Source organism: Schistocerca cancellata, chromosome 11, assembly GCF_023864275.1.
Source record: "Schistocerca cancellata isolate TAMUIC-IGC-003103 chromosome 11, iqSchCanc2.1, whole genome shotgun sequence".
Taxonomy (NCBI): domain Eukaryota; kingdom Metazoa; phylum Arthropoda; class Insecta; order Orthoptera; family Acrididae; genus Schistocerca; species Schistocerca cancellata.
The window spans coordinates 37,466,974-38,620,406 of NC_064636.1; the positions used below are offsets into that span (position 1 = coordinate 37,466,974).

The 1,153,433-nt window shown below is 42.1% G+C and overlaps 6 protein-coding genes, 4 long non-coding RNA genes and 5 other non-coding genes across 19 annotated transcripts; 7 read left to right on the top strand and 8 right to left on the bottom strand.

Annotated features, from left to right (window-relative positions):
* Nucleotides 1-116,470: 116,470 nt before the first annotated feature.
* Nucleotides 116,471-119,641, bottom strand: LOC126108480 (uncharacterized). The gene is made up of 3 exons (XM_049913732.1): nucleotides 119,440-119,641; nucleotides 119,173-119,284; nucleotides 116,471-119,065 (listed from the first exon to the last, which is right to left on the bottom strand). The coding sequence occupies exons 1-3, from the start codon at nucleotides 119,590-119,592 to the stop codon at nucleotides 116,523-116,525; spliced, it is 2,808 nt and encodes a 935-aa protein (XP_049769689.1). The 5' UTR covers nucleotides 119,593-119,641; the 3' UTR covers nucleotides 116,471-116,522.
* Nucleotides 119,642-216,381: 96,740 nt separating this feature from the next.
* LOC126108491 (uncharacterized) lies at nucleotides 216,382-230,694 on the bottom strand. Its single transcript, XR_007523536.1, has 2 exons — nucleotides 230,459-230,694; nucleotides 216,382-216,684 (listed from the first exon to the last, which is right to left on the bottom strand). It is a non-coding gene; the product is annotated as an uncharacterized LOC126108491 (long non-coding RNA).
* Nucleotides 230,695-254,437: 23,743 nt separating this feature from the next.
* On the top strand, nucleotides 254,438-254,510 carry Trnaa-cgc (transfer RNA alanine (anticodon CGC)). Its single transcript has one exon. It is a non-coding gene; the product is annotated as a tRNA-Ala (tRNA).
* Nucleotides 254,511-256,835: 2,325 nt separating this feature from the next.
* LOC126108483 (uncharacterized) lies at nucleotides 256,836-375,615 on the top strand. Its single transcript, XM_049913739.1, has 8 exons — nucleotides 256,836-256,873; nucleotides 259,869-259,930; nucleotides 276,820-278,498; nucleotides 280,167-280,295; nucleotides 301,972-302,115; nucleotides 354,489-354,737; nucleotides 363,108-363,189; nucleotides 375,407-375,615. Exons 1-8 carry the CDS (start codon nucleotides 256,837-256,839, stop codon nucleotides 375,521-375,523), a joined length of 2,499 nt encoding a protein of 832 aa, XP_049769696.1. The 5' UTR covers nucleotide 256,836; the 3' UTR covers nucleotides 375,524-375,615.
* On the top strand, nucleotides 366,249-366,323 carry Trnas-cga (transfer RNA serine (anticodon CGA)). Its single transcript has one exon. It is a non-coding gene; the product is annotated as a tRNA-Ser (tRNA).
* Nucleotides 375,616-441,695: 66,080 nt separating the features above from the next.
* On the bottom strand, nucleotides 441,696-954,450 carry LOC126108485 (ankyrin-3-like). Of its 4 annotated transcripts, none has more exons than XM_049913741.1 (7): nucleotides 953,844-954,450; nucleotides 948,993-949,164; nucleotides 948,831-948,878; nucleotides 941,261-941,840; nucleotides 933,440-933,589; nucleotides 915,861-916,010; nucleotides 441,799-443,100 (listed from the first exon to the last, which is right to left on the bottom strand). In XM_049913741.1, exons 2-7 carry the CDS (start codon nucleotides 949,078-949,080, stop codon nucleotides 442,623-442,625), a joined length of 1,494 nt encoding a protein of 497 aa, XP_049769698.1. In that variant the 5' UTR covers nucleotides 949,081-949,164; nucleotides 953,844-954,450; the 3' UTR covers nucleotides 441,799-442,622. The 4 variants fall into 4 exon arrangements, with proteins under 4 accessions (XP_049769699.1, XP_049769700.1, XP_049769698.1 ...); XM_049913740.1 differs by lacking the exon at nucleotides 441,799-443,100 and adding an exon at nucleotides 895,075-895,583 and having other exon boundaries at nucleotides 953,844-954,435; XM_049913742.1 differs by lacking the exons at nucleotides 915,861-916,010; nucleotides 933,440-933,589; nucleotides 941,261-941,840; ... (1 more) ...; nucleotides 948,993-949,164; nucleotides 953,844-954,450 and adding exons at nucleotides 448,746-448,889; nucleotides 455,744-456,293; nucleotides 460,651-460,698; nucleotides 460,814-460,983; nucleotides 462,853-462,888 and having other exon boundaries at nucleotides 441,696-443,100.
* On the top strand, nucleotides 555,919-556,648 carry LOC126108490 (uncharacterized). Its single transcript, XR_007523535.1, has 3 exons — nucleotides 555,919-556,074; nucleotides 556,229-556,339; nucleotides 556,499-556,648. It is a non-coding gene; the product is annotated as an uncharacterized LOC126108490 (long non-coding RNA).
* LOC126108489 (uncharacterized) lies at nucleotides 692,251-706,574 on the bottom strand. The gene is made up of 2 exons (XR_007523534.1): nucleotides 706,300-706,574; nucleotides 692,251-692,553 (listed from the first exon to the last, which is right to left on the bottom strand). It is a non-coding gene; the product is annotated as an uncharacterized LOC126108489 (long non-coding RNA).
* On the top strand, nucleotides 735,121-830,719 carry LOC126108482 (uncharacterized). 2 transcript variants are annotated; one of them, XM_049913737.1, is made up of 9 exons: nucleotides 735,121-735,384; nucleotides 735,740-735,824; nucleotides 738,586-738,647; nucleotides 755,424-757,108; nucleotides 758,610-758,738; nucleotides 776,545-776,688; nucleotides 809,789-810,037; nucleotides 818,132-818,213; nucleotides 830,492-830,719. In XM_049913737.1, the coding sequence occupies exons 2-9, from the start codon at nucleotides 735,788-735,790 to the stop codon at nucleotides 830,606-830,608; spliced, it is 2,505 nt and encodes an 834-aa protein (XP_049769694.1). In that variant the 5' UTR covers nucleotides 735,121-735,384; nucleotides 735,740-735,787; the 3' UTR covers nucleotides 830,609-830,719. The 2 variants fall into 2 exon arrangements, with proteins under 2 accessions (XP_049769694.1, XP_049769695.1); XM_049913738.1 differs by lacking the exon at nucleotides 735,740-735,824.
* Nucleotides 954,451-976,914: 22,464 nt separating the features above from the next.
* LOC126108487 (ankyrin repeat domain-containing protein 17-like) lies at nucleotides 976,915-1,007,532 on the top strand. Its single transcript, XM_049913747.1, has 4 exons — nucleotides 976,915-976,977; nucleotides 987,953-988,535; nucleotides 993,588-993,740; nucleotides 1,007,128-1,007,532. Exons 2-4 carry the CDS (start codon nucleotides 987,970-987,972, stop codon nucleotides 1,007,510-1,007,512), a joined length of 1,104 nt encoding a protein of 367 aa, XP_049769704.1. The 5' UTR covers nucleotides 976,915-976,977; nucleotides 987,953-987,969; the 3' UTR covers nucleotides 1,007,513-1,007,532.
* Trnas-cga (transfer RNA serine (anticodon CGA)) lies at nucleotides 977,376-977,450 on the bottom strand. The gene has a single exon. It is a non-coding gene; the product is annotated as a tRNA-Ser (tRNA).
* Nucleotides 977,677-977,751, bottom strand: Trnas-cga (transfer RNA serine (anticodon CGA)). Its single transcript has one exon. It is a non-coding gene; the product is annotated as a tRNA-Ser (tRNA).
* On the bottom strand, nucleotides 979,182-979,256 carry Trnas-cga (transfer RNA serine (anticodon CGA)). The gene has a single exon. It is a non-coding gene; the product is annotated as a tRNA-Ser (tRNA).
* Nucleotides 1,007,533-1,068,132: 60,600 nt separating the features above from the next.
* Nucleotides 1,068,133-1,120,553, top strand: LOC126108773 (receptor-interacting serine/threonine-protein kinase 4-like). Its single transcript, XM_049914124.1, has 9 exons — nucleotides 1,068,133-1,068,164; nucleotides 1,072,911-1,073,082; nucleotides 1,073,197-1,073,244; nucleotides 1,081,895-1,082,471; nucleotides 1,085,489-1,085,641; nucleotides 1,087,063-1,087,140; nucleotides 1,091,752-1,091,892; nucleotides 1,104,212-1,104,361; nucleotides 1,118,670-1,120,553. Exons 2-9 carry the CDS (start codon nucleotides 1,072,995-1,072,997, stop codon nucleotides 1,119,346-1,119,348), a joined length of 1,914 nt encoding a protein of 637 aa, XP_049770081.1. The 5' UTR covers nucleotides 1,068,133-1,068,164; nucleotides 1,072,911-1,072,994; the 3' UTR covers nucleotides 1,119,349-1,120,553.
* Nucleotides 1,120,554-1,145,008: 24,455 nt separating this feature from the next.
* LOC126108947 (uncharacterized) lies at nucleotides 1,145,009-1,145,947 on the bottom strand. The gene is made up of 3 exons (XR_007523659.1): nucleotides 1,145,635-1,145,947; nucleotides 1,145,370-1,145,480; nucleotides 1,145,009-1,145,210 (listed from the first exon to the last, which is right to left on the bottom strand). It is a non-coding gene; the product is annotated as an uncharacterized LOC126108947 (long non-coding RNA).
* Nucleotides 1,145,948-1,153,433: the final 7,486 nt, after the last annotated feature.

Sequence of the window (1,153,433 nt, forward strand, 5' to 3'; positions counted from 1 at the left end):
TGCCATCCTTCCTGGTGATCTCGTTCCTCTCCCACAACACACGCATCCTGAAAGTAACCCTACCCTGGATGTTATCCTTGCTTCCCCCAACCTCTTTGGTCATATCATGGCGGATGTCCTCGATCCTATTGGCAGTGACCACCTCCCCGTCCTTCTCACCCTCTCCTCTGCCCATGGACCCCTGCAGCCTCCCACGCACCTGCCCCTCCAAAGTCCATCCACCTCTTCCCTGACAACTTCAGTAAAGCTAACCATTTAGCTTCCCACCATCCAAGGTCTACTACATTCTTGATGATTCCCATTTTGATTAATCCCTCTCCCCACCATCCTTGACGTCACTCATACCTCTGTCCTGCCACTTACCCCTAGTTTCCAGTATTTGGATCAATTACCCCCTCTGACATCAACACTCCCATCACCGCACACATCACCACACTCATCCAGCTCCTTAACCTTACCCATCAACCCAATGTTACTCCCGCCACTTTGCTATCTTTGTTTTCATTGACCTCCAGAACGCTTACGACCGTGTCTGGCATCTTAGGCTCTCCTTCAAACTCCAGACATATAATCTCCCCATCAATTTCGTCCATTTCACTGCTTCCTTCTCCTCCCATCATCCCACTTATATCCACAATTCCAACTCCCATACATTCTATCCCTCTGCTGGCGTGCCCCAAGGCACCATCCTTTCCCCTTTCCTCTGTCTCCTCCTCGCCTTCCATATCCAGCTTCTGTCACCCTCACACATACTCTATGACCTCACCACCTTCCCACACCTTCTCCTTTTCCTTGAACACATCCGCATCCTGTATATCGTTTGCCAACTCGATACCTCCCACCCCCTGGTGTCCCCCTTCCTCTCCATCCCCAGCCTGTTGCTGCATCTTTGCTATTGTGCCCCGCTCTCTCTTCATCTTCACACCCTTCATCTCCTGCCCGAATGCAACTTTGAGCACCTACCCCTCCCAGATGATGAGCTTTGAACTGACATCTACCCCACCTACCAACTCTAGCCCAACCTTCCTCCCATATTCCTCAGGGCTCCCTCTCCCCTCCCTTCCCCTTCCCCTGAGCAGTTTTCCACCTCCCCCACCACCTCCCTCTCCCATGCCCTCCCCCCCACCCCCTTCTGTGTCTCTGTGCTCCCTCCTGCATTATTTTCCCTCATCATTTGCCACACCACCCATCTCCTGCCTCTTCGTGCACCTCCTGTCCTCCCTTTTCTTCCTCTTCCTCGTTCCCCCCTCCCCCCAGCGCCCCCCCTTCCTCCCCTCTTTTTCCCTCCTCTCCACCTTCTAGTCCCTCGGCAGTCCCTACCAGCGGTTTTTATTCTTCATAAGTGCTCCATCGTTTCCAGTGATTTTTTTTATGTGTTCTACACTAAGTGATTTTAATCATGTGGCCGACTTTTAACTTGTGTTTGCCTCCAGAGATTTTTAAGTGCACTTTGAATTTGCACCTATGTTCTTTTAAATTTATGTTGATTTTTTAACTGTCCCCCAGTACATGTCCCTGTATTAGTGTATATTTTACCTGCCATCATCTCCATTTACTGTGTTTTTTATGTCCCGCTTTTTCTCCCCCTTCTTACGTAAGAGTCTTCATTTCTGAATTTATTGTAAAGCCATTTGGCAGAAGAGCAGTGGACTGTACCACTGGCAGCCCTCTCCTGCCCACATGGGGCAAGGGACTGAAATTACAATAAAGAAAAAATTTTAAAAAGCTGCATATTGCATTCCAGTATTCTCTTTAAACTCCTAACTTACACCGCAGATATACCCAAGCCAGCCCAACTTGTCCACCTCCTCCAATATGCTGATGACATCGCCTTCCTGGCTCTCTATCTTAACCTTTAACAGTCCCAACGCATCCTCCAAGGACACCTTGACGATTTCACCATTAGTGCAACCAGTGTTTCCTTTGTATCGACCCCTCCAAAACCCTCGAAATCCATAAATACATCCCCAGTGCCGCCATCACCCAGCTTATCCCCTGCAGAGACTCTGTCCTCAGCAAATCTCCCTCTCCCTCTGTGACATGTGGGGGTGAAGAAGAGTTTGTACCTCTTTAATTCTGGTGAATTTTGCATCAGAACTCGTCACACACTCAACCCTCTCCTTACCTACAACCTAATCGATTATGTGCACAACAGTAAAGAAAGGAACTGATAGTGCAACCTGCTAGTTTGTAAAGTAAGAAGTGTACACTCACAATAATTTAATAAAAATCATTATCTACTCAGTAAAGAAAATGGGAATTTTATCATAACGGATGACAGGAAATGGGATTCTACATCTATCTATGAAATGGTATGTGGATTAAATATTACAATGTGGTTTATTATAAATCAGAACACAAAGGTACTTGATTGTCAATACAAACTGTACGCTAAAGGTTAGGTCATACTGAACTATTATGAGAATAAGAGTTGGCCCGAGAACAAAGGGCCCCTACTCTCTGTGATGTAATAGATTGACAATAATGACTAGAGGTCCTAATGAATCAAATATTACTTCCCCAACTATGTTGCAGTATCGCGATTAGTAGTGAGAGCTCAAATGGGATCACATGGGGAAACAAGCAAGGTGGACTTGTAGCAAATCAGGCGCACATGCTGTTGAGGACCTCAGTATAAAATTGATAGGTCCTACAATGCCAGAGCAGAAAAATACTTTACCAGTCCTGAAATCTGCAGCATGTCATTGGTATGCAGTGTTCTGATGATGTAGGCACTGACTTCTACTGTGCAGCAACTCTGTTTCAAATTCTGGCCTCAAACGCTATCCGAAAATTCTAAGTTCTGCCGAAAAAGTGTGACTATGTCGCAAGGCCGTCTGACTCCAATGAAGATCAGATCCTAAAAGCCCTGTGCCCACACAATGCAAGAGCGAAGCCAATGTTACTCAACTCCCCACTACCCTCGAAGAACTGGGAATCAGCATTCACTGCTCACTATCTCACACTATCTCAGAATATCATTCACACCAATAGCAACCATTCCATCCAATTTCGAGCAGGGCTTTATGACATCACCTGGCCTCAGTTTAAGTTGACCAATCATGCCCCTGCTATTTAGCTCGAGGCACTGAACTTGCCATTTGACCGGCTATGAAAACAACATGCGTAGACCACCAGCAATCCAATGCCAGACAGTTGCACCCAGCAGGGCACAGTCCACAAGTATTCTCGGAATCATGAGGACAATGCAGTCAGTCAGCACCAGCAGTCTTCATTCCAAATGTCCTGGAATGGTAAACCCATAAACTGTGGCAACACTCGGAAGGCACTCGTGTCGTTTTGCCCTGCATACAACAGGTGAAACTCGACCGAGGTCAGTCGTACCACCAGGTGGTCAAGCCCATTGATGTATGACCCTCGCAGTATTTGTGGAAGTGCAGCCTCTCACTGGAAATGCAGTGTGCCACATCCTCCACTGCTCGCCTCACAACAGGCCATCCAGGAAAGTAACAGAGGAAACTAAAAGCAAGACCATATACAGTTCCCAACATGCATAGCAATCAAGTGAAAAAAACTGTGAGTTCTCAGTACAAATACTCTCATTAGAATAACATTATTCCACCTGTTACCTCCATGCAATGACCTAAAATATTAAAAAAATTGTTGAAAATGAGAGGCGACATGCAAAAAGGGAATGGAACCTCTCATTACCCTCTGGTCATTTCACATTGTTTTTAGTAGTGGTTGACTCATTTGACAGAGGTAGTGTGTTGATCACCCGAAAAGAATCTTCCCAAACAGTTTCCAAAATGTCACAACAAATTGGCAGTGAAACTGGAAATTGATGAAAAAATTAAAGGTGGAATTTTTCTTATGACTTTACCAACATCTTACTGACATTGACGAATAAGTCACACCCAACACAGATTCACCCTCAGGGAACCCATTGTCGTTCATGGACATACTCACACAGTCATACAAATGTTGAACACATGGCAAAAGGCCAAGTTTGAAGCTGCAGTAAAATGTTGGCCTACTGGATCTGCAAGCTTCTCATTAAGGAAACATTTAGGAATTAGCTACTGGTTCCTAACTCATACACTCTTCTGCATGAGGCCAAAAAGTCAAACAATATTTCTATCTTTCATGGCTGAAACATTTAACCTAACTTACACTGTTTACCTGAACAGAAAGGATGATAATTTTTCACAGTGATTGATTGACTGATAGTCCATTCACCACTAACCAGAATTGTAACTGCAGATATTCCACCCTCACACACACAAAACAAACAAAAATATGCTCGTGTAACTGTGGCATTTTGTAACTACGGGCACATACACATGAAATTTGCACACGTAGTGACACCTGACAGGCATAAATGCAAATGAGACAGAGAGATACAGTGTACAAAAAAAAAGACAGAAATTTTGTAAGTATACCTGTTTGATCAAAAATTGTGTAACGTAGTGTGCATCACAAAAAGAGCTTGTTCTAAACTGACATAATGATAGGGAACCAGGATATCTTGAACATGGACATATATATATATATATATAAAGAAGACTGGAAGAGTGGAAGCTGTTAAACAAACGAATATACATGTAGCTGACCTTGTATTTCCAGTTTTTAGTCTCTGAAATGAAGAGAAAAAAAATCAATGCTTTCACTAGGGGCACGAATTTTACTGTGTTGACACTCTTGTCTGAGCGGGTGGGGGGGAAACCAGTTGACCAAAACATCCTTCATGCAATGAATCACTCAACACACGGACATTGCCACATTGCCGCACTCATCTGTGGAGTGAGGTGGTGGCTCTTGGTGTGGAGAAAAGGGCGCCTGCTGGCGGGAGTGCAACTAGTCGACTAGTGGTGTGGGCCACCAATCTAATGTTTCTCAGAACCAGGCACGGATCTGGGTGTGGGTGGACAGTGACAAGAGAGCATGGCACAAGTCTTGGCAGTTGACCTATAAATGATGCTCAGCAATACCCATACTAGAGGAGCAACAATAAAAAACAAAAATCATCAGTATATACAGCATATAAGGAGGGCAATACCAAAGATCCCACAGCCACTGCTAGAGCACTGATGGCCACCAGAAAGAAGGGGATGCTCAGGACAGAGTCCTGTATGACCCTGTTTTCTTAGATATGGGGGGATACTGACTGAAGCACCTTCTGGAACCCAGAATGTACGTGACAACAAGTTCTTGAGAAAAATTGAGAGTGGACCCTGGAGACACCACTCATGTAACGTAGTAACTATATGGTGATGCCATGTCATGTTATAAGCCCTCTGTAAGTCAAAAAAGACAGCAATGAGATACTGGTGACCTGCAAAGGCCATCTGGATAATGACCTCCAGAGGAACCAAATCGGCAGTGGAATGGTCTTTGCGAAAACTGTCCTGAGATCAACCAAAAGGCCCCAAGATTCAATGGGCTAACACAGCCATTTGCTCACCATTCATTCAAGGAACTTACAAAGAACGCCAGTAAGTCTCACTGGACAGTAAATGTCCACTGTTAGGGGATTCTTAACCAGTTTCTAGTCACTGAGATGGGAACTCCTAATTTTTCCAGATCTGATTAATTGTGCAGGTGCTAGGAACAGCCAGTGACTGCTGGACGAGAACTGATGCTACAAGGAGGTAGGTGTGGAGTAAATGGGCCTGAGCAGCAGGAATAAGCCTGAGGGAGGCAATTATCAGTCACAAAACATCCCCCCTCCACCAGAGGTCTCTGAGGTGTGTGCCGCCTACCTGCAGTGAAAGTAAGGCGGCAGCACAGCTGGTGGACAGTTCTGGATCAGCTGAGGGCAGAAACAACCCTTGGAATGCCACCGAGATGGGCGAAGCTGTTAGCGGCTGGCTGAGGAGACAGCACGGCACTGCTCAGCGGTGATGCAGAAATGGGGATTCCAATGCAGAAGAGGTGCCGGAGGATGAAGGCGTGCTCTAATAATGGCGGCACGAAGTGTCGGAGAGAAGACCTCTTGAGCTGCAATTATAACGGATGGCATTTACAGCACCTGCACAGATCTGGAACAATTAGGAGTTCCCATCTCAGTGACGAGAAACTGGGTAAGAATCCCCTAACAATGGACATTTACTGTCCAGTAAGACTTACCGGCGTTCTTTGTAAGTTCCTTGAATGAATGGTGAGCAAATGGCTGTGTTAGCCCATTGAGTCTTGGGGACTTTTGGTTGATCTCAGGGCAGTTTTCGCAAAGGCCATTCCACTGCCGATTTGGTTCCTCTGGAGGTCACTATCCAGATGGCCTTTGCAGGTCACCAGTATCTCATTGCTGTCTTTTTTGACCTACAGAAGGCTTATAACATGACATGGCATCACCATACAGTTACTACGTTACATGAGTGGTGTCTCCAGGGTCCACTCTCAATTTTTCTCAAGAACTGTTTGTCACGTACCTTCTGGGTTCCAGAAGGTGCTTCAGTCAGTATCCCCCCCATATCCAAGAAAACAGGGTCATACAGGCCTCTGTCCTGAGCTTCCCCTCTTTCTGGTGGCCATCACTACTCTAGCAGCGGCTGTGGGATCTTTGGTATTGCCCTCCTTATATGCTGTATATACTGATGATTTTCGTTTTTTATTGTTGCTCCTCTAGTATGCATCGTGTGATGCAAATTGGTTTTGCACTAACAGAGATGACCACCATTGGTGAGTATGGCGGGACCTAGACAGAACCCATTCCTCCAATGCTTAGGAGAGCCACAGCATTTAGCTGAGCCACAGCAGTGTTACACTTCGAATGATATAGTGGGAAGCCATCGGTTCTGACTTCAGGCCGAGGCGAGTAGTGACTGACAGAACTCTGATGGCACAACAGACATCCTACACCCACATGTGTCATCTCTCATGTAACAGTATAGTGGTGCCATTTATCAACAGGATATGTTCACCCACACATGGCACATGCCTCTGTAACCTGCTTTCTCGATGTTGAGGTACTTCTGTGGCCAGCAAAATCCCGTTTGTGAGGGAACATGTATGGGACCAGCTTGGACATCAACTCCACCCCAGTGCCAGTATCCGTGATAATGAGTACTGTTTCCCATATTTGTGTTTCATCATGCGTCAGGAGAGGATAAAACACCTGTATGACACATTTCCCAACTGCATCACTGCAGGCATCCAGGCCTGAGGGAGTGCAAATGATCCATGGAACAAGAACCCAACAAACAAATAATTTGCATATATACACTACTGGCCATTAAAATTGCTACACCAAGAAAAAATGCAGATGATAAACGGGTACTGATTGGACAAATATATTATACTAGAACTGACATGTGATTACATTTTTGCACAATTTGGGTGCATAGATCCTCAGAAATCACTACCCAGAACAACCACCTCTGGCCATAATAACGCCCATGATGCGCCTGGGCATTGAGTCAAACAGAGCTTGGATGGCGTGTACAGGTACAGCTGCCCATGCAGCTTCAACATGATACCACAGTTCATCAAGAGTATTGACTGGTGTATTGTGATGAGCCAGTTGCTCGGCCACCATTTACCACACATTTTCAATTGGTAAGAGATCTGGAGAATGTGCTGGCCAGGGCAGCAGTCGAACATTTTCTGAACCCAGAAAGGCGCGAACAGGACCTCCAACATGCGGTCGTGCATTATCCTGCTGAAATGTAGGGTTTCGCAGGGATCGAATGAAGGGTAGAGTCATGTGTCGTAACACATCTGAAATGTAACGTCCACTGTTCAGAGTGTCGTCAATGGAAACAAAATGTGACCAAGACGTCTAAACAATGGCACCCCATACCATCACGCTGGGTGATACGCCAGTATGGCGAAGACGATTACACGCTTTCAATGTGCGTTCACCAAGATGCCGCCAAACACGGATGTGACCATCACAATTCTGTAAACAGAACCTGAATTCATCCAAAAAAGTTACGTTTTGCCATTCGTGCACCAAGGTTAGTCGTGGAGTACACCATCGCAGGCGCTCCTGTCTGTGATGCAGCGTCAAGGGTAACCGCAGCCACGGTCTCCGAGCTGATAGTCCGTGCTGCTTCAGATGTCGTCGAACTGTTCGTGCAGATGGTTGTTGTCTTGCAAATGTTCCCAACTGTTGACTCGAGATCAAGACGTGGCTGTACAATCTGTTACAGCCATGCGGTTAAGATACCTGTTATCTGGACTGCTAGTAATACGTGGTCGTCAGGATCCAGCATGGCATTCCGTATTACCCTCCTGAACCCACCGATTCCATATTCTGCTGACAGTCATCGGATCTCGACCAACACGAGCAGCAATGTCGTGATACGATAAACCAAAATTGTGATAGGCTACAATTTGACCTTTATCAAAGTCGGAAATGTGATGCTACGCACTTCTCCTCCTAGCACGAGACATCACAACAACGTTTCACCAGGCAATGCCAGTCAACTGCTGTTTGTGTATGAGGAATCGGTTGGAAACTTTCCTCCTGTCAGCACGTTGTAGGTGTTGCCACCAGCGCCAACCTTGTGTAAATGCTCTGAAAAGCTAATCATTTGTATATCACAGCATCTTCTTCCTGTCAGTTAAATTTCACACCTAAAGCACGTCATCTTCATGGTGTAGCATTTTTAATGGCCAGTAGTGTATTATAAAATCAACTTAAAATAAGCATCTGTTTTAGTTATTAGCAAAAATTTCTTGGCAGTACAGGTAGTTTTGGAGGAAATACCTATTTATGATTCCTAATCAACAAATTTCTGCTTGGTATCATTTGGGAGGGGTGGTAGGGGGAGAGTATTTCCTTCTCATCCTGTCCGGTAGGTCTCCCCTGGCCCGGGGTTATTTTCTGAACTGCACCCCTTCCCCTAAACCTCTGCAGTCCTCATCCTTCACCCCTCTTCCTTCACTTTCAACTCTTCTGCAAGAAGAAGGAGCCACAGGCTCTGAAAGCTTGTAAAAGTTGAACTCTTTTGTGTGCATTTTCCCCTGTGGCCAGTTGGTGAGTAGATTTTTTTATCCATCCGTTTATATTACGTTATCAATAACTGATTATTTTCGTTGTTACACTAAATAGTTAGGTGCTTATTAAATACATTCGCAATAGAAGTACTTCAAAGTGGTGAAGTGTTATAATTTTTTAAATAATATTCTGGTTTTTTTGGGAAAGAATGTTTTTTAAAGTTGGAATGGTCATTACAACTGTTCACTTGAGAACACTACGATAAACCAAAATCACAGTTGTTAATAAATGCTGTGCAGACAGAATTGTTGACATATCTAAAGTTGACCGATGACCACGCTGTCTGGTCTCCTTCCCCAAACCAACCAACCAACCAATTTCTAAAGTTAAGAGGTTAATTGCAGCAATCAGTATATTGTTCGGAAACTGTGATAATAATTTAAGTAATCTCGGTAAGTAGTATTTTTGTAAGGAACTGTGATGTTAAACTGTATCATGGAACAAGTCATACTTGCCATTATCCCTTAGCTGCTGAGATGGCTTCTTGACCAGTGTGCAGAAGTTGGAGACTATTGTTTCCTGTACACACTTCTTCCAAGTCTGGTTTGCCAATACCCTTGAAATAGTATGTATTTGTATGTTTTGAGAAGATTCCTTTGCAGGCTTGCAGTTTTGTGTTATTTCTGAAGCCAGAGTTTAGCTTCATTATCTGAAAGTAATGACGTGATGGCCGAGATCATTTATTAATTTTCAATTTTATTAGTTTATTTATTTATTGCTTCTTTCCTTGTGGACTCCAGCTAGCTGAGAGTAAGGGCAACACAAGATGTTTCACAGTTTGTTGCTAAGATAAGTAACTGATTATATTTTCCCCATTAGTATGTTTGATGTATGTGCATTCCTTCCTATTCACCATGTGTAACTGCATAACATAACAGCATTTCCTTTGACTCCCATGGTAATAAGGTGTCTTCCATTAGGTCATAATGATTCATGCAGTCAGGCACCTTTGACAGGTCCTTCAATATCCCACACAAATTGTATTGTCTGTCAAGGGAGTTCAGAACTAAGGCCCGGCAATTCTATTCTTCGTTATCAATTAAGGGTGTTTTGTAAAAGTGAAAGTAAATTATATTGGCCTGCATTTTCTTAATTCACCTCTGTTGATTTTCTTAAATTATTTTTTTTCACTGATTCTGAAAAAATGCTTTTCTCTATTGTAGCATTCAATAAAGATGTTGAGTCTTTTGGTAGACTTTCCTGCATTCCTTTATGAGAGATGGTGTAACATCACCTAAGCCAGAAAAATGTTTTGACTTTTAGTTGGTTTATTGTGTTTGAAACCTCTGTGTCAATGTGATGAATGCAATGGTAGAATTTTTGCCACTGTATTCTCTTCGTCTGTTATATGTGGTCTTATTTTATCTGTTACAGTTACAATATATATGTTGAAGGTGTCTGCTATTTCAGGAAGCTCTATTTCACTTTCATTACCTTTCAGTGGGCAGATGTCCTCTGTCCTATTTATTCTCTGCTCATTTTTGTTTTCCCTGTCAATGTCAGTAAGTAACTTATATGGTGTAAGACTGGTACTGAATCTTTGGTTGAGGTACCTTTGTGGAAGAATCCTCCAGTGGATGTATGCCTGACTACTTATAACTTGACTCATCCTACGTGGTTAAATGTGCTCTCTCATGATGGGGTTTGGGGGAAATAATGTGTGGGGCGTCAAACTTAACAGATTTTCAGTCAGGGATTGTGTGTAAGTTCTCACTATTTCTACAGCGTCACATGCTTAATTTGTAGTGCACTATTAATTTCAATATCAAGTACCTTCATTGGTGTTGCACCTTTCACAATATTTACCTCAAAATCAGCATTATTTCAACAGTCAGTCTGAGTTAACATCATTCAAACCTAACCTAACAAATTTGTTTTCTTTGTAACCAATTTATGATAGTGCAACTGAACTGTGAAACTGCAAGTAAGTTAATTAAGAATGTGTACATGATGTAATATTTGTAACATTAGAAATGTATCTGTTCAACATGGTGCTGGACTGTTTCAGTGAGTCACCTTTTATAGTACACCTACTGTCTTGGACCTAGAAGTAATCTGTGCAACTGTTTTTATTCTTTCCTCATTTAATGCCCTCAAGATGATTATTGTCCCATTCTCTCAGAGTTCAATTTTCAATGTTTAGTGTAGACTGCACGGTTCCATGTCACCATGCTGTGAGTTCCACAGTATTGCTGCTCCTGATGACAGCCTGACCTAAAGCTGTGTTTTGTGGAGACATTGTCTAGTTTCTGTTCAGTCCTCCCTGCACAGGAGGCTTGTGAGGATGTACCGAGCATCATTCATGTTCCCACTTGTTATTTGAGTGAGTTTTGTTACTGTCACACTGTTCTGGACCGGACCTGATGGAGGAAAACATCAGAATTCCACAGACATGTAGCAACATTATTTCACCTTTGCTTCGAGTTGCTACCTATGCCTGTTCACTGGTTGATGTAAGATCCATTTCTACAACTTTCCTTTTTTTTTCAGAACACTGGCAATTTGTATCATTGTTTAGACTTCACAGTGAAACTATGCCCCCAGTCACTACCAGTACATTGATCCTGTGGCCTTTGATCTCTTACAACAGTGGAGACAGCAAAGAAATGCTTTACTTTTGAGTTTTTCCATAGTGCTAATAGTCTTGTAAATCTAAAATTCAGAGATTTTGTAAGTGTCATTAAAAATGGGCAATTTTGTTAACCAGGAGAACAACATGACTCTGTCCCTAGAAAAGGAAGTAGTTGGCATTATTTGAAACTGATTTGTATCATTTGCTGTTTATTTTAAATAAATTAAGCTTGCTGATGTGTGCTGAAATCAAATTTTACTCAAAGAAGGAAAGAAGATTATGGTTTAACACCTTGGAGATAATGAAGTCATTAGAGACATAATGCAAACTCTGAATGCACGAGGAGAACTGCCATGTGCTGTGCTTGGGAGTGGTCCTGGTGTTTGCTCCAACTCACTTGAGGAAACTGTGGGAAACCTCAGCCCGCATGATCAGACACTTTTCCTGGTCCAGATGCCTCTGTGTGGCAATCATCTGCCAACTCTACAAATTATTCTCATTGTTTATTTGTGTGCATTAAAAACTGTGATACTAATACACATGAGAAAGTATTTTTTGTACTTAACAGCACTCAGAAATCTGCAAAATTGTCTTTTTTTGGGATGGGACGGGGTAGGGGATATTGACTGCTTTAGGAATTTTGTGTTCAGGAACTCAACTCTAGACCCTGTAAGTATGGAGATTACCTGAGAGAACCAGTCAGTAGGGAGTTCTAATCCATTTGCTCTCATACTGTACTACAAGGTTGTGTAAGCCTTTTTTATTGCCATAAATGCTTCATCTTACTTTATCATTTAAGTTCGCACGAGCAAGTCACCAAGCAGAGTGTACCATAAATGAAGATTCTCTTAATACCTTCACTCTCTAAACACTGTGAATGTGTCACAAGCATGAGACCCAATGTCTCTATGTTAAGATGTACATCTTAACATGTCAGATAATTAACAAACCTGTCCACATGATTTACTGTGTTAGAGGTAGTGAAATCGTTGCAGTAACTGTTTCTTAAACAGATGTAGAGGAATGTTTGATGAGTTGTTGCCTTTGACCTGTGACATAAGAAGCATTCTATGAACACCATTAACAATGTGGTGACTATAACATGATGTTATTTCTCAATTTTTTCAGAAACTACATTCAGGATTTTTTAGTGTCACATTCACTGTTTTTGCCAATGCACAACCAAATTTTCACATTCCAACCCAACTGACACTTTGGACACAGCTATAGATCAATCTGTCACCACAGCCACATATTTTTATTATTACATTCATTAACTTCACCTGCTCACAAGCTACAGATCAGTGTGTCACCAATACCAGTTCTTTTTCTTTTTTTCCGAATTAGTTGGCTTTGCCAACAAACAATGAAAGTGTGAAGTCATACACCAAAAGGTGGCATGACAGCAGCCATTAACAGTACATCACTGGCCAGAGCTGATGACTCATATCGAACATTCTTCTTGACACTCTTAAACACCCAGTGCTGGCTGTCGAGAGAGCAATGTCTGTTTCTTTCAATGAGTAACATAGCAGTATATTGTCAGGTGATCTTTCACAGAACTAAAAGGAATTCTGGTTGATGTAAATGCTGTTAGTGGCACCAAGACTAGTGTCCAGTACCTAGTGAATGAGACAGGAACTGAAGCTGAGGGTAGAAAGCAAAAGCTGAAATGTGTAACTCTGTTTTCAAATGTTGCTTTACAACAGAAAACCCAGGAGAACCGCCCCAATTTAATCCTTGTACCACTCAAAAGATGAATGAAATAAGTATAAGTATCAATGGTATTGAGGAACAGTTGAAATCATTAAAGCAGAACAAAGCACTAGGGCCTGAAAGTACTTCTGTCAGATTCTATACTGAATTTGTGACTGTGTTAGACCCCTTACTATATAATCTATCATAGACCCCTTGAACAAAAAACAGTGCCCAATTCTTGGAAAAAGACACAAATCACACTCATTTACAACAAAGGTAGAAGAAATGATCCACGAAACTGCCATCCAATATCCTTGACATCAATTTGTTGCAGAATCTTAGCACATATTCTGAGCTCAAACATAATGAATTATCTTGAACAGAATGACCCCCTAAATGCCAACCAGTATGAATTTTGGAAACATCAATCATGTGAAACCCAACTTGCACTTTTCTCACGAAATATTGAAAGCCTGTATTAATTGATTTCGGAAAAAAACATTTGACTCAGTACCATGCACATGCTTATTGTCAACAGTCTGATCATAAGGGTATCAAGTGAAATTTGAGACTGGGTTGATGACTTTTTGGTATGGATGACACAACATGTTATCTTCGTTTGAGAGTCATGGTCAGATGTAGCAGTAACTTCAGCTATACCTCAGGGAAGTGTGTTGGGTCCATTGCTGTTCATGTTGTACATTAATGACCTTGCAGACGACATTAATACTGACAGCAGACTTTTTACAGATGATGCACCTATCTATAATGAAAAACTATCTGAAAGAAGCTGCATAAATATTTAGTCAGATCTTGATAAGATTTCAAAGTGGTGCAGAGATTGACAACTTGCTTTAAATGTACAGCAATGTAAGACATTGCACTTCATAAAATTAATATCCTATGTCTATAATATCCATGAGTCACTGTTGGAAGCAGCCAACTCATACAAATACCTGGTTGATTTGGGGGAGTGGACCAAACAGCAAGGCCTTTGGTCCTATAGGATTAGAGAAGGAAGTCGCCTGCAGCCTTTCAAAGGAACCATACCGGCATTTGTCTAAAGTGACTTGGGGAAATGAGGTAAAACAGATAAGGCCCTTATTCATTTAATAAGAAGTATCATATGTTCCAACTACTCAATAATTATTAATTTTTAAGCAACAAATTTTTCAGGCTATACCTTTTATTTCATTGCCCCTCACTGCAAATGGATGGTGTTGGGCTGTCAGTGGTACAATCAACTTGCGCCTCAACCAGTTGACAATAAAATTTCAATAAGATGATATAATAATAAACATGAGATATTTGGAATGAGTTTAAAAATTTTTAAAGGCCAAAATGAAATGGATGTTCTTGTATATAAGAGATAAACTTCCTTTGGTTTTAGTTAAAAACAGTTGTGAAAAAGGTGAAAATCAGAAACACAGTAAGATTACAATTAAAACATTTTTAAAAAAACCCTGACACACAACACAGATGTTAAAAAGAATTAATTCACAGGCACTAAAGCTGGTAGGACCTGCTCTGGGTTTCTTAGACTGTTTGTGAAGGGGAAAGGTTGGTTGTTGAAGATGGTAGAATAGAGACGGTGTACGAATAGAGGACTGGTGCAGATTTTATTGAGAGGTAGGGATGGCTGTTGAGATTCAAGACAGTTTCAAGTGGAGGAGGTTCTACTGAGGCTAAAATTTGATGAGGTAAAGGGGCTTGGTGAGCATGGGTAGAAGAGGAAAAAAGGGGGCAGGGAAAATATGAGGAAGGGAGGAAAGGAGGCCTTGATGATGTGGAATGGGTAGGGTGGATTTAAAGTTGGTAGGAAGGGTAACTATCTGGACACAGTTAATGATTTGGGAGGGGAAGATAGTTGAAGTTACTTTGGGGAAGTATGTGGAGGAGGGTAGGGTTGGCGGGAGGTGTTGGTGGAGGTGCATCAGCACACTATGGTTGGAAAGTGTATGGGAAACTAAAGGATTATTTGAGTAAAGTTTGCAGATGGTGTAGTTTCTTCAGAGGTGATCTGTGTGAGTGAGGAGAGGTGGGAATTTGATGAGTTGGTAAGGGATCCATGTCAGAGAAGGAAGAAACACACAGAACCAAGGTGGAGGGCATGGAGTTCGAGGATCTGAAGGAACTTACAAAACTCAGGGGAAGCAAATAACTGTGTAAGATTTGCTTGGCAAAGGATGCGTTGGATGAGGGTTTTGTATGTGTGAGGGACACTGGAGGGGTGCAATCTCCATGTTTGGCCAATTAGTACTCTTAGTCTATCGTGCACTTTCTGTTGGATGGTTAGTGGATAAGATTTCCACAGTAAAATAATGGAGCTGACAGACATGATTGATTAATGAAAAAGATAACTGTATAAAAACAAATGTGTGTAACTATATTGACAATCTAATTTTGAACTAGGCAACATTGGGTACTACATATATTATGAAATTGATGACACTGTAGCTGGGAATGAGAGCTTAGCATTATTGGGTCTATAGGTTATCTGAAAACTTCTATTTGCGTTCAGAGGGATTATGAGCTTAAAGGGGTAATATTGGAATGCAGAAAAGTAATTTTGTTGGTTAACTGATTACTGTGGTGCTAGAATGATGTGAATATCCTGATAGGCCAACTATTTGGTAACATTTTGAGAGGATTTAATTTTCTGGTTGAGTGAGAGTAATACTCAGAGCTGAGTGGAGAAGTAGGGCAATGATTTGGTACAACTTCTATTCCCTTAATGTTGAATTGAATAGTAATTAAGTTATGTGATGAGGACTATTTCTTTCATAATGTAATGATTAGTAAATCTACACTACAGCATATCTTTAGTTTTAGCTAGAGGTAATATAAATATTTTGGAAATTAAGGTGATGGGAAACATCCTGGCAGATTAAAACTGTGTGCCGGACCGAGACTCAAACTCGGTCCCAAGTTCGAGTCTCGGTCCGCCACACAGTTTTAATGTGCCAGAAAGTTGCATATCAGTGCACACTCCACTGCAGAGTGAAAATCTCATTCTGGAAACATCCCCCAGGCTGTGGCTAAGCCATGTCTCCGCAATATCCTTTCTTTCAGGAGTGCTAGTTTTGCAAGGTTCGTGGGAGAGCTTCTGTAAAGTTTGGAAGGTAGGAGACGAGGTACTGGCAGAAATAAAACTGTAAGGAACAGGGCGTGAGTCGTGCTTGGGTAGCTCAGTGGTAGAGCACTTGCCTGCAAAAGGCAAATGTCCCGAGTTCGAGTCTCAGTCTGACACACAGTTTTAATCTGCCAGGAAGTTTTATATCAGCACATATTCCACTGCAGATTGAAAATCTCATTCTGGGAGGTGATAGGAGTCCATAAGTGAAGTGAATTTCAAACGAGGACTTGGCATTTAAGTGAATTTCAAATGGGAAAGAAACCCAAAGTTTTCAAGTTTAACCAATTACAGACAGAGTTATGACCTAGAGTAACATTTTGCAGTGTAATGTGTACCTGATTTTAAAATTTTTACTAGTCCCCACCTATTGTACTACAGTCCATTTTAGTGCTCATTATTTTGATGGTATGAGAACTATGTAATGTATGTATTTATAAAGTAATGACCATTATTTACCATTAGTGTGAAACTGTTTTTCCTTATACTTAATTAGAAGTAAAAGTGAGCATACTAAAATAGGGTATTTTGTCTTACTTTTTCGTGTACTGTGGCTGAGAAGAACCACCTCCAAGGAAGCTGATAGTAGTGCATTTCCTTAATAACTGCCACTTGGACCTGTAGAAGGTGTGAACGACTTGGTGGGGGAAAAAAAAAAAAAAAAAAAAAAAAACCGCATTAAAAGAGTGAAAGTGCTTTTGCGAAATACTAAACATTGAACAAGTGAAATTTTCTGTCTAAAATTTAACTGCAAGGTGCAGTGCAATTTAACTTTTTGCAACCCATGAGCAAGACTGTTTGAGGCAAGACTGGATCTGTATAAAGTGATATGTATCTTAGAATGTAATCTTTTTTTATTCAAAAAGGACATCAGTTATGATGAAAATGTCTAGGTAGTCTTTACTTAAAATATAACTAATGGATATTTTTGTTGTGACAGTGCCACGAGATTTAAAAGTGCTGCTACGTCAGTACGCGAACACGGCGATAGAGGCGCTCTGCAGCTCGGCCGAATGTGGGAGCGCCACCTGGCTATGAACGGTGCCGGCTGCATGTCACGGCACGGGAGTCGAGTGACAGATACGGAGTTAGTAGCATGTAACCTGCTAGTGTTTCTACTTTTGTATATCCAAGCAATTTATTAGTGATTAAAGGTTATAACACTTTTTGGCGACGAGGTCGAATATTTTTTTTCCTGCGTTGTGGCATTGTGTGTTCGTGTGGGGGTGGACATGGAACAGCTTCTGCAAGCACTCATTGAACAACAAACACAGCTGACGGCTGCCGTTCAGGCACAACACACACAGCTGACGGCTGCTATTCAGGCATTGTCGACATCGCTTACTCATCGTCTGTCTTCCGCTTCTCCGCCTCCGTTCCCTCCTTACGACGAGGCCGCTGAAGACTGGGAGGATTATGAGAAGCGTTTGCGGCAACACTTCTTGGCTTTCGGCGTGGTTGACGCTCCTATGTGTAAGTCGTTATTTCTATCTTGGCTTTCCCCTCGGATCTATCAGCTGCTATCGCAGTTAGCCCCTCTGCGGGAACCTGCCTCTCTGTCCTTCCAAGAAATGTGTGACTTATTGTCTAACTATTACCGAAAAAACACCCACATCATTGCCGCCCGCGTGGTGTTCTACCGATGTCGTAAACAGCCCCATCAATCTTACCGGGCTTGGGCGGCGGAACTACACGGTCTGAGTAGGAAATGTCAGTTTGTCACGGACACTCATTATGAGTCTTATGCTGATTCAATGGCTAGGGGCGCTATTCTACGGCTTGCTCCGGATAAAGAAGTTCGGCAACGTGCCTTACAACTGCCAAACCCGTCGTTGTCGTAAGTTCTCAGCATCGCTCAATCTTTTGAAGTGTCTCACGCTGCTGGTGCGCAAATAGACGCGTGGTGTGATGTAGGCGCCGTACAGACCACTTTCGATGCGGACAATTTGCCTGTTTCACAGGGGAACGACGATGTGGCGGCGGTTCACTCGCGTCAACAACGTCGCGTTGGGCCGCCACGCTCGCAGTGAAAACAGCAACCGCAGAAGCAGGTTCGTTCCGCACTTCCTTCTTGTCCACGTTGTTTCGTACAGCATGACAGGGCCGCGTGTCCAAAACGTTGGGCCACGTGTAATTCCTGTAGGAAAAAAGGCCACATTGCTTCTGTGTGTCAGTCCACTAAAGTTCCTGTCGACGAGGATGAGGCATCGGACATGGATGTTAACTGTGTGCTTTCTCAAACAAATAAGTTGTTTGTTACTGTTCGTGTTATGGATAAAGACATTCGCATGCAAGTGGACACTCGCTCTGCAGTAACTCTCATTAATTCTCGCACGTATTTGGACTTGGGCTCCCCTCCCTTGTCTCCAGTTACGCGAAATCTACGAACTTATAATAAGCAGAAAATTCCTATCGTTGGCCAGTTTGATGCTTCCACTGCCTACAAGTCTGTTGTTCGGACCCTCACGTTTTATGTGGTGGATCATGCGGGCACTGAAAATCTGTTCAGTTATGATGCTTTCCAGCTGTTTGGGTTCTCCATTGATGATGATGTGCACCTCATATCTGAGGATATTCCGTATCAACAGCTGGATGGATTGTGTTCTGAATTCTCGTCCGTGTTCTCTGCTGGTCTGGGTCGTGCCAAGGATTTTGAAGCCCGCATTACTCTTAAACCTACAGTTCGCCCTAAGTTTTTCCGGGCACGCCCTATACCGATGGCGTTGCGTGCACCTGTCAAGGCTGAGATAGACAGGTTAACAGCTTCAGGGATTCTCCTTCCTGTTACCTCCAGCGAATGGGCATCGCCAATCGTGGTGGTTTCTAAACCAAACGGGAGTCTGCGATTGTGTGGCGATTTTAAAGCCACTGTAAACGCTCAGAGCCTCATTGACACTTATCCTCTTCCCCGTCCTGAGGAGTTATTTACCAAGCTCGCTGGGGGCCAGTTCTTTTCCAAACTTGACTTATCGGAGGCGTACCATCAGTTGCCGTTGGATGCGTCTTCCAAGGAATTTCTCGTCATCAACACTCCTTGTGGGTTGTATCAGTACCAGTGGTTACCATTTGGTGTCGCTAGCGCGCCGGCCATTTTTCAGCGGTTTTTGGAACAGCTCACGGCTTCCGTTCCTGGCTGCATCAACTACCTGGATGACATTGTTGTCATGGGGGCTCCACTGAGGAGCACCTTCGCAATTTGCGGTCATTATTTCGGGTTCAGCATTCGGCTGGGTTGAAGTGTAATCTGGACAAGTCACAGTTCTTCCAACCCTCCATTGTGTATCTTGGTTTCCACTTGTCCCGTGAAGGTATACGTCCTCTACATCAGCATGTGGCAACCATTACCGCTCTTCCTCAGCCGTCTACGGTCAAAGAACTTCAGGCGTTTCTAGGCAAGATTGCTTATTATCACAAATTCATTCCATCTGCGGCGGCGGTGGCTCATCCTCTGCATCAGCTGTTACGCAAAAACGTTCCTTTCTGTTGGTCCGACGAGTGTGAGCAGGCTTTTGTCCGCCTGAAGGCTCATTTGCAGTCAGCGCCTTGTCTTGCCACATTCCGTCCGGGTCAGCACTTGGTTCTGGCGACTGACGCGTCACAGTATGGCCTAGGGGCTGTTCTCGCCCATCGGTATGAGGATGGGTCGGAACGACCCATCGCCTATGCTTCCAAGACCCTCAACGATGCCCAACGGCGTTACTCTCAAATCGAAAAGGAGGCGCTCGCTATCATTTATGCTCTAAAAAAGTTCAGCGTTTTTTTGTATGGTTCTAAGTTTCACCTCATCACCGACCACAAGCCGCTGGTCTCTCTGTTCAGCCCCTCAGCGTCGCTTCCGGATAAGGCAGCTCACCGCCTGCAACGTTGGGCCTTATACTTGTCTCGTTTTCACTATGAGATTCACTATCGCCCCACGGCGCAGCACGCCAACGCTGACGCGTTGTCGCGTTTGCCGATGGGCCCCGACCTGGTTTTCGATCGAGATAAACTACTCTGTTTCCACATTGATGAGGAAGAACGTCGTGCGGTCGAGGGTTTTCCGCTTACAGGTTCGCAGGTCGCGTCGGCTACTGCGCGGGACCCGGTCCTGCGTCAGGTGATCGGTTTTGTTCAGCGGGGTTGGCCGGACAGGACCAGGGGCCGGGCATCAGATCCCCTTCACAACTACCATGCCTTGTGCCTTCGTCTGTCTGTTCGTGAGGGTGTTGCCCTTCTGGCCACGGATGGCGCATCTCCACAGGTCGTGGTGCCAGCTTCTCTCTGCAAAGATGTTCTCAAACTATTGCATGAAGGCCATTGGGGGATTTCTCGGACTAAGTCCCTGGCCCGCAGGCATGTTTATTGGCCGGTATCGATTCGGACATCTCCCACATGGTCGCTGCGTGTGGTCAGTGTGCTCAACAACTGGCTGCACCCCGTACAATGCCCTCTCTGTGGCCTGATCCGGCGCAGCCATGGGAACGGGTGCACGCTGACTTTGCCGGACCCTTCCTCGGCACTTATTGGCTACTGTTGAGTGACGCCTTCTCGAAGTTTCCGTTTGTGGTTCGAAGTCCGTCGCCCACCACTGTGGCGACGACGCTGGCTTTGTATAAAATCTTTGCGCTAGAAGGTCTTCCATCCACGATTGTCACGGACAACGGCCCTCAGTTCTCTTCGCAGGCCTTCCGTGATTTTTGTACTGGACACGGGATTCATCATGTTACCGCTCTGCCCTTCCATCCCCAATCGAATGGGGAGGTCGAGCGCCTTGTCCGCACTTTCAAAAGCCAGATGAAAAAATTCCTTACTGATTTTTCTACTTATCGCTTCACACCTCTGGGTGATCGCAGCCCTGCTGAACTCTTGCATGGCCGCCAACCGCGCACTCTACTGCAACTGCTTCACCCTGTCAGGCCTAGTACTGTGTCCCCTAGTGCGGGAAAATACTCGGTGGCCGCCGACGTGTGGGCACGAGGGTATGGATCTCGCCCTAAATGGATTCCAGGGGTGGTCAAGGCTCTTCGCGGCTGCTGGCTTTGTGAATTAAGTACGGACGATGGCACGGTTGTTCGCCATTATGACCAGATGCGCCCACGAGTGGTGGCCACGCCGGTGCCACCGCCCCTTCTTTCGCCTCCACCAGCCCAAGACACCAGTCCTGTCGCTGTTGCCGATCTCCCGTGCGTGTCGGTGCAGCCGACGTCGCTGCCGCTTCCGAGTACGCCGGAACCGGCCCCAGTCGCGACGCCGCCTTCTCCGGGACCCATCTCGCTGGAGCACAGCCCCAGGTCCACGACACCTATGGATGCTGCTCCGGAGTTTTCACCCATCATATCGTCCAGGAGGCACGTTAAACGCACAAGCTTCCGTCCTGGACATTTTCGACCATATTCTCGTGTTTCTCCGCGGGATCTTCTCGGGGTCTCCCACGAGGCCATGGTTGTCTCCGCACTGTCCGTCTCTCCAATGCAGTGAGTTTTTTTTCAAAGGGGGGAAAAGTGTTGTGACAGTGCCACAACATTTAAAAGTGCCGCTACGTCAGTACGCGAACACGGCGATAGAGGCGCTCTGCAGCTCGGCCGAGCGTGGTAGCGCCAGCTGGCTATGAACGGTGCCGGCCGCATGTCACGGCACGGCAGTCAAGTGACAGATACGGAGATAGTAGCATGTAACCTGCTAGTGTTTCTACTTTTGTATATCCAAGCAATTTATTAGTGATTAAAGGTTATAACACATTTGTGCCATCGTATAATACACTGTATGTAAATATTTTGTATGGGGTTCTTCATATGGCCAATTCATATAAGTAGAAATTTGAAAAACTTACGTATTGTAATTTTTATAAGAAGATTCCTGATGTAATATTCTTTTGTGTTTAGATGGTTAAACCCACTTTTTGAGGCCAGCTGTGGTCATTGAACTGGCCAGTTAGCTCCTTGTAATATCTATCTGGTCAATCTAATGAGCGGGTAGTGTGATGAAGCAAGCTGGGATCTCTTTACTTCCTTTCTTGTTTAGCCATCTGCCTCCTTAAATTCAGTTTTGACTAATTATTGTCAACATACATGAGTATAACCTGCATTTTCATAAAAGAGAAAGTATGGCCCTCATTCTTAAGAAATATAGCACCAAGAATAATTTTGTGCTCAGTTTTATGTGTGTCCAATTTCATAATTTATTTTGACCATCACTATCCTTTGTTATAGGGTGAAATCAGTAACTGTTCTGTAACTTAGTTTCTACTGTTGACTTATAAACAAATACAAATTCTGTACTCATTATAAACATTTGGAAGAAGAACCACTACATTCTTAAAGTATTTATTTGGCTCTATTCAAAAACATGTTACCAAAGCCAGCCCTTAATTAATTCTAAAATAATTACCAGGTTTGTCAAAAGTATTGTCTGTATAACTATACCTATTAATTTCATCATTTAAACAAATAATTCAAGCTAACCCTTGTAGTAGCAGAAACTGTTAAAAAGAAGGAATTTTTCTATAAACTCAGTTAATTGAATGAGTTCTGTTTTAATTATAATTTCAGTACTTATTATTGTGATGATATACAGAGGCCCCATTTTTGGTCCTGAGACAGTTAGTCCATGCACAATTTTCAGATGAAAAAACCTGTATTGATTAGATCTTCAACAATGCGTCAACTTAACTGAAATAAGTGTAACACAAATAGATCATATGTTAAAACAATGACAGTGTCTGTTCATTAGTGTCACACATACCTCATTATTCTGCAAAAATTGTGTGCTTAGGTTTTTACTGCTGATAGATGTTCAACGGTAAACTATTGTAGCAGTATGCTGACATTTGCCTGCAAACTATTAATGAGGGTTACCCAAAGTTTACCAGTAGGGAACTGGCCATGTAACTGTGTAATATTGTGGGGTTGTGAACAATGAAAGTAAAGAACTGTGAAAAGCAACTGTGCAACTGCAGGCTAAATCGTTTACAATAATCATTGTTGAAGCTCCACCCCTCCATTTCTCAGCCAGTATAAAAATGCAGTACGTCAACACTGACGACTATCAACGAAGATATAAAGCAGGCAAATGTCACAGGTGGAGTTGGTTCAAGTGTTGATGGATGTGTTGGGAGAGGACAGATTCGAAGACCTTGCTAATCATTGAGGTGAGGGTGATGGGGTGGTAGCAGGGAGGTATCAGAAGGGTGTTAGTGGAAAAGTAGGAGTTTGGAGGTTCAGGATAGTAACCTGTGGAGAGAATAGTGGTACAAAGGGTTGCAAGGGTAACTAGAAAGGATAGGGGACAGTCTTTTTGGTGTTGATACATGATGTGGTCAGCAACAGGGAATGTGGTGCTTTTTCTGCAAAGTACTTTTTCTATGTCATGTGTTATGATAGGTGTGTTTATTCTGTTTGAGGTATATAGTCCAAGTGCTGGGAGCCAAGAGTGGGGCAGCAGTATTAGTATGTTCATTGATAGTAGAAAAAAGGGAGTAATATAAAAAGGGTCATCGGGAATGGAGATGATGTCGGAGAGATGGGATGAGATGTGGTCTATTTTGCTCCAGCTGTCAGGTAAGGGATGATGGTTGTGGAGGAGCAGGTCATTACCCATGAGTCAATGGAATGCTTTCCAGTACTTGGAAGAGTTTATGGAGAGTGTTGAGTGTGATGCATGTCTGGTGCCAGTACCAGAATCCCAATTTCCTCACGTGTCACTGAATTTGCCGGAGGCATGTTGTGTATCCCCGTCGCAAGTTTGCAGGAAGAAATAGTACATGTGATCGGATTCTCAGAGGAAAAGTGGGGTTTGTGGGGGGAATGTGAGATGGTGAGGATATATGGACTCTGTAGGAATGTGTGTGAATACAGTGTCTGACGAAGTCTACTGCAGGAAGAATGTGGCATCAGAGATATCGTGAGGTTGCTGGAAGATGAGGGGATGGCTTCCTAACTGGATGTCTGCAGATTGCCAGTACACATTCCAGTTGGTGCTAGAGTAGTCTCGGATAACTCTCATATGGAGCTAATGATGATGTGCACAAGGATGAGGTTGTGCATAGGAGATGGTTAGGAGTACAGGTAGGTGGTTGGGAGGTGCTAGGAAAATGTCTAGGGTGGTGTTGCTTTCAGGCCAGGTGTGCTGTGGGATGGGGACAATGCCACCTTGGAGGAAGTATGTAAACTGACATCACTGCTGGATTTATGCTGGACATCTATTATGGATTTTTAGGTGAGCAGCAATGATATAGGTGAAGGTGTGGATAACATTGGTGAGGAAATTGTAGGGTAGGGGATTATTAGGCCAGACATAGATAGTAGCACAGTTGACAGTCAGGGCTTTGAAGAAGGGGCTAAGCATAAGCAAATGGAGATGTTCTTGTGGTGGCTGATTGCAACTCCACCTCTGGCCATGAGATGGGGACTATCTGTGCAGAGAAGGATACAGGAGAGACATCTCATTATGGAGGAAGGTATCAGCATTGTGTTGGCAGAGGGTATGCATTACAAGGAGTTTGTAGTGGGTAGGGTGCGAATGTTGTGGTATAGGATGCTGTATTGCTGTCACACCATGATGAAAATCTGGGGAGAGGGTTGTGTGGGTGAGGGGGTGGAGAGGTTTAAATAAGGTGTCAAGACAAGTAAAGACAAAGTGGACTTGGTTTTGGGAGTAGGCAGCTTGGGTTCTGAGATGGAAGATGGAGTGTGCAGCTGGGGAAATTTGTTTCATGGTATGCAGTCATTGGAAGGAGTGAATATTTTGGAGGGCGACAGAGAGGAATCTGATATTTTCGCCAGTGGGAGTTGGTCAGAGTGAGGTATTGGGATGGATTGAATGATCAATGGGACAAGGTTCCATTTTAGGGCCCTTACATTTTCTTGTGTATATCAATGACCTTTCATCAGTAACATAATCAGATGCCAAGCTTGCTTTGTTTGCCAATGATACAAACATTGCAATAAATAGCAAATGGAGTGTAGTCTTAGAAAGATCGGCTAATAAAATATTTGTGGACATTAATAACTACTTCCTAACCAATTAATGTCAATTAACTTTGAAAAAACACACTAAATGCAGTTCGGAACTTGTAAGGGGTGTCCCACGAGTATATGCCTAACATACGATGACAAGCAGATAGAAGAAGTGGACAGTGTTAAATTCTTGGGATTACAGTTTGATAATAAATTCAACTGGGAGGAGCACACCACAGAACTGATGAAGCGTCTTAACAAATCTCTATTTGCAATGCGAATTGTGTCAGACATGGGCGATATACAAATGAAAAATCTGACATACTATGTTTACTTTCATTCCCTAATGTCATATGGGATTATTTTTTGGGGTAATTCATCAAGCCAAGCTAAAGTTTTCCGGGTACAAAAACGTGCATAAGATTTATGTGTGGTGTGAACTCAAGAACATCCTGCAGAAGCCTGTTTAGGGAACTAGGGATAATAACTACTGCTTCCCAATATATTTATTCCTTAATGAAATTTGTCATTAAAAATATATCACTGTTTCAAACCAACAGCTCAATTTCATGGAATCAGTATTAGAAGAAAGAATAACCTTCACAAGGATTTAAAGTCACTTACTCTTGTACAAAAATATGTGCATTATTCAGGAACACACATTTTCAATAACTTGCCAGCAGCCATAAAAAGTTTAACAACCAATGAAATTCAGTTTAAGAGAAGCCTAAAGGATTTATTGGTGGCCAACTCCTTCTACTCCATTGATGAATTTCTCAGTAGAACCAACAGATTTGTGTGTGTACACACACACACACACACACACACACACACACACACACACACACACCATTACTTCAGGGCAGTAATGTGTTCATTGTAAATAAGTATTGTAGTAGTTATATTAAATGCATTAGTGTTTGTAAAATGATTCTTTCATATAGTGTTCATTTAAAAAAATGAGGATCATACTTGGGACCTGTGGAAGGTACAATAGCTTATTTGTTTCATTTGTAAATATTTGTCATGCATTATTGTTTTTCTGACATGTTCTACATCCTAGAGGACCTCCTCACTATGGAGCAATTGCAATGAAAGTAAATCTAATCTAAACAAGGCAGGTACTATTAAATCTGGTTTCTTGATTGGGGAGTTGGTCTTGCACTTGGAGTAAATAGGTTAGACGAAATTGCAGGTGGGAGGGGAGGCGAGGTAGGAACATTGTTTGAGGAAGTGAGAGACTTAAGAGTGAGGATGGGTGGGAGGATTTTTACGTTCAGGAATGAATTGTCATTGTAAATGCGACATTTTTGGCAGTGGTAGGACTGTGGAAGGGATTTGGAAGGTTCAACTTAATACCGGCCATTGTACATCAGGGATCTCTCCCTGACGAGACCTGCATAAGGAATGTGGAACCTGACAAGGAGTAGTCCACAGTGGTGGGATTCACTTTATGAAACCATCTATAAGGTGATGTAAGTAAAGATGCCAGCTATCACATCCTGCAGCCATTCACCTTGGTAGGTTTTTGTTTGTGAGTTAAGGAGCAAGTCTACACAATACTTCTCTTTCAATGCTGTTGAGTATCACATAAAATTCCAGTATATTTTCATCAATTACTTGCAAATGAGGGCTACACCCCCATGTAGAAGGTTTCAAAAAGTCAATCCCACCAGTGTAGACGTCTCTCTGTGAGTCATAACAGCTACATATTTCTAAAGTGGAACTGGAACTGTTTTTGCAGCCACCTCCACTGTCGTGATCTCGGGGCCAATCATTGTTGTTATGGCAGTGAAAGCGGGGGGACAGTGAGGAGGCTGGAGTTGTTTAGATGTGGTACTGAATGGAGTGAGGGAGGCATGATGCCGAAGGTAGTGCATGGGATTTTGAAGAGGTGGTTGGGATGAAAGTTGGGGTTTGTGGATTTGATGTGGTCAGAATCTTTGTGGGGGGATGATTTGAGTGATGGAAATGTGAGAGATGTATTTCCTTACTTCTAGAGTGATGGATTCGGCATTTAGGAATTTGGGGTCAGCAAGGGAGAGAATGAAAGTGGAAACAGCTATGACAGAAGGTGAATGGTGGGTGGGGTGGGGTGGGCTGTGTTTGATAGGGTCAGGAGTTGTTTGTGGTTTTTTGAGTACGGTACTGGAAATGGGATCTGCTTTAGGGTACTTCTATGGGTTTCTGGTGGTTGTGTGTTGGGGTGGGGGTTGGGGAATTGGAAAAGGGTGGTGTGTGACATGGTGCAGGTCCTTGCAGAAGGCTCGAGGAGATTTGGTTTCTTGTTGATTGTAATGTGGTTTCAGGTATTGCAATGATAGCTTGACTAGTTATTAGTTTGGCTGGAGTTGCTGAGGAGGTGCTTGGTTTGGGAAAAGTTGGAAATGGGGGATAGGTAAATGATGTGGTAGACGATGTGGAAGAGGTTGTGGGAAGGGATAGGAAGGGCAGGGTAGGCAAAGGAAGTGACTATGGGTGGGGTGAGACTATTAGAAGAGGAATGTGGACATAACATGGTGGGCCAGGGAAAGTGCTCCACATAGTGAAGTGGGAGCAGAGGAGAGGGTGGTGTGTCCACTGTGGGGTCAAAAGAAACAGGGGACGGAAGTAGATGATTAATATCGGCAGGGGAGTATCGCCGGTATGGTGGGGAAGATGGCACTGACATCTGGTGAGATGTGATGACAGCAGATGAGGGTGGCAGTGACAGGGACAAAGACAGAGATGGCGAGTACAGTGTGACAGTGGTGATGATGGTGATTGTGGTTAAGAGGAGGCGGCAGACGACTACAGCAGAGGTGGAGGCTGTGATGGTGGCAAGGAGATGATAATGATGATGATGATGAATACACACACAAAAGACTCTCTCAATGACACAAGCAAACTACATGGATGAACAGATATGGACGCAAAGCATCACAAAGTAGCAACAACAACTGAACTAGTGCTAGAGACTTCTAGTCAGTTGGTGCACGTCAGTACCATTTTTCTTTCTCTATTGTCATTTCATACCCCTAGCCCCATATGGGTGGAGCATGTCCTGTCAGTGGATACAAGTCGCCACTCTGCAGCCATATGAAGGTAAAAATTTTGAAACATACTATAAAATTACACTTGGAGGTTGTCAAAAAGACAAACTGAAAGTGAAAAGACTAATGGTTGAAATGGCTCTGACCACTATGGGACTTCACATCTGAGGTCATCAGTCCCCTAGAACTTGGAACTACTTGAACCTAACTAACCAAAGGACATCACACACTTCCATGCCTGAGGCAGGATTCGAACCTGTGACTGTAGCAGTCACGTGGTTCCAGACTGAAGCGCCTAGAAACTCTCTGTCACAGTGGCCGACACAGAAAGACGGGTAGCTGCATAAGTTAAAATACAAAAGGCTGATTTGTTGATTAATTAAAATATTGTCACAGAGGAAGTAGCAAATGAATGTTTTGCAAAATATAAAAGGCAGACAGAGAGTCGCATAAGTTAAAAGGTAAAAGCTGATGTGTCAACAGATTAACATAGAGACATAGATGAGCGAAATGATGAGTGGGTGTAGACTGACAGGGACAATGCAAAAGAGGATGTTTACTTGGTGGCAATATCGTACGAATCAAATGAATATATACCCACAGTCTGCAACACAATCATAAAGAAAAACACATCACACTCTCTACATGTGGGAATGAAATATTACAATTACACACTGCAGTACATACAATAATGAGTTAATGATGGGTCCACCTTTTTGCAAGTATACAAACAGTTGTGTAGATGCAAAAAGGCAAACCAATAATTGATTCCTTATTATTTTTCTGCAAGCAGGGGAACAGAGCTCAGAATTCCGGTATCGTAGTACATACACTTTATCAAATGACAGATATAGTAACAGAAGAGTTCACAGAATTGCTGTTAATTACTTCCTAAATGCTGCATTCCAATTTACAGGACTAAACACTAGTTGTACATGTATCTCTATTTCATGGAAATGTAAGAAAACAGTGACACTAGTTTGCTGGGAGATGTTGCCAGATCATGTCAATCACATGACTGCCATTCTGGGCAGAGCCACATTGTCTGCGCATGAAAGATCAATTCCTATGCGGCAAAACTGGATGGAATGGAATGTGACAACATTGCACAATGTGTTTCAAGTAGCGGCATTTGCACACGCCGGCAACAGAATGGGGTGATGCATCAAGATTGCTGTTTCTCGGGAAGAAAGTTTCGATGCTGACACATAGCATGAGATGGTATAGACAGTGAGGGGGGAGCTGGGGGTGGGGACATCTCATCTTGGATATTTTTTCCTCCGAGTGTTCTCCCACAAAAAAGCTCAGATTTTCTTTTCTTTTATTGCCTTTTAGTTCTCTTTCTTTACAGCTATCTACTTAGTTTTTAATCTTTAATTTCTTAGCACCTTTATATCTGGTTTAATTAGGTTGGTTTCAAAAATCTTAGTCAATTGCCTTGAGAGGTATACATATCTCACTAAGGCAAAGGTTCAAAATTATGGGGTACTGTATCTGCTACTGTGTTAGGCCAGTTAAAACAAAATTCAGAGATAGAACCATAATGGGAGGTACAAAGTACAAAACTGGTAACTCATTGATTTAAATTAATGATAGAAGTACTATCAATATTCTTGCTACATAGGTCTGAGGTGAGTCAGTTATAGTTAACTGTATTAACTTGTATAAATTAGCATACGAATTCAGATATACATTTTTATGTATTCATCCTCTGATAGCTGTACATTCAGTACACATTTACAATTGTGGGTATATTGTAAATTTCAGTTTGAGTGTACACGTATATGCAATGATGAAAAAAAACTTTCCTCTATCTCAGTTCTACCCCGATTCATCTGTTGGCATGTATCAATATATTGTATCAGTTATCACATGTTATGTGCATCTGGGAAAAGAAAGAGTTCCTTGTGTAGCCAGTAGTCTCTTGTCACCAGGAGCATTGGCACAGGTGTTAGAAGAGAAATGTTAATGCCACCAGACACCGAATAAATCTATTGGATTGTCGTCCTCGACTGTCGCATCCAAAGAACGGGTGTTTACTTCTTCTGTGCTTCCACATCCACAAAGAGGTGGCTAAGCAGCATCAGTGTGGTCTAGATGTTGTCAGAGACATGTATGATTGAAACTCAGTCACACTACAGTAAGTACAAACTTTCTGCCATATCAGTTTCTCATTTACCAAGGCTTCCTTGGTATCACTGATGATTTTCTGGTATAATGTCAGATATTTACAAGTGAAAACTGGTTTAGGTTTTACAATACACATACAAAGCAGCAGTCTGCACTGAGCATATATACATAAAGAACAGAAAGTGATGAAGCCATTTCCATTACATAACACTTTCTAAAGGCATGAGGACAAGAATGGAAAACGATTATTGTGCAATATTTATGACTGACAATAAGTCAGCTAGAATTCTCTATGTAACAAACATGTCAGCACTTGATGGTGTAGAACTCCCATGTATTGTTAGTGCAGTCACTACATGCTGCAAAAAGTATAAACAGGATTAAGCGGTGATGGGCAAAAAAATAACTTGGAAGGCATTCTACACACAGCCATACCAAAAATCTTAGAGAATTGCAGCAGAGCCAGATGATTATCAAAACTTTTGAAGGATAAATGAGGAATGTTTTAAAGAATTGGTGAATTTTGGAACACCTTGTATACATTGAAAAGATATTGTTCATATATCCATCGGGTTTCGTTTTCCAGAATGCTTGAACGGTCTATAATATAATTCTGAAAAGAGGTGAATACATTATTGTACAGCAGTGTTCCTCAAACTGCGGCCTGCAAGCAGCATGTGGCCTCAATAAGTATTAATGTGGCCTGTAGTTCTCAGTCGTATTTTATAATAGTATGTGTATAGCAGTTAACAGCCAAATCCTACAACATCAACTAGTGATAACATCTAATTAACAGTGCAGTTTTCTCTCTGCAACAAATAAAAATACTTAAAGAGAGAGTGTGTATTATTTTAATATGTGCTTAATTTTAATTAATGTTTGTAAATTCAAGCACGGGCTTAGTAAAGTCGCCCTCTTACCTCAGGGGAAGATGAGAGAGGGAGAATGTTTTGTTGCCATCCAGTACTCAAAGCTCAAGGATGTGTGCTGCTCATACCAATGAGTTGCTATGGTATAAATTTCTAATGTAAGAAACATGGATTTGTAAATGTGTACATAATTGTAACTACGAATATGAAAGTAAATGAGGCTTTTGAAATGCAATGCGATGCAGTGAGAAGAAAGAAAATTAATTCAAATAATTCAGTAAACATGTGTGATCTTCTCTCATACTGCATAATGCATTTAAATATAACAATTACTGTTATTAATCAATTAATTATCCAACACACAATCAATGCAACAATTCTTTGTCAAGCACAATCTGAAACAAGAACAGTAGATACAAACTTTTCCGAACGGTGCTGACTTTCAACAGTAAGCTGCCAGCCCCCAACTTATCGAGCCTCTGCTGCAGCTAGTCTACTGGGAGCTCATAACGTACTAATTTTTGTAGGGTACCAATTGATAATAAGACTGGTACATATGCAGCCCTGATGATTGCCCCACAGTACCTACACTGGCTCTCGAGCAGTAAAGTTTGATGGCCGCTGTCGTAGAGGATCAGTACCGTAGGCCGTGCTGTCATGTATTTCTGCAGTATACAGGATGGACAATAATAAAACTGACAAACTGCGTGGGTGGATTCCTGACTGGAACTGGAGGAAAAAAGGTTCTATGAATGTGATGTCCTGCAATTGACGGTGTGCCTGTAATGACAAGATTTCCTTCTGGAACACAGTACTGAGCTGGACAACACCCACATCACAACAGGTGTTCAAAATGGCCTCCACAGGGTGCAGTGGGTGAATTCACATGGCACACTGTATCCTGCCACACTCTTTCGCACGTTCCGTGCTCTCTTCAAATCATGTCGCAAGTGTCGTGAACATGCTGTTGAAGAGTCTACTCGACAGGAACTGGTGCAGCATACAGAATGATTTTCAGATACCCCCAGGGGTAAAAATCCAGGAGGTTTAAGTCCAGTGATCTAGTAGGCAGCCGGCCGGTGTGGCTGTACAGTTCTAGGCACTTCAGTCTGGAACCACGTGACCACTACGGTCGCAAGTTCGAATCCTGCCTCTGGCATGGATGTGTGTGATTTCCTTAGGTTAGTTAGGTTTAGGTAGTTCTAAGTTCTATGGGACTGATGACCACAGATGTTAAGTCCCATAGTGCTCAGAGCCATTTGAACCATTTCTAGTAGGCAACACTATGAGGCCTCCGTGTCCCATTCAGTGTCTGGGGAAGATGCTGTGCAGATGTCGGCAAACGGTAATGTGGAAACTACAGAACCTGTCATATAGCTAAAGGCATATTCTCAAGCAGCCCAGCCAGACATTTTTCAGAAAGTCCAGGTACATTCCTCAGTTGAGGCATTGAGAAATAAAAACTGGTCCAAGTATGTGGTCACCAAGAATCCCTTCTCCAATGATGATTCTCAATCATTGCTGTTGAACCACTTAAAAATTCACTGAGAATTTTCTGTAGCCCACACATTGTGACTATGTGGATTAATTAATGATGCCACTTCTGGTAAAGGCTGCTACTTCAGTAAAGAGGACTGCTCAAGGAAATCCCATAATTGTGGTGATCTGATGCAACAACCATCAACCAAATCCTTCCCATAGAGGGAAATCCACTGTTGACAATCCTTGCACTCACTGCAGGTGTTAGGGATAATAGCAGTTGTCATGCAGGATACACATAATTGTACTTTGGTTTAAACGGTGTTGGTGGGCCACTTGCTTGGAGCTTGTATTACGGTTTGTCTCAGTATCCCGTAGAACCCAGTCATGTCAATCTGCTGTACACACATTCCACTGCCTCCCTGTATGTTAATCTGTCTGAAAGGACCCATGATCACACAAACTCCCAAAAAGGCCTCGAAATGTTGTGTGATGTGGTTGGTGCCCGGGCACTTGATTTGGTATAGTCATGCTGCCTCTGGACCACCTCAGCTTGTTCTCGACATAAATCAAACTACTGCCCTGAATGCACTTGAGCAGATGATTGCTATCATCTTTCTTCGGTGAAGTATTCATTCACATGGTGATGGTGTATTTTGTTGTCTGCATGTCTGCCCATCACCAAGACCCAGCAGGAGTTGCTGTGTGTTACACAGTACCGCCTTTACATGGAACAATATACTCCAAAGTATACTGAGCAGGAGCTGATGTTAAAGTGTCAAAAGCACTCTCAGGTTGTCAATATAAGTATTGAATAATGAAATTGACTGTGTGAGAGCGTTTATGGGTGAAAAATTCAGGCCTACTGAAGGAAAAAAAACTGTTGTCATTTTTGGCATTATTGCGTATTTAGAAAGAAAAGCCTCAATAGATAGGGTAAATAGGCTCTATAGTGTGTGTTTCACAACTCATGTTATATACTTCTAGGTGCTGTGGAGGGGACAAGTAGATAGACTTTTGTCAAAGAACCCATACTGAGAAATGTACCGTTTGGATAGAAAGTAAATTTTCAGGTCCTAACTTAACTTTCAATGTGATGTGACTGGTGTTTTATGGAGCTAAATGGTGAGATCATCAGCACCCTTACTTTTTCAGGCCTATAAATGACGTATGAAGGCTACATCACTCCACTGTTAGAGAGAAACTGATTGTATTTCAGGAATAATCTGGAAACAGACATAAGAATTCCAGTTGTGATGGTTAATATTTGTGTCATCCATACAATGTAGGAAAAATGAAACTATAAACCATTTGTCTATATTTATTTAGCTGATTTGGATGTACATATATGGATCAGATCCAAGTACATATTTCATATGTCAGTTTTACACAACAACATTCACATATTCTAGTTAATTATCATGGAAGTGACTTTAAACACTATAGCTTCATATATAATTAGATATTTTTATCTACTGTGCAGTCTATTTACACACATTTTATTTCAATTCAAAATACATAATAATGTATCTTGAATTTACTGCCCATCTCAAATGCACATTTTAGTTTTATCTGGGAAGTTTTCCTGTAAAAAGTTCTTTGGCTGGGATCAAGTACTTAACATGTGTCATCTGCTTGAAAGAGTTGATCTTGCCTGTTGCTGTAGAACACAAGAATAAACAGAAGTTCTGGTGTTACAAATACTGACAGGTAGATAGTAATGCCCAAATTAATTCATGCCACACACAGTCTTGAGTTTCTGTGTTTCTTATTTCCAGGTAAACTGTACAAAGTTGGCACAATGTGTGCCTTTTAGAATTCATTTACTAAACTGAATGGCATGGATGCCACATTGATACTTCAAGCAAAAATGGGAGTACAACAGTGATTCCTCAAGGGTCTTATGTACACTTTGCTACAATAACACAACAGTGAAAAACAGAAAATTAAAGAACTACAATGAATTTTGTACATTAAATAATGCTGAATAAATTATAAAATAAAATGTCATTACATAACATATTAATTTTATTGCAGAGTAGTCTCATTCACAATGAAAATAGATATGTGAATACAACAACCCAGCGCATAGTGGAAGAATGGCCAGTTCGAGCTCACAAGGGAACCTTCATTGACTTCCTTGCTGCAACAGAGGAGGCTATCGATGATATTCAATGTTTGCCAATTTGTAATTAAATTGTTTAAGAATATTAATGTATGCCACACAATAAAGAAATAAAATAAACACTATCACTTGAGGTATAAGGAATATATTCTATAGCTTTACATCATGGTCACATTTTCCAAAGTGTAGCATTACTGATATTGCCCACATTTGGCGATCCTTAGGATTCTTGTTGACTTGCTATTAGCTGTTCTATTAATTAATGTGACAGAAACTGCTGGTAACAAAACTTAAAGAAGCAGTAACGCCATAGCTGTTATGTTTCATACTACACTGTGTGCCTATTTCCAATTTTTTTTTTTTGCATGTGGTATGTATTCATTGACAAAATAGAATGGTATTCTTACAAGCAACAGTTTTATTTTTGCTTACACATCACTCCCAAGCTGGTATTGGGAACATGAAATGAACTGTACAGTTTTATTGGCTTCCTTTGAAGCTAAGCCATGTTATGTGAAAGAACCCTTAAATTTATACAGTTTCTGCTAGAACGGTTATGTACAACTTCACTTTTATTGAACTTGTTTTTATGTTCCTCTGGAAACAATAGTATTTTGAATACATAAATATTGCAGAAAGTTAAAATTTTAATATTTTTAACTGTGGCCTAGAGCTGTTTGATCATCTTGCATTAGTCGTTGTTCTAATGGTTACATTTTTCAGTTTGAATATTTCTTTTGCATCACTTGACTGACCTCATATTTCAATTCCATGTGTCATGATGGCATCAAGATATGAAAAATACAGCATTCACATAGCACCATCTGTTACTAGTTTTTTAATGTTCTCGAGAACAAATATAGCTGAACTCCATTTGTGTTGTGATACCAATTCGGTCTTTCCACAGTGAACTGTTATCTGTGGTGAGGCCTAAGAATTGTGCTTTTTGAAGCATTTTCATACTATTCATACTTGTTACTGAGATTACTCCTGTAGTCTTCTTCTGTTGTTCCCAAACAGTATTGTTTTAGTTTTCTCTCTAATGAGAATAAATCTATTGATTCCAAGCCATTGAGTGATTGAGTCAAATATCATTTTGCTTTTTGTTATGGCATCAACTAAATTTGTAGCACTGGTTATGCTAGTGGTAATGCCTGCAGAAAGAATTACGTCACTTTCAGTATTAAAAGCTAAGTATGATTATCTATGCAAATTTATCTCAGAAACATTGGGTACCCTAATATGCTGCTTTGTGGTACACAATGACTAATTTTTCAAAATCCAACTAGGTATTGTTATTGTACTAATTGTGTTTCTACTGTTTTCTATTTTGTAGGTACATCTTAATTGTACTAAGAGCTGCTCTTCTAACCCCATACTAATGAAGTCACCTTATTGAAATGTAATGATCAACTAGGTCAAAAGCTTTCGATAAGTCACACAGTAGTAACAAAATATACCATGAGGATTTTGCCATTGATCTAATCCCTGTGAAAGATATTTACTCATTCAAATAGCTGAAACTATTGATTTTCCTTTCTGCAGTCCAAATCGTCTGTTATTTATGACACCAATCTTTTCCTCTTCAAAATATGGAATAAATATGAAGTACTTTATTTTCTCAGGAACTTTGAGAAAATGAGAAAAATGGTTTGCAGTTGACACAGCACATTGGATCTCCATTTTTGTATAGTGGTATGTCTATGGCTATTATCATCCTATCTGGAAAACTGCCTTTTGTCAGAGATAAATAAACTATGTGGCAAATTTCTTTGGCCATTTCAATTGTTGTTAACTTTAAATTTTTAAATTAGAGTCCTTTTAAGTCAGAGGACGTTTAATTATGTAATTTATTTGCTGCTTTTACTGTGGCTTGATCTGTTGTAGGATAGAGATCACGAGTTCACTGAGGAGTGCTTTAGTTCCTGCAGGGGATCAGTTTTGTCGTTTTGTGTAAATCTGTCATATGTTCGTAAAATATTTATTGACAATGCTAGTAACAGATATGAGACCTTCTGATAATCTGTTGATTACTTTTAGCTTTAGTTGTGTGCTATTGGTGTCTGACAAATTTCCCATTTCTTTGTTAACCCTGACACTGCACACTGGGATCCTCTGGACCCTAGCGTAATTTTTATTGTGTATTACAAAGAGTATCTTGGCAACAGTTTATCGAAACATAGTGTATATTAAGTTGGTAACACTGCCTACACGTATGTGATGTTAACTCAAACATTTGCATTGGTGTTGCAGTAGTGTAAAGCTGTAAAGATTGTTGAACGTCCGGAGGGTCATGATTACCCCAGTGCGCATTTTGTGTAGCTCATTTATGCATACTGAAAATAACAACTTGGTAAATATACAATATTGAAATATATATTGTGCATAACTTATAACTGTTTCCTTTCAGTGTTGTCCTATATTATTATTATTTTTTTCAGCGACAATGAGTAAACGACTCATAACAGATGACGATATACATAATACACTTACGGATGAGCTGGACCAGGAAAACAATCCATTTGGAGGCCTAGATTCTGATGAAGATCCTGACTTTGTCGAAATACAGGAACTATTCGGTACGGAAGAGGGTGGAGAAGATGATGATGATATCTATGGTAGTTCTTCCAATGCAAACATCCTTCCATCCTTCTAGGTAAGAATGGCTTTAAGTGGTCTTCACCTGTACCATCTAAGACAGGAAGAATTAAATCCAGAAATTTAGTTACTGCTTTCCCAATTCCAAAGGGTCAAACAAGATCTATTTCTAGTCCAATTGAAGCATGGTAGTTATTAGTGGTTATAGATGAAATACTGGACAAGTTTGTCACTCACACACGCACTTTCACCTATTTGGGACATCTGGACTAAATTTATTCACAACTGAAAGTCCCTATAAACCCCTTTCGATTACTGCATAACAGATGAGTAGCCAATGGGCTTCCGTGACAGATATCCATTCAGTATAAACATGTCTTCGAAACCAGACAAATAAGGAATTAAGATTTTGATGTTTAATGATTGCATGTCTTAGTGCATACTAAATGCTATTCCCTGCATTGTCAAGGAAGTAACAGAAAAAAAATGAAGCTGTCCCAGTTATCAGAACTGATTCATAACACTAATAGGAACCTATCTGTTGACAACTGGTTTTTGTCAGTTCCTCTTTATCACACAATGATTGAAAACTTTGGTTTGACAATGTTGGGAACTGTAAGAAAAAATGAACCTGAAATACCACAATCATTCTTATGTTTTCAAAATGTAAGAAATACACATTTTGCCTCTGATGTCAATAAGATGCTACTGGCATATGTCCCAAAGAAGAATAAAGTTGTACTCTTGCTGTCTACCATGCTCTAGTCAAACAATATCGACAAAACAACAGGAAAACCTGAAATGATAATTTCATACAATAAAACAAAAGGTGGTACTGACACTTTCGATCAGCTATGCAAAACTTACACCACTGCACATGCAACAAGAAGATGGCCTATGAGGGTTTTCTGTGACATTCTCAATTAAAGTGGGAGAAATGCCACAATTCTCTTTACCCTTTCCAGCACTGATGTAAAGAAGCCACGAAGGAAATTTCTGCATGAATTGGCATGGAATTTAACTGCTACATTGAATATTCCTACACAATGAAGGAATGTGAAGAGAACTCTAGAAGAAATACTGACAATAGATACTGTGGCACCAGACAGACCAGAACCTCTGACCAGCAAACTGAGATATTCAGTACTTTCAAAGAAAAGGGACAGGAGAACAAAAATGTTGCCAGGATTGTAAAAGGGCAACTAACTAAATAAAGTCAGGTAAGTCACTCTGTTGCATTATACAGATTCATATATGAGAAAGTTAACCATAAAGAAATACAAAATATTATTTATCAATAATACTATGAACAATTTATAGACATCTTATGTTACTCATTGTTGTAATAATAAAAAAATCAATAAAGGTAACTACATAGTCATTTACAATGTCCCATATACATAAGACAGTCCAATATGTATATTAATGAGCTTTGAATGCATGGTATACGATATGCAGACTAGACGAATGTCTGAAAACGACACTTACACTCCCAATCTATAAGAAAGGTGACAGAGAAATGCCAGACAATTATAGACCTATATCAATAGTTCCCATTATATCAAAAGTAATAGGAACCTGCAAACATATCCAAATTTACAATTATTTTGAAAGTAATAAATTATTGAGTAAGAACCACTTTGGCTTTCGATCTGAACTATAGACAACCAAAGCAGTTGAATGCCTCCTTAGTAATGTATATGAAGGATATGAAAACAAGAAACTCACTTGTGCTACACTGTTAGATTTAACAACAGTCTTCAGCTCAGTCACACATGAAATAATGATAAAAAACTAGAACATTATGGTATTGTAGATAAACCATTACATTTTTTTCAGTCATACTTAAGCAACAGGGTACAATTAGTAAAAAGAAACTATCAAAAGTCAACACCCATGAAAGTAAAGAGAGGAATTCCACAAGGCTGAGTGCTTGCCTCTTTCCTGTTCATTGTTTACATCAATGACTTCTCAAATCATATGCCATGCAACAATGTACTGTATGCTAATGACATGACACTAGTAACAGATGGAGAACATCTGCAAGATGTCATAGAATACAACAAAGTAGTAACTGAAATGAGCAGTGACTGGTGCACAGTCAACCTTTAATCAATAAACACATTGAAAACTCAAGAAATTTACTTCACCCTGAAACCAATTGAACAGAATACAAAAAATGTCAAGTTACTAGGTTTACATATAGATCAAAAACTTACATGGGACAGACACACAAATTATCTTTGTGGCAAACTTGCTCGAACTCTCCTTCTATTACACAAGCTGAGACACGTTATCAGTAAAAATCTGCTAATCTCCACATACTTTGCTCTTTTCCATTCACAACTGCAATATGGGGTATTCCTTTGGGGTAACTCAGTGGGTTCAAGTACCATCTTCAAGTGGCAGAAGAAAGCAGTTAGGTGCATTTTAGAACTAGCACCAATACAAAGTTCCAAAAATCATTTTAAAGAATTAAAGATAATGACACTACCTAGTATATACATTTATAATTGTTTAATATATGCTAAAGAGAACATAAATATCTTTGATTAAGATCTGAAGTGCATGCTGATAATACTCAAAATAATAGTAACATGGACCTACCATACACAAGGCTGACATTAACACAAAAGAACCATAAACACCTTAGCTTGAAATTTTACAACAAACTCTCAAAGGCTATGAGCAAACTACCGATGAATAACTTTAAGCAAACAATACAAGTGTGGCTCAAATGTACACCATATTACTCACATGATGAGTTTCTAAACAGTGACACAAAAGAGATATGCTACATGAAACAAAAAACTGCCACATGAATTATACCTATATGTTTGTGACAGTAATGTACCAACTAAGACTTTTTACATGGATACGTAAGATGTACCATAAATATATCTTGATACTATTGTATATTTAACTGTTATGATATATTATAATTACTATTGTGAATGTATAATTGTTGTATTATCAATATCACTTTAGAATGTGTATCTGTTTGCCCTGCACAGGCACAATTATGTACAATAATAATCGTAATTTTTTAAAAAAAATATTGAACACACTGGCAATGCCAATTGTATGGAAAAAATACTGAAAGGCAAATAAAGATTCTATTCTATTCTATTCTAACATTTTACTGGGGTCCAGTGGACCCTAGTGTGAGGTGCAGGGTAATTCAAATCAAGTGTGCAGTGTGAGGGTTAATTATCTTTCACCTACTCCTGACGTTGTTCGATGATAGTAATCTGGATTCCCACATTTTTGCAGCTTTAAGTTTCTTATTTTATCTTCTTATAACCTTTATAGTATTAAATGGTGAGGCCTGTGTGGATCTGTGCTAATACCATAAAGATGTTTTAGTTTTTTGCAGGACAGTAGTAAACCCTTAATCAACTGTGACTTATGCCTTCTGTTTTTCTTTATTATCTTTGTTTTACTCAGTAGCCTGTCTTCTATAGCTTTTAAGTATGTACCTGGTAAAATATTATATTTATCATTTATATTATCAGACACATACAATTCTGGCCAATTTTCATTCTCCAGTTTTTTCTTCAAAAACTCTCTGATAGAGATGCTACTGTCTGCTGAGACACACATTTGTGAGTATCTACCTTCACAGCATAACTTATAATTAAATTCTATGAATTGTGGTGCGACAGATTCAATCCATTTTTCAGGAACCTCTACCCACTGGAGTCAACCTTTGTAATTATGAAATCAGTGACTGAGTATTTTTGCTTATGCTAGCAAAACCCTTAACAATATTATGTAAACCATGTGTTCTAAGAAGTAACGACAACACAAGTATCAACAAATGGAGAATAAATGATTGTAGTTTTCAGCCTGAATGAGGTTCTGGCATGGCTCTCCACACTTGTCTGCTCCGTGGAAGCCTCTTCATCACCACAAAACTACTGCAACCTCCATCCATTTGAACCCGCTTACTGCAGAAAAGCCTCAGTCTCTCCCTCTCCCTACAATTTTTACTTCCAACACTTCCTCGAATAACCGAATTTCTTACTGTGTGTCCCATTAACTAATTGTTTCTTTTAGTCAAGTTTTGCCACAAGCTTCTTTCTTTTCCCTAGTTCGATTCAGTATCCCCTCTCTTTTGAATATACTATTTGTTCTGTACAACTTATAAGGGCACTGCTAGCTTTTATGTTATGATTTAGTGATATTGTACTCTTTTCTTATAGCTGGCTTCTGGAATTTTTGAGAGGCTGAAAGTGTCTTTTTTCTGGAGGTGGTGGTGTTTTGCTGTATAATGTCAAAAATGCTGCACCACTACTGCTCATATACTAAGTTAGAGCTGATGTAAAATCATTGTTGGACGTCAGCACAGAGCAGCCAAGCACAGTTGTGTTGCTGATAAAATAGTATGCAGAATTTGCTAAAAACGATGATCAAGAGTTGAAAGTGTTACTTCAATTCATAGGACATAAATTTTTGAGTAATTTAGTTAATTCATGTAAAGGTGTGTGGGATTAGTTTTGATATTTATTGTACTGTGTTTTTCAATTGGTAGCTTTTGTGCAGGACAAAAATTAAAAGTTTTCCATTATCAGTAATTGTAAGTTAAATTGAGGTGCAGAGACTTGCAATGGGTAACATTTTCAGTTTTTCAACTGAATAAATCATGTACAAAGCTATATATGTAACTGTCCTTACCAGAATTACTGTTCTCTCAAGAGTTACTGTTGTGGCAAGAGTCACATTCAATTTAGGGGAGTCTTGTTGCAGCTGTACCATCTTGTGCACATACAACTGACCCCCCAGATGCACACCTTCTGTGAGTTCAAATTTCCACCCAGAAAATCCTCACCTTCATGCAATGACATTTCATTTGCAAAGTTTGCACATAAACCCCAGGTCTGAGAACTATAGAGCTTGTAACAACTGCAAATGATAAAGCTATAGGTGTAAGTATCTTGTTAAAAGTTTCCACACAGACTTCATTCGAATTGCTGATTCCACACTAGCCTTCCAAACTGACTTTTTGGATCTATGCATGGAAGTCTCTCTCATTCATTCAAAATGTTTTGCACTTACTCTTCTTTGTCTCATATCTTTCACTTTGCAAAGACATTTGCTGTCTTCAAATTAATGCCATCTACGGCAGCCGATTTTTCACAGAGTGCTGCATTGAGGAGAGGTATAGATGTCGGTCAGTGAGACATGGCACAAAGTCAGCGTTCCAAAACATCCCAAAGCTGTTCTATAGGATTCAAGTCAGGACTCTGCGGGCCAGTCCATTACAGGGATGTTATTGTCATGTAACCACTCAACCACAGACCATGCATTATGACCAGGTGCTCGACAGTGTTGAAAGATGCAATCGCCGTCACCAAACCGCTCTTCGACAGTGGGAAGTAAGGAGGTGCTTAAAACATGAGTGTAGCCCTGTGCTGTGATAGTGTCGTGCAAAACAAGGGGTGCAAGCCCCTATATCAAAAACTCGACCACACCACAACACCACCACCTCTGAATTTTACTTTTGGCACTACACGTGCTAGCAGATGATGTTCACCGGGCATTCGCCATACCCACTCCCTGCATCAGATCCCCACATTGTGTACTGTGATACGTCACTCCAAAGAATGTTTTTACACTGTTCAATTGTCTAATGTTTATGCTCCTTACACCAATCAAGGCATCATTTGGCATTTACCGGTTTGATGTGTGGCTTATGAGCAGCCGCAAGACCATGAAATCCAATTTTTCTCACCTCCTGCCTAATTGTCATAGTACTTGCAGCAAATCCTGATGCAGTATGAAATTCCTGTGTGATTGTCTGGATAGATGTCTCCCTATTATACATTATGACCCTCTTCAACCATCAGTGGTCTCTGTCAGTCAACAGACAAGGTTGGCCTGTTTGCTTTTGTGCTGTACATGCCCCTTCACATTTCCACTTCACTATCACATCTGAAACTGTGGACCTAGGGATGTTTAGGAGTGTTGACATCTCGGGTACAGACGTGTGACACAAGTGACACTCAATCACGTTACCACATTCGAAGTCCACGAGTTCCTTGGAGCACCCCATCTGTTCTCTCACAATGTGTAATGACAACTGAGATCTATGGAGTACCTGGCAGTAGGTGGCAGCGTGATGCACCTAATGTAAAAAATGTATGTTTTCAGGATACTTTTGATCACACAGTGTAACATGAAATGCAAGCTGCACTGTAACAACAGATTCAGCCCTTGAACACTGTTAAACTCAGAAAGTTCTCCCTTCACCAGAGGTCACCTTTGCTGCTTGTGCTTTCTTATGGAGCCCACAGCAGATAGTGCACATGTATACATATGTGTATACACACAAAATTGTTTGAATTGCTCTTTCATTTATAGTATTAATTTAACTGGATGCTGAATGTAATAAATTTTACAAAGTTTTAAAACCGTGATATTCATTTTGAGACACACTGTTGAAGGTATAGCAGGTTAAACTATATTTCGTCAGTCAAGCACCATCTTGTACCATGAAATGGAAGTAGTTCCTCTACAGTGGAACATGTGGTACAAATTGAGTACCTTTAACGTATTAACAATTTTAGCCACCTCGAAAATACAGACTTGCGTTACTTTTCCGTACCTTCTATTTAAAATATTTAGCTTGTAAATGGTCTCCTATAATACAGGCTGACCAAAACAAGAGGCCCTACTTCTTATAAACAACCTACAGACAAACCACTCATTTATTGTTAAGTACCAAGAAGTAAATTATTATTATGAAAAACAATTTACTGAACACGGGGAAGGTCAGCAGTGCACAGAAGGTCCTGAAAATATTCACCATAAACTCAGAGACACAACTAAGCATGTCTCATGTTTCCGGCAACTTTTGTCTATTCATTTGGTATTTGTTTTTTTTGTTTTGTTTTAGGGCGCAAAAAACAACTGGGCTCATACAGGCACAAGTCAAATTCATTTGGTGTGATTTCCGATATCGCAATGGAAATGTTTGTCTTCAACTCTCCAATTTCAACAGGTCATTACTGTAGACTTTGCTCTTTCAGTTACCCCACAGATAAACATCACAGGTACACAGATCAGGCAAAGCGTGAGACCATAAACCACCATAAACTGTATAGTCTTCTTGAAAGCTTCACGGACGTATGACACTGAAAACCGTGACGTACACATCATAGTGCCATCTTGCTGGAAAACTGCATACTCCCGTTCTTCCTCCATCAGCTGCATCACGGATGGTTGCAACAGTTCTGTTACATAGATTGAGAGTTCATGGTGGTGTTGAAGAAAATGAGATTTAAAACCTGTTGGCCTGAAACTGCACACAGCAGCTTGCTTTCAGATTGTGCAAAGACATCTCAAAGAGTTCTATGAGATTGTCTGTTGACCAATAGTGTGCATCTTGAGAGTTCAAAAACCCACTAAGATGAAATCGTGCTTTGCGTGAGTTGAAGTAATTTTCTTTATCCAGATAGCCTCCAGCAACTTGTGTGAGTAACCATCTACAATAGTGTTATTGTGCATAATCTACAGGTTTTAATACTTGCATCACTCTTACTTAGTATGCTCGCATATGTAGTAGCTTCTACATGTTATGGCCTTATGTTCATGTGATATACAGTAGGGAGAATAGTGGTCTAGTGGTCATCCGTGAACTTCTTACTCTAGTCTCGTGAACATATTCAATATTTTTCAGTGAATAAACTTTCTTTACCTGGTTATATTTGGCATTAGCAGCTGAAACTATTGCTCTAAATATAGAGATCAATTTCTGCACTACTCTTTTTGTGGAAGCAGCTGTCTCTGTATAGTTCATTGAGAACTTTTTCCCATTTAACATTTTAAATGATTTGCATCCATACAATACAAACTCCCTGTTCAATTGACAAAGGCATTCTGCAGAACTGTACTCACAACAAGCTTCAAACCGACTGTGTGACAACACAGCACAGATATCTAAACCACTGCTTGACATCAGGTGACACTGCTCGATTGCTGCTCTAGCATTAAGAAAGATCCAGACTCATATAGCTTCAGATACCACGTTCATTATAATTATGACTGATTACTGGTGTGTAGTAGAATAATAACGCAGACTATTAAACAGAGCATTGATTAGATTTTCTCAAGTGTAACACTTTTAAAATTCTATAGACAATTCGATCCTAAGTGCATGACCTTGTTGTACCCTGGAATACTTTTTCACATTTGGAAAAATTTTCCAGAGTAATCATATCAGAAAAAGACAGCATCACACAAACAGTGAATGCCATCATTCAAAAAGAGAATAAGGAAATATAATAAATTTTTATTACAAGGCTGGCTATGCATAAAATTCTGAAAAGTTTTCCAAGGGACAACACTCCCTGATTTTTGAATCAGTACTTCTTCAGGTCTCTGTGATCCACTTTTCTGGCGCCCTGAAAATATTCTAAGTTCGCAGTTGGCGTGGCCACGCAGGGGCCTCTCGGCGGGCCCCCGGCTGCCGCACAGTGCCGGACATTTGCTGTAGCGAGAGGGGCAGCCCCGGCACGTGGTCCAGGCGGACCGCGTGGCCGGGAATTCCACGTTGACCCAGTGTCGAGGACGGTGCTTTGTGTCAATGAAGGAGATGTGTATGCCAGAAGTGCCAAAGATGGCGGACTTTGGGAAACCATTATGGGAGGCATTCCAAAGCTCGTGGAGAAATTAATAATAGCCAGAGGAATCATGGTACCACAAAGAGAAACATGTACATTACCACTATTTGCACGATGATTCTGATGGTCTAATCAGATTTTCAAAATCTTTGTTAGTTTAAATTTTATTATCTGACTGTAAATTACTCAAGTAACACCCAGCAACAAATTTCCAAAATCTAAACGATTCATCCAATTTTGTCGATTGACGTGTCTTTAGAAAGCTATTAGTGTAAACTTAAATAGGTGTGAACTACAGGCATGTACCTTGAATAGTACACAAGTTATTGGACATCAGATTGGCCGATTACTATCGATCACGTCAGGCCATAAGTACTCCACAGTTAACAAAACAAATGGTAACACCATGCCTATAAATATATTTGTTTATCTATGTCTTTGTTCATATCCAATATATATACTATTCATGAAGAAATTAGTCAAATATTTACTGTTTTAGAAAGCAGAGAGACATTAGGCTACTTGCCTAGTTTTGGTTTCTGTTCCTTTGATATATGTTTATTTGATTTGTTTATGTATTTAACAATGTGTGTTAGAGATTGTTTATGGTCCAGCCGTAGGAATATTTATTCAATTTCAAGTTATTTAAATATAAATCCAGTATTTCGTATGTGTTTCAATATGTCTGTGAGTGTGCGTTGGCTTGGACAAATGGCTGGAGTGCTCTAGCCAATCACAGCGCACATTAATGGGGAATCTGTGTGGAAGTGGGGATGGAGCAGGAGTTTGCGAGAGGACACGAGGGGTGCCTGACGGGAAGGCACGACGGAAGGTCGCAGGAAAGACTTGGAGAGTGGAGCAGTTTGCGCGTGGTCATGGCTTCTGCAGTGAAGACATAGTATGCATTTAGAAGTGAATATCTTGCGAGGTATGTTGTTGTTCATAACTAATTACTGGAAGTGGGAATCTATTGTTTCCCTGTTATTCAACTTATATTTTATTTAATTGCTGGACCATCGACAACAGTAAGTCTTATGCAGTAATGAACGTCATTCTTAAAGTTACTTCTGCTATCGTACTCATCATTTAAAGTCATTAAAAATAGTACCTCCAGGTTTTGTTTAATTGCAATCTTTCAATTATGAATTTCTGTTCAAAATTCACAATTGCCGAGTGATAGGAACCTTCGAGCATTCGATTTATGTGTATATTCATATTGTATACCGTAGACTCGGCAGTATTTGGCTTGTAATGCGTCAACTATGTATTAAAGCCACTAGACAATGAAACCAGCCAAAAGAATTAATATTTCAACTCTGTGTTGGAGGGTACGTAGTTCAGGGCCACCACATCATCATTTTTTCCCCCTTGAAAGCCTGCAATGTTATACTGATTGTGAAGTTTCTTACATCTCTCTGATGTACTGATGACGAATACAAAATTAATGTTGAAATATTAGTGGGATTTTGTTGTATTTGTTTAAATGTAAGTGCGGGTTATCCGTATGTTAATTGACTGCACCACTGTAGCAAATGATGAAATGTATTATGAAAGACAATGCAATATGACTGTTGTAATTATTTCCACGAGCTGCAGCACATGCAGTGTGGCGTACCGGTTAGTGTCACTGGCTGCAGTGATGTGGGTTGCCAGTTCAATCCCATCACTAGCAGTTATTGTTTATTGGGTACTGATCATTTCTGGGAGGTTCTCAGAAGGTTGTGGTAAATGACTGACCTATAGCACAGTTGAACTGCAGGCTGGATTGGAATATAATAATCTGGTTGTGAGTTGGCAAAGACAACAAACAAATATGTAAAACCAAATTATTGTCTCAGAATGCATAGTACATTTAGCATCCACCTAACAAAAAAAAAGTGAAGAACTTGGAAGACATGGTCTGATGTCGATGCAACTTTCTGTGTGTACATGGCATCATTAGGTACACAAAAGATTACAATTGTAATTATCTGTGACACACAGAAGAGCCATAAAGTGCATTAGTGTTGTTCATGTTCAGCGTTGTTACCAGGCCTGGTAAGAGATGTCGAGAGAATCACTGTGGAGGACGTGGACATGCCTTGTACTCACATGAGACAACATTACCAGCAGCAGTATTTTGAAAAGTCCTCATACCAACACTTGCATAATACCTGTGGCAGCACACACTAAAGAGCAACACAAGTGCCTGTCAATTCTGACCAGTAACGAGACAATTAACCATCACAGATCATACTCAAAATGACAATCGGTAGGAGCAATACATGCTTCCAGTATGGTATGGAGTGACGGCTGCACACAACCTAGCATTTTGGCAGAGATGTCCAAATGTCATTGCATATCATTGAATGTAGTTGGTATGACCTGGCAGAGAGTGTCTTTCAGCTTTCCCCACAGAATAAAAGAATTATAGGCATCAAATCCATTGAATAGGCCAGCCAAGGTGCAGATCCTCTGTGACCAATCCAATGATTTGGAAACAGTTCACGATGACATGCTGTAGTACTTTGTGCACTATGGGCTGGACAGCCATCATATTGATACCACAGGTTCCTCTTAAGCTGTAGAGGAACTATTTCTAGCATTCGCGGAAGGGGATCTCTTTAGGAGGCTGCAACACACGTGGAAGTTGTAAAGCAGCAACCTCCTTTGGCATTACTTTTCCTCAACAGAAGTAGTCGATTCCAGAAATATTTTCGAATTTCAGACAGGTCAATATTATCTCAGTCACGTATCTGAAAAATTTCATATAATTTTATCTACAATATGCTATATTTCAAGTTAAAAACTATAAATTGAATTACTTTATTTTCGTTGTTACATGTCCTACCTCTGTATTACAGTCCCCCCCCCCCCCGCCGAAACGTTTGAAAGTACGAAATATTTGGCATACTTAAAATTTCTATTATTAATTACACATTTTGGTACTGTTTAGTTCTGGATTCACTTACAAAATAATAGAAATTCATTTTTCAAGAAAATTTTGTTATTACCGCAGAGAGAGGAGATAGTGGTAAGCACGCCTCTGATGTGATTGCATGTTTTTTTGTATTTTGTAAGAACAATGTAATTTCGGCTTTATTAAAGTGAAAATTCAAAAGACAGTGTGGTATAGTAAAATATGAAGCAAATAAATGTAAAAAAAGAAACAAAAATTCTGTGCATGCACTTTACAGTTGACAATAGTAATGACAACAACAAATTTTGTGACAGGGAGATTATAAGTGGCAGTGTCAACTGAGATCAGTTGACTATTAATGAAGTTTTGTCTGTAGCAGAAAAGAAAGTACTTTATTGCATTTACAATTTATGTATGAATGAGTTTCCAAAGACACAAAGAAAGTAGACCGAGGGCTGCCCAACAAAGCAAATTACATCAATAGTGACGATGTACTAACAACAATGACATACCAGATCGAATAAAGCGGACTTTGCAACTACAAAAAGGGACATCAAAAAGGAAAGATAAGTACAAACTATTTGTGAAGTTAATTTGTTTGTGGACTTGTGTGTTTGTTAACAAAATGAAGAGAGGTGAGGGTAGGACTGAGGCAGAAGTGAAAGCTGTAGGATCCAGTCAGGAAATGTCTGAGCCAAGTGAAATCACAGATAGCAAAGAAACTGTAATAACTGACATTCTACAGTTAATTTTAGCGAGAATTGAGGAAATGAAGACAGATAATAGTACATTAGACACAGTACAAGATCAAATGGACCAACCCAGTAATGAAGTTTCACTGCAAAAAAATGAGTTGTCAGAGGGGTTACAAAGTATGAATGAAAAAGTTGATGTTTCATAAAATAAACTTATTGTTTTGGAGAATGAATTGATAGTTGAGTCAGCGAGACAATCAAAGAATTTTGATGTTGGCAAAGTGAAAAGAAGGGTGTAACGGAAAAGATGGAACAAAACGTTGCCAATTTAAACAAAAAAATTTTAAGTTTTGGAAACAATATGCAAACTAATGTAACTGTTTTAGATCAAAAAATTTCAACAGTTCAAGAAAGTTATATTATCCAAAATCTGTATGCAAACAATGGTATGGTGTGGTCCAGCACTCCTATCAAAAGTTTTCCATCAGACTATTAAATCCAGTGGATTTTCTGCATCACTGTAGAGATACTTTTGCATCAGGGATGAATGACAATCAAAAAATTTAATTAGTTAAAAGACGTCTTGATGGCGAAACTCTATCATGGGTAAATATAAATTTAAGTCAGTGGGGCAAATATCAAGGATTCAAGAAAAGTTTTTTAATAAATTTTGGTCAGAAGCTGAACAGGGGAGAACCAAAAGTAAATTTGAATGGTCCTAATTATAGGAATAGGGACAGTAATTAAAAAGAGTTTTGGAAGAACCAACTTAATAAATTAACACACCTTGATGAACCCTTTAACAAAATGCCCTTGATTGATGCACTTAAAAGCAAATTACCAGGAAGGTTGCCTTGGGATTTAGTACATGGAACTGATGATTGTCTTGAACAATTTTTGCAATATGTTGACAGGCTGGACAGAGCAGTAGAAAGAAGTATGTACGACAATAATCAGAGTTATAGAAAACACAATGTCAGTAATCACAGAAACAGAGATAACGGTAACTTCTATCAGGATTAAAGTGTCAATAGGGAGAGAAATTTTGAGCATCAGCAAAATGCAAATAATGGGGATGATCATAGAAGTGACTACTCGGAAAACAGCAGTTCGCCTCAATGAAGATCCACAATTCTGGAGCGAGCAAACACAAAAAGCAAAGGATCACGAAGTTACACTTGCGATTAGACAATAATAACAGTGTTAATAATATGGCACATGTATCTGAAATTGAACAGAAGGAATATCAGATTTCTCATTTATGTTTTGATCAAAAGTTTTGGAATACTATGTTGAATTATGGAGATCTAGGTACTAATCACAAACCAGAAAGTGGGAGTAGTGAGAATTTTGATGTAGTACGTACTAATGATGTTATTGATGTACGTAAATCAGGTGATGACTGTACTGCATCTGAACTAGGTGGTGTTTTTTATGTACATGTGAATGAGAGGTGTGAAGTAACTGAGGTTAAGTCTGATGCTGGTGGCTTACTGCAAATGAATGTAGGTGAGGTACATGACTCTGATGGAGATGAGACTTTTATTGTTAGTGACATTGTTAATGAACCAATTTTGGAGGAATATGATGATGATGATGATGATGATGAGTATCAGGTATTTGCGGAGTTTAAGAATAATGAAGTTTCTGAGTTATTTGTGAATGATGTTGAAAATACAGATAAGGCAAATGATGTATGTGAGTTGTGAGTGAGTGTCATTGAATACCTTTGAGCCCAGAGAATAAAGGTAGAAACTTTTTGAAGTTAGTTTGGCAACATACTGATGATAACAGAGATAAATGTGTATTCTGGAATGAGTTAGCTATGGTTAGTCAGAATATGTATTCAAATTGGTGGACTGATGTGAAAGAAGATCTAAGCGGGAAGTGTAATTTTGACAGTAATGTTTTTTGTGTTCTTTGTGCAACAAGAGATGTTAGTTGTGCCATGGAATCTACTCGTTGTGTTCAATATTTAATGGTAATAATAATAATAATAATAATAACAATAATATTTATTCAACATCGAATAATCAAATACAATCCCTAGAAATAATACAGATGACAACATGAGCAAGCAAAGTAATGCTATGATACCTGTTAAGTTGATAAAACCCTCTGAAAGCAGTGTGACATACCATTTGATAAAATTCAAAATGATCTTTCGCATGCCTGACAACAGAGAAGAGGATTCAGATTTTGGTTGTCCTTACATTAAAGTTAAGATTGATCAGTGGGAAGGTAACTTTTGGAATGATACAGGTAGTCCGATTTGTGGTGTATCTGAACAATTTAAAGACGAGATCAAGTATAGTAAGAATTTTGTGGAAACAACCATTGTAGGTGTAATGGTAAGAGGAGATACAGTTAAGCAAAGCAAACTGGTAAAATCTGAGGTAGTTTTAACTTTTAGTATAGCAGACAAAATTTTTGAAGATGGATGCTTAGTGATCCCTAGTCTGGAAAAAAATATAATTCTTGGTATGGATTGGATAGTGAAAGTTGAGTCTTTTTTTTGGAGGGAATGCTAAAGAATTGTTTATTTTGGAACCTAAAAGTAATACTTATGTGAAAACTAATATCTGTATTTTAAACTGTGGTAAATGATTTAATTGTTGGCAAAACATTGTGAACCAAGGTGAGTTCAATGTGTTTGATGATGATGACTGATGATTGAAGCTCAGGATTTTTAAAGTGTAGTAGATTCTAAAGTAAGGGAAGCTACAATTCTTAATGATCAACAAAAGGAACAACTTTGGAGTCTGTTATTGGAGTTTAGAAATGTGCTGATGATATACCAGGGAAAGTGAAAGGCTATCAGTGCATGCTTTACCTTAGAGATTATCAACTTTTCTTTCTCAAGCCATATAATGTACTATTTTCAAAAAGGATAGATGTTGAGTTAGAAATTCAGAAAATGGAAACATGGTGGATAATTGAGAGAAGTAGGAGTGTTTACAATAATCCTGTAGTTGTGATAAGTAACAGAAATGGTAGAGTGAGAATTGTTTTGGATTTTAGACATCTTAATAAGTTTCCTATCAGAGATAATGACCATCCTGAGAACCACGTGAGTGGTTTGGACATGACCTCCAGATTTCAAGTTGTGTCAAAGTCAGATATTGTTCAGACCAGATTTCTCTCTTCCTTTTCGTATTATGACAGACAACAGTGATGTTGATTTGGGTGCTCATTTATTTCAGGATGTTGAAGTTGATGGTTTTAATGAACACAGAGCTTGCATTTGCTAGTAGAGTATTGCATAAAAATGAAAAGAAATGCACTGTAAATGAGAAAGATCTTTTGGCTGTACATTGGTACATTGGGTGTTCAACAAGTTTAAAAATTATCTACTAGGTCACAAAGTCATCATCTATACTGATCACAAAGCATTGTGTTGTCTCCAGGTGTGTAAGCTGGACCATAACAGAATTTACTCGTTGGGCCTTATTTTTACAGCAGTTCAATTATAAAATCAGATACATTAAGGGCACAGACAATGTAGTTGCCGGTGCATTGTCTAGGCTACCTTTAGGGAGTAAATTATCCAACAACTTTGGAGGAGGAGAGAAAGAATTTAAAATCATGTGCTTGAGAGGTGTGAAAGAGGAAAAAGAGATCTTGAAAATTTGCAATGACATACACAGGTATCAAAATCATGATCAAAATTGGAAATTGGTTAAGAGCATGTTGGGTAAGAAAGGAGGAAAAAAGATGGAACAATATTATAAGGGACACGTGGGTATTTTATTCAGGAGACATACAACTGACTCAGATCTTTGGAAACTATGTTGGCCATAACAGTTCATTAATACTTTAATTACTTATGCACATGAGAATTTTGGTCATTGTGGATCAACCAAATATACACAAAAGATTCAGAAAAACATCTATTTTTGTATTATGTGAAGGAGAGTCAAGAAGAAGATTGCCAGCTGTGACAGATGTCAGAGACTGAAGGTAAGTAGCCAAACAAGTAGAGGTCAAATGGAAAACATACTGCCTTATAATAACCTAGATCTTGTTGAAGACTGCAGCCAAACATTTGTTCCAATTTGCATCAGTACAATATGAGAAATAAATAAAAAATTTTACATCAGCAGCCACAGAACAGCACTCTATGAAAAGGGTCCACAATATTAAGGTTTAAAGTTACTCAATGCACTGCCCAGTAAAGTTATGGCCCTATCCACAATGAAGCTTAAATTTCAGCTAAAGAAATTCCTGTTACAAAATCTGTTTTACACATTAAAAGCACACCATACTTCCATGCAGAATAAGAAGTGCTTCGAAAAAATATGTAAATAGTTTTAAGCAAACCATTTTATTTCCCATTTATTTTGGTAATTAATGCTGTATTCAGAAGAGTGCATTATTGTGCTAGGTATCAAAAACTGTAACCTGCAATGAATCATTCGATGTTGAATAAAGTACACTTGTAGAAATGATCAATATTTTTGTTGTAAATTGTCGTAGCTGTGTTGGGAAAGAACCAGAGCTGTAAGCCCTAATAGAAAGCACTGGAGCTCAAAGACAAGGGTTGGAACTTAAATAGTGGCAATTATTTATTCACAACCAGTACAAAAGTGTTTCACGTTTGCACCTGTTACTGTCCTTCAAAGTAGTCACCAGCATTGTGTAGAACCCATTGCCTGCAAAGTGGAAGGCGTAGTATACCATTGGCAGAGCCTGTTAAGTGATGGCGCGAATGGAGCGGTCTAAAGTTATGGAGATTCTTGTGTATGACTGTGATGGTGGTATCCTAACGCATTACATTCTTCCATGGCAGACCATCAACGCATTCAGCGGACAGTATTAATGTTCATTTTTGGTGCATCACCTGCAACCAGCTTTGCACAAGAAGCAGCATCACTTTCTGTGCAACTCACCCATTATTTTCCAAGACAATGCGTGGGCACATACTGCGCATGCTGTGGCTGCTCTGTTTGGTCGATGGAACTGGGAAGTACTGTACCAGTTAAGTCCTTGTGACTTTGATTTGATTCCAAAGATGAAGGAACCAATTCATGACATTTGCTACAGAACTGTTCCAGAGATTCGAAAGGCAGTAGACCGCTCCATTCGCACCATCACAGAACAGGCTCTGCTAACAGTATACTACACCTTCCACATCGGTGGCAATGGGTTCTACACAACACTGGTGACTACTTTGAAGGACAGTAACAGGTGGAAACATGTAACTCTTTTGTATATTGGTTGTGAATAAATAATTGCCACTATTTAAGTTCCAACCCTCATAGTTACAGGTACAGAAAACTGGCTAAAGCCGGAACTAAGTTCAGCAGAAATTTTTTCTAACAATCTAACAGTGTTCAGAAAGGATAGATTAAATACAATTGGTGGTGGAGTATTTTCTGCTGTCAGAAGTAGTTTCACCTTGTAGTGAAATTGAAGTAGATAGTTCCTGCGAAATAGTATGGGTAGAGGTTATACTTGACAATCGGACTGAACTATTAATTGGATCATTTTACCGGCCCCCGACTGAGAAGATATAGTTGCTTGACAGTTCAAAGAAAATTTGAGTCTCATTTCAAACAGGTACCCCATTCAGAAAGTTATAGTTGTTGGTGACTTTAATCTACCCTCGATATGCTGGAAAAATTATACGTCTAAAGCCGGCAGCAGGCATATAACGTCTTCTGAAATTCTACTGAATGCTTTCTCAGAAAATTATTTTGAACAAATAGTTCATGAGCCCACTCGAAGTGTAAATGGTTGCGAAAGCATACTTGACCTCTTAGCAACAAATAACACTGGACAAACAGCAAGTATCGTGACGAATACAGGGATTAGCGACCACAAGACAGTATTTGCTAGGCTGAATACTGTAACTCCTACAACCATCTATTTAAAAAACCTGACAAAAATGATCTTCATGCCTTTTAAAGACATTCTGCACTCCTTCCGATCTGATCATGTAAGATTCCGAAAGTTGAGGACTGATTTCAAAGAGATAGTATCAACAGCAATTGAGAGATATATACCACATAAATTAATAAGTGATGGTACTGATCCCCCTTGATACACTAACCAGGTCAGATCACGCAAAATCCTCACGACTGGCAAAGTTTTGTAGAAGTTCGAAATATAGTGCGTTCTTCAATGCGAGATGCTTTCAATAATTTCCACAATGAAACTCTGTCTCTGAACCTGGCAGAAAACCCAAAGAGAGTCTGGTCATACATAAAGCACACCAGTGGCAAGACGCAATCAATACCTTCACCACACGATAACAACAGTGAAGTCATTGATGACAGTGCCACTAAGGCAGAGTAATTAAACACGATTTTCCAAAATGCCTTCAGCAAAGAAGACCAAGTAAATATTCCTGAATTCCAATCAAGAACAACTGCCAAGATGAGAAACACTGAAATGGATATCCTCAGTGTTGCAAAGCAGCTTAAATCACTTATTAAAGTAAGGCTTCTGGTCCAGATTGTATACCAGCCAGGTTCCTCTGTGAGCATGATGATACAATAGCTCCATGTTTAGCAATTATATACAACCGCTCGCTCACAGAAAGATCCGTACCTAAAAACTGTAAAATTGCTCAAGTCACACAAATACCCGAAAAGGGAAGTAGGTGTAATCCGTTGAATTACAGGCCCATATCACTAACGTATATTTCAAAAAATGGCTCTGAGCACTATGGGACTTATCATCTGAGGTCATCAGTCCCCTAGAACTTAGAACTACTTAAACCTAACTAACCTAAGGACATCACACACATCCAGGCCCGAGTCAGTATTCGAGCCTGAGACCGTAGCAGTCATGTGGTTCCAGACTGAAGCGCCTAGAACCACTCAGCCACAGTGGCCAGCATGTCTATTTGCAGTAGGGTTTTGCAACATATACTATATTCGAACGTTATGAAGTACCTCAAAGAAAACAATTTATTGACGCGTAGTCAGGACAGATTAAGAAAATATTGTTTTCGCAAAACACAACTAGCTCTTTATACTCATGAAGAAATGAGTGCTATCTACAGGAGATGTCAAATTGATTACACATTTTTAGATTTCGGGAATGCTTTTGACACCGTTCCTCACAAACGTCTTCTAACCAAACTGCGTGCCTATGGAATGTCACCTCAGTTGTGCGACTGGATTCGCGATTTCCTGTCAGAAAGATCACCGTTCATAATAATAGATGGAAAATCATCCAGTAAAACAGAAATAATATCTGGTGTTCCCCAAGGAAGTGTTATAGGTTCTCTATTGTTCCTGATCTATATTAATGACGTAGGAAACAATCTCAGTAGCTGTCTTAGATTGTTTGCAGATGATGCTGTCATTTATCGTCTTGTAAAGTCTTCAGGTGACCAAAAGAAATTGCAAAATGATTTAGATAAGCTATCTGTATGGTGCAAAAAGTGGCAATTGACCATGAATAAAGAAACGTGTGAAGTTATTCACATGAGTACTAAAAGAAGTCCGCTAAATTTCGATTATGCGATAAGTCACATAAATCTGAAGGCTGCAAATTAAAGAAAATACTTAGGGATTACAATTACAAATACCCTAAGCTGGAACGGTCACATAGATAAAGACTGTGATTCATTGGCAGAACACTTAGAAGGTGCAACAGGTCTTATAAAGAGACTGCTTACACCATGCTTGTCTACCCTATTCTGGAGTACTGCTGTGTAGTGTGGGATCCATATGAGTAGGACTGATGGATGACATCGAAAAAGTACAAAGAAGGGCAGCTCGTTTTTTATTATCGCAAAGTAGGGGAGAGAGTGCCACAGACATGATACGTGAACTGGAGCGGCAATCATTAAAACAAAGGTGTTTTTCTTTGCAACGGGATCATCTCATGAAATTTCAATCACCAGTTTTCTCCTCCAATTGCGAAAACATTCTGCTGGCACTCACCTACATATGGAGAAATGATCATCATGATAAAATAACAGAAATCAGGGCTCGCACAGAAAAATTTAAGTGCTTGTTTTTCCCGCACTCTGTTCGAGAGTGGAACGGTAGAGAGACAGTTTGAAGGTGGTTCATTGAACACTCTGCCAGGCACTTTATTGTGAATAGCAGAGTAATCATGTATATGTAGATGTATTATCATTATTATTATTATTTCTTTCCTTCCTCAGACATTATGTCTGGTTAAAAATGGAAAGTGACATGGACCTTGATCACGCGTGACTTCCTTTTAACTGAACTGTATATGTAACATTGCATTTAGGAACTTTTGGGTAATTGAACATGTATCAATAATTACAGATTTCTGTAGTTGTATATACACATTTGGATGTAGCTGTATTGCGTTGATGTACTGGTGGATATTGTGTGGTATGACTCCTGTAGTTGATAGTATAATTGGCATGATGTCAACTTTATCCTGATGCCACATGTCTTTGACTTCCTCAGCCAGTTGGATGTATTTTTCAATTTTTTCTCCTCTTTTCTTCTGTATATTTGTTGTATTAGGTACAGGTATTGCGATTAGTTGGGTTAATTTCTTCTTTTTATTGGTGAGTATGATGTCAGGTTTGTTATGTGGTGTTGTTTTATCTGTTATAATGGTTCTGTTCCAGTATAATTTGTATTTATCATTCTCCAGTAAATTTTGTGGTTCATACTTGTATGTGGGAACATGTTGTTTTATTAGTTTGTGTTGTATGACAAGTTGTTGATGTATTATTTTTGCTACATTGTCATGTCTTCTGGGGTATTCTGTATTTGCTAGTATTGTACATCCGCTTGTGATGTGATCTACTGTGTCTATTTGTTGTTTGCAAAGTCTGCATTTATCTGTTGTGATATTGGGATCTTTAATACTATGCTTGCTGTAATATCTGGTGTTTATTGTTTGATTGTGTATTGCAATCATGAATCCTTCCATCTCACTGTATATATTGCCTTTTCTTAGCCATGTGTTGGATGCGTCTTGATTGATGTGTGGCTGTGTTAAATGATACGGGTGCTTGTCATGTAGTGTTTTCTTTTCCCAATTTACTTTCTTCGTATCTGTTGATGTTATAATATCTAAAGGGTTGTAGATGTGGTTATGAAATTGCAATGGTGTAGCATAAGTATTTATAGTTTTTGTCTTGTTTCTTGCTGTCAATTCTGTTTTCAGTATTTTTGTTAGGCTTTGTCTGTATTTTTCTTTTAGTTCTTCTTTAATATTTGTATTATCTATTCCTATTTTTTGTCTGTATCCTAGATATTTATAGGCATCTGTTTTTTCCATCGCTTCTATGCAGTCGCTGTGGTTATCCAATATGTAATCTTCTTGTTTAGTGTGTTTTCCCTTGACTATGCTATTTTTCTTACATTTGTCTGTTCCAAAAGCCATATTTATATCATTGCTGAATACTTCTGTTATCTTTAGTAATTGGTTGAGTTGTTGATTTGTTGCTGCCAGTAGTTTTAGATCATCCATGTATAGCAAAAGTGTTATTTTGTGTGGGTATGTTCCAGCAATATTATATCCATAATTTGTATTATTTAGCATGTTGGATAGTGGGTTAAGAGCAAGGCAGAATCAGAAAGGACTTAATGAGTCTCCTTGGTATATTCCACGCTTAATCTGTATTGGTTGTGATGTGATATTTGTTGAATTTGTTTGGATATTAAGTGTGGTTTTCCAATTTTTCATTGCTATGTTTAGGAACTGTATTAATTTAGGATCTACTTTGTGTATTTACAATATTGGTAGTAACCATGAGTGGAGTACACTATCAAAAGCTTTTTGGTAACCAATGTATGCGTAGTGTAGGGACCTTTGTTTAGTTTTAGCTTGATATGTCACCTCTGCATCTATTATCAGTTGCTCTTTACATCATCGTGCTCCTTTGCTGCAGCAATTTTGTTCTTCATTTATAATTTTGTTCTGTGTTGTATGTGTCATTAATTTCTGTGTAAAGACTGAAATTAATATTTTGAGTATTGTTGGTAGGCATGTTATGGGGCGATATTTTGCTGGGTTTGCTGTGTCTGCTTGATCTTTAGGTTTCAGATAAGTTATTCCTTATGTAAGTGTATAAGGGACTGAGTATGGATCTGCAATGTAATTGTTAAATAATTTAGTTAGATGTGAATGTGGTGAGGTGAACTTCTTTAGCCAGAAATTTGCTATTTTATCATTTCCAGGGGCCTTCCAATTGTGCGTAGAATTAATTGCTTGGGTGACTTCATGTTGCAAAATTATCACTGCAGACATTTGTGGTATCATCTTGTATGAGTCTGTTTCTGCTTGTATCCACCATGCGTGTCTGTTATGTTGTACCGGGTTTGACCATATGTTGCTCCAGAAGTGTTCCATGTCTGTTATGTTTGGTGGATTGTCTATTTTAATGTGTGTGTTATCTATTGTCTGGTAAAATTTCTTTTGGTTTGTGTTGAATTTTTGGTTTTGTTTCCTTCTATTTTCACTTTTTTTCTATCTTCTAAGTCGTTTGGCCAATGCTTGTAATTTCTGCTTCTTTTCATCTAATTGCTCTATCGCTTCTTGTTGTGAGATTTTACCTAACCTTTTTCGTTTTTTGTCTGATATTTCATTTCTTATAAATTTTGTTAGCTGTCCAATGTCTTTTCTCAGTTTTTCTATTCGATCTGTAGCCTGTGTTGCCATGCTGGTTTTGTGGGTTTCTTCTGTGTGTTGGTTGGTTGTGATCTCTGCCTAGTGTGTATATTTAGTGTAGTGAGTGCTCCTACATAAACCAGTAGTTGTAACTCTTCCATAGTTGTGTTTTCAGTTATTTTGTTGTGTATGATTGGTTTGATAGTTGTTATTGTTGTTTTGACTTGTGGGTTATTTGGCGGTCTATGCAAGAATGGTCTAATGTCTGTATTTATGTCTTTGTATTCTATATATGTCAGCTGAAATTTTTCTTCTATATCTAACATGTGTGTCACTTCATGTTCTATTTGTGCTTGTTCTGGTGGCTGTCTTAAGATTTCGTTTTCCTCTGATTGTTTAATTGATGTGTGTTGTTCTTTGTTTGTTTGCTCTGGGATGTTTGAGTCCATTACTGTATTTTCTTCTTCTTCTGATTGCACATTATTTTATTCCAGTACTTATTGTACTTGTTGTTTGATGTTTTCTAATTCTGACTGGGGTATCCTGTTATTTTTGATTATTACACGGATCTGATCAGCTAGTCGTTGTTCTGTTAAAAATTTTAATTCTGGGTATCTGGTAATAAATGTTGTGTATACTTGTGATCTGTATCCAGTTGTGTTGGTTCCTAAGTTTGTTGCTTGGTAATAACAGAACATGAGGTGTCGGTTAACTTCATCTGGTCATCTCATCCTCTGTCTTTGTTTTCCTTCTAGGGTGGTTGCAGGAAGCATATCCTGCAAAACACCTCTATTTGGATTTAAATCATTTTCCAGTTGGCTAGCAGTGTCATTACCATTGTGGGCGTGCGTAGGGTTCAAGCGTCGTCCCCGACCATAACGGCGCTTGTCCTGAACCAACTCATCACACTAAAAGAGGGGTTCGCCTTATCAGTGGTTTGTTCTTCTCGTCTCCTTTTACGACTGGCAGAACATACCGGAGGCCTATTCTTTTCCCGGGCCTCCACAGGGTTTATTATTATTATTATTATTACTATTATTATTATTGTTGTTGTTATTCTAAATTGGTTAATGCACACAAATGAAAACCAACACAACCATAAACTGTGACAGTCTATTCATCAATATGATACACCTACAATGGCAGACTGACATCCCAGCTGCCAGACTTCAAAAAATCCAAGCCACTTACAAACACTTGGGTTTACTATTATTGGTATTTAAGAAATTGCCAACATGGGCACAAGATGTGGCACTTACAGTGTTCAGAAACACGTCTAGCAACTGGCTGTACCATAACTAAATATAATGGCCCAATGTGACTGAACTTGTTTGTACTTGGATATGAGAATGTGCTATTTATCCACAATCTGACTGCTGATTGCAGTACTTTATAAGTTTGGTGCACTTTGTATAACAAGATGCCCCTGTCTTATCATTTCTGGGTCTTGTAGATGGTAAAAAAAATATAAATTAATTATTTGAAGTAAAATATTGTGGTCCATAACTGGAATATAGAATTTAACATTTCCTGGATGACTGAATGATGCTGTTTCTTTCTCTAAACTCGTGAAATGAAGTATCCACAAGCTTTAAAGTAGATGTGAATGAAAAAACTATTGAAACCTTGTGGCATCTGTTTCATTGGATCAGTGGTTACAGTGCATATAATTATAGCAAGAGAGCTAAATGCAAATTTATAGGTGCCACTGACTGGGTGACTAATGTTATTCTCCCACTGATGCTGAATGTGTAGCTCACACTCATTCCTTTTCTGTAACAAGATAATGAAAGATGCATCCTGGTGCAGCACAGCCTGTAGACCGTGGCAAATGAAATGTGAACAATTGTATAAGCTTTTTGCACAAGCATATTGTATGCTGTTCTGTCAACATATTGCTGAACAAGTAAGAGAATGACACAAACACAAATAAAAGGATTCAAAAGCACTAAAATGCAGAATGAAAAATAATTTTTTCTTTCAGTATTTGTCATCAATAAAATGGAATGCTTGTCATATAACTTTATTCATAAAAGCTAACTGGATAGATGAAAAAAATCCACTCAACAGGATGCAGCAAGAGAACACACTTATAAAAGGTATTACAATTTTCTAGCTTTCGGGCCCAGTAGCTCCTTCTTCTCGTAAAAGGGTTGAAGGTGAAGGAAGAAGGGTGAGGGAAAAGTACTGGTGAGGTTTATGGGAAAGGGTAGAATTTGGAAAAGTCACACAGGTCCCCGGGTCAGGGCAGGCTTGCCAGACTTGGTGAGAACAAAAGATTGATTGTTGGGGACAGTAGCAGGCGATATTTTAAAACCCGAGAGTTTAAAGGTGAAAGATAGGGTAATATGCAAGCCAGAGATTACTGCTAAAACATTATGCATGAGTTAATAAGAGAAAAATGCTAAGTGCATTATTTGTGGAAGAGGTGGGAGGGGGATGGCAAAAAATAGACAGGTCAGAAAATGAAAGATGTTGGAAACCAAAAGGGAGTGAAGAAAGTAATAGTTACTGTGAAAAAAGAAATTAACGTAAATTGAGGCCAGGGGGGTGACAAGAGTCAAGGCCATGTTGTTATGCCAGTTCCTACCTGTGAGGTTCCAAGAAACTGGTGTTTGGGGTAAGATTCCAAATGGTACGTGTGGTGAAACAGGCACCTAGGTCACGACTGTCATGTCGTAGAACACACTCTGCAACATGATGTTCTGTGTTGCCTATATACACCTTTCATCAATAATCATTCGTCCTAACTAATAACTTGGTGGTAGTCAATACATAAAATAAATTTAGAGCTGTGAATGTGGACAAAATTCAAATGCATAATGAAATGACAACTATTAAAATTTGTGCCAGACTGGGACTCAAACCCAGATTTCCCATCTACCGTGAGTGGTCACCTTACCATTAGGCTATCAGAGCATGACTCACAGCCAGACCCTAACTTTCACACGTTTTGTCAACCGTGTGCCTACAACATGTACTTGTACATCCTTTATATATATTCCTGTACAGGCAGGGATGGCTAGAGGACAAATGTAAGGATGTAGAGGCTTGTCTCACTAGGGGTAAGATAGATACTGCCTACAGGAAAATTAAAGAGACCTTTGGAGAGAAGAGAACCAACTGTATGAATATCAAGAGCTCAGATGGAAACCCAGTTCTAAGCAAAGAAGGGAAGGCAGAAAGGTGGAAGGAGTATATAGAGGGTCTATACAAGGGCGATGTACTTGAGGACAATATTATGGAAATGGAAGAGGATGTAGATGAAGATGAAATGGGAGATAAGATACTGCGTGAAGAGTTTGACAGAGCACTGAAAGACCTGAGTCGAAACAAGGCCCCGGGAGTAGACAACATTCCATTAGAACTACTGATGGCCTTGGGAGAGCCAGTCATGACAAAACTCTACCATCTGGTGAGCAAGATGTATGAGACAGGCAAAATACCCTCAGACTTCAAGAAGAATATAATAATTCCAATCCCAAAGAAAGCAGGTGTTGACAGATGTGAAAATTACAGAACTATCAGTTTAATAAGTCACAGCTGCAAAATACTAACGCGAATTCTTTACAGACGAATGGAAAAACTGGTACAAGCGGACCTTGGGGAAGATCAGTTTGGATTCCGTAGAAATGTTGGAACACGTGAGGCAATACTAACTTTACGACTTATCTTAGAAGAAAGATTAAGAAAAGGCAAACCTACATTTCTAGCATTTGTAGACTTAGAGAAAGCTTTTGACAATGTTAACTGGAATACTCTCTTTCAAATTCTGAAGGTGGCAGGGGTAAAACACAGGGAGCGAAAGGCTATTTACAATTTGGACAGAAACCGGATGGCAGTTATAAGAGTCGAGGGGCATGAAAGGGAAGCAGTGGTTGGGAAAGGAGTGAGACAGGGTTGTAGCCTCTCCCCAATGTTATTCAATCTGTATATTGAGCAAGCAGTGAAGGAAACAAAAGAAAAATTTGGAGTAGGTATTAAAATTCATGGATTAGAAGTAAAAACTTTGAGGTTCGCCAATGACATTGTAATTCTGTCAGAGACAGCAAAGGACTTGGAAGATCAGTTGAACGGAATGGACAGTGTCCTGAAAGGAGGATATAAGATGAACATCAACAAAAGCAAAACGAGGATAATGGAACATAGTCAAATTAAATCAGGTGATGCTGAGGGAATTAGATTAGGAAATGAGACACTTAAAGTAGTAAAGGAGTTTTGCTATTTAGGGAGTAAAATAAATGATGATGATCGAAGTAGAGAGGATATAAAATGTAGACTGGCAATGGCAAGGAAATCGTTTCTGAAGAAGAGAAATTTCTTAACATCGGGTATAGATTTAAGTGTCAGGAAGTCGTTTCTGAAAGTATTTGTATGGAGTGTAGCCATGTATGGAAGTGAAAGATGGACGATAAATAGTTTGGACAAGAAGAGAATAGAAGCTTTCGAAATGTGGTGCTACAGAAGAATGCTGAAGATAAGGTGGGTAGATTACATAACTAATGACGAGGTATTGAATAGGATTGGGGAGAAGAGAAGTTTGTGGGACAACTTGACTAGAAGAAGGGATCGGTTGGTAGGACATGTTTTGAGACATCAAGGGATCACAAATTTAGCATTGGAGGGCAGCGTGGAGGGTAAAAATCGTAGAGGGAGACCAAGAGATGAATACACTAAGCAGATTCAGAAGGATGTAGGTTGCAGTAGGTACTGGGAGATGAAGAAGCTTGCACAGGATAGAGTAGCATGGAGAGCTGCATCAAACCAGTCTCAGGACTGAAGACCACGACAACAACAACACAGGCGAGACATTTGGCTTGTAAGTAACTTGCTGTTGTTGGTGGATAAATACGATATTGCAGTGCCTGCGTTATTCCAAATTATGATGTAGGGTTTCTCTGGACATCCATGCATGTCCAAAGCAACAGGCACTGTGGCAACTGTAGCTGTTATGAGAGTATGACCAATTGTAATTGTGCAAGTATTACAATAGTTGAACAAATAATGGGTGACATCGATATAGCCATTTAGTAAGCCTGGGTGAGTGGCTACACTTTGAAACAAAACAGAAGTTAATATTGCAATTTTTTTTTACTCTGTTCCTTTATTTGATACTTAGAAGCTTAATGGGTGTTGGAACGCAATACCCCAACAATGCTAAATTTAGAGACTCGGCTTCCCTGTATTTCAGGAAGCACTGTAGCCATTGACATGAAAGTTTTACAGTACATTACACTGTATGTTCTGAGTCTACTGAACTAAAGTAATTGCATTTCAGCCACTGCTTTTGGAAATACAATTTTTTAATTACACAACTAAAATTTTGTGTACTTTTTAGTAGATTAAAAATAATTTTAATTATACATAACATTATGTTCTCCTTTCAGTTAAGTAGACTCAGGATATGTATGATATTACTCAATGAAAATTTGAGTACTCTACTCGAAGTGGTTTCTGAGATTTAGAGAAAAACGCGACTTCTTAGTGGCCAACTGTACTGCATACTCTGCTTTATCAATGCGAACCTTGACCTTCTGTTTAAGTTCTTTGATGCGGTTTGCTCCAGGATTAATTCCCATATGCTGTAGCATGCTCACCCTACCAGTGTTGCCATCATTAAAAGCAATAACAGCATCACTGACCCCTCACTTCAGTGTCTTCACTCCAACAGAAACATTTTTTGGTAAGCAAGGTTTCTGCTCTTTTGGACACGTCAGAAAGCACACCATACATTCATACAATCCCAGATTTAACCTACATAGGGCCTGCATATACTAGTATCAGAGAAATTTTTTCCAATATAGTCATACTTTTGATTCAGATGATATTAGCCTTCAATGTGAACATTTTCTTTTTTTATTTTGTGTACTTGAAAGGAATGAAACAAAATATAGTGCGCTCTTATAACTTTCGTGCTCTCAGGAGTCTGCATGCAGTCTGCTCTGTAGCTCTCCCTGCCCACTGTCTTCGACGCTGCGTACTACAATTGTGCAGCAGCTGCTGCAAACCTCTAGCATCGCTGTCCAGCCCTATGTTTCTCCTGTTTATGAAATATGAAGAATGTTTTGGATATTTCACTCTGGCTTTATCGCTGGTGCAATATGATCACAAATGAGAGTGCTACATTTTCTCAAGATTGGTGCCGGATAGACCTTCACCCAAGTCTAATGAAAAATTCAGTATCTTTGATAAATTTCATATGCAGTAACATATTATGTAATATGTCCCAAACACAAAATTATGTCAACCCCTGTTTGTCATTGCAAACTTTTTGGAATTTTGCGCCGTGTATTACTTCTGTGTAAATATCACAATAACTGTGACCATTAAAGAAATGGTGTGCACATCATCATGAGCCTGACTAAGTAATGCAGAAATCAATTTTTTTTACCAAATAGTTTCTGTAAAATCGTCTTAAGAAATACTGCAGCACGTACGTCTTGATGGTATCATCGCCCACCAGCCAGAAGGTGAAAAACTGGTCACTGTACATTGGACACTTTATCCTGCGCAGACTCTACCTCAGTTACTAATAAAATGGACTTCATCCTTCTCCACAAGGAGATTTTGCCAATTCATGGAGATATTAAATACCATGAAAAATTAAGTCTGAAACTAGGCATAAGATTCAATATACAACAAGACTAAAGAAGTTCACAAGCAACAAATTGATAAATATCATAGAAGCTATAATGAGCTGTTATATTTATGGACATTGAATACAATATTTGGGTGGTCAGGGAAGTAAATAAATGGAAGAGTAAAATTAGCCTAGGCTGCTTTTCTGTAAACTCAGTAGGGTTTGTAACGTTGAACTTCCTAACTGTCCAAAAGGGGAAGTTTGGAAATATGAGGTTTACCAGCTTTGACTTTTAGTAACGAGATTTCCCGTGGACTTCAATTCAGAATGAAAACTATTCAAAAGCTGAGGTATCTTCCGACAGCAATGCTGAAAATGTGTGTTGGAAGTTTCTGTAGGTATACAGGAAAATACACATAGGATTAGGGCGCAAACTGGAGTTGCAGATATAATTGGGGCTATAGTTGGAATTTATTGTATTCAGGCATGACACAAAGCCAAGGAGATCGTGTGGTCATTCGACCGAGGAAAATCCTCGCTGCCACTATTCGGAGATGTAGTAAGAGCATTTAAAAATGAATCCACAGAGAGTACAAAAAATTTAAAATAAATACACAGAGATAACACACTTAGTCTCTTGGTATTTGTTAGTGATATATATGAACAGTTAGATTCAGCTACCAATTAAATATTTATTGGGTGTGGGCAAGAAATTGTGTATCTGTTATAAATCACAGTGATTGAGAAGTTAGACATGTCACAATAATAACTTTATACAATCTGGCTGTGATCTGAGTCGCAACTAGGAGTTGCAAGTAGCCTTTAACATTCAAGCTATGTGCCATCTTGCTGAATTTTGTACTTCTTCCTGTGAACCTCTTCTTTTTTTCATGTTCTTCATCTTCTTCTTCTTCTGCTTCTTCTTCATGTTCTTCTTCGGAGGGCTCTTAGTAGCTTAGTGCACCACTCTTCAGGCTACAGAAGTTTTAAAAACATAGTAAGAAGATAATAAACAATAAAAGAAGTCATTAAAAATGGTGACTCTTAAATTGTAAAATGGCGGGAAATTGTGGAATTTAAAATATAAAACAAGAGTTGGCAATGCAAAGTAAAACATTCAGTAAGCAGACAGGTGCAATAGTAGACAGACAATTAAGAAATACGGCAACAGTATGGTCTCTGTTCACAACAGATAACAACTCACACCTAGCAACAATATGGTTTCTGTTCACTACACTTTAGAAAAAGACACAGAACACTTTAACACTCACTTAAAACTCTGCACTAAAAAGTTGGCATGGAGATGACACACCACAGCCTAGGGCAGAATGGTTATGGAGAGGGGGGTGGGGGGTGGGGGGACATGAACATATGAGGGGAAAAAAAAGGGAGGAGGTAAGGAATACACTAACAGGTGGGGGGGGGACTCATAAGGGAGGGCAGGATGGACATGAGAAGGAGTGGGTAAAGGCAGAGGAGGGGTATGCAGAAGTACTCAGGGGACAGAAGGGAGTCAAAGACAGAATATGCAGGAAGAGGGAAAATATGAAGAGGGTGGGGCCAGAGGAAGCCTAGGAAAAAGACAGAGGTAGGAAGGGGGAGGTGACCATCAAAGTTGATAGGAGGAATAAATGGAGGGAGAAAGGGCATCTTCAGAGAGGGAGAGTTGACAGAAGGCTCCTTGGGAAAGGAAATGAAGTGTGTAGAGGTAGATGGTTGGGGGGCACAATGGTGAAGGCGCAGCAGAGGGCGGGGTTGGAGAGGTGAGGAGCAACCAGGGGATGGGGGCATCAAGTCTGCAGATGGTGTATAGGACTCTGATATATTCAAGGAAAAAATAGCAGATTGGGGAAAGGAATCAGGTAACAGAAATTCCACATGGGGGATGGGAGACGTATTCAGAAGGGAGGGCGAAGTGCAAGGTGTAGAGGATCTGGAGGGATTTATAGAATTTGGGTGCGGCAAAGATCCAGGCGGGACTGGCATAGGAGAGGATGGGATGGATCAAGGATATATAGGTGTGGAGGATGGTAGAGAGGTTCAACCCTTATGTCCAGCCAGAGAGGAGTTTTAGGAGACGGAGGTGGTTGTGGGCTTTGGGTTTGATAGGGCGGAGATGAGGGGTCCAGGTAAGGTGATGGTCAATGTTAAGTCTAAGGTAGGTGAGGATGGGGGAGAGGCAGACAGGATGGACACAGATGCTAAGGGAAAAATCAGGGAGCCAGAAGGAGGGAGCGGTACGACTTACGATGATTGCCTGGGTCGTGGAAGGATTGATTTTGAGGAGCCACTGGTTACACCATGTGGCAAACAGGTCAAGGTGATTCTGGAGAAGGCATTGGTTCCGTCAAAGGGTAGGAGCGAGGACAAGGGAGGCGTTGTTATCAGCATACTGCAGGAAGTGGACTGGAGGGAGGGGTTTGGGGCATATCTGCTGTGTACAGGAGGTAGAGGAGAGGGTAGGGGACAGAGTCCGGGGCAAACCCACAGAGGGCTAGAAGATGCAGGAATCGATGTAATGAACGCTGACATAGGAAGGGTGGTGGAGAGGAAGGAGGCAGTCAGATGGACATAGGTGATAGGAAGGGCGTAAATCTGGAGTTTCAACAGGAGACTGGGATGCCATATGCAGTCGTATGCCTTTTCCACGTCAAGGGAAACAAAAATGGTGGAGCGGCTGGAGTTAAGTTGGAGGGAGAGGAGATGGGTGAGGTATAGGAGTTGATTGTTGGCAGAGAAGGAAGGTCAAAAGCCACATTGGGTGTTGGGGAGGAGGTGGTGTCGGTGGAGGTGGTGATGGATGTGCCAGGTAAGGATGTATTTTAAGAGCTTGCTGAACACTGAAGTGAGACAAATAGGGCAATAGGAAGAGACATCAGAGAGAGGCTTGTTAGGTTTGGGGAACATCAGGATATGGCAGGTTTTCCACAGGACAAAGTAGAAGCTGGCGGCAAGGATTACATTGGCAAAAACTACGTTATAGAGGGTGGTAAGGGCTGCAAGAAAGGAGGGAGGGCAGTGTTTGAGGTGGCGGCAGGAAATGTGGCCACGGGTGGGAGAAGTGTTGTGGTTAGTGCCGAGTGTGAGGCTGATGTCCTGTGTACTGATGGGAGTCTTAAGTTCTCATGGTGGTGTGTGGCCCGAGTACTGGAAGTTAGGAGCAAGGGGAGGAGGGAGCGGTGATATCCAGACATTTGACAACGTCGGGGAAGAGGGAATAATCAAATTGTGGATCATCTGGAATGGAAAAGACTTTGGATAGGTGGGAGGTGAAGTGGTTGGCCTTACTGAAGTTGTCTGGGAAGGGACGGTCATCAAGGCGGAGAGGGTTTTGCAGGGTAGGATGGTTTCCAGAAAAGGCTTTGGAAAGCAGACCAATAACTTGGAAGAGTTATTGGGAGTGTCGCGTTGAGTTGTAAGCGTGTCTATCACAAGGCAAAGCATTCCTTCACAGTAACCATGTCCTGTGAACCTCTTCTCTAGTTGTGATTCCAGAGACAAGTAGCAAGCATAAGTCGCAAGTAGCAAGATAAACGGTGCAGTTAACTGTGCCGTGTGAGGCTCGTGTTCCTGCTATCATGTATTTTACACCCTGTTTTTAATGTACTTCCACCTCACTACATTAATTTAAATTACTACTGTCACTTTGCCTGACCGTGACTGGCACTAGCAGAACATTTCGATATATCCCGTCTCATAGTATCTTTGCTCAACTGCTATTACTTCCCGGACATTGTCTGTCGTGAGTTCCGGTCGTGAGTTCAGGCCACCAGTCAGTTGGACCGCGTCTGGAGCGCAGTCCGGACCTGCCATTCAAGAGTTGCAATGTGGCACTGGTGCAGTAGGGTCGGAGCAGCGGTGAGGTCGGCATCATCACAGCTCGCCCGACCATTGCTGCCTCGCAACACTTGAGCCGGGCCACAGTCTCGGTGGATCGTCAGTCTGTCATCCTAACAAACGACGCATTTTGGCTCGCCGATTGTTCGTGAGTCAGCTGTGTGTGTGTGCATCGACTCCCGATTTGTCATCGTGTGTGCTTACTTACTGTTGGGTATCGTTCAGGTCTTCGTGCAAGTGTTTGTCAGGTTGTGTGTGTAGTTGGCGTTATTTCCACTGACGACTATTTTAGATGTTGTCGGCATTCTGAGAGGAGTCGGTCGGTTGCTGAGGACTAGGGAAGTTATCTCCGAGTGGTGCAATTGGTTGTATCTGCTGCGCATCCCTGAGCAGTGTCAAATCATGTGTGGATCTGTCCCATCGCTACAAGCTTCGTGGCTCACTGACCGAGGATGTTAAAGTTGAGTAGGGGTTTCAACTGTCCAAGCCACATCCATTCATGTTGTGTGGTTCATTTCGGTGGTTCACTGTTGGGGAAGTTTCCCTGTGAGCAACACCGAGTGTTTCTATTGGTGAAATTTAGTCACCATGTGGTCCAATTAACTATATTGGTTGACTACAATTCGAGTGCACCAGCGGAATTTTCTCCCTTGTGGCCGTGAGTGTTCTGGTTACTTGCTCTGTCCACTGACGTAAATTCACACAGTGTTCCTTTTGGGTGAAGTTAACTACATTACCGTATTTCAAATTCAAGTGTACCAGTAGAATTTTCTGCCTTGTGGCCGTTAGTGGTCCGGTTACCTGTCCTGGCCACTAACATAATTTCAGGCAGCGTCCTTTCCTCATCTGTTGTTGCTGTCCAACATGGTGTGTAGTTTTGACAGCTAATACATATTTCATTGTAGATAATCATGTTCGTGACCTTTTGTGTTTGAGTTCTCATGTACTGATTGGTGGCAAGGAATTTGTTGTGTCAGTCAGTCCGAGGCGGTCCCCTGGTTGAGTTCCGTCGGATCAAGTGTAGTTGGGCTCACCACCTGTCTCACCTAAGTGAACAAGTGCAGACCGACCTCCCTGGAGGCTTCTCAGTGCCGTTTTCTTTATTGTCCTTCTCACCAGTGTTTAATTGTCCATTTACAATCTTTTATAGCCAATGATTTAAAAATTCTTGTTTTTACTGGACTTTATGTATTTTTGAATTTTGAAAACCAATTGTGGGCTTTAAGCCGTTTAAAACCTTATCCTTGAGATTACCCTTTATGCAAAAACATTGCAGCCTTTTCTGCCTTAAAGGATTATGGTAATATATTTTAAAAATTTCAAATTTAATTGTGGCTCTTACACACTTGTATTGCACCTTGCATATGTTTGTTCTATCTGCTTTTGCCTTGAGGCTTTCCAGCCTAACTGTGATACCATATATATTTTAATTATTTCATTTGCTATTTTAACTGCATTTTCATTTTATTGACTTTTAAGATTTCTTGTTTGGAGGCCCTCAGCCATGAAATAGTTGCCCTTTTGAAACTCATAGTTCTAAAGATTCGGCTATGTGCTGTTTTGGTTTAATGGTGCTATTAAATTACAATAAATTACAATTTTGTGTGAACCCTACCGACACCTTATTTGGCCCTTTCCACAATCCTAATCACCTGTTCTGCCCTGCGGGTTTAGTGGGCATCTCATTAACATTCAGCGCCATGTGGCATCTGTTGGCCGACTTTCGTACTTCTTCGCCTCAAATTCTCTCTCTCTCTCTCTCTCTCTTTCTGTCTTTTTTTTCCTTTATTGAGTTTCAATTCCACATTAAGTAGGCAGGCTGGCAGTAGTTTAGTATTCTGCTGTTCAGGCTATAGAATTTTTAAAAGATGATAATAAGATAATAAGTAATAAAAGCAGGTGATAAGAATGGTGACTTCTAAAGTGTAAAATGGCGGAAAATTGTGGAAGCTAAAATATGAAACAAGAGTTGGGGATGCTAAGTATAACACACGTAAGCAGACAGGTACAATAGTAGACAGACAATTAAGAAACACGGCGACAGTCTGGTTTCTGTTCGCAAGAGATAAAAAAAATCACACACAGCGACAGTATGGTTTCTGTAAAAAGTTGGCATGGAGATGACATACCACAGCCTAAAACAAATGTGTGTGTGTGTGTGTGGGGGGGGGGGGGGGGGGAAGGACCCTGATATATATAAGGGGCAAAAACAGTGGAGGAGAGAAAAACCAAAGGGAGGGAAAGAACCAACGGAGAGAGAGGAGTCATAACAGAGGCCAGGGCAGACGTGACACTGAGAGGGTAAAGGCAGAGAAGGAGAATGCAAAAGTATTCAGCGGAGGGAAGGGTGTCAAAGAGAGGGTAGGTGCGGAAGTGGAAAAACAGGATGGGTGGAGGGGGCAAGAGGGAGCCTGGGGAAAAAATAAAAGTAGGGACAGGGAGGTGAGGATCATAGTTGATAAGAGGGATAAATGGAGGGAGAGAGGGCATTATCTGGGAGAGGGAGCTGTCGAAAGCCACCTTGTGAAAGGAGATGAATGGTGTGGAGGTGGGACAGAATGGTGAAGGCACGGCAATGGGTGGGGGTTGGAGAGGAGAGGTGCAACCAGGGAATGAGGGGGAGGTGTAGAGGGCACAGATATGTTTGAGGAAAAGGAGCATATGAAGGAAAAGAATCAGGTCATAGAGGATCTGTGTGTGGCATTGGAGGTCTATGTGGAAGGTGAGGTGGAGTGTGTGGCTCTCAAGGAATTTTGGGAGGGGGGAGGGGGGTATGGGGGGATGGTGGAAATCCAGGCGTGACTAGTGAAGCAGATGATGATGGAAAGGATCAAGGGTTTGTAGTTGTGGAGGATGGTCAGAGACGAGTTTAAGAAGACGTAGGCAGTTGTGGACTTCGGACTGAATAGAACGGAGATGAATGGTCCAGGTAAGGTGACGGTAAATGGTGAGTCCAAGGTAGGTGAGGGTGGGGGAAGAGGGGAACAGGACGGGAGCAGATGGTAAGGGAAAAATCAAGGAGATGGAAGGAGGGGATGGTAAGAACTACAATGATTGCCTTGTCCTTGGAAGGATTGCTTTTCAGGAGCCACTGGTTGCACCATGTGGCAAAAAGATCAAGGTGATTCTCGAGAAGGCATTTGGATCGTTGAACAGTAGGAGCGAGGGATGCCATTTGTAGGCCTTTTCCATGTCTAGGGAGACAAAAATGGTAGAGCGGCAGGAGTTAAGCCGGAGGGAGAGGAGATGGGTGAGGCGTAGGAGATGGTTGTTGGCAGAGAATGAAGGTCGAAAGCCACACAAGGACTGCAAGAAAGGAGGGAGGGCAGTGTTTGAGGTGACAGCAGGTAATGCGGTCATGGCTGGGAACAGAGTTGCGTTTAGTGCAGAGTGTGAGGATGATGTCCTGTGCACTGAGGGGAGTGTTGAGCTCCAATGGCGGTCTGTGGCCTAAGTACTGGAAGCCAGGAGCAAGGGGAGGAGTATCCATACATTTGATGACGTTGGGGAGGTGGGAATAAGCAAATTGGGGATCATCTGGAAGTCTTGAGATAGGTGGGAGGCAAAGTTGTTGGCCTTACTGAGGTTACCAGGAAAGCGACAGTCTTCATGGAGGACAGGGTATTGTGGGGTAGGACAGTTTCCAGTAAGGCAGTGGAAAGCAGACCAGTACTTTGAAGAGATTATTGGGAGAGCAGCATTGAGTTGTGTGCATGTCTGTCTCCAGGCTCAGCATTCCTTTGGACTAAGATTGTTCCTGAAGTGTCATTGTGATTGCCGGTGATGAGTGAGTGTGTCTCAGTCATGGGAGTGGAGGATGGATTGGTATAGTTGAAAGGATTCACGAATGAAAAGGACGGTACGCGGGCGAGGGCTGGGTGGTGATGGTGTACGGCTTTTGTATCGATATGGGCAGCTACGGCATTCATCAAGGTCTGGTGGAGGAAGGTAGCAGTTTGGGAGATGTTGTTCGGATATTGGAGGGTAGGGTTGAGGCATTTGTCCTGGGTGTATATCGAGTCTTGTTAGGCATTCCGGTTGCGCAGGAGTAATCGTGGACAAGTTTAGGAGGAACATCAGGATGAGGAAAGGGGCGGGGATAGCGACCATCAAAGATGCTGAGAAGGATGGGGGTGTGGTCGCTACCAATGATGTCAAGGCTTTTGGCGGTGATTGCCCGAGGAGGTTGGGAGATGCCAAAATCGTGTGAGGAGTGGTATTGGTTTCAGGTCAGGTGTGGGGCAAACCTGGTCTCCCTGGAGGCTGGTGATAAACCAATGCCACCACTGGAGGTCAGCAGGAGGACAGCTGTGGATACTAATGTCTGCAGCAATCTCATATGTGAAGATGGTGCCTTAGATGTGGGCCAGGAAATCGTACGGTAAGGGGGTGCAAGGGCAGATGTAGATGGTGGCACATGTGATGGTAAGGGTGGGGAGAAGAGGCTGAGGGTGAGATTCTCAGAGAGATTGTTGAGAAGAGGTTGAGCCAAAGAGGGAGGTGTTTAAGGTGGCAACCCTACTACACATTAGTCTGTGGAGATGGAAAGACGAGGTTGGAGGAAGGTTTCATTGAGTGTGAAGGCTCCACATGGTGTTGATTTAGGGTATGCAAGAGTATTCTGGTAAATGATACTGTAATGTTGTTGTGCCATTGTGGGGGAGATTTAGAAGAGGGTGGTGAGGGAGGTGAAGGAGAAGTGGGCCGGCTTGTGGGAGTAGGTGGCATAGGTGGTGAGGTGAAAGATAGAACAGGCAGCGAGGGCAGTTTGGGAAATGGTGTGGAGGCATTGGAAAGGGTGGATTTTTTGTAGGACTATGGTGATAAAGTGGATGATGTCCTTTGCAGTAGGAGGACGGCAGAGGGAATTGTTGGGATGGATGTGATCATCTAGTGGATGGACGGGGATGGTGAGCTCTGGGGTGATGGGAGGAGGCTCTGCTTTACATTTATATGAGTAGGTAGAATGTGATTTGTTACAGGTACTCGTATTACAGGAGGGGGAAGAGGCAAGGTGGGGGCAGTTCTTGAGGAAGTGTGAATCTTTGCAATGGGGACAGGTTGGTGGCTCTTACAATCGGCAATGACATGCACATTATATTTAAGACATCATTGGCAGTGGTAGGATTAAAGGGGGAAACGGGAGGGGTCAACTTTAAGGCATCTATTAAAGATGAGGGCTCCCTCTGTAAGGAGACGGTCAATGGAAAAGAAGGATTCAGTGATGATTATTATAAGGCGTGTCGCCTCTGCATCATTAAAGGTGCGACAGGCCAAGCATATTTCAAAGTCAGTGTGGGAATTGTGTTCCACCAACACCTCAGCCTCCATGACCACGGGGCTAAGCTTCATGATCACAGAGGTGAAGGTCGGCAGATATCGGGGAGGCTGAAGCTGTCGGGGAGAGGAGAGGGCGTGGTAGGGGGTAAGGGTGGCTCGTGGGCCAAAGTGGACCCTAGGATTTTTGAGAGGAGATCAATGTGGAAGGATGCATGGGGGTGGAGTCCTTGCGAGGAATGGGAAGGGAGATAGGGGCATTGGGGAGGTATTAACAGATGTCAAGGGTGAGGCTGCAGGTGTCAGGGACTTGAGGGTCAGGATTTGAGAGGATGAAGGAGTGGAGCAAAGGAGGTGTAGGAGTGAGGGATGGGGTTGTATCCATGGGGATGGGTGGGTCACGGGGATCAGTCGTTTTCTTTGTGGATAGGGTGGGGCAGGGTCAACATTAGGGCATTTGGTAGGTCTCTTGGATAGGACAGGTTGAGAAGGACGCTGTGGGGTGGGTTCGAGGTTTAGGTGTCAGTGGAAAGTTCCTCCCTAAGTGTCAGGTGATGGAGTGGGTGGGGACGTGGGTGTGGCAGAGATTGTGGCACGGCATACTGAGATTTGTGCTGGCTGGGAGCCTGATGTAGGTGGCGCAGAGAGTGGTGGGAAGTCCGGAGATGACGATGGAGTGGCAGCTACAGGTGAGGGAGAGTCGGGGAAGTGATGGGCGTAAACACCACAGGAGTAGGATGAACAGGGAGGGAAGGGGTAATGGTGATGGGACCTGCTGAAGAACTCCATGTGATGGTGGTCGGAGCAGTGGAAGAGGAGGTGAAAATGATGGAGGTGGTAGGGTGGGCCACGGTGGTGGTGAGCAAGTGGGGGATGAAGACGGTGACAGCAGTGGTGACGGCAGAAGCGACGAGAAACGGTGGCGTTGGCGAAGAACTCGGCAATAGTGGCAGCAGCAGCAGTGACGAGATAGCCCTCGACGACGTGAGGGTCAGCAGCAACTCCACCAGGGTGGTGGCGGCAGCCCTCTGCAGGCAGTGCCGGTGGTCCAGTGACTTACTCTGGGCAGCAGTTGAATGATGAGGGCAACAAGGACGGAGGCGAGGGCAGGAACTGGTGTGTGGCAGAGCCCCACCAGGGCGGTGGTGGTGAGCACCGGGCAGCAAAGGCGAGCAGTGCGTGGCAGTGGCTGTGGCGTAATCCTGGGATGTGGGAATGAGGGAGTCCGACCCTCAAGATTTCTCTCAACCTCTTGTCTAGTTGCGATTTCAGTGGCAAGTTGCAAGTAGAAGTTGCAAGTAGCAACTAAAATCACCAGTTATAATTGAATGCCGTATGTGATCTGTTATCCTCTGCCGGCCGGTGTGGCCAAGCGGTTAACGGCGCTTCAGTCTGGAACCGCGTGACCGCTACGGTCGCAGGTTCGAATCCTGCCTTGGGCATGGATGTGTGTGATGTCCTTAGGTTAGTTAGGTTTAAGTAGTTCTACGTTCTAGGGGACTGATGACCTCAGATGTTAAGTCCCATAGTGCTCAGAGCCATTTTGTTATCCTCTATTCGTACTTTGTTTGTTATTGTGTCTCACAATATGGGTGTATTGCGTGCTTATGGTCAAAAATATGAACGAAGAAGCTGATTTTCTCTGAGAAAAATTTTATACTCAGTTGAGATTTGGGGCAGCCGAGTAATGTGAAGGCCGAATAAAGGTTGTGGTAGCCTTCCATATACACCTCCCACACCCCATGCGGATCCTAAACGACCTGATTCCTTTCCATCTGCTCTTCTTCCTCGAACATATCTGCATCCTGTACACCTCCCACAGACTTGATCCCCCCATTCCCTGGATGTTCCTCTCCTTTTGAACCCACACCCACAGCCGTGCCTTCATCATTGTGCCCCACCTAACCTGCACCTCTACACCCTTCATCTCCTTTCCCAAGGTGGCTTCCATCAACTCCCCCTCCCAGATGATGCCCCATCTCCCTCCATTTATCCCTCCTTTCAACTTTGATCCTCACCTCCCCCTCCCTACTGCTGTCTATTTCCCAGGCTCCCCTTCCCTCTCCCAGCCCATCCTGTTTTTCCCTCTTTCCCGGCTACACTCTTTTGAGTCACTTCTCTCCCCTGAGTACTTTTCATTTTCCGCCCTATGCCTTTCCCCACACCCTCTCTTGTCCACCCTGCCCCCCCCCCTTATGAGTCCTCTTCGTCCATTGGCTCCTCTCCCTTACTTTGCTTTTTCCTCGCCTACCCCCCCCCCCCCCCCCCCCGACCTAGGCTGTGGTGTGTCATTTCCATGCCAACTTTTTAGTGCAGTGTTTTATGTGAGTGTTAAGTGTTGTGCGTCTTTTCCGAAGTGTTGTGAGCAGAAACTATACTGTCACTGAGTGTGATTTTTTTATCTCTTGCAAACAGAAACCAGACTGTCACTGTGTTTCTTAATTGTTGTCTACTGTTGTACTTGTCTGCTTCCCATGTACTTAATTAGCATAACCAACTCTTTGTTTTATATTTTAACTTCCACAACTTTCCGCCATTTTACAATTTAAAATCCACCATTTTTATTGCCTGCTTTTATTACTTATTATTATGTTTTAAAAATTCTGTAGGCTGAAGAGTGGCATACTGCTCCAGCCATGTAGGCCAATATCACTACTGACAAGCTTTTCAAAGGTTTTAGAGAAACTAATGCATGCCAGGATAGTTAAGCATCTCAGTGAACACAATAGCTTCAGCAAAAGTCAGTTTGGATTTCAGAAAGGTTTGTGAGTGGTAGATGCAATATTCGCATTTACTCTTGGAATCTATCAACAAAAAACAAAGTGATTGGCATATTTTGTGACCTAAAAAAAGCATTTGACTGTGTAAATCACCAAATTCTTTTACAAAAAGCTGCACATCTCGGTATAAGTGGTGCAGCAGGGAAATGGCTCAACTCATATCTGTCAAACAGGAAACAAAAAGTTGTAGTAGATAGTCAAGATGGTGTCCCAAATGATCTTCCTCTCTCTACGGAATATTGTAGATTCACCATTTTCGCGGATGACACTACACTACTTATTGATAATTCAGTATATAAACTTGAGGTAATGGCAAATAAGGTTTTAAATGAAACGGTGAACTGGTTCAACATTAATGGTCTTATTTTAAATTACTGTAAAACAAACTACATTCAGTTCCACAAAACATCCAAAGATGAGGAAATATTTGTAAAGATAGGTGAGCAGACAATAACCAGGGTAGATTCCTCAAAATACCTAGGCTTGCATATTGATAGCAAACTGAATTGGTCAAACCACATCGTGGATCTGTGCAAAAGACTAAGTTCAGTAACATACGCATTGCGCATTGTTTCTTCTTATAGAAATACGGAAACCATGAAGTCAGCGTATTATGGTTACTTTCATGCAATTACGGCATATGGAATTAATTTTTGGGGAAATCAGCCACTGGCTAAAAAAGTACTTTGTGTACAAAAAAGAGCCATAAGCATGATGTGTGGAGTCCATCCTAGACCCACATGCAGGAATCTTTTTAAGAAGCTTGAAATACTTACACCCACTGCGCAATACATATTCTCATTGATGTGCTTCATAAGGAAAGAAAAATCCATCTTTAAGCTGAATAGTGCATATCACAGTCACAATACTAGAAGGAAACATGATATCCACTATGAACAGCCAAATCTAAGTATGGTGCAGAAAGGAGTTCATTTCAGTGGCTGTAAGATTTTTAATGCCCTCTCTTCAAGAATTAAGTGTTTGGTAGACGATGATCTCCTATTTAAAAAAATCTTAAGGCAGTTCCTATTGCAAGGATCATTTTATACATTAGAAGAGTTCCTGAACTACAGTGTTTAACATTTCTTGTATTGTAAATTGCAAATGTATGCCCAAATTTGTATTTGTAAAACGGAATATTTTTATTGTAAACATATATTTTGCACTGTTTATTTCTCTGTAACACTTATTATTTCGTAATCTTTATCTATCTCTAAAATGTGAATCCCTCTGGAAGGGGTTGGGCTGGCAGCAGCTTAGTATTTTTATTTATATATCTCTTGTTCCGGTGATCCATGTTGTGACACTATCACAGGAGTGTGTATTTTAAAATACAGACAAAGGTATAGCTGTGTATTATACTGTTGGAAATAATATCAGTCTAGTGAATACAGCTGTTTAATGTTTGGTAAAAGTTACATAGTAGACACCAGATTGAATTTTTTGTAGTTTATGTACAATATATGTGTGTAATATGCATCAAAATACTCATCAGAGACTTAGCCATTATCTGGTTTTAAAATCACCGTGCAATTTTAACTTCTTTTTCCTTTTTATTGAGTTTCGAATCCCTCTGGAAGGGGTTGGGCTGGCAGCAGGTTAGTATTTTTATTTATATATCTCTTGTTCCGGTGATCCATGTTGTGACACTATCACAGGATATGGAACGTGTCAATTTTACAAGCTTTTGGCCAGAGTTACATAGTAGACACCAGATTGAATTTTTTGTAGTTTATGTACAATATATGTGTGTGTATTTTTTTTTTGTTTTTTTTTTTCTGTAGTGGGACCTAAGTTACTGTTTACTGTTTTTGTTTTATTTTATGTATTACCATACATTCTGGCCAAAAGCTTGTAAAATTGACACGTTCCATATCCTGGTGTCTACCATGTAACTTTTACCAAACATTAAACAGCTGTATTCACAAGACTGATATTATTTCCAACAGTATAATACACAGCTATACCTTTTTCTGTATTTTAAAATATTGCATTAGTAATATTCCCAATTTCAACTTGTATCTGTAAGATCAGTGCTTTCCAATGTTTGACGTGCACATCATCAATCTTAAAACACGCAAGCTTCTGTCCTAACCTAGAGATTGGGCTACGCTACAGGTCAGTCCGTCATCACAATCAACATTCAGGGATAAACGTACCAGTATCACACTCTACCAAGTCGTTATCATTAAATACGTGGCAGAAAATGTGGGGGAATCGAATGTGAATGGAATATTCGTTATTCAGTCTCAGTATGGTTCACATCTATTTATCATTCCTTTCTAATCACGTAATGACTTCAGTTACGCACTGTACCAATACTCATTTTGCACACTTTATTATCAACCATGGCTCCTTTACGGTGCGAATTCTTCAAGAGTCATTTTGAATCTTCATGACTATCTCTTCTAAATGTGGATGAGTGCATAGAGCATCCAGTAGTCGCGTCTGACAAAATCACGAGAATTATTAAAATTTTATATTGCTACTAATTACTAGCGATATAATTCACATTATACAACTGCTAATACTTCTGGTAATGAAAGCACTTGAGTGGGGGGAGGTTTCACACTTTGCGCAAGCGATGCCCCCAGATTCATTTACAAACATAGAAACTAACCTTACTTCTGACAAAGACGATGTAAAGACGCTGTGGCAACTTTTCCAGTTTTGCTGTCACTGGCATTATGAATTATCGATAAATCAAGTGACTTTCAATGAATGTAGTTCAGATACTTGTGAAGGCGCAACAACGTGGTTAGAACCCGTATTCGAATTATGAGCTCCTATGGTACTGTGTGGTAATTTGCGATGTAATTCTCAATATCGCACTATCAATACTTTCACACTAGTTCCATTAATTTAAACCAAAGCCAAATGAAGAACATAGGTAAACCAAACTTAATGCTGATCATGTCGTAGTAACGAAATTTAGTGTGTGAGCTCACATATCTTACGTATCAACTGAGCATCAAACGTTGAAAATATTAACATTACAATTATAATGTTATTTATATAGAATGCACTACTTTCACTAAACTTAGGGGCATGATCAATAACAATCACGCCTTTCAAAAATTAAATCATTAATTGTTATTACAATTATAACGTTAATTACATAGAACGCATTACTTTCACTAAAATTATAGGCATGATCAATAACAACCACGCCTTCCAAAAATTCAATTATTGACTGTTATACATTGCTAGGCAAATACGACGCAATGATTAAATATGTAGAACATTGTACCACAAAATTGCTAGGTATGAAGTATTCACTTCATAATTAATTGGAATATACATGCGATTATAGCAGCAGAGTAAAAACAGTTAAAGCGAGGGACTTCTTTGTTACATCCATCGTCTGCCTGCAGAACTTATAATTGCAAACTGAAATGAAATATGAAGAATTTAAATCGTTTGGAGTGAAGCTCCGAACCGCAGTGTTGCTAGATGTTACCGACAGATGGCACCCTAATACGCTGAGTGAGAAAGTGTTGCGGGTCTCTCATTCGCTTTGCTAACAGCACTCAGCAATCGGCAGTTACCGAATATTTGTAGCCACACCAGTCTTATACATTGCTTGTTTAGAATGGGGGATGTGATGCATTTTGAAAAGTTTTATGAACATTTTACACTCGTGTTGTACTACTATTTGCATTTGACACATTTTACTGTAGTATAAAAACAGCTATAAAATGCCGAGAAATTAAAAAAATCGTTTATATTATTCGTATTACATTTGTATATCTGTTATAGCTTCCATGTCTTGTTACAATTCCATGAGTCCTGTAACAATACAGCGCATACAAGTAAACAAATAATGAAAGCGTATTGCTTGAACTAGATATCTTACTATATAGATAGAGACAGTCTGTTTTGTTGGTTCAGTAATATGCCTTACATTTTAGTATCATTCCAACAAGTTATCGCGATCAATTGTGACGATTCATCGCATATCAGTTCAAGCTAAAATACTGTTTGTGATGTGGCATCTTTTCTCTGTTCCCCAAATTCCCGTTTTTTGTCCCTCTTTATCAAGATTTGGTTCCCCCTCAGAGGGGGAGGTGGGCTAGCAGCAGCGTAATATGCCGCTCTGCAGCCTACAAAATAGTTTAAAAACATAATGAGTGAAGAATAAACGATATAACCAGGAGCTAAAACGGTGACGGGTTAAAACCGTAATAGGGCGTAAAGTTGCGTAACTTAAATTAGAAAACCAAAGGGTCGGCGATGCTGATTAAAATAAATAGTAATTAGACAGGCACAATTAAAGAAACATGGCGACAGTTTGGTTTCTGTTCGCACGAGTTGCAAAAACACACCCAGTGACTGGATGGGGTCTGTTCACAACACGTAAAAACAGGATGCACAATGCTGTCACATCACTGAAACACCGCACTATGAAGTAGACACGAAAGCAGATCGATGAAGGGTGGGGGGGGGGGGGGGGGAAGCTGGCTGACAGCAGAGGGGGTAAAGGGAGAGAAGAGGAAAAGCAAAAGGGGGAGCCGATGGAGGAAGAGGACACAGAAACAATGGGGGCAGGGAGAAGGCGACAAGGAGTGGGGAAGGCAGTGGAGGGAAAAGCAAAAGGATTTGAGGGGCGAGAAAATTAATCAAAAAGAGGGTAGGTGGGAGAAAACAAACAGGATAGAATGGGGCAGTGGAAGCTCGGGAAAAGGACAGAGGGAGGGATGGGGAAGTAAGGATCAGAGTTGACAGGGATAAATGGAGGGAGAGAGGGCATCATCTGGGAGGCAGAGTTGACAAGCCACCTTGGGAAGGGAGATGAAGGGTGTAGAGGTGGAGGGTAAGAGGGACACAACAGTGAAGGCAAGGCAGCGAGCGGGCATCAGAAAGGAGAGGAGCAGTGAGGGAGGGTGAGGGGGGGGGGGGATCGAGTCGGCCGGAGGTTTAGAGGACTCAGATATGCTTGAGGAAAAGGAACTGATTGGGGATATGAATCAGGTCATAGAGGATCTACTGGGCTAAAGGAGGAATATACGAAAGGCAAGGTGGACTGCATGGCACTCAAGGATCCGGAGGAACATATAAAATTTGGGAGGGGGGGGGAATCCAGATGGGACTGGCATAACAGAGAATGGGGGGCAGACAGGGATGGTGAGCTCTGTGATGACGGGAGGAGGTTTTACTTTACATTTAGAGGAGTAGGTAGGATGGGGTTCATTACAGGTGTTACAGGAGGGGAGAGAGGTTAGGCTGGAGTTCTTCGAGTAGTGGGGATTTTTGCAGTGGGGACAGGGAGAGGGGATTTTGCAGGCAGCAGCGACATGGTCATTGTACTTAAGGCAGCGTTAGCAGAGGTAGGATTGGAGAGGGAATGGGAGGGGTCAACTTTGTGACATATATTGTAGATGAGGGCTCCCTCTGTAAGGAGGCGGTCAATAGAGGAGGATTCTGTAAGTAGGTGCATAACGTAAGTCTGACTGGGATCATGAAAGATGTGACAGGCCGAGTGGATTTCAATGTCGGGATGGGAAGTTAGTTCTGCCAACACCTCTGCCTCCATGATCACGGGGCTAAGCTTCATGATTATGGCGGTGAAGGTCAGTGGATGTTGCGGAGTTTGAGGCTGACGGGAGACAACTGGGTGTGGCAGGGGGTAAGGGTTGCTCATGGGCCAAATTGGATACATGGGATTTTGGAGAGGAGATTGGTGTGGAAGGAAGCATTGGGGGATTTAATAAGAATCGAGTGTTTTTAAGGAATGAGAATGGAGATGGGGGCATTTGGGAAGTATTTACAGATTGCAAGGGTGAGGGTGTGGGTGTCGAGGAATTGAGAATCAAGATTGCAGAGGACGATGGTGTGGTAGAAAAGGTTTGTCAGGGGTGGGGCCAGAGTCGCGTGCGTGGGGGTGGGTGGGTCACAGTGATCAGGGGTTTTCTTTGTAAATAGGGTGGCTACAGGGTCCACATTAGGGCATTTAGTAGGTTTCTTGGACAGGACAGGGTAGGAAGAGGGCTGAGGGATCAGTTGCAGGGGAAGGTGGCGGGGGACAAGTCCTCACTGAGGGGCAGGTGATGCAGGGGTCGATGGCACAGGCGTCGCAGAGACTGTGGCACTGTGGGTGGTAATCCGTGCAGGCTGGGAACCTGTCATAGGTGATGCAGTGAGTGGTGGGAAGTCTGAAGTTGGCGATGGGGCGACAGCTAAAGGTGAGGGAGAGTCGTGGGGGGGACGGAGGGAAGGGAGGACGGTGATGGAGTCTGTGGATGGGTTCCATGTGATGGTGGTTGGAGTTGCTTAGGGGGAGGTGAAAATGAGACATGGTGGTGGTCTGCTAGTGGGGGGTGAAGATGGAGACGGTGCTGACGGCGATGGCAGTAGGGACAAGAAACAGCAGTGGCAGCTAGGACAGTGGTGGTGGCGAAGGACTGCAGCAATGGTGGCAGGAGCAGCGGCAGTGGTGACAAGGGTGACAAGGGGGGGGGGGGGCTGTGATGACTCTAACAGGCAGTGAAGGTGGTCCAGGTCCAGCAAATCCCTCGAGACAGCGGCTGGGCAACAATGGCAAAAGTGGTAGCCCAGTATCCTCGGCTGGGGTGCAGTGCCAGTGTCGGCGGCAAACACCGGGTGGTGGCGGTTGACGGACGGACAGACGGACGGCGGCGGCAGCAGTAACTGCCAGCACACGGACAGCGGCAGCAACCAGGGCAGGGGGCTCTTCCAAATGCGTGATTCCCCCACGAGTGTAGCCCTGGCAGCATAATCTTCTCACTCGGACTCGAGGGGATTGATCCTCAAGAATCCGTATTTCTGTTGGGCAGACTGTTACTTACAGCATCTATCACTTCAGGAGAGCTGAGGAACATAGTGTCAAAAGCACATCACTTTTGGTTTAGCGAACACGAAATTTACCAAAATACATCATAGCTCCAATTTTTAAATGAGCAAAGTATAAGACTCGCGTGGCTACAAATATTCTGGTACTACCAATTGCCAAGTGCTGTAAGCAAAGAGAAGCCACCACACTTCCTCAGCCAGCATGTCAGGCTGCCATCTGTTGGTTCTGGGGCTTCACACTAAACAATTCGATTTCAGTTTGCAATTAGTTGGAAGCAATAAACACCTCCTTTGCTCCCACTATTTTTGTCTGCTGCTATAAACGCATATATCTTCCAATTATTTACGACGATGATACTTCACAGCTAGCAATGTTTGTGGTAGAGTCTTTTATATATACGACGACTTATCACATTTCCTTTCAACTCCGAAGGGCCCAGATACGAGGGTTGGATCCCCTCAGGTCCAAGTCGAAGAATTTTGTTGCCTGGGCTACACTCAGGGTGTAATTGTCACTTTGGAAGAGCCCCCAGCCATTGCCATCCTTTTGTCCGTCTGCTCACCGTTGCTGCTGCTGCTCACCGCCCAGTGCTCGCCACTGCCACCACTACCGCCACCACCACCTGGTCGTCGCCAAGATCACCTCCCGGTGCTCACTACATCCCAGTGCTTGCCACCACCATCGCCGTCGCCACCTGGTGCTCGCTGTCGCCACCGCCACCCAGAGCCTGCCATTGCCGCTGCCATCCAGTGCCCTACATTGCCACCACTACCCAGTGCCTGTTGTCACCGACGCTATCCAGTGCTTTCCAGCACCGCGCCTCCCAGTGCCCACTGTCACCACCGCCACCTGTTGCTCGCTGATGCCGCCTGATGCTCGCCACCTGCATCACCGGCCGTTGCTCATCGCTGCAGCCACTGCCGCCAATGCTGCCCCCCGGTGTTCGCCACTACCCAGTGCTCGCCGCCGTCGGCCCCTTATTTAGTTCCTTTCCCTTTTCGGCAACTCCTGTCACCAGTGGACACCGCATTCAATAATTGACACCCTGACTACCACCATCATCTCCACCTCCCCTTCCCTTTCACTCACTGTGCCCTCGTGGAGTGCTTCCTCTGAGCTTAACCCATCTACTCCACCTCCCCTCCTCACAGTCTCCTCTCCTTCCATCTCCTCCTCATCCCTGTATTCCCACCTCTATGTTGCTCCTTCCCCTACTTCTTCCCCTGCTCTTATTCCTTTTCCTGCTCCTGTCCCTTCTTTTGGCCCCCCATCTACAATCGCTCGACAAGATGACTTTTCCCCCCTTCCCACCTGCTCCACTACAACTCTTCCTACTTCACCTGCCTGAGGCAATGCCTACCACGCCACAGTTGCCAACACAGAGAGCCCCACTTCCATTCCTAGTGCCGCCGCCTCCCAAGAGGGGCCTGCCTCCCACCACCTCCTCATCCACTCAGTCCCTCACACCTCCTCCCAGGCCACACCCACAAAAAAACTCCCAAGCGCCCTAATGGCGACATCATCTCTAACCCCTCCTCCAAAAGAACACTGCCTGCCCCACTTCCCTCTGATCCTGCCATGGATACTACCCCTTCACCCATTTCCCCAGCCCCAATGCTGTACACTTTCATCGTTGCCAACTCTGATCCGAAATTCCTAGATGTCCGCACTCTCACTCTTGAAATCCGAAAATACATCCCCAGTGCCCCATTACCCAACTTACCCCTGGCATAGACTCTGTTCTCATCAAGTACTCCTCTCCCTCTTTCCATACTCATCTCCTCTGGCGCCTTCACAGTATCATCTTGGCTCCCCATGCGTCCCTCATCCCTCTCCTTACATCCTCCTCTCCTCGTCAGCTCCAACCCCCTCATTGTTCGCCAACCCTCACCACCTTCATCACCAAACTCAGCCCTGTGATCACGGAGGCGGAGGTGTTGGCGGAGCTGAATGCCCATCCTGGCCTGGAAATCCGCTCGGCCCGCCATATTTCCAACTCCTCTGGCCCTTCCATCCTCATGCATATGTTTACTGTGTCCGCCTCCTCCATCAATTACCTCCTCGTACAGGGAGCCCTGATTTTCAACTGCTGCCACCCTGTTGACCAGTCCCATTCCTCTCATCAATCCTACTGCTGCGAGTGCTGTCTCCTGTACAACAACAACCTCACCCAAAACTGCAAGAAGCCTCCCACCTGGCCCCATTGTAAAGCCTCCCACTTCTTTAAACAGTGTCCTAATCTGGCCTCTCTCCCTGTCTGCAACACCTGCAATGAACTCCACCCCACCTACACCTCCAAATGCAAAGCCAAATCCTCTCCAACCAACACTGAGCTCACTGTCCCCATTCACCCCACTGACCAGCACACCCACCCAACAATTCCCTCTGACCTCCCCTTATGGCTGAAGACATCATATGGTTCCTGACCATTGTCCTGCAGAACTTCCACCCCTTCCAACACCCCCATGCCCTCCAGCAGATTTCCCTTTCCTCTTGCTCTGTTTTCCATTTAAATACCTGTGCCACCTACTGCCGAAACCAGGCCCACTTTACCTTCACCACCTAGACACCATCGTTTAAGCCCCTCTCTCCTCATCCCTCTTCCTTCCCCACTCTCACCTCCTGGGATGTCAACTGTATCGTCTCCTCTACGTAAACATCCACTCCCTCCCTGCCAACAAATACCTCTTCATGCATACCCTATCCCAGCACCTGGTCGACTCCTTCATCCTTAATGAAACCTTCCTCCAACCTCACCATGTTGTCCACACCTCTCCTTATCTGCTTCATTGCACTGACAATCCCCTACCCCTCGCGTGAGGCAGTGTCGCTATTGGCCACCTCAAGTATTTCCCTTCCCGGCCACATCCCCTCCTCAATGACCTGACTGAAGACCTTCTCATCATCTTTTTCCCTCCCTCACAATCACCTGTACCAATATCTATGTTCATCCTGCAGCTCCTCTCCCCTACGACTTCATTTCCCAAGTTGACCGTACCTTCTCCACCTATGTGATCACTACTGACCTCAAAATCCACAGCCGTGACCCTGCCAGCCTTTGCCAGTGGCATCAGTACCTTGCCATCCTTCCTGGTGATCTCGTTCCTCTCCCACAACACACGCATCCTGAAAGTAACCCTACCCTGGATGTTATCCTCGCTTCCCCCAACCTCTTTGGTCATATCATGGTGGATGTTCTCGATCCTATTGGCAGTGACCACCTCCCCGTCCTTCTCACCCTCTCCTCTGCCCATGGACCCCTGCAGCCTCCCACCCACCTGCCTCTCCAAAGTCCATCCACCTCTTCCCTGACAACCTCAGTAAAGCTAACCATTTAGCTTCCCACCTATCCAAGGTCTCCTACATTCTTGACGATTCCCATTTTGATTATTCCCTCTCACCTCCATCCTTGACAGCATTCATACCTCTGTCCTGCCACTTGCCCCTAGTTTCCAGTATTTGGATCAATTACCCCCTCTGACATCAACACTTCCATCACCGCACACATAACCACACTGATCCAGCTACTTTACCTTACCCAACAACCCAACTTTACTCCCGCTACTTTGCTATCTTTGTTTTCATTGACCTCCAGAACACTCACGACTGTGTCTGCATCTTAGGCTCCCCTTCAAACTCCAGACCTATGATCTCCCCATCAATTTCGTCCATTTCATTGCTTCCTTCTCCTCCCGTCATCCCTCTTATGTCACTATCCACAATTCCAACTCCCAAACTTTCTATCCCTCTGCTGGCGTGCCCCAAGGCTCCATCCTTTCCCCTCTCCTCTGTCTCCTCCTCCTCACCTTCCATATCCACCTTCTGTCACCCACAGACATACTCTATGACCTCACCACCTTCCCACAACTTCTCCTTTTCCTTGAACACATCCACATCCTATATGTCGTTTTCCAACTCGATGCCCCCCAAGTCGTGGTGTCCCCCTTCCTCTCCATCCCCAGCCTGTTGCTGCACATTTACTATTGTGCCGCGCCCTTTCTTCATCTTCACACCCTCCATCTCCTACCCGAATGCAACTTTGAGCACCTACCCCTCCCAGATGATGAACTTTGAACTGACATCTACCCCACCTACCAACTCTAGCCCAACCTTCCTCCCCTATTCCTCAGGGCTCCCTCTCCCCCCCTTCCCCGTCCCATGAGCAGTTTTCCACCTCCCCCACCACCTCCCTGTCCCACACCCTCCCCCCCACCCCCTTCTGTGTCTCTGTGCTCCCTCCTGCATTATCTTCCCTCTTCATTTGCCACACCACCCATCTCCTGCCTCTTGGTGCACCTCCTGCCCACCCTTTTCTTCCTCTTCCTCCTGCCCCCCCCCCCAGCCCCCCCACACCTTCCTCCCCTCTTTTTCCCTCCTCTCCAGTTTCTATTCCCTCGGCAGTCCCTACCAGTGGTTTTTATTCTTCATAAGTGCTCCATCGTTTCCAGTTTTTTTTTTTTTATGTGTTCTACACTAAGTGATTTTAATCATGTGGCCGACTTTTAACTTGTGTTTGCCTCCAGAGTTTTTTAAGTGCACTTTGAATTTGCACCTATGTTCTTTTAAATTTATGTTGGCTTTTTAACTGTCCCCCAGTACACGTCCCTGTATTAGTGTATATTTTACCTCCCATCATCTCCATTTACTGTGTTTTTTATGTCCCGCTTTTTCTCCCCCTTCTTACGCAGGAGTCTTCACTTCTGAATTTATTGTAAGGCCATTTGGCTGAAGAGCAGTGGACTGTATCACTGCCAGCCCTCTCCTGCCCATATGGGGCAAGGGACTGAAAGTACAATAACGAAAAATTTTTAAAAAACTGCATATGGCATTCCAGTATTCTCTTTAAACTCCTAACTTACACTGCAGATATACCCAAGCCAGCCCAACTTGTCCACCTCCTCCAATATGCTGATGACATCGCCTTCCTGGCTCTCTATCTTAACCTTTAACGGTCCCAACGCACCCTCCAAGCGCACCTTGACGATTTCACCACTTAGTGCAAACAGTGTTTCCTTTGTATCGACCCCTCCAAAACCCTCGAAATCCATAAATACATCCCCAGTGCCACCATCACCCAGCTTATCCCCTGCAGAGATGCTGTCCTCATCAAATCTGCCTCTCCCTCTGTGACATGCGGGGGTGAAGAAGAGTTTGTACCTCTTTAATTCTGCTGAATTTTGCATCAGAACTGGACACACACTCAACCCCCTCCTTACCTACCACCTAATCGATTATGTGCACAACAGTAAAGAAAGGAACTGATAGTGGACCCTGCTAGTTGGTAAAGTAAGGAGTGTACACTCACAATAATTTAATAAAAATCATTATCTACTCAGTAAAGAAAATGGGAATTTTATCATAACGGATGACAGGAAATGGGACTCTACATCTATCTATGAAATGGTATGTGGATTAAATATTGCAATGTGATTTATTGTAAATCAGAACACAAAGGTACTTGATTGTCAATACAAACTGTACGCTAAAGGTTAGGTCATACTGAACTATTATGAGAATAAGAGTTGGCTTGAGGCCAAAAAGACAAACAATATTTCTATCCTTCATGGCTGAAACATTTAACCTCACTTACACTGTTTCCCTGAACAGAAAGGATGATAATTTTGCACGGTGATTGACTGACTGATGATGGTCCATTCATCACTAACCAGGATTGTAACTGCAGATATCCCGCTCACAAACACACACAAAACAAACAAAAATATTCTCGTGTAACTGTGGCATTTTGTAACTACTGGCACATACACATGAAATTTGCACACCTGACAGGCATCAATGCAAGTGATCAAAAATTAAGTAATGTAGTGTGCATCACAAAAGAACTTGTTCTAAACTGACATAATGATAGGGAACCAGGATATCTTGAACATGGACATGTATACATAAAAAAAGAAGACTGGAAGCTGTAAAACTAACCAATATACATGTAGCTGATATTGTATTTCCACTTTTTAGTCTCTTAAATAAAGGAAAAAAATCAATGCTTTCACTAGGGGCACGAATTTTACTGTGTTGACACTCTTGTCTGAGCGGGTGGGGGGGAAACCAGTTGACCAAAACATCCTCCATGCAATGAAACACTCAACGCACGGGCATTGCCACGTTGCCGCACTCATCTGTGGAGTGAGGTGGTGGCTCCTGGCATGGAGAAAGGGGCGCCTACTGGTGGGAGTGCAAGTAGCCAACTAGTGGTGTGGGCCACCAGTCTAATGTTTCTCAGAACCAGGCACGGATCTGGGTGTGGGTGGACAGTGACAGGAGAGCATGACACAAGGCTTGGCAGTTGACCTATAAATGGTGCTCAGCAATACCCATACTAGAGGAGCAACAATAAAAAACAAAAATCACCAGTACATACAGCATATAAGGAGGGCCATACCAGAGATCCCACAGCCGCTGCTAGAGTACTGATGGCCACCAGAAAGAGGGGGAGCTGAGGACAGAGGCCTGTATGACCCTTTTTTCTTGGATATAGGGGGGATACTGACTGAAGCACCTTCTGGAACCCAGAATGTACGTGACAACCAGTTCTTGAGAAAAATTGAGAGTGGACCCTGGAGACACCACTCGTGTAACGTAGTAACTATATGGTGATGCCATGTCATGTTATAAGCCTTCTGTAGGTCAAAAAAGACAGCAATGAGATACTGGTGACCTGCAAAGGCCATCTGGATAGTGACCTCCAGAGGAACCAAATCGGCAGTGGAATGGCCTTTGCGAAAACTGCCCTGAGATCAACCAAAAGGCCTCAAGACTGTCCACCCACACCCAGATCTCTGCCTAGCTGAGATGCATTGCTTTTTGGGACTGGTCTTTGATCACTGGCTGATGTGGCTTCCCCATCCAACGTAATTGGAAGTCCTAGCAACACCTCAATACCCTTCACTGCCTCAGTAACACTAGCTGGCGTGCAGATCGCTCTATCCTTTTGCAGCTCTACAAAGCCCCGATTCTGTCCCGTCTCGACTGTAGGAGTCTTACAGTCTTGCACATAATTAAGGTCACCCTCAGCATTGCCAATACTGGATCCCATTCGTCACTGTGCAGTCTGACTTGTGACACGAGCCTCCCAAACTAGCCCTGGGAACAGCTTATAAGTCGAGGCTGGAGTTCCTCCATTCCCAATTAGGTGCCAACAACAGCTGCTGAATTACACTATATGTACACTGCTGGCCACCGTAAATGCAACACCAAGAAAGACAAGAGGTAGCACAACAAAATTTATTTTGTAGATAACATGTTGACCAAGTATCAAATGATTACGTTTACAGATGTCTGTGACATGTGGTTCCTGCCAGAATCAGTAGCCAGAGTAGCCGCCATTGTTGGAGATCACCGCTGCCACACGTCTCGGCATTGAGTCAAATAGACGTTGGATGTGCTCCTGGGGTACAGCGGCCCAAGCAGCTTCCACACGTTGCCAAAGATCATCTGGTGTGGCAGCTGGGGATGTAATCTGGGTCACTCGTTGAGCAACCATGGACCTCATGTTTTCTATCGGCGAAAGATCCGGAGAGTGAGCTGGCCAGGGAAGCAATTCAATCTGGTTATTGACGAAGAACCTTTGGACAATGCGTGCCATGTGTGGTCGCGCATTATCCTGTTGAAATATGGCTGTGGCCGAGCCCTGAAGGTAAGGAAGGACAACTGGCTCCAGCGCCTCGGATATGTAGCGCCGGCTATTTAAAGTACCGGCAATGCATACTAGAGGCGTGCGAGAGTAATATCCATTACCGCCCCATACCATAATACCCGTTGCAAGACCAGTGTGGCGGTGCATAATGCAGCTGTCCAGCATCCTCTCTACACGGTGTCTCCACACTCGAATCCGACCATCGTGGTGCTGCAGACAGAAGCGTGCCTCGTCAGTAAAGACAACATCATTCCATTCTGCCGTCCACATCCGTCTGTCATCACACCATTGGCGACAGAGACGTGTGGTTCTGCGTCAATGGTAGACGAAGCAATCGACGTCCTGTGGACAGACCACCCTGCTGTAAACGGCGTCAAATGATACGCGCAGACACTGGATGATGCGTTACAGACGCAATGTGCTGTGCTATGGTTCGGGATGTCACTGAGCGATCCGTCACTGCCATGCGCACAATTTGCCTATCAGCACGTGCAGTGGTGCATCGAGGTGAATGCGATCGACCACGTCGGTCCGTCGTACCCTCCTGTATCCAACGGTCACATATCTGCATTACAGTTGTTTGGTTTCATCCAACACGACTAGCGATTTCTCTGTATGATCATCCACAATCTCGGTAAGCCACTATCCTTCCTCTGTCGAACTCGGATACTTGATCAAAAGATGTTCGCTGTTGTCTACGAGGCATAACTGATCGTCTTGTGAAACAACCACAAGGTAAACACACGTGCCGAACGTACACTCGTCGAAATCGCCAAGCGTTAAATGGCGCTATGAGGTGGCGCCACAGGCGCGCGTGATGTGCGTCTGCGCTGAAATTCTAATCTACGGTGACCAGCAGTGTATTTGCAGCTTCCCCTAACATCTCAGCTACTGAGTCCTTTTCCCTGGAAAGAATCTCCACCTCCCACAACAAGGAGAACTGAGTTTACAACTGCTGCATGCCTCGAGTGTCTCTGTTTGAACTGGAACTTCCTCCACTGTCACCTGCAGTCTGGGAGACATCGCATCTGCCCCACAGCTTGTGCCTCAACCTAAGATTTGTCTCAGAGTCTCCTTTGGTCCAAAAGATTCTGCTGACCCCATGATTTTTCACCAACTGTTCCTGGCTGTCCTTGAGATGTATCCAGGTTCAGAAGTGATAGTCACCAATGGCTCAACACCTGATGGTGAATAGGCTTTGCATACACACATGCATGGTGCAGTGAACTCCACTCACAGCCAAACAGCTGCAGTGTCTTCACTGATGAATTGATGGCCATTAAACTAGTCCTTAGCCATGTTTATTCTTGGACTGGTAAAAGTATCCTAATCTGCAGTGACTCCCTTAGTAGCCTTCAGATAATAGACCAGTGCTACTCTCCTCATCCACTGTTTATGGCTGTCCAGCATCTCACCTCTGAACTCCATCAAGCTGGATGGTCAGTCATTTTCACTTGGACTCCCATTCATGTTAGGATTTCGGGAAAAAGAGAGTCCCAGAACCAGACCTTTGTTTATTTATATGCCATCAATTGTTGGAAGTCTGGAACTCAGAATAGTCTGCCTTGGTCCCCCAATCAAACTGAGGACACTTAAGAAGTCACGATCATGTGGCAGTCTTCCCCTGCACGCTTCTCGCAGGGAATCCACCGTCCTGTTAACTTCGCATTGGCCACACTTAGCTGACCTGTGGGTACATTCCACTTACTTATTGACTGCCCTAATTTGGCTGTTTTGAGGTGGCCTCTTAATCTTCCTGACACACTAGCTTTGGTGTTGGCAAATGACACCAAAGCAGCTGACCTGGTGTTACGATTTGCCCCGCGAAGGTGGTTTCTATTCATGCCTGTAAGATGGGGCTTTTTGGCCTCATTGATTGCCTGAGGGATTGGTGGGGTAACTCTCTCCTGCTTCTCCCCCCAAGGTCCCCTGGGAGTTCTTGCTTGGTGGCCCAGGCTGGCCTTTACCCTTCCCACCTTTCTTTTCTCTTTATTATTTCTCATTTCTCGGTTTTAATGCCTTGTATTAACTGATCATTTAATGAATTGTCTGTGCTGTTTTTCTCTGGGCTTTTATCTTTTTATTTTTATGTATTTATTTTTTGAGCTAGTTCCACTAAGGCTTCCCAGGATTTGCATTTCACCTTGTTTAATACTTAACTGATGAAAGGACTGATGGTCTAGCAATTTAGTCCCTTTCACTCCAAACCACCCAGCCACATCGTGTGATGCAAATTGGTTTTGCACTAACAGGGGTGACCACCATTGCTGAGTATGGTGGGACCTAGACAGAACCCATTCCTCCAATGCTTAGGAGAGCCACAGCATTTAGCTGAGCCACAGCAGTGTTACACTTCGAATGATATAGTGGGAAGCCATTGGTTCTGACTTCAGGCCAAGGCTAATAGTGACTGACAGAACTCTGATGGACCAACAGACATCCTGCATCCACATGTGTCATCTCTCATGTAACAGTATAGTAGTGCCATTTATCAACAGGATATGTTCACCCACACATGGCACATGCCTCTGTAACCTGTTTTCTCGATGTTGAGGTACTTCTGTGGACAGAAAAATCACGAGATCTGTTTATGAAAGAACATGTATGGGACCAGCTTGGTCATCAACTCCACCCGAGTGCCAGTATCCGTGATAATGAGTACTGTTTCCCACATTTGTGTGTCATCATGCCTCAGGAGAGGATAAAACACCTGTATGACACACTTCCCAACTGTATCACTGCTGGCATCCAGGCCTGAGGGAGTGCAAATGATCCATGGAACAAGAACCCAACAAACAAATAATTTGCATATGTACACTACTGGCCATAAAAACTGCTACACCAAGAAGAAATGCAGATGATAAACAGGTACTGATTGGACAAATATATTATACTAGAACTGACATGTAATTACATTTTTGCACAATTTGGGTGCATAGATCCTCAGAAATCACTACTCAGACAACCACCTCTGGCCATAATAACAGCCATGATGTGCCTGGGCATTGAGTCAAACAGAGCTTGGATCACGTGTACACGTACAGCTGCCCATGCAGCTTCAACATGATACCACAGTTCATCAAGAGTATTGACTGGTGTATTGTGATGAGCCAGTTGCTCGGCCATCATTGACCAGACATTTTCAATTGGTGAGAGATCTGGAGAATGTGCTGGCCAGGGCAGCAGTCGAACATTTTCTGAACCCAGAAAGGCGCGAACAGGACCTCCAACATGCGGTCGTGCATTATCCTGCTGAAATGTAGGGTTTCGCAGGGATCGAATGAAGGGTAGAGTCATGTGTCGTAACACATCTGAAATGTAACGTCCACTGTTCAAAGTGCCGTCAATGCAAACAAAAGGTGACCAAGACGTTTAAACAATTGCACCCCATACCATCACGCTGGGTGATACGCCAGTATGGCGAAGACGATTACACGCTTTCAATGTGCGTTCACCAAGATGCCGCCAAACACGGATGTTGCCATCACAATGCTGTAAACAGAACCTGGATTCATCCAAAAAAGTTACGTTTTGCCATTCGTGCACCAAGGTTAGTCGTGGAGTACACCATCGCAGGCGCTCCTGCCTGTGATGCAGCGTCAAGGGTAACCGCAGCCATGGTCTCCGAGCTGATAGTCCGTGCTGCTTCAGATGTCGTCAAACTGTTCGTGCAGATGGTTGTTGTCTCGCAAATGTTCCCATCTGTTGACTCGAGATCAAGATGTGACTGTACAATCCGTTACAGCCATGCGGTTAAAATACCTGTCATCTGGACTGCTTGTAATACGAGGTCGTCGGGATCCAGCACGGCATTCCGTATTACCCTCCTGAACCCACCGATTCCATATTCTGCTGACAGTCATCGGATCTCGACCAACACGAGCAGCAATGTCGTGATACAATAAACCACAATTGTGATAGGCTACAATTTGAACTTTATCAAAGTCGGAAATGTGATGCTACGCACTTCTCCTCCTAGCACGAGACATCACAACAACGTTTCACCAGGCAACGCCAGGCAACTGCTGTTTGTGTATGAGGAATCGGTTGCAAACTTTCCTCATGTCAGCACATTGTAGGTGTTGCCACCAGCGCCAACCTTGTGTGAATGCTCCGAAAAGCTAATCATTTGTATATCACAGCATCTTATTCCTGTCGGTTAAATTTCACACCTGTAGCACGTCATCTTCATGGTGTAGCATTTTTAATGGCCAGTAGTGTATTATAAAATCAACTTAAAATACACATCTGTTTTAGTTATTAGCAAAAATTTCTTGGCAGTACAGGTAGTTTTGGAGGAAATACCTGTTTATGATTCCTAATCAACAAATTTCTGCTTGGTATCATTTGGGACGGGTGGTAGGGGGAGAGTATTTCCTTCTCATCCTGTCTGGTAGGTCTCCCCTGGCCCGGGGTTATTTTCTGAACTGCACCCCTTCCCCTAAACCTCTGCAGTCCTCATCCTTCACCCCTCTTCCTTCACTTTCAACTCTTCTGCAAGAAGAAGGAGCCACAGGCTCTGAAAGCTTGTAAAAGTTGAACCCTTTTGTGTGCATTTTCCCCTGTGGCCAGTTGGTGAGTAGATTTTTTTATCCATCCGTTTATATTACGTTATCAATAATTGATTATTTTCGTTGTTACACTAAATAGTTAGGTGCTTATTAATTACATTTGCAATAGAAATACTTCAAAGTGGTGAAGTGTTACATTTTTTTAAATAATATTCTGTTTTTTTCAGGAAAGAATGTTTTTTAAAGTTGAAATGGTCATTACAACTGTTCACTTGAGAACACTACAATAAACCAAAATCGCAGTTGTTAATAAATGCTGTGCAGACAGAATTGTTGACTTTTCTAAAGTTGACCGATGACCACGATGTCTAGTCTCCTTCCCCAAACCAACCAACCAACCAATTTCTAAAGTTAAGAGGTTAATTGCAGCAATCAGTATATTGTTCGGAAACTGTGATAATAATTTAGGTAATCTGGGTAAGTAGTATTTTTGTAAGGAACTGTGATGTTAAACTGTATCGTGGAACAATTCATACTTGCCATTATCCGTTAGCTGCTGAGATGGCTTCTTGACCAGTGTGCAGAAGTTGGAGACTATTGTTTCCTGTACACACTTCATCCAAGTCTGGTTTGCCAATACCCATGAAATAGTATGTATTTGTATGTTTTGAGAAGATTCCTTTGCAGGCTTGCAGTTGTGTGTTATTTCTGAAGCCAGAGTTTAGCTTCATTATCTGAAAGTAATGACGTGATGGCCGAGATCATTTATTAATTTTCAATTTTATTAGTTCATTTATTTATTGCTTCTTTCCTTGTGGACTCCAGCTAGCTGAGAGTAAGGGCATCACAAGATGTTTCACAGTTTGTTGCTAAGATAAGTAACTGATTATATTTTCCCCATTAGTATGTTTGATGTATGTGCATTACTTTCTATTCACCATGTGTAACTGCATAACATAGCAGCATTTCCTTTGACTCCCATGGTAATAAGGTGTCTTCCATTAGGTAATAATGATTCATGCAGTCAGGCACCTTTGACAGGTCCTTCAATATCCCACACAAATTCTATTCCTGTCAAGGGAGCTCAGAACTAAGGCCCGGCAATTCTATTCTTTGTTATCAATTCAGAGTGTTTTGTAGAAGTGATAATAAATGATATTGGCCTGCATTTTCTTAAGTCACCTCTGTTGATTTTCTTAAATTACTTGATTTTACTGATTCTGAAAAAATGCTTTTCTCTATCGTAGCATTCAATATAGATGTTGAGTCTTTTGGTAAACTTTCCTGCATTCCTTTATGAGATATGGTGTAACACCACCTAAGACAGAAAAATGTTTGGCTTATAGTTGGTTTATTGTGTTTGAAACCTCTGTGTCAATGTAATGAATGCAATGGTAGAATTTTTGCCTCTGTATTCTCTCCGTCTGTTATATGTGGTCTTATTTTATCTGTTACAGTTACAATATATATGTTGAAGGTGTCTGCTATTTCAGGAGGCCCTATTTCACTTTCATTACCTTTCAGTGGGCCGATGTCCTCTGTCCTATTTCTTCTCTCCTCATTTTGATGTTTCCTGTTAATTTCAGTAAGTAACACATGTGATGTAAGACTGATACAGAATCTTTGGTTGTGGTACCCTTGTGGAAGAATCCTCCAGTGGATGTATGCCTGACTACCTATAACCTGACTCAACCTACATGGTTAAATGTGCTCTCTCATGATGGCGTTTGGAGGACATAATGTGTGGGGCATCAAACTGTAACAGATTTTCAGTCAGTTCTCACTATTCCTTCAGCGTCACCTGCTTAATTTGAAGTGCACTATTCATTTCAATCTCAAGTACCTACATGGGTGTTGCATCTTTCACAATATTTACCTCAAAATCAGCATTCTTTCAACAGTCAGTCTGAGTTATCATCATTCGAACCTAACCTAATAAATGTGTTTTCTTTGTAACCAATTTATGATAGTGCAACTGAACTGTGAAACTGCAGGTAAGTTAATTAAGAATGTGTACATGATGTAATATTTGTACCATTAGAAATGTATCCGTTCAGCATGGTGCTGGACTGTTTCAGTGAGTCATCTTTTATAGTACACCTACTATCTTGGACCTAGAAGTAATCTGTGCAACTGTTTTTATTCTTTCCTCATTTAATGCTCTCAAGATGATTATTGTCCCATTCTCTCAGAGTTCAATTTTCTATGTTTAGTGTAGACTGCACGGTTCCATGTCACCATGCTGGGAGTTCCACAGTATTGCTGCTCCTGATGACAGCCTGACCTCAAACTGTGTTTTGTGGAGACATTGTCTAGTTTCTGTTCAGTCCTCCCTGCACAGGGGGCTTGTGAGGATGTACCAGGCATCATTCATGTGCCCCTAAAGGAGTTCCCACTTGTTATTTGAGTGAGTTTCGTTACTGTCACACTGTTATGGACTGGACCTGATGGAGGAAAACATCAGAATTCCACAGACATGTAGCAACATTATTTCACCTTTGCTTTGAGTTGCTACCTACGTCTGTTCACTTGTTGATGTCAGATCCATTTCTACAACTTTCCCTTTTTTTCAGAAGACTGGCAATTTGTATCATTGTTTAGACTTCACAGTGAAACTATGCCCCCAGTCACTACCGGTACATTGATCCTGTGGCTTTTGATCTCTTATAACAGTGGAGACAGCAAAGAAATCCTTTACTTTTGAGTTTTTCCACAGTGCTAATAGTCTTGGAAATCTAAAATTCAGAGATTTTGTAAGTGTCATTAAAAATGGGCAATTTTGTTAACCAGGAAAACAACATGACTCTGTCCCTAGAAAAGGATGCAGTTGGCATTATTTGAAACTGATTTGTATCATTTGCTGTTTATGTTAAATAAATTAAGCCTGCTGATGTGCGCTGAAATCAAATTTTACTCAAAGAAGGAAGAAGATTATGGTTTAACACCTTGGAGAGAATGAAGTCATTAGAGACATAATGCAAACTCTGATTGCACAAGGAGAATGCCATGTGCTGTGCTTGGGAGTGGTCTTGGTGTTTGCTCCAACTCACTTGAGGAAACTGTGGGAAACAGCCCGCATGATCAGACACTTTTCCTGGTCCAGATGCCTCTCCGTGGCAGTCATCTGCAAACTCTACAAATTATTCTCATTGTTTATTTGTGCACATTAAAAACTGTGATACTAATACATGTGAGGAGGTATCTTTTGTACTTAACAGCACTCAGTAATCTGCAAAATTGTCTTTTTTTGGGATGGGACGGCGGAGGGGATATTGACTGCTTTAGGAATTTTGTGTTCAGGAACTCAACTCTAGACCCTGTAAGTATGGAGATTACCTGAGAGAACCAGTCAGTACGGAGTCCTTGTTCAGTTGCTCTCATACTGTACTACAAGGTTGCGTAAGCCTCTTTTGTTGCCATAAATGCTTCATCTTACTTTATCATTTAAGTTTGCACGAGCAAGTCACCAAGTAGAGTGTGCCATAAATGAAGATTCTCTTAATACCTTCACTCTCTAAACACTGTGAATGTGACACAAGCATGAGACCCAATGTCTCTATGTTAAGATATACATCTTGCCGTGTCAGATACCTAACAAACCTGTCCACATGATTTACTGTTTTAGAGGTAGTGAAATTGTTGCAGTAACTGTTTCTTAAACAGATGTAGAGGAATGTTTGATGAGTTGTCGCCTTTGACCTGTGACATAAGAAGCATGCGATGAACACCATTAACAATGTGGTGACTATAACATGATGTTGTTAGCAATTTTTTCAAAAACTACAATCAGGATTTTTTAGAGTCACAATCACTGTCTTTGCCAATGTACAACCAAATTTTCACATTCCAACCCAACTGACACATTGGACACAGCTATAGATCAATCTGTCACCACAGCCACATATTTTTATTATTACATTCATTAACTTCACCTGCTCACAAGATACAGATCAGTGTGTCACCAATACCAGTTGTTTTTTTAATGTCAGATGGAGCCATGGGAATCTGTGAAAATGCTTTGGCGCAATCAATCACACTAAATATTTTGGCATTGCTAATCGTACTGTTAAAATCAGTCAAATTGGGCACTGGGTAGTGGTCGGGAATTGTGCGGGCCCTGTAGTCTCCACATACTCTCCATGAATTGTCTTTTTTACGGACCATGTGAATTGGAGAACCCCATGAACTATCGGACCTACTTACAATACCTGTTTTTAGAAGTCTGTCGAACTCAGCTCGTGCCGCAAGCAGCTTTTCTGGAGGCAGACGCCGCGGGCGGAAGGCAACTGGTTGACCTTGTGTCATGCTGATGTGGTGTTGAGTATTGTGTCTGCATTTCCTGGTTGCGTTGACGGGTTCAGTAAGTGCTGGAAAGTCTTGAAGCAGTTTACGAAAAAGTGATTCCTCCGACAGTGCTCTGATATTGCCTACAGTATACGAATCATTACGACTCTCGGGTGTCTCCTTGCGTGACGCACACGTGTGCGCCCCACTTAGTTGCGGGTACTAAATCGTATCACAATATCCCGACATGGATGATGCAGTAGAGGAGCCGGAAATCTTCGTGCGGAAAGACACGGACACATCGCACTGCACTTGAATCGACGCGGAAGATGCAGTAGGCAATATCCCTTCTGTGGGAACTGTCACCAAACGACGGTTAACCAGGTCGGGCATTAGTCAGTAGTTCCATAAAAAGTCCACTCCAATTATAGGACTCGGCACATCAGCAACCACAAAAGTCCATTTTGGATGGAAGTTGTAATTCAGATGTAATGCCAACTGTTTCTCACCATAGGTAGATATTCTGGAATTGTTTGCCGCAGTCAGCACATGTTGCGTTGTTGTCGTGAGTATATCACCTCTCTTTCTTGGATAAACACTGACTTCTGAATCTGTGTCGATCAGAAACTTATCACCTGAAGAGAGGTCCAACACGAACAATCGGTGTGATTGGTTGACCGCAGATACCGTGGCGTTTTCACCTCTTTGAATCACACTATGACTCGGGCGCCTATGTTGCTGTTGACGAACGTTAGCGCCCTTTAACGCCCGCCTCTTAAGTTTGGGTAGCTGCAGGGTTGAATACATTGACGGGCAGTGTTACTGAAGCGTCTGTGGTACCAGCACCAATGATCTGTCAAATCCTGTTGGATAGCATTTCTTCGTCTTTTCCAACTGCGACTTCATAGCTGCTGGTGGAGTGAAGTTACTTGCACGTTGAGTTTTGCCACTTGTGCTGCCAGTTGCTCTATGGTGGGTTCGGTCGATGAGCACTGCTGTTGGGAAGTATTATTGCATGTTCCTGGCTCACTGACGTCAGATTCCATCATACTACACGTTCTTGGGCCACTATCCTGGCTGTAGTTGAATTCGGAACACGCAGAAACTTCGGTTAAGGTGTTTGCGATGGTGTCTGCCTTTTTTGCTAAGACTTGCAATGGTAAGTCTGTTTCTGCTGCAATGACGGCACGGATGTTGGCAGGAAGTTTACAAAGACATATTAGACGTAAAGACTCTTCAGGTAGGAGTTCCGGGCTGGCTAATGTACGTAAGGCTTTGAGTACTTGTGACGGAGTCTTGTCGCCCAAATCTTTGTATGCGAAAATTTTTTGTAGTAGCAAATCTGGTGACAACGTATAATGCTGTATGAGATCTTCCTTTAGCACAAAGTAATTTTGTTGCGACAAGGTTTCTTCTACTTGCTCTATCACTTCTAAATTTAGATGTGAAACCACTATATTAAATTTATCAATGTTGTTAGACACCCCACGCTGCCGAAATATGTATTCAGCCTGCGTAAACCAAAGCTGGGGGCGCATCGGCCAGAACGCGGAAAGCTTAACATTTCCGTGTCGCGCGTAGGTACTCCCATCTTTTGCGTTAACATCTGTCGATCCGTTTTGTGGCGAATCAAAGGGCGTGGACCACGATCCTTGGTCGAACAGACTGTAGTTCAATCTTGATTCCACTGCCCCGTGCTTTTGTCTCTGAATTCATTATTCTCGTCGGTATATATATTTTCTTTATGCTTCTGCTACAATTTTTCGGGGTCACCACTATGGCAGCCTTTATATTTTATGAAGTAACAGCTTTTTCATGAGATGAGAAAACATTTTATTTTCCAAGCACAGATCAAAAACTAACAACAATAAACAACTCGTAACCAAGCCGACTACGGCAAAGATAAATATCTATCAGCTGCAACTTTCACCCGCTGTTTTTGGCGCAGTGGATAAATGACATCGCCACACCTTCTTTCTACATTTAATTCTGTTAACGGAAGATTCATTCAAACAATCTGGATTGATTTGACGCTCCAAAACAACAGCTGAAGGCAGGTCTGTATAAACGCTGTTTTGATGTCACTTACATCAACAGAGTCGTTAACAGGTCTAGTCACCAGGCAGCGCTGTCACGCTTTCAGCCTTTCTGATGACGTCATGAAGCGATTCCTCGGTGCCCGCGAGACGCACGTTGTTCCTAGGTGGCGCTGTGTAAAGACGCTGTGGCAACTTTTCCAGTTTTGCAATCACTGGCAATTTGAATTATCGATAAATCAAGTGACTTACAATGAATGTAGTTCAGATACTTGTGAAGGCGCAACAATGTGGTTAGAACCCGTATTCAAAATATGAGCTCCTATGGTACTGTGTGGTAATTTGCTGATTCTCAATATCGCACTATCAATACTTTCACACTAGTTCCATTACTTTAAAGCCAAATGAAGAACATAGGTAAACCTGCCTCTTCCTATCGTCCTATCTGTCTCACATCGGTGTTCAGCAAGCTCTTGGAATCCATCCTTTCCTGGCGCATCCATCTCCACCTCCACCAAAACCACCTCCTCCCAAACACCCAATGTGGCTTCCTTCCTTCTCTGCCGATGACCAACTCCTCCGCCTCACTCATTTCCTCTCCCTCCAGCTTAACTCCCGTCGCTCCGCTATTTTTGTCTCACTTGACCTCGAAAAGGCCTATGACCGTGTCTGGCATCCCGGTCTCCTGTTTAAACTCCAAACCTATGCCCTTCCTATCAACTACATCCGTCTGATGGCCTCCTTCCTCTTCCACATGCCCCTCCTATGTTACCATCCATAATGCCAATTCCCACACCTTCTACCCCTCTGCAGGTGTGCCCCAGGGCTCTGTCCTCTCCCCTCTCCTCTACCTCCTGTACACGGCCGATATGCCCCAGCCCCCCCCCCCCTCCAATACACCTCTTTCAATATGCTGATGACACTGCATTCCTCTCCCTCGCTCCTACCCTCCAACGGTCCCAACACCTTCTCCAGAATCACCTTGACCTTTTTGCTGCATGGTGTAACCAGTGGCTCCTGAAACTCAATGCTTCCAAGACCCAGGCAATCATCGTAGGTCATACCACTTGCTCCTTCCGGCTCCTGGATTTCTCCCTTACTGTCTGCACACCTCCTGTCCGCCTCACCCCCACCCTCACCTACCTTGGCCTCACCATTGACCGTCACCTCACCTGGATCCCTCATCTTCGCTCCATCCAATCCAAAGCCCACAACCGCCTGCGACTCCTCAAACTCCTCTCTGGCCGGACGTGGGAGTTGCACCCCTCTACCATCCTCCACACCTACAAATCCTTAATCCGTACCATCCTCTGTTATGCCAGTCCTGCCTGGATATCTGCCCCCCCCCCCAATTCTATAAGTCCCTCCAAATCCTTGAGCGTCATGCACTCCGCCTCGCCTTCCATATACGCCTCCCGTCCCCCACGCGGATCCTCTATGATCTCATTCCTTTCCCCCATCTGCTCCTATTCCTCGAACATATCCGCATCCTCTACACCTCCCACCGTCTTGAACCCCCTCACCCCCTGGTTGCTCCTCTCCTCTCCCATTCCCGCCCCCTGCCACATCTTCACCGTTGTGTCCCCCCTACCCTCCATCTCTACACCCTACATCTCCTTTCCCAAGGTGGCTTCCATCAACTCCCCCTCCCAGATGATGCCCTCTCCCCCTCCTATCAACTCTGATCCTCACTCCTCCTCCTTTCCTCTGTCCTTTTCCCAGGCTCCCTCTCCCCCCCTTCCATCCTCTTTCTTCCCCACCTCCCCTCTCTTTGCCCCCTTCTCCCCTTGCTGTCCTTTTACATTTCCCTCCTCTCATTCCCTCTCGCGTCTGCCCTTCTCCCCCTTTATTAGTCCTCTCCCTCCTTGGTTCCCCCCCCCCCTTTTCGTTTTTTCCTCTCCTCCCTCCTTGTTTTTCCCCCTACTCCAGGTCCCCCCCCCCATCTGCCTTGGGTCGGGAGTACCATCTTTTCGTGCAGTGTTTTTTTCCAGTGCGTGCTCCGTGTTGTGTCTTTTGGGAAGTGTAGCGAACAGCCATCATACTGTCGCTGGGTGTGCTTTTTATTACTTGCGAACAGAAACCGGACTGTCGCCATGTTTTTTAAATGTGTGTCTACTGTGTTACTTGTCTGATTTCTGTGTCTTTTATCTACATTGCCAACCCCTTTTGCTTTCTGTTTTAACTTTCCGCAATTTTTCACTTTAAATCGCCATTTTATCGCCTGTTTTTCCTTGTTTCTTTCTTCTTCCTTTATTTACTAAAAGTCTGTAGGCTGTAGAGCAGCGTAGTAAGCTGCTGCCGGCCCGCCCCCTTCCGGGGGAATTGAAAATCAATAAAAAAAAAAAATAGGTAAACCAAACTTCATGCTGATTATGTCTTTGAAACGAAATTTAGTCGGTGAGCTAGCATATCTTACGTAACAACTCAGCATCAAGCGTTGAAAATATTAACATTACAATGATATTGAAATAGTATTTATTACATTCAGTTAGTGGTGTGCAGGAAATCACGTATCTGTTAGAAATCACAGTGACTGAGTAGTCACAGATATCACAGTAGCAACTTTACAGAATCTAACTGCGATTTCAGTCACAGTTAGCAGTCGCAAGTAGTACTTCACACAGGCGTCTAAAGATAGCGAAATGAGGGATGCTCAACTACCGGACCTACCGATAGATGGCTCTAGCGCGTGCCGGCAAGAGATCATATCATTGAGCGTCCGCCATATCTAAATTTGGCAAATACCGAAGTGCCAAAACACGGATGAAAATGTTTTTCGTTCTGCGCCCTCATAAGTATTTTATATTGGATGTTCTAGATATCTACATATCAACATAATGAAGTGTTTCTAATCCAGCGAGAAAAAACAGTGACAGTTCTGCTATGAAATTCCTAAATTCGAGTCTATAAACTGTTTACTATTTTATGAGTGCTTTACTTATTTGCCCATTTTAAAACACTATTTAAGATTCAATGGAGGTCAACAAATTACCTTACTTGCCGAATCTTTTAACTACTGGTATAATTCGGAAAATCAAGTGTGGACAACAGTGAAGACGTCTCTTGAAAAAAAGTTGACATCGTTTGCTTAGGGGTATCTTTACTGGCAACAGAAATTACAGCTGAACTATTAAAGTATTACTTACGTATAAACGGAAAAAATCGTTATTTTTTCTTTATCTGTAGTGATGCATTACCGATCTGCATATATGCTGACACTGTAATTGCAACATACACTTACGAATTTGGCTCTCTCTTTGATCATTAATTTAAATGCCATGATTTTATTAACGCCTGTACATGACACGGTGTATTTAAACTGAGTGATATGGTAGAAGCACCAACCAGTTTTTAACAGTGCTTCAGTCTTTGATACGAGACAAGAAATACATTTAAATGAGACAAACACAAAGCCCAACGTTAAGGCTCCTCTTAAATACATGACTTGTATCATTTGGAAGTTAAGTCTAGTAATAATATTATATTGGACTGATCCATGATGATGATGTAGGAAGTGAAGGAACTTTTTGAAAATAACCTCGATCACAGCTGTTAATTTTAAGGTTGGGGTTCTTAAAACTGTAATTTTCCAGTCTGACACCCAAACAATTTTAAAATTGAATTCAAAACATGTCAGTGAGCAAAATTAATTACACTTTGAATTACAACCATAGAATTCTATTTCTGTGAACCTTGGTTCCAGTCTTTGACATGGTGTCAATCACTGGAATGACTGGTTGTCAGTATAGGGCCCAAGCAAAAAACAAACCTGAAAGTGAAGGCTGCAGAAGCTGGCCAGACAGGTACCCCAATGCCTGCTACAATCTGTGTGAGACAAGGGTGACATTATATTGCAAATTCAGTGTAAAAAGTTCCATATTGTCTGAATTTGTCCTATACTGACAGGACATTCTAGTCCAGTCGATTTTCTTATCTGCAAAAGTACACTAGCCAATACCAGTGGCACAAAGGTAGTGCCATGTTACAAACTATCTGGCAACAACAGAAGTATTGGTGGACAATGTACAGTAAATAATATGTAATAACCTGAGAAATTCAAAATTGGTTTGAACAAATTGAACAGTATATGGAAAGAGAGTAACATTTTGAAAATAACAAATGACGCAAGTAGAGTTTTCAGTTTTTATGGAAGCTCGCTTAAATTTTTTTTTTTTTTCCTCTCTCTTTTCGATTATCAAGGGAAAACTGTGATAACATAAAAGTGCAAGAAAGTTGTGTACAATGTTGGAAATGATGAAAAAGAAAATCTCACTATGCTTCCTCCTCCATGTGAAGAGTATTCCTGTAATAATAGCTAATAGCATACCAAGAACATGAGGGTGTCACAGTGGAGATTTGTTTTCTGGTACAGACATCTGATACAACTATTCCACAGCAAAACGTACTTTCAATAGGTGTGGTACCAGTGCACTCCCATAGGATAACAGAATATTATGTCCTCCAGGAATCACATTGGGTACACCACATACAGCATAAACTGTACAGCAACTACAATGCTTTGTGAGCAAGTAATAACAGTCAGTATCTTTAATTTTACCATAACTCTTGACTCCCATAATTATCTGCTTATACATGTGCTTGTACTACAGGTTATTGGTAAAGCAAATACTAATTGAATAGGTCTTCACACTATTAATACTTAGCAGAAATTCTGAAAAAGTAAATTGTTTTATTACTGTATCACCTCTATGGTGAATTAAGAGGTACTGACTGGTTTCTTTGAACATTTAATAGAAGCCTTCTTTTTTACCTGCTATTGATAAAGAGCCATTCCAAGTTCTGTACAGAACAATCTCTCGCATTTTTCATGAGGTTTGTTACTCTGTACACTAATATTTCTTCTTCTAAATGGTAAATAATGCATTCAGACAGTGCTGGTATTAAAGGTAATTCATGAAATAAATTATATTTAAACCAGAAAATTAAAGGTTCCACATGGCACATGAAAAGTACCTTGCTACACACATGTATGTACAGATTCCAAAATGTCTATGAATTTGATTTACAAACTTTTTTAAATAGAAATATGAAGATCACAATACTTTGGGTCTGCAATAACTCAAACGTAAAATACTTTAGTTCCCTATGGGAAACTTTGTTCTTTACGTGACTCGTGCAACTGCTTTCACTCTTAATGGAAAACTTAATGGTTTATGTTAAAGTTAACTAGCAAAAAGTGTAGCCATTGTTACATAATTTCTGTGAAGTAAGATTCCTTAATGTTATTTCCTTCCTTTGTCATCATAACTTGATAATTTCAGTTCCGTATGGGACATATGAACTAACAAAATGAAATTACTATGACCAAACAAAATCTTTTTTACATGTAGTACACAGTTCAAATCAGCAAAAAGTGTAACCGTACAACTAAGGTAAATGTTGATGAAAATTAGGCATGTAACATGAATACTGAAATTTCCACGTGTACCTGTAATCACTGTATTCTGTACTTTGTAGTGCTAGAAAGATAATTCTATATGATTATTTGCATTCTCCCCCCCCCCCCCCCCACTCAACACAGGAAAATATAATAGAAAGACATCCTAGCAAAACAAAGACAAAATTCAGAAAATTAGGTTTTGCCTGACTCAGGCCCCCTTATTCTAGAATGGTTATAAAGTAATAAGAATGCTTATGATCATCTGGAACATTGCGTTCATTACAGGATGTATTAAAACAAGAATTAACAGAGTAACAATTTTATTTCTCTTAAGTTGCAGAGTATCCACAAACATTACTGTTTGAAACATAGGGCCAATGCATACTCCATTAGATCACACCCATCCTGTGATTAAACTGTTTTCTTAAAGTGAAAACACTGAAAGCCATCTGTCAAATAAGTCTCAGAACATTTTTTTTCATTAATTTCACACAAATCACCCGTTTTTAATGCAAGTGCATATTTTGTAACACCAAACATCTTAAAATAAGCTTATATAATAAACAATTATAATTTTGTTACAATATCTACACAGTACATAAAGACTTAATTTTACTTCAATGTGATTCATCTTTTGAAGTTCATCATTACACAACAACAAATCTATGGACAAAATAGTTTTAAAAAATCTGTCAAAATGTCACACCCATCTGCATGGAATGCCCCATTACATAATTTTTCCAATTTGAGCACTATACATGATTAAACAATATGAGTTTATTTAACTTCTGCCTTATACTTTATTTATTGTTTCAAATTTTCTCAGCAGGCTTTTTTTCCACATGTTTTTAAGCGTATGCAGGAGTATAGGGATGCAATCTTACAAACAAGTTGAGTCTGACGTAAGTCCTCAATCCTAATTTCATAATGGTAATCATGACCAAGAGCAGGAAATGGGTAATCTACAAATTTATTTTTAGCACAATGCAAAACCTTGGCCTGTATATATTTCTGTCGCATGTCTCCAGCAATCACAAACATCTGAAACAGTTTCTGAGTATTCTACAACAGAGTACACGCAGTCACTTGTTTTAGCCAGTTTTCCCCGGTTAACAAAATTTACAAATGCATTTTTATTGACCATATTGGGAAAAGCATAGAGAGAATCACATTCTAATGCAGATTTAACTACTGGTGGCTTCAGTATGTGAAGACAGTCTTTGCATGTGATCTGCCTTGAAAGGCGCAATGACACATACCCTGCAATATAATAAGAGTATGTTTTACTTGTGAAATGAGAACTTAATCTTATCATCAAGAAGTCCACACCACTCCTCTACTTCATTTTCTGCAGCACTTTCATCACTTTCTACTACATGCTTTCATGCATGAGAATCATAAACAGGTGGAAAACAACATACATTAAAATTTGAGCAATTCCCATTCATTGCAGTGACACTGTTACCCAAGAGCAACTTTCACATGGCACATTTGAACTGGGATGCATTTGGATTGTTGTTCCAACCACACCTGGACCGAATGCAGGGGGAAAAAAGCTCTATGTGGTCTTGTGACAGTTTATATGTTAGCTAATACTTCAAAGGAGATTCAACATGAAGCATACTTGTCAGAGCTATGTGCCTTACTGATTGCATATTGAAAATTATCCCAAAAGCAAAAGTATTTCTTGCATGGAGCAGCAATGATTTTTAAGCTTTTGATATAATTTTCAGTGTGTCTGAAAATAACAATGTGTTGACTGGGTGTTGTGTGATGTCCTTAAGTTAGTTAGGTTTAAGTAGTTCTAAGTTCTAGGGGAACTGATGACCATAGATGTTAAGTCCCATAGTGCTCAGAGCCATTTGAACCTTTTTTTAATTTTTTTTTAAATACCAAGCCAATAAGATTTGTTGTCAAGTCTCAGGGGGCTCTTATACCCTTTACCTAATGGATTTCTGGAGTTCAGAATATCAAACATCCTATCAATATTATACAAAAATTCTACTGTTGCTTCACTTCCTTTAATATTTGGATCACCAACCCTCCTCAAAAACTCTATACTATCTGCCACACTAGAACTCAGAGTCTGTGGAGCTAATGAAACATTCATTTTTCTATTTACATAACTTATATGTTGTCCTGATAGTTTGTTGGCAAATGTCATACCTTCTTCTTGTTGTACCTTGTTCAATTGCTCAATGAAATGCCATCTAATAATGCCACTTGGAGACTCAATAGCAGATACGTCTGCTAGAGCATTTCTGGCAAACTTAATCCTATGACATGTCCAAGATACAATACACATTGTAGCTTTTAGAATCACACTTGGAAAAATTTAAAGTACAGCCAAGTGTAAGTGCTTATATTTACCTTGCAGCCATCACATATAACATACCAAACCCTAATGCCAGAACTATGCAGCCTCTCTAAAGCGGATTTTATCTGTGTGGCTTGATTATTTTCCTTTACACCGTTGATAAAGAAATATGCAATCGGGCATATAAATTTGCCTTTAATAGAGAGAAGCATGAAAACCAGAGCCTCAGATGCCTCTATTACTTCTTTTGACTGAGGCACTTCCCCACCAAACTCTAAAAAACCTGTGTGTTGCTTAGTTCCTTGGTACCAAACTACTTGCTTCCTAATTGCCACACTGTCTACAATTAGACATGAATCGCTGAACTGGTCCCTTACAATTGGGTTCGAATCAACGTACTTAAAAACATCTTTTAAGAAGCCAGTTTCACAGTCGACACTTGCCACCAATTTGGAAATCAATAATTTATGGATCAGAGGCATTAATTTTTGCAGGTATTCATATTCTGCTGGTGAATAAAAGTTCACAGTCATCGCAAACATTTTCACATTTGTTGTGTATCTATTACCCTTTGACGAGAGAGAGTTGTCCACTAAATTGCACACTAATTCCACTTGTGTTCCTTTCTGATGATTGAGGAAGTTATGTAACTTCTCAGGAAGATGCCCCTTCTTCTTCAATGAACTTATGATGTCATCCATGGAAAACACTTTCTTCTCTCTTCTTCGAAGTTTTTCACGGACACACTTCGGTTTACGTTTTAATTCGTGCACAATGTCTGAGAAAACATTGCAAGTTTCAGTCGCCTTGTCTTCCATTTCTACTTTCGACTGTATACCACAATCAATTACTTGAGAACCAACTGCACTCTGAAATAAATAAATAATTTCGTTGTGTATGATTGAAATAACTCAAGGCTTGATGAAAAAATATTATAAGAAAACTTTGGGGGTGTGAAAACATCCTTATACTAACGTTTTCGACACAATTCGCATCTTCTGCATTGGATAAATGGGACATGCTTTCCACGGAAGAATTCTCATTGACAACATTCTCCACGCAATCAGTAGCTTCTGCAGAGGGCAAATCAAGCACAGATTCGAGGAAAGAACGCTAAAAACAAAAATATGGAACTGTATTACAACATTGGGAAATACGGAAGCGTCCGATCCCGCCCGTCTGCTTTGACCCATGACGTCACAAATATGGCGGAAACAAAAACAAACACACACACTTTCCACAAGAAGCCTTATGACACTAACGGGACAAGCGCGGGAAATGGGGTGTTTTGGCTGGGGGGGGGGGGGGGGGGGGCAAACTAAATATAAACAAATTTAGACGCCCTGCGTAGCTACAACGTGTAAATGAAGACAGCCATGTATGAATACCCACCCACCTCCCCAGGGGTCGTAACCCCTGCAACCCATAGAAGATAAAGATGCTTCAGAAGCTGATTAGTGTTTTTTGTCTTTTTTTTTTAAAAAAAATCTCACGGGATAGAAAAAACAGATCAGAAAGATAAATATAATAAACTAAAACAGAAATTGGAGGAAACAGATAATTAAAATAAGTAATAAGCGTTTTTAAATTTAAAAAAAATCTCACGAGATAGAACGAACAGATCAGAAAAGTAAACAAAATAAGATAAAACGGAACTGGAGACAGCCACACTCAAACCAAACTCCGCGCCGTCATGACGTCACACACGACAACACCCTTACATCACGGGTCAAAGCCGACACGTGGGATCGGACGCTTCTGTCGACCCCAACATTGCTTACACCTATGTAGCCCATTTGTGTCCGTACGAAATAAATTCACAAAAGTCAAAAGCACACACATAGCAAGGAAATTAATTAGCTACCTCAAATGGAGAAGCATCGTTGTCACTCAAAATCCTAACATGTCGTCGTGGCTATTTATTTGGTGGCATGAAATATGTCGGAAAGTCAGAAACTGATGGTATTGCTTCGGGTCTGAGACGTTTCTTCCACGTTCCAGGGCTCACTACGTAATCATCTTGTCGGAAAAGGTTTCCGCAAAGAAAACTGCAAGACGTAGGTTTAAAATCTTTCCGCTTCACGGAAGTAATCCACTTCTTTAGCAGCTCTGGGTGCTTTAGAGGAAACCTGTTCAAAAACATCGAATTAGCAAACGCACTAAGTCTGTATTGTATTGTATCGGTAGTCCTATTACCTGTGAAATGGTAAGTCACTTTCCTTACTCCATCGCTTCGTACAATTGAAAGCGGAACAAGAAATCACCATTTCGATAATCCTTAATTCCTTATACACCGTACAGACCGAGAGAAACTTCTTGGCAAATTCAAATATGGCGGGCAATACAGACGATAGTAATCAGCTGGTAGAGCCATCTATCGGTAGGTCCGGTAGTTGAGCATCCCTTATTTCGCTAGCTTTAGACGCCTGTGTATTTCACATTCAAAGACGTGAGCCATCTATTGGTTGAATGAAGCACTGCTTTCTGCGATTTCAGTGACAAGTCGCAACTAAGAGTCGCAAGTAGCAACTAAAAAGCGCGGTTAACAGTGTCATCTGTTGGCCAAAGTTCGTACTACGTTCATCTCTGCGATACGCTATGGAGTCTAACTGCGATATCCGTGACAAGTCGCAACTAAGAGTCGCAAGTAGCAACTAGAAAGCATCTGTGGGTCAAAGTTCGTACTACGCCCATCTCTGCGATACACTATTGAGTTAACGCCACCTAGGAACAAGGCCTCACAACGCGACTCGTGACGTCACGACTAGGGGTCCGAAATACCGAGCGGCTTGTTAGGCTCTACGCCACGTATATGAAAACATTAAACAGTTTCCTGGTAGACTACTCACTGCTTTATACACAAATCTGTAAACAAACGCTAATCATTCTCACAGGAGAATTACATTGTTCAAATTTCGTAAACCATAGCTCCAAAGGTGAAAATACTTTTTAATTTCCGTCACTCGCGTTTTGAAAATGCGAATTTCTAATTCCATAACTCTGACAGCACTATTTTCACCGTGTATGTCACCTTGCATAATTTAATTTAAAATGAGGTACCGCAATTGGAAAGACTGACAATCTATCGAAGCAGGTACTCTGGGACTTGTATCTATGTCAAATTCTAGTTTCGTATGACAGATACCTCATTTGGCAGTCATCTACAGTTTTATACTTAAGAAAACATTACCGTACAGAAACTTGTGTAATCTTCACTGAACCTTCTACATACTACTTAGTTTAGGAGATTTGCCAGTAGAAGACTAGGTAGTGTTAAGTTATTAGGTATTATAAATTGACATGGGAATCACACATTAGAATCATTACAAACTCTGACAAACTTGCCCACTGTAAGCCATTGTTTATCAGCTTGAAAATATTAATTGTTATAAATTTGCACATTTTCACTGTTCTACTGTTTACAAAGACTAACTTAACAGAATACCAGCTTAGGCAGGATTTACACTCTCATGGAACTGAGGTTTATCTGAAGAATGGGACACCACCCATCGGCTTCATGTAACGACATATCTTAAGAACCTATTATTACTTTTTACTGTACAAACTGATCCATTTATATTCACCCATCCACATACTGATCCCCATCTTTTAATTAAAATACTTGTCATTTGATACACTGATCATTGGCAATGGGTATTACCGCATTGTAAAAATTTAAAATGTCATCTATAGTGCCATTTGTGAAAGCAGATGAGTGGTATCCCAATCTTCAGTAATGCCAGAACTAGAAATAGTGTGCATCTTCACATACCTTATTGCAGATTATCTAAATCATAGAACAGCAATGTAGTGAGTATGAAGCTGTTCAACAAACTGCCTCTAGAATGGGTAGAAGCATTATTTGATTTATTCAAGCACAAGTAGTACAGTTGGTTATCAGTAAATCCTCCCTACTCACTTGAATGTATGAGTGTAAATATCACAGTGATAACTGCTCGGTGAGTGTACCATAATTTCCTTAATGATTTCAATTTAAGATGTACTACACAAATCGTTTTAGCTTGAATATTTTACTTTATGGAAAATCTGTTGTAACATTGTTTTTTAATTTGTGTAAAGTAATTTTTGTATACATGCTGTATACTTTTTAAACATTTGTAATTTGACTGTCTATTGCTGCAATAGCTAAATGACAATTAAATTCTTTTACTATTCACTATTTAATGTTGTCCCAGAGGAAAAAAAGCACTGCTATTCCAAATTCCAAAAACATTATCAATTTCTCTCAAATGAAGAATGGCTTAAGTTATGTATTGTCCTCCCCCCTCCCCGAAATATTGGTTGTATTGACAGACTGGACCTGTTCTGCAGATTAATATTTACTTATGATGGCAGACTAGCATGCTAATACTAGCAATGAATTGTTCTCCTTGTGAGAATAATTAATTTACTGATTGGACAAAAATATATACAAAAACTTGTCAACCACAGAGCAGGAGCAGCATTAATTATATATTTACTGATGAACAGAAAAGACTATTCCCCTAATTCTATGAGATTGGGGTTTCACAGAGAATTTGTGGTAACAAATTAATCTGTAGCAAAGCCTCATGTTTACGGCTGCACCATTTCGAAGAGAGCAGAAGGGGTCCAATACATAACATTTACCAACAAGATGTATGGGATACTGCGCATGAAATAAAAACAGAAAATAGAAATAAACATTTATTTCACATCATCTTCCCAAGCCCCAAACAGTATAATTTAACATTTTTTCAATCTTTTGTACACAGTTACATTTTTAACAGTAGTTACATCATTTCTCCTCTTGGTGTAATTGTTTAGCAAAATATTTGCACAGCAAAACAGTATGCAATTCATGACTGAATCAATTGAGTGTTTATTTTTACAGTGAAACACATAAAAAAGATTGCTGGGAATGTTGTGGGATGCTACCTTCACAAGTACATTTCTCTGATTTGCCTGTTCTAAAAATAAAATTTCCTGGTCTTTCAGAATTTTCTGTAGAGTTAAATAGACATATGTCACACACACTACTACATCATCTGCAGGATATGTCAACCCTCCTCTGTCTTTTACCATAATCAAATCATCACCACCCTGCTTCATTTCATCTGTAGTAAGGAATACCTTACAATATTCACAATGGTTTTTTTTAATAGCTTGGTGTGAGCAGTAACCTGCTATGTAATGCAACAGTGGCCAAGTATTCTCATCTATTCCATCAACATCATTTTCATCTACTGCTACATTTAAAAATTCTGGTATTGATGTTTCTTTTAATCCCTGAATTTGAGTATGAGTAGAAAAAATATCAGTGGTCTTAATAACAACATCCCCAACTACTTTCGACCGAAGCACAAGGGAAAACATAGACTGTGCCCTTAGTTTTTGTTCAGTTTCAAAAACTTGTCTTAGAGAAACATGATAATTTCCCCCACATAGCTGGCGGTATTTGCCGAACCTGTCTTCTAAACTGTCTGTCTGTACTTTTCCTAACAGCAAATATGATCTGTTTTTCTCAGAAAGCCAGTAGTCACTGAAGTCGATCAAAGCAGCAGTTGTGTGTTTCAAAGCGCTATGTGTCTCTCGAGTAAGTTTTCTTTCATCACTACACTCTTCCCAAGAACATAACCATGAGATGAAGCACTGTAAGAATTCTTGTATGTGATGGGATTTACTAGTCACAGGTTCTTGGAAAATATTTCTTAACCTCTGTCCCTTGAGTAATGTTTTTACATTTACAATATCCCACCAACGATTTATTATTTTTATGAATGTTGCAGTACTTTCCCAGTTGCTAATTGCTTTCTTTGAACCAAATGTGTCCAAAGCAACAACTGTCATATCACTGAAAATACGCAACACTAACTTGACATTTTGGCGCTCAATTGAGTTAGGAAATAGAGACTTCAAAGTTAAGGAACTGCCATATTGCAATAGTTCATCTTTTTCTATCAAGTGCAATTCTTTCAGTGCTCCAACAGAAGACAAACCTCCCTTCAAACTGTCACTGAAGTCAGGAAAACACAAGATCTGCTCCTTTTGGTTAAACCAGTTATTGCGGATACACTTCAAAATATGGACAGTGTCCACAAAATAATACAATGGGCGATTTGGAGAAGGGTGATCATACTTTATTTTCACATCTGGAGGAGTAGAAAATTTAGACACTGCTTTCTTATTAATTGCATTATTGTCTGCTACTATACCAACCACCTCAAATCCAACTGCTTCTAATTTAACAATGACTGCTTTAATGTAAGAGAACAGAACATCACCCTGAATAGTATGAACTGGCAGAATAGATACCACATCCTTGTAAGGTGATTCCATGCTCTGAACCATAAAAACATAGGCGCTGGTTGCACACAAAAATTTTTCAGTGTTAAAGGCACATCCTACAACATTTCCAGCTTTGTAATCAAGCTGAGACTTCAGATGAATTTCATCCATCAACAGGAGCACAGTTTTATCATCTGAGGATAAAGTACCTACTTTATTTGTGATGTAGCTCATAAACTGATGACCCTGTTGCTCAATGACAGGATTTGTTGAGAGTTTACTACAAAGCCTTGAAAGGGTGTTAGGACTAGGCATAGAAAAACTGTCAGTGTTCCTCAAAAATTTGTAAGCATGTGGGCTTATAGAATGTACTAATGACCACATTATCATAGAGTTAGTATCATACCTAAATTGAGTTGAACTTCTGCACTTCAAAAATGAAATCTGTTCCTTCAAAAATGTAATTTTAGTTTCGTTTCCTGGCAACTTGCCTAATAAATTTTGCAATAACTGGTCAATTAAAGACAAAATGTTATCTACAGGAGCCTCAGAACTATTATACAGAAGATAAATGTTCTTAAGAACATCACTTACCACCTGTATGTTGTTTACTTTCATGGGAAATTTCATGTTTCCAATACATTTCACTTCAATATCATTATTGAAGACACTGAGTAATAAACCACTGCTTATAACTACGTGGCAAAAAATTCTTGGGTAAGGATTATACTTTAGTAACACTAGTCTCACACTGTCAGATTTGTTTATCACTACCCAGTCACTGTGCTTTTCACATTCACTCAACTTTGTTTTCATTTGTTCTAAACTATCGAACGATATCGCATCAATCATTTTCGCATGTGTGTCCACACTTTCTTGGATAGCAATTTGAAGAGCACGATTTTCTAAACGCCCCCTACGAATTTCTGGGTCCTCTCGTACTGCAGTTTGATGACTCGACAAGTAAGATGGGCATCCAGGCAACTTCGATGGGATAGCATCTGAAAAAATTAATAACGAAGTATGAAACCGATCTCACAGCATATAAGTGAAATAAAGATAGTTCTTATGCCACTGTACTTTACTAAGAGCGTGTTTCGTAACTCACCTTTTCTCAAGCGTCGACGATCCAACGGTGCTGTCAAGAGTATACCAGTTTTCGGGTCATACATACTGGTACTGCTTAAAAGGTCGTCCTTGTTGAAATGCAGTTCACATATCTAAAAACAAGCATACAGTTCTCTTTAAAACATATAACGAAAATTAACGAGGTATGAGATTATAAATATGTTCTTCTGTTTACTGTATTTTGTTCAGCTGTACTACATTTCAAGTAACTACGACACACTAACCAAACAAATACACTGATACTTACAACAGAGTGCTTACTCGGTGTCCAGTCTTGTCTGTGAACAGCCGATAACCATTTTCGTCTTAAATTCTCGTCAGATGGAAAATAAACTACACTGACTTTAGGTCCATTATCGTAATTGCCCCTGCAATTCGGCATACAACACCTTCGGGGCATCGTAACTGAGTATAGATCAAATAACCACTCACGAACAGCACAAAGTACAACATGGAAACGCTACGAATCACGTGTGTCGGTAGTCGGTTCCTAGCTTCTCAGACCCCTACCCGTGACGTCATAGGTTCCTTAGACTCACGATGTGAGGCCTTGTTCCTAGGTGGCGTTGATTGAGTCCAACTCTTCGAAAATAGTATCTATGGTCGAAGGTCCAACTGCGATTTCCGTGACAAGTCGCAACTAAGAGTCGCAAGTAGCAACTAGAAAGCGCAGTTAACACTGCCATCTGTAGGCCAAAGTTCGTACTACGTCCATCTCTGCGAATCGGTATCGAGTGTAACTGCGATTTCCGTGACAAGTCGCAACTAAGAGTCGCAAGAACAACTAAAAAGCGCAGTTAGCACTGCCATCTGTTGAGCAAACTTCATACTACGCTATTCGCTACCGAGTCAAACTGCGATTTTGTGACAAATCGCAACTAAGAGTCGCAAGTAGCAACTAAAAAGCGCAGTTAACATACTTTTCCTAGTGTCATCTGTTGACCGACGTACGTACCACAGTCTAACATAACAGTCGCGACACACTGCTGTAAAAGTTGTTGCCGTTTGACAGATGGAGCGACACTAGCGCTCCAAGCGGCAGGTAAGGTGAACATCAGACACGTCGTAAGCATAGTTATGTTATGTGGTTTATTCATCTCATTACATACAATTTTCAAATCATTTGATTTGATGTACAGGAGACATGTCAAGGTTTACAAAAGAAACTTTTTTCACTTTTTTAAGAGAAATACAAAAGTTTACATTATGTTTGTTTACATCCATTTCCTACGTAATTTCCGAATTATTCGAGTTAGTTTCTTGCCTCCAAGAGTTTGTGTAGTATCAGAAGGCATATATGTTTCTAAAAATGATTCTAAAATAAGCTCAAGTATGGACAAAAACCATGAATAGAGTGGCAAGCTACAACACATTCGTGAAGAAACACTTGTGACATTGGACAGAATTGCAGCTTACCACGTTGATATCAAAAGAATATAAACACACAGATTCACATGTAAGAAGCACAGACATGTACCTCTACATGCAACAGCGATGAACAGCTCGTTTATCGTTCTGTAGGCCTACTGTGTTTGTCATTGTCGCCTGTTGCCACAAGTACGACCTTCATCTTTATATTATTCTAAGTGGGACAAGCAACTGCCAAATAGTGGGAGAAATATGCTGAAAACATTATAATGAGCTGATTACATTAAATTTCACGAAAAACCAAATATTTGAATAATTTTCAAACAATCTGTCTGTAGGCACTTTCTTTGTCCCACAATAGTTTCGCTCGAAGTCTAGCGATCTGCACATTCTGACACTTCACACGCTTTTGTAAGACACGAACAGCTGCACTTAATCTAACCACTTCATCGTCAAAGCAGGTCTGTGTTGATGATTCTCACGAATCTGGCACTAATACATGGATAGTTGAACTGGCTGCTTCTGTGTCATAGGACTGTTTTACAGCTTTACATTGACTGTCGAATCTTTGTGGCAGTTTCCTCTTCATCGTCAGTTGGCTTATTTGGAATGTCAAACAGTGTGGGTACTGCATTCCACACGAGTTTGTTATTGTCTGCGTTCATGAACTGGTTTCGTTCGAAATGTAGCGAACGAAACCTAATATTATTATACAGTTAAACCGGGTCTTTCTTCATAAGGTCTTCTCGACTGCTATAAACTAGCCATTTTTTGCTCCTAAAATGAAACATTCATCATTTATACACATACGGTTTGCAAGTGAATCCTGACGGTACAGTTTAGTACCATGATGGTGTATACCTCTCAGGATCCTTAGGAAACCTAAAAAAGGCAGCTGTGGTGTCTTCTTCGTATTACTGCGGCAATTTATTGCGCTACAAACGCCCCCGATGGTAAAAACCATTGTATAAATCAAAATAAACAATCACTATTCACTTTCACGATGGCGCCGAACTCACAGTTCAACCTACCGGCCGCTTGGGGCGCTGCTGGCGCTGAAGGCAACATAATCGAGGCGAAGTGTCGCGACTGTTATGTTAGACTAGAGGTGGGCCAAACGGTTATTCTGGAGTAACCGTTATCACAGTTCCAGTTATTCTTTGATAACCGTTATCGTTAACCGTTATTAATAACTGCCAAGTTATTTTTCGCTAGCGAATACCGATAACTCCGACAGTTAAATAACGACATAGTTGGAATCCATCAGTTTAGTTATCAGTATAACTGCGAGTAGTGTGAAATAGCAGGAATGTCGTATGAATCGTGTCATAACCTTAGCTTATTAACTCCGGGTACATTTTAGTTGATGTTAGAACGATTATTAGTGTTTCATATTATATGTTTGTATGTTATCGGTCGCTATTAGAAATATTATCTTCGCAGCTGCGACAGAAAGTACGCGGAACTTCGCCAAAGCACTGTTTAAGTAAAATGTTAACAACGTGCATTTTTAAGTATGAAGTAATATGTAAACTGAGTACTGTAGGTTAAAGTCGAAGCTTAATTTCTTGTGCTGCTCACATAATAGAATAAAGTGTACAGCCTTATAATACAACAAAAAATATACGTAATGTGACAGATTCGTTTACTCCTGTGCTGTAAAAGCTAGTCCAGGATGTATACGACCCGGGACAACCGGGAATTCCGGGAAAAACCCGGGAATTTTTTCATCCGGGAGAAAACCGGGAAAAACCCGGGAATTTTTCGGAATTCCGGGAATTTTTCATTGTTTTAGCTTTCAGTTACATTTTTGTAGTTTTGACTGCAGAATTGATTCTCTAGCAAAGAATGTTATTGTATCCTGCTACTGGAGAATGATACTGCAGCAATAAAATATAAACGAGAGGGAAAAAAATAAAACTGTAGTGGCAAAGGAAATGTGCATTTTACGACAACAAAACACTGTGCACGCACAAGCGTCTACAGATAGCAAAAATATGTTAAAGGCCGTAGGGCGCAGACTGTAATTCTTCGTAACAATAAACTGCTTGCTATGAGCATGACGTCACAACTGTTCACATTAGGTTCGTTTGACCAGTTGCCAGCGGTCTGTTGCGCATGCGCATTTGACTCGCGTATAAGCAGTACCTTCTCTCGCTTCCCGCTTCTTGAAGTTTGGCTGTTAGCTGCATCGGTAGTAGCAGCAAGAACCCAGATGCAAACGAGAAAAATTTTTCTCGCGCGCGCCCTAGCTGCCAGATTCGCGCTTGCACAGAGTTGTCTGAGTTGTAGTGGGGAGGGGGTTAGTCTCCACGTGACCCGTGTTTACGTTAAGTGATTCCGCTGCTTCTCTTCGTGTACAGCTCTCACGTCAAATGAAAACAAAACGGATTTCTGTGACCGGGAGCTATCAAGTGAATTAAAATGCATTCACATAATTACAGAGGGCAAAAATATATTATTAATTTCAGTTTCTGATTTTATTTTCTTTCCAAGTTAGTAGCAGTCAAGCATTAATCGCCTTGCAGAAGAATGAAGTTATTTTTGCAATTTTTCTAAAGAAATTCCGCTGAGGCAATCATTTTATTTGAAACGAAGTGTTTAATTTAACAATTTTGGGTACTTCCAACTGTTCGGTGAATTTCAAGTGCACGTTATTATCTTCTGCCATGTATGGCATTATGCCATAATAAAGAACCAAACATGAGATCGTAGAGTACTGGTACTCCAAGAAAATTTACATCCCAAAAACCGCACTGAAAAGCTTAATATCAGATGCGACCTACTTCATTGTGAATCTGGAAAAAACCAATGTGCACTTCAAGCCGAATTATGCATTTTAGTATGATTCACGAAATTTTGATGCCTTTTGGAGTATCCTCTGATGCCCTGTTTCTTTTATGGTGTAGTGTAAGTTCTCTTAGTGCTTTATACACACGAACATGCGGGCTTCCTACACCACTGCAGTTGCACACGCACAATAATTCGTTTTTGGCGCTCTCTGGCAACTGGTAAATCGAACCTATAACTAACAGTATTGCGAACGGTGGTTAGAAAAGCGTTACTTTCAAAGTAAATTTCTTTTTACGCAAGATGAATTATGTTACGTGTGTGAAAGTGGGATGGATATCTAAATCACAGAGCGTTCGAAACTGAACAGTTTGAGGACCAGCCACTTCAAGAATTTTGAGCCGAGGCATTTATGTCACAGTTTTAAATTTACTGGCACATTTGTGTGATGTATCTTAAAGTATATCACACCAAAAAAAGACCAATATTACACGTGAAAACTTAGCTTTTCTTGTAGATATACGGTACTGTGTACATTAATGTAAACCGTTAACTTTTCCTCTTGTGTGTTCGCGCTATGTAACCAGTAATCTTGCTAGTGGCTGACTATAACACGTGCCCTACGCTCTGAATAGCTGCTGTCATCGGCTGGCGAGATCTCGTGGCTTGAGATATGACTCGCTTACAAAAGGACATCGCAACCTCGGTTGCAACGCTCCGGAAACTAACAAGCTGTGTTTGGTGCAACTCGAATTTACACTTTCGTAATACGAAAACATGCTGCGTATATGTTGCTGCAAATCAAAGGTCTTTCCAAAACTTCTCTGCTCCGGCTTTTCTTTTTTTTTTCCGGGAAGTTCTACGCGATTATATAAAACATTAACCATTCAAAGGATTGATAAGTTTTACAGTTCCGAGGGAACTTTTTCTGTGCTAAGTGACAGTAGGTCGCCCGGGAAAAAGCATATTTTTTAAACAGGATATCCGGGAGAAATCCGGGAATAATCCGGGAATTTTTTTTCCTTGTCCCTGTATACACCCTGTAGTCCTATCGGGGAAAGTGTGAGTACGCTAATCCAAGTTTTATGTCAGATTTGCAAACTGCTCGATTTCTCCAGCGACAGCTGTTTATAACATATGAAGACATGCAGATCGAAAAGGTTGACAGTGTTACATTTCTGGGACTACAACTCGATAATAAATTCAGTTGGGAAGGGCATACCACATTTTTTCATTCTGTTATTTCATAAGGGAGCATATTCTGTGGGAACTTATCAAACGTAGCAAAAGTTTTTCGCATGTAAAAGCGTGTAATAAAAATCGTTTGTGGTATCAATTCAAGAACATCATGTAGGAACCTGTTCAAGGAACTTTGTATTCTAACCACTGCTTCCTAATATATTTATTCCTTTATGAAATTTGTTACAAGTATTTCCAACCAATAGTTTATTACATAATATCAGTACTAGAAATGGGAACAGCAATCTACATAAAGACCTAAAATTACTTACCTTGGTCCAAAAGGGGTCCAATATTCAGGAACATGCATTTTCAATAAACTGCCAGCAAGTCAGCAACCATTAAAAACTTGGTTTCAGATAAGGCACGGTTTACAGTGTGTTTGAAAGACTATTTGATACAGAAGTGTCTGATTCCACCCGTCATCAATATGCCGGAAATGGCTATTTTAAGTGTGTCTACGACGTCACTACATACACATGGCAACAAACACGAAGATACATATAAATAATACAATAACATTTCCCACCAAAAATACAATCAAACCAATGGGACAACTGCGGGAAGTTGGGGGTTTTAGGGTGAGGACAAGCTAGTAAAAAAAAAACACACCATGATCCCAAAACACAAAATGAAGAACAAAAAAAAAAAAATTACAGCATTCTGCTACACCAACAAAAACCTGCAGGAATCGGACACTTTCCTTGAACAATATAGGTCAACTATAGGTGACCATACCAAAACACCAATACCCACAACTAAAAGTACGAAAATTGGAATCAGACATTTCCCTTGACCTATATAGGTCAACCTCAGATGACGATACTAAAATATCAACACACACAACTATGAAAATGGGAATCGGTCATTTCCGGTGACCTATATAGGTTTACCACAGCTACTGATGCCAAAAAACCAACACCTACAACTGCGAAAAATAAAACCACAATCCCAAAAGTCCACAAATCAATCATCCCTAGATAAATTAAATCACATTAATACATCATAAATACACAAAACACCACAGCTAGAAAAAAAAATTAATTACCACCAGCAAATTCCGGCACTGCAACCTAGATCGACACCCCCCCCCCCCCACACGCACACACACAAACCAACTCATAAACACCGTGCCGTAATGACATTCACACACCACAACACCTTTACGTCGAAGCAGACGGGTGGAATCAGACGCTTCCATCGACCCCTCCTTCTACTCTGTAGATGAATATCGTAACAGAGACTGATAGACCAGCTTAGGTAAAAATTCTGCTATATTTCAGTTTTGACAGCACTTGGTTGCAACAGTCAAGATCGGGTATTCTGTGTACGATAAATTTATTAAAAGTACGTAACTGAGTTTTATTCTGTCAGTGTACCAATTCTGTAAATATTAGCAGTTACTGTGATATATTCACATATTTTGACAATCTCCTGACAAATGATGAGGATAATAATTATTATATTCCACTGTATTATGTTATACTTTCTGACATGTTATTTGTCATTCGCGATGGCCAGCGGCTATTTCCGTAGCAGTACGAAAATATTTGTTCGCTCCAGTTACTATCCTCTTTGGAAATATCACCTGGAACTACGACTTTTAACTGGAGTCACCGAGTCAGGAACGTCTAGACACACAGTTATTCCGTTACCAGCTTCCAAGTTATCTGTGGTGGTAGCCCGGTAACTACCAGAGAACTAGAACTACGAGCCAATAACGATAACTGCCAGAGGAGAATACCGGTCTCTGACAGTTATTTCCATAGTCGCTCGAATTCCTAAGTAACTTTCCTTCTACTACCCGTCCAAGCTAAATTAACACGTAAGGCGGTGGCTTAAGGGAACGACCGTACTTGTTAATGCCTGTACTGCAGCTCCTATCAGCCACGGCTCGGACATTAACTTTATTTAATTGTTTATGCTAAAAGTAACGAAGGCCCACGAAATAGTACACAGTTCTTATCAACAGATGGCGCGCAGTCTCACAGTTATTCCCATGGTCTATAGAACGCCTTCCAAATGCGCAGTACGATCTTCGGTCAACAGATGGCGCGAGGCACTGTTGACACTTAACAGTTATTGAAATAACTGCCAGAATCAGAGGAACGGTAATCGCAGTAACCGTTACTTCTCAGTAACCGGTTATTTCTATCAGTTACGTTATTTTTTGCCACCTCTATGTTAGACTGTGGTACGTACTTCGTTATGAGAGCCTTGTGCCTCACGAGATCGATGTGCTGCGTGTGCATATGAAGGGCTTATTTCAATAGTGGTACAAGGGACACATCTCCGGCGGTACACCGAAAGGTTACCGCCCTTCGATAGTGCACTTCGCGCTAATCGAAGTGTTAGGGGTTCCAGGTGCCAGCCAGCCAGCCAGCCAGCCAGCCAGCCAGCCAGCCAGCCAGTCAGCCCGCAGCAGCAGCAGCAGCAGCAGTTCGCGGTCCCGGCCTGCAGCAGTGGTCAGCCAGCCAGCCAGCCAGCCAGCCAGCCAGCCAGCCTGCCAGCCCTCCGGTGGCAGCAGCAGTCCAGCCAGCAGCAGCAGTCCAGCCAGCAGCAGCAGCAGCAGCCGCCGCCGCCGCCGCCGCCGCCGCCGCCGCCGCCGCCGCCCCGGCCCCGTCCGCGGCAGCAGCGTCCCTGCCTCTCGCCGTCGCCGTCGCCGTCGCCGTCGCCGTCGACGTCCGTCCGCCGTCCGTCCGCCGTCCGTCGTCTCCCAGTGTGTGTCCTGTCCTTTTAGTACTGTGTTTTTTCTTTCTTCTTCTTGTCGTCATGTCCGCCCCCACCACCACCGTCACTACTACCACCACCGCCATCGTGTATACGTCCCCTTCCGCCGCCTCCACCACAATCACTTGGTGTGCCCAGTCCCATCCCCCCTCCTTCCATCCCTCCCCTCCTCTCTATCCCTTCGCCCTCGCTCTTTGTCGCCCCCTCTCCCGCTTCCTCCTCTCGTTCTGATCCCTTCCCCCCACTCCCCCAGCCTGTCACTGCAGCTCCGGCTAGGGTGGTGGCCCGTCGGGCCACTGCCCACGCCCAGCTCTCCCCGTCGCCATCGCCATCGCCACCGCCGTCATCATCATCGTCGCCATCGCCATCACTGCCACATTCGCCTGCACCGTCACAGTCACTTCCTCCGGCGCCGACTGCTGCGTCCGTGCCGGGACCTGTCCCTTCCCACCACCTCCCCATCGTTCCCGTCCCTCCTGTCACCACCCGCCCATCTGCCGCTGTCAAACGCCCTAGTGGCGCCTCCACTTCCACTACTCCTAAAAAGGCTCCACCCCGCCCCCCATCCCCACCCCAAAATGCCATGGACGTCTCCCCACCAGGCCCCGCTCCCTCCTCCTCCTCCTCCTCCCCACCCGGTCTCTACAAATATCTCCTGTCCCGTCCCGATCCTTCCTTCCTCGAGGCCCGGAATCTCTCCCTCCTCCTCCGCCAACATTTCCCAGGCGCCCCCATCTCTCTCCTTACTCCCAGACGGGATTCTGTTCTTTTCTCCTCCCCCAGCCCGACCCTCCATACTGACATCCTCTCCCGCCTCCCCATCACCCGTTTTGGTCCTCACGCCTCCCTCACCCCTGCTCCCTCCCCATCTCCTACCCGCCAACCCCAACCCCCGCATCGCCCGCCGACCCTCTCCGCCGTGATCACTCGCCTTAGTCCGTCGATCACGGAGGAGGAGGTGCTGGCGGAGCTGAAGGCCCATCCCACCCTGGAGGTGCGGGCGGTCCGCCGCATCTTCAACGCAACCGGCCCCACCCGCCTTATGCGGGTTTTTTCTGAGGACGCCCCCTCCATTGACCGTCTCCTGAAGGAGGGTGCCCTCCTCTTCAATCAGCGGTACAAGGTCGACCCCTCCCGTTCCCCCCCTCAATCCCTGCGCTGCCAGAGATGTCTGCGCTACAATGCACATCCAACAGCAGAGTGCCGCGAGGCCCCAACCTGCCCGCATTGTCGGCAAGCGCACTTCCTCCGGCAGTGCCCCAACCTCCAATCCCCTCCCTCCTGTAATACCTGCAGCCTCCCCCACCCCACCTACTCCCAAAAGTGTAAAGCCCGACCCCCTCCCGCCACTCCTGAACTCACCGTCCCTGTCCGTCCCCTGGACGCCCCCACCCCTCCTGGCAATTCCCTTCGTCCCCCCCCCCACTGCTGAGGACATCATCAGGTTCCTCACCATTGTCCTCCAAAACGTCCATCCCTTTCAGCGCCCCCACACCTTACAACAGATCTCCCTCGCCGCCCGTTCCATCTTCCACCTTAAAATGTACGCCACCTTTTCCAATAACCAGGCCCATTTCACCTTCTCCCGCCTTGACACCCTCGTATAAGTCCTTATCATGGCGCGACAGCATCGTATCCTTTTCAACAATATCCGCTCCCTTCCCGCCAACAAGAACCTCTTCCTGCACACCCTTGCTACCCACCGTGTGGATGCCTTCCTCCTTAATGAAACCTTCCTCCAACCCCACCACTCCATCCACACCTCCCCCTATCTCCTCCACCGCTCCGATAATCCCCTCCCAGTTGCGCGTGGCGGAGTTGCCATTGGCCACTACCGCCAGATCCCCGTTCGGCTCCAACCTCTCCTTCCCGACCCCACCGAACACCTGATCCTTAGTCTCTTCTTCCCCGGCCTTACCATTACCTGTGCCACCATCTATGTCCGCCCCAACGCCCCTCTTCCTTTCGACTTCCTCTCCCACATCGACCGTACCTTCTCCTCCTATGTGATCGCCGCCGACCTCAACATCCATAGTCGCTCCGCTGCCCAGTTACGGCGGTGGCATCGGTTCCTCTCCTCCCTTCAAGGCGACCTCATCCCCATCCCCCAGCACACCCGTCCCGAATCCAACTCCACTCCCGATGTTATTCTCTCCTCCCCCAACCTCCTTGGTCGCATTACGGTGGATGTCCTGGAGCCTATTGGTAGCGACCATCTCCCTGTCCTCCTCACCGTTTCAGACGGCCGTCACCCCCGCCCCGACCCTCGTCATGACCCTCCCCCTAAGTACATCCATGACTATTCCCGTGCCAACTGGAATGCCTACCGGGATACCCTCTCCACTCAGGTCGATAGCCACCCTCTCGCCTACCGCCGTCCCGATGATGTCACCCATGCCGCCTCCTTTCTCCAGCAGACCTTGTCTGAGGCCGTGGAGGCCCACGTCCCTACTGTTGCCATCCACCCCCACCGTCCTACCTTACCGCCACAGGCCATCCTCCTCCTCCGTGAATCCCGTCGTCTCTACCGTGCCTTCCTCCGCACGCGTGACCCGGACACACTACGACGCCACCGGCAACTACAGCAACACATTCGAAATTTGCTCGCGGCTAAGAAACGCCGGGACTGGCGACAGACATGCACCCGTTTAAATGCTACCCTCCCTATACACTCGTCCAAGTTCTGGACCGCCTTCCGTCGCCTTACCGGAACCAAACCCTCCCCCTACTATCCTCTTCTCCACGATGATCACCCCTTCCCTGACGCCCTTAGTAAGGCCAATCACTTTGCCTCCTACCTGTCCGATGTGTTTTCCATCCCTGATGATCCCCAGTTCGATTACTCCCTCTTCCCAGATATCCGCGATCGAACTGACACCTCTGTCCCTCCCCTCGCTCCTGGTTTCCAGTACTTGGACAACATTCCACACACAGACCTTAATGCCCCCATCACCACACCGGATCTCATCACTACACTCCGCACCAAACGCACCACCGCTCCTGGTCACGATCGTGTCACCTACCGTCACCTTCGTGAAGCTCCTGTCTCTTTTCTCTCCACCCTGGCCAGGCTCTACAATGTAGTCCTGTCCACTGGTTACTACCCCGACCTGTGGAAAACCTCCCGTATCCTCATGTTCCTCAAACCTGGCAAACCGCCGTCCGCCGTTTCCTCCTACCGTCCCATCAGCCTTACCTCGGTCTTCAGCAAGGTCCTGGAATCTATCCTCACCCGCCGCATCCACCAGCATCTCCGCCAGCACCGCCTCCTCCCCGTTACCCAGTGTGGCTTTCGGCCATCCTTCTCTTCCGACGATCTTCTCCTTCACCTCACTCATCTCCTTTCCGAACAGCTCAATTCCCGTCGCTCCGCAATCTTCCTCTCTCTTGACCTCGAACGCGCATATGACCGCGTATGGCATTCCGGTCTCCTCTTCAAGCTCCAAACCTTCGCCCTTCCCATTAACTACGTTCGTCTGATCGGTTCCTTTCTCTCCCGCCGTCTTTCCCATGTCACCATCCATAACACCGATTCCTACACCTTTTTCCCCTCCGCCAGTGTGCCCCAAGGCTCCGTCCTCTCCCCCCTTCTGTACTTGTTGTACACGGCGGACATGCCGCCGCCGTCATCCCCCGTCCACCTTCTCCAATTTGCCGATGACACCGCCTTCCTTGCCCTTGCCCCCACCCTGCGACGCTCCCAACACCTTCTCCAATCCCATCTTGACCGGTTCACCGCTTGGTGCAACCAGTGGTTGCTCAAGGTCAATCCTTCCAAAACCCAGGCGATCATTGTAGGCAAAACCACTCCCTCCTTCCGCCTCCTTGATTTCTATCTCACCGTTTATGGCCGTCCCATCGCTCTCACCCCCACCCTTAAGTACCTTGGCGTCACCCTCGACCGTCGCCTCTCCTGGACTCCCCATCTCCAGACAATCCAAGCCAAGGCACGTTCCCGACTCCGTCTCCTCAAGCTCCTTTCCGGCCGAACGTGGGGTCTGGACCCCTCCACCATCCTCCACACCTATAAGTCCCTCATCCGCCCTATCCTCTGTTACGCCCATCCCGCCTGGATCTCCGCCCCCCCTTCCTTTTATAAATCCCTCCAAATCCTTGAACGCCATGCTCTCCGCCTTGCCTATTGCATCCGTCTCCCTTCCCCCACGCGGATCCTGTATGACCTTATCCCCTTCCCCCACCTCCTCCTCTTCCTCGAAAGGATACGAATCCTATACACCTCCCGTAAACTCGATCCTCCTCACCCGCTCGTCTCCCCGATCCTCTCCCACCCCCGCCCGCTGCCGCGCCTGTACTCCCATGTCCCACCTGGTCTCCATCTCTCCACCCTCCATACCCTCTCCCAAGGTGGCTTCCGCCAGCTCCCCCTCCCTGATGATGTCCTCCTCCCCTGCATCTACCCCTCCTATCAACTTTGACCCTTCCCCCCCCCTCCTGTGTCCTTTCCTTTCGGCACCCTCCCTCCCCCCCTTTCCCTTCCTTTCTCTTTCCTTTCCCCCTCCCTCCTACCCTCTCCTCCGGGCTTCCCCTCCCCCTTCCTCCCTCCCCCTCTCTCCTTTGCCCGTGGCATCTCTGCTCTCCCCTCTCCCATCTCCCCTTCCTCCTCCTCCACCCCCCTCTTGGCAGGTCCCCGGACTCGTACACGCTCAGTGAACATTCGCGCGCCGGGGACCATCGCCACCAGTGTTCAGTGTGTGTGCATCGTTTTGTGTTTCGTGCAGTTCCGACTCAACTGTTCACATGTGCCGTCGCCGTTCGCCGTGTTTTGTGCGCCATGTTTCCAAGTGTTAGTGTTTTTTCGTCCAACGTGAACGGCTTCTTGTCTCTTGTTTTTTTTTTTTGTATCTCCATGTTTTTGCCCGCCGTCTTTTTTTGTATGTCACCGCTCTATCATGTTTATTGTGCAACTAAAGGCTGAAGAGCAGCGTACCATGCTGCTGCCAGCCCACCTGTATAGGTGTTTAAATTACAATAAAGGAAAAAAAAAATAGTGGTACAAGTCCATTTTTGTTAATTTTGAGATATAGAGTGGTAAAGTTAAATGAGCGCTGAAAAATCTGCAGTTGAGATACCAGAAATATTCAAACATATGGCTTCTTGCTAGAGATGAACCTTTATTTATGTTTGTTTGGATCACTAATTTCAGAAGCATTATAGACAGAAAAGTGGAGGTAATGGACTTGTACCACTATTGAAATAAGCCCCTCATATTATATGACGACATGCACATTCAGCATCAGTTATGGTTGGTCAAATACTGCTGTGACTCTGAATGTATTATATTAATAAGAAGCAACATTGCCTTTTTCTCCTGAAAATATCAAGCAACGTAACAAATGTGTTTGATTCTGCTTCCAATATGACAGTTTTGGTTAATACTCCACATGCCTGCACGACTTTGAAATGTTAACACAGCAGAACTCAGACATCTGTATAAGTGCAGAGAAATGAAAACAGTCATATGAATGCCTCACTTTTGTTCCGACACAGTTCAAGACTCGGGAGAAAAGTTTTACACCTGGTGTTCTACATGGCAACTTCACACACAAGAACTTTTTGCCGACACTACTACCACCTACATAAGTAAGCTTTTCCTGTGTCACTTTCAAGTAATGCACTTAAGCTATTCCTGATTTAACTGGAAGATCTGTACTTCCCACTTTCATATCAACAGCCTCAAAATGCATATTGTAGACTTCGGGATATGTTACAGGTCAGTGTCACACCAAGATTGCGGAGAAAGGGGGGGGGGGGGGGCGGCACGTCGGTATCCAACAAGTGTTTACCAATAAATATGTGGCGGAAAATTACGGGTATAGGACGGCTTAACATGTGGAAAATGAGATTTTTATTATTCACTCACTGTATTTAACATTTATTATTCCTTTAAAATCGCACAACTTCAATAAAACGCTTTAATCAGTCACACACTTATTTCATAATTATTTCACTTTTAAACTGCAAATCCTCTAAGAGCTGTCTTGAATCTTCACGAGTCTCTCTCAACAGCCTTGATGTGGATAGATATGTACAGCAACCAGTAATCAGTCAGAACTGCGTCTGCAAAAACACAAGGATTATTAAACAATTTTTGCTGTCACTAATTACTAGCAATATAATTGACAGAGTAGATTGCTAATATTTGCTATATCACATTTGCTAATATTTGCTACATCACATTCGCAAGAACGATCTCACTGAAGTAATTAAGTCCATCGAAACGCTTACAAACTAACCTCTCGTCTGACGAAAACGGTCTAAAGACTGGCAATTTCTTCAGATCTGTTGACAATGATATTTTGAATTATCACTTTACTGAGTGACTGAAATGTAGTTCAGGTACCTATGAACATAACAATATGTTAGAATTCATTTTCTAAACACGAACTATTACGGTACTGTACGGCAACTTACATATTAATTACACTATTAATATTTTCACAGTTGTTTCTTTAATACAAAATTAAAGCCAACGGAAGAATAAACGTAAAACATACTTCCCAATGACAGGTTTGTTGAGATGCAATTTTCTGTGTGGACAGATGTAACTTTTTCATACGGTGGTACGTCGCAGAAATAGCAGAAATCGCGGAAGTAGCAGTGGCGGAAGGATACGCGACTTAGGTTCCTTAACTGCGACAAATCACAGTTAAGAATAACATACTGAAAAGAAGCATTCACAGAAATCACTGATATCGGAAAATCGCAGTTTAGCTCATCACTACATTCAGTCAACATCAAGGCACGGATAATAACACCCATGCCTTTCCAAAAATAATTGAATATTGTACCAAAGACTTAGTGAAAACTAACCATTGCAATGATTGAATATGTAGAACATTGTACCACAAATATTGCTAGGTATGAAGTATTCTCTTCATAATTAATTGGAAAATACGTGCGATTATAGCAGCAGAGTAAAAACAGTTAAAGCGAGGGACTTATTTATTACATCCATCATCTGCCTGCAGAACCTATAATCGCAAACTGAAATTAAATATGAAGAATTTAAATCGTTTGGAGTGAAGCTCCGAACCGCAGTGTTGCTAGATGTTACCGACAGATGGCACCCTAATACGCTGAGTGAGAAAGTGTTGCGGGTCTCTCATTCGCTGTGCTAACTCCACTCAGCGATCGGCAGTTACCGAATATTTGTAGCCACACCAGTCTTATACATTGCTTGTTTACAATGGGAGATGTGATGCATTTTGATAAGTTTTATGAACATTTTACACTCGTGTTGTACTACTATTTGCATTTGACACATTTTACTGTAGTATAAAAACAGCTATCTGGGTCCTCATCCTCCATCAGCTCCTTTCCCGGTTCCCCCCCCCCCCCCCCCCCCATCGCTTTTACTCTCCTTTCCGCCCCTTTTTGTTTTCCCATCTTCTGTCCAGTTTCCCCCCACCTGCTCTCGACTGTGGTGTCACATTTGCTGACTTTTTCGTGCAGTGTTCTAGTGACTATTCAGTGTTGTTTGTGTTTCACGTGTTGCGAACAGAAACCATGCTGTCGCTGGGTGTGAATTTTATATCATTTGCGAACAGAATCCAGACTGTCGCCGTGTTTTTTAATTGTCTATTGTTTTCCCTGTCTGCTCCGTATGTGTGTTTACTCGCTTCATCATCCCTCTGTTGTTTGTTTTAAGTTCCCCGTTTTCTTTTCACCTTGTTACTCACTAAGTCCCCGATTGTATCGCCTGTTTCTTATTATTATATATTCTCCTGCTCTTTGTCAGAAAAACTGTAGGCTGCAGAGCGGCATACTAAGCTGCTGCCAGCCCGCCCCCTTCAGGGGGAATTGAAATTCAATAAAGGAAAAAAAAAAAAAAAAAACAGCTATAAAATGCCGAGAAATTAACAAAATCGTTTATATTATTCGTATTACATTTCCATATCCCCCCCCTCCTGTAATACCTGTAACCTCCCTCATCCCACCTACTCCCAGAAGTGTAAGGCCCGACCCCCTCCGACCGCTCCTGAACTCACTGTCCCTGTCCATCCCCTGGACGCCCCCACCCCTCCTGGCAATTCCCTTCGTCCCACCCCCACCGCTGAGGACATCATCAGGTTCATCACCATCGTCCTTCAAAATGTTCATCCTTTTCAGCGCCCCCACACCCTCCAGCAGATCTCCCTTGCCGCCCGTTCCATCTTCCAAATCAAGATGTACGCCGCCTACTCCAACAACCAGGCCCATTTCACCTTCTCCCGTCTTGACACCCTCATCTAAATTCCTGTCATGGCACGACAGCAACGTATCCTTTTCAACAATATCCGCTCCCTCTCCGCCAACAAGAACCTCTTCCTGCACACCCTTGCCACCCACCGCGTGGATGCCTTCCTCCTTAATGAAACCTTCCTCCAACCCCACCACTCCATCCACACCTTACCCTATCTCCTCCACCGCTCCGATAACCCCCTCCAAATTGCACGTGGCGGAGTTGCCATTGGTCACCACCACCAGATCCCCGTTCGGCTCCAACCTCTCCTTCCCGACCCAACCGAACACCTGATCCTTAGTCTCTTCTTCCCCGGCCTTACCATTACCTGCGCCGCCATCTATGTCCGCCCTAACACCCCTATTCCCTTCGACTTCCTCTCCCACATTGACAGCACCTTCTCCTCCTACGTGATCGTCGCCGACCTCAACATCCATAGTCGTTCCGCCGCCCAGTTACGGCGGTGGCATCGGTTCCTTTCCTCCCTTCAAGGCGACCTCATCCTCATCCCCCAGCACACCCGTCCCGAATCCAACTCAACTCCTGATGTTATCCTCTCCTCCCCCAACCTCCTTGGCCGCATAACAGTGGATGTCCTGGAGCCTATTGGTAGCGACCATCTCCCTGTCCTCCTCACCGTTTCAGACGGTCGTCGCCCTCGCCCCGACCATCGTACTGCCCCTCCCCCTAAGTATGTCCACGACTATTCCCGTGCCGACTGGAATGCCTACCGGGATACGCTTTCCACCCAGGTCGATAGCTACCTCTTCACCTACCACTGCCCTGACGATGTCACCCATGCCGCCTCCTTTCTCCAGTAGACCTTGTCTGAGGCCGTGGAGGCCCACGTCCCTACTGTCGCCATCCACCCCCACCGTCCTACCTTACCCCCACAGGCCGTCGTCCTCCTCCGTGAATCCCGCCTCTCTACCGTGCCTTCCTCCACACGCGTGACCCGGACACACTATGACGCCACCGGCAACTCCAGCGACACATTCGTAATTTGCTCGCGGCTAAGAAACGCCGGGACTGGCGACAGACATGCACCCGTTTAAATTCTACCCTGCCAATCAACTCGTCCAAGTTCTGGCCAGCCTTCCGTCGCCTTACCGGAACTAAGCCATCCCCCTACTATCCTCTTCTCCATGATGATCACCCCTTCCTTGACGCCCTTAGTAAGGCCAACCACTTTGCCTCCTACCTCTCCGATGTATTTTCCATCCCCGATGATCCCCAGTTCGATTACTCCCTCTTCCCGGATATCCACGATCGAACTGACACCTCTGTCCCTCCCCTCGCTCCTAGTTTCCAGTACTTGGACAACATTGCACACACGGAACTCAATGCCCCTATCACTACACAGGATCTCATTGCTACACTCCGCACAAAACGCAACACCGCTCCTGGTCACGATCGTGTCACCTACCGTCACCTTCGTGAAGCTCCTGTCTCTTTCCTCTCCACCCTAGCCAGGCTCTACAATGTAGTCCTGTCCACCGATTACTACCCCGACCTGTGGAAAACCTCCCGTATCCTCATGTTCCTTAAACTTGGCAAACCGCCGTCCGCCGTCTCCTCCTACCATCCCATCAGCCTTACCTCGGTCTTCAGCAAGGTCCTGGAATCTATCCTCACCCGACGCATCCACCAGCATCTCCGCCAGCACCGCCTCCTTCCCGTTACCCAGTGTGACTTTCGGCCGTCCTTCTCTGCCGACGACCTTCTCCTTCACCTCACTCATCTCCTTTCCGAACAGCTTAATTCCCGTCGCTCCGCAATCTTCCTTTCCCTGGACCTCAAACGTGCCTCTGACCGCGTTTGGCATTCCGGTCTCCTCTTCAAGCTCCAAACCTTCGCCCTTCCCATTAACTACGTCCGTCTGATCGGTTCCTTTCTCTCCCGCCGTCCTTCCTATGTCACCATCCATAACACAGATTCCTACACCTTTTTCACCTCTGCCGGTGTGCCCCAAGGCTCCGTCCTCTCCCCCCTTCTGTACCTTTTGTACACGGCGGACATGCCGCCGCCGTCAGCACCCGTCCACATTCTCCAGTTTGCCGATGACACCGCCTTCCTTGCCCTTGCCCCCACCCTACAGCGCTCCCAACACCTTCTCCAATACCATCTTGACCGGTTCACCGCTTGGTGCAACCAGTGGTTGCTCAAGGTCAATCCCTCCAAAACCCAGGCGATCATTGTAGGCAAAACCGCCCCTTCCTTCCGCCTCCTTGATTTCTACATCACCATCTATGGCCGTCCTATCGCCCTCACTCCCACCCTTAAGTACCTTGGCGTCACCCTCGACCATCGCCTCTCCTGGACTCCCCACCTCCGGACAATCCAAGCCAAGGCACGCTCCCGACTCAGTCTCCTCAAGCTCCTCTCCGGCCGTACGTGGGGTCTGGACCCCTCCACTATCCTCCACACCTATAAATCCCTCATCCGCCCTATCCTTTGTTATGCCCATCCAGCTTGGATCTCCGCCCCCCTCCCTTTTATAAATCCCTCCAAATCCTTGAACGCCATGCTCTCCGCCTCGCCTATCGCATTCGTCTCCCCTCCCCCACGCGGATCCTGTATGATCTCATCCCCTTCCCCCACCTCCTCCTCTTCCTTGAGAGGATACGGATCCTGTACCCCTCCCGTAAACTCGACCCTCCTCACCCACTCGTCTCCCCGATCCTCTCCCACCCCCACCCGCTGCCGCGCCTGTATTCCCACGTCCCACCTGGACTCCATCTCTCAATCCTCCTTACCCTCTCCCAAGGTGGCTTCCGCCAGCTCCTCATGATGTCCTCCTTCCCTGCATCTACCCCTCCTATCAACTTTGATCCACCCCCCCCCACCTCCTGTGTCCTATCCTTTAGGCACCCTCCCTCCCTCCCTTCCCTTCCCTTCTCTTTCCTTTCCCCCCTCCCTCCTCCCCCTCCCCCAGGCTCCCCCCCTTCCTCCCTCCCCCTCTCTCCTTTGCCCATGACATCTCTGCTCTCCCCTCTCCCATTTCCCCTTCCTCCTCCTCCACCTCCTCTCTTGGCAGGTCCCCGGACTCGTACACGCTCAGTGAACATTCGCGCGCCGGAGATCATCGCCATCAGTGTCTAGTGTGTGTGCATCGTTTTGTGTTTCGTGCAGTTACAACTCAACTGTTCACATGTGCCGTTGCCGTTCTCCATGTTTTGTGCGCCGTGTCTACAAGTGTTAGTGTTTTTATCGTCCAACGTGAACGGCTTCTTGTTTATTGTTTTTTGTATCTCCATTTTTTGCCCGCCATTTTTTGTATTTTCTGTCTCACCTCTATGTCATGTTTTTGTTCCACTTAAGGCTGAAGAGCAGCGCACTAGGCTGCTGACAGCCCGCCTGTATAGGTGATTAAAATTACAATAAAGGAAAAAAAAAATTCCATATCTGTTATAGCTTTCATGTCTTGTTACAATTCCACGTGTCCTGTAACAATGCAGCGCACGCAAGTATCAAATAATGAAAGCATATTGCTTGAACTAGATATCTTACTATAGATAGAGACAGTCTGTTTTGTTGGTTCAGTAATATGCCTTACATTTTAGTATGATTCCAACAAGTTTTCGCGATCAAATGTGACGATTCATCAACTCTTTAACCTCAAAACACTGTGCGCCAATTTTAATCGCATATTAGTCCAAGCTAAAATACTGTATGTGATGTGGCTTTTTTTCTCTGTTACCCAAATTCCCGTTTTTTGTCCCTCTTTATCAAGATTTGATTCCCCCTCAGAGGGGGAGGCGGGCTGGCAGCAGCATAATATGCCGCTCTGCAGCCTACAAAATAGTTTAAAAACATAATGAGTGAAGAATAAACGATATAACCAGGAGCTAAAATGGTGACGGGTTAAAACCGTAATAGGGCGTAAAGTTGCGTAACTTAAATTAAAAAACCAAAGGGTCGGCGATGCTGATTAAATAAAATACATAGTAATTAGACAGGCACAATTAAAGAAACATGGCGACAGTTTGGTTTCTGTTCGCAAGAGTTGCAAAAACACTCCCAGTGACAGGATGGTGTCTGTTCACAACACGTAAAAACAGGATGCACAATGCTATCACATAACTGAAACACCGCACTATGAAGTAGACAAGAAAGCAGATGGAGGGGGGAGGGGGCAGGCGGACAGCAGAGGGGGTAAATGGGGTGAGGAGAGGAAAAGCAAAAGGGGGGAGCCAATGGAGGAAGAGGACACAGAAAAAAAGTGGGCAGGGCGAAGGCGACAATGAGTGGGGAAGGCAGTGGAGGGAAAAGCAAAAGGATTTGAGGGGGGAGAAGAGGAATCAAAAAGGGGGTAGGTGGGAGAAAACAAACAGGACAGAAGGGGGGAGTTGGAGCTCAGGAAAAGGACAGAGGGAGGGATGGGGAAGTGCGGATCAGAGTTGACAGGGACAAATGGAGGGAGAGAGGGCATCATCTGGGAGGCAGACTTGACAAGTCACCTTAGGAAAGGCGATGAAGGGTGTAGAGGTGGAGGGTAAGAGGGACACAACAGTGAAGGCAAGAAAGCGAGCGTGCATCAGAAAGGAGAGGAGCAGTAAGTGAGGTGGGGGGAGGGGGGTTGGTGGATCAAGTCGGCCGGAGGTTTAGAGGACTCAGATATGCTCAAGGAAAAGGAGCAGATTGGGGATAGGAATCAGGTCATAGAGGATCTACTGGGGCAAAGGAGGAATATACAAAAGGCAAGGTGGACTGCATGGCACTCAAGGATCCGGAGGGACATACTAAATTTGGGGGGGTGGGGCGCAGATATCAAGGTGGAACTGGCATAACAGAGAATGGGCCAGAACAAGGGTTTGTAGGTGTGTAGAATGGCAGAGAGAGGCAACCCCAATGTCTGGCCAGAGAGGAGTTTAAGAAGATGGAGGCGGTTGTGGGCTCTGGATTGGGTAAAGCAGAGATGAGGGATCAAGGTGAGGTGATGGTCAATGGTGAGTCAATGGTAGGTGAGTGTGGGGGAGAGGCAAACAAGATGGGCGCAGATGCTAGGAGAAAAATCAAGGAGCCAGAAGGAGCTAGTGGTACAATCTACGATGATTGCCTGGGTCTTCTAAGAATTGATTCTGAGGACCCACTGGTTACAGCATGTGGCAAAAAGGTCAAGGTGATTCTGGAGAAGGCATTCATTCTATTGCAGGGTAGGAGGGAGGGCATGGAAGGCGGTGTTATCGGCATATGCACGAGGTGGACTGGAGGGGTGGGTTGGGGCATATCTACTGTGTACAGGAGGTAGAGGAGGGGGGTGTTGGGGGAGGGGAACCTAGTCTGCATGAAGGGTGGTGATAAACTAATGCCACTGCTGGGGTTCAGCACGAGCACGGCTGTAGACATTGAGGTCTGCGACAATCACACAGGTGGAGAAGGTGGAGTCATTGTGGGCCAGGATATTATATGGGATGGAGGTATGAGGGCGGATGTAGATGGTGGAAAAATGTGACGGTAATGGTGGGTGAGATGTTTAGCTGGGAAGAGTTTGGGGCCAAACAGGGAAGTGCTTGAGGTGAGGAAGGTTTCATTTAGGATGAAGTGATGCACATTGCGTCGATTGAGGGTGTGGAGGAAGAGGAGATTGTGTATGGTCAGGGAGCAGATATTATGGTAAACGATACTGTAATGTTGTCACGCCATGGTAGGGGAGATTTAGACGAGGGTAGTCAGAGGGGTGATGGTGAAGTGGGACTGGTTGTGAGAGTAGGTGCCGTAGGTGGTGAGGTGGAAGACAGAATGGGCAGTGAGGGTGATTTGGGAAAGGGTGTGGGGGCGCTGGAAGGCATGGATGTTTTGGGAGACAATGGTGACAAAGCGGATGATGTCTTCTGCAGTAGGAGGAGGAGTAGGTAGGATGGGGTTCATTACAGGTGTTACAGGAGGGGAGAGAGGGGAGGTTGGAATTCTTCGAGTAGTGGGAATCTTTGCAGTGGGGACAGGGAGAGGGGATTTTGCAGGAAGCAGCGACATGGTCATTGTACTTAAGGCAGCGTTAGCAGAGGTAGGATTGGAGAGGGAATGGGAGGGGTCAACTTTGTGACAGATATTGTAGATTAGGGCTCCCTCTGTAAGGAGGCAGTCAATAGAGGAGGATTCTGTAAATAGGTGCATAAGGTAAGTCTGACTGGGATCATGAAAGATATGACAGGCTAAGTGAATTTCAATATCGGGATGGGAATTTAGTTCAGCCAACACCTCAGCCTCCATGGTCATGGGGCTAAGCTTAATGATTATGGTGGTGAAGGTCAGCGGATGTTGGGGAGTTTGAGGCTGACGGGAGACAACTGGGTGTGGTAGGGGGTAAGGGTTGCTCATGGGCCACATTGGATACATGGGATTTTGGAGAGGAGATCGGTGTGGAAGGAAGCATTGGGGGATTTAATAAGAATTGAGTGTTTTCAAGGAATGAGAATGGAGATGGGGGCATTTGGGAAGTATTTACAGATTGCAAGGGTGAGGGTGGGGGTGTCGAGGAATTGAGGATCAAGATTGCAGAGGACGAAGGTGTTGATGGAAAGTTTTGTCAGGGGTGGGGCCAGAGTCGCGTGCATGGGGGTGGGTGGGTCACAGTGATCAGGGGTTTTCTTTGTGGATAGGGTGGGTACAGGGTCAACATTAGGGAATTTAGTAGGTTTCTTGGGCAGGACAGGGTAGGAAGGGGGCTGAGGGATCAGTTGCAGGGTAAGGTGGCGGGGGACAGGTCCTCACTGAGGGGCAGGTGATGCAGGGGTCGATGGCACAGGCATCGCAGAGACTGCGGCACTGTGGGTGGAAATCCATGCAGGCTGGGAACCTGTCATAGGTGATGCTGTGAGTGGTGGGAAGTCTGAAGTTGGCGATGGGGCGACAGCTAAAGGTGAGGGAGAGTCGTGGGAAGTGACAGCCAAAAATGGCAGAGGAGTGGGGGGAATGGAGGGAAGGGAGGACGGTGATGGAGTCTGTGGATGAGTTCCATGTGATGGTGGTTGAAGTAGCTTAGGGGGAGGTGAAAATGATGGAGTTTGAGACATGGTTGTGGTCTGCTAGTGGGGGGTGAAGATGGTGACGGTGCTGACAGCGATGGCAGCAAGGACGAGAAACAGCAGTGGCAGCAAGGACAGTGGTGGTGGCGAAGGACTACAGCAATTGTGGCAGGAGCAGCGGCGGTGGCGACAGGGATTACAAGGGGGGGGGGGGGGGTCAGTGATGAGTCTAACAGGCAGTGAAGGTGGTCCAGCAAATCCCTCCAGGCAGCGGCTGGGCAACAATGGCAAAAGTGGTAGCCCTGTATCCTCGGCTGGGGCGCAGTGCCGGTGTCAGTGGCAATCACCGGGTGGTGGCGGTTGACGGACGGACAGACGGACGGCGGCCGCAGCAGGAACTGCCAGCACAAGGACAGCGGCAGCAGTCAGGGCAGGGGGCTCTTCCAAATGCTTGATTCCCCCACAAGTGTAGCCCTGGCAGCATAATCTTATCACTCGGACTCGAGGGGATCGATCCTCAAGAATTCGTATTTCTGTTGGGCTGACTGTTACTTACAGCATCTATCATTTCGGGAGAGCTGAGGAACATAGTGTCAAAAGCACATCACTTTTGGTTTAGCGAACACGAAATTCACCAAAATACATCAAAGCTCCGATTTTTAAATGAGCAAAGTATAAGACTCGTGTGGCTACAAATATTCTGGTACTACCAATTGCCTAGTGCTGTAAGCAAAGAGAAGGAGAGAGCCACCACACTTCCTCAGCCAGCATGTCAGGCTGCCATCTGTTGGTTTTGCGGCTTCACACTAAACAATTCGATTTCAGTTTGCAATTAGTTGGAAGTAATAAACACCTCCTTTGCTGCAACTATTTTTAGTCTGCTGCTATAAACGCATATATCTTCCAATTATTTACGACGATGATACTTCACAGCCAGCAATGTTTGTGGTAGAGTCTTCTATATATACGACTACTTATCACATTTCCTTTCAACTCCGAATGGCCCAGATTCGAGGGTTGGATCCCCTCAGGTCCAAGTCGAAGAATTATGTTGCCTGGGCTACACTCAGGGTGTAATCGTCACTTTGGAGCCCCCAGCCGTTGCCATCTGTCTGTCTGCCTACCATTGCCATCCTTTTGTTCGTCTGCTCACTGTTGCTGCTGCTCACCGCCTGGTGCTCGCCACTGCCACCACCACCTGGTCGTCGCCAAGATCACCTCCCGGTGCTCACTGCATCCCAGTGCTTGCCACCACGATCGCCGTCGGCACCTGGTGCTCGCTGTCGCCACTGCCACCCAATGCCTACCATCGCCACTGCCATCCAGTGCCCGACATTGCCACCACTACCCAGTGCCTGTTGTCACCGATGCTATCCAGTGCTTTCCAGCGCTGCGCCTCCCAGTGCCCACTGTCACCACCGCCACCTGGTGCTCGCTGCTGCCACCTGATTTTCGCCACCTGCATCACCGCCCGTTGCTCATCACTGCATCCACTGCCGCCAATGCTGCCCCCCAGTGTTCGCCAGTTCCCAGTGCTCGCTGCCATCGGCCCCTTCTTTAGTTCCTTTCCCTCTTCGGCAACTCCTGTCACCAGTGGACACCACATTCAATAATTGACGCCTTGACTACCACCGTCATCTCCACCTCCCCTTCCCTTGCACTCACTGCACCCTCATGGAGTGCTTCCTCTGAGCTTAACCCATCTCCTCCACCTCCCCACTTCACAGTCTCCTCCCCTTCCATCTCCTCCTCATCCCTGTATTCCCACCTCTATGTTGCTCCTTCCTTTACTTCTTCCCCTGCTCCTATTCCTGTTCTTGCTCCTGTCCCTTCTCTTGGCCCCCAAGTACAATCGTCCAACAAGATGACTTTTCCCCCCTTCCCACCTGCTCCACTACAACTCTTCCTACTTCACCCACCTGAGGCAATGCCCGCCACACCACAGTTGCCAACACAGAGAGCCCCACTTCCATTCCCAGTGCCGCCGCCTCCCAAGAGTGGCCTGCCTCCCACCACCTCCTCATCCACTCAGTCCTTCACCCCTCCTCCCAGGCCACACCCACAAAAAACTCCCAAGCGCCCTAATGGCGACATCATCTCTAACCCCTCCTCCAAAAGAACACTGCCTGCCCCACTTCCCTCTGATCCCGCCATGGATACTACCCCTTCACCCGTTTCCCCAGCCCCAACCCTGTACACTTTCATTGTTGCCAAACCTGATCCAAAGTTCTTAGATGTCCGCACCCTCACTCTTGAAATCCGAAAATACATCCCCAGTGCCCCATTACCCAACTTACCCCTGGCATAGACTCTGTTCTCATCAAGTACTCCTCTCCCTCTTTCCATACTCATCTCCTCTGGTGCCTTTCCCGTACCATCTTGGCTCCCCATGCGTCTCTCATCCCTCTCCTTAGATCCTCCTCTCCTCGTCAGCTCCAACCCCGTCATCATCCACCAACCCTCACCACCGTGATCACCAAACTCGGCCCTGTGATCATGGACGCGGAGGTGTTGGCGGAGCTGAATGCCCATCCTGACCTGGAAATCCGCTTGGTCCACCATATTTCCAACTCCTCCGGCCCTTCCTTCCTCATGCATATCTTTACTGAGTCGGCTTCCTCCATCAATCACCTCCTCATACAGGGAGCCCTGATTTTCAACCCCTGCCACCCTGTTGACCAGTCCCATTCCTCTCATCAATCCTAATGCTGCGAGTGCCGTCTCCTGTACAACAACAACCTCACCCAAAACTGCAAGAAGCCTCCCACCTGCCCCCATTGTAAAGCCTCCCACTTCTTTAAACAGTGTCCTAATCTCGCCTCTCTCCCTGTCTGCAACACCTGCAATGAACTCTACCCCACCTACACCTCCAAATGCAAAGCCAAATCCTCTCCAACCAACCCTGCGCTCACTGTCCCCATTCACCCCACTGACCAGCACACCCACCCAACAATTCCCTCTGTCCTCCCCTTATGGCTGAAAACATCATATGGTTCCTGACCATTGTCCTGCAAAACTTCCACCCCTTCCAACACCTCCACGCCCTCCAGCAGATTTCCCTTTCCTCTTGCTCTGTTTTCCATTTAAATACCTGTGCCACCTACTGCCACAACCAGGCCCACTTTACCTTCACCCACCTAGACACAATCGTTTAAGCCCCTCTCTCCTCGTCCCACTACCTTCCCCACTCCCACCTCCTAGGATGTCAACTGTATCGTCTCCTCTACCTAAACATCCACTCCCTCCCTGCCAACAAATACCTCTTCATGCATACCCTATCCCAGCACCTGGTCGACTCCTTCATCCTTAATGAAACCTTCCTCCAACCACACCATGTTGTCCACACCTCTCCCTATCTCCTTCATTGCACTGACAATCCCCTACCCCTCGCCTGAGACAGGGTCGCTATTGGCCACCTCAAGCATTACCCTTCCCAGCCACATCCCCTCCTCAATGACCTGACGGAAGACCTTCTCATCATCTTTTTTCCCTCCCTCACAATCACCTGTGCCACTATCTATGCTCATCCCGCAGCTCCCCTCCCCTACGACTTCATTTCCCAAGTTGACCGTACCTTCTCCACCTATGTGATCACTACTGACCTCAACATCCACAGCCGTGACCCTGCCACCCTTTAGCAGTGGCATCAGTACCTTGCCATCTTTCCTGGTGATCTCGTTCCTCTCCCACAACACACGCATCCTGAAAGTAACCCTACCCTGGATGTTATCCTTGCTTCCCCCAACCTCTTTGGTCATATCATGGCGGATGTCCTCGATCCTATTGGCAGTGACCACCTCCCCGTCCTTCTCACCCTCTCCTCTGCCCATGGACCCCTGCAGCCTCCCACGCACCTGCCCCTCCAAAGTCCATCCACCTCTTCCCTGACAACTTCAGCAAAGCTAACCATTTAGCTTCCCACCTATCCAAGGTCTACTACATTCTTGATGATTCCCATTTTGATTAATCCCTCTCCCCACCATCCTTGACGTCACTCATACCTCTGTCCTGCCACTTACCCCTAGTTTCCAGTATTTGGATCAATTACCCCCTCTGACATCAACACTCCCATCACCGCACACATCACCACACTCATCCAGCTCCTTAACCTTACCCATCAACCCAATGTTACTCCCGCCACTTTGCTATCTTTGTTTTCATTGACCTCCAGAACGCTTACGACCGTGTCTGGCATCTTAGGCTCCCCTTCAAACTCCAGACCTATGATCTCCCCATCAATTTCGTCCATTTCATTGCTTCCTTCTCCTCCCATCATCCCCCTTATATCCACAATTCCAACTCCCATACATTCTATCCCTCTGCTGGCGTGCCCCGAGGCACCATCCTTTCCCCTTTCCTCTGTCTCCTCCTCGCCTTCCATATCCAGCTTCTGTCACCCACACACATACTCTATGACCTCACCACCTTCCCACACCTTCTCCTTTTCCTTGAACACATCCGCATCCTGTATATCGTTTGCCAACTCGATACCTCCCACCCCCTGGTGTCCCCCTTCCTCTCCATCCCCAGCCTGTTGCTGCATCTTTGCTATTGTGCCCCGCCCTCTCTTCATCTTCACACCCTTCATCTCCTGCCCGAATGCAACTTTGAGCACCTACCCCTCCCAGATGATGAGCTTTGAACTGACATCTACCCCACCTACCAACTCTAGCCCAACCTTCCTCCCATATTCCTCAGGGCTCCCTCTCCCCTCCCTTCCCCTTCCCCTGAGCAGTTTTCCACCTCCCCCACCACCTCCCTGTCCCATGCCCTCCCCCCCACCCCCTTCTGTGTCTCTGTGCTCCCTCCTGCATTATCTTCCCTCATCATTTGCCACACCACCCATCTCCTGCCTCTTCGTGCACCTCCTGTCCTCCCTTTTCTTCCTCTTCCTCGTGCCCCCCTCCCCCCAGCGCCCCCCCTTCCTCCCCTCTTTTTCCCACCTCTCCACCTTCTAGTCCCTCGGCAGTCCCTACCAGCGGTTTTTATTCTTCATAAGTGCTCCATCGTTTCCAGTGATTTTTTTTATGTGTTCTACACTAAGTGATTTTAATCATGTGGCCGACTTTTAACTTGTGTTTGCCTCCAGAGATTTTTAAGTGCACTTTGAATTTCCACCTATGTTCTTCTAAATTTCTGTTGATTTTTTAACTGTCCCCCAGTACATGTCCCTGTATTAGTGTATATTTTACCTGCCATCATCTCCATTTACTGTGTTTTTTACGTCCCCCTTTTTCTCCCCCTTCTTACGTAAGAGTCTTCATTTCTGAATTTATTGTAAAGCCATTTGGCAGAAGAGCAGTGGACTGTACCACTGGCAGCCCTCTCCTGCCCACATGGGGCAAGGGACTGAAATTACAATAAAGAAAAAATTTTAAAAAGCTGCATATTGCATTCCAGTATTCTCTTTAAACTCCTAACTTACACCGCAGATATACCCAAGCCAGCCCAACTTGTCCACCTCCTCCAATATGCTGATGACATCGCCTTCCTGCCTCTCTATCTTAACCTTTAACAGTCCCAACGCATCCTCCAAGGACACCTTGACGATTTCACCATTAGTGCAACCAGTGTTTCCTTTGTATCGACCCCTCCAAAACCCTCGAAATCCATAAATACATCCCCAGTGCCGCCATCACCCAGCTTATCCCCTGCAGAGACTCAGTCCTCATCAAATCTCCCTCTCCCTCTGTGACATGTGGGGGTGAAGCAGAGTTTGTACCTCTTTAATTCTGGTGAATTTTGCATCAGAACTCGTCACACACTCAACCCCCTCCTTACCTACAACCTAATCGATTATGTGCACAACAGTAAAGAAAGGAACTGATAGTGCAACCTGCTAGTTTGTAAAGTAAGAAGTGTACACTCACAATAATTTAATAAAAATCATTATCTACTCAGTAAAGAAAATTGGAATTTTATCATAACGGATGACAGGAAATGGGATTCTACATCTATCTATGAAATGGTATGTGGATTAAATATTACAATGTGGTTTATTATAAATCAGAACACAAAGGTACTTGATTGTCAATACAAACTGTACGCTAAAGGTTAGGTCATACTGAACTATTATGAGAATAAGAGTTGGCCCGAGAACAAAGGGCCCCTACTCTCTGTGATGTAATAGATTGACAATAATGACTAGAGGTCCTAATGAATCAAATATTACTTCCCCAACTATGTTGCAGTATCGCGATTAGTAGTGAGAGCTCAAATGGGATCACATGGGGAAACAAGCAAGGTGGACTTGTAGCAAATCAGGCGCACATGCTGTTGAGGACCTCAGTATAAAATTGATAGGTCCTACAATGCCAGAGCAGAAAAATACTTTACCAGTCCTGAAATCTGCAGCATGTCATTGGTATGCAGTGTTCTGATGATGTAGGCACTGACTTCTACTGTGCAGCAACTCTGTTTCAAATTCTGGCCTCAAACGCTATCCGAGAATTCTAAGTTCTGCCGAAAAAGTGTGACTATGTCCCAAGGCCGTCTGACTCCAATGAAGATCAGATCCTAAAAGCCCTGTGCCCACACAATGCAAGAGCGAAGCCAATGTTACTCAACTCCCCACTACCCTTGAAGAACTGGGAATCAGCATTCACTGCTCACTATCTCACACTATCTCAGAATATCATTCACACCAATAGCAACCATTCCATCCAATTTCGAGCAGGGCTTTATGACATCACCTGGCCTCAGTTTAAGTTGACCAATCATGCCCCTGCTATTTAGCTCGGGGCACTGAACTTGCCATTTGACCGGCTATGAAAACAACATGCGTAGACCACCAGCAATCCAATGCCAGACAGTTGCACCCAGCAGGGCACAGTCCACAAGTATTCTCGGAATCATGAGGACAATGCAGTCAGTCAGCACCAGCAGTCTTCATTCCAAATGTCCTGGAATGGTAAACCCATAAACTGTGGCAACACTCGGAAGGCACTCGTGTCGTTTTGCCCTGCATACAACAGGTGAAACTCGACCGAGGTCAGTCGTCCCACCAGGTGGTCAAGCCCATTGATGTATGACCCTCGCAGTATTTGTGGAAGTGCAGCCTCTCACTGGAAATGCAGTGTGCCACATCCTCCACTGCTCACCTCACAACAGGCCATCCAGGAAAGTAACAGAGGAAACTAAAAGCAAGACCATATACAGTTCCCAACATGCATAGCAATCAAGTGAAAAAAAACTGTGAGTTCTCAGTACAAATACTCTCATTAGAATAACATTATTCCACCTGTTACCTCCATGCAATGACCTAAAATATTAATAAAATTGATGAAAATGAGAGGCGACATGCAAAAAGGGAATGGAACCTCTCATTACCCTCTGGTCATTTCACATTGTTTTTAGTAGTGGTTGACTCATTTGACAGAGGTAGTGTGTTGATCACCCAAAAAGAATCTTCCCAAACAGTTTCCAAAATGTCACAACAAATTGGCAGTGAAACTGGAAATTGATGAAAAAATTAAAGGTGGAATTTTTCTTATGACTTTACCAACATCTTACTGACATTGACGAATAAGTCACACCCAACACAGATTCACCCTCAGGGAACCCATTGTCGTTCATGGACATACTCACACAGTCATACAAATGTTGAACACATGGCAAAAGGCCAAGTTTGAAGCTGCAGTAAAATGTTGGCCTACTGGATCTGCAAGCTTCTCATTAAGAAAACATTTAGGAATTAGCTACTGGTTCCTAACTCATACACTCTTCTGCATGAGGCCAAAAAGTCAAACAATATTTCTATCTTTCATGGCTGAAACATTTAACCTAACTTACACTGTTTACCTGAACAGAAAGGATGATAATTTTTCACAGTGATTGATTGACTGATAGTCCATTCACCACTAACCAGAATTGTAACTGCAGATATTCCACCCTCACACACACAAAACAAACAAAAACATGCTCGTGTAACTGTGGCATTTTGTAACTACGGGCACATACACATGAAATTTGCACACGTAGTGACACCTGACAGGCATAAATGCAAGTGAGACAGAGAGATACAGTGTACAAAAAAAAAGACAGAAATTTTGTAAGTATACCTGTTTGATCAAAAATTGTGTAACGTAGTGTGCATCACACTATATATAAAAGAAGACTGGAAGCTGTAAAACAAACCAATATACATGTAGCTGACCTTGTATTTCCAGTTTTTAGTCTCTGAAATGAAGAGAAAAAAAATCAATGCTTTCACTAGGGGCACGAATTTTACTCTGTTGACACTCTTGTCTGAGCGGGTGGGGGGGAAACCAGTTGACCAAAACATCCTTCATGCAATGAATCACTCAACACACGGACATTGCCACATTGCCGCACTCATCTGTGGAGTGAGGTGGTGGCTCCTGGCGTGGAGAAAAGGGCGCCTGCTGGCGGGAGTGCAACTAGTCGACTAGTGGTGTGGGCCACCAATCTAATGTTTCTCAGAACCAGGCACGGATCTGGGTGTGGGTGGACAGTGACAAGAGAGCATGGCACAAGTCTTGGCAGTTGACCTATAAATGATGCTCAGCAATACCCATACTAGAGGAGCAACAATAAAAAACAAAAATCATCAGTATATACAGCATATAAGGAGGGCAATACCAAAGATCCCACAGCCACTGCTAGAGCACTGATGGCCACCAGAAAGAAGGGGATGCTCAGGACAGAGTCCTGTATGACCCTGTTTTCTTAGATATGGGGGGATACTGACTGAAGCACCTTCTGGAACCCAGAATGTACGTGACAACAAGTTCTTGAGAAAAATTGAGAGTGGACCCTGGAGACACCACTCACGTAATGTAGTAAGGATGTGGTGATGCCATGTCATGTTATAAGCCTTCTGTAGGTCAAAAAAGACAGCAATGAGATACTGGTGACCTGCAAAGGCCATCTGGATAATGACCTCCAGAGGAACCAAATCGGCAGTGGAATGGTCTTTGCGAAAACTGCCCTGAGATCAACCAAAAGGCCCCAAGATTCAATGGGCTAACACAGCCATTTGCTCACCATTCATTCAAGGAACTTACAAAGAACGCCAGTAAGTCTCACTGGACAGTAAATGTCCACTGTTAGGGGATTCTTAACCAGTTTCTAGTCACTGAGATGGGAACTCCTAATTTTTCCAGATCTGATTAATTGTGCAGGTGCTAGGAACAGCCAGTGACTGCTGGACGAGAACTGATGCTACAAGGAGGTAGGTGTGGAGTAAATGGGCCTGAGCAGCAGGAATAAGCCTGAGGGAGGCAATTATCAGTCACAAAACATCCCACCTCCACCAGAGGTCTCTGAGGTGTGTGCCGCCTACCTGCAGTGAAAGTAAGGCGGCAGCACAGCTGGTGGACAGTTCTGGATCAGCTGAGGGCAGAAACAACCCTTGGAATGCCACCGAGATGGGCGAAGCTGTTAGCGGCTGGCTGAGGAGACAGCACGGCACTGCTCAGCGGTGATGCAGAAATGGGGATTCCAATGCAGAAGAGGTGCCGGAGGATGAAGGCGTGCTCTAATAATGGCGGCACGAAGTGTCGGAGAGAAGACCTCTTGAGCTGCAATTATAACGGATGGCATTTACAGCACCTGCACAGATCTGGAACAATTAGGAGTTCCCATCTCAGTGACGAGAAACTGGGTAAGAATCCCCTAACAATGGACATTTACTGTCCAGTAAGACTTACCGGCGTTCTTTGTAAGTTCCTTGAATGAATGGTGAGCAAATGGCTGTGTTAGCCCATTGAGTCTTGGGGACTTTTGGTTGATCTCAGGGCAGTTTTCGCAAAGGCCATTCCACTGCCGATTTGGTTCCTCTGGAGGTCACTATCCAGATGGCCTTTGCAGGTCACCAGTATCTCATTGCTGTCTTTTTTGACCTACAGAAGGCTTATAACATGACATGGCATCACCATATAGTTACTACGTTACATGAGTGGTGTCTCCAGGGTCCACTCTCAATTTTTCTCAAGAACTGTTTGTCACGTACCTTCTGGGTTCCAGAAGGTGCTTCAGTCAGTATCCCCCCCATATCCAAGAAAACAAGGTCATACAGGCCTCTGTCCTGAGCTCCCCCTCTTTCTGGTGGCCATCATTACTCTAGCAGCGGCTGTGGGATCTTTGGTATTGCCCTCCTTATATGCTGTATATACTGATGATTTTCGTTTTTTATTGTTGCTCCTCTAGTATGCATCGTGTGATGCAAATTGGTTTTGCACTAACAGAGATGACCACCATTGGTGAGTATGGCGGGACCTAGACAGAACCCATTCCTCCAATGCTTAGGAGAGCCACAGCATTTAGCTGAGCCACAGCAGTGTTACACTTCGAATGATATAGTGGGAAGCCATCGGTTCTGACTTCAGGCCGAGGCGAGTAGTGACTGACAGAACTCTGATGGCACAACAGACATCCTACACCCACATGTGTCATCTCTCATGTAACAGTATAGTGGTGCCATTTATCAACAGGATATGTTCACCCACACATGGCACATGCCTCTGTAACCTGCTTTCTCGATGTTGAGGTACTTCTGTGGCCAGCAAAATCCCGTTTGTGAGAGAACATGTATGGGACCAGCTTGGACATCAACTCCACCCCAGTGCCAGTATCCGTGATAATGAGTACTGTTTCCCATATTTGTGTTTCATCATGCGTCAGGAGAGGATAAAACACCTGTATGACACATTTCCCAACTGCATCACTGCAGGCATCCAGGCCTGAGGGAGTGCAAATGATCCATGGAACAAGAACCCAACAAACAAATAATTTGCATATATACACTACTGGCCATTAAAATTGCTACACCAAGAAGAAATGCAGATGATAAACGGGTACTGATTGGACAAATATATTATACTAGAACTGACATGTGATTACATTTTTGCACAATTTGGGTGCATAGATCCTCAGAAATCGCTACCCAGAACAACCACCTCTGGCCATAATAACGCCCATGATGCGCCTGGGCATTGAGTCAAACAGAGCTTGGATGGCGTGTATAGGTACAGCTGCCCATGCAGCTTCAACCTGATACCACAGTTCATCAAGAGTATTGACTGGTGTATTGTGATGAGCCAGTTGCTCGGCCACCATTTACCACACATTTTCAATTGGTGAGAGATCTGGAGAATGTGCTGGCCAGGGCAGCAGTCGAACATTTTCTGAACCCAGAAAGGCGCGAACAGGACCTCCAACATGCGGTCGTGCATTATCCTGCTGCGGTTAAGATACCTGTTATCTGGACTGCTAGTAATACGTGGTCGTCAGGATCCAGCATGGCATTCCGTATTACCCTCCTGAACCCACCGATTCCATATTCTGCTGACAGTCATCGGATCTCGACCAACACGAGCAGCAATGTCGTGATACGATAAACCAAAATTGTGATAGGCTACAATTTGACCTTTATCAAAGTTGGAAATGTGATGCTACGCACTTCTCCTCCTAGCACGAGACATCACAACAACGTTTCACCAGGCAATGCCAGTCAACTGCTGTTTGTGTATGAGGAATCGGTTGGAAACTTTCCTCCTGTCAGCACGTTGTAGGTGTTGCCACCAGCACCAACCTTGTGTAAATGCTCTGAAAAGCTAATCATTTGTATATCACAGCATCTTCTTCATGTCAGTTAAATTTCACACCTGTAGCACGTCATCTTCATGGTGTAGCATTTTTAATGGCCAGTAGTGTATTATAAAATCAACTTAAAATACACATCTGTTTTAGTTATTAGCAAAAATTTCTTGGCAGTACAGGTAGTTTTGGAGGAAATACCTATTTATGATTCCTAATCAACAAATTTCTGCTTGGTATCATTTGGGAGGGGTGGTAGGGGGAGAGTATTTCCTTCTCATCCTGTCCGGTAGGTCTCCCCTGGCCCGGGGTTATTTTCTGAACTGCACCCCTTCCCCTAAACCTCTGCAGTCCTCATCCTTCACCCCTCTTCCTTCACTTTCAACTCTTCTGCAAGAAGAAGGAGCCACAGGCTCTGAAAGCTTGTAAAAGTTGAACTCTTTTGTGTGCATTTTCCCCTGTGGCCAGTTGGTGAGTAGATTTTTTTATCCATCCGTTTATATTACGTTATCAATAACTGATTATTTTCGTTGTTACACTAAATAGTTAGGTGCTTATTAAATACATTCGCAATAGAAGTACTTCAAAGTGGTGAAGTGTTATAATTTTTTAAATAATATTCTGGTTTTTTTGGGAAAGAATGTTTTTTAAAGTTGGAATGGTCATTACAACTGTTCACTTGAGAACACTACGATAAACCAAAATCACAGTTGTTAATAAATGCTGTGCAGACAGAATTGTTGACATATCTAAAGTTGACCGATGACCACGCTGTCTGGTCTCCTTCCCCAAACCAACCAACCAACCAATTTCTAAAGTTAAGAGGTTAATTGCAGCAATCAGTATATTGTTCAGAAACTGTGATAATAATTTAGGTAATCTCGGTAAGTAGTATTTTTGTAAGGAACTGTGATGTTAAACTGTATCGTGGAACAAGTCATACTTGCCATTATCCCTTAGCTGCTGAGATGGCTTCTTGACCAGTGTGCAGAAGTTGGAGACTATTGTTTCCTGTACACACTTCTTCCAAGTCTGGTTTGCCAATACCCTTGAAATAGTATGTATTTGTATGTTTTGAGAAGATTCCTTTGCAGGCTTGCAGTTTTGTGTTATTTCTGAAGCCAGAGTTTAGCTTCATTATCTGAAAGTAATGACATGATGGCCGAGATCATTTATTAATTTTCAATTTTATTAGTTTATTTATTTATTGCTTCTTTCCTTGTGGACTCCAGCTAGCTGAGAGTAAGGGCAACACAAGATGTTTCACAGTTTGTTGCTAAGATAAGTAACTGATTATATTTTCCCCATTAGTATGTTTGATGTATGTGCATTCCTTCCTATTCACCATGTGTAACTGCATAACATAACAGCATTTCCTTTGACTCCCATGGTAATAAGGTGTCTTCCATTAGGTCATAATGATTCATGCAGTCAGGCACCTTTGACAGGTCCTTCAATATCCCACACAAATTGTATTGTCTGTCAAGGGAGCTCAGAACTAAGGCCCGGCAATTCTATTCTTCGTTATCAATTAAGGGTGTTTTGTAAAAGTGAAAGTAAATTATATTGGCCTGCATTTTCTTAATTCACCTCTGTTGATTTTCTTAAATTATTTTTTTTCACTGATTCTGAAAAAATGCTTTCCTCTATTGTAGCATTCAATAAAGATGTTGAGTCTTTTGGTAGACTTTCCTGCATTCCTTTATGAGAGATGGTGTAACATCACCTAAGCCAGAAAAATGTTTTGACTTTTAGTTGGTTTATTGTGTTTGAAACCTCTGTGTCAATGTGATGAATGCAATGGTAGAATTTTTGCCACTGTATTCTCTTCGTCTGTTATATGTGGTCTTATTTTATCTGTTACAGTTACAATATATATGTTGAAGGTGTCTGCTATTTCAGGAGGCTCTATTTCACTTTCATTACCTTTCAGTGGGCAGATGTCCTCTGTCCTATTTATTCTCTGCTCATTTTTGTTTTCCCTGTCAATGTCAGTAAGTAACTTATATGGTGTAAGACTGGTACTGAATCTTTGGTTGAGGTACCTTTGTGGAAGAATCCTCCAGTGGATGTATGCCTGACTACTTATAACTTGACTCATCCTACGTGGTTAAATGTGCTCTCTCATGATGGGGTTTGGGGGAAATAATGTGTGGGGCGTCAAACTTAACAGATTTTCAGTCAGGGATTGTGTGTAAGTTCTCACTATTTCTACAGCGTCACATGCTTAATTTGTAGTGCACTATTAATTTCAATATCAAGTACCTTCATTGGTGTTGCACCTTTCACAATATTTATCTCAAAATCAGCATTATTTCAACAGTCAGTCTGAGTTAACATCATTCAAACCTAACCTAACAAATTTGTTTTCTTTGTAACCAATTTATGATAGTGCAACTGAACTGTGAAACTGCAAGTAAGTTAATTAAGAATGTGTACATGATGTAATATTTGTAACATTAGAAATGTATCTGTTCAACATGGTGCTGGACTGTTTCAGTGAGTCATCTTTTATAGTACACCTACTGTCTTGGACCTAGAAGTAATCTGTGCAACTGTTTTTATTCTTTCCTCATTTAATGCCCTCAAGATGATTATTGTCCCATTCTCTCAGAGTTCAATTTTCTATGTTTAATGTAGACTGCACGGTTCCATGTCACCATGCTGGGAGTTCCACAGTATTGCTGCTCCTGATGACAGCCTGACCTAAAGCTGTGTTTTGTGGAGACATTGTCTAGTTTCTGTTCAGTCCTCCCTGCACAGGAGGCTTGTGAGGATGTACCGAGCATCATTCATGTGCCCCTAAAGGAGTTCCCACTTGTTATTTGAGTGAGTTTTGTTACTGTCACACTGTTCTGGACCGGACCTGATGGAGGAAAACATCAGAATTCCACAGACATGTAGCAACATTATTTCACCTTTGCTTCAAGTTGCTACCTATGCCTGTTCACTGGTTGATGTAAGATCCATTTCTACAACTTTCCCTTTTTTTCAGAACACTGGCAATTTGTATCATTGTTTAGACTTCACAGTGAAACTATGCCCCCAGTCACTACCAGTACATTGATCCTGTGGCCTTTGATCTCTTACAACAGTGGAGACAGCAAAGAAATCCTTTACTTTTGAGTTTTTCCATAGTGCTAATAGTCTTGGAAATCTAAAATTCAGGGATTTTGTAAGTGTCATTAAAAATGGGCAATTTTGTTAACCAGGAGAACAACATGACTCTGTCCCTAGAAAAGGATGTAGTTGGCATTATTTGAAACTGATTTGTATCATTTGCTGTTTATTTTAAATAAATTAAGCTTGCTGATGTGTGCTGAAATCAAATTTTACTCAAAGAAGGAAAGAAGATTATGGTTTTAACACCTTGGAGAGAATGAAGTCATTAGAGACATAATGCAAACTCTGAGTGCACGAGGAGAACTGCCATGTGCTGTGCTTGGGAGTGGTCCTGGTGTTTGCTCCAACTCACTTGAGGAAACTGTGGGAAACCTCAGCCCGCATGATCAGACACTTTTCCTGGTCCAGATGCCTCTGTGTGGCAATCATCTGCCAACTCTACAAATTATTCTCATTGTTTATTTGTGTGCATTAAAAACTGTGATACTAATACACATGAGAAAGTATTTTTTGTACTTAACAGCACTCAGAAATCTGCAAAATTGTCTTTTTTTGGGATGGGACGGGGTAGGGGATATTGACTGCTTTTAAGAATTTTGTGTTCAGGAACTCAACTCTAGACCCTGTAAGTATGGAGATTACCTGAGAGAACCAGTCAGTAGGGAGTTCTTATCCAGTTGCTCTCATACTGTACTACAAGGTTATGTAAGCCTTTTTTATTGCCATAAATGCTTCATCTTACTTTATCATTTAAGTTCGCACGAGCAAGTCACCAAGCAGAGTGTACCATAAATGAAGATTCTCTTAATACCTTCACTCTCTAAACACTGTGAATGTGTCACAAGCATGAGACCCAATGTCTCTATGTTAAGATGTACATCTTAACATGTCAGATAATTAACAAACCTGTCCACATGATTTACTGTGTTAAAGGTAGTGAAATCGTTGCAGTAACTGTTTCTTAAACAGATGTAGAGGAATGTTTGATGAGTTGTTGCCTTTGACCTGTGACATAAGAAGCATTCTATGAATACCATTAACAATGTGGTGACTATAACATGATGTTATTTCTCAATTTTTTCAGAAACTACATTCAGGATTTTTTAGTGTCACATTCACTGTTTTTGCCAATGCACAACCAAATTTTCACATTCCAACCCAACTGACACTTTGGACACAGCTATAGATCAATCTGTCACCACAGCCACATATTTTTATTATTACATTCATTAACTTCACCTGCTCACAAGCTACAGATCAGTGTGTCACCAATACCAGTTCTTTTTCTTTTTTTCCGAATTAGTTGGCTTTGCCAACAAACAATGAAAGTGTGAAGTCATACACCAAAAGGTGGCATGACAGCAGCCATTAACAGTACATCACTGGCCAGAGCTGATGACTCATATCGAACATTCTTCTTGACACTCTTAAACACCCAGTGCTGGCTGTCGAGATAGCAATGTCTGTTTCTTTCAATGAGAAACATAGCAGTATATTGTCAGGTGATCTTTCACAGAACTAAAAGGAATTCTGGTTGATGTAAATGCTGTTAGTGGCACCAAGACTAGTGTCCAGTACCTAGTGAATGAGACAGGAACTGAAGCTGAGGGTAGAAAGCAAAAGCTGAAATGTGTAACTCTGTTTTCAAATGTTGCTTTACAACAGAAAACCCAGGAGAACCGCCCCAATTTAATCCTTGTACCACTCAAAAGATGAATGAAATAAGTATAAGTATCAATGGTATTGAGGAACAGTTGAAATCATTAAAGCAGAACAAAGCACTAGGGCCTGAAAGTACTTCTGTCAGATTCTATACTGAATTTGTGACTGTGTTAGACCCCTTACTATATAATCTATCATAGACCCCTTGAACAAAAAACAGTGCCCAATTCTTGGAAAAAGACACAAATCACACTCATTTACAACAAAGGTAGAAGAAATGATCCACGAAACTGCCATCCAATATCCTTGACATCAATTTGTTGCAGAATCTTAGCACATATTCTGAGCTCAAACATAATGAATTATCTTGAACAGAATGACCCCCTAAATGCCAACCAGTATGAATTTTGGAAACATCAATCATGTGAAACCCAACTTTCACTTTTCTCACGAAATATTGAAAGCCTGTATTAGTTGATTTCCAAAAAACATTTATTTATTTTTTTATTTATTTATTATTTCTTACACCATGGATCCAACTGTGACAATTTCACATGGATGTAGTGTGTGTCAATTTTTACATTGTCAATGACAAGTACTTGTACACTATGTTTACAGGTAAAGAATATAAAGTTACTTAACCACTACAATGATCCATAACACAATATAATGGAATGAGAATCCTTAGACCTACAGATTACAGGTATAAAACAAAGTAAATTAAACCTGAAAAGGTCATACAACCCAGTACCATGCACACGCTTATTGTCAACAGTATGATCATAAGGGTATCAAGTGAAATTTGTGACTGGGTTGATGACTTTTTGGTAGGGATGACACAACATGTTATCTTCGTTTGAGAGTCATGGTCAGATGTAGCAGTAACTTCAGCTATACCTCAGGGAAGTGTGTTGGGTCCATTGCTGTTCATGTTGTACATTAATGACCTTGCAGACGCCATTAATACTGACAGCAGACTTTTTACAGATGATGCACCTATCTATAATGAAAAACTATCTGAAAGAAGCTGCATAAATATTTAGTCAGATCTTGATAAGATTTCAAAGTGGTGCATAGATTGACAACTTGCTTTAAATGTTCAGCAATGTAAGACATTGCACTTCAAAAAATTAATATCCTATGTCTATAATATCCATGAGTCACTGTTGGAAGCAGCCAACTCATACAAATACCTGGTTGATTTGGGGGAGTGGACCAAACAGCAAGGCCTTTGGTCCTATAGGATTAGAGAAGGAAGTCGCCTGCAGCCTTTCAAAGGAACCATACCGGCATTTGTCTAAAGTGACTTGGGGAAATGAGGTAAAATCTATAGCAGGATAGCAGTATGCTAATTTGAACCACCATCCTCCTAAATGCGAGTCCAGTGTGCTAATCACTGCGCCACCTCACTCGGTACAAATACACTTTGTAGGGATATTTATTTATTTATCATCTGTCCATATAACAAAAAGTTTTCGGACATTGTCAGGGAAATTTAGACTACATTACACATATACAGAAAAATATTTACATTCTTTCATAACAACATATGGATCAGACACATGTCTGTACACATTATTTTTGAAAAGGGCACTGCAAGTAGATTCCTCTATAGTGTAACACAATTTAGCTTATATTTATGATAGTACAGTACACATTATACAGTGTATAATTACATTCTTTCATTCCTCTGATAGATCGGAGGCATTGTCTATATACACTGTTTTCCAAGATGGCACTACAATTTGAAAGTCCTCTATAGAGTAACAACACTTCTCTATTAAAAATTGCTTCAGTCTACTCTTTAGCATATTTAGATTATAAAATGGCATGATCACATCAGTTCAGTCATGGGCAAAGCAGGTGGTATACTAGAGTTTATTGGAAGAATACTGGGGAAGTGCAGTCTATCTACAAAGGAGATTGCTCACAAATCACTCATGCAGCCAGTTCCAGAATATGCTCAAGTGTGTGGGACCCGTACCACATAGGCCTAAAGGGGGTTTATTGAACGTATACAGAGAAGGCAGCATGAATGATCACACATTTGTTTAGTCCATGGGAGAGTGTCACAGAGATACTGAAGGAACTGAACTGGAAGACTCTTGAAGATTGAAGTAAACTATTCCAAGTCTATTAACAATGTTTCAATAACTAGTTTTAAATGTCTGCTCTAGGAATATCCTATACCCCCTACGTATTGCTCACACAGATGTCATGAAGATCAAGTTAGAATAATTACTGCACACATACAGGCATTCAATCAATTATTCTTCCTGTGCTTCAGATGTGAATAGAACTGGAAGAAACCCTTGTAATTGGTATAATGGGACACACCCTCTCACATGAATCTCACAGTGGTTTGCTGAGTATTGATGTAGATAATATTTCACTCTTTGGATGTTATCGATCATCATAAAGAATCTCCACACTGGAAAGTGGTTGCAAAAGGGCATGTGTACTTTGTTTCCTAAGTGTCATGAAACAATCCTACTTTGTTCTTCTAGTCTTGGAAAGATAAGATCATAAGTGTGCAAAGTAAACTTGATTGTTAATAACTGGCAATACTTGCTACATTGTGCTGCGATGTAGGCTAAAATAATTTTCATGCCTACCTTGTATGTCGTTTGTCACTGGTAGAAATTATGGAGAGATCGGTAGCTACATTTAAGTCATGCGACTGTAATTTACAAATAATTGATGTATTTTTCCCATGTTGTATAATAAATAACACACTACAGACTTATTACATGAAGTTCAACGAAGAATTTGTGCTGAATAATGTATACGTAAAAAACATATTTTTGCTAAGGATTTATCTAATTTTCCTTGAATAAAGCATTCTCAGATATTTTCTTCGCCATCAAAAGGCCGCATTTTACATTATCCAACATTTTTCTGTATTTCCAAACGATACATTTTCAGACTAAATCTTGCATATCGATCCATTAATTAGAATTGTACGTTATGGCTGCTTAGGAAATACACTTGAGACTTTATTAGTAACCAATATTATTTATTTAATACTGAAACCAATTCAACTCTTCACAACTTTCCAGTGTAGGGGCCAATTGGTGAAAGAACATAGCCATTTTACAAAAATTTTATAACACTTCTCGCACGCTTACAATAAACTAACTTTGCCCTGCATATATTGCTTCCGATTTACAAACATGCAAGTTCTCTAACCTCTCTCATTCGTTGTAGATCGTCGTTTCATACACTCATTAAAAGAATGGAGCGAACCATGTTAACTATGCAGTCTAACCTTCATGAAAGTATCAGCAGGGCTAAAATTGAAACAACAGAGTTGATGGGTGCCAGAAGCAAAGTACTTTATAAAACAGCCAGAAAAACATTAATGCAGAAAATTAACAGCATTAAGCAAAGAAAAGCTAAAACAAAACTCTCGGAAAATATTATGTTATTTACATCGTGTGGCCCAAGCACGTGTACCATAAACATTAATAGTAATAATAAATTGCAAACTAATGCCTCCACAGTTTTTCAACAGGTAGGCAAGAGTAGAAGTTTGAATCAAAAGCTTTATTTAGTTGCTAAAAGTAGTGTGGACTACTCCAACTGCGGTCAAAAAACAAATGAGTACTGAACTAGTGACAGTTTCGCATGTCTCTCATTTGACACTACTGTCAGAGGTAGGGTATATTTATTTACCTTCAGATTCAGTGTAAATAATTAACACACATGTTCTTCACAAACATAAACTCAGCTCAGGCATTCAGCCTTAGGCCTAGCCTGAATGGTCAACTGTCTACAACGAAATACAAGGAGTGATCTATAATTGTGGGATGTGCGATCGGCTTGTCGCCAATCCCTCTTGCCATTATTGGCAGTAGTTGAACCCTGATATAGTTCTTTCTTTGACTGGTTCATCATTTGACCTCATGAGGGATGACAGTATCCCATTCCAGACTTCCCTGTCTCAGAAAAAGGTGAGAAAGTCCATTTCTGCTGAAGGCAGTGATGCTAACCATTTGACAATACATTTACACATATTCTCTATTAAACATGAGACTGCTGCACTGTAGGTGACAGAGGTCAGAAGCAAAGGTGAGGACAAGAGGAAAGCCTATGCAGACAAGGGGACACGCATACATTTTGCCTCACAATATGAAATATTCCCCACTTTTTGTGGACAAAACCAGCACCACATCAACAGTACATCAGTAAGTAACAGCAACAATCACATACAAATTGCTCTTTACTCCCTCACAAAGTAACAGATAAGGCCCTTATTCATTTAATAAGAAGTATCATATGTTCCAACTACTCAATAATTATTAATTTTTAAGCAACAAATTTTTCAGGCTATACCTTTTATTTCATTGCCCCTCACTGCAAATGGATGGTGTTGGGCTGTCAGTGGTACAATCAACTTGCGGCTCAACCAGTTGACAATAAAATTTCAATAAGATGATATAATAATAAACATGAGATATTTGGAATGAGTTTAAAAATTTTTAAAGGCCAAAATGAAATGGATGTTCTTGTATATAAGAGATAAACTTCCTTTGGTTTTAGTTATAAACAGTAGTGAAAAAGGTGAAAATCAGAAACACAGTAAGATTACAATTAAAACATTTTTAAAAAAACCCTGACACACAACACAGATGTTAAAAAGAATTAATTCACAGGCACTAAAGCTGGTAGGACCTGCTCTGGGTTTCTTAGACTGTTTGTGAAGGGGAAAGGTTGGTTGTTGAAGATGGTAGAATAGAGACGGTGTACGAATAGAGGACTGGTGCAGATTTTATTGAGAGGTAGGGATGGCTGTTGAGATTCAAGACAGTTTCAAGTGGAGGAGTTTCTACTGAGGCTAAAATTTGATGAGGTAAAGGGGCTTGGTGAGCATGGGTAGAAGAGGAAAAAAGGGGGCAGGGAAAATATGAGGAAGGGAGGAAAGGAGGCCTTGATGATGTGGAATGGGTAGGGTGGATTTAAAGTTGGTAGGAAGGGTAGCTATCTGGACACAGTTAATGATTTGGGAGGGGAAGATAGTTGAAGTTACTTTGGGGAAGTATGTGGAGGAGGGTAGGGTTGGCGGGAGGTGTTGGTGGAGGTGCATCAGCACACTATGGTTGGAAAGTGTATGGGAAACTAAAGGATTATTTGAGTAAAGTTTGCAGATGGTGTAGTTTCTTCAGAGGTGATCTGTGTGAGTGAGGAGAGGTGGGAATTTGATGAGTTGGTAAGGGATCCATGTCAGAGAAGGAAGAAACACACAGAAGCAAGGTGGAGGGCATGGAGTTCGAGGATCTGAAGGAACTTACAAAACTCAGGGGAAGCAAATAACTGTGTAAGATTTGCTTGGCAAAGGATGCGTTGGATGAGGGTTTTGTATGTGTGAGGGACACTGGAGGGGTGCAATCTCCATGTTTGGCCAATTAGTACTCTTAGTCTATCGTGCACTTTCTGTTGGATGGTTAGTGGATAAGATTTCCACAGTAAAATAATGGAGCTGACAGACATGATTGATTAATGAAAAAGATAACTGTATAAAAACAAATGTGTGTAACTATATTGACAATCTAATTTTGAACTAGGCAACATTGGGTACTACATATATTATGAAATTGATGACACTGCAGCTGGGAATGAGAGCTTAGCATTATTGGGTCTATAGGTTATCTGAAAACTTCTATTTGCGTTCTGAGGGATTATGAGCTTAAAGGGGTAATATTGGAATGCAGAAAAGTAATTTTGTTGGTTAACTGATTACTGTGGTGCTAGAATGATGTGAATATCCTGACAGGCCAACTATTTGGTAACATTTTGAGAGGATTTAATTTTCTGGTTGAGTGAGAGTAATACTCAGAGCTGAGTGGAGAAGTAGGGCAATGATTTGGTACAACTTCTATTCCCTTAATGTTGAATTGAATAGTAATTAAGTTATGTGATGAGGACTATTTCTTTCATAATGTAATGATTAGTAAATCTACACTACAGCATATCTTTAGTTTTAGCTAGAGGTAATATAAATATTTTGGAAATTAAGGTGATGGGAAACATCCTGGCAGATTAAAACTGTGTGCCGGACCGAGACTCAAACTCGGTCCCAAGTTCGAGTCTCGGTCCGCCACACAGTTTTAATGTGCCAGAAAGTTGCATATCAGTGCACACTCCACTGCAGAGTGAAAATCTCATTCTGGAAACATCCCCCAGGCTGTGGCTAAGCCATGTCTCCGCAATATCCTTTCTTTCAGGAGTGCTAGTTTTGCAAGGTTCGTGGGAGAGCTTCTGTAAAGTTTGGAAGGTAGGAGACGAGGTACTGGCAGAAATAAAACTGTAAGGACAGGGCGTGAGTCGTGCTTGGGTAGCTCAGTGGTAGAGCACTTGCCTGCAAAAGGCAAATGTCCCGAGTTCGAGTCTCAGTCTGACACACAGTTTTAATCTGCCAGGAAGTTTTATATCAGCACATATTCCACTGCAGATTGAAAATCTCATTCTGGGAGGTGATAGGAGTCCATAAGTGAAGTGAATTTCAAACGAGGACTTGGCATTTAAGTGAATTTCAAATGGGAAAGAAACCCAAAGTTTTCAAGTTTAACCAATTACAGACAGAGTTATGACCTAGAGTAACATTTTGCAGTGTAATGTGTACCTGATTTTAAAATTTTTACTAGTCCCCACCTATTGTACTACAGTCCATTTTAGTGCTCATTATTTTGATGGCATGAGAACTATGTAATGTATGTATTTATAAAGTAATGACCATTATTTACCATTAGTGTGAAACTGTTTTTCCTTATACTTAATTAGAAGTAAAAGTGAGCATACTAAAATAGGGTATTTTGTCTTACTTTTTCGTGTACTGTGGCTGAGAAGAACCACCTCCAAGGAAGCTGATAGTAGTGCATTTCCTTAATAACTGCCACTTGGACCTGTAGAAGGTGTGAACGACTTGGTGGGAAAAAAAAAAAAAAAAAAAAAAAAAACCCGCATTAAAAGAGTGAAAGTGCTTTTGCGAAATACTAAACATTGAACAAGTGAAATTTTCTGTCTAAAATTTAACTGCAATGTGCAGTGCAATTTAACTTTTTGCAACCCATGAGCAAGACTGTTTGAAGCAAGACTGGATCTGTATAAAGTGATATGTATCTTAGAATGTAATCTTTTTTTATTCAAAAAGGACATCAGTTATGATGAAAATGTCTAGGTAGTCTTTACTTAAAATATAACTAATGGATATTTTTGTTGTGACAGTGCCACGAGATTTAAAAGTGCTGCTACGTCAGTACGCGAACACGGCGATAGAGGCGCTCTGCAGCTCGGCCGAACGTGGAAGCGCCACCTGGCTATGAACGGTGCCGGCCGCATGTCACGGCACGGGAGTCGAGTGACAGATACGGAGTTAGTAGCATGTAACCTGCTAGTGTTTCTACTTTTGTATATCCAAGCAATTTATTAGTGATTAAAGGTTATAACACTTTTTGGCGACGAGGTCGAATATTTTTTTTCCTGCGTTGTGGCATTGTGTGTTCGTGTGGGGGCGGACATGGAACAGCTTCTGCAAGCACTCATTGAACAACAAACACAGCTGACGGCTGCCGTTCAGGCACAACACACACAGCTGACGGCTGCTATTCAGGCGTTGTCGACATCGCTTACTCATCGTCTGTCTTCCGCTTCTCCGCCTCCGTTCCCTCCTTACGACGAGGCCGCTGAAGACTGGGAGGATTATGAGAAGCGTTTGCGGCAACACTTCTTGGCTTTCGGCGTGGTCGACGCTCCTATGTGTAAGTCGTTATTTCTATCTTGGCTTTCCCCTCGGATCTATCAGCTGCTATCGCAGTTAGCCCCTCTGCGGGAACCTGCCTCTCTGTCCTTCCAAGAAATGTGTGACTTATTGTCTAACTATTACCGAAAAAACACCCACATCGTTGCCGCCCGCGTGGTGTTCTACCGATGTCGTAAACAGCCCCATCAATCTTACCGGGCTTGGGCGGCGGAACTACACGGTCTGAGTAGGAAATGTCAGTTTGTCACGGACACTCATCATGAGTCTTATGCTGATTCAATGGTTAGGGACGCTATTCTACGGCTTGCTCCGGATAAAGAAGTTCGGCAACGTGCCTTACAACTGCCAAACCCGTCGTTGTCGTAAGTTCTCAGCATCGCTCAATCTTTTGAAGTGTCTCACACTGCTGTAGCGCAAATAGACGCGTGGTGTGATGTAGGCGCCGTACAGACCACTTTCGACGCGGACAATTTGCCTGTTTCACAGGGGAACGACGATGTGGCGGCAGTTCACTCATGTCAACAACATCGCGTTGGGCCGCCACGCTCGAAGCGAAAACAGCAACCGCAGAAGCAGGTTCGTTCCGCACTTCCTTCTTGTCCACGTTGTTTCGTACAGCATGACAGGGCCGCGTGTCCAAAACGTTGGGCCACGTGTAATTCCTGTAGGAAAAAAGGCCACATTGCTTCTGTGTGTCAATCCACTAAAGTTCCTGTCGACGAGGACGAGGCATCGGACATGGATGTTAACTGTGTGCTTTCTCAAACAAATAAGTTGTTTGTTACTGTTCGTGTTATGGATAAAGACATTCGCATGCAAGTGGACACTCGCTCTCCAGTAACTCTCATTAATTCTCGCACGTATTTGGACTTGGGCTCCCCTCCCTTGTCTCCAGTTACGCGAAATCTACTAACTTATAATAAGCAGAAAATTCCTATCGTTGGCCAGTTTGATGCTTCCACTGCCTACAAGTCTGTTGTTCAGACCCTCACGTTTTATGTGGTGGATCATGCGGGCACTGAAAATCTGTTCAGTTATGATGCTTTCCAGCTGTTTGGGTTCTCCATTGATGATGATGTGCACCTCATATCTGAGGATATTCCGTATCAACAGCTGGATGGATTGTGTTCTGAATTCTCGTCCGTGTTCTCTGCTGGTCTGGGTCGTGCCAAGGATTTTGAAGCCCACATTACTCTTAAACCTACAGTTCGCCCTAAGTTTTTCCGGGCACGCCCTATACCGATGGCGTTGCGTGCACCTGTCAAGGCTGAGATAGACAGGTTAACAGCTTCAGGGATTCTCCTTCCTGTTACCTCCAGCGAATGGGCATCGCCAATCGTGGTGGTTTCTAAACCAAACGGGAGTCTGCGATTGTGTGGCGATTTTAAAGCCACTGTAAACGCTCAGAGCCTCATTGACACTTATCCTCTTCCCCGTCCTGAGGAGTTATTTACCAAGCTCGCTGGGGGCCAGTTCTTTTCCAAACTTGACTTATCGGAGGCGTACCATCAGTTGCCGTTGGATGCGTCTTCCAAGGAATTTCTCGTCATCAACACTCCTTGTGGGTTGTATCAGTACCAGTGGTTACCATTTGGTGTCGCTAGCACGCCGGCCATTTTTCAGCGGTTTTTGGAACAGCTCACAGCTTCCGTTCCTGGCTGCATCAACTACCTGGATGACATTGTTGTCATGGGGGCTCCACTGAGGAGCACCTTCGCAATTTGCGGTCATTATTTCGGGTTCAGCATTCGGCTGGGTTGAAGTGTAATCTGGACAAGTCACAGTTCTTCCAACCCTCCATTGTGTATCTTGGTTTCCACTTGTCCCGTGAAGGTATACGTCCTCTACATCAGCATGTGGCAACCATTACCGCTCTTCCTCAGCCGTCTACGGTCAAAGAACTTCAGGCGTTTCTAGGCAAGATTGCTTATTATCACAAATTCATTCCATCTGCGGCGGCAGTGGCTCATCCTCTGCATCAGCTGTTACGCAAAAACGTTCCTTTCTGTTGGTCCGACGAGTGTGAGCAGGCTTTTGTCCGCCTGAAGGCTCATTTGCAGTCAGCGCCTTGTCTTGCCACATTCCGTCCGGGTCAGCACTTGGTTCTGGCGACTGACGCGTCACAGTATGGCCTAGGAGCTGTTCTCGCCCATCGGTATGAGGATGGGTTGGAACGACCCATCGCCTATGCTTCCAAGACCCTCAACGATGCCCAACGGCGTTACTCTCAAATCGAAAAGGAGGCGCTCGCTATCATTTATGCTCTAAAAAAGTTCAGCGTTTTTTTGTATGGTTCTAAGTTTCACCTCATCACTGACCACAAGCCGCTGGTCTCTCTGTTCAGCCCCTCAGCGTCGCTTCCGGATAAGGCAGCTCACCGCCTGCAACGTTGGGCCTTATACTTGTCTCGTTTTCACTATGAGATTCACTATCGCCCCACGGCGCAGCACGCCAACGCTGACGCATTGTCGCGTTTGCCGATGGGCCCCGACCTGGTTTTCGATCGAGATGAACTACTCTGTTTCCACATTGATGAGGAAGAACGTCGTGCGGTCGAGGGTTTTCCGCTTACAGGTTCGCAGGTCGCGTCGGCTACTGCGCGGGATCCGGTCCTGCGTCAGGTGATCGGTTTTGTTCAACGGGGTTGGCCGGACAGGACCAGGGGCCGGGCATCAGATCCCCTTCGCAACTACCATGCCTTGCGGCTTCGTCTGTCTGTTCGTGAGGGTGTTGTCCTTCTGGCTACGGATGGCGCATCTCCACGGGTCGTGGTGCCAGCTTCTCTTTGCAAAGATGTTCTCAAACTATTGCATGAAGGCCATTGGGGGATTTCTCGGACTAAGTCCCTGGCCCGCAGGCATGTTTATTGGCCCGGTATCGATTCGGACATCTCCCACATGGTCGCTGCATGTGGTCAGTGTGCTCAACAACTGGCTGCACCCCGTACAATGCCCTCTCTGTGGCCTGATCCGGCGCAGCCATGGGAACGGGTGCACGCTGACTTTGCCGGACCCTTCCTCGGCACTTATTGGCTACTGTTGATTGACGCCTTCTCGAAGTTTCCGTTTGTGGTTCGAAGTCTGTCGCCCACCACTGTGGCGACGACGCTGGCTTTGTATAAAATCTTTGTGCTAGAAGGTCTTCCATCCACGATTGTCACGGACAACGGCCCTCAGTTCTCTTCGCAGGCCTTCCGTGATTTTTGTACTGGACACGGGATTCATCATGTTACCGCTCTGCCCTTCCATCCCCAATCGAATGGGGAGGTCGAGCGCCTTGTCCGCACTTTCAAAAGCCAGATGAAAAAATTCCTTACTGATTTTTCTACTTATCGCTTCACACCGCTGGGTGATCGCAGCCCTGTTGAACTCTTGCATGGCCGCCAACCGCGCGCTCTACTGCAACTGCTTCACCCTGTCAGGCCTAGTACTGTGTCCCCTAGTGCGGGAAAATACTCGGTGGGCACCGACGTGTGGGCACGAGGGTATGGATCTCGCCCTAAATGGATTCCAGGGGTGGTCAAGGCTCTTCGTGGCTGCTGGCTTTGTGAATTAAGTACGGACGATGGCACGGTTGTTCGCCATTATGACCAGATGCGCCCACGAGTGGTGGCCACGCCGGTGCCACCGCCCCTTCTTTCGCCTCCACCAGCCCGAGACACCAGTCCTGTCACTGTTGCCGATCTCCCGTGCGTGTCGGTGCAGCCGACTTCGCTGCCGCTTCCGAGTACACCGGAACCGGCCCCAGTCGCGACGCCGCCTTCTCCGGGACCCATCTCGCTGGAGCACAGCCCCAGGTCCACGACACCTATGGATGCTGCTCCGGAGTTTTCACCCATCATATCGTCCAGGAGGCACGTTAAACGCACAAGCTTCCGTCCTGGACATTTTCGACCATATTCTCGTGTTTCTCCGCGGGATCTTCTCGGGGTCTCCCACGAGGCCATGGTTGTCTCCGCACTGTCCGTCTCTCCAATGCAGTGAGTTTTTTTTCAAAGGGGGGAAAAGTGTTGTGACAGTGCCACAAGATTTAAAAGTGCCGCTACGTCAGTACGCGAACACGGCGATAGAGGTGCTCTGCAGCTCGGCCGAGCGCGGTAGCGCCACCTGGCTATGAAGGCTATGAACGGTGCCGGCCGCATGTCACGGCACGGCAGTCGAGTGACAGATACGGAGATAGTAGCATGTAACCTGCTAGTGTTTCTACTTTTGTATATCCAAGCAATTTATTAGTGATTAAAGGTTATAACACATTTGTGCCATCGTATAATACACTGTATGTAAATATTTTGTATGGGGTTCTTCATATGGCCAATTCATATAAGTAGAAATTTGAAAAACTTACGTATTGTAATTTTTATAAGAAGATTCCTGATGTAATATTCTTTTGTGTTTAGATGGTTAAACCCACTTTTTGAGGCCAGCTGTGGTCATTGAACTGGCCAGTTAGCTCCTTGTAATATCTATCTGGTCAATCTAATGAGCGGGTAGTGTGATGAAGCAAGCTGGGATCTCTTTACTTCCTTTCTTGTTTAGCCATCTGCCTCCTTAAATTCAGTTTTGACTAATTATTGTCAACATACATGAGTATAACCTGCATTTTCATAAAAGAGAAAGTTTGGCCCTCATTCTTAAGAAATATAGCACCAAGAATAATTTTGTGCTCAGTTTTATGTGTGTCCGATTTCATAATTTATTTTGACCATCACTATCCTTTGTTATAGGGTGAAATCAGTAACTGTTCTGTAACTTAGTTTCTACTGTTGACTTATAAACAAATACAAATTCTGTACTCATTATAAACATTTGGAAGAAGAACCACTACATTCTTAAAGTATTTATTTGGCTCTATTCAAAAACATGTTACCAAAGCCAGCCCTTAATTAATTCTAAAATAATTACCAGGTTTGTCAAAAGTATTGTCTGTATAACTATACCTATTAATTTCATCATTTAAACAAATAATTCAGGCTAAACCTTGTAGTAGCAGAAACTGTTAAAAAGAAGGAATTTTTCTATAAACTCAGTTAATTGAATGAGTTCTGTTTTAATTATAATTTCAGTACTTATTATTGTGATGATATACAGAGGCCCCATTTTTGGTCCTGAGACAGTTAGTCCATGCACAATTTTCAGATGAAAAAACCTGTATTGATTAGATCTTCAACAATGCGTCAACTTAACTGAAATAAGTGTAACACAAATAGATCGTATGTTAAAACAATGACACTGTCTGTTCATTAGTGTCACACATACCTCATTATACTGCAAGAATTGTGTGGTTAGGTTTTTACTGCTGATAGATGTTCAACAGTAAACTATTGTAGCAGTATGCTGACATTTGCCTGCAAACTATTAATGAGGGTTACCCAAAGTTTACCAGTAGGGAACTGGCCATGTAACTGTGTAATATTGTGGGGTTGTGAACAATGAAAGTACAGAACTGTGAAAAGCAACTGTGCAACTGCAGGCTAAATCGTTTACAATAATCATTGTTGAAGCTCCACCCCTCCATTTCTCAGCCAGTATAAAAATGCAGTACGTCAACACTGACGACTATCAACGAAGATATAAAGCAGGCAAATGTCACAGGTGGAGTTGGTTCAAGTGTTGATGGATGTGTTGGGAGAGGACAGATTCGAAGACCTTGCTAATCATTGAGGTGAGGGTGATGGGGTGGTAGCAGGGAGGTATCAGAAGGGTGTTAGTGGAAAAGTAGGAGTTTGGAGGTTCAGGATAGTAACCTGTGGAGAGAATAGTGGTACAAAGGGTTGCAGGGGTAACTAGAAAGGATAGGGGACAGTCTTTTTGGTGTTGATACATGATGTGGTCAGCAACAGGGAATGTGGTGCTTTTTCTGCAAACTACTTTGTCTATGTCATGTGTTATGATAGGTGTGTTTATTCTGTTTGAGGTATATAGTCCAAGTGCTGGGAGCCAAGAGTGGGGCAGCAGTATTAGTATGTTCATTGATAGTAATATAAACAAGGGTCATCGGGAATGGAGATGATGTCGGAGAGATGGGATGAGATGTGGTCTATTTTGCTCCAGCTGTCAGGTAAGGGATGATGGTTGTGGAGGAGCAGGTCATTACCCATGAGTCAATGGAATGCTTTCCAGTACTTGGAAGAGTTTATGGAGAGTGTTGAGTGTGATGCATGTCTGGTGCCAGTACCAGAATCCCAAACTCCTCACGTGTCACTGAATTTGCCGGAGGCATGTTGTGTATCCCCGTCGCAAGTTTGCAGGAAGAAATAGTACATGTGATCGGATTCTCAGAGGAAAAGTGGGGTTTGTGGCGGGAGTGTGAGATGGTGAGGATATATGGACTCTGTAGGAATGTGTGTGAATACAGTGTCTGACGAAGTCTACTGCAGGAAGAATGTGGCATCAGAGATATCTTGAGGTTGCTGGAAGATGAGGGGATGGCTTCCTAACTGGATGTCTGCAGATTCCCAGTACACATTCCAGTTGGTGCTAGAGTAGTCTCGGATAACTCTCATATGGAGCTGCTGATGGTGTGCACAGGGATGAGGTTGTGCATAGGAGATGGTTAGGAGTACAGGTAGGTGGTTGGGAGGTGCTAGGAAAATGTCTAGGGTGGTGTTGCTTTCAGGCCAGGTGTGCTGTGGGATGGGGACAATGCGACCTTGGAGGAAGTATGTAAACTGACATCACTGCTGGATTTATGCTGGACATCTATTATGGATTTTTAGGTCAGCAGCAATGATATAGGTGAAGGTGTGGATAACATTGGTGAGGAAATTGTAGGGTAGGGGATTATTAGGCCAGACATAGATAGTAGCACAGTTGACAGTCAGGGCTTTGAAGAAGGGGCTAAGCATAAGCAAATGGAGATGTTCTTGTGGTGGCTGATTGCAACTCCACCTCTGGCCAAGAGATGGGGACTATCTGTGCAGAGAAGGATACAGGGAGAGACATCTCATTATGGAGGAAGGTATCAGCATTGTGTTGGCAGAGGGTATGCATTACAAGGAGTTTGTAGTGGGTAGGGTGCGAATGTTGTGGTATAGGATGCTGTATTGCTGTCACACCATGATGAAAATCTGGGGAGAGGGTTGTGTGGGTGAGGGGGTGGAGAGGTTTAAATAAGGTGTCAAGACAAGTAAAGACAAAGTGGACTTGGTTTTGGGAGTAGGCAGCTTGGGTTCTGAGATGGAAGATGGAGTGTGCAGCTGGGGAAATTTGTTTCATGGTATGCAGTCATTGGAAGGAGTGAATATTTTGGAGGGCGACAGAGAGGAATCTGATATTTTCGCCAGTGGGAGTTGGTCAGAGTGAGGTATTGGGATGGATTGAATGATCAATGGGACAAGGTTCCATTTTAGGGCCCTTACATTTTCTTGTGTATATCAATGACCTTTCATCAGTAACATAATCAGATGCCAAGCTTGTTTTGTTTGCCAATGATACAAACATTGCAATAAATAGCAAATGGAGTGTAGTCTTAGAAAGATCGGCTAATAAAATATTTGTGGACATTAATAACTACTTCCTAACCAATTAATGTCAATTAACTTTGAAAAAACACACTAAATGCAGTTCGGAACTTGTAAGGGGTGTCCCATGAGTATATGCCTAACATATGATGACAAGCAGATAGAAGAAGTGGACAGTGTTAAATTCTTGGGATTACAGTTTGATAATAAATTCAACTGGGAGGAGCACACCACAGAACTGATGAAGCGTCTTAACGAATCTCTATTTGCAATGCGAATTGTGTCAGACATGGGCGATATACAAATGAAAAATCTGGCATACTATGTTTACTTTCATTCCCTAATGTCATATGGGATTATTTTTTGGGGTAATTCATCAAGCCAAGCTAAAGTTTTCCGGGTGCAAAAACGTGCATAAGATTTATGTGTGGTGTGAACTCAAGAACATCCTGCAGAAGCCTGTTTAGGGAACTAGGGATACTAACTACTGCTTCCCAATATATTTATTCCTTAATGAAATTTGTCATTAAAAATATATCACTGTTTCAAACCAACAGCTCAATTTCATGGAATCAGTATTAGAAGAAAGAATAACCTTCACAAGGATTTAAAGTCACTTACTCTTGTACAAAAATATGTGCATTATTCAGGAACACACATTTTCAATAACTTGCCAGCAGCCATAAAAAGTTTAACAACCAATGAAATTCAGTTTAAGAGAAGCCTAAAGGATTTATTGGTGGCCAACTCCTTCTACTCCATTGATGAATTTCTCAGTAGAACCAACAGATTTGTGTGTGTACACACACACGCACACACACACACACACACACACACACACACACACACACACCATTACTTCAGGGCAGTAATGTGTTCATTGTAAATAAGTATTGTAGTAGTTATATTAAATGCATTAGTGTTTGTAAAATGATTCTTTCATATAGTGTTCATTTAAAAAAATGAGGATCATTCCACTTGGGACCTGTGGAAGGTACAATAGCTTATTTGTTTCAGTTGTAAATATTTGTCATGCATTATTGTTTTTCTGACATGTTCTACATCCTAGAGGACCTCCTCACTATGGAGCAATTGCAATGAAAGTAAATCTAATCTAAACAAGGCAGGTACTATTAAATCTGGTTTCTTGATTGGGGAGTTGGTCTTGCACTTGGAGTAAATAAGTTAGACGAAATTGCAGGTGGGAGGGGAGGCGAGGTAGGAACATTGTTTGAGGAAGTGAGAGACTTAAGAGTGAGGATGGGTGGGAGGATTTTTACGTTCCGGAATGAATTGTCATTGTAAATGCGACATTTTTGGCAGTGGTAGGACTGTGGAAGGGATTTGGAAGGTTCAACTTAATACCGGCCATTGTACATCAGCGATCTCTCCCTGACGAGACCTGCATAAGGAATGTGGAACCTGACAAGGAGTGGTCCACAGTGGTGGGATTCACTTTATGAAACCATCTATAGGGTGATGTAAGTTAAGATGCCAGCTATCACATCCTGCAGCCATTCACCTTGGTAGGTTTTTGTTTGTGAGTTAAGGAGCAAGTCTACACAATACTTCTCTTTCAATGCTGTTGAGTATCACATAAAATTCCAGCATATTTTCATCAATTACTTGCAAATGAGGGCTACACCCCCATATAGAAGGTTTCAAAAAGTCAATCCCACCAGTGTAGACGTCTCTCTGTGAGTCATAACAGCTACATATTTCTAAAGTGGAACTGGAACTGTTTTTGCAGCCACCTCCACTGTCGTGATCTCGGGGCCAATCATTGTTGTTATGGCAGTGAAAGCAGGGGGACGGTGAGGAGGCTGGAGTTGTTTAGAGGTGGTACTGAATGGAGTGAGGGAGGCATGATGCCGAAGGTAGTGCATGGGATTTTGAAGAGGTGGTTGGAATGGAAGTTGGGGTTTGTGGATTTGATGTGGTCAGAATCTTTGTGGGGGAATGATTTGAGTGATGGAAATGTGAGAGATGTATTTCCTTACTTCTAGTGATGGATTCGGCATTTAGGAATTTGGGGTCAGCAAGGGAGAGAATGAAAGTGGAAACAGCTATGACAGAAGGTGAATGGTGGGTGGGGTGGGGTGGGCTGTGTTTGATAGGGTCAGGAGTTGTTTGTGGTTTTTTGAGTACGGTACTGGAAATGGGATCTGCTTTAGGGTACTTCTATGGGTTTCTGGTGGTTGTGTGTTGGGGTGGGGGTTGGGGAATTGGAAAAGGGTGGTGTGTGACGTGGTGCAGGTCCTTGCAGAAGGCTCGAGGAGATTTGGTTTCTTGTTGATTGTAATGTGGTTTCAGGTATTGCAACGATAGCTTGACTAGTTATTAGTTTGGCTGGAGTTGCTGAGGAGGTGCTTGGTTTGGGAAAAGTTGGAAATGGGGGATAGGTAAATGATGTGGTAGACGATGTGGAAGAGGTTGTGGGAAAGGATAGGAAGGGCAGGGTAGGCAAAGGAAGTGACTATGGGTGGGGTGAGACTATTAGAAGAGGAATGTGGACATAACATGGTGGGCCAGGGAAAGTGCTCCACATAGTGAAGTGGGAGCAGAGGAGAGGGTGGTGTGTCCACTGTGGGGTCAAAAGAAACAGGGGACGGAAGTAGATGATTAATATCGGCAGGGGAGTATCGCCGGTATGGTGGGGAAGATGGCACTGACATCTGGTGAGATGTGATGACAGCAGATGAGGGTGGCAGTGACAGGGACAAAGACAGAGATGGCGAGTACAGTGTGACAGTGGCGATGATGGTGATTGTGGTTAAGAGGAGGCAGCAGATGACTACAGCAGAGGTGGAGGCTGTGATGGTGGCAAGGAGATGATAATGATGATGATGATGAATACACACACAAAAGACTCTCTCAATGACACAAGCAAACTACATGGATGAACAGATATGGACGCAAAGCATCACAAAGTGGCAACAACAAATAAACTAGTGCTAGAGACTTCTAGTCAGTTGGTGCACGTCAGTACCATTTTTCTTTCTCTATTGTCATTTCATACCCCTAGCCCCATATGGGTGGAGCATGTCCTGTCAGTGGATACAAGTCGCCACTCTCCAGCCATATGAAGGTAAAAATTTTGAAACATACTATAAAATTACACTTGGAGGTTGTCAAAAAGACAAACTGAAAGTGAAAAGACTAATGGTTGAAATGGCTCTGACCACTATGGGACTTCACATCTGAGGTCATCAGTCCCCTAGAACTTGGAACTACTTGAACCTAACTAACCAAAGGACATCACACACTTCCATGCCTGAGGCAGGATTCGAACCTGTGACTGTAGCAGTCACGTGGTTCCAGACTGAAGCGCCTAGAACCTCTCTGTCACAGTGGCCGGCACAGAAAGACGGGTAGCTGCATAAGTTAAAATACAAAAGGCTGATTTGTTGATTAATTAAAATATTGTCACAGAGGAAGTGGCAAATGAATGTTTTGCAAAATATAAAAGGCAGACAGAGAGTCGCGTAAGTTAAAAGGTAAAAGCTGATGTGTCAACAGATTAACATAAAGACATAGATGAGCGAAATGATGAGTGGGTGTAGACTGACAGGGACAATGCAAAAGAGGATGTTTACTTGGTGGCAATATCGTACGAATCAAATGAATATATACCCACAGTCTGCAACACAATCATAAAGAAAAACACATCACACTCTCTACATGTGGGAATGAAATATTGCAATTACACACTGCAGTACATACAATAATGAGTTAATGATGGGTCCACCTTTTTGCAAGTATACAAACAGTTGTGTAGATGCAAAAAGGCAAACCAATAATTGATTCCTTATTATTTTTCTGCAAGCAGGGGAACAGAGCTCAGAATTCCAGTATCGTAGTACATATACTTTATCAAATGACAGATATAGTAACAGAAGAGTTCACAGAATTGCTGTTATTAATACTTCCTAAATGCTGCATTCCAATTTACAGGACTAAACACTAGCTGTACATGTATCTCTATTTCATGGAAATGTAAGAAAACAGTGACACTAGTTTGCTGGGAGATGTCTCCAGATCATGTCAATCACATGACTGCCATTCTGGGCAGAGCCACATTGTCTGCGCATGAAAGATCAATTCCTACGTGGCAAAACTGGATGGAATGGAATGTGACAACATTCCACAATGTGTTTCAAGTAGCGGCATTTGCACACGCCGGCAACAGAATGGGGTGATGCATCAAGATTGCTGTTTCTCGGGAAGAAAGTTTCGATGCTGACACATAGCATGAGATGGTATAGACAGTGAGGGGGGAGCGGGGGGGGGGGCATCTCATCTTGGATATTTTTTCCTCCGAGTGTTCTCCCACAAAAAAGCTCAGATTTTCTTTTCTTTTATTGCCTTTTAGTTCTCTTTCTTTACAACTATCTACTTAGTTTTTAATCTTTAATTTCTTAGCACCTTTCTATCTGGCTTAATTAGGTTGGATTCAAAAATCTTAGTCAATTGCCTTGAGAGGTATACATATCTCACTAAGGCAAAGGTTCAAAATTATGGGGTACTGTATCTGCTACTGTGTTAGGCCAGTTAAAACAAAATTCAGAGATAGAACCATAATGGGAGGTACAAAGTACAAAACTGGTAACTCATTGATTTAAATTAATGATAGAAGTACTATCAATATTCTTGCTACATAGGTCTGAGGTGAGTCAGTTATAGTTAACTGTATTAACTCGTATAAATTAGCATACAAATTCAGATATACATTTTTATGTATTCATCCTCTGATAGCTGTACATTCAGTACACATTTACAATTGCGGGTATATTGTAAATTTCAGTTTGAGTATACACGTATATGCAATGATGAAAAAAAACTTTCCTCTATCTCAGTTCTACCCCGATTCATCTGTTTGCATGTATCAATATATTGTATCAGTTATTACATATTATGTGCATCTGGGAAAAGAAAGAGTTCCTTGTGTAGCCAGTAGTCTCTTGTCACCAGGAGCATTGGCACAGGTGTTAGAAGAGAAATGTTAATGCCACCAGACACCGAATAAATCTATTGGATTGTCGTCCTCGACTGTCGCATCCAAAGAACGGGTGTTTACTTCTTCTGTGCTTCCACATCCACAAAGAGGTGGCTAAGCAGCATCAGTGTGGTCTAGATGTTGTCAGAGACATGTATGATTGAAACTCAGTCACACTACAGTAAGTACAAACTTTCTGCCATATCAGTTTCTCATTTACCAAGGCTTCCTTGGTATCACTGATGATTTTCTGGTATAATGTCAGATATTTACAAGTGAAAACTGGTTTAGGTTTTACAATACACATACAAAGCAGCAGTCTGCACTGAGCATATATACATAAAGAACAAAAAGTGATGAAGCCATTTCCATTACATAACACTTTCTAAAGGCATGAGGACAAGAATGGAAAACGATTATTGTGCAATATTTATGACTGACAATAAGTCAGCTAGAATTCTCTATGTAACAAACATGTCAGCACTTGATGGTGTAGAACTCCCATGTATTGTGAGTGCAGTCACTACATGCTGCAAAAAGTATAAACAGGATTAAGCGGTGATGGGCAAAAAAATAACTTGGAAGGCATTCTACACACAGCCATACCAAAAATCTTAGAGAATTGCAGCAGAGCCAGATGATTATCAAAACTTTTGAAGGATAAATGAGGAATGTTTTAAAGAATTGGTGAATTTTGGAACACCTTGTATACATTGAAAAGATATTGTTCATATATCCATCGGGTTTCGTTTTCCAGAATGCTTGAACGGTCTATAATATAATTCTGAAAAGAGGTGAATACATTATTGTACAGCAGTGTTCCTCAAACTGCGGCCTGCAAGCAGCATGTGGCCTCAATAAGTATTAATGTGGCCTGTAGTTCTCAGTCGTATTTTATAATAGTATGTGTATAGCAGTTAACAGCCAAATCCTACAACATCAACTAGTGATAACATCTAATTAACAGTGCAGTTTTCTCTCTGCAACAAATAAAAATACTTAAAGAGAGAGTGTGTATTATTTTAATATGTGCTTAATTTTAATTAATGTTTGTAAATTCGAGCACGGGCTTAGTGAAGTCGCCCTCTTACCTCAGGGGAAGATGAGAGAGGGAGAATGTTTTGTTGCCATGCAGTACTCAAAGCTCAAGGATGTGTGCTGCTCATACCAATGAGTTGCTATGGTATAAATTTCTAATGTAAGAAACATGGATTTGTAAATGTGTACATAATTGTAACTACGAATATGAAAGTAAATGAGGCTTTTGCAATGCAATGCGATGCAGTGAGAAGAAAGAAAATTAATTCAAATAATTCAGTAAACATGTGTGATCTTCTCTCATACTGCATAATGCATTTAAATATAACAATTACTGTTATTAATCAATTAATTATCCAACACACAATCAATGCAACAATTCTTTGTCAAGCACAATCTGAAACAAGAACAGTAGATACAAACTTTTCCGAACGGTGCTGACTTTCAACAGTAAGCTGCCAGCCCCCAACTTATCAAGCCTCTGCTGCAGCTAGTCTACTGGGAGCTCATAACGTACTAATTTTTGTAGGGTACCAATTGATAATAAGACTGGTACATATGCAGCCCTGATGATTGCCCCACAGTACCTACACTGGCTCTCGAGCAGTAAAGTTTGATGGCCGCTGTCGTAGAGGATCAGTACCGTAGGCCGTGCTGTCATGTATTTCTGCAGTATACAGGATGGACAATAATAAAACTGACAAACTGCGTGGGTGGATTCCTGACTGGAACTGGAGGAAAAAAGGTTCTATGAATGTGATGTCCTGCAATTGACGGTGTGCCTGTAATGACAAGATTTCCTTCTGGAACACAGTACTGAGCTGGACAACACCCACATCACAACAGGTGTTCAAAATGGCCTCCACAGGGTGCAGTGGGTGAATTCACATGGCACACTGTATCCTGCCACACTCTTTCGCACGTTCCGTGCTCTCTTCAAATCATGTCGCAAGTGTCGTGAACATGCTGTTGAAGGGTCTGCTCGACAGGAACTGGTGCAGCATACAGAATGATTTTCAGATACCCCCAGGGGTAAAAATCCAGGAGGTTTAAGTCCAGTGATCTAGTAGGCAGCCGGCCGGTGTGGCTGTACAGTTCTAGGCACTTCAGTCTGGAACCACGTGACCACTACGGTCGCAAGTTCGAATCCTGCCTCTGGCATGGATGTGTGTGATTTCCTTAGGTTAGTTAGGTTTAGGTAGTTCTAAGTTCTATGGGACTGATGACCACAGATGTTAAGTCCCATAGTGCTCAGAGCCATTTGAACCATTTCTAGTAGGCAACACTATGAGGCCTCCGTGTCCCATTCAGTGTCTGGGGAAGATGCTGTGCAGATGTCGGCAAACGGTAATGTGGAAACTACAGAACCTGTCATATAGCTAAAGGCATATTCTCAAGCAGCCCAGCCAGACATTTTTCAGAAAGTCCAGGTACATTCCTCAGTTGAGGCATTGAGAAATAAAAACTGGTCCAAGTATGTGGTCACCAAGAATCCCTTCTCCAATGATGATTCTCAATCATTGCTGTTGAACCACTTAAAAATTCACTGAGAATTTTCTGTAGCCCACACATTGTGACTATGTGGATTAATTAATGATGCCACTTCTGGTAAAGGCTGCTACTTCAGTAAAGAGGACTGCTCAAGGAAATCCCATAATTGTGGTGATCTGATGCAACAACCATCAACCAAATCCTTCCCATAGAGGGAAATCCACTGTTGACAATCCTTGCACTCACTGCAGGTGTTAGGGATAATAGCAGTTGTCATGCAGGATACACATAATTGTACTTTGGTTTAAACGGTGTTGGTGGGCCACTTGCCTGGAGCTTGTATTACGGTTTGTCTCAGTATCCCGTAGAACCCAGTCATGTCAATCTGCTGTACACACATTCCACTGCCTCCCTGTATGTTAATCTGTCTGAAAGGACCCATGATCACACAAACTCCCAAAAAGGCCTCGAAATGTTGTGTGATGTGGTTGGTGCCCGGGCACTTGATTTGGTATAGTCATGCTGCCTCTGGACCACCTCAGCTTGTTCTCGACATAAATCAAACTACTGCCCTGAATGCACTTGAGCAGATGATTGCTGTCATCTTTCTTCGGTGAAGTATTCATTCACATGGTGATGTTGTATTTTGTTGTCTGCATGTCTGCCCATCACCAAGACCCAGCAGGAGTTGCTGTGTGTTACACAGTACCGCCTTTACATGGAACAATATACTCCAAAGTATACTGAGCAGGAGCTGATGTTAAAGTGTCAAAAGCACTCTCAGGTTGTCAATATAAGTATTGAATAATGAAATTGACTGTGTGAGAGCGTTTATGGGTGAAAAATTCAGGCCTACTGAAGGAAAAAAAAACTGTTGTCATTTTTGGCATTATTGCGTATTTAGAAAGAAAAGCCTCAATAGATAGGGTAAATAGGCTCTATAGTGTGTGTTTCACAACTCATGTTATATACTTCTAGGTGCTGTGGAGGGGACAAGTAGATAGACTTTTGTCAAAGAACCCATACTGGGAAATGTACCGTTTGGATAGAAAGTAAATTTTCAGGTCCTAACATAACTTTCAATGTGATGTGACTGGTGTTTTATGGAGCTAAATGGTGAGATCATCAGCACCCTTACTTTTTCAGGCCTATAAATGACGTATGAAGGCTACATCACTCCACTGTTAGAGAGAAACTGATTGTATTTCAGGAATAATCTGGAAACAGACATAAGAATTCCAGTTGTAATGGTTAATATTTGTGTCATCCATACAATGTAGGAAAAATGAAACTATAAACCATTTGTCTATATTTATTTAGCTGATTTGGATGTACATATATGGATCAGATCCAAGTACATATTTCATATGTCAGTTTTACACAACAACATTCACATATTCTAGTTAATTATCATGGAAGTGACTTTAAACACTATAGCTTCATACATAATTAGATATTTTTATCTACTGTGCAGTCTATTTACACACATTTTATTTCAATTCAAAATACATAATAATGTATCTTGAATTTACTGCCCATCTCAAATGCACATTTTAGTTTTATCTGGGAAGTTTTCCTGTAAAAAGTTCTTTGGCTGGGATCAAGTACTTAACATGTGTCATCTGCTTGAAAGAGTTGATCTTGCCTGTTGCTGTAGAACACAAGAATAAACAGAAGTTCTGGTGTTACAAATACTGACAAGTAGATAGTAATGCCCAAATTAATTCATGCCACACACAGTCTTGAGTTTCTGTCTTTCTTATTTCCAGGTAAACTGTACAAAGTTGGCACAATGTGTGCCTTTTAGAATTCATTTACTAAACTGAATGGCATGGATGCCACATTGATACTTCAAGCAAAAATGGGAGTACAACAGTGATTCCTCAGGGGTCTTATGTACACTTTGCTACAATAACACAACAGTGAAAAACAGAAAATTAAAGAACTACAATGAATTTTGTACATTAAATAATGCTGAATAAATTATAAAATAAAATGTCATTACATAACATATTAATTTTATTGCAGAGTAGTCTCATTCACAATGAAAATAGATATGTGAATACAACAACCCAGCGCATAGTGGAAGAATGGCCAGTTCGAGCTCACAAGGGAACCTTCATTGACTTCCTTGCTGCAACAGAGGAGGCTATCGATGATATTCAATGTTTGCCAATTTGTAATTAAATTGTTTAAGAATATTAATGTATGCCACACAATAAAGAAATAAAATAAACACTATCACTTGAGGTATAAGGAATATATTCTATAGCTTTACATCATGGTCACATTTTCCAAAGTGTAGCATTACTGATATTGCCCACATTTGGCGATCCTTAGGATTCTTGTTGACTTGCTATTAGCTGTTCTATTAATTAATGTGACAGAAACTGCTGGTAACAAAACTTAAAGAAGCAGTAACGCCATAGCTGTTATGTTTCATACTACACTGTGTGCCTATTTCCAATTTTTTTTTTTTGCATGTGGTATGTATTCATTGACAAAATAGAATGGTATTCTTACAAGCAACAGTTTTATTTTTGCTTACATATCACTCCCAAGCTGGCATTGGGAACATGAAATGAACTGTACAGTTTTATTGGCTTCCTTTGAAGCTAAGCCATGTTATGTGAAAGAACCCTTAAATTTATACAGTTTCTGCTAGAACGGTTATGTACAACTTCACTTTTATTGAACTTGTTTTTATGTTCCTCTGGAAACAATAGTATTTTGAATACATAAATATTTCAGAAAGTTAAAATTTTAATATTTTTAACTGTGGCCTAGAGCTGTTTGATCATCTTGCATTAGTCGTTGTTCTAATGGTTACATTTTTCAGTTTGAATATTTCTTTTGCATCACTTGACTGACCTCATATTTCAATTCCATGTGTCATGATGGCATCAAGATATGAAAAATACAGCATTCACATAGCACCATCTGTTACTAGTTTTTTAATGTTCTCGAGAACAAATATAGCTGAACTCCATTTGTGTTGTGATACCAATTCGGTCTTTCCACAGTGAACTGTTATCCGTGGTGAGGCCTAAGAATTGTGCTTTTTGAAGCATATTCATACTATTCATACTTGTTACTGAGATTACTCCTGTAGTCTTCTTCTGTTGTTCCCAAACAGTATTGTTTTAGTTTTCTCTCTAATGAGAATAAATCTATTGATTCCAAGCCATTGAGTGATTGAGTCAAATATCATTTTGCTTTTTGTTATGGCATCAACTAAATTTGTAGCACTGGTTATGCTAGTGGTAATGCCTGCAGAAAGAATTACGTCACTTTCAGTATTAAAAGCTAAGTATGATTATCTATGCAAATTTATCTCAGAAACATTGGGTACCCTAATATGCTGCTTTGTGGTACACAATGACTAATTTTTCAAAATCCAACTAGGTATTGTTATTGTACTAATTGTGTTTCTACTGTTTTCTATTTTGTAGGTACATCTTAATTGTACTAAGAGCTGCTCTTCTAACCCCATACTAATGAAGTCACCTTATTGAAATGTAATGATCAACTAGGTCAAAAGCTTTCGATAAGTCACACAGTAGTAACAAAATATACCATGAGGATTTTGCCATTGATCTAATCCCTGTGAAAGATATTTACTCATTCAAATAGCTGAAACTATTGATTTTCCTTTCTGCAGTGCAAATCGTCTGTTATTTATGACACCAATCTTTTCCTCTTCAAAATATGGAATAAATATGAAGTACTTTATTTTCTCAGGAACTTTGAGAAAATGAGAAAAATGGTTTGCAGTTGACACAGCACATTGGATCTCCATTTTTGTATAGTGGTATGTCTATGGCTATTATCATCCTATCTGGAAAACTGCCTTTTGTCAGAGATGAATAAACTATGTGGCAAATTTCTTTGGCCATTTCAATTGTTGTTAACTTTAAATTTTTAAATTAGAGTCCTTTTAAGTCAGAGGACGTTTAATTATGTAATTTATTTGTTGCTTTTACTGTGTCTTGATCTGTTGTAGGATAGAGATCACGAGTTCACTGAGGAGTGCTTTAGTTCCTGCAGGGGATCAGTTTTGTCGTTTTGTGTAAATCTGTCATATGTTCGTAAAATATTTATTGACAATGCTAGTAACAGATATGAGACCTTCTGATAATCTGTTGATTACTTTTAGCTTTAGTTGTGTGCTATTGGTGTCTGACAAATTTCCCATTTCTTTGTTAACATCGCACTGCATACTGGGATCCTCTGGACCCTAGCGTAATTCTTATTGTGTATTACAAAGAGTATCTTGGCAACAGTTTATCGAAACATAGTGTATATTAAGTTGGTAACACTGCCTACACGTATGTGATGTTAACTCAAACATTTGCATTGGTGTTGCAGTAGTGTAAAGCTGTAAAGATTGTTGAACGTCCGGAGGGTCATGATTACCCCAGTGCGCATTTTGTGTAGCTCATTTATGCATACTGAAAATAACAACTTGGTAAATATACAATATTGAAATATATATTGTGCATAACTTATAACTGTTTCCTTTCAGTGTTGTCCTATATTATTATTATTTTTTTCAGTGACAATGAGTAAACGACTCATAACAGATGACGATATACATAATACACTTATGGATGAGATGGACCAGGAAAACAATCCATTTGGAGGCCTAGATTCTGATGAAGATCCTGATTTTGTCAAAATACAGGAACTATTCGGTACGGAAGAGGGTGGATAAGATGATGATGATAACTATGGTAGTTCTTCCAATGCAAACATCCTTCCATCCTTCTAGGTAAGAATGGCTTTAAGTGGTCTTCACCTGTACCATCTAAGACAGGAAGAATTAAATCCAGAAATTTAGTTACTGCTTTCCCAAGTCCAAAGGGTCAAACAAGATCTATTTCTAGTCCAATTGAAGCATGGTAGTTATTAGTGGTTATAGATGAAATACTGGACAAGTTTGTCACTCACACAAGCACTTTCACCTATTTGGGACATCTGGACTAAATTTATTCACAACTGAAAGTCCCTATAAACCCCTTTCGATTACTGCATAACAGATGAGTAGCCAATGGGCTTCCGTGACAGATATCCATTCAGTATAAACATGTCTTCGAAACCAGACAAATAAGGAATTAAGATTTTGATGTTTAATGATTGCATGTCTTAGTGCATACTAAATGCTATTCCCTGCATTGTCAAGGAAGTAACAGAAAAAAAATGAAGCTGTCCCAGTTATCAGAACTGATTCATAACACTAATAGGAACCTATCTGTTGACAACTGGTTTTTGTCAGTTCCTCTTTATCACACAATGATTGAAAACTTTGGTTTGACAATGTTGGGAACTGTAAGAAAAAATGAACCTGAAATACCACAATCATTCTTATGTTTTCAAAATGTAAGAAATACACATTTTGCCTCTGATGTCAATAAGATGCTACTGGCATATGTCCCAAAGAAGAATAAAGTTGTACTCTTGCTGTCTACCATGCTCTAGTCAAACAATATCGACAAAACAACAGGAAAACCTGAAATGATAATTTCATACAATAAAACAAAAGGTGGTACTGACACTTTCGATCAGCTATGCAAAACTTACACCACTGCACATGCAACAAGAAGATGGCCTATGAGGGTTTTCTGTGACATTCTCAATTAAAGTGGGAGAAATGCCACAATTCTCTTTACCCTTTCCAGCACTGATGTAAAGAAGCCACGAAGGAAATTTCTGCATGAATTGGCATGGAATTTAACTGCTACATTGAATATTCCTACACAATGAAGGAATGTGAAGAGAACTCTAGAAGAAATACTGACAATAGATACTGTGGCACCAGACAGACCAGAACCTTTGACCAGCAAACTGAGATATTCAGTACTTTCAAAGAAAAGGGACAGGAGAACAAAAATGTTGCCAGGATTGTAAAAGGGCAACTAACTAAATAAAGTCAGGTAAGTTACTCTGTTGCATTATACAGATTCATATATGAGAAAGTTAACCATAAAGAAATACAAAATATTATTTATCAATAATACTACGAACAATTTATAGACATCTTATGTTACTCATTGTTGTAATAATAAAAAAATCAATAAAGGTAACTACATAGTCATTTACAATGTCCCATATACATAAGACAGTCCAATATGTATATTAATGAGCTTTGAATGCATGGTATACGATATGCAGACTAGACGAATGTCTGAAAACGACACTTACACTCCCAATCTATAAGAAAGGTGACAGAGAAATGCCAGACAATTATAGACCTATATCAATAGTTCCCATTATATCAAAAGTAATAGGAACCTGCAAACATATCCAAATTTACAATTATTTTGAAAGTAATAAATTATTGAGTAAGAACCACTTTGGCTTTCGATCTGAACTATAGACAACCAAAGCAGTTGAATGCCTCCTTAGTAATGTATATGAAGGATATGAAAACAAGAAACTCACTTGTGCTACACTGTTAGATTTAACAACAGTCTTCAGCTCAGTCACACATGAAATAATGATAAAAAACTAGAACATTATGGTATTGTAGATAAACCATTACATTTTTTTCAGTCATACTTAAGCAACAGGGTACAATTAGTAAAAAGAAACTATCAAAAGTCAACACCCATGAAAGTAAAGAGAGGAATTCCACAAGGCTGAGTGCTTGCCTCTTTCCTGTTCATTGTTTACATCAATGACTTCTCAAATCATACGCCATGCAACAATGTACTGTATGCTAATGACATGACACTAGTAACAGATGGAGAACATCTGCAAGATGTCATAGAATACAACAAAGTAGTAACTGAAATGAGCAGTGACTGGTGCACAGTCAACCTTTAATCAATAAACACATTGAAAACTCAAGAAATTTACTTCACCCTGAAACCAATTGAACAGAATACAAAAAATGTCAAGTTACTAGGTTTACATATAGATCAAAAACTTACATGGGACAGACACACAAATTATCTTTGTGGCAAACTTGCTCGAACTCTCCTTCTATTACACAAGCTGAGACACGTTATCAGTAAAAATCTGCTAATCTCCACATACTTTGCTCTTTTCCATTCACAACTGCAATATGGGGTATTCCTTTGGGGTAACTCAGTGGGTTCAAGTACCATCTTCAAGTGGCAGAAGAAAGCAGTTAGGTGCATTTTAGAACTAGCACCAATACAAAGTTCCAAAAATCATTTTAAAGAATTAAAGATAATGACACTACCTAGTATATACATTTATAATTGTTTAATATATGCTAAAGAGAACATAAATATCTTTGATTAAGATCTGAAGTGCATGCTGATAATACTCAAAATAATAGTAACATGGACCTACCATACACAAGGCTGACATTAACACAAAAGAACCATAAACACCTTAGCTTGAAATTTTACAACAAACTCTCAAAGGCTGTGAGCAAACTACCGATGAATAACTTTAAGCAAACAATACAAGTGTGGCTCAAATGTACACCATATTACTCACATGATGAGTTTCTAAACAGTGACACAAAAGAGATATGCTACATGAAACAAAAAACTGCCACATGAATTATACCTATATGTTTGTGACAGTAATGTACCAACTAAGACTTTTTACATGGATACGTAAGATGTACCATAAATATATCTTGATACTATTGTATATTTAACTGTTATGATATATTATAATTACTATTGTGAATGTATAATTGTTGTATTATCAATATCACTTTAGAATGTGTATCTGTTTGCCCTGCACAGGCACAATTATGTACAATAATAATCGTAATTTTAAAAAAAAAATATTGAATACACTGGCAATGCCAATTGTATGGAAAAAATACTGAAAGGCAAATAAAGATTCTATTCTATTCTATTCTAACATTTTACTGGGGTCCAGTGGACCCTAGTGTGAGGTGCAGGGTAATTCAAATCAAGTGTGCAGTGTGAGGGTTAATTATCTTTCACCTACTCCTGACGTTGTTCGATGATAGTAATCTGGTTTCCCACATTTTTGCAGCTTTAAGTTTCTTATTTTATCTTCTTATAACCTTTATAGTATTAAATGGTGAGGCCTGTGTGGATCTGTGCTAATACCATAAAGATGTTTTAGTTTTTTGCAGGACAGTAGTAAACCCTTAATCAACTGTGACTTATGCCTTCTGTTTTTCTTTATTATCTTTGTTTTACTCAGTAGCCTGTCTTCTATAGCTTTTAAGTATGTACCTGGTAAAATATTATATTTATCATTTATATTATCAGACACATACAATTCTGGCCAATTTTCATTCTCCAGTTTTTTCTTCAAAAACTCTCTGATAGAGATGCTACTGTCTGCTGAGACACACATTTGTGAGTATCTACCTTCACAGCATAACTTATAATTAAATTCTATGAATTGTGGTGCGACAGATTCAATCCATTTTTCAGGAACCTCTACCCACTGGAGTCAACCTTTGTAATTATGAAATCAGTGACTGAGTATTTTTGCTTATGCTAGCAAAACCCTTAACAATATTATGTAAACCATGTGTTCTAAGAAGTAACGACAACACAAGTATCAACAAATGGAGAATAAATGATTGTAGTTTTCAGCCTGAATGAGGTTCTGGCATGGCTCTCCACACTTGTCTGCTCCGTGGAAGCCTCTTCATCACCACAAAACTACTGCAACCTCCATCCATTTGAACCCGCTTACTGCAGAAAAGCCTCAGTCTCTCCCTCTCCCTACAATTTTTACTTCCAACACTTCCTCGAATAACCGAATTTCTTACTGTGTGTCCCATTAACTAATTGTTTCTTTTAGTCAAGTTTTGCCACAAGCTTCTTTCTTTTCCCTAGTTCGATTCAGTATCCCCTCTCTTTTGAATATACTATTTGTTCTGTACAACTTATAAGGGCACTGCTAGCTTTTATGTTATGATTTAGTGATATTGTACTCTTTTCTTATAGCTGGCTTCTGGAATTTTTGAGAGGCTGAAAGTGTCTTTTTTCTGGAGGTGGTGGTGTTTTGCTGTATAATGTCAAAAATGCTGCACCACTACTGCTCATATACTAAGTTAGAGCTGATGTAAAATCATTGTTGGACGTCAGCACAGAGCAGCCAAGCACAGTTGTGTTGCTGATAAAATAGTATGCAGAATTTGCTAAAAACGATGATCAAGAGTTGAAAGTGTTACTTCAATTCATAGGACATAAATTTTTGAGTAATTTAGTTAATTCATGTAAAGGTGTGTGGGATTAGTTTTGATATTTATTGTACTGTGTTTTTCAATTGGTAGCTTTTGTGCAGGACAAAAATTAAAAGTTTTCCATTATCAGTAATTGTAAGTTAAATTGAGGTGCAGAGACTTGCAATGGGTAACATTTTCAGTTTTTCAACTGAATAAATCATGTACAAAGCTATATATGTAACTGTCCTTACCAGAATTACTGTTCTCTCAAGAGTTACTGTTGTGGCAAGAGTCACATTCAATTTAGGGGAGTCTTGTTGCAGCTGTACCATCTTGTGCACATACAACTGACCCCCCAGATGCACACCTTCTGTGAGTTCAAATTTCCACCCAGAAAATCCTCACCTTCATGCAATGACATTTCATTTGCAAAGTTTGCACATAAACCCCAGGTCTGAGAACTATAGAGCTTGTAACAACTGCAAATGATAAAGCTATAGATGTAAGTATCTTGTTAAAAGTTTCCACACAGACTTCATTCGAATTGCTGATTCCACACTAGCCTTCCAAACTGACTTTTTGGATCTATGCATGGAAGTCTCTCTCACTCATTCAAAATGTTTTGCACTTACTCTTCTTTGTCTCATATCTTTCACTTTGCAAAGACATTTGCTGTCTTCAAATTAATGCCATCTACGGCAGCCGATTTTTCACAGAGTGCTGCATTGAGGAGAGGTATAGATGTCGGTCAGTGAGACATGGCACAAAGTCAGCGTTCCAAAACATCCCAAAGCTGTTCTATAGGATTCAAGTCAGGACTCTGCAGGCCAGTCCATTACAGGGATGTTATTGTCATGTAACCACTCAACCACAGACCATGCATTATGACCAGGTGCTCGACAGTGTTGAAAGATGCAATCGCCGTCACCAAACCGCTCTTCGACAGTGGGAAGCAAGGAGGTGCTTAAAACATGAGTGTAGCCCTGTGCTGTGATAGTGTCGTGCAAAACAAGGGGTGCAAGCCCCTATATCAAAAACTCGACCACACCACAACACCACCACCTCTGAATTTTACTTTTGGCACTACACGTGCTAGCAGATGATGTTCACCGGGCATTCGCCATACCCACTCCCTGCATCAGATCCCCACATTGTGTACTGTGATACGTCACTCCAAAGAATGTTTTTACACTGTTCAATTGTCTAATGTTTATGCTCCTTACACCAATCAAGGCATCATTTGGCATTTACCGGTTTGATGTGTGGCTTATGAGCAGCCGCAAGACCATGAAATCCAATTTTTCTCACCTCCTGCCTAATTGTCATAGTACTTGCAGCAAATCCTGATGCAGTCTGAAATTCCTGTGTGATTGTCTGGATAGATGTCTCCCTATTATACATTATGACCCTCTTCAACCATCAGTGGTCTCTGTCAGTCAACAGACAAGGTTGGCCTGTTTGCTTTTGTGCTGTACATGCCCCTTCACATTTCCACTTCACTATCACATCTGAAACTGTGGACCTAGGGATGTTTAGGAGTGTTGACATCTCGGGTACAGACGTGTGACACAAGTGACACTCAATCACGTTACCACATTCGAAGTCCACGAGTTCCTTGGAGCACCCCATCTGTTCTCTCACAATGTGTAATGACAACTGAGATCTATGGAGTACCTGGCAGTAGGTGGCAGCGTGATGCACCTAATGTAAAAAATGTATGTTTTCAGGATACTTTTGATCACACAGTGTAACATGAAATGCAAGCTGCACTGTAACAACAGATTCAGCCCTTGAACACTGTTAAACTCAGAAAGTTCTCCCTTCACCAGAGGTCACCTTTGCTGCTTGTGCTTTCTTATGGAGCCCACAGCAGATAGTGCACATGTATACATATGTGTATACACACAAAATTGTTTGAATTGCTCTTTCATTTATAGTATTAATTTAACTGGATGCTGAATGTAATAAATTTTACAAAGTTTTAAAACCGTGATATTCATTTTGAGACACACTGTTGAAGGTATAGCAGGTTAAACTATATTTCGTCAGTCAAGCACCATCTTGTACCATGAAATGGAAGTAGTTCCTCTACAGTGGAACATGTGATACAAATTGAGTACCTTTAACGTATTAACAATTTTAGCCACCTCGAAAATACAGACTTGCGTTACTTTTCCGTACCTTCTATTTCAAATATTTAGCTTGTAAATGGTCTCCTATAATACAGGCTGACCAAAACAAGAGGCCCTACTTCTTATAAACAACCTACAGACAAACCACTCATTTATTGTTAAGTACCAAGAAGTAAATTATTATTATGAAAAACAATTTACTGAACAGGGGGAAGGTCAGCAGTGCACAGAAGGTCCTGAAAATATTCACCATAAACTCAGAGACACAACTAAGCATGTCTCATGTTTCCGGCAACTTTTGTCTATTCATTTGGTATTTGTTTTTTTTGTTTTGTTTTAGGGCGCAAAAAACAACTGGGCTCATACAGGCACAAGTCAAATTCATTTGGTGTGATTTCCGATATCGCAATGGAAATGTTTGTCTTCAACTCTCCAATTTCAACAGGTCATTACTGTAGACTTTGCTCTTTCAGTTACCGCACAGATAAACATCACAGGTACACAGATCAGGCAAAGCGTGAGACCATAAACCACGATAAACTGTATAGTCTTCTTGAAAGCTTCACGGACGTATGACACTGAAAACCGTGACGTACACATCATAGTGCCATCTTGCTGGAAAACTGCATACTCCCGTTCTTCCTCCATCAGCTGCATCATGGATGGTTGCAACAGTTCTGTTACATAGATTGAGAGTTCATGGTGGTGTTGAAGAAAATGAGATTTAAAACCTGTTGGCCTGAAACTGCACACAGCAGCTTGCTTTCAGATTGTGCAAAGACATCTCAAAGAGTTCTATGAGATTGTCTGTTGACCAATAGTGTGCATCTTGAGAGTTCAAAAACCCACTAAGATGAAATCGTGCTTTGCGTGAGTTGAAGTAATTTTCTTTATCCAGATAGCCTCCAGCAACTTGTGTGAGTAACCATCTACAATAGTGTTATTGTGCATAATCTACAGGTTTTAATACTTGCATCACTCTTACTTAGTATGCTCGCATATGTAGTAGCTTCTACATGTTATGGCCTTATGTTCATGTGATATACAGTAGGGAGAATAGTGGTCTAGTGGTCATCCGTGAACTTCTTACTCTAGTCTCGTGAACATATTCAATATTTTTCAGTGAATAAACTTTCTTTACCTGGTTATATTTGGCATTAGCAGCTGAAACTATTGCTCTAAATATAGAGATCAATTTCTGCACTACTCTTTTTGTGGAAGCAGCTGTCTCTGTATAGTTCATTGAGAACTTTTTCCCATTTAACATTTTAAATGATTTGCATCCATACAATACAAACTCCCTGTTCAATTGACAAAGGCATTCTGCAGAACTGTACTCACAACAAGCTTCAAACCGACTGTGTGACAACACAGCACAGATATCTAAACCACTGCTTGACAGCAGGTGACACTGCTCGATCGCTGCTCTAGCATTAAGAAAGATCAAGACTCATATAGCTTCAGATACCACGTTCATTATAATTATGACTGATTACTGGTGTGTAGTAGAATAATAACGCAGACTATTAAACAGAGCATTGATTAGATTTTCTCAAGTGTAACACTTTTAAAATTCTATAGACAATTCGATCCTAAGTGCATGACCTTGTTGTACCCTGGAATACTTTTTCACATTTGGAAAAATTTTCCAGAGTAATCATATCAGAAAAAGACAGCATCACACAAACAGTGAATGCCATCATTCAAAAAGAGAATAAGGAAATATAATAAATTTTTATTACAAGGCTGGCTATGCATAAAATTCTGAAAAGTTTTCCAAGGGACAACACTCCCTGATTTTTGAATCAGTACTTCTTCAGGTCTCTGTGATCCACTTTTCTGGCACCCTGAAAATATTCTAAGTTCGCAGTTGGCGTGGCCACGCAGGGGCCTCTCGGCGGGCCCCCGGCTGCCGCACGGTGCCGGACATTTGCTGTAGCGAGAGGGGCAGCCCCGGCACGTGGTCCAGGCGGACCGCGTGGCCGGGAATTCCACGTTGACCCAGTGTCGAGGACGGTGCTTTGTGTCAATGAAGGAGATGTGTATGCCAGAAGTGCCAAAGATGGCGGACTTTGGGAAACCATTATGGGAGGCATTCCAAAGCTCGTGGAGAAATTAATAATAGCCAGAGGAATCATGGTACCACAAAGAGAAACATGTACATTACCACTATTTGCACGATGATTCTGATGGTCTAATCAGATTTTCAAAATCTTTGTTACTTTAAATTTTATTATCTGACTGTAAATTACACAAGTAACACCCAGCAACAAATTTCCAAAATCTAAACGATTCATCCAATTTTGTCGATTGATGTGTCTTTAGAAAGCTATTAGTGTAAACTTAAATAGGTGTGAACTACAGGCATGTACCTTGAATAGTACACAAGTTATTGGACATCAGATTGGCCGATTACTATCGATCACGTCAGGCCATAAGTACTCCACAGTTAACAAAACAAATGGTAACACCATGCCTATAAATATATTTGTTTATCTATGTCTTTGTTCATATCCAATATATACTATTCATGAAGAAATTAGTCAAATATTTACTGTTTTAGAAAGCAGAGAGACATTAGGCTACTTGCCTAGTTTTGGTTTCTGTTCCTTTGATATATGTTTATTTGATTTGTTTATGTATTTAACAATGTGTGTTAGAGATTGTTTATGGTCCAGCCGTAGGAATATTTATTCAATTTCAAGTTATTTAAATATAAATCCAGTATTTCGTATGTGTTTCAATATGTCTGTGAGTGTGCGTTGGCTTGGACAAATGGCTGGAGTGCTCTAGCCAATCACAGCGCACATTAATGGGGAATCTGTGTGGAAGTGGGGATGGAGCAGGAGTTTGCGAGAGGACACGAGGGGTGCCTGACGGGAAGGCACGATGTAGGGTCGCAGGAAAGACTTGGAGAGTGGAGTAGTTTGCGCGTGGTCATGGCTTCTGCAGTGAAGACATAGTATGCATTTAGAAGTGAATATCTTGCGAGGTATGTTGTTGTTCATAACTAATTACTTGAAGTGGGAATCTATTGTTTCCCTGTTATTCAACTTATATTTTATTTAATTGCTGGACCATCGACAACAGTAAGTCTTATGCAGTAATGAACGTCATTCTTAAAGTTACTTCTGCTATCGTACTCATCATTTAAAGTCATTAAAAATAGTACCTCCAGGTTTTGTTTAATTGCAATCTTTCAATTATGAATTTCTGTTACATTCAAAATTCACAATTGCCGAGTGATAGGAACCTTCGATCATTCGATTTATGTGTATATTCATATTGTATACCGTAGACTCGGCAGTATTTGGCTTGTAATGCGTCAACTATGTATTAAAGCCACTAGACAATGAAACCAGCCAAAAGAATTAATATTTCAACTCTGTGTTGGAGGGTACGTAGTTCAGGGCCACCACATCATCATTTTTTCCCCCTTGAAAGCCTGCAATGTTATACTAATTGTGAAGTTTCTTACATCTCTCTGATGTACTGATGACGAATACAAAATTAATGTTGAAATATTAATGGGATTTTGTTGTATTTGTTTAAATGTAAGTGCGGGTTATCCGTATGTTAATTGACTGCACCACTGTAGCAAATGATGAAATGTATTATGAAAGACAATGCAATATGACTGTTGTAATTATTTCCACGAGCTGCAGCACATGCAGTGTGGCGTACCGGTTAGTGTCACTGGCTGCAGTGATGTGGGTTGCCAGTTCAATCCCATCACTAGCAGTTATTGTTTATTGGGTACTGATCATTTCTGGGAGGTTCTCAGAAGGTTGTGGTAAACGACTGACCTATAGCACAGTTGAACTGCAGGCTGGATTGGAATGTAATAATCTGGTTGTGAGTTGGCAAAGACAACAAACAAATATGTAAAACCAAATTATTGTCTCAGAATGCATAGTACATTTAGCATCCACCTAACAAAAAAAAAGTGAAGAACTTGGAAGACATGGTCTGATGTCGATGCAACTTTCTGTGTGTACATGCCATCATTAGGTACACAAAAGATTACAATTGTAATTATCTGTGACACACAGAAGAGCCATAAAGTGCATTAGTGTTGTTCATGTTCAGCGTTGTTACCAGGCCTGGTAAGAGATGTCGAGAGAATCACTGTGGAGGACGTGGCCATGCCTTGTACTCACATGAGACAACATTACCAGCAGCAGTATTTTGAAAAGTCCTCATACCAACACTTGCATAATACCTGTGGCAGCACACACTAAAGAGCAACACAAGTGCCTGTCAATTCTGACCAGTAACGAGACAATTAACCATCACAGATCATACTCAAAATGACAATCGGTAGGAGCAATACATGCTTCCAGTATGGTATGGAGTGACGGCTGCACACAACCTAGCATTTTGGCAGAGATGTCCAAATGTCATTGCATATCATTGAATGTAGTTGGTATGACCTGGCAGAGAGTGTCTTTCAGCTTTCCCCACAGAATAAAAGAATTATAGGCATCAAATCCATTGAATAGGCCAGCCAAGGTGCAGATCCTCTGTGACCAATCCAATGATTTGGAAACAGTTCACGATGACATGCTGTAGTACTTTGTGCACTATGGGCTGGACAGCCATCATATTGATACCACAGGTTCCTCTTAAGCTGTAGAGGAACTATTTCTAGCATTCGCGGAAGGGGATCTCTTTAGGAGGCTGCAACACACGTGGAAGTTGTAAAGCAGCAACCTCCTTTGGCATTACTTTTCCTCAACAGAAGTAGTCGATTCCAGAAATATTTTCGAATTTCAGACAGGTCAATATTATCTCAGTCACGTATCTGAAAAATTTCATATAATTTTATCTACAATATGCTATATTTCAAGTTAAAAATTATTAATTGAATTACTTTATTTTCGTTGTTACATGTCCTACCTCTGTATTACAGTCCCCCCACCCCCCGCCGAAACGTTTGAAAGTACGAAATATTTGGCATACTTAAAATTTCTATTATTAATTACACATTTTGGTACTGTTTAGTTCTGGATTCACTTACAAAATAATAGAAATTCATTTTTCAAGAAAATTTTGTTATTACCGCAGAGAGAGGAGATAGTGGTAAGCACGCCTCTGATGTGATTGCATGTTTTTTTGTATTTTGTAAGAACAATGTAATTTCGGCTTTATTAAAGTGAAAATTCAAAAGACAGTGTGGTATAGTAAAATATGAAGCAAATAAATGTAAAAAAAGAAACAAAAATTCTGTGCATGCACTTTACAGTTGACAATAGTAATGACAACAACAAATTTTGTGACAGGGAGATTATAAGTGGCAGTGTCAACTGAGATCAGTTGACTATTAATGAAGTTTTGTCTGTAGCAGAAAAGAAAGTACTTTATTGCATTTACAATTTATGTATGAATGAGTTTCCAAAGACACAAAGAAAGTAGACCGAGGGCTGCCCAACAAAGCAAATTACATCAATAGTGACGATGTACTAACAACAATGACATACCAGATCGAATAAAGCGGACTTTGCAACTACAAAAAGGGACATCGAAAAGGAAAGATAAGTACAAACTATTTGTGAAGTTAATTTGTTTGTGGACTTGTGTGTTTGTTAACAAAATGAAGAGAGGTGAGGGTAGGACTGAGGCAGAAGTGAAAGCTGTAGGATCCAGTCAGGAAATGTCTGAGCCAAGTGAAATCGCAGATAGCAAAGAAACTGTAATAACTGACATTCTACAGTTAATTTTAGCGAGAATTGAGGAAATGAAGACAGATAATAGTACATTAGACACAGTACAAGATCAAATGGACCAACCCAGTAATGAAGTTTCACTGCAAAAAAATGAGTTGTCAGAGGGGTTACAAAGTATGAATGAAAAAGTTGATGTTTCATAAAATAAACTTATTGTTTTGGAGAATGAATTGATAGTTGAGTCAGCGAGACAATCAAAGAATTTTGATGTTGGCAAAGTGAAAAGAAGGGTGTAACGGAAAAGATGGAACAAAACGTTGCCAATTTAAACAAATAAATTTTAAGTTTTGGAAACAATATGCAAACTAATGTAACTGTTTTAGATCAAAAAATTTCAACAGTTCAAGAAAGTTATATTATCCAAAATCTGTATGCAAACAATGGTATGGTGTGGTCCAGCACTCCTATCAAAAGTTTTCCATCAGACTATTAAATCCAGTGGATTTTCTGCATCACTGTAGAGATACTTTTGCATCAGGGATGAATGACAATCAAAAAATTTAATTAGTTAAAAGACGTCTTGATGGCGAAACTCTATCATGGGTAAATATAAATTTAAGTCAGTGGGGCAAATATCAAGGATTCAAGAAAAGTTTTTTAATAAATTTTGGTCAGAAGCTGAACAGGGGAGAACCAAAAGTAAATTTGAATGGTCCTAATTATAGGAATAGGGACAGTAATTAAAAAGAGTTTTGGAAGAACCAACTTAATAAATTAACACACCTTGATGAACCCTTTAACAAGATGCCCTTGATTGATGCACTTAAAAGCAAATTACCAGGAAGGTTGCCTTGGGATTTAGTACATGGAACTGATGATTGTCTTGAACAATTTTTGCAATATGTTGACAGGCTGGACAGAGCAGTAGAAAGAAGTATGTACGACAATAATCAGAGTTATAGAAAACACAATGTCAGTAATCACAGAAACAGAGATAACGGTAACTTCTATCAGGATTAAAGTGTCAATAGGGAGAGAAATTTTGAGCATCAGCAAAATGCAAATAATGGGGATGATCATGGGGTTTTTAATAGGAAACAATCATAGAAGTGACTACTCGGAAAACAGCAGTTCGCCTCAATGAAGATCCACAATTCTGGAGCGAGCAAACACAAAAAGCAAAGGATCACGAAGTTACACTTGCGATTAGACAATAATAACAGTGTTAATAATATGGCACATGTATCTGAAATTGAACAGAAGGAATATCAGATTTCTCATTTATGTTTTGATCAAAAGTTTTGGAATACTATGTTGAATTATGGAGATCTAGGTACTAATCACAAACCAGAATGTGGGAGTAGTGAGAATTTTGATGTGGTACGTACTAATGATGTTATTGATGTACGTAAATCAGGTGATGACTGTACTGCATCTGAACTAGGTGGTGTTTTTTATGTACATGTGAATGAGAGGTGTGAAGTAACTGAGGTTAAGTCTGATGCTGGTGGCTTACTGCAAATGAATGTAGGTGAGGTACATGACTCTGATGAAGATGAGACTTTTATTGTTAGTGACATTGTTAATGAACCAATTTTGGAGGAATATGACGATGATGATGATGATGATGAGTATCAGGTATTTGCGGAGTTTAAGAATAATGAAGTTTCTGAGTTATTTGTGAATGATGTTGAAAATACAGATAAGGCAAATGATGTATGTGAGTTGTGAGTGAGTGTCATTGAATACCTTTGAGCCCAGAGAATAAAGGTAGAAACTTTTTGAAGTTAGTTTGGCAACATACTGATGATAACAGAGATAAATGTGTATTCTGGAATGAGTTAGCTATGGTTAGTCAGAATATGTATTCAAATTGGTGGACTGATGTGAAAGAAGATCTAAGCGGGAAGTGTAATTTTGACAGTAATGTTTTTTGTGTTCTTTGTGCAACAAGAGATGTTAGTTGTGCCATGGAATCTACTCGTTGTGTTCAATATTTAATGGTAATAATAATAATAATAATAATAACAATAATATTTATTCAATATCGAATAATCAAATACAATCCCTAGAAATAATACAGATGACAACATGAGCAAGCAAAGTAATGCTATGATACCTGTTAAGTTGATAAAACCCTCTGAAAGCAGTGTGACATACCATTTGATAAAATTCAAAATGATCTTTCGCATGCCTGACAACAGAGAAGAGGATTCAGATTTTGGTTGTCCTTACATTAAAGTTAAGATTGATCAGTGGGAAGGTAACTTTTGGAATGATACAGGTAGTCCGATTTGTGGTGTATCTGAACAATTTAAAGACGAGATCAAGTATAGTAAGAATTTTGTGGAAACAACCATTGTAGGTGTAATGGTAAGAGGAGATACAGTTAAGCAAAGCAAACTGGTAAAATCTGAGGTAGTTTTAACTTTTAGTATAGCAGACAAAATTTTTGAAGATGGATGCTTAGTGATCCCTAGTCTGGAAAAAAATATAATTCTTGGTATGGATTGGATAGTGAAAGTTGAGTCTTTTTTTTTGGAGGGAATGCTAAAGAATTGTTTATTTTGGAACCTAAAAGTAATACTTATGTGAAAACTAATATCTGTATTTTAAACTGTGGTAAATGATTTAATTGTTGGCAAAACATTGTGAACCAAGGTGAGTTCAATGTGTTTGATGATGATGACTGATGATTGAAGCTCAGGATTTTGAAAGTGTAGTAGATTCTAAAGTAAGGGAAGCTACAATTCTTAATGATCAACAAAAGGAACAACTTTGGAGTCTGTTATTGGAGTTTAGAAATGTGCTGATGATATACCAGGGAAAGTGAAAGGCTATCAGTGCATGCTTTACCTTAGAGATTATCAACTTTTCTTTCTCAAGCCATATAATGTACTATTTTCAAAAAGGATAGATGTTGAGTTAGAAATTCAGAAAATGGAAACATGGTGGATAATTGAGAGAAGTAGGAGTGTTTACAATAATCCTGTAGTTGTGATAAGTAACAGAAATGGTAGAGTGAGAATTGTTTTGGATTTTAGACATCTTAATAAGTTTCCTATCAGAGATAATGACCATCCTGAGAACCACGTGAGTGGTTTGGACATGACCTCCAGATTTCAAGTTGTGTCAAAGTCAGATATTGTTCAGACCAGATTTCTCTCTTCCTTTTCGTATTATGACAGACAACAGTGATGTTGATTTGGGTGCTCATTTATTTCAGGATGTTGAAGTTGATGGTTTTAATGAACACAGAGCTTGCATTTGCTAGTAGAGTATTGCATAAAAATGAAAAGAAATGCACTGTAAATGAGAAAGATCTTTTGGCTGTACATTGGTACATTGGGTGTTCAACAAGTTTAAAAATTATCTACTAGGTCACAAAGTCATCATCTATACTGATCACAAAGCATTGTGTTGTCTCCAGGTGTGTAAGCTGGACCATAACAGAATTTACTCATTGGGCCTTATTTTTACAGCAGTTCAATTATAAAATCAGATACATTAAGGGCACAGACAATGTAGTTGCCGGTGCATTGTCTAGGCTACCTTTAGGGAGTAAATTATCCAACAACTTTGGAGGAGGAGAGAAAGAATTTAAAATCATGTGCTTGAGAGGTGTGAAAGAGGAAAAAGAGATCTTGAAAATTTGCAATGACATCCACAGGTATCAAAATCATGATCAAAATTGGAAATTGGTTAAGAGCATGTTGGGTAAGAAAGGAGGAAAAAAGATGGAACAATATTATAAGGGACACGTGGGTATTTTATTCAGGAGACATACAACTGACTCAGATCTTTGGAAACTATGTTGGCCATAACAGTTCATTAATACTTTAATTACTTATGCACATGAGAATTTTGGTCATTGTGGATCAACCAAATATACACAAAAGATTCAGAAAAACATCTATTTTTGTGAAGGAGAGTCAAGAAGAAGATTGCCAGCTGTGACAGATGTCAGAGAGTGAAGGTAAGTAGCCAAACAAGTAGAGGTCAAATGGAAAACATACTGCCTTATAATAACCTAGATCTTGTTGAAGACTGCAGCCAAACATTTGTTCCAATTTGCATCAGTACAATATGAGAAATAAATAAAAAATTTTACATCAGCAGCCACAGAACAGCACTCTATGAAAAGGGTCCACAATATTAAGGTTTAAAGTTACTCAATGCACTGCCCAGTAAAGTTATGGCCCTATCCACAATGAAGCTTAAATTTCAGCTAAAGAAATTCCTGTTACAAAATCTGTTTTACACATTAAAAGCACACCATACTTCCATGCAGAATAAGAAGTGCTTCGAAAAAATATGTAAATAGTTTTAAGCAAACCATTTTATTTCCCATTTATTTTGGTAATTAATGCTGTATTCAGAAGAGTGCATTATTGTGCTAGGTATCAAAAACTGTAACCTGCAATGAATCATTCGATGTTGAATAAAGTACACTTGTAGAAATGATCAATATTTTTGTTGTAAATTGTCGTAGCTGTGTTGGGAAAGAACCAGAGCTGTAAGCCCTAATAGAAAGCACTGGAGCTCAAAGACAAGGGTTGGAACTTAAATAGTGGCAATTATTTATTCACAACCAGTACAAAAGTGTTTCACGTTTGCACCTGTTACTGTCCTTCAAAGTAGTCACCAGCATTGTGTAGAACCCATTGCCTGCAAAGTGGAAGGCGTAGTATACCATTGGCAGAGCCTGTTAAGTGATGGCGCGAATGGAGCGGTCTAAAGTTATGGAGATTCTTGTGTATGACTGTGATGGTGGTATCCTAACGCATTACATTCTTCCATGGCAGACCATCAACGCATTCAGCGGACAGTATTAATGTTCATTTTTGGTGCATCACCTGCAACCAGCTTTGCACAAGAAGCAGCATCACTTTCTGTGCAACTCACCCATTATTTTCCAAGACAATGCGTGGGCACATACTGCGCATGCTGTGGCTGCTCTGTTTGGTCGATGGAACTGGGAAGTACTGTACCAGTTAAGTCCTTGTGACTTTGATTTGATTCCAAAGATGAAGGAACCAATTCATGACATTTGCTACAGAACTGTTCCAGAGATTCGAAAGGCAGTAGACCGCTCCATTCGCACCATCACAGAACAGGCTCTGCTAACAGTATACTACACCTTCCACATCGGTGGCAATGGGTTCTACACAACACTGGTGACTACTTTGAAGGACAGTAACAGGTGGAAACATGTAACTCTTTTGTATATTGGTTGTGAATAAATAATTGCCACTATTTAAGTTCCAACCCTCATAGTTATAGGTACAGAAAACTGGCTAAAGCCGGAACTAAGTTCAGCAGAAATTTTTTCTAACAATCTAACAGTGTTCAGAAAGGATAGATTAAATACAATTGGTGGTGGAGTATTTTCTGCTGTCAGAAGTAGTTTCACCTTGTAGTGAAATTGAAGTAGATAGTTCCTGCGAAATAGTATGGGTAGAGGTTATACTTGACAATCGGACTGAACTATTAATTGGATCATTTTACCGGCCCCCGACTGAGAAGATATAGTTGCTTGACAGTTCAAAGAAAATTTGAGTCTCATTTCAAACAGGTACCCCATTCAGAAAGTTATAGTTGTTGGTGACTTTAATCTACCCTCGATATGCTGGAAAAATTATACGTCTAAAGCCGGCAGCAGGCATATAACGTCTTCTGAAATTCTACTGAATGCTTTCTCAGAAAATTATTTTGAACAAATAGTTCATGAGCCCACTCAAAGTGTAAATGGTTGCGAAAGCATACTTGACCTCTTAGCAACAAATAACACTGGACAAACAGCAAGTATCGTGACGAATACAGGGATTAGCGACCACAAGACAGTATTTGCTAGGCTGAATACTGTAACTCCTACAACCATCTATTTAAAAAACCTGACAAAAATGATCTTCATGCCTTTTAAAGACATTCTGCACTCCTTCCGATCTGATCATGTAAGATTCCGAAAGTTGAGGACTGATTTCAAAGAGATAGTATCAACAGCAATTGAGAGATATATACCACATAAATTAATAAGTGATGGTACTGATCCCCCTTGATACACAAACCAGGTCAGATCACGCAAAATCCTCACGACTGGCAAAGTTTTGTAGAAGTTCGAAATATAGTGCATTCTTCAATGCGAGATGCTTTCAATAATTTCCACAATGAAACTCTGTCTCTGAACCTGGCAGAAAACCCAAAGAGAGTCTGGTCATACATAAAGCACACCAGTGGCAAGACGCAATCAATACCTTCACCACACGATAACAACAGTGAAGTCATTGATGACAGTGCCACTAAGGCAGAGTAATTAAACACGATTTTCCAAAATGCCTTCAGCAAAGAAGACCAAGTAAATATTCCTGAATTCCAATCAAGAACAACTGCCAAGATGAGAAACACTGAAATGGATATCCTCAGTGTTGCAAAGCAGCTTAAATCACTTATTAAAGTAAGGCTTCTGGTCCAGATTGTATACCAGCCAGGTTCCTCTGTGAGCATGATGATACAATAGCTCCATGTTTAGCAATTATATACAACCGCTCGCTCACAGAAAGATCCGTACCTAAAAACTGTAAAATTGCTCAAGTCACACAAATACCCGAAAAGGGAAGTAGGTGTAATCCGTTGAATTACAGGCCCATATCACTAACGTATATTTCAAAAAATGGCTCTGAGCACTATGGGACTTATCATCTGAGGTCATCAGTCCCCTAGAACTTAGAACTACTTAAACCTAACTAACCTAAGGACATCACACACATCCAGGCCCGAGTCAGTATTCGAGCCTGAGACCGTAGCAGTCATGTGGTTCCAGACTGAAGCGCCTAGAACCACTCAGCCACAGTGGCCAGCATGTCTATTTGCAGTAGGGTTTTGCAACATATACTATATTCGAACGTTATGAAGTACCTCAAAGAAAACAATTTATTGACGCGTAGTCAGGACAGATTAAGAAAATATTGTTTTCGCAAAACACAACTAGCTCTTTATACTCATGAAGAAATGAGTGCTATCTACAGGAGATGTCAAATTGATTACACATTTTTAGATTTCGGGAATGCTTTTGACACCGTTCCTCACAAACGTCTTCTAACCAAACTGCGTGCCTATGGAATGTCACCTCAGTTGTGCGACTGGATTCGCGATTTCCTGTCAGAAAGATCACCGTTCATAATAATAGATGGAAAATCATCCAGTAAAACAGAAATAATATCTGGTGTTCCCCAAGGAAGTGTTATAGGTTCTCTATTGTTCCTGATCTATATTAATGACATAGGAAACAATCTCAGTAGCTGTCTTAGATTGTTTGCAGATGATGCTGTCATTTATCGTCTTGTAAAGTCTTCAGGTGACCAAAAGAAATTGCAAAATGATTTAGATAAGCTATCTGTATGGTGCAAAAAGTGGCAATTGACCATGAATAAAGAAACGTGTGAAGTTATTCACATGAGTACTAAAAGAAGTCCGCTAAATTTCGATTATGCGATAAGTCACACAAATCTGAAGGCTGCAAATTAAAGAAAATACTTAGGGATTACAATTACAAATACCCTAAGCTGGAACGGTCACATAGATAAAGACTGTGATTCATTGGCAGAACACTTAGAAGGTGCAACAGGTCTTATAAAGAGACTGCTTACACCATGCTTGTCTACCCTATTCTGGAGTACTGCTGTGTAGTGTGGGATCCATATGAGTAGGACTGATGGATGACATCGAAAAAGTACAAAGAAGGGCAGCTCGTTTTTTATTATCGCAAAGTAGGGGAGAGAGTGCCACAGACATGATACGTGAACTGGAGTGGCAATCATTAAAACAAAGGTGTTTTTCTTTGCAACGGGATCATCTCATGAAATTTCAATCACCAGTTTTCTCCTCCAATTGCGAAAACATTCTGCTGGCACTCACCTACATAGGGAGAAATGATCATCATGATAAAATAACAGAAATCAGGGCTCGCACAGAAAAATTTAAGTGCTTGTTTTTCCCGCACTCTGTTCGAGAGTGGAACGGTAGAGAGACAGTTTGAAGGTGGTTCAATGAACACTCTGCCAGGCACTTTATTGTGAATAGCAGAGTAATCATGTATATGTAGATGTATTATCATTATTATTATTATTTCTTTCCTTCCTCAGACGTTATGTCTGGTTAAAAATGGAAAGTGACATGGACCTTGATCACGCGTGACTTCCTTTTAACTGAACTGTATATGTAACATTGCATTTAGGAACTTTTGGGTAATTGAACATGTATCAATAATTACAGATTTCTGTAGTTGTATATATACATTTGGATGTAGCTGTATTGCGTTGATGTACTGGTGGATATTGTGTGGTATGACTCCTGTAGTTGATAGTATAATTGGCATGATGTCAACTTTATCCTGATGCCACATGTCTTTGACTTCCTCAGCCAGTTGGATGTATTTTTCAATTTTTTCTCCTGTTTTCTTCTGTATATTTGTTGTATTAGGTACAGGTATTGCGATTAGTTGGGTTAATTTCTTCTTTTTATTGGTGAGTATGATGTCAGGTTTGTTATGTGGTGTTGTTTTATCTGTTATAATGGTTCTGTTCCAGTATAATTTGTATTTATCATTCTCCAGTAAATTTTGTGGTTCATACTTGTATGTGGGAACATGTTGTTTTATTAGTTTGTGTTGTATGACAAGTTGTTGATGTATTATTTTTGCTACATTGTCATGTCTTCTGGGGTATTCTGTATTTGCTAGTATTGTACATCCGCTTGTGATGTGATCTACTGTGTCTATTTGTTGTTTGCAAAGTCTGCATTTATCTGTTGTGATATTGGGATCTTTAATACTATGCTTGCTGTAATATCTGGTGTTTATTGTTTGATTGTGTATTGCAATCATGAATCCTTCCATCTCACTGAATATATTGCCTTTTCTTAGCCATGTGTTGGATGCGTCTTGATTGATGTGTGGCTGTGTTAAATGATACGGGTGCTTGTCATGTAGTGTTTTCTTTTCCCAATTTACTTTCTTTGTATCTGTTGATGTTATAATATCTAAAGGGTTGTAGATGTGGTTATGAAATTGCAATGGTGTAGCATAAGTATTTATAGTTTTTGTCTTGTTTCTTGCTGTCAATTCTGTTTTCAGTATTTTTGTTAGGCTTTGTCTGTATTTTTCTTTTAGTTCTTCTTTAATATTTGTATTATCTATTCCTATTTTTTGTCTGTATCCTAGATATTTATAGGCATCTGTTTTTTCCATCGCTTCTATGCAGTCGCTGTGGTTATCCAATATGTAATCTTCTTGTTTAGTGTGTTTTCCCTTGACTATGCTATTTTTCTTACATTTGTCTGTTCCAAAAGCCATATTTATATCATTGCTGAATACTTCTGTTATCTTTAGTAATTGGTTGAGTTGTTGATTTGTTGCTGCCAGTAGTTTTAGATCATCCATGTATAGCAAAAGTGTTATTTTGTGTGGGTATGTTCCAGCAATATTATATCCATAATTTGTATTATTTAGCATGTTGGATAGTGGGTTAAGAGCAAGGCAGAATCAGAAAGGACTTAATGAGTCTCCTTGGTATATTCCACGCTTAATCTGTATTGGTTGTGATGTGATATTTGTTGAATTTGTTTGGATATTAAGTGTGGTTTTCCAATTTTTCATTGCTATGTTTAGGAACTGTATTAATTTAGGATCTACTTTGTGTATTTACAATATTGGTAGTAACCATGAGTGGAGTACACTATCAAAAGCTTTTTGGTAACCAATGTATGCGTAGTGTAGGGACCTTTGTTTAGTTTTAGCTTGATATGTCACCTCTGCATCTATTATCAGTTGCTCTTTACATCATCGTGCTCCTTTGCTGCAGCAATTTTGTTCTTCATTTATAATTTTGTTCTGTGTTGTATGTGTCATTAATTTCTGTGTAAAGACTGAAATTAATATTTTGAGTATTGTTGGTAGGCATGTTATGGGGCGATATTTTGCTGGGTTTGCTGTGTCTGCTTGATCTTTAGGTTTCAGATAAGTTATTCCTTATGTAAGTGTATAAGGGACTGAGTATGGATCTGCAATGTAATTGTTAAATAATTTAGTTAGATGTGAATGTGGTGAGATGAACTTCTTTAGCCAGAAATTTGCTATTTTATCATTTCCAGGGGCCTTCCAATTGTGCGTAGAATTAATTGCTTGGGTGACTTCATGTTGCAAAATTATCACTGCAGACATTTGTGGTATCATCTTGTATGAGTCTGTTTCTGCTTGTATCCACCATGCGTGTCTGTTATGTTGTACCGGGTTTGACCATATGTTGCTCCAGAAGTGTTCCATGTCTGTTATGTTTGGTGGATTGTCTATTTTAATGTGTGTGTTATCTATTGTCTGGTAAAATTTCTTTTGGTTTGTGTTGAATTTTTGGTTTTGTTTCCTTCTATTTTCACTTTTTTTCTATCTTCTAAGTTGTTTGGCCAATGCTTGTAATTTCTGCTTCTTTTCATCTAATTGCTCTATCGCTTCTTGTTGTGAGATTTTACCTAACCTTTTTCGTTTTTTGTCTGATATTTCATTTCTTATAAATTTTGTTAGCTGTCCAATGTCTTTTCTCAGTTTTTCTATTCGATCTGTAGCCTGTGTTGCCATGCTGGTTTTGTGGGTTTCTTCTGTGTGTTGGTTGGTTGTGATCTCTGCCTAGTGTGTATATTTAGTGTAGTGAGTGCTCCTACATAAACCAGTAGTTGTAACTCTTCCATAGTTGTGTTTTCAGTTATTTTGTTGTGTATGATTGGTTTGATAGTTGTTATTGTTGTTTTGACTTGTGGGTTATTTGGCGGTCTATGCAAGAATGGTCTAATGTCTGTATTTATGTCTTTGTATTCTATATATGTCAGCTGAAATTTTTCTTCTATATCTAACATGTGTGTCACTTCATGTTCTATTTGTGCTTGTTCTGGTGGCTGTCTTAAGATTTCGTTTTCCTCTGATTGTTTAATTGATGTGTGTTGTTCTTTGTTTGTTTGCTCTGGGATGTTTGAGTCCATTACTGTATTTTCTTCTTCTTCTGATTGCACATTATTTTATTCCAGTACTTATTGTACTTGTTGTTTGATGTTTTCTAATTCTGACTGGGGTATCCTGTTATTTTTGATTATTACACGGATCTGATCAGCTAGTCGTTGTTCTGTTAAAAATTTTAATTCTGGGTATCTGGTAATAAATGTTGTGTATACTTGTGATCTGTATCCAGTTGTGTTGGTTCCTAAGTTTGTTGCTTGGTAATAACAGAACATGAGGTGTCGGTTAACTTCATCTGGTCATCTCATCCTCTGTCTTTGTTTTCCTTCTAGGGTGGTTGCAGGAAGCATATCCTGCAAAACACCTCTATTTGGATTTAAATCATTTTCCAGTTGGCTAGCAGTGTCATTACCATTGTGGGCGTGCGTAGGGTTCAAGCGTCGTCCCCGACCATAACGGCGCTTGTCCTGAACCAACTCATCACACTAAAAGAGGGGTTCGCCTTATCAGTGGTTTGTTCTTCTCGTCTCCTTTTACGACTGGCAGAACATACCGGAGGCCTATTCTTTTCCCGGGCCTCCACAGGGTTTATTATTATTATTATTATTACTATTATTATTATTGTTGTTGTTATTCTAAATTGGTTAATGCACACAAATGAAAACCAACACAACCATAAACTGTGACAGTCTATTCATCAATATGATACACCTACAATGGCAGACTGACATCCCAGCTGCCAGACTTCAAAAAATCCAAGCCACTTACAAACACTTGGGTTTACTATTATTGGTATTTAAGAAATTGCCAACATGGGCACAAGATGTGGCACTTACAGTGTTCAGAAACACGTCTAGCAACTGGCTGTACCATAACTAAATATAATGGCCCAATGTGACTGAACTTGTTTGTACTTGGATATGAGAATGTGCTATTTATCCACAATCTGACTGCTGATTGCAGTACTTTATAAGTTTGGTGCACTTTGTATAACAAGATGCCCCTGTCTTATCATTTCTGGGTCTTGTAGATGGTAAAAAAAATATAAAATAATTATTTGAAGTAAAATATTGTGGTCCATAACTGGAGTATAGAATTTAACATTTCCTGGATGACTGAATGATGCTGTTTCTTTCTCTAAACTCGTGAAATGAAGTATCCACAAGCTTTAAAGTAGATGTGAATGAAAAAACTATTGAAACCTTGTGGCATCTGTTTCATTGGATCAGTGGTTACAGTGCATATAATTATATCAAGAGAGCTAAATGCAAATTTATAGGTGCCACTGACTGGGTGACTAATGTTATTCTCCCACTGATGCTGAATGTGTAGCTCACACTCATTCCTTTTCTGTAACAAGATAATGAAAGATGCATCCTGGTGCAGCACAGCCTGTAGACCGTGGCAAATGAAATGTGAACAATTGTATAAGCTTTTTGCACAAGCATATTGTATGCTGTTCTGTCAACATATTGCTGAACAAGTAAGAGAATGACACAAACACAAATAAAAGGATTCAAAAGCACTAAAATGCAGAATGAAAAATAATTTTTTCTTTCAGTATTTGTCATCAATAAAATGGAATGCTTGTCATATAACTTTATTCATAAAAGCTAACTGGATAGATGAAAAAAATCCACTCAACAGGATGCAGCAAGAGAACACACTTATAAAAGGTATTACAATTTTCTAGCTTTCGGACCCAGTAGCTCCTTCTTCTCGTAAAAGGGTTGAAGGTGAAGGAAGAAGGGTGAGGGAAAAGTACTGGTGAGGTTTATGGGAAAGGGTAGAATTTGGAAAAGTCACACAGGTCCCCGGGTCAGGGCAGGCTTGCCAGACTTGGTGAGAACAAAAGATTGATTGTTGGGGACAGTAGCAGGCGATATTTTAAAACCCGACAGTTTAAAGGTGAAAGATAGGGTAATATGCAAGCCAGAGATTACTGCTAAAACATTATGCATGAGTTAATAAGAGAAAAATGCTAAGTGCATTATTTGTGGAAGAGGTGGGAGGGGGATGGCAAAAAATAGACAGGTCAGAAAATGAAAGATGTTGGAAACCAAAAGGGAGTGAAGAAAGTAATAGTTACTGTGAAAAAAGAAATTAACGTAAATTGAGGCCAGGGGGGTGACAAGAGTCAAGGCCATGTTGTTATGCCAGTTCCTACCTGTGAGGTTCCAAGAAACTGGTGTTTGGGGGAAGATTCCAAATGGTACGTGTGGTGAAACAGGCACCTAGGTCACGACTGTCATGTCGTAGAACACACTCTGCAACATGATGTTCTGTGTTGCCTATATACACCTTTCATCAATAATCATTCGTCCTAACTAATAACTTGGTGGTAGTCAATACATAAAATAAATTTAGAGCTGTGAATGTGGACAAAATTCAAATGCATAATGAAATGACAACTATTAAAATTTGTGCCAGACTGGGACTCAAACCCAGATTTCCCATCTACCGTGAGTGGTCACCTTACCATTAGGCTATCAGAGCATGACTCACAGCCAGACCCTAACTTTCACACGTTTTGTCAACCGTGTGCCTACAACATGTACTTGTACATCCTTTATATATATTCCTGTACAGGCAGGGATGGCTAGAGGACAAATGTAAGGATGTAGAGGCTTGTCTCACTAGGGGTAAGATAGATACTGCCTACAGGAAAATTAAAGAGACCTTTGGAGAGAAGAGAACCAATTGTATGAATATCAAGAGCTCAGATGGAAACCCAGTTCTAAGCAAAGAAGGGAAGGCAGAAAGGTGGAAGGAGTATATAGAGGGTCTATACAAGGGCGATGTACTTGAGGACAATATTATGGAAATGGAAGAGGATGTAGATGAAGATGAAATGGGAGATAAGATACTGCGTGAAGAGTTTGACAGAGCACTGAAAGACCTGAGTCGAAACAAGGCCCCGGGAGTAGACAACATTCCATTAGAACTACTGATGGCCTTGGGAGAGCCAGTCATGACAAAACTCTACCATCTGGTGAGCAAGATGTATGAGACAGGCAAAATACCCTCAGACTTCAAGAAGAATATAATAATTCCAATCCCAAAGAAAGCAGGTGTTGACAGATGTGAAAATTACAGAACTATCAGTTTAATAAGTCACAGCTGCAAAATACTAACGCGAATTCTTTACAGACGAATGGAAAAACTGGTACAAGCGGACCTTGGGGAAGATCAGTTTGGATTCCGTAGAAATGTTGGAACACGTGAGGCAATACTAACTTTACGACTTATCTTAGAAGAAAGATTAAGAAAAGGCAAACCTACATTTCTAGCATTTGTAGACTTAGAGAAAGCTTTTGACAATGTTAACTGGAATACTCTCTTTCAAATTCTGAAGGTGGCAGGGGTAAAACACAGGGAGCGAAAGGCTATTTACAATTTGGACAGAAACCGGATGGCAGTTATAAGAGTCGAGGGGCATGAAAGGGAAGCAGTGGTTGGGAAAGGAGTGAGACAGGGTTGTAGCCTCTCCCCAATGTTATTCAATCTGTATATTGAGCAAGCAGTGAAGGAAACAAAAGAAAAATTTGGAGTAGGTATTAAAATTCATGGATTAGAAGTAAAAACTTTGAGGTTCGCCAATGACATTGTAATTCTGTCAGAGACAGCAAAGGACTTGGAAGATCAGTTGAACGGAATGGACAGTGTCCTGAAAGGAGGATATAAGATGAACATCAACAAAAGCAAAACGAGGATAATGGAACATAGTCAAATTAAATCAGGTGATGCTGAGGGAATTAGATTAGGAAATGAGACACTTAAAGTAGTAAAGGAGTTTTGCTATTTAGGGAGCAAAATAAATGATGATGGTCGAAGTAGAGAGGATATAAAATGTAGACTGGCAATGGCAAGGAAATCGTTTCTGAAGAAGAGAAATTTCTTAACATCAGGTATAGATTTAAGTGTCAGGAAGTCGTTTCTGAAAGTATTTGTATGGAGTGTAGCCGTGTATGGAAGTGAAAGATGGACGATAAATAGTTTGGACAAGAAGAGAATAGAAGCTTTCGAAATGTGGTGCTACAGAAGAATGCTGAAGATAAGGTGGGTAGATTACATAACTAATGACGAGGTATTGAATAGGATTGGGGAGAAGAGAAGTTTGTGGGACAACTTGACTAGAAGAAGGGATCGGTTGGTAGGACATGTTTTGAGACATCAAGGGATCACAAATTTAGCATTGGAGGGCAGCGTGGAGGGTAAAAATCGTAGAGGGAGACCAAGAGATGAATACACTAAGCAGATTCAGAAGGATGTAGGTTGCAGTAGGTACTGGGAGATGAAGAAGCTTGCACAGGATAGAGTAGCATGGAGAGCTGCATCAAACCAGTCTCAGGACTGAAGACCACGACAACAACAACACAGGCGAGACATTTGGCTTGTAAGTAACTTGCTGTTGTTGGTGGATAAATACGATATTGCAGTGCCTGCGTTATTCCAAATTATGATGTAGGGTTTCTCTGGACATCCATGCATGTCCAAAGCAACAGGCACTGTGGCAACTGTAGCTGTTATGAGAGTATGACCAATTGTAATTGTGCAAGTATTACAATAGTTGAACAAATAATGGGTGACATCGATATAGCCATTTAGTAAGCCTGGGTGAGTGGCTACACTTTGAAACAAAACAGAAGTTAATATTGCAATTTTTTTTTACTCTGTTCCTTTATTTGATACTTAGAAGCTTAATGGGTGTTGGAACGCAATACCCCAACAATGCTAAATTTAGAGACTCGGCTTCCCTGTATTTCAGGAAGCACTGTAGCCATTGACATGAAAGTTTTACAGTACATTACACTGTATGTTCTGAGTCTACTGAACTAAAGTAATTGCATTTCAGCCACTGCTTTTGGAAATACAATTTTTTAATTACACAACTAAAATTTTGTGTACTTTTTAGTAGATTAAAAATAATTTTAATTATACATAACATTATGTCCCCCTTTCAGTTAAGTAGACTCAGGATATGTATGATATTACTCAATGAAAATTTGAGTACTCTACTCGAAGTGGTTTCTGAGATTTAGAGAAAAATGCGACTTCTTAGTGGCCAACTGTACTGCATACTCTGCTTTATCAATGCGAACCTTGACCTTCTGTTTAAGTTCTTTGATGCGGTTTGCTCCAGGATTAATTCCCATATGCTGTAGCATGCTCACCCTACCAGTGTTGCCATCATTAAAAGCAATAACAGCATCACTGACCCCTCACTTCAGTGTCTTCACTCCAACAGAAACATTTTTTGGTAAGCAAGGTTTCTGCTCTTTTGGACACGTCAGAAAGCACACCATACATTCATACAATCCCAGATTTAACCTACATAGGGCCTGCATATACTAGTATCAGAGAAATTTTTTCCAATATAGTCATACTTTTGATTCAGATGATATTAGCCTTCAATGTGAACATTTTCTTTTTTTATTTTGTGTACTTGAAAGGAATGAAACAAAATATAGTGCGCTCTTATAACTTTCGTGCTCTCAGGAGTCTGCATGCAGTCTGCTCTGTAGCTCTCCCTGCCCACTGTCTTCGACGCTGCGTACTACAATTGTGCAGCAGCTGCTGCAAACCTCTAGCATCGCTGTCCAGCCCTATGTTTCTCCTGTTTATGAAATATGAAGAATGTTTTGGATATTTCACTCTGGCTTTATCGCTGGTGCAATATGATCACAAATGAGAGTGCTACATTTTCTCGAGATTGGTGCCGGATAGACCTTCACCCAAGTCTAATGAAAAATTCAGTATCTTTGATAAATTTCATATGCAGTAACATATTATGTAATATGTCCCAAACACAAAATTATGTCAACCCCTGTTTGTCATTGCAAACTTTTTGGAATTTTGCGCCGTGTATTACTTCTGTGTAAATATCACAATAACTGTGACCATTAAAGAAATGGTGTGCACATCATCATGAGCCTGACTAAGTAATGCAGAAATCAATTTTTTTTACCAAATAGTTTCTGTAAAATCGTCTTAAGAAATACTGCAGCACGTACGTCTTGATGGTATCATCGCCCACCAGCCAGAAGGTGAAAAACTGGTCACTGTACATTGGACACTTTATCCTGCGCAGACTCTACCTCAGTTACTAATAAAATGGACTTCATCCTTCTCCACAAGGAGATTTTGCCAATTCATGGAGATATTAAATACCATGAAAAATTAAGTCTGAAACTAGGCATAAGATTCAATATACAACAAGACTAAAGAAATTCACAAGCAACAAATTGATAAATATCATAGAAGCTATAATGAGCTGTTATATTTATGGACATTGAATACAATATTTGGGTGGTCAGGGAAGTAAATAAATGGAAGAGTAAAAATAGCCTAGGCTGCTTTTCTGTAAACTCAGTAGGGTTTGTAACGTTGAACTTCCTAACTGTCCAAAAGGGGAAGTTTGGAAATATGAGGTTTACCAGCTTTGACTTTTAGTAACGAGATTTCCCGTGGACTTCAATTCAGAATGAAAACTATTCAAAAGCTGAGGTATCTTCTGACAGCAATGCTGAAAATGTGTGTTGGAAGTTTCTGTAGGTATACAGGAAAATACACATAGGATTAGGGCGCAAACTGGAGTTGCAGATATAATTGGGGCTATAGTTGGAATTTATTGTATTCAGGCATGACACAAAGCCAAGGAGATCGTGTAGTCATTCGACCGAGGAAAATCCTCGCTGCCACTATTCGGAGATGTAGTAAGAGCATTTAAAAATGAATCCACAGAGAGTACAAAAAATTTAAAATAAATACACAGAGATAACACACTTAGTCTCTTGGTATTTGTTAGTGATATATATGAACAGTTAGATTCAGCTACCAATTAAATATTTATTGGGCGTGGGCAAGAAATTGTGTATCTGTTATAAATCACAGTGATTGAGAAGTTAGACATGTCACAATAATAACTTTATACAATCTGGCTGTGATCTGAGTCGCAACTAGGAGTTGCAAGTAGCCTTTAACATTCAAGCTATGTGCCATCTTGCTGAATTTTGTACTTCTTCCTGTGAACCTCTTCTTTTTTTCATGTTCTTCATCTTCTTCTTCTTCTGCTTCTTCTTCATGTTCTTCTTCGGAGGGCTCTTAGTAGCTTAGTGCACCACTCTTCACGCTACAGAAGTTTTAAAAACATAGTAAGAAGATAATAAACAATAAAAGAAGTCATTAAAAATGGTGACTCTTAAATTGTAAAATGGCAGGAAATTGTGGAATTTAAAATATAAAACAAGAGTTGGCAATGCAAAGTAAAACATTCAGTAAGCAGACAGGTGCAATAGTAGACAGACAATTAAGAAATACGGCAACAGTATGGTCTCTGTTCACAACAGATAACAACTCACACCTAGCAACAATATGGTTTCTGTTCACTACACTTTAGAAAAAGACACAGAACACTTTAACACTCACTTAAAACTCTGCACTAAAAAGTTGCCATGGAGATGACACACCACAGCCTAGGGCAGAATGGTTATGGAGAGGGGGGTGGGGGGTGGGGGGTGGGGGGACATGAACATATGAGGGGAAAAAAAAGGGAGGGGGTAAGGAATACACTAACAGGTGGGGGGGGGGGGACTCATAAGGGAGGGCAGGATGGACATGAGAAGGAGTGGGTAAAGGCAGAGGAGGGGTATGCAAAAGTACTCAGGGGACAGAAGGGAGTCAAAGACAGAATATGCAGGAAGAGGGAAAATATGAAGAGGGTGGGGCCAGAGGAAGCCTAGGAAAAAGACAGAGGTAGGAAGGGGGAGGTGACCATCAAAGTTGATAGGAGGAATAAATGGAGGGAGAAAGGGCATCTTCAGAGAGGGAGAGTTGACAGAAGGCTCCTTGGGAAAGGAAATGAAGTGTGTAGAGGTAGATGGTTGGGGGGCACAATGGTGAAGGCGCAGCAGAGGGCGGGGTTGGAGAGGTGAGGAGCAACCAGGGGATGGGGGCATCAAGTCTGCAGATGGTGTATAGGACTCTGATATATTCAAGGAAAAAATAGCAGATCGGGGAAAGGAATCAGGTAACAGAATTTCCACATGGGGGATGGGAGACGTATACAGAAGGGAGGGCGAAGTGCAAGGTGTAGAGGATCTGGAGGGATTTATAGAATTTGGGTGCGGCAAAGATCCAGGCGGGACTGGCATAGGAGAGGATGGGATGGATCAAGGATATATAGGTGTGGAGGATGGTAGAGAGGTTCAACCCTTATGTCCGGCCAGAGAGGAGTTTTAGGAGACGGAGGTGGTTGTGGGCTTTGGGTTTGATAGGGCGGAGATGAGGGGTCCAGGTAAGGTGATGGTCAATGTTAAGTCTAAGGTAGGTGAGGATGGGGGAGAGGCAGACAGGATGGACACAGATGCTAAGGGAAAAATCAGGGAGCCAGAAGGAGGGAGCGGTACGACTTACGATGATTGCCTGGGTCGTGGAAGGATTGATTTTGAGGAGCCACTGGTTACACCATGTGGCAAACAGGTCAAGGTGATTCTGGAGAAGGCATTGGTTCCGTCAAAGGGTAGGAGCGAGGACAAGGGAGGCGTTGTTATCAGCATACTGCAGGAAGTGGACTGGAGGGAGGGGTTTGGGGCATATCTGCTGTGTACAGGAGGTAGAGGAGAGGGTAGGGGACAGAGTCCGGGGCAAACCCACAGAGGGCTAGAAGATGCAGGAATCGGTGTAATGAACGCTGACATAGGAAGGGTGGTGGAGAGGAAGGAGGCAGTCAGACGGACATAGGTGATAGGAAGAGCATAAATCTGGAGTTTCAACAGGAGACTGGGATGCCATATACAGTCGTATGCCTTTTCCACGTCAAGGGAAACAAAAATGGTGGAGCGGCTGGAGTTAAGTTGGAGGGAGAGGAGATGGGTGAGGTATAGGAGTTGATTGTTGGCAGAGAAGGAAGGTCAAAAGCCACATTGGGTGTTGGGGAGGAGGTGGTGTCGGTGGAGGTGGTGATGGATGTGCCAGGTAAGGATGTATTTTAAGAGCTTGCTGAACACTGAAGTGAGACAAATAGGGCAATAGGAAGAGACATCAGAGAGAGGCTTGTTAGGTTTGGGGAACATCAGGATATGGCAGGTTTTCCACAGGACAAAGTAGAAGCTGGCGGCAAGGATTACATTGGCAAAAACTACGTTATAGAGGGTGGTAAGGGCTGCAAGAAAGGAGGGAGGGCAGTGTTTGAGGTGGCGGCAGGAAATGTGGTCACGGGTGGGAGAAGTGTTGTGGTTAGTGCAGAGTGTGAGGCTGATGTCCTGTGTACTGATGGGAGTCTTAAGTTCTCATGGTGGTGTGTGGCCCAAGTACTGGAAGTTAGGAGCAAGGGGAGGAGGGAGCGGTGATATCCAGACATTTGACAACGTCGGGGAAGAGGGAATAATCAAATTGTGGATCATCTGGAATGGAAAAGACTTTGGATAGGTGGGAGGTGAAGTGGTTGGCCTTACTGAAGTTGTCTGGGAAGGGACGGTCATCAAGGAGGAGAGGGTTTTGCAGGGTAGGATGGTTTCCAGAAAAGGCTTTGGAAAGCAGACCAATAACTTGGAAGAGTTATTGGGAGTGTGGCGTTGAGTTGTAAGCGTGTCTATCACAAGGCAAAGCATTCCTTCACAGTAACCATGTCCTGTGAACCTCTTCTCTAGTTGTGATTCCAGAGACAAGTAGCAAGCATAAGTCGCAAGTAGCAAGATAAACGGTGCAGTTAACTGTGCCGTGTGAGGCTCGTGTTCCTGCTATCATGTATTTTACACCCTGTTTTTAATGTACTTCCACCTCACTACATTAATTTAAATTACTACTGTCACTTTGCCTGACCGTGACTGGCACTAGCAGAACATTTCGATATATCCCGTCTCATAGTATCTTTGCTCAACTGCTATTACTTCCGGGCATTGTCTGTCGTGAGTTCCGGTCGTGAGTTCAGGCCACCAGTCAGTTGGACCGCGTCTGGAGCGCAGTCCGGACCTGCCATTCAAGAGTTGCAATGTGGCACTGGTGCAGTAGGGTCGGAGCAGCGGTGAGGTCGGCATCGTCACGGCTCGCCCGACCATTGCTGCCTCGCAACACTTGAGCCGGGCCACAGTCTCGGTGGATCGTCAGTCTGTCATCCTAACAAACGACGCATTTTGGCTCGCCGATTGTTCGTGAGTCAGCTGTGTGTGTGTGCATCGACTCCCGATTTGTCATCGTGTGTGCTTACTTACTGTTGGGTATCGTTCAGGTCTTCGTGCAAGTGTTTGTCAGGTTGTGTGTGTAGTTGGCGTTATTTCCACTGACGACTATTTTAGATGTTGTCGGCATTCTGAGAGGAGTCGGTCGGTTGCTGAGGACTAGGGAAGTTATCTCCGAGTGGTGCAATCGGTTGTATCTGCTGCGCATCCCTGAGCAGTGTCAAATCATGTGTGGATCTGTCCCATCGCTACAAGCTTCGTGGCTCACTGACCGAGGATGTTAAAGTTGAGTAGGGGTTTCAACTGTCCAAGCCACATCCATTCATGTTGTGTGGTTCATTTCGGTGGTTCACTGTTGGGGAAGTTTCCCTGTGAGCAACACCGAGTGTTTCTATTGGTGAAATTTAGTCACCATGTGGTCCAATTAACTATATTGGTTGACTACAATTCGAGTGCACCAGCGGAATTTTCTCCCTTGTGGCCGTGAGTGTTCTGGTTACTTGCTCTGTCCACTGACGTAAATTCACACAGTGTTCCTTTTGGGTGAAGTTAACTACATTACCGTATTTCAAATTCAAGTGTACCAGTAGAATTTTCTGCCTTGTGGCCGTTAGTGGTCCGGTTACCTGTCCTGGCCACTAACATAATTTCAGGCAGCGTCCTTTCCTCATCTGTTGTTGCTGTCCAACATGGTGTGTAGTTTTGACAGCTAATACATATTTCATTGTAGATAATCATGTTCGTGACCTTTTGTGTTTGAGTTCTCATGTACTGATTGGTGGCAAGGAATTCGTTGTGTCAGTCAGTCCGAGGCGGTCCCCTGGTTGAGTTCCGTCGGATCAAGTGTAGTTGGGCTCACCACCTGTCTCACCTAAGTGAACAAGGGCAGACCGACCTCCCTGGAGGCTTCTCAGTGCCGTTTTCTTTATTGTCCTTCTCACCAGTGTTTAATTGTCCATTTACAATCTTTCATAGCCAATGATTTAAAAATTCTTGTTTTTACTGGACTTTATGTATTTTTGAATTTTGAAAACCAATTGTGGGCTTTAAGCCGTTTAAAACCTTATCCTTGAGATTACCCTTTATGCAAAAACATTGCAGCCTTTTCTGCCTTAAAGGATTATGGTAATATATTTTAAAAATTTCAAATTTAATTGTGGTTCTTACCCACTTGTATTGCACCTTGCATATGTTTGTTCTATCTGCTTTTGCCTTGAGGCTTTCCAGCCTAACTGCGATACCATATATATTTTAATTATTTCATTTGCTATTTTAACTGCATTTTCATTTTATTGACTTTTAAGATTTCTTGTTTGGAGGCCCTCAGCCATGAAATAGTTGCCCTTTTGAAACTCATAGTTCTAAAGATTCGGCTATGTGCTGTTTTGGTTTAATGGTGCTATTAAATTACAATAAATTACAATTTTGTGTGAACCCTACCGACACCTTATTTGGCCCTTTCCACAATCCTAATCACCTGTTCTGCCCTGCGGGTTTAGTGGGCATCTCATTAACATTCAGCGCCATGTGGCATCTGTTGGCCGACTTTCGTACTTCTTCGCCTCAAATTCTCTCTCTCTCTCTCTCTCTCTTTCTGTCTTTTTTTTCCTTTATTGAGTTTCAATTCCACATTAAGTAGGCAGGCTGGCAGTAGTTTAGTATTCTGCTGTTCAGGCTATAGAATTTTTAAAAGATGATAATAAGATAATAAGTAATAAAAGCAGGTGATAAGAATGGTGACTTCTAAAGTGTAAAATGGCGGAAAATTGTGGAAGCTAAAATATGAAACAAGAGTTGGGGATGCTAAGTATAACACACGTAAGCAGACAGGTACAATAGTAGACAGACAATTAAGAAACACGGCGACAGTCTGGTTTCTGTTCGCAAGAGATAAAAAAAATCACACACAGCGACAGTATGGTTTCTGTAAAAAGTTGGCATGGAGATGACATACCACAGCCTAAAACAAATGTGTGTGTGTGTGTGGGGGGGGGGGGGGGGGAAGGACCCTGATATATATAAGGGGCAAAAACAGTGGAGGAGAGGAAAAACCAAAGGGAGGGAAAGAACCAACGGAGAGAGAGGAGTCATAACAGAGGCCAGGGCAGACGTGACACTGAGAGGGTAAAGGCAGAGAAGGGGAATGCAAAAGTATTCAGCGGAGGGAAGGGTGTCAAAGAGAGGGTAGGTGCGGAAGTGGAAAAACAGGATGGGTGGAGGGGGCAAGAGGGAGCCTGGGGAAAAAATAAAAGTAGGGACAGGGAGGTGAGGATCATAGTTGATAAGAGGGATAAATGGAGGGAGAGAGGGCATTATCTGGGAGAGGGAGCTGTCGAAAGCCACCTTGTGAAAGGAGATGAATGGTGTGGAGGTGGGACAGAATGGTGAAGGCACGGCAATGGGTGGGGGTTGGAGAGGAGAGGTGCAACCAGGGAATGAGGGGGAGGTGTAGAGGGCACAGATATGTTTGAGGAAAAGGAGCATATGAAGGAAAAGAATCAGGTCATAGAGGATCTGTGTGTGGCATTGGAGGTCTATGTGGAAGGTGAGGTGGAGTGTGTGGCTCTCAAGGAATTTTGGGAGGGGGGAGGGGGGTATGGGGGGATGGTGGAAATCCAGGCGTGACTAGTGAAGCAGATGATGATGGAAAGGATCAAGGGTTTGTAGTTGTGGAGGATGGTCAGAGACGAGTTTAAGAAGACGTAGGCAGTTGTGGACTTCGGACTGAATAGAACGGAGATGAATGGTCCAGGTAAGGTGACGGTAAATGGTGAGTCCAAGGTAGGTGAGGGTGGGGGAAGAGGGGAACAGGACGGGAGCAGATGGTAAGGGAAAAATCAAGGAGATGGAAGGAGGGGATGGTAAGAACTACAATGATTGCCTTGTCCTTGGAAGGATTGCTTTTCAGGAGCCACTGGTTGCACCATGTGGCAAAAAGATCAAGGTGATTCTCGAGAAGGCATTTGGATCGTTGAACAGTAGGAGCGAGGGATGCCATTTGTAGGCCTTTTCCATGTCTAGGGAGACAAAAATGGTAGAGCGGCAGGAGTTAAGCCGGAGGGAGAGGAGATGGGTGAGGCGTAGGAGATGGTTGTTGGCAGAGAATGAAGGTCGAAAGCCACACAAGGACTGCAAGAAAGGAGGGAGGGCAGTGTTTGAGGTGACAGCAGGTAATGCGGTCATGGCTGGGAACAGAGTTGCGTTTAGTGCAGAGTGTGAGGATGATGTCCTGTGCACTGAGGGGAGTGTTGAGCTCCAATGGCGGTCTGTGGCCTAAGTACTGGAAGCCAGGAGCAAGGGGAGGAGTATCCATACATTTGATGACGTTGGGGAGGTGGGAATAAGCAAATTGGGGATCATCTGGAAGTCTTGAGATAGGTGGGAGGCAAAGTTGTTGGCCTTACTGAGGTTACCAGGAAAGCGACAGTCTTCATGGAGGACAGGGTATTGTGGGGTAGGACAGTTTCCAGTAAGGCAGTGGAAAGCAGACCAGTACTTTGAAGAGATTATTGGGAGAGCAGCATTGAGTTGTGTGCATGTCTGTCTCCAGGCTCAGCATTCCTTTGGACTAAGATTGTTCCTGAAGTGTCATTGTGATTGCCGGTGATGAGTGAGTGTGTCTCAGTCATGGGAGTGGAGGATGGATTGGTATAGTTGAAAGGATTCACGAATGAAAAGGACGGTACGCGGGCGAGGGCTGGGTGGTGATGGTGTACGGCTTTTGTATCGATATGGGCAGCTACGGCATTCATCAAGGTCTGGTGGAGGAAGGTAGCAGTTTGGGAGATGTTGTTCAGATATTGGAGGGTAGGGTTGAGGCATTTGTCCAGGGTGTATATCGAGTCTTGTTAGGCATTCCGGTTGCGCAGGAGTAATCGTGGACAAGTTTAGGAGGAACATCAGGATGAGGAAAGGGGCGGGGATAGCGACCATCAAAGATGCTGAGAAGGATGGGGGTGTGGTCGCTACCAATGATGTCAAGGCTTTTGGCGGTGATTGCCCGAGGAGGTTGGGAGATGCCAAAATCGTGTGAGGAGTGGTATTGGTTTCAGGTCAGGTGTGGGGCAAACCTGGTCTCCCTGGAGGCTGGTGATAAACCAATGCCACCGCTGGAGGTCAGCAGGAGGACAGCTGTGGATACTAATGTCTGCAGCAATCTCATATGTGAAGATGGTGCCTTAGATGTGGGCCAGTAAATCGTACGGTAAGGGGGTGCAAGGGCAGATGTAGATGGTGGCACATGTGATGGTAAGGGTGGGGAGAAGAGGCTGAGGGTGAGATTCTCAGAGAGATTGTTGAGAAGAGGTTGAGCCAAAGAGGGAGGTGTTTAAGGTGGCAACCCTACTACACATTAGTCTGTGGAGATGGAAAGACGAGGTTGGAGGAAGGTTTCATTGAGTGTGAAGGCTCCACATGGTGTTGATTTAGGGTATGCAAGAGTATTCTGGTAAATGATACTGTAATGTTGTTGTGCCATTGTGGGGGAGATTTAGAAGAGGGTGGTGAGGGAGGTGAAGGAGAAGTGGGCCGGCTTGTGGGAGTAGGTGGCATAGGTGGTGAGGTGAAAGATAGAACAGGCAGCGAGGGCAGTTTGGGAAATGGTGTGGAGGCATTGGAAAGGGTGGATTTTTTGTAGGACTATGGTGATAAAGTGGATGATGTCCTTTGCAGTAGGAGGACGGCAGAGGGAATTGTTGGGATGGATGTGATCATCTAGTGGATGGACGGGGATGGTGAGCTCTGGGGTGATGGGAGGAGGCTCTGCTTTACATTTATATGAGTAGGTAGAATGTGATTTGTTACAGGTACTCGTATTACAGGAGGGGGAAGAGGCAAGGTGGGGGCAGTTCTTGAGGAAGTGTGAATCTTTGCAATGGGGACAGGTTGGGGGCTCTTACAATCGGCAATGACATGCACATTATATTTAAGATATCATTGGCAGTGGTAGGATTAAAGGGGGAAACGGGAGGGGTCAACTTTAAGGCATCTATTAAAGATTAGGGCTTCCTCTGTAAGGAGACGGTCAATGGAAAAGAAGGATTCAGTGAAGATTATTATAAGGCATGTCGCCTCTGCATCATTAAAGGTGCGACAGGCCAAGCATATTTCAAAGTCAGTGTGGGAATTGTGTTCCACCAACACCTCAGCCTCCATGACCACGGGGCTAAGCTTCATGATCACAGAGGTGAAGGTCGGCAGATATCGGGGAGGCTGAAGCTGTCGGGGAGAGGAGAGGGCGTGGTAGGGGGTAAGGGTGGCTCGTGGGCCAAAGTGGACCCATAGGATTTTTGAGAGGAGATCAATGTGGAAGGATGCATGGGGGTGGAGTCCTTGCGAGGAATGGGAAGGGAGATAGGGGCATTGGGGAGGTATTAACAGATGTCAAGGGTGAGGCTGCAGGTGTCAGGGACTTGAGGGTCAGGATTTGAGAGGATGAAGGAGTGGAGCAAAGGAGGTGTAGGAGTGAGGGATGGGGTTGTATCCATGGGGATGGGTGGGTCACGGGGATCAGTCGTTTTCTTTGTGGATAGGGTGGGGCAGGGTCAACATTAGGGCATTTGGTAGGTCTCTTGGATAGGACAGGTTGAGAAGGATGCTGTGGGGTGGGTTCGAGGTTTAGGTGTCAGTGGAAAGTTCCTCCCTAAGTGTCAGGTGATGGAGTGGGTGGGGACGTGGGTGTGGCAGAGATTGTGGCACGGCATACTGAGATTTGTGCTGGCTGGGAGCCTGATGTAGGTGGCGCAGAGAGTGGTGGGAAGTCCGGAGATGACGATGGAGTGGCAGCTACAGGTGAGGGAGAGTCGGGGAAGTGATGGGCGTAAACACCACAGGAGTAGGATGAACAGGGAGGGAAGGAGTAATGGTGATGCGACCTGCTGAAGAACTCCATGTGATGGTGGTCGGAGCAGTGGAAGAGGAGGTGAAAATGATGGAGGTGGTAGGGTGGGCCACGGTGGTGGTGAGCAAGTGGGGGATGAAGACGGTGACAGCAGTGGTGACGGCAGAAGCGACGAGAAACGGTGGCGTTGGCGAAGAACTCGGCAATAGTGGCAGCAGCAGCAGTGACGAGATAGCCCTCGACGACGTGAGGGTCAGCAGCAACTCCACCAGGGTGGTGGCGGCAGCCCTCTGCAGGCAGTGCCGGTGGTCCAGTGACTTACTCTGGGCAGCAGTTGAATGATGAGGGCAACAAGGACGGAGGCGAGGGCAGGAACTGGTGTGGGGCAGAGCCCCACCAGAGCGGTGGTGGTGAGCACCGGGCAGCAAAGGCGAGCAGTGCGTGGCAGTGGCTGTGGCGTAATCCTGGGATGTGGGAATGAGGGAGTCCGACCCTCAAGATTTCTCTCAACCTCTTGTCTAGTTGCGATTTCAGTGACAAGTTGCAAGTAGAAGTTGCAAGTAGCAACTAAAATCACCAGTTATAATTGAATGCCGTATGTGATCTGTTATCCTCTGCCGGCCGGTGTGGCCAAGCGGTTAACGGCGCTTCAGTCTGGAACCGCGTGACCGCTACGGTCGCAGGTTCGAATCCTGCCTTGGGCATGGATGTGTGTGATGTCCTTAGGTTAGTTAGGTTTAAGTAGTTCTAAGTTCTAGGGGACTGATGACCTCAGATGTTAAGTCCCATAGTGCTCAGAGCCATTTTGTTATCCTCTATTCGTACTTTGTTTGTTATTGTGTCTCACAATATGGGTGTATTGCGTGCTTATGGTCAAAAATATGAACGAAGAAGCTGATTTTCTCTGAGAAAAATTTTATACTCAGTTGAGATTTGGGGCAGCCGAGTAATGTGAAGGCCGAATAAAGGTTGTGGTAGCCTTCCATATACACCTCCCACACCCCATGCGGATCCTAAACGACCTGATTCCTTTCCATCTGCTCTTCTTCCTCGAACATATCTGCATCCTGTACACCTCCCACAGACTTGATCCGGCCATTCCCTGGATGTCCCTCTCCTTTTGAACCCACACCCACAGCCGTGCCTTCATCATTGTGCCCCACCTAACCTGCACCTCTACACCCTTCATCTCCTTTCCCAAGGTGGCTTCCATCAACTCCCCCTCCCAGATGATGCCCCATCTCCCTCCATTTATCCCTCCTTTCAACTTTGATCCTCACCTCCCCCTCCCTACTGCTGTCTATTTCCCAGGCTCCCCTTCCCTCTCCCAGCCCATCCTGTTTTTCCCTCTTTCCCGGCTACACTCTTTTGAGTCACTTCTCTCCCCTGAGTACTTTTCATTTTCCGCCCTATGCCTTTCCCCACACCCTCTCTTGTCCACCCTGCCCCCCCCCCTTATGAGTCCTCTTCGTCCATTGGCTCCTCTCCCTTACTTTGCTTTTTCCTTGCCTCCCCCCCCCCCCCCCCCCCCCCACCGACCTAGGCTGTGGTGTGTCATTTCCATGCCAACTTTTTAGTGCAGTGTTTTATGTGAGTGTTAAGTGTTGTGCGTCTTTTCCGAAGTGTTGTGAGTAGGAACTATACTGTCACTGAGTGTGATTTTTTTATCTCTTGCAAACAGAAACCAGACTGTCACTGTGTTTCTTAATTGTTGTCTACTGTTGTACTTGTCTGCTTCCCATGTACTTAATTAGCATAACCAACTCTTTGTTTTATATTTTAACTTCCACAACTTTCCGCCATTTTACAATTTAAAATCCACCATTTTTATTGCCTGCTTTTATTACTTATTATTATGTTTTAAAAATTCTGTAGGCTGAAGAGCGGCATACTGCTCCAGCCATGTAGGCCAATATCACTACTGACAAGCTTTTCAAAGGTTTTAGAGAAACTAATGCATGCCAGGATAGTTAAGCATCTCAGTGAACACAATAGCTTCAGCAAAAGTCAGTTTGGATTTCAGAAAGGTTTGTGAGTGGTAGATGCAATATTCGCATTTACTCTTGGAATCTATCAACAAAAAACAAAGTGATTGGCATATTTTGTGACCTAAAAAAAGCATTTGACTGTGTAAATCACCAAATTCTTTTACAAAAAGCTGCACATCTCGGTATAAGTGGTGCAGCAGGGAAATGGCTCAACTCATATCTGTCAAACAGGAAACAAAAAGTTGTAGTAGATAGTCAAGATGGTGTCCCAAATGATCTTCCTCTCTCTACGGAATATTGTAGATTCACCATTTTCGCGGATGACACTACACTACTTATTGATAATTCAGTATATAAACTTGAGGTAATGGCAAATAAGGTTTTAAATGAAACGGTGAACTGGTTCAACATTAATGGTCTTATTTTAAATTACTGTAAAACAAACTACATTCAGTTCCACAAAACATCCAAAGATGAGGAAATATTTGTAAAGATAGGTGAGCAGACAATAACCAGGGTAGATTCCTCAAAATACCTAGGCTTGCATATTGATAGCAAACTGAATTGGTCAAACCACATCGTGGATCTGTGCAAAAGACTAAGTTCAGTAACATACGCATTGCGCATTGTTTCTTCTTATAGAAATACGGAAACCATGAAGTCAGCGTATTATGGTTACTTTCATGCAATTACGGCATATGGAATTAATTTTTGGGGAAATCAGCCACTGGCTAAAAAAGTACTTTGTGTACAAAAAAGAGCCATAAGCATGATGTGTGGAGTCCATCCTAGACCCACATGCAGGAATCTTTTTAAGAAGCTTGAAATACTTACACCCACTGCGCAATACATATTCTCATTGATGTGCTTCATAAGGAAAGAAAAATCCATCTTTAAGCTGAATAGTGCATATCACAGTCACAATACTAGAAGGAAACATGATATCCACTATGAACAGCCAAATCTAAGTATGGTGCAGAAAGGAGTCCATTTCAGTGGCTGTAAGATTTTTAATGCCCTCCCTTCAAGAATTAAGTGTTTGGTAGACGATGATCTCCTATTTAAAAAAATCTTAAGGCAGTTCCTATTGCAAGGATCATTTTATACATTAGAAGAGTTCATGAACTACAGTGTTTAACATTTCTTGTATTGTAAATTGCAAATGTATGCCCAAATTTGTATTTGTAAAACGGAATATTTTTATTGTAAACATATATTTTGCACTGTTTATTTCTCTGTAACACTTATTATTTCGTAATCTTTATCTATCTCTAAAATGTGAATCCCTCTGGAAGGGGTTGGGCTGGCAGCAGCTTAGTATTTTTATTTATATATCTCTTGTTCCGGTGATCCATGTTGTGACACTATCACAGGAGTGTGTATTTTAAAATACAGACAAAGGTATAGCTGTGTATTATACTGTTGGAAATAATATCAGTCTAGTGAATACAGCTGTTTAATGTTTGGTAAAAGTTACATAGTAGACACCAGATTGAATTTTTTGTAGTTTATGTACAATATATGTGTGTAATATGCATCAAAATACTCATCAGAGACTTAGCCATTATCTGGTTTTAAAATCACCGTGCAATTTTAACTTCTTTTTCCTTTTTATTGAGTTTCGAATCCCTCTGGAAGGGGTTGGGCTGGCAGCAGGTTAGTATTTTTATTTATATATCTCTTGTTCCGGTGATCCATGTTGTGACACTATCACAGGATATGGAACGTGTCAATTTTACAAGCTTTTGGCCAGAGTTACATAGTAGACACCAGATTGAATTTTTTGTAGTTTATGTACAATATATGTGTGTGTATTTTTTTTTTGTTTTTTTTTCTGTAGTGGGACCTAAGTTACTGTTTACTGTTTTTGTTTTATTTTATGTATTACCATACATTCTGGCCAAAAGCTTGTAAAATTGACACGTTCCATATCCTGTGATAGTGTCACAACATGGATCACCGGAACAAGAGATATATAAATAAAAGTACTAAGCTGCTGCCAGCCCAACCCCTTCCAGAGGGATTCGAAACTCAATAAAAAGGAAAAAGAAGTTAAAATTGCACGGTGATTTTAAAACCAGATAATGGTTAAGTCTCTGATGAGTATTTTGATGCATATTACACACATATATTGTACATAAACTACAAAAAATTCAATCTGGTGTCTACTATGTAACTTTTACCAAACATTAAACAGCTGTATTCACAAGACTGATATTATTTCCAACAGTATAATACACAGCTATACCTTTGTCTGTATTTTAAAATATTGCATTAGTAATATTCCCAATTTCAACTTGTATCTGTAAGATCAGTGCTTTCCAATGTTTGACGTGCACATCATCAATCTTAAAACACGCAAGCTTCTGTCCTAACCTAGAGATTGGGCTACGCTACAGGTCAGTCCGTCATCACAATCAACATTCAAGGATAAACGTATCAGTATCACACTCTATCAAGTCGTTATCATTAAATACGTGGCAGAAAATGTGGGGGAATCGAATGTGAATGGAATATTCGTTATTCAGTCTCAGTATGGTTCACATCTATTTATCATTCCTTTCTAATCACGTAATGACTTCAGTTACGCACTGTACCAATACTCATTTTGCACACTTTATTATCAACCATGGCTCCTTTACGGTGCGAATTCTTCAAGAGTCATTTTGAATCTTCATGACTATCTCTTCTAAATGTGGATGAGTGCATAGAGCATCCAGTAGTCGCGTCTGACAAAATCACGAGAATTATTAAAATTTTATATTGCTACTAATTACTAGCGATATAATTCACATTATACAACTGCTAATACTTCTGGTAATGAAAGCACTTGAGTGGGGGGAGGTTTCACACTTTGCGCAAGCGATGCCCCCAGATTCATTTACAAACATAGAAACTAACCTTACTTCTGACAAAGACGATGTAAAGACGCTGTGGCAACTTTTCCAGTTTTGCTGTCACTGGCATTATGAATTATCGATAAATCAAGTGACTTTCAATGAATGTAGTTCAGATACTTGTGAAGGCGCAACAACGTGGTTAGAACCCGTATTCGAATTATGAGCTCTTATGGTACTGTGTGGTAATTTGCGATGTAATTCTCAATATCGCACTATCAATACTTTCACACTAGTTCCATTAATTTAAACCAAAGCCAAATGAAGAACATAGGTAAACCAAACTTAATGCTGATCGTGTCGTAGTAACGAAATTTAGTGTGTGAGCTCACATATCTTACGTATCAACTGAGCATCAAACGTTGAAAATATTAACATTACAATTATAATGTTATTTATATAGAATGCCCTACTTTCACTAAACTTAGGGTCATGATCAATAACAATCACGCCTTTCAAAAATTAAATCATTAATTGTTATTACAATCATAACGTTATTTACATAGAACGCATTACTTTCACTCAATTTATAGGCATGATCAATAACAACCACGCCTCCCAAAAATTCAATATTAACTGTTATACATTGCTAGGTAAATACGACGCAATGATTAAATATGTAGAACATTGTACCACAAATATTGCTAGGTATGAAGTATTCACTTCATAATTAATTGGAATATACATGCGATTATAGCAGCAGAGTAAAAACAGTTAAAGCGAGGGACTTCTTTATTACATCCATCGTCTGCCTGCAGAACTTATAATTGCAAACTGAAATGAAATATGAAGAATTTAAATCGTTTGGAGTGAAGCTCCGAACCGCAGTGTTGCTAGATGTTACCGTCAGATGGCACCCTAATACGCTGAGTGAGAAAGTGTTGCGGGTCTCTCATTCGCTTTGCTAACAGCACTCAGCAATCGGCAGTTACCGAATATTTGTAGCCACACCAGTCTTATACATTGCTTGTTTAAAATGGGGGATGTGATGCATTTTGAAAAGTTTTATGAACATTTTACACTCGTGTTGTACTACTATTTGCATTTGACACATTTTTACTTTAGTATAAAAACAGCTATAAAATGCCGAGAAATTAAAAAAATCGTTTATATTATTCGTATTACATTTGTATATCTGTTATAGCTTTCATGTCTTGTTACAATTCCATGAGTCCTGTAACAATACAGCGCATACAAGTAAACAAATAATGAAAGCGTATTGCTTGAACTAGATATCTTACTATATAGATAGAGACAGTCTGTTTTGTTGGTTCAGTAATATGCCTTACATTTTAGTATCATTCCAACAAGTTATCGCGATCAAATGTGACGATTCATCGCATATCAGTTCAAGCTAAAATACTGTTTGTGATGTGGCATCTTTTCTCTGTTCCCCAAATTCCCGTTTTTTGTCCCTCTTTATCAGATTTGGTTCCCCCTCAGAGGGGGAGGTGGGCTAGCAGCAGCGTAATATGCCGCTCTGCAGCCTACAAATAGTTTAAAAACATAATGAGTGAAGAATAAACGATATAACCAGGAGCTAAAACGGTGACGGGTTAAAACCGTAATAGGGCGTAAAGTTGCGTAACTTAAATTAGAAAACCAAAGGGTCGGCGATGCTGATTAAAATAAATAGTAATTAGACAGGCACAATTAAAGAAACATGGCGACAGTTTGGTTTCTGTTCGCACGAGTTGCAAAAACACACCCAGTGACTGGATGGGGTCTGTTCACAACACGTAAAAACAGGATGCACAATGCTGTCACATCACTGAAACACCGCACTACGAAGTAGACACGAAAGCTGATCGAAGAAGGGGGGGGGGGGGGGGGGGGGGGGAAGCTGGCTGACAGCAGAGGGGTAAAGGGGGAGAGGAGGGGAAAAGCAAAAGGGGGAGCCGATGGAGGAAGAGGACACAGAAACAATGGGGGCAGGGAGAAGGCGACAAGGAGTGGGAAGGCAGTGGAGGGAAAAGCAAAAGGATTTGAGGGGCGAGAAAAGGAATCAAAAAGAGGGTAGGTGGGAGAAAACAAACAGGATAGAATGGGGCAGTGGAAGCTCGGGAAAAGGACAGAGGGAGGGATGGGGAAGTAAGGATCAGAGTTGACAGGGATAAATGGAGGGAGAGAGGGCATCATCTGGGAGGCAGAGTTGACAAGCCACCTGGGAAGGGAGATGAAGGGTGTAGAGGTGGAGGGTAAGAGGGACACAACAGTGAAGGCAAGGCAGCGAGCGGGCATCAGAAAGGAGAGGAGCAGTGAGGGAGGGTGAGGGGGGGGGGGGGGGGATCGAGTCGGCCGGAGGTTTAGAGGACTCAGATATGCTTGAGGAAAAGGAACTGATTGGGGATATGAATCAGGTCATAGAGGATCTACTGGGCTAAAGGAGGAATATACGAAAGGCAAGGTGGACTGCATGGCACTCAAGGATCCGGAGGAACATATAAAATTTGGGGGGGGGGGGAATCCAGATGGGACTGGCATAACAGAGAATGGGGGGCAGACAGGGATGGTGAGCTCTGTGATGACGGGAGGAGGTTTTACTTTACATTTAGAGGAGTAGGTAGGATGGGGTTCATTACAGGTGTTACAGGAGGGGAGAGAGGTTAGGCTGGAGTTCTTCGAGTAGTGGGGATCTTGCAGTGGGGACAGGGAGAGGGGATTTTGCAGGCAGCAGCAACATGGTCATTGTACTTAAGGCAGCGTTAGCAGAGGTAGGATTGGAGAGGGAATGGGAGGGGTCAACTTTGTGACATATATTGTAGATGAGGGCTCCCTCTGTAAGGAGGCGGTCAATAGAGGAGGATTCTGTAAGTAGGTGCATAACGTAAGTCTGACTGGGATCATGAAAGATGTGACAGGCCGAGTGGATTTCAATGTCGGGATGGGAAGTTAGTTCTGCCAACACCTCTGCCTCCATGGTCACGGGGCTAAGCTTCATGATTATGGCGGTGAAGGTCAGTGGATGTTGTGGAGTTTGAGGCTGACGGGAGACAACTGGGTGTGGCAGGGGGTAAGGGTTGCTCATGGGCCAAATTGGATACATGGGATTTTGGAGAGGAGATTGGTGTGGAAGGAAGCATTGGGGGATTTAATAAGAATCGAGTGTTTTTAAGGAATGAGAATGGAGATGGGGGCATTTGGGAAGTATTTACAGATTGCAAGGGTGAGGGTGTGGGTGTCGAGGAATTGAGGATCAAGATTGCAGAGGACGATGGTGTGGTAGAAAAGGTTTGTCAGGGGTGGGGCCAGAGTCGCGTGCGTGGGGTGGGTGGGTCACAGTGATCAGGGGTTTTCTTTGTAAATAGGGTGGCTACAGGGTCCACATTAGGGCATTTAGTAGGTTTCTTGGACAGGACAGGGTAGGAAGAGGGCTGAGGGATCAGTTGCAGGGGAAGGTGGCGGGGGACAAGTCCTCACTGAGGGCAGATGATGCAGGGGTCGATGGCACAGGCGTCGCAGAGACTGTGGCACTGTGGGTGGTAATCCGTGCAGGCTGGGAACCTGTCATAGGTGATGCAGTGAGTGGTGGGAAGTCTGAAGTTGGCGATGGGGCGACAGCTAAAGGTGAGGGAGAGTCGTGGGGGGGACGGAGGGAAGGGAGGACGGTGATGGAGTCTGTGGATGGGTTCCATGTGATGGTGGTTGGAGTTGCTTAGGGGGAGGTGAAAATGAGACATGGTGGTGGTCTGCTAGTGGGGGGTGAAGATGGAGACGGTGCTGACGGCGATGGCAGTAGGGACAAGAAACAGCAGTGGCAGCTAGGACAGTGGTGGTGGCGAAGGACTGCAGCAATGGTGGCAGGAGCAGCGGCAGTGGTGACAAGGGTGACAAGGGGGGGGGGCTGTGATGACTCTAACAGGCAGTGAAGGTGGTCCAGGTCCAGCAAATCCCTCGAGACAGCGGCTGGGCAACAATGGCAAAAGTGGTAGCCCAGTATCCTCGGCTGGGGTGCAGTGCCGGTGTCGGCGGCAAACACCGGGTGGTGGCGGTTGACGGACGGACAGACGGACGGCGGCGGCAGCAGTAACTGCCAGCACACGGACAGCGGCAGCAACCAGGGCAGGGGGCTCTTCCAAATGCGTGATTCCCCCACGAGTGTAGCCCTGGCAGCATAATCTTCTCACTCGGACTCGAGGGGATTGATCCTCAAGAATCCGTATTTCTGTTGGGCAGACTGTTACTTACAGCATCTATCAGGAGAGCTGAGGAACATAGTGTCAAAAGCACATCACTTTTGGTTTAGCGAACACGAAATTTACCAAAATACATCATAGCTCCAATTTTTAAATGAGCAAAGTATAAGACTCGCGTGGCTACAAATATTCTGGTACTACCAATTGCCAAGTGCTGTAAGCAAAGAGAAGGAGAGAGCCACCACACTTCCTCAGCCAGCATGTCAGGCTGCCATCTGTTGGTTCTGGGGCTTCACACTAAACAATTCGATTTCAGTTTGCAATTAGTTGGAAGCAATAAACACCTCCTTTGCTCCCACTATTTTTGTCTGCTGCTATAAACGCATATATCTTCCAATTATTTACGACGATGATACTTCACAGCTAGCAATGTTTGTGGTAGAGTCTTTTATATATACAACTACTTATCACATTTCCTTTCAACACCGAATGGCCCAGATACGAGGGTTGGATCCCCTCAGGTCCAAGTCGAAGAATTTTGTTGCCTGGGCTACACTCAGGGTGTAATTGTCACTTTGGAAGAGCCCCCAGCCGTTGCCATCTGTCTGTCTGCCTGCCATTGTCATCCCTTTGTTCATCTGCTCATTGTTGCTGCTGCTCACCGCCTGGTGCTCACCACTGCCACCACCACCCGCCGCCACCACCTGGTCGTCGCCAAGATCACTTCCCAGTGCTCACTGCATCCCAGTGCTTGCCACCACCATAGCTGTCGCTGCCTGGTGCTCGCTGTCGCCACCGCCACCCAGTGCCTGCCATCGCCGCTGCCATCCAGTGCCCAACATTGCCACCACTACCCAGTGCCTGTTGTCACCGATGCTATCCAGTGCTTTCCAGCACCGCGCCTTCCAGTGCCTGCTGCCACCACCGCCACCTGGTGCTCGCTGCTGCCGCCTGATGCTCGCCATCTGCATCACCGCCCGTTGCTCATCGCTGCAGCCACTGCCACCAATGCTGCCCCCCGGTGTTTGCCACTTCCCAGTGCTCACCGCCGTCGGCCCCTTCTCTAGTTCCTTTCCCTCTTCGGCAACTCCTGTCAGCAGTGGACACCACATTCAATAATTGACGCCCTGACTACCACCATCATCTCCACCTCCCCTTCCCTTTCACTCACTGTGCCCTCGTGGAGTGCTTCCTCTGAGCTTAACCCATCTACTCCACCTCCCCTCATCACAGTCTCCTCCCCTTCCATCTCCTCCTCATCCCTGTATTCCCACCTCTACGTTGCTCCTTCCCCTACTTCTTCCCCTGCTCCTATTCCTGTTCCTGCTTCTGTCCCTTCTTTTGACCTCCCATCTACAATCGCCGGACAAGATGACTTTTCCCCCCTTCCCACCTGCCCCACTACAACTCTTCCTACTTCACCCGCCTGAGGCAATGCCTGCCACGCCACAGTTGCCAACACAGAGAGCCCCACTTCCATTCCCAGTGCCGCCGCCTCCCAAGAGGGGCCTGCCTCCCACCACCTCCTCATCCACTCAGTCCCTCACCCCTCCTCCCAGGCCACACCGACAATAAAACTCCCAAGCGCCCTAATGGCGACATCATCTCTAACCCCTCCTCCAAAAGAACACTGCCTGCCCCACTTCCCTCTGATCCCGCCATGGATACTAACCCTTCACCCATTTCCCCAGCCTCAGCCCTGTACACTTTCATCGTTGCCAACCCTGATCCGAAATTCCTAGATGTCCGCACCCTCACTCTTGAAATCCGAAAATACATCCCCAGTGCCCCATTACCCAACTTACCCGTGGCATATACTCTGTTCTCATCAAGTACTCCTCTCCCTCTTTCCATACTCATCTCCTCTGGTGCCTTCCCCGTATCACCTTGGCTCCCCTCCTCTCCTCATCAGCTCCAACCCCCTCATCGTCCGCCAACCCTCACCACCATGATCACCAAACTCAGCCCTGTGATCACGGAGGCGGAAGTGTTGGCGGAGTTGAATGCCCATCCTGGCCTGGCAATACGATCGACCCGCCATATTTCCAACTCCTCTGGCCCTTCCTTCCTCATGCATATCATTACTGAGTCCGCCTCCTCCATCAATCACCTCCTCATACAGGAAGCCCTGATTTTCAACCACTGCCACCCTGTTGACAAGTCCCATTCCTCTCATCAATCCTACTGCTGCAAGTGCCGTCTCCTGTACAACAACAACCTCACCCAAGACTGCAAGAAGCCTCCCACCTGCCCCCATTGTGAAGCCTCCCACTTCCTTAAACAGTGTCCTAATCTTGCCTCTCTCCCTGTCTGCAACAGCTGCAATGAAACCCCCCCCCCCCCCCACACACCTTCTCCTCCAAATGCAAAGCCAAATCCTCTCCAACCAACCCTGAGCTCACTGTTCCTATTCGCCCCACTGACCAGCACATCCACCCAACAATTCCCTCTGTCCTCCCCTTATGGCTGAAGACACCATATGGTTCCTGACCATTGTCCTGCAGAACTTCCACCCCTTTCAACACCCCCACACCCTCCAGCAGATTTTCCTTTCTGCCTGCTCTGTTTTCCATTTAAATACCTGTGCCACCTACTGCCACAACCAGGCCCACTTTGCCTTCACCCACCTAGACACCATCGTTTAAGCCCCTCTCTCCTCGTCCCACTTCCTTCCCCACTCCCATCTCCTGGGATGTCAACTGTATCGTCTCCTCTACCTAAACATCCACTCCCTCCCTGCCAACAAATACCTCTTCATGCATACCCTATCCCAGCACCAGGTCGACTCTTTCATCCCTAATGAAACCTTCCTCCAACCTCACCATGTTGTCCACACCTCTCCTTATCTACTTCATTGCACTGACAATCCCCTACCCCTCGCGTGAGGCAGGGTCGCTATTGGCCACCTCAAGTATTTCCCTTCCCGGCCACATCCCCTCCTCTATGACCTGACTGAAGACCTTCTCATCATCTTTTTTCCCTCCCTCACAATCACCAGTGCCACTATCTATGTTCATCCCGCAGCTCCTCTCCCCTACGACTTCATTTCCCAAGTTGACCGTACCTTCTCCAACTATGTGATCACTACTGACCTCAACATCCACAGCCGTGACCCTGCCACCCTTTAGCAGTGGCATCAGTACCTTGCCATCCTTCCTGGAGATCTCGTTCCTCTCCCACAACACACGCGTCCTGAAAGTAACCCTACCCTGGATGTTATCCTCGCTTCCCCAACCTCTTTGGTCATATCATGGTGGATGTTCTCGATCCTATTGGCAGTGATCACCTCCCCATCCTTCTCACCCTCTCCTCTGCCCATGGACCCTTGCAGCCTCCCACCCACCTGCCTCTCCAAAGTCCATCCACCTCTTCCCTGACAACCTCAGTAAAGCTAACCATTTAGCTTCCCACCTATCCAAGGTCTTCTACATTCTTGACGATTCCCATTTTGATTAATCCCTCTCACCTCCATCCTTGACAGCACTCATACCTCTGTCCTGCCACTTGCTCCTAGTTTCCAGTATTTGGATCAATTATCCCCTCTGACATCAACACTCCCATCACTGCACACATCACCAGGCTTATCCAGCTCCTTAACCTTACCCATCTACCCAACATTACTCCTGCCACTTTGCTATCTTTGTTTTCATTGACCTCCATAACACTTACGACCATGTCTGGCATCTTAGGCTCCCCTTCAAACTCCAGACCTATGATCTCCCCATCAATTTCGTCCATTTCATTACTTCCTTCTCCTCCCGTCATCCCTCTTATGTCAATATCCACAATTCCAACTCCCATACTTTCTATCCCTCTGTTGGCGTGCCCCAAGGCTCCATCCTTTCCCCTCTCCTCTGTCTCCTCTTCCTCACCTTCCATATCCACCTTCTGTCACCCACACACATACTCTATGACCTCACCACCTTCCCACAACTTCTCCTTTTCCTTGAACACATCCGCATCCTGTATGTCGTTTGCCAACTCGATACGCCCCACTCCCTGGTGTCCTCCTTCCTCTCCATCCCCAGCCTGTTGCTGCACCCTTTACTATTGTGCCCCGCCCTCTCTTCATCTTCACACCCTCCATCTCCTACCCGAATGCAACTTCGAGCACCTACCCCTCCCAGAAGATGAGCTTTGAACTGACATCTACCCCATCTACCAACTCTAGCCCAACCTTCCTCCCCTATTCCTCAGGGCTCCCTCTCCCCCCTTCCCCTTCCCCTGAGCAGTTTTCCACCACTCCCGCCTCCCATGCCCTCCCCCCACTCCCTTCTGTGTCTCTGTGCTCCCTCCTGCATTATCTTCCCTCTTCATTTGCCACACCACCCATCTCCTGCCTCTTGGTGCACCTCCTGCCCACCCTTTTCTTCCTCTTCCTCCTGCCCCCCCCCCAGGCCCCCCCCCCCCCACACCTTCCTCCACTCTTTTTCCCTCCTCTCCAGTTTCTAGTCCCTCGGCAGTCCCTACCAGCGGTTTTTATTCTTCATAAATGCTCCATGGTTTCCTTGAGATGTATCCAGGTTCAGAAGTGATAGTCACCAATGGCTCAACACCTGATGGGCGAACAGGCTTTGCATACACACATGCATGGTGCAGTGAACTCCACTCACAGCCAAACAGCTGCAGTGTCTTCACTGATGAATTGATGGCCATTAAACTAGTCCTTAGCCATGTTTGTTCTTGGACTGGTAAAAGTATCCTAATCTGCAGTGACTCCCTTAGTAGCCTTCAGCTAATAGACCAGTGCTAGACTCCTCATCCACTGTTTATGGCTGTCCAGCATCTCACCTCTGACCTCCATCAAGCTGGATGGTCCGTCATTTTCACTTGGACTCCCATTCATGTTAGGATTTCAGGAAAAAGAGAGTCCCAGAACCAGACCTTTGTTTATTTATATGCCATCAATTGTTGGAAGTCTGGAACTCAGAATAGTCTGCCTTGGTCCCCCCAAACAAACTGAGGACACTTAAGAAGTCACGATCATGTGGCAGTCTTCCCCTGCACGCTTCTCGCAGGGAATCCACCGTCCTCTGTTAACTTCGAATTGGCCACACTTAGCTGACCTGTGGGTACATTCCACTTACTTATTGACTGCCCTAATTTGGCTGTTTTGAGGTGGCCTCTTAATCTTCCTGACACACTAGCTTTGGTGTTAGCAAATGACACCAAAGCAGCTGACCTGGTGTTACGATTTGCCCCGCGAAGGTGGTTTCTATTCATCCCTGTAAGATGGGGCTTTTTGGTCTCATTGATTGCCTGAGGGATTGGTGGGGTAACTCTCTCCTGCTTCTCCCCCCAAGGTCCCCTGGGAGTTCTTGCTTGGTGGCCCAGGCTGGCCTTTACCCTTCCCACCTTTCTTTTCTCTTTATTATTTCTCATTTCTTGGTTTTAATGCCTTGTATTAACTGATCATTTAATGAATTGTCTGTGCTGTTTTTCTCTGGGCTTTTATCTTTTTATTTTTATGTATTTATTTTTTGAGCTAGTTCCACTAAAGCTTCCCAGGATTTGCATTTCACCTTGTTTAACACTTAACTGATGAAAGGGCTGATGGTCTAGCAATTTAGTCCCTTTCACTCCAAACCACCCAGCCACATCGTGTGATGAAAATTGGTTTTGCACTAACACGGATGACCACCACTGGTGAGTATGGTGGGACCTAGACAGAACCCATTCCTCCAATGCTTAGGAGAGCCACAGCATTTAGCTGAGCCACAGCAGTGTTACACTTCGAATGATATAGTGGGAAGCCATTGGTTCTGACTTCAGGCCGAGGCTAGTAGTGACTGACAGAAATCTGATGGCACAACAGACATCCTGCATCCACATGTGTCATCTCTCATGTAACAGTATAGTAGTGCCATTTATCAACAGGATATGTTCACCCACACATGGCACATGCCTCTGTAACCTGTTTTCTTGATGTTGAGGTACTTCTGTGGACAGCAAAATCCCGAGATCTGTTTGTGAAAGAACATGTATGGGACCAGCTTGGACATCAACTCCACCCTAGTGCCAGTATCCGTGATAATGAGTACTGTTTCCCACATTTGTGTGTCATCATGCCTCAGGAGAGGATAAAACACCTGTATGACACACTTCCCAACTGTATCACTGCTGGCATCCAGGCCTGAGGGAGTGCAAATGATCCATGGAACAAGAACCCAACAAACAAATAATTTGCATATATACACTACTGGCCATAAAAACTGCTACACCAAGAAGAAATGCAGATGATAAACGGGTACTGATTGGACAAATATATTATACTAGAACTGACATGTGATTACATTTTTGCACAATTTGGGTGCATAGATCCTCAGAAATCACTACCCAGAACAACCACCTCTGGCCATAATAACGGCCATGATGCGCCTGGGCATTGAGTCAAACAGAGCTTGGATGGCGTGTACAGGTACAGCTGCCCATGCAGCTTCAACATGATACCACAGTTCATCAAGAGTATTGACTGGTGTATTGTGATGGGCCAGTTGCTCGGCCACCATTGAACAGACATTTTCAATTGGTGAGAGATCTGGAGAATGTGCTGGCCAGGGCAGCAGTCGAACATTTTCTGAACCCAGAAAGGCGCGAACAGGACCTCCAACATGCGGTTGTGCATTATCCTGCTGAAATGTAGGGTTTCGCAGGGATCGAATGAAGGGTAGAGCCATGTGTCGTAACACATCTGAAATGTAACGTCCACTGTTCAAAGTGCCATCAATGCAAACAAAAGGTGACCAAGACGTGTAAACAATGGCACCCCATACCATTAAGCTGGGTGATACGCCAGTATGGCGAAGACGATTACACGCTTTCAATGTGCGTTCACCAAGATGCCGCCAAAAACGGATGTGACCATCACAGTGCTGTAAACAGAACCTGGATTCATCCAAAAAAATTACGTTTTGCCATTCGTGCACCAAGGTTAGTCGTGGAGTACACCATCGAAGGCGCTCCTGTCTGTGATGCAGCATCAAGGGTAACCGCAGCCACGGTCTCCGAGCTGATAATCCATGCTGCTTCAGATGTTGTCGAACTGTTCGTGCAGATGGTTGTTGTCTTGCAAATGTCCCCATCTGTTGACTCGAGATCAAGACGTGGCTGTACAATCCGTTACAGCCATGCGGTTAAGATACCTGTCATCTGGACTGCTTGTAATACGAGGTCGTCGGGATCCAGCACGGCATTCCGTATTACCCTCCTGAACCCACCGATTCCATATTCTGCTGACAGTCGTCGGATCTCGACCAACACGAGCAGCAATGTCTTGATACGATAAACCAAAATCGTGATAGGCTACAATTTGACCTTTATCAAAGTCGGAAATGTGATGCTACGCACTTCTCCTCCTAGCACGAGGCATCACAACAACGTTTCACCAGGCAACGCCAGTCAACTGCTGTTTGTGTATGAGGAATCGGTTGGAAACTTTCCTCGTGTCAGCACGTTGTAGGTGTTGCCACCAGCGCCAACCTTGTGTGAATGCTCTGAAAAGCTAATCATTTGCATATCACAGCATCTTATTCCTGTCGGTTAAATTTCACACCTGTAGCACGTCATCTTCATGGTGTAGCATTTTTAATGGCCAGTAGTGTATTATAAAATCAACTTAAAATACACATCTGTTTTAGTTATTAGCAAAAATTTCTTGGCAGTACAGGTAGTTTTGGAGGAAATACCTATTTATGATTCCTAATCAACAAATTTCTGCTTGGTATCATTTGGGAGGGGTGGTAGGGGGAGAGTATTTCCTTCTCATCCTGTCCGGTAGGTCTCCTTTGGCCCGGGGTTATTTTCTGAACTGCACCCCTTCCCCTAAACCTCTGCAGTCCTCATCCTTCAACCCTCTTCCTTCACTTTCAACTCTTCTGCAAGAAGAAGGAGCCACAGGCTCCGAAAGCTTGTAAAAGTTGAACCCATTTGTGTGCATTTTCCCCTGTGGCCAGTTGGTGAGTAAATTTTTTTATCCATCCCTTTATATTACGTTATCAATAATTGATTATTTTCGTTGTTACACTAAATAGTTAGGTGCTTATTAATTACATTTGCAATAGAAGTACTTCAAAGTTGTGAAGTGTTATAATTTTTTAAATAATATTCCGTTTTTGTAGGAAAGAATGTTTTTTAAAGTTGAAATGGTCATTACAACTGTTCACTTGAGAACACTACGATAAACCAAAATCGCAGTTGTTAATAAATGCTGTGCAGACAGAATTGTTGACATTTCTAAAGTTGACCGATGACCATGCTGCCTGGTCTCCTTCCCCAAACCAACCAACCAACCAATTTCTAAAGTTAAGAGGTTAATTGCAGCAATCAGTACATTGTTTGGAAACTGTGATAATAATTTAGGTAATCTGGGTAAGTAGTATTTTTGTAAGGAACTGTTATGATAAACTGTATCGTGGAACAAGTCATACTTGCCATTATCCGTTAGCTGCTGAGATGGCTTCTTGACCAGTGTGCAGAAGTTGGAGACTATTGTTTCCTGTATGCACTTCATCCAAGTTTTGTTTGCCAATACCCATGAAATAGTATGTATTTATATGTTTTGAGAAGATTCCTTTGCAAGCTTGCAGTTTTGTGTTACTTCTGAAGCCAGAGTTTAGCTTCATTATCTGAAAGTAACAACATGATGGCCAAGATCATTTATTAATTTTCAATTTTATTAGTTTATTTATTTATTGCTTCTTTCCTTGTGGACTCCAGCTAGCTGAGAGTAAGGGCATCACAAGATGTTTCACAGTTTGTTGCTAAGATAAGTAACTGATTATATTTTCCCCATTAGTATGCTTGATGTATGTGCCTTACTTCCTATTCACCATGTGTAACTGCATAACATAACAGCATTTCCTTTGACTCCCATGGTAATAAGGTGTCTTCCATTAGGTCATAATGATTCATGTAGTCAGGCACCTTTGACAGGTCCTTCAATATCCCACACAAATTCTATTGCTGTCTTGGGAGCTCAGAACTAAGGCCCGGCAATTCTATTCTTCGTTATCAATTCAGAGTGTTTTGTAGAAGTGATAATAAATGATATTGGCCTGCATTTTCTTAAGTCACCTCTGTTGATTTTCTTAAATTACTTGATTTTACTGATTCTGAAAAAATGCTTTTCTCTATTGTAGCATTCAATAAAGATGTTGAGTCTTTTGGTAAACTTTCCTGCATTCCTTTATGAGAAATGGTGTAACACCACCTAAGACAGAAAAATGTTTGGCTTTTAGTTGGTTTATTGTGTTTGAAACCTCTGTGTCAATGTAATGAATGCAATGGTAGAATTTTTGCCTCTGTATTCTCTCCGTCTGTTATATGTGGTCTTATTTTATCTGTTACAGTTACAATATATATGTTGAAGGTGTCTGCTATTTCACTTTCATTACCTTTCAGTGGGCCGATGTCCTCTGTCCTATTTCTTCTCTCCTCATTTTTATGTTTCCTGTTAATTTCAGTAAGTAACACATGTGATGTAAGACTGATACTGAATCTTTGGTTGTGGTACCCTTGTGGAAGAATCCTCCAGTGGATGTATGCCTGACTACTTATAACCTGACTCAACCTACACGGTTAAATGTGCTCTCTCATGATGGGGTTTGGGGGACATAATGTGTGGGGCATCAAACTGTAACAGATTTTCAGTCAGTTCTCACTATTTCTCCAGCGTCACATGCTTAATTTGAAGTGCACTATTCATTTCATTCTCAAGTACCTACATTGGTGTTGCATCTTTCACAATATTTACCTCAAAATCAGCATTCTTTCAACAGTCAGTCTGAGTTATCATCATTCGAACCTAACCTAACAAATTTGTTTACTTTGTGACCAATTTATGATAGTGCATTTGAACTGTGAAACTGCAGGTAAGTTAATTAAGAATGTGCACATATTGTAATATTTGTACCATTAGAAATGTATCCGTTCAACATGGTGCTGGACTGTTTCAGTGAGTCATCTTTTATAGTACACCCACTGTGTTGGACCTAGAAGTAATCTGTGCAACTGTTTTTATTCTTTCCTCATTCAATGACTTCAAGATGATTATTGTCCCATTCTCTCAGAGTTCAATTTTCTATGTTTAGTGTAGACTGCACGGTTCCATGTCACCATGCTGGGAGCTCCAAAGTATTGCTGCTCCTGATGACAGCCTGACCTCAAACTGTGTTTTGTGGAGACATTGTCTAGTTTCTGTTCAGTCCTCCCTGCACAGGAGGCTTGTGAGGATGTACTGGGCATCATTCATGTGCCCCTAAAGGAGTTCCCACTTGTTATTTGAGTGAGTTTTGTTACTGTCACACTGTTCTGGACTGGACCTGATGGAGGAAAATCAGAATTCCACAGACATGTAGCAACATTATTTCACCTTTTCTTTGAGTTGCTACCTACGTCTGTTCACTGATTGATGTAAGATCCATTTTTACAACTTTCCCTTTTTTTCAGAACACTGGCAATTTGTATCATTGTTTAGACTTCACAGTGAAAATATGCCCCCAGTCACTACCAGTACATTGATCCTGTGGCTTCTGATCTCTTATAACAGTGGAGACAGCAAAGAAATCCTCTACTTTTGAGTTTTTCCACAGTGCTCATAGTCTTGGAAATCTAAAATTCAGAGATTTTGTAAGTGTCATTAAAAATGGGCAATTTTGTTAACCAGGAGAACAACATGACTCTGTCCCTAGAAAAGGATGTAGTTGGCATTATTTGAAACTGATTTCTAAATTTGCTGTTTATTTTAAATAAATTTGTGTTGTTGATGTGCGCTGAAATCAAATTTTACTCAAAGAAGGAAAGAAGATTATGGTTTAACACCTTGGAGAGAATGAAGTCATTAGAGACATAATGCAAACTCTGAATGCACGAGGAGAACTGCCATGTGCTGTGCTTGGGAGTGGTCTCGGTGTTTGCTCCAACTCACTTGAGGAAACTGCGGGAAACCTCAGCCCGCATGATCAGACACTTTTCCTGGTCCAGATGCCTCTGTGTGGCAGTCATCTGCCAACTCTACGAATTATTCTCGTTGTTTATTTGTGTGCATTAAAAACTGTGATACTACAACGTCTGAGAAGGTATTTTTTGTACTTAACAGCACTCAGAAATCTGCAAAATTGTCTTTTTTTGGGATGGGAGGGGGGAGGGGGTGTTGACTGCTTTAGGAGTTTTGTGTTCAGGAACTCAACTCTAGACCCTGTAAGTGTAGAGATTACCTGAGAGAACCAGTCAGTAGGGAGTTCTTGCCCAGTTGCTCTCATACTGTACTACAAGGAGGTGTAAGCCTTTTTTGTTGCCATCAATGCTTCATCTTACTTTATCATTTAAGTTTGCACGAGCAAGTCACCAAGCAGAGCATGCCATAAATGAAGATTCTCTTAATACCTTCACTCTCTAAACACTGTGAATGTGTCACAAGCATGAGACCCAATGTCTCTATGTTAAGATATACATCTTAACATGTCGGATACCTAACAAACCTGTCCACATGATTTTCTGTGTTAGAGGTAGTGAAATCGTTGCAGAAACTGTTTCTTAAACAGATGTAGAGGAATGTTTGATGAGTCGTCGCCTTTGACCTGTGACATAAGAAGCATGCAATGAACACCATAAAGAATGTGGTGACTATAACATGATGTTATTGGCAATTTTTTCAAAAACTACAATCAGGATTTTTTAGTGTCACATTCACTGGCTTTGCCAATGCACAACCAAATTTTCACCTTCCAACCCAACTGACACATTGGACACAGCTATAAATCAATCTGTCACCATAGCCACATATTTTTATTATCAAATTCATTAACTTCACCTGCTCACAAGCTACAGATCAGTGTGTCATCAATACCAGTTCTTTTTCTTTTTTTCCAAATTAGTTGGCTTTGCCAACAGACAATGGAAGTGTGAATTCATACACCAAAAGGTGGCATGACAGCAGCCATTAACAGTACATCACTGGCCAGAGCTGATGACTCTTATCGAACATTCTTCTTGACGCTCTTAAACACCCAGTGCTGGCTGTCGAGAGAGCAATGTCTGTTTCTTTCAATGAGTACCATAGCAATATATTGTCAGGTGATCTTTCACAGAACTAAAAGGAATTCTGGTTGTATGTAAATGCTGTTAGTGGCACCAAGACTAGTGTCCAGTACCTAGTGAATGAGACAGGAACTGAAGCTGAGGGTAGAAAGCAAAAGCTGAAATGTATAACTCTGTTTTCAAATGTTGCTTTACAATAGAAAACCCAGAACTGCCCCAATTTAATCCTTGTACCACTCAAAAGATGAATGAAATAAGTATCAGTATCAATGGTATTGAGAAACAGTTGAAATCATTAAAGCTGAACAAAGCTCTTGGGCATGAAAGTATTTCTGTCAGATTCTATACTGAATTTGTGACTGTGTTAGACCCTCTTCTTACTATAACCTATCATAGACCCCTTGAACAAAAAACAGTGCCCAATTCTTGGAAAAAGACACAGATCACACTCATTTACAACAAGGGTAGAAGAAATGATCCACAAAACTGCCATCCAATATCCTTGTCATCAATTTGTTGCAGAATCTTAGCACATATTCTGAGCTCAAACATAATGAATTATCTTGAACAGAATGACCCCCTAAATGCCAACCAGTATGAATTTTGGAAACATCAATCATGTGAAACCCAACTTGCACTTTTCTCACAAAATATTGAAAGCCTATATTAGTTGATTTCCAAAAAACATTTGACTCAGTACCATGCACACGCTTATTGTCAACAGTATGATCATAAGGGTATCAAGTGAAATTTGTGACTGGGTTGATGACTTTTTGGAGAGTCATGGTCAGATGTAGCAGTAACTTCAGGTATACCTCAGGAAAGTGTGTTGGGTCCATTGCTGTTCATGTTGTACATCAATGACCTTGCAGACGACATTAATACTGACAGCAGACTTTTTACAGATGATGCACCTATCTATAATGAAGAACTATCTGAAAGAAGCTGCATAAATATTCAGTCAGATCTTGATAAGATTTCAAAGTGGTGCAGAGATTGGCAACTTGCTTTAAATGGTCAGCAATGTAAGACATTGCACTTCAAAAAATTAATACCCTATGACTATAATATCCATGAGTCACTGTTGGAAGCAGCCAACTCCTACAAATACCTGGTTGATTTGGGGGAGTGGACCAAACAGCAAGGCCTTTGGTCCTATAGGGTTAGAGAAGGAAGTCGCCTGCACCCCTTCAAAGGAACCATACCGGCATTTGTTTAAAGTGACTTGGGGAAATGAGGTAAAATCTATAGCAGGATGGCTGTATGCTAATTTGAACCACCATCCTCCCAAATGCGAGTCCAGTGTGCTAATCATTGCGCCACCTCACTCGGTACAAATACACTTTGTAGGGATATTTATTTATTTATCTTCTGTCCATATAACAAAAAGTTTTCGGACATTGTCAGGGAAATTTAGACTACATTACACATATACAGTAAAATATTTACATTCTTTCATAACAACATATGGATCAGATACGTGTCTGTACATATTATTTTTCAAAAGGGCACTACAAGTAGATTCCTCTATAGTGTAACACAATTTAGCTTATATTTATGATAGTACAGTACACATTATACAGTGTATAATTACATTCTTTCATACCACTGATAGATCGGAAACATTGTCTATATACATTGTTTTCCAAGATGGCACTACAACTTAAAGTCCTCTATAGAGTAACAAAACTTCTCTATTAAAAATTGCTTCAGTCTACTCTTTAGCATATTTAGATTATAAAATGGCATGATCACATCAGTTCAGTCATGGGCAAAGCAGGTGGTATACTAGAGTTTATTGGAAGAATACTGGGGAAGTGCAGTCTATCTACAAAGGAGATTGCTCACAAATCACTCATGCAGCCAGTTCCAGAATATGCTCAAGTGCGTGGGACCCGTACCACATGGGCCTAATGGGGGTTTACTGAACGAATACAGAAAAGGCAGCATGAATGATCACGCATTTGTTTAATCCATGGGTGAGTGTCTCAGATATACTGAAGGAACTGAACTGGAAGACTCTTGAAGATTGAAGTAAACTATTCCAAGTCTATTAACAATGTTTCAATAACTAGATGTCATGAAGATAAGGTTAGAATAATTACTGCACGCATAGAGGCATTCAGTCAATCATTCTTCCTGTGCTTCAAATGTGAATGGAACTGGAAGAAACCATTGTAATTTGTATAATGGGACATACCCCCTCACATGAATCTCACAGTGGTTTGCTGAGTATTGATGTAGATAATATTTCACTCTTTGGATGTTATAGATCGTCATAAAGAATCTCCACACTGGAAAGTGGTTCCAAAAGGGCACGTGTACTTTGTTTCCTAAGTGTCATGAAACAATCATCAGTGTACAAAGTACACTTTATTGTTAATAACTGGCAATACTTGCTACATTGTGTTGTCATGCCTACCTTGTATGTCGTTTGTCACTGGTAGAAATTATGGAGACATCGGTAGCTACATTTAAGTCGTGCGACTGTAATTTACATATAATTGATGTATTTTTCCCATGTTGTATAATAAATCACACACTACAGACTTATTGCATGAAGTTCAACGAATAATTTATGCTGAATAATATACGTATTTGTATTTATTGTATTTTTTTGCATGGAGACACCAACTGGTGTCTTTTGCAAACGTCATAGCATTTTTTTACAAGTTTAGTATATATATATTACACAATAATTTATTTTAGTTTAATATTAATATTCACTTAAAGAGTATAAACACTTGTCAATCAAGAAATGTTTCAGTTTCACTTTAAATAAGTTCCCTTTGTGGCACCTTATAGAGCTCGGTAATCTGTTGTACCATATTTGACCACTAATGCATGGACTATGGTCTGTTGTTTTTAATTTTGTTCTTTGTCTGTAGTAGCAGTCTTTATTTCTTGTATTATAGGCATGCATATCAGAACACTTTGTTTCTTTGTTTTGATGTGTCACAAAAAATATAATTAATTTGTAAAGATACAGTGAGTAGACTGTGAGGTATTTATGATGAACAAAGATTTCCCTGCATGAATCTCTATACCCTAATCCATAGATAATTCTGATTGCTCTTTTCTGTAGGGTTAATATCACAGTCTATTAGACTGTGGTTAATATTCTGTTCATATGTATGTTGGCAGCACAACCCCATATCTCTATCCCGTAATTAATCTGTGCAAAAATGGTTCCATAATAAATTGTTTTTAATGTCTGTCTGTCACGTAAAATACATATATTTTTGCTAAAGATTTATCTAATTTTCCTTGAATAAAGCATTCTCAGATATTTCCTTCGCCATCAAAAGGCCGCATTTTCCATTATCCAACATTTTTCTGTAATTCCAAACGATACATTTTCAGACTAAATCTTGCATATCTGTCCATTAATTAGAAACGTACGTTATGGCTGCTTAGGAAATACACTTGAGACTTTATTAGTCACCAATATTATTTATTTAATACTGAAACCAATTCAACTCTTCACAACTTTCCAGTGTAGGGGCCAATTGGTGAAAGAACATAGCCATTATTACAAAAATTTTATAACACTTCTCGGACGCTTACGATAAACTACCTCTGTCCTGCATATATTGCTTCCGATTTACAGACGTGCAAGCTCTCTAACCTCTCTCGTTCATTGTTGATCGTCGTTTCATACACTCTTTAAAAGAATGGAGCGAACCATGTTAACTAGGCAGTCTAACCTTCACGAAAGTATCAGCAGGGATAAAACTGAAACAATAAAGTTGATGGGTGCCAGAAGCGAAGTACTTTATAAAACAGCCATAAAAACATTAATGCAGAAAATTAACAGCATTAATCAAAGAAAAGCAAAAACAAAACTCTCGGAAAATATTGTGTCATTTACATCGTGTATCATAAACATTAATAGTAATAATAAATTGCAAACTAATGTCTCCACCGTTTTTTAACAGATAGGCGAGAGTAGAAGTTTAAATCGAAAGCTTTATTTAGTTCCTAAAAGTAGTGTGGACAACTCCAGCTGCGGCCAAAACACAAATGAAATGAGTACTGAACTAGTGACAGTTTCGCATGATGGTAAACTGCCAACACCGAAACATCAAAAAGTTTCAGAGACGCTATAAAAATGGAATTTTCCACATTGGCATCTAATAATTAGGACTCTGGATGTTTGAGGTGATAAACTCGTTTTATATCCGGTTAATATCAATTGATGTTATAATATAATGACGATAAGTTATTATTATTTTTAATTAGGTGGGACATATGTGTGAATGCCTTTCTCCATATGAATTAAATTTCTCCGATATAAGTTTCTCTAGCTACTATTTTGTATAATAATCATTACGTGATTGTGTACACTGAAAATATTTTACGGACTTTTCATTTTCAAACGCTTCTTTGTTGGCAATGGAATGGTGGTGTACTGTGGAGTGTTAACATGTTTGGCGCGTTAATTTTAATGTTTGAATTGGATTTGGTTATTAAAACAAATAATACCGTAGCTCTCTTTAATAACAGTAATAGAACAAGTTTTTGGTTATCATAATAAAGTAATCGGTGTGCTGCAAGAACAAATATTGTTACGTAACGTGCGGTTGTTCGACATCCGTCCATCGTTTCAGAAGTGCGCTGAAGATATATAAATCTGTGTTAGAATTTTATTTAAATTTATAAGAAGCCTCAGGTAAGAATGAGGAACTATGAAATTTCGCATATCCATAACTGTTGGAAGACAGTAATAATTTCAAATTGCTGCATATTTTTTATGTTGAGAGAATAAGTAGTGATGTTGCCAAATTAATTTTGGCAACTACTTTGTTATACACACGAGTTCTTCGAGTGCAGGGGGTTATTTGCTAACAGTTTAATGATGCAAATATTCTTTCCTTTTGTTTTAAGCTCTACGGACAGTAAAGTTATCCCAGCGCTCGATAATTGTGTTTATGTGTATATAATATTATACAACAATTAATGAAAATTTCGGGAACTCTTCTTGTTGAGTATTTGACAAGTTTTTCGGTGCATGTTGCAGTGTTGTTCTTCTTAGATAAAACGACGTTAGATGGGACGAAAATAGTCTGTTTAATTTTGCCGTTATTTGAATCTTACTCCCAGCACTCCTCCCAAATGACACCAAGGAGATATTTGTTGCTTAGGAGTCATAAATCGGTGTTTGCTCCAAAACTACCCGTACTGCCGAGAAGTGTGTATGTGCATTTTAAGTTGATTTTATAATATATATGCATGTTATTTGGTTGCTTGCTGGGTTCCTGCTCCATGGTTCCTTTGTACCATATATCATAATGATGTGGAACGATTAATTTTACAAGTGCACCATAACTTAATTTTTAAAGATAGCTATATGCTGAAAATTTGTGGAGCTGTTTTTGTCTTTTTTTAATATATTGAGATTGAGTTATTAACTCCTAGCCACCACCCTTTACAAATTATGTTGGCAGAGATAGTTTTACACAGTAGCAGGAGTTGTCAAGGAGAAACAGTTTGTTATCGAGAATTAAAATATATTGGTGCCATGGCCATTGCCCTTTTTTAAATTGTATTGGGCTAAAGAATTTCATGGTTCTCTCATTTGTGTAACTATCAGTAGGAATTAGTCCAGAAAGGAAAAAGTTGGTGACTCTGTCTAGTGGCAGCCTGCATTTATTTATATTTCCACCTGACTGTTATTTTCCAACTAACGTAAACCCCAGGCCATATGACAGACCTGTCAGTCATCAGAGCCAAGGTTTTGAGGCAGAGCACTATCATACTCAAGCCATTATGCATTTTTTTGTGCAATGTTTGTAAATGATATTACAATATAGGCTAGTTGCACTTTTAAGTTGTCCAGATGTGTCTAAAAAAATGTGCTGACTGTCTTAGAATTTCTGGTATGAGGATACACGGATCTGCTCAGGATTGGACAGCACTTCTGCTACTGCTGTAGGCCCTAAGTGGAATATGTTGGCTGTGAAGCCTTTGATCCCTGTAGTGGCTGCCTGAGTGAGAGTTGTACTCAGCAGAGTTGGGACAAGAGATCTCAGGCACTTTGATCTTGGGTGGGTTGCTGGAGTAGAACACACTTATATTCTCTTTCGGAGTAATCCTTTATGTTACTCATAGATCACAGATCCTGTGGAGAGGTGTCTCAGAGCTGTGGAAAGAAGTCAAAGGTGCATGTATTATCTAAGTTAAATGCAAAATATTGTTAAGACATTATGTTACAAATGACTGTAGTTTTGCAATGCCAATTCTTGAATGATCAAAAATATTGTATTCGGTATTTTCTGTGACAAATATCTTCAGTGGAGTATAAGGAGTTGCCCAACAGAAACTTCTTTAAATCAGTTTAAACTCAATCACCTTATTGACCCGACATTTAATGTGCCTTGGTAGGTTTTTTAATACTTGAAAACCTCTGTGTGTGTGTGTGTGTGTGTGTGTGTGTGTGTGTGTGGGCGCGCACGCTATTTGTATGCAGTGTCAAGGGTTTGCATTAAATTTGTTTAAATCTGTCACTGCCATAGGTGACACCTCATACCATTTGTTGCTCACATGACAGCTGGTAGGTGCTTCCATTTCTTAGCCAGCTGTGACATTCTACTCTCTGCCTCTGTTGTAAATGTGAAAACATGTAGAATGTAGTGACAAATCAAAGATTTTTGTACTGGAGGCGCATCAAATTACTTAAAAAAAAGATAATAATAATTAACATATTTAAGCAGACATTTCTGAATTTTCAGACATGAACATTTTAACAAGAACATATAATAACACTTATGGTCATTTTGCAGCTTGCAATACAATAAATACGATATATTAACAATTTATTATACAATACGTAATCTTTATTGTTTCTTTTATTTTCAAATTGCCAAAGTGTCCTGCATTAATTCTTCGATTGAATAACAACATTTTTCCGTTAGTGTATTAAATAACAATGTTTTTAGTGGGTCCAACTCCATATTTAACAGATTTGTGTTATTTAGTTTATTGTAAATTTTTAAGCCCATGTACAGTGGTCTTTGATTGTAAAGTTGTAAATTATGAGAGGAAAGGGTGATACTGTGTCTGTGACGAGTACTGTAATTGTGGTTAAAATGAAAATTGTCAAGTGAGTTTTGATTTTTATGTATGAAAATAAAAATTTCGTATATGTACAGAGAAGGAATGATGAATATTTTTAATTTTTTAAATAATGGGCGATACAATGTTCTTTTTTGAACTAAACCCATGTTTCTTATAATTCTCTTTTGATGTGTAATTAATCTTGGGCTGTTTGCAGAGTTCCTCAGAAAATTATTCCACATCGAATTATACCCGTACTCTTAAAGTAGCTGTGGTAGACTATGTTCCTGGTATCCATAAGGGTGGAACCAGATAAAATGTTCATCGCATTAGGTAGGCTGTTTAGTTTGTTTGCTAAGAAGTCTGCATGTGCTGTCCAGTTTAAATTTTTGTCAAGATTTGGACCTAGAAATTTTACATAACTTGCTTCAGTTATTTCCTGATTGCCGTGCACTATTTTCATGGGAGATGCTGATGATGTTTTAGCACTGAACTGCACTGATTGTGTTTTTGTGACTTAAGTTTTAATCCATTTTACTGAAACCATCGGTCTAGGTTTCCCATTATTTTATCCCCAGTATCGTGAATTTGTTCAAAATTGTTATTTTCAATTAAAACTGAGGTATCATCTGTGAATAAACCGGAGTGAACATCAATGCTTAAAGGTAAATCATTTATGTACAGCAGAAAAAGATAAGGCTCAAAAATTAAGGCCTTTGAGACCACTGTACAAATCTTTTTCCAGTCTGAGACCGAGCGAGGTGGTGCAGTGGTTAGCACACTGGACTCGCATTCGGGAGGACGATGGTTCAATCCCGTCTCCAGCCATCCTGATTTAGGTTTTCCGTGATTTCCCTAAATCGTTTCAGGCAAATGCCGGGATAGTTCCTTTCAAAGGGCATGGCCGATTTCCTTCCCCACCTTTCCCTAACCCGAGCTAGCGCTCCGTCTCTAATGACCTCGTTGTCGACGGGACGTTTAACAACACTAACCTAACCTAACCCAGTCCGAGAATGATATTTTCCTGTTTGAATTTAGTATAAGTCCCTGGTTTTTTTTTCTGACCAATAAGATTTGAACCACTGTAATGCCCTGTCCACGGTCCCATCTCTCTCTAACTTGTGTAGAAGTAGCAAGTAACTGACAGAGTCAAAACCTTTGGTCAAATCACAAAAAATACCTGTGACCTTTTTACCCTTGTCTAAAGCAGAGCTTGTCTTTTCAGTGAATTCCCTGATAGTGTTTATTGTATTTTTCCCTTTTAGAAATCCAAATTGATTTTTAAGTATAACGCCATTTTATATAAGAAAGTTTTCAAGATGTTTTGCAATAATCCTTTCTATCACCTTAGCAGAAACTGGCATCAGGGAAATAGTGCAGCAGTTTCCCATGTCATCTGTTGAGCCTTTCTTGAACAATGGTCTTATTTCAGCATATTTTAACACATCTGGGAAATATCCTGCCTCAAATGTCTGATTAATAATTTCAGCCAATGGATAAGAAATGATGTTATAAACGGCCTTGACTACAGTGGTTGGAATTTCATCCCACCCAGCTGATTTCTTGTTTTTTAAAGGCACTGCAGCATCTTCTACATCTTTTGGGGTAATTCTTTTGAATGTTTTAACAGATTTGACAACATCTGAAATAGCCCTTGATTTATTTTCATGTTTACTAATAAACAGGTTGTTAACCAAATTTCTTGCTGCCTGTACAACTTTTTTGAATGTATTCTTATATCTCTTTAGTCAGAATTTTTGTCATGTTTTAACTCATTGTGAAGTTCTTTTCCTGGCACTAGAAACTTTTATTCCTTGTGTAATCCAGTTTATTTTGTTGGCCACTCTTTGTTGCCAGGCTTGAGGGGGAAAGTTTAGTTGAAAAATCTAGGAAACCATTTAGGAATGTTTTGAAATTTTTTTCACTTGACACACTATTATCTAGAAGCCTGTTTATAGTTTTTTAGGAAATATATTTACATTCTCTTTCCTTTCAAAACATGTTTTCACACGGTTTGGTTTTCCTATTTTTGGAAACTGATAATATGTGTTTCAGAGTGGCTATTTCTTCTAGTACTTTAAGTGAAATTTAAATTAAAAGCATGTTTCTGAATTAAGTGACTAAGATTTACAATGTCATTATTATTATTTAATGCATTTATATTAAAGTTGGCTGCAATTACTATTTTTTTTTCTTTCTGGTTTTCGAAAGTCTTTCTAATAGACATTGAAATTTAGATAAAAAGAATTTTGCTACAGCATTTCCAGGGATTCTGTAAAGAGATACAGTATTTAAATCAATTCGTTCCACAGCACAACTTTCAAAATTACCTTCCTCATTCAAACAATTGAACTCACTGTCTTTAAAATTTATTGAGTCATTTAGAAGCATGCAGCAGCCCCCATGAGACCTTTTACCTCCACAAAAACTACTGACAAGTGTAAAATGTTCAATGTTTGTTTAAACATAAAATTTTTAAATTTGAACATTCTGAAATTAAAACTTGGAAGTTCATCAGTTTTAGAATAACTTGGGTTACAACAAATCTGAGGCTATGCCATTTATATTTGAATGCATTAGAAAATGTTTATCACTGTTTTGAATGCTTTTAAGTAAATCATATGTTCGAATATATCTACATTTTTTATTTGCAGTTGATTCTTTTGTTTTTAACATCCATTCGACACACTGTCAGTTTCCCTGATAATTGATGATTTTGCAAATGTCGAAAAACATTTTACTCAGTCACTGAGAATAGCCTATTTAGATGTACACAATCTACACCCAGACATTTGTTACTTACAAATTTCTTTGGGTTTATAAATACCACGCCAAGCTTATCACACTGGTCCCATCTACGTAAGAGACAGAGTGTCAATAATAATGGGACAGGAATAATGTGTAATCCACACATTGAGAAGTTAACGGTACAAATTCAAAATGAAGTCACACTTTCTGTCTGTGATGTTTTGTAGTTAATGAAAGTTGGACAGTGAAAGAAGTAAATGGAATAGTGAACATATTCTGTTGTGCTTTCACTGAACTAAATATGGTTTTGGAAACTAAGCTTCCGGTGCATCTGAAATGAAAAGTTTGCATTGGTTGGTCACATTCTGCAGATCTTGTCGAGAAAGAGAATCTTCAGGACAGAAACATGTCGAGGCATACCGGTAAATTTTACCAAAATGGAGGTGAGTCAAAGAAACTTAATGTGTATACTTTGCTAACAATAAACTATCCCTATACTAAACACTGTTCATATTAATACCACCTGACTTTAATCCAAGGCACTGGAACGAAAGCTGCTATTTTGGAAGAAGCTGCTACTTCCCAATTTTTAATATGTAGCTTTGGCTTTCGGCAGCTTACTATTCATTTTATAACAAAGCATTTTTCAAAGAAAAAATATTTACATAAATAAATACAGCTTTATCACAAACACAAATATTTACTATATGGCTAACATATCACTAAATCTAGATATTCAGATAGTTGAAAGAGTAGTTAATGAGGTATGTTTTTAATTTTCTTTTGAATTGGCAGGGATTTCCAATTTCTTGCTTTATGTTAGATTGGAATTTGTTGAATATCTTCCATCAGAGTACACAACCAGGCAAAGTCTAGATGAAAATTGTTGTCGTGTCTTTATTGTGACTGTGTAAGAAACATTTCAGCTAAATCTGATTTTTATTGTCAGCAACAACAACCATTTGGGAGTAAACATATTGGGAATTGAGTGTCAAGCCTTGTGTAAGATGTACAGTTATCTAATTTATTCAGTAGTTATACTACTTGCTGTTGTACAAACATTTTGCTTAATTACTGTAGATGCACTCCCCCAGTGTATATAGTAAGTCCACAAGACAACAGGTAGTCCGCCACTCGTGGTCTCGCGGTAGCGTTCTCGCTTCCCGAGCACGGGGTCCCGGGTTCGATTCCCGGCGGGGTCAGGGATTTTCACCTGCCTCGAGATGACTGGGTGTTTGTGTTGTCCTCATCATTTCATCATCGTCCAGGAAAGTGGCGAAATTGGACTGAGCAAAAGATTGGGTAATTGTACGGGCGCTGATAACCACGCAGTTGAGTGCCCCACAAACCAAACATCATCATCATCAAGACAACAGGTAGTGACAGTGGGAAAATGAGAAAACACTCTTGTCTTCAGAACAACACAGTGAGAGATGAGAGATGCTTCTAATGATGAAACGCTTTGAACTGAGCTGCTTAATTAGTTTATCTGTGTTCTTTTTTCTTTTCTGTAATATTTAGCCTGCCTAGTATGGGGTCCACTTTTTCAGGGTTTGGCAAATTTTACTTTGACAAATTTTATTTCCATGTGCTTTATCTTGTAGACAAGAAAAAAATCATTCTTATTTAGATGTACCAAACATATTTTGCCTATTCATGCTGGGCGTCCTCAATGGTATTCATTTTTATGTCCTTGTCACATATCCATACATTCTTTTGCATGTGCTAGGTGCACATAGTAGAGATTTCTTCCTTTTTTTTAGGCTGCATTTAAACACTGCACTGCCCATAATATATACTTTGGCACACTGAAAGTGCTCTTACTTATTTAGTACACACAAATAAAACATTCAGTTGCAAAAGACTGATTTTTCATATGTATACAGGGTGTTACAAAAAGGTACGGCCAGACTTTCAGGAAACATTCCTCACACACAAATAAAGAAAAGATGTTATGTGGACTTGTGTCCGGAAATGCTTAATTTCCATGTTAGAGCTCATTTTAGTTTGTTCTCCCACCTACGCTCAATGGAGCACGTTATCATGATTTCATACGGGATACTCTACCTGTGCTGCTAGAACATGTGCCTTTACAAGTATGACACAACACGTGGTTCGTGCACGATGGAGCTCCTGCACATTTCAGTTGAAGTGTTCGTACGCTTCTCAACAACAGATTCGGTGACCGACGGATTGGTAGAGGCGGACCAATTCCGTGGCCTCCACGCTCTCCTGACCTCAACCCTCTTGACTTCCATTTATGGGGGCATTTGGAAGCTCTTGTCTACGCAACCCCGGTACCAAATGTAGAGACTCTTCGTGCTCGTATTGTGGACGGCTGTGATACAATACGCCATTCTTGAGGGCTGCATCAGCGCATCAGGGATTCCGTGCGACGCAGGGTGGATGCACGTATCCTCGCTAACGGAGGACATTTTGAACATTTCCTGTAACAAAGTGTTTGAAGTCACGCTGGTACATTCTGTTGCTGTGTGTTTCCATTCCATGATTAATGTGATTTGAAGAGAAGTAATAAAATGAGCTGTAACATGGAAAGTAAGCATTTCCGGACACATGTCCACATAACATATTTTCTTTCTTTGTGTGTGAGGAATGTTTCCTGAAAGTTTGGCCGTACCTTTTTGTAACAACCTGTATAATGAAGCATAACTGAAGTAGCAACTGAGAAAAAATGGCTGCAGATATTAAGAATATTTTATCTCTGTAGGGGTAAGGGAGACAACTCACTGAAGAACAACAGCATTGAGTCATTGACAGACAAACCGAAAATGAAGGAAAACATGCTAGCTTTTGGAATAAATCCTTTTGTTCAGCTGTATTGCACCACCACTCCCCCTCCTCCCGTTCTGTCCCCACCCCCCACCCCTCCCTCCCCCAGTTGCAAGGCTTTGTGAGAGCCACAGTATGCACCAACAGCCTAATTTTTCTTGCTTAGCTCTGACAGCTCTTCACTTTTGAGGCCTCGTATTGATTTCTCTGTGGAAAGCTGTTTATGATAGCCATAGTGAGAGGCAGTTAAATAAATCAGTATTCATCATAGGCCAGTTCTGGAATTGTTAATCTCTGCATTGCACATTCATATCTTGAAACTGGTGGAATAAGATTGTTGTTTTATTTCAAGGTGAGACCAGGATCATTGAAGTTATTTTAGTCATGATTTTCATTTTTTGTAGTTCTTAATTTACTTTTTACAATATTCTAAGTAAGTATAAGTATGTTTTTACTGCATACACTGATAGTGCTAAATGAGGCAACTCGCTCGGTTATTGAACTGTTTATTTGTGGGGGAGAGGTAGGGAGAGGTGCATGCATACACAAGTGCAGGAGAATTGTATGTCCTACCTGGCACTGATTCAGTTTCTAGAATTGTAATTAAAATTACTGACCTTTGTCTCTAATATGTCCCTTTCCTTACAGGCACTAATATGGATGACAAACTGCTTCCGAGAGAAGTGCCAGAGCCGACAAGGTTTCCAAGTGTAAGTAAGTCGTAATATTTTTTTAATTATTAATTTTTTATATGTCTTTATGGAGATAATTAGTTTGGATCATTATTGTCCCATACTTACCAGTGGAGTAGCGTTTAAAACTGTTACACACAGGCTGCGGTTTCGAATGTCAACATTGAGTGTTCCAAGTTCAGCTTGCTGCTGAAAACTCAGAAACAATGTAACTTGTGCGTATGGCATGTGTTCCTCAATGTGGTATATGCGATTGCAGTGTGCTCCAGTGGCTGTTGTTGGCTGCATCTCGCTCGCACATCATATTGATTATTAAAGGGATGAGCATAGATTTGCTATGTTAGCTCTGTTAAAATGGACAGTTACTCCCTTGTCCGTAGGCTACTCTTGTTTTGTCTGTAGTATACATAAATAAAAACTTTAATATCCATGAAAATGTTGTAAGGCAAAAAGGAATGTACCATGTTCAGTCAGTAAGAACAGTGGCGTACAAAAGTTCCATTACAAGTAGTGTGATACAAATTTGCAATAATTCTCCATGTAAGATAAAAATGATTTTGTTATTCTTACTATTTAGTAAAATCCTAAGGCCGTTCGTACTTGATCACTGTTTCTTCAGCAAGAATCACTACAATATGTGGAATACACTTAAAACAAGAACGTGTAAGTAGTGCATGCTGTTTTGTAGCTGAAACCAATCAAGCAAACAAACTGACTTCCCAGAAAGTGCATGACATGGGATATTGGAGAACATACTTTTATTAATTTAACAAGAAAGTATCAGAACCTGCTAAGAAACGCCACTGTCAGTAAAAAAAAATTGGCTCCAGGGAGGCGCAGACCAGTGACACATTGACATACACCTTAGAATTCTGTGACGCTACCCATTGTGCTATACCAGCCATGAGTGTTATATGATCTTAATTTGCATCTTAGCATCTCCTGAAAGTGTTAAACATGGGTGTGTTATTAACTGACAATTATAACAAATTGTACCAAGAACACTGTGTTTCTAATGGATTTTCAGTGTGTCATTGCCTTGGCATACTTTAATAATATTCAAGCTACAATAATTTTTTAACCACCAATGTGATGTTTCCAGTCATTTTATCATAACTAATCATACAGTTAACAACAGGTGTTTGGGACAGGACAATATTGCAGGGTAGCAACATCAAGGTGTGGATAATCATGTGACATTGTTGTAGAGTCTGACTGTTAAGTTACAGAGGCGACAAGAGCGATGGATGCCAACACTGGGTGGAGTAGGTGGGAGACGAAAGGGAGGGTATCCAATTTCAGGGCTCAATCCGAGAGTGTGTGGTATGTTCAGTGGAGGCATATATATCAGATCCTAGCTGATGAGGGTGCTTCTGACAGGAGGGCATTAGTTTGTGAATAATGCCTGTAGGGGTAGTTGTGGGACAGCTTGCCAGTCTGTTGGGGGGGGGGGGGGGGGCATTTGATGTGGATATGGTGATAACTTTTAAAGTGTAGGTGTTGCTACTTGTCATTTGGTTTTGGGGGACAAGGTTTGAATGAGGGCTTCAGTGCAACGGGGGTTTGACGATCTTAGATTCTCACACAAGGTATTTGCCATTGTTTGTAACGTTTGTTCATAAATGTATCGATCTACTTCATCGCAGAGTGTGTGTTCCAGCTACCTCTTGTTTAGCTGAGGTAAGAATTCCACAATAATCACTTCCTGCTGACTATGAGTGTGATTTTTGTTGCTGGGCACGAGTGCTTGGCATGGTGCAGTTAGTCCGAGCATAGCAGTTGGATTGAGATGATGCTCTTGTCAGCATGGGTCGCACGTGCTTGCTAACTGTGTTCATGTGTGACATGCCCTTTCGTAAGAAAGAATTCACTGTAATTATTCACACTGCATTATTTATGTGATAGTGAGTGGGAATAAGTCGAGTTGAGTTCAGACAATGTGCTTACTGACATTGCTCGGATGTATTTTCTGATTTTCTTTTGTTATTCGTGCCGCATTTTGTTGCTTTGAGAATTGTAAAATGATCAGTGTTGTACGGTGACATGCACAATAGCACTAAAACCAAGTATCTTAAAAAATGTTTGAAATTATTAATAATTGTGGCAATAAACCATGCTATTGATGATTTGCTAACAATCACTGTTTTTAATCGAACTCATCTTAATTGACTAACTCAAACCGTCAGAAATTGAAATAAACATTTTGTAACTTCTTTGAGTGGAGAGAGGCAGCATTATCGTAATGTCACACACCCTCGTCGAGGAAGGTGGCTTTGAATCTGAAAAAGGACAGGGTTACTTATGTTGGGAAATGAATTTTCCTTTAAATGATTTTTCATCCTCACAGAACTTAGAATTATGTAAAAAATAGTCTACTCCGTCCAAAAATTGTGCAATGTGGACAACACGGTCTTGTATAGTATGTATTCACAGAATGAGCAATACAAACCTCAGAACTTTATCTATAAACCTCACCGTGAAACTCAGCACCACTGTTGCAGCACCCACTACTGGAGTTTGTTGAGCATATGTGTAATCTAAAAATGCACTTCTTTGCATCTTCTCTGTTTACTATCAATTTTAGGTGTAAGGATCACAGACAGATGAGCAGTATTCGGGTATTGGTGGAAGGAAGGTTTTGTAAGGCACTTCACTTCTGGGTGGCCCATACATCCTGAGGATTCATCCAGTGAATCTCATTCTGACATCTGCCTTACCTGCAGTTAGTTTTGTGTGGTCATTTCACTTGAAATTCCTCCATCCGCATTCTCTTAGGTATTTAATGGGTGTAATTGCTCTGTAATCATGCAGTCATACAATAATGGATCTATCTGTCTGTTTAGATACAGTACATTACTTTATTTTTTGTTGAGGGTCAAACAGATGTACATCATCATCATGTTTTCAGCTAATAGACCTAGTTGTCTGTTATGACATCCTTGCATCTCGTGTAGCAGACGTGGCAGGGAAACAGGCAGTTTTGAAACCTCTGCTAGTGATACAAATTTATTCACAAAGATATAAAATAAATACAGCATGGATTCACAATGCTTGCAATTTAAAATGCCTATCACTTGAAAATGATATCACTCATGTGGCCACCATTTTCCTTCACAAACATTTCAAGTTGAGGAAGAACCAGTTACTTAATTTACCGTACAGACTAATGAACCTGGCAAAAGAAGATTGGGCATCAAGTTAATGAGAAGTCTGTCCAAAAACTTACAAGCAGAGGTGTGTGACAGCAGAGTCTCTGGTGGACAGTATTAAAGATAACCTAATAGATTAAATCTGTAAATAATGTTCTGTGTAGTCACTAAACAACTGTATTGAGGATTTTTCGGTAGAGAGGATGGAGCACATGGTTGTGGATATAGATTTGTCCACAGATATAGATGTAACTTGAGGTATGCCCCATCAAAATGTTTAAGCATCCTTACTGTCCATGTTGTGTATAAATGACCTTGCAGACAAAATTAATAACCTCACACTTGTTGCAGGCAATGTAGTTATCTATCTGAAAAATAGGCGCAGACATATTCAGTCATATCTTGATAAGGTTTCAAATTGGAGCTAAGATTTGCATCTTGCTTTAAATGTTCAGAAATGTAAAACTGTGCAGTTCATAACTTGCAAAAACATAGTATACTGCAACTAAAATACCAGCAAGTCACGATTTCAGTCAGTAAACTTGTTCGAATACCTAGATGTAACAGTTTGTAGGCATATCAAATGGAACTCCACTTAAAATGGCGCAGTGATCAGCTTAAAAAGACTGCTGATGGACAAAGGTTCTGGATATTGTGTAACTGGTTGTGGACCCAGAGAACAATAAGGATCCTGAAATATGGGTAACCAGTAGACCAGCCAATCTCGTGCTATGTGGAGGGGTCAACCCGTCGTGAGTACCACCTTCCGGTTTCTTCACCCAGTGCAGTCTCCAAGGTCGCCTCTCAGCACCTGTCGTCCTGCACTGGCCCATCTCATCTGTTCCGATTTGTGTACAGGTTGATTGGAGAAAGTGTCTCATATTTTTACAGGTGGCACTGCTAGTCAAAACAGCAAAAATTTTGCCATCAACATGACTGCAACACACACAGATCATATGAAACCCATGTCACACTTCTGTTACATGACATTCTGAAAGCTTTGGATCAAGGCAGGCAGGTAATGCAGTATCTCTTAATTTCTGAAAAGCATTTGACTCAGTACCACATCTACTTTTATTGTCAAAAGTACGATTATGTAGGATATCAAGTGAAATTTGTGACTGGATTGAAGACTTGGTACATAGGATGCAGGTTATTATCTTGGTTGTAGAGTCATTGTCAGATGTAGAAATAACTTTGGGTGTGCTCCAGGTTGGTGTGTGGGGACCGTTGCTGTTCATGTTGCATATTTGCAGTTCTCTATAATGGAGTGCTACATGAAAGACACTGAATAAACATCAGTCAGATTTTGATAAGATGTCAAAGTACTGCAAAGGTTGGCAACTTGCTTTAAAGATGATGGCTTTGAAGATGGCATAGTGGAATGCTGAAACTGGTTGTTGTCAAAATAAAAAAAATCATCATCTTAGTTACACAGCTGTTGGAGTATTTCATTGATATTGACAATTGCTTAACCAGCTGATGTCCCCTGTCCATGAGGGACCAATAGAGACTTGCTTTAAATGTTCAAAAATGTAAAGTTATACACTTCGTATAGTGAAAAAAATGTAATATCCTACGACTATTATGTCAGTGAGTCACTACTGGAATCGGCCAACTCATACAAATACGTGGGTGTGACACTCTGTAGGGATATAAAATGAAATAATCACATAGGATCAGTCATGGGTGAAACAGGAAGTAGATTTCGGTTTATTGGTAGAATACTGGGGAAGTGCAGTCAGTCTACAAAGGAGACTGCTTACAAATCACTCGTACAACCAGTTCTGGAATATTGCTGATGTGTGTGAAACCCTTACCAATAGGACTAAATGGGGATGTTGAATATATACGCAGAAGGGCAACACGAATGGTCACAGGTTTGTTTGATATGGGGATAGAGTCACAGAGCTACTGAAGGAACTGAACTGGCAGACCCTTGAAGATAGACGTAAAATACCCAAGAAAGTCTACTAACAAAGTTTCAAGAACTGGTTTTAAACAATGATCTTAGCAATGTGCTACAACCCCGTATGTATTGCTCACACAGGGCTTGTGAAGATAAGATTAGAACAATTACAGTCTGCACAGAGACATTCAAATTATAATTATTCCTGTGCTTCATATGTAAGTGGAACAGAAAGAAACCCTGATTACTGTTATTATGGAACATACCCTCTGCCATGCACTTCACAGTGGTTTGCAGAGTATAGTTGTATATGTAGATTAATCGAGTTACACCCCAGGCTGTCGTACGACAGGCACCTGTACTTCCAACATTCCTTGTGGTTTCCATTTGTTCTCACACACCCTTCAGCTCTCCTCCTCACAGAGTCACAAATTTGTGTAGACACATGCTCAGATTTGGTGTTACACATGTGCACATTGTTGATGGCTGCAGAATACACCAATATCTTTAACACTTTGAAGAAGAGCAACGTAGCTTGTACATCGCATAGATTTTGCTTGAAAAAGACGAGCAACATAGGATCTCTGCTGGCTGTTTCTCAGCTCTGTTAATATATTCCAAAATTTGTGTTGCATCTGTCGGGTGTATAAAGGTGCCCTATGATGCGTGTACTATAATGAAAAAACATAAATGGCAGCACCTGTCACTTGTATCGGCTGGTGAGGAATCCAGACATTGTGTATCACTTGCTTTGCAGCTTTTACGTTCATCCTGTTGCAACGCGCCGTGTCTCATGATATTACATGTATTGAAAAATGCATCAATTGTAGTCTGCTAAAAGCTTTGTATTTATTTTCAAAATGATCTTATAGTACACTACTGGAAAACGGAAAAGGGCTAGCTAACAGTCCAGTTGTCCAAAAGCTGGTAGCAACATTAGGAATAACAGAAAATCTGTATTTTGCATTGTAATAAAAACAATGCAGTGACCAGCTAATGGGCTGCTACCCTTTTGAGATGAAGTAAATAAAGTGGTGGAATAAAGCTTTTTTCACATTTTCATGATAACAATTGTAACTTCATTTGCCTATTAGTACACATCATCTTGAATTCATTACTAAATTGAAGTGGCTTTGATACACAAAGGAGGCTTTCCCACAAGGTAGTTCACTTGTAAACAGACTCAATGGAAGATATTTTCCTATACTGAAGCTGGTTACAGAAATGTCACAGAGGCCCCAGAGAAGATGTTACGTTTGTGCAGAATGAATCGAGGCATGATCTGGAAAAGTGACAAGAAAATGTACCAGGTTCTATTGAGAAGTACGTGAGGTAGGACTTTGCTTTCCAAAATCCTTCAAAAGTTTTCATGCTAAGCAGTTTTCAAAAAAAACTATATTTTCAAAAAGATTTATTTTTAGTACCACCAGTTTCTAATTCTGTCTGCAATAAGGAAAGAAAAGATGAAAAAAAAATTTTGTTTTATTAAAACAACACTTTATTTTTATTTCAGTATAAAAAATGGTCACTGTGTAGGTCTTATGTTTCTTTGCAGTATCTCAGAGAAAAGATCTTCTTTCAAATGCAATAACCTGACATAATTTTTTCGCAGTAGAATCTACTAAACAAAATTCTAAAAAGGCTTTGAAAAAGCACAGTACGAGTTTGTTGAATGACGCCAAAGGTGCCCAGTCCTCAAAATTTTAAATGTCCGCACAGCTGGAAATTCAAAGGATTGAAGGCAGTTGAACTTCTACCAATCTGTTGCTTACCAAATGTCGACGATAGGTACTTTTGCACGTGGCATAGAATGTGCAGCGGTGCCCTGTAGTGCTTAAATCCTGTCCGTTGTCTTTTGGTGAGAATGCTGTGGGTAATTTATTATTGCAGTTTGGCGATAAAGGGCAGCTGTTAATATGTCTGGCAAAGTATGATAAATGAATCGTACAACAATGCCGAAGGTGTGAGTTTGACGTTAAACAAACTGTACTACTCAGTGTGCATGGGGACAGATGTGATACTGCTAGTTACATAAACCCAGCCACCACGGCAAGGTCATATCATATTGGATGGTAAAAATCGGTTTTTAATTTTCCTGAGGCCAAAAACCTCATAAAAAGCATCACTCAGATCAGTTTTTAAGCGTCCTGAGGCTAAAACTGCAATCAAAATCAAATCGGATTATTAATTTCCATGTGACTTTAACAAAACATGTGCAATATGTTGTCCACTGTTTTCTGTAACAAGTTGAAATCGAAAAACGGCATGTTCCGTAACTGATCGAAGTGTTTCCAGGGTCACGTTCAGAATGTGTTGCGCAATGCGTGCCTTCAATGCAACTAAGTCTTCAATCAGAACATTGAACACAACATCTTTCAGATAGCTCCACAGCCAGAAGTCACACGGATTAAGATCAGGTGATTGGGATGGCCAGGCTGTAGGGAAATGATGGCTGATAATTCTAGCATTTCTGAAATGGCGCTTGAGCAGCAGCTTAACTGGATTTGCAATGTGCGGAGGTGAACCATCTTGCTTAAAATGATCCCATCCACACATCCATGCTGTTGGAGAGCTGGAATGACGTGGTTGTGCGAAAGACACTCGTAGCATTTACCAGTGACGGTACACGGTACAGGTAACAGGACCGGAAACACATCTCTTCGAAATAATGTGGCCCTATGATAAATGATGCCGTAAACCCGCACCACACAGTGACCTTTTCAGGATGAAGTGGTACTGGTTGATTTGCCTATGGATTTTCTGTTGCCCATATTCGACAGTTCTGTGTATTGACATATCCTGTTAGATGAAAGGGGGCTTCGTCTGCCCACAAAATCTTTCACGGCCAATCATTGTCTACTTCCGTGCGAGCAAGAAATTCTAAAGCAGAGGTCTGTCTTGCTGACAGGTCAGTAGGAAGCGACTTGTGCACATGGGTAATTTTTAATGGATAGCAAAGAAGGATGTTTTGTAGGATTTTACGCACCATGCTCACAGGTATGTCCAATGTTCAGGCAATTCTCTGTGCACTACACGTTTGCACATCACTACTTGTCTCCTCCTGCATTGCTGTGGCCACTGCTTCCACTGACGTCAGATTAATTCGTTTTCTCCATCTACCAGGTTTCACACCAAAAGAACCTGTCTTTTTGAATTTCCGAATAATTTTCTCCAGACCCATGGTAGTCATCAGACCAACACCTTTCTTCAAATCCTTCAGTGTCTGGAACTTCTGCAGAACAAGGTGTGCACAGTCATCATTTGTGTAATACAGCTTTACAAGCAGAGCAAAATCCTGCATTGAGACAGTCATGGCGAACATTGCAGGCGCGAAAGGAGGAAAAGCCATGTACCTGGTGTGTTTATACCAACTTCAGTGGGTCGTGCGCATGACAGGTGTTTTCATTTACATATTCTGATACATACAGTGCCATCTACTGATCAATTTTCACATTATTTATTTTTTCTGCCATACATTTTCCCCCCTTCTCCAATAATATTGTGTTGCAATTTGACATCATTCTGACCAACGGTGTTATGTGTGCAGTGTTTTGAAAGTTTAACTTTAATTACAATCACCCTGTATTATACTTCTCTATGTGAGTGGTACCTTATCTGTAAATAAAATGAGTGTTGAAGTGTAGCTCTTCTAATGTAGCATGAGGGTATTGTAGCCCGAGAACTCGTGCACGCTGCAAGTGGAACGGAAAGAGTGATTGCTCATGCAAGTCTGACCCCACAAGACCACTGTTAGAGTTCCCTGCAACATTTGTTTCGAGATGTAAAATGCTCTTCCAATAACTTACACCGATAATGACATATCCACTATGTGGGTGTTCGTCATTTTTGAGTGAAGTTGAAAGGCGTACCCACTTTGATGAGTTTAGAATTTTGCTACTTAGCTTATTCTTTTACTACTCTCATTCACTTTTCTCCAGGATATCAATTTTTCAATGAGTTTCATCAGTACAAAGAAATTGTACTACTTCATCAGGGAGACTCTATGTACAAGTTATAAAGATCGTTTCACTTTAACTCGTGTGTCTTTTGAAACAACTCTTTAACAGTGAAGTATAACATGTCTCTTCATTACAATTCAGTTTCCAAGACTTTCTGCCTTTGTTTTACAACAATTAAAATATAATGTCTTCTCACACGCTAAGACACAACTTATCTTAAGACAACTAAAATGTCACTGTTCTGTCTCTTCCCACATTGCATGAGCAGGCCAGACAGAGATACCGTAATAATGTACATGTAGACTGAAGAGTGTAGTCATTTGCAAAGATATTCAACAAAGGTGTTTAAATTGTTCGTACATAAATTGACACGTAAACATTACAAAAGGTAGCATCAACATGTATGCGGTTGACTTTACTAAAATGGGCATATTTGTATCTTTGTTAATGTAACTGCACAGATGTTAAATTTGTGTCTAGTGAAATGGTAGTTCACAAGCCATAAAGATTATAAAAATCAAAGTTTCTATTTTCTTTTTCTAAATTTTTTTATTTTTTTCACACACAAAGTTACTGGTACGCACCAGTATCAGAGATTTCATACTACATATTAGGCTCGATTACAAGACAGGTTTCAATCTTCTGTTCGTCACAGTATCCCCTCCTGCGTATCTGGTGTATGAACTGTGTGATGTCTGTCACAATCCTTAGTCCTCGTGGTATATGGTTCCATGTTTGGGAGTTGCTGAAATAACTTGTAGAAAACTTTTTTCAGCAAGAATGTGATGCTGAGGATCTTGTGCTGCTACAGTTTAGCTGACGGTGTATTCACCAGGCGGGTGTTACGTAAATTGAACAAGATCCTTAGCATCACATTGTGGGTGAAAAAAAGTTTTCTGCAAGTTATTTCGGCAACTCCCAGACATGGAACAGTATGCCACGAGGACTAAGGATCATGACAGACGTCACACAGATATGCGGGAGGGGATACTGTGACAAATAGAAGACTGAAACCTGTCATGTAATTGAGCCTAATACGTAGTATGAAATCTCTGATACTGGTGTGTATCAGTAACTTTGTGTGTGTGTGTGGGGGGGGGGGGGGAGAATTAAAAATTAAAAAAAAAATACAAACTTTGTAAAAAAATCTTGTGAACTACTGTTGCACTGGACACAAATTTAACATCTGTGCAGTTACATTGACAAAGATACAAATATGCCCATTTTAGTAAAGTCAACCGCATACATGTTGATGCTACCTTTTGTAATGTTTACGTGTCAATTTATGTAAGAACAATTTAAACACCTTTGTTGAATATCTTTGCAAATGACTAAACTCTTCAGTCTACATGTACATTATTATGGTATCTCTGTCTGGCCTGCTTGCGTGATGTGGAAAGAGAGAGAGCAGCCACATTTTAGTTGTCTTAAGGAGAAGTTGTGTCTTAGTGTAAGAAGACATTATATTTTAATTGTTGTAAAACAAAGGCAGAAAGTCTTGGAAACTGAATTGTAATGAGGAGACATGTTATACTTCACTGTTAGAGTTGTTTCAAAAGACACACGAGTTAAAGTGAAACGATCTTTATAACTTGTACATAGAGTCTCCCTGATGAAGTAGTACAATTTCTTTGTACTGATGAAACTAATTGTAAAACTGATACCTCAGAAAAAAGGGAATGAGATCAGTAAAAGAATAAGCTAAGTAGAAATATTTTTAATTCATCAAAAGATGACAAATATCCACATAGTGGATATGTGATTATCGATGTAAGTTATTGGAAGAGCATTTTACGTCTCAAAACAAATGTGCATGGACCTGAAGCTGCCAAAGGCATTGACAATGGTCTTCTGGGATCACACTTCCATGAGCAATCACTCTCTCCATATCACTTGCAGCGTGCACGAGCTCTCAGGCTAAAATGCCGTCATGCCACCTTAGAAGATCTACACTTCAAAGCTCGTATTTTATTTACAGATAAGGTACCATGGACCTTGCCGTTGGTGGGGAGGCTTGCGTGCCTCAGCGATTCAGATAGCCGTACCGTAAGAGCAACCTCAATGGAGAGGTATCTATTGAGAGGCCAGACAAACGTATGGTTCCTGAAGAGGGACAGCAGCCTTTTTAGTAGTTGCAGGGGCAACAGTCTTGGTGATTGACTGATCTGGCCTTGTAACACTAACCAAAACAGCCTTGCTGTGCTGTTACTGTGAACGGTTGAAAGCAAGGGGAAACTACAGCCGTAATTTTTCCCGAGGGCATGCAGCATTACTGTATGGTAAAATGATGATGGCGTCCTCTTGGGTAAAATATTCCGGAGGTAAAATAGTCCCCCATTCGGATCTCCGGGTGGGGACTACTCAAGAGGACTTCGTTATCATGAGGAAGAAAACTAGCGTTCTACGGATTGGAGCGTGGAATGTCAGATCCCTTAATCGGGCAGGTAGGTTAGAAAATTTAAAAAGGGAAATGGATAGGTTAAAGTTAGATATAGTGGGAATTAGTGAAGTTTGGTGGTGGGAGGAACAAGACTTTTGGTCAGGTGAATACAGGGCTATAAATACAAAATCAAATAGGGGTAATGCAGGAGTAGGTTTAATAATGAATAAAAAAAATAGGAATGCGGGTAAGCTACTACAAACAGCATAGTGAACGCATTATTGTGGCCAAGATAGACACGAAGCCCATGCCTACTACAGTAGTACAAGTTTATATGCCAACTAGCTCTGCAGATGATGAAGAAATTGATGAAATGTATGATGAGATAAAAGAAATTATTCAGGTAGTGAAGGGAGACAAAAGTTTAATAGTCATGGGTGACTGGAATTTGGTAGTAGGAAAAGGGAGAGAAGGAAACGTAGTAGGTGTCTATGGATGGGGGGTAAGAAATGAAAGAGGAAGCCGCCTGGTAGAATTTTGCACAGAGCACAACTTAATCATAGCTAACACTTGGTTCAAGATTCATGAAAGAAGGTTGTATACATGGAAGAAGCCTGGAGATACTGACAGGTTTCAGATAGATTATATAGTGGTAAGACAGAGATTTAGAAACCAGGTTTTAAATTGTAAGACATTTCCAGAGGCAGATGTGGACTCTGACCACAATCTATTAGTTATGAACTGTAGATTAAAACTGAAGAAACTGCAAAAAGGTGGGAATTTAAGGAGATGGGACCTGGATAAACTGACTAAACCAGAGGTTGTACAGAGTTTCAGGGAGAGCATAAGGGAAGAATTGACAGGAATGGTAAACCAGAGGTTGTACAGAGTTTCAGGGAGAGCATAAGGGAACAATTGACAGGAATGGGGGAAAGAAATACAGTAGTAGAAGAATGGGTAGCTACGAGGGATGAAGTAGTGAAGGCAGCAGAGGATCAAGTAGGTAAAAAGACGAGGGCAAGTAGAAATCCTTGGGTAACAGAAGAATTATTGAATTTAATTGATGAAAGGAGAAAATATAAAAATGCAGTAAATGAAGCAGGCAAAATGGAATACAAACGTCTCAAAAATGAGATCGACAGGAAGTGTAAAATGGCTAAGCAGGGATGGCTAGAGGACAAATGTAAGGATGTAGAGGCTGATCTCACTGGGGGTAAGATAGATGCTGCCTACAGGAAAATTAAAGAGACCTTTGGAGAAAAGAGAACCACTTGTATGAATATCAGGAGCTCCGATGGAAACCCAGTTCTAAACAAAGAAGGGAAAGCAGAAAGGTGGAAGGAGTATATAGAGGTCCTATACAAGGGCGATGTACTTGAGGACAATATTATGGAAATGGAAGAGGATGTAGATGAAGATGAAATGGGAGATACGATACTGCGTGAAAAGTTTGACAGAACACTGAAAGAACTGAGTCGAAACAAGGCCCCGGGAGTAGACAACATTCCATTGTAACTACTGACAGCCTTGGGAGAGCCACTCCTGACAAAACTCTACCATCTGTTGAGCAAGATGTATGAGACAGGCGAAATACCCTCAGACTTCAAGAAGAATATAATAATTCCAATCCGAAAGAAAGCAGGTGTTGACAGATGTGAAAATTATCGAACTATCAGTTTAATAAGTCACAGCTGCAAAATACTAACTCGAATTCTTTACAGATGAATGAAAAAACTGGTAGAAGCCGACCTCGGGGAAGATCAGTTTGGATTCCGTAGAAATGTTGGAACACGTGAGGCAATAATTACCCTATGACTTATCTTAGAAGAAAGATTAAGGAAAGGCATACCTACGTTTCTAACATTTGTAGACTTAGAGAAAGCTTTTGACAATGTTGACTGGAATACTCTCTTTCAAATTCTGAAGGTGGCAGGGGTAAAATACAGGGAGCAAAAGGCAATTTACAATTTGTACAGAAACCAGATGGCAGTTATGAGTCGAGGGACATGAAAGGGAAGCTGTGGTTGGGAAGGGAGTGAGACAGGGTTGTAGCCTCTCCCCGATGTTATTCAATCTGTATATTGACCAAGCAATAAAGGTAACAAAAGAAAAGTTCGGAGTAGGTATTAAAATCCACGGAGAAGAAATAAAAACTTTGAGGTTCGCCGTTGAAATTGTAATTCTGTCAAAGACAGCAAAGGACTTCCAAGAGCAGTTGAACGGAATGGACAGTGTCTTGAAAGAAGGATATAAGATGAACATCAACAGAAGCAAAACGAGGATAATGGAATGTAGTCGAATTAAGTCGGGTGATGCTGAGAGAATTAGATTAGGAAATGAGACACTTAAAGTAGTAAAGGAGTTTTGCTATTTGGGGAGCAAAATAACTGATGATGGTCGAAGTAGAGGGGATATAAAATGTGGACTGGCAATGGCAAGGAGAGCATTTCTGAAGAACAGAAATTTGTTAACATCGAGTATAGATTTAAGTGTCAGGAAGTCATTTCTGAAAGTATTTGTATGGAGAGTAGCCATGTGTGGAAGTGAAACATGGACGATAAATAGTTTAGACAAGAAGAGAATAGAAGCTTTCGAAATGTGGTGCTACAGAAGAATGCTGAAGATTAGATGGGTAGATCACATATCTAATGAGGAGATATTGAATAGGATTGGGGAAAGAGAAGTTTGTGGCACAACTTGACTAGAAGAAGGGATCGGTTGATAGGACATGTTTTGAGGCATCAAGGGAATACCAATTTAGTATTGGAGGGCACTGTGGAATGTAAAAATCATAGAGGGAGACCAAGAGATGAATACACTAAGCAGATTCAGAAGGATGTAGGCTGCAGTAGGTACTGGGAGATGAAGAAGCTTGCACAGGATAGAGTAGCATGGAGAGCTGCATCAAACCAGTCTCAGGACTGAAGACCACAACAACAACAAGGTACCATTCACATAGAGAAGTATAATACAGGGTGATTATAATTAAAGTTAAACTTTTGAAACACTAGAAATAAGACCACTGGTCAGAATGACGTCAGATCGCAGTGGAATATTATCGGAGAAGGGGGGAAGACATATGGAAGAAGAAAAAAAATATTGTGAAAATTGATAATAGATGGCGCTGTACGTGTCAGGATACGTAAATGAAAACACCTGTCATGCGCACGACCCGTTGAAGTTGGTATACACACACTGGGTACACAGCTTGTCCTCTTTTCATGGCTGCGATGTTCACAATGACTATCTCAATGCAGGATTGTGCTCTGCTTCTAAAGCTGTATTGTTTTCCATCATTGTGTGGAACAGTAGGGCTCCATATTACTATCTACGTTTTTCACTAACTGCAGCAACATTGGTCTTCTGCTCAGGCCTGCACAACTTGAAATGATGCATATGGAATGACTCTTGTTGGAGACAGTTGCAAGTGCCAAGTCTGACAAGAATATCATAGTCGGAGGGCCAGAAACAGAGCTGAACCCAGCCAACATAGCTTACACCACTGATTGCTGACTGCTCACCACGCAAGTAGTATGGCCTGTATCTCAGCGAGTATTAGTTCATAGGTATAAGGTTATAGGACACTACTTTTTTTCCAATTTGTAGTCATTATTGTCTTCTCTCTCTCTCTCTCTCTCTCTCTCTCTCTGTGTGTGTGTGTGTGTGTGTGTGTGTGTGTGTGTGTGTGTGTGTGTGTGTGTGTGTGTGTGTGTGTGTGTCCGTTCCCTCCCAGTTATTTTTGATGTGTTTTGTGACCTCACAGGTTTCCTCAGCCTTCCTGAATAGCAGTGTACTTCAGGGTGGCTCAGCTGAATTCTGTCCATTTTATACCCAATATTTTGACGACTGACCCACTTGTCTTCTTCAGGTGCTGCGAATTGTGCCGCCTTGTGTAATTGCTGCCTGAGCTCCAACCACACTATGAACTGTATTTGGTCTCATGCCGCTATTCGTACCCGATTGTGAGTCGACTCTTGATGCCCACTGTGTCTTTTGACTTTCCCGAGTTTTTCAAACTGTGCGCTGTTAGGTTAAGTTCACATTCTTGCAGCTTTTCGTAGAAATGATAGATGATAGCCAGCAAGATCTCACTGAATTGAGTGTCTAGCCCCAAACCTTGTTAAAATTAAGGTATCCATACCCATTTATTAGTTTGTCTGACGTCTTTGTTTCAGTAGTCTCCTTAATTACATTGCCTCAGAAGCTTGGTGTTTGCACCACGATACTCGTCTGGTGATGAGTGTATTTGAGACAGTGCTTGGCAACCATCGATTTGTACGGTTGTTTTAGTCTGGTGTATCCCTGACGTTCCTCGAACCTCTCATCAACTGTTCTAATAGCTTGCACCGTGTAAGACATTTGTGTGGAATGCAGTACACACTTGGCTCTCAGAGACCTAGAGCGTCTTTAACATTACAAAGAAGACTTTTTATCTTTGTTGACGATAGTGAAAGACACTAAAATCCATATTTCCGTAGGAGTCCCCAGTCACTCCAGATACTGGGCCAGTGCGAGGTAGATAAGTGATTCTTAGTTCTCTTATTCTGTGTGTCTCAACCTCTTTCTTTTGCAATCTTGATGTTGACTGCAAAGCCTGTTAAATGAGTCTGCATCCCTTAGGGAGACTGTTCGAGGGTGTGTAATACTTTCATAAGCCACTCCTTGTCTGCTAGTGTAAAGAACTTCATAGACCAGAGTCTTCAGCATCAATTTTGTCTGTGAGGAGTAGTGACGGCTTGAGGTGCAGAGATATAAAAAGTGTGTGCATGTTTCCTATGTACACTGTGACCCAAGGATTTTACCCAGTTTTGTCTTAACCAACAAATCAAGGAAAGGTAGCCAGCCTCTTTTTTCTAAGCTCTGTCATAAATTGTGTATAAGGATGGATAGAGTTAAGATATTCCAAACACTCATAAAGGTTTTCCTTTCCATGCGGTCACATGACAAACGTGTCATGCATGTATCAACAGACTCATTGGTTTGAACTTTGCAGATTCCAGTGCCTTTGCTTCAAAATGTTCCACGTATGGATTTGTGATTACAGGCATAAGGGCTAACTGCTGCAACACCAACAGTATGTTAATAATAATTTGTGGCATAAAGGAAAGGAGTTGGTGTCAGAATATGCCTAAAAAGTTATGTGAAACAATTGATTACTTCCAAGGATTTACAAAGTGGGACTATTGTGAAGAGGGATACTACTTTGACTGTCAAAATATTTTGCATAAAGTGGAAACTACGACGGGGCTGAGTTCCCAGAAGTACACCATTAATTCTATGAGTGTTACTAGCAGTTTAAGCTGTCTTGTCTTTTCTGTTCACTTGACCTACACTCCTTTTTCTGTTTAGATTTTAATGTGATTTTTCTGACAAGAATTGAGAAGAGGCGATGTTGTAACCTCGTTGTGACCTTGCTATCTATGACAGTCTTTACAACTCAGCATACAAAAACTCAGTCATGTTGAGCATAAACTGTACCGTGTTCATTTACAAACATTTGTTTCTTTTAGATCCTCTTCGAGCCATGTGTGCCAGACGCATCTCTGGTTTTCGGATGTGGGCTGTTCGAAGCACCAAAGGCATCTGCCAAAGTGATGAAAACTCCACACGAAACTTCGAACACGGAAGATATTTTACGCTATGGCATACAAGAGAAAGCTGTCCCTTCATGGATAAAGGCGTGCAAAGTGGAGACCAATACAGTTGTCGATCCCAACAACTTTGAGCAGAGTGATCACCGGCGCATATCAGCTGACTTCAGTGAGAGGAGACCAGATTTCGAGGAGTTTGAAGAGCGAAGTGCTGAGAATTTTTCAGGAAGGACCAGTTCAGGGCCCGTTGGGGCAGGGAATATGTGTGTGGGGCAGAAGATGGGGGTCGGAACTCGTAAAGCCGATCGACTCGGGTATAAGAACTCGGTTGCAGTGCAGGAAACGAGAGAAAGAGGTGAGTCATTTGGAAAAAGTACCACCGATAATTTCCTCGATTCTGACACAGACCCGTTTGCAAAAAAATACCAATATGGTCTCAAAAGGAGCAAAGTGACAAATTCTCAGACTCGTGTTGAGATGTCGGATCGACACTATGCTGAGCTGCAGGGAGGCACTGCTGCAGTGCCACATAAGCGTCTCGGGGATGTTGTGGACTGTACGGGACGTCCCACACAGGATTTGCCCGACATTACGGGCGTCCAGTGTGACAGTACCGTTTCGGCGACAGTCACTGCACCTGGAGGAGAGATACAGGGTGTGGGGGTGGAGCGTGGCAGCTTTCCACCAGGTCACTCGGACCGACAGGGAGGAGTCGCTCGCTACGTCGATTCGTCCGATCGGGTCGCACTTGGAGGGGCGGGGTACGTCGCCTCGGATGTAAGCGGCCTGCGGGTACCCCAGGCTTTCGACTTTCAGAAGGAAAGAGAAAAATCTACAGGGCCACACAAAGGTTTTATTTCGTCAGACTGCAGCCTAAGTGACGGTTCTCCTCTCAGTTTGGGAAGACGCAGACGGAAGTGGAAAAACAAACTGGTGAAAGAAAGTGACCCGGTATCAGTTCCGTGCAAAAATCTTGGAATAAATGTGAGGGAGAGAGAACTCCTCACAGTCGGCAATTCTGAAACGCGCGACAGTCCCAGGCGTGCAAAGAGGGGGAGCTCCGCGGGATCGCCCCTCACGGACTTTGGAAACGCACGCACTGCGGAGGGGCTCGGAGCGTCGCGGGTCCCAGTGTCGGACCCTCTTATAAGGGCACTGTTCCACCTGCAGAACCGCCACACAGAGTTGCTGCTAAAGCTGGCGGCAGATGTGGGTGAGGTGGCTCACAAACAGAGGAGGATGTTTGACGTCTTCCAGAAACTGCAGAGTGCCTTCTGTGACAGTGGCACCCGGACTGCCGCCGAGGTGCCTGTGGGGAGTGGCGGGGTCCAGAGGAGGCACTGCGACAAGTGCACACAGACGAGCTGTGATGGTGGCGACCGGGTACCGGTGGCTGTGACGGATGCCTGGACGCAGTCGGGCCATACGGGAGACACGGAGGGTAGCAGTTACAGGGCAGGTCGTCTGGAAAGTGGGGTCGTGACTGAGACTGAGAGCGGAGGCTCGCACAAAACACGTGAAGATCTCGGTGGAGCAGTGTGTGCTGTGAGTGGAGGGACAGGACATCTTGCCGAGAGTGGAACCTGCATCGGTGATAGGTATGTTTTCCTGTTGTCACTGGGTATCGCATGAATTTTAAATGTAGTCATCTTTGCATTTTGTGGTAGAGACTCCCGTACACACTTTGTCATTTGTTGTGAAGTCTCCATTCAGTTGAATACATACACCATTTTGCTCATTGTCAGTCAAGACTTCATTTGCTTTAATGTTTGGAGCACACTCTCACTGAAGCGGTGGTTTAAAATACAATGTTTCCTGCTAGAAATGTGTTTTATTTTGTCTAATTTATGTAATAATTCTTGTGCTATTTTAATTTAAAGATTTAATTTGTTATTTAACAATGTGACAAAGAACACTACTTTAATTTCACACCAATAAAGCAGATCCTGTGTAATTAGTGTTTTAAAAAGTGTTTGAATTACTGGGAGGTACAAGGAAATATGTTTTGATTAATCATGTTATTAATCAAAATTATACCAGCATAAAACTATGTGAAATAAGCCCATTTAAATGATTTTTGAAGCAATGGTGTACGGTCCAATTTGACGATACACAGAAGTGTGAAATTTAAGATAATGGAATGCAGTCAAATTAAATGAGACATTGCCGAGGCAATTAGATTGTGAAATGACATAGTAAAAGTAGTCAGTGACTTTTGCTATGTGGCCAGTAGAATGACTGATGATGGCCAGTGTAGAGAGGATATTAAATGCAGACACAGATATTCTGAAATAGTTAAATTTGCTAACATGGAATATAAATTTTCATCAGAAAGTTTGTTCTGCAGGTGTCTGTCTGCAGTGTAGGCTCGTACAGAAGTTTGACACCGACAGTAAGCACGTCAGACTAGGGAGAACAAAAGCTTCTGAAGCGTGGTGCTGACGATAATATGGGTAGATCGGACTACGAATGTAGATGTGCCAAAGGGAATTAGTGAGAAAAGAAATTTATGGCAGAAGTTGACTAAAGGAACGGATAAATTAATAGGACACATCTTCGGGCATCTAGGAATCATCAGTTTGGTAATGGATGGAGTACGAGGGTAAAGTAGCGAGTGACCAAGGTTTGAATACAGTAGCAGATTCAAGTGGATTAGGTTGCTTTAGCTGTGCGTGTCTCTTGATATTTATTAGAGAGTCACATGTATAGTAAAAATTATGTACTGTGCCAGGTGATTGATCGATTTTGTTGTTTAATTTTTTAAAATTATTGTCAAAAGAATCACATGAATTTTTCATGGTTTTGTAAGGAATTGGGACGAGACAGTGTCTGTCTTCAGACTGTGATAGATAAAAAGTGGAGACAAGAATCATCACAGAACCTGTAATTGCTGCCAAGTAACCATGTACAGTTGTCATTCATGCTGTCTTTCTTTGGTAGTTTACTTCTTATTTGTGATTAATGTTTATCATTCTCAGGTGATTTTATCCGTAGCAATTGGTATTATTGACAATGTGTGGGGAATATTAAATCATCAGTTGCACCATGTGTCTTTAGGTATAACTATATTCTTATTTATCAAGAAGTAGATAGTTACTTGACTGAGTTTATATGTTCTGCAATAATCCGTTGTCTCCTGGTTTTTTGTACTTACCGAAAGTCTGTGGAACACGGCAACAAAACTGAGAAATGGTTGTGTGATTGTTTGTGTAAAATAAAAAAAATGATAAAGACAGTATACAGCTGACGAGAGATGTCTCTTGCAGGTTGGAGACAACAGAGGTCAGAGCGAGGGTAGGCTCAGGTGCCACCCGGGGAGGCAAGGACTCTGGCAAGGCAGTAAATCCTGGTGATGTGTGGAGGCATATAGGAGCCGTGCGGAGCATCGCTGCCAGGTACAACGAGTGTTGGTGTGGAGGGTGTCGTTAGTTGGTAGCACTACTACACAAACCGTATAAACAGAATATGAGCCTGAATTGAATTATTTGTGCACGGCCATGTAATATATAGGGTTGGTGCATAAGTCTGTAGTGCTTTTCCATGGGTCTTCGTGTATCTGCTGTGTTTATACAAAGACTTTAGTCTTATAATATATTCTCTTTGACTACTTGCAACAGTTTGCTAACACTGGGCTAACTGTCTGATTCTGCAGCTTTTGATTCCTGTGTTTTTGAGGCAAAGAACTCGTTAAGTCACGTTCAGAATGCATCCCCATCCAGAAAAGAAGATCCTTGAAGCTCGTTCGATGGAGAGCAGAAAAGGTGAAAATCTGAGGGTGCGACATCAGGTGAATAAGGTGGCTACGGAATGACTTCCAAACCCAACTCCTGTATAGCGTTTTTCGTCAGTCAAGAGGAATGTTGACGGGCATTACTGTGGCATAGCATCACTTTTCACAGTGTTCTCGGTCATCGTTCTCAGATTGCATGTGCAAGATGTCTCAGTTGTTGACAATAAATGTGAGCAGTGATGGTTACATCTCAGGGAAGCAGTTCGTAGTGCAACACCATCACTGTTCCACCAGAAGCATAACGTTATCTTTTCTGGAAGCGTGCAGGTCTTTGTACGGGGAGTTGCTACTTTGTTTGGGCTCAACCATTTCTCACCACCAGTGACAATATGGGATAGGAATGGTTGGTGTTGTTCACAAGCCAAATGATGACGAGCAAGCAGAGATGAACAAACGGCTACCCACTGATTTTTATGATTTTGACTTAGAGCATTCGGTACCCGTACACCCAATTTTTGAACATTCCCCATTTCATCCAAATGTCCCATGATGCTGCAATGATCACAGTTCATCACATTTGCCATTTATCAAGTACACTGGTGTGGATCATTGTGAATTAATGCGTTTAAACAGTCTTTGTCAAACCTTGAAGGTCTTCCTGAATGTTGAGAGTCACTAATGTCAAAATGATCCTTCTTAAAATGAGAATAGCATTTTCTTCCCATGCTTTATCCAATGTCATTATCCCCATACACAGTGCAAATGTTTCTGGCTGTTTCCACTGCTATCATCCCTTGTTGAACTCAAACAAAAGAATATGTGTGAAATATTCTGATTTCTTCATTTGGCACTCTATAAAATAGCGTCCACAGCTTCACTTATTTGGTCGAAATGACAAAATGTATGTAAATGATTAATGGAAAATCTCATATAGAAATGTGAAACAAATACTAACAAAGAGATAGAGGGGCTGGCCAGTACTTACCTCAGCTCAGTACAGCCGATAGATACACACAAAACAAAACCGAAAATTTATGTTCCTAGCTTTCGGAACAAATGTTCCTTCATCAGGGAGGAGAGAGGGGAAAGAAAGGGAAGAAGGGAAAGGAGATTCAGTTGTGAGTAACTGAATCTCCTTTCCCTTCTTCCCTTTCTTTCCCCTCTCTCCTCCCTGATGAAGGAACATTTGTTCCAAAAGCTAGGAACATAAATTTTCGGTTTTGTTTTGTGTGTATCTATCGGCTGTACTGAGCTGAGGTAAGTACTGGCCAGCCCCTCTATCTCTTTGTTAGAAAATGTATGTAAACTCAGATAGCAACATTAAACTATAAATGAAAAAAAAGAAAAATATTCAGTCAATAAATAAAACCATAGCAACTGGAATATAAACATGCGAAACAAAAATGCTATGAACTTGTGCCTCAACCTAATAATAATAATAATAATAATAATAATAATAACCCCCGTGGAGGCCCGGGAAAAGAATAGGCCTCCGGTATGTTCTGCCAGTCGTAAAAGGCGACGAAAAGAACAAACCACTAATAGGGCTAACCCCCCTTTTTGCAGGATATGCTTCCTGCAACCACCCTAGAAGGAAAACAAAGACAGAGGATGAGATGGTCAGATGAAGTTAATTGACACCTCATGATCTGTTATTACCAAGCAACAAACCTAGGAACCAACACAACTGGATACAGATCACAAGTATACACAACATTTATTACCAGATACCCGGAATTAAAATTTTTAACAGAACAACGACTAGCTGATCAGATCCGTGTAATAATAAAAATTAACAGGATACCCCAGTCAGAATTAGAAAACATCAAACAACAAGTACAACAAATACTGGAACAAAATAATGTGCAATCAGAAGAAGAAGAAGAAGAAGAAGAAGAAGAAGAAGAAGAAGAAAATACAGTAATGGACTCAAACATCCCAGAGCAAACAAACAAAGACCAACACGCATCAATTAAACAATCAGAGGAAAACGAAATCTTAAGACAGCCACCAGAACAAGCACAAATAGAACACGAAGAGACACACGTGTTAGATATAGAAGAAAAATTTCAGCTGACATATATAGAATACAAAGACACAAATACAGACATTAGACCATTCTTGCATAGACCGCCAAATAACCCACAAGTCGAAACAACAATAAAAACCATCAACACAATCATACACAACAAAATAAATGAAAACACAACTATGGAAGAGTTACAACTACTGGTTTATATAGGAGCACTCACTACACTAAATATACACACTAGGCAGAGATCAGAACAAACCAACACACAGAAGAAACCCACAAAACCAGCATGGCAACACAGGCTTCAGATCAGAATAGAAAAACTGAGAAAAGACATCGGACAGCTAACACAATTTATAAGAAATGAAATATCAGACAAAAAACGGAAAAGGTTAGGTAAAATCTCACAACAAGAAGCAATAGAGCAATTAGATGAAAAAAAGCAGAAATTACAAGCATTGACCAAACGACTTAGAAGATACAAAAAAAGTGAAAATAGAAGGAAACAAAACCAAACAGTCAACACAAACCAAAAGAGATTTTACCAAACAATGGATAACACACACATTAAAATAGACAATCCACCAAACATAACAGACATGGAACACTTCTGGAGCAACATATTGTCAAACCCGGTACAACATAACAGGCATGCACGGTGGATACAAGCAGAAACAGACACATACAAGATGATACCACAAATGCCTGAAGTGATAATTTTGCAACATGAAGTCACCCGAGCAATTAATTCTACACACAATTGGAAAGCCCCTGGAAATGATAAAATAGCAAATTACTGGCTAAAGAAGTTCACCTCAACACATTCACATCTAACTAAATTATTTAACAGTTACAGTGCAGACCCATACACATTCCCTGATACACTTGCACATGGAATAACCTATCTGAAACCTAAAGATCAAGCAGACACAGCAAACCCAGCTAAATATCGCCCCATAACATGTCTACCAACAATATACAAAATATTAACTTCAGTCATCACACAGAAATTAATGACACATACAACACAGAACAAAATTATAAATGAAGAACAAAAAGGCTGCTGCAAAGGAGCACGAGGGTGTAAAGAGCAACTGATAATAGATACAGAGGTGACATATCAAGCTAAAACTAAACAAAGGTCCCTACACTACGCATACATTGATTACCAAAAAGCCTTTGATAGTGTACTCCACTCATGGTTACTACAGATATTGGAAATATACAAAGTAGATCCTAAATTGATACAGTTTCTAAACATAGTAATGAAAAACTGGAAAACCACACTTAATATCCAAACAAATTCAGATAACATCACATCACAGCCAATACAGATTAAGCGTGGAATATACCAAGGAGACTCATTAAGTCCTTTCCGGTTCTGCCTTGCTCTGAACCCACTATCCAACATGCTAAATAATACAAATTATGGATACAATATTACTGGAACATACCCACACAAAATCACACATTTGCTATACATGGATGATCTAAAACTACTGGCAGCAACAAATCAACAACTCAACCAATTACTAAAGATAACAGAAGTATTCAGCAATGATATAAATATGGCTTTTGGAACAGACAAATGTAAGAAAAATAGCATAGTCAAGGGAAAACACACCAAACAAGAAGATTACATATTGGATAACCACAGCGACTGCATAGAAGCGATGGAAAAAACAGATGCCTATAAATATCTAGGATACAGACAAAAAATAGGAATAGATAATACAAATATTAAAGAAGAACTAAAAGAAAAATATAGACAAAGACTAACAAAAATACTGAAAACAGAATTGACAGCAAGAAACAAGACAAAAGCTATAAATACTTATGCTATACCAGTATTGACCTACTCATTTGGAGTAGTGAAATGGAGTGACACAGACCTAGAAGCACTCAATACACTTACACGATCACAATGCCACAAATATAGAATACATTCAGCAACAGAAAGATTCACATTAAGCAGAAAGGAAGGTGGAAGGGGATTTATAGATATAAAAAACCTACATTATGGACAGGTAGACAATTTAAGAAAATTCTTTCTAGAACGAGCAGAAACTAGCAAAATACACAAAGCAATCACTCATATAAATACATCAGCTACACCATTGCAATTTCATAACCACTTCTACAACCCTTTAGATCACATAACATCAACAGATACAAAGAAAGTAAATTGGAAAAAGAAAACACTACATGGCAAGCACCCGTATCATCTAACACAGCCACACATAGATCAAGACGCATCCAACACATGGCTAAGAAAAGGCAATATATACAGTGAGACGGAAGGATTCATGATTGCAATACAGGATCAAACAATAAACACCAGATATTACAGCAAGCATATTATTAAAGATCCCAATACCACAACAGATAAATGCAGACTTTGCAAACAACAAATAGAAACAGTAGATCACATCACAAGCGGATGTACAATACTAGCAAATACAAAATACCCCAGAAGACATGACAATGTAGCAAAAATAATACATCAACAACTTGCCATAAAACATAAACTAATAAAACAACACGTTCCCACATACAAGTACACACCACAAAATGTACTGGAGAATGATGAATACAAATTATACTGGAACAGAACGATTATAACAGATAAAACAACACCACATAACAAACCTGACATCATACTCACCAATAAAAAGAAGAAATTAACACAACTAATTGAAATATCCATACCCAACACAACAAATATACAGAAGAAAACAGGAGAAATAATTGAAAAATACATCCAATTGGCTGAGGAAGTCAAGGACATGTGGCATCAGGATAAAGTCGACATTATACCAATTATACTATCAACTACAGGAGTCATACCTCACAATATCCGCCACTACATCAATGCAATACAGCTACATCCAAACATATATATACAACTACAAAAATCTGTAATTATTGATACATGTTCAATGACCTGAAAGTTCCTAAATGCAATATAACATATACCGTACAGTTAAAAGGAAGTCACGCTTGATCAAGGTCCACGTCACTGTCCATTTTTGACCAGACATAACGTCTGAGAATAGAAAGAAATAATACTAATAATAACTACCAATGCCGGCAGCTTTGCAAGTGTAGCATTAAGTATCTACAGCCAGACAACTTGCCTGCCATAATGAGGATAAATGATATACACAAACCTTCGTCATGATTTAGTCTGTGCTAGTGAAAATTGTATAAAAAACCCTACAGTAGTTCTTGAGAGTTATCTTCACAAACAGACAGAAAAATATGATTTTGGGAAGGGGGGGGGGCTCTAATCTAATTCAATAATAGACGTATAATACTTGAACAAGCTAGTTTCCATAGCAGATTTGGCAAACTTCAACATAGTTTTTTCTGCAGAAATTAAACAAATACTGGATGCCTCTATGGTAGATTTAGTGAATTTTGTAAAGGCCTTGGACTGAATTAGCTATCGAGTTGTTGTGTAAGCCATAGCTGAGTGAGGGGTTAGAGGTGGTTTATGGTAAAGCCCTGTAGCACATATACAAAACCTACATCTTTCATTAATGTCAGAGAACCTACATGGGACTTTCCAATCAAAGAGAAGTAAAATAAGGTGAGTTCATCTTTCCTAATCTGTTCTGTCATACTGGAAATGGCTGTAATGAAATTAAACTGGAAAGAAAAATTAATTTTATTCAGTAGGAAGATAATTAACAACCTGAGATTTAACAGTAGACATTGGGCACTTGGCAAACAGTTTTGAAGAACTACAGATGTTGGTATTGCATCTCGCCTCGGAATGTGCGGCAGCTGGACTGAACTAGACCTTTCCTAGACAGAACCTATGCCTAAGAAGTGGAGAATGGTAAGAAATGTACAGTTTAGAAATACACTACTGTACACTTCCAGTGACTACATCTATGCCGGGCAGCTCGTATATACGACTGGAGACATAATATCTGAAATGTTTCGACACATTGATCTATGCTGGCAAGCATTTGGAAGACATTCAAGTATCTTCAAGTGAAACTTGGTAGTAAAACTGAAAAAATCGTTTGTGTCCAGAATGTCCTCCCCGTGTTGACTTTCAGCTGCTAGGTCTGGAGACATCACAAATACACCATGAAGCATGGAAAGGTTGGTTGGGATCACAAGAAAAGACAAAAAGGAGGACAGAAGGCATCAGGTACATTACTGACATCAAATGCATCCTGGAGATAATGGCAGTGGGTTGGCATGTTGCCGGAAGAATAATGACTGATAGGTGAAGACTGTGCTGGAATGGAATCCGAGAGACAGACCACAAGGAGGACCGCCAGACTGATAGTACAAAGACCTGTTGACGTTATTGGAGACAGCTGGCTGAATATTGCCCAAGGCTGTTGAAGTTGCAGACACCAATAAGATCAGTACACGAATACCACATCATTTAATAATAAAGATGATGATAGTAATAGTAATAATGGTGATGTTGATGAATAGTAATATAAGGTATTACAACAAATGAAGTCAGTTGTGCAGTATCCATGTTCTTTCTGTTCATACAATTGAACAACTTTTGGTCCAGGGACATCTGAATTTATGTCTTGAATGAGATATCTGACTACAGAAAAAGAAATCAATAAATAACAGGCTAAAGGCAAATGTCAGAACTGAAAGTAATTATTTATGTGCAAGTGATACAGTCATTCCGTAGCCTTCAAAAGTCTGAGAATATGTCAGACGCACATGTGGCATACAGTAACACTAGTCAGATTATTTAAGTTTGTGTTTGTTGTGCGTGTGAGTGCAAAGCCAGTGTGTATTTATACTAGCTGTATGGCAAGTAATGTGCATGTACTCAGTCTTGTATACATAAACTCTGCAGTAAGGAAAAATAAGAATCAAAAGTGTATGGAAAACATTCCATATTTAAATAAAATTTGGAAAGGAGTAGGTAGTAAAGTTTATACTGGATTATATACAGCAATAGAGCAATTAATATCTTTTTGTGACCAATTGATGCATTTAGCAACAAAAATTTTGTTTCTCATGTTTGTTCTTTATGAGGGCTGATGATTGTCAAGGTGATGTGTTTTGTAAGAATGGACCCATATTTCTTCACCCCTCATTCAGCCTGCTAGTTGGCAGAAAACCATCCTTGGATCCCAAACTGTGAATACTTTTGTTTCTGGCATGAAAACTGTGGACCTTTCCACAACAGTGAAAATAGTTGTCTAAATTGCAAGCTCCGTTACTTTTGCCCAGGAGGTCTTGAAATGATTCCAGCCCACAAAGGTGATGTGACTTACCAAAAGAAAGCGCTGGCAGGTCGATAGACTAGCTTTCGCAACCAACGGTTGCTTCATCTGGAAAGAGGGAAGGAGAGGGAAAGAAGAAAGGGATGTGGGTTTTAAGGGAGAGAGTAAGGAGTCATTCCAATCCCGGGAGCGGAAAGACTTACCTTGGGGGGGAAAAAGGACAGGTATACACTCGCACACACACCCATATCCAACCACATATACACAAGCAGACATTTGTAAAGGCAAAGAGATTCGGCAGAGATGTCAGTCGAGGCAGAAGTACAGGGGCAGAGATGTTGAAAGACAGGTGAGGTATGAGCGGCGGCAACTTGAAATTAGCGGAGGTTGAGGCCTGGCGGATAACGAGAAGAGGATATACTGAAGGGCACGTTCCCATCTCCGGAGTTCTTACAGGTTGGTGTTATCCTGCCCGCCCCATTGTAGCTGGTTACCAAGCCCCCACAGAACGTATCTCTGCATACGTAGATCGAAACCTTCAACCCATTACATGCAGTCTCCCATCCTTCATCAAAGACACCAACCACTTTCTCAAACGCCTGAAATCCTTACTCAATCTGTTACCCCCGGAAACCATCCTTGTAACCAATGATGCCACTTCTTATACACAAATATTCCGCATGTCCAGGGCCTCGCTGCGATGGAGCACTTCCTTTCACGCCGATCACCTGCCACCCTACCGAAAACCTCTTTCCTCATTACCTTAGCCAGCTTCATCTTGACCCACAACTTCTTCACTTTTGAAGGCCAGACACACCAACAATTAATGGGAACAGCCGTGGGTACCAGGATGGCCCCCTCGTACGCCAACCTATTCATGGGTCGCTTAGAGGAAGCCTTCTTGGTTACCCAGGCCTGCCAACCCAAAGTTTGGTACAGATTTATTGATGACATTTTCATGATCTGAACTCACAGTGAAGAAGAACTCTATAATTTCCTCTCCAGCCTCAACTCCTTTGGTTCCATCAGATTCACCTGGTCCTACTCCAAATCCCATGCCACTTTCCTTGACGTTGACCTCCATCTGTCCAGTGGCCAGCTTCACACGTCCGTCCACATCAAACCCACCAACAAGCAACAGTACCTCCATTATGACAGCTGCCACCCATTCCACATCAAACCGTCCCTTCCCTACAGCCTAGGTCTTCGTGGCAAACGAATCTGCTCCAGTCCCGAATCCCTGAACCATTACACCAACAACCTGAAAACAGTTTTCGCATCCCGCAACTTCCCTCCTGACCTGGTACAGAAGCAAATAACCAGAGCCACTTCCTCAGCCCCTCAAACCCAGAACCTCCCACAGAAGGACCACAAAAGTGCCCCACTTGTAACAGGATACTTTCCGGGACTGGATCAGACTCTGAATGTGGCTCTCCAGCAGGGATACGACTTCCTCAAATCCTGCCCTGAAAAGAGATCCATCCTTCATGAAATCCTTCCCAATCCACCAAGAGTGTCTTTCCGCGGTCCACCTAACCTTCGTAACCTCTTAGTTCATCCCTATGAAATCCCCAAAACACCTTCCCTACCCTCTGGCTCTTGTAACCGCCCCCGGTGTAAAACCTGTCCCATGCACCCTCCCACCAGCACCTACTCCAGTCCTGTAACCCGGAAGGTGTACACGATCAAAGGCAGAGCCACGTGTGAAAGCACCCATGTGATTTACCAACTGACCTGCCTACACAGTGAAGCTTTCTATGTGGGAATGACCAACAACAAACTGTCCATTCGCATGAATGGACACAGGCAGACAGTGTTTGTTGGTAATGAGGATCACCCTGTGGCTAAACATGCCTCGGTGCACGGCCAGCGCATCTTGGCACAGTGTTACACCGTCCGGGTTATCTGGATACTTCCCACTAACACCAACCTGTCAGAACTCCGGAGATGGGAACTTGCCATTCAGTATATCCTCTCTTCTCGTTATCCGCCAGGCCTCAACCTCCGCTAATTTCAAGTTGCCGCCGCTCATACCCCACCTGTCATTCGACAACATCTTTGCCTCTGTACTTCCGCCTCGACTGACGTCTCTGCCCAAACTCTTTGCCTTTACAAATGTCTGCTTGTGTCTGTGTATGTGTGGATGAATATGTGTGTGTGTGTGCGAGTGTATACCTGTCCTTTTTTCCCCCAAGGTAAGTCTTTCCGCTCCTGGGATTGGAAGGATTGGAATGACTCCTTACGCTCTCCCTTAAAACCCACATGCTTTCGTCTTTCCGTCTCCTTCCCTCTTTCCTGATGAAGCAACAGTTTGTTGCGAAAGCTTGAATTTTGTGTGTATTTTTATGTTTGTTTGTGTGTCTATCGACCTGCCAGCACTTTCGTTCGGTAAGTCACAATATCTTTGATTTTAGATATATTTTTCCTGAATGTAGCACTGCAGAAGGGAAGGAATGCAACCAATTGATCATCATATGATTGTTCAATATATAGTGATGTGACTTACCGAACGAAAGTGCTGGCAGGTCGATAGACACACAAACATACACACTAAATTCAAGCTTTCGCAACAAACGGTTGCTTCGTCAGGAAAGAGGGAAGGAGAGGGAAAGACGAAAGGATGTGGGTTTTAAGGGAGAGGGTAAGGAGTCATTCCAACAATCCCGGGAGCGAAAAGACTTACCTTAGGGGGAAAAAGGGACAGGTATACACTTGTGCTCGCGCACACACACACACACACACACACACACACACACACACACACACACACACACACACACACACACACACGTATCCATCCGCACATATACTGACACAGGCAGACACGTGAATTTTATGTGTGTGTTTGTGTTTGTTAGTGTCTCTATCAACATACCAACACTTTCGTTTGGTATTTTAAAAAAAAATATTGTGGAAAAAAGCCAGCCCTTCCAAAAATATATATGTATAGTTTAGAATGTAGTAAGAATCTAGTAACTGGTCATCGTGTTGTGTTTTTCACTGAGGAATTGTACTATAATTGTAAAACTCCCTCATTCCAGATCGTAGCAAGAGGTTATGACTATGATGTGATGTGCAATCCAAATAGCTAACCAGTCACTAACAGCTGCCCTTATACTGGCAGAGCTTAGTTTTGTTTTATATAGAACATGGAATTTGGAGAAATTTGCATTTTTTATTCCAAATATTATGACTACATTATTCTTTTATTTTGTTTTTAAGTGTTTAGGGGTCCACACTTTTGCACCAGAATATAAAACTCCACTCTTAATATTAGAGAACGAGGTATGGCCTGTAAAAAAATTGTTCGTACTTGTAGTGTTGTGGTTGTGAATTGCTGATTTGGTTCCCAATTGTCTCTTATTATTAATCACAAAAATGTATTATCATGTAAGTGCAGGAGTTCTTAGGCCCCTGAAGAGGCTTTGGCAAGGTGTTTGGTTTCCTTATACGCAGAATATTCTTACTGCACACTTATGTAAAGTAAATAGTTGTTTGATGTTAGCCGCAATGCCATAGGACAGAAGTGACCGAAGGTATGCAGAATATGCCAACAGTACTGTCTGCAGGTCAGCACAATGAGAGAGGTTTCTACTTCTCCATCTATACTTATAATGTTATTAAGCTAGTTTATATTTTACAAAGTACAAGCTAGCACATACACACTTCACAATTTTTGGCAGTGACAGCAGCTTTTCAGGGCACTTTCACGAACTAGCTCTGACTGACAAGTATCACAATATTTGTTTTGGTTACATTGTTTTGATATAACACTACAGATTGTCTAAAGTATACTCAACCTGCCATGTCAATTCAGGATGAAAACTCATAAATTCAGGATAGAACCTTGCCCTTTTGAGGATTACCTCCATTGCCTTAGTTAGGAGTAACTGACTGTCAAAACTACTTCTGTGGTGGCACATAGCACATAGCACATAGCACAGAGAGAGCTTCTGATTGGTTGATAATTACATCGTGCTGTCGCGGATGATGTCACTGTCCAGACTGGTGGTGCCATCGCTCCTGCCGTAGCATAAAAATTGCGACGCATGTTGCTGGCTCTTCTCTGCATCGAGAGCTTGCTTTTGTGCACCACTAAGATTACACCTGTTGTCAAGATTCGAGGTTGTCTCACACTTTCTTATTTCCATGGCCTCTTTAATTACAGAATCGAATTATGTGGGAGCCTGAATAATATTTTATGTTTGTTTGTGGGGCTCTGTTCAGTAACAGCAGATTTCTCCAGTTCTCAACTTTTAATGTGCCATTCAAGTTCTGCACGGCAGTCGGAAATGGTGCAAATGGACTGACTGATGTAATTGTATCCACACTTACAAGTGATGTTATAAATCCCAGGTATCTTGAGTCTGAGACTTCTTAGGAGGTCAAACAATAGATCTGATACGTTATCTTCCCAGGACTCTGCCTGTTTTGCTGAATGTAGCACTGCAGAAGGGAAGGAATGCAACCAATTGATCATCATATGATTGTTCAATATTTTCACATTTCCTTTTCTTGGAGAATGTTGACTTTATATCATGTGACGCATAGCCATTCTTTCTTAATGCTGGCTGCTAGCTAGATGCCAACTTTTATACTTAGATACTAATCTAAGTTCCATTCTGGAGATACTACCCGGGTGATAGCTAAGCATGAATTTTTTACACCTAAGAGTGGACACTGACACACAGGTATTAACAGATTGAATTCTAGCAGCCAAATGACTACTCAGTAAGGGGTGTATAAAAACAGGCATGTGAATAAGTAACAACATCAGTAATTACATTTCACTTCATAATTATGTAAGATTCAAATTTACTTGTGGGGTCAACCAATTGAGCCCAATGGTAGTTTTAATTTAACTTTATTTTAGGCTATTAGAAAAGTATTAAAGGTAGATGTCAGTGTGTTTAATTTTAAAACTTTTCTATTTATGTGTTCTTATGTGGTGGATTCCTGGGTTGCATGTTAAATTCTCATGTTTCTAATTTCTCTAATTTATTCAATTTCATTATTAGTGGCTTATTCAGATAATGAAACGTATCTTGTTCAGAAAAATTAGGACAGCAAAAGCGTAGCATCAGATGAAATTAAATGAACTTGAAGGCTCAAATAACGAAAGTACTCCTTATGTCAGCAAAATTTCAGGACAGGTTGTTGCTTTTTTTTTTTTGGCAGCCTCGAAATGACCTTGGCCATGCAAACTCACTAGGTTGCAGGACTATGCTTAGCAACTCATTGTTTGGTTTCTTGACACATCAATTACTGTGACATGATGGGTGCTTATGGTGAGCAAAGAGTGAACATTAAGTTCTGCGTTAAGCTCGGGAAAACCCGTAGTGAAACGTGGACAATGATTAAGCGAGCATATGCAGGTGAGGCACTTTCAAGATGTCGTGTTTTCAAGAGGCACAAAAGGCTTCATGAAGGCAGAGATGAACGAGTACCAGGTAGAAGGACTGGTGGCGTGCATAAACACATTCAGAGCGCACAGGGACAGGTACAAAGGCACACGTGTTAACACATCCAGAGCATTTAAAGGATTAAGGAAGTCCGATCCCAATGTTGGATTTCTGCCAAGTATTAACTGGGTGAAAGCTACTTGTTCTTGGGAATAAGCTAATATTGGTAACAAGAAATGACAGTAAAGAATATCTATATTAAGAGGCCAGTGTCAACATCCCCAGGCTAGTGAACAGGGGTTGACAAGGGGTTCATGAACTTTCACCGCTTATTGCCCATTTCTGAGCCAAAAATATCCATTTAGAATGGGAAGAGTTACCCCAAAATGTAATACCATACGACATAAGCGAATGAAAATAAGCGAAGTAGACTAATTTTCATGTCAAATGATCACTTCAGATACCGTTCAAATAGTAAAAATGGCAGCATTAAGTCTTCGAACAAGATCCTGAACGTGGTCTTTCCATGACAGTTTACTAAATATCTGAACACCCAGAAATTTGAACTGTTCAGTTTCACTAATCATATGCCCATTCTGTGAAATTAAAATGTCGGGTTTTGTTGAATTGCGTGTTAGAAACTGTAAAAACTGAGTCTTACTGTGATTTATTGTTACTTTATGTTCTACAAGCCAGCAACTTATGTCGTGGACTGCACTGTTTGAAACAGAGCCAATGTTGCACACGACATCCTTTACTACCGAGCTAATGTCATCAGCAAACAGAAATATTTTACAATTACCTGTAATACTATAGGGCATATCATTTAAATAAATAAGAAACTGATCTCTGAGGCACCCCCCCCCCCCCCCCCATTTAGTCGTATCCCACTCAGACCCCACATCAGGGCCATTCTCAACACTGTGAATAATGACCTTATGCTGTCCATTGTTAAAGTAAGAGGTGAACCAATTGTGAGCTACTCCCCGTATTCCGTAATGGTCAAATGTCTGGAGCAATTTTTTGTGTTTAACACAACCAAACGCCAGAGTTAAATCAAAAAATATACCTAGCGTTCAAAACCTTTTGTTTAACCCATCCAGTACCTGAGAGGGGAAAGAGACTATAGCATTTTCAGTTGTTAAATGACTTCTAAAGCGGATGGGCCGTGCGTGGCTCGTGTTCGTGCCATATCTCATTTGTCGTCCTGTTTTTACTGTACTACCACCTCGTTCTGTTAATTTCAATTACTGGTGTCACTGAGTTGCCGCCTTGCCTGCCCGTGAGCGGCAGCAGTGGCACTTATCGATATAAGCCCTGGCGTATTATCTTTGCTGTCTGCTATTACTTCCCAGTTGTCGTGTGTTTGGAGTTAGTTCAGATCTGCCAGTGAGTTGGGAGGCACTAACAGTGCGTTCTGACCTTGCAGTGTTTGACTGGGGGGGGGGATTCAGTCAGGATGCGGCTGCAGTGAGATCCAGACAGCCACGACTCGCCCGACAGTTGCCGATACATGTCACTTGAGTGTGGACCACCTCGATTGGTCATCGGTCGGTCGTCTTGTCGGACGACGTGTATGTCGGCTGGCGATGCTTATGGGTTGTCTGCGTGTGCCGACTCGTGACTTGTCCTTGTTATTGCACAGTCGCTGCCATCAGTATTGTCTAGTCCTTTGTGCAAGTGTTCATGAAACTGTGTGTAGCTTGTGATGTCGACTACTCAGTTATTTTAGTGCTGTCCCCGTGCTGATGTGCGACAGTTGGTCGGTTGGCATGGAGCAGCGAGGAAATCTCTGTGGGGTGTTGTTTGGCCGGGCCCACTGGCGGTCTCTACGCAACGTCGGAGTGTGTGGGGCCGTTGCCATTGCTACGAGGTCCGTGGCTCACCGACCCTGGACACGAAAGTTGAATTTGGATTTAATTTACCAGCAAGTCAAGACTGTTCACATTGTGCCATTCTGTTCTCGTTGTTGGCTGTTGGGATATTCCCGTGAGCAACAACGTGTGTGTTAGAGTTTGCGAAGGTTTAGCGACCGTCCGGTGGAGTCTAACTGTATTTGGTTATTTGCAATTGAAGTGCACCAGGGGAATTTTCTGCCTTGTGACTGTTAACATTCCGGTTACCTGCCCTGGCCGTTAATGCAAATTTAGGCAATGTCCTTTCCTAACCGTGTTGTCGCTGTCCGGCACGGTGTGTAGCTTGACAGCTTAATGTGTGCTCGGTTGTGGGCGTCCGTGCCTTTTACGTTTGCATTGAACTCCCGGTTGTGTGCTGGTCGAGTGGGGCGCAAGTTACCTTGTCGGTGGGTCCGTTGACTGTCTGTTGGTTGGGTTGTCGTCGGATCGAGAATAGTTGGGCCGACTGTCTGTCTCACCTAATTAGTATTTCAAGTGCTGGCCGATGCCTGAAACTTCTGAGCACCATTAGCTGCTCTGCCTTTTCTTATTTTCTGTTGTGTGTATTTGTATGGCTCATAGCCGATGGTTTCCAATTAAAGTTGAATAGTTTTAGTGGTTTTTTAAGTCATGGGCCTTCAGCCGCTTTAAAATTAAAGTTCCTTGCTTTTCAAGTGTTAGATTTTTGGGCCTTCAGCCAAATTATAGAACTTACTTAATGTGAGGCCTTCTGCCTTCTAAATATTCTTTTTTGTGTCTGAATTTTAAGTTAATGGCTTTTAGCCTGATTTTAAAAAAATTAAAGTGGTTGTGCCCTTAAGGTATAAGATAGTGTGGTGTATTCAGCCGATAACTAAGTTCAAGAATTTGTACTGTAATGTTTGGTCAAATAAATAAAGTTCTATGTGTTGAAGTGTAATTGACAGCCACTCATTTTGGCCCCTTTGCACGGTTCCAACTACCTGTCCTGTCCTGTGAGTTTAGCAGGGCGTCTCAGCAGAACTACACATTTGATAGCAAATTATGTGATATAAAATGATCAATTAACCTTACATACACAGCCTTTTCAATAACGTTAGCCAATACTAATGTCATAGAAATAGGTCTAAAATTGTCTACATTATCCCTTTCTCCCTTTTTATAAAGTGGCTTTACTACTGATACTTTAATTGTTCAGGAAACTGATCTTTCCTAAAGGAAAAATTAAAAATATGGCTAAGTACAGGGCTGACATGTGCAGCACAGTACTTTAATATTCTGCCAGGCACTCCATCATATCCATGAGAGTCCTTAGTCTCCAGTGATTTAATTTTTGAGTCAGTCTCCTCCTTGTCTGTATCACAGACGAATATTTCGGACATCAGTCTCGGAAAGGCATTTTCGAAGAGAGTTACATGATTCCCTGTAGAAACTAAATCTTTATTCAATTCACTAGCAATGCTCAGAAAATGATTGTTAAATACTGTAAATACACTCCTGGAAATTGAAATAAGAACACCGTGAATTCATTGTCCCAGGAAGGGGAAACTTTATTGACACATTCCTGGGGTCAGATACATCACATGATCACACTGACAGAACCACAGGCACATAGACACAGGCAACAGAGCATGCACAATGTCGGCACTAGTACAGTGTATATCCACCTTTCGCAGCAATGCAGGCTGCTATTCTCCCATGGAGACGATCGTAGAGATGCTGGATGTAGTCCTGTGGAGTGGCTTGCCATGCCATTTCCACCTGGCGCCTCAGTGGACAAGCGTTCGTGCTGGACGTGCAGACCGCGTGAGACGACGCTTCATCCAGTCCCAAACATGCTCAATGGGGGACAGATCCGGAGATCTTGCTGGCCAGGGTAGTTGACTTACACCTTCTAGAGCACGTTGGGTGGCACGGGATATATGCGGACGTGCATTGTCCTGTTGGAACAGCAAGTTCCCTTGCCGGTCTAGGAATGCTAGAACGATGGGTTCGATGACGGTTTGGATGTACCGTGCACTATTCAGTGTCCCCTCGACGATCACCAGTGCTGTACGGCCAGTGTAGGAGATCGCTCCCCTCACCATGATGCCGGGTGTTGGCCCTGTGTGCCTCGGTCGTATGCAGTCCTGATTGTGGCGCTCACCTGCACGGCGCCAAACACGCATACGACCATCATTGGCACCGAGGCAGAAGCGACTCTCATCGCTGAAGACGACACGTCTCCATTCGTCCCTCCATTCACGCCTGTCGCGACACCACTGGAGGCGGGCTGCACGATGTTGGGGCGTGAGCGGAAGACGGCCTAACGGTGTGCGGGACCGTAGCCCAGCTTCATGGAGACGGTTGCGAATGGTCCTTGCCGATACCCCAGGAGCAACAGTGTCCCTAATTTTCTGGGAAGTGGCGGAGCGGTCCCCTACGGCACTGCGTAGGATCCTACGGTCTTGGCGTGCATCCGTGCGTCGCTGCGGTCCGGTCCCAGGTCGACGGGCACGTGCACCTTCCGCCGACCACTGGCGACAACATCGATGTACTGTGGAGACCTCACGCCCCACGTGTTGAGCAATTCGGCGGTACGTTCACCCGGCCTCCCGCTTGCCCACTATACGCCCTCGCTCAAAGTCCGTCAACTGCACATACGGTTCACGTCCACGCTGTCGCAGCATGCTACCAGTGTTAAAGACTGCGATGGAGCTCCGTATGCCATGGCAAACTGGCTGACACTGACGGCAGCGGTGCACAAATGCTGCGCAGCTAGTGCCATTCGACGGCCAACACCGCGGTTCCTGGTGTGTCCGCTGTGGCGTGCGTGTGATCATTGCTTGTATAGCCCTCTCGCAGTGTCCGGAGCAAGTATGGTGGGTCTGACACACTGGTGTCAATGTGTTCTTTTTTCCATTTCCAAGAGTGTATATATCTGATTCGTCAATAACGGAAATATTTTTACTACGAACTGATTGTATATCGTCGACCTTATGCTGTTGATCACACTTCCTTCGCAACTGACCCTGTGGTTTTAATTTTATCCTATGAATTAGGTATTCTATTTGCACACCAAATACTCTTTGCTGTCCAAATAATATTTTTAAGCACTTTAAAATACTGTTTGTAATAGGCTTGATTGTAACTACTTCTAACATTTTGATATAATTCCCACTTTCTTCTACAGGATATCCTTATCCCCCTAGACAGCCTCCCAGGCTACATTTTACTGCTAATATCTCATTTAGAATGTTCTAATGGAAAGCAACTCTCAAAGGGCATGAGAAATGTGTTAAGGAAATAATTAATATTTGTCATCTATATTATCGGCACTATAAACATCCTGCCACTCTTGTTCCTTGACAAGGTTTAAAAAAAACTCTCTGTTGCTGCTGGATTAACTTTCCTATATAGTTTGTAATTATATGTGACATTTGTGTGAGTACGAAAGCATTTTAGTGTTAAAATTTGTGTATCATGGTCTGAACGGCCATTCTCCCTTTTACTAACAGAATGCCCATTTAGTAATCAAGAATGAATAAAAATATTGTCTATGGCTGTGCTACTGTTCCCCTGCACCCTAGTTGAAAAACAACACAGTCTGCATCAGATCATATGAGTTAAGGAGTTCTACTGATATCCTTTTCCTTGCACTGTCATATACAAAATTTATATTGAAGTCACCACATATAACTAATTTCGGGTACTTCCTACAAAGTGAATCAAGAACCCTGTCTAGCTTGAGCAGAAATGCTCTGAAGTCAGAGTTAGGGGACCTATAAACAACAACAATTAGAAGTTTGGTTTCACTTAATTCAACTGCTGCTGCAGCAACATTCCAATATCTTTTCAGTGCAGTGTCATGGAATGTCTGTGGACTCAAATGGAATACTGTTTTTTTTATGTACATAGCCACTCCTCCATCCCGCAAGGAACTCCTTGAAAAACAGCCAGCTAATCTGTATCCTGGTAAAGGAAGCCTCTGAATTATCAAATTATTTAAGTGGTGCGCCGATTTACCAGCAATTGCAGAGTCTATAAGCAGTTTACTAACTTTATCTCTAATACCTCTTATATTTTGATGAAACATACAAATTCCTTCTCCACTTAGGAACATGACGTCCTCTGAAGGTGAGCCCTTAGAGGGACTTCCTTTAAGCAGGTATACCTATCAGCTGACTTCAATCTAAAAAAGGCGCAGCTATAACACCAACTACTACAGGAATTTTTCCATGAGTGATCTCCCCCCCCTCCCCCCGCCCACTACACTGTCACCTATAAGCTTTGCCAGCCTCCCTTTCCCATACCTATAGAGCTGCAGGCCATGCCTAGTGAAATCCGATCTACTGATGATGGACTCAACTGGCGCTGTGACCCATGTCCTCTGCCATCAATGCCTCCTCCAGCCTCATGATAACGTGCCTCACAGCCATATTAAGATGAGCCCAATCATGATGCTGAAAAAGTTGCACAAATGCACATTAGTGTCACCAGTTCGAGTAGCTACTTCATCTGTTACCAAGTAGTTGGCCAGACATTCTGTTGTTGCCATCCCATATCTGTTGTATTATCCTGACCTCTCTCCTTGTAATTTTGTCTCTTTTTCCATGAGTGAAGTGGTGACTACAAGGAAAGCTACATCAAGATATCGCAGACATGCAACGGGCTGTGATAAATGGGTTTACAAGCATCAGATTTGAAAATTTCCCTGTTTGCTTCCAAGACCTCCAGAAACACTGGTAACTGTGTGTACATAGCCAAGGGGACTACTTTGATTGGAGCTAGGATCATTACCTGGTTTTCTATTTTTTAAGAAACTTGACTTGGAACTTTTCTGACAAAGGGAGTTTTTTCAGATGGGTAGAAACTTCAGTCACAAATAATTTATTAGTTAATGAATTTTCACAGGAACTAAACTGATTATTAAAAGGAGTGAATTTGGGCCTATCTAATGAACTGGGTGCTTTTTGAATAAATTGTAGCTTTCACAATTTTTACTAACAAGTGGCATTGGGACAAGTTCAATCACAGATTTATCTTAAAAATATTTTATGAAAACTAATTATGTCACTGGAATAAGCAGCAGACAGACAACCCAGTCAACTATAAATCGTAGAAGGTTTCAGCGTCTATAGGAATTTTGATACAATTTTGGAATTAGCCAAATGAATATGTTGCTATGAAACCCGATGTCATATTACAATCTTTAATTATTATAGATCTTCCATTTGTGGTAGCAAAAATGAAGTGCTGCATTTAAATGATTTCAGAATTCAAATTTTGGGCTTCGTGTATGAATCATAAAATACAGAAGGGACCAGGAAAATGTAGACACTCTTTGATAGCCAGTATTCATGAAACAGAATTACATATAATTACAATTCTTGCATGGGAGAAAGGTTATTTCGTGTGTTCAAACTGACCCCAAATTAGCAGCCACACAATATCAATGCCATTGAAGTGTTGCCGAACTACACCTGTCAGTGTTGCTGGCGTGATAGCTGCACAGTACACCCAATGGTTTCTAGAAGCTCATTTGGTGTAGCTGACTTCTGTTGATAAACTTCATTTTTCGAGGTCTGTCATAGGTAGAAGTCAAGAGGTGTAATATCTGGAGACGGTAGTGATTACTCGACAGCTCCTTTTTGACCGCTCCATCATCCTGGTAGGCTCTGACATATCTGTGGTGGTGAAGCAGAGCGCCATTTTGTTGTAGGTGAAATCTCTCATTTCCAAACACCTCTCTGATGGCAGGTAAAGTCAGTGTTTGCAGCATATGAAGACACACCTCATTTGTTACAGTACCATCAAAGAAGCATGGGCCATTCAATGACAGACCACACCTCACATTAACTCCCAGTAGATTAACATGTTTGTCCACGTGAATGTGAGAATTTTCAGGAGCCCAATATACACAGTTGTGGCAGTTTACATTACTGTTCAGTTTTAATTGCGCCTGATCAGATCAGATAACCATCCCTGTAAACTTTCATCCTCACAAAGCATGCCTTCAAACCACTCGCAGCACTCCGTCCTTCAATACCTGTCGTCGTCATTCATAAGCAGCGATCTCAGAATGTACACTTCCCAGTTTGGCGGCCGTCGGAAATGGTTGTTCGCTTGATTGGCTTACCCCGCTTTCATGTGCACCCTGCTTCACAGATTTTTGAGGTGGCCTATTAAAATGTTGCCAAACAGCAGTGCTGGAATCTTAACTTGTTGATGTTTTTGGTCGGCCAGACCTTTCCTTACCCACATCGTGCACGGTACCATCAGCTTCACATTTATCCCAAATATGATAAATTGTTGCACATGTTGTGCCTGGGTTCTGTGCACATTCTGCCAGTGCTGTTGTACCTCCAACATGTTTTCATACTTCCACTACCACTTCAGTATGGCCTTGCATTGCTCGAATGACGATCTTTACTTCATTCGGTGCTGCACTATCATCTGCTGGAAAACACTTGCCAAAATCTGTTGAGAAAATAATATACTTTGCCACCGTGCAAAATAGCAACACTGTCATTTTGTTCCAAAGATATTAACTATCAGAGAGTGTCTTCATTTTTCTGGACCCCTCTGTACAATTCAGAATTATATAGCGCCTTTGGAATCATCAAAGTAGTGCTATTTTGTAAACATATCTTATGTGTGAAGAAATGGAATTTTGTTATATCAGTTTAGGCTAGGGTCAGCGAGTGTCACTAGCGGTCGATTAACTTTGCTCTAATAATTGATGGTCGGCTATGAAATTGTAGTACACTACGCAGAATATTTTCTCCTCAGTATCCGAAAATTTGTACAATCTGCTAGGGCAATTTGTTTTCAGGGTTGAGGACTCTGGAGCGAAAACGAGACATCCCTCCGGGGAGGTGGGCACCGGCAATCACGAGGCAGAGGAGGAATGTGGTGACCGCTCGAGGCAGGTGGAGGTGGCTGGCCTCGTCGCAGCCATGCGGAGTGCTGTGTTGAGGTGAGTGGGGGCGAGGCAGCCGTGGCTACTGCCACTGTATTCTGCCTGCATTGACTCTCGGCTGTCACGAGTGGGCACTTTTATTTACACACCAGCCTTGGGATCGCATGAGCTATGACTGAGGTTCTGACGAGCAATGAGTGCAGACTTTAGTAATGATAGAAGAAAAATTCACAGTCTCTGTTTTCGACAGAAGTGTACAATAATTTTCGACACTACTGATTACAGAGAATAGGAAACAAGTCGTACAAACATTTTGAAATGTCATTGTTTTAGTTGCTCCTGTAAATAAATGTCTACAAACATATCAAACTGTATTTAGAAGGCAGTACTCAGAGCATTTCTACTTTATCCTTGCTGTCTCAGTTTCTTTCAGAGTATCAGATATAGCCGTTTTCACTGTTGAAATAATTTTCACTAATCCTTTGGGCATGCCTGCATCAGTTAGCCGCAAGATTTAGTTTTCTGTTAGTGTCACAGATAGAGTTATAGTTGGAGGCATGTCCAAATACATATTTGTCATTCATTACAGCTGTCACCACTTACTACATTTGCGCAATTCACGCTAAAAGCAATTTGGTCGCTATTGTTTGGAAAATGGATATGTGTTTGCAGTGTGTTTGCTGCTATGCACCTTGTAACATAAGTACTTTCTATATCCATTTTTCTCACTTCCCAAGGCACTATTTCTTTTATTTTAGTATGTAATGAATATTTGAATTGAATCAAAGTACCAATATGCAACTTGTGTTACCTTTTAAAATATTGGATATTGTCTTGCAACAATATCTTACTGTTCTAAACATTTGTATCATTTGGTCTCATAAGAGTATGGAAATGGGGGAAAAAGACATTTCACAGGCACTCTCAAATTTTATGTCCTAAAGACTATGAGACAATATTACAGAAATTGTCAGAAGAATTGTCAGACCATGTGAATCACAGTTAGAAGAGGAAGTTATTGAAAAAGAAAACCACAGCAGTAACTCCGAACAATCAACAGAGGAAACGGTCTGTAGGAGCTGATCATTTGCTCCCGGGATTCCTGAGCTGGGGACTGGAAAGCACCGCTGTTTGGTCACCATAAACTGTATGCATGCTTCACCGATCACCGTGGCAGTGGAACATTGTGTGTGACAGGGAATGGGAATCTTGACATGAACACCCAGGTCATGATAACAGAATAAACTTCAAAAAAAAAAAAAAAAAAAATAAATAAGTAAAGGAACCTGTCAATCTCGAGGTGTGCTGCGCACAGATGAGATGCATAGCAGTTGAGTTGTCACAGTCGTTAACGGACAACCTGGTGGAACCTATAACGATATGTTTACGTAATGTGTATACATAAACATACAGTTATAAATGTCCCCGTTCGTAGTCTCTAATTATAACAATATGTTACTTTTGTGCTGTAACATATAGCTGTAATCAGCGGTGGAAACATATTTGCGAACGCCGACCGTGTGCGGCTGTTTCTTGTTGGATCGTCTGATCAGTCGGAAGTTGCATTGCAGAGGAGAGTAAATGCCTATTCAAAATATAATTATTTTGGATAGCTCAACATGAATTTCCTAAGGGACCGTAGTTTATCATGCATTTACCAGTAGAATATGGCGCGGAGAAAATATTTCGCCGCATGCAACTTCCGTCCGAACTCGACGAAAGAATTCGTGACTGTGAACTCTCTATTTGGCAGAAACATATAGAAAATTAAATAATTTCATGAAGAAGTGCGACATAGATTCTATAGTAAATGAATAGTCCATACACCAGTTCCATTTAACTCTGAATTTATGGCAAGTAATAGATAAACTTACATTGCAATGACGGATTTAACATGGATGCCGTTTTGACTGGCACTTCTCTTAATGAAAACAATTCCTTTGACGTTTTCACATACACGTCGCACAATAAATCTACTGCTAGGCACTTTTAGTATTACACATTTACTTTACACTAGAACAATATTAATTTTAACAATAATAATACGGCGGCAAGACATGCGCGTCCGATACAAGTTACAGGAGACAAGAGAAGAATGAGTAACTGTTCATCGAGAATATCTCGTACCTCAAAAAAAATGTATAAAAGTGTTCTTCTTCTGTCCGTTTTTCGCGCCGCGGTTTTCAAAGTCAATAACTCACTGCATCTCTGACGGCGCTTCGACAATAAACAAGTTACGTCACAGGTCGTTCACCTTTTACATTCTCGCAACGTTATTTGCTAACTGTAGCTGTTGCCGAGCGACTGCTCGATTAGTGAATGATTTAAAATCATAAGACAATCACATAATGTTACATTGCCTTCCATGGGAATCTTGGAAATCAAGGAGATTACCAAGATTCACATGTCGCCGTTAACATTATGGGATTGAGTACTTTACAAATTTACATTGATCAAACACAGTATTCCTGTCATTTGATTATTAGGATTACACAAATATGGTGATCTCTCATTCATAGACAAAGACAGTTCTTAAGGTAAATATACACAAAAAATTTAAAAACCAAGACAGTAAATCTACGAAGTTTACAATGGACATTATACAGACCATCCTTGTGGCCTCAAGTTATTGTCCAGAGCTCATAGGCTCTTTGCTCCTGAAAGAAAACACATAGGATTCATCTTTTTATACGCACATAATTCTCACACATGGAATTTCTCACACATGGAATATCTCACACGTGTCCATTTTCCATTGCTCACTAGTTGTCATGATTTTTACGCTTTCACTGTTTGTGTATTGACAGGTAAGTTAAAATTTGATTCTTCTCCAGGTGAAGCTTATGCCTTGAGAAGTTGGATCGCTACTTTGCGGTCTCCGAGTAGAAAACTTTTCATCAGCTCTGGCGAGTGAGTCTCACTCGCACGTTACGTACACACGTTACATGTAACAAAAGAAATATAAATACCCATTAGTCTAAAAACTAAGCTTAAATCTATTTTAGGACTTGGGATTCATAGGAATTTGACTTTGTCACTATTCGCGTGTGGTTTGGCTGTTCACATTTCATCCACAGGATATAACATTAGCATAGTATGTGATATGTTGTGAACTCATATAAAAGTCTTTTATTTTGGGAGCGGCTTTCATGGAAAGTCCGTTTCGTCAAACTGCAGCGGGAGTGCTGTGCTAGTACATCACTTTAAATTTAACGCGTTTGTTGCGTCGATGTACGTTGACACAGGCTGATTGTTAGAGCTGAATCGCAACTCGAGGCGCTCACTAGCCTCCACGCGGTACTTCAGCTTTTCCACGCACTGTTCAGCGAACACGTTGCGTCGATGGTGTTGTGGTATTTTGTGGTTTCCTGAGGCTGGTGAGGAGGGACGAGGATTACCAGGGACAGAGGCTCCATTGAAACCATACCTGTCTCCACATTTTCCAGCCGATTTTGAAGATTTTAAGGTAGGCTAGTGCTCGCACTTTGCAAAGCAGCTAACACACTTGGTTTCCGATGCACTGCACGTAATCACATCACCGCCTTCGGTTACACAACCGGACTATCATTGTCCGTCGACCTATCTGCACGTTTAACACTTTTTTCTTCATCGTGTCCGTGGCAGACTTCCACACCATTTTAAGCCTTCACTACTACGTACACAATCTTTTTTTTTTTTTTTTTTTTTTTTTACAGTTTATAATCAAATAAATTGTCTCACTTTGAAGCTAGCTAAGTGAGAGCTTTGATTATCATGTCCATTTCAATTTCTGTTGCTTTGTTGCTAACTACCTTAACATTTCGCTTTACATTGTTCCTCATCTTTCTCTAAGACTAATTATGCTTTTAGTTCACAGTCACAATACATTAGTTTCTCCGATCTGTTAGCAATTATTATTATTTTAATTCATTTCAATCGTTCTTTCTATTTATTAAATTCATTAAAGTTATCACTGTCATTTCAACAAAAATTCTCTTTTTACTAGATGTGAGGATCAATCAGTCACATTTGATTGCCCTCTCACATGAGAACAGAACACCATTCAAGAAAATTTCAAATTCCTTATCGCGATCTCGGTTTGCGTCTCGGATTGACTTTAAAAGGAAAAATAAAGACATTTCAAAACTAGCTTTTCTCGATTTCGTTCACGCGCTTCCTTTTGAAAATCGTATGCCAAACCAGCCTTCCACGTCAACCGCATTTCTCAATCTGTGACGTCAAGTCTACGGGACGGGTTTAGGCGGGTTAGGGTATTTACACAAATTCAGAAGAAAGACATAGATATAATAGTACATAGAAGAAGAAATCTAGCAAACAACTCCTTGTTCCTTATGACTCAGAAATTAATTTTCCTTTGCGCCGCACGTCTGTGTATGCGCTCCAATTACAAACTAGCTACTTTGTTTTGCCGGCGGTTTCATTGTCATTTTATTCTCGCCTTGACGCCTGCTTGCACTACACTGCATTGGCCTCTATATATGACCTTAAGTCGTCATTGCTTTGTCCTTGCCACTTACGCTCTTATACTTGGTATTTATTTCACTTATGGCTTTGAATGTATCTGTCCTGCGTATTGCAATTACAATTAATGCTACTTTGTTTATCTAGCTGAAGGATAGCGCTTTCGTGGTTATGTTGGTACTTACAAGTAACTCACATGCTTCGTAAACATTACGTTATTTTAATGCAGAGATGAACCTGTTTCAGATTTCTATGTACATTGGAACTTAATCTAGACATAGCTGACTTAGAAACTAGTTACTTGTTTCCCTTTTTAGTGGGATCAGGAACCAATAATTGTCAAGCGACCCTTGTCCTTGACGAAAATAAATTTCGTTTCTGGATCATTGCTCCTTGAACTTAAAAAAAAAAAATCTTACATACTATGTTTTATTTTCACTTCTTTAGCATTTCATATCGCAGAAGCTGGCTTGTTAGGCACATCCTTCGCTTTATATTTCATTTCTCTCTCTTAAATATTATCTCCTTAAAACTAAATCTTAAAACTAGAGTTCTTGGAGTTGATCACTTTCTTTGTTAAACAAGATTTTTTTTTATCAGCTTGTCTGTACTTAAATTATGGCTCAAGATAACATATTTTAAATTGTCTGCTGTATAGCAAGATAGACTCACTGTCGTGTAATGTATTCTAAGCATTTTTTTTTTTTTAACGAAGTCAAATCAGTTGTCACTTAGTCACTAGCGGCTAACCTTCTCTTGTCATTATAAAGCTTTCCTTTTGACTTATTCTGTAGCATGATATTTTTTAAGATCAGAGTGATGGTATAATCCTTTTATTTTTCCATTTGCGGGATCAGAAATCGGATAACAACCTGTATGCGGTATACCAAGGATATCGTAAGGTCCCTCAAAAAGACTTTGCCATTTTCGATTTTTGTGTAAGAGCAACGATGGTTTGAAGTGTGTTTTTAGCAAGACCTTTTCGCCTACTTGATAAGTTAACACCTTATTAATATTTTGTCATACGCCTTCTTGCGTAAATTGGCTTGGGTGGTCAACGTTGTTAGAGCTTGTCTTATTCTGGCGTCTAAACTAGCACTTGTGTTGTTACACTTAGGAATTGAATTGACCTTGAACATCCTTGGACGGGTAATGTTGGAATTTTAGTTAATGTACTAATTTGCTTATAGAAACATAAGGACATAGCATTAATATTTGCACCTGTATCTAGGATTACAGTCGTCAAAATTCCGGCTATAGGAAGTTTTGTCATAGCTTGCACTTGGTCATCTATCGGTTCATCACCGTCAGTTGTCTCTTTCTCTTGTAATAATTCTTGTCTCATGTCAATCCCGTCATTGTATCTCAGTACAAGTACGTCATGGTTAGTCTCTCCGTCGAAGTGGTAGCCCCCATTCTGTCTCACAGCATCACTTAGGGAGCTTTCAGATGCTGGACTTAGTTTTCCTGCTTATGTGGTTTTGATTGGTCTTCATCATTAGAAAGTTCGACCAATCTGACATTGTGAGAACACTGAGGAACAAAATTACTGTTATGCACAAACCTCGTGTCAAAATGTTGCTGCGTTTGTTCTGGTGTCCAATACGTGTTACTGTCTTCCGTGTTTGCGAAAAATTGTAATGCCTTCGCGGGGTCTGATGATTTTTATTACTATTATGATTTCCGGAATTGTTACTGTGAAATCCACCTTCACACTGTGGTTTGCCGTTAAACTGTGTGTTTCTGTACATTCCCTGCGCTTGATTTTTACTAGGCGCGGAGTTGTATTGGTATGAGTGGGCGTTATCAGCTGTTTGTTGCTGCCCGTAATCTGAGTGTTGGCTGCGCGAGTACGGTGCATTCCATTGCGATCCGCTCTGCTGTTGCCAATCTTTTTGACTGAAACCGTTTCCAAACTTCTGCTTGTACGACTGATTGCCGTACTGGTTACCAGTCGTGTTATACACGGGATTGAATCGGTTGTGTTGATTATGTCTATTCCTTTTGTGCGGATACCCACTGCCTTTATTTCCGTTTTGCCAATCGTTACTATTTTTTGAACTGTTCCATGGCTTTTCATAGCCGTTACTGTCATAATGTTGCGGCCAAGAATTGTGCGGAGTATTCCGCGGTTTGTTAGCTCTCATGTCCTCATAGATCAGGTCTAGGGAATCTAATATCGACAGAAAGGTATCTGGATCATCATCTGGTATGGCTATCAGCTTTTCACGAATCGAAATGGGTAATTTAGACTTGAGAATCATAATTACATCTTTACTATTGATAGGGTTATCCCAATACCTAATTTTGCCAAGATATTTTTCGAAGTACATTCTCAGGCTACTATTCCTGGGGTCAAATTGTTCTGCATTATAGACTTCTTTACGAAGGCGCTTCTGAACACCTTCGCTCCAAAATTTGCTGAGGAAACAGTGCTCAAACTCCTCATATGTTCGACACTTATCAACCATTTCTGTTCCCCATATTGCCGATTCGCCTCCTATATATCCGGTAACAAATTGGATACGCTGTCTATCAGTCCACGAATTTGGAAAAATGCCGGAGAATCCACGAAGAAAGACAATTGGGTGGATATTTCGTTTTTCTGGGTTAAAGGTTTGAAAAACTCGATGCTTTATCATGCTTTCTTCCTTCATCATTTTTACTACTGAGTCAGATTCTTGGTTTCGGTGACTAACTGGAATATTTGGTGGTGAAGTGTGTTCATTAGATGCAACAGGTATTCGGAATTGCTGAAATAATTCATCTTCTTCCTCTGAGGCTAAAGAGTTAGGATAATTCGGTCTCTGTATTCGGGAACTACTACTCACTTGTGCCTTCAGGTTATTTAGCTGTTCCGTTACCTCTTGCTTCCAATTTGGTAATTCTTGCTGAAGGGTACGCCTAATGCTACCGAGTTCAGACATTACGGTATCTCCGGAGCTTCCAGGAGCTGACAAGATACCAAGAGTGGTTGCTTTCACAGTCTCTACTAGGTCTTTGTTAATTTTATCTTCGACAAATTTGTCCTTTCCAGCAATCCAGTTCTCATACTTTTCTCTAAATTCTCTCTCATGACTATCTAGCCTCTCCTTTACTTTCGTATCCGTTTCCAGAGTCAAGTTTGACATTCCCTCAGTTAGTTTTTCTACCTGCGTAGTTACTCTGTCTAATCTGTGATTAACCGTGGTTACGGTGGAGTCAAGATTCTTGGTTGCGTTTCGGATGTCAGCTGTCTCGCTTTGCATGGTAGCTAAAGTGTCATTCAGTTCGAAAATTATTCCACTTCGCATTTGAGAAACAGCATCCTTAACTTGCTTTGCTACTTCTTTGGCTACGTTTTCTCTAACAGTTTTTATTTCTTTGCTTACTGTAGAAAGTTTATCTTCAAGTGAGGCTAACATTTGTCTATTTTCGTCTTTCAAATCATTTTTAATGGAATTCACCATTTGGCGATTTCCGTCCTGCATCATTTGACTTACTTGACTCAGTAGCTGTTTGAATACATCGTCTGTCACTACCCCTGAATTGCTTTCACCTGCCTCCCTTGTAACCGGTATATGGCTACGACTACTAGTGGCAGAAACTATGTTGGATGTTGGCATTGTCTAGTTCAGTACCGGTAACATTATGGTGTGAGGCACCAAAGTCCGTAAGATTTCCCACTTCACTTTCTACAATTGTTTCAATTGGTGTCTCAGCCCTACTAATTACCGTGCGGGACCGTAAGCGACGCGACACTTCACTCGTTTCATTCCGTTCATTTGAATCTAGTGATGACATTTTATCGTCTGCCATAGCTCACTTATTTACAAACAGTAAGTCAATGAAGTTCGTTTGAGCTACGGCCGTCAGCTGTCGACAGAAATGTAATTTATCGGTTGCGAGTCGGTTGTCACTGCTAAGTCACAAGATCGGAATGTCGGGAGATGCACGTCACGAGAACAAGAGACTATTCTGGACCGTAAAGAAAGTATGGCTGCACACTGTTCAAAATAAATGAAAACTAAGGCTGGTCAGCTCCGTGAACAGGCAGCAGTCATTTAAAAACAAATGATATGCAATACACAACAATGGAGTTTAAACAATACTTGAAGAAATTACTAATCTACTAAATGCAATCTACTGAATTCAAAGCAAATTTTACTGCAACTAATAAAGATCGTCACAAATTGATTAATGTCGGCTGAAATTAAGGAAGCTTGGCTACGGCTAACAAAATTTTAACTTACGTTACTGATGACTGCCTTGGGCGTTGCAACCAGATTTTCGCACAAATTCTGTTCAAAAAAAAAATCTCTCTTCCATAATTTTCTCTGAATATCTCGTTTCTTTCGCTCAATGGAAATTTTATTGGATGGCGTTTGATGTCATGTAACAAATAAAAAGCACAAGATTAGCTACAATTATTTATGAATATTCCCACAATGCGTATCTTATATAAATTTTTATTCCTTTGAGTATATTTTTTTTAAATTCAAGTCCCTGTTCGGGCGCCAATTATAACGATATGTTTACGTAATGTGTATACATAAACATACAGTTATAAATGTCCCCGTTCGTAGTCTCTAATTATAACAATATGTTACTTTTGTGCCGTAACATATAGCTATAATCAGCGGTGGAAACATATTTCCGAATCTATAATATAATTATTTTGGATAGCTCAACATGAATTTCCTAAGGGACCGTTGTTTATCATGCATTTACCAGTAGAATATGGCGCGGAGAAAATATTTCGCCGCATGCAACTTCCGTCCGAACTCGACGAAAGAATTCGTGACTGTGAACTCTCTATTTGGCAGAAACATATAGAAAATTAAATAATTTCATGAAGAAGTGCGACATAGATTCTATAGTAAATGAATAGTCCATACACCAGTTCCATTTAACTCTGAATTTATGGCAAGTAATAGACAAACTTACATTGCAATGACGGATTTAACATGGATGCCGTTTTGACTGGCACTTCTCTTAATGAAAACAATTCCTTTGACGTTTTCACATACACGTCGCACAATAAATCTACTGCTAGGCACTTTCAGTATTACACATTTACTTTATACTAGAACAATATTAATTTTAACAATAATAATACGGCGGCAAGACATGCGCGTCCGACACAAGATACAGGAGACAAGAGAAGAATGAGTAACTGCTCATCGAGAATATCTCGTACCTCAAAAAAAATGTGTAAAAGTGTTCTTCTTCTGTCCGTTTTCCGCGCCGCGGTTTTCAAAGTCAATAACTCACTGCATCTCTGACGGCGCTTCGACAATAAACAAGTTACGTCACAGGTCGTTCACCTTTTACATTCTCGCAACATTATTTGCTAACTGTAGCTGTTGCCGAGCGACTGCTCGATTAGTGAATGATTTAAAATGATAAGACAATCACATAATGTTACAAACCCTGCCGCACCTTAGTTGTATAATGCTTACTCAGCCATGTGGGTCTCTGTCTGAGTGGACCCTTATTTCCCCCGCTACTCATGGGATAAAAATGGAACCCTTGGAGATTTCTCCTTATTGTCCCAGTGGCAAGAGTGGGCTGCTGGTAGGTACTAACTCCCAATCAAATAAGAGGGGTCATGTAGCCACTCTTCCAGACATGGTGGTGACACAGAATTTGTGCACGAATAGTAACGGAATGCATGCTGCAGGTCAGAATGTGTTTATAATTGTGAAACAGAAAGAGGGCAGTTTCGAAAAAGTTTCGCCTTTTTATGTTCAAGAAGGTTTGGAGGGCATTACAGGTTCAACGAAATCCGTCAAGCGATTGTGTAATGGTATGCTGTTGGTTGAAACTGATAGCTACTAACAATCAATATGCCTCCGGAAAGCTAAATGCCTTGTAGAATATGCCGTCGAAATGGAGCTCCGCAATACCTTGTGCTATACCAAACGTGTTGTGTTGTGTAGAGATCTGGTAGACATACATAAGGAGAAATTGAAAGATGATTGGGCTCAAGAAGGATCAGCAATTTGCTGAATATGCTGAAAAGGGTGGATGGGAATCTGGTGAAATCTGACTCCTTCAATAACGTGAAACTCCCAGAGCATATCAAGGCAGGTTTTCTTTATCTAAGCATACGGCCATATGTCCCTAACCCAGTGATCTGTTTTAAATGTCAGTATTTTGGTCACACACCTGTGGCAAATGTAGCCAATGCCTTGATGGCATTCGCTGCTCCTCCCCTCCAGAGTGTGTAAATTGCTCTGGGGATCACCCTGTCTGGAGTAGGGATTGCAGTGTCTTCCTTGAAGTGCGAAAGATACAGGAGATTAAGATTTTGAGATGCATCCCATATGGAGAAGCCAAGAACATCTATAAGGCCAAGCAGTCTTCCACATTCACTACATCTTTTGCATTCCCCTTAAAAATCATAGTTTGACAGCCAACACTTCTTCGCAAATGGAGGTTGCTAGTGTCAGCACTAGTACCTGCATGTGTCACTGTACTTGACAAGTAGTTTCAGAGCCCATAGCCCCTCCGAGAACGCAAGTGAAAGCCACTATTGGCGCCCGCATCTCGTGGTCGTGCGGTAGCGTTCTCGCTTCCCACGCCCGGGTTCCCGGGTTCGATTCCCGGCGGGGTCAGGGATTTTCTCTGCCTCGTGATGGCTGGGTGTTGTGTGCTGTCCTTAGGTTAGTTAGGTTTAAGTAGTTCTAAGTTCTAGGGGACTTATGACCACAGCAGTTGAGTCCCATAGTGCTCAGAGCCATTTTTTTGAACCACTATTGGTGGAGCTTATGGTACCTCAAAAGGCAGAATCTTGTAGAAATCCAGCTCTGCCTCTGCCACTGTTGTGGTAGTCTCCAGAAAGCCCTTCCAGGTCAAGAAAGCAAACGGGAAACTCGAACCGCAGTCAAAAACAGGTGATAGACTGTCAGACCGAGACAATGTAATTCGACTTGATGGCTCTGCTGCTTCTGCTTCAGAGCCTCGGACTGTGAAGTCTGCCCGGGGCAACCATCTTGTCCCAAAGCTGAAACTCCTGTCATTGTCGGCTCCCCACCCCAGTGAAAAGATAGGGTGAAAGTCCAACCACCATGATAAATAGCTCCCATACTACAGTGGAACATGAATGGGTTCAGGTCTCTTGTGGAGGAACTGAAACTCTTGGTGCAAGCACAGTCCCTGTGCTTGTGTTTACAGGAAACACATTTCAAAGCTAATGATGCCCCTGTGCTATCGTGCTATACCCTCCACCGTGAGAATGACCTGACTGGGGAATGAGCTGAGGGAGAAGTTGCTGTGTTTGTCAATAACACACACCACTCCTCTGCTCTCCCCGTAGTTACTGATCTAGAAGCAGTGGCCATTGCAGTTCATGCAAGTCCGATGATCACTATCTGCTCTATGCACTTGCCTTCACAGGAAACAATGGACTCTGAGACTCTGGCAAGCCTAATTGAACAACTTTCCCACCCATTTCTCCTACTGGTTGATTTCAATGCCTGCAATGTATTATGGGACTTGCACTTGACTTGCCCCAGGGGTCAAGTGTTGGAGAACCTCATGATGTCTCAGGAGCTGTGCACTGTCAACATGTCCCGTGCATTTCTCAGCTACTCCTGGGTCATCTTCAGCCATCGAACTGCCTTGCTCTCCAGACCGTGCACACTAAGCACAGTGGGAAGCAACTGATTACTTTCGTTTCAGTGACCACTTCCCACAGTGGATCCACGTACCGGATGGAGGATTGCTGGAACAGAAGCCACCAAAATGGATGATCAGCAGGACTAATGGAGTGCTGTTAAGCCAGTTGGCTGCGTTTGAACACCGTGACAGTGACCAGGAATAGGTGGACCACATCATGCGTGTGATCCGTCATGCCACTGACCTATCCATACCACAGTCTTGAGGTCATCTTAGGGGGTGACCCGCTCCTTGGTGAACAGATTTTTGAGTTGAGAGCCGAGGCTAGACTTGTTATTATGGAGAGCGAAAAAAGGTCGTGACAAACGTTCCTGGACTCCATCAACCATTCCACTTGTTCTACAAAAGTGCAGGAAGTCATCTGGAGGATTTCCAATAAACATAGTCGATTATTGATAGCAGTGGTACTGAAAAAGGGGTGTCTTCAAATGGCACCCAGAGCCATCGTTCAGATGCTGGCTGACCATTTTGGAAAAACTACAGCCGATCCAAGTCAGGATCCAGCATTTTTTCGCTACCGTGCAGCTGTAGAGGGGGGCAAGTTGGACTTCAGATCCAATAGTTTTGAGGCCTGTAACTCTCCATGTGGGAGCTTGAAACGTCTCTGTCTGATACTCGTGACACTACATATGGTCACGACCAACTCTGGTACCTCATGTTTCGACATTTGCCAATAGTGTGAAAGGAAATCATCCTAAAATGTTCTAATCTTATGCGGTAGACAAGCAACTCCAATTCATGGAGGGAGACAGTTCTGATACTTCTCCTAAAACCAGGAAAGGTCTACACATCTACCAGTAGTTACAGGAATGTCGCCTTAACGAGCTGTGTAGGAAAGACTGGAGTGAATAGTTAACTGTCGTCTAGCCTGGCTGTTAGAGACCAGGCAACTCCTTAGCCACTCTAGTTGTGGATTGGGGAGATTTCGGCCCACTATCGACAACCTGACCGTGCTGGAGGCGGCTGTTTAGCAGTCTTTCCTACATAACCATCACTGTGTGGGTATATTCTTCGATATCAGAAATGCTTATGATACTACTTTCAGAGACGGTATTATTGCACAACTGCATCCTTGGGGATTTCAGGGTCACCTCCCCATCTTCATAGGATCTTCCCTGTTTCAATGGTTTTTTAGGACCCTAGTTGGTGACTCAACAGCTCGTTGTGAACAGGAGAATGGTGTCCCTCAGGGCAGTGTTTCAAATGTTACCCTCTTTGCCATAGCCATAAACAGTAGCACATATACAGTAAGGAGTCCTGTACAGTGTTCCTTATTTGTGGACTTTTTTGCTGTTTTCTGTTACTCCTCCACTGTTGCAACTTAAAGTGCAGAGGTTACAAGGAGCTGCCGAGATGGGTGTACAGTTTTCTGCAGCTAAGAAGTGTTTGTGTTTTCATTTTAATCAGTCTTGTTATATTTTTAATTTTAGCTGCCTTGCATATGAGGAACACCATCCTACATTTTAGAGACTCGGATGGGTTTCTGGGGCTCATTTAAGATTTCAAATAGTCTGAGATACCTTAGAGCGAGAACTCTGAAGGGACTCAATATCTTAAAGTGCAATTAAAGCAATAACAGCCCTCGGTCGCAAAAATTAATCTTTTGACCTGGTTTCGGCACTACTATGAGTGCCTTCATCAGAAGTAAGACATTGAAAGTGGCCTATAACATAAGTACAAAAATCACCACAAATACGAATAGGCTACTTAACATTCAAAATATAGACAGATGAATATTATGTTGTTGTTGTTGTGGTCTTCAGTCCTGAGACTGGTTTGATGCAGCTCTCCATGCTACTCTATCCTGTGCAAGCTTCTTCATCTCCCAGTATCTACTGCAACCTACATCCTTCTGAATCTGCTTAGTGTATTCATCTCTTGGTCTCCCTCTACGATTTTTACCCTCCATACTGCCCTCCAATGCTAAATTTGTGATCCCTTGATGCCTCAAAACATGCCCTACCAACCGATCCCTTCTTCTAGTCAAGTTGTGCCACAAACTTCTCTTCTCCCCAATCCTATTCAATACCTCCTCATTAGTTACGTGATCTACCCACCTTATCTTCAGCATTCTTCTGTAGCACCACATTTCGAAAGCTTCTATTCTCTTCTTGTCCAAACTAGTTATCGTCCATGTTTCACTTCCATACATGGCTACACTCCATACAAATACTTTCAGAAACGACTTCCTGACACTTAAATCTATACTCGATGTTAACAAATTCCTCTTCTTGAGAAACGCTTTCCTTGCCATTGCCAGTCTACATTTTATATCCTCTCTACTTCGACCATCATCGGTTATTTTACTCCCTAAATAGCAAAACTCCTTTACTACTTTAAGTGTCTCATTTCCTAATCTAATTCCCTCAGCATCACCCGACTTAATTTGACTACATTCCATTATCCTCGTTTTGCTTTTGTTGATGTTCATCTTATATCCTCCTTTCAAGACACTGTCCATTCCGTTCAACTGCTCTTCCAAATCCTTTGCTGTCTCTGACAGAATTACAATGTCATCGGCGAACCTCAAAGTTTTTACTTCTTCTCCATGAATTTTAATACCTACTCCGAATTTTTCTTTTGTTTCCTTTACTGCTTGCTCAATATACAGATTGAATAACATCGGGGAGAGGCTACAACCCTGTCTTACTCCTTTCCCAACCACTGCTTCCCTTTCATGCCCCTCGACTCTTATAACTGCCATCTGGTTTCTGTAAAAACTGTAAATAGCCTTTCGTTCCCTGTATTTTACCCCTGCCACCTTCAGAATTTGAAAGAGAGTATTCCAGTTAACATTGTCAAAAGCTTTCTCTAAGTCTACAAATGCTAGAAACGTAGGTTTGCCTTTTCTTAATCTTTCTTCTAAGATAAGTCGTAAGGTCAGTATTGCCTCACGTGTTCCAACATTTCTACGGAATCCAAACTGATCTTCCCCGAGGTCGGCTTCTACCAGTTTTTCCATTCGTCTGTAAAGAATTCGCGTTAGTATTTTGCAGCTGTGACTTATTAAACTGATAGTTCGGTAATTTTCACATCTGTCAACACCTGCTTTCTTTGGGATTGGAATTATTATATTCTTCTTGAAGTCTGAGGGTATTTCGCCTGTCTCATACATCGTGCTCACCAGATGGTAGAGTTTTGTCATGACTGGCTCTCCCGAGGCCATCAGTAGTTCAAATGGAATGTTGTCTACTCCCGGGGCCTTGTTTCGACTCAGGTCTTTCAGTGCTCTGTCAAACTCTTCACGCAGTATCTTATCTCCCATTTCATCTTCATCTACATCCTCTTCCATTTCCATAATATTGTCCTCAAGTACATCGCCCTTGTATAAACCCTCTATATACTCCTTCCACCTTTCTGCCTTCCCTTCTTTGCTTAGAACTGGGTTGCCATCTGAGCTCTTGATATTCATACAAGTGGTTCTCTTCTCTCCAAAGGTATCTTTAATTTTCCTGTAGGCAGTATCTATCTTACCCCTAGTGAGACAAGCCTCTACATCCTTACATTTGTCCTCTAGCCATCCCTGCTTAGCCATTTTGCACTTCCTGTCGATATCATTTTTGAGACGTCTGTATTCCTTTTTGCCTGCTTCATTTACTGCATTTTTGTATTTTCTCCTTTCATCAATTAAATTCAATATTTCTTCTGTTACCCAAGGATTTCTATTAGCCCTCGTCTTTTTACCTACTTGATCCTCTGCTGCCTTCACTACTTCATCCCTCAGAGCTACCCATTCTTCTTCTACTGTATTTCTTTCCCCCATTCCTGTCAATTGTTCCCTTATGCTCTCCCTGAAACTCTCTACAACCTCTGGTTCTTTTAGTTTATCCAGGTCCCATCTCCTTAAATTCCCACCTTTTTGCAGTTTCTTCAGTTTCAATCTGCAGTTCATAACCAATAGATTGTGGTCAGAATCCACATCTGCCCCAGGAAATGTCTTACAATTTAAAACCTGGTTCCTAAATCTCTGTCTTACCATTATATAATCTATCTGATACCTACTAGTATCTCCAGGATTCTTCCAGGTATACAACCTTCTTTTATGATTCTTGAACCAAGTGTTGGCTATGATTAAGTTATGCTCTGTGCAAAATTCTACAAGGCGGCTTCCTCTTTCATTCCTTCCCCCCAATCCATATTCACCTACTATGTTTCCTTCTCTCCCTTTTCCTACTGACGAATTCCAGTCACCCATGACAATTAAATTTTCGTCTCCTTTCACTACCTGAATAATTTCTTTTATCTCGTCATACATTTCATCTATTTCTTCATCATCTGCAGAGGTAGTTGGCATATAAACTTGTACTACTGTAGTAGGCATGGGCTTTGTGTCTATCTTGGCCACAATAATGCGTTCACTATGCTGTTTGTAGTAGCTAACCCGCACTCCTATTCTTTTATTCATTATTAAACCTACTCCTGCATTACCCCTATTTGATTTTGTATTTATAACCCTGTAATCACCCGACCAAAAGTCTTGTTCCTCCTGCCACCGAACTTCACTAATTCCCACTATATCTAACTTTAACCTATCCATTTCCCTTTTTAAATTTTCTAACCTACCTGCCCGATTAAGGGATCTGACATTCCACGCTCCGATCCGTAGAACGCCAGTTTTCTTTCTCCTGATAACGACGTCCTCCTGAGTAGTCCCCGCCCGGAGATCCGAATGGGGGACTATTTTACCTCCGGAATATTTTACCCAAGAGGACGCCATCATCATTTAATCATACAGTACAGCTGCATGTCCTCGGGAAAAATTACGGCTGTAGTTTCCCCTTGCTTTCAGCCGTTCGCAGTACCAGCACAGCAAGGCCGTTTTGGTTAATGTTACAAGGCCAGATCAGTCAATCATCCAGACTGTTGCCCCTGCAACTACTGAAAAGGCTGCTGCCCCTCTTCAGGAACCACATGTTTGTCTGGCCTCTCAACAGATACCCCTCCGTTGTGGTTGCACCTACGGTACGGCCATCTGTATCGCTGAGGCACGCAAGCCTCCCCACCAGCGGCAAGGTCCATGGTTCATGGGGGGATGAATATTATGATGAACATTATTTAGTACATGAAGTAAAAGGCAATGTTTTATTTGACAGCAGCATACATAGTAACTTTTTGTCTATGTAAGAGTTTAGAAGTACTGTTTAAAGGCAGAAAACTAACAGTACAGGAAAGAAGTAGTACTTACATGTCACGTATAAACTAAATATGAAGCGCTAAAGCCTTAGTCACAAATTTTTTTACGAAATAAATCATGGGAGGCAAGGCACTATGGGCTACTCACACGTCATGCCATAGGTAGCAAAAGACCGAGGTGCCCGCGTTAACAACTGTGTGCAGGTGAACATTACACCAAGAGTGCCATCTAGTAGCCACAAATACAAACTGGCTACTTAACACCCAGTATATAGACAGACAAATATTATGATGTACATGAAGTAAATGGTAATATTTTGTTTGACAGCAGCAGACAGGTTAACATTTTGTTATACATTAGAGCTTAGAAATACAGTTTAAAGGTTGAAAATGCCATTATAGAGTTACAAATGTGGCTGAATAATAGCATGTAGAAAAACAGTATGACATGAAATGCAACCAATATAAACCATTTAATAGACAAAAAGTATGACTCCACTTAGATAGAAAAAACATTTCGGTAACTGCGTGAATAAACACAAAATCAAATATTAGGTGACGGCTTTATACCGTTGACGACGTTTTTATTACATAATTATAGCTGCTCCTTAGGAATGAAGCCACCATTTTGAGATGTTTAAAAATTTCTAATTCTTCAAGAATATTTAATCTATGCCCATTATTCTCAGTGTGCAAAATGTTGATGTCGTGAATAGCTTTAGGCACGTAACCTGTAATCAAAAGGTGGTCGGCAAAAGACGAATTTTGGGCAGTAGTGCCATTTTTTCTTAAAAGATGTTCTTTGTATCTGATTGTAAAGACAAGTCCTGTTTGTCCTATGCAGTAAGAAGAGCAGATGTCGCAGAAAATCTAATGAAAGCCAGTTTTCCAACGTGGAATGAGTCAATTTTAAATTATGAATAAATTTTTTTTCCAACTATTACTGGTTGAAAAGGCGGCGTTACAATTGTATGTATTATGAAGAAGGCGTTGAACCTGATGGGAGATGGGCCTCAAGAAAGGAATAGAAAAAAACTTTTTTAGGTTGGATTTGGTGATAGACCCCCCATGAACCATGGACCTTGCCGTTGGTGGGGAGGCTTGCGTGCCTCAGCGATACAGATGGCCGTACCGTAGGTGCAACCACAACGGAGGGGTATCTGTTGAGAGGCCAGACAAACATGTGGTTCCTGAAGAGGGGCAGCAGCCTTTTCAGTAGTTGCAGGGGCAACAGTCTGGATGATTGACTGATCGGGCCTTGTAACATTAACCAAAACGGCCTTGCTGTGCTGGTACTGCGAACGGCTGAAAGCAAGGGGAAACTACGGCCGTAATTTTTCCCGAGGACATGCAGCTCTACTGTATGATTAAATGATGATGGCGTCCTCTTGAGTAAAATATTCCGGAGGTAAAATAGTCCCCCATTCGGATCTCCGGGCGGGGACTACTCAGGAGGACGCCGTTATCAGGAGAAAGAAAACTGGCGTTCTACGGATCGGAGTGTGGAATGTCAGATCCCTTAATCGGGCAGGTAGGTTAGAAAATTTAAAAAGGGAAATGGATAGGTTAAAGTTAGATATAGTGGGAATTAGTGAAGTTTGGTGGCAGGAGGAACAAGACTTTTGGTCTGGTGATTACAGGGTTATAAATACAAAATCAAATAGGGGTAATGCAGGAGTAGGTTTAATAATGAATTAAAAAATAGGAGTGCGGGTTAGCTACTACAAACAGCATAGTGAACGCATTATTGTGGCCAAGATAGACACAAAGCCCATGCCTACCACAGTAGTACAAGTTTATATGCCAACTACCTCTGCAGATGATGAAGAAATAGATGAAATGTATGACGAGATAAAAGAAATTATTCAGGTAGTGAAGGGAGACGAAAATTTAATAGTCATGGGTGACTGGAATTCGTCAGTAGGAAAAGGGAGAGAAGGAAACATAGTAGGTGAATATGGATTGGGGGGAAGGAATGAAAGAGGAAGCCGCCTTGTAGAATTTTGCACAGAGCATAACTTAATCATAGCCAACACTTGGTTCAAGAATCATAAAAGAAGGTTGTATACCTGGAAGAATCCTGGAGATACTAAAAGGTATCAGATAGATTATATAATGGTAAGACAGAGATTTAGGAACCAGGTTTTAAATTGTAAGACATTTCCTGGGGCAGATGTGGATTCTGACCACAATCTATTGGTTATGAACTGCAGATTGAAATTAAAGAAACTGCAAAAAGGTGGGAATTTAAGGAGATGGGACCTGGATAAACTGAGAGAACCAGAGGTTGTAGAGAGTTTCAGGGAGAGCATAAGGGAACAATTGACAGGAATGGGGGAAAGAAATACAGTAGAAGAAGAATGGGTAGCTCTGAGGGATGAAGTAGTGAAGGCAGCAGAGGATCAAGTAGGTAAAAAGACGAGGGCTAATAGAAATCCTTGGGTTACAGAAGAGATATTGAATTTAATTGATGAAAGGAGAAAATATAAAAATGCAGTACATGAAGCAGGCAAAAAGGAATACAAACGTCTCAAAAATGATATCGACAGGAAGTGCAAAATGGCTAAGCAGGGATGGCTAGAAGACAAATGTAAGGATGTAGAGGCTTGTCTCACTAGGGGTAAGATAGATACTGCCTACAAGAAAATTAAAGAGACCTTTGGAGAGAAGAGAATCACTTGTATGAATATCAAGAGCTCAGATGGCAACCCAGTTCTAAGCAAAGAAGGGAAGGCAGAAAGGTGGAAGGAGTATATAGAGGGTTTATACAAGGGCGATGTGTTTGACGACAATATTATGGAAATGGAAGAGGATGTAGATGAAGATGAAATGGGAGATAAGATACTGCGTGAAGAGTTTGACAGAGCGCTGAAAGACCTGAGTCGAAACAAGGCCCCGGGAGTAGACAACATTCCATTTGAACTACTGATGGCCTTGGGAGAGCCAGTCATGACAAAACTCTACCATCAGGTGAGCACGATGTATGAGACAGGCGAAATACCCTCAGACTTCAAGAAGAATATAATAATTCCAATCCCAAAGAAAGCAGGTGTTGACAGATGTGAAAATTACCGAACTATCAGTTTAATAAGTCACAGCTGCAAAATACTAACGCGAATTCTTTACAGACGAATGGAAAACCTGGTAGAAGCCGACCTCGGGGAAGATCAGTTTGGATTCCGTAGAAATGTTGGAACACGTGAGGCAATACTGACCTTACGACTTATCTTAGAAGAAAGATTAAGAAAAGGCAAACCTACGTTTCTAGCATTTGTAGACTTAGAGAATGCTTTTGACAATGTTAACTGGAATACTCTCTTTCAAATTCTGAAGGTGGCAGGGGTAAAATACAGGGAGCGAAAGGCTATTTACAGTTTGTACGGAAGCCAGATGGCAGTTATAAGAGTCGAGGGGCATGAAAGGGAAGCAATGGTTGGGAAAGGAGTAAGACAGGGTTGTAGCCTCTCCCCGATGTTATTCAATCTGTATATTGAGCAAGCAGTAAAGGAAACAAAAGAAAAATTCGGAGTAGGTATTAAAATTCATGGAGAAGAAGTAAAAACTTTGAGGTTCGCTGATGACATTGTAATTCTGTCAGAGACAGCAAAGGACTTGGAAGAGCAGTTGAATGGAATGGACAGTGTCTTGAAAGGAGGATACAAGATGAACATCAACAAAAGCAAAACGAGGATAATGGAATGTAGTCAAATTAAGTCGGGTGATGCTGAGGGAATTAGATTAGGAAATGAGACACTTAAAGTAGTAAAGGAGTTTTGCTATTTAGGGAGTAAAATAACCGATGATGGTCGAAGTAGAGAGGATATAAAATGTAGACTGGCAATGGCAAGGAAAGCGTTTCTCAAGAAGAGGAATTTGTTAACATCGAGTATAGATTTAAGTGTCAGGAAGTCGTTTCTGAAAGTATTTGTATGGAGTGTAGCCATGTATGGAAGTGAAACATGGACGATAACTAGTTTGGACAAGAAGAGAATAGAAGCTTTCGAAATGTGGTGCTACAGAAGAATGCTGAAGATAAGGTGGGTAGATCACGTAACTAATGAGGAGGTATTGAATAGGATTGGGGAGAAGAGAAGTTTGTGGCACAACTTAACTAGAAGAAGGGATCGGTTGGTAGGACATGTTCTGAGGCATCAAGGGATCACAAATTTAGCATTGGAGGACAGTGTGGAGGGTAAAAATCGTAGAGGGATGTAACGCCGGAAATGCATATCCTCCTATTTCCATCTATTGTGCTATTATTTTCTTTCCTTGCTTTGTTACCTCAAGATATGACATTTCTGTCTCTTTGTATATTGTAATTGTTTTACTATTTGTATATTTATGCATTTATGTCGATGTATAATTGGTTTGTTTCGTAAATATTATTTGTATTTTTACGCTGGGTCTTGCCTAGGGAAAACTGCTATCGAACGATTACGTCGATAGGTCGTGTGAAGAATCAAAGTGTGTAGGATCTTTGGTAGTGTTAACTCTGCCGCGTGGAGCGCGGGCTGAGAGAAGGAGTCTGGCTGGGGTAGCGAGTGGAGCAGGTGTGTTGTGTGACGCTCCCGCGAGTTGCCGCGCTTTCGGGGTTTGGCAGCATGTAATTGCGCTCGACTTGCGATGATAGTTTCTGACATGGTGTCGCGGACGGGAAACATTAACTAGCGCACATCAAGAGCCCGTTTCGTCTGGTGACCGTGTCGAGAAGAAGGCGCGCCAACATCCAGCTTCTGCAACAGCGACGGCCGACAATGAGTGACTGTCGCCACCTCCTCGATCGACGACTTCAAACCTTCAATCAACCATCAAGGAAGACTGGAAGCAAGTAAAGTTTTAGAACTGTATGGCAGACCTCAGCTTTTCAAACTGTACCATTTTCGTAACTATAATAACAGCAACTTAGCATGAACCTTTGTTGCTCATTGTCCCAATTGCATTACCAAGCAGGGTCCCTTCCTTTTCCGAAATGAACCCGAGTGTCGTTGAAATTTAAACGCCAGCACTAAAGTAATATAGCTAATTCTATTTCACTGCTTTAATTTCAAAGTTCAGTTAGCTGGCTACAATATTCAGATTACACAAGCTCTAATTAAGAGTGCGAGTTTTGTTATCGTATTTTAGCTTACCTGTGACTGCAGCTCAGCTTGGTACGTACAAAATTTTACTATTGTTAATTGTTCAGAATCATTTAATTCAAGTTCAAAGTTAAATCTCTTATTTCCAAATTGCGTAGATTCAAGTAGTTTTTTGAAATGATTGTTGAGGTATTCCAAGACTAACCGTGTTTTACTGAATTTCGATGTGCTTCAGAAAGAAAGCTCACTATTAACTTCAGTCACTAAATTAACTTTCGATTTTTCGGTTTTATTAATTCTTTTGCTAAATTAAGTCAGGGTGTAGCGAAATTTATTACTTCTGACAAACTTTCAGTTTTCACACTACACGTGTCAACCTTCAGTTGCCACGCTTCTAGTGCTAATTATATGTGTAATAACCTTTCTTTTTCAGTTACTATAGTAATTGTCCTTAGGACTGGCGACCGTGATTTCCCCCAAATCTCAAATACCTAATTACCGCTAGTTAATTGTTAACGTAATGGCTGCACATTTACTTTCTTTATTAACTTTACCCCTTTTCAAAATTAATTTCCACCAGTTTCATTAGCACATTTCCGTTCATCTAGATGTAACCCTTTCCTCCCTCTTTACCGACAGGTTAACTTCGGTGACGATTGCTTTTCCAAAACTCCCATTAGGTACACGCGGTTTCATTTCTCACTGTCATTAAGGTCGGCAAGTGAGGGGGAGGTTACAGGGAGACCAAGAGATGAATACACTAAGCAGATTCAGAAGGATGTAGGTTGCAGTAGATACTGGGAGATGAAGAAGCTTGCACAGGATAGAGTAGCATGGAGAGCTGCATCAAACCAGTCTCAGGACTGAAGACCACAACAACAAACATTGGTGATAGAAGTGCTGCGAGTAGTAACTATTTTAACAGTTTTCGTTCTAAGGATGTCATCTACTGTGCCAGGTTCATATTCATTATTAACTGCTATCGTTTTGATTAAATTAGTTTCTTCCTTGAATTTTTCTTTTGAGAGTGAAAGAGAGCATTTTTATGGGAGTGTGGACGCATGGAACATGCAGGTACGATCTGATCGGTGTATGTTTCTTAACAAAAAACATTGAATGAGATTTTATTTTTATGTCTGTAATGGTCAATTTAAGAAAGTTTAATTGACAGGCCTCATTTTAGAGTTCACAGGTAAAGAATGCTTTCTTGTGAAGTTCATTAAAGAGATTGAAAATATGGTCAGTGCCATCAGCAGGTCCTTTGTAGAGAACTAAAATATCATCAGGATATCTGAAATAGTGGAGACGCCTAGTGCTGTAGCTGACAACCAGTTGAAAAACTTTTTTACTAGAGAGTTAATGAAAATGTCTGCAAGGATACCAGCTAACGGATTTCCCATAACGAGACTGTCGGATTGCTGATACAATTGCTCATTAAATTCAAAATAGTTGTATTTGACTATGAGTATGATCAGATTCATAAAGTCAGTGATTTGTTTGTCTGAAAGTTCTTTTTGAAATGACGTAAATGTCTTTTCTGTGATCCTAAGTGTTTCTTGTACGGGAATGTATGTATGAAGATTTTTGATGTCTAGGGAAAACAACTTGGTATCTGGATTGGATTCTAAAACTTTCATTTTATGGACTAAGGCATAACTATTGGGGGTGCAATAATTGTTCTCAAAGATGAATAATTTTTTCAGAGTTTTATGCAGAGATTTGGCTAAATCATGGTACACGTTATTCATACTGTTAGAAATCGGGCATTTTGGATGGTTAGGTTTGTGATTTTTCAATTGTGAATGAAGTTTTGGGGGCTGAGGGTTCATGTTGATAAGCATGTCCTTCTGAAAAGGTTTGAGTAAAAATTTTGCATTGTTGATAGCTGACCTGACTTCTTTTTGTAATTCAGGAGTTGGATACCTGTACAGTTCTGAAATATTATTTTCGTTAAAAAAATCTGAGGTTTTAGAAATATGTTGAGAATTGTGGGCAATAACCAAAGAGCAACCTCTGTCAGACTTAGTTATTTAAGGAACAGCTTCTTTAAGTTTATTATTAGTAGATTTAAGTAACTTACTATCGTTATGCATAACATTTTGAACACAGGCTATGTTTTTACTGATAATGTTAGCTATATCAAAGGCAGTTGTATTTTGACATTAATTATCCATGTTTTTACGATCAAGACCAATTTTTAGGTCGACAAGCGTCTTTTCTATTACATTTTTGTCTGCCAAGTTGGACATAACATTGGACTTTAGGCCTTTTTCAAGTAAGACTGTTTCATTCTGTGTAAAATTCTTTTATAAAATACGTAACAGCTTTTCTTGAAAGTGATTTGAGAATATTTTTCAGCAGAAAACAGACAAACAAAGTTTACTAAGCATTTTTTTTTCACGCAATATGCCTTGTTTACAAAATTTCTAAATGTTTGTTAATATGTACCCAAAAATCATCAATGATAACATTATAGTTAATACGGAAGATATATGTGAGTTCTAATTATAGATAATATGCCTCTTCATTAAGAACATCCTTTTTAGCATATAGCTTTTTAATATGAGCAGAAATGACATTTTTAACTGCAGGTTTGAAAAACTTGAGGTCTTTCTTACAATTTGCGAAATTAAATAGGTTTTCATATAATTAGGGAATAGGCCACTTTTTTCACCTTGCTTATTAAACTGAATGGCCATACTTGTACTTAGCAGTTTCTTCTTAATATTCTTGTATTTAGAGGCAGCCTTGGATGCCTGGGCAGGCAGAAATCTTAAAGCTTTAAATATGGCTGCATGGTCAGCAACTGTTTACAAAGTAAAATTAAAGCAATAACAGCCGTTGGTTGCAAACAAAGTCTTTTGACATGGTTTTGGCACTACTATGAGTGCCTTCAACAGAAGTGAAACATTCAATCAGGCGTATAACAAAAGTAAAAAAATTATGGGAAATTTTTTTTATATAATTTTAAGTACTAACTAACAGTACAAAAAAGAAACAGTACTTACCTCTCACTTAAAAAATAAATACCAAGCGATAAATCTCTACTCTCAAATTTTTTTACAAAAGAATGCATGGGAGGCAGGCCACCAAGGGCTGCTCACACACGTCAAGAGAGTTGCTAACGCGGGCGCGTCAGTCTTTTGCTACCTGTGGCTTGACGCGTGAGCAGCCCATAGTGCTTACCTCCCATGTATTCTTTTTTAACAAATTTTGTGACTGAAGCTTTATCGCTTGATATTTACTTTATGTGTCACCTGTAAGTACTGTTTCTTTCTTGTACTGTTAGTACTACTCTTATATAAAAAATGTTTCACGTAATTTTAGTACTTACCTTATAGACCAGTTCGAATGTTTCACTTCTGATGAAGGCACTCATAGTTGTGCCAAAACTAGATCAAAAGACTTTATTTTACTTTGTAAATGGTCGCTGACCTCACAGCCATGTTTAAAGCTTTAAGATTTCTGCCTGCCCAAGCATCCAAGGCTGCCTCTAAAAATTAGGATATAAAGATGAAACTGCTACGTACAAGTTTGGCTGTTCACTATAATAAGCAACGTGAAAAAAGTGGCCTGTTCCCTAATTATATGAAAGCCTATATTAATTTCGCGAATTGTAAGAAAGACCCCAAGTTTTTCAAACCTGTAGTTAAAAATGTCATTTCTGCTCATATTAAAAAGCTATATGCTAAAAAGGATGTTCTTAATGAAAAGGCAAATTATCTATATTAAGAGCTCACAAATATCTTCCATATTAATTATAATTTTAATGTTGACAATTTTTAATTACAGATTAACAAAAATTTAGAATTTTTGTAAACAAGGCATATTACATAAGCTCAAAAAGAAGCTTAGTAAACATTTTTTTGTCCGTTTCCTGCTGAAAAATATTCTCAAAGTACTTTCAAGAAAAGCAGTTACGTATTTTAAAAAAGAATTTTAAATAATTACCTTTACACAGAATGAAACTGTCTTACTTGAAAAAGTACCACAACTATGTAGCTGTTTTTACAGATGGGTCGAAACGGGGAGATTCTGTTAGTAGCTCTGTTGTTTCCCCAGGTCCTGTTCTCAAGTTCCGAATGCCTGAAGCCTTTAATGTCCTTCTGGCAGAATTATATTTGATCTTTAGGGCTTCGGAACAAACAAGATGTTCTTCCAGTGCTAAATTTCTTGTTGTTCTGATTCTTTGAGTGCCCTTCACTCTCTCCAATGTTTGAACCCAGCAGATAACATAGTCCAGACTATCCAGGGTGCCCTCCTCCAAACACAATGACTGGGGACAGAGATGTTTTTCTGCTGGGTACGAGGACATATGGAAATTGTGGGAAACGGAAGGGCAGGTCTAGCAGCCAAGGTGGTGTGTCTTGATCCTAAGGTATTTCAGTGTGCCAGCCCTCTCCATGCTATGACCTTGCTGTTGAAGTCCAGAGTCTTGTTTCAGTGGGAGGATGGATGGCTGGAAGTGACTGGCAATAATCTCCGTGCAGTAAAACCCACAACTCAGCTGTGGCGTACCTCCTTCCAGACACGTCGATGGGATGAGGTCCTCCTCACTTGTCTTCGCATAGGCCACAGCCGTATGAAGTGTGGCTTTCTGCTCCGGCAAGAGGACCCTCAAATGTGTGGTGCTTGTGGCATGCAGGTCACTGTGCACCACATTTTATTGGACTGTGTTTTGTTTTCCAATCAGCGGAGCGCAGCTGATTTGCCGACAGATATGCAGTCTATTTTAGGTAATGAACAAATGAATGTGGTTAGAGGTTTAAAGTTTTGTGAATTGTCTAATGTTCTTACCAAGATTTGGGGGAGATGGTTTTAGTTTGTTCAGAGTGACTGGCTCGCCCATATTTTATGTAAGTGGTCAGCCTGTGACATTTTCCTGTGCCTTCCTCCTTTGTCATTTTACTTGTGTTTTAGTCTTCTGTGTAGCATCTTTCATTCTTTCCTGTTATATTAGCATGTATGATCACATTTCCATAATTTTTTGCATATTTGTTTCTTCTAATGTGTGTAAGGGGACCTGCAAGCACCACACACACGCGCGCGCACACACACACACACACACACACACACACACACACACACACACACACACACACACACACACACACACACACACGCACACACACACAAACAAACAATCGAAATATGACCACATAATTGAAGAGGGGAGATAACAAACATATGATCACCATTTTTTAAATAAGAAAAGATGAAGAAACTATTTGGATAAGTGAACCAGTTCCTTCTTCTTCTAAAGCCAAGGCCAAGAACGTACTAAAGGTTTTGCCAGGTCCAAAACAAGTGGTACAACTATGGAAAAAGAAATTGACATGTTTTATTTATTTATTACTATCATATGATTGACAACATTGTGGAAAATACAAAATAATGCATCCAGTATAGTAAAAGAGCTGAGGTTCAATATTGAAGAGAACGAGACTACAGACACCACAAAACCAGAGATATAGGCTCTTTTAGGTGCATTATATCTAATAGATATAAAGAAAGGAGACACAAATTGCTGTGAACTGTGGGATTCAGATGCCACAAGAACAATTATTTTACAAGCTCTCTTCAGCTATAAACACTTCAGGTTTCTGCTTTGAGCTCATAGGCTTGACGACTTGGGTACCTGGAATGAGAGAAAACAAACAGAGAAACTAGCACCTATTTGGGACTTCCATCAAGAATTTGTCAGTTTCTCTTGTTCAGTACAATGTTAGCGAGTTTGTAACTGTTGACAAGATGTTGCATCATTTCAGAGGATGCTGCAGATTTGTATAGTATATCCATAACAAGGCTGCAAAATATGGGATCAAGATTCATGCCTGGTATGATGCCAAAACATTTTTTACCATGAACTTTGAAATTTGCTGTGGCAAGCAGATGCCAAGACTCTAACAAGTCTGGTAACATTGTACAAAGATTAGTGACACTAGTTGAGAAAACAAACAGATATCTTTCGACTGGCAATTACTGCAATAGCTACCCTCTGGCTGAAAAGCTCCTCCGCAAAGGATTGGCTTTCTTGGAAACCATGGAGAGAGAGAGGGAGAGAGAGAGAGAGAGAGAGAAGGAAATTCCTCCAGAATTTTTTAAGGCCTCGGTTATTTCTAAAAAGAACAAAGCTGTAATTTTTTTATCGACAATGCACAGAACAAATGTAATAGATCAAGAGACTAGGAAATAGAGAGTGGAGTACAATGCTACCAAAGGAGTAGTAGGTGCTGAAGATCAAATGTTCTCACCCTACAGCATTTCCAGAATTATGCGACGATGGCCAACGGCACTCTTTTCTACGGACGTCTAGATACTGCTGGGATAAATGAAGACATTATTTTCAGATTCAACAATCCTGATAATACAAGAGAATATGGATTTTTTTTAAACATCTTGCTCTTAGCCTGATGGAAGAACATTCAAATCAAGGAATGTTACATCAAACATTTCCCAAGGATATGCACATCTTCTTGGCCAAGTACAGACATGAAGAAAAGCAGACCAAGGAACCAGCAAACTCTGGAATTTGTTACATATGCGGCAGGCATAAAAACAACAGAACAAAAACAGAATGTGTAAAATGTAAGAAAAATGTATGCAAGAAACATAGTGCCAAAGACACCAAGTGTGTGCATTGTGAAAGAAGCTGCAGATGGAAGTTGACTAACTTATTCAGTCACAAAGAGGAGTGGGAGTTGACGAGTGTTCCATTTCATAATGTGTTCTCGTGTTACTTTCTTTTCACACCAATCAGTGCAGTTAAGTGACACAACTTTAAAAAAGTGAAGGGAACAAAGAATATTAGCACCTTATTAATTACTGTGACAGCAATAGACAATTATGAAGGCAAGAAATAAATAAAATATTGTTTTTATAGAGCCATGTGAAGTTAAGTTTTCTCCATTAAAATGCAACTAGTGATTATAAAAAGTTTATTTTTCCTCAGGTTAAAAATGTATTACTAATTGCTGTGTAAAAGCCGCAAGGCACGTACTCGTGAAACTTTGAATGGCACTCCCACTGAATGGTTAAAAAAACATTTCTTATCTATTCATTTCTTATTTATGCTCAGTGTATACTCCTTTGTCCAGCTATTGTGAAGTGTAGATAGCTTTTAGCTTTCAAATATTGGGTTTCTCTTGTTGAAGAACTCTCTTAGTAGTGTGTATTTATTTGCTGGCATGCCACAATACTCTCAACTGAGATGACGACTGTAGAAAGCTACACAGAGACACCCCCCCCCCCCCCCCCTCTTGCTGTCCCCGCCCCTCAGGAGAGCATGTCTTTGTAAAACAATAAACTATCCATAAAGCTTGATATTAATTACTAAATTGCTGTACACTTGAATGATCACAGCCACCATTTGTCAGCTGGAGTTACACTTGATTCTACTGGAATGGTATATAATAGCACAATATAGATGATGGATCTTGTATTGTAATGATTGTACCCACCCCATGAACCCTTGGTGGGGTGACTTTTGTTCCTCAGCGATACAGACAGCCACACTATAGGTACAACCATAATGGAGGGGTATCTGTTGAAATACCAGAAAAACGTGGTTCCTGCTGAGGAGCAGAAGCCTTTTCAGTAGTTTCAGGATCAAGAGTCTGGATGATTGATCTGGCCTTGTAGCATCAGCCAAAATGGCCTTGCTGTGCTGATACTGTGAATGACTGAAAGCAAGAGTAAACTACAGCTGTAATTTTTCCCAAGGACATGCAGCTCTACCATATGGTTATATGATGATGGCATTGTCTTGGGTGAAATATTCCAGAGGTAAAAGAGTCCTCCATTTGGATCTCCGGGTGGGCGGGGACTACTCAGGAGGATGTCTTCATCAGGAAAACAAAACTGGCAGCTTGGAATATTAGCTCCCTTAATCAGGTAGGTAGGTTAGAAAATTTGAAAAGGAAACTGGAAGGTTGAAATTAGATATGGTGAGAAGAGAACTAGTGAAGTTTGGAGACAGGAAGAACAGGACTTCTGGTCATGTGAATACAGGTTTGTAAATAATAAATCAAATATGGGTATATGGGTAATGGAGAAGTGGGTTTGATAATTAATAAGAAAATAGGAATGTGGTAAGCTACTGTGAACAGCATAGTGAGCATGGGCACATTATCGTAGCCAAGATAGACATGAAGGCAACTCTACCACAATAGTAAAAGTTTACATGCCAACTAGCTCCGCAGATGATGGAGAGATTGCAGAAATGAATGATGAGATAAAAGAACTTATTCAGATAGTTAAAGCAGATGAAAATTTGTAATGGGGGGACTGTAATCCAATCGTTGGAAAAGGAAGAGTAGGAGAAATAGGTGAATGGGGGGTGGGAGGAAGGAATGAAAGAGAAAGCTGCCAGGTAGAATTTTGCACAGAGCACAGTGTAATCATCTCTTAACACTTGGTTCAATAATCATAAAAGGAGGTTGTAGACATGGAAGAGACCTGGAGACACTGGAAGGTTTCAGATTGGTTATATAATGGTTAGACAGAGATTTAGGAACCAAGTGTTAAATTCTAAGACATTTCCAGGGCAGAGGTGGACTCAACCAAAATTTATTGATTATGGGACCTGGAAAAGTTGAAAGAACCAGAGGTTGTTAAAAGATTCATAGGGAGCATTGGGCAACAGTTGACTAGAACAGAAGATGAAAGTGAAACTTTAAGAGACGGAGTAGTATAGCCACCTGAGGGTCATGTAGATAAAATGACAAGACCCAGCAGAAACCCTTGGATAACAAAAGATATTGAATTTAATTGTTGAAAGGGGAAAATTTAAAAGTGCAGCAAATGAAGCAGGCAAAAGGGAATACAAATGTTTAAAAGATTAAGTTTACAGCAAGAGCAAAACTGGTAAGTAGGAATGGTCAGAGGACAAATTTAAGGATTTAGAAGCATATTTCACTAGGACAAAGACAAATACAGCCTGCAGGAAAATTAAGAGGCTTTTGGGAAAAAGAGAAGCAGCTGTAGCAATATCAAGAGTTTAGATGGTAAACCAGTCCTAAGCATAGAAGGAAAAGCTGAAAAGTGGATGGATTGTATAGAGGTCTGTACAAGGGAGATGACCTTGAAAGCAGTATTATAAAAAGGGAAGTGGATGTTGAGAAGATGAGAGGGGAGATATGATGCCACGAAAAGAATTTGAAAAAGCTCTGAAAGATGTAAGTCAAAACAAGGCCCCAGGAGCAGACCGTATTCCGTCAGAACTACTGATAGCCTTGGGAGAGCCAGCAATGACAAAACTCTTCCATAGTGGTGTGCAAGACATAAGAGACGAGGGACATATCAGCAGACTTCAATAAGAATGTAGTAATTCCGATTCCAAAGAAAGCAGTTGCTGACAGGAGTGAAAATTACTAAATTATCAGTTTAATTAGTCATGGTTGCAAAATACTAACACGAATTCTTTAAAGAGGATTGGAAAAACTGATAGAAGCAGACCTCAGGGAAGATCAGTTCAGATTCCAGAGAAATGTCGGAACATGCGAGGCACTACTGACCCTGTGTCTTATCTTAGAAGATATATTAAGGAAAGGCAAACATACATTTATAGCATTTGTAGACTTAGAGAAAGCTTTCGACAGTGTTGACTGGAATATTCTCTTTGAAGTTCGGAAGGCAGCAGGGGTAAAATAGGGGAAGCGAAAGATTATTTATAACTTGTACTTACAAGAGTTGAGGGCCATGAAAGAGAAGTAGTGGTTGAGAAGAGTGAGACAGGGTTGTAGCCTATCTTCAATGTTATTCAATATGTACATTGAACGAGCAGTAAGGAAACCAGATAAAAATTTGGAACACGAATTGAAGTTCATGGAGAAGAATTAAAAACTCTGAGGTTTGTTGATGGCATTGTAATTCTGTCAGAGACAGCAAAGGATTTGGAAGAGCAGTTGATTGGAATGGACAGTGTCTTGAAAGGGGGATGTAAGATGAACACAAACACAAAACAAGGATAATAGAATGTCGTCGAATTAAATAAAGTGGTGCTAAGGTACTCAGATTAGGATACGAGATTCTACATGTAGTACATGAGCTTTGCTATTTGAGCAGCAAAATAACTGATGATGTTTGAAGTTGTTGTTGTTGTTGTTGTGGTCTTCAATCCTGAGACTTTGATGCAGCTCTCCATGCTACTCTATCCTGTGCAAGCTCCTTCATCTCCCAGTACCTACTGCAACCTACATCCTTCTGAATCTGCTTAGTGTATTCATCTCTTGGTCTCCCCCTACGATTTTTACCCTCCACGCTGCCCTCCAATACTAAATTGGTGATCCCTTGATGCCTCAGAACATGTCCTACCAACCGATCCCTTCTTCTGGTCAAGTTGTGCCACAAACTCCTCCCCAACTCTATTCAATACCTCCTCATTAGTTACGTGATCTACCCATCTAATCTTCAGCATTCTTCTGTAGCACCACATTTTGAAAGCTTCTATTCTCTTCTTGTCCAAACTATTTATCGTCCATGTTTCACTTCCATACATCTACACTCCATACAAATACTTTCAGAAACGACTTCCTGACACTTAAATCTATACTCGATGTTAACAAATTTCTCTTCTTCAGAAACGCTTTCCTTGCCATTGCCAGTCTACATTTTATATCCTCCCTACTTCGACTCCCCAAATAGCAAAACTCCTTTAGTACTTTAAGTGTCTCATTTCCTAATCTAATTCCGGCAGCATCACCCGACTTAATTCGACTACATTCCATTTTCCTCATTTTGCTTTCGTTGTTGTTCATCTTATACCCTCCTTTCAAGACGCTGTCCATTCTGTTCGACTGCTCTTGCAGGTCCTTTGCTGTCTCTGACAGAATTACAATGTCATCGACGAACCTCATGTTTTTATTCCTTCTCCATGGACTTTAATACCTACTCCGAACTTTTCTTTTGTTTCCTTTACTGCTTGCTCAATATACAGATTGAATAGCATCAGGGAGAGGCTACAGCCCTGTTTCACTCCCTTCCCAACCACTGCTTCCCTTTCGTGTCCCTCGACTCTTATAACTGCCATCTGCTTTCTGGTCAAATGTAAATAGCCTTTCGCTCCCTGTATTTTACCCCTGCCACCTTCAGAATTTGAAAGAGAGTATTCCAGTCAACACTGTCAAAAGCTTTCTCTAAGTCTACAAACGCTAGAAATGTAGGTTTGCCTTTCCTTAATCTTTCTTCTAAGATAAGTCGTAAGGTCAGTATTGCCTCACGTGTTCCAACATTTCTGCGGAATCTAAACTGATCTTCCCCGAGGTCAGCTTTTACCAGTTTTTCCATTCGTCTGTAAAGAATTCGCGTTAGTATTTTGTAGCTGTGACTTATTAAACTGATAGTTCGGTAATTTTCACATCTGTCAACATCTGCTTTCTTTGGGATTGGAATTACTATATTCTTCTTGAAGTCTGAGGGTATTTTGCCTGTCTCGTACATCTTGCTCACCAGAAGGAAGAGTTTTGTCGGGAGTGGCTCTCCCAAGGCCGTCAGTAGTTCTAATGGAATGTTGTCTACTCCCGGGGCCTTGTTTCGACTCAGGTCTTTCAGTGCTCTGTAAAACTCTTCACGCAGTGTCGTATCTCCCATTTCATCTTCATCTACATCCTCTTCCATTTCCATAATATTGTCCTCAAGTACATCGCCCTTATATATACCCTCTATATACTCCTTCCACCTTTCTGCTTTCCCTTCTTTGTTTAGAACTGGGTTTCCATCTGAGCTCTTGATATTCTTACAAGTGGCTCTCTTTTCTCCAAAGGTCTCTTTAATTTTCCTGTAGGCAGCATCTATCTTACCCCCAGTGAGATAAGCCTCTACATCCTTACATTTGTCCTCTAGCCATCCTTGTTCGTCCATTTTGCACTACCTGTTGATCTCATTTTTGAGACATTTGTATTCCCTTTTGCCTGCTTCATTTACTGCATTTTTATATTTTCTCCTTTCATCAATTAAATTCAATATTTCTTTTGTTACCCAAGGATTTCTACTAGCCCTTGTCTTTTTACCTACTTGATCCTCTGCTGCCTTCACTACTTCATCCCTCAGAGCTGCCCATTCTTCTACTGTATTTCTTTCCCCCATTCCTGTCAATTGTTCTCTTATGCTCTCCCTGAAACTCTGTACAACCTCTGGTTTAGTCAGTTTATCCAGGTCCCATTCCACCTTTTTGCAGTTTCTTCAGTTTTAATCTATAGTTCATAACCAATAGATTGTGGTCAGAGTTCACATCTGCCCCTGGAAATGTGTTATAATTTAAAACCTGGTTCCTAGATCTCTGTCTTACTATTATATAATGTGTCTGATACCTTCTAGTATCTCCAGGGTTCTTCCGTGTATACAACCTTCTATCATGATTCTTGAACCAAGTGTTAGCTATGATTAAGTTATGCCCTGTACAAAATTCTACCAGACGGCTTCCTCTTTCATTTCTTAACCCCAATCTATATTCACCTACTATGTTTCCTTCTCTCCCTTTTCCTACTCTTGAATTCCTCTCACCCATGACTATTAAATTTTTGTCTCCCTTCACTACCTGAATAATTTCTTTTATCTCATCATACATTTCATCAATTTCTTCATCATCTGCAGAGCTAGTTGGCATATAAAATTGTACTACTGTAGTAGGCATGGGCTTCGTGTCTATCTTGGCCACAATAATGCATTCACTATGGTGTTTCTAGTAGCTTATCCGCATTCTTATTTTGTTATTCATTATTAAACCTACTCCTGCATTACCCCCTTTTGATTTTGTACTTATAACCTTGTATTCACCTGACCAAAAGTCTTGTGCCTCCTGCCACCGAATTTCACTAATTCCCACGATATCTGACTTTAACCTATCCATTTCCCTTTTTAAATTTTCTAACCTACCTGCCCATTTAAGGGACCTGACATTCCACGCTCCGATCCATAGAATGCCAGTTTTCTTTCTCCTGATAACGATGCCCTCTTCAGTAGTCCCCACCCGGAGATCCGAATGGGGGACTATTTTACCTCCGGAGTATTTTATCTAAAAGCACGCCATCATCATACAGTAAAGCTGCATGCCCTCTGGAATAATCACGGCTGTAGTTTCCCCTTGCTTTCAGCCGTTCGCAGTACCAGAACAGCAAGGTCGTTTTGGTTAGTGTTACAAGGCCAGATCAGTGAATCATCCAGACTGTTGCCCCTGCAACTACTGAAAAGGCTGCTGCCCCTCTTCAGGAACCACACGTTTGTCTGGCCTCTCAACAGATAGCCCTCCGTTGTGGTTGCACCTACGGTACGGCTATCTGTATCGCTGAGGCACGCAAGCCTCCCCCTCCAACGGCAAGGTCCATTGTTCATGGGGGGAAGTAGGGAAGATATAAATGGTAATAACAAGAAAAGTATTTCTTAAGAAGAGGAATGTGTTAACAGCGAGTATAGATTTGAGTGTTAGGAAGTCTTTCCTGATGGTGTCTGTCTAGAAGGTAGCCATCTATGGGAGTGAAACGTGGGCAATAAACAGTTTAGATAAAAAGAGAATAGAAGCTTTTGAAATGGGGTACTACAGAAACACGCTGAAGATTAGATGGGCCGATTATGTAACTAATGAGGATGTACTGAATAGAATTGGGGAAACAAGAAATTTGTGGCACAACTTGACCAAAAGAAGGGATCAGTTGATGGGACACATTCTGAGCCATCGAGGGATCACCAATTTGGTATTGGAGGGAAGTGTGTGGGGTGAAAATTGTAGAGGGATATCAGGAGATGAATACAGTAAGCAGATTCAGAAGAATGGAGGTTGCTGCAGTTATTCACACATGAAGAGGCTTGCACAGGATAGTGGCATGGAGAGCTGCATCAAATCAGTCTTTGGACTGAAGACCACAACAAATTCATATTATGGAGCTCATAGATGATAATTATCAGTCGTACAGCACAGATTATTTGTTATTGATAAGTTTTATAGATCTTGCCTCATTGAACATAGATGGTTGTTTATATAGGTCATAGAGCATAAATAATTGAACGTTTGTGAAAGTTTAATTGAGCATATACTCTAGACACTGGATTGTACATCTTCTGTAACAAGAACAATGTTGAGAATATGAGGTGTCACAATGGGAAGTGCAGTTTGCAAGAAAGTGGGACCTTGATATGGTGGAGAAAGCTTCACTGCACAAAAGACGTCTGTGTCAGTCAGATGCTGCATGTCGGATAAGATGCCATTGGGTCTGACAACTGTACAGCTTTAATGGTGTTGATTTCATGAAAACTCTGAATTCTTTCCCCATGTTTATGATGGTTCCTTCCCTCATTGGCAGTGGCAGGTTGATGTGTGATCTTGGGCCACTGGAGTTATCTCATTTTAGAACAGTAGTAAACGCGGACTCCACTCATGGTAGTCCATCTACTGAGCCCCGAGCTGTTTGGAATGCTTAGCTCTTTTCATCTTTCATTTGCTGATTTGTTATTAATGTCTCAGAATTGTGTCTCAAAAAAATCTGAAGTTTGTGCTTTGGGAAAACAGTGAGCACTTTGTGTCAGGGGTTGTGTGTAAATTGTTCATTAAATGCAGCAAGTGACTTGTTTTGAACAGCTTCTGTAACTTGTGTATTGTACATTAAACATCTGTAACTTGGAAACAGAACTTCTCTCGATCCTTGCGCATATAAGAGGGCAAGTCAAAATTAATAAACACTATTCTCTAGAAAGTAGTTGTTATTTCGAAAAACAACCTTGCCAGTAACATAATTTCTCTACTTAATCTCCCTTGTCCTCTGTGAGCACTCTAACATAAATATCCATTTTTCTTATCTTATAATTAACAGACTTTTGCAAAAATATAAATTTTAGTGCCATTTGGCAGGTGATTTCACAGTACATGAAACCAATACACATCACTACACACCCCAAATTAATTGGATACCATCAAAACAAAAATACTTATCTTCCATGCTGAATAAGCAGACCCAGTGGTGGTATATGCCTTCTAATTTATTCCTTCCCAGTGTAACTGATGAATTCAGAATTTTTTACAGTTGTGGGTTCCATTTTGCTGATAAATCTAAATACAGTCTTTGACATCACAATGCAATACAAAATATGACAATTGAGAGAGACAAAAACTGAGACACAACAAAAGTGAGACGGGTGATGTGACTAGAAGCCGTACAGGAAAAGTGTGATCAGATAATATAATCGGAACAGTACTGCACAAATGCCTCTGGCAGCTATGTATGTAATATAAAAGTTCTGGTCATCTGTACAACTTGGTGTATCTGATACTGATGAAGGGTTATCCCATAACGCACAGTATGAAAAGTCATTCATTAACAATTTGATGATGTTTTTCTAAGTGCCCTTTCAGCATTTGTGCAGTACTGTTCCAATTAAACTGAGTCTGCCTGTGTGATCACAGCCACAGTCATTTATATATCATCTTGACAGTGCAGTAAATTTTAGGTGTTATTACAATTAATAATATATGTAAATTCACATAAAAACAGATGAATATAAATAATTTCACATGTAACATTCAGTTTAGCAGAGAACAAAGACATCTTTTAAACAAATTGTTTCATTAAAGGCAGAACTTCCTTATTTCAAATTTTATAAGATGAATATTTTTAACAGTTAATACTACAGTATGTAAGATTTCGTTTAAAAAAAGAAAAGTAATACGTTACTTGCCTTAAATAGTGGCGATTACATCATGATCGTGCATATATGTTTATGTAAAGAAATTGTGTATCCTGTAGTGTATTGGTTATGTGTGTGGTGTTGTTAGAGTGGCAAATCTCGGTCTGTTCCATTACGTCTCATTCCATCTGACGAGCTTCTGAATGCTGACCCAGCAGAAACTTTGCACCACAATCTCGTCATCTGACTGAATCTCGGATTCATGCAGTTGCTCCTTTGTCAGACTGGAATGGTGACACTCACTTGGAGCTAGGCCGGGGCTGTATGCTGGGCGCTCCAGAAGGTGTAGTTTGTTCCTTTCCCAGCAGTATGAGGGTGGTCATTATCATAAAGCAAAATGACATATTTTAAAAATTTGCGTCTGCTCTTCATTTTGATTTTGGGTTTCAGATTTCATAGTATCTGTCACTATGTTCTGTGTGACCTTAAGGAGTGGAATGAATCAGCAGTGGTACTTTTATATCACAAAACAGTAATCAAATTTATTGCAGGAGCTTGGCTCGTGGCTGCTTCCACGTCTACACTCGTACTCCACAATCCACTTATGGTGCACCGGGTAGTGTACCGTGTACCATTACTAGCCATTTCCTTTCTTGTTCCAGTTGCTTAGAAACTGAGGGAAAAACAACTGTCTATATGCCTCTGTGTGAGCCCTAATTTCTTCTGCCTTCGTGGTCTTTATGCCAAATATATGTTGGTGGCAGTAAAATCATTCTGCAGTCAGCCTCAAATGCCGATTCTCTGAATTTTCTCAATAGTGTTTCGTGAAAATCCCTCCAGGGATTCTCATTTGAATTGGGGAAGTATGTCCATAATACTCGCTCCTGGATTGACCTACCAGTAACAGGTTTAGCAGCCCACCTGTGAATTGCTTTGATGTCTTCCTTTAATTCAACCTGGAGGGGATCCCAAATACTTGAGCAGTACTCAAGAATGGGTTGCGCTAATGTCCTATATGTGATCTCCTTTATAGATTAGCTACACTTTCTTAAAATTCTCCCAGTAAACCGAAATCGGCTAGTTACCTTCCCTACTGCTGTCCTTACGAGTTTGTTCCATTTCCTACTGCTTTGCAACATTACACCTAGATACGAGGGTTGGAACTCTAATAGTGGCAACTATTTATTTACAGCTCATACAAAATAGATATGTGTTTCAAAGTTTTACTGACCTTCAAAGTAGTCACCAGCATTGTGTATAACCCGTTGCCAGCAATGTGGAAGTCGTAGTATGCTCTTAGCAGTGCCAGTTGTGTTGACAGTTCGAGCGGTGCGGTCTAATGCCCAACGAATTTGTAGCAGTTCTTAAGCGAATGCCGTGAAGTGTTTCCTTCAGTTTAGAAATCGAATTGAACTCACGAGGGCTTAAGTCAGGGGAGTGTAGTTGGTGGTATAGCACTCAGCAGCCCCATCAGTCAAACAAATCAGTAATAGCTTGGACTGTACATGCTTGAGCATTGTCCTGCAAAATTATGGTCATGTCCTGCAGAGAGTGTTATCACTTCTGTCTCTGTGCTGTTCATTTTTGGAACACAACCTATGACCAGCTTATAGACAGAAGTGATGACACTTTCTGCAGGACGTGACTATAATTTTGCAGGACAATGCTCAGGTATGTACAGTGCAAGCTTTTACTGATTTGTTTGGCTGATGGGGCTGCTAAGTGCTATACCACGCACTGCACTCCCTTGACTTAAGCCCTCACGAGTTCAACTCTATTTCTGAACTGAAGGAAACATTTCACAACATTTGCTTCAGAACTGCTACAAATTTGTCGGGCATTAGACCGCGCCGCTCGAACTGTCAACACAACTGGCACTGCTAAGAGTATCCTACGACTTCCAGATCGCTGGCAACAGGTTATAAACAACGCTGGTGACAACTTTGAAGATCTGCAAAACTTTGAATTACGTATCTGTTTTGTACAAGCTCTAAATAAGTAATTGCCACTACTAAAGTTCCAACCCTCATATTTAAGTGATGCGACTGCATCTAGCAGCACACTACTAATACATTTAGATCAAGCTGTCATTCATCGTATCTACTAGAAATTTGCTCTACAGCCAATTCTCTGAGAGCTGGGATGAAGCAAAAACACTTTCATGTGACTGACCAGTACCTGTTCCAGTGAAAGCATTCAGTTTTCACATGGTACCTAGCTGTGTCGGAAATCCTTGCATCCTTGCATGCTATGCACTTGGCCACCAGACTGACATCACAGTGGAATGTGTGTAGCTTGTGATAAATCCTGTATTATAAACTTGGGTGGGCTACAATGTAAGGAAATAAAGTGTAAAAAATGGGCAAACGACATAGCAGATTCACACAGTAGTGAGTTTAATAACAATATCAGTCACAGTAATGTTAAACAACAACAAAATTAAGTGCATTCTGTCGAACTTGAACTATTTCCATTCAGGTTTATATCAAAACAGTCATCTCATCCCTGTGCGATGCAGTTTCCGCCACATGGATGACAGCCTGATTCACTCTTCTGCAGTCACTGTTCGTGCTGCATATTCTAATTGTCCTTTAACTTCCGATATTTTGTATGTTCTGTGTCCCCCCCCCTCCTGCTGCAACATAGCCTTTGGTTCTGCTCCTAACTAATTCGTTAGCATTCAATTCGTAGTGGTGTGGAGGAATTTGAAGAACAGCTTTCCCTTCATTCTTAGCCTTTTTACCCATTACATGTTCATTGATCACTACTCTGTGCTTTTTAATGATATGTAATAGTTCTTTCAACAACAACATCCCATCTTCAGAAGCAATATTTTTAGATGTGAAATATATTCATTGAATGAATGAGCGCATTTCTGTTGAAAGTTATCAACACTTCCTGAAAGCTGTCACGTTTTTTCTTTCTTAGGAGAGTTCAGAGAGTGCATAGCCTAGTACTCACTCACCACACGATACAGTGAAGAACGACCAACACCGGTAGATGCAGCTGTTCTCAAAACTATATCGGTCATTGACTACTTTGCATGCAATAGCTCCAGTTTACACAAGTTAAGAACGACGTGTTTCTCTGAATAACTTAATTATTTCTTCTCTGATCACTTCCGGAGTGGACTCAAAGCTGACATGTTGACCTCGCTCACTCTCCTGTGGATGAGGTAATGGCTTACCTGTATGTGCTCCTATTGGATGGGCACAGAAACAGTGAATGCTGTGTGTGATCACACTGATACTTATGTTAATAATCAACAACTGGTTTTTTGAACATCTTAAAAGATGAATATTACAATCAGATTCTAAAATCACCGTTTTGTGTCAACACACACTAATGAGCTTACACCTGCAACAGGCGTGGTCACAATGACGAACACCTGTTGTGTTGTTCACCTCCCCACTATAGTCTCACACCTTTGTGTGTATACGGGCCATCTCTTGTTTTGGTGAGTGGAGTGTAAGTCATCTTGTATCCCCCCTGCAGTCCCTCGACAATGATACCTTCCCATACACCACAGCATCATCAGGAAACAGCCACAGGTTGCTGCTCACTGCACCTTCCAAATCATTTGTATGTGTAGGACACTCCTGATGATGCCCTTGTCTCTGACCAACACTCTCAGCCTTTTGTAGCTCTTTTCAGACAGTGCATTGCTGCTGTGGTTTCTAGTGACAGACCTAGATCACAGAATAAAGTATACAGAATAGAAACTCGAGTGAAATTCATGCATCAAAATTTAGTGTGCATCCATGAAGTCCGCCACATCGAAACTGTGTAAACAGCTGTGTTTAAAGCCAAAAGCAAATGGATACATTTTGTTTGTTTTCTTAATTGATATGTTAGCTGTTGGCATATTGACGTGAACATTTGTTTGACGTACTGTAATAGTTAGAAACTTGTAATGAGTGGTAGTAAGAGAAAAGACTAGACAGGAGAGTAATGAGCGATTCCACAAAGTGGCTGATAGCAGTACGTGAGAAAAATGAGTTCTCCGATTTTCTTGCTGTGAATAGTAAAACCGCATGAAACTGTAGAAAACACTGAGTGTAAGTGAAGCTACATCAACTCCTGTCGAGGTACTCCTTTGCTTAAAAATAAATAAATAAAAAATAAAAACTACTTCTTTCACATTTGCTTGTCTTTTTCACTACTTTATATGATATTTGTCATTTGATCCTGAGGAAAATAATTGGTACATAAAACTGCTTTCTTTAATGTCTTGTAGTTTCATATCATAACTTGATGATGAAGTGTCTATTCTTTCCTTATGGATCATAGTTACTGTAATACTTAATATCCAAGTACTCTGTAGCACAAAATTTGAAGGGTTTGCAGTGAAAACTGCGGTTGCTGGCTGCTTTACGTTTGGTTCATTTTAGCTGCACATTGCTGTATACTAAATGTAGGTAACATATCGTAACTGTTTTTATAGCTGGAAGGAAAGCCAACCTCAGTCATTGTGGAGAAAAGAGAAGTTAAAAGTATTTTATTTGAGTGCGCTGCCTGAGTGCACAACACACAAGTAGCCATTAGCTCACGGGTTAACCGCACTTACTCGTTGTCATTGATTTTGTTCAAATTTATGTTATATGCAAGGCTTGGCAAGAAATAAAAGGGAAAGAAGTGGGAACTCCATGACAGGTAACGGATGGGACATGTTTGGTAGTACAACTTGTAACGTATGTGGCATATGGAAAGAGTGTGGTATAATAAATCAAGGGTTTGGGTTTTGGCTTCGAATCCAACGGTGAATGCTATTTTATCTTTCCAATTTTCAGTTTTTACTTACCTTACACTGCAGAATAAATAGAAATAATGTTTAATGCATTGTATTCAGTAATATGTTCATAAGAGGTATGAGAAGGAAAGGCAAACAAAAATTTGGGGTCGCATATAACTTTCCAGGAAGCCAGAATGAGATTTTCACTCTGCAGCAGAGTGTGCGCTGATACGAAACTTCCCGGTAGGTTAAAACTGTGTGCCGGGCCGAGACTCGAACTCAGGTCCCGTTTTAACCTGCCAGGAAGTGTCTTTCCGGGAAGAGATTGTAAGCTGTCCACAAGAACTTTGTATATAAAATTAGATGCTTTAATTGTTTTACAGTTAACGACTTGCACTTGCCTGGGTCATATTTACTGCAAGTCGTGACCAATTCCGGGAAGTAGAAGCACATTTCTCAAACTGGTGATCATGATTTATTGTACTACTTATTGCTGGAAGAAAATGATGAAGACGACAATGTTCTACACCATCAGTTACATAATAGAAAAGCTGAACACATCTCATATTTAGGACAAAGTTGGACATAAGTTTCTGTATTACCTTTATCTGTCATCATTTATTAAACGAATGTGCTTCATATTACGTAAAATGTTAGTGAACTTAATGATCTGGGCCTAATTCAAAACATTTGTGTAAATTAAATTTCAATCACCTTCATTTAAAGTAATGCCCATGCATCAGTTTCTGGTTGAAAACATGAATGAAAATTCCAGGACTGAAACTCCTACAGAGTGTTCAATAACAGCTGTTTCTGTTGGAAGTGAATTTGATTTATTAGTTCACAGTCCCAGAAATGAAAAGTTATGGAGTAAAATAAAATTGCTGTAAGGCAAGAACTGATATTTGCAAAAAATGTAGTTACATTGCTATCTGAAGCTAAAAGTAGTGGCAGTCCACAGCTTTTATATGTGAACATAAATTAATTTAAAAATTCATGTGATAAATATTTAACTAAAGATGTGTCACACCTTGTCTCTTTAGTGTTTCCTTCCATAAAAGTTTTCATTTAGTCTGTTGAATTCGTTCTGTTCTCAAGGATGTCCGTTTCGAGCCGTAGTAGTAAGCAGCTATTGTTTTGCATTTACTTCGTTTCCGTATGGCGTGAGATGCATTGCTTGGCTTCGTACAAATTAAAGAGGCCGCCCTCAGCTTTCCTTTCTGTATGTTCTCTGTTCTGTGCCCACATTACATTGGCAGTTGGTATCCAACTGACAAAGTTTTCCTTCAGAAACCCATAAATACAATTTCGCCACTTTCAGACATTCCTACATGTTCTGCAATTTTTGGATAATAGTAGTTCTTGTTTCAAAATTGTGGGTTCTTGTTCCAAAATTTTGCCTGCCAACCTTTCAGCCATTCTCAAGGTGAGCCACTTGCAAGATTTTTAAATCGCTTAACACAATATTATGGAGTAATGCACATGCATGAGAAAGAACATTAAGAACATCAGATAGTAAACATTACTTACAAAGAATAAAGTGCAAGTCAATTTCACATTGTTTTTTGTCCAAGAGAGGTAGCTTGTCTTTTACTTATTGCACTAGGAATTTTACACAACACAAACTTGTCAGAAAGGGAAGCATCTTCTTGCTGTTCCAAGTAGTCCAGAAACTCTTCGGCCCATTGAAATGCTGATGCATGACCGATTATTATTTCTCGAATTAAAGGAATGTTGCTATCTTCCACTCTCATTCACCTTCTTGGATTTCCCTTGTATTCTCTGAGCAATAGCGTCGACACTTGAGCTCCGATGACCCGGCTCAGTGCATGCCATATCAAACCGTTCAGAAATATTCTCTTTATTAAAAGTTTCGCACCCTGGAATACTTTCCAAAACAACAGCTAATGTTGCTAATGAGCTGTCTTATTTGTTGCCAGAATAACTGATTCTATCAAGTTTGAGATTAGTGTTTTTCTATGACTTGGTCGTGGTTGATTGTTCAATCCTGGTTGATTGCTTTGTCTGAGACACTTCATAAATTGCATCTAGCACAGTCAATTGTTTCCAGAATGTTTGAAGATTGCTGATCTCATCAGTAAGCTTTCGTAGCAGATTTCCTCTTCATTCAGATGCACTGCTGCACTGTCCAGTAGCGCAGTGTCCTTGCAGGTAGACACTCCAGTGTTAAATGCTCCATGGCACAAAGCAGTTATGGAGCCATGTCTGAAATATTGTGTGATCCATCCAGGCTCCTTTCTGGTGAAAATAATGGACAGGTAAATTGTGCATTTCTTTTGCTCTGAAACAAGGTCATTTTTTAGCTTTAACTATTTCAACACACTCAACTTTATACGAGTATGATCCTGTAACCTTAGCACAACACAACCCAGTTATCTTGCCCTTACAGTACTCAGTTTATAACCGTGTGCACTACACTCTGTCTCGAGCTAAAGTCTTTGTCAGTAGACGTTGCCAAAGTGGCCCAGTTTCGTCGATGTTGTATATTGGCTCCAGCTCTAAATTTTCTGGTGCAATAAATTCCTGGAAATCTACAAAATTCAGAAGGAGCTTTATTATCTGCTCTTAACCTTTCTCCTCAGAACACAATCTCCCATATACTGTAAAGCTGTTGAAATCTTGTTAGCCAGCCAGAAGATGCATTAAAATCTCCTTCAGTCCCCAAGGTTTGGAAGAAAAACTGAGCCTATTTGGTAAATCTTGAGCCAGATTCTTGTGTGCCCTGTGCTCTTTTCTGCTGGAACCATTCCAACACAGCTTTATCCAGTTTTGCATATGTAGACGTTTTCATAGTCTTCCACTTTGGCAAACCTATAGATGAGTCAGAACTGTTAGAAAATTGAATTATTTTGTCTTTATTTTTCCAAATATCACAGATTATTGGCTCATACATGTAGTAAATCAGTGCCAGATTCCGCGAGTCAATACTGCATTCTTAGAGTTTGTGTCTTATTTCCAGTTTCAGCTGTACTGTCAGCGCAAAACGTTTTTGCTCCTCAGACCTTATTCTGGCTTTAAAAAAAAAAAAACTACAGTATCGATCGCAACAATATAATTTGGCACTTGACGTGCTTGAGCAACACATTGTGCACTACAGTCATGTCATAACATGACACCGGCGTCCACTCCCAGGTAAAAGGAAAATTTTCAGCGACTTAATCACCAAAGCAGATAATCTACAAAGCGGATTGAGAGCTTACGCTATATCATTTTCATAGGATTTAGACAAGACTAGTAGATTCAGCTGTTATAACCAATACGTTGTTAAAAGTGATGTTGCTGTTGTAGCATATCGACCATATTTGGTCAAATAATATGCCAGAGCGGAAGTGAGTTGCAACAGAGCCAGCCACAGATGTGCGAGAGTGTTATGCATTGCAAAGCAAAACATGGCCGACTGGTATTGCGAAGCAGATCCAGTTTGGCATGGTATAAGGACAGCCAACACTGCAATATGCTGACGGAAGAATGGAAGCTTTTCCTCATTTGCCACCACGGAAGTGTTTTAGAGTACATGCCTTAAGCCTTAAATGAACATAGTCTCGAGCATATAAGACTTAGCAGTTCTTGTAGTAAATGATTATCGTCTCAGTATCACAGCCTCCACTGCAAGCCTGCGACACCCGTGAGACATCCCAGAATGCATTCGGGTCTGCTGTTTGAGCACGAGACAGGGCAACCTGTAACGAGCGAGCTGACCGCTTCCCAGAGTTCACGGCCATTGTCAGCTGTGCTGCCGTACTGTCGACGTGGTCGTGGCCAGAGACTTTGCTGACAGTGGCATTCGAGTGGCGCCACACTAGGCCCCACTCCTTGCACTGTGAGCAATGTTGGGTGTCAGCATGAGAGGTGGCTGGATGCCTCACTAAGTTTTTCCTGATGTATTATGGCCGAGGGCTGGAATAAAGAAATCAATTTATCAAATCTATTGTCTTCGTGACATCTCATTTCACTCCCCACTGGTGACAACGTGAGGGGCATTAAACACTGTAAACAGTATTGACTATATTACAGTTAGAAACTGTGTGTTTTATTTGGGAGCACCTAGCGATTTCCAAAAAACTGTAAGTATAATTTGAAACATTTGCTAAATGTTTCCCCATTTATATGCTCAACATCAAATGATTAACACATGAGCTATTTGTAACGTAATGGGATGTTTGGAGCTGTTTTATAAGTGAGAGTTTAATTCCTGAAAGAGTGGGGTTACTGGTCGTTGCTAGACCCTGTATATGACACGAAATAAAATCATAATTTATTTTATCCATGGTGGCCTGCAAAGCCCACAGTTTTGTGTACAAATTTACCTTCAGACTGCCGAATACTTATGCCAATTTTACTATTCTCCCTTGAAGACAGAGGAAATCTCTGTGTAAAACAGCGCAAAGTAGAAACTGTGTGCCTGCCTTATACTTCAAAATGGCAGACATCTCGCAATTTGTGCTCTGTGCAGTTTTGTATGGGGACCACCTTCTCTTTAAGATAGAAACAAACAATTTTCAGAAGAAAATTATTCAATCATGCGAAGATGGAGTTAGGACGAAAACTAGTTATCGGAAAATAAATTGTCAAATTAGTAAGAGGTACGGCTAGTTTATATGGTTCAAATGGCTCTGAACACTATGGGACTTAACATCTGAGGTTATCAGTTCCCTAGAACTTGGAACTACTTAAACCTAACTAACCTAAGGACATCACACACATCCATGCCCAAGGCAGGATTCGAGCCTGCGACCATAGCGGTCGCGCGGTTCTAGACGGCTAGTTTATAGCATATTTTTTGTTGGTAGTTCCTGTAGTTCCTGTAGTATTTTACCACACCCTTTGCAGCCCTTCTATTTCTTGGTCATCAAATTAAGAAACATTTTCCTTCAAATATTGCACGTACTCAGCCGTATTAACATAACACGTATTACATGCAAAAATACATGGACCAGAAAGAAACACAAATAATGTAACGAAGTTGCTGCTACTTATGTTTGATGTACCTGGTGATACAATATTAAAGACACACAGACACTCGGACACTATAGTTTAGTTTGGACTTCCCGTCATAGTGTTAAGGGTTCAGGCTATGATGTCAGTGCTTTCCATGTGACCTATCTAAACAATTTCTGTGAAATGGTTAAACTTCTCTCCCATTTTGTTGTTATATGTGTGCAGTTGGATTTTGGAGTGTCACAGAATTTTATAACTGATGACATTTAGATTTGTATTACAGTTTATTTTCCACCACTATTGCAATTTCAGCAGTAATTATTATGAAATAGAATACTGTGAAAACAAAAGTATAAATCACAATCAATTGCTCAATGATAGTGAGGTGTTTTGAACATGTTTTTGTTGTTGTTGTTGTTGTTGTTGTCTTCAGTCCTGAGACTTGTCTGAAGCAGCTCTCCATGCTACTCTATCCTGTGCAAGCTTCTTCATCTCCCAATACGTACTGCTGCCTACATCCTTCTGAATCTGTTTAGTGTATTCATCTTTTGATCTCCCTCTACAATTTTTACCCTCCACACTGCACTCCAATACTAAATTGGTGATCCCTTGATTGATGCCTCAGAACATGTCCTACCAACCGATCCCTTCTTCTTGTCAAGTTGTGCCACAAACTCCTCTTCTCCCCAACCCTATTCAGTACCTCCTCATTAGTTATGTGATCTACCCATTTAATCTTCAGCATTCTTCTGTAGCACCACATTTCAAAAGCTTCTATTCTCTTGTCCAAACTATTTATCGTCCATGTTTCACTTCCATACATGGCTACACTCCATATAAATACTTTCAGAAACGACTTCCTGACACTTAAATCTATACTCGATGTTAACAAATTCCTCTTCTTCAGAAACGCTTTCCTTGCCATTGCCATTCTACATTTTATATCTTCTCTGCTTCGACCATCATCAGTTATTTTGCTCCCCAAATCATCATATGGGTATAAAACAAAATTTAAGACTGGATTGAGGATTTTGTGTCTGGGAGGACACAGCAAGTTATCTGAGATGGAGCATCAGCGACAGAAATTGAAGTAACTTCAGGTGCACCCCAGGCATGTGTGTTTGGACTGTTGTGTAATAATGTCCTGACAAACTATATTACTGGCCACCAAAGACTTTTTGCAGACAGTGCAGTTAGCTACACCGCAGTCTTCTCCCTGTTCCTCCTCCTCCTCCTCCTCCTCCTCCTCCTCCTCCTTGTAGTGTTTGTCTCATCTATTATGGAGTCTGCATTTTCAGGATTTGGTGAATTTTTATTTCCATATTTAATCCTATAGCCAGATGCCCTTCTGATGCCATGGTCCTCCAAGTAACCTGAGGAATAGAAGTCTTATGTGCCATCTGTGCATGAATTGTGTAATCTTTTTTCTGTGTGTATCATATTCAGCCATTTTTGTATTGTACTCTTTGGGGCGCTAGTTTTGGACCAGCCCAGAATTTGCCTAAGTAATTATGGGAACCTCCCTATAGACCATATGCAGGCCAGCCAGTGAACCAGTCCACCGTGTGAATTTGGCCTGGATCTGGTCCATTCCCTGCCTTTGCAAGCTAACGGGCTGCTCACACTACGAGAGCGAGTAGTTACGTGTAATGCAGTACTGCGTGAAAAAATCTTCACGAGTATTCAGTCCTATCTTAATAAGATTTTAAAGTGGTGCAAAGAGTGGCAGTTTCCTTTGATGACTAGAAATGTAAATTTGTGCACTCATAAAATGTAATAACCCATGACTACAATATCAGTGAGTCACAGTTGGAAGTGGTCACCTTTGCAACTATATTAGGTGTAATTTGTAGGGGTATGAAATGGAAAAGGCGCATTTGTAAGTAAATCAGGTGGCAGATTGCGATTCATTGGTAGAATATAAGGGAAATGTAGTCAGTCTACAAAGGAACAGTTTACAAAACACTTGTGTGACCCTTCCTGGAATATTGCTCAAGTGTGCAGGACACAGACCAAATATCACTGACAGGAAGTGTTGTAGTTTACAAAGAAGGGCAATGCTAACGGTCACAGGTTTGTTCAAGTCCGCAGCTTGTGGTCTAGTGGCTATGCCGCCTCTGGATCACAGGTCCCTGGTTCGATTCCAGGCAGGTTTGGGGATTTTCTCTGTCTGGGAACTGAGTGTTTGTGTTGTCCTCATCATTTCATCATCATTCATGAAAGTGGCTAGATTGCACTGAGTAAAGATTGGGAATTTGTACGGGCTCTGATAATCGTGCAGTTGAGCGCTCCACAAACCGATCATCATCACAGGTTTGTTTGACCAGTGACAGGAATAGTGAAATACAAGAACTGGGCAGTGCCTGAAGGCAGACAAACTATTCTGTGAAGCCTGCTTGCAAACTTTTGAGTACCAGTATTAAGTGGTGAATCTCGGAATATTCTACTGCCCCATACAGTTAATGCTACAGGTACAATAAGATGAGATGAGACTAAACACAACACACGGACAGAGGCATTTGTGGAGTCATTCTTCCCGCACTCCACAAGTGAGTGGAATGGGGCAAAACCATAATATCTGCTACAATCTGAAATATCCTCTGCCATGCATCTCACAGTGATGTGCAGACTACAGCAGATATAAATGTAGAATGCGAAAACAGGGTCTCATGCATTCAGCTTTGAAAATCTGTTTCATAGTTAATACAGTTCGTCTGATTCGCACCTTTGATTTTCCAGTATGCCACTTGATTTGTAACTGAAATTGCAGTCTTATTGGAAAATGAATTGTGAGACCTGTATGAGCTGACACTGTTATGATTTTTGTAATTTTTGAGCCTGTTTTCCTTAATCATTAATGATTTGTGTGTTTATTTGAGTGGTAGTCTTTTGCAAAGACTATTGCTATACAACAGCAACAAATATCATTTTACTTTCCCTGCCACAGGCATTCTGCAGATTAGAAAGTTTTTCATTACATGCAGTAAAGCTTCGTGAGTCGCGAAAACTATTTATCGGCCCTTTCCAAATGGAATGATGACAGTGGGTTGTTACTCTTGCCATTTGCAAAGAATGTGAAAAAAAAATTGCTGGCACTTTCATTATATACTTTTTCGAAAAAATTGTCGTTAGAAGCTAATGATTCCTTTAACTGCATTGGTTCTCATGTGCAATGCACTTTATTTGTTTGTTTTGTAATGGGTATTGTGTATGTTGCTTGAAAGGAAAAGTTTTTCTTTGATTTGTGTGGACAGAAGCAATAAACAAACATCTTAATACTGATGAGGTCATATCTTGTGAACTAAGAGTCATACAGTGACGTAATTTTGCAGGTACTTTCAGTGCTATTGTGCATAGTGTCTATGAAGTGTGGTATGAATAGAGTTAGTAATAAAGAAGTAATAGAATGAGATTTTCACTCTGCAGTGGAGTGTGTGCTTAACAGAAGTTTCTGTTAAGTTTGGAATGTAGGAGACGAGGTACTGGCAGAAGTAAAAGCTGTGAGGACGGAGCGTGAGTTGTGCTTGGGTAGCTCAGTTGGTAGAGCACTTGCCCGCGAAAGGCAAAGGTCCCAAGTTCGAGTCTCGATCCGGCACACAGTTTTAATCTGCTGGGAAGTTTCAAGAAGTAATAAATTACAATGTTATGCCTCGTGCAAAGTCTTACTGTCTCAAAATTGAAAATGTAGTAAATGATAAAATGTTTCAAAAAAAGTTTCATAAAGGTTTGAAAACATGTGTAAACTTCGATGGAAGTTATTCTCAAATACTGAATGAATATAGAGGGTAGTTTTTGCACCTTGAGTTACAGTACATCAAGACACACACACTTTCTTACTGTGTTTCTTACTGTAATATGTGTCTTACCCTTAAAATTTTAACATAAAAATATAGCTCTTAATGAGTGGAGTATAATAGCATTTAAAGTTCTAAATTTGGGTTATAACTACTTAGAATACGGGAAATCAAATTTTTGCTGACCCTGGGAGCCATCAGATAAGCAACCTGAAACTGGAACCATGCACCATGAAGTGAGTTAGCTGTTTAATAGTGTAGATAATCGATAAGATGTATGTTTGGGTTACTTAACAGACAGAACTACTGTTTTTGGGCCCCTGAACAGCTTTGTGTAGTACTTGAAAGACATCTCCACTCCCTAGGTGTGGCAGGTGTGGTGTGCCCTAGCTGCTGTCAGTGTACTTAGGCCTTATTTTTCCGAGGATGCCGGCATTAATTGTGACAATAGAGTCCAAACATTTTGTATGCATGCTTAATACATTCTCCTGTCAGAATTTGATAGAGGACAGATAAACGGGAGGAGTCTGTATTTTCAGCATGACGGTGAGACATCTCATCACAGTGAATGTGTCCTGTTCAGTTGCTGGTCGCCTCATTTCTCATTTTGGTCATATGCTGTGGCCACAAATGTGACAAAACTTGTGCACTGCTTGGGTATTTGATAGTGTGTTCCTATTCAACAAACCCCAAAGCTTAACAGAGTAGAAAGCTGTTGTTAAAGAAGAGGTGTGTTTGATTGACCAACACCTGTTTGCCCTAGATATGAATAACTTCCAGCAGTGTTGGAAATACAAGAAAATGGTAGCACTAGGATAACACAATTTTTTTGAGAGTGACCATGTAGATAGACATGCTACTGTTCATATTTCCTCTCTAGCTCACCCTGTACGAATTAGCTCTGTGTTTATCGGATTATGTTTCATATGTGCCATTTAATTGCCAAATTTTTGGTGTGTACTGCATGTCTTTGTTGTGTGACTCCACTGTTGTCCACAGGTGTGAGAACAAAGAGTTCATAAAAGCTCCCAAGTTGGAGGATGTAGCCGAAGTATCGGAGAACTCTTCGGACTCGGAAGACGGTAAGGCATCTGAGGTGGGCGACGAGTCATTGACGATTGGTGACCTGAGCCTCGTCCCTCAGAACGTGTCACTGTCACCTGACCCGTCGCTCCGGATTGGCCCAGGGGGCCTGGAAATCTCTTTGGACGCACTCGCTACCGAGAGTGATGATAGTGTGACCGAAGTGTGAGTGTTTAACAACCTGGATTCTGATTCCTTCTTTTTTTCTTCTTGATTCTAGAAAAATATGGTAAGGCTAAGCTGTGGCCCTCATATGAATATAAATTGAAAGTACAAATTACTGTAAGCAGTCGCATTTCTTGTTTTTCCCACTACACGTTTCGGATAACTAAACCCTCTCATCAACTGAATTTATGTCATTTAATAAGGTGACTTCTGAGAAATCTGTGGTCTCAGGATTCTCTTTTTCCAGTCCTGTTTTTGTCAGATACAACACTGGAAGATAGTGCCACAGATTCGGTACAATCAATCTTACATACAAATCCTCCAGGCCTTATTAAATGACATAAATCCACCTGAGGGGGACGGGGTGTAATTCTACAAAATGCATAGTATGAAGAATAAGAAATGTTTTGGTCGAAGTAATCTGTATTTTCAACTTTTTCTGGAAACTGCCAGACCATACCATGGCCAGCAAGGTCGCCAGACCTCTCTTCAGTTGAGAACATTTGGAGCATTATGGACAGGTCCCTCCAACCGGCACAGGATTTTGACTATCTAACATGCCAATTAGAATTTGGCAAAATATCCCTCAGGAATTACATACAGCAAGTCTATCAATCACTGCCAAGCGAAATAGCTGCTTTCATAATGGCCAGAGATGTGCTAGTGCAGCATGGACTTACTCAGTTTTTGAAGCTCTTTCTCTTGGAGTTGTTGTTGTTGTTGTTGTTGTGGTCTTCAGTCCTGAGACTGGTTTGATGCAGTTCTCCATGCTACTCAGTGCTGTGCAAGCTTCATCTCCCAGTACCTACTGTGACCTACGTCCATCTGAATCTGCTTAGGGTATTCATCTCGTGGTCTCCCTCTACGATTTTTACCCTCCACGCTGCCCTCCAACACTAAATTGGTGATCCCTTGATGCGTCAGAACATTTCCTACCAACCGATCCCTTCTTCTAGTCAAGTTGTGCCACAAACTTCTCTTCTCCCCAATCCTATTCAATACCTCCTCATTAGTTATGTGATCTACCCATCTAATCTTCAGCATTCTTCTGTAGCACCACATTTCGAAAGCTTCTATTCTCTTCTTGTCTAAACTATTTATCGTCCATGTTTCACTTCCACACATGGCTACTCTCCATACAAATACTTTCAGAAACGACTTCCTGACACTTAAATCTATACTCGATGTTAACAAATTTCTCTTCTTCAGGAACGCTGTCCTTGCCATTGCCAGTCTACATTTTATATCCTCTCTACTTTGACCATCTTCAGTTATTTTGCTCCCCAAATAGCAAAACTCCTTTACTACTTTTAGTGTCTCATTTCCTAATCTAATTCCCTCAGCATCATCCGACTTAATTCGACTACATTCCATTATCCTTGTTTTGCTTTTGTTGATGTTCATCTTATACCCTCCTTTCAAGACACTGTCCATTCCGTTCAGCTGCTCTTGCAAGTCCTTTGCTGTCCCTGACAGAATTACTATGTCATCGGCGAATCTCAAAGTTTTTATTTCTTCTCCATGGATTTTAATACCTACTCCGAATGTTTCTTTTGTTTCCTTTACTGCTTGCTCATTATACAGATTGAATAACTTCGGGGAGAGGCTACAAACCTGCCTCACCCCCTTCCCAACCACTGCTTCCCTTTCATGCTTCTCGACTCTTATAACTGCCATCTGGTTTCTATACAAATTGTAAATAGCCTTTTGCTCCCTGTATTTTACCCCTGCCACCTTCAGAATTTGAAAGAGAGTATTCCAGTCAACATTGTCAAAAGCTTTATCTAAGTCTACAAATGCTAGAAAGGTAGGTTTTTTAAGGAACCATTTGCACTCGAGCACAGACGATATTTAATTTACTGAACTTAGATTATATGTATCAATTTTTAAGACAAGAGAAAGCAAAACATAGGAATTAACACCGCTCTCTTATTGCAGCCAGTAGGCATCAGCACTCTTGTGTCATTTGTTGTCCTAGAAGGACGTAATATTTTGTGTGGCTCCACAGTTAGCCATATTGATACTTATTTGCAGAAAGGAGGTGCAGAATTAATAAGTCGCTCTCATTTGTGAATTATCTGCAATTATTTACCTAGAATTTTACGTAAGTGTCATTCATATCGTAATGTATAGGTTGAAATGAGCACCTGTTTTATTTAATCGTATGCTTTTCTCTGTTTTAGTAGTTTTAGTCACCCCATTGTCATGATTGAAGCTGAAGTCAGATATCAGACTTTGTCTTCAAAAAATATATAATGAGCCCTGGCTACATTCCGTACATCTTTGGACGTGCGATGCTCGATAAATTCATGCTGTAAATTGCATTTACTTTATTGTGTGACCTCAATGGACAATGCTACGTAAGATTTTATGAAACATTAAGAAATTCAATTCCAATCTTAAAGGCGAAACATACTTTAATATCTCAATTACTTATCCAAACAATTATTATTATTACAATTTATTATTATTATTTTATTTTATTTTTATTTGTTAAAGTTCCTCTTTCCTTAACTAATCTTCTAAGATAAGTCATAGGATCAGTATTGCCTCGCGTGTTCGAACATTTCTACGGAATCGAAACTGATCTTCCCCAAAGTCGGCTTCTACCAGTTTTTCCGTTTGTCTGTAAGGAATTCGTGTTAGTACTTTGCAGCCGTGACGAGCTGATAGTTCGGTAATTTTCACACCTGTGAACACCTGCTTTCTTTGGGATTGGAATTATTATATTCTTCTTGAAGTCTGAGGGTATTTCGTCTGTCTCACACATCGTTCTCACCAGATGATTTTTTGTCAGGGCTGACTCTCCCAAGGCTATTAGTAGCTCTAATTTAATGTTGACCACTCCTGAGGCCTTGTTTCGACAGGTCTTTCAGTACTTTTGTCAAATTCTTCACACAGTATCGTATCTCCCATGTCATCTTCCTCTGCATCCTCTTCCATTTCCATAATATTGCCTTCAAGTACATTACCCTTGTATAGACACTCTATATACTCTTTCTACTTTCCCTTCATTGATTAGAACTGGTTCTCCATCTGAGCTCTTGATATTCATACAAGTGGTTCTCTTTTCTTCAAAGATTTCTTTAATTTTCCTGTTGGCAGTATCTATCTTACCCCTAGTGATAAATGCCTCTACATCGTTACATTAGTCCCCTATCCATTCCTGAATAGCCATTTTGCACTTCCTGTCGATCTCATTTTTGAGACATTTGTATTCCTTTTTGTCTGCATCATTTACTGCATTTTTATATTTTCTCCTTTCATCAATTAAATTCAATATTTCTTCTGTTACCCAAGGATTTCTACCAGCCCTTGTCTTTTTACCTATTTGATACTGTGCTGCCTTCACTACTTCATCCCTCAGAGCTACCATTCTTCTTCTACTGTATTTCTTTCCCCCATTCTTGTCAATCATTACCTAATGCTCTCCCTGAAACTCTGTACAACCTCTGGTTCTTTGTTTATCCAGGTCCCATCTCCTTAAATTCCCACCTTTTTGCAGTTTCTTCAGCTTTAATCTACAGTTCATAACCAATAGATTGTGGTCAGAGTCCACATCTGCCCCTGGAAATGCCTTACAATTTAAAACCTGGTTCCTAAATCTCTGTCTTACCATTGTATAATCTATCTGATACCTTCTAGCATCTCCAGGCTTCTTCCATGTATACAACCTTCTTTCATGATTCTTGAACTAAGTGTTAGCTATGATTAAGTTATGCTCTGTGCAAAATCCTACTGGACAGCTTCCTCTTTCATTTCTTATGCCCAATCCATATTCACCTACTATGTTTCCTTCTCTCCCTTTTCCTCACCCCTCGCCCCTCACCCCTCCAGTCACCCATGACTATTAAATTTTCGTCTCACTTCACTATCTGAATAATTTCTTTTATCTCATCATACATTTAATCAATTTCTTCTTCATCTGCAGAGCTAGTTGGCATATAAACTTGTACTACTGTAGTAAGCAGGGGCTTCGTGTGTATCTTAGCCACAATAATGCCTTCACTATGCTGTTTGTTAGTAGCTGACCGGCACTCCTATTTTTTTATTCCTTATTAAACCTACTACTGCATTACCTCTATTTGATTTTGTTGATTTTGAATTTATAACCTTGTATTCACCTGACCAGAAGTCTTGTTCCTCCTGCCACCAAAGTTCACTAATTCCAACTATATCTAACTTTAACCTATCTATTTCCCTTCTTAAATTTTCTAATCTACCTGCCCGATTAAGGGATCTGACATTCCACACTCTGATCCGTAGAACGTCAGTTTTCTTTCTTCTGATAACAACATCCTCTTGAGTAGTCCCTGCCCGTAGATCGGAATGGGGGACTATTTTACCTCCAGAATATTTTACCCAAGAGGATGCCATCATCATTTAACCATACAGTAAAGCTGCATGCCCTCGGGACAAATTATGGCTGTAGTTTCCCCTTGCTTTCAGCCGTTAGCAGTACCAGCACAGCAAGGCCGTTTTGGTTAGTGTTACTAGGCCAGATCAGTTAATCATCCAGACTGTTGCCCCTGCAAATACTGAAAAGGCTGCTGCCCCTCTTCAGGAACCACACGTTTGTCTGGCCTCTCAACAGACACTCCTCTGTCGTGGTTGCACCTATGGTACGGCTATCCCCACCAACAGCAAGGCCCATGGTTCATGGGTTTTTGAATAAATCATCGAATTTTTCTAAAGTTACAATTGTGTGTTTGTCTGTACATGTACATCACATCTAGTGATTTCAGTCCCATTTGGATAAATCCTTCATAGTGCCCTTTTTCTCCTCAGATTGCATTTTGCTGTTAAAATAAAAATGATATGTATAGCTTTGTACGGGGTGTTCAAAAAGTCTCTCCGCAGTGCCGTATGATTGTTCTCGTGCCTGGGTTACTTCCCTTCAAGTGGACTCTCCCAACATTCCACTGCCTGGGTTACTTCCCTTCAAGTGGACTCTCCCAACATTCCACTGTTTCGTTTATCTCAGCCAGTGTCAGTAGTACCATTTGTGTGTGTTGTTACGTGTTGACGTGAACGTTTAAGTTTAGTTCCTTTGTTCATTTGTTTTGTTTGTGTCGCAACCGCGCATACAGCTTGCATTTCAATGTCACTGCTTGCTGATGTTTCTGATGATCCCATAATTTCACAGGGACTTTGACCTCCAGTCACCTGACCTAACACCACCTGACTTTTTCTTCTGAGGTGCAGTGAAAGCAACTGACTATAAAAACCGTCCAAAACCCATTGATGAATTTAAAACTGCAATATCCACATTCACTGCTTCTGTTACAGAAGAATTGTTACAACTTGTGTGTGGAAACATGGTAAGATGAATTGAGTTGTGCATTCAACAACAGGGGGGACACTTTCAACATTTAATGTGAAAATTTGTAAATAAAAATGAATATTCAATAAATTAATAATTTGTATTTTACTGAGTTTCGTTTTGGTATATTCTCTGCGGCATATAGCATGCGGAGCTAACAATCATACGGCGCTGCAGAGAAACTTTTTTGAACACCCCGTACATATAAGTTTCATCATTGTAGGGCAAAATCAGAAAAACTTCTAAAAGAAAACGATTGAGTGTGTAGCACTCAGAATCTACACTATGTGATCAAAAGTATCGGGGCACCACCAAAAACATACTTTTTTCATATTAGGTGAATTGTGCTGCCACCTACTGCCAGGTACTCCCCATCAGTGACCTCAGTAGTTATTGGACATCGTGAGAGAGCAGAATGGGGCACTCTGCAGTCAGGTGATTTGGTGTCACTTGTTATATGTCTGTATGCAAGATTTCCACACTCCTAAACATCCCTAGATCCACTGTTCCCATGTGATAATGAAGTGGAAACATGTACAGCACAAAAGCGTATGGACCGACCTCGTCTGTTGACTGACAGAAATTCCATACTGCATCAGGATCCACTGCAAGTACTATGACAGTCAGGCGGGAGGTGAGAAAACTTGGATTCCAAGGTCGAGCGGCTGCTCATAAGCCACACATCACACTTAACTCCTGTAAATGCCAAACGCTGCATCACTTGGTCTGAGGAGGCTAAACATTACACGATTGAAAAGTGGAGATGATGTGTGGAGTGTGACAAATCATGGTACACAATGTGGCGATCTGATGGCAGGATGTGGGTCTGGCGAATACCCGGTGAACGTCATCTGCCAGCGTGTCTCGTGCCAACAGCAAAATTCGGAGGCAGTGGTGTTATGGTGTGGTCGTGTTTTTTATGGAGGGGGCTTGCACCCCTTGTTTTGCGTGGCACTATCACAGCAAAGGCCTACATTGATGTCTTAAGCATCTTCTCGCTTCCCACTGCTGAAGAGCAATTCGGGGATGGCGATTGCATCTTTCAACACGATCAAGCACATGTTCATAATACACGGCATGTGGCAGCGTGGTTACGTGACAATAACATCCCTGTAATGGACTGGCCTGCACAGAGTCCGGACCTGAATCCTGTAGAACACCTTTGGGATGTTTTGGAACGCCGACTTCGTACCAGGCCTCACTGACGGACATCGATACCTCTCCTCAGTGCAGGACTCCGTGAAGAATGGGCTGCCATTGCCCAAGAAACCATCCAGCACCTGATTGAATGCATGCCTGCGAGAGTGGAAGCTGACATCAAGGCCAACGGTGGGCAAACACCATGTTGAATTCCAGCATTACCGATGGAGGGTGCCACGAACCTGTAAGTCATTTTCAGCTAGGTGTCCGGATACTTTTGATCGCGTAGTGTAAGTTCTACTCCTGCAAACTACAATGTTGTACTTTGTTTTGTTTTATTCACTTAAAAGTGCTGTTTGCTACTCATTATTTGTGTAAATCCAAACAGATTTGAAAAACAGACACGTCTTTAGTTTCCTGAGAAAATAAAACATATCTGGTATAAATTCTACGCTGTGGCATTGTTTGAGTTTTGGCCAACTTCACTGTGGTAGAAGAAAAACTAGTGACAAGTCATAATCACTATCTTGTCCTTTGAAGAACATTTGCATAAACTTTAACTGCGTTTGACTCATATGCGTGCAGTACAATCTCCCCAACATCCAAAAGTTGTGTGTATTTTTCAGAAACTATGCCACTGCTGCAAAAAGCACACATCCTGTTACACAAAGTACTAAATCTTTGCTATAGTATTTTTTGTACACTACCCAAGATTTTTCAATATTTTTATTATTAATTGTCCACAATATTATTGCACCTGGGAGCGGGGGCTTATCTCGAGTCAGTGCGTAATTGGCATTGGTAGTATGTGTACAATTGACTTTAAAGCATTGACAGTGCGATGTGTTTTCCTTAGTCAGCATTGTATTTGTTTACTGTAATATCACCATGTGGTTCCAAAATAATGGTGAATTGCAATGATATGATTGAGTAGTATGTAATTTATTATTGTTGTTGTTGTTGTTGTTGGTGGTGGTGGTGGTGGTGGTGGTGGTGGTGGTGGTGGTGGTGGTGTAATCGTGTCTGCCCCTACAATTTTTACCCCACCCCCTCCCCCCACAGTTTCCTCCTTTAGACGTCCGGATGTGTAACATCAACCAATCCTTTTAATAAGGTTGTGCCGTAAATTTCTTTTTTCCTGAATTTGATCCAGGACCACCACCTCATTGGTTACTCAATCTACACATCTGATCTTGCGCATTCTTTTGCAGCACTGCATTTCAAAAACTTGTAGTCACTCATTGTCAGAACTGTTTATTGTCCACATTTCACTTCTGTACAAGGTTGCATTCCAGACCAATACCTGCAGAAAAGATTTCCTAACATATTTATCTTCAATGTTAACAAATTTATGTTTTTCGGAAATGCCTTTCTTGCTTTTTCCAGTCTGTCTTTTATATCTTTCGACCATCATCAGTATATTTTACTGCCAAAATAAAAAATTTATCTATGACTTTGTGTCTCATTTCTTAATATAACAATTTGTCTGAACTATAAATCTTTTTACTAAATTCTTCTTGCTTTCCTTCAGACCTTCTTCAGTGTAGAGGTGGAATAGCATCAGAGGCAGGGTTGTACCCTATCTCATTCCCTTCTCAACTACTGCTCCCCTTCCATATCCTTAGATTATTATAGCTTATTGAATTGATATGTAAATAATTCGCCATATGTAAATAATTTGCCAGCAGTTACTAGTGTATCATTTATATAGTGAACCAATGTAGTGATCCATCTGGGCCAACTTTATATTGTGGTTTTCGTATACTTCTCATGAACCAATCTACCAAAATACCAGAATAACGACTAGTTACATTTCTTTACATCTTTGTCCACACTTTAATTTAAGAAGAAATAGAAATAATAGTTTCAGTGAAAGTCAGTCATTTGCTTTCTTGTTCTATGTGCAGGTCAGCCCACTCTTCTAAAATGAAAGAAGGCCATTCCGAAAACACTGACACGACGGCCGTATACCTGTACAGAAATATTTTTGTAAGTACCTATATTTTATGTAAGTGACTGTTTCAAACCTCTTTTCTTTTGTAGAAGGGGCCAAAGTTAAGTGTTGTGCTCCAGTTATTCTGCAAGTATCTGCAATTATTAGGGGCTTCATATTTATAATATTTTCTGGCTGTAGTCACTTTCCATAAAATTGTGTCGCTCTGTAGACTATGAAATGTTGGGAAATGTTGAACCAACATTTTGGCAACCTCTCAAAGTGGCATTCATCAGGGTACATGATGTATTGTGGCAGTGCTGGAACACAGGAGAGTTTTACAAAAACTAACTGGAGATTTCCTGTGTGGAAATTCCAGACACCACAAGTGAAAGTGCATTTGGGTTTGAAATTGTAGAAGTGTTAATTGAAGGGAGAGAGAGAGAGAGAGAGAGAGAGAGAGAGAGAGAGAGAGAGAGAGAGAGAGAGAGTCTGTCTCTGGTAAGGTTTAGACTTCAGTATTATCATCACAACAGAATTTTGAAATATTACAAGGTGCAACAATGGTCAGTTGCTTGAAATTGTATTGTAATTAACTAATAGATTTTCAATTACAGGCATTTAAGCTAAACTAAGTGTCTGTGACTTGTAATCAAAACGTCTTACTTGTAATGAAAACATCTTCGGTCACAGGTTTGAAACCTGTCACTGCTTAAATTTTGATTAATAATCAGCATTGGTGGCCGGAGACTTCAGACAGAAGTCACACTCATTCTGCCAATAGCCTTGACAGGGAGGGCAGATGAGCAGGCAGAGGTTCAGTGCACTCTCTTGTCCTTGGGAGTGCGATACTGCCCCTAGAGGTGGAAGAAACATCAATGATCAATGGTATGGGGATGGAAACCACTTCATTAGAAACACACGACGTGTATCCACAGAACATGTGGCCTGTAATTGAAAGACGTGTCATGATGATTTCTCCATTGGCAAAAGATTCCGAAATAGTCTCCCATTCGGATATCTGGGAAGAGACTGCCAAGGGGGTGACCATGAGAAAAACATTGAATAACCAATGAAAGGATGACATTCTACAAGTCGGAGCATGGAATGTCAGAAGCTTGAATGTGTTAGGGAAGCTAGAAAACCTGAAAAGAGAAATGAAAAGGCTCAATCTAGATAGAGTAGGGGTCAGTGAAGTAAAATGAAATGGAGACAAGGATAGTCAGATGAGTATAGGGCAGTATCAGCAGTAGCAGAAAATTGTATAACTGCAGTAGAATTTGTTGTGAATAGGAAAGTGGGGCAGAGAGTGTTTTACTCTGAACAGTTCAGTGATAGGATTGTTCTTGTCAGAATTGACAGCAAACCAACACCGACAAAAATAGTTCAGATATACAAGCCGACGTCACAAGCTGAAGAGATAAGAGAAAGTACATGAGAATATTGGAAGGGTAATACAGTAAGTAAAGGGAGATGAAAATCTAATAGTCATTGGGGGATTGGAATGCTAGGGGAAGGAGTAGAAGAAACGATTATTGGGGAGTTGGTCTTGGGACAAGGAATGAGAGAGGAGAAAGGCTGATTGAGTTCTGTAATAAATTTCGGCTAGTAATAGCGAATACTCTGTTCAAGAATCGCTAGAGGAGGAAGTATAGTGCGCAGCTTGGGGCCTAGGGGCTAGCGTTGCTGCCTCTGGATCTTGGAGTCCCGGGTTTGATTCCTGGCTGGGTTGGGGATTTTCTCTGCCCGGGGTCTGGGTGTCTGTGTTGTCATCATCATCATCATCATCATCATTTGTGAGACTGACTAGATTGGATTGTGGGAAAAATGGACTGTGTAGAAATTGGGACTGTGTAGAAATTGGGACTGTGTAGAAATTGGGACTGTGTAGAAATTGGGACTGTGTAGAAATTGGGACTGTGTAGAAATTGGGACTGTGTAGAAATTGGGACTGTGTAGAAATTGGGACTGTGTAGAAATTGGGACTGTGTAGAAATTGGGACTGTGTAGAAATTGGGACTGTGTAGAAATTGGGACTGTGTAGAAATTGGGACTTTGTAGAAATTGGGACTTTGTACAAGCGCTGATGATCATGCAGGATGATGATGATTGTTTTGTGGTGTGCTCAACCCCACAGAACAATCATCATCACAAGGAAGTATACTTGGAAAAGGCCAGGTGATACAGAAAGAGTTCAGTTAGATTACATCATGGTCAGACAGACTTTCCGAAATCAGATACTGGATTGTAATGCGTACCAAGGAGTAGATACAGATTTAGATCACAATGTAGTAGGGATGAAGAGCAGGCTAAAGTTTGAGAGATTAGTCAGAAAGAATCAATATGCAAAAAGATGAGATACAGAAGTACTAAGGAATGACGAGATAAGTTTGAAGTTCCCTAAGGCTATAGACATAGCAAGAAGCAATAGCACAGTAGGCAATACTGTTGAAAAGGGATGGACAACGCTAAAAAGGGCAGTCACAGAAGTTGGAAGGAAAAACATAGGTACAAAGAAGTTAACTGTGAAGAAACTGTGGGCAACAGAAGGAATACTTCGGTTGTTCGATGAAGGAGGAAAGTACAAAAATCTTCAGGGAAATTCAGGAATACAGAAATAAAAGTAGCTGAGGAATGAAATAAATAGAAATGCAGGGAAGTTAAGTAGAAATGGCTGCATGAAAAATGTGAAGAAATTGAAAGAGAAATTATTGTTGGAAGGACTGACTCAGCGTATAGGAAAGTCAAAACAACCTTCAGTGAAATTAAATGCAAGGGTGGTAACATTGAGGGTGCAATGGGAGTTCCACTGTAAAATGAAGAGGGGAGAGCAGAGAGGTGGAAAGAGTACACTGAAACCTATATGAGGGGGAAGATTTGTCTGATATGATAGAAGAAGAAGATTTATAAGAGAGAGGCATCCAGGATTAGACTCCAAATTTAGTAGAGTTTTGTAGGACTTAAGACCAAATGAGGCAGAAGGGATTGACAACATTTCATCAGAATTTCTAAAATCATTGGGGGGAGTTTCAACAAAATGACTATTCATGTTTCCAGAATGAGAAGGAGACGAGGTACTGGCAGAAGTAAAGCTGTGAGGACGGGGCGTGAGTCGTGCTTGGGTAGCTCAGTTGGTAGAGCACTTGCCCGCGAAAGGCAAAGGTCCCGAGTTCGAGTCTCGGCCTGGCACACAGTTTTAATCTGCCAGGAAGTTTCACTATTCATGTTGTTGTGTAGACTGTATGAGTCTGGCAACATACCATGGTACTTTTGGAAAAATATCATTCACCTATTCCGAAGACTGGAAGTGCTGAAAAGTGGGAGAATTATTGCACAAGCAGCCTAACAGCTCATGTGTTCAAGCAACTGACAACAATAATGTGCGAAGAATGGAAAAGAAAATTGAGGACGTGTTGAGATGACCAGGTTGGCTTTAAGGAAGGTAAAGGCACTAAAGGGGCAATTCTGACATTGTGCTTGATAATGGAAGCAAGACTAAAGGAAAATCAAGACACATTCATAGGATTTTTCAGCCTGGAAAAAGTGTTTGACAATGTAAAATGGTGTAAGATGTTCGAAATTCTGGGAAAAATATGGGGAACTTGTAAGGAAAGACTGTAATACACAATAAGAGTGGAAGATCAAGAACGAAGTGCTCAGATGGAAGAGGGTGTAAGACAGGGATGTAGTCTTTCGCCTTTCTGTTCAATCTGTACATCGAAGAAGCAATGATGAGATAAAAGAAAGGTTCAGGGGTGGATTAAAATTCAAGGCGAAAGGATACAATTCACTGATGACATTGCTACCCTGAGTGAAAGTCAAGAAGTTTCAAGAAGAATTACATGATCTGCTGAATGGAATGAACAGTTTAATGAATGCAGAATGTGGATTGAGAGTAAATCAAAGAAAGATGAAAGTAATGAGAGATGTAGCAGATATGAGAACATCAGGATTGACGGTCATGAAGTTAAGGAATTCCACTACTTACGCAGCAAAATAACCAATGATGGATGGAGCGAGGAGGAGATCAAAAGCAGACTAGCACTGGTATAAGAGTGTTCCTGGCCAAGAGAAGTCTACTAGTATCAAACATAGGCTTTAATTTGAGGATGAAATTTCTGAGATTGTAGGTTGGGAGTGCAGTGCTGTATGGTAATGAAATATGGACTGCTGGAAAACCAGAAAAGAAGAGAATTGAAGCATTTGAGATGTCATGCTACAGATGAATGTTGAAAAGGTGAAGAATGAGGAGATTCTGTGCAGAATTGGAGAGGAAAGGGAAATATGGAAAACACTGACAAGGAGAAAGGACAGGATGATAGGACATCTGTTACGATGTTAGGGAATCACTTCCACGGTACTAGAGGGAGCTGAAAAGGGCAAAAACTGTAGAGGAAGACTGAATTTGTAATACGTCCAGAACAAAATTGAGTATGTAGGAGAGGAATTTGTGGCGGGCTGCATTGAATTAATCAGAAGACTGATGATTAAAAGAAAAGTGGAAACAATTAGACCACAGTCTAATTAGATAGAATATTTATGTAATAATAATAAGAATGAGAAATACTTCACCAAATGTGAAAGTTGATACATTTGCGTACACTTGTGGGGTAGTCATGATTCTGTATTTGTGATAGTTAGAAAATGAGAGGTGCCTGGAGCACGTTAAGTGTTTGTATTAAACATGCCCACCCCCCTCCAGGTTTTGGCGTCTTCAGTACACACATGATTATAGAGTTCTCTTGTTGTACCTTTTGTCCTCTAGTCACACTTTCAGGTGTCGTTTCTGATTCTGATTTCCAGCAAGTCATCAGGTTGTCCATTTAAATGGAAAGAAAATGGTGGTAGTTCTATACCAGCAAACTAAATTATAATCTTAATACAGTATAACCCTGCTTTTATGTTTCCGGAATTAATGTTTTCCCGCCGTTTACAACGTTTCTCATCGGTCCCATCAAATTTCCTATGCCCACAATGTTAATTTGCACCTGAATTTGCGTCAACATATTTTTAACTTTCCAGCGATTTACGCCATATGAAAACATGTTTGTGGACAAAATATGATGCTGGCATGATGTTGGCTGTCCAGTAGTGTTTACAAATATTAAGTGGTTAAGTTTCTTGACACCAGGGCACTCTTCTACTCAGCGGATTTGAACTGGCAAATGAGTAAAAGTTGTATCAATTCGTGCCGTGTCTCCCGCCGTTGCCAAGCTGTAATGGTGTGGTGGCTGATGGAGTAACTGGGTTTATTCGAATGAAGATATCGTGACCAATCACAACCATTCTCAAACTGTTTCTACTGCGCATATGCAGCTTTATGATTGTTGTGATCATTGGGACAGCTTTTTCGAACCATATTTAAGCGTGTTTTGGTTTATGGCCACGTGGAACGCTAGTTGACACAGTCATTCACTTTGCATTGCTCAAATGTTTTTAATGTATACACAGCGACGGTTATGTATTGTATTCATGCTGAGCAAAACGTCTATTGAGAATTTATTCTCGTTGTCAAGTGCAGTATTTATGTATGTATTTTTTTGTGATGTTTCACAAACAAACAATGAGAATGATAGTTTGTGTGTGTGTGTGTGTGTGTGTGTGTGTGTGTGTGTGTGCTTTCCTACATAACTGATGAGGCACACTACCTGATAACCTCAAAACGACAACTGCAGTGCAAGAGACGCAGAATAACACACATTCAAACACCATACAAAATACATATTTGCACTTAACAATGAGAAAAAATTCTCTAAACGCGTCATGCTAAGCATGAAAAAATACGTAACTAGTGCAGTATTTCATTATTTAAATATAGAGTGACATGTACAGGCCTTCAAAAACATTGATTATGACATGAGATTGAGTCAAATGTTCTTACTTCCCAGACAGTTATCAGTTTCACTTACATCAGTGGTTTTTATTAGGTAATAAACTTTCATCATCATCATCATCATCATCATCATCATTTAAGACTGATTATGCCTTTCAGCGTTCAGTCTGGAGCATAGCCCCCCTTATACAGTTCCTCCATGATCCCCTATTCAGTGCTAACTTTGGTGCCTCTTCTGATGTTAAACCTATTACTTCAAAATCATTCTTAACCGAATCCAGGTACCTTCTCCTCGGTCTGCCCCGACTCCTCCTACCCTCTACTGCTGAATCCATGAGTCTCTTGGGTAACCTTGCTTCTCCCATGCGTGTAACATGACCCCACCATCTAAGCCTGTTCGCCCTGACTGCTACATCTATAGAGTTCATTCCCAGTTTTTCTTTGATTTCTTCATTGTGGACACCCTCCTGCCATTGTTCCCATCTACTAGTACCTGCAATCATCCTAGCTACTTTCATATCCGTAACCTCAACCTTGTTGATAAGGTAGCCTGAATCCACCCAGCTTTCGCTCCCATACAACAAAGTTGGTCGGAAGATTGAACGGTGCACAGATAACTTAGTCTTGGTACTGACTTCCTTCTTGCAGAAGAGAGTAGATCGTAGCTGAGCGCTCACTGCGTTAGCATTGCTACACCTTGCTTCCAGTTCTTTCACTATGTTGCCATCCTGTGAGAATATGCATCCTAAGTACTTGAAACCGTCCACCTGTTCTAACTTTGTTCCTCCTATTTTAGATAGTGAAAAAGTCCCTGACAAGTCTTTTGATGCCTGTTATGTACATATATCATACATAAAGTGTAAGTGGGTATCCTGTACGTAACTTCGACAGCTTAAAATGTTATTTCCCACATTTTACTTTTTCCAGCTGTTTACACCATTTTTTTGAAGTTCCTTGAAAAGTGTAAAAGGGGGGAGGTTTCACTGTATCTTCTAACCCAACTACATGCACTTGAATACATTAGATGCAGACTCATGAAATTACAGTTGGTTGGTTAGATTATACTCACAATGGAGGCAGTTCTGAACATGAGTCAAAAGAAGAATGATGAGTATTTGCTTTTCAATATTCCTGTTCTTCTTTCATAATTTTCAAAACCAGCAACTTGGTAATGTCTACCAACGTCGAACGACAACTCCCCTTATTTTAGTCCTCTGGTTGATGAAGCTTTGTGCCTTTCAACATTTTCAGTAGTGAAATCCGTAGGTATAATAGTCCAAGGAATAAAGTATTTCTTCTGCTTCTGAATGTTGATGAACTTTTGTGACACGTGTGAGTACAAACATTGTGTTCAATCAGTTGCTCACATTAAAAGCTTATTTTTTGTTCATTAGCATTGTTGTCTAGCACATACATGGAATTATGTAGGAATGGAGTACTCTGAGATCCTGCTTGACATACTGTGATGTCGGTAATCTGTGCAGCGCATGTCACCTGAAAAATACCCCAGAAAATAATAAAAATACAAAACAAGTATCTGAACTTATACCTACAAAAAATACTTTTCTTGATTACTCACCTCCCATTTAATTATTAAAATTATAATAAAATTTGGTGTACATATGCTTGCTCATGTATAGACGATGAGGGTACAGAAAATTTTGCGTTTCTAATGCCTATGAGACACTTCCTGGAAAGTAATGCAGCTGCATTCGGTACCCTCTCAACAATAAACATAGAGATGTAGAATGTATTAACAGGACAAACAAAGAACACAAAAAAATAAATGGCTGTATTCTGGCCATCAGCAGGTTTTTCTGTGAAATTGACACAATTTCTATTCAAGAATTTGCCCGTTGTGTAGGAGGAGTTATTAAGGAGGAATATCTTTAATCTGCATTTGAAAAATACTGCTATTGTCTGTGGGGCATGTACAATTTCCACAGATTTCTACTCCTTTCTGTGCCAAAGTCCTTTTCGTTAAAGGGTAATGCAGATCATTTTCCCTTCCACCATTGTACTTTTGAATCTCTGTGTTACTCTCAAACACAGATGTATTGTTGACAAAAAATTTTACAAGTGAACAGATGTAATGTGAGACACTGATTAATATTCCCAGCTTCTTAATGAGATGCCTGCAAGATGTACATGTGCGAACATAATTCTAATTACTTTCTTAATGCGATGAATACTTTTTGATTAAGTGAGAAGTTGCCCCAGAAATTATCCCATAGGATGTCAGTGATTGAAAATATGCAAATTGTTATTTTACTGACTTCCACCATCTCGCACATGTCTAATTGTAGCTAGATTGATAAATTCTGTGGTGTACACTTGCAGCCACTGGCTACCAGTTTGCCACTTGTGGATCACATTTCTAGGTGGGCATTATTAAACCCACACTTATGTGCACTGTGCAGCGTGCTGAGAAGTTACACCACTGTTTTACTCATTTTTGCTTTGGGAAGGGCACATAATTCAATCAGTTTTATTTTCCAATTATTTTTTTCTTATATTTTCAATTTTTACTGTCACATTGTGAACTGTAGTCTTCAGTTATGACAGTCAGAGAGCAGACATGTTTACACTGAGTGGCTCTCCTGGCCTGATCAGCTATACTATGACGAGTTACTGTGTAATGGAATCTAGTCCACATAGTTCTTAGAATGAATTTTCCATGAAGCAGTGGAATGTGCGCTGATATGGAACTTTGTGGCAGATTAAAACTGTGTGCAGACTGTGACGCAAATTCGGGACCTATGTCCGTTACGGGCAAGTGCTCTACAAACTGAGCTACCCGACCGTGACTTGCGACCTGTCCTCACAGCCTTTTTCTGCCAGTAGCTTGCATCCTGCTGTCCAAACTATCAGCACACACCCCATTGCCGACTGAAAAATTTGTTTTCGAAATGATCCCCCTGTCTTTGGCTGAGCTGTGTCTCCGCAGTATCCGTTTTTTCAGGAGTGCTAGTCCTACAAGTTTCACACGAGGATGCCTGTGAAGTTTTAAAGGTAGAAGATGTGCTGGCGAAAGTAAGGCTGTGGTGACTGGTTGTGTGTCATTCTCTGATAGCTCAGTCGGTAGAGCACTCATCCACAAAAAGCAAAGGTCCCTGGTTTGTCCTAGATCGGCTTATAGTTGTAATAATTTTTGAGAATGTGTCCCATATGGAGAACAGTGGTCGGGCAAAAAATATTTTAAAAATGTACAAAAACATCGCGACTGGAAAAAAAAAAATTGTGGTAACATGTTTCATTCACTTTTTGACCATCTTCAGACCCTTATGGCATGATGGTAGGCAGAGGGAGTGACTGGAGTGGTCATTATAACTCCACTAATGTCAGCTGCACAAAATAAATGTTTTTTGCTGTTGAAACAGCTTGTGTTCATTTTTAAAACACAGTTTGAATCTCCCAAGAAGTTTCACATAATAGTTCTTTTTCAAACATTCGAGTGTGAGTTGCACTGACCTGTGTGGATTAGTTTCATAAGGTAACGGTAAGTGCAAGTCTGGGCTGAAGTTCGATAGGCTTGAAATCGTAGTCGTCCTTAATTATAGAATATAAGATGCTCACTTTCATTTGTCTACTAAGTGGTAGATTGGAAATGGGACATGGGATTACTGCTAGGCACACGATTGCAATGCTTAACCTGCCATCATTTACCTGTATGCAGATTCTGCACTCCCAACTAAACATTTTCCAGTTGCTTTCAATTAAATTTGTGAAAGTTAATGTTCACTGAAATATCAGCAAGATGGGATGGACTGTTACAGTGTGCACACTTCCCTGCATGATTTTTACTATCTACTTTTATGTACTGATAAGAGTGTGTTGTCTGTATTGTCATTGCCAGCATTTCAAATCTCTAATGTGACTCCGCAGCCCTCCATCTCAAAAGGATTGCTTTTAAGGAAGACTTCCTTTCACTTAGCATTTAGTTCATATGCTGCAAGGGCACTGGTAATTTATGTGTGTATATGTAGATATAATTGTGCTGTATAGTGCCATGAAAGTTTTGTGGTGGCATTCGTAGCGACAAACACTTCGCTGTAGAAACGGCTTACGAAATCACCGCCACACTTTTAATAGCGGGCCGACCGGTCCGCTGGAACAGTGAACAGAAAGATGAAAACCCAAACACTCTGATTAAATAAAAGTCGGTAGTTATCTTTATTAACGAAGATACAGAAACACAGTAGTGAACTCCGTGTCTACAGAAATCTGTCTAGTTCGAGTCGGAGCGGCTAGGTCAGCGTCGGCTGACGACAAACAACAACTCTGCTGCGATGAACACACAACTGACTAGCAAGTGCACAAATCGGTGGCCAGTATACAACTGAGCGGCGAATACAGAACAGTCCTAGCGCTCGCGACTCCAGCGCTTAAGAAGCCAGAAGCCAGCGGTGGTGCGCGCAGACTTGCGGCGATTTCCTGTATCGCTGGCGCTGCTTATGCGGACGGTGTCCGGACTTTGATGCTGCCAACCTTTTGGCAGCGGGCTCGGTTGGCATTACTGGCTAGGATATAACAGAAAGCATTGTTGTAGCCTGGCATTAAGGTGGTGAATAGTACAGTTCATCCTAAATTCAGTCTTGTTTATAGTTCTTGTTTATAGTGAGAGATATCATTAAGGAATATATGTGTTGGCTTGGAAGTGTAAAAACCTCTAGGCCCTTGAAGGTTCTGTGAGATGTTTGGTTATCCAGTCAAATGCAAAATATGCTTGATTTTAGTGGGAGGCCAATATGTTATTTTTTTCATTTGTTTATAGTTTGAAAATGTGTTTTGTTGCCTAAGTGTTAGAACATTGTGTGTGTGTGTGTGTGTGTGTGTGTGAGAGAGAGAGAGAGAGAGAGAGAGAGAGAGAGGGGGGGGGGGGGGGGAGGTACCAATACAATGTTTTCTCTTTTATACAATGTTTAATAATCATCATTTTCTATTTTCTGAGCACGTAAATGTTTCTATCTGTTTGAGTTGCCCTTTCTACTTCTGTAAGCATTGCCTCTACAACTCCCTCATTGTCACTGATACCAGCTTAAGTGTGGATGTCCTCAGAGAGGTCAGCTCTTCTTTGTTCTTATTAGATGCTAAATATATCCAGACTGTCTGGTCTGTGGACAACATGAACTGCAAGGTCTCTCATAGGTCGAAAATGTCAAGAATCCAATGGCAAACAAGTGGCCACTGAATGGTGCTATTGAGATTTAACATTACTGCTGTTTGAAAATTAACAATTTGGTGTAGTTAAAACAATTGCAGTTCAGAAACTGGCCAACCATATTGTCTACAGGGAGTGTTTAAAGAAACAGTGCTCAGAAAATGGATTATATCTGAGTGGTTTCGTTGAATGACGTGAGATTTTTGTGAAAGTCGAACTCGATAACAGTGCCTCAAATATATTTGTTGACCTTTGGTAATGAGACACTTCCAGAAAAGACTACTCACAACTGCTTTGCAGTTGTGAGTGTGCTTCTGTTACCGGTTTATTTCTTGAAGGCTGACCAAAATCAGTTGTTTCAAAAAACATGTATGCTGTGTGCAACATCATTGAAGGCGGTCCGCATTAGCTTTCCATGAGGTAGAGCCATCCTTAGGCATATTAGAGACTGTAGCACATTTGATTTTGCGTCAACATTTAGTAGCTGTGAATAAGATCTGTTCCACTGGCTTTCACACAATTTGACCAAAGTCTGAAAACAGGCTTGTGTCACTTTGTGTGAGAAATGCTATAGGAAATTCAACTGAGGAAAACAAAATCTGTTTATGACATTATAGCAGGAGACAAAAACTGGTTGTATTTGTAAGAATCGGAAACAGAGCAGTGGTCATCTGTTTGGGTGTCCTCAAGTGAACCAAAACCAAAAGAGGGTCCTGGAAGCATTTTGCTTTCAATTTTGGTTACACTCAGCACATCGTAACATTTGCTATAAAAGGATTGAAGAACAGCTAATGCCGAATGGTACACAACAATTTCTTTGGCACAAATCATTGATGGAATCGCGTAAAAAACAACTGAAAACATCACATCATTCTTCATCACTCAACGTCAGTTCTTGCACATCACATAAGTTATTTACTGGAACAAAATCCATCAAATTAATGGTTCATTGTCCACATTCACCTGATTTATTGCCAAATAATTCCGTTTTGTTCCCTTGTGTGAAACAAAAAATACTCGGACAGCAATTTTTGTGCCAATACTGGAGTGGAAATTTTTTTTTCAGAATTGGTTCAAATACGTGCAGAAGTGAATAAATTTAAAGGCAACTGTTTTGAGAGACAGTAAAATGATTGTTACAAAAAGGTGTTTTTCTTCAGTTGTTTTTGAAAAAACTTGAAAGGCAGCCCCTGCACATCATTTTGGTACTATAGCATAATAATAAATGACTGATTGCTGCCAGAAAGCCTCTACTTTTTTATGGTTTTATTGTTTTCAGAGCAAAGTGCAGGAGATATTGGACCATAGTAAAACAGCTTCAGAGGGCAGGAGAGACAGTTCTGGGAAGAAACCCTCAACATCTGAAGCAGAAAATGGAAGAACGAAGAATAGATAGCATTAGTTTCCATATGGTGATACACAAGATGGATGTAGACAGAGTTAGGTTATCTGACTTAAAAGGTAAAATGTTTGATGGTATTAAAAATGTAAATAATAGAAAATAATAATAGAGTGCTATTAACTCTGTACCAGTGTGTTAGCGGTAGTCATTACGTTCCCATTAGTCATCCCATCCATTCCAGGCTAGTCCAGAATGGAGCCATCGAGTCATTCTGATGCCCACTGCATCTGTCGTTAATTACAACATTGCTCTCTGTTGACTCTGTCAGATGGATCTTCTTAAGTGTCATTTATCCCAGATTGTATGAAAGCAAATGTGGACGTATGAGCATGTGCTGACAATTCACCGTTGTTTGCTTGTATCTGTGATTAGTTGTATACACTGAAGGGACCAGGAGAGAACACAGTAAAGTAAGCTTATATGTTTTTTCACTGAGTGCCATACAGGTGTGACTCAATAGAATTCTGGTTACAGTTCTGGTATAAAACTCTGACATTCACATAGGACTATTTTGCATGGTGGGTGTGTTGTTCTTGATTCAGCAAGCAAAATGGAACAGGAAAAGAAAAATGTATTAATAGATGTCCAAATTTCTATGCATGTGTGCAGCGCTTCACTGAACTGCAGCTCCATCCTTTCTTAGAATTATTCCATTATCTTGCAAATACTTCAGTTGACACTTCAAGCTGGCTTCTTGTTAGAGCTGAGGAGAAAATTTAAAAGTAGAACATTAATTACTGACATGCACAATTAAGACACCTACATAAAGCTTTTGGCCACAGTCTTAATCAGTAAAAGATAGACATGCACCATTTTCACACACAAGCAGTCACACCTCACGCACACACGACTGCCAACCCCAGCATCTCACGTCGGAATGCATTTCAGTCCGAGATGCTGAAGTTTGCAGTCGTGTGCATGAGGTGTGTTTACTTGTGTGTGTTTGTGTGTTGTATGTTTCTCTTTTACTGATTAAGGCTGTGGGCTGAAGCTTTATATTAGTGTCTTTTGATTGTGCCTGTCTGCAACTTGACGTGTCTTGTTTGTGGTAAGTAGCAATCTGTCTTTTCTTACATTGATGATATTCCTGCCTGGAGTTTCCTTTTTTTGAATGTTAATTACTGACGAGTGACATAGCCTAAAGAATAGATAGCATTTACACACTGCAAATGGAGAAATTTACAAAAACCTTGTGCCTTAAATAGTTCTTGATGTTTGCAGTGATATATGTAAAGCACAGATTTCATTAAGGTACATGTAAGGAAGATAATGTCACTAAAGTACAATTATTGAAATGTGAAATATATATACAAGGGATGGTCAAAAAGTTTTTAGCCTGAGATAGTTACCATAATGTCTCAAACAAACACCACCTACTTTTATTGTGGGTATGCAAGTTAAATTTTGCAGCTCCAGCTTCGTTAGTTTTGGCACTAGGATGCGTTGTATACCATAGTTTAAGCAAAATGGTGACTATCAAAGAAACAAGAACTGTACTGTGATTGAATATCTTAATTTGAAGGGAATGACACAGAAGGAACTTGCGGAGGACATGTTGAATACACTTAAGAACAGTGCTCTATCTTATGCAACAGTGAAAAACTGGGTGTCCGACTTGAAACGTGGAAAACGAGTGTGGAAGATGTGCCTAGGAGTGTGTAGTGGGAATTCTGCCACCGAATGTATCAGAATGACCAAATGTAGCGGGAAGAGGTAAGAGGCACCGTATTAAGACTAGTCCGAGCTTTCCAAATGATTTATTGTTTCCAACTACAGTGCCGTGTTCCCCTATATCACCGGGTCCTGCAATGCTGAGGGCACCACTTCGCTGTCTGCTAAACGGATTGGCGCAGAATGGCTGCCTCAGCAACCTGTACACGCACTGTGTGTCGGCCTTGTATGTCAGCGGAGTTGCGTCGTCGTCAGGATGCCGGCAGTTGACTCAGTGGTCGGCGTCCCTGCTGACTCAGCGCAATTCTGTGTGAGCCACAGGCGGCCAGCTGCGCGCTTCTCGCCGGCGTGGCTGAGATCGTGGTGACAAGAAGCGCATGCAATCCGGCGTCCGAATCTGCGACCCTCGCCTCGGGATGACTCCGGCGTGTGTTGGAAGTCAGGATGACTGCCCGTGGTTGTGAGCCGTGGTGTGGCCTGCCGCTGACTGGCTACGGACCCTGCGTCGGCCTCGGAGGGTCGAACCAGTGACCTCTACATCTACATCCATACTCCGCAAGCCACCTGACGGTGTGTGGCTGTGGACTGGAACGCTGGTGCCCCATCTGTTGCTATGAGGTGCTGTGCTGGTGTGACATGCCCCGCTGTCCAGGGGAGCTGCCACACTTGAATGAATCTCGTTAGAAACCCGCACCTATTTATACACGTTTGTGCGCCTGTATTTTGCCATACACGTCGCTTCTCGACACGTACTCATAACACACTAGGTTGGCCAGTGGGCCCCTTCTGCCTGTGATTTGCGACATGTAAAACCGCTACGTATACTCTTTCACCAATTTGATGGCCCTGTGGCCTCTATTCTACTTCACAACTGTTGGTATGCGTAACTCACTGCAATCCGACCCTCACCTGGCTGTAACTTGTGCTCAGAATATTGCCCAAAACTAACTTTCCCCATTCTAAACGGTGGTGCTGCTACATTATTCCCCTCTTCGGAAAGAGCCAGTCCCGAGTTCGACCTTTAACTAGCTCGTTAACTTGTTTGGGTTGGCACCTCTGGCATATTTCCTTACTATTAGAAACCTTAAATGTGATATAGGTGCCCCTTAAAACTGTGGCATGAAACTAACATAAAAATTCCTTACTGGACAACCACTGCTTGATCAATCCCTTACCTACTCATCTCACGCCCACAGTATCCAATCCACTGGGACTTGGACCACCTGTGGTTCTCTCTTGGAATTCGTTATCCTCCAGAGCAGAAAGAAAAAACACATGACAAAGTTAAGGCTGCGATGACACTTGGCTCAGAGGTGCTCAAAATGATTGTTATTTGCCATTGCCTTTCCCTATACTGAGCGACATGTTGCACAAGCTGCTCGGCTGATATGCGCCCCTCTTGCTCTAAAATGAACTGGTTTATGTATCTCAACAGACATGGCTCCAGAGTTTGATTTAACAAGGTCAAATTCTGCCTTGGCAAAACTCTAAAGAGGCTTCTGGCCAGTACAGCTGTGGCTGTGTAACATTCAATTGCACGACTCCTGAAATTGACACTGGCAGGTGGAATGTTGGTCCTATTGTGTTCCATTGATAAAAATTCCGCTCCCCTCGAGCTCTATACATTTCACTTCTGCAAATATTCCCCGATCAAAACAACTTGCTACTACTACCAAATTCTCATAGGTGGAGAAGATCCAATGCATCCCAACCCGTTGCAAGCTCAATTTTGGCTACACGATGTCCCTTGGACAGTCTATTCCTTTCCCCTGGTTAAAAATGACTGCATCGTGCATGTGTTCGGATTGGTACTTACCACTCTGACTGGACATACTGTTACCTTCCCTCTATGGCTGCTTCGTAATTCCTCCCTTGCCATCACGGCATACCGGTTTCTAGTTGCCGAGATCAGCAATAACTCTTTAGTTTTCAATTCCACAAACTTGCTCAACGCTCCCCGTTTCACTGGATATGGGTGGATCATGTAACACTGAAACCTCGCATTCTTCCCCATAACCCGGAGTTGGACCAAAATATACGCTCATGCGTGGTCAGTTGTTCCCTTTCTGTTGTGACATGGTAGAAAAATGGCAAATTTTGCTCACTGGGCTCCATTATTATATACAACCCCGACAGTAGTTCCTTTTGCAGCTTGCAAAACCCGCGTAAATATTGGTCCAGCGGTAACAAATCGGTACTTATCTGGCCTTGCAATGCATGATGCAGCGCTTCTTGCAGATTCGTTATTACTCCTTGTACATCCCACACACTGTCAGCTACTCCTTGCAAAAGTCTGGTTAACACCACCCTGCTATCTAGTACTACTAGATGCTGCTGTAGGGTTCCCAGGTTATGATTTATTATGTCTTCCAATGCCTTAGGGTATTCCACTACCTGCCCTGCTAATGTGCGTAGCAACCGTGTCTTATTCGGGACTTCTCCTTCCAATGTCCCTATCTGAGTTGTATGCCAAGTTTCTGTTACCCTACTGTCCTCTGTGAGTTGCCTCACCGCTTCCACTGTGTTGTTCGGTTCTGTTTATCGCTTTCGTCTGTGGTTCCAAAAACAGTCTTTAAATTTTTTCCCCCTGCATTCAGCCATTCTCGTTTCCGTCTTACCCTTGGCACTGCTATCTCCATCTGTCCTGCCTGCTTCCGTAGCGTCTTATAAGCCTCTTGCAATTTCTTATACTCCCCTGCAACTTCCTTCAGCATTCCCTTGCCCTCTGCACATTGCCTAAGCTCTTCGAACACTTCCTCAAGCCTCCTTACTTCATTCCACATTTCCCATACATTTCATACCAACATTATTGCCCACTGGTGACTAGACACCATCACATCTTCGTGCCTTGAGTACAGCACACCCCCATCCAGGTGCTGCACCCGTAAGGCGTCCACCCCAATGATGAAGAGATGAATCACTGCCAACGCTCCGCCTTTCAGTGACCTGAGGACAGGGATCACCATTACCCTTCCTCCCTCTCCAAAAGGACTGCTGTCTGCAGCAGGCTATATTCGAAAATACATACAACATATGAAAATACAATGCCTAATTACTCTACGCAAACCCAGTGATACACGGCACGAAAACGAAAAGACTACAAATACTCTACTACTTTCTGGATCGTAAAGCATACAGTACTTCCTGCTGTGTTCTATCTTCATTGTTTTCTGTGTGCTTAGCATCTCTCTTCCCTCTCTCTTTCCTTCCTATGACACGCCTCAAATCACATTCGGGCAACCCTTAAATGGCCGTCCCCGCCCAATGTGTACTATCATCGTTCTAGTTGGATGCTGAAGCTTAACATTAACTCGGTATGTGGTTTCAACAACTTGGTATGGCCCTTGATACATCGTGAGGAACTTCTTCGTTTTCCCTTTTTGCGCATAGGGGGGCTGGACAGCGTTACCCATTGCCCCACTCTATACTGTGGTAAACTTCCTTTCCGCTTTACTGCATCTTCCTGCCTTTCCAAAGCCTTTGTATTTGGCTTTTGTACCTGTTTCCAAACATCCCAATTTGTTCTCGCGAATTGATATACTGATTCACCAGTCCTTCCTTTCTGTAGCTTCACTAAATCAAACGGTGAAGGCATTTTTCACCCATGCACTACCTCATATGGAGACAAACCGGTATTTGTATGGACTTTTGCGTTGTATGTGCATACAATATCCTTCAAATACTCGTCCCACTGACAGTGATGAGAATCCACATAAAAATTCAGCATCTGTCCTTCCGTTGTCCTGTGGATGCAACACACTCGTCCTCAACTTCTTTACGTTCAACAATTCACACAGTTCCTTCATTAAATCCATGTAGTTGATCCCTTGGTCAGTAATTATTGTCTCTGGTCACAAAACTTCAAAATCCAGTTGTTTACTAACACTTGCGCGACCATTGCTGCCTCTTGATTTGGCATAGCCACCATCTCCACATACCTCGAAAAATGGTCTATTATTGTGAGAACAAATCTGTTCCCCAATGGTATTCGCCTAAAAGATCCTAAGACATCAATCCCCAACATAGAAAATGGACATGTCGCTTCCTCCAATCGTTGTAGCTGTATCTGTTTCCAATTAAAATCCGCTTTGTGCACATGGTACACAATTCTTCACATACTGATCCACATCTACTTTCCTACCTTTCCACCAATACCTCTCCGCCATTCTCCTGTTTGTCGCTCTACACCCTCCATGACCAGATAACATGTGATCATGTGCTTCCTTTAAAACCTCATCCCTTAACTTCGCTGGCACTACTAGCCGTGGCCATAACTTCGTTACCCTGCACAGAAGACTATCATACATATTTTTTTGGCTGTGTCCAATTCACTTTGCAATCGTTGTCCGCGTCCTGTAGTTCTTGCCATACTGCTAGGTCATAACCTATGACTTGTGCTATTGCCACCTTTCCTACTTAGTGCATCCGCATTACCGTGCTTCTTCCCAGCCTTGTGTGCCACCTTGTAGTCAAATTCACTGAGCCTCACAGCCCATCTAGCGAGTCTAGTGAACTGATCCTTCAATCCCAACAACCACTTCAATGCAGCATGACCTGTCATTACTTGTAATCTTCTCTAATATTATATCATTTAAAATATGAGATTCCATAGATTACGCTAAGCATCTCCCACTCGGTTGTTGAGATTCCTCTCTGTTTCATTCAACTGCCTAGACGCGTAGGCTAAAGGATGAGATTTTCACTTTGCAGCGGAGTGTGCGCTGATATGAAACTTCTTGGCAGATTAAAACTGTGTGCCAGACTGAGACTTGAACTCGGGACCTTTCCCTTTCGTGGGCAAGTGCTCTACCAACTGAGCTACTCAAGCACGACTCACGCCCCGTCCTCACAGCCTGCTCCCCAGCAACTATTACTATGCTCTATAATACCATTCGCAAGCTACTGATCAATGAAATCCTCCACAATCGGCTGCAAGTACCTCGATATTCTCTATGGTTTACAGTAAACAGGTGCTTCATTCCCTGTTGGTTTCCTATGTTGAACGAATATAGTTGCTGGTAATGGCCCTTGTGGAAAAAACAAATCCTTAAATTCCCACAATAATTCTTCCGTATGCTCTCTTTCTCCTCCTTTCAAATACTTAATTTTGTAACGCAGTGCAGTTCTATCGGCAGTTAGTGGTTGATCGTTTCGCCCACCTCTCGAACACCAGTCTTCGTCATCTGTCACATCCAACTTAGCTAATAATACTGCTTTCCTCAAATTGTGCCCCTGTGTCCAACAAAATCTTAAAATTTTTAGTTCCTATGGATCCTACCACTGAATATTCCACCTCTACATATGTATTTGTAGCACTGAAATTAAACAGGAGCTCCCTTAGTTGGGTCTTGGGCCCCCTCTGTTGTTTAACACTTGTCCACCTCTCCTATCTCCATTTCTTCATCCTCACCGCTGCAGACTTCCACACCTTCCTTTATTCCTCGGTGACTGTGTACATTGCCTATGCAGATGTCCTGTACAACCACACTTAACATTTCACACATGCTGTAAACACTGTTTGCCTCTCACATACCCCTGTTGCCATGTCTATTTCCTCACATTGAATTGCGAGCTGAATGGCTGAATAAAAATCTTTCACAGTGCCTTCATGCACTTCCTGTGACATTTGCACCGGTAACCCTCTCAAAAATACATAAAGTGCTCTTTGCTTGGCCTCATGCAACAGAATACTATTCGCTTCATCGCTCTGACCCAACTCGTAAGTATACTCATTAATTTCCCTTATCCTGTCTGCAAATATCTTCATCGTCTCCACCTGTCTCCCTGACACTGTATTTAACCTCTCTCTAAAGTACTGAGTGCTACTCTGTTTTTTGTACCTTTGTAAAAGCCCTCCTTTAACTGCTTAAACTGTCCTGCCTTCCTTAAAGCCTCAGAACACCTTACATATGTTTTCGCTTCACCCGTTAATCTAATCTTGGCTGTATGTTACAACTGTTCATCAGATCAACCATTTATCACTGCTGAAGTCTCAAAGTCCTCCACAAACGAATGCACATCCTCAGATGCCTTGCCAGAAACACTTCACCCGTTAATCTAATCTTGACTATATGTAACAACTGTTCATCAGATCAACCATTTATCACCCCTGAAGTCTCAAAGTCCTCCACAAATGAACACACATCCTCAGATGGCTTGCCAGAAAATGGAATAATCAAACTCACGGCAGCTGGCTCAATCTCCTGCTGAACGACTGATCAGATGCAGTTTCCCGCTCACTTCTAGATGTTAATTCATTTCTCAGCTACGTATTGTCTGCTGCCAGTTGTGCTACTTTTTCCAACAAAATTCGTACCGCTTCTGGTTCCAACACACCTCACGTTCCTGACTCTGTCATTGTGTTGCTTTCGTTCCCAGTTAGTCCCAAAACAAACAAGAATAACCTGACTTCCTACAGCTCTGTATCATCATACTCAAACCAATGCAAAAGTAATTAAATATTATGAAAAAAAATATTACTGCCCCAAATACACTAACACTTATTCTGACAACAACAAAAATATGCCGATGCAAAACATCTAAAATGGCCTGCCATGAGCCATACTCAAAAACACAAGAAGGCAAGAAAACGTCCAATAATCCAAAGAAAACTGGTCAGAACTCACCACATCTTGTGAATGTAATGCGAGCAGTGGGCTCTGAATGTAACACGAGCAGTGGGCTCGAACGTCATACTGGATCGATAATGTCCACTATTCTGACAGCAAATGTAGTGTCATCTTCTTCCCTCCGAATGTATCAGGATGACAAAATGTAGTGGGAAGAGGTAGAAGGCACCGTATTAAGACTCGTCAGAGTTTTCCAAGTGATTTATTGTTTCCAACTACAGTGCCCTGTTCCCCTTGGTCTGTGCCACTGGGTCCCACAATGCTGAGGGCACCACTTCACTGTCTGTGAAACAGCTTGGCGCGCAATGGCTGCCTCAGTACGCCAGTGGAGTTGTGGTGTCGTCAGTATGCCAGCAGTCGACTTGGCGGTCGACATCCCTTCCGACTCAGTGCCGCCCGGTGTGAATTGCAGGCAGCCAGCTGCGTGCTTCTCGCTGGCGTGGCTGAGATCGCGGCGACAACAAGCGCCCGCGGTCCGGCCTCCGAAATTGCAGCCCTCGTCTCAGCATGCCTCTGGCATTTGTTGGAAACCGGTACAACTGCCTGCGGTAGCGAGTGATGGAGTGGCCCGCTACTGTCTGGCTACGGACCACGGTTCGGACTCAGAGGGTCGAACCAACGACTCGCCGTGGACTGGAACGCTGGCACCCCGTCTGCTGCTACGTGTAGCTGTTCAGGAGAGCTGCCACACTTGAATGAATCTCTTCGCATCATGTACTCATAATACACTAGGTTGGCCAGTGGTCCCCTTCTGCCTGTGATTTGCGACATGCAAAACCTCTACATATACTCTTTCAGAAATGTGACGGCCCTGTGGCCTCTCTTCTACTTCGCAACTGTTGGTATGTGTAACTCACTGCAATCTAGCCCGCACCTGGCCGTAACTTGTGCTCAAAACTAACTTTCCCTATCCTAAACGGTGGTGCTGCTGCAGAGCGGAAGGCCTGTCACTTATGAAACAGTGACTGCAATTCATGATACGATTTTGCAGTAGTGTCCTCCTCCAATTTGAAGCAGATGAGGATGGCTTTCTTGCAAGATATGTGACAATGGCCGAAACATGGGTTCACCACTTTGATCTGGAAACAAAACAACAGTCACATCAATCGAAACATCCTTCATCTCCTGTTGTTGTTGTTGTTGTTGACATCAATCCAGAGACTAGTTTGATGCAGTTCTCCATGCCACTCTATCTGCTTAGTGCATTCATCTCTTGGTCTCCCTCTACGATTTTTACCCCCCCCCCTCCCCCCACCCTGTCCTCCAATACTAAACTGGTGATCCCCTTGATGCATCAAAACATGTCCTACCAACCAATCCCTTCTTCTATTCCTCATTAGTTATGTGATCTACCCATCTGTTTTCAGCATTCTTCTGTAGCACCACATTTTGAAAGCTTCTATTCTCTTCTTGTCTAAACTAGTTATCGTTCATGTTTCACTACCATATATGGCTACACTCCATACAAATACTTTCAGAAAAGACTTCCTGATACTTAAATCTATACTCAATGTTAAAAAAAGCCTCTTCTTCAAAATGACTTTCTTTGCCATTACCAATCTACATTTTATATCCTCTCTACTACGACCATCATCAGTTATTTTGTTTCCCAACTCACTACTACTTTAAGTGTCTCATTTTCTAATCTAATTCCCTCAGTATCACCTGATTTAATTAGACTACGATCTATTATCTCGTTTTGCTGTTGTTGATGTTCATCTTATATCCTCCTTTCAAGACACTATCCATTCCATTCAACTGCACTTCCAGGTCCTTTGCTGTCTCTGACAGAATAACATTGTCATCGGCAAACATCAAGGTTTTTATTTCTTCTCCATGGATTTTAATACCTACTCCGAATTTTTCTTTTGTTTCCTTTACTGCTTGCTTGATATACAGACTGAATAACATCGGGGATAGGCTACAACCTGTCTCACTCCCTTCCCAACCACTGCTTCCCTTTCATGTCCCTCGACTCTTATAACTGCCATCTGGTTTCTGCACAGATTGTAAATAGTCTTTCGCTCCCTGTATTTTACCCCTGCCACCTTTAGAATTTGAAAGAGAGTATTGCAGTCAACATTGTCAAAAGCTTTCTCTAAGTCTACAAATGTTAGACGTAGGTTTGCCATTCCTTAATCTATCTTCTAAGATAAGTCATAGGGTCAGTATTACCTCGCGTGTTCCAACATTTCTGCAGAATCCAAACTGATCTTCCCCAAAGTCGGCTTCTGCCAGTTTTTCCATTTGTCTGTAAGGAATTCATGTCAGTACTTTGCAGCCGTGACTTATTAAGCTGATAGTTCAGTAATTTTAACACCTGTCAAAACCTGCTTTCTTTGGGATTGGAATTATTATATTCTTCTTGAAGTCTTAGGGTATTTCGCCTGTCTCACACATCTTGCTCACCAGATGGTGTTTAGTCAGGGCTGGCTTGCTCATGGCTATTAGCAGCTCTAATGGAATGTTGTCTACTGCTGAGGCTTGTTTCGACTTACTGGTAGGTCTTCCAGTACTTTGTCAAATTCTTCACGCAGTATCATATCTCCCATTTCATCTTCCTCTACGTCCTCTTCCATGTCCATAATATCGCCGTCAAGTACATTGCCCTTGTATAGGCCCTCTGTATACTCTTACCACCTTTTTGCTTTCCCTTCTTTGCTTAGAACTGGTTCTCCATCTGAGCTCTTGATATTCATACAGGTGGTTCTCTTCTCTGCAAAGGTCTCTTTAATTTTCCTGCAGATGGTATCTATCTTACCCCTAGTGATAAATGCCTCTACATCCTTACATTTGTCCTCTAGCCGTCCCTGCTTAGCCATTTTGCAGTTCATGCTGATCTCATTTTTGAGACATTTGTATTCCTTTTTGCCTGCGTCATTTATTGCATTTTTATATTTTCTCCTTTCATCAGTTAAATTTAATATCTACTAGCCCTCATCTTTTTACCTACTTGATCCTCTGTTGCTTTCACTATTTCATCTTTCAAAGCTACCCATTCTCCTTCTACTGTATTTTTTCCCCCCGTTCCTGTCAATCATTCCCTAATGCTCTCTCTGAAACTGTACAACCTCTGTTTCTTTCAGTTTATTGAGATCCCCTCTCCTTAAGTTCCCACCTTTTCGCAGTTTCTTCAGTTTTAATCTACAGTCCATAACCAATAGATTGTGGTCAGAGTCCACATCTGCCCCCTGGAAATGTCTTACAATTTAAAACCTGGTTCCTGAAACTCTGTCTTACCATTATATGAGGCATGTTTTTTAAGTAAGTACTGTTTTCAAATTAAAAAAAGACGTGCTAACCTCTCTCGATAATTTCCATCAATATTGAGGCATTTGTCATAACGTTGTACCAGTTTTTGAATACCCTCCCCATAGAAGTCTGCCGCCTGACTTGTTAACCACCACTGCATCACCACTGTTTTGACTTCGTCATCGTCTTGAAGACGCTGACTGCCCAGGTGTTTCTTCAAGTGCAAGAACAGATGGTAGTCACTGGGTGCAAGATCAGGGCTGTACAGAGGATGATTTCGAGTTTCCCATCGGAGAGATGTGATGAGATCTTTGGTCTGATTCGCCATATGCGGATGGGCATTGTCTTGCAGTAAAATGATGCCCTTGCTCAACTTTCACGAACTGTTGCTTTGATTCTGGTATGATGTAGGCCACCCATGTTTCATTGCCCATAACAATTTGGCTTAAGAAATCGTCACCGCTCAAGGAAAGTCAGTACACTGTCTAAACGTTTGGTTTTGTGCACATCCGTTGACATTTTCGGTAATTCAAGTGCTCAGTCACAATGCCATACAAAACACTACAAGAAACATTAGGAAAGTCTTCCCGCAAGAAGGAAATTGTAAAGCGTCTGTTTTTTGTCACCTTATAGTCCACTTCCTGCACCAAACTTTCATTAATGACTGAAGGACGCCCACTCCGTTGTTCATCGTGCACACTTGTGCGGCCATCTTTAAATGCTCTCACATACTTTCTTACCATTCCATCACTCATAAAGTTTTCTCTGTAAACTGCACAGATATTACGATGAATATCGATTGCTTTTAGGCCTTTAGCACTAAGAAATCTTACAACAACCCGTACTTCACAGTCGGCGGGACTCAGAATTATCGGAGGCATCTTAAACACTCAGTACACAACGTAAACAAGGAAGAATCAGACTGTAATGGCGTCAGTGCATAGACAACAGATGTAGGTAACCAGTGTGCATGCGCAGAACGCCGACTGCAGCACTGCGGCTGTGGTGTGGCAAAACGGTACTTACTTAAAATACACATCTCATATAATCTATCTGAAACCTTCCAGTATCTCCAGGCCACTTCCATGTATACAATCTTCTTTCATGATTCTTGAACCAAGTGTTAGCTATGATTAAGTTACGGTCTGTTCAAAATTCTTCCAGGTGGCTTCTCATTCATTCCTTATCCCCATTCCAAATTCACCTACTATGTTTCCTTCTCTTCCTTTTCCAACTGTCAAATTCCAGTCACCCATGAATATTAAATTTTCGTCTCCCTTCACTATATGAATAATTTCTTTTATCTCATCATACATTTCTTCAATCTCTGCATTGTCTGCGGAGCTAGTTGGTATATAAACTTGTTTATCACTATACAGCATTAATCCAGATTCGTTCCATATATATGAAATGCAAATTGTTAATGTGCAAATGAAACACGTGTAAAATCCGCAGTACTTTTGAATGTGATTCAATGTACTAGTGATGTGATGACATTCAGAATCTGCAGATCTGATCCGAGGAAACCTTGCACACCAGTCTTATGCTTGTACAGTTCCTGTTCTACTCACCTGAATGCTTGCCCCTTAGATACTCCTGCCCGGTGACCACACCCAGGGTTGCCACAGGTTCTGGAAAACAGGGAATTACAAACACATCAGGGAAATTAAAAAAAAACACTGGAAAAAACTTGTTTTTGTCTCAGTAGATGAAATGGTTGGTTTACTGAGGTGAGGTGTCGTCCACCGTCGCCAGCAGGGTGGAGCAGAGTACATGCTCATACTCCCTCATTACTACTGCTTCTCTCCCTACCACTCCCCTCAGCTAGCAGTCAGTGCTGCCACCACTTCTTGCTGCTAGCCTAGCAGCTGCCGACGAGAGGCAGGGAGGTGTGACGAGTGGTTTGTTTGGATCTGATTCTGAGAGACATAGATGCAACAGCTGGAGACAGCATTCATGTGTGCATGAGCTGTGTCTGAGTGATTGTGTGAATGTGTCCGTAATTTCAGCTATGGCTGAAAATTTACTTGTGAGAGTGTGATTATCTTTTCTTCTTTCCTGTCTGCAGCTCAGTGATCATCTTTAAGGTGAGTTGCTACCTGTCGTTATTATTGAGTCTCCAAACATTTGAACAAGTTATCTGTTGCATGGATTTATCACCACGGTCTCATTTCATCAACATGTTGTCTGTGGGTCGTGAATAGCTGACCACATGAGTGAATTTCCATGACGGGCCAAAACCGCAGGCCGTTTCTGCGGGTATCTAATGGATCAGGCCTGCCGATTTGAAGCCATTCGTGATCCCACTAATGAGCAGGCCCTGCCTGTCGGATCTAGTCTCACCGATCTACCCGCAGGCTGGGTCTGTTTGTGTGTGGTGTAACACAGCGGATTTTCATGGTTTATCCGTGACCCAGGACTGCAGTGCTCCTCAGAGGGCCAGAGGCTATGGGTGCTGGATTTTAGGAATTGCGACTGTCTCACCACAAGTACATTTTACTGTGCGGCATTTTACAAACATTTTATTTGTTATGGTGCATTTTGACACTTCAAAACTAGTTTATAAGTTAGAACATATGGACAGTAAGAAGAAGAAAATTGTGCCAGTTGCTGAGGGTTATATGCTATGTACTCATATAAACTGAAGCGCCAAAGAAACTGGTATAGGCAGGACTATTCAGATACAGAGATATGTAAACAGGCAGAATACAGGGCTGCAGTCAGCAATGCCTATAGAAGACAACAAGTGTCTGGCGCACTTGCTAGATCAATTACTGCTGCTACAATGGCAGGTTATCAAGATTTAAGTGAGTTTGAACGTGGTGTTAGTCAGCACACGAACAATGGGACACAACATCTCTGAGGTAACAATGAAGTGGGGATTTTCCCATACAACCATTTTCTGAGTGATCCATGAATACAGGAATCCAGTAAAACATCAAATCTCTGGCATCACTGTGGTCAGAAAAAGATCCTGCGAGAACGGGACCAATGAAGATTGAAGCAAATTGTTCAAAGTGACAGAAGTGCAACCCTTCTGCAAATTGCTGTAGATTTCATTGCTGGGCTATCAAGTGTCAGAGTGGGAACCATTCAACGAAACATCATTGATATTGGATTTCGGAGTCGAAGGCCCACTCATGTACTCTTGATGACTGCACGACACAGAGCTTTATGCCTTGCCTGGGCCCGTAAACACCGACATTGGACTGTTGATGACTGGAAACATGTTGTCTGGATGGACGTGTATGGGTATGGAGACAACCTAATGAATCTGTGGACCCTGCATGTCAGCAGGGGACTGTTCAAGCTGGTGGAGGCTCTATAATGACTGGGGCTCGTGTGTAATTGGTGTTATTTGGGACCCCTGCTAAGTCTAGATACAACTTTGACAGGTGACATGTACATAAGCATCCTGTCTGATCACCTGCATCAATTCATGTCCATTGTGTATTCTGGCGGACTTGGGCAATTCCAGCAGGACAATGCAACACCCCACATGTCCAGAATTGGTGCAGAGTGGCTCTGGGAACACTCTTCTAAGTTTAAACACTTCCACTGGCTGTCAAACTTCCCAAACATTTCCATTATTGAGCATATCTGGGATGCCTTGCAATGTGCTGTTTAGAAGAAATCTCCACCCTGTCGTACTCCTACAGATTTATGGGCAGCCCTGTAGGATTCTTAGTGTCAGTTCCCTCAAGCAGTACTTCAGACATTAATCGAGTCCATGCCACGTCGTGCTGCGGCACTTCTGCATGCTTGTGGGGGCCCTATATGATTTTAGGCAGGTATACCAGTTTCTTTGGCTGTTCAGTGTATTTCTTTAAAGAAAAATTACAGTATACCTGAATAATAATATATACAGAACAGTGGGTAATAACTGACAATAACGAACGTAGCAGAACCAACATTTTATTGGGGATCACCTACAGTGTTGATTTATGCAACTCTTCCTCTCCTAATACACTTCTTTCAAGAGGCCTACTTTTTCTGAAGTTATTTCTGAAATCAGTGAAGGTATTTTAAATCTGTCTTGCAACTCCAAGGAAATGTGTATTTTTGTCACCAAATGTTTCTTTTTATTGAAATAAAGTAATATCAGTGGTCTTAATGAAACACACATACCATTTGGCTTGCTTTCTCCATTTAAAAACTGTTAATTATAAAAAATGTTGATTACTTAAGATTTTTGCTCATATCAGGAAATGCCATTGCTTGCTAGTTTGCTTTAAATATTTCCTCGTTTGCACTGTTGTTGTACTGTAGCTGTAAATACAGATTGTCAACTTAAGTCTCAACTTACCTTTGAGATCTCAAAATTTGTCAGGGAAAATGTTAAAACTTGTCTGAAAATCAGGGAAATATCAGGAAGTTTCACTCGGGGAAACTGGTGGCAACCCTGACACCTGTACACTCTACCCTCCGTCCCTCCCTCCCTTACAACGGCCAACCCACAACCTGTGTCATAACTGCGGATGTACTGCTATTCCACACATATCACATATGTTGCAGAAAAACTCACAGCAATGGAAGCAGGCGGATACCAGCATCCCTTAAATTCTGGCACGGTGAATCCTTGTCAGTTGGTGTATTACCCTCCTGCGGGTCCGGGGATTAGAATAGGCCCGAGGTATTCCTGCCTGTCATAAGAGGCGACTAAAAGGAGTCCATCCCCTTCACGGGGGTAGTTAGCGCCTGCGTCCGGAGACGGACGGTTCCACGACCTATAATTGTGGTCTTTTTGGTTTTTCACTTCTCGTTTCTTCCTTCCTTTTGTTGGTTCCTTTCTTTGCTCTTCTCCACCTCACTGTCTTCCTTACTCTTTCCCTTGACTTCTCCTCACTTTCTCATTGCCTTCTTCTCCTTGCCTTCTCATTGCCTTCTTCTCCTTGCCTTCTCATTGCCTTCTTCACCTTGCCTTCTCTGGTCTCCGCCTCGGCGTTTGAGACAGTCTGTCCTCCTTCTCCCTCTCTCTCTTCTTTTTCCTCTTCTTCCTTCCTCCCTGTGCGTGCCTGAAGGCCGACCCACGCGTTTGCACGCGTAGCCGGTGACGGGGTAACGCGTAATTCCCCACCCTGGGTAGACATGTAAGGCACGCGCTTACCCCCTGGTAAAGGCCAGGCCCGGGGAGGGGTGATTGCCTGAGCTGATACCTTCTGACCATGCCGATTGGTCCCTCCGTCTGTTTCTCGGGAGGTGTGACCTGAGGTGTAAACATTCACCTAAGGCGGGAGTGCCCTCTGAGAGGGTCCCCACAAGGAAGGAGCGCGCCATCGGAGACGCTGGCAATCATGGGGGATTCCTCCGCAATGGATTCCACTCCATCTCTCTCGACTTCTGCCCAAAAACGGAAACGTGACCAGCCACCAGTGACAAAAGTACTACCGCCTGCCCCACAGTTCCTCGTCGTTTCTCGATCTGAGGACGGAAAGGATTTTTCCTCTGTCAACCCTTTCGTTATCCAGAAGGACGTAGATGCCATAGCCGGATCTGTCAAATCTTGTACCAGGTTGCGTAACGGTACCTTATTACTAGAAACTGAGAGTGCCTTTCAGGCACAAAAACTGCTTCGGGCCACACTCCTGTACACGTTCCCTGTCCGGGTGGAGGCCCACCGAACTTTGAATTCGTCTTGTGGTGTAGTCTATACTAGCTCCCTCGACGGATTGACTGACGAGGAGATTCAATCTTTCCTCGCTGAGCAGGGCGTGACGGCTGTCCATAGGGTCATGAAAAAGGTCAACAATGACCTTGTACCGACCCGGACACTTTTCTTGACCTTCGATAGTGTTAAGCTGCCATCGCGCATCAAGGCGGGCTACGAGGTTATTTCTGTTCGCCCCTATGTCCCGACACCTACGCGCTGCTACCAGTGTCAGCATTTCAATCACACTCGACAGTCTTGTTCCAATGCGGCTAAATGTGTCACTTGTGGCAGGGATGTCCATGAGGGTGACTGTCCATCTCCGTCTCCTCGTTGTGTGAACTGTCAGGGTGACCATGCCGCATCCTCCCGCGACTGTCCTGTCTATAAGGAAGAACGCTGTATCCAAGAAATTCGGGTCAAAGAGAAAGTGTCCACCTCGGCTGCTCGCAAGCTATTGGCTAGTAGAAAGCCCGCGCTGCTCCCAGCGGGGAAATACAGTACTGTCCTCGCCTCTCCTCGGACTACCAGGGAGGTGGCAACCCAGACATGCGATCTGACCTTCAGCACCACGGTCGTCCGTTCGGCCAGTGCTAAGATCGCGCGGTCGACGTCTCCTCTTCCTCCCATCACCCCACAGACACCAGCCCCTTCATCAGCTTCTGCTAAGACGAAGACCCCGAAGTCAGATGCACGGGCCTTCAAGAAGGAACCATCCCGTGCAGACTTCTTACGTACCTCGACCTCCCAGCCTTCGACCGGTACTTCCACCAAACGTCCTTCCAAGGAGGCTCATAGGAAGCACAGTTCTCCTTCTCCGCCACGGCGCATTTCTTCTCCTGTGCCACCCAGCGGTTGCCGCCCCAGGCCGTCATCCGTTTCGCCTGGCCGCACCGCTGGTAGCCAAACATCTGGCCGTTCACCGGCGGAGGAAGCTCCCCCTCCCGGCCATCCTCCCGAGATGGCCGATGAACCTATAGACCCAATGGACGATGACTGTCCGCCTACTGATAGCGGCGGCAGTGCTCGCTCGAAGCCAGGCCCTCAGCGGCCTTCGAGGTGACCCCTTCTTTCATCTTCCTTTTCTTACGATGGCACTTATTCACTGGAATATTCGCAGCATTCGCTCCAACCGAGAGGACTTGAAGTTGCTGCTCCGATTGCACCATCCGCTCGTCGTAGCCCTCCAGGAAACGAAGCTACGCCCATGCGATCAAATTGCCTTGGCACACTACACCTATGTGCGTTTTGACCTACCCCCTGTGGTAGGTATCCCAGCTCATGGAGGGGTTATGTTGCTGGTCCGGGATGATATTTACTACGATCCCATCACGTTGCACACCGGCCTGCAGGCAGTTGCCATCCGCATTACTCTCCCCACTTTTACGTTTTCCATTTGTACCGTTTACACTCCATCGTCATCTGCCGTTACCAGGGCAGACATGATGCAACTTATTGCTCAGCTACCTGCACCATTTTTGTTAACTGGAGACTTCAATGCCCACCATCCCCTTTGGGGCTCTCCAGCATCCTGCCCAAGGGGCTCCTTGTTAGCAGACCTTTTCAACCAGCTCAATCTTGTCTGCCTCAATACTGGCGCCCCTACTTTTCTTTCGGACACATCTCACACCTATTCCCATTTAGACCTCTCTATATGTACTCCCCAACTTGCACGCCGGTTTGAGTGGTATGCACTTTCTGATACATATTCGAGCGTCCACTTCCCTTGTGTTATCCATCTCCTGCAGCATACTCCCTCTCCGTGCTCCTCTAGTTGGACCATCTCCAAGGCAGACTGGGGGCTCTTCTCTTCCGGGGCGACCTTTCAGGATCAAACCTTCCCAAGCTGCGATCGTCAGGTCGCACACCTCAAGGAAGTCATTCTCGCTGCTGCTGAATATTCCATCCCTAACCCTACTTCTTCTCCACGTCGCGTACCGGTCCCCTGGTGGTCCGCAGCATGTAGAGACGCTTTACGTGCTTGTCGACATGCTTTACGCACCTTTAAACGCCACCCTACAGTGGCGAATTGTATCAATTATAAACGATTACGTGCTCAGTGTCGTCGTATTATTAAAGAAAGCAAGAAAGCCAGCTGGGCTGCTTTCACAAGCACCTTCAACAGTTTTACTCCTTCTTCTGTTGTCTGGGGTAGCCTGCGCCGGCTATCTAGCACTAAGGTCCACTCACCAGTTTCTGGCTTGAAGGTCGCGAATGACGTCCTTGTGGCCCCTGAGGCTGTCTCCTATGCCTTCGGCCGCTTTTTCGCAGAGGTTTCGAGCTCCGCTCATTACCACCCTGCCTTCCTCCCCCGCAAACAGGCAGAGGAGGCTAGGCCACCTGACTTCCGCTCCTCGAATTGTGAAAGTTATAATGCCCCATTAACCATGCGGGAACTCGAAAACGCACTTGGCCGATCACGGTCCTCCACTCCAGGGCCTGATTCTATTCATATTCAGATGCTGAAGAACCTTTCTCCTGCGGGTAAAGGTTTTCTTCTTCGTACATACAATCGCATCTGGATTGAGGGACATGTTCCCGCATGCTGGTGCGAGTCTATTGTTGTCCCGATTCATAAGCCAGGGAAGGACAAGCACTTGCCTTCCAGTTATCGACCTATCTCGCTTACCAGCTGTGTCTGTAAAGTGATGGAGCAAATGGTTAACTCTCGATTGGTTTGGCTGCTCGAGTCTCGACGCCTACTTACCAATGTACAATGTGGATTTCGTAGGCACCGCTCTGCTGTTGACCATCTGGTTACCTTGTCAACCTTCATTATGAATAACTTCTTGCGGAAGCGCCCGACCGCGGCTGTGTTCTTTGATTTGGCGAAGGCTTACGACACCTGTTGGAGGGCGGGCATTCTCCGCACCATGCATACATGGGGCCTTCGCGGTCGCCTCCCTCTTTTTATTCGTTCCTTTTTAATGGATCGACAGTTCAGGGTACGTGTGGGTTCTGTCCTGTCCGACACCTTTCGCCAGGAGAATGGGTAGCCACAGGGCTGTTTTGAGCGTCGCTCTCTTCGCCATCGCGATCAATCCAATAATGGATTGCCTCCCAGCTGATGTATCAGGCTCCCTTTTCGTGAACGATTTTACCATCTATTGCAGCGCGCAGTGTACACGTGTCCTGGAGCGCTGTCTTCAGCGTTCTCTTGACCGTCTTTACTCCTGGAGTGTCGCCAATGGCTTCCGTTTTTCTGCCGTCTGTATTAACTTCTGGCGCTACAAAGAGTTTCTCCCACCGTCCTTATGACTCGGTCCCGTTGCTCTCCCAATCGTGGAGACAACCAAATTTTTAGGCCTTACATTTGACAGGAAACTTAGCTGATCTCCACATGTGTCATATTTGGCCGCCCGTTGTACCCGTTCTTTAAATGTCCTCTGTGTTCTCAGTGGTATGTCGTGGGGAGCGGATCGAACCGTCCTACTTCGTCTATATCGGTCGGTCGTCTGCTCCAAGCTGGATTATGGGAGCTTCGTATACTCCTCTGCACGGCCATCCATCTTACGCTGCCTCAACTCCATACAACATTGGGGTTTACGACTTGCGATCGGAGCATTTTATACTAGTCCCGTAGAGAGTCTTCATGCTGACGCTGGCGAATTGCCACTCACCTACTGGCGCGATATACTGCTTTGTCGGTATGCCTGTCGGCTACTGTCAATGCCGGACCATCCGTCTTATCGTTCCTTTTTTGCCGACTCTCTCGACCGTCAATACGGGTTGTATGTCTCTGCCCTGCTACCCCCTGGAGTTCGCTTTCGTCGCCTCCTTCAACACCTTAATTTTTCACTCCCTGCAACCTTTCGAGTGGGTGAGAGCCACACGCCACCTTGGCTCCAGGCTCAGGTCAGCGTTCACCTTGACCTCAGCTCGCTCCCAAAAGAGGTTACCCCCGGTTCGGTCTACCACTCCCGTTTTTTGGAACTTCGTTCGAAGTTCATCAATATGACTTTCATTTATACAGATGGCTCTAAGACCAATGACGGGGTCGGGTGTTCTTTTATTGTTGGGGCACAAAGTTTCAAATACCGGCTCCGTGGCCATCGTTCGGTCTTCACAGCTGAGCTCTTTGCCCTCTACCAGGCTGTTCTTTACATCTGCCGCCACCGACATTGTGCTTATGTCATCTGCTCCGACTCCCTGAGCGCCATCCAGAGCCTCAGTGATCCGTATCCGGTTCACCCTTTCGTGCACCGGATACAACGCTCTCTTCGGCAGCTGGTGGACGTTGGTTCTCCGGTTAGCTTTATGTGGGTCCCTGGCCATGTCGGTATCCCTGGGAACGAAGCTGCAGATGCCGCGGCCAAGGCTGCGGTCCTCCAGCCTTGGACAGCTTCTTGTTGTGTCCCTTCGTCAGATTTTAGCAGGGTTATTTGTCGGCGCATTTTATCGCTGTGGCATGCCGATTGGGCTGCCCTTACAGCCAACAAGCTTCGGGCCTTGAAACCTCTTCCCGTGGCTTGGACGTCCTCCTCACGTCCTTCTCGGCGGGAGGAGGTAGTTTTGGCCTGGTTAAGAATTGGACACTGCCGGTTCAGCCATCGTCATCTGCTGACGGCTGCGCCGACGCCGTTCTGCCCATGTGGGCAATTGCTGACGGTCCGCCACATTTTAATGTGGTGTCCGGATTTTAACGCACTGCGTCTCGATCTTAACCTGCCATGTACTTTAGATGCCGTTTTAGCGGATGACCCACGAGCAGCTGCTCGTGTTCTTCGTTTTATCAATTTGACAAACCTCACTAAGGACATTTGATGATGCTGTTTTTAATCCTATGCCTGTCAGTCTGTCTTTTATCGTGTTTTCCCTTTTAGTTGTTGTTTTAAACTTGTGCCTCGCGGTGCATTCTTAACGTCGTCAGGGCGCTAATGACCATTGAAGTTGTGCGCCCTAAAACCACAAAAAAAAAAAAAAAAAAAAAAAAAAAAAAAAAAAAAAAAAAGTTGGTGTATTAGAAAGGTTTTCCTAGACCTGGTGGGGGGGGGGGGGGAGGGTTACTATTCACATCACTGTAACAATGTTCTGCTGTACACCGCATTACATGTTTACTCTGTGCCACATTGGACAACTTTTATATAAAATGTTACAAACTTTTTGCAGTGCAACATGACACACTAGTACACGACTGTTGTCATAATAATCAGAATTAGAGAAATTGATTGCAACTAAACAATAGGCAGATCATTATACACAGTATACGTAATGTCCGGAAACACTTTCAATTATTTATTGCACAAGAACCAAACATGTACAGATATCATACATATGTCATTTTGAAGAGAAACCCTGAAAGTTTTCTTTCCCTGTAAACCACCACAGCATAGTTTGGTAATTTGCCGATAGTCAGCTCTAGTCGCAAATGTGACGAGTTCAGGTGTGGAGCGAGATTTCTGTGTGTTGGTTCATCCCTATGAAATCCTCAAACCACCTTCCCTACCCTTTGGCTCCTACCCTTGTAACTGCCCCCTGTGTAAAACCTGTCCCATGCACCCTCCCACCGCCACCTACTCCAGTCCTGTAACCTAGAATGTGTACACAATCAAAGGCAGAGCCACGTGTGAAAGCACTCACGTGATTTACCAACTGACCTGCCTACACTGTGAGGCTTTCTATGTGGGAATGACCAGCAACAAACTGTCCATTCGTGTGAATGGACACAGGCAGACAGTGTTTGTTGGTAATGAGGATCACCCTGTGGCTAAACATCCCTTGGTGCATGGCCAGCACATCTTGGCACAGTGTTACACCGTCCAGGTTATCTGGATACTTCCCACTAACACCAACCTATCAGAACTCCGGAGATGAACTTCCCCTTCAATATATCTCTCTTCCCGTTACCCACCAGGCCTCAACCTCTGCTAATTTCAAGTTGCCGCCGCTCGTACCTCACCTGTCATTCAACAACTTCTTTGCCTCTGTACTTCCGCCTCAACTGACATCTCTACCCAAACTCTTTGGCTTTACATGTGTCTGCTTGTGTCTGTATATGTGCGGATGGATATGTGTGTGTGTGTATGTGCGCGAGTGTATACCTGCCCTTTTTTCCCCCTAAGGTAAGTCTTTCCGCTCCCGGAATTGGAATGACCCCTTACCCTCTCCCTTAAAACCCACATCCTTTCATCTTTCCCTCTCCTTCCCTCTTTCCTGATGAAGCAGCCGTGGGTTGCGAAAGCTTGAATTTTGTGTGTATGTTCGTGTTTGTTTGTGTGTCTATCAACATACCAATGCTATCGTTTGGTAAGTTACATCATCTTTGTTTTTAGATGTATAAAATAGTAAGTTGTATATAAACTCAAATGTTTTACTGTGCACTGTGCCACCTTTCGTACGAGTGATTAACAATGTAGCTCACGAAAATTAGACTCTGGTACTAGAAACAAGTACCAGAAAAACTTTATCCATAGATGTGTTTCAGTGTTTGATTTAGTGCTAATACTCTACAAGTTACAGCACCAGATTCGATGTTTGTGGGGTAACATTCAACGTGGTGCACGGGGAAGTCGTGTCGCGATGCCACTGCATTCATTCATTCAGACAGAGAAGCGGCAGTCTGATCAAGTGCTGAATAGATTCTAAAAATAGCAGTGGGTATGGATACTTGCCCCGTAGCGAAAAGACGGATGACGTACGAGCTGCGACAGTTTTTGTAAACAAGTGAAGTGGTCTTGCATTTATCACTATCCAGAATTAATCCAGATTCTTTCCACGTATCAAATGCAGATTGTTAACGGTCCAGTTGAAAATGTCGTACAAAAGCCGCTGAACTTTAGAACGGGATTGGATTGTTCTAGCGACGTGATGACATTAAGAATCTGTAGAGGTCTTATGAGTAGACCATACACAGCATTATGTCTGCTCGCTTCTTAGATATTCCTGTCCTGCGACTACACCTTTACACAGTAGCCTCCCTCGCTATGCATATCGTCTGTCTGGTAACTGCGGACGTACTGCCACTCTACAAATTTCACATATGTTGCATGAAAATGCGTAACAGTGGAAGCAGGCTGATACAGTCACCAACACTGAGAAACCGTTGGGGAAACTCATTTTATTATTATGCCTTTCTACATACCAACTCCCAAATAGAATTGTTGAATTCAGCTGCAAACATAAATGAACGCAGCGAGAGAGACTTGCTGCAGAGGAGTTCTCTCCTACCGACTCCTGAAATACATCGCTGTGGCAGAAGGCCACAGAACCGAGCCACAGTGGCAATGCCCATACACGCCAACTGTCACATGTGTATAGTGACCATTTTCTGCAAAGTGCGTTAGTAGTGACTCACTGAATTCTTCTAGAGTGTAATGAACAGATGAATATACAATCACATGTAATACTGGACGTCCCCATAATGTCCAACGCTGGGGTGCTGTTCCAATGTTGGAGAGCCCTGGCAATAGTGACAATGTAATGGGAAAATACACTATGTGATCAAAAGCTGATGAATCGCAAAATGCCCTACAAGAAAATTAATCTTCCACTGAAAGTGAAACGTGACAAAGAGAAAGATGTTATTTATGTGCCCCTAAAGCTGGCAGCAAACAATCGCAAATGCGACAGATGCTTTAAATTCGTCTGTAAACGACATATAAGACAAATAATGTTGTGTAGCAAGTGCTATTGGAAATCGGAAATTTGTGGTAAGGCCTTATGGGACCGAACTACTGAGGTAATCAGTCCTTAAGCTTACGCACTACTTAATCTAACGTATACTAACTTACGCTAGGGTCAAAACGCACACACACACGCACACTGATGTTGATAACATTTGTACGCTTTCAGGTTTGGTTCCCATTACTTTTGTTTGTAATTCATGCGTCATGGAGTTCCTATTTAAGTTAAGGAGAAGTTATGGAAAACTCCATATTGTATGCAGGTTTTTTAATCCAAGTGCTTATTACTTTAGGTTGACCATTAATAAAATCAACAAACTGCAGGGATGGATTCCTGACTGAAATTAGAGGAAAAACGGTCCTACAAACGTGTCTGGAAATGCATTGTAGCCATAGTAGATGGCGCTGACAAATGAAAGTTCCTCTGACCATGTGCTGTGTGTGTTGCAGGCTGCTTGATTGGCGCAGCATACTTTAAGTAGCAGAATGCCCTGGTCATTCATTTCGGGAACAAGCCAGGATGGCATCTTAAGTGGCCAAGGAGATGGAAACGGGTCTACACGCAGCATGACTATACCAAAGCAAGTACCCTCACAAGCGCCAACCACATCACACAACATTTCAAGCCCTTTTTGGGCATTTATGTGATCGTGGGTCCTTTCAGGTGTTGACAGATGTGAAAATTACCGAACAATCAGTTTAATAAGTCACAGCTGCAAAATACTAACGCGAATTCTTTACAGACGAATGGAAAAACTGGTAGAAGCCGACCTCGGGGAAGATCAGTTTGGATTCCGTAGAAATGTTGGAACACGTGAGGCAATACTGACCTTACGACTTATCTTGGAAGAAAGATTAAGAAAAGGCAAACCTACGTTTCTAGCATTTGTAGACTTAGAGAAAGCTTTTGACAATGTTAACTGGAATACTCTCTTTCAAATTCTGAAGGTGGCAGGGGTAAAATACAGGGAGCGAAAGGCTATTTACAGTTTGTACAGAAACCAGATGGCAGTTATAAGAGTCGAGGGGCATGAAAGGGAAGCAGTGGTTGGGAAAGGAGTAAGACAGGGTTGTAGCCTCTCCCCGATGTTATTCAATCTGTATATTGAGCAAGCAGTAAAGGAAACAAAAGAAAAATTCGGAGTAGGTATTAAAATTCATGGAGAAGAAGTAAAAACTTTGAGGTTCGCCGATGACATTGTAATTCTGTCAGAGACAGCAAAGGACTTGGAAGAGCAGTTGAACGGAATGGACAGTGTCTTGAAAGGAGGATATAAGATGAACATCAACAAAAGCAAAACGAGGATAATGGAATGTAGTCAAATTAAGTCGGGTGATGCTGAGGGAATTAGATTAGGAAATGAGACACTTAAAATAGTAAAGGAGTTTTGCTATTTAGGGAGTAAAATAACCGATGATGGTCGAAGTAGAGAGGATATAAAATGTAGACTGGCAATGGCAAGGATAGCGTTTCTCAAGAAGAGGAATTTGTTAACATCGAGTATAGATTTAAGTGTCAGGAAGTCGTTTCGGAAAGTATTTGTATGGAGTGTAGCCATGTATGGAAGTGAAACATGGACGATAACTAGTTTGGACAAGAAGAGAATAGAAGCTTTCGAAATGTGGTGCTACAGAAGCATGCTGAAGATAAGGTGGGTAGATCACGTAACTAATGAGGAGGTATTGAATAGGATTGGGGAGAAGAGAAGTTTGTGGCACAACTTGACTAGAAGAAGGGATCGGTTGGTAGGACATGTTTTGAGGCATCAAGGGATCACAAATTTAGCATTGGAGGGCAGTGTGGAGGGTAAAAATCGTAGAGGGAGACCAAGAGATGAATACACTAAGCAGATTCAGAAGGATGTAGGTTGCAGTAGATACTGGGAGATGAAGAAGCTTGCACAGGATAGAGTAGCATGGAGAGCTGCATCAAACCAGTCTCAGGACTGAAGACCACAACAACAACAACGGGTCCTTTCAGACTGACGAGTGTGCAGGAGGTGGTGGACTGTGCGTACAAAAGATCTGGAGGATAAGTTTCTACGAACCTTAGTATAAGCTCTAGGCAAGTAGCCTGCCAACATGTGTAAGCCAAAGTATGTTTATGTGTAACCTGGGTAGCAACCACTACTATTCCTATCACCTGCAATGAGTGCAAGGATTATCAGCAGCGGATTTCCCTACAGCAAAGATTTTGTCGATGTGTTTTTGCAGCAGATCATCACAATTATGGGATTTCTGTCATCACTCCTCTTTACTAATGAAGCAACCTCTACCGGAACTGGCATCATCGGTCTGCATAATTTTCATCTGTTAGTTACAGACAATCCTCAGGGGATGGTTGACGCACCTCACCAGCCTCGGTTCAACATCAGTGTGTGGGCAGGAATTCTTGGCCATCACATACTTGGACTGGTTATCATTCCACAACACCTCGATGGAGGAATAGACTTGAAATTCCTTTGGAATACTCTACCTGGGCTGCTTGAGAATTTGCTTTTGGCAATACGACAGGTTGCGTGGTTCCTGCATGATGGAACAACCTGCAACTTTCTCATGACAGTTTGCTGACAACTTAACAACCTCTTTTAACTCCGTGGCATCTGAAAAGCATTGTGTATGCTGAACCAGTTCCTCATGCTCAGGGATCCAACCAACATGGTCATGAGCCCATAGGAGGCGCCGCAGGTAAAATCATGCTGTTAGTAAAGACACTCCTGTCGGTCACCTGCTGCCATAACCCATCAGAGTCACATTTCACCACACTGTGCTAACAGATACATTCGTCGTACATCCCACATTGATTTCTGCAATTATTTCACGCAGTGTTGTTTTTCTGTTAACTCTGACATCTCTACATAAATGCCACTGCTCTCGATCATTAAGTGAGGGCCCTAGGCTACTGCGTTCTCTGTGGTGAGAGGTAATGCCAGAAATTTGGTATTCTCGGCACATTCTTGAAGGAACTCCGAATGTTGAATTCCCAAACAATTTCCGAAACGGGATGTCGCATCTTGCATCTACAGTAGCTCCAACTACCACTCAGCGTACAATGGCTGTTAATTCCCATCGTGACCATAATACATCAGAAATCTTTCCACATGAATCCCCTTAGTACATCACACCGTTACGCACCGAAAGATGTCCTCTATGTGTGAACGAATTTCAGTTATATTTGCAGTTGTTAGTTTAACGTATTGTTCACTCTTTCTCACAATTACCTTCACGTTGTCCCTAGAGTGTGTGTAATATGAGGGTGGTTTGAAAAGTTTTCTAAGCAGAATAGGAAAAAAGTACTTAAGTCACTGAAACTTTTTTGTTTTTCAATGTAATCTCCTTGTAGATTATGCACTTGGTCCAGCAGTGACCCAGTTCCGTGATCCCATCTCGAAAATGAGTTTCCTCCAGGCCTGCAAAATAGTAGTCAACTCCAGCTATCAGTTCTGTGTTTGAAGTGAATCTTTGTCAACAAAGGAAAATTTTCAGCTCTGGGAAGAGATGAAAGTCTGATGGAGCCATATCAGGTGAAGAAGGTGGGTGTGGCTACAATTCATATCTTAGTTTGTGTAATTTTACCATGGCGACGATGTGTGCAGGAGCATATTGTCTTCATGGAAGATGACTTTCTTCCTTGCTAAATCTGGCCTTTTTTCGTGTATCTTTTGTTGAAATTTGTCCAGGATGTTAGCATAGTCTTCTCCAGTAATTGTTTGTCCAGTGGGAAAATAATCTACAAACAGAAACCCCTTCGCTTCCCACAACACTGATGCCATGACCTTTCCCGCCGAAGGAATTGTCTTTGCTTTCTTTGGTGGTGGAGAATCAGCAATTTCCACTGCTTTGACTGTTTTGTGTCTGGGGTATAGTAGTGCACCCAAGTTTCATCTGTGATCACAAACTGGCGCAAAAAATGTTGTTCGTTTCCCCTAAAATGGGCCAAACATTGTTCCAGTGTCAAGAGTCGCAGCATCCATTCTGCAGATAATTTTTTCATTTTTAATTCTTCAGTTTAAATGTGATATACCCTTTCAGATGAATCTGGAAAGCATGAGCAATTTCATGCACTTTCAATCAGCGATCCTCCGTGACCATTTTGTGCACTTTTGCAATGATTTCTGATACAGTGAGACATCTTGGCTGACCACTGCATGGATCATCATCTAAGCTCTCCTGACCAAATTTAAATTCATTTGTCCACTTGGCAACAGTTGAATATGAAGGAGCAGAGTCCCCCAGTGTACTCTGAAAATTGGCATGAATGTCCTTTGATTTTATACCTTTCTTTATGAAGTACTTAATCACTGCTGGAATCTCGATATTTTTTTTTCCATCTTCGCAAATCACTACGCGGGAACAACAGAGCCACGTGACTGCCACAGCTCTCTTCCAAGACCACTGACGTGGCAGGTGTTTACAGGCAACAGTGCAATGAATATCACGTGAACATCTCGTTGCGCTAGTGCTGACCTCTCATGGTGATTCCGAGGACTTTTCAAACCGCCCTTGTATCATGTCTCATCGATAAATACGCAGTACTGGATTTTATATATTGAACGAACACCTCTACAACTGGAAAATTTTTATTCACATTCATGAATTTCAAATTAACATATTTTACACGCCTTTCCACCTGTGCGTCTCATTTTCATCCGTAGTGTCTCGTTGATAAATGAACATCACTCAGCTTTCGGCTTCAAACGATTGTCTATATGTGTGGAGAAATTTTATTAATTATTGTACTTATTTCTCACTGTGTGCCAGAAATATAATCACATCATTCCCAGAGTTTGTATAATATTGTGTATCACTGAGAAATGAACAGTACTTAGTTTTATATATCAGCCAAGTACCTACACATATGGAAAACTTTTACTCATTTTCATGAATTTCAAATTAATGTATCTTACAGTGTGTGCCACCTGTCTATGATGGAGGTTCCAACTGTGTGCAGAGTACGTAGTAGCATTTCATAGGTCTTGTCTGTAGTGGAGCATATCACCTGTTATCATTATTTATTGAGTGAAGAAGCTACTAATTGTTTCTCTTGTATGTCAACCTTGTGTGTTAACACATGCATATACCGATAACTTTCAATACAATACAGTCACGCACACCAAGAACGAATGCAACCTCTCTGCATTAAGCTACAATGGCTTTATTTTGTCATTAGTGGGGGGAATTTCAGTCATGTAGGCTTATCTGTTTTATTGAATTTTATAGAATTACACCTTTTATTAGTTTTTAAATTGTTTGTGTAAATGATAAGAGACTTACACTTTCTAACTTAACGAAACTCTATTAAAACATTATTCGATAGTGAATGCTGATTAATGCTTTGTTCATTGATAAAAGTTAAAAATAATATTCACTTTGTACCTTGGTTAAAAGAAATGTTTGTTCAAACCGTTATCCATCGCTTAAACCTTAATACAGTAAAACTTGCTCAAAACGGAATTGCCTGGGACTAAAATAATTTTCCAAATGGGACAAGTTTCCGGATTATACAAAACTCACTGGGCTATGTAAAATTTGTCAGGTATCCTGTACAAAAGCACAGTAAAAATTTTTAATTATCCATATACTGTATTTACATACCTTCACTACAGCACAGTAAATGTTCACTTGCTGTATATTGGACAATAGAACACAGGATTATTACACTAACTGATCTAATTGATAAATAACGCGGCATTTCTGTATTTTTACTCGAGCTTTAAATTCGTTTATTATTGTGTGTACATGCATATTATTCTCATGTTTATTTGCTTTACATTTCACTTTTTTTGCCACATATCGAGGAGAAAAACTTGCTTTTAATTTCTTGTTCATAATTGTTTTTGCTAGCAATTTTTTTCACCTTACAATAGTCCCAACAAGTTGGGAGAATTTCCGTGTGCTGCAAATTGCGTAACATCATTTATGCATGCAATGGCTTCTTCAGGCATATTAATTTTTCTAGGGACATCTTTTTTCTCCTCTTCTTCTTCCTTTGTTTCTTCATCATCATCCTCTGTATTGTGGATTGCTATTAAATCTGTTGCTGCAGTGAAAGTGGAGTGAGTTGACAGAAAGTCATCACTTTGAATGTAGTCATCTGCACTACATGAAATGTTTCGCATTTTCATTAATTTTGCAATTGCTGCTGCATTTTCTTGAACTTCGATGCCCACAGAAGCGCCTTGGTCTTGACCCCCAAACACGACTTCGTTGAAGCACGTGGTGACAGTTTCGGGTTTTATTTCCTTTACTGACAATCCAATCGAATTTACAACAGACCGTGCAAGAGCAAATGCACTTTAGGCTTCAACACGAAGAATAAGAGATTGCATCAGTAATCGCCTGTAATGACACTTTAATGTGTAAATAACCCCCTGGTCCATGGGTTGTGTGAATCTGGTTGAACCTGGAAGAAACCAAGCCATTTCACGTTTCATAACATTACTTTCGGGTGGCAGGTTGCATTGTCTAGGAAAAGGAGAACATTGTGATTTCCTTTTTTGATTTTGGTGTTGAAAGAGTCGAGCCATTCTTCCATAAGACCACTCACCATCCACGCCTTTTTGAAGGAAGCGCACGATAAAGCAGTCTCATTTCATTGGCATTGAACATGTCTTTTGGGTCATAATTCACAATCAAGTTGGACAGTATTGTCTTCCATTCTGTTGCTACACTTTCCTGCACGTCCTTAGCTTCCCCACACACTTCATTCCACACGGTGTTGTGCCTAGCTTTGAAACTGTGCAGCCATCCTGTTGATGCCTTAAACTCCGTAATTCCAAGCTCTTTACCAACATTCTGAGTCTTGGTCTAGATAAAGGTAAGTTTTTTGTCCACGCACTTACAAACCATCCCCACATTATTTCGTTGATTTCTTGATTTCCGGTCTTCTTCAACTTTCTTTTCATCTGCCAGTTCCGTTTCATCCGTTTGTCCTGAAACTTACCCTGGTTTCTTAAAGTCTCATAAATTTGCATCCGAAACGCAACATAATTTCATGCATAGAGAGTTTGTCTTTCTCACTCGCCTCGATTACATTAATCTTTTCGTTAAGTGTTAACGACACGTACCGTTTGTGTGGCATCATGTTACTGTATCTCTTAAAGTGTTACTAGTCAAGTGAAACTGGCAGTAAAAAATGACCTTGCCGGGTAAAACTATTGTTTAATGGAACAATACCCACCTCTTTCACTGCACACGTTGCAGCAGTGTGTCGGTCGATGCGCAACAATATTCGTGTATGCGCCGGCATCGGTCAATTATGAGGTAAACGAGAAAGCCGACAAACAGAGAGCTGACGAGCGAACCGTTTCCTTTGATGTACTGTACCGACACTGAGTGTAACTTACTCGTTGTTGCAAAGAGCGGCACGGATTTAGGTCCACACCAGCAGCGCCGCGCTGCACTGGACCTCTTGTCTTGGTTTTGCACCGCTTAACAGAGGTGTTCCGCTTTATACAAAAATCAGCCTATAAAAGTGCACTGAAATTCTTCTACGGTTTGAGCTGATTTCCAAATTATACACGTGCCAATTTGAGCAAGTTTTACTGTGTAACACTAAATCCTACCCTCATTCCTTTCCCCTTTACATAACATTGGCTAGGATTTTTGTCATGTTTAATCGTCCTTACTAGGTATATATGTATATGTATATCTTCCACCTGCAACACGCATTTACATTTTAGAGACAATCCCGAAACTGAATGTTATTTACTCAGTGAATCCTAAATAGATACCGAGCAACTGACAGTAGACATTTAACTTTACCGCTCACACTATCTGCCTCATCAAAGATGAAACTAAAACGACACTCTATTTTTCCACAGTAACAGATATGTAATGTCCCCTTAACTCTTACAGTGAATGTTCAAAATGTGTATGTACAGTGATGGAACCGAGCGAAACGGTGCAGTGGTTAGCACACTGGACTCTCATTCGAGAGGACGACGGTTCAATCCCGCAACCGGCCATCCAGATTTAGGTTTCCCGTGATTTCCCTAAATCGCTTCAGGCAAACGCTGGGATGGTTCCTTTGAAAGGGCACGGCCGACTATCTTTACTGTGTGTGACACGTCCGCGCGGCAAGGTGGGGTTTTAGGGCGAGGTACCGCTGCCGGTGCGGCTGCAGCAGCAGGGGGGCTGGGTGTTCAGGGTGAGCAAATAGCCCACTGCACAGACAGTGCATGGGAAAGCGTATTCACATGGGACCTGACAGCAGCTTATTCCAGACGGTACTGCTGAGAGGTTGTTCACATACAAATAATAGAACACACGCTTCCAACGACAATATTGTGTACCCTAACACAAACCTCTTACCATTCAGTTACTCAGTTCACACACTGCTTCTGCTACATTTCTGATACCAGCAGTTTAGCGTACCAAACAACGGCATGTACACAAGAGAGCACAAGTGAAAGGTATATACAGGTCTGAACTGCTATGCTGGAGTGAGTCATCAACTATTGCACAACACATTTTGAATACATAACAGCAACAATTTCACAGATATTAGATTGCCAGCAAAATTTATGTGTATGTAAGGTGATACTATAATCATGAGACATTCTTTACAACTTACGTGTCGGGGACCACTCTCTAGGAAGCACAGACAGGTAGTAGGGGTGCTAAACGGGAAGACATCAAAATCAATGCAGACTACGAATAAATTGGAAATAAAAAAGAAAAGTATGAGATATGGCATTGATTTGAAATTATGAGCATTTGTTTGTGTGTGCAATGTCCCGTCCTGACACCACTGGCGACACGAAATACAATAAGGACACCCACGAGCCATGAGAACGTATGGCGAATGCTGCCAGTTGGAGCCCAGGTGTCTAGAGAACACATGGGGACTGTCGTCAGTTCTGGCCTGAGACCTCAACAGCAACAGTGTTAACCGCCAAGCAACCTGTGTTGTGTCGCACTGTGCTTTTATGACAAAAAGCACGGCATCTGAACGGGTGGCGACACTGGCCAAGCTGAATGTGACACAGAATGTCTCCATGCACAGAGTGAGCTGCTCGAACGTTAAATCGGTATGCATGCGACAGCATGCGTGCCTACTTTATTCCAATACACATGAAGATGCTATTTTCTGGAGTTCATGCCTCGAGTTCTATTGGTGACAAAAGAAAAATGTTCAAATGTGTGTGAATTCCTAATGGACTAAACTGCTGAGGTCATCGGTCCCTACACTGACAGACTACTTAAACTAACTTATGATAAGAACAATACACACACCCATGCCCAAGGGAGAACTCGAACCTCCGGGGTGAGGGGCCCCCGCAGTCAGTGACATATGGCGCCCTAGACCATGCGGCCACTCCTTTTGGTGGTGATAAAAGCACAGTGTCAAGTGTTCTGGATAGATCTTGAGATACAAACAATTTTGCTACCCAGCACAAGGACTATGTTACTGTCACTATCCTACAGTATGGGGTAATAATATGAACATTACACTCCTCATCCTCCTAGGCAAATAAAGCAAATTGGTTGGTTCTTTTTGCATCTGACATGGTCTATGGTGTCCTGCTTAGGCCAATGGGGCAAATTGGTTGGTTATTTTTGTACTTGATGTAGCCTACAGTAGGGTTAATGGGACTTACGGGCAATGTGTTTTTGTGATCAAGAAAATGAAAAGATTTTATAATTTAGTTCTAATGTTTTAAAAATACACATATCAAATAAAGTTTTGCATCACCCCAGTTCCCAGAACTCCTGAAGATAGGCGTTGACTGTGGATATTGTATCACAGACACAATCCATTTGACTGTTCAATGATGTCACTAAATCTGCCCAAAGATGTAAACAACCATGCATGAGCAGCACCTATTAGACGGAGGGGGTCCGACAGCTTATCAGTTCCAGTCATTCCACCAGGAAGAAGGTACAAGGTTCATGTTTTCTGTAGTTCAACCATGCCTAGATGGTCAATACCATAGTTCGATCAGTGAAAATTCAATGCTGACGTCCATGGCGAGGTCCATCTTTGGAACCACGACACCATGCAGCGTGGTACAGATTGGCCCAACAACGTGCTGAATGGACCGCTCAGAATTGACATCATGTTCTCTTCACCAATGAGTGTCGCATATGCCTTCAACCAGACAAACGTTGGAGACATGTTTGGAGGCAACCTGGTCAGACTGAACGCCTTAGACACACTGTCCACTGAGTGCAGCAAGGTGGAGGTTCCCTGCTGTTTTTGGGTGGCATTATGAGGGGCCGACGTAAACCGCTGATGGTCATGCAAGGCGCCGTAATGGCTGTACGATATGTAAATACCATCCTCCAACCATATTGAAAGCATATTGGCGAGGCATTCATCTTCATGGATGACAATTCGCGCCCACATCGTGCACATCTTGTGAATGACTTCCTTCAGGATGACGACATCGCTCGACTGCAGTGGCCAGCATGTTCTCCAGACATGAACCCTTTCGAACATGCGTGGGATAGATTTAAAAGGGCTGTTTTATGGATGACGTGACCCACCAACCACTCTGAGGGGTCTACGCCGAATCGCTGTTGAGGAGTGGGACAGTCTCGACCAACAGTGCCTTGGTGATCTTGTGGAAGGTATGCCACGACGAATACAGGCATGCACCAATGCAAGAGGACGTGCTACTGGGTATTAGAGGTACCAGTGTGTACAGCAATGTGAGCCATCACCTCTGAAGGTTTCGCTGTATGGTGGTACAACATGCAATATGTGGTTTTCATAAGCAATAAAAAAGGCGCGAATGATGTTTATGTTGATCTCTATTTCAATTTCCTGTTTATGTTCTGGAACTCTCGGAGCCGAGGTGATGCAAAACTTTTTTTGATGTGTGTACATAAGATCACTTATCTCCATCACCTGATAAGTCAAGTTTTAATAACATATGTTTATGATTAAGAACATTCGTCAACTATTTCAGATTGACCTAGTTAAAAAATGTCTCTTTCTGAGTTGCTGTTCCCAGTTACAGTCACTGTTTACATAGGAGCAGTAAAAATGAAAATCTTGAATTTACTGCAAGCAGCAATGTGCCTTACCAAACATGTTACTCTTTGAACTGGAATGCACTTAATAATGTCGTGAAACTGTTTATCTTTGAGGTTCTTATTTGGTTTGGACATAGCGTGGAGTCCTGGTGGATTGGAGGACGATGTTATTTTTATTGCTAAATCTGGCATTCGCCTTATGGCTAGGTTAAAACCTCCCTGTAAAGAAGCATCACCAGGGACTGTTTGTCGAATTTAAAGTCATTTTGTGTCCTGTTCTATTGTATTGGTAGTCTTTTAGACTAATGCTTGGAAACTAATCTCTAGTATGATATGAAGGGATTTATAACATAAATGTGTAAGTCAGATTTTGATGAAAGCGAGCCAAGTACTACGTTATGTAGTAGAAACTTCAATCATCTGAATGATATGTGATGTATCTCTTTGTGTGAACAATAGCATGGCTGCATCATATTTATAATTTCTGCTGTCATGGCGTCATATTGTTTTATCTATAGCTAATGTAGTTATGTCCGTTATATCTCATTGAAGGTAATATTATAGAAAGGGAAGTGGATGTAGATGACATGGGAGATGCAATACTGTGAGAAGAATTTGGCTGTGCTCTGAAATATCTAAGTTGAAACATAGTCAGTAAACAGTATTCTGTCAGACCTATGGATAGCCTTGGAAGAGCCAGCCACGACAAAACTCTTCCATCCTTTGTGCCAGATGTATGAGACAGGCAAAATACCCACGTACTTTAAGACGAATGTAATAATATAATTTCCAAAGAAAGCAGTTGCTGATAGATGTGAAAATTACCGAACTATCAGTTTAATAAGTAATGGTTGTAAGATACTAACACGAATTCTTTACAGAAGGATGAAAATTCTGGTAGAAGCCAGCCTCAGGGAAGATCAGTTTGGATTCCAGAGAAACGTGGGTACACGCGAGGCACAACTTGACCTAATGGAGAGATTGGTTGGTAGGACACGTTCTGAGTCATTAGAGATAACCAGTTTAGTCTTAAAGGGAAGTGTGGAGGGTAAATACTGTAGAGGAAGGCCAAGTGGTAAATTAAGTAAGCAAATTCAGATGGATGTAGGTTGCACTTAGTTACTTGAAGATGAAGAGGCTTGCATGGGATAGAGTAGGATGGAGAGCTCTGTTTAAAACCAGTCTTAAGACTGACGGGCACAACATCATCTGTCTGTGTTATAACATCTTATTTTCCTGTTGGTGTATTTCTCGATTTTTAGTACTGAGTGGTAGAATACGTCTGGTGTAATGTTGAGGATGACATGTGAGGAATACATATATATGTAAAGTATGGGTAGTTGAAGGTCACAAGTTGGTGCTGAATGATAGATTTCGTGGATCCTGTGTATTTTACTCTACTGAGCATATATCTAGCGTCTTTCCCCTTTTTTTCCATTGAGTGTGTCGTGTACAGAGGCACTAGGTAAGTCTTATGCTAGGTTTTCGCTATTCGTAGGATCCTTTTGTTGTCAAATATGATCATTTTAATTTGACTGCTTGTCATTAGACATGCCTCCACTGCATATTCTAGTTCTGGATAAACGAATATTTTATGTGTAAACAATGGCAGTGGTTGATCATCGTGTGTTTCACTAGTCGTAATAGTATGAGTATACCCTCTGCTTTTTTGGCCTGTTTTGTTTTTCATCCAGTTTAATAGTTCGTCTAAGTGGGTTCCGAGGGTTTTACATGTGCTTGTAGAGTGATCTTGGACGGAGAGTAGAATATTTAGCTTGTTTGGTTTCTGTGCTTGCAAATTAATAAGGTGTTGGTGCTAGAACAATGTTAACTGATTTTTTGCAGGGTTGGCTCTTAACTCGACTCGCTTAGCGAAGATTGCTGCTTGTTTGGGAAGTGGCTGACCTGCTCGTTACTTCTGCCGCACGTTGGCCGGTGACACTAGCATACAGTGTCCATCTGTGTACGGGGCTGTTCTTTCATTCCTAGACCGATGTTTAGCGACGTCAGCCATGTTGCTTGTGTGTAGTAGTCGAGATGTGACTGTTCCATGAGGCGTCTCGTATATGAGGCTGGTGTAAAGCTTGTCAAACGTTGATCACCGAGTAGGTCTTGTACTTATCTGCTACCCATAACGTTTGCAATTAACTGCACAGTTTGGAATGGGAAGTTCAAACATAATGTTTCAAAGAGCAACCCAGCATGCCAGAACCTATGGAACGCGTGTTCGCTGTCCAGCAGGAAGCTTTCTGCCGTCGCGTCTACCATATTACGTTGAGCCTGTGTACCTTTTTTCCTCAGACCTAGGACTGGGTTACTTCTGCTATGGTTGCCGCTGAATCAGGCTTGTTCTTGTGCGATTATGTTGCTTCATTCCTTGATATTTTTTTTTATTTTATTTTTTATTTAGTTTGTCTAGAAACTCTTCCCTATCACTGAGAGCACGGTACTCTATGAGTTGCCGTTGTTTTTTGGTCAATCAGGTTTGGAAATCAGCTTCATTTTAGCTTGATTCTATTTTAGAGAGACTGTTTTCAGTTTCATGGCCGGGATGAATAAACGTTTTAATGTCTTTGAGGCAGGTGTCTTGTGAAAGGAGTAACTTAAGTCGTTATCTTCCAGTGCCCCCTTCGTCTGCTTTTCTTTCATAGCAAATTCCTTGATCTTACTAAGTAGTTGATGTTATGCGGTTGCATTCGGATTTTGGAATATCATTTCTTCACGGCTTTTGTCGAATTTTGGAACCTATGGATGATCGTGAATCTTTTTTCTAGCACTTTGCGGGACTTTCTTGAGGTCGTCAATTATGACTGACGTTCTCCTGTGCTGTTAACGCTAGCTGTTCGCAGATCGTGTGCTATGACTCGTTTGAATTTTTTCTCCAAAAACGAGTGGTATTGTGGGGCCTAATTTTGTGATTCCCTTGCCCAACACTAGGCGGTTTTCTCTTCTTATTAGGTCATTGAGACTATTCAAGCCAATCTTAGCGCATCCATTTGGTTAGTGTTGTATTACCTGTAGAATTTTCTTTCTGTTTAATTTTGTTTATTATGGATGTCAGCGGTCTTGCTCTGTGTTATTTCCTCCTTAAGGCCGTTTCCAGCTATAGCAGGTTGCATTGATTGCACTATTTGTTGTTTATAATATAATAACTTGTTTCAATAGTTGATACGTTGGGTTTTGTGCTTAAACGTCTCAATCTGATTTTTTTTATGATCCGATTTCGGGAGTCTATGGTGGTTCCAATTTCCTCCTGCTTTTTGTGATTTATAGCTGTGGTTCATATAGTGTCAGGTAGGCCTACTCATTAGCCATGCTGTCGTCAAATTCAGTCTCGATTCAGTATGTGGGTACCTATAGTGTACATATTATGTGATCTGAGAGAGAAGTGCCATAGTCATTTCTGAGTCTGGGCGACAAGAAGTTTACCATTTTTCTTGTTTGATTTTTTCAGCAAATATTGTGGATATTTGCTGAGTCTCCCATGACTTTAGCTCGGCCGAGTGAGAGTATGTAATTAACGAGATCAATTGACAGTTGCTCGGCAGGAGGTACAGATATTGCTGTGTCTCCTATACTGTGCTCTAATTTTTAACACGATCACGTGGTGAATGTATAGATTTTACGGCAGGTTGGGTAGTATTGCAGCTAGGTGTTTGCTATGAAAGACTGCAATGCATCTATTTCAGCTTCTGCCACAGTCTGGTTTGGGTTTGTCAAGTTGGTGACAGATATAGTTGTGTAGATTGATTTCTCTGCCTCGGCATCAGGTATGTGCTATGACTATAATGCTAGTAACTTCTCTTTCTCGTACTAAATCTTCAAGGAGTTTCTTTTTCGTGCAGAAACCCAATGTGTTGACAAAGCAGTTAGTGGAAATATCTTTCTCAGGCTTGTTCGTGGTGTCTCGTGCTAGATTAGTTTTGGGCCTCCTTGTCCATCAGCTTGGCGATATAGATGTGGATCCGTGTTCGCCAAAGAACGTCGTTGGGACTATTTAGGAACTATTGTTATTCCAGAATGAGATTTTCACTCTGCAGCGGAGTGTGCGCTGATATGAAACTTCCTGGCAGATTAAAACTGTGTGCCCGACCGAGACTCGAACTCGGGACCTTTGCCTTTCGCGGGCAAGTGCTCTACCAACTGAGCTACCGAAGCACGACTCACGCCCGGTACTCACAGCTTTACTTCTGCCAGTTCCTCGTCTCCTACCTTCCAAACTTTACAGAAGCTCTCCTGCGAACCTTGCAGAACTAGCACTCCTGAAAGAAAGGATATTGCGGAGACATGGCTTAGCCACAGCCTGGGGTATGTTTCCAGAATGAGATTTTTCACTCTGCAGCGGAGTGTGCGCTGATATGAAACTTCCTGGTAGATTAAAACTGTGTGCCCGACCGAGACTCGAACTCGGGACCTTTGCCTTTCGCGGGCAAGTGCTCTACCAACTGAGCTACCAAAGCACGACTCAGGCCCGGTACTCACAGCTTTACTTCTGCCAGAACTGGCAGTGCTTCGGTAGCTCAGTTGGTAGAGCACTTGCCCGCGAAACGCAAAGGTACCCAAGTTCGAGTCTCGGTCGGGCACACAGTTTTAATCTGCCAGGAAGTTTCACTATTGTTATTGTTTCCCTCCTTTCAAATATAATGTTGAGAAGGACTGTAGTGAATGCTCACAGGAAGTTTTCCGTTTGATTGCTTTCGTGTTGTTCCGGGTCAAAGACCGTGATTGTTTTGTCAGTGCAAGTAACCTTCTGAGTTTCGTTGACTGAGCTAGGCTTTTTTGGTCTTTCTTTGCAATTCTCATCACTGTCAAAGTGATCAGCGTTGCAGTGGCTGAATTTTGGTGCTTCTTTTTTCGGGTCATTTTACGATTAAAAATTTCGTGTGGACTACTCCGTTTTCCACATTTCGATTTATTACCGCAGTTTTTCGTGGCGTGTTGGAAAGTGTTGAAACTTGGACGTTGCTGTTATTGAGGAGGTAGTGTTTAAGATGGTTCAGCCTTGTGAAGTACACAGTGCAGTCTGAAATGGTGGCAAGAACCTTGTCTGTTGGTTGTTTGTGACTATAGATAACTCGAACTTTTCAATAGGTCCTGGAATGATGTCTGAAATTATGAGCACGGAATTTTGCTTTAGTTTCCCAGTGCTTTTAGCTCCTCTTCAGTATTTTCGTTTGCTATATCGCGGCCAACCTCGGTTATCACAATGGTGAGCGGGAATCCATGTGATTTCTCTTTTGCTTACAGTTTGGCATGCGGTGTTATTGGTGTGATGGTTGCTTCAGATTGGTAAGTAACACGAACCGTTTTCTCGGGTCTCGAAATATGGTGGGTGTGCTTTAATGTTAGCAGAGATTTTTCGGGATTTTTGGTGAACGACTTGGTGTACCAGGCAATTGTTTTAGTGCAGGTTACAGCGATTTGGAGGTTTCTTTGGTGCCTTCTTCGTTTTTTGTTTACTGTAAGGTTTGTTGAAGTGCCATAAAGGTATGATAGATGTACTGGAGCCCATCCGCATCCAAACAGTCTAAACTTCGTTCTTCGTGAAAGTAGGTTTATGTAGTGGAAAGGTGTTTTTTAAAAAGTTCTCGATAGGATGTAGATTGGTGAGTGCGAACATTTTGTATTTAGAGTATCATGTTTGTGGCTGCTTTGCCTGTTTACTGTGGCTTTGTTGTCTGGGTTTTCGGTTCGTTCCTATAGTTTTGCGTTGTTGGAGATCTAGTGCAGATGGAGTCCTTTGCTTTAGTTTGGTGTGTTGAAAGCTGTTGCTGCATATTGGGAACAGGACGATCCATATTTCCCACGCCCTGCTTGCGAACCATCGCACTCGGCCTCGAGTTCTGCGCCTTAAGCCTCGCTAGATGCGGGTAGGTCGTCCCTCGCTGTCTGTCGCCAAGTATGACTGTGCAGACTGCTGATCCCAAATCTGAAGCGCTCTGACAATGCACACGACCGGTGCTGTATTTGAAGGGAGTGGCGCGAGTTACACACGACGTAGTTGACAGCAGTTCTGTCTGAGTAACACGTGTGTTCCGGAACAACCAAATACAACCTTTCAAGTAATTTCGCATATGAGAATGCTTCTAAAGTAGTTCGTTTCCATAATATCATAGGAAAGGTTTTAATATGTGTATTGGTTCCAGAAATTAATGCTTGGTACTCCATGAGTGAATACGTCGTAACATAAGATTTCCTGGCCACCAATGTGTGCTAGCTCGTTCGCCTCTAAAGATCGGGACGTGAAAGAAGTGGCTGTAAGCAGCAGCAGGGAGTGGCCAATGGTGGGGCTTTCAGACCTCTCCTGGTTCTGGCTGGCTGAAAGGCCCACGTGTTGAGTGATTTCGTGGAGAGGCTAGGAGCTCGGGAAATCGACAAGGTGGCCGTCGGAGCTCCTGAGGTTGATGTGGATGCTCGCAGGCGCTCTGGAGCGGAGTATGTGTTGTCAAGCTGTTACCACTTCAGAGTTCTGGAGTGAAGGATCGTCCACTATCAAGAGAGTTACGATTTCGGTACGGAAAGCGGACATGACATTCCAAAGTGTGATCTTGTTGACGAGCATCTATTACTGCTGTTGTTCTCTGCGGATGTTGCAGAGTAATGAGTGTGGACGTTTTTGCCGAACTGTGTCTCAGGGAATGGTTAGTGATATTAGCTAAGTGACAGTGTTGGTAAGGTTAAAATTGGCTGATTTGGCTGGGATAATTTGCTGCGATAATCTTAATTTGTTCTCTTACAAATTTGCGAGTGATGTTTCTTGAGTGACCATTTCCGTATTGTCTCTGAACTGTATATTTTGTACAGTCAGTCGAACGTAATTTACTGAGCTTGGCTGTGAATGTTCCCGGTCCTGTGGCCAGATCTTGCTGGAGGTAAGTAGGTGGCGACAGGGCTATTAATTACTGAATCTTGAGTGATGAGGTACGATCCTGTCTGGTTATCGGACTGACTGTATCGGTGCAGGACGCTTATCTGGGTCCGCCAGTAAGTGTCTCAAGGTGCCACGTGACGGCTCAGGCGCGCCTCGCGCCACCAGGAGTACTGTGACATGGAGCGCGGGTAAGGGTAAGCTACTTCATACGAACAGCGCAGTGAACGCATTATCGTAGCCGAGATAGACACGAAGCCCACGCCTACCACAGTAGCACAAGTTTATATGCCAACTATCTCCGCAGATGACGAAGAGAATGAAGAAATGTATGATGCATAAAAGTAATTATTCAGATAGTCAAGAGAAACGAAAATTTAATAGTCGTAGGAGACTGGAATTCGATAGTAGGAAAAGGAAGAGAAGGAAAAGTAGTAGGCGAATATGGAATGTGGGTACGGAATGAAAGAGGAAGCCGCCTAGTAGAATTCTGCACAGAGCATAACTTAATCAAAGCTGACACTTGGTTTAAGAATCATGAAAGAAGGTTGTGTATGTGGAAGACGCCTGGAGACACTGTAAGGTTTCAGGTAGATTATATAATGGTAAGACAGAGATTTAGGAACCAGGTTTTAAATTGTAGGACATTTTCAGGGGCAGATGTGGATTCTGACCACAATATATTGGTTATGAACTGCAGATTGAAACTGAAGAAGCTGCAAAAAGGTGGGAATTTAAGGAGATGGGACCTGGATAAACTGAAAGAACCAGAGGTTGTAGAGAGTTTGAGGGAGAGCATTAGGGAACGATTGACAGTAATGGAGGAAGGAATACAGTAGGAGAAGAATGGGTAGCTTTGAGAGACGAAATAGGAATGCCAGTAGAGGATCGAGTAGGTAAAAAGACGGTGGCTTGTAGAAATCCTTGTGTAACGGAAGATATATTGAACTTAATTGATTAAAGGAGAAAATATAAAAATGCAGTATTGATGTGGCATTGCACGGTCTATATAGTGGTCACCTTGCAAGTAACTTTACCACATTTCTTAATTACTTTCTGTAAACGGAACTATTTACAAGTCTGGTAACGCTTTCTGTGCCAATGAAAACAGACTAAAGAGCTGTTGCTACGTGAGTGGATAAGACACATATTGGTTCATGATGTAAAGTGGTACAGACAAATGGTAAACTTGAGTTGGAAACGCCCTTTACCTCCTTACAGGCCTTAACCCTTAACTACTCTAGTGAAATGCTCTTACGCTAAAACTCAAGTGGGGACTTGGAATATCCCAGTAAGTAACTGAAACAATAATGTAAAGAACTTTTATCTGAAATTGAACTTTTATAGTTGTTTACACATTATAGCTGCAATTAGAAACAGTTCTGATATACTAGAAATCTGTTATAGGGACAAACATGTTCTGAGCATTTTTCGCACCTGTTGTTGGTTTTCTTGTCTGCAAATCTTTGCACGCATGCAGCATATTGCCTTCCTCATGAGTTGTGGCTCAGATGATGTTGAGGCAAGAGGAATACTTCCCAGTTTAATAACATATCTCTCAGTTCACGACTTAGAGGTCGGCCATCTTGACATTATGTGTGGAGTTCTACTAAACCAATTTTGAGCCTCTGTAGCAATTACCTTCTTTTTAATCATCAATTTGATCAATTTCTTTTTGGTGAATCGAAGTAAAACATTAGCACCGACACCTACTGTGTTTAAAATTGTACAATAAATAGACACTGAACACCTGATACCATATAGTTGGCATACAGTTGGTTCAGTCCATTCAATCTTACTTTTGTGACATTGTAATCACCGATCACTTCGGGTATGTTCTTTTGAGTACTAAGGTTCTGATCGTGGTGCACATATGAAAGTAACAAGACTGCTCGACCTTTCTAAGAGACATAATGATGGGAGTTATTCAATGAGGATATTCACTGGTCATCATCACTGAGCTGTGTGAACGCTCTGATGTCGTTTCTGGTGCTCTTTGGTTCCATTGATAAGTTGTGGACTGTAGGGCGTCGCTTTGTGGTGGTGCATTTGCTGCACACAGTTTGTAGTTAGGTTGTCTGTTCAGAGGCTGTTTGTTGCATGTATGTTGATGCAGGAATTGGTCGTTGGCCATTGGACGGACTCAGAATCGTGCCGAGATGTCACAGTGGGCTGCTCCCTGTGTCTGGATCGCAGGTGTTTTATCCGCAGACCACACCTTCGCCTTCTGGAGACTTGAGGCCTTACTCAGTGAGGTGACGAAGCCAGCCACCAGTTTGCTTTAGTGAGCTCCCAGTGCCTTGATTGGTGGACATGCCGATGTACATCGTCCATGATGCTCCTGTTGATAACTGAAAGGTTGAAATTCTATCATAGCATTCTACTCCACCTGCTTCACAGACATGCCTAATTAATTTTTCTTTCAATTTTTTACTAGTCTCCTGCTCTGTCTGCTTGACAGACATGTATAATTTGTTTCTTAAGTGTTCGATTGTTTTACCTGTTAGTTTTAGTACTGAACATAGAACATTCTAATTTGCTTCTCAAACGTGTATGTAAGGTTATTCTTTTAGAAGTTTGTATTAACAATTCCTCTATCTGCTTCACAAAGGAGTATAATTAGTTGTCTTTTTAAATTTTGTATGTTAATGGTAGTAGTGGTAGCTTTATTCATCTGTAGATCTCTTTTTACAAGGATATTGGAAATGTCAGAGTATTTACAAGTTTAGACCAATTTAAAATAAGCTAATTAATATACACATACATTTACAGGCTTTTACTAAAGGCAATCGTTAGATTTACTCGTGGTATACTTCTTCTACAAATAACTTATTAAATAATGTAATGCCACACTATTCACTCGTATCTCACTATCAGTCACTGGACGCACTATACACACATTGTTTCATAACACTTCACTCATTACACCACTCGTATCTCACTATCAGTCACTGGACGCGCTATACACACATTGTTTCATAACACTTCACTCATTACACACACACACACGCACACACACACACACACACACACACACACACTGGTGATATCTGGGCCATTTTCTGTACCACATCTTCCAATTTTCTACCATGAAAAATTGAGTCAGCATCCCTCTATAATGAGTGAGATCTTGAGCTCAGAAAGAGAAAGAGGTGTTAGTATTGTTCTATACATAGGTGGGGCGTAAGTTTTTCTAGAAGAGGAAAAAAGAAGGAAAAAACACAGTGTGAAGGTGTTATGTGGAATGTTGGATGTTTTATAAACATTTATTATTTATTATACAAATTTTTGTAATCATTTTTACTGTTATTTATTTGTATAACATTGTTTTTACCAAACCCCAACTCTGTTTTGTCTAAGTAATCCTTTGATGTATAAAATGTATTACGTAACAGGTACTTTAAGTACCTATTTAAGTAAGTGTATTTTTGCAATTTCTTTAATCTCTTTTGGTATCTTATTGCAGAGTTTTATTCCTTGGTAGAAAATGCTGTTTTGAGTTTTATGTCTATTTTTTCTTGGTAAACGTAAGTTGAGTCTAGCTCTTGTTCGATGGTCGTGACAAATCTGTTTGTGGAGTAATTACCAGTGTTATTTTTGTCGTGTGCAACTGCTTGGTAAATGTATTAACATGGAGCAGCTAAAATCCCTAGTGTTTTGAACAGGTCTTTACAATGAGCTCGACTACTATTTTTGGTTATTATTCGTATGGCTCTTTTCTAGAGTTTAAAAATCGTGTTCATATTTTGTGCACTTGTTCACCGTAAAACAATGCCATAGCTAGGAACTGACACAGTCTTTAGAGGTGCCATCTACATTTAATTTAACATTGTAATTTTCCCTCTTCAAACTGAAATTCATAGCCTTAGTTTTATTTATGTTCAATGTCACTTTATTTTCAACTTGTGCTTCGATGAGTCCTGAACGTACTGTTGACTCTCCTTTACAAGTAGGTGCAAGTAGTTGATTTTAAAACTTATTTTGCATTAATGCTTTTATTGTCTGCTCCACATAAGTTTATAGCACTTTCAGTATCAGCTACCTGAAAATTTTTATCACAGTGGTCACTACTAAAATCTATTTTGTTCAATACTTGTGTATTTATCAGTATCGAAAGATTTGTTTTCGATTGGCTGATCGTTATAATGAAAAGTTTGCCTCTTGTGGTTAGTAAGTATTACCTGTTCTTGTACTTGTAAGATTGGCCTCTGGGGTAAATAACTAATTTTTTTAATTATTTCATTTCGGCTCAGCATCTTACTACTGTTAGGTCCTAGCTCCCTACCAGTTCAGTGGTGGCGGAGAGTGGATCTAATTGACTGGCAGTGTTCTGATCCTGTGTATCGGTAGGGAGGAGTGTTTTATTTTGGCGAAGTGTGCTTGTAATTGGTGGATTCAGCCGTGTGCCAGCAATCAGTCTCCGGAAAGTCATACCTAACTGAAAATCAATTGCGTTATGCAGTAGTCTGCATGGTACATTGGACCATCAGATCAACATCACTCCTGGTATCATTGGTGAGGTGGGTGATGCCTGCGCCTTATATGGTAGCTTGCTGTCTGGTATTCAAACGAGTATAGAACTTTTACAAAGTGGTGCGGATTTGCTGTCATAGCGTTTTAGGATTAAGGACTGTATAAATCATTTGACTCACTGTATTCAGGACCGATCAAGCTCCTCTTCTTGAGGAGCTGCTTGGTACAATCATTCATTTACAGCTTGATGACAGTTTGTTAAGTTGGCAAGATGCTTGATACTTAAGGAGTGGGAGATGGGGAAGCGTCCTAAGAGAGAGGGTTCTCTGGCTGAACCAGCTGCTGGAGGGGAGGGGGTTGGAACTTCAAATAGGAATAGCAAAGACGAGTGGAAATTGTGTAACAAACTACTTATAAAGCTTTTGCCAATAACGCAGAGCATTGGCAATTTATCAATTGATACAGTTGATGAGATTATAAATCTTTTATGGTTAACCATTCGTTTTCAAGATCAAGCTGAAGTTTTGCCAGTTGGTCGTTCTATCGTTTTACAGGGTATTTACCTGTTGACTGGTGCCAAATTAAAGGTGAGGTTATTCATAAGAGCAAGTAGTTGGTTGACTGCTGAGAAGCTTGGTAGAGGATAACTGACCAAGTACAATTAGGAATGAGTTAGCCTGACAACACTTCTATCATGATCAGAATTACAGTGTACTACTCGCTCGCTATACTGAGGATGTTAAGACAGCTATGTCGGCTCTTTTTCTTAGCATTATCGAGCTGGAAGCTGTAAACAATATTTTGGATGATATACATTCTGAAGATCGGCCGTATATTCTCTTCACTAATAAGCCTGAAAACTTTTCTGAACTGGATAGATTGGTAGCGAGTATAGGACGCATTCGATTTAGTGAGGAACGCTGTGAATTCCTGGAATGTAGACCAGAAAACTTTACACTACAAGCCACATGTTACGACTGCAAACCTAAGCATGCGTCCGCTGGTAAAGCATGTTTTCGGTGCAATCATTCATCTCATTCAGTTCGGGATTGTCTTTCACCCCAAGAAAGTGTAAAATGGTGTTAACGGCACTGGGTGATGGTTCATTGTAGGAAGTGCTGGGGACAGGATAATTGTCAACTCCTCCAGTGTGGGCCTGGAGAACACCAGATGATATAACTATCATACACAGTATGCGAACGGAACAACATATGGTGCTTGTGTTCTCGGCACACATCGGTGAAGTTACACCTTCTAACATGGTGTGTTGCATGCAGAGTTTCCTATTATATTTTGTGAGGCATAGAGAAAGAGAGCATAGAATACCCCACCAAAGCACACACATGAAAAAAATAGTTTTGCATCACCCCGGTTCCCAGAACTCCTGAACACAGACATTCACTATGGATATTGTATCACACACACAGTGCCTTTGACTGTTCGGAGATGTCACTAAACGTGCCCAAAGACGTAAACAACAATGCATGAGCAGCGCCTATTAGAGGGAGGGGTTTTGACAACCGATCAGTTCCAGTCTTTGCACCAGGAAAGAGGTACACGGCTCATGTTGTCTGTAGTTCAACCATGCCTAGAGCGTCAATACCGCGGTTCGATCGCGTCCGCATTGTTACTTTGTGCCAGGAAGGGCTCTCAACAACGGAAGTGTCCCAAGCATCTCTGAGTAAACCAAAGCAATGTTGTTCGGACATGGAGGGGATACAGAGAGACAGAAAATGTTGATGACATGCCCCGCTCAGGCCGCCCAAGGGCTATTACTGCAGTGCATGACCGCTACCTACAGAATATGTCTCGGAGAAACTCTGACAGTAACGCCACCATGTTGAATAATGATTTTCATGCAGCCACAGGACGTCGTGTTATGACTCCAACTATGCGCAATAGGCTTCATGATGTGCACCCGACGTCCATGGCGAGGTCCATCTTTGCAACCACATCACCATCTGTGCAACCACATCACCATGCAGTGCGGTACAGATGGGCCCAACAACATGCCGAATGAACCACTCAGGATTGGCATCACGTTCTCTTCACTGATGAGTGTTGTGTATGCTTTCAGCCAGACAATCGTCGGAGATGTGTTTGGGGGCAACGTGGTCAGGCTCAGTGCCTTAGACACACTGTCCAGGGAGTGCAAGAAGGTGGAGGTTCCTTCTGTTTTGGGGTGCCATTATTTGGGGCCGACACACGCTACTGGTGGTCATGGAAGGCGCTGTAATGGCTGTATGATATGTGAATGCCATCCTCCAACCGATAGTGCAACCATAGTGGCAGCATATTGGCGAGGCATTCGTTTTCATGAACGACAATTCGCACCCCCATCGTGCACATCTTGCAAATGACTTCCTTCAGGATAACGACATCGCTCGACCAGAATGGCCAGCATGTTCTCCAGACAGGAACCCTATCGAAGATGCGTGGGATAGATTGAAAAGGGCTGTTTATGGACGATTGACCCACCAACCACTCTGAGGGATCTACGCCGGATCGCCGTTGAGGAGTGGGACAATCTGGACCAACAGTGCCTTGATGAACTTGTGGATAGTATGCCACGACGAATACAGGCATGCATCAATGCAAGAGGACGTGCTACTGGGTATTAGAGGTACTGGTGTGTACAGCAATCTGGACCACCACCTCTGAAGCTCTCATTGTATGGTGGTACAACATACAGTGTGTGGTTTTGATGAGCAATAAAAAAGGCGCGAATGATGTTTATGTTGATCTCTATTCTAATTCTCTGTGCAGGTTCCGGAACTCTCAGAACCAAGGTGATGCAAAACTTTTTTGATGTGTGTATTTACATAAGTTACTTTCATTCTCTGTATTAGTGTTTTAGGCGATTGAAGTCTTGGAGCACCTCAGAATGAGTAAAATATCAACGAGAACCTCAGTACTGAAGGTAATGTATGAATGCATTATTTCTCAGGATGGCAACATCAAAGTCATTCATGAAAGTCATTAACAGATCACAAGCGGAAAAGTGTAGTGAATGATCCTGCTTATTTCCAACTTGATAAGTAGAGCACAACAGCTATAGATGAATTTATACTAACTGATTCCACATGTATAATTACATCAGAAAGTAGTAGTGATGAACCAGATGAAGAATCATGTAATATGTAAAGTTACATCAGAAAGTAGTTGTGAAGAACCAGATGAAGAAGCATGTAAAGTGCCTTTGGCTGACAAATATTGTTTTGGCGAAAAACAGTGATCAAGTGAAGCATCTTCTGCAACTCGTACACGTGGCCACAATATAGACATGAATCATAAATGCTTGATTCAACTGACATATTACTGATTGGGCATTGCTCATTACTGAAGATTTAATACAAATAATACTCACCTATACAAACGTCAAGACACATGACATTGCAAACAAATAGATTTCCTAGACCAGCATTAATCAAACCCCTGCATACAAAAGAATGGTGAGAATTTCTAGATCTGCTTTGTTTATCTGGACTCTGGACTAATTAAAATGTTGTTAGACTTTTTGATAATGATGGGTCTGGTCGTGGTGTGTTTCGTGCTTCCTATGTCCACCAAAGCAACGTTTGTCGTTATGAGAGCTGCCTTCTTATAACTCGATTTATGACACTCCCTCCGAAATATATACTAAACTACACTGAAGCACCAAAGAAACTGGTATAGGCGTGCATATTCAAATACAGATATATGTAACAGGCAGAATATGGCACTGTGATCGGCAACATCTATATAAGACAACAAGTGTCTGGCGCAGTTGTTATATCGGTTACTGATGCTACAATGGCAGATTATCAAGAGTTAAGTGAGTTTGAACGTGGTGTTAGTCGGCGCACGAGTGACGCTACACAGCATCTCTGAGCTAGTGAAGAAGAGGGGGTTTTCCCATATGACCATTACATGAGCGTGCCCTGAATATCAGGAATACAGTAAAACATAAAATATCTGACAAAACTGCGCCCAGAAGAAGATCCTGAATGAACGGGACCAACGACGACTGAAGAGTATCATCCAGTGTGACAGAAGAACAACCCTTTTGCAAATTCCTGCAGATTTCAATCCTGGAACGTCAACAAGTATCATCGATTTTGTCTTTCAGAAATGAAGGACCACTCGTGTATCCTTGATGACTATTCGACACAAAGCTTTTATGTCTCACCTGGACAAAACTAAAATAAATTTTCATAGGCAGAAGGCCCACAGCTTTATCCAGAAAAAAAAATTAAATGAGGCTGAAGGCCCAAACAGTGCAAGACTTAACAAGTAAGAAATTTTCAATTTTAAAATGGCTGAAGGCCCGTTGTTTAAAGCCCATCTAAAAGCATACAAATTCAAACTATCGGCTATGAGCCATTAAAGTACACAATCAAACACCAGTAAGAAAAGGCAGAGCAGCCAGTGGCGCTCAGAAGTTTCCAGGAGTTGGTGTGCACTTGAAATATTAACGTTCACTTAGGGTAGACAGGTAGTCCAATCCGCTGGCAACCCAACCAAGAGACAGTCAACGGACCACCGATAAGACGACTTGTTTTCCACCCGAACAGTACACAAGGAACTCCAAAGCCAAAACGTAAAAGGCATAGCCTCCCACAACCAAGTATGCATAAGCTGTCAAAATTACACACACGTGTTGGACAGCAACAACATGGTGAGGAGAGGACTCTACCTGAATTTTATGTCAGCAGTCAGGGCAGGTAACTGGTATGCTAACAGCCAGAAGGCAGAAAATTCCGCTGATGCCCTTGGACTTCAAATAACCAAAATACAGTTAAACTCCGCTGGATGGTGGCCAAACTTTCGCCAACTTGAACAATCGCTGTTGCTCACAGGAATACCCCCCAACAGCGAACCATGAAAATCAAGTGCCCAATGCCAACAGACTGGCTTCAGTATGTAAATCACCACTCAACTTTGATGTCCTGGGTGGGTAAGCCGTGAACCCGGTAGCAATCTGAACAGCTCCCACACACACTCTGACACTGTGTAGAGACCGCCAGAGGGTCTGGCCCAGTGTGCTGCGCAGAGATTTCCTGGCTGATCCACACTAACCGACGACTGCCGCACACCGGCTAGCCGGGAACTATAAGCACCAGACCAGTAAAAGGTGCGAATATTAATACACACTGCTGCTGCCACACATAGAAAGAGGACAAACCGTGGCATAACCGCAATAACTGTGGGAAACCAAACGCAGAGTAATGGTAAAGGTTTAAATCAACTCATAAGCCGGGGCCAGCATGGCTCAATCCTGTCTGATCACCTGCATCGGTTCATGCACATTGTGCATTCCGACGGACTTCGGGAATACCAGCAGGACACTGCAGCACCCCACACATCCAGAATTGCTACAGAGTGGCCCCAGGAACACACTTCTGAGTTTAAACACTTCTGCTGGCCACCAAACTCCCCAGACATGAGCATTATTGATCATATCTGGGATGTCTTGCAGCATGCTGTTTAGAATTTAGAATAGATCTCCACCCCCCCCCCCCCCTCATACTCTTACGGATTTATGGACAGCCCTGTAGGATTCATGGTGTCAATTCCTCCAGCAGTACTTCAGATATTAGTCGAGTCCATGCCACATCACGTTGTTGTATTTCTACCTGCCTGCCTGGGCCCTACGCGATATTAGGCAGGTGTACCAGTTTTTTCCCGTCTTCAGTGTATAAATGCAGTCACCAAGCTCTGAAGGAGCTAAATTGTATTTATTGCGTCCAAAATTTACTGAATAACTTTGAAGCAGGTTTTTTTTTCAGTATTGTTTCTGATGTAGCACTTTGGCTACCACGTTTCAAGTTTGAGACTGAACAATTCCTGAAAACTATTTATCTGAACTTGACATTAATTTGAAACGAAAATATCGCTGGCATTTGAAAAGTTCACCAATGCGGTATATTAACACTCAGTTATGACTGAAGTAGTCTGGAAGCACTTTGTTGGTTTTTCGACCGTGAGGCATGTGTGGATGGTTGATAAGTGCGCCATAGTTTGCGAACGGCTAAAGACACTTACGGCCGCAGTCAGCTGTTTGTAGGCTGCTGCCTTGGAGTGTGGCGGCAGTGGAGATATCGGCGCGCACACGAGACACCTCAGGCGCCGCCAGTTTCGCCTACTGGGATCTGATATCAAGGAAACTTCCAGCTTACCCAAGCCGGGGCCGTGCACAGTCCAAACAGGATCATGGGAGGAGGGGTTTACTAGTTATTAGAAGCTGAAATGTTATCGTTCAGGGTTGTAAATAAATCCACTCAGTGCATCTGCGGGTGTGCCTCACCTGGAATGTGGAGGTGCTCCTGCCTCCATATCTTGAAGGTGCAGTGTGCGGTAGGCTACAAGATGTGGCATTTGCACCGCCGGGGGATTCTGAGGCCATGCTCGTTTCTCATGAGTGCCTGGTGGAAGTGGTGAAGACTGCTCGCTCACTTGTGGTGTGCAAATAGAGCTTACAATTGGGAAAATCCTACCGGAAGTCGATTGGGGTTCTTTGATTTGCAACCAAGTGGAGGGTACCAACAAAAGACTTTGTCGATATTGTGATGGTCAATAACTGCAGATTTCTGGACCTGTGTTATGTGGTGGAGAATTATGGAACTCCTCTTGATAGGTCTGAGGTGCACTAGACAATGGAAGCAGCTACTCAGATAGCAGAGTACGTGTAGAGTGGACATGGGGTTTTTGTAGGCTAGAGGGCTGACTGAGGTTCTCTGAGGAGGAACACTCGGTAGTCAATATGCAAATAGCGAAATCAGATTGCGTACAAATTCAAGACAGAATGAGATTTTCACTCTGCAGCGGAATGTGCACTGATATGAAACTTCTTGACAGATTAAAACTGTGTGCCGGACCGAGACACAAGCTCGGGACCTTTGCCCTTCACAGGCAAGTGCTCTACCATCTGAGCTGACCAAGCACGACTCGTGACCCGTCCTCACAGCTTCAATTCTGCCAGTACCTCGTCTTCTACCTTCCAAACTTCACAGAAGCTCTACTACGAAGCTTGCAGAACTAGCACTCTTAGAAGAAGGGATATTGTGGAGACATGGCTTTGCCACAACCTGGGGGATGTTTCCAGATTGAAATTTCCACTCAGCAGTGGAGCGTAGGTGGGAGACGAGGTGCTGGCGGAAATATAGCTGTGAGGAGGGATCGTGAGTCGTGCTTGGGTAGCTCAATTCGTAGAACACAAGCCCGCAAAGGGCAAAGATCCCAAACTGTAGGGACTCCCCTACAGATATTTATTGGGGGCGTCAGTTGGCGTTAACAGCCACTGAAGCCGAAATACCCGTAAACAGATTTGAGAGCACACACCGTGTGTCAACAGTGAAACCAACTGCCTCCAGAATCGGAAGCAGAAATTCGTGATTGACACATTCAAATCCCTTATCGAAGTCTACAAAAGGAAGCGCACAAGGGACGGATGTTACAGCAGCAACCAAAACCATCTCACAGCATTTGACTATAGGGATAAGAATGGTACGACCAGGTATGCAGCTTTATGTTTTGCAACAATCGTCTCCATCAGAGCCTCAAGGAAGCCGACTGTCAATGATTTTGTTTGTGTTGTCTTTGAAGGCCCTACTTCGGTTGCTAGCATCCCAGCTGACAGGTTGGATGCTTTCCAGCGGGACTACATTTGTTAGTTGTTGGTGCCTAAGCAGATGGCGTGATGGTTCTACTTCACAATCCTGCTGTAATCGATGATTTTTATCAGAGTTCGGTTGCAAAGCTTAAATGCAAGCTTCTTCCCTTGTGAGGTTGTGATGATGCGGTTGTTCCATGGGCTACTGCAGTTGATCAGCATATATGTCTCGGTATCATCATTGATTGTTGTTGACTCAAAATGGCGGCGCTCAACTCGAAGTCTGTCCCAGAAAAAATTCAAGTACTGATACTAGAGCATGAAAGGCGTTCTCTTACTCTGTTCCAGAAAGTCTGAATACTGGATACTTATGTCTTATGCAAAGCTTATTACGTGACTCAAGTTTATCCACTTCTATCGATGGTGGCGAAGAAACTACAACATTTGTCTGGTCATTTCTTATGGAAAAGACATATATTTTGCTTACGGTACGACGTGATCACGAAGCCCGGGAGGGGAGGGGGGGGGGGCTGAACGTGACTGATATACGAAGGAAGACGCATATGCTATATGTGCGCCGGACTATTTTGACGATGACACAAGAAATTCACACATTCATGTCTTATTTATTTTTCTGTATCCGTCCTGCTAGTCTTGAACCCACTATTGATGTTGGTCGCATAAATTATAAATAAAAACACATTCGTGACTTATATCTTGCAGTGAGATGCAGTGACATCTTATGGAGACCTGTCCTCACCATGAAATTCTTAGAGACTCGTTGGCAAACAGTCCTTTGCCCGAACCTCGTTGATCGAGAATCGCCGCAAACAACCTGGACGACAGATTGTTTCAATATCAGTCTTCCGATTTTGCCGATGCGTGTAGCGTCCTCGTGGTGCAAGGTAGTAAATAACTTGATTCCAACGAACGAGCGGCTTTTCCGTATTGGGCTTCATGACACGGATTTATGTAGTCGTTGTATGTCTAAAGATGTGATACGACATCGCTTTACTTGTGGAGGTCGTATGGCAAACTGGTCTTGCATAAGGACACAATTGGCCTTCCTTAATCGATCTTCTGAGATTGCATACACTACGAACACCATATTGCCCCCAGATTCTTCTTTCTTTCCACGGTCGAAAACCCATTACCGTTATGTGGTTGCTGGGACACTTCGTTCTTTATGTTGTAGAATGCGAGGTAGAAGATCACGTGAACTTCATGCAGTACATGGTCACTGCCTATTGGACGTGCTTGCGAATGCTTCGATATCGAGACCACTTCACCAACATGTTAAATCTTGTTTTCCGCCGGCAAGGTTTTGATTAATTTAATGTTTCTGATGATTAGTGTTTCTCTTTGTTATGTATGTTTCCATCTGATATGCATCGTATCGATGAAGTATAGATACATATGAGTGTATACAATCCTTGCAATCAAATTGGGATATTTCTTGCTTTGCTTTCGTTTTCCTTCTATTTTTAGATTATATTACAAACTATAAAAATGTTTAAAAAACACAAAATAAAATTAAAAAATACTAAAAGACCATACAAAAATAATCGTTGATACATATCATGTGAGCTTGGTGGTGGTTTGTCGGCTACGTTCTCGTTTTTTTCCATTTCTCCTTTAATTTATTATTTTGTTATCATAATTAATTTGTTCTCTCATTCGCACCTTATATTACATGGCGATTTGAGTATGGTCTACTGAAGCGTCATGATAGTACCATTCCGATAATAAAAAAATTATTGTAAAGCACTTGCCTGCGAAAGGCAAAGGTCCCGAGTTCGTGTCTCAGTCCGGCACACATTTTTAACCTGTCAGGAAGTTTCACTTCAGGCAACTAACAGGCAACACTAGGCAGTTTTCGGGCAGAAATATTTGTGTAGGTATTTCTATATTATTTCGCGTTACATTCCTTGTAGCACAAGCAGAGAAAGGTTAAGTCAGCCCGCTTTGACACTTTCGATGTGATCAATATTATCAGTGATCGATATCATCACAGGGCTGTCGGCCTGCAAGTTGATGTCAGACTCTCAGTTAACTAGTTTGTCGGCATCTACAAAGCATGAGGCGCTTAATTTGTTATGATGATTAACTGGAAGTGAGGTCCATCTGAGCAATAATTCGCATACAACAGAATATAGCAACCTGTTTTATAGCATTGCCCCAGTACTGGCAATCCTTGTCAGTTAGACGTGATGACAGCCTTCAAACGAGTTTTAAAAGTGTGTTGCAATGACCTTAAGAGGACAGCATTCCGTAGAGGGAAGGATTCTTCGGACGATCCTGGAAATTAAATGGGACATTTTCGAAGAAAGACAACCTTTTTAATGAAACGCTATTCAGTAAACATAGAAAACTAGCACTCAAGGTAAAATGTGGAATGATGCTGCAGGTTGCTTTCTTCATCAATGCAGAGACCTTCGGACTGATGTACGGGAAATTATACCTCATATGAATATACTGAAAACAATCTTTTTCCTTGGCCCAATCTTCTAAGGAATTAATCAATACTATCGCAGAGACCTGTCTCCTATTTACTGTACGTTGCGCAGGTGGGATTCTGAACATTTCTACGTCAACATCCATAGTCTGCAAACCACTTAAGTGAATGGCAGAGCACACTCCACATACTTTGTCACAGTAGCGACTCTGCCTGTTCATTCGCACATGGATCACAGGAAGAATAACTTTCCAGTTACCTCCTGTAATTAGTCTGATCTTATCTCTTCTGACCCTTACACAGTGATTTGATCAAATACATCTGGTGCCTTTTATAACTACACTTAACATGACGTCTTAGTTGCAGTTTCTGTGGGTACAACATACTTGAAGAATCTTCAGATGTATATTGTACATTGTTTGCAATCTCCTTTGTACACGGCATTTTCCCAGCAGCCTACAAAAGAACCAAAGCCTGCCAGCTGCTTTACCTACAACTAAACCCATGCGATCATTATGTTTGCAGCCGTACAAACTATTACCGTCAAATATATGAGTTTGCTGATTGCAGTTTTGGCTTAGCGAAATAGAAATCGCGGAATACTGGTTTTGTATTTTCTGAAAACCACAGTTTTATATATCTGTTGATTCGAAGCAAGTTGCCAATCCTTGCACTTTTTTTACTATTAGCAAGTTCTGAATATTTATTCTTTATATAATATAGCAAAACCTGAGATAATGAATACAATCATGGCAGGCCATTAAAATACACGGTGAGTCACTAACTATTGCCATCAAGAATAACTCCGAAAGTATGATAGGAGCTGAAAAGTTTGTGGGACAAAAGTTGCATGGGATAACTGTAGCAAGAATATGTCGATTTTTTGTTGCAAGGTGGTATCGCTTCAGAGATATGAAGGCCAACTTTGCTTTTTTTTTAAATGGGATGATATACTTTGGTACCTATTTTCTGATAGCGGTGATTGAGACGAATCCAATTATGTGTAACAGTAAGGTCTTTGAAGGTAAGCGAAGGTCACAAAGGTGGCATGAAAGTCCATTTACAGAAGTTGTTCCAAGTGATGACTATTGGTATCAGTGCAGTGCTGCAATCTTATCATCATGGATTGAGTGGCATTCCTTATCACTTCGGCACTTATCGAAGCACATGTTCTCTCGTATATCGTGCAAATAGTAACTAGTCGTCGAATACGGCGTACCCATCTAACGTGCCGTTGACGTGTAAACACCATTCGACGGTTTCGCAATACAACACTAACAGGAACAGTGCGACTTGTATCGTCGAATCAAACGAATGTGAATGATGTATTCCTTCCAAGAACAAGTCGATATGCTTCTCATTTACGGAGAATGCCAACGAAATTAATTGAGAGCTAGAGACTTATACACTGAAAGATACCCTCAACGTACTCACCCTACACGTCGTACATTTAAATATGTTGCTGCGGCAAGTTGCACACCACAAACCATGGTCAGTGAATGTATGGTGTGGGATTTTGGACGACAGAATTATAGGCCCCTGTTTCATCGAAGCAAATCTCAATGGTAGGAAGTAAACCACGTTACTGCAAGAAACACTAGGCCTGTTATGGGAAGAAATACCTTTGGGAACGAGGAACAGAATGTGATATCAACACAATGGGTGTCCGGCACATTTTTCGCTGATGGCTAGAAATTGGTTGCAGAGACAATTTCCAAATCGTTGGATTGGACGCGGAGGAGATGTGTCGTGGCTAGCTCGTTCACCACACTTGACGCCTCTGGATCTTTTCTTGTGGCGATTCGTAAAAGGCATTGTTTATAAAGATGTTCCAACTACACCGGAAGATATGCGAGAAACAATTGTCAGATTATGTGTGCTTCGATAAGCGCCAATGAGATAAGGAATACCACTCAGTCCACGATAAGAAGATTGCAGTACTACAGTGATACCAATAGTGATCACTTCGAACACATTCTGTAAATGAACATTCGTGTCACCTTTGTGACCTTCAGAGACCTTACATTTACATGTTACTGTATTCGTCTCGATAGCCAGTATCAGAAAATAAGTACCAAATTGTAGCATCCTATTTAAAAGAACCAAGTTGACCTTCATATCTCTGAAGCGACCGTACCTAACAACAAAGTACGAACGTCATATTCTGGCTCCCGTTTTCCCATGCAACTTTTGTCCCACAAACTTTTCAGCTCCAATCATATTTTCGGAGTTATTGTCTGTGGAAATAGTTAGTGACTCATCGTGTAGAGCATGAACATCGAGGATTATAATGCACTTTGCTGAAGAAAAGCTGAAGTTACTTCTATTTATGCCGATTACTCTCCATGCAAGGAAAGCAACCCTTCTAAGAAACCATTCATCGGATGCAAATTTCAGTTGGGGCCCCATAAAGTCGTACTTTATCTGACAAGCGTTTTTAAGGTACCTACTCAGATACTTTCCGGAACTCAAGATATGCTGGACACACATATCTCACTTGATTAAATGCTTTCAGGCTGTAATTCGAAGAAAATGGAGATGCATTACAAGTGATCAGCGTTTGCGAAATCGGTGCCGGTTGGCATTTACGAGGTTATTCTTTTGTAGATACTCGTCCAGTGAATATATTACGCCATTGCAAAGTCATGTTTGCTGTCCTAGCGACACAGTAGCTATATGTTGGACGCTCAAAATGGTGGTAATCTGCATCAGAACGACTTTGAACCATCTTTCAACCTCCTCATTTCCTATGCATCATGTATGCCTCGTCCGCCCCGGTAGCTGAGTGGTCAGCGTGACAGACTGTCAATTCTAAGGGCCCGGGTTCGATTCCCGGCTGTGTCGGAGATTTTCTCCGCTCAGGGACTGGGTGTTGTGTTGTCCTAATCATCATCATTCCATCCCCATCGACGCGCAGGTCGCCGAAGTGGCGTCAAATCGAAAGACCTGCACCAGGCGAACGGTCTACCCGACGGGAGGCCCTAGCCACACGACATTTCCATTATGTATGCCTCTTCATGTTTTATATATTTTTTTCTGCATCAGGAAGTAAACTAAACTGGTTACAGCACATGTTTGCACCACGTGCTCTCTGTGTAACACCTGTTTTCGTTTCTGTATGTTCCCTGCGTGTGACAGTGTTTGCTTGAAGGAAGGTGTTTACCACTGTGTCTGTATGACGGAGAAATGGGGGAAATTTCTGTTTCTTCTTAGTAGTAACTCTGAACTGAAATACGTTTATAATATCCTGTAATATGCTAATGGACTTCACACTATCTAGTAAGTGATTTTTTCTTTCAACTCAGCAATAAAATCTATTTTTTTTTCATGTGGCACTGGGTCTACATTCAGCAGTGCCCTGTGGCTTCCCACTCCACTGCCATTGTTTTCATTGTTTTTAGATGTTTAACACGTACTGCAAAAATATCACTTGTTTTCTAGCATAAATAAAATTGTCTTTGAACACATTCTAAAATACTGGAGAAGCTACACAGCTTCTTAAACTGAGAATTTTTGACTTAGTCTGTCTTAGAATAATGCAGTGACCAGCAATATATGGTACTCATTTATAAAATATTAGCTCCAAACATTGGAGGTTAATCGAAAAGTTACTATCAAGGTTTGAACCTGTGAATGATGACTCCCTAAGAGAATGACAGTATGGTTCCATCGAGGTACTGAAGTGTGGAAGGCTCTTTTTCTAGAGCTGTTGTTACTTTCATCGACATGAGATAGCTTAATTTTTAGAAAAATTCAGAAGAATTACTCCATTTTATTGTTTAATGGAAGTCTGAGTAACTGTATAACGTTCATCAATGGAGATATGAACAACTCAGTTATTTATATTTACAGCAAAATAATTAGAATTGCTAACATCATTTATGGGCCAATGTCTAGAATTTTACTTCATGTAGATTTGTTATTTTAATTACCACCTCAACTATACCATTCTGCTGGATGTATTTCACAGTTCGTGTTTAGCGTTGTGCAATATGTCTCACTGTGTCGCATTGATGGTTGACACTCTGTCTTGTGCCTGAAGGGCAATTACATTTCTTTTGAGTATTGAAGTCTGATGCCGAAAAGTAGGCATAATAATATGAAGATTATATTAACGTTCTTTTTGCCTGTGCTGTGTACCATTTGTGACTGTGTTATGACGTCAGGTGGCTGCTTCAGCCTCTTCTGCCACAAGAAAAATACATACTTGTTTCATGGATTAGCACTTGGTTTTTGAATCTCTGTTGGGCTATATTACGTTCTCGTTATATCACGGCTTGTAAGATACACTTGCTGCTTGCTGGTAGTCAGTGGAAATAACCTGTTTGATAATGGAGATTGATCACCATAATTATTTATCATGTTGTAACCTCCCCCTCACTTATCGACCTTAATGACATTGAAAAATTAAACCGCGTGTACCTAATGGAAATTTCGGAAAAGCAATCGTCACCGAAGTTAATTTGTTCGTAAAGAGGGAGGAAAGGGTTACATCTAAATGAAAGGAAAAATGCTAATGAAATTAATTTTGAAAAGGGGTAAAGTTAATAAAAAAAGTAAATGTGCGGCCGTTACGTTAACAATTAACTAGTGTACTTGAAAAAAGAGACAGCATTGGTCGTATATTTTTCTATTGCAAAATCGATTTTCTGTCACTGAGTGACCATCTTCAGTGCTATATTGTATAACAAATTGGGATGCACTGTTGTTACTAGGCTTACGGCGATCACATAGAGTCTATGTGATCGCCGTAAGCCTAGTAACAACAGTGCATCCCAATTTGTTATACAATATAGCACTGAAGATGGTCACTCAGTGACAGAAAATCGATTTTGCAATAGAAAAATATACGACCAATGCTGTCTCTTTTTTCAAGTATACCTGTTACCTGGTCGTGGTGCACAGGACAACATGGAGTCGCCAATCAATTAACTAGTGGTAATTAGATATTTGAGATTTGGGGGAAATTACAGTCGCCAGTCCTATGGACAATTACTATAGTAACTGAAAAAGAAAGGTTATTACACATATAATTAGCACTTGAAGCATGGCAACTGAAGGTTGACATGTGTAGTGTGAAAACTGAAAGTTTGTCAGCAGTAATAAATTCCGCTACACTCTGACTTAATTTAGCAAGAGAATTAATAAAACCGGAAAATTGAAAGTTAATTTAGTGACTGAAATTAATAGTGAGATTTGGTTCTGAAGCACTACGAAATTCAGTAAAATAAGGTTAGTCTTGGGCTACGTCAACAATCATTTCAAAAGCTACTTGAATCTATGCAATTTAGAAATAAGAGATTTAATTTGGAACTTGAATTAAATGATTCTGAACAATTAACAATAGTAAAATTTAGTACGTACCAAGCTGAGCTGCAGTCACAGGTAAGCTAAAATATGGTAACAAAACTCGCACTCTTAATTTGTGCTTGTGTAATCTAAGTATTGTAGCCAGCTATGAATACTTTAACTGAACTTTGAAATTAAAGTAGTGAAATGGAATGATTGTACTTTAATGCTGGCGTCTGAATTTCAACGACACTCGGATTCATTTCGGAAAAGGAAGGGACCCTGCTTGGTAATGCAATTGGGACAATGAGCAACAAAGGTTCATGCTAAGTTGCTGTAATTTTGTGATGCAACAATTTTAAAAGCTGAGGTCTGCCATACAGTTCTAAAACTTTACGTGCTTCCAGTCTTCCTTGTTGGTTGATTGAAGGTTTGAAGCCGTCGATGGAGGAGGTGGCGACAGTCACCCATTGTCGGCCGTCGCTGTTGCAGAAGCTGGATGTTGGCGCGCCTTCTTCTCGACACGGTCACCAGGCGAAACGGGCTCTTGATGTGCGCCAGCTAATGCTTCCCGTCCGCGACACCGTGTCAGAAACTATCATAGCAAGTTGAGCGCAATTACATGCTGCCAAACCCCGAAAGCGCGGCAAATCGCGGGAGCGTCACACAACACACCTGCTTCACGCGACAGAGTTAACACTACCAAAGATCCTAAACACTTTGGATCTCCACACGACCTATCGATGTATTCGTTCGATAGCATAGTTTTCCCTAGGCCAGACCCAGCGTAAAAATACAAATACACGCCTGGAAATGGAAAAAAGAACACATTGACACCGGTGTGTCAGACCCACCATACTTGCTCCGGACACTGCGAGAGGGCTGTACAAGCAATGATCACACGCACGGCACAGCGGACACACCAGGAACCGCGGTGTTGGCCGTTGAATGGCGCTAGCTGTGCAGCATATGTGCACCGCCGCCGTCAGTGTCAGCCAGTTTGCCTTGGCATACGGAGCTCCATCGCAGTCTTTAACACTGGTAGCATGCCGCGAGAGCGTGGACGTGAACCGTATGTGCAGTTGACGGACTTTGAGCGAGGGCGTATAGTGGGCATGCGGGAGGCCGGGTGGACGTACCGCCGAATTGCTCAACACGTGGGGCGTGAGGTCTCCACAGTACATCGATGTTGTCGCCAGTGGTCGGCGGAAGGTGCACGTGCCCGTTGACCTGGGACCGGACCGCAGCGACGCACGGATGCACGCCAAGACCGTAGGATCCTACGCAGTGCTGTAGGGGACCGCACCGCCACTTCCCAGCAAATTAGGGACACTGTTGCTCCTGGGGTATCGGCGAGGACCATTCGCAACCGTCTCCATGAAGCTGGGCTACGGTCCCGCACACCGTTAGGCCGTCTTCCGCTCACGCCCCAACATCGTGCAGCCCGCCTCCAGTGGTGTCGCGACAGGCATGAATGGAGGGACGAATGGAGACGTGTCGTCTTCAGCGATGAGAGTCGCTTCTGCCTTGGTGCCAATGATGGTCGTATGCGTGTTTGGCGCCGTGCAGGTGAGCGCCACAATCAGGACTGCATATGACCGAGGCACACAGGGCCAACACCCGGCATCATGGTGTGGGGAGCGATCTCCTACACTGGCCGTACACCACTGGTGATCGTCGAGGGGACACTGAATAGTGCACGGTACATCCAAACCGTCATCGAACCCATCGTTCTACCATTCCTAGACCGGCAAGGGAACTTGCTGTTCCAACAGGACAATGCACGTCCGCATGTATCCCGTGCCACCCAACGTGCTCTAGAAGGTGTAAGTCAACTACCCTGGCCAGCAAGATCTCCGGATCTGTCCCCCATTGAGCATGTTTGGGACTGGATGAAGCGTCGTCTCACGCGGTCTGCACGTCCAGCACGAACGCTGGTCCAGCTGAGGCGCCAGGTGGAAATTGCATGGCAAGCCGTTCCACAGGACTACATCCAGCATCTCTACGATCGTCTCCATGGGAGAATAGCAGCCTGCATTGCTGCGAAAGGTGGATATACACTGTACTAGTGCCGACATTGTGCATGCTCTGTTGCCTGTGTCTATGTGCCTGTGGTTCTGTCAGTGTGATCATGTGATGTATCTGACCCCAGGAATGTGTCAATAAAGTTTCCCCTTCCTGGGACAATGAATTCACGGTGTTCTTATTTCAATTTCCAGGAGTGTAATATTTACAAAACAAACCAATTATACATCGACATAAATGCATAAATATATACAAATAGTAAAACAATTACAATATACAAAGATACAGAAATGTTATATCTTCAGGTAACAAAATGAGGAAAAACATTTGCAGTGCAATAGATGGAAATAGGAAGATATGCATTTCCGGTGGTACAATGTATTCTGACAAATTTCAAAGTATCCATTTTTCGAAATATTAAGAACACGATTGCCTTTCATTCATTGGTAGTGGTGTGCAGTTTGAGCTGTGTGACTTGCTAAGTGTACTGACAGGATTTGCCAATTCTCATTTCCAGTTACCACAAGCTGTAGCTCCGCAGACTAACAGCTGAGGTTCGGCTTGTTGTGTTGCAGCCTCTGCAGGTGCTCTGCTGACATGGCGCTGGGTTGAAAAAAATTCACTGAAGGTGGACAGAAGGGAAATGTGGGAAGGTGGAACATTTGCTACTGCACCCTGTAATGTGGCTGTGATGACCCATGTTACCTGACACGTGGTATCATGTCTTGTAACTGCAACATCACAGCTGTGTGGAAATGTTTGGAGGTTGTTATACCATTCTTAATGATTGACAATAGACTGATAATATGACTTCTCATGATAAGCAACTAATGTGGTGTGTATATTGGTACCAGCGGCTGACTGTAAATTAACACAGTAGCTACTGAACTATGGTTACTGCAGACACGTGTGTAAATTTACTCAGAGATCAGAGCTAAAGTGGTATGAATATGTTTATAAAACGTCACACTGTAACTACATTTGTCCGTTTTTGCACTATCTGCACAGCAAGCAGAGAGGTAAATTTATTCTTAGATCTGAACTGAAATTGCATTTTGATTACAGACCATACAAAGCAAAAATTTGTCGATGGATAAATTTACAGTGGTTTTAGATAGTACCAAACATGCTTCTATCAAGCATTTTTCAGTAATTGGAAACAATATGACATCAAAAGTACCCGGACACCCCCAAAAACATACATTTTTATATTAGGTGCATTGTGCTGCCACCTACTGCCAGGTACTGCATATCAGCGACCTAAGCAGTCATTAGACATCGTGAGAGAGCAGAATGGGGTGGTCTGCGGATCTTACGGACTTTGAATGTGGTCAGATGATTGGGTGTCTCTTGTGTCATACGTCTGTTTGCGAAATTTCCACACTCCTAAACATCCCTAGGTCCACTTTCTCAGATGTGATAGTGAAGTGGAAACGTGAAGAGACACTTACAGCATAAAAGCGTACAGGCCGACCGCGTCTGTTGACTGACAGAGGCTGCCGACAGTTGAAGAGGGTCGTAATGTGTAACAGGCAGACATCTATCCAGACCATGACACAGGAATTCCAAACTGCATCAGGATCCACTGCAAGTACTGTGGCAGTTAGGCGGGAGTTGTGATAACTTGGATTCCAAGGTCAAGCGGCTGCTCATAAGCCACACATCACGCCGTTAAATGACAAACGACGCCTCGCTTGGTGTAAGGAGCGTAAACAATGGACGATTTAACAGTGGAAAAACCTTGTGTGGATTGACGATCACGGTACACAATGTGACGATCCAATGGCAGGGTGTGGGTGTGGCGAATGCCCGATGAACATCATATGCCAGCATGTGTAGTGCCAACAGTAAAATTCGGAGGCGGTGGTTTTATGGTGTAGTCGTGATTTTCATAAGGGGGGGAGGGGTGGGCACTATCACAGCACAGTCCTACATTGATGTTTTAACCACCTTCTCGCTTCTCACTGTTGAAAAGCAATTCGGCGATGCCAATTGCATCTTACAAAGCGATTGAGCACCTGCTGGTAATGCACGGCCTGTGGCGAAGTGGTTACACGGCAATAACGTCCCTGTAGTGGAATGGCGACTTCGTGCCAGGCCTCACTCACACAGATCAATATCTCTCCTCAGTACAGCAATCTGTCAAAAATGGGCTGCCATTCCCCAAGAAACCTTCCAGCACCTGATTAAACGTATGCCTGCGAGAGTGGAAGCTGTCATCAAGACTGAGGGTGGGCCAACACCATATTGAATTCCAGCATTACTGCTAGAGGACTTCACGAACATGTATGTCATTTTCAGTCTTGTCTCCAGATACTTCTGATCACATAATGTGTTGCAGATACGTAGTGTTTATTGTTAATGGAATATTTCTCGATTTTTACCTAGTTTTCAAGAATGGAAGCTCGAGTCTTATTACTTTTCATTATACCTCTGCTTTTATCGTTGTGGTATCCATCTGGTGTTACTACAGGAGTTTTACTCACAGTGTAAGAATGGGTACAAAGACAGGTTTCTTTGTATGCTTTTTTTCTGAAAACAACGAAAAGTTCTGTAAAAAGGTTTATTTATTTTAGTCCACAGGTTAATCATAGCACGTCTATCACCTGCTGCTGGTTGTACTGTCTGGCGATGTCCAGCGGGGTTTTCCCATTATTGTCTATAGCCCCCCTGTCGGCCCCTGCCTCCAGCAGCGCCGTCGCTGCTTCCGTCTCGTCATTGAATGCTGCAGAGTGCAACGGCGTCCACCCGTCCACATCCCTGGCGTTGGGGTCGGCAGAGGACGCCGACAGCAGCCTGACGACGGCCGGGCTGCCGCCCCACGCAGCCAAGTGCAGCGGCGTCTGCTGGAACTTGTCCCTCGCCCCCACGTCCGCACACGCCGCCAGCAGACGCCTCACCATCTCCTCGTATCCCTTGCGAGCTGCCCAATGGAGGGGGGTCCACTCTTTCATGTCTCTCGCCCCCACGTTCACTCCAGCTGCCAGCAGGGCCTGCAACTCCTCCATTGAGCCCTGAATAGCTGCCTGGATCAGCCTCCTGCCCTTCTCCTCTCCAGATAATGTCCTGCAAAAAACCACAGATGTTCTAACAATTTTTTCCAAACACACACACACACATACACACAAGAACGTGAAGTCTTGTGGCTGCAATGTGTCTTAAGGCAACAGTAAAACCTGCAGGATATGACAGTGAATTAATGACACATGCATGCATTTTGATAAATTTGGCTCCAAGTAAATCTTGACTTCCTGAGCACACAGTAGAACTCTAGGCACTGAAGTGTGTCCTCAGAAATGCACCATATCTTTTGCATTCAACAGCCTCACTACAGTGAGCATAGCGCCAAAATTCTGATACTAAAAACGGTGTTCAGCAGTAAAATGTAGCGAACTATTTTTAAGCTAGGGACAATTTAGAACAATTCCATGTTATTATCCTGCCAAATGTGATATCATTCTTGGTTAATCCAAAATCCATCATTCAATTAAGTACTCGCTTTCTTCCTCTATAAATATCACATGCACATGGAGTTGCTAATGTCACCCTTCCGAGTGAAAATCAATTTCATATTTTAAGAATGGATATTAGAATTCTGATAACTCTGGGAAACGACTCTTGATCTTTTCTATGGAAAGGTTAGACAGGAAAATGTGAATTATGAACGACTGTACAGTGGCCAACAGGCTGTAAGTTCTTTTGACCCCCGTGCTACTTTCCAAGGCGTGGTCTCGTTAGAGACATGGCGCCTTCGCCTGTCTTTGGCGTGTGCACTGGTTCACAAGGACTCACAATTACACAGTAAAGACTAGCAACGGTGCTAGTTAGTTTTGAGATGCACGGAGAAGTGACAGAGGTCAGTGTCACATCTACAGATTCAAACAATACTAAAAATGTGAGTGAAAGTTTGAGCTGTGGAATCAGGCACTTTTGCACAGAGCAATCGACATGGTTTAGGTCCAGACATTTTTCTATCTACTGCTGTTGCAACGGAACCACATGCAAATTGATATGACCAGTGGCGTTGTAACTGACAAGTATGGTCACCACTGTTGTGCATTTTTCGGAATGTTCCACTGCTACAAACCTCCTGCTCCCACCTAACAAGTACTGTGGATGGCCAACATACTGGAAGTCTATGTTCTGTCAATTATGTGCACACTTATATGCCTCAGTGTTTTTGGCTGGTAAAGGAGAGGAAACTCTGCACTGCGAATCTGATTTTGAAACCCCCACAAACGTGTTCTACGGTGGGAGGAGTTTCTGCTTTGCCTGCCTGTATATGCTTATAGGGTCAGCAGGGATGTCAACCTATAGCAGTGTGTCCCAGGTGCGAACACAGGACAGCCTCCTCCCTCATTAAGGTGAACAGTGACAGGAAACAGCTCTCCAGACACTTTTGTGAGTGGCATTCCTGGCATCGAATGGCCTTGCCACGGTACTAACACCAGTTCCCATTCAAACACTGAAGTCAGGCACTGTCGAGCTTGGCTAACACCTCGATGGATGACCAACTGTATCTGCCTCGCATTGTTGGCAGGCATGGTGCACTCTCCTGATATGTGTGTTATCACTGTGATATAATTTTGCAGGTACATTCACTGATGAACGAGGTGTCATCAAAACGTCAAGGGAATTTTTCTCTTTCTTGAAGATCTTTATTTATTCATCAACATCAGCTTTATTCTCTTCAGAGTAATCTCCGTCAAATATAACACTCCTGTGCCACCCCCTCCTTTTAGAAGCTTGGAAGCACTTCTGGAACTCACTTTTCGTTATTGTTATCAGCTCCTTCGGCGGTCCTCTTTTTCTCGCAGCAGTGTTGGCAAAACGACGTACTCTCATGGTTCTCTTCAGCGTCGGAAATAGAAAGAAGTCGCAGAGGTTCATGTCCGAAGAATAGGTTGGCCACGTGAACACAAAGGCTTTGTGTCTTGCCAAAACCTCACGAACAAGCATTGTGGTGTGATGCGATATCCACGAACGGTTTTGTTACAATTCTGGTCGTTTCTTTTTCGGATATCCTCATGCAAACGGCGTGTTACTTCCAGGTAGTATACCTTAGTGAACGCACGATCATAAGGCAGGAACTCATGCTGCACTATCCCACTGTAATAGAAGAAAACAGTGAGATGAACCTTCACACATGATCGAAGTTGTCGAACCTTTTCGGTCTTCGCTCCTCAGGCAGTTACCATTAGGACGACTGGGCATTAGTTTTGACGTCATATCCGTACACTCATTTTTCGTCACATGTTGTAAACTTCTTTAGAAGTTCTGGACAGTTGTCCACTTCATTCAGCAGTTTCTGGGTGAAGTCTACGTGGCGTCGGTTTTGGTCGAAGTTCCATAATCTTGGAACAAACTTTGCTGCTACACATTTCATGCCCAAAACGTCCGAAAAATTGCTTGGAATGGACCAAAGGACATAGCAAAATCATGAACAGCCTCTCTGATGGTGATTCGACAATTTTCGAAAACTGTTACCCATACTTCTTCGACATTGCCGTCAGTAACTGATATGCTACCGCTTTCAGAGCGGTCGACGTCTTCAACAATTTCTCGACCCTCTTTGAAACGTTTACACCACTCGTAAACTCCTGTCTTACTTATAGTAGATTCGCCAAAGATCACGATCAAAATGTAGAACGCGTTCCTGCACGTTATTCCATCTTTCAAACAAAATTTATTGCTAATTTTTTGATCTATCTTTTTCGACGACAAATATTCGCCGAGAACTTAAAAAACATGTAACCTTTTTGAGCGTTAGCAATAAACTAAATATTCAAAACAACTGGAAGGGCAAACACACATCGGAGACATGTGTACAACATGATAAAAAATTTTGAAAATCGGATGTATATAGAACGCGAAAATAAAATTTTCGACTAATTTTTGAACACACCTGGTGCATGGGTACAGTCTTCAAAATGTGTTGCAAATTGAGTTAGTAATAAAGACGTAACATTAAAACGTCATGCCTCGAGCGGTAGATTTTTCCGTATGCCGGTATTTACAACATCTATCCTGAACTATGTGTCGTACAATGATATGATTTTTCAACCACGGTTTCTGGTATGTATGGATACAGTGTACAAAATGCGTTAGGAACAGCATATGCATATGTAGTGACGAAGTAATAAAGGAAAACGCCTTGCCTGAAACGGCAATTTTTCTGCATGAGGAGCGAAAATTTAAAAAGCAAAAAAAAATTTTGCCTTCCTGACATGTATTTGCATTTGCGAATATGGACTAACATCAGCTGTAGAATGGAATGACGAAAGTGAAAATTTGTACCACACCGTGACTTGAACTGGGATTTCCCCACATATAACGAGTGGTCGCTTCACCTTTTTTTCTTCTACTTCTTCTATCATCTTACGTTGTTCGTTCTTTTTCTTCCATGCGGACGTCCCACGTCGCTTGTTCAAGTTCATCATTGATCCATTTTCTCAGTTTTTTTTTATTACAGAGGGCAGCTAACCCTATGACCGAACACGCTCGGCTACTGTGCCCTCATGCCATTAGGCTCTCTGAGCACGACTAATGGCCAGGCACAAAGTTCCATATGCCACCCACCATGTGCCTACAAACTGTACATACATTATGTATATTCCCATACAGGGGAGACATTTTATTTGAAAGTCGTTTGCCCGGTGTCGAGGAATAAATACGATATTGCAATGATGGCGTTATTCCGAATTACAATGTCATATTCTTCCAGACATGAATGCATGTCCCAAGGTACATTACATCGTAATTTGGAATAACACTGAAATATCCTTCCATCATTTTGTAGGGGTCAGTTGCGAGTCACTAAGTGCTCTCAGTCTCAAATACTGGTTGAATACAAGTTGGGTATATGCATACATGGCGATGTACTTACACTACTGGCCATTAAAATTGCTACACCACGAAGATGATGTGCTACAGGCGCGAAATTTAGCCGACAGGAAGAAGATGCTGTGATATGCAAATGATTAGCTTTTCAGAGCATTCACACAAGGTTGGCGATAGGGCGACACCTACAACGAGCTGACATGAGGAAAGTTTCCAACTGATTTCTCATACACAAACAGCAGTTGACCGGCGTTGCCTGGCGAAACGTTGTTGTGATGCCTCGTGTAAGGAGGAGAAATGCGTGCCATCACGTTTCCAACTTTGATAAAGGTAGGATTGTAGCCTATCGCGATTGCGGTTTATCATATCGTGACATTGCTGCTCGCGTTGGTTGAGATCCAATGACTTTTAACAGAATATGGAATCGGTGGTTTCAGGAGGATAATACAGAACGTCGTGCTGGATCCCAACGGCCTAGTATCACTAGCAGTCGAGATGACAGACATGTTATCCGCATGGCTGTAACGGATCCTGCAGCCACGTCTCGATCCCTGAGTCAACAGGTGATGACGTTTGCAAGACAACCACCATCTGCATGAACAGTTGACGACGTTAGCAGCAGCACGGACCAGCTCGGAGACCGTCGATGCGGTTACCCTTGACGCTGCATCACACACAGGAGCGCCTGCGATGCTGTACTGGACGACGAACCTGGGTCCACGAATGGCACAACGTCATTTTTTCAGATGAATCTAGGTTCTGTTTACAGCATTGTGATGGTCGCATCCGTGTTTGGCGACATCACAGTGAACGCACGTTGGAAGGGTGTATTCGTCATCACCATACTGGTGTATAACCCGGCATGATGGTATGGGGTGCCATTGGTTACACGTCACGGTCACTTCTTGTTCGCATTGACGGCACTTTGAACGGTGGACGTTACATATCAGATATGTTACGACCTGTGGCTCTACCCTCCATTCGATTCCTGTGAAACCCTACATTTCAGCAGGATAATCCACGGCCGCATGTTGCAAGTCGTGCACGGGCCTTTCTGGATACAGAAAATGTTCGACTGCTGCCCTGGCCAGCACATTCTCCAGATCTCTCACCAATTGAAAACGTCTGGTCAATGGTGGCCGAGCCACTGTGGTATCGTGTTGAAGCTGCATGGGCAGCTGTACCTGAACACGCCATCCAAGCTCTGTTTGACTCAATGTTCAGGCATATCAAGGCCGTTATTATGGCCAGAGGTGGTTGTTCTGGGTGCTGATTTCTCAGGATCTATGCACCCAAATTGCGTGAAAATGTAATCACATGTCAGTTCTAGTATAATATATTTGTCCAATGCATACCCGTTTATCATCTGCATTTCTTCTTGGTGAAGCAATTTTAATGGCCAGTAGTGTATATAACTTTCTCATCCTCACCCCTTCGAAATTTAGATGTATGTTACCTCCGCACTGTTTCATTCCAGACAGGATGTGTTACATGTGCTTGAAATCACTCCAGTAGTTTATAATGTGATGTTGAACAAACATACACATTTAAAATACATACAAATATAAGATGAAGACACATAGTTCAGGATAGATGTTATAAATACTGGCATACGCAAAAATCTACCACTCCCGGCATGACGTTTTAATGTTGCGTCTCTATTACTAACTCAATTCGCAACACATTTTGAAGATTGTACCCATGCACCAGGTGTGTTCAAAAATTAGTCGAAAATTTTATTTTTGCGTGCTATATACATCCGATTTTCATGGTAAAGTGACATTCGGTTTCATGACTATAAAACTTTGTGAAATCCCAAATAACGTGTGTTTTGAATGTGGAAGAGAGACACGTGTAGTGGCGCAACTCACCTCAGGAGATTGATGGCAACGCAGTCAGGTGGGGGAGTGTTGTGGGTAGACATGGTGGTCGGTGGAGCTGCGTCGCGACTCCAGCTGTGGTCACTGAGTGGCTGAGTGGAGGGGGTCGTCCGGCTGCCTGCAGTAACTGGCGAGCTGCACACAGAGACACTACATGGCAAAGTGTGTTCACGTGGAGGCCAGAGGACAGCTTACAGTGGACAATATTGCTGAGGGTCTGTCCACACACTGACAACAGAACACACGCTGCCAAAGAAAGTAGCGGATTCGCTAACATGAATAACCAGTCACTAAATCAATCAGTTCACACACAGCTTCTCGCACGCGCGCGCGCACACACATACACACACACACACACACACACACACACACACACACACACACACAGAGAGAGAGAAGAGCCAAAGAAACTGGTGCACTTGCCTAATATAGTATAGGGCCCTGGCGAGCATGCGGAAGTGCCCCATCATGATGTGGGATGGACTCGACTAATGTATGAAGTAGTTTTGGAGGGAACTGACACCATGAATCCTGCAGGGATGTCCATAAATTCCTAAGAGTACGAGGGGGTGGAGATCTCTTCTCAACAGCATGGTGCAAGGCAACCCAGATATGCTCAGTAATGTTCATGTCTGGGGAGATTGATGGCCATTAGAAGTGTACTCCTGGAGCCACTCTATAGCAGTGCTGGATGTGTGGGGTGTACATTGTCCTGCTGGAATTGCTCAAGTGCGTCGGAATGCACGATGGACATGAATGGATGCAGATGATCAGACAGGATGTTTACGTGTGTTTCACCTGTTAGAGTCGTATCTAGACTTATCAGGGGTCCCATATCACTCCAGCTACACACCATTACAGAGCCTCCACCAACTTGAACACTCCTCTGTTGACAATTAACATACTTTGAACGCGAAATGGCAGTTGGTTCAACATGCACGAGATATACCATTCTGTAAATCATTAGGAAATTCAGTATTCTGGGATGTACAGTGTCAAGAGTGTGCCCTGGATGCCACATTTCAGGCATTATCTCTCACCAGGGACTATGCAGTGGCTGACAACCTTCACTTAACGACCGAAAGCAGCAGCAGTTCAGAAGATTTGTCAGTGCTAACAGACAAGGATTACAGCTTGAAATAGCTGCAGAAACCAATGTTGGATTTGCGACAAACGTATCCAACAGGACTGTGGTGACATGAGACATTTCAAAATCTTAACATGGGTCTGAAACAGCAACTGTGAAAATCTGGACACAGGTTGAAAAAATCAGCCAACCAGTTGCAAAACAAAGGTTTGTTAGCCTTTTACCTGGGTTCCCATATTTCTAAAAATATCTTCCATCATGTGATGTAACAGGACCCATTCCTTCTGAAGACGATATTTTTAGAAACATCGAAACCTAGGTCAAGGGATCTGGCATTAATGGGCTGTGGCAGCAGACGACCGACATGGGTGCCTTTGATAACAGCACGTTAGCTGAAGGGTCTCTCCTGGGCTCATTACCATATCAGTTGGACTCCAGACGACTGGAAAACCGCCCCCCAGTCAGATGAGTTCCGATTTCAGTGGGTAAGAGCTCATAGTAAAGTTTGAGTGTGGCGCAGGCCTCATGGAGCTATGGAGCCAAGTTCTCAACAAGTCACTGCAAGCTGGTGGTGGCTTCATATTGGTGTGGGCGGTTTTTACGTGGAACGGACTGGCCTTTCTGGTCCAACTGAACGTTGACTGTAAATGGTCGTGTTCAGCTACTTGGACTTCATGGTCCCAATCAATGATATGATGTTATTGGGTCATAACTGTTCTCGACTAGTTTGAAGAACACCCTGGATAACTTGAGCAAATGATTTGACCACCCAGACCACTCAACATGAATTCCCTTTCTCCTAGGGTCTTCGGTTCTCAAAGTGTCCTGAATTTAATACTTGCTTAGAAGTCATCCATTTTGACAGTTAAATACTACATCAGTGCTACTTTTTATGCACGAAGTAGCTATACTTTGAATAGATGAAGTTTGTGATATCTCACTTACGTTCCTAGCCTCTGATGTCCTCGAAAGACCCTAAATGTATAACTTGATTCGAAGGAAGCCTTTTTAATAGTCAAATAGCACAACAATTAACTATATTTGTGGAAAATGTTAGGACTTGAAGGGATTAAGCTTTTGACACTTTATTTACATAGCTAGTAGCATTATTAATGAAATATTTCAGTTTCCCTTGAAATGATTAATTAAGTTTTTCTTAACTGTCCTGATTTTTTTCTTTAAGTAAATTCATCTTTTTTTGCAAAACTGCACGTAACGGTGGTATATTTGATACCCCAATTGTCCAGCTTTGACAGATTATTCAGGGCGAAACTAGGCTATGAAAATTCAGAATAAAGTATTCCCCAGTTCGCTTAATAGTTTACTTAATTATCCTGATTGTCATAGGAAACGAACAATTTCTTTGCTAAACCAGACCCCATTTGCCCATTTCCCACACTTCATTAGAATATAAAAATTAATACAAAACTCATTGTATAAGTTGTAGGGACTATTGTTCTTGTTAGAATAAAATCTTCGATAAGTCATTGAAAATAGTAGTAAAGAGACTGCATAATTCAGTTGAAAAAGTATATTTTTTTGTAAATAATCAAGAATTTATGATTGCATATAGAAATTTATTAAAGACAAATGTGATTTTGGCCAGAAACGAGAAGACAGTACAAGGAAATGTCTGAAAACTGAACTGTGTGTGTGTGTGTGTGTGTGTGTGTGTGTGTAATAATTATATACCTGTGGTTAGTAATTTAAGTTTACTGCTGTGTTTAGGATAACACATTATGAAATATATTACAGTAATTTATTATCTCAGTGCAATCCAGAAACATAGTTGGAATGTTTTCAGAAAGGAGCAGAGCAAAGTTAGTGTCTTCACAGAAATTTGTGTGTAATGTGTTGACAAATTAAAACAACTGTGGTAGGAGTGAAACTAGGCATGGAATTTACGAATGCAGCCAATGATCGAGGAGATGTAGTCAAATGAGTATTTTGTTCAATGTATTGTAATTACCATATTCGACAGTTTTCTTGTGGTTTCGTGTTAATGTGTGTTCCGGTTATTTAATCTAGCAAACTTGTCTACGAATTTATCACTGACATAAAATAAACGTCTTTGTAGACATACAGGTGATGTGAATGAAAGACTATCTTTGAAGTTGATGTTTTGATAGGAAAACATACAATTACCATATACTATATAGTAACATGTGGCAATGAAGAAGATAATGGGTGGGAATTATAACATTATCCGATTTAGATTATCAAGAACATTTACGAAATATACATTTGAGTATTGCAGATAGAATTACGTTTAAATATATGTATTATCGTAGGATACCTTGAAAAGACTGCTGTTTGTTTCAAATATTCGTTTTCGTGTTACATTACAATGAACAGAAGAGATAAGCTTTTAGTGGTTTACGAGACAAGATACAACTAAATGAGAAATAAGTCAGACAATGCAGACAACATTATCTCGAAGGCAGGAATTCTAGTTTATCAGACAGTCGGTTAAGAGCTGTATAAACATTTAAATATAGCTGAATATTAAAGGAAAGTTATGAGTAATACTACACACTAGACATGTAAGGAGGACTTGTACTGTATTTAACTGAGGACAGTTCTATCTGGAGGTCATATCAATTTTGAGGATGCTACAGACTGATCAGTAACTGCAGTGGATGGACTAGTGAACTCCTGGTAGAATGAAGCACTGGAATTCACTAGACAGCATTTAGTATCGCTATGGATAGCTACATGCAAGACAACCAAGATGAGATTTGACCGTGGCTCTTCTAAGAAGTAAGTACAGCGCCCTTGTCCAAGAAATACCTCCCTGTTTGAGTTATAGAAAGGAGTGGACTAAAGTCCTCTACATATCATGAGAATCAACTGACAAGAAAGGTGAATGGAAGGGCCAGCACCATCTGGAACCACCCTAAGTTGCTCTGCTCTTGTGCAGTCTGGCTCGTTGTCTTGTCAGGTGTTGTATGTGGAGTAACCAGCTAACCCATCCTGCCCATGTACTTATGAGACTTTCTGTAATAGAGACTTCCATACCTGCTCTCATGGAGAACCAAAATCTTATTTTTGAGGACCAGTATACTCCATAAAAATTCCAATTCCCCTGCACCGTTTGGAGAGAATAAGTGGATCCTATTATGGAGATTGTACACATGTACCTAGAAAGAGAAAAGGTATACATTGCGCATCAAACAGTAGTGCTAATGTGGGAATTGCAATTACTCTGACCTTTGGCCTTACGACAGCTAACGTTTGCATAGGTCAACATTTAGAGAATGACAGCACAAGAAATGAGAAATTTTAAATACGTGGCTACCATCCTTCAACCACACAGCAGCATACTGCAGCGTTCTTGGTGCAGGTATAGAACGAGAGACCGATATATTCCCTTTATGCAGAGCTCACTGCTAGTAACAGAAAAGAAAGCAAACAATAAATGCTGCTCTGCATAAACATCTTTACAGTGGCCTCAACAGCACAAGCACATACAATAAAGCCTGCTTTCTGCTTTTTTTTCTGAGCAGAACATCACTGTGTCCACCACTAGAATGGCTGCTGTTTTCTTCATAGGCAGTGAACCTTTTGTTCGGAGGATTGATGTCAGAACCAAATTAAGAGCTTTTTCGCTTAAGCAGTTTAACAGATCTAATAACATCAAGTCAACTCAGTTTGTGAAGCTACGAAATCTTGACTTTTCCATGAATTTTGTTAGCCAGTCTGTGCGCTAATAGACATAGTTCAATTTAGAGATTCCATGTACCTCTCATGACAAGTCAACGACAGCTTTATGAGCTAACAGAAAATGCTCTATTTTACAGCACAGACGAATCTAAGGAAACGCAGAGGCAAAGATTGTTGGCTTGCGAAGATACAGAGCGATTCTAATTAAAGTCAAACTTTCAAACCGCTGTAGAAATAACACGACTAGTCAGAATGATGTAAAATTGTAACAGAATATTATCGGAGAAGGGGGAAAACGTATGGCAGAAGAAAAATAAATAGTTAAAAAATGTAGCAAGAGATGGCGCTGTAAGCATCATAATTTAATAGTGGTCAACTGCAAATGACAAGTGAATCATACAACAATGCCTGAGGTGTACATTTGACGATAAACAGACTGCACTAATCAGTCTGCATGGGTGTACAGGTGTAATACAGTTATTCACCGTGGCCATGTCATGTCATATCATATCGGATGGAAAAAATCGGTTTTCAACCATCATGAGGCCAAAAACCGCATAAAAAGTATCAATCACATAGGTTTTTAATAATCCTGAGGACAAAAGCGCATGAAAAGCATCAATCACATTGGGTTTTGTCCTGATGCCAAAAACCGCATAAAAAGCATTAATCAAAATCATATCGGATTATTAAGATCCGTGTGACTGGCGCAACACATGCTCAATATGCTGTCCACCGTTTCCTGCAACATGTTGAAATCGAGAAACAGCATGTTCCACAACTGATAGAAGTGTTTCCAGGGTTACATTCAGAATGCGTTGTGCAATGCGCGCCTTCAATGCAGCTAAGTTTGCAATCGGAACACTGAACACAACATCTTTCAGGTAACCCCACAGCCAGAAGTCACACGGATTAATAGCAGGTGATCGGGATGGCCAGGCTGTAGGGAAATGGGGACTGATAATTCTAGCATTTCCGAAATGGCGCTTCAGCAGCTGCTTAACTGGATTTGCAATGTGTGGAGGTGCTCCATCTTGCATAAAAATGATCTCCATCCACGCTCTTGCAGAGCTGGAATGACGTGGTAACGCGAAAGACGCTCATAATGCTTAGCAGTATGGTACAGGTAACAGGAATGGAAACACCTGCCTCTTCGAAAGAATATTGACCTATGATAAATTATGCCATAAACCCACACCGCACAGTGACATTTTCAGGGTGAAGTAGTGGTACTGGTTGATTGTGTGTGTGGATTTTCCGTTGCCGATATTCGACAATTATGTGTATTGACATATCCTGTCAGATGGAAGTGGGCTTCGTCTGTCCACAGCCAATCATTGTCCATTTCCATGCCTCAAGATATTCTAAAGCCAAGGTCTCTCGTACTGGCAGGTCAACAGGAAGCAACTCGTGCACATGGGTAATTTTTAATGGATTGCAAAGAAGGATGTTTCATAGGATTTTATGCACCATGCTCATGGGTATGTCCAATGTTTGCACACCACCACTCGTCTCCTCCCACATTGCTGTGGCCACTGCTTCTACTGACGTCGAATCAGTTCGTTTCCTCCTCCTACCAGGTTGCACACCAAAAGATCCCGTCCTTTAGAATTTCCGAATAATTTTCTACAGACCCATGGCAGTCTTTTTTTCAAACCCTTCAATGTCCATAACTTCTGCAGAGTGACGTGTGCACAGTCACCATTTGTGTAATACAGCTTTACAAGCAGAGCGTGATCCTGCATTGAGACAGTCATTCCGAACATCATAGACGCGAAAGGAGAAAAAGATGTATACTCAGCGTGTTTATGCCAACTTCAGTGGGTCAGGTGCATGACAAGTGTTTTCACTGACGTATTCAAATGGCTCTGAACACTATGGGACTTAACCTCTGAGGTCATCAGTCCCCTAGAACTACTTAAACCTAACTAACCTAGGGATATCACAAACGTCCATGCCCGAGGCAGGATTCGAACCTGCTACCGTAGCAGTCGCACGGTTCCGGACTGAAGCGCCTAGGACCGCTCGGCCACTGCGGCCGGCACTGGCGTATTCCCACACATAAAGCGCTATGTATTGATCAATTTTCACAATATTTTTTTTCTGCCACACGCTATGCCCCTTGTCCTATAATATTCTGTTGCAATTTGACGTTATTTCTACAGCGTTTTGAAAGTTTATAATCACCTTGTATATGTAGAATTCGACAGTATGTACAAGTGAGTTGTGTCACACTTACCTGGCTTTTGCTGGTGGAACAGACAGCGGGCTGCTCACTTCCACCTGATCTTCACGCTGGCTGTGCAGGGTCTGTCCCATCACGTGGAGCAGGTGAGCCTTTATGAAGTCAACCACGGCCTGCCTCAGGCTGTTAGAGGAGCGCCTGACTTCGAGGACGGCTGTGGCCGCAGCACTCCCCCCAGACACTCGTGCAGCTACCAGCTGCTCACACTCTGCCTTCAGGGCGGACAGTCCATATCTTTCAGCAGCGGCCAGCAGCTGCGGGGCCATGCTGTGCAGCTGGGGGGCCTGGAGTGTATACATGTAGGCCAGCAGGTGGCGCAGCACTGGACCCTCCACGTCTGAGATGGCAACGTGGCCGCTGCTGGCCTCCAGAGTGTTGTTGCGCAACATGGCGGCGAACACAGTGCTCCTGGCAATCAGGACGGCCCTGTGCGCCACCAGACGTGTGTCGCCTGCCACCAACGTTACCACTGCGCTGTCCCCAGCGTCCAGAAGGGCGGCCAGATCCACAGCTGCGGTCTCCTTAACCCTCTGAACTGGTTCCACTGTCAACGATTCGAAAGCATAGTGTTACTAGAGTCACTATGCAGCCCTTTGCGTCTAGACAAAAGTCATGGGGTAGAGGCATGGTCATATACAGTTAACGATAGTGTCTCAAACGCAAGGTATAAAAGAACAGTGCATTAACGTACACTATGTGATCAAAAGTATCGAGACAGCCCCAAAAACATACATTTATCGTACTAGGTGCATTGTGCTGCTACCTACTGGCAGATCCTCCATATCAGTGACCTCAGCAATCGTTAGACATCGTGAGAGCAGACTGGGACGCTCTGCGGAACTCATAGACTTCGAATGTGGTCGGGTGATTGGGTGTCACTTGTGTTATACGACTGTATGCAAGATTTCCACACTCCTAAACGTCCCTAGGTCCACTGTTTCCTACGTGATAGTGAACTGGAAACGTGAAGGGACACGTACAGCACAAAAGCGTACAGGCCGGCCTCGTCTGTTGACTGACCGAGACTGCCGGCAGTTGAAGGAGCAGACATCTATCCGTACCATCACATGGGAATTCCAGACTGCATCAGGATCCACTGCAGTACTATGAGAGTTAGGCAAGAGGTGGGAAAATTTTGATTCCATGGTCGAGCGGCTGTTCATAAGCCACACATCACGCCGGTAAATGCCTAACGACGTCTCGCTTGGTGTAAGGAGCGTAAACATTTGACGATTGAACAGTGGAAAAACGTTGTGTGGAGTGACGAATCACAGTACATAACGTGGCGAACTGATGGCAGGGTGTGGGTATGGCGAATGGGTGGTGAACGTCATCTGCCAGCAGTGTAGTGCCAACAGCAAAATTCAGAAGCTTTGCTGTGTAGTGTAGTGCTGTTTTCCATGGAGGGGGCTTGCACCCCTTGTGGCTTTGCATGGCACTAAGACAGCACAGGTCTACACTGATGTTTTAAGCACTTTCTTGCTTCCTCTGTTAAAGGGCACTTCAGGGATGGCGATTGCAATTGCATCTTTCAACACTATCTAGCACCTGTTCATAACCCACAGCCTATGGCGGAGTGATTGCACGACAGTAACATCCCTATAATGGACTGGCCCTCACAGAGTCCTGACTTGATACCTATAGAAACACCTTTGGGATGGTTTGGAACGTCGACTTCGTGCCAGGCCTCACCGACCGACATCAATGCCTCTCCTCAGTGCAGCGCTCCGTGAAGAATGGGCTGCCATTCCCCAAGAAACCTTCCAGCACCTGATTGTACGTATGCCTTCGAGAGTGGAAGCAGTCATCAAGGCTAAGGGTGGGACTACACCACATTGAATTCCAGCATTACGAATGAAGAGCGCCACGAACTTGTAAATCATTTTCAGCCAAATGTCTGGATAGTTTCGGTCCATAGTGTAACTGTCATTTGTACTCAGGTCTTTTATGTTTAAAGGTGATTATGGCTGCACATCCAGAATTAACAGGCTTTGAAGGCGAAATGGAAGTTGGAGCTAGACACATGGTGCATTCCATTTCTGAAACCGTTATGGGATTCAATATTCCTAGATCCACAGTGTGAAGACTGTACCAAGAATACTACAGTTTTGGCATTATCTCTAACCAAGGTAATCGCAGTGGCTGACGGCCTTCACGTAACGACCAAGACCGTTGGTGTAGAGTTGTAGTGCTATAAGACGAGCAACACTACGTAAATAACAGCAGAAATCTGTGTGGGACATATGACGAAAATCCCTTAGGATGGTGCAGCCAAATTTGGCGTTAATGGGCTATGGCAGCAGACGACAGACATGAGTGACTTTGCTAACAGCACAGCATCGATTGAAGCACCTCTCCTGCGCTCCTGACCATATCCATTGGACACTAGACCCATGGAAAACTGTAGTCTGGTCAGATCAGTCCAGATTTCAGTTGATAAGAGCCGATGATAGATTTCGAATGTGGTGCAGATCCCATGAAGTCAGAGACCCAAGTTGTCAAGAGGGCACAGTAAAATCTGGTGGCCTGACATGAGTCCCACCAAACATTTATTGGAGGTAATCGAGAGGGCAGTTTGTGCACAAAATGCTGCATCAACAATACTTCCACAATTACTGTTGGTGATAGAGGCCGTATGGCCCAATTTTTCTGCAAAGTACTTCCAACAACTTGTTGAGTACATTCCATGTCGAATTGTGGCACTACGCGGTGCAAAAGGAGGTCTGATATTTATATTAGGGGTATCCCATGACTTTTGTCTTCTATGTGTATATCCTAAAATTGATGATACAGAAAACAGTAAATTTTTAACATCAGTGGTTTCAGAATGTTGTGTGAGAAAAGTGCGAGCTGGGTTTTACATGATCGGTGTTTCTGAAATCCTTGCTAGAAGACATGGAGGAGGTCAGTCGTTCACATTAGAGATATCTCACTAAGTTCATGCTCATAACATTATCTAAGGTCCTACAACAAATGGTTATTAAGGATATTGGAGGTAGTTTTGTAGATCACTTCTAGTAGCTTCTCGTAGGCTGGTGCGACTGGGATGGTTCCTTTGAAAGGACATGGCCGACTTCCTTCCCCGTCATTTCCTAATCCCCTTCCCCGTCATTTCCTAATCCGATGGAACTAGTGACCTCTGCTGTCTTGTCCCCTCCCCTAAATCAACCAAGCAACCAACAAACAACGAGGCGTTCCTTTCCATCCGTTGTTGCAGTTCTCTAAGGGGTTACTGTTATTCATCACATGTGTCAAATGCCAGTGGTTAATGGACTCAGCCCTTTTGCATTTGCCTCCTCTTGACATGGGACACAGGACTTTCTGAAGACGTGAGTCTGTCTCACTGGCTCGTTTTCGGTGTCAGTGGAAAACGTCTCGACCTTGTTCGTTAGGAGGATGGGTATAATGTTCCTGCAGCTTCCAGTCACTTAACAGTAGTCAGAGCGAATTCCATCTGCTTACAAACGTTAACTACCTCATCCCGTGTTCAAGAACCACGTTAAGAGTGGGCTAGTGTAATGTTTTACGTAATAGTAAAAAAGGATACACTAAAATAAGCCTTTTGATTCTTTTTTAATTTCTCAATCAGTGCAGCTGACACTACTGCTAATTCCCAGTAAGAACTGAAGCAATCAGAGCGCAAAACGAGATTTACGTTAACGCCGCAGAAACACCTGGGATAACCTTTCCTGATTTTATTTAAAATTTTTGAGATTTTGATCGCTGTCAACCTCAAAAATAACGTTAATTTGCGATAAATGTAGACAGCATACATTCCTCTTGAAGGGGAGAGCTGAGTGCAACACGGTCTATTAGTTACAGTTTTTTCCAGAGTAACTACGTCACAAACGCCGAATTTTTTCGAAATTTATTATGCAAAACATTCGTAGCTTCCGAAAATTCACAAAAATGTACGTTTATACAGATTGATTTACATTTAAATTCGGGATTACCGATTCTTTGAACGAGGACACCACTGCTAGAAAGGTATAAAGTACAAATGTTGGTTACAGCTGATGCTGCAGCACAAAATACGTTTCACGCGGCATGCAACATAACAAAATACATGCTATATCACGACACAAGCAGAAGTTCTGGTACAATCAACAAGAAAAAGGTGATGTTTCTGGACCTATGTTTTAAAGGCAAGTTTATCTGGCATATCTCACTTAAAAGATATCAAGGAAATACCGGAAGTAGGATTATATATGCAAATATCAGTAAATAACCATCCGAGTTAATCGAATTTAGCAGTTTTGTGTCACCTTTTGTTCTAGCGTTTCTAAGGTGAACATTACAGCGTCAGTGTATCTCAAAAAATCGATGCATGACATTGAGCACAACACAACATTTCTTCTACTTGAGATGCCTAATGATGCGTTACGTTACTGAAACATTTCGTGAAAATAGAACTGATGCTTTCCTCAGCCAGGCTACGGTGTCACTGTAAGGATTTATAGAACATATATACGACAGATAAATAAATAACATTCCAAATAGCAAACTATAATACCAAAAGCAAAAGTTATGAATGTTGGTGATTATGAGTACTGTGGCAATAGACTCACATGATAACGCTGTGACTCAAAGCAGTTCTTAATCACTAAATAAGAGTACCACAAAGAGATAAACTGGCATCAGATGAAGTTCTTGAACCATGAAAAGTGTTCGGGAATAATGGGAAATGGTCGTGCGGTAGCGTTCTCGCTTCCCGCGCCTGGGTTCCCGGGTTCGATTCCCGGCGGGGTCAGGGATTTTCCCTGCCTCGTGATGACTGGGTGTTGTGTGCTGTCCTTAGGTTAGTTAGGTTTAAGTAGTTCTAAGTTCTAGGGGACTGATGGCCATAGATGTTAAGTCCCATAGTGCTCAGAGCCATTTGAATAATGGGAAAAAATACTCACCTTCCTTGTCGGTTCTTAAACGATTGTCTGCGACTTCAGAATCAGATCCTGCAAATGGAATTGGTGGATACCTTAGTTAAATAACTGAACACAGTTAATACAAAATTGTTATTCATAATTCTACCCGAACTTACACGATCTGAAAAAAGAACAAATATTTCACCTGTATTGGAGGCCGGGTCACTGAGGCTGGTATCTGTGACTATCGTCACAAAAATGCAGATGAACCACCAAACGCTTCTGCCGCACATAATGCCAGGAAGAAGTTATCAGGCCAGGTAAACAACTTCTTCCTCGAAATACCTTCAAAAAATTTATACCCTGCAGAACAACCTGTGACAAATATAGTTACAAGTAATTTTTAGTCAGCAAGATTTAATGTAAATTAGCTAGTGTAGATTAATATTTCACACTATTAATGATTCAGTTTCTTACAAGATATACATCACATTGTTCTGCCCAATAGACACTGCCTAATTCAGCTAAGCAATATCTGAAACTGTTTAAGACACTAATTCTTGCTTACGCCAAATTAATTGTGGAAAAGTGTTGTCTAAATGACACATAGTCTTTTCTCATAGCCATATGAGTTGCTGTCATATTGATATCAACTTGGGTTTATTTTTATATTTTTCAAGTGGAACTGTTGTATGTGACATTACGAGCTGATGATTCGCCGAAAGGGAGCGAGGGATGGGGGTGTGCTTGCTTGTAACAGCGGCATTTTTCTGTACTTATGCTACTACAAATAATTGTTATAGTATTCAGATGCATTTAACTATTTGTTTTATAGTCGCCAACAGAGATGCTGTTACTAATGATATCTCCAGAAATATTCTCTGTTTCAGTGTCTAATTACGTTGGGAAGCGATTGGTTTGGTGATGTGTCCATCTGGGCACATCTACATGCCATCGTGTGCATATTTGTACTTAATACATATCGAGTCTCGAAGACTAGAATTTCTTGTCACCAAGTCCAATCACACGAATTGTGTAAAAACAGCACTAAACTACGGCGGCTAAAGTGACTGCAGAGCTCAATAGCCATATTCGACACCCCGTATCTATCGATACTGTCCACTGAGAACTCCATAAAGCGAATATTCGTGGACGAGCTGCTATACCGAAACCATTAGTGGCGACAACCAACGCAAAGAAGCGTAAAACATGGTGCCGGGAGCGTAAATCGTGGACGGCTGATCAGTGGAAACACGTCATGTGGTCCGACGAGTCAGCGTTCTCTTTATTTCCAGCATCGGGAGGGGTTTACGCCAAATGAAGCCCAGAATCCTGATTGCTTCATTCCAGCGGTTAAGCATGGAGGTGGAAGTGTGATGGTGTGGGCAGCCATATCACAGTATTTTGCTGGTCCCATCATTACTCTCAAAAGCCGTGTTACAGCCAAAGATTATGTGAACATTTTACGTGATGACGTGCATCCCATGATCCAAACAGTGATGCCGTATTTCAGGACGATAACGCACCCATTCACACAGCCAGGACAGTACAGTCGTGGTATGAGGAGCATGCAGCTGAACTGCAGCGTCTTCCCTGGCCAGCACAGTCCCCGAACTTGAACATTATCGAACTCTTGTGGGCGGTAATGATGGCCAGACTCCGGAGCAGATTTGCGCCTCCCTCGTCACTACAGGAGTTAAGAGAGGTACTGATCGAAGAGTGGCATAGCATTGCACTGGACACTATACAATCATTATATGCCGGTATTCCAAGAATAATCATAGCTGTATTACGGGCAAATTGGGGTCCAACCACTTACTAATAAATCATTCCCAAGTATGTACAGGTGTTCACATGCCTATCCCCTGTATGTAATACACATAAAACATGCAAATTTGGGTGGATTCGGACAAGTAGGTTTTGAGAAAAGTCCGACGTTAGTATGGACAGCCAAAGGAAATTCGGCCAGACCGGGTCGCGTTAAGTTACGCTTTGAGCAGCAGTAGCGTGCTTAAGTGGCGTAACTGACTCGTACCGATGCAGGATGCATCAGAATAGCTGTAGTGCTGCGGCTCGTGTGGGAAAGTCGAGAAAAAGAGAAAAGAAAATAGGTTTTTTTTCTTTGGTTTCCTGGATTCGCAGCCATCAGGTGTGGGTGACACAGAGAACGAGGGACTGTCAAGGTGAGTGGGGTGACAGACGCAGCATACGGCGCACTGACGGAAGGAAAGCGCAGGGACTCACCAGCCACGGCCACTCCGTCCCACGTCGCACCAGCCGCTGCAGTGGCGGCCGCTGGCGGGTCCCGCCTTTTATCCGCGGCCGGCCTCTCGGACGCACCGCCGCCCCCCGGCTGGACCTTCCGCAGCCTCCCCTCTGCCCCGGGCCCCCGCCCACCGACAACCATATCTTCCCCACATGTCCGACGTCACGCGCAGTGGCCGCGCGGGATTAGCCGAGCGGTCTGGGGCGCTGCAATCATGGACTGTACGGCTGGTCCCGGCGGAGGTTCGAGTCCTCCCGCGGGCATGGGTGTGTGTGTTTGTCCTTAGGATAATTTATTTTAAGCAGTGTGTAAGCTTAGGGACTGATGCTCCAAATAGCTCTGAGCCAGTGTGCGATTTGTGCTTTTATCAGTGTGGGGGGGGGGGGAGTCTTAGGGGGTTAGTACAATTATACAGGGTGTCCCAGCTATCTTGTCCACCCAAAATATCTCTGGAACAATAACAGCTATTGGAAAACGACTTTCACCGGTATCAATGTAGGGCTGGGGCCCATGAATGTACATATTTGGAAACACTCTAAAACGAAAGAATATGTGTTTTTTATCACAAACTTATGTTTTTTTAAATGGACCTTCTATATTTTTTTCTTAAGCAATCCATAGCATGACAAAGCACATACACAATGGCGTTGATTGCATCGCAATATTCCCATTACATCCCGAGATATTAAGACCCGAAGTTGACGCTTGAAACAGCCGACATGCGCTGCTAGCGCACGTCCTGAGGCTCAGGCGTGAACCCCATGCTGCCCGTAATCGCAGCAGACCGTATTATTCGTTTCGCACCTCTTGATAAGTATGGAGGTGTGATTACGCATGTCAATCACATCGCGATTACGGGCAGCATGGGGTTCACGCCTGAGCCTCAGGACGTGCGCTAGCAGCGCATGTCGGGTGTTTCAAGCGTCAACTTCGCGTCTCAATATCTCGGGATGTAATGGGAATATTGCGATGCAATCGACGCCATTGTGTATGTGCTTTGTCATGCTATGGATTGCTGAAGAAAAAATATAGGAGGTCCATTTAAAAAAAAACATAAGTTTGTGATAAAAAACACATATGCTTTCGTTTTAGAATGTTTCCAAATATGTACATTCATGGGCCCCAGCCCTACATTGATACCGGTGAAAGTCGTTTTCCAATAGCTGTTATTGTTCCAGAGATATTTTGGGTGGACAAGATAGCTGGGACACCCTGTATATGTTACTAGCTTTGACCGTGGCGTTACCCATGGTTAAACAGTTATTTATAAATAGATGTTAATGCCGAAACTCACTATTCACGCGTATGCACCATCAGAAAAGCCATCCCTTGTTATATCTTTAAAAGTACATTATAGGTGAAGCTTATTTCCAAAATCATCTACATACAGGTATACGAGAGGAATTCAAAAAGCAAAGGCACATTTGTGAAAAGCTGTACTTATTCTGATGATAGAAAACTGAAACATGCGTTATTTTTCTACCTAACATCCCTGGACTTCAATGCAGTTTTCCCGACGTTTTACGAGTTTTTTTATTTCATCAGAAAATACGTTCATCGGTTGCATCTATAACCAATTTTGCACCGCAGCAAAGACGTCTTCATCACTTTCAAATCTCCTTCCCTGTAGTGCTTCCGTGAAGGGTCCAAACATGTGAAAATCGCTTGGAGCCAGGTCTGGACTGTATGGTGGATGTTCCAGCACCTCGATACTCAACTCCTTTATTGCGTCGGCTGTCCGTTTGGCAGAATGTGGGCGAGCGTTATCTTGCTGCAGGATGACACCTCTTCACAGTTTTCCACGACGTTTGGATCTGATTGCAGGTTTTAGTTTCGTACGCAACACATCACATCCACCATACAATACAGACCTGGCTTAGAAAGTCTCGTTTACGCTGGGGCGACGTCTTGCAAAATTGTGGCATGCTACGGAAATGAGGCGTGCGTCGTCTTGTCATTTAGTTCTAAATGTTTTGAAATGCTTACCTACTACATAACACTTTTTCAAAATTAATAAACGAACATATTAATAGTATTAATAGTAAGACTATATTAAAAACTTTCAGTGTTCGGCTCCACAAATTTAAATTATATGTAAAGTTTTACTCCAGTGCGTGGGAAATAAACATCCCAGGTTGGGATGCATAAACTAAAACCAGAGGAGGGGATGGTCTGATGCAGAGGGGGGGAAATGCCCCCATCCCCCCCTGCAAATCGCACACTGCTCTGAGCACTATGGGACTTAACTTCTGTCATCAGTCCTCTAGAACTTAGAACTACTTAAACCTAACTAACCTAAGGACATCACACACATCCATTCCCGAGGCAGGATTCGAACCTGCGACCGTGGCGGTCGCGCGGTTCCAGACTGTAGCGACTAGAACCGCTCGGCCACATCGGCCGGCTAGGGCCTGATGACCTTCGCAGTTAAGTCCCATAAGATTTCACACACATTTGAACATTTTGAACACGCGGAATGTCTCACAACACGGACACTTTCCTTTCTCTTCCTTGAACTCCCACAACCGCAGTCTGGTTCCTGTAAAATTTGTAAATAACCTTTCACTATTCATATTTTATCTCTTCTACCTTCAAAACTCAAAGAGTGCATGTCAATTAGCATCGTCAAAATATTTGTGTAAGCCTACACCTCGGTGACGAAAGCCACCAGACACCTCCTCGTATCGTGTCGCACCACCTTCTGCCTGGCGTGGTGCGGCACGGACTCAGCGAGTCGTTGGAAGCCCCTGTAGCAGTCCATAACTGCGAAAGTTTCGCCAGCGCAACGTTTTGTGTACGAACTGACCTCTCGATTCCATCCCATCAATGTACGATAGGTGGCCAAATCATTAGCTCTAACTGTCCTCAATGTTTATTATTTTTATTTATTTACACGTCCACTTCCATAGGACCAAATTGAGGAGCAAATCTCCAAGTTTCATGGGACGTGTTAGTACACGAAATTACATTATAAAAGTAATAACAGAAAAAATAAAATGTTTATGAGGCCAAATAAGGTCAAGTCATAAGTTTAAGTAAACGCAGTCAACAATATAAGCTTAATTTATCAAGGAAGTCCCCCACAGGCTCAAATGGTTCAAATGGCTCTGAGCACTACGGGACTTAACATCTGAGGTCATCAGTCCCCTAGAACTGAAAACTACTTAAATCTAAGTAACTTAATGACGTCACACACATCCCTGCCAGAGGCAGGATTCTAACCTGCGACCGTAGCAGTCGCGCGGATCCGGACTGAAGCGCCTAGAACCGCTCGGCCACCGCGGCTGGCGAAGTCCTCGTCAGAATAGAAGGAGTGACCCATGAGGAAACTCTTCAGTTTCGATTTGAAAGCGCGTGCATTACTGCTAAGACTTTTGAATTCTTACGGCAGATCACTGGAAATGGATGCCGCAGTATACTGCACAAGTCTCTGCACAAGAGTTAAGGAAGTGCGAGCCAAATGGAGATTGGATTTCTGCTTAGTATTAACTGGCTGAAAGCTCCTAATTCTTGTGAATAAGCTGATACTGTTAACAAGAAATGACAGTAAAAAATACATATATTGTATAATATATAAGAATAAATCTGATCTAAACAAATACAATGGCGATTATTGGTCAGAGGCCGTAGCACATGTACACTGGTGTTGCGCTCTTTGGAAGTAGGTCCTACTTACGTATTAGATATATTATTACTAAGTTACGTTAAATGAAACTTAAAGATATTCAAATGCAGTAACAGACATCAACGTTTTTCTTGATCGCGCTTTGGCTACGTTACTTTTATTTCAAAAATCGTGTACAGTCGCCGGCCTTTGTGGCCGAGCGGTTCTAGGCGCTTCAGTCCGGAACCACGCTGCTGCTACGGTCAAATGGTTCAAATGGCTCTGAGCACTATGGGACTTAACATCTTTGGTCATCAGTCTCCTAGAACTTAGAACTACTTAAACCTAACTAACATAAGGACATCACACAACACCCAGTCATCACGAGGCAGAGAAAATCCCTGACCCCGCCGGGAATCGAACCCGGGCGTGGGAAGCGAGAACGCTACCGCACGACCACGAGCTGCGCACGCTGCTACGGTCGCAGGTTCGAATCCTGCCTCGGGCATGGTTGTGTGTGATGGCCTTTGGTTAGTTAGGTTTAAGTAGTTCTAAGTTCTAGGGGACTGATGACCTTAGATGTTAAGTCCCATAGTGCTTAGAGCCATCTGATACATTTTTTTCGTGTACAGTCACAGCCTCTGCAGCGTTGTGCTCTGCTTGTCGCGCTGTTTACGCGCAGTATGGAAATGGCTGAGGCATCTCTCTGTTCCGTAGTGAAACACGCGTGTGGAAAACCGTTAAAAAGTGCCGAGAAATAGGCTGTTCTTAAGGTTTGTCATAAATTTACAGAGATAATCAGCTTTGAAGTTTTCCCAGCGAGTGTGTGTAATACAGTTGATACGTTTACCAATAATGTAAGTGTAGCGCATGGAATGTTATCCAAGTACAGTTTAAGGTTCGTTGGTTCGAATCTCACCAGTTACATTTTTTTTCTCGTTCAATTTGAAATACCCACATCTCGTAATTATAAAACACATCATCATTTTTTTATGAATAATGCACATCTTCTTGTTTCTAATAACATATTGGACGTGAAATTCCTGTTTCCATTTCAAATACAAATTCTTAACTATCGATGTTTTATGAAATACTGTTCATAAAAGTTGCTTAAATTACGAAAACATAACAATTTTTAAGGCAAAAATGGAAAATCAAAAATCCTACGTCCATCGTTTTATACCACAGAGGTAGATAAGCATCGTAGAAACATGAAAAAAGAATCATTTTCACAGCATCGGACACATCATACAAATGCTGCATTTTTACGTTTGCTGCTGTACCATTCCAATATAAACCCAACAGAATTGATCTGGAGCCAAGTTGCGGGATTTGGCCCGAGAAGTTAACAAGACTGTTAAGCCGCCAGACGTACTGGAACTAATGCACGAAGCTTTTTCACACGTCACTGCCGAACGCTGCGGGATATAGAACGGCTCGTCATAAAAGAGGAGGAGAAAATGCGGCGCCTGGGTGGCTTCGTGAATTCTGTTGCTGATAGGCTGGTTATCAACGTAGCAGGTGACAGCTCCATATTTGAAATGTATTTCTCGGATTCGGATAAGGAAGGAGCTAAGAGATTACCAGACGACTGACTGTAATTAATAACTTTAGTGGCAACATTATTCAACAGTACGGTGAAATCCCTGCAGTATGCTCTTGCATCACTCTTGTTTGTAATTATAATGTTACGTCTGGTGAGAACGAGTGCATTTTATGCTTTCCGTGCTGGAGTTCTCCGAATATTATTTCATTCTCTTTAAAAATTAAATGACGTTCGGAAGCTATATTGTTTCTTTGCTCGTCGCTTGTTACGTCTGAACTGCAACTGCTCACATCATTGCAGGTTAGTTGGACCGCTGGCTGGACAGTGCTGTCCAAGTGTAATGCGTCGGTGAAGCTGTTGTCCCGCATTATCGCACAGTCTATGTGCGTGTAGCACAGCATAAAACCTATCCTCATGATTGTACTGGTCACAGTTTGGCGTCCGCTCCACGTGAAACGAAATGCAATGACAATCAAGCAAACGCGGAAGAATACAAGGAGTAATGCTTACATTATGTTTCCAGAATGATATTTTCACTCTGCAGCGGAGTGTACACTGATATGAAACTTCCTGGCAGATTAAAACTGTGTGCCGGACCGAGACTCGAACTCGGGACCTTTGCCTTTCGCCAGCAAGTGCTCTAGCAACTGAGCTACCGAAGCACGGCTCACGACCCGTCCTCACACCTTTACTTCTGCCAGTACCTCATCTCCTAAGAGGTCCCGAGTTCGAGTCTCCGTCCGGGACACAGTTTTAATGTTCCGGGAAATTTCATTTGTTTTCTTGTTTGATCGTATTACTCTTCACCAGCTGTCTCGGCTAATCATTGCGTACATTAGACTTGATTTTGTAATAACAGAAGTAAAATCTCGTGATGGCCGTATGCATGAACTTACATCACTTCGGGATGCGGAAGATTCTACAGGAAATGTCGGCTTCCACTTGTTCTATTCTCATGCATTATCTCTTTGTGGTCTAGCGGAAATCATTGCGCAGTGCGAAATCAAAGCTAAGATACTGAGCCGACTACTTCCGTGAATTTGTCTGTCTGCTAAAAGTAAGAGTCCGCTTGAGGTTCAGAGATAAATTCCTCCAGTTTCTAACACGCCAGTAAACCGGAACCAAGCATAAACATTTCTGCGAAAGATCTCGCAAATGCCTGTCCTGTTCAGATCATTTCCTTCTCGAGAACAGCCTGATGTGAGGAATGTAATCTAGCATTATGGACCGAATTCACCCCAAATGGCTCATTGGAAAAATTTTTGGAAAACTGGTAAGTTCCTATGGGACGAAACTGCTAAGGTGACCGGTCCCTAGGCTTACACACTACTTAATCTAACTTAAACTAACGCCGAGGACAAAACACAGAACCTCCGACACGGGGGAGCCGCCCGAACCGTGGCAAGGCGCCCAAGACCACGTGGCTGGCTGGTTGGTAGATAGGTTGATAACGCTGTGTTTAGCTTGATGTTTGTAAGCTACCCCTTAGTTTCAAGTCAAATTTTATTTCCTTATATTTTGCAGTTTTACCAGTTCGTATCGCGTCTGCAGATTTCATGCAGCATTCAGTGAGCAAAGCAGTACTGTAGAATACACTCGGTTGGGAGTATAGTTTCAGTACCCACGATGGTGAAGGAACCGGCGGACCGGCTGTCGTTGCCAGTTGACTATGGTTTGAAGTGCTGCGGCTAGATACGAGGACGCCAGTTACGTCAGCAGAGAGATAAGAAAGAACAGTAATTCTGCCTCGAAGCAGTTCATATTCTTTAGTGCACGTTTGCTGACGAAAGTCGCTTTTTCCAAGGCCATTAATAGAAGCCTGTAAGCCATAAGTACTTTCTTACAACAATACTACAACGGCAAAAATCAATTATCTTAACAAATAGACTGAAGCGTCAAAGAAACTGGTGTAGGCATGCGTATTCAAACACAGAGATATGTAAACGGGCAGACTACGGCGCTGCGGTCCGCAATGCCTACATATAACAAGTGTCTGGCGCATTTGTCAGATCGGTTACTGCTGCTACAATGGCACATTAACAAGATTTAAGTGGGTTTGAACGTGGTATTACAGTCGGCGCGCGAGCGGTAGGGCACAGCATCTTCAAGGTAGCGATGAAGTCCAGATTTTCCCGTACGACCATTTCGCGAGTCGGCTTAAGACAGTAAGATCAGTTGAATGGTATGAGTGAAACGCAGGAAATGGTGTCGGGACATAGTTTTCTCGGACGAAGTACGATCATTTTGACGTGAATTATCTGCCACATTTGGTGTGACCAAAGAATTATGATAAAGGGCGTATTTACGGTTTACCACTATGGTACACGACACTGTACCGAATAAATGGCAAATCTGATGACCACTTAACCTACGTGCAACACGTCCCCATTTGTAACATTATTTTTAAAACATCCCACCTGGCGTTTGTGAGGCGCTAAAGGCAGGCCTTATATTTGTAGACATTTGTCTGATTACCTTATTCTTTTTACTGAGGCTCAAGCTCCTGCTTGCTCTGAACTATTTGATTTAACGTTTGTACTTAAATTGTTCCCATATGCTCAGTCCATATATTCACCTCGATCTTTTTATTAAAATGTTAGTTACGGCTACCAATTCAGTGATTAATTCATTTCTTGTATCAAATTTGGTGGCGACCCAGAAAAATTTTGTGGCATACAAGTAGACTGGAGAGCTCCACATTGGCTACCTTCCCGCAGTTACTGTTTGCAAATCACTTTCTAGATAACCATTCACCCGTTAATAACCATTTATTAGTTCACCACAAATCAAATTTTGTCAGCGTGCTACTCTTTAGAATGTATGAAGTGCTGCGATGTGTTCGTAAGTAGTTTCAAGGCATCTGTCGATAACTTTATTGATTTTATACTGAACTTTGTGTATGCCGTAAATGATACTCAGCCAGGACCCAGACAACGAAGCCAAAATCCATACAGTTAGCGAGTCCCAGAAAAGCCCTAATGTCACTTAGTGGCAGTTTTCAGCAATTAAGTAAACAAAACAGGAAGGATTGAGACGTAGCCAGTTGCTGGTACTAGAGACTGAAATTGTGCGAAATGTCAGGAAAATGGTCACGTCGCCGTCTTTACGCCTTGCAGATGTGGACGACGCACCCGTTCTTTCTAGGATACCGTGCATTGAAGGCAATATACACTATGTCATCAAAAGTATCCTGACACATGGCTGAAAATGACAAGTTCGTGGTGCCGTCCATCGGTAATGCTGGAATTCAGTATGGTGTTGGGCCATCCTTAGCCTTGATGACAGTTTCCACTCACGCACGCATACGTTAAATCAGGTTCTGGAGGGTTTCTTGGGGAATGGCAGCCCATTCTTCACGGAGTGTTGCACTGAGGAAGAGGTATCGATGTCGGTCAGTGAGGCCTGGCACGAAGTCGGAGTACCAAAACATCCCAAACGTGTTTTATAGGGTTCACGCCAGTGCTCTGTGCAGGCCAGTCCATTACGGGGATGTTACTGTCGTGTAGCCACTCTGCCGCCGGCCGTGCACTATGAACAGGTGTTCGATCTTGTTGAAAGATGCAGTCGCCATCCCATAATTGCTCTTCAACACTGGGAAGCGAGAAGTTGCTTAAATCATCAATGTAGGCCAGTGCTGTGATAGTGCCACGCAAAACCACATGGGTTCAAGCCCCATCAATGAAAAACACGGCCACACCGTAACACGACCGCCTCCGAATTTTACTGTTCGCTCTACACATGCTGGCAGATGACGTTCACTGGGCATTCGCCATACCCACACCCTGCCATCGTATCGCCACATGGTATAACGTGATCCGTCAGTCCACACAACGTTTTTCCACTGTTTAATCGTCCAATGTTTACGCTTCTTACACCAAGCGAGGCGTCGTTTGGCATTTACCGGCGCGATGTGTGGCTTATGAACAGCCGCTTGACCATGAAGTCCAAGTTTTCTCCCCTATCGCCTAACTGTCATAGTACTTGCAGTGGATCCTGATACAAATTCCTATGTGATGGTCTGGACAGATGTCTGCCTATCGCACATTGCGACCGACTTCAACTGTCGGCGGTGTCTGTCAGTCAACAGACGAGGTCGGCCTGTACGCTTTTGTGCTGTGCGTGTCCCTTCAAGTTACCACTTCACTGTCACCAGTTGACCTAGGGGTGTTTAGGAGTGTGGAAATATCGCGTACAGACGTTGACACAAGTGACACCCAATCACCTGGCACGTTCGAAGTCGGAGAGTTCCGCGGAGCGCCCCATTCTGCTCTCTCACGATGTCTAATGACTACTGAGGTCGCTGATATGGAGTACGTGGCAGTAGGTGGCAGCACAATGCACCTAATATGAAAGAGGTATGTTTTTGGGGGTGTCTGGATACTTTTGATCACATGGTGTAGTATTTTTCATCGCCGTGTTCTTTCTGTGTTGGCCCACACTGTAGCCTCAGTATGTCGCAACAGTGACGCGGCTGTCCTCCCACGCCTCGCGGCTGCTCCCGCCCACAGCCGGGCTGTCGCAAGAGGGAAGCGGAGGACGGCGCAGGCAGGCTGCTATCTGCCGGCCGCCGGCAGCCTCTGGCCACAGCGGAGATACGACGCCAGCACTCGCGGCCGCGCTTCCGCCGTAAACACGCACTCACACAGAAGCGCGTGGGGCAGCTGCACAAGGTCAGATACCGCGAATACGACTTGAGAGGTGAGAATACGCGATACTGGTATACCAGCTTCTCAATAAAGGCGCCCCTCCTAGTACCACTGGGTTCAATGTGACCCCATAAGCACATTTGAAATATACAGGGTGATTCAAAAAGAATACCACAACTTTAGGAATTTAAAACTCTGCAAGGACAAAAGGCAGAGCTAAGCACTATCTGTCGGCGAATTAAGGGAGCTATAAAGTTTCATTTAGTTGTACATTTGACTAGGCGTCAGCGTCAGTTGATGCTAAGATGGCGACAGCTCAACAGAAAGCTTTTTGTGTTATTGAGTACGGCAGAAGTGAATCGACGACAGTTGTTCAGCGTGCATTTCGAACCAAGTGTGGTGTTAAACCTCCTGATAGGCGGTGTATTAAACGTTGGTATAAACAGTTTACAGAGAATGGGTGTTTGTGCAAAGGGAAAAGTTCTGGACGGCCGAGAACGAGTGATGAAAATGTAGCACGCATCCAGCAAGCATTTGTTCGTAGCCCAGGAAAATCGACTCGCAGAGCTAGCAGAGAGCTGCAAATTCCACAATCAACTGTATGGAGAGTCCTACGAAAAAGGTTAGTTATGAAACCTTATCGGCCGCCAGGCAGCCCGTGACAGAGCACTTCATCACTGGCCTCCAAGAAGCCCTGATCTTACCCCCTGCGATTTTTTCTTATGGGGGTATGTTAAGGATATGGTGTTTTGGCCACTTCTCCCAGCCACCATTGATGATTTGAAACGAGAAATAACAGCAGCTATCCAAACTGTTACGCCTGGCATGCTACAGAGAGTGTGGAACGAGTTGTAGTATCGAGTTGATATTGCTCGAGTGTATGGAGGGGTCCATATTGAACATCTCTGAACTTGTTTTTGAGTGAAAAAAAACCTTTTTAAATACTCTTTGTAATGATGTATAACAGAAGGTTATATTATGTTTCTTTCATTAAATACACATTTTTAAAGTTGTGGTATTCTTTTTGTATCACCCTGTATATATCTCCTTTGTTTTCAAAATGATTATTCTCAAAATTTACATCTACAACATATTAAATTTTAATCATGGGCTATGCACTGAGTACCACTGGGGTCAGCATGACCTCAATCTAAATTTTGTTTTGTTTTCTGAATGCAACATTATGAAGACAGAATGACAAATGTTACGTTGAACAGATGTTATTCGAAACACCTGCAACAATGAAACTAACATTTCCCACTTATTATTTAGACCCATTGTTGCCGTTTCGTGCCTCATCCATTGTTGTGTATTGCCTCACTTCTTGCTAGTGTTTTGGCGCAGCGTGTGCAAGAACTACATCATGACTAGAAAACTTTTGAGTAGTGCTGAAGTACAAGCAATTTTGAATGAAGAAGAGTAATTAGGGGATATACCATCTGATGCCGATGAAGAGATTGATGCTATTTTTTCTGGAGGTAGTCAGTCAACTGAAGATTCTGATGAAGCTGTTTGAGATTTGCAAACTGTACTCTCTGAAGTTGTTGACCTCTCTAATCAGAATGTTTTCAAGTAACTATATATACTCTACCATATGTTTGCAAAAGCCTTAATGATAGTACTAATAATAATAATTTGTAAGTACCTATGTATATGCCGAAGGTTAAATAATGAACTGCGAAGAGAAACAGAGCAGGCTAGGAGAAAATGGCTAAAAGAGGAATGTGATGAAATTGAAGAACTGGACAGGAAAGGAAGATATGACTTACTATACAAAAAAGTAAAGACTATGACATGGGAACCAAACAGAACAGCAAGTGCTACTATGGAAATTTTGAGTAAAGACAAAGAGGTAGTGTACAAAGATCGGGACGATGTCCTGCAGAGATGGGAAGAATATCTAAAACAGCTATATGACACAATTAGCAAAACCAGAAACTATGGAACTTGAATCACACAACAGTATAAGTGATGACGAGAAAGGACCAACCATCATAATCGAAGAAGTAAACTCTGCCATAGCTGCAATGAAAAATGGCAAAGCGGTAGGTACAGATCCGATACCGGGAGAAATATTAAAATGCCTGAACCAAGATGGGATAAGAGAAATATTGAGATTATGTAATAAAATATATGACAGTGGTGAATGGCCTGAGGACTTTCTGACAACAGTAATGATTCCATTACCGAAAAAACACAAGGAACCAAGAAATGCAGCGAGCACAGGACTATTAGCCTCATTTCACATGCAGCCAAAGTGATATTAAGAATGATTAATAAACGACTTCCAAAAGTAATGGAGGAGAATCTTGGCGAGGAGCAGTTTGGCTTTAGACGGAATACGGGCACCAGTGATGCAATAAAGGTCCTATGAATCTTGGGAGAAAGGTTTATTGAAAAAGGAATAGATCTATATATGTGCTTCATCGATCTAGAAAAGGCATTTGACAATGTGGTTTGGGACAAGCTGGCGACTATAATGAGGGAAAATAGAGTGGACTGGAAAACCAGAAGACTTGTAAACTCATTATATCTTAATCAAAAAGTTTCAATTAAAGTGAGAGGAGAAAGTACAAACTGGATCGGACTAGGAAAAGAAGTAAAAAAAAGGATGCTGTCTGTCACCTACACTTTTCAACCTCCACTTGGAAAACATGGTTGACCAGTGCTCATTGGATGAGAAAGGCGTCGAAATTGTAGGAAGAAGAGTAGGGTGTTTGAGGTTTGCTGATGACATGATCCTTCTAGCCACAGGGGAAAAAGAATTACAGGATTTGGTGGACACCATTGAAACTAACGGAAAAAAATATGTAATGAAAATTAACACAAATAAAAGTATTGGCACTAGGAGGAAATAAGGAAATAAAAATTATGCTGAATGGAGAAATACTAGAATAGGTGCAAAATTTTAAGTATCTTGGAAGCAGGATAGACACTGACTGGAAGTGCACCACAGAAATTAAAACAAGGATAGCAATGGCAAAAGAGGCGTTTTATAAGAAAAGAAGAATTTTCTGCAGCGGTCTGGACAGAGAACTCAGATAGAGGCTCATAAAATGTCTTGTATGGAGTGTTCTTCTATGTGGCGTTGAAACTTGGACTATGAGGAAGAAAGACAGAGAAAGGCTGGAGGCTTTTGAGATGTGGACATGGCGGAGGATGGAAAGAATAAGTTGGATGGACAGAGTAAAAAATGAAGAGGTACTGAGAAGATTGGGAGGGAAAAGACAGTTACTAGATGTAATAAAGAGAAGAAAAAGAAATTGGATTGGGCATATATTAAGAAAGAAGTTTCAGAAGGTTATGTAGAACGGAAAAGGAAGCGAGGAAGGAAGAGATTCCAGATACTGGATGACATGATGGACGGTACAACATACAGCAGCCTTAAGAAGGAAGCAATGGATCGCAGAAATTGGAGAGGCAAAGGACCTGCTAATATAGCAGATAACTGATGATGATGATGACGTATGTAAAATAAGACAGCTCCAGGTCCCACAAGCCATACTGTAAGGAACGTAAATACAATGCAGTAAACATTTGACCAACAAAGAAGGTAACATTCCTTTCGGCAACAAACGGACACATCTTGATAGTCAAGGATTAGAATGCTTTCTTGGCCTGATTATTCTTGCAGGAGTGTACAAAGGTCACAATGAGGGCATAGCGAATTTATGAAACGAAGAGCATGGTCGACCTGTTTTCAATAGTTCTATGGCTAGGAACCGCTTTAATGAAATATCATCAGTTTGATGATGCTCAGCACCGGCGACAGAATCATAGCCCTGATAAATTGGCTCCTGTAAGGGATTTATTTGAACAGGGGGTAAGCACATTATATGATATATACGAACCACATGAGAATATTACAGCTGATGAAGAACTGGTAACTTTTAGAGGGAGGTGTTCATTTCAGCAGTACAGCCCCTCAAAACCAGGACAGTATGGTATAAAGATATGGGCAGCATGTGACAGCAGTAATTGTTATGTCACACACCTGCAGGTGTACACAGGAAAGGGCGAAACCTAGAGAAATCAATCAGGGCAAAAGAGTAGTGTTAGAATTGACAGGACATCTATCTGGGAGTAGTGGAAATATCACAACAGATAATTTATTTACAAGTTTGGAGTTGACGAAGGAACTAGAATGAGAACAAATAACTCTGCTAGGAACGCTAAGAAAAAGTCGTCGTGATGTACCTGCGGAATTTATCGAAGGAAGGGGAAGAACTGCAGCTTCATGTCTCTTCGGATTCCAGGAATCAGCTACAATAGTCAACTATTGCCCAAAAAAGAGTAAGATAGTGACATTGCTAATTACTATGCATTTCAGAGAGGAAATAGTTGAAGGCGAAGCAGCAAAACCTGTTATAATCCTAGACTATAATGCAACTAAATCAGGTGTAGACACAATGGACAAGTTAGTTAGTCAGGACCTGCACCACAAAACGTATAACGAGAAGATGCCCATGTTATTTTTTATAATATTTTGGATATTAGTGTCCTAAATGCTTTCATAATTTGACTGGATTTAAATCCTGACTGGAATAAAAAAAACTACAAAAGAAGAGAATTTCTTCTGGAACTGCGAACAAGTCTAGCACAGAAAAAGAGAAGTCGTCGCAGCAAAGCCTCCTCCCACAGCAGAAGTACATACGGGGACAAGACGTGGGCAGTGCTCTCTGTGCGAACGTTCAGTGGACAGAAAACATTTAGAAACGTACAGAAGATGCTTTCTTTTCCTTTTCAGAGATTCTTTGTATTAAATGTAAAGAGTTGCTTTGTTTTAAATGAAAGCATGTATAAGATCAAGGTTCAAATGGCTCTGAGCACTATGGGACTTAAGCTCTGTGGTCATCAGTCCCCTAGAACTTAGAACTACTTAAACCTAACTAACCTAAGGACATCACACACATCCATGCCCGAGGCAGGATTCGAACCGCGACCGTAGCAGTCACGCGGTTCCAGACTGAAGAGCCTATAACCGCACGGCCATAAGATCAAGGATTAAGACAAGATCTGTAAGTGCTTGTATACATAGTTTACCTAGTTTCAGTGAGTAATGGGTGCTTTTATGTCAGTCCATTAAAATAAATAAAATACTGCCGATATATCCCGCGTTAATTACTTGGGGTCATATCGACCCCAGCGGCACTCAGTGCAACAAAAAAATTCTGGTACTGTAGTAGGAGAGCTAATACTGGCTGGGGAAGGGGGAGGAGACAGGATGGAGACGTGCCTTCTATGGACTAGTTAGGTGACTCGACCTAAACAAACCAAACTCGTATCCGAGGCCGACAAATGGTCAGATGTTTCGGTTCAGGACCACACCATGCAACGGATATTGACTTAGAAGCAAGTGCACTCAGAACCATTTGTCAAAAACTCTCAAAACTACTCCGTTATTTCTCCGTCCCCCCTCCCCTCCCCGCCAACGCAGGTGTTGCTGTTGTTGTCGTCGTTATAGTGGTCTTTTGTACGAAGAGTGGTTTGACACAGCTCTACAATGTGCGACCCTCTTCATCTCCGAAAAACTACTGCAACCTACGTCCTGCTGACTGTATTCGTGTGTTAGCCCCTCTGTAACATTCGCCACTCACGTTTCCATCCAGTACTGCACTCTGTCCATCACAAGCATAAACCTAATGCAAACATTACACCATGTATTCTTCCGCGTTTCCTTGATTCCCATTGGATTTCGTTTCATATGAAGCGGAAGCCAAGCTGTTTTCAGTGCAGTCAATTACGATGATGTGGATACGTTTTATGCTGTGTTACACGCATATACACTCAGCTGTAATGCTGGACACCAGCTCTACCGCCACATTTAACTTGGACAGCACTGGCCAGCCAGCGGTCCAACTAACCTGCAATGGAGTGAGCAGTTGCAGTTCAGACGTGAAAAGAGACGGGCGGGAAACACTATACCTTCGAATGTCATTTAATTTTTAAAGAGAATGAAATAATATTGCCGGCCGTTGTGGCCGAGCGGTCTAGGCGCTTCAGTCCGGAACCGCGCTGCTGCTACGGTCGCAGGTTCGAATCCTGCCTCGGGCATGGATGTGTGTGATGTCCTTAGATTAGTTAGGTTTAAGTAGTTCTAAGTCTAGGGGACTGATGACCTCACATGTTAAGTCCCATAGTGCTCAGGCCCATTTTTAAAAAAACTAATATTCGAGAAAACTACAGCGTGGTTCTTAGGTGACCAGTCGGAAAGCATGTAACGAAAGTTTCTAACTAAGGCACAGTGCAATTTTTCTCGACGAGCTGTGTGCAATGCAAAAGCATACTTCAGGGATTTCACCGTATTGCTGAATACTGGAGCCACTGGTGATATTAATTAGTCAGTCGTTTGGTAATCGCTTAGCTCCTTTCTTATGCGAATCCGAGAAATGCATTTCAGTTCTGGAAGTGTCATCTGCTACGTTGACAACAGAATCCACGAAGCCACCGACGCCCTGCATTTTCTCCTCTTCTTTTATTACGTGCCGTTCTATATTCCGCTAACGTCCGGCGGTAGCATCCGAAGAAGGTGCGTGCGTCAGTTCCAGTACGTCTGGCGGCTTAAAATGGTGTTATTTCTCGCGACAAATTCCGGAACGTGGCTCCAGATAAGTTCTATTGGGTTCGTATTGTAATGATACAGTGGCAAATGTAAAAATGCAACATTCGTATGGTGTGCTCGATGCTGTTAAAGTGATTGTGTTTCTACGACACTTACCACTCTGGTTCGTGTGAGGCTACGTCTATGGTATAAAACAACGGACACAGTCTAAATAAGGAGTGTTTTATTTTTCAGTTTTGTCCTAAAAATTAAAGTTACGTTTCTCTTAATTTAAAGCAATCGTTATTAACAATCTTTCATGAAATATCATAAATTAAGAATTTATATTTGAAATGAAAACACGAATTTTGCGTGCAATATACACTGCTGGCCACCGTAAATGCAACACCCTGAAGGAAGCATCCGAATCAAGTGAAATTTACACCATGAGTTTGCAGCGATGAGATATGCAACTGATTAGAATTTCAGCACAGACGCACATCACGCGCGCCTGTGGCGCCACATCATTGCGCCATTTAAGGCTTGGCGATTTCGACGAGTGTACGTTCGGCACGTGTGTTTACCTTGTGGTTGTTTCACAAGACGATCAGTTATGCCTCGTAGACAACAGCGAACATCGTTTGATCAAGTATCCGAGTTCGACAGAGGAAGGATAGTGGCTTACCGAGATTGTGGATTATCATACAGAGAAATCGCTAGTCGTGTTGGACGAAACCAAACAACTGTAATGCGGGTATGTGACCGTTGGATGCAGGAGGGTACGACGGACCGACGTGGTCGATCGCATTCACCTCGGTGCACCACTGCACCTGCTGATAGGCAAATTGTGCGCATGGCAGTGACGGATCGCTCAGTGACATCCCGATCCATAGCACAGCACATTGCGTCTGTAACGCATCATCCAGTGTCTGCGCGTACCATTCGATGCCGTTTACAGCATAGTGGTCTGTCCGCAAGACGTCCATTGCTTCGTCTACCATTGACGCAGAACCACAGACGTCTCCGTCGCCAATGGTGTGATGACAGACGGATGTGGACGGCAGAATTGAATGACGTTGTCTTTACTGACGAGGCACGCTTCTGTCTGCAGCACCACGATGGTCGGATTCGTGTGTGGAGACACCGTGGAGAGAGGATGCTGGACAGCTCCATTATGCACCGCCACACTGGTTTTGCACCGGGTATTATGGTATGGGGCGGTATTGGATATTACTCTCGCACGCCTCTAGTACGCATTGCCGGTACTTTAAATAGCCGGCGCTACATATCCGAGGTGCTGGAGCCAGTTGTCCTTCCTTACCTTCAGGGCTCGGCCACAGCCATATTTCAACAGGATAATGCGCGACCACACGTGGCCCGCATTGTCCAAAGGTTCTTCGTCTATAACCAGATTGAATTGCTTCCCTGGCCGGCTCGCTCTCCGGATCTTTCGCCGATAGAAAACATGTGGTCCATGGTTGCTCAATGAGTGATCCAGATTACATCCCCAGCTGCCACACCAGATGATCTTTGGCAACGTGTGGAAGCTGCTTGGGCTGCTGTACCCCAGGAACACATCCAACGTCTCTTTGACTCAATGCCGAGACGTGTGGCAGCGGTGATCTCCAACAATGGCAGCTACTCTGGCTACTGATTCTGGCAGGAACCACATGTCACAGACGTCTGTTGACGTAATCATTTGATACTTGGTCAACATGTTATCTACAAAATAAATTTTGTTGTGCTACCTCTTGTCTTTCTTGGTGTTGCATTTACGGTGGCCAGCAGTGTACATTAGAATATCTTAAAGTTTCATTTAACGTAACTTAGTAATAAGATACGTGAAACATAAGTAGGACCTACTTCCAAGTGTGTAACAACACCAGTGTACCCTGCGCTTCGGCTTCTGACCAGTCATCGTGTTTGTGTTTGTTTACACCAGGTTTATTCTTATGATGAAAGGAGTATAAATTGGCTATCCTTTGACGTCTCAGACTATGTTTTATCAATCGATCTCTTCTTTTAGACAAGTTATACCACAAATTTCTTTTCTCCCCATTTTACTCAGTATTTCCTAATGCGTTATGTTACCTATCCACCTAATCTTCAGCATCCATTTCTACCGACATATTTCAGAAGTCCCTAATCCCTTCTTGTCTGAAACGCTCATCGTCCACGTTTCGCTTCCACGCAGGACCCCACATCAGACAAGTATCTTCAGAAGAGACTTCCTGACATCTGTATTTGATGGTAAAAAATCTTCACACTCACTATTCTCGCCATTGCCCTCGCCGCCAGTTTTGTAAAGGCCTCGTCGCTACTGCTGTGGAGGCCAAGTTGCTACGGATGTGAAGCCATGCTGTGTTTGTGAGTTCGTGAAACGGCATTTGGTGCAGTACACCGCTAAGACAATTTTCTCCCCACGGTCAGGTAACAGGATAGATATCACACAAACGAGTTGAAATGTTTACCTATCTTTGTGACTAGTTGAATCAACAACACTGCATATAATACATCACAAAAACGACCCTCAATGCCTAAGTACAAATAATCGCAGCTAAACTTCACAGAACATGTTGTTGTTGTTGTTGTCTTCAGTCCTGAGACTGGTTTGATGCAGCTCTCCATGCTACTCTATCCTGTGCAAGCTCCTTCATCTCCCAGTACCTACTGCAACCTACATCCTTCTGAATCTGCTTAGTGTATTCATCTCTTGGTCTCCCTCTACGATTTTTACCCTCCATGCTGCCTTCCAATACTAAATTGGTGATCCCATGATGCCTCAGAACATGTCCTACCAACCCATCTCCTCTTCTAGTCAAGATGTGCCACACACTCCTCTTCTCCCCAATCCTATTCAATACCTCCTCATTAGTTATGTGATCTACCCACCTAATCTTCAGCATCCTTCTGTAGCACCACATTTCGAAAGCTTCTATTCTCTTCTTGCCCAAACTATTTATCGTCCATGTTTCACTTCCATACATGGATACACTCCATACAAATACTTTCAGAAACGACTTTCTGACACTTAAATCTATACTCGATGTTAACAAGTTTCTCTTCTTCAGAAACGCTTTCCTAGCCATTGCCAGTCTACATTTTATATCCTCTCTACTTCGACCATCATCAGTTATTTTGCTCCCCAAATAGCAAAACTCCTTTACCACTTTAAGTGTTTCATTTCCGAACCTAATTCCCTCATCATCACCCAACTTAATTCGAATACATTCCATTATCCTCGTTTTTCTTTTGTTGATGTTCATCTTATATCCTCCTTTCAAGACACTGTCCATTCCGTTCAACTGGTCTTCCAAGTCCTTTGCTGTCTCTGACAGAATTACAATGTCATCGGCAAACCTCAACGTTTTTATTTCTTCTCCATGGATTTTAATACCTACTCCTAACTTTTCTTTTGTTTCCTTTACTGCTTGCTCAATATACAGATTGAATAACATCGGGGATAGGCTACAACCCTGTCTCACTCCCTTCCCAACCGCTGCTTCCCTTTCATGCCCCTCGACTCTTATAAGTGCCATCTGGTTTCTGTACAAATTGTAAATAGCCTTTCGCTCCCTGTATTTTACCCCCGCCATCTTTACAATTTTAAAGTGAGTATTCCAGTCAACATTGTCGAAAGCTTTCTCTAAGTCTACAAATGCCAGAAACGTAGGTTTGCCTTTCCTTAATCTATTTTCTAAGATAAGTCGTAGGGTCAGTATTGCCTCACGTGTTCCAACATTTCTGTGGAATCCAAACTGATCTTCCCCGAGGTCCGCTTCTACCAGTTTTTCCATTCGTCTGTAAAGAATTCGCGTTAATATTTTGCAGCTGTGACTTATTAAACTGATAGTTCGGTAATTTTCACATCTGTCAACACCTGCTTTCTTTGGTATTGGAATTATTATATTCTTCTTGAAGTCTGAGGGTATTTCGGCTATCTCATACATCTTGCTCACCAGATGGTAGAGTTTTGTCAGGACTGGCTCTCCCAAGGCCGTCAGTAGTTCTAATGGAATGTTGTCTACTCCCGGGACCTTGTTTCAACTCAGGTCTTTCAGCGCTCTGTCAAACTCTTCACTCAGTATCATATCTCCCATTTCATCTTCATCTACATCCTCTTCCATTTCCATATTATTGTCCTCAAGTACATCGTCCTTGTATAGACCCTCTATATACTCCTTTCACCTTTCTGCTTTCCCCTTCTTTGCTTAGAATTGGGTTTCCATCTGAGCTCTTGATATTCATACAAGTGGTTCTCTTTTCTCACAGTACATACCAGATGCAATTTACAAAAACTGTCTGTTCACTTCTAAGAGTTCACTAAAGGATGTTCCCTGTCTAAGTCAGCCCTGGATGATGATCTATAACTGAGTGGGCGAGAGCTGCTCTTCTATCTTCCGAGTAGGCTTGTGTCCGAAGTCGTCCTGTCATTAGCGGACTGTACTACGCCGGCAATTGGGCAAGGGGAAGTCGATATCTTCATCCTCAGCGCCGCCCGTGGGGATGGTGAAACTTGCGCAAGCGGCGAGTCTCTATGGCACTGGTATCAGCTCGTACCTTTGTTCCTGTGGTGCCTTCATCCTTTCTGTGTCTTCTTCCTGCCCAAACAGCAAAACTTATATGTTCCATCTTGTAGCTCGATCCCTAATCTAATACCCTCAGCATCACCTGATTTAATTCGGCGACATTCCATTACGCTTACTTTGCCTTTGTTGGTGTTCATCTTATCCTCTTCTTACAAGACGCTATCGATTCGTTTAATTGCCCACAGTCCTTCGCTGCGTATGACAGAATTACAGTGTCATTGGCAAACATCAATGTTTTCATTTCTTCTACCTGTACATCACTTTCTTCTCCGAATCTGTCTTTTTATTACTTTGCTGCTTGCTTGATGTAAAGATTGCATAACATCGGAGTTACGCTACAACCGTAACTCACTCTCTTCTGAAACACTGTTTCAATTTATAAATTTTAAATGATAGAGCGCAGCAATCAGTCGTCCTTTTTCTTGCAGGTTTTATTACGCAAATCCAGATTTCGGCTAGTGCATAGACATTATCAATGCACTATGTTTTAATCTCGAGTCATGTTAGTTCCCTGTTGTTCGAGCGTCAGTCACAGTTCTTAGAACACTACTGTATAAAGAAGGTAGGCTGTGTGACACACGCGAATGATGTCAGACACAGATAACCTGCCCCATTAGCTAAGCAACCAACGCAAAGTCTTCCGGAACGACGGCTGTAGCGTCCATCAAATAAATGAAGTGATTTCAAGCAGGACTCGAATAAGACAACCGACGAGGAGCTGGAACAGAAACTTGCTTTATTGCCGTTCTGTCGCTCCATGTCGGGCAAAATAAGCCAGCAGCTGGAACGACACGAGTTGAAATCGATCTTCAGGCCTCCGACAAAAATCTGTCAGATACTGAGACCAGTCGAAGATGCAGCGAATCTCAGAACACCTGGTGTCTCCAAGATACCTTGCGAGAGTGGCCAGTCCTACATCGGACAAATAGTACGCACAGTGTAACAACAAAGGAAGGAGCACGAGAGGTTTTATCACCTAGGCTACGCGGGGAAATCTGTTAGCTAAGCATACTTTAGAAAACGGACACCAGATAAAATTTGTTGAAACGTCGGTCGTAGCTCGCACTAACGACTTCTGCTATTGTGTCATTAAGGAAGCCAACCATTGAAATAAAATTACTGGTAGCGCCCTAAATAGAGACGGCTGAAGTGGGCGCATCGAATGTCGAGTGAACGTATGCCCGTATATCGCCATGCTGTGAGCACCAGTGACGTCACAGCTGGCACCAGTGACGTCACAGCAGCAGTCGAGTGGCAGTCATACCACTCGACATTGGCCAAATATTGGTTAGCCGAAAGTTTGTGTAACTTGACGCGGCTGGAAACCCGAGAACACGTTTACCCACAGAAATTCTATTCGTATGTAAAGTATGTCACTGGCAAGACACCATCAGTACCCTCAATGCGCGATGATGATGGTAATTTTACCGATGACATTGCTACCAAAGTTTTCCTACATAACTTCACAAAAGAAGAAAAACAAGTATTCCACTATCATAATCGAGAACAGCAGCAAACATGAGTAACTTAATGGTAGATTTCATCGGTGTAGCGAAGCAGCTTAATTCAAGTAATAAAGGCAATTATTTTGGTCCAAACTGCATACCAGTAAGCGTCCATTCAGAGTATGCCGATACACTGAAACGCCAAAGAAACTGGTATAGGCATGCATATTGAAATACAGAGATATGTAAACAGGCAGAATACGGCACTGCAGTCGGCAACGTCTATATAAGACAACAAGCGTCTGGTGCAGTCGTTACATCAGTTACTGCTGCTATAATGCCAGGTTATCAAGATTTGAACATGGTGTTATAGTCGGCGCACGAGCGATGGGACACATAATCTCCGAGGTAGTGATGAAGTGGGGATTTTCCCATACAACCATTTTACGAATGTACTGTGAATATAAGAGTCGGGTAAAACATCAAATTTCCGTCATGGCTGCGGCCGGAAAAAGATCCTGCAAGAACGGGACCAACGACGACTGAAGGGAATCGTTCCACATGACAGAAGTGAAGCCCTTCACAAAACGCTGAAGATTTCAATTCTGGGCCCTCAAGAAGTGTCAGCATGCGAACCATTCAACGAAACATCATTGATATGGGCTTTCGGGTCTGAAGGCCCACTCGTGTACGCATGATGACTGCACGACACAAAGCTTTACGCCTCGCCTGGGCCCATCAACACTGACACTGGACTGTTGATGACTGAAAACGTGTTGCCTGGTCGGACGAGCCTCGTTTCAAATTGTATCGAACGGATGGGCGTTTACGGGTATGAAGACAACCTGATGAATCCATGGGCCCTGCATGTCAGCAGGGGCTGTTGAAGCTGGTGGAGGCTCTGTAATGGTGTAGGGCGTGTGCAGTTGGAGTGATACGGGACCCATAATACATCTAGACACGACTCTGACAGGTGACACATATGTAAGCGACGTGCCTGATCAGCTGCCACCATTCATGTCCATTGTGAATTTCGACGAACTTGGGAAATTCCAGCAGGACAATATGACACACCACACATCCAGAATTGCTGCAGAATGGATCGAGGAATACGCTTCTGGGTTTAAACACTTCCACTGGACAACAAACTCTCCAGACTTGAACATTATTGACCATATCTGGAATGCCTTGCAACGTGCTGTCTGGAAGAGATCTTCACCCGCTTGTATTCTTACGGATTTATGAACAGCCCTGCAGGATTCATGGTGTCAATTCCCTGCAGCACAACTATGGACATTAGTCGTTTTGCGGCACTTCTGTGTGGTCGCGGTGGCCCTACATTACATTAGGCAGGTGTACCGGTTTCTTCGTCTCTTCAGTGTGCAGTAGCTTCACACTCGGCAGTCATCTACAACCGATCCCTGAACAGAACATGCGTTCTTAAAGACACGATAGTTGCACAGGCAACATGAATGCTCATGAAAGGAAAAAGAAGCAATCCGCTGAGTCAACGACATCAATCCGTAGTAGGATTTGGACCATATAATGTGTTTTAACTTTGTGAATTACCGCGAAGAAGGCGGACTATTCACACACAGTCACCACCGATTCAGAAAATATCGTTCTTGTAAAAACAACTAGCTCTTTATTCAAACAGTGTAGAGTGCTGGCGAAAGGGGAACTGAAACTGATTTCATATTTTTACATTTCCGGAAGACCTTTGATACAAGTCCCGATAAATGATTTCAAATTACATATCCAGGGAGTATCGTATCAATTAGACGACTGGTTTCGTGAATTTCTGTCGAAAGGGTCACAGTTTGTAGTAACTGACAAAGCTGCCGAGTATAACAGAAGTGATAGCTGACATTCCCCAGGAAAGTGTTACAGACTCTCTACTGTTCCTAGTCTATATAAATTTATGAGATTATCCGAGGTGTTCGGAAATTGTTTGCAGTTGATGCTCTTGTTCATATACATCAATACAATAATCGCATATCCATCTAAAGGCTCTCTGAACTCCGCCCAAACAGGCCATGAAGGCCCAACGGTAACGCCTGGCCGCCGTGTCATCCTCTGCCCACAAGTGTCAGTGGATGCAAGTATGAAGGGGCATGTGGTCAGCACACCGCTCTCATGGCCATATGTCAGTTTAGGGAACCGGAGCCGCTACTTCTCGATCAAGTAGCTCCTCGGTTTGGCTCACCAGGGCTTTGAGTGCACGCCGCGTGGCAACAGCCCTCAGCAAACCGGATGGTCACCCATCAAAGTGTTAGCCCAGCCTGACGGCCCTTAACTTTGGTGATCTGACGGGAATCGGTGCTACCAACGCAGCAAGACTATTGGCTCTAAAGGCTGTCAGTCCAACTAAATATTGAAGGATTACAGTTACCAGCAACTTAAACTGAAATGATCACAGAGACAATGTCATGGTGTAGGTAAACCCAAGACTGTTTTATTGATGGAACACTTAGAAGGTGCGACAGTCTACTAAACAGACTGCCCACACTACCCTTGTCCATCCTCTCCTGGAGCACTGCTGTGCAGTGAGTGGTCCTTACCATATGTCCCAGAACATGGCATGAAGGAACGGAATTTTCTACCTCCATGGTAAGCTGGATATTACTGTTGAAACTGTTGATGTATTCCAAGAACTCGTCAAGTTCCTAACGTCCTTGGGGGGCCAAATGAGTAACATGTCGTCAGCGTGTCGAATCAAACAGCTGGGCTTCATTGGCGGTGTGTCTAATTTTCCATGATGAGGTTTGCAACAGATGGTGCCAATGGTCTACCCATTGCAACGCTGTTCGTTTGATCGTAATACTGGACGTTGTACGGAAAAAAGACCTAAGAGTATGCCGAAATAGCTCCAGCACTTCACTTACATAGGACTGAGATACCAGGTCCAGACAGTCTGTCACAGGCACATTTGTGAACAGTGCCATCGAATCAAAACTGATCATAGTATCACCCTCTTCTCTTTGGCATTTCTCTTAGATCTACACACACAATTTCGTTGTAAAAATCATTAAAAGCATCTCACAATTAAGTTCACACTAAATTTCGAGCTTCTGTAAAACATTGTCCATCCTGGGCATTTTATGTTCTTTTTAAATTCGGCATGATTTTTTAGTTCTTTCTGCAATAGTATCCTCACCTGTTCTATGTACCATGGTGAATCGATTCTGTCTCCTTTTAGTTTATTTGGTACAAGTCTGTGAGTTTTCACCAATATTATTTCTTTGAATTTAAGCGTCTGGTCCACAATTCCAAAGTATGAAACTTTCTGGCAGATTAAAACTAATTCCAAAGTATGTTTCGAAAGAATGGAGGCGACAAGCGAAATTCATCTTCATCTTTAAACAGATGTATTCTACATTTATTTGTGATTGATTTGGATGTTACCGTATTCAGTCTCAACACCGTGACCTTGTGGCCACTGGACCCTCTACTGTTCATGGTGCTTCCTACTACACTGAAGAGCCAAATAAACCAGTACCCCTACCTAATATCGTGCGATGTCTCCCCGCGCACGCAGGAGTGCCGCAGCACGATGTGGCTTGGACTCGACTAATGTCTAAAGTAGTGCTGCAGGGGATTGACAACATGATTCCTGTAGGGCTGTCGGTAAATCCGCAAGAGTACGAGGGGGTGGAGATTCTTCCTGAACAGCACTTTGCAAGAAATCTCAGAATATTCAATAATGTTCATGTTTTGCGAGTTTGGTGGTGGGGAAGTGTTTAAATTCAGACGAGTGTTCCTGGAGCTACTGTGTAGCAATTCTGGACGTGTGTTGTCTCGCATTGTCCTGCTGAAATTGCCCAAATCCGTCTGAATTCACAATGGACATGAATGGATGCAAGTGATCAGACATGATGATTAGGTACATGTCACCTGTCAGAGTCATGTCTAGACGTATCAGTGACCCCATATCGCTCCAACTGCACACGCCCCACACCATTACAGAGCCTGCAGCTGCTTCAACAGTCCATTGCTAACATGTGAGGCCATGGATTCATCAGTTTGAAATGAGACTGGTCCGGCCAGGCAATATGTTTCCAGTCATCAACAGTCCAATGTCGGTGGTGATGGACTCAGGTGATGCATAAAGCTTTGTGTCGTGCAGTCATCAAGAGTACAGGAGTGGGCCTTCGGCTCCAAAAGCCCATATCGACGACATTTCATTGAATTCTTTTCACGCTGACACTTGTTGATGGCCCAACATTGAAATCTGCAGCAATTTGCGGCAGGGTTACCACTTCTGTCACGTTGAACGATTCTCTTCAGTCATCAATGTTTCTATTCTTGCAGGATCTTTCCCCTGCTGCACCGATGTTGGAGACTTGATGTTTTACCGGATTCCTGATATTCGTGGTACAGTTGTGAAATGGTCATATGGGAAAATCACCACTTCATCACTACCTCGGAGATGTTGTCGCATCGCTCGTGCACTGACTGTAACTACGTTCAGACTCACTTAAATCTTGATAAGCTGCCATTGCAGCAACAGTAACTGATCTAACAATGGCGCCAGACACTTTTTGTCTTGTATAAGCATTGCCGACCACAGTGCCGTCTTCTGCCTGTTTACATATCTCTGTATTTGAATACGAATGCCTATACTAGTTTCTTTGGCAAATGGTTCAAATGGCTCTGACCACTATAGGTCTCAACTGCTGAGGGACATCACACACCTCCATGCCCGAGGCAGGATTCGAGCCTGCGATTGTAGCGGTCGCGCGGTTCCAGACTGTAGCGCCTTGAACCGCTCGGCCGCTCCAGCCGGCTTTTCTTTGGCTCTTCAGGGTGTTTGCTCAGGACTATAGGTTGCTAAGAGGTCAAGTACGTTTTCGCAAATATTTACTCTTAGAGTGCTCTCCTGAAAATATTGCTCAAAAATAATTTTAGAGGAAAGTATTTAGTGCAGTTTCGGACGGCGTTTTAGGGCAGCCACCGACATTAAATACGCCTTGTCGCCAACCTATCCTAGTAGATTGAAGACATCAGCATCTATAACTCTATGGATATGGCATTTATTTGAAATAAGATTCACATGTCCTTTGATCCTTTGAGCAACCATATCACCTGAGTCTGCTCCCCCACGAACGATGGGCCTTGCCGTGGTGGGGTGGGTTGCATTAATCATGCAGGTATAAGAGGTGATCAACAAGCTTCTGTTTGATGGGTGTACAGTATAGAATCCGTATGACAAACAGGCAAAATCGCCGTGAGCTTTGAGACAATCATCCGACCGATGCACCAGGCTGAAGATACCCGTTTGTTAAAACACTGTGTCCTGCTGCTTGAACAAGTCCATAACTGCCCGCTGCACAGTCTGACAGGAAACGTCGACCCATCAACATACATATGTTTCAGTACCTCCACGTTAATTACTCGATCTACCCAAATAATCTTCAGCAGTCTTCTGTAGCACAACATTCCAAAAGCTTCTGTTCTCATCTTGTCTGATCCATTCATCATCCACGTTTCACTTCCGTTCAAGTCACATTCTAGACAAATACCTTCAGAACAGACTTCTTAACATTTCTATTTATATTGCATGTCATTAAATTTGTCTTCTTCAGAAACGTTTTTCCTTTTTCAGATGCGCCTTTATTGCTACTCCATCTTTACTATACGATGTAATGAGACTGACGACACTGAATGATGTGGCAAAGCTGTGTTGTTCCACTTGTGCAGATCAGTGTGTTCAGCCTTTCCAGATTCTCAGCCCGAATTTCAGTTCTGTACAGCCGTCGCGTGATTTTTGAGAGTGTTATCAGTGATGATGTGAAAATGGAATAGCATAACTTAGATCAATCTTATGCCTTCAAGGTTTGTATTAAACTTGTGGAATCCCCAAGTTGTTACCTTTCAAAAGAAGAAACAGGCTCATGGGGAACATTCGTTATCAAAAGCACGGGCTTCTCGCACACGCAAATCGTTTTTGGGAGGTCGATAGCATTGCTCAGGAAGACCCTCAATTTCAAAACCCAACGAAAATGTCGAACGTGTGCATGCTCTTGTGAGATTGTTCCTCCAGGACAAAATGTCAAGGAAGTGGTTTATAAAGACGTCTCTGAAAGGCTCAGGAAGTAGTGAATCGGTTGAGACCAGACACTCCAGACAATCAGATGCTGCATCATAACACCCCATTTCATGTGGGCACTGTTGTTCGACAGTCATCAACCTAGATGAACAAATATAGAAGTATCAAATATTCGACATTTGTTCAAATAGTGCAAATGGCTCTGAGCACTATGGGACTCAACTTCTGAGGTCATTAGTCCCCTAGAACTTAGAACTAGTTAAACCTAACTAACCTAAGGACAGCACACACATTCGAACCTGCGACAGTAGCGGTCTCGCGGTTCCAGACTGCAGTGCCTAGAACCGCATGGCCACTTCGGCCAGCCGACTTTTGTTGATTTGAGATCGTCCTACTGGCAGATCCCCCTTACTGAGTCATCATCAAGGAAATACACTGCTTTTGTATTTTCTGGGAGAAGCTACCAATTGGACGTTTTGCCATTTGATTTGAATATCAGTGCAGGAGTTTTTATAACAGCGCTAGACACAGTGTTAGAACCTGATCTACTGGACCATGTAACACTATATGTAGACGACTTGTTAATAGCTACTTCAGACTGGGAAAGCCACAATCATTTTGCAGATATAAAAAACAGGGGGAATATCATTTAATTAGAACTAGAACTGATGTCACTAACATAAATCTGATAATCAGTTATCGTTTTAACGATAAAATTTGTGTGTTTTTCCATTTTTGTTCTATCTTACAAGATACAATTTCTAATTCTTGTAACATTACCCTAATTTCTAATTAAATGATTTTCACCGTTTTCATTTGTAATGGAAGAAGGTTGACTATCAAGTTAATACACAGTTTCGTAATAACTGTTGTTTTTGTGTGTATTATGAGAACAGAATCAGCGAAGAAAAGGAACATACAGAAACAGTGACAAGGGGAGCGGACGGGATGATAACAGATGGAGAGTGAGATTTTTACTCTGCAGCAGAGTGTGTACCGATATGAAACTTCCTGGAAGATTAAAACTGTGTGCCAGACAGAGACTCGAACTTGGGACCTTTGCCTTTCGCGGGGAAGTTCTCTACCAGTTAGTTCACTTAAGGTCACATGTACCAGCAGAGTTATCCGTTTGGCAAAGAGATGTCGCTCAGAGACTAATTGAACTGGAAAAGCAACCTGTCAGTTGAGGACTAGTAGCCAATCAGGTTCCTTGGCTGGAAATGAGCAAAAACATAAACAACGCACCACCGGTTGACAACAGCAATTCACAGGGCGGAATGCCATACGGTTCACCACCTGATATGAAGATGGAAATGGCCAGTGGTAATTCACTGTCACATAAAGAGGATAATGTTATTAAACATAGACAGTTCAACAGCTAAAAGCATGCCATACACCCCATGGTGTTCATTAAAAGTTTCCGACATGTTTTTCCACAGGGATGAATGGAGCGGCAAAGAATTCAATTTAATGTATCACTCATACAAGGTGATGCGGACTCTGGGCAATGAACGTGTCTGGGAGATACCATACAATGCAGCAGTTTGAGTACATATTTTTACAAAATTTCTTGTCCAGTTGTATACAGGAAAGACCAAGGAAGGATTTGTACAGTTATGAGAAGTTCAATCCATGCTGGGAATCCACCACAGTATTTTGAAAAGTATATTAATAAGACAAGACACTGGGATGAGCCAATGTCTGACCGGGACGTAATAATGCTAATTAAAATTACATTACCCAGTGACATAAAAAGTACTTTATTAATGTACTGGAATATGACATTGAATAGTTTACGGAGGTTGTTGACTCTGTAGACTTGTTTATCGAAGGCATGAAAAGTGAATGGAAACTTAATCATTGAGGTTGTAGTCAGGAAACAGATGAAAACAACTGCAACAGTATTAAGCAAACACCTAACAGTAATGGTAACTGTAACAAATGGAGGCAACCAAATTGAGAGCTGAATAATGGTAGTGGGTGTACGAATCAAAGTAGGAAAAGGCGTCACGACGGGCACATGAACAATGGATACAATGGTCACTGTAACCCGCAGTGGCGAAATGACCATAACCAAGGGCGCGAGTACAATGAACAACCAGGGCAGTGGCAACCAAATTTGGCACCTCAGTTTCGTAAACAATGTTCTTTTTGTATGTATTATAATTGCCGAATCAGCGAAGAAAAGGCACGTACAGAAATACTGACAAGGAGAACATCCCAGTAAGCTAGAGACTTGAAACTTCCAACACAGCTCAGAAGTGGGGGACAGTGCAGTATTAACTGTATTTCTTGAGTGGACTTTGCAGACACGAATGGTTCGTGGGAAGAAAGTTTGTTGGTAAGCTCCCGTGTGGGCTCGATTCTCTGTGGCGTCGGCGGTGCGGGGATTCGACCACGTCGATCGAGAGCGAGAGAGACGGGAGTAAGACTGCCTTGTACTTTGAGGAGTGTGCACAGAAAAGCGAAAGTGACAGTATTAGAACAGTCGAATGACATGATGTAATCGTTCCATAATCTGAACACGTTTTAATGGTTGTGTCAACAGAGAACGAGAACCTTTTAGATTTCAGTAATGCTCGATGGAATGATAAAAGAAAGAGCTTCAGCAGTTTAGAATTAGAAGAAGCTGATAGGCGACGACCTGAGCAAACACCAAAAAGGGGCCTGTGGGATCGAGAATGTAATCAATCTCTCCCTTCAGATGAGTCTCAGAGCGCTTAACAGAATGGGGATACTTCAGAAAGGTGCTGGCTTCTTTGGAGCAAACAGAAGCAAGCATGCAACTGTTCTGCTTGACGAGTGCTTTCGCTATGCATGGATCTCTCTTAAGTCTGATTTTGCTCTAGGCTGCGACTGGAGATTATCCAGAGGCCGGAAAAAGCTAAAACTAGAAGTGGGTGACTGTGAAAGTAGTGCTGAGCATAAAATGGCGTACTTAGAATGGTCCACATTAGAAATTGCGCTGAACAGAAGTTCAACCGTACGAAATCCTTTGGAGTGAGACAGAGTAAGAGGAGCAGTATTGGAACTAAATATTGCATCACGTAATCGAAATGTATACATTTTAGAGGTGATAAGTGACTTAGATGGAGACTGTAGAAACAGCAATTTTTAGGTCAACTTACAGTTTTGGCCAAGTGTGATCCAGTTACAAAAAAAGCATTTAAGAAAAGTTGGCGCACCATAACAATGAAGGAAAACGCATAGGTTCATTATCTATCACACGATGTTCAGAAAGGATTTATCTTAACAGAGGTAGAACATAATGAATATTCTTTCTGTTATGGTGAATGCGGCTCCTGATGGAGTCCAGACAGAGCAAAATGTTTTCATACTGTGCTACTTTGCCCTTGATGAAGAAAATATGGAATTAGAGGTCGTTTCTCGACTTCGTTGACTATGGCCAGATGATTGATCAGTCAGTCGGTATTGTGACTTGCGTTGATATGAGACGTTACTGTCTATAGCATGGTTACAACAGCAGGAGATATATGAGTGGAAACTAGCAGGGAGCTAAGGCGCATAAACTGAATGAAAATCCACTGGCAAATTTTCTCCTTGTGCTCGCCCAGCGGCGTCCATGCTGCATAGAGTATCGCCGATGTAGTCACTTTTTTTGGAATTGTTTCAAAAACTATTTTTTTCATTCTCGTCCCTAAAGATGGAAAGCCTTAAAAGAAGATAATAATCGATCGCCCTTTGGCAGATATCGGCAATGAGGTGGTTTGTGCTGATAGGTGCCACGTGTCCATTTGCTAAGCATTTGCCTGGATTACAAATGGCGGCTGAACTAGCAAATAACTTCAACTGTGGGAGCAACATACTGAACAAAAGACTATTCAGAAGTGTTTGAAATCGTTTCCGTGTCTCTTGATGTCTTCAGTGTGGAACAAATTATTACCTGCAATGAACATACGTAACGTTCTGCTTCAAGCAAGAGAAACAACTACAGATGATATAACTGCAATTGTTAAGTTTTTGATGGACTGTTAAATCAACTGAGAAAAGCTGGGATACTATTTTCACATAATGTTGCGAAATAGCAGAAAATATGGAACCACAAAAGAAAATACTTTGTAGATGAAACAGAAGAAATGCCAGAATATGATTTAAACCAGAGCCTAAATGACAGTTTTAAACTAAATGTTTGCAATGTTGTGCAGTCGTAGGAAACTCGTCTATGCTTTCATAGACAACATGGCCACATTTGGATTGCTCTGGAACTACACAAGTTAACATAGTTGTCTACTGTCTGAGCACATAGAAAATACCGAATTCTTCTACAGTGTGGACGTTAATAAGCAGGTTCTGAAAGGAGGAATTTGCTGTTAATAAAGATTCATGCAACTAATTTTCGGTCGGAGCCACTACTTCTGCGCCTTCTCAATGCTCTTCGTAAGTGCAATTTTAATTACGTACTGCAAAACACAATGACAGCCTTACAGATTTTTCTGCACTTTGCCTGTTGTTATTCCACAAGCAGAGTGGTCACTGAGCATTGTTGCAAGAGTTAAGAACTGTTACAGAACGACAGTGGGGCAAGAGCAGCTTGTTGGACTGGCTACAATGGCAATAAGCTTAGAGTTTGTTCACTGATTATGTTGTATCGGAATTATGAAACGGGTAATTCCTAAAAAAAAAGCTAGAGTGAAAGAACATTTTGGTCAAATGTCAAATTTATGTAAACTGCGAGGGTTAAAGTTTCTTAAAAAAGTATCTCATACATTTCTTTGCATTAACGCTTTCTGATGTTATCCAAATTAAGAAATCTTAAAATAAAAAATTTTGAGCATGGGCCTAGAAACATTTACCTGGGGCCCAGAATGTCGACCCTGGCAGTTGGTACCTGTATTCATATGGAATAGCTGCTCTTTTAAGTTAATGCAGCTTTATTACCTGCAGCTGCATTGTGACTGATGAGTGACAAGACTTGTGTGTGATCTGAAATTTGTTTTGCTTTTATGTGCTGAAATCTGAGCGTGTCTGTTCTGCCTCAAATACAGCTACAATTACTTTGGTTGTTGCAATCTTTTACACCAAGTACAGACAACAATACTGTAAGGGCAGGATTTCCTTTACATTTTGTGTGTGACATCATCAATTTCCGATTATTTTACAGCTTCTAGTGACTTTCGCATGTCTTGATAAACCAAGTTGTCTGCAATGAACCATCTGTAAATTTCGCAGCTAATTTGTGCCAGGTTCACGTTACATTGCCACTACATGAGTTTTGATGATACGCAGTAGGTGGTGTTTGGTTTTCAGCTGTAATTCAGTGTTTAACCACTGGGACTGCTGCTGTCGTCTTATTTTCACAACCTGCTAAGTTCTTTCACTGTGCTTAGTTGTTTCGTAGCATATTATCAGCACCATTGGTTTAGTTCTTTGCTAGTGAAATAGACCTTTCATTCCAGTGTCGGTCGCAGAGCTGATGGGAGCCGTAGTTACGCAGACAGCCGCCTGGGGCAGTGAGGGCGCTGGCGGCAGTGGCGTGGCGGGTTGCATGGCGGCCCCTGGCTGAGAACAGTGCCCTGCAGACGGACGGGACGGGAATGCGGAAGAAAGTGGGGTTAGTTTATTGCGTTACCCTGTAATATCAGTATAAAGGTCCACATCGTTCAATACATGGTCATGCGTTTTGCAAGGACAGCATTGCAGCTGTGTGGAATGAGATTGTGTTTTGATTCTGTTTAGTTAAATGTGTACCAACTGCATAGTTCCAGATGATAAGCGCATTATGTGGTGTGAATATTGCTACTAATATCAAATTGTAATTAAACACGGGAAGCAAGGTACTGTACAAAGTTTGCTGAATATACAGAACTAAATTGAGAGGCGAGAACTCATATCCCAGTGATCTCGGCAAGCTGCACATTACAACACTGAACCAGCAGCTTGTACACTGGGCGAAATATTGTGATCAGATATTAGAGTAATTGTGTTTATTTGAAATGAACTGAGCTAGTTTCCAGTCTATGTTGACATTTGCGAATTTTAGTGCTCGATTCATTTTTCTTGAGAGAAAGGTTGCCTGTTACTTGAATTACATTACTCTTATCTGGCGTTGTCTCAGTTTAGCTGCAGTGTTGCTAGAATATTTGTGTACAGTTTGGTACTTGAGGGGGGGGGGTACAATTTATGAGTGACAGTAGCATTGAATATTTGCATTCTTAATTTAAAAAAAAAACAATGGATGTGGAAGAGTTATAAGAGTTTTATTGCGAAGCAGATTGCTGGGCTGGCTGGCTGGCTCAGGACAGCATCTCCATGAGACTTCTGTTGTTGTTCTCCCTGGCGAAATGTAGGGCTGTGCGCCCATCAACATTTCTGCTCCATCTGTCAGCCCCTGCCGCGAGCAGCAAAGCCGCCACATCTGTGTGGTCCCTCGCTGCCGCCCAGAGAAGTGGTGTCCACCCAGTGAGATCTGTGGCATTGGGGTCGGCGGAGGCCTCTAGCAGCAGCTGCACAACAAGCGTGTGGCCGTCCTCTGCAGCGAAGTGCATAGGTGTCCTCTGGTCGATGTCCCTGGCGTCCACCACCGCACCGGCGTCCAGAAGGCACCTCGCCACCTCCACATGTCCCTGCTGTGCCGCACAGTGCAGGGCGGTTCCCTCCCACCCGCACCCATCCGCTCTTGCCTCGACGTTGGCACCCGCGTCGAGCAGCACCCTCAGCTCCTCCACTGCCCCCCGACAAGCTGCCATCAACAGCTTCTCATCTTTCTCCTTTGCAGAGATGCTCCTGCACAAAACACAGAAATTCCCATTCTCTGGTACAAGTACACAACATACACATAATGAAGAAAACTACCACACCAGAAAACAGTTCTGTTCTGGATATACAAATCTGCCCTGCACAAATTTACTATATCCCCTTCTACAATACAAAACAGCGTGCAATGCTGTGTGTGTTAAGGTACAGCAGATCTGTTCTATCCCTCTTATAAAAAATCTTCATCGTCCACTCAAAATTGCTTCATACAACCTCTGAAGGAATTACGTTCTCACAATTTGCCACACTGATTCCTGGAAGTCACCTCTGATCTCAGGATGCTATATCTAAACAGTCGCTCACCTCCACAACACAAGCTTCTTGCAGCTAACACTGGTTCTCTGTCTGCAGCTTGGAAGTCACTCACAAGAGGAATCACATTTACAGGTTTTCAAAGGGGCACCTTCCTAATACACAGCCAAAAAATTTCAATCCGGTTATTGGCTCATTTCTTGACACAGCCTCACCAAATACTGGAAGTTTATGACATAGAGATGGCGATTTGGTCAAATCATTTCAGACATAACAGAGCGTGAGTTGGTATCTCTCTCTCTCTCTCTCTCTCTCTCTCTCTCTCTCTCTCTCTCTGTGTGTGTGTGTGTGTGTGTGTGTGTGTGTGTGTGTGTGTGTGTGTGTGTACTATTATGCTCAAACCTAAACGAATGACCTGAATTGTGTTTCACCTGATTTGCATGCAACCCACATAACTGAACTGTCTAGCAGGTCCTCTGCACTATTTTTGGTACAGTCATTTGACTACACAAAATGGTTACTGCAAGAGGCCACAAGACAACTGCTCTGTATGGCTGTCAGTCTAAATGCAAAGTAATACCATGATAATGCAAATATCAGAAAACACTATTTGAGATCACACAGCCATTACACATGTAAGCGCAAATATATTACGATAAGCGACATTTGAAAAAGAAACATTCACCTTGAAATTATACCAATAAAATATTTTTACTGCTCAAGGGTCTGGTATACAATCTGGCAGCTATTGTTCCTGTTAAGTAAACACAAAATATCTTAAATATGGTTTCAGTCACAAGTAACAAAGAATGAGCATGTTTAAACTTTAAGTGACATGGTATAAACTTTTGTGGTGACCAGAGATTCGAACCCAGTATGTAACTGGCTGGTTAACTAAGCACAATCAAACATTAGAAATCGTCATTTTTAACCATAGCGAGATGAAAAACTGAAATGAAGGGAGGAAAATGTTATACCTAGCCAGGATTCGAACCCAGCATCTATCGACATTGTGTTCAAGTCACGAGTATATTGGTTAATTTGACCAGCATTGAAATGTGCACATGTTGAACTGGAAACAACATGACGAAGATTTTGATGCTGACTAGAAATCGAACCTTACACACATCATTATTATTGACTACATACAAAGAAGTGTTGACTATCAAATTATTTTTCACCAGTACCTAGGAGTGGCATGTTCAAACCTGACGTGACGAAAAGTTGTGTGTCTGGCTTGGAGGCGATACCAATACCCATAATTATTGTTGACAAACCACAGAGAGACATTAAAAATCATAATTTGTCACATGCAGTTTGGTCTGAGCATGCCACAACTTGAAAAGTCAAACCAGGATTTGAACTCAGACATGCACCTTTCGTGGAGATCTTTAGGACTTTGAAATAATGGGGAAATTAAAATTCAGGGAAGTGACAGGATTCGAACCCACTACATGCAGATTAGAAACTGGCTGCCTTAGCCACTTTTTTTCCATTTCATTTTTAACCACTACACCATCCGTTTCTTTTCACACGATGTCCTCTGTGGTCATCAGTACCAGGCAGGTGGTGACAAAGAGGGCAGTGGTTAAGAATTCGAAGGCCTGCCCACTGTGCAATACCTATACCTGTCACCTATCTGCTCTTTTGTGATGTATTTACTTTTTATTTTTAATTCACTGTCTACTAGAAGACCCCGAGATGCCACAGTGCTAAGACTTCCTTGAAGATTTAGTCTTCTTGTGCTTCACAACTAACAGCACTGCCCGACATTAGGTCAGCAAGACTATCATGGATTTCCTTTTTAATGCTGTTCTGTGTTGTGAGGACAGCCCCCGCCAGTTCTTTTAAGTTCTGTGATAATTATTCTGCATCCTGTCTTCTGTTCACGCATGACATGAAATACTGAGGTTTGTTAACCGAGAATAGCACCCTGTGTTTTCGCACACATTTGGAGTCCTAGCTGTTTTTGCCTTAGAGCCAAAACTTTGGATTTGATTTGCTTGATCACATTTCCAATGACAGAGGCGTCTAGACTCTGCAGGTCCTGCAGGCACTGGAAATGAAACTTGGCTGTTTTTCAGTTCCAGAAAAACTTTGTTCTGCTCATCAGTAGCTGTTCGCACTATTTCCGTTTTTTGTGTCTTACGTGTACTGCAGACAAGAGGCTCATTCATCAGAAGTGACTCACTCTTTTAGCACCACCTGCAACCAGTAACATTATGAGTAAATAAGGTTGTTATTATTATTCACTTAAAGCAGATTTCCTGAAGAATGATTTTATTGGCATGATCTCTAACATGTAATAACACAGCTAAAAAGACAGTATCACTTATTAGAAAACACAACCATCCACTAAGATTTAGCATAAACTGCGAGTAACACTGTTTCAAGATTGAGAAAGTGAATGTGCAAGCAGAACTGATCAATCACCAAACAAAAAGCACTCAAAAAGCTGAGAAGAAAATTAAACAATCGAATGAGTATAGTGCAAGTTCGATAATGTCATAATGTGAGAGACTATGGCTGATGGTTATGTACTTCTTATGTTTATCTATTGTGTTCACACACAGTTTTGTTTAATGTGGTTTTGTCAATATTTTGTTGTTTCATAGTGGAGCTTATGCTGAGATGTGTCAATGTTTGTTGTCCCAATTTGAACTTGAGTATAAGAAGACAATTCTTTATAATGTCTTTCCTGAGTGAGTTTACACACAGAGGCATGCATTACGACACAAAAGGAAGATGATTGGGCTTTTTGTACTTAGCTAGAGAACAAAATGGACCCAGTGCGGCAGAATAGCACAGCAAAACATGGGAAGATTAGAATGTGCATTCCGAATCGTTGGATATGTTGGCTGCGCTACCAAGGTTTGAAATGATTGCTTATATGTCAGGGTGACTACCAAATTTGAATTTTCTCAGCTTATTCAGGTTAAGGCGGATTAGTGTTGAGGTCCGGTGCGACGGCCAACCTGTGGATGGTTTTTAAGGTGGTTTTCCATCTGCCTCAGCAAATGCGGGCTGCTTCCCCTTATTCCACCTCAGTTACACCATGTAGGCGACTGCTGCGCAAATACTGTTTCCACTTACGCATACACCATAATTACTCTACCACGCAAACATTGGCGTTACACCAGTCTGGAATGAGACATTCCTGGGGGGTCCATTGGGGGCTGAACCGTACAGTAATCCTAGGTTTGGTGTGGGGCAGTGGACTGCTGTGCCATGTTGTGGGGTTGTCTCATTGAGGGCTACGGCGGGGACAGAGCCTCTGTCGTTTCTAGGTCCCCAGTTCCATACATACATACATACATACTCTGCTGGACATGACAAGTAATATCTTTAAAATATATCATACAACTTGAAGCATGCCTTGTTACAATGTGCAACACATAACCTACAGTATAATTGAATAAGTCGAGTTTGAACAGTTGCAGGGTACTGCACTTTGTAATTTGTATGGTATTTGAATTGCATTCATTTATAGAACACTGTCCATTTAAGCTACACTCCTTATGATCATCTGGTGGTTTGAACAGTCAGGTGACAGAAGCAATAAAGGGCAGACACACAGAAACACAATCACTTCTCATGAATTAGTGCATCTAGAATGTTGCATTTCATCCAAAGAATACTTTTAAGTTTCATCTAGAACTTTCTCGTTTAAGTTGTTCATGGCACCGAGAATGTGAAATTAGCTTCTTTACCAAAAAATGTCTTTGTACGATTCCGTAACCAATACTTCACAACAAATCATATGTTACAATACTGTTTTTCTTAATTTGTCTACATACCTAGGCTATGCAATATGAAGTGACATCAGTGCAAGGGCTATTTTTGAGGAAACGTTGTGGCGAGCCATCAATTATTGCATGAGATATAGCAGTTTGAATATTCATCAAAAAGTCTCACCCGTCCAAGTCTGTCAAGATAAAAGATCAAGTGTTGTCTGATGCATACAACACACACCCTGCATATTCCTGTTTCTCTGCATAACTACCCTTATGTCACATCTGAGTGACTGGCCATTCTATAAGAATGTTATATGTTATACAGTACTTTCAGGAAATTAACAGCTATTTTTTCTGTTTCAGTTTCTCATTTAAATTTTTCAGAATGATTTTTTTTAAATCTGTACAGCCAAACAAATTTTGTCATGCAAAACTCTAGCACCACAACGAATTTTAATGCCTCAGAGTGCGCAAAAGTATGCAGACTTTATACTTGTGTAATTTTATATTCTTATCTTTTTTTTATCAGTTTTAATAGTATTTTATGAAATCACTTAACATATAAACTCATCTACCTGTCATGCTTTTGGCACTATAAGTTGCACAAAGAGAAGTATTCTAATTTATGTTTTATTATGAACAATATGATCAAAAGCCAACAAAAAATATTTAAACAAAAACCAATTTTCGCAAATATTCAATTTTTGCCATAATTTTAGCTGCTTCAGCCAACATTTTTGTTTTCTTAGATTATAACATCTTCATTTTAGATTGCATCCTTTTTCTGACAAATTCTTGTTGTTCTTGTTTTTCAGTTTCACTTAGTTGTTTCTTTTTATTGTTTTTACTGCAACGAACCTGTATTCCATAAAGATAAAATTAAACTTTTGTTGATTTTGAAATTGTCAACAGCATGGATCGCAGCGTAAATGTCTGTGAGCAACAAGACATTTTCTTTTTTCTGATTTTCAACAATAAATTCAAAATTCATTGAAAAACCTCATTCCCAACAGCATTTCCACACAAAAGTATGATTCAGAGAAAATCTCCAAAGTTGTAACATGCTTTTTGTGAAAATTTAACGACATTCATCCAAAATTCATCGAAACAAATTTCACTTCTTTGAACTATCATTTCATTTTGAGTAAGAGCATTGCTACAAATATTGATAAACTCTTGTTTAACACAATTTGGTTTTACACCAGATAACGTTATACCAGAAACGAGAATTCGAAGGCACAATGTCTACCTTTTTACATCCATTTCTTGATTTAGTTCTTCTGAAGGGTCCAAACATGAAATGGAAAGTAAGTTTATATTTCAGTGGTGATCTTCCAAGTAGCTCTTGTATCATGGCAATAGCACATGAATGCATTTCTGCTTTACACCTCAAGATGTGAGTCAGGTCCTTAACTTTCTGTTGGGCATCTTGTGTGGTAAAATCCAGTACAAAGCCTTGCTGAGTGATCAGATTATTGTTGTTCTTCTCGCCTATCTTTGTGAGGCCACCCTGTGTGTGTAAGATTCCGTGTGATGTGATATGAAATGTTTAACGCATTTTTTCTCAATATTCAGTTGTTTGGTAGTCAAGCTCATCCCAAGATGTGAAATGTCGATGTAAATGTTTCCTGTCCTGATCTGAAATCAGGTACAGGAAGGCAATTCTTTATAACATTTCTTGTGAGTTGATATTGGCATTACACAGAGGCATCTATTACAGTGCCAAAGGAAGATGCTTTGCTCTGATTGTACTCAGCTGGGCAGAGAAAAATGGACTTGCTATGGCGGAATAGCAGAGAAGCACAAAGTGTGGTGCGCATTCTGAATCGTTGGCTGTGTTGGTAGTATTATGGAAGATTTGAAATGAGAGCTTAGGTGTGTTAAGATTCCCTGTCTTAATAAGTGACTGTGCTGTAAATATAAACTCATGAAAGATATGTTATAAAGAACAGCCTTCCTGCACACTATTTCAGATCTGGACAAGAAACATCTACACCCACATTTCACATCTCAGCGTAAGCTTGACTATGAAACAATAAAATATTTTGACAAAACCACTTTAAACATGGCCTTGTGTAAACACAACAAATAAACATAAGAAATACGTCACCATCAGCAATATAGCCTCTGAACGTAACATTATCGAATTTGCACTATACTCATTCACTTGTTCCTTTTTTCACAGCTTTCTGAGTGCTTTTTCTTTGGTCATTGATAAGTTTTGCCTGTGTTGTTTATTTTCTGATATTGAAACTGCGTGTTATTTGCAGTTTATGAAAAATCTTTGTGGATGGCCGTGCTTTCTAGTCAGTGTTACACTGTCTTTTTACCTGGATTGTTGCATGTTAGAGGTGATGCCAATGAAAGGAAAACAACTTTAAGTGAACAATAAGAACATTAGTCATAATGTTGATAGTGTCAGGTGGTGTTAGAAAAGTGAATCACTTCTGGTGAATGAGCTGCATGTCTGCAGTACAAGTTAAAAAAAAATAAAATAAAAATTAAAAGAAATATCTACAACAGCTACTGATGAGTAGGACCATCCAAATAATTCCCTATGCTCTTTATGTTATTTGATTTACAGTTGGTGACTCTAAATATTATTCATAAGTATATTGCAGACCAAAATCATAGATACAAATATGTGAATAAAATTCAGACTACGTTTCAGAACTTTTGATTGCCGATAACACAGTAGCAGACAGTTTCATTGCGTTTTCGAAAAGCGTGCTTCCCAAGTGCTAGCAAGTTCAGCAAATAAGCTGAGCAAACGTACCTCCCTATCCCTACGTCTTAACGAAGAACTGGCAACACTGTACAGTACATTTGGGAACTATGTGATCTTCGATTTACTTCCTAGTGTATATGATTCATAATTGTCCTAAAATATTCACTGGATATTTCATCATTCTCACTTAAGGTTTAACAATGGGGTGTCAAATTGTAACGTGGCTGCTTTGTGCAAGGAACACTGCATTAGCTGTAGGTCCTAATCATACTACAAGTCTAAATATTTTTTCGGCTTTTTACCTCTACTCTTACTGAGTTATATAAGTCCAGATCAAAAGCAACTAAGGAAATCTTAACTTCACTATCTTACGTCTCTTCGCATTTTCAATTTAGTACCCCCTTGATCTAAAGATGAAAAATTTAAGAAATTGCAGTCATTTTTAAAAATTACATTTTTCCTTCTTACTTCAACAGATATGACAGTATTTTCTAATGCATAAGCCACTTGATTATGTACGGAATTGAATAATTTGTAAACTGTATTTCTTCCTCCATTTACTCTCACAGCAAGGTTAATATATTTATGAGGTAATCTCAACATGCTTCTTGGGTAGGACACAGGAGTTCATGTAGACACAGACCAGATGGGGGCCAAAAGTGCATAATGTCTTGCTAATGCATGTTCTGTGTGGGCTCGTGTTACAGATACTATTCATTTTATTAAATTAGGCTTCAGCCATAAGGGTATCCTGGTAAGCTGCAATTAATTTGTATTACAGCAGAGCAAATTTTTATAGAATTTCTAATGCAATAACAAAAAGATGTAAGATAGAAACTAATCATCAACAATATGTATATTCTCCATGGCCCCATTAACTGAAACAGTCTGACGATGGACATGCAATTTGTCTGTTTCACACTTGGTTTGGAGATAAAGTTATCAAAAATCCGAGTCTGAAGTGCATTTTTGTCTATGAACAAATATTCTTGATGGTTGTTCATTAGGGAATGAGACATATTAATGCTCGAGGACACTAAATCTGAAGTAGTAGTGTGGTAGGGATTACTTTGCAGCCAAACACCTGGACAGCTTCTTTTCTGAAATCAGCATAGTACAGATGGTTGTTGTACCGTAGCAACACTAGCTGCCATTTTCTTGGCCCTCTTCATATATATTGACATCTTCACTTAAAACAGATCACAAGTGCAATGGACATATCACCGGAATTCATTTCGTAACACTATATGCATAATGGAATGTTTTGTGGTTCAGACTGATGTTTGCTTCAGATACTTTCTATTAGGGCCAGTTAAAGTTTTCTGTTTCTGAAGTTAATGCGCAGTGGTTCAAATTGCCATATGAGCATTGTGATTTAGATTTCCTACATTTCCTTAAATCGATTAAGGCAAATATTGGGATCCTTTTGTGAATGGGGTCGATTTCCTTTCCCAACCTTTCCAATTGTAGCTTCTGCTTTGTCTCTTATGAACTCACATGTGAAAGGTGTTTATTATTTTTAATCTTCCTGTCTTTCATTTTCACCCATCATTGTACACTAACTGCACATACCCAATGGAGGTTAAGTGGTGGTGGTTCATCACATTTACCAGTAAGATAAATATGTTAACAACATGTCTAACAAAATCTCCATGAAGTTATGCACCATCCTATTTTTTTCAGGTCAATTTGGCCATTTTTGATTATAAACCGATATTCTTCATATAAAAATCTGCATATGACAATACCATTACCCCCTTCCCTAAACTATCGTATGAGAAAAAATGCCATTTAAAAAAGAGTGTGCTTGATAATTAGCCTTTGTGTTTACTGCTGCCATATTTATAAGTTGACCATAAATACATACATCAGCACAGAATCACAAGGGGAAAACAACACTTTCAGCAGAAATTTCCACATCCTACTGTGTTGCCAGTTAGGCTGCTATGTGATTTTATTCCTATGATTACAAAATAAAGTCAAAATCACACATTGGGTACTCAAAACAGCTAGTGAATAATGAATGTACAAAAAAAAAAAAAATTATGTTCAGAACAAGTTGTCATCAACCTCCAGGGAATCTGTTCTCCTTCAGTGTGCAGCATCTGTCTTTATGACACAAATACGAACAAATGCTCTGTGTATGTTGGTGCTATGTTGGAATTATTCTAGCTACCTATGCCGGAGGTCTCAGTTCAACTCTCACAGCAGGTAATTATTTTTAACAAGCACAAACAGCACCTCTTCGGCTCTAGCAATGTCATTTGAACAATGTAGAGTTCCACCATGGTTCCAAAGCAACATGAAACACAACATCCCTTCACTACCTATTGGAGCAGAGTCATTATAGGTTGGGCCATGCAAGTTTGAAACATTGCCACCAGTAACCTTTCTTACACAACTTTTTTTATTAACGAGCCAATTGCCATGAAAGGTCACAGGGCATTTATTTCTTATGGTATTTGCGCTTGAGATGTGGAAAATATTGGTGCTGTACTGATATTCGAACTCAGTGTTTAATGCCTCTCCATGCTTTGTCAACAATAACAATGGGTATCTCTTTCTAATCCAAGTCAGACAAAGAACTTCGTCTTATCAAATGTCTCTGAGCGCTATGGGACTTAACATCTGAGGTCATCAGTCCCCTAGAACTTAGAACTACATAAACCTAACTGACCTAAGGACATCACACACATCCATTCCTAAGGCAGGATTCAAATCTGTGACCATAGCAGTCGTGCGGTTCCGGACTGAAGCACCTAGAACCGCTCGGCCACAGCAGCCGGCAAACTTTGTCATATCATGTCAGGTACAAACCTTTACTCTTATCTACTGGTGAAGAAGAATTCAATAGTCAATGTCTCTTTGTATGTGGTCAACAATGATAACAGGTGTAAAGTACGATTTCCTGTTAAGTACAGAAATTTTCGTTATAATTTCAAGGAGAAAGTTGCTTTTTGAAATGTCATTTATTGTAATCAATTTGAATTAACAAGCATGAAGGAGGTGTAATCTCTATTAAGGTGTTTCCTAGTATTTGCATTATGATTGTATTAATTTGCATCTGGACTTACAGCCATACAGACCAGTCATCCATTGTGGCCTCTAGCAGTAACCATTTTGTGTAGTCAAAACAATATACCAGAATGAGTTATGTGCATTGCATACAAACCAGGCAAAACAATTCCGGTCGTTTGGATACTTTTGAGCGTGATAGCACATACTCACTCTGAAGTCGATAATACTGTTCACTAATCCTTGCTCACACACACCCACACACACACACACACACACACACACACACACACACACACACACCTTCAACATCATTCTTGTTGTTTCCACATGTCTGCTCACTTCTGCAAAACCTGTAGTCTGCCACAGTAAATGAATGTTTTATGTTTTTTCCATCAGCATTAGAAATCATACTGTGAACAAACACAGCAGAGAATACATACATTCTAATACTGCAAACTGTGTGTCACATGTGCTAAGAACTAAAATGTGTCCACTTCTCCACCAATGTAGAACAAATACAAAGTATTTCTTTCATTCCAGCAGAGCTTTTACAGCTGATCAACTTAATATTCATGCTCCTAATACTCTATGACATTCTCTACAAATATTACACACACAGGAAGACACTAATGCAACTGTTCCAGCTGAAAATCATGAAAATTAATCCCTGCAAAGAAATAAAAAATTAATGAACTGAAACACTTCACAGACTCTAGATGTAGCTTAACCTTCTGACAATTCACATCACACATCCCATTATTTTTTCCTGTCAACTGATGATACAGAAAATGTGAATCAAACAACTCAACTTTTAACAGCTGGGGTCTGATTTTGAAGCCCACTGTGATCTGCTAGCTGTGGCCATAGTGGAGGTGGTGAACCTCCACCTGGCTCTGATGTGTCCATACAGTCTCACAGGGAACACTAGAAACGGCAAGACTTTGTTCGAAATCACAGACTGCACTGTCATGCGAAGGTCACATTAGAGTGTCCCAGGACTCAATCACTCCTTCACATGTGGCATCAGACTAGCATGGACCAACCAACATGCTTCAAGTACTAGCATTTGTATCTGCATTTATCTTTATAGCTGTTACAATGCTAAAAGACAATCAAATTTTAAGGATCAATGACATTTCAAGAGTAAAAAACATCATGATTACCACATCAAGCTTCTGACGAGACTCCTTATTTAACAATCAGTTTTCAAATATTTACAAGATGGGAGGTAGCACCACTTTGAGACATTTTAAGAAATTTGGCTTACCACATACAATGATCACTAAAGTACATTTTCCAGAAAGTGCTCTTTTCCAGCTGGTTCTCTCCACACCAATCTTGTGGAAGTGCATTCCTTGCCCTATTGCAACATACGTTTTGCATGGTATAGTTACGGTAAGTCTACAGCCTATATTCTGTACATTCAGATGACTGCTTCTGTGCCTCAGTGGTTTTGGCTTTTAAGAAGGGAGGCGGAGGTATAGTCAGTGAAAGAGATTCCAACTGGAGTCCATCACAACCAGACAGACATTGCAAAATCAGATATTGAATTGTAAAGTGTACCCAGGAACAGTGGACAGCCAGATCACAATTTAGTTATGATGATGAGTGAAGTGAAGTGAAGCTTAAGAGAATTGTCATGAGGAATCAATGTGTAAATCAATGGGATACAGAAGTACTGAGGAATAGAACGGGAATTTTAACTTCTTTGATGCTGTAGATAATGTGATAATGAATGCCACAGTAGGAAGTTCAGCTAAACAGCTGTTTGTGTCTCTGAAAATGCCAATAGCCAAAGTTTGACAAGGAAATGTAGGTACAAGGAAAGGATCTCGGAAGAAACCTTGGCAAATTGAAAAATATACTTAAATTCTTAGATGAAAAGAAAAAAATACAGCAATATTCAGAGAAAGATAGGAATGCAGCATTACAGGTCACTAAGGAATGAAATCAAACTGAAGTCTGAGGGACGTAAAGGTAGAATGACTGCCGGAAGAATTAGAAGAAACTGGAATAAAATTATAGAAAGGACTAATACAGTACAAAGAAAAGACTGAACAACTTTTAGTGAAATTAGATGCAAAGGTATCAACAAGAGTTCAAAAGAAATTCCACTGTTAAATGTGGAGGAGAGTGTACATGGCAGATGAAAGTACATTAAAGACCTGTACAAGTTGGCGGAACTATCAGAATATGTGATAGGGACTACTAGACTGAGAGTTTAACAAATCTTTGGAAAACTTCCACACAAACAAGGCAGAATGGTTCGACAACATTCGTTCAGAACTTACACGATTGTTGGGGAAGGTGGCAACATAATGGCTATTCGAGTTGGGCTGTAGAATCCATGAGACAGGAGCAATAACAACAATCCATAAGACAGGAGCAATAACAACAGACTGCTAGAAAAATATCATCTACACACTACAGAAGCAAGTAAGGGCTGGTAAGTGCGATAAATTTTGCACAATGAGCTGAACGGCTCATGAATCCACATTACTGACAATAATAATAATAATAATAATAAAATGCAGAGGAATGGAAGACAAAACTAAGGGTCTGTTAGAGGACACCAAGTTTAGATTTAGCTCCAGGGAGGTCGATCTGACCTCTGACGTGATAACGGAAGAAATGTGTAAGAAAAATATAGATATCCTTATTGTATTTGTCAATCTTTAAATGGCATTTGACAACATGAAACAGTGACAATGTACGAAATTTTAAAAATAGGTGTAAGACATATGGAACAGCAGGTAACATATATAGTATTTACAATAATTAACAAGGAATAGTGCTCTGGTTGAAGATGATCCAAGACAGGGATGCAGGTAGTTTCTACAAATGTTCAGACTGAATCCTGATGAATCACTGGTGAAACTGAAGCAACTTCCCAAAATATAATTAAAATTGAAGGTGAAAAGGATTTCATTGATAAAATTCACTGGTGACATTGGTTTGTCTACTGAAAGTGAGAAAGAATTACCGTAGTTGCTGCATGTAATCAACAGTCGATTGAGCATGAAATTATGATTTACGAAAAGAAGAAAGAGGAAAGTATTGGGGCATAGCAGGAATAACATTGGTGACGAATTTACCATCAAAAGTAAGGACCACAAAGTAATCAAATTGTACAGATTCGGTAACCCGTAAAGCTAATTTACACTGAGGGACAAAGCGAGGTTGTGATGTAGCACAGGAGAAAAAGACATTCCTCACAAAACAAGGCTTCATTTGGGTAAGAAATATCGGAATGTATGATAGGAGCACAGTACTGTATGAAAATGAATCATCTACTATGGGAAAAACAGGAAGAGTATCAGAGCATTCTAAATGGGGTGGTATAGAAGGATGTGGAAATTAGGTGAAGTCATAGGGAGAGGAACTGTGAGAGATCTCTGCAGAATAGTTGACAACAGCAGTATGTGGAAAACTCTGACAAGAAGAAGGGCACCATAATAGGGTATATGTGAAGGCAGCAGGGAATAATTGCCATGGTAATAGAGAAAGCTGTAGAGGGTTAAAAGTGTAGGGCAAGACAGAGATAGGAATACATATCATAAATAACTGAGGACTTTGCGTGCTTATGGTACTCTATCTACTGTTCACACAGACCCATCATCTACCGAAGGTGAAGTTGCTCCACACCGTGGTGAGCTGCTGACATTTGCTTCTGTTTTGATTCTTGATGACTGTATTTATTGTTACTAGAAGAAATTTTTTGGTCAACTGTTAAGTTTCTTTCTCCTCTCTCTCATTCCTAATAACCACCCCAAATGTCCTCACGAACATGTGTTTATCTGTCCCCCTATGAAACCATTCCAACACCCCACGAATGTAGATGTTTATCTCTTTACATGGAGACTTACAAATTCAGTCGAATCATTCTCTCTCCCTGTCACTAGATTTCCTCCATGATGATGTCGCTTACATGCCATAATTATTGTTGTCATTGGTTTGCTGATTCTGATGAGAATAAGTCACTATTTTCCCTACCAACCGATTCTTAAGTAATCTCTCATTATACAACTTCCTCATCCTCTCGATACTGCCCCATTGTTCTTCTGACAATATGCTCTGATTTTCTTTCCACTTCACTTTAGTTACCCTCATTAAATCTAGGCTGAGCCTTTACATTTCCTTTTTCAGTTTTTCCATCTGCTTTACAACATAATCGTAGTTTGTGTACATGCAGCACATGTATAGAGAGAGAACTTACCGCATCTGAGAGACAGTGGCTTCGTCAGGTGGAGGATATGTGGGCAGCACAACTGTGGCACGAGTCTGACAAGGTGCACCAGCAGTAGCAGTAGCAGTGGTGATGGTGGGCCTCAGCAATGTAGCAGCTGGTGCACTGTGCACACACAGAGAGGGGAATAGTGTCAGCAAGAGCGTCCATGGGGGGACCTGGGGGCGGCTCACTGCATCCAGCATTGCTGAGTGACTGTCCAAACACAGACAACACTTGAAACGAACACTGACAATGAGAGTAGCAGTCCTGCTAATACAAATGACTTACCAGTGAGCTAATTGTATTCAGTTGAACCACCTGAGTTTCCACTCAGCAGGTGTGCTTGTAAACTCAAATTTATTGCATTAAATGACATTTCTAAAACCAAGTTTCAACACGAAATTATGAGACTAAAACTTTACTAGACTGGCATCCAGGACTCCAATCTAACAACTAGTGTCTCTGTTAACTATGTACTAAAGATCTTAAATATCATTTCAACAATGGGTAAACAAGTGTGCTTGTGTTTTCATGTTGAAATGATGGTAAAGTATGGTGTTGGATGAGGATTCGATCCCAGAAAATATTAGGCTTGTTAATTATGCACAATAATGTGTTAGGTACCCAAATATTTCACCAGCAGTGAGATGAAAAACTGAAATGATGAGACAGTAGTTTGTTACCTCACTGAGTTGAACCCAGCACCTATAATTGATTTCTAGCCACAAACAAATGTTAAATATTGGTGTACTTCACATGTAGTGAAATGTGCACATGTTGTGACTGGAAATAATGCAATGAAAAGTTCTGTGCTGAGTGGGAGTCAAACCCTGCACATAACATCATTATTGACTGCACACAAAGAGAAGTTGACTATCGAATTCTTTTTCACCAGTTGCTAGGAGTGGCATGTTTGAAACTGAAATGATGCCTTGAAAAGTTTTGTATGTGGAAGTCTAAACCAACACCAACTGCCATTGTTGATAAGATACATCAAATAAAAAAATCATAATTATTCTTCTTTTTTGATTTTATGTGCACATTACAGCTTGACATGACATGAAAATTATTGCATCCGACCACTATTACAACAGATGCCAACGGCTCAGGACACGCCTCTGAGAAGCATTTCTTAGCAAAAAACATCATTCCAGCAGGTACGTAATGTTACATTCAGAGCACACACATTGGCCTTTGCTTGGATGTTTTTTTGTCAGGGACAAACATATTCTTTCTATGAAATTATGACCCAGTGGTTCAAATCTCCACCTCACCATCCTGATTTCTTTTCCATCACTTCCTTAAATCATTTAACACAAATTCTGAGACATTTCCTTTGACAGGGCACTAGTGATTTCCTTCCCCACACTTGGCAATATGTAGCTTCTGCTTGTCTCTAAAGGTCTTGCAGTCAATGGCACATTTGACCCTAAATTACTACTTTCTTCCTTCCTCAACACAGTCCATAGCCCATCAAATGCAAGTGTCTCACAAAGGCTTAAATTATCAGACTGCATCACATTTGCCAGTAACTGATTGGACCATACTGGTGTGCCCATCACAACAAAACATTGCTACTCAATATGAGTAAACTATTTTCTGACATGATTTCTTCAATGCACTCGCCACATACAGGGCACAGACATTTCATGCACCACTTTCTGATGCTTACACAATAATCCTCACTACTTTCAGATGTACAACATCCGGTAAGTCACTGAAAGAACAATTTAGAATCTCAAATAAAAACTGACAAATGATAAATCTGAATTATCTTATATATGAATCTACTTGTTTAAATTAATTTTGCTCTGCTAGGTTATAAACATCAATGTAGTATGCTACATGAGAAAAAAATTATGCATTTTCTAAAGCAATTGCATGGTACTTTTATTAGGACTCCTTCCACACTACTGGCTTCGGTAAATTTTTCCACATGGAATTTATCCAAAGTGATCATCTATGCTACTAAAGTTACATTTGCTTAAGGCTACCCTGGTCTTTGCCATGATCAATGGTGTAAATAGTAACAGAAGAAATAATAACAATGAATGACCTCTTCAAGAAACTAAACTGAAGCACCAAATAAACTGGTATAACAGTGATATATAAATACAGAGATATGTAACCAGGCAGAAAGTGGCAACACCTAAATATAACAAGTGTCTGGTGCAGTTGTTAGATCAGATACTGCTGCTACAATGGCAGGTTATCAAGATTTAATAGAGTTTGAAAATGGTGTTGCAGCCAGCACACAAGTGATGAGACACAGCATCTTCGAGACAACAATGAAGTGGGGGGTTTTCCTGTATGACCCTTTTGTGAATGTACCATGAATATCAGGAATCTGATAAAACTTCACATCTCTGACATCACTGCAGCCAGAAACAGATCCTGCAAGAATGGGACCAACAACGACTGAAGAGAGTTGTTCAGTGTGATTAGAGTGCAATCCTTCCACAAATTGCTGCAGATTTCAATGCTGGGCTATCAATTGTCAGCGTGTGAAGAGCTTCAACAAAACATCATTGATATGGGCTTTTGGGGCTAGAAGACCACTCATGTATCCTTGATGACTGCACGACAAAAAGCTTTACACCTCGCCTGGGTCCATAAACAACAAAACTGGATATAATTGCATAGGCTTTCACAGCCAGAGTCAGTTGACATAAAAGTTTTCTGGGTATGGTACCACATAATGTATGAAACTACTGCTGCTGGACAAAAACCAACATTTTGGCCATGGTTGCAGCAGTCTTCTTCTGGGTCTACTGGTAGAAGAAGGCCACTGCAACCATGGCCGAAACGTTGGTTTGTGTCCAGCAGCAGTAGTTTTATACATTATGATGTGGTACCAGACCCAGAAAACTTCTATATTGAATGACATTGGACTGTTGATGACTGGAAATACGTTGCCTGGTTGGAAGAGTCGTTTCAAATTGTATTGAGTGGATGAACGTGTACAGGTATGGAGACAACCTCATGAATTCATGGACCCTGTATGTCAGCAGGGGATTGTTCAAGCTGGTGGAGGCTCTGTAATGATTTAGGACACATGCAGTTGGAGTTATATGGAATTCCTGATACATCTAGATATGACTGACAGGTAACATGTACACTATGTGATCACCTGCATCCATTCATGTCCATTTTGCATTCCGATGGGCTTGGGCAATTCCAGCAGGATAACGTGACAACCCACATGTACAGAATTGCTACAGTGGCGCTCCATGAACAGTTCTGAGTTTAACCACTTTGACTGGCCACAAAACTCCCCAGACATTAACCTTATTGGGCATATCTGGGATGCCTTGCCACATGCTGTTCAGAAGAGATCTCCACCCCCTCGTACTCTTACAGATTTATTGACAGCCCTGCAGGAATCATGGTGTCACTGCCCTCCACCACCACTACAAACATTACTCAAGTCCATGCCACACTGTATTGCAACACTTCTGAATGCTTGCGAGGTCACTACATGATATTAGGCAGGTGTACCACTTTGTCTCTTCAGTGTATTATGTTGGATAAATAAAGCTTCTTTGCAACTTAATAACATTTGATGGTAAAAAATAAATTCCTCTTTAAACTACAATAAAAGAACACTTCATGAACAATAATGGACCCATTCTCAGAATAGAGTAGTGACTACCAATGACTGATGTCCTTATAAATCAAATGCATCTCTTCTTTTAGTAAATTAACAAATCTCTAGCACAAAAATAAAGAACTAGAAAATAATTAACTCCTCTGGACAATGACACACTATCTCAATTACAAATGTACATGAAACCATAGGTGAAAAGCAATTACCATTTTTAACATTTCTGCACGCATTGTCAAAAATAACGATTGGCACAGGTTTTTACTCTCACGCACAGAACCTTTTATCATGATCAATTCCACTTCTAGCTATTGGTGAAAGAGCATTTGATAGTCAACATCTATTCGTATGTAGTAAATAGCAATCGTATGTACATAGTTAAGAGTCCCAGCCAGCACAGAACTTTTCATTGCATAATTCCTAGATGAGACACTAACATATCTCACTAGTGTTGAAATAAACTGACATTCTATAACTGTTCATGGCCTGAAAATTATGGTCTATAGTGGGTTTCAAACATGGTAGGGCGAAATTTTGTTGTCAAGTTATTTCAGTTTGATTATCCCTCTAGTGGTGAAATGTTTCGTTATGTAACATTTTATTGAGCTTCACTAACAACCCTATTAGGTGCTGGAGTTGAATCCCTGCCCAAAACAAAACTTTACACCACATCACATTAAGTTTAAACATGCACACACATTGTTACTTGTGGTTAAAATGATAGTTAAGATATCTTGTGGTTAGTTAGCAGAAACAGTAATGGCAGGATTGGAGTCCTCGGTCCCAGCCCAACACAACAGTAAGTAATTTAAATTTGAATCTTGCTTTTCGAAATATCATTGTAATAAATTTGAGTTCTCAAGCATTGAGCACTGTTGTCTCCAGTAATGAGATTTTACATTATTGTCGTATTGGTTTTTACCTTGACTGATAGCCATAGAGAACAGTTCTCTCTGTTGGTTTCTTGTAGTAATAACTTTGTATATGTGACAACTGTACTGGAAATAGCAGACGAATTTCAAGACAGTTACACTATGTGGTTGCATACAAACCAGACAGAACACAATTTAGGTAATTTGGCTACTTTTGAGCATGTGAGTTCACCACAGAATCAACAAATGCCTTTGAATTGGACAGGCACTCATCTGGCTGTAAAAAAAAAAAAAGAAAAACGTATTAACGTGTCACTATGATCAGACGGTGTTCAAAGCATGTATTAAAGACTGGGCTTTGAAAGCTACAGATAATGGAAAGGTCGACAGTGAGTTTTGAACTGAGCTGGAGAAGTCATTCAGAGCAGTGAACAGGGGAGCAAGATGAAAATCATGATTTAATGACAGAAAGAGGCGATGGTACTGCAGAATTTATTTGGTATGAAAAATCACATATAAATCAAAATTTCATACAATAACTATAGTTGACATAAATTTAAGAATTTTTCAAATGAGCATTCTCACTCTGTAAGCATCCATGGGACCATGACGTGGGTGGTTAAAGTAAGCTGTGATATCTTCCTGTCTGGAGAAGAGACAGTCTTGACTGACTGACTGACTATTGTAAATTCCATAAGAAATCGATGTTAAGAAAGTCTGGCATGGACACAAGGTGAGGGAAATTAATCATGGATTCACAAGAAGCCCTCTCCAGAAAATGCAAAAGAACTGTGTCAACCAATGCAGTAAAACAATATGCTGCTTACATGCAATATATCTTATTGTAATTATTAAAATTCTAGGCATCTGTGGCATATAAAATGTGTGATGTTAAGTGTCATTATGAGGAAGAGAGAGGGAGAAGGGGGGAGTCTGACAACTGAAGACCCTGGCAGCTCCAGAACCAAACAGTGTGTACGTACCTGCAGCAACTACTACCCAGTGGTCTAAAGTATGAGACAGTGAAGAAGATGAAGGTCAGGAATTGCAACAAGAATCTTATGTATGTCACCAAGAGAATTTGTGAAATGTACACAGAGATTGCAATTACTAAATTTTTTTTTTCAAATGTAAGAACTAGTGTTTTTCCCACAGCAATGGAGTAATACAGAGAATTATTTAGATGTGATGTGCTTTTCTCTCTTTTTTTCCAGGAACATACATAACAACTGTAATAAGTTCGTTGATTCAGAGTTAAATTTTCTTGTTACTCTTTACTGAATAAAAGAAAAACACACTGAATGATTTCCAATACATGCTATGAGTTCATCACAATTGCTTGAAGGAATGCAAGGAGTGTCATCTCATGCACAAGGTTTCCAGTATGACAAGTAGCTCATAATGTACTGCATAAATATTAAAAATCTAGCTGAAAAATAAAGACAATTTATCAGTGTCAATGGCTACTAGACTTTTAGGTGCATACATAACTAATGTGGTGCAGAAAAAATGTTTGTATAACCAGAGATGGAACAGCAACAGCAATAAATGGGATAGATGTCACAAGGAGTGCCACAGTAGAATGAAATTCTGAGGTATTCACTGAGTGAATAGCACAGATCATAGTGCAATTGAGATAGGCAGATGGAGGTTTGATGCCCGTTCATTGAGGACACAGCAGAGCATGTTATTCTGTGTGTCACATAGGGGAATGTGTGAGCTTTATGTAATGGCTGAAAAGAGAGTGGAACAAAATGAGATGGAAAGTTTCAGAATTTTGTGGAACAGGCTGGAACAGCCAAGAGGACTGGTTTGTGGTCCCATGAGGTGGTCTCATGCTGCGTGAGGTATGAGCAGCCACATATTTTAGTGCAGGTGCTTACTTTACCTGGTTTCTGCCCATCTTCCATACAAGCCCTGACAGAGAAACATGTTATTCTTTCGTATAATGTGCCTTTAATGTAATCCATAATCTCCAATGTACTGTTTGGATTTGGAGAGAACAAAGAATTATTTTGAGAAAGTTACAGGCACATGGCATGCACGTAGGAAAAAGTGAACGACAACTATGCCACAGACAAAGCTGTAGTACTGAGGTGTGAATAGTGATTACTGTGCTGAGCAAGACAACTCTGTGTCCACTGCAGAATGGTTCATGCTGTATTCACACAGTGAGTGAACTTTTTATTCACTTTATGCCAAAACCTAAAGAACAACTATTGTACGCATGTAGTTTAAGAAAGTTGATGTCTACAAATTGGCTCTTTCATGATTTTTGTTAGCTATTTATCTGGTAATGGACTGGGTTCAGATTAGAGATTCAGTGAGCCTGTTGCAAGAAGGATACAATAGCATCATGAGCTATCAGGAAATGATCGTCTATGATAGTGTATTTTACAGTAGAGACACATGTAAGGAAACTCAGTAGCAAAAATTGTAGGCTTGGAAATACACCCACATGTAGAAATGAGAAAGAAGTGAGGTCTCTCATGCTTACCTGGTTTGTGGTGGTGGATCATTAAGCAATTGACTGACTTGAATCAAGTCTTTAGGCTGATTGAGCATTGCATCTGCCCAGCCTCGAGTGGCCATCACCTCGAACGGACAGGTCTTAATGAACGCCAGTGCGGCGCGCCTGAGGTCACTGCAGGAGTGGCGGACTGCGAGGACGGCTGCGGCTGCCGCGGTCTCCACAGTCAGCTGAGCGGCCACCTGCCGCTCGCACTCTGCCTTCAGCCTCGACACGCCGTACTTGTCTGCTGCAGCCAGAAGCTGCTGGGCCATGCCGGGCAGCTGGGGGGCCTGCAGGGTGTACAGGTACGAGACCAGCTCGCGCAGCACTGGCCCCCCTACATCCTCAATGTTCACCTCACCACTGCTGGCCTCCAGCGTGTCATGCCTGAACATTGCGGCGAACACGGGGCTCCTGTCTGCCAGGACTGCCCTGTGCACCACCAGCCGCGTGTCGCCCGCCACCAAGATCACCATGGCGCAGTCCCCGGCGTCGAGAAAGGCACCGATGCCCACAGCCGTTGTCTCCTTAGTGCCCTTTACTGCTTCCATTGTGGACGATTCTGAAACACGACATCAGTGTGTAGCCCACTGTCTTTACAGTCATCCTCAGAAGTTCTATGAGCTACAAGCAGATCCATCTCCAGCAACAGTTGATAAATGTGACTCATCACCAATCCGTTCCAATACCATACTATCCTTGCTGTGTCAAACTGATGCCATTAGTGAATAGCTGCAGATATTTAATAATACCATTTTAAAGAGCTACCTTTTTATTTCTGCACATTTCGTTTGCACAACAAGCCTCAGAAAAGATGAAGATTTGATTTCGATAATGTCTTTCTACACTGCAATCATACTTGACCTGGAAATCTTTTGAAATGCACATCTGCCATAATACTAACAAGGTCAGTAGGACCTATAGCAGTACTTTATCCGAAGAGTTGTTCTATTTATTTCTCCAGTTATTTAAAGAAACAACAATATTTTCTGACTGGAATTTGTATTATTCTACTCCTAACCAGTGGCCATACTTGTAGCCATGCAGAAGTTGCTTCACACAGGGGATCGAACATCTACTAAGCCTGGGTCATATTTCTGGGAAACATTACCTATTCAGCCTTTAACTAATTCTCAAATAGCCCGACACGGCAACATAAAGGAACCACGCACAGCACAATATGTCACAGCCAGTCACAGAGAATATCCTTTCCCTTCAACTAGCATATACAGGGTGTTACAAAAAGGTACAGCCAAACTTTCAGGAAACATTCCTCATACACAAATAAAGAAAAGATGTTATGTGGACATGTGTCCAGAAACGCTTAATTTCCATGTTGGAGCTCATTTTAGTTTCGTCAGTATGTACTGTACTTCCTCGAGTCACCGCCAGTTGGCCCAATTGAAGGAAGCTAATGTTGACTTCGGTGCTCGTGTTGACATGCGACTCATTGCTCTACAGTACTAGCATCAAGCACATCAGTACGTAGCATCGACAGGTTAGTGTTCATCACGAACGTGGTTTTGCAGACAGTGCAATGTTTACAAATGCGGAGTTCACAGATGCCCATTTGATGTACGGATTAGCACGGGGCAATAGCCATGGCGCGGTACGTTTGTATCGAGACAGATTTCCAGAACGAAGGTGTTCCGACAGGAAGACGTTCGAAGCAATCGATCGGCGTCTTAGGGAGCACGGAACATTCCAGCCTATGACTCGCGACTGGGGAAGACCTAGAACGACGAGGACACCTGCAATGGACGAGGCAATTCTTCGTGCAGTTGACGATAACCCTAATGTCAGCGTCAGAGAAGTTGCTGCTGTACAAGGTAACGTTGACCACGTCACTGTAAGGAGAGTGCTACGGGAGAACCACTTGTTTCCGTACCATATACAGCGTGTGCAGGCACTATCAGCAGCTGATTGGCCTCCATGGGTACACTTCTGCAAATGGTTCATCCGACAATGTGTCAATCCTCATTTCAGTGCAAATGTTCTCTTTACGGATGAGGCTTCATTCGAATGTGATCAAATTGTAAATTTTCACAATCAACATGTGTGGGCTGACTAGAATCTGCATGCAATTGTGCAATCACGTCATCAACACAGATTTTCTGTGAACGTTTGGGCAGGCATTGTTGGTGATGTCTCGATTGGGCCCCATGTTCTTCCACCTACGCTCAATGGTATCATGATTTCATACAGGATACTCTACCTGTGCTGCTAGAACATGTGCCTTTACAAGTACGACACAACATGTGGTTCGTACACGATGCCGCTCCTGCACATTTTAGTCGAAGTGTTCGTACGCTTCTCACCAACAGATTCGGTGACCGATGGATTGGTAGAGGCGGACCAATTCCGTGGCCTCCACGCTCTCCTGATCTCAACCCTCTTGATTCATTTATGGGGGCATTTGAAAGCTTTTGTCTACGCAACCCCGGTACCAAATGTAGAGACTCTTCGTGCTCGTATTGTGGACGGCTGTGATATAATACGCCATTCTCCAGGGCTGCATCAGCGCATCAGGGATTCCGTGCGACGGAGGGTGGATGCACGTATCCTCGCTAATGGAGGACATTTTGAACATTTCCTGTAACAAAGTGTTTGAAGTCACACTGGTACGTTCTGTTGCTGTGTGTTTCCATTTCATGATTAATGTGATTTGAAGATAAGTAATAAAATGAGCTCTAACATGGACAGTAAGCGTTTCCGGACACATGTCCACATAACATATTTTCTTTCTTTGTGTGTGAGGAATGTTTCCTGAAAGTTTGGCTGTACCTTCTTATAACACCCTGTATACTATTGTTTTGTAAGTGATGTCACGGCACAACAGCATTGGTACTCTTAATAGTACATAGAGCTCGCTGGTGTAATTTCTCAGGTTATCTAACTCTCAGTCCTCCTAAATACTGAGTGTGTAGAAGGCCTGTATTAGATGCCCAGATTGGTACTTGGAAGGAGACAGCAAATCACAATTCATTTACTGAATTTACTGTTCTTCATAAGCAACAGTTGTTGGTGAATCCATTTTAAAACATATTCACAACAGCTCTGAATAAGTTGGGAATTACCAAAGCCCCAAGTACAGACCATATGTCTGCAGAACATCTTGATGAGGGAGCAATCAAAATGAAAATCTGGCTACAAGCTATTGTGTGTTACATAAAGAAACAAGAAAGACTATGCACAGATCTTGAGAAAAATCTTAATTTCCATCCCTACAGGAACAATGACTTTAAAAGGGAAAAAACTACTGGACAATTAAGCTATTTGTCTATCCACGAGAAATAGTAACTTCATTTCCTCAAAACAGTGAAGCCACATTCTCAAAAACTTACATTGGCTTAAAAAAGACAAAACGAGAAATTTTCAGGAATGGCAGTGTTTACGTATACCACACACATGACTGTGCTATCGTGCCAAACGTGTTCGGCCACTGCAGACTGGACAACAGTGGGCTCCACATATGTGGATGGAGGTAGCCATTAATGGCCATGCCTTCAGTGCAGCCAAGAGTGTTCAGCCTTGACTCAAATAACAATAGACGTGAAGTACTTGAGGGAGAAGATACAACCAATACTGGAAGGTTGATATTGGAGCCCCACAGAGAGAACATAATGATCATCACTATGCAAGAGGTTATGGCACTGGGCAACAAAGATTTGTTCAGTTATATGAACAGTTACCAGCTCAACAGACAATGACAGGTTATTTATGTTACTACTTTCGCCAGCTTGGTTACAGGAACATTGTAAATAAAAGAGTGTGAATACTACCAACACAACTGTGTGTGTGTTTGTAGTTTAAAAAGTTTGACCTTGTAACCATCGCCTACAATTGCAGACAAAACAGAATCTGAGAAGGAATGTTAGCCTGCTTATCAGTTGTCACATAACGGCCATTTGGAAACAGTAATACAACCTGTCAGTGGGAAAAGAAGCAGAGAAATACCACGACTGGAGTACGTATTTCGAATTATAGATGTCAGCTGCAGCTCCTACACCAAGATAATGGAGGCTGAACGATGTGAAGATTGGACATCCACTGCCAAACAGTCATCGGACTGCACAGTAAAAAAGGTGGTCTTTGCATGCATGCATGCACACATACATGTATGAGGAACTAACTGACACTTCACTTCAATACTTTACCTCTTTCAGTAGCCCACACCAACTTTATATGAAATCTCTTCAAAATTTCTGGGGCATGTCATGTTAATCACTTTCCAGCTGGCACACAGTTCCTTATCACAGGCCACAGTGTTTTGGCTGACTGCTTTCCCTCTTCCTGCATCATTACCATTGATTATAATTTCTGTATGTATGATCTTAACCTTCCACAGCCAGTACAGTGTTCCGTGTACAATGCCTGGCGTAAGAAGCCAGACTCACTGTGTGGCTCCCTGCTGACTGTTCTGTGCAGTTGGCACTGAACAGCTGTGAACTGGTGTGTACTGAACCAGTCCGAGCTCTGGCAACCAGCTGCAAGCAATGTCAGGAGATTGGTTGGTTGGTTAGTGGAATTAAAGGGAGCAATCTGCGAGGTCATCAGCCCCTTTATCCTATATCTATGGAATCAGGAATAACCCTCATGAAGAGAAGAGAGAAATTCAGGAAAGCCCTGTTTTAAGCAAAATATAATAAGACAGATAAAATAGAGGAGAAGTTGGAGGTGAGTGAGAGGGGTAAGGTGGCCTAACTGCTCTGCCCAGAATACTGTTTGACATCCCCAGAGCAGGGTATGCTAAGGAAGAGAGGCCTTCTGCATCCCAACATCACCACCTCACCCTCCATTACATCAAGAAAATGAGCAACACGGACGAGATGATAAAAGTCTAGGTAAGATAAAACATCAAAAACAGAAAATGGAAAAGATCAAGGAGAATAAAATGGTCGACAGGCTAGCGGGGCCAGCCATACTGCCATACAAGGGCCGCAATGGGACCCTTTCTATTCCAACCCCTCAGGGCAATCATGGAGATTGAAGTGCCCCACCTCAGAGGCAAGTAGAAACCACCTTCACGGGTAAAATGTAAAAATCATGTCAGCCACTTTGGTGTCATCTGCTAGCACAAAAGGTACAATATCAGGTAGGTTGAGAGATCACCACAAAGCAGCCAAATTCAGGCAATCTAGCTGGATGTGGCCCACCATCAGGTAAGGTGGGTACTCACTTCAGAGAATGTGGCTGTGGGTCAGTGAAGTGTGTCCAATGCATAGCTGACAAAACAGTGGATTCCCTGCGAGAAGAACAAAGGGAAGACTGCCATGTGGTCATCATCTCTCTTCTTGCCTTCTGTTCGGGGAGCCCAGGCCAAGCCATTCCAAGTTCCACACATCCCACGACTGATGGCGTAGAGTCGACCAGAGGTCCAGTGAACATTCAATACAAAGGAAACTACATCATTCACAATAATGACATACATATTACCAGATAGAAAAGTCGCTTCAAGATGCATTATGGACATCATTCCGCCAAGATGTAAGCACAATTTAATTTAGTATTACATAGACATACGTATACCACAATAATTACATCTCAACAGCAACATTTTAAAATGACGTTTATGCCGAAACGAGCTAATTGGTGAATCAATGTAATCAAATCAAGTAAAAAATGCATCTAACCTTGTACCAATTGAAATAAAATGTCCTTTACCTAATGTATGCCGAGGGCCAAGTAGGAAATGTTTCGTACTTGTTTCGGAATAATCAGGTAACACTTATTTAGTTTTGGATCTACTTAAAACACATTGCAACATCCAATATAAAGTATTGTGAATAAGCGCCAACGACTCACAGTCTACTGCCTTAATGGTTTCCAACAGTTGCACAAAATACAAGGGGTGATCAAAAAGTTTCCATTTGAGTGCGTTGCTCCAGTGTATATTCAACGTCGCGCAATTCTGATATGGGTATATAAGCACCGACATATAGGCAAGTGATTAGTGTGGTATTCGGAGGCCCCAGAGAGGGAGGGGGGGGGGGGGGTAGCGAGGCGAGGGGAGGAGTGGCAAAATCCAAAATACCTCAGGCCCAAGCCTCATATGGGGGGGGGGGGGGGATCCAAGTGTCTCAAGGATTAGTGATGGGTCGTTCGTGAACTAATGGGTCAAAAGGAACAGTTCATCAAAGTGTGCGGAACGAGTGAGGAATGAATTCTAAGGAACGGTCTTTCATAGTTCACTTCGGTCGTGGCTTTCTACTTACAGTTCCCGCGAACGGGAAACGGTCGGTCTCGTTCCTGCAATGGCACGTCAGCCAGTCTCGTTCCAGCCTCGGTCCCGTTCCCATCGGTCTCGCTCGGCCGGACTCGTCCTTCTTCGCGTGGCCACTTGTCGCAGTTCCACTGCCGACTGCTCATAGTTACTTCAGTATCGAGGAGTTATTCATTTTGTTCACTGCGCATGCCCATTCTAGATCTGTTTCAAACCTTTTTTAAACTCTGAACTTCTGGTTCTTTTCGTATTCTATTCAGCGTCCACGACCGGTAATTGAAATTTACTTTATAATTACGTAAATTACATAAAAATTACTTGGTATGTAATACATACATCTTTTCAGGAAACAGAATGGCGTATCAGTTTATTTCGATAAACAGCAGAAGAAATACTTGTAAAAAGGCAAGATTTTTTTGTTGTTATACATGCAAAGGATGTCGGCACGAGACGCACGAGTGGTCATTCACTGTCTTTTTATCCAAGGTAAAAGAGCAAGTTTATTGATATGGAAGGCAGACTGACTTACAACCGAATGAAGCCCGTGTTCCACAATCGAGTATCCGGTGTCACATTTTGTAAATAGAATATGATAACTCCTACAACATCATTTCAGTAGTAGAGCGTGGTGAACGAAAAATCGGCCCCGAGTACTAGACTGCTCATTGTCGCCCACCAATCGTCATCTATTGTTCCGAAGTTGTTGTTTCCATTAGCTTATTTGTTTTTACTCCACTGCCTAATTATTACATGTTTATCTATTCTGCTCGTAGCTGTCAACAAATCATGCATAATTGGTGAGCAGTCTATACTCGGGACCGGTTTTTCGTGCGCCACCTTATTTCACTGCGGTCAGCCTCATAACGCTATAGAGATGTTTTCATGATCACGAAAATTGGAAATGTGTGAGAATTCTGTTATGAATAAAAATTCTGTACTCCAGGGGTGTGGCAAATGCTCCATCTTAGCGCCCCCCCCCCCCAATCCTTCAGTCACTTATGCCACTAATTTTCAATTTTTCATAAGAACCACATACCAAGCACAAATGAACGGTGAACGAGTAAAAATGAACGGTTCCCAAAAACTAGCGATCACCAGTGAACTACTTCCCAAGGATGAACGAGTTTGCCCACCTCTAGTCTGGATCTCCCAGGACGCTCAGTTGAAAATATTATACTGCTATTGTAAAATACATTTTCTCTCGTACTGTGTTTTAGAATATGTCCGAGGACGGCAACGTTCATCAGTCATCGACTCATAACAGAGGTCAGTGTTGTAGTCCACAATATTATACACTACTGGCCATTAAAATTGCTACACCACGAAGATGACGTGCTAAAGACGCGAAATTTAACCGACAAGAAGAAAACGCTGTGATATGCAAATGATTAGCTTCTCAGAGCATTCACACAAGGTTGGCGCCGGTGGCGACACCTACAACGTGCTGACAAGAGGAAAGTTTCCTACCGATTTCTCATGCACAAACAGCAGTTGACCGGTGTTGCCTGGTGAAACGTTGTTGTGATGCCTCGTGTAATGAGGAGAAATACGTACCATCACATTCCTGACTTTGATAAAGGTCGGAGTGTAGCCTATCGCGATTGCGATTTATCGTATCACGGACATTGCTGCCCGCGTTGGTCGAGATCCAATGACTGTTAGCAGAATATGGAATCGGTGGGTCCAGGAGGGTAATACGGAACGCCGTGCTGGATCCCAACGGCCTCGTATCACTAGCAGTCGAGAAGACAGGCATCTTATCCGCACGGCTGTAACGGATCGTGCAGCTACGTCTCGATCCCTGAGCCAACAGACGGGGACGTTTGCGAGACAACAACCATCTGCACGAACAGTTCGACGACGTTTGCAGCAGCACGGACTATCAGCCCTGAGACCGTGGCTGCGATTACCCTTGACGCTGCATCACAGACAGGAGCGCCTGCGATGGTGTACTCGACGACGAACCTGGGTGCACGAATGGCAAAACGTCATTTTTTCGGATGAATCCAGGTTCTGTTTGCACCATCATGATGGTTGCATCCGTGTTTGGCGACATCGCGGTGAACGCACATTGGAAGCGTGTATTCGTCATCGCCATATTGGCGTATCACCCGGCGTGGTGGTACGGGGTGCCATCGGTTACATGTCTCGGCCACCTCTTGTTCGCATTGACGGCACTTTGAACAGTGGACGTTACATTTCAGATTTGTTACGACCCGTGGCTCTACCTTCATTCAATCCCTGTGAAACCATACATTTCAGCAGGATAATGCACGGCCGCATGTTGCAGGTCCTGTACGGGCTTTTCTCGATACAGAAAATGTTCGACTGCTGCCCTGGCCAGCACATTCTCCAGATCTCTCACCAACTGAAAACGTCTGGTCAATGGTGGCCGAGCAACTGGCTCGTCGCAATACGCCAGTCACTACTCGTGATGAACTGTGGTATCGTGTTGAAGCTGCATGGGCAGCTGTACCTGTACACGCCATCCAAGCTCCGTTTGACTCAATGCCCAGGCGTATCAAGGCCGTTATTACGGCCAGATGATGTTGTTCTGGGCACTGATTTCTCATCTATGCACCCAAATTGCGTGAAAATGTAATCACATGTCAGTTGTAGTGTAACATATTTGTACAATGAATACCCGTTTATCATCTGCATGTCCTCTTGGTGTAGCAATTTTAATGGCCAGTAGTGTAGTTACGCCTCCCCAATGTATCGTACGGCAGTTCTTTTTTAAACTGCCTTTTCCACAAAGGAATAAACGAGAGCGCGCAGCGTGTGCCGTCTAGTAGGGCAATGTAACTTGCATGGGCGCCACATTTCTAGTGTCACATGACTGTTGCTCGGGGTTGTTATTAAACGAGCACGGCTTGCGTTACTTTGTTTTTAATAATCGAGTATGTGAGACCAGTGGAAATTTTACAAATCAAAACTTAATTTAGGTCTGAGGCATCTTGTCACGGTTCGCGCGGCTTCTCCCATCGGAGGTTCAAGTCCTCCTTCGGGCATATGTGCGCGCGCATGTTGTCCTTAGTGTGAGTTAGTTTAACTTAGATTGAGTAGTGTGTAAGTTTAGGGACCGATGATCTCAGTAGTTTGGTCACATAAGAACTTATCACAAATTTCCAATTTCTTAATTTAGAAACAGCAGTTTTTAGTACCACTGATACAGCTCGAATTTTTACCCGTTTTCATTCGCTGTTTATTCGTTATCTATTTTTTCCTTCAAAAAAGCGATTATACCCGACTCCAATAACCAACCGAAAATCTTGTTACTAAGATTAAAAAACCGGTTGTTCTTATTAGCCGGCCGAAGTGGCCGTGCGGTTCTAGGCGCTGCAGTCTGGAACCGGGAGACCGCTATGGTCACAGGTTCGAGTCCTGCCTCGGGCATGGCTGTGTGTGATGTCCTTAGGTTAGTTAGGTTTAACTAGTTCTAAGTTCTAGGGGACTAATGACCTCAGAAGTTGAGTCCCATAGTGCTCAGAGCCATTTGAACCTTTTTTTTTTTGTTTTTGTTCTTACAATCACTGAATTTGCTGCTGAGTTAGCCCCTCTATTCTATCGTAGATCCCTGGAACGAAAAACCGCGTCCAGTTCTTGGAGAGAGGTACAGGTCATACCCGTCTATAAGAAAGGTAGTAGAAGTGATTCACAAAACTACCGTCCAATACCACAAAACTACCGTCCAATATCCTTGACATCTATTTGTTGTAGAATCTTGGAACATTTTCAGGACTCAAACATGATCAAGTATGTTGAATAGAATGACCTCCTCAGTGCCAATGGGCATCGTTTTCGAAAACATCGATCATGTGAAACTCAACTCGCACTTTTCTCGCATGACCTACTGAAAGCTTTGGATCAAGCCAACCAGGTAGGTGCAGTGTTTCTTGATTTCTGGAAAGCATTTCACTCAGTATCCCACCTACGCTTACTGTCGAAAGTACGGTCATATGGGGTATCATGACGGACACTGAATCTCAAAGTAGTGGAATGTATTAAAATATAGGACAGCAGATCGCCCGACTGCTTGACCTGTCAACGTAGCCTAGACATTGGGCTATACCGAGTGCTAGGTTCGAGCTATCCCAGTTCAGGCAGTTGCCTGTAGTGAAAATACTGGTATTTCCTTGGCGTAATCAGTGGTAAATACTTCAACGAAAGTGAAATGCAAATGTAAATACATGCCAGAAATTGAGAACTGTACATTTTTATTTAACCAATTCCTATACGTTTTGCGGCTACATCGTCTGATACATGAATCTGAAATGTATGTTAACCGTATTTTACAAAAACACACAGAAGCAGTCCAACGCGTTACCCACACATTATTCCGCACCTCAGGGAAACACCTCACCACTGTCCCCCCACGGATCACATCTACTGATGGTGGAAACAATACGAAGCGAGACACAGCATTGAGAAATTTCAGTTAACTATGACAAATCTTGCAAGTGGACAAACACCTTAAGAATTTAAACCATCCAGAATACATAAATACTGTGAACGTTCCTGCGACACAACTAACGTTACTCCCCCATTAAAGCTGTGTGTGTGTGTGTGTGTGTGTGTGTGTGTGTGTGTGTGTGTGTGTGTGTGTACACGCAGACACGGGTGCTACTCATCCCTCAAAATGGCAGCCTTTTTATGGAATTGTGTTAATGTGGCTCTTTTTCAGCAGGTGATGTCATTTCCGAAGACTTTGGAACAACTCGTCTCCCTAAAGAAGAGACGTTTTGGAGAGTACTTTGATGTCATGCACCAATTAAGCTGCATATTTTGTGGTAGAGACTAACTGCGGAAACCACCACGTACTGTTTTGTATCATGGAAGGGAAAACCCTGTAGTGAACCGCTTTTGGGTTGGTTATTATTCATAATATATGTACATTTTGCATTGGGCTGTGCTGCCGCTCACGCCAGGTTCACATGTCAATGTATCTTGCGCTACGGTCTTCTGACAGCCAGACTGGGAAGTCGCTACAGTGTATCCAAAAAATATTCGTCTAGCTGCACACTTGTTCAAGGGGGGTAGGACGTGAAACGGGCCGACTTGGGGCAGGAGAGGCACCACAGGACATTTTAATTTCCACTGCCTATACTTTTACAAATAAATTCAGAAACATTTGTCAGCATGACCAGGAACGATTCAGAATTCACACTCATAGGAGTGGAAGTTCGAAAACATAACGAAATGATTTTTATTACGTGTGAAATTTCATCATTTTTTTCCACTTGCTAATGGCAGTATTTGTTGCTATAGGTACACTTTTCTTCGTAAGTAAGAGAGATTCTTCGATGAATTTTGCACAGCACACAAACCACACTTAAAGGTGTATAAAACTGTAGAATTTTCCAAATCTATTAAAAACCGTGGTAAAAATTGAAGTAATTAACTATAATATTTGTGTTTTTTCTAAACATGAAGTTTAAAATATAACAGTTCATTCGTTTTTTCATAAATTAAATAAATTCTAAGAGTTTCATACACCTGTGCGTATGGTATGTATGCTCTGCAAAATTCATCGAAGAAACACTCTAACTTAAGAAGAAAAGTGTACCTATAGCAACAAATGCAACCATTAGTAAGTGAAAAAATGATGAAATTTCGCACGTAAAAAAATTCATTTTGTTATGTTTTCGAACTTCCACTGCAACGAGACTGCTTAAGTGGTCGGTATATACAGGGTGTTACAAAAAGGTACGGCCAAATTTTCAGGAAACATTCCTCACACACAAAGAAAGAAAATATGTTATGTGGACATGTGTCCGGAAGCGCTTACTTTCCATGTTAGAGCTCATCTTATTACCTCCCTTCAAATCACTTTAATCATGGAATGGAAGCACACAGCAACAGAACGTACCAACGTGACTTCAGACACTTTGTTACAGGAAATGTTCAAAATGTCCTCCGTTAGCGAGGATACATGCATCCATCCTCCGTCGCACGGAATCCCTGATGCGCTGATGCAGCCCTGGAGAATGGCGTATTGTATCACAGCCGTCCACAATACGAGCACGAAGAGTCTCTACATTTGGTACCGGGGTTGCGTAGACAAGCTTTCAAATGCCCCCATAAATGAAAGTCAAGAGGGTTGAGGTCAGGAGAGCGTGGAGGCCACGGAATTGGTCCGCCTCTACCAATCCATCGGTCACCGAATCTGTTGTTGAGAAGCGTACGAACACTTCGACCGAAATGTGCAGGACCTCCATCGTGCATGAACCACATGTTGTGTCGTACTTGTAAAGGCAAATGTTCTAGCAGCACAGGTAGAGTATCCCGTATGAAATCGTGGTAACATGCTCCATTGAGCGTAGGTGGAAGAACATGGGGCCCAATCGAGACATCACCGACAATGCCTGCCCAAACGTTCACAGAAAATCTGTGTCGATGACGTGATTGCACAACTGCGTGCGGATTCTCGTCAGCCCACACATGTTGATTGTGAAAATTTACAATCTGGTCACGTCGGAATGAAGCCTCATCCGTAAAGAGAACATTTGCACTGAAATGAGGATTGACACATTGTCGGATGAACCGTTCGCAGAAGTGTACCCGTGGAGGCCAATCAGCTGCGGATAGTGCCTGCACACGCTGTACACGGTACGGAAACAACTGGTTCTCCCGTAGCACTCTCCATACAGTGACGTGGTCGACGTTACCTTGTACAGCAGCAACTTCTCTGACGCTGACATTAGGGTTATCGTCAACTGCACGAAGAATTGCCTCGTCCATTGCAGGTGTCCTCGTCGTTCTAGGTCTTCCCCAGTCGCGAGTCATAGGCTGGAATGTTCCGTGCTCCCTAAGACGCCGATCGATTGCTTCGTACGTCGTCCTGTCGGGACACCTTCGTTCTGGAAATCTGTCTCGATACAAACGTACTGCGCCACGGCTATTGCCCCGTGCTAATCCGTACATCATATGGGCATCTGCGAACTCCGCATTTGTAAACATTGCACTGTCTGCAAAACCACGTTCGTGATGAACATTAACCTGTCGATGCTACGTACTGATGTGCTTGATGCTAGTACTGTAGAGCAATGAGTCGCATGTCAACACGAGCACCGAAGTCAACATTACCTTCCTTCAATTGGGCCAACTGGCGGTGAATCGAGGAAGTACAGTACATACTGACGAAACTAAAATGAGCTCTAACATGGAAATTAAGCGTTTCCGGACACATGTCCACATAACATCTTTTCTTTCTTTGTGTGTGAGGAATGTTTTTGCTGAAAGTTTGGCCGTACCTTTTTGTAACACCCTGTATAGAGCAAAGGTTAAATCGGTAACAGGACGCTTTTGCGTAGCCAGAACACTGAGAAACCCATCACGGACCGGACACCCTTGCGCACTTACTATGAACACGTCAGGTTTAGCATCAGAGAAATCCAGATAAATGTTACAATCTTTCTGTGTATTTGATGGGCAAGAAAGTATATCCCAACACAGTCAAATATACCTGCAAGACCTACGGATATAATGGCTGCATACCTAAAAAGAAATTTTGGGACAGTCGAAATCTAAAGAAATCTTTTTATTTTACCCTTGAACATGGATTCAAGAATGTAGTCTTCTGGGTAGTCGTATTTTCTGATAAAGTAGATATACCGCATTGTGAGCGAATGGTGTGGCGTAATAGGAACACAGATAGGCTGCCGCCGAAGCTTGCGCCCACTGGGAAACACGGTGGGGGTTCCCTGGTGGCGTGGGATGTCTGACTGCTGCAGGTGTCTATCAACTACATTTTGTGGAGGGTCTGATCGATCAAAAAATTTATATCAACATCTTACAATATAATCTACCGAAAAAACACGTCTCCTCGAAGTCCAGATATTAATACCACAGGATACCCTTGGAAAGTGCTGGGAGACAATCTAAAAAGACAAATTTCTAACGAGGAAGACGTAAAAAAAGCTCTTCAAGAAGACTAGGACAGAATTTCAAACTTGTTTTCTTTTTTAAATTATTTAGTGAGATCGTTTCCACAGCACTTATAAAATGATTTTTATCTTAATAATATGAATATTTATATATGTGTTTGGAGAGAGAGAGAGAGAGAGAGAGAGAGAGAGAGAGAGAGAGAGAGAGAGAGAGAGATTGATTTTTGATTGAGACTTTAGTTTAACTTTTAACTGCTACCAGAATTTTGGTTGCTGCCTCCTTAAACGATCAGCCTCTGCACCAGTTGGTGACGTATTATAATTTGGAGGAGTAAGATTTAAATTACGACTCTGTTGGTTACTTGGCCGTATTGCAGATAGCTTTGAACGCAAGTTTTTGTAGCTTTTCATACCTAAAGGGACCACTGGCGTATGTAAATAAGATCAAACAGCAAGCTGCTTCTCGTGAGAAAAGGAGATTGCTTGGCACACAAACTTCCTTCAAAGTACATGTCCTGTTGCATCAAAATTGGTCGGCGGAGTTCTGCTCCATACTATTATACAAGAACGTAATCCAATTACTGCACTTAAGAAATGAAGAGAGGTTGTTACGTATTGAATTAAAACTATAGAGAATGCATTTCCTTTCCTGTATTTTATTGAAATTTGTACACTTACAATTCTGTCGATTGATAGCCGGCGACGACAATCAAGTTCACTTCCTTATCCAAATACAAGATATTTCTATTCTTCACTTCCAGAAAATTTGTATACATAAATTTTTGGCAACTCATACACATACTTTGTTTTACACTGAAATAGCAATTTTCATTAAATGTAACAATACGGCCTAGCAACACGCACTCTTTCCACAAGATAAAGATTAACAGCCCTTTTTTTTTAATAAATCAATTGTCTTTGAGTCTGTACTCAAAGATTCACAACTACTACCGTTGCGGGGGTTGCGCGCTAAAGAGTTTCTTGCTGTCAAGTTGCACTTCAAGTACTTTTTGAATCAAATCTGCATTTACGATATTTACATACATTACAAAGCTTCTCAGATAAAATTAGGCACGAATTAGTTAAGAAAAGGGCAGTGAGGCTCACATAACATTACAGACTGGCTCTTCAAATCTTGTGCCCGATTTGTTCCATATGGTACAGGATCACTATTTGTACTCTGCCTGTCAGCAAGTCTATTCTGAAAGTATTTGTATGGAGTGTAGCCATGTATGGAAGTGAAAGATGGATGATAAATAGTTTAGACAAAAAGAGAATAAACTCTTTCGAGATGTTGTGCTATTGAAGAATGCTGAAGATTAGATGGGTAGATGACGTAACTAATGAGGAGGTACTGAACAGAATTGGGGAGAAGAAGAATTTGTGGCACAACTTGACTGGAAGAAGGTAGGTAGGTAGGACATGTTCTGAGGCATCAAGGGATCACCAATTTTGTACTGGAGGGCTGCGTGGAGGGTAAAAGTCGTAGAGGGAGACCAAGAGATGAATACACTAAGCAGATTCAGAAGGATGTAGGTTGCAGTAGGTACTGGGAGATGAAAAAGCTTTCACAGGATAGAGTAGTGTGCAGGGAGGAGACCCAAGAGGGATCATTGCCGACGAAATTTTATTAAATAGAATTTTCCATGCATAATGTTCGGCCGTAGCCGGCTTTGGCATACTGTGGTGGAAGGTGCTGGCCGGAAGACCATGGTCGGCACACTCCTGCCACGTGCTCCTCGGTCAGACTCGAGTCCCATGGGTCGGTTGCGCTGACGGGGGTACGCTACTAGCAAGGCGCGTTGGCGGAATCAATCCTCCAATCAGAGACTAATCGTGTGATCACGTGGGGACGCGGCCGGAAGCGGCGAGGGCGGCTCGGAAACAGCTGCGCGCCCTCTTAGCTTCAGACCTCGGCCCCGAGTAGTCGCTCCTCTAGCCTCTGCCTCTCTGATGAGCAGACGGCAACCACCCTTGCGGCTGCTCGGCCCTACGTAGGCACCACTGTACCATCATTACAAGAATTAACTGGGTCCATTCCACTTCAATTAATTTTCATTTTACAACGCCCTCCGCTCCTGACCTCTATCCTGACGAACAAGTGGTGTCAGAAGTGGGATGCGACCTGCCTTGCGGTTGTAAAATCAACTCGTCAGTTGAGTAGGAGTGCTACAAAGGGGCCGAGTCTGAGCAAGTAAAGGAAACTAGACCGAACGAACGTGGTGAGGCTGCAGCGCGGCCAGCCGGTCGCCTGCGTGGCAGAACGTGCGTGGCCGCGCATGCCGGTCACCAGGCAGCAATCGGAGGCAGGAGCAGCCGGAGAGGATAAAGATCCCCTCTTGGCGCTGCAGTCCCAGTTACAACAATTTTAACTAACGCGGAGCTTAAGCAACAGATAGATGATCTTAAAATGGCTTCTCCGCAATCTAATGTTGCTAAGCAAGTGCTAGTGGAGGAACAGCCAAGCAGGTGACTCCACCACTCACTAGTGCAGAATCACCTGTGGCAGTAGCCACCTCTACTTTGGTGCAGAGCTTCCCAGCAGTAGCGTTTATTCCGGCGTTCGCTGGAAAGCCGCACGAGGACATTCAGACGCTTGTCCAGAATATCCAGGACATCGGAAAGCTTTGCGGTTGGCCAGATGAATTTCTCTTAAACGTGATGAAAATGAAACTCACCGCCGAAGCGCGGAATTACGTGCAGTCGGTCGAGAGCTTGAAAAATGCCCCTACCTTCCAGTCCCTTGCAACAGGGTCGATTGAAAGGTATACAGACAAACGTGGTACTAGTTACTATCGCGACTTGCTTTCCGCCCTTAAGCAAAAAACGGGTGAAAATTTAGAAGCATTCGCGGACAGGATTAGAAGCGTCGCGTGCCACACGTACGTAAGTGCCAGTTCTGCTCGTAACGAGGTTCTGTTGGAAGAATCAGAATGTCGTGCGATAGACGTGTTTATTCGTGGCATAAACCCACAAGTAGGGGGCGAAATCGAGGTAGCTTCCCCCCGCACCTTACACGAAGCCGTGCGATTAGCACTCTTGAGGAGGCGAGCCGATTTTTGGCCGTCTCCGCGCGGCAAAGCGAGCCGCGACGTGTCTTTTCGAACGATACTAAGTGTGGGCGCTGTAGTAGAAAGGACATGTGGCAGAGCAATGTCGCGTGCCATATTGTCATCAGTGCAGGAACATGGGTCACCAAAGCGTGCATTGTCCGAATAGTAGGCCACAACCGCCAGCAAATTCCAGGCGAAACGCAAACCAACCACAGAATTCGGGAAACGGCCGCGGGGCAGGAAGTGCCACCCCTCCCGGCCCCCGTTAAAAATAGTGACCCCCCTAGCTTATAAGGGAATCACGCAGATGGCAAGCGCGGTTGTCGATGGTGTTAGACGCTGCAAACCAATACGCGTGCTAATTGACAGAGCCGCACAAATCAGCTTGGCATTTTTATCGAAGAGAGATAAAAGAACATTGCAACCGCCGCGGTACCATATCAGTGGTATTGGTCCCGGCATAGTGAAACCTGATGGCAGCTGTTGCGTATGAGTTCATGTTGGACTCCACAGTATATGCTTTTACGACGGAGGTTGTACGGAACAGGCGCACGGATTACATCATCCTGGGAAGTGACTTTCTGCGTCATTTCCAGGGGGTTATTGACTATAGGTTAAATACCGTCCAATTCGGCGACAACGTGCACCGTTTTGGACGTGACTGCACGTTGCGGGCGGGCGGAGCTGGGAAAAAAGGATCCGTTTCCCAAGTTTCGGAGTCTCCCGTAACGATGCTAAAAGCCGATAATCCCGTGGAGATACCAGAAGGCACAGGAAAGATCCTTTGGGTGCCTGTCGGGATACGTGAATCCGAAGAGGTTCATTTCTTGGTAGATCCACTCTGCCAGAATGAAACTCTTGACCAGATGCAGGTCCACGTAAAACGTAGCCTGTGCAAAGCAGAGCAAGTACAGAAAGAAAATTGCGTACCCGTGTGTTTAGACAATGTTAGTCACAAGCAAGCTTTAATACCGCGTGGTGCAGTATTAACCAGCTTACAGGTTATCACAGGAGATGAGTTGCCAATGAGAACCCCTTCTCTGAAAAATAAAAAGACTGCTGCCGCCTCTCAACACCTTTTGACAATCACGTCACATCTGACAGATAAGTTTAAAGCTAAGCTTAGTCACCTCCCATTGCATGAACAAAAGCTAATAAATGAAGTATTGAATGAGTATTCATGGTTGTTTGAAGACAGGACATATTTACCAGCAACAGATCTAATCCAACATGAGATTCCAACCGGAAATGCTAGGCCAATAGCTCAAAAAGGGTACCGAATTCCCCACCATCTTCAGTCAGTGGTAGAGGAAACTACACAACAGCAACTAGAAGCAGGAATAATACAACCCTCTTCTAGTGCGTGGTCTAGCCCAATTGTAGTCGTTCCAAAGAAATCTATAGACGGAGAAAAATCCTATCGCCTCTGTGTAGACATACGAGCAGTAAACAAAGTTACTACTCCAGATCATTATCCATTACCCCGGATCGATGAAACACTCGATCGTCTGGGCAATTGCCGGTACTTCACAACATTAGACATGCGCAGTGGGTATCATCAAATTCCAATTGCTCCTCAAGATCGAGCTACGACAGCTTTTGTACTTCCTGGTGGCTTATATGATTTCTTAAGGATGCCTTTCGGGCTTCGCAACGCGCCAGCAACCTTTCAGCGATTTGCAGATCTGCTATTACGTGGCTTGAAACCTACTATGTGGTTTGTGTATCTTGATGATATAATTATATTTTCAAAATCCATTGCTGAACATGCTGAACATCTACGCAGTGTGCTGTTGCGATTGCAAAATGCTAATTTAAGCTTAAAATTAGAAAAATGTTCTTTTGCTCAATCACAAGTGCAGTATTTAGGTCATGTCATCAGTTCCAGCGGAGTCAAGCCAGATCCACGATTAACTGAAGCAGTAGACACTTTTCCTATTCCAACAAATTTAAAGGAATTACAGTCCTTCCTTGGCCTTGCAAATTATTACCGCCGTTTTGTTAAAGATTATGCTACTATTACCAAACCACTTACTAAATTGTTGAAAAAGGATACTCCTTTTGTTTGGACGGATGAATGTTCGACCGCCTTTCAAAGAGTGAAAACTATTTTAACTAGTTCACCTCTACTTGTTTACCCAGACTTCGCTGAACCTTTTATTTTATCTTATGACGCATCTGATTTTGCTGTAGGATGTGTTCTAAGCCAAGCGCAAGATGGTGAGGAAAAACCCGTTGGGTATGCCTCTCGTCAACTGAATAAAGCAGAAACTAATTACAGTACTACACAAAAGGAATTGCTTGCCCTTCTTTTTGGAATTAATTATTTTAGATGTTACCTTTATGGTCGCAAGTTTACAGTTCTTACCGATCAGTCTGCTCTGCAGTGGTTATTGAATCTTAAGGAGCCTAGCAGCAAACTTATGCGCTGGGCCATGAAACTATCAGAATATGATTTTGAAGTCCGGCACAAGCCTGGTCGGTTGCATCATAATGCTGATGCGTTAAGTAGAAAAGTGCGTGTCATTCAATCAGATGAGGTATCAATTGAAGAGCTAAAAGAAGCACAACAGGTGGACGTTCAATGTCAAGGATACGCCACCTTGCCAGAATTTGAAGTAATAGACGAACTTTTGTATCGAAGAGCTCCCCATGGAAATCGTTTGGTAGTACCGGAATGCTTGCAGCAACGTATAATACGGCAATGCCACGATACAATCCAAGCATGTCACAGCGGAAAACGCGCTACGAACGCTCGAATTGCGACACGTTATTGGTGGCAATACCGACAACGTGACGTGGACAGGTATGTAAGATGTTGCCTGCCGTGTGCACAACGAGCACAAAATAGGCATCCGCGAGTGCCGCTGCAAACACTTCCTCAGGCATCTTCACCCTTCGAAATTCTTGCTTTAGATTTCCAAGGTCCTTTTCCACAGTCGCAACAAGGTAACAAATACATTTTGTCTGTTATTGATCACTTTTCGCGTTATCTAATTTTGGTTCCCCTCCCCGACATGACAGCTGAAACTGTGGCGAGAGAGTTTGTAAATCGTGTGATACTACCTTTTGGAAGTCCTGATGCCATTTTAACGGATCAAGGAACCAATTTCATGTCTTCTTTATTTGTACAAGTTTGTAAATTGCTAAGAATCAAAAAATGGCGTACAACTCCCTTCCATCCTAAAGCCAACGGTCGCGTTGAACGCGTACACCGTACAATTTGTAAAATGTTATCCTATTATGTTGCAAAAACGCACGCTGGTTGGGACAGATACGTACCGTATATTTCTTCTGCATACAACACCCGAATACATGAATCCACGGGGTATACCCCTTACGAAGCTGTGTTTGGACGGCCGATGAATTCGCCGTTCGAAATAGACAAACTACCTGAAGGTGTAGAAATAAAGGAAGTAAAAGGTTTAGCCCGCCGGCTAAAAGCGATCTGGTATAAGGTAAAGAGGAATAATATCAAAGCTACTAATAAACAGTTGCACAGGCAGAACAAAAATGCTGTTTTACCGACTTATCAGACAGGTGATTTAGTGTTACTACGAAACCCGGCAATCAAAAAGGGACGAACTAAAAAGTTCTCTCCCCGCTTTGAAGGCCCGTATCGGATTGTACGGTTGACCTCACCAGTCAATGCAGAACTGCAATTAACCGATCGTACGGTGATAGTGCACTTTGACCGCCTGCAACCTTACCACGGGAGGGCTGTGTCACCACAACAGGTCGCAGCCCCCCATCCGCCTGTGTCACCTCCACCTCAAGTGGAACAAAGACGAAGGAGAAAACGGAGGAGGTTACCTCCACAGGGTTGTCCAAGATACGCCTTGCGGAATCGACACCGTTATGGGTTGAGGTCGCGTGATTAATCACGCCTAATTAGAGTTTTATGTTATGTTTTATTGCAGCTTAGTTTAAGTCATTTTCTCCAGGGACTTGGAAGCAAGACGTGCCGGGCCACCACGGAGTTCCCAGCCATTCTCAATTGTCAACTTCCAGTCCTGTCATGTATTTTTGCTCATTTTTATATGTATGATTATGCCACGCATTAGACGTCACGCAACTGACTTGCTTCAAATGCAACCATTACACTTGGTGTCGGCAGTACCGCGGCTGCTAACTCCGAATAATATTCTTCAATGTCCTCTATTGCCATCTATTTGGCAAACCAGTACATGTGGAGTATTTTTACTCCGAGCTTTTCTTAATACTTGTTACGTTGACGTCTAGTGTATTGTACTACATGTCGTAGTTCTGTATTTGCTGCAGCTAACCGTAAGTAATCGGAACAGAAAAAGCCAGGACTTGAAATGCATACGCCTCGTACGCTTTGTTTACGGGACCAGCTGTTGGCGGGGCAACACATCAGCTGTCGCCTGCCCTCCTCTCTTCAGCGCTGTCCCATCTCCTCGCCAAGAACTGGCCAGCGGCCATCATTTTGTCTCAGCCAGTAACAGCGCTCCGCGCGATGACGTATCTTATCACCACGTGCGCTGCCGCCTCCAGCGTCTCAACACGCGGCGCGTCCGAGTAGTTACAAAAACAAACCGCAAATTACTGCCCTATCCCCCGTGTATGACAGACTACAGTGCATTTACCATCATTTTATATAACTAACAGCCTTTTTAAAAAAACTCTTATTCTAGATAATTAGCAATTTCTGATTCGTCGTTATTTCTGGTGCACGCTAAGCGCGTGATACTCGTCGCTGCAGCAGCGGCCGGCCTCCCGCGGCTACACGCCGCCTCACACGACCGCCGGCGTGCCGGTGCCTACTCCGCACCTACGCGTGCGCTGCGCGCTCGCTTAACAGCTCCGAGCTGGTTTCTTTCATGCAGCCGGAAGACACGGCAAACAAAATTCATTCAAACATCCCAATAAATCTTAACATAAATATTAAGCAGATGTGATTCATTGTTTAAATTCTTTTCCTCGTTTTGTTTCACATTAGCTGGATAAATCACACGAAGTTCTTTAACGATTTACATTATTCTGCATACCTTAGTCCGCCAATCCTATAAGTGGAGTTTCACTACTGCTTTGATTCACTGTATAAGCTACAAACTACAGCCCTAACCCTCTTACACATCGAACTATGAGGACATTTAACGTTATCTTCCTTGGACAAGGCCAGATATGGGCAAACCAATGCAATGCCACGGGTTTTTCACGCTACTGACGAGGCACAAACGACCAGTCGTCCGGGCTGCCGTATATCGGTGGGCGATTGTTCCTCGGTTGCTACGCAGTTATTTTTGCCCTCCCCATTTATTTTACTCTACCGCCGTGGTCATTGTTCTATCCTGTTTTCCTTCTTCTGTCGATGAGGAGGCCCCTACAACATGTTAGGTACCCTCTTCCGACAGTACCGGTCTTTTAATCTTACCACCCATTTACACCGAGATGTTACTCTCCCTTGTTGCAGTCTTGCCCCAAAATATCGGCCGATGATCCACTGTGAGATACGTCCTTTTCCTCTAATTAGCCGGTGACGTAAGCGCTACGGGAACTGTGCCTAGTTGTCCTTTCAGTTGAATTTGTTATCGCCAGTTTTAAAACTAACACACCCGCAGCCTAGCAGCCAGCCCCAGATGGTGAGTGTTACATGTTAACGTTGAGCGTTCCGACTACTTACAGCGTTATTATTATACATCATTGTGTTTAATTATGTCATTATGCTAGCGCTAGTGATTTATAGTTCATGATTTTCATTTTATGTAGTGTTATGTACTGCGCGCACAAAAAGTGACGCTATTTATGCATGTATGCTATTCTAGCTTCAGAGCTATTTTTATTGCTTGAACAGTCGACATTTTCCTAGTACAGCAGGTCGCTAATAACGCCGCTGATACTTTTATTACATGTATCGCAGGAAACCCATGTGCCTACACTAATTCTTTATTAAGTCAGACGGACGCCCTTAGGCCCTCTGAACCACGGTATCGCAGACAGCTCCAATGCACTGCCTACCCCTCAATTATTAGACAGGTTGCCTTAGCACGGCCCGCAGGTTGCTCCACTGCCGCGCAAATTATGTAATCATCAATCCAAGTCTGCAGATTGCACTAATGCACTGCTGAACTTATTAGTCGAGTCACTCGCAGGTAGCTCATTCGCACCGCGAACTTGTACTTACACATCACCGAATCCTAGGCTCCTCGGTTGACCACAAAACAATTCATACATCAATTGCCGTGAGACAATTTGCGCTCACACTACGCCTTTGGCACTCAACCACAAATGAAATGAGCCCCAGACGCTGTTTTATTACATTTTATACATCGCCATTTTCTTCTACATGGCAATTCCATTGCAAAATCATCGGATTCTGCCAAAGATTCAGATACAGTTCCCCAAATGGCAACCTTTCCCGTTGCTGAACGGATTCGTTGCTTTTCACCATCTGACAGTACAAACTGCACTTTCAAGAACAATGTTGTTATATACACACACTGTCGGATTCTACTGACGTAGTCCCTTATGCACTTCGTCAACCGACTAAAAAAAACAACTTCCCCTGACGGATTTCGTATCCGATTTGGAAGTTTACATTCGGGAAATATTCCCTTTATTTTATTTCTTGTCAATTATTACTACTTCAATGTCATGTCTTATTGTTATCAATTTATAGTTATGATTAGTGTTAGTACACTTTATGGTTATACGTTATTTTTGTGTCATATTCGGTATTCCCTTTTAATTTTCATTGTTTCTCGACTGGAAGTATCTGTGATAGCACGTATTGGCCTTCAATTCGTATCCGCCATCAGCTACCATTAGTCACACACTTGCACAACACTTCATACGCCCAATAACAACTTACAACACACTCACACTGTTCATATCCACACTACCTTGGTGTAACTTCTTGATGTTACCAGACCTCTATTGTCATATACTAAGTACATGAACAAGGCTTTTATCGTTTATGCCCTCCGCTCTTCGGAAGGGGAAAGGGAAGTACGTACGTATGTACGTTATGTTCAGTAGCAGTTTCTTTTAATCAACAACGTAGTCAATTTACCTGTTGAACACTTAAGTTGTTCTGTTAAAATGGAATCAAACGTCTTTGTGACATCAGCTATTCGTTTGTTATTGCTTTGCAACAAACTGTTACTTTTAAGTTGCACTTACAATGTCTTAGTCTCGGACGCAGAGCCACTAGCGCTCTCCGACGCTGTTATCTGAGCTCAGCTCAGCACTCTGCCGGCTCAGCGCTGATAGAGCTGCGCTGCGCCGCCTCCACTGCTTCACGCCCAGCCTCTGTATTCACGAGCAACAGACTCGCTCTCGCTAACATTCATTTCCGACTTCAGTACAGTTAATCTCTCTATTGACCACTTCTGTTAAGTAAAGATCCTATGATTATTGAGTTAACTCGAGTTGTCCTACCCTCATTCGGGTTTTCTACAGCTGAAAAACCACTCAATATTATTTCTGAGATTTATGAAGTACTTCACCTGTCTCGCCGTGTCCAGCCTTAGCGGGGTGGGTGCCCCTGCGTAGTGGCCAATGCGTGGGAGGCGCCTAGGCTGCGCAGGTTCACACCGCGATCGCAGGATTCCTTCTCATTTTATTCATTTAAAAAGAAAAAAGGAAAACTTCCTTCGTACAAAATCTCAAATTGATTAACGACACTTGGCCTTCGTCCCATAGCAGAGTGGACTCATCTTCGCTCGGGATTACGTAATCTGACTATCACATTGGACATTGTGAAGACCACGCAGATTCTTTTATTTAATATACACACAGCACAGTTACACGTGCACATGCTACACTCGGCCATTCAACTCGGACTGCAAGGAAAGCTCAGTCCACTTCCGTTACCCTCAGAGCCCTTCTTGCACATCCTACACAATGTATCGTCGCAAATTTTGGCCCCTAAACAAATGCTTTATGCCGTTCGGGAAAGCAACCTCCCCTTTTACTATGCTGCGTTGCAGGTCCGACTTACCCGTAATTCGGACGGTATTCGGATGCGAATGAGGTTACCAATCACGTGCGCAAATTGCGAATACGAGTGCTATCAAATATACACTTTTCCAGTCTCTTGGGCTACCTTTCACCACCATGTTGTTTGGCAGACTCAAGAATTTTTAATAGTTAGTCGGGATCGACAAACTCACGCCACTCTCTCTCGCGCTGAACTATCCAGTGGCTTCCACACAACACATTACTTATGCTCCACGCTAATTTTACACACTAACACTACTGAGTGCGAGACGTCACTGTTTTTAGCTGAAACTACTGCACCTCCATGCCCTCGTGTTCTAGTCTCACTTCGTCAACCAATAATTCAGCCTGTTGGCAACAGTTTTCTGTTCGCTGTCCCACAGACTGTCACCGCCACCCTGGAGTGCCACCGTTCAATGTCAGAGACTGAATCGTACCGGCTAACACTGAATAATAGTGTCCTAGTGTATAATAGTTCAAGATGTGACATATACGATGCTTCCATGAGGATATCAGCTCAATTGCACTCCACCTTTCATGTCACCATTCCCACATTTACCTTATACCTTCCTGAACTTTCTTTTAAACTCCATCACCATGAGAAGCTAAAGAATTTACCGAATACCAATGATTCAGATCTACTCCAATCGATCAATCATCTCCTTACCCAGGAACACAACCAAGTTGCTCTTGACCGAGTGGCCTCACATATTGCTGATTGGCACCAAACCAAGCGATTAACCACCGTCGTATTACCCAGCGCTGGTTCGGTAATCATCATTGTAATGATTCTGATTATAGTATCCTGGATACTCTGTAAAAGAGGGTTTTGCAAATGTTTCACTTCCTTCCGAGAAGTAGTACCAACCCCACAACCTGAAGGTGAATATCACACCTGAAACTACCTGCCAACCTTGGTGCATGCGATCAGGCATGACCCCCCCCCCCCCCCTCCCTTAGAATTAAGTTGTAGTCTAGGTGTCAGGTCAATGAACTAATTTTGTAATGGGTTTGTATTTCTATGTAAAGTCTATGGAATCACAATTTAACTGTCGAGTCTTAACCCTCATGTAAGTCATTTTGTTTTCTCTTTAAATTTTTGTCATTTTGTAATGTTCTCATTCACCCACTTGGGCAATTACCATTGTAATCCTAGATTTAAGAACTAAAGTAATATTACGGGGAAAAACCCCCTTGTGACTGTTAGGCCTGGGAGCGTTCTCTCACCCCCACGAGGGTGGAGTGTTTCAGTGTGCCGTGCCCCGGTGTCCCTCACCATCGCCTGGGTACCCACCACCACTGATACCGCCGACACACACTCACAGCATGGCGCCGCCCCACTGCCGTCGCACCAACTTCACAAGTTTGTTATTCAAGAGCCTTCCTTCAGGCCACTTTGTAACTTTTGCACATATTTGCATATATTTTTTAAATGGAATAATCAATTAGAATAAGCTCATTCATTTTCATCCAGAGAGCCTTCTTCGGAAGGGGAAAGGATGTGCTGGGAGGAGACCCCCAAGAGGGATCATTGCCGACAAAATTTTATTAAATAGAATTTTCCATGCATAATGTTCGGCCGTAGCCGGCTTGGGCATACTGTGGTGGAAGGTGCTGGCCGGCAGACCACGGTCGGCACATTCCTGCCACGTGCTGCTCGGTCAGACTCGAGTCCCACGGGTCGGTTGCGCTGACGGGGGTACGCCACTAGCAAGGCGCGTTGCCGGAATCAATCCTCCAATCAGAGACTAATCGTGTGATCACGTGGGGACGCGGCCGGGAGCGGCGAGGGCAGCTCGGAAACAGCTGCGCGCCCTCTTAGCTTCAGACCTCGGCCCCGAGTAGTCGCTCCTCTAGCCTCTGCCTCTCTGATGAGCAGACGGCAACCCCTCTTGGGGCTGCTCGGCCCTACGTACGCACCACTGTACCATCATTACAAGAATAAACTGGGTCCATTCCACTTCAATTAATTTTCATTTTACAACGCCCTCCGCTCCTGACCTCTATCCTGACGAACAGTAGCATAGAGAGCTGCATCAAACCAGTCTCTGGACTGAAGGCCACAACACATGATGGTCTATGTCAGTGACTCAACCTTTCTTAGACCACTCTCCCTGGGAGGATGGGTGCAATCAGGTATTACTTAGTACCCCCCACCCCCGCCCAACACCACTCACTTCCCTCAACTGCTTCCCCACCACCATCAACTTTAACGCCAAACTAAAGTTCAGAATGAAAAAGATTTTTTTTAACTTTTATTTTTAAAATGAAAGGTAAATGATTTCGTTCAAAAAGTTCAGTGGGTGTGAATACAAAAGGGACCAAACAGCTGAGGTCATCAGTCCCTAGGCTTATACACTACTTTAACTTATGCTAAGATCAAAAAACACACCCACCCACACCCCAAGGGAGGACACTAACCTCCCTCGGTAAGGGCTGCGCAGTCTGTAACATGCCGCCTCAAACCGCACGGCAATGATTTAGTGTAGGTTCGTTCGAGCAGTTGCCAGTGGGCTCGTACGCATGTGCAGAGCTGAATTCTCATATGACCAGTGCCTTCTCCCACTTCTGGCTACTTGAGGAGAGGCTGTTTGCAGTGTGAGCAGTAGCAGCAAGAAGTCGCCAGATGCTACGCAGAAAACTTTTTTTGGCGCGGCCAAGCTGCCAGATCCGCGCATGCGCAAAGAAATACGATTTATAGTGTGTGTGGATGTGGGTTATTCTCCACGTGACCCGTGTATACATTTTGTGATATTGCTCTTCTCTCGGTTTACACCTTCCACGCCAAATGAAAACAGAAAATGTTTTTGTGGCTGGGAACCACAGCTGAACCGGTGAACTCTGTTCCGCATTAAACCCAATAAATAATCAGATTTTTAATGTTAAGTTCAATTTGTTGTTAGGAAATTGAAATAAAAAATTAAGTATTTTAATGATTATGTTTTTTGGTCTATAGCTTCCACTCTTCAATTAAGTACCTTGTGATACACGACATTTGTTTTATTATCAGGCGCTAGAACAAACAATGCAAATGGTCTTTCGACCCGTGAACATGCCACATACAACTGACCATGTGAAAAACATAGATATTCCACATTTAAACCACAAAGTTTCAAGGAATGGCCTTGTGATTTGTTAATGGTCATGGCGAATGCAAGACGGGTCGGAAATTGAAGTCTTTTAAACTCAAACGGCATATCGGTTGGGACCATCGGGATCCTCGGAATGAGAACTTCCTCAAGTTCAAATTTTCCTTTGAGTATCGTCGCGTAAATAACAATGTTCATCAATTTACTTACCACCAAACACGTATCGCGCACAGTTTTGGGTGGTTTATGTTTCGAAGCATGATTACCTTGGAGCCAACTTTTAGGCGTAAATTGTGCAGTGGTAAGTCAGGCACATCCAAGGAGTTTAAAAATTCAACTGGATAAGTGGTGGCTTCATCAGTCAATAGATTTGAATGAATGCATTTCACCAATGATCTCATTCTGAATTATGTAGTTTAGGTCATCTAGATCTTTATTCTTAGCAGCTAAAATTGCTCGCTCACTCAACCACTCATTACTTTTGTAGTTAGTAATTTTTTAGAATTGTTGTTGTTGTGGTCTTCAGTCCTGAGACTGGTTTGATGCAGCTCTCCATGCTACTCTATCCTGTGCAAGCTTCTTCATCTCCCAGTACCTACTGCAACCTACATCCTTCTGAATCTGCTTAGTGTATTCATCTCTTGGTCTCCCTCTACGATTTTTACCCTCCACGCTGCCCTCCAATACTAAATTGGTGATCCCTTGATGCCTCAGAACATGTCCTACCAACCGATCCCGTCTTCTGGTCAAGTTGTGCCACAAACTTCTCTTCTCCCCAATCCTATTCAATACTTCCTCATTAGTCATGTGATCTACCTATCTAATCTTCAGCATTCTTCTGTAGCACCACATTTCGAAAGCTTCTATTCTCTTCTTGTCCAAACTATTTACCGTCCATGTTTCACTTCCATATATTGCTACACTCCATACAAATACTTTCAGAAACGACTTCCCGACACTTAAATCTATACTCGATGTTAACAGATTTCTCTTCTTCAGAAACACTGTCCTTGCCATTGCCAGTCTACATTTTATATCCTCTCTACGTCGACCATCATCAGTTATTTTGCTCCCCAAATAGCAAATCTTCTTTACTACTTTAAGTGTCTCATTTCCTAATCTAATACCCTCAACATCACCTGACTTAATTCGACTACATTCCATTATTCTCGTTTTGTTTTTGTTGATGTTCATCTTATATCCTCCCTTCAAGACACCATCCATTCCGTTCAACTGCTCTTCCAAGTCCTTTGCTGTCTCTGACAGAATTACAATGTCATCGGCGAACCTCAAAGTTTTTATTTCTTCTCCATGGATTTTAATACCTACCCCGAATTTTTCTTTTGTTTCCTTTACTGCTTGCTCAATATACAGATTGAATAACATCGGGGAGAGGCTACAACCCTGTCTTACTCCCTTCCCAACCACTGCTTCCCTTTCATGTCGCTCAACTCTTGTAACTGCCATCTGGTTTCTGTACAAATTGTAAATAGTCTTTCGCTCCCTGTATTTTACCCCTGCCACCTTTAGAATTTGAAAGAGAGTATTCCAGTCAACATTGTCAAAAGCTTTCTCTAAGTCTACAAATGCTAGAATCGTAGGTTTGCCTTTCCCCTCTATATACTCCTTCCACCTTTCTGCCTTCCCTTCTTTGCTTAGAACTGGGTTTCCATCTGAGCTCTTGATGTTCATACAAGTAGTTCTCTTATCTCCAAAGGTCTCTTTAATTTTCCTGTAGGCAGTATCTATCTTACCCCTAGTGAGACAAGCCTCTACATCCTTACATTTGTCCTCTAGCCATCCCTGCTTAGCCATTTTGCACTTCCTGTCGATCTCATTTTTGAGACGTTTGTATTCCTTTTTGCCTACTTCATTAACTGCATTTTTATATTTTCTCCTTTCATCAATTAAATTCAATATTTCTTCTGTTACCCAAGGATTTCTATTAGCCCTCGTCTTTTTACCGACTTGATCCTCTGCTGCCTTCACTACTTCATCCCTCAAAGCTACCCATTCTTCTTCTACTGTATTTCTTTCCCCCATTCCTGTCAATTGTTCCCTTATGCTCTCCCTGAAACTCTCTACAACCTCTGGTTCTTTCAGTTTATCCAGGTCCCATCTCCTTAAATTCCCACCTTTTTGCAGTTTCTTCAGTTTCAATCTGCAGTTCATAACCAATAGATTGTGGTCAGAGTTCACATCTGCCCCAGGAAATGTCTTACAATTTAAAACCTGGTTCCTAAATCTCTGTCTTACCATTATATAATCTATCTGATACCTTTTAGTATCTCCAGGATTCTTCCAGGTATACAACCTTCTTTTATGATTCTTCTGTACTGCTGATATAAGTGTACCTACGCGACAGCTACTTATCTGCGCAACAGGCCGATCGTAAATTTACGCAGTTCCGGCAGTTTCATGCGCTATTGTGGACAGAAGTCCTGGTTTCGTATCGCGCAAATTTCAGTACGATAAAGAGCCAAATGTAGCTCTGCAGCTTCACGATGTTCTGATCATTATGGCGCAAATCACGGAATGCGGCGCAGAGCTACGAAACAAACTATACAAGATTTGCATAGCGCACGAGCATCGCGCTAGGATTTCAGGAACTCCCAAAGAAAATTTCACCTTTTAACTTAACCAGTGTCTTGAGAAAGGCTACACACAATGTTTCATTACTATTATGAATTGTCTGTATGAGTTAACAGCCATGTCTTTGACAGCGATGAATTAGATGGTTTTCGTAAACTTACGTCCCCCGTTACATCGAAGCAGTGGAGTAAACGAAAGCCGCCACAATGACACCGCGGAATTCATTATACTAAACCTCTTGTAAATATTACACTATGTATTCTTCCAGGTTTGCTGAAACCTCGTTGGATTTCGTTTCACGTGGAGCGGAAGGCAAGCCGTCTCTAGTACAGTCAAGTACTGTAATTATACGTTTTTTATGCTGTGCGTTACGCGTATATCGACTCAGCGATAATAACGCTACAAGAGCCTTAGCGGCGCATTTAACTTTGCCAGCACCGGCCAAGCAAGATATCCAACTAATCTGTAATGATGTGAACAGTTGCAGTAAGTACGTGGAAAGAGACGAGCAGAGAACAAAATAGCTTTGAATGTCATTTAATTTTTAACCACAAGAAAAGAATGTATGGTAAAACTCAGGTGATACGCTTCTTAGGTGACCATACGGAAAACATGACTGCTCTCGATCTTAGGTAACATAGTATCGTAATTAAAAAAAAAAAAAAAAAGAAAAGAAAAAAAAAGAAAACAGGGATGAAAATTCCTGACTTTAACAGCGGTAATTTTTCTGTATGAGCTATGTGTGGTATAAAAGCCCACTGCTAGGATTTTGCCAAGCAGTTAAATATTGAAGCTACTGAAGGTATTACTGTCAGTCGTCTGGTAATCTCTGAACTCCTTCCATACTGGACTCAAGAGGAATACATTTCAGTACTGCTACGTTGATAACAGGCCGATCAGCAACAGAATCCGAAGCCGCCAAGAAGTCCACATTTCCTCCTCCTTTTATGACGTACTGTTCTGCAATTCGCTATCATTCAGCAGTGGCGTGTAACGAAGCTTCATGCATTATAATCCATTCGGAATAAGAATAAATCAGATGTAAACAAACAAATGCGATGACTGGTTAGAAGCCGTGGCACACGTACACTGGTGTTCTTGGAAGTAGGTCATATTTATGTATTAGGTATCTTATTACTAAGTTACGTTAAATGAAACTTTAAAGTATTCTAATGTATTAACAGCCATCAACGCCTTTGTTAATAATGCGTTAGCTACGTACAGTGTGTTAACTAAGACGGCAGATTTTTGAGGGGAGTTCGGGGAGAGGAGGAAGCAAGCATTGGCTGGCGAGGGGGGGGGGGGGGGGCAAGGCACGCCTACCAGTTGCAGTGCTGCCACTACAAATTGCGCCTCATGCTTACACGAAAGCAGACGGAAGGCTTGGAAGTAAAACTCGCTTTAAATGTTGTTCGTAATCGAAACTGAAATCGTCATGTACATTTTTGTCTACTATGTGCTCACAAACCATTCATCTGATTGCAATGAAACTTTCGTGAGTTGTTCTCTGAACGCCCAAAAAGAGTAATAGACAATGTTTCAATAGTTAGATCACTGTAGTATGCATAACGCAAATGATTAGGTAAAGGCTTATCAGGCAGCTGACCAAGGTTCGATTCCCACTGCTCGCATTTTTTTTTCATTTTATTTCATTCCCCGCAATGTTAAACTATTGATTATAAAATTTGAATATACTTAAACAGGTCATATAGTATAACGTAACTGTCAATCTCTATATATAAAAATGAATGTATGTATGTCTGCTCTCTGTGCGTTCCCAAACCATTCAATCTGATTGCGATGACATTTTGATGATTTGTTCTGCGTACGCCTAGCCGAAAACAAAAAAAGACACCTTCTTGAGGAGATGTGACGTCATAAACAATGAGATGCCACCGCGGGAAAATACCCGTGATTTATGCATCCACTATTTGAGAATGAGGGCACTTTAGCGACTAGCAACAAACGTTACATACAATATCAAACGTTTACGAAAATTTATCTCGCTGACAACCCCCACAAAATAATGAAAGGAAAAAAGGTTGTCACTTACTACATTTTCTCAGTACATACCGTAAATCTGCCGCAGTAGGCATGACGTTTTAATGTATTATTTCGTTACTACTAACTCTAATCGCAACATATTTCGCATACGGTATCCACATATATATCAGTAAATGCCGGCAAATCTGTCTCTTTACGACATATAATTCAGGAGATATGACGTGGTAAACATCGAGATGCGTGAAAAAGTGCCGCGTCAGGCATGACGTTTTGTTCTATTATTTCTTCACTACTAACACGTGTTAAAAAAAAGTATATAAAACCACGGGGGTTTTTGGCGACTCCCAAGATGGGCCAGCAACTGCCGCTTCACTCATTTTGATAATGGTTAGCACAACTGCACAATAAAAACACGCAGAACAGTACAGCGCAAAACAATAACGAAGCAGACGACAATGGCTACCTTGTACAATACAGTCAGCTACGTAATGTAGTCAGCAGTCGAAACTGCGAACCTACCGAAGCCTCCCGACGTTTACCGACTTCTACAGATTCAGGACTAGGGAGAGGTCTGCCATCTAAAAGTTTACACACTGTAGTTTGTATTTCAAAAATCGTGTGCAGTCACGGTCTCTGCAGCGTTGTGCTCTGATTGTCGCGCTGTTAATGTGCAGTATAAAAAATGGCTGAGGCTGCTTTCAGTTCCGCAGTGGAACACGCACGTGGAATACTGTTAAAAAGTGCCGAGAAATAGTCTGTTAATATTTTTCATCAATTTACGAAGATAATCGGCTTTGAAGTATTCGCAGAGTTGTATGTAATGCAGTTCATAAATTTGCATTGAAAGTGTAGCGCAGTTGGTAGCATAATGAATTATGTAAGAATTGCGGTTGTTTACGCTGCGCTTCAACACCCCACGGTATAATTTTCTTTTTCTCGTTCAATCTGAAATACCTACATCTCGTAATTATAAATCGATCACCATTTTTTATGAATAATACAAGACTCTTTTCTAATTACATGTTGGGCGCGAAATTCCTATTTCCATTTTTCCAATACAAATTCTTAATTATCGATGTTTTATGAAAGACTGTTCATAAAAGTTGATGAAATTAAGAAAACTTAACAGTTTAATTTTTTAAAGCGAAAATAAAACACCAAATCCTCGTTATTTGGACTATGTCGGTTGTGTGTGTGAAATCTTGTGGGACTCAACTGCCAAGGTCAGCAGCTTACACACTACTTGACCTAAACTATCCCAAGGCCAAACACACACATCCATGCCCGAGGGAGGAGTCCACCTCCACCGGGACCAGCCACACTGTCCATGACTGCAGCGCCCTAGTCCCATAGTGCTCAGTGCCATTTTGCAGCGCGTTAGACTGCTCGGCTAATCCCGCGCGGCTTGGACTATATCCTTCGTTTTATATACCACAGAGGTAGATACGTATCTTATAAACACGAAAAAGAATCATTTTCACAGCATCGAGCACATCATAGAAATGCTGCATTTTTACGATTGCTACTGTACCATTACAGTATGAACCCAACAAAACTAATTTGGAGCCAAACTGTGGGATTTGGCCCGAGAAGTAACAACGTACTGGAACTAACGGACGCAGCTTTTTCACACGTCACTGTCAAATGCTGGCGGGGTATAGAACGGCTCGTCATGGAAGAAGACGAGAAAACGCGGCGTCTGGTTGGCTTCGTGGGTTCTGTTGTTGATAGGCTCGTTACAAATGTAGCAGGTGACACTTCCAGAACTGAAATGTATTTCTCGGATTCGGATAAGGAAGGAGCTAAGAGATTACCAGACGACTGACTAAGCAATACCTTCAGTGGCTACAATATAAACTATACGGTGAAATCCTTCACACAGCTTATGCAGAAAAATTACCGTGTGGTGAAGTCAGGAATTTTCATCATTGTTGTTTTTAATTACAATAGTACTTCAGCTAAAAACGATAACGTGTTGCGGTTTTCGTCTAGTCGTCTAAGGAGCTTATTGAGGGAGATTTGCAGAGTATTATCTCATCCTGCTTAAAAATTAAATGACATCCGAAGCTGTATTGCTCCTCTGCTCGTCTCCTTTCACGTGTGAACTGCCGCTGGCCTCGCCACTGCAGGATAGCTGCACCAGCTGACTGGCCACTCGGCCAGTGCTGTCCAAGTCAAATGCGTCGCTAAAGCTGTTGTCCCGTATTATCACTAAGCAGATGTGCGTGTAACGCACAGCACGAAACCTACCATTCTTACCGTACTTCACAGTACTCGAGAAAGCTTGGCTGCAGTCCCACGTCAAACGGAAATCAATGAGGTACCAGCAAATGCGCGAGAATACATAATGCAATGTTTACATCAGGTTTACTCTTTATGATGAATGGATTATAGCTGCAGTACGTTTGGCAGCTTAAATATCTTATTTCTCGCGACAAAATCCCTTAACCTGGCTGCAGATAAATTCTATTGGGTTGAGATTGCAGTGTTAAATTGACAACTGTAAAAATGCAGCATATGTAGTCTGCTCGTCGCCGCGAGAACTGTTTTTCATGTTTCTACGACGCATGCTGTGTGTGGCTCGTGTGAAACCACATTTGTCTTACAAAACATGGGTCATATTCTAACAGAGTATTTACGATTTTTCTCCAAAAAACTTAACTGTTGGATGTTTTCTTAACTTAAAAGTGTTTAACAATATTTTATAAAATATCGATATTAAGGATGTGTATTTGCAATGGAAATCAGAATTTTGCAGGTGAGCCACCCACCAGCCCACTACATCGTTACCACTTACGCCACGAAAGTTATTACATTACACTTCATTATATGACATACTGTTTCTCCGAAACCACCAACGCTGATTTTTCTCTGCAATATTGTGAAAAACCATTGAGAAAATCTTTTTTCTCGCCATTAACGGCGTTCGACACGAGTGTTTCACTACGAAGCAGGAAGCAGTGCCATCCATTTTTGCGGTATGTATGAACAGCGGGACAGAGCACAAGTAGCGCTTACAGACACTGTGACTGCACACGATTTTTTAAATAAAAATTCCGTAGCTAAAGTATGATTAAGAAAAACATTGATGGCTGCTAATACATCAGAATGTCTTAAAGTTTCATTTACAGTGACATTGTAATAAGATACCTAATACGTAAGTTGGACCTACTTCCATGAGCGGGAACAATGGGTGCTGATCATCGCGTTCGTGTTTACGTCAGGTTTATTCTTATGACGAAGTATAGCTAGTTGCAAACGGCGCCGTTTTCCGTTCACTGGGCTTTACTCTGTCATGTGTTCGCCGATAGAAGAGCGACAAATGTCGGAGAGTACATTACGAAACGCTAGAGACGAGAATCTACGACGTTGAAACCCTTTAACGCGAAACTGTGCTACCTTTTATTGATTAATAAAGCAACCGCTATATTATACACCAGGTGTTACTCGATGTTTGTGTGGTAAGAGCGAATCAAAACGACATAAACGCGGCCATCTTCGCAGCTCATAGTAACTCTAGGCTAGGCCAGCTGCCCACCTTACCTTTCTGTTTTGTTGTAGAGGAGTAGAGAACACTCGCTGAGTTACGCGCTGCCCACTTCCCGCCTGACTTCTCTGCCAGAATTGAACCGTAAATACACAGCGCGGAGGTTTGGGCCAAGCTGCCGCACCCAGCGCTGACGTCACGATGCTGCGTTGCCAGTTCGGCCAAAAGCAGTCTAACGTAACAGTCGCGACACTTCGCGGGAGTGTCTCCCGACAGTACGCAATGGGCTGTTTTGACGTTTGGCTGCCGGAAGTCACGTGACTGTCCCTTCAGTAAACACTAGTGATGGGCTAAACTGCGATTTTCCGATATCAGTGATTTCTGTGAATGCTACTTTTGAGTATCTGTGATTCTTAACTGTGATTTGTCGCAGTTGAGAGTCGCAGTTAAGGAACATAGGTCGTGTATCCCTCCGCCACTGCTATTTCTGCGATTTCTGCTACTTCCGCGATTTCTGCTACTTCTGCGATTTCTGCTACTTCTGCTACTTCTGCGATTTCTGTGACTGCTACTTCTGCGATTTCTGTGACTTCTGCTACTTCTGCGATTTCTGTGACTTCTGCTACTTCTGCGATTTCTGTGACTTCTGCTACTTCTGCGATTTCTGTGATTCCTGCGATTTCTGCGACTTACCACCGTATGAGAAAGTTACATCTGTCAACACAGAAAATTGCATCTCAACAAACCTGTCTTTGGCAAGTATGTTTTACGTTTTTTCTTCCGTTGGCTTTAATTTTGTATTAAAGAAACAACTGTGAAAATATTAATAGTGTAATTAATATGTAAGTAGACGTACAGTACCGTAATAGTTCGTATTTAGAAAATGAATTGTAACATATTGTTATGTTCACAGGTACCTGAACTACATTTCAGTCACTCAGTAAAGTGATAACTCAAAATATCATTGTCAACAGATCTGAAGAAATTGCCACTGTGTCTTTAGACCGTTTTCGTCAGACGAGAGGTTAGTTTCTAAGCGTCTCGATGGACTTAATTACTTCAGTGTGATCGTTCTTGCAAATGTGATATTCATTATAGCAAATATTAGCAATCTACTCTGTCAATTATATTGCTAGTAATTAATGACAGCAAAAATTGTTTAATAATCCTTGTGTTTTTGCAGACACAGTTCTGACTCTGATTACTGGTTGCTGTACGTATCTATCCACATCAAGGCTGTTTTTGAGAGAGACTAGTGAAGATTCAAGACAGTTCTTAGAGGATTTGCAGTTTAAAAGTGAAATAATTGTGAAATAAGTGTGTGAATGATTAAACTGTGTTCTATTGAAGTTGTTGTGCGATTTTAAAGGAATAATAAATGTCAAATACAGTGAGTGAATAATAAAAATCTCATTTTCCACATGTTTAAGCCACCCTATACCCATAATTTTCCGCCACTTACTTATTGGTAAACACTTGTTGGAGAGTGACATGCCGCCCCCCCCCCCTTTCTCCACAATCTTGGTGTGACACTGACCTGTAACTTATCCCGAAGTCTACAATATGCATTTTGAGGCTGTTGATATGAAAGTGGGAAGTACAGATCTTCCAGTTAAATCAGGAATAGGAAGTGCATTACTTGAAAGTAACACAGGAAAAGCTTACTTATGTAGGTGGTAGTAGTGTCGGCAAAAAGTTCTTGTGTTTGAAGTTGCCATGTAGAACACCAGGTGTAAAACTTTTCTCCCGAGTCTTGAACTGTGTCGGAACAAAAGTGAGGCATTCATATGACTCTTTTCATTTCTCTACACTTATACAGATGTCTGAGTTCTGCTGTGTTAACACTACAAAGTCCTGTAGGCATGTGGAGTATTAACCAAAACTGTCATATTGGAAGCAGAATCAAACACATTTGTTACGTTACTAGATATTTGCAGGAGAAAAAGGCAATGTTGCTTCTTATTAATATAATACATTCAGAGTCACAGCAGTATTTGACCAACCATAACTGATGCTGAATGTGCATGTCGTCATATAATATGAAGGGCTTATTTCAATAGTAGTACAAGTCCATCACCTCCACTTTTCTGTCTATAATGCGTCTGAAATTAGTGATCCAAACAAACATAAATAAAGGTTCACCTCTAGCAAGAAGCCATATGCTTGAATATTTCTGGTATCTCAAATGCAGATTTGTCAGCGCTCATTTAACTTTACGACTCTGTATCTCAAAATGAACAAAAATGGACCTGTACCACTATTGAAATAAGCCCTTCATATGCACACACAGCACATCGAACTCGTGAGGCACAAGGCTCTCATAACGAAGTACGTACGTCGGTCAACAGATGACACTAGAAAAGTATGTTAACTGCGCTTTTTAGTTGCTACTTGCGACTCTTAGTTGCGATTTGTCACAGAAATCGCAGTTTGACTCGGTAGCGAATAGCGTAGTATGAACTTTGCTCAACAGATGGCAGTGCTAACTGCGCTTTTTAGTTGCTACTTGCGACTCTTAGTTGCGACTTGTCACGGAAATCGCAGTTAGACTTGATACCGCATAGCAGAGATGGACGTAGTACGAACTTTGGCCAAAAGATGGCACTGTTAACCGCGCTTTCTAGTTGCTACTTGCGACTCTTAGTTGCGATTTGTCACGGAAATCGCAGTTAGACCCGATACCGTATCGAAGAGATGGACGTAGTACGAACTTTGGCCAACAGATGCCACTGTTAACCGCGCTTTTTAGTTGCTACTTGCGACTCTTAGTTGCGACTTGTCACTGAAATCGCAGAAAGCAGTGCTAAATTCGAGCAATAGATGGCTCACGTCTTTGAATATGAAATACTACTTGCGACTGCTAACTGTGACTGAAATCGCAGTTAGATTCTGTAAAGTTGCTACTGTGATATCTGTGACTTCTCAGTCACTGTGATTTCTAACAGATACGCGATTTCCTGCCCACCAATAGTAAACACTTTGCTGCGAGGACGGTTTCCATGCAGTGCAGTTGCATCAGTATGGAGATCACTGAGTTGCACACGTGAATACTGAAGGAATTAGTTAAGCACGAAGTAATTTCCATCTTATGATTTAGTCCTTCATGTTCAATAAACAGAATAGTGTAAAATTTCCGCAGTAGGCCCATACTGAAATTTACGATATTGATATATGTGCGTACAGATTCGCCGAAATATTCTGCCGATTAGTGTCAGGTTTTTTTTCCCCTTTCTTTCTGTGGATCTTAGTTGTTATAACGAAATGTGCGTAAAATATGGAAAATAAATGTGGTTAAAAGGTTAACACAAGGCTATACTGCTCATAAGTCTGCTACCTCGGTTTATTTCGCATTCACATGTAGGAGGACCAAACCGGGGAATATGAAGTATTTTTAATATTTTGGACGACGAAAAGCGGCTTTTAAGTAGCCATAGTATAGTTCCAGCCGTGTTGAAAACCTGCATAAGGAATGCTGTATGGTGAAAAAAGATCATGGCTAGACCTGAACAGAGTTATAATTTGTACAACTCTAGAAAACGTCTTTAGCTTCCAGCAAAAAAAAAAAAAAAAAAAGGTGAAAATCTTGAAAGTGTTTACCCTGAGCTTAGATATAATGTAATGGATAATGCTACATGGCCCAAAAATATTGTGATGTATCGTTTTTTTTTATTCCATAGTGTCGCCAATATTCCTGTGATATAGTTTACCCTGAGCTTAGATATAATGTAATGGATAATGCTACATGGCCCAAAAATATTGTGATGTGTCGTTTTTTTTATTCCATAGTGTCGCCAATATTCCTGTGAAATAATCTTTTCTGTAACAAACAGAAAGAAGAATTAAGTGTAAACGGGTCACATAGTGCTCAGAAAGTTACTCCCATAATGCCTGTATCTTAGAACTAAACTTAATGTGTTATCACTTTTTATAGAAGTGAAGCCAATTTTACTGTGTGTGTAAATATTGGTTATCAGCACAAGAAGCAGGGTAGTATAACTGAATTGAATGCCTAAATTCAATAAGTGCATGGTGCAGAACACCTGCTTCCTTCGGTGATGTATCTAAATATACCAACAGAAAATCTAGTGTTAAAGAAATTGATTTAAAAAGCTACTGTGTGGACCTAGATTTTGAGTTGGCTGCTTCGGACTTATTAAATCTTATTATAATAATTGTTGTCTAGTATACCATTCTCCACATGGCAACTTTGAAAATTTTCTCATCTAAATAGAATCTTGGCTGTGATATTTTATGCACTTGAAATCAGAAATTGCACTGGGTGTTCATTTCAATGTACGCTTTTGCAAGGATGTGTACGTTGAATCACACTTCCACACACAGAACAGTTACATTTGTGTTTTGTTGTTTTGTAGGTTTTATAGTTGCTGGGGACCTAATTAATTAATTGTGTTAACGGAAGTTTTGTTTCATTCTTTGTTGTTATTCCACGCAGTCAGATTGCGTGCTAATACTAGTCAGGGCCAACCGGTTACGATACTTCGTAGCCGGACATTCAGCTACTAAAAATTAAAAAAGTATTTCCAAAATTTAATTAAGCCCCCATGCAACATATATATGTCTTTACTCAGAATGGTGGGTAATTTACAGAATAAATACGTATAAAGAACCAATCGTCACCATGAGAACAAGATAAATTTAAAATATCACTTACATGTATATCGGACTTGAGCTGTACTTTTGAGAAAGGAAGGCAATAACATGTTCGTGTTTCATTTTTAAATATTACCTAAAAGGGCGAAAGTGAATGGAAAATGAGCCACCACTTAATTAATAAAATTATGTGTAGCAAATGTTCGAACTGACCAATGTTTTCATGCTGGCATAGCGCCTTAGGTATTCAATTGCGACCTCTAGCTTCTACACTCAGATTCCTTCATTGGATGCTGTCTTTGTGACCTACACTTTTGGTCAGATTGTGTTTCCGCACCCTGTATATGGTAGACGAGGCGTGACAAAATGCTGGTCGAATTCTCAGGCGTCCAGCACACTTAATCTTTGGTGGAAAGTGCTAAAAACGGCAAAATGAAGGAACGCGTTCGTAGTGATGTGCACCTTTAAAATTCAGTATGATACGTTTAAGAAAAGCACTAAAACTAGATGTAAAATACGTTACTTGATTACAAAAAGTCCTCTAGTAAAGTAGTTAATGTGTAAGTGTCGTGACAAGAGTGTCAGCGATGTTATTATGGGGCAAATCATGAGACGCCACAGAATGGGCATTATGGAAAGCAAAGAGTATAGACTGTTGGTCAATTGCCATAGCACTGAAAACGAAGCATAATATTTAACTGCGTTAGTCACATTCTTCCTATCACCATGAGTAATGACGGTACTCTTTTATATCGTCTGTGATTCGGTAGACTCAGAGACTGTTAAGTACGGTGACATTAACTTCTCTTTGTATCTCAATATATACATAAAACATATGGGCTATGATATATGGAACCACGCAGCTGCCAACCAGAATTTAATGGTTGCTGTGATTTTCCATGAAGCCTATTTACTGAGCAGACAGTGTGAACGGCTCGAAAGATAAGACGTTTACAAGGGACGCAACATTCAGAAGACGAAAATTTCGGAAATCGCTTTTTTCTAGTCATCGTTACGTATTAAACCTTAGTAGGTTTTGCTAGTCTCAAGAAGCCTCCATGTTGCGATCTTCATAATTTTTAGGCGTCTGGTCTCTGCAGTGCAACTGCCCTTGATACAGCGAACTTGTCGGTGTTTTTCTAGTATGGAGAGGAAACGTTGACAAATGGTGGAGGGTATGGATTTCTTCTGAAAATATAAGGAGGAGGAGGAGGAAATTGCACATTAAAGGATGTTCAAAAGTATCCACGCCCGTTAAAGCGTTCGAAGGTGTTTTATTGAGCCACCAAAGTTACGCCTGCTGGTGTACGGTTATGAATTAAGTGTAGGTATAGGTTGCGCACCTATTTCTTTTTCATTTTTGTGGCATCGACTATTCAAACACCATGGAGAATGGACGGCATACTTGACAAAGAGGTTACAAAAATGATAACTTTACGCATTTCCACATTGTCAACAAGACGAGTACGGGGCTGTTTTTATACACGACCGGAATGTGGAGCAGACCACTGCACCATTTCGGGAAGGAAGACGTTACAGATGTGTACACATGTCGTCTACACGGCTCACGCGATTAATAATTATATAGTTGGCAACTGTAACCGGGAGAGTTGAAACCAGTCGGAAATATGTCCGCCGTTTGCGTTTTCAAGGTGAATTATGTGTATACTAGAGCAGAAATGAGACACATTAAAATGGGAAAAAATTGTTTCTTCAGTGCTTTAGTAATAAGAATGTGAGGTCAGGGTCACTCGATTACAGGGGTGGCGTGTTTGGCAGGGCAGGTTCGTTCGTAGTGAGTGAGCCGCGAGTGTCGATGTTGCGACGTCTCCGTAGTGAATCAGCAAGAGACGCCCTCCCCAGACCTGAATATGTGTAACACACCTGAAGCGAAGGGAACAGTCAATTCTGCGAAGCGCGCCATATTTATAACATTTTCCGTAGTATTCTACTTGCCTCATCTAAGTGTAATACTTCACCAAGCGTTTTACGCAAAAACTTTAGAGTACTGTTATCAACGAAAGATCGAGGAATACTGATATTCTTTTACATAACAAAAGCGCTTTACATTTACGTGTCATCAGAGAGGCCGCAAAGATCAGATTTCACAGAAATAATTTCAACCTGTACGGTGGCTGTTGTACAGAGCAGTTTGTCGAATAATTTGCGTCCCGACGTGGGGAAACAGCGTCGCAGATGTCGACAGCTTCTCTGGCAGCACGATGACAATGATACGGTCACCAAAAGAAGAGCGATGGACATTTTCAAAATAATCTTGACCTGTTAAATAAAGCTTAACTCGCAAGAACACGGGCAGCATCTGACGCAACAATGCCGTCCCGAGCGACTCCGTTCCCAGTTGTAACGGAATTTTCGGTCCAAAGCTGTTTTCGCGGCAATTTATAAACATATCGTCATCGTAATTGTCCATGTGTATAATACTGACGTATTACAGAGCGGTGAACTGGAAAGAATTGCTATTACGATGATGAGGTGAAGGCTTTTCTTAGCTGTAGTTTCATCGTAAAAAAGTAACATTTGCTATCGTGTTTGCTGTGCATGTTGTTTCAGTCTATTCCTCTAAGCAATGGAACTATGAAAAAAAAAAACAGAAGATTTACCCCGAGTTGGCAAATCACTTCATCGTCTCACCAGTAGGGAGACCTCCCTGTTGAAAACGGAGATTTATCCGTTGAGAAAAGTCTGTTACCATTACTAACTAGAGACGCTTCCTTAGTTCTGAGATAAAGAAGTACACATTGCGAGAGGTGAATGACATACACAGAGACGAATGACGTCGTTAAATATACTGACACGAAGCGTCTCGTTTTGTTTCGTGGGTGTTGTGGATCCAGGAACGGTGAAGTATAATCTGTCGGAACAAAGAGGTGCTATAGTTTCTTCTGACCAGAAGACAACCCATCTTCAAATATTACCAATTCTGACTAAACTGGAAGCACCTAAATACTGCCTCCATAACCACATCTACACTGGCTCCAAATCTTTAATAATAGCTGAAACTTTCGATGTTTACATCGAAGCATCGGCCTGAACGAAACAAAAGTCATAGTATGCATCATTCATAGAAATGTTCTGAGTACGGGAAACGCTTTACTACGTAAAAGTCAGTGTATCACTGACAAATTTAAAATTCTAACAGAACAGAATAACTCTTGTACAGCAACTGTGTTTCCCGTAATCGGGCCACAGTTTTCAAAGATTACGTACATGTACGATTCGCACCAATTTCTAGTACAGTTTTCTAGTATGGGCTATTTAACCGCACCAGAGAGTGCACAACACTTTTGGTAAAAACAGATATTAATTTTACACTCCTGGAAACGGAAAAAAGAACACATTGACACCGGTGGGTCAGACCCACCATACTTGCTCCGGACACTGCGAGAGGGCTGTACAAGCAATGATCACACGCACGGCACAGCGGACACACCAGGAACCGCGGTGTTGGCTGTCGAATGGCGCTAGCTGCGCAGCATTTGTGCACCGCCGCCGTCAGTGTCAGCCAGTTTGCCGTGGCATACGGAGCTCCATCGCAGTCTTTAACACTAGTAGCATGCCGCGACAGCGTGGACGTGAACCGTATGTGCAGTTGACGGACTTTGAGCGAGGGCGTATAGTGGGCATGCGGGAGGCCGGGTGGACGTACTGCCGAATTGTTCAACACGTGGGGCGTGAGGTCTCCACAGTACATCGATGTTGTCGCCAGTGGTCGGCGGAAGGTGCACGAGCCCGTCGACCTGGGACCGGACCGCAGCGACGCACGGATGCACGCCAAGACCGTAGGATCCTACGCAGTGCCGTAGGGGACCGCACCGCCACTTCCCAGCAAATTAGGGACACTGTTGCTCCTGGGGTATCGGCGAGGACCATTCGCAACCGTCTCCATGAAGCTGGGCTACGGTCCCGCACACCGTTAGGCCGTCTTCCGCTCACGCCCCAACATCGTGCAGCCCGCCTCCAGTGGTGTCGCGACAGGCGTGAATGGAGGGACGAATGGAGACGTGTCGTCTTCAGCGATGAGAGTCGCTTCTGCCTCGGTGCCAATGATGGTCGTATGCGTGTTTGGTGCCGTGCAGGTGAGCGCCACAATCAGGACTGCATACGACCGAGGCACACAGGGCCAACACCCGGCATCATGGTGTGGGGAGCGATCTCCTACACTGGCCGTACACCACTGGTGATCGTCGAGGGGACACTGAATAGTGCACGGTACATCCAAACCGTCATCGAACCCATCGTTCTACCATTCCTAGACCGGCAAGGGAACTTGCTGTTCCAACAGGACAATGCACGTCCGCATGTATCCCGTGCCACCCAACGTGCTCTAGAAGGTGTAAGTCAACTACCCTGGCCAGCAAGATCTCCGGATCTGTCCCCCATTGAGCATGTTTGGGACTGGATGAAGCGTCGTCTCACGCGGTCTGCACGTCCAGCACGAACGCTGGTCCAACTGAGGCGCCAGGTGGAAATGGTATGGCAAGCCGGTCCACAGGATTACATCCAGCATCTCTACGATCGTCTCCATGGGAGAATAGCAGCCTGCATTGCTGCGAAAGTTGGATATACACTGTACTAGTGCCGACATTGTGCATGCTCTGTTGCCTGTGTCTATGTGCCTGTGGTTCTGTCAGTGTGATCATGTGATGTATCTGACCCCAGGAATGTGTCAATAAAGTTTCCCCTTCCTGGGACAATGAATTCACGGTGTTCTTATTTCAATTTCAAGGAATGTATATTTCTTCTGGGTCGTCATGAAGGCAACTTTAATACTGATACGTGGCCGGAATGTGGAAGATATTGCAGCACTACTTCGCAGATGACGGTGCAACTACAACGTCAACACTTTGGCTACAGAAGTTGCGCGATTCGATTGTCGTGGTAGAAAACGAAGCGATGGAAATTTGTGCCTTTGGCACTTGTAACCCGCCGTGTTCCAAACGACCGGCTAGTTATACGCCATTTATTTGTTATAAAAGTTTATTAAAGCTGTAACAGAACAAAAAGTACGCCTTACAAACACCTAAACTTGATAATAGGAGGAATCTTTCAAAACACTAAACGTATCATGTTAGTGAGAAAAGTATAAGGGCAAGCTGTGTCGATGGTATGGGCTGAACACGTGGGGTTTGAGAGTTGGTCGTAATAAACAGGACGCGAGTGCCTATATTGTAACGTCCCGGTTGTCTGTTATGGAACGCGATGTGTATAGAAAACAAGTAAATTTTCGTAAGTATGTGTCTACACCTGCATACGCGTTTTCACGGCTGGGTTGACAGTGGTGAGTTGTCGGTACTGCTTAAGATGCAAGTGCTTGCCGACCACGACAGACACACGTGAAGCAAAAGTCGTTGCAGTTTGCCCACTGACGGAGCGCTGAGGAATGTCTGGACAGTCTCTTTCCAAAGAGAGAATTCCAAGCCAAACGACCGCACACGCTATGCGGCCAACGTATTCCTAAATCCTTGGGTTGGATCAAAGTAGGGATCTAGGCTATGTCGGTCGTCACATCTAAAGCTCTACGAATGGCAAAGATATTTGACACGACAGAAAGTTAATCTCTGAACACTACTATGAATTTACTCTACAAGTAAGTTTTCTGGTACATCTCGCTTCTTATCTCGATGTCTGTACTGGATGAAACACAAGTCATAGCTCTTTATTCGGTGTAAAAATCGGAGATTACGGATGCTACTTCTTGAAGTATAATGCCACACGTGAGATGGCTATGTGCTTCCCGCCAAACCGATATTCAGTCTTCCGCGGAAGCGGCCAGCTAAATGAGGCGCAGTGCGGCAAGAGCAGGAATTTCTCGAATTGTTGCAGTTTTGTCGTTTGTTAAAATAAAAAGTTGTCAGGACAGTGTTTGAAAAGTTCGCTGTCGTTCCACCTGGCCAAACTTAATAAGGATAGTTATCGCATTAACATTGCGAATCTTGGGGAAATTAGGTTAATTCAAATACAACAAGAGGAGATGTTGAAATCAGTGTTTGATTGCAGGCATTGATAATGTAATTGTCTAGTCCACTGGGTTTCGAACATCAGCACAGCAGGGGTAGAGGCAGGCGCCGAGCATATGTGTATCTGTATGGTCGAACGTATGAAAGGTGGTGTGTGTCCACAGCTTCACACTCGCCAGCGAGGAGCGGATGACGGAGTCGAGCACCGTAAAATGAAGCTTTCACTGTCTTCGATGTCGCGATCGGCGCTGATCAGCGGCAAGACACAATATTATCGCTGACGCAAGCTTTTTCCTGTTTACCGACTCTTCGGTGGATTGACTGTCGGCCTGAGTGCGCTGTGTCTCCTCTCATGCGCAGTGTGTGAAGGCCCTCAGCGGATCGTTTTCCATCTGTTACCATTTAACGAATGCAGTTTGTGGGAACAGGTGAACAGCTGGACACATTGCGACGAAGTAACACAGATTCTCACACTGGGTTTAAATTTCACACTGATAAAAAACAAACGATGCTGTCAACTGTTTTATTACGTGTTTACAAGCCAGTGGCTGGTAACATCTCCGCAGATTACCTGGGAGGTTGCCTTGGGATTTAGTACATGGAACTGATGATTGTCTTGAACAATTTTTACAATATTTTGACAGGCTGGACAGAGCAGTACAAAGAAGTATGTACAACAATAATCAGAGTTATAGAAAACACAATGTCAGTAATCACAGAAACAGAGATAACAGTAACTTCTATCAGGATTAAAGTGTCAATAGGGAGAGAAATTTTGAGCATCAGCAGAATGCAAATAATGGGGATAATCATGGGATTTTTAATAGGAAACAATCACAGAAGTGACTACTGAGGAAACAGCAGTTCGCCTCAATGAAGATCCACAATTCTGGAGCGAGCAAACACAAAAAGCAAAGGATCACGAAGTTACACTTGCGATTAGACAATAATAACAGTGTTAATAATATGGCCCATGTATCTGAAATTGAACAGAAGGAATATCAGATTTGTCATTTATGTTTTGATCAAAAGTTTTGGAATACTATGTTGAATTATGGTGATCTAGGTACTAATCACAAACCAGAATGTGAGAGTAGTGAGAATTTTGATGTAGTGCGTACTAATGATGTTATTGATGTACGTAAATCAGGTGATGACTGTACTGCATCTGAACTAGGTGGTGTTTTTTATGTACATGTGAATGAGAGGTGTGAAGTAACTGAGGTCAAGTCTGATGCTGGTGGCTTACTGCAAATGAATGTAGGTGAGGTACATGACTCTGATGGAAATGAGACTTTTATTGTTAGTGACATTGTTATTGAACCAATTTTGGAGGAATATGCTGATGATGATGATGATGATGAGTATCAGGTATTTGCAGAGTTTAAGAATAATGAAGTTTCTGAGTTATTTGTGAATGATGTTGACAATACAGATAAGGCAAATGATGTATGCGAGTTGTGAGTGAGTGTCATTGAATACCTTTGAGCCCAGAGAATAAAGGTAGAAACTTTTTGAAGTTAGTTTGGCACCATGCTGATGATAACAGAGATAAATGTGTATTCTGGAATAAGTTAGTTATGGTTAGTCAGAATATGTATCCAAATAGGTGGACTGAAGTGAAAGAAGATCTAAGCAGGAAGTGTAATTTTGACAGTAATGTTTTTTGTGTTCTTTGTGTAACAAGAGATGTTAGTTGTGCCATGGAATCTATTCGTTGTGTTCAATATTTAATGTTAATAATAATAATATTTATTCAACATCGAATAATCAAATACAATCCCTAGGAATAATACAGATGACAACATGAGCAACCAAAGTAATGCTATGATACCTGGTAAGTCGATAGAACCCTGTGAAAGCAGTGTGACATACCATCTGATAAAATTCAAAATGACCTTTCGCATGAAGTGTCTGACAACAGAGAAGATGATTCAGGTTTTGGGTGTCCTTACATTAAAGTTAAGATTGATCAGTGGGAAGGTAACTTTTGGAATGATACAGGTAGTCCGATTTGTGGTATATCTGATTAATTTAAGACAAGATCAAATATAGTAAGAATTTTGTGGAAACAACCATTGTAGGTGTAATGGTAAGAGGAGATACAGTCAAGCAAAGCAAACTGGCAAAATCTGAGGTAGTGTTAACTTTTAGTATAGCAGACAAAATCTTTGAACATGGATGCTTAGTGATCCCTAGTCTGGAAAAAAATATAATTCTTGGTATGGATTGGATAGTGAAAGTTGAGGCTATTTTTGGAGGGAATGCTAAAGAATTGTTTATTTTGGAACCTAAAAGTAATACTTATGTGAAAACTAATATCTGTATTTTAAACCGTGGTAAATGTTTTAACTGTTGGCAAAACATTGTGAACCAAGGTGAGTTCAATGTGTTTGATGATGATGACTGATGATTGAAGCTCAGGATTTTGAAAGTGTAGTAGATTCTAAAGTAAGGGAAGCTACAATTCTTAATGATCAACAAAAGGAACAACTTTGAAGTCTGTTATTGGAGTTTAGAAATGTGCTGATGATATACCAGGGAAAGTGAAAGGCTATCGGTGCATGCTTTACCTTAGAGATCATCAACTTTTCTTTCTCAAGCCATATAATGTACTATTTTCAAAAAGGATAGATGTTGAGTTAGAAATTCAGAAAATAGAAACATGGTGGGTAATTGAGAGAAGTAGGAGTGTTTACAATAATCCTTTAGTTATGATAAGTAACAGAAATGGTAGAGTGAGAATTGTTTTGGATTTTAGACATCTTCATAAGTTTCCTATCAGAGATAATGACCACCCTGGGAACATGGATGATCTGTCACAGATATCTGATTATGTAAAGTACGTGAGTGGTTTGGACATGACCTCCAGATTTCAAGTTGTGTCAAAGTCAGATATTGTTCAGACCAGATTTCTCTCTACCTTTTCGTATTATGACAGACTACAGTGATGTTGATTTGAGTGCTCATTTACTTCAGGATGTTGAAGTTGATGGTTTTAATGAACACAGAGCTTGCATTTGCTAGTAGAGTATTGCATAAGAATGAAAATACATGCACTGTAAATGAGAAAGAACTTTTGGCTGTACATCGGTACATTGGGTGTTCAACAAGTTTAAAAATTATCTACTAAGTCACAAAATCATCATCTATAGTGATCACAAAGCATTATGTTGTCTCCAGGTGTGTAAGCTGTACCATAACAGAATTACTCGTTGGGCCTTATTTTTACAGCAGTTCAATTATAAAATCAGATATATTAAGGGCACAGACAATGTAGTTGCTGATGCTTTGTCTAGGCTACCTTTAGGGAGTAAATTATCCAACAACTTTGGAGGAGGAGATAAAGAATTTAAAATTATGTGCTTGAGAGGTGTGAAAGAGGAAAAAGAGATCTTGAAAATTTGCAATGACATCCGCAGGTATCAAAATCATGATCAAAATTGGAAATAGGTTAAGAGAATGTTGGGTAAGAAAGGAGGAGAAAAGATGGAACAATATTATAAGGGACACAAGGGTATTTTATTCAGGAGACATACAACTGACTCAGATGTCTGGAAACTATGTTGGCCATAACAGTTCATTGATACTTTAATTACTTATGCACATGAGAGTTTTGGTCATTGTGGATCAACCAAATATAAACAAAAGATTCAGAAAAATATCTATTTTTGTATTATGTGAAGGAGAGTCAAGAAGAAGTTTGCCAGCTGTGACAGATGTCAGAGAGTGAAGGTAAGTAGCCAAACAAGTAGAGGACAAATGGAAAACATACTGCCTTATAATAAACTAGATCTCATGTCTGTGGACATTTATGGACGTTTGTCTAAATCTAAAAATGGATTTTGTTATGTCATTGTGGCGGTTGATGTATTTTCAAAGTTCATGCAGCCATTTCCTCTTAAGAAAGCTACTAGTAAGCAAATCATCTCTCAGTTTGAAAACACATGTTTTCATCAGTTGAGTATTCCTAAAACAATTTTATCTGATAGTAGTTCACAGTTTACATCACAAGCTTGGAAAGATTTTGTTGATCACACAAAATTAAGCCATATTCTAACCTCAGTGTACCATCTGTCAAAAAATCTTGCAGAAAGATATACCAGAGAGACTGGTATACAGTTTAGAAAATATTTTAGTTAGAATCCTACCAGTCACATAGATTATGCCAGTGATTTTGGGGATATTATGAATAGGTTACAACATTCTTCAACAGGTTTTTAGGTTTTTCACAATTTGAAATCATGTTTAACAGTAGAGCAGCCCTACTTTATTTCTGAGAATGTTGAGTTATCTCCATGTAAAATTCTGTTCATTGTTACAATCCATATGTACTACCTCTTTGTTTAGAGTTAAAATTATTTTTTTAGAAACATTTGAAATTATGAAATATTTGGCACAGTTAAAATTTCTATTGTTAATTATGCAATTTGGTACTGTTTATTACATTCACTTCTGGATTCATTTATAAATTAATAAAAATTCATTTGTCAAGAAAATTTATAAACCATTTGGAATATTGTTATTAATGCAGAGCGAGGAGGTATTATTGGGCATGCCTCTAATGTGATCAGACGTGTTTCTGTATTTTGGAGGAACAATGTAATTTCAGCTTTGTTAATGTTAAAATTCAAAAGACAGTGTGATATAGTAAAATGTGAAGCAAATAAATTCCAAAAAGAAACAAAATTCTGTGCAGTCATTTTTCAAAATTATTTACATATACTGGAACCATGAGAACCTAAAATGTGAAAATTTCATTGTCAAGAATCAGAACCCTAGACCTGAAGAACTGGAGCAAACTGCGTGAGAAAAGAAGACAAGTAAAAATTTAAGAGTAAATTTTACTCATCTAGAATTATCTGAAATGACTAACCTTGTCAATGGCAGTGGCAATGGACGATGATGTTCCACCTCAGGAAGCCAACAGGGAATGTCAACAGCAAATAATGCATGTTTTGGTGGTTTATCTGGCCCCTGGTTTCATTGCCATTATGTGGAATATCACAAACTTTCCTAATACCAGCACTGAACTACTTTCCAAACGTTCAAGAAGCCTCATTTTGACAGGACGGAGCGACATCACACACTGCATCCCAATCAAAGGCATATGCGTGAGAATTGTTTGGCAACTGTGTAATCTCACAATTTGGTAACATTCCCTGGCCACCTAGATGGCCAGATTTACCCATTTGTGATTTTTCCTTGTGAGGTTACCTCAAGAGTAAAGTCTACACAACTTGATCAAGAACCCTGGATGAGTTAAAACAGAGTATTCGGGATGCAATTCACAGCACCCCAGTTGTGATATTGCAATGGTCAATGAGTAATCTCAATGGCAGGTTTCACGAATGTATTGATACAGAATGATGCCATCTAAAGGATACAATTTTTTAAAAAAAATGATACATGCGATCAATGTTTCGTAAATGGTAAAGTTGTGAGGTTTCAATTACTATGAATGCAATTTCTTTCCTTCATCACTTCTTGTTTTATTGGAATGTGGAAATGTTCCCATATTTCTGTGTCACCCTGTAAATTCTGTGCAAAAGGAATCACAGAATTTGCTGCAATAAATCTAAAATGGGGTGGCAGAGAAAATACAGCAACTGTTGGTGTGTATAGGCCACCTGGGGCACGTATGGATACATTTTTCAAAAACCTTTATGACTTGCTGATATATATAGACAGTATATTTTTTGTATTAAATGACGGTATAAATACTATAATAAAAGGGGATATAAATACAGACTTGTTAACAGATAATGCCAACACCAAAAAGCTACACCTCCTACTCGATAGATTCAGCTTGATGCGAGTTACCCATGAGCCAACTAGAGAGATTAGCAACAACAAAATATGTCTGGATAATATAATAATAAATGTAACCCATCTTACCTACAGAGCAGCTGTTCTAAAACTAGTCATCTCCGATCAAAATGCAGTACAGCTCCAATTGGGGCAAGAAAAAGAAGTATGTATAATGATAACATCAATAGACTGAACCACATGTCAGCACACATGTCATGATTTTTAGAACAATAGGTCTCCCTATGATAGCTTTGCTTCTGACTTCTACAATTGTTTTGATGCCACATGCCCCCTTGCTGCTAAGAAAGTTGAACGAACTAAAAATATAAATAGAAGTATCTGGATATATAATGATGTCTTTGAAGCAAGGCAAAAATTAGAATTATTACATAGTGCAATGTTGAATAACAGACTATCTTTCAAGCTAAAGGAGGTTTTCAAAACTTATCAAGAATACTATAAAGATTTATTGATACAGACCAGGAGCAGCTATGTTGCAAACAAGCTTCAGGCTTCACACAGTGTTACTACTGGTGTCTTGGGAGCGAGTAACTGTTTTATAACAGGCAGGGCAAAAGCTGCATAGACTTTAATATTGACCACAATGGGATGGTAGCAAAAGATGAACTTGAAATTGCTAACATATTCAATGAATATACTTCTTCATTGGGGGAAGCTATCAATGACAAACATAATAACATGCATAATAACATTCAGCAAGATGGCGGCTCGTATAGAAGTTTTAGTAAGTGGCTCCGTGAAAAACATGTATACTGCCGATATAAAGTGCATCTTATGCAGTGAAAGACTTTTTAATGGTTTCAGACTATGTTCAGCGAGTCAAAAATGGATTCATTCAAAATGCATCTCGAGTTCTGCCGCGGTAAGCGCAAAATGTGACTGTGGTGTAATTGGCTGTTGTTTGCGATCGATGTGCTTATCAAAACAAGATACTGTGCGAGAAGAAAACGTTGTTTCCACATTAGAACAGGATTTATTGTACGCTAAAGAGTATATACATAATTTGGAAACAGTGATTAGTGATCTCAAACAAAAACAAAAAGTGGAAAACGAGCCTTTTCTTAGGCCTAAAATAAACAGGCGTGTGAAACAAAGTGGAAATCGTTTCGAACTAAAAACAAGGAATAAATATGAGCTGCTAGACACGTATGAAGAGACGAACAACCAGGGACATAAGAGAAATGAATACACGTCTCTAGGGCATACTTTGAAGAGTGAAGAAAACACTAAATTTTCGCAAAATGGTTCACGAAGTGAGAGTAAGGGCGATGTTTACATTTTTTCAGCTAGCCACGGAAGAGGCTTAGCAGGTAAAATGGCCACTATGCAAAATAAACGAAAAGTAAGTGGAACCACCAAGCCTGGGGCTCCTCTACGAGAAGTGCTAAAAAACTGTGAAACATCAGTAACAAAAGGTTCGAAATGTGTCATTATTGGAGGAGGTAACGACGTTTATAGAAACGAAAGTGTCAATGCAACAAGGGCTCTACGTGAAACCTTAGGGAAAATTACACATTCAGATGTATATGTTGTAAGCATTCCACAAAGACACGACTTGATGGAAGCTTCATGCGTAAATAAAGAAATTATTCGAACAAATAGAAAATTTAGAAAGATCTGTAGCAGTTTCGCCAATGTAACATTTATTGATGCAACAAGCTCTCAGAGAGATCATTTTACAAAGCATGGGTTGCACAGAAACAATTTTGGTAAAACAATTCTGTGCAAAGAAATATTAGAAAAAATTGACAAACCACAAGAACAGATACATCCACCCATAACACTGCCAGTGAAGGAAGAAAAGGAAGAGTCACCACTTTGCCCTATAAAGGAAAAATCAGTGTTATTACCAGCAGAAGAACCAGTGTTGTCACCTCCAGAAGAAGAAGTTGTGACACCACCAGCTGAAGAAGAAGCACCACCTTCAGAGATCCTGCAGCCAAGATATGGGAGAGGAGAGAGAAGAAAGAAACAGCTAAAGGACCAGGATTTTGTATACAATGAAGCCAGCAGCAGCCGACCAATTCACAAGAGGCAACCACCTGCGAGAAGTCAGGATTTTTGTTGGCCCCAGATCAGCAACAGCACACCATAACAGACATGGGGATCAACAATCTGACAAGCACACCACTCGTAGGTAATGTAAAAAATATAAACTGTGATTCAAAGTCAAACTGTATCCAGATAAACAAAAAGGGAGATAATATGCTGACATTACTTCAAGTTAATATTTGTTGTATTAGAAATAAGATGTTAGAATTGGAACATTTCTGTAAGATTAAGAATGTTGATGTAATATGTGTATGTGAGCATTGGTTAGTTGCAAATGAGGTAGATATGTTTGTACCTCAAGGATACGTCACTGCAGACATAATGTGCAGAAAGCAGAGGCGAAATGGTGGGGCTGGGATCTTTATCAGAGATAATTTCAACTTTACAAAAATAGATGTATCATCTTACTGTACAGAGTTAGATGCAGAATTTAGTTGTATAAAAATGACTGATGAAAATCTAATAATTGTAAGCCTATACAGATCTCCCAATGGCAACATTGATACATTTTTTGAAAGATTTGAACTACTGGTTAGAAAAATACTAATGCATAAAACAAAGATTGCCATATGTGGTGATCTTAATATAGAAATGGTAAACACAAGTAATGAGCCCTCAAGAACTTTTCTTAATTTATTAAGGTCCCTTAATCTGTACTGTACCATCCAGTGTCCAACACGTAAAAATTCATGCATAGACAATATTATTGTGAATTTTCCCCGTGGCAGCTACACTGTTAGCCTTGCAAATGGGTGCTTTGCAGACCACGACCCATTGCTTCTCAATCTCTTTAGTAAGCAACCAAATTCCACTAGTGTGCACAATATAACATGGGTAAGAAAACAAAAAGAAGAATACATTATGTCATTTATTCGTATACTAGAGGATGCAAGTTGGGACTTTGTCTATAAGTGTTCATCTGAGAAGTCTGATGTTGAAACTACCTTTGAAAACTTCCTTAAAAATTATACAGAATTATGGTATTCATGCTCACCACTAATTAAAACCAACTCTTCTGGAACATATAAAAATAAAAAGCTGGAATGGTACACAGACGAACTGGTCCAGATAAGAAAAAACATGCTCGTACTATACACAGCATATAAAAATGCATGTAAACAAAGATCAGAGCAGGAGGGCACCTTTTATGCAGCATACCAAAAATGTAAAAAATTCTACAAACTTAAGCTGATACAGACAAAAAAGGCTGCTTATGAAGGGTACATAGAAGGTGCAACAAACAAGTGCAAGGCAGCATGGCAGATTGTAGCACAAGAAAATCCCACACGTCACACACATGAAACTCAGCTCACTCCAAGGGAACTAAATGACTACTTCATTAGCTCAATTAAAGAAATTGAAAGTAAGATAGAAAAAACAGATACATCTGCAAGCGATTTACTTAATGCCCTTCCACCAGTAGATCATGTCTTTAACTGGTATAGTATCACACCTGCTCAGATTAAAAGAACAGTCACAAAATTTTCAAATTCTAAAAGTATGGACTGCTACTGGCTCTCCAATTACATAGTAAAAAAAACTGTAGACTCGATCGCTAAACCATTGGCATTCATATTTAATAAATGTTTACAGTCAGGAGTGTTTCCCGACTCCCTCAAAATTTCCAAAGTTATTCCAGTGTTTAAAAAGGGTGACAAACATCTTCCTAAAAGTTATCGCCCAATCTCAATTGTGCCAATATTTTCTAAAGTATTTGAGTCACTTATGTACACTCAATTAAGTAGCTATTTTGAGACACACAACCTTTTGAGCAATAGTCAGTTCGGATTCCGACGGGGCAGAAATACCACTGCGGCCATCCTGGAAATTGTTGACCAGACATTAACAGCCTTTGAAGACCGGAATATGGTGTCACTTGTCTTGTGTGATCTGAGCAAAGCTTTTGACTGCATTCCCTTTGGCGCCCTGGTTGCAAAACTAGAATTTTATGGTGTATGTAACCCAGCATTAGCAGTAATAGAGTCATATCTTCATAATAGAAGACAGTTTGTCTCAGTTAAAAATAATTACTCCCCTGTAGCAGCAGTTAGTACTGGTTTACCACAGGGCTCGGTTCTGGGACCCTTCTTCTTCATCATAGCCATCAATGACCTACCTCATCACATAAATAGTACTACCATATGCTATGCAGATGACACAACCCTCCTCACCTCACATCAGAACATCTCAGCTTTGGACAATAACACACAGGAATCACTCAAATCAGCCATCCACTGGTTCACATCCAATAAATTACTGTGTAACTCAGAGAAAACACAACAGCTTCTCTTAGGGTTACCCAAAACCATAGAAAACAAAACTGTAAAACTATTAGGAATGCATATTGATTCCAAACTTAACTGGGAAGAACACGTAAATCAGGTTTGCAAAAAGCTTTCAAGAGTCTCCTATCTCCTTTGGAAACTTAGGGACATGATTAGCATGAACTTTCTGAGAACAATGTACTGTGGACTCTTCCAGTCACATATTACATATGGCCTTCTCATATGGGGGCACAGCTCTCACAGTAACAAAATTTTGTTGATGCAGAAAAGAATGCTGCGCATAATGTGTAAAGTCGGTCCCACGGAGCACTGTCGTCCTCTCTTTATAAGGCTAAGACTGTTGACCATTGTAAACTTGTATATTTATATCTGTGTGTTACACATTAAAAACAATGGTATGGAAGGTGTTGTCAGGGAAGAAATTCATAACTACAACACTAGAAGGAAGGCAGATTATGATATACCAAGACACAGACTAACAAAAAGTAGTAACTCACACAAAGTGAATACCTTAAAAATATTCAACAAACTACCGCAATCTGCTCGGGACATGCCCACAAAAATTCTTAAACAAAATTTGTACAATTGGTTATCTGACAATCCATTTTATTCTATGCAAGAATATTATGATCTGAGCAGCACAGAGATAAACCTGTAATTGCATAATTAACTTAATTAACTACTATATATACTGTTACAAAATATTTCATATTTAATACCTTTGTATTTCAACTGTGTTAGGTAACTACTTTATTTGCCAGTGTTATGATGTGTTACGTAACTACTGTGTTTGCTACTACAATGTAACTCATTTTTGGTACCTTTGTATGTATCTGAAACAAGAATATGTATTAAGCATTGTAGTCACCTGCTTAAGGTTTATGTTATTTGTAAGTTACTCATATGCTAATTATATCTATGCCTTATATATAGTGTCTGGAATATTAATATTATTTTATGTACTGACGAAGCCTATTTCATCTTGCATGATCAATGGCTAATAAAGAATCTTGAATCTTGAATCAGTATAATTTTAAAGGCAGTCCTTATCAGCATAACATACATTTAACCCCCATGAACTGCAAAGAAATCATTAACATCATTAGCTCTCTAAAATCTTCCCGTTTCACAGGCATTATGGCCTCAGTATTAATGTATTAAATGTGTGCAGACAAAGTGTGTCTGTACCTCTGTCTGTACCAGTAAATAATGTAATAGAATCAGGCACCTTCCCAGACAGACCAGAAATAGCTCATGTAACACCAATCTTTAAAAAAGGGGACAAACTCAAACTTCAGAACTACATACCCACCACAACACTTCCAGTCTTTTCCAGAATAGTTGAAAAAGTCATATACACCAGAATTATAAGCTCTCTCCCGATGCACTACCCAATGTTTGAAAATCAAAATGGTTTCTTAATATGTAAATCAACCAGCAGAGTACCTGCTCAATTAATTGAAGAGATAACAAGTGGCACCGAGAACAAGCAACATGTTGCAGGTGTATACCTCTACCTGGAGAAAGCTTTCAACTGTGTGACTGCCACAATCCTGTTAGAAAAGTGTGGAATATTGGAATCAGAGGCACTACTCATGACCTAATAAAATCTTACATGAGTAACCAAAAACAGTTTGTACTACTTAAAGCTGAAAGTGGTGTTCACAAATCCAAAATAACTAATATAAGAAATTGAGTGCCCAGGGCTCAGTATTGGGTCCTCATTTGTTTTTAATTTATGTAAATGACATAAGATATTGCTCTCAGAATTCCAAAATTGTTCTGTATGCAGATGATACATCGATTGTGTGTAAAAAGAAATGATTTAATGAACTAGAGACCCAGTGTAATAACGTGACAAATGATATTGTACAGTACTTTAATGAAAACCACTTAAATGTAAGCAGTAGCAAAGCATGACTCATGGAGATTAGGAACAGTAGTTTTAATAATGAAAGTAAACTACACATAGGCAACGAGTTAGTAAAAAAAGACTCCAGTGTAAAATTCCTTGATTTAACAATTCAAAGCAATCTAAATTGGAACACACATGTTGACATTCTAGCATGTAAGTTGTCTAAGATTATATTTACAATTAATATAATTAGCAAGTTCTTCAAAGACACTGTTTTCCTAAAGACTGCATTTCATGCCCTATCTTCCTCTCACCTACATCATGGATAATAATATGCAGAGCAACAACCAAAGCAAATCTAAATAACCTATTGCCACTTCAGAAAATGGCTATAAGAATCATCTGTGGAGCAAAATATAAGCAATCATGCTGTGGCTTGTTTCCAAAAACCGGTGTACTAACTGTAGTAAACATGTACATTCTAAAAGCCATATTACTTGTTAAAAGACTGCAGCCCAACATTTGTTCCAACTTGCATCAGTACAATATGAGAAATAAATAAAAAAATTTACATCAGCAGCCACAGAACAGCACTCTATGAAAAGGGTCCACAATATTAAGGTTTAAAGTTACTCAATGCACTGCCCAGTAAAGTTATGGCCCTATCCACAATGAAGCTTAAATTTCAGCTAAAGAAATTCCTGTTACAAAATCTGTTTTACACATTTAAAACACACCATACTTCCATGCAGAATAAGAAATGCTTCGAAAAAATATGTAAATAGTTTTAAGCAAACCATTTTATTTGCAATTTATTTTGGTAATTATTGCTGTAACCTGCAATGAATCATTCGATGTTGAATAAAGTAAACTTGTAGAAATGGTCAATATTTTTGTTGTAAATTGTCGTAGCTGTGTTGGGAAAGAACCAGAGCTGTAAGCCCTAATAGAAAGCACTGGAGCTCAAAGACAAGGGTTGGAACTTAAATAGTGGCAATTATTTATTCACAACCGGTACAAAAGAGTTTCATGTTTGTACCTGTTACTGTCCTTCAGAGTAGTCATCAGCATTGTGTAGAACCCATTGCCTGCAAAGTGGAAGGTGTAGTATACCGTTGAGGGAGCCTGTTTAGTGATGGTGCGAATGGAGCGGTCTAAAGTTATGGAGATTCTTGTGTACGACTGTGATGGTGGTATCCTAACGCATTACATTCCTCCATGGCAGACCTTCAACGCATTCAACGCACAGTATTACTGTTCATTTTTGGAGCATCACCTGCAACCAGCTTTGCACAAGAAGCAGAATCACTTTCTGTGCAACCCACCCATTATTTTCCAAGACAATGCGCGGGCACATACTGCACATGCTGTGGCTGCTCTGTTTGGTCGATGGGACTGGGAAGTACTGTACCATCCACCGTACTCCCGAGAGTTAAGTGCTTGTGACTTTCATTTGATTCCAAAGATGAAGGAAACACTTCATGACATTTGCTTCAGAACTGTTCCAGAGATCGAAAGGCAGTAGACCGCTCCATTTGCACCATCACAGAACAGGCTCTGCTAACAGTATACTACACCTTCCACATCGGTGGCAATGGGTTCTACACAACACTGGTGACTACTTTGAAGGACAGTAACAGGTGGAAACATGTAACTCTTTTGTATATTGGTTGTGAATAAATAATTGCCACTATTTCAGTTCCAACCCTCATAGTTATAGGTACAGAAAACTGGCTAAAGCCGGAACTAAGTCCAGCAGAAATTTTTCTACCAATCTAACAGTGTTCAGAAAGGATAGATTAAATACAATTGATGGTGGAGTATTTTCTGCTGTCAGAAGTAGTTTGACCTTGTAGTAAAATTGAAGTAGATAGTTCCTGCAAAATAGTATGGGTAGAGGTTATTCTTGACAATCGGACTGAACTATTAATTGGATCATTTTACTGGCCCCTGACTGAGAAGATATAGTTGCTTGACAGTTCAAAGAAAATTTGAGTCTCATTTCAAACAGGAACCCCATTCAGAAAGTTATAGTTGTTGGTGACTTTAATCTACCCTCGATATGCTGGAAAAATTATACGTCTAAAGCCAGCAGCAGGCATATAACATCATCTGAAATTGTACTGAATGCTTTCTCAGAAAATTATTTTGAACAAATAGTTCATGAGCCCACTCGAAGTGTAAATGGTTGCGAAAGCATACTTGACCTCTTAGCAACAAATAACACTGGACAAACAGCGAGTATCATGACGAATACAGGGATTAGCGACCACAAGACAGTATTTGCTAGGCTGAATACTGTAACTCCTACAACCATCTATTTAAAAAACCTGACAAAACTGGTCTTCATGCCTATTAAAGACATTCTGCACTCCTTCCGATCTGATCAAGTAAGATTCCGAAAGTTGAGGAATGATTTCAAAGAGATAGTATCAACAGCAATTGAGAGATATATACCACATAAATTAATAAGTGATGGTACTGATCCCCCTTGGTACACAAACCAGGTCAGATCAGATTATGCGATAAGTCACACAAATCTGAAGGCTGCAAATTAAACAAAATACTTAAGGATTACAATTACAAATACCCTAAGTTGGAACAATCACATAGATAAAGACTGTGATTCATCGGCAGAACACTTAGAAGGTGCAACAGGTCTTATAAAGAGACTGCTTACACCATGCTTGTCCAGCCTACTCTGGAGTACTGCTGTGTGGTGTGGGATCCACATAAGTGGGACTGATGGATGACATCGAAAAAGTACAAAGAAGGGCAGCTCGTTTTGTATTATTGCAAAGTAGGGGAGAGAGTGCCACAGACATGATGTGTGAACTGGAGTGGCAGTCATTAAAACAAAGGTGTTTTTCTCTGCAACGGGATCATCTCATGAAATTTCAATCACCAGTTTTCTCCTCCAATTGCGAAAACATTCTGCTGACACCCACCTACATAGGGAGAAATGATCATCATGATAAAATAACAGTAATCAGGGCTCGCACAGAAAAATTTAAGTGCTTGTTTTTCCCGCACACTGTTCGAGAGTGGAACGGTAGAGAGACAGCTTGAAGGTGGTTCATTGAACACTCTGCCAGGCACTTTATTGTGAATCGCAGAGTAATCATGTATATGTAGATTTATTATTATTGTTATTATTATTTCTTTCCTTCCTCAGACGTTATGTCTGGTTAAAAATGGAAAGTGACATGAACCTTGATCACGCGTGACTTCCTTTTAACTGAACGGTATATATAACATTGCATTTAGGAACTTTTGGGTAATTGAACATGTATCAATAATTACAGTTTTCTGTAGTTGTATATATACATTTGGATGTAGCTGTATTGCGTTGATGTACTGGTGGATATTGTGTGGTATGACTCCTGTAGTTGATGGTACAATTGGAATGATGTCAACTTTATCCTGATGCCACATTTCTTTGACTTCCTCAGCCAGTTGGATGTATTTTTCAATTTTTTCTCCTGTTTTCTTCTGTATATTTGTTGTATTGGGTACGGATATTGCGATTAGTTGGGTTAATTTCTTCTTTTTATTGGTGAGTATGATGCCAGGTTTGTTATGTGGTGTTGTTTTATCTGTTATAATGGTTCTGTTCCAGTATAATTTGTATTCATCATCCTCCTGTACATTTTGTGGTTCATACTTGTATGTGGGAACATGTTGTTTTATTAGTTTGTGTTGTATGGCAAGTTGTTGATGTATTATTTTTGCTACATTGTCATGTCTTCTGGGGTATTCTGTATTTGCTAGTATTATACATCCGCTTGTGATGTGATCTACTGTGTCTATTTGTTGTTTGCAAAGTCTGCATTTATCTGTTGTGGTATTGGGATCTTTAATAATATGCTTGCTGTAATATTTGGTGTTTATTGTTTGATCGTGTATTGCAATCATGAATCCTTCCATCTCACTGTATATATTGCCTTTCTTAGCCATGTGTTGGATGCGTCTTGATCGATGTGTGGCTGTGTTAAGTGATACGGGTGCTTGCCATGTAGTGTTTTCTTTTTCCAATTTACTTTCTTCGTATCTGTTGATGTTATGTTATCTAAAGGGTTGTGGAAGTGGTTATGAAATTGCAATGGTGTAGCCGATGTATTTATATGAGTGATTGCTTTGTGTATTTTGATAGTTTCTGCTCGTTCTGGAAATAATTTTCTTAAATTGTCTACCTGTTCATAATGTAGGTTTTTTATGTCAATAAATCCTCTTCCTCCTTCCTTTCTGATTAATGTGAATCTTTCTGTTGCTGAACATATGTGATGTATTCTATATTTGTGGCATTGTGATCGTGTAAGTGTATTGAGTGCTTCTAGGTCTGTGTTACTTCATTTCACTACTCCAAATGAGTAGGTCAATATTGGTATAGCATAAGTATTTATAGCTTTTGTCATCTTTCTTGCTGTCAATTCTGATTTCAGTATTTTTGTTAGTCTTTGTCTATATTTTTCTTTTAGTTCTTCTTTAATATTTGTATTATCTATTCCTATTTTTTGTCTGTATCCTAGATATTTATAGGCATCCATTTCTTCCATCGCTTCTATGCAGTCGCTGTGGTTATTCAATATGTAATCTTCTTGTTTAGTGTGTTTTCCCTTGACTATGCTATTTTTCTTACATTTGTCTGTTCCAGAAGCCATATTTATATCATTGCTGAATACTTCTGTTATCTTTAGTAATTGGTTGAGCTGTTGATTTGTTGCTGCCAGTAGTTTTAAATAGTGGTGTAGCAAATGTGTTATTTTGTGTGGGTATGTTCCAGTAATAATTTGTATTATTTAGCATGTTGGTTAGTGGGTTCAGAGCAAGGCAGAACCAGAAAGGACTTAATGAGTCTCCTTGGTATATTCCACGCTTAATCTGTATTGGCTTTGATGTGATATTATTTGAATTTGTTTGGATATTAAGTGTGGTTTTCCCATTTTTCATTACTATGTTTAGGAACTGTATTAATTTAGGACCTACTTTGTATATTCACAATATCGGTAGTAACCATGAGTGGAGTACACTATCAAAGGTTTTTGGTAATCAATGTATGCATAGTGTAGCGACCTTTGTTTAGTTTTAGCTTGATATGTCACCTCTGCATCTATTATCAGTTGCTCTTTACATCCTCATGCTCCTTTGCTGCAGCATTTTTGTTCTTCATTTATAATTTTGTTCTGTGTTGTATGTGTCATTAATTTCTGTGTAATGACTGAAGTTAATATTTTGTATATTGTTGGTAGGCATGTTATGGGGCAATATTTTGCTGGGTTTGCTGTGTCTGCTTGATCTTTAGGTTTCAGATAAGTTATTCCTTGTGTAAGTGTATCAGGGACTGTGTATGGATTTGCAATGTAATTGTTAAATAATTTAGTTAGATGTGAATGTGTTGAGGTGAACTTCTTTAGCCAGAAATTTGCTATTTTATCATTTCCAGGGGCTTTCCAATTGTGCGTAGAATTAATTGCTCGGGTGACTTCATGTTGCAAAATTATCACTACAGACATTTGTGGTATCATCTTGTATGAGCCTGTTTCTGCTTGTTATCCACCATGCGTGTCTGTTATGTTGTACCGGGTTTGACCATATGTTGCTCCAGAAGTGTTCCATGTCTGTTATGTTTGGTGGATTGTCTATTTTAATGTGTGTGTTATCTATTGTCTGGTAAAATTTCTTTTGGTTTGTGTTGAATGTTTGGTTTTGTTTCCTTCTATTTTCACTTTTTTTGTATCTTCTAAGTGGTTTGGCCAATGCTTGTAATTTCTGCTTCTTTTCATCTAATTGCTCTATCGCTTCTTGTTGTGAGATTTTACCTAACCTTTTTCATTTTTTGTCTGATTTTTCATTTCTTATAAATTTTGTTAGCTGTCCGATGCTTTTCCTCAGTTTTTCTATTCTGATCTTTAGCCTGTGTTGCCATGCTGGTTTTGTGGGTTTCTTCTGTGTGTTGGTTTGTTTCTGATCTCTGCCTAGTGTGTATATTTAGTGTAGTGAGTGCTCCTACATAAACCAGTAGTTGTAACTCTTCCATAGTTGTATTTTCATTTACTTTGTGGTGTATGATTGTGCTGATAGTTGTTATTGTTGTTTCGACTTGTGGGTTATTTGGTAGTCTATGCAAGAATGGTCTAATGTCTGTATTTGTGTCTTTGTATTCTATATATGTCAACTGAAATTTTTCTTCTATATCTAACATGTGTGTCACTTCATGTTCTATTTGAGCTTGTTCTGGTGGCTGTCTTAAGATTTCGTTTTCCTCTGTTTGTTTAAATGATGTGTGTTGTTCTTTGTTTGTTTGCTCTGGGATGTTTGAGTCCATTACTGTATTTTCTTCTTCTTCTGCTTGCACATTATTTTGTTCCAGTATTTTTTGTACTTGTTGTTTGATGTTTTCTAATTCTGACTTTGGTATCCTGTTATTTTTGATTATTACACGAATCTGATCAGCTAGTCATTGTTCTGTTAAAAATTTTAATTCTGGGTGTCTGGTAATAAATGTTGTGTATACTTGTGATCTGTATCCAGTTGTGCTGGTTCCTAAGTTTGATACTTGGTAATAATGGAACGTGAGGTGTCGATTAACTTCATCTGGTCATCTCATCCTCCGTCTTTGTTTTCCTTCTAGAGTGGTTGCAGGAAGCATTTTCCGTGTGGCTAGCAGTGTTGTTAACATTGTGGACGGGCATAGGGTTCAAGCGTCATCCCCGACCATGACGGCGCTTGTCTGAGGCTGCTTTAGTTCTGTCCTGAACCAACTAATCACACTAAAAGGGGGTTAGCCCTGTTAGTGGTTTGTTCTTTTCGTCGCCTTTTACGACTGGCAGAACATACCGGAGGCCTATTCTTTTCCCGAGTCTGCACAGGGTTTATTATTATTACTATTATTATTATTGTTGTTGTTATTTTAAATTGGTCAATGCACACAAATGAAAACCAACACAACCAGTCTATTCATCAATATGATACACCTACAATGGCAGACTGACATCCCAGCTGCCAGACTTCAAAAAATCCAAGCCAGTTACAAACACTTGGGTTTATAATTATTAGTATTTAAGAAATTGCCAACATGGGCACAAGATGTGGCACTTACAGTGTTCAGAAACACCACTTGCAACTGGCTGTACCATAACTAAATATAATGGCCCAATGTGACTGAACTTGTTTAAACTTGGATATGAGAATGTGCTATTTACCCACAATCTGATTGCTGATTGCAGTACTTTCTAAGTTTGGTGCACTTTGTATAACAAGATGCCCCTGTCTTATCATTTCTGGGTCTTGTAGATGGTCAAAAAAATATAAATTAATTATTTGAAGTAAAATATTGTGGTCCATAACTGGAATAAAGAATTTAACATTTCCTGGATGACTGAACGATGCTGTTACTTTCTCTAAACTCATGAAATGAAGTATCCACAAGCTTTAAAGTAGACGTGAATGAAAAAACTATTGAAACTTTGTGGCATCTGTTTCATTGGATCAGTGGTTACAGTGCATATAATTATATCAAGAGAACTAAATGCAAATTTATAGGTGCCACTGACTGGGTGACTAATGTTATTCTCCCACTGATGCTGAATGTGTAGCTCACACTCATTCCTTTTCTGTAACAAGATAATGAAAGATGCATCCTGGTGCAGCACAGCCTGTAGACCGTGTCAAATGAAATGTGAACAATTGTATAAGCTTTTTGCACAAGCATATTGTATGCTGTTCTGTCAACATATTGCTGAACAAGTAAGAGAATGACACAAACACAAATAAAAGGATTCAAAAGCACTAAAATGCAGAATGAAAAATAATTTTTTCTTTCAGTATTTGTCATCAATAAAATGGAATGCTTGTCATATAACTTTATTCATAAAAGCTAACTGGATAGATAAAAAAAATCCACTCAACAGGATGCAGCAAGAGGTATAAAAGGTATTACAATTTTCTAGCTTTTGGGCTCAGTAGCTCCTTCTTCTCGTAAAAGGGTTGAAGGTGAAGGAAGAAGGGTGAGGGAAAAGTACTGGTGAGGTTTATGGGAAAGGGTAGAATTTGGAAAAGTCACACAGGTCCACGGGTCAGGGCAGGTTTGCCAGACTTGGTGAGAACAAAAGATTGATTGTTGGGGACAGTAGCAGGCAAGATTTTGAAACCCGAGAGTTTAAAGGTGAAAGATAGGGTAATATGCAAGACAGAGATTACTCCTAAAACATTGTGCATGAGTTAATAAGAGCAAAATGCTGAGTGCATTGTTTGTGGAAGAGGTGGGAGGGGGATGGCAAAAAATAGACAGGTCAGAAAATGAAAGATGTTGTAAACCAAAAGGGAGTGAAGAAAGTAATAGTTACTGTGAAAAAATCCTGAGGCCAAAGAAATTAACGTAAATTGAGGGCAGGTGGGTGACAAGAGTCAAGGCCATGTTGTTATGCCAGTTCCTACATGTGATGTTGCAAGAAACATGTTATTTTGGGGCAAGATTCCAAATGGTACGTGTGGTGAAACAGGCACCTAGGTCACGACTGTCATGTCGTAGAACACACTTTGCAACATGATGTTCTGTGTTGCTTATATACACCTTTCATCAATAATCATTCATCCTAACTAATAACTTGGTGGTAGTCAATACATAAAATAAATTTAGAGCTGCGAATGTGGACAAAAATCAAATGTATAATGGAATGACAACTATTAAAATTTGTGCCAGACTGGGACCTAAACCCAGATTTCCCATCTACCATGAGTGGTCGCCTTACCATTAGGCTATTAGTGCATGACTCACAGCCAGACCCAAACTTTCATATGTTTTGTCAACCGTGTGTGTACAACATGTACTTGTTCATCCTTTATATATATTCCCGTACAGGCGAGACATTTGGCTTGTAAGTAACTTGTTGTTGGTGGATAAATACGATATTGCAGTGCCTGCGTTATTCCAAATTATGATGTAGGGTTTCTCTGGACATCCGTGCATGTCCAAAGCAACAGGCACTGTGGCAACTGTAGCTGTTATGAGAGTATGACCAATTGTAATTGTGCAAGTATTACAATAGTTGAACAAATAATGGGTGACATCGATATAGCCATTTAGTAAGCCTGGGTGAGTGGCTACTCTTTGAAACAAAACAGAAGTCAATATTGAAATTTTTTTACTCTGTTCCTTTATTTGATACTTAGAAGCTTAATGGGAGTTGGAACGCACTATCCCAACAACGCTAAATTTAGAGACTCGGCTTCCCTGTATTTCAGGAAGCACTGTAGCCATTGACATGAAAGTTTTACAGTACATTACACTGTATGTTCTGAGTCTACTGAACTAACCTTCTGTTTAAGTTCTTTGATGCAGTTTGCTCCAGGATTAATTCCCATATGCTGTAGCACTCTCACCCTACCAGTGTTGCCATCATTAAAAGCAATAACAGCATCACTGACCCCTCACTTCAGTGTCTTCACTCCAACAAAAACATTTTTTGGTAAGCAAGGTTTCTGCTCTTTCGGACATGTCAGAAAGCACACCATACATTCATACAATCCCAGATTTAACCTACATAGAGCCTGCATATACTAGTATCAGAGAAATTTTTTCCAATATAGTCATGCTTTTGATTCAGATGATACTAGCCTTCAATGTGAACATTTTCTTTTTTTTATTTTGTGTACTTGAAAGGAAAGAAACAAAATATAATGCACTCTTGTAACTTTCGTACTCTCAGGAGTCTGCATGCAGTCTGCTCTGTAGCTCTCCCTGCCCTCTGTCTTCGACGCTGCGTACCACAATTGTGCAGCAGCTGCTGCCACCCTCTAGCATCACTGTCCAACCCTATGTTCCTCCTGTTTACGAAATATGAAGAATATTTTGGATATTTCACTCTTGCTTTATCGCTGATGCAATATGATCACAAATGAGAGTGCTACATTTTCTCGAGATTGGTGCCGGATAGACCTTCACCCAAGTCTAATGAAAAATTCAGTATCTCCGATAAATTTCATATGCAGTAACATATTATGTAATATTTCCCTAACACAAAATTATGTCAACCCCTGTTTGTCATTGCAAGCTTTTTGGAATTTTGCGCCGTGTATTACTTCCGTGTAAATATCACAATAACTATGACCATTAAAGACATGGTGTGCACATCATCATGAGCCTGACTAAGTAATGCAGAAATCAATTTTTTTTACCAAATAGTTTCTGTAAAATCGTCTTAAGAAATACTGCAGCATGTACGTCTTGATGGTATCATCGCCCGCCAGCCAGAAGGTGAAAAACTGGTCACTGCATATTGGACACTTTATCCTGCACGGACTCTACCTGTTATTAATAAAATGGACTTCATCATTCTCCACAAGGAGATTTTGCCAATTCATGGAGATATGAAATACAATGAAAAATTAAGTCTGAAACTAGGGATAAGATTCAATATACAACAAGACTAAAGAAATTCACAAGCAACAAATTGAAAAATATCATAGAAGCTATAATGAGTTTTTATATTTATGGACATTGAAGACAATATTTGGGTGGTCAGGGAAGTAAATAAACAAAAGAGTAAAAATAGCCTAGGCTGCTTTTCTGTAAACTCAGTAGGGTTTGTAACATTGAACTTCCTAACTGTCCAAAAGGGGAAATTTGGAAATATGAGGTTTACCAGCTTTGACTTTTAGTAACGAGGTTTCCCGTGGACTTCATTTCAGGCATGACACAAAGCCAAGGAGATCGTATGGTCATTCGACTGAGGAAAATCCTCGCTGCCACTATTCGGAGATGTAGTAAGAGCATTTAAAAATGAATCCACAGACAGTACAAAATATTTAAAATAAATACACAGAGATAACACACTTAGTCTCTTGGTATTTGTTAGTGATATACATGAACAGTTAGATTCAGCTACCAATTAAATATTTATTAGGGGTGGGCAAGAAATTGTGTATCTATTATTAATCACAGTGATTGAAAAGTTAGACATGTCACAATAACAACTTTATGCAATCTGGCTGCGATATGAGTCACAACTAGGAGTTGCAAGTAGCCTTTAACATTCAAGCTATGTGCCATCTTGCTGAATTTTGTACTTCTTCCTGTGAACCTCTTTTTTCATGTTCTTCTTCTTCTACTTCTTCCTCTTCTGCTTCTTCTTCTTGTTCTTCTTCGAAGGGCTCTTAGTAGCTTAGTGCACCACTCTTCAGGCTACAGAAGTTTTAAAAACATAGTAAGAAGATAATAAACAATAAAAGAAGTCATTAAAAATGGTGATTCTTAAATTGTAAAATGGCGGGAAATTGTGGAATTTAAAATATAAAACAAGAGTTGGCAATGCAAAGTAAAACATTCAGTAAGCAGACAGGTGCAATAGTAGACAGACAATTAAGAAATATGGCAACAGTATAGTCTCTCTTCACAACAGATAAAAACTCACACCTAGCAACAGAATGGTTTCTGTTCACTACACTTCAGAAAAGACACAGAACACTTTAACACTCACTTAAAACACTGCACTAAGAAGTTGGCATGGAGATGACACACCACAGCCTAGGGCAGAATGGAGAAGGGGACGGGGTGGGGTGGGGGGGACATGAAAAAATGAGGGGAAAAAAAGGAGGAGGTGAGGAATACACTAACAGTTGGGGGGGAGGGGGTAGCCAATGTAGGGTGAGGACTCATAATGGAGGGCAGGGTGGACATGAGAGGGAGTGGGTAAAGGCAGAGGAGGGGGATACAAAAGTACTCGGGGGAGAAAGGAGTCAAAGACAGAGTTTGCAGGAAGAAGGAAAACATGAAGAGGGTGGGGCCAGAGGAAGCCTAGGAAAAAGACAGAGGTAGGAAGGGGGAGGTGAGGATCAAAGTTGATAGGAGGGATAAATGGAGGGAGAAAGGGCATCTTCAGAGAGGGAGATTTGACAGAAGGCTCCTTGGGAGAGGAGATGAAGGGTGTAGAGGTAGAGGGTGGGAGAGTGGGGGGGGGGGGGGGCACAATGGTGAAGACGCAGCAGAGGGCGGGGGTGGAGAGGAGAGGAGAAACAAGGGGATGGGTTCATCAAGTCTGCAGATGGTGTATAGGACTCTGATATATTCAAGGAAAAGGAGCAGATGGGGGAAAGGAATCAGGTCATAGAATTTCCACATGGGGGATGGGAGGCGTATACAGAAGGGAGGGTGAAGTGCAAGGTGCTAGAGGATCTGGAGGGATTTATAGAATTTTGGGGTGGCGGAGATCCAGGCTTGACTGGCATAGCAGAGGATGGGATGGATCAAGGATATATAGGTGTGGAGAATGGTAGAGAGGTTCAACCCTTATGTCCGGCCAGAGAGGAGTTTTGGGAGACGGAGGTGGTTGTAGCTTTGGGTTTGATAGGGCGGAGATGAGGGGTCCAGGTAAGGTGATGGTCAATGTTAAGTCTAAGGTAGGTGAGGATGGGGCAGAGGCAGACAGGATGGGCACAGATGCTAAGGGAAAAATCAAGGAGCCGGAAGGAGGGAGCGGTACGACTTACAATGATTGCCTGGGTCGTGGAATGACTGATTTTGAGGAGCCACTGGTTACACCATGTGCCAAACAGGTCAAGGTGATTCTGGAGAAGGCATTGGTTCTGTTGAAGGGTAGGAGCAAGGGCAAGGGAAGCGGCGTTATCAGCATACTGCAGGAAGTGGACTGGAGGGAGGGGTTTGGGGCATATCTGCTGTGTAGAGGAGAGGGTAGGGGACAGAGTCCGGGGAAAACCCACAGAGGGCTAGAAGATGCAGGAATCGGTGTAACGAATGGTGACATAGGAGGGGTGGTGGAGAGGAAGGAGGCAATCAGACCGACATAGGTGATAGGAAGGGCGTAAATCTGGAGTTTCAACAGGAGACTGGGATGCCATATGCGGTCGTACGCCTTTTCCACGTCAAGGGAGACAAAAATGGTTGAGCGGCTGGAGTTAAGTTGGAGGGAGAGGAGATGGGTGAGGTATAGGAGTTGATTGTTGGCAGAGAACGAAGGTCAAAAGCCACATTGTGTGTTGGGGAGGAGGTGGTGTCGGTGGAGGTGGTGATGGATGTGCCAGGTAAGAATGTATTCTAAGAGCTTTCTGAACACTGAAGTGAGACATATAGGGCAATAGGAAGAGGCATCAGACAGAGGCTTGTTAGGTTTTGGGAGCATCAGGATATGGCAGGTTTTCCACAGGACAAAGTAGAAGCAGGTGGCAAGGATTCCATTGGCAAAGACTACGTTATAGAGAGTGGTAAGGGCTGCAAGAAAGGAGGGAGGGCAGTGTTTGAGATGGCGTTAGGTAATGTGGTCACGGGTGGGAGCAGTGTTGTGTTTAGTGCAGAGTGTGAGGCTGATGTCCTGTGTACTGATGCAAGTCGTAAGTTCTCATGGTGGTGTGTGGCCCAAGTACTGGAAGTTAGGAGCAAGGGGAGGAGGGAGCGGTGGTATCCAGACATTTGACAACGTCGGGGAAGAGGGAATAATCAAATTGTGGATCATCTGGAATGGAAAAGACTTTGGATAGGTGGGAGGTGAAGTGGTTGGCCTTACTGAAGTTGTCTGGGAAGGGATGGTCATCGAGGAGGAGAGGGTTTTGCAGGGTAGGATGGTTTCCAAAAAAGGCTTTGGAAAGCAGATCAATAACTTGGAAGAGTTTATTGGGAGTGTGGCGTTCAGTTGTGTGCATGTCTATCACCAGGCAAAGCATTCCTTCACAGTAACCATGTCCTGTGAACCTCTTCTCTAGTTGCGATTCCAGAGACAAGTAGCAAGCATAAGTCGCAAGTAGCGAGATAAACGGTGCAGTTAACTGAGGCGTGTGTGGCTCGTGTTCCTGCCATCATGTATTTTACACCCTGTTTTTGATGTACTTCCACCTCACTACATTAATTTAAATTACTACTGTCACTAAGTTGCTGCTTTGCCTGACCATGACTGGCACTAGCAGCACATTTCGATATATCCCGTCTCGTAGTATCTTTGCTCGACTGCTATTACTTCCCGGGCGTTGTCTGTTGTAAGTGAGTTCCGGTCGCGAGTTCAGGCCAGCAGTCAGTTGGACCGCGTCTGGAGCGCAATCCGGACCTGCCAGTCGAGAGTTGCGATGCGGCACTGGTGCAGTAGCGTCGGAACAGCGGTGAGGTTGGCGTCGACACGGCTCGCCCGACCATTGCTGCCATGCATCACTTGAGCCGGGTAACGGTCTCGGTGGATCGGTCAGTCATCCTAACAGACGACGCATTTTGGCTCGCCGATTGTTTGTGAATCAGCTGTGTGTGTGTGCATCGACTTCCGATTTGTCATTGTGTGTGCTTACTTACTGTTGGGTATCATTCAGGTCTTCATGCAAGTGTTTGTCAGGTTGTGTGTGTAGTTGGCGTTATTTCCACTGACGACTATTTTAGATGTTGTCGGCGTTCTGAGAGGAGTCGGTCGGTTGCTGAGGACTAGGGAAGTTATCTCCGAGCGGTGAAATCAGTTGGATCTGCTGTGCATCCCTTAGCAGTGTCGAAGCATGTGTGGAGCTGTCCCATCACTACAAGCTTCGTGGTTCACTGACCAAGAATGTTAAAGTTGAGTAGGGGTTTCAACTATCCAAGCCACATCCATTCATGTTGTGTGGTTCATTTCGGTGGTTTGCTATTGGGGAGGTTTCCCTGTGAGCAACACCGAGTGTTTCTATTGGTGAAATTTAGTCACCATGTGGTGCAATTAACTATATTGGTTGACTACAATTTGAGAGCACCAGCGGAATTTTCTGCCTTGTGACCGTTAGTATTCTGGTTACTTGCCCTTTCCACTGACGTAAATTCACACAGTGTTCCTTTTGGGTGAAGTTAACTACATTACCGTATTTCAAATTCAAGTGTACCAGCAAAATTTTCTGCCTTGTGACCGTTAATGTTCCGGTTACCTGTCCTGGCCACTAACATAATTTTAGGCAGCGTCCTTTCCTCATCTGTTGTTGCTGTTTGTAGTTTTGACAGCTAATACATATTTCACTGTGGACAATCACGTTCGTAACCTTTTGTGTTTGAGTTCTCATGTACTAATTGGTGGCAAGGAATTCGTTGTGTTGGTCAGTCCGAGGCTGTCCCCTGGTTGAGTTCCATTGGATCAAGTGTAGTTGGGCTCACCACCTGTCTCACCTAAGTGAACAAGGGCAGACCGACCTCCGAGGAGGTTTCTCAGTGCCGTTTTCTTTATTGTCCTTCTCACCAGTGTTTAATTGTCTATTTACAATCTTTCATAGCCATTTATTTAAAAATTCTTGTTTTTACTGGACTTTGTGTATTTTTGAATTTTGAAAACCAATAGTGGGCTTTAAGCCGTTTAAAACCTTATTATTGAGATTACCCTTTAAGCAAAAACATTGCAGCCTTTTCTGCCTTAAAGGATTATGGTAATATATTTTAAAAATTTCAAATTTAATTGTGGCTCTTACCAACTTGTATTGCACCTTGCATATATTTGTCCTATCTACTTTTGCCTTGAGGCTTTCCAGCTTAACTGTGATACCATATATATTTTAATTATTTCATTTGCTATTTTAACTGCATTTTCATTTTATTGACTTTTAAGATTTCTTGTTTGGGGGCCCTCAGCCATAAAATAATTGCCCTTTCGAAACTCATAGTTCTAAATATTGGGCTATGTGCTGTTTTGATTTAATGGTGCTATTAAATTACAATAAATTACAACTTTGAGTGAACCCTACCGACACCTTATTTGGCCCTTTCCACAATCCTAATCACCTGTTCTGCCCTGCAGATTTAGTGGGCGTCTCATTAACATTCAGCGCCATGTGGCATCTGTTGGCGGACTTTCGTACTTCTTCGTCTCAAATTCTCTCTCTCTCTCTCTCTCTCTCTCTCTCTCTCTCTCTCTCTCTCTCTCTCTCCCCATCTCTCTCTCTGTCTTTTTTTTCCTTTATTGAGTTTCAATTCCACATTAAGTAGGCAGGCTGGCAGTAGTTTAGTATTCCGCTGTTCAGCCTACAGAATTTTTAAAAGATGATAATAAGATAATAAGTAATAAAAGCAGGTGATAAGAATGGTGACTTATAAAGTGTAAAATGGCGGAAAATTGTGGAAGTTAAAATATGAAACAAGGGTTGGCGATGCTAAGTATGACACACCTAAGCAGAGAGGTACAATAGTAGACAGACAATTAAGAAACACGGCGACAGACTGGTTTCTGTTCGCAAGAGATAAAAAAAATCACACACAGCGTCAGTATGGTTTCTGTAAAAAGTTGGCATGGAGATGACACACCACAGCCTAAAACAAATGTGTGTGTGTTTGGGGGGGGGGGAGGGGGGAAGGACCCTGATATATAAGGGAAAAAAGAGTGGAGGAGAGGAAAAACCAAAGGGAGGGAAAGAACCAACGGAGAGAGAGGAGTCATAACAGAGGCTAGGGCAGACGCGAGACTGAGTGGGTAAAGGCAGAGAAGGGGAATGCAAAAGTATTCAGCGGACGGAAGGGTGTCAAAGGGAGGGTTGGTGGGGAAGTGGGAAAAACAGGATGGGAGGAGGGGGCAAGACGGAGCCTGGGGAAAGAATAAAAGTAGGGACGGGGAGGTGAGGATCATAGTTGATAAGAGGGATAAATGGAGGGAGAGAGGGCATTATCTGGGAGTGGGAGCTGTCAAAAGCCACCTTGTGAAAGGAGATGAATGGTGTAGAGGTGGGACACAATGGTGAAGGCACGGCAATGGGTGGGGGTTGTAGAGGAGAGGTGCAACCAGGGAATGGGGGGAGGTGTAGAGGACACGGATATGTTTGAGGTAAAGGAGCAGATGAAAGAAAAGAATCAGGTCATAGAGGATCTGTGTGTGGCATTGTAGGTCTATGTGGAAGGTGAGGTGGAGCGTGTGGCTCTCAAGGAATTTCAGGGGGGGGGGGGGGGATGGCGGAAATCCAGGCGTGACTAGTGAAGCAGATGATGATGGAAAGGATCAAGGGTTTGTAGTTGTGGAGGATGGTGGGAGACGAGTTTAAAAAGACAGAGGCAGTTGTGGACTTCGGACTGGATAGAACAGAGATGAATGGTCCAGGTAAGGTGACGGTAAATGGTGAGTCCGAGGTAGGTGAGCATGGGGGAAGAGGTAAACAGGACGGGAGCAGATGGTAAGGGAAAAATCAAGGAGATGGAAGGAGGGGATGGTACGAGCTACAATGATTGCCTTGTCCTTGGAAGGATTGCTTTTCAGGAGCCACTGGTTGCACCATGTGGCAAAAAGATCAAGGTGATTCTCGAGAAGGCATTTGGATCGTTGAACAGTGGGAGTGAGGGATGCCATACGTGGTTGTAGGACTTTTCCATGTCTAGGGAGACAAAAATGGTAGAGCGGCAGGAGTTAAGCTGGAGGGAAAGGAGATGGGTGAGGTGTAGGAGATGGTTGTTGGCAGAGAAGGAAGGTCGAAAGCCACACAAGGACTGCAAGAAAGGAGGGAGGGCAGTGTTTGAGGTGACAGTAGGTAATGCGGTCATGGCTGGGAACAGTGTTGCATTTAGTACAGAGTGTGAGGGTGATGTCCTGTCCACTGAGGGGAGTGTTGAGATCCAATAGCGGTCTGTGGCCTAAGTACTGGAAGCCAGGAGCAAGGGGAGGAGTATCCATACATTTGATGACATTGGGGAGAAGGGAATAAGCAAATTGGGGATCATCTGGAAGTCTTCGGATAGGTGGGAGGCAAAGTTGTTGGCCTTATTGAGGTTACCAGGAAAGCGACGGTCTTCATGGAGGAGAGGGTATTGTGGTGTAGGACAGTTTCCAGTAAGGCAGTGGAAAGCAGACCAGTACTTTGAAGAGATTATTGGGAGAGTAGCATTGAGTTGTGTGCATGTCTGTCTCCAGGCTCAGCATTCCTTTGGACTAAGATTGTTCCGGATGTGTCATTGTGATTGCCGGTGGTGAGTGAGTGTGTCTCAGTCATGGGTGTGGAGGACGGATTGGTATAGTTGAAAGGATTCCCGAATGAGGACGGTACGCGGGCGAGGGCTGGGTGGTGATGGTGTATGGCTTTTGTATCGATATGGGCAGCTACGGCATTCATCAAGGTCTGGTGGAGGAAGGTAGCAGTTTGGGAGATGTTGTTCGGATATTGGAGGGTAGGGTTGTGGCATTTGGCCTGGGTGTATATCGAGTCTCATTAGGCATTCCGGTTGGCGCGGGAGTAATCGTGGACAAGTTTAGGAGGAATATCAGGATGAGGAAAGGAGCGGGGATAGTGACCGTCAAAGATGCTGAGAAGGATGGGGGTGTAGTCGCTACCAATGATGTCAAGGCTTTCGGCGGTGATTGCCCGAGGAGGTTGGGAGACGCCAAAATCGTGTGAGGAGTGGTATTGGATTCAGGTCAGGTGTGTTGTGTGGGGGAAACCTGGTCTCCCTGGAGGCTGGTGATAAACCATTGCCACCACTGGAGGTCAGCAGGAGGACAGCTGTGGATACTGACGTCTGCAGCAATCTCATATGTGAAGAAGGTGCGTTAGATGTGGGCCAGGAAACCGTATGGTAAGGGGGTGCAAACTCAGATGTAGATGGTGGCACATGTAATGGTAAGGGTGGGGAGAAGAGGCTGAGGGTGAGATTCTCAGAGAGATTGTTGAGAAGAGGTTGAGCCAAAGAGGGAGGTGTTTAAGATGGCAACCCTACTACACATTAGTCTGTGGACATGGAAAGACGAGGTTGGAGGAAGGTTTCATTGAGTGTGAAGGCATCCACACAGTGTTGATTTAGGGTACGCAGGAGTATTCTGGTAAATGATACTGTAATGTTGTTGTGTCATTGTGGGGGAGATTTGGAAGAGGGTGGTGAGGGAGGTGAAGGAGAAGTGGGCCTGCTTGTGGGAGTAGGTGGCATAGGTGGTGAGGTGAAAGATAGAACAGGCAGCGAGGGCAGTTTGGGATATGGTGTGGGGGCATTGGAAAGGGTGGATTTTTTGTAGGACTATGGTGATAAAGTGGATGATGTCCTCTGCAGTAGGAGGACGGCAGAGGGAGTTGTTGGGATGGATGTAATCATCTAGTGGATGGAGAGGGACAGTGAGCTCTGCGATGATGGGAGGAGGCTCTGCTTTACATTTATATGAGTAGGTAGAATGTGATTTGTTACAGGTACTCGTATTACAGGAGGGGGAAGAGGCAAGGTGGGGGCAGTTCTTGAGGAAGTGTGAATCTTTGCAATGGGGACAGGTTGGGCCTCTTACAATCGGCAATGACATGCACATTATATTTAGGACATCATTGGCAGTGGTAGGATTAAAGGGGGAAACGGGAGGGGTCAACTTTAAGGCATCTATTAAAGATGAGGGCTCCCTCTGTAAGGAGACGGTCAATGGAAAAGAAGGATTCGGTGAAGATTATTATAAGGCATGTCACCTCTGCATCATTAAAGGTGCGACAGGCCAAGCATATTTCAAAGTCAGTGAGGGAATTGAGTTCCACCAACACCACAAACTCCATGACCACGGGGCTAAGCTTCATGATCACAGAGGTGAAGGTCGTCAGATATCGGGGAAGCTGTGGTAGGGGGAGGGTGTGGTAGGGGGTAAGGGTGGCTCGTGGGCCAAAGTGGACGCATAGGATTTTTGAGAGGAGATCAATGTGGAAGGATGCATGGGGGCGGAGTCCTTGCGAGGAATGGGGAGGGAGATAGGGGCATTGGGTAGGTATTAACAGATGACAAGGGTGAGGCTGCAGGTGTCAGGGAGTTGAGAGTCAGGATTTGAGAGGATGAAGGAGTGGGGTAAAGGAGGTGTAGGAGTGAGGGATGGGGTTGTGTCCATGGGGATGGGTGGGTCACAGGGATCAGTGGTTTTCTTTGTGGATAGTGTGGGGGCAGGGTCAACATTAGGGCATTTGGTAGGTTTCTTGGATAGGGCAGGTTTAGAAGGACACTGTGGGGTGGGTTTGAAGGTTAGGTGTCGGTGGAAAGTTTCTCCCTAAGTGTCAGGTGGTGGAGGGGTGGGGACGTGGGTGTGGCAGAGATTGTGGCATGGCACACTGAGATTTGTGCTGGCTGGGAGCCTGATGTAGGTGGCGCAGAGAGTGGTGGGAAGTCCGGAGATGACGATGGAGTGGCAGCTACAGATGAGGGAGAGTCGAGGAAGTGATGGGCGTAAACAGCACAGGAGTAGGATGAACAGGGAGGGAAGTGGTAATGGTGATGGGATCTGCTGAAGAACTCCATGTGATGGTGGTCGGAGCAGTGGAAGAGGAGGTGAAAATGATGGAGGTGGTAAGGTGAGCCATGGTGGTGGTGAGCAAGTGGGGGATGAAGACGGTGACAGCAGTGGTGACAGCAGAAGCGACGAGAAACACTGGCGTCGGCGAAGAACTCGGCAATAGTGGCAGCAGCAGCAGTAACGAGATAGCCCTCGATGACGTGGGGGTCAGAAGCAACTCCACCAGGGTGGTGGCGGCAGCCCTCTGCAGGCAGTGCCGGTGGACCAGTGACTTACTCTGGGCAGCAGTTGAATGATGAGGGCAACAGGGACGGCGGCGAGTGCAGGAACTGGTGTGGGGGAGAGCCCCACCAGGGCGGTGGTGGTGAGTACCGGGCAGCAACGGCGAGCAGTGGGTGGCAGTGGCTGTGGCGTAATCCTGGGATGTGGGAATGAGGGAGTCCGACCCTCAAGATTTCTCTCAATCTCTTGTCTAGTTGCGATTTCAGTGACAAGTTGCAAGTAGAAGTTGCAAGTAGCAACTAAAATCACCAGTTAACATTAGATTCCGTATGTGATCTGTTATCCTCTATCCGTACTTTGTATGTTATTGTGTCTCACAATATGGGTGTATTACGTGCTTATGGTCAAAAAAATTAACGAAGAAACTGATTTTCTCTGAGAAAAATTTTATACTCAGTTGAGAATTGGGGCAGCCGAGTAATGTGAAGGCCGAATAAAGGTTGTGGTAGCCTTCCGTATACACCTCCCACACCCCATGCGGATCCTAAATGACCTGATTCCTTTCCATCTGCATCCTGTACACCTCCCACAGACTTGATCCCTCCATTCCCTGGATGTTCCTCTCCTTTTGAACCCACACCCACAGCCGTGCCTTCATCATTGTGCCCCACCTACCCTGCACCTCTACACCCTTCATCTCCTTTCCCAAGGTGGCTTCCATAACTCCCACTCCCAGATGATGCCCCATCTCCCTCCATTTATCCCTCCTTTCAACTTTGATCCTCACCTCCCCCTCCCTACTGCTGTCTATTTCCCAGGCTCCCCTTCCCTCTCCCAGCCCATCCTGTTTTTCCCTCTTCCCCGGCTACAGTCTTTTGACTCCCTTCTCTCCCCTGAGTACTTTTGATTTTCCATCCTATGCCTTTCCCCACACCCTCTCTTGTCCACCCTGCCCCCCCCCCCCCCCCTTATGAGTCCTCTTCATCCATTGGCTCCTTTCCCTTTGCTTTTTCCTCGCCTCCCCTCTTCCCCCCCCCCCCCCCCCCCCCCCCCGACCAAGGCTGTGGTGTGTCATTTCCATGCCAACTTTTTAGCGCAGTGTTTTAAGTGAGTGTTAAGTGGTGTGCATCTTTTCCGAAGTGTTGTGAGCAGAAACTATACTGTCACTGATTGTGATTTTTTTTATCTCTTGCGAACAGAAACCAGACTGTCACCGTTTTTCTTAATTGTCTGTTTACTGTTGTACTTGTCTGCTTCCTGTGTACTTAATTACCATCGCCAACTCTTTGTTTTATATTTTAACTTCCACAACTTTCCGCCATTTTACAATTTAAAAGCCACCACTTTTATTGCCTGCTTTTATTACTTATTATTATGTTTTAAAAATTCTGTAGGCTGAAGAGCGGCATACTGCTCCAGCCATGTAAGTAAAGTCCTCAGCCACATTTTTGATGCGTCACTTAAGCAAGGAATAGTTCCTAAGAGGCTTAAGTATGCAGTTGTATAACCGCTGTATAAGAAGGGGGATAAGACGGATACTGCTAACTATAGGCCAATATCACTACTGACAAGCTTTTCAAAGGTTTTAGAGAAACTAATGCATGCCAGGATAGTTAAGCATCTCAGTGAACACAATAGCTTCAGCAAAAGTCAGTTTAGATTTCAGAAAGGTTTGTCAGTGGTAGATGCAATATTTGCATTTACTGGCAAACTCTTGGAATCTATCAACAAAAAACAAAGTGATTGGCATATTTTGTGACCTAACAAAAGCATTTGACTGTCTAAATCACCAAATTCTTTTACAAAAAGCTGCACATCTCGGTATAAGTGGTGCAGCAGGGAAATGGCTCAACTCATAACAGCAAATAAGGTTTTAAATGAAACGGTGAACTGGTTCAACATTAATGGTCTTATTTTAAATTACTGTAAAACAAACTACATTCAGTTCTTCAAAACATCCAAAGATGAGGAAATATTTGTAAAGATAGGTGAGCAGACAATAAACAGGGTAGATTCCTCAAAATACCTAGGCTTGCATATTGATAGCAAACTGAATTGGTCAAACCACATCATGGATCTGTGCAAAAGACTAAGTTCAGCATCATACGCATTGTTTCTTCCTATAGAAATGTGGAAACCATGAAGTCAGCGTATTATGGTTATTTTCATGCAATTATATCATATGGAATTATATTTTGTGGAAATCAGCCACTGGCTAAAAAAGTACTGTGTGTACAAAAATGAGCCATAAGGATCATGTGTGGAGTCCATCCTAGAGCCACATGCAGGAATCTTTTTAAGAAGCTTGAAATAGTTACATCCACTGCGCAATATATATTCTCGTTGATGTACTTCATAAGGTAAGATAAATCCATCTTTAAGCTGAATAGTGCATATCACAGTCACAATACTAGAAGGAAACATGATATCCACTATGAACAGCCAAATCTAAGTATGGTGCAGAAAGGAGTCCATTTCAATGGCTGTAAGATTTTTAATGCCCTCCCTTCAAGAATTAAGTGTTTGGTAGATGATGATCTCCTATTTTAAAAAAACCTTAAGGCAGTTCCTATTGCAAGGATCATTTTATACATTAGAAGAGTTCCTGAACTACAGTGTTTAACATTTCTTGTATTGTAAATTGCAAATGTATGCCCAAATTTGTATTTGTAAAACGGAATATTTTTATTGTAAACATATATTTTGCACTGTTTATTTCTCTGTAACACTTATTATTTTGTAATCTTTATCTATCTCTAAAATGTACTTTTGTATTGGGACCTAAGTTACTGTTTACTGCTTTTTGTTTTGTTTTATGTATTACCATCAATTTTAGCCAAAAGCTTGTAAAATTGACACGTTCCATATCCTGTGATAGTGTCACAACATGGATCACCGGAACAAGAGATAAATAAATAAATAAAAATACGAAGCTGCTGCCAGCCCAACCCCTTCCAGAGGGAATCGAAACTCAATAAAAGAAAAAGAAGTTAAAATTGCATGGTGATTTTAAAACCAGATAATGGCTAAGTCTCTGATGAGTATTTTGATGCATATTTCACACATATATTGAACATAAACTACAAAAAATTCAATCTGGTGTCTACTAGGTAACTTTTACCAAACATTAAACAGCTGTATTCACAAGACTGATATTATTTCCAACAGTATAATACACAGCTATACCTTTGTCTGTATTTTAAAATATTGCATTAATAATATTCCCAATTTCAACTTGGATCTGTAAGATCAGTGCTTTCCAATGTTTTGACGTGCACATCATCAATCTGAAAACACGCAACCTTCTGTCCTAACCTAGACATTGGGCTACGCTACAGGTCAGTCCGTCATCACAATCAACATTCAAGGATAAACGGATCAGTGTCACACTCTAGCAAGTCGTTATCATTAAATACGTGGCCGAAAATGTGGGGCAATGGAATGTGAATAGAATTTTCGTTAGTCATTTTTTTTATTTATTTATTTATTGTATTTTTTTGCATGGAGACACCAACTGGTGTCTTTTGCAAACGTCATAGCATTTTTTTACAAGTTTAGTACAATATATACATACATACATACATATATATCACACACAATAATTTATTTTAGTTTAATATTAACATTCACTTAAAGAGTATAAACACTTGTCAATCAAGAAATGTTTTAGTTTCACTTTGAATAAGTTCCCTTTGTGGCACCTTATAGAGCTCGGTAATCTGTTGTACCATATTTGACCACTAATGCATGGACTATGGTTTGTTGTTTTTAATTTCGTTCTTTGTCTGTAGTAGCAGTCTTTATTTCTTGTATTATAGGCATGCATATCAGAACACTTTGTTTCTTTGTTTTGATGTGTCACAAAAAATATAATTAATTTGTAAAGATACAGTGAGTAGACTGTGAGGTATTTATGATGAACAAAGATTTCCCTGCATGAAACTCTATACCCTAATCCATAGATAATTCTGATTGCTCTTTTCTGTAGGGTTAATATTCTGTTCATATGTATGTTGGCAGCACAACCCCATATCTCTATCCCGTAATTAATCTGTGCAAAAATGGTTCCATAATAAATTGTTTTTAATGTCTGATGTGGAACTACTTTTGATAACTGGCTGATTACATGTAAAGAACTGCTGATTTTATTGCATAAAAATTTGATATGGTTTACCCATCTTAGATTTTCATCTAGGTGAATACCTAGAAATCTGCAGCCTTCTGTGCCCTTACTTCAATTCCACCTATGTTACTGATAGAGGTTTGGTGTGAGTTTGAAAGTTTAAATGGCAATAACTGAGATTTACTGATATTAACTTTCAAACCTTGATGTTGGAAATAAGTAGTTATTTGCTGTAGTCCCTCAGTTGCTACCAACGTTAACTCATCATTTTGTTTACCAAGAAATGACAGTGAGGTATCGTCTGCATAGGTTACCAATTGGGAGTTGAAAGGTTGCTCTATATCATTTATGTACACCAGGAAAAGGAAAGGGCCCAAAATTGAGCCCTGGGGTACACCTTGTGTGACTGTCTCATATTTGGACTGGAAATTAATGATCTGATTATTGATTTTGTAAGTCAGCTTTGTACACTGCATGCGGTTAAATAAATATGTAGCCAGCAATTGCATGGATGCAGCATTTACATTGTATGACTCAAGTTTACTTAATAGTAACTCATGGTTTACCGAGTCAAAGGCTTTAGTAAGGTCTAGAAATGTGCCAGCTGTTTGCATTCCTTGATCAAGGGCACCATACAATTTGTGAAGAAATTGAGTAATTGCTGTGATAGTGCTATGATCTTTTCGGAATCCGTGTTGTGTCTCTGTTAGGAACTTATTTTTCAAGAAATAGTCACTAAGTTGTGTCAGCAGCACAACTTCAAATACTTTGCTGAAGACAGGTTTTAATGATATGGGCCTGAAATTTGAAACCTCTTCCTTGGATCCTTTTTTATGCACTGGTTTAACTGTGCTCCATTTCAATATATTTGGAAATTTATGTTCTCTGATACTGCAGTTTACCAGGTGGGTGATTATTTTAACTAATTCCTTATTACATTTTTTAATCACAATACTACTCAAACCATCCCATCCAGATGAGAACTTATTCTTTAGGTTATTTATTATCCTGCCTATTTCTTTTTCACTTACTTGTTTGAATTCAAAAGGTGGCTCTTCAAAAGGGCAGAGATTTACCTCACTACTCACAACTGTGTTATTAAGGACTAACAGCTGCAGATATAAAGTATTTATTGAAAATATTGCAGACTTTATTAGGATCTTTAATTGTGTTTCCTTCATGTCTTATAATTAAAATTTCAGTTTCTAGCTTTGGCGTGGCTTTGCGAAATTGATTTATAATTCTCCATGAGGTCTTGGCTATATTGTCTGATTGAGCTATTTCACTGCTGTATATCTGTTTTCTTAGATTTGAAAGCTCTTTCTTAAAGATTTTCTTGGCTTCATTGTACTTGGCCTTAAAAACCTGCAGGTTTGTTGACTTGTGTAACACATGCAGGTCCTGGATGTTTTGCCTGAGTTTTACCATATTTGCTGGAAGTATCAGTCTGTTGGTTTTTGCACTTTGGTTATGGGTGAACACTCTCTGTATTTCCTTGACAGGGCAGCATCTGTCAAAGTGTCTTAGCATAGTATCATAGAATTTGGCCCATTTGTTTTCAGATCCTTCAGTCTGGTAAACCAGATCCCAGTCCTCTATAGCTAATTTATTTCTTAGGGCAAGGATGTTACCCTCTTTTAGGATTCTTTTATTTTCGATAACTTTTGTCATTTTTGGGATGCTTGTGTTTACATACTCTACAAGCTGGCATTTGTGGTCAGAGTAGTGAAAATCCATATTCCAGCACCTAACACTGTCTTTAATATGTTTACATAGTATAACGTAATCAATTCTGCTAGATATGGACTTTGTTACCCTGGTATCACTATTTACTACATTTATGAGATTATATGAGTTAAGAGTATCTATTAACCTCATATTACACAAACTGGAAGATTTTGCCTCAATATTCAGATCACCAAGTATAGTTAGGTCACTGGGACCACAACGTCCCACTACTCTACTAAATATGTCTATGAAGCTAACTACATCAGCCTTTGGTGGATGGTAAATCCCAATAACTTTATGTTTTCTCATAACCTCTCTACACTCTTTGGTGTGGACTTCAATGCCTGTCACTTCAATCAAGCCTTCTTTGCTGTACTGGTCTAGATAGTTTATTTTCTTGTACTCGAGATTCTCACTAATGTTAACTGCCACACCATCACCCTTATGTTGCTGTCTAGAATAATTATTTGCTAAGGAGTAGCCCTCTAGTTTACAGTAAATAATTTCATCAGATTTTAATCCATGCTCAGTTAACACTACTATATGAGGTGACTGCTCACTTACAAAAACCTGTAATATATTAAGCTTATTTCTAAGGTACTGCATGTTTAGGTGCATGAGCCTTAGTGGTATTTTTAACTGGTCACTCTGATTATATTCCTTTAAAATGCACTGTGTTGGTTCACTTACATAAGTTCTGGATCCAGGCACTAAAAGTGTTCCTGTTCTTTGGCGATCTTGCATTTCTCGATCTACTATCCAACCTGGCTTCTGCCTGTCTAGTTGTCAAGGTAGCTGTTGAGGTGCCTTCTTGCTCCGTACAGTCAGAGGAGTTGCCGAGCTGCCTGGTGTTGCAGTAACTGGAGTTGTATACTCCACCACATTTGATTGAGTAAGTGATGATGAAGAGTCTGCAGTTGATGCAACAGCTTCTGTTGTTTTAACTAGCTGGCTTGGCCAGTTGTTTTTACCCAGTCCTGGGAATTTGTTAGTTGCTTTACTTTCCCACAAAAACATGTCACTTTGAACTCTGGGTTTTATTGGTCTTGAGGATCTTCTAGGAGCACAATGTGTTTCTGTACTTTTGAATATCCTATTCCTGCAAACTGATCTTCCTACTCCATTGTTCATTACTGTCCTCTTGACAACATTGTGGTTGATTTCTGGTACTGTAATTTTTTCTTGCTGTGGTATTATTTGCTCAGTTCCATCTGGATCCTTCCACTCAAGTGATATTGCAGGCTTTAGTTGATTTTTTGGAGAGATGGCTGCAAGTATAGTTCTGGCCATTTCTTCCTTGCCATTAGCATTTAGGTGTAGTCCGTGAGAAGTGTACCAGTCTCTGTTGTCAGGCACTGTTATGAACTGAGTGTTTTGGAAAGATTTCACTATTTTGGCTATTTTCCTATTTGTTCGCCTGGTTTCATCATTTACACAAGACCAGCTTTCAAGATCATGTCTATGGGGTATCCCTACTATGATTACATTTGTGTGCTGAAGCTTAATTAATGCTGATGTTATAGCATTTAATGCCTTGTCTGCTTTGTTTTTGGCTACATCATTTGTGCCACCCCAGATTATAACTGTGTCATTCATTGTGAGATCTTGTAAGTTGTTACAGCTTTCAAGTATTGAAGTTAATGGTGCACCTGGTATAACATTTCCTTGGATTACGAAATTATTATGACTTTGATGCATTAAGTTAGATGCAACTGATCGCCCATGGCTGTCTGCAAGCACTGTTATTCTGTTTTTGTGTTTAGGTGAACTTTTTGTGTTAGTGCTGTGTCTGTTGTACGAATTTTTCTTGCTACTTATGCTGTTTTCTTGAACTATGAAGTTTTTATTTACCCCAGTGCTTTGTTGTTCACAATTTTCATCTTTTTGTAGCACATCAAACATGTTCCTTGTCGTAATGTATAACGAGGAATCATTCGCAAATTTTTTCCCAGCTTTAGATGTTGTTTTAGGCGTAATATACTGATTTTGTTCGTTAGATGTAGTTGCTACACTCTGGAATTTCTCCGATTCTGCATGTCTCCTTTCCGCAACTTTTGATATTTTAGTGCAAGCTAAGCACATCCTGTCACTGAAAGTGTTGTACTTTTTACACACGCAACACGTATTTTCATAAATTTTACTCGACTGATTATTTACAATTTGCGCCATGTTGCGAGGGACTTTCCGCTGCTCAGCATTTTCGTTTCTTAAATGCGAAATGTCATATCTTAAAACGTCCACAGTTTTTTGTAAACTTGAAATTAGTTCTTTTAGTTTCACGATTTCACTACTACAATTTCCATAGACACATGTTTTTAAGGCACAACTGTAACTTTTGTTCACTTGATCACTACACACAACCGCACTAGACGCCATCTTGGTCGAAAAGTCAGTCTCAGTATGGTTCACATCTATTTATCATTCCTTTCTAATCACATAATAACTTCAGTTACGCACTGTACCAATACTCATTTTGCACACTTTATTATCAACTATGGCTTCTTTACGGTGCGAATTCTTCAAGAGTCATTTTGAATCTTCATGACTACCTCTAGATGTGGATGGGTAAATAGAGCATCCAGTAGTCGCGCCTGACAAAATCACGAGGATTATTAAAATTTTATATTGCTACTAATTACTAGCAATATAATTCACATTATACAACTGCTAATACTTCTGGTAATGAAAGCACTTGAGTGGGGGGAGGTTTCACAGTTTGCACAAACGATGCCCCCAGATTCATTTACAAACATAGAAACTAACCTTACTTCTGACAAAGACGATGTAAAGACGCTGTGACAACTTTTCCAGTTTTGCTGTCACTGGCATTTTGAATTATCGATAAATCAAGTGACTTACAATGAATGTAGTTTAGATACTTGTGAAGGCGCAACAGCGTGGTTAGAAACCGTATTCAAAATATGAGCTCCTATGGTACTGTGTGGTAATTAGCGATATGACTCAATATCGCACTATCAATACTTTCACACTTGTTCCGTTAATTTAAACTAAAGCCACATGAAGAACATACGTAAACCGAACTTAATGCTTTGTATCGTTATAACGAAGTTTATAGCGATATGGAAATGGTACGTAATTAGTTTAATTAACTTGTAGGCATGATCATCATTAGCCATGCCTTGCAAAAATTGAATGCATTAATATTACTTTGCGTGTTCCGACCAGTAGTCTTTTTTTTTTTTTTTTTTTTTCCTTTATTGTAATTTAAACACCTATACAGGTGGGCTGGCAGCAGCATGGTTCGCTGCTCTTCAGCCTTTAGTTGAACAATAAACATGATAGAGAGGTGATATACAAAAAAGACGGCGGGCAAAAACATGGAGATACAAAAAAAAAAAAAAAAAACAAGAGACAAGAAGCCGTTCACATTGGACGAAAAAACACTAACACTTGGAAACATGGCGCACAAACCACGGAGAATGGCGACGGCACATGTGAACAGTTGAGTCGGGACTGCACGAAACACAAAATGATGCACACACACTAAACACTGGTGGCGATGGTCTCCGGCGCGCGAATGTTCACTGAGCGTGTACGAGTCCGGGGACCTGCCAAGAGGGGGGGTGGGGGAGGAGGAAGGGGAGATGGGAGAGGGGAGAGCAGAGATGCCACGGGCAAAGGAGAGAGGGGGAGGGAGGAAGGGGGAGGGGAAGGGGGAGGGGAAGCCCGGAGGAGAGGGTAGGAGGGAGGGGGAAAGGAAAGAGAAGGGAAGGGAAAGGGGGGGAGGGAGGGTGCCGAAAGGAAAGGACACAGGGGGGGGGAAGGATCAAAGTTGATAGGAGGGATAGATGCAGGGGAGGAGGACATCATCAGGGAGGGGGAGCTGGTGGAAGCCACCTTGGGAGAGGGTATGGAGGGTGGAGAGATGGAGACCAGGTGGGACATGGGAGTACAGGCGCGGCAGCGGGCGGGGGTGGGAGAGGATCGGGGAGATGAGCGGGTGAGGAGGATCGAGTTTACGGGAGGTGTATAGGATTCGTATCCTTTCGAGGAAGAGGAGGAGGTGGGGGAAGGGGATAAGGTCATACAGGATCCGCGTGGGGGAAGGGAGACGGATGCGATAGGCAAGGCGGAGAGCATGGCGTTCAAGGATTTGGAGGGATTTATAAAAGGAAGGGGGGGCGGAGATCCAGGCGGGATGGGCGTAACAGAGGATAGGGCGGATGAGGGACTTATAGGTGTGGAGGATGGTGGAGGGGTCCAGACCCCACGTTCGGCCGGAAAGGAGCTTGAGGAGACGGAGGCGGGAACGTGCCTCGGCTTGGATTGTCTGGAGATGGGGTCCAGGAGAGGCGACGGTCGAGGGTGACGCCAAGGTACTTAAGGGTGGGGGTGAGAGCGATGGGACGGCCATAAACGGTGAGATAGAAATCAAGGAGGCGGAAGGAGGGAGTGGTTTTGCCTACAATGATCGCCTGGGTTTTGGAAGGATTGACCTTGAGCAACCACTGGTTGCACCAAGCGGTGAACCGGTCAAGATGGGATTGGAGAAGGTGTTGGGAGCGTCGCAGGGTGGGGGCAAGGGCAAGGAAGGCGGTGTCATCGGCAAACTGGAGAAGGTGGACGGGGGATGACGGCGGCGGCATGTCCGCCGTGTACAACAAGTACAGAAGGGGGGAGAGGACGGAGCCTTGGGGCACACCGGCGGAGGGGAAAAAGGTGTAGGAATCGGTGTTATGGATGGTGACATGGGAAGGACGGCGGGAGAGAAAGGAACCGATCAGACGAACGTAGTTAATGGGAAGGGCGAAGGTTTGGAGCTTGAAGAGGAGACCGGAATGCCATACGAGGTCATATGCGCGTTCGAGGTCAAGAGAGAGGAAGATGGCGGAGCGACGGGAATTGAGCTGTTCGGAAAGGAGATGAGTGAGGTGAAGGAGAAGATCGTCGGAAGAGAAGGACGGCCGAAAGCCACACTGGGTAACGGGGAGGAGGCGGTGCTGGCGGAGATGCTGGTGGATGCGGCGGGTGAGGATAGATTCCAGGACCTTGCTGAAGACCGAGGTGAGGCTGATGGGACGGTAGGAGGAAACGGCGGACGGCGGTTTGCCAGGTTTAAGGAACATGAGGATACGGGAGGTTTTCCACAGGTCGGGGTAGTAACCAGGGGACAGGACTACATTGTAGAGCCTGGCCAGGGTGGAGAGAAAAGAGACAGGAGCTTCACGAAGGTGACGGTAGGTGACACGATCGTGACCAGGAGCGGTGTTGCGTTTGGTGCGGAGTGTAGTGATGAGATCCTGTGTGGTGATGGGGGCATTAAGGTCTGTGTGTGGAATGTTGTCCAAGTACTGGAAACCAGGAGCGAGGGGAGGGACAGAGGTGTCAGTTCGATCGCGGATATCGGGGAAGAGGGAGTAATCGAACTGGGGATCATCAGGGATGGAAAACACATCGGACAGGTAGGAGGCAAAGTGATTGGCCTTACTAAGGGCGTCAGGGAAGGGGTGATCATCGTGGAGAAGAGGATAGTAGGGGGAGGGTTTGGTTCCGGTAAGGCGACGGAAGGCGGTCCAGAACTTGGACGAGTTTATAGGGAGGGTAGCATTTAAACGGGTGCATGTCTGTCGCCAGTCCCGGCGTTTCTTAGCCGCGAGCAAATTTCGAATGTGTCGCTGTAGTTGCCGGTGGCGTCGTAGTGTGTCCGGGTCACGCGTGCGGAGGAAGGCACGGTAGAGACGACGGGATTCACGGAGGAGGAGGACGGCCTGTGGTGGTAAGGTAGGACGGTGGGGGTGGATGGCAACAGTAGGGACGTGGGCCTCCACGGCCTCAGACAAGGTCTGCTGGAGAAAGGAGGCGGCATGGGTGACATCATCGGGACGGCGGTAGGCGAGAGGGTGGCTATCGACCTGAGTGGAGAGGGTATCCCGGTAGGCATTCCAGTTGGCACGGGAATAGTCATGGATGTACTTAGGGGGAGGGTCATGACGAGGGTCGGGGCGGGGGTGACGACCGTCTGAAACGGTGAGGAGGACAGGGAGATGGTCGCTACCAATAGGCTCCAGGACATCCACCGTAATGCGACCAAGGAGGTTGGGGGAGGAGAGAATAACATCGGGAGTGGAGTTGGATTCGGGACGGGTGTGCTGGGGGATGGGGATGAGGTCGCCTTGAAGGGAGGAGAGGAACCGATGCCACCGCCGTAACTGGGCAGCGGAGCGACTATGGATGTTGAGGTCGGCGGCGATCACATAGGAGGAGAAGGTACGGTCGATGTGGGAGAGGAAGTCGAAAGGAAGAGGGGCGTTGGGGCGGACATAGATGGTGGCACAGGTAATGGTAAGGCCGGGGAAGAAGAGACTAAGGATCAGGTGTTCGGTGGGGTCGGGAAGGAGAGGTTGGAGCCGAACGGGGATCTGGCGGTGGTGGCCAATGGCAACTCCGCCACGCGCAACTGGGAGGGGATTATCGGAGCGGTGGAGAAGATAGGGGGAGGTGTGGATGGAGTGGTGGGGTTGGAGGAAGGTTTCATTAAGGAGGAAGGCATCCACACGGTGGGTAGCAAGGGTGTGCAGGAAGAGGTTCTTGTTGGCGGGAAGGGAGCGGATATTGTTGAAAAGGACCAGTAGTCAAAAATGGTTGAATATGTAGAACATTGTACCACAAATATTGCTAGGTGTGAAGTATTCACTTCATAATTAATTGGAATATACATGCATTTATGGCAGCAGAATAAAAACAATTACAGCGAGGGACTTCTTTATTACATGCATCATCTGCCTGCAGAACCTATAATTGCAAACTGAAATGAAATATGAAGAATTTACATCATTTGGAGTGAAGCTCCGAACCGCAGTGTTGCTAGATGTTACCGACAGATGGCGCCCTAATACTCTGAGTGAGAAAGTGTTGCGGGTCTCTCACTCGCTTTGCTAACAGCACTCAGCAGTCGGCAGTTACCGAATATTTGTAGCCACACCAGTCTTATACATTGCTTGTTTAAAATGGGAGATGTGATGCATTTTGAAAAGTTTTATGAACATTTTACACCCGTGTTGTACTACTATTTGCATTTGACACATTTTACTGTAGTATAAAAACAGCTATAAAATGCCGAGAAATTAAAAAATTCGTTTATATTATTCGTATTACATTTGCATATCTGTTATAGCTTTCATGTCTTGTTACAATTCCACATGTCCTGTAACAATACAACGCACGCAAGTAAACAAATAATGAAAGCGTATTGCTTGAACTAGATATCTTACTATAGATAGAGACAGTCTGTTTTGTTGGTTCTGTAATATGCCTTACATTTTAGTATCATTCCAACAAGTTTTCGCGATCAAATGTGACGATTCATCGCATATTAGTTCAAGCTAAAATACTGTATGTGATGTGGCATCTTTTCTCTGTTCCCCAAATTCCCGTTTTTTGTCCCTCTTTATCAAGATTTGATTCCCCTCAGAGGCGGAGGCGGGCTGGCAGCAGCGTAATATGCCGCTCTGCAGCCTACAAAATAGTTTAAAAACATAATGAGTGAAGAATAAACGATATAACCAGGAGCTAAAACGGTGACAGGTTAAAACCATAATAGGGCGAAAGTTGCGTAACTTAAAATAAAAATAAAATAAAAAACCAAATGGTCGGCGATGCTGATTAAAATACATAGTAATTAGACAGGCACAATTAAAGAAACATGGCGACAGTTTGGTTTCTGTTCGCAAAAACACACCCAGTGACAGGATGGTGTCTGTTCACAACACGTAAAAACAGGATGCACAATGCTGTCACATAACTGAAACACTGCACTATGAAGTAGACAAGAAAGCAGATGGGGGGGGGGGGGGGGGGCAGGCAGACAGCAGAGTGGGTAAAGGGGGAGAGGAGAGGAAAAGCAAAAGGGGGGAGCCTATGGAGGAAGAGGACACAGAAAAAATGGGGGCAGGGCGAAGGCGACAAGGAGTGGGGAAGGCAGTGGAGGGAAAAGCAAAAGGGTTTGAGGGCCGAGAAAAGGAATCAAAAAGAGGGTGGGTGGGAGAAAATAAACAGGATAGAAGGGGGGAGTGGGAGCTCGGGAAAAGGACAGAGGGAGGGATGGGGAAGTGAGGATCAGAGTTGACTGGGATAAATGGAGGGAGAGAGGGCATCATCTGGGAGGCAAGGTTGACAAGCCACCTTGGGAAAGTAGATGAAGGGTGTAGAGGTGGAGGGTAAGAGGGACACAACAGTGAAGGCAAGGCAGCGAGCGGGTATCAGAAAGGAGAGGAGCAGAGGGTGCTGGGGGGGGGGGGGGGGGGGAACACGTCAGCCGGAGGTTTAGAGGACTCAGATATGCTCGAGGAAAAGGAACTGATTGGGGATAGGAATCAGGTCATAGAGGATCTACTGGGGCAAAGGAGGAATATACGAAAGGCAAGGTGGACTGCATGGCACTCAAGGATCCGGAGGGACATACTAAATTTGGGGGGGGGGGGGGCGCAGATATCCAGGTGGGACTGGCATAACAGAAAATGGGCCAGAACAAGGATTTGTAGGCGTGTAAAATGGTAGAGAGAGGCAACCCCAAGGTCTGGCCAGAGAGGAGTTTAAGGAGATGGAGACGATTGTGGGCTCTGGACTGGATAAAGCAGAGATGAGGGATCAAGGTGAGGTGATGGGCAACGGTGAGTCCATGGTAGGTCAGTGTGGGGGAGAGGCAAACAAGATGGGCGCAGATACTAAGAGAAAAATGAAGGAGCCAGAAGAAGCTAGTGGTACAATCTACGATGATTGCCTGGGTCTTGGAAGAATTGATTCTGAGGACCCACTGGTTACACCATGTGGCATAAAGGTCAAGGTGATTCTGGAGAAGGCATTCATTCCATTGCAGGGTAGGAGGGAGGGCAAGGAAGGCGGTGTTATCGGCATATGCACGAGGTGGACTGGAGGGGTGGGTTGGGGCATATCTACTGTGTACAGGAGGTAGAGGAGGGGGGTGTTGGGGGAGGGGAACCTAGTCTGCATGGAGGGTGGTGATAAACCAATGCCACTGCTGGGGTTCAGCAGGAGCACGACTGTAGACATTGAGGTCTGCGACAATCACACAGGTGGAGAAGGTGTAGTCATTGTGGGCCAGGATATTATATGGGATGGGGGTATGAGGGCGGATGTAGATGGTGGCAAATGTGGCGGTAATGGTGGGTGAGATGCTCAGCTGAGAAGAGTTTGGAGCCAAACGGGAAGTGCTTGAGGTGAGGAAGGTTTCATTTAGGATGAAGTGATGCACATTGCGTAGATTGAGGGTGTGGAGGAAGAGGAGTTTATGTGTGGTCAGGGGGCGGATATTATGGTAAACAATACTGTAATGTTGTCACGCAATGGTAGGGGACATTTAGACAAGGGTAGTCAGAGAGGTGATGGTGAAGTGGGACTGGTTGTGAAAGTAGGTGCCATGGGTGGTGAGGTGGAAGACAGAATGGGCAGCGAGGGTGATTTGGGAAAGGGTGTGGGGGCGCTGGAAGGCATGGATGTTTTGGGAGACAATGGTGACAAAGCGGATGATGTCTTCTGCAGTAGGAGGAGGGCGGAGCGAGTTGTTGGGGTGGATGGGGTCGTCGACGGGGCAGACAGGGATGGTGAGCTCTGAGATGACGGGAGGAGGTTTTACTTTACATTTAGAGGAGTAGGTAGGATGGGGTTCATTACAGGTGTTACAGGAGGGGAGAGAGGGGAGGTTGGAGTTCTTCAAGTAGTGGGAATCTTTGCAGTGGGGACAGGGAGAGGGGATTTTGCAGGCAGCAGCGACATGTTCATTGTACTTAAGGCAGCGTTAGCAGAGGTAGGATTGGAGAGGGAATGAGAGGGGTCAACTTTGTGACATATATTGTAGATGAGGGCTCCCTCTGTAAGGAGGCGGTCAATAGAGGAGGATTCTGTAAATAGGTGCATAAGGTAAGTCTGACTGGGATCATGAAAGATGTGACAGGCTGAGTGGATTTCAATGTCGGGATGGGAAGTTAGTTCTGCCAACACCTCAGCCTCCATGATCACGGGGCTAAGCTTCATGATTATGGCGGTGAAGGTCAGCGGATGTTTGGGAGTTTGAGGCTAACGGGAGACAACTGGGTGTGGTAGGGGGTAAGGGTTGCTCAAGGACCAAATTGGATACATGGGATTTTGGAGGGGAGATCGGTGTGGAAGGCAGCATTGGGGGATTTAATAAGAATCGAGTGTTTTCAAGGAATGAGAATGGAGATGGGGGCATTTGGGAAGTATTTACAGATTGCAAGGGTGAGGCTGTGGGTGTCGACGAATTGAGGATCAAGATTGCAGTGGACGATGGTGTGGAAGGAAAGATTTGTCAGGGGTGGGGCCAGAGTCGCGTGCGTGGGGGTGGGTGGGTCGCAGTGATCAGGGGTTTTCTTTGTGGATAGGGTAGCTACAGGGCCAACATTAGGGCATTTAGTAGGTTTCTTGGACAGAACAGGGTAGGAAGAGGGCTGAGGGATCAGTTGCAGGGGAAGGTGGCGGGGGACAAGTCCTCGCTGAGGGCAGATGATGCAGGGGTCGATGGCACAAGCGTCGCAGAGACTGTGGCACTGTGGGTGGTAATCCGTGCAGGCTGGGAACCTGTCATAGGTGATGCAGTGAGTGGTGGGAAGTCTGAAGTTGGCGATGGGGCGACAGCTAAAGGTGAGGGAGAGTCGTGGGGGGGATGGAGGGAAGGGAGGACGGTGATGGAGTTTGTGGATGGGTTCCATGTGATGGTGGTTGGAGTTGCTTAGGGGGAGGTGAAAATGATGGAGTTTGAGACATGGTTGTGGTCTGCTAGTGGGGGATGAAGATGGTGACGGTGCTGACGGCGATGGCAGTATGGACAAGAAACAGCAGTGGCAGCAAGGACAGTGGTGGTGGCGAAGGACTGCAGCAATGGTGGCAGGAGCAGCGGAAGTGGTGACAAGGGTGACAAGGGGGGGGGGTCTGTGATGACTCTAACAGGCAGTGAAGGTGGTCCAGCAAATCCCTCGAGACAGCAGCTGGGCAACAATGGCAAAAATGGTAGCCCAGTATCCTCGGCTGGGGTGCAGTGCCGGTGTCGGCGGCAAACACCGGGTGGTGGTGGTTGACAGACGGACAGACGGACGGCGGCGGCAGCAGGAACTGCTGGCACATGGATAGCGGCAGCAACCAGGGCAGGGGGCTCTTCCAAATGCGTGATTCCCTCACGGGTGTAGCCCTGGCAGCATAATCTTGTCACTCGGACTCTAGGGGATCGATCCTCAAGAATCCATATTTCTGTTGGGCAGACTGTTACTTACAGCATCTATCACTTCAGGAGAGCTGAGGAACATAGTGTCAAAAGCACATCACTTTTGGTTTAGCGAACACGAAATTTACCAAAATACATCAAAGCTCCGATTTTTAAATTAGCAAAGTATAAGACTCATGTGGCTACAAATATTCTGGTACTACCAATTGCCAAGTGCTGTAAGCAAAGAGAAGGAGAGAGCCACCACACTTCCTCAGCCAGCATGTCAGGCTGCCATCTGTTGGTTCTGGGGCTTCATACTAAACAATTCGATTTCAGTTTGCAATCAGTTGGAAGTAATAAACACCTCCTTTGCTCCCACTATTTTTGTCTGCTGCTATAAACGCATATATCTTCCAATTATTTACGACGATGATACTTCACAGTAGCAATGTTTGTGATAGAGTCTTCTATATATACGACTACTTATCATATTTCCTTTCAACTCCGAATGGCCCAGATTCAAGGGGTGGATCCCCTTGGGTCCAAGTCGAAGAATTATGTTGCATGGGCTACACTCAGGGTCTAATCATCACTTTGGAAGAGCCCCCAGCCGTTGCCATCTGTCTGTCTGCCTGCCACTGTCATCCCTTTGTTCGTCTGCTCACCGTTGCTGCTGCTCACTGCCTGGTGCTCACCACTGCCACCACCACAGCCACCACCGCCTGGTCGTCGCCAAGATCACTTCCCGGTGCTCACTGCATCCCAGTGCTTGCCACCACCATCGCCGTTGCCGCCTGGTGCTCGATGTCGCCACCGCCACCCAGTGCCTGCCATCGCCGCTGCCATCCAGTGCCCAACATTGCCACCACGACCCAGTGCCTGTTGTCACCGATGCTATCCAGTGCTTTCCAGCGCCGCGCCTTCCAGTGCCTGCTGCCACCACCGCCACCTGGTGCTCACTGCTGCCGCCTGATGCATGCCACCTGCATCACCGCCCGTTGCTCATCGATGCAGCCACTGCCACCAATGCTGCCTCCCGGTGTTCGCCACTTCCCAGTGCTCGCCGCCGTCGGCCCCTTCTTTAGTTCCTTTCCCTCTTCAGCAACTCCTGTCACCAGTGGACACCACATTCAATAATTGACGCCCTAACTACCACCGTCATCTCCACCTCCCCTTCCCTTTCACTCACTGTGCCCTCGTGGAGTGCTTCCTCTGAGCTTAACCCGTCTGCTCCACCCCCCCTCCTCACAGTCTCCTCCCCTTCCATCTCCTCCTCATCCCTGTATTCCCACCTCTATGTTGCTCCTTCCCCTGCTTCTTCCTCTGCTCCTATTCCTGTTCCTGCTTCTGTCCCTTCTTTTGGCCTCCCATCTACAATCGCCCGACAAGATGACTTTTCCCCCCTTCCCACCTGCCCCACTACAACTCTTCCTACTTCACCTGCCTGAGGCAATGCCTGCCACGCCACAGTTGCCAACACAGAGAGCCCCACTTCCATTCCTAGCGCCGCCGCCTCCCAAGAGGGGCCTGCCTCCCACCACCTCCTCATCCACTCAGTCCCTCACCCCTCCTCCCAGGCCACACCGACAATAAAACTCCCAAGCGCCCTAATGGCGACATCATCTCTAACCCCTCCTCCAAAAGAACACTGCCTGCCCCACTTCCCTCTGATCCCGCCATGGATACTAACCCTTCACCCATTTCCCCAGCCCCAGCCCTGTACACTTTCATCGTTGCCAACCCTGATCCGAAATTCCTAGATGTCCACACCCTCACTCTTGAAATCCGAAAATACATCCCCAGTGCCCCATTACCCAACTTACCTGTGTTGTAGACTCTGTTCTCATCAAGTACTCCTCTCCCTCTTTCCATACTCATCTCCTCTGGCGCCTTCCCCGTATCATTTTGGCTCCCCTCCTCTCCTCATCAGCTCCAACCCCCTCGTCGTCCGCCAACCCTCACCACCATGATCACCAAACTCAGCCCTGTGATCACGGAGGCGGAGGTGTTGGCAGAGCTGAATGCCCATCCTGGCCTGGCAATGCGATCGGCCCGCCATATTTCCAACTCCTCTGGCCCTTCCTTCCTCATGCATATCATTACTGAGTCCGCTTATTCCATCAATCACCTCCTCGTACAGGGAGCCCTGATTTTCAACCGCTGCCACCCTGTTGACCAGTCCCATTCCTCTCATCAATCCTACTGCTGCGAGTGCCGTCTCCTGTACAACAACAACCTCACCCAAGACTGCAAGAAGCCTCCCACCTGCCCCCATTGTGAAGCCTCCCACTTCCTTAAACAGTGTCCTAATCTCGCTTCTCTCCCTGTCTGCAACACCTGCAATGAACCCCACCCCACCTACTCCTCTAAATGCAAAGCCAAATCCTCTCCAACCAACCCTGAGCTCACTGTTCCTATTCACCCCACTGACCAGCACACCCACCCAACAATTCCCTCTGTCCTCCCCTTACGGCTGAAGACATCATATGGTTCCTGACCATTGTCCTGCAGAACTTCCACCCCTTTCAACACCCCCACACCCTCCAGCAGATTTTCCTTTCCGCCTGCTCTGTTTTCCATTTAAATATCTGTGCCACCTACTGCCACAACCAGGCCCACTTTGCCTTCACAGACATAGACACCATCGTTTAAGCCCCTCTCTCCTCGTCCCACTTCCTTCCCCACTCCCACCTCCTGGGATGTCAACTGTATCGTCTCCACTACCTAAACATCCACTCCCTCCCTGCCAACAAATACCTCTTCATGCATACCCTATCCCAGCACCAGGTCGACTCCTTCATCCTTAATGAAACCTTCCTCCAACCTCACCATGTTGTCCACACCTCTCCTTATCTACTTCATTGCACTGACAATCCCCTACCCCTCGCGTGAGGTAGGGTCGCTATTGGCCACCTCAAATATTTCCCTTCCCGGCCACATCCCCTACTCAATGACCTGACTGAAGACCTTCTCATCATCTTTTTTCCCTCCCTCACAATCACCTGTGCCACTATCTATGTTCATCCCACAGCTCCTCTCCCCTACGACTTCATTTCTCAAGCTGACCGTACCTTCTCCACCTATGTGATCACTACTGACCTCAACATCCACAGCCGTGCCCCTGCCTTCCTTTAGCAGTGGCATCAGTACCTTGCCATCCTTCCTGGTGATCTCGTTCCTCTCCCACAACACACGCGTCCTGAAAGTAACCCTACCCTGGATGTTATCCTTGCTTCCCCCAACCTCTTTGGTCATATCATGGTGGATGTTCTCGATCCTATTGGCAGTGACCACCTCCCCGTCCTTCTCACCCTCTCCTCTGCCCATGGACCCCTGCAGCCTCCCACCCACCTGCCTCTCCAAAGTCCATCCACCTCTTCCCTGACAACCTCAGTAAAGCTAACCATTTAGCTTCCCACCTATCCAAGGTCTTCTACATTCTTGACGATTCCCATTTTGATTAAATCCCTCTCACCTCCATCCTTGACAGCGTTCATACCTCTGTCCTGCCACTTGCCCCTAGTTTCCAGTATTTGGATCAATTATCCCCTCTGACATCAACACTCCCATCACCGCACACATCACCAGGCTCATCCAGCACCTTAACCTTACCCATCTACCCAACATTACTCCCGCCACTTTGCTATCTTTGTTTTCATTGACCTCCAGAACGCTTACGACCGTGTCTGGCATCTTAGGCTCCCCTTCAAACTCCAGACCTATGATCTTCCCATCAATTTCGTCCATTTCATTGCTTCCTTCTCCTCCCGTCATCCCTCTTATGTCACTATCCACAATTTCAACTCCCATACTTTCTATCCGTCTGCTGGCGTGCCCCAAGGCTCCATATTTTCCCCTCTCCTCTTTCTCCTCCTCCTCACCTTCCATATCCACCTTCTGTCACCCACACACATACTCTATGACCTCACCACCTTCCCACAACTTCTCCTTTTCCTTGAACACATCCGCATCCTGTATGTCGTTTGCGAACTCGATGCCCCCCAACCCCTGGTGTCCCCCTTCCTCTCCATCCCCAGCCTGTTGCTGCACCTTTACTATTGTGCCCCGCCCTCTCTTCATCTTCACACCCTCCATCTCCTACCCGAATGCAACTTTGAGCACCTACCCCTCCCAGATGATGAGTTTTGAACTGACATCTACCCCACCTACCAACTCTAGCCCAACCTTCCTCCCCTATTCCTCAGGGCTACCTCTCCCCCCATTCCCCTTCCCCTGAGCAGTTTTCCACCTCCCCCACCACCTCCCTCTCCCAAGCCCTCCCCCCCCACCCCGTTCTGTGTCTCTGTGCTCCCTCCTGCATTATCTTCCCTCTTCATTTGCCACACCACCCATCTCCTGCCTCTTGGTGCACCTCCTGCCCACCCTTTTCTTCCTCTTCCTCCTGCCCCCCCCAGCCCCCCCCCCCCCACATTCCTCCCCTCTTTTTCCCTCCTCTCCAGTTTCTAGTCCCTCGGCAGTCCCTACCAGAGGTTTTTATTCTTCATAAGTGCTCCATCGTTTTTTATGTGTTCTACACTAAGTGATTTTAATCATGTGGCCGACTTTTAACTTGTGTTTGCCTCCAGAGTTTTTTAAGTGCACTTTGAATTTCCACCTATGTTCTTTTAAATTTATGTTGACTTTTTAACTGTCTCCCAGTACATGCCCCTGTATTAGTGTATATTTTACCTCCCATGTTTTTTATGTCCCCCTTCTTCTCCCCCTTCTTACGCAAGAGTCTTCATTTCTGTATTTATTGTAAAGCCATTTGGCAGAAGAGCAGTGGACTGTACCACTGCCAGCCCTCTCCTGCCCATATGGGGCAAGGGACTGAAATTACAATAAAAAAAATGTTAAAAAACTTCATATGGCATTCCAGTATTCTCTTTAAACTCCTAACTTACACCGCAGATATACCCAAGCCATCCCAACTTGTCCACCTCCTCCAATATGCTGATGACATTGCCTTCCTGGCTCTCTATCTTAACCTTTAACGGTCCCAACGCACCGTCCAAGCGCACCTTGACGATTTCACCACATAGTGCAACCAGTGTTTCCTTTGTATCGACCCCTCCAAAACCCTCAAAATCCATAAATACATCCCCAGTGCCGCCATCACCCAGCTTATCCCCTGCAGAGACTCTGTTCTTATCAAATCTCCCTCTCCCTCTGTGACATGCTGGGGTGAAGAAGAGTTTGTACCTCTTTAATTCTGGTGAATTTTGCATCAGAACTGGACACACACTCAACCACCTCCTTACCTACCACCTAATCGATTATGTGCACAACAGTAAAGACAGGAACTGATAGTGGACCCTGCTAGTTTGTAAAGTAAGAAGTGTACACTCACAATAATTTAATAAAAATCATCATCTACTCAGTAAAGAAAATGGGAATTTTATCATAACGGATGACAGGAAATGGGATTCTACATCTATCTATGAAATGGTATGTGGATTAAATATTACAATGTGATTTATTATAAATCAGAACACAAAGGTACTTGATTGTCAATACAAACTGTACGCTAAAGGATAGGTCATACTGAACTATTATGAGAATAAGAGTTGGCTTGAGAACAAAGGGCCCCTACTCTCTGTGATGTAATAGATTGACAATAATGACTAGAAGTCCTAATGAATCAAATATTACTTCCCCGACTATGTTGCGGTATCGCGATTAGTAGTGAGAGCTGAAATGGGATCACATGGAGAAACAAGCAAGGAGGACTTGTATCAAATCAGGTGCACGTGTTGTTGAGGACTTCAGTATAAAATTGATAGGTCCTACAATGCCAGAGCAGCAAAATACTTTACCAGTCCTGAAATCTGCAGCATGTCATTGGTATGCAATGTTCTGATGATGTAGGCACTGACTACTGCTGTGCAGCAACTCTGTTTCAAATCCTGGCCTCAAACGCTGTCCGAGAATTCTAAGTTCTGACGAAAAAGAGTGACTATGTCGCAAGGCTGTCTGACTCCAATGAAGATCAGATCCGAAAAGACATGTGCCCACACAATGCAAGTGTGAAGCCAATGTTACTCAACTCCCCACTACCCTCAAAGAACTGGAAATCAGCATTCACTGCTCACTATCTCACACTATCTCTGAATATCATTCACACCAATAGCAACCATTCCATCCAATTAATCGGATCTGGAACAATTAGGAGTTCCCATCTCAGTGACAAGAAACTGGGTAAGAATCCCCTAACAATGGACATTTACTGTCCAGTGAGACTTACCGGCGTTCTTTGTAAGTTCCTTGAATGAATGGTGAGCAAATGGCTGTGTTAGCCCATTGAGTCTTGGGGCCTTTTGGTTGATCTCAAGGCAGTTTTCGCAAAGGCCATCCCACTGCCGATTTGGTTCCTATGGAGATCACTATCCAGATGGCCTTTGTAGGTCACCAGTATCTCATTGCTGTCTTTTATGACCTACAGAAGGCTTATAACATGACATGGCATCACCACATCCTTACTACGTTACATGAGTGGTGTCTCCAGGGTCCACTCTCAATTTTTCTCAAGAACTGGTTGTCACGTACATTCTGGGTTCCAGAAGGTGCTTCAGTCAGTATCCCACCATATCCAAGAAAACAGGGTCATACAGGCCTCTGTACTGCGCTCCCCCTCTTTCTGGTGGCCATCAGTGCTCTAGCAGTGGCTGTGGGATCTTTGGTATTGCCCTCCTTATATGCTGTATAAGCTGATGATTTTTGTTTTTTATCGTTGCTCCTCTAGTATGGGTATTTCTGAGCACCATTTATAGGTCAACTGCCAAGACTTGTGTCATGCTCTCCTGTCACTGTCCACACACACCCAGATCTCTGCTTAACTGAGATGCATTGCTTTTTGGGACTGGTCTTTGATCACTGGCTGATGTGGCTTCCCCATCCAACGTAATTGGAAGTCCTAGCAACACCTCAATACCCTTCACTGCCTCAGTAACACTAGCTGGTGTGCAGATCACTCTACCCTTTTGCAGCTCTACAAGGCCCCGATTCTGTCCCGTCTCGACTGTAGGAGTCTTACAGTCTTGCACTTAATTCAGGATCACCCTCAGCATTGCCAATACTGGATCCCATTCATCACTGTGCAGTCTGACTTGTGACACGAGCCTTCCAAACTAGCCCTCGGGACAGCTTATAAGTCGAGGCTGGAGTTCCTCCATTCCCCATCAGGTGCCAACAACAGCTGATGAATTACACTATATGTATTTGCAGCTTCCCCTAACATCTCAGCTACTGAGTCCTTTTCCCTGGAAAGAATCTCCACCTCCCACAACAAGGAGAACTGAGTTTACAACTGCTGCGTGCCTCCAGTGTCTCTGTTTGAACTGGAACTTCCTCCACTGTCACCTGCAGTCTGGGCGACATCGCATCTGCCCCACAGCTTGTGCCTCAATCTAAGATTTGTCTCAGAGTCTCCTTTGGTCCAAAAGATTCTGCTGACACCATGATTATTCACCAACTGTTCCTGGCTGTCCTTGAGATGTATCCAGGTTCAGAAGTGATAGTCACCAATGGCTCAACACCTGATGGGTGAACAGGCTTTGCATACACACATGCATGGTGCAGTGAACTCCACTCACAGTCAAACAGCTGCAGTATCTTCACTGATGAATTGATGGCCATTAAACTAGTCCTTAGCCATGTTTGTTCTTGGACTGGTAAAAGTATCCTAATCTGCAGTGACTCCCTTAGTAGCCTTCAGATAATAGACCAGTGCTACTCTCCTCATCCACTGTTTATGGCTGTCCAGCATCTCACCTCTGACCTCCATCAAGCTGGATGGTCAGTCATTTTCACTTGGACTCCCATTCATGTTAGGATTTCGGGAAAAAGAGAGTCCCAGAACCAGACCTTTGTTTATTTATATGCCATCAATTGTTGGACGTCTGGAACTCAGAATAGTCTGCCTTGGTCCCCCCAAACAAACTGAGGACACTTAAGAAGTCACGATCAATTGGCAGTCTTCCCCTGCACGCTTCTCGCAGGGAATCCACCGTCCTGTTAACTTCGCATTGGCCACACTTAGCTGACCTGTGGGTACATTCCACTTACTTATTGACTGCCCTAATTTGGCTGTTTTGAGGTGGCCTCTTAATCTTCCTGACACACTAGCTTTGGTGTTAGCAAATGACACCAAAGCAGCTGACCTGGTGTTACGATTTGCCCCGCGAAGGTGGTTTCTATTCATCCCTGTAAGATGGGGCTTTTTGGCCTCATTGATTGCCTGAGGGATTGGTGGGGTAACTCTCTCCTGCTTCTCCCCCCAAGGTCCCCTGGGAGTTCTTGCTTGGTGGCCCAGGCTGGCCTTTACCCTTCCCACCTTTCTTTTCTCTTTATTATTTCTCATTTCTCGGTTTTAATGCCTTGTATTAACTGATCATTTAATGAATTGTCTGTGCTGTTTTTCTCTGGGCTTTTATCTTTTTATTTTTATGTATTTATTTTTTGAGCTAGTTCCACTAAGGCTTCCCAGGATTTGCATTTCACCTTGTTTAACACTTAACTGATGAAAGGACTGATGGTCTAGCAATTTAGTCCCTTTCACTCCAAACCACCCAGCCACATCGTGTGATGAAAATTGGTTTTGCACTAACAGGGGTGACCACCATTGCTGAGTATCGTGGGACCTAGACAGAACCCATTCCTCCAATGCTTAGGAGAGCCACAGCATTTAGCTGAGCCACAACAGTGTTACACTTCGAACGATATAGTGGGAAGCCATCGGTTCTGACTTCAGGCTGAGGCTAGTAGTGACTGACAGAACTCTGATGGCACACCGGACATCCTGCATCCACATGTGTCATCTCTCATGTAGCAGTATAGTAGTGCCATTTATCAACAGGATATGTTCACCCACACATGGCACATGCCTCTGTAACCTGTTTTCTTGATGTTGAGGTACTTCTGTGGACAGCAAAATCCCGAGATCTGTTTGTGAAAGAACATGTATGGGACCAGCTTGGACATCAACTCCACCCCAGTGCCAGTATCCGTGATAATGAGTACTGTTTCCCATATTTGTGTTTCATCATGCCTCAGGAGAGGATAAAACACCTGTATGACACATTTCCCAACTGCATCACTGCAGGCATCCAGGCCTGAGGGAGTGCAAATGATCCATGGAACAAGAACCCAACAAACAAATAATTTGCATATATACACTACTGGCCATTAAAATTGCTACACCAAGAAGAAATGCAGATGATAAACGGGTACTGATTGGACAAATATATTATACTAGAACTGACATGTGATTACATTTTTGCACAATTTGGGTGCATAGATCCTCAGAAAACACTACCCAGAACAACCACCCATGGCCATAATAACGCCCATGATGCGCCTGGGCATTGAGTCAAACAGAGCTTGGATGGCGTGTACAGGTACAGCTGCCCATGCAGCTTCAACATGATACCACAGTTCATCAAGAGTATTGACTGGTGTATTGTGATGAGCCAGTTGCTCGGCCACCATTGACCACACATTTTCAATTGGTGAGAGATCTGGAGAATGTGCTGGCCAGGGCAGCAGTCGAATATTTTCTGAACCCAGAAAGAGGCGCGAACAGGACCTCCAACATACGGTCGTGCATTATCCTGCTGAAATGCAGGGTTTGGCAGGGATCGAATGAAGGGTAGAGCCATGTGTCGTAACACATCTGAAATGTAACGTCCACTGTTCAAAGTGCCGTCAATGCAAACAAAAGGTGACCAAGATGTGTAACCAATGGCACCCCATACCATCACGCTGGGTGATACGCCAGTATGGCGAAGACGATTACACGCTTTCAATGTGCGTTCACCAAGATGCCGCCAAACACGGATATGACCATCACAATGCTGTAAACAGAACCTGGATTCATCCAAAAAAATTACGTTCTGCCATTCGTGCACCAAGGTTAGTCGTGGAGTACACCATCGCAGGCGCTCCTGTCTGTGATGCAGCGTCAAGGGTAACTGCAGCCACGGTCTCCGAGCTGATAGTCCGTGCTGCTTCAGATGTCATTGAACTGTTCGTGCAGATGGTTGTTGTCTTGCAAATGTTCCCATCTGTTGACTCGAGATCAAGACGTGGCTGTACAATCCGTTACAGCCATGCGGTTAAGATACCTGTCATCTGGACTGCTAGAATACGAGGTCGTTGGGATCCAGCACGGCATTCCATATTACCCTCCTGAACCCACCGATTCCATATTCTGTTGACAGTCATCGGATCTAGACCAACACGAGCAGCAATGTCGTGATACGATAAACCTAAATTGTGATAGGCTACAATTTGAACTTTATCAAAGTCGGAAATGTGATGCTACGCACTTCTCCTCTTAGCACAAGACATCACAACAACGTTTCACCAGGCAACACCAGGCAACTGCTGTTTGTGTATGAGGAATCGGTTGGAAACTTTCCTCGTGTCAGCACGTTGTAGGTGTTGCCACCAGCGCCAACCTTGTGTGAATGCTCTGAAAAGCTAATCATTTGTATATCACAGCATATTATTCCTGTCAGTTAAATTTCACACCTGTAGCACGTCATCTTCATGGTGTAGCATTTTTAATGTCCAGTAGTGTATTATAAAATCAACTTAAAATACACATCTGTTTTAGTTATTAGCAAAAATTTCTTGGCAGTACAGGTAGTTTTGGAGGAAATACCTATTTATGATTCCTAATCAACAAATTTCTGCTTGGTATCATTTGGGAGGTGTGGTAGGGTGAGAGTATTTCCTTCTCATCCTATCCGGTAGGTCTCCCCTGGTCCGGGGTTATTTTCTGAACTGCACCCCTTCCCCTAAACCTCTGCAGTCCTCATCCTTCACCCCTCTTCCTTCACTTTCAACTCTTCTGCAAGAAGAAGGAGCCACAGGCTCCGAAAGCTTGTAAAAGTTGAACCCTTTTGTGTGCATTTTCCCCTGTGGCCAGTTGGTGAGTAGATTTTTTTATCCATCCGTTTATATTACGTTATCAATAATTGATTATTTTCGTTGTTACACTAAATAGTTAGGTGCTTATTAATTACATTCGCAATAGAAGTACTTCAAAGTGGTGAAGTGTTATAATTTTTAAAATAATATTCTGATTATTTTAGGAAAGAATGTTTTTTAAAGTTGGAATGGTCATTACAACTGTTCACTTGAGAACACTACGATAAACCAAAATCGCAGTTGTTAATAAATGCTGTGCAGACAGAATTGTTGACATTTCTAAAGTTGACCGATGACCACGCTGTCTGGTCTCCTTCCCCAAAACCAACCAACCAACCAATTTCTAAAGTTAAGAGGTTAATTGCAGCAATCAGTATATTGTTCGGAAACTGTGACAATAATTTAGGTAATCTGGGTAAGTAGTGTTTTTGTAAGGAACTGTGATGTTAAACTATATTGTGGAACAAGTCATACATGCCATTATCCCTTAGCTGCTGAGATGGCTTCTTGACCAGTGTGCAGAAGTTGGAAACTATTGTTTCCTGTATACACTTCATCCAAGTCTAGTTTGCCAATACCCATGAAATAGTATGTATTTATATGTTTTGAGAAGATTCCTTTGCAGGCTTGCAGTTTTGTGTTATTTCTGAAGCCAGAGTTTAGCTTCATTATCTGAAAGTAACGACGTGATGGCCGAGATCATTTATTAATTTTCAATTTTATTAGTTTATTTACTTATTGCTTCTTTCCTTGTGGACTCCAACTAGCTGAGAGTAGGGGCATCACAAGATGTTTCACAGTTTGTTGCAAAGATAAGTAATTGATTATATTTTCCCCATTAGTATGTTTGATGTATGTGCATTACTTTCTATTCACCATGTGTAACTGCATAACATGACAGCATTTCCTTTGACTCCCATGGTAATAAGGTGTCTTCCATTAGGTCATAATGATTCATGCAGTCAGGCACCTTTGACAGGTCCTTCAATATCCCACACAAATTCTATTGCTGTCAAGGGAGCTCAGAACTAAGGCCCGGCAATTCTATTCTTTGTTATCAATTCAGAGTGTTTTGTAGAAGTGATAATAAATTAGATTGGCCTGCATTTTCTTAAGTCACCTCTGTTGATTTCCTTAAATTACTTGATTTTACTGATTCTGAAGAAATGCTTTTCTCTATTGTAGCATTCAATAAAGATGTTGAGTCTTTTGGTAAACTTTCCTGCATTCCTTTATGAGAAATGGTGTAACACCACCTAAGACAGAAAAATGTTTGGCTTTTAGTTGGTTTATTGTGTTTGAAACCTCTGTGTCAATGTAATGAATGCAATGGTAGAATTTTTGACTCTGTATTCTCTCAGTCTGTTATATGTGGTCTTATTTTATCTGTTACAGTTACAATATATATGTTGAAGGTGTCTGCTATTTCAGGCGGCTCTATTTCACTTTCATTACCTTTCAGTGGGCCGATGCCCTCTGTCCTATTTCTTCTCTCCTCATTTTTATGTTTCCTGTTAATTTCAGTAAGTAACACATGTGATGTAAGACTGATACTGAATCTTTGGTTGTGGTACCCTTGTGGAAGAATCCTCCAGTGGATGTATGCCTGACTACCTATAACCTGATTCAACCTACATGGTTAAATGTGCTCTCTCATGATGGGGTTTGGAGGACATAATGTGTGGGGCATCAAACTGTAACAGATTTTCAGTCAGTTCTCACTATTCCTTCAGCGTCACCTGCTTAATTTGAAGTGCACTATTCATTTCAATCTCAAGTACCTACATTGGTGTTGCATCTTTCACAATATTTACCTCAAAATCAGCATTCTTTCAACAGTCAGTCTGAGCTATCATCATTCGAACCTAACCTAATAATTTTGTTTTCTTTGTAACCAATTTATGATAGTGCAACTGAACTGTGAAACTGCAGGTAAGTTAATTAAGAATGTGTACATGATGTAATATTTGTACCATTAGAAATGTATCCATTCAAAATGGTGCTGGACTGTTTCAGTGAGTCATCTTTTATAGTACACCTACTGTCTTGGACCTAGAAGTAATCTGTGCAACTGTTTTTATTCTTTCCTCATTTAATGCTCTCAAGATGATTATTGTCCCATTCTCTCAGAGTTCAATTTTCTATGTTTAGTGTAGACTGCATGGTTCCATGTCACCATGCTGGGAGTTCCACAGTATTGCTGCTCCTGATGACAGCCTGACCTCAAACTGTGTTTTGTGGAGACATTGTCTAGTTTCTGTTCAGTCCTCCCTGCACAGGAGGCTTGTGAGGATGTACTGGGCATCATTCATGTGCCCCTAAAGGAGTTCCCACTTGTTATTTGAGTGAGTTTTGTTACTGTCACACTGTTCTGGATTGGACCTGATGGAGGAAAACATCAGAATTCCACAGACATGTAGCAACATTATTTCACCTTTGCTTTGAGTTGCTACCTACATCTGTTCACTGGCTGATGTAAGATCCATTTTTACAACTTTCCCTTTTTTTCAGAACACTGGCAATTTGTATCATAGTTTAGACATCACAGTGAAAATATGCCCCCAGTCACTACCAGTACATTGATCCTATGGCCTTTGATCTCTTATAACAGTGGAGGCAGCAAAGAAATCCTCTACTTTTGAGTTTTTCCACAGTGCTAATAGTCTTGGAAATCTAAAATTCAGAGATTTTGTAAGTGTCATTAAAAATGGGCAATTTTGTTAACCAGGAGAACAACATGACTCTGTCCCTAGAAAAGGATGTAGTTGGCATTATTTGAAACTGATTTGTATCATTTGCTGTTTATTTTAAATAAATTAGGTTTGCCGATGTGTGGTGAAATCAAATTTTACTCAGAGAAGGAAAGAAGATTATGGTTTAACACCTTGGAGAGAATGAAGTCATTAGAGACATAATGCAAACTCTGACTGCACAAGGAGAATTGCCATGTGCTGTGCTTGGGAGTGGTCTCTGTGTTTGCTCCAACTCACTTGAGGAAACTGTGGGAAACCTCAGCCCGCATGATCAGACACTTTTCCTGGTACAGATGCCTCTGCGTGGCGGTCATCTGCCAACTCTACAAATTATTCTCATTGTTTATTTGTGTGCATTAAAAACTGTGATACTAATACATGTGAGTAGGTATTTTTTGTACTTAACAGCACTCAGAAATCTGCAAAATTGTCTTTTTTGGGATGGGACGGGGGAGGGGATATTGACTGCTTTAGGAATTTTGTGTTCAGGAACTCAACTCTAGACCCTGTAAGTATGGAGATTACCTGAGAGAAACAGTCAGTAGGGAGTTCTTGTCCAGTTGCTCTCATTGCAATTTTTTCAAAAACTACAATCAGGATTTTTTAGTGTCACAATCACTGTCTTTGCCAATGGACAACCAAATTTTCACCTTCCAACCCAACTGACACATTGGACACAGCTATAGATCAAACTGTCACCACAGCCACATATTTTTATTATCACATTCATTAACTTCACCTGCTCACAAGCTACAGATCAGTGTGTCACCAATACCAGTTCTTTTTCTTTTTTTTCCAAATTAGTTGGCTTTGCCAACAAACAGCGAAAGTGTGAATTCATACACCAAAAGGTGGCATGACAGCAGCCATTAACAGTACATCACCGGCCAGAGCTGATGACTCATATCTAACATTCTTCTTGACGCTCTTAAACACCCAGTGCTGGCTATCGAGAGAGCAATGTCTGTTTCTTTCAATGAGTACCATAGCAGTATATTGTCAGGTGATCTTTCACAGAACTAAAAGGAATTCTGGTTGATATAAATGCTGTTAGTGGCACCAAGAATAGTGTCCAGTACCTAGTGAATTAGACAGGAACTGAAGCTGAGGGTAGAAAGCAAAAGCTGAAATGTGTAACTCTGTTTTCAAATGTTGCTTTACAACAGAAAACCCAGGAGAACTGCCCCAATTTAATCCTTGTACGACTCAAAAGATGAATGGAATAAGTATCAGCATCAATGGTATTGAGAAACAGTTGAAATCATTAAAGCTGAACAAAGCTCTATGGCCTGAAAGTATTTCTGTAAGATTCTATACTGAATTTGTGACTGTGTTAGACCCCTTACTATAACCTATGATAGACCCCTTGAACATAAAACAGCGCCCAATTCTTGGAAAAAGACACAAATCACACTCATTTACAACAAAGGTAGAAGAAATGATCCACGAAACTGCCATCCAATATCCTTGACATCAATTTGTTGCAGAATCTTAGCACATATTCTGAGCTCAAACATAATGAATTATCTTGAACAGAATGACCCCCTAAATGCCAACCAGTATGAATTTTGGAAACATCAATCATGTGAAACCCAACTTGCACTTTTCTCACGAAATATTGAAAGCCTGTATTAATTGATTTCGGAAAAAAACATTTGACTCAGTACCATGCACATGCTTATTGTCAACAGTCTGATCATAAGGGTATCAAGTGAAATTTGAGACTGGGTTGATGACTTTTTGGTAGGGATGACACAACATGTTATCTTCGTTGGAGAGTCATGGTCAGATGTAGCAGTAACTTCAGGTATACCTCAGGGAAGTGTGTTGGGTCCATTGCTGTTCATGTTGTACATTAATGACCTTGCAGACGCCATTAATACTGACAGCAGACTTTTTACAGATGATGCACCTATCTATAATGAAAAACTATCTGAAAGAAGCTGCATAAATATTTAGTCAGATCTTGATAAGATTTCAAAGTGGTGCATAGATTGACAACTTGCTTTAAATGTTCAGCAATGTAAGACATTGCACTTCAAAAAATTAATATCCTATGTCTATAATATCCATGAGTCACTGTTGGAAGCAGCCAACTCATACAAATACCTGGTTGATTTGGGGGAGTGGACCAAACAGCAAGGCCTTTGGTCCTATAGGATTAGAGAAGGAAGTCGCCTGCACCCCTTCAAAAGAACCATACCGGCATTTGTTTAAAGTGACTTGGGGAAATGAGGTAAAATCTATAGCAGGATAGCTGTATGCTAATTTGAACCACCATCCTCCCAAATGCGAGTCCAGTGTGCTAATCACTGCGCCACCTCACTCGGTACAAATACACTTTGTAGGGATATTTATTTATTTATCATCTGTCCATATAACAAAAAGTTTTCGGACATTGTCAGGGAAATTTAGACTACATTACACATATACAGTAAAATATTTACATTCTTTCATAACAACATATGGATCAGACACATGTCTGTACACATTATTTTTGAAAAGGGCACTGCAAGTAGATTCCTCTATAGTGTAACACAATTTAGCTTATATTTATGATAGTACAGTACACATTATACAGTGTATAATTACATTCTTTCATTCCTCTGATAGATCGGAGACATTGTCTATATACACTGTTTTCCAAGATGGCACTACAATTTGAAAGTCCTCTATAGAGTAACAACACTTCTCTATTAAAAATTGCTTCAGTCTACTCTTTAGCATATTTAGATTATAAAATGGCATGATCACATCAGTTCAGTCATGGGCAAAGCAGGTGGTATACTAGAGTTTATTGGAAGAATACTGGGGAAGTGCAGTCTATCTACAAAGGAGATTGCTCACAAATCACTCATGCAGCCAGTTCCAGAATATGCTCAAGTGTGTGGGACCCGTACCACATAGGCCTAAAGGGGGTTTATTGAACGTATACAGAGAAGGCAGCATGAATGATCACACATTTGTTTAGTCCATGGGAGAGTGTCACAGAGATACTGAAGGAACTGAACTGGAAGACTCTTGAAGATTGAAGTAAACTATTCCAAGTCTATTAACAATGTTTCAATAACTAGTTTTAAATGTCTGCTCTAGGAATATCCTATACCCCCTACGTATTGCTCACACAGATGTCATGAAGATCAAGTTAGAATAATTACTGCACACATACAGGCATTCAATCAATTATTCTTCCTGTGCTTCAGATGTGAATAGAACTGGAAGAAACCCTTGTAATTGGTATAATGGGACACACCCTCTCACATGAATCTCACAGTGGTTTGCTGAGTATTGATGTAGATAATATTTCACTCTTTGGATGTTATCGATCATCATAAAGAATCTCCACACTGGAAAGTGGTTCCAAAAGGGCATGTGTACTTTGTTTCCTAAGTGTCATGAAACAATCCTACTTTGTTCTTCTAGTCTTGGAAAGATAAGATCATAAGTGTGCAAAGTAAACTTGATTGTTAATAACTGGCAATACTTGCTACATTGTGCTGCGATGTAGGCTAAAATAATTTTCATGCCTACCTTGTATGTCGTTTGTCACTGGTAGAAATTATGGAGAGATCGGTAGCTACATTTAAGTCGTGCGACTGTAATTTACAAATAATTGATGTATTTTTCCCATGTTGTTTAATAAATAACACACTACAGACTTATTACATGAAGTTCAACGAAGAATTTGTGCTGAATAATGTATACGTAAAAAACATATTTTTGCTAAGGATTTATCTAATTTTCCTTGAATAAAGCATTCTCAGATATTTTCTTCGCCATCAAAAGGCCGCATTTTACATTATCCAACATTTTTCTGTAATTCCAAACGATACATTTTCAGACTAAATATTGCATATCGATCCATTAATTAGAATTGTACGTTATGGCTGCTTAGGAAATACACTTGAGACTTAATTAGTAACCAATATTATTTATTTAATACTGAAACCAATTCAACTCTTCACAGCTTTCCAGTGTAGGGGCCAATTGGTGAAAGAACATAGCCATTATTACAAAAATTTTATAACACTTCTCGCACGCTTACAATAAACTAACTTTGTCCTGCATATATTGCTTCCGATTTACAGACATGCAAGTTCTCTAACCTCTCTCATTCATTGTAGATCGTCGTTTCATACACTCATTAAAAGAATGGAGCGAACCATGTTAACTATGCAGTCTAACCTTCACGAAAGTATCAGCAGGGCTAAAATTGAAACAACAGAGTTGATGGGTGCCAGAAGCAAAGTACTTTATAAAACAGCCAGAAAAACATTAATGCAGAAAATTAACAGCATTAAGCAAAGAAAAGCTAAAACAAAACTATCGGAAAATATTATGTTATTTACATCGTGTGGCCCAAGCACGTGTACCATAAACATTAATAGTAATAATAAATTGCAAACTAATGCCTCCACAGTTTTTCAACAGGTAGGCGAGAGTAGAAGTTTGAATCAAAAGCTTTATTTAGTTGCTAAAAGTAGTGTGGACAACTCCAACTGCGGTCAAAAAACAAATGAGTACTGAACTAGTGACAGTTTCGCATGTCTCTCATTTGACACTACTGTCAGAGGTAGGGTATATTTATTTACCTTCAGATTCAGTGTAAATAATTAACACACATGTTCTTCACAAACATAAACTCAGCTCAGGCATTCAGCCTTAGGCCTAGCCTGAATGGTCAACTGTCTACAACGAAATACAAGGAGTGATCTATAATTGTGGGATGTGCGATCGGCTTGTCGCCAATCCCTCTTGCCATTATTGGCAGTAGTTGAACCCTGATATAGTTCTTTCCTTGACTGGTTCATCATTTGACCTCATGAGGGATGACAGTATCCCATTCCAGACTTCCCTGTCTCAGAAAAAGGTGAGAAAGTCCATTTCTGCTGAAGGCAGTGATGCTAACCATTTGACAATACATTTACACATATTCTCTATTAAACATGAGACTGCTGCACTGTAGGTGACAGAGGTAAGAAGCAAAGGTGAGGACAAGAGGAAAGCCTATGCAGACAAGGGGACACGCATACATTTTGCCTCACAATATGAAATATTCCCCACTTTTTGTGGACAAAACCAGCACCACATCAACAGTACATCAGTAAGTAACAGCAACAATCACATACAAATTGCTCTTTACTCCCTCACAAAGTAACAGATAAGGCCCTTATTCATTTAATAAGAAGTATCATATGTTCCAACTACTCAATAATTATTAATTTTTAAGCAACAAATTTTTCAGGCTATACCTTTTATTTCATTGCCCCTCACTACAAATGGATGGTGTTGGGCTGTCAGTGGTACAATCAACTTGCGCCTCAACCAGTTGACAATAAAATTTCAATAAGATGATATAATAATAAACATGAGATATTTGGAATGAGTTTAAAAATTTTTAAAGGCCAAAATGAAATGGATGTTCTTGTATATAAGAGATAAACTTCCTGTGGTTTTAGTTATAAACAGTAGTGAAAAAGGTGAAAATCAGAAACACAGTAAGATTACAATTAAAACATTTTTAAAAAAACCCTGACACACAACACAGATGTTAAAAAGAATTAATTCACAGGCACTAAAGCTGGTAGGACCTGCTCTGGGTTTCTTAGACTGTTTGTGAAGGGGAAAGGTTGGTTGTTGAAGATGGTAGAATAGAGACGGTGTACGAATAGAGGACTGGTGCAGATTTTATTGAGAGGTAGGGATGGCTGTTGAGATTCAAGACAGTTTCAAGTGGAGGAGGTTCTACTGAGGCTAAAATTTGATGAGGTAAAGGGGCTTGGTGAGCATGGGTAGAAGAGGAAAAAAGTGGGCAGGGAAAATATGAGGAAGGGAGGAAAGGAGGCCTTGATGATGTGGAATGGGTAGGGTGGATTTAAAGTTGGTAGGAAGGGTAACTATCTGGACACAGTTAATGATTTGGGAGGGGAAGATAGTTGAAGTTACTTTGGGGAAGTATGTGGAGGAGGGTAGGGTTGGCGGGAGGTGTTGGTGGAGGTGCATCAGCACACTATGGTTGGAAAGTGTATGGGAAACTAAAGGATTATTTGAGTAAAGTTTGCAGATGGTGTAGTTTCTTCAGAGGTGATCTGTGTGAGTGAGGAGAGGTGGGAATTTGATGAGTTGGTAAGGGATCCATGTCAGAGAAGGAAGAAACACACAGAAGCAAGGTGGAGGGCATGGAGTTCGAGGATCTGAAGGAACTTACAAAACTCAGGGGAAGCAAATAACTGTGTAAGATTTGCTTGGCAACGGATGCGTTGGATGAGGGTTTTGTATGTGTGAGGGACACTGGAGGGGTGCAATCTCCATGTTTGGCCAATTAGTACTCTTAGTCTATCGTGCACTTTCTGTTGGATGGTTAGTGGATAAGATTTCCACAGTAAAATAATGGAGCTGACAGACATGATTGATTAATGAAAAAGATAACTGTATAAAAACAAATGTGTGTAACTATATTGACAATCTAATTTTGAACTAGGCAACATTGGGTACTACATATATTATGAAATTGATGACACTGCAGCTGGGAATGAGAGCTTAGCATTATTGGGTCTATAGGTTATCTGAAAACTTCTATTTGCGTTCTGAGGGATTATGAGCTTAAAGGGGTAATATTGGAATGCAGAAAAGTAATTTTGTTGGTTAACTGATTACTGTGGTGCTAGAATGATGTGAATATCCTGACAGGCCAACTATTTGGTAACATTTTGAGAGGATTTAATTTTCTGCTTGAGTGAGAGTAATACTCAGAGCTGAGTGGAGAAGTAGGGCAATGATTTGGTACAACTTCTATTCCCTTAATGTTGAATTGAATAGTAATTAAGTTATGTGATGAGGACTATTTCTTTCATAATGTAATGATTAGTAAATCTACACTACAGCATATCTTTAGTTTTAGCTAGAGGTAATATAAATATTTTGGAAATTAAGGTGATGGGAAACATCCTGGCAGATTAAAACTGTGTGCCGGACCGAGACTCAAACTCGGTCCCAAGTTCGAGTCTCGGTCCGCCACACAGTTTTAATGTGCCAGAAAGTTGCATATCAGTGCACACTCCACTGCAGAGTGAAAATCTCATTCTGGAAACATCCCCCAGGCTGTGGCTAAGCCATGTCTCCGCAATATCCTTTCTTTCAGGAGTGCTAGTTTTGCAAGGTTCGTGGGAGAGCTTCTGTAAAGTTTGGAAGGTAGGAGACGAGGTACTGGCAGAAATAAAACTGTAAGGACAGGGCGTGAGTCGTGCTTGGGTAGCTCAGTGGTAGAGCACTTGCCTGCAAAAGGCAAATGTCCCGAGTTCGAGTCTCAGTCTGACACACAGTTTTAATCTGCCAGGAAGTTTTATATCAGCACATATTCCACTGCAGATTGAAAATCTCATTCTGGGAGGTGATAGGAGTCCATAAGTGAAGTGAATTTCAAACGAGGACTTGGCATTTAAGTGAATTTCAAATGGGAAAGAAACCCAAAGTTTTCAAGTTTAACCAATTACAGACAGAGTTATGACCTAGAGTAACATTTTGCAGTGTAATGTGTACCTGATTTTAAAATTTTTACTAGTCCCCACCTATTGTACTACAGTCCATTTTAGTGCTCATTATTTTGATGGTATGAGAACTATGTAATGTATGTATTTATAAAGTAATGACCATTATTTACCATTAGTGTGAAACTGTTTTTCCTTATACTTAATTAGAAGTAAAAGTGAGCATACTAAAATAGGGTATTTTGTCTTACTTTTTCGTGTACTGTGGCTGAGAAGAACCACCTCCAAGGAAGCTGATAGCAGTGCATTTCCTTAATAACTGCCACTTGGACCTGTAGAAGGTGTGAACGACTTGGTGGGGGAAAAAAAAAAAAAAAAAAAAAAAAAACCCCGCATTAAAAGAGTGAAAGTGCTTTTGCGAAATACTAAACATTGAACAAGTGAAATTTTCTGTCTAAAATTTAACTGCAAGGTGCAGTGCAATTTAACCTTTTGCAACCCATGAGCAAGACTGTTTGAAGCAAGACTGGATCTGTATAAAGTGATATGTATCTTAGAATGTAATCTTTTTTTATTCAAAAAGGACATCAGTTATGATGAAAATGTCTAGGTAGTCTTTACTTAAAATATAACTAATGGATATTTTTGTTGTGACAGTGCCACGAGATTTAAAAGTGCTGCTACGTCAGTACGCGAACACGGCGATAGAGGCGCTCTGCAGCTCGGCCGAATGTGGGAGCGCCACCTGGCTATGAACGGTGCCGGCTGCATGTCACGGCACGGGAGTCGAGTGACAGATAGGGAGTTAGTAGCATGTAACCTGCTAGTGTTTCTACTTTTGTATATCCAAGCAATTTATTAGTGATTAAAGGTTATAACACTTTTTGGCGACGAGGTCGAATATTTTTTTTCCTGCGTTGTGGCATTGTGTGTTCGTGTGGGGGTGGACATGGAACAGCTTCTGCAAGCACTCATTGAACAACAAACACAGCTGACGGCTGCCGTTCAGGCACAACACACACAGCTGACGGCTGCTATTCAGGCGTTGTCGACATCGCTTACTCATCGTCTGTCTTCCGCTTCTCCGCCTCCGTTCCCTCCTTACGACGAGGCCGCTGAAGACTGGGAGGATTATGAGAAGCGTTTGCGGCAACACTTCTTGGCTTTCGGCGTGGTCGACGCTCCTATGTGTAAGTCGTTATTTCTATCTTGGCTTTCCCCTCGGATCTATCAGCTGCTATCGCAGTTAGCCCATCTGCGGGAACCTGCCTCTCTGTCCTTCCAAGAAATGTGTGACTTATTGTCTAACTATTACCGAAAAAACACCCACATCATTGCCGCCCGTGTGGTGTTCTACCGATGTCGTAAACAGCCCCATCAATCTTACCGGGCTTGGGCGGCGGAACTACACGGTCTGAGTAGGAAATGTCAGTTTGTCACGGACACTCATCATGAGTCTTATGCTGATTCAATGGCTAGGGACGCTATTCTACGGCTTGCTCCAGATAAAGAAGTTCGGCAACGTGCCTTACAACTGCCAAACCCGTCGTTGTCGTAAGTTCTCAGCATCGCTCAATCTTTTGAAGTGTCTCACGCTGCTGGTGCGCAAATAGACGCGTGGTGTGATGTAGGCGCCGTACAGACCACTTTCGATGCGGACAATTTGCCTGTTTCACAGGGGAACGACGATGTGGCGGCGGTTCACTCGCGTCAACAACGTCGCGTTGGGCCGCCACGCTCGCAGCGAAAACAGCAACCGCAGAAGCAAGTTCATTCCGCACTTCCTTCTTGTCCACGTTGTTTCGTACAGCATGACAGGGCCGCGTGTCCAAAACGTTGGGCCACGTGTAATTCCTGTAGGAAAAAAGGCCACATTGCTTCTGTGTGTCAGTCCACTAAAGTTCCTGTCGACGAGGACGAGGCATCGGACATGGATGTTAACTGTGTGCTTTCTCAAACAAATAAGTTGTTTGTTACTGTTCGTGTTATGGATAAAGACATTCGCATGCAAGTGGACACTCGCTCTGCAGTAACTCTCATTAATTCTCGCACGTATTTGGACTTGGGCTCCCCTCCCTTGTCTCCAGTTACGCGAAATCTACGAACTTTGTAATAAGCAGAAAATTCCTATCGTTGGCCAGTTTGATGCTTCCACTGCCTACAAGTCTGTTGTTCGGACCCTCACGTTTTATGTGGTGGATCATGCGGGCACTGAAAATCTGTTCAGTTATGATGCTTTCCAGCTGTTTGGGTTCTCCATTGATGATGATGTGCACCTCATATCTGAGGATATTCCGTATCAACAGCTGGATGGATTGTGTTCTGAATTCTCGTCCGTGTTCTCTGCTGGTCTGGGTCGTGCCAAGGATTTTGAAGCCCGCATTACTCTTAAACCTACAGCTCGCCCTAAGTTTTTCCGGGCACACCCTATTCCGATGGCGTTGCGTGCACCTGTCAAGGCTGAGATAGACAGGTTAACAGCTTCAGGGATTCTCCTTCCTGTTACCTCCAGCGAATGGGCATCGCCAATCGTGGTGGTTTCTAAACCAAACGGGAGTCTGCGATTGTGTGGCGATTTTAAAGCCACTGTAAACGCTCAGAGCCTCATTGACACTTATCCTCTTCCCCGTCCTGAGGAGTTATTTACCAAGCTCGCTGGGGGCCAGTTCTTTTCCAAACTTGACTTATCGGAGGCGTACCATCAGTTGCCGTTGGATGCGTCTTCCAAGGAATTTCTCGTCATCAACACTCCTTGTGGGTTGTATCAGTACCAGTGGTTACCATTTGGTGTCGCTAGCGCGCCGGCCATTTTTCAGCGGTTTTTGGAACAGCTCACGGCTTCCATTCCTGGCTGCATCAACTACCTGGATGACATTGTTGTCATGGGGGCTCCACTGAGGAGCACCTTCGCAATTTGCGGTCATTATTTCGGGTTCAGCATTCGGCTGGGTTGAAGTGTAATCTGGACGAGTCACAGTTCTTCCAACCCTCCATTGTGTATCTTGGTTTCCACTTGTCCCGTGAAGGTATACGTCCTCTACATCAGCATGTGGCAACCATTACCGCTGTTCCTCAGCCGTCTACGGTCAAAGAACTTCAGGCGTTTCTAGGCAAGATTGCTTATTATCACAAATTCATTCCATCTGCGGCGGCGGTGGCTCATCCTCTGCATCAGCTGTTACGCAAAAACGTTCCTTTCTGTTGGTCCGACGAGTGTGAGCAGGCTTTTGTCCGCCTGAAGGCTCATTTGCAGTCAGCGCCTTGTCTTGCCACATTCCGTCCGGGTCAGCACTTGGTTCTGGCGACTGACGCGTCACAGTATGGCCTAGGAGCTGTTCTCGCCCATCGGTATGAGGATGGGTCGGAACGACCCATTGCCTATGCTTCCAAGACCCTCAACGATGCCCAACGGCGTTACTCTCAAATCGAAAAGGAGGCGCTCGCTATCATTTATGCTCTAAAAAAGTTCAGCGTTTTTTTGTATGGTTCTAAGTTTCACCTCATCACCGACCACAAGCCGCTGGTCTCTCTGTTCAGCCCCTCGGCATCGCTTCCGGATAAGGCAGCTCACCGCCTGCAACGTTGGGCCTTATACTTGTCTCGTTTTCACTATGAGATTCACTATCGCCCCACGGCGCAGCACGGCAACGCTGACGCGTTGTCGCGTTTGCCGATGGGCCCCGACCCGGTTTTCGATCGAGATGAACTACTCTGTTTCCACATTGATGAGGAAGAACGTCGTGCGGTCGAGGGTTTTCCGCTTACAGGTTCGCAGGTCGCGTCGGCTACTGCGCGGGACCCGGTCCTGCGTCAGGTGATCAGTTTTGTTCAACGGGGTTGGCCGGACAGGACCAGGGGCCGGGCATCAGATCCCCTTCGCAACTACCATGCCTTGCGCCTTCGTCTGTCTGTTCGTGAGGGTGTTGCCCTTCTGGCCACGGATGGCGCATCTCCACGGGTCGTGGTGCCAGCTTCTCTTTGCAAAGATGTTCTCAAACTATTGCATGAAGGCCATTGGGGGATTTCTCGGACTAAGTCCCTGGCCCGCAGGCATGTTTATTGGCCGGTATCGATTCGGACATCTCCCACATGGTCGCTGCGTGTGGTCAGTGTGCTCAACAACTGGCTGCACCCCGTACAATGCCCTCTCTGTGGCCTGATCCGGCGCAGCCATGGGAACGGGTGCACGCTGACTTTGCCGGACCCTTCCTCGGCACTTATTGGCTACTGTTGATTGACGCCTTCTCGAAGTTTCCGTTTGTGGTTCGAAGTCCGTCGCCCACCACTGTGGCGACGACGCTGGCTTTGTATAAAATCTTTGCGCTAGAAGGTCTTCCATCCACGATTGTCACGGACAACGGCCCTCAGTTCTCTTCGCAGGCCTTCCGTGATTTTTGTACTGGACACGGGATTCATCATGTTACCACTCTGCCCTTCCATCCCCAATCGAATGGGGAGGTCGAGCGCCTTGTCCGCACTTTCAAAAGCCAGATGAAAAAATTCCTTACTGATTTTTCTACTTATCGCTTCACACCTCTGGGTGATCGCAGCCCTGCTGAACTCTTGCATGGCCGCCAACCGCGCACTCTACTGCAACTGCTTCACCCTGTCAGGCCTAGTACTGTGTCCCCTAGTGCGGGAAAATACTCGGTGGCCGCCGACGTGTGGGCACGAGGGTATGGATCTCGCCCTAAATGGATTCCAGGGGTGGTCAAGGCTCTTCGCGGCTGCTGGCTTTGTGAAATACGTACGGACGATGGCACGGTTGTTCGCCATTATGACCAGATGCGCCCACGAGTGGTGGCCACGCCGGTGCCACCGCCCCTTCTTTCGCCTCCACCAGCCCGAGACACCAGTCCTGTCGCTGTTGCCGATCTCCCGTGCGTGTCGGTGCAGCCGACGTCGCTGCCGCTTCCGAGTACGCCGGAACCGGCCCCAGTCGCGATGCCGCCTTCTCCGGGACCCATCTCGCTGGAGCACAGCCCCAGGTCCACGACACCTATGGATGCTGCTCCGGAGTTTTCACCCATCATATCGTCCAGGAGGCACGTTAAACGCACAAGCTTCCGTCCTGGACATTTTCGACCATATTCTCGTGTTTCTCCGCGGGATCTTCTCGGGGTCTCCCACGAGGCCATGGTTGTCTCCGCACTGTCCGTCTCTCCAATGCAGTGAGTTTTTTTTCAAAGGGGGGAAAAGTGTTGTGACAGTGCCACGACATTTAAAAGTGCCGCTACGTCAGTACGCGAACACGGCGATAGAGGCGCTCTGCAGCTCGGCCGAGCGCGGTAGCGCCACCTGGCTATGAACGGTGCCGGCCGCATGTCACGGCACGGCAGTCGAGTGACAGATACGGAGATAGTAGCATGTAACCTGCTAGTGTTTCTACTTTTGTATATCCAAGCAATTTATTAGTGATTAAAGGTTATAACACATTTGTGCCATCGTATAATACACTGTATGTAAATATTTTGTATGGGGTTCTTCATATGGCCAATTCATATAAGTAGAAATTTGAAAAATTTACGTATTGTAATTTTTATAAGAAGATTCCTGATGTAATATTCTTTTGTGTTTAGATGGTTAAACCCACTTTTTGAGGCCAGCTGTGGTCATTGAACTGGCCAGTTAGCTCCTTGTAATATCTATCTGGTCAATCTAATGAGCGGGTAGTGTGATGAAGCAAGCTGGGATCTCTTTACTTCCTTTCTTGTTTAGCCATCTGCCTCCTTAAATTCAGTTTTGACTAATTATTGTCAACATACATGAGTATAACCTGCATTTTCATAAAAGAGAAAGTATGGCCCTCATTCTTAAGAAATATAGCACCAAGAATAATTTTGTGCTCAGTTTTATGTGTGTCCAATTTCATAATTTATTTTGACCATCACTATCCTTTGTTATAGGGTGAAATCAGTAACTGTTCTGTGACTTAGATTCTACTGTTGACTTATAAACAAATACAAATTCTGTACTCATTATAAACATTTGGAAGAAGAACCACTACATTCTTAAAGTATTTATTTGGCTCTATTCAAAAACATGTTACCAAAGCCAGCCCTTAATTAATTCTAAAATAATTACCAGGTTTGTCAAAAGTATTGTCTGTATAACTATACCTATTAATTTCATCATTTAAACAAATAATTCAAGCTAACCCTTGTAGCAGCAGAAACTGTTAAAAAGAAGGAATTTTTCTATAAACTCAGTTAATTGAATGAGTTCTGTTTTAATTATAATTTCAGTACTTATTATTGTGATGATATACAGAGGCCCCATTTTTGGTCCTGAGACAGTTAGTCCATGCACAATTTTCAGATGAAAAAACCTGTATTGATTAGATCTTCAACAATGCGTCAACTTAACTGAAATAAGTGTAACACAAATAGATCGTATGTTAAAACAATGACAGTGTCTGTTCATTAGTGTCACACATACCTCATTATTCTGCAAGAATTGTGTGGTTAGGTTTTTACTGCTGATAGATGTTCAACGGTAAACTATTGTAGCAGTATGCTGACATTTGCCTGCAAACTATTAATGAGGGTTACCCAAAGTTTACCAGTAGGGAACTGGCCATGTAACTGTGTAATATTGTGGGGTTGTGAACAATGAAAGTAAAGAACTGTGAAAAGCAACTGTGCAACTGCAGGCTAAATCGTTTACAATAATCATTGTTGAAGCTCCACCCCTCCATTTCTCAGCCAGTATAAAAATGCAGTACGTCAACACTGACGACTATCAACGAAGATATAAAGCAGGCAAATGTCACAGGTGGAGTTGGTTCAAGTGTTGATGGATGTGTTGGGAGAGGACAGATTCGAAGACCTTGCTAATCATTGAGGTGAGACTGATGGGATGGTAGCAGGGAGGTATCAGAAGGGTGTTAGTGGAAAAGTAGGAGTTTGGAGGTTCAGGATAGTAACCTGTGGAGAGAATAGTGGTACAAAGGGTTGCAAGGGTAACTAGAAAGGATAGGGGACAGTCTTTTTGGTGTTGATACATGATGTGGTCAGCAACAGGGAATGTGGTGCTTTTTCTGCAAAGTACTTTTTCTATGTCATGTGTTATGATAGGTGTGTTTATTCTGTTTGAGGTATATAGTCCAAGTGCTGGGAGCCAAGAGTGGGGCAGCAGTATTAGTATGTTCATTGATAGTAGAAAAAAGGGAGTAATATAAAAAGGGTCATCGGGAATGGAGATGATGTCGGAGAGATGGGATGAGATGTGGTCTATTTTGCTCCAGCTGTCAGGTAAGAGATGATGGTTGTGGAGGAGCAGGTCATTACCCATGAGTCAATGGAATGCTTTCCAGTACTTGGAAGAGTTTATGGAGAGTGTTGAGTGTGATGCATGTCTGGTGCCAGTACCAGAATCCCAAATTCCTCACGTGTCACTGAATTTGCCGGAGGCATGTTGTGTATCCCCGTCGCAAGTTTGCAGGAAGAAATAGTACATGTGATCGGATTCTCAGAGGAAAAGTGGGGTTTGTGGGGGGAGTGTGAGATGGTGAGGATATATGGACTCTGTAGGAATGTGTGTGAATACAGTGTCTGACGAAGTCTACTGCAGGAAGAATGTGGCATCAGAGATATCGTGAGGTTGCTGGAAGATGAGGGGATGGCTTCCTAACTGGATGTCTGCAGATTGCCAGTACACATTCCAGTTGGTGCTAGAGTAGTCTCGGATAACTCTCATATGGAGCTAATGATGGTGTGCACAGGGATGAGGTTGTGCATAGGAGATGGTTAGGAGTACAGGTAGGTGGTTGGGAGGTGCTAGGAAAATGTCTAGGGTGGTGTTGCTTTCAGGCCAGGTGTGCTGTGGGATGGGGACAATGCCACCTTGGAGGAAGTATGTAAACTGACATCACTGCTGGATTTATGCTGGACATCTATTATGGATTTTTAGGTGAGCAGCAATGATATAGGTGAAGGTGTGGATAACATTGGTGAGGAAATTGTAGGGTAGGGGATTATTAGGCCAGACATAGATAGTAGCACAGTTGACAGTCAGGGCTTTGAAGAAGGGGCTAAGCATAAGCAAATGGAGATGTTCTTGTGGTGGCTGATTGCAACTCCACCTCTGGCCATGAGATGGGGACTATCTGTGCAGAGGAGGATACAGGAGAGACATCTCATTATGGAGGAAGGTATCAGCATTGTGTTGGCAGAGGGTATGCATTACAAGGAGTTTGTAGTGGGTAGGGTGCGAATGTTGTGGTATAGGATGCTGTATTGCTGTCACACCATGATGAAAATCTGGGGAGAGGGTTGTGTGGGTGAGGGGGTGGAGAGGTTTAAATAAGGTGTCAAGACAAGTAAAGACAAAGTGGACTTGGTTTTGGGAGTAGGCAGCTTGGGTTCTGAGATGGAAGATGGAGTGTGCAGCTGGGGAAATTTGTTTCATGGTATGCAGTCATTGGAAGGAGTGAATATTTTGGAGGGCGACAGAGAGGAATCTGATATTTTCGCCAGTGGGAGTTGGTCAGAGTGAGGTATTGGGATGGATTGAATGATCAATGGGACAAGGTTCCATTTTAGGGCCCTTACATTTTCTTGTGTATATCAATGACCTTTCATCAGTAACATAATCAGATGCCAAGCTTGTTTTGTTTGCCAATGATACAAACATTGCAATAAATAGCAAATGGAGTGTAGTCTTAGAAAGATCAGCTAATAAAATATTTGTGGACATTAATAACTACTTCCTAACCAATTAATGTCAATTAACTTTGAAAAAACACACTAAATGCAGTTCGGAACTTGTAAGGGGTGTCCCACGAGTATATGCCTAACATACGATGACAAGCAGATAGAAGAAGTGGACAGTGTTAAATTCTTGGGATTACAGTTTGATAATAAATTCAACTGGGAGGAGCACACCACAGAACTGATGAAGCGTCTTAACAAATCTCTATTTGCAATGCGAATTGTGTCAGACATGGGCGATATACAAATGAAAAATCTGACATATTATGTTTACTTTCATTCCCTAATGTCATATGGGATTATTTTTTGGGGTAATTCATCAAGCCAAGCTAAAGTTTTCCGGGTACAAAAACGTGCATAAGATTTATGTGTGGTGTGAACTCAAGAACATCCTGCAGAAGCCTGTTTAGGGAACTAGGGATAATAACTACTGCTTCCCAATATATTTATTCCTTAATGAAATTTGTCATTAAAAATATATCACTGTTTCAAACCAACAGCTCAATTTCATGGAATCAGTATTAGAAGAAAGAATAACCTTCACAAGGATTTAAAGTCACTTACTCTTGTACAAAAATATGTGCATTATTCAGGAACACACATTTTCAATAACTTGCCAGCAGCCATAAAAAGTTTAACAACCAATGAAATTCAGTTTAAGAGAAGCCTAAAGGATTTATTGGTGGCCAACTCCTTCTACTCCATTGATGAATTTCTCAGTAGAACCAACAGATTTGTGTGTGTACACACACACACACACACACACACACACACACACACACACACACACACACCATTACTTCAGGGCAGTAATGTGTTCATTGTAAATAAGTATTGTAGTAGTTATATTAAATGCATTAGTGTTTGTAAAATGATTCTTTCATATAGTGTTCATTTAAAAAAATGAGGATCATTCCACTTGGGACCTGTGGAAGGTACAATAGCTTATTTGTTTCAGTTGTAAATATTTGTCATGCATTATTGTTTTTCTGACATGTTCTACATCCTAGAGGACCTCCTCACTATGGAGCAATTGCAATGAAAGTAAATCTAATCTAAACAAGGCAGGTACTATTAAATCTGGTTTCTTGATTGGGGAGTTGGTCTTGCACTTGGAGTAAATAGGTTAGACGAAATTGCAGGTGGGAGGGGAGGCGAGGTAGGAACATTGTTTGAGGAAGTGAGAGACTTAAGAGTGAGGATGGGTGGGAGGATTTTTACGTTCAGGAATGAATTGTCATTGTAAATGCGACATTTTTGGCAGTGGTAGGACTGTGGAAGGGATTTGGAAGGTTCAACTTAATACCGGCCATTGTACATCAGGGATCTCTCCCTGACGAGACCTGCATAAGGAATGTGGAACCTGACAAGGAGTAGTCCACAGTGGTGGGATTCACTTTATGAAACCATCTATAAGGTGATGTAAGTAAAGATGCCAGCTATCACATCCTGCAGCCATTCACCTTGGTAGGTTTTTGTTTGTGAGTTAAGGAGCAAGTCTACACAATACTTCTCTTTCAATGCTGTTGAGTATCACATAAAATTCCAGCATATTTTCATCAATTACTTGCAAATGAGGGCTACACCCCCATGTAGAAGGTTTCAAAAAGTCAATCCCACCAGTGTAGACGTCTCTCTGTGAGTCATAACAGCTACATATTTCTAAAGTGGAACTGGAACTGTTTTTGCAGCCACCTCCACTGTCGTGATCTCGGGGCCAATCATTGTTGTCATGGCAGTGAAAGCGGGGGGACAGTGAGGAGGCTGGAGTTGTTTAGATGTGGTACTGAATGGAGTGAGGGAGGCATGATGCCGAAGGTAGTGCATGGGATTTTGAAGAGGTGGTTGGGATGAAAGTTGGGGTTTGTGGATTTGATGTGGTCAGAATCTTTGTGGGGGGATGATTTGAGTGATGGAAATGTGAGAGATGTATTTCCTTACTTCTAGAGTGATGGATTCGGCATTTAGGAATTTGGGGTCAGCAAGGGAGAGAATGAAAGTGGAAACAGCTATGACAGAAGGTGAATGGTGGGTGGGGTGGGGTGGGCTGTGTTTGATAGGGTCAGGAGTTGTTTGTGGTTTTTTGAGTACGGTACTGGAAATGGGATCTGCTTTAGGGTACTTCTATGGGTTTCTGGTGGTTGTGTGTTGGGGTGGGGGTTGGGGAATTGGAAAAGGGTGGTGTGTGACATGGTGCAGGTCCTTGCAGAAGGCTCGAGGAGATTTGGTTTCTTGTTGATTGTAATGTGGTTTCAGGTATTGCAACGATAGCTTGACTAGTTTGGCTGGAGTTGCTGAGGAGGTGCTTGGTTTGGGAAAAGTTGGAAATGGGGGATAGGTAAATGATGTGGTAGACGATGTGGAAGAGGTTGTGGGAAGGGATAGTAAGGGCAGGGTAGGCAAAGGAAGTGACTATGGGTGGGGTGAGACTATTAGAAGAGGAATGTGGACATAACATGGTGGGCCAGGGAAAGTGCTCCACATAGTGAAGTGGGAGCAGAGGAGAGGGTGGTGTGTCCACTGTGGGGTCAAAAGAAACAGGGGACGGAAGTAGATGATTAATATCGGCAGGGGAGTATCGCCGGTATGGTGGGGAAGATGGCACTGACATCTGGTGAGATGTGATGACAGCAGATGAGGGTGGCAGTGACAGGGACAAAGACAGAGATGGCGAGTACAGTGTGACAGTGGCGATGATGGTGATTGTGGCTAAGAGGAGGCGGCAGACGACTACAGCAGAGGTGGAGGCTGTGATGGTGGCAAGGAGATGATAATGATGATGATGATGAATACACACACAAAAGACTCTCTCAATGACACAAGCAAACTACATGGATGAACAGATATGGACGCAAAGCATCACAAAGTAGCAACAACAAATGAACTAGTGCTAGAGACTTCTAGTCAGTTGGTGCACGTCAGTACCATTTTTCTTTCTCTATTGTCATTTCATACCCCTAGCCCCATATGGGTGGAGCATGTCCTGTCAGTGGATACAAGTCGCCACTCTGCAGCCATATGAAGGTAAAAATTTTGAAACATACTATAAAATTACACTTGGAGGTTGTCAAAAAGACAAACTGAAAGTGAAAAGACTAATGGTTGAAATGGCTCTGACCACTATGGGACTTCACATCTGAGGTCATCAATCCCCTAGAACTTGGAACTACTTGAACCTAACTAACCAAAGGACATCACACACTTCCATGCCTGAGGCAGGATTCGAACCTGTGACTGTAGCAGTCACGTGGTTCCAGACTGAAGCGCCTAGAAACTCTCTGTCACAGTGGCCGACACAGAAAGACGGGTAGCTGCATAAGTTAAAATGCAAAAGGCTGATTTGTTGATTAATTAAAATATTGTCACAGAGGAAGTAGCAAATGAATGTTTTGCAAAATATAAAAGGCAGACAGAGAGTCGCATAAGTTAAAAGGTAAAAGCTGATGTGTCAACAGATTAACATAGAGACATAGATGAGCGAAATGATGAGTGGGTGTAGACTGACAGGGACAATGCAAAAGAGGATGTTTACTTGGTGGCAATATCGTACGAATCAAATGAATATATACCCACAGTCTGCAACACAATCATAAAGAAAAACACATCACACTCTCTACATGTGGGAATGAAATATTACAATTACACACTGCAGTACATACAATAATGAGTTAATGATGGGTCCACCTTTTTGCAAGTATACAAACAGTTGTGTAGATGCAAAAAGGCAAACCAATAATTGATTCCTTATTATTTTTCTGCAAGCAGGAGAACAGAGCTCAGAATTCCAGTATCGTAGTACATACACTTTATCAAATGACAGATATAGTAACAGAAGAGTTCACAGAATTGCTGTTAATTACTTCCTAAATGCTGCATTCCAATTTACAGGACTAAACACTAGTTGTACATGTATCTCTATTTCATGGAAATGTAAGAAAACAGTGACACTAGTTTGCTGGGAGATGTTGCCAGATCATGTCAATCACATGACTGCCATTCTGGGCAGAGCCACATTGTCTGCGCATGAAAGATCAATTCCTATGCGGCAAAACTGGATGGAATGGAATGTGACAACATTGCACAATGTATTTCAAGTAGGGGCATTTGCACACGCCGGCAACAGAATGGGGTGATGCATCAAGATTGCTGTTTCTCGGGAAGAAAGTTTCGATGCTGACACATAGCATGAGATGGTATAGACATAGACTGGGGGTGGGGACATCTCATCTTGGATATTTTTTCCTCCGAGTGTTCTCCCACAAAAAAGCTCAGATTTTCTTTTCTTTTATTGCCTTTTAGTTCTCTTTCTTTACAGCTATCTACTTAGTTTTTAATCTTTAATTTCTTAGCACCTTTATATCTGGTTTAATTAGGTTGGATTCAAAAATCTTAGTCAATTGCCTTGAGAGGTATACATATCTCACTAAGGCAAAGGTTCAAAATTATGGGGTACTGTATCTGCTACTGTGTTAGGCCAGTTAAAACAAAATTCAGAGATAGAACCATAATGGGAGGTACAAAGTACAAAACTGGTAACTCATTGATTTAAATTAATGATAGAAGTACTATCAATATTCTTGCTACATAGTTCTGAGGTGAGTCAGTTATAGTTAACTGTATTAACTTGTATAAATTAGCATACGAATTCAGATATACATTTTTATGTATTCATCCTCTGATAGCTGTACATTCAGTACACATTTACAATTGTGGGTATATTGTAAATTTCAGTTTGAGTGTACACGTATATGCAATGATGAAAAAAAACTTTCCTCTATCTCAGTTCTACCCCGATTCATCCGTTGGCATGTATCAATATATTGTATCAGTTATCACATGTTATGTGCATCTGGGAAAAGAAAGAGTTCCTTGTGTAGCCAGTAGTCTCTTGTCACCAGGAGCATTGGCACAGGTGTTAGAAGAGAAATGTTAATGCCACCAGACACCGAATAAATCTATTGGATTGTCGTCCTCGACTGTCGCATCCAAAGAACGGGTGTTTACTTCTTCTGTGCTTCCACATCCACAAAGAGGTGGCTAAGCAGCATCAGTGTGGTCTAGATGTTGTCAGAGACATGTATGATTGAAACTCAGTCACACTACAGTAAGTACAAACTTTCTGCCATATCAGTTTCTCATTTACCAAGGCTTCCTTGGTATCACTGATGATTTTCTGGTATAATGTCAGATATTTACAAGTGAAAACTGGTTTAGGTTTTACAATACACATACAAAGCAGCAGTCTGCACTGAGCATATATACATAAAGAACAGAAAGTGATGAAGCCATTTCCATTACATAACACTTTCTAAAGGCATGAGGACAAGAATGGAAAACGATTATTGTGCAATATTTATGACTGACAATAAGTCAGCTAGAATTCTCTATGTAACAAACATGTCAGCACTTGATGGTGTAGAACTCCCATGTATTGTTAGTGCAGTCACTACATGCTGCAAAAAGTATAAACAGGATTAAGCGGTGATGGGCAAAAAAATAACTTGGAAGGCATTCTACACACAGCCATACCAAAAATCTTAGAGAATTGCAGCAGAGCAAGATGATTATCAAAACTTTTGAAGGATAAATGAGGAATGTTTTAAAGAATTGGTGAATTTTGGAACACCTTGTATACATTGAAAAGATATTGTTCATATATCCATCGGGTTTCGTTTTCCAGAATGCTTGAACGGTCTATAATATAATTCTGAAAAGAGGTGAATACATTATTGTACAGCAGTGTTCCTCAAACTGCGGCCTGCAAGCAGCATGTGGCCTCAATAAGTATTAATGTGGCCTGTAGTTCTCAGTCATATTTTATAATAGTATGTGTATAGCAGTTAACAGCCAAATCCTACAACATCAACTAGTGATAACATCTAATTAACAGTGCAGTTTTCTCTCTGCAACAAATAAAAATACTTAAAGAGAGAGTGTGTATTATTTTAATATGTGCTTAATTTTAATTAATGTTTGTAAATTCGAGCACGGGCTTAGTAAAGTCGCCGTCTTACCTCAGGGGAAGATGAGAGAGGGAGAATGTTTTGTTGACATCCAGTACTCAAAGCTCAAGGATGTGTGCTGCTCATACCAATGAGTTGCTATGGTATAAATTTCTAATGTAAGAAACATGGATTTGTAAATGTGTACATAATTGTAACTACGAATATGAAAGTAAATGAGGCTTTTCCAATGCAATGCGATGCAGTGAGAAGAAAGAAAATTAATTCAAATAATTCAGTAAACATGTGTGATCTTCTCTCATACTGCATAATGCATTTAAATATAACAATTACTGTTATTAATCAATTAATTATCCAACACACAATCAATGCAACAATTCTTTGTCAAGCACAATCTGAAACAAGAACAGTAGATACAAACTCTTCCGAACGGTGCTGACTTTCAACAGTAAGCTGCCAGCCCCCAACTTATCGAGCCTCTGCTGCAGCTAGTCTACTGGGAGCTCATAACATACTAATTTTTGTAGGGTACCAATTGATAATAAGACTGGTACATATGCAGCCCTGATGATTGCCCCACAGTACCTACACTGGCTCTCGAGCAGTAAAGTTTGATGGCCGCTGTCGTAGAGGATCAGTACCGTAGGCCGTGCTGTCATGTATTTCTGCAGTATACAGGATGGACAGTAATAAAACTGACAAACTGCGTGGGTGGATTCCTGACTGGAACTGGAGGAAAAAAGGTTCTATGAATGTGATGTCCTGCAATTGACGGTGTGCCTGTAATGACAAGATTTCCTTCTGGAACACAGTACTGAGCTGGACAACACCCACATCACAACAGGTGTTCAAAATGGCCTCCACAGGGTGCAGTGGGTGAATTCACATGCCACACTGTATCCTGCCACACTCTTTCGCACGTTCCGGGCTCTCTTCAAATCATGTCGCAAGTGTCGTGAACATGCTGTTGAAGGGTCTGCTCAACAGGAACTGGTGCAGCATACAGAATGATTTTCAGATACCCCCAGGGGTAAAAATCCAGGAGGTTTAAGTCCAGTGATCTAGTAGGCAGCCGGCTGGTGTGGCTGTACAGTTCTAGGCGCTTCAGTCTGGAACCACGTGACCACTACGGTCGCAAGTTCGAATCCTGCCTCTGGCATGGATGTGTGTGATTTCCTTAGGTTAGTTAGGTTTAGGTAGTTCTAAGTTCTATGGGACTGATGACCACAGATGTTAAGTCCCGTAGTGCTCAGAGCCATTTGAACCATTTCTAGTAGGCAACACTATGAGGCCTCCGTGTCCCATTCAGTGTCTGGGGAAGATGCTGTGCAGATGTCGGCAAACTGTAATGTGGAAACTACAGAACCTGTCATATAGCTAAAGGCACATTCTCGAGTAGCCCAGCCAGACATTTTTCAACCAAGTCCAGGTACATTCCTCAGTTGAGGCATTGAGAAATAAAAACTGGTCCAAGTATGTGGTCACCAAGAATCCCTTCTCCAATGATGATTCTCAATCATTGCTGTTGAACCACTTAAACAATTCACCGAGAATTTTCTGTAGCCCACACATTGTGACTATGTAGATTAATTAATGATGCCACTTCTGGTAAAGGCTACTACTTCAGTAAAGAGGACTGCTCAAGGAAATCCCATAATTGTGGTGATCTGATGCAACAACCATCAACCAAATCCTTCCCATAGAGGGAAATCCACTGTTGACAATCCTTGCACTCACTGCAGGTGTTAGGGATAATAGCAGTTGTCATGCAGGATACACATAATTGTACTTTGGTTTAAACGGTGTTGGTGGGCCACTTGCCTGGAGCTTGTATTACGGTTTGTCTCAGTATTCCGTAGAACCCAGTCATCTCAATCTGCTGTACACACATTCCACTGCCTCCCTGTATGTTAATCTGTCTGAAAGGACCCATGATCACACAAACTCCCAAAAAGGCCTCGAAATGTTGTGTGATGTGGTTGGTGCCCGGGCACTTGATTTGGTATAGTCATGCTGCCTCTGGACCACCTCAGCTTGTTCTCGACATAAATCAAACTACTGCCCTGAATGCACTTGAGCAGATGATTGCTATCTTCTTTCTTTGGTGAAGTATTCATTCACATGGTGATGTTGTATTTTGTTGTCTGCATGTCTGCCCATCACCAAGACCCAGCAGGAGTTGCTGTGTGTTACACAGTACCGCCTTTACATGGAACAATACACTCCGAAGTATACTGAGCAGGAGCTGATGTTAAAGTGTCAAAAGCACTCTCAGGTTGTCAATATAAGTACTGAATAATGAAATTGACTGTGTGAGAGCGTTTATCGGTGAAAAATTCAGGCCTACTGAAGGAAAAAAAAACTGTTGTCATTTTTGGCATTATTGCGTATTTAGAAAGAAAAGCCTCAATAGACAGGGTAAATAGGCTCTATAGTGTGTGTTTCACAACTCATGTTATATACTTCTAGGTGCTGTGGAGGGGACAAGTAGATAGACTTTTGTCAAAGAACCCATACTGAGAAATGTACCGTTTGGATAGAAAGTAAATTTTCAGGTCCTAACTTAACTTTCAATGTGATGTGACTGGTGTTTTATGGAGCTAAATGGTGAGATCATCAGCACCCTTACTTTTTCAGGCCTATAAATGACGTATGAAGGCTACATCACTCCACTGTTAGAGAGAAACTGATTGTATTTCAGGAATAATCTGGAAACAGACATAAGAATTCCAGTTGTGATGGTTAATATTTGTGTCATCCATACAATGTAGGAAAAATGAAACTATAAACCATTTGTCTATATTTATTTAGCTGATTTGGATGTACATATATGGATCAGATCCAAGTACATATTTCATATGTCAGTTTTACACAACAACATTCACATATTCTAGTTAATTATCATGGAAGTGACTTTAAACACTATAGCTTCATACATAATTAGATATTTTTATCTACTGTGCAGTCTATTTACACACATTTTATTTCAATTCAAAATACATAATAATGTATCTTGAATTTACTGCCCATCTCAAATGCACATTTTAGTTTTATCTGGGAAGTTTTCCTGTAAAAAGTTCTTTGGCTGGGATCAAGTACTTAACATGTGTCATCTGCTTCAAAGAGTTGATCTTGCCTGTTGCTGTAGAACACAAGAATAAACAGAAGTTCTGGTGTTACAAATACTGACAAGTAGATAGTAATGCCCAAATTAATTCATGCCACACACAGTCTTGAGTTTCTGTCTTACTTATTTCCAGGTAAACTGTACAAAGTTGGCACAATGTGTGCCTTTTAGAATTCATTTACTAAACTGAATGGCATGGATGCCACATTGATACTTCAAGCAAAAATGGGAGTACAACAGTAATTCCTCAAGGGTCTTATGTACACTTTGCTACAATAACACAACAGTGAAAAACAGAAAATTAAAGAATTACAATTAATTTTGTACATTAAATAATGCTGAATAAATTATAAAATAAAATGTCATTACATAACATATTAATTTTGTTGCAGAGTAGTCTCATTCACAATGAAAATACATATGTGAATACAACAACCCAGCGCGTAGTGGAAGAATGGCCAGTTCGAGCTCGCAAGGGAACTTTCATTGACTTCCTTGCTGCAACAGAGGAGGCTATCGATGATATTCAATGTTTGCCAATTTGTAATTAAATTGTTTAAGAATATTAATGTATGCCACACAATAAAGAAATAAAATAAACACTATCACTTGAGGTATAAGGAATATATTCTATAGCTTTACATCATGGTCACATTTTCCAAAGTGTAGCATTACTGATATTGCCCACATTTGGCGATCCTTAGGATTCTTGTTGACTTGCTATTAGCTGTTCTATTAATTAATGTGACAGAAACTGCTGGTAACAAAACTTAAAGAAGCAGTAACGCCATAGCTGTTATGTTTCATACTACACTGTGTGCCTATTTCCAATTTTTTTTTTTTTTTTGCATGTGGTATGTATTCATTGACAAAATAGAATGGTATTCTTACAAGCAACAGTTTTATTTTTGCTTACATATCACTCCCAAGCTGGCATTGGGAACATGAAATGAACTGTACAGTTTTATTGGCTTCCTTTGAAGCTAAGCCATGTTATGTGAAAGAACCCTTAAATTTATACAGTTTCTGCTAGAATGGTTATGTACAACTTCACTTTTATTGAACTTGTTTTTATATTCCTCTGGAAACAATAGTATTTTGAATACATAAATATTGCAGAAAGTTAAAATTTTAATATTTTTAACTGTGGCCTAGAGCTGTTTGATCATCTTGCATTAGTCGTTGTTCTAATGGTTAAATTTTTCAGTTTGAATATTTCTTTTGCATCACTTGACTGACCTCATATTTCAATTCCATGCGTCATGATGGCATCAAGATATGAAAAATACAGTATTCACATAGCACCATCTGTTACTAGCTTTTTAATGTTCTCGAGAACAAATATAGCTGAACTCCATTTGTGCTGTGATACCAATTCGGTCTTTCCACAGTGAACTGTTATCTGTGGTGAGGCCTAAGAATTGTGCTTTTTGAAGCATATGTATACTATTCATACTTGTTACTGAGATTACTCCTGTAGTCTTCTTCTGATGTTCCCAAACAGTATTGTTTTAGTTTTCTCTCTACTGAGAATAAATCTATTGATTCCAAGCCATTGAGTGATTGAGTCAAATATCATTTTGCTTTTTGTTATGGCATCAACTAAATTTGTAGCACTGGTTATGCTAGTGGTAATGCCTGCAGAAAGAATTACGTCACTTTCAGTATTAAAAGCTAAGTATGATTATCTATGCAAATTTATCTCAGAAACATTGGGTACCCTAATATGCTGCCTTGTGGTACACAATGACTAATTTTTCAAAATCCAACTAGATATTGTTATTGTACTAATTGTGTTTCTACTGTTTTCTATTTTGTAGGTACGTCTTAATTGTACTAAGAGCTGCTCTTCTAACCCCATACTAATGAAGTCACCTTATTGAAATGTAATGATCAACTTGGTCAAAAGCTTTCGATAAGTCACACAGTAGTAACAAAATATACCATGAGGATTTTGCCATTGATCTAATCCCTGTGAAAGATATTTACTCATTCAAATAGCTGAAACTATTGATTTTCCTTTCTGCAGTCCAAATCGTCTGTTATTTATGACACCAATCTTTTCCTCTTCAAAATATGGAATAAATATGAAGTACTTTATTTTCTCAGGAACTTTGAGAAAATGAGAAAAATGGTTTGCAGTTGACACAGCACATTGGATCTCCATTTTTGTATAGTGGTATGTCTATGGCTATTATCATCCTATCTGGAAAACTGCCTTTTGTCAGAGATGAATAAACTATGTGGCAAATTTCTTTGGCCATTTCAATTGTTGTTAACTATAAATTTTTAAATTAGAGTCCTTTTAAGTCAGAGGACGTTTAATTATGTAATTTACTTGTTGCTTTTACTGTGTCTTGATCTGTTGTAGGATAGAGATCACGAGTTTACTGAGGAGTGCTTTAGTTCCTGCAGGGGATCAGTTTTGTCGTTTTGTGTAAATCTGTCATATGTTCGTAAAATATTTATTGACAATGCTAGTAACAGATATGAGGCCTTCTGATAATCTGTTGATTACTTTTAGCTTTAGTTGTGTGCTATTGGTGTCTGACAAATTTCCCATTTCTTTGTTAACCCTCACACTGCACACTGGGATCCTCTGGACCCTAGCGTAATTCTTATTGTGTATTACAAAGAGTATCTTGGCAACAGTTTATCGAAACATAGTGTATATTAAGTTGGTAACACTGCCTACACGTATGCGATGTTAACTCAAACATTTGCATTGGTGTTGCAGTAGTGTAAAGCTGTAAAGATTGTTGAACGTCCGGAGGGTCATGATTACCCCAGTGCGCATTTTGTGTAGCTCATTTATGCATACTGAAAATAACAACTTGGTAAATATACAATATTGAAATGTATATTGTGCATAACTTATAACTGTTTCCTTTCAGTGTTGTCCTATATTATTATTATTTTTTTCAGTGACAATGAGTAAACGACTCATAACAGATGACGATATACATAATACACTTACGGATGAGCTGGACCAGGAAAACAATCCATTTGGAGGCCTAGATTCTGATGAAGATCCTGATTTTGTTGAAATACAGGAACTATTAGGTACGGAAGAGGGTGGAGAAGATGATGATGATATCTATGGTAGTTCTTCCAATGCAAACATCCTTCCATCCTTCTAGGTAAGAATGGCTTTAAGTGGTCTTCACCTGTACCATCTAAGACAGGAAGAATTAAATCCAGAAATTTAGTTACTCATTTCCCAAGTCCAAAGGGTCAAACAACATCTATTTCTAGTCCAATTGAAGCATGGTAGTTATTAGTGGTTATAGATGAAATACTGGACAAGTTTGTCACTTACACAAGCACTTTCACCTATTTGGGACATCTGGACTAAATTTATTGACAACTGAAAGTCCCTATAAACCCTCTTCGATTACTGCATAACAGATGAGTAGCCAATGGGCTTCCGTGACAGATATCCATTCAGTATAAACATGTCTTCGAAACCAGACAAATAAGGAATTAAGATTTTGATGTTTAATGATTGCATGTCTTAGTGCATACTAAATGCTATTCCCTGCATTGTCAAGGAAGTAACAGAAAAAAATGAAGCTGTCCCAGTTATCAGAACTGATTCATAACACTAATAGGAACCTATCTGTTGACAACTGGTTTTTGTCAGTTCCTCTTTATCACACAATGATTGAAAACTTTGGTTTGACAATGTTGGGAACTGTAAGAAAAAATGAACCTGAAATACCACAATCATTCTTATGTTTTCAAAATCTAAGAAATACTCATTTTGCTTCTGATGTCAATAAGATGCTACTGGCATATGTCCCAAAGAAGAATAAAGTTGTACTCTTGCTGTCTCCCATGCTCTAGTCAAACAACATCGACAAAACAACAGGAAAACCTGAAATGATAATTTCATACAATAAAACAAAAGGTGGTACTGACACTTTCGATCAGCTATGCAAAACTTACACCACTGCACATGCAACAAGAAGATGGCCTATGAGGGTTTTCTGTGACATTCTCAATCAAAGTGGGAGAAATGCCACGATTCTCTTTACCCTTTCCAGCACTGATGTAAAGAAGCCACGAAGGAAATTTCTGCATGAATTGGCATGGAATTTAACTGCTACATTGAATATTCCTACACAATGAAGGAATGTGAAGAGAACTCTAGAAGAAATACTGACAATAGATACTGTGGCACCAGACAGACCAGAACCTCTGACCAGCAAACTGAGATATTCAGTACTTTCAAAGAAAAGGGACAGGAGAACAAAAATGTTGCCAGGATTGTAAAAGGGCAACTAACTAAATAAAGTCAGGTAAGTCACTCTGTTGCATTATACAGATTCATATATGAGAAAGTTAACCATAAAGAAATACAAAATATTATTTATCAATAATACTATGAACAATTTATAGACATCTTATGTTACTCATTGTTGTAATAATAAAAAAATCAATAAAGGTAACTACATAGTCATTTACAATGTCCCATATACATAAGACAGTCCAATATGTATATTAATGAGCTTTGAATGCATGGTATACGATATGCAGTCTAGACGAATGTCTGAAAACAACACTTACACTCCCAATCTATAAGAAAGGTGACAGAGAAATGCCAGACAATTATAGACCTATATCAATAGTTCCCATTATATCAAAAGTAATAGGAACCTGCAAACATATCCAAATTTACAATTATTTTGAAAGTAATAAATTATTGAGTAAGAACCAGTTTGGCTTTCGATCTGAACTATAGACAACCAAAGCAGTTGAATGCCTCCTTAGTAATGTATATGAAGGATATGAAAACAAGAAACTCACTTGTGCTACACTGTTAGATTTAACAACAGTCTTCAGCTCAGTCACACATGAAATTATGATAAAAAACTAGAACATTATGGTATTGTAGATAAACCATTACATTTTTTTCAGTCATACTTAAGCAACAGGGTACAATTAGTAAAAAGAAACTATCAAAAGTCAACACCCATGAAAGTAAAGAGAGGAATTCCACAAGGCTGAGTGCTTGCCTCTTTCCTGTTCATTGGTTACATCAATGACTTCTCAAATCATATGCCATGCAACAATGTACTGTATGCTAATGACATGACACTAGTAACAGATGGAGAACATCTGCAAGATGTCATAGAATACAACAAAGTAGTAACTGAAATGAGCAGTGACTGGTGCACAGTCAACCTTTAATCAATAAACACATCGAAAACTCAAGAAATTTACTTCACCCTGAAACCAATTGAACAGAATACAAAAAATGTCAAGTTACTAGGTTTACATATAGATCAAAAACTTACATGGGACAGACACACAAATTATCTTTGTGGCAAACTTGCTCAAACTCTCCTTCTATTACACAAGCTGAGACACGTTATCAGTAAAAATCTGCTAATCTCCACATACTTTGCTCTTTTCCATTCACAACTGCAATATGGGGTATTCCTTTGGGGTAACTCAGTGGGTTCAAGTACCATCTTCAAGTGGCAGAAGAAAGCAGTTAGGTGCATTTTAGAACTAGCACCAATACAAAGTTCCAAAAATCATTTTAAAGAATTAAAGATAATGACACTACCTAGTATATACATTTATAATTGTTTAATATATGCTAAAGAGAACATAAATATCTTTGATTAAGATCTGAAGTGCATGCTGATAATACTCAAAATAATAGTAACATGGACCTACCATACACAAGGCTGACATTAACACAAAAGAACCATAAACACCTTAGCTTGAAATTTTACAACAAACTCTCAAAGGCTGTGAGCAAACTACCGATGAATAACTTTAAGCAAACAATACAAGTGTGGCTCAAATGTACACCATATTACTCACATGATGAGTTTCTAAACAGTGACACAAAAGAGATATGCTACATGAAACAAAAAACTGCCACATGAATTATACCTATATGTTTGTGACAGTAATGTACCAACTAAGACTTTTTACATGGATACGTAAGATGTACCATAAATATATCTTGATACTATTGTATATTTAACTGTTATGATATATTATAATTACTATTGTGAATGTATAATTGTTGTATTATCAATATCACTTTAGAATGTGTATCTGTTTGCCCTGCACAGGCACAATTATGTACAATAATAATCGTAATTTTAAAAAAAAAATATTGAACACACTGGCAATGCCAATTGTATGGAAAAAATACTGAAAGGCAAATAAAGATTCTATTCTATTCTATTCTAACATTTTACTGGGGTCCAGTGGACCCTAGTGTGAGGTGCAGGGTAATTCAAATCAAGTGTGCAGTGTGAGGGTTAATTATCTTTCACCTACTCCTGACGTTGTTCGATGATAGTAATCTGGTTTCCCACATTTTTGCAGCTTTAAGTTTCTTATTTTATCTTCTTATAACCTTTATAGTATTAAATGGTGAGGCCTGTGTGGATCTGTGCTAATACCATAAAGATGTTTTAGTTTTTTGCAGGACAGTAGTAAACCCTTAATCAACTGTGACTTATGCCTTCTGTTTTTCTTTATTATCTTTGTTTTACTCAGTAGCCTGTCTTCTATAGCTTTTAAGTATGTACCTGGTAAAATATTATATTTATCATTTATATTATCAGACACATACAATTCTGGCCAATTTTCATTCTCCAGTTTTTTCTTCAAAAACTCTCTGATAGAGATGCTACTGTCTGCTGAGACACACATTTGTGAGTATCTACCTTCACAGCATAACTTACAATTAAATTCTATGAATCGTGGTGCGACAGATTCAATCCATTTTTCAGGAACCTCTACCCACTGGAGTCAACCTTTGTAATTATGAAATCAGTGACTGAGTATTTTTGCTTATGCTAGCAAAACCCTTAACAATATTATGTAAACCATGTGTTCTAAGAAGTAACCACAACACAAGTATCAACAAATGGAGAATAAATGATTGTAGTTTTCAGCCTGAATGAGGTTCTGGCATGGCTCTCCACACTTGTCTGCTCCGTGGAAGCCTCTTCATCACCACAAAACTACTGCAACCTCCATCCATTTGAACCCGCTTACTGCAGAAAAGCCTCAGTCTCTCCCTCTCCCTACAATTTTTACTTCCAACACTTCCTCGAATAACCCAATGTCTTACTGTGTGTCCCATTAACTAATTGTTTCTTTTAGTCAAGTTTTGCCACAAACTTCTTTCTTTTCCCTAGTTCGATTCAGTATCCCCTCATTAATTGTTCAGTCTGCCCACCAAATCTTCAGTTTTCTTTTATACCACGACATTTAAAATGCTTCTATTCCATCATCCACATTACACATCTGTAGAAAGGAATGCTCCAGACAATCAGAAAAAACTTCTTAACATATAATCTTACATACAATGTTAACAAATGCATCGTTTTGAAAAATTCTTGCCTTTGCAAATACAGTGCTCATTTTATATCTCCTCCACCTTTGTCTGCACAAATAACAGAACTTGTCTAATATTTTTAGTTCCTCAATTTCTAATCACATTCCCTCAGCACTTCCTGATTTAATTCAACTACATGCCAATACACTTGCTTTACTTTTGCTGACATCAGTCTTATAATCTCTTTTGAATATACTATTTGTTCTGTACAACTTATAAGGGCACTGCTAGCTTTTATGTTATGATTTAGTGATATTGTACTCTTTTCTTATAGCTGGCTTCTGGAATTTTTGAGAGGCTGAAAGTGTCTTTTTTCTGGAGGTGGTGGTGTTTTGCTGTATAATGTCAAAAATGCTGCACCACTACTGCTCATATACTAAGTTAGAGCGGATGTAAAATCATTGTTGGACGTCAGCACAGAGCAGCCAAGCACAGTTGTGTTGCTGATAAAATAGTATGCAGAATTTGCTAAAAACGATGATCAAGAGTTGAAAGTGTTACTTCAATTCATAGGACATAAATTTTTGAGTAATTTAGTTAATTCATGTAAAGGTGTGTGGGATTAGTTTTGATATTTATTGTACTGTGTTTTTCAATTGGTAGCTTTTGTGCAGGACAAAAATTAAAAGTTTTCCATTATCAGTAATTGTAAGTTAAATTGAGGTGCAGAGACTTGCAATGGGTAACATTTTCAGTTTTTCAACTGAATAAATCATGTACAAAGCTATATATGTAACTGTCCTTACCAGAATTACTGTTCTCTCAAGAGCTACTGTTGTGGCAAGAGTCACATTCAATTTAGGGGAGTCTTGTTGCAGCTGTACCATCTTGTGCACATACAACTGACCCCCCAGATGCACACCTTCTGTGAGTTCAAATTTCCACCCAGAAAATCCTCACCTTCATGCAATGACATTTCATTTGCAAAGTTTGCACATAAACCCCAGTCTGAGAACTATAGAGCTTGTAACAACTGCAAATGATAAAGCTATAGATGTAAGTATCTTGTTAAAAGTTTCCACACAGACTTCATTCGAATTGCTGATTCCACACTAGCCTTCCAAACTGACTTTTTGGATCTATGCATGGAAGTCTCTCTCACTCATTCAAAATGTTTTGCACTTACTCTTCTTTGTCTCATATCTTTCACTTTGCAAAGACATTTGCTGTCTTCAAATTAATGCCATCTACGGCAGCCGATTTTTCACAGAGTGCTGCATTGAGGAGAGGTATAGATGTCGGTCAGTGAGACATGGCACAAAGTCAGCGTTCCAAAACATCCCAAAGCTGTTCTATAGGATTCAAGTCAGGACTCTGCAGGCCAGTCCATTACAGGGATGTTATTGTCATGTAACCACTCAACCACAGACCATGCATTATGACCAGGTGCTCGACAGTGATGAAAGATGCAATCACCGTCACCAAACCGCTCTTCGACAGTGGGAAGCAAGGAGGTGCTTAAAACATGAGTGTAGCCCTGTGCTGTGATAGTGTCGTGCAAAACAAGGGGTGCAAGCCCCTATATCAAAAACTCAACCACACCACAACACCACCACCTCTGAATTTTACTTTTGGCACTACACACGCTAGCAGATGATGTTCACCGGGCATTCGCCATACCCACTCCCTGCATCAGATCCCCACATTGTGTACTGTGATACGTCACTCCAAAGAATGTTTTTACACTGTTCAATTGTCTAATGTTTATGCTCCTTACACCAATCAAGGCATCGTTTGGCATTTACCGGTTTGATGTGTGGCTTATGAGCAGCCGCAAGACCATGAAATACAATTTTTCTCACCTCCTGCCTAACTGTCATAATACTTGCAGCAAATCCTGATGCAGTCTGAAATTCCTGTGTGATTGTCTGGATAGATGTCTCCCTATTATACATTATGACCCTCTTCAACCATCAGTGGTCTCTGTCAGTCAACAGACAAGGTTGGCCTGTTTGCTTTTGTGCTGTACATGCCCCTTCACATTTCCACTTCACTATCACATCTGAAACTGTGGACCTAGGGATGTTTAGGAGTGTTGACATCTCGGGTACAGACGTATGACACAAGTGACACTCAATCACGTTACCACATTCAAAGTCCACGATTTCCTTGGAGCACCCCAACTGTTCTCTCACAATGTCTAACGACTACTGAGATCGCTGATATGGAGTACCTGGCAGTAGGTGGCAGCGCGATGCACCTAATGTGAAAAATGTATGTTTTCAGGATACTTTTGATCACACACTGTAACATGAAATGCAAGCTGCACTGTAACAACAAGTTCAGCCCTTGAACACTGTTAAACACAGAAAGTTCTCCCTTCACTAGAGGCCACCTTTGCTGCTTGTGCTTTCTTATGGAGCCCACAGCAGATAGTGCACATGTATACATATGTGTATACAAACAAAACTGTTTGAATTGCTCTTTCATTTATAGTATTACATTTAATTGGATGCTGAATGTAATAAATTTTACAAAGTTTTAAAACTGTGATATTCATTTTGAGACACACTGTTGAAGGTATAGCTGGTTAAACTATATTTCATCAGTCAAGCACCATCTTGTATCATGAAATGGAAGTAGTTCCTCTACAGTGCAACATGTGATACAAATTGAGTACCTTTAACGTATTAACAATTTTAGCCACCTCGAAAATACAGACTTGCGTTACTTTTCAGTACCCTCTATTTCAAATATTTAGCTTGTAAATGGTCTCCTATTATACAGGCTGACCAAAACAAGAGGCCCTCTTTCTTATAAACAACCTACAGACAAGCCACTCATTTATTCTTAAGTACAAAGAAGTAAATTATTATTATGAAAAGCAATTTACTGAACATGGAGTAGGTCAGAAGTACACAGAAGGTCCTGAAAATATTCACCATAAACTCAGAGACACAACTAAGCATGTCTCATGTTTCCGGCAACTTTTGTCTATTCATTTGGTATTTGTTTTGTTTTGTTTTGTTTTAGGGTGCAAAAAACAACTGGGCTCATACAGGCACAAGTCAAATTCATTTGGTGTGATTTCCGATATCGCAATGGAAATGTTTGTCTTCAACTCTCCAATTTCAACAGGTCATTACTGTAGACTTTGCCCTTTCAGTTAACCCACAGATAAAAATCACAGGTACACAGATCAGGCAAAGCGTGAGACCATAAACCACGATAAACTGTATAGTCTTCTTGAAAGCTTCACGGACGTATGACACTGTAAACCGTGACGTACACATCATAGTGCCATCTTGCTGGAAAACTGCATACTCCCGTTCTTCCTCCATCAGCTGCATCACGGATAGTTGCAACAGTTCTGTTACATAGATTGAGAGTTCATGGTGGTGTTGAAGAAAATGAGATTTAAAACCTGTTGGCCTGAAACTGCACACAGCAGCTTACTTTCAGATTGTGCAAAGACATCTCAAAGAGTTCTATGAGATTGTCTGTTGACCAATAGTGTGCATCTTGAGAGTTCAAAAATCCACTAAGATGAAATCGTGCTTTGCGTGAGTTGAAGTAATTTTCTTTATCCAGATAGCCTCCAGCAACTTGTGTGAGTAACCATCTACAATAGTGTTGTTGTGCATAATCTACAGGTTTTAATACTTGCATCACTCTTACTTAGTATGCTCGCATATGTAGTAGCTTCTTCATGTTATGGCCTTATGTTCATGTGATATACAGTAGGGAGAATAGTGGTCTAGTGGTCATCCGTGAACTTCTTACTCTAGTCTCGTGAACATATTCAATATTTTTCAGTGAATAAACTTTCTTTACCTGGTTATATTTGGCATTAGCAGCTGAAACTATTGCTCTAAATATAGAGATCAATTTCTGCACTACTCTTTTTGTGGAAGCAGCTGTCTCTGTATAGTTCATTGAGAACTTTTTCCCATTTAACATTTTAAATGATTTGCATCCATACAATACAAACTCCCTGTTCAATTGACAAAGGCATTCTGCAGAACTGTACTCACAACAAGCTTCAAACCGACTGTGTGACAACACAGCACAGATATCTAAACCACTGCTTGACAGCAGATGACACTGCTCGATCGCTGCTCTAGCATTAAGAAAGATCAAGACTCGTATAGCTTCAGATACCATGTTCATTATAATTATGACTGATTACTGGTGTGTAGTAGAATAATAACGCAGACTATTAAACAGAGCATTGATTAGATTTTCTCAAGTGTAACACTTTTAAAATTCTATAGACAATTCGATCCTAAGTGCATGACCTTGTTGTACCCTGGAATACTTTTTCACATTTGGAAAATTTTTCCAGAGTAATCATATCAGAAAAAGACAGCATCACACAAACAGTGAATGCCCTCATTCAAAAAGAGAATAAGGAAATATAATAAATTTTTATTACAAGGCTGGCTATGCATAAAATTCTGAAAAGTTTTCCAAGGGACAACACTCCCTGATTTTTGAATCAGTACTTCTTCAGGTCTCTGTGATCCACTTTTCTGGCGCCCTGAAAATATTCTAAGTTCGCAGTTGGCGTGGCCATGCGGGGGCCTCTCGGTGGGCCCCGGGTTGCCGCACGGTGCCGGACATTTGCTGTAGCGAGAGGGGCAGCCCCGGCACGTGGTCCAGGCGGACCGCGTGGCCGAGAATTCCACGTTGACCCAGTGTCGAGGACGGTGCTTTGTGTCAATGAAGGAGATGTGTATGCCAGAAGTGCCAAAGATGGCGGACTTTGGGAAACCATTATGGGAGGCATTCCAAAGCTCGTGGAGAAATTAATAATAGCCAGAGGAATCATGGTACCACAAAGAGAAACATGTACATTACCACTATTTGCACGACGATTCTGATGGTCTAATCAGATTTTCAAAATCTTTGTTAGTTTAAATTTTATTATCTGACTGTAAATTACACAAGTAACACCCAGCAACAAATTTCCAAAATCTAAACGATTCATCCAATTTTGTCGATTGACGTGTCTTTAGAAAGCTATTAGTGTAAACTTAAATAGGTGTGAACTACAGGCATGTACCTTGAATAGTACACAAGTTATTGGACATCAGATTGGCCGATTACTATCGATCACGTCAGGCCATAAGTACTCCACAGTTAACAAAACAAACGGTAACACCATGCCTATAAATATAATTGTTTATCTATGTCTTTGTTCATATCCAATATATACTATTCATGAAGAAATTATTCAAATATTTACTGTTTTAGAAAGCACAGAGACATTAGGCTACTTGCCTAGTTTTGGTTTCTGTTCCTTTGATATATGTTTATTTGATTTGTTTATGTATTTAACAATGTGCGTTAGAGATTGTTTATGGTCCAGCCGTAGGAATATTTATTCAATTTCAAGTTATTTAAATATAAATCCAGTATTTCGTATGTGTTTCAATATGTCTGTAAGTGTGCGTTGGCTTGGACAAATGGCTGAAGTGCTCTAGCCAATCACAGCGCACATTAATGGGGAATCTGTGTGGAAGTGGGGACGGAGCAGGAGTTTGCGAGAGGACACGAGGGGTGCCTGACGGGAAGGCACGATGTAGGGTCGCAGGAAAGACTTGGAGAGTGGAGTAGTTTGCGCGTGGTCATGGCTTCTGCAGTGAAGACATAGTATGCATTTAGAAGTGAATATCTTGCGAGGTATGTTGTTGTTCATAACTAATTACTTGAAGTGGGAATCTATTGTTTCCCTGTTATTCAACTTATATTTTATTTAATTGCTGGACCATCGACAACAGTAAGTCTTATGCAGTAATGAACGTCATTCTTAAAGTTACTTCTGCTATCGTACTCATCATTTAAAGTCATTAAAAATAGTACCTCCAGGTTTTGTTTAATTGCAATCTTTCAATTATGAATTTCTGTTACATTCAAAATTCACAATTGCCGAGTGATAGGAACCTTCGATCATTCGATTTATGTGTATATTCATATTGTATACCGTAGACTCGGCAGTATTTGGCTTGTAATGCGTCAACTATGTATTAAAGCCACTAGACAATGAAACCAGCCAAAAGAATTAATATTTCAACTCTGTGTTGGAGGGTACGTAGTTCAGGGCCACCACATCATCATTTTTCCCCCTTGAAAGCCTGCAATGTTATACTGATTGTGAAGTTTCTTACATCTCTCTGATGTACTGATGACGAATACAAAATTAATGTTGAAATATTAGTGGGATTTTGTTGTATTTGTTTAAATGTAAGTGCGGGTTATCCGTATGTTAATTGACTGCACCACTGTAGCAAATGATGAAATTTATTATGAAAGACAATGCAATATGACTGTTGTAATTATTTCCACGAGCTGCAGCACATGCAGTGTGGCGTACCAGTTAGTGTCACTGGCTGCAGTGCTGTGGGTTGCCAGTTCAATCCCATCACTAGCAGTTATTGTTTATTGGGTACTGATCATTTCTGGGAGGTTCTCAGAAGGTTGTGGTAAACGACTGACCTATAGCACAGTTGAACTGCAGGCTGGAGTGGAATGTAATAATCTGGTTGTGAGTTGGCAAAGACAACAAACAAATATGTAAAACCAAATTATTGTCTCAGAATGCATAGTACATTTAGCATCCACCTAACAAAAAAAAAGTGAAGAACTTGGAATACATGGTCTGATGTCGATGCAACTTTCTGTGTGTACATGCCATCATTAGGTACACAAAAGATTACAATTGTAATTATCTGTGACACACAGAAGAGCCATAAACTGCATTAGTGTTGTTCGTGTTCAGCGTTGTTACCAGGCCTGGTAAGAGATGTTGAGAGAATCACTGTGGAGGACGTGGACATGCCTTGTACTCACATGAGACAACATTACCAGCAGCAGTATTTTGAAAAGTTCTCATACCAACACTTGCATAATACCTGTGGCAGCACACACTAAAGATCAACACAAGTGCCTGTCAATTCTGACCAGTAACGAGACAATTAACCATCACAGATCATACTCAAAATGACAATCGGTAGGAGCAATACATGCTTCCAGTATGGTATGGAGTGACAGCTGCACACAACCTAGCATTTTGGCAGAGATGTCCAAATGTCATTGCATATCATTGAATGTAGTTGGTATGAAATGGCAGAGAGTGTCTTTCAGCTTTCCCCACAGAATAAAAGAATTATAGGCATCAAATCAATTGAATAGGCCAGCCAAGGTGTAGATCCTCTGTGACCAATCAAATGATTTGGAAACAGTTCACGATGACATGCTGTAGTACTTTGTGCACTATGGGCTGGACAGCCATCATATTGATACCACAGGTTCCTCTTAAGCTGTAGAGGAACTATTTCTAGCATTCGCGGAAGGGGATCTCTTTAGGAGGCTGCAACACCAGTGGAAGTTGTAAAGCAGCAACCTCCTTTGGCATTACTTTTCCTTAACAGAAGTAGTCGATTCCAGAAATATTTTCGAATTTCGGACAGGTCAATATTATCTCAGTCACGTATCTGAAAAATTTCATATAATTTTATATACAATATGCTATATTTCAAGTTAAAAACTATAAATTGAATTATTTTATTTTCGTTGTTGCATGTCCTACCTCTGTATTACAGTTCCCCCCCCCCCCCCCCCCCCCCTCGCCGAAACGTTTGAAAGTACGAAATATTTGGCATACTTAAAATTTCTATTATTAATTACATATTTTGGTACTGTTTAGTTCTGGATTCACTTACAAAATAATAGAAATTCATTTTTCAAGAAAATTTTGTTATTACCGCAGAGAGAGGAGATAGTGGTAAGCACGCCTCTGATGTGACTGCATGTTTTTTTTGTATTTTGTAAGAACAATGTAATTTCGGCTTTATTAAAGTGAAAATTCAAAAGACAGTGTGGTATAGTAAAATATGAAGCAAATAAATGTAAAAAAAGAAACAAAAATTCTGTGCATGCACTTTACAGTTGACAATAGTTATGACAACAACAAATTTTGTGACAGGGAGATTATAAGTGGCAGTGTCAACTGAGATCAGTTGACTATTAATGAAGTTTTGTCTGTAGCAGAAAAGAAAGTACTTTATTGCATTTACAATTTATGTATGAATGAATTTCCAAAGACACAAAGAAAGTAGACCGAGGGCTGCCCAACAAAGCAAATTACATCAATAGTGACGATGTACTAACAACAATGACATACCAGATCGAATAAAGCGGACTTTGCAACTACAAAAAGGGACATCGAAAAGGGAAGATAAGTACAAACTATTTGTGAAGTTAATTTGTTTGTGGACTTGTGTGTTTGTTAACAAAATGAAGAGAGGTGAGGGTAGGACTGAGGCAGAAGTGAAAGCTGTAGGATCCAGTCAGGAAATGTCTGAGCCGAGTGAAATCACAGATAGCAAAGAAACTGTAATAACTGACATTCTACAGTTAATTTTAGCGAAAATTGAGGAAATGAAGACAGATAATAGTACATTAGACACAGTACAAGATCAAATGGACCAACCCAGTAATGAAGTTTCACTGCAAAAAAATGAGTTGTCAGAGGGATTACAAAGTATGAATGAAAAAGTTGATGTTTCAGAAAATAAACTTATCATTTTGGAGAATGAATTGATAGTTGAGTCAGAGAGACAATCAAAGAATTTTGATGTTGGCAAAGTGAAAAGAAGGGTGTAACGGAAAAGATGGAACAAAACGTTGCCAATTTAAACAAAAAAAATTTAAGTTTTGAAAACAATATGCAAACTAATGTAACTGTTTTAGATCAAAAAATTTCAACAGTTCAAGAAAGTTATATTATCCAAAATCTGTTTGCAAACAATGGTATGGTGTGGTCCAGCACTCCTATCAAAAGTTTTCCATCAGACTATTAAATCCAGTGGATTTTCTGCATCACTGTAGAGATACTTTTGCATCAGGGATGAATGACAATCAAAAAATTAAATTAGTTACAAGACGTCTTGATGGCGAAACTCTATCATGGGTAAATATAAATTTAAGTCAGTGGGGCAAATATGAAGGATTCAAGAAAAGTTTTTTAATAAATTTTGGTCAGAAGCTGAACAGGGGAGAACCAAAAGTGAATTTTGAATGGTCCTAATTATAGGAATAGGGACAGTAATTAAAAAGAGTTTTGGAAGAACCAACTTAAAAAATTAACACACCTTGATGAACCCTTTAACAAAATGCCCTTGATTGATGCACTTAAAAGCAAATCACCAGGAAGGTTGCCTTGGGATTTAGTACATGGAACTGATGATTGTCTTGAACAATTTTTGCAATATGTTACAGGCTGGACAGAGCAGTAGAAAGAAGTATGTACGACAATAATCAGAGTTATAGAAAACACAATGTCAGTAATCACAGAAACAGAGATAATGGTAACTTCTATCAGGATTAAAGTGTCAATAGGGAGAGAAATTATGAGCATCAGCAGAATGCAAATAATGGGGATAATCATGGCGTTTTTAATAGGAAACAATCATAGAAGTGACTACTCAGAAAACAGCAGTTTGCCTCAATGAAGATCCACAATTCTAGAGCGAGCAAACACAAAAAGCAAAGGATCACGAAGTTACACTTGCGATTAGACAATAATAACAGTGTTAATAATATGGCACATGTATCTGAAATTGAACAGAAGGAATATCAGATTTCTCATTTATGTTTTGATCAAAAGTTTTGGAATACTATGTTGAATTATGGAGATCTAGGTACTAATCACAAACCAGAATGTGGGAGTAGTGAGATTTTTGATGTAGTACGTACTAATGATGTTATTGATGTACGTAAATCAGGTGATGACTGTACTGCATCTGAACTAGGTGGTGTTTTTTATGTACATGTGAATGAGAGGTGTGAAGTAACTGAGGTTAAGTCTGATGCTGGTGACTTACTGCAAATGAATGTAGGTGAGGTACATGACTCTGATGGAGATGAGACTTTTATTGTTAGTGACATTGTTAATGAACCAATTTTGGAGGAATATGATGATGATGATGATGAGTATCAGGTATTTGCGGAGTTTAAGAATAATGAAGTTTCTGAGTTATTTGTGAATGATGTTGAAAATACAGATAATGCAAATGATGTATGTGAGTTGTGAGTGAGTGTCATTGAATACCTTTGAGCCCAGAGAATAAAGGTAGAAACTTTTTGAAGTTAGTTTGGCAACATACTGATAACAGAGATAAATGTGTATTCTGGAATAAGTTAGCTATGGTTAGTCAGAATATGTATTCAAATTGGTGGACAGAAGTGAAAGAAGATCTAAGCGGGAAGTGTAATTTTGACAGTAATGTTTTTTGTGTTCTTTGTGCAACAAGAGATGTTAGTTGTGCCATGGAATCTACTCGTTGTGTTCAATATTTAATGGTAATAATAATAATAATAATAATAATAATAATAACAATAATATTTATTCAACATCGAATAATCAAATACAATCCCTAGAAATAATACAGATGACAACATGAGAAACCAAAGTAATGCTATGATACCTGTTAAGTTGATAAAACCCTGTGAAAGCAGTGTGACATACCATTTGATAAAATTCAAAATGATCTTTCACATGCCTGACAACGGAGAAGAGGATTCAGATTTTGGTTGTCCTTACATTAAAGTTAAGATTGATCAGTGGGAAGGTAACTTTTGGAATGATACAGGTAGTCCGATTTGTGGTGTATCTGAACAATTTAAAGACGAGATCAAGTATAGTAAGAATTTTGTGGAAACAACCATTGTAGGTGTAATGGTAAGAGGAGATACAGTTAAGCAAAGCAAACTGGTAAAACCTGAGGTAGTTTCAACTTTTAGTATAGCAGACAAAATCTTTGAACATGGATGCTTAGTGCTCCCTAGTCTGGAAAAAAATATAATTCTTGGTATGGATTGGATAGTGAAAGTTGAGGCTTTTTTTGGAGGGAATGCCAAAGAATTGTTTATTTTGGAACCTAAAAGTAATACTTATGTGAAAACTAATATCTGTATTTTAAACTGTGGTAAATGATTTAATTGTTGGCAAAACATTGTGAACCAAGGTGAGTTCAATGTGTTTGATGATGATGACTGATGATTGAAGCTCAGGATTTTTAAAGTGTAGTAGATTCTAAAGTAAGGGAAGCTATAATTCTTAATGATCAACAAAAGGAACAACTTTGGAGTCTGTTATTGGAGTTTAGAAATGTGCTGATGATATACCAGGGAAAGTGAAAGGCTATCAGTGCATGCTTTACCTTAGAGATTATCAACTTTTCTTTCTCAAGCCATATAATGTACTATTTTCAAAAAGGATAGATGTTGAGTTAGAAATTCAGAAAATGGAAACATGGCGGATAATTGAGAGAAGTAGGAGTGTTTACAATAATCCTGTAGTTGTGATAAGTAACAGAAATGGTAGAGTGAGAATTGTTTTGGATTTTAGACATCTTAATAAGTTTCCTATCAGAGATAATGACCATCCTGAGAACCACGTGAGTGGTTTGGACATGACCTCCAGATTTCAAGTTGTGTCAAAGTCAGATATTGTTCAGACCAGATTTCTCTCTTCCTTTTCGTATTATGACAGACAACAGTGATGTTGATTTGGGTGCTCATTTATTTCAGGATGTTGAAGTTGATGGTTTTAATGAACACAGAGCTTGCATTTGCTAGTAGAGTATTGCATAAAAATGAAAAGGAATGCACTGTAAATGAGAAAGAACTTTTGGCTGTACATTGGTACATTGGGTGTTCAACAAGCTTAAAAATTATCTACTAGGTCACAAAGTCATCATCTATACTGATCACAAAGCATTGTGTTGTCTCCAGGTGTGTAAGCTGTACCATAACAGAATTTACTCGTTGGGCTTTATTTTTACAGCAGTTCAATTATAAAATCAGATACATTAAGGGCACAGACAATGTAGTTGCTGATGCATTGTCTAGGCTACCTTTAGGGAGTAAATTATCTAACAACTTTGGAGGAGGAGAGAAAGAATTTAAAATCATGTGCTTGAGAGATGTGAAAGAGGAAAAAGAGATCTTGAAAATTTGCAATGACATCCACAGGTATCAAAATCATGATCAAAATTGGAAATTGGTTAAGAGCATGTTGGGTAAGAAAGGAGGAAAAAAGATGGAACAATATCATAAGGGACACGAGGGTATTTTATTCAGGAGACATACAACTGACTCAGATCTTTGGAAACTATGTTGGCCATAACAGTTCATTGATACTTAAATTACTTATGCACGTGAGAGTTTTGGTCATTGTGGATCAACCAAATATACACAAAAGATTCAGAAAAACATCTATTTTTGTATTATGTGAAGGAGAGTCAAGAAGAAGATTGCCAGCTGTGACAGATGTCAGAGAGTGAAGGTAAGTAGCCAAACAAGTAGAGGTCAGATGGAAAACATACTGCCTTATAATAAACTAGATCTCATGTCTGTGGACATTTATGGACGTTTGTCTAAATCTAAAAATGGATTTTGTTATGTCATTGTGGCGGTTGATGTATTTTCAAAGTTCATGCAGCCATTTCCTCTTAGGAAAGCTACTAGTAAGCAAATCATCTCTCAGTTTGAAAACACATGTTTTCATCAGTTGAGTAGTCCTAAAACAATTTTATCTGATAGTAGTTCACAGTTTACATCACAAGCTTGGAAAGATTTTGTTGATCACACAAAATTAAGCCATATTCTAACCTCAGTGTACCATCTGTCAAAAAATCTTGCAGAAAGATATACCAGAGAGACTGGTATACAGTTTAGAAAATATTGTAGTTAGAATCCTACCAGTCACATAGATTATGCCAGTGATTTTGGGGATATTATGAATAGGTTACAACATTCTTCAACAGGTTTTTAGGTTTTTCACAATTTGAAATCATGTTTAACAGTAGAGCAGCCCTACTTTATTTCTGAGAATGTTGAGTTATCTCCATGTAAAATTCTGTTCATTGTTACAATCCATATGTACTACCTCTTTGTTTAGAGTTAAAATTATTTTTTTAGAAACATTTGAAATTATGAAATATTTGGCACAGTTAAAATTTCTATTGTTAATTATGCAATTTGGTACTGTTTTATTACATTCACTTCTGGATTCATTTATAAATTAATAAAAATTCATTTGTCAAGAAAATTTATAAACCATTTGGAATATTGTTATTAATGCAGAGCGAGGAAGTAGTATTGGGCATGCCTCTAATGTGATCAGACGTGTTTCTGTATTTTGGAGGAACAATGTAATTTCAGCTTTGTTAATGTTAAAATTCAAAAGACAGTGTGATATAGTAAAATGTGAAGCAAATAAATTCCAAAAAGAAACAAAATTCTGTGCAGTCATTTTTCAAAATTATTTACATATACTGGAACCATGAGAACCTAAAATGTGAAAATTTCAGTGACAAGAATCAGAACCCTAGACCTGAAGAACTGGAGCAAACTGTGTGAGAAAAGAAGACAAGTAAAAAGTTAAGAGTAAATTTTACTCATCTAGAATTATCTGAAATGACTAACCTTGTCAATGGCAGTGGCACTATGAACGATGATGTTCCACCTCAGGAACCCAACAGGGAATGTCAACAGCAAATAATGCATGTTTTGGTGGTTTATCTGGCCCCTGATTTCATTACCATTACGTGAAACATCACAAACTTTCCTTATACCAGCACTGAACTACTTTCCAAACGTTCAAGAAGCCTGATTTCGACAGGATGGAGCAACGTCACACACTGCATCCCAATCAATGGCATATGTCCGAGAATTGTTTGGCAACTGTGTGATCTCACAATTTGGTAACATTCCCTGGCCACCTAGATGGCCAGTTTTACCCATTTGTGATTTTTTCTTGTGAGGCTACCTCAAGAGTAAAGTCTACATGACTCGATCAAGAACCCTGGATGAGTTAAAACAGAGTATTCGGGATGCAATTCACAGCATCCCATCTGTGATATTGCAGTGGTCAATGAGTAATCCCAATGGCAGATTTCACGAATTTATTCATACAGAATGATGCCATCTAAAGGATATAATTTAAAAAAAAATGATAAATGCGATCAATGTTTCGTAAATGGCAAAGTTGTGAGGTTTCAATTACTATGAATGCAATTTCTTTCCTTCATCACTTCTTGTTTTATTGGAATGTGGAAATGTTCCCATATTTCTGTGTCACACTGTAAATTCTGTGCAAAAGGAATCACAGAATTTGCTGCAATAAATCTAAAATGGGGTGGCAGAGAAAATACAGCAACTGTCGGTGTGTATAGGCCACCTGGGGCACGTATGGATACATTTTTCAAAAACCTTTCTGACTTGCTGATATATATAGACAGTACATTTTTTGTATTAAATGACGGTATAAATGCTACAATAAAAGGGGATATAAATACAGACTTGTTAACAGATAATGCCAACGCCAAAAAGCTACACCTCCTACTCAATAGATTCAGCTTGATGCGAGTTACCCATGAGCCAACTAGAGAGATTAACAACAACAAAATATGTCTGGATAATATAATAATAAATGTAACCCATCTTACCTACAGAGCAGCTGTTCTAAAACTAGTCATCTCTGATCAAAATGCAGTAAAGCTCCAATTGGAGGCAAATGAGGTGCCTATTGCCACTAAAACGAAACTACATGCAAGAAAAAGAATTATGTAACATCAATAGACTGAACCACATGTCAGTACACATGTCATGATTTTTAGAACAATAGTTTTCCCTGTGATAGCTTTGCTTCTGACTTCTACAATTGTTTTGATGCCATATGCCCCCTTGCAGCTAAGAAAGTTGAACTTACTAAAAATATAAATAGAAGTATCTGGAGAAATAATGATGTCTTTGAAGCAAGGCAAAAATTAGAATTATTACATAGTGCAATGTTGAATAACAGACTATCTTTCAAGCTAAAGGAGGTTTTCAAAACTTATCAAGAATACTATAAAGATTTATTGATACAGACCAGGAGCAGCTATGTTGCAAACAAGCTTCAGACTTCACACAGTGTTACTACTGGTGTCTTGGGAGCGAGTAACTGTTTTATAACAGGCAGGGCAAAAGCTGCATAGACTTTAATATTGACCACAATGGGATGGTAGCAAAAGATGAACTCGAAATTGCTAACAAATTCAATGAATATACTTCTTCAGTGGGGCAAGCTATCAATGACAAACATAATAACCTGCAGTATAATTTTAAAGGCAGTCCTTCTCAGCAAAACATACATTTAATCCCCATGAACTGCAAAGAAGTAATTAACATCATTAGCTCTCTAAAATCTTCCCGTTTCACAGGCATTATGGCCTCAGTATTAATGTGTTAAATGCGTGCAGACAAAGTGTGTCTGTACCTCTGTCTGTAGCAGTAAATAATGTAATAGAATCAGGCACCTTCCCAGACAGACCAAAAATAGCTCATGTAACACCAATCTTTAGAAAAGGGGACAAACTCAAAATTCAGAACTACATACCCACCACAACACTTCCAGTCTTTTCTAGAATAGTTGAAAAAGTCATATACACCAGAATTATAAGCTCTCTCCCAATGCACTACCGAATGTTTGAAAATAAAAATGGTTTCTTAATATGTAAATCAACCAGCAGAGTATCTGCTCAATTAATTGAAGAGATAACAAGTGGCACCGAGAACAAGCAACATGTTGCAGGTGTATACCTCTACCTGGAGAAAGCTTTCAACTGTGTGACTGTCACAATCCTGTTAGAAAAGTGTGGAATATTGGAACCAGAGGCACTATTCATGATCTAATAAAATCCTACATGAGTAACCAAAAACAGTTTGTACTACTTAAAGCTGAAAGTGGTGTTCACAAATCCAAAATAACTAATATAAGAAATTGAGTGCCCAGGGCTCAGGATTGGGTCCTCATTTGTTTCTAATTTATGTAAATGACATAAGATATTGCTCTCAGAATTCCAAAATTGTTCTGTATGCAGATGATACATCGATTGTGTGTAAAAATAAATCATTTAATGAACTAGAGACCCAGTGTAATAACGTGACAAATGATATTGTACAGTACTTTAATGAAAGCCACTTAAATGTAAGCAGTAGCAAAGCATGACTCATGGAGATTAACAACAATAGTTTTAATAATGAAAGTAAACTATACATAGGCAATGAATTAGTAAAAAAAGACTTTAGTGTAAAATTCTTTGATTTAACAATTCAAAGCAATCTAAATTGGAGCACACACGTTGACACTGTAGCATGTAAGTTATCTAAGATTATATTTACAATTAATATAATTAGCAAGTTCTTCAAAGACACTGTTTCCCTAAAGACTGCATTTCATGCCCTATTTTCCTCTCACCTACATCATGGAATAGAATATGCAGAGCAACAACCAAAGCAAATCTAAATAACCTATTGCCACTTCAGAAAATGGCTATAAGAATCATCTGTGGAGCAAAATATAAGCAATCATGCTGTGGCTTGTTTCCAAAAACCGGTGTACTAACTGTTGTAAACATGTACATTCTAAAAGCCATATTACTTGTTGAAGACTGCAGCCCAACATTTGTTCCAACTTGCATCAGTGCAATATGAGAAATAAATTAAAAATTTTACATCAGCAGCCACAGAACAGCACTCTATGAAAGGGGTCCACAATATTAAGGTTTAAAGTTACTCAATGCACTGCCCAGTAAAGTTATGGCCCTATCCACAATGAAGCTTAAATTTCAGCTAAAGAAATTCCTGTTACAAAATCTGTTTTACACATTAAAAGCACACCATACTTCCATGCAGAATAAGAAGTGCTTCGAAAAAATATGTAAATAGTTTTAAGCAAACCATTTTATTTCCAATTTATTTTGGTAATTAATGCTGTATTCAGAAGAGTGCATTATTGTGCTAGGTATCAAAAACTGTAACCTGCAATGAATCATTCGTTGTTGAATAAAGTACACTTGTAGAAATGATCAATATTTTTGTTGTAAATTGTCGTAGCTGTGTTGGGAAAGAACCAGAGCTGTAAGCCCTAATAGAAAGCACTGGATCTCAAAGACAAGGGTTGGTACTTAAATAGTGCCAATTATTTATTCACAACCAGTACAAAAGTGTTTCACGTTTGCACCTGTTACTGTCCTTCAAAGTAGTCACCAGCATTGTGTAGAACCCATTGCCTGCAAAGTGGAAGGCGTAGTATACCATTGGCAGAGCCTGTTCAGTGATGGCGCGAATGGAGCGGTCTAAAGTTATGGAGATTCTTGTGTATGACTGTGATGGTGGTATCCTAACGCATTACATTCTTCCATGGCAGACCATCAACGCATTCAGTGCACAGTATTACTGTTCATTTTTGGTGCATCACCTGCAACCAGCTTTGCACAAGAAGCAGCATCACTTTCTGTGCAACCCACCCATTATTTTCCAAGACAATGCATGGGCACATACTGCGCATGCTGTGGCTGCTCTGTTTGGTCGATGGAACTGGGAAGTACTGTACCAGTTAAGTCCTTGTGACTTTGATTTGATTCCAAAGATGAAGGAACCAATTCATGACATTTGCTACAGAACTGTTCCAGAGATTCGAAAGGCAGTAGACCGCTCCATTCGCACCATCACAGAACAGGCTCTGCTAACAGTATACTACACCTTCCACATTGGTGGCAATGGGTTCTACACAACACTGGTGACTACTTTGAAGGACAGTAACAGGTGGAAACATGTAACTCTTTTGTATATTGGTTGTGAATAAATAATTGCCACTATTTAAGTTCCAACCCTCATAGTTATAGGTACAGAAAACTGGCTAAAGCCGGAACTAAGTTCAGCAGAAATTTTTTCTAACAATCTAACAGTGTTCAGAAAGGATAGATTAAATACAATTGGTGGTGGAGTATTTTCTGCTGTCAGAAGTAGTTTCACCTTGTAGTGAAATTGAAGTAGATAGTTCCTGCGAAATAGTATGGGTAGAGGTTATACTTGACAATCAGACTGAACTATTAATTGGGTCATTTTACCGGCCCCCGACCGAGAAGATATAGTTGCTTGACAGTTCAAAGAAAATTTGAGTCTCATTTCAAACAGGTACCCCATTCATAAAGTTATAGTTGTTGGTGACTTTAATCTACCCTCGATATGCTGGAAAAATTATACGTCTAAAGCCGGCAGCAGGCATATAACGTCTTCTGAAATTGTACTGAATGCTTTCTCAGAAAATTATTTTGAACAAATAGTTCATGAGGCCACTCGAAGTGTAAATGGTTGCAAAAGCATACTTGACCTCTTAGCAACAAATAACACTGGACAAACAGCAAGTATCGTGGCGAATACAGGGATTAGCGACCACAAGACAGTATTTGCTAGGCTGAATACTGTAACTCCTACAACCATCTATTTAAAAAACCTGACATAAATGATCTCCATGCCTTTTAAAGACATTCTGCACTCCTTCCGATCTGATCATGTAAGATTCCAAAAGTTGAGGAATGATTTCAAAGAGATAGTATCAACAGCGATTGAGAGATATATAACACATAAATTAATAAGTGATGGTACTGATCCCCCTTGATACACAAACCAGGTCAGATCACTGTTGCAAAAAAAAAAAAAAAAAAAAAAAAAAAAAAAAGGCTGCCAAATTTAAAAGAATGCAAAATCCTCACGAGTGGCAAAGTTTTGTAGAAGTTCGAAATATAGTGCATTCTTCAATGCGAGATGCTTTCAATAATTTCCACAATGAAACTCTGTCTCTGAACCTGGCAGAAAACCCAAAGAGAGTCTGGTCATACATAAAGCACACCAGTGGCAAGACGCAATCAATACCTTCACCACACGATAACCACAGTGAAGTCATTGATGACAGTGCCACTAAGGCAGAGTAATTAAACACAATTTTCCAAAATGCCTTCAGCAAAGAAGACCAAGTAAATATTCCTGAATTCCAATCAAGAACAACTGCCAAGATGAGAAACACTGAAATGGATATCCTCTGTGTTGCAAAGCAGCTTAAATCACTTATTAAAGTAAGGCTTCTGGTCCAGATTGTATACCAGCCAGGTTCCTCTGCGAGCATGATGATACAATAGCTCCATGTTTAGCAATTATATACAACCGCTCGCTCACAGAAAGATCCGTACCTAAAAACTGTAAAATTGCTCAAGTCACACCAATAACCAAAAAGGGAAGTAGGTGTAATCCGTTGAATTACAGGCCCATATCACTAACGTATATTTCAAAAAATGGCTCTGAGCACTATGGGACTTATCATCTGAGGTCATCAGTCCCCTAGAACTTAGAACTACTTAAACCTAACTAACCTAAGGACATCACACACATCCAGGCCCGAGTCAGTATTCGAGCCTGAGACTGTAGCAGTCACGAGGTTCCAGACTGAAGCGCCTAGAACCGCTCGGCCACAGTGGCCAGCATGTCTATTTGCAGTAGGGTTTTGCAACATATACTATATTCGAACGTTATGAAGTACCTCAAAGAAAACAATTTATTGACACGTAGTCAGGACAGATTAAGAAAATATTGTTTTTGCAAAACACAACTAGCTCTTTATACTCATGAAGAAATGAGTGCTATCTACAGGAGATGTCAAATTGATTACACATTTTTAGATTTCGGGAATGCTTTTGACACCGTTCCTCACAAATGTCTTCTAACCAAACTGCGTGCCTATGGAATGTCACCTCAGTTGTGCGACTGGATTCGCGATTTCCTGTCAGAAAGATCACCGTTCATAGTAATAGATGGAAAATCATCCAGTAAAACAGAAATAATATCTGGTGTTCCCCAAGGAAGTGTTATAGGCTCTCTATTATTCCTGATCTATATTAATGACATAGGAGACAATCTCAGTAGCTGTCTTAGATTGTTTGTAGATGATGCTGTCATTTATCGTCTTGTAAAGTCTTCAGATAACCAAAAAGAATTGCAAAATGATTTAGATAAGCTATCTGTATGGTGCAAAAAGTGGCAATTGACCATGAATAAAGAAACGTGTGAAGTTATTCACATGAGTACTAAAAGAAATCCGCTAAATTTCGATTATGCGATAAGTCACACAAATCTGAAGGCTGCAAATTAAAGAAAATACTTAGGGATTACAATTACAAATACCCTAAGCTGGAACGGTCACATAGATAAAGACTGTGATTCATTGGCAGAACACTTAGAAGGTGCAACAGGTCTTATAAAGAGACTGCTTACACCATGCTTGTCTACCCTATTCTGGAGTACTGCTGTGTAGTGTGGGATCCACATGAGTAGGACTGATGGATGACATCGAAAAAGTACAAAGAAGGGCAGCTCGTTTTGTATTATCGCAAAGTAGGGGAGAGAGTGCCACAGACATGATATGTGAACTGGAGTGGCAGTCATTAAAACAAAGGTGTTTTTCTTTGCAACAGGATCATCTCATGAAATTTCAATAACCAGTTTTCTCCTCCAATTGCGAAAACATTCTGCTGACACCCACCTACATATGGAGAAATGATCATCATGATAAAATAACAGAAATCAGGGCTCGCACAGAAAAATTTAAGTGCTTGTTTTTCCCGCACACTGTTCGAGAGTGGAACGGTAGAGAGACAGTTTGAAGGTGGTTCATTGAACACTCTGCCAGGCACTTTATTGTGAATAGCAGAGTAATCATGTATATGTAGATGTATTATTATTATTATTACTTTCCTTCCTCAGACGTTATGTCTGGTTAAAAATGGAAAGTGACATGGACCTTGATCACGCGTGACTTCCTTTTAACTGAACGGTATATGTAACATTGCATTTAGGAACTTTTGGGTAATTGAACATGTATCAATAATTACAGATTTCTGTAGTTGTATATATACATTTGGATGTAGCTGTATTGCGTTGATGTACTGGTGGATATTGTGTGGTATGACTCCTGTAGTTGATAGTATAATTGGCATGATGTCAACTTTATCCTGATGCCACATGTCTTTGACTTCCTCAGCCAGTTGGATGTATTTTTCAATTTTTTCTCCTGTATATTTGTTGTATTAGGTACAGGTATTGCAATTAGTTGGGTTAATTTCTTCTTTTTATTGGTGAGTATGATGTCAGGTTTGTTATGTGGTGTTGTTTTATCTGTTATAATGGTTCTGTTCCAGTATAATTTGTATTTATCATTCTCCAGTAAATTTTGTGGTTCATACTTGTATGTGGGAACATGTTGTTTTATTAGTTTGTGTTGTATGACAAGTTGTTGATGTATTATTTTTGCTACATTGTCATGTCTTCTGGGGTATTCTGTATTTGCTAGTATTGTACATCCGCTTGTGATGCGATCTACTGTGTCTATTTGTTGTTTGCAAAGTCTGCATTTATCTGTTGTGATATTGGGATCTTTAATACTATGCTTGCTGTAATATCTGGTGTTTATTGTTTGATTGTGTATTGCAATCATGAATCCTTCCATCTCACTGTATATATTGCCTTTTCTTAGCCATGTGTTGGATGCGTCTTGATCGATGTGTGGCTGTGTTAAATGATACGGGTGCTTGCCATGTAGTGTTTTCTTTTCCCAATTTACTTTCTTCGTATCTGTTGATGTTATGTTATCTAAAGGGTTGTAGATGTGGTTATGAAATTGCAATGGTGTAGCTGATGTATTTATATGAGTGGTTGCTTTGTGTATTTTGCTAGTTTCTGCTCGTTCTAGAAAGAATTTTCTTAAATTGTCTACCTGTTCATAATGTAGGTCTTTTTATGTCAATAAATCCCCTTCCTCCATCCTTTCTGCTTAATGTGAATCTGTTGCTGAATGTATGTGATGTATTCTATATTTGTGGCATTGTGATTGTGTAAGTGTATTGAGTGCTTCTAGGTCTGTGTTACTCCATTTCACTACTCCAAATGAGTAGGTCTATATTGGTATAGCATAAGTATTTATTGTTTTTGTCTTGTTTCTTGCTGTCAATTCTATTTTCAGTAGTTTTGTTAGGCTTTGTCTATATTTTTCTTTTAGTTCTTCTTTAATATTTGTATTATCTATTCCTATTTTTTGTCTGTATCCTAGATATTTATAGGCATCTGTTTTTTCCATCGCTTCTATGCAGTCGCTGTGGTTATCCAATATGTAATCTTCTTGTTTAGTATGTTTTCCCTTGACTATGCTATTTTTCTTACATTTGTCTGTTCCAAAAGCCATATTTATATCATTGCTGAATACTTCTGTTATCTTTAGTAATTGGTTGAGTTGTTGATTTGTTGCTGCCAGTAGTTTTAGATCATCCATGTATAGCAAAAGTGTTATTTTGTGTGGGTATGTTCCAGCAATATTATATCCATAATTTGTATTATTTAGCATGTTGGATAGTGGGTTCAGATCAAGGCAGAATCAGAAAGGACTTAATGAGTCTCCTTGGTATATTCCACACTTAATCTGTATTGGCAGTGATGTGATATTTGTTGAATTTGTTTGGATATTAAGTGTGGTTTTCCAATTTTTCATTGCTATGTTTAGGAACTGTTTTAATTTAGGATCTACTTTGTGTATTTACAATATCGGTAGTAACCATGAGTGGAGTACACTATCAAAAGCTTTTTGGTAATCAATGTATGCGTAGTGTAGGGACCTTTGTTTAGTTTTAGCTTGATATGTCACCTCTGCATCTATTATCAGTTGCTCTTTACATCATCGTGCTCCTTTGCTGCAGCAATTTTGTTCTTCATTTATAATTTTGTTCTGTGTTGTATGTGTCATTAATTTCTGTGTAAAGACTGAAATTAATATTTTGAGTATTGTTGGTAGGCATGTTATGGGGCGATATTTTGCTGGGTTTCCTGTGTCTGCTTGATCTTTAGGTTTCAGATAAGTTATTCCTTGTGTAAGTGTATAAGGGACTGTGTATGGATCTGCAATGTAATTGTTAAATAATTTAGTTAGATGTGAATGTGGTGAGGTGAACTTCTTTAGCCAGAAATTTGCTATTTTATCATTTCCAGGGGCCTTCCAATTGTGCGTAGAATTAATTGCTTGGGTGACTTCATGTTGCAAAATTATCACTTCAGACATTTGTGGTATCATCTTGTATGAGTCTGTTTCTGCTTGTATCCACTATGCGTGTCTGTTATGTTGTACCGGGTTTGACCATATGTTGCTCCAGAAGTGTTCCATGTCTGTTATGTTTGGTGGATTGTCTATTTTAATGTGTGTGTTATCTATTGTATGGTAAAATTTCTTTTTGTTTGTGTTGAATTTTTGGTTTTGTTTCCTTCTATTTTCACTTTTTTTCTATCTTCTAAGTCGTTTGGCCAATGCTTGTAATTTCTGCTTCTTTTCATCTAATTGCTCTATCGCTTCTTGTTGTGAGATTTTACCTAACCTTTTTAATTTTTTGTCTGATATTTCATTTCTTATAAATTTTGTTAGCTGTCCAATGTCTTTCCTCAGTTTTTCTATTCGATCTGTAGCCTGTGTTGCCATGCTGGTTTTGTGGGTTTCTTCTGTGTGTTGGTTGGTTGTGACCTCTGCCTAGTGTGTATATTTAGTGTAGTGAGTGCTCCTACATAAACCAGTAGTTGTAACTCTTCCATAGTTATGTTTTCAGTTATTTTGTTGTGTATGATTGTGTTGATAGTTGTTATTGTTGTTATGACTTGTGGGTTATTTGGCGGTCTATGCAAGAATGGTCTAATGTCTGTATTTATGTCTTTGTATTCTATATATGTCAGCTGAAATTTTTCTTCTATATCTAACATGTGTGTCACTTCATGTTCTATTTGTGCTTGTTCTGGTGGCTGTCTTAAGATTTCGTTTTCCTCTGATTGTTTAATTGATGCGTGTAGTTCTTTGTTTGTTTGCTCTGGGATGTTTGAGTCCATTACTGTATTTTCTTCTTCTTCTGATTGCATATTATTTTGTTCCAGTATTTTTTGTACTTGTTGTTTGATGTTTTCTAATTCTGACTGGGGTATCCTGTTATTTTTGATTATTACACGGATCTGATCAGCTAGTCGTTGTTCTGTTAAAAATTTTAATTCGGGGTATCTGGTAATAAATGTTGTGTATACTTGTGATCTGTATTCAATTGTGTTGGTTCCTAGGTTTGTTGCTTGGTAATAACAGAACGTGAGGTGTCGGTTAACTTCATCTGGTCATCTCATCCTCTGTCTTTGTTTTCCTTCTAGGGTGGTTGCAGGAAGCATATCCTGCAAAACACCTCTATTTGGATTTAAATCATTTTCCAGTTGGCTAGCAGTGTCGTTACCATTGTGGGCGCGCGTAGGGTTCAAGCGTCGTCCCCGACCATAACGGCGCTTGTCCTGAACCAACTAATCACACTAAAAGAGGGGTTAGCCCTATCAGTGGTTTGTTCTTTTCGTCTCCTTTTACGACTGGCAGAACATACCGGAGGCCTATTCTTTTCCCGGGCCTCCACGGGGTTTATTATTATTATTATTATTACTATTACTATTATTATTATTGTTGTTGTTATTCTAAATTGGTTAATGCACACAAATGAAAACCAACACAACCATAAACTGTGACAGTCTATTCATCAACATGATACACCTACAATGGCAGACTGACATCCCAGCTGCCAGACTTCAAAAAATCCAAGCCACTTACAAACACTTGGGTTTACTATTATTGGTATTTAAGAAATTGCCAACATGGGCACAAGATGTGGCACTTACAGTATTCAGAAACACCTCTTGCAACTGGCTGTACCATAACTAAATATAATGGCCCAATGTGACTGAACTTGTTTGTACTTGGATATGAGAATGTGCTATTTATCCACAATCTGATTGCTGATTGCAGTACTTTATAAGTTTGGTGCACTTTGTATAACAAGATTCCCCTGGCATATCATTTCTGGGTCTTGTAGATGGTCAAAAAAATATAAATTAATTATTTGAAGTAAAATATTGTGGTCCATAACTGGAATAAAGAATTTAACATTTCCTGGATGACTGAATGATGCTGTTACTTTCTCTAAACTCGTGAAATGAAGTATCCACAAGCTTTAAAGTAGATGTGAATGAAGAAACTATTGAAACTTTGTGGCATCTGTTTCATTGGTCGGTGGTTACAGTGCATATAGTTATATCAAGAGAGCTAAATGCAAATTTATAGGTGCCACTGACTGGGTGATTAATGTTATTCTCCCACTGATGCTGAATGTGTAGCTCACACTCATTCCTTTTCTGTAACAAGATAATGAAAGATGCATCCTGGTGCAGCACAGCCTGTAGACCGTGGCAAATGAAATGTGAACAATTGTATAAGCTTTTTGCACAAGCATATTGTATGCTGTTCTGTCAACATATTGCTGAACAAGTAAGAGAATGACACAAACACAAATAAAAGGATTCAAAAGCACTAAACTGCAGAATGAAAAATAATTTTTTCTTTCAGTATTTGTCATCAATAAAATGGAATGCTTGTCATATAACTTTATTCATAAAAGCTAACTGGATAGATGAAAAAAATCCACTCAACAGGATGCAGCAAGAGAACACACTTATAAAAAGTATTACAATTTTCTAGCTTTCGGGGCCAGTAGCTCATTCTTCTTGTAAAAGGGTTGAAGGTGAAGGAAGAAGGGTGAGGGAAAAGTACTGGTGAGGTTTATGGGAAAGGGTAGAATTTGGAAAAGTCACACAGGTCCCTGGGTCAGGGCAGGCTTGCCAGAATTGGTGAGAACAAAAGATTGATTGTTGGGGACAGTAGCAGGCGATATTTGAAAACCCGAGAGTTTAAAGGTGAAAGATAGGGTAATATGCAAGCCAGAGATTACTGCTAAAACATTGTGCATGAGTTAATAAGAGAAAAATGCTAAGTGCATTGTTTGTGGAAGAGGTGGGAGGGGGATGGCAAAAAATAGACAGGTCAGAAAATGAAAGATGTTGAAAACCAAAAGGGAGTGAAGAAAGTAATAGTTACTGTGAAAAAAGAAATTAACGTAAATTGAGGCCAGGGGGGTGACAAGAGTCAAGGCCATGTTGTTATGCCAGTTCCTACCTGTGAGGTTCCAAGAAACTGGTGTTTGGGGGAAGATTCCAAATGGTACGTGTGGTGAAACAGGCACCTAGGTCACGACTGTCATGTCGTAGAACACACTCTGCAACATGATGTTCTGTGTTGCCTATATACACCTTTCATCAATAATCATTCGTCCTAACTAATAACTTGGTGGTAGTCAATACATAAAATAAATTTAGAACTGTGAATGTGGACAAAATTCAAATGTATAATGGAATGACAACTATTAAAATTTGTGCCAGACTGGGACTCAAACCCAGATTTCCCATCTACCGTGAGTGGTCACTTTACCATTAGGCTATCAGAGCATGACTCACAGCCAGACCCTAACTTTCACACGTTTTGTCAACCGTGTGCCTACAACATGTACTTGTACATCCTTTATTTATATTCCTGTACAGGCAGGGATGGCTAGAGGACAAATGTAAGGATGTACAGGCTTGTCTCACTAGGGGTAAGATAGATACTGCCTACAGGAAAATTAAAGAGACCTTTGGAGAGAAGAGAACCAATTGTATGAATATCAAGAGCTCAGATGGAAACCCAGTTCTAAGCAAAGAAGGGAAGGCAGAAAGGTGGAAGGAGTATATAGAGGGTCTATACAAGGGCGATGTACTTGAGGACAATATTATGGAAATGGAAGAGGATGTAGATGAAGATGAAATGGGAGATAAGATACTGCGTGAAGAGTTTGACAGAGCACTGAAAGACCTGAGTCGAAACAAGGCCCCGGGAGTAGACAACATTCCATTAGAACTACTGATGGCCTTGGGAGAGCCAGTCATGACAAAACTCTACCATCTGGTGAGCAAGATGTATGAGACAGGCGAAATACCCTCAGACTTCAAGAAGAATATAATAATTCCAATCCCAAAGAAAGCAGGTGTTGACAGATGTGAAAATTACAGAACTATCAGTTTAATAAGTCACAGCTGCAAAATACTAACGCGAATTCTTTACAGACGAATGGAAAAACTGGTACAAGCGGACCTTGGGGAAGATCAGTTTGGATTCCGTAGAAATGTTGGAACACGTGAGGCAATACTAACTTTACGACTTATCTTAGAAGAAAGGTTAAGAAAAGGCAAACCTACATTTCTAGCATTTGTAGACTTAGAGAAAGCTTTTGACAATGTTAACTGGAATACTCTCTTTCAAATTCTGAAGGTGGCAGGGGTAAAATACAGGGAGCGAAAGGCTATTTACAATTTGGACAGAAACCGGATGGCAGTTATAAGAGTCGAGGGGCATGAAAGGGAAGCAGTGGTTGGGAAAGGAGTGAGACAGGGTTGTAGCCTCTCCCCAATGTTATTCAATCTGTATATTGAGCAAGCAGTGAAGGAAACAAAAGAAAAATTTGGAGTAGGTATTAAAATTCATGGATTAGAAGTAAAAACTTTGAGGTTCGCCAATGACATTGTAATTCTGTCAGAGACAGCAAAGGACTTGGAAGATCAGTTGAACGGAATGGACAGTGTCCTGAAAGGAGGATATAAGATGAACATCAACAAAAGCAAAACGAGGATAATGGAACATAGTCAAATTAAATCAGGTGATGCTGAGGGAATTAGATTAGGAAATGAGACACTTAAAGTAGTAAAGGAGTTTTGCTATTTAGGGAGTAAAATAAATGATGATGGTTGAAGTAGAGAGGATATAAAATGTAGACTGGCAATGGCAAGGAAATCGTTTCTGAAGAAGAGAAATTTCTTAACATCGGGTATAGATTTAAGTGTCAGGAAGTCGTTTCTGAAAGTATTTGTATGGAGTGTAGCCATGTATGGAAGTGAAAGATGGACGATAAATAGTTTGGACAAGAAGAGAATAGAAGCTTTCGAAATGTGGTGCTACAGAAGAATGCTGAAGATAAGGTGGGTAGATTACATAACTAATGACGAGGTATTGAATAGGATTGGGGAGAAGAGAAGTTTGTGGGACAACTTGACTAGAAGAAGGGATCGGTTGGTAGGACATGTTTTGAGACATCAAGGGATCACAAATTTAGCATTGGAGGGCAGCGTGGAGGGTAAAAATCGTAGAGGGAGACCAAGAGATGAATACACTAAGCAGATTCAGAAGGATGTAGGTTGCAGTAGGTACTGGGAGATGAAGAAGCTTGCACAGGATAGAGTAGCATGGAGAGCTGCATCAAACCAGTCTCAGGACTGAAGACCACGACAACAACAACACAGGCGAGACATTTGGCTTGTAAGTAACTTGCTGTTGTTGGTGGATAAATACGATATTGCAGTGCCTGCGTTATTCCAAATTATGATGTAGGGTTTCTCTGGACATCCATGCATGTCCAAAGCAACAGGCACTGTGGCAACTGTAGCTGTTATGAGAGTATGACCAACTGTAATTGTGCAAGTATTACAATAGTTGAACAAATAATGGGTGACATCGATAGCCATTTAGTAAGCCTGGGTGAGTGGCTACACTTTGAAACAAAACAGAAGTTAATATTGCAATTTTTTTTTACTCTGTTCCTTTATTTGATACTTAGAAGCTTAATGGGTGTTGGAACGCAATACCCCAACAATGCTAAATTTAGAGACTCGGCTTCCCTGTATTTCAGGAAGCACTGTAGCCATTGACATGAAAGTTTTACAGTACATTACACTGTATGTTCTGAGTCTACTGAACTAAAGTAATTGCATTTCAGCCACTGCTTTTGGAAATACAATTTTTTAATTACACAACTAAAATTTTGTGTACTTTTTAGTTGATTAAAAATAATTTTAATTATACATAACATTATGTTCTCCTTTCAGTTAAGTAGACTCAGGATATGTATGATATTACTCAATGAAAATTTGAGTACTCTACTCGAAGTGGTTTCTGAGATTTAGAGAAAAACGCGACTTCTTAGTGGCCAACTGTACTGCATACTCTGCTTTATCAATGCGAACCTTGACCTTCTGTTTAAGTTCTTTGATGCGGTTTGCTCCAGGATTAATTCCCATATGCTGTAGCATGCTCACCCTACCAGTGTTGCCATCATTAAAAGCAATAACAGCATCACTGACCCCTCACTTCAGTGTCTTCACTCCAACAGAAACATTTTTTGGTAAGCAAGGTTTCTGCTCTTTTGAACATGTCAGAAAGCACACCATACATTCATACAATCCCAGATTTAACCTACATAGGGCCTGCATATACTAGTATCAGAGAAATTTTTTCCAATATAGTCATACTTTTGATTCAGATGATATTAGCCTTCAATGTGAACATTTTCTTTTTTTATTTTGTGTACTTGAAAGGAATGAAACAAAATATAGTGCGCTCTTATAACTTTCGTGCTCTCAGGAGTCTGCATCCAGTCTGCTCTGTAGCTCTCCCTGCCCACTGTCTTCGACGCTGCGTACTACAATTGTGCAGCAGCTGCTGCAAACCTCTAGCATCGCTGTCCAGCCCTATGTTTCTCCTGTTTATGAAATATGAAGAATGTTTTGGATATTTCACTCTGGCTTTATCGCTGGTGCAATATGATCACAAATGAGAGTGCTACATTTTCTCGAGATTGGTGCCGGATAGACCTTCACCCAAGTCTAATGAAAAATTCAGTATCTTTGATAAATTTCATATGCAGTAACATATTATGTAATATGTCCCAAACACAAAATTATGTCAACCCCTGTTTGTCATTGCAAACTTTTTGGAATTTTGCGCCGTGTATTACTTCTGTGTAAATATCACAATAACTGTGACCATTAAAGAAATGGTGTGCACATCATCATGAGCCTGACTAAGTAATGCAGAAATCAATTTTTTTTACCAAATAGTTTCTGTAAAATCGTCTTAAGAAATACTGCAGCACGTACGTCTTGATGGTATCATCGCCCACCAGCCAGAAGGTGAAAAACTGGTCACTGTACATTGGACACTTTATCCTGCGCAGACTCTACCTCAGTTACTAATAAAATGGACTTCATCATTCTCCACAAGGAGATTTTGCCAATTCATGGAGATATTAAATACCATGAAAAATTAAGTCTGAAACTAGGCATAAGATTCAATATACAACAAGACTAAAGAAATTCACAAGCAACAAATTGATAAATATCATAGAAGCTATAATGAGCTGTTATATTTATGGACATTGAATACAATATTTGGGTGGTCAGGGAAGTAAATAAATGGAAGAGTAAAAATAGCCTAGGCTGCTTTTCTGTAAACTCAGTAGGGTTTGTAACGTTGAACTTCCTAACTGTCCAAAAGGGGAAGTTTGGAAATATGAGGTTTACCAGCTTTGACTTTTAGTAACGAGATTTCCCGTGGACTTCAATTCAGAATGAAAACTATTCAAAAGCTGAGGTATCTTCCGACAGCAGTACTGAAAATGTGTGTTGGAAGTTTCTGTAGGTATACAGGAAAATACACATAGGATTAGGGCGCAAACTGGAGTTGCAGATATAATTGGGGCTATAGTTGGAATTTATTGTATTCAGGCATGACACAAAGCCAAGGAGATCGTGTGGTCATTCGACCGAGGAAAATCCTCGCTGCCACTATTCGGAGATGTAGTAAGAGCATTTAAAAATGAATCCACAGAGAGTACAAAAAATTTAAAATAAATACACAGAGATAACACACTTAGTCTCTTGGTATTTGTTAGTGATATATATGAACAGTTAGATTCAGCTACCAATTAAATATTTATTGGGCGTGGGCAAGAAATTGTGTATCTGTTATAAATCACAGTGATTGAGAAGTTAGACATGTCACAATAATAACTTTATACAATCTGGCTGTGATCTGAGTCGCAACTAGGAGTTGCAAGTAGCCTTTAACATTCAAGCTATGTGCCATCTTGCTGAATTTTGTACTTCTTCCTGTGAACCTCTTCTTTTTTTCATGTTCTTCATCTTCTTCTTCTTCTGCTTCTTCTTCATATTCTTCTTCGGAGGGCTCTTAGTAGCTTAGTGCACCACTCTTCAGGCTACAGAAGATAATAAACAATAAAAGAAGTCATTAAAAATGGTGACTCTTAAATTGTAAAATGGCGGGAAATCGTGGAATTTAAAATATAAAACAAGAGTTGGCAATGCAAAGTAAAACATTCAGTAAGCAGACAGGTGCAATAGTAGACAGACAATTAAGAAATACGGCAACAGTATGGTCTCTGTTCACAACAGATAACAACTCACACCTAGCAACAATATGGTTTCTGTTCACTACACTTTAGAAAAAGACACAGAACACTTTAACACTCACTTAAAACTCTGCACTAAAAAGTTGGCATGGAGATGACACACCACAGCCTAGGGCAGAATGGTTATGGAGAGGGGGGTGGGGGGTGGGGGGACATGAACATATGAGGGGAAAAAAAAGGGAGGAGGTAAGGAATACACTAACAGGTGGGGGGGGGGACTCATAAGGGAGGGCAGGATGGACATGAGAAGGAGTGGGTAAAGGCAGAGGAGGGGTATGCAAAAGTACTCAGGGGACAGAAGGGAGTCAAAGACAGAATATGCAGGAAGAGGGAAAATATGAAGAGGGTGGGGCCAGAGGAAGCCTAGGAAAAAGACAGAGGTAGGAAGGGGGAGGTGACGATCAAAGTTGATAGGAGGAATAAATGGAGGGAGAAAGGGCATCTTCAGAGAGGGAGAGTTGACAGAAGGCTCCTTGGGAAAGGAAATGAAGTGTGTAGAGGTAGATGGTTGGGGGGCACAATGGTGAAGGCGCAGCAGAGGGCGGGGTTGGAGAGGTGAGGAGCAACCAGGGGATGGGGGCATCAAGTCTGCAGATGGTGTATAGGACTCTGATATATTCAAGGAAAAAATAGCAGATCGGGGAAAGGAATCAGGTAACAGAATTTCCACATGGGGGATGGGAGACGTATACAGAAGGAAGGGCGAAGTGCAAGGTGTAGAGGATCTGGAGGGATTTATAGAATTTGGGTGCGGCAAAGATCCAGGCGGGACTGGCATAGGAGAGGATGGGATGGATCAAGGATATATAGGTGTGGAGGATGGTAGAGAGGTTCAACCCTTATGTCCGGCCAGAGAGGAGTTTTAGGAGACGGAGGTGGTTGTGGGCTTTGGGTTTGATAGGGCGGAGATGAGGGGTCCAGGTAAGGTGATGGTCAATGTTAAGTCTAAGGTAGGTGAGGATGGGGGAGAGGCAGACGGGATGGACACAGATGCTAAGGGAAAAATCAGGGAGCCAGAAGGAGGGAGCGGTACGACTTACGATGATTGCCTGGGTCGTGGAAGGATTGATTTTGAGGAGCCACTGGTTACACCATGTGGCAAACAGGTCAAGGTGATTCTGGAGAAGGCATTGGTTCCGTCAAAGGGTAGGAGCGAGGACAAGGGAGGCGTTGTTATCAGCATACTGCAGGAAGTGGACTGGAGGGAGGGGTTTGGGGCATATCTGCTGTGTACAGGAGGTAGAGGAGAGGGTAGGGGACAGAGTCCGGGGCAAACCCACAGAGGGCTAGAAGATGCAGGAATCGGTGTAATGAACACTGACATAGGAAGGGTGGTGGAGAGGAAGGAGGCAGTCAGACGGACATAGGTGATAGGAAGGGCGTAAATCTGGAGTTTCAACAGGAGACTGGGATGCCATATACAGTCGTATGCCTTTTCCACGTCAAGGGAAACAAAAATGGTGGAGCGGCTGGAGTTAAGTTGGAGGGAGAGGAGATGGGTGAGGTATAGGAGTTGATTGTTGGCAGAGAAGGAAGGTCAAAAGCCACATTGGGTGTTGGGGAGGAGGTGGTGTCGGTGGAGGTGGTGATGGATGTGCCAGGTAAGGATGTATTTTAAGAGCTTGCTGAACACTGAAGTGAGACAAATAGGGCAATAGGAAGAGACATCAGAGAGAGGCTTGTTAGGTTTGGGGAACATCAGGATATGGCAGGTTTTCCACAGGACAAAGTAGAAGCTGGCGGCAAGGATTACATTGGCAAAAACTACGTTATAGAGGGTGGTAAGGGCTGCAAGAAAGGAGGGAGGGCAGTGTTTGAGGTGGCGGCAGGAAATGTGGCCACGGGTGGGAGAAGTGTTGTGGTTAGTGCCGAGTGTGAGGCTGATGTCCTGTGTACTGATGTGAGTCTTAAGTTCTCATGGTGGTGTGTGGCCCAAGTACTGGAAGTTAGGAGCAAGGGGAGGAGGGAGCGGTGATATCCAGACATTTGACAACGTCGGGGAAGAGGGAATAATCAAATTGTGGATCATCTGGAATGGAAAAGACTTTGGATAGGTGGGAGGTGAAGTGGTTGGCCTTACTGAAGTTGTCTGGGAAGGGACGGTCATCAAGGAGGAGAGGGTTTTGCAGGGTAGGATGGTTTCCAGAAAAGGCTTTGGAAAGCAGACCAATAACTTGGAAGAGTTATTGGGAGTGTGGCGTTGAGTTGTAAGCGTGTCTATCACCAGGCAAAGCATTCCTTCACAGTAACCATGTCCTGTGAACCTCTTCTCTAGTTGTGATTCCAGAGACAAGTAGCAAGCGTAAGTCGCAAGTAGCAAGATAAACGGTGCAGTTAACTGTGCCGTGTGAGGCTCGTGTTCCTGCTATCATGTATTTTACACCCTGTTTTTAATGTACTTCCACCTCACTACATTAATTTAAATTACTACTGTCACTTTGCCTGACCGTGACTGGCACTAGCAGAACATTTCGATATATCCCGTCTCATAGTATCTTTGCTCGACTGCTATTACTTCCCGGACATTGTCTGTCGTGAGTTCCGGTCGTGAGTTCAGGCCACCAGTCAGTTGGACCGCGTCTGGAGCGCAGTCCGGACCTGCCATTCAAGAGTTGCAATGTGGCACTGGTGCAGTAGGGTCGGAGCAGCGGTGAGGTCGGCGTCGACACGGCTCGCCCGACCATTGCTGCCTCGCAACACTTGAGCCGGGCCACAGTCTCGGTGGATCGTCAGTCTGTCATCCTAACAAACGACGCATTTTGGCTCGCCGATTGTTCGTGAGTCAGCTGTGTGTGTGTGCATCGACTCCCGATTTGTCATCGTGTGTGCTTACTTACTGTTGGGTATCGTTCAGGTCTTCGTGCAAGTGTTTGTCAGGTTGTGTGTGTAGTTGGCGTTATTTCCACTGACGACTATTTTAGATGTTGTCGGCATTCTGAGAGGAGTCGGTCGGTTGCTGAGGACTAGGGAAGTTATCTCCGAGCGGTGCAATCGGTTGGATCTGCTGCGCATCCCTGAGCAGTGTCGAAGTGTGTGTGGAGCTGTCCCATCGCTGCAAGCTTCATGGTTCACTGACCGAGGATGTTAAAGTTGAGTAGGGGTTTCAACTATCCAAGCCACATCCATTCATGTTGTGTGGTTCATTTCGGTGGTTCACTGTTGGGGAAGTTACCCTGTGAGCAGCACCGAGTGTTTCTATTGGTGAAATTTAGTCACCATGTGGTCCAATTAACTATATTGGTTGACTACAATTCGAGTGCACCAGCGGAATTTTCTCCCTTGTGGCCGTGAGTGTTCTGGTTACTTGCCCTGTCCACTGATGTAAATTCACACAGTGTTCCTTTTGGGTGAAGTTAACTACATTACCGTATTTCAAATTCAAGTGTACCAGCAGAATTTTCTGCCTTGTGGCCGTTAGTGGTCCGGTTACCTGTCCTGGCCACTAACATAATTTCAGGCAGCGTCCTTTCCTCATCTGTTGTTGCTGTCCAACATGGTGTGTAGTTTTGACAGCTAATACATATTTCATTGTAGATAATCATGTTCGTGACCTTTTGTGTTTGAGTTCTCATGTACTGATTGGTGGCAAGGAATTTGTTGTGTCAGTCAGTCCGAGGCGGTCCCCTGGTTGAGTTCCGTCGGATCAAGTGTAGTTGGGCTCACCACCTGTCTCACCTAAGTGAACAAGTGCAGACCGACCTCCCTGGAGGCTTCTCAGTGCCGTTTTCTTTATTGTCCTTCTCACCAGTGTTTAATTGTCCATTTACAATCTTTTATAGCCAATGATTTAAAAATTCTTGTTTTTACTGGACTTTATGTATTTTTGAATTTTGAAAACCAATTGTGGGCTTTAAGCCGTTTAAAACCTTATCCTTGAGATTACCCTTTATGCAAAAACATTGCAGCCTTTTTTGCCTTAAAGGATTATGGTAATATATTTTAAAAATTTCAAATTTAATTGTGGCTCTTACCCACTTGTATTGCACCTTGCATATGTTTGTTCTATCTGCTTTTGCCTTGAGGCTTTCCAGCCTAACTGCGATAACATATATATTTTAATTATTTCATTTGCTATTTTAACTGCATTTTCATTTTATTGACTTTTAAGATTTCTTGTTTGGAGGCCCTCAGCCATGAAATAGTTGCCCTTTTGAAACTCATAGTTCTAAAGATTCGGCTATGTGCTGTTTTGGTTTAATGGTGCTATTAAATTACAATAAATTACAATTTTGTGTGAACCCTACCGACACCTTATTTGGCCCTTTCCACAATCCTAATCACCTGTTCTGCCCTGCGGGTTTAGTGGGCATCTCATTAACATTCAGCGCCATGTGGCATCTGTTGGCCGACTTTTGTACTTCTTCGCCTCAAATTCTCTCTCTCTCTCTCTCTTTCTGTCTTTTTTTTCCTTTATTGAGTTTCAATTCCACATTAAGTAGGCAGGCTGGCAGTAGTTTAGTATTCTGCTGTTCAGGCTATAGAATTTTTAAAAGATGATAATAAGATAATAAGTAATAAAAGCAGGTGATAAGAATGGTGACTTCTAAAGTGTAAAATGGCGGAAAATTGTGGAAGCTAAAATATGAAACAAGAGTTGGGGATGCTAAGTATAACACACGTAAGCAGACAGGTACAATAGTAGACAGACAATTAAGAAACACGGCGACAGTCTGGTTTCTGTTCGCAAGAGATAAAAAAAATCACACACAGCGACAGTATGGTTTCTGTAAAAAGTTGGCATGGAGATGACATACCACAGCCTAAAACAAATATGTGTGTGTGTGTGTGTGTGGGGGGAGGGGGGGGGGGGAAGGACCCTGATATATATAAGGGGCAAAAACAGTGGAGGAGAGGAAAAACCAAAGGGAGGGAAAGAACCAACGGAGACAGAGGAGTCATAACAGAGGCCAGGGCAGACGTGACACTGAGAGGGTAAAGGCAGAGAAGGGGAATCAAAAGTATTCAGCGGAGGGAAGGGTGTCAAAGAGAGGGTAGGTGCGGAAGTGGAAAAACAGGATGGGTGGAGGGGGCAAGAGGGAGCCTGGGGAAAAAATAAAAGTAGGGACAGGGAGGTGAGGATCATAGTTGATAAGAGGGATAAATGGAGGGAGAGAGGGCATTATCTGGGAGAGGGAGCTGTCGAAAGCCACCTTGTGAAAGGAGATGAATGGTGTGGAGGTGGGACAGAATGGTGAAGGCACGGCAATGGGTGGGGGTTGGAGAGGAGAGGTGCAACCAGGGAATGAGGGGGAGGTGTAGAGGGCACGGATATGTTTGAGGAAAAGGAGCATATGAAGTAAAAGAATCAGGTCATAGAGGATCTGTGTGTGGCATTGGAGGTCTATGTGGAAGGTGAGGTGGAGTGTGTGGCTCTCAAGGAATTTTGGGAGGGGGGAGGGGGGTATGGGGGGATGGTGGAAATCCAGGCGTGACTAGTGAAGCAGATGATGATGGAAAGGATCAAGGGTTTGTAGTTGTGGAGGATGGTCAGAGACGAGTTTAAGAAGACGGAGGCAGTTGTGGACTTCGGACTGAATAGAACGGAGATGAATGGTCCAGGTAAGGTGACGGTAAATGGTGAGTCCAAGGTAGGTGAGGGTGGGGGAAGAGGGGAACAGGACGGGAGCAGATGGTAAGGGAAAAATCAAGGAGATGGAAGGAGGGTATGGTAAGAACTACAATGATTGCCTTGTCCTTGGAAGGATTGCTTTTCAGGAGCCACTGGTTGCACCATGTGGCAAAAAGATCAAGGTGATTCTCGAGAAGGCATTTGGATCGTTGAACAGTAGGAGCGAGGGATGCCATTTGTAGGCCTTTTCCATGTCTAGGGAGACAAAAATGGTAGAGCGGCAGGAGTTAAGCCGGAGGGAGAGGAGATGGGTGAGGCGTAGGAGATGGTTGTTGGCAGAGAATGAAGGTCGAAAGCCACACAAGGACTGCAAGAAAGGAGGGAGGGCAGTGTTTGAGGTGACAGCAGGTAATGCGGTCATGGCTGGGAACAGAGTTGCGTTTAGTGCAGAGTGTGAGGATGATGTCCTGTGCACTGAGGGGAGTGTTGAGCTCCAATGGCGGTCTGTGGCCTAAGTACTGGAAGCCAGGAGCAAGGGGAGGAGTATCCATACATTTGATGACGTTGGGGAGGTGGGAATAAGCAAATTGGGGATCATCTGGAAGTCTTGAGATAGGTGGGAGGCAAAGTTGTTGGCCTTACTGAGGTTACCAGGAAAGCGACAGTCTTCATGGAGGACAGGGTATTGTGGGGTAGGACAGTTTCCAGTAAGGCAGTGGAAAGCAGACCAGTACTTTGAAGAGATTATTGGGAGAGCAGCATTGAGTTGTGTGCATGTCTGTCTCCAGGCTCAGCATTCCTTTGGACTAAGATTGTTCCTGAAGTGTCATTGTGATTGCCGGTGATGAGTGAGTGTGTCTCAGTCATGGGAGTGGAGGATGGATTGGTATAGTTGAAAGGATTCACGAATGAAAAGGACGGTACGCGGGCGAGGGCTGGGTGGTGATGGTGTACGGCTTTTGTATCGATATGGGCAGCTACGGCATTCATCAAGGTCTGGTGGAGGAAGGTAGCAGTTTGGGAGATGTTGTTCAGATATTGGAGGGTAGGGTTGAGGCATTTGTCCTGGGTGTATATCGAGTCTTGTTAGGCATTCCGGTTGCGCAGGAGTAATCGTGGACAAGTTTAGGAGGAACATCAGGATGAGGAAAGGGGCGGGGATAGCAACCATCAAAGATGCTGAGAAGGATGGGGGTGTGGTCGCTACCAATGATGTCAAGGCTTTTGGCGGTGATTGCCCGAGGAGGTTGGGAGATGCCAAAATCGTGTGAGGAGTGGTATTGGTTTCAGGTCAGGTGTGGGGCAAACCTGGTCTCCCTGGAGGCTGGTGATAAACCAATGCCACCACTGGAGGTCAGCAGGAGGACAGCTGTGGATACTGATGTCTGCAGCAATCTCATATGTGAAGATGGTGCGTTAGATGTGGGCCAGGAAATCGTACGGTAAGGGGGTGCAAGGGCAGATGTAGATGGTGGCACATGTGATGGTAAGGGTGGGGAGAAGAGGCTGAGGGTGAGATTCTCAGAGAGATTGTTGAGAAGAGGTTGAGCCAAAGAGGGAGGTGTTTAAGGTGGCAACCCTACTACACATTAGTCTGTGGAGATGGAAAGACGAGGTTGGAGGAAGGTTTCATTGAGTGTGAAGGCTCCACATGGTGTTGATTTAGGGTATGCAAGAGTATTCTGGTAAATGATACTGTAATGTTGTTGTGCCATTGTGGGGGAGATTTAGAAGAGGGTGGTGAGGGAGGTGAAGGAGAAGTGGGCCAGCTTGTGGGAGTAGGTGGCATAGGTGGTGAGGTGAAAGATAGAACAGGCAGCGAGGGCAGTTTGGGAAATGGTGTGGAGGCATTGGAAAGGGTGGATTTTTTGTAGGACTATGGTGATAAAGTGGATGATGTCCTTTGCAGTAGGAGGACGGCAGAGGGAATTGTTGGGATGGATGTGATCATCTAGTGGATGGACGGGGATGGTGAGCTCTGGGGTGATGGGAGGAGGCTCTGCTTTACATTTATATGAGTAGGTAGAATGTGATTTGTTACAGGTACTCGTATTACAGGAGGGGGAAGAGGCAAGGTGGGGGCAGTTCTTGAGGAAGTGTGAATCTTTGCAATGGGGACAGGTTGGGGGCTCTTACAATCGGCAATGACATGCACATTATATTTAAGACATCATTGGCAGTGGTAGGATTAAAGGGGGAAATGGGAGGGGTCAACTTTAAGGCATCTATTAAAGATGAGGGCTCCCTCTGTAAGGAGACGGTCAATGGAAAAGAAGGATTCAGTGATGATTATTATAAGGCGTGTCGCCTCTGCATCATTAAAGGTGCGACAGGCCAAGCATATTTCAAAGTCAGTGTGGGAATTGTGTTCCACCAACACCTCAGCCTCCATGACCACGGGGCTAAGCGTCATGATCACAGAGGTGAAGGTCGGCAGATATCGGGGAGGCTGAAGCTGTCGGGGAGAGGAGAGGGCGTGGTAGGGGGTAAGGGTGGCTCGTGGGCCAAAGTGGACCCATAGGATTTTTGAGAGGAGATCAATGTGGAAGGATGCATGGGGGTGGAGTCCTTGCGAGGAATGGGAAGGGAGATAGGGGCATTGGGGAGGTATTAACAGATGTCAAGGGTGAGGCTGCAGGTGTCAGGGACTTGAGGGTCAGGATTTGAGAGGATGAAGGAGTGGAGCAAAGGAGGTGTAGGAGTGAGGGATGGGGTTGTATCCATGGGGATGGGTGGGTCACGGGGATCAGTCGTTTTCTTTGTGGATAGGGTGGGGCAGGGTCAACATTAGGGCATTTGGTAGGTCTCTTGGATAGGACAGGTTGAGAAGGACGCTATGGGGTGGGTTCGAGGTTTAGGTGTCAGTGGAAAGTTCCTCCCTAAGTGTCAGGTGATGGAGTGGGTGGGGACGTGGGTGTGGCAGAGATTGTGGCACGGCATACTGAGATTTGTGCTGGCTGGGAGCCTGATGTAGGTGGCGCAGAGAGTGGTGGGAAGTCCGGAGATGACGATGGAGTGGCAGCTACAGGTGAGGGAGAGTCGGGGAAGTGATGGGCGTAAACACCACAGGAGTAGGATGAACAGGGAGGGAAGGGGTAATGGTGATGGGATCTGCTGAAGAACTCCATGTGATGGTGGTCGGAGCAGTGGAAGAGGAGGTGGAAATGATGGAGGTGGTAGGGTGGGCCACGGTGGTGGTGAGCAAGTGGGGGATGAAGACGGTGACAGCAGTGGTGACGGCAGAAGCGACGAGAAACGGTGGCATTGGCGAAGAACTCGGCAATAGTGGCAGCAGCAGCAGTGACGAGATAGCCCTCGACGACGTGAGGGTCAGCAGCAACTCCACCAGGGTGGTGGCGGCAGCCCTCTGCAGGCAGTGCCGGTGGTCCAGTGACTTACTCTGGGCAGCAGTTGAATGATGAGGGCAACAAGGACGGAGGCGAGGGCAGGAACTGGTGTGGGGCAGAGCCCCACCAGAGCGGTGGTGGTGAGCACCGGGCAGCAAAGGCGAGCAGTGCGTGGCAGTGGCTGTGGCGTAATCCTGGGATGTGGGAATGAGGGAGTCCGACCCTCAAGATTTCTCTCAACCTCTTGTCTAGTTGCGATTTCAGTGACAAGTTGCAAGTAGAAGTTGCAAGTAGCAACTAAAATCACCAGTTATAATTGAATGCCGTATGTGATCTGTTATCCTCTGCCGGCCGGTGTGGCCAAGCGGTTAACGGCGCTTCAGTCTGGAACCGCGTGACCGCTACGGTCGCAGGTTCGAATCCTGCCTTGGGCATGGATGTGTGTGATGTCCTTAGGTTAGTTAGGTTTAAGTAGTTCTAAGTTCTAGGGGACTGATGACCTCAGATGTTACGTCCCATAGTGCTCAGAGCCATTTTGTTATCCTCTATTCGTACTTTGTTTGTTATTGTGTCTCACAATATGGGTGTATTGCATGCTTATGGTCAAAAATATGAACGAAGAAGCTGATTTTCTCTGAGAAAAATTTTATACTCAGTTGAGATTTGGGGCAGCCGAGTAATGTGAAGGCCGAATAAAGGTTGTGGTAGCCTTCCATATACACCTCCCACACCCCATGCGGATCCTAAACGACCTGATTCCTTTCCATCTGCTCTTCTTCCTCGAACATATCTGCATCCTGTACACCTCCCACAGACTTGATCCGGCCATTCCCTGGATGTCCCTCTCCTTTTGAACCCACACCCACAGCCGTGCCTTCATCATTGTGCCCCACCTAACCTGCACCTCTACACCCTTTATCTCCTTTCCCAAGGTGGCTTCCATCAACTCCCACTCCCAGATGATGCCCCATCTCCCTCCATTTATCCCTCCTTTCAACTTTGATCCTCACCTCCCCCTCCCTACTGCTGTCTATTTCCCAGGCTCCCCGTCCCTCTCCCAGCCTATCCTGTTTTTCCCTCTTTCCCGGCTACACTCTTTTGAGTCCCTTCTCTCCCCTGAGTACTTTTCATTTTCCGTCCTATGCCTTTCCCCACACCCTCTCTTGTCCACCCTGCCCCCCCCCCCCCCTTATGAGTCCTCTTCGTCCATTGGCTCCTCTCCCTTACTTTGCTTTTTCCTCGCCTCCCCCCCCCCCCCCACCGACCTAGGCTGTGGTGTGTCATTTCCATGCCAACTTTTTAGCGCAGTGTTTTATGTGAGTGTTAAGTGTTGTGCGTCTTTTCCGAAGTGTTGTGAGTAGGAACTATACTGTCACTGAGTGTGATTTTTTTATCTCTTGCAAACAGAAACCAGACTGTCACTGTGTTTCTTAATTGTTGTCTACTGTTGTACTTGTCTGCTTCCCATGTACTTAATTAGCATAACCAACTCTTTGTTTTATATTTTAACTTCCACAACTTTCCGCCATTTTACAATTTAAAATCCACCATTTTTATTGCCTGCTTTTATTACTTATTATTATGTTTTAAAAATTCTGTAGGCTGAAGAGCGGCATACTGCTCCAGCCATGTAGGCCAATATCACTACTGACAAGCTTTTCAAAGGTTTTAGAGAAACTAATGCATGCCAGGATAGTTAAGCATCTCAGTGAACACAATAGCTTCAGCAAAAGTCAGTTTGGATTTCAGAAAGGTTTGTGAGTGGTAGATGCAATATTCGCATTTACTCTTGGAATCTATCAACAAAAAACAAAGTGATTGGCATATTTTGTGACCTAAAAAAAGCATTTGACTGTGTAAATCACCAAATTCTTTTACAAAAAGCTGCACATCTCGGTATAAGTGGTGCAGCAGGGAAATGGCTCAACTCATATCTGTCAAACAGGAAACAAAAAGTTGTAGTAGATAGTCAAGATGGTGTCCCAAATGATCTTCCTCTCTCTACGGAATATTGTAGATTCACCATTTTCGCGGATGACACTACACTACTTATTGATAATTCAGTATATAAACTTGAGGTAATGGCAAATAAGGTTTTAAATGAAACGGTGAACTGGTTCAACATTAATGGTCTTATTTTAAATTACTGTAAAACAAACTACATTCAGTTCCACAAAACATCCAAAGATGAGGAAATATTTGTAAAGATAGGTGAGCAGACAATAACCAGGGTAGATTCCTCAAAATACCTAGGCTTGCATATTGATAGCAAACTGAATTGGTCAAACCACATCGTGGATCTGTGCAAAAGACTAAGTTCAGTAACATACGCATTGCGCATTGTTTCTTCTTATAGAAATACGGAAACCATGAAGTCAGCGTATTATGGTTACTTTCATGCAATTACGGCATATGGAATTAATTTTTGGGGAAATCAGCCACTGGCTAAAAAAGTACTTTGTGTACAAAAAAGAGCCATAAGCATGATGTGTGGAGTCCATCCTAGACCCACATGCAGGAATCTTTTTAAGAAGCTTGAAATACTTACACCCACTGCGCAATACATATTCTCATTGATGTGCTTCATAAGGAAAGAAAAATCCATCTTTAAGCTGAATAGTGCATATCACAGTCACAATACTAGAAGGAAACATGATATCCACTATGAACAGCCAAATCTAAGTATGGTGCAGAAAGGAGTCCATTTCAGTGGCTGTAAGATTTTTAATGCCCTCCCTTCAAGAATTAAGTGTTTGGTAGACGATGATCTCCTATTTAAAAAAATCTTAAGGCAGTTCCTATTGCAAGGATCATTTTATACATTAGAAGAGTTCCTGAACTACAGTGTTTAACATTTCTTGTATTGTAAATTGCAAATGTATGCCCAAATTTGTATTTGTAAAACGGAATATTTTTATTGTAAACATATATTTTGCACTGTTTATTTCTCTGTAACACTTATTATTTCGTAATCTTTATCTATCTCTAAAATGTGAATCCCTCTGGAAGGGGTTGGGCTGGCAGCAGCTTAGTATTTTTATTTATATATCTCTTGTTCCGGTGATCCATGTTGTGACACTATCACAGGAGTGTGTATTTTAAAATACAGACAAAGGTATAGCTGTGTATTATACTGTTGGAAATAATATCAGTCTAGTGAATACAGCTGTTTAATGTTTGGTAAAAGTTACATAGTAGACACCAGATTGAATTTTTTGTAGTTTATGTACAATATATGTGTGTAATATGCATCAAAATACTCATCAGAGACTTAGCCATTATCTGGTTTTAAAATCACCGTGCAATTTTAACTTCTTTTTCCTTTTTATTGAGTTTCGAATCCCTCTGGAAGGGGTTGGGCTGGCAGCAGGTTAGTATTTTTATTTATATATCTCTTGTTCCGGTGATCCATGTTGTGACACTATCACAGGATATGGAACGTGTCAATTTTACAAGCTTTTGGCCAGAGTTACATAGTAGACACCAGATTGAATTTTTTGTAGTTTATGTACAATATATGTGTGTGTATTTTTTTTTTTGTTTTTTTTTTCTGTAGTGGGACCTAAGTTACTGTTTACTGTTTTTGTTTTATTTTATGTATTACCATACATTCTGGCCAAAAGCTTGTAAAATTGACACGTTCCATATCCTGTGATAGTGTCACAACATGGATCACCGGAACAAGAGATATATAAATAAAAGTACTAAGCTGCTGCCAGCCCAACCCCTTCCAGAGGGATTCGAAACTCAATAAAAAGGAAAAAGAAGTTAAAATTGCACGGTGATTTTAAAACCAGATAATGGTTAAGTCTCTGATGAGTATTTTGATGCATATTACACACATATATTGTACATAAACTACAAAAAATTCAATCTGGTGTCTACTATGTAACTTTTATCAAACATTAAACAGCTGTATTCACAAGACTGATATTATTTCCAACAGTATAATACACAGCTATACCTTTGTCTGTATTTTAAAATATTGCATTAGTAATATTCCCAATTTCAACTTGTATCTGTAAGATCAGTGCTTTCCAATGTTTGACGTGCACATCATCAATTTTAAAACACGCAAGCTTCTGTCCTAACCTAGAGATTGGGCTACGCTACAGGTCAGTCCGTCATCACAATCAACATTCAAGGATAAACGTATCAGTATCACACTCTACCAAGTCGTTATCATTAAATACGTGGCAGAAAATGTGGGGGAATCGAATGTGAATGGAATATTCGTTATTCAGTCTCAGTATGGTTCACATCTATTTATCATTCCTTTCTAATCACGTAATGACTTCAGTTACGCACTGTACCAATACTCATTTTGCACACTTTATTATCAACCATGGCTCCTTTACGGTGCGAATTCTTCAAGAGTCATTTTGAATCTTCATGACTATCTCTTCTAAATGTGGATGAGTGCATAGAGCATCCAGTAGTCGCGTCTGACAAAATCACGAGAATTATTAAAATTTTATATTGCTACTAATTACTAGCGATATAATTCACATTATACAACTGCTAATACTTCTGGTAATGAAAGCACTTGAGTGGGGGGAGGTTTCACACTTTGCGCAAGCGATGCCCCCAGATTTATTTACAAACATAGAAACTAACCTTACTTCTGACAAAGACGATGTAAAGACGCTGTGGCAACTTTTCCAGTTTTGCTGTCACTGGCATTATGAATTATCGATAAATCAAGTGACTTTCAATGAATGTAGTTCAGATACTTGTGAAGGCGCAACAACGTGGTTAGAACCCGTATTCGAATTATGAGCTCCTATGGTACTGTGTGGTAATTTGCGATGTAATTCTCAATATCGCACTATCAATACTTTCACACTAGTTCCATTAATTTAAACCAAAGCCAAATGAAGAACATAGGTAAACCAAACTTAATGCTGATCGTGTCGTAGTAACGAAATTTAGTGTGTGAGCTCACATATCTTACATATCAACTGAGCATCAAACGTTGAAAATATTAACATTACAATTATAATGTTATTTATATAGAATGCACTACTTTCACTAAACTTAGGAGCATGATCAATAACAATCACGCCTTTCAAAAATTAAATCATTAATTGTTATTCCAATTATAACGTTATTTACAAAGAACGCATTACATTCAATAAATTTATAGGCGTGATCAATAACAACCACGCCTTCCAAAAATTCAAATCATCAGATAATGTAAAGTTTATTTATTGTAATTATTACGACGCAATGATTAAATATGTAGAACATTGTACCACAAATATTGCTAGGTATGAAGTATTCACTTCATAATTAATTGGAATATACATGCGATTATAGCAGCAGAGTAAAAACAGTTAAAGCGAGGGACTTCTTTATTACATCCATCGTCTGCCTGCAGAACTTATAATTGCAAACTGAAATGAAATATGAAGAATTTAAATCGTTTGGAGTGAAGCTCCGAACCGCAGTGTTGCTAGATGTTACCGACAGATGGCACCCTAATACGCTGAGTGAGAAAGTGTTGTGGGTCTCTCATTCGCTTTGCTAACAGCACTCAGCAATCGGCAGTTACCGAATATTTGTAGCCACACCAGTCTTATACATTGCTTGTTTAAAATGGGAGATGTGATGCATTTTGAAAAGTTTTATGAACATTTTACACTCGTGTTGTACTACTATTTGCATTTGACACATTTTACTGTAGTATAAAAACAGCTATAAAATGCCGAGAAATTAAAAAAATCGTTTATATTATTCGTATTACATTTGTATATCTGTTATAGCTTTCATGTCTTGTTACAATTCCATGAGTCCTGTAACAATACAGCGCATACAAGTAAACAAATAATGAAAGCGTATTGCTTGAACTAGATATCTTACTATATAGATAGAGACAGTCTGTTTTGTTGGTTCAGTAATATGCCTTACATTTTAGTATCATTCCAACAAGTTATCGCGATCAAATGTGACGATTCATCGCATATCAGTTCAAGCTAAAATACTGTTTGTGATGTGGCATCTTTTCTCTGTTCCCCAAATTCCCGTTTTTTGTCCCTCTTTATCAAGATTTGGTTCCCCCTCAGAGGGGGAGGTGGGCTAGCAGCAGCGTAATATGCCGCTCTGCAGCCTACAAAATAGTTTAAAAACATAATGAGTGAAGAATAAACGATATAACCAGGAGCTAAAACGGTGACGGGTTAAAACCGTAATAGGGCGTAAAGTTGCGTAACTTAAATTAGAAAACCAAAGGGTCGGCGATGCTGATTAAAATAAATAGTAATTAGACAGGCACAATTAAAGAAACATGGCGACAGTTTGGTTTCTGTTCGCACGAGTTGCAAAAACACACCCAGTGACTGGATGGGGTCTGTTCACAACACGTAAAAACAGGATGCACAATGCTGTCACATCACTGAAACACCGCACTATGAAGTAGACACGAAAGCAGATCGATGAAGGGGGGGGGGGGGGGGAAGCTGGCTGACAGCAGAGGGGGTAAAGGGGGAGAGGAGAGGAAAAGCAAAAGGGGGAGCCGATGGAGGAAGAGGACACAGAAACAATGGGGGCAGGGAGAAGGCGACAAGGAGTGGGGTAGGCAGTGGAGGGAAAAGCAAAAGGATTTGAGGGGCGAGAAAAGGAATCAAAAAGAGGGTAGGTGGGAGAAAACAAACAGGATAGAATGGGGCAGTGGAAGCTCGGGAAAAGGACAGAGGGAGGGATGGGGAAGTAAGGATCAGAGTTAACAGGGATAAATGGAGGGAGAGAGGGCATCATCTGGGAGGCAGAGTTGACAAGCCACCTTGGGAAGGGAGATGAAGGGTGTAGAGGTGGAGGGTAAGAGGGACACAACAGTGAAGGCAAGGCAGCGAGCGGGCATCAGAAAGGAGAGGAGCAGTGAGGGAGGGTGAGGGGGGGGGGGGATCGAGTCGGCCGGAGGTTTAGAGGACTCAGATATGCTTGAGGAAAAGGAACTGATTGGGGATATGAATCAGGTCATAGAGGATCTACTGGGCTAAAGGAGGAATATATGAAAGGCAAGGTGGACTGCATGGCACTCAAGGATCCGGAGGAACATATAAAATTTGGGGGGGGGGGGGAATCCAGATGGGACTGGCATAACAGAGAATGGGGGGCAGACAGGGATGGTGAGCTCTGTGATGACGGGAGGAGGTTTTACTTTACATTTAGAGGAGTAGGTAGGATGGGGTTCATTACAGGTGTTACAGGGGGGGAGAGAGGTTAGGCTGGAGTTCTTCGTGTAGTGGGGATCTTTGCAGTGGGGACAGGGAGAGGGGATTTTGCAGGCAGCAGCGACATGGTCATTGTACTTAAGGCAGCGTTAGCAGAGGTAGGATTGGAGAGGGAATGGGAGGGGTCAACTTTGTGACATATATTGTAGATGAGGGCTCCCTCTGTAAGGAGGCGGTCAATAGAGGAGGATTCTGTAAGTAGGTGCATAACGTAAGTCTGACTGGGATCATGAAAGATGTGACAGGCCGAGTGGATTTCAATGTCGGGATGGGAAGTTAGTTCTGCCAACACCTCTGCCTCCATGATCACGGGGCTAAGCTTCATGATTATGGCGGTGAAGGTCAGTGGATGTTGCGGAGTTTGAGGCTGACGGGAGACAACTGGGTGTGGCAGGGGGTAAGGGTTGCTCATGGGCCAAATTGGATACATGGGATTTTGGAGAGGAGATCGGTGTGGAAGGAAGCATTGGGGGATTTAATAAGAATCGAGTGTTTTTAAGGAATGAGAATGGAGATGGGGGCATTTGGGAAGTATTTACAGATTGCAAGGGTGAGGGTGTGGGTGTCGAGGAATTGAGGATCAAGATTGCAGAGGACGATGGTGTGGAAGAAAAGGTTTGTCAGGGGTGGGGCCAGAGTCGCGTGCATGGGGGTGGGTGGGTCACAGTGATCAGGGGTTTTCTTTGTAAATAGGGTGGCTACAGGGTCCACATTAGGGCATTTAGTAGGTTTCTTGGACAGGACAGGGTAGGAAGAGGGCTGAGGGATCAGTTGCAGGGGAAGGTGGCGGGGGACAAGTCCTCACTGAGGGCAGATGATGCAGGGGTCGATGGCACAGGCGTCGCAGAGACTGTGGCACTGTGGGTGGTAATCCGTGCAGGCTGGGAACCTGTCATAGGTGATGCAGTGAGTGGTGGGAAGTCTGAAGTTGGCGATGGGGCGACAGCTAAAGGTGAGGGAGAGTCGTGGGGGGGACGGAGGGAAGGGAGGACGGTGATGGAGTCTGTGGATGGGTTCCATGTGATGGTGGTTGGAGTTGCTTAGGGGGAGGTGAAAATGAGACATGGTGGTGGTCTGCTAGTGGGGGGTGAAGATGGAGACGGTGCTGACGGCGATGGCAGTAGGGACAAGAAACAGCAGTGGCAGCTAGGACAGTGGTGGTGGCGAAGGACTGCAGCAATGGTGGCAGGAGCAGCGGCAGTGGTGACAAGGGTGACAAGGGGGGGGGGGGGCTGTGATAACTCTAACAGGCAGTGAAGGTGGTCCAGGTCCAGCAAATCCCTCGAGACAGCGGCTGGGCAACAATGGCAAAAGTGGTAGCCCAGTATCCTCGGCTGGAGTGCAGTGCCGGTGTCGGCGGCAAACACCGGGTGGTGGCGGTTGACGGACGGACAGACGGACGGCGGCGGCAGCAGTAACTGCCAGCACACGGACAGCGGCAGCAACCAGGGCAGGGGGCTCTTCCAAATGCGTGATTCCCCCACGAGTGTAGCCCTGGCAGCATAATCTTCTCACTCGGACTCGAGGGGATTGATCCTCAAGAATCCGTATTTCTGTTGGGCAGACTGTTACTTACAGCATCTATCACTTCAGGAGAGCTGAGGAACATAGTGTCAAAAGCACATCACTTTTGGTTTAGCGAACACGAAATTTACCAAAATACATCATAGCTCCGATTTTTAAATGAGCAAAGTATAAGACTCGCGTGGCTACAAATATTCTGGTACTACCAATTGCCAAGTGCTGTAAGCAAAGAGAAGGAGAGAGCCACCACACTTCCTCAGCCAGCATGTCAGGCTGCCATCTGTTGGTTCTGGGGCTTCACACTAAACAATTCGATTTCAGTTTGCAATTAGTTGGAAGCAATAAACACCTCCTTTGCTCCCACTATTTTTGTCTGCTGCTATAAACGCATATATCTTCCAATTATTTACGACGATGATACTTCACAGCTAGCAATGTTTGTGGTAGAGTCTTTTATATATACGACTACTTATCACATTTCCTTTCAACTCCGAATGGCCCAGATACGAGGGTTGGAACCCCTCAGGTCCAAGTCGAAGAATTTTGTTGCCTGGGCTACACTCAGGGTGTAATTGTCACTTTGGAAGAGCCCCCAGCCATTGCCATCCTTTTGTCCGTCTGCTCACCGTTGCTGCTGCTGCTCACCGCCCAGTGCTCGCCACTGCCACCACTACCGCCACCACCACCTGGTCGTCGCCAAGATCACCTCCCGGTGCTCACTGCATCCCAGTGCTTGCCACAACCATCACCGTCGCCACCTGGTGCTCGCTGTCGCCACCGCCACCCAGAGCCTGCCATTGCCGCTGCCATCCAGTGCCCTACATTGCCACCACTACCCAGTGCCTGTTGTCACCGACGCTATCCAGTGCTTTCCAGCGCCGCGCCTCCCAGTGCCCACTGTCACCACCGCCACCTGTTGCTCGCTGATGCCGCCTGATGCTCGCCACCTGCATCACCGGCCGTTGCTCATCGTTGCAGCCACTGCCGCCAATGCTGCCCCCCGGTGTTCGCCACTACCCAGTGCTCGCCGCCGTCGGCCCCTTATTTAGTTCCTTTCCCTCTTCGGCAACTCCTGTCACCAGTGGACACCGCATTCAATAATTGACACCCTGACTACCACCATCATCTCCACCTCCCCTTCCCTTTCACTCACTGTGCCCTCGTGGAGTGCTTCCTCTGAGCTTAACCCATCTACTCCACCTCCCCTCCTCACAGTCTCCTCTCCTTCCATCTCCTCCTCATCCCTGTATTCCCACCTCTATGTTGCTCCTTCCCCTACTTCTTCCCCTGCTCTTATTCCTTTTCCTGCTCCTGTCCCTTCTTTTGGCCCCCCATCTACAATCGCCCGACAAGATGACTTTTCCCCCCTTCCCACCTGCTCCACTACAACTCTCCCTACTTCACCTGCCTGAGGCAATGCCTACCACGCCACAGTTGCCAACACAGAGAGCCCCACTTCCATTCCCAGTGCCGCCGCCTCCCAAGAGGGGCCTGCCTCCCACCACCTCCTCATCCACTCAGTCCCTCACCCCTCCTCCCAGGCCACACCCACAAAAAAACTCCCAAGCGCCCTAATGGCGACATCATCTCTAACCCCTCCTCCAAAAGAACACTGCCTGCCCCACTTCCCTCTGATCCTGCCATGGATACTACCCCTTCACCCATTTCCCCAGCCTCAATGCTGTACACTTTCATCGTTGCCAACTATGATCCGAAATTCCTAGATGTCCGCACTCTCACTCTTGAAATCCGAAAATACATCCCCAGTGCCCCATTACCCAACTTACCCCTGGCGTAGACTCTGTTCTCATCAAGTACTCCTCTCCCTCTTTCCATACTCATCTCCTCTGGCGCCTTCACAGTATCATCTTGGCTCCCCATGCGTCCCTCATCCCTCTCCTTACATCCTCCTCTCCTCGTCAGCTCCAACCCCCTCATTGTTCGCCAACCCTCACCACCTTCATCACCAAACTCAGCCCTGTGATCACAGAGGCAGAGGTGTTGGCGGAGCTGAATGCCCATCCTGGCCTGGAAATCCGCTCGGCGCGCCATATTTCCAACTCCTCTGGCCCTTCCATCCTCATGCATATGTTTACTGTGTCCGCCTCCTCCATCAATTACCTCCTCGTACAGGGAGCCCTGATTTTCAACTGCTGCCACCCTGTTGACCAGTCCCATTCCTCTCATCAATCCTACTGCTGCGAGTGCTGTCTCCTGTACAACAACAACCTCACCCAAAACTGCAAGAAGCCTCCCACCTGGCCCCATTGTAAAGCCTCCCACTTCTTTAAACAGTGTCCTAATCTGGCCTCTCTCCCTGTCTGCAACACCTGCAATGAACTCCACCCCACCTACACCTCCAAATGCAAAGCCAAATCCTCTCCAACCAACCCTGAGCTCACTGTCCCCATTCACCCCACTGACCAGCACACCCACCCAACAATTCCCTCTGACCTCCCCTTATGGCTGAAGACATCATATGGTTCCTGACCATTGTCCTGCAGAACTTCCACCCCTTCCAACACCCCCATGCCCTCCAGCAGATTTCCCTTTCCTCTTGCTCTGTTTTCCATTTAAATACCTGTGCCACCTACTGCCAAAACCAGGCCCACTTTACCTTCACCACCTAGACACCATCGTTTAAGCCCCTCTCTCCTCATCCGTCTTCCTTCCCCACTCTCACCTCCTGGGATGTCAACTGTATCGTCTCCTCTACGTAAACATCCACTCCCTCCCTGCCAACAAATACCTCTTCATGCATACCCTATCCCAGCACCTGGTCGACTCCTTCATCCTTAATGAAACCTTCCTCCAACCTCACCATGTTGTCCACACCTCTCCTTATCTACTTCATTGCACTGACAATCCCCTACCCCTCGCGTGAGGCAGTGTCGCTATTGGCCACCTCAAGTATTTCCCTTCCCGGCCACATCCCCTCCTCAATGACCTGACTGAAGACCTTCTCATCATCTTTTTCCCTCCCTCACAATCACCTGTACCAATATCTATGTTCATCCTGCAGCTCCTCTCCCCTACGACTTCATTTCCCAAGTTGACCGTACCTTCTCCACCTATGTGATCACTACTGACCTCAAAATCCACAGCCGTGACCCTGCCAGCCTTTGCCAGTGGCATCAGTACCTTGCCATCCTTCCTGGTGATCTCGTTCCTCTCCCACAACACACGCATCCTGAAAGTAACCCTACCCTGGATGTTATCTTCGCTTCCCCCAACCTCTTTGGTCATATCATGGTGGATGTTCTCGATCCTATTGGCAGTGACCACCTCCCCGTCCTTCTCACCCTCTCCTCTGCCCATGGACCCCTGCAGCCTCCCACCCACCTGCCTCTCCAAAGTCCATCCACCTCTTCCCTGACAACCTCAGTAAAGCTAACCATTTAGCTTCCCACCTATCCAAGGTCTTCTACATTCTTGACGATTCCCATTTTGATTATTCCCTCTCACCTCCATCCTTGACAGCATTCATACCTCTGTCCTGCCACTTGCCCCTAGTTTCCAGTATTTGGATCAATTACCCCCTCTGACATCAACACTCCCATCACCGCACACATAACCACACTGATCCAGCTACTTTACCTTACCCAACAACCCAACATTACTCCCGCTACTTTGCTATCTTTGTTTTCATTGACCTCCAGAACACTTACGACCGTGTCTGCATCTTAGGCTCCCCTTCAAACTCCAGACCTATGATCTCCCCATCAATTTCGTCCATTTCATTGCTTCCTTCTCCTCCCGTCATCCCTCTTATGTCACTATCCACAATTCCAACTCCCAAACTTTCTATCCCTCTGCTGGCGTGCCCCAAGGCTCCATCCTTTCCCCTCTCCTCTGTCTCCTCCTCCTCACCTTCCGTATCCACCTTCTGTCACCCACAGACATACTCTATGACCTCACCACCTTCCCACAACTTCTCCTTTTCCTTGAACACATCCGCATCCTGTATGTCGTTTGCCAACTCGATGCCCCCCAACCCGTGGTGTCCCCCTTCCTCTCCATCCCCAGCCTGTTGCTGCACATTTACTATTGTGCCGCGCCCTTTCTTCATCTTCACACCCTCCATCTCCTACCCGAATGCAACTTTGAGCACCTACCCCTCCCAGATGATGAACTTTGAACTGACATCTACCCCACCTACCAACTCTAGCCCAACCTTCCTCCCCTATTCCTCAGGGCTCCCTCTCCCCCCCTTCCCCTTCCCATGAGCAGTTTTCCACCTCCCACACCACCTCCCTGTCCCATGCCCTCCCCCCCACCCCCTTCTGTGTCTCTGTGCTCCCTCCTGCATTATCTTCCCTCTTCATTTGCCACACCACCCATCTCCTGCCTCTTGGTGCACCTCCTGCCCACCCTTTTCTTCCTCTTCCTCCTGCCCCCCCCAGCCCCCCCACACCTTCCTCCCCTCTTTTTCCCTCCTCTCCAGTTTCTATTCCCTCGGCAGTCCCTACCAGTGGTTTTTATTCTTCATAAGTGCTCCATCGTTTCCAGTGGTTTTTTTTTATGTGTTCTACACTAAGTGATTTTAATCATGTGGCCGACTTTTAACTTGTGTTTGCCTCCAGAGTTTTTTAAGTGCACTTTGAATTTGCACCTATGTTCTTTTAAATTTATGTTGGCTTTTTAACTGTCCCCCAGTACACGTCCCTGTATTAGTGTATATTTTACCTCCCATCATCTCCATTTACTGTGTTTTTTATGTCCCGCTTTTTCTCCCCCTTCTTACGCAAGAGTCTTCACTTCTGAATTTATTGTAAGGCCATTTGGCTGAAGAGCAGTGGACTGTATCACTGCCAGCCCTCTCCTGCCCATATGGGGCAAGGGACTGAAAGTACAATAACGAAAAATTTTAAAAAAACTGCATATGGCATTCCAGTATTCTCTTTAAACTCCTAACTTACACTGCAGATATACCCAAGCCAGCCCAACTTGTCCACCTCCTCCAATATGCTGATAACATCGCCTTCCTGGCTCTCTATCTTAACCTTTAACGGTCCCAACGCACCCTCCAAGCGCACCTTGACGATTTCACCACTTAGTGCAAACAGTGTTTCCTTTGTATCGACCCCTCCAAAACCCTCGAAATCCATAAATACATCCCCAGTGCCACCATCACCCAGCTTATCCCCTGCAGAGATGCTGTCCTCATCAAATATCCCTCTCCCTCTGTGACATGCGGCGGTGAAGAAGAGTTTGTACCTCTTTAATTCTGGTGAATTTTGCATCAGAACTGGACACACACTCAACCCCCTCCTTACCTACCACCTAATCGATTATGTGCACAACAGTAAAGAAAGGAACTGATAGTGGACCCTGCTAGTTGGTAAAGTAAGGAGTGTACACTCACAATAATTTAATAAAAATCATTATCTACTCAGTAAAGAAAATGGGAATTTTATCATAACGGATGACAGGAAATGGGACTCTACATCTATCTATGAAATGGTATGTGGATTAAATATTGCAATGTGATTTATTGTAAATCAGAACACAAAGGTACTTGATTGTCAATACAAACTGTACGCTAAAGGTTAGGTCATACTGAACTATTATGAGAATAAGAGTTGGCTTGAGGCCAAAAAGACAAACAATATTTCTATCCTTCATGGCTGAAACATTTAACCTCACTTACACTGTTTCCCTGAACAGAAAGGATGATAATTTTGCACGGTGATTGACTGACATGATGGTCCATTCATCACTAACCAGGATTGTAACTGCAGATATCCCGCTCACACACACACACAAAACAAACAAAAATATTCTCGTGTAACTGTGGCATTTTGTAACTACTGGCACATACACATGAAATTTGCACACCTGACAGGCATCAATGCAAGTGATCAAAAATTAAGTAATGTAGTGTGCATCACAAAAGAACTTGTTCTAAACTGACATAATGATAGGGAACCAGGATATCTTGAACATGGACATGTATACATAAAAAAAGAAGACTGGAAGCTGTAAAACTAACCAATATACATGTAGCTGACCTTGTATTTCCAGTTTTTAGTCTCTTAAATAAAGGAAAAAAATCAATGCTTTCACTAGGGGCACGAATTTTACTGTGTTGACACTCTTGTCTGAGCGGGTGGGGGGGAAACCAGTTGACCAAAACATCCTCCATGCAATGAAACACTCAACGCACGGGCATTGCCACGTTGCCGCACTCATCTGTGGAGTGAGGTGGTGGCTCCTGGCGTGGAGAAAGGGGCGCCTACTGGTGGGAGTGCAAGTAGTCGACTAGTGGTGTGGGCCACCAATCTAATGTTTCTCAGAACCAGGCACGGATCTGGGTGTGGGTGGACAGTGACAGGAGAGCATGACACAAGGCTTGGCAGTTGACCTATAAATGGTGCTCAGCAATACCCATACTAGAGGAGCAACAATAAAAAACAAAAATCATCAGTACATACAGCATATAAGGAGGGCCATACCAGAGATCCCACAGCCGCTGCTAGAGTACTGATGGCCTCCAGAAAGAGGGGGAGCTCAGGACAGAGGCCTGTATGACCCTTTTTTCTTGGATATAGGGGGGATACTGACTGAAGCACCTTCTGGAACCCAGAATGTACGTGACAACCAGTTCTTGAGAAAAATTGAGATTGGACCCTGGAGACACCACTCATGTAACGTGGTAACTATATGGTGATGCCATGTCATGTTATAAGCCTTCTGTAGGTAAAAAAAGACAGCAATGAGATACTGGTGACCTGCAAAGGCCATCTGGATAGTGATCTCCATAGGAACCAAATCGGCAGTGGAATGGCCTTTGCGAAAACTGCCCTGAGATCAACCAAAAGGCCCCAAGACTGTCCACCCACACCCAGATCTCTGCCTAGCTGAGATGCATTGCTTTTTGGGACTGGTCTTTGATCACTGGCTGATGTGACTTCCCCATCCAACGTAATTGGAAGTCCTAGCAACACCTCAATACCCTTCACTGCCTCAGTAACACTAGCTGGTGTACAGATCGCTCTATCCTTTTGCAGCTCTACAAAGCCCCGATTCTGTCCTGTCTCGACTGTAGGAGTCTTACAGTCTTGCACATAATTCAGGATCACCCTCAGCATTGCCAATACTGGATCCCATTCGTCACTGTGCAGTCTGACTTGTGACACGAGCCTTCCAAACTAGCCCTGGGGACAGCTTATAAGTCGAGGCTGGAGTTCCTCCATTCCCCATCAGGTGCCAACAACAGCTGCTGAATTACACTATATGTACACTGCTGGCCACCGTAAATGCAACACCAAGAAAGACAAGAGGTAGCACAACAAAATTTATTTTGTAGATAACATGTTGACCAAGTATCAAATGATTACGTTTACAGACGTCTGTGACATGTGGTTCCTGCCAGAATCAGTAGCCAGAGTAGCCGCCATTGTTGGAGATCACCGCTGCCACACGTCTCGGCATTGAGTCAAAGAGACGTTGGATGTGCTCCTGGGATACAGCAGCCCAAGCAGCTTCCACACGTTGCCAAAGATCATCTGGTGTGGCAGCTGGGGATGTAATCTGGGTCACTCGTTGAGCAACCATGGACCTCACGTTTTCTATCGGCGAAAGATCCAGAGAGCGAGCCGGCCAGAGAAGCAATTCAATCTGGTTATTGACGAAGAACCTTTGGACAATGCGTGCCACGTGTGGTCACGCATTATCCTGTTGAAATATGGCTGTGGCCGAGCCCTGAAGATAAGGAAGGACAACTGGCTCCAGCGCCTCGGATATGTAGCGCCGGCTATTTAAATTACCGGCAATGCGTACTAGAGGCGTGCGAGAGTAATATCCATTACCGCCCCATACCATAATACCCGTTGCAAGACCAGTGTGGCGGTGCATAATGCAGCTGTCCAGCATCCTCTCTCCACGGTGTCTCCACACTTGAATCCGACCATCGTGGTGCTGCAGACAGAAGCGTGCCTCGTCAGTAAAGAAAACGTCATTCCATTCTGCCGTCCACATCCGTCTGTCATCACACCATTGGCGACGGAGACGTGTGGTTCTGCGTCAATGGTAGACGAAGCAATGGACGTCCTGTGGACAGACCACCCTGCTGTAAACGGCGTCGAATGGTATGCGCAGACACTGGATGATGCGTTACAGACGCAATGTGCTGTGCTATGGTTCGGGATGTCACTGAGCGATCCGTCAGTGCCATGCGCACAATTTGCCTATCAGCACGTGCAGTGGTGCATCGAGGTGAATGCGATCGACCACGTCGGTCCGTCGTACCCTCCTGCATCCAACGGTCACATATCCGCATTACAGTTGATTGGTTTCGTCCAACACGACTAGCGATTTCTCTGTATGATCATCCACAATCTCGGTAAGCCACTATCCTTCCTCTGTCGAACTCGGATACTTGATCAAAAGATGTTCGCTGTTGTCTACGAGGCATAACTGATCGTCTTGTGAAACAACCACAAGGTAAACACACGTGCCGAACGTACACTCGTCGAAATCGCCAAGCGTTAAATGGTGCTATGAGGTGGCGCCACAGGCGCGCGTGATGTGCGTCTGCGCTGAAATTCTAATCAGTTGCATATCTCATCGCTGCAAACCCATGATGTAAATTTCACTTGATTCGGATGCTTCCTTCAGGGTGTTGCATTTACGGTGGCCAGCAGTGTATTTGCAGCTTCCCCTAACATCTCAGCTACTGAGTCCTTTTCCCTGGAAAGAATCTCCACCTCCCACAACAAGGAGAACTGAGTTTACAACTGCTGCATGCCTCGAGTGTCTCTGTTTGAACTGGAACTTCCTCCACTGTCACCTGCAGTCTGGGAGACATCGCATCTGCCCCACAGCTTGTGCCTCAACCTAAGATTTGTCTCAGGGTCTCCTTTGGTCCAAAAGATTCTGCTGACCCCATGATTTTTCACCAACTGTTCCTGGCTGTCCTTGAGATGTATCCAGGTTCAGAAGTGATAGTCACCAATGGCTCAACACCTGATGGGTGAATAGGCTTTGCATACACACATGCATGGTGCAGTGAACTCCACTCACAGCCAAACAGCTGCAGTGTCTTCACTGATCAATTGATGTCCATTAAACTAGTCCTTAGCCATGTTTATTCTTGGACTGGTGAAAGTATCCTAATCTGCAGTGACTCCCTTAGTAGCCTTCAGATAATAGACCAGTGCTACTCTCCTCATCCACTGTTTATGGCTGTCCAGCATCTCACCTCTGACCTCCATCAAGCTGGATGGTCAGTCATTTTCACTTGGACTCCCATTCATGTTAGGATTTCGGGAAGAAGAGAGTCCCAGAACCAGTCCTTTGTTTATTTATATGCCATCAATTGTTGGAAGTCTGGAACTCAGAATAGTCTGCCTTGGTCCTCCCAAACAAACTGAGGACACTTAAGAAGTCACGATCATGTGGCAGTCTTCCCCTGCACGCTTCTCGCAGGGAATCCACCGTCCTGTTAACTTCGCATTGGCCACACTTAGCTGACCTGTGGGTACATTCCACTTACTTATTGACTGCCCTAATTTGGCTGTTTTGAGGTGGCCTCTTAATCTTCCTGACACACTAGCTTTGGTGTTAGCAAATGACACCAAAGCAGCTGACCTGGTGTTACGATTTGCCCCGCGAAGGTGGTTTCTATTCATGCCTGTAAGATGGGGCTTTTTGGCCTCATTGATTGCCTGAGGGATTGGTGGGGTAACTCTCTCCTGCTTCTCCCCCCAAGGTCCACTGGGAGTTCTTGCTTGGTGGCCCAGGCTGGCCTTTACCCTTCCCACCTTTCTTTTCTCTTTATTATTTCTCATTTCTTGGTTTTAATGCCTTGTATTAACTGATCATTTAATGAATTGTCTGTGCTGTTTTTCTCTGGGCTTTTATCTTTTTATTTTTATGTATTTATTTTTTGAGCTAGTTCCACTAAGGCTTCCCAGGATTTGCATTTCACCTTGTTTAATACTTAACTGATGAAAGGACTGATGGTCTAGCAATTTAGTCCCTTTCACTCCAAACCACCCAGCCACATCGTGTGATGCAAATTGGTTTTGCACTAACAGGGGTGACCACCATTGCTGAGTATGGTGGGACCTATGTCCCACCCACAGATGGCACATGCATTTCATTCCATCGAGTGAAATATATAATAAATAGCGTATACCTTCGTTGTTTTAATACAGATCTCAGAAAAACAGCGGAATTTTAAATCAGAAACTTGCTTATATACATTTGTGAATAGGCTTAATTCTTGTAACGTCTTTTTTGATTTTCGGTAATGTAATTGATTTATTCTAGGTAAAGTATTATTTTTGCCATGAGTGAGAAGTGCCTGACTTGCCGTAGAATTGTTAGTTCCGGGGTTTGGTGTGATGGATGCAGTAGTTTTTTTCACTGGGGGGACTGCAGTGGTGTGGGTGTTGGGAAAGTGGATCAGGCTCATCAGTGGTTATGTAGGATTTGCAGCAGAGATAGGAAGATAGTGGAACAGGAGGGGAAAATTGCTGCCCTTCAGGCTGAGCTAGATCAGGCTAGGGAAGATCTGGACAGGTTAAGGAGGGAGAAGGGCAAAGAGAGGTGGGAAGTGGCAACAGGTAGCAGAAGGAACAGGCCTAGAACTAAGTCTGACAGTTTTGTGGTGAATGTCAAAAATAAGTTTGACCTGTTGCTTCAGTTAGAAACTGATGAGCCTCAAGCAGAGGTAGGTGTAGACAGGACACAACAAACTTTCAATAGGAAATTGAAAAAGAATGTAGGAAAGTCATCGAAAAGGAAGAAAGTTTTGTTGTTAGGCAGTTCTCATGCCAGAGGTGTAGGCCAACTTCTGCAGGAGGAATTAGGACCAGAATACCAGGTCACAAATTTTTTCAAACCAAGTGCTAGTCTGGATCAGGTGACAGAGGATTTAGGTTCACTCTGTAAAGGATTTACCAGGGAAGACACCGTGGTTATTGTGGGAGGGCCAGGGAACAGCATCGACAGAGATCCTGGGTACAGTATAGAGTGTGACCTGGTAAAGATTGTGTCGGCATCGAGACACACCAATGTTGAATTTGTATCTGTCCTGAGACGCCATGACCGGCCTCATTTGGACTCTTCTGTTGGGAGAGTTAATTTGGAGTTGGAACGGCTGCTTGGGTCAGGTGCGGGGGCTCATATTGGTGTGGTTCCTGTTGATTATCTCAGTAGGTGGGACTATACCAGGCACGGCCTACATCTCAACAGGAAAGGGAAGGGGAAACTGGCTGGGGTAATAGCAGGAAATTTAAGGGGGGGAGGCACTGCCATGAATGGTAAAATACCAGTGGTTACAGGTGTTGGAGCAGCACCTTTTTTAGGATAGGTAAGACAGAAAGATGTCAAGTTCTACGAGAGGTCAGGATTGAAACAAATCTTCAGTTTAGGAAAGAAATTAAACAGCACAATTCTAGCACATTAGATCACCAATCACAGCTACCAATTATAAATTTTCACCAATCACCAGAAATTTTATCTCCACCAAGTTGTATCTCAGTCCTAGGTAATTGCATTGATGAATTAAAGTCACCCAACCCAGTTGACATAATCTGCCTCTCTGAACACCATGTGACCACTGGTATAGGAACTAGGCCTAAGCACAATGAGAAACTCAGACAGGAGAGTACTGCAAATGTTAGAATAAGGAAAGGTTCTCATAAAAGTATAATTAAAAATAATGTAAGTATATTTCATCAAAATATTGGGAGTTTAAAGAATAAAGTAGATGAGCTTCTGATTTGTTTAGAAGATTTAGAAGCTGAGAATGAAATATATATACTATGCCTGTCTGAGCATCACATTGTTACTGATATGAATAAGGTAAATGTAAGTGGTTATAAGCTCTCTGCACATGTAATGAGAGAAAATATGGAGAAAGGAGGAGTTGCCATATATGTCAAAAGTTATCATTGTGCAAAAAGTATAGAAACAAAAAAGTTTTGTGTAGAGAAACATATAGAAGCATGTGCCTGTGAGCTTAAATTAAATAAAGGCACATTTATAATTGTAACTGTATATAAGTCCCCATCAGGAAATTTTCATCTATTTCTGAAAAATTTGGACTCCTTGTTGTGCTATCTGTCAGACAGGGGGAAGCAAATTATTATTTGTGGGGACTTCAATGTAGATTCTCTGAAAGAGGGTAATAGGAAAAATGACCTTGAAGTATTACTCGGTTCTTTCAATTTGACACCCGTTATTGATTTTCCTACTCGGGTGGTAAAGGATAGCAGCTCACTGATAGATAACTTCTTTGTAGACCAAGATAAGTTTAACCAGATAAATGCTCAGCCTGTTGAGAATGGTCTTTCTGATCATGGTGCACAGCTAGTTACAATATATGACATAGCTCCATTCAGCAATACTAAACAGTCCTCCAAAGTAGTACGTTCAGTCAACGATTTAACAATTGCAAATTTCAGGGAAAGCCTACAGCAGTTAGACTGGGATGAGGTGTACCGTGAACCTGATGCCAATTTAAAATATAATTTATTTCATGACATTTTTGTAAATGCATTTGAAAACTGCTTCCCCAAGAAAATAGTTAAATATACTCGTAAGAAACCTTGTAACAAACCATGGCTTACTAAGGGTATAAAAATATCTTGTAACCGGAAAAGGGAAATGTATCTGACAGCAAGAAAGAGTAGTGACCCAGAAACTATCAAAAATTATAAAAACTACTGTGTTATATTAAGAAAAGTTATTAAAAAATCCAGGAGTATGTGTATCATATCTGAAATCAGCAACTCTGATAATAAAATTAAAACAATTTGGAATATTATTAAAAGAGAAACAGGTCAACCAAGAGCACAGGAAGACAGTATTACCATCAAATTGAATGAAAGCTTTACGAACAAAAAGTCAGAAGTTGAAAATATTTTTAATAATCATTTTCTAAATGTTGTGGATATTGTAGGATCCAGGTGTTCATTAGAAGATGCTAGGCTGTTAATGGAAGAGGCCATACCTATGCAATTTGATACAATTGAAATCTCACCCACTTCTTCCTCTGAAATTAAGAAAATAATAAACTTGCTTAAAAGCAAAAAATCACATGGAATTGATGGCATTTCCAGCAAAATACTAAAAGCTTGTTCTCAACAGATAAGTAAGATTCTCAGCCACCTGTGTAATAGCTCTCTGGAACAGGGCATTTTCCCTGATAGACTGAAATATGCTATTGTTATACCTTTGCATAAAAAGGGGGATAGATCTGATGTCAACAATTACCGTCCAATCTCCCTTCTAACAGGTTTATCCAAAATTTTTGAGAAAGTAATGTATTCAAGAGTAGCTTCACATATCTGTAAAAATGAAGTACTAACAAAATGTCAGTTTGGTTTCCAGAAAGGTTTTTCAACAGAAAATGCCATATATGCTTTCACCAGTCAAATTTTGAATGATCTGAATAACCGAAAACCACCCATTGGGATTTTTTGTGATCTCTCAAAGGCTTTTGATTGTGTAAATCATGAAATTCTGCTAGACAAGCTCAAGTATTGTGGCATGAGTGGGACAGTGCACAAATGGTTTAATTCGTACCTAACTGGAAGAGTGCAGAAAGTTGAAATAAGTAGTTCTCGTAACATGCAAAGATCAGCACATTCCTCAAACTGGGGAACGATCAAGAATGGGGTTCCACAAGGGTCAGTCTTGGGTCCTTTATTGTTCTTATTATATATTAATGACTTGCCATTCTATATTCATGAAGAGGCAAAGTTAGTTCTCTTTGCTGATGATACAAGTATAGTAATCACACCTGAGAAACAAGAATTATCTGATGAAATTGTCAATACTGTCTTTCAGAAAATTACTAAGTGGTTCCTTGTAAACGGACTCTCACTGAATTTTGATAAGACACAGTACATACAGTTCCGTACAGTGAATGGTATGACGCCATTAATAAATATAGACCTTAATCAGAAGCATATAGCTAAGGTAGAATGTTCCAAATTCTTAGGTATGTCCATTGATGAGAGATTAAATTGGAAGAAACACATTGATGATCTGCTGAAACGTTTGAGTTCAGCTACTTATGCAATAAGAGTCATTGCAAATTTTGGTGATAAACATCTTAGTAAATTAGCTTACTACGCCTATTTTCACTCATTGCTTTCATATGGCTTCATATTTTGGGGTAATTCATCACTGAGGAATAAAGTATTTATTGCACAAAAGCGTGTAATCAGAATAATAGCTGGAGTCCACCCAAGATCATCCTGCAGACATTTATTTAAGGATCTAGGGATATTCACAGTAGCTTCTCAGTATATATACTCTCTTATGAAATTTGTTATTAACAACCAAACCCAATTCAAAAGTAATAGCAGTGTGCATAACTACAATACTAGGAGAAAGGACGATCTTCACTATTCAAGATTAAATCTAACTTTGGCACAGAAAGGGGTGAATTATACTGGCACTAAAGTCTTTGGTCACTTACCAAATAGTATCAAATGTCTGACAGATAACCAACAAGTATTTAAGAAGAAATTAAAAGAATTTCTGAATGACAACTCCTTCTACTCCATAGAGGAATTTTTAGATATAAATTAAGAAAAAAAATTATTAAAAAATAAAAAAATAAAAATAAAGAAAAATAAAAAAACACACAAAAATAAAGTTGTTATATTAACTTAAGTATGTTGTTAAATTAACCTAATTATGTCATGTATTGGAAAATTCTACTCGTTCCACATCATTACCAAATATCGTATTCATGATCCATGGAACTAGTATTAATCTAATCTAATCTAATCTAATCTAATCATGCCTCTGTAACCTGTTTTCTTGATGTTGAGGTACTTCTGTGGACAGCAAAATCCCGAGATCTGTTTGTGAAAGAACATGTATGGGACCAGCTTGGACATCAACTCCACCCGAGTGCCAGTATCCGTGATAATGAGTACTGTTTCCCACATTTGTGTGTCATCATGCCTCAGGAGAGGATAAAACACCTGTATGACACACTTCCCAACTGTATCACTGCTGGCATCCAGGCCTGAGGGAGTGCAAATGATCCATGGAACAAGAACCCAACAAACAAATAATTTGCATATATACACTACTGGCCATAAAAACTGCTACACCAAGAAGAAATGCAGATGATAAACGGGTACTGATTGGACAAATATATTATACTAGAACTGACATGTGATTACATTTTTGCACAATTTGGGTGCATAGATCCTCAGAAATCACTACCCAGAACAACCACCTCTGGCCATAATAACAACCATGATGTGCCTGGGCATTGAGTCAAACAGAGCTTGGATCGCGTGTACACGTACAGCTGCCCATGCAGCTTCAACATGATACCACAGTTCATCAAGAGTATTGACTGGTGTATTGTGATGAGCAAGTTGCTCGGCCATCATTGACCAGACATTTTCAATTGGTGAGAGATCTGGAGAATGTGCTGGCCAGGGCAGCAGTCGAACATTTTCTGAACCCAGAAAGGCGCGAACAGGACCTCCAACATGCGGTCGTGCATTATCCTGCTGAAATGTAGGGTTTCGCAGGGATCGAATGAAGGGTAGAGCCATGTGTCGTAACACATCTGAAATGTAACGTCCACTGTTCAAAGTGCCGTCAATGCAAACAAAAGGTGACCAAGACGTGTAAACAATTGCACCCCATACCATCACGCTGGGTGATACACCAGTATGGCGAAGACGATTACACGCTTTCAATGTGCGTTCACCAAGATGCCGCCAAACACGGATGTGACCATCACAATGCTGTAAACAGAACCTGGATTCATCCAAAAAAATTACGTTTTGCCATTCGTGCACCAAGGTTAGCCATGGAGTACACCATCGCAGGCGCTCCTGTCTGTGATGCAGCGTCAAGGGTAACCGCAGCCATGGTCTCCGAGCTGATAGTCCATGCTGCTTCAGATGTCATCGAACTGTTCGTGCAGATGGTTGTTGTCTTGCAAATGTTCCCATCTGTTGACTCGAGATCAAGACGTGACTGTACAATCCGTTACAGCCATGCGGTTAAGATACCTGTCATCCGGACTGCTTGTAATACGAGGTCGTCGGGATCCAGCACGGCATTCCGTATTACCCTCCTGAACCCACCAATTCCATATTCTGCTGACAGTCATCGGATCTCGACCAACACGAGCAGCAATGTCGTGATACGATAAACCAAAATTGTGATAGGCTACAATTTGAACTTTATCAAAGTCGGAAATGTGATGCTACACACTTCTCCTCCTAGCACGAGGCATCACAACAACGTTTCACCAGGCAACGCCAGGCAACTGCTGTTTGTGTATGAGGAATCGGTTGGAAACTTTCCTCGTGTCAGCACGTTGTAGGTGTTGCCACCAGCACCAACCTTGTGTGAATGCTCTGAAAAGCTAAAGTCACAGCATCTTATTCCTGTCGGTTAAATTTCACACCTGTAGCACGTCATCTTCATGGTGTAGCATTTTTAATGGCCAGTAGTGTATTATAAAATCAACTTAAAATACACATCTGTTTTAGTTATTAGCAAAAATTTCTTGGCAGTACAGGTAGTTTTGGAGGAAATACCTATTTATGATTCCTAATCAACAAATTTCTGCTTGGTATCATTTGGGACGGGTGGTAGGGGGAGAGTATTTCCTTCTCGTCCTGTCCGGTAGGTCTCCCCTGGCCCGGGCTTATTTTCTGAACTGCACCCCTTCCCCTAAACCTCTGCAGTCCTCATCCTTCACCCTTCTTCCTTCACTTTCATCTCTTCTGCAAGAAGAAGGAGCCACAGGCTCCGAAAGCTTGTAAAAGTTGAACCCTTTTGTATGCATTTTCCTGTGGCCAGTTGGTGAGTAGATTTTTTTATCCATCCGTTTATATTACATTATCAATATTTGATTATTTTCGTTGTTACACTAAATAGTTAGGTGCTTATTAATTACATTTGCAATAGAAGTACTTCAAAGTTGTGAAGTGTTACAATTTTTTAAATAATATTCTGTTTTTTTTAGGAAAGAATGTTTTTTAAAGTTGAAATGATCATTACAACTGTTCACTTGAGAACACTACAATAAACCAAAATCGCAGTTGTTAATAAATGCTGTGCAGACAGAATTGTTGACATTTCTAAAGTTGACCGATGACCACGCTGTCTGGTCTCCTTCCCCAAACCAACCAACCAACCAATTTCTTAAGTTAAGAGGTTAATTACAGCAATCAGTATATTGTTCACAAACTGTGATAATAATTTAGGTAATCTGGGTAAGTAGTATTTTTGTAAGGAACTGTGATGTTAAACTGTATCGTGGAACAAGTCATACTTGCCATTATCCCTTAGCTGCTGAGATGGCTTCTTGACCAGTGTGCAGAAGTTGGAGCCTATTGTTTCCTGTACACACTTCATCCAAGTCTGGTTTGCCAATACCCATGAAATAGTATGTATTTATATGTTTTGACAAGATTCCTTTGCAGGCTTGCAGTTTTGTGTTATTTCTGAAGCCAGAATTTACCTTCATTATCTGAAAGTAATGACGTGATGGCCGAGATCATTTATTAATTTTCAATTTTATTAGTTCATTTATTTATTGCTTCTTTCCTTGTGGACTCCAGCTAGCTGAGAGTAAGGGCATCACAAGATGTTTCACAGTTTGTTGCTAAGATAAGTAACTGATTATATTTTCCCCATTAGTATGTTTGATGTATGTGCATTACTTTCTATTCACCATGTGTAACTGCATAACATAGCAGCATTTCCTTTGACTCCCATGGTAATAAGGTGTCTTCCATTAGGTCATAATGATTCATGCAGTCACGCACCTTTGACAGGTCCTTCAATATCCCACACAAATTCTATTGCTGTCAAGGGAGCTTAGAACTAAGGCCCAGCAATTCTATTCTTTGTTATCAATTCAGAGTGTTTTGTAGAAGTGATAATAAATGATATTGGCCTGCATTTTCTTAAGTCACCTCTGTTGATTTTCTTAAATTACTTGACTTTACTGATTCTGAAAAAATGCTTTTCTCTATCGTAGCATTCAATATAGATGTTGAGTCTTTTGGTAAACTTTCCTGCATTCCTTTATGAGATATGGTGTAACACCACCTAAGACAGAAAAATGTTTGGCTTTTAGTTGGTTTATTGTGTTTGAAACCTCTGTGTCAATGTAATGAATGCAATGGTAGAATTTTTGCCCCTGTATTCTCTCCGTCTGTTATATGTGGTCTTATTTTATCTGTTACAGTTACAATATATATGTTGAAGGTGTCTGCTATTTCAGGAGGCTCTATTTCACTTTCATTACCTTTCAGTGGGCCGATGTCCTCTGTCCTATTTCTTCTCTCCTCATTTTTATGTTTCCTGTTAATTTCAGTAAGTAACACATGTGATGTAAGACTGATACTGAATCTTTGGTTGTGGTACCCTTGTGGAAGAATCCTCCAGTGGATGTATGCCTGACTACCTATAACCTGACTCAACCTACATGGTTAAATGTGCTCTCTCATGATGGGGTTTGGAGGACATAATGTGTGGGGCATCAAACTGTAACAGATTTTCAGTCAGTTCTCACTATTCCTTCAGCGTCACCTGCTTAATTTGAAGTGCACTATTCATTTCAATCTCAAGTACCTACATTGGTGTTGCATCTTTCACAATATTTACCTCAAAATCAGCATTCTTTCAACAGTCAGTCTGAGTTATCATCATTCGAACCTAACCTAATAAATTTGTTTTCTTTGTAACCAATTTATGATAGTGCATTTGAACTGTGAAATTGCAGGTAAGTTAATTGAGAATGTGTACATATTGTAATATTTGTACCATTAGAAATGTATCCGTTCAACATGGTGCTGGACTGTTTCAGTGAGTCATCTTTTATAGTACACCCACTGTGTTGGACCTAGAAGTAATCTGTGCAACTGTTTTTATTCTTTCATCATTTAATGCTCTCAAGATGATTATTGTCCCATTCTCTCAGAGTTCAATTTTCTATGTTTAGCGTAGACTGCACGGTTCCATGTCACCATGCTGGGAGCTCCACAGTATTGCTGCTCCTGATGACAGCCTGACCTCAAACTGTGTTTTGTGGAGACATTGTCTAGTTTCTGTTCAGTCCTCCCTGCACAGGAGGCTTGTGAGGATGTACCGAGCAGCATTCATGTGCCCCTAAAGGAGTTCCCACTTGTTATTTGAGTGAGTTTCGTTACTGTCACACTGTTCTGGACTGGACCTGATGGAGGAAAACATCAGAATTCCACAGACATGTAGCAACGTTATTTCACCTTTGCTTTGAGTTGCTACCTACGTCTGTTCACTGGTTGATGTAAGATCCATTTTTACAACTTTCCCTTTTTTTCAGAACACTGGCAATTTGAATCATTGTTTAGACTTCACAGTGAAACTATGCCCCCAGTCACTACCAGTACATTGATCCTGTGGCTTCTGATCTCTTACAACAGTGGAGACAGCAAAGAAACCCTTTACTTTTGAGTTTTTCCACAGTGCTAATAGTCTTGGAAATCTAAAATTCAGAGATTTTGTAAGTGTCATTAAAAATGGGCAATTTTGTTAACCAGGAGAACAACATGACTCTGTCCCTAGAAAAGGATGCAGTTGGCATTATTTGAAACTGATTTGTATCATTTGCTGTTTATTTTAAATAAATTAAGCTTGCTGATGTGCACTGAAATCAAATTTTACTCAAAGAAGGAAAGAAGATTATGGTTTAACACCTTGGAGATAATGAAGTCATTAGAGATATAATGCAAACTCTGACTGCACAAGGAGAATTGCCATGTGCTGTTCTTGGGAGTGGTCTCGGTGTTTGCTCCAACTCACTTGAGGAAACTGTGGGAAACCTCAACCCGCATGATCAGACACTTTTCCTGGTCCAGATGCCTCTGTGTGGCAGTCATCTGCAACTCTACGAATTATTCTCATTGTTTATTTGTGTGCATTAAAAACTGAGATACTAATACATGTGAGGAGGTATTTTTTGTACTTAACAGCACTCAGAAATCTGCAAAATTGTCTTTTTTTGGGATGGGACGGGGGAGGGGGTGTTGACTGCTTTAGGAGTTTTGTGTTCAGGAACTCAACTCTAGACCCTGTAAGTATGGAGATTACCTGAGAGAACCAGTCAGTAGGGAGTCCTTGTTCAGTTGCTCTCATACTGTACTACAAGGTTGTGTAAGCCTCTTTTGTTGCCATAAATGCTTCATCTTACTTTATCATTTAATTTTGCATGAGCAAGTCACCAAGCAGAGTGTACCATAAATGAAGATGCTCTTAATACCTTCACTCTCTAAACACTGTGAATGTGGCACAAGCATGAGACCCAATGTCTCTATGTTAAGATATACATCTTGACATGTCAGATACCTAACAAACCTGTCCACATGATTTACTGTGTTAGAGGTAGTGAAATCGTTGCAGTAACTGTTTCTTAAACAGATGTAGAGGAATGTTTGATGAGTCGTCACCTTTGACCTGTGACATAAGAAGCATGCTATGAACACCATTAACAATGTGGTGACTATAACATGATGTTATTGGCAATTTTTTCAAAAACTACAATCAGGATTTTTTAGTGTCACAATCACTGTCTTTGCCAATGCACAACCAAATTTTCACCTTCCAACCCAACTGACACATTGGACACAGCTATAGATCAATCTGTCACCATAGCCACATATTTTTATTATCAAATTCATTAACTTCACCTGCTCACAAGCTACAGATCATTGTGTCACCAATACCAGTTATTTTTCTTTTTTTCCAAATTAGTTGACTTTGCCAACAAACAACGAAAGTGTGAATTCATACACCAAAAGGTGGCATGACAGCAGCCATCAACAGTACATCACTGGCCAGAGCTGATGACTCATATCAAACATTCTTCTTGACGCTCTTAAACACCCAGTGCTGGCTGTCGAGAGAGCAATGTCTGTTTCTTTCAATGAGTACCATAGCAGTATATTGTCAGGTGGTCTTTCACAGAACTAAAAGGAATTCTGGTTGTATGTAAATGCTGTTAGTGGCACCAAGACTAGTGTCCAGTACCTAGTGAATGAGACAGGAACTGAAGCTGAGAGTAGAAAGCAAAAGCTGAAAGTGTAACTCTGTTTTCAAATGTTGCTTTACAACAGAAAACCCAGAACTGCCCCAATTTAATCCTTGTACCACTCAAAAGATGAATGAAATAAGTATCAGTATCAATGGTATTGAGAAACAGTTGAAATCATTAAAGCTGAACAAAGCTCTTGGGCATGAAAGTATTTCTGTCAGATTCTATACTGAATTTGTGACTGTGTTAGACCCTCTTCTTACTATAACCTATCATAGACCCCTCGAACAAAAAACAGTGCCCAATTCTTGGAAAAAGACACAGATCACACTCATTTACAACAAGGGTAGAAGAAATGATCCACAAAACTGCCATCCAATATCCTTGACATCAATTTGTTGCAGAATCTTAGCACATATTCTGAGTCATGTGAAACCCAACTTGCACTTTTCTCACGAAATATTGAAAGCCTGTATTAGTTGATTTCCAAAAAACATTTGACTCAGTACCATGCACACGCTTATTGTCAACATTATGATCATAAGGGTATCAAGTGAAATTTGTGACTGGGTTGATGACTTTTTGGTAGGGATGACACAACATGTTATCTTCGTTGGAGAGTCATGGTCAGATGTACCAGTAACTTCAGGTATACCTCAGGAAAGTGTGTTGGGTCCATTGCTGTTCATGTTGTACATCAATGACCTTGCAGACGACATTAATACTGACAGCAGACTTTTTACAGATGATGCACCAATCTATAATGAAGAACTATCTGAAAGAAGCTGCATAAATATTCAGTCAGATCTTGATAAGATTTCAAAGTGGTGCAGAGATTGGCAACTTGCTTTAAATGTTCAGCAATGTAAGACATTTCACTTCAAAAAATTAATATCCTATGACTATAATATCCATGAGTCACTGTTGGAAGCAGCCAACTCATACAAATACCTGGTTGATTTGGGGGAGTGGACCAAACAACAAGGCCTTTGGTCCTATAGGATTAGAGAAGGAAGTCGCCTGCACCCCTTCAAAGGAACCATACCGGCATTTGTTTAAAGTGACTTGGGGAAATGAGGTAAAATCTACAGCAGGATAGCTGTATGCTAATTTGAACCACCATCCTCCCAAATGCGAGTCCAGTGTGCTAATAACTGCGCCACCTCACTCGGTACAAATACACTTTGTAGGGATAATTATTTATTTATCTTCTGTCCATATAACAAAAAGTTTTCGGACATTGTCAGGGAAATTTAGACTACATTACACATATACAGTAAAGTATTTACATTCTTTCATAACAACATATGGATCAGACACATGTCTGTACACATTATTTTTCAAAAGGGCACTACAAGTAGATTCCTCTATAGTGTAACACAATTTAGCTTATATTTATGATAGTGCAGTACACATTATACAGTGTATAATTACATTCTTTCATACCACTGATAGATCGGAGACATTGTCTATATACAGTTTTCCAAGATGGCACTACAACTTGAAAGTCCTCTATAGAGTAACAACACTTCTCTATTAATAACTGCTTCAGTCTACACTTTAGCATATTTAGATTATAAAATGGCATGATCACATCGGTTCAGTCATGAGCAAAGCAGGTGGTATACTAGAGTTTATTGGAAGAATACTGGGGAAGTGCAGTCTATCTACAAAGGAGATTTCTCACAAATCACTCATGCAGCCCGTTCCAGAATATGCTCAAGTGTGTGGGACCCGTACCACATGGGCCTAACGGTGGTTTTCTGAACGTATACAGAGAAGGCAGCATGAATGATCACACATTTGTTTAGTCCATGGGAGAGTGTCACAGAGATACTGAAGGAACTGAACTGGAAGACTCTTGAAGATTGAAGTAAACTATTCCAAGTCTATTAACAATGTTTCAATAACTAGTTTTAAATGACTGCTCTAGGAATATCTTATACCCCCTTCGTATTGCTCACACAGATGTCATGAAGATAAGGTTAGAATAATTACTGCATGCATAGAGGCATTCAGTCAATCATTCTTGCTGTGCTTCAAATGTGAATGGAACTGGAAGAAACCCTTGTAATTGGTATAATGGGACATACCCTCTCACATGAATCTCAGAGTGGTTTGCTGAGTATTGATGTAGATAATATTTCACTCTTTTGATGTTATAGATCGTCATAAAGAATCTCCACACTGGAAAGTGGTTCCAAAAGGGCATGTGTGCTTTGTTTCCTAAGTGTCATGAAACAATCATCAGTGTGCAAAGTACACTTTATTGTTAATAACTGGCAATACTTGCTACATTGTGTTGTCATGCCTCCTTGTATGTCGTTTGTCACTGGTAGAAATTATGGTGACATCGGTAGCTACATTTAAGTCGTGCGACTGTAATTTACATATAATTGATGTATTTTTTCCATGTTGTATAATAAATAACACACTACAGACTTATTACATGAAGTTCAACGAAGAATTTATGCTGAATAATGTACGTAAAAAAATATATTTTTGCTAAAGATTTATCTAATTTTCCTTGAATAAAGCATTCTCAGATGTTTTCTTCGCCATCAAAAGGCCGCATTTTACATTATCCAACATTTTTCTGTAATTCCAAACGATACATTTTCAGACTAAATCTTGCATATCTGTCCATTAATTAGAATCGTACGTTATGGCTGCTTAGGAAATACACTTGAGACTTTATTAGTAACCAATATTATTTATTTAATACTGAAACCAATTCAACTCTTCACAACTTTCCAGTGTAGGGGCCAATTGGTGAAAGAACATAGCCATTATTACAAAAATTTTATTACACTTCTCGGACGCCTACTACCTTTGTCCTGCATATATTGCTTCCGAATTATAGACGTGCAAGCTCTCTAACCTCTCTCGTTCATTGTAGATCGTCGTTTCATACACTCTTTAAAAGAATGGAGCGAACCATGTTAACTAGGCAGTCTAACCTTCACGAAAGTATCAGCAGGGATAAAATTGAAACAATAAAGTTGATGGGTGCCAGAAGCGAAGTACTTCATAAAACAGCCATAAAAAGATAAATGCAGAAAATTAACAGCATTAAGCAAAGAAAAGCTAAAACAAAACTCTCGGAAAATATTATGTTATTTACATCGTGTATCATAAACATTAATAGTAATAATAAATTGCAAACTAATGTCTCCACTGTTTTTCAACAGATAGGCGAGAGTAGAAGTTTACATCGAAAGTTTTATTTACTTCCTAAAAGCAGTGTGGACAACTCCAGCTGCGGCCAAAAAACAAATGAGTACTGAACTAGTGGCAGTTTCGCATGATAGTAAACTGCCAACACCGAAACATCCAAAAGTTTCAGAGACGCTATAAAAACGGAATTTTCCACATTGGCATCTAATAATTAGGACTCTGGATGTTTGAGGTGATAAACTCGTTTTATATCCGGTTAATATCAATTGATGTTATAATATAATGACGATAAGTTATTATTATTTTTAATTAGGTGGGACATATGTGTGAATGCCTTTCTCCATATGAATTAAATTTCTCCGATATAAGTTTCTCTAGCTACTATTTTGTATAATAATCATTACGTGATTGTGTACACTGAAAATATTTTACGGACTTTTCATTTTCAAACGCTTCTTTGTTGGCAATGGAATGGTGGTGTACTGTGGAGTGTTAACATGTTTGGCGCGTTAATTTTATTGTTTGAATTGGATTTGGTTATTAATTACAAATAATACCGTAGCTATCTTTAATAACAGTAATAGAACAAGTTTTTGGTTATCATAATAAAGTAATCGGTGTGCTGCAAGAACAAATATTGTTACGTAACGTGCAGTTGTTCGACATCTGTCTATCGTTTCAGAAGTGCGCTGAAGATATATAAATCTGTGTTAGAATTTTATTTAAATTTATAGGAAGCCCTAGGTAAGAATGAGGAACTATGAAATTTCGCATATCCATAACTGTTTGAAGCTGTTGGAAGACAGTAATAATTTCAAATTGCTGCATATTTTTTGTGTTGAGAGAATAAGTAGTGATGATGCCAAATTAATTTTGGTAGCTACTTTGTTATACACACGAGTTCTTCGAGTGCAGGGGGTTATTTGCTAACAGTTTAATGATGCAAATATTCTTTCCTTTTGTTTTAAGCTCTACGGACAGGAAAGTTATCCCAGCGCTCGATAATTGTGTTTACGTGTATATAATATACAACAATTAATGAAAATTTCGGGAACTCTTCTTGTTGAGTATTTGACACGTTTTTCGGTGCATGTTGCAGTGTTGTTCTGCAGATCTTGTCGAGAAAGATAATCTTTAGGACAGAAACATGTCGAGGCATACCGGTAAATTTTACCAAAATGGAGGTGAGGCAAAGAAACTTAATGTGTATACTTTGCTAACAATAAACTATCCCTATACTAAACACTGTTCATATTAATACCACCTGACTTTAATCCAAGGCACTGGAACGAAAGCTGCTATTTTGGAAGAAGCTGCTACTTCCTAATTTTTAATATGTAGCTTTGACTTTCGGCAGCTTACTATTCATTATTATCATTACTATTACAAAGCATTTTTCAAAGAAAATATTTTTACATCCATAAATACTGAGTGTTATTTATAGTACATTATTACTTGTCATACAGCTTTATCACAAACACTAATATTTACTATATGGCTAACATATCACTGAACCTAGATATTCAGATAGTTGAAAGAGTAGTTAATGAGGTAAGTTTTTAATTTTCTTTTGAATTGGCAGGGATTTCCAGTTTCTTGCTTTATGTTAGATTGGAATTTGTTGAATATCTTCCATCATAGTACACAACCAGGCAAAGTCTAGATGAAAATTGTTGTCGTGTCTTTATTGTGACTGTGTAAGAAACATTTCAGCTAAATCTGATTTTTATTGTCAGCAACAACAACCATTTGGGAGTAAACGTATTGGGAATTGAGTGTCGAGCCTTGTGTAAGATGTACAGTTATCTAATTTATTCAGTAGTTATACTACTTGCTGTTGTACAAACATTTTCCTTAATTACTGTAGGTGCACTCCCCCAGTGTATACAGTAAGTCCACAAGACAACAGTTAGTGACAGTGGGAAAATGAGAAAACACTCTTGTCTTCAGAACAACACAGTGAGAGATGCTTCTAATGATGAAACGCTTTGAACTGAGATGCTTAATTAGTTTATCTGTGTTCTTTTTTCTTTTCTGTAATATTTAGCCTGCCTAGTATGGGGTCCACTTTTTCAGGGTTTGGCAAATTTTACTTTGACAAATTTTATTTCCATGTGCTTTATCTTGTAGACAAGAAAAAAATCATTCTTATTTAGATGTACCAAACATATTTTGCCTATTCATGCTGGGCGTCCTCAATGGTATTCATTTTTATGTCCTTGTCACATATCCATACATTCTTTTGCATGTGCTACGTAGAGATTTCTTCCTTTTTTTTAGGCTGCATTTAAACACTGCACTGCCCATAATATATACTTTGGCGCACTGAAAGTGCTCTTACTTATTTAGTACACACAAATAACATTCAGTTGCAAAAGACTGATTTTTCATATGTATACAGGGTGTTACAAAAAGGTACGGCCAGACTTTCAGGAAACATTCCTCACACACAAATAAAGAAAAGATGTTATGTGGACTTGAGTCCGGAAATGCTTAATTTCCATGTTAGAGCTCATTTTAGTTTGTTCTCCCACCTACGCTCAATGGAGCACGTTATTATGATTTCATACGAGATACTCTACCTGTGCTGCTAGAACATGTGCCTTTACAAGTATGACACAACACGTGGTTCGTGCACGATGGAGCTCCTGCACATTTCAGTCGAAGTGTTCATACGCTTCTCAACAACAGATTCGGTGACCGACGGATTGGTAGAGGCGGACCAATTCCGTGGCCTCCACGCTCTCCTGACCTCAACCCTCTTGACTTTCATTTAGGGGGGCATTTGGAAGCTCTTGTCTATGCAACCCCGGTACCAAATGTAGAGACTCTTCGTGCTCGTATTGTGGACGGCTGTGATAACAATACGCCATTCTTGAGGGCTGCATCAGGGATTCCGTGCGACGCAGCGTGGATGCACGTATCCTCGCTAACGGAGGACATTTTGAACATTTCCTGTAACAAAATGTTTGAAGTCACGCTGGTGCGTTCTGTTGCTGTGTGTTTCCATTCCATGATTAATGTGATTTGAAGAGAAGTAGTAAAATGAGCTGTAACATGGAAAGTAAGCATTTCCGGACACATGTCCACATAACATATTTTCTTTCCTTGTGTGTGAGGAATGTTTCCTGAAAGTTTGGCCGTACCTTTTTGTAACAGCCTGTATAATGAAGCATAACCGAAGTAGCAACTGAGAAAAAATGGCTGCAGATATTAAGAATATTTTATCTCTGTATGGGTAAGGGAGACAACTCACTGAAGAACAACAGCCTTGAGTCATTGACAGACAAACCGAAAATGAAGGAAAACATGCTAGCTTTTGGAATAAATCCTTTTGTTCAGCTGTATTGCACCACCACTCCCCCTCCTCCCGTTCTGTCCCCACCCCCCACCCCTCCCTCCCCAGTTGCAAGGCTTTGTGAGAGCCACAGTATGCACCAACAGCCTAATTTTTCTTGCTTAGCTCTGCCAGCTCTTCACTTTTGAGGCCTCGTATTGATTTCTCTGTGGAAAGCTGTTTATGATAGCCATAGTGAGAGGCAGTTAAATAAGTCATTATTCATCATAGGCCAGTTCTGGAATTGTTAATCTCTGCATTGCACATTCATATCTTGAAACTGGTGGAATAAGATTGTTGTTTTATTTCAAGGTGAGACCAGGACCATTGAAGTTATTTTAGTCATGATTTTCATTTTTTGTAGTTCTTAATTTACTTTTTACAATATTCTAAGTAAGTATCAGTATGTTTTTACTGCATATACTGATAGTGCTAAATGAGGCAACTCGCTCGGTTATTGAACTGTTTATTTGTGGGGGAGAGGTAGGGAGAGATGCATGCATACACAAGTGCAGGAGAATTGTATGTCCTACCTGGCACTGATTCAGTTTCTAGAATTGTAATTAAAATTACTGGCCTTTGTCTCTAATGTGTCCCTTTCCTTACAGGCACTAATATGGATGACAAACTGCTTCCGAGAGAAGTGCCAGAGCCGACAAGGTTTCCAAGTGTAAGTAAGTCGTAATATTTTTTTAATTATTAATTTTTTATATCTCTTTATGGAGATAATTAGTTTGGATCATTATTGTCCCATACTTACCAGTGGAGTAGCATTTAAAACTGTTACACAGAGACTGTGGTTTCGAATGTCAACATTGAGTGTTCCAAGTTCAGCTTGCTGCTGAAAACTCAGAAACAATGTAACTTGTGCGTATGGCATGTGTTCCTCGATGTGGTATACGCGATTGCAGTGCACTCCAGTGGCTGTTGTTGGCTGCGTCTCGCTCGCACATCATATTGATTATTAAAGGGATGAGCATAGATTTGCTATGTTAGCTCTGTTAAAATGGACAGTTACTCCCTTGTCCGTAGGCTAGTCTTGTTTTGTCTGTAGTATACATAAATAAAAACTTTAATATCCATGAAAATGTTGTAAGGCAAAAAGGAAGGTACCATGTTCAGTCAGTAAGAACAGTGGCGTACAAAAGTTCCATTACAAGTAGTATGATACAAATTTACAATAATTCTCCATGTAAGATAAAAATGATTTTGTTATTCTTACTGTTTAGTAAAATCCTAAGGCCATTCGTACTTGATCACTGTTTCTTCAGCAAGAATCACTACAATATGTGGAATACACTTAAAAGAAGAACGTGTAAGTAGTGCGTGCTGTTTTGTAGCTAAAACCAATCAAGCAAACAAACTGACTTCCCAGAAAGTGCATGACATGGGATATTGGAGAACATACTTTTATTAATTTAACAAGAAAGTATCAGAACCTGATAAGAAACGCCACTGTCAGTAAAAAAAAATTGGCTCCAGGGAGGCGCAGACCAGTGACACATTGACATACACCTTAGAATTCTGTGACGCTACCCATTGTGCTATACCAGCCGTGAGTGTTACGTGATCTTAATTTGCATCTTAGCATCTCCTGAAAGTGTTAAACATAGGTGTGTTATTAACTGACAATTGTAACAAATTGTACCAAGAACATTGTGGATTCTCAGTGTGCCATTGCCTTGGCATACTTTAATAATATTCAAGCTACAATAATTTTTTGACCACCAATGTGATGTTTCCAGTCATTTTTTCATAACTAATCATACGGTTAACAACAGGTGTTTGGGACAGGACAATATTGCAGGGTAGCAACATCAAGGTGTGGATAATCATGTGACATTGTTGTAGAGTCTGACTGTTAAGTTACAGAGGCGACCAGAGCGATGGATGCCAACACTGGGTGGAGTAGGTGGGAGACAAAAGGGAGGGTATCCAATTTCAGGGCCCAATCCGAGAGAGTGTGGTATGTTCAGTGGAGGCATATCAGATCCTAGGTGATGAGGGTGCTTCTGACAGGAGGGCATTAGTTTGTGAATAATGCCTGTAGGGGTAGTTCTGGGACAGCTTGCCAGTCTGTCGGGGGGGGGGGGGGGGGGCATTTGATGTGGATATGGTGATAACTTTTTAAAGTGTAGGTGTTGCTGCTACTTGTCATTTGGTTTTGGGGGACAAGGTTTGAATGAGGGCTTCAATGCAACGGGGGTTTGACGATCTTAGATTCTCACACATCAAGGTATTTGCCATTGTTTGTAACGTTTGTTCATAAATGTATCGATCTACTTCATCGCAGAGTGTGTGTTCCAGCTACCTCTTGTTTAGCTGAGGTAAGAATTCCACAATAATCACTTCCTGCTGACTATGAGTGTGATTTTTGTTGCTGGGCACGAGTGCTTGGCATGGTGCAACAGTTAGTCCGAGCATAGCAGTTGGATTGAGATGATGCTCTTGTCAGCATGGGTCGCACGTGCTTGCTAACTGTGTTCACGTGAGACATGCCCTTTCGTAAGAAAGAATTCACTGTAATTATTCACACTGCATTATTTATGTGATAGTGAGTGGGAATAAGTTGAGTTGAGTTCAGACAATGTGGTTACTGACATTGCTCGGATGTATTTGCTGATTTTCTTTTGTTATTCGTACCGCATTTTGTTTGCTTTGAGAATTGTAAAATGATCAGTGTTGTACGGTGACATGCACAATAGCACTAAAGCCAAGTATCTTAAAAAATGTTTGAAATTATTAATAATTGTGGTAATAAACCATGCTATTGATGATTTGCTAACAATCACTGTTCTTAATCGAACTCATCTTAATTGACTAACTCAAACCGTCAGAAATTGAAATAAACATTTTGTAACTTCTTCGAGTGGAGAGAGGCAGCATTATCGTAATGTCACACACCCTCGTCGAGGAAGGTGGCTTTGAATCTGAAAAAGGACAGGGTTACTTATGTTGGGAAATGAATTTTCCTTTAAATAATTTTTCATTCTCACAGAACTTAGAATTATGTAAAAGATAGTCTACTCCACCCAAAAACAAATAAATATTCTTAAATTGTGCAATGTGGACAACATGGTCTTGTATAGTATGTATTTACAGAATGAGCAATACAAACCTCAGCACTTTATCTGTAAACCTCACCGTGAAACTCAGCACCACTCTTGCAGCACCCACTACTGGAGTTTGTTGAGCATATGTGTAATCTAAAAATGCACTTCTTTGCATCTTCTCTGTTTACTATCAATTTTATGTGTAAGGATCACAGGCAGATGAGCAGTATTCGGGTATTGGTGGAAGGAAGGTTTTATAAGGCATTTCACTTCTGGGTGGCCCATACATCCTGAGGATTCATCCAGTGAATCTCATTCTGACATCTGCCTTACCTGCAGTTAGTTTTGTGTGGTCATTTCACTTGAAATTCCTCCATCCGCATTCTCTTAGGTATTTAATGGGTGTAATTGCTCTGTAATCATGCAGTCATACAATAATGGATCTATCTGTCTGTTTAGATACAGTACATTACTTTATTTTTTGTTGAGGGTCAACTGCAAAATCTTGAACTGAAGGTCGATGGGCATATGCCGGTTTTCATTTTGTACTGGTGGGTTTGGGACGGAGGAGGGGGGGGGGGCAGGCGGGAGCAAAGATATAAAATAAATACAGCATGGATTCACAATGCTTGCAATTTAAAATGCCTCACTTGAAAATGATATCACTCATGTGGCCACCATTTTCCTTCACAAACATTTCAAGTTGAGGAAGAACCAGTTACTTAATTTACCGTACAGACTAATGAACCTGGCAAGAGAAGATTTGGCATCAAGTTAATGAGAAGTCTGTCCAAAAACTTACAAGCAGAGGTGTGTGACAGTAGAGTCTCTGGTGGACAGTATTAAAGATAACCTAATAGATTAAATCTGTAAATAATGTTCTGTGTAGTCACTAATCAACTGTATTGAGGATTTTTCGGTAGAGAGGATGGAGCACATGGTTGTGGATATAGATTTGTCCACAGATATAGATGTAACTTGAGGTATGCCCCATCAAAATCTTTTAGGATCCTTACTATCCATATTGTGTATAAATGACCTTGCAGACAAAATTAATAGCCTCGCACTTGTTGCAGGCGATATAGTTATCTATCTGAAAAATAGGCGCAGACATATTCAGTCATATCTTGATAAGGTTTCAAATTGGAGCTAAGATTTGCATCTTGCTTTAAATGTTCAGAAATGTAAAACTGTGCAGTTCATAACTTGCAAAAACATAGTATACTGCAACTAAAATACCAGCAAGTCACGATTTCAGTCAGTAAACTTGTTCGAATACCTAGATGTAACAGTTTGTAGGCATATCAAATGGAACTCCACTTAAAATGGCGCAGTGATCAGCTTAAAAAGACTGCTGATGGACAAAGCTTCTGGATATTGTGTAACTGGTTGTGGACCCAGAGAACAATAAGGTTCCTGAAATATGGGTAACCAGTAGCCCAGCCAATCTCGTACTATGTGGAGGGGTCAGCCCGTCGTGAGTACCACCTTCCGGTTTCTTCACCCAATGCAGTCTCCAAGGTCGCCTCTCAGCACCTGTCGTCCTGCACCGGCCCATCTCATCTGTTCTAATTTGTGTACAGGTTGATTGGAGAAAGCGTCTCATATTTTTACAGGGGGCACTGCTAGTCAAAACAGCAAAAATTTTGCCATCAACATGACTGCAACACACACAGATCATATGAAACCCATGTCACACTTCTGTTACATGACATTCTGAAAGCTTTGGATCAAGGCAGGCAGGTAATGCAGTATCTCTTAATTTCTGAAAAGCATTTGACTCAGTACCACATCTACTTTTATTGTCAAAAGTACGATTATATACGATATCAAGTGAAATTTGTGACTGGATTGAAGACTTTTGGTACATAGGATGCAGGTTATTATCTTGGTTGTAGAGTCATCGTCAGATGTAGAAATAACTTTGGGTGTGCTCCAGGGTGGTGTGTGGGGACCGTTACTGTTCATGTTGCACATTTGCAGTTCTCTATAATGGAGTGCTACATGAAATACACTGAATAAACATCAGTCAGATCTTGATAAGATGTCAAAGTACTGCAAAGGTTGGCAACTTGCTTTAAAGATGATGGCTTTGAAGATGGCATAGTGGAATGCTGAAACTGGTTGTTGTCAAAATAAAAAAAATCATCATCTTAGTTACACAGCTGTTGGAGTATTTCATTGATATTGACAATTGCTTAACAAGCTGATGTCCCCTATCCATGGGGGACCAATAGAGACTTGCTTTAAATGTTCAAAAATGTAAAGTTATACACTTCGTATAGTGAAAAAAATGTAATATCCTACAACTATTATGTCAGTGAGTCACTATTGGAATTGGCCAACTCATACAAATACCTGGGTGTGACACTCTGTAGGGATATGAAATGAAATAATCACATAGGATCAGTCGTGGGTGAAACAGGAAGTAGATTTCGGTTTATTGGTAGAATACTGGGGAAGTGCAGTTAGTCTACAAAGGAGACTGCTTACAAATCACTCGTACAACCAGTTCTGGAATATTGCTGATGTGTGTGAAACCCTTACCAATAGGACTAAATGGGGATGTTGAATATATATGCAGAAGGGCAACACGAATGGTCACAGGTTTGTTTGACCTGTGGGATCGAGTCACAGAGCTACTGAAGGAACTGAACTGGCAGACCCTTGAAGATAGACGTAAAATACCCAAGAAAGTCTACTAACGAAGTTTCAAGAACTGGTTTTAAACAATGATCTTAGCAATGTGCTACAACCCCGTATGTATTGCTCACACAGGGCTTGTGAGGATAAGATTAGAACAATTACAGTCTGCACAGAAACATTCAAATTATAATTATTCCTGTGCTTCATACGTAAGTGGAACAGAAAGAAACCCTGATTACTGTTATTATGGAACATACCCTCTGCCACGCACTTCGCAGTGGTTTGCAGAATATAGTTGTATATGTAGATTAATCGAGTTACACCCCAGGCTGTTGTACGACAGGCACCTGTACTTCCAACATTCCTTGTGGTTTCCATTTGTTCTCACACACCCTTCAGCTCTCCTCCTCACAGAGTCACAAATTTGTGTAGACACATGCTCAGATTTGGTGTTACACATGTGCACATTGTTGATGGCTGCAGAATACACCAATATCTTTAACACTTTGAAGAAGAGCAACGTAGCTTGTACATCGCATAGAATTTGCTTTAAAAAGACGAGCAACATAGGATCTCCGCTGGCTGTTTCTCAGCTCTGTTAATATATTCCAAAATTTGTGTTGCATCTGTCGGGTGTATAAAGGTACCTTATGATGCCTGTACTATAATGGAAAAAAACATAGATGGCAGCACCTGTCACTTGTATCGGCTGGAGAGGAATTCAGACATTGTGTATCACTTGCTTTGCAGCTTTTACGTTCATCGTGTCGCAACGCGCCATGTCTCATGATATTACATGTATTGAAAAATGCATCAATTGTAGTCTGCTAAAAGCTTTGTATTTATTTTCAAAATGATCTTATAGTACACTACTGGAAAACGGAAAAGGGCTAGCTAACAATCCAGTTGTCCAAAAGCTGGTAGCAACATTAGGAATAACAGAAAAATCTGTATTTTGCATTGTAATAAAAACAATGCAGTGACCAGCTAATGGGCTGCTACCCTTTTGAGATGAAGTAAATAAAGTGGTGGAATAAAGCTTTTTTCACATTTTCATGATAACAATTGTAACTTCATTTGCCTATTAGTAGACATCATCTTGAATTCATTACTAAATTGAAGTGGCTTTGATACACAAAGGAGGCTTTCCCACAAGGTAGTTCACTTGTAAACAGACTCAATGGAAGATATTTTCCTATACCGAAGCTGGTTACAGAAATGTCACAGAGGCCCCAGAGAAGATGTTACGTTTGTGCAGAATGAATCAAGGCATGATCTGGAAAAGTGACAAGAAAATGTACCAGGTTCTATTGTGAAGTACGTGAGGTAGGACTTTGCTTTCCAAAATCCTTCAAAAGTTTTCATGCTAAGCAGTTTTCAATAAAAACTATATTTTCAAAAAGATTTATTTTTAGTACCACCAGTTTCTAATTCTGTCTGCAATAAGGAAAGAAAAGATGAAAAAAATGTTTTGTTTTATTAAAACAGCACATTATTTTTATTTCAGTATAAAAAATGGTCACTGTGTAGGTCTTGTGTTTCTTTGCAGTATCTCAGAGAAAAGATCTTATTTCAAATGCAATAACCTGACATAATTTTTTCGCAGTAGAATCTACTAAACAAAATTCTAAAAAGTGTTTGAAAAAGCACAGTACGAGTTTGTTGAATGACGCCAAAGGTGTCCAGTCCTCAAAATGTTAAATGTCCGCACAGCTGGAAATTCAAAGGATTGAAGGCAGTTGAACCTCTACCAATCTGTTGCTTACCAAATGTCGACGATAGGTACTTTTGCACGTGGCATTGAATGTGCAGCGGTGTCCTGTAGTGCTTAAATCCTGTCCGTCATCTTTTGGTGAGAATGCTGTGGGTAATTTATTATTGCAGTTTGGCGATAAAGGGCAGCTGTTAATATGTCTGGCAAAGTATGATAAATGAATCGTACAACAATGCCGAAGGTGTGAGTTTGACGTTAAACAAACTGTACTACTCAGTGTGCATGGGTGTACAGATGTGATACTGCTAGTTACATAAGCCCAGCCACCACGGCAAGGTCATATCATATTGGACGGTAAAAATTGGTTTTTAATTTTCCTGAGGCCAAAAACCTAATAAAAAGCATCACTCAGATCAGTTTTTAACTCTCCTGAGGCTAAAACCGCAATCAAAATCAAATCTGATTATTAATTTCCGTGTGACTTTAACAAAACGTGTTCCATATGCTGTCCCCTGTTTTCTGTAACAAGTTGAAATCGAAAAACGGCATGTTCCGTAACTGATCGAAGTGTTTCCAGGGTCACGTTCAGAATGTGTTGCGCAATGCGTGCCTTCAATGCAACTAAGTCTTCAATCAGAACATTGAACACAACATCTTTCGGATAGCTCCACAGCCAGAAGTCACACGGATTAAGATCAGGTGATTGGAATGGCCAGGCTGTAGGGAAATGATGGCTGATAATTCTAGCATTTCTGAAATGGCGCTTGAGCAGCAGCTTAACTGGATTTGCAATGTGCGGAGGTGAACCGTCTTGCTTAAAATGATCCCATCCACACATCCATGCTGTTGGAGAGCTGGAATGACGTGGTTGTGCGAAAGACACTCGTAGCATTTACCAGTGACGGTACAGGTAACAGGACCGGAAGCACGTCTCTTCGAAATAATATGGCCCTATGATAAATGATGCCGTAAACCCGCACCACACAGTGACCTTTTCAGGATGAAGTGGTACTGGTTGATTTGCCTATGGATTTTCTGTTGCCCATATTCTACAGTTCTGTGTATTGACATATCCTGTTAGATGAAAGGGGGCTTCGTCTGCCCACAAAATCTTTCACGGCCAATCATTGTCTACTTCCATGCGAGCAAGAAATTCTAAAGCAAAGGTCTCTCTTGCTGACAGGTCAATAGGAAGCAACTTGTGCACATGGGTAATTTTTAATGGATAGCAAAGAAGGATGTTTTGTAGGATTTTACGCACCATGCTCACAGGTATATCCAATGTTCAGGCAATTCTCTGTGCGCTACACATTTGCACATCACTACTTGTCTCCTCCTGCATTGCTGTGGCCACTGCTTCCACTGACGTCAGATTAATTCGTTTTCTCCATCTACCAGGTTTCACACCAAAAGAACCTGTCTTTTTGAATTTCCGAATAATTTTCTCCAGACCCATGGTAGTCATCGGACCAACACCTTTCTTCAAATCCTTCAGTGTCTGGAACTTCTGCAGAACAAGGTGTGCACAGTCATCACTTGTGTAATACAGCTTTACAAGCAGAGCAAAATCCTGCATTGAGACAGTCATGGCGAACATTGCAGGCGCGAAAGGAGGAAAAGCCGTGTACCTGGTGTGTTTATACCAACTTCAGTGGGTCGTGCGCATGACAGGTGTTTTCATTTACGTATTCTGATACATACAGTGCCATCTACTGATCAATTTTCACATTATTTATTTTTTCTGCCATACATTTTCCCCCTTCTCCAATAATATTGTGTTGCAATTTGACGTCATTCTGACCAACGGTGTTATGTGTGCAGTGTTTTGAAAGTTTAACTTTAATTACAATCACCCTGTATTATACTTTTCTATGTGAGTGGTACCTTATCTGTAAATAAAATGAGTGTTGAAGTGTAGCTCTTCTAATGTAGCATGAGGGTATTGTAGCCCGAGAACTCGTGCACGCTGCAAGTGGTATGGAAAGAGTGATTGCTCATGCAAGTGTGACTCCACAAGACCACTGTTACAGTTCCCTGCACATTTGACATTTGTTTCGAGATGTAAAATGCTCTTCCAATAACTTACATCGATAATGACATATCCACTATGTGGGTGTTCGTCATTTTTGAGTGAAGTTGAAAGGCGTACCCACTTTGATGAGTTTAGAATTTTGCTACTTAGCTTATTCTTTTACTAATCTCATTCACTTTTCTCCAGGATATCAAATTTTCAATGAGTTTCATCAGTACAAAGAAATTGTACTACTTCATCTGGGAGACTCTATGTACAAGTTATAAAGATAGTTTCACTTTAACTCGTGTGTCTTTTGAAACAACTCTTTAACAGTGAAGTATAACATGTCTCTTCATTGCAATTCAGTTTCCAAGACTTTCTGCCTTTGTTTTACAACAATTAAAATATAATGTCTTCTCACACGCTAAGACACAACTTATCTTAAGACAACTAAAATGTCACTGTTCTGTCTCTTCCCACATTGCATGAGCAGGCCAGACAGAGATACCGTAATAATGTACATGTAGACTGAAGAGTTTAGTCATTTGCAAAGATATTCAACAAAGGTGTTTAAATTGTTCTTACATAAATTGACACGTAAACATTACAAAAGGTAGCATCGACATGTATCCGGTTGACTTTACTAAAATGGGCATATTTGTATATTTGTTAATGTAACTGCACAGATGTTAAATTTGTGTCTAGTGAAATGGTAGTTCACAAGCCATAAAGATTGTATAAAAATGAAAGTTTCTATTTTCTTTTTCTAAATTTTTTTATTTTTTTCACACACAAAGTTACTGGTACGCACCAGTATCAGAGATTTCATACTACATATTAGGCTCGATTACAAGGCAGGTTTCAATCTTCTGTTCGTCACAGTATCCCCTCCTGCGTATCTGGTGTATGAATTGTGTGATGTCTGTCACAATCCTTAGTCCTCGTGGTATATGGTTCCATGTTTGGGAGTTGCTGAAATAACTTGCAGAAAACTTTTTTCAGCAAGAATGTGATGCTGAGGATCTTGTGCTGCTACAGTTTAGCTGACGGTGTATTCACCAGGCGGGTGTTACGTAAATTGAACAAGATCCTTAGCATCACATTCTGTGTGAAAAAAGTTTTCTGCAAGTTATTTCGGCAACTCCCAGACATGGAACAGTATGCCACGAGGACTAAGGATCATGACAGACGTCACACAGTTAGTACACCAGATATGCGGGAGGGGATACTGTGACAAATAGAAGACTGAAACCTGTCATGTAATTGAGCCTAATACGTAGTATGAAATCTCTGATACTGGTGTGTATCAGTAACTTTGTGTGTGTGGGTGGGTGGGGGGGGTGGGGGGGGATTAAAAATTAAAAAAAAAATACAAACTTTGTAAAAAAATCTTGTGAACTACTGTTGCACTGGACACAAATTTAACATCTGTGCAGTTACATTAACAAAGATACAAATATGCCCATTTTAGTAAAGTCAACCGCATACATGTCGATGCTACCTTTTGTAATGTTTATGTGTCAATTTATGTAAGAACAATTTAAACACCTTTGTTGAATATCTTTGCAAATGACTAAACTCTTCAGTCTACATGTACATTATTACGGTATCTCTGTCTGGCCTGCTTGCGTGATGTGGGAAGAGAGAGAGCAGCCACATTTTAGTTGTCTTAAGGAGAAGTTGTGTCTTAGTGTAAGAAGACATTATATTTTAATTGTTGTAAAACAAAGGCAGAAAGTCTTGGAAACTGAATTGTAATGAGGAGACATGTTATACTTCACTGTTAAAGAGTTGTTTCAAAAGACAAACGAGTTAAAGTGAAACGATCTTTATAACTTGTACATAGAGTCTCCCAGATGAAGTAATACAATTTCTTTGTACTAATGAAACTAATTGTAAAACTGATTCCTCAGAAAAAAGGGAATGAGATCAGTAAAAGAATAAGCTAAGTAGAAATATTTTTAATTCATCAAAAGATGACAAACATCCACATAGTGGATATGTGATTATCGATGTAAGTTATTGGAAGAGCATTTTACGTCTCAAAACAAATGTGCATGGAACTGAAGCTGCCAAAGGCATTGACAATGGTCTTCTGGGATCACACTTGCATGAGCAATCACTCTCTCCATATCACTTGAAGCGTGCACGAACTCTCGGGCTAAAATGCTGTCATGCCACCTTAGAAGATCTACACTTCAAAGCTCGTATTTTATTTACAGATAAGGTACCATGGACCTTGCCGTTGGTGGGGAGGCTTGCGTGCCTCAGCGATACAGATAGCCGTACCGCAAGAGCAACCACAATGGAGGGGTATCTGTTGAGAGGCCAGACAAACGTGTGGTTCCTGAAGAGGGGCAGCAGCCTTTTCAGTAGTTGCAGGGGCAACAGTTTTGGTGATTGACTGATCTGGCCTTGTAACACTAACCAAAACAGCCTTGCTGGGCTGGTACTGTGAACGGTTGAAAGCAAGGGGAAACTACAGCCGTAATTTTTCCCGAGGGCATGCAGCATTACTGTATGGTGAAATGATGATGGCGTCCTCTTGGGTAAAATATTCCGGAGGTAAAATAGTCCCCCATTCGGATCTCCGGGTGGGGACTACTCAAGAGGACTTCATTATCATGAGAAAGAAAACTAGCGTTCTATGGATTGGAGCGTGGAATGTCAGATCCCTTAATCGGGCAGATAGGTTAGAAAATTTAAAAAGGGAAATGGATAGGTTAAAGTTAGATATAGTGGGAATTAGTGAAGTTCGGTGGTGGGAGGAACAAGACTTTTGGTCAGGTGAATACAGGGCTATAAATACAAAATCAAATAGGGGTAATGCAGGAGTAGGTTTAATAATGAATAAAAAAAATAGGAATGCGGGTAAGCTACTACAAACAGCATAGTGAACCCATTATTGTGGCCAAGATAGATACGAAGCCCATGCCTACTACAGTAGTACAAGTTTATATGCCAACTAGCTCTGCAGATGATGAAGAAATTGATGAAATGTATGATGAGATAAAAGAAATTATTCAGGTAGTGAAGGGAGACAAAAGTTTAATAGTCATGGGTGACTGGAATTCGGTAGTAGGAAAAGGGAGAGAAGGAAACGTAGTAGGTGTCTATGGATGGGGGGTAAGAAATGAAAGAGGAAGCCGCCTGGTAGAATTTTGCACAGAGCACAACTTAATCATAGCTAACACTTGGTTCAAGATTCATGAAAGAAGGTTGTATACATGGAAGAAGTCTGGAGATACTGACAGGTTTCAGATAGATTATATAATGGTAAGACAGAGATTTAGAAACCAGGTTTTAAATTGTAAGACATTTCCAGAGGCAGATGTGGACTCTGACCACAATCTATTAGTTATGAACTGTAGATTAAAACTGAAGAAACTGCAAAAAGGTGGGAATTTAAGGAGATGGGACCTGGATAAACTGACTAAACCAGAGGTTGTACAGAGTTTCAGGGAGAGCATAAGGGAACAATTGACAGGAATGGGGGAAAGAAATACAGTAGTAGAAGAATGGTTAGCTCTGAGGGATGAAGTAGTGAAGGCAGCAGAGGATCAAGTAGGTAAAAAGACGAGGGCAAGTAGAAATCCTTGGGTAACAGAAGAATTATTGAATTTAATTGATGAAAGGAGAAAATATAAAAATGCAGTAAATGAAGCAGGCAAAATGGAATACAAATGTCTCAAAAATGAGATCGACAGGAAGTGTAAAATGGCTAAGCAGGGATGGCTAGAGGACAAATGTAAGGATGTAGAGGCTGATCTCACTGGGGGTAAGATAGATGCTGCCTACAGGAAAATTAAAGAGACCTTTGGAGAAAAGAGAACCACTTGTATGAATATCAAGAGCTCAGTTGGAAACCTAGTTCTCAGCAAAGACGAGAAAGCAGAAAGGTGGAAGGAGTATATAGAGAGTCTATACAAGGGTGATGTACTTGAGGACAATATTATGGAAATGGAAGAGGATGTAGATGAAGATGAAATGGGAGATACAATACTGCATGAAGAGTTTGACAGAGCACTGAATGACCTGAGTTGAAACAAGGCCCCGGGAGTAGAGAACATTCCATTAGAACTACTGACAACCTTTGGAGTGCCAGTCCTGACAAAACTCTACCATCTGGTGAGCAAGATGTATGAGACAGGCGAAATACCCTCAGACTTCAAGAAGAATATAATAATTCCAATCCCAAAGAAAGCAGATGTTGAAAGATGTGAAAATTACCAAACTATCAGTTTAATAAGTCTCAGCTGCAAAATACTTAGGCGAATTCTTTACAGACGAATGGAAAAACTGGTAGAAGCCGACTTCGGGGAAGATCAGTTTGGATTCTGTAGAAATGTTGGAACACGTGAGGCAATACTGACCCTAAGACTTATCTTAGAAGAAAGATTAAGGAAAGGCAAACCTACTTCTCTAGCATTTGTAGACTTAGAGAAAGCTTTTGACAATGTCGACTGGAATACTCTCTTTCAAATTCTGAAGGTGGCAGGGGTAAAATACAGGGAGCAAAAGGCAATTTACAATTTGTACAGAAACCAGATGGCAGTTATGAGTCGAGGGACATGAAAGGGAAGCTGTGGTTGGGAAGGGTGTGAGACAGGGTTGTAGCCTCTCCCCGATGTTATTCAATCTGTATATTGACCAAGCAATAAAGGTAACAAAAGAAAAGTTCGGAGTAGGTATTAAAATCCACGGAGAAGAAATAAAAACTTTGAGGTTCGCCGTTTAAATTGTAATTCTGTCAAAGACAGCAAAGGACTTCCAAGAGCAGTTGAACGGAATGGACAGTGTCTTGAAAGAAGGATATAAGATGAACATCAACAGAAGCAAAACGAGGATAATGGAATGTAGTCGAATTAAGTCGGGTGATGCTGAGAGAATTAGATTAGGAAATGAGACACTTAAAGTAGTAAAGGAGTTTTGCTATTTGGGGAGCAAAATAACTGATGATGGTCGAAGTAGAGGGGATATAAAATGTGGACTGGCAATGGCAAGGAGAGCGTTTCTGAAGAACAGAAATTTGTTAACATCGAGTATAGATTTAAGTGTCAGGAAGTCATTTCTGAAAGTATTTGTATGGAGAGTAGCCATGTGTGGAAGTGAAACATGGACGATAAATAGTTTAGACAAGAAGAAAATAGAAGCTTTCGAAATGTGGTGCTACAGAAGAATGCTGAAGATTAGATGGGTAGATCACATATCTAATGAGGAGGTATTGAATAGGATTGGGGAGGAGAGAAGTTTGTGGCACAACTTGACCAGAAGAAGGGATCGGTTGGTAGGACATGTTCTGAGGCATCAAGGGATCACCAATTTAGTATTGGAGGGCACTGTGGAATGTAAAAATCATAGAGGGAGACCAAGAGATGAATACACTAAGCAGATTCAGAAGGATGTAGGCTGCGGTAGGTACTGGGAGATGAAGAAGCTTGCAGAGGATAGAGTAGCATGGAGAGCTGCATCAAACCAGTCTCAGGACTGAAGACCACAACAACAACAAGGTACCATTCACATAGAGAAGTATAATACAGGGTGATTATAATTAAAGTTAAACTTTTGAAACACTAGAAATAAGACCACTGGTCAGAATGACGTCAGATCGCAGTGGAATATTATCGGAGAAGGGGGGGAAGACATATGGAAGAAGAAAAAAAAAAATATTTACGTAAATGAAAACACCTGTCATGCGCACGACCCGTTGAAGTTGGTATACACACACTGGGTACACAGCTTGTCCTCTTTTCATGGCTGCGATGTTCACAATGACTATCTCAATGCAGGATTGTGCTCTGCTTCTAAAGCTGTATTGTTTTCCATCATTGTGTGGAACAGTAGGGCTCGTTTTTCACTAACTGCAGCAACATTGGTCTTCTACTCAGGCCTGCACAACTTGAAATGATGCATATGGAATGACTCTTGTTGGAGACAGTTGCAAGTGCCAAGTCTGACAAGAATATCATAGTCGGAGGGCCAGAAACAGAGTTGAACCCAGCCAACATAGCTTACACCACTGATTGCTGACTGCTCACCACGCAAGTAGTACAGCCTGTATCTCAACGAGTATTAGTTCATAGGTATAAGTTTATAGGACACTACTTTTTTTCCAATTTGTAGTCATTATTGTCTTGTCTCTCTCTCTCTCTCTCTCTCTCTCTGTGTGTGTGTGTGTGTGTGTGTGTGTGTGTGTGTGTGTGTGTGTGTGTGTGTGTTCCCTCCCAGTTATTTTTTATGTGTTTTGTGACCTCACAGGTTTCCTCAGCTTGCCTGAATAGCAGTGTACTTCTGGGTGGCTCAGCTGAATTCTGTCCATTTTATACCCAATATTTTGACGACTGACCCACTTGTCTTCTTCAGGTGCTGCGAATTGTGCCGCCTTGTGTAATTGCTGCCTGAGCTCCAACCACACTATGAACTGTATTTGGTCTCATGCCGCTATTCGTACCCGATTGTGAGTCGACTCTGGATGCCCACTGTGTCTTTTGACTTTCCCGAGTTTTTCAAAGTGTGCGCTGTTAGGTTAAGTTCACACTCTTGCAGCTTGTCGCAGAAATGATAGATGATAGCCAGCAAGATCTTACTGAATTGAGTGTCTAGCCCCAAACCTTGTTAAAATTAAGGTATCCGTACCCATTTATTAGTTTGTCTGACGTCTTTGTTTCAGTAGTCTCCTTAATTACATTGCCTCAGAAGCTTGGTGTTTGCACCACAATACTCGTCTGGTGATGAGTGTATTTGAGACAGTGCTTGGCAACCATCGATTTGTACAGTTGTTTTAGTCTGGTGTATCCGTGACGTTCCTCAAACCTCTCATCAACTGTTCTAATAGCTTGCACCGTGTAAGACATTTGTGTGGAATGCAGTACACACTTGGCTCTCAGAGACCTAGAGCGTCATTAACATTACAAAGAAGACTTTTTATCTTTGTTGACGATATTGAAAGACACTGAAAGCCATATTTCCGTAGGAGTCCCCAGTCACTCCAGATACTGGGCCAGTGCGAGGTAGATAAGTGATTCTTAGTTCTCTTTTTCTGTGTGTCTCAACCTCTTTCTTTTGCAATCTTGATGTTGACTGCAAAGCCTGTTGAATGAGTCTGCATCCCTTAGGGAGACTGTTCGAGGGTGTGTAATACTTTCATAAGCCACTCCTTGTCTGCTAGTGTAAAGAACTTCATAGACCAGAGTCTTCAGCATCAATTTTGTCTGTGAGGAGTGGTGACGGCTTGAGGTGCAGAGATATAAAAAAGTGTGTGCATGTTTCCTATGTACACTGTGACCCAAGGATTTTGCCCAGTTTTGTCTTAACCAACAAATCAAGGAAAGGTAGCCAGCCTCTTTTTTTTTTCTAAGCTCTGTCATAAATTGTGTATAAGGATTGATAGAGTTAAGATATTCCAAACATTCATAAAGGTTTTCCTTTCCATGCGGTCACATGATAAACATGTCGTGCATGTATCAACAGACTCATTGGTTTGAACTTTGCAGATTCCAGTGCCTTTCCTTCAAAATGTTCCACGTATGGATTTGTGACTACAGGCATAAGGGCTAACTGCTGCAACACCAACAGTATGTTAATAATAATTTGTGGCATAAAGGAAAGGAGTTGATGTCAGAATATGCCTAAAAAGTTAGGTGAAACAATTGATTACTTCCAAGGATTTACAAAGTGGGACTATTGTAAAGAGGGATACTACTTTGACTGGTTTTACTGTCAAAATATTTTGCATAAAGTGGAAACTACGACGGGGCTGAGTTCCCAGAAGTACACCATTAATTCTATGAGTGTTACTAGCAGTTTAAGCTGTCTTGTCTTTTCTGTTCACTTGACCTACACTCCTTTTTCTGTTTAGATTTTCATGTGATTTTTCTGACAAGAATTGAGAAGAGGCGATGTTGTAACCTCGTTGTGACCTTGCTATCTATGACAGTCTTTACAGCTCAGCATACAAAAACTCAGTCATGTTGAGCATAAACTGTACCTTGTTCACTTACAAACATTTGTTTCTTTTAGATCCTCTTCGAGCCATGTGTGCCAGACGCATCTCTGGTTTTCGGATGTGGGCTGTTCGAAGCACCAAAGGCATCTGCCAAAGTGGTGAAAACTCCACAGGAAACTTCAAACACTGAAGATATTTTACACCACAGCATACAAGAGAAAGCTGTCCCTTCATGGGTAAAGGCATACAAAGTGGAGACAAAGACAGTTGTCGATCCCTGCAACTTTGAGCAGAGTGATCACCGGCGCATATCAGCTGATTTCAGTGAGAGGAGACCAGATTTTGAGGAGTTTGAAGAGAGAAGTGCTGAGAATTTTTCAGGAAGGACCGGTTCAGGGTCCGTCAGGGCAGGGAATATGTGTCTGGGGCAGAAGACGGGGGACGGAACTCGTAAAGCCGATCGACTCAGGTATAAGAACTCGGTTGCAGTGCAGGAAATGAGAGAAAGAGGTGAGTCATTTGGAAAAAGTACCACCGATAATTTCCTCGATTCTGACACAGACCCGTTTGCAAAAAAATACCAATATGGTCTCAAAAGGAGCAAAGTGACAAATTCTCAGACTCGTGTTGAGATGTCGGATCGGCACTATGCTGAGCTGCAGGGAGGCACCGCTGCAGTGCCACATCAGCGTCTCGGGGATGTTGTGGAGTGTACGGGACGTCCCACACAGGATTTGCCCGACATTACGGGCGTCCAGTGTGACAGTACCGTTTCGGCGACAGTCACTGCACCTGGAGGAGAGATACAGGGTGTGGAAGAGGAGCGTGGCAGCTTTCCACCGGGTCACTGGGACCGACAGGGAGGAGTCGCTCGCTACGTCGATTCGTCCGATCGGGGTGCACTCGGAGGGGCGGGGTACGTCGCCTCGGATGTAAGCGGCCTGCGGGTACCCCAGGCTTTCGACTTTCAGAAGGAAAGAGAAAAATCTACAGGGCCACACAAAGGTTTTATTTCGTCAGACTGCAGCCTAAGTGACGGTTCTCCTCTCAGTTTGGGAAGGCGCAGACGGAAGTGGAAAAACAAACTGGTGAAAGAAAGTGACCCGGGATCAGTTCCGTGCAAAAATCTTGGAATAAATGTGAGGGAGAGAGAACTCCTCACAGTCGGCAATTCTGAAACGCGCGACAGTCCCAGTCGTTCAAAGAGGGGGAGCTCCGCGGGATCGACGCTCACGGACTTCGGAAACGCACGCACTGCGGAGGGGCTCGAAGCGTCGCGGGTCCCAGTGTCGGACCCTCTTATAAGGGCACTGTTCCACCTGCAGAACCGCCACACAGAGCTGCTGCTAAAGCTGGCGGCAGATGTGGGTGAGGTGGCTCACAAGCAGAGGAGGATGTTTGACGTCTTCCAGAAACTGCAGAGTGCCTTCTGTGGCAGTGGCACCCGGACTGCCGCCGAGGTGCCTGTGGGGAGTGGCGGGGTCCAGAGGAGGCACTGCGACAAGTGCACACAGACGAGCTGTGACGGTGGCGACCGGGTACTGACGGCTGTGACGGATGCCTGGACGCAGTCGGGCGGTACGGGAGACACGGAAGGTAGCAGTTACAGGGCAGGTCATCTGGAAAGTGGGGTCGTGGCTGTGACTGAGACCGAGAGCGGAGGCTCGCACGAAACACGTGAAGGTCTCGGTGGAGCAGTGTGTGCTGTGAGTGAAGGGACAGGACATCTGGCCGAGATTGGAACCTGCATTGGTGATAGGTATGTTTTCCTGTTGTCACTGGGTATCGCATGAATTTTAAATGTAGTCATCTTTGCATTTTGTGGTAGAGACTCCCGTACACACTTTGTCATTTGTTGTGAAGTCTCCATTCAGTTGAATACATACACCATTTTGCTCATTGTCAGTCAAGACTTCATTTGCTTTAATGTTTGGAGCACACTCTCACTGAAGCGGTGGTTTAAAATACAATGTTTCCTGGATAGAAATGTGTTTTATTTTGTCTAATTTATGTAATAATTCTTGTGCTATTTTAATTTAAAGATTTAATTTGTTATTTAACAATGTAACAAAGAACACTACTTTAATTTCACACCAATAAAGCAGGTCCTGTGTAATTAGTGTTTTAAAAAGTGTTTGAATTACTGGGAGGTACAAGGAAATATGTTTTGATTAATCATGTTATTAATCAAAATCATGCCAGCATAAAACTATATGAAATAAGCCCATTTAAATGATTTTTGAAGCAATGGTGTACAGTCCAATTCGACGATACACAGAAGTGTGAAATTTAAGATAATGGAATGAGACATTGCCGAGGCAATTAGATTGTGAAATGACACAGTAAAAGTAGTCAATGACTTTTGCTGTGTGGCCAGTAGAGTGACTGATGATGGCCAGTGCAGAGAGGATATTAAATGCAGACACAGATACTCTGAAATAGTTAAATTTGCTAACATGGAATATAAATTTTCATCAGAAAGTTTGTTCTGCAGGTGTCTGTCTGCAGTGTAGGCTCGTACAGAAGTTTGACACCGACAGTAAGCACGTCAGACTAGAGAGAACAAAAGCGTCTGAAGCGTGGTGCTGACGATAATATGAGTAGATCGTACTACGAATGAAGATGTGCTAAAGGGAATTAGTGAGAAAAGAAATTTATGGCAGAAGTTGATTAAAGGAACGGATCAATTAATAGGACACATCCTCAGGCATCTAGGAATCATCAGTTTGGTAATGGAGTACAAGTGCAAAGTAGTGAGAGACCAAGGTTTGAATACAGTAGCAGATTCAAGTGGATTAGGTTGCTTTAAGGGACGAGACAGTGTCTGTCGTCAGACTGTGATAGGTAAAAAGTGGAGACAAGAATCCTCACAAAACCTGTAATTGCTGCCAAGTAACCATGTACAGTTGTCATTCATGCTGTCTTTCTTTGGTAGTTTACTTCTTATTTGTGATTAATGTTTATCATTCTCAGGTGATTTTTGCCATAGCAATTAGTATTATTGACAATGTGTGGGGAATATTAAATCATCAGTTGCACCATGTGTCTTTAGGTATAACTATATTCTTATTTATCAAGAAGTAGATAGTTACTTGACTGAGTTTATATGTTCTGCAATAATCCTTTGTCTCCTGTTTTTTTTTTACATACCGAAAGTCTGTGGAACACGGCCACAAGACTGAGAAATGGTTGTGTGATTGTTTGTGTAAAATAAAAAATGATAAAGACAGTATATAGCTGACTAGAGATGTCTCTTGCAGGTTGGAGACAACAGAGGTCAGAGTGAGGGTAGGCTCAGGTGCCACCCGGGGAGGCAAGGACTCTGGCAAGGCAGCGAATCGTGGTGATGTGTGGAGGCTTATAGGAGCCATGCGGAGCATCGCTGCCAGGTACAACGAGTGTTGGTGTGGAGGGTGTCGTTAGTTGGTAGCACTACTGCACAAACCGTATAAACAGAATATGAGCTCGAATTGAATCATTTGTGCACGGCCATGTAATATATAGGGTTGGTGCATAAGTTTGTAGTGCTTTTCCGTGGGTCTTCGTGTATCTGCTGTGTTTATACAAAGACTTTAGTCTTATAATATATTCGCTTTGACTACTTGCAACAGTTTGCTAACACTGGGTTAACTGTCTGATTCGGCAGCTTTTGATTCATGTGTTTTTGAGGCAAAGAACTCGTTAAGTCACGTTCGGAGTGCATCCCCATCCAGAAAAGAAGATCCTTGAAGCTTGTTCGATGGAGAGCAGAAAAGGTGAAAATCTGAGGGTGCGACATCAGGTGAATAAGGTGGCTACGGAATGACTTACCAACCCAACTCCTGTATAGCGTTTTTCGTCAGTCAAGAGGAACGTGGGCGGGCATTACTGTGGCATAGCATCACTTTTCACAGTGTTCTTGGTCATCGTTCTCAGATTGCATGTGCAAGATGTCTCAGTTGTTGACAATAAATATGAGCAGTGATGGTTACATCTCAGGGAAGCAGTTTGTAGTGCAACACCATCACTGTTCCATCAGAAGCATAACGTTATCTTTTCTGGAAGCGTGCAGGTCTTCATACGGGGAGTTGCTACTTTGTTTGGGCTCAACCATTTCTCACCACCAGTGACAATATGGGATAGGACTGGTTGGTGTTGTTCACAAGCCAAATGATGACGAGCAAGCAGAGATGAACATACGGCCACCCACTGATTTTTATGATTTTGACTTAGAGCATTCGGTACCCGTACACCCAATTTTTGAACATTCCCCATTGCATCCAAATGTCACATGATGATGCTGCAGTGATCACAGTTCATCACATTTGCCATTTATCAAGTACACTGTTGTGGATCATTGTGAATTAATGCGTTTAAACAGTCTTTGTCAAACCTTGAAGGTCTTCCTGAATGTGGAGAGTTACTAATGTCAAAATGATCCTTCTTAAAATGAGAATAGCATTTTCTTCCCATGCTTTATCCAATGTCATTATCCCCATACACAGTGCAAATGTTTCTGGCTGTTTTCACTGCTATCATCCCTTGTTGAACTCAAAAGAATATGTGTGAAATATTCTGATTTCTTCATTTGGCACTCTATAAAATAGCGTCCACAGCTTCACTTATTTGGTCGAAATGACAAAATGTATGTAAACTCAGATAGCAACATTAAACTATAAATGAAAAAAAAAAAAGTCAGTCAATAAATAAAACCATAGCAACTGGAATATAAACATGCGAAACAAAAGTGCTATAAACTTACGCCTCAACCTAATAATAATAATAATAATAATAATAATAATAATAATAACTACCAATGCCAGCAGCTTTGCAAGTGTAGTATCTACAGCCAGACAACTTGCCTGGTATAATGAGAATAAATGATATACACAAACCTTCGTCATGATTTAGTCTGTGCTAATGAAAATTGTATAAAAAACCCTACAGTACTTCTTGAGAGTTATCTCCACAAACAGACAGAAAAATATGATTGGGGTCAGGGGGGGGGGGGGGGGGCTTTAATTCAATAATAGATGTATAATACTTGAGCAAGCTAGTTTCCATAGCAGATTTGGCAAACTTCAACATAGTTTTTTCTGCAGAAATTAAACAAATACTGGATGCCTCTGTGGTAGATTTAGTGAATTTTGTAAAGGCCTTGGACTGAATTAGCTATCGAGTTGTTGTGTAAGCCATAGCTGAGTGAGGGGTTAGAGGTGGCTTATGTTAGAGCCCTGTAGCACATATACAAAACCTACATCTTTCATTAATGTCAAAGAACCTACTTGGGACTTTCCAATCAAAGAGGAGTAAAATAAGGTGAGTTCATCTTTCCTAATCTGTTCTGTCATACTGGAAATGGCTGTGATGAAATTAAACTTAAAAGAAAAATGAATTTTATTCAGTAGGAAGATAATTAACAACCTGAGATTTAACAGTAGACATTGGGCACTTGGCAAACAGTTTTGAAGAACTACAGATGTCGGTATTGCATGTGAGGCAGCTGGACTGAACTAGACCTTTCCTAGACAGAAGCTATGCCTAAGAAGTGGAGAATGGTAAGAAATGTACAGTTTAGAAATACACTACTGTACACTTCCAGCGACTACATCTATGCCGGCCAGCTTGTAAATACGACTGGAGACATAATATCTGAAATGTTTCGACACATTGATCTATGCTGGCAAGCATTTGGAAGACATTCAAGTATCTTCAAGTGAAACTTGGTAGTAAAACTGAAAAAATCGTTTGTGTCCAGAATGTCCTCCCCGTGTTGACTTTCAGCTGCTAGGTCTGGAGACATCACAAATACACCATGAAGCATGGAAAGGTTGGCTGGGATCACAAGAAAAGACAAAAAGGAGGACAGAAGGCATCAGGTACATTACTGACATCAAATACATCCTGGAGATAATAGGTACTGTGAAATGGCAGTGGGTTGGCATGTTGCTATAAGAATAATAACTGATAGATGAAGACTGTGCTGGAATGGAATCCGAGAGACAGACCACAAGGAGGACCGCCAGACCTGTTGACGTTATTGGAGCCAGCTGGCTGAATATTGCCCAAGGCTGTTGAAGTTGCAGACACCAATAAGCTCAGTACACGAATACCACATCATTTAATAATAATGATGATGATAATAATAGTAATAATGGTGATATTGGTGAATAGTAATGTAAGGTATTACAACAAATGAAGTCAGCTGTGCAGTATCCATGTTCTTTCTGTTCATACAATTGAACAACTTTTGGTCCAGGGACATCTGAATTTATGTCTTGAATGAGGTATCTGACTACAGAAAAAGAAATCAATAAATAACAGGCTAAAGGCAAATGTCGGAACTGAAAGTAATTATTTATGTGCAAGTGATACAGTCATTCTGTAGCCTTCAAACGTCTGAGAATATGTCAGACGCACATGTGGCATACAGTAACACTAGTCAGATTATTTAAGTTTGTGTTTGTTGTGCGTGTGAGTGCAAAGCCAGTGTGTATTTATACTAGCTGTATGGCAAGTAATGTGTATGTACTCAGCCTCGTATACATAAACTCTGCAGTAAGGAAAAATAAGAATCAAAGGTGTATGGAAAGACATGCCATATTTAAATAAAATTTGGAAAGGAGTAGGTAGTAAAGTTTATACTGGATTATATACATCAATAGAGCAATTAATATCTTTTTGTGACCAATTGAGGCATTTAGCAACAAAAAATTTGTTTCTCATGTTTGTTCTTTATGAGGGCTGATGATTGTCAAGGTGATGTGTTTTGTAAGAATGGACCCATATTTCTTCACCCCTCATTCAGCCTGCTAGTTGGCAGAAAACCATCCTTGGATCCCAAACTGTGAATACTTTTGCTTCTGGCATGAAAACTGTGGACCTTTCCACAACAGTGAAAATACACTCCTGGAAATTGAAATAAGAACACCGTGAATTCATTGTCCCAGGAAGGGGAAACTTTATTGACACATTCCTGGGGTCAGATACATCACATGATCACACTGACAGAACCACAGGCACATAGACACAGGCAACAGAGCATGCACAATGTCGGCACTAGTACAGTGTATATCCACCTTTCGCAGCAATGCAGGCTGCTATTCTCCCATGGAGACGATCGTAGAGATGCTGGATGTAGTCCTGTGGAACGGCTTGCCATGCCATTTCCACCTGGCGCCTCAGTTGGACCAGCGTTCGTGCTGGACGTGCAGACCGCGTGAGACGACGCTTCATCCAGTCCCAAACATGCTCAATGGGGGACAGATCCGGAGATCTTGCTGGCCAGGGTAGTTGACTTAAACCTTCTAGAGCATGTTGGGTGGCACGGGATACATGCGGACATGCATTGTCCTGTTGGAACAGCAAGTTCCCTTGCCGGTCTAGGAATGGTAGAACGGTGGGTTCAATGACGGTTTGGATGTACCGTGCACTATTCAGTGTCCCCTTGACGATCACCAGTGGTGTACGGCCAGTGTAGGAGATCGCTCCCCACACCATGATGCCGGGTGTTGGCCCTGTGTGCCTCAGTCGTATGCAGTCCTGATTGTGGCGCTCACCTCCACGGCGCCAAACACGCATACGACCATCATTGGCACCAAGGCAGAAGCGACTCTCATCACTGAAGACGACACGTCTCCATTCGTCTCTCCATTCACGCCTGTCGCGACACCACTGGAGGCGGGCTGCACGATGTTGGGGCGTGAGCGGAAGACGGCCTAACGGTGTGCGGGACCGTAGCCCAGCTTCATGGAGACGGTTGCGAATGGTCCTCGTCGATACCCCAGGAGCAACAGTGTCCCTAATTTGCTGGGAAGTGGCGGTGCGGTCCCCTACGGCACTGCGTAGGATCCTACGGTCTTGGCGTGCATCCGTGCGTCGCTGTGGTCCGGTCCCAGGTCGACGGGCACATGCACCTTCCGCCGACCACTGGCGACAACATCGATGTACTGTGGAGACCTCACGCCCCACGTGTTGAGCAATTTGGCGGTACGTCCACCCGGCCTCCCGCATGCCCACTATACGCCCTCGCTCAAAGTCCGTCAACTGCACATACGGTTCACGTCCACGCTGTCGCGGCATGCTACCAGTGTTAAAGACTGCGATGGAGCTCCGTATGCCACGGCAAACTGGCTGACACTGACGGCGGCGGTGCACGAATGCTGCGCAGCTAGCGCCATTCGACGGCCAACACCGCGATTCCTGGTGTGTCCGCTGTGCCGTGCGTGTGATCATTGCTTGTACAGCCCTCTCGCAGTGTTCGGAGCAAGTATGGTGGGTCTGACACACCGGTGTCAATGTGTTCTTTTTTCCATTTCCAGGAGTGTAGTTGTCTAAATTGCAAGCTCCGTTACTGTTGCCCAGGAGGTCTTGAAATGATTCCAGCCCACAAAGGTGATGTGACTTACCAAAAGAAAGCGCTGGCAGGTCGATAGACACACAAACATACACACAAAATTCTGCTTTCGCAACCAACGGCTGCTTCATCAGGAAAGAGGGAAGAAGAGGGAAAGACGAAAGGATGTGGGTTTTAAGGGAGAGGGTAAGGAGTCATTCGAATCCTGGGAGCGGAAAGACTTACCTTAGGGGGAAAAAAGGACGGGTATACACTCGCGCGCGCACACACACACACACACACACACACACACACACACACACACACACACACACACACACATATATATATGCAGACACAAGCAGACATCTAGGTGAAGGATTAGGTGGGTGTGGGCAATGGATTGTTCAGTTTGGAACTGGTATAGGGACTGATGGAAAGAAGGGTTGCAGCCAGAGATGGGAACTTTAAGTGTGAGGCCTTTAGGGGTAATGCCAAATGTCAGACAAACCTGAGAAAATAAAATATGGGAGCGTAATCTGGCTAGGGCGAAGGAATGTTTTCGGAGGGAATGTAAAGAAAACTTAATGGGGTCGTTGTGGGGGTGTTGTGAGGGTGACATGGTATTAGTATGGATGTCTGCTTGTGTCTGTATATGTGTGGATGGATACGTGTGTGTGTGTGTGTGCGAGTGTATACCCGTCCTTTTTTTCCCTATAAGGTAAGTCTTTCCGCTCCCGGGATTGGAATGACTCCTTACCCTCTCCCTTAAAACCCACATCCTTTCTTCTTTCCCTCTCCTTCCCTCCTTCCTGACGAAGCAGCCGTTGGTTGTGAAAGCTAGAATTTTGTGTGTTTGTTTGTGTGTCTATCCTCCTGGGCAACAGTAACGGAGCTTGCAATTTAGACAACTATTTTCACTGTTGTGGAAAGGTCCACAGTTTTCATGCCAGAAACAAAAGTATTCACAGTTTGGGATCCAAGGATGGTTTTCTGCCAACTAGCAGGCTGAATGAGGGGTGAAGAAATAGAGGTCCATTCTTACAAAACACATCACCTTGACAAGAGAAGAAGAACTCCATAATTTCCTCTCCAACCTCAACTCCTTTGGTTCCATCAGATTCACCTGGTCCTACTCCAAATCCCATGCCACTTACCTTGACGTTGACCTCCATCTGTCCAATGGCCAGCTTCACACGTCCGTCCACATCAAACCCACCAACAAGCAACAGTACCTCCATTATGACAGCTGCCACCCATTCCACATCAAACGGTCCCTTCCCTACAGCCTAGGTCTTCGTGGCAAACGAATCTGCTCCAGTCCCGAATCCCTGAACCATTACACCAACAGCCTGAAAACAGCTTTCGCATCCCGCAACTACCCTCCCGACCTGGTACAGAAGCAAATAACCAGAGCCACTTCCTCATCCCCTCAAACCCAGAACCTCCCGCAGAAGAACCACAAAAGTGCCCCACTTGTGACAGGATACTTTCCGGGATTGGATCAGACTCTGAATGTGGCTCTCCAGCAGGGATACGACTTCCTCAAATCCTGCCCTGAAATGAGATCCATCCTTCATGAAATCCTCCCCACTCCACCAAGAGTGTCTTTCCCCGTCCACCTAACCTTCGTAACCTCTTAGTTCATCCCTATGAAATCCCCAAACCACCTTCCCTACCCTCTGGCTCTTGTAACCGCCTCTGGTGTAAAACCTGTCCCATGCACCCTCCCACCACCACCTACTCCAGTCCTGTAACCCAGAAGGTGTACACGATCAAAGGCAGAGCCACGTGTGAAAGCACCCATGTGATTTACCAACTGACCTGCCTACACTGTGAAGCTTTCTATGTCAGAATGACCAGCAACAAACTGTCCATTCGCATGAATGGACACAGGCAGACAGTGTTTGTTGGTAATGAGGATCACCCTGTGGCTAAACATGCCTTGGTGCACGGCCAGCACATCTGGGTGTTACACCGTCCGGGTTATCTGGATACTTCCCACTAACACCAACCTGTCAGAACTCCGGAGATGGGAACTTGCCATTCAGTATATCCTCTCTTCTCATTATCCGCCAGGCCTCAATCTCCGCTAATTTCAAGTTGCCGCCGTTCATACCTCACCTGTCTTTCAACAACATCTTTGCCCCTGTACTTCTGCCTCGACTGACATCTCTGCTGAATCTCTTTGCCTTTACAAATGTCTGCTTGTGTCTGTGTATGTGCGGATGGATGGATATATGTGTGTGTGTGTGTGTGTGTGTGTGTGTGTGTGTGTGTGTGCGCACACACACACACACACACACACACACACACACACACACACACACACACACATATCCATCCATCCGCACATACACAGACACAAGCGCGCGCGAGTGTATACCTGTCCTTTTTTCCCCCAAGGTAAGTCTTTCCGCTCCCGGGATTGGAATGACTCCTTACCCTCTCCCTTAAAACCCACATGCTTTTTCGTCTTTCCCTCTCCTTCCCTCTTTCCTGATGAAGCAACAGTTTGTTGCGAAAGCTTGAATTTTGTGTGTATGTTTGTGTTTGTTTGTGTGTCTATCGACCTGCCAGCACTTTCGTTCGGTAAGTCACATCATCTTTGTTTTTAGATATATTTTTTCCACGTGGAATGATTCCCTCTATTATATATATATATATCTAAAAACAAAGATGATGTGACTTACCGAACGAAAGTGCTGGCAGGTCGATAGACACACAAACAAACATAAACATACACACTAAATTCAAGCTTTCGCAACAAACGGTTGCTTCGTCAGGAAAGAGGGAAGGAGAGGGAAAGACAAAAGGATGTGGGTTTTAAGGGAGAGGGTAAGGAGTCATTCCAATCCCGGGAGCGAAAAGACTTACCTTAGGGGGAAAAAGGGACAGGTATACACTTGCGCTCACGCGCACACACACACACACACACACACACACACACACACACACATCCATCCGCTCATATACTGACACAGGCAGACACGTGAATTTTATGTGTGTGTTTGTATTTGTTAGTGTCTCTATCAACATACCAACGCTTTCGTTTGGTATTTAAAAAAAAAATATTGTGGAAAAAAGCCAGCCCTTCCAAAAAAATATATGTATAGTTTAGAATCTAGTAAGAATCTAGTAACTGGTCATTGTGTTGTGTTTTTCACTGAGGAATTGTACTATAATTGTAAAACTCCCTCATTTCAGATCGTAGCAAGAGGTTATGACTATGATGTGATGTGCAATCCAAATAGCTAACCAGTCACTAACAGCTGCCCTTATACTGGCAGAGCTTACGATAGTTTTGTTTTATATAGAACATGGAATTTGGAGAAATTTGCATTTTTGATTCCAAATATTATGACTACATTATTCTTTCATTTTGTTTTTAAGTGTTTAGGGGTCCACTGACAGAGTGTTACAGACTTTTGCACCAGAATATAAAACTCCACTCTTAATATTAGAGAACAAGGTATGGCCTGTACAAAAATTGTTCGTACTTGTAGTGTTGTGGTTGTGAATTGCTGAGTTGATTCCAAATTGTCTCTTATTATTAATCACAAAAATGTATTATCATGTAAGTGCAGGAGTTCTTAGGCCCCTGAAGAGGCTTTGGCAAGGTGTTTGGTTTCCTTATACGCAGAATATTCTTACTGCACACTTATGTAAAGTAAATAGTTGTTTGGTGTTAGCCGCAATGCCATAGGACAGAAGTGACCGAAAGTATGCGGAATATGCCAACAGTACTGTCTGCAAGTCAGCACAATGAGAGAGGTTTCTACTTCTCCATCTATACTTATAATGTTATTAAGCTAGTTTATATTTTACAAAGTACAAGCTAGCACATACACACTTCACAATTTTTGGCAGTGACAGCAGCTTTTCAGGGCACTTTCCCGAACTAGCTCTGACTGACAAGTATCACAATATTTGTTTTGGTTACATTGTTTTGATGTAACACTACAGATTGTCTGAAGTATACTCAACCTGCCATGTCAATTCCAGGATGAAAACTCATAAATTCAGGATAGAACCTTGCCCTTTTGAGGATTACCTCCATTGCCTTAGTTAGGAGTAACTGACTGTCAAAACTACTACTGTGGTGGCACATAGCACGTAGCACAGAGACAGCTTCTGATTGGTTGATAATTACATCGTGCTGTCGCGGATGATGTCACTGTCCAGACTGGTGGTGCCATCGCTCCTGCCGTAGTGTAAAAATTGCGACGAATGTTGCTGGGTCTTCTCTGCATCGAGAGCTTGCTTTTGTGCACCACTAAGATTACACCTGTTGTCAAGATTCGAGGTTGTCTCACACTTTCTTATTTCCATGGCCTCTTTAATTACAGAATCGAATTATGTGGGAGCCTGAACAATATTTTATGTTTGTTTGTGGGGCTCTGTTCAGTAACAGCAGATTTCTCCAGTTCTCAACTTTTAATGTGCCATTCAAGTTCTGCACGGCAGTTGGAAATGGTGCAAATGGACTGACTGATGTAATTGTATCCACACTTACAAGTGATGTTATAAATCCCAGGTATCTTGAGTCTGAGACTTCTTAGGAGGTCAAACAATAGATCTGATACGTCATCTTCCCAGGACTCTGCCTGTTTTGCTGAATGTAGCACTGCAGAAGGGAAGGAATGCAACCAATTGATCATCATATGATTGTTCAATATTTTCACATTTCCTTTTCTTGGAGAATGCTGACTTTATATCATGTGACTCATAGCCATTCTTTCTTAATGCTGGCTGCTAGCTAGATGCCAACTTTTATACTTAGATGCTAATCTAAGTTCCATTGTGGAGATACTACCCGGGTGATAGCTAAGCATGAATTTTGTACACCTAAGAGTGGACACGGACACACAGGTATTAACAGATTGAATTCTAGCAGCCAAATGACTACTCAGTAAGGGGTGTATAAAAACAGGCATGTGAATAAGTAACAACATCAGTAATTACATTTCACTTCATAATTATGTAAGATTCAAATTTACTTGTGGGGTCAACCAATTGAGCCCAATGGTAGTTTTAATTCAACTTTATTTTAGGCTATTAGGAAAGTATTAAAGGTAGATGTCAGTGTGTTTAACTTTAAAGCTTTTCTATTTATGTGTTCTTATGTGGTGGATTCCTGGGTTGCATGTTAAATTCTCATGTTTGTAATTTCTCTAATTTATTCAATTTCATTATTAGTGGCTTATTCAGATAATGAAACGTATCTTGTTCAGAAAAATTAGGACAGCAAAAGCATAGCATCATATGAAATTAAATGAACTTGAAGGCTCAAATAATGAAAGTACTCCTTATGTCAGCAAAATTTCAGGACAGGTTTTTTTTTTTTTTTTTGTGAGTTTACAATGCTATAAAGGAACAAATATTATATTACCTGCAGCCTTGAAATGACCTTGGCCGTGCAAACTCACTAGGTTGCAGGGCTGTGCTTAGCAACTCATTGTTTGGTTTCTTGACACATCAATTACTGTGACATGATGGGTGCTTATGATGAGCAAAGAGTGAACATTAAGTTCTGCGTTAAGCTCGGGAAAACCCGTAGTGAAACGTGGACAATGCATATGCATATGCAGGTGAGGCACTTTCAAGATGTCGTGTTTTCAAGAGGCACAAAAGGCTTCATGAAGGCAGAGATGAACGAGTACCAGGTAGAAGTACTGGTGGCGTGCGTAAACACGTTCAGAGCGCACAGGGACAGGTACAAAGGCACACGTGTTAACACATCCAGAGCATTTAAAGGATTAAGGAAGTCCGATCCCAATGTTGGATTTCTGCCAAGTATTAACTGGGTGAAAGCTACTTGTTCTTGGGAATAAGCTAATATTGGTAACAAGAAATGACAGTAAAGAATATCTATATTAAGAGGCCAGTGTCAACATCCCCAGGCTAGTGAACAGGGGTTGGCAAGGGGTTCATGAACTTTCACCGCTTATTGCCCGTTTCTGAGCCAAAAATATCCATTTAGAATGGGAAGAGTTACCCCAAGATGTAATACCGTACGACATAAGCAAATGAAAATAAGCGAAGTAGACTAATTTTCATGTCAAATGATCACTTCAGATACGTTCGAATAGTAAAAATGGCAGCATTAAGTCTTCGAATAAGATCCTGAACGTGGTCTTTCCATGACAGTTTACTATTTATCTGAACACCCAGAAATTTGAACAGTTCAGTTTCACTAATCATATGCCCATTCTGTGAAATTAAAATGTCGGGTTTTGTTGAATTGCATGTTAGAAACTGTAAAAACTGAGTCTTACTGTGATTTATTGTTACTTTATGTTCTACAAGCCAGCAACTTATGTCGTGAACTGCACTGTTTGAAACAGAGCCAATGTTGCACATGACATCCTTTACTACCGAGCTAATGTCATCAGCAAACAGAAATATTTTACAATTACCTGTAATACTATAGGGCATATCATTTAAATAAATAAGAAACTGATCTCTGAGGCACCCCCCCCCCCCCCCTCCCCCATTTAGTCGTATCCCACTCAGACCCCACATCAGGGCCATTCTCAACACTGTGAATAATGACCTTTTGCTGTCCGTTGTTAAAGTAAGAGGTGAACCAATTGTGAGCTACTCCCCGTATTCCGTAATGGTCCAACTTCTGGAGCAATTTTTTGTGGTTAACACAACCAAATGCCAGAGTTAAATCAAAAAATATACCTAGCGTTCAAAACCTTTTGTTTAACCCATCCGGTACCTGACGGGGGAAAGAGACTATAGCATTTTCAGTTGTTAAATGACTTCTAAAGCGGATGAGCTCTGCGTGGCTCGTGTTCGTGCCATATCTCATTTGTCATCCTGTTTTTACTGTACTACCACCTCGTTCTGTTAATTTCAATTACTGGTGTCACTGAGTTGCCGCCTTGCCTGCCCGTGAGCGGCAGCAGCGGCGCTTATCGATATAAGCCCTGGCGTATTATCTTTGCTGTCCGCTATTACTTCCCAGTTGTCGTGTGTTTGGAGTTAGTTCAGATCTGCCAGTGAGTTGGGAGGCACTAGCAGTGCGTTCTGACCTTCCAGTGTTTGACTGGGGGGGGAATTCAGTCAGGATGCGGCTGCAGTGAGATCCGGACAGCCACGATTCGCCCGACAATTGCCGATACATGTCACTTGAGTGCGGACCACCTCGATTGGTCGTCGGTCGGTCGTCTTGTCGGACGACGTGTATGTCGGCTGGCGATGCTTATGGGTTGTCTGCGTGTGCTGATTGGTGATTCGTCCTTGTTATTGCACAGTCGCTGCCATCAGTATTGTCTAGTCCTTTGTGTAAGTGTTCATAAACTGTGTGTAGCTTGTGATGTCAACTAATCAGTTGTTTTATGCTGTCCCTTTGCTGATGTGACAGTCGGTCGGTTGGCGTGGAGCAGCGAGGAAAAGTTCTGCGGGGTGTCGTTTGGCCGGGCCCGCTGGCAGTCTCTACGCAACATCAGAGTGTGTGGGGCCGTTCCCATTGCTACGAGGTCCGTGGCTCACCGACACTGGACACGAAAGTTGAATTTGGGTTTAATTTACCAGCAAGTCAAGACTGTTCACATTGTGCCATTTGGTTCTCGTTGTTGGCTGTTGGGACATTCACGTGAGCACAACATGTGTGTTAAGAGTTTGCGAAGGTTTAGCCACCGTCCGGTGGAGTATAACTGTATTTGGTTATTTGCAATTGAAGTGCACCAGCGGAATTTTCTGCCTTGTGACTGTTAACGTTCCGGTTACCTGCCCTGGCCGTTAACACAAATTTAGACAGTGTCCTTTCCTCACCGTGTTGTCGCTGTCCGGCACGGTGTGTAGCTCGACAGCTTAATGTATGCTCGGTTGTGGGCGTCCTTGCCTTTTACGTTTGCATTGAACTCCCGGTTGTGTGCTGGTCGAGTGGAGTGCAAGTTACCTTGTCGGTGGGTCCGTTGAATGTCCGTTGGTTGGGTTGTCGTCGGATCGAGAATGGTTGGGCCGACTGTCTGTCTCACCTAATTAGTATTTCAAGTGCTGGCCGATGCCTGAAACTTCTGAGCACCATTAGCTGCACTGCCTTTTCTTATTTTCTGTTGTGTGTATTTGTATGGCTCATAGCTGATGGTTTTCAATTAAAGTTGAATTGTATTAGTGGTTTTTTAAGTCATGGGCCTTCAGCCACTTTAATTTTAAAGTTCCTTGCTTTTCAAGTGTTAGATTTTTGGGCCTTCAGCCAAATTATAGAACTTACTTAATGTGAGGCCTTCTGCCTTCTAAATATTCTTTTTGGTGTCTGAATTTTAAGTTAATGGCTTTTAGCCTTTTTAAAAAAAAAATCAAAGTTGTTGTGCTCGTAAGGTAAAAGATAGTGTGGTGTATTCAGCCGATAACTAAGTTCAAGAATTTGTACTGTAATACTTGGTCAAATAAATAAAGTTATAAGTGTTGAAGTGTAATTGACAGCCACTTATTTTGGCCCCCTTGCACAATTCCAACAACCTGTCCTGTCCTGTGAGTTTAGCAGGGCGTCTCAGCGGAACTGTACATTTGATAGCAAATTATGTGATATAAAATGATCAATTAACCTTACATACACAGCCTTTTCAATAATGTTAGCAAATACTGATGGCATAGAAATAGGTGTAAAATTGTATGCATTATCCCTTTCTCCCTTTTTATAAAGTGGCTTTACTACTGTTGCTTTAATCATTCAGGAAACTGATCTTTCCTAAAGGAAAAATTAAAAATATGGCTAAGTACAGGGCTGACATGTGCAGCACAGTACTTTAATATTCTGCCAGGCACTCCATCATATCCATGAGAGTCCTTAGTCTCCAGTGATTTAATTTTTGAGTCAGTCTCCTCCTTGTCTGTATCACAGACGAATATTTCGGACATCAGTCTCAGAAAGGCATTTTCCAAGAGAGTTCCATGATTCCCTGCAGAAACTAAATCTTTATTTAATTCACTAACAATGCTCAGAAAATGATTGTTAAATACTGTAAATGTATATCTGATTCATCAGTAACAGAAATATTTTTACTACAAACTGATTGTATATCGTTGACCTTATGCTGTTGATCACACTTCCTTCACAACTGAACCTGTGGTTTTAATTTTATCCTATGAATTAGCTATTCTATTTGGACACCAAATACTCTTTGCTGTCCAAATAATATTTTTAAGCACTTTAAAATACTGTTTGTAATAGGCTTGATTGTGACTACTTCTAACATTTTGATATAATTCCCGCTTTCTTCTACAGGATATCCTTATCCCACTAGTCAGCCTCCCAGGTTACATTTTACTGCTAATATGCCATTTAGAATGTTCTAATGGAAAGCAACTCTCAAAAAGCATGAGAAATGTGTTAAGGGAAGTATTAATATTTGTCATGTATATTATCAGCACTATAAACATCCTGCCACTCTTGTTCCTTGACAAGGTTAAAAAAAAAAAGAAAAAAAAAGAACTCTGTTGCTACTGGATTAACTTTCCTACATAGTTTGTAATTATATGTGACATTTGTTTGAGTACAAAAGCATTTTAGTGTTAAAATTTGTGTATCATGGTCTGAACGGCCATTCACCCTTTTACTAACAGAATGCCCATTTAGTAATCAAGAATGAATAAAAATATTGTCTATGGCTGTGCTACTGTTCCCCTGCACCCTAGTTGAAAAACAACACAGTCTGCATCAGATCATATGAGTTAAGGAGTTCTACTGATATCCTTTTCCTTGCACTGTCATATACAAAATTTATATTGAAGTCACCACATATAACTAATTTCTGGTACTTCCTACAAAGTGAATCAAGAACCCTGTCTAGCTTGAGCAGAAATGCTCTGAAGTCAGAGTTAGGGGACCTATAAACAACAACAATTAGAAGTTTGGTTTCACTAAACTCAACTGCTGCTGCAGCAACATTCCAATATCTTTTCAGTGCAGTGTCATGGAACGTCTGTGGACTCAAATGGAATACTGTTTTTTACATACATAGCCACTCCTCCACCCCGCAAGGAACTCCTTGAAAAACAGCCAGCTAATCTGTATCTTGGTAAAGGAAGCCTCTGAATTTTCAAATTATTTAAGTGGTGCTCCGATTTACCAGCAATTTCAGAGTCAACATCTATAAGCAGTTTACTAACTTTATCTCCAATACCTCTTATATTTTGATGAAACATACAAATTCCTTCTCCACTTAGGAACATGATGTCCTCTGAAGGTGAGCCCTTAGAGGGACTTCCTTTAAGCAGGTATACCTATCAGCTGACTTCAATCTAAAAAAGGCGCAGCTATAACACCAACTACTACAGGAATTTTTCCATGAGTGATTCCCCTCCCTACACTGTCACCCATAAGCTTTGCCAGCCTCCCTTTCCCATACCTATTGGGCTGCAGGCCATGCCTAGTGAAATCCGATCTACTGATGGACTCAACTGGTGCTGTGACCCATGTCCTCTGCCATCAATGCCTTCTCCAGCCTCATGATAACGTGCCTCACAGCCACATTAAGATGAGCCCAATCATGATGCTGAAAAAGTTGCACAAATGCACATTAGTGTCACCAGTTCGAGTAGCTACTTTATTTGTTACCAAGTAGTTGGCCAGACATTCTGTTGTTTCCATCCCACATCCATTGTATTCTCCTGACCTCTCTCCTTGTAATTTTGTCTCATTTCCATGAGTGAAGTGGTGACTACAAGGAAAGCTACATCAAGATATCGCAGACATGCAACGGGCTGTGATAAATGGGTTTACAAGCATCAGAGTTGAAAATTTCCCTGTTTGCTTCCAAGACCTCCAGAAACATTGGCAACTGTGTGTACATAGCCAAGGGGATTACTTTGATTGGGGCTAGGATCATTACCTGGTTTTCTATTTTTTAAGAAACTTGACTCGGAACTTTTCTGACAAAGGGATTGTTTTCAGATGGGTAGAAATTTTAGTCACAAATAATTTATTAGTTAATGAATTTTCACAGAAATTAAACTGATTATTAAAAGGAGTGAATTTGGGCCTATCTAATGAACTGGGTGCTTTTTGAATAAATTGTAGCTTTCACAATTTTTACTAACAAGTGGCATTGGAACAAGTTCAATCACAGATTTATCTTAAAAATATTTTATGAAAACTAATTATGTCACTGGAATAAGCAGCAAAAAGACAACCCAGTCAACTACAAATTGTAATAGGTTTCAGTGTCGATACGAATTTTGATGCAATTTTGGAATTATCCAAATGAATATGTTGCTATGAAACCTGATGTCATATTACAACCTTTAATTATTATAGATCTTCCATTTGTGGTAGCAAAAATGAAGTGCTGAATTTAAATGATTTCAGAATTCAAATTTTGGGCTTCGTATACGAATCATAAAATACAGAAGGGTCCAGGAAAATGTAGACATTCTTTGATAGCCAGTATTCATGAAACAGAATTACATACCATTACAATTCTTGCATGGGAGAAAGGTTATTTTGTGTGTTCAAACTGACCCCAATTAGCAGCCACACAATATCAATGCCATTGAAGTGTTGCCGAACTACACCTGTCAGTGTTTGCTGGCGTGATAGCTGCACAGTACACCCAATGGTTTCTAGAAGCTCATTTGGTGTAGCTGACTTCCATTGATAAACTTCATTTTTCGAGGTCTGTCATGGGTAGAAGTCAAGAGGTGCAATATCTGGAGATGATAGTGAGTACTCGACAGCTCCTTTTTGACCGCTCCATCATCCAGGTAGGCTCTGACATATCTGTGGTAGTGAGGCAGAGCGCCATTTTGTTGTAGGTAAAATCTCTCATTTCCAAACACCTCTCTGATGGCAGGTAAAGTCAGTGTTTGCAGCATATGAAGACACACCTCATTTTTACAGTACCATCAAAGAAGCATGGGCCATTCAATAACAGACCACACCTCACATTAACTCCCAGTAGATTAACATGTTTGTCCACGTGAATGTGAGGATTTTCAGGAGCCCAGTATACACAGTTGTGGCAGTTTACATTACTGTTCAGTGTGAATTGCACCTGATCAGATCAGGTAAGCATCCCTGCAAACTTTCATCCTCATGAAGCATGCCTTCAAACCACTCACAGTACTCTGTCCTTCAATCTGTGTCGTCGTCATTCATAAGCAGCGATCTCGGAATGTACACTTCCCAGTTTGGCGGCCATCGGAAATGGTTGTACACTTGAATGGCTTACCCCGCTTTCATGTGCACCATGCTTCACAGATTTTTGAGGTGGCCTATTAAAATGTTGCAAAACAGCAGTGCTGGAAGCTTAACTTGTTGATGTTTTTGGTCGGCCAGACCTTTCTTACCACATCCTGCACGGTACCATCAGCTTCACATTTATCCCGAATATGATAAATTGTTGCACATGTTGTGGCTGGTTTCTTTACACATTCTGCCAGTGCTGTTGTACCTCCAACATGTTTTCATACTTCCAGTACCACTTCAGTATGGCCTTGCATTGCTCGAATGACGATCTTAACTTCATTCAGTGCTGCACTATCATCTGCTGGAAAACGCTTGCCAAACTCTGTTGAGAAAACAATATACTTTGCCACCATGCAAAATAGCAACACTATGTCATTTTGTTCCAAAGATATTAACTATCAGAGAGTGCCTACATTTTTCTGGACCCCTCTGTACAATTCAGGATTATATAGCACCTTTGGAATCATCAAAGTAGTGCTATTTTGTAAACATATCTTGTGTGTGAAAAAATGGAATTTTGTTATATCAGTTTAGGTTAGGGTCAGCGAATGTCACTAGCAGTCGATTAACTTTGCTCTAATAATCGATGTTCGACTATGAAATTGTAGTACACTACGCAGAATATTTTCTCCTCAGTATCTGAAAATTTGTACAATCTGCTAGGGCAATTTGTTTTCAGGGTTGAGGACTCTGGAGCGAAAACGAGACATCCCTCCGGGGAGGCGGGCACCGGCAATCACGAGGCAGAGGAGGAATGTGGTGACCGCTCGAGGCAGGTGGAGGTGGCTGGCCTCGTCGCAGCCATGCGGAGTGCTGTGTTGAGGTGAGTGGGGGCGAGGCAGCCATGGCTACTGCCACTGTATTCTGCCTGCATTGACTCTCGGCTGTCACGAGTGGGACTTTTATTTACACGCCACCCATGGGATTGCATGAGCTGTGACAGTGAAGTTCTGAGGAGCAAGGAGTGCAGACTTCAGTAATGATTGAAGCAAAATTCACAGTCTCTGTTTTCGACAGAAGTGTACGATAATTTCTCGACACTACTGATGACAGAGAATAGGAAACATGTTGTACAAACATTTTGAAATGTCATTGTTTATTTGCTCATGTAAATAAATGTCTACAAACATATCAAACTGTATTTAGAAGGTAGTGCATAGAGCATTTCTACTTTATCCTTCCTGTGTCAGTTTCTTTCAGAGTATCAGATATAGCCGTTTTCACTGTTGAAATAATTTTCGCTAACCCTTTGGGCGCGCCTGCAACAGTTAGCCACAAGCAGTTTTCTGTTAGTGTCACAGATAGAGTTATACTTGGAGGAATGTCCAAATACGTATTTGTCATTCATTACAGCTGTCACCACTTACTACGTTTGTGCAATTCACGCTAAAAGCAATTTGGTCGCTATCGTTTGGAAAATGGATATGTGTTTGCAGTGTGTTTGCTGCTATGCACCTTGTAACATAAGTACTTTCTATACTTACGTTTTTCTCACTTCCCAAGGCAATATTTCTTTTATTTTAGTATGTAATGAATATTTGAATTGAATCAAAGTACCCATATGCAACTTGTGTTACCTTTTAAAATATTGGATATTGTCTTGCAACAATATCTTACTGTTCTAAACATTTGTATCATTTGGTCTCATAAGAGTATGGAAATGGGGGAAAAAGACATTTCACAGGCACTCTCAAATTTTATGTCCTAAAGACTATGAGACAATATTACAGAAATTGTCAGAAGAATTGTCAGACCATGTGAATCACAGTTAGAAGAGGAAGTTATTGAAAAAGAAAACCACAGTAGTAACTCCGAACAATCAACAGAGGAAACTGTCTGTAGGAGCTGATCATTCATTTGCTCCCCGGATTCCTGAGCTGGGGACTGGAAAGCACCGCTGTTTGGTCACCATAAACTGTATGCATGCTTCACCGATCACCGTGGCAGTGGAACATTGTGTGTGACAGGGAATGGGAATCTTGGCATGAACACCCAGGTCATGATAACAGAATAAACTTCTAAAAAAAATTAAATAAATAAATAAAGGAACCTGTCAATCTCAAGGTGTGCTGCGCACAGATGAGATGCATAGCAGTTGAGTTGTCACAGTCGTTAACGGACAACCTGGTGGGACCCTGCCACACCTTAGTTGTATAATGCTTACTCAGCCATGTGGGTCTCTGTCTGAGTGGACCCTTATTTCCCCCTTTACTCATGGGATAAAAATGGAACCCTTGGAGATTTCTCCTTATTGTCCCAGTGGCAAGAGTAGGCTGCTGGTAGGTACTAACACCCAATCAAATAAGAGGGGTCATGTAGCCACTCTTCCAGACATGGTGGCGACACAGAATTTGTGCACGAATAGTAACGGAATGCATGCTGCAGGTCAGAATGTGTTTATAATTGTGAAACAGAAAGAGGGCAGTTTCGAAAAAGTTTCGCCTTTATATGTTCAAGAAGGTTTGGAGGGCATTACAGGTTCATCGAAATCCGTCAAGCGATTGTGTAATGGTATGCTGTTGGTTGAAACTGCTAGCTCCAACAATCAATATGCCTCCAGAAAGCTAAACGCCTTGTAGAATATGCCATCGAAATGGAGCTCCGCAATACCTTGTGCTACACCAAACGTGTTGTGTTGTGTAGAGATCTGGTAGACATACATAAGGAGAAATTGAAAGATGAGTGGGCTCAAGAAGGATCAGCAATTTGCTGAATATGCTGAAAAGGGTGGATGGGAATCTGGTGAAATCTGACTCCTTCAATAACATGAAACTCCCAGAGCATATCAAGGCAGGTTTTCTTTATCTAAGCATACGGCCATATGTCCCTAACCCAGTGATCTGTTTTAAATGTCAGTATTTTGGTCACACACCTGTGGCAAATGTAGCCAATGCCTTGATGGCATTCGCTGCTCCTCGCCTCCAGAGTGTGTAAATTGCTCTGGGGATCACCCTGTCTGGAGTAGGGATTGCAGTGTCTTCCTTGAAGTGCGAAAGATACAGGAGATTAAGATTTTGAGATGCATCCCATATGGAGAAGCCAAGAACATCTATAAGGCCAAGCAGTCTTCCACATTCACTACATCTTTTGCATTCCCCTTAAAAATCGTAGTTTGACAGCCAACACTTTTTCACAAATGGAGGTTGCTAGTGTCAGCACTAGTACCTGCATGTGTCACTGTACTTGTAAACTAGTTTCAGAGCCCATAGCCCCTCCGAGAACGCAAGTGAAAGCCACTATTGTGGAGCTTATGGTACCTCAAAAGGCAGAACCTTGTAAAAATCCAGCTCTGCCTCTGCCACTGTTGTGGCAGTCTCCAGAAAGCCCTTCCAGGTCAAGAAAGCAAACGGGAAACTCGAACCGCAGTCAAAAACAGGTGATAGACTGTCAGACCGAGACAATGTAATTCGACTTGATGGCTCTGCTGCTTCTGCTTCAGAGCCTCGGACTGCGAAGTCTGCCCGGGGCAACCATCTTATCCCAAAGCTGAAACTCCTATCATTGTCGGCTCCCCACCCCAGTGAAAAGATAGGGTGAAAGTCCAACCACCATGATAAATAGCTCCCATACTACAGTGGAACATGAATGGGTTCAGGTCTCTTGTGGAGGAACTGAAACTGTTGGCGCAAGCACAGTCCCTGTGCTTGTGTTTACAGGAAACACATTTCAAAGCTAATGATGCCCCTGTGCTATCGTGCTATACCCTCCACCGTGAGAATGACCTGACTGGGGAATGAGCTGAGGGAGAAGTTGCTGTGTTTGTCAATAACACACACCACTCCGCTGCTCTCCCCTTAGTTACTGATCTAGAAGCAGTGGCCATTGCAGTTCATGCAAGTCCGATGATCACTATCTGCTCTATGCACTTGCCTTCACAGGAAACAATGGACTCTGAGGCTCTCGCAAGCCTAATTGAACAACTTTCCCACCCATTTCTCCTACTGGTTGATTTCAATGCCTGCAATGTATTATGGGACTTGCACTTCTACATCTACATCTACATTGATACTCCGCAAGCCACCCAACGGTGTGTGGCGGAGGGCACTTTACGTGCCACTGTCATTACCTCCCTTTCCTGTTCCAGTCGCGTATGGTTCGCGGGAAGAACGACTGTCTGAAAGCCTCCGTGCGCGCTCTAATCTCTCTAATTTTACATTCGTGATCTCCTCGGGAAGTATAAGTAGGGGGAAGCAATATATTCGATACCTCATCCAGAAACGCACCCTCTCGAAACCTGGCGAGCAAGCTACACCGCGATGCAGAGCGCCTCTCTTGCAGAGTCTGCCACTTGAGCTTATTAAACATCTCCGTAACGCTATCACGGTTACCAAATAACCCAGTGACGAAACGCGCCGCTCTTCTTTGGATCTTCTCTATCTCCTCCGTCAACCCGACCTGGTACGGATCCCACACTGATGAGCAATACTCAAGTATAGGTCGAACGAGTGTTTTGTAAGCCACCTCCTTTGTTGATGGACTACATTTTCTAAGCACTCTCCCAATGAATCTCAACCTGGTACCCGCCTTACCAACAATTAGTTTTATATGATCATTCCACTTCAAATCGTTCCGTACGCATACTCCCAGATATTTTACAGAAGTAACTGCTACCAGCGTTTGTTCCGCTATCATATAATCATACAATAAAGGATCCTTCTTTCTATGTATTCGCAATACATTACATTTGTCTATGTTAAGGGTCAGTTGCCACTCCCTGCACCAAGTGCCTATCCGCTGCAGATCTTCCTGTATTTCGCTACAATTTTCTAATGCAGCAACTTCTCTGTATACTACAGCATCATCCGCGAAAAGCCGCATGGAACTTCCGACACTATCTACTAAGTCATTTATATATATTGTGAAAAGCAATGGTCCCATAACACTCCCCTGTGGCACGCCAGAGGTTACTTTAACGTCTGTAGACGTCTCTCCATTGATAACAACATGCTGTGTTCTGTTTGCTAAAAACTCTTCAATCCAGCCACACAGCTGGTCTGATATTCCGTAGGCTCTTACTTTGTTTATCAGGCGACAGTGCGGAACTGTATCGAACGCCTTCCGGAAGTCAAGAAAAATAGCATCTACCTGGGAGCCTGTATCTAATATTTTCTGGGTCTCATGAACAAATAAGGCGAGTTGGGTCTCACACGATCGCTGTTTCCGGAATCCATGTTGATTCCTACATAGTAGATTCTGGGTTTCCAGAAATGACATGATACGCGAGCAAAAAACATGTTCTAAAATTCTTGACTTGCCCCAGGGGTCAAGTGTTGGAGAACCTCATGATGTCTCAGGAGCTGTGTACTGTCAACATGTCCCGTGCATTTCTCAGCTACTCCTGGGTCATCTTCAGCCATCGAACTGTCTTGCTCTCCAGACCGTGCACACTAAGCACAGTGGGAAGCAACTGATTACTTTCATTCCAGTGACCACTTCCCACAGTGGATCCACGTACCGGATGGAGGATTACTGGAACAGAAGCCACCAAGATGGATGATCAGCAGGACTAACGGAGTGCTGTTAAGCCAGTTGGCTGCGTTTGAACACCGTGACAGTGACCAGGAATAGGTGGACCACATCATGCGTGTGATCCGTCATGCCACTGACCTATCCATACCACAGTCTTTAGGTCATCTTAGGGGGGTGACCCGCTCCTTGGTGAACAGATAAGTGCCGTTCAGCCACCTGGTAGAGGCATGCGGCCCTTCAACAGTTTAAATGCCTCCCGACAGCAGAAAACCTCACAGCCTTTTGAGTTGAGAGCCGAGGCTTGACTCGTTATTATGGAGAGCGAAAAAAGGTCGTGACAAATGTTCCTGGACTCCATCAACTGTTCCATTTGTTCTACAAAAGTGCGGGAAGTCATCTGGAGGATTTCCAATAAACATAGTCGATTATTGATAGCAGTGGTACTGAAAAAGGGGTGTCTTCAAATGGCACCCAGAGCCATCGTTCAGATGCTGGCTGACCATTTTGGAAAAACTACAGCCGATCCAAGTCAGGATCCAGCATTTTTTTGCTACCGTGCAGCTGTAGAGGGGGGCAAGTTGGACTTCAGATCCAACCGTTTTGAGGCCTATAACTCTCCATGTGGGAGCTTGAAACGTCTTTGTCTGATACTCGTGACACTACATATGGTCACGACCAACTCTGGTACCTCATGCTTCGACATTTGCCAATAGTGTGAAAGGAAATCATCCTAAAATGTTCTAATCTTATGCGGCAGACAAGCAACTCCAATTCATGGAGGGAGACAGTTCTGATACTTCTCCTAAAACCAGGAAAGGTCTAAACATCTCCCAGTGGTTACAGGAATGTCGCCTTCACGAGATGTGTAGGAAAGACTGGAGTGAATAGTTAACTGTCGTCTAGCCTGGCTGTTAGAGACCAGGCAACTCCTTAGCCACTCTAGTTGTGGATTCGGGAGATTTCGGCCCACTATCGACTACCTGACCGTTCTGGAGGCGGCCGTTTAGGAGTCTTTCCTACATAACCATCACTGTGTGGGTATATTCTTCGATATCAGAAACGCTTATGATACTACTTTGAGAGACGTATTATTGCACAACTGCATCCTTGGGGATTTCAGGGTCACCTCCCCATCTTCATAGGATCTTCCCTGTTTCGATGGTTTTTTAGGACTCTAGTTGGTGACTCTGCAGCTCGTTGTGAACAGGAGAATGGTGTCCCTCAGGGCAGTGTTTCAGATGTTACCCTCTTTGCCATAGCCATAAACAGTAACATGTATACAGCAAGGAGTCCTGTACAGTGTTCCTTATTTGTGGACGTTTTTGCTGTTTTCTGTTACTCCTCCAGTGTTGCAACTTTGAGGTTAGAGGGAGCTGCCAAGATGGGTTTACAGTTTTCTGCAGATAAGTGTGTGTGTGTGTGTGTGTGTGTGTGTGTGTGTGTGTGTGTTCTCATTTTAATCAGTCTTGTAATATTTTTAATTTTAGCTGCCTTGCATATGAGGAACACCATCCTACATTTTAGAGACTCGGTTGGGTTCTTGGGCCTCATTTATGACTTCAAATAGGCTGAAGAGACCTTAGAGCGAGAACCCTGCAGGGACTCAATATCTTAAAGTGCAATTAAAGCAATAACAGCCCTCGGTCGCAAAAATTACATCTTTTGACCTGGTTTCGGCACTACTATGAGTGCCTTCATCAGAAGTAAGACATTGAAACTGGCCTATAACATAAGTACAAAAATCACCGCAAATACAAATAGGCTACTTAACATCCAAAATAAAGACAGATGAATATTATGATGAACATTATTTAGTACATGAAGTAAAAGGCAATGTTTTATTTGACAGCAGCATACATAGTAACTTTTTGTCTATGTAAGAGTTTAGAAGTACTGTTTAAAGGCGGAAAACTAACAGCACAGGAAAGAAATAGTACTTACATGTCACGTATAAAATAAATATCAAGTGCTAAAGCCTTAAGTCACAAAATTTTTTTACGAAATAATACATGGGAGGCAAACTACTATGGGCTACTCACACGTCATGCCATAGGTAGCAGAAGACTGAGGTGCCTGCGTTAACAACTGTGTGCAGGTGGACATTACACCAAGAGTGCCATCTAGTAGCCACAAATACAAACTGGCTACTTAACATCCAATATATAGACAGACAAATATTATGACGTACATGAAGTAAATGGCAATATTTTGTTTGACAGCAGCAGACAGGTTAACATTTTGCTATACATTAGAGCTTATAAATGCAGTTTAAAGGTCGAAAATGCCATTATAAAATTACAAAGGGGGCTGAGGCTGAATAAGAGCATGTAGAAAAACAATGACATGAAATGCAACCAATATAAACCATTTAATAGACAAAAAGTATGACTCCACTTAGATAGAAAAAACATTTCGGTAACTGCGTGAAGAAACACAAAATCAAATATCGGGTAACGGCTTTATACCGTTGCAGACATTTTTATTACGTAATTATAGTTGCTCCTTAGGAATGAAGCCATTATTTTGAGAAAGATGTTTAAAAATTTCTAATTCTTCAAGAATATTTAATCTATGCCTATTCTTCTCAGTGTGCAAAATGTTGATGTCGTGAACAGCTTTAGGCACATAACCTGTAATCAAAAGGCGGTCGGCAAAAGACGAATTTTAGGCAGTAGTGCCATTTTTTCTTAAAAGATGTTCTTTGTATCTGATTGTAAAGACAAGTCCTGTTTGTCTTATGCAGTAAGAAGAGCAGATGTTACAGAAAATCTAATGAAAGCCAGTTTTCCAAAGGGGAACTAGTCAATTTTAAATTATGAATAATTTTTTTTCCCAACTATTATTGGTTGAAAAGACGGCATTACAATTATATTTATTACGAAGAAGGCGTTGAATCTGATAGGAGATGGGCCTCAAGAAAGGAATAGAAAAAAACTTTTTTTAGGTTGGATTCAGTGATAGAAGTGGAGAGAGTAGTAACTGTTTTAATAGTTTTAAAATGTACACAGAGTGACTGGCTCACCCATATTTTATGTAAGTGATCAGCCTGTGACATTTTCCTGTGCCTTTCTCCTTTGTCATTTTCTTGTGTTTTAGTCTTGTGTATAGCATCTTTATTCTTTCCTATTATCTTAGCATGTATCATCACATTTTCATAATTTTTTGCATATTTGTTTCTTTTAATGTGTGTAAGGGGCCCCTTAGCAAAAAACACACACACACACACACACACACACACACACACACACACACACACACACACAAAATATGACCACGTGGTTGAAGAGGGGAAACAACAAACATATGATCACCATTTTTAAATAGAAAAAGATGAAGAAATTATTTCAATAAGTGAACCACTTCCTCCTCCTCCTCCACCTCCTCCTCCTCCTCCACCTCCTCCTCCTCCTTCTTCTTCTAAAGCCAAGGCCAAGAACATACTAAAAGTTTTTCCAGGTCCAAAACAAGTGCTACAATTATGGAAAAAGAAATTGACACTTTTATTTATTTATTTATTAGTATGGGATGATTAACAATATTGTGGGTAGTACAAAATAATGCACCCAGTATAGTAAAAGAGCTGAGGTTCAATATTCAAGAGAACGAGACTGCAGACACACCACAAAACCAGAGATATAGGCTCTTTTAGGTGCATTATATCTAATAGGTATAAAGAAAGGAGACATGAATTACTGTGAACTGTGGGATTCAGATGCCACAAGAACAATTATTTTACAAGCTCTCTTCAGCTATAAACACTTTAGGTTTCTGCTTTGAGCTCATAGGTTTGACGACTTGGGTACCTGGAATGGGAGAAAACAAAGAGAGAAACTAGAACCTATTTGGGACTCCATCAAGAATTTGTCAACTGTCTTGTTCAGTACAATGTTAGCGAGTTTGTAACTGTTGACAAGATGTTGCATCATTTCAGAGGATGCTGCATATTTGTATAGTATATCCATAACAAGGCTGCAAAATATGGGATCAAGATTTGTGCCTGGTATGATGCCAAAACATTTTTTACCATGAACTTTGAAATTTGTTGTGGTAAGCAGATGCCAGGACCCGAGCAAGTCTGATAACGTTGTACAACGATTAGTGACACTAGTTGAGAAAACAAACAGATATCTTTCGACTGGCAATTACTGCAGTAGCTACCCTCTGGCTGAAAATCTCCTCCGAAAAGGATTGGCTTTCTTGGAAACCATGGAGAGAGAGAGAGAGAGAGAGAGAGAGAGAGAGAGAGAGAGAGAGAAGGAAATTCCTCCAGAATTTTTTAAGGCCTCGGTTATTTCTAAAAAGAACAAAGCTGTGATTTTGTTTATTGACAATGCACAGCACAAATGTAATAGATCAAGAGGCTAGGAAATAGAGAGTGGAGTACAGTGCTACCAAAGGAGTAGTAGGTGCTGTAGATCAGATGTCCTCATCCTACAGCATTTCCAGAATTATGCGACGATGGCCAATGGCACTCTTTTCTAGGGACATCTAGATACTGCTGGGATAAATGCAGACATTATTTTCAAATTCAACAATCCTGATAATAAAAAAGAATATGGACTTTTTTGAAACATCTTGCTCTTAGCCTGATGGAAGAACATTAAAATCAAGGAATGTTACATCAAACACTTCCCAAGGATATGCACATCTTCTTGGCCAAGTACAGACATGAAGAAAAGCAGACCAAGGAACCAGCAAAATCTGGAATTTGTTAATACGTGGCAGGCATAAAAACAACAGAACAAAAACAGAATGTGTAAAATGTTAGAAAAACGTATGCAAGAAACATAGTGTCACAGACACTAAGTGTGTGCATTGTGAAAGGAGCTGCAGATGGAAGTTGACTAACTTATTCAGTCACAAAGAGGAGTGGGAGTTGATGAGTGCTCGATTTCATAATGTGTTCTCTTGTTACTTTCTTTTCACACCAATCAGTGCAGTTAAGTGATACAACTTTAAAAAAGTGAAGGGAACAAAGAATATTAGCACCTTATTAATTACAGTGACAGTAATAGACAATTATGAAGGCAAGAAATAAATAAAATATTGTTTTTATAGAGCCATGTGATGTTATGTTTTCTCCATTAAAATGCAACTAGTGATTATATAAAGATTATTTTTCCTTAGGTTAAAAATGTATTACTAATTGCTGTGTAAAAGCCGCAAGGCACGCACTCATGAAACTTTGAATGGCACACCCACTGAATGGTTAAAAAACGTTTCTTATCTGTTCATTTCTTATTTATGCACAGTGTAGACTCCTCTATCCAGCAATTGTGAAGTGTAGATAACTTTTAGCTTTCAAATATTGGGTTTCTCTTGTTGGAGAACTCTCACAGTAGTGTTTATTTATTTGCTGGCAGGCCACAATAGTCTCACCTGAGATGATGACTGTAGAAAGCTACACAGTCCCCCCCCCCCCCCCCCATCTGCCCCCCACCCCTCCCCATCTCCTCTGCTGTCCCTGCCCCTCGGTACAGTATATCATTGTAAAACATAAAACCCTCCATAAAGCTTGATATTAATTACTAAATTGCTGTACACTTGAATGATCACAGCCACCATTTGTCAGCTGGAGTTACACTTGATTCTACTGGAATGGTATATAATAGCACAATATAGATGATAGATCTTGTATTGTAATGATTGTACCCACCCCATGAACCCTTCGTGGGGTGGCTTGTGTTCCTCAGCGATACAGACAGCCACACTATAGGTACAACCATAATGGAGGGGTATCTGTTGAAATACCAGAAAAACGTGGTTCCTGCTGAGGAGCAGAAGCCTTTTCAGTAGTTTCAAGATCAAGAGTCTGGATGATTGATCTGGCCTTGTAGCATCAGCCAAAATGGCCTTGCTGTGCTGATACTGTGAATGACTGAAAGCAAGAGTAAACTACAGCTGTACTTTTTCCCAAGGACATGCAGCTCTACCATATGGTTAAATGATGATGGCATTGTCTTGGGTGAAATGTTCCAGAGGTAAAAGAGTCCTCCATTTGGATCTCTGGGTGGGCGGGACTACTCAGGAGGATGTCTTCATCAGGATAACAAAATTGGCATTCTTCGGATCAGAGCTTGGAGTGTTAGCTCCCTTAATCGGGTAGGTAGGTTAGAAAATTTGAAAAGGAAACTGATAGGTTGAAATTAGATATGGTGAGAAGGGAACTAGTGAAGTTTGGAGGCAGGAAGAACAGGACTTCTGGTCATGTGAATACAGGTTTGTAAATAATAAATCAAATAGGAGTAATGGAGAAGTGGGTTTAACAATAAATAAGAAAATAGAAATGTGGTGGGTAAGCTACTGTGAACAGCATAGTGAGCATGGGCACATTATCGTAGCCAAGATAGACACGAAGGCAACTCTACCACAATAGTAAAAGTTTAGATGCCAACTAGCTCCGCAGATGATGAAGAGATTGCAGAAATGAATAATGAGATAAAAGATCTTATTCAGATAGTTAAAGCAGATGAAAATTTGTGATGGGGGGGACTGTAATTCAATTGTAGGAAAAGGAAGAGTAGGAAAAATAGGTGAATGTGGAGTGGGAGGAAGGAATGAAAGAGGAAGCTGCCAGGTAGAATTTTGCACAGAGCACAGTTTAATCATCTCTTAACACTTGGTTTAAGAATCATAAAAGGAGGTGGTAGACATGGAAGAGACATGGAGACACTGGAAGGTTTCAGATTGATTATATAATGGTTAGACAGAGATTTAAGAACCAAGTGTTAAATTCTAAGACATTTCCAGGGCAGAGGTAGACTCAACCAAAATTTATTGATTATGGGACCTGGAAAAGTTGAACGAACCAGAGGTTGTTGAGAGATTCATAGGGAGCATTGGGCAACAGTTAACTAGAACAGAAGATGAAAGTGAAGCTTTAAGAGATGGAGTAGTATAGCCACCAGAGGGTCAAGTAGATAAAATGACAAGACCCAACAAAAACCCTTGGATAACAAAAGATATTGAATTTAATTGTTTAAAGGGGAAAATTTAAAAGTGCAGCAAATGAAGCAGGCAAAAGGGAATACAAACGTTTAAAAGATTAAATTTACAGGAAGAGCAAAACTGCTAAGTAGGAATGGTCAGAGGACAAATTTAAGGATTTAGAAGCATATTTCACTAGGGGAAAGACAAATACAGCCTACAGGAAAATTAAGATGCCTTTGGGGAAAAAGAGAAGCAGCTGGAGCAATATCAAGAGTTTAGATGGTAAACCAAAGCAAAGAAGGAAAAGCTAAAAAGTGGATGGATTGTATAGAGGGTCTGTACAATGGAGATGAACTTGAAAGCATTATTATATAAAGGGAAGTGGATGTTGAGAAGATGAGAGGGGAGATATGATGCTATGAGAAGAATTTGGAAAATCTCTGAAAGATGTAAGTCAAAACAAGGCCCCAGGAGCAAACAGTATTCCGTCAGAACCACTGATAGCCTTGGGAGAGCCAGCAATGACAAAACTCTTCCATGTGGTGTGCAAGACATATGAGACGAGGGAAATATCAGCAGACTTCAATAAGAATGTAGTAATTCCAATTCCAAAGAAAGCAGTTGCTGACAGGAGTGAAAATTACTGAATTATCAGTTTAATAAGTCATGGTTTCAAAATACTAACACAAATTCCTTAAAGAGGATTGGAAAAACTGATAGAAGCAGACCTCAGGGAAGATCAGTTCGGATTCCAGAGAAATGTTGGAACATGCGAGGCACTACTGACCCTACAACTTACCTTAGAAGATATATTAAGGAAAGGCAAACATACATTTATAGCATTTGTAGACTTAGAGAAAGCTTTCGACAGTGTTGACTGGAATATTCTTTTTGAAATTCGGAAGGCAGCAGGGGTAAAATACAGGAAGGAAAAGATTATTTATAACTTGTACTTATAAGAGTTGAGGGCCATGATAGAGAAGTAGTGGTTGAGAAGAGTGAGACACGGTAGTAGCCTATCTTCAGTGTCATTCAATATGTACATTGAAAGAGCAGTAAGGAAACCAGATAAAAATTTGGAACACGAATTGAAGTTCATGGAGAAGAAGTAAAAACTCTGAGGTTTGTTGATGACATTGTAATTCTGTCAGAGACAGCAAAGGATTTGGAAGAGCAGTTGAATGGAATGGACAGTGTCTGGAAAGGGGGATGTAAGATGAACACAAACACAAAACAAGGATAATAGAATGTCGTAGAATTAAATAAAGTGGTGCTAAGGTACTCAGATTAGGATACGAGATACTTCATGTAGTACATGAGCTTTGCTATTTGAGCAGCAAAATAACTGATGATGTTTGAAGTGTAGTTGTTGTTGTTGTTGTTGTTGTTGTTGTTGTTGTGGTCTTCAGTCCTGAGACTGGTTTGATGCCACTCTCCATGCTTCTCTATCCTGTACAAGCTTCTTCATCTCCCAGTACCTACTGCAACCTACATCCTTTTGAATCTGGTTAGTGTATTCATCTCTTGGTCTCCCTCTATGATTTTTACCCTCCACGCTGCCCTCCAATGCTAAATTTGTGATCCTTTGATGCCTCAGAACATGTCCTACCAACCGGTCCCTTCTTCTTGTCAAGTTGTGCCACAAACTCCTCTTCTCCCCAATTATATTAAATACCTCCTCATTAGTTATGTGATCTACCCATCTAATCTTCAGCATTCTTCTGTAGCACCACATTTAAAAAGCTTCTATTCTCTTCTTGTCCAAACTGTTTATCGTCAGTGTTTCACTTCCATACATGGCTACACTCCATACAAATACTTTTTGAAAAGACTTCCTGACATTTAAATCTATACTTGATGTTAACAAATTTCTCTTCTTCAGAAACGCTTTCCTCGCCATTGCCAGTCTACATTTTATATCCTCTCTACTTTGACCATCTTCAGTTATTTTACTCCCCAAATAGCAAAACTCCTTTACTGCTTTTAGTGTCTCATTTCCTAATGTAATTCCCTCAGCATCACCCGAGGTAACTCGACTTCATTCCATTATCCTCGTTTTGCTTTTGTTGATGTTCATCTTATATCCTCCTTTCAAGACACTGTCCATTCCGTTCATCTGCTCTTGGAAGTCCTTTGCTGTCTCTGACAGAATTACGATGTCATCGGCGAACCTCAACGTTTTTATTTCTTTTCCATGGATTTTAATACCTACTCTGAACTTTTCTTTTGTTTCCTTTTCTGCTTGCTCAATATACAGATTGAATAGTGTCGGGGAGAGGCTACAACCCTGTCTCACTCCCTTCCCAACTACTGCTTTCCTTTCGTGTCCCTCGACTCTTATACCTGCCATCTGATTTCTGTACAAATTGTAAATAGCCTTTCACTCCCTGTATTTTACCCCTGACACCTTCAGAATTTGAAAGAGAGTATTCCAGTCAACATTGTCAAAAGCTTTCTCTAAGTCTACAAACGCTAGAAATGTAGGTTTGCCTTTAAGATAAGTCGTAAGGTCAGTATTGCCTTACGTCTTCCAACATTTCTACGGAATCCAAACTGATTTTCCCCGAGGTCAGCTTCTGCCAGTTTTTCCATTCGTCTGTAAAGAATTCGCGTTAGTATTTTGCAGCTGTGATGATTAAACTGGTAGTTCGGTAATTTTCACATCTCTCAACATCTGCTTTCTTTATGATTGGACCCGGCGGGGTCAGGGATTTTCTCTTGCCTCGTGATGACTGGGTGTTGTGTGATGTCCTTAAGTAAGTTAGGTTTAAGTAGTTCTAAGTTCTAGGGGACTGATGACCATAGCTGTTAAGTCCCATAGTGCTTAGAGCCATTTATGACTGGAATTATTATATCCTACTTTAAGTCTGAGGGTATTTCACCTGTCTCATACATCTTGCTCACCAGAAGGTAGAATTTTGTCAGGACTGGCTCTCCCATGGCGGTTTGTAGTTCTAATGGAATGTTGCTTACTCCGGGGGCCTTGTTTCGACTCAGGTCTTTCAGTGCTCTGTCAAACTCTTCATGCAGTATCATGTCTCCCATTTCTTCTTCATCTACATCCTCTTCCATTTCCATAATATTCTCCTCAAGTACATCGCCCTTGTATAGACCCTCTATATACTCCTTCCACCTTTCTGCTTTCCCTTCTTTGTTTACAACTGGGTTTCCATCTGAGCTCTTGATATTCATACAAGTGCTTCTCTTTTCTCCAAAGGTCTCTTTAATTTTCCTGTAGGCAGTATCTATCTTGCCCCTAGTGAGATAAGCCTCTACATCCTTACATTTGTCCTCTAGCCACCCCTGCTTAGCGATTTTGCACTTCCTGTTGATCTCATTTTTGAGACGTATGTATTCCTTTTTCCCTGCTTCATTTACTGCATTTTTATATTTTCTCCTTTCATCAATTAAATTCAATATTTCTTCTGTTACCCAAGGATTTCTACTAGCCCTTGTCTTTTTACCTACTTGATCCTCTGCTGCCTTCACTACTTCATCCCTCAGAGCTACCCATTCTTCTTCTTCTGTATTTCTTTCCCCCATTCCTGTCAATTGTTCCCTTATGCTCTCCCTGAAACTCTGTACAACCTCTTTATCCAGGTACCATCCCACCTTTTTGCAGTTTCTTCAGTTTTAATGTATAGTTCATAACCAATAGATTGTGGTCAGAGTTCACATCTGCCCCTGGAAATGTCTTATAATTTAAAACCTGGTTCCTAAATCTCTGTCTTACCATTATATAATCTATCTGATACCTTCTAGTATCTCCAGGATTGTTCCATGTATACAACCTTCTTTCATGATTCTTGAACCAAGTGTTAGCTATGATTAAGTCATGCCCTGTACAAAATTCTACCAGTCGGCATCCTCTTTCATTTCTTACCCCCAATCCATATTCACCTACTATGTTTCCTTCTCTCCCTTTTCCTACTCTCGAATTCCAGTCACCCATGACTATTAAATTTTCATCTCCCTTCACTACCTGAATAATTTCTTTTATCTCATCATACATTTCATCAATTTCTTCATCATCTGCAGAGCTAGTTGGCATATAAACTTGTAATACTGTAGTAGGCATGGGCTTCGTGTCTATCTTGGCCACAATAATGCGTTCACTATGCTGTTTGTAGTAGCTTACCCGCATTCCTATTTTTTTATTCATTATTAAACCTACTCCTACATTACCCCTATTTGATCTTGTATTTATAACCCTGTATTCACCTGATCGAAAGTCTTGTTCCTCCTGCCACCGAACTTCACTAATCCCCACTATATCTAACTTCAACCTATCCATTTCCCTTTTTAAATTTCCTAACCTACCTGCCCAGTTAAGGGACCTGACATTCCACACTCTGATCCGTAGAACACCAGTTTTCTTTCTCCTGATAACGATGTCCTCTTCAGTAGTCCCCGCCCGTAGATCCGAATGGGGGACTAGTTTACCTCCGGAGTATTTCACCCAAGAGGATGCCATCATTATTTAACCATACAGTAAAGCTGCATGCCCTCGGGAAAAATTACGCCTGTAGTTTCCCCTTGCTTTCAGTCGTTAGCAGTACCATCACAGCAAGGCCGATTTGGTTAGTGTTAAAAGGCCAGATCAGTTAATCATCCATACTGTTGCCCCTGCAACTACTGAAAAGGCTGCTGCCCCTCTTCAGGAACCACACATTTGTCTGGCCTCTCAACAGGTACCCCTCCGTTGTGGTTGCACCTACGGCTGTATCGCTGAGGCACGCAAGCCTCCCATCCAACGGCAAGGTCCATGGTTCATGGGGGGGAAGTAGGGAAGATATAAATGGTAATAACAAGAAAAGCATTTCTTAAGAAGAGGAATGTGTTAACAGCGAGTATAGATTTGAGTGTTAGGATGTCTTTCCTGATGGTGTCTGTCTAGAAGGTAGGCATGTATGGGAGGGAAACGTGGGCAATAAACAGTTTAGATAAAAAGAGAATAGGAGCTTTTGAAATGGGGTGCTACAGAAACATGCTGAAGATTAGATGGGCCGATTATGTAACTAATGAGGATGTACTGAATAGAATTGGAGAAACAAGAAATTTGTGGCACAACTTGACCGAAAGAAGGGATCGGTTGATGGGACACATTCTGAGCCATCGAGGGGTCACCAATTTGGTATTGGAGGGAAGTGTGTGGGGTGAAAATTGTAGAGGGAGATCAGGAGATGAATACAGTAAGCAGATTCAGAAGAATGGAAGTTGCTGCAGTTATTCACAGATGAAGAGGCTTGCACAGGATAGTGGCATGGAGAGCTGCATCAAATCAGTCTTCGGACGAAGACCACAACAAATTCATACTACGGAGCTCATAGATGACAATTGTCAGTCGTACAGCACAGATTATTTGTTATTGATCAGTTTTATAGATCTTGCCTCACTGAATATAGGTGGTAGTTTATATAGGTCATAGAGCATAAATAATTGAACATTTGTGAAAGTTTAATTAAACATATACTCTAGACACTGGATTGTACATCATGTGTAACAAGAACAGTGTTGACAATGTGAGGTGTCACAATGGGAAGTGCAGTTTGCAAGAAAGTGGCACCTGGATATGGTGGAAAAAGCTTCATGCACAAAAGATGTCTGTGTCAGTCAGATGTTGCGTGTCGGATAAGATGCCATTGCGTCTGACAACTGTACAGCTTTAATGGTGTTGGTTTCGTGAAAACTCTGAATTCTTTCCCCATGTTTATGATGGTTCCTTCCGTCATTGGCAGTGACAGGTTGATGTGTGATACTGGACCACTGGAGTTATCTCATTTTGGAAAGGTAAACGTGGACTCCACTCATGGAAGTCCATCTACTGAGCCCCGAGCTGTTTGGAATGCTTAGCTCTTTTCATCTTTCATTTGCTGATTTGTTATTAATGTCTCAGAATTGTATCTCAAAACTGAAGCTTGTGCTTTGGGAAAATGGTGAGCACTTTGTGTCAGGGGTTGTGTTTAAATCATTCATTAAATGCAGCAAGTGACTCGTGTTGAACAGCTTCTGCAACTTGCGTATTGTACATTAAACGTCTGTAACTTGGAAACAGAACTTCTCTTGATCCTTGAGCGTATAAGAGGGCAAGTCAAAATTAATAGACGCTATTCTCTAGAAAGAAGTTGTTATTTTGAAAAACAACCTTGCCAGTAACATAATTTCTCTACTTAATCTCCCTTGTCCTCTGTGAACACCCTAACATAAATATCCAAATTTTTTTGTCTTATAATTAGCAGACTATAAATTTTAGTGCCATTTGGCAGGTGATTTTGTCGGTACATGAGCCCAGTACACATCACTACACACCCCAAATTAATTGGATACCATCAAAACAAAAATACTTATCTTCCATGCTGAATGAGCAGGTCCAGGTTTCTCAATCATAAAAATAATGTGACAGTTTTGGTATATACCTTCTAATGTATTCCTTCCCAGTGTAACTGATGAATTCAGAATTTCTCTCTGTCGTCAGTTCCATTTCGCTGATAAATCTAAATACAGTCTTTGACATCACAATGCAATACAAAATATGACAATTGAGAGGGACAAAAACTGAGACAGAACAAAAGTGAGACTGGTGATGTGACTAGAAGTCGTACAGGAAAAGTGTGATCAGATGATATAATTGGAACAATACTGCACAAATGCCTCTGGCAGTTATGTATGTAACTTAAAAGTTCAGGCTATCTGTACAATGTGGTGTATCTGATAGTGATGAAAGGTTATCCCGATACGCACAATATGAAAAGTCGTTCATTAACAATTTGATGATGTTTTTCTAAGTGCCCTTTCAGCATTTGTGCAGTACTGTTCCAATTAAACTGAGTCTGCCTGTGTGGTTATAGCCACAGTCATTTATATATCGTCTTGACAGTGCAGTAAATTTTAGGTGTTATTACAATTAATAATATATGTAAATTCACATAAAAACAGATGAATATAAATAATTTCACATGTAACATTCAGTTTAGCAGAGAACAAAGATATCTTTTAAACAAATTGCTTCATTAAAGGCAGAACTTCCTTATGTCAAATTTTGTAAGATGAATATTTTTAACAGTTAACACTACAGTATGTTAAGATTTCGTTAAAAAAAAAAGTAATATGTTACTTGCCTTAAATAGTGGTGACTTCATCATGATCGTGCATATATGTTTATGTAAAGAAACTGTGTATCCTGAAGTGTATTGGTTATGTGTGTGGTGGTGTTAGAGTGGCAAATCTCGGTCTGTTCCATTACATCTCATTCCATCTGACGAGCTTCTGAATGCTGACCCAGCAGAAACATTGCACCACAATCTCGTCATCTGACTGAAGCTCGGATTCATGCAGTTGCTCCTCTGTCAGACTGGAATGGTGACACTCACTTGGAGCTAGGCCGGGGCTGTATGCTGGGCGCTCCAGAAGGTGTAGTTTGTTCCTTTCCCAGCAGTATGAGGGTGGCCATTATCATAAAGCAAAATGACATATTTTAAAAATTTGCCTCTGCTCTTCATTTTGATTTTGGGTTTCAGATTTCATAGTATCTGTCACTATGTTCTGTGTGACCTTAAGGAGGGGAATGAATCAGCAGTGGTACTTTTAAATCACAAAACAGTAATCAAAATTCATGCAGTAGCTTGGCTATTGGCTGCTTCCACGTCTACACTCGTACTCCACAATCCACTTATGGTGCACGGGGTAGTGTACCGTGTACCATTACTAGCCATTTCCTTTCTTGTTCCAGTTGCTTAGAGACTGAGGGAAAAACAACTGTCTATATGCCTCTGTGTGAGCCCTAATTTCTTCTGCCTTCGTGGTCTTTATGCCAAATATATGTTGGTGGCAGTAAAATCATTCTGCAGTCAGCCTCGAATGCCGATTCTCTGAATTTTCTCAATAGTGTCTCGTGAAAATCCCTCCAAGGATTCTCATTCGAATTGGGGAAGTATGTCCATAATACTCGCTCCTGGATTGACCTACCAGTAACAAGTTTAGCAGCCCACCTGTGAATTGCTTTGATGTCTTCCTTTAATTCAACCTGGAGGGGATCCCAAATACTTGAGCAGTACTCAAGAATGGATTGCGCTAATGTCCTATATGTGATCTCCTTTATAGATTAGCTACACTTTCTTAAAATTCTCCCAGTAAACCGAAATCGGCCAGTTACCTTCCCTACTGCTGTCCTTACGAGTTTGTTCCATTTCATACTGCTTTGCAACATTACACCTAGATACGAGGGTTGGAACTCTAATAGTGGCAACTATTTATTTACAGCTCATACAAAATAGATATGTGTTTCAAAGTTTTACTGACCTTCAAAGTAGTCACCAGCATTGTGTATAACCCGTTGCCAGCTATGTGGAAATCGTAGTATGCTCTTAGCAGTGCCAGTTGTGTTGACAGTTCGAGCAGTGCGGTCTAATGCCCAACGAATTTGTAGCAGTTCTTAAGCGAATGCCGTGAAGTGTTTCCTTCAGTTTAGAAATCTAATTGAACTCATGAGGGCTTAAGTCAGGGGAGTGTAGTAGGTGGTATAGCACTCAGCAGCCCCATCAGTCAAACAAATCAGTAACAGCTTGCACTGTACGTGCTTGAGCATTGTCCTGCAAAATTATGGTCACGTCCTGCAGAGAGTGTTATCACTTCTGTCTCTATGCTGTTCATTTTTGGAACACAACCTATGACCAGCTTATAGACAGAAGTGATGACACTTTCTTCAGGACGTGACCATAATTTTGCAGGACAGTGCTCAGGTATGTACAGTGCAAGCTTTTACTGATTTGTTTGGCTGATGGGGCTGCTAAGTGCTATACCACGTACTGCACTCCCTTGACTTAAGCCCTTGCGAGTTCACCTCTATTTCTGAACTGAAGGAAACATTTCACAACATTCGCTTCAGAACTGCTACAAATTTGTCGGGCATTAGACAGCGCCGCTCGAACTGTCAACACAACTGACACTGCTAAGAGTATCCTACGACTTCCAGATCGCTGGCAACGGGTTATAAACAATGCTGGTGACAACTTTGAAGGTCAGCAAAACTTTGAATTACGTATCTATTTTGTACGAGCTCTAAATAAGTAATTGCCACTACTAAAGTTCCAACCCTCGTATTTAAGTGATGCGACTGCATCTAGCAGCACACTACTAATACATTTAGATCAAGCTGTCATTCATCGTATGTACTAGAAATTTGCTCTACAGCCGATTCTCTGAGAGCTGGGATGAAGCAAAAACACTTTCATGTGACTGACCAGTACCTGTTCCAGTGAAAGCATTCAGTTTTCACATGCTACCTAGCTGTGTCGGAAATCCTTGCATCCTTGCATGCTATGCACTTGGCCACCAGACTGACATCACAGTGGAATTTGTGTAGCTTGTGATAAATCCTGTATTATAAACTTGGGTGGGCTACAATGTAAGGAAATAAAGTGTAAAAAATGTGCAAACGACATAGCAGATTCACACAGTAGTGAGTTTAATAACAATATCAGTTACAGTAATGTTAAACAACATCAAAATTAAGTGCATTCTGTCGAACTTGAACTATTTCCATTCAGGTTTATATCAAAACAGTCATCTCACTTCTCTGTGATACAGTTTCCGCCACATGGATGACAGCCTGATCCACTCTTCTGCAGTAACTGTTCGTGCTGCATGTTCTAATTGTCCTGTAACTTCCGATATTTTGTATGTTCTGTGTTTTATTTTTTTTTTTTTTTCGCCCCCCCCCCCCCTGCTGCAATATAGCCTTTGGTTCTGCTTCTAACTAATTCGTTAGCATTCAATTCGTAGTGGTGTGGAGGAATTTGAAGAACAGCTTTCCCTTCGTTCTTAGCCTTTTTACCCATTACATGTTCATTGATCACTACTCTGTGCTTTTTAATGATATGTAATAGTTCTTTCAACAACATCCCATCTTCAGAAGCAATATTTTTAGATGTGAAATAAATTCATTGAATGAATGAGCGCATTTCTGTTGAAAGTTATCAACACTTTCTGAAAGCTGTCACATTTTTTCTTTCTTAGGAGAGTTCAGAGAGTGCATAGCCTAGTACTCACTCACCACACGATACAGTGAAGAACGACCAACACCGGTAGATGCAGCTGTTCTCAAAACTATATCGGTCATTGACTACTTTGCATGCAATAGCTCCAGTTTACACAAGTTAAGAACGACGTGTTTCTCTGAATAACTTAATTATTTCTTCTCTGATCACTTCCTGAGTGGACTCAAAGCTGACATGTTGACCTCGCTCGCTCTCCTGTGGATGACGTAATGGCTTACCTGTATGTGCTGCTATTGGATGGGCACAGAAACAGTGAATGCTGTGTGTGATTACACTGATACTTCTGCAACAGGCGTGGTCACAATGACGAACACCTGTTGTGTTGTTCACCTCCCCACTATAGTCTCACACCTTTGTGTGTATACGGGCCATCTCTTGTTTTGGTGAGTGTAGTGTAAGTCATCTTGTATCCCCCCTGCAGTCCCTCAACAATGATACTTTCCCGTACACCACAGCATCATCAGGAAACAGCCAAGGTTGCTGCTCACTGCACCTTCCAAATCATTTGTATGTGTAGGACACTCCTGATGATGCCCTTGTCTCTGACCAACACTCTCAGCCTTTTCTAGCTCTTTTCAGACAGTGCATTGCTGCTGTGGTTTCTAGTGACAGACCTATATCACAGAATAGAGTATACAGAATAGAAACTCGAGTTAAATTCATGCAACAAAATTTAGTGTGCATCCATGAAGTCTGCCACATCGAAACTGTGTAAACAGCTGTGTTTAAAGCCAAAAGCAAATGGATACATTTTGTTTGTTTTCTTAATTGATATGTTAGCTGTTGGCATATTGATATGTGAACATTTGTTTGACGTACTGTAATAGTTAGAAACTTGTAATGAGTGGTAGTAAGAGAAAAGACTAGACAGGAGAGTAATGAGTGATTCCACAAATTGGCTGATAGCAGCACGTGAGAAAAATGAGTTCTCCGATTTTCTTGCTGTGAATAGTAAAACCACATGAAACTGTAGAAAACACTGTGTGTAAGTGAAGCTACATCAACTCCTGTCGAGGTACTCCTTTGCTTAAAAATAAATAAATAAAAAATAAAAACTACTTCTTTCACATTTGCTTGTCTTTTTCACTACTTTATATGATATTTGTCATTTGATCCTGAGGAAAATAATTGGCACATAAAACTGCTTTCTTTTATGTCTTGTAGTTTCATATCATAACTTGATGATGAAGTGTCTATTCTTTCCTTATGGATCATAGTTACTGTAATACTTAATATCCAAGTACTCTGTAGCACAAAATTTGAAGGGTTTGCAGTGAAAACTGCGGTTGCTGGCTGCTTTACGTTTGGTTCATTTTAGCTGCACATTGCTGTATACTAAATGTAGGTAACATATCGTAATTGTTTTTAAAGCTGGAAGGAAAGCCAACCTCAGTCATTGTGGAGAAAAGAGAAGTTAAAAGTATTTTATTTGAGTCCGCTGCCTGAGTGCACCACACACAAGTAGCCTTTAGCTCACGGGGGAACCGCACTTACTCGTCGTCATTGATTTTGTTCAAATTTATGTTATATGCAAGGCTTGGCAAGAAATAAAAGGGAAAGAAGTGGAAACTCCATGACAGGTAACGGATGGGGCATGTTTGGTAGTACAACTTGTAACGCGTGTGGCATATGGAAAGAGTGTGGTATAATAAATCAAGGGTTTGGGTTTTGGCTTCGAGTCCAACGGTGAACGCTATTTTATCTTTCGAATTTTTGGTTTTTACTTACCTTACACTGCAGAATAAATAGATATAATGTTTAATGCATTGTATTCAGTAATATGTTCATAAGAGGTATGAGAAGGAAAGGCAAACAAAAATTTGGGGTTGCATATAACTTTCCAGGAAGCCAGAATGAGATTTTCACTCTGCAGCGGAGTGTGCGCTGATACGAAACTTCCCGGTAGGTTAAAACTGTGTGCCGGGCCGAGACTCGAACTCGGGTCCTGTTTTAACCTGCAAGGAAGTGTCTTTCCGGGAAGAGATTGTAAGCTGTCCACGAGAACTTCGTATATAAAATTAGATGCTTTAATTATTTTACAGATAACGACTTGCACTTGCCTGGATCATATTTACTGCAAGTCATGACCAATTCCTGGAAGTAGAAGCATGTTTCTCAAACTGGTGGTCATGATTTATTCTACTACTTATTGCTGGAAGAAAATGATGAAGACGACAATGTTCTACACCAACAGTCACATAATAGAGAAGCTGAACACATCTCATATTTAGGACAAAGTTGGACATAAGTTTCTTTATGACCTTTATCTGTCATCATTTATTAAACGAATATGCTTCATATTATGTAAAATGTTAGTGAACTTAATGATCTGGGCCTAATTCAAAAAATATGTGTAAATTAAATTTCAGTCACCTTCATTTAAAGTAATGCCCATGCATCAGTTTCTGGTTGAAAACATGAATGAAAATTCCAGGACTGATGCATACCCTTAAACTCCTGCAGAGTGTTCAATAACAGCTGTTTCTGTTGGAAGTGAATTTGATTTATTAGTTCACAGTCCCAGAAATGAAAAGTTATGGAGTAAAATAAAATTGCTGTAAGGCAAGAACTGATATTTGCAAAAAATGTAGTTACATTGCTATCTGAAGCTAAAAGTAGTGGCAGTCCACAGCTTTTATATGTGAACATAAATTAATTTAAAAATTCATGTGATAAATATTTAACTAAAGATGTGTCTCACCTTGTCTCTTTAGTGTTTCCTTCCATAAAAGTCTTCATTTAGTCTGTTGAATTCGTTCTGTTCTTAAGGACGTCCGTTTCGAGCCGTAGTAGTAAGCAGCTATTGTTTTGCATTTACTTGGTTTCCGTATGACGTGAGATGCATTGCTTGGCTTCGTACAAATTAAAGAGGCCGCCCTCAGCTTTCCGTTCTGTATGTTCTCTGGTCTGTGCCCACATTACATTGGCAGTTGGTATCCAACTGACAGTTTCCCTTCAGAACCCCATAAATACAATTTCGCCACTTTCAGACATTCCTACATGTTCTGCAATTTTTGGATAATAGTAGTTCTTGTTTCAAAATTTTGGGTTCTTGTTCCAAAATTTTGCCTGCCAACCTTTCAGCCATTCTCAAGATGAGTCACTTGCAAGATTTTTAAATCGCTTAACACAATATTATGGAGTAATGCACATGCATGAGAAAGAACATTAAGAACATCGGACAGTAAACATTACTTACAAAGAATAAAGTGCAAGTCAATTTCACATTGATTTTTGTCCAAGAGAGGTAGCTTGTCTTTTACTTATTGCACTAGGAATTTTACACAACACAAACTTGTCAGAAAGGGAAGCATCTTCTTGCTGTTCCAAGTAGTCCAGAAACTCTTCGGCCCATTGAAATGCTGATGCATGACCGATTATTATTTTTGGAATTAAAGGAATGTTGTTATTTTCCACTCTCATTCACCTTCTTGGCTTTCCCTTGTATTCTCTGAGCAATAGCGCCAACACTTGAGCTCCGATGACCCGGCTCAGTGCATGCCATATCAAACCGTCCAGAAATATTCTCTTTATTAAAAGTTTCGCACCCTGGAATACTTTCCAAAACAACAGCTAATGTTGCTAATGAGCTGTCTTATTTGTCGCCAGAATAACTGATTCTATCAAGTTTGAGATTAGTGTTTTTCTATGACTTGGTCGTCGTTGATTGTTCAATCCTGGTTGATTGCTTTGTCTGAGACACTTCATAAATTGCATCTAGCGCAGTCAATTGTTTCCAGAATGTTTGAAGATTGCTGATCTCATCAGTAAACTTTCGTAGCAGATTTCTTCTTCATTCAGATGCACTGCTGCACTGTCCAGTAGTGCAGTGTCCTTGCAGGTAGACACTCCAGTGTTAAATGCTCCATGGCACAAATCAGTTATGGAGCCACGTCTGAAATATTGTGTGGTCCATCCAGGCTCCTTTCTGGTGAAAATAATGGACAGGTAAATTGTGCATTTCTTTTGCTCTGAAACAATGTCATTTTTTAGCTTTAACTATTTCAACACACTCAACTTTATACCAGTATGATCCTGTAACCTTAGCACAACATGACCCAGTTATCTTGCCCTTACAGTACTCAGTTTATAACTGTGTGCACTACACTCTGTCTCGAGCTAAAGTCTTTGTCAGTAGACATTTCCAAAATGACCCAGTTTCGTCTGTGTTGTATATTGGCTCCAGCTCTAAATTTTCTGGTGCAATAAATTCCTGTAAATCTACAAAATTCAGAAGGAGCTTTATTATCTGCTCTTAACCTTTCTCCTCAGAACACAATCTCCCATATATTGTAAAGCTGTTGAAATCTTGTTAGCCAGCCAGAAGATGCATTAAAATCTCCTTCAGTCCCCAAGGTTTGGAAGAAAAACTGAGCCTATTTGGTAAATCTTGAGCCAGATTCTTGTGTGCCCTGTGCTCTTTTCTGCTGGAACCATTCTAACACAGCTTTATCCAGTTTTGCATACGTAGACGTTTTCATAGTCTTCCACTTTGGCAAACCTATAGATGAGTCAGAACTGTTAGAAAATTGAATTATTTTGTCTTTATTTTTCCAAATATCACAGATTATTGGTTCATACATGTAGTAAATCAGTGCCAGATTCCGCGAATCAATACAGCATTCTCAGAAAAACTACAGTATCGATCGCAACAATATAATTTGGCACTTGACGTGCTTGAGCAACACATTGTGTACTACAGTCATGTCATAACATGACACCGGCTTTCACCGGCGTCCACTCCCAGGTAAAAGGAAAATTTTCAGCAACTTAATCACCAAAGCAGATAATCTGCAAAGTGGATTGAGAGCTTACACTATATCATTTTCATAGGATTTAGACGAGACAAGTAGATTCAGCTGTTATAACCAATACGTTGTTAAAAGTGATGTTGCTGTTGTAGCATATCGACCATATTTGGTCAAATAATATGCCAGAGCGGAAGTGAGTTGCAACAGAGCCAGCCACAGATGTGCAAGAGCGTTATGCATTGCAAAGCAAAACATGGCCGACTGGTGTTGCGAAGCAGATCCAGTTTGGCATGGTATAAGGACAGCCAACACTGCAATATGCTGACGGAACAATGGAAGCTTTTCCTCATTTGCCACCACGGACGTATTTAGAGTACATGCCTTAAGCCTTAAATGAACATAGTCTCGAGCATATAAGACTCAGCAGTTCTTGTACTAAATGATTGTCGTCTCAGTATCACAGCCTACACTGCAAGCTTGCGACACCTGGGGAGACATCCCAGAATGCAGCTCAGGTCTGCTGTTTGAGCACGAGACAGGGCAACCTGTAACGAGCGAGCTGACCGCTCCCCAGAGTTCACGGCCATTGTCAGCTGTGCTGCCGCACTGTCAACGTGGTCGTGGCCAGAGACTTTGCTGACAGTGGCATTCGAGTGGCGCCACACTAGGCCCCACTCCTTGCACTGTGAGCAATGTTGGGCGTCAGCATGAGAGGTGGCTGGATGCCTCACTAAGTTTTTCCTGATGTATTATGGCCGAGGGCTGGAATAAAGAAATCAATTTATCAAATCTATTGTCTTCGTGACATCTCATTTCACTCTCCACTGGTGACAACGTGAGGGCCATTAAACACTGTAAACAGCATTGTCTATATTACAGTTAAAAACTGTGTATTTTATTTGAGAGCACCTAGCGACTTCCGAAAAACTAAGTATAATTTGAAACATTTGCAAAATGTTTCCCCACTTATATGCTCAACGTCAAATGATTAACACATGAGCTATTTGTAACGTAATGGGATGTTTGAAGCTGTTTTATAAGTTAGAGTTTAATTCCTGAAAGAGTGGGGTTACTGGTTGTTGCTAGACCCTGTATATGACACGAAATAAAATCATAATTTATTTTCTCCATGGTGGCCTGCAAAGCCCACAGTTTTGTGTACAAGTTTACCTTCAGACTGCCGAATACTTATGCCAATTTTACTATTCTCTCTTGAAGACAGAGGAAATCTCTATGTAAAACAGCACAAAGTAGAAACTGTGTGCCTGCCTTATACTTCAAAATGGCAGACATCTCGCAATTTGTGCTCTGTGCAGTTTTGTATGGGGACCACCTTCTCTTTAAGATAGAAACAAACCATTTTCAGAAGAAAATTATTCAATTATGCGAAGATGGAGTTAGGACGAAAACTAGTTATCGGTAAATAAATTGTCGAATTTTAGTTCCCTAGAACTTGGAACTACTTAAACCTAACTAACCTAAGGACATCACACACATCCGTGCCCAAGGCAGGATTCGAGCCTGCGACCATAGCGGTCGCGCGGATCTAGATGGCTAGTTTATAGCATATTTTTTTGTTGGTAGTTCCTGTAGTATTTTACCACACCCTTTGCAGCGCTTCTATTTGTTGGTAATCAAATTAAGAAACATTTCTCTTCAAATATTGCACGTGCTCAGCCGTATTAACATAACACGTATTACATGCAAAAATACATGGACCAGAAAGAAACACAAATAATGTAACGAAGTTGCTGCTACTTGTGTTTGATGTACCTGGTGATACAATATTAGAGACACTCAGACACTATAGTTAGTTTAGACTTCCCGACATAGTGTTAAGGGTTCAGGCTATGATGTCAGTGCTTTCCATCTGAGCTATCTGAACAATTTCTGTGAAATAGTTAAACTTCTCTCCCATTTTGTTGTTATATGTGTGCAGTTGGATTTTGGAATGTCACAGAATTTTATAATTGATGACATGTAGATTTGTATTACAGTTTATTTTCCACCACTATTGCAATTTCAGCAGTAATTATTATGAAATGGAATACTGTGAAAACAAAAGTATAAATCACAATCAATTGCTCAATGATAGTGAGGTGTTTTGAACAGAAAGACCCCTCCAAGCCAACTGATATTTAGTCCAAAAATGTTGATTGATTGTCCAAATCCAACTTGTGTTTTTCTCTTATGACATCCTGAAAGCCACTAATCTTAGACAGGCGGGTTGTGCAATAATCCTTGTCTTCCCAAAATCATTTGATGTGGTACCAAACCAGCATTTATAAACAACAGTAGGATCATATGGGTGGTTGTTGTTGTTGTTGTTGTTGTTGTTGTTGTCTTTGTCTTCAGTCCTGAGACTGGTTTGATGCAGCTCTCCATGCTACTCTATCCTGTGCAAGCTTCTTCATCTCCCAATACGTACTGCTACCTACATTCTTCTGAATCTGTTTAGTGTATTTATCTTTTGGTCTCCCTCTACAATTTTTACCCTCCACACTGCACTCCAATACTAAATTGGTGATCCCTTGATTGATGCCTCAGAACATGTCCTACCAACCGATCCGTTCTTCGTGTCAAGTTGTGCCACAAACTCCTCTTCTCCCCAACCCTATTCAATAACTCCTCATTAGTTATGTGATCTACCCATTTAATCTTCAGCATTCTTCTGTAGCACCACATTTCAAAAGCTTCTATTCTCTTGTCCAAACTATTTATCGTCCATGTTTCACTTCCATACACGGCTACACTCCATACAAATACTTTCAGAAACAACTTCCGGACACTTAAATCTATACTCGATGTTAACAAATTCCTCTTCTTCAGAAACGCTTTCCTTGACATTGCCAGTCTACATTTTATATCCTCTCTACTTCGACCATCATCAGTTATTTTGCTCCCCAAATCATCATATGAATATAAAACAAAATTTATGACTGGATTGAGGATTTTGTGGCCGGGAGGACACAGCAAGTTATCTGAGATGGAGCTTCAGCGACAGAAATAAAAGTAACCTCAGGTGCACCCCAGGCATGTGTTTTGGGACTGTTGTGTAATAACAACCTGACAAACTATATTACTGGCCACCAAAGACTTTTTGCAGACAGTGCAGTTAGCTACACCGCAGTCTTCCTCCTCCTCCTCCTCCTCCTCCTCCTTCTAGTGTTTGTCCCATCTATTATGGAGTCTGCATTTTCAGGATTTGGTGAATTTTTATTTCAATATTTAATCCTATAGCCAGATGCCCTTCTGATGCCACGGTCCTCCAAGTAACCTGAGGAATAGAAGTCTTATGTGCCATCTGTGCATGAATTGTGTAATCTTTTTTCTGTGTGTTATCATATTCGGCCATTTTTGTATTGTACTCTTTGGGGTGGTAGTTTTGGACCAGCCCAGAATTTGCCTAAGTAATTATGGGAACCTCCCTAAAGACCATATGCAGGCCAGCCAGTGAACCAGTCCACCGTGTGAATTTGGCCTGGATCTGGTCCATTCCCTGCCTTTGCAAGCTAACGGGCTGCTCACACTACGAGAGCGAGTAGTTACGTGTAATGCAGTACTGCGTGAAAAAATCTTCACGAGTATTCAGTCCTATCTTAATAAGATTTTAAAGTGGTGCAAAGAGTGGCTGTTTCCTTTGATGACTAGAAATGTAAATTTGTGCACTCATAAAATGTAATAACCCATGACTACAATATCAGTGAGTCACAGTTGGAAGTGGTCACCTTTGCATCTATATTAGGTGTAATTTGTTAGGGGTATGAAATGGAAAAGGCGCATTTGTAAGTAAATCAGGTGGCAGATTGCGATTTATTGCTAGAATATAAGGGAAATGTAGTCAGTCTACAAAGGAACAGTTTACAAAACACTTGTGTGACCCTTCCTGGAATATTGCTCAAGTGTGCAGGACACAGACCAAATATCACTGACAGGGAGTGTTGCAGTTTACAAAGAAGGGCAATGCTAACGGTCACAGGTTTGTTAGAGTCCGCAGCTTGTGGTCTAGTGGCTAGCATTGCCGCCTCTGGATCACAGGTCCCTGGTTCGATTCCAGGCAGGTTTGGGGATTTTCTCTGTCTGGGAACTGAGTGTTTGTGTTGTCCTCATCATTTCATCATCATTCATGAAAGTGGCTAGATTGCACTGAGTAAAGATTGGGAATTTGTACGGGCTCTGATAATCGTGCAGTTGAGCGCTCCACAAACCGATCATCATCATCACAGGTTTGTTTGACCAGTGACAGGAATAGTGAAATACAAGAACTGGGCAGTGCCTGAAGGCAGACAAACTATTCTGTGAAGCCTGCTTGCAAACTTTTGAGTACCAGTATTAAGTGGTGAATCTCGGAATATTCTACTGCCCCATACAGTTAATGCTACAGGTACAATAAGATGAGATGAGACTAAACACAACACACGGACAGAGGCATTTGTGGAGTCATTCTTCCCGCACTCCACAAGTGAGTGGAATGGGGCAAAACCATAATATCTGCTACAATCTGAAATATCCTCTGCCATGCATCTCACAGTGATGTGCAGACTACAGCAGATATAAATGTAGAATGCGAAAACAGGGTCTCATGCATTCAGCTGTGAAAATCGTTAATACAGTTCATCTGATTCGCAACTTTGATTTTCCAGTATGCCACTTGATTTGTAACTGAAATTGCAGTCTTATTGGAAAATGAATTGTGAGACCTGTATGAGCTGATACTGTTATGATTTTTGTAATTTTTGAGCCTGTTTTCCTTAATCATTAATGATTTGTGTGTTTATTTGAGTGGTAGTCTTCTGCAAAGACTATTGCTATACAACAGCAACAAATATCATTTTACTTTCCCTGTCACAGGCATTCTGCAGATTAGAAAGTTTTTCATTACATGCAGTAAAGCTTCGTGAGTCGCGAAAACTATTTATTGGCCCTTTCCAAATGGAATGATGACAGTGGGTTGTTACTCTTGCCATTTGCAAAGAGTGTGAAAAAAAAATTGCTGACACTTTCATTATATACTTTTTCGAAAAAAGTGTCGTTAGAAGCTAATGATTCCTTTAACTGCATTGGTTCTCATGTGCAATGCACTTTATTTGTTTGTTTTGTAGTGGGTATTGTGTATGTTGCTTGAAAGGAAAAGTTTTTCTTTGATTTGTGTGGACAGAAGCAATAAACAAACATCTTAATACTGATGAGGTCGTATCTTGTGAACTAAGAGTCATACAGTGACGTAATTTTGCAGGTACTTTCAGTGCTATTGTCCATAGTGTCTATGAAGTGTGGTATGAATAGAGTTAGTAATAAAGAAGTAATAGAATGAGATTTTCACTCTGCAGCGGAGTGTGTGCTTAACAGAAGTTTCTGTTAAGTTTGGAATGTAGGAGACGAGGTACTGGCAGAAGTAAAAGCTGTGAGGACGGAGCGTGAGTCGTGCTTGGGTAGCTCAGTTGGTAGAGCATTTGCCCGCGAAAGGCAAAGGTCCCGAGTTCGAGTCTCGATCCGGCACACAGTTTTAATCTGCTGGGAAGTTTCAAGAAGTAATAAATTACAATTTTATGCCTCATGCAAAGTTTTACTGTCTCAAAATTGAAAATGTAGTAAATGATAAAATTTTATCCTATTCTTTTTTTTTGGGGGGGGGGGGGGTAGTGTTTCATCCAAAAAAAAGTTTCATATAGGTTTGAAAACATGTGTAAACTTCGATGGAAGTTATTCTCAAATACTGAATGAATATGGGTAGTTTTTGCACCTTGTGTTACAGTACGTCAAGACACACACACTTTCTTACTGTGTTTCTTACTGTAATATGTGTCTTACCCTTAAAATTGTAACATAAAAATATAGCTCTTAATGAGTGGAGTATAATAGCATTTAAAGTTCTAAATTTCGGTTATAATTACTTAGAATACGGGAAATCAAATTTTTGCTGACCTTGGAAGCCATTAGATAAGCAACCTGAAACTGGAACCATGCACTATGAAGTGAGTTAGCTGTTTAATAGTGTAGATAATTGATAAGATGTATGTTTGGGTTACTTAACAGACAGAACTACTGTTTTTGGGCCCCTGAACAGCTTTGTGTAGTACTTGAAAGACATCTCCACTCCCCAGGTGTGCCAGGTGTGGTGTGCCCTAGCTGCTGTCAGTGTACTTAGGCCTTATTTTTCCGAGGATGCCGGCATAATTGTGACAATAGAGTCCAAACATTGTGTATGCATGCTTAATACATTCTCCTGTCAGAATTACGTAGAGTCTGTATTTTCAGCATGACGGTGTGACATCTCATCACAGTGAATGTGTCCTGTTCAGTTGCTGGTCGCCTCATTTCTCATTTCAGTCATATGCTGTGGCCACAAATGTGACAAAACTTGTGCACTGCTTGGGTATTTGATAGTGTGTTCCTATTCAACAAACCCCAAAGCTTAACAGAGTAGAAAGCTGTTGTTAAAGAGGAGATGTGTTTGATTGACCAACACCTGTTTGCCCTAGATATGAATAACTTCCAGCAGTGTTGGAAATGCAAGAAAATGGTAGCACTAGGATAACATATTTTTTTTGAGGGTGACCATGTAGATAGACATGCTACTGTTCATATTTCCTCTATAGCTCACCCTGTACGAATTAGCTCTATGTTTATCGGATTATGTTTCATATGTGCCATTTAATTGCCAAATTTTTGGTGTGTACTGCATGTCTTTGTTGTGTGACTCCACTGTTGTCCACAGGTGTGAGAACAACGAGTTCATAAAAGCTCCCAAGTTGGAGGATGTAGCCGAAGTATCGGAGAACTCTTTGGACTCGGAAGACGGTGAGGCATCTGAGGTGGGCGACGAGTCATTGACGATTGGTGACCTGAGCCTCGTCCCTCAGAACGTGTCGCTGTCACCTGACCCGTCGCTCCGGATTGACCCAGGGGGGCTGGAAATCTCTTCGGACGCACTCGCTACCGAGAGTGATGATAGTGAGACCGAAGTGTGAGTGTTTAACAACCTGGATTCTGATTCCTTCTTTTTTTCTTCTTGATTCTAGAAAAATATGGTAAGGCTAAGCTGTGCCCCTCATATGTATGTAAATTGAAAGTACAAATTACTGTAAGCAGTCGCATTTCTTGTTTTTCACACTACACGTTTCGGATAACTAAACCCTCTCATCAACTGAATTTATGTCAGTTAATAAGGTGACTTCTGAGAAATCTGTGGTCTCAGGATTCTCTTTTTCCAATCCTGTTTTTGTCAGATACAACACTGGAAGATAGTGCCACAGATTCAGTACAATCAATCTTACATACAAATCCTCCAGGCCTTATTAAATGACATAAATCCACCTGAGGGGGAAGGGGTGTAATTCTACAAAATGCATAGTTTGAAGAATATGAAATGTTTTGGTCGAAGTAATCTGTATTTTCAACTTTTTCTGGAAACTGCCAGACCATACCATGGCCAGCAAGGTTGCCAGACCTCTCCCCAGTTGAGAACATTTGGAGCATTATGGACAGGTCCCTCCAACCGGCACAGGATTTTGACTATCTAACATGCCAATTAGACAGAATTTGGCAAAATATCCCTCAGGAATGACATACAGCAAGTCTTGATAATCACTGCCAAGCGGAATAGCTGCTTTCATAATGTCCAGAGATGTGCTAGTGCAGCATGGACTTTCTCAATTTTTGAAGCTCTTTCTCTTGAGTTGTTGTTGCTGTTGTTGTGGTCTTCAGTCCTGAGACTGGTTTGATGCAGCTGTCCATGCTACTCAGTGCTGTGCAAGCTTCATCTCCCAGTACCTACTGCGACCTACGTCCTTCTGAATCTGCTTAGGGTATTCATCTTGTGGTCTCCCTCTACGATTTTTACCCTCCACGCTGCCCTCCAACACTAAATTTGTGATCCCTTGATGCCTCGAAACATGTACTACCAACCAATCCCTTCTTCTATTCAAGTTGTGCCACAAACTCCTCTTCTCCCCAATTCCATTCAATACCGCCTCATTAGTTATGTGATCTACCCGTCTAAGCTCCAGCATTCTTCTGTAGCACCACATTTCAAAAGCTTCTATTCTCTTCTTGTCCAAACTACTTATCATCCATGTTTCACTTCCATACATGGCTACACTCCATACAAATACTTTCAGAAACGACTTCCTGACACTTAAATCTATACTGGAAGTTAACTAATTTCTCTTCTTCAGAAACACTTTCCTTGCCATTGCCAGTCTACATCTTATATCCTCTCTACTTCGACCATCATCAGTTATTCTGCTCTCCAAATAGCAAAACTCCTTTACTACTTTAAGTGTCTCATTTCCTAATCTAATTCCCTCAGCATCACCTGATTTAATTAGACTACATTCCATTATCTTCATTTTGCTTTTGTTAATGTTTATCTTATATCGTCGTTTCAAGACACTGTCCATTCCTTTCAGCTGCTCTTGCAAGTCCTTTGCTGTTCCTGACAGAATTACTATGTCATCGGCGAATCTCAAAGTTTTTATTTCTTCTCCATGGATTTTAATACCTACTCCGAATGTTTCTTTTGTTTCCTTTACTGCTTGCTCATTATACAGATTGAATAACTTCGCGGAGAGGCTACAAACCTGCCTCACCCCCTTCCCAACCACTGCTTCCCTTTCATGCCTCTCGACTCTTATAACTGCCATCTGGTATCTATACAAATTGTAAATAGCCTTTTGCTCCCTGTATTTTACCCCTGCCACCTTCAGAATTTGAAAGAGAGTATTCCAGTCAACATTGTCAAAAGTTTTATCTAAGTCGACAAATACTAGAAACGTAGGTTTTTTAAGGAACCATTTGTACTCGAGCAAAGACAATATTTAATTTACTGAACTTAGATTATATGTATCGATTTTTTTAAGACGAGAGAAAGCAAAACATTGGAATTAACACCGTTCTCTTGTTGCAGCCAGTAGGCATCAGCACTCTTATGTCATTTGTTGTCCTAGAAGGATGTAATATTTTGTGTGGCTCCACAGTTAGCCATATTGATACTTATTTGCATAAAGGAGGCGCAGAATTAATAAGTCGCTCTCATTTGTGAATTATCTGCAATTATTTACCTAGAATTTTACGTAAGTGTCATTCATATCATAATGTATACGTTGAAATGAGCACGTTTTATTTAATCGTATGCTTTTCTCTGTTTTAGTAGTTTTAGTCACCCCATTGTCATGATTGAAGCTGAGGTCAGATATCAGACTTTGTCTTCAATTTATTATTATTATTGTATTTTATTATTATTTGTTAAAGTTCCTCTTTCCTTAACTAATCTTCTAAGATTAGTAATAGGATCAGTATTGCCTCGCGTGTTCAAACATTTCTACGGAATCGAAACTGATCTTCCCCAAAGTCGGCTTCTACCAGTTTTTCCGTTTGTCTGTAAGGAATTCGTGTTAGTACTTTGCAGCCATGACGAGCTGATAGTTCGGTAATTTTCACACCTGTGAACACCTGCTTTCTTTGGGATTGGAATTATTATATTCTTCTTGAAGTCTGAGGGTATTTCATCTGTCTCACACATCTTGCTCACCAGATGGTTTTTCGTCAGGGCTGACTCTCCCAAGGCTATTAGTAGCTCTAATGGAATGTTGACCACTCCTGAGGCCTTGTTTCGACAGGTCTTTCAGTACTTTTGTCAAATTCTTCACGCAGTATCGTATCTCCCATTTCATCTTCCTCTGCATCCTCTTCCATTTCCATAATATCGCCTTCAAGTACATTACCCCTGTATAGACGCTCTATATACTCTTTCTACTTTCCCTTCATTGATTAGAACTGGTTCTCCATCTGAGCTCTTGATATTCATACAAGTGGTTCTCTTTTCTCCAAAGGTTTCTTTAATTTTCCTGTTGGCAGTATCTATCTTACCCCTAGTGATAAATGCCTCTACATCCTTACATTAGTCCCCTATCCATTCCTGCTTAGCACTTTTGCACTTCCTGTCGATCTCATTTTTGAGACATTTGTATTCCTTTTTGTCTGCATCATTTACTGCATTTTTATATTTTCTCCTTTCATCAATTAAATTCAATATTTCTTCTGTTACCCAAGGATTTCTACCAGCCCTTGTCTTTTTACCTATTTGATACTGTGCAGCCTTCACTACTTCATCCCTCAGAGCTACCCATTCTTCTTCTACTGTATTTCTTTCCCCCATTCTTGTCAATCATTCCCTAATGCTCTCCCTGAAACTCTGTACAGCCTCTGGTTCTTTCAGTTTATCCAGGTCCCATCTCCTTAAATTCGCACCTTTTTGCAGTTTCTTCAGTTTTAATCTACAGTTCATAACCAATAGATTGTGGTCAGAGTCCACATCTGCCCCTGGAAATGCCTTACAATTTAAAACCTGGTTCCTAAATTTCTGTCTTACCATTGTATAATCTATCTGATACCTTCTAGCATCTCCAGGCTTCTTCCATGTATGCAACCTTCTTTCATGATTCTTGAACCGAGTGTTAGCTATGATTAAGTTATGCTCTGTGCAAAATCCTACTGGACAGCTTCCTCTTTCATTTCTTATGCCCAATTCATATTCACCTACTATGTTTCCTTCACTCCCTTTTCCTCGCCCCCTCACCCCTCCAGTCACCCATGACTATTAAATTTTCGTCTCACTTCACTATCTGAATAATTCTTTTTTCTCATAATACATTTAATCAATTTCTTCCTCATCTGCAGAGCTAGTTGGCATATAAACTTGTACCACTGTAGTAAGCAGGGGCTTCGTGTGTGTCTTAGCCACAATAATGCCTTCACTATGCTGTTTGTAGTAGCTTACCCGCATTCCTATTTTTTTTATTCCTTATTAAACCCACTACTGCATTACCTCTATTTGATTTTGTTGATTTTGAATTTATAGCCTTGTATTCACCTGACCAGAAGTCTTGTTCCTCCTGCTACCAAAGTTCACTAATTCCAACTATATCTAACTTTAACCTATCTATTTCCCTTCTTAAATTTTCTAATCTACCTGCCCGATCAAGGGATCTGACATTCCACACTCTGATCCGTAGAACATCCGTTTTCTTTCTTCTGATAACAACATCCTCTTGAGTAGTCCCTGCCCGTAGATCGGAATGGGGGACTATTTTACCTCCAGAATATTTTACCCAAGAGGATGCCATCATGATTTAACCATACAGTAAAGCTCATGCCCTCGGGACAAATTATGGCTGTAGTTTCCCCTTGCTTTCAGCCGTTAGCAGTACCAGCACAGCAAGGCCGTTTTGGTTAGTGTTACAAGGCCAGATCAGTTAATCATCCAAACTGTTGCCCCTGCAAATACTGAAAAGGCTGCTGCCCCTCTTCAGGAACCACACGTTTGTCTGGCCTCTCAACAGACACCCCTCTGTTGTGGTTGCACCTATGGTACGGCTATCTGTATCGCTGAGACACGCAAGCCTCCCCACCAACGGCAAGGCCCATGGTTCTTGGGTTTTTGAATAAATCATCGAATTTTTCTGAATTTGCAATCGAGTGTTTGTCTGTAATGTACATCACATCTAGTGATTTCAGTCCCATTTGGATAATTCCTTCATAGTGCCCTTTTTCTCCTCAGATTGCATTTTGCTGTTAAAATAAAAATGATACGTATAGCTTTGTACGGGGTGTTCAAAAAGTCTCTCCGCAGTGCCGTATGATTGTTCTCGTGCCTGGGTTACTTCCCTTTAAGTGGACTTTCCCAACATTCCACTGTTTCGTTTATCTCGGCCAGTGTCAGTAGTACCATTTGTGCGTGTTGTTACATGTTGACGTGAATGTTTAAGTTTAGTTCCTTTGTTCGTTTGTGTCGCAACCGCGCGTACAGCCTGCATTTCAATGTCACTGCTTGCTGATGTTTCTGATGATCCCATAATTTCACAGGGACTTTGACCTCCACAGTCACCTGACCTAACACCACCTGACTTTTTCTTCTGAGGTGCAGTGAAAGCAAATGACTATAAAAACCATCCAAAACCCATTGATGAATTTAAAACTGCAATATCCACATTCACTGCTTCTGTTACAGAAGAATGGTTACAACTTGTGTGTGGAAACATAAGACGAATTGAGTTGTGCATTCAACAACAGGGGGGACACTTTCAACATTTAATGTGAAAATTTGTAAATAAAAATGAATATTCAATAAATTAATAATTTGTATTTTACTGAGTTTCGTTTTGGTATATTTTCTGCGGCATATAGCATGCGGAGCTAACAGTCACACGGCGCTGCAGAGAAACTTTTTGAACACCCCGTACATGTAAGTTTCATCACTGTAGGGCAAAATCAGAAAAACTTCTAAAAGAAAACGATTGAGTTTGTAGCACTCAGAATCTACACTATGTGATCAAAAGTATCGGGGCACCACCAAAAACATACTTTTTTCATATTAGGTGAATTGTGCTGCCACCTACTGCCAGGTACTCCCCATCAGTGACCTCAGTAGTTATTGGACATCGTGAGAGAGCAGAATGGGGCACTCTGCAGTCAGGTGATTTAGTGTCACTTGTTATATGTCTGTATGCAAGATTTCCACACTCCTAAACATCCCTAGATCCACTGTTCCCATGTGATAATGAAGTGGAAACGTGTACAGCACAAAAGCGTACGGACCGACCTCGTCTGTTGACTGACAGAAATTCCATACTGCATCAGGATCCACTGCAAGTACTATGACAGTCAGGCGGGAGGTGAGAAAACTTGGATTCCAAGGTCGAGCGGCTGCTCATAAGCCACACATCACACTTAACTCCTGTAAATGCCAAACGCTGCATCACTTGGTCTGAGGAGGCTAAACATTACACGATTGAACAGTGGAGATGATGTGTGGAGTGTGACAAATCATGGTACACAATGTGGCGATCTGATGGCAGGATGTGGGTCTGGCGAATACCCGGTGAACGTCATCTGCCAGCGTGTCTCGTGCCAACAGGAAAATTCGGAGGCAGTGGTGTTATGGTGTGGTCGTGTTTTTTATGGAGGGGGCTTCCACCCCTTGTTTTGCATGGCACTATCACAGCAAAGGCCTACATTGATGTCTTAAGCAATTTCTCGCTTCCCACTGCTGAAGAGCAATTCGGGGATGGCGATTGCATCTTTCAACACGATCAAGCACATGTTCGTAATACACGGCATGTGGCAGCGTGGTTACGTGACAATAACATCCCTGTAATGGACTGGCCTGCACAGAGTCCTGACCTGAATCCTGTAGAACACCTTTGGGATGTTTTGGAACGCCGACTTCGTACCAGGCCTCACTGACGGACATCGATACCTCTCCTCAGTGCAGGACTCCGTGAAGAATAGGCTGCCATTGCCCAAGAAACCATCCAGCACCTGATTGAATGCATGCCTGTGAGAGTTGAAGCTGACATCAAGGCCAACGGTGGGCAAACCCTATGTTGAATTCCAGCATTACCGATGGAGGGTGCCACAAACCTGTAAGTCATTTTCAGCTAGGTGTCCGGATACTGATCGCGTAGTGCAAGTTCTACTCCTGCAAACTACAATGTTGTACTTTGTTTTGTTTTATTCACTTAAAAGTTCTGTTTGCTACTCATTATTTGTGTAAATGCAAACAGATTTGAAAAACAGACACGTCTTTAGTTCCTGAGAAAATAAAACATATCTGGTATAAATTCTACGCTGTGGCATTGTTTGAGTTTTGGCAAACTTCACTGTGGTAGAAGAAAAACTAGTGACAAGTCATAATCACTATCTTGTCCTTTGAAGAACATTTGCATAAACTTTAACTGCGTTTGACTCATATGCGTGCAGTACAATCTCCCCAACATCCAAAAGTTGTGTGTATTTTTCAGAAACTATGCCACTGCTGCAAAAAGCACACATCCTGTTACACAAAGTACTAAATCTTTGCTATAGTATTGTTTGTACACTACCCAAGATTTTTCAATATTTTTATTATTAATTGTCCACAATATTATTGCACCTGGGAGCGGGGGCTTATCTCGAGTCAGTGCGTAATTGGCATTGGTAGTATGTGTACAATTGACTTTAAAGCATTGACAGTGCGATGTGTTTTCCTTAGTCAGCATTGTATTTGTTTACTGTAATATCACCATGTGGTTCCAAAATAATGGTAAATTGCAATGATATGATTGAGTAGTATGTAATTTGTTGTTGTTGTTGTTGGTGGTGGTGGTGGTGGTGGTGGTGGTGGTGGTGTAATCGTGTCTCCCCCTACAATTTTTACCCCACCCCCTCCCCCCACAGTTTCCTCCTTTAGACGTCCAGATGTGTAACATCAACCAATCCCTTCTTTTAATAAAGTTGTGCCGTAAATTTCTTTTTTCCTGAATTTGATCCAGGACCACTACCTTATTGGTTACTCAATCTACACATCTGATCTTGCGCATTCTTTTGCAGCACTGCATTTCAAAAACTTGTAGTCACTCATTGTCAGAACTGTTTATTGTCCACATTTCACTTCTGTACAAGGTTGCATTCCAGACAAATACCTGCAGAAAATATTTCCTAACATATTTATCTTCAATGTTAACAAATTTATGTTTTTCGGAAATGCCTTTCTTGCTTTTTCCAGTCTGTCTTTTATATCTTTCGACCATCATCAGTATATTTTACTGCCAAAATACAAAATTTATCTATGACTTTGTGTCTCATTTCTTAATATAACAATATGTCTGAACTATAAATCTTTTTACTAAATTCTTCTTGCTTTCCTTCAGACCTTCAGTGTAGAGGTGGAATAGCATCAGAGGCAAGGTTGTACCCTGTCTCATTCCCTTCTCAACTACTGCTCCCCTTCCATATCCTTAGATTATTATACCTTATTGAATTGATATGTAAATAATTCGCCATTTGTAAATAATTTGCCAGCAGTTACTATTGTATCATTTATATAGTGAAGCAACGTAGTGATCCATCCGGGCCAACTTTATTGTTGTTTTCGTATACTTCTCGTGAACCAATCTATCAAAATACCAGAATAACGACTAGTTAAATTTCTTTACATCTTTGTCCACACTTTAATTTAAGAAGAAATAAAACTCATAGTTTCAGTGAAAGTCAGTCATTTGCTTTCTTGTTCTATGTGCAGGTCAGCCCACTCTTCTAAAATGAAAGAAGGCCATTCCGAAAACACTGACACGACGGCCGTATACCTGTACAGAAATATTTTTGTAAGTACCTATATTTTATGTAAGTGACTGTTTCAAACATCTTTTCTTTTGTAGAAGGGGCCAAAGTTAAGTGCTGTGCTCCACTTATTCTGCAAGTATTTGCAATTATTAGGGGCTTCATATTTATAATATTTTGTGGCTGTAGTCACTTTCCATAAAATTGTGTCACTCTGTAGACTATGAAATGTTGGGAAATGTTGAACCAACATTTTGGCAACCTCTCAAAGTGGCATTCGTCAGGGTACATTATGTATTGTGGCAGTGCTGGAACACAGGAGAATTTTACAAAAACTAACTGGAGATTTCCTGTGTGGAAATTCCAGACACCACAAGTGAAAGTGCATTTGGGTTTGAAATTGTAGAAGTGTTAATTGAAGGGAGAGAGAGAGAGAGAGAGAGAGAGAGAGAGAGAGAGAGAGAGAGAGAGAGAGTCTCTGGTAAGGTTTGGACTTCAGTATTATCATCACAACAGAATTTTGAAATATTACAAGGTGCAACAATGGTCAGTTGCTTGAAATTGTATTGTAATTAACTAATAGATTTTCTATTACAGGCATTTAAGCTAAACTAAGTGTCTGTGACTTGTAATCAAAACGTCTTACTTGTAATGAAAACATCTTCGGTCAGAGGTTTGAAACCTGTCACTGCTTAAATTTTGATTAATAATCGGCATTGGTGGCCGGAGACTTCAGACAGAAGTCACACTTGACAGGGAGGGCAGATGAGCAGGCAGAGGTTCAGTGCACTCTCTTGTCCTTGGGAGTGCGATACTGCCCCTAAAGGTGGAAGAAACAGCAATGATCAATGGTATGGGGATGGAAACCACTTCATTAGAAACACACGACATGTATCCACAGAACATGTGGCCTGTAATTGAAAAACGTGTCATGATGATCTCTCCATTGGCAAAAGATTCCGAAATAGCCTCCCATTTGGATACCTGGGAAGAGACTGCTAAGGGGGTGACCATGAGAAAACATTGAATAACCAATGAAAGGATGACATTCTACAAGTCGGAGCATGGAATGTCAGAAGCTTGAATGTGTTAGGGAAGCTAGAAAACCTGAAAAGAGAAATGAAAAGGCTCAATCAAGATAGAGTAGGGGTCAGTGAAGTAAAATGAAATGGAGACAAGGATAGTCAGATGAGTATAGGGCAGTATCAGCAGTAGCAGAAAATTGTATAACTGCAGTAGAATTTGTTATGAATAGGAAAGTGGGGCAGAGAGTGTTTTACTCTGAACAGTTCAGTGATAGGATTGTTCTTGTCAGAATTGACAGCAAACCAACACCGACAAAAATAGTTCAGATATACAATCCGACGTCACAAGCTGAAGAGATAAGAGAAAGTACATGAGAATATTGGAAGGGTAATACAGTAAGTAAAGGGAGATGAAAATCTAATATTCATTGGGGGACTGGATTGCTAGGGGAAGGAGTAGAAGAAACGACTATTGGGGAGTTGGGCTTGGGACAAGGGATGAGAGAGGAGAAAGGCTGATTGAGTTCTGTAATAAATTTTGGCTAGTAATAGCGAATACTCCGTTCAAGAATCGCTAGAGGAGGAAGTATAGTGCGCAGCTTGTGGCCTAGGGGCTAGCATTGCTGCCTCTGGATCTTGGAGTCCCGGGTTTAATTCCTGGCTGGGTTGGGGATTTTCTCTGCCCGGGGACTGGGTGTTTGTGTTATCATCATCATCATCATCATTTGTGAGACTGACTAGATTGGATTGTGGGAAAAAATGGACTGTGTAGAAATTGGGACTGTGTAGAAATTGGGACTGTGTAGAAATTGGGACTGTGTAGAAATTGGGACTGTGTAGAAATTGGGACTGTGTAGAAATTGGGACTGTGTAGAAATTGGGACTGTGTAGAAATTGGGACTGTGTAGAAATTGGGACTGTGTAGAAATTGGGACTGTGTACAAGCCCTGATGATCACGCAGGATGAAGATGATTGTTTTGTGGTGTGCTCAACCCCACAGAACAATCATCATCACAAGGAAGTATACTTGGAAAAGGCCAGGTGATACAGAAAGAGTTCAGTTAGATTACATCATGGTCAGACAGACTTTCCGAAATCAGATACTGGATTGTAATGCGTACCAAGGAGTAGATACAGATTCAGATCACAATGTAGTAGGGTTGAAGAGCAGGCTGAAGTTTGAGGGATTAGTCAGAAAGAATCAATATGCAAAAAGATGAGATACAGAAGTACTAAGGAATGACGAGATAAGTTTGAAGTTCACTAAGGCTATAGACATAGCAATAAGCAATAGCACAGTAGGCAATACTGTTGAAAAGGAATGGACAACGCTAAAAAGGGCAGTCACAGAAGTTGGAAGGAAAAACATAGGTACAAAGAAGTTAACTGTGAAGAAACTGTGGGCAACAGAAGGAATACTTCAGTTGTTCGATGAAGGAGGAAAGTACAAAAATCTTCAGGGAAATTCAGGAATACAGAAATAAAAGTAGCTGAGGAATGAAATAAATAGAAATGCAGGGAAGTTAAGTAGAAATGGCTGCATGAAAAATGTGAAGAAATTGAAAGAAAAATTATTGTTGGAAGGACTGACTCAGCATATAGGAAAGTCAAAACAACCTTCAGTGAAATTAAATGCAAGGGTGGTAACATTGAGGGTGCAATGGGAGTTCCACTGTAAAATGCAGATGGGAGAGCAGAGAGGTGGAAAGAGTACACTGAATCCTATATGAGGGGGAAGATTTGACTGATATGATAGAAGAAGAAGATTTATAAGAGAGAGGCATCCAGGATTAGACTCAAAATGTAGTAGAGTTTTGTAGGACTTAAGACCAAATAAGGCAGAAGGGATAGACAACATTTCATCAGAATTTCTAAAATCATTGGGGGGAGTTTCAACAAAATGACTATTCATGTTTCCAGAATGAGAAGGAGACGAGGTACTGGCAGAAGTAAAGCTGTGAGGACGGGGCGTGAGTCGTGTTTGGATAGCTCAGTTGGTAGAGCACTTGCCCGCGAAAGGCAAAGGTCCCGAGTTCGAGTCTCGGCCCGGCACACAGTTTTAATCTGCCAGGAAGTTTCACTATTAATGTTGTCGTGTAGAATGTATGAGTCTGGTAACATACCATGGTACTTTTGGAAAAATATTCACCTATTCCGAAGACTGAAAGTGCTGAAAAGTGGGAGAATTATTGCACAAGCAGCCTAACAGCTCATGTGTTCAAGCAACTGACAATAATAATGTACGAAGAATGGAAAAGAAAATTGAGGACGTGTTGAGATGACCAGGTTGGCTTTAAGGAAGATAAAGGCACTAAAGGGGCAATTCTGACAGTGTGCTTGATAATGGAAGCAAGACTAAAGGAAAATCAAGACAGATTCATAGGATTTTTCAGCCTGGAAAAAGTGTTTGACAATGTAAAATGGTGTAAGATGTTCGAAATTCTGGGAAAAATAGGGGGAACTTGTAAGGAAAGACTGTAATACACAATAAGAGTGGAAGATCAAGAACGAAGTGCTCAGATGGAAGAGGGTGTAAGACAAGGATGTAGTCTTTCGCCCTTCTGTTCAATCTGTACATAGAAGAAGCAATGATGAGATAAAAGAAAGGTTCAGGGGTGGATTAAAATTCAAGGCGAAAGGATACAATTCACTGATGACATTGCTATCCTGAGTCAGTCAAGAAGTTTCAAGAAGAATTACATGATCTGCTGAATGGAATGAACAGTTTAATGAATGCAGAATGTGGATTGAGAGTAAATCGAAGAAAGACGAAAGTAATGAGAGAAGTAGCAGATATGAGAACATCAGGATTGACGGTCATGAAGTTAAGGAATTCTACTACTTAGGCAGCAAAATAACCAATGATGGATGGAGCGAGGAGGAGATCAAAAGCAGACTAGCACTGGTATAAGAGTGTTCCTGGCCAAGAGAAGTCTACTAGTATCAAACATAGGCTTTAATTTGAGGATGAAATTTCTGAGATTGTACGTTGGGAGTGCAGTGCTGTATGGTAATGAAATATGGACTGCTGGAAAACCAGAAAAGAAGAGAATTGAAGCATTGGAGATGTCATGATACAGATGAATGTTGAAAAGGTGAAGAATGAGGAGATTCTGTGCAGAATTGGAGAGGAAAGGGAAATATGGAAAACACTGACAAGGAGAAAGGACAGGATGATAGGACATCTGTTAAGATGTTAGGGAATCACTTCCACGGTACTAGAGGGAGCTGAAAGGGGCAAAAACTGTGGAACTGTAGAGGAAGACTGAATTTGGAATACGTCCAGCACAAAATTGAGTATGTAGGAGAGGAATTTGTGGCGGGCTGCATTGAATTAATCAGAAGACTGATGATTAAAAGAGAAGTGGAAACAATTAGACCACAGTCTAATTAGATAGAATATTTATGTAATAATAATAAGAATGAGAAATACTTCACCAAATGTGAAAGTTGATAAATTTGCGTACACTTGTGGGGTAGTCATGATTCTGTATTTGTGATAGTTAGAAAATGAGGGGTGCCTGGAGCACGTTAAGTGTTTGTATTAAACATGCCCACCCCCCACCCCCCTCCAGGTTTTGGCGTCTTCAGTACACACATGATTATGAGAGTTCTCTTGTTGTACCTTTCGTCCTCTGGTCACACTTTCAGGTGTCGTTTCTGATCCTGATTTCCAGCAAATCATCAGGTTGTCCATTTAAAAGGAAAGAAAATGGTGGTAGTTCTATACCAGCAAACTAAATTATAATCTTAATGCAGTATAGCCCTGCTTTTATGTTTCCGGAATTAATGTTTTCCCACCGTTTACGACGTTTCTCATCGGTCCCATCAAATTTCCTATGCCCACAATGTTAATTTGCACCTGATTTTGCGTAAAAATATTTTTAACTTTCCAGCGATTTACGCCATATGAAAACATGTTTGTGGACAAAATATGATGCTGGCATGATGTTGGCTGTCCAGTAGTGTTTACAAATATTAAGTGGTTAAGTTTCTTGACACCAGGGCACTCTTCTACTGAGCGGATTTGAACTGGTAAATGAGTAAAAATTGTATAAATTCGTGCCGTATCTCCCGCCGTTGCCAAGCTCTAATGGTGTGGTGGCTGATGGAGTAACTGGGTTTATTTGAATGAAGATATCGTGACCAATCACAACCATTCTCAAACTGTTTCTACTGCGCAAATGCAGCTTTATGATTGTTGTGATCATTGGGACAGCTTTTTCGAACCATATTTAAGCGTGTTTTGGTTTATGGCCATGTGGAACACTAGTTGACACAGTCATTCACTTTGCGTTGCTCAAATGTTTTTAATGTACACACAGCGACGGCTATGTATTGTATTCATGCTGAGCAAAACGTCTATTGTCAAGTGCAGTATTTATGTATGTATTTTTTTGTGATGTTTCACAAACAAACAATGAGAATGATAGTTTTTGTGTGTGTGTGTGTGGGGGGGGGGGGGGTTTCCTACATAACTGATGAAGCACAGTACCTGATAACCTCAAAACGACAACTGCAGTGCAAGAGACACAGAATAACACACATTCAAAACCATACAAAATACATATTTGCACTTAACAACGAGAAAAAATTCTCAAAACGCGTCATGCTAAGCATGAAAAAATATGTAACTAGTGCAGTATTTCATTATTTAAATATACACTCCTGGAAATGGAAAAAAGAACACATTGACACCGGTGTGTCAGACCCACCATACTTGCTCCGGACACTGCGAGAGGGCTGTACAAGCAATGATCACACGCACGGCACAGCGGACACTCCAGGAACCGCGGTGTTGGCCGTCGAATGGCGCTAGCTGCGCAGCATTTGTGCACCGCTGCCGTCAGTGTCAGCCAGTTTGCCGTGGCATACGGAGCTCCATTGCAGTCTTTAACACTGGTAGCATGCCGCGACAGCGTGGACGTGAACCGTATGTGCAGTTGACGGACTTTGAGCGAGGGCGTATAGTGGGCATGCGGGAGGCCAGGTGGACGTACCGCCAAATTGCTCAACACATGGGGCGTGAGGTCTCCACAGTACATCGATGTTGTCGCCAGTGGTCGGCGGAAGGTGCACGTGCCCGTCGACCTGGGACCGGACCGCAGCGACGCACGGATGCACGCCAAGACCGTAGGATCCTACGCAGTGCCGTAGGGGACCGCACCGCCACTTCCCAGCAAATTAGGGACACTGTTGCTCCTGGGGTATCGGCGAGGACCATTCGCAACCGTCTCCATGAAGCTGGGCTACGGTCCCGCACACCGTTAGGCCGTCTTTCGCTCACGCCCCAACATCATGCAGCCCGCCTCCAGTGGTGTCGCGACAGGCGTGAATGGAGGGACAAATGGAGACGTGTCGTCTTCAGCGATGAGAGTCGCTTCTGCCTTGGTGCCAATGATGGTCGTATGCGTGTTTGGCGCCGTGCAGGTGAGCGCCACAATCAGGACTGCATACGACCGAGGCACACAGGGCCAACACCCGGCATCATGGTGTGGGGAGCGATCTCCTACACTGGCCGTACACCACTGGTGATCGTCGAGGGGACACTGAATAGTGCACGGTACATCCAAACCGTCATCGAACCCATCGTTCTACCATTCCTAGACCGGCAAGGGAACTTGCTGTTCCAACAGGACAATGCACGTCCACATGTATCCTGTGCCACCCAACGTGCTCTAGAAGGTGTAAGTCAACTACCCTGGCCAGCAAGATCTCCGGATCTGTCCCCCATTGAGCATGTTTGGGACTGGATGAAGCGTCGTCTCACGCGGTCTGCACGTCCAGCACGAACGCTGGTCCAACTGAGGCGCCAGGTGGAAATGGCATGGCAAGCCGTTCCACAGGACTACATCCAGCATCTCTACGATCGTCTCCATGGGAGAATAGCAGCCTGCATTGCTGCGAAAGGTGGATATACACTGTACTAGTGCCGACATTGTGCATGCTCTGTTGCCTGTGTCTATGTGCCTGTGGTTCTGTCAGTGTGATCATGTGATGTATCTGACCCCAGGAATGTGTCAATAAAGTTTCTCCTTCCTGGGACAATGAATTCACGGTGTTCTTATTTCAATTTCCAGGAGTGTAGAATGACATGTACAGGCCTTCAAAAACATTGATTATGACATGAAATTGAGTCAAATGTTCTTACTTCCCAGACAGTTATCAGTTTCACTTACATCAGTGGTTTTTATTAGGTAATAAACTTTCATTAGATAGTGAAAAAGTCCCTGACAAGTCTTTTGATGCCTGTTATGTACATATATCATACATAAAGTACAAGTGGGTATCCTATACGTAACTTCGACAGCTTAAAATGTTATTTCCCACATTTTACTTTTTCCAGCGGTTTACACCATTTTTTTGAAGTTCCTTGAAAAGTGTAAAAGGGGGGAGGTTTCACTGTATCTTCTAACCCAACTACTTGCACTTGAATACATTACATGCAGACTCATGAAAGTACAGTTGGTTGGTTAGATTATACTCACCATGGAGGCAGTTCTGAACATGAGTCAAAAGAAGAATGATGAGTATTTGCTTTTCAATATTCCTGTTCTTCTTTCATAATTTTCAAAACCAGCAACTTGGTAATGTCTACCAACGTTGAACGACAACTCCCCTTATTTTAGTCCTCTGGTTGATGAAGCTTTGTGCCTTTCAACATTTTCAGTAGTGAAATCCGTGGGTATAATAGTCCAAGGAATAAAGTATTTCTTCTGTTTCTGAATGTTGATGAACTTTTGTGACACATGTGTGAGTACAAACATTGTGTTCAATCAGTCGCTCACATTAAAAGCTTATTTTTTGTTCATTAGCATTGTTGTCTAGCACATACATGGAATTATGTAGGAATGGAGTACTCTGAGATCCTGCTTGACATACTGTGATGTCGGTAGCTTTGTGCAGCACGTCACCTGAAAAATACCTCAGAAAATAATAAAAATACAAAACAAGTATCTGAACTTATACCTATAAAAAATACTTTCCTTGATTACTCACCTCCCATTTAATTATTATTAAAATTATAATAAAATTTGGTGTACATGTGCTTGCTCACGTATAGACGATGAGGGTACAGAAAATTTTGCGTGTCTAATGCCTATGAGACACTTCGTGGAATTAATGCAGCTGCATTCGGACCCTCTCAACAATAAACATAGAGATGTGGAATGTATTAACAGGACAAACAAAGAACACAAAAAAAAATAAATGGCTGTATTCTGGCCATCAGCAGGTTTTTCTGTGAAATTGACACGATTTCTATTCAAGAATTTCCCCGTTGTGTAGGAGGAGTTATTAAGGAGGAATATCTTTAATCTGCATTTGAAAAATACTGCTATTATCTGTGGGGCATGTACAATTTCCACAGATTTCTACTCCTTTCTGTGCCAAAGTCCTTTTCATTAAAGGGTAATGCAGATCATTTTCCCTTCCACCATTGTACTTTTGAATCTCTGTGTTACTCTCAAACACAACTGTACTGTTGACAAAAAATTTTACAAGTGAACAGATGTGAGACACTGATTAATATTCCCAGCTTCTTAATGAGATGCCTGCAAGATGTACATGTGTGAACATAATTCTAATTACTTTCTTAATGCGATGAATACTTTTTGATTAAGTGAGAAGTGCCCCAGAAATTATCCCATAGGATGTCAGTGAGTGAAAATATGCAAATTATGTTATTTTACTGACTTCCACCATCTCGCACATGTCTAATTGTAGCTAGATTGATAAATTCTGTGGTGTACACTCGCAGCCACTGGCTACCAGTTTGCCACTTGTGGATCACATTTCTAGGTGGGCATTATTAAACCCACAATTATGTGCACTGTGCAGCATGCTGAGAAGTTACACCACTGTTTTACTCATCTTTGCTTTGGGAAGGGCACATAATTCAATCAGTTTTATTTTCCAATTATTTTTTCTTATATTTTCAATTTTTACTATCACATTGTGAACTGTAGTCTTCAGTTATGACAGTCAGAGAGCAGACATGTTTACACTGAGTGGCTCTCCTGGCCTGATTAGCTATACTATGACGAGTTACTGTATAATGGAATCTAGTCCACATAGTTCTTAGAATGAATTTTCCATGAAGCGGTGGAATGTGCGCTGATATGTGGCAGATTAAAACTGTGTGCAGACTGTGACGCAAATTCGGGACCTTTGTCCGTTACGGGCAAGTGCTCTACAAACTGAGCTACCCGACCGTGACTTGCGACCTGTCCTCACAGCCTTACTTCTGCCAGTAGCCCACATCCTGCTGTCCAAACTATCAGCACACACCCCATTGCCGACTGAAAAATTTGTTTTCGAAATGATCCCCCTGTCTTTGGCTGAGCTGTGTCACCGCAGTATCCGTTTTTTCAGGAGTGCTAGTCCTACAAGCTTCACAGGAGGATGCCTGTGAAGTTTTAAAGGTAGAACTGGCAAAAGTAAGGCTGTGGTGACTGGTTGTGTGTCATTCTCTGATAGCTCAGTCGGTAGAGCACTCATCCACGAAAAGCAAAGGTCCCTGGTTTGTCCTAGTTCGGCTTATAGTTTTAATAATTTTTGAGAATGTGTCCCATGGAGAACAGTGGTCAGGCAAAAACTACTTTAAAAATGTACAAAAACATCGCGACTGGGAAAAAAAATTGTGTTAACATGTTTCATTCACTTTTTGACCATGTTCAGACCCTTATGGCATGATGGTGGGCAGAGGGAGTGACTGGAGTGGGCAGTATAACTCCACAAATGTCAGCTGCACAAAATAAATGTTTTTTGCTGTTGAAACTGCTTGTGTTCATTTTTAAAACACAGTTTGAATCTCCCAAGAAGTTTCACATAATAGTTCTTTTTCAAACATTCGAGTGTGAGTTGCACTAACCTGTGTGGATTAGTTTCATAAGGTAACGGTAAGTGCAAGGCTGAGCTGAAGCTCGATAGGCTTGAAATCGTAGTCGTCCTTAATTATAGAATATAAGATGCTCTCTTTCATTTGTCTACTAAGTGGTAGATTGGAAATGGGACATGGGATTACTGCTAGGCACACGATTGCAATGCTTAACCTGCCATCATTTACCTGTATGCAGATTCTGCACTCCCAACTAAACATTTTCCAGTTGCTTTCAATTAAATTTGTGAAAGTTAATGTTCACTGAAATATCAGCAAGGTGGGATGGACTGTTACAGTGTGCACACTTCCCTTCATGATTTTTACTATGTATTTTTATGTACTGATAAGAGTGTGTTGTCTGTATTGTCATTGCCAGCATTTCAAATCTCTAATGTGACTCCGCAGCCCTCCATCTCAAAAGGATTGCTTTTAAGGAAGACTTCCTGTCACTTAGCATTTAGTTCATATTCTGCAAGGGCACTGGTAATTTATGTGTGTATATGTAGATATAATTGTGCTGTATAGTGCCATGAAAGCATTGTTGTAGCCTGGCATTAAAGTGGTGAATAGCACAGTTCATCCTAAATTCAGTCTTGTTTATAGTGAGAGATATCATTAAGGAATATATGTGTTGGCGTGGAAGTGTAAAAACCTCTAGGCCCTTGAAGGTTCTGTGAGATGTTTGGTTATCCAGTCAAATGCAAAATGTGCTTTAGTGAGAGGCCAATATGCTATTTTTTTCATTTGTTTATAGTTTGAAAATGTGTTTTGTTGCCTAAGTGTTAGAACATTGTGTGTGTGTGTGTGTGTGTGTGTGTGTGTGTGTGTGTGTGTGAGAGAGAGAGAGAGAGAGGAGGGGGGAGGTACCAATACAATGTTTTCTCTTTTATACAATGTTTAATAATCATCATTTTCTGTTTTCTGAGCACGTAAATGTTTCTATCTGTTTGAGTTGCCCTTTCTACTTCTGTAAGCATTGCCTCCACAACTCCCTCATTGTCACTGATACCAGCTTAAGTGTGGATGTCCTCAGAGAGGTCAGCTCTTCTTTGTTCTTATTAGATGCTAAATATATCCAGACTGTCTGGTCTGTGGACAACATGAACTGCAAGGTCTCTCATAGGTCGAAAATGTCAAGAATCCAATGGCAAACAAGTGGCCACTGAATGGTGCTATTGAGATTTCACATTACTGCTGTTTGAAAATTAACAATTTGGTGTAGTTAAAACAATTGCAGTTCAGAAACTGGCCAACCATATTGTCTACAGGGAGTGTTTAAAGAAACAGTGCTCAGAAAATGGATTATATCGGAGTGGTTTTGTTGAATGACTTGAGATTTTTGTGAAAGTCGAACTCGATAACAGTGCCTCAAATATATTTGTTGACCTTTGGTAATGAGACACTTCCAGAAAAGACTACTCACAACTGCAAAGCAGTTGTGAGTGTGCTTCTGTTACCGGTTTATTTCTCGAAGGCTGACCAAAATCAGTTGTTTCAAAAAACATGTATGCTGTGTGCAACATCATTGAAGGCGGTCCGCATTAGCTTTCCATGAGGTAGAGCCATCCTTAGGCATATTAGAGACTGTAGCACATTTGATTTTGCGTCAACATTTAGTAGCTGTGAATAAGATCTGTTCCACTGGCTTTCACACAATTTGACCAAAGTCTGAAAACAGGCTTGTGTCACTTTGTGTGAGAAATGCTTTAGGAAATTCAACTGAGGAAAACAAAATCTGTTTGTGACATTATAGCAGGAGAAGAAAACTGGTTGTATTTGTAAGAATCGGAAACAGAGCAGTGGTCATCTGTTTGGGTGTCCTCAAGTGAACCAAAACCAAAAGAGGGTCCTGGCAGCATTTTGCTTTCAATTTTGGTTACACTCAGCACATTGTAACGTTTGCTATAAAAGGATTGAAGAACAGCTAATGCCGAATGATACACAACAATTTCTTTGGCACAAATCATTGATGGAATCGCGTAAAAAACAACTGAAAACATCACATCATTCTTCATCACTCAACGTTAGTTCTTGCACATCACATAAGTTATTTACTGGAACAAAATCCATCAAATTAATGGTTCATTGTCCACATTCACCTGATTTATTGCCAAATAATTCAGTTTTGTTCCCTTGTGTGAAACAAAAAATACTCGGACAGCAATTTTGTGCCAATACTGGAGTGGAAATTTTTTTTTCAGAATTGGTTCAAATACGTGCAGAAGTGAATAAATTTAAAGGCAACTGTTTTGAGAGACAGTAAAATGATTTTTAAAAAAAAGGTATTTTTCTTCAGTTGTTTTTGAAAAAACTTGAAAGGCAGCCCCTGCACATCATTTTGGTACTACAGCATAATAATAAATGACTGATTGCTGCCAGAAAGCCTCTACTTTTTTATGGTTTTATTGTTTTCAGAGCAAAGTGCAGGAGATATTGGACCATAGTAAAACAGCTTCAGAGGGCAGGAGAGACAGTTCTGGGAAGAAACCCTCAACATCTGAAGCAGAAAATGGAAGAACGAAGAATAGATAGCATTAATTTCCATATGGTGATGCACAAGATGGATGTAGACAGAGTTAGGTTTTCTGACTTAAAAGGTAAAATGTTTGATGGTATTAAAAATGTAAATAATAGAAAATAATAATAGAGTGCTATTAACTCTGTACCAGTGTGTTAGGGGTAGTCATTACGTTCCCATTAGTCATCCCATCCATTCCAGGCTAGTCCAGAATGGAGCCATCGAGTCATTCTGATGCCCACTGCATCTGTCGTTAATTACAACATTGCTCTCTGCTGACTCTGTCAGATGGATCTTCTTAAGTGTCATTTATCCCAGATTGTATGAAAGCAAATGTGGACGTATGAGCATGTGCTGACAACTCACCGTTGTTTGCTTGTATCTGTGACTAGTTGTATACACTGAAGGGACCAGGAGAGAACACAGTAAAGTAAGCTTATATGTTTTTTCACTGAGTGCCATACAGGTGTGACTCAATAGAATTCTGGTTACAGTTCTGGTATAAAACTCTGAGATTCACATAGGACTATTTTGCATGGTGGGTGTGTTGTTCTTGATTCAGCAAGCAAAATGGAACAGGAAAAGAAAAATGTATTAATAGATGTCCAAATTTCTATGCATGTGTGCAGTGCTTCACTGAACTGCAGCTCCATCCTTTCTTAGAATTATTCCATTATCTTGCAAGTACTTCAGTTGACACTTCAAGCTGGCTTCTTGTTAGAGCTGAGGAGAAAATTTAAAAGTAGAACATTAATTACTGACATGCACAATTAAGACACTTACATAAAGCTTTTGGCCACAGTCTTAATCAGTAAAAGATAGACATGCACCATTTTCACACACAAGCAGTCACACCTCACGCACACACGACTGCCAACCCCAGCATCTCATGCCGGACTGCATTTCAGTCTGAGAAGCTGAAGTTTGCAGTCATGTGCATGAGGTGTGTTTGCTTATGTGTGTTTGTGTGTTGTATGTTTCTCTTTTACTGATTAAGGCTGTGGGCTGAAGCTTTATATTAGTGTCTTTTGATTGTGCCTGTCTGCAACTTGATGTGTCTTGTTTGTGGTAAGTAGCATCTGTCTTTTCTTACGTTGATGATATTCCTGCCTGGAGTTTCCTTTTTTTTGAATGTTAATTACTGATGAGTGACATAGCCTAAAGAATAGATAGGATTTACACACTGCAAATGGAGAAATTTACAAAAACCTTGTGCCTTAAATAGTTCCTGATGTTTGCAGTGATATATGTAAAGCACAGATTTCATTAAGGTACATGTAAGGAAGATAATGTCACTAAAGTACAATTATTGAAATGTGAAATATATATACAAGGGGTGGTCAAAAAGTTTCTAGCCTGAGATAGTTACCGTAATGTCTCACACAAACACCACCTACTTTTATTGTGGGTATGCAAGTTAAATTTTGCAGCTCCAGCTTCATTAGTTTTGGCACTAGGATGCGTTGTATACCATAGTTTAAGCAAAATGGTGACTATCAAAGAAACAAGAACTGTACTGTGATTGAATATCTTAATTTGAAGGGAATGACACAGAAGAAAATTGCGGAGGACATGTTGAATACACTTAAGAACAGTGCTCTATCTTATGCAACGGTGAAAAACTGGGTGTCCGACTTGAAACGTGGAAAACGAGTGTGGAAGATGTGCCTAGGAGTGTGTAGTGGGAATTCTGCCACCGAACGTATCAGAATGACCAAATGTAGTGGGAAGAGGTAGAAGGCACCGTATTAATACTAGTCCGAGCGTTCCAAATGATTTATTGTTTCCAACTACAGTGCCGTGTTCCCCTATATCACCGGGTCCTGCAATGCTGAGGACACCACTTCGCTGTCTGCGAAACGGATTGGCACAGAAGGGCTGCCTCAGCAACCTGTACACGCACTGTGTGTCAGCCTTGTATGTCAGCGGAGTTGTGTCGTCGTCAGGATGCCGGCAGTTGACTCAGTGGTCGGCGTCCCTGCCGACTCAGCGCAATTCTGTGTGAGCCACAGGCGGCCAGCAGCGCGCTTCTCGCCGGCGTGGCTGAGATCGTGGTGACAAGAAGCGCATGCAATCCGGCGTCCGAATCTGCGACCCTCGCCTCGGGATGACTCCGGCGTGTGTTGGAAGCCAGGATGACTGCCCGTGGTAGTGAGCCGTGGCGTGGCCTGCCGCTGACTGGCTACGGACCCTGCGTCGGCCTCGGAGGGTCGAACCAGTGACCTCTACATCTACATCCATACTCCGCAAGCCACCTGACGGTGTGTGGCTGTGGACTGGAATGCTGGCGCCCCATCTGTTGCTATGAGGTGCTGTGCTGGTTTGACATGCCCCGCTGTCCAGGGGAGCTGCCACACTTGAATGAATCTTGTTAGAAACCCGCACCTATTTATACACGGTTGTGCGCCTGTATTTTTCCATACACGTCGCTTCTCGACACGTGCTCATAACACACTAGGTTGGCCAGTGGGCCCCTTCTGCCTGTGATTTGTGACATGCAAAACTGCTACGTATACTCTTTCAGCAATTTGATGGCCCTGTGGCCTCTATTCTACTTCACAACTGTTGGTATGTGTAACTCACTGCAATCCGGCCCTCACCTGGCTGTAACTTGTGCTCAGAATATTGCCCAAAACTAACTTTCCCCATTCTAAACGGTGGTGCTGCTACATTATTCCCCTCTTCGGAAAGAGCCAGCCCCCAGTTCGACCTTTAACTAGCTCGTTAACTTGTTTGGGTTGGCACCTATGGCATATTTCCTTACTATTAGAAACCTTAAATGTGATCTAGGTGCCCCTTAAAACTGTGGCATGAAACAAACATAAAAATTCCTTACTGGACAACCACTGCTTGATCAACCCCTTACCTACTCATCTCACGCCCGCGGTATCCAATCCACTGGGACTTGGACCACCTGTGGTTCCTTCTTGGAATTCGTTATCCTCCAGATCAGAAAGAAAAAACACATGACAAAGTTAAGGCTGCAATGACACTTGGGACAGAGGTGCTCAAAATGATTGTTATTTGCCATTGCCTTTCCCTATACTGAGCGACATGTTGCACAAGCTGCTCGGCTGATATGCGCCCCTCTTGCTCTAAAATGAACTGGTTTATGTATCTCAACAGACATGGCTCCAGAGTTTGATTTAACAAGGTCAAATTCTGCCTTGGCAAAACTCTAAAGAGGCTTCTGGCCAGTACAGCTGTGGCTGTGTAACATTCAATTGCACGACTCCTGAAATTGACACTGGCGGGTGGAAGGTTGGTCCTATTGTGTTCCATTGATTAAAATTCCGCTCCCCTCGAGCTCTATACATTTCGCTTCTGCAAATACTCCCCGATCAAAACAACTTGCTACTACTACCAAATTCTCATAGGTGGAGAAGATCCAATGCATCCCAACCTGTTGCAAGCTCAATTTTGGCTCCACGATGTCCCTTGGACAGTCTATTCCTTTCCCCTGGCTAAAAATAACTGCACCGTGCATGTGTCCGGAGTGATACTTACCACTCTGACTGGACATACTGTTACCTTCCCTCTAGGGCAGCTTCGTAATTCCTCCCTTGCCATCTCGGTATACCAGTTTCTAGTTGCCGAGATCAGCAATAACTCTTTAGTTTTCACTTCCACAAACTTGCTCAATGCTCCCCATTTCACTGGATATGGGTGGACCATGTAACACTGAAACCTCGCATTCTTCCCCATAACCCAGAATTGGACCAAAATATACCCTCATGCGCGGTCAGTTGTTCCCTTTCTGTTGTGACATGGTAGAAAAATGGCAAATTTTGCTCACTGGGCTCCATTATTATATATAACCCTGACAGTAGTTCCTTTTGCAGCTTGCAAAACCCGCGTAAATATTGGTCCAGCGGTAACAAATCGGTACTTATCTGGCCTTGCAATGCATGATGCAGCGCTTCTTGCAGATTCGTTATTACTCCTTGTACATCCCACACACTGTCAGCTACTCCTTGCAAAAGTCTGGTTAACACCACCCTGCTATCTAGTACTACTAGATGCTGCTGTAGGGTTCCCAGGTTATGATTTATTATGTCTTCCAATGCCTTAGGGTATTCCACTACCTGCCCTGCTAATGTGCGTAGCAACCGTGTGTTATTCGGGACTTCTCCTTCCAATGTCCCTATCTGAGTTGTATGCCAAGTTTCTGTTGCCCTACTGTCCTCCGTGACTTGCCTCACCGCTTCCACCGTGTTGTTCGGTTCTGTTATATCGCTTTCATCTGTGGTTCCAAAAACAGTCTTTAAATTTTTTCCCCCTGCATTCAGCCATCCTCGTTTCCGTCTTACCCTTGGCACTGCTATCTCCATCCGTCCTGCCTGCTTCCATAGCGTCTTATAAGCCTCGTGCAATTTCTTACACTCCCCTGCAACTTCCTTCAGCATTCCCTTGCCCTCTGCACATTGCCTAAGCTCTTCGAACACTTCCTCAAGCCTCCTTACTTCATTCCACATTTCCCATACATTTCATACCAACATTATTGCCCACTGGTGACTAGACACCATCACATCTTCGTGCCTTGAGTACAGCACACCCCCATCCAGGTGCTGCACCCATAAGGCGTCCACCCCAATGATGACGAGATGAATCACTGCCAACGCTCCCCCTTTCAGTGACCTGAGGACAGGGATCACCATCACCCTTCCTCCCTCTTCAAAAGGAGTGCTGTCTGCAGCAGGCTATATTCGAAAATACATACAACATATGAAAATACAATGCCTAATTACTCTACGCAAACCCAGTGATACAAGGCACGAAAACGAAAAGCCTACAAATACTCTACTACTTTCTGGATCGTAAAGCATACGGTACTTCCTGCTGTGTTCTATCTTCATTGTTTTCTGTGTGCTTAGCATCTCTCTTCCCTCTCTCTTTCCTTCCTGTGGCACCCCTGAAATCACATCCGGGCAACCCTTAAATGGCCGTCCCCGCCCAATGTGTACTATCGTCGTTCTAGTTGGATGCTGAAGCTTAACTTTAACTCAGGATGTGGTTTCAACAACTTGGTATGGCCCTTGATACATCGTGAGGAACTTCTTCGTTTTCCCTTTTTGCGCATAGGGGGGCTGGGCAGCATTACCCATTGCCCCACTCTATACTGCGGTAAACTTCCTTTCCGCTTTACTGCATCTTCCTGCCTTTCCAAAGCCTTTGTATTTGGCTTTTGTACCTGTTTCCAAACATCCCGATATGTTCTCGCGAATTGATATACTGATTCACCAGTCCTTCCTTTCTGTAGCTTCACTAAATCAAACGGTGACGGCATTTTTCACCCATACACTACCTCATATGGAGACAAGCCGATATTTGTACGGACTTTTGGGTTGTATGTGCATACAATATCCTTCAAATACTCGTCCTACTGACAGTGATGAGAATCCACATAAAAATTCAGCATCTGTCCTTCCGTTGGCCTGTGGATGTAACACATTCATCCTCAACTTCCTTACGTTCAACAATTCACACAGTTCCTTCGTTAAATCCAACATGTAGTTGATCCCTTGGTCAGTAATTATTGCCTCCGGTCACAAAACTTCAAAATCCAGTTGTTTACTAACACTTGCGCGACCATTGCTGCCTGTTGATTTGGCATAGCCACCATCTCCACATACCTCGAAAAATGGTCTATTATTGTGAGAACAAATCTGTTCCCCAATGGTATTCGCCTAAAAGATCCTAAGACATCAATCCCCAACATAGAAAATGGACATGTCGCTTCCTCCAATTGTTGTAGCTGTATCTGTTTCCAAATAAAATCTGCTTTGTGCACATGGTATACAATTCTTCACATACTGATCCACATCTACTTTCCTACCTTTCCACCAATACCTCTCCTCCATTCTCCTATTTGTCGCTCTACACCCTCCATGACCAGATAACATGTGATCATGTGCTTCCTTTAAAACCTCATCCCTTAACTTCGCTGGCACTACTACCTGTGGCCATAACTTCGTTACCCTGCACAGAAGACTATCATACATATTTTTTTGGCTGTGTCCAATTCACTTTGCAATCGTTGTCCGTGTCCTGTAGTTCTTGCCGTACTGCTAGGTCATAACCTATGACTTGTACTATTGCCACCTTTCCTACTTAGTGCATCCGCATTACCGTGCTTATTCCCAGCCTTGTGCGCCACCTTGTAGTCAAATTCACTGAGCCTCACAGCCCATCTAGCGAGTCTAGTGAACTGATCCTTCAATCCCAACAACCACTTCAATGCAGCATGACCTGTCATTACTTCTAATCTTCTCTAATATAATATCATTTAAAATATGAGATTCCATAGATTACGCTAAGCATCTCCCACTTGGTTGTTGAGATTCCTCTCTGTTTCATTCAACTGCCTAGACGCGTAGGCTAAAGGATGAGATTTTCACTTTGCAGCGGAGTGTGCACTGATATGAAACTTCCTGGCAGATTAAAACTGTGTGCCAGACTGAGACCTTTGCCTTTCGTGGGCAAGTGCTCTACCAACTGAGCTACTCAAGCGCGACTCACGCCCCGTCCTCACAGCCTGCTCCCCAGCAACTATTACTATGCTCTATAATACCATTCGCAAGCTACTGATCAAACTCCACAATCGGCTGCAAATACCTCGATACTATGTATGGTTTACAGTAAACAGGTGCTTCATTTCCTGTTGGTTTCCTATGTTGAACGAATATAGTTGCTGGTAATGGACCTTGTGGAGAAAACAAATCCTTAAATTCCCACAATAATTCTTCCGTATGCTCTCTTTCTCCTCCTTTCAAATACTTAATTTTGTAACGCAGTGCAGTTCTATCGGCAGTTAGTGGTTGATCGCTTCGCCCACCTCTCGAACACCAGTCTTCGTCATCTGTCACATCCAACTTAGCTAATAATACTGCTTTCCTCAAATTGCACCCCTGTGTCCAACAAAATCTTAAACTTTTTAGTTCCTATGGATCCTACCACTGAATATTCCACCTCTACATATGTATTTGTAGCACTGAAATTAAACAGGAGCTCCCTTAGTTGAGTCTTGGGCCCCCTCTGTTCTTTAACACTTGTCCACCTCTCCTATCTCCATTTCTCCATCCTCACCGCTGCAGACTTTCACCCCTTCCTTTATTCCTCGGTGACTGTGTACATTGCCTATGCAAATGTCCTTTACGACCACACTTTTAACATTTCACACATGCTGTAAACACTGTTTGCCTCTCACATACCCCTGTTGCCATGTCTATTTCCTCACATTGAATTGCCAGCTGAATGACTGAATAAAAATCTTTCAGAGTGCCTTCATGCACTTCCCGTGACATTTGCACCGGTAACCCTCTCAAAAATACATAAAGTGCTCTTTGCTTGGCCTCATGCAACAGAATACTATTCGCTTCATCGCTCTGACCCAACTCGTAAGTATACTCATTAATTTCCCTTATCCTGTCTGCAAATTTCTCCATCATCTCCACCTGTCTCTCTGACATTGTACTTAACCTCTCTCTAAAGTACTGAGTGCTACTCTGTTTTTGTACCTTTGTAAAAGCCCTCCTTTAACTGCTTAAACTGACCTGCCTTCCTTAAAGCCTCAGAACACCTTACATATGTTTTCGCTTCACCCGTTAATCTAATCTTGGCTGTATGTTACAACTGTTCATCAGATCAAGCATTTATCACTGCTGAAGTCTCAGTCCTCCACAAATGAACACACATCCTCAGATGGCTTGCCAGAAAATGGAATAATCAATCTCACGGCAGCTGGCTCAATCTCCTGCTGTGGCATCTTAGGTAAAAACGACTGATCAGATGCAGTTTCCCGCTCACTTCTAGATGTTAATTCATTTCTCAGCTACGTATTGTCTGCTGCCAGTTGTGCTACTTTTTCCAACAAAATTCGTACCGCTTCTGGTTCCAACACACCTCACGTTCCTGACTCTGTCATTGTGTTGCTTTCGTTCCCAGTTAGTCCCGAAACAAACAAGAATAACCTGACTTCTTACAGCTCTGTATCATCATACTCAAACCAATGCAAAAGTAATTAAATACCATGAAAAAAAAATATTACTGCCCCAAATACACTAACACTTATGCTGACAACAACAAAAATATGCTGATGCAAAACATCTAAAATGGCCTGCCATGAGCCATAATCAAAAACACAAAAAGGCAAGAAAACGTCCAATAATCCAAAGAAAACTGGTCAGAACTCACCACATCTTGTGAATGTAATGCGAGCAGTGGGCTCTGAATGTAACGTGAGCAGTGGGCTCGAACGTCATACTGGATAGATAATGTCCGCTATTCTGACAACAAATGTAGTGGCATCTTCTTCCCTCCGAATGTATCAGGATGACAAGATGTAGTGGGAAGAGGTAGAAGGCACCGTATTAAGACTTGTCAGAGTTTTCCAAGTGATTTATTGTTTCCAACTACAGTGCCATGTTCCCCTTGGTCTGTGCCACTGGGTCCCACAATGCTGAGGGCACCACTTCACTGTCTGTGAAACAGCTTGGCGCGCAATGGCTGCCTCAGTACGTCAGTGGAGGTGTGGTGTCGTCAGGATGCCAGCAATCGACTTGGCGGTCGACATCCCGTCCGACTCAGTGCCGCCCGGTGTGAGTTGCAGGCAGCCAGTTGCGTGCTTCTCGCTGACGTGGCTGAGATCGCGGCGACAACAAGCGCCCACAGTCCGGCCTCCGAAATTGCAGCCCTCGTCTCAGCATGCCTCTGGCATTTGTTGGAAACCGGTAAAACTGCCTGCGGTAGCGAGCGATGGAGTGGCCCGCTACTGTCTGGCTGCGGACCACAGGTCAGACTCAGAGGGTCGAACCAGCGACTCGCCGTGGACTGGAACGCTGGCACCCCATCTGCTGCTACGTGTAGCTGTTCAGGAGAGCTGCCACACTTGAATGAATCTCTTCGCATCATGTACTCATAATACACTAGGTTGGCCAGTGGTCACCTTCTGCCTGTGATTTGCGACATGCAAAACCTCTACATATACTCTTTCAGAAATGTGACGGCCCTGTGGCCTCTCTTCTACTTTGCAACTGTTGGTATGTGTAACTCACTGCAATCTAGCCCGCACCTGGCTGTAACTTGTGCTCAAAACTAACGTTCCCTATCCTAAACGGTGGTGCTGCTGCAGAGCGGAAGGCCTGTCACTTATGAAACAGTGATTGCAATTCACAATACGATTTTGCAGTAGTGTCCTCCTCCAATTTGAAGCAGATGAAGATGGCTTTCTTGCAAGATATGTAACAATGGACGAAACATGGGTTCACCACTTTCATCTGGAAACAAAACAACAGTCACATCAATGGAAACATCCTTCATCTCCTGTTGTTGTTGTTGTTGATGACATCAATCCAGAGACTAGTTTGATGCAGTTCTCCATGCCACTCTATCTGCTTAGTGCATTCATCTCTTGGTCTCCCTCCACAATTTTTACCCCCCCCCCCCCCCCCGCCTCCCCCCACCCTGTCCTCCAATACTAAACTGGTGATCCCCTTGATGCATCAAAACATGTCCTACCAACCAATCCCTTCTTCTATTCGAGTTGTGCCACAAATTCCTCTTCTCTTCAGTTCTATTCAGTACCACATTTTGTAGCACCACATTTTGAAAGCTTCTATTCTCTTCTTGTCTAAACTAGTTATCGTTCATGTTTCACTACCATATATGGCTACACTCCATACAAATACTTTCAGGAAAGACTTCCTGATAATTAAATCTATACTCAATGAAAAAAAAAGTGTCGTTCTTCAAAATGACTTTCTTTGCCATTGCCAATCTACATTTTATATCCTCTCTACTACGACCATCATCAGTTATTTTGTTTCCCAACTCACTACTACTTTAAGTGTCTCATTTTCTAATCTAATTCCCTCAGTATCACCTGATTTAATTAGACTACATTCTATTATCTCGTTTTGCTCTTGTTGATGTTCATCTTATATCCTCCTTTCAAGACACTATCCATTCCATTCAACTGCACTTCCAGGTCCTTTGCTGTCTCTGACAGAATAACATTGTCATCGGCAAACATCAAGGTTTTCATTTCTTCTCCGTGGATTTTAATTTCTGTCTCGAATTTTTCTTTTGTTTCCTTTACTGCTTGCTTGATATACAGACTGAATAACATCGGGGATAGGCTACAACCCTGTCTCACTCCCTTCCCAACCACTGCTTCCCTTTCATGTCCCTCGACTCTTATAACTGCCATCTGGTTTCTGTACAAATTGTAAATAGTCTTTCGCTCCCTGTATTTTACCCCTGCCACCTTTAGAATTTGAAAGAGAGTATTGCAGTCAACATTGTCAAAAGCTTTCTCTAAGTCTACAAATGTTAGACGTAGGTTTGCCATTCCTTAATCTATCTTCTAAGATAAGTCATAGGGTCAGTATTGCCTCGCGTGTTCCAACATTTCTGCAGAATCCAAACTGATCTTCCCCAAAGTCGGCTTCTACCAGTTTTTCCATTTGTCTGTAAGGAATTCACGTCAGTACTTTGCAGCCGTGACTTATTAAGCTGATAGTTCAGTAATTTTAACACCTGTCAAAACCTGCTTTCTTTGGGATTGGAATTATTATATTCTTCTTGAAGTCTTAGGGTATTTCGCCTGTCTCGCACATCTTGCTCACCAGATGGTGTTTAGTCAGGGCTGGCTCGCTCATGGCTATTAGCAGCTCTAATGGAATGTTGTCTACTGCTGAGGCTTGTTTCGACTTACCGGTAGGTCTTCCAATACTTTGTCAAATTCTTCACGCAGTATCATATCTCCCATTTCATCTTCCTCTACGTCCTCTTCCATGTCCATAATATCGCCGTCAAGTACATTGCCGTTGTATAGGCCCTCTGTATACTCTTTCCACCTTTTTGCTTTCCCTTCTTTGCTTAGAACTGGTTCTCCATCTGAGCTCTTGATATTCATACAGGTGGTTCTCTTCTCTGCAAAGGTCTCTTTAATTTTCCTGCAGACAGTATCTATCTTACCCATAGTGATAAATGCCTCTACATCCTTACATTTGCCCTCTAGCCGTCCCTGCTTAGCCATTTTGCAGTTCATGCTGATCTCATTTTTGAGACATTTGTATTCCTTTTTGCCTGCATCATTTATTGCATTTTTATATTTTCTCCTTTCATCAGTTAAATTTAATATCTACTAGCCCTCATCTTTTTACCTACTTGATCCTCTGTTGCTTTCACTATTTCATCTTTCAAAGCTACCCATTCTCCTTCTACTGTATTTCTTTCCCCTGTTCCTGTCAATCATTCCCTAATGCTCTCTCTGAAACTCTGTACAACCTCTGTTTCTTTCAGTTTATTGAGATCCCCTCTCCTGAAGTTCCCACCTTTTCACAGTTTCTTCAGTTTTAATCTACAGTCCATAACCAATAGATTGTGGTCAGAGTCCACATCTGCCCTTGGAAATGTCTTACAATTTAAAAAGTGGTTCCTGGAACTCTGTCTTACCATTATATGAGGCATGTTTTTTAAGTAAGTACCGTTTTCAAATTAAAAAAAGACGTGCTAACCTGTCTCGATAATTTCCATCAATATTGAGGCATTTGTCATAACGTTGTACCAGTTTTTGAATACCCTCCCCATAGAAGTCTGCCGCCTGACTTGTTAACCACCACTGCATCACCACTGTTTTGACTTCGTCATCGTCTTGAAGACGCTGACTGCCCAGGTGTTTCTTCAAGTGCAAGAACAGATGGTAGTCACCGGGTGCAAGATCAGGGCTGTACAGAGGATGATTTCTGAGTTTCCCATCGAAGAGATGTGATGAGATCTTTGGTCTGATTCGCCATATGCGGATGGGCATTGTCTTGCAGTAAAATGATGCCCTTGCTCAACTTTCATGAACTGTTGCTTTGATTCTGGTGTGATGTAGGCCACCCATGTTTCATTGCCCATAACAATTTGGCTTAAGAAATCATCACCGCTCAAGGAAAGTCAGTACACTGTCTAAACGTTTGGTTTTGTGCACATCCGTTGACATTTTCGGTAATTCAAGTGCTCAGTCACAATGCCATACAAAACACTACGAGAAACATTAGGAAAGTCTTCCCGCAAGAAGGAAATTGTGAAGCGTCTGTTTTTTCTCATCTTATAGTCCACTTCCTGCACCAAACTTTCATTAATGACTGAAGGACGCCCACTCCGTTGTTCATCGTGCACACTTGTGCGGCCATCTTTAAATGCTCTCACATACTTTCTTACCATTCCATCACTCATAAAGTTTTCTCTGTAAACTGCACAGATATCACGATGAATATCGATTGCTTTTAGGCCTTTAGCACTAAGAAATCTTACAACAACCCGTACTTCACAGTCGGCGGGACTCAGAATTATCGGAGGCATCTTAAACACTCAGTACACAACGTAAACAAGGAAGAATCAGACTGTAATGGCGTCAGTGCATAGACAACAGATGTAGGTAACCAGTGCGCATGCGCAGAACTCCGACTGCAGCACTGCGGCTGCGGTGTGGCAAAACAGTACTTACTTAAAATACACATCTCATATAATCTATCTGAAACCTTCCAGTATCTCCAGGCCACTTCCATGTATACAATCTTCTTTCATGATTCTTGAACCAAGTGTTAGTTATGATTGAGTTACGGTCTGTTCAAAATTCTTCCAGGTGGCTTCACATTCATTCCTTATCCCCATTCCAAATTCACCTACTATGTTTCCTTCTCTTCCTTTTCCAACTGTCAAATTCCAGTCACCCATGAATATTAAATTTTCGTCTCCCTTCACTATATGAATAATTTCTTTTATCTCATCATACATTTCTTCAATCTCTGCATTGTCTGCGGAGCTAGTTGGTATATAAACTTGTTTATCTCTATACAGCATTAATCCAGATTCGTTCCATATATATGAAATGCAAATTGTTAATGTGCAAATGAAACACATGTGTAAAATCCGCAGTACTTTTGAATGTGATTCAATGTACTAGTGATGTGATGACATTCAGAATCTGCAGATCTGATCCGAGGAAACCTTGCACACGAGCCTTATGCTTGTAGAGTTCCTGTTCTACTCACCTGAATGCTTGCCCCTTAGATACTCCTGCCCTGTGACCACACCTAGGGTTGCCACAGGTTCTGGAAAACAGGGAATTTCAAACACATCAGGGAAATTAAAAAACACTGGAAAAAACTTGTTTTTGTCTCAGTAGATGAAATGGTTGGTTTACTGAGGTGAGGTGTCATCCACCGTCGCCAGCAGGGTGGAGCAGAGTACATGCTCATACTCCCTGATTACTACTGCTTCTCTCCCTACCACTCCCCTCAGCTAGCAGTCAGTGCTGCCACCACTTCTTGCTGCTAGCCTAGCAGCTGCCGACGAGAGGCAGGGAGGTGTGACGAGTGGTTTGTTTGGATCTGATTCTGAGAGACATAGATGCAACAGCTGGAGACAGCATTCATGTGTGCATGAGCTGTGTCTGAGTGATTGTGTGAATGTGTCCGTAATTTCAGCTATGGATGAAAATTTACTTGTGAGAGTGTGATTATTTTTTCTTCTTTCCTGTCTGCAGCTCAGTGATCATCTTTAAGGTGAGTTGCTACCTATCGTTATTATTGAGTCTCCAAACATTTGAACAAGTTATCTGTTGCATGGATTTATCACCACGGTCTCATTTCATCAACATGTTGTCTGTGGCTCGTGAATAGCTGACCACATGAGTGAATTTCCATGACGGGCCAAAACCGCAGGCCGTTTCTGCGGGTATCTAATGGATCAGGCCTGCCGATTTGAAGCCATTCGTGATCCCACTAATGAGCAGGCCCTGCCTGTCGGATCTAGTCTCACCGATCTGCCCGCAGGCTGGGTCTGTTTGTGTGTGGTGTAACACAGCGGATTTTCATGGTTTATCCGTGATCCAGGACTGCAGTGCTCCTCAGAGGGCCAGAGGCTATGGGTGCTGGATTTTAGGAATTGCGACTGTCTCACCACAAGTACATTGTACTGTGCGGCATTTTACAAACATTTTATTTGTTATGGTGCATTTTGACACTTCAAAACTAGTTTATAAGTGAGAACATATGGACAATAAGAAGAAGAAAATTGTGCCAGTTGCTGAGGGTTATATGCTATGTACTCATATACACTGAAGCGCCAAAGAAACTGGTATAGGCAGGACTATTCAGATACAGAGATATGTAAACAGGCAGAATACAGGGCTGCAGTCAGCAATGCCTATAGAAGACAACAAGTGTCTGGCGCACTTGCTAGATCAATTACTGCTGCTACAATGGCAGGTTATCAAGATTTAAGTGAGTTTGAACGTGGTGTTAGTCAGCACACGAACAATGGGACACAACATCTCTGAGGTAACGATGAAGTGGGGATTTTCCCATACAACCATTTTCCGAGTGATCCATGAATACAGGAATCCAGTAAAACATCAAATCTCTGGCATCGCTGTGGCCAGAAAAAGATCCTGCGAGAACGGGACCAATGAAGATTGAAGCAAATTGTTCAAAGTGACAGAAGTGCAACCCTTCTGCAAATTGCTGTAGATTTCATTGCTGGGCTATCAAGTGTCAGAGTGGGAACCATTCAACGAAACATCATTGATATTGGATTTCGGAGCCGAAGGCCCACTCATGTACTCTTGATGACTGCACGACACAAAGCTTTATGCCTTGCCTGGGCCCATAAACACCGACATTGGACTGTTGATGACTGGAAACATGTTGTCTGGATGGACGTGTATGGGTATGGAGACAACCTAATGAATCTGTGGACCCTGCATGTCAGCAGGGGACTGTTCAAGCTGGTGGAGGCTCTATAATGAGTGGGGCTCGTGTTAATTGGTGTTATTTGGGACCCCTGCTAAGTCTAGATACAACTTTGACAGGTGACATGTACATAAGCATCCTGTCTGATCACCTGCATCAATTCATGTCCATTGTGTATTCTGGCGGACTTGGGCAATTCCAGCAGGACAATGGAACACCCCACATGTCCAGAATTGGTGCAGAGTGGCTCTGGGAACACTCTTCTGAGTTTAAACACTTCCACTGGCTGTCAAACTTCCCAGACATTTCCATTATTGAGCATATCTGGGATGCCTTGCAATGTGCTGTTCAGAAGAAATCTCCACCCTGTCGTACTCTTACAGATTTATGGGCAGCCCTGCAGGATTCTTAGTGTCAGTTCCCTCAAGCAGTACTTCAGACATTAATCGAGTCCATGCCACGTCGTGCTGCGGCACTTCTGCATGCTTGTGGGGGCCCTATATGATTTTAGGCAGGTATACCAGTTTCTTTGGCTGTTCAGTGTATTTCTTTAAAGAAAAATTACAGTATACCTGAAAAATAATAAATACAGAACAGTGGGTAATAACCGACAATAATGAACGTAGCAGAACCAACATTTTATTGGGGATCACCTACAGTGTTGATTTATGCAACTCTTCCTCTCCTAATACACTTCTTTCAAGAGTCCTACTTTTTCTGAAGTTATTTCTGAAATCAGTGAAGGTATTTTAAACCTGTCTTGCAACTCCAAGGAAATGTGTATTTTTGTCACCAAATGTTTCTTTTTATTGAAATAAAGTAATATCAGTGGTCTTAATGAAACACATATACCATTTGGCTTGCTTTCTCCATTTAAAAACTGTTAATTATAAAAAAATGTTGATGTCATTACTTAAGATTTTTGCTCATATCAGGAAATGCCATTGCTTGCTAGTTTGCTTTAAATATTTCCTCGTTTGCACTGTCGTTGTACTGTAGCTGTAAATACAGATTGTCAAGTCTTAACTTAACTTTGAGATCTCAAAATTTGTCAGGGAAAATGTTAAAACTTGTCTGAAAATCAGAGAAATATCAGGAAGTTTCACTCGGGGAAACTTGTGGCAACCCTGACACCTGTGCACTCTACCCTCCATCCCTCCCTCCCTTACAACGGCCAACCCACAACCTGTGTCATAACTGCGGATGTACTGCTATTCCACACATATCACATATGTTGCAGAAAAACTCATAGCAATGGAAGCAGGCGGATACCAGCATCCCTTAAATTCTGGCACGGTGAATCCTTGTCAGTTGGTGTATTAGAAAGGTTTTCCTTGACCTGGGGGGGGGGGGGGGTGTTACTATTCACATCACTGTAACAATGTTCTGCTGTACACCGCATTACATGTTTACTCTGTGCCACATTGGACAACTTTTATATAAAATGTTTCAAACTTTTTGCAGTGCAACATGACACACTAGTACACGACTGTTGTCATAATAATCAGAATTAGAGAAACTGATTGCAACTAAACAATAGGCAGATCATTATACACAGTGTACGTAATGTCCGGAAACACTTTCAATTATTTATTGCACAAGAACCAAACATGTACAGATATCATACATATGTCATTTTGAAGAGAAACCCTGAAAGTTTTCTTTCCCTGTAAACCGCCACAGCATAGTTTGGTAATTTGCCGATAGTCAGCTCTAGTCGCAAATGTGACGAGTTCAGGTGTGGAGCGAGATTTCTGTGTGTTGGTTCATCCCTATGAAATCCTCAAACCACCTTCCCTACCCTCTGGCTCCTACCCTTGTAACTGCCCCCGGTGTAAAACCTGTCCCATGCACCCTCCCACCACCACCTACTCCAGTCCTGTAACCCAGAATGTGTACACAATCAAAGGCAGAGCCACGTGTGAAAGCACCCACGTGATTTACCAACTGACCTGCCTACACTGTGAGGCTTTCTACGTTGGAATGACCAGCAACAAACTGTCCATTCGCGTGAATGGACACAGGCAGACAGTGTTTGTTGGTAATGAGGATCACCCTATGGCTAAACATGCCTTGGTGCACGGCCAGCACATCTTGGCACAATGTTACACCGTCCAGGTTATCTGGATACTTCCCACTAACACCACCCTATCAGAACTCCGGAGATGAACTTCCCCTTCAATATATCTCTCTTCCCGTTACCCACCAGGCCTCAACCTCTGCTAATTTCAAGTTGCCGCCGCTCGTACCTCACCTGTCATTCAACAACTTCTTTGCCTCTGTACTTCCGCCTCGACTGACATCTCTACCCAAACTCTTTGGCTTTACATGTGTCTGCTTGTGTCTGTTTATGTGTGTGTGTGTGTGTGTGTGTGTGTGTGTGTGTGTGTGTGTGTGTGTGTGTGTGTGTGTATACCTGTCCTTTTTTCTCCCTAAGGTAAGTCTTTCCGCTCCCGGAATTGGAATGACCCTTTACCCTCTCCCTTAAAACCCACTTCCTTTCGTCTTTCCCTCTCCTTCCCTCTTTCCTGATGAAGCAGCCGTGGGTTGCTAAAGCTTGAATTTCGTGTGTATGTTCGTGTTTGTTTGTGTGTCTCTCAACATACCAACGCTTTCGTTTGGTAAGTTACATCATCTTTGTTTTTGGATGTATAAAATAGTAAGTTGTATATAAACCCAAATGTTTTACTGTGCACTGTGCCACCTTTCGTACGAGTGATTAACAATGTAGCTCACGAAAATTAGACTCTGGTACTAGAAACAAGTACCAGAAAAACTTTATCCATAGATGTGTTTCAGTGTTTGATTTAGTGCTAATAATCTACAAGTTACAGCACCAGATTCGATGTTTGTGGGGTCACATTCAACGTGGTGCACGGGGAAGTCATGTCGCGATGCCACTGCATTCATTCATTCAGACAGAGAAGCGGCAGTCTGATCAAGCGCAGAATAGATTCTAAAAATAGCAGTGGGTATGGATACTTGCCCCGTAGCGAAAAGACGGATGACGTACGAGCTGCGACAGTTTTTGTAAACAAGTGAAGTGGTCTTGCATTTATCACTATCCAGAATTAATCCAGATTGTTTCCACGTATCAAATGCAGATTGTTAACGGTCCAGTTGAAAATGTCGTACAAAAGCCGCTGAACTTTAGAACGGGATTGGATTGTTCTAGCGACGTGATGACATTAAGAATCTGTAGAGGTCTTATGAGTAGACCATACACAGCATTATGTCTGTACAGTTCCTGTTGTGCGCATCTGAATGCTCGCTCCTTAGATATTCCTGTCCTGCGACTACACCTTTACACAGTAGCCTCCCTCGCTATGCATATCGTCTGTCTCGTAACTGCGGACGTACTGCCACTCTACAAATTTCACATATGTTGCATGAAAATGCGTAGCAGTGGAAGCAGACTGATACAGTCACCAACGCTGAGAAACCAATGGGGAAACTCATTTTATTATTATGCCTTTCTACATACCAACTCCCAAATAGAATTGTTGAATTCAGCTGCAAACATAAATGAATGCAGCGAGAGAGACTTGGTGCAGAGGAGTTCTCTCCTACCGACTCCTGAAATACATCGCTGTGGCAGAAGGCCACAGAACCAAGCCACAGTGGCAATGCCCATACACGCCAACTGTCACATGTGTATAGTGACCATTTTCTGCAAAGTGCGTTAGTAGTGACTCACTGAATTCTTCTAGAGTGTAATGAACAGATGAATATACAATCACATGTAATACTGGACGTCCCCATAATGTCCAACGCTGGGGTGCTATTCCAATGTTGGAGAGCCCTGGTAATACTGACAATGTAATGGGAAAATACACTATGTGATCAAAAGCTGATGAATCGCAAAATGCCCTACAACAAGAAAATTAATCTTCCACTGAAAGTGAAACATGACAAAGCGAAAGATGTTATTTATGTGCCCCTAAAGCTGGCAGCAAACAACCGCAAATGCGACAGATGCTTTAAATTCGTCTGTAAACGACATATAAGACAAATAATGTTGTGTAGCAAGTGCTATTGGAAATCGGAAATTTGTGGTAAGGCCTTACGGGACCGAACTACTGAGGTAATCAGTCCTTAAGCTTACGCACTACTTAATCTAACGTATACTAACTTACGCTAGGGTCAAAACGCACACGTACACGCACACGCACACTGATGTTGATAACATTTGTACGCTTTCAGGTTTGGTTCCCATTACTTTTGTTTCTAATTCATGCGTCATGGAGTTCCTATTTAAGTTAAGGAGAAGTTATGGAAAACTCCATATTGTATGCAGGTTTTTTAATCCAAGTGCTTATTACTTTAGGTTGACCATTAATAAAATCAACAAACTGCAGGGATGATTCCTGACTGAAATTGGAGGAAAAACGGTCCTACAAACGTGTCTGGAAATGCATTGTAGCCATAGTAGATGGCGCTGACAAATGAAAGTTCCTCTGACCATGTGCTGTGTGTGTTGCAGGCTGCTTGATTGGCGCAGCATACTTTAAGTAGCAGAATGCCCTGGTCATTCATTTCGGGAACAAGCCAGGATGGTATCTTAAGTGGCCAAGGAGATGGAAACGGGTCTACAGGCAGCACGACTATACCAAAGCAAGTACTCTCACAAGCACCAACCACATCACACGACATTTCAAGCCCTTTTTGAGCATTTGTGTGATCATGGGTCCTTTCAGACTGACGAGTGTGCAGGGGGTGGTGGACTGTGCGTACAAAAGATCTGGAGGATAAGTTTCTACGAACCTTAGTATAAGCTCTAGGCAAGTGGCCTGCCAACATGTGTAAGCCAAAGTATGGTTATGTGTAACCTGGGTAACAACCACTACTATTCCTATCACCTGCAATGAGTGCAAGGATTATCAGCAGCGGATTTCCCTACAGCAAAGATTTTGTCGATGTGTTTTTGTACCAGATCATCACAATTATGGGATTTCTGTCATCACTCCTCTTTACTAATGAAGCAACCTCTACCGGAACTGGCATCATCAGTGTGCATAATTGTCATCTGTTGGCTACAGACAATCCTCAGGGGATGGTTGAGGCGCCTCACCAGCCTCGGTTCAACATCAGTGTGTGGGCAGGAAATCTTGGCCATCACATACTTGGACTGGTTATCATTCCACAGCACCTCGATGGAGGAATATACTTGAAATTCCTTTGGAATACTCTACCTGGGCTGCTTGAGAATGTGCTTTTGGCAATACGACAGGTTGCGTGGTTCCTGCATGATGGAGCACCCTGCAACTTTCTCATGACAGTTTGCTGACAACTCAACAACCTCTTTTAACTCTGGGGCATCTTAAAAGCATTGTGTATGCTGAACCAGTTCCTCATGCTCAGGGATCCAACGAACATGGTCATGAGCCCAGAGGAGGCACCACAGATGAAATCATGCTGTTAGTAAAGACACTCCTGTCAGTCATCTGCTGCCATAGCCCATCCGAGCCACATTTCACCGCACTGTACTAACAGATACATTCGTCGTACGTCCCACATTGATTTCTGCAATTGTTTTTCTGTTAACTCTGACATCTCTACACAAATGCCACTGCTCTCGATCATTAAGTGAGAGCCGTAGGCCACTGCATTCTCTGTGGTGAGAGGTAATGCCAGAAATTTGGTATTCTCGGCACATTCTTGAAGGAGCTCCGAATGTAGAATTCCCAAACAATTTCCGAAACAGGATGTCACGTCCTGCATCTACAGTAGCTCCAACTACCACTCAGCGTACAATGGCTGTTAATTCCCATCGTGACCATGATCACATCAGAAATCTTACCACATGAATCACCTGAGTACATCACACCGTTACGCACCGAAAGATGTCCTCTATGTGTGAAGAAATTTCAGTAATATTTGCAGTTGTTAGTTTAACGTATTTTTCACTCTTTGTCACAATTACCTTCATGTCCTCCCTAGAGTGTGTGTAATATGAGGGTGATTTGAAAAGTTCTCTGAACGGAATAGGAAAAAAGTACTTACGTCACTGAAACTATTTTTGTTTTTCAATGTAATCTCCTTGTAGATTATGCACTTGGTCCAGCAGTAACCCAGTTGCATGATCCCATCTCGAAAATGAGTTTCCTCCAGGCCTGCAAAATAGTAGTCAACTCCAGCTATCAGTTCTTTGTTTGAAGTGAATCTTTGTCAACAAAGGAAAATTTTCAGTTTTGGGAAGAAATGAAAGTCTGATGGAGCCATATCAGGTGAAGAAGGTGGGTGTGGCTACAATTCATACCTTAGTTTGTGTAATTTTACCATGGCGACGATATGTGTGCAGGAGCATATTGTCTTCATGGAAGATGACTTTATTCCTTGCTAAATGGCCTTTTTTTGTGTATCTTTTGTTGAAATTTGTCCAGGATGTTAGCATAGTCTTCTCCAGTAATTGTTTGTCCAGTGGGAAAATAATCTACAAACAGAAACCCCACAACACTGATGCCATGACCTTTCCCGCTGAAGGAATTGTCTTTGCTTTCTTTGGTGGCGGAGAATCAGCAAGTTTCCACTGCTTTGACTGTTGTTTTGTGTCTGGGGTATAGTAGTGCACCCAAGTTTCATCTGTGATGACAAACCGGCACAAAAAATGTTGTTCGTTTCCCCTAAAACGGGCCAAACACTGTTCCAGCGTCAAGAGTGCAGCACCCATCTTGCAGATAATTTTTTCATTTTTAATTCTTCAGTTAAAATGTGATATACCCTTTCAGATGAATCTGGAAAGCATGAGCAATTTCATGCACTTTCAATCGGCGATCCTCCGTGACCATTTTGTGCACTTTTGCAATGATTTCTGATATAGTGACACATCCTGGCTGACCACTGCGCGGATCATCATCTAAGCTCTCCTGACCAAATTTAAATTCTTTTGTCCACTTGGCAGCAGTTGAATATGAAGGAGCAGAGTCCCCCGTGTACTCTGAAAATCGGCATGAATGTCCTTTGATTTTATACCTTTCTTTATGAAGTACTTAATCACTGCTGGAATCTTTATTTTTTTTTTTTTTTTTTTTCCATCTTCGCAAATCACTATGCGGGAACAACAACAGAGCCACGTGACTGCTACAGCTCTCTTCCAAGACCACTGACGTGGCACGTGTTTACAGGCAACAGTCTAATGAATATCAAGTGAACATCTTGTTGCGCTAGCGCTGACCTCTCATGGTGATTCCGAGGACTTTTCAAACCGCCTTTGTATCATGTCTCATCGATAAATACACAGTACTGGATTTTACATATTGAACAAATACCTCTACAACTGGAAAATTTTTATTCACATTCATGAATTTCAAATTAACATATTTTACACGCTTTTCCACCTGTGTCTCTCATTTTCATCTGTAGTTTCTCGTTGATAAATGAACATTACTCAGCTTTCTGCTCCAAACGATTGTCTATATGTGTGGAGAAATTTTATTAATTAGTGTACTTATTTCTCACTGTGTGCCAGAAATATAATCACATCATTCCCAGAGTTTGTATAATATTGTGTCTCACTGAGAAATGAACAGTACTTAGTTTTATATATCAGCCGAGTACCTACACATATGGAAAACTTTTACTCATTTTCATGAATTTCAAATTAATGTATCTTACAGTGTTTTCCACCTGTCTATGATTGAGGTTCCAACTGTGTGCAGAGTACATAGTAGCATTTCATAAGTCTTGTCTGTAGTGGAGCATACCACCTGTTATTATTTATTGAGTGAAGAAGCTACTAATTGTTTCTCTTGTATGTCAACCTTGTGTGTTAACACATGCATATACCAATAACTTTCAATACAATACAGTCACGCACACCAAGAACAAATGCAACCTCTCTGCATTAAGCTACAATGGCTTTATTTTGTCATTAGTGGGGGGAATTTCAGTCATGTAGGCTTATATGTTTTACTGAATTTTATAGAATTACGCCTTTTATTAGTTCTTAAATTGTTTGTGTAAATGATAAGAGACTTATGCTTTCTAACTTAACGAAACTCTATTAAAACATTATTCGATAGTGAATGCTGATTAATGCTTTGTTCATTGACCAAAGTTAAAAATAATATTAACTTTGTACCTTGGTTAAAAGAAATGTTTATTCCAGCCATTATCCATCGCTTAAACCTTAATACAGTAAAACTTGCTCAAAACGGAATCGCCTGGGACTAAAATAATTTTCCAAATGGGACAAGTTTCCGGATTACACAAAACTCACTGGGCTATGTAAAATTTGTCAGGTATCCCGTACAAAAGCACAGTAAAATTTTTTAATTATGCATATACTGTATTTACATACCTTCACTCCAGTACAGTAGATGTTCACTTGCTGTATATTGGACAATAGAACACAGGATTATTACACTAACTGATCTACCGTATTTACTCGAATCTAAGCCGCACTTTTTTTCCGGTTTTTGTAATCCAAAAAACCGCCTGCGGCTTAGAATAGAGTGCAAAGCATGCGGAAGTTCTGAAAAATGTTGGTAGGTGCCGCCACAACTAACTTCTGCCGTCGAATATATGTAGCGCTCGTGTTTGCTGCTATCTCATTTAAATCCTGTCTGCCTAATAAACTACGAAACTAGAGTGAGACAACAGCAAACGCGGAAGAATATACCTATTGTGTCATGTTTATATTCATATTATTCTTATGCCTAATAGTGATACAGTCAGAAATGAAGCACGGCAACTGACTAGATTTTAAAATCTAAGATGACTCTAATTTCTGTGCAGAATTTGATGTACTAAAGAAGCGGCCGCAAAGATTTTCAAACGGAGAAAAATTTTCGCCTAACTCTCGTTCAGAACATGTTGTATCATACGCAGTCTATTATTTGGTTCTTGTTGATCATTATCAAAGAAAGCAGCAGTGTAAGTAACAAAAAATAGCAGTCTCTTGACATTGTTTCGCTAATGAGACGATTCCTCTCTCTCTCTTTTTTTTTAATTGTACGCGGCGGTAGCGCGCACAAAAGCAAGCCATGCTGCGAGCGGCGACAGGCCATAAACATGCACTATCAGAATGCGACAAACAATGCATGACACAGTACAGTAATGCATTTTCAGCTTAGAGTAACGTAAACACCTATAACAAAGAAAACGGCACTTATCAGATCAAAGCAAAATAAGTAATCGATTCCAACCAGACGAAGCACGCGAAAAATGAAGGGTACCCGTATAAATACGGACGGTGCGCCTGACGCATAGCAATGGCTACGTGGTAAAGCTTACCTGCTTAGCTCACAACTCGGACCAAACTACTGTAGCTGTATCGTCATTCATTCGACCTAAATTGTGTCTCATGCTACAATGGACCAACTTTGTTTCGATTTGGAGGTGCAGCCTAAAACTTTTCTCTCCCCTTGACTTTCGAGACTCAAATTTCAGGTGCGGCTTAGATTCGGGTTTTTTTTCCCCCCTTATTTTGAGTCTCATTTTTCAGGTGCGGCTTAGATTCGAGTAAATACGGTAATTGATAAATAACACGGCATTTCTGTATTTTTACTCGAACTTTAAATTCGCTTATTATTGTATGTCCATGCGTATTATTCTCATGTTTATTTGCTTTACATTTCACTTTTTTCGCCACATATCAAGGAGGAAAACTTGCTTTAATTTCTTGTTCAAAATTGTTTTTGCTAGCAATTTTTGCACCTTACAATAGTCCCAACAAGTTGGGAGAATTTCCGTGCGCTGCAAATTGCGTAACATAGTTCACGCATGCAATGGCTTCTTCAGGCATATTAATTTTTCTAGGGACATCTTTTTTCTCCTCTTCTTCTTCCTTTGTTTCTTCATCGTCATCCTCTGTGTATTGTGGATTGCTATTAAATCTGTTGCTGCAGTGAAAGTGGAGTGAGTTGACAGAAAGTCATCACTTTGAATGTAGTCATCTGCACTACATGAAATGTTTCGCATTTTCATTAATTTTGCAATTGCTGCTGCATTTTCTTGAACTTCGATGGCCACAGAAGCGCCTTGGTCTTGACCCCCAAACACCACTTTGTTGAAGCACGTGGTGATAGTTTCGGGTTTTATTTCCTTTACTGCCAATCCAATCCAATTTACAACAGACAATGCAAGAGCAAATGCACTTTAGGCTTCAACACGAAGAATAAGAGATTGCATCAGTAATCGCCTGTAATGACACTTAAATGTGTAAATAACCCCCTGGTCCATGGGTTGTGTGAATCTGGTTGAACCTGGAAAAAACCAAGCCATTTCATGTCTCATAACATTACTTTCGTGTGGCAGGTTGCATTGTCTAGGAAAAGGAAAACATTGTGATTTCCTTTTTTTGATTTTGGCATTGAAAGAGTCTAGCCATTCTTCATAAGACCACTCACCATCCACGCCTTTTTATTTCTTCGCCACGTGACTAGAAGCTTACTGACGTCTATGTTTTTGAAAAAACACGGTTTTGCCACCTGTCCAATCACCAGTGGCTTCTCTGTTTCACCTAACATGTTTCCACACAGCGGTACTGTGAGTCTTTTCTTGGACATTTTTAAGCCGGTGCACTTTTCACCTCGAATTATTAGCGATTTTGAAGGCAGCTCGCGATAAAGCAGTCCCATTTCATTGGCATTGAATGCGTCTTTTGGGTCATAATTCACAATCAAGTTGGACAGTATTGTCTTCCATTCTGTTGCTACACTTTCCTGCACGTCCTTAGCTTCCCCACACACTTCATTCCACACGGTGTTGTGCCTAGCTTTGAAACTGTGCAGCCATCCTGTTGATGCCTTAAACTCCGTAATTCCAAGCTCTTTACCAACATTCTGAGTCTCGGTCTAGATAAAGGTAAGTTTTTTGTCCACGCACTTACGAACCATCCCCACACTATTTCGTTGATTTCTTGATTTCCGGTCTTCTTCGCCTTTCTTTTCATCTACCAGTTCCGTTTCATCCACTCGTCCTGAATCTTACCCTGGCTTCTTAAAGTCTCCTAAATTTGCATCTGAAACGCAACATAATTTCATGCATAGAGAGTTTGTCTTTCTCACTCGCCTCGATTACATTAATCTTTTCATTAAGTGTTAACGACACGTACCGTTTGTGCGGGATCATGTTACTGTATCTCTTAAAGTGCTACTAGTCAAGTGAAACTGGCAGGAAAAAATGACCTTGCCGGGTAAAACCATTGTTTAACAGAACTATACCCACCTCTATCACTGCGCACATTGCAGCAGAGTGTTGGTCGATGCGCAACAATATTCGTGTACGTGCCGGCATCGGTCAATAACGAGGTAAACGAGAAAGCCGACAAACAGAGAGCTGACGAACGAACCGTTTCCTTTGATGTACTGTACCGACACTGAGCGTAACTTACTCATTGTTGCACAGAGCGGCACGGATTTAGGTCCACACCAGCAGCACCGCGCTGCGCTGGACCTCTTGTCTTGGTTTTGCGCCGCTTAACAGAGGTGTTAAAAGTAACGTCCTAGTAGGTTCATGAATAACTAATGAACTGTAGTACTGTAAGGCAACTTTCCGCATTATCAATTATTAAATAGGTTGTAATATTTGCATTTGGTTTCCGCGTTAGGCATGTTCCGGTTTATACAAAAAATCAGCCTATAAAAGTGCACTGAATGCGTCTGGACGGAAATATTTCTACGGTTTGAGCCGATTTCCAAATTTTACATGTGCCAATTTGAGCAAGTTTTACTGTGTAACACAAAATCCTACCCTCATTCCTTTCCCCTTTACATAACGTTGGCTAGGATTTTTGTCATATTTAATCGTCCTTACTAGGTATATATGTATATCCTCCACCTGCAACACACATTTACATTTTAGAGACAATCCCGAAACTGAACATTGTTTACTCAGTGAATCCTAAATAGATATCGAGTTCAACTGACAGTGCACATTTAACGTTACCTCTCACACTATCTGCCTCATCAAAGACGAAACTAAAACGACACTCTATTCTTCGACAGTAACAGGTATGTAATGTCCCCTTAACTCTTACAGTGAATGTTCAAAATGTATACGTACAGTGATGGAACCGAGCGAAGTGGTTCAGTGGTTAGCACACTGGACTCGCATTCGAGAGGACGACGGTTCAATCCCGCGTCCGGCCATCCAGATTTAGGTTTCCCGTGATTTCCCTAAATCGCTTCAGGCAAACGCTGGGATGGTCCCTTTGAAAGGGCACAGCCGACTATCTACTGTGTGAGACACGTCTGCGCGGCAAGGTGGGGTTTTACGGCGAGGTTCCGCTGCTGGTGCGACTGGGCGTTCGGGGCGAGCAAATTGCCCACTGCACAGTCAGTGCGTGGGAAAGCGTATTCACATGGGGCCTGACAGCAGCTTATTCCAGACTGTACTGCTGAGAGGTTGTTCGCATACAAATAATAGAACACACGCTTCCAACGACAATATTGCGTACCCTAACACAAACCTCTTACCATTCAGTTACTCAATTCACACACTGCTTCTGCTACGTTTTTGATACCAGTAGTTAAGCGTACCAAACAATGGCATGTACACAAGAAAGTACAAGTCAAAGGTATATTACAGGTCTGAACCGCTATGCTGGAGTGAGTCATCAACTATTGCACAACATATTTTGAATACATAACAGCAACAATTTCACATATATTAGATTGCCAACAAAATTAATGTGTATGTAAGGTAATAGTATAATCATGAGACATTCTTAGCAACATGTGTCAGGGACCACTCTCTAGGAAGCACAGACAGGTAGTAGGGGTGCTAAACGGGAAGACATCAAAATCAATGCAGACTACGAATAAATTGGAAATAAAAAAGAAAAGTATGAGATATGGCATTGATTTGAAATTATGAGGGTTTGTTTGTGTGTGCAATGTCCCGTCCTGACACCACTGGTGACACAAAATACAATAAGAACACCCACGAGCCATGAGAACGTATGGCGAATGCCGCCAGTTGGAGCCCAGGTGTCTAGAGAACACATGGGGACTGTCGTCAGTTCTGGCCTGAGACCTCAACAGCAACAGTGTTAACCGCCAAGCAACCTGTGTTGTGTCGCACTGTGCTTTTATGACAAAAAGCACGGCATCTGAACGGGTGGCGACACTGGCCAAGCTGAATGTGACACAGAATGTCTCCGTGCACAGAGCGAGCTACTCGAATGTTAAATCGGTATGCATGCGACAGAATGCATGCCTACTATATTCCAATATGCCACACATGAAAACAGGATTTTCTGGAGCTCATACCGCGAGTTCTATTGGTGACAAAAGAAAAATGTTCAAATGTGTGTGAATTCCTAATGGACCAAACTGCTGAGGTATTCAGTCCCTACACTGACAAGACTACTTCAACTAACTTATGATAAGAACAATACACACACCCACGCCCAAGGGAGAACTCGAACCTCCGGCTTGAGGGGCCCCTGCAGTCAGTGACATATGGTGCCCTAGACCATGCGGCCACTCCACTTGGTGATAAAAGCACAGTGTAAAGTGTTCTGGATAGATCTTGAGATACGAACAATTTTGATACTCAGCACAAGGACTATGTTACTGTCACTATCCTACAGTATGGGGTTAAAATATGAACATTACACTCCTCATCCTCCTAGGCAAATAAAGCAAATTGGTTGGTTCTTTTTGCATCTGACGTGGTCTGTGGTGTCCTGCTTAGGCCAATGGGGCAAACTGGTTGGTTATTTTTGTACTTGATGTAGCCTACAGTAGGGTTAATGGGACTTACGGGCGATGTGTTTTTGTGATCAAGAAAATGAAAAGATTTTATAATTTAGTTCTAATGTTTTAAAAATACACATATCAAATAAAGTTTTGCATCACCCCAGTTCCCAGAACTCCTGAAGATAGACGTTGACTGTGGATATTGTATCACAGACACAATCCATTTGACTGTTCAATGATGTCACTAAATCCGCCCAAAGATGTAAACAACCATGCATGAGCAGCACCTATTAGACGGAGGGGGTCCGACAGCCTATCAGTTCCAGTCATTTCACCAGGAAGAAGGTACAAGGTTCATGTTTTCTGTAGTTCAACCATGCCTAGATGGTCAATACCATGGTTCGATCAGTGCAAATTCAATGCTGACGTCCATGGCGAGGTCCATCTTTGGAACCACGACACCATGCAGCGTGGTACAGATTGGCCCAACAAAGTGCTGAATGGACCGCTCAGAATTGACATCATGTTCTCTTCACCAATGAGTGTCGCATATGCCTTCAACCAGACAAACGTTGGAGACATGTTTGGAGGCAACCTGATCAGACTGAACGCCTTAGACACACTGTTCACCGAGTGCAGCAAGGTGGAGGTTCCCTGCTGTTTTTGGGTGGCATTATGAGGGGCCGACGTAAACCGCTGATGGTCATGCAAGGCGCCGTAATGGCTGTACGATATGTAAATACCATCCTCCAACCATATTGAAAGCATATTGGCGAGGCATTCATCTTCATGGATGACAATTCGTGCCCACATCGTGCACATCTTGTGAATGACTTCCTTCAGGATGACGACATCGCTCGACTACAGTGGCCAGCATGTTCTCCAGACATGAACCCTTTCGAACATGCGTGGGATAGATTTAAAAGGGCTGTTTTATGGATGACGTGACCCACCAACCACTCTGAGGGGTCTACGCCGAATCGCTGTTGAGGAGTGGGACAGTCTCGACCAACAGTGCCTTGGTGATCTTGTGGAAGGTATGCCACGACGAATTCAGGCATGCACCAATGCAAGAGGACGTGCTACTGGGTATTAGAGGTACCAGTGTGTACAGCAATGTGAGCCATCACCTCTGAAGGTTTTCGCTGTATGGTGGTACAACATGCAATATGTGGTTTTCATAAGCAATAAAAAAGGCGCGGATGATGTTTATGTTGATCTCTATTTCAATTTCCTGTTTATGTTCCGGAACTCTCGGAGCCGAGGTGATGCAAAACTTTTTTTGATATGTGTACATAAGATCACTTATCTCCATCACCTGATAAGTCAAGTTTTAATAACATATGTTTATGATTAAGAACATTCGTCAACTATTTCAGATTGACCTAGTTAAAAAATGTCTCTTTCTGAGTTGCTGTTCCCAGTTACAGTCACTGTTTACATAGGAGCGGTAAAAATGAAAATCTTGAATTTACTGCAAGCAGCAATGTGCCTTACCAAACATGTTACTCTTTGAACTGGAATGCACTTAATAATGTCGTGAAACTGTTTATCTTTGATTTGAGGTTCTTATTTGGCTTGGAAATAGCGTGGAGTCCTGGTGGATTGGAGGACGATGTTATTTTTATTGCTAAATCTGGCATTCGCCTTATGGCTAGGTTAAAACCTCCCTGTAAAGAAGCATCACCAGGGACTGTTTGTCGAATTTAAAGTCATTTTGTGTCCTGTTCTATTGTATTGGTAGTCTTTTAGACTAATGCTTGGAAACTAATCTCTAGTATGATATGAAGGGATTTATAACATAAATGTGTAAGTCAGATTTTGATGAAAACGAGCCAAGTACTACGTTATGTAGTAGAAACTTCAATCATCTGAATGATATGTGATGTATCTCTTTGTGTGAACAATAGCATGGCTGCATCATATTTATAATTTCTGCTGTCACGGCGTCACATTGTTTTATCTATAACTAATTTAGTTATGTGCGTTATATCTCATTGAAGGTAATATTATAGAAATGGAAGTGGATGTAGATGACATGGGAGATGTAATACTGTGAGAAGAATTTGGCTGTGCTCTGAAATATCTAAGTTGAAACATAGTCAGTAAACAGTATTCTGTCAGACCTATGGATAGCCTTGGAAGAGCCAGCCACGACAAAACTCTTCCATCTTTTGTGCCAGATGTATGAGACAGGCGAAATACCCACATACTTTAAGACGAATGTAATAATATAATTTCCAAAGAAAGCAGTTGCTGATAGATGTGAAAATTACCGAACTATCAGTTTAATAAGTAATGGTTGTAAGATACTAACACGAATTCTTTACAGAAGGATGAAAATTCTGGTAGAAGCCAGCCTCAGGGAAGATCAGTTTGGATTCCAGAGAAACGTGGGTACACGCGAGGCACAATTTGACCTAATGGAGAGATTGGTTGGTAGGACACGTTCTGAGTCGTTAGAGATAACCAGTTTAGTCTTAAAGGGAAGTGTGGAGGGTAAATACTGTAGAGGAAGGCCAAGTGGTTAATTTAGTAAGCAAATTCAGATGGATGTAGGTTGCACTTAGTTACTTGAAGATGAAGAGGCTTGCATGGGATAGAGTAGGATGGAGAGCTCTGTTTAAAACCGGTCTTCAGACTGACGGGCACATCATCATCTGTCTGTGTTATAACATCTTATTTTCCTGTTGGTGTATTTCTTTAATTTTAATACTGAGTGGTAGAATACATCTGGTGTAATTTCCAGGATGACATGTGAGGAATACATATGTATGTAAAGTATGGGTAGTTGAAGGTCACAAGTTGGTGCTGAAGGATAGATTTCGTGGATCCTGTGTTAACTATTTGAAAAAGTTAACGCAGAACAGGGAATCAGCGATCATAAAGCGGTTACGGCATCGATGATTTCAGCCGTAAATAGGAATATTAAAAAGGGTAGGAAGATTTTTCTGTTTAGAAAAAGTGACAAAAAGCAGATTTCAGAGTACCTGTTGGCTCAACACAAAAGTTTTGTCTCAAGTACAGATAGTGTTGAGGATCAGTGGACAAAGTTCAAAACCGTCGTACATTATGCGTTAGATGAGTATGTGCCAAGCAAGATCGTAAGAGATGGAAAAGAGCCACAGTGGTACAACAACCGAGTTAGAAAACTGCTGCAGAAGGAAAGGGAACTTCACAGCAAACATAAAAATAGCCAAAGCCTTGCAGACAAACAAAAATTACGCGAAGCGAAATGTAGTATGAGGAGGGCTATGCGAGAGGCGTTCAATGAATTCGAAAGTAAAGTTCTATGTACTGACTTGGCAGAAAATCCTAAGAAATTTTGGTCTTATGTCAAAGCGGTAGGTGGATCAAAACAAAATGTCCAGACACTCTACATCTACATCTACGTCTACATCTACATTGATACTCCGCAAGCCACCCAACGGTGTGTGGCGGAGGGCACTTTACGTGCCACTGTCATTACCTCCCTTTCCTGTTCCAGTCGCGTATGGTTCGCGGGAAGAACGACTGTCTGAAAGCCTCCGTGCGCGCTCTAATCTCTCTAATTTTACATTCGTGATCTCCTCGGGAAGTATAAGTAGGGGGAAGCAATATATTCGATACCTCATCCAGAAACGCACCCTCTCGAAACCTGGACAGCAAGCTACACCGCGATGCAGAGCGCCTCTCTTGCAGAGTCTGCCACTTGAGCTTATTAAACATCTCCGTAACGCTATCACGGTTACCAAATAACCCAGTGACGAAACGCGCCGCTCTTCTTTGGATCTTCTCTATCTCCTCCGTCAACCCGACCTGGTACGGATCCCACACTGATGAGCAATACTCAAGTATAGGTCGAACAAGTGTTTTGTAAGCCACCTCCTTTGTTGATGGACTACATTTTCTAAGCACTCTCCCAATGAATCTCAACCTGGTACCCGCCTTACCAACGATTAGTTTTATATGATCATTCCACTTCAAATCGCTCCGTACGCATACTCCCAGATATTTTACAGAAGTAACTGCTACCAGTGTTTGTTCCGCTATCATATAATCATACAATAAAGGATCCTTCTTTCTATGTATTCGCAATACATTACATTTGTCTATGTTAAGGGTCAGTTGCCACTCCCTGCACCAAGTGCCTATCCGCTGCAGATCTTCCTGTATTTCGCTACAATTTTCTAAAGCAGCAACTTCTCTGTATACTACAGCATCATCCGCGAAAAGCCGCATGGAACTTCCGACACTATCTACTAAGTCATTTATATATATTGTGAAAAGCAATGGTCCCATAACACTCCCCTGTGGCACGCCAGATGTTACTTTAACGTCTGTAGACGTCTCTCCATTGATAACAACATGCTGTGTTCTGTTTGCTAAAAACTCTTCAATCCAGCCACACAGCTGGTCTGATATTCCGTAGGCTCTTACTTTGTTTATCAGGCGACAATGCGGAACTGTATCGAACGCCTTCCGGAAGTCAAGAAAAATAGCATCTACCTGGGAGCCTGTATCTAATATTTTCTGGGTCTCGTGACCAAAATGGTACTGAAACAGAGGATGACAGAATAAAGGCCGAAATACTAAATGTCTTTTTCCAAAGTTGTTTCACAGAGGAAGATTGCACTGTAGTTCCTTCTCTAGATTGTCGCACAGATGACAAAATGGTAGATATCGAAATAGACGACAGAGGGATAGAGAAACAATTAAAATCGCTCAAAAGAGGAAAGGCCTCTGGACCTGATGGGATACCAGTTCAATTTTACACAGAGTACGCGAAGGAACTTGCCCCCCTTCTTGCAGCGGTGTACCGTAGGTCTCTAGAAGAGCGTAGCATTCCAAAGGATTGGAAAAGGGCACAGGTCATCCCCGTTTTCAAGAAGGGACGTCGAACAGATGTGCAGAACTATAGACCTATATCTCTAACGTCGATCAGTTGCAGAATTTTGGAACACGTATTGTGTTCGAGTATAATGACTTTTCTGGAGACTAGAAATCTACTCTGTAGGAATCAGCATGGGTTTCGAAAAAGACGGTCATGTGAAACCCAGCTCGCGCTATTCGTCGACGAGACTCAGAGGGCCATAGACACGGGTTCACAGGTAGATGCCGTGTTTCTTGACTTCCGCAAGGCATTCGATACAGTTCCCCACAGTCGTTTAATGAACAAAGTAAGAGCATATGGACTATCAGACCAATTGTGTGATTGGATTGAGGAGTTCCTAGATAACAAGACGCAGCATGTTATTCTCAATGGAGAGAAGTCTTCCGAAGTAAGAGTGATTTCAGGTGTGCCGCAGGGGAGTGTCATAGGACCGTTGCTATTCACAATATACATAAATGACCTGGTGGATGACATCGGAAGATCACTGAGGCTTTTTGCAGATGATGCTGTGGTGTACCGAGAGGTTGTAACAATGGAAAATTGTACTGAAATGCAGGAGGATCTCCAGCGAATTGACGCATGGTGGAGGGAATGGCAATTGAATCTCAATGTAGACAAGTGTAATGTGCTGCGAATATACAGAAAGATAGATCCTTTATCATTTAGCTACAAAATAGCAGGTCAGCAACTGGAAGCAGTTAATACCATAAATTATCTGGGAGTACGCATTAGGAGTGATTTAAAATGGAATGATCATATAATGTTGATCGTCGGTAAAGCAGATGCCAGACTGAGATTCATTGGAAGAATCCTAAGGAAATGCAATCCGAAAACAAAGGAAGTAGGTTACAGTACGCTTGTTCGCCCACTGCTTGAATACTGCTCAGCAGTGTGGGATCCGTACCAGATAGGGTTGATAGAAGAGATAGAGAAGATCCAACGGAGAGCAGCGCGCTTCGTTACAGGATCATTTAGTAATCGTGAAAGCGTTACGGAGATGATTGATAAACTCCAGTGGAAGACTCTGCAGGAGAGACGCTCAGTAGCTCGGTACGGGCTTTTATTGAAGTTTCGAGAACATACCTTCACCGAAGAGTCAAGCAGTATATTGCTCCCTCCTACGTATATCTCGCGAAGAGACCATGAGGATAAAATCAGGGAGATTAGAGCCCACACAGAGGCATACCGACAATCCTTCTTTCCACGAACAATACGAGACTGGAATAGAAGGGAGAACCGATAGAGGTACTGAAGGTACCCTCCGCCACACACCGTCAGGTGGCTTGCGGAGTATGAATGTAGATGTAGATATTTTAATCTACTGAGCGTATATCTAGCGTTTTTCCCTTTTTTTCCATTGAGTGTGTCGTGTACAGAGGCACTAGGTAAGTCTTATGCTAGGTTTTCAGCTATTCGTAGGATCCTTTTGTTGTCAAATATGATCTTCTTAATTTGACTGCATGTTCAAGTTCTGGATAAACGAATATTTTATGTGTACACAATGGCAGTGGCTGATCATCGTGTGTTTCACTAGTCGTAATAGTATGGGTATACCCTCTGCTTTTTTGGCCTGTTTTGTTTTTCATCCAGTTTATAATAGTTCGTCTAAGTGGCTTCCGAGGGTTTTACATGTACTTGTAGAGTGATCTTGGACGGAGAGTAGAATATTTAGCTTGTTTGGTTTCCGTGCTTGCAAATTAATAAGGTGTCGGTGCTAGGACAATGTTAACTGATTTTTTGCAGGGTTGGCTCTTAACTCGACTCGCTTAACGAAGATTGCTGATTGTTTGGGAAGCGGGTAACCTGTTCGTTATTTCTGCCGCATGTTGGGCGGTGACACTAGCATACAGTGTCCATCTGTGTACGGGGCTGTTCTTTCATTCCTAGACCGATGTTTAGCGACGTCAGCCGTGTTGCTTGTGTGTAGTAGTCGAGATGTGACTGTTCCATGTGGCGTCTCGTATTTGAGGCTGGTGTAAAGCTTGTCAAACGTCGATCACCGAGTAGGTCTTGTACTTATCTGCTACCCATAACGTTTGCAATTAACTGCACAGTTTGGAATGGCAAGTTCAAACGTAATGTTTCAAAGAGCAGCCCAGCATGCCAGAACCTATGGAACGCGTGTTCGCTGTCCAGCAGGAAGCTTGCTGCCGTCGCATCTACCATATTACGTTGAGCCTGTGTACGTTTTTTCCTCAGACCTAGGACTGGGTTACCTGTGATATGGTTGCCGTTGAATCAGTCGTGTTCTTGTGCGATTATGTTGCTTCATTCCTTGATTTTTTTTTTAGTTTGTCTAGAAACTCATCCCTATCACTGAGAGCACGGTACTCTATGAGTTGCCGTTGTTTTTTGGTCAATCAGGTTTGGAAATCAGCTTCATTTTAGCTTGATTCTATTTTAGAGAGACTGTTTTCAGTTTCATGGCCGGGATGAATAAACGTTTTAATGTCTTTGAGGCAGGTGTCTTGTGAAAGGAGTAACTTAAGTCGTTATCTTCCAGTGCCCCCTTCGTCTGCTTTTCTTCCATAGCAGATTCCTTGATCTTACTAAGTAGTTGATGTTAAGCGGTTGCATTTGGATTTTGGAATATCATTTCTTCACGGCTTTTGTCGAATTTTGGAACCTATGGATGATCGTGAATCTTTTTTCTAGCACTTTGTGGGACTTTCTTGAGGTCGTTAGTAATGAATGATGTTCTCCTCTGCTATTAATGCTGACAGTTCGCAGATCGTGTGCTATGACTTGTTTGAATTTTTTTCCAAAAAAGAGTGGTATTGTGGGGCTTAATTTTGTGATTCCCTTGCCCAACACTTGGCAGGTTTCACTTCTTATTAGGTCATTCAGACTATTCAGGCCAATCTTAGCGCATCCGTTTGGTTAGTGCTGTATTACCTGTAGAATTTTCTTTCTGTTTAATTTTGTTTATTATGGATATCAGCAGTCTTTCTCTGTGTTATGTTATGTCCTCCTTAGGGCTGTTTCCAGCTATAGCAGGTTCTATTGATTACACTATTTGTTGTTTATAATATAAATAAGCGGTTTCAATATCTGATACGTTGGGTTTTGTGCTTAAATGTCTCAATTTGAATTATTTTACGATCCGATTTCGTGAGTCTATGGTGGTTCCAATTTTCTTGTGGTTTTTGTGATGCAAGTCTGTGGTTCATATAGTAAGTGTCAGGTACTCATTAGTCATGCTGTCGCCAAATTCAGTCTCGCTTCAGTATGTGGGTACCTATAGTGTTCATATTATGTGATCTGAGAGAGAAGTACCACAGTGACTGATAAAAGCTGGCGAGTCATTTCTGAGTGGCGAGATTAGAAAGGGTGACAAGAAGTTCACCATTTTTCTTGTTCGATTTTTTTCAGCAAATATTGTGGATAGCTGGGTCGAGTGAGGGTATGTAATTAACGATATCAATTGGCAGTTGCCCGGCAGGAGATACATATATTGGTGTGTCTCCTATACTGTGCTCTAATTTTTAACACGGTCGCGTGGTGAATGTTAAGATTTTACGGCAGGCTGGGTCGTATTGTAGCTAGGTGTTTGCTATGAAAGACAGCAACACATCTATTTCAGCTTCTGCCACAGTCTGATTTGGGTTTGTCAAGTCGGTGACAGATATAGTTGTGTAGATTGATTTCTCTGCCTCGGCATCAGGTATGTGCTATGACTATAATTCTAGTAACTTCTTTTTCTCCTACTAAGTCTTCAAGGACTTTCTTTTTCGTGCAGAAGCCCAATGTGTTCACAAAGCAGATAGTGGCAATATCTTTCTCAGGCTTGTTCGTGGTGTCTCGTGCTAGGTTAGTTTTGAACCTCCATGTCCGTCGGCTTAGTGATATAGATGTGGATCCGCGTTCGCCAAAGAACGTCGTTGGGACTATTTAGAAACTATTGTTATCATTTCCCTCCTTTCAAATATAATGTTGAGAAGGGATGTACTGAAGGCTCACAGAAAGTTTTCCGTTTGATTGCTTTCGTGATGTTCCGGGTCAAAGACCCCGATAGTTTCATCAATGCAAGCAACCTTCTGAGTTTCGTTGACTGAAATAGGCTTTTTCAGGTCTTTCTTTGCAATTTTCTTCACTATCAAAGTGATCAGCATTGCAGTTCCTGAATTTTGGTGCTTCTTCTTTCGGGTCATATTGCAATTTAAAATGCTGTGTGGACGACTCCGTTTTCCACATATCGGTTTATTACGGCAGTTTTTCGTGGCCTTTTGGAAAGTGTTGCAACTTGGACGTTGCTGTTATTGATAGTGTTTTAGATGGTTCAGCCTTGTGAAATACACAGTGCAGTCTGAAATGGTGACAAGTACCTTGTCTGTTGGTTGGTTGTGACTATAGATAACTCGAACTTTTCAATAGGTCTTGGAATGATGTCTGAAATTATGAGCACGGAATTTTGCTTTAGTTTCCCAGTGCATTTAGCTCCTCTTCAGTATTTTCATTTGCTATATCGGGCCAACCTCGGTTATCACAATGGTGAGCAGGAATCCATGTGATTTGTCTTTTGCTGACAATTTGGCGTGTGTACAAATGGCTCTGAGCACTATGGGACTTAACATCTATGGTCATCAGTCCCCTAGAACTTAGAACTACTTAAACCTAACTAACCTAAGGACAGCACACAACACCCAGCCATCACGAGGCAGAGAAAATCCCTGACCCCGCCGGGAATCGAACCCGGGAACCCGAGCGTGGGAAGCGAGAACGCTACCGCACGACCACGAGATGCGGGCTCACACAATTTGGCGTGCGGTGTGATTGGTGTGATAGTTTCTTCAGATCGGTAAGTAACACGAACCGTTTTCTTGGGTCTCGAAATATAGTGGGTGTGCTTTAATGTTAACAGATTTTTCGGGATTTTTGGTGAACGACTTGGTGTACCAGGCAATTGTTTTAGTGCATGTTAGAGCGATAACTTAATCATAGCTAACATTTGGTTCAAGAATCATAAAAGAAGGTTGTATACAAGTAAGAATCCTGGAGATACTGTAAGGTCTCAGATAGATTATATAATGGTAAGACAGAGATTTAGAAACCAGGTTTTAAATTGTAAGATATTTCCAGGGGCAGATGTAGACACTGACCACAATCTTTTGGTTATGAACTGTAGATTATAACTGAAAAAACCGCAAAAAGTGGTAATTTAAGGAGATGGGATCTGGATAAACGGACTAATCCAGAGGTTGTACAGAGTTTCAGGGAGAGCATAAGGGAATAATTGACAGGAATGGGGGGGAAAATACAGTAGAAGAAGAATGGGTAGCTCTGAGGGATGAAGTAGTGAAGGCAGCAGAGGATCAAGTAGGTAAAAAGACGAGAGCTAGTAGAAATCCTTGGGTAACCGAAGAAATATTGAATTTAATTGATGAAAGGAGAAAATATAAAAACGCAGTAAATGAAGCAGGCAAAAAGGAATACAAACGTCTCTAAAATGAGATCGACAGGAAGTGCAAAATGGCTAAGCAGGGATGCTAGAGGACAAATGTAAGGATGTAGAGTATTATCTCACTAGGTGTAAGATAGATACTGCCTACAGGAAAATTAAAGAAACCTTTGGAGAAAAGAGAGCCACTTGTGTGAATATCAAGAGCTCAGATGGAAAACCCAGTTCTAAGCAAAGAAGGCAAAGCAGAAAGGTGGAAGGAGTATATAGAGGGTCTATATAAGGGCGATGTACTTGAGGACAATATTATGGTTATAGAAGAGGATGTAGATGAAGATGAAATGGGAGATACAATACTGCGTGAAGAGTTTGACAGAGCACTGAAGGACCTGAGTCAAAACGAGGCCCCGGGAGTAGACAACATTCCATTGGAACTACTGACAGCCTTGGGAGAGCCAGTCCTGATAAAACTCTACCATCTAGTGAGCAAGATGTATGAGACAGGCGAAATAACGTCAGACTTCAAGAAGAATATAATAATTCCAATCCCAAAGAAAGCAGGTGTTGGCAGATGTGAAAATTACCGAACTATCATTTTAATAATCACAGCTGCAAAATACTAACGGGAATTCCTCACAGATGTATGGAAAAACTGGTAGAAGCCGACCTAGGGGAAGATCAGTTTGGATTCCGCAGAAATGTTGGAACACGTGAGGCAATACTGACCCTACGACTTATCTTAGAAAATAGATTAAGGAAAGGCAAACGTACATTTCTAGCATTTGTAGACTTAGAGAAAGCTTTTGACAATGTTGACTGGAATATTCTCTTTCACATTCTAAAGGTGGCAGAGGTAAAATACAGGGAGCGAAAGGCTATTTACAATTTGTGCAGAAACCAGATGGCAGTTATAAGAGTCGAGGGTCATGAAAGGGAAGCAGTGGTTGGGAAGTGAGTGAGACAGGGTTGTAGTCTGTCCCCGATGTTATTCAATCGTATATTGAGTAAGCAGTAAAAGAAACAAAAGAAAAATTCGGGGTAGGTATTAAAATCCATGGAGAAGAAATAAAAACGTTGAGGTTCGCTGATGACATTGTAAATCTGGCAGAGGCAGCAAAGGACATGGAAGAGCAGTTGAATATAATGGACAATGTCTTGATAGGAGGATATGAGATTAACATCAACAAAACCAAAACGAGGATAATGGAATGTAGTCGCATTAAGTCGGGTGATGCTGATGGGATTAGATTAGGAAATGAGACTAAGTAGTAAAGGAGTTTTGCTATTTAGGGAGCAAACTAACTCATGGTGATCGGAGTAGAGAGGATATAAAATGTAGACTGGCAATGGCAAGGAAAGCGTTTCTGAAGAAGAGAAATTTGTTAATATCGAGTATACAGGGTGTTAGAAAAAGGTACGGCCAAACTTTCAGGAAACCTTCCCCACACACAAATTAAGAAAAGATGTTATCTGGACATGTGTCCGGAAACGCTTATTTTCACGTTAGAGCTCATTTTAGTTTCATTAGTATGTGATCAAATTGTAAATTTTCACAATCAACATGTGTGGGCTGACGAGAATCCGCACGCATTTGTGCAATCACGTCATCAACACAGATTTTCTGTGAACGTTTGGGCAGGCATTGTTGGTGATGTCTTGATTGGACCTCATGTTCTTCCACCTACGCTCAATGGAGCACGTTATCATGATTTCATACTGGATACTCTACCTGTGCTGCTAGAACATGGGCCTTTACAAGTACGACACAACATGTGGTTCATGCACGATGGAGCTCCTGCACATTTCAGTCGAAGTGTTCGTACGCTTCTCAACAACAGATTCGGTGACCGATGAATTGGTAGAGGCGGACCAATTCCATGGCCTCCACGCTCTCCTGACCTCAACCCTCTTGACTTTCATTTATGGGTGCATTCGAAAGCTCTCGTTTATGCAACCCCGGTACCAAATGTAAAGACTCTTTGCGCTCGTATTGTGGACGGCTGTGATAAAATACGCCATTCTCCAGGGCTGCATCAGCGCATCAGGGATTCCATGCGACGGAGGGTGGATGCATGTATCCTCGCTAACGGAGGACATTTTGAACATTTCCTGTAACAAAGCGTTTGAAGTCACGCGGGTACGTTCTGTTGCTGTGTGTTTCCATTCCATGATTAATGTGATTTGAAGAGAAGTAACAAAATGAGCTCTAACATGGAAAGTAAGCGTTTCCGGACACATGTCCACATAACATATTTTCTTTCTTTGTGTGTGAGGAATGTTTCCTGAAAGTTTGGCCATACCTTTTTGTAGCACCCTGTAGATTTAAGTGTTAGGAAGTCGTTTCTGAAAGTATATGTATGGAGTGCAGCCATGTATGGAAGTGAAACATGGACGATAAATAGTTTGGACAAGAAGAGAATAGAAGCTTTCGAAATTTGGTGCTACAGAAGAATGCTGAAGATGAGATGGGTAGATCACTTAACTGATGAGGAGGTATTGGGGAGAAGAGGAGTTTGTGAAACAACTTGACAAGAAGAAGGGACCGGTTGGTAGGACATGTTCTGAGGCATCGAGGGATCACAAATTTAGCATTGGAGGGCAGCGTGGAGGGTAAAAATCGTAGAGGGAGACCAAGAGATGAATACACTAAGCAGATTCAGAAGCATGTAGGTTGCAGTAAGTACTGGGAGATGAAGAAGCTTGCACAGGATAGAGTAGCATGGAGAGCTGCATCAAACCAGTCTCAGGACTGAAGACAACAACAACAACAACAAGCGATTTGGAGGTTTCTTTGGCGCTTTCTTCGTTTTTTGTTTACTGTAAGGTTTGTTAAAGTGCCATAAAGGTGTGTTAGATGTACTGGAGCCCATCCACATCCAAACAATTCTGAACTTTTTTCTTCGTGAAGGTAGGTTTGTGTAGTGGTAAGGGTTTTTTTTTTTTTTACTGTTCTCGATAGGATGTAGATTGGTAAGTGCAAACATTTTGTATTCAGAGTATCATGTTGGTGGCTGCTTGGCCTGTTTACTGTGGCTTTGTTGTCTGGGTTTTCGGTTCGTTCCTATAGTTTTGCGTTGCTGGAGATCTAGTGCAGATGGAGTCCTTTGCTTTAGTTTGGTGTGTTGAAAGCTGTTGCCGCATATTGGGAACAGGACGATCCGTATTTTCCAAGCGCTGCTTGCGAACCATCACACTCGGGCTCGAGTTCTGCGCCTTTAGCCCCGCCAGATGCGGGTTGGTCGTCCTTTGCTATCTGTCGCCAAGTATGACTGTGCAGACTGCTGATCCCAATCTGAAGCGCTCTGACAATGCACACGATCGGTGCTGTATTTGAAGGGAGTGGCGCGAGTTACACACGACGTACTTCACAGAGTTCTGTCTGAGTAAGACGTGTGCTCCAGAAAAACCAAATACAACTTTTCAAGTAATTTCGCATGTGAGAATGCTTCTGAAGTAGTTCGTTTCCATAATACCATAGGAAAGGTTTTAATATGTGCATTGGTTCCAGAAATTAATTCTTGGTACTCCATGAGTGAATACGTCTTAACATAAGATTTCCTGGCCACCAATGTGTGCTAGCTCGTTCGCCTTTAAAGATCGGGACGTGAAAGAAGCGGCTGTAAGCAGCAGCAGGGAGTGACCAATGGTGGGGCCTTCAGACCTCTCCTGGTTCTGGCTGGCTGAAAGGCCCACGTGTTGAGTGATTTTGTGGAGAGGCTAGGAGCTCGGGAAATCGACAAGGTGGCCGTCGGTGCTCCTAAGGTTGATGTGGATGGTCGCAGGCTGTCTGGAGCGGAGTTTGTGTTGTCAAGCGGTTATCACTTCAGAGTTCTGGAGTGAAGGATCGTCCACTATCAAGAGAGTTAAGATTTCGGTACGGAAAGCGGACATGACATTCCAAAGTGTGATCTCGTTGACGTGCATCGATTACTGCTGTTGTTCTCTGCGGATGTTGCAGAGTAATGAGTGTGGACATTTTTGCCGAGCTGTGTCTCAGGGAATGGTTAGTGATATTAGCTAAGTGGCAGTGTTGGTAAGGTTAAAATTGGCTGATTTGGCAGGGATAATTTGATGTGATAATCTTTATTTGTTCTCTTACAAATTTGGGAGTGATGTTTCTTGAGTGACCGTTTGCCTATTGTCTCTGAACTGTATATTTTGTACAGTCAGTCGAACGTAATTTACTGAACTTGGCTGTGAATGTTCCCGGTCCTGTGGCCAGATCTTGCTGGAGATAAGTAGGTGGCGACAGGGCTATTAATTACTGAATCTTGAGTGATGAGGTTTGATCCTGTCTGGTTGGCGACCCTTCTGTCGGACTGACTTCATGCGTGTATCGGTGCAGGACACTTATCTGTGTTGGCCAGTAAGTGTCTCAAGGTGCCACGTGACGGCTCAGGTGCACCGCCAGGAGTGCTGTGACATGGAGCGCGAGTAAGGCTAAGCTACTTCATACGAACAGCGCAGTGAACGCATTATTGTAGCCGAAATAGACACGAAGCCCACGCCTACAACAGTAGCACAAGTTCATATGCCAACTATCTCCGCAGATGACGAAGAGATTGAAGAAATGTATGATGCATAAAAGAAATTATTCAGATAGTCAAGGGAAGCGAAAATTTAATAGTCATAGGAGACTGGAATTCGATAGTAGGAAAAGGAAGAGAAGGAAAAGTAGTAGGCGAATATGGAATGTGGGTACGGAATGAAAGTGGAAGCCGCCTGGTAGAATCTTGCACTGAGCATAACTCAATCAAAGCTGACACTTTTTAAGAATCATGAAAGAAGGTTGTGTATGTGGAAGACGCCTGGAGACACTGTAAGGTTTCAGATAGATTATATAATGGTAAGACAGAGATTTAGGAACAAGGTTTTAAGTTGTAAGACATTTCCAGGGCCAGATGTGGACTCTGACCACAGACGATTGTTTATGAACTGTGGATATAAAACTGAAGAAACTGCGAAATGGTGGGGATTTAAGGAGATGGGACCTGGATAAACTGAAAGAACCAGAGGTTTAAGAGAGTTTGAGGGAGAGCATTAGGGAACGATTGACAGTAATGGGGGAAAGAAATACAGTAGGAGAAGAATGGGTAGCTCTGAGAGACGAAATAGGAATGCCAGTAGAGGATCGAGTAGGTAAAAAGACGGTGGCTTGTAGAAATCCTTGGGTAACGGAAGAGATATTGAACTTAATTGATGAAAGGAGAAAATATAAAAATGCAGTATTGATGTGGCATTGCACGGTCCATATAGTTGTCACCTTGCTAGTAACTTTACCACATTTCTTAATTACTTTCTGTAAACGGAACTATTTACAAGTCTGGTAACGCTTTCTGTGCCAATGAAAACAGACTAAAGAGCTGTTGCTACCTGAGTGGATAAGACACATATTGGTTCATGATGTAAAGTGGTACAGACAAATGGTAAACTTGAGTTGGAAACGCCCTTTACCTCCTTACAGGCCTTAACCCTTAACTACTCTAGTGAAATGCTCTTACGCTAAAACTCAAGTGGGGACTTGGAATATCCCAGTAAGTAACTGAAACAATAATGTAAAGAACTTTTATCTGAAATTGAACTTTTATAGTTGTTTACACATTATAGCTGCAATTAGAAACAGTTCTGATATACTAGAAATCTGTTATAGGGACAAACATGTTCTGAGCATTTTTCGCACCTGTTTTTGGTTTCCTTGTCTGCAAATCTTTGCACGCATGCAGCATATTGCTTTCCTCATGAGTTGTGGCTCAGATGATGTTGAAGCAAGAGGAATACTTCCAAGTTTAATAACATATCTCTCAGTTCACGACTTAGAGGTCGGCCATCTTGACATTGTGTGTGGAGTTCTACTAAACCAATTTTGAGCCTCTGTAGCAATTACCTTCTTTTTAATCTTCAATTTGATCAACTTCTATTTGGTGAACTGAAGTAAAACAGTAGCACTGACACCTACTGTTTTTAAAATTGCACGCACAATAAATAGACACTGAACACCTGTGTGTTCGCCATGATACCAAATAGTTGACATACAGTTGGTTCAGTCCATTCAATCTTACTTTTGTGACACTGTAATCACCGATTACTTCAGGTATGTTCTTTTGGGTACTAAGGTTCTGATCGTGGTGCACATATGAAAGTTACAAGACTGCTCGACCTTTCTAAGAGACATAATGATGAGAGTTATTCAACAAGGATATTCACTGGTCACCATCACTGAGCTGTGTGCACGCTCTGATGTCGTTTCTGGTGCTCTTTGGTTCCGTTGATAAGTTGTGGACTGTAGGGCGTCGCTTTGTGGTGGTGCATTTGCAGCACACAGTTTGTAGCTAGGTTGTCTGTTCAGGGGCTGTTTGTTGCATGTATGTTGATGCAGGAATTGGTCGTTGGCCATTGGACGGACTCAGAATCGTGCCGAGATGTCGCGGTGGGCTGCTCCCTGTGTCTGGATCGCCGTTTTTTTTTTTTTTTTTTTTTTTCCCGCAGACCACTCCTTCGCCTTCTGGAGACTTGAGGCCTTACTCAGTGAGGTGACGAAGCCAGCCACCAGTTTGCTTTAGTGAGCTCCCCAGTGCCTTGATTGGTGGACATGCCGACGTACATTGTCCATGATGCTCCTGTTGATAACTGAAAGGTTGAAATTCTATCATAGCATTCTACTCCACCTGCTTCACAGACATGCCTAATTAATTTTTCTTTCAATTTTTTACTAGTCTCCTGCTCTGTCTGCTTCACAGACATGTATAATTTGTTTCTTAAGTGTTCGATTGTTTTACCTGTTAGTTTTAGTACTGAACATAGAACATTCTACTTTGCTTCACAAACGTGTATGTAAGGTTATTCTTTTAGAAGTTTGTATTAACAATTCCTCTATCTGCTTCACAATGGAGTATAATTAGTTCTCTTTTTAAATTTTGTATGTTAATGGTAGTAGTGGTAGCTTTATTCATCCGTAGATCTCTTTTTACAAGGATATTGGAAATGTCAGAGTATTTACAAGTTTAGACCAATTACAAATAAGCTAATTCGTATACACATACATTTACAGGCTTTTACTAGAGACAATCATTAGATTTACTCGTGGTATACAATACTTCTTCTACAAATAACTTATTAAATAATGTGATGCCACACTATTCACTCGTATCTCACTATCAGTCACTGGACGCACTATACACACATTGTTTCATCAACACTTCACTCATTACACACACACACACACACACACACACACACACACACACACACACACACACACACACACACACTGGTGATATCTGGGCCATTTTCAGTACCACATCTTCCAATTTGCTACCATGAAAAATTGAGTCAGCGTCCCTCTATAATGAGTGAGATCTTGAGCTCAGATAGAGGAAGTGGTGTTAATATTGTTCCGTACATAGCTGGGGCGTAAGTTTTTCTAGAAGAGGAAAAAAGAAGGAAAAAACACAGTGTGAAGGTGTTATGTGGAATGTTGGATGTTTTATAATCATTTTTACTGTTATTTATTTGTATAACATTGTTTTTACCAAACCCCAACTCTGTTTTATCTAAGTAATCCTTTGATGTATATAATGTACACTCCTGGAAATGGAAAAAAGAACACATTGACACCGGTGTGTCAGCCCCACCATACTTGCTCCGGACACTGCGAGAGGGCTGTACAAGCAATGATCACACGCATGGCACAGCGGACACACCAGGAACCGCGGTGTTGGCCGTCGAATGGCGCTAGCTGCGCAGCATTTGTGCACCGCCACCGTCAGTGTCAGCCAGTTTGCCGTGGCATACGGAGCTCCATCGCAGTCTTTAACACTGGTAGCGTGCCGCGACAGCGTGGACGTGAACCGTATGTGCAGTTGACGGACTTTGAGCGAGGGTGTATAGTGGGCATGCGGGAGGCCGGGTGGACGTACCGCCGAATTGCTCAACACGTGGGGCGTGAGGTCTCCACAGTACATCGATGTTGTCGCCAGTGGTCGGCGGAAGGTGCACGTGCCCGTCGACCTGGGACCGGACCGCAGCGACGCACGGATGCACGCCAAGACCGTAGGATCCTACGCAGTGCCGTAGGAGACCGCACCGCCACTTCCCAGCAAATTAGGGACACTGTTGCTCCTGGGGTATCGGCGAGGACCATTCGCAACCGTCTCCATGAAGCTGGGCTACGGTCCCGCACACCGTTAGGCCGTCTTCCGCTCACGCCCCAACATCGTGCAGCCCGCCTCCAGTGGTGTCGCGACAGGCGTGAATGGAGGGATGAATGGAGACGTGTCGTCTTCAGCGATGAGAGTCGCTTCTGCCTTGGTGCCAATGATGGTCGTATGCGTGTTTGGCGCCGTGCAGGTGAGCGCCACAATCAGGACTGCATACGACCGAGGCACACAGGGCCAACACCCGGCATCATGGTGTGGGGAGCGATCTCCTACATTGGCCGTACACCACTGGTGATCGTCGAGGGGACACTGAATAGTGCACGGTACATCGAAACCGTCATCGAACCCATCGTTCTACCATTCCTAGACCGGCAAGGGAACTTGCTGTTCCAACAGGACAATGCACGTCCGCATGTATCCCGTGCCACCCAACGTGCTCTAGAAGGTGTAAGTCAACTACCCTGGCCAGCAAGATCTCCGGATCTGTCCCCCATTGAGCATGTTTGGGACTGGATGAAGCGTCGTCTCACGCGGTCTGCACGTCCAGCACGAACGCTGGTCCAACTGAGGCGCCAGGTGGAAATGGCATGGCAAGCCGTTCCACAGGACTACATCCAGCATCTCTACGAACGTCTCCACGGGAGAATAGCAGCCTGCATTGCTGCGAAAGGTGGATATACACTGTACTAGTGCCGACATTGTGCATGCTCTGTTGCCTGTGTCTATGTGCCTGTGGTTCTGTCAGTGTGATCATGTGATGTATCTGACCCCAGGAATGTGTCAATAAAGTTTCCCCTTCCTGGGACAATGAATTCACGGTGTTCTTATTTCAATTTCCAGGAGTGTATTACGTAACAGGTACTTTTTAGCTGCCTATTTAAGTAAGTGTATTTTTGCAATTTCTTTAATCCCTTTTCGTATTTTATTGTACAGTTTTATTCCTTGGTAGAAAATGCTGTTTTGAGTTTTATGTCTATTTTTTCTTGGTAAACGTAAGTTGAGTCTAGCTCTCGTTCGATGGGTGTGACGGAGCTGTTCGTGGAGTAATTACCAGTGTTATTTTTGACGTGTGCAACTGCTAGGTAAATGTATTAACATGGAGCAGCTAAAATCCCCAGTGTTCTGAACAGATCTTTACAATGAGCTCGACTACTATTTTTGGTTATAATTCTTATGGCTCTTTTCTGGAGTTTAGAAATCGTGTTCATATTTTGTGCATTTGTTCACCGTAAAACAATGCCATAGCTAGGAACTGAGGGTACATATGAATAGCATGTAACTAAAAGACACTGCTTGTTACACACTGGTGATAGGATTCTAAGGGCATAAAACATGCTGACACCACTTCGACTGAGAATCAATATTCATTCCTCGAAATTTTGCATTTGTTACACTGTCTTTAGAGGTGCCACCTACATTTAATTTAACATTGTAATTTTCCCTCTTCAAACTGAAATTCATAGCCTTAGTTTTATTTATGTTCAATGTCACTTTATTTTCAACTTGTGCTTCGATAAGTCCTGAACGTACTGTTGACTCTCCTTTACAAATAGGTGCAAGTAGTTGATTTTAAAACTTATTTTGCAGTAATGCTTTTATTGTCTGCTCCACATAAGTTTATAGCACTTTCAGTATCAGCTACCTGTAAATTTTTATCACAGTGGTCACTAGTAAAATCTATTTTGTTCAATACTTGTGTATGTACCAGAATCTAAAGATTTGTTTTCGATTGACTGATCGTTGTAATGAAAAGTTTGCCTCATGTGGTTAGTAGGTATTAACTGTTCTTGTACTTGTAAGATTGGCCTCTGGGGTAAGTAACTAACTTCTTTAATTATTTCATTTCCGCTCTGCATCTTACTACTGCTAGGTCCTAGCTCCCTACCAGTTCAGTGGTGGCGGAGAGTGGATCTAATTGACTGGCAGTGTTCTGATCCTGTGTATTGGTAAGGAGGAGTGTTTTATTTTGGCAAAGTGTGCTTGTAATTGGTGGATTCAGCCATGTGCCAGCGATCAGTCTCCGGAATATCATACCTAACTGAAAATCAATTGCATTATGCAGAAGTCTGCATGGTGCATTGGACCATCAGATCAACATCACTCCTGGTATCATTGGTGAGGTGGGTGATGCCTGTGCCTTATATGGTAGCTTGCTGTCTGGTATCCAAGCGAGTATAGAACTTTTACAAAGTGGTGCGGATTTGCTGTCGTAGCTTTTTAGGATTAAGGACTGTATAAATCATTTGACTCACTGTATTCAGGACCGATCAAGCTCCTCTTCTTGAGGAGCTGCATGGTACAATCATTCAGTTACAGCTTGATGACAGTTTGTTAAGTTGGCAAGATACTTGATACTTAAGGAGTGGGAGATGGGGGAAGTGTCCTAAGAGAGAGGGTTCTCTGGCTGAACCAGCTGCTGGAGGTGAGGGGGTCGGAACTACAAATAGGAATAGCAAAGACGAGTGGAAATTGTGTAACATACTACTTATAAAGCTTTTGCCAATAATGCAGAGCATTGACAATTTATCAATTGATACAGTTGATGAGATTATTATAAATCTTTTATTGTTAACCATTCGTTTTCAAGATCAAGCTGAAGTTTTGCCAGTTGGTCATTCCATCGTTTTACAGGGTATTTACCTGTTGATTGGTGCTAAATTAGAGGTGAGGCTCTTCATAAGAGCTAGTAGTTGGTTGACTGCTGAGAAGCTTGGTAGAGGATAACTGGCCAAGTACAATTAGGAATGAGTTAGCCTAACAACACTTCTATCATGATCAGAATTACAGTGTACTACTCGCTCGCTATACTGAGGATGTTAAGACAGCTATGTCGGCTCTTTTTCTTAGCGTTATCGAGCTAGAAGCTGTAAAAAATATTTTGGAACATATAAGTTGGGAAGATCGGCCGTATATTCTCTTCACTAATAAGTCTGAAAACTTTTCTGAACTGGATAGATTGGTAGCGAGTATAGGACGCATTCGATTTAGTGAGGAACGCTGTGGATTCCTGGAATGTAGACCAGAAAACTTAACACTACAAGCCACATGTTACGACTGCAAACCTAAGCATGTGTCCGCTGGTAAAGCATGTTTTCGGTGCAATCATTCGGCTCATTCAGTGCGGGATTGTCTTTCACCCCACGAAAGTGTAAAATGGTGCTAACGGCACTGGGTGATGGTTCATTGTAGGAAGTGCTGGAGACAGCGTAATCGTCAACTCCTCCAGTGTGGGCCTGGAGAACACCAGATGATATAACTATCATACACAGTATGCAAACGGAACAACATATGGTGCTTGTGTTCTCGGCACACATCGGTGAAGTTACACCTTCTAACATGGTGTGTTGCATGCAGAGTTTCCTATTATATTTTGTGAGGCACAGAGAAAGAGAGCATAGAATACCTCACCGAAGCACACACATCGCCCTGGTTCCCAGAACTCCTGAATACAAACGTTCACTATGGATATTGTATCACAGACACAGTGCCTTTGACTGTTCGGAGATGTCACTAAACCCGCCCAAAGACATAAACAATCATGCATGAGCAGCGCCTATTAGAGGGAGGGGTTCCGACAACCGATCAGTTCCAGTCTTTGCACCAGGAAAGAGGTACACAGCTCATGTTGTCTGTAGTTCAACCATGCCTAGAGCGTCAATACCGCGGTTCGATTGCATCCGCATTGTTACTTTGTGCAAGGAAGGGCTCTCAACAACGGAAGTGTCCCAAGCATCTCTGAGTGAACCAAAGCGATGTTGTTCGGACCTGGAGGAGATACAGAGAGACAGAAAATATTGATGACAAGCCGCCCAAGGGCTATTACTGCAGTGCGTGACCGCTACCTACAGAATATGTCTCGGAGAAACTCTGACAGCAACGAGACCGTGTTGAATAATGCTTTTCATGCAGCGACAGGATGTCGTGTTATGACTCTAACTATGTGCAATAGGCTTCATGATGTGCACCCGATGTCAATGGCAGGGTCCATCTTTGCAACGACATCACCATCTTTGCAACCACATCACCATGCAGTGCGGTACAGATGGGCCAACAACATGCCGAATGAACCGCTCAGGATTGGCATCACGTTCTCTTCACCGATGAGTGTTGCGTATGCCTTCAGCCAGACAATCATCGGAAATGTGTTTGGAGGCAATGTGGTCAGGCCCAACGCCTTAGACACACTGTCCAGGGAGTGCAAGAAGGTGGAGGTTCCTTCTGTTTTGGGGTGCCATTATTTGGGGCCAACGCACGACGCTGGTGGTCGTGGAAAGCACCGTAATGGCTGTATGATATGTGAATGCCATCCTCCAACCGATAGTGCAACCATAGTGGCAGCATATTGGCGAGCATTCGCGTTCATGAATGACAATTCGCGCCCCCATCGCGCACTTCTTATAAGTGACTTCCTTCAGGATAACGACATCGCTCGACCAGAATGGCCAGCATGTTCTCCAGACAGGAACCCTATCGAAGATGCGTGGGATAGATTGAAAAGGGCTGTTTATGGACGATTGACCCACCAACCACTCTGAGGGATCTACGCCGAATCGCTGTTGAGGAGTGGGACAATCTGGACCAACAGTGCCTTGATGAACTTGTGGATAGTATGCCACGACAAATACAGGCATGCATCAATGCAAGAGCATGTGCTACTGGGTATTAGAGGTACTGGTGTGTACAGCAATCTGGACCACCACCTCTGAAGCTCTCATTGTATGGTGGTACAACATACAATGTGTGGTTTTGATGAGCAATAAAAAAGGCGGAAATGATGTTTATGTTGATCTCTATTCTAATTTTCTGTGCACCCAGAACTCTCAGAACCAGGGTGATGCAAAACTTTTTTGATGTGTGTATTTACATAAGTTACTTTCATTCTCTGTATTAGTGTTTTAGGTGATTGAAGTCTTGGAGCACCTCGGAATGAGTAAAATATCAACGAGAACCTCAGTACTGAAGGTAATGTATGAATGCATTATTTCTCAGGATGGCAACATCAAAGTCATTCATGAAAGTCATTAACAGATCACAAGCGGAAAAGTGTAGTGAATGATCCTGCTTATTTCCAACTTGATAAGTAGAGCACAACAGATATAGATGAATTTATACTAACTGATTCATCATGTAAAATTACATCAGAAAGTAGTAGTAATGAACCAGATGAAGAATCATGTAATATGTAAAGTTACATCAGAAAGTAGTTGTGAAGAACCAGATGAAGAAGCATGTAAAGTGCCTTTGGCTGACAAATATTGTTTTGGCGAAAAACAGTGCTACAAGTGATCAAGTGAAGCATCTTATGCAACTCGTACACGTGGCCACAATATAGACATGAATCATAAACGCTTGATTCAACTGACATATTACTGATTGGGCATTGCTCATTACTGAAGATTTAATACAAATAATACTCACCTATACAAACGTCAAGACACATGACATTGCAAACAAATAGATTTCCTAGACCAGCGTTAATCAAACCCCTGCATACAAACGAATTGTGAGAATTTCTAGATCTGCTTTGTTTATCTGGACTCTGGACTAATTAAAATGTTGTTCGACTTTTTGATAATGATGGGTCTGGTCGTGATGTGTTTCGTGCTTCCTATGTTTGTTATTATGAGAGCTGCCTTCTTATAACTCGATTTATGACAGTCCCTCCGAAGTATATACTAAACTACACTGAAGCATCAAAGAAACTGGTACAGGCGTGCATATTCAAATACAGAGATATGTAATGGGCAGAATATGGCGCTGTGATCGGCAACATCTATATAAGACAACAAGTGTCTGGCGCAGTTGTTATATCGGTTACTGATGCTACAATGGCAGATTATCAAGAGTTAAGTGAGTTTGAATAGTCGGCGCACGAGTGACGCTACACAGCATCTCCGAGCTAGTGAAGAAGGGGGGGTTTTCCCATACGACCATTACATGAGTGTGCCCTGAATATCAGGAATCCAGTAAAACATAAAATATCTGACAAAACTGCGGCCAGAAGAAGATCCTGAATGAACGGGACCAACGACGACTGAAGAGTATTGTCCAGTGTGACAGAAGAACAACCTTTCTGCAAATTCCTGCAGATTTCAATGCTGGACCATCAACAAGTATCATCGATTTTGTCTTTCAGAAATGAAGGAACACAGGTGTATCCTTCATGACTACTCGACACAAAGCTTTATGTCTCGCCCGGACAAAACTAAAATAAATTTTCAAAGGCAGAAGGCCCAAAGCTTTATCCAGAAAAAAAATTAAATGAGGCTGAACCCCCAAACAGTGCAAGACTTAACAAGTAAGAAATTTTCAATTTTAAAACGGCTGCAGGCCCGTTGTTTAAAGCCCAACTAAAAGCATACAAATTCAAACTATCGGCTATGAGCCATTAAAGTACACAATCAAACACCAGTAAGAAAAGGCAGAGCAGCCAGTGGCGCTCAGAAGTTTCCAGGAGTTGGTGTCCACTTGAAATATTAACGTTCACTTAGGGTAGACAGGTAGTTGGCCTAACTATATCCAATCCGCTGGCAACCCAACCAAGAGACAGTCAACGGACCACCGATAAGACGACTTGTTTTCCACCTGACCAGTACACAAGGAACTCCAAAGCCAAAATGTAAAAGGCATAGCCGCTCACAACCAAGTATGCATAAGCTGTCAAAATTACACACACGTGTTGGACAGCAACAACATGGTGAGGAAAGGACTCTGCTGACATAAAATTCAGGCAGTCAGGGCAGGTAACTGGTATGCTAACAGCCAGAAGGCAGAAAATTCTGCTGATGCCCTTGAATTGCTGTTGCTCATGGGAATACCCCCCAACAGCGAACCATGAAAATCAAGTGCCCAATGCCAACAGACTGGCTTCAGGAATTAATCGCCACTCAACTTCGATGTCCTGGGTCGGTAAGCCGTGAACCCTGTAGCAGTCTGAACAGCTCCCACACACTCTGATACTGTTTAGAGACCGCCAGTGGGTTGCGCAGAGATTTCCTGGCTGATCCACACCAACCGACTGCCGCACACCGACTAGCCGGGAACTATAAGCAGCAGACCAGTACAAGGTGTGAATATTAATACACACTGCTGTTGCCACACATAGAATGAGGACAAACCGTGGCATAACCGTAATAACTGTAGGAAACCAAACGCAGAGTAATGGTCAAGGTTTAAATCAATTCATAAGCCGGGGCCAGCATGGCTCAATCCTGTCTGATCACCTGCATCGGTTCATGCCCATTGTGCATTCCGAAGGACTTGGGGAATTCCAGCAGGTTACTGCGGCACCCCACACATCCAGAATTGCTACAGAGTGGCCCCAGGAACACTCTTCTGAGTTTAAACACTTCTGCTGGCCACCAAACTCCCCAGACATGAGCATTATTGATCATACCTGGGATGTCTTGCAGCATGCTGTTTAGAATAGATCTCCACCCCCTTCATACTCTTACGGATTTATGGACAGCCCTGTAGGATTCATGATGTCATTTCCTCCAGCAGTACTTCAGATATTAGTCGAGTCCATGCCACATCGCGTTGCGGTATTTCTACCTGCCTGCCTGGGCTCTATGCGATATTAGGCAGGTGTACCCAGTTTTTTCCCATCTTGAGTGTATAAATGCAGTCACCAAGCTCTGAAGGAGCTAAATTTTATTTATTGCGTCCAAAATTTACTGAATAACTTTGAAGCAGTTTTTTTTTTTCAGTATTGTTTCTGACGTAGCACTTTGGCTACCACGTTTCAAGTTTGAGACTGAATAATTCCTGAAAATTATTTATCTGAACTTGACATTAATTTGAAACGAAAATATCGCTGGCATTTGAAAAGTTCACCAATGCGGTATATTAACACTTAGTTTTGACTGAAGTAGTCTGTAAGCACTTTGTTGGTTTTTCGACCGTGAGGCATGTGTGGATGGTTGATAAGTGCGCCGTAGTTTGCAAACGGCTAAAGACACTTACGGCCGCAGTCAGCTGTTTGTAGGCTGCTGCCTTGGAGTGTGGCGGCAGTGGAGATATCGGCGCGCACACGAGACACCTCAGGCGCCGCCGGTTTCGCCCACAGGGATCTGATATCAAGGTAACTTCCAGCTTACCCAAGCCGGGGCCGTGCACAGTCCAAACAGGATCATGGGAGGAGGGGTTTACTAGTTATTAGAAGCTGAAATGTTATCGTTCAGGGTTGTAAATAAATCCACTCAGTGCATCTGCGGGTGTGCCTCACCTGGGATGTGGAGGTGCTCCTGCCTCCATATCTTGAGGGTGCAGTGTGCGGTAGGCTACAAGATGTGGCATTTGCGCCGCCAGGGGATTCTGAGGCCATGCTCGTTTCTCATGAGTGCCTGGTGGAAGTGGTGAAGACTGCTCGCCTCACTTGTGGTGTGCAAATAGAGCTCACAATTGGGAAAATCCTACCGGAAGTCGATTGGGGTTCTTCGATTTGCAACCAAGTGGAGGGTACCAACAAAAGGCTTTGTCGATATTGTGATGAACTGCAGATTTCTGGTCCTGTGTTATGTGGTGGAGAATTATGGAACTCCTCTTGAACTTGACTGATATACGAAGGAAGACGCAGATGCTATATGTGCGCTGGGCTATTTTGACGATGACGCAAGAAATTCACACATTCATGTCTCATTTATTTTTCTGTATACGTCCTGCTAGTCTTGAACCCCCTATTGATGACCGAGCGAGGTGGCACAGTGGTTAGACACTGGACTCGCATTCGGGAGGACGATGGTTCAATCCCACTTCCGGCCATCCTGATTTAGGTTTTCCGTGATTTCCCTAAATTGCTCCAGGCAAATGCCGGAATGGTTCCTTTCAAAGGGCACGGGCGACTTCATTCCCCGTCCTTCCCTAATCCGATGAGACCGATGACCTCGCTGTCTGGTCTGCTTCCCCAAAACAACCCCCAACCCTATTGATGTTGGTCGCATAAATTATAAATAAAAACACATTCGTGACTTATATCTTGCAGTGAGCTATTTAGGGGTTGACATCTTGTGGAGACCTGTCCTCACCATGAAATTCCTAAAGACTCGTTGGGAAACAGTCCCTTGCCCGAACCTCGTTGAACGAGAATCGCCGCAAACAACCTGGACGACAGTTTGGTTCAATATCAGTCTTCCGATTTTGCCTATGCGCGTAGCGTCCTCGTGGTGTAAGGTAGTAAATAACTTGATTCCAACGAACGAGCGGCTTTTCCGTATTGGGCTTCATGACATGAATTTATGTAGTCGTTGTATGTCTAAAGATGCGATACGACATCGCTTTACTTGTGGAGGTCGTATGGCAAACTGGTCTTGCATAAGGACACAATTGGCGTTCCTTAATCGATCTTCTGAGATTGCGTACACTACGAACACCATATTGCGCCCAGATTCTTCTTTCTTTCCACGGTCGAAAACCCATTACCGTTATGTGGTTGCTGGGACACTTCATTCATTATGTTGTAGAAGGCGAGGGAGGAGATCACGTGAACTTCATGCAGTACATGGTCACTGCCTATTGGACGTGCTTGCGAATGCCTCGATATCTAGATCACTTCGCCAACATGTTAAATCTTGTTTTCCGCCAGCAAGGTGTTGATTAATTTAATGTTTCTGATGATTAGTGTTTCTCTTTGTTATGTATGTTCCCATCTGATTTGCATCGTATCGATGAAGTGTAGATACACATGAATGTATACAATCCTTGCAATCAAATTGGGATATTTCTTGCTTTGCTTTCGTTTTCCTTCTATTTTTAGATTATATTACAAATTATAAAATGTTTAAAAAACACAAAATAAAATTAAAAAAATACTAAAAGAACATACAAAAATAATTGTTGATGCATATCATGTTAGCTTGGTGGTGGTTTGTCGGCTACGTTCTCGTTTTTTCCCTTTCTCCTTTTATTTATTATTTTGTTATCATAATTAATTTGTTCTCCCATTCGCAGCTTATATTACATGGCGATTTGAGTATGGTCTACTGAAGCGTCATGATAGTACCATTCTGATAATTAAAAAAAATTATTGTAAAGCACTTTCCTGCGAAAGGCAAAGGTCTCGAGTTCGTGTCTCAGTCCGGCATACATTTTTAACCTGCCAGGAAGTTTCATTTCAGGTAACTAACAGGCAACACTACGCAGTTTTCGGGCAGAAATATTTGTGTAGGTATTTCTATATTATTTCGCGTTACATTCCTTGTAGCACAAGCAGAGAAAGGTTAAGTCAGCCCGCTTTGACACTTTCGATGTGATCAATATTATCAGTGATCAGTATTATCACAGGGCTGTCGGCCTGCAAGTTGATGGCAGACTCTCAGCTAACTAGTTTGTCGGCATCTACAAAGCATGAGGCACTTAATTTGGTATGATGATTCACTGGAAGTGAGGTCCATCTGAGCAATAATTCGCATACAACAGAATATAGCAACCTGTTTTATAGCATTGCCCCAGTACTGGCAATCCTTGTCAGGTAGACGTGATGACAGCCTTCAAACGAGTTTTAAAAGTGTGTTGCAATGACCTTAAGAGGACAGCATTCCGTAGAGGGAAGGATTCTTCGGACGATCCTGGAAATTAAATGGGACATTTTCGAAGAAAGACAACCTTTTTAATGAAACGCTATTCAGTAAACATAGAAAACTAGCACTCAAGGTAAAATGTGGAATGATGCTGCAGGTTGCTTTCTTCATCAGTGCAGAGACCTTCGGACTGATGTATGGGAAATTTTACCTCATACGAATGTACTGAAAACAATCTTTTTCCTTGGCCCAATCTTCTAAGGAATTAATCAACACTATCACAGAGTCCTGTCTCCTATTTACTGTACGTTGTGCAGGTGGTATTCTGAACATTTCTACGTCAACATCCATAGTCTGCAAACCACTTAAGTGAATGGCAGAGCACACTCCACATACCCCGTCACAGTAGCAACTCGGCCTGTTCCATTCGCATATGGATCACAGGAAGAATAACTTTCCAGTTACCTCCTGTAATTAGTCTGATCTTATTACTTCTGACCCTTACACAGTGATTTGATCAAATACATCTGGTGCCTTTTATAACTACACTTAACATGACGTCTTAGTTGCAGTTTCTGTGGGTACAACATACTTCAAGAATCTTCAGATTTTATATTGTACATTGTATGCAATCTCCTTTGTACACGGCATTTTCTCAGCAGCCTACAAAAGAACCAAAGCCTGCCAGCTGTTTTACCTACAACCAAACCCATGCGATCATTATGTTTGCAGCCGTACAAACTATTACCGTCAAATATATGAGTTTGCTGATTGCAGTTTTGGCTTAGCGAAATAGAAATCGCGGAATACTGGTTTTGTATTTTCTGAAAACCATAGTTTCATATATCTGATGATTCGAAGCAAGTTGCCAATCCTTGCACTTTTTTTACTGTTAGCAAGTTCTGAAGATTTATTCTTTATATAATATAGCAAAACCTGAGATAACGAATACAATCATGGCAGGCCATTAAAATACACGGTGAGTCACTAACTATTGCCATCAAGAATAACTCCGAAAGTATGATAGGAGCTGAAAAGTTTGTGGGACAAAAGTTGCATGGGATAACTGTAGCAAGAATATGTCGATTTTTTGTTGCTAGGTGGTATCGCTTCAGAGATTTGAAGGTCAAATTTGCTTTTTTTTAAATGGGATGATATACTTTCGTACCTATTTTCTGATAGCGGTGATCGAGACTAATCCAATTATGTGTAACAGTAAGGTCAGTGAAGGTCACAAAGGTGGCATGAAAGTCCATTTACAGAAGTTGTTCCAAGTGATGACCATTGGTATCAGTGCAGTGCTGCAATCTTCTTATCATGGATTGAGTGGCATTCCTTATCACTTCGGCACTTATCGAAGCACATGTTCTCTCGTATATCGTGCAAATAGTAACTAGTTGTCGAATACGGCGTATCCATCTAACGTGCCGTTGACATGTAAACACCATTCGACGGTTTCGCAATACAACACTAACAGGAACAGTGCGACTTGTATCGTCGAATCAAACGAATGTGAATGATGTATTCCTCCAAGAACAAGTCGATATGCTTCTCATTTACGGAGAATGCCAACGAAATTAACTGACAGCTAGAGACTTATACACTGAAAGATATCCTCAAAGATATCGTCAATGTACTCACCCTACACGTCGTACATTTAAATATGTGTAAGATAAATTGATATCAACTGGATCTTTAACACATCAGAAACATATCCGCCAAAGAAAACTTACTAATGAGGAAATTGATGTTGGTACTCGTGCCACTGTGGTTAGAGATCCTCCTGTTAGTTCGCGTCAAATCGCAAGGGAATCTTGTATGAGAGTTCGAGTTCTGCATCGCCATAAATATCATCCTTATCATATCAGACTCCATCAAGAATTAACTGGTATGGATTGTAAATGTATCATTAAATTCTCCCGATGGGCTCAACTTCACATTCAGAGGGCTGACACACTTAGTAATTTGATTTTATTTACTGAAGAGGCCACATTCACGAACCGTAGAAATGTTAATTTGCGTAACATGCATTATTGGGCAACTGAAAATGAGTGAATGATGTATTCTTTCCAAGAACAAGTCGATGTACTTCATTTACGGAGAATGCCAACGAAATTAATTGAGAGCTAGAGACTTGTACACTGAAAGATACCCTCAACGTACTCACCCTACACGTCGTACATTTAAATATGTTGGCTGCGGCAAGTCGCACACCACAAACCATGGTCAGTGAATGTATGGTGTGGGATTTTGGAGGACAGAATTATAGGCCCCTGTTTCATCGAAGCAAATCTCAATGGTAGGAAGTACACCACATTACTGCAAGAAACATTAGGTCTGTTATTGGAAGAAATACCTTTGGGAACAAGGAACAGAATGTGTTATCAACACAATCGGTGTCTGGCACATTTTTCGCTGAAGGCTAGAAATTGGTTGCAGAGACAATTCCCAAATCGTTGGATTGGACGCGGAGGAGATGTGTCGTGGCTGGCTCGTTCACCACACTTGCCTCTGGATCTTTTCTTGTGGCGATTTGTAAAAGGCATAGTTTATAAAGACGTTCCAACTACACCTGAAGATATGCGAGAGGGAATTGTCGGAGCGTGTGCTTCCATAAGTACCGATGTTATAAGGAATACCACTCAATCCACGATAAGATTATTGCAACACTGCATTTATACCAATGGTCATCACTTCGAACACCTTCTGTAAATGGACGTTCGTGCCACCTTTGTTATCTTCGTCGACCTTCAAAGACCTTACATTTACATGTTATTGTATTCGTCTCGATAGCCAGTATCAGAAAATAAGCACCAAACTGTAGCATCCCATTTTAAAAAAAACCAAGTTGACCTTCATTTCTCTGAAGCGACCGCACCTAACTAAGTACGAACATCATATTCTGGCTCCCGTTTTCCCATGCAACTTTTGTCCCACAAACTTTTCAGCTCCAATCATATTTTCGGAGTTTGTGGAAATAGTTAGTGACTCATCCTGTTGAACATGAACATCGAGGATTATAATGCACTTTGCTGAAGAAAAGCTGAAGTTACTTCTATTTATGCCGATTACTCTCCATGCAAGGAAAAAACCCCTTCTAAGAAACCATTCATCGGATGCAAATTTCAGTTGGGGCCCCATAAAGTCGTACTTTACCTGACAAGCGTTTTTAAGGTACCTACTCAGATACTTTCCGGAACTCAAGATATGCTAGACACACATATCTCACTTGATTAAATGCTTTCAGGCTGTAATTCGAAGAAAATGGAGATGCAGTACAAGTGATCAGCGTTTGCGAAATCGGTGCCGGTTGGCATTTACGAGGTTATTCTTTTGTAGATACTCGTTCAGTGAATATATTACGCCATTGCAAAGTCATGTTTGCTGTCCTAGCGACACAGTAGCTATACGTTGCACGCACAAAATGTTGGTAATCTGCATCAGAACGACTTTGAACCATCTTTCAACCTCATTTCCTATGCATCATGTATGCCTCTTCATGTTTTATTTATTTTTTTCTGCATCAGGAAGTAAACTAAACTGGTTACAGCACATGTTTTCATCACGTGCTCTCTGTGTAACACGTGTTTTCGTTTCTGTATGTTCCCTGCGTGTGACAGTGTTTGCTTGAAGGAAGCAGTATGACGGAGAAATGGGGGAAATTTCTGTTTCTTCTTAGTAGTAACTCTGAACTGAAATATGTGTGTAATATCCTGTAATATGCTAATGTACTTCACACTATCAAGTAAGTGATTTTTTCTTTCAACTCAGCAATAAAATCTATTTTTTCATGTGGCACTGGGTCTACATTCAGCAGTGCCCTGTGGTTTCCCACTCCACTGCCATTCTTTTCATAGTTTTTAGATGTTTAACACGTACTGCAAAAATGACATTTGTTTTCTAGCATAAATAAAATTGTCTTTGCACACATTCTAAAATACTGGAGAAGCCACACAGCTTCTTAAACTGAGAATTTTTGACTTAGTCTTTCTTAGAATAATGCAGTGACCAGCAATATATGGTACTCATTTATAAAATATTAGCTCCAAGCACTGGAGGTTAATCGAAAAGTTACTGTCAAGGTTTGAACCTGTGAATGATGACTCCCTAAGAGAAGGACAGTATGGTTCCATCGAGTTACTGAAGTGTGGAAGGCTCTTTTTCTAGAGCTGTTGTTACTTTCATCGACATGAGATAGCTTAACTTTTAGAAAAATTCAGAAGAATTATTCCATTTTATTGTTTAATGGAAGTCTGAGTAACTGTATAACTTGCATCAATGGAGATATGAACAACTCAGTTATTTATATTTACAGCAACATGATTAGAATTGCTAACATCATTTATGGGCCAATGTCTAGAATTTTACTTCATGTAGATTTGTTACTTTAATTACCACCTCAATTATACCATTCTGCTGGATGTATTTCACATTTTGTGTTTAGCGTTGTGCGATGTGTTGCATTGATGGTTGACAATCTGTCTTGTGCCTGAAGGGCAATTACATTTCTTTTTACTATTGAAGTCTGATGCCGAAAAGTAGGCATAATAATATGAAGATTATATTAACGTTCTTTTTGCCTGTGCTGTGTACCATTTGTGACTGTGTTATGACGTCTGGTGGCTGCTTCAGCCTCTTTTGCCACAAGCAAAATACATACTTGTTTCATGGATTAGCACTTGGTTTTTGAATCTCTGTTGGGCTATATTACATTCTCGTTATATCACGGCTTGTAAGATACTCTTGCTGCTTGCTGGTAGTCAGTGGAAATAACCTGTTTGATAATGGAGATTGATCACCATAATTATTTATCATGTATTCTGACAAATTGTAAAGTATCCATTTTTCGAAATATTAAGAACACGATTGCCTTTCATTCATTGGGAGTGGTGTACAGTTTACGAGCTGTGTGACTTGCTAAGTGTACTGACGGGATTCACAAATTCACATTTCCAGTTACCACAAGCCGTAGCTCAGCAGACTAAGCCGGCCGTGGTGGCCGAGCGGTTCTAGGCGCTTCAGTCCGGAACCGCGCGACCGCTATGGTCGCAGGTTCGAATCCTGCCTCGGGCATGGATGTGTGTGATGTCCTTAGGTATAATTAGTTCTAAGTCTAGGGGAGTGATGACCACAGATGTTAAGTCCCATAGTGCTCAGAGCCATTTGAGCCATCAGCAGACTAACAGCTGAGGTTCGGCTTGTTGTGTTGCAGCCTCTGCAGGTGCTCTGCTGACGCGCTGGGCTGAAAAAAATTCACTGAACGTGGACAGAAGGGAAATGTGGGAAGGTGGAACATTTGCTGCTGCTCCCTGTAATGTGGCTGTGATGACCCATGTTACCCGACACGTGATAACATGTCTTGTAACTGCAGCATCATAGCTGTGTGGAAATGTTTGGAGATTGTTATACCATTCTTAATAATTGACAATAGACTGATAATATGACTTCTCATGATAAGCAAATAATGTGGTGTGTATATTGGTACCAGCGGCTGACTGTAAATTAACACAATAGCTACTGAACTATGGTTACTGCAGACACGTGTGTAAATTTACTCTGAGATCAGAGCTAAAGTGGTATGAATATTTTTATAAAATGTCACACCCGTTTTTGCACTATCTGCACAGCAAACAGAGAGGTAAATTTATTCTTAGATCTGAACTGAAATTGCATTTTGATTACAGACCATACAAAGCAAAAATTTGTCGATGGATAAATTTACAGTGGTTTTAGATACTACCAAACATGCTTCTATCAAGCATTTTTCAGTAATTGGAAACAATATGACATCAAAAGTATCCGGACACCTCCCAAAAACATACATTTTTATATTAGGTGCATTGTGCTGCCAGGTACTGCATATCAGCGACCTAGGCAGTCACTAGACATCGTGAGAGAGCAGAATGGGGTGGTCTGCGGATCTTAGGGACTTTGAACGTAGTGATTGGGTGTCACTTGTGTCATACGTCTGTTTGCGAAATTTCCACACTCCTAAACATCCCTAGGTCCACTTTCTCAGATGTGATAGTGAAGTGGAAACGTGAAGAGACACGTACAGCATAAAAGCGTACAGGCCGATTGCGTCTGTTGACTGACAGAGGCTGCCGATAGTTGAAGAGGGTCGTAATTTGTAATAGGCAGACATCTATCCAGACCATCACACAGGAATTCCAAACTGCATCAGGATCCACTGCAAGTACTATGACAGTTAGGCGGGAGTTGAGATAACTTGGATTCCAAGGTTGAGCGGCTGCTCATAAGCCACACATCACGCCGTTAAATGACAAACGACGCCTCGCTTGGTGTAAGGAGCGTAAACAATGGACGATTTAACAGTGGAAAAACGTTGTGTGGAGTGACGATCACGGTACACAATATGGCGATCCAATGGCAGGGTGTGGGTGTGGCGAATGCCCGGTGAACGTCATATGCCAGCGTGTGTAGTGCCAACAGTAAAATTCGGAGGCGGTGGTGTTATGGTGTTGTCGTGTTTTTCATAAGGGGGGAGGGGTGGGCACTATCACAGCACAGTCCTACATTGATGTTTTAAGCACCTTCTCGCTTCTCACTGTTGAAAAGCAATTCAGGGATGCCAATTGCATCTTACAAAGCGATTGAGCACCTGCTGGTAATGCACGGCCTGTGGCAAAGTGGTTACACAGCAATAACGTCCCTGTAGTGGAATGGCGACTTCGTGCCAGGCGTCACTGACACAGATCAAAATCTCTCCTCAGTGCAGCAATCTGTCAAAAATGGGCTGCCATTCCCCAAGAAACCTTCCAGCACCTGATTAAACTTATGCCTGGGTGAGTGGAAGCTATCATCAAGGCTAAGGGTGGGCCAACACCATATTGAATTCCAGCATTACCGCTAGAGGACTTCACGAACATGTATGTCATTTTCAGTCTTGTCTCCATATACTTCTGATCACATAATGTGTTGCAGATACCTAGTGTTTATTGTTAATGGAATATTTCTCGATTTTTACCTAGTTTTCAAGAATGGAAGCTCGAGTCTTTTTACTTTTCATTATACCGCTGCTTTTATCGTTGTGGTATCCATCTGGTGTTACTACAGGAGTTTTACTCACAGTGTAAGAATGCTTTTTTGTATGCTTTTTTCTGAAAACAACGAAAAGTACTGTAAAAAGGTTTATTTATTTTAGTTCACAGGTTGATCATAGCACGTCTATCACCTGCTGGTGGTTGTTCTGTCTGGCGATGTCCAGCGGGGTTCTCCCATTGTTGTCTATGGCCCCCCTGTCGGCCCCTGCCTCCAGCAGCGCCGTCGCTGCTTCCGCCTTGTCTCTGAATGCTGCAGAGTGCAACGGCGTCCACCCGTCCACATCCCTGGCGTTGGGGTCGGCAGAGGACGCCGACAGCAGCCTGACGACGGCCGGGCGGCCGCCCCACGCAGCCAAGTGCAGCGGCGTCTGCTGGAACCTGTCCCTTGCCCCCACGTCCGCACCTGCCGCCAGCAGACGCCTCACCATCTCCTCATATCCCTTGCCAGCTGCCCAATGCAGGGGGGTCCACTCGTTCCTGCCTCTCGCCTCCACGTTCACTCCAGCCGCCAGCAGGGCCTGCAAATCCTCCATTGAGCCCTGCATAGCTGCCTGGATCAGCCTCCTGCCCTTCTCGTCTCCAGATAATGTCCTGCAAAAAGCCACAGATGTTCTAATAATTTTTTCCAAAAAAACACACACACACACACACACACACACACACATACACACAGACACGCACGCACGCACACACATGAAAGAACGTGAAGTCTTGTGGCTGCAATGTGTCTGAAGGCAACAGTGAAACCTGCAGGATATGACAGTGAATTAATGACACATGCACTTGTCTAGTTTATCATGATAAATTTGGCTCCAAGTAAATCTTGACTTCCTGAGCACACAATAGAACTCCAGCCACTGATGTGTGTCCTCAGAAATGCACCATATCTTTTGTATTCAACAGCCTCACTACAGTGAGCATAGCGCCAAAATTCTGATACTAAAAACGGTGTTAGCAGTAAAATGTAGCGAACTATTTTTAAGCTAGGGACAATTTAGAACAATTTCATGTTATTATCCTGCCAAATGTGATATCATTCCTGGTTAATCCAAAATCCATCAATCAATTAAGTACTCACTTTCTTCCTCTGTAAATATCACATGCACATGGAGTTGCTAATGTCACCCTTCCGACTGAAAATCAATTTCATATTTTAAGAATGGATATTAGAATTCTGATAACTGTGGGAAACGATTCTTGATCTTTTCTATGGAAAGGTGAGACAGGAAAATGAATTATGAACGACTGTACAGTGGCCAACAGGCTGTAAGTTCTTTTGACGCCCATGCTACACTCCTGGAAATGGAAAAAAGAACACATTGACACCGGTGTGTCAGACCCACCATACTTGCTCCGGACACTGCGAGACGGCTGTACAAGCAATGATAACACGCACGGCACAGCGGACACACCAGGAACCGCGGTGTTGGCCGTCGAATAACGCTAGCTGTGCAGCATTTGTGCACCGCCGCCGTCAGTGTCAGCCAGTTTGCCGTGGCATACGGAGCTCCATCGCAGTCTTTAACACTGGTAGCATGCCGCGACAGCGTGGACGTGAACCGTATGTGCAGTCGACGGACTTTCAGCGAGGGCATATAGTGGGCATGCGGGGGGCCGGGTGGACGTACCGCCGAATTGCTCAACACGTGGGGCGTGAGGTCTCCACAGTACATCGATGTTGTCGCCAGTGGTCGGCGGAAGGTGCACGTGCCCATCGACCTGGGACCGGGCTGCAGCGACGCACGGATGCACGCCAAGACCGTAGGATCCTACGCAGTGCCGTAGGGGTCCGCACCGCCACTTCCCAGCAAATTAGGGACACTGTTGCTCCTGGGGTATCGGCGAGGACCATTCGCAACCGTCTCCATGAAGCTGGGCTACGGTCCCGCACACCGTTAGGCCGTCTTCCGCTCACGCCCCAACATCGTGCAGCCCGCCTCCAGTGGTGTCGCGACAGGCGTGAATGGAGGGACGAATGGAGACGTGTCGTCTTCAGTGATGAGAGTCGCTTCTGCCTTGGTGCCAATGATGGTCGTATGCGTGTTTGGCGCCGTGCAGGTGAGCGCCACAATCAGGACTGCATACGACCGAGGCACACAGGGCCAACACCCGGCATCATGGTGTGGGGAGCGATCTCCTACATTGGCCGTACACCACTGGTGATCGTCGAGGGGACACTGACTAGTGCACGGTACATCCAAACCGTCATCGAACCCATCGTTCTACCATTCCTAGACCGGCAAGGGAACTTGCTGTTCCAACAGGACAATGCACGTCCGCATGTATCCCGTGCCACCCAACGTGCTCTAGAAGGTGTAAGTCAACTACCCTGGCCAGCAAGATCTCCGAATCTGTCCCCCATTGAGCATGTTTGGGACTGGATGAAGCGTCGTCTCACGCGGTCTGCACGTCCAGCACGAACGCTGGTCCAACTGAGGCGCCAGGTGCAAATGGCATGCCAAGCCGTTCCACAGGACTACATCCAGCATCTCTACGATCGTCTCCATGGGAGAATAGCAGCCTGCATTGCTGCGAAAGGTGGATATACACTGTACTAGTGCCGACATTGTGCATGCTCTGTTGCCTGTGTCTATGTGTCTGTGGTTCTGTCAGTGTGATCATGTGATGTATCTGACCCCAGGAATGTGTCAAAAAGTTTCCCCTTCCTGGGACAATGAATTCACGGTGTTCTTATTTCAATTTCCAGGAGTGTACTTTCCAAGGCGTGGTCTCGTTAGAGACATGGCGCCTTTACCTGTCTTTGGCGTGTGCACTGGTTCACAAGGAGTCACAATTACACAGTAAAGACTAGCAACGGTGCTAGTTGGTTTTTAGCAGTGACAGAGGTCAGTGTCACATCTACAGATTCAAACAATACTAAAAATGTGAGTGAAAGTCTGAGCTGTGGAATCAGGCACTTTTGCACAGAGCAGTCGACATGGTTCAGGTTTTTGTATCTACTGCTGTTGCAACGGAAACCACATGCGGATTGATATGACCAGTGGCGTTGTAACTAACAAGTACAGTCACCATCGTTGTGCATTTTTCGGAATGTTCCACTGCTGCAAACCTCCTGCTCCCGCGTAACAAGTATTCTGGATGGCCCACATACTGGAAGTGTAAGTTCTGACAATTATGTGCGCTCTTATATGCCTCAACGTTTAGGCTGTTAAAGGATAGGGAACTCTGCACTCCGAATCTGATCTTGAAGTACCCATAAACGTATTCTACGGTGGGAGGAGTTTCTGCTTTGCCTGCCTGTGTATGCTTATAGGAACAGCAGGGGTCTCAACCCATAGCAGTGTATCCGAGGTGCGAACACAGGACAGCCTCCTCCCACATTCAGGTGAGCAGTGACAGGAAACAGCTCTCCAGACACTTTTGTGAGTGGCATTCCTGGCATCGAATTGCCTTACCACAGAGGTAACACCAGTTCCCATCAAAACACCGAAGTCAGGCACTGACGAGCTTGGCTAACACCTCGATTGATGACCACCTGTGTCTGCCTCGCATTGTTGGCAGGCATGGTGCACTCAGACCATGTGAGGCCAACATATCTCCACGTATGTGTGTATTACTGTGATATAATTTGGCAGGTGCATTCACTGATAAACGAGGTGTCATCAAAACGTCAAGGGAATTTTTCTCTTTCTTGAAGATCTTTATTTCTTCATCAACATCAGCTTTATTCTCTTCAGAGTAATCTCCATCAGATAAAACACTCCTATGTCACTGCCTCCTTTTAGAGGCTAGGAAGCATTTCTGGAACTCACTTTTCGTTATTGTTATCACCTCCTTCCGCGATCCTCTTTTTTTTTCTCATTATCTCATTAATGTTGGCAAAACGACGTCCTCTCATGGTTCTCTTCAGCGTCGGAAATAGAAAGAAGTCGCAGAGGTCCACGTCCGAAGAATAGGTTGGCCACGTGAACATAATGGCTTTGTTTCTTGCCAAGACCACACGAACAAGCATTGAGGTGTGATGGGAGCATTATCGTGATGCGATATCCACGAGCGGTTTTGTTACAATTCTGGTCGTTTCTTTTTCGGATATCCTCATGCAAACGGCGCGTTACTTCCAGGTAGTATACCTTAGTGGGCGCACAATCATAAGACAGGAACTCATGAAGCACTGTCCCACAGTAATAGAGGAAAACACTGAGATGAACCTTCACACATGATCGAACTTGCCGAACCTTTTCGGTCTTCGTTCTTCAGGCAGTTACCATTAGGACGACTGGGCATTAGTTCTGACGTCATATCCGTACACTCATTTTTCGTCACATGTTGTAAACTTCTTTAGAAGTTCTGGACAGTTGTCCACTTCATTCAGCAGTTTCTGGGTGAAGTCTACGTGGCGTCGGTTTTGGTCGAAGTTCCATAATCTTGGAACAAACTTTGCTGATACACATTTCATGCCCAAAACGTCCGAAAAATTGCTTGGAATGAGCCAAAGGACATGGCAAAATCATGAGCAACCTCTCTGATGATGATTCGACAATTTTCGAAAACTGTTACCCATACTTTATCGACATTGCCGTCAGTAAGTGATATGCTACCGCTTTCTGAGCGGTCGACGTCTTCAACATCTTCTCGACCCTCTTTGAAACGTTTGCACCACTCGTAAACTCCTGTCTTACTTATAGTAGATTCGCCAAAGACCACGATCAAAATGTAGAACGCGTCCCTGCACGTTATTCCATCTTTCAAACAAAATTTATTGCAAATTCTTTGATCCATCTTTTTCGACGATAAAAATTCGCCGAGAACTTAAAAAACATGTAACATTTTCGAACGTTAACAATAAACTAAATATTCAAAACAACTGGAAGTGCAAACACACATCGGAGACATGTGTACAACATTATAAAAAATTTTGCAAATCGGATGTATATAGAACGCGAAAATAAAATTTTCGACTAATTTTTGAACACACCTGATGCATGGGTACAGTCTTCAAAATGTGTTGCGAATTGAGTGAGTAATAAAAACATAACATTAAAATGTCATGCCGGGAGCGGTAGATTTTTGCGTATGCCAGTATTTATAACATCTATCCTGAACTATGTGTCGTACAATGATATGATTTTTCAACCACGTTTTCTGTTATGTGTGGGTACAGTGTACAAAATGCGTTAGGAACAGCATTTGTAGTGACAAAAAGTAATAAAGGAATATGTCTTGCCTGAACGGCAGTTTTTCTGCATGAGGAGCGAAAATTTAAAAAAGCAAAAAACATTTTAGCCTCCCTGAAATGTATTTGCATTTGCGAATATGGACTACCATCAGCTGTAGAATGGAATGACGAAAGTGAAAAGTTGTACCACACCGCGACTTGAACCGGGATTTCCCCACATATAACGAGTGGTTGCTTCACCTTTTTTTCTTCTTCTACCTCTTCTATCATCTCATGTTGTTCGTTCTTTTTCTTCCATGTGGACGTCCCACGTCGCTTGTTAAGTTCATCATTGATCCATTTACTCAGTTTTTTTTATTACAGAGGGCAGCTAACCCTATGACCGAACACGCTCGGCTACTGTGCCGGTATGCCATTAGGCTCTCTGAGCACGACTAATGGCCAAGCACAAAGTTCCATATGACACCCACCATGTTCCTACAAACTGTACATACATTATGTATATTCCTATACAGGGGAGACATTTTATTTGAAAGTCGTTTGCCCAGTGTCGAGGAATAAATACGATATTGCAATGATGGCGTTATTCCGAATTACAATGTCATATTCTTCCAGACATGAATGCATGTCCCAAGGTACATTACATCGTAATTTGGAATAACACTGAAATATCCTTCCATCATTTCGTAGGGGTCAGTTGCGAGTCACTAAGTGCTCTCAGTCTCAAATACTGGTTGAATACAAGTTGGGTATATGCATACATGGCGATGTACTTACACTACTGGCCATTAAAACTGCTACACCACGAAGATGATGTGCTGCAGGCGCGAAATTTAACCGACAGGAAGAAGATGCTGTGATATGCAAATGATAAGCTTTTCAGAGCATTCACACAAGGTTGGCGCCGGTGGCGACACCTACAACGAGCTGACATGAGGAAAGTTTCCAACCGATTTCTCATACACAAACAGCAGTTGACCGGCGTTGCCTGGCGAAACGTTGTTGTGATGCCTCGTGTAAGGAGGAGAAATGCCTACCATCACGTTTCCGACTTTGATAAAGGTGGGATTGTAGCCTATCGGGATTGCGGTTTATCACATCGCGAAATTGCTGCTCACGTTGGTCGAGATCCAATGTCTGTTAGCAGAATATGGAATCGGTGGTTTCAGGAGGATAATACAGAACGTCGTGCTGGATCCCAACAGCCTTGTATCAGTAGCAGTCGAGATGACAGGCATCTTATTCGCATGGCTGTAACGGATCGTGCAGCCATGTCTCGATCCCTGAGTCAACCGGTGGTGACGCTTGCAAGACAATAACCATCTGCACGAACAGTTCGACGACGTTAGCAGCAGCACGCACCATCTCGGAGACCGTGGCTGCGGTTACCCTTGACGCTGCATCACACACAGGAGCGCCTGCGATGCTGTACTGGACGACGAACTTGGGTCTACGAATGGCAAAACATCATTTTTTCGGATGAATTCAGGTTCTGTTTACAGCATCATGATGGTCGCATCCGTGTTTGGCGACATCACGGTGAGCGCACATTGGAAGGGTTGCCTCCACCAACTTGAACACATCTCTGTTGACAATTAACATACATTGAACGCGAAATGGTAGTTGGTGCAACATCCATGAGATATATCATTCTGGAAATCATTAGGAAATTCAGTATTCTGGGATGTACAGTGTCAAGAGTGTGCCCTGGATGCCAAATTTCATGTATTGCCTCTCACCAGGGACTATGCAGTGGCTGACAACCTTCACTTAACGATGGAAAGCAGCAGCACTTCAGTAGATTTGTCAGTGCTAACAGACAAGGAACACAGCTTGAAATAGCTGCAGAAACCAATGTTGGATTTACAACGAACGTATCCAACAGGACAGTGTGGTGACGTGTGACATTTCAAAATCTTAACATGGGTCTGAAACAGCAACTGTGAAAATCTGGACAGGTTGAAAAAAATCAGCCAACCAGTTGCAAAACAATGGTTTATTAGCCTTTTACCTGGGTTCCCATATTTCTAAAAATATCTTCCATCATGTGATGTAACAGGACCCATTCCTTCTGAAAAAGATATTTTTAGAAACATCGAAACCTAGGTCAAGGGCCACTACAACTGGTTGGCTGATTTTTTCAACCTCTTTAAATCTGGCCTTAATGGGCTGTGGCAGCAGACGACCGACACGGGTGCCTTTGATAACAGCACGTCAGCTGAAGCGTCTTTCCTAGGCTTGTTACCATATCAGTTGAACCCCAGACGACCGGAAAACCGCACCCCAGTCAGATGAGTTCCGATTTCAGTTGGTAAGCTCATAGTAAAGTTTGAGTGTGGCACAGGCCTCACAGAGCTGTGGAGCCAAGTTCTGGTGGCTTCATAATGGTGTGGATTGTTTTACATGGAACGGACTGGCCTTTCTGGTCCAACTGAACGTTGACTGTAAATGGTCATGTTCAGCTACTTGGACTTCATGGTCCCAATCAATGATATGATGTTATTGGGTCATAACTGTTCTCAACTAGTTTCAAGAACACCGTGGATAACTTGAGCAAATGATTTGGCCACCCAGACCACTCAACATGAATCCCCTTTCTCCTAGCATCTTCGGTTCTCCAATTTAATACTTGCTTAGAAGTCAACCATTTTGTTAGTTAAATACTAAAACAGTGCTACTTTTTACGCACGAAGTAGCTATACTTTGAATAGATGAAGTTTTTGATATCTCACTTACGTTCCTAGCCTCTGATGTTCTCGAAAGAACCTAAATGTATAACTTGATTCGAAGGAAGCTTTTTTAATAGTCAAATAGCACAACAATTAACTATATTTGTGGAAAATGTTAGGACTTGAAGGGATTAAGCTTTTGACACTTTACTTACATAGCTAGTAGCATTTATTAATGAAGTATTTCAGTTTCCCTTGAAATGATTAATTAAGTTTTTCTTAACTGTCCTGATTTTTTTCTTTAAGTAATTACACCTTTTTTTGCAAACCTGCACGTAACGGTGGTATATTTGATACCCCAATTGTCCATCTTTGTCAGATTATTCAGGGCCAAACTAGGCTATGAAAATTCAGAATAAAGTTTTCCCCAGTTCTCTTAAAAGTTTACTTAATTATCCTGATTGTCATAGGAAACGAACAATTTCTTCGCTAAACCAGACCCCATTTGCCCATTTCCCACTCTTCATTAGAATATAAAAATTAATACAAAACTCATTGTATAAGTTGTAGGGACTATTGTTCTCGTTAGAATAAAATCTTCGATAAGTCATTGAAAATAGTAGTAAAAAGACTGCATAATTCAGTAGAAAAAGTATATTTTTTGTAAATAATCAAGAATTTATGATTGCATATAGAAATTGATTAAAAAATGTGATTTTGGCCAGAAAGGAGAAGACAGTACAAGAAAATGTCTGAAAACTGAACTGTGTGTGTGTGTGTGTGTGTGTGTGTGTGTGTGTGTAATAATTATATACCTGTGGTTAGTAATTTAAGTTTACTGCTGTGTTTAGGATAACACATTATGAAATATATGACTGTAATTTATTATCTCAGTGCAATCCAGAAACATAGTTGGAATGTTCTCAGAAAGGAGCAGAGCAAAGTTAGTGTCTTCACAGAAATTTGTGCGTAATGTGTTGACAAATGAAAACAACTGTGGTAGGAGTGAAACTAGACATGAAATTTACAAATGCAGCCAATGACCGAGGAGAGGTAGTCAAATGAGTATTATGTTCAATGTATTCTAATTACCAGATTCGACAGTTTTCTTGTGGTTGCGTGTTAATGTGTGTTCTGGTTATTTAATCTAGCAAACTCGTCTACGAATTTACCACTGACATAAAATAAAGGTCTTTGTAGACATACAGGTGATGTGAATGAAAAACTATCTTTGAAGTTGATGTTTTGATAGGAAAACATACAATTACCATATACTATATAGTAACATGTGGCAATGAAGAAGATAATGGGTGGGAATTAGAACATTATCCGGTTTAGGTTATCAAGAGCATTTACGAAATATACATTTGAGTACTGCAGACAGAATTACGTTTAAATATATGTATTATCATAGGATATCTTGAAAAGACTGTTGGTGATACGTATTTTGTTTCGAATATTCGTTTTCGTGTTACATTACAATGAACAGGAGAGATGAGCTTTTAGTGGTTTGCGAGACAAGATACAACTAAATGAGAAATGAGTCAGACAATGCAGACAACATTATCTCGAAGGCAGGAATTCTAGTTTATCAGGCAGTCAGTTAAGAGCTGTGTAAACATTTAAAAATAGCTGAAAATTAAAGGAAAGTTATGAGTAATACTACACACTAGACGTGTAAGGAGGACTTGTACTGTATTTACCTGAGGGCAGTTCTATCTGGAGGTCATATCAACTTTGAGGATGTTACAGACTGATCAGTAACTGCAGTGGATGGACTAGTGAACTCCTGGTAGAATGAAGCACTGGAATTCACTAGATAGCATTTAGTATCGCTATGGATAGCTACATGCAAGACAGCCAAGATGATATTTGACAGTGGCTCTTCTAGGCAGCAAGTACAGCGCCCTTGTCCAAGAAATACCTCCCTGTTTGAGTTATAGAAAGGAGTGGACTAAAGTCCTATACATATCATGAGAATCAACTGACAAGAAAGGTGAATGGAAGGGCCAGCACCATCTGGAACCACCCTAAGTTGCTCTGCTCTTGTGCAGTCTGGCTCGTTGTCTTGTCAGGTGTTGTATGTGGAGTAACCAGCTAACCCATCCTGCCCATGTACTTATGAGACTTTCTGTAATAGATGTCTTGCATACCTGCTCTGATGGAGAACCAAAATCTTATTTTTGAAGACCAGTATACTCCATAAAAATTCCAATTGCCCTGCATTGTTTGGAGAGAATAAGTTGATCCTATTATGGAGATTGTACAAATGTACCTAGAAAGAGAAAAGGTATACATAGCGCATCAAACAGTAGTGCTAATGTGGGAATTGCAGTTACTCTGACCTTTGGCCTTACGACAACTAACGTTTGCATAGGTAAACATTTAGAGAAAGACAGCACAAGAAATGAGAAATTTTAAATACGTGGCTACCATCCTTCAACCACACAGCAGCATACTGCAGCGTTCTTGGTGCAGGTATAGAACGAGAGACCGATATTTTCCCTTTATGCAGAGCTCACTGCTAGTAACAGAAAAGAAAGCAAACAATAAATGCTGCTCTGCATAAACATCTTTACAGTGGCCTCAACAGCACAAGCACATACAATAAATCCCGCTTTCTGCTTTTTTTTTCTGAGCAGCACATCACTGTGTCCACCACTAGAATGGCTGCTGTTTTCTTCATAGGCAGTGAACCTTTTGTTCGGAGGATTGATATCAGAACCAAATTAAGAGCTTTCTTGCTTAAGCAGTTTAACAGAACTAATAACATAAAATAAACTCAGTTTGTGAAGCTACGAAATCTTGTCTCTTCCATGAATTTTGTTAGCCAGTCAGTGCGCTAGTAGACATAGTTCAATTTAGAGATTCCATGTACCTCTCATGACAAGTCAACGACAACTTTATGAGCTATCAGAAAATGCTGTATTTTACAGCACAGACGAATCTAAGGAAACTCAGAGGCAAAGATTGTTTGGAATATACAGAACGATTCTAATTAAAGTCAAACTTTCAAACCGCTGTAGAAATAACACGACTGGTCAGAATGATGTAAAATTGTAACAGAATATTACTGGAGAAGGGGGAAAACGTGTGGCAGAAGAAAAATAAATAGTTACAAAATGTAGCAAGAGATGGCGCTGTAAGCATCATAATTTAATAGTGGTCAACTGCAAATGACAAGTGAATCATACAACAATGCCTGAGGTGTACATTTGACGATAAACAGACTGCACTAATCAGTCTGCATGGGTGTACAGGTGTAATACAGTTATTCACCGTGGCTATGTCATGTCATATCATATCGGATGGAAAAAATCGGTTTTCAACCGTCATGAGGCCAAAAACCGCATAAAAAGTATCAATCACGTAGGTTGTTAATCATCCTGAGGACAAAAGCGCATGAAAAGCATTAGTCACATTGGGTTTTGTACTGATGCCAAAAACCGCATAAAAAGCGTCAATCAAAATCATATTGGATTATTAAGTTCCGTGTGACTGGCGCAAAACACGTTCAATATGCTGTCCACCGTTTCCTGCAACATGCTGAAACCGAGAAACAGCTTGTTCCACAACTGATAGAAGCGTTTCCGGGGTTACATTCAGAATGTGTTGTGCAATGCGTGCCTTCAATGCAGCTAAGTTTGCAATCGGAACACTGAACACATCTTTCAGGTAACCCCACAGCCAGAAGTCACACGGATCGGGATGGCCAGGCCGTAGGGAAATGGCGACTGATAATTCTAGCATTTCCGAAATGGCGCTTCAGCAGCTGCTTAACTGGATTTGCAATGTGTGGAGGTGCTCCATCTTGCATAAAAATGATCTCCATCCACACATCCACGCTCTTGCAGAGCTGGAATGACGCGGTAGCGCGAAAGACGCTCATAATGCTTACCAGTATCGTACAGGTAACAGGAATGGGAACACCTGCCCTCAAATAGTGCAAGGAGCCCCGTTACCAGTTTTTTGTTCTACATAATTTCTTCAGGTCTAATTGTCCCGAAGATTCTGATTCTTTTACTCTCCAATGCCATGCATTCGAAGATGAGGTGTGATGCAATTTCTTCACTCTCATAAAAAATCCTACACTTAGGGTCTTCTTCCGTTATACCCACTGTGTGCAGGTGTTTTTTGAAATTCACATGGGCGGTCATAAATCCAGTCATGGGTTTGATCTCTTTCCAGTTCAATCCCAAGATTACAGAGCTTCTTGTAAAACATGGCTTGGGCATCATTACCTTACCTTATTTTTGTTTATGGATCTTGGTCCAATATTCTACGTGCTGCTTCCAAAGCCAGTTCCATAGTTCTAGTTTGATCATATCCTTAGTGATTGTCAGGACAGGTTCCAATCCAATAAATGAAGTCATTGCCCCCATCCTCGAAATAAGTGTCCAAGGAATAGAAAAGCAACTGGAATCACTCAACAGAGGAAAGTCCACTGGACCTGACGGGATACCAATTCGATTCTACACAGAGTACGCGAAAGAACTTGCCCCCCTTCTAACAGCCGTGTACCGCAAGTCTCTAGAGGAACAGAAGGTTCCAAATGATTGGAAAAGAGCACAGGTAGTCCCAGTCTTCAAGAAGGGTCGTCGAGCAGATGCGCAAAACTATAGACCTATATCTCTGACGTCGATCTGTTGTAGAATTTTAGAACATGTCTTTTGCTTGAGTATCATGTCGTTTTTGGAAACTCAGAATCTACTATGTAGGAATCAACATGGATTCCGTAAACAGCGATCGTGTGAAACCCAACTCGCTTTATTTGTTCATGAGACCCAGAAAATATTAGATACGGGCTCGCAGGTAGATGCTATTTTTCTTGACTTCCGGAAGGCGTTCGATACAGTTCCGCACTGTCGCCTGATAAACAAAGTAAGAGCCTACGGAATATCAAACCAGCTGTGTGGCTGGATTGAAGAGTTTTTAGCAAACAGAACACAGCATGTTGTTATCAACGGAGAGACGTCTACAGACGTTAAAGTAACCTCTGGCGTGCCACAGGGGAGTGTTATGGGACCATTGCTTTTCACAATATATATAAATGACCTAGTACATAGTGTCGGAAGTTCCATGCGGCTTTTCGCGGATGATGCTGTAGTATACAGAGAAGTTGCAGCATTAGAAAATTGTAGCGAAATGCAGGAAGATCTGCAGCGGATAGGCACTTGGTGCAGGGAGTGGCAACTGACCCTTAATATAGACAAATGTAATGTATTGCGAATACATAGAAAGAAGGATCCTTTATTGTATGATTATATGATAGCGGAACAAACACTGGTAGCAGTTACTTCTGTAAAATATCTGGGGGTATGCGTGCGGAACGATTTGAAGTGGAATGATCATATAAAATTAATTGTTGGTAAGGCGGGTAACAGGTTGAGATTCATTGGGAGAGTCCTTAGAAAATGTAGTCCATCAACAAAGGAGGTGGCTTACAAAACACTCGTTCGACCTATACTTGAGTATTGCTCATCAGTGTGGGATCCGTACCAGATCGGGTTGACGGAGGAGATAGAGAAGATCCAAAGAAGAGCGGCGCGTTTCGTCACAGGGTTCTTTGGGAACCGTGATAGCGTTACGGAGATGTTTAACAAACTCAAGTGGCAGACTCTGCAAGAGAGGCGCTCTGCATCGCGGTGTAGCTTGCTCGCCAGGTTTCGAGAGGGTGCGTTTCTCGATGAGGTATCGAATATATTGCTTCCCCCTACTTATACCTCCCGAGGAGATCACGAATGTAAAATTAGAGAGATTAGAGCGCGCACAGAGGCTTTCAGACAGTCGTTCTTCCCGCGAACCATACGCGACTGGAACAGGAAAGGGAGATAATGACAGTGGCACGTAAAGTGCCCTCCGCCACACACCGTTGGGTGGCTTGCGGAGTATAAATGTAGATGTAGATGTAGATCCTGACCAGTCTGTCGGTTGAGGCATTTGTGTAGTTCTCTTTAGGGATGGGGGTAAAAACATATTTCCACTACTTCACATTACCCCAACCATTCTTTTGCTGAATGCCTCAATCATAATGTTAGATCTACATTGATTGCCTGCCATCACAAGGGCCAGAGCAACTGGGATCGTTCACTGTGATAATTGGGGCGATGGCATTCAATACAGCATTCTGTGACACACACAAGTCAACACTGGCCTAGGTACCTCTTGGGTATGAGGTGGCAACTCCGCTGCGCAATTTGTGGGCATTAGAGGACCTGTTGCCTAAAGGAAAGACTCCACAGCAAGTTTCGAATCAGTAGAGGACAACCAGGAAGAATATCCAGGGGGCCATAGAATGGAAGAAATACATTTAATTAAGGAACGCCAGTCTAATGCTTACTAAGTTGAATATGAGGTTCATGTTAAGAATTTTGAAGGGAATATTAAGTCAGCTGATAGTATTACTAAGAATTTGTTGGCCTGGTATAGGGGACCATTCTTACTGTAGGATTATCTTACCCTTATAACATTGCTGCCAACGGCCTTGCTGCAGTGGTACCACCTGTTCCAGCCAGATCACCAAAGTTAAGCACTGTCAGGCTGGGCTAGCACTTGGATGGGAAACAATTTGGTCTGCCGAGCACTGTTAGCAAGCAAGGTGCACTCAGTCCTTGTGAGGCAAACTGAGGAGCTACTCGATTGAGAAGTAGTGGCTCCAATCTCATAAACTGACATACAGCCACAAGAGCTGTGTGCTGACCACATGTCCCTCCATATCCACATCCAGTGACGCCTGTGGGCTGAGGATGACACGACGGCCGGTCGGTACCATTGGGCCTTCCAACGCCTGTTTGGACGAAGTTTCTTTCTTCGTTTGAGTCTCTGTTATGTCCACTCATTTGTAGTGTTTCACCGAGGGTTTTGAAGTTTGTCGTTTTGTAAATCGTGCCATACTTTGTGTTCAGAGATGAGAGTTTCTTTATGCTAATCAACTGTGTCTTTTCGTAAGAGATCTGTAGTCCAGTTTTGGAAGCGATTTCGTGCAGTTTTCAATAGTGTCTTTTGTTTCCTTTATACCTTTCGTGACAATCGCGAAATCGTCTGCAAAAGCCAGGCATTTAATCTGTAGGTTTCCTAAGGTTATCCCCTGTTGTGATGTTTCCCATTCTTTTATGACCTTATCTAACACCAGATTGAAAAGGAGAGGTGAGAGGCCATCGCCTTGTCGGACACCTGTGCGAATTTCAAAGGGCTCTGATAGTTCCCCACAGAACTTTACTTTGAAAGTCGTGTTGGTTAAAGTTTGCTCTATGATAGCCCGTGTTTTGTTGTCTACTTTGTATTCTGCTAGAATTTTGAAGAGAGTTTTCTGGTCGATAGAGTCGTACGCCTTTTTGAAGTCAACAAAGGTAATGATCAGGTTCTGTTTGTGTTGTAAAATCATTTTCAGGTTCCAAATTTGTTCCGCACAAGACCGCCCTTTACGGAAACCTGCTTGGTATTCCCCAATCAAGTGGTCGGTCTGGCATTCTAGTCTGTTCAGTAAAGCTTTAGAGAGGATCTTGTATGTGACCGGTAGTAGGGATATTCCTCTGTAGTTGTTCGGGTCAGTCTTGTCACCTTTTTTGTGTAGTGGGTGTATCAGGGCAGTTTTCCAGTCGTCAGGAATTTTCATGGTCTTTCAGATCTCTTCCAAGATCCTGTGGATGTCTTTGGTGAGTTCTGGGTCTTGTAACTTCCAGATTTCCGCGATGATGCCATCTTCTCCTGGTGCTCTACGATTCTTGAGTGACTTTATTATTTCTTTAACTTCTTCTAGAGTTGGAGGTTCACTATCTGGATTGTATGTGCTCGTTTCTGTCATCATTTCTTCCATGGGGGGGTTCGTGTTGAGCGGTTTTTCAAAGTACTTTGCCAGAATGTCACAATTGTTTTTGGTATTGGTTTCTAGGGTTCCATCCGGTCTTCTGAAGCACAAGTTGGGTGGTTGATATCCAGTCATATTGTCTCTGAACGTTCTGTAGAAGTTTCTTGTATTGTTCTTCATGAAGTCCGATTCGATCTCTGTCAGTCGCCGTTTGTCATACTATCGTTTTTCACTGCGAATGATTTTGCTTGATTGCTTCTGTGTTTTCAAGAAGTTCATCCAATTCTCTTGGGATTTATGGGCACTAAAATTTTTCCATGCACTGATTCGTTGGTCAATAGCTTGGTCACATGTGTGGTTCCACCAACGGTGTTTCCGTGTGCGTGTTGCTTGTGCTAGTTTCATGGCCTCTCGGATTCTTCGTGAAAATTGTGTCCAGTCTGTCGTTTCCTCCATTTTAATTTTGTGTAATATTTGTGTCTGGTTTAAAGTAAGGTATTCTGGATCTGGTCTAACAATTTTGTTCTTCTGGAGCTTTTTCTTGGGCAAAAGACGAATCCTGATCTGTAGTAGGTGGTGGCCTGAGTCGAAGTAGCCTTTACGGGTGTCTATGTTCAAAATTTCTTTTTGCGAGTCTTTCTGCACTATTACGTGGTCGATTTGTAGTTCTTGCTTTCTGCTGGGGAATTTCCATGTGGTAAGTTTTCGTGTTGGTTTCTTGAATTTTGTTGACATAATGGCGAGGTCGTGACTTTTGCAAAAGTCTATCAGATGTTTTCCGTTTTTGTTGGTGTCCTTGTGTGGAGTATGTTTTCCTGTGATATGTCTGTATATCTTTTCTTTTCCGAGTTTGGCGTTGAAGTCTCCCAATATTATTTTGACTCCATGTGCAGGAATTTTTCTGATAGTTTCTTCCATTGTCGTCCAGAAGTCATCAATTTCGTCCGGGTTTTTCCTGTTGTAGTCATTAGTCGGTGCATGTGCGTTGATTATTGTATAGGATTTATTGGCTGATTTCACTGTGATGGTGCTGATTCTTTCGTTTGGTGACGAAAAGTTGATTATGCTGTCCGTGATGGACCTGTGTACTGCAAATCCTGTGCCAAAAAGCCTTAGGTTTTTCAGTTGTCTCGATGGTTTTCCTTTGTATATTCTGAAATTCTCCGTGTTGAAATGGTCTTCATCTGTGAATCGTGTTTCTTGCAGTGCACATATTTTGATTTGAAATTTTTCGAGAGTGTCTGTCAGTTGTTTCATCTTTCCTGTCTTCATCAGTGTGTTCACGTTCAGTGTGCCGATGTAGTGTTTGCGTTTGGTCTTGAGGGAGTTTGAGAAGTTCCGATTCTTCTCATGATGTCCGTGAGCCCCCGGAATCCGATGCTCATGACAATCCCAGTCTATTGACTGGGGCCCGGGGTAATGAGATTTTTCTCGTTGTACCATCATGATGTTTAGTAGTTGGATGTATGGCATGCTGCCGAGTACAACCTGACTTTCCAGATCAGGAGGTTGGTTGAGGCCGCCACTGACATGTGGAGCAGACGCCTTTTGTAGCCGCCCACTGTGGGAACAGACGCTACTAGTAGTTTTGGTCCGCCCCGAGTATTTCATTTCCTCGGTACCACCTATATCTAGGAGGCATTCCCCTATCCGCCACCTGGGGAGGCGCTCGGTTGCGGGTCTACTAACCGCCCTGATATACAGTATATACACTCCTGGAAATTGAAATAAGAACACCGTGAATTCATTGTCCCAGGAAGGGGAAACTTTATTGACACATTCCTGGGGTCAGATACATCACATGATCACACTGACAGAACCACAGGCACATAGACACAGGCAACAGAGCATGCACAATGTCGGCACTAGTACAGTGTATATCCACCTTTCGCAGCAATGCAGGCTGCTATTCTCCCATGGAGACGATCGTAGAGATGCTGGATGTAGTCCTGTGGAACGGCTTGCCATGCCATTTCCACCTGGCGCCTCAGTTGGACCAGCGTTCGTGCTGGACGTGCAGACCGCGTGAGACGACGCTTCATCCAGTCCCAAACATGCTCAATGGGGGACAGATCCGGAGATCTTGCTGGCCAGGGTAGTTGACTTACACCTTCTAGAGCACGTTGGGTGGCACGGGATACATGCGGACGTGCATTGTCCTGTTGGAACAGCAAGTTCCCTTGCCGGTCTAGGAATGGTAGAACGATGGGTTCGATGACGGTTTGGATGTACCGTGCACTATTCAGTGTCCCCTCGACGATCACCAGTGGTGTACGGCCAGTGTAGGAGATCGCTCCCCACACCATGATGCCGGGTGTTGGCCCTGTGTGCCTCGGTCGTATGCAGTCCTGATTGTGGCGCTCACCTGCACGGCGCCAAACACGCATACGACCATCATTGGCACCAAAGCAGAAGCGACTCTCATCGCTGAAGACGACACGTCTCCATTCGTCCCTCCATTCACGCCTGTCGCGACACCACTGGAGGCGGGCTGCACGATGTTGGGGCGTGAGCGGAAGATGGCCTAACGGTGTGCGGGACTGTAGCCCAGCTTCATGGAGATGGTTGCGAATGGTGCTTGCCGATACCACAGGAGCAACAGTGTCCCTAATTTGCTGGGAAGTGGCAGTGCGGTCCCCTACGGCACTGCGTAGGATCCTACGGTCTAGGCGTGCATCCGTGCGTCGCTGCGGTCCGGTGCCAGGTCGACGGGCACGTGCACCTTCCGCCGACCACTGGCGACAACATCAATGTACTGTGGAGACCTCACGCCCCACGTGTTGAGCAATTCGGCGGTACGTCCACCCGGCCTCCCGCATGCCCACTATACGCCCTCGCTCAAAGTCCGTCAACTGCACATACGGTTCACGTCCACGCTGTCGTGGCATGCTACCAGTGTTAAAGACTGCGATGGAGCTCCGTATGCCACGGCAAACTGGCTGACACTGACGGCGGCGGTGCACAAATGCTGCGCAGCTCGCGCCATTCGACGGCCAACACCGCGGTTCCTGGTGTGTCCGCTATGCCGTGCGTGTGATCATTGCTTGTACAGCCCTCTCGCAGTGTCCGGAGCAAGTATGGTGGGTCTGACACACCGGTGTCAATGTGTTCTTTTTTCCATTTCCAGGAGTGTATATGTATAGAATGCTATGAGATCAAGATGTTGCTGTGTTTGATTATATTGTTTATTAATATGGTCTTCAATGGTCTTCTTTTGGTGTGAGTGCCATCTTCAGGTTATCTGTGGCAAGTATGTAATTTGGAGTCTGATTAAAAATTTCAAATTTTGGAATGGATAATACAACATATTATAGAATTATGATTTGCTATGTACAGCAGGTGATCTTGTTATCTATAAGAGGTTGATGTCGCAGTTTGTAATGCCACTGTATAAGCATGCTTGTTTGATGTTGATGGAGCTACTGTAGCTGTTAAACTTTTGCTGAAACAGTTATATACTGCTCCAGTTTTAACTGCTCCAGGAAAAGTTAAACGCACACTACAGCTCCATCAGTATCAAAGGAGCAAACTTATATAGTTGTGCAAGAGCGAGTGAGACATTGATGTCATGCAGCTATCAAGACCACCTGAGGTACATAGCAAATCATAATTGTATAATATGTTGTATTGTCTACTCTAAAATTTGAAATATGCTACCAAATTATGTACTTTCCACACATGACCTGACGATGGCAGTCACACCGAAATATGCTTACTTCAGTGAACTATATAATGGAACACAGCAACGTCTTGGTGTCATAGCATTACATTCAACGTCCTTATATGAGATATACAATGCAGCGGGCCCACATGAGTGCAAATTATAGCATATTTCCCAAATATCTGCGTTTATTGAAACATATCCGTTCTGATCTGAATGTAATTCACACACCTATTTGAATGTCAAATTTTATGAAGGGAATAAATTTTCCTGATAACTACACTGAAGTGCCAAAGAAACTGGTGCAGGTATGTGTATTCACATACAGAATTACTTAAGCAGGCAGAATATGGCGCTGCGGTTGCCAACGTCTATGTAAGGCAACAAGTGTCTGGCGCACTTGTTACATCTGTTACTGCTACTACAATGGCAGGTTATCAAGATTTAAGTGAGTTTGAATGGGGTGTTATAGTCGGCGCACGAGCGGAGGGGCACAGCATCTCCGAGGAAGCGATGAAGTGGGGATTTCCCGTACGACCACTTCACGAGTGTAACGTGAATATCAGGAATCTGGTAAAAAATCAAATCTCCGACCGCTGGGGCTAGAAAAGGATCCTGCAAGAATGGGACCAACAATGACTGAAGAGAATCGGTCAACATGATAGATGTGCAACTCTTCCACAAATTGCTGCAGATTTAAATGTTGGGCCATCAACAAGTTTCAACATGATAACCATTCAACAAAACATCAACAATATGGGCTTTTGGACCCAAGACCCACTCCTGCAACCTTGATGACTGCACGACACAAAGCTTTACACATCGTCTGGGCCTGTCAACACCGACATCGGACTACTGATGACTGGAAACATGTTACCTGGTTTGACGAGTCTTGTTTCAAATTGTATCAAGTGGATGGACATATGAGGGTATGGAGACAGCCTTATGAATCCAATGACCCTGCATGTCAGCAGGGGCTGTTCAAGCTGGTGTATGCTCTGTTGCAGTGTGGGGCATGTCCTGTTGGATTGACGTGGGACCCCTGATACATCTGACAAGTGACATGTACGTCTGATCATCTGCATCCATTCACGCGCACTGTGCATCCGACGGACTTCGACAATTCCAAAAGGACAATGCGTCACCTGACATGTCCAGAACTGCGACAGAGTGGCTCCAGGAACACTCAGTATAATTTAAACACTTCCACTGGCCACCAAAATCCCCAGGCATGAATATAATTGAGCATATTTGGGATGCCTGGCAACGTGCTGTTCAGAAGAGACCTCCACCCATCGTATTCTTACGGATTTATGGACAGCCCTGTGGGATTCATGATGTCAGTTCCTTCCAGCACTACTTCAGACATAGTCGAGTCCATGCCATGTTGTGCTGCGGCAATTATGCGTGCTCACGGGTTCTCTACATGATGTTGGGCAGGTGTACCAGTGTCTTTGTTTTTTCAGTGTATACATCATCATTTAAAAAATACAATAATGTGACATCTGTCTTTTTGGGCATACCACTTGGTTCAAAACCCACATGCACTGTTCTATGAATGTGAAGAAAGGGCACATGTAGTGACGAAACTCACCTGAGCAGAGTGATGGCGGCGCTATCGGTTGAGGGAGTCGGGCTGGCAGCTGTGGGCATGGCAGCTGAGGCAGAAGTCCGGCTGAGGTCGCCGTGGTTGCTCTGCAGCTGAGTGGTGGGGGCGACTGAGCTCTCTGTAGAGGCTAGAGTGCTGTGAGGGGAGAAGCTACTTGAAAAAGTGCATTCACAAGGAGGCCAGAGGGCAGCTTACTGCAGACACTAACAGCGGGGGGCTTGTCCACACACAGATATTAGAACACACATAGTCAACAACAGTAATATGCATACTTAGACAAATTACTTACTGTCGACCAGATCATTTTACAATTTCGTTCTGAGCCCCTCATACAAGTAGCTTAGCACACTAAACAACAATTTGTACATAACAAAGCACGGCTGGAAAGTACATACAAGTTTCAATAGTTATGCTGAAGTGGTACAGCTACGATTGGACAGTTTAGTTTGAATACATAACATCGAAAATCACACAGAAATTGAAACAGCAATATCCTTTTAACATACGAGGTGCGACAATAAAGTAATGAGACTGATTTTACTTGCAAGATGTGGCAACCCTGCAGGCTTGCGTAGGTCCAATATCTTTGACCTTGGTCTATAAGCTGATTCTAGTCCAGTCGGCACATCGATGCAGCTGCTCAGTAGTGGGTTGTGTTGTAATAAGTCAAAACGTGTTTGTGTCTCTCGTCACGGATATAGAACCGCATAAAATTGCGCAATGGTATGCCATTTCTTTTTGCGTTAAACTGGGTGAAAACGCATCGACACCCCCCTGCGGGTTCGGGGGTTAGAATAGGCCCGCGGTATTCCTGCCTGTCGTAAGAGGCGACTAAAAGGAGTCTCACATGTTTTGGCCTTATGTGATGGTCCCCTCTCGGGTTTGACCTCCATCTTTCTAAATTATTCCGAAGAGCGAGCCAATTGGGGAAGGGCGCCTTACATGGTGCACTGTATCCGTCGTGCAATTAGACCTTTAGCCGGCTTTCACGTCGTTGCAATGGTGTCCCGCTCGTTTTCGATCTTTAGGGCGGGGATACGTCCCTGGGTGCAATTACCACCCTGCCCTCTGCAGTGTTTCTTTTAACTGCGACGACGACCTTGGACAGTTTTGCACCTAAGATTCAGCACGGTAGCCAGTCCGTTGTGGTGGGGCCGCCATGTACCCTCTTGGTTGTAGCCCCCTGACAACACAGGGATTGCTCTACTGATGCCTGCGCCGTTAACTCCCCACGTATGCCATGGAGTAGATGCCTATCCTCCTGGGGTATCAGGACTCCCGGCAACGGCCATCCTGCCAGGTGGCCTTTGCTGTGGCTGGGTGGCGCCCGTGGGGAGGGCCCTTGGTCGGAGTAGGTGGCATCAGGGCGGATGACCCGCAATGAAGCGTGGTACATCATCTCTCGCTGGCGGCCAGCCGCCAGCAGTCTCTAAGCGTTCTCGGGCTCAATTTAATGCTCAGAAGTACGATCCGAAAACGTTCCCCTCCCTGGCCACGCCGTGGGAAGAGCGTAAGTCCCAGGATGGAGGTAACAGTTATTCGCCCCGATTCTTAGTTTGCACGAGAGCTGATGGGGAGTCTTTTCTCTCCACAAAGCCTCAGTTCTTCGTCGAGCATTTAGAGGACAAGTTTGGGGAGGTGGAGGGCTTGTCTAAAATGCGCTCTGGCTCAGTACTGATACAAACGGCATCCTCCGCCCAGTCACGCAGGTTACTTGCTTGTGACAAGTTGGGGGATGTTAACGTTACTATTACTCCACATAAGAGTTTAAATATGGTCCAGGGTGTTATTTTCCATAGGGACCTCCTTTTGCAGTCTGATGACGAGCTGCGCGCCAACTTAGAACGTAGAGGTGTTCATTTCGTCTGGCGCGTTCATCGGGGTCCGAGGGACAATCAGGTTGCTACCGGTGCCTTCATCTTGGCCTTCGAGGGTGATACGTTACCGGAAAAGGTCAAGGTGATGGTCTACCGATGTGACGTCAAGCCCTATATCCCTCCCCCGATGCGGTGCTTTAAGTGCTGGAAGTTCGGCCATATGTCTTCCCGCTGCACTTCCAGCCTCACATGTCGAGATTGCGGACGCCCATCTCATCCCGATACTCCATGTGCCCCGCCTCCCATCTGCGTCAACTGCGGGGAGCACCATTCACCTTGCTCGCCAGACTGCAGAATATTCCAGAAAGAGCGCAAAATCATGGAATATAAGACCCTGGACCGACTGACTTATACTGAGGCCAAACGGAAATACGACCGATTACATCCAGTGAGAATGACAACTTCCTACGCCGCTGCTACAACACCTGTGCTAGCCCCATCAGTTTCGCGCCTTTCGGCCGGATCGACGAGTGGTACAACTCCTCCTGCCCCCTTGCCAGTGGGGGGCTCTACCCACCCGATTGCTCCTGTGCCACCTACCTCAGGAGCAACACCATCCCCCCCATCGGGGACGTCGGTCCCCGCTTCTAAGCCGGAGAAGTGTCCAACTTCTTCAGCTTCTCACGCTCGCAAGGGGTCCCTTGGGTCCCTCCCTTCCCAGGTTTCCACCGGCGGGAAGGCTGACGATCGACAGTGGCATAAGTGCCCACAATCTGCAGGTCGAATGGCTTCCCGATCCTCCTCAGTCCCGGAGACTGAATCGGTGAAGCCCTCCCAGCCAGTTAAACCCAAGTAGCAGCGTGAGAAATCAAAGAAGAGCAGCTCTAAGCCCAAGGAACGCGCGGTGGTAGCCACCCCATCGCAACCTTCAAGCTCTGCGTCTGAGGACGCGGTGGAGATTCTGGCGTCCGCTGAGGACCTCGATCTCGCCGGTCCCTCAGACGCCGTGAATAGCACTAGCACTAGCACGGGTGCTCAATCGGAGGCAGCAGGTGACCCAGCGGCGTAATCTGCCGTCCCAGTCCCGGCACGCCTTTCTCAGCCATGGACAAAACCATCCTCCAGTGGAACTGCAGCGGTTTCTTCCACCATCTAGCTGAGCTCCGCCAACTTATCAGCCTTCACCCTTTCCTCTGCATTGCTCTGCAGGAAACTTGGTTTCCAGCAATGCGCACCCCCGCCCTCTGTGGCTATCGGGGTTATTATAAGAACCGAGCAGCTTATGAAAGGGTGTCTGGTGGCGTCTGCATCTATGTCCTTAACTCTCTTCACAGCGAGTCTGTCCCTCTCCAAACAGCTTTAGAGGCTGTCGCTGTTAGGGTGTGGACGCCGCAGGCTCTTACCGTCTGCAGTCTTTACCTTCCACCGGAGGGTGATGTCGCGCAGCATGTCCTGGCTGCGCTGATAGCCCAATTGCCGCCACCTTTCTTATTACTGGGCGACTTTAACGCCCATAACCCTCTGTGGGGTGGGTCAGTGGCAACAGGTCAAGGCGCCACCGTTGAGCATTTATTGTCACAGCTCGATCTCTCGATTTTGAATGATGGTGCCTCCACACACTTCAGTGTGGCGCATGGCACCTACTCCGCCATTGACCTTTCAATCTGTAGCCCTAGCCTCTTACCATCTGTCCACTGGAGTGTGCATGACGACCTGTGTGGTAGTGATCACTTTCCGATTTTTCTGTCACTACCACAGCGTCACTCTTCTGGGCGCCCTAGCAGTTGGGCTATGAATAAGGCTGACTGGGACTTGTTCTCCTCCACTGCCGCTATTGAGCCTCTCTCAACTGATGCCATTGATGTGGTGGTTACATCGGTCACCGCCGGCATCGTCACTGCCGCCGAGTCTGCCATTCCCCGTTCTTCTGGGTCCCCTCGGCGGAGGGCTGTGCCTTGGTGGTCGCCTGAGATCGCTGAAGCGATTAAGGATCGCCGGCGGGCGCTCCAGCATCACAAGCGACATCCCTCCATGGACCACCTTATCGCCTTCAAACGGCTGCGTGCGCGGGCCCGCCTCCTTATCCGCCAAGGCAAGAAGGAGTGCTGGGAGCGGTATGTGTCCACCATTGGACTCCATGTCACTCCATCGCAGGTCTGGGCCAAGATTCGACGGGTCTTCGGCTATCGGACCCCTGCCAGCGTCCCTGCGCTCTCACTGAATGGAGCAGTTTGTACTGACTCCGACGTCATTGCAAACCGCTTAGCAGAGCATTTTGCTATGAGTTCCGCTTCTGCGAATTACCCCCAGGCCTTCCGCTCCATTAAAGAGCGGATGGAACGTCGGAGCCTTTCTTTTCGCACCAACGCTTCTGAACCCTACAACGCTCCATTCAGTGAGTGGGAATTTCAGAGTGCCCTTGCTGCTTGCCCTGATACCGCTCCCGGGCCAGATCGCATCCACTGTCAGATGCTGAAACACCTTTCAGTGGACTGCAAGCGACGCCTCCTCGACCTTTACAACCGTCTCTGGGTCGAGGGTGAGTTTCCGTCGCAATGGCGGGAAAGTATTGTCATCCCCATTTTGAAACCTGGAAAGAACCCTCTGGAGGTGGACAGCTACCGTCCCATTAGTCTCACCAACGTTCTTTGCAAGTTGCTTGAACGGATGGTGAGCCGGCGCTTAAATTGGGTGCTGGAGTCTCGGGGCCTTCTGGCTCCGTCTCAGGGTGGGTTCCGTAAAGGCCGCTCCGCCACCGACAATCTGGTGAGCCTTGAGTCGGCCATCCGTACAGCCTTTGCCCGCCGTCAGCACCTGGTCGCTGTCTTTTTCGACATGCGGAAGGCGTACGATACGACATGGCGTCATCACATCCTTTCTACGCTTCATGGATGGGGTCTTCGGGGCCCTCTGCCGATCTTTATCAGAAATTTTCTGTCGTATCGTACCTTTCGCGTGCAAGTCGCGGCCTCGTATAATTCCTCCCTCGTCCAGGAGAACGGGGTACCCCAGGGCTCTGTCCTCAGTGTCTGCCTGTTTTTAATTGCAATAAACGGTCTCGCTGCGGCAGTAGGAAATTCTGTCTCCGCTTCCCTGTATGCTGACGACTTCTGTCTTTACTATAGTTCTATTAGCATTGCAGCAGCTGAACGTCAGCTACAGGGCGCAATCCGCAAGGCGCAGTCTTGGGCTGTAGCGCGTGGTTTTCAGTTTTCGGCTGTCAAGACCCGCGTTATGCATTTCTGCCGGCGCCGAACAGTCCATCCTGAGCCGCGGCTTTATCTTGCCGACGAACTTCTTGCTGTGGTGGAGACCCACAGGTTTTTGGGTGTCCTTTTTGATGCCCGGTTGACTTGGCTGCCTCATATCCGGCAGCTTAAACAAGCGTGTTGGCGGCATCTCAACGCCCTGCGTTGTTTGAGCCACACCCGCTGGGGCGCCGACCAATCTACCCTGTTGCGGCTCTACCAGGCGTTCATCCAGTCTCGCCTGGATTATGGGTGCCTAGCTTATGGCTCAGCATCCCCATCTGCGTTGCGGGTGCTGGACCCAATTCTCCACAGCGGGATACGCCTTGCCACTGGTGCTTTCCGCACCAGCCCTGTGGACAGCGTCCTAGTGGAGGCAGGTGTACCTCCACTGTGGTTCCGACGCCAACGTTTGCTGGCCGCTTATGCTGCCCATGTTTTTAGCTTGCCCGGGCATCCAAATTATCGTGTCCTGTTCCCGCAGTCAGTCGTCCATCTGCCAGACCGTCGGCCCCGGTCGGGTTGTCCGATCGCCGTACGCATCAAGGAGCTTCTCTGCGGGCTTGGGTTTTTCCCAGTTCCACCTCCTTTCCGGGCGCCTCTGCGTACACCCCCGTGGTGTGTTCCTCGCCCTTGCCTTCGGCTCGACTTGGCACAGGGCTCGAAGGACTCGGTCCCTCCAGAGGCCTTCCGCCGCCGCTTTTATTCCATCCTGGCCACGTATCAGGGCTCTGGAATTGTTTACACCGACGGTTCGATGGTTGCTGGTCGTGTCGGGTATGCGCTAACTCTAGGGGACCATTCCGAACAACGGTCCTTGGCGGCTGGCTGCAGCGTTTACACTGCTGAGCTAGTCGCCATCTTTCGTGCCCTAGAGTATATCCGCTCCTGCTCAGGTGAGTCCTTCGTTATCTGTAGCGATTCCCTGAGCGGTTTACGGGCTCTCGACCAGTGTTTTCCTCGTTCTCGTCTGGTGATGGCTATCCATGAGTCCCTGCATACTCTTGCGCGTTGCGGCCGCTCTGTGGTCTTTGTGTGGACCCCCGGTCATGTCGGTATCCCGGGCAATGAACATGTTGACCGCCTGGCGAAAGAGGCCACGAGTAAACAGTCTCTGGACGTTGGCCTCCCAGAGACTGATTTGCGGGCAGTCCTCCGCCGAAAAGTTTTTGCGCTTTGGGACGCTGAATGGCGCAATCGGATCATGCCCAATAAACTCCGTGCCATCAAGGAGACGACGACTGTGTGGCGGTCATCCCTGCGAGCCAACCGCAGGGACTCTGTCGTCCTTTGTCGGCTCCGCATTGGCCACTCCCACCTGACACACAGTTATTTACTGCGCCGGGAGGACCCTCCTGTATGTCGCTGCGGGGCGGCTTTGACAGTGGCCCACATTTTGTTGGCCTGCCCCCTTTTAGCTGTGGTCAGGCAGACATTTGCGCTGCCTGATACGCTCCCTGCCCTCTTATGTGATGACCCTGGCATGGCTGACTTAGTTTTCCGTTTTATTCGGGCAGGGGGTTTTTATTATTTACTCTGAGTGTTTGTTCTGTTCTTTTGTGTTGATTCTGGCCATTGGCCTACGATTTTACGCTGAGTTTTTAATGTGTTCTCGGTGGTTGGCTTTTCCTTTTTATCTCTATGGTCGGCCAACCACTGTCACACTCTGTGTGATTTTAATTTTTTTCGTCTGATCTCTGTAGGGGTATTTCTTGTCCTGTGTCGTCTGACGTCTTTCCTGTTGTTCGTTTTTTATTCTCTTTGGGTGGTTTTACTTTTTTTTGGAATAAGGGACCGATGACCGTCGCAGTCTGGTCCCTTTAATCCCCCCCCAAACCAACCAACCAACCAAAACGCATCGACAACTTACGGTAAGCTTCACAAGGCTTTTGGAGAGGAGGTTATGTCAAGAGCTCAAGTTTTTCATTGGCAAAAAATGTTTGGTGAAGGCAGAACGAATGTTGAAGATGAAGACCGCAGTGGACGACCAGTAACCTCACGGACAGATGTCAACTTGGCCACGGTGCGTGAACTCGTACGATCTGATCGAAGATTATCCGTGAAAATGATTGCAGAAGAACTGAACATCAATCGAGAAACGGTTCCTCTAATAATAACTGAAGATCTTGGTATGAGAAAGATTTGTGCAAAAATGGTCCCCAAAAATCTCACATCACAACAGCGAGAAACACGGAAAAATGTGGCAGCCGATCTGTTAGAGCAAACGGAATTGTTGAGCCGTGTTACCACTGGTGATGAAAGTTGGTTTTTTCAGTAAGATCCAGAGACAAAACGCCAAAGTTGGCAATGGTGCTCAAAGGGATCACCCAGACCAAAAAAAGCTGGCATGTTGAAGTCAAAAGTTAAATGCATGCTTGTCTGCTTCTTTGATTCCAAGGGAATTGTTTATAAAGAGTGGGTGCCTCCTGGACAAACAGTTAACCGATATTACTACCAAAAAAATATTAGAAAGGCTTTGTAAAAGAGTTCTTCATGTCTGTGCCAATATTGCTGATAATAGGATTCTGCATCACGATAATGTGGCATCCCATACTGCTCTGTCAGTACAGCAATTTTTAGCCTCAAAACAAATTTCAGTACTAGCACAGCCACCTTATTCACCAGACATCGCTCTGTGGAACTTTTTTTCTATTTCCAAGAGTCAAAACGGCAGTCAGGGGACACCATTTTCAAACAACACAAGATATCCAAAAAGGTGTGACGAGGTTCTTGGAGGATATTACGGAAGATGAGTTCAAGAAATGTTACCATCAGTGGCAGAAACGTTGGCACAAATGAGTGCAATCATATAGGAACTACTTTGAAGGAGACAACACTAAACTTGACTAAAACGGTAAGCAACATTTTTTTTTTCACATCAGTCTCATTACTTTATTTTCGCATCTTGTACATGGCGTGGGACTGCCATTATCAGTGTTTGTATCTCACATGTCTGGAGTCAGGTTGAAAGGACAGATGGAACACAGAGGTGCTAAAAATCTCTTTGTGTTATTCTGTATCTACATCTATACCATACTCCGCAAGCCACCTAATGGTGCGTGGCGGAGGATACTTCCGGTACCAGTTTCTGATCTCTCGAATCCTGTTCCACTCGCGAATAGTGCGTGGGAAGAATGATTGTCGGTCAGCCTCTGTATTGGCTCTAACTTCTCGAATTTTCTCCTTATGGTCAGTATGCGAGATGTATGTGGGAGGGAAGTAATATGTTGTCTGCTCGTCCTGAAAAGTGCTGTCCCGAAATGTCAATAGTAAATCTCTCGGTGATGCACAACGCCTCTCTTGTAACGTCTGCCAGTGGAGATTGTTTAGCATCTCTGTAACGCTCTTGGTTCAAATGGCTCTGAGCACTATGGGACTTAACTTCGAAGGTCATCACTCCCCAGAACTTAGAACTACTTAAACCTAACTAACCTAAGGACATCACACACATCCATGCCCGTGGCAGGATTCGAACCTACGACCGTAGCGGCCGCGCGGTGCCAAACTGTAGCGCCTTTAACCGCTTGGCCACCACGGCCGGCCTCTGTAACGCTCTCTCGCCAGCTAAACGACCCCGTGACGAAATGCGCCGCTCTTCGTTGGATCTTCTATCAGTCCTATCTGATAGGGTTTCCACATAGATGAAAAATACTCAAGAATCAGTCTAACAAGCGGCTTGTAAGCCATTTCTTTCGTGGATGAGTTTCATTTCCCTAAGATTCTTCCGATGAATCTGAGTCTGGCGTCTGATTTTCCCACTATATTTTCTATATGGTCATTCAACTTAAGGACGCTCTGGATAGTTACAGGCAGATATTTTACGGTAGACGCGTTCTCCAGCTGTTTGTAATCAACAGTGTAGCTGTATAGTAGTGGATTTCTCTTCCTATGTATGCGCAATATGTTACATTTATTTACGTTCAGGGTCAACTGCCAGAACCTGCAACATTCATCATTTCTCTGCAGGTCGTTCTGCAAATTCTTACTATCTTCTGGCGTTGCTACTTTGGTATAAACAACTGCACCATCTGCGAATAGCCTTAAAGAGCATCGGACACTTTCTACTAGATCATTTACATTTACTGTAAACAGTGTCGGTCCTATCACGTTTCCCTGTGGCACTCCAGATATTAGCTTTACATTTGTCGATTTAGTTCTGTTAAGAGGGACGTGTTGAGTTCTATCTGCAAGAAAGTCTTGAATCCAATCACAGGTCTGCTCTGGTACTCCGTTAGCTTGTATTTTTTTCATTAAATGGCAATGTGGGACGGTGTCAAATGCCTTACTGAAATCAAACAACACGGCATCTGGTGCCTAGCACAAAATAAATTTCACCTAGAAAGGAATAGGAAGTAAACATAGGAGAGAATAATGTACACTGAGATAAGTCTTGGCATAGCGCCATGTGTAGGTACAGCTGGCAGCAGTATCACGCACACAACGTACAGAAGGGTAGTTCACTGGCAGAGCTGTCGCTTGTACTCGGGTAGGACATGTGGAAAGGTTTCTGATGTGATTATGAGTGCGCGACTGGAAATAACAGACTTGGAACACCGAGAGGTAGTTTGAGTTAGATGCGTGGGGCACTCCGTTATGGATACCACAATTAGGACATTACCACTCATCGCAGACAATGCAGTGGCTGACGCGCTTCACGTAACGAATGAGAGCGATAGTGTTTGCGTAGAGTTGTCAATGCTAATGGACAATAAATGCTGTGTCATATAATGGGGTACACACGAGGAACGTATTCGTTTGTAGAGTGATTAAAATTTTGCGGTAATGGGGTATGGCAGCAGATGTCCGACTCGAGTGCCTTTAATAACAACACGACATTGCCTACAGTATCTCTCGTGGGCTCGTGACAGCATCGGTTGGACTCTAGAAACCTGGAGACCGTGGCCTGTTCAGATGGGTCCTGATTTCAGTTAGTGAGTTCTGATGGTAGGGTTCGAGTGTGGCGCGGTCCCCACGAAACTATGGACCCAGATTGTCTGCAAGACACTGTGCAAGCTGGTGGTGGCTCCAAAATGCTGTGGGATGTGCCTACATGGAGTGGACTGGGTCGTCTGGTCCAACCTGAACCTACAATTGACTGGCAGTAGTTATGTTCAGCTACTTGCGACCATTTGTAACCATTCAACCATTTCGTGTTCCCAAACAACAATGTCATATCACCATTTCACAATTGGTTTGAAGACCATTCTGGACAGTTCGAGCATTTTATTTAGTGAACCCAATCCGCTGACATGAATCCTATCGAAAATTTACTGCACATAATCGAGATGTCGCTTTGTGCACAATATCCTGAATCGGCAACACTTTCGCAATTATGGACAGCTGCAGGCAGCATGGCTCAGTGTTTCAGCAGGGGACTTCTGACGACTTGCTGAGTCGGTGCCACGTCGAGTTGGTACACTACGCTGGGCAAAGAGAGCTCTGACGTGGTATTAGGGAATATCCCATGACTTTCGTCACTTCAGTGTGGTATCACTGATTCGATGTTTTGAGAGGGTGGCAGAATGTGCGACCTCACTTTCTGCCCCTACTGATGGCCCAAAAAATGGTCAGTGACATCTGTATTCCGTTAGAAAACAAGTGTAATGGTGCCAATTCTGTCTTGGGATTGGATGGGAAAAACATGAAACGGCACATGTGCCAGGAATAACGTGCTACAGTGACTGTACGACAAAGAGGCTGGTGCTTACGTAAATGGTGCCGCTGGGCGAGGCGGATCTCACAACAGAAAATAGAAGTGACCTCTTAGTCTGCGCGCAACAGAAGCTGCTTGAAAACGCGCCATCACGCCCATGTCGACCAGACTGATGTCAGCCAAGACGTCATTTCCATCTCACCGCTAGCTACTCGCTTTTCAAACAAACAAACTGAGACCCAGTTTATACACAATGTCATCAAAAGTATCCTGACACCCGCAAAAACATACTTTTTTCATATTAGCTGTATTGTGCTGCCACCTACTGCCAGGTACTGCATATCAGCGACCTCAGCCGTCATTAGACATCGTGAGAGAACAGAATGGGGTGCTCAGCGGAAATCATGGACTTCGACGTGGTCAGGTGATTGGATGTCACTTGTATCATACATCTATACGCGAGATTTCCACACTCCTAAGCATCCGTAGGTCCACTGTTTCCCATGTGGTAGTGAAGTGGAAACGTGAAGAGATACATACACCAGAAAAGCGTACAGGCCGACCTCGTGTTTTGACTGATAGAGACTGCCGACTGCTGAAGAACGTTGTAATGTGTAATAGGCAAACATCTATCCAGTCCATCACACAGAAATTCCAAACTGCATCAGGATCCACTGCAAGTACTGTGACAGTTAGGTGGGAGGTGAGAAAACTTTGATTTCATGGTCGAGCATCTGCTCATAAGCCAGACATCACGCCAGTAAATGCCAAACGACGCCTCGCTTGGTGTAAGGAGCGTAAACACTGGGCGATAGAACAGTGGAAATACGTTGCGTGGAGTGACGAATCACGGTACACGATGTGGTGATCCGATGGAAGGATGTGGGTATGGCTAATGCCGGGTGAACGTCATCTGCAAGCGTGTGTAGTGCCAACAGGAAAATTCGGAGGCGGTTTGTTGGTGTGGTCGTGTTTTTCATGGAGGAGACTTTCTCCCCTTATTGTTTTGCGTGGCACTATCGCAGCACAGGCCTACATTGAAGTTTTAAGCACCTTCTTGCTTCCCACTCTTGAAGAGCAATTTGGCAATGGCGATAGCATCTATCAACATGATCGAGCAACTGTTCATAGTGCACAGCCTGTGGCAGAGTGGTTACTCGACAATAACATCATTGTAATGGACTGACCTGCTCAGAGTCCTGACCTGAATCCTATCGAACACCTTTGGGATGTTTTGGAACGCCTACTTCGTGCCATTGCTCACTGACTGACATCGATACCTCTCCTCAGTGCAGCACTCAGAATGGGTTTTCATTCCCCAAGAAATCTTCCAGCACCTGATTGAACCTGTCATCAAGTCTAAAGGTAGGCCAACACTGTACTGAATTCCAGCATTACCGATGGAGGGCGCCACGAACTTGTAAGTCATTTTCAGCCATGTGTCCGATTACTTTTGATTACATAGTGTATATCCTACAATATTAAAAATGATTTTTGTGTAATGAAGTAGATACGTAACACCTAATGCTTAATTTTAATGAGCTGCCATTTGTCTCAAGTAGTTCAGCTTCCACGAGTTCCTGAGTGAGTGCTATTCGGCTGTTGTCAAGAAATAGGTGCCCACTGTAAGTATTTTTCAAATATTCAAATGTTTGTGAATTCCTAAGGGACCAAACTGCTGATATCATCTGTCCCTAGACTTACACACAACTTATGCTAACTTATGCCAAGAACAATACATACATCCATGCCCGAGGGAGAACTCGCCGAACTTCTGGAGGGAGACGCCATGCATTCCGTGACTTAGCGCCTCAAACCGCGCGGCTGCTTCGTGCGGCAAATATTTTTCTCCACGAGAAACTGGACATGTAGCCGATAAACAGGATCTCTTCATATCTTGACTTGGATTACAAGTGGTGTTTAACGTATAAGAAATTATAGATAGTATACTTTTAAAAGTAAAAGTCGCACTAGAAGATGGCGGCAGATGTAGTTGTGCATTTCCGCCGAGTCGTTTAATGCGCAGAAACATACTGTAATATCAAAAAGCTGTGGGCTGCAGAATTTCTACGAACTGCATTTAGTCATTTTCTTCGTCGCGGGCGAAAGTTCTCCACGTCGCGCCTTATTCGTCATGTACACTATGTGATTAAAGCATCCGGACACCAGGCTGAAAATGACTTAAAAGTTCAAGGCATCCTCCATCGGTAATGCTGGCATTCAATACGGTGATGACCCACCCTTAGCCTTGATGACAGCTTCCACTCTGGCAGGCATACGTTCAATCCAGTGTGGGAAGGTTTCTTGGGGAATGACAGCCCATTCTTCACGGAGTGCTCCACTGAGGAGAGGTTCGAAAACATCCCAAAGATGTTCTATAGGATTCAGGTCAGGACTCTGTGCAGGCTATTCCACTATAGGGATGTTATTGTGTGTAACCACTCCGCCACAGGCCGTGCATTATGAACAAGTGCTCGATCGTGTTGACAGATGCAATTGCCATCCCCAAATTGCTCCTCAACAGAGGGAAGCAAGAATTTGCTGAAAACATCAATCTAGGCCTGTGCTGGGATAGTGCCCCGCAAAACGACAAAGGGTGCATGCCCCCTCGATGAAAAACACAACCACACCGTAACACCATCACCTCCGAATTTTACTGTTGGCACTACACACGCTGGCAGATGACATTCACCGGGCTTTCGCCATACTCACACCCTTCCATCGGATCACCACATTGTATACCGTGATTTGTCACTCCACACAACGTTTTTCCACTGTTCAATCGTTCAGTGTTTACGCTCCTTATGCCAAGCGAGGCGTCGTTTGGCATTGGCTTATGAGCAGCCGCTCGACCATGAAATCCAAGTTTTCTCATATCCCACCTAACTTTCATAGTACTTGTAGTGGATCCTGATGCAGTTCGGAATTCCTGTGTGATGGTCTGGATAGGTGTCTGCCTATTAGACATTACAACGCTCTTCATCTGTCGGCAGTCTTTGTCAGTCAACAGAAGAGGTCAGCCTATACACTTTTGTGCTGTCCGTGTCCCTTGCCGTTTCCACTTCACTATCACATTGGAAATAGTGGACCTAGGGACGTTTAGGAGTGTGGAAGTCTCGCGTACAGACTTATGACACAAGTGGTATCCAACAGCCTGACCACGTACGAAGTCTTGAGCTCCGCAGAGCGCTCCATTCTGCACTCTCACGATGTCTAATGACTGCTGAGGTCGCTGATAAGTACCTGGCAGTAAGTCTCAGTACAATGCACCTAATGTGAAAAACGTATGTTTTTGGAGGTGTCCATATACTTTTGATCACTTAGTGTAAGTTGTGTAATTAAGACACATAGCTGTGAGCTAAACACATCGAATTAACCTATAATGATCAAAAGGATTGGTTTACTAAGTTTTACAGTATATTTATGAGAGGCAGTGAGGTGCCCAGAAGTTTCAATAGTGATTAAATCGAATCTCGAAACAGTGGATATGTGTTGTAATCAGATCGACTATTCTTTCAACAGAAATTCGATATTTTTTATACGTGTTAATTGGCAAGAATAGAAGTTAAACACAGTAAGAAATGGAAGCTGACATGTTTATGAAGTTATACAGTAGTGACTGCTGGTAATTTTTCTCTTGCTAATGAAATCACAGTCAGTGTCAAAGAAGTCTGGTACATAACTCGAACTTCCTCTTGACACACCATAAAAATTTCATTTCGTGTAGTTCACAGAAATATGAGCTTAGGACAATGATAAATCCAAGCTCTGACTGTTCTGAACATAGACTGTGACTACAGGTAAACTTTCATTTGCTACTGAATACATAAAATCAGACCTGACCTGACGATGTCAAATGGGCAACAACTCAGTCGGAAAAAACCTTTAAGATAGTGTTAAATCTCAAGTAGCGTTTACTCTAAATTGATGCAGTGTCTATAATGCAGTTTCTACCAATTTCAAAAAGATAAAGAGTTTTCAGGATATTGTGCTCACAACTTCAATTTTAAACTAAAGTAATTCATTGAAAAGTGTCCTCCAGTTGTGTGTTTTGAACTGAAGGGTGGAGTGAGAACTAATTTCTGTTTGGACTGGTTCCAAATAGTACAGTGATTCGATCGAACTTTGACTGAGCTAATCTCTCAAGTTTCATAATTAAAGTAAATGCAGGACAGTGTCTTTAGGACAGTGTTTAATCCAAAGGAGTGAGTGTATTCTGTTTAACACTGTGACCAGGAGAAATGTCTTTAATTTTTTTTATTTTACACATTTACTTCCGTAGTACCAAATTGAGGACCCAGTCTCCAAGGTCAAGGAACGAGTCAGTGCATGAAACAACAACATAAAAGTGATAGCAGACAAAATAAAGTGTTTATGAACAAAAAAAAGACAAGTCAAAAATTCATGTAAACGCAATCAATAACACAGGAATCAGCTTAATTTTTCAGGGACTTCTCGACAGAATAGAAGGAGTGACACATGAGAAAACCCTTCAGTTTCGATTTGAAAGCTCGTGGATTATTGCTAAGATTTTTGAATTCTTGTAGTAGCTCATTGAAAATGGATGCAGCAGTATACTACACTCTTTCTGCAAAATGAGTTAAGGAATTGCGATCCAATTGCAGATTGGATTTCTGCCTTGTATTAACTGAGTGAAAACTGCAAATTCTTGGGAATAAGGTGATATTGTCGAAAAGAAACGACAGGAAAGTGTATGTATATTGAGAGGCCAATGTTAGAAAACCCAGACTAATGAACAAGGCTCGACAAGAGATTCGTCAACTTAGATTCACTTAAAACACACAATTAAGTGGCATGGTACTTAAATGGAACTTTGGACGATTTTGGAGCGAGTGAGATGTGTTAGTTAAATATTTTACCTTCTCCTTTCCTACTTTGTCAAAGACAGTACATCTTTGGTTAGAGTTCTAACGTTAAAAACTGACATTGACTGATGTTCAAGATATTCAGCTCCACAGAAAGTGGAAGTGCGTCTCAGATCTACAGAGGATAATGACTGTGCACATCACTATAGTCACACTCTGCAGGCATCTTCGAAGTGTGGTGTATGCTCTCATCGTTCTCGTCTTCTTGAGTAGTACAGCTCGACACATCCTGCTGCAATCACAGCCATTATCGTCCTGTGGTGCAGCGTAGAGGTAAGTACATGAGGCTGAAGCTCTAACTGCAGCTACAAGCTTATGACTAGGCAGGAGCAAGCTAGTGGGTGTACAAGTAAGTGTGAGACTTCAGATGCTGACGAGGGGAACTCTGCTGGTGAATAACAAGGTACGTTATGAGAATATTACCAAATACACACATCAAAAAAAGTTTTCCATCACCCCAGTGCCCAGAACTCCTGAAGATAGACGTTGACTGTGGATATTGTATCACAGGCACAGTCCGTTTGACTGTTCAGAGATGTCACTAAACCCACCCAATGATGTAAACAACCATGCCTGAGCAGCGCCTATTAGACGGAGGGGGTCCGACAGCCTATCAGCTTCAATCATTCCACAAGGAAGGAGGTACAAGGCTAGTGCCTGTAGTTGAACCGTGCCTAATAAGGCAATACCGCGGTTCGATCACGCCTGTATTGTTACTTTGTGCCAGGAAGGGCTCTCAACAAGGTAAGTGTCCAGGCGGCTCGCAGTGAAACAAAGCGATATTGTTCGGACATGGAGGAGATACAGAGAGACAGCAACTGTCGATGAGATGCTTCACTCAGCCCGCCCGAGGGCTATACTCCAGTGGATGACCTCTGCCTACGGATTATGGCTCGGAAGAACCCTGACAGTAACGCCACCATGTTGAATAATGCTTTTCCTGCAGCCTCAGAACATCATGTTACGACTCAAACTGAGCTCATAGGCTCCATGGCGAGGTCCATCCTTGCAACCACAACACCATGTAGTGCGGTACAGATGGGCCCAACAACATGCCGAATGGACCGCTCAGGATTGGCATCACGTTCTCTTCACTGATGAGTGCTGCATATGCCTTCAACCAGACAAACGTCGGAGACGTGTTTGGAGGCAACCCGGCCAGGCTGAACGCGTTAGACGCACTGTCCAGCGAGTACAGCAAGGTGAGGTTCCCTTCTGTTCTTGGGTGGCATTATGTGGGGCCGACGTATGCCGCTGGTGGTCATGGAAGGCCCCGTAGTGGCTGTATGATACGCAAATGCCGTCCTTGGTCTAATAGTGCAACCACATTGACAGAGTATTGGCGATGCCGCATTCGTCTTTGTGGACGACAGCTCGCGCCACCATCGTTAACATCTTGTGAATGGCTTCCTTCACGATAACGACATCGTTCGACTAGAGAGGCCAGCATGTTCTCCAGACGTGAACCCTGTCGAACATACCTGGGATGTATTGAAAAGGACTGTTTATGGACGACGTGACCCACTAACCACTCTGAGGGATCTACGCCGAATCGCTGTTGAGGAGGCGGACAATCTGGACCAACAGTGCCTTGATGAACTTATGGATAGTATGTCAAGTCGAATACAGGCATACATCAATGCAAGAGGACGTGCTACTGAGTGTTAAGAGGTACCGGTGTGTACAGCAGTCTGGACCAACACCTCTGAGGGTCTCGCTGTATGGTGGTACAGCATGCAATGTGTGGTTTTCATGAGCAATAAAAAGGGCTGAAATGATGTTTATGTTGACACCTATTCCAATTTACTGCACAGGTTCCGGAACTCTCGGGACCAAGGTGATGCAAAACTTTTTTTGATGTGTGTACAACAAAACAATATTTGTTTTTCTAACTTAACTTATGCCGCCGTAAGCTGTACTATGGATGTGGAAAAAGAGCACATATACTGATGGAACTCACTGCAGAATAGAGGCGGTGCCGTCATTATATCGGAGTGTGGAGTGCAGAGTCGTGGGTGGTGCAGCTGTGACCGAAGTCCAGCCACGGTCGCTGTGGTTGCTGTGCGGCTCGGTGGCGGGGGTGGTCCTGCCGTCTGCAGTGACTGGCGGTCTGCACACACAGAGACACTAGTTGGGAAAGAATTTCGGCTGGAGGCCAGAGGAAAGCTTACCACAGACAGTAGTGCTGAGGAATTGTGCGCGCACACACACACACACACACACACACACACAAATACTGGGATACACGTTGCCGACAAAAACAGTGGTTCAGCTAAGATAGATGACTTACCATTGGTCTAATCAGTTTACGCTATGCTTCTCCAGAGTTCCCAACAGCAATAGCCTGGCATCTGAATCAACCGCGTGCACCGAAATAAAGCAGAGATGAAAGGTACATACAAGAGTCGATAGTTATGCTGGACTGATGTGACAGCGACTGGTTGGCAGATTTTGAATACATAACAATAATTACGAGAAATTTTAAAGGCAACAACCCTTTGTGCGCTACATATGGTTCAATGATCACAGACAATGTTTGTGCCTGGGTGTCAGGCAGTGGTCTGTAGGACAAAGAGAACAGTAAACAGGGAGTCTAAAGAGCTCTTTGTGTTATTCAATTCGAGCTGTCTACAAAAAGAAGACATGAAAATAAACCAAACATAGGAAGATATGCAAAAATATAATTGAAAACGATAAATTAAACCAGTGATATGATATGAGAAGCCGTTAACATGTGCGATGTCACTTCCTGGGGCTATTAAAAACTAAACTCCTCCTGAACAGGCCATGAAGGCCCAATGGTACCGACCGACCACCGTGTCAGTCTCAGCCCGTAGGCGTCACTGGATGCGGATATGGAGGGGCATGTGGGCAGCACACCACTCTCCCGGTCGTATGACGTTCTGAGACGGGAGCCGCTACTTCTCAGTTAAGTAGCTCCTCAGTTTGCCTCACAAGGCCTGAGTGTACCCCACTTGCCAACAGCACTCGGTAGACCAGATACTCACCCATACAAGTGCTAATCCAGCCTGACAGCACAACTTCGGTGATCTGACGGGAACCAGTGTTACCAAAGCAGCAAGGCCGTTGGCTCATGGGGCTATTAGTGACACTAAAAACCATAACCGACGCCTGTGTGTCGTGACAATGCACAGGGACTGATGCCAATTGAAACACACCCGCCGTTAGAATACACAAGTGTCAGGTACCTGTACTATCCTGGGACCAGCATAGTGACACTGTCAGACAACACGCGCCCTGGATAAGCTGTTGCGCTTTCGACACGGGACAAACAGAGTGGCTGTTGCATGGTTTTTGCCAGTAGGAGAAGCAGATGATGTGACACAGAAAGGAAGGTCATCTATATCCATGTGCTGTGGGATCTTCTTGAAAGTACGTCTCAGTTCTTGTACCAAACCGAGTGACGCCATTCCACTGCTCATTACTTGACTTACAACACAACTGAGAACCACTTTATGTATCCTTAAATACAAAATAAGTAGGTACATAACAACCAACAATTAATTTTATTCAGGTACTGGAGGTGTCAAATTTTTAAATTTCCATGAGTTCTCCACAATGACTACTTCCACCGCCATTGTCAAGTAAAAGAGGTGCCTGCTGTAACATCTTTTTTATATTGCTGTCTTAGTACCCCAAGGAAAAGTGTGTAGGCAGCAGATGGTCACTGTCTCTTGAAAGCAAGATTGGTTTCGAAATTTTTCATAATCTAAAAGAACAGAGGTGATATTATTCTTCTAAACGTAAACATAAAAGAAATTATCCAGCTATGAAATCTTTAAAGGTAGTATGGACATGTGGTGAATCGAGAAAGATATATGGACAATTGAAGGTATGACATTCAGCCGCCAAAATAAACGTAAATCAACCCATTAATGTGAACTGTTCTACTAAATGAATTTAATTTTTTTGTCTATGATGCATTATATTTCAGGCTAAAATGTATAAAAAAGAAATTAATTTATTACAAACGATATATATGTACAGTTAAAATTACTCTTCTTTTAGAAATATTTGAAATTACGAAATATCTGGCATATGTAAAATTCATATTATTAATTGCACAATCTAATGCTAATTATTAAATTTGTCTCTGACTCACTTATAAAAGATGATATAACTTGATGAAACTTCTTTTGTCAAGAAAGTTTGTATACTCTTTTGTTTTGTAAACTCTTTGGATTATACACTCCTGGAAATGGAAAAAAGAACACATTGACACCGGTGTGTCAGACCCACCATACTTGCTCCGGACACTGCGAGAGGGCTGTACAAGCAATGATCACACGCACGGCACAGCGGACACACCAGGAACCGCGGCGTTGGCCGTCGAATGGCGCTAGCTGCGCAGCATTTGTGCACCCCGCCGTTAGTGTCAGCCAGTTTGCCGTGGGATACGGAGCTCCATCGCAGTCTTTAACACTGGTAGCATGCCGCGACGGCGTGGACGTGAACCGTATGTGCAGTTGACGGACTTTGAGCGAGGGCGTATAGTGGGCATGCGGGAGGCCGGGTGGACGTACCGCCGAATTGCTCAACACGTGGGGCGTGAGGTCTCCACAGTACATCGATGTTGTCGCCAGTGGTCGGCGGAAGGTGCACGTGCCCGTCGACCTGGGACCGGACCGCAGCGACGCACGGATGCACGCCAAGACCGTAGGATCCTACGCAGTGCCGTAGGGGACCGCACCGCCACTTCCCAGCAAATTAGGGACACTGTTGCTCCTGGGGTATCGGCGAGAACCATTCGCAACCGTCTCCATGAAGCTGGGCTACGGTCCCGCACACCGTTAGGCCGTCTTCCGCTCACGCCCCAACATCGTGCAGCCCGCCTCCAGTGGTGTCGCGACAGGCGTGAATGGAGGGACGAATGGAGACGTGTCGTCTTCAGCGATGAGAGTCGCTTCTGCCTCGGTGCCAATGATGGTCGTATGCGTGTTTGGCGCCATGCAGGTGAGCGCCACAATCAGAACTGCATACGACCGAGGCACACAGGGCCAACACCCGGCATCACGGTGTGGGGAGCGATCTCCTACATTGGCCGTACACCACTGGTGATCGTCGAGGGGACACTGAATAGTGCACGGTACATCCAAACCGTCATCGAACCCATCCTCCTACCATTCCTAGACCGGCAAGGGAACTTGCTGTTCCAACAGGACAATGCACGTCCGCATGTATCCCGTGCCACCCAACGTGCTCTAGAAGGTGTAAGTCAACTACCCTGGCCAGCAAGATCTCCGAATCTGTCCCCCATTGAGCATGTTTGGGACTGGATGAAGCATCGTCTCACGCGGTCTGCACGTCCAGCACGAACGCTGGTCAAACTGAGGCGCCAGGTGGAAATGGCATGGCAAGCCGTTCCACAGGACTACATCCAGCATCTCTACGATCGTCTCCATGGGAGAATAGCAGCCTGCATTGCTGCGAAAGGTGGATACACACTGTACTAGTGCCGACATTGTGCATGCTCTGTTGCCTGTGTCTATGTGCCTGTGGTTCTGTCAGTGTGATCATGTGATGTATCTGACCCCAGGAATGTGTCAATAAAGTTTCCCCTCCCTGGGACAATGAATTCACGGTGTTCTTATTTCAATTTCCAGGAGTGTATATAGTTAATATCGCAGAATGTAAGGAATAGTGGGCGTGCCTCTGATGAAATCAGACATGTTTTAATTTTTGCACTAGCAATGTAATTATTGTTTTTATGGAAGTGGAAATTGTAAGGACAGTGTGACATATAACAATGGGAAAAGCAAAGAAAAAGTCATAGAAAGAGAAATTATTTCATTAGTTATCAGATCAACTGGAACCCACTAAGTTAAAAAACTTACAGCCTCAAGAATCAACCCCCAGACGTGACTGTAGCCAACAATGAGGAAATGAAATTACTAAAAAAGTTTTTTTTGGTATATCTTATGCCTCTCGAAGCTTTTGAAACTAATGAAGAAACTGGAAAATTTAATGAGGGAGGGTAAGATTACAATGGGAACGGTAAACTGGGACTATAGCCTTTCCTATTCATGTGCTCTACCAACAGCACATGTGCTCTACCTGAGCGCAACTTAGGATCCGCCCTCATAGCTTTACATCCTTCACTACCGCACTTTCCAAACTTCTCAAAAGTTCTGCTGCAAAACTTGCAGGAACAGCATTGCTGGAAGAAAGGAAACACACGGGCTGTGGCTAAGCCACTTCTCCACAATAACCTATCTACCAGGAGAACGATTCTACCAACTGTCGCAGGAAAACTTCTGTGTAGTTTGGAAGTTATCAGATGTACTAGTGGAAGTAAAACAATGATGCGCATCGAAAATTATGCTGGGGATCATCAGTTGGTAGAGCAGTTGCCTCCAAAAGGATAAGGTCCTTGGTACGAGTCCTGGTCGAGACACCATTTACACCTGCTGGGAAGATTTATATGAGTGTACACTCCGTCTGAAAATGAAAGATTCAATTTGCGAGCAAGTTTGCTGTTAACAGTCTTAACCTCAGCTTTATTGAAAAATCCATTAAAGTGATATTCCATTTTTGGTCCATAAGACTTGCTGGATGCCCCAATAAGTAATAATGTGAATGTGGAAAATGTGTACAAAGAACTTACCGCAGGAGACACACGGTGGCGTTACAAGGTGTGGCAGGGGGTGGAGAGCCGTGGACGGCGCAGCTGAGGCAGGAGCCCAGAGACAGTGGAATCGCTGGGGTGTCCCCACTGTCTCTAATGGCTTGACTGCCATGCAGAGAGACTGACTGGCAAAGTGTTTTCACGTGGAGGTCAGAGAGCAGATTATTACTTCTGATGGATTGTCCATACACAAATCATATAATACACAGTAACAAGGACAGTAGTGGGTCCACTGAGATGAATTAATTACCATTGACCTAATCAGTATTCAGTCTTCATGAGAACCCAATATTAGGAGCTTAGTACATCAATCAACACTTCGTACAGGAAACGAAAGACTCCAAAGTACATACAGGAGTGAACAGTTATGCTGGAGTTACGTGGCAAATATTGGGCATCACTCAGAATACCTATCGACAACAATGGTACAGAAATTGTAATCGGAAAGAGGGTGAAGTCTCTCCACAGTCACACTGGCATGACGCCCAGCACGAAAGGTCTACAGCCATCTCTGCATATTGGTCACTTGTCACTAAGTGAGGTCTCGCAGGATTTGGGTACTGCAATGTTTGTGTATGTCTGTTATGATTGATGCACTCGTCTAGAGATATGATGATGATGAAGTCCCATTCTCCTTCACAGAGCGTGGGGGACGCTGCAGGAGACCCACACCACTGTACTAGGCAAGGTCCTAGCGGAGGTAGTTTGCCATTGCCTTCCTCTGACTGTAATGGGGATGAATGATGGTGATGAAGACGACACAACAACACCCAGTCGACTCGAGGCAGGTGAAAATCCCTGATCCCTCCGGGAATCGAACCCGGGACCCCATGGTAGGGAAAAGAGAACACTACCATAAAAATGCAATACTGCTAAATTCAGTTTTTTTCCACGGCGTTTGGTTAGTGCCACCATAAGCAACACTGTGGATGTGGAAGATGTGCGTCTGTAGTGACAGAACTCACTGCAGAAGAGAGAGGGCATTGCCATCAGGTGGAGCGGCTGGGCATTGAGTGGTGGGTGGTGCGGCTGTGGCAGGGGTCCCGCCGTGGTCGCTGTGTGGCTCAGTGGCGGGGGTGGGAGTGGCCCCGCTGTCACTGTCTCCAACAGCTGGCGTGCTGCACAAAGAGATACTACTCAGGAGAGTGTCTTGTCATGGGGGCCAGAGGGCAGTTTCCTGCAGACAGCACTGATGGGAAATTGACAGCACACAAATAACAGTGGTCAACACATTGCCAACAGTGGTAGTAGTTCCAGTAAGATGCATAACTTACCATTGATCTAATCACCGTATCCACCACTTCTGCCGAGCTCCCCATACTGGTATATTACCATACCAAGCAACAGTTTGTACAGAAAGAGGCACATATGAGAGGTATCTAAACGGGCATACAAGGCAACAGCAGACTCTTACATGCTCCATAAATCATCGAACATTCATAGTCCACTTGCACCAGCATGCACCAAATGATAGGTAGGTGTGAGGGCAATAAACACTGTGTAAGTGTTGTAATGCTTAGAGCCGATATCTGTTCGATGTCCAAATGATATTTAAGATCTGGACACAGTATACTGCCTGTTATGATATGTCATAGTTCGCTACATGACCACAGTGTCATGTCGAGTAACCCCCTTTTCTATATGTTGAAGGAATACAATGATGCGAATTGGGTTCCCAATTAGAAGTTATGAAATATTGCCTCCTGTACTCTCACAGCATGGAGGTGGGGATCACAGTTACATCTTTGGCGGAAGGAGAAAAATGCTTCAGACAAAATGTTTGTAGATTTAGCTGTTGAATCGTGAAAATAAAAACCGAGGCTTCCGACTGAAGCTTTCTAAGTTGCTTTCCACCATCCACACATGGGGTGGGGTGACAGGTTTTGTGTGGTATCGTTGGATTTCTTCCTCTGAACAAACAAACTGGAATTACAACTTTTTTAAAAATCTTTATATATATAGAAAGAGAGAGAGATAGAAATAAATGAGAAGTAGATCAGGCAGGAATTCCAGTGTATCCAATACTGCATAAATATTTAAGCATATAAGAAAGACAAAGGAGATATGTGGGAATTATTAGGCACTACACTTGTAGGGAATACTTGTATTGTGATACTATATGCAACAAAGGACAGTTGTATCGATAGGTCCCCGTCCCATCAGTGTTGTCGTTGTTAGAGATGAATTAGTAACAGCAATATGTGGGATAGCGAAGGTCTCAGTAGATGGAACCACTGCAGAGTAGACTGGACAGAAATGAGTAACGCTGTAGAGATTTTCAAGCAAGATGGGTGGGCACAGATTTGACCTGCTCCTCCAAGAAGCAAGTACAGCGTGTTGACTGGTAATGTTCTCTCCTGTGCGTGCTATAGACTGGAGTGTTCCAAAGTACAGTACACATTTTGGGGATGAAAGGTCCTGCGTCATGTGCAGCTGACTGAGGCTGCCCTGTTGTTGTGAGGGCTAGTTTTTTTTTTTTTTGCCTTGTGGGGTGTTCACAGGATCTGCAAGGAGCAAGCAGCTGCAACCTGGTGCACATGTGCTCAGGTCACCTGCTATAATAGATGTACTCCACACATGCTCCAACTGAGAACAACACACATCTTCTTGGAGCCTAATTTACTTCTGAAAAGTTATTCCTAACGTCCACGTATTGCTTGGAGGAATAAACTAACGATGCTATGGAATTTGCAGGCATATTGCACACATGTACCTAGAAAGTGAAAAAGAAATACTAAACTGTACTACTGATGTGGGAATAGCGATTACTTCAACTGTCTGCTTTGTTACAACTAACTTTTCTACAGCACAGTAACATGATAGTCGGGAAATTGTAATACGTTTCTGGCCTTCTTGAACCTTAGTGCAGTGTTGTAAAGATTTCCCGGTGCAGACGCACATGCTTCTCATTTTTATGTTCCCAATTTACAGCATGTCAGCAGCAGCAGAGACAACAAGGCTACTTGCATGAACTAGTTAACAGTAGCCTAATGGGACACAAAATAGATGGCCATCGATCATACACGACAGACATGTATAAGGAAACTCAGTGACAAACAATGTAGGCTGGTAAATTTACGCACACACACACACACATATGGAAGTGGACAGCACAGAAGAGCAGCCTGTGCTTACCTGGTTTCCATTGGCGTCTCCAACAAGAGCAGGCGATAGACATCAGCCATGTGTTGAGGCTGGGAGCGCAGTGCATCACCCCAGCCCGGTGTGAAAATCACCTGGACCAAGTGAGCCCTTATGAATTTAATGGCCGCCTGCTTGAGGCTGTCAGAGGAGTGCCTGACCGCGAGAGCAGCCGTGGCCGCCGCTGTCTCGACGGACAGCTGTGCGACCAGCTGCAGCTCGCACTCCGCCTTCAGGGCCGACACGCCGTACTTATCAGCTGCAGCCAGCAGCTGTGCAGACATGCCGGGCAGCCGGGGGGCCTGGAGTGTATACAGGTAGGCCAGCAGCTGGCGCAGCACCGGGCCCTCCACGTCCTGGACTGCAACCTGACCGCTGCTGGCCTCCAGCGTACCGTGGCGGAACATGGCTTCGTACACGGGGCTCCTGGAAGCCAGGACGGCCCTGTGCGCTGCGAGACGCGTGTCGCCGGCCACCAGGGTCACCATGGCGCCCTTTCCAGCGTCCAGCAGGGCGCTCAGACCCACAGCTGGGGTCTCCTTACCCTCTGTTTCTGGTACCACTGCAGACTGTTCTGAAACACACAGTGTCACTAAGAACCTTGTGCCCCCATAGAACACTCTGCTTACTTACTTGAGCCCTATGCAGATCAGCATCAAGTAACTATTGCGAATATTTTACATTTTATGTGGGTCACAACAATATGCTTTCTCTCTCAAAATACTGAAATAGGTGAACAGCTGCAAATCTCAATGTACATTGAAGAGCGAAAGATGCAGGTATAGGCACGCACATTCAAATACAGAGATATAAACAGGCAGAATACAATGCTGTGGTCGGCAACGCCTGCCTAAGACAACAAGTGTCGGCCGCAGTTGTTAGACCGTTTACCAACTGAGTTTGAACGTGGTGCTATAGTCGGCGCACGAGCCATGGGACACAGCATATTTGAGGTAGCAAAGAAGTGGGGATTTTCCAGTACGACTATCTCGCGAGTGTACCACGAGTATCAGAAATCCGGTATAAACACCAAATCACTGACAACACTGCAGCTGGAAGAAGATCCTGCAAGAACAGAACCAATGACAACTCATGAGATCATTCAACGTGGCGGAAGTCCAACCCTTTAGTAAATTGCTACAGATTTCAATGCTGGGCCATGAAGAAGTGTCTGCGTGTGAACCATTCAACGAAACATTATCGATGTGGGCTTTTGGAGCCAAAAGCCCACACGTGTACCCTCGATGACTGCACAAAACAAAGCTTTATACCTCGCCTGGGCCCGCCAACCTTAACATTCTACTGTTGATGACTCGAAACAAGTTGCGTGGTCGGACGAGTCTCGTTTCAAACTGTATCGAGCCGATGGATGTGTGCCGGTATGGAGACAACCTCATCAATCTGTGTACCCTGCATATCAGCAGCGGACTGTTCAAGCTGGTGGAGGCTCTCTAGTCGTGTGGTTGTGTGCACTTGGAGAGATATCTGACCCCTGATATGTCTAGGTATGACTCTGACAGGTAACATGTACGTAATCATCCTGTCTGATCACCTGCATCCATTAATGTCCATTGTGCATTCTGACGGACTAGCGAAATTCCAGCAGGACAATGCGACACCCACATGTCCACAATTGCTACAGAGTGGCTCGAGGAACACTCTTCTGTGTTTGAACACTTCCGCTGGCGACCAAATTCCCCATACATGAACATTATTGAGCATATCTGGGATGCCTTGCAACGTGCTGTTGAGAAGAGATCGCCACTCCTTCGTATTCTTAGTGATTTATGTACAGCCCTGCAGGACTCATGGTGTCAGTTCCCTTCAGCACTACTTCAGCCATTAGTCGAGTCCATTCCACTTCGTGCTGCGGCACTTCTGCGTGCTTGCTCGGGCCCTACACGATGTTAGGCTTTCTGTGGCTCTTCAGTGTATGAAGGCCAATAACTGTATCTCTCACTGACTCATCAGCACCCAGCCCAATCCGCTAAGGATAGAAAGTTGAAATTTGGAGAGCATGTTGATCTTAAATTGTAGGCGTCGTTTAAGAGGCATTTTTCGGAATTCCACCCCTAAGGCGGTGAAATGGGGGATAAAGCGTTTTTTTGAAAATAGGTCATTGCAACTCATTAATGCCTTTCTAAATGAAATGTAATAAACAAAAACTGTGGTGCTTTAGATGTACCCGAAACACTCAGGTTCATGAAGAATCAGCATCTAGCGGCAGTGATATTAAATAACAGTTAATCTTCCATTTATTAGTAGAGCACTGATATGACGCGAATTCGCGATACTCGGCATTAAAGGGTTGTTGCAATTTTGAAGCTGGAACCACGAAAACTGGTATGTGGTTTTTCAGTCAGAAATAAATAATACTTCGAGAATTTTTGGAAATTGAGCCACTAAGGGGCTAAAACAGTGGGTGAAAGGTTATTTGAAAATAAATCATGTTGAAGAACTAATGAAACATTAAAAAAAATACATATGTGGAAATTGGTATTTGACTTTAAAAAAAAAAAAGTGTTTCAGTGTTTCTGGAAGTTCAAGGTCTAGGGGAGCGAGACACAGGATGAAAAGTTTAATTGAATTATTTCATTACGAAAGTATATTAAAAGCTAAATCTACGGAAATTTTTATTTGCCTTCTATGTCAGAAATACATACATTACGTGTTTCAGTTTGTTTGGAAACTGAACCCCTCAGGGGGTGAAATGGGGGATGGAAAATTTCAAGAAAATATTACATTAAAAACTGTAGAGTCAAGTCTATGAAAATGGTATTTCAATTCTCGATTAGATATAAATACATATGTATTACAGAATGAAAGTACCTATGCCAGTATCACAAGAACGTAAAACGCATGATTAACAAAAAAACTTGGACTTCAGCTACCAGAATAATCTTTTTGGCAGAAGTATGTTCAGAAAAGACCATGCTTCGGTGGCCTTAATCTGCGCGAAATGTTTAGAACGTGTAGAAATTTGTGAACAATATAAAAATTCGATTAAAGAAAGAAATATCTGTGCACACCATACAATCTGCGTGGGAGAAGCAGTGAGTGGTAATCTAGTCTTTAATTAAACCACTTAAACAATTTTCTATTGGTTTCAGCACATTTCGTCTGCAAAACAAGCCACAGATGTGGTGCAAATCTCATATCCTTAATTTCCTTCTACAGTTATTTGCCCAGGAGATCATTCACAAAGTTGCAGTTCTTTATTCAACGAGTTATCATCCTGATATTTCCATTTATTTGAAGAAACAACAATATTGTACTGCAGGAAACTGTATTGGTCTGCCCCTGACTGATACTCCTCTTTGTTGCCAGTTACACAGGGTCAACGGCGGGCCAATAGAGTGTCGGGTGCGTTTCTAGGAACCATTAACTTGGGGTAGCAGCATAATCAGATTGCAACCAGTTTTCAGCACTTCTTACACATGCCAATACTACAAAATGTGATCAAAAGTATACGGATACCCCCAAAAACATACGTTTTCATATTAGGTGCATTGAGCCACCACCTACTGCCAGGTACTGCATATCAGCGACCTCAATAGTCATTAGACATCGTGAGAGAGCAGAATGGGGCGCTCCGCAGAACTCACGGACTTTGAACGTGGTAAGGTTATTGAATATATTGGGTGTCATTTGTGTCTTGCGTCTGTACGCGAGATTTCCACACTCCTAAACATCCCTAGGTCCACTGTTTCTGATGTGATAGTGAAGTGGAAACGTAAAAGGACACATACAGAACGATTGCGTACAGGCTGATCTCGTCTGTTGACTGACAGAGACCGCCGACAGTTGAAAAGGGTCGTAATGTCTAATAGGCAGACATCTATCCAGCCCACAACACACGAATTCCAAACTGCATCAGGATCCACTGCAAGTACTGCGATAGTTCGGCAAGAGGTGAGAAAACTGGGATTTCGTGGTCGAGCGGCTGCTCGTAAGCCACACATCACGCCGGTAAATGCCAAACGACGCCACGCTTGGTGTAAGGAGCGTAAACATTGGACGATTGAACAGTGGAAGAACGTTGTGTGGAGTGACGAATCACGGTACACAATGTGGCGATCCGATGGCGGGGTGTGTGTATTTCGAATCCCCGGTGGACATCATCTGCCAGCGTGTGTAGTGCCAACAGTAAAATTCGGAGTCGGTGGTGTTATGGTGTGGTCGTGTTTTTCATGGAAGGGACTTATACCCATCGTCAGTTTGCGTGGCACTATCACACCACAGGCCTACATTGATATTTTAAGCATCTTCTTGCTTCCCACTGTTGAAGAGCAATTCGGGGATTGCAATTGCACCTTTCAACACGATCAAGCACCTGTTCATAATGCACGGCCTATGGCAAAGTGGTTACACGACAATAACATCCCTGTAATGGACTGGCTTGCACAGAGTCCTGACCTGAACCCTATAGAACACTTTCGGAATGTTTTGGAACGCCGTCTTTGTGCAAGGCCTTACCGCACATTGTAGATACCTCTGCACAGTGTAGCACTTCGTGAAGAATGGGCTGCCATTCCTTAAGAAATCTTCCAGCACCTGACTGAACGTATGCCTGCGAGAGAAGCAGTTGTCATCACGGCAAAGGGTGGGCCAACACCATACCGAATTCCAGCATTACCGGTGGAGGGCGGTACGAACTTGTAAGTCATTTGCAGCCAGGTGTCGGGATACTTTTGATCACACAGTGCACCTTTCCTTCCTGATATTATTTTGAGCTGATGTACGCTAAAACAGCGTTTCAGATGACATTAATAATTTGAAAGGTTAAGTTCTCAATTGCAAGATCTAATTTTCGTTCAAAAAATTACCAGTTCCTGTTCATAACCAGTGTCTAGAAAATCCTCTTTAGATGATAAGGGGATACTTCAAATGAGAAGTTAAATTACGTTTTACATATATGCAATGTCCTTCTGTCTACCAGCCCAAGACTTCGTTATATTCATTTTAAAATCAGAATTTGTAGTAGCTCCAAAAAAACACGAGCAACTAGGTACCCTAGGAATCGACAATATTCTGTCCTAACTTCTCTATGTGGCTGGAATGGATATCAAAGTCCTGTTATATGCTCTTAACTGTAGCGTACATGAACACGGAAAACTGCCAGCTGATTTTGAGAGAAGCCTTATAATGCCCATCCGCAAAATTAAGAATGTCTTAAAAAGCGAAAATTACAGAAAAGCTTCACCATCCAACTCCTTCGTCCTCGAACAGTTGACGCCACATTCTCAGAAAATCAATTTGGTTCCAAAATAAAATTTAAAATCACTTTAGAGAGCTGTACGAAAGAAATTTAAGAATGTACATAGCTTTTGCAGATATATAGTAGGTGTGTGATAATATGAAAGTAGGAATAAATTTGATAGCTTTGAAAGCATTATAAAAACGAGATAACACTTACTGGTCGGCATTGTACACAGGTAAAAACTTATATTCGCAAAGGAATCGAAGAAGAAAGTGGCGTGTCAGCAGCTACTTTTACTCCACACAAAGAGAAGACACCTAAACATGTGAGAGAACAGCTAGATATAGGTGTAGTGAAAGTGAACAACATCTCGAACCCATGATAAATAAAACAGGTAAAGTTACAGGGAGATACTATAACATTAAAGGATATAAGGGCCAAAATCATAGGTGAAGGCTTTTTGATAAAGCACGAGAAACCAGTGTTGCAGAGTATCTCTGTGACAAGCTACTCATATCTCGAAACGAGTCACCTTTTTCGAATCTATCTGCTAAGGATCCCATACAGCAAAAACTCCAGCACTGTTTTTAAACAGTCCCTTTGCATCTTGTGGCTGCTCCTCAATTTCTGCCCTGCCATCCCTGGAGATTCGTCTATGTTATGGTCCCAGCCTAAGTCGGACCTGAACGGAAGTCAGAGAGGGCTATTTCTGTGACCTTCTGCATCTCGCGGAGAAACAGGACGAGCTGAGTTAATGCGGCAGGAGTGCGTTTTGACCACTCAGCGGAAATGGGAGAATGTTGCCGTAACCCCGCCAACCGTGTACAATGTGTAATGTCAGCGCCAAGTGAATCTTTCCCCTGGAGCACGAGGTAGTAGAAAAGATAGTACGAGCAGTTACGGTGGGGTTTCTTATCGAGAAAATTAGAAATACTTAACATCATACAGGTACTCCACTCCACACATAGTCAGCTACCTGGGTAGCAGCTTCTAATGTACACCTGACCATTTTAGTGGGACCTTACAGTTCTCAAGCCAATGGTGCAAGTCCTGGAAACTGCAGCCAAGCGTTTCATAGAACTGGCTTCCTCTAGAGTCAGAACCAGGAGGCACCATCAGTTCTTCAGACACTGCTGCAGATTGTGAGCTTCGCCAGAACTCCATGAACAAGGCTTGTATTCTCTATCTTCTCTGCCAGATGCTGGAATGATCCAAGCACGATCTCGGAGCTGCAACGACAGGCATCTTTGTTCCAATGTGTGCCACAATCTGCAGCAGGTGCATCCTGTTCCCTCAGTAGCTGCCGGAATAGCCTCTACAGCATGTCAAATGCGGACATCGGGTGTGCAAAATGAGTGAAACTCGTGTTGCTCCCCAACCCTTGTTGCAATTTCTCTAAGTGTTACCATCATTCGCTATTCATTGGAATTGCCGACGATTTATAGACCACTAGCATTTTTGCGTTTGGCTAGTCCTCACACGGGACGCAGCATGTTTCCAAACATGTGAAGTGAGTCACTTGTTGGTCAGAGGTATGGGTAAAACACCATGAGCTCTCTCTGTTCGCTCTCTCTCCTTTTCATGGCGTCTACTCACTCAGTGTCAAGTGCATCAGTAATGATGAAAACTGTACATCCTGTAGAGGAGACAGAATACACACGAGGCGTATGCTTGCTGTCTCTGGTACACGACTGTGGAGAGCCCTCCAAACGCACCTATTCGCACAGTTTCTAATTGTTTGACCACAGTCAGGCTGAATTCCAGCTATGAACGAATGTCAGCTAACTCATCAGCATTCACCGTGGAGCTGCGTTGTGGTCGCTGCAACTTTTTATAGAATAACAAACAAATGTCACTAAAATGAGCTAGCGGATTGTCTTTTAATTTCTGGACCAGTTAAGCTAAAGGTATAACTAATTACAGTTGAGAACTAGTATCTATTAACACAGCAGAAAAATCAGGGATTAAAATATATTAATTTTTGATAAGGGTTTTTTGAAGTTACGGTAGCTAACAGACTCAAAAACAGCTATAATTTTCGATAACATGTGCTTCACTAAGCGATCAACCAAAGTCAATTTACTAAAAAAATATTTTTAGATGTAGCACTCGTAAATACCGAAAAATCTCCAAAATTTACGTTGCTTCACGTTGATATACGCTGAAATTTGGGATGAAGATGATACAAGTAATAAAATCGTATAAAGTACACGTGCTGATTACAACTGACATTACAGCAGGTAACAGATTTTGCGAGACAGTTATTAAATCACGGAAGTAGAGAACCACAACGAGATAGGTCAGCACCAAATGAAGGTATTAGACCTTGAAATGCCCTAAGAAATTATGCAAAAGAATATTTACCTGGGTTTTCGGATCTTAAGCGTAAAACATTGACTTCCAGATCGGGTCCTGTAAAAGAAATTCATACAAATCTCAATAGAAAAACTGAAAATATATTTTATTACTGACTATGAAATTGTTATTCGTTATCTAGACTTACACCAACAGAAAAAGAAAGTTTACCTGTAATGGAATCTGAGTCACTGCAATTTACAGTTATGACTACGGCCACAAAAATGCAGATGAACCAACTAATGCTTCCACAGAACATGACGCAATGACTAAGATGTCGGACCAAGAGTGCAGAACTTTTCCCACGAAATATTTACAGCAGATTTGCACACTGTTGCACAACCTGTAATTTTATTAACAAATAGAGTTACAAAATTGATTTTCCTTTGCAAGCTGTATAGCATATTAATTACTGTAAATTAATGTAACTTGGATTACGTCATTGTAAGAGACAGATGTCACTTCGGTCAGCGCATTATATTTCTGTTTACCTCTGACTAACTGTCGGAAAGTGCTCTCTAAATGACTTCTAGTCTTTTGTCACACCTATACCAGTTGCACAGGTATCGGTATCAACTTCAGTTTCTTTAATGAAGCTGCAGTATAGTACATTGTGTGCCAACGTTTCACACAGGTGGAGAGAGGGGTGGGGGTGTGTTTTGCCTGCAGCAAAGGCATCAGGTGGCTAAATGAGCCTCAGGCGTGTAAGGACAGGCCAGGGGGAGTTTCCCAGCGAGGTCGTGGGGAGAACTATTGTATTGGGAATATAACGGCGGCTACAGAGCTCTGTGTCGAATATGGCTGCGCTATGATGAACCTAAGACAGTTAAAAGCTGATCGCAGTGAGACGAGTTCAAAGGAACATAGGCCACGATTTTGCGATAGTTATTGTAATTTTTATGATTGTGAAAATTATGATAGGTAGTAGAAAGTAATGACTAAGAACTGCTTTGAGCTATTGTGGAAAAAGCAGATATTAAATGAAAGCTAAGCAAGTCAGTAAATACTACAGAAGTCACATTTTGGTCATTTTACGTGTTCTAAATACTGCAGCAGATTTTAGAACAGTATGATGGTGTAAATGTGCCATTACTCTGAATTTGTCAAGGTTACACGTAACGTTAAAGTAGCATGAGTTATGCGTTTCTGTTCGTAATAATACATCATCATGAATATTTGAAGTTTGATGATATTTAACCATCGGTGTATTCATTATGTAAATGCGCATTCATAATATTTCCGAATAAAAATTATGTGGTCAACATTGTGACTTTCTTCAGCGTCATATACACTGAAGAGCCAAAGAAACTGTTACACCTGCCTAAAATCGTGTAGTTCCCCAGCGAGCACGCAGATGTTTCGCAACACGACGTGGCAAGAACTCGACTAATGTCTGAAGTTGTGCTGAAGCGAACTGACACCATGAATTCAGCAGGGCTGTCCATAAATCCGTAAGAGTGTGAGGGGATGGAAATCTCTTCTGAACAGCACGTTGCAAGACATCCCAGATATGCTGAATAATGTTTATGTCTGGGGAGTTTGGTGGCTAGCGAAACTGTTCAAACTCAGAAGAGTGTTCCTGGAGCCACTCTCTAGCAATTCTGGACGTTTGGAGTGTAACATTGTCCTGTTGGAATTGCCCAAGTCCAACGTAATCCACAATTGACATCAATGGATGCAGGTGACCAGGTAGGATACTTACATATGTGCCAGCTGTCAGTGTCGTATCTGGACGTATCAGGGGTCCCATATCACTCCAACTGCACATGCCCCACACCATTACGAAGCCTCCACCACCTTGGACAGTCCCCTGCTGAGATGCAGGGTCCATGGATTCATGAGGTTGTCTCCATACCCATAGACGTCCATCCTCTCGATATAATATGAAACGAGACTCGTCCGACCAGGCAACGTGTTTCCAGTCATCAACTGTCCAATGTCGGTGTTGGCGGGCCCAGGCGAGACGTAACGCTTTGTGTCGTGCAATCATCAAGGGTACACGATTGGGTCTTCGGCTCTGAAAGTCCCTAACGATAATGTTTCGTTGAATGGTTCGCATGATCACACTTGTTGACGGCCCAGCATAGAAATCTGCAGCAGTTTGCGGAAGGGTTGCACTTCTGTCACACTGAACGATTGTCTTCAGTCGTCGTTGGTCCCGTTCTTGCAGGATCTTTTTCCGGCAGCAGTGATGTCGTAGATTCTTGTTTTGCCAGATTCCTGCTACTCGCGGAACACTCGCGAAATGGTCGCACAGGAAAATCCCAACTTCACCGCCACGTCGGAGCTGCTGTGTCCCATTGCTCGTGCGCCGACTATAACACCACGTTCAAACCCACTTAAATCTTGATAACCTGCCATTACAGCAGCAGTAACCGATCTACAAATGCACCAGACACTTGTTGTCTTACGTTGGCGTTGCCGACTGCAGCGCAGTATTCTGCCTTTTTATGTATCTCTGTATTTGATCACGCATAGGTATACCAGTTACTTTGGCGCTTCAGTGTATAATAAACAGTGTACTCAATAATATCGTTGAGATGATGTGCAAAATGGCAACTACTAGATTCATTACACGCGTAATGCCGACGTACAAATGTCTTGGACACTTCGCCAAGTACACCAGACGTCACACAGATTTCATTAGATCCAACAAACTGCCAACAAAAGTAATATTCATAGAGGAACTTGATGCACGGGCATGCACCATGTAAGAGTAATAGGAACTGCTAGTATCGCCTTTACTTAGTTAGGAGTCATGTGCTAATGCACACAGCTGACGCAAACCTTTACAGGAAAACACAGAAGAGCTGTCGCGCTACAAGTGGTGGTAAACAGTCGAGAAAAAAAGGAAATGACTTCGTGCTTTCTTTAGTTTTCCTCTTTTTCATAGTCACCTCTTTTAAGAATGAGTAACACAGAGAAGTTACACCCGCCGTAACCATAGGTAACAGAAGAAATACCTGAATTCATCGACGAAAGGAGGAAGTCCAAAAACGTTGAGGAAATTTCGGCAATACAGAAATACAAGTCGCTGAGGAAAGAGATAAACAGGAAGTGCAAAGAAGCTAAGACGAATTGGCTGCATGAAAATTGTGCAGAAATCGAAAAAGAAATGATTGTCGGAAGGACTGACTCAGCCTATAGGAAAATCAAAACAATGTTTGGTGAAATTAAAGGCAAGGGTGGTAACATTAAGAGTGCAACGGGAATTCCCTGTTAAATTCAGAGGAGAGAGCGAATTGTAGAAAGAGTACACAATAGGCCTTTATGAGGGGGAAAATTTAACTGATGTGATAGAAGAAAAAACGGTAGTCGATTTAGAAGAGATAGGGAATCCAGTATTAGAATCACAATTTAAGAGAGCTTTGGAGGACTTAAAATCAAATAAGGCAGAAGGGATGGACCACATTCTATCAGAATTTCTAAAATCATAGCAGGAAATGCCAACAAAACGTCTATTCACGTTGGTGTGTAGAAAGTATGAGTCTGGCGACATACAATCTGACTTCCGGGAACTGCAAGAGCTGACAAGTGCGACAATTATCGCACAATCAGCTTAATAGTTCATGTATCCACGTTGCTGACAGGAATGGAAAAGAAAATCGAGGATATGTTAGATGACGATCAGTTTGGATTCAACGAAATGTAAAGGCTCCAGCGAGGCAATTCTGACGTTCCGGTTGATAATGGAAGCAAGACTAAAGAAAAAGCAAGACACGTTCACAGGATTTGTCTACCTGGAAAAAGCGTTCGACAATGTAAAATGGAACAAGATGTTCGAAATTCTGAAAAAATAGGGGTAACCTATAGGGAGAGACGGGTAATATACAATAAGTACAAGATCCAAGAAGGAATAAGAGAGGACGACCAAGAAAGAAGTACTAGGATTAAAAAGAGTGTAAGACAGGACTGTAGTCTTTCGCCCCTACTGTTCAATCCGCATATCGAAGAAGAAAAGAAAAGACAAATTCAGGCGTAGAATTAAAATTCAAGGTGAAACGATATCAATGATACGATTTACTGATGACACTGCTATCCTGAGTGAAAGTGAAGAAGAATTACATAATTTGCTGAATGGGATGAACAGTGAAATGAGTACAGAATATGGATTGTGAGTAAATCGAAGAAAGTGGACGTTAATGAGAAGTAATTGAAATGAGAATAGTGAGGGGCCTAACATCAGAATTGTTGCTCACGAAGTAGATGTAGTTAAGGGGTTCTACTACCTAGGCGGCAAAATAACCAATGGTGGGTGGAGCAAAGAGGACATCAAAAGCAGACTGGCGCCGGCAAAAAGGAGATTCCTAGTCAAGAGAAGCCTAGTAGTATAAAAAATAGGGTGTGGTAGTGAAACGAGGACTGTGGGAAAACCAGAACAGAAGGGAATTGAAGCTCAAAATGGCTCTGAGCACTATGCGACTTAACTTCTGAGGTCATCAGTCGCCTAGAACTTAGAACTAATTAAACCTAACTAACCTAAGGACATCACACACATCCACGCCCGAGGCAGGATTCGAACCTGCGACCGTAGCGGCCACGCGGTTCCAGACTGAAGCGCCTTTAACCACACGGCCACACCGGCCGTCGGAATTGAAGCATTTGAGAGGTGGTGCGTCAGACAAATGTTGAAAATTAGATGGGCTGATAAGGTAGGGATGGGGAGTTTGTGCGCACAATCGGACAGGAAAGGAATATGTGGAAAACACTGACAAGGAGAAGGTACCAGATGATAGGACATCTGTTAAAACATCAGGAAGTGACTTCAGTGTCTTCCATAGCACTAGAGGGAGCTGTAGAGGGCAAAAACTGTAGAGAAAAACGATTGGGGTAAACATAAAAAATAATGGAGGGCGTAGGTTGCATGTGCTGCTCTGAGATGAAAGAGATTGGCGCAGGTGGGGAATTGGTGGCGGGTCGCATCCAACCAGTCAGAAAAAAAAAAAAAGGACAGAGAACAGGATAGTGTCAAATTCCAGAAAGCACACGGCACAGTAATGGTGAAAACACGTAGAGACTTACCAGACACGTGTTATTCTGGTCCGCGCCGTAGCAGCCTGCTATATGACGGTCGGCGGTCGCGAGTCGCTCCTTTTATACTTGGGCTGTGCACGGCCCGGCAGGGCTGCCACCTCCCACCCACTCTGTTCTCCGATTTCCCTCTACTCCATACCCCAGTCCACATTCCCCTGCCCCTTTCCTGCAGTGATAACGCGTAAGCGCGTCTGACGTCCGAAGTCTTGCTACGCGATGTCTGACAGTAACAAACGCCAAAGACGCGTGACTTTTGTGGCGTTCACTAACTTTCAAGGTAAAGTTTGTCCAAACGATCTGACCAAAAGTCCTAAGAATATTTTGTTCTTGCATATAATAAGTAATTGTATCGAAATTTTGTATGAAACCACTCACTGACCACACCACGTCTATAGTGGGAAATGACATAACAGACCAAAATATTGAATTCGTTTTTCGCAAGAGTTTCACGGCGGAAGATAGTGACATGGTCCCTCTTTTCTAGCATCGTACGAACGCCGAAATGCTAGATACTGGGATAAGCGATCGAGGAACCGAACAGGTACAAACGCTTAGTAGTAGGAGGGCATGCGGACGAAATCAGACATTACGCAAAAGAACTTGCTCCCCTGCTACAGCAGTTTATCATTGGTCGCTACAGAAACGAACAGTGCGTAGTGAAAAGAAAAAATCGTAGGTCACTCCCATTTCCGCCGGCCGGTGTGGTCGAGCGGTTCTAGGCGCTTCAGTCTGATGGCCTCAGATGTTAAGTCCTATAGTGCTCCGAGCCATTTGAACCATTCCCATTTCCAGGAAGTGCCGTAGGACAGATGCACAAAATTACATCCCCACATTGCCGACGTTTATCTGTTGTGGAATTATGGCACGTGTTCTATGCTCACCTATTAGGTCTGTTCTTGAGAGCAAATAATCTCCTGTATAAAAATGAGCATGGATTCTAGAAATTGAGGTCTGATCGAATTTTCTCGTTTTGAGAAGACAGAAGGAGGGATCTGTTGTACTTGCTAAAAACAAAGATCGCACAAATATTTCTCTATTTAAAACAACGGGTTTCGACAGACTTTTCTGTCATCTTCGTGTGTTAAAAAACCTTTTTCTTATGAATCGCGTTCATTTTAAGTTGGACCTCTCGCCAAGTTGTCATATGTGACATTATACAGGGTGAGTCACCTAACGTTTCCGCTGGATATATTTCGTAAACCACATCAAATACTGACGAATCGATTCCACAGACCGAACGTGAGGAGAGGGGCTAGTGTAATTGGTTAATACAAACCATAAAAAAATGCACGGAAGTATGTTTTTTAACACAAAGCTACGTTTTTTTTTAAAATGGAACCCCGTTGGTTTTGTTAGCACATCTGAATATATAAACACATACGTAATCAGTGCCGTTTGTTGCATTGTGAAATGTTAATTAGATCCGGAGATATTGTAACCTAAAGTTGACGCTTGAGTACCACTCCTCCGCTGTTCGATCGTGTGTATCGGAGAGCACCGAATTACGTAGGGATCCAAAGGGAACGGTGATGGACCTTAGGTACAGAAGAGACTGAAACAACACATTACGTCCACATGCTAAAACCTTTTTATTGGTCTTTTTCACTGACGCACATGTACATTACCATGAGGGGTGAGGTACACGTACACACGTGGTTTCCGTTTTCAATTACGGAGTGGAATAGGGTGTGTCCCGACATGTCAGGCCAATAGAAGTTCAATGTGGTGGCCACCATTTGCTGCACACAATTGCAATCTCTGGTGTAATGAATGTCGTACACGCCACAGTAAATCTGGTGTAATGTCGCTGCAGGCTGCCACAATACGTTGTTTCATATCCTCTGGGGTTGTAGGCACATCACGGTACACATTCTCCTTTAACGTACCCCACAGAAAGAAGTCCAGAGGTGTAAGATCAGGAGAACGGGCTGGCCAATTTATGCGCCCTCCACGCCCTATGAAACGCCCGTCGAACGTGTAGCTCACCCCTCATGGCAATGTAAATGTGCGTCAGTGAAAAAGACCAATAAAAAGGTGTTAGCATGTGAACGTAATGTGCTATTCCAGTCTCTTCTGTACCTGAGGTCCATCACCGTTCCCTTTGGATCCCTACGTAATTCGGTGCTCTCCGATACACACGATCGAACAGCGGAGGAGTGGTCCTCAAGCGTCAACTTTAGGTTACAATATCTCCGGATGTAATTAACATTTTACAATGCAAAAAACGGCACTGATTACGTATTTGTCTATATGTTCAGATGTGCTAACAAAACTAACGGGGTTCCATTTAAAAAAAACGTAGGTTTGTGTTAAAAAACATACTTGCGTGCATTTTTTTATGGTTTGTATTAACCAATTACACTAGCCCCTCTCCTCACGTTCGGTCTGTGGAATCGATTCGTCAGTATTTGATGTGGTTTACGAAATATATCCAGCAGTAATGTTAGGTGACTCACCCTGTATATACCGCTAACAGATGGTTCTAACGTCACAAAAACGCTGCACTCGAAGCACATCTGTTTATATAAGCTGGACATTTTCTGAGATTAACTGGTCGCTACTATAAAGTGTCCACAGCCCCGTAGATACCGCCGCAGCTGCGATGGCCCGGTAATCGACTCCAGAGATGCTCTTCACACAGTACCCCACTGCCGTTTAGCGAGAAGAAAAGTAAGAGCCTAGCGCGTCTGGGACCAGATTTGTGACTGGATTCGCGACCTCCTTGCAGACAGAAAAAACGTCGCTTCTAATGGAACAGAACCGAAAGATCTGAAGGTAATTTCAGGAGTACACCGATGGAGTGTGATAGGACCGTTACTGTTTACAATATGTACAAAAATGATGTTGTACATAACGTCGGCAGCTCCATTCGCGGATGGTGCTCTCCTGTATAAGAAGGTAACGACTCCGAAAGACTGTCAAATTCTGATGAATGTAACGCATTATGCATACTTAGGAGAAGAAATCTACTGCTGTGCAATTGGACTATTGTTGACAAACTGTTGGAAACTGTTATTACCGTAAAATATAATGCAGTAACCATCTGGACACTGTCTCCGCTAATCACTCTACCACGCAAACATTGGGGTTGCACACGTCTGGTATGAGACAATCCGGGGGGGGGGGGGGGGTGTCTGGAACCGCACAATAGCCCTGGGTTCGGCGTGGGGCGGCGGTGGTGTGGGTGGACTGCTGTAGCCTGTTGTGGGGTTGTGAACCACTGAGGGCTACGGCGGGGACGAAGCGTCTCCGTCGTTTCTAGTTTCCCAGTTTAATACATACAGTCACCTGGAACGGCCTTAAGTGGAGTGGCAACATATAGAAAAAAAACAGTAGGCAAAGCAGATATCTGACTCATATTCACACGAGTCTTGAAAAAACGCAATTCATTCACGAAATTAGTGCCTTACAGGATACTTTTTCGACTTATTTTTCAATATTGTTTATTAGTGTGGGATCCCTACCAAGTCGGATTAACAGAAGAAGTTGACAGGACCCAAACAAGAGCGGTGCGTGACGTCACTCGGTCACACTGTTGGAGAGCGGTCGTTGCAGAGGCATCCAACAACCCCCAGTGGGCGACGCTACAAGAGGGGTGTTGAGGTTTCCTGTTGACATTCAGAGAGAGAGAGTTCCAGGAGGAGTCAGCTAACGTATCAGTCGCTCCATCATACGTCTAGCGAAATGACAGCAGCGAGAAAATTAGAGCAAATGTGAAAGTTTACTGTGAAACATTCTATCGCGCTATTCGTGAATGGAAGGGGGAAGAGGCATGAGACAATTGTAGCTGAAGCACCCTCTGGCGCACACCGTAGATGTAGATGACGTCACCGGTTATTGGGGTAGAAATGCGGGTACTGCAGCCACACTACGCGAAACATTCAGCTGTCGAGTGTGAGTTGCGTAAATCGCAGCCCAGAGTTTTCGCTGCAGAAGCAGGAGGTGACCGTGACCGTATCTGCGACCGTTCAACCCGAGATAACCTCTCGACAGTACGACTTCTTCCTCGACGCGATTCAGCCTCGTATTGGCTGCACATCTGCTTCCTGGTCTGTATCCTGCACCGTAGTTTGCTAAATGTAATTTTCAGACGAAGGAAGATTTAGGCTTAGGGTCCTGTCGACTTCGAGGTCATTAGCGACGGAATGCAATTTCGGACAGTGTGCAGGATAGGGAAAGAAATCGACCGAGCGCTTTCAAAGGGATTGCCGCGTACGCTGAAACTTCCCCTGTGAATGCAAAGAATGACTGTGCTGGTAAAACTTCTACGTTACTTGATTTTCAAACACCAGATGGAAAATGAACTTTCTGAGACTGTTTTCTCTTTACTTATCCTCATCATTTCTAAACTGACACACAATATTTTAGCGCAACGCAATCTGACTTTTAATAATCCCTACAAAAGAATAGCCCTGACTAACAATAATCTATAACCTTCATGAATCACTTACCTCACAAAAATCTTCGTTAGTCCAACTACTGCAATACAGCGAGCGCCAATACTGCCAGCTAAATAAAAGATTCTAACTACTGAAGGCACTAACTACTGATACACAAATAGTTAGCAAATGAAAGATTTCGATAGGGAATATACAATGTATTTACCTTAATAGTGTTCAAAAGTCATAATACAGTATAACCTCGTTAGCGCATAAGACGAACTCGCGGTTAACGCAAAAGAAATATTGGTCCCGCCAGGAATACGTTACTTCTTATGATATGTTTTATCGGTTAACACGAATTTCGGTTAAAGCGAATTACGAACTCTGTTTCAGTTCTTAGCGTAATTAAATTTCACTGTAACACGAACTTCCGACATTAGAGTATTCTAAAGTGTATTCTTTTCCAGAAATGAATGTAGGAAATGTAGCTACAAAGCTAATTATACTTATTGTTGACTCGTTTTTAACGTATTGCAGGTCGGTAGCCGCGATTATCACATCGACAATCAGCGTATGCTGTACATTGTAAGACATTCAATAATGTGTGCAGCGGCATTTAAGAATGTACTTAGTGGCAGACTTGACAGGTGTTCTGTTAGGCTCGTTTCACACTGGGACACTTGTGACGGTCACCGGTGACTGTGGCGAACACTCCTTGGCCACTGGTGTCCCACACTGCAGCTGTTGCCAACTGATTAGTTGGTGAAATGGACTCGAGCGAGGAGGAACTATTGTTAGTACTTGTAATGAGGAGGAGGAGGAGAATGAAGACAAAACGTTCATTACACATACATCCACTGCTACGTGATCGGCTGCAGAAAGGATTGTACACTCCTGGAAATTGAAATAAGAACACCGTGAATTCATTGTCCCAGGAAGGGGAAACTTTAGTGACACATTCCTGGGGACAGATACATCACGTGATCACACTGACAGAACCACAGGCACATAGACACAGGCAACAGAGCATGCACAATGTCGGCACTAGTACAGTGTATATCCACCTTTCGCAGCAATGCAGGCTGCTATTCTCCCATGGAGACGATCGTAGAGATGCTGGATGTAGTCCTGTGGAACGGCTTGCCATGCCATTTCCACCTGGCGCCTCAGTTCGACCAGCGTTCGTGCTGGACGTGCAGACCGCGTGAGACGACGCTTCATCCCGTCCCAAACATGCTCAATGGGGGACAGATCCGGAGATCTTGCTGGCCACGGTAGTTGACTTACACCTTCTAGAGCACGTTGGGTGGCACGGGATACATGCGGACGTGCATTGTCCTGTTGGAACAGCAAGTTCCCTTGCCGGTCTAGGAATGGTAGAACGATGGGTTCGATGACGGTTTGGATGTACTGTGCACTATTCAGTGTCCCCTCGACGATCACCAGTGGTGTACGGCCAGTGTAGGAGATCGCTCCCCACACCATGATGCCGGGTGTTGGCCCTGTGTGCCTCGGTCGTATGCAGTCCTGATTGCGGCGCTCACCTGCACGGCGCCAAACACGCATACGACCATCATTGGCACCAAGGCAGAAGCGACTCTCATCGCTGAAGACGACACGTCTCCATTCGTCCCTCCATTCACGCCTGTCGCGACACCACTGGAGGCGGGCTGCACGATGTTGGGGCGTGAGCGGAAGACGGCCTAACGGTGTGTGGGACCGTAGCCCAGCTTCATGGAGACGGTTGTGAATGGTCCTCGCCGATACCCCAGGAGCAACAGTGTCCCTAATTTGCTGGGAAGTGGCGGTGCGTTCCCCTACGGCACTGCGTAGGATCCTGCGGTCTTGGCGTGCATCCGTGCGTCGCTGCGGTCCGGTCCCAGGTCGACGGGCACGTGCACCTTCCGCCGACCAATGGCGACAACATCGATGTACTGTGGAGACCTCACGCCCCACGTGTTGAGCAATTCGGCGGTACGTCCACCCGGCCTCCCGCATGCCCACTATACGCCCTCGCTCAAAGTCCGTCAACTGCACATACGGTTCACGTCCACGCTGTCGCGGCATGCTACCAGTGTTAAAGACTGCGATGGAGCTGCGTATGCCACGGCAAACTGGCTGACACTGACGGCGGCGGTGCACAAATGCTGCGCAGCTAGCGCCATTCGACGGCCAACACCGCGGTTCCTGGTGTGTCCGCTGTGCCGTGCGTGTGATCATTGCTTGTACAGCCCTCTCGCAGTGTCCGGAGCAAGTATGGTGGGTCTGACACACCGGTGTCAATGTGTTCTTTTTTCCATTTCCAGGAGTGTATTACACCCTTTATGACGATCTGAGACAATCTGAGAAGAAGTTTTTTCAGTATTTTCGAATGTCAAAAACTTCACTTGATGAACTACTAGCATTCTCCTTGTAGGTTATTAACCTCCGAGCCTCGTACAGGGGTGGAAAATATATTTCGCTATTCTTCTGGTCCGAAAAATACGGTATTAAAGTGAAAAAAGAATATAGAACTTACCAATTTTGTTTCTTTCATCTATGCTCTTTTCATCGAAATCAGGCACAAACTTCGTAATAATTTCTTGCCACGCTTTCATTTTCATGACTTTGTTACTGTAGTCATTGCTTTTCATATCCCAAATAACGGGACGACTTTCCACTTCACTTATAAAATCTCCTGTGTTGATGAACTCTAAACTCATGGCTGCACTGTGTGGAGAACCACTGGGCTCAGCAACGGCTGCCTGTCTGTTGGCAACTCTGCAATGCTGTGCCTGTGATCGGTGTCCCAGTGTGAACACTCCAATACAGGCTAATGCGTGTCCGGCGGTGACCGCTGCGATCACAGTGTCGGTGTCCGTCACATGTGGCGAGGGAGAGTCACTGCTGGGCCACCGTGACGCGGTGACTCAGTGCAGTGTCCCGGTGTGAATGCTCCAATTCAAACGAATGTATCTCTATCAGTGACTGTCACCGGTGACCGTCACAAGTGTCCCAGTGTGAAACGAGCCTTAGTCTTCGCCGTATAGATTTGGAATACTGAATAAAAACTACAGTTAGAACCGTGCCGTAGCACGCGAAAATGCCGAAGAGGAAACAGACAGCTCTAAATGTACAAGTTTAGGATTCTAGATGAAGTGGACCGTGGTATCAAGAAAACAGCAATTGCAGAGCAGTTTGGAATACCTAAATCTACTTTATCTACGATTATTAAGAATCGAGAAAAAATTATTAATGCTGCGGCATGAGGTTCTGGAAACAAACCTAAACGACTTCGTACCACCAAGTATGACGACATTGATACGTTACTGCCAGAACGGTTCAATTATATGCGTGCGTCTAACATACCTTTAACTGGCCCTGTGATTCAGTCAAAAGCAAATGATATTGCTAAAGATATGGGCATCGAAGACTTTCGTTGTTCTGCTGGTTGGTTGTATCGGTTCCAAAAGAGACATTCAATTTCACCTGTACAAATTTGTGGTGAAGCAAATGAAGTTGATGAAGAAAGTGCGAACAGCTGGTTGCATGAATTCAACCGAGTGAGGGAAAAGTATGCCTCGTGTGATGTGTTTAACATGGATGAAACTGGATTTTTCTACAATCTTTTTCCAAATCACACCCTAAGGATAAAAGGGTGATAAGTGTCACGGTGGAGAACGAAGCAAACAACGTGTGACTGTTGTACTGTGCTGTAATGCTGACGGCAGTGAGAAGTTTCGTCCCTGGGTTATTGGTAAATTCGAGAAACCACGTTGTTTCAAAAACATAAATATGGACACTTTACCTTGCATTACTCTCACCACAAGAAAGCTTGGATCGATGGCACATCATTTCGCAAGTGGCTTCTTCGTTTCAACAGTCGAATGGTTACCCAAAATAGACATGTTCTTCTTACATTGGGCAGATTTACTGCCCATAACGTTCATAATCTGAACCTGTCCAACATAAAGGTTCAGTTTTTTCCACCCAACGGCACAAGCCGCCTTCAGCCTTTGGACCAAGGCATAATCTCTCTCATAAAGAGAGCTTATCGTAGCCGACTTGTAAGAGCTGCAATTCGTGCTGCTGAAAACAATAGTGCAATCCCAAATTGGAATCTGCTTGATGCAATAAAAGCCATCGCGGCAGCCTGGAGCTCAGTATCGCCACATCATATAGGGGAGTGCTTTAATAGAGCTTGGAGACATAGCAACACTGAAGATGTCCACGAGTTAGAAGATGCCACTTCACCTGAAGAATGGACAGTTCTGCAGGACGTTGCGAACCCTGGGATTAGTTTCGAAGAATTCATTGACGATGTTGCCGTGTGTGCTTCTGTGGAATCGGATGTGCCAAAAGCTGTGAACGAGGTGCAAGAAGGGCCATCAGAAGAAAGAAGAGAATATAGATACCATTCCACCTACCCGTCAGGAGATGTTTACAGCCTTGGACTGTTTAGAACGGTTCGCTTCGACATCCGACGTCACTGCTGGGTTTACGGATGCTATCATTACATCTGGTTGTGAAATTACAAAATATTAGGGTTCCCATGAACGTCAGCGAACCATGACCGAATTTTTTCCAAGAAAGGAACGTACATAATTTTCGAGTACTTGGATTTTACAATCACTTTATAATTTATCAACAAGGTTGAGGTTACGGATATGAAAGTAGCTAGGATGATTGCAGGTACTAGTAGATGGGAACAATGGCAGGAGGGTGTCCACAAAGAGGAAATCAAAGAAAAACTGGGAATGAACTCTATAGATGTAGCAGTCAGGACGAACAGGCTTAGATGGTGGGGTCATGTTACACGCATCGGAGAAGCAAGGTTACCCAAGAGACTCAGGGGTTCAGCAGTAGAGGGTAGGAGGAGTCGGGGCAGACCGAGGAGAAGGTACCTGGATTCGGTTAAGAATGATTTTGAAGTAATAGGTTTAACATCAGAAGAGGCACCAATGTTAGCACTGAATAGGGGATCATGGAGGAACTGTATAAGGGGGGCCATGCTCCAGACTGAACGCTGAAAGGTATAATCAGTCTTAAATGATGATGATGATGATGATGATGATGATTTATAGTGTTATAAGTCTACAATAACGTGATTCATAGTGTAGTGTATTACACATTAGTGTACTGCTGTACATGTACACTTATTAAAATCTGTGTTTCTCATTTAACACGAATTTTTTAACACGAACTCCTGATTTTTCGGTCCCTTCGGATTCGTGTTAAGTTCTTGACATCCAGCTTAACAGATTTCCTTTTTCCGACGGACGCACGTCAAGATCGTCAGCTCATATTAACATCTCAAAACTCTGGGATTTCTCTCCCCACATCCATCACTCCTGGCGGCTCACCTCCAACTGCCCAACGCTACGCGCTCTTCACATCCAACTGCCCAACTGGCGAATAACTTCCAACAATGAGTCTAGCCAGCCACAGACCGCACACGGCACAGTCAGTGATTTCAATAGCGAGTGCTGCATGCGCTACCAACATACAAATCTAAACAACCTACTTACGACGCTTATCATTCGTTGCTTGTGGTGCCATCCAGCTCAAGAAGAGAAAAAATCAAATCCGGTGGCATTCTACACGGAATGGGGAGATTATGCATGAAAAGCAAGTACACTGTGCCTCCAGAGAAGACGTATTACTGAAGGGAAAGCTACAGTGCAGCCCTATAGTAAAACTGCACAATGTGGGTAATCACAGAAAGCACGTAATATGATACTTAGGGATACATACTGGCTATCGGCTGACGTTTAACCGACATTTAAAACATGCAACTGATCAAGCAGGAAATCTTGAAAACTCGCACGCATCAGCAGAATTAGACTGCAGCTGCAAACTGTACGAATCTACCACTCAGATTTGTTTGAATCAATAGTGGGAGGGCGTACTGAAAAGTGATGTCCCTGAATTTTTTATGTGAAAACTCGTAACCCTTGTAACATCGTGGGAGGGAGGGGGGGAGGGGGCGGCACCGGGAGGGGGTCTTCAAGCCTAACTTTTAAAAATATGAAAATATTATAATCTACTCATCTACCTACTGTATACTTTAAAATATTGAAAGAAATATTTATTGCTTTTGATGACTTTTTTATATCGGGCTTTGTATGTTTTTCTTTTTTTTTGTATTTTTTGGCAGAACGTAACCCAAAAATTTAAGTCTTAATACGCGATGTGGCTTTACGCAGCGAATTTGTTTTTCATATTTTGATGTTCAGGATCTCTCTTACATAAATATACTGCATATTTTTAAAAAGTATGGTGTCAACAAAAGTGAATGATTGTTAACGATTACCGTATTTTTTTTTAATTTGTGGTGCTGCCTGTGTACACATTACGAAAAATTTTCAGGTTCTTGGCCGTACCTATATGTCAGAACGTTATTTAAAAATGACGTTATTAATGAAGTTGACGAAAGTTAACGAAATTTGTCTTTTTTGTGGTGGGGATAAAGTACATCTCCTTGGCAGTATGCGTTATGGAAAACACGTTGGTATTGGTAGGGTGAAAGCTTTTTAAATAAAACAAACATTGAAACTTCCTAACAGATTAAAACTGTGTGCTGGACCGAGACTCGAACTCGGGACTGAGCTACCCAAGCACGACTCACGCCCCGTCAGTTTTAATATGCCAGTAAGTTTCATATCAGCGCACACTCCGCTGCAGAGTGAAAATCTCAATCTAGAAACATCCCCAAGGCTGTGGCTAAGCCATGTCTCCGCAATATCCTTTCATTCAGGAGTGCTAGTTCTACATGGTTCGCAGGAGAGCTTCTGCAAAGTTTGGAAGGTAGGAGACGAGATACTGGCAGAAGTAAAGCTGAGGACGGTGCGTGAGGCGTGCTTGGGTAGCTCAGTTGACAGAGCGCTTGCCCGCGAAAGGCAAAGGACCCGAGTTCGAGTCTCGGTCGGGCACACAGTTTTAATCTGCTAGGAAGTTTCATAGTAGCGCACACTCCGCTGCAGAGTGAAAATCTCATTCTGGAAAGATCCCCAAGGTTGTGGCTAAGTCATGCCTCCGTAATATCCTTTCTTTCAGGAGTGCCAGTTCTACATGGTTCGCAGGAGAGCTTCTGTAAAGTTAGGAGACGAGGTACTGGCAGAAGTAGAGCTGTGAGGACGGGGCGTGAGTCGTGCTTGGGTAACTCAGTAGGTAGAGCACTTGCCTGTGAAAGGCAAAGGTCCCGAGTTCGAGTCTCGGTCCGGCATACAGTTTTAATCTGCCAGGAAGTTTCATATCAGGGCACACTCCGCTGCAGGGTGAAAATCTCATTTTGAAAACAAACATTACTAATAATTTATAGCTTTATTCTTTACGTCTGCATATTCAACTCTCACTATAGTCGCCATGGCGACAAACAAATTTCTCTCCACAAGAGAACAGTTTGTTGAGATCGTCATTGTAGTATGTCTGACTTTGTTGATTGTTCCATAACCTCACCTCTGCATCCATCACTTCTTCACTATCAAAGCGAAGTCCTTGAGGGTGCTCTTTAACTTTTGGAAGCAGATAAAAACCGCTTGCGGCCTAGTCGGGACAGAAAGGAGGATGATCGATGACAATGAATCCAAGGCATCAGATTGATGCAGATGTCGTGGTGCTCGTGTGTGGTGTGGTATACAGAATGTTAATAATGTTTGTTTTATTTTTAAAAAAATTCAGAGTTTTCGCGTGAAAAATTCGGAGTCACTACTTTACGGACTTTGTCTCACAGCGATCAGAACAGAACAGTGGTTAGGGGAGGGCAAAGGAGGGCCCTGCTCCGACTGTACGGGGCTTTCAGCACGTGTTTTCACCTTTTACTACACGAAGGGTACATTACACTTGCTGGCTCCAGCCAAGTTTAAGACTAGTGGAAATAATGGAAATTATGTGGGAAGATTTCAGGGACAGCCGCCAACTATAACAGTGGCGAATCAGTAGATGGCAGTGTAAGGGGGGGGGGGGCAGTCAGTGTCAAAGGCGGTACAGTGTTCTCATTTCTCCCCGACATCCGGGAGCGGTTCCAAATAAGCCATGTAGACTCGAGTCGAGGCATAGTACACTTTTTAACGCGACACGACTTCTACCCAATGCATCCGCATCGAATGCTTCTCATTCAGCTGACTTTGGTCCTATGGGGAAAATACTGACCACCGCGCGACTGCTGCGGTCGCAGGTTCGAATCCTGCCTCGGGCATGGATGTGTGTGATGTCCTTAGGTTAGTTAGGTTTAAGTAGTTCTAAGTTCTAGGGGACATGACCACAGATGTTAAGTCCCATAGTGCTCAGAGCCATCTGAACCACAATACTGACCATTTCTTTCTAAAATGCACAGAGATATGGAGACATGAACACAATTGACACACGACGACATCCGAGAATCCATTAGAGAGCCAGATAAAAGGCAAATCTCAACAGACAGGCTAACACTACACATCATCTATTATATGCTCCAATGCAGAGAAAAGAGAGCGTACACACTGACCAGGCAGACAATTTCCAGACTTGAACTCCATCCATGCAAAGTATCCGACACAGGACAGAATGATAACACTCTCTCTGACAATGACAGTGACCTGTGAGTGTCCGGTACCACATAAGGTACATATGACCAGAGTTTTATCGAGTTTTGCGAAAATTCCTTTGATAATATTCCGTTACAGTAGTCATTCGAAGCTTCAAGTATTGTGCTCTTGACAGAAAATTGTGTTTCTTTCAGCATCTCTGTGTCTATAGCCCTGCAAACGGCCTTGCCGCAGTGGTAACACCGGTTCCCGTCAGTGTAACGAAGTTAATAACGAAGTTAAGCGCTGCCGGGATGGGCTAGGACTTTGGTGGGTGACCGTCTGGTCTGCCAAGTGCCTGTTGGTAAGCGGGGTGCAAAAGCCCCTGTGAGGCAAACTGAGGAGCTACTTGACTGGGAAGTAGCGGCTCCGGCCTTGTAAACTCACAGAGGGCCGGGAGAGCGGTGTGCTGACCACATGTCCCTCCCTATCAGCACTATGGGACTTAACATCTGAGGTCATCAGTCCCCTGGGCTTAGAACTACTTAAACCTAACTAACCGAAGGACATCACACACACATCATGCCCGAGGCAGGATTCCAGCCTGTGGCCGTAGCTGCAGCTCCGTTCCGGACTGAAGCGCCTACAACCGCTCGGCCACAGCGGCCGGCTATGAAGAATTCAGAAAACTCGGAACATGAAATGAGTGTCACTTCACAGTCCACCAATCAAGCCACACTACGAGCTACCAAAGAAATGATGACTTTGATACGATTCTTGACGGGAAATATGAAATAGCACAGACTATGTATTAAATCAAAAGAAACTGACAAACTGATTTGTGAAACGACTCCTCCAAAGTTCGTGAAGGATTGCAGCTTTCGACGCTTAATACAATGTCTAATACTATACTTGGCATACTATCAGTTTAGAGAACAGCACTCCTTTTTATTTTCAGTAATGTGTGCTGTAATCGCTAATTACATAAACAGTTTACAATAAAACAATGTTTTGTTTTCTAACTACATAGCAAGATTATTTTACATACTACTGTGGTTATGTAGAAGCTTTAATTACGTAAACACCACTCCAGAAAAACTGCTGACCGGCCTCCTGCTCCGACTTTTGCTCCGATACCGCAAAACAACGCCACATCTCTGTTGACCTGCTAGGGCAGCGCTTGTGAAATACGGTTCATGGAGGGTTCCCGGGTTTTAAAACACACGCCTTTCCTTACTGTTCTTTTTCACGATTCCTCCAGCTACATGCAGGTGACATTAACTTCAGAGTAGCAATATTGAAACTTCAGACATGTAATTCACCGTCTAGTTTTATGGCATTACGGTTCTTCTTTTATTTTGCTTCAGGCTTGCGTCTCTATGAACTCTTTTTAACCTCTTTTACTAAAAAGAAGAACATAAAACCAGACATGGTATCAAAGGTTTGGAGTTAACATGTTGTGCAAGCTGCAGTTAATCTCAACTCGTACTGTTTTCCTTGTGATAGAAGTGAAATTGTCGAAAGATAAAATATAACGTGTCTGGTACTTGAGATGCTTGATGGATTGTCTGATAAAGGTAACTGACTTGTTTGCTACAGAAATCTGATGCAAGTCACGTGCAAACGCTCTCGAAAGACGCCGTTATCTGATAAGCGACGTAAATTAAGCGAAACTGCACAGTTTTTATGGCATGTTCGTTTTCTAATCTTTCTCACTTCATATATCAGTAACTGATACTGTGTCATTCTTCTTTCCAAAAATAAAGAATTAGAGAAAGAAACTTTGGCGCTACAGCGGAGTGTATGCACGCTCCGCTGCAGAGAGAAAAATTTCATTCTGGAAACATCCACCACAATGTGGCTAAGCCATGTCCCCGCAGTGTCCTTTCGCCCAGGAGTGGCAGTCTTCCAAATTTCGCAGGAGATCCGTCGGTAGGTTGATTCGAGAGAAGGGCCCAAACAACGAGGTCATCGGTCCGATCGGATTAAGGAAGCATGGGGAAGAAAATCGGACGTGCTTTTTCACAGGAACCATCCCGGTGTTTACCTGAAGCGATTTAGGGAAATCATAGAAAATCTAAATGGGCACGGCCAGATGCGGGTTTGAACCATCATTCTCCCGAATGCGAGTCCAGTGTAGTAACCACTGCGCCAAGTCCCACGGTTTCGCCGGAAATTTCGCTGTGAAATTTGGAAGATAGGAGACAAGGTACTGACTGAAGTAATGCTGTGAGGACGGGGCGTGAGTCGTGCTTGGGTAGCTCAGACGGTAGAGCACTTGCCCGCGAAAGGCAAAGGTTCCGAGTTCGAGTCTCGGTCCGGCACACACTTTTAATCTGCCAGGAAGTTACATATCAGCGCACACTCCGCTGCAGAGTGAAAATCTCATTCTGGAAACATCCCCCAGGCTGTGGCTAAGCCATGTCTCCACAATATCCTTTCTTTCGGGAGTGCTTGTTCTGCAAGGTTCGCAGGAGAGCTTGTGTAAAGTTTGGAAGGTAGGAGACGAGGTACTGGCAGAAGGCTGTGAGGACGGGGGGCAACTGCGTGCAGTCTTCGCCCAAAGCCTCAGCGCAGTCGTACCTGCGAACACTCCTGCGACCTCGCAGAAGGACGTTCGCGCGCCTATCCCAGCTTTTGTTCCAGCAGCACCGCAGGTGAGAGGCGCAGAGAAGACAACCGCCGCCCCAGCGGAACCGGTGGCGACGCCGACGACGGCGGGGACGACCCTCATCGCGACAGCGAGAGCGAACGGCGTGCATTTCTCCGACGCTGAAGCGGCGCAGCTCACTGAGCAAGCGGATCTGCTGGAAGCTGCTGTGCAGAAGTCCTGCGCCGTGCACGTGGAGGTAGAATAAGGGGAGATGGCGCTACAGACTAGAGATGGGGGATCCGCTCTTGAACTAATTCATAGAGTTCAATCTTTGAAAGGAGTGAACAATCAGTGATTCAGAAAAAAAGAACGGTAGCTCCAAACGTTTCCCACGGCAGAGAGAGAGAGAGAGAGAGAGAGAGAGAGAGAGAGAGACGGAGCATATCAGCAGCGCCTCTGCTGGTCACAGCACAGTGCACGCCACGCAACACAGCCAGCGCCGGCCTCTGCCCTGCTTCTACCTTGGCTGCCTGCAATGTGCAGTGCCCCATTGGATTTTGTGTTTCACATGTGCGTCGTCTGCCGCGCAGTGTCTAGCGCAGCGTAACTTCGCATCGCACTCTGTCGGCGATCGTTTCAGTCGCACGTCCTGCCCTCTGGGCAGTTGATGCGAGCAACAGGACAGAGAGCCACCTAGCGGATAACATAGGAACTACTTGCAAAAACCCGCTCGCGAGGGAACGAACTATTTTGTCTCGGAGCGGGTGAGTTCACCGCTACCCCCTCCCTCGGAACTCGCCCGCTCATCGCTCGCCCCACCGTCTCGACTCTAGCCAGAGCGTCGAGCAAAGCGACTCAGGTGTCACTGTGGTCTCTGCGGTCTCAGCTCACGCAGTAATACAGCTCGCGGCTCGACCTGCTCGACTCAGCGCCTCTGCATCGGAGTTCGTCCCCACTGGATATTGTTCTTCGTAGTAATGCCGCTATGTATATTACATTATTATGTTATGTATACATCAATTGTTTTTATTTTATTTTTATTTGTTTAAACTGATTAGATTAGGTTCCTGATGACTCCTCTTACTATAGGATTTTTATTATAGACACTCGAATTTACGCTTTAATTACGAGCGAACCGATAAACGTATCGCAAAATGTGATACACCAATATTTTCCTTGTTTTATTCTGCGTAAGGCTATATGCAGCACTTTCGTTTTACAGTCAAATTTATATTTTCTTTTCTTATTCTGGTACGGATTTTGCGATTTTAGGCGTCTTCGAAAGGAAACGTTCACTTTAAAAATATATGGCTTGCGATGTATTTGTATGAGGTTAATGAAATTTTAATATGTTATAGCCAAATATATTGTTAATGTAAATCTCAAGTTACAACATTTTCCGATCACCCAAAAAACCACGATAGTGCAAAATAAATCAATAATCAAAAACTTTGTCATATCGTGGAAATTTCAATAAACAATACAAAATTCTTACTCATTATCTGTGTTACTTCAAAATAGGATCAAATAAGATCAAAATACAGGTATAGTACTGGAATAAACCAAGTTTAAAGGGCAATGTGCCTTCCATTTATTTTCTATTGTAAATGAGTGGTGAGTCATGAAAAAGAGCTAATTCATTTCAGGGAGTGAACAGTTCTGATCCAATCTCTGAAAAGAACAGCTTTGCCCATCTCTACTACAGACTTACGCTGTAAGTTGTTTTGAAGCCAGTGGGCGGGGCCTGCCGCCATCTTGGATCCCCCAAAACATTAGCAGACGAGTGTTTACAATTGCTTCTTGTTCGTTATTTCTGTCTTGTGCACGCGATATTTATTTTATATAGTAAATGTTACACTGTTTTAGTGAACAACACAGCATAAGGAACGCAACTTCATACGTTTTTCTGGTCTTAAATGCGTATTCGATACAGTACTACGACACGAAAACATGACGCTTCTGGTCTCAGTACTGTAATTCCTTTTTGTTTATACACTTCGAATAACCGAGAAGAGAAGTATGTGCTATGAATAGCGTGCTTTCTTAATCCATTTCTATTCACTTTCATTGTGTTTGTGTCGATAATTGATAGAGCCAGAACTCCAAAAGCAATTATTGATAGTTTAGAGGCACCGATTTGCATTCGTTGCATTTTCAAGTCGAATGCAAATTTTAAATGTTCAAGTTTGCAAGAAACTTACCTTATTTCCTTTGGTGTCCCATAGATGTCTGCAGGGATGATATAAACAAGACAGCTGTCATGTCAACAAAGTGAAAGATTCGTTAAATTACGAAGTAATAGAACGGAATTTAAGATTGTCAGGACCATTGTAGTTTACACATCTGCTTTGTTCATAAACTGTACCTACCAAGTGACATTCAGTGTGGCAAATAACAGCAATTTTCAGGGTAACACGACAACACAGTGATTAATATAATGATCTAAATAGCCTAGACTTAGACAGGGAATTTGCTTTAATAAATATATATTTAACCACTGTAACAGGTGTTTCGCACATTTTACTTAAGATTTAACTAACTACATGTAGTTACATTACTTTTATATTAAATTATCGAATTTTAAAACATTAGTCCCCATTTCCAGGATATTCCTTGCCAGGACTTTTCAGTTACTTGGGAATAACAAAACAATGAAAACCAAGTGTATTGCTCACCTCTAGATAGCTCTTTGTGTTGGATTGATAGGAAATCTTAAGTCTAATCACATAAATAAAACCATACTGTATAGCTTACAGTGCATCAGAATTTCAAATATATATAAGAAAATAGCGCTTAAATAAGTCCACTTACGAATGAAACGTGATTTGTTTAAACTTTAGACTACAATCAGAACGATTAGTACACCCATAAGCGACACAAGCTGGCGTTTTTTATCAAAACACTTCACAATTACACGGAATCAAACCACCAGAAGCGAATGTTTTGGGGTAGGTAACATGGCGGATCTTCACTTGGGTTGGCTTCAAGTTTGTGACGTCATGACAACTCCTCTTATTTTTACCTCCATGGCCGTGCAGTAGAGGAGGACGCTGAACGGTAGCCGATCGCAGCCGTTCTGCACCAGCCTGATGAAGCTGCACCGAGCCACTGACGACAAGGCGCTGCAGAGGGCCTAACAGCGACGCATGCGTTGCCGCGCCGGACTCTTATGTTACACGGAGGAAGCCACTGCGGCCGGCCCAGGAGACTACAAGCGAGCCCCGCCGCAGCACCGGACTGACCCAGCTAACGACCACGCAGCACATAGGTAACGATGCACGGATACCTCACGCTAACCTTCCCTCACATTGCATGCTCTGTCGCAGCTAGCAAGCCGCTACTGCCCTTACTACCCGTCCTACTGTCGCAGAGGTTTTTTTCCCTTGGCGTTGGCCTTGGCACTTTTTTTCCTCTGCTCTTAAAACCGCTACCCTTCGATCGTTTTCGACCACTTCTATCTCCTGATGGACCATGTTAATGAGTAGTCTTACCCAGACGCATGGATAACATCACAGCCCGCATCCTGTGACGCCTGATTCAAAAACTAACATGTTTACGGAGGTGACAGTAGAACTTTTGGTTTGGTCACCACGTTGGTGTGGGCGTGGAGGGGCCCCATCCTTTCTCATGGGGCGTGAGTCGTGCTCGCGTAGCTCAGTTGGTAGAGCGCCTGCCCGCGAAAGGCAAAGGTCCCGAGTTTGAGTCTCGGTCCGGCACACAGTTTTAATCTGCCAGCAAGTTTTATACTCGCATTGCAAAAAGACTAGAGGGAAATGCAACGAATCGCAATGAAAGAGAAGACACGTCACATTAGTATGGGAGGCGAATAAAAGCCAACGGCCTCGCCGCAGTGACGGCACTGGTTCCCGTCTGATCACCGAGATTAAGCGCTGGCCGGCTGGGATAACACTTGCTTGCGTCACTGTCCGGGTCCACCGAGAGCTGTTGGCGTGTGTGGCGCACTCAGCCCTTGTGAGGCCAATTGAGGAGCTGCTTGGCTGAGAAGTAGCGCCTGCTTTTGCCGGCCGCGGTGGTCTAGCGGTTCTGGCGCTGCAGTCCGGAACCGCGGGACTGCTACGGTCGCAGGTTCGAATCCTGCCTCGGGCATGGGTGTGTGTGATGTCCTTAGGTTAGTTAGGTTTAAGTAGTTCTAAGTTCTAGGGGACTTATGACCTAAGATGTTGAGTCCCATAGTGCTCAGAGCCTTTTTATGAAACCCTCGCGTGTGTTGAAAGGATTCTGTTACGGACACCATGCGTGGCACTGTCGTATGTCCTGTTCTGGACTACTGCTCCAGCGTTTGGGATCCGTGTCTACCGGATCTGACAGCGGACGCTGAACGGTATCCACCAGATGTACCTTTCAGAAAACGCATTTGAATGTTGTTGTTTGTGACAAGATTGCGTTATGCCTCGTATACAGGGTGAGTCACCTTAACATTACCGCCAGATATATTTCGTAAACCACATCAAATACTGACGAGTCGATTCCACAGACCGAACGTGAGGAGAGGGCCTAGTGTAATTGGTTAATACAAACCACAAAAAAATGCACGGAAGTATGTTTTTTAACACAAAGCTACGTTTTTTTTTTAAAATGGAACCCCGTTGGTTTTGTTAGCACATCTGAATATATAAACACATACGTAATCAGTGCCGTTTGTTGCATTGTGAAATGTTAATTAGATCCGGAGATATTGTAACCTAAAGTTGACGCTTGAGTACCACACTTCCGCTGTTCGATCGTGTGTATCGGAGAGCACCGAATTACGTAGGGATCCAAAGGGAATGGTGATGGACGTTAGGTACAGAAGAGACTGGAACAGCACATTACGTTCACATGCTAACACCTTTTTATTGGTCTTTTTCACTGACGCACATGTACATTACCATGAGGGGTGAGGTACACGTTCGACGGGCGTTTCATAGGACGTGCAGGACGCATAAATCGGTCAGCCCGTTCTCCTGATCTTACACCTCTGGACTTCTTTCTGTGGGGTACGTTAAAGGAGAATGTGTACCGTGATGTGCCTACAACCCCAGAGGATATGAAACAACGTATTGTGGCAGCCTGCGTCGACATTACATCAGATGTACTGCTGCGTGTACGACATTCATTACGCCAGAGATTGCAGTTGTGTGCAGCAAATGATGGCCACCACATTGAACATCTATTGGCCTGACATGTCGGGACACACTCTATTGCACTCCGTAACTGAAAACGGAAACCACGTGTGTACAATGCAACAAACGGCACTGATTACGTATTTGTTTATATGGTCAGATGTGCTAACAAAACTAAACGGGGTTCCATTTAAAAAAAGCGTAGGTTTGTGTTAAAAAACATACTTCCGTGCATTTTTTTATGGTTTGTATTAACCAATTACACTAGCCCCACTCCTCACGTTCGGTCTGTGGAATCGATTCGTCAGTATTTGATGTGGTTTACGAAATATATCCAGCGGTAACGTTAGGTGACTCGCCCTGTATAAAGGAGAAACGTCGGCGCATTCGCTTGGTTGTGCAGCATCGTGCAGCCATCTCACCTTGTGTCACGGGTGGACCTGTTTGCAGCACGACGCGTATTAGCATGACCAAAGCGACGACGTCAGCAGCGCCACTGATTGGCTGTCACAGCTAGCGTTGTCGCAGCTGTCGTTGACAAAGCAGCAAAGAGAGTTGCCTAGCCTGCACACGTTATGTTTTCAGACGGATCCCGGTTCTGCGCATAACACCACGATGGACGTATCGCTGTCTGGGCTCTCTGAGGAAAACAAACACCATCATACGGATACAGCACCTGGCGAGCTGGCATGGGGTACATTTGCGTAGTAGACAACACGATCAGCTCTGGTTCGCATAGTCTGTAAATTGGATAGCAGGTGCCGCATTTGTGAACTTTTAAGATCTGTGTCTGTCCTCAACTTTTGAGCCATCTGTAATGCTGTCTTTCAACAAGATAAAGCAACACCAGATGTTGCTAATGCATTTTTCACCTTCCGCAGTACAGAGGGTATTTGGGTACTGCCCTGGACAGTCCGTGTCGAAATTCCTGAACCACTGAAATCATTTGGTCATGGATCGTCGAAAGTCCTGCACGACCAATGATGACTTCTCACGTAGAGTTGAAGCGGGCTGGAATGACATACCCATACATCTCTCGTGTTGGCACATTTTTTTATCCAATCAGGATAGAGTCAGAGGTGCCAGCGCTGTCTGCTGAATTTCGCAACACGTACAGCCCAAATTCAACTAAAAATATCATATGCTCTCTACTATACTTTACAGTCACAATATGATAATTTTCCTTATCTTGTGACATTCCTGATGAGGAGTTTTTGGACCAGAGTGTCAAAAAATTTAATTTTATGGAAAAAATATTAAATTATTTAGCAATACATGTCCTATTTTCTCTGTTTCACACCAGGGTACTCACTACTCAGTCGAGCCAAACAGAAATGATCAACAAATATCTCCAATACAGCCTCGTCCATATACGGATAATTCGAAAACACTTTTTTTTTTTTTTGATCCATCGGTCTTCTGCCTGGTTTGATGCAGCCTATCACAAATTCCTCTCCTCTGCCGACCTCTTCCTATCAAAGTAGCACTCGCAACCTGCGTCCTCGATTATTTGCTGGATGTACTCCAATCTCTGTCTTCCTCTACAGTCTTTGCCCTCTACAGCTCCTTCTAGTACCGTAGAATTCATTCTCTGACGTCTTAACAGTTATCCTATTATCTTGTCCCTTCTCCTCGTCAGTGTTTTTCACATATTCCTTTCCTCTACGACTCTGCACAGAACCTCCTTACCGTATCAGTCCACCTAATTTTCAACATTCGTCTGTGGCTTCACAACTCAAACGTTTCGATTCTCGTCTGTTCTCGTTTTCCTACAACCAATGTTTCACCACCATACAATCCTGTGCTCCAAACGTACATTCTCAGAAATTTCTCCCTCAAATTAAGGACTACGTTCGACACTAGCAGACTTCTCTTGCCCAGGAATGCCCTTTTTGCATGTACTAGTCTGCTTTTTACGTCCTCCTTGCTCCATCTGTCTTTGGCTATTTTACTAACTAGGTAGCAGAATTTCCTAACTTCATCTACTTTGTGACCATCAATCCTGATGTTAAGTTTCTCACTCTTCTCATTTCTGCTACTTCTCATTACTTTCGTCTTTCTTCGATTTACTCTCAATCCATATTCTGTTCTCGTTAGACGGTCCGCTCCATTCAGCAGTACCATAATTCTTCTTCACTTTCACTCAGCGAATCGTATCATCGACATCCTTTCACCTTCATCGTTTTATATGATTCAGACTGACTTTGGGACAGAATGTTCAGTCATGCAGCCCTCATCATATTTCGGATTCCTGGAAATCAAATATCCGTGTGTGAGTCGATAGACGGATTACGCAAGTTGTACTCACGAGGCGCACACGTGGTGTCAGACTGTCACACCTGACGGTAACCAGTACAGATAAGCGGTGAGCAGGCAGGCGACACCTGCTTACCGTCACGCCAGGTGACGTCACGTGGCCGCGGCGTCCTCTGACTTGTGTACATAAGGAGCGGGTGAACGGGCTGCTGCAGCCTACACTGGTAGTCCGCCAGCTGACAGAGCGTTTCCCTGCCTGACGAGTCTCCGCTGCTGACTTTTAAGGTGAGTGGATGCTCTGATACTTCTGTTTAATCTCTCGCGTTTTTTTGGTGGCCTTCGCACGTGCTATATTTGAAACTCACTGGCAGATTAAAACTGTGTGCCAGACCGAGACTCGAACTCGGGACCTTTACCTTTCGCGGGCAAGCGCTCTACCAACTGAGCTACCCAAGCACGACTCACGCCCCGTTCTCACAGCTTTACTTCTGCCACTACCTCGCCTCCTACCTTCCAAACTTTAGAGAAGCTCTCCTGCGAACCTTGCAGAACTAGCGCTCCTGAAAGAATGGGTATTGCGAAGACATGGCTTAACCACAGCCTAGGGGATGTTTCCAGAATGAGATTTTCACTCTGCAGCGGAGTGTGCGCTGATATGAAACTCCCTGGCAGATTAAAACTGTGTGCCGGACCGAGACTCGAACTCGGGACCTTTGCCTTTCGCGGGCAAGCGCTCTACCAACTGAGCTACCCAAGCACGACTCACGCCCCGTTCTCACAGCTTTACTTCTGCCACTACCTCGCCTCCTACCTTCCAAACTTTAGAGAAGCTCTCCTGCGAACCTTGCAGAACTAGCGCTCCTGAAAGAATGGGTATTGCGGAGACATGGCTTAACCACAGCCTACGGGATGTTTCCAGAATGAGATTTTCACTCTGCAGCGGAGTGTGCGCTGATGTGAAACTCCCTGGCAGATTAAAACTGTGTGCCGGACCGAGACTCGAACTCGGGACCTTTGCCTTTCGCGGGCAAGCGCTCTACCAACTGAGCTACCCAAGCACGACTCACGCCCCGTTCTCACAGCTTTACTTCTGCCACTACCTCGCCTCCTACCTTCCAAACTTTAGAGAAGCTCTCCTGCGAACCTTGCAGAACTAGCGCTCCTGAAAGAATGGGTATTGCGGAGACATGGCTTAACCACAGCCTAGGGGATGTTTCCAGAATGAGATTTTCACTCTGCAGCGGAGTGTGCGCTGATATGAAACTCCCTGGCAGATTAAAACTGTGTGCCGGACCGAGACTCGAACTCGGGACCTTTGCCTTTCGCGGGCAAGCGCTCTACCATCTGAGCTACCCGAGCACGACTCACGCCCCGTCCTCACAGCTTTACTTCTGCCACTACCTCGCCTCCTACCTTCCAAACTTTACAGGAACTTTCCTGCGAACCTTGCAGAACTAGCGCTCCTGAAAGAATGGATATTGCGGAGACGTGGCTTAGCCACAGCCTAGGGGATGTTTCCAGAATGAGATTTTCACTCTGCAGCGGAGTGTGCGCTGATATGAAACTCCCTGGCAGATTAAAACTGTGTGCCAGACCGAGACTCGAACTCGGGACCTTTGCCTTTCGCGGGCAAGCGCTCTACCAACTGAGCTACCCAAGCACGAATCACGCCCCGTCCTCACAGCTTAACTTCTGCCACTACCTCGCCTCCTACCTTCCAAACTTTAGAGAAACTCTCCTGCGAAACTTGCAGAACTAGCGCTCCTGAAAGAATGGATATTGCGGAGACGTGGCTTAACCACAGCCTAGGGGATGTTTCCAGAATGAGAGTTTCACTCTGCAGCGGAGTGTGCGCTGATATGAAACTCCCTGGCAGATTAAAACTGTGTGCCGGACCGAGACTCGAACTCGGGACCTTTCCCTTTCGCGGGCAAGCGCTCTACCATCTGAGCTACCCGAGCACGACTCACGCCCCGTCCTCACAGCTTTACTTCTGCCACTACCTCGCCTCCTACCTTCCAAACTTTACAGGAACTTTCCTGCGAACCTTGCAGAACTAGCGCTCCTAAAAGAATGGATATAGCGGAGACATGGCTTAACCACAGCCTAGGGGATGTTTCCAGAATGAGATTTTCACTCTGCAGCGGAGTGTGCGCTGATATGAAACTCCCTGGCAGATTAAAACTGTGTGCCGGACCGAGACTCGAACTCGGGACCTTCGCCTTTCGCGGGCAAGCGCTCTACCAACTGAGCTACCCAAGCACGAATCACGCCCCGTCCTCACAGCTTTACTTCTGCCACTACCTCGCCTCCTACCTTCCAAACTTTACAGAAGCTCTCCTGCGAACCTTGCAGAACTAGCACTCCTGAAAGAAAGGATACTGCGGAGACATGGCTTAGCCACAGCCTGAGGGATGTTTCCAGAATGAGATTTTCACTCTGCAGCGGAGTGTGTGCTGATATGAAACTTCCTGGCAGATTAAAACTGTGTGCCGGACCGAGACTCGAACTCGGGACCTTTGCCTTTCGCGGGCAAGCGCTCTACCAACTGAGCTACCCAAGCACGACTCACGCCCCGTCCTCACAGTTTTAATCTGCCAGGGAGATTCATATCAGCGCACACTCCGCTGCAGAGTGAAAATCTCATTCACGTGCTATATTTCTCTCTCACTCGTTAATTCCTCTCCCAGTTCTGCAGCGAATTAAGTCTGTATGTGGCAGCTCTGTACTTGGCACAGGAACCTTGTGCGATGGCTTCCACCAGACTTCTTCTGTCGTCAGATTCGCAGTCATGGTGTCCAAGTTTTTCTAATGTCTGATGCCTTCCTCACTCATACACATACCACTAACTGCTTCCTGTAGACCATTGGTTTCTACTTCTGAAATCCTCTTGGTACTGTGACCGCTCAGTGTCACTCAATACGATGACGAAGAAACCCCTCGATCGACTTTATCACTCGTTGTGTCACTCGCATTCATACGTGGCAGTGGACGTTTGAAAATTCGTGACGCTAGCTCAATGGGCGTCAGTTGATTTAAATGTTATTCCCGGCCGACTCTTAATTCAATTACTGCCACGGGGGTGAGGAGAAAGAACACATCCTGGTGATACCAGCATTATGCGTATTTACATGTTCGATTAATCTGAATGGTTTGCAATGTTCCAGCGATTCTATTCGAACTCTGTGCTGATGTACCGACAAGGACCATTTTCGCAGCTAAACATGCAAGTACGTAATGGATGTTCAGTTTCTCAATATAGTTCGTCGCACACACACATTATACATCCGCTGTAAGGACCATTTCATGCATTTGCATTTTTGGTGTCCCACAATATTGGTTGGCTAAGTATAATGGCGATACGTTGTATACAACTTGCACAGATATTGTTTATCATGTACTCAAGACTATGTAATGAAGCCAAAATCGTGGATAAAATTGAAATGTAGTTTGTTTATTAACACATTTCTTTTCACTAACTAAATATGAAATATGAATCGGGATTGGGGGTGATGATCCTATTTTTCTTTTCAGTATTAAAATGGTCGATATCGTGTTTTGAATAACGCGTGTCATATAACGTCCAAATATCGACACGACCCAGGCTATCAATTCGGCACTTAAATGTCTATTCTTCGCTCTCGAAATGTTCGATGTGATTGTCTTTCACATGCAGGGTTCAATTTATCGGTGCATGGACTGTTTTTAGTATTTTAGGTCCCCGTTAATTAATATATGGTAGTTAACAAGATTACTATTTTTATGCTGACGCGTTGTTTGTATTAGTTATCCCCGCAACCGTCCAAGGATAAGATTCTCTTAATGTTCCGCGCACACGCGTTTCACAATTTTATAAAATGCGGAATTACGTAAACTATAGCTTTCCGTTGCGTACAACTTTCGTGGCTTCCACAACCATAATAGTTTCCCAAGAGTATTTTTCCCAGCTAACACAAAGTTCGAATTATATTGTCGGAAACATTTTCACTTCACCGGACAATAAACGTCTCTGATCACTTCGTCACACGTAATGTATTTTAAACGTGCTTGAAGAGTCTTTAAATAATCTCCTTAACGAATTTCGCAGTCGCGTACCACTTTTTCATCGACTAGCCCGATCGCGATAACTGAAGGTAGAGAGCTCAATAATGTGTTACATGTTCTTTTATATGTATTAGAAAACAATGTATAATGACTACTGAGGTGGCTGATATGGAGCACCTGGCAGTAGGTGGTAGCACAACGCACGTAATATGATAAACTTACGTTTTTGGGGGTGTCCGGATACTTTTGTTCACATGTTGTATGTGAGGAGCTTACTACCGCGAACATCATTGCCTTTTGCGACCTCGCACTAAAGGGGTTCAGCGTGTGAAAGTTGCTGTGAATACAGAGACAACGTGGAATTTATTTCTTGGACTCTGAATAGTTATTGTTGCAAGGAACTGAATAATTAAGGCTTCAATCTAGGACAGCGGCATATTTTCGGCACTGCACATTGGTCTATGTTTGTCCTGACATGCCTTGTGTCTGGCTTTCAAAAGCTTGGCGTGGGCGAGTAAATGCCATCCAGTTCACAGTTGCCACAGCGAGTGGACAGAACAGCCTGGCTTCTGTTGTGAAGCAGTGCACATCAAATATCGCATCGGCTGTGCCAGGTTGAAATCACGCATGTGGCAAAATAACAATCGCTGGTAATAACCGAGTGAGAAGGAAAGCTCTAAGCCGAAAGACGGCGTGGGCTACGATAAATAACAGTGTGACTGAAGGTTGAAAATACCGCTACAGTTGTAAGGTTATTTTATTTGGAATACGACCTGTTTCGGGCTCTTATACGCCCATCATCAGGTGTTATAACTTCGTGCTGTTACCCCAGAGCGCCGCGGTGGACGAGTACAGAACGCGGGGGTTTACGAGCAAGCGCAAAGCATGTTTTTCCGCTCGTGATCTAAATAAAAGAACCTTACAACACCTGCGGTATTTCCAACCTCTGGTATAGTGCTCAGTTGCAGATGTTCCGCCGGCAGGATTGTATAACAGTGTGACTGTTAGAAACGTACAGATCATCACTGTTAAAGTGATATGACTGAGATAACCTGAAATGCTGACATACGATACGTAAAGTTGATACAGGGAATTGAGAGATAAGATACTGCAATATCAGTTACTTAGATGCCTGCTCTAGAGTGTTTGCAAGAACTTTTTCTTCAGTGGTCAGTTCTAGGATGGGTTGGCAGAAGATCTCGTCGTCATGTCTTTCTTCCTTCTTCTTCACTCCCATGTGTTACGATCGATGTCTTTCAGTTGTCGTGTTCCTCTATTTTTTTCATTGACATATCCATTTATGACTCGGTTTTGGATCTCATCATGTTTCAGTAGGTAACCAACAATCTGATGTTTTGATCTGATGGAACTGCGTTTTTCTGGACATATATGGGTCTCAACTTTATCCTCGATAGAGAAAGAAGCGGAAGCAGTGAAAGATGTAATGGCTAGTAAACACGGGACCCGGTTTTAAGTCCCAAATAGTATTTCATTCCTTCAGTTTCTATCCTTATAGAATCTGACCTTTGCTTTACAGTAGTACTTCTTATACTCTTCTTATCTCCCACTCTTGTAAGGACTTCATAACTTGTTATCTTATGAGGCTATGTGATTGTCAGGATCCACTCGTAACAACAGACCTCAAAAAAATTCAGTCTTCTCCTTTCTTCAGCCCCAAAGTCCAGGCCACACTTTCAGAGAGCTATCGTTTCACGTGAGGCAATACTGACCCTACGACTTATCTTAGAAAATAGATTAAGGGAAGGCAAACCTACGTTTCTAGCATTTGTAGACTTAGAGAAAGCTTTCGACAATGTTGACTGGAATACTCTCTTTCAAATTCTAAAGGTGGCAGGGGTAAAATACAGGGAGCGAAAGGCTATTTACAATTTGTACAGAAACCAGATGGCAGTTATAAGAGTCGAGGGCCATGAAAGGGAAGCAGTGGTTGGAAAGGGAGTGAGACTGGGTTGTAGCCTGTCCCCGATGTTATTCAATCTGTATATTGAGCAAGAAAAATTCGGAGTTGGTATTAAAATCCATGGAGAAGAAATAAAAACGTTGAGGTTCGCAGATGACATTGTAGTTCTGTCATAGACAGCAAAGGACTTGGAAGAGCAGTTGAACGGAATGGACAGTGTCTTGAAAGAAGGATGGAAGATGAACAACAAAAACAAAGCGATGGTAATGGAATGTAGACGAATTAGATCAGGTGATGAGACACTTAAAGTGGTAAAGGAGTTTTGCAATTTGGGGAGCAAAATAACTGATGATGGTCGAAGTAGAGAGGATATTAAATGTAGACTGGCAATGGCAAGGAAAGCGTTTCTGAAGAAGAGAAATTTGTTAACATCGAGTATAGATTTAAGTGTCAGGAAGTCGTTTCTTAAAGTATTTGTGTGGAGTGTAGCCATGTATGGAAGTGAAACATGGATGATAAATAGTTTAGACAAGAAGAGAATAGAAGCTTTTGAAATGTGGTGCTACAGAAGAATACTGAAGATTAGATGGGTAGATCACATGACTAATGAGGAGGTATTGAACAGAATTAGGGGGAAGAGGAGTTTGTGGCACAATTTGACAAGAAGAAGGGACCGGTTGGTAGGACATGTTCTGAGGCATCAAGGGATCACAAATTTAGCATTGGAGGGCAGCGTGGAGGGCAAAATCGTAGAGGGAGACCAAGAGATGAATACACTAAGCAGATTCAGAAGGATGTAGGTTGCAGTAAGTACTGGGAGATGAAGAAGCTTGCACAGGATAGATTAGCATGGAGAGCTGCATGAAACCAGTCTCAGGACTGAAAACAACAACAACAACTAGTCGTTTGAGGCTGTTACTTTAAGACGTTAATATCTTCTTTTTTTATTGAAACAACTGCTTCCTTGAGCAATTCAGCTGCTTGTCTTAGATACGTAAATAAGTAAATGAGTCACCTTTCTCCACTAGATTGTCACATACATGTAAGCAATATTCTTTTGTCCTCCTTCGTCACAAACTGTGCTCTGTCATTCAGACTTATTTTTTTGCAGATAACCTTATTCCTTTTGTTTAACATGAATTCAAGATCTTGTTCAGCTTCACTTAAAACACTTGTGACATCATCAGAAACCCATCCGTAAGAGAGGTAGGCAACAGAGGGTATTTGTCACCCTTCCCCCTATCAGAAATCTGAAATAGAGAGATTTAATTTCTATATTGTGAGCATTACCATCAGTTCATTAAGATATATTAAGTTTTCATGTCACCTATGAAATTTAGTTTTTGTAGAGTGACAAACTCATCATATCAAAAATGGAAATTTTACACTCTTACCCCACCCTTGATTAATCTCTGTGGACATCTGTGTATCAACATATCTCTCCTATCTATGCAGCGTACATCTGCCTATGTAGAGTGCAAACCAATAACGTCTGTCTAGTTTTTATAAAGTTTTGTTGGTGTCTGTGCTTCATTTCTACTTTCTTCACAGTACACTACCTCAAGCTAAACTGTTCTGCAAAACTTAAGGGTGAGGTGGATAAAGTCATATAACAAATTAATACTCCATCGAAATGAATGAAAGTGCAGAGGCATGTTGCCAGAGGTCCCATGATATTGCATAGAAAGCTGGACATTAACACAGAGTGAGGCCACTGTGACACCAGCAGCCCAAATGGGGATGTTGAAGGAACAGGAATATACAATGTGTGCCAATTATCTGTTGGTTACGGTGCACTGTGGTGGTGGTGGTCATGTTCTTCGTTACAGAATTGACTGGAGGCAATATTTGGATTACTTGACACAGGGAAGCGTTGTCAGAGATGGACCAGAGGGAATGTCTGATTTACTTCACTCAGGGAAGGATCGTTGGGTAACTAGAAAAAGGATAAAGTGTGACGAGTGTAGCTCAAGAATTTGGTACTGTGCACAGCATTGTTTCAAGTGCATAGAGAGCATTCCAAACCACAGGCATTGCTGTCCGAGAGAGACGAGGTGGCCAACCGTGGTCAGCTACCACTTCACATTGTGCAACATGCAAGAAGAGGCTCAAGGCTAACCGTGACTGCTGTTGCAAACACACTTAAAAGCACTGCAAGGCACACAATCCCGCACTCCACAGTAGCACAGCAAGTGCATGGGTTGGTCTCCTTGACTGACAACCAGTGCATTCTGTTCCGTTGGTACCATTACATCGGCCACACCGTTTCTGGTGGTGCCAAGAGCATAAGTACTGGACCCATGAGGAGAGTAGGCACGCGCTCTTCTATGATGAGAGTAGATTTAGTCTGCATAGTGACACTTACATGGCGAGAAGTGTGAACATCTAATGCACCCAGGAACATGGTCATGTTCATGGTTCAGGCATTTTGGTGTGGAGAGGGATAACGTTGCTTGTATGTACTGACCAGCGTATCTTTGAACAGGGTACACTGATTGATCAATGTTATTGTGTCATTGTTCTCCTTCTCCACGTGTGTCTTTCCAGAGGTGCATTCGGTCCTGCCTTTATTTTATGGATGACAATACACAACTGCATCGAACAGTGTAGCTGGAGAAGCTCTCGGAACGAGAGGATATTCAGCAGATGGTCATGTCTGTCCTTTCCCCCAACTTAAATTGCATTGAATACATGTGTGAGGCATTGGAAAGACATATTGTAGTGCAACATGCACAAATGGCCAGCCAGCAGTTGCCAGCCACGCTGGTAGAGGAGTGGAATGTCGTACCACAAGCAATCCTCCCAGATTATATCAATATGTGGTGTCTGTTCCTTCAGACATGTCCGAAAAATCAGAAGCCACACATCCATATAGTTAATTAACCTTCATCGGCAGTGTATTCACCACATTCAGTGCTGATGCACAGTTACATCCAACCTCCTGTGAGAATCTCAAAGTAATGATCATGGAGGATGCGCACAAACACGGCAGATAGGTCGGCCAAGAAGCGTGACGAGACAGCCTGCACAACTGCGATAAACACTGTGTCTGGATGGCACAGTGGTTAAATCAACTGCCTAGTAAGCAGGAGGTCCCGGGTTCGAATCCCAGTCTGGCACACATTTTCACTCGTTGCCACTGATGTTGCACAAAGTCTTGAGGCAGCTGATATCAATAGTCATTTTCATTTCCTCCCTCCCCCTTTCTCCTTTAATTTACATAGCCCCTCCCCAATCTAGTGGCCAGTATGGGAATCCGTTGCAGAGCTTATGCTGCCATCTGTGGTGATCACACACCCTATTAAGAACGAAGTCCTCCTTTTTGTAATATCCAAGGCACTGGCATTGTTCCTGGTACCTTCAACGTAACTGTTATCTGTGAATAATAGAAGGACTTTTTTGTATCACTGGGCATTTCTTTGTTACCTTCTCTACTATACTGTTGCAGTTGTTTGTCTACACAGTACCTGTTTCTTCAAGCTGTGCTACTTGGCAGCAACACACAATGTGAAAGTTAATTCGTCCTTAAGTAGATTTTGCCATTGTATTTCATCAAATGCTTTCTGCATATCTACAGTAGTTGTGTACATTTTTAAATTAATTTCCATACATTCCTCTATAATGTGCAGAATGTCGGAAGTAGTGCTGGAGGGAACTGATGTCATGAATCCTGCAGGGCTCTCCATAAATCTGTAGGAGTATGAGGGGTGGAGACCTCTTCTGAACAACACGAGGTATCCCAGGTATACACAATAATGTTCATGTATGGAGAGTCTGGTGGCCAGCCGCAGTGTTTAAGCTCACAAGAGAGCTCCTGGAGCCACTCTGTAGCAATTCTGGACGTGTGGGGTGTCGCCTTGTCCTGTTGGAATTGCCCAAGTCTGTTGTAATGCACAACTGACATGAATGCATGCAGGTGTTGAGACAGGATGCTTACGTACATGTCACCCATCAGAGTCTTATCTAGATGTATCAGGTTCCATATCATTCCAACTGCACATGCCCAGTACCATTACAGAGACTCCACCAGCTTGAACAATGCCCTGCTGACATGCAGGGTCCATGGATTCGTGACGTTGCCTCCATACCTGTACACGTCCATCCTCTCCATACAATCTGAAACGAGACTCGTCCAGCCAGGCAACATGTTTCCGATCATCAACAGTCCAGTGTTGGTGTTGACAGACCCAGACGAGGTGTAAAGGGGTTGTGAAGTCCATCAACGGTACACAGGGAGGACTTCGGCCACGAAAGCCCATATCGATGATCGATAATATTTCATTTGGACCCAATATTTTTTGACAGCCTAGCACTGAAATCTGCAGCAGTTTGTGGAGGGGTCGCAGTTCCATCACATCAAACGATTCTCTTCAGTCATCACTGGTCCCATTCATGCAGGATGTTTTTCGGGCTGCAGCGATGTCGGTGATTTGATGTTTCACTGAATTCCTGATGTTCACGGTAAACTCGTGAAATGTTCGAACAAGAAAATCCCACTTCATTGCTACCTTGGAGATGCTGTGTCCCACCGCTCGTACACCAACTGTAACAACACATTCAAACTCCCTTCAATCTCCATAATCTGTCATTGTAGCTGCAGTAGCCGATCTAACAACTGCACCAGACACTTGTTATCTTATATAGGCGGCCAGCCGTGGTGGCCGAGCGGTTCTAGGCGCTAGAGTCTGGAACCACGCGGCCGCTACGGTCGCAGGTTCGAATCCTGCCTTGGGCATGGATGTGTGTGATGTCCTTAGGTTAGTTAAAGTTCTAGGGGACTGATGACCTCAGAAGTTAAGTCCCATAGTGCTCAGAGCCATTTGAACCATTTTTATATAGGCGTAGCGGACCACAGTGCTGTATTCTGTCTGTTTACATATGTCTATACTTGAATACGCATGCCTGTACCAGTTTCTTCCGCATCTAGCTCAAGTAGCGAATGTTTAGTTGTAATCACCCTGTACTACAGTATTATAGTACTCTCTGGTCTTATCAGTATTATGGTGGATCTCTGTTTCTAATGGCTTCCTGATGAAGTAACAGTGCAGCCCAGAAAGAAATTAGGGAAGTGAGATCTCCATCCCTCCTGGCGATCTTTGAACAAACGAGAAGAAACAAATAGGACATCATTTAAATGGTCTTATTAAGGATTTCCACAAGGGTATCCTGGTGTTGCAATTGATATTTGAGGGATAGTTTTTACTAACTGCAGCTCGACACAGGTCTGAGTGTGGATCATACAGTATTGTGGTGGTGTGTAAGGTCAAGGGACTGCTCAGTGACGCCGTGTTTCAGAATCACCCAGAATCATCATGGAAGCAGTTAAGGACGTTCAGGAGACCACAGCTGCGGACTTGGGTTCCCTGTTGGACGATGGGGACGACGCCACGGTGAAATTGGTGGCTGGCGACACACGGTTACTGGCACACAGGGCTGTCCTGGTAGCCAGGAGCCCCGTGTTCGCTGCCATGTTCAGCCACGATACGGTGGAGGCCAGCAGCGGCAAAATCACCATCCCTGACGTGGAGGGCCCGGTGCTGCGGCAGCTGCTGTCGTACCTCTACACCCTACAGCCCCCTAAGCTACCTGGCATGGCCCCCCAGCTGCTCGCTGCCGCCGACAAATACGGAGTGACGGGTCTGAAAGCAACTTGCGAGCAGCAGGTGGCTGCAGGGCTGGGGGTGGAGACGGCAGTGGCCGCAGCTGTGCTCGCGATTAGACACGCCTGCCCCGGCCTCAGGCAGGCTGCCGTTTCCTTCGTAAAGGCCCACACGCAGCAGGTGATGGCGACGCAGGGATGGGCGGACGCTGTGGTCAACCACCCACACGATTTCGTGGAGTTCACTAGACTAATTGCTGAACCATCTGTAGAACGTAGGTAAGTGCAGATAAGATGTTTAAATATTCTCACAGATCTGTATATTTATCTGCGTCCAAAGCTAGTTTTTGTTAACTGTGATGTTTCTAACAGGGTTTCCTAAGTTGCTCTTGTGCTATGAGGCGAATCTTCTTTGACAAATAAAGAAGCTGCTTGTGGATTGCTCACACACACATCATAAAAGTTTTGCTTCACCTCATTTCCGAGAGATCCGGAACCTGTACAGAAAATTGGAATAGAGATCAACATAAAAATCATTTCCGCACTGTTTATAGCTCATGAAAACCATACATTGCAAGTTGTATCATCATACAGCGAGAACTTCATAGGTGGTGGTCCAGACTGCTGTTCACACCAGTACCTCAAGTATACAGCAGCACTACTCTTGCAGTGATGCATGCCTGTATTCGTTGCGGCATACTGTCCTAAAGTTATCAAGGCACTGTTGGTCCAGATTGTCTCACTCCTCAATGGCGATTCAGCGTAGATGCCTCAGAGTGGATGGTGGGTCACGTCGTCCATAAACAGACCTTTGCAATCCATCCCAGGCTTGTTTGATAGGGTTCATGTCTGGAGAACATGCTGGCCACTCTAGTCGAGTGATGTCGTTATCCTGAAGGAAGTCATTTACAAGACATGCACGATGAGGGCGCGAAGTGTCGTCCACGAAGACGAATGCCCCGCCAATATTCTGCCGATATGGTTGCACTATCGGTCAGAGGATGGCATTCACGTATCGTACATCAAATGTATCTGTTCCTAATTGTAAAAACAGACGCACTTGGTATATGTCGATTACACTGCCATCTGCTACAACTGGGAAACCATGGTTTGAGTAAACCTTACATAATTTTTTGGTGTGGTATCCAAAGTCAGTAACAATTGGGACTTCCCTATGAAAATCTAAAGTTAGCCCCACTCAAGCAGGTGGGGTGGTTAGGAGGCATCCCACTGCAACACATAGAGAGATTAACTTTTCACCCAAAACTTTATTTTATTGTATGATGCATGTTGCGAGATATTTAGTTATCTCAAGTTTTAAAAAAACGCCACATATACAGGGTGTCTGGAAATTCCTGTTACAATATGTTAGGACCTTTAGAGGGGAGTTAGTGCTTAATAATTTGAATACGAGCCAATGTTCAGAGACCTCATCCAACGATGCTACATAGCGTCAAAATTATAGGCGCCAGTGCCTTCAAATGTATGTATGTAGATGGGTAAATGTATCAAGTTGAGATAGGGGTCCCATAACCAGAAACGAACTAACCGATAGTGGAGCACATGTACTGGTACTGAAGTTAGGAAGATTGTAGAGTAGGGAGCTTTGAGAGATGGTTGTATGGACCAAAGAACGAAAAAATGTGTAGTGAACATGGCTTATAAAATGCAAACCTTAAGAGCTACAAGCACTGTTTCAATAGAAGCTCATAGCTCCTCCAGCATGTAACTTTGAGCTCATTATTACTGGACACTTTTTTCCTTGTTCTGATCCAGACTACTGCCCCTGAAAGTTGCCTACCCTACAATCTTAGCAGCAACAGTACCAGTATGTGTATTCCAGTGTCAGAGGTATCAGCACAGTTTTCCCTTATAACTGTCGACTGTTTCGTTTCTGGTACAGGTACCCTCACCCAAATTGATACATCTATCCTTTTCCATCATCCTATAAACTATGTAACATCATCACGCTATCACCGTGTATACACATATATTTACAGAGGCCAGTGGCTATAACTTTGACTCTCTTTAGCCTCATTGTATGACATTTCTGAACACGGATTCTTATTGAAAATATCATATACTCACTCCCCTCCACATGTCCTAGAAGCTTGTAACTGGAATCTCCGAACACCTTGTATATATATGTCATCTGGCACATCGATATCACAATCGGTTACTGCAATAAAAGACCACTGCTTTTGTGAGGTATGATGCGGCAGAGTGCTTGAAACAATACTTTCTGTTTTCCAGTTCTACCTATCCATCGTTATTTGCTTCATTTTAAAGCTCTATGATTACACCAGATCACTCACACAAATCTTTTTCAGTCGCAAGTATATTACAAACGAACCTTGGTTAAGTAGTGCTTGAAGCACAGCCCCCTTATGAAATCGCCCGTGTCATAATTCTGGATTGGACACTAAGAGAATACAAGCCAGTCCTGTGCTATATAACATTTTACATCAATTCACTATACAGGGAATAATATTCAGCTTCCAGACAATATTCCAGATGGTTCAATGCAGAAACAGGAATAAGTCAGCAGTTCATTTGAAACTTTGTACTTGTTTTAAATTTAAAGCCCATGGTCATATAAACAGCTGCAATTCAATACAAATAATATATCTTTTATATGTATTGCCTCTAGCTGAAATAAACAGAATCTACTTTTACTAATATTGTACTTCACATTGAAGTAAGAACAGAAATCAGTCAACAGTTCATTTGAACCTTGTTCTTGGTTTTAAATTACAGGTACTATAACTTTTATACATATTAGCTTTAGCTAAAATAAACAGAATCTACCCTTACTAATATTCAAAATGTTCATGTGGGAACAGAAATAAGTCAGTAGTTCATTTGAAATTTTGTTATTCTTTTAAATTTAAGTAAAAATTTCATGGTTATACAAACAGCTGCATCTCATTGCAATAACTATGGATTATTTTATTCCTGGGCATTCATGTTAATGCCAATCTTGATTAAAGTATTTGCTCACGAACTGACTGTATTATATGTTAATATACGAACAGAAATAAGATGTCAGATCACTTGAAGTTTCTTCTTGTAGTAATCCATTTATTTATTTATTTATTTTGATCCCACATGTTAACGCCAGTCTGATTAAAGTATTTGTCCATATATCGACTTTAATACAAGCAAACAATAATAAATAACATCTGTGAGCAAAATATGCCTATCTCTGTAACATGCAACAGTTGTATAGCACATGCTGGATGCTGGCAAAGTTTCGCTATCACAGTGTAAATGTATACAGATTGTGTAGAAATGTGTAGAGTGATGTACCAACTGGCCATCAAAATGGAAGCAGAGAGAGGGATGCTAACAGAAAAAAGCTGCCCATACTGTCACAGTAAGAATAAAACTAAAATTTTCCATCCATATCGAGCTGACTAACCACTCCATGATCTGACTGATGCTTACAAAGTGTGGGTGCTCATTTTCAAATACCTGGCTATGTATTTACTGGCTATAATTTGTATCTAAAATAGTACTTTCAGTAGCAGTTAAATTTCCTCATGTGGTAGCTCCTTTCTATCATGAAGTCCTAGTTTTGAGTTCCCTACACTGTTTGCTCTTGAATGTCCTTCTGTGTTCAATTCAAGACATGCTGTCCTCCTGTTTATCCCCTATACATCCCAAAGTCGAGTCCTTCATGCACAAATTACAAACGCTTTGAATATCGTCTCATGATCATAGTATCAGGTCAAGTGAATATACATTATATTCCAGCCAGTTTACTTCATTCCTGAGCCCTCTGCAATTGTTGCTGTTTTGATGTACTTGAGCTGCTCCATCCAATAATTCTCTAGTTAAGTTTAGCATAACAGTCAGCTAGTAGGTATATTCTGTTTGCACTGGATTTTCAACTAACTCTTTGGTACGGTGCTGCTAAGGAGAACTTGAGAGAAGCAACTGAATTTGGTTAGGTCACTGGTAAGTTGTTCATAATGACTGAGAACTACTGGCATTGTGAGTGTGTGTTTTACTTGCTGTATATACTATGTGATCAAAAGTATCCGGACACCCCCAAAAACATTGGCTTTCCGTATTAGGTGCATTGTGCTGCCACCCACTGCCAGGTACTCCATATCAGCGGCCTCAACAGTCATTAGACATCATGAGAGAGCAGAATGTGGCACTCCGCAGAACTCAGAGATTTCGTACGTGATCAGTGATTATGTGTCACTTGTGTCATACGTCTGTACGTAAGATTTCCACACTCCTAAACATCCCTAGGTCCACTGTTTCCGATGTGACTGTGAAGTGGAAACGTGAAGGGATACATACAGCACTAAAGCGTACAGACCTACCACCTCTGTTCATTGACAGAGGCCGCCAACAGTCGAAGAGGGTAGTAATGTGTAATAGGCAGACATCTATCCAGACCATCACACAGGAATTCCAAACAGCATCAGGATCCACAGCAGGTACTATAACAGTTAGGCCAGAGGTGAGAAAACTTCGATTTCATGGTCGAGTGACTGCTCATAAGCCACACATCACGCCAATAAATGCCAAACGACGCATCGCTTGGTGTAAGGAACGTAAACATCGGACGATTGAACAGTGGAAGAACGTTGTGTGGAGTGACGAATCACGGTACACAATGTGACGATCTGATGGCAGGGTGTGGGTATGGCGAATGTCATCTGCCAGTGTGTGTAGCGCCAACAGTAAAATTCGGAGGCGATGGTGTTATGGTGTGGTCGTGTTTTTCATAGAGAGGCCTTGCACCCCTTGTTGTTTTGCGTGGCACTATCACAGCACAGGCCTACATTCATGTTAAGCACCTTCTTGCTTCCCACTTTTGAATTCGGGGATGGCAGCTGGGTCTCTCAACATGATCGATCACCTGTTCATAATGAAGGGCCTGTGGCGGGGTGGTTACATGACAGTCAACCCTGTAATGGACTGGCGTGCACAAAGTTCTGGCCTGAATCCTGCAGTACACCTTTGGGATGTTTTGGAACGCCAACTTTGGGCCAGGCCTGACTGACCCACATCGATACCTCTCCTCAGCGCAGCACTTGGTGAATAATGGGATACCTGATTGAACGTATGCCTGTGAGAGTGGAAGCTGTCATCAAGGCCAAGAGCGGACCAACACCACATTGAATTTCAGCATCACCAACGGAGGTCGCAACGAACTTGCACGTCATTTTCAGCCAGGTGTCCGGACACTTTTGTTGACATAGTGTATGTGTGGACAACCCCTCAGCAGCGCTGCCTGTAGTGAGCTGCGTCCAGGTCCTCACGTGAACACGCCTGGCCACACTCCACCTCTGTTCCTCTATGTGTGTGCAGCTCGCCAGCTCCTGCCGACAGCAGGCCCACCACCACCACTGCGGACACCCATCGCCAGCCCCACAGCCAGACTCCTGCTGCAGCTTCGCCGCCCACGGCTGCCCAGCACAGCAGCACTGCACCACCTGATGACGACGTCGTCTCCCGTCTGCGGTGGGTTCCCTCACTACTCACACACACACAAGTTACCTAGAAAATCTAAAAAGTAAATGTATTGTAAATACTAGTAAGCTGCCTCTGCCTTTCAAACTGCCCATGAGTTTTCATTCAAGGTTATGAACGCAGTTTATGTAAACGCAAGATAAGAAACTCGTTTCCCCATGAAACCGTGTGTAAAGGTTTAAACGTGGAGGCAGATGTTTCCGCAGTGAGATTTTCACTCTGCAGCAGAGTGTGCATTGATATGAAAGTTCCTGGCGGATTAAAACTGTGTGCCGCGCCGAGACTCGGGACCTTTGACGTTCACAGGCAAGTGCTCTAACCGGCTGAGCTAACCAAGCACGACTCACAACCCGTCCTCTCTGCTTCCAAGGTCCAGAGTTCGAGTCCCAGTCTGGCACACAGTTTTAATCTGCCAGGAAGTTTCATGTATGCAGATACACATGGTGTAGTTGGTAGTTTCAGAAAACTAGGTGTTAGGTAATGAATTTGCGAAGGCAAAACATATCAGGAACCCAATTCAGTTTACAAGCAGATCAAATATACAGTTTCACCATTATGTCTATGAACAAATATAGAGTCGGATTATCTAACATCCCTGCTTAACTACGTCTCAGAATTAGAAAAAAAAGTTATAAATTGCGAGAAAATGTAATTGCGAATGGGGAAAGCTGTTTCTGTCACTTGAACTTACAGCCTCCTAGCACAGAGATAGATCCTAATCACCACATTTTCTGAAGCAATTGAAAATGAGAAAAAAGACCAAGCAATCAGAATGTGTAATCTACATGTAAAATACAGCAGGAAACAGACACAGTTTTCCCTAATTTGAAAATCATCATACATCCAAAGTATATAATAATATGAAGTCAACTGAAGTGCTTGTCACTCGCTGCGGTCTCACCATTACACCAAAGATAGCTGGCTGAAAGCGCTCATATCTCACACAAGACAAATGTCTGAAATACTACTTCCGAAGGCATTCTGATCTAAGCAGAGGTCGAGAAAATGGTGTTTTGTCTTACAAAGCATGATGGAACTGAAATGAACACTTTGGTTCGCTCAGGTCAAAGCTTTGGACTCCTGGGTTGAGATAAACGAGGACATCCTTGTTTTGGCAAAGGTGAATTCTGCTCATGATCAGAGACGATTCGTGACTGGCGGTCTGTGAATCGACGAGGGGTTAAATGCAGTCATGCACTGCACGAAAAGCTCTTCTATGAAACAGCCGCCTCAGGCTCAATCTAAATGTAGCAGGAATCAGCAAAGCGAAATGGAATGATGATTTGGATATCTGGTCACACAAATGTGATGTCATATCAACAGCCCCAGAAAATGGTATTATGGGAGAATGGTTTATTGTGAATAGGAGGGTATGTCAGAGAGTAAGTTATTTCAAACAGCTCAGTGATAGCTTTATCCTCATCATAATCAGCAAATCAATGCCAGCAATAGCTCAGGAACATAATTCAGTGTCACATACAGAAAATGAAGATGTAGGGAGAGTAAGTATACGACAGCACTGAACTGGTAACTAAGTATGTAAAACAAGATGACGATATAACAATCATGAGGTATGGAAATGCTGTAGTAGGAGAGAATTTAAGGACTGTGTTATGTTACAATGTGGGGTATGTAGTATGAATGAGAGAGCAGAAATAATTCTAGAGCTCTGGTTAAATTGTGGCTGGTAACAAGAAGTACAGTGTTCAAGAAGTAAAATAGAAGAACTCACAGTGGAGAAGGGCTGTTCTGTATGAGCTCCTCAGGATGTGGAGTGGCTTGTTCATATCGCCGTAGAATGGGTAAATGAGTTCCAGTAAACATACACATGCAAAGCAAAATCTTATAGATGACGTTTGTGGCTATTTCAATAACAGATTAACAGTTCTGAGCTCCCCTTCTGTGCTTCCCAGTTTTGTTTCTTTTTTTTTCGTAAAGTGTGGGGATACAGGCTTCTGACTGGTCTGATGTGACTCTCCAGAACTTCCTCTCCTGAGACAACCTCTTTACCTCCCAGTAGCACTTGCACCCAAAGTCGTGGGTTATTTCATGCACATATTTCAGTCTTTGTCTTCTCCTACAGTTTTTATTCTCTGTAGCTACCTGCAGTATCACGACAGTTCAGTGATTTCTTCATCTATGTCGAACCAAACTGTCTCTAGTACTTGTCAGGATTTTTCTAATACTCCTACCCTCACCGACTCTACAGTAAGACCCTCCTTTCTTTTCTTACCATTTCACCTCAATTTCAACATCCTTCTATGGCACCTTATTTGGAACACTTCGATTCCCTACTGGTGCTGTTTTCCCACAATCCACGATTCATTTTCGTACAATCCTGTGCTCCAAATTTACATTACACGATATATCTTTCCCAAATCAAAGCCTATGTTTTACACCAGTACCATAATTTGGCGAGGAATGCCCTCTTTGTCTGTGCTAGTTTGTATTCTTCAACTACTTTGCTTTTTACACCATGCACAATTATTTTTCCACTGCAGCAGAATTCCTTCACTTCACCTACTTTGTACTGCCCTATCTTTATCATAAGATTATACCAACTCTTATTTCTGTTACTCTGTTCCTTCTTTTGCTTATAAATCTAATTTATGTGCCCATTAGACTGTCCATTCTATTCAGCAGCCCAAAGTTCTTTCTCACTTTCGCTGAGGATAGCAATTTTGTCAAATGAACCTATCAATGAAATCCTTTCAGCCTGAATTTTAATCCTGCTCCTGACATTACCTTTATCTCCGCCATTGATTCTTTGATATTCAGTTGGAACAGCTGAGTAGGGGACTGCATTCTTGAGTTATACGTTTTTTAATCTAGACAACTCTTTCTTCTGCTCTTGTTGTTACCTTCTGATTATTGTATATGCATTATATCAACGTCCTTTCCCCATGCCTCATACCCAGTTTTTGAGAATTTCAAACAACTTGCACCATTTTTACATTGTCAGATGTTTTTTAGTGGTAGATTAAATTAATTTCTTGATTTTTATTGTACCTTGCTTCCATTATCTACTGCAAATTCAGAAATCCCTCTCTGGTAGCTTCACTTTTCCTAAATCTAAACTGTAACAGACCCTCATTTCCCTTCCATTCCTCTGTACATTATTCTTGTCAGCAACTTTGATGCATGAGCTGCTAAGTTGACTGAACAAAAGTTCTCGCACTCACATGCATTTTCTCGCTTCAGGAATATCTGAAGGATATTTTGCTGAAAGTGTGATGGTATGTCTGTAGTCTCGTAGAGTCTACGTACTATCTTGAATAATCGTGTGGTTGCCACTTCCTCCAATGATTTAAGAAATTCTGAAGGTATATTATCTAACTATTCCACCTGGTTTGTTCACAAGTTTTCCAAATATTGTTGAACTCTGGGTCTAATATTGAATCTTCTATGTTTTTATATTCGAGTTCCATGTCCTAAGGTATTATGTACCTATTGCTTCCTCTCCCTTAGAGGATTTCAAAATACTCTTCCCACCCATCGCTTTCTCGTCGGTGTTGAATAGCAGCGTTCTTTCGAACTCTCAATGTTGGTGATCTAGCAGTTAAACTTTTCTGTGTGCTGAAACTGTCCTTCGAATGACCATTTCCTTTTCGTTTTCTTCTAATTTTTCCTGCAGATATTTTACTTTATCTCCTTGAACTTCCTATTGATTTCACTCCTTAGTGATGTGTAATGCTGTATTCCTATCTTTCTTCAGTTTTTTGTTCTTCCTTCTTTCGTCAATCAATTCAAGTGTTCTTTCCGTTCGCCAATATTTCTTCAGAGTTCGTTTTATTCAGCTGCCTATTCAACTTCTGTGGTTCGTTTTTTATTTAAGAAATCCACTCATGCTGAAATTAACTGCCTAATGTGTTCTTCGTTATTGCTTTATCTACAATGTCAGATAATTTAAATAGCATGTCAAATTCCTTGGCACTTCAGTATCCCACTTATTTACATTTAGATGTTTCTGGATATTACATGTTACAATACAATATCTAATTGTGGAGCCTCTATTCATTGTCCTATAATCTAGGTGTAATCCAACCCTGTCTCCAGGCGTTAACTAAGTATACCTCTGCATCTTGTGATTATCGTCTGAACAGTTAAAAATTCCTTAAGCAATGAAGTGCTTATACGTATGTCCCAGGATACGGAGTGTAGACTTCCAGTAACTTTACCATCCTAAACATGTGTCGGAATGGGGCAAAGAGTACTTCAACAGGGAGTGGTGTGGAGAGAAACAGTTGCTAATTAACGAGCAGGTTCAAGAAAATATGCACTTTAGTGATGAGAGTACATGGTAAAGTAAGTGACTAAAACGTCACTGAACCCTACCAGTGCATTGCCGTTACAACAGTTTGAAGGATAGACACATACTGTGCATGAAGCAGCTTGGTTACTCCTTGGTAAAGTTTCGGATTCCACACATCAGGGATTGATTCAGACACACAGTCCTTACAAGTTCTAACGTCTGTCAATTTCGAAATGAAACATCAGCATTGCTACTATTCCATGTCAGATTGTGGGTCTGTGTGAACCAGTCAACTCACCAGAGGGAGGCAAAGGCCCACCACTTCCACCATGGCCACACCTAGTAAAGCACTGTGGGATTCAAAACAACTTGCAGGCTGTTGAAAACAGTGGAGTTGTTCAAAACTCACGTTTTCTACCTTGCCATTCGATAGGATGCAATAGGTAGCTTTTCATATAAATTATCAGCATGTTTAGATTATTTTTGAATACCTATATAAAGTGTTTATTAGATCATTAATTTTTCGTCTCTTTGCATGGCCTTATTTTAAACTGTAACAGTCGCATTGGCATCTCCATACGCTTCTAATATTCACAGAAAATTGAACTAAGTATATGCAAAAGGAATAGTACGTTTACCAACTGGAACATCTATCTTGTCAGAATTGGAAAACAATATTGTTTTTATTTGATTTTTCCTTTGTAGAGAAGTTGCCACATTTTATTATTTAACTCTTGTGGCACACAGTTTGCCGTATGAGAATACAGATATTCTCTGCTAGGATGAGTAAAGAGAGGTTTTCTGACACAAGTGACACTTTCTTATTTCTTAGTACATATATTGGCGCCGTGAGGCAGACAATCTGTTCAGGAAGCCAATGTTTGCTTGACAGGAGTATTTATAATGCTACTATAGAAAGCAGCATGAAATATTAGTATACACTCACACTCTACAGTTGGTGCAGCTTGTGTGTGTGTGTGTGTGTGTGTGTGTGTGTGTGTGTGTGTGTGTGTGTGTTTTCCCTCCTTTTTACTTTAAGTGTGCTCATGGAGTTAGGTGTACACTATTATAGGTCTCAGTGCGTTTCGTGCATATTTGAAAGTATGGATTCGCTAAAACATAGCGTACATAAAGCATAGCCGACATAATGCCACGATATCTGAAATGTTCTGACAAAATCTTTTGTGTACAACAGAAAATTTTCCTGTTTGGTGCGGCTGCGACATGAAATTTTCCAGTAACTGGACTGAACTTGTTTGCTTCTATGTCAGGGAAATACGTTTAAATACCTGAAGATTAGTTGAATTCTGTGTGCCGTCTTGGGTACATTCAGGAAGGACTGCCACACTCAGACAACTAGAATTCTCTGCATGAACCATCTGTTTCAGTGAAGACCAACTATTGGTTGGCAGTAACATCTTGGAGTCTGAGGAATTGATTTACATGAATCAATGTGACAAAATGTGATAACTCATTTCGTTCAGAGATTCAGTAAAACAACTTATAATGGAAAGTGGATGAAGACTCTGATAACGTGATACAATAACACCTCTGTACCTCAACCCTCCAGCTGCGGCCGACGTGGACTTTTCCTTTCAACTGTTTCTGAGGAATTTCGCGAGACCTGCGAATATCGCGTCGGACGTAATTTCGGCTCTGTCTGCGCTTTGGAACTGCCATTTTATCGTCTGAAACTGCGGGTGCCTAGGTTTTCACGGTATACAGTCCCGCTCACATACCACACATATACCTTCATGTGGCAGCAGTTTCATTCCCGAGCTTGTGTGTGGGACCTTGCTTTGAGATATACAAGACTCAAAATATTTATCGGTATGTTTGTTCTGCTTTTATAACGTTGAACGCGACTTTCAGTTTTCCCACTATATTTACTCTCAATGTCAGTTAAGAATCAACTCAAAGTAAGTTTTTGCTTTTCTTGTTGCATTACTATAATTATAATCATTCTCATTATCTAATAAAATGTTCCACTCTTTTGTATGGAAAAATCGGAAAATCGTCCACAGTTAAGGAGTTAATCTACATAGGGTTCCACAATCTTTTCTATCGTAGATTGGGGAATATGTCAGGTTTGTACCTGCATAGTTGTGCTTTAAGAACTGCTTACAGTTCTCTTGAGTAGTGGGACTTCGTATCCTCAGGAATAATGGGTCCATTGTTCTCCCTATGTAAAAAAGCCAACTATGTAAACAAACTGCTCACTTAGGTTTTGTTTACTTAAGATGTAATTAATGGCACAAAAGATTTTGTATGAGCAATTTTACTGATAGGCGTATGTTATTCTGTTACAAAATATAATTTTAACATTGTATGATACGCTCAATGAAAGTTCACAAACACACTTTAGCAGTGTCCGGTAAATGACAGACAGTTCTGCATACCGGTATTGATTCACAGCTTTCACAACTCGACCAGCAATAAAAGATAGTCTGGATTGCCTTCCTTTGAGGCATCATCTGTCACACATTATTGTCAACGTTCCTGCGCAGGCTACAGAAGCTGGTAGCAAAAGTATTGCACATGTCACCCTCAGAGCAGCTTCTTATAGTTACGCAAAAGGATTTTGTGGAGTGGTACCCATGCTTGGAAAGCCTCTAATTTTTCTCCCTTGATGGTATGTTACACTTTCTTCTACACAATATCGATCTGGTACAACCGTTTCAACATGCCTTAAAATTCCCTTGATGTTGCTGTACAGCCTGCCTGATGAGGACAGCAAACAGCATATTAGAACAGGAGTACATTGTATGCAGGCTACAAAACGTGTTTACTGCACATCTATTGAAACAATCCAAATAATGGAAGCGTCCCAGGCTTTATAGATGCTGACAAACTACATTAGTGATAGCCTGACATCATCTTACATACCCACTATATTATCAATTTAGTAGGCAGAAAATGCCAAAATCTCCAATGTTACAAAAAAGCAATTTACATAAGCTTTGTGGAAATTGCTGTGCTAAATATGGTAGAATTGTGAATCCTGTCAAAGGAAACAAAAGGAAAGCTCCACACAAAGGAGACAATGTGTTGGAGAAAGCGTTGCAAAACCTAAATAACGGACGGGGTAGGGAGTTGTGGAATCAAATGAATGATAGTAAGAGACTCAACATGAGTATTGTGAACAGAAAAGAAGCAGCTGAAGTGGTGTAGCCTTTAGGTCTGTGCATGAAAGCATGGGACATAGCAGGCTGACTTAAGCTTCCTCTACTAATGCTCACATTCCTCAGTATGTACCACAAATCTGATCTCTGATGTAGGGCAAAGAGCAATGTAGCGTAATAAAGGAAAACCAGAAAAAGTAGATGCCATTCAGATCCATAAATTGCGATGTCTTGAGTGTTATTCGGCTATAAATTTGGTTCCACACACTAGTCTAGGTTCGCTAGCTCTTGGAAAAGAGCTGTGTAGTATCTCAGGCTCGTTAAATGCACAAAATAATGTTCATGTTTATTTATTTCACTGAAAATGTACATGTGACAGGCATCCATATTGAACCAATGATCTATTGGATAACCACATCAAAAAAGTCAGTATTTTATTTACTATCTCATTGCACACTGTGTACACGCTCATACGTTCTTAAACGCTTAAAATGTTAAGATTAATTCTTCACGAACTCTCCAATGATTGCACCACATATTCTGATGTCACAAGAATACCCAATTAATAATATTAACTGAAACCAGCATCAAATGGATATACATATTTCAGAATATTTATGCTGGCTTCAGGTGTAATTTAGGTGTCACATTTTGCTCTTATGATCATTAGCATAAGAAAATAACCATCGACAGCTGAAGTAGGGAGGTTATAAAATGCGAAGTGGCGGTAGAAGGAAAAGCATTTCCCAGAAAGAGTAATTTATTAACAACAAACATAAATTTAAATGTTGACAAGTCTTTTATCAAGATAATTGTCTGGGTTTACCTAGTATGGAAGTTCATAGTAAACAATTCAGGCAAGAAAAGAGTAAAATATTTTTTTGCACAATACAACTTTATCATTGTTAAGATTTGGTTTAAAAATAAGGAAACGAGATTCTAAACGTAAAAGACATATGGAGAAACCAGGAGATTTCACATTATGACATAATAGTAAGTCAAAGATTTCGAAAGCAGTGTTATGAACTGGAAATTATTTCCAGGGACAGATATGCAGTTTGAACTTAATTTATAGTTCATGAACTACAGATTAAAAATGGCGAAACTTCAGATAACTAGGAAATTAATTACCTAAGTCCTGAATTATTTAAAAGGACCATAGTCTGTTGAAGGTTTCATAAAGATTATTTGGAAATTATTGCCTGAAACGGAAGAAAGGAATAAAATAGAACTCAAATGAGTAGCTTTAAGAAAGGGAACAGTAAAGTCATCTGAGGGTAGACAAAATGACACAGTACAGTCACAATCTTTCGTTAGCAAAAAAGGTAATGGATTTGAAGAAAGAAGCAAACATAAAAATGTAAGGAATTAAAGCGTCTATAGGGAATCAGAAACTTCTAAAACATTAGATTGATGGTAAGTGCAAAACAGCAAAGAACTATTCGTCCCAGGAGAAATTACCTGTCTCATCATTAAATAGGAAAGACTAGGAAGCATTTTCATAGAAATGACAGAACACTGAATCTGACTGGTGTATATGAAAAGAAAGATTTTCATTGAAACAGCAACATTAACAGCCCTATTTGAACATTATATTTTCAGAAAAAGTGTATATGTGTGTGTGTGTGTGTGTGTGTGTGTGTGAGTGTATGTGTGTGTGTGAGTGTTTTTTTGTGAGACCGATTGGTGGCTATTATGTTTATCAGTTGTAATATCTCACTTGGCAGAATAACAGAATGAATTTGTTCTGTAATGTCTTTAGTTTATAAAAGATTTTGTTACCTTTTACTCTTGAGCAAAAGCTACACACAGTTTGTAGCAGGCTTGTCTGCTTTGCTCATGCAGTGAGGCTGTCACACACCGGTATAATTGACAAAGTGCATTTCTCAGCACACACATCATCAGCGAGAGGTCCACAGTTTGTTCAAGAAGCTAAGATTTAGTCAGAGCAGTAGTCCAAATGGTAATCTAGAGAAGTGTATGAAACACTAATTTTTTGAATGATTTCTAGGACCCTTCAGCTGCCATTTTGTTTATTTCCTCTACGACTGTACAATTTCGGCCTTAGGCCATTTTCAAGTATCTAAAAGTGAAGTTTCATACATTGGATACATTAGTGACACTTGCGATTTTGATGTAGGAACAAGTCATATCTGTAGATATACTAGGCGCATTATAACTTACTTATGGAAGATTTTTTAGTAATAGATTATGTCATATACGTCGTTGCTCACCTGACATCATGTTATGCTTATAAATTAGTTCGAGGTGTTCACGCTATTTTAGGAGCACGTTAATTTCGAGCAGTTGTTGCACATCTCTTATACATATCGTACTTATCCCTAGGAAGATTATAATTAGTTTACAGAAACTTGCTACTTAACCTGCATATGTTTTCTGTTCTCAGTTATATTTAATTATCGTTCATCATTAGTATAAATATTACTGTATGTAATTTCTTTAAAATAACTTGCAATTATTTGTTCTGTTATTGTAGGAGCACATCATTTTCGAACAGTTGGCACAAAGATCTTACATATCGCATTTATCACAATATTCTAATGAAATAGTACTGAGGTCAACGAGGGTTCAGTAAACTGATCGAAATTAACGTGTTCCTAAAATAGAGTGAACACCTCAAACTAATTTATGAGCAAAACATTGTAACAAGCCAACTGGCGGTACTCCAGATTGAATTCACAACGATAACGGATCGCACTGTACCAACGTCGCTATGCCACTGATGTATGGCTTCCTGCCGCCCAAAATTGCTTGAGCGAACCAATCGACCACTACAGCAGAAATTTGGTACAGTTCTAATTCTACAGTCGATGTTATGTCTGTGGATCGCTATTAGTTTTCAGAAGATTCTAGTCGTAGAGGAACGCCTGGCAAATACTCGGAGTCTAGCTCATACCGTAGTTGCTCTCTCAAAAGACGAACTGAAGACAGATCAACGCTCGGATAATTAATACTGCAGCAATCATAAACACTGACGAGACGACAGACTCAAATGTTTTAATAATAAACAGCACTTATACTATACACAACGTCGTAATCGTACAGTGACACTATTACACCACGAATAGACACGCTAAAACATTCCAATGACACTGACGAACAATATCGAGCAGCAGTTAAGAGACATGCAGATTTCGATAACAACTTCCGTTATCGTACTATCGGACAAAACAAAACACCAACCACTTTAAATACAATAACTATTTATATTATGTCAAGCTAAATGTTACCTCTAGCTTGCAATTGTTCTCACACACAACAAAATTCTCACAACGCAGCACATTATCTCAGGAACAGTCTTGTAATCTTTTAATTACTTACAGTATTTACATCCAATATATCGTCGTGTTACGACCAATCGAATTTAAGTTGCTCTCAAAGATATCTATAAGGATTAAGATAATTGAAGCTACCATTAAATCTCTTTCTGTTTAGTCCAGTGTTCCTATGTAAATAATACGACGTAACGTATTCCACAGAGTTACCAATCTTTGCTATTAGTATAATCGCTGACTTGTCTATGATAACTTTCGACAACTTCAATTCTAATTGAAAATACTTAGGATACTCTTTCCGTAAATGAAATCGTTTTAGCTGTTTAGAATATCTACCCTCTGTATATTTAGCGTGGATCAACTCAATTAATGAACTTTTTGATCAGGCAAAACTTACAAATACCATCGTAAAATTGTGTCATGCAAAGCGTTATTGATATCTCTGAAACTAAACCTTTGCTTTTCTCACAAAATATAGCTGCACACAACAGCTACTAATTGACCACACGTAAAGGTTTCTTTTAACCCAAGAAAACTGGTATTTATTGGGTCTAGGTATCTCAATACAATTTAATTCACATAAGTGAGCGAGTGTCAGCAAAGACTAACACACCCCACAAAAACGGAAATTCAATAATAATGAAATAAAATTAAACAAAAATCTTAGGCGCCAGCGCCTCTTTAACCCTAACCTTAAGTAACAATTTAACACAATTCCGAGCCTCTCCAGGCGTTAGCTAAACGCGTCCCACTAAATTCCCTATACTGAAACAGGCCACTTGTCACTTTGACTAACAAAGTTTTCGTTTAGTTGTAGCTTGTAAATGGTTCCTTTTATCCTCTTCGCTTATCAACTCAACTGCTGGTGCGATCTATCATATTACATTGAAACAGTTCGAATCTATACGAGCCAATTTTAGGTCTTCTGTATGATTGTGGTATTTTAACAAGAACAACAAAAATGTGTTCGAGGCTTTCCCTTCTTGACACACACCAATCACTACCAGATCACTCCAACAAAGCAGCTAACAACCCAATTACCTCTGGGCCAGCAGCGACCACTAATCGTACACCATGGACAGGACATCGGCTCCAACGATTCCCAAAAACTCATCAACCGCAAATCTCCTTCTCTCTAACGCGGCTCACGCTGTATCTATCTCAGCAAACTATTCCTCACTACCGAAATATTCACAGGACAATAATAAATCGATCGCCCTAGCACATAAAATCGACAAAACCAGTGTCTCATTCGCGACTAGTTATGAAATCACACGGAGTCTACGTACATTCCGTAGTTGAGCTTTGAGAGGAAGCTACCGTCACAGCCACGTATATGAACAGGGGCCTAAAAGACAAAGTATCCACGCTGCCTCCGTGAAGTGCACCAAAAATAAGATACTGGTTCTACCAGCAAAACTTCTTTCCCTCTTCCAAGCCCTAAACACTAACTGCTATGCCTCAACACACCACGCAATGGGTCGGTATCTTATCCGATACAGACGTACCCCGATATATTAACTTAGTCGGTAAGAGGTCTACTCGGGATCTAACTACCTTCTTACGTCACTCAATAGGAACCACTTACACGAACAAATACGCAGTGCCACGCCAACTTTTGACAATTAATTAATTAATCGTTGATGCTGTCGGTTGTCCACGACAACGGCCGGCTGCTGCGCATCGCTCAGGCAGAATCTCTGGACCCAGCGATGGTGAGATTGTGAGTTGTTGCATCGCTGAAGTCCCGTTTTCAGGCGCTACAGTCTGGAACTGCGCGACCGCTATGGTCCCAGGTTCGAATCCTGCCTCGGGCATGGATGTGTGTGATGTCCTTAGGTTAGTTAGGTTTAAGTAGTTCTAAGTTCTAGGAGACTGATGACCTCAGAAGTTAAGTCCCATAGTGCTCCGAACCCTCTGAATCATTTTTTTTTTAAGTCCTGTGCACTCACCACTTGTTGTCTTTTTAATTCTTTTTTTTTTCTTCGTCGGCGCTCTTGGATCACCTATAACATGTTTTGTCCCGCTTAATACATCGTACACATATATTTATAGTCAGGACCAGGTGTTACTAGCCATTTATCGAGTCGGATGCTCATCAGTTGTAAAGGCGAACGTAACCCGTGCGTTTTGACACAGCACAACATGATGTCATAGCAGCAACGATGTATATGGCATAATCTGTTGCTAAAAAACAGCTATAAGGTAAGATATAATGCGCCTAGTATATCTACAGATATGACTTGCTGCTACATCAAAATCATAAGTGTCAATAATGTATCCAATCTATGAAACTTCTGGTTTAGATACTTGAAAATGGTTTAAGGCCGAAATTGTACAATCGTACAGGAAATAAAGAGAATGGCAGATGTAGGCTTCAAGAAATCATTCAAAAAATTCATCACAGCTGCGGACCCTGCCGCACTGAAAATTGTAAAATGCTAATTTACTCTTCTAACCTGCAGATTTGTTGTTGCCTTCAGACACATAAAAGAAAGAAATTAGAACGTAAATTAAAGTGTGTGTGTCGTTATCTGTGTGTGTGTGTGTGTGTGTGTGTGTGTGTGTGTGTGTGTTATTTCGAGTAAATAATTTCCTTGTAAAAAGTATGTTTCTCCATTTTTGGAACTGCTCTTCTTCTATGACAGTTTTCTTCATTAGACGAGTGTATTTGGAGAAATGTGTGAGAACTCCTCGGTATTTTGCAGGGGCCTTACCACAGAGCAGAAGGGCAGGGAGCTGATTGATGCGGCTAAGGAGGGGGCAATCAGGAGGCTGCGGGCGGTGCTCGCAGCTGGTGCAGATGTGAGAGCGAGGGACACATTCAAGAGGGACACTGCCCTTCATTGGGCAGCACGGAAGGGATGTCTGCAGGCTGTGATATGTCTGCTGCGCAGTGGGGCTGAGGTGGACGCCAGAAACAACTGGCAGAGCACGCCTCTGCTCTTGGCCGCACAGTATGGCCACACAGAGGTGGTGTCTCGGCTGCTGGATGCAGGGGCCGACAAGGGGGCCCGCGATGGAGATGGGGACACACCGCTATATGTCGCCAGGGTGTGCGGCCACCAGGAGATTGTAGAGATGCTAACATGAAACTACCAGTACAACAAACTTATCAGCATAATTAATAAAGTTTTACTAATTGTTTTTTCACGTTTTTCTTAAATAAAAACAGTACAGAAAATTTAGTCTTGTATTCATTGCATGTACCCCTCTTTGTGCAGTTATAGGGTAATTCGCAAAGATAGACAAATATTTTAATATGTCACTCTACAAGTAAAAATAGAGAAAAAAGTTCATATAAACATAGGTCCGCAAATGTTTAGTTACAGAGTTATGGCTAATAAAAGATTTTACCTAACATTTAGCAACTTCGCTAGTATAAAGCCGTCGCAAAACTGTACGAGGTTAAAGTAAAGCATGATTTCCATTTATCTTGTTGTTTGTAAGTAGGCTGTTTAGGTTTTTATATTGGTAACGCCACGTAGCGCTCTGTATGAAAATCAGTGGCTGTGCTGTGTGCTGTCTGTGGTTTGCATTGTTGTTGGCCATTGTAGTGTTGGGCAGTTGGCTGTTAACAGCGCATAGCGTTGCGCAGTTGCAGGTGAGCTGCCAGCAGTGGTGGATGTGGGGAGAGAAATGGCGGAGTTTTGAAATTTGTAAGACTGGATGTCATGAACTGCTATATATATATTATGACTTTTGAACACCATTAAGGTAAATACATTGTTTGTTCTCTATCAAAATCTTTTATTTGCTAACTATGCCTATCAGTAGTTAGTGCCTTCAGTAGTTTGAATCTTTTATTTAGCTGGCAGTAGTGGCGATCGCTGTATTGCAGTAGTTCGAGTAACGAAGAATTTTGGTGAGGTAAGTGATTTGTGAAAGGTATAGGTTAATGTTAGCCAGGGCCATTCTTTTGTAAGGATTTTAGAAAGTCAGATTGCGTTGCGCTAAAAATACTGTGTGTCTTTTTAAGCATAGTCATGTATAATTTTTCTAAGGGGACGTTTCATATGGCGACCCTGCCATGATTCGAACCTGGAATCTCCTGATTTTTTTCTTGTAGTTTGTGCAATTAGTGCAGCCTTTGTTTATTGCTAGCGCGTAATTGTAGAGAGAATTACCTTTGCAGTTGTAGTTTTTCATTCTTGTACAGTAAAACAGTTGTGGCATGCATGTAGATTTGCACCAAGTATTTCGCAGCTGCGCTTGCAATTAACGAGATATTATTTTCAATGCTATGTTAATGTGTTTTCTTATTTTGCTCTTCAAATTGTGCTTTTCTGTGTTGTCGTGTGAAATATTGTGACAATAATGGCGTGTGAAAAACGTAAAACTAGGCTCCAAAGTAAACTGAGAAATGACAGTGAAGACGAAAGCAGTGTGTTAGCGCCACCGTGTAATGAATTAACTAATGTTCAAAGTAGTAATTTGGTAATTGTGCATAGGGAAATGGAGTGGGCTGCAAATAATGGTGTAGGCAGTGAAACAATTAGTGAACAGGGAAGCACTATCGATCGATCGGTCGGCAACAGCTTGCCCCAGGAATCCGAAATGACAAGACACAATCCTGCAAATACTGTAGATTCAGGTTTGCGTCCTCGCCGTTTTTCAAATAAGTCAAGACACATTTCCTGCTTTTCAAAATGCGAATATTGCCGGTTCAAATGCATTGCCGAACAGCACTGAGGAACATGTTTCAGACACCAGTGCATTGTTATTACAATTAATGCAACAAATGGGACAAAAGCTTCAAAAGTTAGACACAATGGAACAAAATCTTCAAAAGTTTGACACAATGGAACAACACCAGAGACAAACACAGCAACAGTTAGACACAATGGAACAAAATCAGAGACAAACACAGCAAAAGCTTCAAAAGTTAGACACCACACTTGAACAAACACGTGAAGATGTAACCACTGAGTTACATAACATTGAATCGAAATGTCAAAAAGTCTGTAATGACGTAAAACACAAATTTGTGAGCATTTTCAACCCATTTTTTCGCGGCATGAAAATGCGTTACAGAATCACGAAGCAGCCATAAAAGAACTGCAAACCATTGTTCATGAAAATCATGAGACCTTGTGGGCTAAAATTGACTCAGTTGCATCTACCGATTCGGTTACGCTACTTGCAAAACCTCAGGAAAACTTAAAGGACACAGTAGATACGATTTCAACACAAATGGACACTCTGAAACTTGGTTCAGAAAAACACACTGAGGAAATAAGTACAATATCGGAGAAAGTAGCCGAACTTTCGGATCAGTACACTAACTTATCTGCAAAGGTAGATGATGATCTGAACGACACAAGACCTGTAGCCATCACTGACACAGAAGAGTATGAACAAATTAAGAAATTCAAACAAAATCAGAATCAAATTAATACGCAACACAAAAGAAAAATCCGGGAAGTACAAGATCAGTTGGCACAAGTAATACAAAAATTACATATTTCAGACGACACTCACTCGCACTCCAACACGGGAAGAGGGACTTAGAAATACGGCAAAGCCACAAAATAATAACACAGGGCATTTCGGAAATTATGAAAGAAATGTGCAAGGTGCACCGAATTTTGAAATGGAACCGCCGACACGACGTAACAATGACCGATATGCTACTCGCCGACACGATGATTTTGACTATAAGCTGTCCATTACTACACGTAAATTCAAAACATTTAAGAATTCTGGCAACGACATTCATCCACAAGCGTGGCTTCATCAATTCTCTCATGTTTTCCTCCCAACTGGTCATTAGAGCACAGATTAGAATTTATGTGTGGCTATTTAGAGAATGAACCAGCAGTAAGAATGCGATCGGTCATTCACGATTGCCATAGTGAAGGAGAATTTTATCATGCCTTCCTCTCAGCACAGTGGTCTCAAGTTACACAAGACCGAGTAAAACATAGCATCATATTGATGAAACATTTCGAACAATCTGAATTTTCCAGTCTTGTGAAATATTTTGAAGACATGTTGCACAAGAATCAGTACCTGTGAAACCCATACAGCCCCTCAGAACTCATCTGCATTTGCTTAATCAAACTACCTTAACATTTAAGACATATTATTTTGGCAGGACGTTGCAAAGATGACATTGAAGCTTTTCAGGGACTGTTACAAGAATTGGAAATTGACACTGACAATCGCAGAACGCGGAAACAGGAACAAAACAATTACAGGTCACATCCGTCACAATTCCGCGATGAAAGAAATAATAACTGGACACGACAAGGCTATTCTCACAACACAAATCGTGACCAAAACAGACACCACCCATATGACAACTGTTGGCAGAGTAGTAATAATTACAGAGAAAGATCACCTCTTTGCAGTAGTGACTATCACAGAGACAATCAGAGAAACAGACAATATGGGAACCAAAATAATTATTATCAAGGGAGAGAGAATAACTTTAGACGCAATGGTCCAGCATGCAGTTGCGATTCAGGGAGAAATTCTCCACCACGTGACCGACAAGAAAGAAACTATGGAATCTACCGACATGACGACAGACGATATGATCGTAACGACAGACCTGAATTGCATCACAACTGGCAGGATTCAAACAGGGCGGGGACCTCTCGACAAGCTGAATTTGTAGGTCTCCAAATCCCAATAACGACGCGCACCAACAAAGAGACAATAGGCAATGACTCATACCGCTGGCAGCCACAAAACATACTTCTGAAACTGACGACACAGCTGCCGTAGCTAGTAATTACGTAAAAATGGAAGACATTAGGGACATGTTACTCCAGGAACACGACATAAAACATAACAACATTGCATATCCTGTGATTCACATTACAGTAAATGACATAAAATTTACGGCAGTACTTGACTCTGGCAGTCCCATTTCAGTAATTAGTGAAACAGCCTTTAGCAAATGCAACAAATCGAACGATTGCCCCACATTTCCGTTACGTAAGATTAAATTACAAGGTGCAATCGTTGGAAAAAGTGTAGATGTATGCCAACAAACCAACTCAGAATTCTTTTGTGAAATTACAGCTTCTCTATGAACTTTCTTATTGTTCCATTATTGTCGACGGAAATTATATTGAGAGTAGACTTTTTGAATGAATACAAAGCAATCTTAAACTTTCACAATGCTGAAATAAATTTAGAGAAGAAGGTAAGTCAATAGCTTTGAAATTTGAAGATTGGCTCTCAAACCATGATGAAGAAATTAATCGGCTTTACCTCCTGTTAGACAACAGTTCGCAATTTTCGATGGAACTTGACACTAACAATCACTCTGCAAGTACTAACAGGGATGACATTGACGGCGCATTTGATAGTAATGAGTTTATTCAGAATAAAATTCAAACAATTGGGAATTATAATGACACTGATAGGCAAGACCTTTTTGAGATTTTACAAGCACATTCCACAGTTTTTACTCACAAAACAGGAACAATCAAGGGATTTCAATACCAATTTCGTGTTCTTGAGCGTACTAAATTTTGTGTTAGACCATACGTAATTCCGGCGCATGTTAGAACAGAAGTACAATCTATGCTTGACGAGGGCATTATTGAGCCTGCAGTAAGCTCATACAACAATCCATTACATGTTGTTGAGAAGAAAAATGGATCGATCAGGCTTGTCTTAGATTCGAGGCAAATCAATGCTATCATCATTCCTGAAACAGACAAGCCACAAACGTTAGAAGAACTTCTTCAAAATTTTAATGGTGTAAAAGTGTTATCTTCTATTGATCTCAGATCCAGCTTTTATCAGATCGAACTTCATCCAGAATATAGAAAATACACAGCTTTCCTTTGTTTTGGCACTTGTTATCAGTTTCTGAAACTTCCTATTGGTTTGAACATTTCTTCGGCAGCATTCATTCGCGGGCTAAAATCCATATTACCTGAGTTCTTAAAACGTCACATCACCTTATACGAGGTGCATTCAAGTTCTAAGGCCTCTGATTTTTTTCTCCAGACTGGAAAGAGATAGAAACATGCGCATTGTTTTAAAATAAGGGCGCATTCATTGTCAATACGTCCCAGAGATGGCAGCACTGTATGGCAGATGGAATTTTACCGCCAGGGGCGAGAATGAGAACTGTTTTAAATACTTAAAATGGCGACGTTTTCCTTACTTGAACAGCGTGCAATCATTCGTTTTCTGAATTTGCGTGGTGTCAAACCAATTGAAATTCATCGACAGTTGAAGGAGACATGTCGTGATGGAGTTATGGATGTGTCGAAAGTGTGTTCGTGGGTGCGACAGTTTAATGAAGGCAGAACACCGTGTGACAACAAACCAAAACAACCTCAGGCTAGCACAAGCCGGCCTGACGACATGATCGAGAAAGTGGAGAGAATTGTTTTGGGGGATCGCCGAATGACTGTCGAATAGATCGCCTCCAGAGTTGGCATTTCTGTGGGTTCTGTGCACACAATCATGCATGACGACCTGAAAATGCGAAAAGTGTCATCCGGGTGGGTGCCACGAATGCTGACGGACGACCACACGGCTGCCCATGTGGCACGTTGCCGAGCAATGTTGACTCGCAACGACAGCAGGAATGGGACTTTCTTTTCGTCGGTTGTGACAATGGATGAGACGTGGATGCCATTTTTCAATCCAGAAACAAAGCGCCAGTCAGCTCAATGGAAGCACACAGATTCACCGCCACCAAAAAAATTTCGGGTTACCGCCAGTGCTGAAAAAATGATGGTGTCCGTGTTCTGGGACAGCGAGGGCGTAATCCTTACCCATTGCGTTCCAAAAGGCACTACGCTAACAGGTGCATCCTACTAAAATGTTTCGAAGAACAAATTCCTTCCTGTACTGCAACAAAAACGTCCGGGAAGGGCTGCGCGTGTGCTGTTTCACCAAGACAACGCACCCGCACATCGAGCTAACGTTACGCAACAGTTTCTTCGTGATAACAACTTTGAAGTGATTTCTCATGCTCCCTACTCACCTGACCTGGCTCCTAGTGACTTTTGGCTTTTTCCAACAATGAAAGACACTCTCCGTGGCCGCACATTCACCAGCCGTGCTGCTATTGCCTCAGCGATTTTCCAGTGGTCAAAACAGACTCCTAAAGAAGCCTTCGCCGCTGCCATGGAATCATGGCATCAGCGTTGTGAAAAATGTGTACGTCTGCAGGGCGATTACGTCGAGAAGTAACGCCAGTTTCATCGATTTCAGGTGAGTAGTTAATTAGAAAAAAAATCGGAGGCCTTAGAGCTTGAATGCACCTTGTATCTCATGGAGCACCACAATGCGTGACCCCACGCTGTGAGTCAGATAGGCCTCTTCACATTGGTCATACTGGCCCCTTGATGCAGCTGCAATGTACCCATCATATGGGATGGCGTTGGCAGCGAATGGAACGCTGACAGCCATTCCTGGTATCACATCCCCCTGGGTGTACAGATTCCTCATTTTCTTCCACATGATGGTGCTTCAGTGGCTGGTTGATTGTATTATGACAGACAGCAATGTGTTGCAGCCCATTGTCGCCTGTTTTGACACCTCCTGACGGCTCTCTCAGTGGTCAATAAGCGTGACAGTGTGTCTCTGCCCCCCTCCCCCCAGACACGTGTGTACACGAGGTGGCCGACGCTATCAGGTTTGCAGAGCTGCGGCTGGTGCAGATAGCCTCAACCTGACGTCAGGAGAGGCTGGGGAGTGGCATTCTTCCTTACACTCTCTCCCAAGTAACAATTTACCAGGGGGTTAGAACACTTGCGCAGGTTGACATGAGCATGGGGCTCTTGCCGGGGTAACCGGCTTTCCATAGGCACAGGAACGCCAAGAAGTCTAGCAGTCCAGCACAGCTGCTCTTGTGAACTGGCTCACTCCCACACCACAGCAACCACGATTCGCTTCAGAGTGGATCACTAACGCGTTTGGTGGCAAATTTGTGTTTGATATCTCTTTTAATATTTGAAGATGCAGCTGACGGGGGTAGCTAAACAGGAAACCTGGTATTTCTTATTACCATTCCGCGTTTTGATGACTGCCTTTTTGGATGAAATTTAAACTGACAAATTTGTATTTCGTTACCATTTTATTTTAACATTAAACATAAAAACGCAGAACGTCAATGAATCTTACTTATTTTGCTTTTCAATAAAGGATCAGTGTCTGGCATCACTTTTCGAATAATGCTAATTCGAGGACAAGCTCTTAGGTGGAGGTCCGCCAGTGAAATCCTGTGTGTCGGTTTTGTTCTCTTCATTGCGTAAAAAAGTAGCCTGTCCACGTAAGACTAAACAACGAGATAAACGTAGCTGCCCACTTGTAAACTAGTGAAAATTTTCATTAAGGAAAGCCTACGAGACTGAGTTTGATATGAAACTAATCACGCGAACGTCACCCGATAGGTGTGTTCTACCTGTAGGCAAGTTTACACACTGTCGACATAACCCAAAAATCAGTGAAACTGCGTAAGCTGAACAGCTGTTGGTAACTTGATCCTACTGCAGATTCAATCGTTGAGTGTTCCTCCTGAAAAAAAAAAGTGTTTTCATAGTGAAAATATTGGGAAAATTATTGCGACATAAACTTCTCTGCACCCATATGATGAGTACTTTCTCCAGCCATTCTTCTTTTTTTTGTTGTTTTGACATCGGGTTCTTGGCCTTCAAGGGTCCATCATCTTTTGAATGGAATCTATTGCTATACTGTCATAAACTGAATTTCTTCGTTTTGTTCAACGTTCTGAGACACTTTAATACAACGCTAAGCGTATCAAGACACCATCACATACAATAGACATGCAGAATAGACATCCTGCACTGATACGTTGATGTTGATGGTTCTGACCGATTTGAAGCCCGGAACCCGACCATCATGCTACCATTCATTCTTTTAAAACAGCTACTCTCCATTTTAAGGACAAACATCAACCGGAAACTTCAGTATTTTTAAAGATATCAATTACTTCACCTCTTGATGATAAATATAATTTTAGGAGAGACACTGAAGACCTTTTCAGTACAATCAACAAGCTCCAAGGAAATTGGCATTTTGTTACAATAAGATATCGCTACCGCTGCACCTCCTCAAGAAGACTGAGCGGGTTTTTATTTAAAGAATTCAAGAAAAAGGCTATCCTGATCTTGAAAATTTCTATACTTGTCTTTCTTGGACAATTTTGTACGTCCTTCTATCTTCGATCAACTGAAGAATTTCTTCTGGAACCCAACGTTTCTTCGCAGTTACCTAACTAGTAGCGACAGTATCTACAGAATTAGAGAACCTCAGTCGCGTCTCAACTTTCTTAGGTACTTCAGTGTCCCACGTATTTACACATTCATTCTTCCAGACGAACCTCTTAAACTACAGCCTACTCTTCATTACTAAGCAGTGATCTGAGTCTAAATTTAGCCCCAGGTGCATCTTACAATCCAAAATTTCATTTCGTAATCTCAGTCAGACTTTGATGTAAACCATTTGGAATCTTTCCTTATCTCCAGGTGTTTTCCATGTGTACGTACTCCTCTTGTGATTTCTGAACAGTAAACTGAAATTTACTACAAAAGTCAGTTAGTCTTTCTCCTCTCTCATTAGTTTTAGCAAACCCATATTTTCCCATAACACTTTCTTCTATTCTTTTCGCTGCTACGGAATCCCTCATGATTATTTTATAATCATGTCGCCTTGTGTACTCAATTACTCGTTCAATATCCTCATGTACTTTCTAAGTCTCTTCCTTTTCTGCACGTGATGCCGCTATGAATACCCAAACAATTGTTATTCGTGTAAGTTTTCTATTGATTCTGAACAGAACAAACCTACCACTTAACTGTTTACGGGAAATGACTGCTTGTGAACATATTGTATTAGACTGGCTTTTGGTGGTCCCATAATACTGTCCTTTCCCATAAATAATTAATTATAAATTTTCTTTCTCTGTGACAGTTCATCCACACTGTTTATAGAGTAGGTAGTTTGGAGTGGCTGGAGATATATTGTATTTGTCATCCAGTGAAATAATTACAGTACATCCTTACAAAATCAGATTGAGATTATAACGCTACAGATTTTCTTTGTTTAGCTCTAAAAGGTGCTAGTGTTATGTACTTAGGAACGGTTGCCAAAAGACTGAAAACCTCTGGTAGCACGAAACCCAAACTACGCTTGGCAGATCGCGGCATAGGACACACAGAACGAAGCAAAGGAGCAGCCAGTACGAGGCAGAATCGGGTCGAGGCATAGTACGTCACAGCAGGAGGTTAACTCGGTGTGAACCGTCCCTCATATACTCAGGGTCACCTCCTCCAGCGGGGGAACGTGAATAGTAGGGGAGATTGCTGTACCTTGGAACACTTGTCCGATCTTTGGCTCTAACCTACCGTGAAAGAGCAGTTTGAAGTTTGATGTATTTTCTTGTTCCATTCTTAAATGACGGAATTCGCTTTTGCGTACCAGTTTTGGCGTTTCAGTGCACCATCTTCAGGCCTTAGTTGATGCTGAAGGGGTAATCCACGATCCATATATACGATCAGCTGTCAGACCACAACTGACAGCTGATGGTTGGAAAGACAACATCACAGTTACAGTCTGTGTAAACCAGTTACGTTGGCCACTGATGCATCGCATGTGCGGATCGTGATAACCCCTCCAGTGTCAACTAATGAATGAAGATGGTGCACTGGAACGCCGAAACTGGTAGCTACACAATAAATGACACCTTAAGGAAGGCTGTAGGTGTTTCACTTTCTTACAATACTTTTCAGTTGTCCCCAGTTCTGATGCCTTCTTTGCTGACAGCTTTTTATCTGGTTGTTACTCCATCATTAAAACATATTACGTCATCTATCACACTACTCTGAAAAGCTGACAGACTTAAAGAAACAGTTTTTAGCAAGTGTTTCCAAGAGCAACTATTGAAGCTTTCATTCAGATTCACAGGATATTGGGAACTAAAGCGACGGCTGCAAGTCTGTTCAGGGTGGGGAATTGCCACCTGGGGATGAAGGATGGAAAGCTGCAAATGGTGGGGCTGCTCACTCAGTTTTTAAATGGGAGAACGGCCATCCCACAGAGGGCAATACTGACCTTTGATAACAATTTGGATGATATTACTGCTGCTGATAACAGAATTTCATATGTACAGCCTGTCAACTGAATTAGATCGAGCCCTCTCTCTTCCTGGGACAAGACACATTAACTGCTGATACACTTTTTTTTTTTCACTAGCTGCTTATATTTTATGACTCACCGTCTAATTTCTTATGGTGGGTCGTATGTTGCCACTTAGCCGCTGTGACTGGGTTCGGGGTCCGGAGTGACTGAAAGTAACACCACCCCGGCTCCCGTCCCCACTCACACTGTTGCCCGTGTCCCGCCACGTGGAGGCGGGCTCTATTTGTTTAGATCTATTTGATATCTTTTTTTGTGTGCAGCATTAGAAAAACTTATAACTAATACAAAATCAAGTAAGATATTAATAAACAAAACGAAATTAAATATTTAGAAAGATGGAAGGAAGAGAACTGAATAGAGAAGGGATAGGTATAATATTGCCCGTCACCTAGTTGTGGGCGGCGGCCCGGGTCTTGGAATGACCCTCGAGACGCTGGCCGTCGCTCACCATGCCTTTAACATCTACCATCCTAAAAACTAACTTAACTAGAAGAGATTAGAGTACGTTAAGCTAGAAACTAAGACTAAGACCTCCATGTCCAGCCTGCTAAACTATTTACGACATACAATAGAGAGGTAACTGATTTTGTGCTTGGCTCAAAGTTGCTAATGAAAGGGTACTTGTGGTAAAAGTGATAAGGTAATGACGCTAACGGTTTGTGTTGAGCCTACAAGGCTCCTAGTAGAGTACATCAGGCGAAAGCACCTCCAGGCCCCGCCGACAACACGACCTGAACGGTGGTTTTCCCCGATCTACCATAGGTATCCGTCGGGTCGTGCTCAAAAGAGAGGGACCACAATTATGATCCTTCCATCCAGGACGAGCGCCGCCTCTTACCAGGGGGCGTAGGTCCCTTGAAGAAGTGCCTAACTTTAAGGTTCAGGTCAGAAGTTATTTGTGTAGTGGAGGTTGAGGTATAGCCTGTGTAGGTTGGTTGTACAAACAGTTCACGCTAAGCCAATGAGACATACAGTGATACGTGGTGTGGCAGTTAGCACCTTCCGGCCCCGCCAGCAACACAGCCTGAACGGTGGTTTTCCCCGATCTACCATAGGTGTCCGTCGGGTTGGGCTCAAAAGACAGGGACCACAGTTAAGATCCTTCCATCCAGACTGTGCGCTGCCCCTTAACGGAAGGCGTAGGTCCCTTGAAGAGGTACCCAGCTTTAAGTTCTTATTAGACATGGAGATGCTGTTCACTATTTACATATAAGGTGCAATCTGTTTTTAGGATTGTGTGTGACTTGTGCACCTCTTGTCGATTGTTCCACTCTGTTCTTTGAATATGACTTGGTTGACACTATGGATCATCCGCGCTGGACGCTTCAATATCTGTGTTGGTGCCCTGGTCTGTATCTGTTTCTTCTTCATCACTCGTGGTGCTAATCATATCTGTGTCCCCCTGGGCATCGTGACGTCTGTTTGGACCGACTTGCTTTCGGTAGGGCCTGTTGCGCAAGTATTGTATTTGTTGGATTTCGTCCGTTAGTTTGTTGAGTTCAGTCCACCTTTCCGGGTCGCGTATTATGGGATATAGTTCGTTCTGTGTGTTCAGGCGATTTATGTGTATTGTGTGTCTTATGTTCGTGCGTTGTCCGCAGAAGAAGACAGCTGATGACACGACGAGATGGGTGAGAAACCACCTACATGTACCACACTTCTGTGTAACACTATTGCCACCACAGGCACCTCATCAGATAGGATGGCCGATAGGTTGCCACCCAAGTGACCATCGTTGAAGCCTTTTTGCAATTTTATCGCCATTTCTACGAGGGAATCTACGTGGATGACTGAATATGTTTTACGACATGTAACATGCACCCTAGACAATATGACGACAGCGTCACTGATTGTGTGAATCACGCCAGATGGCGTTGATGCAACAGTCGACAAAGGAGTGGTGAACCATCACCTGGAACATGCTGCCAACTTAATTTTAGTGAACTTTGATATGATGGCGGGTGGATATATACCAAGATTTGATGACCTCCGACTTCAGTGTAAAGCCTATCTTCATCACAGGCATGAGGACCAGCGACTGCTGCTTATCATCTGCATACAGTGTTAAATGCGGACCATAAAATCGATGCTAGACGTCTGGCAACGCTTATGTGGATCTTACTACCACTGATCATATCCCCAGAGCACATGTCGTAAGAAAGAAAAATAAATCAAGAAATGGCCATCGGCGAATCCTGGGACTTCATAGCTGTATCGGCATCTTGTTGCCTTCACACTGCACTCATTACCATCGACTTCGGTAATTCCTTCGACAGAGTACAACATCAGTTTCTCTTGTCGAGAGTGGGCTGTATGGGTCTCCTGGTGCCTTTGATCGAAGTTTTCTGGTGACTGTTAACTGGTGTGGTCTCAAAGGTGCGAGTCAATGGTAGGGTGCTGGAGATGGTGCCCATTTGGTGCTCCCTACAGCAAGGATGCCCTCTCTCGAATATTTTATATGCAGTTGCCTTGGAACCATTCGCAAGAGGTCTGTTAACCTATCTTTCATTTCTGACATTACGTGCTCATGTTCTTCACTGTCGACATACACTGACGACCTTCTCCACTTTGTATGACTGGGTTTCGAGATCCTCATCGCACTTGAGTGGATCATGTAACGTTATGTGAGTGGCTCGTTTTAAATCATTCACTAATCGAGCAGTCGCTCGGCAACAGTTACAGTTAGCAAATAATGTTGCGAGAATGTAAAAGGTGAACGACCTGTGACGTAACTTGTTTATTCTCGAAGCGCCGTCAGAGATGCAGTGAGTTATTGACTTTGAAAACCACGGCGCGATAAACGGAAAGAAGAAGAACACTTTTACACATTTTTTTATTTTTATTTTTATTTTTTTTATTTTTATTTTTATTTTTATTTTTATTTATTTATTTATTTATTTATTTATTTATTTTTTTGATGTACGAGATATTCTCGATGAACGGTTACTCATTCTTCTCTTGTCTCCTGTAACTTGTGTCGGACGCGCATGTCTTGCCGCCGTATTATTATCGTTAAAAATAATATTGTTTTAGTGTTGTAGCGACGCTGCAGCGCGCTAATTCAAGCTCGCCGTGTGTGTGTGTGCTGTGCGCGTGTGTCAGTGCAGTGGTGCTGTAGCAATTACTCTACGCGACGTTGGTGTAGTTCCGCGCCCAGCCTCTAGAGGCGCTGTGTTTTCTATCTTTTATATACGTTCGGTTTATTGTTATTATTCCTTGTTTTATTGAGTTATTAGTAGTTCCTTGCCTCCTGACTTGTGTGGACGAGTACTGTTTCCTCTCCTAATTACGGAAGTTTTCCGAGGATTAAGGATACTCTGCTTAGGCCGGAAGCAAATTTTATAGCTCCGATCTGTCCATACATGCCGGGCGTCGCAAGATACGCGTTCGCAATAAAGTTATTGTTACTCAACTGAAGGTCTTCATTCTTCCGAATCACGTTAAGCAAAGGTCGGACAGCCACCAGTTTAGCTGTACCCGACAGTGTAAAGTAAATGTGTAATACTAAAAGTGCCTAGCAGTAGATTTATTGTGCGACGTGTATGTGAAAACGTCGAAGGAATTGTTTTCATTACGAGAAGTGCCAGTCAAAACGGCATCCATGTTAAATACTTCATTGCAGTGTAAGTTCGTCTATTAATTGCCATAAATTCAGACTTAAATGGAACTGGTGTATGGACTATTCATTTACTATAGAATCTATGTCGCACTTCTTCATGAAATTATTTAATTTTCTATATGTTTCTGCCAAATAGAGAGTTCACAGTCACGAATTCTTTCGTCGAGTTCGGACGGAAGTTGCATGCGGAGAAATATTTTCTCCGCGTCATATTCTACTGGTAAATGCATGATAAACTACGGTCCCTTAGGAAATTCGTGTTGAGCTATCCAAAAATAATTATATTTTGAATAGGCATTTTCTCTCCTCTGCAATGCAACTTCCGACTGATCAGACTATCAAACAAGAAACAGCCGCACACGGTCGGCGTTTGCAAATATGTTTCCACCGCTGATTATAGCTATATGTTACAGCACAAAAGTAAACATATTGTTATAATTAGCGACTACGGACGGGGACATTTATAACTGTATGTTTATGTATACACATTACGTAAACATATCGTTATAATCATGCGGTATGGGAGTGGCACAGGGAGTCATCTGAACATTGCCAAGTCATCAGCCATGAACACTGGACGTGGCCTTCAGCAGGACAGGGAGTTTCCCCTGACTCAGGTTGATAAACTTCGATATTTGTGCATCACCTTTGGGAGCAATGTGCATTCTGTGGTGAAGATGAACTACCACGGATTTTTACATTCAGTTCGAACATAAAAACTTGCACCATAACACCGCACGCAGCCTGTACCCTCTCCAGTCCATAGAGCTCATCAACATTCACATGGCCTCAAAACTGGTTGATGTAGCAAAGGTCCTTCCTATGCCAGGGGTGCTGGGGCGCAAATTCCAAGTGGTCTTTGGGTACTATATCTGAAGTATCTATACCAGGGTCTACTACGACAACCTCACCCTCTCACCATCAGTCATGAACGTGGACTAGGCCTTGTCAATGTGTGAGCAAGCGGTATGGCCTTATACACGTATTTAATGGTGATACGATAGACTGGACGCCACATGTCCTTCACACACGGTCTCCTCGAAATCCTCGTGCTAGCCTCTACTTCACCACCAGTGACTGTCACACATGTTGCACCCCCTTTTCCTATATCTCTGACTTCATAGTCGTGTCGGACTCCTAAACAAACGACCAACAAGGGCGAAGGATTTCTCCCATACGCTATTATGGCACATTGCCTGCAACGTCATACAAGCCAAACACTCAGAAATTCGATGGCCAACAGTGCGGCAGTCGATCCACATGCCCTATCTCCCTACCACAGGCAAGGCATTGTGGTATCACTACAAATTTGTAACAAAACGCAGCTCCCTTGGTATTGGTGTAGCCAATTTTCCTTTGCGCTCGAGTTGACTTCAACAGAACACTGATGAACACCAGTTGATGGGTGCAGTGTACCAAAAAGTATGGCAACTGGTGACATTCATTCTTGCGTGTTAAATTCACTCCTCAACCCACAGTTTTTGAACCATGGATGCTTCTCCGTCGGATTCTCGCTTCTGACCCATCTTAAATAATGTACCAACATGATTTTAGCACATGTCCTTTAGGTATCTCTTCGAGGATTAGGAGGAAACGAAACTTGGTTACTGGCAATAGATTCAGGACAAACATGGCCCCCTCAAATGTGCACCACATTACTGACCCTATTTCACCGACTACATGAAAGGGGTTATTTCTGACCCCCCTCCCCCCCTTCCTCTCAAAGCAGATGATGGTGAGCTCGCTGCGGATCTTAACACAAGTGATCAACGCTGCAGAAGCGACCCCATTACTGACGAAGTACAACATCCTCTGTGGATAGAAGACATGCATGAGAAAGGGTACTCACTTTTTTCCCATATTACAAATGTCTTTTTTCTGGTTATGTTAATAGAACATCTCAGTGACAAGCACACAGACACGTAGTCCAGTTCTTTAGTTCCACGCTATGACACTACTTTCTGATGCTTTCTTCAAAAAATAAAATTAAATGAATTCATACCGGCACCCCTTACTTTATTCTGATGTATCTGTTTCCTTTCCGAGTTGATCAATGCGACTCACTGTGAGTGTGGTGGGACACCACGACAAAGCCTCAGGGTTCTCGACCACTGCCCACCATGTCTCCACACCCCCTGGCGGACAGTTTTGTTCGTCTCTGTTACAAAAAAAAAAAAAGGTAAAGGGACACATCTGGGTGGGGAAGAGATAACGTATGTTCGATACCACATGCCGATCTTTTTTTATAGTTTCTTTCCGTATCGAAATTGATAGGAACAGGAAACTAAAGAAATAAATGAAAGAAGGACTATGGTCCCCCTTAGGCTTGCAGGACGTGACGGGGTCATATCTCAAAGACAATCTCTACTTTTCCTTCTCATGACTGCCATGGTCTTTAAAAAATAATTATGCGTCCTCCTTATACATGTGGGTGTAGCGCAGCACCTAAGACCTGTAACTATTACGCTGGCGCACAGGTTCAAATCCTGTCTATGTACTTTCTTTTTCTTTTTTCTTTTCATCGTTCATAATATCGTTAAATATTTTATGTCACTCGAGATGGAGATGAAAGTACTAATTTCTAATTTGAAACTCGCTTATGTAATTAACACCGATCAAACCGGCTGCCAATACCAATGGACGCACAGTAGATCCCTTGCGGGACAAGGAGCGAAATGCGTCCCTGTTGAGGAAAAAGGTTTGAACGTGATCAACCATTCCTTCAGAACATGGTACAGTATACCCGCGTCCTGCAAGATATTCCCTTACGTTTTCTCATCTACTAAAAACATTCCGATAAATTTGCTGGAATTGTTAAAACAACATTTGACAAGTTCATTCATAAGTAAAAAAAAAATCCCAAAATTAATTCAAAATTCTCTCGACTTGCTAAGAATTAACACAGAAATTTCTTCGGCGGAACATTCTAATAAAATAAGTTCTTTAACTCTGCATTAATTTAGTGCATCTGCTTTCGCAGGAATGAACAATTACTCGTGGATCGGATCAAGCTGACTGAAGAGAAAACAGTGTTTTTGAATTTAAACAAACTGTGTTTTCAGGTACCTCTTCTGAGTAAGCCCTGCAAACCAGCAGCTTTCATTCGACGTGCGTGGTTGTCTACGAATTTATGTTTCTATTGCTTGTACGACAAACACCATCTGGAATTCTGTTCCAGCACAGACAGTGATGAAAATGATATCAAGTAAGACGATCTTGAAATCTATTCTGTTACAAACGAAACACACATTTGAAGAAACTATGCTGTAACGATAGATTTATGAATGAAATTGCTACGGCGAAAACGAGTACTTTTGAATAAATTTACATCACACATATTACACACATCAAAAAAGTTTTGCCTCACCTCGGTTCCGAGAGTTGCAAAAACTGTACAGAAAATTGGAATAGAGGTCAATATAAAGATCATTAAAGCCCTTTATACTGCTCGTGAAAACCCCACATTGCTTGTTGTATCACCATACAGCGAGACCTTCAGAGGTGGTGGTCCAGATTGCTGTACACACCGGTACCTCTAATACCCAGCAGAACGTCCTCTTGCACTGATGTATGCCTGTATTCGTCGTGGCATACTATCCACAAGTTCATCAAGGTACTGTTGGTCCGGATTGTCCCACTTCTCAACGGCGATTGGGCATAGATCCCTCAGAGTGGTTGGTCATGTCGTCTATAAACAGCCCTTTTCATTCTGTCCCAGCCATGTTCGATAGAGTTCATGTCTGGAGAACATGTTGGCCACTCTAGTCGAGCGCTGTCGTTATCCTGATGGAAGTCATTCGCACGATGGGGGCACGAATTATGGTCCATGAAGACGAATGCCTCGCCAATATACTGCTGATATGGTTGCACTACCGGTCGGAGGATGGCATTCGCGTATCGTGCAGCCGTTACGACGCCTTCCGTGACCACCAGCGGCGTACGTCGGCCCCACAAATGCCGCCCCAAAACAGCAGGGAACCTCCACCTTTCTGCACTCGCTGGACAGTGTATCTAAGGCTTTCAGCCTGACCTGATTGCCTCCAAACACGTCTCTGACGATTGTCTGGTTGAAAGTATTTGCGACACTCATTGGTGAAGAGAACGTGATGCCAATCCTGAGTAGTCCCATTCGGCATGTTGTTGGGCCCATCTGTACCGCGCTGCTCGGTGTCGTGGTTGCAAAGTTGGACCTCGCCTTGGACATCGGGAGTGAAGTTGCGCATCATGAAGCCTATTGCGTACAGTTTGAGTCGTAACACGACGTCCTGTAGCTGCGCGGAAAGTATTATTCAACATGGTGGCGTTGCTGTCAGGTTTCCTCCGAGCTATAATCCGTAGGCAGCGGTCATCCACTGCAGCAGTTGCCGTTGGGCGGCCTGAGTGAGGCATGTCATCGACAGTTCCTGTCTCTCCGTATCTCCTCCATGCCCGAAGGACATCGCTTTGGTCCACTCCGAGACGCCTGGACACTTCCCTTGTTGAGAGCCCTTACTGGCACAAAGTAACAATGCGGACGCCATCGAAACGCGGTATTGATCGGTTAGGCCTGGTTGAACTACAGACAACACGAGCCGTGTACCTCCTTCCTGGTGGAATGACGAACTAATCGGCTGTCGGACCCCCTCCGTCTAATAGACGCTGCTCATGCATGGTTGCTTACATCTTTGGGCGGGTTTAGTGACAGCTCTGAACAGTCAAGGGGGCTGTCTCTGTGATACAGTATCAACATTCAACGTCTGGGAACGGGGGTGATGCAAAATTTTTGATGTGAGTACTTAATGATATTCCGTAGGATGGAACGAACCTGCACAGATGACATTTGAACCCTTACCGCCTTCACGGTGGCCGTGAATTCAGCCGCTGCGCTCGGCCCACTTACTCGAAGTGTGAGTACGCATACAATTTTTACATCGATTTTCTCCGAAACCAGGAGCCGTCGCATCACAAGCTGTGCCCCAGGTATTCAGGACACAACCTTCTACAGCGCTCCAAAGACTCATCAAAATCCGTCACTAACAGGTCCGGTGGTCGCCTTGTCAGATTCATTGGTGTGGCGTCAGCCGTCGCCGCATTCATACCTTATCGCTGGTGACCCTGCGCCCTCGACACGTAAAAGCCGGACAGTCGGCGTCTTAACTTTCCCCTGGCAGATAATCACTCGTCAATGAAACTGGCCAACTGCTTTCAAACAAATTCCGAAGCTGCGTGAAAGACGTTCGATTACCGTTCTTCCAGAAAATGAGATCCTCAGAAGGGGAAAACATAAAAAGCACTATATCCGTATGTTTGATGATACATTTATCACACGGCTTTAATTTCACGTCAATCTGTTTCACCGCTGCCATTTTAAAAAGTTCTTACCTCTCTTAAAATTTAATTTGTTTGAAACATGTCCTGTATATTATAGTTGTTTTACACATTTTACCTGGAAACCATCACAAATTTGCAAATGTATACTAATAGTATAACTTTTAGAGCAATCTTAATATCTACTAGTATAATTTCATATAAATAATGACCATAACAGGATGTAGTAATTTGAATGACTCTATTCAGAAATGTCTTGGAAAGGGCGTAAGAAGATATAAAGAATGTAATCACATTGTACAAATGCACTGAGGTGACAAGTCATAAGATAGCGATTTGCACATATACAGATGGCGGTATCATCGCATTGACGAGGTATAAAAGGGTATTACGTTGGCGAAGCTGTCATATGTACTCAAGTCAAGGTCTACGTCGTGATTATGGCCGCACGGCGGGAGTTAACAGACTTTGAACGTGAAATGCTAGTTGAAGCTAAAAGCATGAGATATTCCATTTCGAGAATCGTTAGCGAATTCAGTATTCCGTGACCCATAGTGACAAGAGTCTGCCTACAATACCGTATTTCAGACATTACCTCTCACCACCGACAATGCAGTGGCCGATGGCCTGCACTTAACGACCGACAGCAGCAGCGCTTGCATAGAGTTGTCAGTGATAACAGACAAGCAACGCTGCGTGAAAGAATGGCTGAAATCAAAATGGGATGTACGACGAACGCGTCCGTTAGGAGAAAACAGCGAAACTTGGCGTTAATGGGCTATGACAGCATGCAATCCTCGCGACTGCCTTTGCTAACAGCACGACATCCCCTGCAGCACCTCCCGTGACCGTATCGGTTGGACCCTGTACCATTGGGAAAGCATCACCTGGTCAGATGACTCCCGATTTCAATTGGTAACAGTTATTGGCAGGGTTCGACTGTGGTGAATGGTCCCATGATGTCAACAAGGCATCGTGCAAGCTACTGGTGGCTCCATAATCATGTGGGTCGTGTTTACATGGAATGGACTGGGTCCTCCGGTCCAACTAAATTGGTCATTGACAGGAAATTATTATGTTCCGTTACCTGGAGGGCATTTCCAGGCATTCTCGTACTTCATGTTCCCAAAGAACGATGGAATTTTTGTGGATGACAATGCGCCTTGTCATCGGACCACAATTGTTCCCGATTAGTTTGAAGAACATTCTGGATGATTCGAGGGAATGATTTGGATACGTATCGAACACCTATGGGACATAACTGAGAGGTCACTTTGTGTACAAAATCTTGCACCAGCAACGCTTTCGCAGTTAGGACGCCTATAGAGTCAACATGGCCCAATATATCTTCAGGGGTCTTGCAACTTGTTGAATCCATCGGGTGGTGGGTTTCCCGGTTCCGCTTAATAGGTCAGGAGTCCACTACACACAGGAGGCGGCTACACGGGTAGTGGGGACTGTGTGGAAGGGACTGGGCCGTTGTTTAGGTTAGAGGGTCTCAGGGAACCACAGAAGGGACGTCCGTCTAAAAGTGGGCAGGTAAAACACAGTAAGGTAGTTGTAGAAACGATTGGTATTGTAGTTGTAAATTGTCGTCGCTGTGTTGGGAAACAACCAGAGCTCCAAGCCCTAATAGAAAGCACTGAAACTCAAATAGTTGGAGGTACAGAGAGCTGGCTAAAGCCGGAAATAAGTTCAGCCGAAATTTTTTCTTATGATCTAACAGTGTTCAGAAAGGATAGATGAAATACAGTTGGTGGTGGAGTATTTATTGCTGTCAGAGGTAATTTGCCTTGTAGCGAAACTGAAGTGTTAGTTCGTGTGAAATAGTATGGGTAGAGGTCATACCTCACAATCGGACTAAACTATTAATTGGATCGTTTTACCGACCCCCCCCCCCAGACTCAGAAGATATAGTTGCTGAACAGTTCAAACAAACCTGAGTCTCATTTCAAATAGGTACCACACTCATACAATTACAGTCGGTGGTGACTTCAATCTACCCTCGCTATGCTGGAATAATTATGCGTTTAAAGCCGGCGGCAGGCATAAAAGGTCATCCGAAATTGTACTGAATGCTTCCTCAGAAAATTATTTTGAACAACTAGTTCATGAGCCCATTCGAAGCGTAAATGGTTGGGAAAGCATACTTGACCTTTTAACAACAAATAATCCTGGCCAAATAGTGAGTATTGTGACGAATACAAGGATCAGCGACCAAAGGGCACCTGCTGCTAGGCTGAATACCGTAACACTTACAACCATCAAAAAGAAACGCAATGTATATCTATTTAAAAAATATGATAAAAATGCTCTTAATGGCTTTTTAAGAGACTGTCTTCACTCCTTCCGATCTAATCATGTAAGTGTAGAAAAATTTTGGAATGTTTTCAAAGAGACAGTATCGACAGCAATTGAGAGAGATATACCACATAAATTAATAAGTGATGGTACTACTCCCCCATGCTACACAAAACGGGTCAGATTGTTCTTGCAGAAGCAACGAAAAAAGCATGCCAAATTTAAAAGAACGCAAAATCCCCAAGATTGGTAAAGTTTTACAGAAGTTCGAAATATGGCGCGTACTTCAATGCGAGATGCTTTTAATAATTTCCGCAACGAGATTCTGTCTCGAAATCTGGCAGAAGATCCAAAGAGATTCTGGTCCTACATAAAGCACACCAGTGGCAAGACGCAATCAATACCTTCACAGCGCGATAACAACGGTGAAGTCACTGATGACAGTGCCACAAAAGCAAAGTTATTAAACACGGTTTTCTGAAACTCCTTCACCAAAGAAGGCGAAGTAAATATTCCTGAATTCCAATCTAGAACAACTGCCAAGATGAGAAACATAGAAGTGGATATCCTCGGAGTAACGAAGCAGCTTAAATCACTTAATAAAGGCAAGGCCTCCGGTCCAGATTGTATACCAGTTCCTCTCATAGTATGTTTGATAAAATGGCTCCATATTTAGCAATTATATACAACCACTCTTGCACAGAAAGATCCGTACCTAAAGACTGGAAAATAGCTCATGTCACACCAATACCCAAAAAGGGAAGTACGAGTAATCCGCTGAATTACAGGCCTATAAATCTAACGTCGATTTGAACTAGGGTTTTGGAACACTATGAAGTACCTCGAAGAAAACGATTTATTGACACATAGGCAGCACGGTTTCAGAAAATATCGCTCTTGTGAAACACAACTAGCTCTTTATACTCATGAAGTAATAAGTACTATCGACAGGGGATGTCGAATTGATTCCATATTTTTAGATTTCCAGAAGGTTTTCGACACCGTTCCTCACAAGCGTCTTCTCACCAAACTGCGTGCCTACAGAGTATCGCCTCAGTTGTGCGACTGGATTCGTGATTCCCTGTCAGAAAAGTCACAGTTCGTAGTAATAGACGGAAAGTCATCGAGTAAAACGGAAGTAATACCCGGCGTTCCCCAAGGAAGTGTTATAGGCCCCCTATTGTTCCTGATCTATATTAACGACATAGGAGACAATCTGAGTAGCCGTCTTAGACTGTTTGCAGATGATGCTGTCATTTACCGTCTTGTAAAGTCATCAGATGATCAAAACGACTTGCAAAATGATTTAGATAAGATTTCTGTATGATGCGAAAAGTGACAATTGACCCTGAATAAGGAAAAGAATGAAGTTTTTCACATGAGTACTAAAAGAAATCAGCTAAATTTCGATTACACGCTCAGTCACACATATCTGAAGGCTGTAAATTCAGCTAAATACTTAGGGATTACAATTACAAATAACCTAAATTGGAACGAATGATGACTAACTGAAAACCTCAGCTGCCGACAGGTGTTGTTGATATACCTCGATGTGAACAGCTGAAAATGTGTGCCCCGTCCGGGACTCGAACCCGGGATCTCCTGCTTACATGGCAGACGCTTTATCCATCTGAGCCACCGAGGACACAGATAAATAGTGCGACTGCAGGGACTTATCCCGTGCTCGCTTCCCCTGAGACTCACATTCCCAACTGTCCACAATTCTACATATGTTATGTACCTTATAGACATTTGCCCACCCACTCATTACTCGCGCACGGCCGGCCGAAGTGGCCGTGCGGTTAAGGGCGCTGCAGTCTGGAACCGCAAGACCGCTACGGTCGCAGGTTCGAATCCTGCCTCGGGCATGGATGTTTATGATGTTCTTAGGTTAGTTAGGTTTAACTAGTTCTAAGTTCTAGGGGACTAATGACCTCAGAAGTTGAGTCCCATAGTGCTCAGAGCCATTTGAACCATTTGAACTCGCGCACGCTTTGGCGATTCCCGTAAGAGTTTGGGCAACCTGTGCGCATTCGCACAGACGAAGGCCAATGGCTGGGTAGCCTTTAACTATATATACGTAGACAGTAACTTGTTCTCGAAAGAACAGTTACTGTTGATGGAGGAGGAGATTAGTGTTTAACGTCCCGTCGACAACGAGGCCATTAGAGACGGAGCGCAAGCTCGGGTGAGGGAAGAATGGGGAAGGAAATCGGCCGTGCCCTTTCAAAGGAACCATCCCGGCATTTGCCTGAAGCGATTTAGGGAAATCACGGAAAACCTAAACCAGGATGGCCGGAGACGGGATTGAACCGTCGTCCTCCCGAATGCGAGTCCAGTCTGCCACGTCGCTCGGTGGTTACTGTTGATGACCGTGCAGCTTTTCCCTGGAATAAATGATGACTAACTGAAAACCTCAGCTGCCGACAGGTGTTGTACACACGTTACATGTAACAATATATAGTCTGAGAACTAAGCTTAGATCTAATTTTAGGACTTGGGATACATAGGAATCTGACTTTGTCACTACTCTCGTGAGGTTTGGCTGTTCGCATTTCATTCACGGGATTACATTTTTTTATGTTATGAACCCATGTAAGACTCTTTTATTTTGGGAGCGGCTTTCATGGAAAGTCCGTTTCGTTGAACTACAGCAGGGGTGCTGTGCTGGTACATCACTTTAAATTTAACGCGTTTGTTGCGTGGATGGCCGTTGGCACAGGCTGATTGTTAGCGCTGAATCGCAACCAGGCCCCCACAACCGCACGGGTGGTCGACTGTGAAGAGCGGACAAATTGAATAGCTGGCCGGCGGCCATTAGAGTGGTAAACTGACGCGTGGATTTCGAATGTTTATACATCGCTTTTGGTTATAAAATGCCTTTCCTTGAGTTAGGTCACAAACATAATGCCTCATTTAAATACGTTACTACAATATAGTTTTTAATTTATGAACAAACAGCAACTAGTCACTGTTTATCAATTTATGTTACGTAGTACATGGAATCTGCCGTAGCTAAAAGTTATGCACTGGACCCCTAGCATTTTCCGTAGTCCATTTACGATAGAGGTACGCAAAATGCATCAAAATACTCGAAGATTTGCCCACTATGTTAATAGATATTTTCTGACTCTACCTTGCTTTAGATTTTATGACGAAAAGTGCGTTATACATGGCGTAGTGCTTTGGCAACTCACGACCAAATTATCAAGTTTCAACCTAACCTAGACCATGGAAACACTACCGATCAGCCAGCTACAACAAACAAGACTTCAGACAGGCAACCAGTATCGCATTAGTCACAATATCTACTTTCGAAGATGTACACTTCAGTTTATATGTGTGGTTTTTTCATATAATAAATAAAACTCAACAACTGTTCCATCGAGAGAAGTTGTGAAATCAGATTACAATTACACACATTCAGTTGCATTTTATAACGATAAAAAGCCTGCTAACTCAAATTTCGTGTTGCTTGCAACTCAACTTTTATAGTTAAAATAAAATGTGGTTCACAAAGAAAAATTTATCTTCTGCTGTATATGGTCTGGAAAACGAAAGATGGATGGAATAGCATCATCTTTCAGCTTTCTGCGATTTACGTAATTTTCAGGGAAACAACTTTCTTCAAAATGATCGGAACATATAAAATGGTATTCTGTCGGTCAGAAATCTAGCCTCCTGACAGCGTGTAACCATTTTTGTAACAGCTGTGGTTTTGAGAAAGGAAACCTGCAAATACATGCACAGCCATTATGCTAATACCGTGTTATAAAAACATTTATTAAGCAAGTGCACTGACATACAAAACAACTTAAAATATTCACATACCTGTGAAATGTAATATTCGTTCCTTTCTCCAATTTATTTGTACAATTAATCGCTGCACAACTCTTCACCATTCCACTTCTTTTGATTGGAACGTACAGACAGTAGAATTACGAGTAACAAATACTGTATGTACGCCCCAACAAATATACAACTTTGAATCAGGGTCTTCATAAACAACAGTACTACACAACACAACACATCAGACTACAACCACTATAATGGCGTCCAGCCGAAGGTTCAAATTATCCCGCGACTGCAGCGCCATCAGTGAGTCTAGTTATTTTTTACAAGGTCTTTGATCGCAACTCAGAGCGCTGCCAAGCCGCTACGCGGTGTTTCAGCTTTCCGGCGCACGGTTCAGTGAACACGTTGCGTCGATGGTGTTGTGGTGTTTTGTGGTTTGCTGAGCTGGTTGCGGAGGAACGACGATTACCAGGGACAGAGACTCAACTGAAACCATCCCTGCCTCCACATTTTCCAGCCGATTTTGAAGATTTTAAGGTAGGCTAGCGCTCGCAGTTTGCAAAGCAGCTAACACTCACACTGTTTCCGATGCACTGCACTTAATCACATCACCGCCTTCGGTTACACAACCGGAGAATCACTGCCCGTCGGCATATCTGCACTCTTAACACTTATTATTTTCATCGTGAATGAAATTATCACTTCTTTATAACAACGACGTATTGCTTCATGTCTGTGGCAGACTTCCACAGTATTTTAAGCCTTCACTTATACACTACTATGTACACAAAACTATTTTTTTTACAGTTTATAAGCAAATAGTTTGTCTCCCTTTGAAGCTTGCTAAATGAGAGCTTCGATTATCATGTCCATTTCAATTTCTGTTGCTTTGTTGGTAGCCACCTTAACATTTCGCTTTACATTATTCATCATCTTTCTCTAAGACTAACTACGCTCTCGATTTACAGTCACAATACATTGCTTCTCCGATTTGTTAGCAATTATTATTTTTTGCATTCATTTGAATCGTTCTTTCTGTTGATTAGATTCATTTAAGTTATCACTGTCATTTCGACAAAAATTTCGTTTTTACTAGATGCGAGGATCAATCAGTCACCCTTGATCGCCCTCTCACATGAGGACAGAAAATATTCAAATTCCTTATCGCGATCGCAGTTCGCGTCTCGGATTGACTTTAAAAGAAAAAGTAAAGCCATTTCAAAACTAGTTTTTGCCAGTTTCGTACACGTGTTTCCTTTTGAAAATCGTGTGCCACACCAGCCTTCCACATCAACCTCATTTCTCAGTCTGTGACTTCAAGTCTACAGGACGGGTCTAGGCGAATTAGGATATTTACACATATTCATAAGAAAGACATAGATATAATAGTACATAGAACAAGAAATACAGCAAACAACTCCTTGTCCCTTATTATTTAGAAATTTATTATTCTTTCTGTCATACGCGCTGTAATTAAGAACTATCTGCTTTGTTTTCCTGGCGGTTTCATAGTCATTTCAATCTCGCTTTGACACCTGCTTGCGTTGCTCTGCATTGACCTCTATATATGACCTTAAGTCATCATTGCTTTCTCCTTGTCACTTACGCTCTTATGCTTGGTATTTTATTTCATTTATGGCTTTAAATATATCTGACCTTCGTATTGTAATTACAATTAATGCTACTCTGTATCTATCTGAAGGATAGCGCTATCGTCATGTTGCTACTTACAAATAACTCACATGCTTCGCAAGCATTACGTCATTTTAATGCGGAGATGAACTTGTTCCAGATTTCTGTGTACATTAGAACTTAATCTAGACGTTGCTGACTTAGAAACTACTTAGCCTACTTATTTTCCTTTTTAGTGGCATCATGAACCATTAATTGTCAAGTGACCCTTGTCCTTGAGGAAAATAAATTTCCTTTTTCGATCAATGCTCCTTGAACTTAAAAAAAATTCCTACATACTACGTTTTATTTTCATTTCTTTACCATTTCATATCGCAGAAGCCAGCTTGTTAGGCACAGCCTTCACTTTATATTTCATTTTTCTCTAATAAATATTACATACTTGAAACTGAATATTAAAACTAGACTTTTGGGAGCCAATCACTTTCTCCATTAAACAAGAACATTTCATCAGCTTGTCTGTACATAAATTATGGCTCAAGATAACATGTTTTAAATTCTCTGCAGTACAGCAAGACTGTTGTGTACTTTATCCTAAGCATTTTTTAATGAAGTTATATCAGTTTTCACTTAGTTAAAGCGGGTAACCTTCTCTTGCCATTAAAAGCTTTCTCTTGACTTATTTTGTAGCATGATACCTTTTAAGATCAGCGTGATGGTATAATCCTTTTATTTTTCCATTTTCGGGATCAATAATCAGATAACAACCCGTGTGCTGTGTACGAAGGATCTCGTAAGATCCATCAAAAAGACTTTGCCATTTTCGATTTTTGCGTGAGACCAACGATGGCTTAAGGTGCGTTTTTAGCAAGACCTTTCCGCCTACTTTATAAGTTAACACCTTATTAATATGTTTGTCATACGCCTTCTTGCGTAAACTGGCTTGGGTGTTCAATGTTATTAGAGCTTGTCTTATTCTGGCGTCTAAACTAGCGCTTGTGTTGTTACACTTTGGAATTGAATTGACCCATTCATTTTTCTCTTGGTCTGAAGACATCAGCTCAGTCGGAGTGAAACCAGTAAACAGGTGAAATTTCCTCGAAAGGTGACACAAAGTCAACCCAGCGAGTCTGCTGATTTGGTACATACGTACGAATGAAACGATTAAAATCCTTTTAAGACTCGAACAGTCAGGTTCGACTGGAGCCTAAATTTTGAGATAAGGATTTGCTTAATTTGATGACGAACAAGGAAGAGTCTCCATCTTTTGCAAACAAAGTTAGACCCGTTGTCTGTGAGAATTGATTCAGGTCTTCCGAATCTAGGAAAGTAGTCGCGTTCTAAATGATTGATGATTGGTTGAGTGTTTGCAGATCTCATAGCGTACAATCTCAAATGTTCGGTAAATTGATCGATGACAGCTATAAGGTACCTTAGTCCTCCACGACCTCGTGGAAGTGGTTCTGCCAAATCTATGCCTAGGATTTGTCTAGGTTTCTCTGTGATGATAGGATTCAAATGCAGCATATTCGAAAGATTAAAAGGTTTTGCCTTTTGACAAATGACACAGTGTTTTAACAGCTTGTGAATTCTGCTATGAAGGTTAGGGATGTAGCAGTACTTTGTTATTTTACGCTTACACTTTTCTAGACCAAAGAATTCAAATGCAGCATATTCGAATGATTAAAAGGTTTTGCCTTTTGACAAATGACACAGTGTTTCAACAGCTTGTGAATTCTGCTATGTAGAAAATTGTTAAGGCTTTCGTGGCCACTTGTTGACAAATTGCCTATTGGCTTCTGTCTCGGGTTCTTCGGCCGACGTTCATCTAATGATTTTTCTGACGTTGGCATTGTCAAAGCTTCACCCTCCATTGCCGGTGGTGAACTGGAGGCGAGCTCGCGGCCTCAGACTATATGTACCTGGCGCGCCAACGTCCGAGGGCTTCTCCGCGGTCATTTCCGGTGTGGTTCTCCTCTTGCTACCTGCGACGGTCGTTCGCTGCAGTACGGGAAGCCAGGATCCGTTTACCTTAAGGCTTTCCTCTTTCTTGTTCAAACTGTTCGCGTGTTTTTGTATTTCTACAGCTTCTCTGAACAAGCACGTGTGATAGTGCTTCTCTACAGCCAGAACTTCCGTGTCGGCGAATTTTATTACGTGGTCGGTCTCATTCAGTGCGTGCTCTGCCACGGCCGATTTCTCCACCTGCCCCAACCTGCAATGTCGCTTATGCTCTTTGATCCTGGTGTTAATGGATCGTCCAGTCATTCCGACATAAACTTTTCCGCATGTGCAAGGTATACGGTATATTCCCGACATTGCAAGTGGGTCTCTTTTCTCCTTCGCCGATCTAAGACACTCTTTGATCTTCCTTGTCGGTTTGAAAATCGTCTTTACGCCGTGTTTGCGCAATATACGGCCGATTCTGTCCGTCACTCTGGGAATGTATGGTAGAAAGGCCCTACCCGACATTTCTTTTTCTGGTTCCTTACTTCGCCGAGTGTTTGGCTCTGTTACACTTCTAATGTAAATTGTGGAGTACCCATTGCTCCTCAGAACAGTTTCCAGGTGTTGCATTTCTCGTTTGAGGTGTTGAGGCTCACATATTCGTCCTGCTCTCGTTACGAGCGTACTAATCATGCCTCTTTTCTGGCTCGGGTGGTGGTTTGACAGTTTGTGCAGGTATCGGTCCGTGTGTGTCGGTTTTCGATACACGCTGTGTGCCAGGTTTTCGCCGTCCCTTGTGACCAGCACATCTACAAATGGCAGTTTCTTGTCCTTTTCTACTTCCATGGTAAATGTTATGTTGGCATGGAGGCTGTTCAAGTGTCTCAGGAATTCACCGAGCTGTTCTTCACCATGGCTCCACACCACGAAAGTATCATCGACGTACCTGTACCACCCCTTAGGTTTGCAAGTCGCCGAGTCCAGTGCCTGTGCTTCGAATTGTTCCATGAAGAACTTGACCACCACTGGACTGAGAGGACTACCCATGGCGACGCCTTCCAGCTGTTCGTAGAAATCGCCATTCCACGTGAAATAGCTCGTGGTGAGACATGCATGGAAGAGCTTTTTGATGTCTTGCGGGAACATGGAACCGATGTGCTCCAGAGCGTCGCTGAGTGGCACTTTCGTAAATAACGAAACAACATCAAAACTGACCAGGATGTCGTTTGGCGCAAGTTTCAGTTTCTTCAGCTTCTCAATGAAATGTCCTGAGTCCTTAATGTATGTGTCGGTCTTTCCCACGTGTGGCTGGAGCAGAGAGGCCAAGTGTTTCGCCAGTTTATACGTTGGTGAGCCAGGAGCGCTAACGATCGGTCTCAGTGGAACGTTGTTCTTATGGATCTTGGGTAATCCATATAGCCGAGGTGGTAGGGCTTCTGTGTTGCGCAGGTTACTCTGTATGTCCGCCGGCAGAGAAGACGCCTTGATTAATCGATTCGTATTCCGAGTGATACGCTGCGTCGGATCAGCACTTAGTTTTCGGTACGTCGTCGGATCTAATAGGTCTCGGATCTTTTGCTCATAATCTTCGGTCTTCATTACGACGGTCGCATTCCCCTTATCGGCAGGCAGTACCAATATACTCCTGTCGGCGTTGAGATTCTTAATGGCTTGTACCTCTTCTTTCTTCAGGTTGCAAGCTGGTGGTTTTGCTCGGCGCAGTATCCTGGCTGTTTCAGTGCGTATTTCCTCTGCCCTTTCACAAGGAAGGGTCCGAATGGCTGCTTCGGTGTTGGCAATGATGTCCTCCATAGGTATAGTTCTCGGGATGATAGCGAAATTCCCTCCTTTTTGAAGAACAGACACTTCCTCTTCGGTCAATTGTCGTTCAGTGAGGTTGACCACTGTGTGTGACATGTCGGGAATCGCCTTGTCGGTCTGCTTCCGGCATCTTTCAAACTTTTTCTTTTGCCGCTCGGTGCAGCGCTCGAGTTCGTTCTGCATGCTCCTGTGAGTGATGCTGTCGATCTTGTCCCAGTCGTCTCGATGCATTCTGCTACTTAGTTGATAGATAATGTCCAGAAGTTCCTGATCCGTTCTTGCCAAGTCTTGTGAATTCTGCTATGAAGGTTAGGGATGTAGCAGTACTTTGTTATTTTATGCTTATACTTTTCTGGACCAAAGAATTCAAATGCAGCATATTCGAAAGATTAAAAGGTTTTGCCTTTTGACAAATGACACAGTGTTTCAACAGCTTGTGAATTCTGCTATGAAGGTTAGGGATGTAGCAGTACTTTGTTATTTTATGCTTACACTTTTCTGGACCAAAGAATTCAAATGCAGCATATTCAAAAGATTAAAAGGTTTTGCCTTTTGACAAATGACACAGTGTTTCAACAGCTTGTGAATTCTGCTATGAAGGTTAGGGATGTAGCAGTACTTTGTTATTTTACGCTTACACTTTTCTAGACCAAAGAATTCAAATGCAGCGTATTCGAAAGATTAAAAGGTTTTGCCTTTTGACAAATGACACAATGTTTCAACAGCTTGTGAATTCTGCTATGAAGGTTAGGGATGTAGCAGTACTTTGTTATTTTACGCTTACACTTTTCTAGACCAAAGAATTCAAATGCAGCATATTCGAAAGATTAAAAGGTTTTGCCTTTTGACAAATGACACAGTGTTTCAACAGCTTGTGAATTCTGCTATGAAGGTTAGGGATGTAGCAGTACTTTGTTATTTTACGCTTACACTTTTCTGGACCAAAGTGCTCCCATGAAATATGTGTATACCAGAGTAAGTGTTCTACATATTCCTCCGGAGTGCATACTAGCCAATTTTCTGATGACAATGATGTTTGGTGGAAAAGAACTTGATTATGTAATTTGTAATATTTGCACATGTGGTGGGTGGGATTAGTTTTGAGGATCTGTTTCACACCTCTCCATTTTGGATCAGTTTCGTGCATTTAGACAATCTGGTTACAAAGATCAATAAATATATGCGATGTATTGGATCCTTCATCAAAAGAATTCTGTAATTTGATATTTGTTCCAAAAGTTCAGAACTGTCAGAAGAGCCTTCAGGCATGCAAGATACAGCATCTGCAATAATGTTATCTTTGCCCTTTATGTAGATTATTTCGAAGTCATATTCCTGCAAGAAAAGACACCACATCGTTAAATGAGGATGTAGGAGTTTACACGTCAGATCAGAATAAACTTTGATTTTCTTGCCATTGATGTAGTAATTGAATCTCTTGAAAGCCCAAACTACTGCAAGAGCTTCCAATTCGGTAATAGAGTAGGATCGTTCAGTTTCTGTAAGAACCCTACTAGCAAAACTAATTACTCTGATTTCTGCTTTTCCATTGGCTTCATGCATCCGGAAGAGACACCGGCCTAATCCCTGAAAACTTGCGTCAGATGACACACAAAATTCCTTTTCCATAACTGGATGATGAAGTATATTGCTATTTAACAAAGCTTCTTTGATATCGAGGAATGCCCTTTGACAGTCGTCAGTCCAATTCCACTGAGTGTTTTGCTTTAACAGTTTCAATAAATGAGGGTTGTTCATTACTTGCTTTGGTAAGAATCTTCTGAAGAACGAAGTGAGTCCAAGATAACCTTTAAGTTGGCGTCTTGAAGATGGAATAGGAAAATTTTTAATTGCGCTCAGCTTTGCAGTATCAGGACGCTTTCCGTCAGATGAAATGAGTGTCCTAAAAATTTGATTTCAGCTCGGCCAAAGTGTGACTTTTGCAAGTTGGTAGTGACTCGGTATTCCAGGTTCGCTGAAACACTTTCTGTATTAGTTCAACGTGGCCTTCCCAGGTTTTAGTAGCAATTAAAAGATCATCAACGTAGAGAATGACTTCATCAAGAAGATTTGGACCGAAAACATGATCTAGGGCAGAGATGAATAATCCAGAACTAACATTCAATCCAAAAGGCATGACCCGAAATTGATAAGATCGGCCAGCGAAGATAAATGCCGTATACTTTCGTTAGTTAGGACTTAGTCTCAGTGCTGTTCTACGCGCTACAGTCTGGAACTGAGCGATCGCTACGGTCGCAGGTTCGAATCCTGCCTCGTGCATGGATGTGTGTGATGTCCTTAGGTTAGTTATGTTTAATTAGTTCTAAGTTCTAGGCGACTGATGACCTCAGAAGTTAAGTCGCATAGTGCTCAGAGCCATTTGAACCAACTTAGTCTCACTTGCCAATATGACATCTTCAAATGAAAGCTACTCAAATACTTAATTCCATAAAATCTCTGCAGGTGTTCTTCAATCGCTTCAGGTCTGGTACAATAATTTTATTTATGTTTCGTGCCTGCCGGCCGGGGTGACCGAGCGTTTCTAGGCGCTACAGTCTGGAAGCGTGCGACCGCTACGGTCGCAGGTTCGAATCCTGCCTCGGGCGTGGATGTGTGTGATGTTCTTAGGGTTAGTTAGGTTTAAGTAGTTCTACGTTCTAGGGGACTGATGACCTCAGAAGTTGAGTCCCATAGTGCTCAGAGCCATTTTTATGTTTCGTGCGTCAAGTACGAGTCGTACTGTGTTGTCCTGTTTCAAAATCGTCAACAATGGGCTACTATATGGTGAATTAGAATACTCTATGACTTTCCAGCCCAGCATCTTCTTAATTTGACTGTGAACTGCTTCCCTTCTTGCATACGGTATGGGGTACGTCGTCCTACAGAAAGTTTGGTGCGGCACCACTTCCATAGTATATTCATACTCCTTTATAATACCAGGGCGTTTGCAAAACTCTTCAATATTTTGTGACAACAAATTGAATAATTCCTATCGCTGAGTTTCGGATAAGTCTCTTGATTCTGAGATCTTATTGGTTGTTTCCTGCGGAGAGGATAAGTCACTGACTGTTATTGTATCATTAAATGTATCACAGTTTCCACAGAACAAGTTTAGATGATTACGACAAGGAGGTCTTCTGCCTACCCTTTGTAATCTAATGCTATGACATGTGCCAACGTTTTTTAGTCTTTCTTTCACTAACTCCAGTGCTACTTCTGTCTGCTGTACTGACAGTGTGCAAATGCCAGTAGAACGGTCTATTCGGGCCCTATATCGTCTTAGAAAATCCATTCCCAAGAGACATGGCACTGCCAAATTCTTGACAACGAGGAAAATGCATTTGATGGGTACTGATTGAATCTCCAGTGGTACCCAAGCTTGTATACTGACCTTCTGTGTCTGGGAGCCGATGGCCCCTGTTATTGAACATCCTTGGGCCGGTAATGTTGGAATTTTAAATAATGTACTAATTTGCTTATAGAAACATAAGGACATAGCATTAATCTTTGCACCTGTATCTATGATTACAGTCGTCAAAATTCCCGCTATAGTAAGTTTTGTCATGTATCGTTTCGTCACCGTCAGTCGCCTCTTTCTCTTGTAGTAATTCTCCTCTCATGTCATTTCCGTCCTTGTATCTCAGTACAAGTACGTCATGGTTAGTCTCTTTGTCGAAGTGGTCGCCCCCATTCTGTCTCACAGCATCACATAGGGAGCTTTCAGATGCTGAAATTAGTTTTCCTGCTTTCGTGGTTTTGGTTGGCCTTCATCATTAGGAAGTTCGACCAATGTGACATTATGAGAACACTCAGGAACAAAATTACTACTATGTACAAACCTCGTGTCATAGTGTTGTTGCGTTTATTCTGGTGTCCGATATGTGTTGCAGTCTTCCGCGTTCGCGAAAAATACAGGCGGATTGTACTGCCTTCGCGGGGTCTGATGATTTTCATTACCATAATGATTACCGGAACTGTTACGGAATCCATCTTCACACCGTGGCTTGCCGTTAAACTATGTGTTTCTATACATTCCCTGCGCTTGATTTTTACTAGGCGCGGTGTTGTGTTGGTATGAGTGGACGTTATGAGCTGTTTGTTGCTGCCCGTAATCTGAATGTTGGCCGTACGAGTACGGTGCATTCCATTGCGATCCGCTCTGCTGTTGCCAAACCTTTCGACTGAAACCATTTCCAAACTTCTGCTTGTACGGTTGAGTGCCGTACTGGTTAGCAGTCATGTTATACACGGGACTGAATCGGTTGTGTTGATTATGTCTACCCATTTTGTACGGATACCCATTGCCTTTATTACTATTACTATTACTATTACTATTTTGTAACCATTCCCTGGGTTTTCATAGCCTTTACTCTCGTTATGTTGTGACCAAGAGTTGTGTGGAGTGTTCCGCAGTTTGTTATCTCCCATGTCCTCGTACATCAGGTCTGGGGAATCTAATATCGACAGAAAGGTATATCTGGGTCATCATCTGGTATGGTTATCAGCTTCTCACGAATTGATATGGGTAATGTAGACTTGAGGATCATAATTACATCTTTACTATTAATAGTGATATCCCAATACCGGATTTTTCCAAGATATTTTTCGAAGTACTTTCTCAGGCTACTATTCCTGGGGTCAAATTGGTCCGCGTTATAAACTTATTTAGGAAGGCGCTTCAGAAACACCTTAGCTCCAAATTTGCTGAGGAAACAGTGCTCAAACTCCTCGTATGTTCGACACTTCACTTATCAACCATTTCGGTTCCCCACATTGCCGATTCAGCCACCTATATATCCGGCAACAATTTTGGATACGGTGTGTATCGGACCACGAATTTGGAAAAATGCCAGAGATTCCACGAAGAAAAAGAATTGGGTGTATATTTCGTTTTTTCCGGGTTAAAGGTTTGAAAAACACGATGGTTTATCATGCTTTCTTACTTCATCATTTGTACTACTGAGTCAGATTCCTGGTTTCGGTGACTAACTGAAATATGTGGTGCTGAAGTGTGTTCATTAGATACAACAGGTATTCGGAATTGCCGAAATAATTCATCTTCTTCCTCTGAGGCTAAAGAGGTAGGATAATTTGGTCTCTGTTTTAGGGAACTACTACTTACTTGTGCCTTCAAGTTATTTAGTTGTTCCGTTACCTCTTGCTTCCAATTTGGTATTTCTTGCTGAAGGGTACGCCTAATACTACCGAGTTCAGACATTACAGTATCTCCGGAGCTTCCAGGAGCTGCCAAGATACTAAGAGTGGTTACTTTCACAGTCTCTACTAGGTCTTTGTTAATTTTATTTTCGACAAATTTGTCCTTTCCACAAATCCAGTTCTCATACTTCTCGCTAAATTTTCTCTCATGCGTATCTAGCCTCTCTTTAACTTTTGTTTCAGTTTCCAGAGTCAAATTTGACATTCCCTCGCTTAGTTTTTCTACTTGCATAGTTACTCTGTTTAATCTATCATTAACAGTGGTTACAGAGGAGTCAAGATTCATGGTTATGTCTCGGATGTCAGCTGTCTCCTTTACATGGTAGCTAAAGTGTCACTCAGTTCGGAAATTATTCCACTTCGCATTTGAGGAACTTGATTTTCCACTTCGTTGGCTACGTCTTGTCTAACAGTTTTTATTTCTTCGCTTACTGTGGAAAGTTTATCTTCAAGCGAGCCTAACATTGGTCTATTTTTCTCCATCAAATCTTCTTTAATTTGACGATTTTCGTCTTTCAAATCCTTTTGAATGGAGTTCACCATTTGGCGATTTTCTTCTTTTAAATCATTTTTAATGGAATTCACTATTTGGAGATTTTCTTCCTGCATCATTTGACTTATTTGATTCAGTAGATGTCTGAATACATCGTTGGTCACTACCCTTGGATCACTTTCACCTGCCTCACTTGTAACCGGTATATGGCTACGAGTACTAGAGACAGAAACTGTGCTGACATTGTCTAGTTCAGTAACATTATGGTGTGAGGCAACAAAGTCCATAATATTTCCTACTTCACTTTCTACAGTTGCTTCGATTTGTGTCTCAGCCCTATTAATTATCCTGCGGGACCGTAAGAAACGCAACACTTCACTCGTTTCATTCTGTCATTTGAATCTAGAGATGACATTTTATCGTCTGCCATAGCTCACTTATTTACAAACAGTAAGTCAATGAGGTTCGTTTGAGCTACAGCCGTCTGCTGTCGACAGAGATGTAATTTATCGGTTGCGAGTCGGTTGTCACAGCTACATCACAAGATCGGAATGTCGGGAGTTGCACGTCACGAGAACAAGTGACTACTCTGGACCGTAAAGAAAGTATGGCTGCACACCGGTCAAAATAAGTGAAAACTAATACTGGTTAGCTCCGTGAACAGGCAGCGGACATTAAAAACAACTGATATACAATACACAGCAGTAGAATTTAAGCAATCGTTAAAGAAATGGCCAATCTACTAAATGCAAACTACTGGATTTGAAGCACATTTTCTACTGCAACTACTAAAGATCGTCATAAATTAATTAATGACAAAATTTTAACTTACGTTACTGATGACTGCCTTCGGCGATGGAGCAAGATTTTCGCACAAATTCTGTTCCAAAAACTCTCTTTTCCCTAAATTTCTCTGATTGCCTCATCTCGGTTGTTGCTCGATGGAAATTTTATTGGATGGTGTTTGATGCATGTAACAAACCAAAAGCACAAGATTAGCTACAAATCTTTATGAAAACTTCCACAATGCTTATCTTACTAAAATTTTTTTATTCCTTCGAACGGTACATGAGTTTTTTTAATTCGTGTCCCTGTTCAGAGGCGCCAATTATAGCAATATGTTTACTTTTTGTGCGTTAACATACAGCTATAATCAGCGGTGAAAAAATATTTGCAGAGAAAGGTACATAATGATATAGATTGTATTTTAGGCCAATAGACATAACTAGTTATTGTAGTGGTTTTGAATACGTTTACTGGTCAGGGGTAAATGACTATTGAAAATATAATTTTTTTTGTTGGATAGCTCAACATGAATTTCCTAAGGGCGAGTTTATCATGCATTTACCAGTAGAATATGGTGCGGAGAAAATATTTCGCCGTATGCAATTTCCGTCCGATTTCGAGGAAACAATTTGTGACTGTCAACCATCAAAATTTGCAGAAACATAAAAGAAAATTAAATACGTATGGTCATGAAGTAGCGAGACATAGCTACTATACTAAATAATTAGTCCATACACAAGTTCCATTTAACTTTGAATTTATGACCATCAATAAATAACTTACATCCTTCGACATTTCCAAATACAGGTAGCACAATATAGCTTCTCACATAAATCTACTGCTAATGCAGTATGGCACTTTCACCTCACACTAAAATAATATTTTTGGGTCTAGTTTAGCAGGGGATACAACCCGTCGGCTTTGACCAATGACGTCAGAATTGGCCAGAGAGCATGTATTACAAAGATGAAAGAGCTGAGAAGAATGTTCAGAAACAAAGGAATGCAAGAGAGAAAAACTGTACTTCACATATATAAGGGCCAGTAGTATTTTCACGTTAACGATATCGCGTGTTTGTATCTTAGTATTTCTCCGCAAAACACAATGGAAGGAAATGAATGAAATATATTACGGAAATACAGAAGCGTCCGATCTTACCCGTCGGCTTTGACCCATGACGTCACAAATACCGCGGAAACGACTATAAACAATTCCAATATGGCGGATATAAAAACATCGCATACGTATTGTAAACACTGAAATACACAAGTTTCACAAAAAGCCTAATGACTGTAACGGGACAAGCGTGGGAAATTAGGGGTTTTTGGGTGCGGAGAAACTAAATATACAGAAATGTAGCCACCGACCGCCATTCAAAACCACGCAAAACAACGAAATAAATCAACATCACAAAACTGACCAAATACCAAAAAACACATTCCTATCCATAATCGGACACTTCCCTTAACCTATATAGCTCAACAGAACCTACCGATCACATCCCCCAATAGAAAACTAAGAAACGAAAGCTTCCCTTACACCTACATACATCGGCACTTATGCAGTTTAGCAGGTACGGAAAAAATTTTTCATTTTTTTTCAAAATTTGATCATCATGTGTCGTTATGCGGTGGGGGGAGTCTGCAGTGCCCCCCCCATCCCCCCACAGGCTTCATTAGTGTCAAATCAATATTTTCGAATCATAGGCGGCCGCTGCCGCGGCCGCATTCCAAAAAAAAAACTCCCAACCTAACCTCAAGTGGGCTACGCTACAGATCAATATGTTCATCAAATTGCTTCATATTACGTATACTGCCGCGGCCGCATTCCAAAAAAAAACTCCCAACCTAACCTCAAGTGGGCTACGCTACAGATCAATATGTTCATCAAATTGCTTCATATTACGTATACTGCCGCGGCCGCATTCCAAAAAAAAACTCCCAACCTAACCTCAAGTGGGCTACGCTACAGATCAATATGTTCATCAAATTGCTTCATATTACGTATACATGTTCATTAGTGTCAAATCAATATTTTCGAATCATAGGCGGCCGCTGCCGCGGCCGCATTCCAAAAAAAAAACTCCCAACCTAACCTCGTATTCACGGCTACGCTACAGATCAATGTGTAGGTCCCTTACGTCACGGGTCAAAGCCGACGCGTGAGATCGGATGTTTCCAACCTATACCCAATACACAAAACATACATAAATAACCAAAAAAAAAAACGGAACTTACCTCAAAAAAGTTCCAGCTCCACAAACTAGATTGGCCACCACAATCACACACAAATGCACACACGCACGCACGCACACACACACACACACACACACACATACAAAAACACACACACACACACCAACGAAAAAATACTGAACTAAAATAAAAACCCAACCCACCCAAACGTCAACCCCCTCCCGCACAACTCCAAAATACAACACACAAACACTATACAACAAAATAAACCACCCACCCACCTACCCAGCCCACCCTAACTAACCACTTTCGGTCTATACATTTTACCCACAGCCCTTAAAAAAACCCGAAGAATGCAATAGCCCTCTGGGACACTCTTCCGCCAACAGTACTCATCTAAATGAGACTGAAGGTTGGAAGAGCGCCTCTTCCCCCTCCCAAGAACTGACTTAACCGCTCCCCACATCCCCTCAATTGTGTTAGTGCAAGCCCCAGTATCATAATTCTTAAACTCTAGACTGTGGTTCACTACTAAATGATTAAATCCCCTCTCACCCAACCCCCTATATGAAGAAAACGCATCTGAAACTACTGTGGACCCCGGCTCTACATACTCCTCAATTAACCCCACTAATTCAGGCTTCGACCTCCCCTCCACAACCCTAAAAACACATTCAGTACCCCCACCCCCTTAACAACAGCCCCCCACACCCAAAGACCAGCCACAGACTTCCCCCTCCCATACTTCCTTTTACCAAACTGCGACTCATCCACCTCCACAACCACCCCATGCCCACCCAACTTACCCCTGTACTTAATAAATTCGGAACACACCTCACGACAAAAGGAATACCAGTCTAAAACAGTCCTCTCACTCACACGTCTCAAACGCGCAAAAACTCTGCCCGCAACTATAACAAAAATAATACGTAATAAGCACAATCTCACGCATGGCCAATCTAGACTTCTCGAACCAGGTACCACGCCTTACAGAACGCCATACGCCATCTTTCCGGCAACACCACATGTATCCGTCCCTGGTCCAAGAGTCCGGAACTTTAACCAATTTCATAGGTTCACGGCACACACCGCACTTCACGACCTCGGCAATTAAGCCAAATAGCTGAAGAAATTTAATCAGCTCTAAAGCTGTCTCCCCCATCATCGCCCTCAACCGAACACTGTTAAGGCGGTCTTTCATATCCATTCCTGAACAAAAAACCACAACCAAATACACTCAATAACAAACTCACCCGACGTACAGCAATGAGCATTAAATTAACCATTAACTCACTAATAGAAATTCCGCTTCAAATCCAACACCTGAGCAACAGAAAACTGACCCCACCACACGAAACAAACGAAACAAACGAAAACCATGAACACACCACCAGAGAGCACGACAAACAAAAACAAGACATCTACAAACACGCCACAATCGCAAATCAAACTCCGCGCCGTAATGACGTCACACACCACAACACGCTTACGTCACGGGTCAAAGCCGACGGGTAAGATCGGACGCTTCTGTTGACCCTATATTACTAGCAAAGAATACATCACGTTACATGTGTGTCAGTTGTATCTCGAAACTCTTTCGAACTGTATTGCTTAAGTGCAGTACGGGATACAAGTTTGGCGTACGTCGATTTCTTCGTTTTCACTAGCATTTCTGTCCTGTTCTTCACTCGAACGATGTATCAAACCCTAAGTGGAAAACGGGATACAAATTGTAGATGTGTTGTTCATTTCGTCTCCGCTATTATTAACAGTTTTTTTCTTACGCACATATCAGTACTACTGATGACAGAAGGACCTACGTATGTCATGTATGTATACCAGACTTCCGTTGACCTCTATATTTGTACACTGGAAACGAAAAGGTGGAAATAGACGTACGTTACATTTGCAACCTGTACCTCAATTGCACTACACGGGGACAAGAAGACGACACATGTACAATTTGTATCCCGTACTTCACTATGGGGTACAGTTTTCTTGTTGCCTTGGACGCTAATAGTATCCCATTCGTTACTTGAGCTATATAGCTATACGCAACATTGGTATCTTGCTCGCCAATTGACATATATAGTGTCAGTGTAAAGGCGAAGTGAAGACGGGATACAAATTTTAGTTGTGTCGGGGGTTTCGCCTGTAATATAGCAAGTACACATTCGAAAATGTGTCACTGACACTAGTGAGAAATTTCTATTACGTACTTCACAACACGAAAATACACATATTGGTGGAATAAAACAGTGAAATGTGTCAAAATAGTGAAATACAGCGAAAGAAGCAAATGGAAACGTGAACTTACCACACGGAAATATCGAGGAATAACCGAAGCTCGCGTAGACAGACAGTAACGAAAATTGCATACCCACAAACAGACAAATCCATTCCTGTAATGAAAATAAGACACTAAATATTGTTTTCCAATAACAAACTAATACTCCAAATTACCTCAGTATCATTACGAATAATTATTTTAATGTACAATGATAGCGCTTATCCGGAGCACAGAACTGTTTTATTATCTATGCCTCGAAGTGAAGACATTACTATGACTAATGTACGACGTCAAAGCCGACGGGTTGTATCCCCTGCTTCACTAGACCCATATTTTTTTAAACAATAATAATACAGTGGCAAGACGTGCGAGTCCGACACAAATTACAAAAGACAGAAGAATGAGTAACTGTTCATCGAGAATATCTCGCGCATAAAAAGAATGTATAAAAATGTTCTTCTTTTGTCCGCCTTTCGCGCAGCGGCTTTCAAAGTCAATAGCTCACTGCATCTCTGACGCCGCTTCCACAATAAACACGTCACGTCAGAGGACTTTCGTTTATTTACATTCTCGCAACGTTATTTGTTAACGGTAGCTGTTGCCGAGCGACTGCTCGGTTAGTGAATGATTTAAAATGGTAGTGCAACCACATAATGTTACAAAACCAGTTGTAAATAGATAGAACAATTTATAACGAATACGTCGAAAAATAGACAGTATAGATTGGCGACGAAGTTACGGAGAAAATTCAAACGTATTTTGTAATATATAGAAGAAAATGATTGGATGGCTTGCTAATAAATACACAAACATCAACGATGTGGCACACTTTTGGTTGACTGATAGGGTTTTCAGTACTAAGCATTTGAGTGTTTAAAAAGGATAGTTAACAACCTGGTTATGTAATGACTTATGAACTGTAGCAGCGATACATGACTTTTTAAAGTGGAAACCATTAAAAAACCAAATCTTTTTCATGGGGCAACGCAGTAGTGAAGATTGGGAAGTACTGGGAGAGACCAGAAGCCAAACAGATGTATGTGAGAACAGACTGCATTAGAATTGTACGGATCATGTAATGGAGGTAGAACGAACATGTAACTAAGTGAATAGATGGTAGATAACGAAAGGAATATAAGGGAAAGAACTTCAGGTCAATTTAGGAAAAAGACATCATCCTGCGAGAAGAAGTTGACAGAAAACCGGGAGACACGAGATGCTTCAATGATTCTGCGTGGAAGTCATTCCCTCAGAATTACTGAGATCCTCCAGAGAGCCAGACATGACAAAATTGTTCCACAGGTGTGTAGCCTTTATGATAAATGTGAAATACCCTATAAAACTGAGAATGCGCTAGGTGACGATCAGTTTGGCTTTAGGAAAAGTAAAGGGACGAGAGAGGCAATTCTGACGTTACGGCTAATAATGGAAGCAACGCTAAAGAAAAATCAAGACACTTTCATAGGATTTGTCGACCTGGAAAAAGCGTTCGACAATATAAAATGGTGCAAGCTGTTCGAGATTCTGAAAAAAGTAGGGGTAAGCTATAGGGAGAGACGGGTCATATACAATATGTATAACAACCAAGAGGGAATAATAAGAGTGGACGATCAAGAACGAAGTGCTGGTATTAAGAAGGGTGTAAGACAAGGCTGTAGCCTTTCGCCCCTACTCTTCAATCTGTACATCGAGGAAGCAATGATGGAAATAAAAGAAAGGTTCAGGAGTGGAATTAAAATACAAGGTGAAAGGATATCAAAGATATGATTCGCTGATGACATAACTATCCTGAGTGAAAGTGAAGAAGAATTAAATGATCTGCTGAACGGAATGAACAGTCTAATGAGTACACAGTATGGTTTGAGAGTAAATCGGAGAAAGACGAAGGTAATGAGAAGTAGTAGAAATGAGAACAGCGAGAAACTTAACATCAGGATTGATGGTCACGAAGTCAATGAAGTTAAGGAATTCTGCTACCTAGGCAGTAAAATAACCAATGACGGACGGAGCAAGGAGGACATCAAAAGCAGATTCGCTATGGCAAAAAAGGCATTTCTGGCCAAGAGAAGTCTACTAATATCAAATACCGGCCTTAATTTGAGGAAGAAATTTCTGAGGATGTACGTCTGGAGTACAGCATTGTATGGTAGTGAAACATGGACTGTGGGAAAACCGGAACAAAAGAGAATCGAAACATTTGAGATATGGTGCTATAGACGAATGTTGAAAATTAGGTGGACTGATAAGGTAAGGAATGAGGAGGTTCTGCGCAGAATCGTAGAGGAAAGGAATATGTGGAAAACACTGATAAGGAGAAGGGACAGGATGATAGGACATCTGCTAAGACATGAGGGAATGACTTCCATAGTACTAGAGGGATCTGTAGAGGGCAAAAACTGTAGAGGAAGACAGAGATTGGAATACGTCAAGCAAATAATTGAGGACGTAGGTTGCAAGTGCTACTCTGAGATGAAGAGGTTAGCACAGGAAAGGAATTCGTGGCGGGCCACATCAAACCAGTCAGTAGACTGATGACCAAAAAAAAAAAAAAAAAACCCCTCATACTTCAGGAAGAATTTAATAATTTCAAATCCAAAGAAGGCTAGTGCTGACAGATGTGACCACTATCGAAACATCAGTTTAACATGTTGCGATTGCAAAACATTGACTTAAAAATTTTACATCAGAATCTAAAACTAATGGAACAAGCTATGCGAAACAAGTCCTACGGCAAAGTCGACAAAATAAGTTGAAGGAAGACAAAGCTGCAGTTATGGAAATTGTAGAGTTAGCTTTTGAGAACGTTGACTTTACTACAGTCTTTCAAAATTTGAGCCTAGCAAGGGTAAAATACATGAATCAAAATGTTATTTCCGACTTGTGCAGAAATCAGACCTCAGTTATAAGAGCCAAAAGACAAGAAAGAGAAGCTGTATTTGAGAAGGGATTGTGACAGGTTTAGATTATTTGTAACGATATTCAGTCACTACACTGTGAAATTATCGAAGGAAACCAAGGTTCAAATGGTTCAAATGGCTCTGAGCACTCTGCGACTTAACTTCTGAGGTCATCAGTCGCCTAGAACTTAGAACTAATTAAACCTAACTAACCTAAGGACATCACACACATCCATGCCCGAGGCAGGATTCGAACCTGCGACCGTAGCGGTCGCTCGGCTCCAGACTGTAGCGCCCAGAACCGCACGGCCACTCCGGCCGGCGGAAACCAAGGACAAATTAGGAAAGGCAATTAAAGTTGAGGTAGAAGAATTAAAATCTTTGAATCTTTTCGATGACACTGCGATTCTGTTAGTGACAGCGAAGGATTTGGAAGAGCAAAGTAACTGTATGTATAACAGTCCTGGAACATGATTATAAGATGAACTTCAACGAAAACAAAACTAGGGTAATTAACTGTAGTTGAAATAAATTAGACGATACTGATGGTAGATTAGGAAATGTAACAGATGAGGTAGTAGCTGTGTTTTGCTGTTAAGGTACCAAAGTAAGTAGTGATGGCCAAAATAGAGAAGACATAAAGTACAGAATGGGAGTAGCCAGAAAAGCATTTCTGAATAGAGGAATTTTTTAAGTCCTAATATCGACATAAGTATAAGGAAGGCTTTCGTGAAGGTACTTGTTTGGAATGTTGGCTTGTATAGAAGCGGATCGTGGGTGATAAATAGTTCAGACAGTAAGAGAACTGAGGGTGTTGAAATATGGTGCTATTGAAGAGTGCTGAAGATTAGATGGGGAGATGGAATAAGAAATGAGGAACACTTGAACTGAATTAGGCAACAATGAAATTTATGGCACAACTTGAACAACAGAGACGATCAATTGACAGGCCACATCGTGAGAGATCCAGGGACATTGGGTAAGGTAATGGCAGAAGGTGTGGAGCGTACAACTTATAGAGGGAAACAAAAGTTGGAATGCAGTAAGCAGGTTCAAATGGACTTAGTTTGCTGTAGTTACATAATAAGATGTGGCTTACACTGGACACAGTAGCGTGGAGAATAGCATCAAACCACACTTTGGACTGAAGACCACAACAACGACGGTGTAGAACTGGTATCAGACGAACATGAGACACACCAGAGTCGACTTCAGGTGGTTCTGTGATGTTTTGGGAGAGATTTTCGTGTCGTTAGTTAAGTTCATTGATTCATGTCAACATTCCAGATGTTCCAGTGTTCTGCATGCTTCTACATACCACGATGAGTATGCTGCGGACACTCCCATCTTCCAAGATGACAACAGCCATACTCAAAGAGTTGTGCTGTTGGGTACTTGATTTGGTACACTGTAACATCAAGACTTGCCCCTCTAAATCAATCTTTCTTACTCCCTTAAAAAAGTCAGGGACTCTTTGGAATATCGAGTGAAAGTACCAAACAAGATCCTCGCAATTTTGTGTTTCCACAGTTCTAATGTCAAATTACATGTAATATACATCTATCTTTATTGATAGCTCATTTCCTTGCAAACTAAATGGATAATTTGTGTGATTCAATTTTTTTTACAAGTCTTACATAGGATGGTTTTATTCTATCTTGGTATGTACTTATGATTTTACAATTAATTAAAAACTTTCAAAAGTAACGTTAGACTTAGAAACTGGAAGAATTAACATAAAATTGTTTCATTACGGAGGTGAAATAAAGGACAGGTTAGAGTGTGTGAGAGCCCACCACTAGTGCCATCACAAATGCGAGGAAGTTGATGGTACACTTAACTCGTCTTTGTTAGACACACTGATTTGTGATACCTGTGAAGTGCTGACGGTAGCGAAGCATCTCAGAATGAACCTGGTGTCCTTACTATGCGACCGTAGCAGTCGCGCGGTGGTCAGTATTTTCCCCATAGGACTAAAGTCCGCTGACTGAGAAGCATTCGATGCGGATGCATTGGGTAGGAGTCGTGTCGCGTTAAAAAGTGCACTATGCCTCGACTCGGGTGTACATGGCTTATTTGGAACCGCTCCCGGATGTCGGGGAGAAATGAGAACGTTGTACCGCCTTTGACACTGCTTTGTGAAGTTTGGAAGGTGGGAGACGAGATACTGGCAGAAGTAAATCTGTGAGCACCGGGCGTGAGTCGTGCTTCGGTAGCTCAGATGGTAGAACACTTGCCCGCGAAAGGCAAAGGTCCCGAGTTCGAGTCTCGGTCGGGCACACAGTTTTAATCTGCCAGGAAGTTTCATATCAGCGCACACTCCGCTGCAGAGTGAAAATCTAATTCTGGAAAGAGAAAACAGTCTTAGTACGTTCAGTTTCACTCGGGTGTGTGAAAAATCAAGAAAGTTTTACCAGCACAGTCATTCTTTACATTCATAGGGGAAGTTTCAGCATATGCGCTAATCCCATCATTGTGTGTGTGTGTGTGTGTGTGTGTGTGTGTGTGTGTGTGTGTGTGCGCGTGTGTGTGTGTGTATTTCCAAACCTACAAAGTTTGCTACTCAGCTTTCTTAGACATGTCTGTGCTGTATCATCGATGGACATTTGCTAACAGCTACTGATGCCCCCACTCACTTCTCATAACACGTTCATCAAATCTCTGATGCTGGCCCAGATATTGACGGCAAAACGTACTTCATGGTGTGACTCTACTACAGCGTGACGGTTTGCCTCATTCCACACGTGGCTGTTTCTGACGTTTGAAGTACCATCAGTATCAAATGAGGCCCCGTCAGTAAACAGTACGATTTCGAGGAAATATGGTCGATCAAACCATTGTTCGAGTATAACGACTTTTCTGGAGACTAGAAATCTACTCTGTAGGAATCAGCACGGGTTTCGAAAAAGGCGGTCGTGCGAAACCCAGCTCGCGCTATTCGCCCACGAGACTCAGAGGGCCATAGACACGGGTTCCCAGGTAGATGCCGTGTTTCTTGACTTCCGCAAGGCGTTCGATACAGTTCCCCACAGTCGTTTAATGAACAAAGTAAGAGCATATGGACTATCAGACCAATTGTGTGATTGGATTGAGGAGTTCCTAGATAACAGAACGCAGCATGTCATTCTCAATGGAGAGAAGTCTTCCGAAGTAAGTGTGATTTCAGGTGTGCCGCAGGGGAGTGTCGTAGGACCGTTGCTATTCACAATATATATAAATGACCTTGTTGATAACAATGGAAGTTCACTGAGGCTCTTTGCAGATGATGCTGTAGTATATCTAGAGGTTGTAACAATGGAAAATTGTACTGAAATGCAGGAGGATCTGCAGCGAATTGACGCATGGTGCAGGGAGTGGCAATTGAATCTCAATGTAGACAAGTGTAATGTGCTGCGAATACATAGAAAGATAGATCCCTTATCATTTAGCTACAAAATAGCAGGTCAGCAACTGGAAGCAGTTAATTCCATAAATTATCTGGGAGTACGCATTAGGAGTGATTTAAAATGGAATGATCATGTAAAGTTGATCGTCGGTAAAGCAGATGCCAGACTGAGATTCATTGGAAGAATCCTAAGGAAATGCAATCCGAAAACAAAGGAAGTAGGTTACAGTACACTCGTTCGCCCACTGCTCGAATACTGCTCAGCAGTGTGGGATGTGTACCAGATAGGGTTGATAGAAGAGATAGAGAAGATCCAACGGAGAGCAGCGCACTTCGTTACAGGATCATTTAGTAATCGCGAAAGCGTTACGGAGATGATAGATAAACTGCAGTGGAAGACTCTGCAGGAGAGACGCTCAGTAGCTCGGTACGGGCTTTTGTTAAAGTTTCGAGAACATCCCTTCACCGAAGAGTCCAGCAGTATATTGCTCCCTCCTACGTATATCTCGCGAAGAGACCGTGAGGATAAAATCAGAGAGATTAGAGCCCACACAGAAGCATACAGACAATCCTTCTTTGCACGAACAATACGGGACTGGAATAGAAGGGAGAACCGATAGAGGTACTCAGGGTACCCTCCGCCACACACCGTCAGGTGGCTTGCGGAGTATGGATGTAGATGTAGATTGCTGCAGCAACCACTGCCACAATGCGACTCCTGGCGTAAAGTCAGTCACAAGCAGTGCATGGACTCGTTCTCGGTGATATGGATGTAATTATTGTTCGCAGAGTACTCGCCACATTCTGGTTTGTGCAGCGCCCTTTTCACGTGCAATACGACGAGTCCGCTGCAACACGTCCCAACAGCCCCAGCACCACCTCTTCAAAATCGGGTGTGCGAATGGTCCTCATGTTTGCCAGGTCCCTCGTTTCTCCTTTCCAGTGAACCAGTCTCCCGCATTCGTCGATCGATAGAAATAAACAGTCGTCTTGACGGACGATGCCTCCAAGGAAGGGTCGACAGAAGCGTCCGATCCCACGCGTCGGCTTTGACCCGTGACGTAAGGGTGTTGTCGTGTGTGATGTCATGACGGCGCGGAGTTTGGTTTGAGTGTGGCTGTCTCCAGTTCTGTTTTATCTTATTTTATTTACTTTTCTGATCTGTTCGTTCTATCCCGTGAGTTTTTTTTTAAAAAGACAAAAAACACTAATCAGCTACTGAAGCATCTTTATCTTCTATGGGTTGCAGGGGCTACGACCCCTGGGGAGGTGGGTGGGTATTCATGCATGGCTGTCTTCACTTACACGTTGTAGCTACGCAAGGCGTCTAAATTTGTTTATATTTAGTTTGCCTCCCACCCAAAACACCCCATTTCCCGCGCTTGTCCCGTTAGTGTCATTAGGCTTCTTGTGGAAAGTGTGTGTGTTTGTTTTTGTTTCCGCTATATTTGTGACGTCATGGGTCAAAGCAGACGGGTGGGATCAGACGCTTCCGTATTTCCCCAAGGAACTGCCTTTCAGCAGCGAGAACATTGCAACGCCTTTCCCCATCCACAAGATGCGTATCAGTGAGTTCCGCGAAACTGTACCGGTACTGCTCTATCGTACTACGCTGTACGTCTCTGAATAGCACTGACAAGGGAACCTCCCCATCGCACCCCCCTCAGGTTTAGTTATAAGTTGGCACAGTGGATAGGCCTTGAAAAACTGAACACAGATCAATCGAGGAAACAAGAAGAAGTTGTGTGGAACTATGAAAAAAATAAACAAAATTTACAAACTGAGTAGTCCATGCGCAAGATAGGCCATATGAAGGACAGTGTAAGCACAGGAGGGCCGTGGTCCCGAGGTTGCCGGCACGGTAGCTCAGCGTGTTCAAATGGTTCAAATGGCTCTGAGCACTATGGGACTCAACATCTTAGGTCATAAGTCCCCTAGAACTTAGAACTACCTAAACCTAACTAACCTAAGGACATCACAAACACCCATGTCCGAGGCAGGATTCGAACCTGCGACCGTAGCAGTCCCGCGGTTCCGGACTGCAGCGCCAGAACCGCTCGACCACCGCGGCCGGCTCAGCGTGTTCGGTCAGAGGATTAGCAGCCCTCTGTAATAAAAAAACTGAGTTAATCGATCAACAACGAACTGAAACGGATGTCTTACGACGTCCGCCCCGAGCAGATGCAAGTAACGAAAGCGAATAAAATGAGATTAAAAAAAAAAAAAAAAAAGAGGCTAGCGTGAGCAGCTGCGGAAGGAGAGGTCCTTGGTTCAAGTCTTCCCTCGAGTGAAAAATTTTAGTTTTTTATTTTCAGACAATTATTATCTGTCCGTCCGATGCGAGGTAACTGCGCCGTAGTATGGGGACGCTACACCTAAACAAACACCGAAACACACGACGTCACTCGACTACAGCACACGGAAGAGAGAGTATTCCCGCTAACGAGGCTCCCTGGCTGGCAGTCGACTGTTCGCTACTTTGGACGGGAGTGCGTTAAATACGTGAGATGTGTTCCGTGGGCAATATGAATCCAGCAAATATAGGGGATGGACGGACAGATAATAATTGTCTGTAAATAAAAACTTAAACTTTTCACTTTTTTTTTTGTTCGTTTTTAGTTCGTTGTATCTGCTCAGGGCGGACGTCGCAAGACACCCGTTTCAGTTCGTCTTTGATCCATTAACTCAGTTTTTTTATTACAGAGGTTCACTCGAGGGAACACTTGAAAAAGTGGTTCAAATGGCTCTGAGCACTATGGGACTTAACTGCTGACGTCACCAGTCCCCTGGAACATAGAACTACTTAAACCTAACTAACCCAAGGACATCACACACATCCATGCCCGAGGCAGGATTCGAACCTGCGCCGCAGCGGTCGCTCTGTTCCAGACTGTAGTGCCTAGAACCGCTCGGCCACTTCGGCCGGCAACGATAACGTGCGGGTCGATTTCATTCCATAGTTAAAACCGGACTGCTCTGTGTTGATAATATATGCGCCTTCATACTGTTGGAATCTGACGTTAGTTTCTGTTACAAACGTCTCGGAACAGTCTAAAAGTTCTTCCAGTTTATTCGCGTAGTTCTTGCTTACATATTTCGTAATCTTCCTGCTCGTAATTTTGTATTTTCTTTTGAACGTGACAAGCCAATGAGATGAAGCCTTGAAGTCCAGGCCGATTTGTTTAGCGTAATGCAATTCCCAAATCTGTACGTCTATATCATGCACTGCACTTCATTTCTCGCTTTAATAAATTGTCGGTATACATGGTTTTCTAGTTCACTGAACTTCTGTCTTCGGGTTCCACCTCGTTCCACGACTTCTTTGCAACATTTAATTGTGCTTTTTTCTCCATCCCTTTAAATTTCTTAAATTTATTTGTTACTTCACTCCATAATCTATATCTGCGTCTTTTAATTGGTTTGGACAGTAACCTGTATTGGAGCATTTCCTTGATGTAACCCAAAGAAATACCATCAGATTTAAATCACAGTATATCCTCTTCGTGTTCTTCATACGGATCGTCAACAATCTCATCATCTGGTACATACAGCCCCGCAGCAATCAGTAAGCTATCTTCATCACCACACGTAGTGTTTATCAACAAATGTAGGAAATAATCATACAAATGTTCGACAGTCGTTCGATCCCTTAAGGAACTTTCCGATTCCTTACAGTTCGGAAAATATTCATTGACTTTATTATTGAAGTCGCGAGCTATATTTGCTGGATTCATGTTGCCCACGGAATACATCTCACGTATTTAATGCACTCTCGTCCAAAGTAGCGAACAGTCAACTGCCATCCAGGGAGCCTCGTTAGCAGGAATACTCTCTCCTCCGTGTGCTGTAGTCGACTTACGTGTGTTTCGATGTTTGTTTAGGTGTAGCGTCCCCATACTGCGGCGCAGTTACCTCGCATCGGACGGACAGTTAATAATTGTCTGAAAATAAAAAAATTAACTTCTCACTCGAGGGAAAATTTGAACCAAGGACCTCTCGTTCCGCAAGCTGCTCACGCTAACCACGGGACCACGGCGCTTCTGAGCTCACACTATCCTTGATGTTGCCCATCTTGCACATGGACTACTCAGTTTGTATATTTTGTTTATTTTTTTCATAGTTCCACACAACTTCTTCCTATTTTCTCGATTGATCTGTGTTCAGTTTTTCAAGGCCTATCCACTGTGCCAACTTATAACTAATTCTGAGGGGGTTGCGATGGGGAGGTTCCCTTGTGAGCAATGGACGTGTACGTCGTTCATTCATAGCACGTCCTCTAGTGGGGAAATGTAAGTACAATGCAACAGAGTCACCTCACGGACAAGTAAAGTAAACAAAACCTGCTTCATGATTTCCTAGTAATCAGGCTCGTCCTCCTCATTTCCCCGTGGGAAATAAAGAACGTCCATGCGAATAAACAGCGCAGTATACGTAAACTTGTACGCATTTTAGTTGTAAAAAAGATGGAAAACAGTAATGTTAGACAAAGTAATACGAGGGTTGTTTTTTAAGTAAGGGCCGTTTTTATTTTTAAAAAAAGATAGAAATACTTTTGTAAAAAAACTTTTATTTTCTGATTCTACACACTTTTACCTATTTTTCTACATAGTTGCCTTGTTTATTTAAGCACTTGTCATGCCGTACAACTAAGTTTTTAATTCCCTCTTCAAAGACAGCCAACAGTTCACGGCCGCTTTCACTTCATCGTCGTCACTGAAGCGCTGCCCGCCAAGATGGTGTTTCAGGTACCGGAAAAGGTGAAAATCGCTAGGATCAAGGTCGGGGCTGTATGGTGCACGGTCCAAAACTTCCCAGCCAAAAGAATCACTCAAATCCCGAGTCTTTTGAGAGGTGTGAGGCCTAGCGTTATCGTGCATGAGCAAAACTCCTTTTGTCAGCATGCCGCGCCTTTTGTTTTGAATTGCTCTGCGGAGCTTCTTTAGAGTTGCACAGTAGGCATCTGAGTTGATTGTCGTTCCTCGTGGTATAAAGTCCACTAGAAAAACACCGCGCCGGTCCCAGAACACAGTTGCCATAATCTTGCGCTTTGACAGCGCCTGTTCGGCTTTGACCTTGACGGGTGAGGTCGTGTGTCGCCATTCCATCGATTGTCGCTCGCTTTCGGGAGTGATATGGGATACCCACGTTTCATCTCCAGTGACAATTTGACTCGACAAGTCATCCCCTTCTTCCTCGTAACGAATCAAAAAGTCCAATGAAGTGGCAAATCTCTTCCCTTTGTGGTCCTCTGTGAGGAGTCTGGGTACCCACCGAGACCACAGTTTCTTAAAGTTTAGGTTTTCAGACACAATTTTGTACAAAACCGATCTCGAAACTTGTGGAAATTCCAAAGAAATAGTGGAAATTGTGAATCTTCTGTTCTCACGAATCTTTTTTTCGACTGCAGCCACCAAATCATCAGTGATCACAGAGGGCCGGCCTGAGCATTCCTCGTCATGGACGTTTTGACGGCCATTTTTAAACTCTCTAACCCATTGACGAACTTTACCTTCACTCATTGCATTCGAGCAGTAAACTTCTGTTAACTGACGACGAATTTCTGCAGCTGATAGGCTTCTCGCAGTCAAAAAACGTATCACTGACCGTATCTCACACGCGGCGGGCGATTCAATAATCGTAAACATTATAAAGTAGCACAGCGATGCGTACGCATCTTGCATCAGTGTGAACGGGAAGGATGCCGGCAAGTGGCGCGGTGGCTTGTTGCGGCGTCCGCGCGAACTGCGGGACTACACGCGCGAACGGCCCTTACTTAAAAAACAACCCTCGTAGACAAGTTTATCTCCTCAAGCTGGCTTCTCCGACCACACGTCCCTTACTTTAAATCGTTCACTGGAGCATTCTCTACGTTCTCTGGTATTTTTGCACTCTCTTGTGGAGACACCCTGTACGGATCAGTGGTAACTCCCGCCATAGAGGACCACGTGTCCGCCTGTGTGCTTGCAGCGGTGGGCGGAACCCTACAGGACAAAACGCTGAACATTCAAGTCTCAAACACTGCAGTGAGGTGATGTAATAGGAGCCTCCATTAACTACAAACACCGTGTGGCAGCCAACAACCAGCTTGTAGTACACGGTTTCCGAATCGCGAATGCTGTCGGGGCTAGGAGAGTGCTCGACTCAGAGGAGGGGAGACATACCGGGTGATCAAAAAGTCAGTATAAATCTGAAAACTTAATAAACCACGGAATAATGTAGGTAGAAAGGTAAAAATTAACACACATGCTTGGAATGACAAGGGGTTTGTTGTGGACTGGCAAGACAGCCAATCCACAGTGACGGGTAGCCGAAAGGCACGGGTTTAAGCTCACGCAGGCTGGCGTCAGGTCTGGAACAGTTAAAGGATTTGAGTCTAGCAAATAAAGTACATAGCTGTTGCAATACTTAACTTTAATCCATAATTGGTGAACATCGGTGTGACGGTACATGCATCACAAGATAAATAGCAATTGATAATGGCGCCTTGCTAGGTCGTAGCAAATCACTTAGCTGAAGGCTATGATAACTATCGTCTCGGCAAATGAGAGCGTATTTGTCAGTGTAGCATCGCTAGCAAAGTCGGCTGTACAACTGGGGCGAGTGCTAGGAAGTCTCTGTAGACCTGCTGTGTGGCGGCGCTCGGTCTGCAATCACTGATAGTGGCGACACGCGGGTCCGACGTATACTAACGGACCGCGGCCGATTTAAAGGCTACCACCTAGCAAGTGTGGTGTCTGGCGGTGACACCACAGGGTTTCATTAGAACAAAAAAAAAAAAAACAAGTTCACAAGATGACGCGTGAAAGATCTCTTGCGCTCGTCGTTTGGTGATGATCGTGTGCTCAGCCGCCACTTTCGTCACAATTGGCCTCCCAGGTCCCCAGACCTCAGTCCGTGCGATTATTGGCTTCGGGGTTACCTGAAGTCGCAAGTGTATCGTGAACGACCGACATCTCCAGGGATGCTGAAAGACGACATCCGACGCCAATGCCTCACCGTAACTCCGGACATGCTTTACAGTGCTGTTCACAACATTATTCCTCGACTACAGCTACTGTTGAGGAATGATGGCGGACATATTGAGCATTTCCTGTAAAGAACATCGCTGCTACGGTCGCAGGTTCGAATCCTGCCTCGGGCATAGATGTGTGTGATGACCTTAGGTTAGTTAGGTTTAAGTAGTTCTAAGTTCTAGGGGACTGATGACCACAGATGTTAAGTCCCATAGTGCTCAGAGCCATTTGAACCATTTTTAAAGAACATCATCTTTGCTTTGTCTTACTTTGTTATGCTAATTATTGCTATTCTGATCAGATGATGCGCCATCTGTCGGACATTTTTTCAACTTTTGTATTTTTTTATTTATTTTTTTTTGTTCTAATAAATCTCCGTGTCATTCCAAGCATGTGTGTCAATTTGTACGTCTCTACCTACATTATTCCGTGATTTATTCAGTTTTCAAATTTATACTGACTTTTTGATCACCCGGTAGACTGCTGAGGGGAACACTCCACGGCGGTCAGGTACGTGTCTACCGTGGAGTTGAGTCGGTAGCGGCCAGCCGCTGAGAATTTGCAGCAGGGCAGTGGATGTAGTTATCACGTGCACTTTGCATCTGTAGTGTTAGGCACTGCGCAGGAATTCTTGGAACGTCAGACTTGTGCAGAGGTTGTAGAGACTGGGCTGGGACAGTGGAAGTCAGCAGTTCAAAAGTTTGCAACCCCAAGTAGCAGGAAGCCTGAATTACAGTTAGCGAGGGATGTAGCGCGTTGGTTAGTAAGCTGGACTTGCAATTTGGCCATCCATATTTACGTTTCGAGTGATTTCCCTAATTCGCTTAAGACAAACGCCGGTGTAGTTCCTTTGAAACCATTCGGTCGATTTGTTTCCCTCTCCTGCACACTGTCCGAGATTGCATTCCGTGGCTAATGATCTCGGAGTCGACAGGACCCTAAACCCCGATCTTCCTTCGTCTGAAAATTACATTTAGCAAACTACGGTGCAGGATACAGACCAGGAAGCAGATGTGCAGCCAATACGAGGCTGAATCGCGTCGAGGTAGAAGTCGTACTGTCGAGAGGTTATCTCGGGTTGAACGGTCGCAGATACGGTCACGGTCACCTCCTGCTTCTGCAGCGAAAACTCTGGGCTGCGTTTTACGCAACTCACACTCGACAGCTGAATGTTTCGCGTAGTGTGGCTGCAGTACCCGCATTTCTACCCCATTAACCGTTGACGTCATCTAAATCTACGGTGTGCGCCAGAGGGTGCTTCAGCTACAATTGTCTCATGCCTCTTCTCCCTTCATTCGCGAATAGCGTGTGGAAAGAATGTTTCACAGTAAACTTTCATATTTGATCTAATTTTCTCGCTGCTGTCATTTCGCTAGACGTATGATGGAGCGACTGATACGTTATCTGACTCCTCCTGGAACGAACTCTCTCGGGTTGTCGACAGGAAACCTCAACACCCCTCTTGTAGCGTCGGCCGCTGCGGGGTGTAGGGTACCTCTGTAACGATCGCTCTCCAACAGTGTGATCGGGTGACGTCACGAGCCGCTCTTGTCTGGGTCCTGTCAACTTCTTCTGTTCATCCGACTTGGTAAGGATCCCACACTAATAAACAATACTGAAAAATAACTTCAAGAAATATCCGGTAAGGCACTTTTTTTTAAGACCTGTGTGAATCTGAGTCAGATATCAGCTTTCCCTACTATTTTTTCTATATGTTGCCACTCCACTCACGGCCGTTCCAGATGGTTGTATGTATGTATTAAACTGGGCTTCGTCCCCATCGTAGCCCTCAGTGGTTCACAACCCCGCAACAGGCTACAGCAGTCCACCCACACCACCGCCGCCCCACACCGAACACAGGGTTATTGTGCGGTTCCAGACACCCCCCCCCCCCCCCCCGGGATTGTCTCATACCAGACGTGTGCAACCCCAATGTTTGCGTGGTAGAGTGATTAGCGGAGACAGATGGTTATTGCATGATGCTTTACGGTAATAACAGTTTCAGCAGTTTGTCAACAACAGTCCAATTGCACAGCAGTAGATTTCTTCTCCTAAGTATGGATCATGCGTTACATTCATCAGAATTTGACAGTCTTGCGGAGTTGTTACCTTCTTATACAGAAGAGCGTCATTCGCCAATGGAGCTGCCGACGTTATATACAACATAATTTTTGTACATATTGTAAACAGTAACGGTCCTATCACGCTCCATCGGTGTACTCCTGAAATTACCTTTAGATCTTTCGGTTCTGTTCCATTAGAACCGACGTTTTGTCTTTTGTCTGCAAGGAAGTCGCGAATCCAGTCACAAATCTGGTCCGAGACGCACTAGGCTCTTACTTTTCTTCTCGCTAAACGGCAGTGGGGTACTGTGTGAAGAGCATCTCTGGAGTCGATTACCGGGCCATCGCAGCAGCGGCGGTATCTACGGGGCTGTGGACCTTATAGTAGCGACCAGTTAATCGCAGAAAATGTCCAGCTTATGTAAATAGATGTGCTTCCAGTGCTACGTTTTTGTGACGTTAGAACCATCTGTGGGCGGTATATACAGGGTGTTGCAAAAAGGTACGGCCAAACTTTCAGGAACATTCCTCACACACAAAGATAGGAAATATGTTATGTGGACATGTGTCCAGAAACGCTTACTTTCCATGTTAGAGCTCATTTTATTACTTCTCTACAAATCACATTAATCATGGAATGGAAACACACAGCAACAGAACGTACCAGTGTGACTTCAAACACTTTGTTACAGGAAATGTTCAAAATGTCCTCCGTTAGCAGGGATACATGCATCCACCCTCCGTCGCACGGAATCCCTGATGCGCTGATGCAGCCCTGGAGAATGGAGTATTCTATCACAGCCGTCCACAATACGAGGACGAAGAGTCCCTACATTTGGTACCGGGGTTGCGTAGACGAGAGCTTTCAAATGCCCCCATAAATGAAGGTCAAGAGGGTTGCGGTCAGGAGAGCGTGGAGGCCAGGGAATTGGTCCGCCTCTACCAATCCGTCGGTCACCGAATCTGTTGTTGAGAAGCGTACGAACACTTCGACTGAAATGTGCAGGAGCTCCATCGTGCACGAACCACATGTTGTGTCGTATTTGTAAAGGCACATGTTCTAGCAGCACAGGTAGAGTATCCCGTATAAAATCATGGCGGTGAATCGAGGAAGTAAAGTACATACAGACGAAACTAAAATGAGATGTAACTTGGAAATTAAGCGTTTCCGGGCACATGTCCACATAACATCTTTTCTTTATTTGTGTGGGGAATGTTTCCTGAAAGTTTGACCGTACCTTTTTGTAACACCGTGTATATAAACTTTCATAATGTCACATGTGACAACTTGGCGAGAGGTCCAACTTAAAATGAACGCGATTCATAAGAAAAAGGTTTTTTAACACATGAAGATGACAGCAAAGTCTGTCGAAACCCATTGTTTTAAATAGAGAAATACACACCTGGAAATGGAAAAAAGAACACATTGACACCGGTGTGTCAGACCCACCATACTTGCTCCGGACACTGCGAGAGGGCTGTACAAGCAATGATCACACGCACGGCACAGCGGACACACCAGGAACCGCGGTGTTGGCCGTCGAATGGCGCTAGCTGCGCAGCATTTGTGCACCGCCGCCGTCAGTGTCAGCCAGTTTGCCGTGGCATACGGAGCTCCATCGCAGTCTTTAACACTGGTAGCATGCCGCGACACCGTGGACGTGAACCGTATGTGCAGTTGACGGACTTTGAGTGAGGGCGTATAGTGGGCATGCGGGAGGCCGGGTGGACGTACCGCCGAATTGCTCAACACGTGGGGCGTGAGGTCTCCACAGTACATCGATGTTGTCGCCAGTGGTCGGCGGAAGGTGCACGTGCCCGTCGACCTGGGACCGGACCGCAGCGACGCACGGATGCACGCCAAGACCGTAGGATCCTAGGCAGTGCCGTAGGGGACCACACCGCCACTTCCCAGCAAATTAGGGACACTGTTGCTCCTGGGGTATCGGCGAGGACCATTCGCAACCGTCTCCATGAAGCTGGGCTACGGTCCCGCACACCGTTAGGCCGTCTTCCGCTCACGCCCCAACATCGTGCAGCCCGCCTCCAGTGGTGTCGCGACAGGCGTGAATGGAGGGACGAATGGAGACGTGTCGTCTTCAGCGATGAGAGTCGCTTCTGCCTTGGTGCCAATGATGGTCGTATGCTTGTTTGGCGTCGTGCAGGTGAGCGCCACAATCAGGACTGCATACGACTGAGGCACACAGGGCCAACACCCGGCATCATGGTGTGGGGAGCGATCTCCTACACTGGCCGTACACCACTGGTGATCGTCGAGGGGACACTGAATAGTGCACGGTACATCCAAACCGTCATCGAACCCATCGTTCTACCATTCCTAGACCGGCAAGGGAACTTGCTGTTCCAACAGGACAATGCACGTCCGCATGTATCCCGTGCCACCCAACGTGCTCTAGAAGGTGTAAGTCAACTACCCTGGCCAGCAAGATCTCCGGATCTGTCCCCCATTGAGCATGTTTGGGACTGGATGAAGCGTCGTCTCACGCGGTCTGCACGTCCAGCACGAACGCTGGTCCAACTGAGGCGCCAGGTGGAAATGGCATGGCAAGCCGTTCCACAGGACTACATCCAGCATCTCTACGATCGTCTCCATGGGAGAATAGCAGCCTGCATTGCTGCGAAAGGTGGATATACACTGTACTAGTGCCGACATTGTGCATGCTCTGTTGCCTGTGTCTATGTGCCTGTGGTTCTGTCAGTGTGATCATGTGATGTATCTGACCCCAGGAATGTGTCAATAAAGTTTCTCCTTCCTGGGACAATGAATTCACGGTGTTCTTATTTCAATTTCCAGGAGTGTATTTGTGCGATCTTTGTTTCTAGCAAGTATAACAGATCCCTCCCTCTGTCATCTCAAAACGAGAAAATTCGGTTAGACCTCAATTTCTGGAATCCATGCTCATTTTTATACAGTAGATTATTTGCTCTCAAGAACAGACCTAATAGGTGAGCATAGAACACGTGCCGTAATTCAACAACAGACAGACGTCGGCAACGTGGGGATGTAATTTTGTGCATGTGTCCTACGGCACTTCGTGGAAACGGGAATGGTTCAAACGGCTCGGAGCACTATGGGACTTAACATCTGAGGTCATCAGACTGAAGCGCCTAGAACCGATCGACCACACCGGCCGGCCGAAATGGGAATGACCTACGCTTTTTTCTTTTCACTACGCACTGTTCGTTTCTGTAGCGACCAATGATTAACTGCTGTAGTAGGGGAGCAAGTTCTTTTGCGTAATGTCTGATTTCGTCCGCATGTCCTCCTACTACTAAGCGTTTGTTCCTATTCGGTTCCTCGATCGCTTACCTCAGTATCTAGCATTTCGGCTAGAAAAGAGAGACCACGTCACTATCTTCCGCCGTGAAACTCTTGCGAAAGAACGAATTCAGTATTTCGGCCTGTTCTGTCATTTCACACTATAGACATGGTGTGGTCACTGAGTGGTTTCATACAAAATTTCGATACACTTACTTATTATATGTAAGAACAAAATATTCTTAGGGCCTTTTGGTCAGATCGTTTGGACAAACTTTACCTTGAAAGTTAGTGAACGCCACAAAAATCACGCGTCTTTGGCGTTTGTTCCTGTTAGACACCGCGTAGCGAAACTGCGGACGTCAGACGCGCTCACGCGTTATCACTGCAGGAAAGGGGCAGGGGAATGTGGAGCGGGGTATGGAGTAGAGGGAAATCGGAGAAGAGAGTGGGTGGGAGGTGGCAGCCCTGCCGGGCCGTGCACAGCCCGAGTATAAAAGGAGCGACTCGCGGCCGCCGACTGCCACAGGCTGCTACGGCGCGGACCGGAGTAACACGTGTCTGGTAAGTCTCTACTTGTTTTCTCCATCACCGTGCCGTGTGCTGAACGTATCTCTTTCTGGAATTTGACACTATCCTGTTCTCTGTCCTTTTTTGTTTTTTTTTCTGACTTTCTGACTGGTTGGATGCGACCCACCACCAATTCCCCACCTGTGCCAATCTCTTTCATCTCAGAGCAGCACATGTAACCTACGCCTTCCATTATTTTCTGGGTGCACTCCAATCTTTTTTCTCTACAGTTTTTGCCCTCTACAGCTCCCTCTAGTGCTATGGAAGACACTGAAGTCACTTCCTGATGTTTTAACAGATGTCCTATCATCTGGTACCTTCTCCTTGTCAGTGTTTTCCACATATTCCTTTCCTGTCCGATTGTGGGCAGAAACTCCTAATTCCCTGCCTTATCAGCCCATCTAATTTTCAACGTTTGTCTGGTGCACCACCTCTCAAATGCTTCAATTCCAACGGCCGGTGTGGCCGTGCGGTTAAAGGCGCTTCAGTGTGGAACCGCGTGGCCGCTACGGTCGCAGGTTCGAATCCTGCCTCGGGCGTGGATGTGTGTGATGTCCTTAGGTTAGTTAGGTTTAATTAGTTCTAAGTTCTAGGCGACTGATGACCTCAGAAGTTAAGTCGCATAGTGCTCAGAGCCATTTTGAGCTTCAATTCCCTTCTGTTCTGGTTTTCCCACAGTCCTCGTTTCACTACCACACCCTATTTTCTATACTACTAGGCTTCTCTTGACTAGGAATCTCCTTTTTGCCGGTGCTAGTCTGCTTTTGATGTCCTCTTTGCTCCATCTGTCATTGGTTAATTTGCCGCCTAGCTAGTAGAACCCCTTAACTACATCTACTTCGTGAGCAACAATTCTGATGTTAGGCCCCTCGCTATTCTCATTTCTGTTACTTCTCATTAACGTCCACTTTCTTCGATTTAATCACAATCCATATTCTGTACTCATTTCACTGTTCATCCCATTCAGCAAATTATGTAATTCTTCTTCACTTTCACTCAGGATAGCAGTGTCATCAGCAAATCGTATCATTGATATCGTTTCACGTCGAATTTTAATTCCACGCCTGAATTTTTCTTTTCTTTTCTTCTTCGATGTACGGATTGAAGAGTAGGGGCGAAAGACTACAGTCCTGTCTTACACTCTTTTTAATCCTAGTACTTCTTTCTTGGTCGTCCTCTCTTATTATTTCTTCTTGGCTCTTGTACATATTGTATATTACCCGTCTCTCCCTATAGCTTACCACTATTTCTTTCATGATTTCGAACATCTTGTACCATTTCACACTGTCGAACGCTTTTTCCATGTCGACTAATCCTATGAACATTTCTTGCTTTTTCTTTAGTCTTGCTTCCATTATCAACAGGAACGTCAGAATTGCCTCGCTGGTGCCTTTACATTTCGTTAAATCCAAACTGATCGTCATCTAACATATCCTCGATTTTCTTTTCCATTCCTGTCAGCAACGTGGATACATGAACTATTAAGCTGATTGTGCGATAATTGTCGCACTTGTCAGCTCTTGCAGTTTCCGGAAGTCAGATGGTATGTCGCCAGACTCATACATTCTACACACCAACGTGAATAGACGTTTTTTTGGCATTTCCTGCTATGATTTTAGAAATTCTGATAGAATGTGGTCCATCCCTTCTGCCTTATTTGATTTTAAGTCCTCCAAAGCTCTCTTAAATTGTGATTCTAATACTGGATTCCCTATCTCTTCTAAATCGACCACCGTTTCTTCTTCTATCACATCAGTTAAATTTTCCCCCTCATAAAGGCCTATTGTGTACTCTTTCTACACATTCGCTCTCTCCTCTGAATTTAACAGGGAATTCCCGTTGCACTCTTAATGTTACCACCATTGCCTTTAATTTCACCAAACATTGGTTTCACTTCCTCTATGCTGAGTCAGTCCTTCCAACCATCATTTCTTTTCGATTTCTGCACATTTTTCATGCTGTCATTTCGTCTTAGCTTCCTTGCATTTCCTATTTGTCTCATTCCTCAGCGACTTGTATTTCTGTATTGCCGAAATTCCCTCAACGTTTTTGGACTTCCTCCTTTCATCGATGAATTCAAGTATTTCTTCTGTTACCCATGGTGTATCCGCGGGTGTAAACTTCTCAGTCTTACTCATTCTTAAAAGAGTTGGTTATGAAAACGAGGCAAACTAAAGAAAGCACCAAGTCATTTTCTTTTTTTCTCACCTATTTTCCACGACTTGTAGCGCGAATGCTCTTCTGTGTCTTCCTGTATCGGTCCGCGTCAGTTACGTGCATTAGCAGACGACTCCTCACCAACTAAAGGCGCTACTAGCAGTTCCTATTACTCTTACATGGTGAATGCCCATGCATCAAGTTCCTCTATGAATGTTACTTTTGTTGGCAGCTTGTTGGTTCTGATGAAATCTATGTGACGTCTGGTGTACTTGGCGAAGTGTCCAAGACATTTGTACGTCGGTATTACGCGCGTAATGAATCTAGTAGTTGCCATTTTGCACATCATCTCAACGATATTATTGAGTACACTGTTTATTATAGACCGAAGCGCCAAAGTAACTGGTATACCTATGCGTGATCAAATACAGAAATACATAAAAAGGCAGAATACTGCACTGCAGTCGGCAACGCCTACGTAAGACAACAAGTGTCTGGTGCATTTGTAGATCGGTTACTGCTGCTGTAATGGCAGGTTATCAAGATTTAAGTGGGTTTGAACGTGGTGTTATAGTCGGCGCACGAGCAATGGGACACAGCAGCTCCGACGTGGCTGTGAAGTTGGGATTTTCTTGTACGACCATTTCACGAGTGTTCCGCGAGTAGCAGGAATCTGGCAAAACAAGAATCTACGACATCACTGCTGCCGGAAAAAGATCCTGCAAGAACGGGACCAACGACGACTGAAGACAATCGTTCAGTGTGACAGAAGTGCAACCCTTCCGCAAACTGCTGCAGATTTCTATGCTGGGCCGTCAACAAGTGTGATCATGCGAACCATTCAACGAAACATCATCGTTAGGGACTTTCAGAGCCGAAGACGCACTCGTGTACCCTTGATGACTGCACGACACAAAGCTTTACGCCTCCCTTGGGCCCGCCAACACCGACATTGGACTGTTGAGGACTGGAAACACGTTGCCTGGTCGGACGAGTCTCGTTTCATATTATATCGAGAGGATGGACGTATGCGGGTATGGAGACAACCTCATGAATCTACGGACCCTGCATCTCAGCAGGGGACTTTCCAAGGTGGTGGAGGCTTCATAATGGTGTGGGGCGTGTGCAGTTGGAGTGATATGTGGCCCCTGACACGTCCAGATACGACACTGACAGATGGCACATATAAAGTATCCTACGTGGTCACCTGCATCCGTTGATGTCTATTGTGGATTACGATGCACTTGGGCAATTCCAGCAGGACAATGCTACACCCCAGACGTCCAGAATTGCTAGAGAGTGGCTCCAGGAGCACTCTTCTGAGTTTAAACAGTTTCGCTAGGCACCAAACTCCCCAGACATAAACATTATTCAGCATATCTGGGATGTCTTGCAACGTGCTGTTCAGAAGAGATTTCCATCCCCTCACACTCTTACGGATTTATGGACAGCCCTGCTAAATTCATGGTGTCAGTTCCCTTCAGCACAACTTCAGACATTAGTCGAGTTCTTGCCACGTCGTGTTGCGAAACATCTGCGTGCTCGCTGGGGAACTACATGATTTTAGGCAGGTGTAACAGTTTCTTTGGCTCTTCAGTGTATATGACGCTGAAGAAAGTCACAATGTCGACCACATAATTTTTCTTCGGAAATATTATGAATGCGCATTTACATAATGAATACACCGATGATTAAATATCATCAAACTTCAAATATTCATGATGATGTATTATTACGGACAGAAACGCGTAACTCATGCTATTTTAACGTTACGTGTAACCTTGACAAATTCAGAGTAATGGCACATTTACACCGTCATACTGTTCTAAAATCTGCTGCAGTATTTAGAACACGTAAAATGACCGAAATGTGACTTCTGTAGTATTTACTGACTTGCTTAGCTTTCATTTAATACCTGCTTTTTCCACAATAGCTCAAAGCAATTCTTAGACATAACTTTCTACTACCTATCATAATTTTTACAATCATAAAAATTCGTAGCTTTTACAATAACTATCGCAAAATCGTGGCCTATGTTCCTTTGAACTCGTCTCACTGCGATCAGCTTTCAACTGTCTTAGGTTCACCATAGCGCGTGACTAGGAGCTTGCAACAGCCATATTCGACACAGAGCTCTGTAGCCGCCGTTATATTCCCAATACAATACTTTTCTCCACGACCTCGCTGGGAAACTCCCGCTGCCTTGTCCTTACACGCCTGAGGCTCATTTAGCCACCTGATGCCTTTGCTGCAGGCAACACACACCCCCACCCCTCTCTCTACCTGTGTGAAACATTAGCACACCATGTACTATACTGCAGCTTCATTAAAGAAACTGAAGTTGATACCGATACCTCTGCAACTGATATAGGTGTGACAAAAGACTATAAATCATTTACAGAGCACTTTTCGACAGTTAATCAGATGTAAACAGAAATATAATGCGCTGACCGAAGTGACATCTGTCTCTTAGAACGACGTAATCCAAGTTACATTAAAACATTAATTTACAATAATTAATATGCTATACAGCTTGCAGAAGGAAAATCAATTTTGTAACTCTATTTGTTCATAAAATTACAGGTTGTGCAACAGTGTGCAAATCTGGTGAAAATATTTCGTGGGAAAAGTTCTGCACTCTTGGTCCGACATCTTAGTCATTGCGTCATGTTCTGCGGAAGCATTAGTTGGTTCATCTGCATTTTTGTGGCCGTAGTCATAACTGTAAATTGCAGTGACTCAGATTCCATTACAGGTAAATTTTCTTTTTATGTTGGTGTAAGTCTAGATAACGAATAACAATTTCATAGTCAGTAATAAAATATATTTTCAGTTTTTCCATTGAGATTTGTATGAATTTCTTTTACAGGACCCGATCTGGAAGTCAATGTTTTACGCTTAAGATCTGAAAACCCAGGTAAATATCCTTTTGCATAATTTCTTAGGGCATTTCAAGGTCTAATAGCTTCATTTGGTGCTGACCTATCTCGTTGTGGTTCTCTACTTCCGTGATTTAATAACTGCCTCGCAAAATCTGTTACCTGCTGTAATGGCAGTTGTAATCAACACGTGTACTTTATACGATTTTATTACTTGTATCATCTTCATCCCAAATTTCAGCGTATATCAACGTGAAGCAACGTAAATTTTGGAGATTTTTCGGTATTTACGAGTGCTACATCTAAAAAAATTTTTTAGTAAATGGACTTTGGTTGATCGCTTAGTGAAGCACATGTTATCGCAAATTATAGCTGTTTTTGAGTCTGTTAGCTACTGTAACTTCAAAAGACGTTTAACAAAAATTTATATATTTTTATCCCTGATTTTTCTGCTGTGTTAATAGATACTAGTTCTCAACTGTAATTAGTTATACCTTTAGCTTAACTGATCCAAAAATTAAAAGACAATCCGTTAGCTCATTTTAGTGACATTTGTTTGTTATTCTATAAAAAGTTGCAGCGAGCACAACGCAACTCAACAGTGAATGCGGATGAGTTAGCTGACATTCGTTCATAGCTGGAATTCACCCTGACTGTGGTCAAACAATTAGAAACTGTGCGAATAGGTGTGTTTGGAGGGCTCTCCACAGTCGTGTACCAGAGACAGCAAGCATACGCCTCGTGTGTATTCTGTCTCCTCTACAGGATTTACAGTTTTCATCATTACTGATGCACTTGACACTGAGTGAGTAGACGCCATGAAAAGGAGAGAGAGTGATCAGAGAGAGCTCATGGTGTTTTACCCATACCTCTGACCAACAAGTGACTCACTTCACATGTTTGGAAACATGCTGCGTCCCGTGTGAGGACTAGCCAAACGCAAAAATGCTAGTGATCTATAAATCGTCGGCAATTCCAATGAATGGCGAATGATGGTAACACTTAGAGAAATTGCAACAAGGGTTGGGGAGCAACACGAGTTTCACTCATTTTGCACACCCGATGTCCTCATTTGACATGTTGTAGAGACTATTCCGGCAGCTACTGAGGGAACAGGATGCACCTGCTTCAGATTGTGGCACACATTGGAACGAAAATGCCTGTCGTTGCAGCTCCGAGATCGTGCTTGGATAATTCCAGCATCTGGCAGAGAAGATAGAGAAGAGAAGCCTTGTTCATGGATTTCTGACGAAGCTCACAATCTGCAGCAGTGCCTGAAGAACTTATGGTGCCTCCTGGTTCTGACTCTAGAGGAAGCCAGTTCTATGAAACGCTTGGCTGCAGTTTCCAGGACTTGCACCATTGGCTTGAGAACTGTAAGGTCCCACTAAAATGGTCAGGTGTACATTAGCAGCTGCTACCCAGGTAGCTGACTATGTGTGGAGTGGAGTACCTGTATGATGTTAAGTCTTGTATGTAGGCTGTTTATGTTTTCTTTTTGTAAGTAGGCTGTTCAGGTTTTTTTACTGGTAACGCCACATAGCGCTCGGTATGAAAATCACTGGCTGTGCTGTGTGCAGTATGTGGCTAGTTTGCATTGTTGTCTGCCATTGTAGTGTTGGGCAGCGGCAGCTGGATGTGAACAGCGCGTAGCGTTGCGCAGTGGGAGTTGAGCCACCAGCAGTGGTGGATGTGGGGAGAGAGATGGCGGAGTTTTGTAATTTGTCATGAACTGCTATATATATTATGACTATTAAGGTAAATACATTGTTTGTTCTCTATTAATATCTTTCATTTGCTAACTATCCCTATCAGTAGTTAGTGCCTTCCGTAGTTTGAATCTTTTATTTAGCTGGCAGTAGTGGCGCTCGCTGTATTGCAGTAGTTCGAGTAATGAAGATTTTTGTGAGGTAAGTGATTTGTGAAAGGTATAGGTTAATGTTAGTCAGGGCCATTCTTTTGCAGGGATCTTTGATAGTCAGATTGCGTTGCGCTAAAAACATTGTGTGTCAGTTTAAGCACAGTCTTGTATAATTGTTCAAAGGGGACGTTTCATATGTCGACCCTTAGCCTAGGATACCTCACTGGAATCTTCTGATTTTTTCTTGTAGTTTGTGTATTTAGTGTAGCTTTTGTTTATTGCTAGCGCATAATTATAGAGAGAATTTCCTTGGTAGTCGTGGTTTTTCATTGTTGCACAGTAAAACAGTTGTGGCATGCATGTAGATTTGCACCAAGTATTTCGCAGCTGCGCTTGCAATTAACTAGATATTATTTTCAGTTCTATGTTAATGTGTTCTCTTATTTTTGCTCTACAAATTGTGTTTTTTTGTGTTGTCGTGTGAAATATTGTGACAATAATGGCGTGTGAAAAACGTAATACTAGGCTCCAAAGTAAACTGAGAAATGACTGTGAAGACGAAAGCAGTGTGTTAGCGCCACCGAGTAATGAATTAACTAATGTTCAAAGTAGTAATTTGGTAATTGTGCATAGGGAAATGGAGCAGGCTGCAAACAATGGTGTAGACAGTGAAACAATTAGTGAACAGGGAAGCATTATCGATCGATCGGTCGGCAACAGCTCGCCTCAGCAATCCGAAATGACAGGACACAATATTGCAAATACTGTAGATTCAGGTTTTGCGTCATCACCCTTTTCTCAAATAAGTCAAGACACATTTTCTGCTATTCAAACTGCGAATATTGCCGGTTCAAATGCGTTGCCGAATAGCACTGAGGAACATGTTTCAGACACCAGTGCACTGTTATTACAGTTAATGCAACAAATGGGACAAAGGCTACAAAAGTTTTAATGTTACTCAGGGCCATTCTTTTGCAGGGATCTTTGATAGTCAGATTGCGTTGCGCTAAAAACATTGTGTGTCAGTTTAAGCACAGTCTTGTATAATTGTTCAAAGGGGACGTTTCAGTCTTTCTAATTTTCCCGATAAGAAACACCACCGTAACTGCTCGTACTATCTTTTCTACTACCTCATGTTCCAGGGGAAAGATTCACTTGGCGCTGACATTACACAATGTACACGGTTGGCGGAGCTACTGCAACATTCTCCCATTTCCACTGAGTGGTCAAAACGCGCTCCTGACGCATTAACTCAGCTCGTACTGTTTCTCCGCGAGATGCAGAAGGTCACAGATATAGCCCTCTCTGGCTTCCGTTCAGGTCCGACTTAGGCTGGGACCATAACATAGACGAATCTGCAGGGATGGCAGGGCAGAGATTGAGGAGCAGCTACAAGATTCAAAGGGACTGTTTAAAAACAGTGCTGGAGTTTTTATTGTATGGGATCCTTAGCAGATAGATTCGAAAAAGGTGACTCGTTTCGAGATATGAGTAGCTTGTCACATAGATACTCTGCAACACTGGTTTCTCGTGCTTTATCAAAAAGCCTTCACCTATGATTTTGGCCCTTATATCCTTTAATGTTATAGTATCTCACTGTAACTTTACCTGTTTTATTTATCATGGGTTCGAGATGTTGTTCACTTTCACTACACCTACATCTAGCTGTTCTCTCACATGTTTAGGTGTCTTCTCTTTGTGTGGAGTAAAAGTAGCTGCTGACACGCCACTTTCTTCTTCGATTCCTTTGCGAATATAAGTTTTTACCTGTGTAGAATGCCGACCAGTAAGTGTTATCTCGTTTTTATAATGCTTTCAAAGCTATCAAGTTTATTCCTACTTTCATATTATCACACACCTACTATATATCTGTAAAAGCTATGTACATTCTTAAATTTCTTTCGTACAGCTCTCTAAAGTGATTTTAAATTTTATTTTGGAACCAAATTGATTTTCTGAGAATGTGGCGCCAACTGTTCGAGGACGAAGGAGTTGGATGGTGAAGTTTTTCGGTAATTTTCGCTTTTTAAGACATTCTTAATTTTGCGGATGGGCATTATAAGGCTTCTCTCAAAATCAGCTGGCAGTTTTCCGTGTTCATGTACGCTACAGTTAAGAGCATATAACAGGACTTTGATATCCATTCCAGCCACATAGAGAAGTTAGGACAGAATATTGTCGATTCCTAGGGTACCTAGTTGCTCATGTTTTTTTGAAGCTACTACAAATTCTGATTTTAAAATGAATATAACGAAGTCTTGGGCTGGTAGACAGAAGGACATTGCATATATGTAAAACGTAATTTAACTTCTCATTTGAAGTATCCCCTTATCATCTAAAGAGGATTTTCTAGACACTGGTTATGAACAGGAACTGGTAATTTTTTGAACGAAAATTAGATCTTGCAATTGAGAACTTAACCTTTCAAATTATTAATGTCATCTGAAACGCTGTTTTAGCGTACATCAGCTCAAAATAATTACAGGAAGGAAAGGTGCACTATGTGATCAAAAGTATCCCGACACCTGGCTGCAAATGACTTACAAGTTCGTACCGCCCTCCACCGGTAATGTTGGAATTCGGTATGGTGTTGGCCCACCCTTTGCCGTGATGACAACTGCTTCTCTCGCAGGCATACGTTCAGTCAGGTGCTGGAAGATTTCTTGAGGAATGGCAGCCCATTCTTCACGAAGTGCTACACTGTGCAGAGGTATCTACAATGTGCGGTAAGGCCTTGCACAAAGACGGCGTTCCAAAACATTCCGAAAGTGTTCTATAGGGTTCAGGTCAGGACTCTCTGCAAGCCAATCCATTACAGGGATGTTACTGTCGTGTAACCACTTCGCCATAGGCCGTGCATTATGAACAGGTGCTTGATCGTGTTGAAAGGTGCAATTTCAATCCCCGAATTGCTCTTCAACAGTGGGAAGCCAGAAGATGCTTAAAATATCAATGTAGGCCTGTGGTGTGATAGTGCCACGCAAAACGACGATGGGTGTAAGTCCCTTCCATGAAAAACACGACCACACCATAACACCACCGACTCCGAATTTTACTGTTGGCACTACACACGCTGGCAGATGATGTCCACTGGGGATTCGCCATACACACACCCAGATATCGGATCGCCACATTGTGTACCGTGATTCGTCACTCCACACAACGTTCTTCCACTGTTCAATCGTCCAATGTTTACGCTCCTCACACCAAGCGAGGCGTCGTTTGGCATTTACCCGTGTGATGTGTGGCTTATGAGCAGCCGCACGACCACGAAATCCCAGTTTTCTCACCTCCTGCCGAACTGTCATAGTACTTGCAGTGGATCCTGATGCAGTTTGGAATTCGTGTGTTATGGGTTGGATAGATGTCTGCCTATTACACATTACGACCCTTTTCAACTGTCGGCGGTCTCTGTCAGTCAACAGACGAGATCAGCCTGTACGCAATCGTTCTGTATGTGTCCTTTTACGTTTCCACTTCACTATCACATCAGAAACAGTGGACCTAGGGATGTTTAGGAGTGTGGAAATCTCGCGTACAGACGTAAGACACAAGTGACACCCAATATATTCAATAACCTTACCACATTCAAAGCCCATGAGTTCTGCGGAGCGCCCCATTCTGCTCTCTCACGATGTCTAATGACTATTGAGGTCGCTGATATGGAGTACCTGGCAATAGGTGGTGGCACAATGCACCTAATATGAGAAACGTATGTTTTTGGGGGTATCCGTATACTTTTGATCACATTTTGCAGTATTGGCATGTGTAAGAAGTGCTGAAAACTGGTTGCAGTCTGATTATGTTGCTACCCCAAGTTAATGGTTCCTAGAAACGCACCCGACACACTATTGGCCCGTCGTTGACCCTGTGTAACTGGCAACAAAGAGGAGTATCAGTCAGGAGCACAGCAATACAGTTTTTCTGCAGTACAATATTGTTGTTTCTTTGAACAAATGTGGCCGTGCGGTTAAAGGCGCTTCAGTCTGGAACCGCGTAACCGCTACGGTCACAGTTTCGAATCCTGCCTCGGTCATGGATGTGTGTGATGTCCTTAGGTTAGTTAGGTTTAATTAGTTCTAAGTTCTAGGCGACTGATGACCTCAGAAGTTAGGTCGCATAGTGCTCAGAGCCATTTGAATAAATGGAAATATCAGGATGATAACTCGTTGAATAAAGAACTGCCACTTTGTGAATGATCTCCTAGGCAAACAACTGTAGAAGGAAATTAAGGATATGAGATTTGCACCCCATCTGTGGCTTGTTTTGCAGACGAAATGTGCTGAAACCAATAGAAAATTGTTTAAGTGGTTTAATTAAAGACTAGATTACCACTCGCTGCTTCTCTCAGGCAGACTGTATGGTGTGCACAGATATTTCTTTCTTTAATCGAATTTTTATATTGTTAACAAATTTCTACACGTTATAAACATTTCATCAAATTAAGGCCACCTAAGCGTGGTCTCTTCTGAACATACTTCTGACAAAAAGATGATTCTGGCAGCTGAAGTCCAAATTTTTTTGTTAATCATGCGTTTCACGTTCTTGTGGGGATATTGACATATAAACTTTCATTCTGTAATACATATTTATTTATATCTAATAGAGAATTGAAATACCATTTTCATAGACTTAACTCTACAGTTTTTAATGAAATATTTTCTTGAAATTTTCCATCCCCCATTTCACCCCCTGAGGGGTTCAGTTTCCAAACAAAGTGAAACACGTAATGTATGTATTTCTGACATAGAAGGCAAATACAAATTTCCGTATATTTAGCTTTTAATATGCTTTCGTAATGAAATAATTCCATTAAACTTTTCATCCTGTGTCTCACTCCTGTAGACCTTGAACTTCCAGAAAAACTTTTTTTTTTAAAAAAAAAGGTCAAATACCAATTTCTACAGACGTATTTTTTTTTAATGTTTCATTAGTTCTTCAACATGATTTATTTTCAAATAAACTTTCACCCACTGTTTTAGCCCCTTAGTGGCTCAATTACCAAAAATTCTCAAAGTATTATTTATTTCTGACTGGAAAACCACATACCAATTTTCGTAGTTCTAGCTTCAAAATTACCACAACCCTTTAATGCCAAGTATCGCGAATTCGCGTCATATCAGTGCTCTACTAATAAATGGAAGGTTAACTGTTATTTAATATCACTGCCGCTAGATGCTGATTCTTCATGAACCTGAGTGTTTCGGGCACATCTAAAGCACCACAGTTTTTGTGTATTACATTTCATTTAGAAATTTATTCAGGCATTAAGGAGTTGCCAGTGACCTATTTTCAAAAAACGCTTTATCCCCCATTTCACCGCCTTAAGGGTGAAATTTCGAAAAATGCCTTCTTAAGCGACGCCTACAATTTAAGATCAACATGCTCTCCAAATTTCAACTTCTATCCTTAGCGGATTGGGCTGGGTGCTGATGAGTCAGTGAGAGATACAGTTATTGGCCTTCATACACTGAAGAGCCACAGAAAGCCTAACATCGTGTAGGGCCCGAGCAAGCACGCAGAAGTGCCGCAGCACGAAGTGGAATGGACTCGACTAATGGCTGAAGTAGTGCTGAAGGGAACTGACACCATGAATCCTGCAGGGCTGTACATAAATCACTAAGAATACGAAGGAGTGGCGATCTCTTCTCAACAGCACGTTGCAAGGCATCCCAGATATGCTCAATAATGTTCATGTATGGGGAATTTGGTCGCCAGCGGAAGTGTTCAAACACAGAAGAGTGTTCCTCGAGCCACTCTGTAGCAATTGTGGACATGTGGGTGTCGCATTGTCCTGCTGGAATTTCGCTAGTCCGTCAGAATGCACAATGGACGTTAATGGATGCAGGTGATCAGACAGGATAATTACATACATGTCACCTGTCAGAGTCATACCTAGACATATCAGGGGTCAGATATCACTCCAACTGCACACACCCACACGACTAGAGAGCCTCCACCAGCTTGAACAGCCGCTGCTGACATGCAGGGTCTATAGATTCATGAGGTTGTCTCCATAGCGGCACACGTCCATCTGCTCGATACAGTTTGAAACGAGACTTGTCCGACCAGGCAACATGTTTCCAGTCATCAATAGTAGAATGTTAAGGTTGGCGGGCCCAGGCGAGGTATAAAGCTTTGTTTCGTGCATTCATCGAGAGTACACCTGTGGGCTTTTGGCTCCAAAAGCCCACATCGATGATTTTTCGGTGAATGGTTCACACGCGGACACTTCTTCATGGCCCAGTATCGAAATCTGTAGCAATTTACGAAAGGGTTGGACTTCCGTCACGTTGAATGATCTCATGAGTTGTCAGTGGTTCTGTTCTTGCAGGATCTTCTTCCAGCCGCAGTGTTGTCAGAGATTTGGTGTTTATACCGGATTTCTGATACTTGTGGTACACTCGCGAGATAGTCGTACCGGAAAATCCCCACTTCTTTGCTGCCTCAGATATGGTGTGTCCCATGGCTCGTGCGCCGACTATAGCACCACGTTCAAACTCACTTGGTAAACGGTCTAACAACTGCGTCCAACACTTGTTGTCTTAGGCAGGTGTTGCCGATCACACTGTTGTATCCTGCCTGTTTACGTATCTCTGTATTTGAATATACGTGCCTATACCTGTTCCTTTCGCTCTTCAATGTACACTGAGATTTGAAGCTGTTCACCTATTTAATTGTTTCGAGAGAGAAAGCATATTGTTGCGACCCACATAAAATGTAAAATATTCAAAATAGTTACTTGATGCAGGTCTGCATATGGGTCAAGTAAGTAAGCAGAGTGTTCTATGGGGGCACAAGGTTCTTAGTGACACTGTGTGTTTCAGGACAGTCCACAGTGGAACCAGAAACGGAGGCTAAGGAGACCCCAGTTGTGGATCTGAGCGCCCTGCTGGACGCCGGGGAGGGCGCCGTGGTGACCCTGGTGGCCGGCGACACGCGTCTCGCAGCGCACAGGGCCGTCCTGGCTTCCAGGAGCCCTGTATTCGAAGCCATGTTCCGGCAGGACCCGCTGGAGGCCAGCAGCGGTCTGGTCGCAGTCCAGGACGTGGACGGCCCGGTGCTGCGCCAGCTGCTGGCCTACCTGTATACACTCCAGGCCCCCCGGCTGCCCGACCTGTCTGCGCAGCTGCTGGCCGCAGCTGATAAGTTCGGCGTGTCGGCCCTGAAGGCGGAGTGCGAGCTGCAGCTGGCCGCACAGCTGTCCGTCGAGACAGCGGCGGCCGTGGCTGCTCTCGCGGTCAGGCACTCCTCTGACAGCCTCAAGCAGGCGGCCATTAAATTCATAAGGGCTCACTTGATCCAGGTGATTTTCACACGGGGCTGGGCTGACGCAGTGCGCTCCCAGCCTCAAGACATGGCTGATGTGTATCGCCTGCTCTTGGAGACGCCAATAGAAACGAGGTAAGCATAGGCCGCTCTTCTGTGCTGTCCACTTCTATATGTACAGAGTTATTACAAATGATTGAAGCGATTTCACAGCTCTAAAATAACTTTATTGTTTGAGATATTTTCAAAATGCTTTGCACACACATACAAAAACTCAACAAGTTTTTTTAGGCATTCACAAATGTTCGATATGTGCCCCTTTAGTGATTCGGCAGACATCAAGCCGATAATCAAGTTCCTCCCACACTCGGCGCAGCATGTCCCCATCAATGTATTCGAAAGCATCGTTGATGCGAGCTCGCAGTTCTGGCACGTTTCTTGGTAGAGGCGGTTTAAACACGGAATCTTTCACATAACCCCACAGAAAGAAATCGCATGGGGTTAAGTCGGGAGAGCGTGGAGACCATGACATGAATTGCTGATCATGATCTCCACCATGACCGATCCATAGGTTTTCCAATCTCCTGTTTAAGAAATGCCGAACATCATGATGGAAGTGCGGTGGAGCACCATCCTGTTGAAAGATGAAGTCGGCGCTGTCGGTCTCCAGTTGCGGCATGAACCAATTTTCCGCAGGCTACGCGTGAAACTTGCCTGCACGCGTTCAACCGTTTCTTCGCTCACTGCAGGCCGACCCGTTGATTTCCCCTTACAGAGGCATCCAGAAGCTTTAAACTGCGCATACCATCGCCGAATGGAGTTAGCAGTTGGTGGATCTTTGTTGAACTTCGTCCTGAAGTGTCGTTGCACTGTTATGACTGATTGATGTGAGTGCATTTCAAGCACGACATACGCTTTCTCGGCTCCTGTCGCCATTTTGTCTCACTGCGCTCTCGAGCGCTCTGACGGCAGAAACCTGAAGTGCGGCTTCAGCCGAACAAAACTTTATGAGTTTTTCTACGCATCTGTAGTGTGTCGTGACCATATGTCAATGAATGGAGCTACAGTGAATTTATGAAATCGCTTCAATCATTTGTAATAGCCTTGTATGTGTGTGTGTGTGTGTGTGTGTGTGTGTGTGTGTGTGTGTGCGCGTAAATTTACCAGCCTACATTGTTTGCCACTGAGTTTCCTTAGACCTGTCTGTCGTGTATCATCAATGGCCATCTATTTTGTGTCCCATTAGGCTACTGTTAACTAGTTCATGCAAGTAGCCTTGTTGTCTCTGCTGCTGCTGACAGTGAGGTACCTATAAATGGCGACATGCTGTAAATTGGGAACATAAAGATGAGAAGCATGTGCGTCACGTATTATTTGCACCGGGAACTCTTTACGACTCTGCACTAAGGTTCAAGAAGGCCAGAAACGTATTACAATTTCCCGACTATCGTGTTACTGTACTGTGAATACTCACCCGTAGAAAAGTTAGTTGTAACAAAGCAGACAGTTGAAGTAATCGCTATTCCCACATCAGTACTACAGTTTAGTATTTCTTTTTCACTTTCTAGGTACATGTGTGCAATATGCCTGGAAATTCCATAGCATCGTTAGTTTATTCCTCCAAGCAATACGTGGACGTTAGGAATAACTTTTCAGAAGTACATTAGGCTCCAAGAAGATGTGTGTTGTTCTCAGTTGGAGCATGTGTGCAATACATCTATTATAGCAGGTGACGTGAGCACATGTGCACCAGGTTGCAGCTGCTTGCTCCTCGCAGATCTTGTGAACACCCCACAAGGCAAAAAAGAACTAGCCCTCACAACAACAAGGCAGCCTCAGTCAGCTGCACATGACGCAGGGCCTTTCATCCCCAAAATGTGTCCTGTGCTTTGGAACACTCCAGTCTATAGCATGCACAGGAGAGAACATTACCACTCAAGACGCTGTACTTGCTTCTTCGAGGAGCAGGTCAAATCTCTGCCCACCCATCTTGCTTGAAAATCTCTGCAGTGTTACTCATTTCTGTCCAGTCTACTCTGCAGTGGTTCCATCTACTGAGACCTTCGCTATCCCACCTATTGCTGTTACTAATTCATCTCTAAAAACGACAATACTGATGGGACGGGGACCTATCGATACAACTGTCCTTTGTTGCATACTGTATCACAATACAAGTATTCCCTACAAGTGTAGTGCCTAATAATTCCCACATATCTCCTTTGTCTTTCTTATATGCTTAAATATTTATGCAGTATTGGATACACTGGAATTCCTGCCTGATCTACTTTTCATTTTTTTTCTATCTTTCTCTCTTTCTATATATATATATAAAGATTTTAAAAAAAGTTGTAATTCCAATTTGTTTGTTCAGAGGAAGAACCACACAAAACCTGTCACCCCACTCCATGTGTGGATGGTGGAAAGCAACTTAGAAAGCTTCAGTGGGAACCCTCGCTTTTTATTTTTACGATTCAACAGCTAAATCTACAAACATTTTGTCTGAAGCATTTTTTTCCTTCCGCCAAAGATGGAACTGTGATCCCAACCTCCATGCTGTGAGAGTACATGAAGCAATATTTCATAACTTCTAATTGGGAACCCAATTCGCATCATTGTATTCCTTCAACATATTGAAAAGGGAGTTACTCAACATGACACTGTGGTCATGTAGCGAACTATGACATATCATAACAGGCAGTATACTGTGACCTGATCTTAAATATCATTTGGACATCGAACAGATATCGGCTCTAAGCATTACAACACTTACACAGTGTTTATTGCCCTCACACCTACCTATCATTTGGTGCATGCTGGTGCAAGTGGACGACGAATGTTCGATGATTTATGGAGCATGTAGGAGTCTGCTGTTGCCTTATATGCCCGTTTAGATACCTCTCATATGTGCCTCTTTCTGTACAAACTGTTGCTTGGTATGGTAATATACCAGTATGGGGAGCTCGGCAGAAGTGGTGGATACGGTGATTAGATCAATGGTAAGTTATGCATCTTACTGGAACTACTACCACTGTTAGCAATGTGTTGACCACTGTTATTTGTGTGCTGACAATTTTCCATCAGTACTGTCTGCAGGAAACTGCTCTCTGGCCCCCATGTGAAGACACTCTCCTGAGCAGTATCTCTTTGTGCAGCACGCCAGCTGTTGCAGACAGTGACAGCAGGGCCACTCCCACTCCCGCCACTGAGCCACACAGCGACCACAGCGGGACCCCTGCCACAGCCGCACCACCAACCACTCAACGCCCAGCTGCTCCACCTGATGGCAATGCCCTCTCTCTTCTGCGGTGAGTTCTGTCACTACAGACGCACATCTTCCACATCCACAGTGTTGCTTATGGTGGCACTAACCAAACGCTGTGGAAAAAAATTGAATTTAGCAGTATTGCATCTTTATATTTTAAATGAAGCGGAGCTTGTGACTGTTAACAACAAACTTATTGTTTCAGTTGATTTCTACAACCCTCATAGCATACATGTACTGAATTGCACTAAGTATCGAGACTGGATGTCATTCCATTGATGCTCCACATACTTTTCTCGATTTACCGTGTATGCAGGCTGCCCCTAAACATTTTACAATTGAGTAAATGTTTTCTGTGTTTAATTTTAAAAGAATATTATCTCCTTACTTGTTTTATATTATGCAACATTTATAAAACAATTGGGCTTTCAAGAGACAATGATAATCTGCTACCTACCCACCTCACCGTGGGCTACTAAAGTACCAATGGAAGGTACGGTATAACTTGCCAGTAGCCAAAGAGGTCTTGATCCAGAACACATTGAGGAACAATGTGTTGACACATGTGGAAGCTCATAAAAATTAATTGTCAGGATTTAAATCTCTTAGTGCACAGTGGTACAGCTTTGTATAATGTGATACTTAACTTGAGTATATAGTTTTTTGAATGGCAAGTAACACATGGCGAGGCAGAAATGACGCCTTGTCTGGTGCCAGTCAGCTGCGTGCAAGTCAAGTGACACGCTTTCAGTAGCGCCTGTGGTGCAAGGACATAATGTCCCTTTACTTTTGTGTCACGTCATCCACTTCTCCTAGCAGTGTCAACCACACAGACGTACTTGTCTTCGTCCTATATCTACAGCGTGATGTGATGCACAGTACATTCAACTTTCAACACAGTTAGCATCCTTGTCCCAGAGCAGATCTGGCCCCAGCGCCCATGATTTCTCACGCTACATGGGCTATGCTGACCATTTTCTAGGCCATCATTATTATCAGAAAGTGAAACGACTCATGCTGATGACTTGTCACAACATAATATCTTTGGTTTAATTCAACATTTCCTGTTCTATTTTCCCATATCTTCTTATTCTGGATTCATTTTGGTGTCTTTCTAGTAGACAACAGCTTCGAATAACACAGAGCTATCTAGCATCCATACTTACCACTGTGCCTCCTACAGCAAGGTCCCTAACGCCTGAACTACATTTAATGGCTATTGCCATTAGTTTGGGCGTAGCCCCCTATTGGGAGCTAACATACATCCACAAGCGACAACATAAGCAAGCCCCTACAAATTAGGAACTCTGACTGGATATGCCAGCTGCTATTAAAGCAGGCTAGAGCAGGGAAGGCGACAAGCTCACACACTGATGCGCAAACAAACCGCCAGCTCTACCCTACACTCTGAATACGATATGTGACCTATTGGACACCAAACGATGATGACCCTAACTGTTACAGATATGCTGACGCTCACCGAGAAGCCAACACTGGCACCCCACTGCAGACGCCGAGTAACACCACTGCACAACGTAAAAGGTATGCACCTGTATGATACCCATTACTAACAAAGTCTACCCTTGCGTGAGCTGTACAGTCAGCAACAAAACGGCTACTGCTCTTACAACCCGCCCCAACTATCGCAGAGGTGTTTCGCCTTGGCTCTTGCCTAGGGACCTTTCTCCCACTGTCCTTCAAACCGCTGCTCTTCTGTCAACTTTAGACCCAATCCCTCTCAGGAGTCCGCAGCTCGTGGTCTCGCGGTAGTGTTCTCTTTTCCCTACCATGGGGTCCCGGGTTCGATTCCCGGAGGGGTCAGGGATTTTCACCTGCCTCGAGTTGACTGGGTGTTGTTGTGTCGTCTTCATCATCATCATTCATCCCCATTACAGTCAGAGGAGAGCAATGGCAAACCACCTCCGCTAGGACCTTGCCTGGTACAGTGGTGTGGGTCTCCTGCATCGTCCCCCACGCTCTGTCAAGGAGAATGCGACTTCATCATCATCATCATCATCATCATCATCATCTCTCTAGATGAGGGCGTTAATCATAACAGGCATACACAAACATCGCAGTACCCACATCCTGCGAGGCATCACTTAGTGAAAAGTGACCAATATGTAGAGATGGCAGTAGTCCTTTCGTGTTGGGCATCATGTCAGTGTGGGTGAGGAAGGGCTTCAATCTATTTCTGATTTAAATTTCTGTACAGTTGTTATCGATATGTATTCAGAGTCATGCCCAATATTTGTCACATCACTCCAGCATAACTCTTTACTCCTGTATATACTTTTGAGTCGTGCTTTTTTATTTTTTTTTATTTTTTACGAAGTGTTGATTAGTGTGCTGAGCTCCTAGTATTGGGTTTTCATGAAGAGCAGTGATAGATTAGGTCAATGGTAATTCATTCATCTTAGAGGACCTATTACTGTCGTCGTTACTGTGTGTTATATGATTTGTGTATGGCCGATCCATCAGAAGTAGTAATCTGCTGTCTGACCTCCACATGAAAACACTTTGCCACGTCAGTCTCTCTGTGGGGGCACGCAAGCCACTGGAGACAGTGGGGAATCCCCAGCCACTCCTCTTCACCACGACCACAGCGACTATTTCTGGACTCTTGCCTCAGCTGCACTGTCCACGGCTCCCCGCCTCTCTCCCACACCTTGTAACGCCACCATGTCTGTCCTGCAGTAAGTTCTCTGCACACATTTTCTACATTCACATTATAACTTACGGGGGCATTCAGCAAGTGTTATGGACCAAAAATGGAATATCACTTTAATGGATTTTTCAATAAAGCTGAGGTTAAGACTGTTAACAGCAAACTTGCTCACAGACGGAATCTTTCACTTTGAGACAGAGTGTACACTCAAATGAAACTTCCTGGCACATGTAAATGGTGCCTGGACCAGGAATCGCACCAGGGACCTTAGCCTTTTGGAGGCAACTGCTCTACCAACTGATGATCCCCCGCATAATACTTCCACTAGTACATCTCATAAATTCCAAATCACACAGAAGTTTTCCTGCGATAGTTGGTAGAATTGTTCTCCTGGTAGAAAGGTTATTGTGGAGAAGTGGCTTAGCCACAGCCTGTGAGAGTGTTTCCTTTCTTAGCCAAGCGGTCTAGGGCGCTGTGCGGCTGGTCCCAGTGGAGGTTCGAGTCCTCCCTCGGGCATGTGTGTGTGTGTGTGTGTGTGTGTGTGTGTGTGTGTGTGTGTGTTTGTTTGTTTTTAGGATAATTCAGGTTGAGTAGTACATAAGCTTAGGGACTGATTGATGACCTTAGCAGTTAAGTCCCATATGATTTCACACACATTTGAACATTTTTTTTCCTTTTTTCTGGCAATGCTGGTTCTGCAAATTTCGCAGCAGAACTTTTCAGAAGTTTGGAAAGTAGGGCATTAAAGGATGTAAAGCTATGAGGGCGGGTCCAAAGTCGCGCTCGGGTAGAGCACATGCGCTGTTGGTAGAGCACATGAATGGGAAGGCTAAAGTCCCAGCTTACAGTTCCAATTGTAATCTTACCCTCCCACATTAAATTTTCCTATCTCTTCATTAGTTTAAAAAGCTTTTACTTACTTCATTTTCTCGTTGTTGGCTGCAGTCACGCCTAGGAGATTATTCTTGAGGCTGTAAGTCCTTTAACTCAGTGGGTTCCTGTTGATCTGATAACTGATGAAGTAATTTCTCTTTCTGTGACATTTTTCTTTGCTTTTCCCATTCTTTTATGTCACACCGTCTTTACAATTTCCACTTCCATAAAAACAATAATTACAGTGTTAATGCCAAAATTAAAACATGTCTGATTCCATCAGAGGCATGCCCACTATTCCTAACATTCTGCGGTACTAACTATAATCCAAAGAGTTTACAAAGCAAAAGAGAATACAAACTTTCTTGACAAAAGAAGAAGCTTCATCAAGTTATATCATTTTTTTATAAGTGAGTTCAGAGACCAATTTAATAATTAGAATTAGATTGTGCAATTAATAATATGAATTTTAAGTATGCCAGATATTTCGTAATTTCAAATATTTCTAAAAGAAGAGTAATTTTAACTGAACATATATATCGATTGTAATAAATTAATTTCTTTTTTATACATTTTAGCCTGAAATGTAATGGATCATAGACAAAATAAAATGAAATTCATTTACTTAAATCTTACCCTCCCACATTAAATTTTCCAGTCCCTTCATTAGTTTAAAAAGCTTTTACTTACTTCAATCAAAAGTATACTTGGTATCGACTATTTCTATTAAAAAAGGGTAATGTTGAGGAGGACGTCCCATTGCACGATCCGGAACAGTTTTAATCCACCCCAGCAAACTTTTTGTTTCAGTCGATCTCTACCTCCTTTACATTAGCGGGTTCATTTTGGCGGCTGAATGTCATACCTTCAATTCTACACTTATCATTCTCGACTCACCACATGTCCATACTGCCTTTAAACATTTCATAGCTGGTCAATTCTTTTGTGATGTTTACATTTAGAAGAATAATATCACCTCTGTTCTTTTAGATTATGCAGAATTTCGAAACCGATCTTGCTTTCAAGAGACAGTGACCATCTGCTGCCTACACACTTTTCTGTGGGGCACTAAGACAGCAATACAAAAAAAATTGTTACAGCCGGCACCTCATTTACTTGACAATGGCGGTGGAAGTAGTCATGGTGGGGAACTCATCGAAATTTAAAAATTTGACACATCCAGAACCCGATTAAAATTAATTGTTGGTTCTTATATATCTACTTATTTTCTACTGTAGGATACATAAAATTGTTCTCAGTTGTTTTGGAAATCAAGTAATGAGCAGCGGAATGGAAATGTCTTGGTTGGCGTCTTTCAAGAAGCTCTCACAGCACACGGACATAGATACCCTTGCTTTCTGTGTCACGCCATCTGCTTCTCCTACTGGCAAAAACCACACAACAGCCACTCTGTTTGTCCCGTGTCGAAAGCGCAGCAGCATATCCAGGGCACGTGATGTTTGAAACTGTCGCCATGCTGGTCCCAGAACAGTACAGGCAGTTGGCGCTTGTGTATTCTAACGGCACGTATGTTTCAATTGGCGCGAGTCCCTGTGGATGTCGAGGCACACTCCTGTCGGTTACGGTTTTTAGTGCCACAAATAACCCCAGGAGCCAATGGCCTTGCTGCAGTGGCAACACCAGTTCTCAACAGATCACCGAAATTAAGCGCTGTCGGGCTGGGCTAGCACTTGTATGGGTGACCATCCGGTCTGCCGAGTGCTATTGGCAAATGGGGTACACTCAGCCCTTGTGAGGCAAACTGAGGAGCTACTTGATTGAGTAGCGGCTCCGGTCTTGGAAACCGTCATACGATCAGCAGAGTGGTGTGCTGACCACATGCCACTCCATATCCCCATCCAGTGGCGCCAATGGGCTGAGGATGACACGGCGGAACCGTTGGGTCTTCATGGCCTGTTTGGGAGGGGTTTAGTTTAGTTTTTGATATCCCCAGGAAGTAACATCACACATGTTAACGCCTTCTCACATCATATCACTTGTTTCATTTATCGTTTTTAATTGTATTTTCCATATTTTTGTATGTTCGATTTATTTTCATGCCTTCTTTCTGCAGACAGCTGGAATGGAATAACTCAAAGAGCTCTTTAGCCTCCCCATCTACTGTTCTCTATATCCTGCAGACCAGTGGCTGATGCCCAGGCACAATAATTGAACTATATGTAGTACATAAAGTGCTGTTGCCTTTGAAATTTATTAGTGATTGTTGTTATGTATTCTAAATCTGCCAACCCGTCATTGTCACATCAGTCCAGCATAACTGTCGACTCTTGTATGTACCTTTCATCTCTGCTTTATTTCGGTGCATGCGGTCGATTCAGATGCCGGGCTATTGCTGTGGGGACCTCTGGAGAAGCATAGTATAAACTGATTAGAGCAATGGTAAGTCATCTATCTTAGCTGAACCACTGTTTTTGTCGGCAATGTGTATCCCATTGTGTGTGTGTGTGTGTGTGTGTGTGTGTGTGTGTGTGTGTGTGTGTGTGTGTGTGTGTGTGCGCGCGCGCACACAATTCCTCAGCACTACTGTCTGTGGTAAGCTGTCCTCCAGCCTCCAGGTGAAATACTGTCCTAACCATTGCCTCTCTGTGCAGACCGCCAGCAACTGCAGATGGCAGGACCACCCCCGCTACTGAGCTGCACAGCAACCGTGGCTGGACTTCGGTCACAGCTGCACCACCCACGACTCTGCACTCCACACTCTGGCCTGATGGCAGCACCGCCTCTACTCTGCAGTGAGTTCCATCACTACATGTGCTCTTTTTCCACATCCATAGTACAGCTTACAGCGGCATAAGTTAGGAAAGCAAATATCGTTTTATTGTACACACATCAAAAAAAGTTTTGCATCAGCTCGGTTCCGAGAGTTCCAGAATCTGTGCAGTCAATTAGAATATAAATCAACATAGGCGCCATTTCCGCCCTTTTTATTGCTCATGAAAACCACACATTGCATGTTGTACCACCATACAGCGAGACCTTCAGAGGTGGTGGTCCACACTACTGTACACACCGGTACCTCTAATACCCAGTAGCACATCCTCTTGCATTGATGCATGCCTGTACTTGTCGTGGCATACTATCCAAAAGTTCATCAACGTACTGATCATCAACATTGTCTGTCTCCTCACCAGCGATTCGGCGTAGATCCATCAGAGTGGTTAGTGGGTCACGTCGTCCATAAATAACCCTTTTCAGTATATCCCAGGTATGCTCGATAGGGTTCACATCTCGAGAACATGCTGGCCCCTCTAGTTGAGTGATGTCGTTATCCTGAAGGAAGCCATTCACAGGATGTGCAAGATGGCGGCGCGAGTTGTCGTCCACAAAGACGAATGCCTCGCCAATACACTGTCAATGTGGTTGCACTATTGGTCGAAGGATGGCATTCACATATCGTACAGCCACTACGGGGCCATCCATGAGCACCAGCTGCATACGTCGGCCCCACATAATGCCACCCCAAAACAGAAGGGAACCGCCTTGCTGCACTCGCTGGACAGTGTGTCTAACACTTTCAGCCTGACCAGGTTGCCTCCAAACACTTCTCTGACAGTTGTTTGGTTGAAGGCATATGCAGCACTCATCGGTGAAGAGAACATAATGCCAATCCTGAGCAGTCCATTCGGCACGTTGTTGGGCCCATCTGTACCTCGCTGCATTGTGTCATGGTTGCAAGGATGGACCTCGCCATGGAGCTTATGTGCACAGTTTGAGTCGTAACAAGATGTTCTGTAGCTGCACGAAAAGCATTATTCAACATGGTGGCGTTGCTGTCAGGGTTCTTCCGAGCCATAATCCGTAGGCAGAGGTCATCCACTGCAGTAGTAGCCCTTGGCCACCCTGAGTGAGGCATATCATCGACAGTTCATGTCTCTCTGTTTCTCCCCCATTTTCAAACAACATCGTTTCGGTTCTCTCTGAGATACCTGGACACTTCCATTCTTGAGAGCCCGTCCTGGCACAAAATAATAATAGAGATGCGATCGAACCCCGCTATTGTTTTTCTAGGTGTGGTTGAACTACAGACAACACAAGCCGTGTACCTCCTTCCTGGTGGGATGACTGGAACTGATGGGCTGTCGTACCCCCTCCATCTAATAGGCGCTGCTCATGCATTGTTGTTTACATCTTTGGGCAGGTTTAGTGACGTCTCTGAACAGTCAAAGGGACTGTGCCTGTGATACAATATCCACAGTCAACGTCTATCTTCAGGAGTTCTGGGCGCTGGGGTGATGGAAAACTTTTTTTTTGATGTGTGTATTTGGTAATATCCTCATAACGTACCTTGTTATTCACCAGCAGAGTTCCCCTTGTCTGCATCTGAAGTCTCACACTTACTCGTACACCCACTAGCTTGCTCCTGCCTAGTCATAAGCTTGTAGCTGCAGTTAGAGCTTCAGCCTCATGTACTTATCTCTACGCTGTACTGCAGGACAATAATGGCTGTGGTTGCAACAGGAAATGTCGAGATGTACTACTCAAGAAGACGAGAACGATGAGAGCATACACCACACTTCGAAGATGCCTGCAGAGTGTGACTACAGTGTCGTGCGCAGCCATTATCCTCTGTAGATCTGACAAATGCTTCCACGTTCTGTGGAGCCGAATATCTTGAACATCAGTCAATGTCAGTTGTTAATGTTAGAACTCTAACCAAAGATGTACTGTCTTTGACAAAGCACGAAATGAGAACATTTAAGTTGCACCCTTGAGGTAAAATATTTAACTAACACATCTCACTCGCTCCACCAAAATCGTCCAAAGTTCCTTTTAAGTACCACGCCACTTAATTGTGTGTTTTAAGTGAATCTATGTACATGAATCTCTTGTCGAGCCTTGTTCAATAGTCTGGGTTTTCTAAGATTGGCCTCTCAATATACAAACACTTTCCTGTCGTTTCTTGTTGACAATATCACCTTATTCCCAAGAATTAGCAGTTTTCACTCAGTTAATACAAGGCAGAAATCCAATCTCCATTTGGGTCGCAATTCCTTAACTCTCTTGTAGAAAGATGTATAGTATACTGCTGCATCCATTTTCAGTGAGCTACCACAAGAATTCAAAAATCTTAGCAATAATCCACAAGCTTTCAAATCTAAACTGAAGTTTTTTCACATGCGTCACTCCTTCTATTCTGTCGATAAGTCTTTGAAAAATTAAGCTGATCCCTGTGTTATGTTGTTGATTGCGTTTACATGAACTTATGACTTGTCTTTTTTTTGTTCATAAACACTTTATTTTGTCTGCTATCACTTTTATGTTGTAGTTTCATGTACTGACACGTTCCTTGACCTTTGAGACTGGCTCCTCAATTTGGTACTACGAAACTAGATGTGTAAAATAAAAAAATTAAAGAAGTTTCTCCTGGTCACAGTGTTAAACAGAATACACTCACTCCTTTGGATTAAACACTGACCTAAGACACTTTCCTGCATTTACTTTAATTATGAAACTTGAGAGATTAGCTCAGTCAAAGTTCGATCAAATCATTGCACTATTTGGAACCAGTCCAAACAGAAATTAGTTCTCACTTCACTATTCAGTTCAAAATACACAACTGGAGGACACTTTTCAATGAATTACTTTAGTTTAAAATTTAAGTTGTGAGCACAACACATACTGAAAACTCTATCTTTTTGAAGTTGGTAGAAATTCCATTATACACACTGCATCAATTCAGAGTAAAAACTACTTGACAATTAACACTATCTTAAGGGTTTTTCCCATTCAGTTGTTGCCAGTTTGAGATCGTCAGGTTAGTGCACCCGTTGTCTGATTTTATGTATTCAGTAGCAAGTGAAAGTTTATCTATAGTCAGAGTCTACGTTCAGAACAGTCAGAGCTTGGATTTATCATTGTCATATTTCTGTGAACTACACGATTTTGAAATTTTTAGTGTGTCGAGACGAAGTTCGATTTGTGTACCAGACTTCTTTGACACTGGCCGTGATTTCATTAGCAAGAGAAAAATTACCAGCAGTCACTACTGTATAACTTCATAAACATGTCAGCTTCCATTTCTTACTGTGTTAAACTTCTATTCTTGCCAATTAACACGAATCGAAAATATCTAATTTCTGTTGAAAGAATGGTCGATCTGATTACAACACATGTCCAGTGTTTCGAGGTACGATTTAATCACTACTGAAACATCTGGGCACCTCACTGCCACTCATAAATATACTGTAAAACTTAGTAAACCAATCCTTTCGATCATTAGGGGTTAATTCGATGGTGGTGGTGGTGGTTAGTGTTTAACGTCCCGTCGACAACGAGGTCATTAGAGACGGAGCGCAAGCTCGGGTTAGGGAAGGATTGGGAAGGAAATCGGCCGTGCCCTTTCAAAGGAACCATCCCGGCATTTGCCTGAAACGATTTAGGGAAATCACGGAAAACCTAAATCAGGATGGCCGGAGACGGGATTGAACCGTCGTCCTCCCGAATGCGAGTCCAGTGTGCTAACCACTGCGCCACCTCGCTCGGTAGGGTTAATTCGATGTGTTTAGCTCACAACTATGAGTCTTCATTACACAACATACTCTAAGTAATCAAAAGTACATGGACACCTCAAAAAACATACGTTTTTCACAGTATGTGCTTTGTGCTGAGACTTACTGCCAGGTACTCCCTATCAGCGACCTCAGCAGTCATTAGACATCGTGAGAGAGCAGAATGGGGCGCTGTGCGGAACTTCGAACGTGGTCAGGTGATTGGGCATCACTTGCGTCATACGTCTGTACGCGAGATTTCCACACTCCTAAACATCCCTAGGTCCACAGTTTCCGATGTGATAGTGAAGTGGAAACGGCAAGGGACACGGACAGCACAAAAGTGTATAGGCTGACTTCTTCTGTTGACTGACAGAGACCGCCGACAGTTCAAGAGGAACTTAATGTGTCATAGGCAGACATCTATCCAGACCATCACACAAGAATTCCGAACTGCATCAGGATCCACTTCAAGTACTATGACAGTTAGGCGGGAGGTGAGAAAACTTGGATTTCATGGTCGAGCGGCTGCTCATAAACCACAAATCACACTGGCAACCCCAAACGACGCCTCACTTGGTGTAAGGAGCGTAAAAACTGGATGATTGATCAGTGGAAAAACTTGTGTCGAGTGACAAATCACGGTACACAATGTGGTGATCCGATGGCAGGGTGTGAGTATGGCGAATGCCCGGTGAACATCATCTGCCAGCGTGTGTAGTGCCAACAGTAAAATTCGGAGGTGGTGGTGTTACGGTGTGGTAGTGTTTTTCATCGAGGGGGCTTGCACCCTTTGTTGTTTTGCGTGGCACTATACCACCAGTCCTACATTGATGTTCTAAGCAAATTTTTGCTTCCCTCTATTGAAGAGCAATTCGGTGATGGCAACTGCATCTATCAACACGATCGAGCACCTGTTAATAATGCACGGCCTGTGGCGGGGTGGTTACACGACAATAACATCCCTATAGTGGAATGGCCTGCACAGAGTCCTGACCTGAATCCTATAAAACACCTTTGCGATGTTTTGGAACCTCTTCTCAGTGCAGCACTCCGTGAAGAATTGGCTGTCATTCCCCAAGAAACCTTCCAGCACTGGATTGAACGTATGCCTGTGAGAGTGGAAGCTCTCATCAGGGTTAAGGGTGGACCATCACCGTATTGAATTCCAGCATTACCGATGGAGGGTGCCTCAAACTTGTAAGTCATTTTCAGCCTGTTGTCCGAATGCTATTGATCACATAGTGTACATGACGAATAAGGCGTGACGTGGAGGACTTTAGAACACGAGGAAGAAAATGACTAAATGCAGTTCGTAGAAACTCTACATCCCACAACTTTTTCATATTACAGTATCTTTCTGCGCATTAAACGACTCGATGCAAATGCACAGCTACATCTGCCGCCATATTCTAGTGCGACTTTTACTTTTAAAAGTATACTATCTATTAATTTCTTATACGTTAAACACCACTTGTAAACCAAGTCAAGATTTGAAGAGATCCTGTTTATCCACTACATGTCCAGTTTCTCGTGGAGAAAAATACTTGCCGCACATAGCGGCTGCGCAGTTTGAGGCACTAAGTCACGGAATGCATGGCCTCTCCCTCCAGAGGTTCGAGTCCTTCCCCAGGCATGGATGTGTGTATTGTTCTTAGCACAAGTTAGCTTTAAGTTGTGTGTAAGTCTAGGGACAGACGATATCAGCAGTTTGGTCCCTTAGGAATTCAGAAACATTTGAATATTTGAAAAATACTTACAGTGGGCACCTATTTCTTGACAACAGCCGAATAGCACTCACTCAGGAACTCGTGGAAGCTGAACTACTTCAGACAGATAACAATGGCTCTGAGCACTATGCGACTTAACTTCTGAGGTCATCAGTCGCCTAGAACTTAGAACTAATTAAACCTAACTAACCTAAGGACATCACACACATCCATGCCCGAGGCAGGATTCGAACCTGCGACCGTAGCGGTCGCTCGGCTCCAGACTGTAGCACCTAGAACCGCACGGCCACTGCGGCCAGCTCAGACAGATAACAGCTCATTAAAATTAAGCATTAGATGTTACATATCTACTTCAATTACACAAAAATCATTTCTAATATTGTAGGATATACACTATGTGATCGAAAGTATCCAGACACATGGCTGAAAATGATTTACAATTTCGTGGCGTCCTCCATCGGTAATGCTGGAATTCTGTATGGTGTTGGCCCACCCTTAGCCTTGATGACAGCTACCACTCTCGCATGCATACCTTCACTCAGGTGCTGGAATGTTTCTTGGGGAATGGCAGCCCATTCTTCACGGAGTGCTGCACTGAGGAGAGGTACCAACATCGGTCGGTGAGGCCTGGCATGAAGTCGGCGTTCCAAAACATCCCAAAGGTGTGCTATAGGATTTAGGTCAGGACCATGTGCAGGCCAGTCCATTACAATGATGCTATTGTCGAGTAACCACTCTGCCACAGGCTGTGCACTATGAACAGTTGCTCAATCATGTTGAAAGATGCTATCGCCAACCCCAAATTGCTCTTCAACAGTGGGAAGCAAGAAGGTGCTTAAAGCATCAATGTAGTCCTGTGCTGTGATAGTGCCATGCAAAACAACAATGGGTGAAAGTCCCCTCCATGAAAAACACGACGACACCAACACAACCGCCTCCAAATTTTACTGTTGGCACTACACATGCAGGCAGATTACGTTCACCTGGTATTTGCCATACCCACACCCTTCCATCGGACCACCACATTGTGTACCATGATTCTTCACTCCACACAACATTTTTCCACTGTTCAATCCTCCATTGTTTACGCTCCTTACACCAAGCGAGGCGTCGTTTGGCGTTTACTGGCGTGATGTGATGAGCAGCCGCTCGACCGTGAAATCCAAGTTTCCTCACCAGCCACCTGTCATAGAACTTGCAGTGGACCCTGATGCAGTTTGGAATTTCTGTGTGATGGTCTGGACAGATGACTGCCTACTACACATTAAGACCCTCTGCAAGAGTCAGCAGTCTCTATCAGTCAACAGACGAGGTCGGCCTCTACGTTTTTGAGGTGTATGTATCTCTTCACGTTTCCACTTCACTACCACATGGGAAACAGTGGACCTAGGTTCAAAAATGGCTCTGAGCACTATGGGACTCAACTGCTGTGGTCATAAGTCCCCTAGAACTTAGAACTACTTAAACCTAACTTACCTAAGGACGGCATACAACACCCAGCCATCACGAGGCAGAGAAAATCCCTGACCCCGCCGGGAATCGAACCCGGTAACCCGGGCGTGGGAAGCGAGAACGCTGCCGCACGACCACAAGATGCGGGCACAGTGGACCTAGGGATGCTTAGGAGTGTGGATGTATGATACAAGTACAGATGTATGATACAAGTGACACCCAATCACCTGACCACGTACGAAGTCCGTGAGTTCCGCAGAGCACCGCATTCTACTCTCTCACGATGTCTAATGACGGCTGAGGTCGCTGATATGCAGTAGCTGGCAGTAGGTGGCAGCACAATACCGCTAATATGAAAAAAAGTATGATTTTGCGGGTGTCCGGATACTTTTGATGACATTGTGTATATACTGGGTCTCAGTTTCCAGAATGAGAATCTTACTCTGCAGCGGAGTGTGCGCTGATATGGAACTTCCTGGCAGATTAAAACTGTGTGCCCGACCGAGACTCGAACTCTGGACCTTTGCCTTTCGCGGGTAAGTGCTCTACCAACTGAGCTACCGAAGCACGACTCACGTCCGGTACCCACAGCTTTACTTCTGCCAGTACCTCGTCTCCTACCTTCCAAACTTTACAGAAGCTCTCCTGCGAAACTTGCAGAACTAGCACTCCTGAAAGAAAGGATATTGCGGAGACATGGCTTAGCCACAGCCTGGGGGATGTTTCCAGAATGAGATTTTCACTCTGCGGCGGAGTGTGCGCTGATATGGGTCTCAGTTTGTTTGTTTGAAAAGCGAGTAGCTAGCGGTGAGATGGAAATGACGTCTTGGCTGACATCAGCCTGGTCGACATGGGCGTGATGGCGCGTTTTCAAGCAGCTTCTGTTGCGCGCAAACAAAGAGGTCACTTCTATTTTCTGTTGTGAGATCCGCCTCGCCCAGCGGCACCATTTACGTAAGCACCAGCCTCTTTGTCGTACAGTCACTGTAGCACGTTATTCCTGGCACATTTGCCGTTTCATGTTTTTCCCATCCAATCCCAAGACAGAATTCGCACCATTACATTTGTTTTCTAACGGAATACAGATGTCACTGACCATTTTTTGGGCCATCAGTAGGGGCAGAAAGTGAGGTCGCACATTCTGCCACCCTCTCAAAACATCGAATCAGCGATACCACACTGAAGTGACTAAAGTCATGGGATATTCCCTAATACCATATCAGAGCTCTTTTTGCCCAGCGTAGTGTACCAACTCGACGTGGCACCGACTCAGCAAGTCGTTAGAAGTCCCCTGCTGAAACACATTGACACCGGTGTGTCAGACCCACCATACTTGCTCCAGACACTGCGAGAGGGCTGTACAAGCAATGATCACACGCACGGCACAGCGGACACACCAGGAACTGCGGTGTTGGCCGTCGAATGGCGCTAGCTGCGCAGCATTTGTGCACCGCCGCCGTCAGTGTCAGCCAGTTTGCCGTGGCATACGGAGCTCCATCGCAGTCTTTAACACTGGTAGCATGCCGCGACAGCGTGGACGTGAACCGTATGTGCAGTTGACGGACTTTGAGCGAGGGCGTATAGTGGGCATGCGGGAGGCCGGGTGGACGTACCGCCGAATTGCTCAACACGTGGGGCGTGAGGTCTGCACAGTACATCGATGTTGTCGCCAGTGGTCGGCGGAAGGTGCACGTGCCCATCGACCTGGGACCGGACCGCAGCGACGCACGGATGCACGCCAAGACCGTAGGATCCTACGCAGTGCCGTAGGGGACCGCACCGCCACTTCCCAGCAAATTAGGGACACTGTTGCTCCTGGGGTATCGGCGAGGACCATTCGCAACCGTCTCCATGAAGCTGGGCTACGGTCCCGCACACCGTTAGGACGTCTTCTGCTCACGCCCCAACATCGTGCAGCCCGCCTCCAGTGGTGTCGCGACAGGCGTGAATGGAGGGACAAATGGAGACTTGTCGTCTTCAGCGATGAGAGTCGCTTCTGCCTTGGTGCCAATGATGGTCGTATGCGTGTTTGGCGCCGTGCAGGTGAGCGCCACAATCAGGACTGCATACGACTGAGGCACACAGGGCCAACACCCGGCATCACGGTGTGGGGAGCGATCTCCTACACTGGCCGTACACCACTGGTGATCGTCGAGGGGACACTGAATAGTGCACGGTACATCCAAACCGTCATCGAACCCATCGTTCTACCATTCCTAGACCGGCAAGGGAACTTGCTGTTCCAACAGGACAATGCACGTCCGCATGTATCCCGTGCCACCCAACGTGCTCTAGAAGGTGTAAGTCAACTACCGTGGCCAGCAAGATCTCCGGATCTGTCCCCCATTGAGCATGTTTGGGACTGGATGAAGCGTCGTCTCACGCGGTCTGCACGTCCAGCACGAACGCTGGTCCAACTGAGGCGCCAGGTGGAAATGGCATGGCAAGTCGTTTCACAGGACTACATCCAGCATCTCTACGATCGTCTCCATGGGAGAATAGCAGCCTGCATTGCTGCGAAAGGTGGATATACACTGTACTAGTGCCGACATTGTGCATGCTCTGTTGCCTGTGTCTATGTGCCTGTGGTTCTGTCAGTGTGATCATGTGATGTATCTGACCCCAGGAATGTGTCAATAAAGTTTCCCCTTCCTGGGACAATGAATTCACGGTGTTCTTATTTCAATTTCCAGGAGTGTATATGTAACATATTGCTCATACATAGGAAGAGAAATCCACTACTATACAGCTACACTGTTGATTACAAACAGCTGGAGACAGCGTCTACCGTAAAATATCTGCGTGTAACTATCCAGAGCGACCTTAAGTTGAATGACCATATAGAAAATATAGAGGGAAAATCAGACGCCAGACTCAGATTCATCGGAAGAATCTTAGGGAAATGAAACTCATCCGTGAAAGAAATGGCTTACAAGGCGCTTGTTAGCCTGATTCTCGAGTATTGTTCATCTATATGGAATCCCTATCTGATAGGACTAATAGGAGAGACAGAAGATCCAACGAAGAGCGGCGCATTTAGTCACGGGGTAGTTTAGCTGACTACAGAGCGTTACAGAGATGCTAAACGATCTCCACTGGCAGACGTTACAAGAGAGGCGTCGTGCATCATGGAGATATTTACTATTGAAATTTAGGGACAGCACATTTCAGGAGGAGTCTGACAACATATTACTTCCTCCCACATACATCTCGCGTATTGACCATGAGAAAAAAATTCGATAAATTATAGCCAATACAGAGGCTTACAGATAATCATTCTTCCCACGCACTATTCGCAAGTGGAACACGGTTGGAGGGATCAGAGAGTGGTACCGAAAGTACCCTCCGCCACGCACCATTAGGTGGCTTGCGGAGTATAAGGTAGATGTATACACAGAGTAACACAAAGAGATTTTTAGCACCTCTGTGTCCCATCTGTTCCTCTTTCAATCTGACTCCAGAAATGTGAGCTACAAACACTGATAATTGCAGCCCCACGCAATGTGCGACAATAAAGCAACGAGGTTGATGTGAAAAAAAATGTTGCTTACCGTTTTAGTCAAGTTTAGTGTTGTCTCCTTCAAAGCAGTTGCTATCTGATTGCACACACTTTTTCCAACGTTTCTGCCACTGATGGTAACATTTCTTGAACTCATCTTCTGTAATATCCTCCAAAAACCTCGCCACACCTTTTTGGACATCTTGTGCAGTTCGAAAATGGTGTCCCTTGACTGCTGTTTTGACTCTTGGAAATAGAGAAAAGTCGCTTGGAGAGATATCTGGTGAATAAGGTGGCTGCGGTAGTACTGAAATTTGTTTTGAGGCTAAAAATTTCTGTACTGACAGAGCAGTCTCGGATGGCACATTATTGTGATGCAGAAACCAATTATCTGCAATATTGGCACTGACACGAAGAACTCTTTTACAAAGTCTTTCTAAAATTTCTTTGTAGTAATATCGTTTAGCTGTTTGTCCAGGAGGCACCCACTCTTTATGATCAATTCCCTTCGAATCAAAGAAGCACACAAGCATGCATTTTGCTTTTCACTTTGACATGCGAGCTTTTTTAGGTCTGGGTGATCTCTTTGAGCACCATTGCGAACTTTGGCGTTTTGTCACTATATCGTACTGAAAAAAAAAACAAGTTTCATCGCGATAACAAATCTGAACTGATTTCCGTTTCCTCTAACAGATCGACTGCCACATTTTTCCGTGTTTCTTGCTGTTGTGATGTGAGATTGGGTCACATGGCTCTGAGCACTATGGGACTTAACTTCTGAGGCCATCAGTCTTCTAGAACTTAGAACTATTTAAACCTAACTAACCTAAGGACATCACACACATCCATGCCCGAGGCAGGATTCGAACCTGCGACCGGAGCGGTCGCGCGGTTCCAAACTGTAGCGCCTAGAACCGCTCGGCCACTCATCAGGCCGGCCGGCGTTGTGAGATTTTTTGGGACCATTTTTGCACAAATCTTTCTCATACCAAGATCTTCAGTTATTATTCGACGAACCGTTTCTCGATTGATGTTCAGTCCTTCTGCAATATTTTCATTTTCATGGATAATCTTCGATCACATCGTACGAGTTCACGCACCCTGGCCAAGTTGACATCCGTCCGTGAGGTTGATGGTCGTCCACTGCGGTCTTCATCTTCAACATTCGTTCTGCTTTCACCAAACATTTTATACCAACGAAAAACTTGAGCTCTTGACATAACCTCCTCTCCGAAAGCCTTCTGAAGCCTACCGTAAGTTGTCGTCGCGTTTTCACCCAGTTTAACACAAAAAGAAATGGCATACCGTTGCGTAATACTATGCGGTTCCATTTCTGTGACGAGAAACTCAAACACGTGTAAAATTTTTACAACAACTCACGACTGAGCAACTGCATCGATGTGCCACTTGGACTAGAAGCAGCTTATAGACCAAGGTCAAAGATATTGGGCCTACGCAATACTGCAGAGTTGCCATATCTTGCAAGTAAAATCAATCTCATTACTTTATTGTCGCACCTCGTATGTTAAAAGGATATTGCCGTTTCAATTTCTGTGTGATTTTCGTTGTTATGTATTCAAACTAAACTGTCCAATCCCTCCAGCATAACTATTGAAACTTGTATGTACCTTCCAGCTGTGCTTTATTATGTACAAACTGTTGTTTGGTCTGCTAAGCTACTTGTATGAGGGGCTCAGGAGACCGAAATTGTAAAATGATGTGGTCAACAGTAAGTCATTTGTCTAAGCATGCACATTACTGTTGTTGACTATGTGTGTTCTATTATCTGCGTGTAGACAGTCCCCCGGCAGTTACTGCCTGCAAAAGGCTGCCCTCTGGCCCGCGTGTGAACGCACTTTTTCACGCAGCTTCTCCCACACAGCACACCAGCCACCACAGACAGCTCAGTCGCCCCCACCACTCAGCTGCAGAGCAACCATGGCGACCACAGCCGGGCTTCCGCCTCAGCTGCCACGCCCACAGCTGCCAGCCCGACTCCCTCAACCGATAGCGCCGCCATCACTCTGCTGAGGTGAGTTTTGTCACGACATGTGCCCTTTCTTCACATTCATAGAACAACTCATGTGGGTTTTGAACCAAGTGTTATGCCCAGAAAGACAGATGTCTTATTGTATTTTTTAATGATACACTCCTGGAAATTGAAATAAGAACACCGTGAATTCATTGTCCCAAGAAGGGGAAACTTTATTGACACATTCCTGGGGTCAGATACATCACATGATCACACTGACAGAACCACAGGCACATAGACACAGGCAACAGAGCATGCACAATGTCGGCACTAGTACAGTGTATATCCACCTTTCGCAGCAATGCAGGCTGCTATTCTCCCATGGAGACGATCGTAGAGATGCTGGATGTAGTCCTGTGGAACGGCTTGCCATGCCATTTCCACCTGGCGCCTCAGTTGGACCAGCGTTCGTGCTGGACGTGCAGACCGCGTGAGACGACGCTTCATCCAGTCCCAAACATGCTCAATGGGGGACAGATCCGGAGATCTTGCTGGCCAGGGTAGTTGACTTACACCTTCTAGAGCACGTTGGGTGGCACGGGATACATGCGGACGTGCATTGTCCTGTTGGAACAGCAAGTTCCCTTGCCTGTCTAGGAATGGTAGAACGATGGGTTCGATGACGGTTTGGATGTACCGTGCACTATTCAGTGTCCCCTCGACGATCACCAGTGGTGTACGGCCAGTGTAGGAGATCGCTCCCCACACCATGATGCAGGGTGTTGGCCCTGTGTGCCTCGGTCGTATGCAGTCCTGATTGTGGCGATCACCTGCACGGCGCCAAACACGCATACGACCATCATTGGCACCGAGGCAGAAGCGACTCTCATCGCTGAAGACGACACGTCTCCATTCGTCCCTCCATTCACGCCTGTCGCGACACCACTGGAGGCGGGCTGCACGATGTTGGGGCGTGAGCGGAAGACAGCCTAACGGTGTGCGGGACCGTAGCCCAGCTTCATGGAGACGGTTGCGAATGGTCCTCGCCGATACCCCAGGAGCAACAGTGTCCCTAATTTGCTGGGAAGTGGCGGTGCGGTCCCCTACGGCACTGCGTAGGATCCTACGGTCTTGGCGTGCATCCGTGTGTCGCTGCGGTCCGGTCCCAGGTCGACGGGCACGTGCACCTTCCGCCGACCACTGGCGACAACATCGATGTACTGTGGAGACCTCACGCCCCACGTGTTGAGCAATTCGGCGGTACGTCCACCCGGCCTCCCGCATGCCCACTATACGCCCTCGCTCAAAGTCCGTCAACTGCACATACGGTTCACGTCCACGCTGTCGCGGCATGCTACCAGTGTTAAAGACTGCGATGGAGCTCCGTATGCCACGGCAAACTGGCTGACACTGGCGGCGGCGGTGCACAAATGCTGCGCAGCTAGCGCCATTCGACGGCCAACACAGTGGTTCCTGGTGTGTCCACTGTGCCGTGCGTGTGATCATTGCTTGTACAGCCCTCTCGCAGTGTCCGGAGCAAGTATGGTGGGTCTGACACACCGGTGTCAATGTGTGCTTTTTTCCATTTCCAGGAGTGTATATACGCTGTAGAGACAAAGAAACTGGTACACCTGCCCAATATTATCGAGCACGCATAAGTGCCACAAATCGATGTGGCCTGGACTTGACTGTGTCTGAAGTAGTGTCGGAAGGAACTGACATCATGAATTGCGCAGGGCTGTGCATAAATCCGTAAGAGTATGAGGGGGTGGAGATCTCTTCTGAACAGCATGTTGCCAGGCATCCCAAATATGCTCAATTATATTCATGCCTGGGGATTTTGGTGGCCAGTGGAAGTGTTTAATTTATACTGAGTGTTCCTGGAGCCACTCTGTCGCAATTCTGGACATGTCGGGTGTCACATTGTCCTCCTGTAATTTCCCAAGTCCATCGGATGCACAGTGGGTGTGAATGGATGCAGATGATCAGAAGTACATGACACCTGTCAGAGCTGTATCTAGATGTATCAGCGGTCCCACGTCAACCCAACAGGACATGCCCCACACCATTACACAGCCTCCACCAGCTTGAACAATTCCCTGCTGACATGCAGGGTCCATGGAGTCATAAGGTTGTCTCCATACCCTCACAAGTCCATCCACCTGATACAATTTTAAACAAGACTCATCTGATGAGGTAACACATTTACAGTCATCATAAGTCCAATGTCAGTGTTGACGGGCCCAGGCAATGCGTAAAGCTTTGTCGTGCAGTCATCAAGGTTACAGGAGTGGGTCTTAGGCTCCAAAAGCCCATATCAATGATGTTTCATTGAATATTTCGCACATTGACATTTGTTGATGGCCCACCATTTAAATCTGCAGAAATATGCGGAACGGGTGCACATCAGTCACGTTGAACAATTCTCTTCAGTCGTTGTTGGTCCCATTCTTGCAGGATCTTTTTCTAGCCCCAGAGATGTCGGAGATTTGACGTTTTACCAGATTCCTGATATTCACATTACGCTCGTGAAATGGTCGTACAGGAAAATCCCCACTTCATCGCTACCTCAGGGATGCTATGTCCCATTGCTTGAACGCCGACTATAACACCACCTTCAAACCCTCTTAAATCTTGAGAACCTGCCATTGTAGTAGCAGTAACAGATGTAACAAGTGCGCCAGACACTTGTTGCCCTACATAGGCATTGGCGACTGCAACGCCATATTCTGCCTGCTTACATAATTCTGTATGTGAATAAAAATACCTGCACCAGTTTCTTTGGCGCTTCAGTGTAGTTACCAGGAAAATTTATTCCTTTCATAAAATTTGACATTCAAATAGGTGTGTGAATTACATTCAGATCAGAATGGGTATGATTTAATAAACGCTGATACATAGGAAATATGCTATAGGCTGTACTCATGTGGGTCCGCTGCATCGTATATCTCATATAAGGATGTTGAATGTTATGCTATGAGACCAAGATGTTGCTGTGTTCGATTATATAGTTTACTAAAATAGGCCAGTATTGATGTGGCTGCCATCTTCAAGTCATGTGTGGAAAGTACATAATTTGGTAGCGTATTTCAAATTTTGCAGTAGACAATACATATTATCGAATTTTGATTTGCTATGTACTTCAGGTGGCCTTGATATCTGCATGACATCAATGTATCACTCGCTGTTGCCAAACTATGGAAGTTTGCTCCTTCGATATTGATGGAGCTGTAGTGTGCGTTTAACTTTTCCTGGAGCAGTATATAACTGTTCCAGCAAAAGTTTAACAGCTACAGTAGCTCCATCAACATCAAACAAGCAAGCTTATACAGTAGCATGACAGAAACTGCGACATCAACCTCTTATAGATATCAAGACCACCTGGTGTACATAGCAAATCAGAATTCTATAATATGTTGTATTATCCATTCCAAAATTTGAAATTTTTAATCAAACTCCAAATTACACACTTGCCACAGATAACCTGACGATGGCACTACACCAAAAGAAGACCATTGTAATAAACAATATAATCGGACACAGCAACATCTTGATCTCATTATATATATATATATATATATATATATATATATATATATATATATATATATAATCTGTGTGTGTGTGTGTGTGTGTGTGTGTGCTACAAATATAAATTCTTTTACTAAAATATTGACTGTATTGGTTTGTTGGACACCATTTCTGGTTTGAGTAATAACAGATAGCTGGAAGTAGAGGGACAGAACGATTGATTGATGTTAGGAACCTTTACTTTTCTTATAAATGCATTTAAAAATCGAAGACACTCCAAAAATTAATATAATTCAACACGCAAGAATTCGATTAACCTTATTTACATCTGCCAGGTCACTCATGGTTCACATATCGAATGTTTGTGCAAAATTTTGAGAGTTTGTCTTCAAAATACGATATGTATGACATGTGTACAATGTTTAGTTAATGTGCAATAAGTAATTGAAATAAAGCATCATCTTTTCCCTAGTATCGGTGTGTTTCCACCGAGTCAAATTCTTCCATACAACATCAGTCTTTCTTCTTGGTTCTTGCTTCTCCTGCCAATAATAACGCTCTGATACATATTTGCTTTAGTGCTTGCAGACCAACGCAGTGCAATAAAATGCCACTTATAACAAACTCACCTTAATGACTTGCAGGGACAATGTTAAAAGGTAGACAGTTCCACAGTAATCCACAAGGGTACTTCATTGGAATCACGATAAGCACTATAAATAGTTTACTATGACACAACGACTAATGCCTGCCTCCAACATCAGAAACACTTCGAATGCTCATTGGCATTGAAAATCCCTTGGGACATAATCACAACTTGGGTACGTAATCCACAGTGCATGTTCCAATCCAGTTGCTGCCAAACATGGACAGTCTTACATCCATGGTGCCATGGTAACTGATGTCAAGTGCACCATCTCACCACCGTCATCGCCTCAATGCACACCTCGCGCGCCACCTCATGTGCACTCCTGCCAGCGAAAAGCCCCGTCCTCTGTCAGTGTGGGACACGTCCTGATGCCCACCATAGATGAAGTGGTGAGCCATGAGTGGCACGAGTGCCGACATGTCACAGACTCCCCCTCCCCCCAGTAAAATTCAGCCGGATCTGAAAATTCTCCTTCCTTATCCCTTGGTATCTGTCTTAATCGGAGAGAGATGGGCCCTTAGCTCTTGACCAGTGTGCAGTTCTTGTAGCAGCACTGTTATAACTTCGCCCAAGCAGGCGTTGGAAGGACCAATGGTTACCGACCGGCCGCCGTGTCATCCTTAGCCCACAAGCGTCACTGGATATGGATATGGAGGGGCATGTGGTCAGCACACTGCTCTCCTGGCTGTATGTCAGTTTGTGAGACCGGAGCCGCTACTTCTCAATCGAGTAGCTCCTCAGTTTGCCCCTCAAGGACTGAGTGCACCTCGCTTGCTAACAGTGCTTGACAGACCAGATGGTTACCCATCCGAGTGCTAGCCCAGCCTGACAGTGCTTAACTTTGGTGATCTGGCTGGAACTGGTGGTACCACTGCAGCAAGGCCGTTGGCATATATGTTATAAGGGTAAGATAATCCTAGAGTAAGAATGGTCCCCTACACCGGGTTAACAAATTCTTAGTAATACTATCAGCTGACTTAATATTCCCGTGAAAATTCTTAACGTGGACCTCATCTCCAACTTGTTAAGAATTGCGTTCCTTATTTAAGTGTATTGCCTGGATGTTCTTCCTGGTTGTCCTCTACTGATTCACAACTTGCTGTGGAGTCTTTCCTTTAGGCAACAGGTCCTCTAATGCCCACAAATTGCACAGTGGAGTTGCCACCTCGTACCCAACAGGCACCTAGGACAGTGTTGACTTATGTGTTTCACAGAATGCTGTATTGAGTGCCATAGCCCCAATTATCACAGTGAACGATCCCAGTTGCTCTGGCCCTTGTGATGACACGCAATCAATGTAGATCTAATATTATGATTGAGGCATTCAGCAAAAGAAGGGTTTGGGGTAATGTGAAGTTGTGGAAATATGTTTTTACCCCATCCCTGTCCGCCCCGGTAGCTGAGTGGTCAGCGTGACAGACTGTCAATCCTAAGGGCCCGGGTTCGATTCCCGACTGGGTCGGAAATTTTCTCCGCTCAGGGACTGGGTGTTGTGTCATCATCATTTCATCCCCATCGACGCGCAGGTCGCCGAAGTGGCGTCAAATCGAAAGACCTGCACCAGGCGAACGGTCTACCCGACGGGAGGCCCTAGCCACACGACATTTCCATTTTTACCCCATCCCTAAAGAGAACTACACAAATGCCTCAACCGATAGACTGGCCAGGATGGGGGCAATGACTTCATTTATTGGATTGGAACCTGTCCTGACAATCACTAAGGATATGGTCAAACTAGAACTATGTAACTGGCTTAGGAAGCAGCACGTAGAATATTGGACCAAGATCCATAAACAAAAATATGGTAAGGTAATGACGCCCAAGCCATGTTTTAAAAGAAGCTCTGTAATCCTGGGATTCAACAGGAAAGAGATCAAACTCATGACTGGACTTGTGACCGCTCATGTGAATTTCAAAAAACACCTACACACAATGGGTATAACGGAAGAAGACCCTAAGTGTAGGATTTTTGATGAGGGTGAAGAAATTGCATCACATTTAATTTTCGAGTACATGGCATTGGAGAGTAAAAGATACACAATCTTCGGGAAAACTAGACCTGAAGAAATTATGTCTAACAAAAAACTGGTAAAGGGACTCCTTGCACTATTTAAGGGCACTAGTTGGCTTTACTAGTTATACAGAGAGCGATACCACACAAGAAACTCGGTTTTGATGCAGGTAGTGACGGGTTAGACCAAAGTTGTTTTGGCTTCCCTGTCAAAATCAAATCAAAACGCCTCAGCCTTGCATTATCGGTGACCATTGACTGTGGCGGCCCGAAAGTTCTAAAAATACTGGACTAAATTCTGGGTAATTGCTCAGGTCGTCGCACCTCTGATTGACAGCAATCACATAAATCTAGTACACGCATCAGTACACACGAAAATGTATCTATTCCCCTTCTTAGACCTTGGTAACGGGCCAGCAAAATCGATATACATTTGGTGGGAAGCTTTCTTTGTGGGTTTAGATGCGAATTTACCAACCCTGTTATCCTGAGCTGGCTTGGTCATAGCACATACCTGACAGCTGGCTACCCTCCCATCCACTTTCGGTAACAAGGACTGTCGGATTTTTTCCTGCGTCTTGTAGACACCTAAATGCCCTCCTACTGGGAATTCATGAAAATATTTAAACAACAAAGGCACATAAATCTTTTGCTCTTGTCCCCATCATGGACGGCTAAATTACTTTCTGAATTCCCACCCACATCTCCATCATTTTTTTTTATACCATTCTTTAATCGCCACAATATAATCCTGTATTTCCTTCACCTGTTGTGCGTCAACACCGACCAAGTCGTTCAGGCTATCAATATAATGATCTAAGTGGGCCTATACTGACACTCTCCTACTATCCTGAATAATTTCTACGATTTCTATCAATGCATCACAAATGGCAGCAGGGAGAAACTTATCTCATCAGGTGTGGTAACTTTATGTACCATCTGACGATGGCTGTGCTGACATATTTGTTCAGTGAACTTCTGTACCGTACCCCATCACTCTAGCCCATGTCGCTCCAATTCGTGAAGTAACTCACCTCGCCTCTGACAAGCCGGATCCTTGACAACACCAGACATTGTGGAAAATACAAATTAATTAAAATCCACTACTTAACTTTAAGAATGCACTACTTACCAAAAATTTAATAGGAGGCTGGAAGAGCGGGACGACTCATTTAGCGTTAGCGGATCTGTACCTTTCATATACATGTATTTAAGAAAAACAGAGACAATCGAAAAATTAGTAAAAATTCAACTCACAATAGTCTCTGAAATCATTCATTAACAAAAGTTACCCACAATTTTAGAAGAAACACCAGTAAACTCATCTGCACTAAACAACAGACTTGCAGACATCAGACTCTGATACAATACGCAAACGTAAATTAAGAAAATATTCCAATTATTAAGAATAAACTGGAATTTCATGAAAAATCACCAGCTGGCGATAAGAAAATTTACTCAAAGCCCTCCTTGGCAACAACACATTGCAACAAAATGCCACCTGTAACAATTTTGAGTTAAGAACTTGCAGGGAGAATGTTGGAAGGTAGTCAATTCCACAAAAATCCACAAGGCCAGTTCGTTGGAAGCACGATAAGCATTATAAATGGTTTACTATGACATCGTGACCAGTGCCAATCTCCGATATCAGGAACACTTAGCATTCCCAGTGGAATTCTCTATCACCTTGGACATAATCACAACTTGAGCACATAATCCACAAGATCTGTTCCAACATAGTTACTGTCAGACATGACCCTGGGTCGAATGTACAAATAAAACCCTCATATGGTATAGGCTGACAAAAAAGTTTACTCACTGTGACAGATAATCATGGAAGACACAACACTTATTCTGAAATTATGTCAAGAATAGGTGCCTGAGAAGTATTTGCCACATTTGATGCATAAAAGTAATGTGAATCATGTGACGCATGAAGATGTGCATGTTAACAACCAGCCACAAGACGGTGCCACTGAAGAATAAGCAGACAGATCAAAGTGGAGATCACTTTCTAAAAAAGATGGCAACCTGTCAATGTTAGATGACACAGCAACATGTATATCCATAAATGCAGCGAGTAACGTTCAGTGGAGTGTGACCAGGAAATGGCTTAAATTGTGTAGCACATACTAAAATATAAAGTAGTAGAACCTTTACAGAGAAAGGAACATTACATAAAATAAAAACCTGTAGAGGAATAGAATCAGAAATATGACATGGGAAGGAAAGAACTTTTTAAGGTACATCAATATAGAGAGTGAAAAAATGTTGCCGCAGACAACCACAGCAGTTTATAAACAACTGAAAAACGTGATAAATGTACAAGCAGAGGAAGAAGTAAAAGTGTTAGAGCAGAAAATAAAACAAAGTAGGACAATATGTGAAATACAAAGCTAAAAATTTATCAGTGAAGACAAGACAACTGTTTAGAAATAGCACATAGGTATATAAATACGAAAAACGACGTACAAGGTAAAGAAAATGAAGATTTCCTTCTTTGATTTGCAGTTGCCTGATGTGGGGACATATAAAAGAACTTACATAAAAAAAAATCAGCGCCTAACTAAGGCTAAATACAATTAATGGTGTTGGAAAAAGAACTCCCTAGTTTTAAATATAAATTTAATGGGGAAATCAATGAAAAATTACATCAATAAGTATATATCATGAAAGAGAATTCCATAAAGTTTTATTTAATGTTAGCAGGCTTCAACGTGGGATACATTTGCTGCCCTACCCACATCAAGACGATATTCCACTTCTCGCCACGTATTGACCAACATTTCAGGTGTAACTCCCTCCGCCTTGACGATTCTTTCCAGTAAGTGATTGATGTCCATGATCGTTTCACTGTACACAACATTTGTTATGTTGCTCCAAAAGAAAAGGTCCAGTGGGGTTAAGTCCGGGCTTCGTGGTACCGAAGGCATTGGGCCAGCCCTACCTATCCTATCCACCTTCCTGGATAGCGAGCACCAAGAGCCGCATACACACGGTTACTGTAATGAGGTGGGGCGCCATCTTCTTGGAAAAACACAAGCCCCTTTTCCGCCTCAGTATAGTCCATTTGGGAAAGACGTGCTCTGTCAATATGTCACAGTGAACGCCTGGACTGAACTGAGGGAACAGAGGAGAAAATAGCAGTGGTGCCATCTTAAGATCAAACAGACCTGCCAACTGCAGGGGAGCCAAACTTGGAGAGTTGATGAATCAAACAGCACAAACTGGTGTATGTCTTTGTACAGATTCTAGGACACATTTAAACTAGGAAATTCTTTTTCAAACACACTGTACTTTAAACATAAACTGTACACAGTCATAAGTAAAATTACAAACTCTGAAAAACTGTCTTTTAGACCGTAGAATAATATACAATTTTTTACAGGAAGTAGAAACCAACAAAAACTAAATACTTGATGATGACACAGTACATAATGTAAGCGACAAGAATGGGAAAACAATTCCATTTGGTGATGGAGTAAACTGCAAAACATCAGCATTACTTAAAAATCGAAAAGATGCAGTGGCATGGCCAAAGGACCTGTTGTTAGTGCATATTTTTTTGCGCCTGAGCTCTCATTAGGGGAACATTTTAACTGCGTGTTCATAAAGTTGTGTAGAAGCCAAATTTTAATTTTATGAAAGAGGTAAATGCTTCAGACATCCACAATACTGCACCTCATTATACTTACACAACAGTCCATGACAAGAATAAATTCTGATGAGACCTTAATATGAAATGCAACATGTTGCAGTTATGGACACGCGACCTGCTAAAGACTGTATGTACGCAGAAAACAGACGTGTGGAAGATCTAGAAACGGTATGGGCCTCAAATGAGGAAATCTAATGATCTAACAGACTCTGACTAAGGGCAAATTGTGACGGCCTGGCGTTGGAGAAAAGGGCTCAACAGTTGATGTGCAACTGTTGTAAGCAGGCAATGAATGTCGTTGCCAGACGGTGAAAACAAGAGTAGGGGACGAGAATTTGTACCTATATTTCATGTCAGAGAACATGGATATCGGAGCCTTATCCATTCTGTAAATCAGCATAGGCGGCAGTTTGTGGCACATCTGACGATGGAGCTCAGTGCTGGTGTAGGCACAGCGATTTGAAGCACATTTTCGAGTACTCATTGATCAAACACAGGACTCTGTAACACACCACCCCTGAGAGTTCCCCATTGACCCAATGACGTCGTCAGCTACAACTTGAGTGAGCACAAGATCGAGATATTTATTTATTTATTTATTTATTTATTTCATTAACAGTACAGATCAACCCACTGCCTTGAAATGTAAGGTAGGTCGGATGTTTATAAATGGAACAGCAAACACTTCTCATTATTACAATGTTATTGGTATACAGTTGTTAATGCTTTTTTAAATAATAGAAAGAACATAATATATAAAAATCTCTCTAAGGCTACAGCGAATTGAGTGCTTAACAATTGTTAAAATGGTTCTATATAATTTGTCTCTGCCTAGTTGATGAGAATATAATTCGTACAATGCAAATGTAAAAAAAAAAAAGTTATACAATGAGTGTGGTGAAAATAATTTGCAATATGTAGAGGGAAGTGATGTACTCTATCTGGATGTGTAATAAAGCCTATGTAGCATGTTGGTTGGTAATGCCCTGTTTCTACCTATTTCTGGTGAAAAGGTCTCGGGAGAACCTCGAGCTATTCTCATCTGAAATGGTTTGTGCTTATGTATGTTTACTGTGTTTGTGTGTGTGATTATATTACTGGAAGTGTTCCAAGTCAGGACACTACATAACAATGAGCAGCTGTTTGTTTGCCCCATTGTTGGAAGTTACGGTATATTCTATGTGATACCTTAGATACATACACCTGGTATTATATACATTAAATACTGTCTAGGCATTTGATACATGGAACACATGAATTTTAGCTTTACATGATAAATACACTTATGTTTGTAAATTTGTTAATAGAAATAGAATGTAGCTCATAGCTACTTCATTGCATTATTCCTTAAATAACTTAATACATTACATTTTTTATCTATGCTTTACACAGAAAATCGAGATAGGACTGTGTTTCTATCATCGAGATAGAAACACAGATGTGTATCAATGTGAAGGTACTGCCTTCATAGATGAATGACATTTCCTGTTGCTTCGTGTCCATGGCCATGTCTGGATACACCATCATCCAGGTGAGTGGCTGCACACTTGTGCCACAGATGCAGGACTCTGGGAGAAGTATTATACTGTCAGTGGCATTCTTGTGGGTTTGCTTGGGTCCTGTAAACCCTAATCAGAGGTATCAAGGCAGCTGTGAACTATGTGAACATTACCGCACACCAGCTGCATGCTTGAATTCTTTGTGTGTCTCTTGATAGTGATTGCCTCTTCCAGGAGGATAATTGTCCCTGTCTCTACGACTGATGCATGCTGCAGTGATTTCAGGAAAATGGGAGTGATATTCTGTCCACCAGTTTCGGATAACTGTTAGTTTCACATGGGCATAATCATGGTATACAGATTTGTTGAGCACGATAGTGAACTCACATTGATTCCTTGTCCACTGAATTCCGGTAACTGCCAGTCATAGGGCCAGAATCATGGTATACAGATTTGATGAGCATGATAGGAAACTCATGTCGATGACTTGGCCACGAAATTCGGCTGATATGAGCACAATATAACACTCCCAGGACATTACCAGGTGGCATCTCCACTCCTCTAGACCATCATCCCGTAATTTATGGGAATAGCGTAACGTGTGCATAGACATAAATGTGATTATCAAATTAGGAACTACCCACTGCTACAAAAAAGAAATCAAGGCAGAAGTGCGTTTCACCCCTCCTACACAAGTGTTTTGAGGGTTAAATGGTGACACACATGTGACACAGCAAACAAAGGATAGATTAAGAAAACCACAGAATGTCATTACATGGGTCTTCATGGCATGTGCCTAAAGTGATGTAACACAAAAAGCAACTTTGAGATGATTAACTGGAAAGAGTTTGTAATAATAAATTTAACACATCTAATATTTACAAGTTAGTGTGAGTGGGATAGAATTACACAAATATAACACTTCTAATGTTTACAAGTTATTGTGTCTGGCATAGAATTATATAAATATAGCACATCTAATATTTACAAGTTAGTGTGTGTTGGATAGAATTACACTCAATATAAACCATAGGGTACGCATATTACACAGAGAATAAAAAGGAAATCGGGATCCACAAAAGAACAGTTAATGAGCAAGGACAGAATGCAACGCCAGACCAAGGATGAAATTAGTGAACATGCTTTAGGCGATCTACCACCCTATATGTGAATACTTATACCAAACAAGAAATTGGCGAGATAAATCGTCTTCAAAGACACAGCGGCCAGCATTGATAATATACCTTTGCATTTATTGAATAGCTATTGATGGCAGTTAGCACAGAGTTTACCTGCACACATAATTAACTTTTGACCAAACTAGTATTTCCTAGAGATCTTATTGACAATCTTGCAGTGTTCATGACAAAATACTAAACCAGATCATCACTGTACGACTGTAGACTGATAATATTTGCTGATTACAACTTCTAGCATGACTAGTAAATGTGAGATTAAAACTGCTTCTGAAAACGAATTAGTACCATAAAAACTCAGTATCACCATAGTTAGCAGCAAGACAGATTTATTGGCAGAATATACAGACATATTTCATATCTCACCTCAATTCTTAAATCACAGTCTACAACATTACAATAGATAAGGCATCCAGAATTAGTTGTACAGCTATATTACAACACCATTATCGATAACATGCATGATTCCCCAGGGATGTGTGTTGTCAGTAAGATTAAACGCAGTTGAACAATACCTTAAAAGGACTCCAGGTTTCCAAAGTGGGGAACACTCTCTAGACGCCAGCAAAGACCCACTGTCTCCACCAAGGTCACTCCCAGGAAAGAACTGTGGGGGTGGAAACCACTTCCAGACTGTTAACCACTGTACAGTAGTGCAGTAATCATGTTTAATGTCTCACCATTAGATAGGAAAGATCAAGACACATTTGACACAGTTTTCAGAACACTAAGATTCATTTTTGTATATGCACTGTACAATTTTCAGTTGAAACAGCCACATTAGTAGCTCCATATCCACATAACGTTTACAGAAGAAGATAGTAAGTACCTGATTGATGGATGGATATTGGAATTATCAGCTGTAATATGCCACTTGGCAGAAAAACAGAATGAATTTGTTCTTAATTATAATTACTCCACAAAGAATTCGTTATTTCTAGCTGCTGGGCATTTGCAACATGAATCTTCTTCTATCAGTATCGAGGTACTATCCGTTAAGCTCTTTGTAGGGAGTCTGTCACTTGCAAATAACGTGGTGTGTTGACTACAGGATATTCAGGGAACCAAGATTTAGTTGGAGCAGTATTTCTTATGGCAATCGAGACAGTTGCATGACACATTAATTTACTCTCATATGTGTGAGTGTGTATTGGTTATACATGCAAGGATGTTTATCGCTGCCAGTGTGCATGTAGTAATCAGCATATTTGTGTGTGTAACCCAGGAAATCTAGTTACCATCATTGCTGCTTCTGAAATGTTTCCAGTAAATGGTTTCCTGTTAGACATACTAATTCTCTGTTTGATTAGGCTGTCAGTAAAGTTGCAAGTATGTGGACTGATGTTCTCATGCCATGACAGTAAAGTTTCTTTAAATATCTGGAGATGTGATTTGTTCTGTGTGTCCTATGTATAAGTGTGGGAAGGGATTGCTGCATTCGAAAGATCAGTATCAGCTACATGAAGCAACTCTTTCATTGCAGAGCAATTAAGGCTTAACAAAAACATCCTGAGGTCAAAGCGGCTCACTGTCAGGATTCAGTGTGACAGTGTAACAAGTGAACATTCTGAAAGATAGAATGTAGCAATTCAAATTGGACAGTGGATGAACACATTGAGAGGATGGTACCATTGAAAATTTATACCTTCTCATACAGAGACTTTCGCATTGTTTTTTATTGGAGAGAACTGTGGATTATAGACTGATCAGTTGTCAATACACAGATGTGTGTTTAGAACTGCCCTTAGTGTTGCTTCTGTGATAGTGTTCTTCATCAAGTTGTGTGTTTCCTGAAGAGTTTAAGAATTTCTTTCTTTTGTGCAGGAGTATTTCTGGAGAGGAGAAGGGCCGGAGGCTGATACACGCAGCTAAGGAAGGGGCAGTGGAGGAGCTGCAGGCCCTGCTTAAGGCTGGAGCAGACGTGGAGGCGATGGACGGGAACATGGAGACTGCCTTGCACTGGGCAGCGAAGCAGGGACATGTGGAGGTGGCGAGGCATCTACTGGAGGCCGGGGCGGAAGTGGAAGCCAGGAATGATAGGAAGAGCACGCCGCTGCAAATAGCTGCAGAGAATGGCCACGCAGCTATGGTGCGGTTACTGATAGCGTCTAATGCCGACCTCAATGCCAGGAATCAGTATGAGACTACAGCAATGCAGTATGCGGCAGTACATGGCCACACAGAAATTGTGAAAACACTGCTGGAGGCAAAGGCGGAAGTGGACGCCAGGAATGAGAAGCAGAGCACAGCTCTGCACATTTCTGCATGGAAAGGCCACACAGCTGTGGTGCGGCTGCTGTTGGCGTCTAAAGCCAACCCCAATGCCGTGAATAAATTTGGGATGACGCCGCTGCACTATGCGGCCCAGCAGGGCCACAGTGAGGTGGCGACACTGCTGCTCGAGGCAGGGGCTAACAGGGAGGCCAGAGATAATGATGGGAACACATCACTAGACCTCGCAAGGCTGAAAAAACTCCAGAAGTTGATAGATATGCTAAGATGAAGCTAGAAGTCCGTCAGATATGTCTAGACCAAAACCAGATGAGTTTCATCAAGTGAACTTTGGTTCTTTTTAAAACAAAGAATACAAAAAGATAATCAGACAGTTGTTCTTTGTACACAAATCAATATAGTGCTTACATCTAATCTACTAGCACCACAACAAAAACAATAATGAGAGATACCTACTAACTAATGTAAACACCAGGAAGCACGCTTCCTTTCGTGAAAATTTGGAAAAATCGAAACATGCCCCAGCTACTGATAAAGACCAGTTCTCTATATCTGAGTACTGAAAGATACTTGATAGGAACATGTCTGGTGCATTGAGAAACTACTGTGAATTTGCAAGAAATGTGTTCTCAATTGCAAATATGACGAGACTACAGCTGTGACCTCCATTTCTCACCCCGTATTCATCTCTTGCATTCACACAGTCGCTGTGATTGCTGCACAGAAGACTCATTATTATAGTCATGACCTTTGACTAGACATGAAAACAGTATTTACAGTGCCAGTATTTAATGATCTACTATGCAGTGTTATCTGATTTAGCCTGTTCCAGGGCAACGATAGTGTGGGCCACCAAAGAGGATGCCATATTTTGATTACATGGGGATCTGAGACTAAGGGCTAGCCCTTTATTTAGAAAACACATTTGCTCGTGATTAAAAATGATTCTAGTTTGGTTCGAAACTGTATGGTAAAAGTTAAAATTACATTCAGGAGCTACTTCTGAAGCAGAGTCAAACCTGACACCTAATCTCTCCAGCTTCCTGACATTAGAACTAATAATATTATCCTTCAGACAATCAATGAGATACATAATATGTGCATATGCATCGCCGAAAATAAAATGGCTCAGTTCATTAGAAAATTTAAGGTGCATTACATAGGCTTTCCTATTTAGGACATTTTTAAAATATAAATGTCTAATTTCTTTAATTATAGCAGTTTTCATGAGCTGCTGAATGTAACATAGTGAGCTACCAGTAATTCTATGGAACAGTCTTCTGATAGAATTGGGGATCACGTTATATGCTAGACACATTTTATTAAAATTAATGGTGGCTGATGTCAGACAGAGTCTCTTGCGTTAATTCAGAAATCAGTAATATGTTCCAATTGCCCTGTGTGGCATTTTACTACAAACAATCCTGCTGGAAGAACATTCACAACTAAGAATTATATGTTGAAAATACCACTTCAGTTGTAAATTTCTTTATTTTCATATGACTGGTTTCAGACTGTTATAAGCCCATATTCTGGTGTTGTGCTGGAAATATCACAAGATGGGAGACAATTTTCACACGCTGCAACACGTATGGAAAAAAAAAATTTCTAAAAACTTCTAAAAAACATTTAGAAACTGTCAGTCAGGCTATGTGCTGTGAAACCTATATCAATGCGAAAGTGACACCAGACAGAACTACGGACGACTGTCTAGGTAGGCAAATATACAAATAATATCATGACACGCTGTGCTGTGGCTCCAAGTGCCGAGGTGGACATGTACTATGCACGGTGTGCTACCTGTGAGCGCAGAACAGGGAGTAGTGGATGTGAACGAGGAGGCAAATTGGTACATCAGAGTGGCAAAAGTGCTGCCATCTATTGACAGAGAGACGAACGTGGGGCCACTAGCCTGGCCGTTCACAAATTGAATTTAGTGGTTTACATTTATGATGAAGAAAAAACAAAAAATACATAAAAAGTACACAAAATAAGTTATCCTTCTCTTAATATTGAATGAAGTTAGATTATAGCTTTTTGATATGCAGCACATGAAACCCTCCTCTGAAACACTAACTTGTACACAGCAAAGGCACAATTTCCAGGTAATGTAGACAGTTTTTATTCACTTACTTCACAAAATTTAAATCTAATTGTGAATCATTTATGCATTCCATGAAGGAATCTGTAATTGTTGTCAGTTTGATGCCCCAGTGTATTATAAATAGTTCAAGCTGAATCTAGAGTGACAGGGTGTAATAGTCTTAATAACAATATGAGAGGATAGACTGCTACTCACTGCACAGAGGAGGCACTGAGTTGCTGAACAGAACACTTCACAGTACATTTCAAAGTAAGCACAGCTCACAGACAAAATCCTTCACAAGATTTATAAAAACACGCACATTTCTGTAAATATCTATCAATGGACCGAAGCCTGAGCCCCATTTTATCTACAACAGAGCATACGTGATCACTTCATTTCATATTTCTAAAAACTGTTATAACCAGGTACTTATACGAGTAACTAATTCCTATTGTGTCTCATTGTATGGAAGTCACAGGATACTACATCACCACAGAGACTCTGGAATTTGCCATGTTGAAATGGCTTGAGTGCCTTAAAGATGTAGATAGCCATATGGTAGTTGCACCCACAATGGAGGGGTATCTGTAGAGAGGCCAAAATAACATGTTGTTCATGAAAATGGGAGGCAGCATTTTCAGCAGCTGCAGGGGCAACAGTATGGGTGATTGACTGAGCTTTGTAACATTAGCCAGTATGGCTCCAGTGAGCTATTCTGTATGGTTAAATGATGATGCATCCTCCTGGGTAAAATATTCCAGAGGTAAAATAGTCCCTCATTTGGATCGTCACGATGGGACAACTCATAATATTTAGTTTACGAATCATGAAGATTGTATATGTGGAAGAGATCTGGGGTCACTGAAAGATTTCAGAGAGATTATACAATGGTAATGTAGATCACAAAACCATATTTAAATTCTAACATATTTCTGGGGGCACATGTGAGCAACGAGGTCATTACAGATGGAGCGCATCCTCACATATGCAAAATGACAGTGAAGGACATCAGCCACGTTGTTTTCAAATGAACGAACATGTCATTTGCCATCAGCAAATTAGTAAAGCATTTATATTTGATGGTGAACTAAAGTTGCAAATATTGAAATTTACTCCAGGAATTGCACTTAACTTTAGTAGCTGTAGCTGTACTACCTCACACACCATATGAAAATTTGTTGCCAAACCGGGACTCTAACACTGATTACCCACGTATCATGAGCAGTTAAATTTCAACTTAGGCTATCTGAGCACATTCCCCAGACAGATCCAAATGTCAGGTTTCAGAATCAAGACAACAGACAACGTGAAGCCATAGACTATCGTCGTCATTTTTGACACACAGCAACCTCAGCCTGATATATAAATAGTGAATTACAGTTTCCCATGCTGAAATTTATACTTGTAAATCAACTTAGACGTAATAGATATAAACGTACTATCTAAAACTACACATGAAAATTTGTGCCAGACAGACAATAAGTGGAAAATCCATGCTAAAGTCGTGATCTGGCACAGATTTTCATATGTCGCTTTAGGTAGCATCTGTGTCTATTACACTTTAATTTCAGCAATAAATTTGGTAAAAGCATGGAACTCCTAAACCTGTGCTGCATGGGAACTTAAAAATCACCATAATCCCTAATGTAAGCATAGTGAACTAACCAATGAAGCATCTCACTCAGTGGGTGATATCCACTATGAATAGGCCTACATTCTTACGATGTATCAGTAGCTGTTTGTGCACGACAGATAAAAATGTGATCATGAGCAGCTGTGAATGTAGCTGAATACCCAGTGTTTTTTCTTCTCCAATTCAGTGGCATTCTTGTAAGTGTTGTTATATTACATTTACCTTGAATAGGTTCAAATAGTTTATAACACACTATTGTTGGCGCAAAGACTGGTTTGAAGTAGCTCTCCACAACAGTCTATACTGTGAAAGACCCATCATCATCTCTTAACTACTGCAACTTACATCCATTTTGAACCTTGGTCTTCCTCTACAATTTGCATCTTCCCTCAGTTACCAAATTGACAATTCCTTGATGCCTCAGAACATGTACTGTCATCTGATCCCCTCTTTTAGTCAAGTCATGCTATAGATTTCTTTTCTATTCAATTTAATTCAGTCTCATCTGACGTATGCACTTAATCTTCGGCATTCTCTTATAGCACAACTCTTCAAAAACTCCTGTTCCTTTCATGTCTGAACTGCTTATCATCCATATTTCTTTTCTGTGCAAGGTCTGACTACAGACAAATCCCTGATGATAAAAAATCCTAAAATTTATATTTACATTTATTATTTCTCTTTTTCAGAACACTATCCTTGCTATTAGCAGTCTACATTTTACACCCTCTCCATTTCAACCATTGACAGTTACTTTGCTGCTCAAATAGCAAAACCAGATACTAATTTTAGTATCTTAGTTCTTAATGTCATTCCCTCAGTACCTTCTTATTTAATTCCAACCACCTATGATCCATTACCCTCCTCTTTCTTTTGCTAGTGTTCATCTTCTAGCCTCTTTTCAAGACACTATCCATGGCATTCAACTGTTCATCCAAGCCTATTGCTGTCTCTGACAGAATTACTACATCCTCGACAGACTTTACAGTTTTTATTTATTCTCCATGAACTTCATCTCCTATTACAGATTTCTCTTTGGTTTCCTCTACACACTGAATAACATTGGGGATAGGCTACAATCTGTTCCACTCCCTTTTCAATTACTGCTTTTCTTGCGTATCCTTCAACTCTTACAACTGCAACCTAGATACTGTACAATATGTTAATAATTTTAGCTCTCTGCATTTCATTCCTGCTTTCTTCAGAATTTCAGAGAGTGTACTCCAATCAAAACTTTTTCTAAATCTACAAAGATTATAAACATAGGTTTGCTCTTAAGGTGTGTTTAAGATATGCCGTAGGGTTAGTATTACCTTATGTATTCCAACAATTCTCCAGAGTGCAAACACAGATCTTCTCCAAGGTCACTCAGTACCATTTTTTCCGTTCTTCCACAGAGTCAATATTTTGCAACCATGACTTGTTAAACTGATGGTCTGGTGGTATTTGTACTTCTCAGCACTTGCGTTCTTTGGAATTAGAATTGTTACTTCTTTCTCCAAGCCTGAAGGTATTTTTGCTTGTCTCCTATTTCTTGCAAACCAGGTGGCCTAGTTTTGTCAAAGCTGGCTCCACCGAGGCTCTCAATAATTCTGAAGGAATGTAGTCCACTGTAGGGGACTCATTTCAACTTTGATCTCTCTGTGCTCTGTCAAATTCATCAGGTACTGTAAAACAGTTAAAAATCTGAATGGAATAACAATAGTATGAACTGGACATTATTGTACTATTAAAGTCCTTCATGAGACATGAAGGAAAGTGAGTGAGGACATGCGCGCATGCCCAAACACACACACACACACACACACACACACACACACACACACACACAAAACTGTGATGAGTAGCACTCACATCTATAGTGAGTAGTTGGGGGTACAGAAGGGCTGCCTATGATCTCTTAATTACCTCTGGTTCTTTCAAATGATGTAGGTACCCTCTCCTTAATTTCCCACCTTTCAGCAATTTTTTCCTTTAGTTTAATCTGAAGTTTATAACCAATAAATAATGGTCAGAGACCACATCAGCAACTGGAAATTTCTTACAGTTTAAATTCTGGTTTGTAAAAATCTCTAACTATTTTATAAGCAATCTGGGACATACCAGTGTCTCCTGGTGTCCATCACACACACAACTCTCTCTCATGAATCTTAAACCAAGTACCTGAAATGATGGAATTACACTGTATGCATAATTCTACCAGGTGGTTTCTCTTTCTTTCTTTTCCCCCAGTCCATATTCATCATATTCTCTTCCTTCTCCTACTATTGAAATGCAATCCCTTGCCCTACACAATCAGATTTTCATTTGCCTCAACTCTCTTAAGAATTTCTTTTGTATCATTATAGATTGCTTCAACCTCTTCATTGTAATAATGCATTCACTATCTTGTTCATAATAGCTTATACACATTCTAATTTTGTTATTTATTATTAGACCCCTCCTGCACTACCACTATTTCATTATATATTTACAATCATAAACCTACCTGTCCAGAAGTCTTTATTTCTGCCATTGCACTTCACTAATTATCAATATGTAATTTCAGTCATTGTTTCCCTTTGCACAATCCCTAACCTACCTAAGGGATCTAACATTTCACACTTGGAACCATAGAACACCAGATTTGCTTTTCCTGATGATGACCTCCTCCCGAGTTAACGCCCACCCAGGGATCCGAATGGGGGATTCTCTTACCTCTGGAATACTTTACCTGAAAGGATGCCATTATCATTAAGACAACAGTAGAGCTACACGCGATGTTTCCAGTACCAAGATAGAAAGGCCACATTGACTAATGCAACAAAATTACTGATACTAATAACCATAGTAACTTAATCTTCCTGGCCAGTGGCCCCCTGGCATTTTCCTGTAGATATGCATCTAACTTGCTGATTAGCCTCCAACTCAGGCAAAGGTGATGGTTAATGTATCCCCATGTTGTCTTATTACATGTTTTGCAATAATATGAGAGAAGAGTCAACTTTCTTTATGTAGTTTAAATTTAACTGACTTCTTAACATAGCCAACTGCAATTTTTATTTATGCTAGTACTTAGCAAAGAAAGGAAGGTTAAAGGTGGGAGGAACACATGGAACAGTCGTATAAAGGAAACAAACTTAAAATATTATAATGGAAAAGAAAGGGGTAGATGAGATGGATAAAATGAAACAGAGGAAGCAATACTGCATGAAAAACTTGATGGAACACTCAAAGATGTAAGCTGAAATACGTTCTTTAGAATTATTAAGCTCTTTGCAAAAAACGGTCAGGACAAAATTGTTCCATCTGGTGCTCAAGATATGTGATGCTGTTGAAATACCACCAGCCTTCAAGAACAACAAAATAAAAGTACCAAAGAAGGCAGTAGTGACATGAGAATACAACACAATCATTATTTTAACAAGTCAGGGTTGTAAAATACTAATCCAAATTATCTAGAAAGTGTCACTAACCCACTAAAAGCCAATCTTGGAGAAGGCTACTTTGGGATCTAGATAACTACAGGGACCCAGCAAGCAATACTGACTACAATTTAGTTTAAAACATAGTTTGAAGAATGACAAAACCACATTCGTAGCACTTTTAGATTTAGAAAAGGCTTTTGACAATGTTGACTAGAACACACTCTTAGAAATTCTGAAGGTAGCAGAGATAAAAGAAAGGGAGCAAAAGGCTATTTACAACAGACTGTAGTTATAAGAGTCAAAGGACGTAAAGGGGAAGCAGTTGTTGAGAAGGGAATGAGACAAGGCTGCAGACCATCCCCCATGTTGTTCAATGTGGACATTCATCAAGCAGTGAAACAGGCAAAGGAAAATTTTGGACAGGACATATGATACAAAAATTCAAACTAAACACCATCAATACGCCAGTCCCCATTAGCAGAAGAAATCAAATGTGTTTCTCACCTCTTCTCAGTAACATATCGATTCACAAAGTTGTATGAACAATACAATATCAAAATAAGCTTTCAGTCAAACATTAAGATTCAAAAAACAATAGATTCACAACAACTGTTTGCTGCTCTGGAATATATAAACTAACATGTGACAACTTCTCCTGCTAGTACACAGAACAAACAGCATGAAATTTTAAGATTTGATACAAAAGAGCACACTGACTCACTACATTTAAAACATGTAAATAAATTCAGTTCTGCCACCCATATAGTGTAAACTAGCTATCCCACTGGACATATAAAAAAAAGCAACCTCCGTTACCTTACACAGTGTAGAGGAGAGGATGAAGATGGACCCACTGCAACAGTTAGAGCCTTCTTAAATAAATTTTATTTCAGAATTTTAAAGAATCTGTGACCTTGAAAAACTAAGCAGTTACTCTGAAACTAAATACCTAGCTGCACTCTCTCTCTCTCTCTCTCTCTCTCTCTCTCTCTCTCTCTCTCTCTCTCTGAGTTGTTTGTGTGGGCACACATGCCCCGTACACATGCATACATGCGTGAAGGGGCAGGGGGCAAAAAACTGTGTAGGTAGACAGAGACGTAAGTTCATATGGATGTCGGTTGCGGTAGTTACACAGATTAAGAGGCTATCACAGGATAAACTAGTATGAACTGCATCTAAACAGTCTTTGGATAGCAGCACTGAAACAAACTGGAATGCTGTACCAACAAAAAATTGTTGTTGTTGTTGTGGTATTCAGTCCTGAGACTGGTTTGATGCAGCTCTCCATGCTACTCTATCCTGTGCAAGCTTCTTCATCTCCCAGTACCTACTGCAACCTACATCCTTCTGAATCTGCTTAGAGTATTCATCTCTTGGTCTCCCTCTACGATTTTTACTCTCCACGCTGCCCTCCAATGCTAAATTTGTGATCCCTTGATGCCTCAAAACATGTCCTACCAACCGATCCCTTCTTCTAGTCAAGTTGTGCCACAAACTTCTCTTCTCCCCAATCCTATTCAATACCTCCTCATTAGTTACGTGATCTACCCAACTTATCTTCAGCATTCTTCTGTAGCACCACATTTTGAAAGCTTCTATTCTCTTCTTGTCCAAACTATTTACCGTCCATGTTTCACTTCCATACATGGCTACTCTCCATACAAATACTTTCAGAAACGACTTCCTGACACTTAAATCTATACTCGATGTTAACAAATTTCTCTTCTTCAGAAACGATTTCCTTGCCATTGCCAGTCTACATTTTATATCCTCTCTACTTCGACCATCATCAGTTATTTTACTCCCTAAATAGCAAAACTCCTTTACTACTTTAAGTGTCTCATTTCCTAATCTAATCCCCTCAGCATCACCCGATTTAATTTGACTATATTCCATTATCCTCGTTTTGCTTTTGTTGATGTTTATCTTATATCCTCCTTTCAACACACTGTCCATTCCATTCAACTGCTCTTCCTAGTCCTTTGCTGTCTCTGACAGAATTACAATGTCATCGGCGAACCTCAAAGTTTTTACTTCTTCTCCATGAATTTTAATACCTACTCCGAATTTTTCTTTTGTTTCCTTTACTGCTTGCTCAATATACAGATTGAATAACATCGGGGAGAGGCTACAACCCTGTCTCACTCCTTTCCCAATCACTGCTTCCCTTTCATGCCCCTCGAATCTTATAACTGCCATCTGGTTTCTGTACAAATTGTAAATAGCCTTTCGCTCCCTGTATTTTACCCCTGCCACCTTCAGAATTTGAAAGAGAGTATTCCAGTTAACGTTGTCAAAAGCTTTCTCTAAGTCTACAAATGCTAGAAACGTAGGTTTGCCTTTTCTTAATCTTTCTTCTAAGATAAGTCGTAAGGTTAGTATTGCCTCACGTGTTCCAACATTTCTACGGAATCCAAACTTATCTTCCCTGAGGTCCGCTTCTACCAGTTTTTCCATTCGTCTGTAAAGAATTCGCGTTAGTATTTTGCAGCTGTGACTTATTAAACTGATAGTTCGGTAATTTTCACATCTGTCAACACCTGCTTTTTTTGGGATTGGAATTATTACATTCTTCTTGAAGTCTGTGGGTATTTCGCCTGTCTCATACATCTTGCTCACCAGGTGGTAGAGTTTTGTCATGACTGGCTCTCCCAAGGCCATCAGTAGTTCTAATGGAATGTTGTCTACTCCCGGGGCCTTGTTTCGACTCAGGTCTTTCAGTGCTCTGTCAAACTCTTCACGAAGTATCTTATCTCCCATTTCATCTTCATCTACATCCTCTTCCATTTCCATAATATTGTCCTCAAGTACATCGCCCTTGTATAAACCCTCTACATACTCCTTCCACCTTTCTGCCTTCCCTTCTTTGCTTAGAACTGGGTTGCCATCTGAGCTCTTGATATCCATACAAGTGGTTCTCATCTCTCCAAAGGTCTCTTTAATTTTCCTGTAGGCAGTATCTATCTTACCCCTATTGAGACAAGCCTCTACATCCTTACATTTGTCCTCTAGCCATCCCTGCTTAGCCATTTTGCACTTCCTGTCGGTCTCATTTTTGAGACGTTTGTATTCCTTTTTGCCTGCTTCATTTACTGCATTTTTATATTTTCTCCTTTCATCAATTAAATTCAATATTTCTTCTGTTACCTACGGATTTCTATTAGCCCTCGTCTTTTTACCTACTTGATCCTCTGCTGCCTTCACTACTTCATCCCTCAAAGCTACCCATTCTTCTTCTACTGTATTTCTTTCCCCCATTCCTGTCAATTGTTCCCTTATGCTCTCCCTGAAACTCTGTACAACCTCTGGTTCTTTCAGTTTATCCAGGTCCCATCTCCTTAAATTCCCACCTTTTTGCAGTTTCTTCAGTTTTAATCTGCAGTTCATAACCAATAGATTGTGGTCAGAATCCACATCTGCCCCTGGAAATGTCTTACAATTTAAAACCTGGTTACTAAATCTCTGTCTTACCATTATATAATCTATCTGATACCTTTTAGTATCTCCAGGATTCTTCCAGGTATACAACCTTCTTTTGTGATTCTTGAACCAAGTGTTAGCTACGATTAAGTTATGCTCTGTGCAAAATTCTACAAGGTGGCTTCCTCTTTCATTTCTATCCCCCCAATCCATATTCACCTACTACGTTTCCTTCTCTCCCTTTTCCTACTGACGAATTCCAGTCACCCATTACTATTAAATTTTCGTCTCCCTTCACTACCTGAATAATTTCTTTTATCTCGTCATACATTTCATCAATTTCTTCATCATCTGCAGAGCTAGTTGGCATATAAACTTGTACTACTGTAGTCGGCATGGGCTTTGTGTCTATCTTGGCCACAACAATGCGTTCACTATGCTGTTTGTAGTAGCTAACCCGCACTCCTATTTTTTTATTCATTATTAAACCTACTCCTGCATTACCCCTATTTGATTTTGTATTTATAACCCTGTAATCACCTGACCAAAAGTCTTGTTCCTCCTGCCACCGAACTTCACTAATTCCCACTATATCTAACTTTAACCTGTCCATTTCCCTTTTTAAATTTTCTAACCTACCTGCCCGATTAAGGGATCTGACATTCCACGCTCCGATCCATAGAATGCCAGTTTTCTTTCTCCTGATAACGACGTCCTCCTGAGTAGTCCCCGCCCGGAGATCCGAATGGGGGACTATTTTACCTCCGGAATATTTTACCCAAGAGGACGCCATCATCATTTAATCATACAGTAAAGCTTCATGTCCTCGGGAAAAATTACGGCTGTAGTTTCCCCTTGCTTTCAGCCGTTCGCAGTACCAGCACAGCAAGGCCATTTTGGTTAATGTTACAAGGCCAGATCAGTCAATCATCCAGACTGTTGCCCCTGCAACTACTGAAAAGGCTGCTGCCCCTCTTCAGGAACCACATGTTTGTCTGGCCTCTCAACAGATACCCCTCCGTTGTGGTTGCACCTACGGTACGGCCATCTGTATCACTGAGGCACGCAAGCCTCCCCACCAACGGCAAGGTCCATGGTTCATGGGGGAACATTATCTTGCATGATTTATCATCAATCTAAATTTGCTCAAAATTCATGGACAGTTATAGGTGTCCTTTCCTTTCATTTCCTATGGTTATGAAAAGATTGTCAGAATTCAAATATGACTATTCTTGAAGATAATCCAGATGAATAATGTCAAGTAACAGCAACCACAAACAGTGTGCCATGTGGTATTGGATGATCCGCAATTAAATGCCTGATGGGATAGGAATATCATAATACAGATGAGTATGTTATACATCAATAATTAGTTTTTAGAAAGCATTCTTCTATCAGGTGTCACAGTTGGTCAATGCTGAGCAAAACCAAGTGATAAAAAAGTTATCAAACAGTGTTTACCAAGATGCAAAATGGGTTACATAATAATTTATTACATCATGATCACCTGAAACTACAGTGTTTACATTATTAGTTTTAGCACCTTATTGCCATATTCACATGTTATCAATACATTAATGGCTTCATCATGATAAACAACAATTCCAGTTATGCACTTTGAACATGAAGTTTTATAAAATTTCAGTAAATGTAATTATGTTGGTGCTGTGTGACTTCCATCTGGCAACATGTAAATTCTTAGCAAACTGGATTCTGGTTATTAATTACCTTACATGGGATAAAACAATAACTGGAAAACATCACACATGCTTTCTCCACGAATTCATTGAAACAAAAGTTACTACACAGCAGATGGATTGTGAAAGAAAATACTTTATTTTCCATGCAAGCAATGCATATACCCATTAAGGTGCTGTTGCAATAGGAAAAGTGAAGGGTCTGAATTGCAGACTATACAAACATCCAGCAATTAACTTGAATTGGCATACCGTTATTTTCAATTTTTCCCACATCAGAAGACATTTGTTGCCAGAAAATGTGTTCTGTACATGGTAGCCAAAAATTAGTATTTTACAGACCTTCCTGAATCTCACTTCAAGGATGGATTAATGTCACTGGAAGTATGCTGACCAAAGTGAAATCATTTAATACAAGACTATATCAAATATAGCTGCCTTTTAAAAAAAATAATTCACCTTGAGGCAAAGACACTTACACATTGCCATCAAATGTTTCATACCACATGTATAAAAGATGTGAGAAAGAAAACTGCCTAATTAGGCAGAACAGCTATCACAGACATTTCACCACTCTAAAGCACATTTTCAAAAAATGATCAAAAGTCATGCATTAAAATCAAATGTACTTGTGGCAGAAATGCATCAGAATATTGTCTATGATTGCGTGAAGTTTGTGGCAAGAATGCATTACCATACAGGATGGCTACATGATGGGTCAAGGAATTTCATGTGGGTCAGAATGAGACTGCAGATTTTCGCCTCACAGTCTGCCTTCTCAAGATGAGACTGACATCCCAAACAGTCTTGTTTCCATACAGTTTTGATGGACTGTTAGAGACTATTTCCAACAAGGTTGATTTCAGTCACCAGTATGTCTGGCACCTATTGAAGAAATGTATTAAAATGAGGAATATTGCATCCCATTGGGTTCAACATTGACTCACCAGTGTACAGAAGTCGCACCAGTATGAACTGGCTGGCAACCATCTGGACAGATATTGCATTTCTACAGTGTACTTTCACCATTGATCTGACGTGGACACAAATTTTGACAGAGACGAAGTTGGGAGAAGTTTATCCAGATTTTAGCATACAACTATGAAGGTATTATTCTTATGGGTGTTGTGACTATTACGGCCAATTACTAGAGCATTTTCTGTATCCAGCTATGTGGTGCAAACATCCATTTTTATTGTCACATCATTACACTGTTGCATGCCATGATAACCCATGTTTCCACATTGCAAACAATAGCGAGATCTTATTGCAACAGTGGCATTGGGATGTCTTTGAGCACCTTTTGTACTTATCAGATATGTGTCATTGCTATTTCAACCTGTTTCCAAAGTTGAAGGAACCCCTTCAAGATCACCAATTTCCTGGTGTGGCACCTGTACTCTAGAGAGTAGAGTCCTCTGTTGCTATCACCAACAGAGAACTCGTTGCCAGTGGTCCCCAACAGCTTCCCGGCAGTGGCAAAAGGTAATAGACTTTGTGGGTGACTACACTGACGAAACATAATGCAATTGTATTTGTTACTTCATTAAATATTGTATTCTATCAATGTTGCCAATACTTTATTTACAGCCATTGTACGTACACAAACACTTGTGCACTTAGAAATCACATGAGGAGAATACTCTCACTTAGTATTAAAAAGTTTGGGAGAATGGAAATTCCTGGATAGAATAATATGTAAAATGAAGGACAGGCAAACACACACAGATCTGAAGCTGACTGGTGTGTGGCGCATAGAGACACTCCACCGAAAAAAGTATTTACAGTAGCTTTTGAGCACTTGCTCTTTCTCTAGCACATACTGCCACACACAACCATGCAGACATCTAAATGTACACGTCAGTGGCCATGATAAGACTCATTCTGCTGTGTGTCTCTATGCACCACGTATCAGTCAACTATTGGTGAGTGGATGTCTTTTCTTCATTTGACATAACAATTTGAAAGAAACATATGGCCCAAATGTGAAAAATTGTCAAGAGAAGCCCCAAATAACAAACCAAAAAATTTAAAATACAAGTTCTCTCTCCATTAGATCTACACTTGGAAATAATGGCATGAATAAACAGAACCACTCATTGCATAGTTGAGACATTGCATGACTGATAAAGAAAAATGCAAAATGGTACCTCAGAATAAGAACTTTTTCAGAGTACACAGATATAAACATAGCTACATTGTACTGGCAATGTGGCACAACCCTGATGATTAGCTGACTTGGATGAAGCAGGAAAGATAAACAAAAGAAGGTCAAAGGAAGCACCAAGGAGTGGATGAGGAAAGTCCAGTATAAGTCAGAGGTAAGAACATGGCACCAGAGGAAGCAGGCTCAGTTAGAAATTACTGACACAAAGTGATGATAGTGACAAACAATCAAGTAGCAGAGTAGAACAGAGAGGCTGCAAAGTGTACACTGTGGATTAAAATTCACAGACTCAAAGGGTCACAAAGCAAACTAAACCAAGGGAGAGAGAGAGCAGCAATACAGATCATAATGTTGACATCTTTTTCTTCAGTTGTTTGTCACTCTCCTAACCCTCACTCCACTCTTTATCTAACCATTCCCTTAAGCACCTCCCTTGTTCATCTCACTCACCTCACTTAATAGTGCCCCCTTTCATCTTACTGTCAAGAGAAAACAGCTGCCAGCATGTGTGTCTGCTCTGAAGAACAATGCAAGTTTTTAAGCTGAGTTTCCACTTCCCAATTCTTATTAACATGTGTGTGTACCACTCAACTTACTCTCCCCCTCTCAATTATAAATTTAGTGACATCTTTACTCATTCCAGTTTCTATTCTATCCAGGACTTCCCAGATTTGTGTGTCCAATGAAGGTAATGAAAAAAATCATAGTAAAAGAGAAAAGGGTGCGTGCACATTTAATGAAAGCAGACAAAACCAATTTGCAATGGAATCAGATATCTTTATAACATGATTAATGAAATACTCTGAAGTATGTGATTTTATAAGGCAAGGATGAAAATATGGAATGGGAAGCAAAGAACAAAGGCCTGTAAAGTTACTGGCAGATAATACCTGCATGGAAATTATTAGAATATCATACATCTGGATATTGTTTAACATCTCAGTGATTAAGATGGTAATATGAATGCGAAGCATGTATTTTACTGAAAGGCAGACTTTTTGAATCACTTATGTGACAGACACTAAAGTGTTTCACAAAAGAAAACATAAGAATAAATTTATATTAGACCCATGATGGATGAGTGGTCATGAGCATATTATATTTGGAAGTTACAATGTAGGGTCAAATATTTAAGGATGCAGAAGCACTATTTTTCAATGAGTGCTTTCGCACTGAGAATGGTTTAGTCGATGCTTCAACTTTCAAAAGTAAGAATGACTGTTTGACAGAGTGTACATCTCAGTACATTTGTATCATCTATGTTGCCATAGTTGTGAGAGAGTTTCAGTTCAGTTTTTCTAATACAAAATGCAAATTTTGGTAATTTTTGCTTGTGGAAAGCAAATAAATTGAAATAAGTATTTAGCATACCACTGCACTCATTTTTTCAATCATATTTCCCTTGTCTCTAAAAAAACCTTATTTGCTATGTATTAGAACTTTTGATTTGGGAATCATCATCAAAAATATCAATAACCAGAAATGGATCAATATTTCAATTAAGAAAAAACCTTACATTTTGTGTGTTATGAGTCAGCTTCGGGTCAAAGATTTCATAAATGTACTATCAGTTTAAAGTTTCTGCTATGCAGGAATTTCCTCTAACTTTATTTTTGTTGTTTTCTCTGCAAGTCATATGGCTCCTTTGCCATAGATTAAAGCTACGAGAATTGAACCAGAGTGAGTCAATCTTGCTGTAGACCACATGACCAATAATAAGCAATACTCACCACTCTAGAGAGGACAGCTACTCCTTTTACTTTGTGTGTGCTGTTGATTAGTGGGAAACCAGTAGTCCATGAAATGAAAAAGCAACACAGATACAGTTAATTGTGTCGTGATTCGAAAACAAATAGTTGTTTTGATCCTGTAACTCACATTATTTCAGCATCATATTTTTTTTCATAGAGTACAACAAATACAAAGGACTACATCCCTTGAAACTTTTCTAAAAGAAATTGATTCAAATATATCGTCATTTTAACAGCTCAGTAAATAGTCTGAGGCTGATCAGTTTGAAGTAACAAAGATTAGGGTTTAACATCCCATCAGCATTGAGATCATTAGAGAAGGAACACAAGCTTGGATTGCTTTGAGGATGGGAAAGGAAACTGGCTTATTTTTTTCAAAGGTAGCATCCCAGCACTTGCCTGGAGTGATTTAGGAGAATCACAGAAAATCTAAATCTGGGTGGCCAAATTCAGATTTGAACTGTTGTCCTCCTGAATGTTGATCAGTCTGTAACTACAAGTAGAGGAGAGGTTACATGTTGAATGAGCCAGGAACAAAGAATAAAACATGTAACAAACATGAATCCGACTATCACATTCTGAAATGATCCATATTTCACAAGTTGATCTTTAAAACATTGTATATTGAGTATCTGATTATGTTTCAAAACTGAAGATGAATATTCTGTGCTTTTTCAACTGACTGACATTGGGGATTGCCAAACATTATACAGTCAAAAGGCTGGTTCAGGAATATGGAGCTGCAATCCCAAATCTTCATGAAATATGTGCATTACTAGAACATCAAGGTTTACTACACAGAAAGTACCTCTGAAGTACATGTTAATATATTGTTTATGGATAATACTGCAGTTTGTAAATTATTTCTTTTACATTTAGCATGCATGACACTCTACATATGTATGCAGCACCCAAGGTATTTTAGAAGAGAATGATGTAACTAAATAGGAACAAAGCACCCAGCACTACCACTGCTAAACATAAAAAATACTCTCTTCTAATGATTAAATGACAAGTAGCCATTAATTCTACGTAGTCATAAATTGTAGAAAAAAGTTACCTCTCCATCTGCACTTTTCAGAGTGAATTGGTACACCTGGAACTGTGGTAAAAAGGTCGTGACTACAATTAAAATAAGCTTATCTGTATGTTTAGTGATGTGAGATAAAGAGTACTCAAGTAAAATAATAGTAGTCTGAAACACAAATACATTGTTAAATCTGACAAAGATAATTTTTTCAATAGTCCCGGTGAAATTTGTTACTACTATCATCGTGTGTATATTTGATCCACAAATTACACCTTACTATGCTCCCACTCCCTTTCATAGTCCTGCCCCCACACACGTGAGAAAACTGAAGGTATCATTTTGTAATCAGCTTCATTTACAGAAAACATGTTATCACTTCATAACAAAATGCTTGTAAGGATCTAAGAAACATGAGACATTATAAATTAATCAATGTAGCAAAAACTAATTATTGCATCGAGTAAAAATTTATTCTTGCCACAATGGCAACTTAAACCTGGATTTCCTGATTTTTGTGGATTGTTTCCATAAAAGTAGAGGATGATCATAATTAAACTTTCACTACTGAACCAATGTAGAGGGGAAACAAAGTACCATAGGGTGCCAAACTTTATAGGAATTACATTCAGACTGGCAATGCAGGATTTGCTTTGTTAGTAGTGTTAGTGTCAATTTGCTATTAGGCACTGGTATTGGTACAGCAATGTAGGGCTGAAACAAGCTTCAGTATGCATTGCAATTGCAGACAGTCAACGTGGGTCTGGACGATGCGAGCAGTGCTTTACTCATAAAGCTGTTTCATCAAAACAACAATACAGCTGTTGCTCTTTGTGAATGCTGATGCAATAAAGGAATATGGAGAGGTCTTCTTTCCGCACCAGTGATGAACACTCAGAAGTTGGAATTAATTAGTTAGGGAATTGCTCCTGGGAGATTGACAGTCAATTGTACCACAAATTGTAGAGGAAGTTACAGTTAACAAATGTAGAAATTAAAATATGTTTGTTTCAATGGTTTATTCATCATTTTTTTTCTGCATGTCCTTACACATGTTTCCACAGTGTTTCATAGTCATAGGATCACTCATATTTCATTGGGGCTCTCTGCAGTAGTGAAAGTTTAATTATACCACCATGTAATATATGCTAAACACACTTTACTGTTCAATGTTAATGTTTCAGTTCATATGGTAGAGAGGTTAAAAGATGGCGTATTTTGCCTGCTTTTCCTCACTTTCTGCTAAAGGCATATCATATCTGTCTCTCATTACCATGTAAATCTTTGTGCTAATGGGCAACCATACTTTCACCACAACTGTGTATTGATATAACAGATTTTATAGACACTCACTCACTCTCTCTCTCTCTCTCTCTCTCTCTCTCTCTCTCTCTCCTCCCCCCCCCCCTCCCCCCCCATTTCACATTACTGGATAACATATAATCCAAATTCCATAAAGAATATATTGAAATTATGTTCATTAAACTCCTTTACCTTTGCATATTCTTTCAGGACTTCCATCAATGTTTAGTAAATAATCCAAGTACTATTTGAGATAGCGATTAGTTCAAAATGTGATACAAATATGCTAGACTCTGAAATGAATCTCACATTCGCAAAAACACTATAGGTAACAGGAAGTCTTTAGTTAACAGGCATTGGTCTCCTGACATTTGTGTCTTCTTTTTAAACAAATGGTGCTACCATACTTGCCAGAATCCCAAAATCTGAGCATGACATGTCTACATCTTCATCTAAATCTACATCTATATTCTGCAAACCACTGTGAGGTGTATGGAAGAGGGTACGTCCCACTGTAACAATTATTAGGGTTTCTTACTGTTTCATTCATGTATGGAGCATGGGAAGAATGATTGTTTGAATGCCTCTGTGTGGGCAGTAACTATCCTAATCTTATCCTCACAATCCTTGTGTGAATGATACATAGGAGATTTTAGTATGTCCCTACAGTAATCATTTAAAGCCAGTTCTTGAAACTTTGTTAACAGGCTTTCTCGGGATGGTTTACATTTGTCTTCAGCAGTCTGCAATTTCAATTCCTTCAGTATCACTGTGACAATCTCCCAGAGATTAAACAAACCTGTGACCATCCACACTGCCCTTCTCTGTATACATTCAATATCCTCTGTTGTCCTATCTGGTACGGGTCCCACACACTTGAGCACTATTTTAGGAATGGTTGCATGAGTGATTTATAAGCAATCTCTCTTGTAGACTGACTGAACTTCCCCAGTATTCTACCAACAAACTGAAGTCTACCACCTGTTTTACCCACGACTGAACCTATGTGATCATTCCATTTCATATCACTACAAAGGCTAACATCCAGGTATTTGTATACGCTGCCCAATTCCAACAGTGACTCATTGATATTATAGTTATAGGATATTAACTTTTTTTGTGAAATGCAAAATTTTACACTTCTGGACATTTAGAGGAAGTTGCCAAAATCTTCACCATGCAGCTTCTTCGAGGTAGCACTTCACTATAGACAACTGCACCACCTGCAAAAAATCCTGATTTTACTACTAATGTTGTCTGCAAAGTCATTAACATACAACATAAACAGCAAGGGTCCAAAGTCACTTCCCTCGGACACACCCAAAGTTACTTCTACATCTGATGATGACTCTGCGTCCAAGATAACATGCTGTGTCCTCCGTACCAAGAAGTTCTCAATCCAGTCACAAATTTCAATTGATACCTCATATGATCATACTTTTCACAATAAGCGTGGTTGTGGTACTGAGTGAAATGCTTTTCGGAAATCAAGAAACACTGCATGTACCTGGTTGCCTTCATCCAAAGCCTTCAGTATGTCATCCGAGAAAATTGCGAATTGGCTTTCACATGATCGATGTTTTCGTAAACCATGCTGGTTGGCATTTAGGAGGTCATTCTATTTAAGATACCTCATTATGTTTGAGCTCAGAATATGTTTTAAGATTCTATAACAAACTGATGTCAAGGATATTGGATGGTAGCGAATGCTAGTCAAGTCTCAGAAACCGGCACCATTCTCCATCCTCAGCTCTCATAGCAGGTTATCTTCACCAATTCTTTTTTAGTACATTTTTGTCCACCAATGACACCCATAGTTTTCTCAGCAAAATCTTCAATATTAAGAGTGCAAATCTCCCATCAGCATATCATCCCTGTCACGAGATATAATGCAGCAAACTAAGTGAATGTTCTAATATATACAGCATTCTAGACTATGTGAATGCACTACAATAAATTTTTGGCACCAGTGCAGAGACCAAAACTAAGAAAAACCAAAACATTTTGTGAACAGCAGAGGAAATGTGTGCAACACAAACATGCTTCCAGCTGCAGTGGAAACATGGTGTAAAGAAATCATAATACCTGTTCCATACTATGTACATACTTACTGAATTTTTTTTTAATTTCAAATTATTTACACTACTAATATGCACTATGGAGTAATCTTCATTCTTATTTTGTACATTAAAGTTGGCATTCAAAGAAATATGGTATCAGATAAAATCCTTTTTTATATAAACATAATATCAATGCCACTGAGTGGTGCATTAAGAATTTTTCTGAATTAATTTAATATTAAATTTAAATTCTACCCATGTATTCCAAACATGCACCATATTGTATTCATGGTGTCATCAACTATTGTACAACAGTGAAATTTCACTAGGTTCTTTTTTTTTCACTGCAATACTTATGATTCCAGCAACATCAGTGTCAACTGAATCTGTCTATACTAATGTTGGCTCCAGCCTATAAGGTAAAGATAGTATCAAGTGACATCATATGTGCACAAACAGAAAGGTAACAGAGACAATATTTATCTTTCTTCTATATTAATTTATGAAACGTAGGTTGTGGTGAAAGATTCACCTATAGCATAGCCTGATGCTTAGGTTAGTTTGAAAGGTGACACTTCCATTGAAAGTAGGTGAAGCAATATCACATAGTTTAGTTAATCCTAACGTGACATGAATTACATTTATTTATACAGCATATGTGCACACTACACACAGATATCGATGAAACAATGGGAAAAAATACAAGGAACATGGTGTATTACATACCCCATTTGTTCCTTCTTTTTTCAGCCAAACAGTTATCTTGTCATCCATTTCTCAGCCCCCGAAAAACAGGAACTCAAATTAAGTAGTCATAATTAATTTCCACTATCACTGTGGAATACAGGTAAAACCACTATTTTCATTCCACTACTGGCAGCAGCAAATGAGCTACTTCATATTAAATATATTTTACACAGGCTGAGGAACAGAGAAAGTCCAATGACAAAAACCAATTACAACACTTGAGTTATGGAAAGTCAGCATGAATGTGTGGAGGTATGTACCATCTATGCAACTAAATGAAGGCAGGATGTTTGTTGCCATATGCATTTCGCTTCAGTTATTTGGGAATCATCATGAGAAGCAACCTTAGTAGCACAAGTTCTGTATTGTGAATGTATCGTTCGGTGTTGCTTGTGATTTTGTGCTACAAAAATTGCTTCTCACCTCAAAAACAAGAGAAAAACATGCAAAATGTAATATATCGGCATGTTATATCTATCACATAATATGTTTATTGTATGTATAAAAAGAAACATGTATTTCAGGCCACTGATGATGCTTCCCAAATAAATTAAGCGAAACGTGTATGGCAACAAACAGCCTGCCCTCATTTAGTTGCATAGACGGTACATACCTCCACGACTTTCGAGCAACTAAGGGAAAGACGGAAAACATGAAAATGGATGGTCTCAAGAACAGAATACCAAAATTTTGCAGACCACATCCAATGGTGACAAATGACTACTGATTGCTGCTGCTTCTTTGTAGCACTGACTTATGATATACTATCCTACTGTGAGCATTATGGGAGATGTATCTTGCTTTTTCTGCACGAATTCTAGCTTCAGCACTATGCTCGATCAAAAGAAATAATACATGTAAAGTGAATTTGCTAAAAAGCATTTACTACAGTCAGTCTCAATTTGATAGATGAAGAAAAAAGGGTTCAAGTGGAACTTGCAGTCCTCTGCATAATTAATGTTCTAAATTTATTCTGGGAATTTGTAAACGTATATTATATACCAAGACACTGATAACCTACGTTTATTCATGTGGGTGAGAACGTAACAGAATTTTTGTTTCTTAATCATACATGAAAGACTTGAAACTCTAAACTCACATATCATGCTCTGCTTTGGTCACTGCAATATTTAGTTTCAGGCTGACAGGCACAAAATGAAAAGCTACTCCTACAACTATTCACCTGCTTCTGAAGCACATTTTATCAGACAATTTAATATGCATTTTCAACAGAGCTGTTTCTTTAATACTTTAACACCTTCTCATACATACTCTGCACATAGTTGCGTATCAAATTTAAAGTAACTACTAACATGCTGGAACTTTTATCCAGTCAGTAAAGAACATTCAGATCTATTGAAGTCCACTCACTGTACTGTGCTGCACATTATCAGTCATAATTACACTTACTTACTATAGTTGGTTTGGGTTGATTTGGGGGGAGGAGACCAAACTGCGAAGCCATCGGTCTCATCGGATAGGCTGGGGAAGGAAGTTGGCCGTGCCCTTTCAAAGGAACCATCCCACAAAATAAAAACCAACTACTCCAAAAATTATAATGACACCACAACTATCGATACCACAAAACCAACACCTAAAACAACAAAAATTGGAATCAAACACTTCCCTTGACCTATATACGCCAACAGCATTTCACAACACCAAAACACACGTAGCTGCGACACATTGGTATCGGACACTTCACTCGCCCTCTACAGGTCAATAGCAGCTCACTATACCAAAAACAGGTACGCCAACACATTGGAATCGAATACTTCCCTTGATCTATATAGGTAAACAGCAGCTCATTACCAAAACGTAGCTATGAGACGTTGGAATCAGACTCTTCCCTTGACCTTGGCGAAAATATTAAGCACTTTAAGGTCATCAGCAACTCACGATACCAGAACAGCTAGGACGACACATTGGAATCGAACACTTCCCTTGGTCTATATCGGTCAACGGCAGCTGACTACCAAAACGTAGCTACGCCACGATGGAATCAGGCACTTCCCTTGACCTACATAGGTCAACAGCAGATCACGATACCAAAACACACGTAGCTACAACGACACATTGGAATCGGACACATCATTACTCGATGTCCTCTAGGCACAATTTGTTAGCTAAGGAGCAGAACAAAGTAGATGAATACTCAACGCATTCTGAATAGAGATGGCAAAGGGCAAATGAATACAGTCTTTCATTCCCAAAAATTAAGTAATAACTACAGCACTTTAATTGGTTACGCTCAACACTTCGATACAGCATGGACATCACGAACGTCATACGTATACTGATACTGTAAATGTGCGGACTTCACTATGCACAAAATATTTAATAATCACTTTCGCTTTCGTTGCTGATCACAACAAAGAATCTGCTCCAAAAACTTCAGGCAATACATCACGAAGTCAGAGAAGATAGATGTACGAATTTCATCGGATGTGGCAAAAATATTAAGCATTCTACAAGAGGCTATACATGTACCAGAACCACCACGTATTTTTCAAGACTGATGTACGGTAACCCCCGAATAAAATGCACCAAAATAGACGTGAAGAAGTTATTTACCTCTCTGTTGTAATTCGAGACTTGTACGCCCACTGAACACTGATGGTTTGTTGAGATAAACAAAACCTATTATAATTACACTCAAAACTTCACACACTGTCTCATTCCAAAGTCGCCAACAATCTAACCACTGACGTTTATACACGAAATAAAATAAATTTCAAGTGTGTTAGTTGCGCTACTGAAACACAATATTGTCACGAACACATGGAACTTCCAACGTGGTCACGTTGTCCCCAGCTCTCCACAACGCTGCTGACTGCTGACCTCGCGGGGTTTCAAAAAACGTTGCATCAGTTACGTACCGTATGGGATACATATCCCCTTAGTTACTCTACATTACAAACTTCCGCAAATTATTTGTGAATTGCTAGGGAATCCCAGACGATTTATGTTACTAGTGAGTGGGATGTCTGGTGTTCTTTACGTTTCTTCGGCGGATTCTCTCACATGGAAAATCTAATTCCATCTTCATCTAGCGTAGGAAATTGTTCGACTTTTTGTCGCAAATGTGGAGTACTACTGGATGAGGGAAGATGGGACCGTGTAGACCGTGGCGGTGCGAAGTGTGTAAAACTCCGTAAGAACTAGTGGTGGGCAGGAAATCGCGTATCTATTAGAAATCACAGTGACTGAGAAGTCGCAGATATCACAGTAGCAACTTTACAGAATCTAACTGCGATTTCAGTCACAGTTGGCAGCCGCAAGTAGTATTTCATATTCAAAGACGTGAGCCAACTATTGGCCGAATTTAGCACTGCTTTCTGCGATTTCAGTGACAAGTCACAACTAAGAGTCACAAGTAGCAACTAAAAAGCGCGGTTAACAGTGGCATCTGTTGGCCAAAGTTCGTACTACGTCCATCTCTGCGGTACGCCATGGAGTCCAACTGCGATTTCCGTGACAAGTCGCAACTAAGAGTCGCAAGTAGCAACTAAAAAGCGCAGTTAGCACTGCCATCTGTTGAGCAAAGTTCATACTACGCTATTCGCTACCGAGTCAAACTGCGATTTCTGTGACAATCGCAACTAAGAGTCGCAAGTAGCAACTAAAAAGCGCAGTTAACATACTTTTTTTCCTAGTGTCATCTGTTGACCGACGTACGTACTTCGTTATGAGAGCCTTGTGCCTCACGACATCGATGTGCTGTGTGTGCATATGAAGGGCTTATTTCAATAGTGGTACAAGTCCATTTTTGTTCATTTTGAGATACAGAGTCGTAAAGTTAAATGAGCGCTGACAAATCTGCATTTGAGATACCAGAAATATTCAAGCATATGGCTTCTTGCTAGAGATGAACCTTTATTTATGTTTGTTTGGATCACTAATTTCAGAAGCATTATAGACAGAAAAGTGGAGGTAATGGACTTGTACCACTATTGAAATAAGCCCTTCATATTATATGACGACATGCACATTCAGCATCAGTTATGGTTGGTCAAATACTGCTGTGACTCTGAATGTATTATATTAATAAGAAGCAACATTGCCTTTTTCTCCTGAAAATATCAAGTAACGTAACAAATGTGTTTGATTCTGCTTCCAATATGACAGTTTTGGTTAATACTCCACATGCCTACAGGACTTTGGAATGTTAACACAGCAGAACTCAGACATCTGTATAAGTGTAGAGAAATGAAAACAGTCATATGAATGCCTCACTTTTGTCCCGAAATAGTTCAAGACTCGGGAAAAAAGTTTTACACCTGGTGTTCTACATGGCAACTTCACACACAAGAACTTTTTGCCGACACTACTACCACCTACATAAGTAAACTTTTCCTGTGTTACTTTCAAGTAATGCACTTAAGCTATTCCTGATTTAACTGGAAGATCTGTACTTCCCACTTTCATATCAACAGCCTCAAAATGCATATTGTAGACTTCGGGATAAGTTACAGGTCAGTGTCACACCAAGATTGTGGAGAAAGGGGAGGGGGGGGGGGGGCGGCATGTCACTCTCCAACAAGTGTTTACCAATAAGTAAGTGGCGGAAAATTATGGGTATAGGACGGCTTAAACATGTGGAAAATGAGATTTTTATTATTCACTCACTGTATTTGACATTTATTATTCCTTTAAAATCGCACAACAACTTCAATAAAACACAGTTTAATCATTCACACACTTATTTCACAATTATTTCACTTTTAAACTGCAAATCCTCTAAGAGCTGTCTTGAATCTTCACGAGTCTCTCTCAAAAACAGCCTTGATGTGGATAGATACGTACAGCAACCAGTAATCAGAGTCAGAACTGTGTCTGCAAAAACACAAGGATTATTAAACAGTTTTTGCTGTCATTAATTACTAGCAATATAATTCACAGAGTAGATTGCTAATATTTGCTATAATGAATATCACATTTGCAAGAACGATCTCACTGAAGTAATTAAGTCCATCGAAACGCTTCGAAACTAACCTCTCATCTGACGAAAACGGTCTAAAGACGCAGTGGCAATTTCTTCAGATCTGTTGACAATGATATTTTGAGTTATCACTTTACTGAGTGACTGAAATGTAGTTCATGTACCTGTGAACATAACAATATGTTAGAATTCATTTTCTAAATACGAACTATTACGGTACTGTACGGCTACTTACATATTAATTACACTATTAATATTTTCACAGTTGTTTCTTTAATACAAAATTAAAGCCAACGGAAGAAAAAACGTAAAACATACTTGCCAATGACAGGTTTGTTGAGATGCAATTTTCTGTGTTGACAGATGTAACTTTTTCATACGGTGGTAAGTCGCAGAAATCGCAGGAATCACAGAAATCGCAGAAGTAGCAGAAGTCACAGAAATCGCAGAAGTAGCAGAAATCGCAGAAGTAGCAGAAGTCACAGAAATCGCAGAAGTAGCAGAAATCGCGGAAGTAGCAGAAATCGCAGAAATAGCAGCGGCGGAGGGATACACGACCTATGTTCCTTAACTGTGACTCTTAACTGCGACAAATCACAGTTAAGAATAACAGATACTGAAAAGTAGCATTCACAGAAATCACTGAAATCGGAAAATCGCAGTTTAGCCCATCACTAGTAAGAACAGTTTCGAGGATAAATTCTAGTGTCCGATACCACCCGTCGGCTTTGACCAATGACGTTATTCGTAAGGCAAAGATGCTGCAATGGACAATCTATGAGTGGAACATATTATGCTCCTAAACAAATGAATGTAGTATGCCATAAAATAATACACTTAATGCGACTATTATTTACGCGCTAATTTCATTTAAACGAGTTGAAGATGACTGAAATAAATAAGAACACGAGAGCAATTACGAGTGCATATATTATGTAATATAATAGAACAGCGTTGTATAGAACCTGTTGCCAGCGATGTGGAAGGCGCAGTTTACCGTTAGCAGAGCCTGTTCTATTATATTTTCCACACGTACTGCAAAACCGATCTAAATAATGAATCGTCGAATGGTTGGAATCGGTAACTAGAAGCAACCTATGTAGGAGGTCATTTCTAGTTAACGATTCCAATATTACTGTTTGCTGCGCAAAAATCTTAGAACATATGAGCAACGTGCGTAAAAAATGATCTTGTTAGTGAACTACAGAATACGACTAGACTTTCAAAAAATGAAAATCTTTACACACATTACTGCACACGCAAAGAAATAAAATGCAAAAAATACCAAACCTTGCAACCCATAACTATACTACACGAAAGTCACACCAGCTGCAGTAGCTCCAAATAACACTCAGTAAAATCGATACACCAGGTGTGACAGTAAAAATAAGACAAGTTTAGCAAAAACATCAAAAATGAAAACATAATAGTGGCTACATAAAAAGAAACTTACCGCATATGAACTTCCAAAGGAGTCAAAGATCGAGGCTGACAAGAAAGAAATAAGAACATAACAAGAAATAATAATGTTAGAAGGTCAAACTGTAACGAAAGAAGCAAAATCGAGAATAACTGATGTAAAATAATAAGAAACACAAAGTCCAGGCACGAATGAGGTTCTTCCCGCCCTCAATCAGACGTAAAATTTTAAAACAATAAAAAGAATGAAACCACGAGTCAATCACATAAATCCCACGGCAAAGACACAGCAATACCCCTCGGTCTACCATTGTAACCAAAAAATATTAAAACGAAAGGAAAACCTCCCTCCATAGAAACCAAAAAAGTAGCACTCGCACAATACACTGACATAAAAAAACGCAACGTAAAACAAAAAAGAAGTATCAGACCCACCAACACATAACTAATAAAACGAGGCCTGTACATTTTGCTGACTACTTTCATAAATGCAAGAAATAAACAATAACGTTTAGGAATATTCTTCCTCCAACATTATTCATCTAAATGGTCTTGCAACACTGAAATCCTTCTCTTTCCCCGCAATGACGCCCAATGATTGCAAAAATTTTATAGCTGATTTACGGTCACTCATTTTCTGAAGCAGAATTTTCGCAGTAAAAACAACTGACTCATCCATAACGAACAGCGTCAGAAATCAAGACGTTATAAATCGCGACTACTTATAAATCACGACTACTTTCATTAACAAAAGCTGCCGAGAACAAATTACGAGCTGAAAACAAAAGAATCTACATTGAATTTTTAATATACAAGCGCAACGAAGAAAGCCAAAGAAATCATTTAACGTTCATCGACAGCAATCTGCGGCACAAACAAAATAACATCACAAATTACGTCATTGGTCAAAGCTGACGAGTGGTATCGGACACTAGAATTGACCCCAGTTTTGATGCTGAAATACCGTTTACAATTTCATTGTGGACAGTGCGTGAAACGAACGAGTATCAGGAAGAATACAAGGTTCTTCGAGATTATCCATCCAGACCACCGTGATGGACTTTCACATCATGGCAACGCCGACGACGAGTAAGGTAAGTCGTCTCCTTTGCAATTACAAGTATTTTTGTAACGCTCTTCTTTTGTCGTTGTTGTAGCGACCACCGTAAACATACTCACAACGCCCGCCACCAGAGTCGCATGATCGATTTACGATCGCACGTTCGATATGCATCGTTTGGACACCGCAACTTCGATAGGCAATCATTCTTACCCGGAACGTTTGAAGAAATGGGGTCTCGCTGCCCATGGGAGACACTGGTTGACTAACTATACAGATAGATGCAGAAAAATTCCACAGAAGAGCCTACAATAAGTTGCTGTCTCCCTCGTTGGTTGAGAGTTTGAGTAAGCACGCAAGATGTGAATCAACTAGTATGTACGGTAAGGGATCTTGGCTTTCACTCGTGACTTATTCGTTATGTGACGTCTTGGCTGAGCGGTGTGTTTGAAAATTGCGTGTCAAAAAATGGTTCAAATGGCTCTGAGCGCTATGGGACTTAACTTCTGAGGTCATCAGTCCCTGAGAACTTAGAACTACTTAAACCTAACTAACCTAAGGACATCACACACATCCATGCCCGAGGCAGGATTCGAACCTGCGACCGTAGTGGTCGCGCGGTTCCAGACTGTAGCGCCTAGAGCCGCTCGGCCATAACGGCCGGCATAGCGTGTCAGATTAGATGTTTTTTCGTTCCATAGATTCATAGTGAGGAGAGCCTTTTGTATGTAAAACATAATTACACGAATAGTAGATGAGTATATGGAAGCGCTCTCTAGCGTTCAATTTAGATGTTTCCGCCGTTTTGTAGGGCTAGTGAGTGGTTGCAAGTGAAGGTAGCGTTCAATTTCGCCATCAACGATGCCATCGAAATATTTGCAGCTGCGTGGATGTCTGGTCGAATTTGTGTAGTACCAAGAGTGTCGCAAGTACATCAGGTTACATGCCTTTATTTGTATACACAGCACGACAGGTACCAAGGCTGCAAAGGCTGCAAGCCTTTCAAAGATATAGGCCTACTTTGGTTTTCCCGTTCAAAGTTTCTCAACTAGAGTCGTGAAACGCCGTGTGGCATATTTAAGCGTAATGGAATGTGATAAAGCACTTTGTGAAGTATCTAGTAAGATTTATTTCGGCCAGGAAGAATTTATACGTACATGTGAGGCAATGCCTCGACATCGACGTAAATATAAATCTGGGTAAAGTGATGTGTAGCATTTGTGACAAAATGTTTTCATTGATGTGCCTTGTGGCAGGTGGTGATAGTTTTCTTTGGTTTAGAGTTTTGCGAAATAACAGAATCCGCAAAAGCTCTGTGTGGAGTGGGTGGTAAGACTTTTAAGCTCAGGAAGACTGTGAACAGACACATGAAGCGTTGCCATTGGATGGAAGTAGATTTAAGTTTGGTAGAGAGATGTGTGACATTCGTGTCAAAAAGTTTTCGAGCGTAGCCGTGTTTGATCGCCTCGCCAAAATACACAGTCCGGCGACTGGAAAGGCAGGAAGCAAATACTTCTGTAGATAAGAAGTCATTGGTAATGAGATGATTTTGTATGTGTTTCATCAGAATTTAAGTTATTTGCCTATTGTTGAAACTGGAGACCTCAGTCTTCCCTTGTGTAGTACTTGTTTGTTTCAGAATTGCATTACAAAATATGACATGTTAAGTTGTGCAGAAATGCATAAATATGTTTGCAAACATACATTACAATACACCAATTTAACTTTTTAATAAATGCGTTCTGTTAATATTAACGGTATGTTGTTTTTCGGAGGTTTTCATGTTAAATGACTGCAGCAGTCACTACAATGTTGGGTGTATGGTAATGGGCCCTAGCAACCGGAGATTATTGAGCACATGGCATATGTGCCTGTCGGGGAGGCGTAACAATGCAAGTAAAGTAAAAGTGAATATTTTGAAGTAAAGTATTTTCAAAACTATTAAAACCTTTCAACCACAGAAAGACAAAGATGCATTTGCAGACTTAATGGAAGGTTTCCTTAGATGGTGTGCAGAGGCCCAAGGCACCAAGAAGTTTGAGGTTTATTTTAAATATGAATATGCTGGAAGGGTTGAAATGTGGGTTTCTGCCATAGGTTGGAGCTTGGCCTGAATACTAATATATATTTAGAGGCTTTTCGTAGTGCTTTGAAGCATTGCTATTTTCGATCAAAAGTGGAGAGTCGATGAGTGCATTCAAGATCTACTACATAGAAGGGTCAGTAAGGGGGGGGGGGGGGGGAGGGAGAGAAGGTTTCAGAAATAACTTGGAGTCATACAAGGAGTCGGAGTATAAAAGTGGGCATGATAATGTGTTGAAGACAGTGTGAAGGCATTGCTATTTGCGGAGGATAAAAATTTTGTCTTTTTTTCTCTTCCTTTCTTCCTTTCTTTCTTTCTTTCTATTTTATATGTATATACATATTTCCGATGATATGGCATAGTGTTTATTTGTCCTGTGTTTCTGAAATTAATGATTTTTTTTCATGAGCAAATACATTTCTCTTGTTTATTGAGTAGATAAAATGTTTTGATTCTTTGTTTATCATTCGCTGAACATGTTCATTGTGATTAAAATAGTTCATACAACTAAAAATATACTGAGGTGTTGTATAAATGGAGTGAGAGCGATCTGGGAGTATCGATAGTGACGGTCGAACAATGTGTGTAGAGAGTCTGTGTGTTGGATTAAGGTGGCGCGCAAACAGGTATGGTTTGGGGTCTGTGTTTGTTTTCTTGCAAATCGGTGCGAACAAAACTTGTTAGTAGTGATATATGTTTCTGTTATTCCCGTACCAGATTCTGAAGATGTTTATTGTGCACAGAGAAGTTGGAATGTGTAAAACCGCCAACTGAACTGGGTCATGTAATTACGACAATACAGCCATGTGCGGATGACATTGTAGTTAGGGGTTTTGAGGTGAAGTACGTTCACTTTGAATGTATCACGTGCACTTTGCAAGTTTCAGAACTTCGATGTATGTTCGCATTGTGGCTGAGGCCAGAGTACTGATGAGCTGCTGTGACACCGTCTTCAACTTGACAACATACTGTCGTCATCTGAACACGTCAGTACTGAAAAGATAAGACGCAAAGCTTTGCGCTCTCCCTGTTGAAAGACTTAACAGGAATTCAGCGGATGGACTTGTAAATTCATTATTTCCATTTAAAAACCATAATTTTGTTTAACTTTGTCGATGGTAATAAAACTACTTCCATTGAACTGTTAGCTTTCATTGTAGGTATTGTTGACCTGCCAGTATTTATAAGCAGTTTTCTTTCATTTAAACTCTATTTCATTTTAAGTTAACGCTGCTGTATTTGCAAGTACTTTTGTGTGCCTTTTGGGGGAAAGTGTTATAATTGTGAGTGTCGTATTAATCCAAAAGTGAGTAGGCATAGTTTATTGTGCGATACGTTCGTGCACGTAAATTGAGGTGTCCGCCATTAGTTTCTGGGCGCTGACCAATAGCATTGAAGCTACTTATTCACTAATAGTGCAAGCTTTGTGGTGAGGGTAAAATTGAATGTGACAGCTGCCAGACGACACAGGCTATGTTTACATTGTACTCAGTCGTGTTACCACGCTAAGATAAGTAGAAACATCGAGTTTTGTTGATCACAGGGGATAAGTGTAGATGGCTCAAAAGGCTCTTAGCACTATGGGACTTTACTGCTGTGGTCATCAGTCCCCTAGAACTTAGAACTACTTAAACCTAACTAACCTAAGGACATCACACACATCCATGCCCGAGGCGGGATTCGAACCTGCGACTGTAGCGGTCACGCGGTTCCAGACTGTAGCGCCTAGAACCGCATGGCCATTCCGGCCAGCATAAGTGTAGAAAAGTAAAACCTAAACCTTCAGCGTGTATGGGATTATTAAAATGAATATGTGGGATTTACACGTTTAGTAGACTATCTCATTCAATGATGTGTTGTTCCACACAATTCGGAAGTAAAAAAGTTCTTTTGGGGTAAATGTAATTGTCGTGTGACTAGGGCCTCCCATCTGGTAGACCATTCGCCGGTTGCAAGTCGTTCGATTTGACGCCACTTCAGCGACTTGCGCGTCGATGGGGATGAAATGATGATGATTAGGACAACACAACCCCCAGTTCCTGAGCAGAGAAGATCTCCGACCCAACTGGGAATCGAGCCCGGACCCTTAGGATTGACATTCTGTCATGCTGACCACTCAGATACTGGGGGCGGACTCTTCAGGGGTGATATAATTAGATAAATTCTCAATATGGTTATTTTCGTAAGACTTTGTATAAACACACGGTCTGTAATCTCACAAAGTAAAATCCTGGGCATAGTTTTCTTCACAATGGAAAGTGGGAGGTGTAATCGTCTTCAGACCATATGGCTTGAACTGCAGCTATTGTAGAATGGTTCAAATGGCTCTGAGCACTATAGGACTCAACTGCTGTGGTCATAAGTCCCCTAGAACTTAGAACTACTTAAACCTAACTAACCTAAGGACAGCACACCACACCCAGCCATCACGAGGCAGAGAAAATCCCTGACCCCGCCGGGAATCGAACCCGGGAACCCGGGCGTGGGAAGCGAGAGCTATTGTAGACACCTCATGTTCTGTGTGTCTTTTGTCGTGTCTTAGATGTAGGGTATGTGTAATTATTTTCACCGATATAGCTTCAATTCCTGTCACTTTGTGTCACAATTTGTGAATTGATATGCATTACTTATTTTATAAGGTTTTTTAATCAATTAGTTTTCTTTTTATAGGAGTGCATCCACAGTTACATATATTCTTGCACAGATTACATGGTAAAGGCAATATGTGCAAGCGTATTTATGTCATATTGACACACACAGGAATGGTATGTTCGTTTCACAGGACTGTGTGAGTTGGGAGAGAGCCTGCAGGAGACAACAGGGACTGCAGAATTGCAGCCATCATCAGTTGCCAACACAGAGAACTCGGAACTGCAGCAAGGGACAGATGTGATTTGTTAAAAGAAATGACAGGTAGTGTAGGTGAAGAAAACTGTCATCTTTAAGCTGCATCATTAGACCGACTTATACAACAAGACAGTGTAACTATTTCTGCACACAAGGAGAGCCCTGCCGCAGACAAGAATTACCTGCTCCTTATTTTCCAGTAATGGAGTCAAAGTTCCAGCAAACAAGTAATATAAGAGACAAAGATGTTTGAGTCTGTCAGAAAAAGCAAAGCTGAACACGGCATAACTTTTCCACACCTACTTCTTCAGAAATTGTGGCTATTGCAGAAGGGCTCTTCCACAATAACAACAGTAGTATAGAACAGGACCATTCATATATTTAATTTCTAATTGAGGTAAAGCAGGGTTCGAAAATTCGTCCTCCTTTGTTGTTGTTCTTGTTGTGGTCTTCAGTCCTGAGACTGGTTTGATGCAGCTCTCCATGCTACTCTATCCTGTGCAAGCCTCTTCATCTCCCAGTACCTACCGCAACCTACATCCTTCTGAATCTGCTTAGTGTATTCATCCCTTGGCCTCCCTCTATGAGTTTTACCCTCCACGCTGCACTCCAATACTAAATTGGTGATCCCTTGATGCCTCAGAACATGTCCTACCAACCGATCCCTTCTTCTAGTCAAGTTGTGCCACAAACTTCTCTTCTCCCCAA

Excerpts from the sequence above, each read along its gene's own strand:
- LOC126108480 (XM_049913732.1), bottom strand. The coding sequence starts at position 119,592 with ATGCCCCGAAGGTGTTGTATGCCGAATTGCAGGGGCAATTACGATAAT. Across the intron at positions 119,285-119,439 it reads CACCGAGTAAGCACTCTGTT|ATATGTGAACTGCATTTCAA; the intron begins GTAAGTATCAGT and ends GCTTGTTTTTAG. Across the intron at positions 119,066-119,172 it reads TCGTCGACGCTTGAGAAAAG|ATGCTATCCCATCGAAGTTG; the intron begins GTGAGTTACGAA and ends TAATTTTTTCAG.
- LOC126108483 (XM_049913739.1), top strand. The coding sequence starts at position 256,837 with ATGTCGAGGCATACCGGTAAATTTTACCAAAATGGAG. Across the intron at positions 256,874-259,868 it reads TAAATTTTACCAAAATGGAG|GCACTAATATGGATGACAAA; the intron begins GTGAGTCAAAGA and ends CTTTCCTTACAG. Across the intron at positions 354,738-363,107 it reads GATGATAGTGTGACCGAAGT|GTCAGCCCACTCTTCTAAAA; the intron begins GTGAGTGTTTAA and ends TTCTATGTGCAG.
- LOC126108482 (XM_049913737.1), top strand. The coding sequence starts at position 735,788 with ATGTCGAGGCATACCGGTAAATTTTACCAAAATGGAG. Across the intron at positions 735,825-738,585 it reads TAAATTTTACCAAAATGGAG|GCACTAATATGGATGACAAA; the intron begins GTGAGGCAAAGA and ends CTTTCCTTACAG. Across the intron at positions 758,739-776,544 it reads ATGCGGAGCATCGCTGCCAG|GGTTGAGGACTCTGGAGCGA; the intron begins GTACAACGAGTG and ends ATTTGTTTTCAG.
- LOC126108485 (XM_049913741.1), bottom strand. The coding sequence starts at position 949,080 with ATGTTCTGTGGAAGCATTAGTTGGTTCATCTGCATTTTTGTGGCCGTA. Across the intron at positions 933,590-941,260 it reads GAGACGCCAATGGAAACCAG|ACCGCCAGTCACTGCAGACG; the intron begins GTAAGCACAGGC and ends CTGTGTGTGCAG. Across the intron at positions 443,101-915,860 it reads GCCGCCATCACTCTGCTCAG|GACATTATCTGGAGAGGAGA; the intron begins GTGAGTTTCGTC and ends GGTTTTTTGCAG.
- LOC126108487 (XM_049913747.1), top strand. The coding sequence starts at position 987,970 with ATGGAAGCAGTTAAGGACGTTCAGGAGACCACAGCTGCGGACTTGGGT. Across the intron at positions 988,536-993,587 it reads GAACCATCTGTAGAACGTAG|CTCGCCAGCTCCTGCCGACA; the intron begins GTAAGTGCAGAT and ends ATGTGTGTGCAG. Across the intron at positions 993,741-1,007,127 it reads GACGTCGTCTCCCGTCTGCG|GGGCCTTACCACAGAGCAGA; the intron begins GTGGGTTCCCTC and ends GGTATTTTGCAG.
- LOC126108773 (XM_049914124.1), top strand. The coding sequence starts at position 1,072,995 with ATGTTCTGCGGAAGCATTAGTTGGTTCATCTGCATTTTTGTGGCCGTA. Across the intron at positions 1,085,642-1,087,062 it reads AATGCCCTCTCTCTTCTGCG|ATATGCTGACGCTCACCGAG; the intron begins GTGAGTTCTGTC and ends TAACTGTTACAG. Across the intron at positions 1,104,362-1,118,669 it reads GCCGCCATCACTCTGCTGAG|GAGTATTTCTGGAGAGGAGA; the intron begins GTGAGTTTTGTC and ends TCTTTTGTGCAG.